The sequence below is a fragment of the Phyllostomus hastatus genome, unplaced genomic scaffold (genome assembly GCF_019186645.2).
Source record: "Phyllostomus hastatus isolate PE091 unplaced genomic scaffold, TTU_PhHast_1.1 phas_contig_137, whole genome shotgun sequence".
NCBI lineage: Eukaryota > Metazoa > Chordata > Mammalia > Chiroptera > Phyllostomidae > Phyllostomus > Phyllostomus hastatus.
Genome location: NW_025333583.1, coordinates 11,620,981 through 12,772,500, shown reverse-complemented (window position 1 = coordinate 12,772,500; position 1,151,520 = coordinate 11,620,981). Strand labels below are relative to the sequence as shown.

At 37.1% G+C, this 1,151,520-nt stretch overlaps 3 protein-coding genes, 1 long non-coding RNA gene and 1 pseudogene across 17 annotated transcripts in view; 3 read left to right on the top strand and 2 right to left on the bottom strand.

Moving 5' to 3' along the window:
- The window catches only part of IKZF2 (IKAROS family zinc finger 2), a 143,397-nt gene extending 75,424 nt beyond the window's left edge, over positions 1 to 67,973 (bottom strand). For 2 of the 13 annotated variants that reach the window (XM_045852133.1, XM_045852130.1), the window contains exons 1-3: positions 65,892 to 66,072; positions 64,307 to 64,355; positions 63,397 to 63,504 (exon numbers count right to left, since the gene is read on the bottom strand). In XM_045852133.1, coding sequence (XP_045708089.1) covers positions 63,397 to 63,504; positions 64,307 to 64,355; positions 65,892 to 65,894 — 160 coding nt within the window. In that variant the 5' untranslated portion in view covers positions 65,895 to 66,072. The other 11 variants (XM_045852102.1, XM_045852131.1, XM_045852119.1 and 8 more) reach the window with 10 other exon arrangements.
- A 32-nt stretch (positions 67,974 to 68,005) lies between these two features.
- On the top strand, positions 68,006 to 68,755 carry LOC123827672. The gene is made up of 2 exons (XR_006787317.1): positions 68,006 to 68,146; positions 68,238 to 68,755. It is a non-coding gene; the product is annotated as an uncharacterized LOC123827672 (long non-coding RNA).
- Positions 68,756 to 184,955: 116,200 nt separating this feature from the next.
- SPAG16 (sperm associated antigen 16) lies at positions 184,956 to 918,986 on the top strand. 2 transcript variants are annotated; one of them, XM_045853989.1, is made up of 17 exons: positions 184,956 to 185,119; positions 194,373 to 194,422; positions 195,581 to 195,676; positions 201,882 to 202,000; positions 208,984 to 209,121; positions 221,525 to 221,632; positions 224,528 to 224,645; positions 228,160 to 228,225; positions 230,401 to 230,470; positions 239,854 to 239,966; positions 299,075 to 299,202; positions 520,785 to 520,928; positions 559,773 to 559,958; positions 615,413 to 615,539; positions 681,110 to 681,175; positions 698,484 to 698,610; positions 918,811 to 918,986. In XM_045853989.1, the coding sequence occupies exons 1-17, from the start codon at positions 184,993 to 184,995 to the stop codon at positions 918,984 to 918,986; spliced, it is 1,959 nt and encodes a 652-aa protein (XP_045709945.1). In that variant the 5' UTR covers positions 184,956 to 184,992. The 2 variants fall into 2 exon arrangements, with proteins under 2 accessions (XP_045709945.1, XP_045709954.1); XM_045853998.1 differs by lacking the exons at positions 299,075 to 299,202; positions 520,785 to 520,928; positions 559,773 to 559,958; ... (2 more) ...; positions 698,484 to 698,610; positions 918,811 to 918,986 and adding an exon at positions 253,976 to 255,978.
- On the bottom strand, positions 405,315 to 412,461 carry LOC123827743 (annotated as a pseudogene).
- Positions 918,987 to 920,015: 1,029 nt separating the features above from the next.
- Positions 920,016 to 1,068,154, top strand: VWC2L (von Willebrand factor C domain containing 2 like). Its single transcript, XM_045855022.1, has 4 exons — positions 920,016 to 920,438; positions 922,721 to 923,190; positions 944,961 to 945,090; positions 1,067,504 to 1,068,154. Exons 2-4 carry the CDS (start codon positions 922,801 to 922,803, stop codon positions 1,067,650 to 1,067,652), a joined length of 669 nt encoding a protein of 222 aa, XP_045710978.1. The 5' UTR covers positions 920,016 to 920,438; positions 922,721 to 922,800; the 3' UTR covers positions 1,067,653 to 1,068,154.
- Positions 1,068,155 to 1,151,520: the final 83,366 nt, after the last annotated feature.

Here is a 1,151,520-nt window from a genome sequence, read left to right as displayed (position 1 = left end):
AATACATATATATGTGGGACAAGTGTGAGGTAAGCGCTTTCTTTTATTTACCAATGTACTTCTTCAACAGCTTATCCTGTCTTGCTGTATTCATGCCACAAGTCTTAAGATTTATGACAAGGATAATGCTGAGAACAGAAGTAAAAGCCCTAGAATCACTGCTCATGACAGCAATGAAGCAAATTCTCTGGCCAGTCAATTCTAAAACTCTAAGTCCGCAGGGCTGGATCTTATATAAACAATCAATATCTCAGTGTCATTCAAATTACTCAAAGCTCTCAGTATTTGAGATGTGAAGAAATATTCAGATCAGCTGAATATACCTATTATGAAGAGTTAAAAATGTCCTTCAGAGTTGGGTGAGTATGTGAATTAAAAAATATCTGCTGTAAACTCTGCACAAATACTAAAAGGATTCACAAATTTTACTGAAAATTGTTTTGAATGGGATTTTCAGCAGATTAAGTTAATATATCCATAAAAGCTGGGGACATTTACACTACCTTTGATTACTCAAGTTTTCCATCTTCATTCTAAAATATGATTGCAAAATACAATTTGAAAGGATAGATTTATTTGTTTTTGCAAGGTTTTTAGTAATTCATTTAAGTCCCAGAAAAGCATTTTATACTTTTCTTCATGTGTCTGCTTATATGATAGTAATATTATACCTTTGACATAACACAAGAAATTTTCTACTTCAGTTAAAATGAACCATATAGGTAAAAACTATTAAACACTATAGCATGGAAGGCAAAAAAAATAGTAAATTAAGTAATAAAAACATTCTGCTTTTACAACATTTGAAGTTTAAATAACGTGCATAAAGTCTAGTGGAAACACTAAAATAAATTTTGTAGCTTATCAGACCTTGGTTTAAATATACAAATTGACATTTATTATTTGCTAGTACCCCTTATTCAAGTACCCCTGTCTAAGCCATAATAAAGTGAGAAAAAGCTTTTCAACCCAACCATCTTGATTTCAAGTCCAAATGCCACTTATCAGTTATGTATCATAGAACAAATTAGTTGGCCTCTGTTTCCCTCTTCTAGAATGTTTTCTTGGTTTAAAAAAATCAAGACACTAACAGCTGCTTCTCAGAGGAACTTTAAGCATTAAACAATATAAACTGTATGATATTTTCTCACATAGGGTCTAGCACACAGTGGTACTCAAAAAAATGTTACTTCCATTCCTCACTCTCTCTCTGAAGATTTCTCCTCAACTACAGTTTGCTCACATAATATTACATTAGCTCCTACAGTCAGTGTTAGGAAAGTGCTTAGTAATTAATTTTATTATAGCTTGGGAAGACGAAATGAACATATATGAAATCTTATAGAAGTAACAAAGTATACAGAGAATATTTTCTGAAACAATCATAAAATGATAAAATATATGAATAAAAAATCATTCAGGTCACTCTAAAACAGGAACATACTTAAGCAGAGAAAAATCATGACTTTCCCCTAACCTCAAAGTTCAAGGAGGGCAGGTAACATGTCTATCTCAGTCACCCGATGTCTTCCTGACAGCTTGTACAGTACGAGGCTTGTAGTGGATGGTCCATTAATATTGTTTTTTGTACAAAGAAATTCCTAAATGAATGTGCATATGACATTATTATAATTCACTTTCCCATCAAAAATTAAGGGGCTTCAGTCTCAGGATATCCTGTTACTCATTCCCAACCTTCGCCATTTATCTATTATAAAGTAAAACAAGTTCCCTCAAATGATGCTTTATTTTCTAAGGTGCTACAAACTCCCAGGGTCATGTTGAGATGAGCATTAGAAGGCATTTCATTCGTGAAAAATATCGTCATGACTTCTCTAATTTAAAAAGAGCAACAAGGTTAAACTTTGTTGAGTCATATTTTGCAACCTCTGCAGCTCTTCCCAGTTTCCCTACCACGCGCTGGTATGACACTCTTTGCTCATGGAGTATTGCCTTTCATTGAATATCCATGTTTGTCCTCATTTTCTTGCTTTCATCATTCCAGGTCCAAACCTATCATTATGTCCTGAAAGAACACCCCTTTCTGACCAGTTTTGGCAAAATCAGCCGCACTGTCAGATTAGTGAATCTACACCCTGCCTCTTCGATTAAACTGTGAACTGTGCCCTGACAATTATCTCTTTCATTTCTGCATCCCAAACATGGCACACAGTTGCAGGCATATAGTAATATTCAGAAAAGGTCCACTGGATCACATGGAATACTTTCCAACCTTATCTTTCCAGTTTGTTATAAAAATATTTAGAAGCAGGTGATGTTAAAAGCAATTTTTAGTAAGCACTTAAAAAAATAAAAAGATGAGCTCCTCCTTCATTAAAAGGCGCTAAAGAGCAACTAAATAGTTTCCAGATTATGTGTTATCGAAAGGCAAGGCTTTTGCGTGCATGCTCATGTTACCAGCCAAATTTGCCAGTAAGGTTGGTGACACCTTTGACACCTTAGAGGATGAATGGCATGCATGTGAGCACATTAACACATTTCACTGGAATATTATTTAAATGGGGCTTTGTGGTGTTTTGTTTTGTGTTTTTTAAGTCTGGTTTAGGAATTTTTTTCATCATATGTTGATTCCAGAAACTCTTTTTAAAGCTTATTTACAAAAGCCTGTAAAACTGGAGTTTATTCATCAACCCATGGGAGTCAGCGTGCCGGTTTCACTGTGGTGTAATAAAAGAATGAGAGAGTGGATATCTACTCGGCAAAGGTGTTGCAGCATTAATGATAGGGAAACTGACCTGAGAAAAACATTTGAAACCCTCAACACAACCTGTAGAATGAAGGAGGTGACATGATGTTGGGTCAGCCTGCCAGTCAATACAATGTGCCCTATTTAAGAATTATCCTGACTTAGAACTTTATGTTTTGCTAAATATACAGAGGAGCAGGTCTCTATTCTTGATATCCTTAAGGAGGGTGCAGTCTTGTTAATGATCGGTATCAAGATCTCCAGAAGAGATGGACTTTACTCACTGGAAAATGTTGAGACTTTCCGGGAACTCTCTGGCCAAGTTCTTAAACTTGAGAAGGTGGTGATTAAAAGTTAGCAAGAGGCTCTGTAGTGGTGATATGTGAAGTACAGAATAATTGCTAACCCAAACTGCAGGGAATGCCGGATATTAACTTCACCGAATTATAGAACTCAAGGCTGCTTTGTGCAGGAATCATCACCCAGCTAAGAACAGGAATTACCTGGACTTAAAAAAACTTTTGAATTTTTACTTAAACACCCTTCTAATGAATCTTGTGTGCTTCAGTGTTCAGAAATACTTCTCAGTGCTTAAATATAACTCTGAAACGTAAGCATGTTGAATCCAGGGAAAGAATCTCTGGAATGCTGTAACTGTTTGAATAGTTCCTATCCTGCAAATACCTGCATCCAGAAGGGAAAAAAAAAGGGCTGGAAGAAAGCTGCAAATGTTACTAACTTACCACTACTGTGCTCCTCAAATATACGTAGTTTTAACAATGCAACAGAATATGTGACATGATGTATGGTTCACAAAAACCAGATGAAAATAGCTCTAAATTTCCATCGACAAAAATGTCACCTGTGACTGCAGGGAAGCAGAAGTGGTCTAGATGTGGTATTAAGTGAGACCAGGTGACTGACAGGAGTCCAGTTATTTTTCACACATAAACACTAGCCACAGCAGGGGCGGCTCACCTTTCGTCCATGTCCCTACAGATGTTTGGAGATTTCTGGACTCCCTCAGCAGAAACCAGAGACTAACAACTCTCTCGGAGAGACACCCCCACCTCTTATACAATACGGCCCCAGTCGAGCAGCCCCTGGCTGTGCACGAGCAAGGAATTTTAGGAATGGGGAAAGGAATGGCATATTCCCTAGAGAGGTTAGGCCGGAATGGGGTTGGAGGGGGGGAGGAAAAGAGAGCACCCTTCACATCCCTGTCAGTCAACTATTATTAACTATTATGCTGATGGAATGGAATCTAACCTTATACTGGCCACATCTGGCTTTCTTCCAGGTTCAACACGATAGGCCGAAGAGACTAGTTTTATTAAGTGATCAAGCCTTTGCTCCTTCAAGATGAGTCTATTAATGAAATAGGAAGAGTCTCGACATAGCATTCCCTGGCATACATTTACTCTGTTCTGAAAACAGCTTTGTCATAATACCTGTACACTTAAAGTAGTAATCCTGGGTTTTAAAACAAAGGGTAGAGTAAGTAAAATCATCAGAAAACCTGAGCAAATAAAAGGTCTTGGAGCACAACACATGGTGTGATTAAGCCCCACAGAGTAGAGAGAAAATGCGATCAAAATACTGCCTGTTGCTGCATTTCTGACTCATTATTTCTGTGTGAATTTTGATTTGCATAAGATTACGGCAGATCTTATGAGGTACCAAATACTAATTCATATCACTAATCATATTTACAATTCAGAAAATCCCCATATGTGCTTATAAAATTCAAGATACTGATTTTAATATTTTGTAGTTCTCTGAGGTGAAAAAACACAACTCATTTAAATAAGGAAAAATCACTATATATTGAATATGTATGTGTGTTTAAAATGCCGATCCATTATTATTTGTTCATTTATACCTTATTTCATTCCAAAATATTTAGAATTTGCTTTAAGAATAGTATTCATTTTGCAAAAATAATAACAATAACTGGAGATATTTAATAGGTTATAACTACATGCCAGGTGCTGTTCTAGGAGTTTCCCAAACATCATCTAATGTAATCAGCAAACAATGCAGTGAAATAAGTAACATTATTGCCATTTATAGATAAAGACCCCAAGCCTTAAGTAACTTAGCCAAGTCTCACAATTATTAAGTAGCAAACTCTTACAGAGGACAGATTTGGGGAGAAGAAAAACATAAAGATGGGAGGGAAGGGTGTATCACACATAAAAGATCAGCCATGCATGTCAGGAGGGAAGCTCAAACATGGTGTTCAAATACTTGGCAGCTTGGACCTTCATTACACTGTAAGGAGTTTCAAAACTGCACCACTGTGCAAGGGCATTCTGGCTCTCCAAACCTTTTCAGAGTCAAGGTATCTGCTTGCATGTCATCGAAAAGAATCTCAAACTTCACCTGTTTAAAACGGAGCTCTCAACTTCAATCTCCAAGTCCACTCTTTCCCACAAATCTCCCCACAGGAGTAAATGATATCACTATTCACTGTGGTGCTTAGGTCACAAAGCAGCATTCATTCCAGACATCTCTTTCTCCCTCACGTGCCATTTCCAATCCATCAGCAAATCCAACAGGTTCTACCTGCACAATACATCCAAGCACTTCTTGCCATCTCCACTGCTCCTGCTCGGCTTGGATCCACAAACACCTTTCACGTAGATCACCTCTGCACAGGCCTCCTTGCCCTCGCTGTGGTCACACTACCGCTCCCTTCGACTACTCTCTAGAGTACTCAGAATGGATTCTGTGAATTATAACTCACCCTCTACTATTCTTCTCATCCACACCACTATAACCAGACTGGTCTTGCTGTTCTTCAAATACAACAGATACACAAAGTTGTACAATTCTCAAGAATGATCCTAATCACCTTCATTTAGTAAATCTAATACTTTATCTAACCGGCTGTTTTGAATCTGGGGCCCAAAAAGTAACTTCCACTCCCTAGCCCAAATCTGTTTGTAACTATTCATGTGCATGAGAACCTTTATTGTGGAAAGGGGAGAAGAAGTAGGAAATTGAACTAAAGTAACAGATAAGTATGGAGGTGGAAGGACAACCTAGTATCTGTTCTCCGTGGAGCTCCTTGCCTGAGATTAAATGCTTACAGCAGAGGAATGAGGGCCAAAATATGATGGAACTGTATTCCATAAGAAATGAAATTCTGGAAAAGAGATTATGGCCAGAAACTGGTCAAGAGGCACTTCTTATTATTCTGGCAATATCAGGGCTTGACTAAGACAGAGGTGACATGGCAGGGCACAGAGCTGCGGGGAGGGCTCCTACAAAAAAATCTCAGAAGCCACCTGTGGCATCCTTGATATGAGCATTGGCTTCCTCCTTACAGGGAATGACAACACAGGGTCTTTGTCAATGAACTTTGTGAGCTGTAGATGTGGGAGTTTGGAAGCCAGAGAAGGAATGGCAGGCAGTTTGTGGTAGTGACAGCTGAGAGAATGATGTCCAGACATGCATGAAGTAAGAGCAGACTTGCAGAGGCAGCTAGGAAGTGGGAACACGGTGAAGAGGGGCAATTTCCATATACCAGGCTAGTGGGGCGGCTACCGGGGAGCTGCTCACACATCAGAATGCACGTGTCTTTATGCGGAAGTCACAGGCTGGTGAGGACTAAAGCTCATGGATTTGCATATAGTCATTTAGGTTCGGCCTACAGGTGAAGTCCTATTTTTTTCTTTTATTCTAAGCTTTCTAATGGAGGCTAAAAAACATGATCTTTTATGTTACCAGCTGCAGGCTCATTTACATGGGCAGTCACACTTTTATTGGATGCCCTGGCCATACATAATAAGAATTAGAAAATGAAAATGGTTTTGTATCATACTTCATTTATACCAAGAAATAAACTAATTTAAAAATTAAAGATGTTTTCCTTAATTACAGATATAATTAGTTCAGGCATGACTGGTATCCTTACAAAGATGGGAAATCTGAGCACAGTTATGCAGCAGGGAGAAGAAAGACATGTGAATATGAAGGTGAAGAGTCAGGGTGATGAATCTACGAGTCAATGGATGCCAAAGCTGACCAGCAAACCACCAGCAGAGAGCGAAGATGAGTGGAAGATTCCCCTGCACAGCCCTCAGAAGGAACCAACCCTGCTGAGCCTTGAGCTTAGACTTCTAGCCTCCAGACCCGTGAAGAAATAAACTTTTATCGCTCAATCTCAGATGGCATATATTCCACGGACCTCAAAGGATATGTAAGGTGATCAAGAAACTACTGCTAAAGCCTTTCACAATACTTCAGAGACTAGGAACGGTGCCATAGCACTACAGGTGGGCTGATTTTACCATTTTTAAAGACAAAGAATGTGAATTCTGCAAATCTCAGATAAGTAAGATTAAAATAAACTCATTGAAATTAGCAGGCAAATGTTTGTGTAACAACTTTTAATAAGGTCCCAAAGATGGGTTCACTCAGAATATCTGTAATATTGATTCAACTGTTAGATTGGGAGATAAAGAAAATGTGGACTTTGTTCACCCTGAACTTAACCACACATTTGAAGAAACATCTCACGATATTCCTGAAGTCAAAATGGTGAAATATGCAGGAAATAATATGAGTTAGGTATGTCCATAACAGGTTGAACAACCACTCCCCAAGTGTTGATCCATGAAAGATGTTAACTTGAAGAGAGGTCTCAAGTTGTATGCCACAGGGCTACCTTAACCAGATAGGAAAAAAACACGCACGGCACGTTTATCAAACCTGTGGATGACACACAGCTGATAAGGAAACCTGATCCTCTGCATGGCTGAGTCTGGATTCCAGAAATCATCTGAGGAATCACTGGAGTCAGAAATGTTTTACCCAGGAGAAAAGGAACAGGGAAAGCAGATATGAAAGCTCAAGGAGAGATCTGTGGAAGGTGTAGGAGCAGTGAAGTTGTTGTAGGAAAATCTGAGATCTTAATAAAAGAAACAATATTTCCCTTATGTCTACCACTATCACTCCAGTTTTAATCAATATATTTTACTTAACTACTACTGATTTCCTCTTGTCCTCTAGCTTCCCCATTCTTCCCCTTGCATTTTCCAATCCATTTTCTGGAAAAAAAAAACAAACCAACAAGTTGAGCCATCTTTTATAAACTATAATTCTAATGACATGCTCCATCATTTTGAGGTACGATTATGGTCACATTTAAATGTTTATTTTAATATAACTGTTTGGAGCTCTATGTGGCCCAGAAGAGCATTCTATGTACCATACTTAAAGGAGGAGTGGGAAGCACTAACTCACCCCCTACTCCCTAGGTTGCTGGTCTTTTACCACCCACCAGTGCTATCCCATCTGGCTCCCTGCTAAGCCATACAAGCTGGATGATCCGGTTCCACTCGGTGCCTACCGCAGTGCTGGTGCTGTGATTCCACTGTTTGCACTTACCCTTACCAGCTGCTCTTCCTCCGAGTACAAACTACCCTGATGACATCTGTACAACTTTGCAGCATCAGCCCCATGAGCTCAAAAGCTCTTCTGAGTGGTGGTTCTACTGGCCCTGAGTTCCTCTTTTCTGCCCTGAAGTAAATCTCTCCTTAGCTAATTTTATTTATTTTAGTACACTCATTTTTTTTCCTAAGACTGGGTTTTTCTATTTGTTTGTTTGTTTGTTTTTTATTTTTGTTTTTAGGTCAGAGCCGCTCCATCCCCCAAAAGACCAGGTATTATATTAGCTCTTTCTCTCCCAGAAGGCCCTGAGCATCTTATGTAAAGTGGCCCCCTCCTCCCCAGGAACCAGCTTTGCAAAGAAGAGAACACGCCTGCATTCTCAGGGAGTGGCAGCCTTGTATTAATGAAGGCAGAAAACTTTCTACTGCAAGACAATGGCTGTGGACTTGCTTAACATTTCTATAACTAAGGAAGTCATTTCACAAATACAGAAAATCAGCCTTTCTAAATTTAAAACACTGGCCCCCCCAAAAAAATCTGGTCAAGTCAGTGTTCAAAATTTCCCAATAGCTACTGAATGCATTAGAATGAAAATTCAAATTCTTTCTCTGATCTACAAGAAAGTGTACATCATATGGCTCTTTCCTACCTCTCCAGCCACATGTCCCAATGTTCATTTTTTTCTCAAATACTAGGCCCACCTGCCTCCTTTCACTTCTATATTGAACAAAGACAACTTTCTTCTACCTTAGGGCCTTTGCACACATACATACAATAGTCTCTCATACACCAAGGCTCCGTGAGTTTCCCTTCCTTCCTTACTCTTCAGCTTAAATGTTACCTTATCTACATATTCAATATAAACTAAAGCCCTTACTGTTCTTTTTCCCTGACCCGTTCCTCTCCTTCAGAACACCTACCATAAATCATTAGTATACACTCCTGTGTGTGCTTACATTTTGAATGTCTTCCCCACACTGGACTACAAGCGCTATAAGAAGGACTATAAGCTACTTACAGAGCTCATAGTAAGCATCTGTTTTGATCATTATTGGAAAGTAAGTTCAGTGCCTGTTACATAGTAAGCATCAAGAAATATTTCAGTAAATAATTGGATAATAATTAGAAGTGCCCAACAACAGAACCACCAGCTTTACAGGTTTGGAAAAAATCTTCATTGCACATCCGAGGTTTTGCAGAAAGGATTCCTGAATTAGAAACACCCACTACATAAACTCTAACTTTCTCTTTCTAGAACTAATAATTTATAAGAGATAGGCTGCTATTTGGATTCTAAGAAGAGAAGATCATTATAGTCTGGGAAGTTAGTAAACGTTTCAAGAGGAACACTCTGAGATAGAAATGACACAGAACTTAAAAGTTTGACTTGGAATGGCACGAGATGGAGCAGGAAAAGGGGACATCTTGTGTGACATCCGTCTGACTTCACCTGAGAGGCATGGAGCAACAACAGTTAAGCAGCAAAGGTCAGGTCAGTAGATAAAGGGTCTGCACGGAGGCCCATCTCTTGGCCGGAGGATAAATGACATCAGGAAGAGTCATCTAGATATGATGGATACATTAGAGGGAAAAGTAGCTAGAGGTAAAGGGTCAGCAAGGGACGTCTACACTAAACTACCATAATAATGATGAAGCCTGCAGTACAGACAGGAGATATCCAACGTGGTTAACAAACCACAGAGAGGCTGCAGCTCACACGAGCAACAGCAGGCGACGGCCGGCAAGGGAAGCCCACGGCTTCAGGAGCCCACCTGGGTCCTCGGCATTTGCTGGGGAAGAAGAGTTACTCAAGGGACTTGAGGAAAAGGCTATTTCTCAAACCTGTACAGAACAAAAAAGCACTTTAAATATTTAGCAACCAGTACGGCTACACCTGTGAGCTCTGAAAACCAACCCCAGGTGAAGGAAGCCTAGACAAGGAGCAGTAGGGTGAGAGAGGATGGGTCCTACCAAGAGGAATGTTGAGGGGGAAGAAATAAGAAACCAGAGAACTGACCACATATGAGAAACAAAAAAATATTGAGTAACCAATGATGTCAAGATTTCAAGCCTGAAGAGCCACAGGGGTAGAGAGTTATATTAATAACAAAGATAAGATTTTGGAAAGAAAATAAGTTTGAGTGAAGTGTCATGTGAGAATTCTATCTGCTGAGCTTAAAGTGTGTATTTATTTATAGTTATTTCTACACATTCTAAAGGCAGCTACAAACATAAATCTTAAATTCTGAACTGAACTCGAAGTTGCAGACTTTGGGGGAAAAAAACAGAATAAATATGATTACTATAATCAGCTCTTTAAGTAAGTGAACATTATAATGAATGATTGGTAGAGTTAGCTTTTAGGATCAAGTAAATTAAAATGGACCAAAGCATACCATTAAATTAAAAATTAGGATGTTATATAACATTGTAATATACAAATTATTTAATAAACCCAAGATTCACTTAAAATAGTGAACCTCAATCCAAGATGCATAGCAGATTCATTTGGGTATTTCTTTTTAAAATACAGTGATTGGTATGGTCTGAACCATTTTTGACTGTGTCCCCCAATATTATTTTGTTGAAGCCCTAACTCCCAACATGACGGCATTTGGAGAAGGGGCCTGTGGAAGATCATTAGGATTAGATGAGATCATGAAGCAGGGTCCTCCTAAGGAGGACAAGTGCCCTTTTCAGAAGATGCAGCAGAGAGCTCGCACACACCGCCAGCAGGGGCCTGCGCCCAGGTCCATTTGCCCGCCCTCCCTCCCTCCCTCCCTCCCTCCATTGTGAGGACACAGTGAGAAGGTGGCTGTGTGCAGTCTGAAGACCCCTCACCAGACCCCCCATGCTGGCACCCTGATCCCAGACTTCCCACCTCCAGAACTTCGAGAAAATAAATGTCTGTTGTTAAAGCGACCCAGGCTAAGGTATTGTGTTATGGAGACTGAACAGACCAATATACCGAGGCTTGACCAATTAAATGAGAACCAGTGGCCCAAAACATATTCTAAGATTGCAAAAATAACTATATCCAGTTCCGTCACCCAACTATTTTAAATGACATATTCTACTAGGAAGATTTGTGACCTGGGAAAAAAGTGTCCCTCACACAGTAAACACCCTATAAATGTTTGGTGCATGAACTAACACGAACCAGTGGGAAATGCATGCATGCCTGACTGAGTAAAATCTTGACAGAGAATGTATAAAGTCAAATATAACAAGATGAGAAAATAAAAAGACAGATATTCTTCAATGAAGATTTATCTAGACAGTAAAAATACTTTAAACATTAAAAAGTCAAAATGTTAAACTACGCATATATTACTTATTTTAATTATACAATGAACCTTTAACTGTTAGAGATAAATAAATATTTCAAACATTATATCTTTCAAATGGTTTTATAAAAATTAATACAATATTGACATTGTTCTCTATCTAGTTTTACCAAAGTATCTTATGATAAAAATATCTGATTATGAAAGGGTGAAGAACAAACTGACATGTCAAGTTATCCTAAGAAGTATAGTTTGCTACTTCACTAAATCTAAAGAATAATAACTTACTGCATGTATTGCAGTAGAAGCAAAATTAAGGAAAAATCCCTAATTTAGTATGTCTAGCTCATCTAAGGATATTGTTTGCATTTACCAAATAGAGAATTATAGATATTTAACATAAAATGTAAGTATTATGACAGGTTAAAAGAATCCTATTTACAGTTTTCTTAATAGTATTAGTTGCTATTCATAAGAAACCCATCTCTGGGTTACAATGACTACTAAATATCAGACATTCCATAGAGAAGATAACCTGGAAAATAGCCCCAGAAGAGCCTAGAAGTAGTACTGTAAAAGAATGTATAGCTAAAACCTCAAAACAAAACAAAACAAAACCCATAACCCATTCTCTGAAGGTAAGTTGCTTGATTAAGAGAGCATGATATTCTAATCTTGACACAAATTTCACAAACAACAGCTAAAAGACTGACTCTAGGAAGGTCTAACAATAACAAACCAAGCTTGCCCTGTCCCCAATACAACATCTGAAAATTATATGTAAATCTTAATAGTTTTTCTCTGATTATCAAGAGTAAGTTCTTGTTCAATAAAATTGGTATACAAGTCTGGAATTATTTCAGATATTCAAGTTAACTATGGTGGTTCTAAAAATATGTAGTAGTTCCAAACAATCAGATTTATAAATTGATACACAATATTTTTAAAACATCCTTATAATGAATAATCATATCTAAGGAATTAAAGTAAAATTTCATCTCTGCTTAACTACCAAATAGATTTAAAAATAACTTTACACAGTTAAGCAAATAGTTGCACTGTATAATCTGTATAGCACCGATTCTCTTTCTCAGGACTTTTTTTAAAACTATGTTTACTTTTGCTGACAGAAAATATTTTAAATCCCAAAGTTCATTCCTGATTTAATGTTTAAAGTACACAGAAACCTATGCATTTAGCCTTTATGTGCAGTAGATAACCTACTTAGATGACTTTTAGGATCAATCATATCCATGAGATTCTATGACTTAATGAAATACAATTAAATTTCATCAACAGCCTCATATACCCTGATTTCTTCATGTGTAAGGGGGAACAGTGATTCCTTTGTCAGAGGTTATTGTATTATAGAACCTGGCACAGAGCACACAGAGATACTCAGTAAATGTCGCTCCCTCTCTCTTCACTCATTGCTTTCCCACCCTTCCTCCCATCAGCACATAGTTGTTGGCAAATCAAGTATTTAATTGTAATTAAGCATGTGATAAAATATGATATAATTATATATTTATGATATCCATCACTGAACATCTTTACACCTTGTTTAGGGCTAAATGTAATCTGCCCAAGTACAGGTTCATATCAAAAGACCATTTTCCAATTCACTATTGAAAAATAAAAGACACTATAAATTATATAGTACTTTTTGCAAGAGTACACTTAATATGTATTAATTACTTCAGAAAATCCCCAAAGTTAGGTCAGTTATATATCTATGAACGTGGTTCTAGACTTGCACTGTGCAGCAAAATTATGTAGGGAATTAAAGAATCATTATAGATGCTTGAGCTCCACCCCTGAAGATTGTGATTCAATTGGTCTGGCATGGAAGCCAGTGACGAAGCTGAGACTAGAATCCAAGTCTCTATATTTAGAAAGTATAAGAAAATCTCACTCTCGAGTCAAAAGAGGTTTGAGTGTGTGATATTACATAACCTGGAAATATTTAAACACAATATTGAGGCAGAAAGCACATATAATCTGCATTGAACCTTACACCAAATGCTGATAATCAACAAAAGGTCGCCCTTGCCATTGCCACAAGCAGTCTTTCCATCATAACACCTAATTACAGAACTAGGCTCTCACTCTGAAGAAAAGAAAAACACCTCAAAGTCTAACATAAAAATGAGTAGTTACTTTTGCTACATAAAGAGAAATAAGTCTTTACAAAAGATCTATTAGATATGTAAATGAGCAGAAGCAGGAAATGATGTGAACAGAACCACTGCCTCAGGTGATGTGCAAAGAGTCTCTAAAGCAGAGCGCGTGTGCGCGCGCTCTCTCTCTCTCTCTCTCTCTTTCTCTCTCTGTCCCTCCCTCCTTCCCCCCCTCTCTCTTTCTCTGTCCTGGTTAAAACCTGTTTGTCTGGGGATTGGCCCAGCTGCTCCAGTTCCAGCTTCCCAGCCTTCCAAGGTGTTGACATGACCTCGGTTGTCTCTTTGCTGGAGCTGGATCCAATGAACAAAATCCAACACATGCAGGCACTTGTTTCTCCATTATCCAGGGCCTTCCAGGGCAGCGGAGAGTCACAGTCACCTCGTCTAGTTTTCCCCTGCCGAGTTCTTATCCTTCATCTTTAAACACTGTCTAAAGGCTATCGGGCAGATGGACACGTCAAAGACAAGCGGTAGAACTGACCAAATGAAGACAAACAAAAGAAACATCCAACTAAGTGTTAGCTAGTTGAATTATAGAATTTTAGAGAAGAAAAAAATAAACTAGCAAACCAAGTGCCTTTACCCAAGAACTAACGAAGATCTGAAGGCTTATTTGGCTGTGGACTCCAAGTGAGGGAAGTCACCCTTCCTCCTTCTCCCACCCCTCCCTTCCTCCCTTTCATCCTTCCTTTCTTCCATTTTCTCACTCCCTTCCTTCCTTTTTTCCATTTTCTCACTCGCAAAGGTAAACAGAAAATAGATGCAAATATTACATACATGCTTCCTGAGAGTCAAGTAACTATGATGACATAAAGAGCATGGATGTCATTCATTCAAAAATCACATCTCGCCATCTTTTTGGAAAGAAGGATCCCACCTTACAAACAGAATCAACTATAATGTGAATACACTGTCCCTAAAAGTTTGCATTTTTCAATAATCGGTAGTAACAGACTCTGCGGTCAAAATCAACATGTGTGATGAAGCCTCATCTTGAACATATGTACCGACTTACTATTGAAGGAAAATCTGAAAAGACATGATTTTTCCTCTTCTACCCTAACTAGCTCCCGATTTTAGAACACATACATATAAAACTATTAAAATCTACTAAAATACAATGTAAATGTTCCCTCCTATTACTAAAATAGGAAGTCCTAAAAAGTCTAGAATGGAAATGAGAAATCATCTCTTATCCTCACATAGAAAAATTTACACATATAACAACCCCTCCCCATCCTCATTTTTAAAATGAGGCTAATAGTGCCCTGGCTGGTGTAGCTCAGTTGGTTGGGTACTGGCCCTGCAAACCACAGGTTGTGGACTGATCCCCAATCAGGACACACACCTGGGTTGAAGTGCAGTCCCCTGTCCGAGTACATGCAAGAGACAACCAATCAATGTTTCTCTTTCACCTGAATGTTTCTCTCCCTCTCTTCCCGCCTCCCTTCTCTCTCTACATTCAGTAAAAGAAAAAAATTAACAAATGAATAAAATGAAGCTAAGATGGAACCCACTCCCATGCGCTTTTATAGCAGTGAGATAAAACAAACCCGTTGTACCTGGCACATTGTAAGCACTTAATAAATGATGCTTATTAGGCATATCAGGAAAAGCCTGCTGCTTTAAACGCAATACAGAGTTGGCTTTCATTTTCACTTTAGTTGCCTGTATAAAAATTATATGGTTATCTATATAAATGGGTTAGTAATATAAGTTGGTTTAGGAAGTGTTTATATCAGAATGTGTAGCATGCAGGTAATTAAGAGACATAGATGACTCTCCTTAGGTCTTCTAAAGCAGTGTTTATCAAACAATCCATGAAAAAATATATTTATTTAATTTCCAATTTGTTATAAATACTTTTGCATAATACAATAAAAGTGAAATCTGAAAAATATAAAGTACAAGATCCCAATTTTATTACTGTCCCATTTTTATAAAAGTTTTAAATACTTAACTCCATTTTTATACTTACCTGAAGGCAGGCAGGTAACGAAGCACTGCCCAGGATATATGCATTTTTAAGACTCTTACAAAAAATGCCTCACTTTAGGAATGAATGGAGAGTAGTTGTTTTGTAATGAATTAAACTAAAATTAAAAACTAAAAATCCCTCTCTTACTAATGATGTTCCACTTACATTGATTTCAACATAATTTAGATGTTAATTAAAAAATACACAGAAAAACAGCCAATATAGCCTGTTGACCCCTCATAAAAACCACATATTTCATACACTATCTTGAAAAGGTTACTGAATGAAGCAATTGGATTTTAACTTAATACTGATTTAGTACAGAACAGTATAGAATAACTTTTATATTGTAGAATAGTCACTAAATAAACTGCAAAAAACAGACAAAAAGTGTAACCTCACAGGTTTACATTTAAATCATTATCGAAATTCCTCACACTAATAAACAATTTATTTTGGAACACTTGGCAACTTTAACAGAACTGTTTGCTACTTTGTGTAGTACTAAAAACAAAAGGTTCTATGTACCTATATAGAGTTATTAAAGAGAAATACTAATAGTATAGAGCCAACAAAGTAAATAATGTATTAAAAAGTTTGATTTCACTATAGAATAAAAATGCTTATTATGTATTTTATTTTATGGTTTCAACACAACCTCTTATCAGTTTTGGCATTAATGCAAATTATTTAACATTACAGATGCTGCCTACACAGTTGAAATTTATTAGGGAGATATACATAATCTCTTTACTGGTGAAACAAATCTCCTATATCCCTAAGAAGAGTGGAATACAATGAAACAAAGTGAGATGGAGCGAAAACATTCTTCTGCCTATAATGATAAAGTTTGGTTTATCAGTAAATCACTTCATACCTTTCAAGCCTGCCTTAAAAGAAATCTCAGAAACCATGAAATGTTTCGTTGCTTATTTACAATATCATATAGTGACTGAATTGGAGAGAAAGATGAGACCATCTCTAACCCAGCATTACTCATTATTTCTCCAATCCAAAAGCGTTTTTCTTCTTTCAGATGTCAAACTAAAAGTGTCCTCACTCAAGGTAGCCCAGGACAGAAACTAGGAAAAGGGCTCCTGATATAACAGACAGGGTCTCTTCACATTGAGGTTGTTCTGATAACTGACACTATCTACTATGGACATGATTCTGAAATTACAAAACAAATTAGTGTCAAGTGGAGAAAAGCCTTTCCTAGGCCCAAATTAAATTTGTATTTCACTTCAAAAAGCAACAATTAAAAGTGTTCAATGGCCACAAATGAAAATAACTTTAGGCCCCCTGCGTAGAAGGCACACAACCAGCTATCAAATGAACGATCCAGTGCCTCTCGCAGTACCTTTAATCAGTCTCTGTATTCCGTCACACATGAAACACAGTGCAGCCTGCCCCATGTTTGGTCCAAGATGCTGATGACAGTAGCTGCTGCCATCGCGTCAGCAGCACAGACGATAGTACATTCACACCTAAAGTGCAGAGGAACATTCTTACCACTTCATTCTCACTTTAGCTTTGTGTAAAGGACAGGAAATAATGTCATTCTTCCTTTAACAAATAAACCTGCCATTTCAGATAACTGATCCATGACCAGTTACTAGTATTAAAACTGGCACTTAGAAGAATAGTGTCACCACACAAGCCAACAGGAAGTGATTCCCAGGGTGTAGACCTCAATCTGCCACACACATTTTTTTGTTTTACTTTTTTTGGTATACAACTGGGAAAGAAGCATGTACAATACATATCTATTTTTAAAGTTTTGACAACTTCACTTTTTCAATTGTGATATATTTTATTGGAACTTGTGACTGGCATCTTTCAAACAGGACAGGTGTTTAACCATGGAAGTAAGTCACTACTCTCTGTACCCAGGAAAGCCAAGGTGTGGTTCTGTTAGCAGTTGTCAAATTATCTGTTTGTTCAACTTTTATCCAGCTGGAGCAAAGCTATTAAGCTCTTGAAGCATAAAAAGAAAGTGGGAAAGGACAAAAATTCAAGACTCAATTTTATATAGTGAATTAAAATGTAAAGTGTAGTACAGTACTTGAACATTAAATACAGTAGAGCAAAATAAACCAGAGCAGTTTGCAATTCACCAACACGAGTTTGGAAGTTGTTTTTGTACCTTTTCTGTTTTCAACATGGAAACCATACAGAATTTTAAAAAGAAACAAGATGTCAATCTCTTAAGATTTCAATAACTCATTATCAGAAACTAACAACAATGCATAAAATCCCACAGCATGTCACAAAATGATTTTAATAAAACTATATATAATATTTAATGGGGGGGTCTCAGTTGTATTAAATATGTAGAAAAATATACTGTTTCATTACTAATGAAATATTTCACTCTTTCTGCCACATTCCCAGCCACACAAGAAGGGAGGGGGGAAAAGGCAGTGCTTCCTTGGCATTGCTCTGCTGCTGTGCAGAGCATGCGTGAGGCTTCAGGAAGGAATCAGGTGTGACAAATGGGGAACCTGACACTGTTTAACTCCAGGATACAGCATGGGAGGCAGCAATGGAAACACAGAAGGGAAAACGGCACGGAGGCAAGGAACAGTTGGAGGCTTTCATCCACACAGTGGTCACAAGAGTGAGAATATAAATAGTAATAATAAGTAACCAAGCACTTATAATGTTTAAAAACTAAACACCTATGCATTCCAAATATATAGGGGGCTTAAATGTACATCTGTTTATAACAATCTTAACAAATATAGGTATTATCACTTTTCTTTACATACATATGACAACTGAGGCTCAGAGATGTTGATTTTTTTAAAGATGTATTTATTTTTAGAGAAAGAGGAAGGGAGGGAGAAAGAGAGGGAGAGAAACATCAATTTGTGGTTGCCTTTCACACGTCCCCTACTGGGTACCTGGCCCGCAACCCAGGCATATGCCCTGACTGGGAATCGAACCGGCAACCCTTTGGTTGGCAGCCCATGCTCAATCCACTGAGTTACACCAGCCAGGGCCAGAGATGTGAATTTACTCACACAAGGTCACTCAGGCAGTATCTAGTTATTCTTCTGGGTAGGTAAAAGTAGATTGTAATAAATGATGATAGCTAGAATTATATACATGTTTATCATAGCTAACCAAACAGTTGGATTTTAATCTACATCTGTCTCCAAAGTCTGGAATGATAATTTTTTGAAGTATTAAAGGCTAATCAAAAAACATTTTATTAATGATTACAGAAGATAATCTTATGATTTATCAAATCAACAGACTAAAATCTAAACACTGTATGTTTAATGGGCACTTACTATCTGTACTACATTGAGTTAAAAAATGAATGAATGAATGAATGAATGAATACAAGGTAATAAAGGATACATTGGCTTTTTTTAAGGAAAGAATGGGAAATCTTTTTAACCTTTATTATTCATGCCTCCATTCTGTGAAAGGAAATGTGTCCTAACATTAAAATTACGTCTCGATCTTTAATAACGTTTTGTTTTATAAACTTTGGATAGTTAGATAAAATAAATATGTAAAACAATATTTTAAGGTGTATATATTTGCTAAAGATTTAACTGTTATAATTATAACAATTATTACAGAAATACATTCAGGTTGAAAAGTACTATAAAATTATTTATTAATCACAAATAGTTGATTTATAAAGAAAAGTTAAACTTTCTTTGAATTTTCTAAAAGGAATACAGTATTTTCAAAATATACTTTATGCTAAAAAGGAATGCTAATTATGTCATATAAATGGCACTTTCAGAAGATGTATGTATTTTTCTGCATAAAATCTATTGTTTTCTTTAGTGCTCACACACCTTGGATTCTATTTATAAAATAGAATGGAAAGAAAAAAGAGTTAACTATTCCACAGGTACTGCAAACTGTCAGAAAGATATTATTAGTACAGTGAACACAGAACCTGTTAGTCTCTTAGGCTACCACACAGTGTTTTAAAAAGTTTTGTTTTGCTGTGGTTTTAAAGCTTAGTGTAATCTCTCTTACCACTGCTTCCAACGGACAAAAAAACCAGAGTTAAAACTCAAATACAACAGTAAACCACAGAGCAGAGACTAGCCCATTCGCTCTCAGCCCATTCCTTAACAAACTTGTTGCCAGTCCTGTCTGCACCATCCTAACTCCTATGTTTCTCTGGCCTCAAGCCAAAAGTATCATTTTACTCTGAGTGAAGAAAAATAGTTTCTTTCTTCCAATCTTGTACTACTTTCACCCCGACCTTGTAATCTTGTTTTTCCACATTTCTAACTGCTCAAACAAAAGCCTTCCCCCTAAAATATTCATAAAGAATAGGGAAAAGAAGAGAATGGGCAGGAGATGTTCTCTTGATAGATAGTACTTTTAGTACTGGACACTATTTTAAACACTGATAAGGGCAAGCGTGAAAGCTGGGACTCTGCTCGCATCCAGTAAATTCGCGTAATGTATCCATTGTTCCACATTGCCATGGTCTGGTGACAGGAACCCCAACTAGAACAAGCTTGCCCTGCATTTTCCTTTGCATTTAGATGCCAACTTTGATAAGGCCACGCCTTAAAAGATCCACAGAGCATAAAACACACAGATAGCAATAAAGCCTTCAGCCATTCCCATACTCAGATAAGACAGTGAAAAGGAGAGGAAGTCAGAACAACACTTACACACACAAACAGAGATGCACAGCCAACCCATTTGTAACTACAGCTACCTGGATCCTTCCTTACACCAGGGACCTAAGTGGATCCAACAACAAAAGTAGTGGCGAGAGCCCATCCCTCCCTCATCCCTGCTTCAAAACCAGAGTTCTCTGAGAGGAGCTCAGTGCTTTCATCACTAGTCTCCTTTGAGGAGTGTCCAAGTGAATTCCTTCATTGCTCTTTCTCTTTCAATTCTAATGACTCCCTGAAATGTCCAATTCTGACCCCTTACTCTCCTAAATCTCCCAAAAGGTTTGACTACTCTCCTATGGCAGAGCTCTCTCCCATGAGCCACCCATAGAAACCAATTCCCCCACTGCCTTCCCTCCCCATCATTCCCCGAAGATCCAATCCTCTTCTCTCCTACTGTTTTCCTTTCCAGCTGTTCCCAAAACAACCCGACCTCACTATTAGTGAACATACACAAGGTTTGGGAAGGAGGGGAGGGAAAACCACGGTAGCAAAGGAACACATGCACGCACACACACATAAACACACACACATGACGAAGGAATGGTATTTAACTCCGGATGAAAGAATGGTATTTAATTCCTGAACTATTTTCTCTGTTATCTGAAAGGTTTTTTTATACACATTACATCATAGCACTGCAGACAGACTCAACTTTTCCCAAATGCCTTGATGAAATAATTTTATCTAAAGCAAAACAACACAACTTACAGAAAGCTTACCAACTTATAAAATTGTAACCAAAGTCAAAAGACTGAAGTGTAAAGATTCCCCTTGTGCCAACCACTGGAAATTCTGGGTAGGGGGAAACTTTCACCAAACTACTGATCAAATGGCACCACGCTCAAAACCTCTGCTGTGAGAATGCCAAGCTCTCAATTAAGCCAAACTCTATTTCACTGCAATGTTTGCACTAAGATTTAAGAGTTTTGAAACTTCTTTTACACTATTTAATTTTTCCCTTCTTCAGATAATAAAACACCTCTGGGGCAAAAGATACATTTGTAACCTTTTTGATAACATTTTTTCAATCCATGTATTTTTTATAAACAGTGATAAGAATTATTCCATTTTTTAAGATATAAAGTTCCTAACTTTATTTAAGTTGTTAAACTTCACAATTGGCTACTTCTCTGGGGGGAAAAGGCATTATTATAATAACTGAAAATAATGAATCAAATACTTAGTATTTAAATATTTTTTTATATCAATACTATTTTTTTAAATTTTTTCTGTAGTTTCTAAACAAATAAGTTACACAAGAGGGGACCAAATTCTTCCCGTTTAACTTAGGCCATCCTTGTTTTTCTAAATGAAAAGATGGTCTCACTACTTTTAAGAAAATAAATTTGTTCTTTGTAGGTTTTCCATTCTGATACCAAATATGTAACAGCCCCTGCCACTTAGAAAAATCTAAAAATATCTCAAATCTCACTTTCATGTGCCTTGTTCATATATAACACGATGATGAACATATTAAATAATGCATGTATTTAAGATGTAATTAATACTGGGACAATGTTACTAAAAAGCATCTCTCCATTTTTTAAATACTTTGGAGATAAAAGATTTGTCTTACATTTTAATGTAGTTTTTGCTCAAAGTACCTATCATTGCACCTACCAGGTCCTAATATGCTAAAGAACAGACATATCCCAGCCCTTTCTCAACATTTTAGAAAATTAAAAAAATAATAACTGGAACATAATGAACACTGAATTGAAAGGGGAAAGACTTGAATTTTATGTATTTACTACCTGTGTAGCCTTGGACAATTCCCTAACTTTTCTGTGTCTGTTTCACACCTCTAAAATGAAAGGGGTTGAAAAGTCCCTCAAAAGCTCTGGTTAAATGAAATGAAAAGAATCAGGGGCAGGATCCTAAATTAGACAAAAGGTAACATAAAGACAACAGGGACACTGCATTTTCTGGATGATGGAGTCACTATAAGTCAAGGAAAAATGACTGGAATCACTAAATAGAAACTACAAGACATTGTTCCAGTGTTTAGTTCACTGACTATTCCCCAAAGCATTTGAAATGGGTGGTATGTCTGATGTCCGCTAGAATAACACCAGCTGCTCAGAAATGGAATCATGAAGACTCTAGGATGTACGCTTATTTCACTGGAAACTAGAGGATTTTTAAATAGTGAACAGAAGGATAGAAGAACTTTACACATTTCTTTTACATTTCTGTCTACAGAGCACAAAATTACTTCATTTATATTAGCTACTTTACCATCCCTGATGCCCTGTGATCTGTATTTGGTCTCGATAAGCACAAATACATGCATGAAAGCCACAGGGATCACCTTCTAAAAACCATTAGTGTTTTGACTTGGGGTGGTGAATATGCAGTACAATATACAGATGATATATTATAGAATTGTTCACCTAAAACCTCTACAATTTTATTAACCAATGTCATTCCAATTAATTAAAAAAAATTTAAAAGCCTTGAGCGTGGCCCACAATTTCAGAGAGCGGAGCTACATGCTGAGCTAATGAACTGACGTGACCTGAGATCTGATCCCACTGCAGTGGCCACCGGGCTGTAGTGGTAGTGTTACTTTACCAAAATAAACCCCTCCTCAATACGCAGAAGTGCCAGGAGTCTCTCCAGGTGCCAACTGCTACTCTTCTAGAATAAGATTCCACTAACAAAGTCAGTACAGCTTTGAACTGTTTTTCTTGAATAGGTACATATATTTAGATTTTATTATCCATTTTCAAAGTTTAAACACACTGCTTTTTCACATGCAAATACACAAAAGTAATAATGTTCATTGCATTCAATAGAAAATTTGGAAATCTAGAAAAGAATATAGAAAAAACAAGTATTATAATTCCAACATTCAAAGATGAACACTAATAAAATTTGATATATATTCTTCTTTTTTTCTATGAAATTCAAATACATGAGTGGATTTTTATTTACCAATTTGAAATTCTAGTAAATAAACTTTTGCAGCCTTTTAAATTACTTTATTTTGAAAAATTCCTATGCTATTATAATCTTTATGCATCTAATTTTTAATAACTATATCTTATTCCATCCCATGGATATGCCATTTTTAAACAATCAACTGTAATCTAAACTATTTCAAATAATTTAAAATAAGTTAATTTTCCACATCAAATATTCAATGAGATTATTTTAAAAGTGATTTGAACAATTCATCTTTTTAGATTCTTAGTAAATAAAAAAATGCAAGTAGACACAAACTCATATCATCAAAAATTTTGTAACCAACTCCCCCTTTACTCTATTCAAATAAATCAAATATTATAAGTAGGGCAAACTGTGCAGTTTTCCTGGTTAACATTCACCTTAGAATTTTAAGGCTCCATATCATAATTAACAATCACAGGCATAATAAATGCTTGCATTCGGTATTTATTAGGTTGTTTTATAAAGACATTCACTCTAATCTTGGCCTCAATTCTAAAAGGTAAATATTGCTGCTTTCTTACAAATTAACTTTCTGAAAGGTTATTAAATAATTCACAGAATAAATAAATTCTACCAAAACTTAAGATGTAGCTCTTGAACCCTATATTGAACAGATGTTTGATGCTCGCATTTGTGTTTATGTACTATACATATTTATATGTATTAAATGAATTTTAACAGTAACGAGAACAAACTCCTAACACTATCATTACTACCATCATGTTATAGCATGGCAATTTGACAGTCTTATAACTCAAGGGGATAAGCATAAGCAAAGCATAATACAGACATTTTAATAAATGTAATTTTCAGAGTCGCATGTTGCATGACAATGTCCAGTAATTTTTAAGATGAATTCCAGTCCTAATTTTTGTTCAATTGTTATTGAGTGGTATGGTTCATTTGTTATTTTTACTGTTTATCTTTCCTTTCTTTTTGTTGTTATTGTTAAATAGATACATCCATGTATTTGAATGGTTAAAAATTTTTAAGTATATAGTGAGAAGTCTTGCTTTAAAAAAGTATATAATGAAAAGTCTTGACTCTATCCTAATCCCCTGTCTGCTCAGCTATGAATCCTCTACCTATGTACCCCCAAAGTAAATAACCTGCTTATTGCTTTCTTGTATGTTTTCTGGTATTTTTAATATAACCACCAGTAATTTCTCTTTTTTGCACAAATGTAACTTATTTTATTCTTCCCTTGCATTTTTTAACTTAGCAATATATTTTGGAAATCCATCCATATTCATAAGATTCCTCATCTTTTTGTATACCTACATACATTCCATTATTGATGTACCTAGTTTATTTCATTAGTGCTCCACTGATGGACATTAACTGTAAAATGTTCCACGTCTTTTGCTATTAAAAACAAAGCAGCCACGGATAAATTGGTACACTTAACATTTTACAAATACACCATAAGATAAATTTGTAGAAACAGGAATACTCAATCAAAGCTCATATGCATTTGTTCCTATTTACATTTATATCAACTCATCCTCTCATCAACAATGTCTGAAAATCCTAGTTTCCTTTAGCCTTGCCAAAAGAGTGTGCTATTATACATTTGGATTTTTGCTAATGCACTGCATTTTGTTAAAAATGCCATCAGTATAGTCATAGATTTCTTTTATTTGGAAAGAAGGTGAGAAACTCTTTTTTTTAAGATTTTATTTATTTATTTTTAGAGAGGGAAGGGAGGGAGATAGAGAGAGAGAAACATCAATGTGTGGTTGCTGGGGGTCATGGCCTGCAACCCAGGCATGTACCCTGACTGGGAATTGAACCTGCGACACTTTGGTTCGCAGCCCGTGCTCAATCCACTGAGCTATGCCAGCCAGGGCTAGAAACTCTTCATATGTGTAAAAGCCAGTGGCATTTTTCTGTGAGCTATGTATTAATATAACCAGATTTGCATTAGGTCTAGTCAATTAATACTAGTTGCTATGTATTGGGGAGATTAGATCTTATTCATAATGAGTTGTAATTTTTATCTCCAACTTATTTATCTTTTGCTTTTGCTCATATTTGTTCGCCATGTAGAAGTTTTAAAGTTTTATAAACTTAACTACATTAATCTTTTTAAACTGAATTTTGAATTTTATTAAAATGGCCTCCTCCATTCTCAGACCAGAAGAAATTCATATTTTCTTCTACTATTTTAAAAACTTTTTTTTTGATCTTTAGAAAGGAAGGAGAATGGAAGGAGAGAAAGAGAAACAGAGAAAGATACATGCTGTTCTACTTATTTATGCATTAATTGGTTGCTACTTGAATGTGCCCTAACCAGAGGTCAAACCCGCAACCCTGGCATATGGAGATGAGGCTCTAACCAACTGAGCTATCTAGCCAGGGTGTAACTCCACTACTTTTATGGTTTCATCTTCCCCATTTAAATCTGTGTTCTAATTACTGATGTTCAGTATGTGACATGGATGATAAGTCTACCTATCAAAGAATACAGTATCTCTTCCCATTTTAAGCATTCTTCCGCATATTCTTTAATATGACTATTACACAATTACATAAAACATACATTAATTTTTAACTTCCCTATTACTGAATTAATGTGTTGTTTGCAATCACTTTTCAACTGATTCTCTGTGGATATAAAATCTTATCTTCTGTGAATAGTAATTATTTCACTGCTTCCTTTCTAATCTGAATACCCTACTTTCTTCCTTTCATCTCATAGCATTAGCAATCTCCTCCAGCACAACTGTAAATAACAGTGAAGGAAGTGAGCCAAACTTCTTTTTATTTCTGATGCTAGTGAGGATACTTCATGTGTTTTCCCATCAATCATAATAGCTTTGTGAGATGATACAAACATATTTATCCCATTGAAGAAGTCTCCTTTAAGTCCTATTAAGTGTGAAAGATGGTTGACTTTTATTGTATGTCTTTTCAGTGTCCATAGAAATAATACTATGATTTTTATACTTAGTTTAATATGATAAGTATTTGCACATTTCCTGCCATTGAACTATCTTTGCATTGCTGAAATAAATATCACTTGTTGTTAATGTATCATTACTTCAATGAAATCCAGATTAACTAATTTTTTAAAAACTGCCTCTTCTTTTGGATTATGATTATTATCTGACAGTCTTAAAGTAATAAAAAATTACCAACCAGAAAATTTTGGGAAGACAACTTGAATTTAGGTTGGGAATTGGATATAAACTAATTGATTATATCAGAGTGTTATTGTTCTATTGATTAAGAACTTGGGACTAACATTTTCAGTCCTATTCCACAGGGAAATTATACGTTCAGCAGAAGCCTTTCAGCCTAATACTATGTGAGGTTTATTTTAATTTAATATTACATTTATTCAACTTAATACTTTACTGAGCACCTGTTTTCAAGGCACTGAATGGCTCTATAGTGTAGCTCAGGGGCTTGCAAATGTTTTTTGACCTAGGTATACAATCAGAATGCATTTTCTACTGCAACTCAATATATATCTACATCTATACGTGTCTAAATATAGAGGCACATGATTATAAAAAATGGTTTCATAAAACAATACTTATTACACATAATATATACACACAGTGATTTATTTTTATTAAAATGCTAGTTGAAACACACTATATTGATTTCCAGCTCATAATAAATTACAATCTATAGTTTGGGAAATATTGTCATCCTAGCTAAGAACAAGGATTCTGGAGCCACACAGCCTAGGTTTCAATCACAGCTGTACCTCTTAATGGCTTTTAATTGTACACCCGTGACTGATCTATAAGATGAGGGCAACAGTATCCACCTCATAGGTTTTATGAAGATTAAATGAGTCAATACTTGTAAATGCATGTTTCAATAATAAATTTCACTGCTTTAATACAGTATTTCCTTGACCTTAAAGCTGCCAAAAGAAAACCAGCATCCCTAACATATAGAAACTGAGAAAAAAACATTAAAAATATAAACTTTCTATCATGTATTAGAAATAATTATGAACATTCCAATATGATCTAAATGTCTGATTTGGACCACGTCTTCCTTTCCAAGGCCTTGGAGATAATCAGTAAATATGCATAAAAGCCTCTGTTTTATTTTTCCTTTATATACAGATGCAAGTAAGTACTTTTAAGGACTTTATGAAACCGGTAAGCATGCTAAAAAAATTGTGATTTACCAGTACATTAAAAGAAGTCACCATATGTATGACTCTCAGTTATATACTTTTTAACTATTCCACAGTAACATGTAAATAGCTCTGGTAGACGTAGTCTTACGCTCCAGATTTTCAAATATGTAAATTGGGTAAGAAATATGTTTATGTCACATTTCTTAAAGATAATTATGAAAACTTTCTGGCTTATTGCCTGCCCCCTACTCCTCACTGCTTCTGACTGACTAGTGCAAGAGGTAACAGTTCACCCACCATAACTACAGGTTTGTCATTATGAACCCAGTGACCACATCCTCAAATCCATGGGTTCAATGTCTTCTACCCAGAACCCCTACTGGAGAAGCTGGTGACATGAAGAGAGCTCGTGCGAACAAACATCCGCCTAAGGAATAGAAAGAGCTTTCCTTCTTCAGATTTATGTGCAAATTCTTCATTTTATTTTCTTTTTCAAGTACAGTTTACATTCAATATTATTTTGTATTAGCTTCAGGTGTGCAGCATAGTGGTGAGACAATCATATGCTTTATATATGGTCCCCCTGATATTTCCAGTACCCACCTGACACCACACGTAATTATTACAATATTATTGATTATTCTCCCTATGCTGTACTTCACATCTGGGAAGCAGTTCGTAACTGCCGATTTGTAGTTCTTAATCCCCTCTGGCAACCATCAGCCTGTTCATTGTATCTTGAGTCTGTTTCTATTTCTTTTGTTTATTTTATATGCAAATTCTTAGGGCATTTAAAATGACATGGAGATAGGCATGTGATAAAGATTCGTACGAAAGGGTATAGGTATCCAGTGATCATTCCCACAACAATAAGAAATGAGTCTATTTTATCCACCAAGACTAATCTACACCCACGCTGGCTCCTGGCACAGCTGTGGCAAGGGACAATCCAGGAAACAGATGATGGCACTACTCTAAATGTGTCTGAAATGGTGGGCAGAGAGCACCTATCTTTGCGATACGTAGGTATATCACATTAAACCCACCCTAGAGGAAAGAGTAATGCCATTCCCTCCTTAGCTCCCAGTATCCTCGGGCCTCTAATAAAGAATAGGTATTTATTAGACATTAATTTCACTGTTCCATCAACTTTTGGAATCTATCCACTATGCGTATCAAATGACATTAACACTTTGGCTCCCTTTAGTAAACATGCTACAACAATTTCAAGTACAATCTTAAGAAATCCCCGGAAGACGCAACAGTCTATTTCTCAAAAAAAAAAAAGAAGTCATGGTTGAAAGTTTATTTGCTGTTGATGTAAAATGTTTTGCTCTTTCTCCTCTCTCTCTCTGTCCAATTTCACCTATCAACATGTGGCACATTTTTTTTTTCTAATTATGGTGGAGAGATGGAGAAAGGTATGTGTTTTGTTTAGTTTTAGCATGTTCCTAAATCTGATTAGTACTCTTAAATTTGGCATCTTATTCAGCAAGGAGGAGCAGGGTACACAAGTTTGATAGAAATAAAGCTAAATGGATAATTTTATGCTTATCACATGGATGGCAGGTGATAGCAGGCTAACAGAACACCTGTCTCCCAGAAACTACACCACCACCCTCTTCCTAACATCCCTAGAGCAATCAGTCCTCCTGAATGCATTAATGCGGCCTTGTTCTCTGCCCTTAAATGACTTCCTGAATTCCTTAGACGCTGATAACCAACTCTAAAGTTTAGGTTCAAGTAACAGCTGACTGGAAGTTTTAAATATATTTTCAGTGCCCATAGTTGCTAATGATGACAATAAGGTTTCCTGCAAAAAAATACCCTATTGATAGCTTCTTTGGAGAAATCTAAAATCTGATCTTCCTCTGAAACAATAAGGGATGAGTGTGTGTGTCCATGTGTGAAGTGGGGACAAAGGTGTTTTTTACTCCAACCAAGTTCTCTGACAGTTTTACTTTGATAGATCCTAACTATAATTGCTATGGAAAAATCTAAAAGAGTATTTTGAAAAAATAAAATATAAGTGAGAAAGACTAAGTTTTTTTTTCTTTTTCTTTCATGTTCTACCCACTGATTCACTGTTGGGTGGAACTGAGAAATCTAATTATTAGTGGTCAGATTATTTGACTATGTGATGTACATCATTGTACAAACTGAATGTACTTAGTATAGAAAGTATATGGAAGAGTATGTGAAAATCAGGTAAGAAATTTCTCATTAAAAACAGAAATCCTTCATAAAGTCCTCCCAAAGTGTGAAGATCCGATCCTCCAAGGCATCTAATTTAATGACTCTGATCAAAACATAAGCCTCTTAAGAAATAGAAACATAAACCTATTCAAGGAAAGCTTTCTAGACTTAAAGCCAATGCCTATTAACTCTTAAAAACTGTAAAAGATCTTTCAATCATGATCTAAGGAGGCAAAAAATCACAGCCAAATTAGACAATACTGCACTCAGCAGCTATAAAACAGCTGTATAAATAAATATATACAATCACACATTATGATAAATCATATTTCATGCTGTTATTTACATAGTTCTTAATCTAATTTTGTCCACTCAATATTCAATAAGTGTACTGAACTTTTAGTTTTTTTAAGACACTAGCCTAGAAAAATAAAATTATACATTTTTATGCCTCAATTATGAACTGGCCCAAATTTGAGGTAGGAGGAAGGGAAATGGTGACAGGAGAGGAAAATAAGACTTCCAGTTCTCTCCTGAATAAACATGCTATCCCTGTTAGAAACCAGTAAATAAAACACTATGGGCTTGAAACAATGGTAAGCCTCAGATGGAATATTATCTTTTATGTCTCAGCCGCCCTGGGAAAATATCTGTGTTCGTAGTGAGGTCTCTCAATATGATAGCAGACTAATCGGTACAGGTTCTTGAGATAATGGAAGCTCACCTGGCTAACCAGGCAGCCTGCCCATCAACTTCAGATCCACATATCTCCCGAATTACAATCAGAGACTGTGTTCACACCCTGAAACCAATCCATCACTCCCATCTCCTGCCTTAAAAATAAATTAAAGGGATAGGTGAAGGCACTGCATGACTCAAACCATGTGGATCTCAACAAATATGTCCCAATTACTATCAGGAAATAGTCGTAACTGGCATTAGACTGAGTTTTTCCCATCAAAACTAAAAGAGAATTTCTTTACATGCCAACTGTCAGTAAACCAAGAAAGTCTAATAAATACTTAGATCTTATTCTACTTTAAAACATTTTACAGCAGAAAGAACTATCTCAGAATCACATTATTTGGGTCTACAATGAAAACACAGCTGTGTAATATCAGAGCTTTCTTCCTTGGTAGAGCAGGTACACAGAAGCAGGGTAAAGCTGTAGAATTAGAGCAAAGCACTGCCCAAAACTCTCTTACTAAGAAATAATCATAGATGATACTTTGTTGACTTTCTGGTTAAAAGTACTATTTGTAGGAAAAATACAATTTTTTTCCTACAAATTTGTAGGGAAAAATTATATTTATAAAAATTAAAATTTATATTTTCCCTACAAATTTGTACAAAATGTGTACTATACAAAAGAAAGTCATATTACCAACATCTTAAGAGGCAAACTTTCCCTTGGTTACAGGAGCACAAAAAGATGTGCCAATAGGATGAATAGATTGATTACCACAGAAAACAATATTGTGTGGCTGCTAAAAACATAATGTGTACATATGTATGCATTTAGTGACATAAAACAGTGTATAGAATATAAACTATTGTGACAAAATAATCACATAAAAACAATTTTTATAATAAGATCCTAGTTGTTCTTGTGTTTACATGGGGATAGAAAATGACCTGGATAGAAATCCTTTGAGTTATTAAATAAATCACAGTATATGGAAAGCACTTAGAATAATGCCTGATACACAGTAAATGCTATAAAAGAATTTCTTCTATTATTACTTTGCACTGTAATTGGCTCTAATTGTGAGATTGAGTACTCCTTTTTACTTATGCATTTTTTCATTTTCCCCTTAATTAACCTGCATTCATTCCATTAAAAACACTTAAAATAAAATATATAATTAAAATATATTTTATTAAAATCATCATTTTCACACCCAATCATCACAATTCAGGAAAATTAACCCATATTACTATAAGTGCTTCAAATAACTGGTATACCAAATAATTTTTACTTGATGGCATTTAAGGTAAAATTGATTATGCGAAAAGCTAACAATTAAAGGTATATAGGAATGGAAGGAAACATTAAAAGTTTAGACATCTGAGTTTTCTGGGCTTTTCTATCAGAAAAAAATAATTTCACAAAGGCTCCTGATGCCAACAAAGAAACCAATGTGTAAACATCATTATTCGCACTGTCTCCCTAACCCGGAAAGCAGCAGAAGTCACTGCCCTTCACAAAGCAGTTACTTAATAATAGCATTGCACATTTACAAGGTCACTTACTAGGTACCTCAAACTCTGCTAAGAGCTTCATGCTTCATCTCATTATACTTCCCAACAGCCTATGAGAGAGGTGTTCTTCCCAATCTTTAAGGCAGAGGGAGATGAAGCAGAGAGGGTCAGTAAGTTATCCAAGGTCACATAGCAGGTTAGCGGAGTCAGGATTTGAACTTAGGTAGATCCTCAGCCCCAGGTTCCAGGAACCAGTTATTGAGCATCCACTACGTGCGAAATGCTAGGTGCATCAAGGAACTGATGACCGCCCCACAGTCGAGACTCCCGAAGTGCAAAGGCCAGGGTCTCCCGGCAATTACTACCAGTCAATCCTCTTCCAACTTTCAATCTGAGTCCCTACCTCAAGAACCACAGTTGCTGCAACTGAACTTACCACAGCCACCACCAGAACTGTAATTGCCAAAGCTCTGTTCCCACTCCTGGCTACACAGAGAAAAATGCATTCTTCAAATTCTCACTTGTGATTTAAAAATGTATCTCCTCAAAATAAATAAACAAACAAATAAATAAAATGTCTTTCCTCATTTTAAAGGTTAGTGTGCATAATACTATTAATACTATCAATCAGATAAGTATTACATTTACTGAGCCTTTTCACTGGTTATTCTGGAAATGTAACCACCATTTTACCATGGTTTCTAATAAAAAGTGCATCCATTTATCATATCATTTTATCTTTAATATTGTCATACAAAAATTTGAGTTTTATACCCCCTTAATATCCAGTTCTACAACACACATAGATTCATGTAACCACCACCACAAACAGGATACAGAACAAAAATACACTCTTAAGAAAAAAAAAAGAGAAGAGGCTTATAAATGAACTTAAAGGCAGGCCCTGGTATAAATAGTTCTTGCTCTGTGTCTTCCAACTGATCAGGTTTTCCCTCCTTCTTAGGACAAAGGCATTGAATACCAAAATAGAAAGGCTTGGTATATTTTCACAAAACGTATTTTTATAGCTGTGGCATTTTATTCTTTAGAGATATTTAGAAGCTGCGGTTTTATAGGGGCTTTATCAAAGCAGTTGCAATTCTTTCCGTGGCAGGGTTTCCACAAGTGTGGACGTTCTGACGTGAGCACACCTTCCCCACACCCCACAGGCCCAGGCACCACGAGCACAGGCGCGGGCTGGCTGGAGGGCTCTGGGCGAGGGTTTCAAGTGCGTATTTGTACGGTATTCACAAACACTGGGAAATGTGTCCTGTGTTTATACAGCAAAACCAGAAGTTCCTCATATTAAAATAAAAGTAAACAATACCAACTCCAACAAACTAAAAAAGGTGTTTTCAAATCTTATTAGCTCAAGCTTTGTACGCATTATAGATGCCACCTGAGGCTTCCCCTTCCAAAAAAAAATTTTTTGGCCTGGGGTCAAAGAATGTCCAACAAGTCATTTCCAGGTCCTAAAATTCTCTAACACTTTCCTAACCACAAAGGTAGTGCTGATATTCTGTACTCGTGAAACGAAATGTCTCAGCTCGGGTTTGGTACCACCTGTGGGCTGACAGAAGTTACTTCAATGTTACTAATTTCATAGAAAATGAAGAGTGTTCACGGTCCCAAATTTCTCCTCCATACCCTCCAGTGTGATCTGGTGCCTGAAAGTCTCATTAGTAGAAATTTATTCAAGTGACTTGAGACTTTTGTATTTCTAGACGAACGTCTACTGAAGCATACATGTGATATACGCTACTGTAAAACAACGGTAATCTATTCGGCTACATCACTCTTTAAAATCTCAGCTTTAAATGAGTGCACTTGAATTGTTCTATGATGGGGCAGAATGTAGAAGGAGGTTCTAGGGCCACAGACTGGTATTGCTTTGGATGAAGAGGGATTGTGGAGACATATCAGAACCCTGAAAGGAAGCCAGGACTGAGTGGGACAGCGAAGCAGCAAAAAAAAAGTACCACAAAGGAAGTGGGTTTCTAAAGGGGACTGTTAAGAAAGACAAAAGAATAGCAAAAGGGGCCCAAAGACAATTCATGCACTTCACTAAAGCTAGCCTTATCTACATAACCTTTGCCGGGGCACCGGTGGCATGCCCCTTCCTGCGTTCTAAGTACTCTTCCCACCACAACCTCATTTTTTTTTAATGAAATAGGTCAACTTGACAAAGGCAAATGATTGAGCTGAAACAAATCTCCCTAGGTTTGGCCAGAGGAAGTTTCATTAGAAGTCGAAATCCATGAGCCAGCACGAACAGGACTGAAGACAGTGTGGGAGAGAAGAAATATGAGAAGGACAAAGGAGAAAGGGTGTACCACTGTTATTATTCTGTTCCAGATGACACATATAAGGAAGTCCATAGGAATTTTGCTTATTAATAGTCTAGCGTACTATGAGGCCCAGCTACAGACATTCCATCTTGGCCGGCTCCAAATGACAAGAATAACCACGAAGCGAGACCTGACAGGCCCTGAGCGCTGGGTGTAGTAGGACCAGCTCCACGGATCTGGATTCAGAGGTCGCCATCCTATATGGAGCTCTACTGCATCCTGCTCACATAAGAGCAAGTGAAATCAGATCAAAACTGACCTTTACTGCTTGATATCTCTCTCTCTTTCTCTCTCTCTTCGCCCCCACCCCCATTAAAGGAGACAGACGTCCACTTCCCTTTCTTCCAAGGCAGCTCCCTAGTCCCATCCACTTCGCCCACGCCCATTTACTCTCCCTTGCTCATTTGGTCATTAAACACGGGGGGAGGGGTATACCCTCTCTGCAGCGGGTATGGTGGCAAGATTACAGGTACAGAGATGAACAAGACAGTCTCCGTCCTGGAGGATTCTACAGTATAATAAGGGAGAGAGACGTAAAACAGTAAAGACAGAATATGGTAAATACTATAATAGAGTTATGTATATAACCAGTGCTACTTGAACACAGAGGAGTAGCTACAGTTTTAAAGCAGCAGTAACATTTGGTCTTTGAGAAGGACTGGGAGCTTGCCCGGTCAAGAAAAAGGGACAGGAATTCAAGGAAAAGGGTTATGCAAAGATAAAGCAACATCAAAGAACATGTGTTCAAGACATGACAAGTGACTGTGGTTGAAACACGATATATGTGAAAGGCAATTTCAGGAGATGAAAATAAAAAGGTAGATTGTGTTGTTTAATAAAGGGTGTAGCATAAAATGTTACAGAGCATGTCAGTTCTTTACAGCTAATACAACTCTTTGTAGCTCCCCACAGTGGAGGGAGCTATGAAGGTTTTCAGGAAGAGGAACTACGGAGTTGTATTATAGAAACAGGTGGCCAGATTACAGAAAAGAAATTATTAATTCTATGAATATAACTAGAAGGTAGATGACTTCCAATTCTTCCTAAGAAATCAGGGTACCCTCTGCCTTAATCCTTATGATTAATCATAAGGATATAATTGGAAAACTCTGTTATATTTGCCTAAATGTATCAACCTCACATTTAAAATATCCAACTGATATTTGATTTTTAATTTATTTGACTTCTTTATGGTAAAGAACTTCTTTATGGTTTCATTCTCTTTACAGGAAGAATACTCTTCTTCATCCTACACACAGTATTTTTCATAAAGTATTCAATAAATATACACTAATTGATTTAGATAACTACCCTATAGTATCTATTCTATAAATCAGTTTTATGCTTTCTGATTCTATTTCTACCTATTCTATTTTTTCTATCGATCCTATTGGGTTCTCTGATTCTATTTCTAGTCTATTTCCCTGGACTATTGGAGAAATATAAGGTCAACCAGGTAAATGTTTGCACAAGCACATTTAAAACGTGCATCTCTTCTTTCCTTTTGGCTCCAGCTCATGGGGATACGGCTTCCTATCTTATAGGCAAATCAGTACTTGGGTGCCACACTGATACCATTAGCTATATTTCTTACATTCAGTAGTAATTCAATGTGGAAGTTGGAGTCCCTGTAAAATTGTTTAGCAGATCATATAGAAGAGTCCTAAAATCCTACCAATACTTTTTCCTAACATTCAGGGTTGTTGTAAGTCAGGGGTGTCAAACTCATTTTCACCGGGGGCCACATCAGCCTTGCGGTTGCCTTCAAAGGGCTGAATGTAATTTCAGGACAGTGTAAATGTAACTACTCCTTAACTAGGGGCAAGGAGCTCTACAATTAGCCCTTTGAAGACGGATGTGCCCCCCCCACCCCCCCGTGAAAATGAGTTTGACATCCCTGCTATAAGTGAAAGGAGCCTAATGAAATTTTTGTGATTACTCTTGGAATAACTGCTTTTGGTAGACTGGTCACTAAATGATTTAATAGCTTGATTGAAATACAATAAGGAAAAACATAACTACAGCAAAAGCCTTTTATAGCCACAGGACTGCTTAAATATGACCATTATTACATTTTTCTACAGACAGCTAAATTGAAGAATATGTTATCATTCTTAAGAGTTCCTTCTCAGTTTGGTTAAAACCCAGCACTAATCAGCTGCTGAAATCTAAACCGATTATTTGTGAAGTGTCACAGATGCACGAGCTCCCTGGCTGAAACAGGAACGTGAGTCTATTTTTTGTACACAGACTGAGGAACACAACTGAGGAAGACGTGGAGAGAGAATATATTCGGTCCCATTAAACGCAGTGTGAAAATGTTGCACATGGTTTTCTAAAACATCCCAAACAAATAACCTGGAAAGCCAAGAAAAAGAAAAATGACCAAATGTGGGTAAAGGAAAAGGGATAAGAAAGAAAAAGAGTAAAGACCTACTGACTACTGCAATTAAAAAAAGATAACATATCCTTACATTGCAGTTGTTTTAGTTTAGGGGTTGTTTTATTTTGTTTTGTTTTGTTTTTTAAGAGGAACATCCACTTTCCCTCCATCCCCTGCAAACCCATCGGACACAGTTCGACGGTCACTTGCACATGCGATCACTGAGAAGAAAGGGGCATTTTACCGTCTAATAGCACGTGGTGTAATTCCCTAGCTCCTTGGAGCGACCACCACCTTCTCTCCCAGTGCAGTCCTTTCCAATTCCCTGCATATGCACCACAGGTGCATGTCAGAGATGTTGGAGGTCCAGGTCCAGACCACCACAGTAAAGTGAGTCTCCTATTAGGGACAGCCATGATCTTTTTGCTGGTGGAGTGCTTCCCTTCAATTTGTAAAAAATGCCACTCTGTGAAGCACACTAAAACGAAACCCAATAAAATGAGCTATGCCATTATTTCAGTCAAGATCACAGGTGTCTTCCTTGAAGATTTTGGTTCTGTACAGCTGGGGTGAGGGGTGGGACTCTATTTTTATAGTCATCCTAGAATAATTTTTATGAACAAGCAAGTTTGGGAAACAAGGCTCTATGACATAACTACCTTTTTAAATAATTGGGTTGTAAAGATTATTCTTTTCCAAGAATTTCATAATGTCCCTTGCCACGATGGTATGTGCAGTTGCTGAAACACCCTCATCAAGTCTGCAGTGACATAAATGAATGAGCTAATACATATATCCAATCATTTACTAGCCAGTGAATCCCCTAATCAGATAATTCTCCAACATGGAGCACAGACATGTCTGATAAATAAAACCTAGCCCGGCTAAATCTAGAGAAATCCCCACCCTCCACATGGCTAGGTTTTGCCACAGGTGATCTGGAACACTACTGGTATATCTCTGCAGCTAGCATGTATCAGCTCCTCCCCAAATCTTCACACAAAGAAAAAGCCTGCTAATTTCCCTGTTAAATGGGAGTGAGTCACCATCCTAATGATTTAGATTGCTTAGGTGCACATATTGAAATATATGCTTCCCGGCACAATTCCATATCCAATTACAATACTAAATCCAATAAAGGTGCTGTTAAACTACCACTCAGGCCAGGGAGAAATACAGAGTCATAAGCCGAGTCAAATTTTCTCAGAGGAACAAACATGGATGTCTAGAACCCGTGCCTGGGGACTTCTCATTACTGTTTTCACCTACGAATCTTTCATAAGAAATGTCAGCTGGAAAATTTTGGTAAGTTTCCACATCCTAAGCTAAATGAATCCCTGAAAGATGGTTCCATTCCCTTCATGTAAATTTCAACACCTCTCCGTATTCCTCCTCACTTATAAATCCCACTTTTATCTCAAGTTTTAGAGTAACATAGGAACTATTCAAAATTCTATGCACAAGGCCAAAATTTTGCATTGCATTTGAAATGGAAACTTAATGGATTTCTGTCTTTAAAACATGCATAGTTTCCAGGCCACTCAGTATTTTAACTATAATTAAATCTGAGCTTTTAAATAAAAGACAAAGTTATATGAGGGTAAAATAGCTAACAATAACATTAATAAGATGTAAATTACTGAAAAAAGTCAGAATTTTTTGTTTTGTTTTGGTTTGTTATGTAGCCATACTTAGATGGTTTACTTGTTGCTGTTTGGGTGAAGATGTAAATCTGAGACGGGATATGTATGTTAAACAGCGTAACACCTGGGTATTACTCTGGAAAAGAAATCATGATGATATTTTATCCCCCATTGTGGGTAAGGTTGTCAGAAACATGTATAAATGACACATGGACAAAGGGAAAGGGGGGTAGGATGGAGGGTGGGAGTTGGGGATGGCTGGGGGAGGGGGAAGTGGTAGGGGAAAATGTAGGCAACATTTTCCTTTACTTAAGGCAGCATTGTACTTGAACAACAATTTTTTTAAAAAGATGGAAAAAATTTTTAGAAAAGAATAAAAATATTCTAAAGGAAAGAAAAAAAAGAAATCATGATAATCTTTTAAAGACAAGGGCCAACACAAAACTCTAAAGACCTACATGAAATCCTAAACTATAAGCACTAATATAGAACAAAGAATGTAAAGCTCCCCTCAGACATTTAGTTTGTGTCTTAGCAAAAAGCAGTGACATTCCAGAGTGGCAGATGAGGGCTCAGTATAAAGAACTTCCTAAGAATTAGAGCTGACCCACAATGCACCAATGAGCTACCTTCGTCTAGCACTGAAGTGGTCAAGTAAAATCCCAAAGACCACCTGTCACACATGCTGTCGGAGACATGCTGGCTTTGTTTAGGAAGTTGTTCTAAGTGACCCCTGGGGTCACTTCCAAGGCAGTGTTTTGATTCATCAGTGTTATCCTCAGTGGTGAAATGAATGACATGAACACACACACACACACACACACACACACACACACACTTGTAGCCCCAGAGAGAGATTGGAAGCTTGAAATTTTTTAAGTATGATTTTACAGGCAAAAAGCAAAGGATGAATCAGCTACCTCCTCAAACTGACATTTTAGTGAAGCCAGAAAGGAAAAGAGATGCAATTTTGTTCCACCCCAGAATTCTTTTGGAGTGAAAGAACAAGCCCAGGTCCTTGGTGACCTCAAGCGTATTCTTTAACAGGGGCCAACAGTCTAGACCTTGGGACAGACTGCAAGCTGCAAAGCTACAGAACATATCTAGATGCATAATTTCTCATGAAAAACATGTCTGTCATGCAAAGAACCTTTCCCGGGTAAGTAAAACACAGGGCAAGTCTGTACCTAGTACTTTCCTGAAAAAGTCTACAAGAAAACAAACAAAAAGAGTACTAGACATCATCTTCTCTCAGGAGCAGGCTTAGCCTGGGGGTTCCCAGGTAATTCAACTTGCTTATTGACTGATAGACTCAGAGATCTTGAAATAGGAAAGATAGAGACCTTGGGTCCGACACAGGTAGCTCCTTATACCTGAGACAAGTTATCCCCTTATATCTCACATCTGGCACTTAAATGTAATCAAGTAATTCCTTAAAGTAAAACCTTATGTTTATTTCTGGATCCTCTGCTTGTTACCTCTACTCTTTCAATACATTCTTTTCTCCTTAAAAGGATCACTGCTACATGGGTAGCCGGGTTTCATAACATAACAATTAAAGGTTTCATTCACCTTTCAACTTTATTGAAGTGCTATGCTAAATACCTGGGGAGGGTTTGTTAGGGGATTTATTAAAATGAATCAGGAAAATAACAGCAGAGGCAGGCATAAAAGCTACATCTTGTGCTGTCCAGTATGTAACAATTGGAAGTTTTTACTTAACATCAAATGATCAGTATCCTCCCATTGAATTTCCTCAAAAGACAGGCACCAAATAAAACTTTTTTCTTCCTTTTCCTAGCCATTAGTACAGTTTTTAATGATAATTTCTCCTAAAATGCTGAAGCCAAAATGTTCTTCAGAAACAGAAATTAAACACAGACATGTCTACTAATAAACATACAAAATAATGTTGAAGTAACCATAATTAAGAAAATGTCAAATATTCATAGATCCTAGTTTCTCCTCTCAGATTAATCAAAATTGATAAAAATTCAGTGCTGTCAAAAGCTAGAGAACAGGAACTCCCAAACTACTGGTGAGCTTTTCGAAAAGCAATCTGATCATACTTTATCCACCAAAATGGTCACTGCACAGATTTCTTGACATAGTACACCTACGGCCAGGTTATCCTGAGGATATATGGTAAAATAAATGAATGGACAAGAACATTTATGCTCAACACTGTTAATGTAACAGCAGAGACCTAGAAACTAAATGCTTACCAGTGAGGCACTACCTAAGTAAAGCATGATATATCCTCAATATATCATGCTTTTGATTGTAAGTATTGATATGAAAAAGGAAATCCCAATTGAAAAATCAAGCCATAAGTCAGCATGCACAGTGGAATCCTCTTTGTATTAAAAGAAAAAGATGCATATAGATATGGTAGTCTATATGCCAGCTGAGCTAGCACTATACTGAACCTGCAAGTGAAAACTAAGTAGGGAAGGATAATTCAGAAATTGTTAACAGGAGAAGTTGAGAACTGGGATTAGTTGGGCAGTGGTACATTTAATATTCATTTTATATTTTCTCCGGTGTTTTAACTTTAACTCTGCTCCTACGCCATTTTTATTTCTCATCTTCACTTAGACTGCACTTCAGCCCCAAACCATGGCAGGGTTTTGTAACACTGGCCACATCCCCCGTGGGACGAAGCTCACTACCCACACCCCACCATCTCCAGCACTATCACGCCCTAACACCGAAGTTCCAGTTCGGAACTTACGTAATGGATGGTTTCGGAGCCCACATTTTCCCCACCACTTTTCTTCTTTCTTCACATCCTTGTGCTACTTGTGCTAATTTCTGTCTTTTCTGTTTCTCTGCCTCTAAAATATAAGCTCATCTGAGAGCAGGGTTAATGTTGTCATAATCTTTGCTTCCGCCAATGGCATCTAGCATAGTGCTTAGTAGGTTCCAGGAATAAATAAATGTTAGACTTGATTTTTATGAGAAGATTATAGCTTCAGGTTAAAATTTTATTTTAAAAGGAAGAACCCACCACTCTCCTGATCATGTAGATTTAGAGGGGAAAATCACCTCCATATATATTACAGGAAAAAAGATGGACGTACTTTAAATTTATAAGTAATTTGCCATTAAACAACTAATTAAAAGACAAAGAAAAGGAGACAAAGACATTAAAAAAGGTCTAAATATTTTCTTTAATTATTAAGAAAATACGCAGCTTTTTATTCGCTATGCCATATGGGGCCAGAGGACACAGGCAAAGAAAAAGAATCTGATTGAAGAAAAAAATGTTATAAATCCCTTCATTTCCAATAGTGTCAACTGCAATTTTTTTAAAAAGGCATTGGTTTCAGCTCTGGGTACACATTTATAACAGTGAATAGGAACTACACATCAGAATGGAATGATTATTGATTTCTTAATGGATTACTGCTGCACAAATTTACACTCACCAAGAAACCATCAATCTTTGGGTAATAATTATAAACCTATCACAGTACATACAGCATTCTGACTGAATTGAAACTTACTGCTATCTGCCGGGAAATGACCAATTTTCTATTCCTTCAGCTCCAACCACAATACAGAATGGTGTGCAGCTACTTACATCAAATGCTATTATAGGACATGGTTTGTAACAGCCACAGCATGCACCATCTGTAAATTGCTGTTAGAGAGGTAAACAATCAGGTCCTGGTGGACTTTTTTCTTATTATTCATTAGCTATGGAAACTGTAAATAAAATAGGCACAAGGCAGTTACACTTGTCAAAGACGTATCCTTACTGGCAGGTTGTGGAGAAGGGGTCAAGGGCAAATAGTACATTAGCTGAAGTCATGCTGTTCTGACTTTACATTCTAATTTCAAACCACTCCCAAAATGTGCACCAGAAGTGCCAAACCACTAAGCTACAGAGGTTAGGTCTCTTTCTAAACCCCATGTATGTTCTCAATGAAATGCAGTTTTACTAAAAACCACGTGGAACACAATTACAATTAAGATATTATTTTCTAAAAACAAAAATCATGTTACATCAGTTCTACTGAGCAGTCTTTAATCATTGGATAATAATGTGATCCAGTATTAATCAATTTAGTTTCTAATTCTTATACTTTCCAGTTATAAGGTTTAGATCACACCATTTCCCTCCAGAGAGTTAACCCCATTCTGAACATCTTATAGGTTTATAATATGCTCACATAGTCACGGAACGAAGACAGTTAATCCGTCCAAATAAAGGTAATTTGGAATTGATAGTATACTTCTTTTCCTTTTCTCTGTAGATTCAATTCTATCATCAAAATTTTTGGTTAGACATATCAATTTTCTTTTCTAAAAAGTTATAACTTGCAATTTTTCCACACAATTAACTTAAAAATATGTATTTCCAAAACATCCTAAGAACTAAAGAAATGAGATTTGATGGCTTTTATAAAGCATTCCCTTTCATAAGTAGTAAGAGACTATTAACCATAATAATTAAAATACTATTAAGTGTACTATAAAGTTAAATAGAAAGCTAAATAAAGTTACAATTATAAAATAAAATAGATTTGTGAAGCACTATAATGATTTTGTAAAACAGTAAAATTTGCAGATAAAAACTTTTTTTTGTTTGTCTGTTTAATGGAAAAGAATATTCTAAATGTATGGCATTCAAATCAGAAAAAGAAACATTCTCTAGAAGGCAAGAGATAACTTTAGACTGAGTTGCCTTTACTTATATTTCAAGTAGGAACCATATCTAATAGGTATAAAAACTGCATGCAAACATTTACAATCCACAAACAATAACCATTAACTGTGCCAGAAAATGAGCTCAGTGTTTTCTTAGTTATTGCATTTATTTCTTAAAACATTATAAGCATTATTACTTACAGCAGAAGGAACTGAATGTAAAAAATCCAAAGAACATTCGCAAGGTCACATAGTTGAAAAACAATTCCCTGAAATTTAACCTTAAAGTAAAAGAGCAGATCCAGGACTGTACCCCAGGTCTACGTAACTTGAAAGTCAGTACTCTTTGCCACTTTCATTGGACTTCAGCCCAAAATAGGAGAGCAGCTGTACTACTCACAGGTATGCTCCAGAAGGGACAAATACCCAATGTTTTTTTATAAGTGAAGTAAATAAACAAATGAATTAAAAGCAAGAATGAGTACATTATGTAAGGGAAGTAACACCAGGCCAAGAGCCAGAAGACAAGGTTTTAATTCATTGTTCTACTACATTCTAGGTGTCCCTGAGCCTCAATATACAGATTTCTAAAATACAGGCTTCCGAATGAATATTGCAGCATAAACTATTGTGTTTACTATACAGGTACATACATACACGGAATTCCATTAGTACAAGGGAAAGGATAGGGATTTAGTAGGTCCTTGAGTCCACACTCATTATATACTATGTTCCTGGCCCTATTCTGAGTGTTGGGGCTGTATCAGTGACCAAGACAAATGTTCTTCAAGTGTGTATTGGGAGAAGAGAGGAATAAATACTCGAGAATTTCAGATACTATTAAGCATAACAAAGAAAATAAAGTAGGGTAATTTAATAGAATGCCTAAGAGGGGCTTAGCTACATGAAGTGCTTAGGATAAGCCTATCTGAGGGGCTACAATTGAGTTTAAGAAACGGAGGCTTTCGTGCAATTTTATGAAGGAAGCATGTTCCTAGTGGAAGGAACAGAAAGTACAAAGACCATCAAATGGAAATGAATTTGCCATGTCCAAGGAGAAGAGAGACAGAAGCTACTTTAAGAGTTTAGTGAACATGAAGAATGTTGGCAGAGGTCAGACATGGAGGCAGTAGTCACGTCCTCTAGAATCTCATAGACTTTAAAAAGCAATCTTAAATTTATTCTAGTTTTAGTAGAAACCTTTTGGGTTTAAGGCAATGGATTGTTAAAATCTGACTTGGATTTTAGAAAAGTCTAGCTCTGTCTAGTGGGTAGATTATGGGGAATGGAGAAAGAAGAATAAAGGCAGGAAGACCAGGTGTAAGTTTGTATAGTAGTTTAGGCTTAGGGGACAAGAAAACCATAGTAGCTCAGACTAAAGTTGTAAAAATGAACATGGTTCTGAAAATTATGTACTTTCAGGAGGTATTTTAGAAGTGGAGCCAACAGTATCTTATAGACTGGATGTGGAGTTTGAGGAAAGAAACAACACGAAACAGTACTTCTAAACAGATTTAAAATAATATCTAAACATTTTACACAGTATCTAAAGAAATAAACTGAGTAAGAGAAGGAAAGAACCTATACATCCAGACATAAGGGCCGCTAATAGATGAAGGTGATTTCCTTCATCTCAATAGCAAGCATTCCGGAAATTCAAAATGTGGTAAAGAGAGACACATAAAAATAAATAAGAATTACCAAGCCCAGGGTCTCTCATAGGCCACAAAGAAATAAAAACAACAAATTCAAAGCATGAGAACATTTTAAAGCAATAGAATGCTTTACTATAAAGTGATAAGTATGATTAATAGGCTTCAATCAGCAGAGCTGTACCATCCAGACACATGATCCTGAAGTTACAGCCATATCCAATGCACCCATGACCTCTACACTTGAAAAGCAAGCATCAGGGGGAGTACAGAAGACCCCTATGAACACGACAAACCACCAGAATAGGGAATGATGCACTTTAATTGATTAAGAACACCTTATTATTAGCTAAAAGTGTTTTACAGGAATGCAGCACCAACCACTCACACAATAATGAAAAAAAATGGAAAACAGAAAATTACAGATTACCACAAAGGGTTCTTTTCTGCTTAAAAATGCAGATGATCTTTTATCATTCAATTGCTACTATACAGATACATGCACTTTCAGTTTAGTTAAGATTTAAGTACACTGCTTTCCTGTACATGCCAGTTAAATATTATGGGTTTAATTTATAGAAACTTATGCTAAGTGAAGTAGATTTCATAACCTTCCAAGTAACATACAATTTTGTTGTAACATTTCAAAAAACAAAGGGAAAACAATGTGGAGGAGCAATGAAAAGATTATTTCTTCAGAAGATGATCTGTCACAACATAAACAATGAGAAGATTTGGTATTCTCAAGGCTATTAAGTACACTGCCTTATTTCCCGCAGCTATAGGAATGACTACAAAAAATACTTGTAAACTAGATAATGACTGCTGATCAAAAATTGCTCGGACACATTTAAACAATATTTCAAGAAAGGACTCAGATAAAAATTGGAAAAAAAGCCTTTGGTAAAGGTTGTGTATCTGATCCTCGGTGCTGTTGTAACAGTCATATCGTGAACAAATGTGATAATTATCACAATCGCTCTAAGAAAATTGAGGTCTGGTCTCCAAGTCTAGCATAAACAGAACTGTGTACAGTGCCAAGGAGCAGCCATCCGATTCACTGGTTTTCAGACGACCTCTGGGGTGGTGACTACTCGATGGGGTGACTGAGAGCGACAGCAGTGTCGCGTCCCATTTTCACGTGTGTCTACCAACTGGCCAGGGTGTGACTTGAGAGATCTTAAATCATGGATATTAGAAACCTTCATTAGTCAATAATAATGATAATAGTGGTAATGACTTTAAAACTTTCAATTTTCTCGACAATGCCTCTTACCTCATACTTCTTACCAACAAAGAACCAAAATGATCAAAGTGAATTTTAATTATATGTACACATATAGTCAAGATTCTCCACAATCTTTTGAAGTTTTTTTTTTAAAAAAAACCTCTCTATTCTAGAGTAACATTGGCCTGAAAAGGTCTAATTTTATGAAGCCATGCGAAGTTTCTAAGTACTTGAAGCTTTTGGTCCAACAAAGTATTCTGCTTGAATGAATGCCATGAACAGTTCAGAGTCTAAGCTAGAACTAACTTTAGAGCATTTATTTTGTAACTGCTTTGTGGGTAAAAAGACTGGCCGGTGATTTGGACTCTGGTATCCTCAACACACAGAGTGCTGAAGTTATCAACTCTGTGGGGTTAATCTGAGTAATAACATACTATCGATAGAATCATGAGATACATCTCTAATGTGCCCAGTCAGATAACCAACACATGATAACTCATAGTACAGTTAAAAACAATAGGCAACCTTCTCAACTGCAAAACAAGCATGTTTAAGGCATCATTCTAAGTAGCTTCTGTGGAAAAGAGGAACCGATACTTCTTAAATTATTTCTTGAAATGTGTTAGGCACTGTGATAGAAACTTTACTAAAGTTATTTTATTAATCCTCACAACAACCCTAAGGGACAAGCACCAACTTCCCCTACATTACCAATGAAGAAAAGAAGACTCATACACAGCACAGACAAGATATAAATCGAAATCTGTTCCACTCCCCAGTCACGCTACCCTCAGGCTGCAAAGACACAGTCGGTTTCCCTGCCCTCCAGGAGACTCCAGTCACACAGGGAAGATAAGTCAGGGAGTAAAGGTAAAACAGGATAGGAAGGGATAAAAGTTTCCTAGATTTTACAGGAGACACTACTTGTACATAAAAAGGATCATTTGCTTTTAAAGACCCATTGCACTGCCTCTACGCTAATAATAACCCTGACCCAAGAAGAGTTAAGTTTCAGACATGTAAAGCAAAATGTGTTATCTCTAGATGATCTCATTGAGATTTACAAAGATTTCTGCCCCTTTGAACCAAATGACCTATGGGTAGTCTGTTTATAACTAGGCTGCAATTAAAATCTTTTTAAATAAATATCCACTCTTCTCCTTGATTGTCCACAGGGCAAGGGGGAAAATAACGGATATTACTTGGGTCTGATACATAGTCCTCAGAATTCCAGACGCCTGAGACGAGAGACGCATTATGATGTAGGACACACAGCACCATGAGGATGGAAGTTCATGACATTTCAGAACCTTGGTAGGAATCCCCTCACCGACACAGCTAGTGGACGAGCCCCTGCCCAAAGGTCACTCTGGGCCACGTCGGGCGGGAGGCCCCGACTCACAGTCTAGTCCTGCCACCAGACACGCCTTCTGAACTGCCAGGCCCAAGTGAAACAAGTTCCGACCGCATGACCACCATTTCAACGGTATCTATCACACAGCAGATTTATTTGTGATTCGCTTTAATTAGGTAATCTTAGTTTCGTTTCTTTAGTAATTGATTTGAACACAGCAGAATAGCTGTCTCCTCTCTGCACACACGTTTCTTTTCAGACAAGGCTATCTGACAGCACGCAGACGGAGGAGGAGCAAAAATATCCAGGCAGTGATGTAGATATCTTGTGTTTTATCAGCAATGCTTTGGCCCTTTTCTATTCTCGTCGACAAAAAGCAGACTAAAAGCATGCCTTCCAAAAAGGAAGACTATTTAATATCACATGTTGGTGGGATCTGTTTCTTAGTTGTGTCATTTGAGGTTTTTCTCATACTCTTTTTATCTACTAAAATAATATGAATAATAACAATAATAATGGCTACCATTCTGATCAACTCACCATGTGCCAGTCACCATTCTGGAGAATTTACATATATTATTTGTAATGTTTGCCACTTTTCTGAAAAGGCAGATATTAATTTCTCTGCTTTACAAACTGAAACTCCAAGAAAAGTATGTGTCACACATTTGATATTTATCAAGGCTCATTTTTTAATACTACAGAAGGAAGAGGAAAATTCATTCAATACTGTATGCTTTTTTTAATGTTTATTATTTTCTAGTAACAAATAAAATGCTATGTCACGCCAAAAAGACTAGATTCCTCTGAGGCTGTTTAAATAAATGTTAAGGTTAAGTTTTAATGAGCACATTGTATGTTAGATGTTAAAGTATTTCAAATAATATAAAGTATCTTACAAGTAAAATGTTGCTTTTTAACAGGCTTATAAAAAGTTTGTTTTCTTAAGCAAGTAAAACACATACTGTGATCTTGTTTTTATTACTTATGGGCTTAGCAAACCTTTCCTTTAACAAATAATACATGTGTAAGTTTTACAAGATGAATTTTTACTGCAGTATTATCACAAGGTTAATTGTGAAGAGTGTTCTGGTAGGTAAAAGCCAACCTGGGAATTCTAAATCTCTGACAGAGCAGGATCTCAAGAAAGCCTTTTGAAACACTCAGGGCTCGTGTCTTAGATACTTCAGAAGGAAAATGGAAAACAACAGATCAGAGAACAAAAACTGGATGCAAAACCCCATCTCATCTGCTCAATATCAAGTTCCTTCTTCATGGCCACCTCCCGAGAGGAAAAAAAAAGAAAAGAGAGCAGAGAAAGTCCTTACTGTTGCTGGCAGGCTTATGGTCTCCCTCACTCCCCAACACTCTTTCCCACTGACTCGAAGTAACAAGGCAGATGAAGAACGAGACCGAAGTCCACTGCATCAGCGGTAATTCACCAACACGACCAGTTAGGATATCTCTCACACAATGAATATATTACACAGTCCCTTTCACAGAATATAAGAGCAATAGATTAGTCCAGTGAGGCCATCAGTTAACACCACTGGTTTACAACAGAAAACAATCCACACTTGGTACAACAACTTTTTATTCAATTTTTTTTATTGTTGTTCAATTATACTTGTCCCCATTTCCCCCCATTACTCTCCCTTGCCCTACTCTCCCCCCACCTCCAGCGTCCAATACCCCCCACCCCGTTGTCTTTGTCCGTGGGTCCTTTATACATGTTCCTTGACCAGACCCTTCCCCTTCTTTCCCCCCTTAGCCCCCTCCCCCCTTCCCTCTGGTTTCTGTCAGTTTGTTCTTTATTTCTATGTCTCTGGTTCTATTTTGCTCGCTTGTTTGTTTTCGTACAACCACCAATTACATGGCTGCAATCTTCCAGTCTCCCCACTCTGGAAATCTTTGGACTCCAACCACCATCTTCCACTCCCTGGCTCTCAGATCCTGAAGAAGTTCACTTCTTTCTATGGGGTGTCTCTCAGTATTTATCACATCTTCTACCAGAAACCATTCTTACCCTCCAGCCACATTCCTCATCTTTCAAACAGGTAGCTTCTTTAATTAACTTACAAATTCAGAGTGTTTTTTTTAATTTATGCTTTCTAGAAGAAGAAAAAGGAGGAGGGAAAGAGCTTATATTTCATTTGCCCTACTCCTCCCTCAACAGTCAGTGGTGTCCAACCTGCAGCCCATGGGCCACAGGATGGCCATGAATGCGGTGCAACACAAAACCATAAGTTTACTTGAAACATTATGTGATTTGCTCTGTGATTACATGTCACAATGCAGTTAATATGTGGCCCAAGACAACTCTTCTTCTTCCAGTGTGGCCCAGAGATGCCAAAAAGTTGGACACCCCTGCACACCTACTAACTCTAGTGGATTCTATGGCTTGTCTCTCTCTCTTTTGGATTCATCCTTTTTATTCTTTTTTCTTTTCCAGCTAGGTCTCTTCTCTTCTATGTTCTCTATACTTCACACCTCCACTCTTTTCTTTCATTAAGTTATTTTCACAGGTCCTATTCCCACTAACAACATACCACAACGGCCTTGCTAAAAACAATGCATCTTTATAAGTTTGAATGTAAAAAATTAGCAATATTCAAGAAAGTTTTAAGTTGATAACCATGAAAAGGCAACTATATCGCTTTTTAAAAAGTAAGCATGATTATCATATACAATGTAGAACAAAGTAAACATAAGTTCTAACTTGTTCTACTCAGGTTTCTTCTGGCATCATAACATTATAGTGCCTCCTTACTATTGCAGAAGTACACTTACATGTCCATCATTTACATCTCATGCTATGAATCACTAAAAAAATATAGAGTATATAACTTTATTTGCACATTCCACTGTATTATCCCTGGAAAGAAAATACCTTACATTCAGACTAAATCTAAAATAATATTTAGTGAGTCTGTAGACAGCAATGGTATATGACAGTACCCCTGACAGGTATTGATCACCAATGGCAGCAGTCCGTTTTGATGAGTCTACAACATCACTGAAATTTTCAAGGTTAGACCTATATTATCAGAGTTGTCATCATCTCTCTTACTGAATAACTCCATACTTTATTTATTTGAGAAGATGACTGACTGTTTTAGATTTTTTAAATTACACAAATAAAAGATCTTTTGAAAAACAATGCAGATTATTTAGAATAAACAATTAAGCACCCAGTTTACCCTCATGTACCCCAAAGTGAACTCTATCAAAAGTTCAATGTTTCCTCTTCACACCTGTTTATTCTTTGCATTTATGCATGCACACACACACACATGCGCTTTTGAAACATAAATGGCACTTTCTCTATACATCCAGTTATAAGAGAGCAATTATTTAGCTAACTATAATTTCTTTGATTTTCTAGAGAAATAACATCTCTTCAAATTTGTTACCAGATGTTGGACTCAAAGGATGAGAACAACTAAGACTACTTAACTTCATCCAAAGTGTTTTATGTAAACAGCCTTATTGTAATAACACTTTATGTATAATAAGTTATTTTAAATTGTGTTTTTTGGGGGTACAGGGGCGTGTTTCGTTTTTGCTTATTTTTGTTTTCAAGAAACTGAATCCCAAAACTGCCATTAGGTCATTAATCTGTCATAGATCAGACAGATGGCAATGTGTAATTCATATTTTGAGAGTTTAAAAACAGCAGACTCACAAAAATATCTCATATTTCTTTTTCTAGCTCTCAGTTATAGCCAAACAAAGTCTATTACTCCATTCAAATATTTTGGAAACATAATAGAATTAAATTTATATTCCAACATATTATATTAGCATTAGTATTTTTAATGTATTTGTAATTTTAAAGCAGTACCTAAAATGATTATGTACTATTTCCTACTTTTAATACCTAAAAATACTTAAATGATCCAATTTCTAATGATCTAATTATTCTAATAGAAATAAATGGATGTATTTTAACCAGTAATTAAACATATATGTGCAGGCCTAAAAGCTATAGATAAAAATGATCTTTTTTTAGTCAAAAGATAACATATATTGAAAATAAGGTAATCTATGTCTATCTAAATGATAAAGACATTAACATGTCTGATTAAAAGACTTATAAGACATCTTATCTTATGAAAGAAATACATTTCATATGTAAATATTACTTATTGATGTTTCTTTTAAACAACAAAAACAAATCAATAATGATCTTCATGAAAATGACCGTAACAGACAATGTTTTATATAGTTGTAGAGAAATGATGTCTCTTTAGAACTAAACCAGAAACTCACAAAGTTAATTCAAGGAAACAAAGCAATATAGTAGCCTAGCTCTTCAAAAGATGACCAAGCCCTGCATACTGATGTCTTAGAAGCAGGTAGAGTTGACATAATCAGGTACAAGGAGAGTTACAGCTTCCATGATTATATGAGAGCAGTGACAAAAATGTCAAAGGTGCAGACACCCAGAATGTTAATTTATTAGAACGTGACTTTACACTGATTAATTATGTGCTCCTCAAAATATCTACGGTGTGTAAGTTAATTGAAGCATTCCATTTTGTACATGCTACTAAAAGTAGTTTTAAATATGTGATAGAGAACTGATTTTAAAATTATAAGCATGTGGACTATATACTCTAAATTTGCTATATAAAGATATTAGTAATTTAGATGATGATAACCATAAAATATTCACAGAAGCATTTACATTAACTTGTGTTCTACTGCACATGATTGTATATAATCGTAAAATTAAAGAGCTGTTTAGAATCTTAGAGATCCTTTTTTTGTAAAATAGAGAGTCCACAAATAGATCCACACATTTATTGTAATGTCTTGATTCATGAAAAAGCTAAGAGCTCATGAAGTATAAATAGTTTTTTCAACAAATAATAACTGAACATCCACATTGAAAAAATAAGTTGATTCTTACTGAATGCAAAAAACAAAAAACCTCAAGCCTAGGTGACTGGTAAATCTGAACATGAAAGGTAAAACAATACAGTTTCTATACACTAACATGCAAGGCAATCCTTGTGACCTTGAGGTAGGTACATATTTCTTAAACAAACCACACAAAAATATTAATTTTTGTTATTCTGTTTTAAATGGAAAACTTCTGTTCATCAAAAACACTATTAAAGGGACTGAAAATACACATTATAAAAAACTGAAATACAGCCCTAGCTGGTCCACACTCAGTGGATTGAGTGCAGGGCTGGGAAGCAAAGGAGGGGCAGGCCAGATTCCCAGTCAGGGCACAGCCTGGGTTGCAGGCCAGGTACAACCGCACATTAATGTTTCTCTCTCTTTCTTTCTCCCTCCCTTTTCCTCTCTCTAGAAATAAATAAATTAAATCTTAAAACAAAAAGAAAGCTGTTCTAAGCTTTCCTTAAAAAATTGAAATACACATACTATGAAAGTGACTCGCATCCAGAATATTTTGGAAATTTCTACATTAAAAAAAAATCAGGTTACCTAACAGAAAAGTGGCCAAAAAACTTGAATAGGGACTTCAAAAATGAAAATTAAAATCACAATGTGATACACCACACACTTCATAATGGCTACAATTACCAGACTGTTATTACCAAAAACCCTAGAATCATACATTCTTGGTGAGAATGTAAATGGTTATAACCATTTGGAAATCTATAAATCTGTTTGGTAGTAATTTCCAAAGCTGAACAAACATATAACCTATGCCCAGCCAACCCACTGTTACATATATATGTTATGAAATACAAATACAAGTGTGACAAAAAATATGCACAAGAATGTGCATAAAAGCACTATGTATAACCCCAAACTGGAAACAATGTCCCTAAACAGTGCACTAAATTAACTGGGAAATAAACCCATAATGAAATGTTATTCAATCAGGAAAATGAAGAAACTACAGCTTCACAACTCAAAAACATAATGCTGAGTGAAAGAAGCTAGAAAGAAAAGAATATATTCTGTTTATTATTATTCACGTAAGTTTTTTTAAAGTTTAATCTTTATTGCATTTTCCCCCTTACCAGTTAGTCTCCTTATACCCCCCTACCCCCAGCAATCACCACATTGGGGTCATGTCCCTGAGTCCTTTTTTCTTTTTGCTCAATTCCTCCACTCCCTAATCTCCAACACCCCCCACTAGCTGTCATCCTGCTCTGCATCTATGAGTCTGTCTCCATTTTCCTCATTAGTTCAGCTTGTTCGTTAGATTCCATATATGAATGAAATCATATGGCATTTGTCTGTCTCTGACTGGCTTATTTCACTTAGCCTAATGTTCTCCAGGTCCATCCATGCTGCTACAAAGGGTAAAATTTTCTTCTTTTTTATGGCTGAGTAAAATTCCATTTTGTAAATGTCCCATAGTTGTTTTATCCACTCATCTACTGATGGACACTTGGGCTGCTTCCATATTTTGGCAATTGTAAATAATGCTGCAATGAACCCAGGGATGCTTATATTCTTTTGAATTAGTGTTTTGGGTCCCTTTGTATATATTCCTAGCATTGGCATCACTGGGTCAAAAGGCAGACCCGTTTTTAAGTTTCTGATGTATCTCCACACTGCTTTCCACAGTGGCTGCACCAGCAGGCATTCCCTGCAACAGTGCAAAAGAGTTCCCCCTTTTCCACATCCTCACCAGCTCTTGTTGTTTGTTGCTTTATTGATGATGGCCATTCTGACAGGTGTGAGGTGGTGTCTCATTGTGGTTATAATTTGTATTTCTCTGATAATTAGTGACATTGAGCATCTTTTCATTTATCTATTGGCCATCTGTATGTCCTCTTTGGAGAAGTGGCTATTCAGGTCCTTTGCCCATTTTTTAATTGAGTTGTTTCGAGGGGTTTTTCTTTTGGTATTGAGCTTTATAAGTACTTTATAAATTTTGGTTATTAACTCCTTATCAGGTGTATCGATCAATATGTTCTCTCATTCTATGGGTTGTCCTTTTATTTTGTTGATGTTTTCCTTTGCTGTGTAAAACCTTTTGGTTTGATGTAGTCCGATTTGCTTATTTTTCCTCTTGTTTCCCTTGTCTGGGGAGTATAGCTGATAAAAAAAAATTCTGTGCATAGTATCTGAGATTTTGCTGCCTATGTTTCCTTCTAGAATTATTATGGTTTTGGGTCTAACATTTAAGTCTTTGATCCATTTTGAATTTATTGTGTGTAAGAAGGTACTCATCAGAAGATCACAAAATCCTTTTTAGAATGAGACATGATTAAAATATACATACCCAAACAGAGAAAATAAGTACATTAGGATTTGAGAGTTATTTCAGCATCTAAGAAGCTAAGTTTCCAAATTTCCTCAAATAGGCCAGAACTACATTATTTAAATACATGTACACAACATGCTAATCATAAGTAGTATTAATTTAATAACGAATACCTGGGTTTCTACAAAGCCCCAGGATGGCACCATATACCAGGGATGAAGTGAGATATAAGACAGGGTAATTTTCCTCCAAGATTCACACATGCAAAATCTCCAATTCACTTCTTTGTAATCACTGTGTGAGCCCAAAATAAAGCTGTATGCTTTGAAAAATATTCTTAAATTCACCTCAGTAATTAAGATAGCCTTCCTTATTTACTAACCTAAAATACTGTAATTTTCTATAAAATCTCTTTGCTGTAGCCAGACTACTTCAGTGGTTTCATGAAATGGGTGTGATGTTCGCTCCTGCTGACCTATAAACCAGAAGCCCTTCTAAGTCCCCAGCTAACTTAAGGTGCCTTTCTCAAGTGGCAGTGCTATTTTGTATCTTCTTCTATAATCGGTATCAATCCCTCTTAAACCACATCACCCATCAACACTGCTGTGACTGGAAGTTTGAAGTCATGGTGATAGTTGGGGTATTCTTTATAGGCATTGTAAGATTGTATTCATAGAATTAAGCTATAAAATCAACATTTAATAAATGTAAAATTACATTAAAGAAAAGAAATGAATCTTAGGCCTGCACAAGAATTGGTTATACCCTGATTATATATAGTAATGTAAGTTGAAGACTGAATCTTGGGGATTTGCCAAGGAAGCTGAAAAAAAAAAGAAAAAAAGAAGTATTTTGGCTGAGCATCTATATCTAGGGAATCTAAATCCACTTCCCTGTAGGGAAGAAGGAATACAACAGAGGACTTCAACCATAATGATCCAAATGGCAAAGTATCTCTAATGTGATGGTGGACACATTAGGCTCTCTTAGTTTGATGCCATTAAATATTTGAATTACATAACTAACTTCCTTTGTACTGATTCCTTCCTAACCAAATGATGTTCGCTGACTAGTCACAGTAACAAAATGATCTGGTCAAGCCAACTGGAATGATCCAGATCCTATGTTAGTGGTTGCAGGGTTTCCTTTTGTTTTATTTTTAGTCAAAGTATAGACATGCATTGGCATTATGATTTTAAAGATCAATTTCAGAGTTTTTTAATGCGAGCCAACCCTGAGATGTGGGTCTACTTAAATGTGACGCCAGTCAAGTTTTGGAACTTGCAAGGCGGAGAGCCAAATCTTGCATTATAAAAAATTTCTTGGGGATGTGTTATCCTGTGGAAACCTATCTTAAAAGCTGGTTTTATTGTTGTCTGTTTCATTGCACATTTTCAAATTTACACAATTGCGAAGAACTCTTAATGGTAAAAGGTGAGAAGCACTTCATTCGTCCACAATGGATGGAAACCCTGATGAGCACCTCACGCTCACTTCGTTCTAATTGCAACAGGATCGCCTCAAATAAGTATCTCAAAAAAACAGCTGAAAAAAATCTCAAATAAAACATGAATTCATTTAAACCCTGAAAGATAACTTCCCCTTCTCTACCCAAAGCACTAAGATTTCTCATGCCCCAGTATCAGCAGTGCATCACACAAAGTAAGTGCTTAATAAATGTTGGCTGGATCAATGTTGAAAAGATGAACAATATCTCTCTAGAGAATTCTCCATCTCCACATACAGGAACTCTCGGATAAAGTATTTCCATCATTAACATGCATTTGGAATTCCATGATGTCTTGGGTAACCAGAGCTTATGTTTTTAAGATGAAGTTCCATAGTAGATATTTTTGAGGCAATAAATATGTGAGTTAAGATGTTTTTTATATTACTTTTCCCCCCTCTAGGTAATTTTACCCCAGGTAGCATGATATTAAAAACTTTAAAAAAAATTTAAGCAAAGACCATACCATTTTCAAATAATATATATAATGTATGTATAGTTATCTCAAAGTTTTCAAAAAAGTTCTAGACAAAATTATTAAATTCCTTGACTATTAATGTGGCAGAACTGGTCAGTATTTAATTAACAAATTCTATCTCTATATATGAGGAATTATATATTTACTTATCTTTATAAGTTATAGGATAAAGACAAATCATTACAGTAGAGGCACTGGAGCACATGGCACACATTAGTCTTAAGATTTTTTAAAACGTGGAACCATAGAAGTGGTGATATTAAATATATCACGAAATTCTAAGAAGGGCTGGCACACTTTGTTTAAAAATTAGTGAGTCAATCACATCAACTAATCCAACTTCTGAGACTAGCATAAAAGGACTCCATTAAGCAAAGAGAGTTCATTAAAACCTGTGCTCATACATTTCAATATAGAATTTTGATTAATAGGGCAGTCATGAAAGTAAGGTCACTGATCAAATGCTGAGAATTACTTGGGAAGTTTTTTAGAAATACTAAACTATTGTTAAAGCAATACAGGAGGGAAGGAAACCAAACCACAAGATACATATTAGATTTCTCTTAATTTGGAAAATTCACACTTGTGTCTAATCTATCCACCTGCCTGACTGCTACTCTTTCCCAAATTCTACAGGTACTTCAAACTCTCTGTATCCAGAATAAAACTAAACTAAGTATTTCCCTGGAAACCTGCTCCAGTACTTCCCGTCTCCCTGATGGAACCTACTGCCATCTATCCAATAACTTTGGGGTCATCACAGACTACTCTCCTTTATCCTACTGTTCGAGTCCTGTCCACTTGAAGCTATTACGTATTTCCCAAGCCCTCCTCTTGCTTATTATCCCCTTTACCACTGGCTTTCATGACTTCTCACTCAATCATTTCAGCAGCCTGTTAAAGCAGCCCCTGCCTCTAGACTGGTCCCCATCCAAATCTTCGTTCCCACATTGCAGCCAGTGTAATCCATGTCAATCAAAAGACAAGTCACCTGCTTTGGCTCCCTTGAAAATGAAATCCAAGATTCCTCTTATACAAGATATGCCATCATCTTGCTCTGATTAATTCTCTAGAGTCATCTCTGGCCTCAGGTTCCTAGGCTCAAACTTGACAAATCCAGAAATCCCAATCTGCTGGGATTTCCCAGAACATATCTGGTACTTCTCAGCTACCATTGTAGGTGAGTTTACTGAAAAAGCCTTCTACTTCTCTGCTAAATCCTACTCATTTCATAAGGCTCAGCTCTAGGATGTCTTCAGAACTAGTACCCTCCCTGCCCTATTCCTCACAATAATTAGAACACTGAGCTTACCACAGTATCATGCCCTGCTTAGAGGTCTGTCTTTCAAACTAGAGTGTAGGCTTCTGAGGACAAGGATGGTGTACTATTCACCTTTGGATTCACCTTACCATGCCTGACACGTGAAAGGCAGTCTATCGGTATTTGTTGAATCGATCAACTATATTTGAACAATACAGCAGCATGTCAAATGCCTATAAGTGAAAATTAAGCTTACTCTAAATTTAAAGCACCTAAACTATTGGCAACAAGCAGGCCTACCATCTGATTTGTAGCATCAAATCGAGAATGTATGGTACTATCAGCAGCTTCAACGAAGTGAAGTTTTAGATGTAGACTTTTTAAGAAACGATTGGTTCTAGATATGGGTAGGTTACTCTGTTAAGAGGACTCTCTTTTTCCACTCTTAATGACAGGTATCTTTGGAACACCAATAGTAAGTAATGATTTTTCTTTACATACAACCAAAAACGTAAAATTCAGGAACACTGAAACTAATAAAAAGAGTTTCTAATATATAGACAAACTCTACTCCTTTCTTAATCAAAATCTTCATAGATGCTTTAAATAATAGAGGGTTTTTCTTCAACTGTTACCCTAAATTATTAGCAATGCCTGCCTCTGTTCCATGGACCTATGTAGTAAAAAAGAAAAGACAAAAAAAAAAGACCTGCATTTCAAACATCTGGATTTGACAACAAACTCTTTCTCTTATGAGTCATGGGACAATGAAAAAGTAATCTGACTGCTCTGATAGCAGCAGTGACTGTTTATTGGATGAGCCAGAAACTGTGCTAAGCATTTTGAATAGATTGCCTCACTCCAACCTCACAAAAGTCCACTGAGATAGGGATTGCTTATCCCCATTCTACAGATAAACTGAGAGATGTAAAGTCACATGCCTAAGGTCACATAGTACGTTAGTGGCCAATTAAGAATTCTAACACAGGCCCATAGAACTCCAAAGCCCATACTTTAACCACTGACCAGCAGTTTTCTGTATTATAGAACAGAGTAACCTTTAACCTCACAGAGCTGTTGAGGAAACTAAGTGGAATAATATGGATGCAGAGAGCATAGGTCTAGGGGCATCCTACGGACACTCAGAAATTATGCCCCCTTCCCTTCTCTCCTTCCAGTAGTGATTAAACATTTAAAATAAGGGAAATAGTTCCTAAATACTCCTCACCTGCTTCAAAGCACAAATATTTTCACTATTGATTAATCCGCAAAAGGAAAAGACTACCGGATCAATAAGTATATTTGCTATAAACAGATAAAAGCAAACAAAAACAACATATTCTATTCATTTCAGGACTGTGACCCTGCTATTGATCTTTTAAAATACCAGAAGATCAAAATACATCAATATTCAAAGTTAGGGGAGAAGAGCATGAAACCCAGAGATCTCAACCCACTAGGCTTGAAGTGAGACTCCCTACAGAACCAGATTAACCTGGTTACATTTCTTTTAATGTACTTCCAGTGGGGAAGACAGATTTGGAAAAAGATAGAGCCAATAATGATAACACTTCTATAATAAATTTGTTTCATTTTTTGAAGACTGACATTTATGCTTACGCTGAAGCAGCCTAACAATGGGGGAAGGGAGAAATAAAATACAAGAAAAAAATACAGCATTTTTGTTATTAATTCTCTGCACATTCATACTTCCTTTGATTCCCTCTTCTTTCTTTTTTTTTTCTTTTGGTACATAGCCATGACATTTACATCTGATAAGGCATAAGAAATCAAATCAAACTTTAAAAAAATTCCTAACAAGTAAAAGCTAAGGTATGTTGAGTATCTACACAAACCTCAATACTACAATTCAAAACAGTGAGTTTCCACATCAAGCCCACCTGACGTTAGATTAGGGTGTATCCTCTGGAAATCCAACCAAGGGTGACGGCCAAACTAAGCTATAGAAGACAACTCAGAAAGCTGGTGAGTCCCATGATATGTTATTTTTATAAGTGCACTAGAGCAAGATTAGCTGATATTACTCCACCCTCATAATAACCCTCTTCTACTTCTGTAATACTGCTTTTGTCACTAAAACATGGGTCAGTATTGGCCACTGTGGGCATCTTGACATAATGATATTACAGAGAAATATCAGTTAAGTAATCCAACTAACTCACAAGGTAATATCACAGTTTTATGTCCCAATCCTGACAACTTCTTCCTTCTGCTGAGGGACCTAAAAGGCCACCTGATTTCTTTAAGCTTCCATTTCCACATATGAAAAATGGAAATCAGAACATACTTCTGCTTCACTAGGTTCTAAAAATGGAAACTAAGTGAAAAAAAAATTAATGTGAAGCACTCTGAAAAGGATAAACTAGATTCCCTGACCTGATTATTGGTCAGAGTCTTGTAAAACTAGAATTACTACTTCTTCCAATTCCATACATGCCATCTGGCCATCAAACTGACTGATAAATATTATTGACCGCAAACTTGAGCCATGTAAAGATTTTAAAGTAACAGAAACAAAGATTGTGTTAGGATGTATTTTCATACCATTTAACTATCTCCAGATACAATTCACTCATTGGCATTATACAGGTAGATAAGAAAAACAAAATTATTTGAAAATTTTTGAACCTTAAAATTCTTTTCACAGGAGTCAGCAGCAGGTATAGACCAGTTTGAACCCGATACTGAAGCAACTCTGCGAGAATTGGAAATGAGCTAGCCCAGAAGCAGAAGGAATCACAAAGCAAGTCTCATCTGATGGGCCGAAATACAATATGGATTATTTTTATATTGTTCTGTCTGAGTTGTCTGTTTCAGATTCTTAACTTCCAGGATCTATTTTTAAAATAACTGAACACTCTGTATTTCCAGTAGCCATCAAGGCATGTACTGCCATCCCTGACACCGAAGACTGTCAGCAGACTCAGTGTGTACACTAATGATCTCAGGCAACAATGCTCATCTTCTTATCAAAGGCATCTTTATTTCAGAAGAAAAAGTCTAAAGTCCTCTAAGAAAATTCATTCTAAAACATAGGAAGTAGTCATTATAAGATGTTAAGATCTCGAATACCTCTTACTTCTTTTTAAGGTTATCTTACATGCTGAATTTTGAAACCAAAAACTGTCAGGCATGATAACATTTTTAGTTCTCTCCCATGTTGCCAATGCTCTCTTCTAGCCCTGTCAAATAGTGATAGCTGCTGTCATTATTTATTATACAATAGCTGGCAGCACGTTGTACAGATACTCTTCATCTTAGAATAGCCACCAAACAACCTAAACAAACGACCAGGATCGCAAAGTAAAACTTACCACTTTCCGAAAGCCAAAATAAGTGGGCTATCGCATCTTATCAATACTTTCCTGCCAGAATGTTAGTTATTTTATAAAAACCAAAGGTTTTAATTTTTTAATTTTTTTCTAAATCATTTTAAAATAACTTTTTCCCTCTTATACATATACTCCTCTCCTCTCCTGGCTGCTACTGGAAGCCATCTATCAGAAGCGTTTTCACATTTACTTTTTTGGCTTTAATACTTTCAATCAAAATTGCAATTCTGTTTTTGGAAGCAATAGCCTTTCAGGAAGTATATATGATGATATAAAAATGCAGAAAATGAATTAAGTTCTTTGCTTTTAATGAAGTCAAGAATGCATGCAAAGGGATTTACAAAAACCAGTGATCTCAGACACAAGTGATTTGACAGGTCACACACACACACACACACACACACACACAAATTATTTCAAGTTTCAGGAAAACGCAAGTGACAGATTCCCGGTGTCCTGTTCAAATGAATAGACAAGAGTCTCCTGCTACTACTGTTTTGCTTTGGCAATATCAAATGCTGATATTCTCCTAGATCTAACAGAAAGGAAAAATGGGTATCTTCTGCATCTAACACCTAAGTGGGTAACCTAGATACTGTAAATAGAGGCTACATAAAGGATGCAAGACAGCTCTGAAGTGAGAGCCAAAATATTTAACCTGCAACTCTTTGGAAAAGAATGTGAAAACATGTGCAGCTCAGCCAAAAACCACACTAACATGAAACTGCCACAGGCTAGTAAGTTTTAGAAGAAAAAACAAAAACAACAAAAACTTCTTTACCAAACGTAATGCTAATGTTATTGGGTGTGAAAAGCCCAAATGTCAGAAGTACATTGTTCAACCTGATCAAGCCTACACTCTGCACTACATATTTAAAGTAAATGGGTGAACTACCTTTCTGAAGCCGGTGGTTGCAAAACCAGAATCAAATTCACAAATAAAGGAGGCAATTGACGAATTAAAAAGCATTTTCCTGCTGATATTCCAGTGGTGGCTAGGGGGTAACAGTCAAAAGTCTATGATTAACATTAATATCTACCCCATATATTCAATGTTTCTAAAGCCAATAGTTAAATAGTTGGCTAACAGAAACTGCATATTCATCCATCTTTCCCCTTAGGAAATTACGCAAAAATTATCTGAGAAATAAAAATCTATTCTACCAAAGAACGAGTAACATTGTTAAAATGTTAAAATGTAAAACTTGCACTGCCTATATTACAGTAATAATATAACTTTTATCAAATCTATAGCCAACTAGCAAAAAATAAGTTAATGCTACAAAATCCATTACAAGTGATTAGCCCTATAATTTAATATACATTCACTCACTCACTATTAATTTTTCCTTCTATGTGATAAAAGAATTTCAACAACTGCTTCCAGAATGAAATCTTCCTAGAAAGTGTTTCCCATTAACAAAAAGAAAGAGAACTATTAAATAAGTAAATTCACACAGTTCAACCAAATTTCAAGTCAATAGACAGAATCACTTAAAGTTAATAAATGCAAAATATATTCAATAGTACTCTATATACTTTTGCTTATAATTCAGTAGTCTTTACTATTTACAAAAAAGCCAGTAGCTTTAAAATAACCTTAAGTTTTGAGAACTGTAAGAGGGAATTGGAAAGGAAAATTTGTTCTCTCCAAAAAATGAAAATTAAGGATATGCTTGTAATTCAGTAGATGATTCAGTTTTCCTTAATTATTAAATCTTCATTTAAAAAAGGAAAGAAAATACCTTTCTTATACATATCACTCAAACAGAAAACTTCTAAGTTAAATATAAGTTAGACATCCTATCTATACAAGTATATGACATACACTAAAACTATAAGGGAAACACAGGATTTCAAAGTTTGTTTGAATAGGAATAATAGAGCATTTGCACTTGATATCTAAACTAATAAAAACATTAGAAGAGAACAGAAACTAAACTAGGGCTTAAATTATGTTGTCTTCTGTCACTGACAACATGTAAGCTGCTCTTTCATTACACAAAAAAGTTTACTACAATGAATGACTCTTCATCGAAAACAGTGGCCAAAACTGTCTATTCCTGTAAGTTCAAAACATCCTTCCAATTTTTCTCAGTTCTTTTCTGGACAGTCCTAACCAAGACGCATTCACTTTGTTAGAGAAATGGATGTAAGTGACTTCTACGAATTTTCAATTACACTTAACTTCCAACACTTTGGAGGAAAAACTTTCACATGTTTTTTAAAAAAGTAAGTAACACTGCAATTCTGCCACTGATGGATTAGCTTTGTACCAATGCAATATAAAATTATTTTATTTTTTTACTGTGAAGAGTCCTTTGGAAGTGACGTTTCCATCCTTTTTTTTTCAATCCAACAACAACAATAAATCTAGTCATAAACCTGGCAAGTCAAAACAATAACCAGAAAAGCCTAACATTTCTTACCTGAGACAGGTAAGCACCAGCTCCCAAATGCCACCTTGGGATAGTTCAGACTAGTAAGCAGACTCATGTTTTATGATACTAGAAGGAACAGGAATAAATCTCTGCTGTTCTTTCTTTAGCAAAATCTATACCAGCAGCTACAACAACGTGAGAGGACCCCACAGACCTAACAAATTCAAGTCTGTCACCAGAGAAACAGGAAAAAAATCATAAAAAGAAGACTTACTGCTTGTCATGTGACTTGGTGAGGCATGCTGTCCATTGGGTGTGCTTGAGGTGAGGTCAATTGCCATATTGGAGTGCTCCCTTTCAGGTGAAAGCTCATTGTCACCTGCTTTCACAAAATAAAATGTTTGGTCTCTGTTCACGGTCATGTAACATCTAATTACCAACTATGTTCCATACATGCAGTGGCATGAATAGCCTTAGAATTTTAATGTAATATGCTTTTCCTTAAAAGAAACTATAAGGAAATATCATTTAAAAATATACAGTGAATGAATGAAATGACGAAAAGCCACACAGCCAGCCCACAATTTAAAAAAATACAAAATTTCATTATCACGATAATCTTAACTGTAAAATAAGAGGAATTAGGAGTAGCTCATTTCCAAAGTATCCTTTAGTTGAAAAAAATAAGTTTATTTTAACATCCAATTTAATCACTCTACATACAGTATTTATAATGAGCATTTTCCAAAATGCTGGCTGAGAGTTGGGTGTTTGAAAGGAGAGTTGGCAAAAAGCATGTCAACTTAAGGAAACTAACTCTTTCCCAGTATGTGTCTGAAAATTAGGCTACTGAGTAATAAATATTTAGTACACTCCAGATTAGCAGACATATATTTAACCCGACCTATTCTAAACTTAGTAATCAAGTCGGAAAGTGTGGATATTCTAAGATACCACTGATTTACATGCTAGCCTTAATATAGTAAGTATATTTCTATATTTTCTTCTATTTCACTGTATGCTGTTATTTTATCAAACTCATTTAAAGTTGGAATTGTGAACAGATAGAAAATAAGAGTATAGAATCTGTAATAAAAACTTACAACTGACAAGTTATAAAATACAGGTAAGACAAAAAGCATAATTTTATCAGCAATAAAAAATTCATGAAAATGAATACTTACACGTTATATAGCCATCAATAGCCTCTGTTTCCATAGTCAAAGTGCAGTGCTGCAACACAAAAGATTATACCCTTAACACAATGATTCCTTTCAGTTCTGCCATTAAATGCTTAACTTATTTGAAGCTCCAAGCAGTTAGCCCATGTTGCTGCTGCTGCAACCTGTGCCCAAGAAACATACTACAGTGTACTGTATGTGCTCATTTGCAAGTCACTGAACTCTTTCTGCAAATGATCTGATTCCTGCTGGAGATAGGGTAGGAAAGATAAGTGTGCTGTGAGATGGACTGTAGCAAGAAAGGAATGACTCTGTTCATCAGAATATACTTGATTCAAAGAAAAAAAATAGGGGGTCCCATCTCACACATGCCAGCTTGAAATGGGATTTAAGTATTTTACCATCATTACTTCCCACAATCACCCTGCAGTTTGAGGACTTCCCTAGTGCACAGATAGCTCTATTCACAATTGTTGCAAGTTGGTTCATCATGTTCTAAGAGGGAGGGGGGAGAACAAACAAACATAAGACAACAAAAAAACAAAAACAAAAAACTTAGTGCCCAAGCATGTCTCTAAGATTTCTGCTGTAGTCACCCAACTCCCGAACTCATATTGACATTTTAGCCTACCCTAAGTTCTGTGTAAGCACCTGTTCAATGTAACCTTAATTTCCTGCCAGAATATGGTTGGATACAAATGCCAAGTTTACTCAATACATTCTGATTTTGAAAATTTCATAAACTTTTTGCTGTTGGGAGGGGAATCACTTTTTCAAAGTTTGGGGAATTATTCTCATGTACGAATGACGCAAAACAAGAACTTAATTCTCAGAAACAAAAGTAAATTGTATGAGATGACACCCCCTAGCTTTGATTTTACATAATGAAAAGATCGATAAGCTAACTGTATTCTTTGAAGAAAAAAGTTTAAAGAATTGACATGTCCTGAGGAGATTTTTACTTATTTTTTTTCCTTTGGCCCTGGTCCTTTTTGCCTTTAGTTTCAAAACTCTCACTGCACCAGCAGCTAAATTATTCACAATGAGCCATTTCTGTATTGATCGCCAAGTATATTTAGCCCTGGCTCCTGGAATTTCTCCATTACTTACTGGAAAACAGGCAGCTTCACTTCTTGTCTCCAAAACCACTTCCCTTCTCCCTCCCCTCCCCTTCTTCACCACCACCCTCCCTACCCCCCAAAAAACTTTTCTTTCTTTCTTTATGGAATAATCAGATCAAATTCCCAACTCGGCCACTACATAGCACTTAAATTTCAACCTGCTGTACTGTTATCAAATTCTTTCAAATTATGATTACATAAGGCTTTAAAGAAAGGCATCCGTAAAGTTTAAAAGGGGCGCAGTTTCTTCGGATATTTTACAAATGAGTTTATCTCTTTAAAAATGTACACATTTAACACACACATATTAAAAAGAAAGACACGTCAGGAAGAAGCGAAAGAAGTCTGCCCCATCAATGAAATGGTTATTAACCCTCAGAGAAGGAAAGAAAGAAAAAGAAAAGGAGAAAGAGAAACGAAATGTACATACAAAAGAAATTGTCCTTTGATTAAAAAAGATTCATCACCATTTCCAGCTCTGTCGGGAGATCTCAGCTTCTTCTAACCCCTCAAAGAAGAGGTGACAATGTCGGGCTGAAGATAAACGGAGAGAGAAAGAAAGAAGTTTTTTGTGTTTCCCCCTTCTCTCCTTCCCTCCCTTGCCCCCTCCAAGCCAAGCCCCCTGCAGAGTTCAAGGCGAGGAGGAAGGAAAAGCACTTTACAGGTGGGTCATTCCGAGCCCAAATCCAGCAAACAGATCCGCTGATAAACAAAACCAAGAAATGAGAGAGAAGGAACACCCCCCTTCTCCTCCTCCTCCACCTCCTCCTCCTCCTTCCACCCCTCCCCCTCGTCCCTTTGGGATGGTCTAGTAGGAAAAGTCACTCAGGAATGGCACCACGTACTTTCAGGAAAGAGGAAAAAAAAGAGAGAGAGAGAGAGAGAGGTCAGTCAGTGCTACAGCAATGCGATTAACAAGAAGAGAAAAAACTTGATCCACCGGTTCTTTAAGAATCGACCAAAAGCTAAGACAAGAAAACTGAAAGAAAAGGGGGGGGGGTGGCGGTTAGAGGGGAGACACGGTCAGGCAGAACCCAGCAAGGAACCTAGGCCAACTTCACAAGACTATTTTTCGCCCTTGGCAAAAGAAAGAAAGAAAGAAAGAAAGAAATCTTCAATTCCATCTCTTTCGCCCATACTAGAATCTGTCAAAGTGATTTAACTGCTGCCTTTTCACATGTGTCATACCTGTGTTTTTCTTTTTTAATTCCAACATGATCTGGATATTACCTTCTATCTGGACAGCTACAATTTATGCCAAGCTACCCAATCTTTCTTGGAATTCAAGTTAAAACAAAGCAAAACAAGTCCAAATCCATGACAGCTACAGATATGAGAACTGATTAATTGATTAACATCCCAGAAACAGATTACAGGGCGGGGGGGGGGCGATAAATTAAGGCAGAGGACATCATCCTCATCCCGATTCCCTGAGCGTCCTTTACAGAAATTATTACCCTAATCATAACCACAAGCCATCCCTCCCGGAGAAAAATATCTACATTATTGTTATTACTGGTTAACAGCAACAAGTCATTTGATCACATCACAGTGCAAAACGAGATGCTATATAATTACACTTAACTTTGAAAACACTCCCCCCCTTTGCAAATCAGACACATATATTTATATATAATCTATGAATAAGAAGACAAAACAAGAGCTGTTCTTCACCACGCAAAAGCCAAACGGAGATTTACCTCAGCAGGGCATGCAGTAAAATAATCCCATCACCCTTTTGTTTGTGTTTACTGTTAGTGTGTCCTCTCTCTTTCTTTCTTTTCTGTGCCTAACGTGTGTTTGTGCACTGCAGTTGGTGGTGGAAACTAAGGCAGTGGATCTGTAGCTAAGGGTAATCCTGTTTTTACTTCCTCCATCTTCAGCGAGGAGCAGGGTTAGCCCGGGACAGCTGGTCAAACCCCGAGAAACCGATCCGCCGCAGCCGGAGCACATCTCCCCCGCCGGCCGGGCTCGCGCAGACGCCCGCGGGCGGAGGGCTGGCTGGAGAAGGCGGCGGTGGCGGTGGCAGCGGCGGCGGCGGCGGCCGCGGCGGCGGGTGGCGGGCGGCGGGGATCGGGGCGCGGGCGGGCAGGCGGACGTGCGCGCGCGCGTGTGCGGGGCCTGGGAGCGGGTGCGTGTGTGAGAGTGTGAGTGTGCGCGCGCGGGCAAGGGAGCGTGTGCGCGTGTCTGCGCGCTGGGCCGCTCGGCGCGCTCGGCAATCGATTACAGGACAAGTGCTGCCCCGGCGGCTCGGCGACGCGCGCACTCCCTCGCGCCCACCCGCGCGCCGGGCTGCGTCGCCCCCCGCCCGGCAGACCCCGGACGGCGAATCCCGCCCCCAAGGGGGGCCCAGGTAACCCGTGTCCGAGAGCGCCACCGTGATCCCAACCCGCTCCCTCCAAGTCATAATAAATCTCACGTTTTCTGCCGGCCGGGAAAGAAAGGTTGCCGCGGTAAGGGGAGGCTCATTTCGGACGCGTGAAGTTTTCTTCCCAACTGGGATTTGTGGCGAGGCCCGGCGACGGGAGCTGACGGCGATCCTGGCGCCCGACGCGGAGCTCCGGGCTGGGCGTCCTGGCCCGAGTCGGGGTGTGCGCGTGGACCCACCCACTCAGGCTTCGCAATAAACTATGCGATGCAATTCCAGTGAATGGCACCATATAGACCAGGACGCGAATCAGCACACAAGGATCCTCGGGAATGGATTGAGAAGGAAATTCAGGTCTGAAATGAAGCTCAACTCTTACTATTTTGGAAGTGCTTTCCAGTGCAAGTTTACAATTAGAGTATTTGTTTGCGTTTTTCTCCCCCAGGCAACTGCCACATCCATCAAAGTCGAAGGAACGCGCGTGGGTCCAAAAAGTTGTTCGGAGTAAAGCTTTGCCCATCAATATCATCGATTAGTTATCGCACAGCATTTTTATTTGAGAAGAACTTGAATAGATCGTCGTGTTAAGTGCGTGTTCTTGCTACAAATAGTAGCATTTAGCATTTTTCTTGACCACGTTTACAAAAAGAGGGAATAGAGACTTCTGTAATTAAAGGGAAAAGGAAAATGAAAGGAACTGAAAATACTGAACTGTGAGTCTGGGTGGCTTAAGTTTGAAAACACATAAAATTATTAGGACTGCCAAAAAGCATTTCTGAGAAACCATGTTACAGATTGTGGAGAAAATCAATGCTGGAAGTAGGCACTGAACACCTCCTTTCAAGAATCCCAGAAATAGTTGCTGAGGTTTTTCTTTCTTTTTTTTTATTTTTCCTTTTCTTTTTTCCCCCTGCTGAGGATAGAAAATGACGATTAACAATAAAATCATCAACTATCTCTTAAGCACCACTCTGTATGTCTGGGAAATTTTGGATAATGTCTTCAGATGTTTCAATGAGATAGGAATTCATTCACGTTGATACCCATGTAACCTGTATAATACTGTATTTACATTTTATAATGAATTACTTTTCAAGTTTATTTTGTACATCATATTTGTTAGACAATTGTAGCCAGTAGGGTTGTTACCAAGTTATGAAAAAAATGATAGTCGGTGCCATAGTGCAAACAAGCTAATCCAATATTCATTGGAGAGCAAATCATTTGGCAATGACTTTACCTCAATTTTAAGGGAAAAATGCACTTTCTGTGAGTCATATATTGGTAAATCTTTTTTTAAACCTGTCAATTAGTTAAGTAAAAGTCATATTTGGGAAAGGCAACATAGAATTACACAAATCATTTTAATCATCCCAAAACACAGCAAATATTTCAATCTTAAATTAGAAAAATGGAATGTTGATTCCTAGTATATAAAAGGTAACATAACTTCTCAAAATTGTTATAAATCACTCCTAAAAACTAAGCCTAAGTGTTTAAGTTCCTACAGTTATGGAGGTCCTTGGAAAAGAAATAAAAAATTGAAATTTAAGATGAAATGTCTGTCTAGTGAAAGCAATTTAATTCTTTGATAGAAAAAGAATCATTGTGAATTCTTAAGGAATCATCCTAAAGGTCCTCAAAACTTTACCACAGTGGATAAAGTCCTCCTCCCCTGACTGGCTAGAGCTTAATTTAGCTGTTTTGAAAGACTATCCTTTTCATGAGTTACTTTCATTGGCTTCCTAAACACCAGAGGCACACTCTCTCCCTCTAGTGGCTAAGCATTCAGATAGTGCTTTACTTTTGGTGACTGTCTCCCCAAGAATGTGGCATCTGGGTGGGGGGTAATGGCTCTCAGATTGTAGAATGGCAAATAGCCACTTGCGAGAATCAGACCATGTGGGAAAACTTGTCCCCTTTTTTAACATCCTATGTTCCTTTCTCATTTGCTGATCACAGTATGTCAACTTACCCCAAGGAAGTCAAGATTATATTTATGATACAGACTAAAACTAAGGGTTCTGTTTTATCCCCTGCCATTGAAGTCCGGGCACTGAGACTCACAATTCCACTTGCGGGGAGGAACCTTTGTATAAACTGCTGTAATTCACTTTGTTCACAGTTTTTCTCAACAGCATTGTTACAGTGGTTAGAGAACATTTTCCATCTTTTACCATAAACTACACTACACACATTTTAACAGTACATACACACTTAGACTATGCATAAAAATGCGCTAGCAGGGAAGTAGAGTACCATCCTCTTTGCCTACTGTATTCAAATGGATTAAATGTCCACTTTGGGGAAGGGGTTAGGAGATGGGGAGAAAACATACTTGACCCCCACCATTTTTCGCATAGCTGGTTCTTCCTGATCTTTTCTGTCCTATCCTACTGAAACTACACCTTCGCAGCACCAACCCCTATATTAGCACCTTGCATATTTCCTTCACTATATAATTTGTGAATATTTTATTCATTTCTTGAGATTTTAAACTTTTTTATTAAATTTATTGGAGTGACATTGGAGCATAGTCACATAGGTTTTGAGTGCACATTACTATGGTGCATGATCTTTGTATTGCATTGTATGCCCAACACCCAAAGTCAAATCATCTTCCGTCACCATATATTTGACCGGACCCTCTACCCTCTACCATCTCCCCATCCCCTTCTCCCTGGTAACCACCATACTATTGTCTATCAGTGTCTCAGAATTTCAATTTTATATCCCACATGGGAGTAAAGTCGTATTGTTCTTGGCTTTTTCTGACTGGCTTAATTTCACTTAGTATAATATTGTCAAGGTCCATCTATGTTGTCATAAATGGCAGTATTTCATCTTTTCTTATGGCTATCTCTATCCCTAATGAGAATTACACAATTTGTAAGTATTTTATTCACTTGTGGAGCTTTTAAAAGACAAACACTCCCCCACTAGAATGTCATCTTTTTTAAGGGCTGGAATTATGTGTGTCCTGCTAACAATTGTTTTCTTAGAACTAGCAAAACGTTTGGTGTGAGTTGTTACTCAATAAACATGTACTTTGTGGATGAATGTGGAACTAATCACATACCTACTTTCCGTGTGTTAAACTGTTTTCAAGGGACAAAATTGGCAGAGTATCAAAGATACATTCTCATTCCATAAAGAATTTGGTCAAATCTTGGAACATAAGTCATGTTACAAATATACTTAGCTCTGGCTTATGGTTTATGACAAGAATGTGATATGATATAAATTGGTTGATATAATATGAATTTTACCACTATAATTAGTAAAGGTGATTAAAATTATATATCAAATACAAATTTGAGTAAAATGCATTATATGCTTCCAGTTTCATAAACAAATTTTTATGTTAATACCTGACAATTCATGAAACAGGTTGATTATTAAGGAATAAAACATTTAATTCTATAACCACTAAGTGCAATTAGCAAAAGAAAAATTTGAAAAAGCATTGTAGGCAAAAAGTAAATTATGAAATATTAATTGTGTTTTCTTTGTATGGCTTATTTATTTGTTTTAGATTTAAAAACCCTATTATCCTTTAAAGGAATTTGGATCAAAGTTCATTTTTGTTTGTTCAAGGAATTAACACTGTGTTTTTACATTTGGGTTTTATTTTCAGCACAGGGTAGAAGAGGACAATTTGAAACATTTCAGTACTTTCCTAATATTGAGGACAAGTTTTGGAAATTATATTAATTATTTATTTAGGTGGCTTTATTGTTCTAGCTATAGAACATAATCATCTACAGTAGTTGCCCTAAAATACCTGGAGTCCCTGTAAAGTTGAGATTGACAAGCACACATAGGCACAATGTTTTAAAACTGATTATTTGTTTTATTTCTGTCAGGTGGTGGTGTTCTCTTTGAAGTGGTGTTCTCTTTTTAAGTGGGATGTGGAACAATGGCCTCCCTTTTCTCCTGTCGACCTAGATTGGCACTGTGAAGAAGCAAGGAAGCCAGAACTGGAACCATAGCCTCAAAGAAAACAATCTAAGATCATAAACCAGGCGTATTAATACCTGACGACTTTGCCTCCCTGACCCTGTTGATAGTCCAGGGTCTGTCTGGGTGGCGTGTGAGTCGTATGTGGTAAGGGTCTGCTCATTCTCTCCACCTTGAACAATGGTTTCTTTTAACAATTCCGAAGAGTGTCACTTTGCAATTAGAGATAAGGCTCTTGTACCTAAGAAAGGTAACATTATGACTTAACTTCACACTTTGATAGAATAATATCAGATTTCTTCTAGAGAACATGTTTTGATATAGAGCAGATGATAAGCTATCTCTATCCCAAATGAGAATTACAAGTTTGGGGAGTTAAACTTAGACCCAAGAGGGTGAAGACTGGAGAGGTTTCTGAAGAAAAATGAAAGCACACATTTTTAAAGATGTCACTAAAAGCTATCATGGTTGCTTTAACATGTAGATGTTTCAGCATTTGAAGAAATGTGTTCTATTAATGTACAAAGGAAGGAACTTTGAACTGAGTCAAATGTAGATAGCTGTGCTCAAGAAAACAATTCTAGAAGGCATTGGGAATCACATTCTTATAAGACACCCTCAAATTATTGAACAAAAGTTATAAGGAAGTTATTGGAACCTCCAATCAAGTATTAGTACAAGGAAAGAAAATAATTAAACTTTTTGAAAACACAGCTCGGAAATAGAGGTTAACAGGAAAAGAACACATGGTCTAGTGTATGTTAAGTTAGATACAGGATAATAACCACCACTATGGTTACTTGACTTTGGAGTTGGGAGGTGAAAACAGGACAGACTGGTCTAAAGATCTGTAATACCATCGGTTGGATTCTGCTGGAGATAACCATAGTCCAGTGCGGGGTGATGACAGGTTGCATCTCAAGGGGAATATTTGGCATGTAAACCAGTGCCAGAAAGACTCATCCTGTGAAAAACTCATGGAATTATGTGTTCAGTGTTTGTGAAAACTCCCAACTCTTTATAAACTAAAATCCTTTCACAATAAAGTCTAATCACATGTTTAAACAATCCTGTATAGATTGAAAAAAAATAGAAGAATGCATTAGAAACAGAGTGGAAACCTAGGGAACTAAAAGCAGCACAGGGATAGAAATTGAGAGCCATTTCCTGCTTGATAACCCTGAAAGAGGGCCTGTGGTGTGGCAGAGGGAAATGAATCAGAGAAAGGTCATTTACAGGTAGTAAAGTCAAATGTCACCTCCCCCAATTCTCATGACTTGTGGTTTAGAGAAAGGTTAGCTTAATATAGAGGTTAGTGTGGCATTCTGAACTATCTTACGACAAGACATGTGAATATGAGAATAACACCATCAGCGTCTCTCCCCATAGCAGTTATGTTCAAAAGGTGCTTCGAACTTGACATCATGGTGAGGTACTAGACACCTGGGAAAGTCCCACTTGGTAGACTAAGGATATCATCAAAAGTCCTATAAACTAGGTTCCAGAAACAGCTTCATTGGAAGACTATATTTGAAGTATGCCATTACTGAGACATCCTGTGCAGTACTATAGCAGTTTAGATAGTTGATTTAACAGATTTTAATGAAGGTGGAGCATCCGGGGGACTGGGAAAGCCATATATGTTGTCACTGTGGGCATTCTGTGCTAGATAAGCACGTTGCACGCATTATCTCTTTTAGCCCTCTCAGTCACTTTTAAGAGAGGTAATGGCCCCATTTTCACATGAAGAAATTGAAGCTTAGAGATATTATCTTGTCCAGGGTCTCACAGTGTCAGCGCTGGACTCAAAGGCATGCGTTAACTTCTAGAAAGCACATTTAATAGCCACCATGTTACACTGTCTCCTAAATAGTCAAATATGTTTATTAATCATACAAACCTGTTGCTGTAGTTAAATTCTTCTCTTTGGGTAACAAACTGTTGAGTAACATGCCCGTGTTGAACCACTTGAAAGGAAAACTGAATGTCCACGGCCTTCTTAGAAGGTTAATTGAATGTGTTATCAACATAGAACTCTACCAAATCCAGTGCCTTTCTGTGTGTGGAACATGACCTATTTGGCATCTAATACTTTAACATCAGATACTCATCTGTACCTACCTTGACCTCTTCATCAAGTGAGTGAGATGAGAGAACCACTGAGAAAGAATTAAATGATAACCACCCTATAAAGAATTGAGTAATCATAAATGGTGACAAAGAGCTTAAAGTTCTGGATACCCAAATATATTTGTCCACTTTGTTCAAAGGGAATCATCTCTGATTCATTGCTCTCAAAATATATGCATCATCCATCTCCCTTTGGTAAACACACTTCACCTGGATGTGCAAAGAATGAATTACTGATTTCCTGTGAACATTGTGACTTAACGGTTACGGTGCTCTTAAATGACATTTTGGATTTCAGGAAACAGTTTTTTTCTAGTGGAAAGTAGCTCTCAGTGTGTAGTAAAGGTCAATTTGTACGTTTTCTTCAGATCCCTCAAGCAAAGCCTGGGAGATGAGGACCTTTCTGTCAGTTTGAATTTACCAATAAAGTGATTACTGGAGTAGGGAAGTAAAACTGTAGTATTTTAATTAGGGGTTTTTTTTTTTTGGTCCCAGTTTGCATAGATAGGGAATGTTTGTTTTTAAGTAAAACTTCAGCATGTCACAATGCTGTTGAGAAAGTGTCAATAGCAATTAAGACATTGAGACCAGAAGAAAATTGGTGAAATGAGGCTCCTTAGGGGCCAGGGAAATAGGATCTAGGGCACAAGTAAAGTAATTAGCTTCAATGAGGAGAGGGGATACCTGTTGTACTAAAGAGAAGCAAGAAAGGATGGGTACAAATGCAAGGAAGGTAGTTGACATGATGAGGAGGATTTGAAGAAGGGGTCAGTGTTACTGACAATAAAGGGAAAAGTGACAATTGAACACTTAAGAAGAGTGAACAATCTTGAAATAGTTGCTATAAAGAATGTGAAAGAAACTAAAAATATGGAAAAATTGATGAACAGAATAAAGGTACCAGTTGAGGCCGGTGACCACAAATAAGCCACCGGCATTCTTAATGCTATAACCAAACTCACAGTCCAGCTGTAACCTTGGAAAATATAAAAGGGTTGATCCAATATAGAAATTTCACCAGGTGGGAGCTCAAAGACATGGATCAAAGAAGTTTAGTTTCATTGAAAATAAAATGCAGTCATGGACCATTGAGTAAGCTATATAGAGAAGGATGCTAACAGGGTACCAACTAATGGCCAGGAAAAGGTAGAGGGATCTAGAGACCTGGGATTTCAGTGAGGCTGAGGAACTCGGTCTAAGAGGGAATACTGAGTAGGAGATAGGAACATGTAGAGGACTGTGAACAAAAGCTTGATATTTCTCATGGAATATAAGATGCCAGGATCCAGAATAGAGGGTGGGAAATCATGGCCTTTAGCAGATGGATTATCAGAAAAGTGACAGGTCTATCAGGAGATTGTCTTGGGTCTTGGAGAATAAAGAAGGATACTGAACTAGTTGCTGAAGCTTTGAAGAAGGAGTCCCTGATAAACTGGAAAATAACAGCAAGGAGAAAGTGTAGGAAACAAGGAACATCAGAACTGGAGTTGCTATACAGAAGTAGAAATATTGTGAAAAATGGTTTGTTTGGAGTTGTATGGGAGATGCTGACCCCATTTTTGAATCCTAAACTAGATGAATCATAGGAAAATGAGTGTCCTTCACTTGAGAGGACTGTAAATAGGGTGACCATATCATCTGGCTTGCCAATAACACTTCTGACATAATTATTAATAGTACCCCCTTTTGCTCTTACAAGTGACCTGGTTTCTTTAAGTTATATGTTCATTCCACTTTAAGGAGGAGTGATGCCCTAAGGGAAGAGCTTTCTTTTAGGAAATACATGTTTGGGGGTTTGTTTTAATAAGCGAGACAGTATAGAATGGATTTGCTTGCTCTTTTTTTTTTAATTGCTTGAGAGAGGAGTTTCCAGGACTAAGTAGGAACAGTTTGGGAGGGGGTGGTGCAGTGTGACACTGAATCAGATAACAAGTAATATTTGAACTGAGAGTGTGTAAGAGATGAGTTGACTTCACTTAGAGCTCCAGTCTGCTATTTCCGTCTTCCTGTCTGTCCCCTTGCTGTCTGTTTCCTTTAATCTGGAATCAGATGGGTAGCCACACCTTCAGGGTCAAATAAAGGCTTCAGAATCCAGTTCCTGCAGATCATTGCCATCAAATGACTCCTAATTGGAATGATACCTCCAAATACTTGCTCCCCTGTGTACTTATGTGTTGAGTGGTTTTCTCCTGAGCTTTGGCAGATTCGGTTTTCTCTGCCAACTCAACTCCATTACTTCCTTCAAAATCAGGGTAAGAAAATAAGGCAGCCTAAGGCCTGTGGATAGTAGGAAGACTGGTTTATTCATCGAAGTCACTAGATATTGCCAAGCATTGTACATCGAGAGCTGATGATGATAGAAATAGTTAAGTCAGCTGATGACAATGCCAAAAAGAAAACTGAATTAACAACCTTGCCAAAAGCAAAATATTATGTCTCTGTTCACAACCGTAGGCTAAAATGCACCTACAAAGACCAATATAACATGTAACCATATTGGGATTGGAGATTCTTTTTAGAAAAAAAAAAGGTCCCACTTCTGCTAAACACAGAAATTCCCCTTACACCGTCTTCATAGGAGACCTTTACATCAATGAAACCATTTGTATTTCAGTCTGCAAATATATACTGCAATATAACCAAGGCATAAAGTTTATTGATGTAGTTTATAGAGATAAAGCCATTTTCTTCAGCTATGGACATTCATCAATCTCCTTGACAAATAAATATATAAGTTACAATAAGTGGTTTTCATTCATGTTCCAAAAATAGTCATTCTTACTTACAAATAGACTATTCTTAGGGGTCTTGAAAGTAGTAAGCTTGCAACATCAATTAAATATGAGTTATTTATTCAAAAATCTATACACAATTTTTCAGAACTACCTCATGATAAGAAATCATCCTCACTGCTAAAAACCACGGCTCACAAACTTGTTTTCTGCACCCAAGCTATTTGCAGGTTTAATATATTCCTATTTAGTTACACATTTCATTGGCTAGAAAATTCTAAGCTGTACTCACTCCCCAGCCCTAGGTTCCCATTCCATCCTAGGGAAGTATCAGAGTACAGCATAGGAAGTGTTGTAGCAGTTTGAAAATGATTCCCTAGGGCATGGTTTTTCAAATGTCAGGTTGCAGCCCACCCGTGGGCTTTATATTCAGGGTGTCATAACTACTATTTTTAAGAAGTAAAATAGAATGGAATAGAGTGTATCACATATGAAAGGGGTGAATAAAAAGGTAATTTCTGCTTTCTCAGATATACATATCTACTGGGATCTTCACATGAAATGTAGTTTTATCCCCTATGGATTGCATAGTCAGAAAAAGGGTTGAAAGCCACTGTTCAAGAAAACAGATAAATAAATTGAGCTATGTCACTTCATTGAAATATCACACAGTAGCTATATATTACTATATAAATCAACATGGATAAAATCTGAAATATGTATATTGGGTGAAATAACCAATTATAAAAATGTGCTCACATTAATTGTTAAAAACATTGAAAACAATACTGTGTGTTGTTTACTTACATATGTGTATGTGGTAAACGTATAATTAAATGGAATAGAAAGATGCCACCTTCAGAATAGTCACAACCTCTGGGTTGAGAGGGAGACGGATGGGGTGCACCTGCCGTGTCTGATTTCTTAATAATCAAGACTCTGGATGTCAGGAAACTGTGGTTCTGTTTTACTCTGATGGATTCACTTCACTTCTCTGGCCCTTATTTCTTCATACATGAAATGAGGGATAATATCAGAGAGTGATCAAAGTGTCCAGCTAAAAGGAGGGGTGGAATTTTGTAATGAAGATGTGTTTTAACCATGTAATATTCAAGCCACAGAATGTAAATAATTTGTCAATGGTAACCAGCTAGCTAGTGAAGTCAGGCTACACAGCATCACGTCATCTGGAGTCACAGTCTTTGTTCTCTACCCTTTAACTCTGCCTTTGATGAGAGGTAAAAGGACATGACATCATTTTATCTCGAATGATAAAATTAACATGTCACAGTTATCCTCATATCCACCACATAGAATCTGATTTCTTTGGCCTAGGGAAAAATGGCCCTTCTAGTGTCCCCAAAGAAAAGAATGAATGTGTTAGAAAGGCCGAATTTAATTACATTTGTGTGTATTTTTATTGTTAAACATTACAAGAAGTTGAGACCACTGGTTTCAGGTGACCTTCCAGTCTAGTCTAGCCATGCTTGTCTCAGATGATTGATGGAAGCCATGTCTGGTCTCCTGTAGATCTTTTATTTATAAATTGGGAAACAGGCTCTTGTCCCATTTAAAGCTGACTTGTGGTTACTGTTAGAAGTCAATTATTAATTGGTCCCCCAATACTGCCTAAAGGAATTTGCAATCCCAGTAGGTTCAAAGAACTATATATAACCTAAAAGAAACCAAGAAGCAAAGGGGGAAAAAAACATCAAGAAATTCTGGTTATAAAAAGCCACAATTGAACACAAAGCTTAGTTCTGAGCTCATAGCAACCAGGCAAAAGACACACTAATTGATTTAATTGTTTGGGAAGCCCAAACACAGACACAGAATTTCCCAGCTCATGGTCCAACAGGAATCTGAGCCAAGTGATACCGACAGAAGTGTCACTGGTGCCACAGTGACAAAAAGCCTTCAATCCAGAAGGCCTCAGGGTCAAATCCCAGCTGTACCACTTCATTGTTACTTCACAGTCGGGCAGATTCTAAATCTCTCCGTTTCCTCATCTGTTAAAAGTGTACAGTAATAATAGAATTTACTTCACAAGTTTTTTTTAATTAAATAAGAATTAAATGAGCAGATATTTTAACTGATCAATTCAAGGCTGAGAAGTGCCCTGTACCCTAGTTCGGGCTATATTGTGCTTCTTTAATGAATTAAGCAACCTGATATTCTGAAAAGCAGTTTTGCAGAGGACATTCTTAACTCAGTGTGGTTGCAGTTGAACAGATAATTACTGTAGTGTCATAAAAAAACATGTTCTTTCCCACTTGGATTGGAATATCCATTTCTCATGCATGGTCTTCAAAATGTAATCCCCCTAACACAGTATGTCAGATTCAGATTTTTCATACAGATCTCAGCCAACTGTAAACTAGCGCATCCGTGTCACTGCCCAGAAAACCTCCTGTAGCAACCAACCTCAAAATCAACCCACTCTCACCTACGGGCACCTACAGTACTCTGCAAACTAAGATATGACTCCCAAAGACTAAAAACTGCCCAGTTGTTTGTTCATCTTCACTGAAAGTCTTTAAAATGAAATCAAAGAGACAAAAAACTCTGTTTATAGACAACCACCTTTGTATATGAGAAGACAACATATTCCATCACCATTATAAGCAGTTTTAGTTCTGTTGAATCATTAAACCAAATTTTATAATATCTGTGCCCCTGAACTATGTTGCTACCATATATTATAAGTACATGCTTTGTAATTCCATTTAGGTTAACTGACTTAGTATCTACTATCTACATCAATGCTGTTTTCATTTAGCTCACAATAAGATATATTTTTATGCATATGTATCTTATCCACCTTACCATCTTAGAGCAGTTTTAGAGAAAGACCGGGTTCTCATCTTTTATGATGTTCTCGTTTCTTAACACAGTGATTTACACAGATTTAGTACTATCTTTTTTAATAAAAATTATCATAGAGATGGAATCCTTCATCAATAAAGTGGCACAAAATATCCCAATTCTGTGTAGTCATTCATTCATTAAAAAGCCATTTAATGCTTTTTCCTTTTTTTTTCTGTTTTCAAGTATCTATGCTATTTTTTTTTTTAGTTTAGGCCTTCACACTTTGTCTAAATCAACTAAGCTATTATTGTCTTTTGCACTTATTAGCGAACATTTCTTTGGTTTCTCCTAAATCTTTGTAGTGTTTATAAAAGCCTTGTCTCTTAAGTGTTTTCATTCCTCTTTTCTAGAAAGTATATTATTATAGTACTTCAGCTCTCACTATATACTTCATACATTGGTGTTCACTCACAGTACTGTATTCATATTATGTACTTTAAAAAGTGAACTTATGTCCTAAAATAGTGTTGACTTCCGTATGACTGCAGAACTAAAACTAGCATTGAAGGCTATCTCAGAAATATCAGTTACTTACTCTCATTTTTTTAAACTCAGGCTAGAGAACTTAATGAACTTTTAGTGTTTACGCTTCAATTTTTATTTGTTTGCATTTCTCAATGAAACTGACAATTCGATTTTCATTTGAATGAAAATGAATAATTAGTTTGGACATGAAATTGAAAGCAAAGTTAAATGATAATGCTACCACTCAATAGTAGTGTAGAATTCTAGCCCAATGTATCTTAGATACATTGTGTCTTTTACGTTCTCATTTAAAAGAGTGTTCAACAGTAGATTTCTTTAGAAGCAATATATTTTAGGAATTGTCAGAATTGTTATTTTACCTCCTTTCCACTCAGTTCATATAGTTCATTTAGCTATATAAAAATTCTAAATTTTTATTAGCAAATCTGTGTTGCAAGTTGGATTTTTTTACCTCAGGGATTGAGAACTTTATTATAATTAATTTCATTTTTATTTAAACTTTGATAAATTCTAAGAGATATTTGAGCTTTTCATGAGTGATATTTGAGAATCAGAAGAATTATCTTAGGAGGGTATCATCAAATGACCATCAAAGTATAGGATTAAATGTAAAATGAAGTAATGGAAGTGTTGTAATATATCGTATTTTGACACAACCCATTCATTTGATATATTGTTTATCTTATCCATGCATTTCAGGAGGTCATAGTCATAAACTTTGAATATCCTTTTTAAAAATCTCTAATAATTGAAGTAAAACTAATTGCAATGTGAAGAAATAAAATCATAAAAAATACTATAGCTTGCAGATTATTGTTACTGAGCTTGATTCTTTACTACAAGTTGATGTGTCGCCACCCACATCCATGGAAAGAATAATGTGTGTTTTATAAAAACTCTCCAATGCATCTGATAAAAAAGCCAAAAGATCTTTTCAATAGAATTAATAAATTATTGCTTAGATTTTTTTACCAAAGCAAATTTATCAAACCTTATCTAGCTAAGTGTAATCATAACAATAGAGGAAAATCAGAATCTCTCCCATTACCCGCTTCTATAATTGTGCATGCATAAAGTATGCTTGGAGCCTTTGAAAAGAGGGTTTGTACAACCAGAATACTAATTTTGTGAGTACTGTAATTTCACGTCTGCTATCCATGTGCAAGCTGGTTGTGCTTTGAGGAGCAGCTGAGACTTTATGGAAAACTTTGTAAAACATTCTATTTAGAAGCAATTCTTTTTCTTTACATTATGTGCTCTGGGTATTTTTTTCCTTTGTGTTTTATTTTGAGAACATTTGTATGAAAACAAGATCTTTGTTTCTTACAAGCACATCTGCTCTTGCTTCTTATAGATTATGAAAGTCTTACAAGCACATCTGCTCTTGCTTCTTGCAGATTATGAGAAGTCATCATCCTCTGTGACATCATAATCATTTCCATGACAACCAATTGAAAATAGAATTAAAAAGTTACAGTATATAGGGGGGAAATTGGGGACAACTGTAGCAGAACTATTTTTTATCCTGAAAAAAAAATTGCAGAATCCAAATGCAGCAAAGTGTTTATGTCAAAACAGATACATAATAACTTTCCAGTTTTTTGTACCTACTGCTTGGGGCACGTTCATGGGAAAGCGCCAAATCTCTAGCCCAGTGCCTTTAATTCCCTTGAAGTCAAAGAGCCGGTCAATTTCAATTACCCATAACTTAGAAAAAGAACAGAATTCTTAGGAGAAATTCTGAGTGACCAACGTTATCGTACCTCAAAGCCCTGTCACATAGTTTGTCTAGTGTAAGTTCAATGAGGGAAGAAATGAATGAGACCTTGGTGTTGTATGTTTCACAGTAAATAATGATATATATATATTATTAATATATATGTTATTTATATATATATATAAATAACAGCTGAAAGGATCCCAAAGCCCTCTACTTGAAATGGTTTTATGAGCGGGCATACATTCGCTCAGCCACTTCAGCGTTGCCACAGCTGTGGTGAAATGTGGCGGTGAGAGACCTCAGAACATAATCATGTGGGGAGGGAGCCAAGGCTGCTAAAGAGAACTGGAATTAATAGAACAGACTCTGTAGCATGTTCTACTACATCAATAGTTGTCAACATCATGAAGGTTTAGTCACAATAACTGAACAACCCATAGGGAAATATGTATTGAGTACTTGCCATGCATAGCACGGTGCTGGGGACTGGGTGTGATATTAGGGAGTACGCACACAATTGCTGACCTCCCAAGCCCTTCTCTGAGGTTAATGCCTAATTATTGGTATCACTTTTTCTTTCAGCACTAAAATATTTTTATTTAAATCATTTCCCTTTGTATTTAAAAGAGTTTTATTTTGTTTCATAAAATGTGTATGTCTGACATAAGCCACGCCAGCTTAGGAGCTGAGCCTGAATACTAAGGAAATTTGGAGAGAGAAGGCTCAGAAACAGCCACCCTCTGGGCACACCTGGATTCACATTCACTGCTAAGATATGTGATCTTGGACTTGGGTATGAAACAAGTGTCAGTTATATTGGTTGCCAACACACTACAGGGTGAATTGAAGATAGATTAGGAATGAAACGAGGGGCACAAGTACTAAGAACAAAGCATCTAAATTAAGGGAAGAAAAGCAAGGGTATCTGTCTCAGGGAGACGGGGTAGCTTTTGAGCAAAGGTCAGAATGGCAGGCGAGTCCAGCAGGGGGAAGCATGACAGGGTAGAGGTCTCACTGTGTGAATCAAGGACCCAGTCAAACAACTCAGATGTGGGACAGCTGCTCATGCAGTAGCAGGGGACGAGGCAGGAACCAACAGAGAGGGTCCAAAGTGTTAAACGTCCCACAATTGAGCACAGTTCATGCGTATGTGCATGTGTGTATTCGTGTATTCCCTCATTCAGTGTATTCCCTCATTCAGAATGTCTAAACATTCTATTAGACACACGGGTTAAGGAAACTAATAAAGTTGACCTTATGAGACACATTGCACTGGGTAAACCAATGAAGAATTAATTCAGCAAATAGACATATAATTAAAATGTGTACTATGTGTGATAACAGAAATAAACAAGGTGTCGTGATAAAGAAGAAAGGAGTGGGGGGTGGAGGGGTGCTCCCTAGGTATCACTGAAAACATAATGTTGATTTATTTTTTAATCTTCTTGACTGCACCCCTCGCCCCCAACCAACCACTGTGGCCCACAAACTTTGAAACTATAGCTGTTTAACATACACATCCATGGTTGGCCTTATTCCCAGGTTTTATCATCAACCAGTGTGCTCCCTGCACCCAGTGGTTCCCACCAACAAAATCTCCTTCACATCCCTGAATCATCCTGTATGTCTGTCCAGTCTCCAAAATCAGCTGACATCCTTAACTTCATTTCTCTCATCGCTTAAGCCTTCACGATGATAAGGTGTGAGTTAGAAGTCGCTTATTTTGAGGGTAAAAGTTTCTTTTATTTGCAAGAGACTAACATTTGTAATAAAGAGGCCCAAACATCACATGGGAAGTGTGTCTGTTGTTTAAACTGTTTGGTGAGATTCAAGACCTCTCTGAAAGTGCTCAGTCATCGCTTTGGAAGACTGGAGTCCTCTGCTGGCTTTTCTGCATCTGCCTGGCAGACAAGGGAAGGAAGAGAAAGAGCATGATGGGGGCTTTTTATTGGCCAGGCACAGAACTGCTGGGCATCCCTTCTGCCCATATTCCACGGGACACACTTCAGTCACATGGCATACCACACTAAGAGGAAGTGTGGGGGATACCGCCTAACATATTTCCCCCCTGGTTTTGGTGAGTATAGTAACATATCTTTTATTCACCTGAAACTCCATTTCACTCTTTTTCCCCCACAAAGAACTTATCCTTTCCCCATGTGAGATCACCCAAGGCCCCATCCCCGTCACAGAATCTAGCTCAAAAAGTCCAGGATCCCCAGACCCATGTGGCCCTCTCAGGTCCAGTCAGGCCCAGCCTCGGGGGTGTGGGACTTGTGCAGTTGCACAGGTTCTCACACTCAGGCCACTGCAATTGATTTAATGCTGTGTTCTCTCTGTTATGAAATTACTAATCATTTTATCTTTAAGCTTGTGTTTTGCAAGTGAAATCCTTTGCAAGGATAATGGAGCACACACACAAGCAGAGCAGGTATGCGCAACACGTGCAATCTGCCATTTCTTGCTACCCCATTCGCATGAGCACAGGATTCCGGTGGGTTTATGATGCCTGGGAGTTTAGTGATACTCAGTGTGCCTGCAAGGTAAGCATGCTATATCTAGGATTGAGTAAGCAGGGTACCGACAGCCTAGAAAAGTCAGGCTTTCTATTTGAACCAAAATCTTGCTTCAAACACAGAAAGAAGATAATGGTGTTCTGAGAAACACAAAAGACCAAGCTACTGTATTATACCCTTTTTTCTTGTGCTCTCTTTCCCTGGATTAGCCAACCATTTACACTAAAATGATGCCATAGAAGGAAAAGGAAAGATAGAGCAAGTATAGTTCCTTCTTTCATTCCATTCCGTGCTCATCTGTCAGCCAGAGGTAGAGAGGACTAAGGACACGCCGAGAATAATAAAATAAAAATAGCAAAATAAAAACAGTGGAATTAGTTCTATGTCGCATTTCCTCTGTTCTGGAAGAACAAATGCATGTATAAGGGACGAAATAAGAATTGTATAATTTCAGTAGTTCCACATTTGACTCAACTGTTGTGGTATTTCCATTTAAAACTGGCAATGCACAATAGAAACAAATAATAAAATTAAATATTTATTTAGGATGACATTAAGTAGCAAATATAAAATACAATGGTAAGTCAAACATACTGTTAAAAAAAGCTAATGCTTTATAGTATAGTGCTTTAATGGCAAGTTTTTCCTACTTATTGAACAAGGGGCCCCATATTTTCATTTTGCACTGGCTCCCACAAATTAAATAGCTTTCCCTGGGTCTGGTACTCTATGTCTTTTCCCCAAGATTACTGCAATAAAAGCTTCCAGTTAGAAGAGGAAAGAATAAAATACACATAGCAGTCAGTGACCCACAGATATTATTAAATCCTCTGGGTAGATACCATGAAGGGTGGCTACGGAAGACGTAGACAATTTCTTGCTCTGTCTCTGATTCTTCTTTCTGTGGTTCTGGGCTTCTTAACCATTACCCCCCAAGGAAATATAGAATGATTGTTGAGAAGTATTCTCTCCTTGTGGATTGTGCTGCATTCTTTTCTTCCTGTCCACAGGGAGTCACAGCTCTCACCCCCCTTTTTTAGCCCTGGTTTATGGTTCCTTTGGCACTACTATTTCTTTTATAAAAATTTTTAAGCTCCTGATCTATTTACTTTCTGTTAGTTCCATGTGCCAAGGTTTTAAAATAGTCATTAAACTTGCCTTATCTTTGTTTCCTCATCCCCATGTTTTCCCTTCAAGTGAACAGCAGCTACCTTGAGGCAACATGGAACAATAGCAGATGGAAAAGTACCTTTCTTAACCTGCTGTTTACTGAAGGGCTGAGGCGTTTGAGAAATCTCAGTGGCCCTTTTGTCATTCTGAGCTATTTTTTATTTCAGGTCCCACGGCTGTCAACTTTTCAACCAGGGAAGGCCCTTGACCCCTGAACTTTCTACTGTTGCCAGTTTCTGCTTGAAAATCTGCCCAGACTCACCTGAGTGCATGTGTTTCTTGCTGAAGTAGTGGCCAGCACACGATTGCACTCACAGTTCCCCCTACTTCCCCTAGCCCTACAGACTCAGGGCCTATGTGGTCTGCCTTCCAGGCTCTCTCATGACAGCTTACTGAACATTTGCTGCGATACACAGAAATCACCCAGCGTCCAGCCTGCCCTGTTGTATTTTCCCTTCTGCTGGCCAGTCACTGAACCAATGCCAGTTGCTTCTGGATTTTGTAACAAAAGCAACTCATGTCAAAGTACCTATTACTCTACTTATCGAGAAGGACAGCTGCTGTAACTAAACACTGAAACCCAGTGCCTTAATATACTAAGATGTGCCTTTATTTACATAATATGTTACTGTGGGTTTATGATGAGAGACATACCACGCAGTGATTAAGAGAGCCAACCAGGTTCCTTTCATTGTAATTATGTTATTTTGTACTACCAAAATTTATATTTTTGAAAATCATGGTTTGAAATTTTTTGTTGAAGCAATTAAAGGGTCTGTGTAGAAGTTTTTGGTTTATTTTAATACTTGTATTTGGTAGCTGTCATAGTTGAAAAAGACCCCTCCCAATTAGAGGTGGAACCAAATGGAAGAAATATGTATTTGCCTATACTAAAAAAAAAATTCAATTTTCAATCTTATTCATAAATCTACACAAAAATGTGGTTTAATTTTTATTCATAAATTTAAATTTTCCCTGATGTCATTTAGTAGTTTTTCAAAGTAATCAAAAGATTGACCATTTCATTTTTGACAAATGCACTTCAAACTCACTAAAATATTTTTAAGCATGTCAGAAAATTATGTTTTTAAATGTTCTAGATATCAGCATATGTGAGGTGTTTTTAAAGATCACAGTTACTTACACCATCTTAGTTATAAAATATGCATGTAGTAGAAATCATCCTTCTCAAAATGTCTCCATAGCATGAGGGTTTTTTTTAAAAGCAGTTATTATTTCCCTAATTGTTAAAACATGACCTCTACCCTAAAGAGATTGATTATTTACATTTTTGCTGCATTCTATTAGGCAGGACAACCACTAGTTATCACAGGAAAATATGACCAACCAGAGGCTGATGGTCAGCAGTGCCCTTGGGTATAGCGCATTGAGGTCAGTCAACCAGGGTCCAGAGGACAGTTAAAAGGGTTGAAAACTGGGTCTGGAGGAGCCAGTGGAAGGTGCACCCATAAAACCACTTACTCACACGCAGACGGAAAGTGAATGAATGAATGAAAGGACATAGTCAAGCCCTCCAGTCGTCAGCTCCTATCTTTCCTCAGAAAACTTCCTATTATCATATGTGGTATAAGACGGTTAGAGTCTCTGATAGGGCCTCTTTTCTAAACAAAGACATAAAATTACATGCGACACAGGAAGACAAATTATTATTGTAATGGCACAAACCTAGTTCAGAGGATGCCGCTTAATATGACAGCAAAATGGACCTGCCAATGGGCCCCAGAATTAGCAGACTCACCCAGCGTAGGCAGTACTAGACTGGATAGACTGACAGTGTTGGCTTAGAGGGGTGCAGAGACCAAAAGTTTGACTAAGAAAGTCCTTTATAAGAGAAGCAAAGTGTGAGAAAACAATGTCCCCTTCTACTGAAATGATATTTAACAAACAGATCTGGTGAGGATGCCAGCATTGACCCATATATTAAATGTCAGCATATTTTAATGTATTTCTTTTCAGTTTTTAAAAAGACTTTATTCATTTTTATTTTATCTTTAATTTATTTTTTTTAATATTTTATTTATTTATTTTTAGAGAGGGAAGGGAGGGAGATAGAGAGAGAGAAACATCAATGTGCAGTTGCTGGGGGTCATGGCCTGCAACCCAGCATGTACCCTGACTGGGAATCCAACCTGCGACACTTTGGTTCACAGCCCGAGCTCAATCCACTGAGCTACACCAGCCAGGGCTCATTTTTATTTTTAGGCAGGAGGGAAAGAGGGAGAGAGGGAAAGAGAGAAACATTGATGTGTGAGAGATACATTGATGGGTGGCCTCTCACATGCCCCCAACTGGGGACCTGGTCCACAACACAGGCATGTGCCATGACTAGGAATCAAACTGGTGACCTTTCAGTTCACAAACTGGCGCTCAATCTGCCAAGCCACGCCAGCCAGGTAACATATTTCTTTTTAGATCAAAATGCATATGAGTACAAGTTCTAATGTTTTCTTACTTTCAACCTAAGAGATTTTTCTGTAGACCCCTTAGGGTACATATACTATACCACTTTTGATACCATTGGGCTAAAAAGTAGACTGTTGGACCACTATTAAACTATTGGGCCTAGATAATAAGGTTCATGCTAGCTTGGTTCCTGGTAAATCTCCTGGCCAAAGGCAGGAAGAATCTCATAGCTTGTGTTTAGTTTTCCTTAAAACTATGTTGACTGTCTTCAAAGTGCACCAGAATCAGCTTGGCCCATTCCCCTCCCAGTCAAACTGTGCATCCATCTTCCACTGAACAGGTTCTCTGGGTCTTCGTGGGTAGCTCAGCATCCACCTGTCACCACCCTTCAGCGCTAAGCTGACTGGTATTGACAGTCTGTCAGCCTTAGAGTCATATACGAAGGCCAACACATTATGTCAATGTACTTAGGTCTTTTCTTGATGCAGTGTGAAGGTTAGAAAAACTTTTGCTTTTTTATCTGCTTAATCCTCAGCAAATCAGGCAAGAGATTTTAAAAAGAAATAAAAGAAACATTTTTATGATGTCATTTATATGATAAACAGGATTTTATGTTTGTATCCAATGGCTTCATAGTACAAAGAGGACCTCAAGCAACAGAAAGTCTAAAATGAGAACCTAAATGATATCTACATGCTCTTCTACTTTTTTTTCCTCCCAGAAACCATTTTTAAAATAAACTTTTTAATTTTAGAATAGTTTTAGGTTTATGGAAAGGTAATTGTAAAAATAGTATGAATGGATGTAGAATTTACACTGTGTCAAACATATTTTTAAAATATTTGTTCATTTGGTTGGATTAATTTGCTTTTAATCTTTTTAAATTATGTGCACTTAATGTTACTTTAACAGTTCATGAAAATAATTCCAAGATTTGTGTAAAAAGATACCACTTCCATATTCCAGGAATTTTATTTAGAATAAGAATTCCACTTAATTGTAATAATTCAGATATCTCTTAGGCCTCTGGCCTTCTTAACTAGATTTAGGAGAGTTTAAAACTGCCCCTCTGGGCAACTATTTTAGGAGCTGATGAGCATGCAGCTTCATTTAATGTACAGCTTGTCATTGATATCTCTCAGAGACTAATAATTTTTATTTATTGCTAAATAAGAGTGAACCAGGTGTCTACTGGAGTTCCTTGTCAGTCCCAGAAGAAGAAAGGAGATACATCTTGAGAAACAGACCAATCTCTGAAAGGCTAGGAAAGTCACCAGTTTTGGGGATGAGTTTGCAGTAGCTTAAAAGCTTGTTGCCCAATAACCCAAAGAAGAGAATGAATGAACTCAAAAGGAAAGCGTGTGACTGCCCCTTTGCCACTCAATGTCATACCTTTAGGACATAAGCTTCTTGGGGGCAGAGGTCCTAATTCCCACATAGAAATGGTGCCTGGCACATGGCTAGCACTCAGTCAAAGAAACTTGGTGATTTCTACTCATTGTAAAGATTAAGAAGAGGCTGCTGGATTCTCAACAGAAAAGAGATGCCTTAGGAGGGGGAACTTCATAATTTAGCTTTCTATTTTTAAACTTATGGATTCTGCAGGAAAAAACATACATAGTTCACGAACCAAATGAGTCAACAGTCCAGGCACAGAACATGGGAAACCATTTCTCATCAAAATCTAGAACGTCCAAATGATGCAGTGTGCTGTAGAGTTGAAGAGGGACACTGGTTAAGGGGGGGATTCAACTAAAACGCCTTGTCAGTAGAGGCCAATAGTGAGATCACACGTGGGCAATCATCCCACCAAGGATCCTCATTACCTAGGACGGCTTTGAAGCTACCTATAAGAAGGGATAGAATTTGGTGTCAAAATTTTGTTCAATGGAGAGTTCTCATTGTTTTTGCATTATGAGATTTCAGGTCTTTGGACACTACTTGTTGCAAAACATGTTGATATTTCATGTAATAATTTATTGACATGCTTTTGGGGTCAGAGTGCAGTATTTTGCAGTTTCTACGTGGCCACCTAGTCACATAGGAATTCCTTAGAGTAATAGATTCACTTTATGTTATAGATATCTGATAATAATATTTAATATTTCTTGAGCAACTAATAAGTGCTCAGTAGAGTGCTAAATACTTTGCTCTAATTTTAAAACAACCCCATACAGTTGATAGCATTACAATTTTCATTTTAAAGATGAGGAACCAAGTCTTAGAGAAAAGTTAAGAATCTTGCTCATCCTTACACATCTAATAAGCCAGATTCAAATCGGATTTTATTGATTCCAGAGCCTGCAAGCTTGATCACTATGTTACATTCATTAAAAAACTGGATAAAATCACCCTGTGTGCTTTCTTTTTACATTTTTCCATATTCTGTCACTAAACAATGCAATTTAAATAAAATGTATATAGCCATATGATAGGAGATCTGAATTGGGGTCTACTGTCTTGAAACCAAGTATTTCTTCATTTACTTCATTCATCAGTTTTATGCTATGTCCCTCTTATATTATCAGCACCATGTAGTGGATGCAAATAAACAAACATAAAAGATATAAGGACCCTGCCCTTAGGGGTCTTTTATACTTGAGAACAAGAGCCTATATATACATATGACAAATGAAATAATCGTAAACCATATGATAAAGTTCCAACTGAGTGGTCAGAAAAAATGCCATGAAGTCCAGAAGAAAGAGGGACCACTTTGCTTAAATGGGCAGGGAAAGTCTTATGGAGGTGGAAGTTGAGGGATTCTTTTGAGTGAGTAAATCTGGGTAAACAGAAGTAGGAGTAACCTGATTCTACACCTACTTCTTCCAACAGGAAAGAGAGTAAGCAAGATTACAAGGCAATAATAATCACTGATGTGTCCGTGGGGTAGTAATTAAGGCAGTTTAATTAGAATGTATAATTTGTACTTTGAAAGTCTTGAAGGGCCAACCAAAAGCAGCCAGGGAAGGGAGCTGGGACTTACTGAGGGGAGAATGGGAAGGGTTTACAGGAACAAATTTAAAGGACACATGGACAAAAACTAGGGGGAAGGTGGTAATGGGAGGGAAGTGGGGAGGGTTGGACAGGTGGGCTGGAATTGGGGTAAAAGGGAAAAAACTGTACTTGAACAATGATTAAAATAAAAACATAGAACAAAAAGAAAATATACAACCTCATTATAAATAAGAAAAAATCAAAATAAATCCATAGTGAAATACCAAAAAAAAAAAAAAAGAAAGAAAGTTGTATCAAGAAGGGTCAACTGGACTAGAAATAGAAGGAATCAAATGATTAAGTTCTGGACGGAGGGGAAGAGGAGGCACAGTGGGAGTGGGGCAGATGGCAGGTGAGTTTATGGTGAAAGAGGAACAGGATCAAGAAAGAGATCTTGGTTAGTCTGAAACCTGGGAAAATGCCATCCACGAAGAGTCAGTCGTGTTGTGGGAGAGCTGTTATGGAGAAGACACATATCTTAATGGGTTTGAAGAAAGCAATGAATAATAAATTTATTATATAATGTGAGCATTCAGCAAAGAGTTTTAAATTGTTGATGATGACACCAGTTGTAAAGACCAAGAATAAATATGAGCCAGATTCTGAAATTCTGAAACTCACAAGGGAGGGTCAGTGTTTCCTGGGCTGGGAGGGAAGGAAGTGCCAAAAAGAGAGTAGGAAATACAGAAGGGTTAGACAGTAGTATTGGATGTTCTAAACATAAGGAAGAAAAATGGAATAATAGTGAGTGATGAGTTAAGGATATGAAGGCCCATGAATCAGTCAATTTCACTTTTCCTCATTCAGTGAAAACATGTAATCTTCAGACTAAATACATGCTGTGATATTTTCTGAAAAAAGTCTCAAGGGGAGTGGGTAATGAAATAAGATTAGAAAATTATAACTCCATTTTATTTAATATTCAAGTTGATGACAGTTATAAATACAGAACTATGCACAGAGGTTTTATATCAGTGACAGATAGTTTTATAAACATAGTAGGAAAAAAATGGACTCGCTGTGGGAAATAGAAACAGGTAAGATAGAATTAAATTTGAGAGTTGGGAAGTGGTGGGGAGGGGGCATTTTGGACCTCAGATGGTTAGTGTGAGTGTAACTGAACGAAAATAGAAGTTCAGCTGCCTGCCACCACAAAAGCCAAACTCGTGAGGCAGATGCTGGTGCAAAAGAAAAGAGGTTTTATTCAAGCACACACAACCTAGGTGGATGGTGGACTTCCGTCACAAGACCGTCTCATCTTCCTGCCCTGTTGCGCGTGGGTCACCGGCCAGCAGTGACCACGGAACGCTGTGGATGGCTCGACGATAAACACACGCGAGAAAAAACACCACATGCACAGAGACAGACCAGTTTCTGTGGGGAAGTAGGGACAGAATGGCCACCCCCGCAGTGGGGAGCGCGCCGATTTACCGTCCATACCTGCTTTTATTGGGCTCATTTTGCATAATAATTCAGGTAAAGTACAGTACTCATTAGGGGGAAGTAAGGAACTATAGAAAACAAAGAACTCTGCCGGTCTATTGAGTTGGGGGTCAAAGAGCTATAAGACTGAGGAACAAAATAACTTCCTCCTAAGACCCTTCTCATTCAACTGAGAGCATTCTAAACAAAGAAGGTTTCACAGTAATTTACATATTCTTTCTTAGGCCTGATCACCCTGGGGAATCCGCACTTCTCAGTACGGAGCTGCACCACCCTGTCATTGTTTCAGGCTTAGGTGGAGCAAGGGAACTAAGGCAACTGAGAGATAAGGAGATTTTCTCCCAGATGCTGAGAACTCAGGCTATGTCAAAGCCGAGGAGCGAGGGTCCATCACCCCCTTTTGCTGCAGCCCCCCAAGTCCTTCTTTTGGGGGGGGCCTCCCAAAGTGATCGTGCCTGTCTTAGGTCGTTCCCCCGTGGGGAATCTTACCCGTCTTTGGCTAACCGACCAAGTTTTTGGGGGTTCAGTCATGAATAAAGCAGCAGAAGCAGCATTCCTGCCAGGGAGATAAGCTTTTGTCTCCTTGCTGGCTTACAGTTCCAAGGGCGTTCCCTTAGCTTTAGCCTAGGCGGGGGTTTCAGCCTCTGATACCAGTCAGGGCGGTTCCCAACACTGCCCTGGCCTGCAGTTCTTCCTGGGATAGCGAGGGCAGGGCTTTTTTTCCTGTCCAATCACCTTGCTATCTTCTTGTGCACTTGGGCCCTAACCATCGATATTTCTAGCTTTCCACTGTCAGCGTGAGAACCTCCCCTGACACCATCTTGCCCGATGGAGGAGACTCCCCAGGACTCCGATTGACTGCTTCACGGCAACACGAGTAAGAGGAATTAGGGGCAGAAGTTAGTTCAGAGATCTCAGAAGACCGTCGAAGACATTACCAGGCACTGGCTGTTAGGAGAGGCAAGACTCTTCACCAACATGGCTCCACTTGGGTTAGTTTCAATATCTAAAAGGTAATGTTTCATAGCATGTTAAGCATCCACTTTGGTCAGGTTTCATTTTTGAAAACCTTAACTTTGGGAGCTTGCTTGGGGAAGTAGGGAGAGGAAAGGAAGGGCCTGGAGATTTGGAAGTCAAAACAACTCGACCCCTAAGAACAGCCTTCTCTGCCTGAACCTGAAAGACTCTGGGAAACTCAAAAACCTGACTGTTCCTTATGTCTTCACTACAGTAAATGGAAGCCACTGGTGACCTTAACTTACTAAGAGTTTGGAGTGCCCCCTGAAAGCATCAAGAAAAGAATGAACTGTTGTATGTTTATTTCTTGCTTTTCAAGTGTCCCCTCCAATGCCACTTCTTGTGTCAAGAGGGGGTTGTATATGGCTGCATGGAGTGGACAGTAGTGATCCTACTTAGTTTCTGCCTTGTATTCTTTTCACACTGACCTAATTTATCTAGGAACCACCTGTTTTGCATGAAATTAGGCCAGTCCAGCTCCTCTAAAATTGGACTATTGTGAGTAAATGTCAGTCTGAGTGATAAGCCAAGTGTGCCCTTAGAACAGAGATTGGTTCATGAACGATGGGTCCTGTGGACCGAGGCTTAAGCCTACCTGATATGTGGAATTCTCCTGGTAAGAGAGGTTATCCAAAGTCACTAGAGGATGTAGATGGTTCAGTTAGAAGGAAGTCTAGGACTTCAGTTGCTCTTTGGGTAGAAATAATTAGCCAATTCATCATTCTCTTATTCCTTTTTTCTCTTAGCCATACCTTTTTATTGTGGTTATTGAGAACCATTTTGTAAGCATAAGGTTAACAAGCCTTAGATTAAATTTGCCACACAAAGAAAACTGAAGAGAAAAACAAAACTGTTCTTTGCGAATGCCACAGAGCTGCTGGATCAAGCTTTACCTGCAACTGTCATACTAGTAAAATTTTGTGTTTTCGAGTCAATAAATTCCCCTTACTGTCAAGGCTACTTAAGTACCATAATGGAGACACCTTTCCCGATTACATTTATACCCATCTACTAAGACATTTTATTTTGTCCATTTATTTGCATCTCAACACAGGCGGTCTCTCCCTGAATTTATTTTCCCACATTTCTTATCTTTCTGCACAGACACTGAGCTCCTGGAGGGCAAGGATTGCAATTTTCATATTTCCCTGTTTCTCCTAGTTTTCCAAATATGGCTTTGCAGTTAGTAGTGCTTAATAAATATTTGTAAAATGAATAAGTCAAACTTCTGCATTTGATCTTATTAGTACCATACTATAGTTGACACATATTAATAATTCTAAAACTGTTGAATCAACAGTATAAAACATCATTATTTATTGTTTGATGTTTTGTTTATTTTCTTGTTTCTCTTCCCGGTTATAGGGAATGCTATAACAATGATTTGGTTTTTTACTTTCTTCCCCATGGACCACAGAAATTCCTAAGATGCCAAGACAGTTCATTTAAAGTTCTAAAGATTAGCAAGAAATGATCATTGCTATCTGTTCTACCGAGGTAACTCTAGCTCAAAGCTGAGTATGTTGACATAGCTAATGCAGCCTTATCTAGGATAAAGAGGACATTTGCATTGAGATTTGGGTACACTGAAGATAGCCCACAGTTAAATGAAATCTGCCTCCTTTTCAATTCAACCTTGACTCTTACTAGATATTTGACCTTGGCAGAATTAGTTTGTTCCTCTTGGTCTCAGTTTTCTCATCTATAAAATGGAGGTCATTATCTTGTCAATCTTATAAGATTGTGATAAGGATTAAATGAGTTAATAAAAAAGCAAGGCACATAGATTAATTTTAGTTATAATAAATAATAAATACTATTTTTCTTCTCCATTCTCCCCTTCCTTCTTATTGTTCTAAAACATTGTGCTGATATTGTTATTACCATACAATTTGGGAAACAACTGCAGTTTTTTTATTTTCATGTAAAAACCAGTATTTCTACCTTCAGGTGCTATAAAACATTGTATTTGCTGCTTCTCAATTAAAAAAAAAACAATCTTTCCATGTATGCTGTAAATAAAACCTGCCTGGACTCTTTTTTAGTCATATGTCAATATAACAAGTAAGTCTACATATTTAAAAATTAACAAATAAGACTTACCCTAGAAGAGAATACCAAAGTTACAAAAAAATCAAATAAGTATGCAAACATAAGGTGATTTTTAAATAAAGTAACACACAACAACCTTTAAACTGAATTTAACAATAAAATGTTTTTAATTCATAAAAGTAGATTTTTGAAAACTTAATTTGATTTTTATTTTGCTTCCCTTGTGTAATTACCTTGTTTTTAAATGTTAGCTGAGATAATTGTATACATTCATGGAGTTGTAAAAATTAACACAGAGAGATCCCTTACACATTTTGTCCAGTTTCTCCTAATGGTGACCTTTTACTAAAGTATTGTATAGTATTACAACCAGGATATTGACATTGACTCAACCAGCAATTTTAGATTCCCAGTGTTACTTTTCCTCATTTGTGAGTGTGTGTTTATCACAGTTGAGATACTGAAGAGTCTGACAATACACTCCATTGCAGTCCTTTCTGTACATACATTTTGAACTAAAAATAATTTAGTAATAATTTCTTACAATGAATGAACATGCAAATTAACCTTGTGCATCAAGTACCCCAACAATGCTACTACTAGATTACAAGGGACCAGATTTATTTGCAAATGGTCATGTGCTTCTGATGGAAATTTCTTTGAGCAACACTCATTAACAGACACATTTGGCTCTGTATACTTGTACATGTACATACATTTCTCTAGCATCCGCACATTTTTATTTTTCCATCTGGACTATAAGTGAGAATATAAGAACTCATTCATTTATCTACTCCACACTCAATTGTCTTTTACCTGAACTACAGAGATCTACTCAATATTATTACCATCAAACCAGTGACTTTGTTATCTGGCTTAATCAACCCAAATTCTTAGTTCACTTTTTATACACAGCATTTTATCCATGTTTATCAGATGTACATGACATTCAAGTCCATTTATGTAAAATATTAAAATATAAATTCATACTATATTTTCTTTGTATTTTAAATAAAAATGTTTAAATTATTTTAATATAAAATATTCAAGACAAAAAGTATACCTAGATGATCGATATCCTTTAAGAATAAAATTATGTAGTCAGGGATACCTACAGGCCAATAAATAAATTGATCAGGTGTGAGAAATTACAGAGCCCTGGAAATTTATGGCAGCCAGAGGGAACTCTGGGAAGGCGAACCTAGACGATGTGCTGCACACCGTAAAGGATGTCAGTGCAAAGCGTTCAGGAAGGACTGCAGAAGACTCTCGCCTCGCTGTGCTCCCTTCCCTGTCACCCGTTCTCTCAGCGGAGACCATCTCTCCAGGTTTCTTTCCCCAGGAAATGGAAATAAACCCACTATTTGTAAGTGATGAAATATTGATCATAATTTTATATTCATTTCATGTTAAAATCTATATGTAAGTGCTTCACTGTTAAGTTCAGTTTCTGTAGGATGGTTCAGTTCCAAAAGCAGCACCGAAGAAGTTGCTGCGAGTGCCATGATAAACAGTATTTATACCACATCCTATAAAATGACGGAGGTAACGTTCTCGGTCATTTTGGGAGGGGCAGAGGATGGCGTTGAGCCCTCACCAGAAAATAGCTGTTGATAAGTGAATGGTCTTCAGGAAGAACTACTGCAGGCAAAGTAACGGAAAGGGACACAAGCATGGGTGCTGTGGTCAGGATGCAAGAGCTCCCGGCTCTGTCCCGGAGCAAGCAAAGCCCTCAGACTCTCAGTGCCTGAGCTTCCTCATCTGTAAAATGGCAATCATCATCATCATCATCATGACCATCATCATCATGATCACCACCACCACCTACTTCATAGAGTTGATGTGCAGGTTCAATTAGCTGACGCCTGGAGAGCATGTAAAACACCTATGTATGACCCATGGACACAGACAACAGTGTGGTGATGGCCAGAGACAAGTAGGAACCCGAGGCTGGGAGAATAGGGGCAAAGCTGGGGTGGGGGGAATGAGCACATCTTCAATAGTATCAACAATAAAAATAATGAAAAAAAGATTCCCAAGTATATATTAATTTCTCAATAAATGAGCTGTGACCAAACAAGACATATTTTTTAAAGTAATCTCAGCTTTTATCCTGAGTTTCTGAATGATGTGAAATGATACTGAAAAATGGTGTTTATAAGTGTTAAGAAAGCAATCTCAGAGATCTTGCAATAATACTCGGAGATAATCATTGAGAATGAGCTGATTTTGCTATTAGAGTGACTATTTTATTGTCAGAATGAACAATGAGCAGCGTGACTTTGTATATGATAGAATTACATGAAACCCAAACAAAAATTTGCTACCTCTTTTCCCTATGCTGAGATTTTGGAGCATTGCAAAATTTTACAGCAATGAATGTCATGGAAAGATTGAGGTAAAATAGGTATATAGGCTGTTAGCCTTAGTGTGATATTTCCTCTGTCGTATCTCTACTAGACATTTCCCAGCACCTTCCTAAATGTTACTGCTTATTTATCATATGCCATATGTAATACCAAACATGGCATTGTATTGATCAGCCCATTATGTCTTTCCAGCTTGTCCATCTACTCTGTTTTGATGGTTTTACACATTAGCTCTTTTGAATAATGGTTTAATTTCATTTAGAGTCTCCTGGTGCATACTATTTCTCGAGAATATGTTAGACACTTCAGTAGGCTGTTTGGCCCAGTAAGTTCTCTCTGGACAAACAGCAGCAGGTTTTTCTTTTACCTGCTGATCACTCCTTACTCTCCTTTGCAAGCTTTTCTCCCTCTGCCTGCCTTTTATAAGTTTTCTTCGTATTTTTGTTCTCGGTTCTCTTCAAATCCTAATCTTTATGGTCCGCTTGGATGATCTCTTCTTCAATAGCTCCAATTATAATCTATTGCACAGGTGGCAAACACAAGGCCCACAGGCCAAATCTGGCCCTCCACTGTTTTATCCAGCTTGGCACCTTGTTTCCATCTGATGGCAGTGCAGAGTTCCTTGCCCCTAGTTAAGGAGTAGTTACATTTATACAGTCCTAAAATTACATCTGGCCCTTTGAAGGCAACCGCAAGGCTGATGTGGCCCCTGGTAAAAATGAGTTTGATACCCCTGATCTATAGGGTAAATGACTCCAAAGTCTAAACCACTAGACTAGTCCTCTCTATTACGGGCCTTATGATAATTCCATATGGATGTCCTTTAAACTTATCATAACCACACTGAACTAATAATCCCCCAAGCCAACCTATTGGAGAGAATGGCATAAACATGTAAATTATTTCTAGCTCCTCACTTCACTGAACTCCCATGGCCAGCCACCAGGCCGTGATGAATTCATCTTATAAAAACTGTCTAATTAGTCCTTTCCTCTCCATCTCTATTGCCACTGCCCTATTCCAGGCCATCAGTCTCCCTTGCTTAGATTATTGCAAATCTGCCCAAATGGTTTTCCTCTACCCAAAACATTCTCCAGGGATACTATCAAAGTAATCTGCTTAAGTGTGAATCTAATGATGCCATTCTTCTATTTTAAACCCTTTGATAACTTTTTGCTCCCAGAATAGAATCAAAACTCTTTGACTCCTAAGGCCTTTCATGACCTGGCACATCCAAGGGTCAAGATGTTTGATGGTACAAGCATAAACTTTGAAATTATGCACCTGGATCCTAACTATCCATCCATCCATGCATCCATCCATCCACCCATTACTGAGTAACCACCATGTGCCTCTGTGAATATAGCAGGGAAGAAGGTAAACAAAGCTTGCCCTTCTAGAGAACAAGTGTAACATGTCAGGTAATGTTGGAGTGCTGGAGAGCAGTGGGTGTGATGAGATTGGTATACATATTTAGTGGCATTCAAAGATAGAAAAAAGAAGGCAAATCTCCAAGGTAGAGGAGTATTGAATAGAGTTATACACTTCTTAATAATAGCAATACATTTTGAGAAATGCTTCATTAGGTGATCTAATGGCATAGCTTCCTACACACCATGGCTACATGGTATAGCCCATTACTCCTGAACTACAACTCTTTGTTGCATGCTACTATGCAAAACAACACCAGATTAAGTCAAGCACAAGGGAAAGTGATGTAGGCAAGGAGGTGGGTCAACATGAGATGCATGAGGCTGCTAATACTGGAAACAGCAGACTGTTTTACAGCAAAGATGTTTTATGAGTAAAGAGTACACTATAAAATAAAAAAGTAATACAGTAAATAAATAAACCAGCAATGTAGTTGTTTATTATCATTATCAAGTGTTATATACTAGATATAATTGTATCTGCTACACTTTCTATACTTTTATATGACTGGTGCATCATAGGTTACTTCATGCTGGCATCAGTACAAACAGATGAGTAATGCATTTCTCTGTGACATTATGATGGCTATCATGTCACTTGGTGATGGGAATTTTTCACTCCATGGTAATATTATGTGACCACTGTCATGCATGCAGTTCATTGTTGACTGGATGTTATGTGAAGCCTGACTGTAGACATTTTTGTATTTCCAGCTAAGATTACCTAGAGACTAAATGTCTCTGTGGTACTTTCAATTTTAAGTATTTTAATAACTAAGAGAATCTCTAAGCTGCTGTTTGGAGAAGAGACAATGAGGAGGAAACAAGAGTGGAAGCAGGGAAATGGTTAAGAGACTATTGGAACCATCCAGGACACAGACCTTGTGAGTGGTGACAGTGGTCGTGAGGAGCAGCCTGACTCAGCATATTTCTAAAGTAAACCCCCCAGGACTTGATGGATTGGATTTAAAGGATAGGAGAAGAGAGAAAAACATCATGGATTACATGAAGGTTTTGACTTGAAAAACTAAAGCAGTAGAGCCATTCACCGAGATGGAAAAGAACAAGAAAGATCCTATTTCAGAGGGGGAAAATCAAGGATCAAGAATTTGTTAAGTTGCCTGCCTGGCACCTGTCCAAGTTAAGATGTTAAGTAGGCAGCTGGACATGGCACTATGGAGTTCAGGTAGATAGTTTTGACTGGAATATAACATTGGCTGTCATTTGCATATTGTTCTTTTAAACATTTGTTTCTTTATTTTTTAGAGAGAAAGGGAGACAGAAAGAGAGGGAGAGAAACCTCGTTGTGAGAGAGACATCAATCGGGTTGCCCATCCCACTGAGCCACGCTAGTCAGGGCCGTATTTGGTTTTAAAGCCACAGGACTGAATGAAGATATGGGCCAATGCGTGTTTATCAGGACCGTGGTAATAAAGCATTTAAGGAATGATGGAATGAAAAGATATGCTATCAGCAGATCCAACTACTCCTTTCTACAGGACTAGCTCTCTCTAATTCGCCACAGTCTCCACTGCCCACTTGGCTGTGCATGCGGACTCACACGGGCTCCATTCACTCCCTATATTCTCCGCCTGGCCCTTTTGACATTGGAGTTTGTGCAACAGGAGTGGTCCTTCTTTATGAGTCCTTTTCATTTTGGTTATTTGCTCCATGCTGTATTGCATGGTATTTGTCTCAAATGTCCCATTGCTGGTGAAATCGTGTCATTAGCCTCCACTTGCTGAGTGAGGTCCAGACAAGTGTCAGCTGCGATGGCAAAAGGACAAGCTAGAAATACTCTACTTTCTAAATATGCTTTTCAATGAATGTAAACATTATTTTTCATTACCTTGAAGTTATTTAGTTGCTTCATGTTGAACTTGAGGTTGGTACCTGTATGTAGCTGCGGGAGAGTGGGTGGGCGACTCAGAAGGTGTGTTTTCAAAAGAAATTACTGTATTGCCTTGAATAATAATATACGTGTTTCGGGTTATCTTCTTGGGGAGGACAATATTGATATACAAGGAATACCAATACATTAGTTTTGATAAGTTTCAAAGTTGAGACCAAAAAGTTGGAAGAGATATCTAGCCATGACTGGTGTGACTCGGTTGGTTGGCTGGGTGTCATCCTACAAAGCAAAAGGTCACTGATTTGATTCCCTCTTAGGGCACATGCCCAGGTTACGGATTCAGTCCTGGAGCGGGACTTGTAAGGTAACTGATGGATATTTTTCTCCTCCTCTTTCTCTCTCCCTTTCCTTTTCTCTAAAAATAAATAAAAAAATCTTAAAAAAAAAAGAAAGAGATACCTAAAAGTAATTTTCAAGATATGGGTAAAAAGACTCATTTTACCTTAATTTTTTTAAAGTAAAGCAATAGCTTCAGATACAATAAAAAGAGCCACAAAGGTAATTTATTATAGAAGTGGTTCTGTGTAGAAAAATTACATTCCAAACTGTCTGTCATGAACCAGAGTTGTCAGCAGGTGAATGAAAGGATCACAGGGTTACAATTGGATGTGAAATGTTGCCTGAATTAATTGCTCTCTCACTAAGGACATAAGGTCAGCTTTCAGCCATATGCTGTAATTTTTTAAGTGATTTTTCCTCATCTGGAGGATATATGAAGTATAACTAAAAAGCAAAGGAAAATATTTCCCATTAAACCCCAAATCATTACTTTATAGTCAAATAGAGGCCATAATTTTTCTTTTTTACATTTTTATCTCTCTCTCTGTCTCTTGTTCTCTCTGCCCCACCTATCTTTCCTTTCAAGGGTTTACCTGTACTATGATATTTTTCTTTTTCCTGCAGAGCACAGATATAATTTCCTGTGTGGCACTCAATATCCCTAAGACCTAGGATGCCCCTTGAGAGGTATGGTACTATTTTGAGGTAAGTTACAGCACAAAACTGCATTAGCTACCTCATTTGTAAAAATCATCCAATTCCCAGATACGTGGTAAGCAGTTGCTGGTAAAAGCACAATCCTAATGGTTTTCATAATTGTTGTTTTCAAAACCAGAAATAATTCTGGCCATGTTGCATCCCCCTTTTAAGACTTTAGTGGTAAGAAAGAATTCTATGTTTTGTGAGTTTTAGTAGGATTATATTTATTATAGTTAAACATTTTTACTGCTGTGTTTTTATAGGAGAACAACTTAAAGAAATCCATTTCCTTATACCGGTTTGTGAAACACTAAGGGAACATATGTGCATTTGTGTGCCTCTGTGTGTGTATTTCCACTTTTATTAGCAGAATGCTGGAATGTATTTTTGTTGCAGATGAGTCCACCCGGAGTATGAGAATGTGTCAGCTAGGACTTTACAATGCCTTTAAAAGAAGACACCATTGTACCACTTGGTTTACATCTTCCAATAAAATGTAAGGTTCAGTGAGAGCTCTCCCAGTTAATTTTTAAGTTATTTTTGTCCTACTTGAGAATAACCTTTGGAATTAAATTTTCTGCAGTGATTATTGGTCTACACATTAATTATAAACTGCTTGACCTTAATCAATTTCTCTTCTATCTATCAGTCCAAATTCATACTTAGTTTTTAAATAACTTAAGGAACCTGATCTGATTCATGCAAAACTTCCATTGACTTCTACCGCACTCAGTGAACTTTTGTCAGACATCCAGAATCTAATTCTTTGCTACATCCCAGAATACAAACTACAGACGAGAAACTGGTGAACTTTGTGCCATATAGCAGGTTAATGATCTTTTAATGTTTTTCCTGGTCCCAATGGGATTTTTTGATAAATATGTAGCATTTATAATGACATTTAGATTCCTGGTAGATAAGCATTAATTTATAATATATACATATACTTAATGATTGTATTATATAAAATATTAACATTACCATTTATTATCATTATTGTGATTTTTTCTAACATTAGTTTCTAGGCACCTAGTTAAATGGAGTCTGGGTACAGAAACAATACATTCTGGCTGATTGTTCATTCCTAAAATATTTAAACATAATTTTAATGGTGATACTGGGTAGCTGAAAAACATTCCTCATGTGGATGGAATTAAAGATTAAAGATCAGCTCAAGGTGGATGAATCAAAAGGAAGTTACCAATTTCAGGACAATGGCGACATAGGAGCCCATAATTCTACCCCAATCATACAAGTGCCCTGTGATCAAAGTAAAGAAATCACAGGCGGTGGAGTGGGATGGGGTGGGGATTCCTTATTTTGGAAATGATACCAATCACAGGCCACAGTCAAATAATTTCTTCCAAATCGAGTAGAGTTGAGAAGCCAATGAAAGGAAGATGCCATTTCTTTAGGGTGTAGCAATCTTACAAAAAGGGAAGGAAATTCTCTCAAGCGCTGCCAGTATCTGAGGGACCCAGACCAGAGCTGCAGGTGGACTCTGAGAAAGGGTGGGGACTTGGAGCCTCTTCCCCAGCACAGTTCAACCACATTCCTAGGCCGGCTGGCATCCCCGGAATGCAAAGTGAGTATCCAGCCCCTCCTCACTTCTGTTGCTCTGGTCTGGCCTTTTGGTAGCTTCCTGAGGTCCCTCCTATAAAGGAAGAGGGACAGGAATAAGGAGACCAGAGGAAATGGAGAAAAAGGTATCAATCACAGGGCAAAACATTAAAAATAAAAAAAGAGGAAGCAGCATACACCACAGAAAACTGAAACTAAGTTGATGGAGAAAAGCTCACTGTGTCGTCAGTTACCTCGGGTTCCAATCCTGAATTGCCAGTCTCTGTGTGCTCTGGAGCAAGTTTCTTAACCCGTTTGAGCCTCAGTTTCTTTATCTAGCACAAGAGGATAAAGAGCACCTTACAGGTAAGGGTTATAATATATCACTTATATAAAAAGGGTCTATGACAACACCTTGTACGTACGAAACTCCATAAATGCTGATTGCTTGTGTTAAATTAAATAATGTAATACATTTAGTTTAAGTTATTAAATTAAATATTGCTATTATTAAATCTAAAGTAAAATGTGCATAACTAATTTCTTTAAAAGATAAACCCTCAAATTAGGGTTGAAAACAGTGTCTGGGATATTTCAAAGAGAGATAAGGGAAGCAAAGTGGCTCAAAGTGAAGAGTCAGAGGACAGTTTGACCCAACCACGGGGTGCAGGCCCTGCTCTTCATCCCTTAACTCTGGCCTGTGGCCCCAGCTACAGAGTATGGTGGGGAAAGGGACAGAGGGAAGGAAGCTTGTCCAATGGGGAACATACGGGGAAATGCAGGGGTAGTGTAACCCTGTAGCAGGAAGTGGCTCCCTCAGAGCCCCTGGTTCCGCCTCTGAGACCACTGAGTGACAGCATCAGGGGCCTCTGTGACACTGTGTCTCTTTGGCTAAGATTGGGCTCCAGACGGGGGAATAAGGTTATCCTGGAGAATGAGGGGAGCTGGGAATCTTTGGCACCTGGCCTCCCTGAGGTACAATCCTTTCCCCTGAAGTCCTCTCCCAGGTGTGATGAGACTTCCTTTTATAAATCTATCCTGTGCCAGAAGCTTGGAATGCACCCTGGGCTTTTGGAAGTAAGTGGAGGCAGATTAAGGAAGAAAGGCCCTTCACTGTGACTTTTAACTGATGTTTCCCTTCAGGGCCCTAAGGCTTAAGCCTTTATTTCTAGAAGAATGGGGAGAGGAGGAGCTAGTCCCATTTGTTGCTAAGCAACCAAAGCTTTGCAGGCCACGTTCTCAGGTCGCATTTGCAGCTATTGAGAATCAGTGACAAGGTGATGTAGCAATGCAGGGAGAAGCCTCTCATTTCTAAATTTCTGGCTCTGTATTTTGTTCTCAAGAACAGAATGGATTGAAAGCCTATCAGAGTTTTTCCTAATGGTATTTTTAGAAATAAGCCAGTCCCCAGGAGGAGGAATACATTTCAGAGTCAAACCAACACAGCAGGGCATCTTATCTTTCCATGCAAAGTGCAGGCCCTGGACAAAGAACACCAAGAATAAACTTAACAAGAAACATATACAACCTGTATGAAGAAAAAACAGAAACCAATCAACCAAATTAAGGACATAAAGGGATATCAGAATGAATGGGAAGATATTATTTATTCTTATTGGGATGACAGCCATTCTAAAGGTGTGAATTTTCTACAAATGTATTTGTAAATATAATACAGATCCTCTCTCTCTCTCTCTCTTATGATATGACAATATAATCCTCATTTATCTGGAGAAATACAGGGGTAGGGATCCTTAGAAACATTCTGAGAAACAAGAGTAATGAATAGGAATTTACTGACAACATATTAAGCCGTATTGTTAAGGTGTGGCATTAAAACAATGTACTACTGTGTGATGCCAGCACGGAAATAAACAGGCAGGTGAAGGGAAGAGATTAAAGAGTCCAGAAACAGATACAAGTGGGAATTTAGCAAACACTACAGATGACATTTTTAAAGTGACAGGAAATGAAAGTAGATAAAAGACTCTTGCTTGAGGAGGCTCAGAAAATCAGGTCTGTGGGTTTAAACATTTGGGGACATGGACTCAGGGCTTTCCTGTGCAAGTTTTATGCTGTCTGTAGATGGAATGTGGTGACTGAGGAGGGTCCCTGCACTCATGAGAAAGAGTTTGAGAGGCACCCTGCCACCAACTAAGCTTGTCCCCAAAGTGCATGTCTTAACGTGGAGGTTTATGTCTAATGTGGAGAAGGGTGCATCAGATATTTTTAAAATTGTCAAAATTAGTTCTTTTTTACAAATATTATTTATTTTATTTTTTTAGATGGGGGAAGGAAGGGAGAAAGAGAGCAAGGAAAACTTCAGTGTGTGGTTGTCTCTCTCCCTACTGGGGACCCGGCCCAAAACCGAGTTATGTGCCATGACTGGGAATCGAACTGGCGACCCTTTGGTTTGCAGGCTGACACTCAATCCACTGAGCCACACCAGCCAGGGAAGAACCAGTTCTTAAGATTAAAGAAACTTTTAATTTTTCTCGTTCTTACTATATGAAGTATTTTTTGCTTACTACATGAGGTATTGGTCATGTAGAAAGCTTCAGAGTTGTTTAGTTTTATTTTTAAGGGGCATATTTGATTTTAAAAAATCTAACATGTCCGTATTATATATGGTATAGAAAGGCCCTGGTGGGGCTGGGGCTTGGTGGATGGGGGAAAATGGGGGGCCATGGGGGACACCTGTGCTAGTGTCAACAATAAAAAAATTATAATAAATATTGAGACTTCCTCTTTTTTTAAAGAAAGTTCTTTCTTGGCAATCAATGTTATACCTATATTATATGACTTTTTCCAATTTTAAATGTTTTCTTTCCTAATAAGTGAAAAGTATATTGAAAAATATGCCAAGGTAACTTTTTATGGTCTGAATACTCATTCTGTTGTGTTGATCCCATAAGGTACCCACGATGCTAAAATTTCCATGCTGGCATTTCAAATAGGAGTGAAACAGCAGACTGAATAATTTTCAGCAAGCCCAGTGCCAAATGCTGAAAAAAATATTTTTATTTATCATGAGTCCTTTTATGCACCAACACATATGACTTTTGCATTTAGTACTAATGAGAACATCCACAAGAAAGGAATGATTATCAGGTTTTGATTACACATCACACTCTCCACCACCCCCATTTTTGTTTCTGCTTTTCTTTTCTTTTTTTAATAAAAAAGTACGTGCAGATTTGCAGCCACATCTTCAAGTGCGCTTTCCTACATGGTCGATGAAGTGTTAGGCAATAAGGAAGCAGCAAGAAAGGCTGAGGACTCTGTAAGAGAGGGAAGGCGTCCCAGGGAGTGAAATGTAAGGAAATACAGACCCCGTGGAAGGTGGGATCCGAACCCTGGAAACCAGAAAGAGAAATGCAGACAAATAAAAAAGGCTGGAGGATGGGACCTGTTAAGTGCCAGGGAAGGTTAGTATTTGGAAGTTCTTCCTTCATTCACTATGATCCCTGTCTCTCCTTTCCCCTAATACATATCCAACAGAAGTGCTTTGCTTTTTCCTGATGGATGTATTATTTTAATTCATGACATTTTGAAGCAAGTGCTGTCCTGAAAATTTCTGTTATATGTGTACTACATCTTAGAAAGATAAAAATTATTCCTTCAAATATATTATATTTAGATCTAACATCAGCAAAGATTTCAAAAGAGCGATCAAAGCAATGTCCTTAAGATATCAAGATATTTAAAAAGAAGCAAAAATATAAGAGTAATTTAAGCCATTCAAAAAGTAAAATCTGATATGGGAAGAAGTATACATTTATACATTTTGAAAGATTGTAACTGAAGAAAATCAGAAGTGAGATCTTATGAAAAATTTCTGAAAATCTTATTTAGTCAATAAATATGTTAAATGGGCATAGGATTGAGATCACTCTTCCTGTTTCTTAAGTTATATATTTGTGCTTAAAGAAATCTTTCCCCCAACAAATTTATCATAAACATGTTGCACTAAAATAGCTTAAGGAATTACAAAAAAATTGTATTAAAATAAGCATAGGTACATATTATTACTGAAGAAATATTTAAAAGCATTCAGTAAAATTAAATAATGTTTATAAATCAGCTTGGTAAATTTGTTAACATGAAACCTAGTCTTTAAATTTTTTTTAAGTTTTAGGAGATCACATTTTCTCAGTCCATTTATAAACTGCCTTTTAACGGGTAGCTTAAAAAACTTTCCACTTTATACTCTTTTTTTTTAATGTGGTAAGGATGTTAGCAACTTCATACATTTATGATCAGTTTTCTTACTTTTACTATATTTATTTAATATATATATAACTTGTTATTTAGAATACATACTTGCCCTTTGAAAGCATTTCCAAATGATATCCACAGATTGCAAAAATACAGTTTCTTCTTTTGAGGTAATTAACAAAGCTGTTTTGTAAAAAAAAAAAGTAAAATACAAGCTTTATAGAAGGGAAAGTTTCTAACTGGAGAATGTCACAAAATGTAAAGGTTAGATGGAAATAACTGTGATTATGTATCATAAACACATTGTAAGTACTAATGAAAACATGCCAAAGATAATGTTTATGAACTCAAAATCATTCCTGAGAATCAATGGGTTTTAAATAAAATTTAATTGTAAGTGGCTACATTTTCTTTTTTAATCTAGGAAGTAACAGTGCTCTCAGTCTGAGCATTTGGGAATATGACTTTATATCTTTGACTTTTGCCTTGTATTTGCATACCAATGAACAGTGTTCAAAGCCCTCTCCTGTGTTTATGTAATTTTTCTATTACATAACATTGTTCATTTGAAATATCCTCCTCACCATTCAGGAGTGGAAACTAAGTGTTATTTGTTTTATCAAACATCATATATAAACGGACTCTAATACCCCAGGTACTTGCTAGACTTTGGGGTTACAAAAGACACTGAACATCATCCTTGACCCCAAAGATGTAGCAACAATGACCATGGAGTATGAACATTGAAAAGATGGCAGCATGTGTGGGGTGTGCTGGGAATGCATGGAGAGAAAACAAATGCAAAATTGGATCAAGAAAGGTATCTTAGAGAAAATGAGGGCTGATCCAAGTATCATGGATAGTCATTAGACAGGCAAAGATGAGCAAGCAGTGAAAGAATGAGACTTTTTTCCTTAAGAAACAGCAGCCTGGGCAGAGACACCAAAATATGTCCATTTTGAGAACCACTAAAGAACCCCAGAGGCCCATTTGTGTTGGGGTGGGAGAGAGGGGAGGAAGTGGTAAGGGATGGGATAGGAGAGATATCCAAAGGCTAGATTATGATGGGCTTTGTATACCATGTTAAATGGACTTCATATTGAAGAATGTGGAGAGCCAATAAAACCCACCAGGTTTGATTCTTTGAAGAGATCTTGTAGCTTGGGGAGGGAGTAGAACTGTAGGATGGTGAGTCTTTTGGAGAGGCAATTATGATAAGCCAGATACAAAAATGATAAGGGTTCGAACCAAAGTAGCAGTAATGGGCATAGAAAGAAATAGACCATGTTAAGTTTATTAAAGACATTCAACTAGTGATTTTCAACCTGAGTGCCACAGGAGACACACAGGTGTACCACAGGACGTTTTAAAACAGGCAATACTTGACTATTTAGTCAGGGACAATGACCTCTTTTCTCTGTGATTGTCAAATAAAAAAAATGACAACAGCCAACACAACAATAGCTGCCCAGTGTAAATGAGTCAAAATTATATCTATTTATTTTTTCAGATTGGCAAAAAATACATTTTTGGGTGTGCTGCAGAATTTTAGTAATTACAGGTAGTTTATATGTGCCATGAGGTGAAAAAGGTTGAAAACCGCTGCATTAAACAATTGCTGAATTTGGCAATATGTTTCTATAATTCACAATGTAAATAAGTCAAAGTGAAAAAAAATGCAAACACCTAGTTCAGATGTCCAGAACTACTTGTTAGGTGCAACACAGCAATGACATTTTAGAAAGAATGACTGTAAGAATAGACAAGAAAGTTTTCAAAAACTAATAAAGAAAACAGGAGACTTATAAGACATTAAAACACGATAGCACTGCCACAATAAAGCAATGTGATGTGGATCCAGAAAGTGCCACATCAGTGGGACAAACCTCCAAAACAGTAACAACAAAAGGATGGATGTCCAAAAGCATCGTAACGAAATTAAAAGGTGAACAAACTAGTGAAATGCATTCTCCATATAAGATAATGGATTTATTCATCCCTTTAATGAATAAAAATGTCTTGCAATTACATAAAAAATGGATATAACCCTGACAAATGATAAAAACTTCTCCAAATGTAAATAAGTGGACAATAAGGAGATGCTTATTTAATAAAGTCCCAATTTATTCTCATGTTAAGAATAAAGCCCAAATTTATTCTGATGTTTAAAATTATAGCAAAGATATGCCATTTTTACATATTGAATTACCAAATAGTAAAAAAACGGCCTCAATCCTGAATGAGTGTGTGGGGAAGTGGCCTGGTTCGTATGTCCCTCATGCCAGTGAATACATGAGCATGAGCTGCAAAATCATTCTGGAGAGAAATGTTGGCAACATGCTTGAAAACCTTCAAAATATGCTTTGACACAGTGATTCCACATATAAGAATGTATCCTAAGGAAACAGGTATGTGAAGAAATGTCATGTCTTTGCCTGTGTTCCCCCATAGCAGACCCTGAGACAAAGTCCTGTGAGTGAGTCCTTTATGGGAGTGATCCCGTGGAGCAGCGGGGAGGTCTGGGGAGTAAGGGAAGGAAGGAGAGAGAGCAGCCCAAGGATACCCGATCAATTCAGTCTCTGTTTTGGGCAAGAGGGTGCTTGATGCGTCCAGGCTTTCCATCCATGGGGAAAGAGGCAGGACTTCGGTACCCACTCCCATGTCCCATTGGGCAAGAGTCTACCCCCGAGGGAGTTAACGTGACCACAATTCCAGGTTGCACAGAAACAGCTCCTCTCACCCTCCTAGGGTCCCAAATCCAGCTTCAATGTCATTCTACCTGGGCCTGAGGTGAGGGGCTGTCAGGTTGCACCTGTCTGAACTGATCATTGCCCTCAAATTGCCTGGACTAGAAGGTGAGGAGGATCACGGGTGATACCCAAAAAAGCCCATCCCTAGCAACCCTGAAATCTGCTTGTGCCCCACATTGTATAGACCTCCCTACCAGGGAGGCTACCAGGTTCTGGGGCCTTCATTTTTGGTGAGAATAAGTTGCCCTCACTTCTCCCTTGAAAAAGGAGAGGTACAAGTAAAATTTGCCAGAGAACCCTTCACAGTGGAGAACAATCTCAGTCACTGTAAAGACAATATTGGAAGATGAGTAAAAAACAAGCAGACAAAAAGAAGATCAAACAAAATAAAACGCCTTGCAGGTTCCGCGGACACTGTTTGTCCTTAGATTGTCAATGCTGTTTATCATTCCCCTTCTTCACCAATTGAAGATTTCCCTTCGTCAGAGTGGAGAGGGATGCAGTATAACTAATCTGCCCCAACCTGGCTGGCTGTCACCTCAAAAGAGCAGTGCTACATCATCTGTCACTCTCTGCTGACAGCAGTTTGGTCCTTCAGCAGCGGCAGCTGGCGGGTCATTCCTGATGAGAGGAAGGCAATCCTGTTCAGTTCATGCATGGTCTCCGTCACTGCCACTATATCCACTGCATTCCTAGCACTGGTCTTACTAAGGAGAGGGTTGAGGTGTTATCTCAGGATAAGTTGTTCCATTGCATGTGGTGGACGTGTTCTGGTGGGCACTGAAGTTGGGTACAGATCCTCATGCTCTGTGCCCAGTAACATGCCTCTGTTACACTTTCATCTATTTTCTTGTCACACGTGTCACACTTGCTCATTTTAGATCACTGAAAAACCAGCTTAACCATTTGCCGCTGTGTAGGGCTCACTAAATATTCTTACCCAAGGTCACTTTTCCTTCCATAGGAATTAAACAACCAAGTGTACTCTCACCATCTTCCCATTGCAAGCATTTCCCTTTACCTGCGTCATTAGATTATCCCCAAGTGGTGCTATAATGCAGCAGTGAGCCATTTATTATAAACATCAAAATATTGTATTGACCCATCTGTCAACCAGACACAATTACTTTTCTCCTCCATCAACTGGGCTATAGGGAAGACCCTCCACCACCATAAAGCCATAGGTTTGAGATGATTGAGAGGTATCAATGCAACAGGGTGGTTGACATGGAGTATCTGGGCCGAGAGCTCCTACTTAGAGAGGATACTGTAGCCTGCTCCAGATCAATGGGCCCCTGCAAACTGTGCAGATGTAGCAGGCTTTTGAATTTTTATGGCTTTTATCATCTAAACTTTGACAGTCGTGGGTATTTCTAGGGAATCAGCTGCTCACCAGGTCTAGGGAATACCTGCTCATCAGGCATCACAACAGTGTGATGTCATTTACAGAGTAGATGAGTTAGTAACCTAACCTCAGAAATCGTGTGGCTTCAGTTCTGCTGCATTGCGTTCATAGAAGCAGTCAAAGGCCTGCACCCCCAGATCTGAACCCCCACCTCTTGATAAGAGATTGGCAAGTTTATAGAATACCATGCAGGATAAGAAGTGGTCACCTTTGGAAAACATAATCTGTCACATGCATTCTCTGGACTTGCACAATCCCAAGTTTTTATTTTTTTATTTTTATTTTATTTATTTATTTTTAGGAAGGGAAGGGAGGGAGTGGGAGAGAGAAAGAGAGATCAATGTGCGGTTGCTGGGGGTTATGGCCTGCAACCCAGGAATGTACCCTGGCTGGGAATCAAACCTGGGACACTTTGGTTCCCAGCCCGTGCTCAATCCACTGAGCTACACCAGCCAGGGCTTACAATCCCAAGTTTTAAGGAACCATCCTAGCAGAGTATTGGAACAAGCTTTAGATATTCCTGACAAGACTTTTATTCCAACACCTTGGTTGTACATGCCCACGAGCCATTCCTACATGTCTCCTGAATCTTGTACATATATAAATTCCATGTCTACAATCCTTTGATGCTTAAGCTAATTCTCTCAAGAGCAGGGACTGTACATGATAGTCAATCAGAGAGTTAATTCTGGTTATTGGCCTGGAGGCAATGATGCATTTCAAGGGCCGGTCTTCCATCACCTTGCAAAACAGCGGCCTCAGGTGATGTCATTGTACTTTCTCTGTGCAGGAGAAGCATCCTTTGTTCTGGCAAAGGGATTGCTTCAACCAAATGGCGGGTTCAGGAGAATGTGAGGGTTTGAGATTCTCAAGCTTTTCCATCTAAATGCTCTTATTTCAGTTCTCAGGTCCAAACCTCTACCTACATGGGCCCTGACTCTGATATGGAAGATCTGTCCAGATGTTGCCTCATAATCTGCTTTAAGCTCTGCCACCTTTACCGTTGTATCTTGAGTCTCATATTCAGCCAAGTGGGCCCTGCAGCTGGAGGAGATGAGATTCTCCATCAAAGACACCACAGAGGCTGAATTTCATAGTTTGCTAGCATTGACAACTGATTTATGAGGCTTCATTTTAATTTTCAAGGTTTCCAACACAGTTAACAATAGGTAGCTTATACCGCAATCCTTATAATTATAAAAATTATAATTGCCCCCACCCTACTCAGATGTCTTACCTTCTACTTTCACTTCATCTCAATCAGCCAAAGGAGGAAGGCTTAGCAATTGTGATGCTATTGCTAACAGGGGGTTTTACCATCTGTGTGTGTGTATGGGGTGAGGGGGTCCTCATCAATGTCTGACCATTGAGTAACCCAGCTCCAAGACCCTATTTTGAGGATATGATTTCTAAGGTTATTCTTGATATCATGTTTCTTGATTTGTTCCCCAGAGAGCATAACCTAAAACAAAGGCTAATACATATGTGCCTTATTTGAAGAAGCTTGGTCAAGGGAAGCAAAGATAAAAAAAGAGGAAAATCACTATGAACAGCTCATTGCTAAATCCTGTAACACCATCTGGAAAACCTTGTGAAATGTTTATCAGGTCTGTGCATCGGAGGAGAGAAAGTTGATAAGCATATACCCCGCCCCCAATTCTCATTCCTATTGGTCATGATTTCATCCCAGGAAGAGTGGGCCCCAAGGGGTTCCTTGGGATCTCATGCCTTAGAGCTAGTGAAGAATTCCTGGGGCAGGGACAGGAAGTGAGACTCATCACAGGTACCTGAGGCAAAATGCTATCTGGTTGCATCTGGGTGAGGCTGGCCAGAGCCTGTGCACTACTGGCAGCCACACAGGTGTCTGAAATAAAGACAGTCAAGAATGATAGGATCTAAAGGATTGCTTAAGAAGTGTCCAACACTATAGTCAGAAGAACATTCATCATATCATGAAAGAAGTGAAAGCACAATAAATTCCCATCATTTCCAAATTTATTAACCCTGGATGGCGTAGCTCAGTGGATTGAGCGCGGGCTTCGAACCAAAGTGTCGCAGGTTTGATTCCCAGTCAGGGTACATGCCTGGGTTGCAGGCCATGACCCCCAGCAACCGCACATTGATGTTTCTCTCTCTCTCTCTCTCTCTCTCTCTAAAAATAAATAAAAAAATAAAATCTTAAAAAAATTATTAAATAAATGGCAGTATGTCCATTTAATGAAACCCTGTGGGTCTTAACAAAAAACACGGTGATAGAAGTATATGTGATAATATGAAAATATTCACAAGACATTTTAAATCAGAAAAAATTTGGTTATTTTAACAATATGTGACATGATTTAATGCAATTAATTCTGTTTTATCTAATTTCCTCATTTGTGGAAATGCCTAAGGTCACTTCTTGTTTTCTATTTACCTTGCTATCTACACCCTGGGGTTCTGCTCAGGCTACCAAAGATCTTATTTCCTCTCCAGAAATTATTTTTAACTTCCTACCAATAAAGAATTTTAATAATAACAATAATAATAATAACAATAATAATTCTCCTCCTTATCTTCCTTCTGCTTTTCTTCGTTCTTCTTGTTCTTCTTCACAGATATTGTAAATTCAGGATAAAAGGTAATGAGTTAATGTTTCTTTTGGATGAAAGTTCTCTCTTCTGAAATTGCTTATCAGTAACTTAATCCATTGCATTAGTCGGCTTGGGCTGCCATAACAAAATATCATAATCTGGATGGCTTAAACAATGGGAATTTATTTCTTACAGTTCTGGAGGCCAGATGCCCAAAATTAAGGTGCATTCAGTTAGTTTCCCTAGAGAGGGCTCTCTTCCGGGCTTGTGGGTAGACATTTTCTTGCTGTGTCCTCCAGTAGTGGAGAGAGATTGAGGAAGCAAGCTTTCTGGAGCATCCTTACAAGGACACCAATCCTAAATCTAATTGCCTCTCAAAGGCCCCATCTCCAAATACCAGCACATTGACATAAATTTTGTGATGGAAAGACACAGTTGCCCAGTCCATAGCACCTGTTATAATTGATTTTACAGAATCATGGACTCTTAGACTAGAATGGAATTTAGAGGAAATTTGATTCAAACTTTTCCTCACAAGAAGGGATACTGGCTATAAAGTTTCTAAGAAATGATGGTAGTTCCATATATTTAACTTATTAGTCCTTAGGCATAGGACATTTAATAGCCTAGAAGATGCTTTTCGAATGATATATTTGTCTCTTAGGATGAGGACAATCTTGATGAAAAATTAATTTTTAAATCTTAATGCTAAAAATAATAATGAGCACTTATATTGTTCACAATGTGCCATGCATGGTTCCAAGCACTTTTTAAATGCTAACACATTTAATCCTCACTCTAACCTCATAACACGAATGCTATTAGTATCCTCACCTTCCAAATGAAGAAACTGAGGCACATACAGTTTAAATAACTTGTCCAAGGTCACGTGGTTAATAAGTGGTGGAACTGGTACTTGAAATCCAGCCATCTGTCTCCCAAGCCAGTACTCTTAAATGTTACATAAAGAAAATAATTTCCAGAGCTCCCACTTTTATTTCCTTCTGTCGCATTTGCCATTTCTCCTTTATTTTTCATAAGGTTTCTATGATCTCTAGGCCAAATGAGATTCCAAAAATAACAATTTTAATTTTCAAATCGAGGGCATGATTTCTAAATGGACCAAGTTATTTTTGTGAACCCTACATACAATTCAGGAACGGAACTTTGGGAAGGAACTTCCAGATGGCAATAAATCTCCCCAGTTCAGTAATTAAGCCTTTTGAGAATGTTGCTCTGTTGTGGAGCCGCTGCCTGATTCACTGTACAATATCAATTATATGAAATGGCACTGCTTTAATTCTGTCAAAATTTAGAGAAATCTGACATGCTGACATGAGCCTCTGTGAAGTGTGATAATGAGCTGCCAAGTGTCACAAAGTGCCATGAGTGTGGGGGGGCATCCTTGCTTTCAGGCTAAAGATGTTTTTTTTCTTCATTCACTTTAGAGTACGCTTTATTAAACACCACAGACATCCAGTTACACACACTTCTCCTGTTTGGAATGAACAACCTAATATTTTTTTTTAGTTTTTATGAATGAAGTTCAAGTAATATAAACCAAACAGAGAAGAAAATAATATAGCATTTATTGTTTTTGGGTGAGGAATAATTATCTGTCTCAGAAATTAGAGCCTTATATCTTTGTTCCCTGATTCCTGTGAAGAATGGTTCTCAGAAAGTTAACTTTAACTTTCTAAAAGTTAGAAGTTTGACTTGCCTAATTTTATAGTGGCAGACACTTGTCTGGTCATTAAGGACAAATCCAGGCTGTTTAAATAGCAAAGCTGGAGTTGTTAAGTGACAGGATCTTTCAATAAAGTTTGGCTCTCTTTAAAAGAATGGCATGCCCTTTTCATAAAAATAATATAGGAGAGACTTTATTAGAAATACAATATCATCAAATGTGAGAGCTTAAGGTTTCATCAATAAAGTAATAAGAATAGTTAAAAGGCACAGGCCACCCAGTTTTGATTTTTCCATCATTACTTTCATGCAGTTGAAATACTTAAATTTTTCTTGACAAAAGGAGCTCTTCATTATGACTTAGAGAGATGTTCTTAATGAGCACTCTACTGTGGAAAATTCATTCCTTTCATGTAGAAGGTGATCATCACTTTCTGGACATCCACCATATATGCACTTCTTGACCTCCTTTCTCACTTTCTTTCATGCATTTCCAGTTAATTTCTGGACATTTCTATTCAGAAATCCCAACACCCCAATTGTCTAAATGCAACTCAAATGTCTGAAACTCATCCCATCAGCTCTTCTGGCCCCTTCCCAACTGGTGTCCCCTCTCTTTCCTTTGTCAAGACACCCATCATTTTCCAAGTCATCCAAAGTTAAAACCTCACAGTCTTCTTAATTTCTTCTTGCCTTACTCTACTCTTAGGATCCTACAGATTTATAACTTACTCATTGAACCTTTGGAAATCAATAAGATACAAGTCCCACTCCCCTCAAAAAGGCTTATTTTTTCTTGAATCACAGCTTTCAATCAACAGTCAGAACTTTGCCAACCCTTAACGACATTTGGAGAAGATTCCAGTCTCCTGGAGTTCCCTGTACCATCATTGACCAGGTTTCTCCTCTTCCAGAGCTCTTCCTCCCCCGCGGTTATCCTCCCTGCTACTCTCTGCTGGTCATCTCCCCACATGGCACAAGATAGATTAAACTTTTCACTTGTGTTCCTTGGCTCCCAGGAAATATAGGCAGTCCTGCAGTGATAAATGGTAGAGTACCTGGCTGATTCATTACTTTCTTGTCTTCATCCTGTTATCATTTTCCAAGTATATATTTTTCTTGGCTCAGGTGACCTTCGGTTAAAACAAAAAATCCATCAGGTGAGCTGGATGATGTCACACTCCACTTTTGGCAAGCCCTCTAGATTTTTTTTTTTTATGGGTGATTTTCTTGAAGTTCCTCTCTTGTTAATCTTTGGTAAGGAGAGGACCCCTCCCATCCTACTCTCTTCTTCCACCTATGGTGGGCCAGGGGGTAGGGAGCAAGGGCAAATAAAAATCACAGTACCTCACATCTGTGCATTCTGTTCATATAGCCAGTAAGTCAAGATACAGCCGGGATAATAGCTGTCTACTAGGTAATTGTACCTACTTAGCTTTTGCAAGATCCCATCATATTCTTTGAAATCAGGAAGTGCATGTTAGTGATGGCATTTCTTACCAACTTGCCTGGCCAGCGTGGGTAAGATTTTACAGTGCTATTCAAGCTTGTGAGTGGCCTCTTCTCATGCATTTCTCAATATCTTAAAGAAAGGTGCATACTCCGAGCCCACCTATCAGGCATACTAAAAAGGGCAGGTATGATAGGTCCAATTTGACACTTCTATGTTCCTAAGCATAGAGGGATTAAAATAAAAAATAGAAGGATTATTTCCTCTACATTATGCAAGGAAAATTCTGGAATCTTACCTTCATTAGCCGTAATCCATCACTGAATCCATATTTCAGTTAAGCAAATGAAAACTTTGATTCAGCTATTGGAATCAAACTCAAAATTTTCAGTGAGCACATCATATTGATAACTTTGGTCTGACCTGAAGTCTATCCCATCCATTGATCTAACATGGCTAGAATTCACATTCTTCAGAAATTTGTCAATATAAATGAACAAAAAATCTCACAGTTCATTAGGTGCTTTCCCCTAGCAGGGTGGATGTGCTTGGATATGTCTCTGGTTACAGGTCTGGAATCAGTGAAGAGTTTTGGAGGATGTTGAAAAGAATAAACTTTGCTTTGCACGGTAACTGGCTTAATGAGGTTGGTTTTTGCAGGGTCCTCATGCAAGGAAATTGTTGTCTTCTCAGGTAGTAGGGAAGTAACTACTTCTGCAGGCGAGGGAGGGTCAGGGAGATTTGTTAGCTCCAAGCTCTTACGTTTGCCTGAGTACACTCCAACGTGCTCATTCTGTGTTTCAAGGTCCACTTATTCCCAATCAAATTCTAACTTTCAGACAAAAGTTGTGGTAGGGCTGTGAATCCAGGTTATATTTTAATACTATATCTTACTTGATTGTTGAATCTAAATTCCAGCCATTTCTGCTCTATAACAAGCTAAGACATTTTTAAACAAAGACCGTGGAAGTTTACTAGCAAGGGCCTTGATAAGAGAACTATATAGTGAGAGAGAAATTGAATAGTGTAAAACAATGAAACGCAAAGAGCAATGTTGGCCAAAGAAATTGTTGAAGACTTAAGCAAATCAAACTAAATACCAAGTCTTAATAAGAGACTTATTTAGGGGACTTTCAAAGCAAAGAAGAGCTAAAATACTAGATGTGATTGATTCGATGATTAATCAACAAATACTCACTTACTACTCTCATCCTTCACATGCATGGGAGGAATATATTTCTCCACCAAATTTATGTTGGGTTGGACTTGGAGCTTTCTTTGGTCAATGAAATGCTAACAGTTGTAATGAGGGGAAAAACGCTTGAAATGTGCAATCCTGGTGCCCTTGCTCTCCTGCTTTTTGCAATGAGAAGAGTATTCTTCCAGGTAGCCACGGGTTCCAGGAAGATGAGAGCTGCCTGGAGCAGATATGGATCCTGCACAGTGTGAATCCAACGTTCAGTCCAGCCTCACTCAGCCATACCCACATGATCTAGATGCATGAGTGAGAAGTGATTTCTTACTGTTAAGTGTTCCTGGGATTTTGTAGTTGTCGGTTAAGCAGCATTGCCTAATGCATTAAATACTGATATATTAGGTGTAAAGCAGGGAAAATTGGATTTAAAACATTCTAAGTTTCTTGCATTATTTAGGAAAAGAGGTATCAATTAACATATTTTAAATTGTTATTGTTTTTTTGAAAATATTATATATGGACATACAAAATTTAAAATGTACAAAGGATAGTCAGAGAAAAGTATTTTCCTTCCCACACTTATTTCACACATGCCTATGTCAGCTCTCCAGAATCAACCACTCCTACCAGTTTCTTAGATATACCAGAGATATTTTATTCATTTATTTGCCTAAGTGTGTGTGCAAAAAACAGTAACATATAAACACACATAACTATTCCTTGTATTTTCTTAAAACTGTGTAATTAGTGATTGTTCTGTATCAGTACACATAGGAATGCCTGTTAAAAATACTTATTCAGGAAAATAAAAAAAAAAGAAATTCTTACTATAGCCTATTGTTTGAGGTAAATCAATTGTTTAATTAGTTCCCTCTGTAGAGTAATTATGTTTAAACTTTGTCAATCAAGCAATGCATTACATTATAACAATAGTCACTAAAAGTATAAAAATAGAATATATAAACTTCTAAATTAGTTAAGGAAAAATGGAGAAAGAAAAATCATCCACTTGTTAGAAGGCAGGAAGAATGAAAGAAATATCAAAGCAAATGCAAAGTTCTAAGAATATGGTAGAAGCAAATCCAAGTACTCTAGGTAGCATCATTATAATGTATATTATTAGTAAACCTAGTTAGAAGACCAAGATTTTCAAACAAATTTTATTGCACAAAATATTCACAAAGCATTCATTAAACCATGATTGAATGTATAGGGATAGAAAAAGAAATATTGCAAAATAATTACCAAAAGTAACTGGGCATAAGAATTAAAAGAAGAAAAAATAAACCTTCAGAAAGTAAGTATTAGTGTTAATAGGGTATGTATTTAATCATAAAGCTTCAATTCACCAGAAAGATATAACATTTCTGAGACTGTGGCATAAAACAGCATTGTCTCAAATATATCAGGCAAAATAGACAAAGTTATAAGAAATGTTCAAATTTGTCATATTTGAGTAATTTAACAACTTGCTCAAATGTTAATAAATTCAAGCTAAGCTTGAATTTAAAAGTGGTAATAGTAAAGGTAATTTTAATAACACATTTAAGAACTCAATCTACTGGTCAATACAGATCTTCAAAACAAACAAAATGTACATTCTTTTCAATAACATATGGATTATTTATAGAAAAATTAAACCACCTATTGGGCTCAAAGGAAACCTTTTAAATTATATAAATTTTATAAATTAATTGCATTTTAGTCTGAAAATACTATGTACATGTATATAAGGAAAGAAAGATCCTAGTCCTACCTTATCAAATCAGGAAACTAAATTCTAAAAAAATTATGGGTCAAAAATAAATAATAATACAAATTATGAATTTAGAACTGTATTATCAGTAAGTGCAATTTATTACAAATTTGTGGGACACAGTTATGGAAGTTTTTAGAGAGACTTTTTAACTTTTTATATTGAATATATATCTAAGGGAAAACAAGAAAGATAAAAAATAATGAGGTAAGCATTGAACTTAGGGAGTTAGAGTAAGGGCCACGGAATAAAAGCAAGAAAGTGGAAAATAATAAGCAGATGCACAGATTAATGAAATAAAATAAAGTATAAACAAAGAAGCTCAATAATATAAAAAACTAGTTAAGGCTAGAAAAATCCATTAAGAATAAAAAGAGAAGGTACAAATAATTTATATTAGGAAGGAAAATGGGGACATAACTAAAATAAATTAATCATATATGCTTATTGGTCTATATAAATGGACAGTTGAAAAATAATCTTATGTCTTATACTGGATTCTTCCATGCTATTCATTTGACTCATGCTGGTTTTGAAGCTTGTTAAAATAGCGTTGCATTAGTGCCTCTGACAAACAATCACACAGGTTTTTGGACACACACTCTAGTGCTATCTTTCGGAATGCTTTCACATACAACTTTAATGTGGTAAAGCTGGGTGGGATTCTGTAACGGCCTAGGGACAATTGTGAGAGGACTGATTTTTCTGTGTGTGTGCAGGAGATCCTAATTCTCCTCCTGAGGTCTATATAATCTTTCATGATTCCATTTTTCTAGTATTCAAAGACTAGTCATTGGCAGCCATTCTCAGAGAATGTTTTGTTTTGTTTGTTTTGTTTTTGCTTTCAGTCTCTCCCTCTATTTACCAAAGACTTATCTCAAAAAATTGCACAGTTGGGAAGAAAACAATAAACTAAGTTGTTCATGACCAGATAAACTATACTTTAATGGAATTATAGGCATCAAACATAGGCATCAAACATATAGGCAACAATTATAGGGCAAAGTATTTTTAAATGTATATGGTTTTAAGTACTCAGAAACATGCTGAAAGCTGTTTCCACTTGAGGTTGGCCTTGCAAAAAGGATGTTGTGAAGGTCAAAGGTAGTGTTTCTAACTCACTCCAGTCCGGGTTTTATGACTTACAAATGCACAGAATTTGTTCTTGGAAGAAATTATAAATGAATGAGTACAGCTTTATTTAAGTAAATGAAAAAAGTAACAGGTTTAGTCCATGTTAGAAATCAAGACCAGCTTATTTTGGATAATCCTTTGGCGGGGAACTTAGAAAAAGAACAGCGGAAACCAGTTTGAGCAGGTCCAACTGCGAAGTGAGTCACCAGAAGCTACAATGCTAATCTCGCTTTAAAATAGCTGATTGTTGTTCTTTCAGGTTTCCTCCAGGGTCAAAGAGAGTTTCAGCATTCCAAGAAGAAAGATGGAACTACCTCCCGGTTGTAGAACATTTTGTCTTCATGTCACAAATATTGATGCATTTATTCAAGTAATTGCTATTTCCTGGCTAGAATGTTTCAAGATGATTTTTTCTATTTACACTTCACATGAAGAAAAGAGTTCTATCCCTTAAGAAAGTTATTTTTTTCATTAGGACAGGTTCCATATCTGGCCATTTTGCAAAATTTGAAGGTAAAGAAAAAGACTACATATGAAGCGAGTTTTGTGTGGTAAACTATCAAAAATTTCATTAGGAGTCCATGACCAAACTGAAATTAGAACTTGGGTTTCTACACTATGAAATATTCCATAACATGAGGATCAGATTCCCTATTTTTCTAATCTACAACACGTTGCTCCTTCTTCCGTGTTAGCTAAGGAATCTTACCAACATATAAGTGTTTAAAATGGAAGAAGAATATAACTGCCTATTTTTCTAGTTACAGGTAACTTTTTTATGAGTATTTAGTATCTCCCAACCCAGGAAAACACATCATCTCCTTACACAACCATTATCATCATCTCCACGTTACAGCTGAGGCAAAAGAGGCTTGAAGGGGTGAAAGAGTAGGACTTTCAGAATGATAAGAACTTTCTCTGGCAAAACAATTAACTGGTGAAAATTATAAAAAGCATTCATGTAAGCCTTAGAAAATTATCGTCAGGGCATACAGCAAATGGGGAAGTGTTCATTCAAGAAAATCTACTTTATCTCAGTGATAATAATGAGAGTCTCTAACATTTGAACCATGACTCACTACATTATTCACATGGTGTTGTTTAACTCAGTCCCAGTGTGTGCATCTAAGGGTGAGTGCTTTCACTCTCCAGCTCCCTGTTTGGGACTTCAATACCTTGCTATGTGCAGTAGGCTTCCAGAAGTTTCATTACCCCCAGATCCATGGTGTAGAAGTAGGCATGACCAAGAGGACTTCCTTACCCACTGAGCCACCATTTATAAGGTAGAAGCTCTGTCCACATCACAACACACCAAGAATATTGCGGCCCTGCTTGTAACCCTCTGCTCTTTTCTCCCATCTTGCTCATAGAGCTGAAATTCCATGTTGAGAAGGAAAAGCCAAGAAGACTGGGCAGCCACCACATGGCCCAGGACCACCTGTACAATGGAAGCACCCCTTCTGGAAAAGCAGATCCCCACCCCCCAGCACTGGTGCAGTGGCACAGGGGCTCCTCCCAGGGCATAAAGCAGGTCACTGCTTTGCTCTTCTACCTGAGAGAATCGGCCTTATCTGGAACAGAGGGTGGAGAATCCATACCTACTGGCGTTGTCATGAACGACAGAAATCTTGGTGGAGGTCAGTCAAGAGGGGGTTGGTAGCTCGAATACAAACAAAATTGTAGAGTGGTCAGAAGTTTAAGAGCACAGGGAAAGAGACAGCCATGAAAAGCTTTCCTGGGATACTCGTCGACCTTAGGAGTCAGGAGGTTTGGGCTCATCACCCAGGTGGCATGTGCCCAGGAATAATCCATCTCAATTGCTTGGAGCTGGTGACTCTGTTCTTCCTTCATGGTAACTCCTTCCTTTCTTCCATTTTCTCCATTTCTGAACGAAAATGTCCATAACTGTTATCCTATACCCGTTCCACCATGTATTATGGGAGTTGATAACTGTTTTTTAGGTCCACAGGTCCAGAGATAGAGAAGAATTTTGCTACCAAATTGACCATACTCAGCATCTTAATCATACCTGATTTAGATGATGACACCTGGGACTTTTGAGAAGGTGATACTTAGGTGATATTTCACTTTGAGTTGATGCTGTGATGAGTGAGCCTTTTGGGGATTTTGAAGTGGGGTGAAAATATTTTGCATGTAGAAGGTACATAAATCTTTGTGGTCCAGATGGCAGATGGTAGTAGGCTGAACCATGGCCCCACAATGCTGTCCACTTCCTAATCCCTAATCTCTGGTGGTTATGTTACCTTGTATGGCCAAAAGGACTTTGAAGATATGAATAAATTAAAGATATTCTAATGGGGAGGTTATCCTGGATTATCCAGGTGGACTCAGTGTCACCATAAAGGTCCTCATAAGAAGGATGCGAGAAGGTCAGATAGGTGGGTTGGCAAAGAGGACTACCAGTTGTACCAGGTGTGGACTAGTAGAAATGTATGGGCAGGAGGAGGCAGGAGAGTTTAATAGCTTTATTTTTTACAAGAAAATTCTTGAACTAAAGAGTAAGCTACTAAAAGCTCTTTACACTAGCATTATCTAGCCCCATGAACATAGAGAACAGGAGTACCTTTTTCTCATTGAAGGTTGCTATGCAACTGTAACTAGTATGCCTTTTTAATGTTGCTCCTTCATGCAAGGGATGTTTGCATACATGCGAACAATTATGTACCAAATATCATGTTCCTTGTTTTACTTAATTTGTTCTTTGCTCATATGTAAGTATACAGTTTTCAAGAATGTGAACAAACTTTTACAAAGTCTAAGGGGAAGAGGTGCGGTTTAAAATCGGGTCTGTCTGTCAACAGAGCACTTGCTTTCTTTAGCGTAGTATGTGGCTTCTCATAGCTTCGCAAAATGGACAATTTGATATTTTATGTTTTTTCCCTACCGTGAAGAAGTATGTGACTGTTGGGAACTGAATGAGCTTTATTTATGCTGCTGTTCATGTATCATCATGTGCAATGTGTTCTGAGTTATTTTGGCACCTGTAATTATTCCCCAGCCTTTTAATGTGAGCACCTATTTGTGTTTGAAAACCATCTAACTAGAATTTGGGCACCAAAGAGGCAGAGACTTAGCTCCATAAGATCCAAGCAGATAGCATAAGTGGCTATAGTAGGTCAGGTGTGGGACAAAGTAAGTAAGGCTGGGTGGAGAGAGCAAGTGTCTGCACAACATCCATTCTTCCCTTCATGCTGAACAATAGACCTTAAATTTTAATCTGAGTGCATGTCCTTGAAGTAATGCCTTCATTTGAAAGCCTCCCTTGTAGCTAGGACTGGCTCTGTATTACTGTTCTTGACGGTGGTGTACAGGACCTGGCTGAGCTTGGGAAAGTCCGTTGTGCTCATCTCTCCCCATCTCTGTTCAGTGACGTCAAGCTGGTAAATTACTCATGGCCAGAGTATTTACAAATGAAAATTGATGGGCCATTTATCAGGTATATACAAACACACTTCTGTTTTGGGACAATGGGCTATACCTGAGTTGCTCTCCTTAGAAAACATCCTGCAGAAGCCCCTATCAACTTTTTTCCTTGCTTCTTTCTCCATCCTGCTGCTTGGCAGGGGGATGTGATGGGTGAGGCTGCTAAAGCAGCCTTTTATGCTGTGAAGGTGGAAGGGGACTGGGGCCTTGATGACAAGGACAAGGAAGAACCGTATTATTTGTTGACTGCCCGGTGATGCTGATGCCGCTAGTCTGGGCACCATCCTTGGAGAGCCACTATTACTTTATTTTTTTGTTATATGCAGCTGCTTCAAATTGTAACTGATGTTGTTAGGAGATTCTGATGGACTAGAGAAAACGTATCTCATCTGAGGGCATGTTCATATGTGAGCTGTTAAGACATAGAGCCAACCAATAATGCACCTCCGCTGGCCTCACACGAAGCTGTGGAACAGAGTGGCAAGTGCTGTAACTATGGCCCATGTAAAGCACTCTACTGCCAGCAGTTGAAACCTCTCACCCCAGAAAAGAAATAAAGGGAAGACAATATATGCCTAAATGTGGTACATGAAGAATGAATAAAGATGGTACCAGGAAAATATGTTTAGGCAGTCACCCGTGTGGAGATTGGAGCAGAGTCAGTTCGCCCACCCCCAAAATTTGCTCGGATCTTTTCACAGTCCCATGAAGGTTGGCTCCCCGATATGTTTCACTCTGAAATCATCAGCACTGTGTCACTTTGTTGGGGGGTTTGCCTCAGGCTGTGAGACCTCGCTTGGCTCCTTTTTATTAGAAGGACTTGGGATTTTACATCTCCCCAGGCACAGTTTTTAGCCAGTGATTATTAGATGCAGGGGCATGTAAGTTCCAGCCACCTTGTCCTAGTCAGGATGCACTGGAAGCACGACCTATGCTACCTTCAGACTTCCTCTGTGGGGCAAACCTTGTGATCCTCCGTAAGACTGCTTGGTAACACCTGCGTGCTTACTCTCCTTCCCTTACTAGTCCCATTTTCTTACTCCTCTATCAGTATTTTTTTTGGGAAAACTTAGTATTAATCATATTCACAGGAATCTGTTTCTGGGGAACCCAACTTAAGACAGAGGTAATAAGAATTTTAATCTTCCTCCCAGAAATCAGTGAAAGAATAAAGGAAAGATAGGTCCTCCTGTTCTATCTTCCTGGATTTGAGCTTTCTCCAGTGACATGTCTCAGATATCTAGATGTGCCTGGGAAGAAAATCACTTTGCACATCCAGATTCGTTTAGGAAGTTGGAAATACATGCCTGGACTTTAGGGGAGAGGTCAGGCTCAGGCATGAATTCAAACACTGGGTCATCACCTGATAATGAATGTGTGAGGCTGATTTACTTTTCTCTGAACTACTTGTCCGTCCTCTCCTAATTTTAAAATTCAGTACAGCTGTGAGTTTCATTAAATGTTTATGATCTTATTATAGGATATATTTTTAGCCTTAATAAAAGGAAGTTGATAAAACTTCATTGTCTGTCTTTACAGGGGAAGAGTAAAAAAATCTAACATCCACTAAGTGAGTCTATAATATGTCACTGTAAATCTATTTCCCAAGCCTTTGTCTCTCTCTGACATCAAAGATAAATCACTATTACTAGAATTAACATGTCTTAAATATATCATGGTGCTTCAGCATCATTAACCAAAAGACTGTTATAAAAACTTCACTGAAACAGAATTTGATTTTCTTTCTATGAACTATAAGGGGGACTGTTATTTTTTAGTATGATACCTATAGTGGAAATGTCTTCTGTATTAACTCAGCAGATTTTCTGAGAGAAATACTTTGTTTTTTACATGTGAGAAAGAAAATTACCAAATACAGTGGCAGAGTTATTCTGTTTTTTTTTAATCTTTTGAACACTATGGCCTTTTATATCACTTAGCTCGAAGAGGTTAGTATCACCGAGTCTTGCTTTAAAGTGGCATGAGCTAGCTAGCAAAAAAACACAACATAACTGACCCAGGGAGAGCTCTTAACAAACATCCTGCAAATATTTGAAGCACTCCTACACTTCTACCAGATGCAAAAGATAATTTTAATGTAAGTTTTTTTGTCCTATTGTGAGCTGCAAACATAATTTCTCTAGAAATGTGTGTCCATGTAAATAAAAGCTCCTGTAACAGTTGCTATGGAACTAGTAGATAATACTAACATTATTAATATTCATTTTGGATCGGAGGGAAAGGCCTCTGTCAGACACTGAAAACTGCTTCTGTAATTTGGGGCTGAGGAAGAAAAAAATTGGAGAAGGGCAGAAAATGAAGGAAAGTATTTGACAGTGTTAGTTACACTTGAAAATTCTGTTTTTCTATAAAAATTTTCCCTGATGTTTTAATGGTGTCAGTATCTAAAGAGTAAGTGTTTTATGGTATTATTTTCTACATCTGCACCAATAAAAAGATATTGTAACTTTTGGAGTTACGAGATTTTTTTAATTTAAAAAAATGATGTGATAACTTTGATACAAGGGCAGAGTATTATAATACTGGCCCACATTCAATTTTAGAAATTTGCTTCTTTCTTTCCAATGTATTTATTAATGGAAACAAAAGAAGAAAACAATTAAGGGATGTTTTTCTAACCTATACCCCTTAGGAATTTAGGGATTCTAATGTTTCCTTTACTCTTTCCCACTATGCAAGCTGGTCTCAGGATGGAGCCATTGCTGTAGGGAAGAAGCTTGCCCGGAGACAGAATGCCTTGCTGACTGTCTACCCTCCCTTCCCCGATTTCACTGTATTTTCACTCTTCATATTTTTCCTCTTCTTTACCTTTTTCTATTTCCTTTGGAAACTTCCTCAGATTTGTTTTGACATGAAATGGAGATATGAATACAGAAATAAGACTGATATGGATGATAAATGGAGGCTGTACGAGAATTAAAATAATTTTATTTTTATAGAGGAGGACGTTTTTAGAACAGACAGGCAAGTGAGTTGCCTGAATTTATTAGCAATTTTTTTTAGGTGCAAATTGGGCCTGAAACTCAAGCCCTTCAGATTCTTGACCCGTTACCCCTTTCAGCGAGAACCTGGGCTTTTCTGAGGATGCCTGTGGAGCCAGGTGGTTTGTTTGTAATGGCCATGACACTAAGTTTCTTAACTTTTAATTTTAAAACTATTTTTTAAAGTTGTTTCCTACAACACATTCCTTTCTCGGGTTGAAGCCATAGATCTGAAAAACTCCATGTAGTTTTAATCAGCAGCCAGCCTCGTCCTGACTGAAGATTAGCCCGTCACGGAGCAGTGGAGTGGGTGTGAATCCCACCATCGTAGGTGGCTAAAAGGAGGAGACGCTTGTTAAAGTGGTTGAGTACCGTTAAAAAAAAAAGACAGGGGAAAATGCTGAAAAAAACCTGCTTTATGTCAATATAATTACTTTCCCATTATCTCATCCCTCCAGCTTCTGTTTGCAAACTTTTATTCTCATAAATGAAGCTTATAATAGGCAATGAAATTTAGTTTCCAGACTGTATTTGAGTTTTATTTTTAATATGAGGATCAGATGCATGAGAGGATATGAGTTCGGTTATAATTAGAACTGTATCACTTTTGAAACTTCAGAGTTTTTTCACAATTTTTAATTTTCTCAGACTTCCCGGATAGTCAGCTTTACCTGCTCATGCAGATTTTTATCATTAAGTTGTAGATTTTGAAATGTTTCTTCATAATGCCTTGTTTCTTTTCTACGTCAGTGCTCACATTTAAAACCAGAGTATTTTTAATAAAGTCTGTCAGTAAATAACACTTATGTCAAAATAATGAATTTAACAACCACAGTAACAAATACCGTGTTACTTGAATGAGAGAAGAAATCAGTTATAGATCCAGGGAGGAAAAAGAAAATCTAATAGAGAAAAAGGTGGATGAGTGATTTTTCACTCGATAGCCATTTTCCTGTTGTTGAGATTGCTTTTAGAACAAGTGTTCTATTTTTATTATTTTCCTTTTGCCTCTGTTTGACATTTTAAAAAGTTTTCTGCATGAGATATGCTATAAAATTTTTGTGTGTACTTTGTGTGTGTGTATTTTTCAGAATATATGTTGCTTAATTAAAATAGAAGTTTCTTGTCACAAACCCTTTATGAATTCAGAGTCTTCCTCTATGAATATAATGGAATAACTGTACCTTTAGGAACTCAAAATGCAAAATGATAAAAGGGTATATTTTAAATTTACTACCTATTCCATGGGGAGGGTATTGGAGAATTATAGTTAATATAAATAAATTTAAAACGAAATATCATTTTAATTATTAATCACTTCCTGAAAACATTGCTTTGGAAAAAAGCACTTGAACTAGCTGTTTAACCAGGGGCAGGTCATTTGATATTTCCAAGTGTCATTTCTTTCCCAAAGGTAATACGAGGTATTGAATGAGACGAATTCCAAAACCTCTTTCAACTTTAACCTAACTGAAGACCTTCTTTTCAACATTTACACTTTAAAAATATTTAAGATAAGCAATAAGAATATAGGGATGTGCTCTTCTCTGCATGATTCCAAACCTAATAGACTTTTAAAGGAGGTGCATTTAATTAATCTGGTCAGGCGATCTGTTTTTTTTTTCCTGTGTGGAATATAGACCCGAAAGTAATTGAAAAGCATGATTAATAAACAAAATGAAACAGAGGTTGTAACATAAGGAAGTGAATATGGTCTGAGAGGAAAATGATCTGCGAAGAAAAAAGTTCAGTATTAAATTACACAGTGAAAGGACATAGTATTTGCTTCAAGAGAAATGACTGTTATTAAGAGAGGTGAGGAAGAGTGATGTAGTGTACACTAAGAATGTATATTCCTTCACGACCATCTACAGAATTATGGAGAGTATGTGTGTGAGGCTGAAAGGAGATTAGAAAGAGTAGGCAGTGTCACAGTGGTACCAGGCTGAACTTGCAAGCTGGATCACCAAGACACCTGTCCTGCGTCCACCACGGAGAGCTGGGGGCCATGCACACTGCATTTAATTTATCTGGGCTTCAGATTCCTTGCCTGTACAATGTGGATGATGACATTGTCTACCTCATAAGGTTGCTGTGAGGATTGAATGAGATTAAACATTTATTTCCTGGCATAAGGCACTTGCTTAATAAACATTAACTACTATTATCAGTGTACAGTGTTCGAGAGAGGACCTGACAAAGAAAGTGGATGGATTGAATTCTCCTTGTGCAAATGACAAAGGTAGACTTCAAGTACACATTCGATTGAAAATCTCATTTCTCGAAAGCAGAGCACTTGGTAAATTTTTGTCCTGGCTCACTGATAGTTTCATCCAGTAAGAGGTGAAGGAAGTTATTAGGGAAATTGGTACTGGCGACCTGACCTATCATTTGCATATTGGAGGCATAAAAAAAGGAAGAACATGGCATTGAAAGGAACCAGGGTAACCTCCCAGGAAATTACTGACAGGATCAGATTTTAAATTGGCCAAACATGAGCAGAAAGGCCACATACCTAAATATTATGGTGATACCGGCTGTCAGGATAATGTCAGAGGTGCAAAATCTAAAAGGAACTGCGGTATATAAAAAATGCTAAGGTTAACAAAAAATTTAAAATATGTAAGGGAGTTTCCAGGTAAGCAGAATTACTATGCAAAATATACAAGGTAGGGCAAAAGCAGGTTTACATTTGTGAGTATGCAAACACACAGTTGATTCTTGTATCTATTTATTAATTATTGTTATTTTCCATACGAACAACTATAAACCTACTTTTGCCCAACCCCATCTATTCTTTGGCAAAAGGCTATCAGTTAGCAAAGCTTGAAGCTTGCTGGTGAAGGAGGTGATCAAACCCAGTTGTTATTTCTTATCAAACAAGAAAGGGACCAAGACCCTGCACCTCTTCCACTTGACATTTGATGTTGCTGCAATTTGTTGGGATGAGCTAAGATAGCCTTGACATAGGTTTTTCTAGCATAGAAGGGCAATTGCTCCCTAAGAGTAAGTCATCCAAAGGGACAGGAGAAATGGGGCTGCAGGGCTGCCCCTTACGCCAGGTCAGGTGGGTGAGTTAGAAAGGTGCTGAATCCATAAGGGCTGATGCCCACATACTGTTCCTGGGAATCGGGAAAAGGCTACGTGAGGCAGTCCTACCAGCCTGAACACCGGCAGCCCGGACTGAGAGTAACAATCAAAAAGGGTTTCAACAGTCAAGGTTTCAGAAGTGATAATGTGCAGGAAAACATTTAAAGTTGTCAGCCCTGGTGAGGTTTCAGCCGGCAAGCAGAAAACGCTCTCTCACTAGCCATGTGGAAGCAAATGCAAGCATGGCTTCTACTAGCCAGGCTTCACATAAAACACCAGACCTCGGGTTTGATGAGCCTACCAGTATCATGGCCCCATGTTCTAGTGCAGTCACCATCCAGAAGAGACTATGATTCCTTTAGCTTCAGGGGGGCAGGTAAGATCTCCAGCTTGAGTGTTGAGAGAATAAAATCAAGCTGGTAATTTGAACATAAATAAACATGGGGAGATTCTACCAGGAGAGAACATTGAGTCAACATTCTCTTCACTGGGTAGATGTAGCCTAGAGCAGTGCTTCTTAAACTATGTTGGAAGAACATTGCCACCCAACCTCATTTGGACAAACACCTTTGTAAAATAGTAAGAGTGACTTACTTGAAAATTAAATTTTGGTTTTTTTGCATCTAACAGTAAAAAATAAAGCACAATTTTTTATTGTTAGATGCAAAAAGAACAAAATTAGAATTCAATAAATATAACTACAACACATATAGCATTGGGAAAATAATTACAAATTGCACAGCTTGTTCATTGGGTAGGTGTGCACAGGTGGTTAATATACTTACACACCTAACTAGAGCACTGAACAATATTTTAGCCAGTACTTCCCATCCTTGCCACAGATGACATGTATTGAGAATCTCAGTACGCTTGTAGTGCTGTGGAGTACTTAGACGAGATTACTTAGGCCACTGAAGGCCCCTGCCAGACCTCCCAGGACTGAGAGACACTTCTAAGTCTAGGGGGAAAATGAGGCTAAACTCATGCAGTCACATATTGAACATATGGCAAAAAAGTGTCTCCTGCCCTCTTTCTGTGTGTGCGTACATGTTATGAGAAAGAGCACTCAGTTGCCATTCTTATTCACAAATAGTCTCACTCTCTGTGAGCAACTAATTGTAGACAACAGGGGAGCCTTGAAACAAATCTGTTTGACACAGCGTAAGTGCCTGGAAACGTGGATTACTACGGAAAACTCTTTGATGAAGAACCTTCGCAGGTTGTTCATGAAGATAACACATTTGCTGCATACAGCCCACCATTTTTTAAAAATATATTTTATTGACTATGCTATTTTAGTTGTCCCATTTCCCCCCTTCACTCCCCTCCACCCTGTACACCCTGTCCCACCCACATTCCCCCTTTTTAGCTCATGTCCATGTGTCATACATGTAAGTTCTTTGGCTTCTACATTTCCCATACTATTCTTGCCCTCCTTCTGTCTATTTTCTACCTACCATCTATGCTACTTATTCTCTGTACCTTTTCCCCCTCTCTCCTCCTCCCACTCCCCTGTTGCTAACCCTCCATGTGATCTCCATTTCTGTGGTTCTGTTCCTGTTCTAGTTGTTTGCTTAGTTTGCTTTTGTTTTAGGTGTACAGCCCACCATTTTTAATGTTGAAATTTTTTTATTGTATTAAAATACAGTATTCTTAAAATATCACCTTTCACGTTAAAAAGAATTAACACTAAATTTTATTTATGCAAGACTTTCATTTCACATTTAGTTTAATGAGCAGTATCAAATTTTATGGTCATGATTTTTCAATTTTTAAGACTCCAAGGACATCGGTAATGTGCTGAATTGACATAAAGAGCGCTGAGCAGCAAATGGTGTGATGGGGTGGATCTCCGGAATGCCATCATCCCAAAGTAAAGGTCCTGTCAGGTAATAAGAAATCAAGATCTTCCTTTATTCTCTTCCATGACTCAGGCTGGATGAGACCTGTCCACAAGACAAGAGAAGCCAAGGCTTTAAAACGCTGGGGAAGGGGGGTCACAAAGCAAGTTCATAGATGCCGTCTGTGAAGCAGAGCGAGGGGTTTGGCATCTCACCGCCCAGCAGGAAGCAGCGGAGGGAAACGCGTGAGCGAGTGCCCTCCGTGGGATCTGAGTGCCGGGATCTGAGTCCCGGCCTCCACACTTACTGTTACTTATTAAAAGGTGAGTTATCAGTACCAATGGCACTTTTCTTCATGCCATTCTGAGAATTAAGCACATTAATACACTTAGAGCCTGGATAATCGTAAGGGCTCCATACGCGTTAGGCAATTCGGGCAACTGCAAACCAATGCAGGCCTAAAGAAAACAAGCACAGAAATATTTATTATACCACATTACGTATTAATGTATCTGAGGCCATGTGATTAACCAAGGGTATTTTGTCATTGGCTCTCTGCCGATATTTTTATTTTTGAGTAAGAAAAAAACACATTTTATTTCTCCATTCATACCAAGTCACATTATTCAAAATGTGTTTCAAATGACTTCGCCACAGTGCCTGCCGTTGTTGGTAACTGAGGAGGCCATCGGCCCCAGCTGTGTAGGTGTCAGAGTTAGTCCTGCAGGAGGAGCAGAGCTGGTATTTACTGAGCACTGACCATCTGCCCTCAGAAGAGCTTCTCCTCACCCCCAGGCATGTGCCTAGACAACTTGAGTTTTCCTTCAGCAAATTATGGGCCCTCAGTGTCTTTGCTTAGAGAATGGGCATAATCCCTATATCATAGGGCTGCTGTGATGGTTCAATAGAGAAAACCATGCTACCTGCTTAAAAGAGAAGACTTCAAACACGTGTGTGCTGTGCCGTGCCGATTTTTATTCACTTCTAGGGCCACTCAAATTCTCTTTCCTGCTCCTTGTAAAGTGTATGGGTAAGTATCATATTGTGTGTGAAAATCAGAGGCACTCGTCTAAAAATATGTAACCTGGATTCTATTCCCGGCCTAGCTACAGACTCCCGTTAACTTATTAATATGTGTATGCCTCAATTCCTTACACATATATACAGAGAGAGGATTAACTCCTTCTCCCCCTTGTATAGGAACCTTGGGGTGATGGGTTGAGTGTCCATAAACCCTGAGTTCTCTTGAGGAAGGCAACACACACACGCAAGGCTGGCATCTATTAGGTCGCGTGTGCGTCGGTTAACAGTGCTTTGGTGACAGAGAAGGGGCTTTGTCTACATGCTTATAAGCAGGAAACCGTGTTTATCTAATTGGAGTTTACTCTTTTGATAAAATTTTGAGTTTTTATAGAAAAAAGTTTCTGATGTTTCACTTTTTACAAAATGAACAATGGTTGTACCCACAAAAAGAAACTTAGCCAATGCCCCTTTGACCCCCATGACCCGATGCGAGGGCAGACGTGCGAGGGCAGACGTGATGGGAGCAGCGCCGTCTCCGGGCACAGGCTCAGCTGATCGTTGCACCCAGGTTATTAACTTCAGGTGAATGATCCCAGTTCTCAACTCTGGAGTTGGAAAAACAGAGTATATGCTTTAAACATGACTTCTCCATCAGATACTTTTGCTTTCTTTTCACGACCTTAGATTTCTCTGTATGATAGTTACCTACGGAGGCAAATATAAACCTGTATTAAATGTGCACTTGCATGCTCGGAGTTCACCTCCAGAAATTCTGATGCGTTGCTGGCCTGCCCTGGGATCTCTCAACCTAAAATGGACTACAAGTGCGTCTGAAATGTGTCCTTAACTAACCTGGAATGGGGGCTTTCACAGACCTTTTTTATCTGAGGGGAGGTTGGTGCTGCCCCAGCCTTGGCAGCCTTATCTGTAGAGAAGAGTCTATTGATTTCCCGGATATGTTGTTTTCCAATGTTCTGTGTGTTTGGCTGCAGCAAAAACATGAGGATGTGGAGGAGAATGAATAGAACATATCGATTTATGGGTCCAGCAACAGGTTCACCTGTGTGCCGACTAGATCTGCTTCTGTGTTCCCTTGCCTTCCACAATTTTCCCAAGTGAGCCAATCACTGATACTGTGGAGGCACCAGAACTCAGGGATCTCTGTTAGAGTTTGGGAGCACTCCATGAAAGCTCAGTGTCACATAACAAAAAAAATGTTCATTGTTCCTAGGGTTTTCTTGAACTTCAACGTTCAAGATTTGCTATGATTATACTTCTCCTTAAATTTAGTGTAGTAATCACTTCAGAGGGCTGTTGTCTAAAATACAGGCACGAATTATCTGGAAATAATTTATGATCTAATTAAAAACCACCTTCCTGAATAAAGATGCATAGGATGTTAACCTCGAGGCTATCTTATTATTGGTATTTACTCAAACCTCACCTTCCAGAAAACATTGAGGTAGTTTTCTTAGAGAACTAGTTCACCTTCATTAGAAGAGATTGTTCAAGGTGACTGTAAAAAGAAAGGGTTTACTAATGATTACCAAAGTTCTATATGTTGATTGTAACAAAGGAGAGCAATGCAGTAATTAACAAAGTAAAAGAGAATTGTTCCTACTCTGCCCTGCACCCCATGTTCCAGAGGCAATATCAGTTAATATATTTGTATGCATTATTCTGGGGTTTAATTTACACATATAATCAATATCTCTCCCCCCCGACCAGAAGCTTATTTTTCATTTAGCAAAAATAACTTTTTTTCCTATGAAAAATGTTCTCAACACATGTTTAAGTCACTTCTAAGTTAGAGGCTTAAAGCTCAAGTAGCAACACGCTTGTGCTAATTTTTGACTTTGGGGATATCAAGAGTGGAAAGCGGTTTCCACCCAATTTTTCTAAGTGTCAGGGAAATGTACACCTGTTTTCATGTCTCTGACTCTCTGCGTCTCCCCAGGGGATAAAGCTTTTACTCAGGGGATTTCTGGTAGGGGGAAGAGGGTCTGCACCACAGTCTCACTCTAAGTGATTATTATCACACCGGTAAGTTTCCACTGTGGCTGCTGGTGCCGGCTGTGAACACATTTGAAGTCAGCAGGGGACCGTTAGAAACCTCCCCTTTGCTGAGAGGAGCTGTAGGAGCCTGTGCTTCTCTGAAGCATACTTGCAACCTGCGGTCAGTCGCCTCCTTTTTCATGCAGTGCTGTTTTAAACTGTCTTCTATCCCACAGAGCGAAAACATACCCAACAAAAAACAGCATAAACAATCCCCCTGAGTGTTTTTGAATTTTCCTCCGCTAATCTCATTGTTAATGGTATGAGGTCTTGCCAGGAGCCATTTGTGGTTTACACACACTTAAATAACATAACATTCACACACTTAAAAACAATTAATATCAAGCATCAAATCAAAGTCTAGTTGATGTGAGACCTAGACTACTTGGCTTTTCTACCTGTCTTGTGGAAAAAGTATTTCATCTTCTTTAGAGGTTGCTGATTGTTATAAAAGGAGGTATATTTAGTAATCTGTAAAAGATACAGGATGCTATACTTAATAATGACACAATTGCATAAATTGTGTGCTGTGAAGTTTGCATATTAGATTATCAGCAAAAGATTATCCCTTTTAACATAAAAACGCTCTCCAGTAGTCAGTGGAAAGTGATTCATATCTACATCCCCTTATCTGTGTTTGTCCTTAGCTGGCAGTGAACTTAGCTGCACTTGAATTCCTGTTTGGTATGAATTGCAGTGTTATTGTCCTTGATTGAGAGCATTGTTTTTTCTACCAAAGGGAACTTAGGTGGAATTATCATTCACAGTAGGAATTTCAGGAGAAATTAAAAGAAAGTCGTATAAATAAAAAGGCTCCCATGACCATCATCCACAAGCCACCCAAGAGTTTTAATCTGCAATTAAAAAACGTGGTATTAAATCTGCATCATAGCAGGTCTCATTCCTCTTTACAAGTAGTTCAAAAGCTGATGGTGGAGACCAAATAAATTCCACCACTGATGACTGGGAAACAATAGTGTATTGTGGTGATGAGCTATGTCTGGAGGCTATTTGTTTATATATTTCTTGTCCTACTAATGGATAATAATATTTTTATAAAACCTAAACCTTGAAAAAATATTGAGATAAAAAAATAGTAGTGATAGTTTTATCACTTTCATTGGCTTGAGAGAATCGGACCACGAGTTAAGTAAAAATAAAACATTCCTTAGAAAACAAAATTACATAAAAACATAACTTTTTGTATTTATTGGTCATTGGTGCTGCCATTTAATTTTCTCTTTGTCATTTGAACTTAAAAACATTGACTTCATTATGTGAAACACTAAGATTGATTATGGGGGTTCAGAAATTCATGATGACTTTAATGTGATTTGGAGCCAAGTATTTAGCTTTCTGAGGTTTGTTGCCTTCCTCTGAAGTTGATACAATTATTTCTATACCAGTGCTTTGCTTCAAGAATAAGGAAGGCTCCCCGGCAGGAGAGGGAAACCCTGTGCTCCCCTCCCCTCCTGAGGGAAAGCAGTCTCTGTCTCCACACTTGCCTCTGGCCCCATGAGGTAGAGACAGTGTTCTGATCTGTGTGGACTCTCCTTTAAACTCGTTCTTGATACTCTTGGTGCTTATGCTCCAAGAGCTCTTTCTCCTTCTTCCCTTCTTAGGCTGCTGTAACTCCCACGCCCTGGCCCTTTGGGTGACTGGGAGCTCAGCATTCCAGATCGTCATAAAAAGGGAAGACCTGGTGCAGCAATAGGAGACCACTGAGACAGTCTCAGGAGGCAATTTGGGAATGACATGGCAGCCACGGTCTGAGGTCCCCCATGTCTGTGGTAGGGGCTGCTTGGGGGCTGCAGGTGGCGAGTGGGGAGAGGCACCTCCCCAGGAGTTGGCTGCTCCTCACCGTCTCTCCCTCTCCGTTTCTTTCATTCACACTGTGCTTAGGAGGACTTCCTTCAAGAAGTGCTCAGTTAGCTGCAGGAGCTTCTTAATTGTCTGTGTGTTGAGAAATATATTGTTTGTTGTGTTTCCATGGCTATTTCATTGGGAAATATTTTGTTGGAAAGGTTGGGGAAACTGAATCACACATGGTTAATTAACTGCCAGAATGAACCCAAAGTCTCTTGAATTGAATTAAAAATATTTTCTACATAAATTATCACATGTTTATTGTAGAAAAATTAGAAGACAGGAGATGATTAAAAGCTACAAATATGTTTTCACCATTTTATGTGACTATTGTTAAAATGCTATTGTATATTCTTCTAGAATATGTGATTTATAGACCAATAGATAATAGATCTATATTAACATTATCTATTACTTTTATATATAACACATATTATATTATTTATTATATATTATATAATAGAATCTAGACTATAAAAACTGTTTCATAACTTGTTTTTTAACTTAACATAATATATACATCTTTCCATGTCAATAGGCTCACATTTTTATAATATTTTTAATTATAAGATATTCCAATTTCCCATTGTTTTTGTTTTCTCTGCCTTATCATATATTTTGTTAATACATTTGTTATTAATGCTTTCATTTGATTCAGCAATTATAATTAAAAATGCAGAGCATAGAGATATTCCTTTTTAATATCTAAATTCTGTCTAATAAATGCATCTCATTTTCAGCATCATTATTAATACTTGGTTTAGTGCCTTTTTTTTGGTGGCATGAATATTTGCATGTCCAATTCAAGTAAGGAGTAGGGTTCAGCCATTTTTTCACTGTAGATTTGCTGTTTCTGTCTCTTCACGTGAGCAGCTAACTCACTCTGCCCCAGAGATTTCTGGTCTGGGGGTCTCAAGTCATGTTTGTTTTGTGCTCCACTGGAAGAGACATCAAAATGAGTACACGCATCCTTAAATATACAACAGAATGAAGAGCAAACATAAAATTTATTAAAAGTATTTTTTACATAGGTAATTGCTAACGTATGTGTAAGTGATCAGATCGGAAGGTTTGCTTTTTCCTGGTTCATGCAATTATGAATAGTGATATATATATTTCTGTCTCAAAACTCTTTAAGTTTACAGTCTTTTACTTGCTCTTTAAAGTGAAACCAAGTAGATTGATCACACAGTGAGTGATATTAAAACAGTGCTTCTTGCAGCAATTTGAGAAACCCAAAGGAAGGGTTCCATGTCCGTGAAGAAATGTCCAATCTTCTCATTCTGTTCAGTCTGCCTCCTCCATGGCTGTGGCTCAGGGGACCACAGAAGAATGAATTTCCTGAAATGGTAACTTTGGCTTTCAAGAAATCACTTTGTGCCAAACTATTCATTATTCTGAGACAACTTGTGGTCTTTTTCTACTCTTCCCCAATCCAACGGAATGATCTGAAGTCCAAGCTTATACTGCTAGGGGCCATTCTGAGTAACTAACCACAAAATGGGTAGAGTAAGTGGGGCTTCTTTTTGGAATAAGAAAATCTTTCAGAACCTATATTCACACTCGACAGAGGAATGTTAACTTGAAGAAAATATAGCAACTGTCATCTTTTTGTGGGTCACCAATTAGATTTCTTTTTCACATAAGGAAGATAGAATCATTTTCTGTTCCCTTTTTTTGTTTTTAAGAAAGGCCAGAGGGAATCGTTGGACACATTTGATAATAGATTCAGGGTATGGATGGTCCTCCCAGCTGTGTGTTTATGCCTCAAAGTGTGAGAATAGACCAATAAACATACAAAGGCCTTTCGTTTCTTTAATTTAATCTGATTTTACCAGTTAAGAGAACTTCAAATGTGTTGTAATTCCTTTCAAGTGCTGATCAGTATACTGTACTATTTTAGTGTTCTCTTTTTTAATGGGGAGAAACAGTACCTCGCTTAAACCTGCCCTACGAGGGGCTCTGACATCAGCTAAGCAGCCATGGAGATATTTCTGCGTCTCCTTGATGAAGACGTAATCCAGTTTGATGGATGTCTTTATTTCTGTCTTAATCACAGCATGCAGAGTTAGCAATACACGTGTTTCACTTTAGGTAATTACTCGGAATACATGCACAATATCGGGTTTTACTTCAATTAATTACTTTGAATTTCAAAGCTTTCAGGAGAGGCCCCACCGAAAGTATCTGTTAGAGTTCTTAGATTAACCTGATGACTGTTAGAGAAACTTCATGTAACAGCCTCCTCTGGGTCTAGATTTTCCACCTTCATAGCAAAGAAATTGAAAATATAAACAAGTAGAACACAAAACAACAAATCAGATAATTGGATGACCTAATATCCTGTCTTTAGTTATAGTCATTACCTGAGGGTTCAAAGAATGTTGAAAAACTATTAGATTAGCTGTACCGTGGTTACAGGAAAAAAAAGAAATGCATGTGTTCTTATTCATGCATTGATCTACCATTTACGACCCTAAACATAAGTTTTATTAGGGACTATTCTGTTGTGCTGGTCTTGGAAAAGTTTATAGGTTTAAGATGAGGTTACTTTCTCATATTTATTGTATGTGCTAAAATGTCACTTTCTAAACAATGCCTAATTACAAATTATTTGTACAATACAGATAAACAATTAACGTTCTTTTATAGTTAGAAACTAGAAACAATCCTTTGACTCTGGGATATAAGAAAAGCTTAAAAATGGAGAAATAATAATAACAATAATAATAATAGAATGTGAACTCAAAGATAGGCTAAAAGTAAAATAAAAGGCAGTATAAGCCTCAGTTTCATTTACCAATGACCAAGGTTCACCAGGTATGACTCAATTGGTTGAGCATTGCCCCATAAACCAAAAGGTCACTGGTTTGATTCCTGGTCAGGGCACATGCCTGGGTTGCAGGTGCGGTCCCCAGTCAGGGTGCCTATGGAAGGGACACAACCAATCAATGTTTCGCTGTCACATCAGTGTTTCTCTCCCTTGCTTCTTGTCTTCCCTTCCCCTCTCTCTAAAATAAAAGAAGAAGAAGAAGAAGAAGAAGAAGAAGAAGGAGGAGGAGGAGGAGGAGGAGGAGAAGAAAGGTACCTTGTAGAAACATGTAACATGATCATGTGAAAATCAAAATTCATTAGAAATAACAGTTGTCAGGCAAAGGAAAAATGTGATGGGAAAGGCCCTAGAAAGGGTATGGAAAAGTAGGTGAAGGAATGTATTAAAAATTTAAAAAGTAATGACAGAAGAAATAACTTTGTGTCTGGGACACTGTTAATGTACTATAACAATTAAAACTGAAGATTGTACACACACACACACATATATATATATACATACACACACACACACACACACACACACTAAAAATGTGTCCATAATGGCTTGACAGCTTTCTATAAATAGCATGGTAGAGGTCTCTATTAAAAGAAAGAAGGGCATATTTTTATCTATTTTATGTTAAAGTTTGTTTCTATTTTTAGAAGTGTCAGATCAGCTGAACTGGGAAAAGCCCACCAAGAGTGCTACAGAGAAGTTGATATCAACTTACACCCCTGTAAGCTCTGGGAATTTCATATGTACAGATGTGATTTTGACCACACACACACGTATTTATGTGTGTATATACACATGTATGTATACCCACACGTGTACATGCATACGTGTGTATACATGTGTGTATGTGAACACACATATATACATATTGCCCCAGCACCAAAGCTCAAAGGACTTAGCTTAATTTCTGCACTCTGATAGAAGATGTATCTTAATTCCATTTATATCCTGCCTTAAGAGCAAAATCATTTATACAGCAGAGTAACGGTCACAGGACTTTTAAGTGAGGAAAACCTTCTTAAAGAATAGCCTTCCTAGTTTTACTTTGACTTCTTTGCTAAATGAGCATTTAGAAGTTATTTAAAAAGAAAGTAAAGCAAACAAAACAAGCAAAAAAAAAATCTAGAAGCCCCAATGACCTTCCAAAACTCTATGAAAAAAATTCTATTGGCAATAAACAGGGAAAACACAAATTCGTTTCCCAAGTTAAGTTTATAATATAACACACGTTCAAGAGCCAGCTCTCAAAAAGACTGAGCAGCGGATGAAAATACTTTATGAATTACTGGCGTTTTCCTGAGAAAGAATGGTACCGTTGAAAGAACAGTTGCTTTCTGACTTTCGTTGGAAAATCTAAATTCCAACATAGTTGTTAGATGAAACTGTACAATCCAAATCTCCCCTCATTGACAATGGAATTTGGCTTTGGGTAGTGACTACATTACTCATCTGTTAGTTATTCTTTGAACAAAAGCAGTTCTGTTGTTCAACGTAAAATCTGAACAGATAAATGCCTGACACCCTGTGCACTGAGTTGTGGGGCGGGCGGGGCGGGGGGGAGTGTGTGCCAAAGCCATCTCCAGGGTTCAAGAGTGAGTGCCACAGCAGACAAGTGTCTGCATATAAGATTCATCCACATTCCACATCCAAGGGCTGCAACATACACAAATAATTACTTCTCCTGAGACAATTCGTAACTTTTTTACAGTTACCAAACTGGAAAGTTCAATTTTTCCAAAACCAAGATGTCATGGGCCCTACCGACTCAAGAACCACTGAAATAACTCACATTATAAAAATAGCAATCATACCAGAATATTGTGGAATGAGACAAAATGTAATGGGCCATTTTTGTCTCCAGATTATAATGGATCGTCCAGATAACAAAAAAGAGAAGCAGTTTGTTTTTAATGTTTCTGGTTCATAAATGAAAAAAAAAAGGTTGTAAAAATCCAAGTCCTCGTGAAGGAACAAAAACAAGGTGAACTTCCCATGCTGTGTGTGTGGAAACCAGACACAAGTTGAACACTCATTCTTATACCAGAGCAATGATAGTGGCTGCTGCAGTCTTTGGTTTTTATTTAAAAATAAGTATGTATAAAAAGTAGAATAAAAAGACAAGGATTAATGTTTAGATGTTGGTTCCATTTTTATATGACTTAATACCCAAATTTTACAAAGGATTGAGCCTGCAAAATAAGTAAATATTCAAAACTAAAACCATCTCTCCTTTGAAAGATCATTGTTTAACTCACTGCCTATTTTGGCTTTGGACATTTCTACTTTAAAACATAGTTATTTTTGTTATCTCCTGCTGATATACAAAGTCTGTCCGGAAAAAGTCCAACCATTGTTAATATAACAAGAATGGCTTGTGTGACATCGATGGAACCTGGCAGCCAAGGAGAGGGGACTGTAATGTGCATGTGTGAACAATGACAACTTCACTGTCCTCGTCAGTGGGGGCAGTAGATGCCATGGAGTGAGCCTGAATACTGTGTGTGTGGTCTCACATTCAAAATGACTGAGTAGAGCAATGAATCTGCATCAAATTTTGGGTTAAGCTTGAACCCATTTTGGGGCTGAAGCTCTATGGAAAGTATTTGAATGATTCAGAAGGCCTTCAGCGATGATGCAACGAGTGCAGTGCAAATAAAAGTGTGGCATGAATGCTTCAAAGATGGTGGAGAATCTGTTGAAAGTGGCCCATGTTCTGGAAGGCCTGCAACAAGCAGAACACCTGAGAATGTTGAACACATATGGGCTGCAATCAACAAAGACTGGCGATCAACAGTGTGAGAACTAGAAGCTGACCTGGGGATTCCAAAAACCACTGTGTCTGAGATTTTGACAGAGGATCTCGGCATGAAACATGTCGTGGCAAAATTTGTTCTGTGGCTTCTGCTACTAGAGCAAAAGGAATATTGTGCTGCAGTTGCTGGTGAATCTGGGCAAACTGTGTGAGGTCCCAAGGTGCTTACTTCAAAGGGGACCAAGCAGTCATTGCCCTATGTACAATGTGTCTTATATCTCATATCTTCAATAAATGTCTCTAGTTTTCATAGTACATAGCTGGATACTTTCTGGACAAACTTCTATACTGTATATAATGCAAAGATATGCTTGGAGACACCATAAAGTAATTATAATTAGAGAAATTTTTGTTAGGTAAAAATCAATAAGCATTTAAGTACTTATCAATCTATATGGATATACACATATCACAAGGATATATAATATATATTTATATGTAAGCCCTCCCAATCCACAGATTATAAATGGTACGTATTTTTAATTTGAATCTGTTTTTACCCTATTTTGTCTAAAAGAATTTTATTGAATAATCATATATATAAAATATGTATTGAATTTGTAAAATTATTTTTTTCACACACTTAAAATATAGCTCAGTATTCAATAGTGACTTCATTATTTTCAATATGGCAGATTAGTTTTGGAAAGTATGTTGCCTTTCTTTTAAAACCATGGTGCCCAAGGAGTTCCGTCTACCCATCATTGGAAAAAAAATTGTTAAATGGAAAGATGATCCTTCTTTTTAGATTTAAATAAAAACAGCGATTGAACATCCAAGTTGGGAGTATCTGCAGAACAGAAAGGAAAGAAATCTGAGCTAAAACAAAGCAATGTAAACTGACACTGCAAGTTGTCTCCCTTATTTTTTTTAATTACCTCTCCGCAACTAGTAATAGTATTTTCCTGGGATAACTCAGACCAAGGGTAGCAAGCTCAAATTCCTAGGGGCCGGACTTGGCAGACGCTTCCAGGGCATGAGATGTTGGCATATCCTTAGCCTTCGTTTTTTAAAAGCTCTGTGCTTGTCACCCAACAGCGTTTGCCTTCCTAATATTTTAGTGGAGTGACTGAATTAAGATGAATACAGAACACTGGTTTCTAGTGGCCTCTCGAAAGGCAACACCAGAGTGACTTGATCAGTTAGTCAATGCAAATTCTAGTTCACAACTGGAAATTCTAATTCTGTGGACCAAGGGAGCTGTATTTTTATGCTCAAACATATATTTCTAAGAATTTATTGTTACAACTATATAAGTAATTGAAAATAATCAAGTCATCAGAAATGACAGTGACTGACTGAACTAGTGTTTGCTGAAATGAGAGGTACTGGGTGCGAGGCAGTCCTACTGTTTCTATATTGGCTTGTTGTACACATTCCTATCTGTTACATTTTTTGCACTGGAGCTTTTGCTTTTGTAACATATAGGCACAATATGTGATGGAGCTCAAGGACAGGGGGTAATCTCAGCAAACAGATGAACACAAATGAATTCTCAGTGGTCAGTGCTAAACTTTGTTTCTGTTCTTCCTTTCAGTGTACTCCCACTTTTCTAAGCGAAGCTTCCTGGAAGAGAGGATGTTTGTAAATATTGACACTTAACCAAAAAGCAGAAGGTGACTTAACTATGGGCACATAAACCTCACTGTGCTGCGCTTTCAGGGCTGGTATCAGCAAGCAGTTGGCTAAACTGTATTTGTTTCCTTCATTTGCTGCTTTTCGTGACAATCATATACGGTAAAGAAAAAATTCTACTGAAGTGATGAAACAGATTCATCTGCCTCATGTTTTTTCCCCACCTGAACTGTTTGCCTCACTGCACTAGTGTCTTTGGCCTGTCACCCTCAGACAGCTTGCCACAAGTGGTATGTCGACACCAGCTGTGTTATCACAGGCTGGTTGCTGAGCCGGTCCCCGCACACCTGAGTAAGGCTGGCTAGGTGATGCGGAGCAGCCTGGCAGCAGATGGAGTCCAGGGAGAGGAAGCGATCTCAAAAATCAAGAGGCTTTTGGCAAGAATCTTTTACCAGAAGCCTAGGCAGCTTTGGAGTCAAAGTGAGGGAAATGATGAAGGACTCGGGAACTTAGAGCAAAGTATTAAGTATTAGGAAAGTGTTGGGGGAATAAGTTTGCGTTTCAGTCCTAGAGCAACTGCAGTACTGCATGAGGACCCTGGCAGAAGCACCACGGGCACGGGACAAGCAAGAATCTGTTCCCAGGAGAGGGGACCAAAGTGGTGTCGCCTTGAGTTCTAAGGCTCTTAGCTTCCTAAGGCCAGAAACTACCGTTCAGGAGCTGGGTTTGAGATCTGAATGAGGTTTGATTCCAAGTGACTCTTTGGATTCTTAAACTCTTCCTGTCTAGCTTCAAAGGTTTGCTCCAAAATCAGACACCAGGAGTCAGAAGTTAGTTGACCTGTTCAAGATCAAAAGCTAAATAGCGCTGGGGCCAAACTTAGATCCCAGGAGTTCAATTCACAAACCGAAGCTCTCTCTGCCATTCCAGGAACGAAGATACAATTTTTAAATTGCTCTTGACTTGTTCACTTGTCACTGTTGTTTCATTAATATAAAGAGTATTAGTTAGATTGCTGGAGATATAAAAGGAAGCAATTTGCAGACATATTTAGTAAAAATATGCACAAGTTTGTCTTGGATTTTCAGGAAGCTGCAGAATTGACTGATTTTTCTGATTATTATTCATACATTTCTCTGAGTTGGTTATAGGTGAATTTATTATAGATTCTTAACAATCATAAGATTTTCAGATTGAAAATTTCATTATAAACAAATTACTGTATAATTCATAATATATTGTTGTATTGATGATTTTTCCTTTATTTTCATTCTCCAAACTTGACATTAAAGAAATTTCTTGAGGTCCTGGCTGGTGTGGCTCAGTAGAATGAGTGCTGGCCTGGGAACCAAAAGATCACTGGTTCCATTCCCAGTCAGGGCACACGCCTGGGTCCGTGGGCCAGGTCCCCAGTGGGGGGGCACGTGAGAGGCAACCACACATTGATGTTTCTCTCCCTCTCTTTCTTCCTCCCTTCCTCTCTCTCTAAAAATAAATAAATAAAAATATCTTTTTAAAAAAGGCATTTCTTGAGGTTTTATTTTATCATGGTTTGAACTTTTCGGTGCTATTATTGTCCTAATTACAAAGTTTTGAATTAAAAGTTTATACAGAATAGATCTCTGCATTACTTGAAAATTCAACCATTAATTCAAAGCTATTAATATTCTAACCAGTCATAATTGTATTTATAATTTTATATCCTGTTTTTGCCTTGTAACCGTTAAAGTTAGCAAAGTCCTCTTTTCATACATAATCATCATTCCACCTCAAGCTTGCAAAACTGATATAACAGGAATGAATATTTTTTATATTAACCAAAACATAAAAGCAAGTATTATGTCAAAATTTAGCGGATAATGGTGCTTTGGAGATGAACTGCTCTATTACAGCACACAGCAGCCTTAGCTATCTCAGGGTTTTGTTTGTTTTAAACAGAATTGATTTTTTTTAACAGCAGAATCATTCAGCTTTCTGACCTTTATGAGCCCAGGACATTGATGTTACCGTTTCGTTTCACTACACAGAGTGGCACTGAGAGCTCAGGTGGGCATCGAACTGAGACAGAGACTAAGCTCTGAGACCAAGGTACCTGGGGAAGCTGCAGGTTTGGGGAAGGAGAGGAGAGTGGGCCAAGGTGGGAGAGGTTTTTGAGAACATTTCTGCCACTGAAAATATACATTCAGTCAAGCCACAGTCTCAGGAGATTTTCCTTTATTCATGTTTACCCACCAGAAAAGAAATAGAAAGTGAAAAATAAATGGCATGTCTGGAGACTGGGAACAGTATTGGGTAAAGCTGGAAGGACGAGGAGAAAATGCTGTGTGAGAATATGGATAACAGGTGGAAGGCTGCACTGGCTGCTGAGATCAGGAGGCAAGAAACAGCAGCGGGAGCCCCAAGGCAGAACTGCTTAGAAATGCAGACTCCTGAACCAGGACTTGCACGTTAACAATATCCCCAGGTCGGTGGTATGGACATTAATGCCTGAGGTTAAAGTCAGGGGAGCCGCTTTTATTGACTTGAAAATGAAGAAAACTATACATTCACACATTACCCAAAAATGCCTGGAGAAGTGTTCTTTAAACTTTGAATTTTGCATTTTAAAAATATGGGGAAGTGTTAGGGATCTTACCAAAATTTGCTTCTTACCTCTTGTTCTCTCTCAATTTTCTTCTCATGAAGTATTTAACTATCAAGGTATTTATAAAGTATGCATGGTCAAAGGACCATATTAAGTGTTCTACTGTAATATTAAAATATTTTATTTTGAATGGATCGATATGAACTAGGACTTTGCTTTTTAAATTACAGTTGTGTTCCTTCCCAGGTTTTTTTTTGTTTGTTTTTGCATGGTACATTTTTCTTGCACATTATTTTTCATAAATGCATGAATATAAAACATCGAGATTGCTTTACAACTGTTACCTGGCTCCACTGTGTCCTAGATATAGTGCTATGTCCCTTGTTTTGTTTTGTTGGAAGTTGCTCCTTACCCAACCTTGCCAAATTACTCACCAGTTTTGACTTCAAATGCCTTTTAATGCTGCTCAAAAAACCTGAAATCCACCACCCAAAGCAAAATTTTGACATAGAAACTGATGTTTAAAAAATGTGCGACCAGCATACTAAGCAGTTCCCAAAGTCAAGTTCCAAAAAATATTTTTCAGTCAGGGTAGTGTCAAGTGGGGTAAATGTCAGCTTCCCCAGGTGTCTGCTCTCAAGGAGTTTACATCAGACGTCCATGCAATTCGGATACATTTGGTAAGATAGTCAGTTCGTTGCCTTGCAAATATGTCAAATAGCTGGAGAAGGGGAGGGGGAGAGGTAAAATTGAAATTGTACTCTTTTCCCTTAACTATAGATAAAAACCTGAGTCACAGGTAGAAACAGGGTAAAGCAGTTCACTATAAAAATGATAGAAGGGTCTGGGTCAAGTTGGCTGTTGAAAATAAAGTCACTACCATGTTTCATCGAGTGTTAGGATTCAGTGCCAGGCGTTTTCATTATCCACAGAGTGTGAAATACTTTATAAATCACCATATCCGCTGACATTCAATTATATTCAGTCTTATTAATATGAACTGGAGTGTTTTGAAGTGTCTACTCGCAGTAAAACCAGCCTTTTCATTAAAAAAAGCGTGGCATTTAAAAATGACCCCAAAATGCACAGAACACCTACAAACACCTAAGATGTAAATGGTGACCATTTTGAAATGTTTCAAGCCACAGACTAAATACCTAAGAACTTTAAAAATGAACACCCATCCATACTCGAGGGCCTGGTTAAAACAGAAAGGCAGAACTTGTGCCAATCCAGTAGTGATTTTCCCAGGAAAGAGTAGCTCATCCATATCTATTTCTATATGATCTCTACTTATTTCACACAAGAATACATTTTTATGAATGGGTCTGGTGCATTTATAAACCAGTCTCTCAGTCTCCAGAAGAGGAAACACCTGTCTTCATTCCAGGTTAAGAGCCCCTGTGTGGAACAGCTAGTGCTGAATGATGAGACGTTCAACAGTGTGCCATGCGCACACGGCCAGGTGGTGTGGACTGACCTTTCCTCTCCATTTTATGCATTCCCTTCCAACTGAAGAATACCTTTTAGATCAGAGGTTTAAAATATGGGCTATATTTGAGTCACTTATAAAACTGGATTCCTGGGCCTATACCCAGGTATTCTGATTTAATGTTCTGTGGGATGCCCAGAGAGGGTGCCAGTATTTGGTTATTATAATAATTATTATTATTCCCTAGTAAATCTAATGTGGAGTAAGGATTGAGAAACACTCTTAGGTCATGGCTGTTGGGAGCTGAAAGCCTCTGTATAACTTTGCACATAGCAGAAAAGTGAACAGGTATTCTTGGAAGATGTTCTTAAGGCTACAGGAAATTTTATGGGCTTTATATGCACTGTACAATATTTTGAGATTTATCTGCCTATGTGTATTATACTATGTATAGTATCTATGTGCATGTAAATGCATATATATTCTTGGATGCATGTTATACTCCATATTTACATAGAAATGAACATTTTATTTGAATTCTATTTTAAATCAGTTGTTCAAAGCAAGGCACTTCAAACCTCAAAAGCATTCTTTCAAGGAAGGGAAGCACATTGATGAAAAATGTTTATCTATGACCACAAGGGGGTGCTAATGATCTGTGAATGTAGAAGGTGTAATTCATAATTGAATTAGTATTTATATATGCAGGTGGAAATCATTTGCTATTAGCAAATTTTTCTTTTCTTAGAAATAAATGTAATGATTTATAGTAACAGTAACACAAACTGATTTTTCTGCTGTATATTAAATTTCTGTCTGCCCACAATGTAGTAAGAGATTCTCTGCCTTTGGAAAATAATTTCCAGTAGAGATGTTACTTAAGTTTTCTGATTAAAATGTTTAGGTATTGTCACAGTAAATAAATGTTAAATATATGTTAGAAGACAGATAAGGATGTGTCCAACATCTGACTTTAAAAATATTTCTAATGTCTAATTTATTTTCCATAAAAACATAGTTTTATCAGAATGAAAAGTAACATTTATTTTTTCTTATGAATATGGAAGGCTCTGAGCAGATTTAATTCATTTATTTCCTAATGTATGAAACTCAGAGTTGAAATGTGCTTAAAATTGACAATGTTAAAATAACTTTTTGGTCATTTTAAAAATTTGAGGAGATAAACATTTTACTTGGTTTGGACTTTAACTAGCTAATAACTTCGCAAAAACTGTTTGTAATAAATGCACATTCTAAAATATAAAGAGTAAATCATTTATGGAAATTATTTCAATATACATTATGAATGCCTTTTTCTGAAGCCGGATATGCTGCGATTTCATGAATAAAGAAATGTGCAGTTCAGTGAATCTAAAGTATCACTACAGTGGAGATTCAGAGATTTATAATTCCCTCTCCCTTCCACCCCTCCTCCCGGTACCATTTTGTCAGGCCTCAGGATTACACATCCCCCCATGTAGGAAGACTCAAAGCATCCACCTTTTTGAACGACAGAATTTCCTTGTAGCGTCGGGAACTGGTAAGCACGCATGAGTTCTGTATTCCACACAGAAGGTATTTGACTCCTTTGTAAACTATGGCTACCAGTGAAGCAGAGAAGGGACTTGAACTAAACCACAGAAACGCATATTTCAGTATTCGAGAACGGCTGCTTACTCTGGAATCCCTTCCTCCCGCCCGATCCTGCAGCAGGCGGGGGGGTGCTGGGTGGTGGTGGGCGGCGGTGGCGGGAGCGCACTGGGATCCATCAGGTCCTCACTGCTTTCCTGTTGAAGGCCTCCAGAGGCCTTCTCTCAGAGCCCTTCCCATCACAGGTCCTTTCCAGTAACCTTTCTCTCCACGTGTTCCTTTCCGTTTCCGTCCTGGGCAAACGTCAGTGCACTTGTATTCGTGAATACCGAGGCCGTCTTGGGTCTGAGGCTAGCCTCTGCTTCCAAACATTATGAGGCCGAATGTCGTTATCATCACTGTCATTGAAACCGGGATTTTCCTGCTGCTGAGGAGCTATGACTATTACAGAAATAGCTGCTGCATTCAGGTCACTGCGTCGAACTGTGATGGGGTGGGGGGGGGCTCCGGATTCCCACGGCCTGCCCTCCCACCAGCCTCCTGAGAGCCATGGATGGTAGAGAGGACTTGCCTTTCTCCCACCTGTTGAGACCCCTCAACAGGAGGTTGATGTTTTGGCTTCCCTAACCCGTTTTGCCATATCGTGGGATCCTATGAATCGTGATACTTGTTTAAGTTTTTGGACTTGAGTCCATTACTTGGATGTAGATACTTCCCAGACCACTTCTGTACCTGACCTTGATTGCCCAATCTTGAACCCATGTGACTTCCCCTGTGTGGGTCTGACACTGACAGCTGACAAGCTAACTGGTTGCTCCTTGTCTCGCAATGTGGCTTCTCCACCTGTCTCAGGCCAGGCTCCCCATTGTCACAAATGCAAGGGGGTCATTCTCCTGTCTGTGTCCCTAGTTCTGACAACAACATTTCCTTTTTTATCTCATCACCTACTGCAAACCTAACTTTAAAGTCACCATTTATCTCCACCTCTCCAAAACCTTTTGTTTCCCTAGGATCTTTCTCCTGCAAACAGAATTTTCTTGTGTCTTATTAGAGAAGTCCCCGATCTCTAAAGAAAGGCAGATCTTTCTTTCATTGCTTTCTGGAGCCGACAGGTTTGCCTTAGCATCAATCCTGGGGCAAATTATTAACAGGAGTCAGGATCTGTTATTTGCGATAAGCCTGCTCCCTGCATCTGATTTCATTAAAATGGGATTTGTTTTAAACATGTTGATAACGATGCACATGCTCACAATCAATCAGTAAATGCGCCAACATTAAGTTATATTTAAGTTTATAATGGATAAAAATTGACTGGATAGCAGAGAAAAAACTGGAGGTCATCAGTATTTTTTGGGTGTGTGCTTTGGGACAGGTCCATGCACCCACAGAAGATAATGTGAAGGAGTAGAACTGTAAACAGAAAAATAAGATGAAAAAGAAACAAACCTGTTAACCCAGCACACTAATTCCAGTGCACTTGTGTGACTGGTGGGCCAGGGGAGTACTGAGAAAGCCCAAAGAGATGAGTTTTAGTCTTTAATATATCAGCATCCCTGAGTAACGCTTTGGCCTAGGGTTAGAGAGTCAGAATGAAATAAATAAAGAAAAAAGAATGGACTTCAGGGGCCTCTGAGCGAGGTAAAAACTGTCCTGAATGAGTGGAAGTGGATGGAGAGATTTTCTAACCGCTAGAGTACCCAAGTGAAACAGAGCTTCAGGAAGCAAAAGCAGCACTTTCTGCTGTGTATCAGCAACCTTCCCAGGTAGCTACACATCACCCCTCCCATTCACCTCTGGGTTTTCTGCACCATACTAGGGGAGTTTCTGAACTTTACTGAGGATCACTTTTTCTGGTGTTTATATTAGCTTATGACTGCCAAAGCACTTGTGTAGCTAAGTAGCGTAGCACTGTTCTTTAACTAGGAGGTAAGAATGTGGAAGAATGTGGCAGTTCATGCCAGCAAGATGCAAAGATGTCCCATCCTGTACCCCAACCAAATATAAACCTTGGAAATAGCCTGCATTTTTAAGAAGAAAATGGCAGGATATTCTTGATTCCAAAATTTTAAAATGTATTTAAAGACAACCAACTAATTTTCTTACTACTTGGCCAAATGTAGCACTTATGGTATCAATAGGTTTCACAAGTATAGAATACAACTTCTGGAAACACTTCATATTTAAAAAACTGTACTTGTCTGAAGCTTATTGTTTTCTTCCAGGCCTGGTGAATTTTGCCACTGTCTAGGTTACTTTTACTGACTAATGTTAACAAATGCAATTAATCTGTATGACTTTTAATTAAAATTCCATGTGTGTGGTTTATTTACTCAGGGACTTCAAAACTTATCTCTTCTACAGCATAGTTAATATATAAAGCCCATTAAAGAATTCACAATGACCATTTAAAACTCATTATTGGCAATGTTTAGCAGCAATACAGCAAGGTTATAAACCCGTTTGCTTCCTTTATTATCTTGCTTTGTGCAGTTTTCTACAAAAACAAATTCTCCAAATTTAACAAGGAAACTTTCATTGCTAATTAGAATTAGAAAATAGTCTAGAAACTAATGGAAAAAACAAATTTAAGAAGTGAGGGCAATTTGTCCAAAAGTATCCATGAAATCTTTACTGTAATCTTATAAGGTATATTTTCAATTTATTTTTCTGTGGTGTTTGTTCTGTGGTGTTTGTTCTACAAACACCACAGGAAAATAATATACGTGTGCATGCAAAACTAACTGGTGAAAAAAGCATAGAATGGACTTCTTATATGTGTGAAAAGACTGTCCTCATATTTCTGTATATTTTACAGAATGTATACCTATTGTTATATAATTTAAAGATTGCCACCAAAATTGTGTTAAAATCTACCATTTTAAATGATACCGTACTTTGACAGCAGATGGCGCTATTGTCATTTCCTAACAATGTGCTCTGCTGGGTGGCAGAGGCCCACGTGTGCACGCATTCTTTCATTAAGAGGAAAAAACCCAACTATCCAAGAATCAGTCTTGAAAGTCATTATTAATTTGAACTGATATCAAAGTTTCATATTCTCTGTTTTAAAAGCACAGAATTTCCCTCACACTTTTGGTATTAACTAATTGCTGCGTGGGGTTTAGTTATTCTTTTATGTGTAATTTTTTTTTAATGATTCCAATGCTTTTGATGGCATAACAAAATAAAGTCTTACAGAAATGATACTAAGGAAAAATCTCTTTCTTTATGTTAAGGTTAATAATAGTCCTTACTCATCTTTGATACTTATTCCTTTCAATTGTGTTTCAACAGCATTTCGATAGCATTACATTATCCAGAGCAGCGATCATAAAGGTTAGTGTCAACTCAGTTTCCATTAAGAAGTTTACCTGTTCTTGCATTTTCTTACAGTTGCCCAAATTACCTGCTATCAGTTTTCTCAGCGATTCGAAATCCACGTACTGCTACTCTTATCCCAAACAAAGGAAACAATAATAGCAACAACAACAGAACTTCGTTTGCTACTTTCCCCTGCAACGGTTGTTGTGTGTGTGGTGGCCAGTTGAACACCGGGTGGGCCCTCCGTCACTAAAGAATGGATTAGTGGACTGAAAAGGCGCACGTGAGCGAGAGGCGCACACGGATTGATTTCCGAGCATTTCTCGAGAAGTCGTCGCTGATCTTCCTGTCACAGGCGCAGTTAAGCATGTCAGTCTCTTCTTGCGAAGTTTTGGTTCTGCGGCAATCAGAAAGAGAGGCTCGCCATCCTAGGATTTCATTTTACTTTAATCATTGATATCTGGTTTGCTTTCCTGGGATTTTCATGGTTGATTGATGGTGTGAAATAATGTATTGATAAAAGGATAATTTGGAGAAAACTCCGCTGAGACTATGCTTTTTTGTTTCATGTGGTGTTGTGCTTCCATCTCAGAAAATGAATGTTTGGGCCTGTGCACATGTGTATGAATTTCTTCTACACACTTGGGATATCTTTCATCTGCTACAAAGACATATTTTATTCCAGATAATTTGGGTATAAAGAGAGCACTCTGGGAGACCCCTATTCATTACATCTCATCTACCATGACAGCCAAGAAAGAAAGCTAACTTATTTTTTTTAAAAAAGCTCATCCTTTTTTTTAAAGATTTTGTTTATTTATTTTTAGAGAGGGAAGGGAGGGATACAGAGAGAGAGAGAAACATCAATGTGCGGTTGCTGGGGGTCATGGCCTGCCACCCAGGCATATACCCTGACTGGGAATCGAACCTGTGACACTTTGGTTCGCAGCCCGCACTCAATCCACTGAGCTACGCCAGCCAGGGCTGAAAGCTAACTTTTAAGTATTTGATTTGACAATCTCATATGTAAGCAGAAATGGTATACATAAAAATGTGACATTTTCTAGGAATATTCAAGGACAGGGAGATGGCATTTTGTTTAGATGCCTAGCATCATTCAACTGTACTCTCCCACAGGTGTGACCAAATCAGGACCAAATTATTGTTGTTCTTTATATTTAGGATTGAAATTAGATACCAAATGGCCTGCTGCTGGTATTGAATGCTTCAGGCTTATTAATAAGTGGAGCTATTTGAGACAAAAATCATCTCTAATTCCTATTTCAATTTGGTTCAATTCAATCAGGTTCAAGGCTTTGACCTCTTTGTTTTCCTCAGAATCCAGTAAGACACAGCTTTTCTCTCTTCAGATATGGCCGGTGCCATTGTACATGCAAAATAAGAAAAGTCTTTATGTGGCCCTTGGCGTCCAGGAAGGTTCTTATTTCCCGTTGTGCCCCATGATGAGTGTGGTGTTTTATATAGGCTCGTATATTGCTTTGCAAATGTGTATTACGTCTTTTAACAGGGCAGATGGCTCTCTGATAAACCTGACAATGTACTCTTCGACGTTGAATGTATCAGGGGCCCCCCACATCAGCCTGCCCTCTAAGCTGTGCACGGATTGTGTTTTATCCTCTCTGGGGACCAGGAAGGTCTCGAAACACAGTGGATCCTGTTCCACCTCACTTACGTGCCCTTCTTTAAAAAACACCTGGCCATTTTGGTTGTAGGGTTGCATTTGTTCTTTGAGACTTCATCAAGACAAGACAAAAACTCGGTTGAGAAGTGTTGAAACCAGATGTGTGCATCGCGTTTGATTCTTCATGAGCTCTAAAGCTTGTGCGGTCCTATCACTAAACTTGGAAAGTGTGATCTAGTTACGTCCAGGCAATTTCAGTTACTTCTCAGATTTCTCTCAGGCACTCGAGGTTTCAACTCAGTTAGATACAGGATCATACCTCTTTCTGTCGGAATTAGATTTTAGACCATGGAGATGACACAGGCTTTGGAGGGTGGGTGGTCATCAGTTCTCTGCGGGCCTCTGCGGAGATACACAATCACTCTCTAGCCTCGGCACCTGCTACGACTTCACAGGTCTCATTTGCTATGAAGGGTGGGCTCAAGCCTCTTGTCATTGCAGCATCCCTTCCTCAAACCTGACGCTTGCTAAGTCTCTTTCTTTTTTTCTCTCTCGTAACTGTTGCCCTTTCTCCACCGACACTGGAAAGGGGCAGCCCCTCTTATGTACTTCTTTGGGGTGTTGGAAAGTTGCTGGAGTTGCCTGGGGTGGTCCAACTGTCCCCTGAAGCTGTCTTTGCTCTCCTGCTCTGTAGCATAGTGGCATGTGTGAGGCTCCTGCTTCCAGGAGCTTCCAATGGATGGTGAGCTGTTCTTCCCTCTTGGAGCACCAGCCTTCTGCAGAGGTCTTCTCTCTTCCTGCTCCTGCTCCATCATCACCCACTCACTCTAAAGGAGAGCAAGAGACACAGAACTTTCCACACCAGGGGGCCAGTATCACTTTCCTCCTTCAGTTCTCTGGACATATCTCATTGACAAGGTAGGCAAAAAGCAAAGCAAAATGAACACCTTCCTCAGTGGGCCTTCTTCTAAAGATTGTACAACTAGGCTGACTTTTTAAAGCTTCAGGTAAGAGTTTGCTCCAGCTTTCCTGGTGTGTCCATTGCCATCCCTCCCTCTGGCAATGCTGTCATCGGGGTTACGGATGCTCTGGGAGTGTGAAATGGGAAGGAGACCTAGCTCATGCTGCCCACACCTTCACTTTCTTAATACGATGTAATAAACTCTACAAGAAAAGGGTGCTAGGAACTTTAAACATCTGTGTAACAACTCTTGCATCATTTCCCAGGTGAGAAATGAGATTTAGCAAGATCAGGATGTCATAACAACAAATTACAGAGAGGTGAGACAGCAGTGTGAAGTCCATGTTACCTGTCAATCTTCTCTCACTGAGATATTAATGGAAATTTTAGGCACAGATGCCCGGGGAACAGGTTTCCCAATTCTGGCGTGGTCTTCTGCCACCACCCCAGCTGCACAGCATCTGCTTTAGCAAGCTGGGGTGGTTCACGACCTCACTTGGGTTTGCACTGGACCACGTTAGAATGGCCCTTCATTGGTATCAGCACTGATATAATGATTCCAAGCTCCCCTTCTCTCTGGCACTCTTAGGACAGTCCAGGGCTTCTCGGCTTTGTCACTATCCACAGTCAGGACCAGAATATATTTGGGCAAATTCAGGTGATGTGGACAGCGGTGCAGGACTGGCCTGGGTATCACGGGGGCAGCTTGACCTTCGCCTGCTGGGCATTGTGAGCCCTTCCTCTGGGCATGGCAGTTAAACACGTCTCTGGACTTTGCCACATTCCCCTGTGACAGTCAAGTTTCCCGCCCCCATTAGGCACTCCTGCATAGGTTTTTTATAGGTCTCCAACTCTACATATGATGCTCTTCCAGAATCACCTGTATTATTTATTCAAGGTTCCAAAACTCTGTGTGAAGACTTACAACATGTCTGAGGGCAGGTTCCAGTTTTGTAGGGGCTCGAAGTTTACATCATTTGGGCTTCTTCTTTAAGATAAGGAATACATACGGCGGAATGTTATGAAACTACAAATACACATAGAAGTTAATAATTGTTGGAAATGAGAAAACTGCAAGAAATTATACATTTTTAAAAGATGAAAAATACAAAAAAAATCACAAAGCCCAGGAAAAATAATATATTTAATAATTAGCTGTTTATAACACTCATTTTGGACGACATTCTTCAACAAATCTTCGACATTTGAAGATTTCTTTCTAGGATGAGCAAAAAACATTACCTTTTTAAGAAAGATTTTATTTATTTATTTTTAGAGAGAGGAGAAGGGAGGGAGAAAGAGAGGGAGAGAAACATCAATGTGTGGTTGCCTCCTGTGCGCCCCCTACTGGGGACCTGGCCTGAAACCTAGGCATGTGCCCTGACCGGAAATCAAACCAGCAACCCTTTGCTTCACAGGCCAGTGCTCAATCCACTGAGCTACACCAGCCAGGGCAAAAAACATTAACTTTTAATAGAGGAAATAGATAATTTAAGTGTTTTTCTACCATGGGTCAATTGACATTTATTAGTTATCATTAATATTTAAGAGATGTTTATTTCAACCTGACAACTTGTAATGTGTGTGATGCAATTATGGCAATGCATAAAACATAAGAGTTTATACACAGACAGTTTTTCTGCTTTCAGTATTGCTACAGGTTGGAGTCCTGTTCAAAAACTCTGATAAATCCTATTTCAGTGATTGCCATCAGAAAAAGGATAAAATGTGAGAAGTGTTTAATAATGATTAATAGTAATACATGTGGCATTATTGAGTTTATTCAGACTAGGAGGATGTTTCGGTTTTGAATAGCCAACCATGAGAAGTGAACTTTCTGCCCACAATATAACAGGGCTGATTATTAAAGAATCTCCCAGAGACTAGCTTACAGATGCACTCGTTTCACTAGTTTTCCTCCTTCCACTCCACACGTCCTTGCAGTCCCAGTGTCATAGGACACATGCCTGTGGGCATACAACCACTGCCCCTTCGCGTGACTGCCTCGGTCCTGTGTAAGTCCACAAGGGACACACTGGGTGCGGGACACCTGGGAGGCTACCAAACACTTCATTAGACCCGGACACGGACTGGGAACCACCGAAACATCACCCACGTTTCCCAAACTAGTATATTCTCTCCTCACCTTGCCCTCAGCCAGGACCCCCGAAACGCCAGTGGCCACCTCAATATCCCCTCAAACAAAGTGGAAATGTCACAGGAGGACATGAACGTGCAGAGACACAGAGGTTTTCATTGATGATAATGAAAACATCGTATTTTTTGTAAAGTTGGCAAAAATTGACTTCAGTGAAAATACATTCCCATGGCCTCACTCAGAGCCTTGGAAGTGACAGGCAGATACGAGGGTCCCTGAAACACTTCAAGCAAACACGTTTCACTACAGCTGCTGCTGCGGGAGAGACGGTGGGGAGCTGCAGCGGGAGAGAGCGGTGAGGCCGGGGATTTACACTGGGTCACGGGGAGCAGCGGGTGAGGAGTTCCGATTGTCTAATGCTGCAGTGCTTCCTCCCTCCAACACAATATAGAGCAAAAGTGCTTTGTAACATTTATGACACATGGTGCATTCTCACTGGATTAAGATCCCTCTTGATTTTATCTGTTCTAGAATTTCTCGCAAATGGAACCAGACAGTATGTATATTTTTATACCTGGCTTTTCAGCTCAGCATAATGTTTTGAGATTCATCCAGGGGGTTGCAGGTCTATCGATTATTTATTTCTGTCATAGCTGAGTCGTATTTCACTGAATGTGGGGCCACTGAATGCATTTGCTTATGCATTCGTCCGTTGATGGACATTTGGGTCATTTCCAGTTCTTGGGCATTGTAAGTAAAACTGCTATGAACATTATACATATAAGCCCTTATGTGGCTATGTGTTCTAAAATCACTAGGCAAGTACCTAAATCGGACCACATGACAAGCCTATGTTTAAGGAAATATCATGGGCAAGTTATGTGATTTTTCTATACCTCAGCTTCCTCATTTTCTGTAAATGGAGATTTTACTATTTGATGCAGGTTATGGTAAGTCTAATCCATACAGGAACTTTAATTTAGCACTATGTCTGGTACACAGTCAGCATTCAATACATGAAATGATGACAGTTGGTATATTAGATACGTATGTTCTCTAGGACAGAATGAAAGTGAGGCTCCAGTGTTCCGGGCTGTAGGTGCTTCTCAGACGGAAAGGAAAACCAAGTTGTTCAGAGCCCGCTGCCCGCGTTCTGATCCCTGCAGCATCACTTGGTTGCTTGGCATCCTTAGGGAAGTTCTTAACCTCTCTGTGCACAGTTCCCTCATTTCTAAAACTAGACAGAAATCTGCATTACTAGTCACATTGGTATTATTATTATTATTATTATTTCCATATTATATTCAGATTTCCAAGGCAAGTCCTCATATTGGGAAAGCATATTGTTCAGATTTTGTGTAGCTTGATGTTTAGACAAAAGAGGGTAAACTGCATTTGGTAATTGACTTGCATAGTACAGGTTTTTCTGTTGTTGTTTGTTTTTTAAATGACTGTAATTGACTGTCTCGCTGTGTTTTTCCTTGTTAATGCCCTGATGTGGGAGAATACTTTTGCCCATAACCTACAGCTTTCATGATGTCACTCAATCAAAGCCCTCCCTAAAGGAGATTTTTCTTTTTTCACAACCTAGATGGTGTTTATGGGAATGAGTTGATAGAGATCTTTTTTTTTCCCTTGGTGCTCTGTAAGATACACGTAATTTAGGATTTTGTTGTGAGGTTCCTGACAGGCCAGGGAGGACATGGAATTCTAATGGCACTCTCAGATATGAAGCCGTCTGGAGCTGTGATGCATCTAGAGATTTGATGGTCTAATTTCTGTCGCACATAAACTACCAGAAGCCCGGATTCTGCCTTACCTGGTAATGGCGCTGCCTGAATATAGGTGGCTACGGTACTGGAAGGAGCTGGACTGACAGAGAAACTAAGGAGCTACTATGATGTGGAAAAGGGGGACTTGCCTTGATGAAGTTTCATGGAAAATTATTTCTGTCAGCGAGAATAGAGACATTATATAAACTGATCTCAGAAGGCTGTTGGGGATCTTAAGGTCAGTAAACTATCCTTCACTTTTGCAACCCACAGTGTCTCTATCTGTCTTCGTTTTGTGTCTCGATACTATAAATTTCACTTTTCTATTCTGTAAATGACATAAAATAAAAATATTTCCAATATTTCCAATATTGATTTTAGTGAAAAAGAATTGGTAATAGTCTTATAATTAACTATGAACACACAATAATACACATAGTATCTTCATTTTGCCCTTCAAATTATACAAATCTTCTCATTTTGATCAGTGCCTACGGTTTAAAGATTCAAGAGAAAACAGTTTTCCATGGATGTTATTGAGAAATTTATTGTCTGGCTTAGGGTTTTTTAGAGGCTGGAGAATAAAGGTCATCGATTCATTCATCCATTTGTTCATTTATTCACTTGTTCATTCATTCATTCACCAAGTACTTACTGAAGGTCTACCAATTGCAAGCCACTATTTTGGACATTGGAATGACAGAGCTGAAAAAAAAACAAAGTCTTTTCTTGGTGGTGAAAATAGTCACTGAACCAAAAATAAAACAAATACATGCAAATTGCAAGTAGAAATAGAAGGTATAAAGAAAACACCATGTGAAATGTGTGGGGTAATAGGTTCCCCGGGGGAGGGCGTAGCAGCAGGAAGATTTTAGGCCAGAATGAGGGGCCTTTGTCCAAGGAGAGGGAAGAAGAGCATTGTGGCTGCACTGACTGGATGGCGGGGTGAGTGGACACCTTTTCAACACCACCCCCAACCACCACAGAAACAGCTCTCTCACTTGGAGTGCATGGGAGAGGTGAGGGGCGAGGCTAAAAGGGGTCAGCTTGTGGGAGCTGCAAGAATATAACAAGTACTACTGTGTATGTCCAATACAATGGTTACAACTACTTTTTAATTCTTCCTGTCTGCTATGGTCTGAATGTTTATGTCTGCAAAACTCCTTTGTTGAAATCCTAATTTCCAAAGGTAATGACATCAGTAGGCAGGGTCTCAGGAGAATGCTTAAATCAGGAAGATAGAATCCTCTTGGGTGGGATCAGTGCCTTCATAAAGAGACCCAGAAAGTTCTCTTGCCCCTCCTACCGGGTGAGGGTGCAGCAAGAAGCTGCTGCCTGTGAACCAGGACGAGGGCCCTCATCGGAACAGGGCCAGGCTGACTCCTTGGTCTCGGACTACCCAGCCCCCAGAACCATGGGAGCAACATTTCTGTTGTTCCATCAACCACCCGCTCCGTGGTATTGTCATAGAAGCCCAAATGGACGAAAACTCTATTAATCCAACATTTCAACCAAGTGATTTACTATTCTTTGACAATATTCCTCTTCTCCCTGTTTCTTTTCACACTTTTACTTGTATGCCTTTCTGCATCAACAATGGTTTCTTCCCTTTCCCATGTCCACCCCCAACTTTATATTTTTTAAGGAAAGTTCAAAAGTATATTCTTCGTGGGGAATGGTTGATTCATCCTGTGAATTCTCCATAATTTTTGCCACGTCTCATTTTTATGCACCTATTTTTTTTTTTTTTTTGCTGTGTATTCTATAATTGCTATTCTGCCAATGATTGCTAGAGGGCAGTATTCATGTCTTTTGCTCATCGTGAGAGTTTTCAGGGTCTACCAGAGTGTTGGTTTCCTTGGGGTACCCACACAATAGCTGAACAAAAGAAATACACCTGTTCACTTTCCCAGTAAAACTCCTGTTACTTCCAAATTCAGTTTTCTGCCACATTGTATCTCTGATGCATTGTACCCCACCAGAGATATAGGAGAAGCTCAGGATGATTTTAAATGAGTAAAACACTTACAGTACTATATTATTATAATTTAATAGAAATATTACATAAGATTTTAAACAAATAATAGTTAATATGGAGAGTAGTAACATGTTCCACCTCTGTGTTTTCACATTTACTATAAGTAAATGTTAGTATTACTATATGTAAATGACTGTTAGTAGTGCATGATAGGAGATTCTTATAAAGCATGGAAATACTGATTTATTGTTTTATAGGGCTAGTGGCTTCTGTTGAACTTTTTAGAATTAAAATGTAGCTTAAGGATATTTATTTTCTTAATATAAGATTGCATCTCAGCAATATTGCTTGGTCTTCCATCTATTCTTATCACGTAGTCATTAAGTAGGGTGATAAATGACTGCCATTGTCATGAAGTCAGAAAAGTGCTTTGTCACCAGGTCATTAATTATATTAGTACTTTATCTCGGCTGCAAGTAGACTGTGGCCACAATAATTTGACACCTTCATCCTTCGTGGGCTAACATTTGGACTTACGGCGAAAACCACTTCAGAATTTTTTTCTTTAAAATAAAAACAACTGTGATTGTAATGGATAGCTTTAACTTGATTACTGTCTTTAACGTGAATTTTAAACAATTCTTTTGTAGCTTGTAAATCACCATGTACTTATTAGCTTTCTTATTTCTATATAAATAACGCAGTGTATACCGATGGGAGCAAGAGGACAAAGCAGGTTTAGGAACAGCGACTGAGAGCTTGGAAGGAGAGCAGGAAGGCTGTGCATCCCTCAAACAGTGCTAGTCTAGCTCTCTGGGGGCTTTGTGAGTCACCCAGGGGCACTGCAGCTGTCCGCTCATCGACAGTGTTGCAAAACTCTAAGATTCACACATCCTCCTTGTAAGTTGATAGATATACTGGCTGCATTTAAATGCTTCACATAGAAATGATCTCATGTCGAATTAGGATTTCTGTATTTTCTATTTTTCTTTGATTGGCGGAATGCCAACAACTTCATCAGATCCTACCAGGCTAGAAACTGATTTGTGGAAATGTTATGATAAATGATGTAGGGGAGAAACTCTCTATGTTAATCATGCTTTAGTACATTTTTATGACTGCACAGAGGCTTTCTGATTTGCCAAACCATCTCCAACGGAGGCTGGTTTGAAGACTAAATTTAAGAGTGTTTCTTTCAGTAGTCCTAATTTTTCAGTCCCTGTTAGGGCCTCATGGCAGACGCTTTCTTGACTGGATGCTCAGGATCTGGGTAGGGTTTTGGATTGGGTATTTGAGACTCACTTCGGTCAACAGGGATTCTAGTAGAGGGGACACTGTTGTGCGCTGTAACATGTGTGTCGTGTATCTCTATTGTCATGTGACATATCCCAGCCTATGAATTACTGATGTTACGTCTGGGCTGCTCCTCATGTTTCCTGTTATGACTGCAAGATGCCCACCGCAATGACCATCAGGAAACTTTGAAATGAAAAACGTACTACTTACAGGTCCTGAAAATTACATGGCACAGTGACAGGCCAAACAGCAAAGGTGTGAAAAAGGTGGGGGAAGACAGAGAGAAAGAATGAGAGAGAGACAGAGAACTGGGGACTGGGCTTGGGGTTTTGTTTTTTTGGGGGGCTTAAATGTGGGGACCTAAGTTGTTCTGAACTCAGCGTTTTTTTGGTGAATTGAAAACATAAGAGCAGAACGTCAAAGCACAGAAAGAGAAAAAACCAGCCACCCAAATGGTCAGTTATCTGAGCTAACCAAAATCTCTAAAAACAGAGGAGATCCGAGGGCCAGAGGATCCTGATTCTTTGTCTAGCCTGCTGGCTGGCAATGTGTTTACAGAGGCAGACGTCTTTGAAGTGAGGGCCTTCTTGGAAGTGGATGCCTTAGCCATCAAAGCTTAAGTCAGACACTTGCCTTACAAAAAAAAAAAAAGAGAGAGAGAAAACCTAACTGTCGGGACCTACACTACAGACCTGCACAGAATTCTGAAATGTACTTGAGTGGTTGATTTTGCTCACCTTTTCTCTCTCTTTTCACCAAGAAAAGAATATGCCGTGTGTAGCCTCTTCTTGAGGAGGATGAAAGACCCATGGAAATACTTGGATTCAATCCCAGCTTTGGTGAGCAGCCTACTTGGGCTTAGCCTAGATCAGCCGAATCACAGTTGACTCACAAACGCATGAGCAAGAGAGACCCACTGCTTGTCCCTGAGTTCTGGAGTGGTTGTAAGGCCACCCCTTGGTGGCAAAATCTGAGTGATAAGGGTCCAAGATATTCTGATTGATTAGTGGAGCTTGAGTTTCATTTTGCTATTGAGAAAGAAATGAAGCATTAACTGGTGAAGTAATTTTCTTAAGATCAGATCAAACTTTAGTAAGGAGTCTGAGACTTGCCTTCATTTATGTTACTTCACAGTGAGCCAGGAAATTTTAAATCAGACTCTACCAATAAACATCTTTGCCGTTTGCTTCAAAAGATTCCTGCCAAGCGATTCCTGTAAGGCAAATAGCTATCTCACCAGAATGCCAGCTTACTCACCTGAATACACAGCTCAACCGTTAGGACATCAGTTAGTTTATTGAAACTTACTTTTAGACTTTCACTTCAGATCCTAAAATATTAGGGCATCAACTTTGTCCAATTCTAACTAGATTTCCCCTTGGCAGACCCACCTTAAACCACTTATAAGAAGGATCCACCACTTTCAATATTCTTCCCTAACCTCTGCCTGTAGTACTCCCAGGACTCTCGAAATGATAATCTCCTTGCTGAAGTAAATACAATGTCCTTAGCTTTGTTTGATGAACAGGTTTTTGTTTTTTGTTTTTTGTGGTGGTGGTGGTGATTGGTAAAAATTAAAGTTAACTTATTTTCAAATTATTCTCTTGAACATTATTTAAAACATAATTGAATAAGAATAACAAAAACCTAGATATGAGTTTATTGGTTTCCAGTTGTTGTTTTTTCTTTCCACCATTAACTTACACATCGATCTGAGCATCAGGGTGCATCTGCCAAAGGAAAGAAGAGAATCACCTTTGATTTTATATGTCTAAAATTCTGAGATTAAACACACTTACATGAAAATTACTGGAACAATTATTTTTATGTGTTCATTCTTGATCTCTCTTACAAGGAAGTATATGAATTGTAACATAATTTAAACATAATTAATCTATGGTTTTTATGTGTAATAAGTGTCTTTTAAAACACTAGCATAATTTATCCTTAAAATTAGAGGGGCTTTTGTTATAGATATACAAATTCTCGTGGCAGCACACTGCTGTGCCACGAGAATTTTTAAAACAGGCAATACCTGATTATTTAGTCAAGGTGCTGACTTGTTTTCCCTTAGACTATCAGATAAAAAAAAGGACAACAGCCAACACAATAGCTGTTCAGTGTACGTGAATCAAAATTATACTTACTTTTTTGTCATATTTTCAATACATATATTTTTTAGCATGCCACAGAATTTTAGTAATTAGTTTATATGTGCCATGAGATGAAAAAGGTTGAAAATCATTGCTTTATATGTTAGGGAAAACAAAACAAAACAAAACAAACTCTAGAGTGATGCTATGTATAGGGATATTAACAACACGTAGAAGTAAGAGAGAGGATTTTATCTGCAAAGGAAGAAACCACATAATTATTCAAAGCAGCTGTATGACTACAAAGTACAAAATCTAGAGTCGTTTAAAATGTGTCAAACAGTTTTGCATACCTTTGATTAATGGATAGTGAAAGAGCAGGTGTTCGTAATAATGGTGCTCCATCATCTGGAAGCCAAGTTAGAGTTTCAGCAAAATTGTTTAAGGATTCAGAGAAATGCATATTACCTTTTAGAAACATACACATACTAAAATTTTGCTTTTTAACCTTTAAGGAAAATATTATGTGCCTGTAAAATCTGACCACTCAAATGGACCACTTATTCAAAGAGTTCCTGATAGCTGGAACTTTTCGATACTTGGCTTTTAGAAACGTTATCTAATATTTCCTTGTTTTCTGCCTCTAAGTCTTATACCAATTTCATTGATTCAAAATTTTATTTATAGTATATATTCCTTTAAAGCTCATTATTTCAAATACAGCAGGAGGCTCTTATGTGATTTACTGAGCAAAGGTCACCTCTAAACAGGAAAACGTTACACTTCTGATTGAATCTGGTTTTGCTGTGGAAGTAAATTCAATTGATAGAGATTTTTCCTTCTAAATCAAAAACTTTCATTTCTTATGAGTGAGATACAGGTTAATTATACTTGATGCTTCAATTGTAAGGATTTCCTAACTTCAGCAGCTCATGGTCTGGTCTCTGGGTGGGAGGTCACTTTGGAAAGACACTTTCAAATCAGGTGTTGCCCGCAGGCCATGTTTTTGCCGCTTCCCTGCAGGCTTGTTCATTGGAGAAACAATGAGGGTGTTTATGCAGCTCATCAGAGGCACTTAAAGGGTGAGCACTGACACCTTTTTACTGCTTAACTTGGCACCAAGAAGACGGATATAGAAATGAATGAAAGAATAAGTAAAGGAAAAATTGATACTTTCAAACAGATGATAGTGGAGATGAATGAGAAAAAAGTTACAGTTCAGAATTTACAAATGGAAATTTCCTACCACAGTAAGGATAGCTATGTCAAAAGGAAAAATCCATCAATCAAAAAAGCATTGATACATCATGACCTAATGTTGATTTATTTTTGGACTTACTTCAGTTGACAATCGTCTGGGCAATTGATTTAGTTTTTGAATTTTCTACGATTCAGTTTTTGAGAGGTTGAATAATAACCTCATAAGCCCCAGTTCTGTAGCCCTGCAGGTATATTGTTAAATTAGTGAGAGCAAATGTATTTAAAAATATGTAAAACAGTGCACTAACTTCTACAAAATCAACAACTAGTGCCCATTTCTGGATGGTGCCACACTTTATCTTTTTCCTTATATAAATATATTTTATTCTTTTTATCACAATATTGTTTGAGTGTGCATGTTCATTTACACATCAGATTGAAATGAAGTTAAACTAATTCTGTTTTTAGAATTTGACTATCAGAAAAAAATGGATGCTTCCTGTGGTCTTAGAAAATAAAGACTATGTCTTGGCCCACCACAACATTCTAATTCACATTTCTAATTTGTGAGGAGATAATCAAGTGTTTTCACACATCAGTATAATGAAAACAGTATAATATTAAACTCAGCATATTTGCCATTTCACTGCTCATTTCACTAAATTTTGAGATGTTTCTATGAGAAGTTCTAGACCGCTCACTTCCCTGGATGACTTATTGTTAGAATATTTTCTCACTATTGGGGAGAAATCGCTTCCATTTTAAAATAGATATAAATAGAAATTTAAAATCATTTCAGTGAAATTTACTTTATTGGTGGCTGAAACATACTTCGAGAATCAGTGCTCTTGGGTTTCCTGATCTTGCTTGCTCATTACCCGAAAGGGGTGAACGAGAAACACCAGGACCACAAGAGGCCAGTGAGAGGCATCCGTCCAGGAGTGCTTCGGCAGAAACTGTGGCCAGCCTGGTTGTTACACCAGCAGTTGACATGTGGAAGATCTTCTGAGCCCCAGTAGGCATCCTGGCCTTGGATTAGCAGTTCAGATTGATTACACTCTTACGATGTTTCAGAAACTTTGCTACCACGACATACATGTTATTTTATAACTCCATCGTATGAATGAGTAATTGAGGCCCACAGGGTAAAGTAACTTTTAATATCACCCCACTGGTAAATGGTTTTTCCACACTTGCACTATTTATGACTATACTGTATCGCCTCTAGTCACTAATATTCTCTTCTTACTCTTGAATTTTTTCTTCAATTTCTTGTGCATCGTGACTCCAATAGGCATTAAATGCTTGTTCAAAAGTTGCTTCTATGATTCTATAATACATCATCTATATACTGAGCTGTGTGTTCACCACCCCAAGTGAAGTCTCTTTCCATCACCATTTATTCCCCCCGTACCCTCTTTGACCTCCCCAGCCCCTTTTTCTCCTGGTAATCAGCATACTGTTGTCTCTACACCTGAAGCCTATATAGCTTTATTAACTAATGTCACCCCCCAAAATTAATAACAATTTTTTAAAAAGTTATTTCTAGATCTTCATCTGCTTTTGTCCCACTTCCCTTCACCTGACAGGTGATGACAATGAGGCTCTAGCACAGATGATGAAGCTGTGGTTTGGTTAGAGGCATGCTGTGGCCCTGGCCAGACTGGCTCAGTTGGTTGGACATCACCCCACAAACTAAAATGTCACAGGTTCAATTCCAGGTCAGGGCATGTGTCTGGGTTGTGGGTTCAGTCCCTGTCAGGGTGCGTGCAGGAGGCAACCAGTCAGTGTTTCTCTCTCACATTCATGTTTCTCTTCCTCTTTTTCTGCCTCCCTTCCCCTCTCTCTGGAATCAATAAAGAAAAAAAATTAAAACAGGATGCATATTGTGACCATGATATTTTATTAAAAATCAGTAAAACTGCATATAAGATTTATTATTCATTTATTTATTAGCCTAAACATTGTATTGTTTCACTTAATATATCTGCAAATTTCACCTGGATGAAGTCCATTCAAATAACTTACTATGCACTCATGTGTGTCCTCCTTTCCATGGCAAAAGCATGGTTTGGATTTCTTTAGTTCTCTTATTGGTCTTGCTGTGGTTCCCAGCTGTTTAGGATGTGTGATATCAGGCTATTGAAATGCATTTTGTATGTCTGATTTCTTTGTGTGTATGTTTCTTCGAAACTATTCATTCTTACTTGTTTCTTTTACAGGTACACCCCCAGGGCACTGTAAATAATAACCATTTTGGAGGTGGAATTAATGTCATTGTCTCACTTGCAGGCATTATCATCTGACCCTTTTTGAGTAGTAATTAGAGTAACAGTGGGCATAGTTATGTACTGAAAAAAGCTTTTGTGATCAGGAAACGAAGATGGGGTGGATTATCCAGAGATCAAATTTAGCTAAGGAGCAATCTGGCGCATGCTGGTGACTCCACCAATTATTTAATGAGTGGCCAGAGACAACACTGAAGCACACTACCAAATATCTGCTTAAGTGTACTCCATTTGTGCTTTTACACAGGTGCATTGGAGACACCTGTTGGAGACTAGTGAGGAAGATGTGTTCAGGCAATGTTTCTTAAGCTTCTGTACATCAGAATCACCAGGTCAGTTCATTAAAGTACAGATAACTGGGCCTCGTACTAGAGATTCTGACTTAATGAGTCTAAGCTGGACGTTAGTATACATTTCTAACAAGTGTCCGAGTGCTATGCCTGCTGCTGGACTGAGCACTATACTTGGAGAACAACTTGGGAAGACAGGTGTTTGTTTTCTCCCTTGAAATTATAAGATCAGTTAACAGTTTTAAATAGAAAGTTAACGATACTATAAAAAATTTAAACTTACCTTCAAAATGTATTTTATATGGTTACACATCATCATGTATTATGGAATCCTCTTTGTCCCTTTTGATTTTTTGAAAGTTTTTTCTTCTAGGTAGAAAAACCCAAGCTGTATGTTTTCATCTCTCTCATTGCTTAGGTAAGATTTTCAAATTTTACACACACACACACACATATCTATATATCTATATATCTATATCTATATCTATCTATCTATCTATCTATATATATATCTGGAACAGTTATTATTTCTTGAATAATTTTTCAAATTAGAATTATCTATTAGATTATAAGCTTCTTGGAACAAGGAACCATGTGCAATTTATTTTAGAATATCTATTTCCTTCCTAGTACTGAGCATTGTACATAGAAATCAATAAATATATATTATTTTGAATATTAATGGTTAGCCAAAAAGTTCATTTTTTTTGTAAGATGGCTCTAGCAGCACTTAGTTGTCTTTGAAACAAGTTTGTTAGATGGTATTGTGACAGCTGTCATATCAGCATACATTACAAAAATTTATCAAAACCGGTGAATTTTATATAGCTATTTTAATATTGAAGGTGGAAGAAAATACACATTTTTTGCATATTATGATGTATTATTTCAAGAAATGTAAAACTAGAACTGCAACATAAAAAATGATTTGTGTAGTACTTTGTGTAGTATATGCTGTGACTGATCGAACATGTTCAAAGCAGTTTGTGAAGTTTTGTGCTGGAGATTTCTCACTGGATGATGCTCCACAACTGGACAGACCATTTGAAGTTGATAGAACTCAAATCAAGACATTAACTGAGAACAATCAATGTTGTACAACCCAGAAGACAGCCAACATACTCAAAATATCCAAATCAATAAAGGTATTATTAGTGAGAATGAAAATTGGTCTTTTATTTAATGCAAAAAAGTAAACGGAGTTTTTGGCCAACCCAATACATTGTTTCACTTTTCTTTCTCCTGAAGACCAAAAAATATCATGTATACAGTTCTTGATATTCTGAAATTCGCATGTGAATAAGGCAAAAAAAAAAAAAAAAGAGGAGAAAGGGAAGACTAAAAGGCCAGTAGTGTTAGCATAGTTAGCTAGTTATTACTAAAAGAAGGGACAAGAGGAATCAGATATTAAGCCTAATAAACTAGGGAGCTGAATTGGACATTAAGCTTGATGTATTAGGGAGCTATGGCATTCACAGGCACCCAGGGGACTGCCTGATCTTCCTGCCAAAGGAACCTAATCTCTGACCAGTCCCCGAGTGGGCAGGGAAAATCTCCCTGGGGTACAACCAGCTGGGTAGCGGGATTACTTGGGAAAGAGCAGGGAAAATTCCTTTCCTAGGGGTATGCAAAGTAGAAACCAAGATGGTGCAGTGGGAGGTAACAAGCTCTAGAAACCACATGACACAACAGAACTTGGGAGCATGCTCAGTAAGAGCTAAAATGGTAACATAAAGGGATGGAATCTAGCCTGGGAAAAGAATCGGGTTGGATAAGATGCAGAGCCCTGAATTTCAGGAAATGATTGGTTACCAGAGAGGCCTAGCACAAGCCTCTGGAAAACCAAGAAGTAGGTTGGAGAGTTTGAAAGAAAACCTGCTGGTTCTAAAAACCAAGAAAATATATGGAGGGTTCTCAGAAATCTCTGGGCAGTTGGTGCTAGAGCCTGCCCACCCATTTCCCCAAGGGTGTATTATTTCCTTCACCCCAATAAATCGTGCCACTACTTTTAAACTTCTCCCCCATGTGTGCCATTTGAAATTTTTCTTACAACACCACAAAAACCCATTTTTACCATAACAATAGAAGTCTGTAAGAAGAGAAAGTAGTATCCAATAATTAAACTTGAATCAATTCAGATCTTAACTTATTAAATCCTTTATTTGAATGTACCATGTTTCTTTATTATTTACTTGGTGTTTTATAGTGCAATATACCAAGAGGAAGCAATCAATGCAGATCTATTGATCAAAAATGAGTTATAGTAGAACACAAAACTAAATAGTATTTCACCTGAAAATAGTTTTTAGAGGACACTGATTAAATTCAATAACTATTAAATAAGTCAAATGAAATGCAATCATAGAGAATACTTCACAAGACAAAATGAAGGGATTTAAATCAAGGAAGTCATCACAACGGGGAGTTGTTATATGTAAAATATTTTCTCGAGTGCAAGAATCTAATCTCTGTAAAAGGTACAGAGTAAATGATTTGCCATACTTTTATGTATGTTTGAAATATTTCATGATATAAAAAATAAAATGTAATTGAAAGATATAAAACAAAATTGAACAAGTGGAAAGGCTTACTATGTCCTTGGACAAGAAAACTTATTAGGACGTTGACACTTCTCACGTGTGTGTGTGTGTGTGTGTATTTAGCACAATGCTAGCTATTCCAATGTTAATTTTTAGGAGGAAAGGACTTACTTAAAATGATATTGATATTTATTGCCTAAAATGATTTAGAAATTAAAGGGGAAAACGACAAGGGTCTTAATGTTTCAGATATCAGAACATCAAGCTGAAAATCCAATTAGCACAAATCAATATTGTATTGGTATAGAAATAGACAAAAAAGTTATAGGAATATAGTATTTCATAATACTATGTCATAAAATATTCTGAATAAAGACTGTAAACATAAAAGACAATGCAGCCATAATTTACTATAGAAGAATGGATTTTAAACATTTTTAAAATACAGTATAAATAATGCAGATAACACAGTAACAAATGTAAACAAGTATTTGTGACAGAATCAATATACTAAGGCCTAGTATCAGTTATGTACAGACAACCTGACAAATTGGCAAAAAATAAGAAAAAAGAGAGAAAAAGATAATGGACACTATAATATTGCAAATTGAAATGGCAACAAACATAAAAGGACACTATAGTTCACTGGCTGTCAGGGAATAAAAATTAACGTGATATTGAGATGCCATATTACCCCCAGCAGAGAGTCTGAATTTAAAGAGAAAGCTATACATGTATGCGTTGCAGATATAAGCATGAGGTTTTCCAGTTTCTTGGAGAAAGCAATCTGGCAACACCTATTGAAATGAAAAACAAATATATCCTTGGATTCAGATCTGCTGTCATGCTACAGAATTTATAGAAATCTAAGCCCCTTTAACTACATTTATATGTACATGGATTTATTCTATTATTGCTTATGGTAGAAGGCTAAGTAAATAGAACTATATGTGCATTAAAGAATAAAGTGCAGACACTGAAAAAATGAACTTTCTTTATACAAATAAGCCAGTCTCCCTCCCCCTGGTGAGCAAGTTATTACCAGGTAGGTAGTCCAGTTGTAGGAGGTAGTAAAGTTGTAGTCTCCATGACTTTCTTCCTTGATCTACTTAGTTACATATGTGACCAGAGTCTGCTCAGTATCAGGAGATTGATAAACCGTGTAATTTGGCACATTCAACAAGAACATGAAGTGATGCTTGGCGTCTATGGTGAGCTACAAATGAGCATGAAGAAAATCTAGAAGGACATTACATTTTAAACAGGGATGACATTGCCAGGAGTGAGCTGATGCGGAGGAAAGTATTAGGAGAAAGGAAAGAGTGAGGCAAACAGAAATGAATGCATTTAATAAACACATAGATGATCATGTGTGTATATATATGCACATACATACATTTATTTATAATTATATATGTAACTAAAGTGTAAGTTACAAATAATTTTTTAAAAAGTTAAGAGCCTAACAATTTGGCCATTTTACTCTCTTATTTAAGTCCTTCAGTGGCCTCTGATGAATTTTAGGATGCTGTCCAAATACCTTGAGATGGCCTCTAGTTGCTTCCGTGTCTAATTCCCGTTTGACCTTTCATCCTCATCTTTGGTTGCCTCCGTTGATCGATTCCAGGCATTTTGCATATTGTGGCTTTTCCAAGGATCATGGAGCAAGAAAAGTCACATGTCTATTTATTGATTTGCTAACCTTTAGTGATATTATAGTTGATTTAGAAATGTGACTTTGAGAAGATACATATCTTTTCTTAAAATTTTGGGGTTTCGTATTGTTCTAAAGAATGGTATAAGAAGACCTATGCTGAATATGCAAATATTTTAGCACTTTTGTTTATTAAAATTGACCAAGAACCATAACCTAAGCATTAGCTTTAAAAAGGTAATGGATCTTGGTTACTTTGAGGAAGTAGATCTGTGAGTGTGAGTATAAGGACTGTCCAGAAAGTACCCGTGATGTAATATGAAATATAGAGATATTTCCTGAAGAAGATACAAGACACAAGATGCAATTGGGCCTTTGTTTCTGGATCATAGCCATAGACCCACGATTAATTTCTGGTTAGACCTTCTTAAGGAAACCTAGTTCATTGGTAGCAGTTTGAATCAAGTCATTAGCAACTGCAGCATGATGTTCCTTCTGCTCTGGTAGCAGAAGCTGTGGAACGAATTTGCCTTGATATTGCCACGACATGTTTCATGCCAAGATCCTGCATCAAAATCTCAGACACAATAGTTTTGGGAATCCCCAGATCAGCTTCTAGTTCTCACACTGTCAGTCTCCAATCTTTGTTGACTACAGACTGTACACATTCAACATCCTCAGGTGTTCTGCTTGTTGCAGGCCTTCCAGAATGTAGATCACTTTCAACAGATTCTTGACCATTTTTGAAGAGTTTGCGCCACTCTTTTATTTGTGCTGCACTCATTGCATCATCCCCAAAAGCCTTCTGAATCACCTGAATAGTTTCTGTGGAGGAATGATTAAGCTTAATGCAAAATTTGATGCAGATTTGTTGCTCTATTCACTCAGTCATTTTGCATACAACCGCTACACAATACACATGCTCACTCAACGGTGTTTACCACGCCCACTGACTAGTTCACTGAAGTTATCATTGTTCACACATGCGCATTCCAGTCCACTCTCCTTGGCTGCCAGGTTGCATTGATGTCATACAAACCATTCTTGTTATGTTAACAATGGCTGGACTTTTTCCAGACAGACTTCATACTATCTACCAATAAGAAAACCATTGGGAAATTTTACCAGAATGATTTTAGAATTTTTTCCAAACCTTTAATTGGTTGCATTTATTAAAAAAATGTTAACACATAACTAATTACAAAAACTTTAAATGTTATATGCTTTATTATATGTAGAAAAAACTTCCATACAATACTTCAATAATGAATTGGCTGAAGGAATTACAGAGAGAAATGAGAGGAGGAACATTTTGCAAAGAGTATTTGGTACGTTCCTGAGCCTTCTTCCATTGTGATCAGATTTGCTTAGAAAGAAGGGAAGATAGTTGATCTCATTCTTGGTTTGGTAAAGTGCCGAGGCTCAATATGAGACCAGAACACTGGCCTGAAGTCTGCTTAGACAAATTATGATGTAGTGACAGAGAGGATTACTAGACAGCCACCAAAAAGAATGCACCATATCTCTACAAACTGACACGAATCGATGTCTGAAGTACATTGAAGTACGCTGTTCAGGAAATCTACAGTATTTGTTTAGAATTTAGTAAAATTTGCTGTATATCCTGACTCTGGATGAGCATGTTAGCTCCCAGGGAAGGGTTTTCGTTACTGCTGCTCCAGGTCAGAAAGAGGGGATATTGGTGAGCCTCCCCTCCAGGATGACCCTCCCCTATCAGGGACAACGGCCTGCCTCGGGGGTGAAGCTTTCATTCAGCTAGCACGCCTAGAGGAGAGAGTTTGTGCAAGTTCCTGATTGTCTCTGCATGCAGTTCCCTCATTCCCCCTTAGTAACTGGTTGAAAGGACTGTTTGGGGGTCAAGTGAAGTAGCTTAGATAGAGCATTTCACTACTCTGGAAGTGTTTGCTATCACCGCTCTAATTTTTATCACTGGAAAGTGAGCAATAATCATGAAACGGCTCGTGCTTGAGGGCTCTGTATGGTGCCAGCTCTCTGCATCAAGAAGTAGACGCTGTTGTGTGGGTGGTGCCGCGTGGCCTCAGAGGGAAGGGTGTGGTGGCTGAGAGGGCTTTGGGTAACCTTGGGCAGTCAGCTCAGTGGTTTTCACAGTCATAACGCCATGTAGAAGGACATATTTTTAGAAGTATTTTTCAGATCACTTCTTACCCCTGAAAGCCCAAACTGTGAGTCATCTTACTGAAAAGAGTCTGTTTTTCATGATTGAAGCTCTCTCAGAACAAAACCTTTTTCTTCCTAAAGTACACAATCCAGTAGCCATGGACATTCTGGTGTGCTATTTAAACATTCTTGATCATCCAGCAATAATTCTCCCCTTCCTCGCTCTCTGAGAATGATGGTTCCTACTCAAACGTTTTCTGGCTGCTAAGTTCATTCATATGAATATTTTATGTTCTGTTTTTTTAATATGTCAAATGTTTCTATGTAAAACAAATTATTCAAAGCATTGGCTGTTTAAAGTATGTAAATATAAAAATAGCAAAGAAAGAGTACATTTACATAAGTAAACTTTGTCTGGATTTGGGGGTTATTAAAAATTTAAAAATAATAGTCTGCCAGAAATGCAAGGCTAATGTGAGAGAGTATTGGTAAGATGTCAGTTTTCATAGATTTCTGCTAAAGTAGGAAAAATTGGAGCCTTTGTTCTTGTCAGTTTAGTGTGCCATCCTTGTCCCTGGTCCCCTTTCTTCTGCTCTAGTTTGTCATCACAAAAGTCCCTCTGAAATTCTTATAAATCACAGGTTATTTTTCTCCCTGAAGATTTTATCAAAGCTTTAGAAGCACCTGCTTTTGTCCAATTAATATATACAAGTATCGATAAATGCAAAATGTGTAAGCCCTCAAAATCAGGGGGTGTCTATGTCAGGTTGGAAGAAGATGCCTCTAGCACTTAAGTAAATTTATTAATATCAAAATATCTAATCAAAGTAGGTTATAAAGCAAATATGGATATTGAACCAAAGAGTTTGCTTATAACAAATACAAGGCTTTTTAATGACAATGATTGAAATATGATTAACTTTTTATTTTTTTATTTTTTTTAAAGATTTTATTTATTTTTAGAGAGGGAGGGAGGGAGGGAGAGAGAGAGAGAGAGAAACATCAATGTGTAGTTGCTGGGGGCCATGGCCTGCAACCCAGGCATGTGCCCTGACTGGGAATCGAACCTGCGATACTTTGGTTCGCAGCCTGCGCTCAATCCACTGAGCTACGCCAGCCAGGATGACTAACTTTTTAAATCCACATGTATCTTGGGTTTCTCCCCCATTACTTTTTAATCCATTAACCTCATTTTTCCTGAATTTGTGGCATGTGTGGCCCTGTGCTTTGTCTCTGGACACTCAGTTTATACTCAGTCCTGTTTCTTGGATCTCAACATTAAATTCCAACATTACCAGGAAGTGACCATTCTGGATACAATGTGCTAACTGACCTATCTCCTACCTGTTTTCCCACTGAAGGAACAAAAGAAAAAAGAATTGTCTTTTTTAAAAAAGGAAAAATTTGAACTTGGTTTTCTAACATCTCCAAAAAATGGAGCATTGCAGATGTATGTCTTAGAGCAAGGGTGTTAAACTCATTTTCACCGGGGACCACGTCAGCCTCATGGTTGCCTTCACAGAACTGAATGTAATTTTAGGACTGTATAAGTGTAACTGCTCCTAACAGTTAAGCGAGAGCCCGGTGCTACCACTGGTAGGGGGCTTAAGACTTGGAAAATTTTAGCTTGAGGTAAATAGCCATAAATCTAGCAGGTAATGTGTATGTTAAGCTTTCATTTCAGAAACTACAGATAAGGCCCATCCTGGTGCTTGGGAAAAGCAGCCGACCTCCTGGGGCACTGGCTAGAGATTACTGCCTGGAGACATCCATACCTCGAGAAAGCAGGCGACTACCCCTCTCCCTTGGAGACAGCTAATGGCCCAGGACAGGAACGTTGCAGCTGCTGAATCTCAAAGCCCTCACCGCACATTGTTTGCCCTTCCCCACCCGCTTATAAAAAGATCTGGCCAGGAAAGAAAGAGGAAGATGGCTTTGTTAGGATATGAACCCACCATCTTCTTGGATTGCTGGCCATCTGAATAAAGTGCCCACAAAAGATTCAATCGCTGTCATTGCTTATTGGATTTGGTAGTGACAGGCAGCCCGAACGTCGGTGTTTTTTCCAGTTACACCGCCAGGTAGAAACAAGGTGCCAGGCCAGATAAAACAAGGTGGAGGGCCGGATTTGGCCTGTGGGCCTTGTGTTTACCACCTATGTCTTAGAGGGAAGGAGGAACTATTTTCTTTTCTCCTTTTCTTTGCTTTCTTTCCTTTTCTCTTTTCTCCTTTTCTTCCCTTGCTTTCTTCTTCCTCTTTTATTTCTAGTGGTATAAGTAATTGTAGACATGCTAAGAAACATTATAGTCAATCAGGGATTATAAAATGCTTTAGATAAATCTGGTTTGTTGCTTTTAGTTATGGGAATGGAGCAATTGAACCTGCAATTCTGGAAGAAAGCTCCATCTAAAAATGGCTAAAAGGCTGTGTTGGAAATTGCTGTACACCCCACTGAACGTGAACAGTGGAATTTCCAGAGCAGGCCTCCACTGCTTAAAGTGATCGTTAGATGTGCATTAGATGTTCATTGCCGGGAACTGTTGTAACAGTCTCCCAAGTCAGCTGCCTTTTCTACTTACCCCGACCCCAACTCCTGCTCCACTCTGTCACTGGTCTCTGCACAATTCCCCTCTCCTCCCAATTGCTGCCCTTGTTGTACCTTCACCAATTTTTATCTTTCTCTTTTCAAGTTTAATGGGCCAACGTGGACACGCTATTATTAGCTAAAGTCCCTAAATTTTTAGATATCCTCAGTTTTTACCTAACGTCCATTTTTTTTTCTGTTTCAGGATCCCAGATTACGTTTCGGCATCATGCCTCCTTAGGTGCCTCTGGACTGTGATGATGTTCACGGTTTTGAGGTGTACCAGTAAGGTCTGCCGTAGAATGCCCTCACTTAAGATTTGTCTCATGTTTTACTCATGCTCACTCCGGGGTTATGGGTTTTCAAGGTAGCGTTTGTCAGGTGTCTCTACTGCCAAGCTACTCTCCGCCCCGCCCCGCCCTGCCCCGCTGCTTTCCCTGCTGTACTCGTTGGAAGGAAGTCATCACGTACCGTCCACACTTACGGAGTGGAGCATGATGCTCTACTCCTGCATTGTGGGGCATCTGCATATGTTACTTGAAATTCTTAACAGAAGATGTGTCCATTCTTCTCTATTTATGTATTTATGTGATCATTTATTTATATCAGCATGGACTTAGAGATATTTGTTTTATATTTTGGGGTATGCTTCAGTGCTACTTTATTAATTTTGTTGTTCACACATATGTTAGGTTTATACATTTTTTGGAGCTCTTTCAGCTGGCTACAGTGTCTTTTTGACACTGGCTGCAGTGTCTTTTTGACCCCATATTTGTGAATTTTTAAAATGTGGGACATTTTTTAACTTTCTGGCACTATGAGGATCTCAATGCTCATTTTGTACATTTTCATCTCAGCCCTAGATTTGGCCATTTTCCCAGTGGCCTTACCTTTTATTGGAAAATGGTCTTAGAGACCAGGACATGGGTGCTAGGTGTGCTCATTGCTGTGAGAGTATTGCTACTTCTAGGCTCTCTCAGCTGACAGAGCAAGGAAATACATACGTACACACATATGCACACACATAAAAACTAGAAGTTCAAGTGTTTTTTTTTTTTCTGGACTGAGGTTTTCTCTTTCTTTCATCCAGGTCCTCCATGTTCATTCAATTTTTGGACAGAAATTTTCTTCTTACTTCCAAGGTAGCTATGGCAACTCCACAAGTGAAGTTGGAAGGAACAGAGTAAGACCCCTTGTGGAGTGCATGACCAATGAAATGGCATTGGTCCAGTCAAGATAGCATAAAGTATGTGAAAGAAAGTGGAGTCACTCCTATCAACCAGGATGGCCACCAGTCAGCCATGACACCTTGGTTCGAGAAAAAAACTACCTAAGTAATGCTAGATGCATCTGTCAAGGAGACACACCTAAGATATCTCTGCACATGTGACCAGAAGAGCCCTGTCTGCAGAACAGGACCACCCATGTATAGGCTCCTGGGAAAATTCCCCGTTTGACATCAGGGGTGCCAAGACTTTTACCAAGAGACCCAGAAGGGTGGAGTTCACTACTATCAAGGCATAACTGAGGCAGGCTCCAGGCCACTGCTGAGACAACCGAGCTCCACACACCAGAGAGCTGCTCCATACCACGCTGATCTCCCTTGGCATTGGCTGCAGGAGGCTCTGTCCTGCTGGACTGAGGACTTCATCTGTCCTGCTGCCCACCTGGCTCCAGAGATTGTTCCTTGCAAGACGCTGATGGCTCCCTTGCTCACCACACTGTCTCCTGGACCTGCAGACTGACACTCTGGGACTTGGGTTCGTTAGCCCCCAGTGTATCATGTGATGTTATTACTGATTGTTTTTAAGCAATTAGTATTGTTATTAGGTTAGTATGGATTTAGATTAAGTCTGCATTAATAAAGTCTGAGCGAACCTGCATTAATAAAATCTCAGTGAATAGCACAGTCACCTGTGTTGGCTCTCTGTTATTTCTCAGTGCCAGTGTCACCTATAGGACTGGTGGTCACACAGGTGGCTTGGTGCTTTCAGTTCTTAAAGCCTGAGCAGGGACCAACGGCTGGCTTATAGGAAAGATTATTTCGAGATTCACGCTCACGACACCTCTTTTCCAGAATTCCAAACAAATTCCCATCATGTCTCATGGGCTCCTTTTACCTCACATGCTGGCTTAGAAACTGATCACTGTAGCCAAGCAAAATGAGATATTTATGTTAGCTCATGCACTACTCACGGTCAGAGTAATGAGAGTGTGTGAACTACATGGGCTAAAAACATAGCAGACGTGGGTTTTCAAGTTGGTTAGTACTAAAAAAAGGGAAAATATAGCTGTATGTTTGAAAATGATCATTTCCATCACAATCAATTACCACTACTTATATGAATCCTGAAATTCTAAAACTGGCTACCACTTACTGTGAGGTTTTGAAAGAAAATAAGGTAGTTACTTCTAAAAAAAAATGCATCAGTAAATGGCTTGGGCTCTATTGAAAGCAAATGAACACTCCTAACTTTTAAAAATTGAATAGTACTTTACTATATTTTTGCATATGGGTATTCCCTGCTTTGAAACTACAAATGCGAAGAATAAATCTATTGTCAGATTACTTTCTGGTTTTGCATTCAAAAATAATTTCACTTTTACAAAAGTGGAACATTTAGGTTTGGAGGAAATAAAAATCTGTTGTCCTTTGTTATTACTGGTTCATTTTGTCTGTCTCCATTAGTTTTCTTTATTTACTTCTTTTGGGAATATATCCAAAGGTGAATAGATAGCTTGCTTTTCATTCATCAAAATGTTAAGACACTTCCTTTTTATCCACTTAAAAGATGTCTATAAAATATTTTTTATTTTTAAAGATTTTATTTATTTATTTTTAGAGAGAGGGGAAGCGGGGAGAAAGAGAGGGAGAGTAACATCAATATGTGGTTGCCTCTTACATGCCCCCTACTGGGGACTAGGCCCACAACCCAGGAATGTGCCTTGATTGGGAATTGAACTGGCAGCCCTTCGGTTCTTAGGTAGATGCTCAATCGCCATACCAGCCAGGGCATGCAAAATACTTTTAAAAAGGAAAAACTATAGGATTGAAGTACTATAGGATAGCAATAAAATACAAACCACTACTATGATTTGGAATTTGTTTTTTCTTAGTGAGGCTTTCAATATTTAATTAAATCAGCAATTATCAAAACAATGGGAAAGGATTATTTTAAAAAATTTTTTAGATTTTTATTTATTTTCAGAGAGAGAGGGAGGGAAGGAGAAAGATAGGGATAGGCACATCAGTGTGTGGTTGCCTCTCATGCACCCTCTATAGGGGACCTGGCCCACAACCCAGGCATGTGCCCTGACTGGGAATCGAACCAGCAACCTTTTGGTTGGCAGGTCCTCACTCAGTCCACTGAGCTACACCAGCCAGGGCAACAATGGGAAAGGATTATTTTTAGATCCATCTCTTGCATAGATTTATTAGATTTAAGATACTAGCAGTCACCACACAAGATCACATCTTTTTTTTTTATGTGAAGGCAATTTATTGGTTCTGTTTATATTTAAGATTTTTGTTTTTATTTATTGTTTTTAAAAATATTACCCATCCTTTGTAGCAATCTAAGGGTTTACAAAATATAATAATAAAGATGCCCTTAATTTGAATTTTTAAATGAACTGCTGCTTAGGTTCTTGCAATGTGTTCAGACTGTAGTTGAGCCACAAATATCTTAGGTGACTTATGAATTTAAAATCCATGAAATGACATTAAATTGAAAACTGTGAATTTAAACTTTGGTTATTTGAAGCCCTTAGAGAAAAAGACTTCCAGAATTACAAAAAAAAATTTTTTGAGGAGAGCAGTAATGATACATATAAGAGTTAGCAAACTATTTTCTTATTTTTTTTTAAGACAAGAATTTTTCTCATCTCGTCTTCACTTTAAGTAGTGGATACTTGTCATAATTTGTTCATATTTTCATATGACTCTATTAAAATCTTTTACTTTTTTGAGTACTGCATATGTCTAAAATATTTGAGTTTTGTCTTAAAATATTCTTATATACGTAAGTTTCTGACAAGTATAATATCCAATTTTGAACCACCACATCACTTAATATTTTAAGTCAATTTTATTAACAATTATTTATTGAAAATATTTTAGATACCAAACATGATGATAAGTGCTTTTTACATATTTTATTTACTCTTTATAGTTCAGTAAGTTAAGTATTAAAATCTTGGTTTTAGAGAAGAGGAAACTAAGGCTCAGAGAGCTTAAGTTAATTGAGGTCATACAGAAGAGCCAGGATTTAAACCTATCAGTAAAACATTACATACTATTGGGTTGACCAAAAAGTTTGTTTTTTTTCATATGATGGCTTTAGTAGTACTTAGTTGTCTTTAACTTCATTTGAAACAATTTTGTTAGGTTGTATTGTGACAGCTGTCACATCAGCATCCATTAAAAAAATCAAAATTGGTAAATTTTTATGCAGCAGTTTTAATATTGAAATGGAAAAAAGCAACATTTTCAGCATATTATGCTTTATTATTTTAAGAAAGGTAAAAATGCAACTGAAATGCAAAAGAAAATTCTGTGCGGGTCATGGAGAAGGTGTGACTGGTTGGACATATCAAAAGCGGTTTGTGAAATTTCGTGCTGGACATTTCTCACCAGACATTGCTCCACAGTAGGGTAGACCAGTTGAAATTGAGAGTGACCAAACTGAGACATTAATTAATAACGATCAATGTTATACCATCCAGAAGATAGCCAACACACTCAAAATGTCCAAATCAATAAAGTTACTGGTGAAAATGAAAAATGTCTTTTATTTTATGGAAAAAAAAAACCACACGAACTTTTTGGCCAACACAATACATCTGAAAATTGAGATTTTGTAACAGAGAAAAGAAAAAAAAATAGAAGTAAACATTAACCGTTCAGTGCGACTTTCCTCCAGGGTTTCTCATACTCCTACATTCTTTACTCTGCCTGTGAGGCCCTGACCACTCCTTACCCAGGCCATTTCTCAGCCCTGTGTTCACAGAAAACAATCTTGAAGGATGGGGTATGCCTCCCTTTGGAACAAAGAGAAGGCTTTCTAGAAAGCAGTGGATCCCCCAATTTCAGCATTCCTTTCCTGTATTTGCAGCTTCTTATAATTGTTCCTTGCATCTAACACACACTCAGGATGCGTTTGATGTAAGGAATAAAGGACAAAGAGCAGATGATTAAAAAAACCACTACCAGGAATGAATTTTCCAACTATTATATCTGTGACCCTTGATTATTAAAAAGCAATTAACTTTAATAGAAATAACATTCATTTCTCAGTGTTTACTATGTGCCTGGTGAATTCTTTATTTCTTATGTTGTTTTACCACTGGCAACAAGGCTTTAAGATATACAATCATTTTTTCATCAAGAAATGCAGAATAAAAAAGAATCTTCAAAGAAAAGGGCCCAGCAGATGCTTGCTTCTGATATATACACAATATAAATCTCAGGAAGATTCTGTCATAGCAAAAGGACTGCACAGGATTGGGCAAATATCATTTATTATGCATTATGCTAGGGCTATTTGTACCTCATAATTCTTGTGAAAGTGTCTTTACCTGCAAGAATCGACGCTCCAAATACTGTTCCAAGTCCCAGTGTATGAAATCAAAGTCAAGACAGATGTCCAGATAAAAGTTTTAAAGTAGCACAAGCATGGATTTGACTAAGCCAACAACCCTGTTTCTTTATTGCTAAGGGTCTGAAGATGGTAGTTCCCCAGTGTCAGGCTCTCAATCATGACTTCTAGGACTTTTTCCCCTCCAGGCATTTAGAAACTTCCTCTTTTCCAGTTTTTCCTGGGGATCAGTGGGACTGGACACACATCTGAAATCTGAGGATTGCTGATAGGCCTGTAAGAACCAAGAGAGGAAGGTGATGTAGGGAAGACAATGAAGTGAGGGAAAAATGCTAGGGTCAAAACTAAAAACTCAGCTGCCTCGGTAAGAAAATGTGTGTAATCCAAGCCCACTGTTTTCGCCTTTTACCTCGTCCACTCCAGGAGCTGCGTCCCAAGAACTCCCAGGGTAACTAGGCAACGACGTTGCCGTGGTAACCCAGGAAGCTCAGAGGGCACCAACCGGTGTCCTGGGGCAGCCTTTCCGTGTCTGGAGCTGGCCTGCAGGGTGGGGGTGAGGGAGTGTCAAGCTCTCGCGAGATCTTCGTGGGGTGGGGGTCCTTGGTAGGCGTCTTCGACGTAGCTCCTACAGACGCTTTGGACCTGCCCGGGGCAGGGGCCGAGAGCGCCTCGATGGCTGCTCAGCGAGAGGGGATCACCCCTCCCCTGCGAGTTCTGGAAGAAGCACTGGGCTTGGGCTTGACGGCTGCAGGGGACGTTGAGGACGCGGTGGCCGCGGAGGGCACCTACTACCTGGAGCGTATCCTTCCCGTGTAGGCGCGGCCCCCGGTGTCTGCCGCGGTAACGGGTGTTAGGGGTGCGGGCCGGGGCTGCCCACTGGGGGGCGCTTTCTGAGGCTGGGGACCGCCGAGCGGCAGAGACATCTGTTGTACCGCAGGGTGGCGTCTCTGCCACCGCAACCCCCCAGTTTTCGACCGACTGTTAGATGGTTAGGCTGCCGCGTGGCTGTTGGAAGTGACGTTGGAACCTTCAGGAGTTTCGTGCTTAGTAAACTTTGCAAAAAGTTTCGTGTGAAGGTCGCACAAGTAGATCCAACCTTTCTTTTGGCTTAGTGGTTTTCCTAAATAAGCCCCCAAACTTTCAGATATTCTGAACAAATGCAGTCAAGAAAGTTAGCAGATAGGGAAGAACCTCTGCCTTTGGGCTTTTAACGACCTCAGGCTCAGAATATCCAACCGTGTCCAATGCTTCAATGATTTATTTTGGTAGCATTAATTTCCTGGGTAGTATCACTTTAGGCTATTTAATAATAATAATTACTTTTTTCCCCCTTTAGCAACTAAATGATAGCCTGGTGAGCTGACAGGGCTCAGACAGACGTGTCGGGGGAAAAGCCAGAAAGTGATGAGCAATTATCAGTGGAAACAGCAGAAAAAAATCGAATAGCCATATGTGTAAAATTAAGTTCACTATTGTGTAAAACTTTGGAGCTCCCCTCGTCTAGGCAGAGAGGGGGACGATTCATGAGAAAAAGATACCTATTCCTTTCTTCAAGCGGGAAGGAAGGAGAGATGGTTTCTGTGTTTTATTCTTAAAGTAACAAGGAAACTCCAAATCTACCTTATATTATTTATTAATCTATTTATTTAGTCCCATTGTAGTCCCTCCAGCTCTAATTCATGACTTCTGGACCCAGTGACGTCCATTTGGTGGCCTTTGGCAGACTGATTAACCTGTCCTGATTCGCTTTCAGTGCCCATCTCTGCTACAGGGCGCTTTGAGGGGCTAAGTTAAGAGATCAAAGAAAGTATGTAGTATTTCACTCCAGGTGAACATGGTTTTTCCAGGTATACAAGTTGGGATAGTTAGAAATTGATTTGAGTGGAATATATGGGTGCTTTAGTGTCTTAAATGAAGTTTTATACTCTATTTTTATAGTTCTAACAAGTTTTTTTCAGTAATGGTCCTTTTTAAAGTAAATAAAAGCCAACATTTCTTTCAGAGCTATCTATACCAATTATAAAGTTACCCAGTATCCTTGCTAGTGAATGATAACCAGACATCTTAACATTTTTGTCTGTATTAAAATGATTTCTGTAACATGTAGTATAATTGGTAACACGAGACCAACACAATGAGGCAACTTTTTGCAAACATTTTCGTGAAATAAATGGTGGGAGTTCAATATAGCACAGCTGTCGGCAATGACAATCACGTTCACTTAACTGGCTGGGAGATCACTGAGTCACAACTGCCAACACCTGGCATTTTGCACAAAACCTTTCTTATGAAGACTTCTCTTGAACACCGTGTTTGCAAATATAAGCAACTCCCACTTTTCGGAATTTCGTTATCTAGTTTGTGAATTATTTAGGCCCTTTGCTTTTCTTTCATCCTTCTTTGCCTGACTGACTACTGTTTTGGGTTTCTACTAGAGTAGTCAGGGAATAACAGAGCTAAACATTTAACCAGTCAATTTTCCTATATTCAATGCAAGTAAGAGCTATAGTCAACAGAGAGGCTTTAACTCTTAGTTAAAATGAGGTTGGAGGATTACTACTGAATGCCAATTATCCCTGTATCCCTGGGCTCTCTTAACATGCGTAATTAAGAGTTGACTGTATAATGTTATTTGACATTGTTTCCTAAGGCAATTATGATAGTTGCTGAAGTGAGACTTTCTTGGGTTGAAAGTCCTTAGCTCTCAGGTAATTTAATTGAGCTATTGCAGCGGATAAAGAAAAGTTATAATATGCACAAATGAGTTAGAAATCTGATGTTCTCTACTTTGCACGTACACCTTATCGCTTCCAATCTCCTGCATTTGGCGTTGGACTTCCATGTTTATGACTGAACAGGTGCTCCTGGAACACTAGACAACAAGCTATCAGTATGGAGCAAGGCTTGGAAAGATGTTGACTAATTCCCCAGGAACTCACCCTTTTCTTTGCTGTTAAACATTTGGACATAAAGAACAGGCACACACTCATGTGGCCCAAACCAGAAACACAGGCAGGATCCATCACCGCGGCAATGCCTTCACTGAAGTCTCCACACTCTATAGCAGTGTAGAGAGTGTGTTCACGAAAAATTTTTTACCCTTGCGACACCGCTCCCTTGCAACCTCCTAGCTGTAATAGGGCCATTTGTTTCTTTTCCGACACACTTCACAATATCATTGCTTTTATGTTTTAAACTTCCAAAAGATGAGACACAAACTTACATGAAGTAGTCCTTATTTCATTACCACCAGAGCTTTAAGAAATCTGGTCATGGAGTGCATAAATCCTCTGCAGAGCTCTTCATAAGAAAGATCCCAGCAGCATGTGGAATGTAAGGCTGGATTCTAACTAAGCGATCTGTAAGGGGCCAAATAGGGATCTCTAGAGTTTGTAAAGAAGGTTGGTGGTTGTCTTTTGTGAGTGAGTCCTCCGTTAGGGATCAGTACAGTCTGGGTGGTGTTTTCCATTGCAGTTGTGACCATGGGCTGCCTATCAGTGCACGGGTTGTCCACATTTGGGCGTGCCGCTTCCCATGCAGGCTGGAATGAACACACTAAAAAAGCTAATGCTTCATTGATTTTGTTGTTTCCCGTCCAGAGAAAGACCTTGGTCGAGGAAGAGCCATGGAGCACGTGACTCTAGGACGCGGTGGAGTCCCGAGTGTTGTTTTTGTTATCTCCTCTCCACTCTGATTCGCTGCTCCCCTAACTAGATTTTGATTATTATGTCATCTTTCCAGGCATTTTACCTCTAAAAATGTGGCTCTTTAGAGTATGGACATATGTTTTCTGGCCCCTGAAGAGGTGTCCTCTGGCTCCCAAAGCAATCTCTGAACAGTGCTTGCTGAGAGTTGAAAGCGTTAAGCCAGTCCTTTGAGGCAGCTCCAAAATTAGCTGTTTCTGAAAATTCAGAATTAAGGTTTCCAGACCCTGAAACATGGCGATCATGTTAAACTGATACCCACCTAAGAGGTGTGGTTGTCTTTTTAAGTGACATCCTAGCCAGTCTTTCTTTGCAGTAGTATAATATTCACCAGTAACTTTGTTTAATTAAAATTGAACTTTCATCATTTAAAAATATTTTATTCCTTTTAACATTAAAAAAATCTCCCTCTGTTATGTTATTTCCCTGGAATGTTTACAGTAGTGAGAAGATATTCATAAAATCCTTAATAAGCATATGTACTCAAGCTATGCATTTCTTATCATCATGGAGAACTGAATTTGCCCAGGGGGGCTTAGGTGTACCCTACATATAGTCAAATAAAATGATAGACAATCTGAATGTAAAATCTACACCAAGAGGCATGTTACTAAACTCATGTGCTGAATTTTACATGCAGGAAAGTCATAGGCTATTTGGAGAGAAAAAGGATGTTCTGTGTCCTCTAGTTCAGGCAAACTTTAATGTGCATGTGAATCAAAGGTATGGATTTTTTCTTTTTATTGTTTGTATTGGGGTGGCACTGGTTAATAAAATTATACACTTCAGGCGCACAGTTCTACAGAACCTCGTCTGTACACTGTATTGTGCTGACCACCCTAAGTGTCTGTCCTTCACCGTTTATCTCCTCTGTACCCTCTTCCGCCTCCCTCCCCTCTCCTCTCCCTGGTAATCACCACACTGTTGTTCATGTCTGTGAGCTCTTTCTCTCTCTCTCTCTTGTTTCTTTTTGCAACAGAATGGATGGACCTAAAGATGTACTCTTTAAATGAAGGTTCTAATTCAATAAGTCTTGGTCAGGGCTGAGAATCAGCATCACTAACAAGCTCCCAGGTGCTGCTGGTAAGAACTGCAATAGGAATAGCAAGCCTGTATATAAAGGTTAATATCTTAACCTTTAACCTTTATATTTTCAGATCAAGGTTACAGTATGTGGAGTTGGTATCTTTGGCTCTCCTGGATTACAAGTTGGAAAACGTACACCACTACCTACTCTGAGAACTGCGAGTCTTGAAGTTGAAAGAGACTTGTTTTCCAGTTTCCGAGGCAGAAGATGGGCAGGAGCTGTCTAGGGCAAGGGTGGCCACTACATTTCCATTCTTGGCAGTGCTATTAAGATGGTAGTGGCTTCCTGGTATGTGGTGCTAATAAGAATTCTGAGACCTAATGAAGTCGTGGGGAGAAAGAAGACTGCAGGGAGCAAACAGCGGGGAAATTGGCAGCAGACGTGCCAGTTATTTCCTGTCTTTGGTTTATATTATTCAGTTAACTTACTCTATTTAAACTGGAATTCCTAAGAAAGGGCACACGACTGTGGTGTTTGCTGTTTACAGTACTTTTTTTGCAAATTTCAATTTAGTAAGTAAAATGTTGATTATAGAGGACCCAGCCTGGATTTTAGATCGCCTCTGTATATACATTGGCTCTGCAGTGATGGCAGAGATTACAAAGCAATTTCTGGCTGCAGCAGCTTTGGGAAATCATGTAAAATATAATTAGCTATATGTTTCCCTCCAGTTCTTTATAAAGATGCTGCTGCTGGCAGGGATCACTACGTATAAATGCAATAGTAGAAGAGACTAGTGTGAGAGGAACTTTGTATGTTGCTTATATCTGAAAATTGTCTGTTGCTTTCTGGCTGTGGTCCATTTCCTGAATGTTGGGACAGCGTCGTACCAACTGGCACCTCAAGCCTTGCTCCATTAGACCCGCTGAAACACTGCTCTGAGGCTTCTTGCGGTGGTACCTCCTGTAGCACTGTGATGGGTTTAGGGCTCCCTGGCAGTTTCCGTGGGGGTGTATATTGGCCTGCTTTCTGATAGGATCTAGGAAGTCAGGATCTGGTGAAGATTCCGCTAGTGCACAAGGTCCCAATCAGTTCACCCATGGCAACTGAATGGTACCGGGATGTTGATTCATACTGTGCAAACTCACAAATACTGTTAAATTCCTTTTAGGGCAAGTGGAGATGTGGTGGAGTGGGACCCTTGGTCTGAGTCCAGAAGGTGACTCTAGGGCATAGAACCTGCCTAGGAAGTATGCCTTGTGGACTGTGGCTGCAGACCCAGGAGGAAAGGGGAGTCCCAGACAGTGCCCCAGCGAAAGCAGATTTTGGAACCAGGCACAGTATTAAATGTCAAGTTAAGGTCAAATAGTCAGAAAGGGAAGAACCAGACCTGAGGGGAACAGAGTGGGAAACAATGAATTTCAGAACTGGAGTTCTGTGATGTTCTTTGAGAGAAAACTAGGTGGATAAAGGGAAGGGAGTTTTGTAAGGGCTCAGAGTCAGCTTGGCATTAAGAAACTGATTTTAAGCCAGATGCCAGCTTATTATTCTGCAGTGGAAAAAGAACTGTGCTGGAATTGTGGCCAGCTTAAATGTAGGGACATCCCCTGGAGAATAGGGTCACCTAAGAGATTAGATTTACAGATGAGAAAGTTTCCCAGTAAAAGTATTATAGAACCACAGTAAAGGTTTCAGCTTTCAAACAATTCTGATGAATGATCTATTTCTACCCTGGCAATTCTGCTTCTAAGGTAGTGCTTTTCACACATGGTATTCTGTCAGATTCTGCTTCCTGCTGTTGTTCTGGCTATCCCAAGGGCCAAGGGGATCAATATCTGTACAATCCACAATGTTCTCTTCATGGGAAACTGGAGGTGTAATTTATTCATGCTTTGAAACCAGAAATTGCTATATATCTGCCGAGAAACTCATCTGTTTTCATTGGATGGATATTGAATTGGTGTCTGATTACATCTCCCTTTTCACCCTGGCTGCTGGGAAGCTTAGGGTCAAATCTGTGGCTTAGGTTTAACACAATTTATGAGTCCTGTGGCATATACTGCATCTTTACCTTTATCCTATTTCTACTATTTCCCTTTCTCTTCTAATTTGCATATTCATTTATTTTTATATTTTGTAGTGTATGCATATTTGCAAACTACCAGAGAATCATTTTGGGATTTGTTCATGCATTTGTCCGTGTATTGCTGACCATCTAGCCAGATAGGCAGATGCATACCAACATACAAAGTACTTTTATTTCTTCAGTAGCACTGCAACGTCACATTTCAACTGAGTTGTTTCTGGGAAGATTTTTGGTGCAGGTTCCTATTGTGAATACTAAAAATATCCATCAGGAGGATACCTGATCCTATTTTGGATATTTGTCCTTTTCCTGATCCTTTATGTCTCTAATCTCTTGCCCTGGGTTAATGTAATTTTTGGGTCTGCAGCCCTATTATACTCCTCCTTCCTTTAAGGTCTTCACATTGATCTCTTTAAGTGATATGATTTAGCTGTTGTTATAATTCTTATGAGTTTGGAAAATAAATAGGTGAGAGTTTATATTACTTAGGATATTGGCAAACACTGCAGGTTCCTGTTTCATTGTAGAAATAGGACGGTGTACTAGAAAATTCTTGGCATTTATATTGAAGAAACTTGTCTTTGTTACTTATAGCTGTGTGATTTTAGGCTAATCTTTTTGATTCTAATTTTTTTTAATTTTTAGAGATGACTGTATCTGCACCATTCAATCTTACAAGGTTGTTATGAGAATAAATATGGCTGTGTTCCACATGGCAATACTTTTTAAGCTTTACAAAATGGTAGTTATTTTTTCTTAGTCTTCTTTGGTTGTGTGGAAACAGAATATTTTACCAGTGATAAAATCCTTTGCTTAGAATATTTTCTGGGTAGAGTGTATAGGTGGTTGTTAGATATTTCCAAAGCTTTTAGAACAGTTCACTTTTCCCCTCTACATATCACTATGTTTAATAACCTTTACTTTCATGTTCCTTCCTCACAATCTAGTCAGCAGCTAGTCAGTTTACAGTTATAAAGTCTATCCAGATCATTATAGAATACTTACTTTTCTATGGTATGAACAGTGGTGAAGGATGACCTTGCTCTTCTGGAGATGTAATGGCAGATAATTGCATACAAAATCAGTTTCTGGTAGTTGTCTTTCATAGGGAAACGTACTTTTCCATACAAAAGTAGGCTGACTTCCTGTATCTGATAATCAGGAACTTTTATCTCATTAAGTAAAAATGTGTCAGATAAATATAAATGTAGAAAAGGAGGAAAATTGAGACTATCTTTTATCCATTCAGCTTAACATATGGGGGAACTGAGCCGTGGGAGACTTATGAGACTTTTTCCACAGATACTCTCTGTTTCCAGAACATAGAAAATAGAACAAACACTATATAGCCTTTACTGTAAGCCATGCACTTTTCTAAATAATTTACATGTGTTAACTCTTTTAATGCTCTTGAGCCACTGTAAGGTAGTGTAGTAGCCAGCCTGCAAATGACGCCCAGGGATCCCCACCTCCTGGTGTAAATGCCCTTGTCGAGTGCCCTCACATAGTGAGTAGTGTTGATCTGTGTAACCAGTGAGCGAGTGATGATTTGTGACTTCTGAGGCTGTTGATAAAATAAACTGTGGCTTCCACTTCATTTTCTTGGATGGCTTATTCTGCAGGTGGCTAGCCACCATGTCTTGAGGGGGTTTTAGAAGCCTGTGGGGAGAGCCACGTGGGGAGGACCTGAGCCTTCAGGAAGTAGATCCTGTTGTCTCAGTTAAGCCTTCAGGTGACCACAGCCCTGGCTGTCATCTCGACTGCGACCTCATGAGTGACCACATCAAAATCTGCCACTTAAGCCACTACTGAAGTCTTGATCGCAGAAGCTGTGAGATAATGAACGCTGATTTATGTATTTACTTTAAGCTTAAAGATTTGGGGAGTTTGTTATGCAGCAATAGGTAAACAACATACTGATTTTGGTACCTAGAGAGGTTCCATCATGAAAAGGACCTTAGAGTTTCAGAGTGGCTTTGCAATAGTGCATTGGGTGGATTTGGAGGCCCTTTATGCAGGATGTCAGTAAAAGGTAGGTACTCCATAAGGGTGAGTTTACGGTTATGGGATGCACTGCAGGCATGCAATTATTTTTGTGGTGGTTTAGTTTACTTTTATAGCCAAAATTACTTTTCACCATAATTTTGGGAGAGCCACTCATGTTTGACAATAAAATACTGGCCGTTTGACAGGTAGCTGGTTCCCAGGAGTTGGTCATAACTGAACTAGGACTAAGTGTCTCCTTAAATAATAAGGCAAACACTAAAGAGTTATTGGTTATGATGAGGCTTGGTAACCAGAAGGTATTGCCTGTCTTTAGAAGTATGGAACTATGTGGAAAATAATTGGCAAACACCTCAAGTATTTACATGCATAGAAAAACGGTAGAGAACAATAAGAGAGAGAGTGTAGTGGAGTGAAACTTGAATTTCTGGAGTGTATTCCTAGCTTTGATAGGTCCTAGCTGTGCAGTCTTGTGCCTTTGAGTCCTGTTCTGTAGAATGGAGATAATGATGGTTCCAGCCTCATAGACAGGATGAGGATGAAATGAGTTAAAACACGTAGAACCCTTAGGACAGCATCTGGCTTCTATTAAATACTATGTGTTATCAGTTCATATTACAAACAACATAAGTTGTTAAATACACTTTCAGCTAACTCTTGGAAGGCAGAATCACAGAGACAATTTCTTATAACCAGCAGCAAAATGCAAACTAGGCTAATCTCATCTTTGATTTTCATAACCATTACTGTGCATTAAAGGGTTTAATTTCATGCTTTTTAAACTTGGCACAACCAAGCCTTTACGTTTGAAGAAAAAAAATAAACCTACCAACCAACAAAATAACTGTTGAAGTTTTCACTTATAACTAGAACAACTTTTATAATTTTAGAAGTCTTACAGTAATACTGTTCGAATTTTTATTAGAATCATTTCTGATATTTAAAATACTTATTTCTTAATAATTTATGAACTACTGAATTATGATTACTATATAGTTTATATTTGCTTAAAAATTTGGCTGCCTTTCCTGAGGAGAATTAAAACTGAGAAGTAAATATAAGAAAAAAGTGGAGATTTAAATAACTTTCATTGATGGAAACTTTGAAATGTATTAGCCCACCGAGTTGGTAAGATAATGGGAGCCAATACTGTATTTTGACATTAAATTGATTTTAAATAGAATCATTTTATTCCAAATATTTTGAGATTAAGACTTGACAAGATGTTCAGAGGTCACCATCACCGAGGCATCTGAAGATGATGATTTTGAATATGAAGAGGTAATTTGTTCATTTTGAGTATTCTATAAATTCATTGTGGTTGTTCCTAAGAAATATTTACTTAAGAATTGCTAGGTTTTCAACTGATTTTAGCTAATCTCAGCTGGCTAAGAGTGAGGTGTGAACATTCTATTCAGTATTTAAAAATTTAGATTGGTTTAGTGTATCTGGCTTCTGGGGGTCTCCTGTTAATTGTCCTTCAGCATCAGCCCCTTATCCCCTGCCTTGAGGAACCAGACTGCCACCTGTCATCACTGGCTAACAGGTGTTGACCATCCCCCAGTCTGCTCTGGGCTGCGTCTCTCAAACTGCCACTGCACAGCTGGAACACAGGTCCTGTGCTTCCCGCCAGCTTAACTACACTTATGCGAGAGTGTGGTTACTGTCCCAAACCTTCCATTTAATGGACCATTCCAGTGGAACTAATCATTACTTTTGAGACATGGAGGATAAAGACACTTCTAGGAGGCGGGGCTATGAATGTGACCGTGTGGATGCAAGCCTGGCAGTTCCTGGCCTGGGCAAGCAAGGGCAGGAGAAGCACAGAACACGGGCTTTTTATTACTGCTGGAGCAGCAGAGCTGGTGTGGATGCATACCGCATGAAATTACTGAATGAGATGGATGATTGCAAAGGGCTTAAAACTGTGATCAGCATGTAAGAAGCATGCAATAAGTGTTAACTATTATTAACACTTAAAATTGAACTTGATTACATTCTTCCAAGGGTGTAACATTCAGGCAGGGAGTGTGATTTATTTATTTTTTAATAAACCAGAGATTTGTAGTTGCCAGTAGTAGTTATGAAAAAGTAATGGGTGAGGAGAATCTGGGATGAGGAGGGAATGGTGGCATTTAGATCGCCTGACATTTTTTTCAGCACAGATGTTGGTCTACATTTGTCATTATAGATAAAAGCAGTTGCCCATAAGCCAACACTGAGTTTATTAAAAGTGACACTGAATGATGTTTAAAAGAAAGTCAGAAAGCTTTCTGCTCCTTATTTATTCATTTTCATAGATCTTCAAAATGATATGGTGTCTGACATAAAATATGTTTCTCTGATCCTTTGTTTTGTGAGAAAAAATGAAAGTGAAATAGTGTATGTTTATATTCTTGCTAACACTTCTTCCTGTCCTTCTCTTGCTCTGTGATTTAGATACCAGATGACAATTTTAGCATTCCAGAAGGTGAAGAAGATCTGACGAAAGCAATGCAGATGTTTCAAGAACAGGTTACAGATAGTCAAATTTTGGTGAGAATTTTGAACACAACGTAGCCTATAGTTTAGCAGTGATAACCTTTTACGTAAAGTTTTGAAAGTTGTTTTTATTTCAAGCACTTCACTTTACTTATTAAATGCAGCCCCATCAACTGTTAGGTGTTTTTCATTTCTATTTCTCTATCATCAAACCTCCACCTTAAGTACAGAGTCATATTTACTCTTTTTTGTTTTGTCATTTTCCACATGGTGGTCACTTTGGTATGACTTTGCAATAAATGACACTTGCCATTAGAACTCTGCCTATTTAGTATCAATGGACATTAAACCAAGGATTAGCAACACTCATGTACACAATTTGATGTTTTATACATACTCTGTAATCTGTTTTGTGAGCATTCTCTGTTTTTTTTATGGAAGTATTTAGCTCACAGGGAATGTTTAATATATGATGATATTTTTTTCTTAATGAGGTTTATGCACTAATTTTACTAATGGAGTATGGTGGGGGATGCTTTCTAATTATAATACCACCCATTAAAAGTATACAAAATGATAACATTCCTGTAAAATTGAAAACTAATTTAAAAGTTGAGAATATTTTAATGATGATAGCAAAAATATGTTTAAAGTGCTTGATATTTCATATCAACACTAAATAAGGTGTTTTTTAAAAATGATCTAACCTTTTTCTACTGAGAAATGTGAAGGAAATTGTGATACATACTCTTATTTAGTTGCAGATTTGACTTCTTTAGTGCAGAATAGTACTCACAGACTTCTCTCCGTGTGTTGACCTGTGTCAGTCTTTTCATATTTTGTAGACTTTGTCTAGAAATTCAGTAACTCCTTTCCAAAATATCTGTCCACTCAAAACCAAAAAACACGTCAAGAGGAGGAGTTTTTGAATCTGGAATTGACTGTATTCTGTTATAAATGGAGGGCTCCAGCTCACAGCAAACTGCATTCTCTAATGTATCTTAGGGACATAGTCCCTTCTAGGTAGACATAAAGCAAAGTCTACTATAGAGACTTGTTAGTCTTTTGGACAACTCAATGCTGTAAATTATAGGACTAGTTTTAAATACAGCATTTTGAATGATATGCAACTATATAAGCATATCAGGTGCATGATGTGTTTATTTGCTGCTCCTCATCTTCCCTCTTGCTTTGCATCATTAGGTAAAGGAGGGTTTTAAAAAACACACTGTGTACCACTCACTTGTCCTGGTACTTGGTAAGGTAGATATGCCTAACACACTGCTTGGTACACAGGAGGTACTAGATGAACAGCAGCTGAGTGAATAAATAAATGAATCATTGAGTGAAATTACTATGACCCAAATGTAACTGATTTTTAGTATTTGAGATCATGCTGGAATGTGTTTGTAAACTCAAGGCCGAGTCCAAGGAGCACAGTTGGGGAAGAAATACAATGGAGTAGCCGTCATGTCTATTGAACCAAATATCAATAATTCTTTTGTCCATTTCTCAGAAGCTTTCTTTCATCAAAGCCTTGCAAGAGTTAACTTTCTAGATTTCTGACACATTTATAGCTGGTTGACTTTCATTTAAGTTCTGTGTACTTGTTTTTAGAGTTCTTTGGAGGAACAGCACTAGGCAGAAAATTCACAAAAATTGCCCTTCAGCTTTTAAAATTAAATATGGGTTCATTTTATGATAGTACATCAATTATATATTTCTGATTTGTTTGTTATTTCTATAATATTTTATCTTCAAAAACTAACTTTGAGCTGTGCCATGGGCTTGCTATGTCAAAGAGTATCCATTGCCTGTGAAACCAACTTCCTTTTGTTGTGATCTGGTTACATCCGTCTATAAATATGGTGTATTGTCTTCTATGTTAGAGAATGCAGTGGTCCTTATACAAGGAGGACTTTTAACATTTTCTTTAAAGATTGAAAGAGAAAGGTCACTATGTTACGAAAGTTTAATTATAGTTAAAATAGTGAAAAATAATTGAAGTTGAAATAATTGAAAGTTGGAAATAATGTAAATAGTCTTTTGTTAAATAAATTAATATAACTGTTTATTGAATAGTTGATGTTCAAATAAATTGTTATGATTATCTTTATACTTTGTTAATGTAGATGAAAATTTGAGAATTGATTGCATGTTTTATTTCATAAACTTTAAACTGTGTATGATGCAACATCAGTTTCTTTAATAGGTACAATGTTTCTGAACTCTGAAATGAAATATATTTAAAGTGATTATTGAAAAAACTTAAGAAGGTACGAGATGTTATTAATTTGTAACAAATATATGGTTTGGTTATACTGCCAGGCATTTCTTGAAACTAAAGTCTTTTTTCTAAGTATGAATATAAGTGGAGATAGGATACACACCTTTATATTCCTTGGAGGTATTTGTATGTATTTGTGAGAAAGAGTCTAGTTACATCCACATGGGGTTTTCCCCTCTAAACTGGGAGCCTTCTTACTAATATTATTATTGCCATTTTTGGGGGTGTAATTCTTTAATCCCTTTGGTTCTTGGTTTTTTGTTTTGGTAACTTCGGAGGTACACCTTTGAAGGCGTTTTGTATTGCTACACTTCTCTAATAACTTAAACTTTTTATAAAATTCTAACTTTGATCTGTAAAGATCACAGTAGCAAGGCACACAGATAATACAGTTCTTAAGTTTCCTGGCATCTCCTCTCCTCCTCCTCAGTCTCCTTGTCTTCCTCTGTGAATATAAGACATTTCTTTGAAATGTCAAGTGTTTTTGTAGAAGGCAAGTTATGATCTGGTTTTGTGACTGAACAAAACTGTTACGTTTCACATATTTATCAGTAGTTCTGAAAGTATAGCTGGCGTCCTGCTGGGGGTTTGTGTTGTCCTCAGTTTTCTAACTACGTGTGTCTGTGTTGAATTTTCTTCACATGACTCAACCAACGTAACATACTACAGTAGGCTGATGCAGATGCAAATGTTGGCATCCAGCTATCTCCTCTACATATTAGAGAGATTTGCAAAACTTTGTAACAGTGCTGCTCTTCACACTAATTTATTTTTGTTTTTGCAAAATATAGTTCTAGCTTATAAAACTGTGCTAATTTATGTTACTGGGTAAAAGTTTTCTTATAGTTACTTAAAAATAAATATTTAAAAGTTTAATTTCTAATATGATAATTATTGATAGGTACAATCCATTTAAACAAAAGCCCTCTGTAGTTTTTGAGCATAAAAATGTACTGAGAACATAGAGTTTGAGAAGTTTTATAGAATTTTATGCTAATTTTTTTCTAGTATAGTTATTCAGATTTTTATCAAATTTTTTTTGCTGAGAATTATGTTATAACAAAAGAATCTAGGATTAGTAAATTTGTATTCCCTCTATTTAGACCTTCTTCATCCACTGAATTTCCTACTTATTTATTTGTTTGTTTATTGTTGTTTCTGAAAGCTTATTTTTTTCCATTACCATTTAGTTCCCTTATGCCCCCTCTAAACTCCAACCTAAGAGTCTCCTTAACAAAGCCTTTTTATTCACCTGCTCCTTGATCATTTTTCAGAGCAGCTTTCTACTGTTGCCCTCATTACACTATCTAGAAACCTCTCTCCTTAGGAAAATTCAAATTTATAACTTTAATATATAAAACTGAGCTATATGCTAGGGTCACCTTTGTCACCAACAGACTATTGGGTCACGTGTGGGTAGGATATATTTTTATAATTCAGCAATCTTCAAAGGAAGGCATATTTGCTAGGTAGTAGAGTACTTGCTCTCTTTGTGCTTATTCTGAGGTACTTTATTAACATCATCATTAAATTAGTTATAAAGCCATAGGAGAATTGTAGAGAATGTGTAATTGAGATAAAAGTGGAGTGGAAGATTATAGAGAATTGTTAGTATGTGTATCAGATGTATTTAGGAAGAGGGAGAAAGAAAACATCTACTGAAGACCACAGTCTTCAGGAACCTACCTGCTGTGTCGCAGCTATACATACCAACATACGTACAAACAGCAGTCCACGGGCATGGTAAGAAACTAAAGTAGATATATTCTCTCTGTTTTATCCTCTTGTGTTCCCGATTCCTTCAATTGTCATTCATCTAATCCTATGAAATACCATATTTAAATTTATTAACCCCAAATTCTGAGGTAGTATTTACTATTGTATAACAAATGTTTGCATCTGACTGTATTAGGCCCTCACCGAAGAATTCTGTATAATTGTCCACTGGAATGCAAGACTTGAAGGCAAGGACAAGAAACTATTTTGCCATGTATAATGTGCACCCATGATTTTGGCCCAAACCTTCAGGAAAACATCTTTCATTTTAATTCAAAACTTTAAACTTATTTATATTTGGAAACAGAACCAATGATCATATTTCAGGTTATTATTTTGCATACAGATATCATTATTATTTTCTAGAGTTACACTTTTAATGCATAAGCATAAATAAAAGAATTAAAAACATTGATATAGATATTAAATTAGTACTATCATGTATAATGTGCATCCTTATTTTTTTCTCAAATATTTGGGCAGAAAATTGTGCACTATACAAGGCAAAATACAGTATTCTGCTACTGTGGCATCTCTCATGGTGTTTTATATAGGGTCCTGAATATAATCAACATTGCTATGTAATACCTTTTAACAGTAATTTTAGAAAAGGGGTTCTAAGTTATTCTGCTCAAGTTTTCTTAAAAAGTATTTAGAACCCCTAGTCATTTTAGGAATTTTCTGTAACCCCCAAATTTGCTTCAACTCTCCACCATTTTGAATGTTATAGCACCTACAAGTAATTCACATCAGTGTCAAATTGTGTATAGTATTTTTTTTGAAATATTTATTTATTTATTTTTAGAGAGAGGGGAAGGGAAGGAGAAAGAGAGGGAGAGAAATATCAATGTTTGATTGCCTCTCAAGCACCCCTTACTGGGGATTTGGCCTGCAACCCAGGCATGTGCCCTGACTGGGAATTGAACCGGCGACCCTTTGGTTCACAGGCTGGCTCTCAATCCACTGAAGTACACCAGCCAAGGCTGTGTTTGGTACTTTTGTAAAGAACTTTTTATGGCAAAACAGGTTCTTTTTCCTCACTGTATTTCTGTGTAATCATCCTGTGTATTCTGTGTAACCTGGTCTGTAGCCACTAACAGTGAGAGGAGGAGAAATAGGAAGAAAAAGTCCACTGCTGCGTTTCTGCGTGTGTGAGAAACTAGATCTGTCTATCCAAATGATTGACAGTTAAATTAAGAATTTCCCGCTAGTGAAAAGAAAATGAATGCAGGCTAATGACAACGATGATGCGGTTGATATTTTCTAAGAATTTACCCATTATTTGATTTATTTTATACACTGGATTATGTGATTAGTAGTTTGTCTGGCTGTCTTAACTTTATATCTTAGTTGGTGAAATATCACCATTTTTCTCATTGAGGGCCAAAGGGTAGACGTCTGTTGCAACTACTCAGCCCTGTCACATAGAGCAACAGCAGCCATAGACAATATGTAAACTAATGGGGGTGGCTGTGTTCTAATTAACTTTATTTCCAAGAAGAGTTAGCTGACCTCTCCTCTAGTTGATAGACTCTCATTGTGAAATAGTAGTGCAAGCCTCCTTCATTGCACGTGATTTCTTCCTTATTATTTCTGTAATAAAAATCAAGGCACCAAAATCATTATACAGTATTTCTTTTTATATTGATAAAAATTAAAATAATTTAAAGGTCCATAGATTTCTTTTTTTTTAGTGTATTTTGTAATATTGAAAGGGCAAGCTGACCTTATTTGTCTTCAGACAATCCAATTACACTCTTGCCTCAGGGCCTTTGGACTGGCCAATGCTACGTCCGGAACCTCCTCTGTAGATTTCTGCTCAGACACTGCTTTAGCAGTGAAATCTTCCTTCATTAGGTTACATGCACAGCAGCCAGACTCCACACACAGTTTTGCCCTACTCTGGGCTCCCTCTAGTTTTAATCCTCTGCTTTTTTAATGTGGACACTTAGTACCATCTTCCATACTGTGTATTTTTAAAGTGGTTATTCACTTTCTGTCTCCATCCACTTGGTTATTAGCTATGAGGACTGAGTCTTGCCTGTTTTTATCACTGCTTTATCCCCAGTGATTATCCTTCAACTACCATCCATCTCGACATAGTTCAAAAAAAAAGAACAAATGAGTGAATGAATCAATGCCATTAATGAAAGATCTGATGTTTCCAAAATAATTAATTGCACATTTAAATTTCAGGAGCAGAAGACAGTCCTTCCTTCAAAGCGTGAAGTCCCTGAAGTAATAGAAGACTTTCTCTGCAACTTTCTGATCAAGATGGGAATGACCAGAACCCTTGACTGCTTTCAGTCTGAGTGGTAAGTAATTATGTAGATAAAGAGTTCTCTAGAAATGCTAACAGTGTTTCATGTGTACACTTTTAACCCTCTTAAAAACTGAAGTCACTCAGTTTACGCAAAATGGATAAAATGGGTGGAAACTTTCCCATCCCCACAACTGAAACCCAGCACACCTCCCCCAAACACATCCACGTAAACACATAAATGCACATAATCAGGGTATCAGTTCAAATAAATTTATATTAAACATCTTTGTGAAATATTCGAAATGAGGTGATTTTCAAAAATCAAGAAATTAGAATATATTCTGGAGTTATATGATATAATACAAAATGACTTTATGAAGTGCTTTTCCTAATATTTTCTGCAAAATTGGTAAGGGTATTATTTCCTGCATTAAGAAATCCTACTAACAGTACTACTTTGCTTGTTTTCCATGTAGTGTAATGGTCTGCCTTTCTCTACTCACACAAATGATTGATTCTCTTTTTCTATACATTTTTCTTCATGTCAAGGAACATGCATAAAGGACCCATAGACAAAGGCAAAGGACGGGGCAGGGCTGAGGGTGGGGTAGGGAGAGTGGTGGGAGAGAAGTGGAGACAACTGTACTGGAACAATAATAAAAAATACATAAATATATAAACTGAAATTTTTTTCTTCATGTAGAAGTAAGTGGAAACATTTCAAATGATAACTGAAGACAGGATTTTTTTGTTATAATTGAAAAATTTAACTCATTGGTTATAGACTTTAGCAGATATGCTGTGTTTATTCCTTTGCTACAGCAGTAATGTCACCAGGCATGTTTTCAGAGTCCTAACATTCTTTAATGAAATATTATTAAATAATCAGATATGAAAATATGTTTGGTCTTTAAAAACCATTGCATATTATAGAAAGAAGGAATTGTATGGCATATGAAGATGCTTATAATGTTTTTTTGGATAATCCTAATTTTAAATATAGGGACAAGCTTTAATTTTTACTAATCCATCTATGGTGTAGTTTTTATCTTTTGCTTTTCTTTGGTTCTCATCTACTTGGACCATGCACATAGAAGAGATATGTTTTAATACTTTAAATTGCATATCTAATGTTAATACATTGAAAGAAGAGAACCATTTTTTATTATAGTTTAGGAAAAAGGGCAAGTTCGATGGCAGTAAAATAATATTGTTCCTACTAAATGTGGAAATTGTGTAAATGATTTTTATGAAAATGCCCCTAAAACATTTACAAATGCATTATAAGTATATTTTTGTAAAAGTAGATGATTAACTTGCAGTACTAACGAGATGAGAGATTAATGGGGTTCAGTTACCTTTGCTTCCTCTGAGAATGTGTGTTAGGGCATGTAGTGCTCACAGGGTTGGTCAGTCTAAAGTGTTAAGCGATTCCCTCATAGAAACGTGGAGCCAGCGTACTCTTCACAAACAGGTACTTGTCATATTATCTTTTCACATTTAGTCTTTTGAGTTGAGAGGAAATCTTAGGAAACTACAATTGTGGTAGGAATTTTAGAACACTAACTAAGCATACCACTTAGCATAATATTACAATCATTAAGTAAAATTTGTGTAAAATATCTTAATATATGGGTTTAATAACACTGTGGTTCAAGTAGTTTTATCCTTATCCCTGGCAGCCAGTTTGTAATGAGATTGCAGGTTGTTTGCCCTGTGATTACACTGTATTGGCTGCTTTTACTCACAAAGAGCATCTGACTTGGACCAGAGACCTTTATGTATTTTATTCTGCATAGTAGGATTATAGGAATATTAAATATATTACTTATATCATTTTTATTATGGAGAAAAAAACGTATCATTGCTATGAATTCTTTAAAACAAGGTTTTCCCATTGTTAGATTCTAAAACAAACAAACAAAAAAAAGCCCAAACCAAAAAACCCGGGAACTGAAATTTGACTTATGTCCTTTCAATCCTCAAACAGTAATTGAAGTAAATCCTTTAAATCTGGGGTCAACAAACCAAGATCCCTGGGCCAACTCTAGCCTGCCTCTTGTTTTGTAAATAAAATTTTCCTGGAACACAGCCATGACTTTTTTTAAGTTGTGGTCCGTGGCTGCTTTCACGCTATAACAACAAAGTTAATTAGTCACAGCAGAGACCGTGTGGCCAAGAAAGCTCTTTTTATTCCTTGCTGTTGACAAAAAAAAGTTTATATATATATATATATATATATATATATATGTGTGTGTGTGTGTGTGTGTGTGTGTGTGTGCGCGCATATGTAATATATATCTCTTTAGAAGAACTCTGTGGACAATGATAATTTCCCTGGTGGCAAAAATGAAGAGGGGGTTTAAAAAGGACAGAGTGTTCAGAGCGCTTTAAGCACCCTGTCCTGTATGTTAATCAGCGCTTGACTCCCCCGGGCCATTTTGCTGTTTGCTAACTGGGTCAGAGCTCAGTCACCAGAGACAGATGTTCTTGCTCTTCTTTACCTTTTCTTCTGATATTCCTCCCACCCTCTCTAACTCTCTTTCCCTGGATAGCCAAATGTTTTGAAAACAAGGTCTTTTTCTTTCTTTCTTGACTCTTTCGAGTCCTGTTTAATCCTTGCTTATCTCCAGTTTGGTCGGTGCTGAAGGTTGAGTAGTAATAAAAATGCCATCACAGGTAATAGTAAAGTTATTTATGATATTTTATTACTAATTTAAATTTTTTATTAATTATAGAAGAAATTACACATTTTGTAGTATAGTCGTGTAATTTTCTAAAAAGATAAATATTGCTGCTTTTAAGCCAATGAAGTTTGGCATAATTTATAGAATTACTCCAATGTGGGCAGTATAGTTAAAACTTTCTGGGAATGGTTAGGTTTAAAGCCAGAGCCTAGAACTAAAATTATACCTTCTGTTGCACAGCGTATGTGGGGAGTGTATGTGGTGCCGTGTGTACATTAAAGTCTCTTAGTGAAAACCACACTTTTTGTTCCTTCATCATTGAAACCTATTGCTGTTTCTTCAGTTGTTGGGATTTGACTTCTGATTATGGGTCATGTTGTAGTAATTGTTTTCTCCAGCCAGGATTAAGTTAAACACAGGAATGTTGTGACTATTCTATCCTGCTAGCTTTTACTGCACTACAATGTTAAATTTGAGCTCTGTAAACATATATGCAGAGATTTGTTTAAGTACTATGTTTTCAAGAAGGCAGGCTTGAAAGTGAATACTTAACATGTGCTTTGTAACCAAAATTAATATAGTCTTCATTAAATATGAAACATTTAAAAATATTTAAGAAGATGAATCCTAAGGTTTATCATTCAGGAAGGCACTTTGTTGTCATTTCATTAGTTTAGTATGTATTCATTATTCATGCCATTTAAAAAAAATTTTTTTTCATTATTTTTTGTTGTTCAAGAACAGTTGTCTGCATTTTTCATACTTTTTCTCATTTACTTCTCCCAACAACGCTATACAGCAGGGAGCTACTATCGCACCTCCATTGTATGGATGAGGAAGTGGGCTGAGAGAGGTTAGGGATCCAGGGTATGTGGCAGCCAGTTGCAGCCAGTCGGTGGCGGTCAACACCTCTCCTACCCATCATGCTGAATTGTGGAATTGTATAGGGGATCTTGAAAAGATGTCAGTAAAGAAATATTTTGATTTAGAGTACAGATTTGTACCTGTTTTCCATATTGACTTGAAGAATCATGGGACCAGTACTAGTTCAGCTGTTCTGTCCTTCTTGTGAAGGACTCTGCTTTCACAGTGATGTCGTGACAGTGCTGGGGAGTCCAGCATCCTCAGTTTGGGCAGTAGTTAAGGGAATTTTGTCTTCATTGGTGAAATACTTCTGTAATTCTCTTTGTAAATATGCAGGAACGATTCTCATTTGATGCTTATTACCTAGATGATTCTTTTTCTGGCTTTTATATCCTATGCCTTAAGTGCCATCTTGAAGGAAAAATAATGGTTATTCTTATTGCACTGTTTATATGTTCACTGAAATTCTGTCGTGGTAGTCATCATTTGTGGCAGTGGGTGTTAAATTCTTTTGGTATATACACACGTCTTATGAAAGCCTGTGCATTTTCTCCATGAAATATATGTATTTCTTTCTGTATCATTGTCATTAATTTATGGACCTTGTGGTGAATATGAAGAACATTAATGTAAAGTCATTGACAGTAATTCACTGGCAGTTCTATTGATAGTGTTTTATTTTCTGTTCCCAATACTTACATGACCATCTTTTTCCCCCATATGAACAGTTTCATTCTTATTTTAAGTGTAAGTGACTAAGGGGGAAGGAGTAGAGACCAGGATATTTCTTTAAAATTCACATACAGATACACCTGAGACAAAACCAAAAAATCTTATGTAGGAAAATATAGATTTGACTGAGAATATATTTCCAGAGTTTCTATATTAAAATTTCTAATTCACCTGTAGAATCATAAGTTTTAGTGTGTTTAAAGTCATGTTTGGTATTTTTACATGCATGGCATAATTTTTGCTTGGTAAGTGACTTCTGAATATTCTAAGATATATATATTGTAATGTGTTATTTGTGTTGTATTTTTACTTATTTTGTTATATGTGTATTTGCAGAGCATTTAATTTAGAGAAGGACTATATCACTGTTTTTCTTATTGACATAATTTCTGTAGTGATTTTTTTTTCTGCATTAAATAAAGCAAGTTGCTGAAAACCAATTTTATGCTTAGAAAAACCTGATGGTCCAGTTCTTCTGTCAATCCATATGTCTTTTCTTCTGAGATAAGTATAAATCACATTTCAAATATGGATAAAATAGTGAATTTATGATTAAATGGTTATCTGTTTGCTGTTTTAGAAATTGTGGCACATATTACTTAATATTGATTCAATTATCTTACCCTTGTAGATATTCCGCAGGGCTTCTCTTGATTTTTTTTCTTAATTTCAAATAACTTGTGTAACATAAAAACATGACAATTAATGTGCAATAAAAATAAAAATTTGTGATATGAAATATTGATAATTAAACATTTTTAAACTAATGTTTAGTCCATCCATAGCAAGTTTATTTTTTAACAAAATAGAGATTTGTTCATTAATAACTTTATTACTTGAAATGTTGTTATGCTCTGTTTTAGATTCAGCTTTGTTAATTTCTACATATAATGATTCCAATTGTAACTATTTACAAATCTAAATATTTCTCTGATGTTCCTTCTTATTTCACTGAAACGATAGAAGTGCCACAACTCCTGCCTGCCTCTCTACCAGCTTGCTGCCTCTGTCCTCAGAGTTACCCTTTGACCTGTCACAGGGGCTGCTCCATACACATTGTCATCTAAGGCCACTCCTCCTCTTCCCTGCTGGACCCCAGCTCCTCTGGCCTACTCAAGGACATTGCTCATGCAGTTGTCCCCTTTCTGTCCTGCACTGTAAACTTCCCCCTTTCTGCTAGATCACTCTCATAAACATACAGACATGCAATAATATGTCATATATTAAAAGAAAGGAGAAATCAAAAAATACCCTGAACTCCATATCCTTTTCTAGGTTCATCATGATTTCTTGGCTCTGCTTAAAGCATATCTCCTTGGAAAAGTTTGTTACCACAAATCTTTTTCAACCCTCTGATACCTCTAGGTCTACTTCCTTTTCCATGACTCTCCTGAAACTTTTTTGAGTGACTTCACCTTGCCCACCCTCCATGCAGCGTTTATCACTGTCATTCATTTCTTTCTTCTCACCACACTTTTTTCACTTGGTCCCTGAGGCACTGCTCTCATATTTGCCCAGTACCTCACTGCTTCCTCTGTGTTTTCAGTCTCTGTTTAGCAGTATTCCTTTTCTCCTCATTCTTCAGACAGTCCTTGGACTCTTCACTTCTGTCTTTACATATTGCAGTGAACACGAATGGGAAGAATTTGTTGGTTTCTTTAACCACCCAATGTCTACTGTGTTTGTACTCATCTCAGTAAATGGCTCTCTGCTGTTCACCCAAAAACCTGGGAGTCATCCTCGACTTCTCTTTTTAACCAACACCTGACAGCTGATATATAATAAAGTCCTGCTGGCTCCACCTTTATAAGTATATCCAGAAGGGACCCGTCTTCCATAATCTCTACTGCTACCCATTTTGTTCATGCCACCATTCTCTCTCTCCTGGACTATCGCAGCAGTCTCCAGCCTAGGCTCTCTGATTCTGTTCTTGCTACTCTAGAGGTAGTTTCTTTAAACAAATGCCAGACAAGTCTTTTAAAAACATAAATCAGATCTGTGTCACTTATCTCTCAAAGCCTGCCTGTGACTTCAGTCCGATTCAAAGTCAAATCACATCCCTCTCTCTGGCCCCCTCCAGTTTTCTTGACCCATCTCTCACCACTCTGCCTCTTGCCCAGTTAGTTGGCTCCATCTCTGGATACTCTAGATATACTGGCTTTTCTCTCTCTATTTTACATGCTAAGCACTTCCTTGTCGCAGGGCCTTTACATTTGCTTTCCTATCAGCCGAGAATGCTCCTCTCTCACATCTCCACATGGCTTATTCCCTTATTTCCTTCAGTTCTCTGCTCAAACGTCACTTTGTCAGTCACACTTTCTCTGGACACCCTACACAAAATAAATAAAATGGAGAGTGCAAACAACCCCATCACTCTCCGCTTCAGCATTTCTGTCTCTCTTACCCTGCTTTATTTTATTCATACAGAACATATCGCTATCCACACTAGAGTGAAAACTCCATAAACTCAATGAGATACAGCCTTGAACCATTTTGTTAATTTTTCCAAGTGTCTAGATTAGTGCATGAAACCTAGCAGATGTTCAGTTATATTTTATGCACCTGATGATATTAGTCCCTTACAATTCATTAATCTTTAGAAAGAATTTATGAGTGTTGACATTTTTATACAAGTAATATTGCAAACTAATTTCTGTAAAGATTCCCTAAAGCTTAAGTTTTGAGTTGTACATAAGTTAAGCAAATTAGAAAGAAGAAACAACATAAAGCTTTTTGTTTCATTTTATTCTAGGTACGAGTTAATACAGAAGGGTATAACTGAAGTTAGCGGTGCTGGGAACGTCCCAGATGTGTACACCCAGAATATGCTTTTAGAAAATGAAAACAAAAATTTGAAGAAAGACTTGAAGCACTACAAACAGGCAGCTGAGTATGTTAGTTTTAATTGACTTTTTTTCTTTATTTTGGACTACATAAAAATAAAGAGTTAAGTGAGGCTAATATGTGGGTGGTGGTTAATGTACCAGAACTTTAATTCTGGAGAACTGAATTATATTTAAGTTCTAGTTGGAAAGAATGTCAAAGGTTTCTAGCAAACTAATTGGACATGTGACTAGAACATTCCCAATTGTAACTCAAGTAGAGTGGAATGCAGGGCATTGTGTAGGAGATGGTTAATTTGTTGTATAACTTTCACCTCCCTATGTATTTTGATAATCTTTTCACGGTTTGTCAGATCTTCCCCTGTGAGGATAAGCTAACTCCTGAAATAATAATACAGTTACAGAAATCAGAGAGGAACGAAGAAGTTGGTGTATTTCTGGTAGAAGAATTTCAGCATTTGAAAATTTCCCAAAGGAAACTGTTATTTAGAAATTTTCCAGAATAAATTTATACATAGAGGAGAGACTTAACAAAAGTCAAATCTCTCTGCATCTTTCTTTCTTTTTAAAAAAAAATAATGGAAGACATGCAGTTTTGGGTGAGTAAATTTAAATAAACAATGTTATACTGGCAAAGACCAATATGTGAATGTGTTGACCTGTGTAAATCTACTTATCTAAGACAATGTTAGATGGAAAATCAATGCTTACATATTGAGTAAAGACAGTTCGAGGTTTGTTCATTAATTCCTATTAAACATATTTAAAGAAGAGCTTTCTTTGTTAAAGAATCATATTAAAACAAAAAAATAGATTAAAATGCCACATGGGAACATAATATTTTTAAGATCTTTGTAAAAATGTTTACCTTAATGAAATAAGACTTTATTGCATACCGACAGAAACATTTAACATAAGTTCCTACTTTTAAAAGGTGGTGGTAAATTGTTATTTATTCAGTTACGTATACACTTATAGAAATGTTTTTTCAAGTTATATGAATTTCATATTATGTGTGGATGTGCTGCTTGGCATTTTACATTTTAGGTAGAAGTGTATGATGATCCATAGAATAATGTGCTGCAAGGGCCAGCGGTCTGTCTATTCTAGGTTCCAGTTCTCCGAAGCAATTCACGCTGTTGGCCCCAGCGCTCACTGGGATCTTGTACAGACACCTAATGGAAGCACTGGGCATTTGACACAGCAGATTTTTCAGAGTGCTGCCTGGCATCCTGCTTCTGTTCCTACATCCTTTGCATCATTGCTTGAGTTCACTCATTTTCTTTTGAATAGAGATTCTTTGTGAAATGAATTTTGCCCCAGTGGTATTAAATAATCCTTGTTGATTATTGGTTGTTTATGTTTAATAATTATACTCAATACCATATAAACTATTAGGAAATGAAGTTATTACTGTAATGTTAGAAGAAACCATGATTAAAACAGATATCATTCAGATCTGTCCCTTGTTTATGTTTGCTAAAGTATTAGATTACTGAATGTTTATAAAATATACTTTAGTTACTAAAATGTAGTGTTAGTTTCAATGACTTATGGTGATCTCTCAAATGTGTCTTATTTGATATAAGTAAACTTGAACAAATTAGAAAAGGAAGGTATTTATTTGCTTTAGTCTACCTGACATAGAAAATTTGAAGGAAAGATAACTGGCCCTTGGTAGAAATATTTATTTCATGGAGTGAATATTAGGCTCATCGTCTTTTCACAGCGCACTTTGGTGAAGTGTGTCCCTGCAGCCTAATGCTGCTGGGGACATTCTCAGAAAACGGAGAGTGAAATTTTGTAAAAAGATCCTTAAACTATATCTGTTATGTTAGAAGTTTGCCCAAGTAGTAATATTTCATCACACAGGTTTTTAAATTTGACTTGAAAGGCTACTTTCCAATAGGAATCAATGATAAACATGGGATTTCCATTGTGGATTTTGCCCTAAAGTTTTTCTTTTTAGGATTAAGGGCAATTCTTAAAGCAAGATTTGTTATCTATTGTCTTGATTATACTGGTAGTATTTAATGATATATCTAGAAAAATCAGAGAGATCATAAAGTTATATGCTTAATATTTATCTAGGGGAGAGTTGCCCTGGAAAGAGTATTGAACTTGAAGTTCAAATACGTAGCTTCTAATATTCTACTTATTAACTCAGCTTTCTTATTGTTAAGCTGGGAATAATTATACGTAATATTATTAACTCCTAGGGAGTGATGTGATAATTAAAAGAGACAAGCTGTGTTAGAGAGCTGTGCAGATGACAGAGTGCTTTGAAAACGGCAGCTATTCCTGTCTGCAAAGGCTGTCATCCCTAGCTTTCTTCAGTCCTCACATTGTTAACATTTTTAAAAATTCGGCAGTGATGAATCATGAAGGAAGAAATGAAAAGGGAAAATATTTTACTCTGAAATATCATTTGAATTGCTGTAATTAAAAATGAAATTGTTTTTCTGTTGTAAGCAATGCTAATTTTAGAACAGAGGGTTTTCCTATACTTGCTACAAATGTAGACTATATTCTAAAATAAAAAATATATGTATATGTGGTGACAGATGTCAGACTTATTTAATATATATAAAATCATTATGTTTACACCTGAAACTAATATTTTATGTCAATTATACCTCAATATAAAAAATTTTTGGGGGAATAACTTTCTGGAAGTTTTCTTTATAGATGTTTTTAAGAGGAAAATGTATCATTAAAAAAGATTTATACTTACATTGAAGGTAAAAGTGTATTATGTTCTAGTTACTGGAGAGGAATGATACAGTAGTAGTTTGATATGCTTTTTTTGGAAAAGGAGACTACAACTGTACTTTTATTTTGAAATGTATATCAATTATTATTTTAAATGCAGAGATGTAGAATTTAAGTGTGATCTGCCGCACTTTTGTGAAGAATTGTTTGTTTAATAAAGACTAGAAAGTATCACTGGAGTTATAAAGTCTTCCACAGTTAAGACACCGTTTTTCGAACCTTGTTGTATTTGGTAGTTGACGTGTCACAGTATCGACCTCAGTTTAAGGCCTATAACTATTGCAAGTTTAATTAATTAGGAACCTGTTTGTTCGGTGTTGTTTCTTATCTTGACTAGCATTTTCTGTCTCATTTCCATAATGTAGGTATTGTACATCATATTCTCAGTCTGATGGTTTGCTCCTGAAAACATCATTGTACTTTCACATCCTGTAGTCTGGCTCTCTCCCCTCCTGTTCTAGTTTTCACTGCTCTTCTCCCTCAGCTCTGTGACAGCATTCTCTTCTGCCTTTCCTTCTGCCTTTCCTTCTGCCTTGTGGGCAGCCTTCTTTTTCTCCTCTCCTCGCCATCCTGCTGACACCCTAAGACACTACTGTCCAATAGGAGAGCCATTAACTGCACGTGGATGTTGGCAGATACAGCATGTGTCAGGTGGTGGTAGGTGTTGGGAGGAAACATAACGTGGGTAAAGGAGACAGAGATAAATGGGGCGTTTTGTACATGGGCTGGGGAGAGAAGTCCTTTCACTGTTTGAAGATACTGACAGAGAAGGACGGACGCGTGTGAACTTGGGAAAGGGAATTCCAGGCAGAGGGAAAACGGAGTACAAAGAGTTTATGGTGGGGACAGCTTGGCTTGTTTGGGGCTTAGCAAAGGAGACCATAGAGACTGGAACCAGGGGCTAACTGGTAGAGTCCTTTTGTAGATTTTTTCTTTTGTCCACTGAGTGGAATGTGAGGCTAGTGGACAGTTTTGAGGAGTTGGCGCTGGTGTAGGAAATGCCTGGATGGAGGGACATGATAGAAATAGGGAGAACATTATTATATCCTGCACAACCTTCCTATAGATTGACTTAGCTGGCTATGACACAGTGATAATAAAGTCAGACGAGCTCCTTATGGGACAATTAAGTTCCAGCATCTGCTGTTCTGAAACTCTTCATTACTAATCCCACTCAAGCTTTGGTTCAGAACAGATCAGGTGTTCATGATAGAGCAGCACAAATGCATGATGCTCTGCCATGTATTAGATGTGAGAATATAATTTTTACTCACTTCCCCCGTATGTAAGTGGGGTAATACTACCTGCCCTTGATGGGATCATTTAGAAGTGGTTAGCACAATATCTGGTCCATGGTAAGTGCCAAATCAGTCTTCTGTATTACAAAACCTTTTAAAAGTAACAGTCACTATAGTTTACAGTTGTGTATTCTATTTCCTTATTCATTTTTCTTTATACTTTGGCAAAGTGATGGAGGCAAAGACTGCTTGTCTCATCCATCACAGCATAATGAGTGTGGTATCTAATGTACAGTATATGTTAAGTGGGTAGAATAGTATCATTATCATCTTTATCAAGCTTATCATTAGCATCAACAACAATACCTGAATAAAAAACCAAGCGTGGTATTTCTTCTAGAAGGCGGGTGCATAGCAATTTACTTGTTTACTTACGTTACCTTTTTAATCCTTAAAAAGTAATGATGGAACTGGAAAGCATCATGCTAAGTGAAACAAGCCAGGTGGTGAAAGAGAAATACCATATGATCTCACCTATAAGTGGAACCTAATCAACAAAACAAGTGAGCAAAATAGAATCAGAGACATGGAAATAAAGAACAATCTGGCAGTAGCCAGAGAGGAGGGGGGAGAGGGATAATAGGGGATAATATGGGAAGGGTCATCAGGGAACCTATATAAGGGACACATGGACAAAGCCAAGGGGGTGGGTTTGAGGGTGGGAGGTGGGGATGGGTGGGGCAGGGAGAAGTGGTGGGGGAGAAATGGAGACAATTTTACCTGAACAACAGTAAAAAAAATAAAAAGTATATAGAAAGTAAACAAAATAGAATAATAATCCTCGTGGGCCTTATCAGCACATCATCAGTTTACTGCCAATATTTAATTCCTACCCCCAGTTATGCTCCACCCCACAAATAATGTACTAACTTTTAGAGTTATTTTTACAGTTAATATGCATGAGCTGAAATGTACAAGTTAGAGCTATATTATTTGGATGAACAGATGATGTCTTGTAACTTCATAACCACCTTGATACTTAGAATATTTCTATGTATTCAGAAACTTCCCTTGCCTGCTTGCTTCCACATTTCCTGCCCAATCAGCCACTGCTTTGATTTTTCTCACCTTAGATTAGTTTTGCCTGTTTGAGAGCTTTATAAATAGAATCACAAAAGGTTTAGTCTTCGTGTTTGGCATCTTACACTCGGCATCAAGTCTGTAAAATTTATGTATAATTTTTGTGTCTATCACAAATTTACTCTCCTTTAGTGCAATGTACTGTTCTGTCGTATGGTATATACCACAGTTTGTTGATCCCTTTTCTATTGATTTGTTCCTAACTGTGGTTATCATGAATAATACTGTTAGGAACATTTGTGCACAGATATTTTTGAGGGAATATGTTTTCTTTATTCTGTATAAAAAGTGAGTTGTGGAATTTCTGGATCGAAGGGTAGATGTACATTTAACTGTATAAGAAATTGGCAGTCCATTTCCAACATAAAAGCTGGGCCATTTTTCACTCTCAGCAGCAGCGTGCATGGGAGGTCCTGTGGCTTCACATCGTCACCGCACAGGGTTGCTAGTCTTTTCCATTTTAGCGTTACAGAGTGGCAGCTTGTCGTGGTTTAAATATGCATGTTCCTGATAATTAGTGATATTTAACTCATTTTGAGTGCTTATTTGCTGTGCATTTAACCTGCTTTTGTGTAAATCTTTTGCCCCGTTTTATTTGGATTGTAGTGTTTTTGTTTCATTGTTGGGTTGTAAGAGTTCTTTATATATTCTGGATAGATGTGTTTTTCAGAATATTTCTCCCAGTTTATGAGTTGGCTCCTCAATTTTGTAATGATGTCTTTGAATAAGCCGAGGTTTTAAATTTTGATGACATCTTTCTTAGGTTTTTATATACTATTGCTTTTGACATTTTGTAAGAGACCACTGACTATTCCCAGGTCACAGAGGTACTTTCTCATATTTTCTTCTAAAATCTTCAAAGATTTAGAATATTTTTATCTTTAATTTTTATATATGATGTCAGGGAGGATGTAGAGGTTAATTTTCTGTGGGAATATTCAGTTGTTCCAGCACCATTCTTTTTTGTTTGTATTGTTGTTCAATTACATTTGTCCACATTTTCTCTCATTACTCTCCCAGCACCATTTTTAAAAAGAATTTTGATTTGTCATTGAATACCTTTGGCATTTTGTTGAAAATCAATTTATGCTGTAGTTGTGAAGATATTTCTAGACTCAGTTCTGTTCCATTCATCTGTTTGTTTATCCTCATGCTAATACCATACTCTTGATTATTATACTTTAAGTTCTTTTTTAAAAAATAGATTTATTGGGGTGACATTGGTTAATGACATATGAGTTCCAGGTGTTTAATTCTAAAATACACCATGTCTATTGCATTATGTGCTCACTACCCAAAGTTGACTCCCCATCCCTCACCATATGTTTGACCCTTTTTATCCTCCCTCTACCCTTAAGTAGGTTCTTTTTTAAAAATTAATTAATTTATTTATTTTTAGAGAGAAGGGAAGGGAGGGAGAAAGAGAGGGAGAGAAGCATCAGTGTGTGGTTGCCTCTCATGCGTCCCCCACTGGGGACCTGGCCTGCAGCCCAGTCATATGCCCTGACTGGGAATGGAACCAGTGATCCTTTGCTTCTCAGGCCAGCACTCAGTCCACTGAGCCACACCAGCCAGCGCATCCTTAAGTGAGTTCTTATAGTCAGATGGTACAAGTCTTTCAGTTTTGTTCTTTTTAAAAGAAATTTTGGTGATCGTAAGTCCTTTGTATTTGCATATAAATTTTAGAGTCACTTTGTATATAGGAAGGCAGGTATGTGATTAGTATTGGAATTTACTTGAATTTATAAATTAGGGAAGAATGTGTGTGTATGTGTTTACATATACATACATTTTGGGGGAGAGGATTGATATGTTTTTAAGTTTTAGTATTCTATTCATACAATATCTCTTTTTTTTCCCCTATGGAACACAGGTAGGAAACTCTGCTTTAATATTTTTAATGGAAATAGAAAATACATAGACGTGCATACACCATAAGTATACAGCTGGATGAATTCTTGCAAAGCATGTAACCCACACATAGATCAAGAAACAACATTGTCACCATTCCAGGCACTCCTTTGTAGTTCCTTCCACTCGCTCCTCCCCTATAAGGATAACTTTTCCTCAGACTGACATAGATTTTTTTTGTACTTTTGAGCTTTATAGAAACAGGCTCTTTTTGTGTCTGTTTTCCTTTACTCAGTGTTATGTTTGTGAGATTTATATGTATTCAGCATGTATTTGTAGTTTTTATTCTCCTTGTTGTAATCCCTTGTATAGTGTTTCCAGTTTTTGATTATTATGATCAGTTGTTAGTGATTGTAATTTTTTACAACTGCTTTTTGGTCTTTTCACAGCCAGCTCTTTACTAGAATATTCCTCCCAACTCCAAATGGAAATCTGAGGTAGAATTCTTTTATGTTACCTCTCTTCATTGTTCTTTATTCCTTCCTTTTATTTGTTTACCTACCCCACCCCACCCACAGCCTTCTAGTTCTCTAAAAGGAGCACACTGGTTCCATATCTGCTCTCTTTTTTCCACTCTGACTTGCAAGTCGAAAGCCAAAGAGACAGTTTCTGGAGTCTCATGAGAAGCCTATGCAAAAATACTTATCAGATTTTCCTATGGACCTTAAGGTTGTCCATAAATAAGGACTTGAAAATGCTGCATATGTGCTTTATATTTTCCCCAAATTTCACTCTGGGATTTCACTTACACCTTTTGAACATCTTAATTTCACTTGCTCTGTCACAGATGGATGAGGCCCAGGTTACTTTGGTTTCGGATCTGGTACTTAGCAGAAGGTCTCTTAATACCCAGTAATACTGATATGTGGTGTGGCATGTCTGCATATGAGCATCTGACTTTGTGTGAGCCCCCCATCCTTTCCCAGTGAGCTCTGCTTGTTTTCACTTGGCCTGTGTATACATTTGATTCCTGCCCATCCCAGTGTTTCTTCTGTCAATCTCAAGCTTCCAGTTTTTACCATGGGTATCTTTTTTTTTTGTATTTTTTATTGACATTTAAAAAATTGTTGTTCAAGTACAGTTGTCTCCATTTCCCCTGCACCACTTCTCCCCACCCCAGCCATCCCCACCTCCCACCCTCTATCCTACCTCCTTTTGACTTTGTCCATGTGTCCTTTATGAAGGACATGTGTCCTTCATAACCATGTGTCCAAGGTTACTTCACAACCTTTCCCCCAGTCCCCCAATAACCCCTCCACCCTTCGCTCTGGTTACTGTCTGTCTGTTCTTTATTTTCAATGTCTCTGGTTATATTTTTTGCTTGCTTATTTGTTTTGTTGATTAGGTTCCACTTATAGGTGAGATCATATGGTATTTGTCTTTACCACCTGGCTTATTTCACTTAGCATAATGCTCTCCAGATCTGTCCAAGCTGTCGAGAGGGTAGGAGCTCCTTATCTTTAATGCTGTATTTTATAAAGGAGCTTGAAATTTATGCCTTTTACATCTGATTATCCAGTGTATATATTTCATTTTTACATTGTGAGCTCCATGTAATAGGGACTGTGTCTTGTGCTCAGCACAACCCTGGACCTGTCTACAGCTGTTCCTGGCAAACAGGTGGGGGTGTAAATGAATCTGTGCTTTTGGCATTTTGGTTCTTTAGTTAAGCAGTTAAGCTCTTAATGATTTTTAGAGTAGTTAATTGATGATTTTGGCCCCTTTCATGGAATTATTTTGGAATAGGAATCATTTATTTCCCCTTCATGGTGGAAATTGGAGCAACTTTTTATAGAGTTAAGTCTTGCCCCATTTATAGTACTGTCTTCCTTTGCTAGACTATGTTAAGGAAATACAATGCAGACCAGAAAAAGTTTTATTGAGAAGCCAGAAGATTAGGCAGAAAAATGATACTGATTGGGATTATTAATTAAAATATTAAAATGTACCATTAAAATACTGAAATACTTTCTTTTACCTTCTCCCAGAAAGTATAAAGAAATTATAATTAAACTGCAATTAATTCTGAGGAAAAATCAAGTGCTTTACTATGGGGTCCTACTTGCACTTACAAAATTCCCTTCTATAAAAGGTCAAAGAGTACCCAGCTTCTCCAAAGACCCATTTAATGAAATGACTTTCAGAAACAAACACTGTGGAAATAAAGATAATAATGAGGCCCATAAAATTTTATGCTCTAGTGTTTAGGTAATTGCTTGTTAAATTAAGACAGTATTTTTTTCTGGACATGGGTATAGCCCTTTCTTTTTTGGTTAAGAATATAATGAAAGTTTTCTTATAGTCTGGTTGAATTCCATTTTGTCTATTTAAAACTTATTCCAATATTAATTTTACTGGGTTAAACTAATTTATTTATAACCAATCGAAGACAATAAAATAATTGGTTATCATGTAGTATTGTTATCAGAAAATACATTGATTCAAGTTTGCACATGTGAAAAAATGAAGGTTTGCTTTGACTAGTGTAGGTAAACCAGAATATGTTTATATGCTCCCTTTTGCCAAATTATTTTAACAAAATAACTCAATAAACCTATTATTAAATGGTTACTCTAATATACTTAGATAGAACTATTCAGCTAATAAAATCACTTTGCTGGGCATCCACTTAAAAATAATTTTTTAGAGCACATTTAAATTATAGTCATGTGGAAACATGGAGTTTTGGGGAGAATGTTTTTATAGTATGGTAATAATATGAGCATATTAATATTTTATACTTTAATTGTAGATTTTGATATGCTGGTTTCCTGAAATGGGGATGTTATATAGTGATGTGATCTTCCCATTTCCTTAAGGGAAGAAGCATGTAAAAGTGTGTTCTTTATGATAGATAAATCTAAATACAGTGTTTCGTGGCATAACTCTCACTTCATTGTACTTGAAATAGAATCTCTCTGGTTTCTGTCTTAATAAAAGTTTATTTTTAACACAACATGCTTTGCCAATATGATGAGAAAACACTATATAGCTTAAAATATTAATTGCTTATGAATATTTTAAACTTTATTTTTTAGTACTTCTTTTATGTTCCTTTTATTAAGCAGATGGGCAGCTGGAAGGTCATAATAGGAAAAGCATCACCATGAAATGAATTTAAATTGTTCTACCGAGCAGACTTCATTTGTGCAAACAGAAAGCAAGTCCCAGAAAACCAATTTAATGGTCAGAAAAACTTTAAGGTCTAATACTTCAATCAATTCCTATGCTTTCTTTTCTTGGATGAGTACAAATGGGCCTTTAAATGTGTATTTAAAAAGTGAGTTGATGCAATGCTGCACATTTGTGGTTCTGCTTAAAAACTTTCCAGCATTGTTTTTCTACATGCGAGGTGAGGCAAAAGTAGCTATGCAGTTGTGAGTACATGAAACTCATTCCTGTGCTATTATTTATTAATTATTTTATTATTTGCCATATGAGCAACTGTAAACCTAGTTTTGCCCACCCCTGTATTTGTAAACCGATTTTGGCTTTACATTTCAGATAAGATAAATAAAACATAAGTTTATTTATATAATTCATCAAGTTGTTTAAGCAGTCTTATTAGATATAAAATAGATGTTCATAAAAGTTTTTATAACTATATTTATAAATATAGTTTTACTGATGATTATGAATTTTGATATTTTTGGTCCATTACAGGATATCTATCTATTGGCATGCCCCCTATTTTAGGTAGATAAATTTAGTTGTTATAGAACTTAAATATATCTTTTCTACTATATTAAATAGCAGTAGTAATGGGATGATGATTGCATTAACATTTACTGAATATTTTCTATGTGCCAGACAGCATATAAACCAATTTACGTGCTTTCTTCTAAATGAATGAGAATTCAGGTTTTCTTGTGTTTTCACAACTAAATGTCAACTCAGACATTTGCTTTTTCCAATCACTCTACTTAAATTCTCCCCTTCTCTTCATGTACTACTCACTAGCCACATGGTGGTGGCAGAGGGGGTCTTTATTAGTCCCTCTTCATTCACACACAAAGAGGGTTAAAAATGGAAAGAATGAATTATTTGTTCATCTGATAATTGGCACATTCATCAGATGATTTTTCCAGACAATATTTTAATGAGTATTTTCCTGCACCTTCAATATGTTAGCATGGAAATGAAGTGGAGGATTAGATGGTGGGAGTAGACCATGAGTATTGTGACATGTTGTTTATTTACATGTAATAAACACTACAATAGTGGTGGTAAAAGAAAGAGCAATACCAGTCATCCTCACTAAAATGGGAAGGGATGGGGGAAAAAAGAAGGAAACTTGGAAAAATAGACAGGCCCCTGTCACCATATGCCCCATGTGACTTGATCTTGCAGCAAGAATTCTCACTGATCATAATATGCTCTATCAGGAGCCTGAACACTTAACCTCATCCCACTGTTTGGCTGCATGCCAGTCACTGCTCCTCCGTGATTACTCCGACATAGCTCCTAGAGCAGAAATCTTTTTGCATGCATTTGTTTTATGTGAATCTGCATTTTGAAATACTGGGATATGAAGAGGCAGATTCACTCCATTATGATCATCTTGTGAGAGATGTCAGCACTCTGCTTCAGTCTCTCTGTTTGCAGAATGTGAGGGTTTCAGTACTTTGTCATTTAACTAAGGCTGTTGGATAACTACTTTTTCATTTTAAATCACATTTTACATTTTTATATTGAAACTGACATACTATGGGATGAGTGAAATATTTCCATTAATTTTTCACATACAGTCTGGGCTTAAAATTAATATTCTTGCTTTACACCAGGAGTTCGTAGAAGATATATCTACTTGAAAAATGCTTCAGTATTTCAATACTGAATTTGAAGACCTTTCTTATCAAATTACCAACTATTTTAGTAATATGATCTGCTGGTGGTGTGTATTTCTCATTTGTATTACCAGAATAAAAGCTTGGTTTTTCAGAACTTATATTATTAGAACTAAACAACCCAGTGCATTCTCTTTTAATTATGTATTCAAGCAAGTTCAGAATTAAATTTTGTAAACTCTTTTCCTTGTAATTGTCTTTGAATTATCCTATTTTATATGTATTTCAATTTTGTAAACAAATTCTTTTTGTAAGTGGATGGATTATAAGTTATTTTGGCAGCATATCTTTAATTTTCCTTTACTTAAATAAAATGTGAATGAATGCTATTTTTGAAATTACAGGTAGGTTTTGGCTCACTCACCACCCCCCTATCCTAATATACATTAGGGTGTTTGGGACCCTTCACTGAGAATTATAATGGAATCTTTGTTTTTTGATTTTCTTTTGAATTGCTCAATACTGGATTTTAACTGATGATTAAACAATTTTTTAGAAAGGGATTAGCAGTAATGTTTAAAGTTATCACTGTTATTTTTCAGCAAGGCTAGAGAAGATCTGCTTAAAACTCAGAAAGAACGAGATTTTCATCGAATGCATCACAAGCGAATAGTCCAAGAAAAAAACAAATTAATTAATGACCTTAAAGGGTAAGCTGCTAATATTCGTTGACGTATTTGTTTGCTTGCTTGCTTGCTTATTTATTTATTTATTTAATTTATTTATTGTTCTGTCCCAGTTGTCCTGCCTTTTTCCCCATTGTTCTTCCCTACCTTGTCCCCCCCAACTCCCACATTTATTAAAGAATTATTTAATTAGTGTTTTAGGAACTTGGTTATGGCAGAAGGTTTCAGGTAATTTTATTCAGTATTTATTGAGCATATGCCATGTGCCAAAGTCTATACTGTGCATCTAACATACGAAGATGAGTGAGTTTAGGTTCTTGCTGTCCTGTACTCTCCTGTCTGCCAAGGCAGCTCGGCCATCTCCACCTTGCCCAGGGCTGACTGGCCCTTTTCCTAGGTTTCTAAGAGGCACTCCAGGAGTGAGTTCACCTCATTCACTAGAGTTCTTGCTCCAAAACATGTAAAATTCAGTGTTTTAAGGAAGCAGTTCAAGGGCAATTAATTATTGTTTATCCAGTCTTAGTATATAGCCCTTTTTCTCAAGTACCTCAAAGTTCACTCTTTGGGGTACTCTGCTGGTTCCTGTTAGTGTGTGCTGATTACTTGTCGGAGCAGTTTGGATATATAGTCTCTTTCTTCCCTTGTCAGACCATTAGCTAGGCAGTCAGGAGAAGAGGAAGTAGCAGTAACTCCAGGAGGAGGTCTTGCGTCTTGTGGTGAAGATCTCTAAAGCAGCATTTTCCAGGGGAGGAGGCCACAGGGCCTGAGGAGAGGGGCTACAGAACTAATAACCTCAGGGGCATCCCAAGAACCCGAGAAAAAGAGGTATTTTCATATAAATAATTAGAAAAGAGTCAGTTCATCAGGAAGACAAATGCATGAATCTAATAGAGGTATAAGAGTTCCAAAGTATATGGAGCAAATCCTGATAAAATAGAAAAAAATAAATAGTTCCACATTTGCAACTGGAGATTTTAACACTCCATTTTTAGCAATTAGTAGAAAAATAGGCAAAAAATTCTCTAAGCCTATAGAACAAGACATATTAATTGAGCATAATTGACCTTTCTTGAATTCTACTTTGGATTTTGTAAGTGTACATGGAATGTTCACCAAAATAGGTCTGATGCTGAGCCATAAAGTAAGTCTACTAATTTAAAAGAATTCATGTTTGTAAAATATGTTCTCTGATTAAGCAAAATTAAATTAAAATTTGATGACACAAAGCTCTTTGGAAAATTTCCAATTACCTGGAAATTTCTAAGTTACATTTCTGAGTAACCTGTGAGTCAAAAGAAGGACAGAAGAAAATATTTTGAATTGACTGATTAAAAATGCAGCATTTTAAAATTTGTCAAATGAAGCCAAAGCAGTACTTAAAGTGAAATCGATAACTTTAAATGCTTATATTAGAAAAGAAGAAAATTTTAAACCAGCAATCTAATCTTGTACCTTAGAAGCTCAAAAAAAAAAAAAACACCCAAACCCCAGAAAACAAATTAAATAGAAAGAAAGAGAAAGCAATGAAATAATAAAAATAAGATCTGTAACAAATAAACTAACAAAGGGACAAGCAAAAGAAGAAAATCAACTAACTTATATATTGGTTTTACAGTATAATAAAACTGAAAAAATTGATAATGGAATTGAGAAACTTTCAGTAGACTAACCATTACAAAATGTTGGCAAGTTGTACTATAAATTGCAATCCAGGAATTCATCTATGTATTTTTTTCTAAGAGAAATGAAGATCTATAACCAAAACATATCTTATGTGACTGGTATAAGAATGTTCATATCAACTTTATTCATAATAGCCCCAAACTCAAAACAATCTGTTCTTCATCAGCAGAATATTGCGTTAACATATTTTGGATTATATGTACAAGGAAATACTACTCAGAATAAAAATGAATGAATTAATGATATATACAACAATATGGAAGAATCTGAAAAACATTATACTGAATGAAAGAAGTCAGTGTCAAAAGAGAACATATTCTATGATTCCAAATATATGAAATTCAACAGTCTTCTGAGAGACTAGAAATGCTCTATATTTTAGTAACAATGTGGACTATCTGGGCATGCATATTTTTAAAAAGCTTTTATTTATTTATTTTTAGAGAGTGGAGAAGGGAAGGAAAACAAGAGGGAGAGAAACATCAATGTGTGGTTGCCTCTCGTATGTCCCCGTTGGGGGCCTGCTGTACAACCCTGGCATGTTCCCTGACTGGGAATGGAACCAGTGACCCTTTGCTTCACCGGCCCACACTCAACCCACTGAGCTACACCAGCCAGGGCTCTGGGCATGCACATTTATGAAAATTCTAAATTGTGACATTTAAGATCTATATATTTTATTCCATGTAAATTACACTTCAATAAAAAAGTAAAGAACTATTAAAAACATTTTGAAATAAAACAGATTCTTAAAGGTGTTTATATCATAAGAAATATATGTAGTCACATATTTCTTCTATGAGATATCAAAATATTTTTATACCTTATCTTCTTAATATGAGATTAATCAAACTTGCTTTCAAGAACATCCTTTAGTTTATTTTGATGTGAATGACACTTTGTGTTTAATCATCTTTTGTTTGTAATCCTTGTCTATTTAAAAATTTTTTCCAAATTGACTAAAGGATTCAATTTTTTCTTCTTTCAGTGATCTTTTGAGTGCATATTTAAATACAGAGAAATATGACTTTTTAACTCTCACGTAAGGTTGCAGGGAAGTTGTGTACCATATAATACTCCTTGCACTTCTTGGTTCTGTTGTGTTGACCTTTATATGGTTATTCATTTTTTATTCTGATGCAAAAAAAGCCAAAAGAAAAATAAAATGTTCAGATGTTAAATGGAAATCACTGATTTAACTGAATTACCCTTTAAGATGGCCTTTATTTTTCATAGGTTGAAGTTACATTATGCATCTTATGAACCAACTATAAGGGTGTTACTTGAGAAGCATCAAACTTTACTGAAGCAGAAAATGATGACCTCCTTGGAAAGAGACAAAGCAGCCAAGAAGGTAAAAAATCAGATACTCAAAATTATTTTTAACCTTTTATTTTTTATAAGAAAATTAGAAATGCTGGTTTTGTTTCTGAGATAAATTTAAAAAGTTTTCACCACTTTTCATGTTGTAAAAAAGATGTATTTAGAAACATTTAGAAAAATAATTTTATCAATTTTGAATATTTTATACATTTTATTTTACTAAGATGTGCTTTTGAATATATTATCCATTTTATTTTATTAAGACATGCTTTATGCAAGTGTATTTGGTCTTTTATCGAATGTAAGCTTTAGCTAACTAAAATGGAAAACATCACTTGTGAGTCTTTGTGCTTGAATTTTAATTTTGTACTCTTGAATGTTTGAATTCCATTATTAGTAATATTGCATAAAATGAATTTAATAGTAATTTACATTTTTATGGCATTTTAGGTCACACCTTCAGCGATTCATCTCTTATCTCCTTTTTATCTAACCTGCTCCCCAGCCTGCCAATAAGAGCCATGACTCTACATCTTGGCTTCCTGCACACTAGATTCAGTTTGTTCCTGCTTCTTGCCATGTGGCCAGCTGAAACTTTTGCCGCACATCCTACTCTCCTTCTCCTCCTGGTCTCATGTTTATTTTCCTGTTGTCTTTCTCCAAGAAGGATTCCATCAGTGACCTGGCCATGCATTCCCAATGACCATGTATACTTTGACATCTCCGACAGACCCCTTGGACTGAGTTTCTCAATTCAAGAATATCAGGGCCTCCCAGGCATCCATGCTGGCCAGTGCCTGCCCCCCGCCTCCGGATGGTTGATTTCCGCATCTGCAACCTGTCCAGCCCTGGGTCTGCCACTCAGTCCTCCTGTCTCTAACACGAGGGGAACTTCTGTGGCTAGATCAAAGGCCATACTGAGAACACATTTAGGGCACATACAGTCTTTTTGTTTCAAATTGCTCCTCACTGGTCTAGTTAAAGGGGCTAAGGACTTGGAAGGTAGCTATGTGACCCTTCAGGTCGTTTTACCCATAAGTCTGTTTTCTCACCTATTAAACAGACAGATAACTTGCCTTATAGTTGACATTTATCTAAAATGAAAACGTTTAAAAAATTAACATCTCTGTTTATATGAGGCAGGGTTGAATTTTACACACTGCCATTCAGATGTTCAAAGAATTTTGCTTTTATTATCTGCAACTTATTTTGTCCTTGAACCACTACCTCTGCTGAAGGCAAAAGAAAACACAGCCTGTTATTAAAGACTGTTCAGATCTTTCTGGGTTACAGCAGTCTCCGACTGTAACACGGCATGCTACAATACCTGACCATTTAGCTATCGGTGTTTATTTTCTGTCTTCAGGTGGCATCCTCTTCTCCACATTCTTTCTAAGATGAATCCTAATACAGGGGGCACTTATGTATCCATATGACCTGAAGTCTACATGCCTTCCTTTCAGCCTTCACTTTCTTTCTAGTGATGTGTGACTGGTTTGGCCATATTCCTAGTGTTAAGGTACATGGTTCTCAGTAATTCTTTTGACTGAACTTAACATGCCTTGTGAAATCCAAGACCTCTCTGCTGTGAGATCCTTAACATCTGTGGCCTCATTGTCCTGACTCTCATTCTTGTCCTGGTTCAGTGCTTCAGATTTCATGTACGCTGTTGAGACATTGTATGGCTTCTGATTTCCCTACACTGCAAATACAATCATGGGCAATTTAGAAACCACCTAACATGTATCTACATAGATACACCTCCTTTAGTCAATTTTCATATTCCACCTGAAGAATATTATGTTTACACAACACAGTCCAAAATACAAAGGTTTCTTTAAGGGGATATCAGTTTTTCTATGTGATTCCATAAAAAGCTAAGAGCAAGCATTGTCTTCCTGAACTATCTGGCTTTATGTGCTCTTTGCTTCCAGCTAGCCCCATTTGGATTTTTAGCTTCAAAGGTGAATCACATCACTCACATGTGACCTCATGCTCTTTCTCCCTCTCAGGGACAGAACCCTGTGTATTTCTTTGTTCTGTTGGATTGGTTATCTTCCTGGCCTCTTCTACATCATTGGTTGTCACTCAACATCCTCACTTGTCCTAGACCGTTGTAATTTATACCTGTTATCACAGGGCCATTATTAATATCTTCCATTTTTATCCTAAAAAATCCATTTGGATAATCCTAGTGAGGAAAATTTAAGAGTTTATTATCTAAAAAGGTATTGTTAGGATTTATAAATATCTTCTATCGATTCTGCTATTCAAGATGCTAGATTCACTATAATTCTAGAGTGTCAGATTTGAGTGGAGATGCCATTTCTGCCACCATAGGTTTCACTATGGACTAGTGAACTAATGCTAAGACTAGGCACTTGGGTGCTCTTCTAGATCCGTTTTATGGCTGTTGGTGGAGAGTAGATGTAGCCACTGCCATTCTCAGGGTGAATTCCGTATTGAGCATAGTTCCTCACATCACCAGATTTTTTGTTGACTTTCTGTAATGGGTACATGTTATTGATGGAGCCTATGGAATATTCTTAGAATCCTAGTTACGAGAAAGGATTGTAGCATACACAAGGAAAGATGGAAGACTCACAAGTCACTAAATCCAGGGTTCTGAGTGGCCAAAGTGACTGTTAGATATTCCGTATACCAGTCTAAGCCTAGGATCAATTAGCATATTCTCCACACTAGGACAGAGAATATAGCCTCAGGCATATCAGGTCTGTCTTTGGAGAACACGCTGAGACTACCATTTAATAAGCTGAACAAACCCAGTCCTATTTTTTTTTCTGTTGAGTCATTTTTATCAGGTATACCGTGGGTATGCAGCCATGGATTAGCCTCTTAACTTGAATCTATTAGTGCGTCATAAACCTGTGGAATAAATTTACTGTGGAAAGGTATTGAAATGCAAGTGAAAATATATTAAAGTATTTGAAAAATACTTTATGTATGATCCAAAATGAAAGATACCAATTTTTATGTTTATTTTTTATTATGTCTCTGTTTTGATGTAGTTATGCTCTGAGAATTCACTCACTTTTAACATAACTTTTATGATATGAACTACAACAATGCAAAGTATATTGTGTTCTCTGTCTGGCTTCCTCAGCGTTGCTTCCTTAAAAGCCTTATTTTAATGAACATCGACTTTATTATGCCTTTCTGTAAACATGTAGACCTCTCAAATATCTTGCATGAAGAAAGATTAGAATTTTAAAATTTTAAATGCTATTCAGTTTGTATATAAAAGACTGAAAATAAACTGTGAGATGACAAAAATCTGTTTTCAGATTATTTTGATAGATAATAAACAGTGTAGCAACTTTGAAATGTATTTAAATCTTTTAGAAAAATCTGTAATTTATTTAAGTTTGACAAATGACCAACATTCTGATTTAGAGCCCCATATTCAAAATAAACATTTTTTATTTGTTAACATGTATGTTTAATAAATTGTATTTTATCATTTTGGGGCCACGGGGCTCTAATTCAGGAGATATTCTAAAATATATATAAATATATATTCTTAGGTGTGTCTTCTGAGAAGATGTAGAAGTAATTACACTCCAACAGCAATGAGTAAATCCTATGATCAGGTATTGGTTTCTAATGACAGTCTTTAATAAAATGAAATAGGGCTATTTGCAGGAGCGGCTGATTGTAGGCTGGGCAGGAAAACACAAGGTGAGTCTGGAACATTTAGAACATCTAGTTATGATAGGAAGTTGGGAAATGTTCGACTTGTAAGAAAAAGAAGAAAGAAGGAGAGGGGATTGGGAGGAAAAGAGAAAAAAGAAAAACAAAAAATTGGGGTATGTGAAGGGTTTGTTTTGGGCAACTACAGAGTTAGATGGACTACCAACCAAATTTGTTTTGGGTGTTGAGCCTGATGAGGCCATAGACACACTAAGAGGGTAAGAGTACAGTTTTTACTTAGATATTTGGGTTCTCGGGGAAAACAGCACATGCCTATGATGCAGGTTTGAAATGGCTGAGAGACCAAGGGAAGGAGACTGGCTTGGGGGTTTTATTGCGGTCAGGATCTGAGGCCAGGGTGAGAGTTCTCCAGTGCAAAGAGAGGCTTGTGAGGTTTAAATCTTCTACCTGTGCTGAAGGAGGGTGCACCCAGACCTTATCAGCTTGCCCAGAAGTGGGGCACAAAGGGAAGTGGGAATGTGAGCTCTAAAAGCTGATAGCCATCAAATGTAAACAAATGGAGTCAGATAGGGATCAGCCTTTAAGAGTTGCCACGGTCAAATTTGGAACAATTTGAGCAAGAAAATAAATAATATAGTATTGAATTATAACTCATGGTATAAAATAAGTGTTCATAATGATCTGAATAAATGGGAGATGAAAGAATAAAAGGGAGATGAAAAGAATCTCCTCAGAGGATTCCAGTGACATCTGTAGATAATCATTCCCTCTAGGAGGTGGAGCTTAATCCTTAAACTGTTAAATGTGGCTACACTTACTGACTTGCTTCCAAAGTGAGGTGGAAATGGGGAAAAAAGTAACTATACCATGGGGAAACCTGGCAAATAGTGCTGCAGGAAGGTGGTCAAAGTTAGTATCATCAGTGTTTAGTCCTGTCAATAGCACGGGCCCTTGATGTGATGTGCGAATGATACTGGCACCTCTCCTCTGGGGCGTTCCTCCCCCAAACCCTAACTACAGTCGAACCTTGAGAAAACATCAGGCAAACCCAAATTTATGGACCTCCTTTGAAATATTACCTGGCCAGTATTCGTGGGATCCTGGAACAGAAAAAAGGATATTGGAAAGCATTAATGAAATTAGAATAAAATATGGACTTCTGTTAATAATGTCCCAATATCATTTCATTACTGGTGACAAAAGTGCACAGTGATGCGTGATGTGAGCGAGGGGAACGGGGTGCAGGGTGTGCAGGAACTCTGTATTCTGTTTTAACTTCCATGTCGATTTTACACTGCTTTAAGTAAGAGGTGTATTTAAAAATTTTATAATGCATTTGGCATCCAAGAATAGATACTAATTTTTCACTCTTTTTTAAACCCAGGCATTTCATGAGCACCAGTCTATACATTCCAGTTTATTATCTGCTATTTTCTATTAATAAAAAAATATTGCTGCTCAGTGAAAGAAAAATTTGTGTATCTGCACATAATTAAACACATGGTGTTTGTGTTGGCATAATCGTATACAGTGAGGGATGAGATGACTTTTCAGGTTGAATTTTAAATTTAAGTCTATTGTTCAGAAAATATAGGGCATGGTATGCCACCAAACTAACAAGGGTTCTTAATTACAATATATGTTTAATAAAACAAGGAGTTTCTGTGGGTGGAAAATGAGCTAACAGTTTTAGGAATGACAGTAGTCTCTTCATATTTTACTTCCTAACTCATAACTGCCTCATCTTTTATGGACATAAGGATGAATTAAGTTGTGAAACAATTTGAACAGAGGAGAAACCTCTCGCAAAGTAAAGATCTGAATAATTATCATTCAAAATGTGCAGTGAGTATTCTTGATTCAGGAAATAATGCTGTGAAATAAATGATTCAAATGCTTACCCATATTAGGTAATACTTGCCTGTGGGATTTAGTTTAAAGTTAATAATTACCATTTTTTGCCATTAATGTTTAAAATTTTTAAATATATAGGACTTAATTCAAGAGAGATTACTTTTTTTTGTATTTTTCAAACAATACTTAAAATACTGCATTTTTAAACTTTTTTGAGTCACTTAGATTATAACTTTATATCTTTGGATTTTATTTTTTAGAATTCTGGACCTGGAACAAAATTAAAGCTTATGGAACCAGGGCGAAGTTACCAAGCTTCTAAAATTAGAGGTAAAAGTAAACTGATAAAACTATAATTTAATGTTGGTTGGTGATTTCAAAACCTTATCAGAGCTCAAAATTCTAGAGCTATTTAAAAGTGAATAAATGGTGTGGTAACTATTTTAAAAATTAAAATATTAATGAAAAGATCAAGAGGAAGTATAGATGTGATACTATACAGGTTAATTTTAGTGAAAAATCTAAGTAAACCATAACAGGAAGATTTCTGGCTGTGATAGAGTACCTGGTGTCAGACTAGTCTTCTCCCCATTAAAAAAAAACTCTGAAACTATATATATATATATATATATATATATATATATATATATATATCCATTGTATCATATATATATATATGTGTGTGTGTGTGTGTGTGGGTGGGTGGGTGTAATGTTTGTGTGTGTGTATATATATATAATATTGGACAGTGGAAAACAGCACAAGTCACAGAAGGCAAGTGACAAGGAAAATGTATAAGTTGAGCTCCATCATCACTATGACTTTGTGTCTTGGGAATTTTCCAATCTAAGCTTCATGAAGATGAAGATTAAGAAGATCATGTCACTCCTGCAAGAACTGAAAAGGCAAGCTGTGGAAGCAATTAGAATCTGTTGGAAAGGGCACCAGCTAAGGGAGTCCTTCCGAGAGCAGTGGTCCAGTTTGTGAAGGAGTTTACTATGAGTCCTTAGTTGATGGCTGGGCTACATATGCATGACTACCTGAGACCTGTCAGAGAGGAAAGATTCTGTAGGAGTGAGAGGGCACCAGAGAGTCTAGAGGTCAAGCAGTGATGGAAGACATTGAAGTTCCAGCCACGCCTGGATGGAGAGACCTCTTTAACGCCCTGGTAACACCATATTAACATTCAGCATCCTGTGTCCACCCTGTAAAACCAAAAATGAAGCTTATACCAAATTCCTAGAAGAACTAGAGTTTAGAGTTTGAATCGTGGCAAGTTAGCCTTGAGAAATATTTAGAGATTTCCATGGATCTACCATAACAAAACATAAAATTAAGCTTTGGAATTCAAGGTGATCAAAAACTTAAACTGTGTGACACAAAATGGCAGGCTGCCATGTGGGATGGGGACAATGGGGGGCAATGAGGGGCCATTCGAGAAGAAAAGGGGTAAAAGGACTCTTGCCGGCTGGTCCTGAGGAGGTGCCGTGCGGTTTTGGCTCAAGAACTGGAGATCGTGGTGACACAGCTGACGGTGCTGGGAACTGCCGGAGACCGGCCAGCCAAGCAGGGATTACTGGGATGGCTGGGAGGGTCTTGGAGAAGTGAGCTGCAGACTCCTGCTTTTCCTTCGGGAGGGCAGTACTTCTGACTGGTGTGCTCTGAGGCTGGCCTGACCCGGCACAGTGAGGACAGCGGGACTGTGTGTTTGTGGGTGCCTCTTCGTTTCTAAAGGGAGTGAGATTTAACAATAGAATTCCATCGTTTTTCTAAACCTGTATAACTTTTAATTAAATGCTTCCTTCCCTTTTTACAAAAGAAAATTAAACTATGTGCTAGAACAAACATTAATACCCTTCAGAGGAAGACAGTTGTCTGTTTGCTTTATAATCTCTCAACTATATTGTTTTGTATATAATTAAAATGTTCTAGATATGGTATAGAAATGTGAAAATATGACCAACAATTAAGACAAAAAGCAATAAATGGAAACCTACACTGATATGGCTCAGGTGTTAGATTTAGCAAATAAAAATATTAAGGAGGCTATTTGAATATGATCAAGGACTTATAGAAAAAAATGACATCGATAAGTGAAGAAATAGGGAATCAGGGCAGACTAATGGAAACAAAAAGGAAATAGAAATTCTAGTACTGAAAAGTACAGTAACTACAGTGAAAGTGTATACTTCTCAACAGATTGCATATAACCAAAATATCAGTGAATTTTATGAGATTAATAAAAATAATCTGTTGTAAAGACAAAATAGGAGAAAATGAAGTACTGTATTTTTCAGACTGTAAGACACACTTCCCCCAAAAAAAATTTGGGAGGAAAATGGGGGTGTGTCTTATAGTCTGAATGTAGCTTACCTGGCTCACTATGGGGGGGATTGGTGATGGAGTGGGGTCACAGGTTATTAAATAGTTTCCCACATTTTTTGCTTCAAAAATTTTTTTTCTATTTTTCTCCTCTAAGACCTTGGTGCGTCTTATGGTCCAGCATATCTTAAAGTCCTAAAAATAGGGTAACATACATGTAACTAGAGTCTCAAAGGAGAAAAGAATGAGAATAAGGCATAAAAATACTTAAATAAAAGATGACCTAAAATTTTCCAAGCTTGATGTAAAACATCAACTTACATATCAGAAGAAAAAGCATCTAACTGTAAACACAAAGAAAATCAGGCCTGGATGCATCATATTTAAACTGTTGAACATTTAAATGAGAAAATCTTTTTTGGTTTTGCATTCTATCTTATTTATTTATTTATGTATTTATTGCTGTTCAGTTCCAGTTGTCCTGCCTGTTTCCATTGCTCTCCTCTGAGAAAGTCTTGAAAGCAGCAAGGGAGTAAAGAAGTTACATAAGGGAGAAATACAAACCAAGGCTGATCTCACGTGACAAATAGTGAAAACTAGGAACAATGAAATGATAGCTTTAAAATGTGACAAAATTTTAAATCAGAATTTTATATGCAATAAAAATGTTCTTCAAATATTAGGGTGAAATGCAAATATTAGGGCTAAGAGGTTTTGTTGCAAGCTGTGGTGAAGTGCAGCAAATACTAAAGGATTTTCTTTGCCCTGGAAGAAAAGAATGCCAGAAGGAAACTCAGATTTACAGAACGGAATGCAGAGATTAGAAATGCTAAATTCTGGTTAATATAAAGATTAAGTTTTTCTCTTTTTAATATCCTTAAAAGAAAATGACTGAACTCTACACTTTAAAAGTATGCCTTTTTGTCCTGGCTGGCGTAGTTCAGTGGATTGAGCATGGGCTGCGAACCTTAAAGCATCGCAGGTTCGATTCCCACCCAGTCAGGGCACATGCCTGGGTTGCAGGCCATGACCCCCAGCAACCGCACATTGATGTTTCTCTCTCTTTCCCTTTCTCCCTTCCTTCCCTCTCTAAAAGTAATAAATAAAATCTTTAACAAACAAACAAAAAAACCCCCAAAAAACTGCCCCAAAAGGATCATTTCTATAAAAAATAATAAAATAAAAGTATGCCTTTTGTTATATGTAAATTATACCTTAATGAAATTGATTAAAAAAACCAAATGATGGAAAACTCTAAATAGTAGAAAGACTTTGAAAGGGCAAATTTTCTTAATAAGCATACTGTTGTGTTATTTCCAGATGTCTATTCCCTGTGTTCTCTAATTAATTAAGGCTTAAAAGAAATATGTAGCATTGTTATGTTTAAAATGTTTTTCTTTACTTTGGTTCAGTAGTTTCTTTCCTAACATTTTATGTTAAAGAAATATCAGTTATGCTCAGTGATGCCTAAAGAGACTGTGCGTGTGGAAGTTTCTTGCAGCTGTATCCGTAGTAACCAAACAATGCAAGCAATAGTAACCTCTAACCACAAGTACATGTTTAAATAGAGTTGTTTAAATAGAATTGATCATACAATGCTAGAAAGTCTTTAAAAATCATGTGTAAGAAGATACTCATCTTATTATGTTAATATAATTTTAAGACAAAAACATTTATGTAGTATGAGGGTTGTCTGTTAAATATATGTATAGAAGAATGATTGGAGGATGAACAAGATGTTTACATAATTCTCTTTGTGTGATGTAAAACACACATCACACAAAGATTATTTTCTACAAAATAACTACATTTTCTACACAAATGTAGAAAATAACTTAATCATCTTTTTTTAAAGATTTTTAAAATTTATTTTTAGAGAAAGGGGAAGGGAGGGAGAAAAACATCAATTGTGGTTGCCTTTCGCATGCCCCTTGCTGGGGACTGGCCCACAGCCCAGGCATGTGCCCTGACAGGGGATTGAACAGGCAATGCTTTGGTTCACAGGCCAGCCTCAATCCACTGAACCACACCAGCCAGGGCTAATCATCTTCTAAGTTTGTACCCTTTGACCAACATGTCCTCAGTTCCCCCAACTCGCACCTACATCTTTAATCAGAGACCCAAATAAAGCACCTTAGCCTTGAAAAAGAAAAAGGTACCCAAAGGGTTAACAGTTGTGGTTATTGTGGAGGAATTGACTTTTTTCTTTTGTATGTCTATATCATGTATTACTTTTACAAGTTAAAAAATAAAAACAATAAATGTTTCTAATTAAAAAATTATTTTCTGTATTTTTTGCTTACTGCATTTGCTTATATGTATGTTTACATAAAAAACTACGTTTTATATGTAGATAACCTTTAAGTATATAATTGGATATAAATATGAGAAGATATTATCATACTCTTAGAAACTCTAGCTCCCAAAGTGACTAAAGATTGTGATTGAGAAATAATATAAAAAAGGCTTAACGCCTTTTATAAAGGGGTGTCAAACTCATTTTCACCAGGGGCCACATCAGGTTTGAGGTTGCCTTCAAAGGGCCAAATGTAATTTTAGGACTGTGTAAATGTAACTATTCCTTAACAGTTAAGCGAGAGCCCAGTGCTGCCACCAGGTAGAAACAAGGTGCTGGGCCAGGTAAAAGAAGGTGGAGGGCCGGATTTGGCCCGCGGGCCTGTGTTTGCCACCTGTGGCTTAAAGGTTGAGGAACTTTGTGCACTTGGTTGATGCTACATCAGTTAATCTCTAATGCTACATTTTACTCTAATAGTTTATGATTATGTATGTTTATTCTTGACATCTCCATTAAAATAAACTAATGGTTTAGATAACTCCTTTGTGAAATCATCTCCTGGTATTTAACGTAATTGAAAAATGAACACATTACATGTTTGTCTAAGATGACATTTATAAGTTACTTTGCATATCAACTTTGTAATTATATTTTGATCGATGACATTTTGAAGTAGCTTTTGATCAAAGGGAATGCATTCCTATCCAGCATGAAGAAATAGCTTCTTTTAGTTGAACAATTCTAATTATGTGAATAAAATTAATTTCTTAAATCCTGTAGTGAATAACTTTTGTGCTCCTTACAGAACTCACTCTAGTTTTAGATACAGGACTTGCAGTACCTTTTCCTAAGCTTCTGGTGTCAGCATTTGACTGTGTGATCTCTGTATCTGTCATCACTCTGCCTGCCTGATCAGCTTGGATCCTTACTTAGCCCGGGATTGTAATTCGAGAGGAAGTTGGCTTTATTGGTTATAAGTGGTTGTTCCTCATAAAGACTGCGGTCCTTCCCAATAATATCCATATATTTAATGCCTTCCCTCTTCCTTTGTTCATTTTAGATTGATTTTTAAAATATTTTATCTATTTTCTTTCTATCACTCATCTATCCAGTTACTTCGGGCAGTAGAAATTTTTAATATTAAAATTGTGTTCACTCTAGAGTTCAGGGAAAATGAATTGATTGTTGACTGAACTTTGGGAAAAGGAAAGGTTAATTGTTATTTAATTCAAATTGAGGGGATAAGACAAATATTGGACTCATTTGAAGTATAATTACTAAAGAAATTTAAACATGTCATATTTTTGGACTAATTAGTATCAGTGGGATACTAATTTTAAGATGGTAAAATATACTTAAAATGTTATCCATTTAACTGCTACCACCAGAAAGAATATTATTAATACTTTAGCATGTAACTATCTCACCTGAAAGCATTTTTAATTCTATATTTATTCTCATCTGGTGTGTAGAATAATAGAAAAATTCCTAGGAGAAATAGTGAGTTATCATTTACTAATTATTTGAAGTCACATTTTGTACTATTTTTTATTGTTATGAAAAATAATATGTATCAAATGTTTACAAGAAACCACACAAAAAACACTTAAGTATTACATATTATAGGATAAAACTTTTTTGTGCAGATTACTTACTTTCAAAAAGTTTATGAATTTGCTGGTTTTGATTGTTATGTTTGTGTTAGTTAATTTATATTACTTTGATTTCCTATAAGGTTGCAATTTGAATGCAATATTTTCTATTTCAAAAGCAGGTTGTAAAGATACATATCATTGTATTTTTAATATAACCTGTAGTTTATGATAAGGGATTGTGAATTCAAAACAAACAGCTAGTAATTGGAAATGTTTGGTGAGGTTTAAAACTGGAAGTTAACTTCCAGAGGAGTTAACAGAGGAAATAGATGTCACGCATAGTAAAGTATTCCTTAAGGTTTTTAGTTTAATTAATAGCTGCTTTTTCGAAGTTGGGTATCTTCTTGCTGCTCAGAATTGCATCACTAGATGCTAATTTTGAATAACTATATGGAGTCTATGGTCTAGTTTAGAAAATTTACTGACATTTCAGATATAACCTCTTCTGCCTTACCTGTATTACATTTTTGATTTCCAGTTAGATTTCCTCATGTTAGCTCACATCTGTCCTAATGTTAGATATTTTCTAGTTATCGTTCTGAGCTAGTTATGGATGATTTCTTTAAAATCTTTTTTTCAGTAAAATAATTCTCCTTTCAGCTGTGTATAATCTACAAGGAAGTGAGGGAATGGCATATTGGACATACTTAGGTATTTATTTGTTACATGAACATATGAGGTCTGTCCAGAAGGTATCCAGACATGTAATATGTAAAATTGAGACATTTATTGGAGAAGATACAAGAAACACTGTACTTAGGGCAGTGTGCAGTATTTCTGTACATAGGGTGCCTCAGTCCCCTTCAAAGTAGGCACCTTGGGACCTCACAGAGTTTTTCTAGTCACCATCAGCTCCCCCATCTTATTTTCCAGAATCTTATCAATGATTTGAAATCTTTTCCCATCAAAGGTGATTTTGGTTTTGGGAAAAGCCAGAATCACAGGGCACCAAATCTGGGATGTAAGGGGGCCAGATCACTTGGGTGATTTGATGTTTTGCCAAAAATTTCTGCATAGGAAGTCAAGCATGAGTGGGCTCATTGTGGTGATGAAAGTGTCAATCACCAGTTGCCCATAGCTGTAGCCTTCTGAATTATCTGAATAGTTTATGCAGAGGAATGTTCAAGCTTAACCCAAAATTTGATGCAGGTTCATTGCTGTACTCACTCAGTCATTTTGAATGCAATGGCCACACAGAACACATACTCACTCAATGGCATTTATTGCCCCCACTGGCTAGTACAATGAAGCCATCATTGTTTGCACATGCAGCATTGCAGTCCACTCTCCTTGGCTGCCAGGTTACGTCGATGTCACTCAAACCTTTCTTGTTATATTAACAATGGCTGGTCTTTTTTCTGGACAGACTTTGTATTCATATATTTTTGAGATTTAACTAGGGACCTGAACATGTTCAGTTAATGTTGGTCGAATATGTGTATCCATGAAGCAGTAGTTAAATGGGTGAAATTTAGCCCTGTAGTTACAGTAAATAAAATTTCTGGAAGCAAAAATGTATATATTTGATTAATGTTTGCTTTATTGCTCTTAAGGATTCGTACCTTCCTTAAAATGTTGATTGTGCCCAAGTAACATTTAGGAAACTGCATAGCACCTGTTAATACCATAGGCCTTGTGGTTATTAAGCATTAGATGATTAACATGAGGCTCTGAAGATAGAGACATGAACTTTGCTAGTATATTACTAAACATGAGGAAGTGCTATATGGACTAAGAAATTTATATGCAGTTAACTGTGAATGTGACACAGACTTTAATGTCTGAGACTTTCATTTTTTCTACAAACCTTTGTGTAAGTTAAAGTAATGTTTACCTGATGGAGAGTGGAAATTACATTTATTCTTGCTACATTGATAAATAAGAAATGTTATTTCTCTGCAAATTCCACATACATTCTGCAGTCTATTCTTGTTTTTTGGTTCCAAATGTTGATATTTTCCCCTAAAATATTGTTAAAGTCTGAATTTTATAATTTGCTTGTAGAACATCTGCATATAGTCATAAACCAAATTCTTTTTGGTTTTTGACTTTCATTTTTTATCCTTACCATTTTTTGTTTGTTGCTTTTTATTTTATTTTGCTTATGAACTGGTACTTAGTAATATTTTGCATACTACCTGAGATCTGCTCGTATTCCTAGAATTATCTGATGAAATCTTGAGTTTCTCCTCTCTTCCCTGTAGTTATTACTATACAAATTCTCCTGCTATATAAAAGAAATAAAAGGTAGTAAACATCACAGGATTATTGGCAGGTTTTCCAAAAATATTAAGGGTATATTCTGGTGGCTGTTATAAAGATCAATTAGGCATAAATGGTAATTATTATCATTATTAGGTTGTCACCTTTGGTCCCTGAGGAGAAAAACAATTTTTTTAACCTCAACAAGCTGTAATTGTTTCCTTTCCCCTGCACTTGAACTTCCCAGATGCTGAGGTGCTGTAACTAGCAGCACCGTTGAGTGAGGACAGGCAATTTGGATAGCCAAGTGTTCGAAGTCTTTCAGGAACTTCCCTGTAAAACTAAGTTACAAGACATTCTATTTGTATTTATTGTGGAGGTTATTTTGAGGATTTTCTCTTCTTTTATTTGGAACAGGTAGTGAGTGGGAAAGATTAATTGGGTAAAGGAAGAAACTAAATACCACCCGTGTGTCCCCCTGCCATTGTAACCTTTGGGCTCTTTGAGAGCCTTTACAGTGAAAATAACCATCCCGATATTTGTGTGTTCATTATCTTTTCTGTATTATAAACCTAGAGTTATAATTTACAGCATTGAGTTATTTCTTTTATTTATTAAGGGTTATGACCTTATTTTTTATTTGAAATCAGCTTCCTGTTTAGAAATACAAGAGAAAATTATGTATATTTAAACATGTATATGTATATGAAAGATGGAAAAGGGAAATATTTTTCCTATCACTTTTATTTTTCCCTCAGATGATTCCATTAGGACTGTTCTTTATGTCCAAGAGAGCGTGGAGACCAGTTTTACAGCTATATTGCAATATTACCCTGTGTTTCTCTTTCTGTTTTCCTCAATGTTTAGAAGCATAGAGAATAATATTTTATTAATGCAATATTCTTTTTAAAATCTCTTATTTATTATCCAGTTCCACTTGGGAAACTTTGTTATTGCTTACCATGCTCTCCTTTGACCCTCTTCTACTTTGTTTATAAATACAAGTAACTTTATAATAACAGGAATCTGGATATAATGTAATTGAAGGTTGGCTTCTGTGCTTTCTGACTGGCTTGCCATGCTATTTCACTAACCTTGCAGTAATGCCACCTGCATTTTGGGGTAATGAATTAGAGACTTCACTGATAACATTTTGGTATGGCTTTAATATTATTAGTTAAAAATAAATGTATCATGACTTTGGCTCCCATAATAATAATAAATGTATTATCTTGTAGTGGTTTCTGACTCTGAAAAGGACTGTGAACCAGAAGACCCTACTCAGAAAGGTTTTCTTCGTGAAGTCAGGGAACAAACCAAGTATAAGACAAGGATGAAGGATAATACAAAGGTATGATATTTATTTTTGCTGCCACTAATTTATACTTAACGCTCAGATCTTCAGATCCATGGGCCACATAGGGTACCATTATTTTACTCTGAAAGTTGTTTAGAGCTTATGTGCTTTATACACCCTTGGTGCAGAGGTAGAAAGAGGATGTCCTCAAGTGTTACATGACTAGTTGAGGGACACACCTATTTAGTGGTGGAGACAGCTCAATGAACCCCTCTGCCATATAACCTAACTTAGGCGTGGCCGTGTCTGCTCGCCTGCCTGCTTTTCTGCTTAAAATTACCTCTGTCTAAAAGAAACAACTACCAGATAATTTCTTATGTATTTATTTATTTGTTATTTTTTTATTGTTGTTCAAGTACAGTTGTCTGCATTTCCCCCCGCTCCCCACCACTCTCCCCACCCCAGCCATCCCCTCCTCCCTCCCATGATCCCACCCCATCTTGGTTTTGTCCATGTGTTTTTTACAGTTGTTCCTGAAAACCCTTCTTATTTATTTTTTCATAGTATAACTTCAGACTTTTTTTAGTCTTCTTTAAAAGTAGAATGGAAGGAATTAGATCCCATTTAAGAATCTCCTTGTGTCTGATCTGAGTGCCTTTGCTTTGCAATCGAGCAGATAGTTAAAATCTTCTACCATGATTAAAGAAAATTTTGCATTAAAAATGACTGGTCAGGCCCTGGCTGTTGTGGCTCAGTTGGTTGGAGTATTGTCCAGTATACCAAAAGTAGAGTGGGCGTGGGGAGGGAAAAACATCGATGTGAGAGAGGAACGTTTATCAATTGTCTCCCATCTGGGGATTGATCCCATAACCTTTTGGTGTACAGGATGATGCTCCAACCAACTGAGCCACCAGGCCAGGGCTGGTAATCTTTTGTGTGTGTGTGTGGTATTCAGATTAATATTTTATTGTTCCTTCATTATCACTATTAATTTATGGATTTATGGTATTTGTGGTAGACCCACTTTTCTAGTTAGACTGCTTCCAGCTTCCCCCCATGCTGGCAATCTTCCTACCAGGGCAGACCTGCTCCTTTTGCCACCATGACGCTTCCTTGCTCCTGTACCTGCCTTCAGTCTGAGTCTCTGCCAAATAAGCAGTGGTGGTGGGTGACTGTTGCTGCCAGTACTTCGTGCTTGTTCTGATTTGGGTAATGTTTGTTTATCTGCACAGAGGTTACCAGTTCAGGGAGCAAAGAAAGCATTCAGAACAGTAAAGGAAATAATAGAGTTAAGGATATACGTGTGATGATGGTGATTGTCATCAGGAACACTTTTATCTTCTAATGGCATAAGCATTCTCTTTCACATGGAAAGTCATACTTAGAAATGATATTTTGATTCATTCCATAAGTGCTTATGGCTTGTAAGACCTTACATTAGTAAGACCATGTGATAAAAATCTACTAAAATATAGGACAAGCGTATTATATACTTCTGCATAGTATATTATTTTTGGTGTTACATTAAAATATTTAATATAATAACTACAACATGCTAGAGAAATTCAGGCCTTACTAAAGAACTAAAGTGAAAAATAAGGAATTCTTCCTCTTTACACTGATTTATCATTTTTACTAATACTTAAAAAATTTTTTTCCAGCAAGTTTGTACACTTTGACCAATACCTCCCCAAATCCCCCACACCTGTGCCCCTGGTAACCACCACTCTCCTCTCTGTTTCTAAGTTTGTTTTTTTTAGGCTGCACATGTAAGTGATATCACACCCTATTCTTTATCTGTCTGACTTCACTTAGCGTAATGCCGTAAAGGCCCATTCGTGTCGTCTTAAACAACAGGATGTCTTTTCTCATGGCCGCGTAATATTCCATCCCATTGTGTGTGCATGTGTGTGTGTGTGTGCCTGTTCCACATCTTGTTCATGCATGCATCCAATGACAGATTCCTAGGTTGTTTCCATATCTTGGATACTGTGACTATTCTGCAGTGAACTTAGGAGTGCAGATATTTCTTCAAGATCCTGTTTTTATGTCCTTTTGAAATATATTTGGAAGTGGGATTGCTGGATCATACAGTAGCTTATGTGGAACATTCTTTCATGCACTTGTTGGCCTTTTGTATGTCTTATTTTTTGGACAAATATTCATTTTCTCTACCTGTATTTTAATTAGATAATTTTTTGTTATTGAGCTTATGAGGATACGTGTGTATGTGTGAGTGTGTATTCAGATATTTACCCCTTATCAAATATGTGGTTTGCAAATATTTTCTCCCATCCCATTCATTTTGTTGACTCTCTTGCTGTGCAGAAGATGTTTAGTTTAATGGAGTCCCAATTATTGATTTTTTCCTTTTGTTGCTTGTGCTTTTGGTGTCATATTAAAAAAATCATTGATAAGACCAGTGATGTGGGGCTTTTCCCCTATTTTCTCTAGAGGTCTTACAGTTTCAGGTCTTATGTTTAAGACTTTAATCCATTTCTAGCTTATTTTTTGGAGATGATATGAGATAGGGACTCAATTTCATTTTCCTGCATGTAGTTATCTTAGTTTTCCAGTATCATTTATTGATCCATAGAGTATTCTGGACTCTTGTCAAATATCTGTTGACTGTATATGTGGAAGTTCATTTCTAGTTTATCTATTCTGTTCTATTTGTCTTTGTGCCTATTTTTGTGTTCTTACTGTTTTGGTTACTATAGCTCTGTAGTATAGTTTAAACCCAGTAAAGTGGTGCCTCCACCTTTATTCTTCTTTCTCAGGATTGTTTAGGCTATTTAGAGTGTTGTGTGGTTCAGTACAGATTGAGGATTTTTTTCTTTTTCTGTGAAAAATGTCATTGGAATTTTGATAGGGATTGTACCGAATCTGTGTATGGTGTTATGTAACATTCCACTGGGCCAAGAGACCGTAGAAAGGGTGTGACAACTCCATCATTACATGAAGAGTGTAGTAAGGGAATTTATGAGGTGTGTCTTGGGCAGCAGCAAGATGACACAGATATCCTCCTCTGTGCTTCATGGTAGGTGCAAAGGTGTTTCATAGAACAGGTTGGGATGGATAAGGGTACTGGGCATGGCCTGCCTCACAGAAGGGGAGATGCCTTTGGTGCTCCCAGGGAAGGGTAATAGCCTGTTCCAGGAACCAGCACAAACCTTGCTGTGGGGCATGAGGGAGGGGTGGCTCAGACAGTCTCTGAGGGGCTTTCAGGGAAGCAGTCCCTGGTCTGGCCAGAATCTAGCTGGCAGGTGTTGGTCTTGCACAGATCAGACAGTGGTCGCATCATGGAATAGTCTCTCCTCCACATGACTTTTGGCAGTATGGACATTTTAACAGAATTAATTCTTCTGATGCATGAGAATGGGAATATTTTTCCATTTGGGTTTTCTTCATTGTCTTTCATCAATGTCTTGTAGTTCTCATTATACATATTTTTCACTTTTGGTTAAATTTATTTCTAAGTAAATTATTGTTTTTGATGGTATTGTGAACAGGATCGTCTTCTTTATTTCTTCAGATATTTTGTTGTTAGTGCATAGAAACAACTGATTTATTTATGTTGATTTCATATCCTGCAACTTTACTGAATTAGTTGATTAAGTTCCAACAGATTTTTCGTTGAATCTTTAGCATTTTTTATATGTACGATTATAACATCTGTAAATAGACAGTTTTACTTCTTCCTTCCTGATCTAGATGCCTTTTATTTCTTCATCCTGCCTAAGTGCTCTAGCTGGGACTTACAGTGCTGTGCTGCGTGAGTGCTGTGCTGTGTGAGTGCTGTGAACGGGCACCCTTGTCTTGTTCCTGAGCTTAGAGGAAAAGTTATCAACCTTTTATTGTTTAGTATGATGTTGTCTGTGGGTGTCTTGTATATGACCTTTATTATATTAAGGTTTGTTTATTTTATTTTTTTTAGATTTTTTAATTTTATTTATTGTTTAGAGAGGGAAGGGAAAGAGAAAGAGAGAGAGAGAGAAACATCAATGTGCAGTTGCTGGGGGTCATGGCCTGCAACCCAGGCATGTACCCTGACTGGGAATCGAACCTGCAACACTTTGGTTCCCAGCCCGCGCTCAATCCACTGAGCTACGCTAGCCAGGGCTGGTTTGTTTCTTAAATATGCATTTTATTGAAGGTTTTTATCATGAAAGGATGTTGAACTTTGTCTAATCATTTCTTGCATTTATTGAGATAATCATATGTCTTATATTTCATTTTATTACTGTGATACCACATTTACTGATTTGCTTATGTTGAACCATCCTGACAACCCAGGGATAAATCCCATTTGATCATGGTACACAATTTTAGTGTATTGTTGAATTCAGTTTGCTAATACTTTGTTGAGAATTTTTGAATTCATGTATGTTAGGGATATTGGTCCATCGTGTTTTTGTTGTGCCTTATTATGATTTTTGTATTAGGGTAATGTTGGGCTTGCAAAATGAATTTGGGAGTGCTCCATTCTCTTCAATTGTTTAGAAGATTTTGTGAAGGGTTGGCATTAAATCTATAAATATAAGGTAGAATTCACCAGTGAAACCATCTGGTCTTGACCTTTTCTGTGTTGGGAAGTTTTTGATTACTTATTTATTCTGCTTATATTAGTCTGTTCACATTTTCTGTTTCTTCCTGATTCCTGGAATCTACCCACTACTTCCATCTTATCCAATTTGTTGGCATATAATTGTTCATAGTAGTCTCTTATGACCCTGTGTATTTCTGTGCTGTAAGTTGTAATATCTATATTTTCTCTTTCATGTCTGATTACTGTATTTTGCTGTGTATAATGCATATTTCCTTGCCCAAATTTTTGAGGGAAAAGTGAGGATGTGCATTATACATGGGTAGTACTAATTCCATATCTATATAAATGTTTTAATTCTTTTATTTATGCTTATACATTAAAAGTATAACTCTAGAAAGCTATAATGATATCTATATTCAAAATAATACCCTGGAATATGATAATCGGTTTTGTTTCCAAATATAAATAAATTAAAAATTAAATTAAATAATTAAAAAGATTTGTTTTCCTGAAAGTTTGGGGCAAAAGCACGGGTGCTCTTTTTACATGGGACATGGCAAAATACAATATATTTATTTGAGTCTTTTTTATTTCATCTTGCTAAAGGTTTGTCAATTTTATTTATCTCTAAAAAGCATTGCTTTGTTTTGATCTTTTCTATTGCTTTTCTTGATTTCTAAGGCTGTGAGGAACTGGCCTTGAAGTTTCATTTGCAGAACATATTTACTTAAGCTAAATATTGTTTTGGTTGTATTTAGGGAATCTGGTGGAGGTTATGGGGCTTTCTAAAACTCATTTCCATGGACTACCTTAGGAGCATTCTAGACTGTCTTTAACAGTCCGCTCTGTGTAGCATTGAATATTTCTTCCTGAAACGTGCCCCTATAAACTGGTCTTCTTTAGACAACTGTGTATCTTGACTTCTCAAGTCTGTGAGCCATCTGGCTTTCTGATATGTAATAGTAATTCTTCTATATATTTCTATAACATTGTAAATCCCTTCTATAAGGTTGAGTTAATGTGAGACTATACTTTAAAGTTAATTGTTTTGTTTTAAATTATTTTACCTTGAATTAAGGTAAACAATTTTGTGTAAACACTGGGAAAGCAGTTTTCTTCTGTCTTTAAGCTAATCAGTAGGTTACTAGTCAATGGGTTAGTTTTGTAAAGATAACTCTATACTATAACACAATTTCCTCTACCTGTGAAATATATTTTACTCTAAGGGAACCAATTACACAATTAACTTAATAATTTTATAATCACATTAGTCACAGAAGAAAAAAATTACTGCTTTAATGAGGCACTAAATGGTGATTATACATATGAAACTTTCAATGTGCCAATATATTAAAGAAAAACAGAATGGAAGAATTCAATATATTGTGGATCTGAATAGTTTTAAAAGGTAATATTTATGTTTAGAATTTATTATTCACTATAGAGGTGGAAATCCTTGGCATTAACTATAGTTCAAAACTGTTGTTTAAATGACTCCTTGAAGACTTAAATTTGGAGCTTGTAACAATCATAATTCCTGTGCATTCCAACTTATATCTATTAAAAATCTACCATCCACCTTGTGTCCTGACCTACGTACTCAGTAATTAGGCAGGAAAAGTGAAAATGTACCACCACTATTACAAGTAAGTCAGGAAAGTGGGGAGAAAATTAAGAAAGATAAGGGATTGCTAACTTGTTCCTTCCATCCTTTTACTACTAAATTTAATTCTTAATATCTTTCTGGTTAGAGTGTAGACATGCTGTCTAAATGAAAAGATCCTATCTAGGTTATTATGCTTCTACATGTAAATGGATTTATGTTCTTATTACCCCTTTTATATTTCTGATAGAAAACATGTTTTAAAGTATTGTAGAGTATTATCAATAAGACATAGGTATTTCTCCTCCAAAAGGATGGTAACAGAGGACATGTGGGGAAGGCTATATAAACACTACAATGTACACAACAAAGTTGTATACATTGCCCATATAGCCCATAGCCCATAACTTAAATATTTAAATGCTGTTAAAGGATAAAAGAACAAATACCCATTATGTTTGGGGAAGTATTTATATTTTCATAAATAAAATTAAAAAATCTTACTAAAAGAACAATTTTAAAGTTTCTACATACTAAAATTTTTAATTACTTACCTAGGCAAAAGCTGGCTTAGCAATAATTATTCAGAATGTATTTGAAGAAAAAAATTAGCTGAAGTTGAAATGTTTATTAAAGTGGCCTTTAAGTTCAATTAATAATTTAAGTTACATTATTTTTTGTCAATTAATTTTGTTTGCTAATAGCATATGTTATCTAAGAATGGCCTTTCAAAATTTATAGCTTGTACTACCAATATACAATAGCCATTAAAATAACTGCTTTCTAATAAGCTATGAATGAGTTTTCATAGATTTTTTTCCCATTTATCTTAACTTCTTTTAGGTCTTTAGAAATTTTATATATATATATATATATATATATATATATATATATATATATATATATATATATATGTGTGTGTGTGTGTGTGTGTGTGTGTGTGTGTGTGTATACACACACACATATCTTTTGATAAGTGAGGAAAAGAATACATTTTAGCTTGAATGTAGAGCTTTCATAATGTACCTTTGCATAAGTTAACTATCATAACATCATAACCCTTTTCCCTTCAGCATAGCACCTGTTAACTGCTGTGCCATGTTCTTTGGTAGAAGGGTTTATTAGAGTATGAATTACTTTGAAGCCTAATCTGTATTTGAAACCCAAGTCTACCACTTATTACTTGTGCAAACCTGGGCAAATACCTTCTGTGCCTCCAACACTATAAGCTGGGAAGAATATTATGTGCATGTAAGGGGCTTTTGTCACAATTTAATGAAATAATATGTGTAATATATCTAGCATAGCACCTATTTAAAATTGATACTGATGAGATGATTGAGATGATGGTGTTTCTGTGGAAGAGATTATTTACCTGAATATAAATAATACTTAATACCATTTCATTTTTTTGTGTGAAATATGATATAGATGACACTTGATAGAAGTCTGTTAAAACTTCTAGATTCATTCCTTTTAACCATTTTTGTCATTTTATTACACATTCTATGACTTGAATAATGAGGCAGTGGTTTTCTGTGATTATAGGTATGGTCTCCCTAATTCAGATTACGTGCAAACAAAGATAGGGAAATCAGAGCAGAATGGAGGCTAGTTTGATGTTCTAACATGTGCATTTTTCTGTATTGTGTTAGTGTTAGAAAATGCTGTTAGGTTTATAAGCATAGTATACACCTCTCAACTTCTTTAGGAGCTATTCTATATTTTGATTCACTTAATGAACAATTTACATCTTATTTAATATCTTTCTTATAACATCTGTGGGTGATTATGTAAAACAGATTAAAGTTTAAATACAATGGAAATATGAAGCGCAGAGAAAGGGTTTCTTCAGCTCTGACATGACAGTGCGCAGCATCCTGACGGGTGTACCACACACTGGTGATGGTCATGGTACCCTTCAAGAGCAGCTATGTACCCTTCTATGCTGATATTTCGCGTTTACTAGAGGAAATTTAGTTACATTTTTGCCTACTATTCTTGAATATTGCTATGTATGTATTTATTTATTTGCCTAAATATCACTGTGAGTTTGGCATCAACTCACGATCTGCCTGATATTTTGCCAGTAATTGTGAATGTTACATTAGTATCTAAAATCATTCTGTTTATCAGATATAAAGTTGCTAAAATGGAGATTAGTTTTATATTTTTTTAGAGTTTAGAAATATGGGAGGCATTAAAAAGTCTATAACCATGTGCAAATGGGAATTTTAATGCCTATAATTTGGTGATAATGTTGAATGTCTTCCACAGTTGAAATAATTCATTAAAAATCCCTGAGGGGTTTTTATTAATAAAATCTTGCCATGTTAAATACACAAGGATTAGCCAATGTGTTTATAAGTCTGTTCTGAGTAGAAAATAAAATATATAGAAATATGTCACTATACTAAAAATATTCTGCTTAAATAAAGAACAAGTAAATGTGAATCAAAATAAATGCAATTAAGAAATACTAATTATTTTCAGGTCCATAACTATTTATTTTGAATTATGCATAAGCATAGATTATTTAGAAAATACAGAAATGAGATTATAATAATGCTCAGGGTTTTGAAAATTTCAGTTAGTATTAATTTCTACATTATATTTCAGAATAACAACTTTATGGAACATTATGGATTTGTGCATTAAATATGCAATAATTTAAAAAGTAAATATTTTCAAGTAAATTTTAATTTAAATATGTGATTATAATATATATTAAATTAGATATGCATATTATATAAAATAATGTAATATATAATGTATGTAGTCTTCTGTGGCTTTTTTCACTTGGTGTTTTGTTTCTACGATTGTTCATGTTACTATATATGGCTATATAGTTTATTTTAAAATATTTACTGTCCTATTCTGTGTTAATACGTGCTCAGGTTGTTTTTACAGTCTTGGTCTAATAAACAATGCTGGCATGAATAATTTTATATGTATGCAGGTGCACATACACAAGATTTTCTGTAGGACAGTAATCTAGGAGTGGAATGGCTGGATCACTGGGGATGAGGATGTTACGAGATAGTGGCATATGCTTTTCCAAATTAATTAAACATGTTTACAAATCCAGTTTCTATCATTCTAAACCCTTTCCAGTAGTTAGTATTCCCAGGACTCTTGATTTTTGCCAATCTAATAAGTAAAATATGTTACCTATTGTTTCCTATTTTCATTTTTCTGATTAATAATTAAGTTAAACATGTTCTTTGAATAGGCAATTCATATGTTAGCTTCAATGAAATGTCAGTTCATAAATTTTTGCCCATTTTTCTATTAGGTTATTAATCTTTGCAGTGTATCTTAGATACTCATTTTTGATCAATTAAATGAATGTAGATATCTTACCCCAGATGGTGACTTATATTTTCTGTTTTTACAGTGTCTTTTAATGAATAGCAGTCATGTTTTATTTTGTCATGTTTTACTACCAAAATAAAGTTTTTATTAAAAAAGAAATAATTCAGAAAAAAGTTTTCATTTTAATGTAGACAAATTTGTCGATACGTTTTTATATAGTAAGTTTTATTGATACTTCCTTGAGATTCTCTTCTATCCCAAGGCCAGGATGCTTTGCTTGTATATTTCTTTTAGTGTTTTTGTTTATGATTTATTTTTCTCATCATCAAATATTTCCGTGTGTAATTCCTAAAAACATAGACATTCCTGTACATAATGACAATACATGTAATTATTTAAAGAAATAAACATTTTTACAATACTATATTTAAGCTACAGAATTTAGTTAAATTTTGCTGTGTTCTGCTATTGTTTGAGATTTTTTTAAAAAACCTTTGTGTTATAAGACTTCCAGTAAAGGTGGATGTGTAGGTAGATGCACTTCACCCTCTCATTCAACCATAGAATTACAACCAGATCTCCAAACTAATAATACCCAGAACTGTCAGAAAACTGAGCTGTATGGAAGTCTGACAATCAAGGATTTATAGAAGACACATTCATCTAGACATGCAGGAGGGGTAAAGTCACGGAGACAGGCGGAGAGGCAGTGTGGTGGAGAGATGACAGCAGAATGGATGGGAGGGATATATTCAGTGCAAGTGATCCCAGCCTCAGGCCACACAGCCCAGGGTGCCAGCACTGGGAAGATAGATCCCCGTTATTCTGACTGTAAAAACCAGTGGGGTTTGGGGTGGCAGAAGAAACTGCTGGATTTTCGCCACTGAAAGGGCCAGCACTGTCTTAGGTATGCAAACCCACCCACTCCAGGATTCCCCACTGGTGCAGCAGCTGGAAGGGTACCAGTTGCACATGGGAAGTGGGTGAAAAGACTGGAAACAGGACAAGCACCAGGTGAACTCCCAGAAGCCAGGTGGTGGCATTGCTCCTCTCTAAGTGTCCCCGCATGGACACAAAGCAAGTGGAGAAGTGGGTTCTGCACCCAGGCAATTACCTATGGCTCTACCCCACACAATTTACAGGGTTTTTTTTTTTTTGTGATAGGCCATGCTACTAAGACAGTGAATAAAAGCAGCTCTTCCTGATACATAGAAACAAATACAGGGAGGCTGCTAAAATGAGGAGACAAAGAAATATGGCCCTTGTGAAAGAACAGAACAAAACCCCAGAAAAAGAACTAAGAGAAATGGAGATAGTCAATCTGTCGGGTGCAGAATTCAAAACACTAAACACTGGTTGTCAGGATGCCCCGAAAACTCCTTGAGTATGGCAAAAAAAACCAAAAAAAAAACAAAGGAGGAAATGAAGGTCACATTAGTGACATAAAAAATAATGCATAGGAAACCAACAGAGAAGGGATGGAAGCTGGGATTCAAACCAATGATTTGGAACATGAGGAAGAGATAAACATTCAACCAGAACAAAAAGAAGAAACAAGAATTCAAAAAAATGAGGACAGGCTTAGGAACCTCTGGTACATCTCCAAATGAGCCACATCTGAATCATAGGGATGCCAGAAGAAGAGGAAGAGCAAGAAATTGAAAATTTATTTGAAAAAATAATGAAAGAAAACTTCCCTAATGTGGTGAAAGAAATAAACATACAAATCCAGGAAGCACAGAGAGTCTCAAACAAATTGGACCCAAAGAGGAACATACCAAGACACATCATTATTAAAATGTGAAAATAAAGAGGGAATCTTAAAAGCAGCAAGAGAAAAGCAGAAAGTTACCTACAAAGGAGTTCCCATAAGACTGTCAGCAAGTTTATCAAAAGAAAGTTTGCAGGCAAGTAGTATTCAAAGTCATGAAAGGCAAGGACCTACAACCTAGATTACTCTATCCAGCAAAGCTATCAGTGAGAATGGAAGGGCAGATAAAGTGCTTCCCAGATGAAGTCAAGCTAAAGGAGTTCATCATCACTAAGCCATTATTATAAAATGTTAAAGGGAATTATTTAAGAAAAAGAAGAAGATCAAAGCCATGAACATTAAAAAGGCAACAAATTCACAGCCATAAACAACTGAATCTAAAACAAATAAACAAGCAGAACAGGAACAGAATCATAGATATGGAGATCATTTGGAGGGTTATCAGCTGGGTGGGGAAGTGAGAGAATGAGGAAATGGTGCAGGGATTAAGAAGCATAATTTTTAGGTACAAAAGAGACAGGAGGGTGTTAAGAATAGTATAGGAAATGGAGAAGCCAAAGAACTTACACACATGACCCGTGGACATGAACTAAGCAGGAGATTGCTGGAGAGAATGGGGGTGCCAGGCACAGGAGGGCAAAGGAGGAAAAATTGGGAACACTGTAATAGCATGATAAATAAAATACAATAAAAAAACCTTTATGGTTTGAGGTAGTTGCAGATTCACATGTGGTTTTAAGGAATAATGCAGAGAGGTGTTGTGTACTTTTTATCTGTTTTCCTCCAATGGTAGCATCTTGAAAAGTACGATACAATATCACAATACAGATATTGACATTAATGCAATCAAGGTATGGAACAGTTTCATCACAAGGCCCCCAGCTCTAGCCCTTTTATACTCATGCCTGCTTGCTTTCACCCCATGCTCCCAATTCCCAATTTTAGACAACTACTAATCTGCTCTGCATCTTCATAATTTATCATTTTAATATTTCTGTATAAATGGAAATCATGGCATTAAACACTTGAGGGTTTACTTTCACACTCATCGTAATTTGTTGAGATTCATCTAAGCTATTGCATGGATCAATAGTTTATTCTTTTCTTGTTGAGTAGTTGCTAATTCCTTTTAAAATACTTGGTAGAATTCTCAAATGAAACCATCTGGGCCCGCAGATTTCTTTTTTGGGAGCTTTTAATTACAAATTTAATTCCTTTAATGGTTTAGGACTACTCAGATTATATCTTTCTAATTGAGTTTCAGTAGCTTGTGGCTTTTGAGGAATTGTTTTTTTCTAAATTGTTTAATTTATGAGCATGAAATTGTTTATATTTCTTTATTATACTTTTAATGACTGCAGAATCTATAATGATATTCTCTGTTCCATTCATAATATTTGTGTCTTCTTCCTTTTTTTGACAGTATTACTTTATAGAGTTTTATCAATTTTGCAGACTTTTTTTGAAGAACAGCATTTTGTTTCATGATTTTCTGAATTGCTTTTCTATTTCCAATTTTCTTGATTTCTGCTTTTGTCTTTATTATTTCCTTTTTTCTTCTTTTAGCTTTGGATTTCTTATGTTATCTTTCTACTTTGTTGAGGCAGAAACTTACATCAGTGATTCGAAACATTTTCTCTTTTTTAATGTAAGCAGAGAGTGCTATAAGATTTCCTCTCAATACTGCCTTAGCTGCATCTCACACATTTTAATATGTTGTATTTTCATTTATTTCTATATTTTTAAACTTTTTTGAGAATTTCTCTTTGATCCATGGATTATTTAGAAATGTGTTATTTAATTTTCATATATTTACAAAATTTTCCTGTTGTCTTTTTTTTTCTAATTTGATTTTATTATGTTTAGAGAACACATTACCTTTTTTTTTTTTACTAGATTAGGGGTCAGACCTGAGTCACCTTCTTCCATGAGACTGCAAAATATTTTGCCACTATGCTGTTCTTCAGTTCTGGCATCTCTAACTAGTTTACCTTCCTATTTCCACTTTTCAGAGTTCTGCTTCGGTTGTGTCTTGCAATATTTCCAGGGTTTATAGTGGTACTTATCAAGCAAGAACAGGAAGAGGTGTGGTCCCCTTCTTGTCTGGACTGGATATCTCTTCACAGAATTTGCTTTCCAGTTTTAAATATTTAATGACATTAGAACTTTTGTTTTTTAAATGTGGATTATAATAGGAATCTAACTTCACTTGGTTTTATTCAGATAATTGCTGTCTCAGATAATTTATTTTTATGGTTCTTTTTCTACCCCCAGAGGTCTGTATGCCAGCTCTGTCATTTAATAACTAGTTTCCATGGGCTTACTTCTGGGCTTTTTAAATGTTCCATCAGTGTTGTTTTTTTTTTTTACTCCTGTGGCAGTGTGATACTTTTTAATTATTATAGTTTTAAATAAAGTTTGTATGTATAATAGGAAAATTCCCTCAACCTTATTCTTGTTCTTCAGAGGTATTTTAGCTATTCTGTAATTCTTTATATATTTTAAAATAGAATTGCCAAAATCTTAAAGAATTTATTTCTTAACACTTTTATGGGAATAGCTTTGGTTTTGTGTTTTATCATTGTCAAGATAAGTGACATGTTTGTGATAGTGCAGGTTTCCATGCATGAGTGCACATACATTCTCTTCCCATATATTTAGATTTTTAAAATATATTTCAATAACATTTTTATACTCTTTTCCATACAGACCTTGTACATGTTTGTTTGTTAAAATGTAATTCTGAGTACCTGATAAGTTTTGCTATTATAAATGATATTTACAAATAGTTAAAATAAATCCTTTGTCCTTTTGTCGGCTTTGAGGCCTCCAGCAGAGATCGAGAGGAAGCCCATGAGCTCAGTGCAAGATCGACCCTCTGTCCAACTCGATGCCTCCATCAGCAGTTCAGAGGGAGCTCTCAGACTTGGAATAAGACCACACCTCTGCAGGACAACACTGGCAGTAGACAACAGAGTGCCCGAACACTCAGAGAAAGGCTGCCCACATACAGCAGGAGCCCATCGGGAAATTCTGAGCAACACATGTCCCTGTCCAGTCTTTCCTCAATTCCCTCTTCAACATCCAAACCCTCCTCCACCCATGTTCTTTTTACTGTTCAAAAGGAGTCTAGACCTGCCCGTTCATCTTGTGCTGCAGAAATCTAATTCTCCCTAAGGCTCCTTGTATCAGATTTTCTGACCCAGTTTCTCCTCCCTCATTTCTGACTCCCAAAACATTTCTTCTGTCTTCTCTGGAACTCAAGATTTTTGATCAGAAAAATTCTCTATAGTTTCAACTTGCATGAATGTTCCCTTCAGCTTCTGTGCTAATGGAAATCTAGCTTTTCCTTAGTTATAGTTTCTCCTGCAGCCAGTGCAATTCTGGTAAATGTTCAGCAATCAGCCCTTTGGGAGGAAAAGCCTTCATTTTTGTGTTTTCTAGTTTCTGTGCAATGAATACTCATATCAGAGCTTTTGAGTTACCATCTTTCTTCAAAAAAATGGAGTTGGGAAGGACGTCCATGGTCAGCTCTAAGACAGCTCAGCTCACCATGTGGTACAGGTACTGTTCAGGCTGACTGTTCTCTCCGCTCCCTACACAGCCCAGCTTTGGACCTGGGCGTCAGATAACTGTGCCCTTGGCTGCTCATTGCTGGTTTCCGTTTCCTCTCCTGCTCTCTCTGCTCTGAACACATCCTGCCTTGAATCTCCTATCATCAGATCATCCCACTGACTCAGTTTTTATTACAGGAACTTTTTTCAGGTTATTTTTCTTGGTAAATTGAAAAAAATCAAGGCCTATGACACTGTCACTTTCTTAAACACCAGTCTTTCATAATTCCTTGTTATTTAAGTATTCATATGCATGGGCCTTGAGATGTGCTGGACTTCCAGTCCCTCGACAGCCTCTTTCTTTCATGCCTGTTCTCCATCCATGCTCAGCCGCTCACTTTCTGGTCATTTCCCAGGCCTTGTTATTGCCAATAAATATCACAATTTTCCATTTTTGTCACTGCTTGCTTCTTGCCTTCCCGACCTCAGCATGTTGAGATGTTGTAGAGCTCAGTTTAGGGACCTGTTTTTGCTGCCATCTCTATGTGGGTGTTTCAACAAGCCTCACTGCTTTAAATTACCTATGTATTAGTGACTCCTTTTACATCTTCAACTGAGGTCTCTTCCCTGAACTCTCATTTTATATGTTTAACTGCATACTTGCTCCTGCAGCTGGATGTGGATTCCTCACTAAAGCTGTCTCTCCTACAATTTTCTGTATCTTAATGAATGGAAACTCCATCCTGCCATTTACCGAGCCAAAAAGCTAGAATTGTCCTTGAGTCATTTCTCAACATTTCACATCAGATGTGAAAAATAAATCCTTGGTCTATCTTTGAAAAATATTCACACTTCTGTATTTTGTTACCTGTTTGTTTTTCCCATTATCTGCAGCTTGCATTATTGCAGTAGCCTCCTCACTGGTCTCTTTGACTTTTCTTTGTTTTCCTTCTGGCTCCTTTGAACACAGAACAGAGTGATTCTCTTAAAACATACATCTGTCTGTAACATTTCTCTGTTGAAAACTTTGTTTGGCTTCTTATCTTTCCCAGTTACAAGTAAAGTCATTATAGCCTCTGAGACCTGTGACATGATCTTGCCCATTTGTACCTCTCTGGCCTTATCTCTGGTTAGTCTCCCATCTTCTATTCAGTTACAGCCACAGTAGCCTCCTACCTGTTTGTAGAAGACTCTGGACATGCTCCTGCCTACAGGCTTTCACACTCGAGGTTTCCTCTGCCCGAGTATTCTTCCCTCATGTCTCCTAATGGCTCTTCCCCACACTTCCCTTAGATTTACTTAAATGCCCTCTTTTCAATATACCTTCCATAGCCACCCAGTCTTAATTTTAATGCTGCCCCTCATTCCCTGAACCCCAAGGGGGCCTCATTCCTAGGCCCCCTTGCTGTCTTACTTTTTCTTCTCACATGTCTACATATATTTCTTTTATACATCTCTGTTGTACTTGATAATTTGTTCGTTGTGTCTCTTCCCCAGTAGGATGTAAGCTCCAGGAGAGGAAGGATACTTATCTGTTTTATTCACTGATACATTTTCCATGCCTAAAATATGATTGGCAAATTGTATTTATGCCATAAATGTTTGTATTTGAATGAATGTGAAAATGAAAAAATGTGTTTTGTTAGTTGTTATGTAGATATGAATTTGATTACTCTAAGTTGATCTTAAATTCACTGACCTTGTTAAACTCTCTATTTCAGTAGTTTGTCTATAGTTTTTAAATTTTTTTTGTGAATGCTCTCATCTATGAACAATGGTAGTTGTGATTTTCCTTTTCCATAAAATCTTCCAGATTTCTTATCTGTGCATTGTCTGGGACCTCTAAAAAGTGATTAAAAGGAATTGGTTGGAGTAAGCATTCTTACATTGTTTTTGATTTTAAAGGAAATGCTTCTCATGCTTCAACATGGGAAATGATATTTATTGTCTTTGGTAGATACTCTTTTTTTAAGTAAAGAAAGTTCTTTATGCTTCCACATTTGCTTGGTTTATTTGTTTGTGTCTTGTCATGACTTAGTGTTAATTTTTTAAATCACAAATTAATGATTTGTTTTCTCATGAGTGAATACTAAACTTTTGCTTCTGAGATAATTTTCTCCATTAATATTTTAGTGTGACAAGCGACAAAATCGATTTTGTAATATAAATATTCTCTTTTATTATTGGGCTAAATTTACCATATTTATGTGTCATCTGATTTATATATCACTGGATCTAGTTTAATTTTTTTCTTACAATGGTTACTTCTAATTTATGAAGAAAATTGACCTATAACTTTTTTAATAACTATCTTTTCATAATTTTAGTGTCGTCTCTTTGAAAGAGCTTTTATATTACATAAGACTTATTCCATAAATATATTGTAGAAATGTTAAAACAAATAGGAGCTGATATATATATTTATGGGAAGATTTTATTCAATGGATTTAGACTTTTTAATGCAGTAGAATGATAGAGGTTATTTCTTCTTGAATCAATTTTTCTAAGTTAAGTAATGTTTACATGAATATAACCATTTTGTTTTAAGTTTAAAATTTAACAGCATAAAGGTATTTGTCATACTTTTTATCTTTTAAATCTCTAATGGATCCATAGTTATATTTTCTTTTTATTTTTAATGTCTATTTCTTTCCCTCTCTTTTTACAGTTTCCCTCTCTTCCCATTCTTATCTGTCTCCCTGGAGACACATGAATTTATAGGCATTTTTGAAGATTCAACTTAAGAGTTTTATGATTCTCGATTATGTCTATTTTTTCTTGCATTACTTATATGTAACATTTAAAATTTTGTTCAATTTTAAGTATTTTAAGATTTCTGTTATGATTTCTTCTTTGTCCCATAGTTTATTTAGAAGGAATTTTTAATTTTAATGTGTGCATGGGTTTGGGGGTATTTTTTATTGGTCATTATATATTTTTATTTGAAATAAATCATGTAGCACCTGATCCGTATGAAATAAATTCTTAAAAAATGTTGGGAGTTACTGTGGCAGAGGTTGCTAGTTCTCTAGTAAAACACATATTTTTATTCCATAGTTTTCTTGATATAACTAGGCACATAGTTAGGTACTATATTTCCCAGCCTCCTTTATACTTAGATATGATGACCATGATACTAAATTTTGCTAGTGGAAGAAGCACTTAGTTGGTGCTACCTATGGAATTATTTTTCAGAAATGTTTACTCTTTCTCCTCATTTTCAAAGAAGGATACTACTCTGGTCATTGATACAGACTTTGTCATGTGCTTATTTTGGCCAGTGATAACAAGAAATCAGACACAACAGAGGATTGAGATGTGCTTGTACATTTGGGTTTGCTCTCTTGTACCGTTGCCACTGACATAAGAAGAGTATGTCTCCTACCCTCTGGTCCAGGGAAAGCCATGAGTCTCAGTGTTGCATTGGGCCCAATCCACATCAATGACCTTTAGTTGATGCCCTGCGCATGAGCCAAATAAATACTTCTGTTGTACAACACTGAGATACACGATTGCTTGTTCTATGATAGTAACTGATACAGTGCCACTTCCATCGTCTGGTCCTTAAAGGAGCATGGAGCTAGAACTCTTCTATACTCATTTTCCTTCACTTTGTACGGAACAGTGATGTCCCTGTGACCCACTTTGGAGCATCAGATCATGTACTACCTTAATACAGTATTAAGATAAGTGATATCTCTTATGAAATAAATTATGTCTTAGTAGTGTATTATATAAGTAAAACACCAAATTTAATGTTAAGGTGACATTTGCTCAAAATATAGAAAATTAAGTTATAAGTTAGCATATTAACTAAGAAAGTTTGGCATTTAATGGTTTTAAGGCAGTGTTTCAACACTAAATATTTGTTTCAGACTTTTTAGAGCAGTTTCAGATTCACAGCAAAATTGAGAGGAAGGTGCATGGATTTCCCACATAACCCCGGACATCAGTGATTCATTGCTTTCCTCATTATAATCATCCCCTACCAGAGAGGTACATTTGCTATAATTAATGAATCCACATTGTCAGATCATAATCACCAAAGTCCGTAGTTCACATTATAGTTCACTCTTGGTCTTGTATACTATATAGGTTGGACAAATGTATAATGACATATATGCATCATTATAGTATCCTACCAAGTATTTTCATTGCCCTAAAAATACTCTTGTGTTCCACCCATTCATCTCTTTCCCCAGCAACCCCTGGCAACCACTGATCTTTTTATTGCCTCTATAGTTTTGCCTTTTCAGAATGTAATCATATTATATGTTGTAATCATGTCCTATGTAGCCTTTTCAGATTGGATTTTTTTACTTAATGCACATTTAAGGTTCTTCCATGTGTTTTCATGGCTTAATAACTCATTTCTTTTTATTACTGTATATTATTCTGTTATCTGGGTATACTACAGTTTATTTATTCACATTCACCTATTGAAGGACATCTTGGTTGCTTTCATGTTTGGGCAATTATCAATAAAAAGTTGCCATAAATATTCATGTGCAGGTTTTGTGTGAACATAGTGTTCAGCTCTTTTAGATAAATACCAAAGAGTGTAAATACTGGATTGCATGGTGAGAGCACATTAAGTTAGTTAAGAAACTGCCAAAATATCTTGCAAAACAGCTCTGCCATATTGTATCTCCACCAGCGATGATAAGGGTTTCTGTTGCTCCACATCCTTGCCAGCATTTAGTGTTGTCATTATACTGAATTTTGGCAATCCTAATTGGTGTTATTTTGATAGCTCTTTGACGTTTTTGGATGACATATTGGAGCATCTTTTCGTTTGTGTACTTGCCTTTTGTGAGGGGTCTGTTTATTCCTTTGGTTTCTTTGCTCCATTTTTAACTTTTTTGTTCGTTATTGCTTAGATTTAAGAGGGTTTTTTAAAAATATTTTTAGAACAATCTTTATCAGATGTTTTTCAAATGTTTTTCAGCCCATGACCCTCATGCTCTTCACATTGTCTTTTGCAAAGCAGAATGTTTTTTCATTTTAATGAGCTCTAGCTTATCGATTATTTTTTCCATGGATCATGTCTTCAATGTGGTGTCTGAAAAGGCATTACCATAACCAAGTTTTCTCCTGTGTTACCACTTAGGAGTTTTGCATCTTACTTTGAAGCCTGTGATCCATTTTTGTATTAACTTTTATGTGGGATTTAATGATTGTGTCTACATTCATTTTTTTTTTTTTTGCATGCAGATATTTAGTTGTCCTAGCACCATTTATTGAAAAGACTGTTTTTGCTCCATGGTATTGCCTTTGCAATGGGACCATAATATTATGCAATATTTAGAAACTTAAAATTTTTACTTATGCATATTCATAAATGTTTACTTGATTCATCATTTTAATCAAAGATTATTACCTTCTATTTTTCTTTTAAAAATATTTATTTATTTTTAGAGAGCAGGGAAGGGGAGGAGAAAGAGAGGGAGAGAAACATCAATGTGTGGTTGCACTTGTGTGGCCCCCTGTTGGGGACCTGGTCCACAACCGAGGCATGTGCCCTGATTGGGAATTGAACTGTTGATCCTTTGGTTTGCAGGCCAGCACTCAATCCACTGTGCCACACCAGCCAGGGCCTATTTTTCTTTTTAACAAAGACAGAACATTGTAATTTATTGTCTTTTAACTTTTAAGTAGTTAGGAATTAGTAAGAGCAATGCAAATGCAATGAAAATTCCTTTTATTTATTAAAAATTTTTATTGATTTTAGAGAGAGAGGAAGAAACCTAGAGAGAGAGAGAGATCAATTTGTTATTCCACTTATTTATGCATTCATTGGTTGATTCTTGTATTTGCCTTTACCATGGATTAAACCTTCAACCTTGGCATATCGGGATGATGTGCTAACCAACTGAGCTACCTGGCCAGGGCCAAATTTTTTATTTATTAAAGAATGCAGAAGGTATTTTAATTCTGATATTTAGTGCTTGATTTGACTGTTTTGGAAAGAGGCATTGCTAAATCAGACAAGATATCATTCTTCAACTTAAAATTTAATTTCTCGGATTTCCTATAGTGCTCATCCCTATTTTAAATTATTAAAATAATTGGAGGAAATAATTAATTTGAGTGGGAATTTAAATTCTTACAGACATTGTGTTATGAAATCTATGTTCAAATAACATCTTTTGTGGTAATATTAACAGAGAAGGATATAGTACACTAACCTACAGGTGGTATATTGTGTTTTTTACTATAAAATAAAGCTGGTTGATAACGCAGGGCTGTTCTGTGGACTGCTGACAAGCACAAATAAGAAGAAAGTAACTGAAATGTTAGTAGTGTGTACTATGTTCCAGGAACTGAATTGCATGTTTAACTTACATTGTCTCATTTTAATTTTGCCAACAACAATTTATGCTTTAGAAATAAGTTCCTTTATAAGGAATATATACTTAGTTGGAAATACGCACTAACATAAACAATAGCCCCATAAGTATGTGATTATTTTATCTAACTATATACCATATTCTATAATATATACATTAAAAGTGCATATTTAGTTGCCTTCATAGGTATATTAAATATAAATATTGCATAATTCTACTGTAAAATATTTATGTATTTGTACATTGTAATACTCTATTAAACATGCATACACATAGATTTATACATGTAATTTTTATCTGTAGATATATATTTTGTTTTCTCTCTACCTCTTTACATACACACACATACACACACAAAGTCTTATTATGGTAAGAGCATCCTACTTGGTTGCAGAAACTGGAGTCCCTATAGTGCATTCCCAGCTTACTCCAGGGGATTTCCAGAGTGTGGCCTGAAGAGTTTTCAGAAAGAGGCCCAGTCAATTTTTCTAAATTCTTTTATTATGCCTGTTCTTTCATGTTTGCTGCTCTGATGGGCATAGTGATCATCGGCTGTTAAATATTGCTAAATTGAATTTATTGGAGAGACATTGGTTCACAAAATCATATAGGTTTCAAGTGTACAATTCAATAAAAAAACATCACCCAGCCCTGTCTGCTGTAGCTCAGTGGACTGAGTGCCAGTCTGTGAATCAAAGTACCGCCAGTTCAATTCCCAGTCAGGGCACATACCTGGTTGTGAGCCAAGTCCCCGGTGGTGGGTGTGTGAGAGGCAACCACACACTGATGTTTCTCTTCCTCTCTTTCACCCTCTATTCCTCTCTCTAAAAATAAATAAAATCTTTAAAACCAAAACCATCGTCTTCACATTGTTCGTGTGCCCATTGCCACTAGCCAAGGCTCTTCCTGTCCCCATTACCTACCCACCTTGTGCCCACCTGCTGTTAAATATTTCTGAATGTTGTACTTGCTAGTGGATAAAAGAAAATCAGAAAATCAATTGTACAGAGCAGCTTACAGCGGTCCTACCCTACTCTTAGCTACCTCAAATTATCCTTGAAGAGACACCTATCTTTAAAAGATTCGTATTTGTAGTAAACTTTTTGTAGTTAACTTCCATACTCTGTCTATAGGTTGTTCATAAAAATTGAGTACTAGTAAACTCTTTTTCATTACTACAATGGTGGAAATATTGTTTCCTATAGAGCCACGTAGTGTTCTGTGAATATGTATACTTTTCTTAATGTGAAAGCTTTGGGGCTACTCAAGAGAGAGTGCCCACACATAGTGTCCTGTTTTTGCACCCCCACTGAGTATTCAGAATTGGGCTGGATAATAGTTTTCTTTATTTGTAGCATGCTTTTGTGTGTATAGATGTTTCACTTAAACGTGTAATTTCCAGTAGGGAGAAGAAATGTGTGTTTATTTCTGTACCTGTAATAGTTATTAAGTCTATTGTCCAGAGTCTATAACACTCTTCTTTTGAAGCCTACTGATTACCTGCTCTGATGAAAGTTGGTTGCCAATGCTGACTTTTCTATGCAGATTTTAATTTTCTGTACCTTTCTCTCTGCCGTTGTATTTCCTTGCGTCTGTTCCTCTATCATGTCCTAAAGCTCTTTTAATCTCTGAATCATATCATATTACCTATTTCATGAAACCTACCGGCTGCCCAGCTTCTGACCTTCACATTTTCCTGGAGATCAGCTTCCCTTTAGCTGTGTTAGGGAGCGGTTAATCTCTAGGTCTGCTCCCCAGATATTATCCCGACACTTCCATTCCCTGCCCCCCATGTGGGTCTTTTGTTTCCATTTTTGGTGTGTTTTTGTTACTTTTTTTTAGTGAGTTTCACTTTCATTTTGCCAATGTATTTTTGTAAGTAACTTCCTAAGAAATATGTGCAATCCATACTAACTTTTGGTTCCGGATCATCCTCTGCTGTAGGAGCATTGTGGTCAGACAGGGGATAGCGGCGAGAAGTAGGAAGCAAGCAGCAGCAGCTGTCCTGTGTGGATCGCTGAGCCCTCTCTTTTTAACCCCTGTTTCTCATTGCTGTTCTGAACCTGTGTTTTGGGGTCCCTTCTCTCTGTGAATATGCAAATCAAATTTACTGTCTCTGAACTGTACCCCCTCCCTAAAAATTCTGGGTTCTAGTTCCCTCTACTTGCTTTCTCAGTATTTTCCAGTCCCTTTTTCTCCCTTATTAATACCCCGTTTTGGTATTTTTAACCTTGTGGGATTATAGCTTTTTATTTTCCTTCTTATTAGAGGTGTTAGCCATTACTCTTTGTGCTTGCCTTCTCATTCTACCACGGTTTTCTCCTTAGTATGCTTACAGAGAAGATTCTTTTAGTAGCATTAATTGAGGTCAAATAAAAATTAGGGTGAGAAGGAAGATTATCTATAAGAAAAGAACATATTCTAGCCTTTGTAATACTTGTGTGGTACTATGACCTGGTAGGCCTTTAAGAAATAATGAAGTCCAATAACATTTAAAGTGTGCACATGTTAAAAAATGAGCATTCTTTTTCTCTTTAAAATAATGTGCATTAAAAATGCACACTATTTTTTCCTTAAAAAGAACTATTCATATTACATATATGCCACTTATTGTTATATGAACTACATTGTGGTTTGGCATATTAGTGTAGACTTTGAATTGAAAGCATGATTTAAAAGAACATGAATACAAGCATGCAGATAGTTTAATAATATATCAATGCGAGTGGGTCATTGTAAGGACACAATCTATTGCAATATTGCAGTAACTTGTTCTGTGGGTTGGACCTTTCCATGCAGACACCTGGCATAAGGGAACTAGTTATATGTAGTTTTCTTCCTGCTGTTAAAGTGGATAAACAAATGACAGGTTGCATTTACTATAATTTCTGTGAACAATATGGCTTTCTCAGTTAATACAAGATAAAATGAAATTATACATTTATTTTATTAAACATTAAACAACAGTAAAAGCAATATACATTGGTTTACAATTTTCATTCATACTGTATTTCCGTTGCATTGTTGTCTGCCATATGACATATCTCCCACTGATATTTGCAAGGCATGTCAAAGTGGCAGTGATGTTTATTGCTTTTTTTTTAACTTAACAATCATGGAGAATAAACCCTGGATAAATGATACATTTGATCTGACGATGAAGGATAAGAACTGTGATATGTATTGTTTGGAATAATCTATTATAAGACACTGTTAGATAATCCCTAGAGTGTGTGTTCATGCTTTATAAGCCTTATTTTTCTTCAGAGACTGATATTACCCACTTTTGAGATGACAGAAAGAGAACAGAAGAGAATGGGTTGCTATACAAAGCAAAAATGAGTGCATTATCACTCACAAAATGTGTTACTGTAAACTGGAAGGCACATCTACACATTTTTATTTTAAAAAACAAAGTCCAAGAAGGTATTTTACAATTTACACAGCAATGAAGATGTGAATATAAGAATCATGTCTGTTGCCATAATACTCTTGATGAAATTCAATGTTTCCCAAGGTGATTTTGTGCAACCATATATTGGGTTATCCTGTGTTACATAAGGTTCTTGCAGTTCTTTTATTAACCTAATATATTTACAGAGTTTCTAGAAACATTGCATATTAGGTATAGAATGGCTTCTGGGTTAATTTTCAAAACTGTTAGCTTAATAATTTTTTTGAAAAATTTGTCATGTTTTTCCATAGACAATTGAAAAAAATAAAACAACACCCCTAAACTTGCATGTTCACTCACATGTATACAGAACCACCAGGCTGTGCATTTGGTACATGTGTAGGAAAACCGGAAATGGTACCGGGTATCATGGAGCCACTTCGCAGTTGTGTCCTTTTCCAGTTTCTGTCCCCCAAACAGAAGATTCCTGTACGCAGTGCATTTCACTCTTTGGTTGTCATAACTTTAGTGATTCCTCTAGGTCAAAGCTTAGCCCTCTGGGTGCCATCTTTTCCACCTTGGTCCGGGCCTGAGCAGTAGCACAAGATTTCAGAGCCTTAGCCTCCAGAGGTGGATATAATTATCGACAACAGAAGCCTGTCTGTGATGATAGCTCAAGCTTTCTGTGTACTTCTCCTCCTGGACCCACCTCTGATCTGTTAGAGGAAGGCTATCTTCTCACCAGCACTTCCTCACCACGATGTTGCTTCAAACACTAGAGGCTTGTATTTACTGATGTATTTTCTGAGGCAGAGGAAGAATGGCTTGGCTGTTACTGGTTTAATGTCTTTATCTCCTCTAGGAGGATAGAGCCTTCCTCTCTCTGGACTGTGTTGACCAGAACAAAAATGATCTCTTACTTTATGCTGCAGTTGAGCCAAAAAACTCTTGCTACCTAAAATCGGAATATTTATCTGACTGTACTATTTCTTTCTCCAAGTGTCGAATCAAATATGCTGAAGAAAATACCCATTCACAGGTCATAACCTACCTGTTTATGTTCAACTCCCAATATTAGACATAAACAAATGAATATTTAGGAAATAATTCCATGCAGGGTTAGGTTACCTTAAAATTGATGGCATAGTGTGACAGGGTTGTGAAGACGAGAGCCTCGGGAGAGAGGGACAGTGACTATGCTCAGCTGCTGGGTTGGTCACTTACTAGCTGTGCGGCCTTGGTGCAGGTAGGTGGGTTATCTGCTTTAGTGTCTTCATCAGTGACAAGGGGCGGGGCCAACTGCCACATCTGGCGGTTTTGAAGTTTGAGGTGTTTGAAACAGTTCCTGTCTCCCCTGTTAGCTATTGTCACTAGTATTTTAATGACAATATGGCACTATTACATATGTACACTTTAAATATGTTATTTCATTTCTATTATTTCAACAATCCTGACAGAGCAGATGTTATTCCCATTTTGTAGGTAAGAAGACTAAAGGCCAGGGAATTTTATGTATTTGTACCAGATTATACAATCAGAACGGGCCAAAAATAAGCTTACATTCAAAGACTCCACTCTCTCCTTCATTACAGTCTTTTTTTCATTTGCTTTGTTAAAATGAGAGTCCTTAGTGAGGAAAATATTATCAAAGATGCTTTGTTTTTGAGAGAGTTTCAGCAGTGCACATATTCTTTATTCGGAGCTGACCTTAAACATCATGGAACTCTTAGATACGATGTGGGAGTCCATAGGATACTTTCCATGGAAAACTTAGTTTACCTTTTCTAGAGGGAGAGAACAAGGCTCAGAGCAAAGGATTATTTCACAGGAAATTCAATCCAGTCAGCGCGCTGTAGTGGATGCTTGGAGCCTTAAAGGGGCAGCTTGAGAAAGGGGTTTGGAAGAAGGAAACAGAGGTTGGGCAGGAATATAACAAGGGGAGAGTTCTCACACTTCGGTGCTTCACGATGTGGTGTAGGCCATATCTTTGTTATCAGCATGGACAGCAGAAGATGAAATGACTTTTGGAAATGAAATAATTTCTGTGCGAGAATGTATTATTTTGCCCATTACAGACCCAACAGTTTCAATCTACATTTAATCACACTCATTCTTAAAACCTGACTTTATGACCTAATATGAAAAGATGGGCACAATTGTTCTTTGCATTACTAGAGTCATATTAAAATACATTGCTGAAACTCTATTAGTGAGATGAGTGGTCGTCTCATTATAATTGATTTATTGAAGGAGTTACCTTTTTTAGATATCACTTTAAAGTGTACTCATTTATTCTTTACTTAAAATCCCATCTTTAACTTTGAAAATGTTGATTTCCTGATACCTAAATGATGCTACTAACATGAGAAAACATGCTACATTTATGTTCCAGTATGAGCTGGGTGACATCTGTTTCATCTAGGTAGGGATCCCGTCCCAGGGTTGCCATACTCCTCACACTGTTTCAAAGCTGTCCTTAGAGAATCTGGGATGTTGAATCTTTTATTTAGGGGTTTATTCTGCCCCTTGGCTCTGGGCTTAGGAAGGAAAACTTTGGTAGGCTCAAAATTCTGTCTCTGAGTTTCATTTATTTCTTTGCCATGGGCTGGGGGGGAACCTCTACAGTTTGGAGAGTTTTAGAAAACAAGAAAGATGTGTGTCCTTCAATGTCCGTAATGTGTCTAGTTTTTATTTTTGTCAAGATTAAGGGATGTACTCAAGCCTGAAGGAGAATTCATAGTTGATATGTAACCCTATTGCAGCAAAAGTTGTGCATCTCCACTTCTACTGTGATAACAACATTTTATATACTACTCTGTTAACATTCTATACAATTTCTCAGTAAGTAGTGAATTTTAAAAATCCAAAATCTTATTTTCTATTGCCGATACGGTATTTTACTGTGTTAAATATGGTGGTATTCATTCTACAGTTGAAGGAAACAGGGCTCCCTGGAGAAATAGCTGTTGGTAGGGCCAGAGCAGGGAACATATATGATGAGCCTGGAGTGTGTTGTAGTGTCAGGAAGCAAAGGGCAAAAACAGGTGAGCATACCAAAGGGGCATAGCACATAGGAGCTCACCCGAAGAAGCTGCCAATGACCAGAGCTGTAACCATTTGAACAAAATAACATGGTATTGTATTATGACTCTAAGTGTAAAGTATATAGACACAAATCAATACTGATATAAATTTAAACAAATGGTGAAATAACTAAAGGAGAAGGAACAAATCTTCATTATAGAAGGATTCCAAAACATGAACATTTTCCATGTCATTCAGTGTTGTTCCACAATATCATTTTTTGTATTATAGGGCACACCATTATTTGGGTGTAGCACAATTTATTTAGAACATGTATTTTGGCATTTATGCTTTCTTTTTCCTTAATGTAGTAAACAAGAGTCATGCAAACCCTTGGGTATATGTCCTTAGTCAGTTACTGTTTTCTGTTTTTAGGTGTTTGTGAGTGTAGCAGCAGAAACTTTGGCAACTTTGAAAGTGTAACTATTTATTGGAAGGTGATGAGAAAATTCACACAAATAAAGAAAATGTTAAGCTCTAGGTCTTGGAAAGAAGAGAAACCACACTCTTTTACTCTTGGGGTGAATAAGTTGTGTTGTTCCTCAGTATTTAGGTCAATTGACTCAATGTTAAATTATTGCTAGCTTATCTTAGGTTATCCCTTGGAGGTCAAGGTACTGTGGATGACTCCAACCAAGACTGCATGTTAATACAGGAGTAATTCCTCCAAGCACAATACAACTACTGAAATCAGAATAAGGGGGAATGGACTTGAATTGCAAAAATGGAAACCCTTGCTTCATTACCATAACATAACCTCCTCTAGGTGAAATTTTTATATTCACTGCCCATTTAACCTTAGGAAAAGATATAGCAATTATACTGCCAACCATATGATTTCATTCAGATGTGGGATATAAAATTGAAAGCAACAAATGAACAAACAAGAAAAATGAAAAAAAAAACAAACCCACATAGACATGGACAAAAATATGGTGGCCACCAGAGGGAAGTGGGGTGGGGCAGGGTAGGAAAGGGTAAATAAGGTCAAATATGTGGTGATGAAAGACTTGTCTTTGGGTGGTGGGCACACAATGCAGCATAAAGATGATGTATCATAGAATTGTACATTTGAAAGCTATATAATCTAATTAGCCAACATTAATTAATTAACCCCCAAAATAATAAAAATAAATAAAAATGAGGAAGTACTCATTTTCTCATATTCTGACCAATGTGTTTAGCATATTTGCCACTAGGACAAAAGAAAAGCATTTCTATTATTATTAATTAGCATTGTTGGTTATTAGTCATTTAAACATTGTATTATATTTATTGGACATTTGCAGTTTTCATTTAATGGAATAAATTAACATGCCCTTTATTTTCTACCTTTGTGATTTATAAATGTTTAAATAAGGATACTAATCCCCTGACTTACATTTACATTGCAAATTATTTTGGTACTTTTCTACTATTCTTTGACATTGGTTTATGATAATGTTCACCAAAGAAATGTTTTAAATGTTCTTGTGTCAAAATCACCACTTATCTTATTTTATTGGATCTTTTTTATTTTTCAGTCACTGTGGATACTCAAAATTACATCTCATAGTGGTTATGCATTATATCATTTGTGAAGAAATCCCCCTGATAAGTCTAGTACCCACCTGGCACCATACACAGTTATTACAGTATTGCTGACTGTGTTCCCTGTTCTGTACTTTGCATCCCCATGACTGTTTTGTAACTTAACTGATTTGTGGTTCTTAATCCCTTCACCTTTTCACCCAGCCCCCAGCCTACTTACCCTGCTGGCAATCATCAGTGTGTCGTCTGTATCTATGAGTCATTTTAAGTTTTGTTTGTTTATTTTGTTCTGTAGATTCTACAGATATTTGTTTTTCCCTGACTTATTTTACTTAGCATAATATCTTTTAGCTCTGTGTATACTGTCACACATGGCAAGATTTTATTCTTTTTTGTGGCCAAAAGATATTCCATTGTATATATGTACTCTCTAGGTTCATTATTGGATATCTTTCTTAATATTTTTATAAAAATTATTCTTCACCCAAATATTATAGACAACCAAAGTTTTATTCTAGTACTTTTATAACTTAATATTTTGCATTTATATATCATTTATCTAGAATTGATTTGGGCATATCTGATGTGAGGATATAATCCAGCTCTCATTTTCTTGTAGCTGCACATACAAAATAGTTAAATTTTCTTTAATCTGCACATACCAAAAATGTTCTCAAAATATGTAAAATATATGTATAAAATATAAATACTACTGACTAGTGTCTATAATTATTTTGTTTTTATCCATGTTTTTACTTCTTTGGTGGGGAGGCAAATTATAGCCTTCTCTCTTAATATCATAATCTCTATAAATTTTCTTCCTGAATTGTTCCTTTAAAAGATTAGAACTGGCATATATACATCCTACTTTAGCAATTAAGCTTTTAGAAAAAACTTTATTTATTTATTTTTAGGGAGAGGGGGAGGGAAGGAGAAAGAGAGGAAGAGAAACATCATGTGTGGTTGCCTGTCATGTGGCGCCCACTAGGGACCTTGCCTACAACTCAGGCCTGTGTCCTGACTGGGAATCGAACTGGTGACCCTTTGGTTCGCAGCCCATGCTCAATCTACTGAGCTACACTAACCAGAGATACATCCTATTTTAAAAGGACACATTCATGCCCTGCCCAGGTAGCTCAGTTGGTTAGAGTGTTGTCCAGATACGCTAAGGTTACAGACTTGATTTCTGGTCAGGGCACATGCATGAAGCAACCAATGAATGCATAAATAAATGGGACAATAAATCAATGTTCTATCTCTCTTTCTCTCTTTCTCAAAAACCAATTAAAATAATAATAAAGGCCACACTCATTGAGATCATTCTTTTGAGATTTTGCTCCTTGAATGAGTAACCATTTTTCTAATATGCATGGAGTTAAAGAATGAATTTCAAATAGTTCTTTTAGGATTTGTGTCCCTAATGCAATGAAAGCAAGGACAATGTTGGTACTCTCCAGAAATAATTGCTGTATTAAATTATAGGGATATAGTTCATGGTATCTCAACTCTAGTTGTTATAACTGAACATCTTGTCTGCTTTATAATGATTGTTTAGGAAAGACTGCTCTGGCAAATGGCTGTCATTAAAATATACAGTGCAAATTTAATTTCCTTTGCTGAATACAAAATTCACCTAAGAAATAGTACATCTTATTTTCTACATAGTGATTTTAAGGGAAATAGTGTTGAATGGAGAATAAAAGGTTTGTCTCTTATTATGTAGTTAAATCAAACAAATAATTAAATGCTGATAGGGAAAAGCAATAAGATAAAATGTACTGAAGGATAACATTTATTTCATTTAGCAATTTGGGCATTTTTCATTCATATGGAGCTCAATTATATCACGTTGCACCAATTGTTGAGGACAGAAAACAAATCTAAACTCACTTGACTGCATCAGATTATCTGTTTTAATCTCCCTATGTATGTTTCATCAGGTAACAAGGTCATACACTGTATATGACCAGAGCTGGCAGACTTTGAGATGTGTATCCAGGCTCTCTTTACAGTTCTACTACCTGCTAGCTATGTAAACTTGGACAAATAATTTAACCTTTGTCTTCTTAAATCAGCTCATCTTTCACTTAGTTACCCTCTCTCCTTTGTATAAAAGGCAGGTATACCCTTTATTCCCTTTACCCTTTATACCTTTTAATTCACATGTGCTGATAAACTTGGATGTGCGAGTACTAACTTAATCATTCTCAAATTTCTAGTCAGATGTAGCTAAAAGTACATAGGATCATAAGCCCTGAGTTTTAGCCCAAACCCTGCTGTTTATCAGCTGTTTAGTGTTAAGTGCGTTACTTAATCACCTTTGCTGCAGCTTTTTCTTTTATCAATAACACATAGGCTGTGAATAGGACTAAATTAGACAATTGAAAACAATTTTGGAGCTTTTTCAAACTTGAGGGTGTGAGAAGAAACGTCTGTGGCTAGTGGAAGCTTTGGCTGGGGAGGGAGATGGCGCAAAACCGAACATCCCTTTCTTCTGAAAGCATTCATATCTGTTTCAGACCCCTATATCCAGCAGTATAGATGCTGGGCCTTTAGAAAAGTGTGTAGTGCTGTAAACTTCTGATGCTATATACTCAATCTATAGTTAAATAAAGTTGCATATAATATAATTGTAATATTGGGTTATTTTACTCTTATCATGCCATTCAGCTTGGCTTAATGTCTTATCCAGTTGGATAGCTTATAAGTTATTTAAGGGCCAGAAAAACTGATTGTATTGAATTATGTATTGTATTTCTTCATGTTACTACAGCTAGCAAAGCTTTATCTAAAATGATATTTCTTTCCTAACACCATTTAATTCCTTCTCAAATACCATTCAGGTCCTTTCTTTTTATGGGGATGTTTGTGTTACCCCTCACTAGTGGCATCCCTGAGCTAAATCTTTTCCATCCCTTAGTTTATAGTCTTTCCATTCTCAGTACAGCATGTAACACTACGCAAATACGAAAACCCTCCTTGTTTAAACGTTATGATGAAAAGTATGAGGCTTAGAGTTATATAGCCCATGCCTCATCTCTTACTAACTTTGAGACCTTGGGCAAATTGATTTCCCTGACCTTCAATTTTATCATCTATAAAATCAGAGTTATAATATCCCCCCATTAAATAACTCTTATTAGAGTTAAATAATAAAATGTCTGCCTTTCATTTAGTCAGGTGTCAGCACACAGCAAGCCTTCATACTGTTAACTATTAATAAGAATCTTTCCATATTTTTAAATTGCTTCTTAAAAATATGGTTTAAGCTTTCTGTTCTTGCCGACAGCCAGTTTATTCCACCACAAATTCTGACAAAATAAGGGGACTTCAGTGTCCCCATAATGGCCTCAGTATTGCAGGTGTTGACTTGTTCTGCATCAGTGAGCTTTACTTTTTGTACCCCAATCTCACAATAATACCCCAGTATTTTATTTTTCATGTTCTGTGAAATTGGAGTGCTTCAGTTAGGGAAATGCTTGTTAAATCTTGATTCACTTTGGATATCAAAGTGCTGTCCTTGCCTATTACTTTATCTTATTCCTTCTGCTGTCCCTCTGTCCATTTTTTGACTAAGCACAATATGTAAGTACCTTTCTTTAGTTAATGCAGTAAAAAGCCTGGGCCCCTCTGTCACTTGTCAGCTGAGATTCTTTGGCTTGCTAGTGACAGAAACCCATCTCAAACTACATGAAGTCAAAACTCAGCTCCAAGTAGCTTAATTTTCCCTAAAAGAGGGGAACGCGTTGGTTGGTGTAATTAAGAAGTCCAGATGCCAGTCCGAATTTAGGACTGTCTCTGTCTGGAAGGTTCAAGCAGCGCTCTCGTGTCTCCTTTCGTCTCTCTTCAACTCCGTGTGATGCTCTTTGTGTCTCCCTGCCTCTCTTTGCTTTTCGGTCTACCTCAGTCTTTTGGCTCTTCACTCAGTCAGGTTTTTTTGCTGATACATGGTAGTAACAAGTTCTGGCCTCTGCCATTGCTCACTAAATCTTGCATCAAATTCACACTGGCTTTCCGGGGCCTCCTTTTGGGTGCTCTGGGGCATCATTACACCTCCAAGTGGTTGGGTCTTTGCCCTAAGCCAGGGTGTCAAACTCATTTTCACCAGGGACCACATCAGCCTTGCAGTTGCCTTCAAAGGGCCGGATGTAATTTCAACTCCTTAACAGTTAAGGAGTAGTTACATTTATACAGTCCTAAAATTATTTTGGCCCTTTGAAAACAACTGTGACGCTGATGTGGTCCCCAGTGAAAATGAGTTGGACACCCCTACCCTAAGCCAACTTAAAATCACCGGCCTTTGCAGTACAGGTACTGTATCAATTAGACTAATCGAAGTCATTCTTCAGTTAATGATTTTTTTCTATCATTATTAACATAACATAAAAAATAAAAAGAAGTCACATGGGTTCTAGACTTATCGGGGATAGCTTTGTAAAGTATGTAAATAGCTAACCACTATGTCAGACCTGAAACCATTATAATATTGTATGTCATCTGTACTTGAAAAATAAATGTAAAAGCACACACCACAGAAGCTTCCAGGTCGGTGGACTAGGAGCCATCCATGTGCCAGGCCCCAAACGCCGTGGGTGCTGAAGCTCCTATGTTCGGGACCTTGCCCCATGCGTCTCCTCATCTGGCAGTTCGTTCATATCCTTCACTATCCTTTGTAATAAATCAGTAATCTAGTTAGTAAAAAAAAAGACAGGAAGGAAAGAAGAAAGAAAAGGAAACATACATTATATAAAATATTGGAGTTTTCATTTCTTTTGGGGAGGTCTTCCTGAATTAACAACTTTTAAGGCTCTATTTAATTCACGTTTCCTTTGGACATAAGCACAAGCATTGTTTTCTCAGGAACATTTTTCCAGGTTCTTTGTGCTTCTCTGCCTTATAGTGCCTAGACCCTTGTTTTTTTCTTTTTAGAACGTTACCTCAGTTTATAATTCTACATTTACTAGTGCCATTCTTGGTTAACATCTCTTTCGTGGCCAGCTTTGAGAGAGCAGGGGCACTATCTCTTTATGTACCTCCAACCTATCCTTTCATACTGTCCGGCTCATAATAACAGCTGATGTTTGAGTGCATGGATATAAAGAGCTATTAAGTGAGAGAGCTGGGATTTGAGAATCAGATCTGACTCTAAAACCACTATTTTGCAATGACAGTATATATTTAGGATATTGTAATAGTAAATTGCCATACTGGATGCTCAGCACTTGTCCTGGACATTCTCAAAAGCAATATATGAATCCTTGGCTTTTCCAGCTTAATCAGGCTATTTACATAATTTGTAATATTAATGAATTGGGGAGCTTTTCTGAGCAAGATGGTGGATGCACATGAAGCATTTAGGAAGCTGAGATCCTTAAGGGCAGACACAGTGGACGTCTGCCTGTCAGGGCTGTCATGGGGAGGCTAGAGGGCAGGAAAAGGCCCCTGACTCTGGTGCCACTGCGAGGGACTCAGGTCCTAGGCAAGGAGTGTGGTGCTGACAGCTCACCTCGCACTTCTCTCCTGGCTAAGCCTCATAGTGGAGTGGGCAGTGAGCCAATGACAATAAACTGGTTCCAGGGGAAGAGTAGATCCTATCAGGGAAAACACGTAAGTGGATTATATGTTGTTTGAAGTTGTGTCCAAAAACATCTCTGATGGAAGCAGAGGAGGTTCTATATTAAGAAGGGAGTTGATTGCAAACAGAATTTAAAAATTGTTCTTATTCTTTCTCTACCTATTCCTTCCTTCCTTCCTCCCTCCCTCCCTCCTTCCTTCCCTCCCCCTCCCTCCCTTCCTCCCTTCCTCCCTCCCTTCCTTCCTTCCTTCCTTCTTCCTTCCTTCCTTCCTCTTGCTTTCTTTCTCTCTCTCTCCATTCCTCCCTCCTCCTTCCTTCCTTCCTTCCTTCCTTCCTTCCTTCCTCTCTCTCTTCTTTCTTTTTTTCTTTCCCCTCCCTTCCTTCCTCCCCCTTCTTTCTTTCTTTCTTTCTTTCTTTCTTTCTTTCTTTCTTTCTTTCTTTCTTTCTTTCTTTTTTATCTTCTTTTCTCCCTTCCCTTCCCTTCCCTTCCCTTCCCTTCCCTTCCCTTCCCTTCCCTTCTTTTCTTCCCTTCTCCTCTTTCAACTTCATTCTTTCTTCTATTACTCTCCCTGTGGCTGTTGTGTGGCTTTTAATACTTTAGGATGATTTTTGGTTATGTATACCTTTTCTTAATGGCATGGGGAGAATGTGCAACCACAACTCTCCAGTGAAATTAAGGTCATGGCTGTATTATCTGCTTTTTTCTCTCTTTACCATGTAGATAATTGTTTTAGGTAATAGTAAATACAGAAGACTTTTGTTTTATTAATTTCAATGCTTTGTTTTTCACTTTAGCAAAATTTTTATCTATTTTTTAAGAAAGCAGTGAATATTTTATTCAGGTCTAACACATAAACATTTTTAATTATTTTTCAGTTACAGTTGTCCCTCCTTTCTACCCCATTGCCCTCCCTGCCCCTGCCCCCTGCTCCCACAGTGAATTCCCACCCCATTGTCCATGTCCGTGAATCCTCTATTCATTTTCCTTGACTTGCCCCTTACACTTCTTTCTCCTGTTATCCCACTTCTCCCTCCCTTCTGCTCACTGTCAGTTTGTTCTTTATTTCCAAGTCTCTGGTTCTACTTTCCTCATTTGTTTGTTTTGTTGATGAGGATCCACTTATAGTTGAGATCATATGGTATTTGTCTTTCACTGCCTGGCTTATTTCACTTAGCATACTCCTCAGTTCCATCCATGCTGTCATGAAGGGTAGGAGCTCCTTTTTTCATTCTGCTGCATAGTATTCCATTGTGTAAGTGTACCAGTTTTTAGATCCATTCATTTGCTGATGGGCACTTAGGCTGTTTCCAGCACTTGGCTATTGTAAATAATGCTGCTATATTTAAACATTTTAATACTATTCATTTCCTTCAGTTATTACTATACATATATTTTAGTCTATAGAATAATATTAACATTATATTTTCTCTATATTTGTCTTGAAATTTATGTGTTTAAAACATACTTAATAGGATTGAAGTTGGCACTTTATTAGTATTCTAGATGCAACATCTTCAGAATTGCTTTGGAAATATAATCCTAAATTAATATTGTAGTTTTAATTTACTTCTTCATCTCTGGACTTACTCAAAATTTTCCCATAATTAAAAATATTTGGTTGCCAAGGTGGATAAATATATTGCTTAGCAGTGACCTCCTGAGTAGCCTGAGGTTGCTTATTAACTAGAGACAGGGGCTAGGCCGAAAGATCTGCTGCTGCCAACATGTAAGGTAATGTTTTTTCATATGCCTGAATGTAGAGTTGAACTCCTTTTAGAGTTCCCTTTGTAATGCACACACAAACCTCAAACTGGAGGGGTCAGATTCTGTGGGCCACTGGGTTTAAATCATGTATCCTTACTTTTTTCTTTCTTGTCTGATTAAGATGGATGAAATTTTATAACCAAGCATGAGTTGCTACACAAGATTTCATTCAACTAATCAAGTTATAGTTTTATTCAATTATGAAATCTACATATGTTTCCCATCTGTTAGGCACACCTCTTTTAGAGGTTTAGTTATATTCAGTCTATCTCCAATGGTTTTGTCTGATTCTGTGCTGTAAATTGATAAAGTCAATTTCTAAAGACTTTGAGAACATCTAGATTAATTCTAATTTAGTGGGGGAAAAACCACTTTAATATCTTTTTTGAAATTTGGATTTCAAAAGCACCTGTTTAGCAAATGCCAGATAATAAAATTTGTCAAAAAATGAACTCTCACTCATTTTCCTTATCTGATTAACTAGAGAGAGCCTAAGAGTTCTCTCATCAGTAATTACATTTATTAAAGAATGTGATCAAATTTATTATTGCAATCTACAGTTTTAACTGAGGAAAAATAAAAACTCATATTTTTTTTGCTTAAGGCACATATAAAAATTGTATACATATTTATTTTTTAAAAATTTTATTGTCTTTTTCCATTACCATTTTAAATGTTATGTTATATTATTATTCATGATAAACTATTATTAAGTAAGATTTTTCATGTTTCTTATTTTTAGCAGTAAGTTTAGAACAGTTTGATTTGGATAATTATGTACTTTCTTTATCATGCCCTTCTTGTATACCTCGTCCCTCGTTAGTGATGTACAGCCTGGAAGACCACACGTAATTAGGGGCATATACTTTAATCCCCAGCTCTACTAGGCGGGGGCCCCTTTAGTTTGTGTGGCTGGGGAAAGATGATCAATAACTAGGGAGTGAACTTAGTATAGGTGAAAGCGTATGCATTTGTCTGAATGCTTGTGGTTAAGTCAGGGAGAGATTGTGGGTTCTCAAATTAAAATCAGATATAAGATGGAATTAAGAAATTATTTTAAAAGTGTATAATGCTTCAGTCATACCCCACAATGTCTGAAACAGCATGTGGGTTCAATAGCATAAAAAAAGATAAAAAAATACAGTTCACTATTAGTGGATTAAGATTGTGTCCAGAAAATTGTAGATTAAAAACAAATTTTCTGTTCAAACGTAGCCATACTGATTAAGCCTTAAATGGAAAACAGGAAGTCCTTCTTTGGTGTCTCTTCCAAATTGCAACACACACACACACACACACTCATACACACACACACACACACACACACAAACACCCCAAGGTCTTTGTTGATAGGACCATGAGAGGCCATTCTTACTATAGGTATGGGTGGGCTTCATGTCTTTTAGATTCTTTGAATACAAAATTTTATCTCACTAACATTGTATTTGTAACTCTAAGCAAATTTCCCATGGGTAGTTTTGTAATCAAAGTCTCTGACTTCTTAACTAAGATCCTATATAAAAGCAGAAAACTACTCTCTGTTTTAGAAACTAAAGGTGACATTTTGTGGAAAGACAGTGTTGGCTGTATATGCAGATAAACAAGTTTAAAGCAAAGGGTCAGTTGTAGAAGCAGGAAAGAATGAATTTAAAAGATTCCATAGATCGGAAAGGGGAAAAATGAATTTCCAAAAGAAGGAGACTGAGCAAATGCAAGTGTCTATAATACTACTTATCCACTCTTAAACATTTCTGTCACTGGATTTTTTTAAAACATACTTTTTCCTTTAGTATAGTAGAACATGAAGTTGTTTAATCTCTCATTGTCCCTCCTCATTTCTCTCTCCTTACTCCCTAACAAGTATCCTTCCAACAAACACTAGTCATGTTTGCCTGTGTTTGAAATGAATGTAAGTGCATCCAGTATGCATGCCTTGTGTCTGGCTCCTGTTGCTTGAAAATATGTTTGTAAGCTTCCTCTATGTTGTATGCAATTACAATATGTCTGTTTCTATTGTTGTTTAGTATTTTAATATATAAATATATAAGAATTTATTTTTATTCCACTATTAATGGACATTTTAAGGTATTTCATTTTGGGGCCTAACATAATGCTGCTACAAGCATTACATATGTCTTTTAATTCTATCTCTGTCTCCTTGTATTTTCTGTTTTTTTTTCTATGTAAAAGTAGTTGCTATGTTAATTTATTCATCAGTAGTAATTTTTGTTGTGAATTACGGGTTTTAGCATTAAAAAGTACCTTTCTTTGTTGCATATAATTCTTTTTGCTTAAATTTTACTTTGAATTTTACTTCACGGTCATTGTCCCTATTCTCTTACTTTTTCATTTGCCTATTAATCTTTTGTTCATCTCTTTATTTTTAGTTTTCCTAAAACACTTTGTGTTAGATGTGTTAATTGCATATAGCATAAAGTCACATCTTCATTGTGATCCAGAAAGAAAAAAATATTCTTAAACATGGAAACATGGGAGTTAAACCCATTTATATTTATTGAAATGCATGTTGTGTTTAGTCTCAACCCTTTCATGATATGTTAAAATCATACATACTCATGAAAAATATTCTACCCACCACCCCCCAGCAATCTCGACACCATTGTCCATGTTTATAAGTCTTTTTTCCATTTTGCTCAATCTCTCCATCCCTTAACCTTCCCCTGCCACTAGCTGTCATCCTGCTCTCCATCTATGAGTCTGTCCCCATTTTCCCTGTTAGTTCAGTTTGTTCTTTAGATTCCACATATGAATGAAATCATATGGTATTTGTCTTTCTCTGACTTATTTCACTTTGCATAATGTTCTCCAGGTCCAGCCATACTGTTGCAAAGGATAAAATTTTCTTTTTTTACAGCTGAGTAGAATTTTGTTGTGTAAATGTCCCATAGTTGTTTTATTCACCCATCTATTGATGGACACTTGGGCTGCTTCCATATCTTGGTGATTATAAATAATGTTGCAATGAACATAAAGGTGCTTGTGTTCTTTTGAATTAGTGTTTTGGGTTCCTTTGGATATATTCCCTGAAGTGGGGTCACTAGGTCAAAAGCCAGATCCATTTTTACTTTTTGGAGTTATCTTCATACTGCTTTCCACAATGGCTACACCCATCTGTATTCCCACCAACAGTGTGGAAGGGTTCCCTTTTCTCCACATCCTCACCAGCCCTTCTTGTTTGTTGATTTATTGATGACAGTCATTCTGACAGGTGTGAGGTGGTGTCTCATTGTGGTTTTAATTTGCAATTCTGTTATTAGTGACATTGAGCATCTTTTCATAAGACTATTGGCAATCTGTATGTCTTCTTTGGAGAAGTGTCTATTCAGGCCCTTTGCCCATTTTTAATTGGGTTGTTTGTGTTTTTTGGCACTGAGTTGTGTAAGTACTTCATAAATTTTGGATATTAACCCATTATTGGATATATCAATGAATATGTTCTCCCATTCTGTGGGTTGCCTTCTGTTTTGTTGATGATATCCTTTCTTGTGCAAAAGCTTTTTTGTTTGATGTAGTCTCATTTGTTTATTTTTTCTTTTGTTTCCCTTGCTGAGGGAGATATATCCAATAAAAATTTTCTATGGACAGTATCTGAAATTTTGCTGTCTATGTTTTCTTTTAGGATTTTTATAGTTTTGGATCTAACACTTAAGTCTGTCATCCATTTTGAATTTGTTCTTGTGTGTAGTGTGAAGAGGTGGTCTAGTTTCATTTTTTTCATGTATCTGTCCAATTTTCCCAACATCATTTATTGGCTAAACTATGTTTAGCCCATAGTAAGTGCCTACTTCCTCTAGAATATTAATTGGCTATAAACTGCCACCAAAGAAATACAAAGGATTGTAAGAAAATATTATGAACAATTATGTGCCAACAAACTGGACAATCTGGACAAAATGGACACATTTTTTAGAAACATATCATCTTCTGAAAATAAATCACGAAGAATCATAGAATCTGAATAGACAGCTTACATCTAAAACTGAAACTGAAGCAGTAATAAAAAAACTCCCAACAAACAAAAGCCGTGGACCAGATGGCTTCACAGGTGAATTTTACTAAATATACCTAGAAGAACTAACACCTCTCCTTCTCAAGTTATTTCATAAAATTCAAGAGGAGGAAAGGCTCCCAAACTCGTTTTATGAGGCCAGCATTATCCTAATTCCAAAACCAATACACTACAAAGAAATTATACAAAATATATACAAAAATTATAGGCCAATATTCCTAATGAGCATAGATGCTAAAATCCTCAACAATGTATTAGCAAACCTAATATAGCAATGCATCAAAAAGATAATGTACCATGATCAACTGGGATTTATTCTGGGAATGCAAGGTTGGTACAATATTCACAAATCAATAAATGTGATTCACCACATAAACAAAATGAAGGATAAAAACCATATGATCATATGAATAGATGCAGAAAAAGTTTTTTATAAAATCCATCACCTATTTATGATCCAAACTCTCAGCAAAGAGGAAAAAGAAGGAACATACCTAAACATAATAAAGGCCATATATGACAAACCCACTGCCGGTATCATACTCAATGGGCAAAGCTAAAAGTGTTTCTCTTAAGAATGGGAACAAGACAGGGCTGTCCGCTTTCAACTTTCATATTCAACATAGTGCTGGAAGTCTTAGCCACAGCAATCAGATGAGAAGAAGAAATAAAAGGCATCCAAATTGGAAAGAAAGATGTAAACCATCTTTATTTGCAGATGACATGATACTATACATAGAGAACCCCAAAACATTCCACCAAGAAACTACCAGAACTGATAAATGAATACAGCAAATTAGCAGAATACAAAATTAATATCCAGAAATCAGTTGCATTTTATATACAAATAAGGAACTAACAGAAAGGAAAATTAAGAAAAAAAAATCCCATTCACAGTTGTTTCAAAAAGAATAAAATATCTAGGAATGAACCTAACCAAAGAAGTGAAAGACTTGTACCCAAAAAGTTACAAGACGCTGGAGAAAGAATTAGAAGAAGATACAAATAAGTGGATGCACATACCATGTTCATGTGTAGGAAGAATTACATAACATCGTTAAAATGTCCATACTACCCAAAGCAACCTATAGATTGAATGTTATTCCTATCAAGATTTTAATGACTTATTTCACAGAACTAGAACAAATATTTCAAAAATTTATATGCAACCACAGAAGGTCCTACATAGCAACAGTGATTCTGAGAAAGAACAAAGTTGGAGGAATCACTCTACCTAATATCAAACTATACTATAAAGCTAGAGTAATCGAAACCATAGCCTGGTATTAGCATAAAAACAGGCACATAGATCACTGGAACATAATAGAGAGCCCAGAAATAAATCAACTGTAACCTTTACTTCTGTTTCCATGGTTCTCCAATTGAGTGCCATCCATGCTCTGGGTCATCACAGTCATCTCATGGGGACATTACAGGATATTTTATATTTTTAAGAGAAATAGTATGTCTTGGATACTACACAAACTTCTAGCATAAATTAGTTCATCCATGGATCATGCTACAGTGGCTTCAATGAGGTCATATCTTTATGAAGATGGACTCTGATAAAAAAGCAGGTACTGCGTGAAAATCAGTGTGGAACTCGGATTGAGAGCTGTAGGGGCCAATCTGATCAAAGGATTGAGAAGTGGTGATTGGTTCAATGGGCTCATAATGTAATTGGTAGTAATAGTTGTTCTTTAACAATGAAAGATATTTTCTTTCAGTTTCTGTGTATTTTTTAAAAATATACTACTATTTAGTTCAGCCATAAATACTCATTAAGTTGTTTGGACCTAATTGCTTAATAAACAAACTGCAAGTTATTTCTTCTGGCCTAGGGCTGCCTGGAAAAAAATATCGAGACACTAAGGGAGACATGGACTGAGAAACTTTGGGAACCTCTGGCCTATTCAACAACCAGTGCACTTGCTCCATTATCCTCTTTCTTCCTCTTTCCTTCATTGTGCGGTGGTGGTTGTTTCTACTTTGTCATCACACATCCTGTTTATGCATTAGTCATCTTCTCTTGGCCCACTCTCATTTTAGTTTTAGATTTGCAATTACAATCTATACATCAATGTTATCACCCTCAGTCCTTTTGCTGAAGCATTTCCAATCACTGCCGGGTGAGTAACCGACCCTCGAGCAGATTCCTCAGGAAGGGCATATTGGGGTAGACTTCCCTAAATCCTTCTCTGTGTTTAAAATTGTTTTTCCACAGCCATGATATTTGGAGGGCAGTTTAGCCATATCTTAAATTCTTGGTTTACATTTAACTTTTATTGAATCTATCATTATAGTTAAATATGCTGCTTTACTGATACCTTTCTTTAAATTATTTTTAAAGGGTAGTGCTATATAATTTTTTCCTTTGTAAGTTATTTGATCTTTTTCTTAGAGACCTTAAAGATTTTATTATATATTTTGGAAGTATTACTGGGATATGCCTCAGAGTTGATATTCTAGGTTATTGCACAGTTTTCATGGACTTCTTTTAATATGTAAGTTTAACGCTTTTTATTTTACTTATTATTTTATTTTTAAAGTTATTTTACTATTGTTCAATTACAGTTGTGTGCATTTACCCCCCACCAATCCCTACCACCCCAGCCATCCCAACCTCCCTCCCCTGATTCCACCACACCTTGGTTTTGTCCTTGTGTCCTTTATAGTTGTTCTGGAAAACCCTCTCCCCCTTCCCCCCCTTATCCCTTCCCACCTCCCCTCCGGTTACTGTCAGATAGTTCTTAATTTCAATGTCTCTGGTTATGTTTTGCTTGCTTGTTTGTTGATTAGGTTCCACATAAAGGTGAGATGGTTTAAGTCTTTTGTAGATTTATGGAAAGTTGTCATGAATTTTGGTTTTACATATTATCTCTGTCCCATTATTTCGCTTTACTTCTCTAGAGACTATTATGCAGATGCTGTTTTTTACATCTGTCTTCCATTTCTCTTACATTGTTTCAAAATTTGTACTATAGATGACCCTTGAACACAGGTATGAACTGTGTGCATCCATTTATATGAATATTTTAAAAGTAAATATTGTGAATGTATTTTGTTTTCCTCATGATTTTCTTAATAACATTTTCTTTAGTTTACTTTATTGAAAGACTACAGCATATAATACATATAACATACAAAATATATGTTAATCCACTATTTATGTTATTGGTAAATCAACACTGAGCTATTAGTTAAGGTTTTGCAGAGTCAAAAGTTATACTGGGATTTACAGCTGGGCCGATGGTTGGCATTCTTATTCCCCTTGTAATTCATGGGTCAACTGTACCTTCTCATTTTCATTACCTTGATTGCTTTTACCTTTCTTTAGTGTTCCATAACATATTTTCATTTGAACTATTTTCCCTTAGGTATTTTGAAATTTATTTTTTATTTCTGAGATAATTTTGTCTTTTCTTTCATTCCTGTCTTGAGTTCAGTCAACTCTTTCTGTTTCTTCCCTTTTTTGTTCATTCTGTTTTTAATTTTTGAAGTTCTAATCCAAGATGTTTTTTCCTCAAGTGCTTCTTTGAGTGTATTTAGTTTAGTTTTGACTTGCATTTTATAGTTTTCTTCTTCTTGACTCTTTTTGTTGGGAAATTTTTATCAGTTCAGATGAGACCAATTTTTCTTTTTTTTTTTCTTCTTCTTTGTAATAGCCCTGGTGGATTTTTTTCTTCTATTCATTTTTATTGATTTGTGGTTGTTTCCAAGATTTTAAATCACAAATGTCCTTTTATGTCTATGTATCAAATCTAGTACTTTAAAAGAATTTTTTTTTTCCTGATTGCGGGTAGGGGTGTGTGTCATTTGATGTTTTGGTTTTCTTCATTTGTAGGGTCCTAAATTTTGCACCTTGCATTGTTTTCCTTTACACTGTTCATCTGCCAGAGGCCACAGCTCCCTCTCTTTCTGGCTCTTTTTATTCCAACCCTCCCTGCCTCCCCTCAGAAACTATGCCTTTTGAAGATTACCACTGAGAGTTGCACATTTTAAAGTGGCACATTTTTCTAAAACCCTCCTCTGTAATCCCAATCCTCCTCCAGGAAACAATTTTATTATATAAGATGGACTTTTTACTCTTTCTATAGATGGTTGCTCTTGCCTTCCTGCACTCTTCTCTCTGCCTTTTTCATCTTGCTCTTGCTGTCCATGAAGGTTTGCAGCACGGGGGAAGTCTGAGTGATTGCTGGTTGGAATTTGGCATTTTTGATCCTATTATAAGTATGTTTAAGCTTGGGCAGACTATGTTGAAGGTTTGATTTTTGTGGTTTTTTGTTTTTTTTGTGCCCTTCTCTATTATTTTTGGAAGAAATATTGTGAGATGCTGTCATGAGCATCATTATTCTTTAAACTTTTGAATTTAGTATTTTGAAGCAATGTGCAGAAATCTTAGAATTCTTATATTTCCCCAATGAGTTAAATTTATTAATACCATTGATATTTCTTTAACAGGTTTTAGACATTTTTTATTAAAGTCTTCTTATATTATTGTCACCATATTGGATTTCTTTTAGGTGCACGCTTGGTAAAAAAATTTTTTTTACTATCATTGTTTTTGTCTCTAAATATTTTAGTTTTGTATTTTAAACAGCATATGCCTGACTTCTTTTGCTTTCTGTCTGACAGTCTATTTATTTTGAATATGGCATTTAACCTATTGATAGTTGATGTAATTAGATAATATATTGAGATAAATTTACTCTCTGATTTTATTTCTATTCTTTCTTCTTGTTTTATATTCCTTTTTTCTTCTTTATGCCCCCCTCATTTTTACTAATCGATAATTATTGTTCAAAGTTTTCTTCTCTGTTTGCTTGGTAATGTTTAGCAGACACACTGGAGATTACTACCTGAATCCTTTGCTCATCAGATATCAGTACATGTTAAAAGTTTCACTGTTTCCCATGATGTTAACAATTTCATTTATTCCCTTTACATTTTTACTATTCTACTGTTGGCAAATACCTTTATTTGCATATATTCTAAAGTATGTAAGACTTCATTATTATTGGTAATCAGGTCAATTTCTTTAGATGTACTAAATATTTACCTATTTTATTTCTAATCATTACTTCATACATCACTGAGTTTCCATCTGAGATCAATTGCCTTCTAATTAAAGAAAGTTAAAAATATTTTTAAAAATGTTGGCTACACATGAACATTTCTCTCAGTTGATTTATTTAAAAAATGCCTTTATTTGCTCCCAGTTTTGAAATATTATTTCATTGAGCAGACAATTCCAGGATGGCAAATATTTTTCATCACTTTGAGATACTGTTCAGTCATCATCTGCCTTCCCTCGTTTTTTGTTTGTTTGTTTTTTTGAAGTTGGCTGTAATTCTTACTCTTCCTCCTTTGAATATAATATGTCTTTATTTTCCTCTGGCTTCTTTAAAGATTGTCTCTTATTCTTTGATTTTCATCCACTATATTTTGAAATGGTTATGGTTTTATTTTTATTTATGCTTCACGTGGGTTGTCATGCTCTTTGAAGTTGTGGCTCCATACCATTTATTAGCTTGGGAAATTCTCAGCCATTGTCTGCCCAAATATAGATCTTCCACCACTTTCTATTCCTATTTAGGACTCCAATTTACATTTTTATAGACTTTCCCTCTTTTGTTATCTATATCTATATCTATATCTACATCTACATATCTATGTCTATGTCTATGTCTATGTCTACACATCTATCTATCATTTCTCTAATCTTCTTACTCTTCCTAAGTCAGCCAGGCTGTCAGCCAGGATGTTGTTTCCTTGGGATCAGCCTTCTGATTCCCTTTTGGATAAACTTCTGTGGCTGATTTCTTCATCACCTCCATTCCACGTGGCTAAGCTTCTAATGTGCATCATTTCTCTTGGGTTTTGATGACATTGTCTTGAATTTCATATGCTTGTGTTTGTTTATTTGTTTTGTTTTTGTTTTTTGAGTACTAATTTTTAAATAGAAATCTAATCTGAGGCCCAAGAGTGATATATGCTATCTTCTTCCAAAGGGGGTTTATGCTGACATTCTGCAGGTAGCTGTGCTGGAAGCATTATCAATTGCATATCATCTTATTCCAAGTAGTGATTAGATGATTTGAACTTTAGCTTTGTCTTTGGAAGGTGAAGTCTGTTTCTGGTTCCCTTGTATTTTTCAGAATTTCAATCCAAAGCCTGGCCTGTTTACCAGAACCCATACTTTGGCTCAGCGCTGTGCTCTAATTTAAAAACTTCTTGTTTCAGTTTCTTAGCCGCCTCTGTCAGAATTGTCTGACAGCTGCCAAAGTGTGGGGGGAAAATGAACTCCAAATCAGGTTTACCTCCATGTGTGTCTCTTCTTTCTTGGACCTTGACCCATTATTACCCACTACATTGTTAAATTCCCTGACACTTTCAAAACACATTTTAAAAATATGTATCTGGGTTACATTTTCCAGTTCTTTTCAGCAGAAGGCTTGTTTCACATGATCTCATTCATCATTACTGAAACTCTCTTTTCTTTGAGGAGAACTATATATAAGCTTATATTTTTATGTATATTTAGCATGTATCACCTATTGAATTATTTAAAATAGTATATTTTGTTGAAATGTGATGCATTATTTTAAATCCCATTTTGCCAGGAAACTTTGGTGCCTCCATTGTCTTGAAAAATCCAGTTGTTTTGCCTAGTCTTCCTCTTCCTTCGTGGCCTTCTACCATTCACCTTCCCAGTGCATCCAGCTTCCCCTGCCTATGCCATCTGTTACCTGTTTTCACTTGCGTTTGGGTTTCCCATTCACATACTCTGTCTGCCTCTAAAAATACCTGCAGTACCAGGTTTTGATTTTCCTAGAGTCTAAATTCTTTTTTTAGATTAATGCATGTTATTTGTTTCTATCTTGTTCAAATGTCCTTATCTATTTACAAGACTGTGGTTCCCTAGATCTTGAGATTAGTTGGTCTATATTCCTAGAACAAGCCTAATTATTGTGTCATGACAGACCTGTACCAGGGAACCTGCTCCTTCCTTGTTCTCACACTCTGCCCAGAATTATCTGGCTGTAGATGAAATGTGCTTTATTTACTCCCTCGTGTGTGCCTGCTGATGTTGCAGGGACACTCTAGCAGGAATGAAGCAAACTTTGGCAAAGTGATTAAGCTAATTTTGACCAGAAGACCAATGTTTGAACCTGAAACACAGATTATTTTGAATTATTGCTGCATAATCTTTGATTTTGTTACAAATGCACAGTAAGTGTGGCATATGTGTATATAACTGCAAGTCAAAAAACAGAATTGGAATCAGAGTCTCTGAAAGGTTTTTACTAAAATATAAATATATAATGGCTTCAAATTCACATTTACATAGTGTTACTGTTAGTCATTGTAAATCAGTAGTTGCATTTTTAGAGTCACTAAATCTTTAACACTCATTATCATTCCATAGTGCAAAATAAATAGTGCTTCCTGCCAGTCTCATGTAGGATTTACCACCTACTGATTGAATTAGGGAAATAAAATTCCTAGGTAAGTCCATGTACAACAATATAAATTATAGTTATTTTTACACCATTTCTACCTCAGAAGAATATATCAGCTCTGTTCCACAAATAAGATATGGACAACACATAGACTTTGGGGAAGGCTATTTGTTTACTAACTAGGCATTTATGGAGTGTCTATTATGTGTGAGACGCTATGCTAGAGAGACAAAAGTGATTAACATGCTATGCTTGTCTTCTCCTAGCTTATATAAGAATGGAAGGACTATGCAATGACACTGTTGTGATATTCTGTAATATGTTCACTTCTCGTTGATAGCAGGGGTTGCTCAGCAAAGGGGATAATGTGGCATGGCTTTGTATTTAGAGAAGCAGTGGAAGGTGAAGTTAGAGAGGGAGGCTGGGGTCGTCCCCATGAGTGATCTATTATCATAGGAGTTTAAACTTGACCTTGTGAAAAATAGGGAGTCATTTGATGGCATCAAATGATATATGATAAAATGATGTATTGCCATCAAATGACGTATGAGTATAAATATGTATATCTATATCTATATGAGTATAAATATATATATCATCTATATCTATATCTTAATAATGTCATATTATGTGGGGGATTCCTTAAGCAAGGAGACATGTTGGAGGCTACAGAAACCGTTTATGGAAAATGATGGAAACCTGTATTAAGAAAAGAACAAGTAAATACACAGGGAAAATGAACTTTTTAAAATGTGGTTCTACAAATATTAGAGTAATGCCAAATTTCAGGCTTCTAAGTGAAGGTAGTGCCATTAAGATCATGAATTCAAAAAGTGAAATTGATTTAGGTGAAAGATAAAAAAGAAATGTTTAGTGTTAGATAGTGAGGCACCTTAGAAATGGAACATCTAAGTAGAGTTAGACAAAGCCAGCATATGAGACCAATCTGGAAAAAGCCCAGCTGTTATTAATATAGTGAGAACAGTTTGTGCCATTGATGTAGCCTGGCAGCCAGGGAGAGTAGACTGGAATGCGCATGTGTGAACAATGATGACTTCACCGTACTAGTCAGTGGGGATGGTAGACACCATTGAGTGAGCATGTGTAGCTGTTGCATTCAAAATGACTGAGTGCGTGGAGCAGCGAATCTGCAACAAATTTTGTGTTAAGCTTGAACATTCCTCTGCAGAAACTTTTCGGATGATTCAGAAGGCCACAGCCATGGGCAGCTGGTGATTGGCAGCTTCACCACCACAATGCACCTGGTCATGCATCATGTCTCTTGCATAGGTTTTTTTGTGAAACATCAAATCACCTAGGTGACTCTGCCCCCACACAGCTCTGATTCAGCACCTTGTGACTTCTTGCATTTACCAAAACTAAAATCACATTTGAAAGGGAAGGGATTTCAGACTGTCAGTGAGATTCAGGAAAATACAATGGAGTGGCTGATGGCAATTGGGAGAACTGTGTGAAGTCTCCAGGTGCCTACTTTGAAGGGGACTGAGGTATCATTGTTTTATGTACAGTGTTTCCTGTATCTTGTATCTTCTTCAATAAATGTCTCTATTTTTCATATTACATGGCTGGATACCTTCTCAAGGGACTTTGTATACTTGCAAGGGTATCCAACCTCTTGGCATTTCTGTGCCACACTGGGAGAAGAGTTGTCTTGGGCCACACATTCAATACATTGTAACATGTAGTCACAAAAAAATCTCATAATGTTTTAAGTAAATTTATGATTTTGTGTTGGGCCACATTCACAGCCATCCTGGGCTGAATGTTCGCAGGCCACAGGTTGGACAACCCTTTAGGGTAAACCTTAGACATGGACAAAAAATGCTACAGGCTTAGATGTGGAACATTGAAAAGAAGGGTGATTATAGACTCTGGATAAGTTCAGTTTCTAAGGGGCAGGTCCATGTATGTAGACTTCTGGTGACTAAATTCAATTGAGTGACAATGCCCAGAAAGGCCAGAGAAATTGATGGCTAACATCAGCTCATCTTGTTATGAATTAGACTTTGGTAAATGCTGAAAAAGTATTAAAAACTTCAGATTCTTATTAATACATAAATTTGATAGTGAAATCTACAACAAATGAATAAGAAGAAAAAGCATTCTGTTGTGCAGATTTAAAGATACTGACCACTGTTATCTTACCACAGGCTCCTCAAGGCCACTTTCAGAGAATTGACAGACTTTTGGCATGGGTTATGACAATAGTTTACATTAAGTAGAGTGCATAGAACTGTGCAGGTAATACATGATATAAAATGTAGTTCAGCTGGGCAGGTTGTATTCAGTCATTCCTAACTGAGACCCACACCCACATGCACTGGACTCATCTTCATATGTCCTCTCCGCTTTTTCTTACAGTAGAGTCAAGGTAAAAGTTCATTGTATATTATGCTCATGTCTTTGCTGAAAGGGAAACATTGAGTAAAGAGGGAGCAAAAAAGTTACATGTTTACTAAAAAAGAGAGATAAGCTTATTTCTATGTATCTTTGAAGTGGTGAATTTACCTATATATTAAATGTAGAAATATATATACCTTTCAATGCCACCTAATTAATTCATTTGGGTTATATTCTTGATACTTTGCTTTTGAATGTCTGACCCTGCTCTACATAGTCACAACTACATCTTTCTTTAAAATTCAAAGACAAGGAGGATCACTGAAGCATGTATTAACAAAAAGAAGATAAATATTGCAGAAGATACCATTAATAGCAAGTACCTCAAGTAACTCAAAGTAAGAGTTAGTTATTTTATTGTGAATCTTCATGACATCATAAGTTGCCAAGCCACAAACAGATCATCCTCGTGAATATCCAGACAGTGAGCTTCTGTTAGCTAAGATGTTATCGCTTTAGGCACAAGCTTGCATTTGTATCTGGACATGGAAAGCAAGCCGATGCTGATTGGATGGGGCAGAACTATCAGGCCTGACTCCTTAGCCACTAATGCAAATAATGTATCCTTGCTACAACAAAGTTTTGTATTTTCATTGAGGAATGGGTGCAGATAAAACTAGTGAGGACAGATATCAATAATTACCCATACTGTCTACTCATAAAACTAATTAGCAAATCTTTGATGTTTCCTGAGTAATGCCATAACTCCAGTTGATGAAAGTAGGAATCCCTGACTTAGTAAATCTGTTGAAAACAGGGCCACCAGTTAGAAAAGCTGCTCCATTATTGACTCGTGCATAAGGCATTGCCTACGCTGCTTCAGCACCTGCCGCTGACAGAAGTGTTCCTTGTTCCATCACTCTAGTGCAATTTTCAGGGCTTTCCTGTGCTTTCCGCTTTCAGTCTCTTCATTTCATTCACCCTCTCCTTGAATATTTTTGAGTTTGCCATACTTTTATGTGATTATAATAGTGTTAAACAGAAGTTGTAATTTATTATGTAGCATTATTTTACATGTAATATATAATTGATACTTTTTAGATATTTGCATTATTGCATACCAAGCTTTATCAAAATGAGTAATTGGGTGACTTAAGTTTTTATTAAATTGTACTTATTAATTTAATATCATTAAACTCAGGATAAATAGCTGAGCTAAGTGTTGCAATTTCAATTACAAAAATGCGTGCTTATTCTTAATTTTGGAAGCTCACCAGCCAGAGAATATATTAGGCAGAGAGTGCAACTGGACAAGTTATCAATTCAGCAATTTCCAGCCAGTCAGATACATCTTCAGGCAAATTTAAACTTTGTAAGACTTACTCTTGGTTTCTACTTCATAGAGTTTACACAATTGTCTATTTTAAGTAAAAGCCATTGTGTAATACAGATATAATCCAAAAGTCATTGAAATTCCCATATCTGTCAATTTTAGTATATATATTGCTAAGTGAGCTTAATTAATACAGATTAGAAAGTGTTCATTTTCAAATAAAACTGCTAGTGGAGAATTGCCTTATTTTACAAACATAGATTCATGTCACTGGCAAATGCCCAGTTCATTGACTTTTGTCATATTCCAATTGTTTATATGTTTGCATCCAATAGAATTTAAAGAAATGTTATAACCATTTTCTGCCAATAGTGAGCTGACCTGTTTTAATACCATTAGGGAGATAAACAGCTGTATTTTAACAGCTACACATAAACAATAGCTAGATACTGTGTGAGTGATCCCTCGACCTCCTTGAATCCTGCTTGGGTTTTGATTAGCATCTGCTTAGGCCCCTGGGTGCTATGGGGGCTGCCAGAGGATGGCTTCTGGAGAAACTGGAGGGTGCACCACCCAGCTGTGTTTGAAAATGCAAAAATAAATACAAAATAAAATAAAAAGCATACAGTTAGTTATTGTTAGTATTCTCACACTTCCTTCTAATTGCACATTTATGTATGTGTGTGTATTTAGATATAGCACACATATGTACTCTATAATATTTATATATTTTGTCTGTAAGTATTCTTTGTGAATATAATAGTGTCAGCTAAATAGTGGTCTCATTGCATGGATGAATGCTGTTCTAAAATTCAATTAATCCTTTTTATTGGAATTTAGGAGTTTTAAGTACCTCACTATAATAAGTAATGGTCCATAGATATACACACGTCCTAACACATTGGTCTGAGCATTTTCTTAGACCACATTTTTAGAAATAGACTTGCTAATAGAAGGTGTTCAGTCATTTTTTAATATGGTTGGTATATAAGACCAAATTTATTTAAAGTTTATATTAATTCATATTACCACTCACAGTGTATGAGAATACCTGTATTAATGCCCTTCACCAACTTCCTCACTGAAAAATGTAGTTTACCAATTTTCAAATAAATAACATGTCGTGTGTTATTTTTGTATTCATTATTAGTGAGATTGTATGTTTTTACCTGTTTACTACTTTATGGGTGAATTGTGTATCCATAACCTCTGTATCTTCTACAGAGTTAATTTTTTCATGATTTATTTTAAAATCTCTTTATATATAATTATAATACTATTTTAACATACCAGCATTTTCCTTGCAATTTTTTATAAGTTTAAAAATATATAATCAAATATCACTTTCCTCACAATTTCTTTTTTAATATTATGATTAGAAAGGGCTTCCATATTTTAATATCATATAACTATTTACTTATATGTACTTTCTCTTTCTCTTATGATTTTCTGTTTTTGAAAAACATGGAACTCTGTCTGGGATTAATTTTAGAGCAGGATAAGATGCAATAGTCTACCTTTTCCTCCCAAGTAGTTAAACCAGTTTTCACAACTTCCATTGAATAATCCATGTTGAGTCTTCTGGAGACTTCAGTCATCAAAAATGTAGATGTAAACCTCCAATGAGCCCAACAACATGGGGGTCACACCCGAGACAGAGACATGCATTAGAAATCTAGTGAGAGACATTATAAATCTATTTGTCATTCCCTATGTGTTTAAATTAAGCAAATTTTTATGTCTGTTCTATTAATTTGTGGAACAAATAAGCAGATTAGTCTATAAATGTACTTTAAAAGTATAATGAACTACAGGATTTCCCGGTAATAGTTTATTGAGTGTACATTTTATTAGTCTTTTTGCTTTAGCCTAATATGATATGGGTCAAAGAATGACTCAGTGATACCTTTAGAATGCATTAAAACTACGTTGCTTGATATAATCATATAGAGTAGAAACTGTAAAGAATAATTAGATACTTTAGGTGTATTATATCAAACATTTTTTGTCTCTTTTTACATTTTTTTTAAATTTATTTTTATTGTATTTTTCCATTAATACAAATGAAAATAACATTTTTAGGTATAATTCTTCTCATGGCAATCTAAGGCCACGATCATGTAAATGAGCATAAAGGTCAAGAAATGGAACAAAAGCATAAGGAAGACTTTCCTTGGCTCACTCTCGTTTTCACACTTAGACTGTAAATGTCAGTTTGCTCAATCAAGTCTTGTTGATAATGTCAGCTGTCTGTCATTCCTAGGTAGTGATGCATGCAGTTTGTCAGTAGGCAGTAGACCACTGGAGTGAGGAATGGAATAATGAGGGCACAGAGCCTGAACAAAACTTTTCTGTTTCTGGTAATTTCCTCTTCACATGGGGACTTAGGACAAGGAGAGAACAACCACATTAAAATTTGTTTTAATGTAGTCATTTAATTCAGTGTCTATCTGAAAACATTTATCTTTAACCTTGTATTTTTTAAAGAAATGGCCAATGATTAATCATCATTTCCCAACAGTACTGGTCAGTGTAAACGGTATTAGCTGGTGCAAGAGATAAAGCCCCAAACCTGAAGTGTTTTTGCAGCAAAGGTTCATTCTTAACTTGGCGGTGGTGTGACTCCTCTGTGTGGCTGTCCTCTACTGAGTGACTCAGGAATATGGGCAGCCACTTTGTAGCTACACTGTCCAGCACATAGCTCTTTAAAGTCATGGTGATGGAGGAAGAGAAATGGTGAGCAATGTTGGGCCGTTTAATGTCTAAGGCTGGAGGTGGCTTACATTATTTCTGTTCACATTCTGCTTTTAGAACCCGATCACTTTAACTTAGTTTAACTGCAAGGAAGGCTGGGAAATGTAGAAGAGGTCTTAATAGCCTCTGTTATACATACCAAACTTGTTTTATTTTGAATTGTCATTTAAACCTAGGCTTTTAACTGTGTCATATCTAATTAAACCATGGTTTGAAAATACAAGCTCTATACAAATTGATAATATTTAATATGTTCAGGGTTAGTTTCCTTACATATATTACTTTACTTGAAAGCAAGAAAAAAATAATGCATACATATGGTAAAATATTCAAAGGTAAAGGAAGCTATGATATAAAAAGTAATTAATTCTCTTTCCTTTCGTCAGATTCGTTTATTACATCCATTGATGACCACTGTAAAAATCTTCTTTTTCTAAAAATATTTTCTAAAAGTGTATACATATATGTAAACATTTACATATGTAGGTCCTTTTTATTTTATAAAAATGAAATAATTTTGTTTATATCTATTCTGTATATTTCTTTTTAAAGTTAGTAACATTTATAGAGATAATTCTCTATAAGTACATAGACATTCAGAGGGATACTCAAAATATTTAACAACCATTTTAGTGTGGGCACTGACCAATATGCGACAGGTGTAATCAGTGTGTATGCTGAATGTTTGGTGGGGGAAAGGTCCTGGAGGCCCAGGTCTGCCAGGAATTCCCCGACTTATGGTGCAGTGGTGAGCAAATCAGAGGAGGGGTGGATGCCCAAAGAAAGGACTGGGTGGTGGGAGTGAGAAGGGCGCAGAGAATGTGCTCAGGATATTGGCTGTTTTCTGAGTAATGTGAATATCTTTTGGTATTTTAACAACTGAAAAGAGCATGCTGGTGCACTAGGGTTGTATCAGCCCCGCATACACCTTGTTCGATTTAATGGAGTATATAAGAATAGTGCTATAATTTTAAAAATCAATATATGGATGCACTGTTAGATTGTTTTTAATATCTAATATCATAAAGGACTGCAGATTAGGAAATTATTGATACTTTTATCTATTCCATTTCAGTAGTTTTATTGCTCATTTTTTAACCTTAATATCTTCTGCATATTTCTACTCCAGCATTAATCATTGATGTGTTTTTTTGTTTTTTTTTTTTGGCTTACGCTGTTTCTTCACAAGACTGAGTCCTTGGAATGGAAGGGGTGTATTCTAATTATATTTGTGGTCTGTGGACCAGTACTACCATCATGTCTGACATAGAGTAGACATACAAGTGTTCAGTGAATGCTTCAGTGAATAATTTTGAACTTTCTAAATTGGTCTGGGTAGGTCCCATGAATGTTAGCTCAATGGAAAGCAAAGAACAAGATAGAGAAGCAGATGTGAGTTCAACGGCATGGATAGAGGGTCTGGGAGAAACCCAGTTACCCAAGAAACTTAGGGGAAAGGAGGCTAAATTGATAGTTGGCTTCTCAGTCAGGATGACACAGGAGTGGTGCATCACTGAAGTGGAGAGAAAGGTACCCCTCAGCCCTTTCATTCTTTTAATATAAACAGCAAGACTGTATTTAATCCCAACTGACCAGTGAAGCCAGCATTCTTTTTATTATCGATCCTGGGACAAATAGAGATAACTATCAGTTAGCTAGATTTGGGACTTCTGACAGGTGAGATCTTGTTCATGTCTGCTTTAATCAATATCCCAGGAGAATATTAAGTGTGGAATTTGATTAAGATAGAATATATTATAATAAATAAATAAAGTATAAAATAACTCAATAAATGTACTAAGTGTTTGAAATTAACATGTGGTACTTACTGCAGTGATAGTAAAAGTATCCGTAGAAATAGCTAGTGTTTATTAAAGGTTTATTAAGTGCCAAGCATGAGATGAGGGCTTTACGGAAATTATCTCACTTAATTCTCCGCAACAACCTATGGATCAGGCATGATTTGGGTTGTAATTTACAGATAGGAAAATACAGCTCAGAAAGTTTGTAAAAGAGCTTGAGTAAATTTACATACTGGGATGCAGTATAGCTGAATCACTAGGGAAAGCCAGGATTCTCAATCTTGACTTTTATTTCACACATGAAGCTTTAAAATAAATGTCAGTGCCTCACCCTCATAAATTATTACTTAATTGGTCTGGGGATAGGAACCCAGTGATATTGGTATTTTTTTAAAAGCTGCCTGGTGATTTCAGTGTGTAGTCAGAGTTGCAAAACACTAACCTAGCACAGCATATTATTGAGAGCTTAGCTTTGTCCTCCAATTGTACCTTATCAGTACAAAGAAATGGTAATGATTATGTAGTTTGGAAGAACTGTTTAAGACTTATTGTACTCCCTCTATTCACTACGCATTTCCTTACGTATGCACACCCTGTTCACCTTGGTGATCCTGCCTGCCCATTTATTGGCTTTTGTCTGCTGGACTGTTTCAGTACATAGGCTGGGTGATATAAGAGGTCTTCTGTTTTCCCTCTGCCAGCACATTTATGTTTAGATAAGATTGCTATTAGCAGGCCTTTGCTGATCTTGTATATCATCTTTTAAGTGGTTGTTCAGTTATTATGATATTTCCTATATTCTTATCACCTACACTATATTAGGTTGTAGTTGATTAGGTTTTATCAAACCTGGTTCAGTAGATTTTGTTGAATGCCTGTTGTATTCATTTTATATAATGATTGGTTTAATAGTACTTGTGGAAATTGCTGTAGAAAATAAGTTTATGGTTCTAGGTATTTTCATGTAGTCAAAAATTGTATGACTAGATTCTGATCCACCTTGCTGTATTTATTATTATAATTTAGCCTCCCTCCATTTGCAACCCAAGCTATATTATTACAATGAAGTATCATCACAAAAATAAAAATGGGGCCAAAGGCATACATATGCAGAAAAATGAAGCACAAAAAGAAAAGAAATACAGAAAAAGTTTAACTTACTTTAAGAAACATAAATGCATATAGTTTTACATATGAATTAGCAACAATTTTCCCACTGAGGTCTTACCTTATAGATACAATTTATGTGTATTATTTTTATTGGAATTTTGTCTGTATTTTTTTCCAGTGGTATTTTGAAAGAGCTGAAACCAGTTCCTGTTGTGAAATAGACACTCAATAATAAATATTAGTCAAATAATTACTGAGTGGATTGCTTTAAATATGAGTGTGTGCACGCATGCCCATATGCACACTTAACAAAGATGTGGTGAAACGCACACAGTAATAAATGGATGACAGGAGCCTAAATTTGTGAAATTTCTGAAGAGCAATCCATGTTTGTTAAGTATTTATTTTATTTGAATTATTTATTTATATTTCTAGAACCGTGCTCTAAGGATATAATCAGTGAAGTGCAGATTTATAGAAAGAAAATTGTTTATAGATTGATATAAGGGAATTATAAGGGAAACAAAAATATTGACTGTTAAATAAAGTATGGCGTTTATCATTTCTCTGAAGCAGAGTAAGTAATGTGCAAATGCAGTAGTAGTACAATGCTATACAACTGGAGGTTGCATAACAGCATGATCTCAATTTTGTTAAAATTGAGAAAAAGAGGCAGATAAATTATTAAACCAAAGGGTTATTAATAATTACACCTGGATGGTGAGAACAAGATTGCTTTTAATTTTTTCTTTGTAACATTATGAAAAACATGGAATTTATGTATGAATATCTATTACTTTGTTAATTAGAAAAAATAATTTATTTATACATTTTTCCAACTCTGAGGATTTATTAAAGACTCTATTGCAATTCAATCTCCATGAGGGCAAGATTTTTTATCTGCTTGGTTGATTGGTAGATTCCCCATGCCTAGAGCAATGTTTGGATAAAGTACCACTTATAAGTTTTTTTATTGTTGTTCAATTACAGTTGTTCCAATTTTTCCTCATGGCTCTCCCCTGCCCAACCCTCCCTGAATTTTTGATATGCCTCCCTCTCTAAAAGTGATTTTAAAGCATTAAATGCAAGAGGATTGAGTACTTCCTTTTTTTGTAGAGTTGAACAATTAAGTCATCCATCAGTAAGTGTTAATTAAGTGCCCATTTATACCATGTCTTCTGAGGAGATCTCACTGAGGAGAAACTACTTTCTGATGGACTGAACACGATCTTTGTTCTCTATATTTAGAGTTTGCTTGGTGGTGAGGGAGTTGGCCAGCACACGGCACACACAGATTCTAATGCATGTGAGATTTAAAATGATTATGATGGAAATCTTTTACTCTCAATAACTGCCTTTAGGATGGCCCTGTGTCCTCAGATTTAAAAGAAGAAAATCATAATTAATCAATTAGCAATTGCTGTTATCTGGTTAACCGATGAAAGTGGTTTTTGTTTGCCGTTTATAGAGTACAAATAGAGTATAAGAATAGTCACAGATTTTGTTAACATTACTGTTGGTGTTAGAAATGTATTGTAAAAGGACAATTGAATAATGAGACAGCACTGTGTTGTGCTTCTTTGTAATTTACTAAGGGAATGTTATTTGTGGAAATAAATATGTGCCTTATTTAAAATTTTACCTCTTCTGCATATTTTCTCAAAAAGAAACTAGAAAATGAAGGACTTAAGGTAAGTCCTGAAGTAATATAATAATAATGTTTATGTTGTAATATAATATTAAATAAGATAATATTAATGTATACAGTGATGTGGCTGTTTTACATGGAGCTCTTGCTTGCTTTATTTTTTTTCTCTAGGATACAGAATTTCCTACGGATATGCCACCGAATCCAAATCTGTATTCACGTAAAGAAAATAATTTTCCAGAAAAACTTGGCTACAGGCTGAAGACCATATTTAAACTTCATGAACTTCCAGTGAGCTGGTAGGATTCTTGATGTTTTATTGATGCCTTTGAGACTTCATTGCCATGTCTAAATTGTGGTGCTCCTGCAGTCATTTATGGTTGAAGTGGTTTGCTCCTAGCCTGTTTCCACATTGCTTATCAGAACAGTGAAAGAATCTGCTTATAGCTGTTGTAAAAATTTTAAGACTAATTGGTTTAGGCACTTGGTGGCTGTACCCACTTAAGTGAACTATTGGGTGTATTTATTGTAGAGGTCGCGGTTCTGGCTTAAAGCACAAATCACTTTTTAGAGAGATTTTTAGGATTTATTTTAAAGGTAAGATCTCAGCAAATGTGCAACTCATTTGTTTATTTTACTTACATTTTAGCAATATGTGTATATTTTTATCATTAACAAATCATTAGTTTTATTCATTCTGAGGACCATGGTTTTGTGACCCATACATAATTGCATTGGTTTAAAGTCAAAACTTATTACTTGGTATTTATTACAAAGCATTTTTTTATGAATCTGCATATTTATATTCATAGAAAACATTTTAAATTTTGTAAAAGTCTTACTATTACCCAGAATTTAGAGAAAATGTTTTTGTGGAGAATCTATATGTTCTATGATATAGGTCTGTGGTACATTAAAATATTAGTAAGTGGTCAGGTTTCTTAGATTATCAAGGATATATAATTTTTATTATGGTCTAGGTGAGTAATATGATTTTCTTACATGAGTTCATATAATCTCAAGTTTATGTCATCAATTTTCATTAATGTAAGGTTTGTACAAAAATGCATGGCAAACGTTATGTAATTGCTTTTGTTATGCTTAATGAGAACAACGTCTCAAGGTAAGATGTTAACCAGCTATAAAGCCTCACATATATTGATTTACCTGTGGTACTTCTTTTCATTCGCAAAGATTTCTCTGCTCTTGATGACTATGTGTAATCTGCTTTCTGATTTGATAAGTTTCATGTAGCAAGAATACTGTCGTGATACCTTACTTCAGAGTGTGGCAGATATAATCTTACCTGCCATGATCAAAACTGGTAAGTTAATGAATGGGAAATTGTTAGTAAAGGGAACCATAAAAATGGATACATTCACACCTTCTGTATTCTATTATGACTTAGTGCATTTGCATTCACGTGCCAGTCTTTTGATATAAGGCCATGGCATTTCCTTTGATTAAGTAAGTGTTGATTGGAATTCTACACCATGTTACTTGCACAAACTATACCAGTAATGCATCACCTACAACTTCAATTTTGTGGATCTTTTAATCAGAAACAAGAACCTCATGTCACTTGGCAGATGATCTCCCTACCTTTCCATAGCAATAATTTTTATGGACAATAATTTTCCTTGTCACACTAATATTACATCACCTTGATCAATCTTTGATTACCTTACAACAGCAAACACATCTGGCCTATATGGAGATTTAAGAACAAACTCCCCCCCCCTTTTTTTAATTTAGTAAGGAAAGATATTTTGACATTTTATTATTTGTCATAATGTCAACAGTTGAGAAGTATAACTCCCAACAATATCACTAGTTTCTATACTTTTTGTGGGTTTTTTATTATTGTTTTCTTTTTAAAGTTACTTTATTGTTGTTCAATTACAGTTGTCTGCATTCCCCCCACCACCAATCCCCCGCAACCCAGCCACACCCACCTCCCTCCCTTGTTCCCACTTCCCCCTTGGTTTTGTCCATGCGTCCTTTATGTAGAACAAACTCCTTTGACTCTTTGTGATCCTGGACTCTGGTTGGGTGCGGGGAGCAGCCTGTGCTGCTCTGCTTGGTGTCCGCTGAGAGCTCAGAGGAGTGAGCTCAGCTGGTGTGTCTTACAGACAGAACGAGAAAAGCTGGTCAGCCCAACGAGTAAGCTACGGGAAAAGCTCATATTAAATATAAGCGTGGAGGAGAGAAGAAGGAACCATGTAACTCTTTGTTAGAGACAAAATCTGGATTTTAGGTTAATTAATGTACCGCCTTTGGAAAGACAGCTGCCCTGATAACCTCTACTGCAACCCAGGGAGGCATTTCTCTGCTCCAGTCTTCACTAGTGAGGCCATTAGGAGAGATGACTCTATTATTATGAGTTAGGTGGAAAAAATCACTACTAGAAAGAGTAGACACTAATCTAGAGTAATGTAGCTTACAGGGAGATTAAGCTATGACTTTGGGACAAATCATTTACTTGGGCCCTTTTTTTTCTTTTCCTGTTTTTTATATCCAGTTGTTCTATGTTTCTACTTTCTTATACTGCTATTTTTTGGTGGGGGGGCGGTTATTTTTGCTTTTTCTCAACTTATTTTATACTATTTCTTTCTCTTATCTCCTGTTCTATACTAGCAACCATTAAGTAGCCATTATGTAAAATTTAATTGTAAATTTTTCGTGTTTTTCAGATAATTTTTTAAAAATTTATTTTTGTTTGGTTACAGTTATTCTACCTTTTTGCCCATTGCTCACCCCTACCCTACCCCCTACTCCCGCAGTCAACCTCCTCCTATTGTCCCTCCCCATGGGTCCTTCATTCATGTTCCTGTGCTTGCCCCTTCCCCTTCTTTCCCCCATTATATCCTTCACCCCTCCCCTCTGGTCACTGTCAGTTTGTTCTTTATTTCCAAGTCTCTGGTTCTATTTTGCTCATTTGTTTGTTTTGTTGATTAGGTTCCACTTATCGGTGGGATCATATGGTATTTGTCTTTTACCACCTGACTTACTTCACTTAGCATAATGCTCTCCAGTTCCATCCATGCTGTTACAAAGGCTAGGAGCTACTTCTTTCTTTCTGCTCTGTAATATTTCATTGTGTAAATGTGCCACAGTTTTTTGATCCACTCATCTACTGATGGGCACTTAGGCTGTTTCCAGCACTTGGCTATTGTAAATTGTGCTGCTATGAGCACTGGGGTGTATAGGTTCTTTTGAATTAGTGATTTAGTATTCTTAGGATATAGTCCCAGCAATGGGATTGATGGATCAAAAGGCGGTTCCATCTTTTGTTTTTTGAGGAAATTCCATACTATTTTCCATAGTGGTTATACCAGTTTGCATTCCCACCAACAATGTACTAGGGTTCTCTTTTCTCCACAACCTCATAAGCACTTGTTGTTTGTTGATTTATTGATGATGCCCATTCTGACTGGTGTGAAGTGGTACCTCATTGTGGTTTTCATTTGCATCTCTCTAATGGCGAGTGATGTTGAGCATTTTTTTCATGTGTCTATGGGCCCTCTGTATGTCCTCCTTGGAGAAGTGTCTGTTCAGGTCCTTTGCTCATTTTTTAATTGGGTTGCTTGTCTTCCTGGTGTGGAGTTGTGTGAGTTCTTTATATATTTTGGAGATCAAACCCTTGTCCTAGGTATCATTGGCAAATATATTGTCCCATACAGTTGGTTCCCCTTCCATTTTGTTGATGTTTTCTTTAGCCTTGTAGAAGCTTTATATTTTGATGTAGTCCCATTTGTTTATTCCTTTTTATATAGTCCTTACCCTAGGGGGATGTATCAGTGAAAATATTGCTGTGTGGGATATCTGAAATTTTCCTGCCTATGTTTTTCTCTAGGACTTTTATCGTACTGTTCTCTATTCTTTTCTTTTTTTCTAAACTATTATTTGTCTTTTCTACATTATATATTTTTTCTTTTTCTTTTTCTCCATTTTTTAAAAATTTTATTGTTGTTCAAGTACAGTTGTCTGCCTTTCCCCCGCACCTCTCTCCACACCCCAGCCATCCCCACCTCCCTCCCGTGATTCCATGCTCCCCTTGGTTTTGTCCATGTGTCCTTTATAGTTGTTCCTGAAAACCCTTCACCCCTTTTTCCCTCGTTCTCTATTCTTATTTTAAAAACTAAATCACTCACTTCCTCCATCCCACATACATGCACAGAAGCTTGGTAGTTTATAGGTCTTTAATACAATGCTCATTGACTCAATTATGCTTCTTTATGGATGTTTTATTTTAAAGTTTTATTTTATAATGACTTGAATTTATTGACTTATTTTTGTTTCTCTTACTATCAGTAGACATAAAGTTCTTCTCCTATGTTATATAGGTTCATTAATTTCATCAATACAACAGTAATACTAATGACAATGATAATGAAAGAATATAAGTAATAACAATGAACTGTTTTACTAAGTGTCTATAAATTTTAGGATTTAGCTGCTTTGACACTATCTTTGACTTTTGTATTTCTGTTAAGCAATTGTTATTTCCCCCAATCTCTCTCTCTCTCTCTCTCTCTCTCTCTCTCTCACACACACACACACACACACACACACATACACACAGGCCCTCACACACACAAATAAAGCTCAGAATTACAGAGAAAGAATTTGCATCAGGTCCAGTTAACTCAAAAGCAAACTATAAAACAATTGATAACCCACACAATATTTAAAAATTACCAAATAGTCTCTATTTTACACTGACTATACGATTTTGCCAGTAATGTACAACTGTATGACCTATGCATTTGACTAAATTACTTTTTTTCCCCTGATAAACATGGCCTAGAAAAGTTGCTTTAAACTTAAACATTAAAGTAATTAATTATATTTAAGTGCAGAATTTATGAATTATATGAACATAAATTATTCATATAATTACATATTATATGAACAATTGTTCATGGGAATTATATGAACATAAATTTTCCCTGGAAACCCCAATTTATTAAAATTCATTTTTGCTGTTTTTCTAACATGTTTATAAAAAATAGATGAATATTAAATATCAGATAATTTAAAAATTCCTAATGTTTTACTAATTTACATTTTTATAATGTACAAGTTTATAGGTCAAGGAACCAGAAGAATTGTCAATAAAATTAGTTAAAGATAGGCTTAAGTTTTGCTTTCAGTAGATGGTCTCCTAATTTTACAGGATTGTTCTCCTCAGCCTAGAAAATGTTCTCCAGTAACTCCCATCACTTAAGAAAAAGAGTCTCTTAACCAGACAACCCCCATCAAACCCATTTGAATTCCTCAGAAGCTGCTTTGCTCATTTTTGTTAAAAGGGTTGGCAGGAGTGCTGACTGAGTTAGCAGCTTCCACTCTTCCTTCCCATTCCCCCTCCAGTGGGGTTACCTCTCTTCCTCTGCCCTGAAAATAGTCTTCTCCATCATTTGCCACTTATGTGCCTGCCACCCATAGTCACTATGTGCTGTCATTTTCTTTACCCCTCAGCTGCAGTCAGCACGGCCAGCCACCCTGTTTTCCTGTGCTGACTCCCAGTGTTCATAGGGGTCCTGGCCTTGCTGCTGACTCGCAGCTGTCCTGCCCAGAATCCTCAGAGTGCTGCTCCTCTTCTGCCACAGGTCTGGTCCATAGATTGCTCTGGGGCTCAGCCTCCCAGCTTCATCTTCTCACACTCTACACTTTGTCGAGCAGCCTCTTGCAGTCTCGGGCTTTAAGTATATTCCATGTGTTGCTAATTCCCATGGTGGTAACACTACCATCATCAACTCCCCTAAGCTTCAACATCTACCTAATAGGCTTCTCCGAAGTAGGTCAGAAAGAACTCTTCCTTTCTCCCAGAAAACCAGGTCTTCTAATCTTCCCCATTTTTGCAAAAAAGAAAATGTGAACTTAGGTGAATTTATTGGAGTTAAAAGCCTAGGAGTCATTTTGATTCCTTTTTTTTCTCACCCTGCAATTCTCACAATTAAACCTGCCAGGAGGTTTGATAGGCTCTTCCTTCAGAATATATTCACACTTTTCCACTTCCCTCTATATTACTATGGTCATCTTTCCTACTATAGCAAAAGCCTATTAATTCACTCTACCCTACCCCACAATAATTCACTAACTTAACAGTAGCCAAATGAATTTTTTTGAAAATGTAAGTTAGATAAGATTTCCTGCTTTAAGTACATAATGTCTTCCTCTTGTCTCAAAAAATGAAATTCAGATTTCTTACTGTGGCCTCCCAAGCTCTGTCAGTTGACACTGCTGCCTGCCTCTCTTTGCACTGGCCACATGCTCTTCCATCCTGCATTGCCCAGCATCTTGTGCATGCTGCCTGGAAAGGAGTTAGGTTTGTGCCAATATTAGTCCATTCACTTCCACAGAAGCAGACACCGGATAAAAAAATAAGTGGCTAAGTAGATTTTATTTTAATTTTTTAAAAATATTTTATTTATTTATTTTTAGAGAGGGGAAGGGAGGGAGAAAGAAAGGGAGAGGACCATCAATGTGTAGTTGCCTCTTGCATATCTTCTACTGGGGACCTGGACTGCAACCCAGGCATGTGCTCTGACTGAGAATCTGACCGGCGATCCTTTGGTTTGCAGGTCGGCACTCAATCCACTGAGCCACACCAGCCAGGGCCTAAGTAGATTTAAATGTAAAACAAATCAGACAGTATTGAAGTGTAATTCTTTTTTACCATGGGTGAATGTAATGATAATTTCTTGGCTGTGAATTTTATATTTTCAAGAAACCAGTAGTTATATTTTAAAATATGAGTCTTTAAATTAAATACTTAATTCTTTCCATATAATTTATCAAATTTAACTGGTATTTTACAATGAATATTTGTAGTCAGCTTGAATTATATTGTAATTTTATGATATTTATGTCCCCCAAATAAATAAGCAACTATGAACAAAGTGTACATTTAACTTTTGAATTATTGAAGGTAAAGAACTTATAGTTTCTTGAAGCTTTGAGAAAATTCTCTATAGGAGGATAATAATTACATGCAGATAAAAATATTTTTAATCATTACTTATCAGTGGTGAACAGAATAATTTGAAACATTTTCTACAATATAAAGATATTAGCTTTATTTTGTAATTTACTATCTGCTTATTTGGCTGTTTACTCTCAAGGTACTAATGTATACAGTTAGCTTCCATTAAATAATGATAATATTTATGCCATTAACTTTTAAAAAGGAAGATGTACATGAATTTACAGTAAATGTAATCATACATATTAATGACCTATTTATTTTGGGGGGCATATTTCATGAATAAATAGATCATCTAATTAGGAGAGTATATCTTTAATATATTTCAGATTGTCTTTAGTGCCCTTGCATGTATCTGTCTTCAGCTTTAAATTAAATTTGTTTAGAGTTTTTGGGTTTGTTAAGCAGCTCTCATCTTCTAGGTGTTCTGATTTGTTTTTTGGGTCAGCTTACAGCTAAAATTATGGAGAGGTCTCTTCATTGGTCACAGATAATGCAGAAAACGTTTTCAATTCCAGTATTTCATGGACCCAGAGAGAGACCTATAGTTGCCCTTCCAGGTTATAATGGTTTTTCATTCTATTTTAATTATCTAGATCCATGGTAATAACTGCAGTGACCTCCAAGAAGGCATGTTGGACATATTAAAATTATATATGGAAATTATGTACAGTGCCAACAAAATGAAACTATTCTTATCTTTTAGGACATAGTTTCAATTTTTGAAAAAAAACGAGTCTTTCAGTTTTTGCACAAAATTTTTCCTGGAGCATATTATTATGATAAGGCAAGTCAAATTTCCATGGAATGACAATACAATAATAATTTCCAGGAAATACATAAGTCATCTCTCACGCCACCTTGTTGCTTAGCTACATATTATTTCCTATTACCTACTATGTAATAGAAAAGGAGATGTAAGTTAAAGGCACAGGTTAAATTTTATAATGCAGAATGTCAATGAGGATGGATTAGGACCATTACCAACATAACTCTTTTTTCTCTTTAACAATTTATTTAGTATTTCAGGCTACGTTATATTCACACATGTACTTACAATTCAGTTTAAATACGTAGAGACAGAAAGCCTTGAAAGACTTGATGAAACACCAGTAGTAATCAGTGGTTCTAGTAATTTTTGCCATTACCCGAGGGGCTGGCTCACCTAATCTTGCTGAGACCTTGTCTTTAATCCACGGTAAAGTAGATGCATGGAGAATGGTATCTCATAACTTATTGACTCTCTGCTGTTCACTATTATATGGTGAATGGGTTGTAAACATCAATACTTGTACTCATAGGTTGAGACCTTAAAACAATTTTGGCATTTTTTTCATATGGCTATGGCTAAAGGTGATGTTATCATGTTTATTTTAATTATTACATTTTATATCAATAGTGTTTTATAATCAAAGAGTAAGTAATAAAATTTTTATTAGACTTACACACCCAACATACATAACAATATTCTTTAAATTCAACTTTAATTTAAAACTACTTACATTATTGCAAAGCAATGACTGTAGATTCAGCGTACCTCATAAAACAGGACATGTTAACATTCATGTCTTGTGAGCACCTCAAACTTAGCAGATCTCAAAGCCAGTTAATTAATTCCTTCTTTCCACCATCCCTTTCCTCTCCACTCTCACCTTCTTTCCCCATTTTTTAAAATGTTATTATCATACATATAGTCACCTAAGATGATCTGTGCATAAGTCCTCCTTATGTCTTACTCTCACATTTAGCCAGTCATTTAAATCTGTATATTCTACATCCAAAATGAATTGTACAGCCATTCATTCTGTCAAAGTGGATCATTTGCCATTGAGGCTTCCCCAACAACTCCCTAGCTGGTCTCTCTGCCTCCAGTTTCTCCAACTCAAGTGTATCTTCTCTACTACCATTGTGGTAATCTTGTTAGAGTGCCCTGTCTTTTTTTTTTTGCTATAAATTTTTTAATTATACAGAAAACCCTCAAGACATACTTGGTTCTTCCCAATCTAGCTTGAACCTCTTTCCAGCTCTGTGGCATGTCCTCATGTCTATATTGCTATGTTCTAGACTCTGAAATCTTTTCCCATGTTCACGTCTCGGCTCTTATTCTCTTGGCTTGAATGCATTTACCTCCATTTTCTATTTACAAATACTCAAGTAACCTATACAAATCCCATCTATAAATCAAACCTCCTTTCTGTTCTCTTGGTACTAGATGTCAGTACCAAGATATACATAAAATGGGGGTACATAAATAAATTGAATCCCAATTTATGTATGTGTTGATGACTCCCAACCCTCAAGGACTCTTGAGGGCATATATCATGTCTCTTTATGAATAGCCTCTTACATACAGGAAGTGCCTATTGTGTGCTGAAGGAATGAGTGCATAGAGTGAAAATACTGTGTGCAGTTATAGTTCCATAAATATCTTTTAATCTAAGATAAAATTTAAATTAAAATTTAAATTAAAAATTATATTATCCACTTAAAATGTAGGTATTGCCCGATGCTACCTTGCTCTTTTAATTTAGTTTAGCTTAAATGTCCAATGATTTCTGTGAATATCTGTGATCTAATTTTTCTGCTCGCAGTCATAACCATAGGTAGCATACTCTGTGCAAGTAGGGCAGCTGTAAACCCTACACTAACAGTAACTAGAGTTACCTCTGGCATACAGTCAAGGCCAAGTTCTCTCATACTTGGCAACAAGTATGAAATAAGCCACTTATATGCCTAAATTTCTAGGTTCCTAACTCTTGCTTGTCTTCCATTCTGTAGGGATTTTTTCTCCCCAGTTCCTAATCATATGATTTTTTAAAGCATTCCTAAGACTGTCACTGGATTCCTGATTTTTCTTTTTTCTCTCACCCATTTGGTCTCTTTGATTTGTTTTTGAATTCTGACAGCTGAGTAACTTCTAACCCAGACCTTCTCGACCTGCATCCTGGGTTTTTGTGCAGCCACCTCCCCAGTCCATGCCTCTCCCTGTCCTATCCCATTTTCTTGGCAACTGTGTTCCACGTTGTTCTTCACTTAAGGAGTAAGAATATACCTGTCAAACCTGAAGAATGCTTTTATGGAGAAATTCAGCCACAAATATAAATTTAGAATATATTGCTTATTCTGTGATGAGTCCATGAATTTAGGACTGTTCAACTGGTGAAGGTTATATGAGAAGGAAAATTAGGCATTATAGTTAATTTTGATAGATGAATATCCTAGATATGGGTCACAGATTGGTAAAATATCATACAAATTGTGTTCCTTTTTTCAGTTAAATCAACATGGAGGAGGGAGGGCATTGATTTGGTGAAGACCAAGGACATGATTAAGTGATATTGCTAAAACTTGGAGCTAAATGTGAGAGGAAAATAAGTGGTCTGGAATTGGGACAAACACACCTTTCCTGGTTTTCTTAATTCATTAAGTAATTGTATATTAAATTCCTACCATGTGTCAGACCCTGTTCGAAAGTAGTGAGAGAGAGAGAGAGAGGGAGGGAGGCCTTGGGTTTATGTTTATCACTGCATCAGTAAGACCTAGAGACCTAATTATAGACTATGGAACTAAAAGAAATAGGTGGAGGAGGATTGGCCTTAGGGCGAGGTTGCAGAAAACAGAGCAAGAGGAATCCATTGGTCATAAAAACTGGGAATAGAGATTAAATAGTTTACATTTACTCATGGTGTTCTTTCTGAATATTTTCCTCTGAAGAGGTTATGGGTGCCTGAGTAAGAATGTGAGCCTGCTAGTTTCCAAATAGCTCCAGCTCCTAATCACATCAAGGGATCTATGAAAGGAGCAAAGTGTGTTTCAACTGTGTGTGTTGAGGGTATTGGGAAATATTATTTAAGATATGTAATGTAGGCTTTCCCTATACAAACACATGGTAATTCTGGGCAAGAGGAAGAGCACTAGCTGGCCTGTGTTCAAATCGTGGTTCTGCTACCCTGTGACTTTGGTCAAGCTACTTAACCTGTTTATCCCTATTTCTTTGCATTATCCCATGAACATGGACAAAGTGTTTAACCTCAATATACCTCTATTCTGAAAAAAAAAGAGAATTATTTTTATACCTACACAACAGGGCTGTTGCTATCTTTAAGTGAAATAATATTTATAAATAAGGTAGCACATTATATGTACTAAATGTGTTTATTTAATAATAAATAACTTAAAGGTCTAAGAGGAATGGCTAAATTATATCATTACTATTAGGAAATTACTACAACTACAATAAATTTCATTTTGGTAAGGGGTGTTTTATATTTCAAGATAACAGAATTTTATATTTAAAAGGTTTTAGAGTTTACTAAAGAATTTAACCATATGAAGTTTAAAACTTAAAAAAAGTTTTACATATTTTCACCTCAGTAGTTTAAGGAATTAAGAAATGTCATGATCTTATTCAAAGAGAGAGAGAGACAGAGAGAGAGACACCGATTGTGACTGAACCAGCAACCTGGGTATGTGCCCTTACCAGGAATGGAACTCTCGACCCCTCAGTCTACGAGATGATGCTCCAATAGCTGGATTGCCTTCCAGCATGGTATCTGGCTTCCGAAGGTTAGGAAGCAGAAATTGCTTCTCTTCTTAGCATGTGGGCTCTGGGCCTAGAAGTCCCAGAGTGGAGATTTTTGTTGCATTTTATTGATGAGTCTCAGACTAGCCAAGATTCAAGGGGAGGAAAATAGGTACCTTTTGATAGATGGAGTGCCATGTGCACACAGTGAGAGAAGGAATTTTTGAACTATTTTTGAATGTTATCTACCCAGTCAATTGTGCTGATTTTAATTAGCTACCTTTATTTCTGAATATGTCATCTTTTTTCTTGCTTTCAAGTACTGTAGAGTCTTTTGCAACTGTTAAATCACTTGTATTTTTAATTATTATGCCCTTCAAGAAGGCTTTCTTGACTCAACACATTTAAATTACCTTCTCTTTCCATGGGATCGCCAAAAGTGGTAGTCATTTTTTTTTATTAAAGCATATACCAGTCACCCACTTACATGTCTGAAAATCTGAATCTTCTACTGGTTACCAGCTTCTTTGGGGAAATGACCAGACCTTCCTTGCCATCGAATGCTAATGCATAATATAGCTGTGACATGTAGTTGGCATCTAAAATATGGTTGCTGGGTAAAGGAATGAATTAATGAGTAAATTTCTAGATAAAAGGCAGTTTGAAGGTTTTCTGACTAAATCACATGAAGCAGAGATATGCCAAAAAGGGAGGATTTTAGAAGACTCTTCTGATAGAGATATAAATTACCTAATTTCTCAACCTTAGACATTTTTTCCCTAATCACACCCTGTGCCTAATAAAATTTTAATAACATGGATATACGGTATATCTGTTTGAATATTATGGCTGTTTAGAGGTCCACGAATCATTCTAATATCAAATTTTTCTTTTCACCAACCAGTTTTTGCCTCTTTGCAAGGGGGCAATAGTGCTCTCATTGAGAGTGTGTGGGTTAGGCAATGGGGAAGACATTTCAGTGTCGATTCCTTCAAAACAGATAGGGTTTGGGTTTTGCTCTTTGGTTCTTGTCCCTATGTGCATTACCATCTAATTTTTACAATCCTTCCTTTTAGTCCTCTTCATTCCAATATAAAAATGTTGCCCTGGCTGGTGTGGCTCAGTGGATTGAGTGCCTTCCTGTGAACCAAAGAGTCACCGGTTCTATTCCCAGTCAGGGCACGTGCCTGGGTTTTGGGCCAGGTCCCCAATAGGGGGCGTGCTAAAGGCAGCCACGCATTGATGTTTCTCTCCCTCTCTTTCTCCCTCCCTTCCCCTCTTTCTCGCTCGTCCTCTGTCTAAAGATAAAATAAATAAAATCTTTTAAAAAATAAAGTAAAAAAAATGTCATGTTAACATTACCTTAACATGTTCTGAAAGACACCAGGTGGCAGAATGTTTGACAGTGAAGCAACCACTCCCATTGCTCCTTGTCATCCCTCATCCCCTTCAGGTATGATTCAGGCCATACTGCTGCCTGGTATTCTGAGATGAGATTGGATTTCTCATTTGGGAGAAGCCTTGTGAAACAGCTGAGAGCCCATTTATGGAAGCCGGAGGAATGTTGCAGGGAAGCTGAGGGACAAAAGCTCCAATGTCCCTTGTTTAGAGGAGATTTTCCAGTAGCTTAGTGCTGCTCTTAAAAAGAAATCATGAACTAAGAATACTTTTGTGACAAAAAATAAAGGGAAATTTTAAATGCAAGTGAATTAGTAAATTCTTTAAGAGTTTAAAAAATAAAATGTCAGAATAGAAACATAAGACATCTTTAAGTTCCAGTCAAGGAAAATTTCTAAGAAATAAAATTGAGAGGTATTAAATAAAATAAATCAATAGATAAAATAGTTAAAAAGAAGAAACCAGAAAATAGAAAAGTTAATATACAAGGTTAAAAATAAGAACGGGTTATAGTGTAAAAAATGATGACAGAGATGTTTTCTTTCTGTATCTTATAAACAAAAATATTTGTTAGGAAAAGATATGACAGGTGGAAATAGGGAGACTAAAGATAAGAGATACAGTGAACTGGTTGAAGTTGGAAAAAAGAGTAATTTAAAACAACCAGCTCAAATCAAAGCAGTTGAAAATACCTCCCCGCCCCCCCGCAAAAGATAAGGTGCTGCTGGGTGATAAAATTGTACATTCTACAAAGGTGTAAGAAAACAAGTTAGAAAAATGGCCAGGGGCACGCAATAGAGAGTGAATAAAAACCGTAAGGTATCGGTGAGGTGGAATCCTGGCTAAATGCCCCTAGTAAGATGTCCAAGATGCACATCTTCATAAAAGCCTCTGAGCAAACCACACTTTTCTTTCACCCTGACCTGTCGCTGAGACATAGACTTGCCCTTGTCGGCCCTCTGGACACGTCCATAGACGGGAATGTGCTCACTGTCCCAGTCCTTCCCTCTCAGGCTTGCGCCACAATACAAGTAAACACGTATTTTCATGCAGGGAAGAGCATGCAAGCCCTGATATGCGTTCAAAATATCATTTGTGTCATGGACATTTTAGAAATCCTTACTATATATGGAAACAAATGTTTTATATAATCATATCTTTCTATTTGACAACTGCAACCTTTAATTTTACCTGGGTTGTACAGATTATATATAACATCAATTTAGATTTAAGGAGTGATGTTATAGCAGTAAATGGAAAGGAGGTATCAGTTTCACATGTACAATGTCCTGACTATGAAGTGCAGTGGAACTGAGATTTACATGTCATCGACATACTTTCTTTTTATAGTTATACACTCATACAGATTTTTATTTTGGCAGTTGTTTGGAGATATTGAGTAACATTTTGCTATACTATGTTATGATCATATCACTCTGCAAGACTTACTCTACCACACAGATATATTTTATTAGCCTTTCTTGTATTTTGAGAGGTTGTATGGTTAGAATGTTGGTATTGACAATATGGATTTGTCAGCAGCATTATATCTGTTTTGGAAAACATAATGAAGTACTTGTTTGGATAGGGTGAAGGGCTTAAGGATAATGAGGACAGTTTTGAATTGCAGGAGAAATAACTAAATATTCCATAATCATGTACAACTTTTGGCAACTTTGTAAGTTTAGAGATGACTTTTAATAAGGCATATTATTATTATTTTTGACTTTTTTATTGTTGTTCAAGTGCAGTTGTCTCCATTTCCCCCCGCCTCCCCCGGTCACCCCACCCATCCCCACCTCATACCCTCAATCCCTTTGACCTTGTCCTTGAGTCATTTACACTGGTTCCTTGATGGCCCTTCCCCTCTTCCCCATTATCCCCCCTCCCCGCTGGTTACTGTCAGTTTGTTCTTTATTTCAACGTCTCTGGTTATATTATTTTTTTTTAAATGCAAATACTTTTATTCTTTTGTTTTCTTACTACAAGAAAGAAGTTCTCCCTCTTGTTCCACCCTCAAACACCAAAGTAGATAAACACTATTAGCACTGTACGTAACTATTTTCCTTTAGAAAGTTTTTGAAAGTCCCATCCCCTACCCACTATCCCCAAACCCTATTGAGAATCATATTATAATGACTGTTTTACATTTGCTTTATGCAGCTAACACATTGTAGATAACCTTGTATGTTAACTATTCCTATTCTTTTTCAAGTATCTGAGTAGTATTAACATATAATCACCTTATCATTTTATCATTTTATAAGTAGCACAGCTGTGGTTACATTTTACGTAGTACTTTGTGTATTTATTTAATTTGAATTCCTTTATTGTTGCCATCTTGCATTTTTTCTGTTTGTATTAGATATTTATGAATACAATATATTTCTGGGGTTAAATTAACATATCAAAGCTAACTACAGCCTATTTCTATGAATTTTACTTTACCACTCATGCTTAATTTAAGCCAATAAGAACACTAGACAAGAAATTATTTATTGATGCAATAATAAATGTTTTTATTCCAAGGGTATGAAGATTACATTTTCATGACCTTAATATGAATATATATTACTCCCTACCTAATTCTCTCCTATGCCTTTTTCATATGTGGCCCCCCGTGGATCTCCTACAAGGTCACTCAAATTCATGGTGACTCAAACTCTCCCCCGTGTTACCTCCTGCCCTTACCTCAGCTCTCCCTACACTCTGGCTCATTTTGTAACTTCCTTGATGGCCATTTTAAAAACCATTTATCACCTGGGCCATGCTGAGATCCCATCTGCTACCAGCATAAGATGGGACACTTTCTATTGAGAATGACTGAAAATACAACATAAATTGGTTAAAAAGGGAAAGGGAATTATTGAATCAATTAACTGAAAAGATCAGAAGCAGGAGGCACATCAGATCCAGCTTGACTTCACTATTTTTCTGTTATGTCATTTGCATAAGCATGGTCCTCAGGCCCCAGGCTCTCCTTTCACAGAGCAAGGTGATGGAAACAGTTCTAGACCTCACAGTCTTTCCCAGAGCCATCCCCTGACAGAGAGAGGGTCTCTGTCCATGGATCCTCAAAGGTAGAGAAAAGACGCTCTCTTTCCTGCAAGCTTAGGCAAATGCCTGCCTGTGTTTCATTGTCTGATTGTGTGAACTGCCATCCCCGAGGTGAAAACCGTGACCTTGGAGAATGACTGCTGTCTTGACAGAAAACAATCAGGACTTACTGTTAAGGTGGGGATGGTATCAGTCCACACTGCTGATAATAGAAAAGGGTAGCTCCTTAAAAAAAAAAAAGCCTGGCTGTTGTTTCCAGAGAGAAAAGGAGTGGATGCCAAACAAGTATCAACCTAACTGTGCAGGTTTCTGTCTCCGCCAGGCTTTCCTGATAATCAGCGCCACCTTCTCCCTGTTCTCCAAGTTGTATGTTCCCACGTGTCCTAACTAGTGTCTCTGGGTGTTGGCTCTGTTACTTGTTTTAAAGGTTCTGTTTATATAATATATATCATTGTGTAAGAAAAAGAAAATTACCACAGGCTGTTAGCCATTTGTTTGGCAACATTTATCCAGTGCACTGCAGACATGTCCTGGTGAGATCAGCAAAGAAAACACTTTCCAGAATGGTTGTACGCATTCATGAAATGATCTACATAATAGTACATGACATGACTCCTGGAGCATATGTGTTAGGCAGATGCTAGTCTTTCATTTCTGCCTGTTTGCAGTCTTCATCCTCTTCCTCTGACAGGTCTTCTGCTCCTCTGGCTGGTCCTCCTCTCGTTGAAGTGTAGTAACCTGAGGTGGGGCCTTTATTTCCTGTGAACATATCTTTAAGACATTTTGCCTACTAAGCTGCACCTGTACTACTACCTCTGTTGACACCTTTGATTTCTGGTGCATAAACTTTGCAGAACTATATGTGGATTAAGTGAGAAACATATCTGTCATATAGAAAGTGTTTAATACAATATGCTTATGTCTAGCTATAGTTAATATGTAGTGTTATTTATATTCCTAATAGTTGGATATATTTCTGATACAAAGAGCTCATGTATTGTTCATTTTATTGCTAATGATTAAATATTTGATGTATCATTTAGTGATGTTAAGTTGCCATTCAAATAATTCTGGTTTATAAGAACTTCGCAGTGATGATAATAGAGTTTTAACTTTAATTATGAAAGTCTTGAAAAAATTACTTTTGACTAGTAAGTATAAAAAATACTAAATGGTGTATTTGTGTATAGGAACTTGTGAGTGTAAGGACTGATATAAGAAGCTCAACTTTATTCCCAATTCCTACCCATCACTCAAGGTTAATGTTAAATGTCACAACCCCAGGGAGAGCTTCCCAGATCCACAGGGGAATAATTCACATTATTCCCTTTACAGCACTGTTTCTTTTCTTCATTGTTCAAGCCTCAAAGCTCAAGTTACTTTTGACAATTTGTCTCATTCACACAAAACCACCCCATTTGGAATTCAGATGTTTACACATTGAGTTACATTCAGAATGACAGGAGAGAACATTTTTAGATGATGTTATTAACTTTTTATATCAACTAAACAAAGGTAGACAGCTCAGGCAGGGGCTGGATTTCTTGAGTAGGAATGAATTTCAAATGCTACCACTTTTGAAATATCAGTGGAGAAGATAACATGGTTGGAAGGCCAGTGTGAGGGAAAATATCATTGTTTCCAGGTCTGCAAAATATATATAGTAAATTAAATCACATAGCATCTTCTTGAACTGTAATTCTGCATTTTTGGTAGTATTGTTTTAAAGTAAATTGGTTATAAAACAAAATTTGATTTAAAAAATAAATGTCAGATTCTCCTACTACATAATTATTATTTTTCTTTAACTCCAAAGCACATTGGAAAGGACTGTTGCCACTTAGAAAGGACCTTTGTATCATGATTAGTTTTCCTCTGGAAATTTTAATCTTGATATAACAAAGCCATTGTAGCATTATATTTTAAATTAAAAATTTTCTACCATCAAGCTTAAATTATTCTGGTGATACTTTTTTTACCTTTCAAAGAATACAAAAATTATATTTTGTTTTGGGTCTCAGGTTCATTCCAGTCTCATGTTTAACAAATATATAGTAGGAGATTAGGGTTATGTAAACCAGAGGGACTAATCTATAAATAATAAAATATAAAATTATATATTTCCCAAATTCTTATTTTTAATTAAAGTATTTATAGTCACAATAATTTGATTCTAAGCTGTGTATTATTTATGAAACCCAGAAAAACACTATAGATGTGTAATATTTCCCCTCTGGACGAAAAGTGAAGTAAAATATCACATTATTGTTATACATAAGTGCAGATTATATTAGCTTGATTAGGTCAAACAGCAAGAATCATGGTTATTAACACATAAACCTCATACTTAAGAGTCTGTTATTGCAATGATGACACAGTGTTCAATGGCACTGGAAAGCCAATGGTTGTAGACATGTATATAAGAGGACAATAAACAATAAACAAACTAAATTTTAGACAATGTGATATATAAATGTACTGTTTGTACTCCAACTATGTAGTATGTCATATGATACATAAAATTAGAGAGAGAGACTTAAAACAAGGTAAACCTCAGTTATTAAATTACATTGAAGAATACGTTGTTCTCTGCACTCTAGCTTCAGAGCTCTAAACCCATGGGAGCATTGCTTTATATACAATCACTGAAGAAACATAGATAGAAGATGGAGAGCTGTTGAATAACATCAGCTGGCATGAAGTTTATCTGTATGCACTGACATTTAAATCTGTGGTCCAGTAATTTGGGGGGAAGGAGGAGCTGCCCTTGGGCGTGAGTCCAGGAAGGATGGGGCCTGGATGCCTGAGCCGAGGGGACACAGCCCGTGTTGTGCAGGCCAGGTCGACTCCAACCTGCCATCCCTAGCTGTTGTACCAAACACTCTGATAATTAGCTGAAAGTTAAGTGTCCTCCATCAGGGATCATTCCCTCATGCCGAGCAAAACATAAACGTGGTTTATGGAGGAGTTCATGGTTGCTGAGAAATGTGCCTTCCATGCAGTTGGCTTTCTTCCCAAATGAATATTTTAGTGAAAGTGTAGGCTCAATACAATGAACACTGAACTATAAAGATAATATAAAAATATGATGGTACTTACAGTTTACTTCATTAAAAAGTCAGTTCTATTTATATTTAGCCTGTCCATATATTATTTATAGCTTTTAACTTTTTAAATTCTCATAGATCTAAAGTGAAATATGTAATTTATAAAATTGAAATTACTTGTGATAGTGCAGATACAAGCCTATGCTAATTGCTCTAATAACCCAGATAATTAATTAGTATGCATTCCTAAAATGGAATGCCATTAAGTTATTTTACTATGATGGATATAATTATTTTGATAATGTAAGTAATCTACTCATTTTTCTAGATTAATTACAGATGCTGTTCTAAAGCTGTTTTAATATGATGAATTATATTAGTTTACTTATCAGCATCAAGGGTCTTTAAATGCTCTTAATAATCATATTCAAATTTTAAAACTTAGGAGTACATTTATTTTATATTCAAAATAACATATCTAAGATGATTTATTTTCTACAAAACATAACTTCTATGTAATAGTGAGATGAGCTAAATAAATATTCAAATTATTAAGTAAATAGTTTATATTGATAAAAACCCATTCTATCTTTGTAAAAGTTAGGTCTTCTTGATTTCCTAATTGGATTCGTAGCCTCCTATTAGTTTCTCCTAACTCCAATTCATCTTCCAAAGTCACTAGATTCCTCTTTCAAAACTGGAAAACCTGCCAGGTTTCTTGTTACCAAATGGTGAAAATCAGATTCCTCTGTACTTTAGCCCCGGCTTCACGTCCCAGTGTTCTCAAACGGAGTGATTCCCGAGCCTTGCTCGTGCATCTGCCCTGTCCCCTAAAACAACCAAAATGTGAATCAAAAGTACTCTTGAAATATTAACTGATTGTTTTTACCATGGCAGTTCCTTTTTCCTGTAACTTTTATCTCGTTACCTTTATCCCAGTTGAAGTAGTGTGGTTTCCTTTCTGCACTTCTGCTGAAAGGAAAAATATGACAGAAAAAATACATAGAAAGAGAAATAAGAGGGTCTTTCTTACTGAGGCGAGCTTGGGCTCTTAGGGGACAGAAAAGGCTCACAGCACAGTTAAAACAGACTGGAAACGTAGTGAGTGAAGAGCAAAGACCTGCCCTTTACCTCTGCATCCAGACAACTTTGTGGTGTCCAAGAATACAAGACATCTGGCCCTATTTCCTAGAGATAGCCCCAGGCTAGGGCTAGACAGACTACAAAAGAAAAAGGGTTGGGTGGTGTGCCCAGGCAGGCTGTGGTGAGGCTTGAAAGGTTATGCGCTGTCACAGTAGGGGAGGGGCAGGGGAAGGTGGCCCTGCAGCGAATGGCCTTTAGAAGGAAGGGTGGGAGGTATGGCAGTTAGTGACGAAGTTTGCCTGGGTGTGGTGCTGACTGCTGGTCTTCTTCGCTGTGATGAGTCAATCTGTGATGAAACTCCTGGGGAGGGGATTTATGACAGCGGAGTTCCTTTAGGAGAATCAGTCTGTAGTCAGATAAGGGGAGTTCAGAGAAAGCCTCTCCATGCATTTGCTGTTGTTCAAGTGCCAACAGTTTGAAATAATCCTATGCCAAAGAGGTATAGGGTTGTACAAATATTGCCCCCTTCCAACATTGGCTTTATGAGAATAGAGCCAAAGAGAAGGTTTGAGAATGTGAAACTCTGAAAGTGGCTTTATTCTTTATATTTGATTGAACAAATTCCTAGATCAAAAATAACTTTTCTTCACAATGTTGAAGTATTGTAAGTACAATGTCTTGAAGCTTAGGAATGTGAATGGATCTTGTCAAAAAGAGCTCATTTAAGGGTGGGGAACCTCAAAAGGTCAGAATCCACAGGTGTTTTCTCTAGTCTGATGGGTGCTTTCTAGAGAAGTGCCCAGTGCCCTGCTTTGGTTGAAGGGGAGACTAACTTATCTCATTATTCAAAATTTAATTTCAGTTAATCCATCTGTTGTGGGTGTAGATTTTGCCCCTTCCTCAGCTGTGCCTGGTGTCCTGGGGGCCACGCCCACCACGGCTCACTGCCTTCTGAGGGTAAATGTTTGCCTTCTGCCAAGGAGGGGGCATAGGCGGGCGGGCATCAGGGAGTCTGTTGGTGTAAAGTTTCAACAACTCTGCCAGTGTCCAGCTTTACCCAGTGCCCCGTATCCCCCATGTTTTTGAAGGTCTGGGAGAAGAACTGGCTTGCTTCTCGTGTGTGCTACCCCAGCAAGCTGTTTGCTCTCGGCCTTCTCTGGACTGCTGGTTTGATTAACATTCATATGCTTTGCAGTTTCCAAAATTTCATCTTTTCTCCACTGCTATTGCTCTTTTATGTTTTCTATGACTTTGTGGGATTTTTAATCACTTTATTCCCTATTTTCATTTTAGTTGAGTTTTATGGAAAGGAATTAAACATCTACAGTCAATATGTCATTTAAATTTCAATTTCTGATCAGCATCAGTGATGTTTCTGCCTTTTTGTCTCTCTATTAAAGTATTTATCTTCTTGATATTGTGAATATCAATAATAGTACAAAAATTCTGATCACATATGGTAGAGTGAATGTTTTGATTTCATTTTCTATTCTAAAAGCAGTTTAAAAATTAGAAATGAGACACCCAAAAACCATACACAGAGAAAATAAGGAACCAATTTGAGTGAAATTGAAATCAGCCCCAGCTCCCAGAAGAATACTATAAAGGCTATCTCAGGAAGGAATACAGGAAAAATGTAACAGATTGTGAAAGTAAGGGCATGAATTTACTGCAGTCTGCAGAATTTTTCAAAAGTAAACTCACTATAGAGGAAAAGCCAAACTAGATGCAGCAAAATGTATCATAAACTCTGTTGAAATAAATTCATATATATGGGTGAAAGGCTTGAAAAAATCAATAAAACACAAAATAAATGAAACTGATTAGACAAATGAAAGAAGAGCCATGATATAAATAGCAGCGAAGGTGGGTATTGATAGACTGTAAACATTCAGAATATAATGAAAGATGTGTAGCCCATATGACAGTTTAATTCTTAACAAACCCAAGCTTTTAATGAGCCGAACACCATTTTAATCTCCTTCACACTCAGAGGGTATTCTATACTGTCAGTAATTTTCCGTTGGAGTGCAACTCCAATATTATCTAGGATATTTAGAGGAAAATAAGATTTGTTTTCTAAAATATTAATACCTAGAAAGCTCATTGTTTGGAAGGAAAGGTAAGGTTTGAGTCACATTTGATGTTTCATATAAAACCATAAAGTATTTTAAACTATCATATTTCAGAGTAGAAAAACTGTTTTGATTTTACAAGAGTAATAAGCATTAAATTTTTAATTTATGTATATATAATTTATATGGTATGATAGCATATATGCTTAATTTGCATATATAACCACACTTGAGTTCATACTTTTTCCTTTAATTGCTTTCTCTATACAAAAAAAATTTCTGCTTTCATTTCCCCAGAAATGTTTGAAGTCTCTCATCCACCAAGATCCATTCTTGTGTTCTCGTTTTTATGGATTTATTTCATTTTTTTCTGCAAATAATATGAATATGAATTGGAACTTAGAAAGAAAACTTCATCACCACTGGGCCGATTGAACAATAAACCCATTTGGAGTCTTGGCATTGAGGAACCATCTCAATATTCTCCTTGGGTGCTATTGATATTGTGTGTAGTATTGATACATAGTTATCATGTTTTGAGTTTTTTAAAGATTTTATTTACTTATTTTTAGAGAGAGAGGAAGGGAAGGAGAAAGAAAGGGAGAGAAGCATCAATGTGTGGTTGCCTCCAACACCCCCTGCTGGGGACCTGGCCCGAAACCCAGGCATGTGCCTGACTGGGAAGAGAACCGGCGGGCGCCCTTTTGTTTTGCTGCATGCGCTCAATCCACTGAGCTATATCAGGCAGGGCTAATGTTTTGTTTTTGACCTGAGCTTTAGCTAAATAGTGAAAAATATCATTAGGTTTTGTTTTATTTTATTTAGGAAAATATCAATTTTAGAAACTTATTTTCCTCTAAAAGTATATGCATTTGTAAAATCCTTGTTCCAAATTTTGCTTTTTAAAACTATAAGCATTATATTTAAAGTTTGGAATACATTTAGGAAGATCCCTTCAATTGGAAGAACAAAATAAAATCTTATAAATTATTAAAATGTATTTATAGATCTCATTTCTATTTTTATCACTATCAGAATATAAATTTGTATTCCTTAATGCTTCCTTTGGTGAAATAATTTTAGAAAACATTTATAGTCATTTGAGCTTTAACTATAAAAATTATTTTTTTATTCCCTAATTTAATTACTATGTATTCTTATTTCAAAAACTAATTTGATTTGGGAAGAGGTTTGGAGACCCAAGAAAACCAACATTATGAAGATGGATTCAATTTATTGACTAAAAGTTTCACTTTACATGGGCTCAATTGATTTTATAAAACTTCAATACTATTTCATAGTGAGCTATAATTTTATTTTGTAAGTATTTTAAACCTGATAATGCAACTCTTACTCTGTTATCTTCTAATAATCCATAGTTATTTAATTGGAGCATTATTCAAACATTAGCTCTATGTTTTAATATTAAGTAATTTATATATGCAATATGTGTTCATATTTTTCCCACAAATTATAGAACTAATACACCTGGACAAGAATATAAATATCATTTGTCTCATTCATTTCCATGTTCATTGCCATGAATATAAGTAATTATTCTTAGAAATTTGATTTTCTGTGTCATATAATAAGTACCCATATGTATAAATATAGCTTTAATATATGCATACATAATACTAAGTATGAAAATATATACATGAGTTTAAATCAAATATAGTCACTCCTGTACACAAAACATAACTTGTATATGGCTTTAGGAAATGTGTACACACACTCTCTCTGTGTATATAAATAGATGTGTGTTTTCAAGGCCAGATTAAGTAGAATGCTTCGAGTCCTCGGCCCTTCCTCCCATGCCTTGTTCTTCTGCAGAGCACATTGACTATTATTATTGAGTGGTGAGGGTTAGGCTGACACTTCTCAGGCTGAAAGGCAGAAGCATTTATCTTTACTGACAAACAATTTGGGAGCATTTTCCTTGGGTTTCAAGACACTTGCTCTAACATAATTCTCATTCTCTTCTAATATTAGGAAGCACCAGCAACATTTGGCATCTTGTTAATGGATTTGCATATAATGAACCAAAAGACACTACAGGTTTATTGCAATATATATTTAAAAGTTCATGCAACAAATTACTTTTGAAATTTAAAAAATAATAAAGTGAGGATTATTTTACATACAGTTAAAAGGGAGAAATGTGATTACATTTATTCTGAATATAAATATAATATATGCTTCTATTAGAAACTATGAAAACATGAGAAAATACCAAAAAATAATATATGTAATATAAGATAATTCTATTGATATTTTGCATATATCCTTTAATCATAATTATGCCTCACATGCATTGCATGTATTTGGTGGTTGTTTGGAATCATGTAGTTTATATTTGTAGGCTTTTTGCCTAATTATGAATTGACGCAGGCACCGGCCCTCAGTGTCTGTGGCATCATGGATGAGACATGAGATACATTCACACGGACTACCAAGTCCTATGGAGGAAAAGGGCTGGCATGGCTACTCTCTCAAGAGGCAAGTGCCTCGGAGTAGCCTGGCCACTCTCTCAAAGAAGAGCGACCCAATCCTTCCCTTCACAGTGTTTTTATTGGGTTTCAATTTGCACAGGAATACAGGTGAAGTTCATTAATTATTGTCAGGCAGTAAGGATCAAACAGTAGATAATGTTCAAAGAACTAAAAAGGGCTCCCACTGAGTTGGGGTCTTATCACCTAAAAAAACTACAGAACTTGAGGAGCTAAATTCATTTCCTGCCTGAGCCTTCATAATCTAATTAAGAACATCCTCAGCAAGCAGGTTTCACAGGATTTTACATATTCCTTTTTCAGGTCTGATCATCCCGGGAAGTCTGCAGTCCCCAGTGTGGATTCCATCACCCCTTGTTATTGTCACAGGCTTGAGTTGGCCAGAGGGGACAAAAGCAGCTGGGAGATTTGGATGTCTTGCAGAGAGAATGAGGACTCAGGCTTTGTCAAAACCCAGGGGCAAGGGTCAATCACCCCCTTTTACCACAGCCCCAACTCCTTCCCTGGGGCCTCTACATGATCATGCCTGTCTTAGTTGATTCCCCCCTTGGGGAATCTTACCCATCATTGGCTAACTGATCAAGCATTGGGGGCCAGGCAAGGAGTAGAAGCAGTGCTCCTGCCAGGGAGATAAGCTTGTCTCAATGGCTTCTTGTCTGGAGGTCTCTCATTCAGCCTTAGCCATGGGGGGTTACAGTTCCTGAAACCAGGCAGGGTGGACCCCAACAATGAATGTCATTTTATGTCATTAAAATACACTAAACATCTTGCTAGCTTGGTGTTTAATAGATGCATGGCATTCTTTTCTATGTGCATTCTAACATGTAATCACCCTCTAGTGTTGGATACTTACGTTATTTTTATTTTTCTATTATAAATTACACCATTATTAACATCCATTCTCAGTCATACCCTGGTATGCATTAGCTTCAGAACTTGTCAAAACCTGTACTTGTATCATTTTGATGAGAAAAAACGCTTCAGCACTCAGCGCTTGCTTGGGGCTCCTTGCATAGGCTAGAACTTGTGTGAGTCACACCGCTGCCCTGCAAGACAAAGTGCCTCATCGTTTGGTACTTGTTGGTTTTGACACGGTTCATGAGTTCTGGAACCAACTAATGACGAGTACGAAGGCACCACTAGATACATTCTGATGCACATATATAATGGTTAGGGCTATGTTATTCTTTGTGTGCAATATAATCATGTCTTCAACAAACTCTTCTTATCTCAATTTGAGTGTTTTCTTTTTGCTGATTCAGAAGAGTAATTTTTTCTATTTTAGAAGAGTAAACTTTTCTCCTAGGGATTTACCCCAAATAATATAGAATATATGCCTAAAAATACTTGTGCAAAGTGCCACTATTACACTCAGCATAATAACAATTTACTGGAATCAACTTAAATTTGCACCAAAAAAATAGATTAAAATGGTGGGTGTTTATAACATTATAAATGTTCGTAATGATAAACATTGTAAAATGTCATCATTAAAGTAAATGACCTACAGACTTGCACATAACACAGAAGAATCCTAAAACCATGTTCATTACAGGAAGTAAGACACTTGTATTATAATTGCGATCCACGTGTTCAAGAACCTAAAAGTTTAAGCATATTAAGTAGACCCAAAAAACATAAAAAAGGCACAAATGCAACTTCCAGTGGTGACAATTACAATGCCTAAGATGAAAAATCTCAGTCAATTATGTCTATTTTTTCTTTGCATTTTTGCTAAATTCATGTCCCATTCTGAGATAAAATATTCACCCAACTTTCTTGTAATTTCTTTGAATTTTCAATTCTATATTGAAATATCACCTGAAATTTATTTTGCATGGTATAAAGTAGGATCTAATTTGTTTTTCTGTGTTATTAGTAACATTCAGAACATTAATTATATTGTCCAACATTGTAGCATTTATTTGAAATGTCAGTTTTTAACATCTATGAGTACAAGTACATATTAGTGTCAGTTTTTTTCTCATACTTCTAGTTGGCAAAGCCACATTTATTCAAGACATTTTTCTGTATCTTGATTTCATTTTGGCTTAGTTTACAATCTGTATAGTCACCCTGCTTATACTTGTTCCGCTTCTTGGTGTTATAATCTATTCCAGCAGGGAGGAAACTGCCAGCATCATAACCTCTCAGTGTCCGCTGCCCTGATACTTGGCTTGGTTGTGTCTGTGTGAGGATCTCAGCACAGCTGTTTCACTGCCTCGTTCCCATACACAGCAGCAGATTTCCTTCAGCTCTTTCTTTTATCCATCCCTCCCTTCTTTGATGCAGGAAGCGTCAGCGGGATTTATCCACTCGTCCTTTTGTTCTTTCATTTATTCATAAATTAGTACTGAACTAACTAGTTCAGTACTGAACTAGGTACTGGTGATATCAAAGAGATACTATCTCTAGGTTTTTGTTTGTCAAATTAGGCTAATAATCACAAAATAAGCAGTATTTAATTACAACTGATGATGAGTGGAAGATCTTCTCACAAATCAATCCGTCTTTCGCAGAAATGGCTATCTCACAATGAGTTCAAGTTCTCCTTCATTATGGCCCCACTGCCCTTCATGTGGCATCAACTTCTTGTAACACAGATGGATGATGCATTTTTGTGCTTACCGGAGGGTTTCAGAGTATCCATGTTTCAAATTTCTTTGGTCATTTCAACTAGGAATGGTAGGATGTAATGGGTGTCTTATATAAAATTTCTTATATGTATTCTTAAGAAATTAGGGTACACTTTAATGGACATCTTCCTGTGCCCCAGGAATGAGTACATTTTATGACTTTCTATGAGTAGCTTTCTCTGTATCTTAAAAGAAGGTTAAAAGTTTATTCATGATAACCCATTTCCCAATATAATAAAATTGACCAATTCATAGATCACCTGGAGAATGTCAGTCACTGCACGTGGTTACTAAGGGAGTCTATTAATAATCACTATTTTAATGAAGAAAACTTCTGCATCAAAAGATTCTATAAAATATATAGATGATGTATTAGAATTATACATTTGAAACCTATTGCCCTATTTTTTGGACTATAAGATGCACCCTGCTCAAATTTGGGGGGATGGGAGTGTGTCTTATAGTCCAAATGTAGCTTTACATTTACATTGGTAAAATATTATGTTATTTATGTTATTAAATGTTTTACCACATTTTGTGCTTCAAACTTTTTTTCCTATTTTCCTCCTCTAAAACCTAGGTGCATCTTATGGTCTGAAAATATGGTAATTTTATGAATCAATGCCACCTCAATATGTTAATAAAAATGAAAAAAATAAAAATAATTTAAAAAGGATTCTACAGTAAGTTATTTTGTAGAATTCATAAGTTTTTCCACCATATCTTGTTTTTTCCCTTTTGACAAATAGTTTTAACATTGATTTCTTTAGTATAAGTCATTTTACATTTTTTTGTGTTCAATTCCTTCACAAAGCCTACTATTTACTCTTCACAGGATCAGAAATGCTTTGTGATAGCAAACCTCTGTTTAACATCTGTCTGTCATCTCTCCACACACGTGCAGGCACGCGTGCACACTAATCATTAAGGTTTAGGACAGACCTTTTCCTCTTCGTAGCCTTCTTTAGTCAGCTCTACCCTCTAAACATTTTATCAACAGAAATATTTTGTACAAATGTGACAGCGATCTATAAAATCTATTTACTTCACTCAGACTTAAAAGTATATGTATATACTGGGTGTCTTCTCAGAGAAGTGATACACTTCTGTTGCTGAGACCTGACTTCTGGTACTCTCAGGCAGGGTTTGGACAATGAGAGTCACCTGACTGAATTTGCAGTGAGGAGGCAGAAGTACCCTTAAATGCTGAAATTTCACAAATGCATAGCTCAACACCCTCTTTAGTGGTGGTAAAATCATCTCTTTAGAATTGTTGGTTTTAGTAATAGCTGTGAATATAAAATCTGTTAAGTGTTTTTTTTTCTTGTGGAGTTGGGATAGGGTCCCTTATGGCCACCTTCCAAATCCCCAGTATACATTTTATCTGAAATTACAGCATATGACTACAATGTTAAAATGCTTATTAAACACACTGACTGAACATCGCAAAGCTCAAAGTAAAAATTAGCTGGTTTAAAACGTAGCACTTGAGTCACTTTTCAACTTGTACAGCTGTCACTAGATGTTTATGAAAAAGTCCCAACAAGTTTTCACTACAGAAATATTTGTTTCTCTGTACCTCCCAGGCCTATTTTGGTGTCTAGCAAACACAGCAAGCGATTGTAATTTTCTGACTTAAAAATGCATAAACGAATGACTTCCAACTATGAGAATAATTTAGTGCTTCACTGAATTGTAACCTAACAAAAGTGTGAGCCAGAGCAGTCTTTGTTAACAAACCATACTCCTTAACTAATTTTGTTAAAAGCTTGATTAAGCAAATAATAATAATGTACACCATTAATTAATCTTATTATTAGATCACTGCTGATTTTCAAAACATAGAGATTATAATTCTAAACAATTCATCAAAGGACAAAAGTTAAAATACTAAGTTTGGCATCATGAGTTTTTAAAATTTTATCTTTGTCACCATTATTTAAATGCTCTGACATGTTTTGCATGTCAAAATCACTGTAACACAACTCAGATGAATGAAGCAAAATAAACAGAACTTTCTCACTGGCACAGTGATATTGTAATGCTGAAAGCCTAATGAAATGAGGTCATTAATGGAGTTAAAATCGCAAGCCAACAAGCCACTTTGGGCTATTTCTTTTGTTTCCTTATTCTTTTTGTTTCTATTACTTAAAAAATAGCTACATTAAAAACTTGTTCTACTTTTAACTGAATTCTTATATTGCACAAAGTCTTCAGTGATCCAAAAGACACTATATTTCTTTAGTTTGGGAATACATTGCCCTATTGTAATATGTAATATATTTCCGTGTATATTCCGTGTATATATATATATATACACACATATACATGGAAATATATTACATATAAATATATAGATTTCTATATTGAAATTATATATTTAATTATGTATTAAAATATTACATTAATTTTCAGAAATGTGCACAGTAACCAACCTGAAATGGTTGAGTAGATGAACTTTTTATAAATCAATGAACATTTCACATTTTCTGCTACTTCTTGTCCATTTTTAAATCTTAAATCAGTAGAATTTTCTTAGCCTTGAGTTAATTGCTCTGTTGATTCTTTAATAAAACGAAGACATTGGAGGACCCTAATAGTTAAAGGAATATTTACAGATGAGATATAATGCTTTATGTCTTAAATTGTTATATTTATAATTTTTCACAATTTTGAAAAGTTATAGAATGTCCAATGAACTAACATGTATTTTTGTATTGACTAGAGTATTTATTCTGCAATTTTAAAAAATGGAATATTATCTCATTTCTTTTACTATTACAGAATTAACTTTCCAAAACTAACTTCCCAAAATAAAATATATTCATTTAAACTCAGAAATACTTTTTCAAAATTTATATGTGTATGTACTACAACATGAGTTATCAACAACTGAAGTCATATTAATCTAAACCTGGCTGACCCAGTTAGAAACCAATTTAAAATGTTCATTGCCCAAAATTAATACTCAAATAGTCATACAGAAAAGTTCTTGGTATTTCAAAGTCTGTGGTTGTTCATACATGCTGGGTGCTGGTGGCATCAAACATTAGCTACTGATTCATTTTTGCTTCTTAAAGATGCAGCATAAATTTTTAGAAGTCATGTTCCTGAACTTCCCCCCAAACTTCCAGCCTAGTATGAGTGAGGGCAATGGTCATATCTGTAGTGATGTTATCAGTGGAAGATGAGTTTCTGCAGTATCACGAGGAAATGAATTTCAGAAGACCTGGCTGGTGCAGAGGATCTGGGGTCAGTGGTGACCTTTACTGATGATGTAAAATGCAGGGGGTTCCACGCTTAACTTTTCAATGTCCCATCTTTATTCGATCTGCCATGAAAAAAGTCCAATCTTGTCTTCAGTAGTGCCAGTATAAGGGCCACTGCCCAGAGTTTCAGCTCCATATTAAAGTCCAGTCCAGTTGGCATCTGGCTAGCTTGGCGTGCAGTCCACTGTTGTATTGTGGCATTGAGGGTCCTTTCTGAAGCTTGCATGTGGAGTCCGCATCATGGGCAACGTGGCTGCCAGGGCCACGTTGACATGGAGAGAACAAGTGCGTGCACCGTGTGAGTACTCGTCATTGGGCAACAAAGAGAAAGAGCTGCCTTGTTCCCCTGGGGTTAGGACAGACTGGGTGCTTTTTCAAATTGGCCAATCAACTTCCCAGGCTTTGGGGGGCTTTGGGTGGGTTCACAACCCCTAGTTGGTTGAGCATCTCCCCCTGTGCCTCCCACAACCCAGTGTGGAGGGTGGATAAGGGAAGAGAGTTAATGTCCTTTCCAGAGCTATGCTGTAACCCCCTGGCAAGGCATGTGAAGCTGCAGCTTCCTGGCTAAGCAAGCAGGCTTATGCTCCCCAGTTTATTAAGCTCAATGTCCAAGTCCCTTTAATCCCCTTTTAAAATTAATAATTAGTTAAATACTGATGTTAACAGAGATTGCAATATTTGATTTTGGAGAGTCACTTTTATAATTTAGAATAAAAAATTATCAAGAAAGCTAAGATTTATAGTGTAAGGACCTGTAATCACTTATATTGTCTTCTCTGTGGGACCAAAGTAATTGAAGTGTTTAAATCACAGTTGTTAATTTCTTACAGTCATCCTTTCTTTCAGCTCAACTTGACAACTCTTTGTATTCTCTCGCCTGCAAATGTCTTCTGGTGTGCTAAAAAAAGGCACGAGTCTCCTGTCCAAATGCTGGTGTTCCCAGCGCTACACAGGAATCAAGAGACTGGAGGAGACAGCAGTCCTAAAATGAAAATGAAATCATACTTCACCTCTTATTAAGACCATTTGATGACTCAACATGCACACAAATGAATATAATGTTACCTATAATAATTTTTCCTATTAAATATGGAAGTGCGAATAGAAAATTAGAAGACCAAAGCTGAAGGGGTAGATTCTGGGGCTCTAATTTGAAACTGTGTGGGATGTATCAGCAAATAGCTTCCAGATTCCTCCCTAACTCTGTATACTCTCATTTTTTTTGACATGTGTGTTTTTATAGAGTTTATAAGTAAAGATGAGAGGTTCTTACCTCTGTTGAGCTAATCTTGTTACGTGCTGTCCCTGCTACTGATTAGATTAGTGCTCTAGGTTCCATAGTTTTTCTCTTCTCCTGACATTTCTGTGGTGGTTTCATTTCCAGTGAAAAAAGTGAAGGCCAGGATTGGGGGATGCCAGAAACAGAATTCTAAGTAGTGACAGGCCGAGGGCTGTTTGAAGTTGTTTCTTGTGAGAGAGTTCCCAATCTTCAGAGAAAAAATATCTCTCAAAAACTTACATGTAGCCAGGTATAGAAAAAGCACAAGAACATATGAAAAAAAATAACAAAAAATATAGAATGCAAGGGTTTTCTTAGAAAATTGCAAGGTTAATTGCCAGATTTGTGATATAGATCAACAATTTTCAACTTGTGGTGTACCTAATGAATTACTAAAATAATGTGGCACACCAAAAGTATATTTTTTGCAATCTGACAAAAATGGTTAAAATGATTTTCAACAAGAATAGTAAAATGATTTTCAACAAGAATAGTAACTACCTCCCTTTTTTTTTTTGCTCCAAAGTGACTTTTTAAAAATTCAGGTGCCTATAGTTGTATATAAGGATTTCTGGTACCAAGAATTAACCAATCAGATGCAACCTTATTATGCATCACTGGTTAGAGAAATGCAAATTAAAACCACAATGAGATATCACCTCCCGCCTGTCAGAATGGTAATTACTATTAAATCAACCAACAGTGTGGTTGAGTTGTTTGGAGTGTCATCCTGTAAACTGGAGGGTTTGATTCCCTGTCAGGGCAAATGCCTAGATTGTAGGTTTAGTCCCTGGTTGTGGCACGGACAAGAGGCAACCGATCAATGTTTCTCTCTTGCACCGATGTTTCTCTCCCTCTCTCCATCCATCCCTTCTCTGCTCTCTAAAATCAATAAGCATGTCCATGGATGAGGATAAAAATAAATAAATAAATAAACAAAGAAACAAGTGTTGATGAGGATGTGGGGAAAAGGGAGCACTTACTTGTGCATTGTTTGTGGAAATGCAGATCGATGTAGTCACTGTGGAAAGCAATATGGATTGCCTCCAAAATATTAAATGGGACTACCTTATGGCTCAGCAATTCCACTTCTGGGAATACATCTGAAGAAACCTGAAGTACTGATTAAAAAAAAAATATCTGTACCCCTATGTTCATTGCAGCGTTATTTATAATAGCCAAAATTTGGAAGCAGCCCTAGTGCCCTTCAGTAGATGAGTGGGTAAAAAGTGGTGGTGCATTTACACAATGGAATACTACTTGAACATAAAGAAAGAAGGAAATTTTACCTTTTGTAACAGCATGGATGGACCTGGAGAGTTGTATGCTAAGTAAAATAAGCCAGTCAGAGAACGACAAGTACAATATTATTATTTCACTTATATGTGGAATGTAATAAACAAAATATATGGAAATAAAGTAACAAACAAAGTGGAGACAGACTCCTGGATACAGAGAACAGACTGACCCCTGTCGAAAGGGTGGGCGTTGAGGGATGAGTGAGAAGAGTTGAGGGTATTAGCAAAGGACAAAAAGAAAGACTCATGGACACAGACCACAGTATGGTGATTGCTGTAGGGAAGGGCGGGTGGGGAGGTAAGAGGGTAATGGGAGGATAAATGGTGATGGAAGGAGACTTGACTTGGAAGTGGTAAACACACATATACCGACGATGTACTATAGAACTGTATACCTGAACCCTATATAATTTTATCAACTGATATCACCCCAATAAATTAAAAAAATATATTAAAAAAGAATGGGTAATAGTCAAATATTAAACCTATTGAATTGGCTTTCTGATTTTTTTCTCTCCTATTTAAACTTTTGCCCCATATTTTTCCACTAAATAATGTCTTTGACTTTATTCTGAGTTGCTTTTTATTTGTTCATTTGTTTTGGTCCCTGTTTTTCATGTAGGATGCTATCCTTCAATGTCTGATGGTGACCATTTATATTTAAGGAGGAGGCAGTTCATGCCGGGAGGCCTTTAGTAGTCCACCACCACCATTTCAATTGAGGCTTCCCAAATGTTAATATCTCTAGGTCTTTTATCTCTGCAGAGAGTGAGCTTCCTTATGTACATTTCCAGGAACATAAGCCTGATTTCTGTTGTCTCAGAGCTGATTTGAAGTAAATGGCTTGTGGGGCCCATGCCACATAATTTGTAGATATCACTCAATCCCTTTGTGTATAGTCCCTGAGTTTACAGACTTTGTTGTGGAATTTCTTTAGGCAGCATATCTTGCAACTTTTCTATGCGTGAACAGAGGATGAGGCCAACACTCTCAGAACTGCTCCATAAACAGACTGAGTCAGCTCCTCTGTGTATAGGCTCCTGCCTTTACTTGAATCTTTCTTCTTTTCGTTGTCCCTCTCTGTAATCACTAGGTTTGATCTCTTCTCTGCTAAGTCATTGCCATGCCTCCATGCTTCCGGTTTCTTACACTACAGTTTAGAATTGCAGATGCTTCCTGCTTTGATCAAGCACAGCTTGTGTGTTATTGCTGTGCTTGTTTTTGCTCTGTCGTTACCTTGCTGGGCTAAAACCAGAAGTCAGAAATATATATTTTATTATTCATCTGTTCATATTGGTCATAGCAGTCTCAGCATTTGAAAAGAATTCCACAAATGTGTATCTATAATAACATATAAACGTTTAGTTAAATATAATTTAACAAATATTTTATCAAGTATGCTAGGCAGCAGGGAACAACTTTCTTGTGGTTAAGAAATAAGTAAAAACTGTACAACAATTGAAGTTAATGTTCAGTTCCATGAAAAAAACAACACAGCAGATAACAGCACAGTAACAGATTAGAAGGATAAGTTCAAGGAAGTCTCTTTCTATTACTTAACATTTCCCTTTATGAATAAAATTTCTTAACACAAGGATCACATGAATCATTCAAAAATTCATTTAGAAATAAAAATGATATTTGTAGTGGTTAGTAGGGATTATAATTACTTTACAAGAAGTATATCTCTTCTCTTTATTTTCCTTGCCTTTGGAGAATTGGAAAAATAAAGCTATTTAATGAATGTATGATTTAAATACCCTTTGGAAATCTAAGTTGCTATTGAAAAAGATGTATAATGGAGTTAGATTCCTTTGTTTATGGAGCTGGAGGAGAGAGAGAAAGAAACCTGAGGCTAATAGAAATAGATTGAATCTCACTTATGGGGCATAGATTAAAATAATGTATTTCATTGTGGCTCTCCCTTCAGAATTCAAACTAAATATCATTTACTTTTTCCATTTAAGTAATAGCCTTAGGGCTTTAAAAAATCATTATCAGGAGATAACCTAATATATCACTGATACAGTTTCTTCCTATAGCAGTATCATTGATTGACAAAACATCATGTTAGCAATATCACCTTTTATAGTCTTGAAATGATAAAATAGAAGAAAGCTCTCCAAATGCAACTTTTGCAGTAAAATAATCCTGGACTATTCTCTCTTGTCCTGCTTTGTTTTATTGAAAAAGAAATAATTTCTAATAGTTTCCCATGCATTGCTTCAAAAATAATGATTTATTTGGTCTATTTATAATTTATTACCTTTTGTATATTTGACAGATATTTATTATATAATATCCATTTAATTTAAAAGCTGTTCAATATCAGTACTTGACTAAAAATCACTAAAGAAATATTTAAAATATTTTAACCTCATGTGTAATCCTTATTATTAAAAATTGTATTTGACATATAGGAGTGTTCTTAAAGTTTTAAAGCTTTTTTTCCCTATCTTTTACTACCATAATCAATGACATATACTTATGATGTTTTGCATATATAAATCTGTAGGAAATAGCTCCAGAAATGGAATTACAGAATACAAAGGCCCAGCCTTTTGTAGTTAAATCATGTGGTTTCATACTTTACTATAAAAAACTAAGTACCCAGGGACATTATCCCTCTTAGCATGGCCCTGCCTCTCCACCCAGTTTTCTTACCACATTTGGAAGTAGACCTTTACTGTATCTTGTGTATCAGAGCAATCTGTAGGTGAATGCATTCCCCTTTTCTTAGTGTCAGATGGTTCCCAGACTTACCGAGGATCATTTCATTTGTCATGTAAGTGTTGAATAACTGTGCTCTACACCTGAAACCAATGTTATGTGGTACATTATCTATATTTTAATAAAAATGTAAAACATATTTTTATCCTTAGGAGGTTTGAAATCTATTTAAGAATATTAACAAGACAATATAGTTCTGCCATAAAAATATCTGTCATAGACAGGTATAATACCATTAGTTCTTTGAACTGTTTGGAAATGTTCAGAATTTCTCTTCTAGTGAGTTTGCTGCATTTTTTATTATAGAAAATTTCAAACACCCATTGAAGTAAAATGGTGCAATGTACCTCCATGTACCATTACTTAGCTTAAAAGAGCATCATCTTTATATCACTTAAAATTTTTGTCCTTTCTCTTCTTCTTTCCTGAAATCTTTAAAGACAATCTTGACAATGTGTAACTTCATGTATAAATACTCAATATGTATCTCTAATAGATAAAAACTTTAAAAACATAATTATAATAGCATTATTAAATGAACAATTTTGACAGTAATTCCTTAATAACATCTAAGAGATAGTCCTCATTCAATTACCTTCAGTTTTTTAGCATTCCTTTCATCCGTATAAACAGTGAATGAAGTATTAATTTTAACCTTTCATAAAAGTAGTAAGAAAATTACAGGAACTAGTTTACTATGCCTTTATTTTCTAAAGCAAAATAACTGTTGTCCTAAAGAGATCACCTCTAAATTGTTCACACAACATCCAAATGGAGTGGCTCTGTTTATTCTGGTTTCGACTTAGAAGGTCAGCAAGTACATAAACTTCTCGATTTGTGATGGCAGTGCGATGCCACACACATTTGCAGGGAAGGGATGTAATTAGTGTCAGGTGCGCTAAAGCACTGCAGGTAATTGCAATCATTTTGAAGGACAAACAACAGCACAGGGAAATCTCACAGATCAAAACAAAGGTTTAACAGGTATGTGACATACGTGGTCCTTGTTACTCAGCAACCAAATTACAGTGGGAAGAAAGATCAGGATGAACGCAAATTACATTACAAATCTAAAAACATATTTCAGTTTTCAAAGAAATGTTTTTTCGCCTGAATATGTACATATTTAAATAACAAATTACATGTTAGATTTTGAATGTTGGTATATTTTTAAAAGCTTTCTCAGTGTATTTGTAAAGTTATAGTACGTATTTTAATTTTTATTATTCTCACAGTGAGAGATGTGGAACATGCTGAAAAATACCCAAAACCTTCTAAAAATTTTAATGGCTTTTTCTTACTGAAAACCATAATTTCTTAGTGGACTATAACATCAAAGATCCATATAGATGATTATTTTCTAATCATAGGTATACAAACACATATTTAGTTAACATGTGCACCAAAAACTGGCTAGTGACCACCAAGGGAACACTTAGAATTATTCTCATATTGCTTTATGAGTGATAATTAGTATTTTAAAGGCACTATTCTGCTAGATGCTTATAATTTATACAGGTATTTTCTTACATTTTTATTAGGCCATAAATCCTACATATATAAGCAGCAACTATAAAAGTCAAGTGAGATCCAGAGGTGAAAATGCAAGCTGTTACTGCTCCACACAGCCTGAATGTGGACACACACTGCTCGCATGTCTCTTGTTTATTATAAATGTTGGATTGCGCATACAGTGTTCACACAGGAAACACAAGCATGAGAAATTATATTGTCAATTTGTTCTAATTACCCTCTTGTTTATCTTTTCTTATGAAACCTCTGTAGAATAAAAGGAATGCTTAGTAGGTTTCTGGATCACAGAAAAAGAGTCTAGAACATGGAGATGTGTTAGGATATGGAGGGTCATAAACAATAGTGGCATGTTTATTATTTAAAAAATAAATCTAGAAACCACACTTAGAAAGTTTCTAACTGCTTAGTCTAAGAAACCCAATAATGTATGTACAGACTTCCCTTCACATGAAAAAAATGCACACATATTACAAGCAATTTTGGCATGAGGAAGAGAATCTACATAGGTATACAAATAATGTTAGAGGAATAAATTTCAGCAACCTCAAAAACAGAATTTTATAATTTTAATATATGACATGGAAATAAAAATGTAAACACCATTGAGCAAGAAAAATAATTGTAAAAGACTCCTTCCTAATCCACATTCCCCGTTCCTTTCATTAAATGTACAGTTGTTATAGTTCTCTTTACTCCTTGTACTTCAATCACTTAAAAATTTAGGTTTTGCTCAAATGGATATCTTTATAAGTAATGAAAGTTAACCTTTATTTCTGTATTCATATATTTTAAAGTTGTCTTTCACTTTGCACAATAAATTATGAGCAGTTTAGTATGTATTAACTTTCTCCCAATTTCCCTCACATCTCAAATTATGTCTGATATTCTAGTACGCTAATAATTTCAGGCATTGAAATATATATCAACTATAATTGTCTTCAATATTTTTATAGTAGATTCATTCTGAAATGGATTTTAATAAATACAATGTAGAATATTGTGATTGTGACTATGTAGTTACTATTAACTAGGTGATGTGTTGGGCTTCTGCATAAAATAAGTATAATTTTTTTACCTGTAACAAAACTTTTCTGTGTGAGGAATATATGCATACATGTAGAACAGTAGACTCTTTTACTTTTAAAAATTTCCATATTTTTTAATTACAGTTGATATATAATATATTAGTTTCAGGTGTACAACCCAATGATTAGACTTTTATATAACTTACAAAGTGATCACCTTGACAAATCTGGTACTTGTCAACACCAACATAGTTATTGCAGGATTATTCACTATGTTTCTTGTGCTGTGTTTTACATCCCATGACTGTTCTGTAACTACCAATTAGTGCTTCTCAATGCCTTTCTTTTTTTACCCAGTCCCCAAACCACTACCATCTCGAAACTGTCAAAATGTTCTCTATATCTATGAGTCTGTTTCTGATCTGCTTCTTCATTTATTTTGTTTTTATATTCCACATAAAGTGAAACCATTTGGCATTTGTCTTTCTCTGACTTATTTCACCCAGCACAGTACCCTCTTGGTCCACCCATGTTATTTTAGATGGCAAGATTTTATTCTTTTCTATGGCTGAGTTATATTCTGTCGTGTATATGCACCATTTCCTCTTTATTCATTCATCTGTTGATGGACACTTAGGTTTCTTATTTTGATTACTGTAAATAATGCTGCAATAAAAATATGAATTGTCCTTTAATTTATTGTTTTGGGTATCTTTGTATAAATACACAGGACTAGAATTGTTGGGTGCTACTTTGTCTCTTGTTTACAGCTTTTGTTTTAAAGTTCATTTTGTCTGTTATAAGTATTGCTGTCCTAGCTTTTGTTGTTTTATTTTATTTCCACTTTAATGAAATATCCTTTTTCATCCCTTTACTTTCAATCTGTATGTGTCCTTCAACCTGAAGGGAGTGTCTTGTAGACAGCAGAGTAAGGGTCTTGTTTTGTTATCCGTTCAGCCACTGTGCATCTTTCATTGGAGCAAGTAATTGCATTTAAAGTAATTGTTGATAGATATGCATCTATCAACATTGTATTGTTCATATTTTAAATTGATTTCTTCCTCTTAAAGAAGACCCCTTAATATTTGTTGTAATATTGCTTTGGCAGTGATGATCTCTAGCATTTTCTTGTCTGGAATGCTCTTTATCAATTCTAAAAGATAGTTTTGCTGGGTAGAGTAATCTTGATTGTAGGCCCTTGCTTTTCATCACTTTGAAAATTTCACTCCAATCTCTTATGGCCTACAAAGTTTCTGTTGAGAAATCAGCTGTCAGTATTATTGGAACTGGAATCTGTTTTCGTGTGTGTGTGTGTGTGTGTGTGTGTGCATGTATGTATATATATAGTTGTTCAAGTACAGTTGTCTCCATTTTCCCACCACCACTTCTCCCCACCCCACCCTCAATTCTATCCACCTTTAGTTTTGTCCATGGGTTTTTTATACATGTTCCTTGATGACCCTTCCCTATCTTTTCCCCATTACACCCCTTCCACTTCCCTTTGGTTACTGTCACTTTAGTCTTTATGTCAATGTCTCTGATCATATTTTGTTCACTTGCTTGTTTGTTGATTAGGTTCTACTTATAGGTGAGATCATATGATATTTCTCTTTCACCACCTGGCTTATTTCACTTAGCATAATGCTCTCCAGTTCCATCCATGCTGTTGCAAAGGGTAGGAGTTCCTTCTTTCTTTCTGCTGTGTAATATTTCATTGTGTAAAAGTACCACAGTTTTTTGATCCACAGTTTTACTGATGGACACTTAGGTTGCTTCCAGCACTTGGCTATTGTAAATTGTGCTGTCATGAGCATTGGGGTGCATAGGTTCTTTTGAATTGGTGTTTCAGGTTTCTTAGGGTATAACCCCAGCAGTAGAATTGCTGGATCAAAAGGAAGTCCCATCTTTTGTTTTTTGAGGAAATTCCATACTGTTTTCCGTAGTGGCTGTACCAGTTTGCATTCCCACCAACAATGTACTAGGGTTCTCTTTTCTCCACAACCTCATAAGCACTTGTTGTTTGTTGGTTCATTAATGATGGCCATTCTGACTGGTGTGAAGTGGTATCTCATTGTGGTTTTCATTTGCATCTCTTTAATGGCTAGTGATGTTGAACATTTTTTCATGTGTCTATGGGCCATCTGTATGTCCTCTTTGGAGAAGTATCTGTTCAGGTCCTTTGCCCATTTTTTAATTGGATTGCTTGTCTTCCTGGTGTGGAGTTGTGTGAGTTCTTTATATATTTTGGAGATCAAACCCTTGTCCAAGGTATTGCTAGCAATATACTTTCCCTATGGTTGGTTCCCTTTGGAAACATCAACATTTTGTTGATGTTTTCTTTAGCCATGCAGAAGCTTTTTATTTTGATGTAGTCCCATTCGTTTATTCTTTCCTTGTTCTAGGAAAGAATAACTTATGTCTCTTGCTCTAGGGGACCATAGTTAGGCCTCCTGATCTCTGCTTCATCCTTCCTGTATTTGCTCCAGTCTCCTGGAAGAGGAAGGGGCTTCCTCTGCTTATATTAGAGTCTTTTCTGTGCAATAACTAAAACTCTTATGTAATATTGATTATCATAACACAACTCTGTAACAAACTATAGAAATGATTCCTGAAAGTCTAGTCTTCATAATACAATTCTGTATGGTCAGATATCCATCCCCACTCCAACTGTGATTTAAAAAAAAAAGAGTCAAAGCACATATAATTCAAACAGCCAATGAAAAATTCATACATAAGAGGCTGCTTGTGGACCAGTTTCCCAAACATGGCCTCCACTGTAACCTGCTGTTTTGATCTATGTCTTAGCAGTGTAGTAGTTATTCACAAGTAATGTTTTCTTTAATGAAGACCATAGGATCTTAAAGATCCTGTGTAAGTTCAATGTTGATGATTTAAATTTTAGAAATAATAGCAATTATCAGTAAAAGGCATTTAGCAGGAAATTATTTAAACTGTGAGACAACTACTTTGTAAGTTAATATCAAATGACAAAAGATAAGGTGTTGGTTTAGTTCAGGCTGCTATAACAAAATGCCATAGACTGGGTAGCTTAAAATTAAATGAAATTTATTTCTCACAGTTCTGGAGGCTGGAAGTCTGAGATCAGGGTCCCAGCATGGTCAAGTCCTGTGAAGTCCCACTTGAGTTGCAGACTTGTCAGCTTCTCATTTTATCCTCAGATGACAGAAAACAGAGAGAGGAAGCAAGCTGTCTAGTGACACTTATAAGGGCACTAATCTTATTCATGAAGGCTCCACCCTTAGGACCTCTTTAATCTGAATTATGTCCCAAAGGTTCCACTTCCTGACATTATCACATTGGGTAATAGGGTTCCAAAATAGCAATTTTGGGGGAACACAAACATTCAGTCTGTAATAGGTGCTGAGCTATCTGTACTTAGCTGCTGAAATTATGTCAGCTCTATGAAAATAGATTTTATAATATTATTTCTTATTTTTCTTATATTTTACATATTCCTTATAAAGTTTAAAACATAAATTCTTAAAAGCTTTAAAATCACCAAAACACCTTATGAAAAATATGTATAGTAAACCCTTATTTTATGGTACTACAAATAAAACCTAGGTTTTCATACACTATTTTAGGGGGAAAATTGCCACTTCAATGAAATGAGAATTGCTCTTATGTCAAGAAAAAAAACTAGTTTTAATTTTTAATAGGGAGACAGAACACATTTTATCTGCTGATATTTTTATAGAGACTTTATTTTTTGAAAAAAATTATAATACTATTTATCAGCTTTTGTTTTCCTGGAAAATTCATTCTTTTTTCATAGATGACCAGAGGTCCATCCCATTTCTTTAGTATGTACTATTAACATAGCTCAGGAAAATCTAACAATAGTTGTCTAGGTGACTTGTGTGTTGTATTATAAAAATTGTTTGAAATGTTCCTTAGTGTAAATGCAATATTAGGAAACTGCATTGTTTTACCTTAAAAAAACAGCTGCATCTGTTCTCTGTTGTGCACATTTTAGAGTACTGTCTTCAAAGAGTTTTCACTGTTTGTATTGCGTTCTCTATTTGCCATTGTAGTTCTTTCTTCTACAATACCTTCTCTAGATCATTTTCATCTGGGAAAAATTTGGGTTTACTTTATAGTACCAATTCATTTTTTTATTATTATTGTTCCATAAGATGAAATTATTTGGTTCTATGAGAAACTCTTCCAAATAAGACAGGGCCAGGGCAGAGGACAGGGTTCTGTTCCAGAGAGTGATAGAAGCCAAAGCTGCATCCTCCAGGTTAAGCCAGGTGCCCAGAGACTTGTATGTGCATCTCTCAGGTCTCCACATATTGGTGGTGTGATGTTTTCTATGCTGTCATATAACAATAATTATTTCTAATCCATACTTTGATTTTGGCTTTATTAACTTTTTAAAAAGAAAAACTATCTAAACAGTGGTGTTTCTCATTAATTTGCATGTCATCAGGAATAAATGTACTCTTGTTATTTTATGCTGAAAATCAAAATAACTTACAGGTAAAAAATATTAAAATATTCTCTCTACATAGCTATCTGGATAAAAAAGGAGTAATTTTATTGTGTTTTCCTTTAGAAACTATTTCTCTTTACTGTTCTTTCTTATGACCAATTTCTATGTGTATTTAATTGATTTGACTATATTACATTGAATATATTTGAATTGATAAAATCTATACTTTTATGTGAAGCTTTTCAATAACATGCCTATATTGTTAGTCAAAGTAATAAGATTAGTGATAAAGTCATTGCTTTTCATTCTTCTGGCTCTCCTTATCAACAACTTTTTATCTGTGACCTAATATTGACATTGGTCATGTGTGATATCAAGATAAAAAGCACAGTTTTGCTGATGATGATTGTACATAAATATCAGAAGATTGATGTTGTATATCTGAATATCATTATCTATCTCATTAAATGATTCCATGGGTAAGTGTATCTAATACCTAATTGCAATTTATGTTGCTAGGTTATGTCCCAAAAGATTGGAGTGATTCACAAACCCACCAACAATGCACAGAGTGCCATTTTTTCACTCCTTGCCAGCATCCACACTATTGTTCTTTATAACCTTTTCCACTTAAAATGAAAAAGTTGTTCATTGGTGTTTGACCTTGCATTTCCTCTGACAGCAGTGAGCTAGGCCATCTTTTGACAAGTGTATCGATGATGTACATTTCCTCTTCTGTGAAAGTCCTATTTGTATTCTTGCTTAATTTTTATTAGTTTTCTGCTTTCACATAAATGTATACATACTTATTGCCATTCCATTGTTTATATGCAGAGGCTTTGCACCTATATTTCCCAGCTTATCATTGTTCTGTTTTTGTCTTTTAAACAATAAGCTTTATATAGTAGTTTATCTTTCCTTTATGGATTTCTTCCTGTTCAGCTTAAGAAGTTTCCTTCTAATTCAAGTTAACTTGTTTTGTTGTTTTTTACATTTAAATATAAGGGTATCATCCAGTTTTACTAATGAAGACATAGAGATTTAAAAAGTTCAACGTTTTTGTTGAGTAACTATAGCTCTTTTCAATTCCTAAACACCTTTACTATATTATAATTATTGTCATAATGTATGGCATCTAATCTATTGAACATCTGTTATCAGGTACCTGACAACCTATTTCCCCTCTTGCAATTTAAAGACCCTTAATACTGTTTTTAGGAAACCACACTTTTCAGCCATGTACTGTTTAATCTTGCTCCCAATTTCAAGTTGATCTTGATTGGATAAGCTGATCACATCTCATTGTAGTCCAATTAGAGCCAGCGATCTCTTTGTGATGTTGGGGTAGGAGTCGGGGGAAAGGATAGCAAAAAAAAAAAAACAAACCCACAAAATACAAAAAAACAACTTTCACTATTCCTCTTAATCTACTGGTACTAATGTGTAAAACTTAGAATATTTGCAGTCATCTTGCTGCAGTAATGAAAGTCAGCTAAAGATAGAAATAATGCCTAAAAGGAGCAAAGTTCAAACATAGATACTGTGCTCTGTGAAGTGTGAACCAAGCCCCACCTGAAGCTAGCCCTATCAATGAAACTTTCATTAAAAGAGCCCAAAAGTTCCTTTGTACATTAAGCCATACTCAGATGGGCCCTCTCCCCTCCTGTGTACATCATAATGAGTCATCAAAGACATTCCCTAATAATGAAAGGTGAACTATGGAGGGGAGGGGGAGAATCTCATACCTTTTGAGCCTTTTAAATCTAAATATTATTATATTTAATGTATAATATAAAACCATACCTTTTACTCTTGAAATACTCTTTTTTTTCTTTTATAAAAACTGAGTACTTTTTACTGAAGTTTAGGGTTCACAGCAAAATATTAGGCAGAAAATACAGAGATTTCCTCTACTTCCTGGCCCCCACACATGCACAGCCTCCCCCATCACCAACACCTCACACCGGAGTGGTACATTTGTCACAGCTGCTCACCCCACACGGGCACATCATTGTCCCCCAGAGTCCACAGTTTACGCTAATGTTCACGCTTGGTTTCACACATCCAGTGGGTGTGGGCAAATGTAGAATGACACGTATCTCCCACTGCAGTGTCACGCAGAGTCGTTTCTCTGCCCTAAAATCCTCTGTGCTCCTCCTGGTCCTCCCGCCCTTTCTCCTCTAACTCCCGCCAACCAACCGCTCATCTTTTCACCGTCTCCACACTTTTGCCTTTCCAGATGGCATGGAGTGGACTCATACAGCGTGTAGCCTTTTCAGATTGGCTTCTTGCATGTAGCAATATGCATTTAAATTTCCTCCATATCTCTTCATGGATAACTAGCTTATTTCTTTTTTTTTAGTGCTGAATAATATTCTACTATTAGGATAGGCCGCAGTTTGTTTAGCCATTCACCTACTGAAACACAGTGTGCTTAGGATGGACTTGGATGCGTGTATGGTGTTGACTGCATAGCTAAGGCTCTACTGCTACTGCTCTTTCTCCTGGGAAGAGAGGTCATGGAGACAAGAGTGACAGGGGGCACATTCCCATGTCGACTCACCAGCATCCGATTGTCAGAAGTTGGTGGTGCAGCCGCAGCAGCAGCAGCAGCAGCAGCAGCAGCAGCAGCAGCAGCAGCGTCACTGTGGTGTCACGGTCACTGGGCTGGCTCCTCTGTAGGTCCACTGGGGGCCCTTGATGTCCACTCTACCAGTCTAACCAACAGTCGTCCAGGCCCTTAATTTTAGTCATTAAACCCCTTCCTGCTTAAAATATCTAAAGTGGTTTCTGTTCCCTTTACTGAATTCTGAATGATATAGTTTATTACTAAAACAAATAATTGCCTTATTTTAGTTTGGAGATGTTTTTCTCAGCTTCTTCATCTTCTTCTTTCTTTATTGTTACTCTATTACAGTTGTCCCAATTTTCCCCCTTTGCCCTCTCTGCTCAGCCCACCCAGTCCTCCACTTCCACAGTCAACCTCAACACTGTTGTCCATGTCCATGGGCTATTCATGTATGTTTTATGACTAGTCCTTTCTTCTTCCTTCCACCATTATTCCTCTCCCCCATCTCCTCTGGCCACTGTCACTCTGTTTCATGTTTCGAAATACTTTAAGAGAAAGAATAGCTACTGTGTACACCATGGTACCTTCTATACTATTCAGAACCTTCTCTAAGTGTTTCACCTTTATAATTAGATGAATTTTCACCCTATATCGTATCCTACTTAAATTATTTTTAACATCACCACAGATCAGATACCTTTTAGCATAGCCTTTCATTTTTAACAGCCCAATATGCTAGGAAGAAAAAATAGTTATTTTTAACAATTGGCCCCCAATTTTTTTATACAAAAGCATTCTCTAATTGGAAGGTACCTGAATGCACAACTTTAGTCATGAAACATGAGACCCTGAGGTCATGGATGAAAGGGACACAGAAGCGTGGTTGAAACTGTGCTGTATCAGAAGTTGCAGGGATTGAGATTAGGGTAAGAACTAAGAGCAGAGTAGAAAATAGGGCCTTACAAAAAAACAGAAGTTTTTCATCTCCACTTTTAAGTTGTTTTCTGTGCTAGAGAAATTTGTTTTAGGAAGGGCATTGTGTACATGGGCTGGCATGCTGCTCGATGTATCTTCAAGCAAATTCAGCTGCAAGAGGTTATAGTTGATTTCTCATGATCACTAAAGGTATTTTTTTATTATTATTAACTTGTGAAAGAGAAGGAACTTAGCTTACTCTTTTGGTTTAATCTGTCTGCACTTGGTATAAAGCAAATCACAAAAGAATAGATGTTGGTGTTATTTTGGTGGGGGTAAATGACATTAAAAAACACACCATCTTGTATCAGGTTTCAGTAACTAAATATTAAAACACCTTATCACAGATATTTTTTGTAGTATTTTCTATCCAAGAGAGTATCAGAAACCAGGCTGAAAGAGACAGAGAGAGAGGGAGAGAAGGAAAGAAGGAGGGAGAAGGAAGGAAAGAAAGAGAGAGAGAGGAAGGAAGGAAGGAAGGAAGGAAGGAAGGAGGGGAGAGGGAAGGAAGGGAAGGAAGGAAGGAAAGAAAGAAAGGAGGAAACAAAGGAAGGAAGGAGGGAAAGAGGGAAGGAGGGAAGGAAGGAAGGAAAGAGGGAGGGAGGGAGGGGGGAAGGAAGGAAGGAAAAGAAAGAAAGGAGGGAACAAAGGAAGGAAGGAGGGAAGGAGGGAAGGAAGGAAGGAAGGAAGGAAGGAAAGAAAAGAAAGAAAGAAAGAAAGAAAGAAAGAAAGAAAGAAAGAAAGAAAGAAAGAAAGAAAGAGAAAAGGAAAAAATACTAGGTGTATGTAGGGTAGGACGTTGAAGGGAGGATTGGAACAATTTAGATGATATATTCTTGGAAGGAAGGAACTCAGCTATTTCAACAAGTCATTCTTCAGCATTGTTCACTGATGTCTTCACATTAAGGGTTTATTGGCAACTAAGAAATAATATTTTAAAGTAATGGGTCCAATAAGCATGTATTCTGGTGTGTTGGAGGAAGTATGGATAAAAGAAGCTCTTTTCTCTCTCTCTTTTTAAATTAACAATAGCCTTTAAAGGATTCTTAAAATAAAATATCCTTTTATTTGTGAATGATGAAAGATTTTTTTAGAAGTAATAAAGACTTGCTTGAACACAACCAAATATTGTCATACACTTCTTGCTAAACATATTAATTTTATCCCTGCAACTTATAGAAACTTTATTCCCTTTAATTTCACTTTTTAAAATATAGCAATGTTTTTTCTTCTTGGAGAGCTAAAATACAGGCTGTGTCAAATAAAAAAAATTAATTTGTAAACATTTATATTTGCATAAGTTTAACCTTAACAAATAACTTTCAGAAGTGACAAAATTGTCAGAAACAGTTTAAGTTATGACTGTTGTTCATGTCAAAAAAGTAGTATCAAAGAAGATTAAAAGGGACTGCTTTTGAAACATTTATTACCTGTCCCCTCCTTTTTTTGCAAATGCAAGCATTTAACACAATCATTTCCATAACATGCTATGATGTATATAGTAATGAATGCGTTTAGGTTCCTCTTCTCAGGGTTTACTTAGAAAGACAGAGTACAGACAGCTCAGATGCTTCTTAGATAAATCTCTGTTATTTGAAACCTTTTCAGATAATTTTAGTAGACATTTGGCTGATATTTGAAATGAAAGTTCATATTTTAAACAGCCAACATAGGATCATGATCATGCAGCACTTGGTAAAGTCACAATGCAATGCATTACTCACATGTCTGTGGCAATACTGGTGTAAAATCCACCATGCTGTTGGTTATGTAAGAGTATGTATGGCACATAAAATCGCAAAAGTAGTCCATACCATCTGGGTTTGTGTAAGTCCTCTGTGCTAGTGTTTGCACAATGACAGAACCACCTAACTGCGCATTTCTCAGAATGCCTCCCTGTCACATGACTGTAAATCTAATTTTTTTCTGATAAAATTACTGAATAAACCCATATGCTTCTTAAAAATCCTTAAAGGGTTATGTGGGGATGGAAAGGTTAGCAAACTGACTGATGAAGAGGAACCTAGATTACAATAAGATAAACCCAAATTATCTCACTATCAATATTGTAAAATGTATTCAGTTTTATTAATGACTTGTTGCTCAATCTCAAAATGATCTTTTTTAAAATGCTGATATGTAAAATGAAATGTAGCATTCAGTTTGAGTCTTGTGTAACCTATAGTCAATGGCTGTCTGAGAGTTTTTTTCATGATTAAAAAATCCTCTCCCACTTCAGGGTATAAGATCTGAATAGTCTCCTTTTGTGTTTGAAGAAGCTGAGTCTTTCAAGTTATCTGCCTAGCTAGTATGAATGACTCTAGGTCACTCTAGTTCATGAAGCGTGCTCAAACCAGTAACCTTCACAGTGGCATTCTGTTTGTGCAGAACTGCTACAGCATGCATAAGTAAGATGACAAAGAGTAATTAGACTTTGTAGAAAAATAAATAAAAATATAGTGAATTGCTTATTAGATGTAACAATACTATTTTGTGAACAAAGGGAAAAAAGAATACCATAGAATACTTACTCGATGATGGTCATGTATAAAGTCTCTTCAGTTCTGTTGGGCTAATGTAGGTCATCTAAATTATTCAAGATAGCAGAAAATTAGATCACCATGTGGATAAGCAGACATAAATATCTTTGCATTATGACTTTATATGACCTTTATATACCCACATAAATATATCCTCACATTTGAAATATTTTGTCTATAACTTACTTTGCTGTATCTCAATATTTTTTTTAATGAACAAATGGATCAGGCTAATTTTTCAAGTCAATTAAAAGATTTCTAAATTTTTTGGACAGGAGTAAAAGATAGAAAATTGTACTTCAACAACAATTTAAATAAAATAAAAAAAAGACAAAGCAAAATAGAAGTCAAGGGAATTAGAAAAGAAGAGGAAGAAGAAGTAGTACAAAGGTTCTTTAGATAAGTAGTAATATCTAGATGGAGTTTTCTGAATTCATATTATAATAAAAACAAAAGAGGAATAAGAGGAGGAGAAAGAGGAAGGAAGGAAGAAAAAGAAAGAGGAAGAAAGGAAATAAAGCCAAATACATAGGAAAAAGACAATTGAAAAAAATAACAACACTATGAATGATTTTATTTAAAACATTAATTTTGTAGCAGTCTATCAAGCTCTCTAATATAGACATTAAATAAAGTCAGGATTATTTTCTCTTCTCTCCATGTAATATACATTCTATGTGTTCATGAAAAATAGACGATTGGTCATTGTGTACCCACTTTCATATATTAGAAAAGCCCAGTCCAGAGAAAGAGAAAATATCCTTCACAAGACCAAGACCAAGTTACCAGGATGGTTCAATTCCCTTGTTAGCTTATTTGCAATAAAAAATGTAATATAAAAAAAGAAAAAGATTTCTAAATCTTAATGAACTATCAGAGTCAACTCCTAATTCTTCTCAATATGGCACCTTGGAGATTGCTCCAGATTCCGTGACAGAAAGTGGAGCAGGTGAGACTGCAGCGACAACTGGAAAGGCGGGTTTCGTTAGCCACTTCCCGTGGCCAGGTAGGCCCCACTTCGCCTCTTTCCTCCCCCAAACCACCGCAGCTTCGCCTTCCTTGAGAATAATTTTCCTTTAATATTAAGGATTCCGGGTACTCTATTGGGTTTAAAATTTTGTCATCTATACCTCAGGAATGGTAGGTAGCATTCCCTGCCATTCTTTTTAAGATTTTCATAGCGATGAAACTTTGAAAGAAATAATATCTCTGTGCAGCTCGATGTTCCTCAACCAACTTGATTGTCCAAAAAGACACATTAACCTGCAGAAGTTCACAGCATTTGCTATGAAAAACATGCTAGAAAGTGGCTTTCCTACAAACACTATAACACCTAAATTTTAACAGTTTTTACATATAACTATAATATGTTTTTGTTCCACAGTCTTGTCATCTTTATCTCCCAGGCTATAGGAAGCACTAAGATCTGTCACTTAAGCTGTATTACATTCTGAAGTACATGTTTTATTTATTTACTTTTTATTTTTTGTGTGTAGTTTTATTTAATTTTTTATTGGAGTGTATGTTTTAGATGAGATTGGGCATGTTCAGGGTGGTATGGCCATAGACTGGAGTACATGTTTTAAATTCAAGTCATTATGTGCTTATGCTGAGGAAAGATCATTTAATTCTGGCCTTTAAAAGTAATACTATTTTGAAAAATTTTAGTCATTCATACTTCTGGGAAGACTTCTGCAAAGCTCTAATACTTGTATTCTTTGCCAATATCAATTAATACTAACTTAGCAATGTATTTCCAGGGAAGACAATGCCTCATATAGATAGGCTACAAGCCTGTAATTTAGGGAAGATATTCCAATGTACATTGTAAAATTGAATAGTTATTCAATTATAGTAGTTTCACATCTATTATGACGTTTCATAAGATCACCACATTTAAAACCCATTGACTTATGTATCTCATTTATGTTTGAAATTTTATTTACATTAAAAGTAATGCAAATTAGAAGCTTTCACCATTACAAAGTTAAGACTTAAGCATATTAAAATAATTTTAAACAGATCTCTACTTCCAGATATAAAAATAAAACCATGTTTTACTCTGGGTAGTGAAGTATAACTATATAAAATCTATAAAGAATGGCATTCACACACATACACATATACATCATCATAAAAATGGGTCTTACCTGCTTTACTCATGTTTGAAATGAATAATTTTAACAGGGGTCTCTGATTGAATTTATCTAGTGTTTTATCTGTTATTCAGCCTGATATTTTAGTTTTCTATCAGAAAATTAAATCAAGGATTTATAATTATATAATAATATTTTTCTAATGTATTTGCTTAAAAGTTAAAACTTTATAAAAGCTACAGAGTCAATAGGTCAAACTTTGGTTGAAAAATGCAAATACATTTAACAAATTAAATATCTATGTCCTATATCCTATACCCACTCTTGAGGTTCAATATTCTGTGAAGGATCTGTCAATCTTAACAATCAGGGTAATAGACTAGATGACTCCTTTAAAGTTCTATTGAGACCCATGGAAAGACCTTCATAAGGCAAATCTTACTGTTGCAGACAAGAAAAGAACTCTTCTTCACTAAAGGGAGAAAGATCAGCGTTTGAATGGTGCTAATGAAGCTTCTTGCTGTGCAACACAGAGCAAGCAATTGGAGGAGGTTGATGTGGATGAATCTCTAAAGTGGAATAACCACTTTGTCAAGCTGCATGTACTGTTCTTATAGAAGGTAGCACTCACAGAGGCCATATCTACCCTTTCTTGTTCTGTTTGAAGGCAGCACTTCTAACAGCCCAAGCGTAATATATGGTAATGCATTTAATAATTTTTACAACTACATCCGTCTCCACTTGAACAGATATAACCCTCACCCAATCACCACCACTGAGTTTTCTTTATTCCTGCTTTTATCTGATTAGGGTAAACAGCATAAATCTGTTTTTCTCCCAGCTTGGAGGAAAGCACCAAATTTATCTATTTCTCATTCAAAGATTAGCTGCTGTCTTTTTCTGGAAGCTACCTTAGAAGTTAAAAACCAAAAACAAACAAACAAACGAACAAAAAAAACTGACATAATACATTGGTAGCTCTGCTTCATGGTGTGCACACTTCTTTCTGTTTTCCCACGTGACTTGTCATATTCCCTCAGATACAACACTGAGTTTTCCCGTGGGTCCGTGCCCTGTCCTGCCGCCTGACCAGACACTGCACGCTGCAGTGCTGTACTGACCTTGGTCAAACTTGTGGAATGATAATCACAATTTTGACCATCTGGAAAATGCCTTTTTCCTTCCCCATTTATTTCCCATGACATCATTTATGTCTTGTTCATGCTCATGAGCTCTTAATATGACAATATACTTTTAAAGGTGTTTCTACTTGTGACATTTAAGATATTTTTTTACTTTTGAAATTGAAATAATCTGAAGTTTGTACTGTTTATATTTAGTTATTTTGTGAAGATTTATTTCAACATTGTAAGCTATCTCATTTGCTAGTTTAATTGTTAATATTTTCTCTGGAATTCTTTGAAATGATTTCCCTCTTTCTAGATCAGCTTCTTATTCTACATCCCTACTAGTTAATGATTGTACCCCACCCAGAGAATCAAATTAGACTCTTCTGACTCCATGCCTTTCCCTGTATCTTATCAAACACTAATTCCTGTGGCTTTGATTCACTTACGTTTTTAATGTCTCTCATTCTTTCCATCTCTTGTGGCACTGCTGTAGGCCGGACCCACATCAGGTCTCATGCACACTATTCCGGGAGCCTTTTATCTCTCCAACTTCAACCCTTCTCCCTCCTCCTCAGTGTAATCTCTGCTTTCTACCCAGTAACATCGCTCTCAAAGATCGTTCTTCTAAATCTCTTGGGGCTCCTCATCATCTACAGGTTTCAGTCCAAACTGGTCAGGATCACAAATGACACTCATGACCTGGAATTGGGCTATTAGGAGATAGCTTCTCCCTATACTTTGTGTCTCTTTCCATATCTCATGCTTCGTTACAAGAAAATTCCTTGACGTTCTTTCCTATGACTGTGTTGTTTCATGCTTTTGGGCCTTTTTTCTTGCTTTCTTCTCTGCCTATACCACTCTTTCCCCCTCTTTCTATCCCTGAAAAGTCCATATCCATCTTGAATATCTCAAGTATCATTGTTACCTGAAAAGTTTTCCACTTCTTCTTTGGGTTCACTGAATGTTCCCTCTTCTTGGTTCCCAATACGTATTATTGCAATTAATCATTTTACATTTATTTCTAACTCCTTCAGTCAAAGAAGAGCCTTGGAAAATGTACATCTGGGACCTGGTAGAGGGCCAAACACATAAGATACAATCAACAAATGGGTATTGAACTGAACCAAACTAAACTTTTCCACCTATTTAAAACTTTCATCTTAAACATATATCTCCAGTGTTTTAATGTATTTTTTAATAACTGAATAACATAAAGATTATAATGATTTTGGAATTCACTTAGTATTATAATATACATATCCATGTCTGTCTGTCTGTCTTTCTTTCTTCCTATCTATCCATCTATCTATCTATCTATATCTAAATTAGCCCAAGGTTTAAGAGGGCTTCTTTGACTTTCAACTGTTAACGTTTGATACATTACAAAGGTAACTGTACTATTAAAGAAGTGTAATAGATGAGCTTCCTAGGGGGGAGAAATTATACTTACATTTTAGATTATAATCTAGAAGCATGATAGAATTTAATTTTTGAAGTGTGCAAATTATAGGTTGTTATCCTATCAAAAATAAGAATAATGAACTCGAAAGAATTCACACCCTCACCTATGAATTCTTCTTACCTTCAACATAATGGTTATGCAATTAGTTACAATTCATTTGGATACTGTGGTGAAAAATTTAACATCACGTGTTTACTTTCATTAATAATATCATTGATTTTGTCAGACTACTAACAATTGAATTTATCCAGCTGGAAAAAGTTAGACAAAGACAGATTGATGGTATAACTCTTTATTGTCAAATAGTTTAGAAAGAAATGCAGTTTTTCTTTTAATATATATCAACCTTGACACATTTTGCACTTTGTAGGATTACTTTGAAATGTTTTATGTAGTTAACTACCAGCAGTTTAGGTAATTTAAATTTAAGATTGTTATAGAGCTAATAGTTTTAGAATTTTCTTGTTATACCACATTAAGATTTTTGTACCACCTACAAAGACATACAACACTAGAGCAGAAATATGTATTTCTAGACAGTGAAAAAATTATATTGATATTTTAAGTAACATACTGAAATTTCAATTTCAACTTGGTCCCAAGCCAGCAAATATTAGAATCTAAACACTCTGAGGCTTGTTTTACTATATCCCCTGAAAATATTAATCTACTAATCTTTGTATGTAAATGACAGAAATCACTGTTGAATCAATTCAATGACAATTTTTATTAAATTAGAATGTATTCTATAAATTATTACATTAATCATCAATGTATTAAAATTTATTACAATCAACACTATGTACTATATCAATGTGCTTCTGTGCCTTATTAATTACTAACTGAAAGTTAATGTTCATCTTGTGTTTCTTCAAGATAGATCATTTTCCTCTTCAATGCTGAGTCACAAAAGCTAAATTACCAGCAGCATCTTTGTTTTACTTCTTATTTTAGCAAACTCAAAGATCATACTAATAATATATCAGATAAATAGAATAATACATTTTTGTTTAATAAGCGAAAGGCCAGATGCATTTATCTGTGAGGAATAATAAGTCCTTGAGTGAAAGGACTTATTAGAAGTAGGTAGGATGGTCCTTCTTATCAGAAGGGGGTTGCAATCTGTTGGGTAATGGTACAGAGCTTTTATATTCTGATTTGAACCCAGAATAATTGTGTAGTATCCTTACTTCTCTTAAAATATGATTTATTTTAAAACTTTGGTTTCCGTGGGACACTTAGCAGTTAGTTCTTATTAAAATAACATTTTTAGGTGTGCATTTAAACCACCTTGAGTTGCTTGTAACCTTCACTTTAGACCACACTAGCATCATTTCAGAACATATTTACTTTTGAGCATACAGACTGAAAGTATGAGACTGAAATCCTCTAACTCTGAGAACTTTCTCTCACATAAATGTGTGTGGTATTGGGGGCTAAGGAAAAGGAGATGTATGAAAATCAAAGGCACGGAGTGCATGAGCTCTCTGATCGTACATACCCATCACGAACACAATGAAGCTGGCTATTCTCGTTAATGTTATTAGAATTTTGGAATCAAATACCCCTTTGTTGTTGGGAACCACCCTGCCTGGTATCAGAAGCTGTAACCCCCACCAAGACTAAGCCTGAGGGAATGACCTTGGACCGTAAGCCAGCAAGGAGACAAAAGCTTATTCCCTGGCAGGAGCACCACTTATGCTCCTTTTACTTCACCTTGCCTGGCCCCCAATGCTTGGTTGGTTAGCCAATGACAGGTAAGATTCCCCAAGGGGGGGAATGATCTAAGACAGGCACGATCGTGTGGGAGGCCCCCAAGGAAGGACTTCGGGGACTACAGCAAAAAGGGGTGATGGACCCTTGCCCCTCAGCTTTGACAAAGCCTGAGTCCTCATTGTCTGTGAGAAAATCTCCTAATCTCTTGGCTGCCTTACTTCCTTTGCTCCACCTAAGCCTGAAACAATGACAGGGTGGTGCAGCTCTGTGCTGAAAAGGGTGGGGTCCCTTGGTGATCAGGCCTAAGAAAGAATATGTAAAATCTTGTGAAACCTGCTTTGTTTAGTGTTTAGAATGCTCTCAGTTGAATGATGAGGGTCCAAGCAAGAAGTAAATTAGTTCCTCAAAATTTTACAGCTCTTTAGCTATCTGACCCTGACATAAAATAGGCCCTCAGACTTCCTTGTTATCTATTGTTTGATCCTTACTTCCTGGCAATGTTTAATGAGCTTTACTTGAATTCCTGTGTAAACGAACCCAATAAAAGCCTGCTCGGGTGGGAGAATGGAGCGCTCTCCCCTAGGGAGGGTGGCCGAGGTACTCTCCACTAGAGAAAGTGGCCGTTCCGTCCCTATTTCCCCACAGGACCTGGTTGTCTCTGTGTATGTTTTTCTCGTGTTTCAATGAGCCATCCGCAGTGTTCCACTGTCACTGCAGGCCAGTGGTCATGTCACTTAAAAATCCAACTCCACAGCACTACGCAGATCTCTGATCGTTTGATCTCCCCTCTTGGTTTCTTTCCTTGTAGAGATGATGTCTGGTCGGTTGAACAACGGCCAGCCAATCACTCCCTTATTTATGACAGGGCTGGAGGTTACAAAGACATTTTGCTGAGACTTGTGACAATAAAATGGCCAGAATGCAAATATCAGATATTACATTTCCAGATACTAAAAACTGACATTTTAGAGCAGACACAAACTGAAATAAAACTGGTATGAGAATCTGCCTCAGTAAGTGATGGTGCCCAAGGTTTTCCAAATTGAAGATAGCAATTCAGTCCAGCCTTACTTGCTGTAGAAAATTTTGGTGCTTACACTCTGATTTATTGTGAAAGATATTTATGTTTTTATTCATTTATATCTTTCTTTATTTGCTAATTCAATACATAATTACTGCCCTCATTTTTGATCAAAGCACTTTGCTGGTCATTGGAGACACAGTGTTAGCTATACATTCCAGGTGCCTGCCCTCCTGGAGCTTATGTCTGCCCACTGCGTATGTAACATATATGAGTGTATATTTTTATGGCTCTCTCCGTTCTTCATTTATGTGGTCACCACAGTTCTACAAATATCAAACTTTTAAAAGAACTTTTTCACATAGTAATTAATGGTATACTGAATCACATGTACTAAAACCACACTTGCACTAATTTTGAAATTTTAGAAATTTGCTAGAAGTTAGCCTTTCAATTAAAATTTTATTTTGAGCTTGTTATTTGATAGAATTAATTTTTTTTCTAAGGTTTATCTATTTCTGTATCACTTTTGGCTAATTATATATAGTAACTAAAGTCCATGAGCTTTGTTTTCCCAGAATCTTGACAAATGCCACTGTTGTATTTAATAAACAGAAAGATATTACTACATATTATACAAATTATTTTCCTCAAATAGTGTCCACATTATAGAATTAATAACAATATCTTATGTGTATATTGAGTGGTTTAAGTGTCTTTTGAGGTAATTAAATGAATCTTTATTAATACGGTGCCAGGCAACATGGTGTTGTTTACAGAGGCAAGACCGCCAGATGCCAGCTTCACAGGGATGTGGGATTCAGAGTACTCAGCACTGACGCTCACTGCACTTTTGAGACTTAAATGAGGTGTTATAAGAACGATCTGAATTATTCTCATGAATTGCTTCTTCTATGTTCTGTATTGTAATTTCTGTTCAAATGGAAATTTTCAGACTGAAGTCAGTCAAGATCCCCCGCGAAATAAGAAAATTAGAATCACATGTGCCATTTTTGTCATGGGGGGACAGGCACATTTCGGTAACAGGCTCTAAAGAGGAAACAGCTACATTTCAGGACAAGTCACCCTGTTCCCTAAACTTCGGTGGGAAACAAACTGTAGACAACCTATTTACTTTTGGTTTTTGCATATGAAAAATTTGACTCAGAAAATTGATCTTTAGAAAGTATTAGCTTTATGTCATCAAAATTGAGCAAATGTGTATTAGGAAGGTTATGTCTAACCTTTAGTGTCATTGTGTTATATTATCAAATCCTTGTCATCTGCTTGTTTTTTAAGAAGAGTCATACGGGTATGCCTGTACTTATGTTTTTCTCTGGAGAAAGTTGGTAATTTGTCAGTTTTCCTGCCTTTGGATTCAGGAAGTTATTTAAATAATTTTCTTTCCACTAAGGCTTATAAGGCTTTTATATTTGTTCAATGTTGTACTTTTCTATTTCAATCCATTTTTAATATTTTCTAAACTACTAAACTTAACTATGGCCCTGCATATATATTTACACCCATACACACACACACACCCCTCACAGTGTGTGTGTGTGTGTATAGTGAAGTATAATACTTTTTCTTTTAATGAAAGTTGTCTCTACTAATTCTTGAGACCACAGATTCAAATCTTTGCCCATCAACTCTAGTTTTGTTTTCTCTGAGTGTGTGGGATAGGAGGTGAGCAAAGAAGTGGAGTTCACAGTTGTGGTAGATACTATACTTTCAGAAAGAAAACAAATCTACCAGTGAATCAAAAGCAGGCAATTTTTTGTAAGAGCTCCTTTTTGAAAAATTACATATTGTGACATTTTATAGCAGTGATTAAAAACTATTTGTTTATTGATCTCAGAGGCTTGACTTTACAGCAAAAAATCAAGTAAGAGCCTGAACATTATCTAGTGAATCTGACCATTCTGAAAAGGAAAGTCAAAACCCACCAGGCCCAGATCCTGTTTGCAGCTGTCAGCTCGATTTCCTACATCTGTTCTAAATTACTGGAACAGTAGTTTTATATTGACCATTTGAACACATTCCCTTACTTTGGACTAAATTCACTTTAGAGAAATAGTAACCTGTTTCACTCAAAACTTATAAATTTTGTATGTGCCATTTCTTCTCTCCCACTGTGGCCATCTTAGTTTTCTGGACTTTTGTTCTCTTCCTGGGATAGTTTTAGTACACCCCTCTCTGTTCTCCTGCTTGTAAATGTGTCCAGTTGCTGGGATACTGTTCTCACACAGTGTAATGACCGAGTCCTCCTTTAGGCCTCGTCTCATCCATGACTATCTATGTCCCTATCTCGCCAAACATCTTTCCAGATTCTGTTCCACTCAAATGTGGTTACATGGCCTCTCCTAATATTTTGGACCCTATCTCCTCAGGCCAGATTTTCTTGCCTCTTCTCCCCTCGTTTCCTTTCTAGTCCAACTGTCACTTACATGACTCTCATTGTTAAAAGTGCAGATCAATCCTGTGTTCTCTCAGACCTTCTGGACTAAAAACTTCAGCTTTTAATAATAGTAGTGATGATTGTATTCTGATGGTATGTTTTTATTCATGTGGGTTTTTATTCATAGCCTTTACAGATTCCAGTCCTCTAAACAAAATTTAATGTTCCTATTCAAAGTACATTCCAATGTCAGCACCAAAGTCTTAGACCGGGTCCTGGTTGGCTGAGGCTCCTGGCTGGAGTTCCTCCCAGCCCCTCTGTCATTGTTCCAGTGCTGTGTTTCTGGGAACTTTTATTTCAATACTCCTGCCACCTTTATTTCAGAGTTTATGGGCTGACTTGTTTTGTCCTTATTTTCCTGGGTTAATCATAACATTCTTGAATATTTTGCTATATTTTTTTTTGGAATAAAAAAGTTGAGGACTTTGGTTGCTCAAAGAGTATATATTAGTATCATGTCTTTTACTGTATGATGTTATAATCGGGAACCTGTACTAATGCTATACTACTGAAAAATAAATCTAGTGGATAGCTTACTGAAGAATAAAAAAAATATCTTAAATATTTTGAATAGCTGTTTAGATGCAGTGTAAAGGAAGATTCAGTCCATTCTTACTGGCTTTGTTTGGCTTAACTGCAGTGTTCAGTTAATGCTATGAATTATACCTTCTATTTTATTTACTTCACAGATACACCATGAAACCGCCCACTTTTTAGGAGATTTGCTATGCAAATTAGTAATAAAATTCCCACAAGAAATAGGATTTTTCACTAAGGAAAACAATTTGTAACTTGCAGCTGTCCTGTTGTTACATTCCATGGTGCTGTGTGATAACACGTGCAGGTGTGTGCCTGGGGAAGCACTGAGATTCATTTTAGAGATGGAGAGAGATATTTTGTTTCATATTCTTAACACTTTACAATTCAAACCAGGGATTTTTTAAATTATTTTTTTAACATTTAAAAACAAGGTTTCCTACTTCCTAAAAACAAGGTTCACAGAAAGCTGCCCATTTTTAATACTACCTTTCAGGATGTTTCCCACAAGCTATATTTGGTATGAATGGAACTCTGAAGACAAAGAGGCAATAGCTCAATGATGTAATAATAATGACAGCATTAATAAAAGCTGCAGTACTATATATAAGTATAGTGGAATATGTTTATTGACCTCAAAGTTTGTGTGTGTAGGTTATAATTTTGGCTTATTCATCCACATTTAATACCTATAGAAAAATAGAGTGAAGATTTGAAGCAATTTATGAGTATTTCTAAAAAGTTATAACTCTCATCTTTAGCTTAGATATGGATAATTTGCTTTTATTTTTATTATTTAACACACATATTAACTAAATAAGTAACAGATATTTGAATAATGTTCAGGAGGAGACTATCAAGATTATATATTTTGTATTTAAGATATAAACATGTGACATTTTAAATACCTTAAGATCAGTCATTGAAATTTTCCTTTTTTTCCCTCTTAGAATTATATCTAGTCTTAATTTATTGATTTCCAAATACTTATCTTTAACCAAGACAGCTCCTCTGAACTGTAACTGCTACTTTCCATCATCCTTTGGGTATTTAAAAGGCATCTCCAGCTCAGTATGACAGATATAACCCTCCGAACCTGCTTCTTTCCTATTTCAGTAAGTTTACTAACTCCATTTTCTCATTACTTCATTCAGAATCTTGGAATCATTCTTGAATGCCCTCTTTCTGCTATACCAAATATTTCTTTGGGAAAACCTGTTGGTTTCCTTCAGATTACATCCACCATCTGACCACTCTCCACCATCCCCATGTTAATAGCTTTTAGTTCAAACTACCATTTTATATCACCTAGAAAAGATTATTGCTGCAGCCTACAAACTGGCCTTTCTGTTTATGCCTTTGATTCCCCTTCAACCTCAGCCAGGTCTATTCTCAAAACAGTGGCCAGAGTGATTCCATTACATGTTACCCTTCTGCTAACAAAACCCACTGGCCCTTCATTTAACTTAAAACAAAAGTTAAAGTCCTAATGACCAATGAGACCTTACTTGTTACTCTCTGACCTCATCTCCTGACCACATCTGCTGAAACTCTACTCCTGGCTCACTCTGCCCCAGCCAAATAGGGCTCCTTGACTTGCTTTGACTAGAGTAGGGAATTCCTTTCTCAGGGCCTTTGCACATTGCTATTTCTGCTGCCTGGAACCATCTTCCCTCAAATGTCTGTCTGACTTTTTCTATTGATTACTTTAGGCCCTCAGCGTATGACATCTTCTCAGTGAGGCCTTTTTTATGTAAATACTACAAACATCCCCTGATGCTCTCTAGTTATCTTTTCCACTTTTGTTCTCTCAACATGTATTTCAATTTAGGATTTTATTCTCTGCCTCTCCTCTAGAATACATCTCCTATGAAGGCAGTAGTTTTTACCTTTTTATTTCCACTGCTTTATCTCCAGTGTTCCATGTATAACAGTTGCTCAGTAACATCTGTGTGACTAGTTCTTCCCAGTCTTCCTCTTACAGGGAGGAACGTTGGGGTCAGGGGAGACAGCTTTGCTTAGTGTACACTAAGGATGGAAGTATTCAGCTCAAAGTTTCCAAATAGAAAGTCCCACCTCTCAGTCTCTTTTTCACATGGTGTGGTCAGGGACTGAGAGCTCCTCGAGCTTTGTGAACAGGACAGCAATCCCCTGTACAATTCCATCCTCATGTTTTGTTGAAAGAATATTCTGAATTGAAGGTGTGGTCAATAATGTTTCCAAAACAACTTAGATATTGAAATCTTGTTGGCTGAGATATAGCCATGGGGTAGGAGAATGGGGGTTATGGAATTGTACAAAGTTGGATATGTCTTGCTAATGTGAAATGACAGTTCTCAGCATTCATTAGAATTTTTAATGCCTTGCAAGAGGTTGATTAAATTAACCTCTCATGCATTTCCATTTTTATAACAAATTTCATTTAGAGCAATGGAAAATTCGTAGTAAGATACATGACGTCTGTCTTTCTTTCCCATCTTACCCTGTGCTTCTCAGTGCTAGCACCAGAAGACAATCATTGATGGGAATCAATAGGCCCCAGTCAATCTGAAGCACAAAGAGTGGATGTGAGTTACTTTACATTCTTCTCCATTCACCCTTTGATGCCTGGGCTGTCACGGATAGCTTGCCCTTTCTGTCATCCATCCTCTGGAGGTATCTGAGGGTGAAAAGCCATCACAACAGCCCTGTGATTCTCCCTAGAAACTGGATGCCTCTTGCTTGACCACAAAGGCTGGGAATAGTCCCAGGTAGGTCTTTATATAAATTTGTAATTTATGTTGTTAAAAGTTTAACTGTTCTTTCAGTTTTCCCATGATACTCCCTCATTGTATTTCCATAAAACATTGTAGGACATTAAAATATGAAGACTTGTTAACATAGTGCTTTCAGTATGTAATTCTACTTATAACAAAGAGAATTTACTATTGAAATTATGTATGAAAACACCAATACAGAATTATTGGCAGTGAGTTTCATAGCATTTTACCCCCCTGGTGGAGTAGGTGTTGAGGGCTCAGTCCTTCCTTTAAACATCTTGTGGCAAAGGACTATGCTAAGTGCTTTTATAAATTTACTTTAATTCTTAAAGTAATCCTTCAACATTGGTATTATTAGAACCATTTACTGATGAATCACCCAAGAGTCTCAGAGTCATTAAGTGACTTCCCCAAGATCAAGTTGATAGACTCCGTCTGCAAACATGTTAACACTTGCAAACACACTTGCAAACATAGTTGCAATCCTTGTGAAGGACCAGGCGAGCAAACCCAACAATGAAAATACCAAAATTGTTTTAGGAGTAAATAGTGCATTTGGATTCTGCAGATTTTGCTTATTGGAGCTATGTTTTAAAACAAACTTAATTTTGCAAGTATAGAGATGATATTCCACTAAACATAAAATAATCTTACAAGTTTAGCTAAGTGATTATCGTATTCTTATTTAACATCACAGAATATTTGTTTGGATTGTGTAAATAGCTGCGGTTATGCGCGAGAGGGTACACAATTAGAATGGAACTATAGATAATAAACTGTATATTGTGTTATATGGTATACAAAATGATAACTTCTGTGTGCAATTACCACAGTAGCTATGAACTTACAGTATTCCCTCTTATCCATGGTTTCATCTTCCACAGTCTGGGTTACCCATGGTCAACCTTTGTCCATAAATATTAAATGGAAGATTCCAGAAATAAAGAATTCCTAAGATACACTGTATGCTGTTCTCAATAGTGTGATGAAATATCACATCGCCCTGCTCCGTTCCACCCGGGATGTGAATCATGCACCTGTCAGGGTATCTAGATATGTCCATTGCCAATAGCCATCTTGTTATCAGATCAACTGTGGCAGTATCACAGTGCTGTGTTCAACTAACCTTTATTTTATAATGGCCCAATGGCCCCAAAGCACAAGAGTAGTGATGCTAGCAATTCAGCTTTGCCAAAGAGAAGTCATAAAATGCTTCCTTTAAGTGAAAATGTATGTATGGGGGAAAAATATACTGTTTGGTGCTATCTGTGGTTTCAGGCATCTACTGAGGGTCTTGGACTGTACCCCTAACAGATACAGGTGGACTACTGAGGTCTCTTTTGCCTGTGAGGAAACCTGAGGACAACCTGGGTTAATGGATGCTCAGACACACGAGGAGTAGTGGCAGAGGATTCCAACCCAGTTCTCTAGTGCCATTTTCAGAGCTCTTTCAAGACACCCAGAAAGTATATAAACTCACTTCCTGCTTCTCTGTGTGTGGAAAGAAATATCCTCGAGCAAATTGTTCTGTCTAATTTAATTGCATAATGATGCAGATTATAGTATAAATTAATGTGTTGGCACAGTTAACTATTTCTTATTTACTTTTCTTTCCCTATGGAATCTGCTATCTGCAGGAGGCTTTTTAAATGGAAACATCCCATTAAGTTTCCTAATGCAGAGGTGGGAAAACAAACATAGCAGTGAGTATAGCCCTGAGGCACCCTGAAAAGATGTCACCTCAAACATAAGACAGCAGTAATCATACCAGGAGTGTGATAGAAGGGGGGAAATAGAAGATAGTCTTGTTTACTTTTCCTCAAAATGTCATCGGCTTCAGAATTATTAGACATGCAGATTACTGGGTTTCAGCCCAAATTACTAATCTGGGAGTCAAATGTGCCATTTTTTGTGTGTGATTTTTTTTCATTCAGTCACATTAATATTAGGGCTCTGAGAATCTAGTTCATTCTGAGTCAATATCCTTTTGTTAGGGTACTTTGTCTGCACTAGCACACTCCTGGTGAATCAAACAAACTGGACTTTACTGAGAGCTCGCAAAATTTCATTGAGTCAGAAAAAGCAGCATGGGGAACAGGAAGGGACCCAATTGATCCTTGAGTCTAGGAAGCGCAAACTACATGAACAATTTGTCCAGGACATTGCAGCTCAAACTGGACAGACATCAACCATCTTTAGTGTCTTTGCTTCCCTAAGTGTAGCACAGGTCAGGACTGGCCTCTGGCCCAAGGGGTAGCCGGGCCTCTGTGGAGTAGGTGGGTCCCATGGGGAAAAAATAATTTGAGTATGGAATCTGGATACCATTAGAGAAAGGAATTGATGCTGAGCAGTTCAAATGCAACTTTGCTCTCTGTAGTACATAGGAGTGTAGTTTCATTATTGACAGAAGCATAATATTGCATTGCACAGGCAACCCTACTAAGATGTAGTCTCAAAGCGGTCTCCACATATAGAAGCATTACAAGCATTGTAATGCCATCAAGTGACAGTGAGTACCAGAGCTTCGAAAGGCCTCAGATCAGCTCACCTGAGCCCTTTGCGGTGCTTGGTGTCACCCAAGTTTCCCTCGCGTACACCTGATTAGTTCCCTACCTCAACCTCAGGAGAGCTTGACAAGTGTTAAGCTGTAGCCCCCTAGTTTGATTAATTCAGCAAAGTTTTGTTGTGAAAAGATAGCAGAGATAAATTACTTGTTCTATGGAATAGTGCCCCACTTTAGTTATTGATTGCAGTTTAATGATTCGTGTAGCTATCGTCTCTCTGCCATTAGGTTTCCATTGTCCGCCCTCTGCCTTTACATTCCTTCTACCTAGAACACTCCTCCAGATCATCACATTTTGGGCTCCTTATTGTCATTAATAGCTTAGTGCAAATGAAGTTTTCTCAAAGGGCCATTTCCAACAATCAGGTCGTCATAATCTTTCTCACCCCAGCCCCTGCTTTTCACCCTACCTGCACTGCCTGATCACTGCCCAGTTTATTACCACATTGCCTTCGGAGCAGTCTTCATTGTCTGAGATCGTTCACTGGTGCATAGGTTTCCTTGTCTAACATGTTAGCCTATGAATCCTCCGACCCCTCCACACACACCCAAATAACCTGGAACGGGTCTGACTTCTTCAACTTGTATGCCTAAGGCTCACCTATTTAGAGGGGGACTTAAAGAATTTATATTTTGTCTGAAATACATAGACCTCATAATGCCATTCTCCTTGGCAGGGCCTCAGAAGACCCTTCTTTTCCATCCTGTCTTTAACCACATCTCACCATTCACCCCATGTCTTAAAACACCCACACAGCTGTAGAGTTTGCTGAATATGCTCTGTAAGCTCTTCTATCCTCTGTGAGGATTTCTGTTTTCTTTGCCTCCACAAAAAGTTAAGAGAGAGAGAGAAAGTTCAGAGGGTGGACTGGGTTATTAGACCTTTTTACAACCCATAATTTCTTTGTCCCTTTGTTAATTTTTATTTTATTTCTTGTTACGTTTCTTCTTCAGATTTCTTTGCTTTTAACCATGCCTTGTACAAATTGGTAATTTAAATACAATTGTTTTCTTAGTTACTGGTTCTAATAATGATAGTGGGCTCACATTAGCAGTTAGGCATTTTATTTTAAAACAACAATTTTTTTTCCTGAATGTAACCATCTTAAAATAACTTAAATTTACCTTTAAACTGTAAGTGGAAAATTATTACAACTTTAATCAAAGTGTAAGTTACTTTTACCACAGTTTGAGAGTGTTTAAATTTTAGGCAATGATTAGGAAAGATGAGAGATGTTAGACCGGAAGCATTATAAATCATGTTGATTAGGGTGTTACTTACACTTTAGTTATCAAATATAATTACATAACTATATACATATATGTAATATTAAATTCATATGTAAAAGTTATTCAAAAACTATATTATATATTTAATTAAGTGGTATTTTTTTTTTTTTGCTTACAGTAGTACCATTAGACCCTGCAGATAAATTCCAGTGCCTATGAAATTCAAATACAACAGGGCTTATACATTCAAAGCCTGGGTCTCCTTGGGGAGAATCCATAAGCCCATTCTAGCCATTTGGATGATTGAAAAATGTTAGTCTCTATTGATTTATACCAAGTTTGATTTGTCTTTTTTTTAATTAAAAAAAAACTGGTTTAATTATTTACTTTCATTTTCATAAGGGAAGCTACTGAGCTTGTATGGCTAACTTTACTGAACTATAATTTTATATATAATTAGGATTTTAACAACAAAAATGAAGGAACTTAGATTTCATTATTTAATTTTAAAAATTAAATTAATGATAAATATTTAAATTGGTCTTCATTTGTGAGTGTATGAATTCTCACCATGGGTAATCATGGTTTTCCAGTGGAGATACTATGAAAATTTTAGTGTGTTTTTTTTAATTTATGGTATGATTCTTTTATCACTCTATGCATTTGTAGAATTTGGAAGAGAGGTCAATGAGATCATAGTTTAAATAGGTTAAGTTTAGATTTCTGGTTACTAACAGTATCTTTAAACTCAATTTGTCAAATTTGAAAGATAATCTCATCAAATGTTTAGTATAATTAGTGCTTTTCTCAAAGAATAATACAAAATACATATCATTTATTTTCTACATATATTAATGTGAAATTCTTAGAAATGAAACAATTAGTGTAGAGATTTCACACTTCAGTTCATGGATTTGAAATCCTATAGTGAAAATAAGTACTGTGATGCAACCTACTAATTTAAAGAGCATGCATATTAAAATTAAGGTAATTACTATAATCAGGAAAAATAAGGTTGAGGACATTTTTTGCTAATTATGAGTCAGAAAATAACCAAATATGTTATCTTTATTATTTAAAATACAAGTTTTATTACTCAGGTATAATATATGAGTGTGTATATAAGCATATTTGATTCATTGTACTGTATTAATTAGTACTCTAATATTAGAATACAAGCTTTATTTTAATATTGAAGTCATTCAAGTTACAGAAGGACACTGTGATTATAAGCTCTTAGAGCTGACTATCTGTTTGGGGAACTGCAACGCCCTCTTCAAAGATAAATAACAATGCAAGCAATGTCCTTCATTAGTAAGGCAAATATTGCACAATATATACATACCAATCAATTTTTGGAAGGGAAAATCTGTATTATTAGAAGAGGCTACTGTTAGTTTGACTATTGTGAAAAACTTCATGACAGATGGAAGATTTTTAAGAGGCATAGAAAATTGTTCAATATCAGAAGGCAGAACACTGACAGGGGAGATAGAAGAGGAAATAGAAACAGTCTAGGAGACAGAGGGATGTGAGTATGACCAGAGAGAGCCACTTGTGTGTGGAATAGTGAGATTTATTTGAAGGGCAGTTTAAAATATATCATAGGGAATTCTGAAGTGTTTAAGTGTTATAATTATATAATTTAGCAATGGTAGGTCATTTAAGGTATTTTGAATCTTTGGAAGACTTTCTGGGGGAGAAGACTGGATATGTTTATTTTCAAAGTGTGTCCACAGATGGATCTCCTCATACAATGATCTGGGGAGTTGCTAATAAAATGCATATTCGAGGTTGCTAAATCCCAGCCTTCTGACTCAGGAAGCCTCAGAAGGACCTAGGACTCTGCACTGTAGCAAGCTCTCCTATTTCTTGTTGCACAGTGAAGTCCCAGAGCCCCTGGCAGAGAGACCAGAGCCAGTGGAGCTTTCCTTTGGGGTCGCTGGAGCCCCGGGATCTCAAACCCCACTCCAGGGCTTATCTTCAAATGTGGAGCCTCTCAAACACGTGACTTAGTGACGTACCTGGACCACTGAAGATGATTTCATTTCTCTACACTAAATGTGCAACCAGAAATTGTGATTCTCTCCTAACCTGTGTTCAGAGCCTAGGGCCTCAAAGAACATTACTGACCACCTTCCTTTAATTGTCATCCTATTAATCAGGAATATTGGTTGCATGAAATATAATCCATGGAATATACAAACTCAGCATTTCCATTTCTGTACTGTAGAAGAAATTTTACATTTCTTTTTTTGTGAACAAGTTAGGAGTTTCACCTGGAATTTTGTTCCCAGGGTATTTTTATTTTTTAATTTTCATTTTTTAAAGCATAGGTCCGAAACAACATTTAATAAATGAAATACAACCTCCATATTTTTAACTATCGATACATCAGTTTGAATCATTTATATAATGTCATGTGTTAATTAGTCAGGCACATGTGGAATGCATGTGATAAATAATGAAGGCCTTAATCTGTTGTTCAAGAATCTGTAAATGTTCCTCCTTTAATATTTGCTCTTTGTTAAATTAAATCAGTGATCCTTGGTATTTACCCAAAAGAGCTGAATACTTACGTCCACACAAAAATCAACACATGGATGTTTTCATAATGGCCAAAACATGGAAGAAAACAAGATGTCCTTCTTTGGGTGAATGAATTCATAAAATGTGGTCCATCCAGACAACGGAATATTATTCAGCACTAAGTGAGCTATCGAGCCATGAAAAGTCATGGAAAACCTTAAATGTATATTGCTGAAAGGGCTACATACGATATGATTTCAACTTTATGGGATTCTAGAAAAGGCTTATCTGTGGAGACAGTAAAAAGATCAGTGATTGCTAGGGCTTACGTGAAGGATAGATAACCACAGAGGATGTTTAGGGCAATGAAAACACTCTGTATGATACAATAATGATGGTATATGTCATTATACATTTATCTAAATCCATAGAATGTACACCACCAACAGTGAACCATAATGGCGATTATGATGTGTCGCTGTAGGTTAATCAATAACAACAAATGCACCCCTCTGATGGGGGTGTTGGTAATGCAGAAGGCTATGCAAATGGGAGGGGAGCAGGGGACATATGGGAAATCTCTGTACTCCTCTGTATTTTAATTCGAACCTAAAGCTGGTCTAAAAAGAACAGTCTTAAAAAAACAAACAAATCATTCTATGATATTTATTAGCTCAGTGTTGATATTTAGCATTCAGAGTCTGTACCATATGACCATTGAGGGTAAGGCTGTCATGAAGATGCCATGTAAAATTAAATGCTGAGTTGGTTTTCCACATGAATCGATTGCTCATGTACAATAGTTTCTAATGCTGCTGATGTTTAAGATAGAAACCTCTCTGAACTGTTCTAACTCACAATGCTTCTGGCACCAAACATGTGAGATTTTGTTTTTGTTTTTGTTTTTGTGTTTTTACATTAACCAGTTTTTACACTCTCTGGACACCACTAGTTGGCCTACAAATCAATTCAGTTCTGGCACTAACTACCCAGAGTTAGCACAAGGGCTCAGTCTCAAGACAGCCCCCATTTCAGATGCCAGGCACAAGCCCCGTGTTACCTCCTATAGTTCAGACCAACAGGCTATGAATTGAGAAAGTTCCTACAATTTCCTTCTCAGGTTTCATGATTTGCTGGAGCAACTCACAGAATTCATGAAACTACTTTACTTACTATTATTATTGTGGTTTATTATACAGGATAATAAAAGAGGTGCATAGGACATGGTACAGGGGAAGGGTATGACTTTCCAAACCCTTTTCAGGCCTGACGCCCTCCTGCAACCTTGATGTGTTATGAACCAAGAAACTCTCTGAACCACATCATTTAGAGGTTTTTATGAAGGTTTAATTATGTAGGCATAACTGATTAAATCATTAGTCCATGGTGATTAATTCAATCTCCATCCTCCCCCACCCCCAGCAGAGATCAGGTGTGGAGCTATAAGCTCCAATCCCCTAATCGTGCCTTGGTCTTTCTGGTGACCAGCACCTGCCTAGGGCACCCCAGATACCAGTCATCTTGTCAGCGTGCAAAGAACATGCCACAGTCTGGAGGTAGCCAGGAGATTGAGGGGCAGTGAGCCAGTGAGCTGGGAACAAAGACCAAATCTGTATTTTTTATTGCATCACTACCAAGCACTCACTTTTCTTTTAAAAAATGGAACAATTACTGGTATATCCTGTATATAAAACTCTTTTCACTATGCTGTCACTAAATTGAAGGTAAATTTTTATGATTTTGTCTCAACTGTGAATTCTAGCTTCTGTTTTAATAGATAAAACATAGACAAGCAACATATTAGAGGACTACGGGAAATATTCATGAAGCAACCACTGTAGTGAATGTGAAGCAGGCAGGGTTTTCTTATTAGTATTCTACTTTTGTACTCTGTGTTCATTTTATATCATGCTCCCGTGTTCCATCGCCTCAATCTAAAGAAATGGCACTTTCTACCTAGCAATTAAACTAGTTTCCCTTTTTATGGGGAATGTGAATATTTTTTTATCTACTTTGATAAATAATTTAAATGGATGAAAAGGCAGATTATTCTGGTAATAAATTTTTAACCAGGTGTAGGTTAGATACTTTGAAATTTTAAAATTTCAAAGTACCTAACATATAAGCCATATTGGTTAATATTTAAAAATTGACATACAAATCATACAAGATGTGTTAATCATAATCCAAGACATACCAGAGTAAACATCTACCCTTCTTTCAACCTTAACTCTCTCTCAATATTCAACTTCTGCAACAATAAATATACTCTCAAGTGTGACTCTTAAACATGTATCAGCCTATTACCAATAGATTATCTAGCTTCCTTCTTTCATGTACATAACTGAGCAATGAAATAAAATGAAAAGATATTTTATTAGCTTAATTACAGGAGGCTTAATTAGTAATTAAATAAACTATGATATAACATATTTAACACCAATTTAAGGAAAATGCTTTTTATGATCTTTGAATGTTTTGTAATATCTGAAAACCTCATAGAAGTTAAGATGGAGGAAAAATATCTGCATTCCAGGTTTTGATTATCAGTATTCTAAATTACAAAGGCTTGTGCTTGAACAAATTATGTTATGGTAATTTTTTCCTTTAAAGGGAGAATATCCATGGTGGAAGAATAATGCCAGCTATTTATCATCATCTTTAAAAAAGTAGAATAACAATAAAGCCCATTTAGGAGACACATTAATCTCCCACGTGACTCCAGAAGCAAGCTGAATTTTTAAAAGCATCTTCAAAAATTATTTGAAGCTTACCTCCTCTGTTCTCCAAGTATATATCTCTAACATTCCTTTAAAAAGTTAAGACGTTTTGGCTAAGGCGATGCTGGATGCTATGTGTTAGGGAGGTTAGGGACAAAGTAGAAAAGTCTGGAGGAAGTTTCCTTCCTGGGGCCTTGAAAAAAAAAGACTGGAAAATATCAGTAGGGGAGTCATTAATTACAATGGTAAAAACACCTCATTTTCCTTTTACACATTGTTGTGTTAGAACACTGACTGCTGAGTGACAGAGCTGGGATTTGAACCCAGGTGTGTCTGAATCAAGCCCCCACACATTTGACCATGATACCTTGTTGTAGTGTTTAAGAAGGTATTTTGGTGAGTCAGATACCCAGAGTTTAAACCCCCACTCTGTAGTTACCAGCTGCATGATCCTAGACGAGTGACTTAAACCCTGGATCTCAGTTTTTCAGCTCTAAATTGAGGTGATGACAGTAACAATAGTACTTGCCTCCTAAGGTTGTCCTGAGGATTAAATGGATTAGTACATTTAAAGCTCTCAGAATGATTGATGGGACATATTAAGCGTCCAAGTAATTTAGCAAGTAGACTAAAGTAGTTACCTAGGGCTATGTTTCTCATGAATCTTAAGAGTGTTTCATGGAAATTTATATTGTTGATAGTTACATATTCCTTTTTTTTTAATGAATTTATTGCCACTTGAGTACAGGTTCAAGTGTTTTGCAGGGAAGGTTTTTTTTTGTATTTTTTTCTGTCCTTGTTGCCACCTGAGAAACTGGTACATACAAGTTTCTGATTCAGAAACAAGGATGTCTCTCTAGTTCTCAACAGAAGCCAAATTTGTTCCACTTCGAGCCTTGGCACTTGCTGTTGCTTTGCCAAGAATATTCTGCCTGGATTTCCGCAGAGTCATCATTCAGGTCTCACCTTCACCGCACCTCTGCAGAGAGCGGCCTTTCCTGATCGTCCAACCTAACACTTCCCACCACCACCGCGACCCCTCTTATCATTCTCTGTCCCGCTGCTGTGTATTATTTTCTTCTATCATTTACCCTAAACATCATTCTCATTCATAATAAATGAATGTCTATTACTTGCTTATTATCTAATTTCCCTGCTGGAAAGTAAGCTACTTGAGGGCAGAGAGAATGCCCCGAGTAGGCCATTCATTGCGCATCTTACCTCCAATTTGGCTAATTCTTGAGGAGTAGGACGGTGATTTTCACGGTCATCTAGGTACAAGTTAGAAACATGTACTCCTCTGTTCCTTACTACTTACCTGAAACTTAGTTATGGGGGAAAATAGTTATTGGAGGTCTCTGAATCATTTGTAGTTCTGTTTTTTCTTGTAGGTATTCTTTGTTTTATTCCAAATTTTTAACTGACCATTATCAAGGTAGGTACCTGGCATCATCTTGCTTCTCAGAAAATTTTAGAGTTACTTCCATAGGACTACGTTTTCACAGTATGCCCTAGCCCACACCGAGGAAAGTTATAAGAAACAGACTTGTAAAACTTACCATTATTACTTCAGAATCTGCATAATTGAGGATTTGACTTGGGTCTTCAATATAGGTAGTCAATGAAAACAGATACAACTTTAAGTAGTTAGGAGGAAAGGTATTAATGCAAGGCAGTGGTTATATGGGTGATGAAAACACAGAGAAGACAAATGAGACAGTGAGGCAAATGAGAAAATAGTGGCAGACTGGCTACTGTTGTCAGGCTTTAGGGACCCAGTGAGTAGGTGACATTCCTAAATCCAGAGGGTCAGTGCCCCTGGAAGGAGGAAACCATATCTGTGCAATGTCCTCTAGAGCAGGGCCCTGCAGGCAGCACAGCTGCCTTTAGAGACTTCCTGTTAGGAGTTGGGGAAAGAAATATCCTGGCCGCTCCCTCTCTGTCCCCCTGCAGTCTCTGGCCAGCGCTTGCCATTGGCTGGAGCCAGCTGCAGTCAGCTGTTAGGGGGCCCTGGCGGAAAGTGCCTTTCACATCATGAAGCACTGGGCAGAGGAGGAGAGGAGTGAGGGATAGATTTAAAGGCATCCTGGCTCAGGATTGGCACAGCACTGCGCGAGCCATCATAGTTCAACCTGTCCTCAGTCCTCGGCGTGAGAAATAGGGGTGGTCCTTCATGGTAATTGAGTTGTTGATATATAATAGGCACTAAAATATGCCACCCATCATGATCCTCTCCATGTGTTGGTTTCTAAAGAACATAAAGTTGAATTTATGGCGCTCTCTTTTCACATTGTGCATAGGAGTCTTCTGGAATATATTTTGAGTCCCATCCTTATTCCCAGATTTATTCCCTGAATGTTGTCAGTCACTTGGCTAGGTCCTGCAGCTACAACTGTGGGTTAGTAACACATGCAGTCCTTGTTGGCAATGGCTCTGAGAGACAGGTGCTGTGGTTCTCGGTGCTAACCATCCTGGCCAGTCTGTCCTTGTCTTTATAGGTAAGGCTGATGAAAGGACAAGGCCAGCAATTATGACAGACTGAGTTTCTCCTAGAAGCCTGGGTCTCTGACTCCAAAATGTATGCTCTTTCAATTATGATGACATTTTAATATTCTTTTCTAATTCTTCTCCAATCTTTAGTTTATGTATCACTCCCTCTGAGAAGGTTATTCCCTTATTACCTCTGTCACAGCACTTAAAATGCTCTAAGGACATGCACCTTGCTCTTTTTCTTGTACTCTTTAAGGGTAAGGGCTTTGTTATTTCAAACAACTAACAGTGTTTATTTCAGAGTTCAGGTACTAAGCAACTAGCCTTGAGAACACAGAGTCATGTTGGCTGATTTTAATTTAACCCCCTTTTGCTCCATTGCAACCATCTCTCCAACCATGTGAAGAAGGTCCATCAAGCATGACCTAGCATCACTTGCAATCCCCTCAACAGTGCAGTTCTCATATCTCGTGTCACAGTTACTTCTATACTTCACTATTTTACTGGTATTCTATTGTACACTGCCTGATACATGGCAGTTGGCTGAGTAAGACAGTTGGGCTGTAACTTCATAGGAAGCGTGGAAGTATAGGAATTGGAAAACAGAAATTAGTGTAACATTTGTGTCTTTATCTATGGTACTGCAGTCTAAAAGGAAAAAAAATGAGTCTAATAATAATGTGTACCTAGTATTTGATACAATCTTATAGTTGTCAAAGCACATAGATTAACACAGCAATAATTGTATAGCAAGATTGTCTAAATTTAAATTTGTAAACATTTATCTATTTCAACTTGAACATAAAGGAAACCTATATTTTCTTAGAAAATGCAGAACTTGTACTGACATTCAAAGATACATGCAGTTTTTAATGCCTCTTTCTTTATTTATATACTTGTTTAAAAGAGACACAATTAGTTCAATATCAATTTTCACATTGTATTATTTTGTAAGTAGATTAACCCATTTCACCTTTGCAACATTTTATTGAGAAAGGAAGAAATACAGATATGTATATATTAATTTCTAGGATTATTATTTCTAGAAGAGAGAATAGCTATGTTTTTTATTTTATTTTTTTTTAACAATTTTATTTTGAAAGATTTTATTTATTTATTTTCAGAGAGGGAAGGGGGGAGAGAGAGAGAGAGAGAGAGAGAGAGAGAGAGAGAGAGAGAAACATCAATGTGCGGTTGCTGGGGGTCATGGCCTGCAACCCAGGCATGTACCCTGGCTGGGAATTGAACCTGGGACACTATGTTTTTTATTTTTGATACATCTATCTTCTGTGGAAGAATAGCATAAAATAAGTGTATTCTGTTAATTCTAGTAGTTTTTCTATTTGTAAAATTATATTAGCACAAAACATTTTATATTTGCTCAGAATTTCAATATTAAAGAATAATGTTGATAGTTATCACCATAAACTTCCTGATTTCAATTGAAGTTTATTTCAACTTGAAGTGATTTAAAAATTTTGTTGTTTACATTTTGTTTATTATGATAAATAATTATTTATTATATTTAAGTGATTTTTGCCTATTCGTATTTTTATAATATTTATATGATAAATGCATCTATTACCATGAGTGTTAATATTTTCTCAGGTGGTTAATTTTTTTTTTGCTTGACTTTTCCTCTTCTTTGGAAAGCTTCTGAATTTTTCTTTATTTTAGATTTTTGGTTTTGGTAACACTTGAACTTCAGGAATTTGGTAAGAATATACATACCTAATGTTAAATTTTTTCTCATTCTTTATACTTCCACTGCTGATCATTTTGATCTAGAAACCCCATTTTTAAAAAACAAGTTAAATGTTCTTTGTTGTTTAATAATTGCCTTTCCTGCAACAATTCTTCTTCCTTTTTTTCTGCACATGCAGTCACTCACAGGTTAGTCTCTCGGGGCTTCACCCCTTGAGCCTCATTTTCTTCTCTCATGGTCTCCATCTCTTGGTGTCTTGGCTTTATGCCCGAATAACTGGTGTGGTTCTTGATTATGATCAATGTGTAATGCATATTCTGAACCTCTTTGTTTCTGATTATTTTTTTTAGTTTCACAAACAGTTCTCTTTTGTATGGGACACGGTCTCCCTAGTAGAGACTCAGACATGGTTATCCACGTGGACGATGACAAAAAAAGATAAAACTTGACTTCTGCTTACTCCCTTCACACAGACCAGCTCCAAGCCGTACGCAGAATAAAATGTCAAGTACAATTTTAAAACCTTTTGTAGAGTTTTAAAGGCAAATTATCTTTTAAAACTTGAGAGGGGTGTAGGAATTTCTTAAATTAGACATAAAACCAACTATAAAAGTAGAAGATTTGTAAATTTGATTATGTTGAGATTAGTAAGTTTTGACCTACAAAAGACACTTTAAATAAATTAAAATATAAATGACAAACTGAGAGAAGGCATTCTGTTACACACAACTAACAAAGTATTAAATATCAAGTACATATAAATAAATCCTACAAATCAATAAAAAATCACAAATAATCCAGTTTAAAAATGGGCATAAATCATGAAGGAATGGCACTTTATGGGAGAGGGAATATATCTTACCAGTAAATATACGAAGACATTTTTGGACTCCAGAATGATCAAAGAATTATATACTCTACCATAATGCGCTCTGTTTTACATCTATCTGATTGGGGGGGAAATAAAAAGCTCAATTATACCAAGTGATTAAGAGGATGTGAGTCCTTAGGGTCTCTTATACATTGTTTCTCTAAATATAAATTGGTACAAATAGTTTGCAAAGCAGTTTGGTATAGTTTTTCTTACCTAATGATGAAGTAATTTGGGCTATAAACCCAGGAGATCTTCCTCGTGTACACTGGCAACATGCACAGGGATGTTCAGAGCAGCTGTCTTCACAAGAGCAAATATGTGGAAGCAGATCAAATGCTTCTACAGCAAGATGATTGCTGAATATAGTGGAATAAACTGTTATAAAGCAGTAAAATAAGTAAACAACAATGGCTGGATGGTTAATTTCATGTATCAATTTGAAGGAGCTAAAGGATGCCCAGATAGCTAGTAAAACATTATTTCTGGATTGATCGTGAGGGTGTTTCAGGAAGAGATTAGCATTGAATCAGTAGACTGAGTAAAGAAAATTGCCTTAACCTATGCAGGTGGATATCATCCAATCCACTGAGGACCTGAATAGAACAAAAAGGTGAAACAAGGGTGAATCCATCTCTGCTTGAGCTGGAACATCAGTCTCCTCCTGCCTTCTGACATCAGTGATCCTAGTTCTCCAGCCTTCAGAATCAGACAGGGACTTACACCATCATCCCCTAGCTCCTTATCCCTATTCTCAGGCCTTTGAACTTGGACTGGGACGTACACCATCAGGTAGATCCCTTGGTCCTCAGGCCTTCATACTCAGACTGAATTACACCCCCAGCTTTTCTGGTTCTCCAACTTACAGATGACAGACTGTTGGGACCCCATGGCCTCCCTAATTGCATGAGCCAATTCCTATAATAAATCTCTATGTTTATTGGCTCTTTTCTCTGGAGGACCCTGGCTAATACAACTGGTCTGCAACAGTGTGCATGAATCCTAGTGATAAAAACCATACAATTTCAACATAATGCAATTTAAATGAAAATAAAGTTTTATTAAGAAATGTAGATGAGGTAAAACTATATGGAAAGAAATGAAAGAGAATGACAAACACAAGCCTCAAAAGGATTATTCTCTTGGGAAAGAGTTGAGAGGGAATGGGATGATGGGAGACCACATAAGTAGCTATGAATGATTGGTAACATTCTACATTTTGCATTGCGTATGGTGGGCTCTCAGTTGCATCTAACCCTACTCAAAAAATAAATAGAAGAGGGCCATGCCTGAACCATTTATGAAATGTCACACACTAAGATCTATGATTGATTGAATTCTATATACCATGGTGTAGAACAAAAAGTTGCTATTTGTTTACTCCAGAGTATTATTTTCCTAGAGATCAGCTCTTTTTCCTTTGTTTTGAGCCCTTGTTAGGAGTATGCTATCACTTTGTCCATTTACTTGGGACTCAGGTAGAGATGCTGGTGTACCTTATATGCTGGTGATCCCTAGAGTGGTGAATGGTTTATTTGCTCTGCTCCTTTGGGTCTTTGATTTAGCAACAGGCAGATTGGGAGTTCCTTGTTGAGGCCCCAGAGAGAAAGTTTCTGGGCTCATCAGTCTCCTTGTGGTCTCCTAGCCTCGGTCATGTAGAGAACCTTGGAGCTCCTCTTCAAGTTCTGAAGGTCAGCCAGACTAGAACACTGATGGCTCACTTCCCAGACTCTGAGGGTCTCTGTAGACAAAGCTCTTGCCAGGATCTGTCTTAGCCCATTCTAAACCATGTGGTTCTGTCTACCCTGAGGGGTCAAGTCATGCCCCAAGTAGCAGGACCAAGGGAGGCTCATTTGCCTCTTCTAATTTGCTCCTCCCTTCTGGCCATATCAGCTTGGCTCATAGGAAGCAGACGAGTTAGACTTGAGAGTAAAGGGGAACCAGGAAATTTAAAAAATTACTTTCCCAGAAATGTCTAGTTTCTGATGAGATTCCTTTAGTTTAGTTAAAGTTTTCATTTTCATAGGATTACTAGCTCAAAATTAGAGAAATTTACTATTTTCCCCATCTATTGGTCCTTCAACTTTCCATTCATTTGTTAATAGTGTTTATTATCCTTCATTTGCCAGTCTTGTATATTTTTCAACTGAAACTTTTCAAAATAAAGGAAAGAAAAAGCTCCAGGAATAGCAAGCAACTTTTTAACATTTACTGCTGGCAGAGCAGATTTAAGAATAATCTGAGTTTGTGAATGACTACAAAAGGTGTTAATTAAGCAGCAGGTGTTTCATCACCTATATCTGTTTGAAAAAATGCAGCTCAGATGTAGATATCTACAGTTTGTATCACAAAACTCTATATTCCTTGGTTCCATCTGCCACAATAACCTCAAAGCACATTTAGTACCAGCCAATTAACACCTTGATTAATTTATACACCATCTGCAGCTTCAGCAATGTAATGAGTTCACTAACTTGTATATAAAAACTCATTGTGATACCTGGATTAACATAGCGCAGTGAAATGGGAAAAGAATTCACCTATCAGCCTTAGCATGTTCACAAACACACACACATACACTGAGGCATGTACACTACTTGTCTCATATCTGCTTCTCTATTTCTTCATTATCTCATGTCTGAGATGTTTAGTTGAAGGTCTTCCAGGCTCATAAAGCCACACACTACAAGTGCAAAAGAACTCTGTTCTATTTCCTTAAATGAGATTTGAAAAATCCCAGGCAAATATGTTGATTTGCTTAGCTCATGTCACATGCTCTTATGAACAGGATTGGGTACCCTGGTTGGCCCAGTTTAGATTAGCTATCTAATCCTCTTGCCACAAACAATAACAGGAGCCACTGGGGAGAATCTAGTAACCAAAATATTTTTGGTTGGAAAAATGACCTACATGAACAAATGAACCCCACAGGACAATTGATGTGCATGTATGTAATGTTAAATGTAGAGTGTAAATTCTGTTTCATTTTTAAAATAAAATCTTCATTGCTCACTTATAAATTTTGAAGTGGATTTTATTTTTATCCTGGGGGGCGGGGAAACAGTGATTTGCCATCACAGAAGACTGAAATATCAGTTAAAATATTTTAAAGCAGAAAAACAACATTTCACTTAGTGAATTTCATGACACCCTACCTACTAGCAGTCTGCAGGATTTATTGGGAGAGAGCTGGAAAAATAAGAGACTGTTATGATCATCAGATGTAATGCTGTAAAGGGAGGAGAGTCAGAGTTGAAGGATAGCTCTGTGTTTCCCAAGCGAAGTTCACAGTGAGGGAGTAGGTAGGTGGCTACTGAGGGAATGAGTTCATTCATTTTGTCTCAATGACTGCAATAGCTGTGGATGAATTTTTTCTCACCTGATCATGGAAATCATGCCCCATTATGGTTTAAAAAATCAAGCAGAATACTGGAAGATAGGAAATGCAAGAATAGCAAAAAATAAACTAGTGTAAAAATAGATTTTATTTTGCACAACTCATTTTATTAAGAAGCTCATTGCAAAGTTAGCTGTTCAGGACTACAAAAAAAGATTCATCTAGTTATTCAGGACTCACTATCAGAGTGCATTCCTAAAAAACGGCCCAGAGATAACTAAGACCTTAAACATTATCATTTCAGACCGATCCTTCTATAAAAAGAAAGAAAAAGAAGTCCCTGCATTTCACTATATTCTACTCTCAAGGAGGAGGAAAGCAGTTTTTAGTTTATTTAATGTCTACTGAAACTTAATTTAAAAGACCTTTACTTATGCTGAAATTGGATGTGGATAAATGTAAAAGCCCAATAAACAGTCCCTGAAATGTAATGAAATAAAGGATTTGTAGCAGGGATTTGACCATATGTAATTTGTGGAGCTGATTAGGTAATCTCTATGAGTCTGTTGTCTTAGTATCTGGTGCTGGAAATTGAAGTTTTCAGAGAAGACATTTGAGAAGGGAGGAGGGATGTAAATTTAGAGAGAGCAATGACAAGATGCAACCCACAGGCAGCAGCTGGGACCCGTAAGGATGGACTGGGCATGCGTCAGTCCTCATTGCTCCCGGTCTTGAGGATGTGGATGTCCTGCAAGAAAAGCTAGCACTCTTTGTGTCAGAGCTAAACACACACTGGACCTAGACACTGGAGCAGTGCCCAAGGGAGGATCGAGCCATAGTTTGCCTGGCTGCCACCTGTGTCAAAGAGATGAGCAGGCAGGTTGATGGCTATGCACATGAGCTACAAAAGCACCTGTTAGCCCTGCCTTGACATTCTGGGATTAACAATTACTATGATTGCTGCTTTACTTCTGTATTCAAAATTTAATGGGAAAATATACATCTTTTGATCTACCCTGATGAAGATATACAGAGAAGGGAATTCTGGCAGGCAGTCCAACCGGGCCCAGCTGATGCATTATATGACCACTAGGGTTTACAGATTTTAGCCTGTAAACTCCACACATACTTTTAAGCCATAGTTAATCTACAAGTAAACCAAGTCTTGCTTTTGTCTAATGTGAAAATATGACACAAATACCCTTTCTTATAACTGAACATATGCTCATTCTTTCCCCCTAAATTCTATGTAAAGTTTCATTAAAAAATGTATTCTTCTTTTAGCTGATTCACACTCTTCATTTGATATCCTATAACTTAAATAGTGAGATATATTTTTAAACTAATATTTACACATTGCATGTGATATAATTGGGGAATGGGAAGAAATAATATTTATTTTATATATACACACTCACATACACACACTTGCATGCACACACACAACATTCATTCAAATCAAAATAACAAAAACTCAATAACTACAGCCTTACAGTTACAATTTCTGCTGTTGGTCCTGTGGTTTTAGCAAGATATTTCTATCTGCCTTCTTCTACCACCATCTCCATTTTCTCAGCTCTCCGTTATAAGGTAACTGCCTTAGGTAAGACAGTTACAGGTTTTTCAGGCAAGGGGAGACCAGCTTCCTCAGACAGGAGTGGAAAGGATGCCTCTTCTGAGCAAGCAGGCTTGAGAATGTTCCCCTGTCTGTAAAATGAGGGATACAGTACTATGCACTTTATGGGGGTTAAATGAGGTAATGTATTTGAAATATTGGCACAGTGCTTGGTACATAATAAGTACTCATTGAGCATTAACTGTATTCTTATTTCACAGAGATATTGTACATTTGACTCTGTATATGACAGCTTTAAAGACATTTGTAATAAACAGAAAATTACAATAATCACAATTATTTTAAGTAAATTACAATAGTTGCCCTGTTCAATGTTTATGACTTTATGTAAGTATTGGGTACTTTTTTTTTAAAGATTTTATTTATTTATTTTTAGAGAGGGAAGGGAGGGAGGGAGAGAGAGAGAGAGAGAAACATCAATGTGCAGTTGCTGGGAGTAATGGCCTGCAACCCAGGCATGTACCCTGGCTGGGAATCAAGCCTGTGACACTTTGGTTTGCAGCCCGCGCTCAATCCACTGAGCTACGCCAGCCAGGGCAGTGTTGGGTACTTTTAGCCACTCCTGCAGTCCCATCAGCAGTATGTTTCTACGGAGTTACTGATTTCAGGGGGTTGAAATCTCTTCCCTGGAAAAAGTCTTTACAGGAAGGAAGACAATGATCATAGAAAATTTGCAATCCTAACTCTAACTTTTTTCTCAAAATCAAAGTTTCCTTTGTTACTAGTTTGCTATCATAATCTAGTCCTTGTAAAGAATCTTTGTAATCATACTAGCTCCTCTTTAAATATTTTAGGAGAAAGAAATAGAGGAAGAGTTATTAAAGTTTCAGTATTATATTGATGAAGATCAAGAATGAGTCTTTTCACTTGGCATTTCCTCTGTGATTTTTAAGTAAGCAATAATGTGATATACTGTGCAAATTAGCTACTCAAAATTCTTTCATAATTCTTTTATCCATTGTCTTCCATTGCGTAAATTACTTGTTTTTCAGATTGCTTACATTCGGGGTTACTCATGCAGCAAGATTCTGGTCATGAGGAGGGTTTTCTTCCAGTTAAAAAGACCCCTGTTCACCAGAAGAAAGTCTTTTACCTTTTCTCCTTCCCCTGATATAAAATCTTACAAGACTGCTTGTTCTTCCATCCCATCTGGAGCCCTCTCCTCTCCCTGGCCGGCATGCCACTATTTCCACTTTCTTAAGATATGCCCTGGGCCCAGAACAGCCTTCTCAGTAATCACCTTTTGGTATCAATGTCCTAGTTTCTTCCTCACGAAGCACCCCCTCTCCCAAACTCCTCCAGACTAGATTAGGCTCCTTCTTTCATGTATTTCTGTATAGCCCTCATCACACCTTTATGGATGTGATGAAATTATCTGGCTACCAGTCACAAGCAGCAGGCACATCTGTCTTGTTTATCTGTATGCCATAAATAACCGGGCATCATGGGACGAGCCCTGTTCTAACCACTGTACATTTACTAACATGCTATGTCCATGGCAATATTCTATTTTACAGGTGGGGCAACTGCAGTAGGATAAAGTTAAGTAGTGGATGAGTGGCAGAGCTGGATTGAATACAAGTAGCTGGCTCCAGAGCCTCTGTACTTAACCTTTCTAGAAATGCACTAAAGAATGAGAGTGTCACACCTCTTTGTATGAAAAGCAACACGAAGAGCCATTATGTTGGGTAATTAGAACACAGTTTAAATGTTTAAAGTATTTTCTGTATTCGATTCAGTATAACTAATGTCTAAATATATATTGATTTAAAAATTTTGTTTTGTTTTGAGCAATCTCTTTGTTATGTTTGAAATTAGTTCTCAAGTATTCAAGTGTATGAGGAATACTACCGAAAACTTTAGAGAATACGTATTCTCAGGCTTTCCTCTCAGATATTCTGATACAGCAGTATTAATGTAGGAGTCTTAAAAAAAATTCCTAGTGACTGACTGTTAGAGTGGGCTCACTGATAAATATTTAAATAAGAAGTATTGCCTTAATGAATATGAAGAAGGAAAAACAGATTTTGTGTTAAAATTTTGTAATTAAAAAGTTATTTTAAGATATTCACATGATAAAATTTTTAAAATTTAAAGCTCTCTTTTAAAACACTCCAGTGGGTGGGGTAATTATTTTTACTTTTAGATTCCCTCTTGATCATATAACTAAAAATGATACTGCAAGTGTTAAAAACCAAAGTAGACTAATCAAGGCCCCAAGGAAGTGATTTTTGATTTATAAAACAGCCTGCCGGGCTTTTTATACACAGTTAAGCACAGTAAACAATGCCATCGCAAAATGAGTCAGATGGATGTTTTTCTATTTTAATAATATGTTACAGTTGTTTTTATCCATTATGTATATATTGCACTTATTTTTTTTAGGTACTATAAATTACATTTAATTTTAAAGCAAAATGGACCAAAACTAATTTTTCTTGCTATTTATTTATGTGTTTGCACGCATTCCTGCGTGTACATAGGCATGGATGTACGTAGGTCAGCACATGTGCACTTACATATGTGTGTGTGTATTTAAGTGGCCTTAGTCCATGATGGCACTAGGTCTCTGGTTGATGAGGCACCGCTGTGTTTGTGTGCTATAAACCGCTTTCTATTTTAAATATGCTTGGTGTTCATAGATGTTATTAAACATTTCCCTTGGTTCTCAATGGTAGATTACTTTCTCAGTGAATAGAATTTTTTTTCAGAGTGGGTAAAAACTGAAAAGATATATACACACACACACATATATATACACAGACATATTCTAATAATTATTGTAATAAACATATTTTAATTAAGACCACATTTAATTTGATAATCAGATTGTATTCAGTATTCATCTTTCTTTAGAGTAAATATAATTATAGAAATAAACTCATTGGGCTTCTCTATCATATCTTAATTTATTCTCAATTTTAAATAGATCAATATTTATGTGCCTTCATATGTGAAAATAAGATATTTTGATTTGTTCCTTTGGGTTAAAAAAAAAGAGTTTGAAGACCTAATGCCTAATGTAGGTCTAATGTTATACTGGCACTTTAATCCAAAAATACCCTTCATCACTCAATTTTGTCTTTCGTTTAAAAGGTCATTTTAAAAAGCAATGACATGTTAATGACAATGTAATTATTTTTCCTTGAAATATAATTCTGATTAATTGAAATCTTTAAAATAGTTTCTGTTATTTATGTTTAGTTGTCAGTGAATAAAATATGTACAATAATTTCTGAATTAATCCACATTGCAATTATTCAGATCTTTGTTTCCATGCAAGGAGTATATATAAAATTATTTTTTCCTAGCAGCTGTTTCACCCTGTATTTTGCAATAACAATAAACCTTATTTTAAAACTTTTTCTAGTGGGAGACACTAGTCTAGGTGCTAAGATTCAACAGTGAACCAATCAAAGAGTCAGTTACTCATCGACCTCACAGAATTCACAGGACAGGTGTGGGAGGATAGACACCACTCATTAAAAGATTAAATATAGGAACGGAGATCTGAAGCTTGAGTAGCAACTAGTAGTTTGGGGGAGGCATAATATTTCCCAAACAAAAGGATTAATTTGTGAAAGACCTGAAAGATCGTTGGAGAATGAGCAGAGATTATTCTAGGATCTGAAATAAAGCCAATATGAAAAGAGTCACAGACCAAGAGGAAAAGGGGTGAGAGCTGAGGCTGGAGTGGTTGGCAGAGCCCACACTGAGTGGTTTCAAGTACACTGTATTAAGGATTTGGGTTGCCATCTCAGCAGCAAAGGAAAGCCAGTAATGTTAGCAGTAAAACTAAAGTCTTTTCAGTACCGAATAGGAAGTTCATGATTGCAGATTTATTTATCTGCATATCAAATGCTAAATAAGGAGGCTTCGTGTGAAGTATGAAGCCAACTCTGAGGACAAATAATTAATAATTTTTATCTTCTTTTTATGGCATTTAATAATATTCCTTTTCTTTAGGGTCTTATAGATTTGTTAAGTTGGGCAAACAACATACAACTAAATCTTACTTAATTTCAGAATATTTTCAATATTAGAAATTAGAATCAAATAATTGTGACAGATTATGAGTTGCTGAGTTCTCTAAAAAAAGGTTTGGAGATGAAGAATAAAGTAATACAATTGAATATTTCAAGGGGTTATATAACCTCCATTATTGATTTATTATCGGTTCAAGAATGAATAAGACAGGGTGATTCTGGGAAGACGGTGGAATAGGAAGCCTCGGGAATCTGTCTCCCTATTCAGACAACAATTACTCTGGCAGAAACTGTCTAATGTAAGTATTTTGGATCTCTAAAGTCTATTGAAGACTTGTCATTTGGTGGGGAGGGTTTGGAAGATAAATGGTCATTAATTTCAGTCAATTTCAGCTCTTAACATCATAGAGGCTACCCATCCCTGATTCCCCAGCCCATGGCAGACAGGACTGCAGAAATTATTTTTATAATGATTAAAGAAAAGAAAGAGGAGTTTATAGTGAGCTCTTAAACCCTCCTAAGTACTATGGCTCTGGCTCCTGTAATTTTTTAAAACTCAGCTGTGGTCTTAAATACATATGCATTGTCTCAGTTTAGCTATATACAATATGTAAAATTTTTGTTAATATGATAGCATTCCGCAATTTATTCTTTTCAAATGATTTAAACCATAAGTGATCTTTAAAGATACCAAATAAAGTCAATGAAATTGATGTGTTTCATATATAAAATTAGCCAACATAAAAAATGAGGTCAAGGCTTTTTATCATTTGAAACCAGAGTGACGGTTGTTCTCAAACACACCCAGGTGTACTGTGATTGCTAACCGCTTTTCTGGAAAGCAATTTGGTAATGTATAGCAAGGATCAGAAAAGCATCCATTCCATTGACCCAGTGCTGTGAAATTGTGACAATATTTCACAAGAAACAGTGAAACATTCCTATAAGAATGTTTTAATGAAAATGTATTATGAATTATTTTTATTTCTCAAATCTAACAACAACCTCAGGGTCTAAAATTACAGAGTTAGGTAAGACGATAATGGTTCATACATTGACGGGCTGTTACCGAAGCCATGAAAACAGTGTGTACAAAGAATTTAGTGGCAGTAAAAGAGGTTCATGATGTTATGTCAATTGAAGAAAGGAAGATGTTAAACTCTACGGTATACAGAGTGTATGTTTTCTATTGTCACTATAAGAAATTAACTCAAATGTAGCAGCTTAAAACAAAACAAATATATAATTTTATATTTCTATAAGTAAGCAGACTGAAGTCAATCTCAGTGGACTAATAAAATCAAGAGGTTGGCAGAGTCAGTGTTTTCTGGAGGCTCTAAATTGAGTGTTCTCTCCCCTGACAGTGTTTAGAGCCTGTCCTCACTTCCTTACTCAGAGCCTCTCATCACAGCCTTTCTCCCTCCGCTTCCACCTCACATCCTCGATCACTGACTCTTCACCTGATTTTATAGGACCCTTGTGACTACAGCTGGGCTCACCCAGATAATTCAGGGTTAAAATATTCTTAATTTGATCACCTTTGCAAATTGCTTTTGCCAGATAGGGTAACGTATTTATAGGTTCTTGAAATTAGAATGTGGACATCTTTGAGGGGATTTGATTCTGCCCACCACAGGTAGGATGAACGTATTTATCACTGAAACTGGGATACTCCCGAAAGTGGGAGAAGACACTATGAATAATCGCCTCAGGGCAACAGAGGTAACGCAGGAGCTGTTCTTGAAAAACCTACGTAAGGGTTCAGCTAAGTGTACAACTGGAGGGGTAAGAAATGGCAGGCTGCCTGAGTCAGATTTCCAGTTTTGAAAGGGCCCCCTGCTTTTGTTATTCTGGGAAAGTTTAAGTTTCCCTCACTTCCTTATCGCATAACCTGTGTAGATGCAGACCTTTTTTATTCATTATACTCAAGGAGTTTTTTGGACTTTAATCTCAAGATAAACTCTTTTCTTAGATACAGGAAAATTACCTTCTATTATTACTCTGATTTTTGCCTTCAATATTTTTTTCTCTTTCCTCTTTATGGAACCATGTCTCTTAAACTCTTTCATATTTTCCACTTCCGTCTTTTTGAAATTCCAATATTTATTTTCATTTTCTCTGTTTACTTACTAACTTAACGCAGGCCACCTTGGCCGCCATCTCGACCTGTGGACTCCGATTTTGCAGCATCTCACCTGTTTTGAATAGTACATCCTCTGCTCTGTCTTCCCTTCCAGTCTTTCGGTGTTCCCTTTTCCACAGTTCGGCTTCCTAAAATTTATAAAAGTTTCTGGTTCCTCAATGATACTATTTTCTGTTTTTAATGCTGATATGAATTAATTTTTAAATCTTTCTACTGTAATTTAAGTGGCATTTAAAGAGCATATATTTCCATTAGCTTCTAATTTGAAGCTAAATTATGGCTGCTTGTTATTTCACTGTATGAGAAGACATAGTTAATTTACCCATGCACTATTTATAAGTTATTGCTACTTTCTTAACTGTTATACATATTCCATGTTGGATGGATATATATATATATATATATATATATATATATATATATATATATATATATAGTGCATCTGTGATTATATCATTATGTTAGGAGTCAAAGATATATTGACTTTGGTCCTTTCTTTTTCACAAGAAAGGTTGTGCATTTTCAGTTTCTATTAGCTTGGTAGGAGGATGCCTATACAGTCAATTCTCCTTATTCCCGGTGGTTATGTTCTATAAAGTTGCTATGGATACTGAATTAGTGAATACTGAACTATTGTTTTTAGACAAAATACAGGGTTATGTTCCTGAGGGCCTCCAGTCACTGCATTTTCATAAACTGACCAACACCTAACCTTGTTTATATGTATTGCTGTGTAAAGATATTTAATATATATGCTTATTCATTATCGAACTCATCAGCAGCAGCACTATAACTCATGCCTGAACAAAATTTATTGAACACACATATTTTCTTCATAAGGCTCATCACAGACTTTCTTGCACTCAGGAGGACTAGCCGGTACTTCATCACTATGCCAGGGGCTGAAACCAAACTATTTAAAGCAGAGAAATCATCAACAAAAAACAAAACAATGCAAATTGTGCCACTAAAAAGACTATGGAAAGAACACTATTCACAGTATTATAATGGAATGAAAAGGCAGACTGTGAACTTGTAAACTTTACCTAGGAACATGGGGTCCAGTGACTCTTAATTTTTTCCTGCTCTGAGAATGTCCATGATTAACCGTGAATTCTAAGAGACTATTGATTTACAGGTTACAAAAACATTTTAGTGAATAATCAAATTTGCAAATATAGAATCACTAATAATAATGATAGACTGTGCTTCATTTCTACATATTCCATAACTCAACAAAATAAATGAATCCCCAAATTCCTACCTTTTTCAGGAGGTATATTACTTTGTTTATTTCAGGGAAATCTCGAGTTTCTTGTTGCTAAATTCACCAGATATTGAATAGCCTCTTTTTTTGGTCAATCCCATAAAATTTGGGTTAATAAAACACTATCTTCTTCCTATTTGTAATAAAATTGTGTAATAATTTTTCCAGGAAGCATATTTAGTTAGATACAAAACAATATTTTCTATCTATTTTATCAGTAATTATAATGTTACTGTTTGATGAGTGCTTTCTACATTTCTCAGATGTATATCAGAAGAGATAATTTATTCCTGTTTACAGATGTAGAAATTGAGGACTAGATGTACTAATCACTTACTGAAGTTCACCCAGTTGGTATGCAGTGAAATGGAAATCTCATCCAAGTAGTTTGATTCCACAGTGCAATCTTCTTCAAGTACCATTGTTCTCTCCCCATTGTGGATCCAATTGAATGATTATATTTTGTTTAAAAGGTCTCTTTATGTTTTTGTCTTACTTTTCAGAGGAAAACTTTATTTTTTAAGTAATCAGGTTTCTTTGTTTTCTTGCTGAATATTTTAAAGCATATATGAAAACAAAACATAAACACCTGCTTCATAGTCTCATTAAGACATCTACTTGTTTTTTCTATTTCCTATTTATTCTTATAGTAAAGGCAGCCTGGGTACTAAAAAGACAATGGGAAGAAAAGGGAGTATGAGAACAAAATTATTCAAATTTTATTTTGCAGTAGATAACTGGGATAAGGACTTTGTGATGTTATCTCATTTAATCCTTGTGATAAATTTGTGAGATTGATACAGTGATTCCCAACTTCTGCAGTAAGACACTGAGGCTCTTGGAAACACGATGAGACCTCACTTCACTCCGAGAAAAAGTGCAGGTTCCATTTCCGTTCAGCTTCCTCTGGTTGAAGAACCCAGGAATTTATGTCCATGCTCATTGTTACTTGCCCAGGCCCCTTGGGATTCAGCCACTGTAAGGTAGAGAGGAAATATCCGGAAAGGCTCATTTGTTTAGTAGCTGTTTGAAAGCCAAATTAACTTTTGAGCTGGAAGGGATTTAGATATCAGTGGGTTTGTTTCCTTTATTTTGCAGATGAATTGATAGTGCCAGAGAAGTGAAGTGTTTTGTCCAAGTTCACACAACAGAGGAGTGTCAGAGGCAGGCCTGGAGTTCAAGCTTCTTTTTTCTTTTACTCTTTCATTGCTCCTGTCTGTACCTTATTGCCATATATACAAATTGGAATACTTTAATTAGTAAAGTCTTGAAAATCCAATCTAATGAAGGAGAGTAATTCATGAAAAAGTTATACAAAATGACTTACTCAGATTTTAATTCTTGCCTTACTTCCCAACTCCCCTCCCCTCCTTTCTCTTCCTCTCCACCCCCTCTTTCCCTCCTTTCTATGCTTTCTCTAATCATACAAGGGGGCATCTAGGAAGTTAAATGCAATTCTGTTTACTGACAGTGATAGGGAAAGAAGAAATTATTGACTTGGGGATAAAAGAATAAGAGTATAGCATGGACAGTTTATGGGACAGGAAAGCAATCTCTCAGATTGAGATGAAGATAAGAATCAGAGACCCTTAGGATATAATCCCAGCAGTGGAATTGCTGGGTCATGAGGCAGTTCCATTTTTCGGTTTTTAAGAAAATTCCACACTGTTTTCCACAGTGGCTGCATCAGTCTGCATTCCTACCAACAGTGCACTAGGGTTCCCTTTTCTCTACATCCTCTCCAGCACTTGTTGTTTGTTGATTTGTTTATGATGGCCATTCTGACCAGTGTGAAGTGATATCTCATTGTGGTTTTAATTTGCATCTCTATGATGGCTTGTGACGCTGATCATCTTTTCAATATGTCTCTGGGGCCTCTGTATGTCCTCCTTGGTGAAATGTCTGTTCAAGTCTTTTGCCCATTTTTTTAATTGGGTTGTTGCAAAACAAACAAGCAAGTAAAATATAACCAGAGACATTGAAATTAAGAACAATCTGACAGTAACCAGAGGGGAGGTGGGAGGGGACAATGGGGAGAGGGGGGAAGGGGGAAGGGTTTTTGGGAACAACTATAAAGGACTCGTGGACAAAATCAAGGGGGGGTGGAAGCAAGGGAAGGAGGTGGGAATGGCTGGGGTGAGAAGGAGTGGTGGGGGTAAATGCAGACAACTGTAATTGAGCAACAATAAAATAATTTAGAAAAATCAGAGACCCTGAAAATTAAGATATTTATTTTGTGGGTGAAAAAGCAACACTTACTTGGTGCTCAAAGCACCAACAATTTACTCTCTGTGCATGACTGCTCTACAATTCATATTTATTCCCACACATACAATTTAATTTCATTAAAATAAAAATAAAAATATTAAAAATAAGAATTTATACTGGAAGAAGATAAGAATTTATTGATGTAATTGAAGTCATCTGAACATGAAAACGTTACCTTTGTATCATAGTTGGGTGATTGAGTTTCTTCCACTAATTACTTTTAGCTGTGGTTTCCAATATTAGCAACTTTTAGTACAATTACTCAAACTGATACTGAATTGGAGAATCTGATTTTTCTAAAAAAATAAAAAGACACAGACATATCATCATTGTGATTTAAAATGATTTTCAGAAGGAAAAATAAAAGCATTCTTGGAGAGTGCAGACAGCGGCATTGTTTGCTGATGAGGAAAGTGGGCGGCCTGTTAGGTGGGACCCAGAGCTCCAACGGGGCAGAACATGTAGACAGTAACTCCTCCAGGGGAGGTGGCCGGAGGCAGGGTGGACACGAGCCAAGGATCCAAGCATTTTACACATACTTTGTCCCACCAGACCCCTCTACAAAATAAAAACTGAGAGATAATATTGTGACGAATTTCAGAAGGCAACCATAGAGCATTAATCCCAGGATAAAGCTCTCCTGACTATGGGATGCTATGGGGCGTACTAGTGCAATGCTTATGAAGCCAGCCCTGAGTAACAGGTGCTGCCTTTTTTGACTTCTCTTAACTGGAAGAAAGTTTTTAAAATTATGTCTTATTGATTATGCTATTACAGTTGTCCCAATTTTTCTCCTTTGCCCCCTCCATCCAGCATCCCCCACTCTCTCACTCAATCCCCACACCATTGTTTATGTTCATTGGTTGTGCATGGAAGTTCTTCGGCTACTCCATTTCCTATACTGTACTTTACATCCCCCTGGCTATTCTGTAACTACCTAGTCGTACTTCCTAATCCCCTCACCACTTAACCCACTCCCCTCCATCCCCAAGTGCTGTATTAAGTGCTCGGTATACAGCTATAAGAAAAGACAAATTCTGTAATATATTGAGTTTGAAAAACATTAATAAAACAAATATATAGTTGACCCTTAAACAATACAGGTTTGAACTGCCTGGGTTCACTTAGATGCGGATTATTTTTAATACACTCTGTAAATATATTTTCTCTTTTTTATGATTTTCTTAATACTTTTTCTCTAGCTTACTTTATTATAAAAATACTGTCTATGATACATATAACCCATAAAATATGTTGTTGCTAGGCTTCTGGTCAACAGTAGGCTATTAGTAGCTCAGTTCAGGGAGAGTCAAAAGGAATACATGAATTTTCTTTCCCACAGGGTGTTGTTGCCCTCAGCCCCCACATTGTTCATGGGTCAACTGCACAGATAAATGTACACTCTAACTACACATTGCTATGGGAGAGAAAAAAGTTGTTGCATATAATGAAATATGGGATAATGACTTGCATTTCTTTGAGAAAATACTATTTTAGTATAAAGAGTAGGAAGTTTCTAGCCAGGTAAAGAGTTAGGGGAAAAAATATTCCAGGCACAAAACAGAAAGTGGTAAACCCTGAGGTGAAAAGAAACTCAAGTTTGTTCAAGACATTGACAGAGAAGCCAAGTTTAGATGGCCCATAAAGGCCAATGGGAAAAAAGTGGACAACTGTTGTGAAGTAAAGATGGGTCTGGACAGCTGGTCCATGTTAGGGAAATGTGATTCATTCAAAGTTAAATAGGAAGGTGAGTGTCACATTATTTGATTCTCACTTTATGATACTGGTCTGGATACTGTGTATAGAGTAGATAAAAAGAGGCAAACGGGGAAGCAGGAAGATGGATTATAAGCCTAAGTAAGGACAGTGAAAGGTACCTGGATAGACTTCTTTTAAAAAGTAGAATTAATGGGGTTAATAAAATTTAGTGATGCTGAATTTTGTTTCTGAGGAAGGGAGTTTCTTTTTTTTTATTTTTATTTTTTTTATTTTATTTTATTTTTTTTAAAGATTTTATTTATTTATTTTTAGAGAGGGAAGGGAGGGAGAAAGAGAGAGAGAGAGAAACATCAATGTGCGGTTGCTGGGGGTCATGGCCTGCAACCCAGACATGTGCCCTGACTGGGAATCGAACCTGCGACACTTTGGTTCGCAGCCCGAGCTCAATCCACTGAGCTACACCAGCCAGGGGGAGTTTCTAACTTGCTCAACTTGGTGGGTGCCATTTACTGATATCATGACAAGCAGTTTCAGGGAAGGATGCAGAAAACCAAGGGAAAATTACTGTAGCCTTTGAGTTGGCTAGTATCAGCTGCGTTCCCTGCTTTCTGGAATTCTTTCCATCCTGACAAACCCCCACTTCATCCCCATCCAGCAACAGACTGCACTTTTCCTCCCTCAGACTGATTGTGCACATTCTTTCACCCCAATTAACTGTTTTTTTGAGTCTTGTGTTGTAGGGAGTTGCTTATATGACCTGGGTTAACCATGACAGAGAGCTTTGAAAGTAGGAATACATTTTTATATGTCCCAAGGAGTTGCACTGACTTTGCAGATAGGAATTTGTATTGCTTTTACTTATTTATTTATATCATTTATTTATTATTATTTTTAATTAGTTTTATTGTGGTGGCATTGGTTAATAAGATTATATAGACTTCAAGCACTCATTTCCCTGATACATGATCTTTGTGTTGCATTGTGTGCCCACCACCCAAAGTCAAATCATCTTCTGTCACTGTATATTTGGCCCCCTCTATTCTTTACTACCCCCCACTCTGCTACCCTCTGGTAACCACCACACTGTAGTCTGTGCCTATGAGTTTCTGTTTTATGTTCCAATGAACTCATATAGCTCTTAGCTTTTTCTGACTGACTTATTTTATTTAATATTCGCGAGGTCCATCCATGTTGTCAACAGTGGCAGTATTTGATCTTTTCTTATGTATAAGTAGTATTCCATTATATACATATACCACATCTTCTTTATCCAATCATCTATCAAAGGGCACTTTGGTTGTTTCCATGTCTTGGCCAACCATCAATAATGCTGCAAAGAACATCAGGGTGAGTAAATCTTTACAAATAAATGTTTTCAAAGTTTTCAGGTAGATACCAAGGAAAGGGGTTGCTGGGTCATATGGTAACTCTATTCTTAATTTTTCAAGCAACCTCCATACTGTTTTCCATAGTGGCTGTACCAGTTTATATTCCCACCAGCAGTGAATGAGGGTTCCTTTTCCTCTACAACCTCTCTTCAACACTTGATTTTATGTGTCTCCTTGATAATAGCCCTTCCGACAGGTATTCAGTGGTATCTCGTTGTAGTTTTGATTTGCATTTCCCTATTGGCTAGTGAAGTTGAGCATCTTTTCATATATCTGTTGGCTGTTTGTATGTCTTCCTGTGGGACGTGTCTGCTCAGGTCCTCTGCCCGCTTTTAAATTAGGTTGTTGTTGAGTTGTGTGAGTTCTTTATGTGTTTTGTATATTAACCCCTCCTGGGAGCTGTTGTTTGCAAATGTCTTTTCCTGTTTGGTTAGTTGCCTTTTAATTTGTTGGAAGCTTCCTTCACTGTGAGGAAGTTTTTCAGTTTGATTTAGTCCTATTTATTTGTTTTTGCCTTTAATTCCCTTGTCTTTGGAGTCAAGTTCATAAAATTTTCTTTAATACCGAGGCTCATAAGTTTAGTTGCTATGTTTTCTCCTATGTAATTTATTGTTTCAGATCTTATATTTAGGTCTTTGATCCATTTTGAATTAATTTTTGTAAATGAGGACAAACTGTAGTCTAGTTTCATTCTTTTGCATGTGGCTTTCCAATTTTCCCAGTATCATTTATTTAAAAAGCTTTCTTTTCTGCATTGTATGTTTTTGGCTTCTTTTTCCAAAATCATTTGCCCATATGCATGTGGTTTTGATTCTGGGTTCTTAATTTCGTTTCATTGTTGTGTGTCTGTTATTCTGCCAATATCATGCTGTTTTGATTATGTAATATAATTTGAAGTCAAGGAGTGTGATACTTCTGCCTTGTTCTTTTTTCTCAGGATTGCTTTGGCTATTCAGGGTCCTTTGTGGTTCCATACAAATCTGTTGATTTTTTGTTCTATTTCTTTAAAAGGTGATATTGGAATTTTGATGGGGATTGCATTAAATCTGTATATTGCTTTGAGTAATGTGGCCATTTTAACTATTTTGACTTTTTTCAGTCCATGAACACGCAGTATCCATTTCACTGTGTCCTTTTCAATCTCTTTTTATAATGCTTTATAGTTTTCAGTATGTAGGTCCTTTACATCCTTTAAGTTTATTCCTAGGTATTTTATTCTTTTTGTTGTAGTTACAAAAGGAATTTTTTTATTTCTCTTTCCGGAATTTCATTGTTAATATATAGGAATGCAGTGGATTTTTGTACATTAATTTTGTATTCTGTAACTTTACTGTATTTGTTTTTTGTTTCTAATAGTTTTTTTTTTGTAGAATCCTTAGGGTTTTCTATATAAAGAATTATGTCATCTGTCAAAAGTGACACTTTTAACCTCTTTATCCCTAATTTGGATGCTCTTTATTTCTTTTGCTTGATTGCTCTGGCTAGGATTTCCAGTACTGTGTTGGATAAGAGTGGTAAGAGGGAACATCCCTGTCTTCTTCCTGATTTTAGAGGAAAAGCTTTCAGTTTTTCTGTTGAGTATGATATTAACTGAGGGTTTGTCATATATGTATTTTATCATGAAAGGTAGTTTCCTTCCATACATATGTATTAAGTGTTTTAATCATAAATGGGTATCATATTTATGAAATGCTTTTTCTGCATCTACTGATAAGATTATATTACTTTTATCTTTTTTTTTAAAGATTCCATCCATTCATTTCTAGAGAGGGAAGGGAGGGAGAAAGAGAGAGAGAAACATGAATGTGTGGTTGCTGGGGGTCGTGGCCTGCAACCCAGGCATGTGCCCTGACTGGGAATCAAACTTGCAATGCTTTGTTTCGCAGCCCACGCTCAATCCACTGAGCTATGCCAGCCAGGGCTACTTTTATCTTTTGTTAATGTGGGATATTATATGATTCTATTACAAAGAACCCAGAATTGTTAATGTGTGGGACTGCATATGTTGAATCATCCTTGTCCCTCTGGAACAAACCCCACTTGATTGTGATGTACTATTTCTCCATATATTATTGTATTCAATTTGCTAGTATTTTGTTTGGGATTTTTTCATCTGTATTTGTCAGAGATATTAACCTGTAGTTTTCTTTTGTGTGTGTTATCCTTGCTAGGTTTTGGTATCAGTGTTTTGTTGGCCTCATAAAATATGTTAGGAAGTATTGCTTCTTCTTCAGGTGTTTGGAAGAATTTGAAAATGATGCTATCAGATCTCCTTTGAATGTTTGGTAGAATTCAACAATGAAGCAATCTAGTCCTGGACTTTTCTTTTATTTCTTTTTTTTTTTTGGAGGTTTTTAATGGTTGTTTCAATTTCCTCCTTGCTGATTGGTCTAAGAACTTACCCATTTCTCCTAGGTTGTTGGTGCCATATACTCTTTCACAGTATTGTAGTATGATCTTTGTATTTCTGTGATGTCTGTGGTATGTTTTCACTTCTGATTTTGTTTATATGAGTCTTTTTTTTTCTTTTCCTTAGTGAGTCTAGCCAGGGATTTATCAACTTTACTAATCTTTTCAAAGAATCAAGCCCTGGCTGGCGTAGCTCAGTGGATTGAGCGCAGGCTGCGAACCAAAGTGTCGCAGGTTCGATTCCCAGTCAGGGCACATGTCTAGGTTGCAGGCCACGGCCCCCAGCAACCACACATTGATGTCTCTCTCTCTCTCTCCCCCTTTCTTCCCTCTCTAAAAATAAATAAATAAATAAAATATTTAAAAAAAAAGAATCAGTTCTTTGTTGTATTAATTTTTATATAATCTTTTCATCCTATATTTTATTCATTTCCGCTCTTATTTTTATTATTTTCTCTTTTCTGCTGACTTTGGGATACTTTTGTTCTTCTTTTTCCAGTTCTTTAGTATGTCATGTTTTTTACTTGAGATTTTTCTTGTTTCTTGAGATAGGCCTGTAATAATATAAACTCCCCTCTCATTGCTGATTTTGCTGTATCCCAGAAGTTTTTATATGTCATACTGTCATTTTTATGTTTCTATATATCTTTGATCTTGCTTTTTATTTCTTTCTTGACCTAGTCATTTTTTAGTAGTATGTTGTTTCATTTCCACATATTTGTTGGAGTATGGTTCATTCCTTTTTACAATTGATTTCTAATTTCAACACATAATGGTCAGAGAATATGCTTGGTATGATTTTAGTCTTCTTAAATTTGTTGAGGCTAGTTTGTGCCCTAACACATGGTCTATCCTTGAAACTGTTCCATGTGCACTGGAGGAGAATGTATAATCTGATGTTCTGGGAATGAAAGAAGGCTCTGTAAATGTTAGTTATGTCCATTTGGTCTAATGTATCACTTAAGACTGATTATTTCTTTATTGATTTTCTGTTTGGATAATCTATTTAGAGCTGTCAATGGAGTGTTTAGGTCCCCTATTATGATTGTGTTTATGTCAGTCTCTCCCTTTAGTTCTGATAATAGTTGTTTTGTATATTTCAGTGGTCCCTGATTGAGTACATTTTTATTGAGAAATGTTATGTCTAAATGATGTAGTGTCCTTTTATCATTATAAAATACTCATCTGTGTCTCTTGTTACCTTTGTTATCTTGAAATCTATTTTGTCATATATATTAGTATGGCTACACCTGCTTTTCTGTGGATGCCATTTGGTTGGAGAATCATTTTCTACCCTTTCACTTTGAGTCTATCTTTGTCTTTACAGCTAAGATGTGTCTTCTGAAGGTAGTATGAGGTTGGGTTTGTTTTTGTTTTTTGTTTTTGATACAGTCTGCTGCTCTGTGCCTTTTTATTGGTGAAATCAGTCCATTTACATTTAGGGTAGTTATTGATGTATGAGGATTCCCTATGGCCATTTTATGTTTTGTTTTCTGATAGTTCTCTTCTTCCATTGTTTTTTTTTTCTTTTTTGTTTTTGTCTGTTGTTTTTGTTTGGTAGTATTCCATACAATTTTCCTTGGTTTTCTCTTTTTTTTTAAGTTACGTGTTTCAGTTTTGTGTGTGATTTCTTATGTACAATAGTCTTTTTTTTTTTTTTAATGCATTGGGTCTCTTTTTTGCAAACTCAGACCTTTATCCTCTCCTGTGTTTTTACTGTCACAAATTATCCCTGTTAATCCTGTGTTCTTGGTGATCTTATCCATAGTTTTACGACCTTTTGTTCCTTGTTTCAGGTAAAATAACTCCCTTGAGTATTTCCTGCAATGGGGGTTTTCTGGTGATAAATTCCCTCAGCTTCTGGAAAAGTCTTTATTTCTCCTTTATATCTAAAGGATAACTTTGCTGGACATATTATTCTTGGCTGGTTATTTCTCTTAGTAGTTTGAATGCTTGGTTCCACTCTCTTCTTGCTTGTAGGATTTCTGCTGAGAAGTTCGATAATAGCCTAATTGACTTTTCTTTATCAGCCACTTTCTTTTTTTCTCAGACTGCCTTGAGAAATCTTCCTTTGTCTTTAATTTTGTCTTTAGTTGTGTTACAATGTGCCTTGCAGCATTGAGATAACTAGGTGTTCTGTTTGCTTCTTGGATTCAAGGATCTAGTTCTTTCCATAGGTTTTTGGAAGTTCTCATCAACTATTTGAATAGACTCTCTGTTACCTTCCCCTTCTCTTCTTATGACATGCTTATTATTCTTATATTGCTCTCTCTGAGGGAATCAGATAGTTCTTGTAGAATTCTTTCACTTTTTTATGCTCAAGTCTCCCTTTTTCTCTCTGCATTATTTCTAGAATTTTATCTTCACTATCACTAATTCTTTCTTCCATCTGGTCTGCTCTATTTTCTAAGCTAGCTAGTTTATTCTTGATTTCTTCACTGAATTCTTCATCTCCAGAACTTCTATTGTTTTTTTTTTTAGAGTTTCAGTCTCTTTGTTAAAGTACTAATTTTGTTCATTGATTTTGTTTCTGAGGTGATTAAACTGCCTATCTGTGTTTTCTTTCATCTTGCTGTTTGTTCAGGGTTGTAATCTTGAATTCTCTGTCCTTTAAATCATATATGTTCATGTCTTTAAGTTTATTTTCTGGAAATTTTACTTTTTCTTTCTTTTCTGCCTTGTTACCTCGGTTATTAATGGTATTTGACAAGCTCCATTTTTGTCTAGAAATCTGTGTATGAGTGGCACTTTTTTAATAGATTGATAAGAAGCCTTTCTATGGTTTTCTAGTCAATGGCACAAAATCACATGTTTTTAGCTCTCTTGCATGCCTCCGGCTTTCCAGATCTCTTCAGGGTGGTGGAAAATGGCCTGTGTTCCCTAGGAAAATGGATGCCTCTTCTGTGACCCTGTCATTCTGGTCCCAGGGGACCAAACCCTGCAGGGGCACTTGGAGGGCGATGGAGTTCCAAATCCATGAAATCCCAGTGATGTCCCCTAGAGCCAGACACCATCAGCAGTGCAGCCAGGATACGTGGGGTGCAGGGTGTTCGGGGAACCCACCGCCTTCTTTGTTGCCTTGCCCTCCCAGCAGTGGTGACCTCAGGCCTTTGCAGAGTGACCCTGCATCTACACAGGCCCCAGGGATTGGTTGTGAGTGTTCTAGAAATGCATGGATTGTGTTTGGAAAGATACTTCAATCTTTGACTAATATCAGTATCCCAATTAAGAGTCTATTTTTGTTTGATTCCCATTCAGGGCACATGCCTAGATTGCAGGCCACAGCCCCCAGCAACCGCACATTGATGTTTCTCTCTCTCTCTCTTTCTCCCTCCCTTCCCTCTCTAAAAATCAATAAATAAAATCTAAAAAAAAGAGTCTATTTTTATTTTTACATTTACTTAATCCTTATTAATGTCTTGTTCACTAGTTTATAGAGCTTTGTACTCACCCACTTTGAACTGTACACTCAATTCAGAAGGGAGAAAACAAGGCCCACTGCCATTCATTTCACAGAAATTCAAGTATTCTGTATTTATAAATATAACATAGGTTTTGATGTAGTTTGTGGGATAGAAAGAAAGGACTTTAGGAGTCACAGTGAGGCTTGGCTACATGGATCTGTAGCTGGGGAAATTAAGTGAGGGAAAAGTGAAGTACCAGAGTCTAGATGTGAAAAGATGCATCCATGACCTAGAAGAGTTGGCGATCCCGAAACAGTAGAAAAGTAGATACAGTGGGGCACCATAATCTTGTTGCCTCATGCATTTCTGCATAAAGGGCAAAGATGCATTCATATACTTCAAGAGGCCTTGCCTGTTAGGATGAGGCTGGTGATTGAAAAAGGTGATGGAGAAAGGGTTTATTGCTCTCTCATGGTCATACTCTTCTCATTCTTGAGTATCTAGTTTTGAAGTTCTTATAAAAACAATGTTTAAAAAAATAACCCCAAGTGGTGTGGCTCAGTTGGTTGGACCTCATCCCACAAAGTGAAGGATCGCTGGTTCCATTCCCAGTCAGGGCACATGCCTGGGTAGCAGTCCAGTCCCCAGCTGGGGTCGTGCAAGAGGCAACTGATTGATGTCTTTCTATCACATTGATGCTTCCCCCCCACCTCTTTCTCCCTCCCTTTCCCTCTCTCTAAGAATAAACAAATAAAATCGTTTTTAAAAAAGAATAAAATGTTGACATGAATCTGGATAGAGAGTAATATTTTTGCATCAGTGACAGAGATGAACCACAGGGACCCATGATGTAAGCCAGATGCTGGGGATGAACTTTTTTCCCCCCCAGAGAGTGGTGAGATACATAGATTGGGCAGAATACTTAATTAATTTTATATCATTATAATTGATCATAGTTAATTAAAAATTCTTTTTTTAGAAAAGTACATCTTATCCATATTTAGATAATTTTTCATGTTTTAGTATTGATATGGGTCCTTTTAAAAAAAATCCATATACTATTAGCCTTAAAGACACAAGGACACACAATAAATTCTATTACAAAAATTCAGTGACTCATCCTTGCATGCGATGATTATGATTGTGAGCAACCGAGGAAAATTAGTACGTAATGTCTTAATTAAAGCTGGGCAACACAATTTACAGATTGAGTTCTATTAAATTTTCAGAGTGGTATATTTTTATTTTATTTTCATGTAATTAATATTTAGCATAGCTCTTTGGGTAACACATTGCATTATTAATGTACATTTTGTGAGAAATATAACTGTGTAAAAAAGTCTTTTTGGAAAATAGCCCATAAATTTTGCTATTATATTAAAATGCAAATTTTGCCTCTGACTTAACAATTTAAAATACTTATGAGTTGCATTTTTGCTTGTTTAGAGATATTAGCAAAGAAAAATTGTTAAAATCTGTTTGATTTTTGCATGGAGGTCTGTTTTCACATTTTTAAACCTATGCTGGTAATCTTTCCCAGTGGCATTCTTAACTCATAGATATTATGTTACAATTGTTTTTGCTTTAATCCTGCTCTAGTTTCCTTTAGAAAAACTGTGACTTGTATCAGTAGCATATTACCAAAGCTACATGGCTATTAAAGTTCAAGCCTTGGGATAAAAGAGTAAAAATTTCAAATTCTTATCATTGGTTTTGTCAAAGGACATTGTTGTTTTGGTTGTGACATTCCCTCTAAAGCAGCCTCCACGAAAAACACCATTTGTCTCAGTTTAAATATAAGAAGTCCACAGAAATCCTTTCTTCATTTTTTTAAAAATAAACTTTCAAAATATCCCACAAGTAGAAAAGTGTAGTTAAGCACAAAACTGTGTAGTGTTTGGTAACACCAAATAAATCTTCTGAGCCTTTTGTATTGACAAAATTAATGAAGAAGGAGTAAATAAAAACTCCCCAAACTTTTTAATTCCTTAATGCTAAAATAGGGCTATATGAATGCTCCGTTAGTCATGGTATATCTCAGATCAGAAGTGAGAATCCTCTGAGTATACTAAGGGGTATCCTGTGGGGTTGAAAAGAAAGTGGATTTCCTAACTCTGGGTTGTAGCTTGTTCACACACTATTGTTCCCCGTGCAAACACCATTGCTCCCATCTCTCATTTGCCTCCACTCATTCCTTCCCACTCCCTGCAACAGAAACTGTGCCTCTCAGTGACTCCGTGTGTGCCTGAGCATAACCAGGGAACACCAGCCTTTCCCTAGCAACCCCTCACAGGTGCTGCTTCCCTCCCGGAGGATCAGATTTAGAAATATGTGAAAACAGGACTCTACTATTTTTCATTTGGCAAACATGTTATATCCAATTCCTAAAATTCATTGGAAAATTATTGTCGAACAGGTACTCATGTGTTGCATAGCATAATTTCATTTTTGTTAAGCATTTTTAAAAAACTGATACTAGTAATTATCTTTACATCACAGGATAAATGCTTTCATAAACTTGTGTTACTCTTATAGAATTTGAGGAGAGGGTTATTGTATTTTGTTCTCAAAGGATAATTTTCCAATGAGTTTTAGCTCTTTCAGAATCAAAGTTCTTCTCCTTGAGTTTAAATATTTAGTAAGCCTTATTCGTCCTGGGAAATAGGAGAGACTTTTTCACATACTGATAATACATGCATTAATATTCCAAAGCTAACTAACTACTGCAGACCGTTAATTTGTTCACCCCATGCATACAAATATTAAACTTCTCTCTTGTGTGTTACTTCTAGTTTTGAAATGTTTGTAATATCTTGGAATTTGAGGTTCATTTTGGAGTGTCTCAAATCAGCAAACAAAATATAGTCCATTAGAAAATTAAAACAGCATTGGAATTTCAAGACAGAAGGATAGGTAATTCTCACATGATAAACTAAACAAGGTCAGAGTTATTTCTCCAATTATTTTTTAAAGCCTCCCCTAAAAACCAAGAACCACCATGTGTTTGCTACAAAGTGTCTTTAGTTGGGGAAACAACTAAGAAAATACTTCACTGCTGTCATTCATGTTTAACTCCTAGATTATTTTCAAATTGAAAGAAGACTAAAATTATATAAATTCATTTCAAGGGAGTATATGGAATAGTCTTCATTTTTATTATTGTATTTGTAATACTAAAAATACGACTGCTATATTAAAACAAAACCTCGACTATTATTGTTTAATTTACACCTAAAACTGTTTATAAGTGAAAAGGTAAATCACTGTAAAGAAAACTTGAAGGAAAATTCAGGACAGTTGGAGCTTGGCTACAGCAGCCATTCTGAAGGCAGAACCTCACTCTCGGCGGTTCAGGACATGGCGGTCCTGTGCAATCCTCTCAAATTCATAGGTATTCATTATTTGCAAAGAGGCAAGATTTATCAAAGGCTTCTTGGATCCAGGGGCCTTGTGATGGGAAGAAACACATTACTGGGGTGTCAATTTTAACAGTAACCAAGACAGCTCTGTGGAGCTGCTGCTTTCACTTTCTCCCTCCTGGAGACCTGGTCTCTCTCCCCACTGGTGCAGCTGCCGCCTCCCATTTCTCTTTGTCTCTTCCACAAGACTCTTTCTTTGTCCACCTCCCATGTATGCGATGAGAGATTGGCTTATGTGATTCTGGAGGCCCAGAGTCCTGTCACCTGCTGTCTGTAAGCTGGAGACTCGGGAAAGCTGGTGGTATCGTTCAGTCCAAGCTTTGAGGCCTGCAAACAGGGAAGCTGATGGTTGAAGTCTCAGTCTGAGCATGGGAGACCGATGTCCCAGCTCAAGTGCTCAGGCAAAAGAAGTGAATTCTCTCATTCTGTGCTTTTTGATCTTTTCAGCCTTCAGTGGATTTAGATGATGTCCACCCACACTGGGGACAGTGATCTGTTTTGTTGACTCAATTGATTCAAATGTTAATCTTGTCCAGGATCACCCCCACACACACACGAAAGTCATGCTTAGGCTGATCTGGACACCCAGCGAGCCAGTTGAGTGGACACATACCATTAGCCACCACAACCTCTAAGTCTGAGTGGCCTTGGCTTAGGCACCCGTTCTTGTTACACTCAGATGCAGCCAGAGCGCTGCAGAGATGCCAGATCCAACAGTACCGTGAGCAGGGCACACTCATTTAGATAGCCTCTGAGCTGAAAATAAGCGTTTGTTGTCTCTAGGCCATCATTCACGTCAGTGGTGGGGACACTGAAGCCTAAGGGTAATCACACAGCAAATGAGGACAGATTCAAAACCAGACCCCAGTTTTGGTTAGACTAATTGCTAATCAAATATTATCACCATTTATCCGAAAATATTTATTATAGACCAGTGGCACATAAGATATTATTATGTGACTAAAAATGATTTAGACATATGAGGGTTTTTTTCTTTAGGAAACTAATATATAAAATAGACCGAAGTAATGTGGAGGGGCAGTTAAAGGACTGTAAGAAGGAGTGGCATATTAGAAAGTTGTGAGATGTTCAAGATCAATTTCTGAATCTGCTAGATCACTTTGACTATTTTTGATTTTTCTTCGTGGTTTTCCTTTCCATTCTAGGAGCCTATTAATACCATGCTCTGCTTTGGCCTAGAATCCCCTTCTTTTCCCACTCAGTCCTTATCAGAATTTAAATGTATTTATTCCCAATAGAACAAATACTTCTCTCATATCTCTCCTTTTTTTCACATTTTTTAACATTACCGTTTGATACAATTCTTTCTAGGTTAGGATTGTTTTTTTCTTAAACTCTCATAGGGGTATCCAACCTGCAGCCCAGGATGGCTATGAATGCGGCCCAACACAAAGTTATAAATTTACTTAAAACCTTTGTTTTGCTCATCAGTTTTTGTAAGTGTTTGCATATATAATCCATGACCCAAGACAACTCTTCTTCTTCCAGTGTGGCCCAGAGATGCCAAAAGATTGGACAACACTGCCTAGTGCTATGTTTACTCTGATTATATTATCACTGTAGGCAGGGAGGCTGTTACTGCCAATTTTAATTTTAATTTTCTGGTTCATTTCAACATGTAGTTATTTTGACTTAGATATTATAATAGAATGGAAATCCAAGCGTCCATTAAAAAAGTGATTGGAAAAATAAATTATGATACTTCCACGTTGTGAAACATTGCACAGTTTTGAGGATGAAAGATGCACCCGTACTGACATATGTCTTGCAGTACTGTTCAGTGGGCAAAAAAGCACACAGCAGAAGAGGGTGTACAATGTAACAAAACTATGTTCATACCCAGATTAGCACGCACATTTTACACACATACATACACATACACATACACACACACACAGAGAGGGTCTTAAAAATTATGCAAAAAAAAATTGTCAACAGTGCTTCCTACCAGGGAGTGCAACAGTTACTTTATACATTTCATTACATTTTGAAATTTTGCAATAAGCCCAATTTTATATTATAATAAAATTAATTTGCTACAAAACAATAAAATAAGAAAAGAACAGTTGAAAAATATCTATAACTTTAAAGGAAATACTCATTCTACCCCTAGTTTTTGAATTACTGTGATGAAAAAGATGTCTCATATGTTATAGTGCATTGCATACAAAATGTCAACAATTTAATATGTAACAGTTACAAGTGTCATTTGTAAATAGATATATATTTTTAAATTATTTTATTATCTAGGCTCTGTGTTTTAATGTTTCTAAAGTTTTTCATATTAATAGAGAAGATGTATATATATATATATAATATATATTAATATATATCTTTACCTGGGAATTAACAATTTTAAGCAAATTTAATTTACTATATGTATTTTAGTTGAATAGAGAACTTAAGTAATAATAATAACTCTACCAGTCAAAGTGACAAGCTATTATAACTTTGTAGTTATAATATTTTATAGTTTGAAATTTCATCCAGTTCTCTAATACAACATACTTGATTATTTTGTGATTAGATTTTGGAGCAAATAAGATGTGATAATTAGGTAATTACTCTTTTAAGACATCGTAATCTAAAATCGCCCAGGCCCCACTGATCCTGCTGCTCGCAGCTCTTACCCGCATTCCGTCAGCCTGACGCTCTTCCTCGCTTCACACCGGAGAGACGCTCTCCGGTTTAAGGCTGCGGTTCCCTTCGTTGTCTCACCTCTGCCCCCTGTCAGTTCTTTCTGGCTTTTCTCTCCTCACCCCCAGCCACCCAGTCACTGCTCCCAGAGCCACTCTGGGCGAATGCTCCCTCTGCCCAAGTTGTTCTCTTCTGAATTTCCAAAGTTGCAAAACAGAAGGATTGTAAATAAGCAACATGTCCTTTCAGTTTTTATCTCACCAGAACCCTGCTGTTCCTAACACAGAAATGGGCTTAATTGAGTTCATTAAGTTTAATAAGCAATAAACTGAACTCTGTAATCCAGATAGACTTGGTAGGGCAAGGAAAATGTGGAACTCGATGAACTGCGGTGAGAGCATGAAGATTATAGGACAGTCCAAGCGGATGAGGGTGAAGGTGTGCTGTCCTGAGCTACAGCGGGGAATGGTCTGCTGGTCAAGGTAAAACACACGTCTAATTTATGCGAGTTGTCTGCAGTCAGCAGTGGTGACCTTCTTGCTGGTCTTGCTGTTCCTGGACCCATAGTGCTCACAACAAGGCTGTCACAACACCCATGCCATCTTTCACCTGGCTGAAGACCACATGCTTGCCATCCAGCCACTTGGTCTTGGCTGTGCAGATGAAAACCTGGGAACCATCTGTGTTGGGCCCAGCATTTGCCATGGACAAGATGCCAGGACCCGTGTGCTTCAGGATGAAATTCTCATCATCCAATTTCTCCCTATAGATGGACTTGTGTCTTGTGCCATTATGGCGTGTGAAGTCACCACCCTGCAATACATCTTGGAATAATTCTGTGAGAGCAAGAACATCTGTAACCACACCCTTTCTCCCCACTGCACAGAGCATGACAGTTTTCTTCTGTCTTTGGAACTTTGTCTGCAAACAGCTCCAAGGAGATGCGGCTCAAGGGCTCACTGTCTACAGCAGTATTGAAGAACACAGAGGGGCTGACCACGACTGGGCCCGGGGAGCTCTGGGGCAGTGGCGTCTGCAAGGCCTTTACTGCAAACTTTATATATTTTTTTTCCATTTGGAAAGTCTTTAAAGAGTGTTTAAATAGAAATAGCATTGGGAAAGTTATGGGCTTTGTCATTGGTGCAGGTTTTAGTGTATCACCTAAAACTGGGGCTTGATAGAAAACTTCGAAGAGAGAGCATGAGTACAACGGGCACCTAGAGAGATGAGGCCAGGTATGGCCAAGGAGGGGCAGGGAGGTTGGCATACCCACAGATTGCTGGCTCACAGCTTCTCTAGGGAACAAATGTAAAACAAGAATCAAGATCCTGTGACCTCCTGGTAATCCAGAGATCTATACAGAGATGTGGGCAAACATTTGTGGCGCCCATTGACTTGCAGCCTCTGCTCTGTCAGGAGAGATTTCCTTCACCTCCTCTCCTCTCTTCTTGCTCTCAAAGGCAAAGCCTCTCCCTCCTCTCATTCTGAAACTTATAGTGGCCAGTTCCCGTCATTCAGACTTTGCTAAACCACAAGCAGAGTGGTTGTCTTGTGGAAGCCCCCTTGGATGACAAAGTACCAGCCTCAAGGGTATGAGTCGTGACCCAGGTGGTGAGGCATAAAGGAGGAGGGTGCCTGCGTTCCTGGGGGCAGTGACTTGCCATACCAGCCTCATACTGCCTACCTCTGGATCTTTTTATTTATTTTTTATTTTAATTGATGTTCAAGTGCAGTTTTCTGCCTTTTACTCCCATCCCAGCCCACCCCTACTCGAAACTTCAGACGAAACATTCTTTACTTACAATTTTTCTTTTGTTTTCTCTCAGAATTTGAATAGCTATTTCCAAGAACCAGATAATTAAAAATTTCTATTCTTTTTCAGTCTTGCAAATCTGATGCACCCAGAAAGTAGATCTAGCCAAATAAGTAGTGTAATTTGATTTAAAATTGCACTGCTGATACTAAGAACAATTGTTAATTTTTCTTTAACTCCTTTTTTTTATACTTACCAGACAGCATGGAAACTATAAATACATTTAAAAAGCATCTGTGGATAACCTTTCTTTTTTCTCTTTCTACATCATTCTCCTAACAGTTCACTGTTGTTCCAATGATTAGAGCAGGCAGTTAGGTAATTAACGAAAGAGGAGGGAGCGGAAGGAGCAGAAACCCTGGAGAGTAACTGGCGTTGTTCCGCCAAGTGAAGCAAACCTCCCTGCTTACTCGACTAGGCAGGAAAGATAGATTTATAACCACCTTCAGGGTAACCGGCATCCTTCTGCCTGAACAACAGGGGAGGAAGAAAGCACCAGGGGAATTCCTTTTACTAAGTGCATTCTCAGTGGAAGCCAGATGATGAAGCAGAACGATGAAGCATGCACAGTAGGAACCAAAATGGTTACCATAAAAGGGGGAGGAGACTAGCGTGGGAAAGTCTGGGGGAAAAAGATCAGATTAACAGAAGGGTATGAGCCCCAGGAAAACCAGGAAAGAGATTGGATAGTTTGAAAGAAAGATCGCACTTTCCCAAACCCAATGAAATATTTAAAAAACTGAAAACCTGACAAAGAACCCAGCGCATGCCCTCCTTGGAGAACGCGTGTATCCTTCCTTCTCTTGGGCATGTAGGTTTTTGCCTTCTTGTTTCCTAAACTCCAAGGGTCCCCACGAGACTTGCAACCAGGACAGCAGTGAGCAGTGGCCAGAACACTCCCGTTTTGCCTCTGTAACTCCCTTTCCTGAGTCCACACAGCCACTACCCTGTAGCCTGGCTGCTCTCTGCCTCTCCAAGAGTGTACTTCTTCTTTACACTCTAATAAATCTTGTCTCTATCTCTTAAAACTCATCCTACATGGGTTTCCCTGAAAATTCTGTTCCTGCGATACCACTGAAGCACCTGATTCCTCTGATTTATGTGTTGGCCATTTTATGATAAAAATATTGGGAAAGTTACATTGGGTAGGAGGTATCCATTAATTTTATGGTTGTGCGATATTTAGGACTGCCATTTCAAAGTAAATGTGAAAAGGATATTATTTTAGAGACATACAGACTATTTTTTAAAAAATTGTTTTGTTTGTTTTTCCACAAGCAGGTGAGATACTGAGGATAAGGTGTCTCGAATAGGAGTCTAGATGGTAGGGCACTCACGGAAAGCACCCATGGTCTCTCATGCATAAATAAAAGGGGTTAATCACCTGCTGTCCACACTGCTGGAGAGGAAGGGATTTTCATTAGGATTATGAGGATGACCAAATACATGACACCCAGCAGACACCAGAGAGGTGAGTTCTGCAGATTCCCACATGAACCCCAGCCACAGTGGGCAGGACACAGTTCACACTGTGGGCCACACGGGGGTTGAATTCGGGAACAGGGTGAACAAGGAGAGGCTGGGGAAGGCAGGCTTTGTAGTATTTAGAGGGTCAGGTGACCCTTGACTCCCAAGAAATGATGTGGTTGACTTCTTTCAACAATACCAGTGGTAGCAGGGAATTAGACCTGTACCTCAGAATAAGACTACACGTAGTCTTTTTGATAAGGAGACCTGTTTGGTGAGGGGAGCTTGTTCGTGGGAGTGGCTTTGGGAGGGGAACTTACCATTAAGCCAATCAAGGCCTTCCCAGTTCCACCAGGTGTCGAGGCAGCACATAATATCAGGCCTGTGTTTCAGGCCTTTCAACACAAAATGACTTCTATGTTGTCTTTGGTTTATGAGGAACAAATATAATTTCTGATAGTTTTAAAAATACGCTTAATTATAAAGGCAAAAAAAAAAGACTCTTATGGAAATTCCAAGCCCAGAATCATGAGAAGACATCAGGAACCAAACCTGTGTTCGGTGTGTTTTTGAAAGATGGCCTCTCCTTCCCCCTTTTGTGGATGGTCTGCTCAACTGTGCTTCTGATCCTTGTTCTGTGTATCAGCTCTTCTGCTGCCAATAACCTTGCATGCCTCTGGTAAGCACCACTCTCCTCAGCTGCAGCGGTACTTCTTTTTGTAGCTCTGGCGCCTGCCAACAACTGGCACCCCTTCTATGCGGATAGGTTCAAATTCTCAAGACAAAATCTGATTATCTTAGACTTTGGCATTCTCCCGGAGGCAGCAACACCAGCCCAAGTTATGTGCTTATGGCAAGCTTCTGAATGAGCTACCACTGAGAAAGACATCCACTCTTACATAGTTGACGTTAGCTGATGTGGGGGTTATGTCAAAACATGGCTCAACAATGGAGCAAATAATGGGGGCACCGTCTTCCTCAGTGAGGATGGTGTGGGGTGCAAGGCCTTCTGAAAGGTCCACAGCAGAACACCTCAGAGCATCAAATCAGCGCCCCTCGGCAGTTTCTCTTTCAGCAATTAAAATGATAATTTCTCAGCCACCAAGTCAGATGAGGGAATTAGCCTGTCGTCTTGTTCTTTTTGCTGCCTGCTTCCTTATCTTCTCTAATTTTCATGCTCTAATATGTTGTTTCTTTCTTTCTTGTTTCTCTCTTTCTTTGAAATATACAGCCATTGCCTTGATCCAGGCCCCTTTCCAGTCTCCTTCACCTTGGGGCTGTTGAAGCTGTCCCCTGACACCTCCAGACTTTCTCTCTGCCAGCCCGCCCTACATCCGGCCCAGCAGGTTCTAATCAAATGCTGCTTGCAATAAGTTACTTTCCATGTCACTTCGTCCCTCTGGAATTGTCTTCAAAGCAGTACCTTGAATTCATTTCCGTGTTTTTATATATCTGCCCTACTTCTTTTCAAAAGGAGATGGTTCTTTCGGGAAGTTTACACCTATATGATAGACTGGAATTATTGGGAAGGAAATCAAGATTAAAAAAAAATAATTATAACCCTCCATATTTTTATATGTTTTGTTTTACTTGTCTATTTCCCAAGCCAGATTATAAGCCCCTAGTAGACAGGAATTAAGTGTCATGGTTCTGTCTGCCCCAGTATCCAGTTAATAATATAGGCTTTTGATGATGGTGATACTGTCCTCCATATCCTTATTCTTTGAAGGAATTCATAGTGAGTTATTTGCATTATGTATTGTTTATTTGATACAACTGCTTAAAAGAAATTAAGTACAGCTATTGTGTCTTATTTAATGGGATCACAGAGTGGGAAATAAACTGGCTTAAATGTGACATATAACATCTTAAAAGCCACAAACTGAATGGTGAATCCCAACAAGGAATTTGTGACCTTACAGAAAACTTAGTGATATTACAGAAAACTTCCTTGTTGATTAAAAGATGGGCAAAACTTTTTATTATGGTGGAAACATAGCTTTTGGTCTTTTTAAAAAAAATAGGTAAAATTCATAGAATTAAAACAATGAAGTATGAGTATTTCCTCAGCAGAAAATCACCTAATAATGAGATGAGATCTGCTGTAAATACATGTTTGAATTAAATAAGAATTACTATTTCAAATGCAAAGTATGCATTAAAAGGTACATATATACCATTAACCATGTAATTTATTGAAATCCATAATTTATTATTGTTTACTTTTTACTTTGAAATGTATTTTATTCTTGTATCACCTTATATTCAATTCAAGAGGAAAGGCTGCACATATGGAAATCAGATCTTCTCAGCTGTAGGACCTGGTGTATTTTAGCATTTTTATGCCGTATTACTGATTTTCTACGTGTATGTATATGTGATATGATAGATATTCAGAAATGATACATTTTGAGAAACTAGGGCAATGCATTATGATCAGCTGTGGAAAAGTTTTCATTTAAATTTTTTCTTGAAATTTGAACAAAAGGTCCTTAAATAATTTATTTATCTTCTATTTATATAAGAATTACCATTTTACTTATCAAACTTTTGCAATGCTCTGATTTTTAAATCTAGAAAAGGACTCTCTTCTCCAGCTTCTGGATGTGTAAGTGCATACAAAGGGTTCATCCTGACTCTGCACTAAGGACGTTGATTGACAGCTGATAAAAGTTATCAGAAGTGCCCGTCATATTGAAACTAAGTAGTGCAAAAAGGCTTGTAAAAGCTTCGAGTTAGCCTGTCAATATTGGCATTTCATTAAGGATTAATTGGGCCAAATCTTGTTAATAAATCTCAAAATGTCAATCAGTCTATCACTAAAGTGTGTGACTTGCATGTTATATTGTATGTCTGCATATTCATGGTAAAGAAATGAGGTATTTTGTCTTTTTTTGCTTTAGTTTATCTATATGGCATGCAGTGTCAAACATTTTTAATTAAGATCAGATCAGAGCATACACATAGCCAAGCTTAATTTTAATATTTTCCATAATCAGAAAAATAGGGGACAATATCTTTTTTCTTTGGAGACCATTCCAGAATTGATTTTATACTTATTCATAAATCAGAACAAAATTAATTTCATTTACAAAGTCAAAATAGATCACTTTGCATGTCCAACTTAGTATAATATAAGACAGTGAAAAGCTTGTTAAAGTTTTACTTAACTCATTAATTAACCAGGCTCTCATGACTCTCCCTGTCATATAGTAATAATAAAAATGTCATTTATACATAGTAAATATAAAAATAGCTGTGTTACTTGCAGTCATTAATAAGCATCTTATTTAAATAAAAATAAGCTTATCTATTACATAATGAATATTTATTGATAATGTACTTTGTTCTCTGTATTCTGCAAAGTCATGGGGAAAAATGGTAAGCAAAACAGATACAGTGCTTATACCCATGGAGTTAACAGTTTATTGATGAGAAATGCAGGATATATAATTTAAATTGTTTTACCCTGCAAAATCACAGCTCTAGCAATACCATGAAGGGGAGGTTCACACACTGTGAGAGTCCGTAATGGGGAGACCTGACGTAATGAAGCAGCTCCAGAAGGTATTAAAGAGGTGGCATGAGTTTGGACCTGAAAACTGATAGGAATTAGTGATGGAGAGAGCCAGTGAAGGGTCTGCCCAGTCAAAAGGGCTGCACAAAGGCCCATTGGCTAGATGGAGTTCAACAAATTCAGGAACTGTTGGGCGTTAAATTGTGTTACCCCAACAAAGATATGCAGGTATCCGTCCCCAGTCAGGGCACATCCAAGAATCAACCAATGAATGCATAGATAAGTGGAACAACAAACTGGTATTTCTCTCTCTCTCTAAAATCAGTATTTTTTAAATATTTTTCACTGACTTTACACTTTATTTTTTAAGTATATTCTTTTTTAAAATTTCATTTATTTATTTTTAGAGAGGGAAGGGAGGGAGAAAGAGAAAGAGAGAGAAACATCAATGTGCGGTTGCTGGGGGCTGTGGCCTGCAACCCAGGCATGTGCCCTGACTGGGAATTGAACCTGTGATGCTTTGGTTCGCAGCCTGAGCTCAATCCACTGAGCTACGCCAGCCAGGGTAAAATCAGTATTTTAAAAAAATAAATAAAAGGTATCTTCCTCACTGCCAGGTTTTCCTTCTTAGTGTTTGTATTTGCTTTTATTTTATCATCATTATTTATCATACGTATGGGAAAGGAATGATCAGTAGCAGGCCTGGAGGCCTCCGTTGACTGAGGCCATTCCTGGAAAAGAAGTTTTCTTGAACTATGTTGGTGACAGCTGCGTGGCCAACAGGATGCTGTGTGCTAGTGGGAGAGCCGTTGTCCAGGGACTGCGGTAGTGGGCTATCCAGGGTGCTCATGGGCGACACACCTCAAATCCATGGGTTTATGTGGCATGGTCCCCTGGGAACATCGTGTACACTATGTCACACTGCTAGTATAAGATGGAAATGTTCCAGGCCAATGTAACAGCTCGCTTTGTTTAAAACATGCAACTATATATGTACTTCATTTGTTAATCAGGGCCAGTGTGTCCTGATTGATAAGAAAGGCCTGGGAAGTTGTGTGAATAACTCTGGATATTTCTCTACTCTGTATATATACCATTTGATTACCTTAAAATCATTAGTAAAGCTTGATACTGGGTAAGTCTTATTTTTGAGTCTCATACGACAACTAAAACCTTTGTGTCTTATCAATGCATGCAGTGGCATTCCAGATGACTGAGGTTGCTAGAAATCTCTCTCAATACGAGTCAGTACTAGACTATGGTCCCAACACAGTTATCTGTGATAGTTATAGTCCCTTCGAGGCAATGCATTATCATAGATGATGCAGGGAAGAAATATGTACATGTGCATAAAATGCAGCAGGACCGCATTAGTATCTGTATCCCTGGGTTTGCATAATGACGTAAGAACACACCAGTCTGACCACTGTTTTGCTATTATACTACCTCATTATACTGCCTAGAATTCTTAAACGTTAAAAATAAATAATTTATTCATTTGGAATTGAACTGTTTTTAAAATTTTAGAAATACATACATTTCTTTACTGAATTCCATATAAACCAAATTTACAAATGGGAAATAATGTTAGCTCATTTTCAAAACATTCCATCTCCTTTCAAAATTTGTAGCCTAGACAATGTAGGTATTATTTATGAGAAGTCGAGATATAACATACTATATTTGTGTCTTTCTTTTGTTTTTGCTGCTACAATGAATATTACATGTTTCTTGAGCTTGTTATTTTCCAGATAAATGCATATTCCATCATATTGTAATTAGGACCATAACATTTCCTAGAATGTTGCTTACATCTTAATGAAAGAATAATCATGCTATGGAGCTTTATATTTTTGGACCTTATATTTACTTCTTAGTGTTTTTTTTCACCTCATAGAAACAATTTTCATTGTTTTGCATTTCTAATGCATCATGTATAAAATGGAAACAAAGATATTCTTAGAGAATGGGAATGAGTATTGCCTGATGATAAGAACTCAAATATCTACCTGGATCCCCTTTTCTCCCCACCTTTTGTAGATTTTTAAAATCCTCTGTTCCCTCTTATTAAGAATGTTTTGGGATATATCCTTACCCAAAGAGGTTATTATCCTCTTTGGATATTTGTTAACATTGCTCCTGTTTCTGCCTCTTTTCAAAGATCGTCTATATGTAGAGAGGATTCTGGTCTACAGGGGCTTGGGAATCTAAAATGCCATCTGGATTCAGGAGAAGTGGAGTCAATATCAATTACAGCATAATAAAAATAATAGTCCCTCTTTGTGTAGTCCCTTTAACTTTTCAAAATTTTCACATCACATAGTGGTATTTCTAATACATAACTGTTATCATCTGCAGCACACAGAAGCAGAAATCTCACCTTGGTTTTGTTGACTGGATTAGAATTAACAAACTTAAAATCTCAAAGTGGATTTCCGTTTGACTTTTCCTTGGAAGCGGCTGTGTCCTTTGTTGATGCACATCGAGGTGATTTAAGGTCGGCCCTAAATAAACCGTCTCCTCCTGGGCAGTGAAGCCCGACAGCAGCACGGGCACCCCAGACCCACGGTGGCGGGCTCTCCCCTGGGACTCGTCATCCGTGTCCTTGTTCCCCTCTGGGCTCTGTGCTGCTCTGGAGGGGGTGCAACCGTCCACGAGGTTTGCTCAGGCGTACGCACAGGACGCGCTTCGGTCGGTGAAATGTGGACAGAAGTGAAGGAGGTTACTTCCTGGCAGGAACTTTTCAGAGCTGGCACGCTCTTTGCCAATCTCTCTTTTTCCTCTCTTATGATGACAGATGTATCTGACATGAAAAACCGCAGTCAATCAGAAATGGACACGTATGATAAATGAGAAATAAACCTCTGTGTTCTAAGTGACTGCTGTTTTGGAGTTGTTTGTTACTGAAGCCCAACCTAGACCAGCTTGCCTGATACAGGTTTGCTGAGATTATTACGGACTTTAGAATCCTGTTCTCTGATACTGCTACTCCATTTTTAATATTCTGACCTAAATGTGGTCAAGAGATTTCTTTGGATTCTCCATTGCTAAGAGGGCACCATTTAAAGGACTACCGAAATTGGGTGTCAGAAAACTGAAACAAACCCAGAATCTAGCCCGTGTTTACTGGCTCCACCATTCTGTGTGGAACCCAGGATAAAACATCTTGATAGGAGTGTGGCCTTTCGTTTCTGCTCTGGGATAGTCACTGAGTGGCTCTCACCGTCTGTGGCAGACACTGCAGAACCGCACAGATCAGCTCTCCCTTCAGGGAAGGACTCCTGGCCCGGCTGTGAAGACCATCTGTTAACTCCTTCAGGTCCACCTCGGCTTAGTCAGTGGCTGAGGCAGAATGAGGGGGAAACACCCAGCCCACCCCTTTCCACGGGGACTTCTCTGGTGGGGAACCTGTACTCCGAGGCTCTCCGTCGGGCTGGCACAGTCCCTGTCAGATCTGTGTTGTCAGCTGGCCTTTCCTCCTGCTCAATCCTGTTTCTTCAAAGATGTTACTTTCCAAGATACTTTATGATCCTGACTTCAGTTTGGTTGGCATCTGTTTCCCGGAGGAAGAAATCTACATAATATTTACCTTCTTTTGGGGAGTACCTTGGTAGATAAAGTAAAAAATGAATGAATGAATGGACTGAAGGCTTGCTCCAGTCCATGGCTAGTTTTCCTCCTCTTCCTATGGCTGTTTTTCTCAGCGCCTGTCTCCTGCCTGTGTTTATCCACTGGGCAGCTTTACTATCAGCAGGATAATTATACCTTATCACAGAACAGTCATTTATAACAGCTCTATAACAGTACATCTAAGTGTATATTCTTGGTTCTGCTGAAATTTTGAAATAAAATATGGTTGATAATTTTCTCAAGTGGAAAGTCGAGATATTAAAAGTGATTTCCCCACAGAGGTGTAGGAAGAATCAATAGCTAATGTTCTTGGAGGGCTCACCTTTGCTCAAGTTTTGTAGGAACTAAGTTGTTTAACTCCCTCAGCAGGTGAGGGTAGGTACCGAGACACAGAGAAGATAAGTAACATCTAGTTAGTAGTAATAGGCTGAGCTGAGACTGGAGCCTAGACAGAGTGACTCTCGGCTCGTTGACTTAACCCTCTGCTTTCTCCCCTCTCTCAGTCAGCTCTATAAACAACTTAGCAACCTGCTTATTGTGGATTTAAGCTCACAGTTTGTTGGAGTAGGTGTTCAATAAGCGTTCACCACCATGACTATCTATTCACTTTCAAAGTTAAAGAAAAAAACTGAGTATTTTCTATATAAAGAAATTTTTAAAATCAATTTAATGACTTGGGACTTTATTTTGAGGGCAGTGAGGATTATTGAAGAGTATTAAGAAGGGGCTGACACTCATATACATTAAAAACGAGGCTCTATTTGTAGTACAATCAGTGAATTGAACTTTGCCATGAATGCAGGTAAGAAAAGGGTGGAAAATATCCTGAGAAATGATGAGGGCTGCCTGACCTATAGGTAGCAACAAGCATTGGAAGAACAAGATTTGAAAAAAAATAGGAAGCTCTAATTATAGACTGAGCCTTGCTGCTAATTTGTGTCATGTTAGTCTGGGCATTTAATCCATCTGGACTTCAGTTTACTCACTTGTGCAAAGGAGTCATTTGAGTGAGGAAACTGCTAAAGGTTTTTCAAGTGCACGGTGTCTATTCAGATACAGCGAGAAGAGGAAGAAAGGGGAAGGGGGAGGGAGGGAATAGGTGAGGTGGACCTGTAGGCACGAATATAATAGAAACGATTGGGAATGACTTTAGAAGCTTTGTGCATGTATGACATCAGTAAGAAAGTGTTTATTTTTTTCAGGCAAAAATATAAAGGAAGTGCATTTTGCTCTCATTGTTGTGTGTGTCCATGTTTGTTTGTTTGTTTGTTTGTTTTGCTTTATCCCTTCACCTTTTTCACCCCGCCCTGCAACCCCCCTCCCCTCTGGCAGCTGCCCATCTATTCTCTGAGCCTATTTCTATTTTGTTTTGTTCATCCCATTCCATATATGAATGAAATCATATGGTACTTGTCTTTGACTGGCTTAACATCCTGCTTAACAGAAGTTCTTCTAACCTCTCAATTTACTTTTAAACTCCCTTACCCCAATAAACCTGTATTTCTCTAGTGCCTTGAAAGAGAATTTGTGACATCTTAGACTTGTCCCTTAAATATGAATAGAGAGCATCAATCATAGTGGGGGTGTTTTGTAAGTTTGTGAAAAACATTAAGCAAGCTCCCAATTAAACCAATTTTCCTTTAAAAGAACTCTAGGATTTATGCAAATCCCGTGAACTTTGGCAGTCGGGGAAAATAGATATTCGCCATAAAGAGTAGTGACTTGAATCCGTATCTCAAGCAATACAGATAATTGTAGGGAAAGTAAAGAAACATGCTCCACTTTATCCTCTTGTGCTTTGGCAAATTGTGTTGCATCTGCTACAGGCCTGGCAAAGTAAAGTGTATCATTTTGAAAATTGCTGCTGAGTGTGGTGATTGCGCACGACCACAGCAGAGATTCCCAAAGTCACTGCAGAGCTGAGCTGGCAGGGTCACCGAGTGTTAGCGCTTCCATGGCTCTCTGTCAGTCTGCTGAATAGCTGACATCAATTTCAGGAGACAGAAAAGTGCCAGACCATTTGCACTTGGCAAAGCTTCCAGAGATAATGGTTGAATGAATAAAACTTCTCCTAACTTACTTGTACTTCAAGAACTCCATGATGTTTCTTGAATTGTTGCATTAACTGGGAAGGCTAAATGATCACTAGCTATCATTCTAAAAATGTTTCAGAAAGAATCTGTGTTTTATTTTAAAATATTAGTGAATGCAAATTTATCAGTGGAGATTAATACCATGCCAAATATTTATCCTAGTTTGGGTAAATATGAAAGTCTTCGTTTTGCCTATCTGAAGTCTTTCTACACCGTTGTAGCCAAAGAGAAAGTTTCTGAAATGAGAATGGCATTCCCTGTTTAAGTATCTCATTGTCTCACCTTCTATTTCAACCACCTTAGTAGGTCAATTCATGAACTAATGTTATGTAAGAAATTATACCAAACTTAGTAGCTTTACGCAACAAAAATCATTTTCTTTCCCTCAGTTTCTGTGAGTCCGTGATTAGGAGTGCTTTGGATGGATGGTTCTGGCGCTGGGTCTCCCCAGCTCTGTGGTGACTTGTTCCCTAAAGCTGGTTCTTTGACGGTGTGCCCTCACCACGTGGTGGCTGTGTGCCTCAAGGAGGCAAGGCAGAACTCTGCACTGATTTTTATCAGCTAATCTCAGAATTAATCTGCTCGCCTCTGCTGTATTCTATTGGTCACCTCCCATGGCCAGCCAGCATTGATTCATCATGGGAAGAGTCTGCCCAAGATGTGAATAATAGAAGGCAGAAATGACTGGGTACCATCTTGGAGGCCGACTATCATAGTTGGTGTTCATTTGTTCACTTTGAAATAAAGTTTTAACTGTAAGACATTGCTTATAAAACCCTGCATGATATAACCACTTTTATATCTTTAATTCTATCCTGCCACTCCCTGGATCATGCTTAAACCATACGAAAATTCTTATCAAGTCTCCTAGTTCATCATACTGTACTCACTCTCCTCTGAGATCTCATATTCCTATTTATTTAGTTGACTCACACCTACTCATTTTAAAGTTAAGTTATTAGATACTACTCTTTTCTGAAAGTTTCCCTTGACTTACTGATCACGGATTGGTGGCATGATTCTGTGCTCCACTATCTTGCCTTTTTAAAATAATAATACCTATCACCTATTATTTTGTATGATTACTTTTTCATATTGTGTATATATTAGTAGACTTTGAGATTTATAAAGGAAGGGGCATTTCATATTTTGTTCATCATTATGCTTCATTGCCCTTCCTGTGCCTAAGATGTAGAAATATTTGCTGAGTGAATGACTATACAAATAAATGTAATAATGATTATACAAATGAATATATAAGAATATCTTGACTCAGTAAGTGACATTTAATTCACTTTTGATACTCTAAGAAAACGGACATGATCTAATAGTTGAACTCACCTATTCATCATTTTTATTTAACTTATCTCTTTTCAACATTATAAACAGAAAAGAAAACTCTAGTGTAATATATCAAGACTAAAGTTTAGTTTTTTTATAGAATAACACTGGTGATTTGTTAGTTCCATAAATACACATCCTATATTTTTCTTTCAATCATCAGTAATAAACTAATAAAAATTATTTTATCTTTCTAAGGTATACATCAATACTCTGATATCTGAGAATTAGTGAAAATGAATTAAGATTTTCTACCAAATTTAAAAATATATATTTTCACAGCTGTGAAATTACAATGTTGTGGTTAAAACAGACTGAGTCAAATTTTTCATATCTTTAAATTTAGTGTTGCCCTTATATAAATTATAAAACTTTGGTTAGTATTGTTTTATTGTATATTTTACATTACTATTTATCCCCCTTTGCTCCCCTCCCCCCTGCAATCACCACACTGTTGTTTATGTCCATGGGTCCTTTTTCCTCAATCTCTTCACCCTTTAACCACCATGCTTAGCTGTTATCCTGCTCTCTGTCTGCTATGAGTCTGTCTCCATTTTACTTGTTAGTTCAGTTGGTTCATTATATTCCACATACAAGTGAGATCATATGGTATTTGCTTTCTCTGCCTGGTTTATTTCACTTAACATAATGTTCTCCAGGTCTATCCATGCTGTCTCAAAGGGTAAAATTTTTTTTATAGTCAAGTAGTATTCCATTGTGTAAATGTCCCATAGTTTTATCCACTCATTTACTGATGGACCCTTGGGCTGCTTTCATATACCTGCAATTATAAATAATGCTGCAATGAACATAGGGGTGCTTATGTGCTTTTGAATTAGTGTTTTGGGGTTCTTTGGATAAATTCCCATACATGGAATCGCTGGATAATAAGGCAGTTCTATTTTTAATTTTTGAGGTATTGATTCATAAGCAATAATTTCATATTTTTAATTTAGTTTTCTATACTTAAACCTAAGATCTCTTAGGTCTGTAGCACCAAAATATAAATATATGCATATATATGTTAAGTAATAATGAGACATTTGTCGTAAAAGTTATAGTACAGTATTCAAAAATGTGCTTTGGGAAGTGGGTCCCCTTGTGTGGATGTGTTGTGGTGAGGACCCTGAAAAATTGCTATTGCAGCCCCAGCTTGTATGGCTCAGTTGGTTGGGCATCTTCCCACAAAGTGAAAGGCCTCCAGTTCGATTCCCTGTCAGACACATTGCTTTTTTCTCTGCCTCCCTTTCTCCTTCCCTTCTCCTTTTGTTACAGAACAAACAAGGGGGGGTCTGGGATGATATACTATTACTGAAAGAAACCCCCAGGTCCATTATGTCCGCCATCTATAGGAAAGATGTCTCTCAATGCCAGAGATTCATGAAAAGGAAAGGAAATGTTTATTTAATGCTATATAAACTTAAAGTAGTGACCTAATGTCTTCATCAAAATCCTAAAGTCCCTTAAAACATCCACAAACAGATACAGTCCTTCCTCCCGCCTTTGCCCAGTCTGGGGTACCGTATCTCAGAAAAGGAAATAGAGTCCATGGCTCAGGCAGTCCCTGGTTCTTCCCAGTAATCCGTGCTAGGCTGGTAGGCCTCCCTCGGTCCCAGCACCAAGATCAGCTGTGCTCGTCGGGATCTCTGCTAAAGCTGGGTGGTGGTTCCCCCTTCTAAAGCTGCAGAGGTCCCCACTCTGGCAAAGGCACATGGTCCTCTCTCCCCCAGGGCCACGGGAGTCCCCACTCAGCCAAAACCGCGTGGTTCTCTCCTCAATGGCTGCCGTGTCCGAGTTTAAATCCCAGCACCAATAGTCCTCTGCAGCCCCATTTCTGACTCCTCCCACACTCAATTACACCTGCCAGTAATCTTATATTCTTCCAGCTTTCCTGGGCTACCATTGTGGGTCTGGGCAGGTGTGGCCCATGTCATGAAGCCAATCTTCTCCAAGCTCCTATGCAGGTGCTGTAACTCGAAGGATCTGCCCCCCAGTAACATCTTGGGTGGGAGAGTTCCTTTCCATCCCCCTGGCCCAGAGCATGGCCACAGCTATTTAGCATATTTAAGTGACCAGCTGAAGGCTATAGGTATGTTAAATGACTATGCCATGGATTAGCTGCAAAGCTGTAGCTGTACAAAACAGCCCTGCATGTCCTTGCTTTGTGTGTCCCTTCCCCCAAACTCACACCTGTGGGGGAAGGGGTGAAGACATCTTAAAATCTCCTGGACACCTTGAGTTCTGTACCCCATTTCAAATGCCCATTTGGGGTCCCCCCTCTTGGCTGCACCCTGTAACACTTTCTTTAAAAATAAATAAATAAATATGTTTTTTAAAGAAAACTTGCTATTGCAGTTTTCATTATGAAATTTATGCATGTTTATGTGAGAAAAATTTAAAAGTAAACAGAAAATTGAAAAGCCATTTCCAGTTAACCTAGCAAAGCAAGAATTAACATTTAAATATAATTCTAATCACTTTCTATGTTTATATATAGACATTTTTGCATCTATATGTATTTTGTTTTATATTTTTTACTTTATTTTCTTCTGTAGATGTCTAACACCATCTATAACATCTAACATCATGCCTAATGCATGGTAGATTTTTAATAAATGTAATAAATTGGTTATATGAAATATATCCAGATTCCAGAAGAGTGCATACTTGTACATTCCTGTAAAAGTCCAAGGATTTTCACAACATCAGGATACACCATTCTCAGCTTCCTCTATTTAAATAACATTCTCAAGAGTGTAACTCTATGTATGTAGTCTTCAATGTGAGAGGTGTCTCAGAGATGTGCAACACTGTGGCCACATACATGTATTTAGGTGTAAAATGTGCACTTGTATGTAAGTAATATGTAAGTACGCACACAAATATAAAATGCTTAGCAGTGCTCTGACTGCAGACAGTAGTGAGGAAGTATCCTTACATTCCAAACTGGGTCTGAGCTATCCATGCCACAATTTTAAAATGTGACCAGAAAACTGGTTCTGCTGGTGTGTCCCATCCCCCACACTTCATAGGAGAAGGCTGAGAATCCATTTGAATCTCAAGCTCAAAAGGGAGGACTTTTTGAGAGAAGTCAGTGCTGTGCATGTTACGCCTTTTCTCTCTAGGTAAGGAGAAAGCCTATTCCTCTTTCCTGCTGTGTCAAGTGAGAGTGTTTCCAAGAAACCACTCTGAAAATTGGCTTGAGTCCCCTGGAAGTGCAGGAATCTCAAAGCTGGTTCACAATTTACTAAAAAATTAAAAATAAAATAAAAGCATCTCAAGGCAAGAGACTAACTAGCTGCCCATTTACCTGACTACCGTCAGGCAAGGAGATCCTGTCCTAGTCATGCAGGGCACTGACACGGCCCAGGGAAGCATCAGCGTCCTTGAAGATTGGATGTGGGTACCGCACAGGAGAGATTACTGTGAGAAGCCTTGAAAAGCTGTGGTCCAAGATGACCTTCTGAAGGTTATATAGTGACCACAGCACAAAGAGACTGAAGGCAGAGCGCTAAGGGGCATTATAAGTCACTTCCATGGGGAGGAATCACAGTCTTAGGAATAACAAATGGTGGTCACCAGTGGAGGACTCTCTGAGGAAGGTACAAATACCAGAAAGAAGGGGAAAACAAACCTAGGTTTCGGACCAGCCACTAGAGAGGGAGTCAGTGCACGTAATTTATTGTAATTCAGCCATTCCAGTCACTGAAGCTCTCCTCTGCTCCTCGTCGCCCCTCCGCTGCATCGAGGAGTGAGAGGCGGCGTGGAGCACAACCTCAAGGTGGAAACAAGCCAGAAGCCCCTGCCCTGGCCACTGCAGCCCAAGCTGAAAGAGAAAAGATTTAGTGTGGATGACATGTCATGGTTTTTATACTAGATGATGTTCAACTAGGCATGGTGTTTTTAATATTTAATACCACATAGTAACTTGAAAAGCACTGAAGCTTGATTGAAATTTCATCCATGTTACAGGGAAAAATGCATTTAAAGTGGACATTGTGAAAAAGTTGTCATGTTATTCTTGCACCTTATCCAACCTAGTTCATCCTAGTGAATGGTCACAAAAATCAGTGACAACAAAGCGTCACAAGTTCAATAATATAGGAAATAAAGAATGTTATGGGAGGACAGAAAGAGCTGTGCTTCACTTGAACTCCAGCTTGGAGTTCTTGAACTCCAGGACCAGCAAGTGTCCATGACGGTAGGTGTGGAGAGAGAGTGATTTTGGGTACACGGGAAGTCCTGCCTGAGACGCTGGCTGTAGACGTCAGGTTCTCCATGTGGCGGGTGGAAATGCAGAAAGCAGGGGTGGAGTGGAGTCAGAAAAAGTAGAAGAAAATCTATTTCTTGTACTTCAGGGTAGCTGCGGAATATTTTCAGTGTGCTCAACTTTCTCTTGTGTCAAGAACTCACAAAAGCATCCCATAAGGGAGAAGAAAGCTCTGAAAACCTGTCAGGTTCAAAAATTGCTAAGCCATTTTTCAACAATTCCAGTCAAGTAAGAACTTTTCTGCTCTTCTCATGTTTCTATCCTCCGTTTGATCCTGGAGGGGAGATAGAAACGGCAGCTAGCCAATGATAGGGAAGGGCAGTTAAAGATCTTACAGTCGAACAAAATCTGAAGCCTAGGATAATCACATGGGATACGGCTTTCATAATTACTAAATCAAATTGTGTTTTTAACATTAAAGTTACGTGGAGCTTCCTATCCCCTAGTAATAAGATTAATACATATAGCACCTCTTATGTGCCAAGCATAGTTCTAACAGCTTTTACCTCTATCTAAATCTTTACTTTCCAGAACAATCCAAGCATGTGGGAATTGGTAATATTCTGCATTTTATAGGGGATAAGACTGAAGCATGGTTAAATGAAGCACCAAAGTTATAATTTGTAAGTGACAGTTAAGTTTGGGATTTAAACTGGGCATTCTGGTTGCAGAGCACATGATCCTAACCACTACTTTATATACTACAAGTAAAGATAAGTATCATGGATCTGCTCTATTTTTCATCAAGTACCAGATATAGGGAACCCACCCTCCACGTTTGAATATGGAGGGAGACAATAACAAAGTTACTTCTACAATGGCCCCCCTTATCCACAGCTTTGCTTTTCACAGTTTCAGTTACCCACAGTCAACTGTGGGCAGAAAATGTTAAACGGAAAATTCCATAAATAAACAATGTATAAGTTTTAAGGTGTGCACCTTCCTGAGTAGCGTGGCGAAATCTTGCAACCTCCCGCGTCATCCACCCAGGATGAGAATCATCCCTTTGTCCAGTATCTCCACGCTGAATAAACTACCTGCCTGTTAGTCACTTAGTGGCTGTCTCTGTTATCAGATCGACTGCCACAGAACATAGCACTTGTGTCCAAGTAATCCTGATTTTACCCAATAATGTCTTACTCATCTCACTTCGTCTCATCACTTAGGCATTTCTTCATCTCACATTGTCACAAGAAGGGCGAGTCCTATACAGTAAGATCTTTTGAGAGAGAGAGAGAGAGAGAGAGAGAGTGAGCATATTCACATAACTTTTAGTACACTACAGTGTTATATTTCTACATTATTAGGCATTGTGAATCTCTTGCTGTACCTACTGTATAAATTAAACTGTATCACAGACATGTATGTGTAGGAAAAAACAATATGTTTATCTTTATCTTTGTCACTTTATCATTGGTATCTCACTTTATCTTTGTCACCATTTTGACATACATAGCACATCTGCAATAAAGTGAATATTTTATTGCATCTTCTGTTTTTATATAATTAGAAAAAATAAAAGTTTTGTCAATAATAAGTATGTCCCCCAAATTTAATGCATTTGACAGGAAATAAAATAGAGCCAAAATAGTTGATTTGGCTTCAGCAGATTTACTATACAGTTAAATATAAAGGAAATAGAATCAAATTAGAGAACATATGTGGAATACAGAAAATAAAACATCAAAAACATCCCAGAATGTGACAGCTTTGTCAGTGGCCTAAATAGATAGATGAAGAAAACGTTAACCCTGGGCAGGGCTTTATCACCTCCTACTTGACAAAATATGGCACTTTGCAGTTAGTCTGCAATTATTTTCCCTTCTACCAAATTGTGTCATCGATTATGTATGTGGAGTGGATGACATCCCAGTACCCTCTGTACTTGAATCATGCTAAAACAAAGGAGTTTTGTCAGTGGGTAACAAGGCCAAAAGGACTTTCATTATTTACATAAGAGCAATGAACTGTCCTCACAAAACATCAGCTTCTTCTGAGGGCAGCCATGTGTCTTTAGTGATGTCAGAGGGCCATATCTTGCACTCAGGTGCAGGAAAAGAACATGAAAGAGTCAGCCCTGGCTGGCATAGCTCAGTGGATTGAGCGCGGGCTGCGAACCAAAGTGTCACAGGTTGGATTCCCAGTCAGCGTACAGGCCTGGGTTGCAGGCCATGACCTCCAGCAACCACACATTGATGTTTTTCTCTCTCTTTCTCTCTCCATTCCCTCTCTAAAAATAAATAAAATAAAATCTTTAAAAAAAAGAATAAAAAAGAAAATGAAAGAGTCAAACACAGATGGCGTAAACTGAGAACTTCCGTGTGCCAGGAACTGTGTTGACCTCTTTACCAAGGATGCTTTCAGGCAATCCCCTCTACACTCCGTAAGGAACGTAGAGGTGCTTCGTAGATAAGGTAGCAGAGGCACAGAGGGTTTACACTGCTTTTCCCAGGACATGCGCAGGTGCTAGAATCTCAGCCGTCCCCACTTCAGCAAACGTTAGCCATTTACAGCACATGGTATCAAGCGTTTGCCATGAGCTATCCAACTTAATCCTTACTCTAACTTTACTGTGTCTTCTCTCAGTTTCACACATAAAATAAGTGGCACATAGTTCTTTCTTACCTCCACACCCAATCAACCTTTAGGTTCTCACTCACACATGTATCTTGAATCTCTTCCCTCCTCCATTGCCTAGTTCAGACAACTGTCAGCTCACCACAGTCTTTCTGACCTACACGGTTTCTCCCACTCTTGTGCCCCTTCAAGCCAATCTACAGTGAAGTCATACTGATCACACCAAAAAGCACATCCCACCGCAGGAAAAATTATTTTAAAACTCCTCTGTACCTTTTAATAGCTGAAGGACACGTAAGCAATCAGAACATTGGAAAAGGGATGGAAGGTGCGCAATAGCCACTCTCCCTTATCGGGGACATTTTCCAAGACTGAACTCTTTGTCAAAATGGTGACAAAGATAAAGTCATTTTAATTTTATATGTAGCTGCATCATATCATGGCTTGAAATGTTAATTAGCTAGTATACAACATAATTTGGGGTATCGGTGAATAATATACAGAAGTGTAGCCTATAAACAAATTCTAAGTTGAAATGTGTTTACATCTAAAAGCAAAGGCAACTGTTGGATGGAAGAAAAAATCATGAGGAAGAGAGTAACAAAGATGTTTCTTTAACCAAGATAGAGAATAAGAATCCTTCCCAACCAGGAAATTGATTCTCAAATTGGTATTGTTTTGGCATTGCTTATAATAATTTACCAACTGGATTTTGAGGGTAATCAGTTTATTTTTTGTTTGTAATGCTTTTGAGGGCAATTTAACTTCTTTTCTTTAATTTATCATTTCTAATTATCTTCAACATTAAGTCTGTACAAGTTAAATCACATTTTGCTACACTTTAGAGATCCTGGGATTGTCTTGTCACTACTTTGTCATCAGTGTAATTCTAAAAATTCTATTTGCAATCTGTAGAACCTGGAGTGGCGAATACAGCCAGAATCAAATACACTGACAGGTGAAAACACTGAAGGGAAGTTCTTTGATCTCAGTGGTACAAAGAGAAATGCAGTCATACAGCCTTGAATTCCACCACCTTCATATTCTAAGCCTTTGAAGTTTTTCTTTCCTTGGCTGTGCATCCTTTAGTTCATAGTTTGAGCTTTATTTTTTTATTGGTAGTGTTAGTCAATATGCCTAGAGTTGAAAAGACAGGGGTGTTATTTAATAAATATGGAGATAAATACGTGTTTAATTGTTCTATTAGGCTGAATGCAAAGGCCACGGAGAGCTCCATCTGTTCTACCCACTCTCCTCACACTCCTGCTGTATAGAGAAGCACTTTTCGAACTTCCACGTGCATAACAACCACCAGACAGTCTTCACAATATGAAGAATTTGACACCACAGGTCTGGAGAGACTGTCAATTCTGTTCTTCTGACATGATTCCAGGTGGTGCTCTGCGGACCACACTCTGAGCTATAAGGATAAATAGGACGAAGGGATGGTTGGGATATCCTAAATATTTTACTTTAATACTTTCACTGTGTTAGACATCTTAATGCCCATTCTTTGCTGTTAACACCCAAAATAGCTCCAGAAAGTAGTAGTATCCTAAAACTGTGGGAAAGTAAACAGACAGACACAACCACAGCAAATCAGAGTAACAAACTGTTCTTTCCACTCAATAAGCAAGATGTACACTGGGAGATTACCTACCTTCTGAGGCCTTAGTTTCCATGTTGTAAAAAGTAAAAGATCTACCTCCCATGGATGTTAGAAGGGTTTGAGATGTAGGTAAAACATCTACACTGGGCCTGACCCAAGTAATCCCATAGCAAGTTATCTGTTGTTGTTATTATAACTCCAATTTTAAAGTATAATTTACCAATCAACCAAGAAGGAAAGTGAAGTGCTGATATTTAGTGTTGGCCATTAAGAGAAGATATAATTTGAATTATTGATGTAATTGACAGATTTGTACTTCCATTGACCTAATTGGTTAAGGTACTTAATCATATAAGTGTGATTTAAATAACTAATCTTGGTAATAACCATTCATTGCAAATTATGAATGTACTGAACTTCTTATAGTTTTCATTAGTCAGCACTGAGGCATACCGAGTGTGTATTTTTTTTCTCAGCATGGAAAAATAGAAGTCAAGTAGTGAACCCTAGTATGCCAATCATTTAGTAATTTCAACATTGCTAATTAGCATCATGTTGAAGTGTTAAGATTATCAGGGCATAATGCATTCATTAATGCTAATGACTACTTATTTTATCTTATACAAGAATCATACATTTTCCCTAGAAGGAAAAAGAATTAAAGAACCAACTCGAAGTTTTTAATCAAATGTTTATGCATTTAAATGTGTGATTAAATTATAATCATATCAAAATCTTTTATTTTAAAGGAAATGATACAATAAAATGAAAAAACATATTGTTCTATAAAAGAAAATGGTTTTATTTTTAAATGTAATTGATATTTCAGTAACTGAAAGGGGAATAACTACTGGAAATAGTTAGTATAGGAAATGTCCTTCGCCTCCAAGGAGAAAAAGATGTCACACACAAATAATTAGAGAGAAGCTATATTCTAAATTCTGTGAAAGTAGCTACATACAAAGTAAGAATTTAAAAACAGGGTAAGGTGAGTATATGATGAGTGAGACGTGCTCAAGTTTGAATAACATATAGGTAGATGGTGGAGAGAAATGAAAAACTATGACTTAAGATGTAGCCTCTTTCCTTTTTTGGAAAAGCATGGGACTAAGGATCAGAAAACCTGAACTTAAAGTTGGTACTAGTTTGAGCAAGTGACTACATCCCCTGAACTAGATTCTCTCATTTGTGAGAGATTTACTAAACATATTTTCCTAACTATAGTTCTTGAGTTCAAAATTTTATGTCTAGCTATCCAGGACTGGAAAGAGAAGCGAGTGTGCAGGCCATATGTGTTAGGAACTAGTAAGAAATGAGATTTTGCATAGAGCATGGGCCTACCTATGGCAGCCTTCAGCACCTAGTACTGGAGACAGAATCACTACCAGCTTCTGAGATAGCAATGTGAGAAGACAGCTCAGACAGGTCAGGATTAAGATATAATTTTGAACAAGGGAGCCTATGAATATTGAAAGACAAAGAGGGAATTCAAATACGTGGCAATACTGAAAGAGCTATGTGAGTAACATGCAGGCTGACTCAGACACGTCAAAATCATGCATCATGAGCATTCAAACAGTTGAACTGGACTCTGTGTAGAGGTGTCAGAAATTTATAGGAAAAATTAGATATCTAGAGTTCAGTCCAAGAAACTCAACACAAGTCAGCACTAATGAGGCAAGGGAGCATAAACTAAGGGCTTAAGTAAAAGCATGGGGTTGAGAAATGTAGGAATCCAGGCATCTGACCAATGACCAAAGTACTGAACCACTGTTAATCTACTGAAAAACTGGTGACAGGATCAATGGTAAAACTAACCTCAATTTTGAACTAAATTCTTCTGCCTTAGCATGCCTTCTTTTTTAAAATTATATTTTATTGATTATGATATTACAGTTGTCTCAAGTTTTCCCCTTCCACTGAGCACCCCCCACTCCTCCAGGTGATCCCCACATCTTTGTTTGCCCATGGGTCATGCATATAAGTTTTTTGGTTTCTCCATTTCCTATACTGTACTTTGCATTCCCATAACTATTCTGTAACTAACAATTTGTGCTTCTTAATCACTTCACCTTTGCACCTGTTTCCTGCATCTCCCCTCCCACCTGGTTGCCATCAAACCATTCTCCATACCTATGATTCTGCTTCTGTTCTGCTCCTTTGCTTAGTTTGTTTTTTAGCTTCCATTGTTGTTAGGTATACATTTGTTGCCATTTTATTGTTCATAATTTTGATTTTTTAAAAAAATAAGCTCCTCTACTATTTCATAATGATGAACTCCTTTGGCTTCTTCTTGTCTCAGAAGTTCTTTTTCTGCCCTTTGATTCTAAATAATAGCTTTGCTGGATTGAGTAATCCTGGTTGTTGGTCCTAACTTTTCATAACTTTAATATTCCTTGCCAAACCCTTCTGGCCAGCAAAGTTTATTTTAAGAAATCACCTGACAGTCTTATGGGAACTTCCTTGTAGGTAACTACCTGTTTTTCTCTTGCTGCTTTTAAGGTTCTCTCTTTATCTTTAATCTATGGTATTTTGATTATGATGTGTCTCGAAGTTGGTCTCTTTGTGTCCATCTTGTTTGGGATTCTCTGTGTTTTCTGGGCTTGCATGCTTATTTCCTTCACCAAATTAGGGAAGTTTTTTTTTCATTATTTTTTCAAACAGATTTCCTATTTCTTGCTCTTTCTCTTCTCCTCTGGCACCCCTAAGATGCAAATTTTGTTATGCTTGAAGTTGTCCCAGAGTCTCTTTATACAATCAATTCTCATTCCTTTGGGTTCTTTTTTCTTCTTGCTGTCTGGTTGGTTGTTTTTTGCTTCCTTGTGTTCCAAACCACTGATTTGATTCTTGGCTTCGTCCACTCTACTGTTGATTTCCTATAATTTGTTCTTTATTTCAATTAGAGTATCCTTCATTACTGAATGGATTTTTTTTATGCTGTTGAGTTACTCAATAAGTTTCTTGAGCATCCTTATAACCAGTGTTTTGAACTCCACATGTGAAAGATTGTTTATCTCCATTTTGTTTAGTTCTTTTTCTGGAGTTTTGTTCTCTTCTTTCATTTGGGCTATATTTCTTTTTTCCTTATTTTCACAGCCTCCCTGTGTTTGTTTCTATATATTGGGAAGAGCTTTTATGGTTCCTTATCTTGATAGCATGGCCTAATGTAGTAAGTGTCCTGTGAGGTCTAGTAACACTGCCTCTCTTATCACCCAGTCTGGGTCCTCGAGGTGCACTGTCCCTGTGGGCTAACTACACCCTTCTCTTATAGTTGAGCCTTGATTGCTGTTGGCAGATCAATGGTAGGGATTTACCCAGGCCTGCCTGTCAGCTGCAAGGATTGTCTGTGACCACCGGCCACTGACCACCAACCTCTACCCTCCATGGAAAATCAGCTCTTCAGGGGCCCACTCCACAGACAAGGGCCTACTTCAGCAGGGCTCTGGTGCCCCCTTGTGTTCTGTCTGGGACAATTGGCATAAACTATAAAGCAAAAAGTAGGTGGTTGCTACTTGTGTTGGGCTTGGAGGTGCCCTAGTGAGTCCAGGCTGTGAACCTGAGGCCACTTAGCAAGGTATGGGGGTCTCACTGAAGCCAGCTGCTGCTTGTTGGAGAGGACTTAGAAAGATCAGAAGCATGTGCCGACAAGTCATTTGTATATAAAAGCTACTGTTAATCACTTAGGAGGGCTGCTTGTGTGGACTCATAAGCTTGGTGGGATGGAGTCTCAGGGAATCACCAAGGCAAGGTAAACAGTGTGAACCAGGTTGATGGAGTCTCAGGTATAGTATCCACTGTGCTCTGTGGCTGTGTGTGTGTGGGGAGGGGGGTGCTCAGAAGAGGAGCAATGGCCTCTTCCAGAAGTTTTGTCTTGGAGAAAGCTGTCTTCCAGCTCTTGCCCTGATGCCAGACACTTCAGTTCCTCCCTGTATACCAATGGTGCCTTTCAAGCTGCTGCCCCAGTGCTAGAGCTCAGCAGGAGTGAGTCTGGTAAGTCCATGTGTTGGCCTGTTAAGGAGAACTGCCTAGGAATCCAGCATTTTCTTCCCCTGACTCAATCTCCACTAGCTTTTACAGCCAGAAGCCCCTGGGGCTTATATTCCTGGTACTAGAACCTTGGGTTGGGGGTCTGATGTGGAACTTGGACCCCTCACTCCTGAGATATCCCTCCTGATTTTTATGTGCCGCACTTGGGCATGGGACCAACCCATTCAGTGTCTTTGTGTCTCCTACCAGTCTGAATGGTTATGGTTTCTTCTTTAATTCCATGGTTGCAGGACCTCCATTCAACTCAGTTTCTACCAGTTCTGCATGATGGTTTTTCTGTATTTTAGTTGAAATTTTGATGTGCTTGTGCAAGGATGTGAGCCGTGTTTACCTAGGCTACCATCTTGGAGATCTCTTATGTCATTCTTTATTAACTTCAATTTGGAGAAATTTTACACTACGGCAGCAGCATCCAAGCTTCCATAGCTAGTAGATTGTGGCACTAAGATTTAAACCTCTGTATGCAGTCTGGTTCCAGGGTACCAGCAGTTAAAAATGAGCAGACAAAGGACAATGGGCCAGGTATAGAAGGTCACCAGGATGGAAAGCCTCACTTGCCTAGCAACTGGCAAAAATGGGGAAACAAGGACCTCGCCCCTTGTATAACCTTTCCTCCCCTAGCAAATCCATTCAGGGTGCCTTCTGTAAGCTTTTCTCAGGTCTTGAACTTGGGGTGGGGAGTTTTCAAATTAACCAGTATAGCCAACTCTTTTGGGAAGGTATCAGGCACCATTTGATGAGATTTTGAAAATACTAAATTCCTGGTCTTTTTACTTTTTCCTATTTTATGGACTAAAAATGACTTATCTGATTGGTAAGTTGAGCTCCTTTCTTGCCTTTTGTTTTATAATCAGATAAGCTTTCTGGACTACTCTACCTCATCCAGCAAGGAGCCTGCCTCTGTGAGATGGATGGCCTGTGGCTGTCCAGCCTAGCCATTCAGTGAGGTTTAGATATAGACTCCAAGGTAAGGTACCAGGAAGTCCTGCTTCTGCATATCAAAGTCATGTTCTGTAACCCAGGCTTCTTTTTCTATCACTCTTCTGTCCATATCTCATTTGCTTCAAAACCCTAAGGGAAATGGGTGTGATTATTGTGCCTCAATGAGCACAAACAATCAGATTGTCAAACTAGATGCATAAAATTGGATGGCTACCTAGTGTCAAATTTTACCAACAATTTCAAGGATATAAGCAACACAGACAAAAAAGGGAGAAGTGTAGGGCCTTCTACGTGGCTCCTTAGGTCTTTCTTTGCTTTATCGGATACCCATTCCAACCAGAGTAATGGATGAGGTTTATGGAAAGGTTTGCAAATCACCTCATTTAGCAGGGAGTTTTAGATTATGAATCATCTGTATTTTATAGCCAGATTGTTATATGGCTTATGTACACTTTAAAGGGATCTGTGCTTCAAAAATCTGAGACTTTTGGTTTGTCTACTATAAACAAACCAAACCAAGGTCATCCTGCTAAAATAATTTTATAAAGAACTCTGCTAAAGTCATTAGTTTATTTGCCAGGAAGTACTTTATTAGCATGTTTACTAGAAGGAAAATCCAGGTCTCATCCCTAGGCATGTCTTCTAATTTTGATTTTTTTATTTATTGATTTTAGCAAAAGAGAAAGAAGGGAGAAAGTAAGAGAGAAACATCAGTCTGTTGTTCCACTTATTTATGTATTCATTGATTGCTTCTTGTATATACTCTGACTGAGGATCAAACCCACAGCATTGGCATATTGGGGTAATGCTGTAACCAATTGAGCTACCTGGCCAGGGCCGGGTTGTGCATTACTCTTAATAATCAAGGAGAGAGAGAGAGAGAGAGGGAGGGAGGGAGGGAGAGAGAGATGGATAACCAGGAAGAAAGAAAGAAAGAAAGAAAGAAAGAAAGAAAGAAAGAAAGAAAGAAAGAAAGAAAGAAAGAAAGAAAGAGAGAAAGAAGTCACTACAATACCTTCTGCGAAACCACTAAATTACTCATATTAAGACTGGGAATATAGGAGGGGAAATAGATATAACACACTTCTGGCATTAAGCCAGATAACTATTTTTGCTTATTATTAGCAGAAGTATTATTTATTTTTTTAAAAACAAGCCTCTCGTCATGAGTAGGACAGCCTAGCCAAGCATTATAGAAGAGTTTAGCAGTGAGTACACAGAGGTAGATTGAGCAGTCAGGAAACATGAGACAGTGAGTTAGAGCACAACAATAATAACAATAACAATGGGGGGGAAGGAGTGACACCCAAAGGTTTTTAAAGAAAGAAATGGCGGAAACTGGCAACTTGAACATTAAGGATAGAAATTAAGGATAGAATAACATAAGAGCAAAAGATATACATACAACTTCCAGGGAAGGAGGTAAAACTGAAAGTGGTAAAATGAAAATAAAGGGCATGTTTGCAGAATAGTTCAAAGTCATGAAAGGAAAAGCAAATCTGAATGTAATTGATATGTGAGAAGATATGATAGTCATTTAAAAGGAAGTAAGCCAGGTGTATTAGAAAAAAACAAGAGTAGGGAATATGTGAGAATTTGGGAATTAGAAAAATCTAATAGTTGATACATTTAATTAGCAAATATGCATTGAATATAATATTGGGTTATTTCTAGGTATGGGGGTTATCGATGTAATAAAAGAATTACAAAACAAACAAAAACAAACACAAATCCCTGCCATTCATTATTCAATTCCTGTTGCCTCTCTGATCTAATCTCTTACCACCCTCAGACTCCGACCTAAGTGTTACAACCATGTTCTGAATTTGATTATCTTAGAGTGTACCTCCATCCTCATCGCTCACCAAAAGAATTCATGGCAGGTGATGTTTTCTCCTTGAACACTTTCACCCTCCGTAGCATGTGGGTCAGAGCTCTCCCCATATTTCCTCTCTCACCCAACCGGTACATACCAGTCTGATGTCCGCTGCCAGCGTAATGGACAAAGAAATCCCCAGGGGCTTCTCTTCACTGGGGAAGTTCATTTGCCCACCCTGTGGCAGTGAAGAAGTGATGGGGCATTAAGGCCTGCTGGGAGAAATCCTCAGTCAGTGCTGGCAGTAGTCAGTGTATAAATACTCCACTTCATTACCCCTGATGTTAGATCTCTCTGAGGAATGTCTCCTATCCTAAAGAAGTTCCCCAGCAGGGCTTAGCGTCCAGCCCCCACAGTGGTACATGGCTTCCTAAGTACCCCTCACTAGCCACCTTTTCTTCCTTAGTTATAATTACTGTAGGGAAAGCTAACTGTATATACCCTTTCCTATCCAAAAGTTAAAAGTTGCCCATTTTTGTTTTGAAAAGAAAAAACTAAGAATTGAAGCTGCTAAAAAGCTATGTCCATCAATCACTGGGCAATATGAAAATAGGCTGAGAAATCTTGGCAGTTTCTGCTAGAAACGTGCCCCTGTAGTCATGACACTAGCCTGATTACTAATTGGCATTTGACTTCCACTTTAAAAGTTTCGGAGCTAGAAAAGCAACAGCAGCCATGTCAAGGGGGTCAGGCAGACCTGGTCTGACACTCCTCATGTCAAGATGAGTAGTGAAACTCCTTGGTTGCTGTAGTGTGATCACACTCATCTGGGTTGTGTTAAGACATCAAATGCTGCTGGAGGAGCAGATGAATCTGACAGGGGTAGAGCTTTTTACGGGGAAATTGGGTGTATGAATGTCAGAGGCAAATGTCAGGTTGTTTGGTTCTGATCCACTCCTTTTAATTTAAGGATTTTTAAAAGGTAGTTAACAATGTATACATGCTCTAGACATCTTGTTCTGCAAGTTTAATTTTGAGCATTTAATCAGGATAGAATTTTATCTTTGGAAAAGTTTATGGGCACTTTTATGCATTCCATCTTGCTATGAATCATGGTCTTTATGGTTGTTTTGGTGTGACTTTAACATTATCAAATCACTATCAAAACTTTTCAGGACATAACAAACATACACTAAAATTGAAAATAAACTTGCTGGCTTGATATGCCTAGAGGAAATAAGTTATTAGATTTTATATTGTGTAGAAATATCAGTGTTCTAGCCAATTTTATTCACTGACTCATTCAATCAGTCATTTACACTGGGCACGAGAAATTGAGCAGTGACTGAAATATACAGTACAGAAACACCTGCCTTCACGGAGAATAATTCTAGAGGAGAAATTGGCAGTTAAAACAATGTTAAAGGAAATAATATATACGGTGATAAGTGCAATGGAGAAAATGTATATAAATCAAGGGAATGTGATAGGACATGGTAAGTTAGGTTTGGGGGGGCTTGAGTAGCATTTTAAAGAAGGTGGTCAGGGAAACACTCACGGAGAAGGTAATTAAGCAAAAGCAGGAAGCAGTGAGAGAGTGAGGCAAGCCAATATTTCCTGCAAGATCATGTCAAGCAGATGTACTGAGAGGCAGTATATACCGTATTATTTTCGATCGCCAGAACTCAATCACATGGCTGTACCTAACAGCAAAGGGAGCAAAGAAATGCTATCTAAATCTGTGTGTGTATGGGTGGTGGGGAGGAGAGGGATCTTTTTGAGAGTAAATTATAGTCTCTGACAAAGGGAACAAAGGAGAAACAGAGACATGAGTTAGGAAGTTAGTTGTTGCTTTTGCCTCGCAGAGAGATGATGATGGCCGGACCACAGTGGTGGCCGTGCATGTAGCGAGGATGGTGCACCAGAGAATACCCCTAGCTCTTCTTCTTTTTCTTGGCAGAGGGGAGTCAATACTCATAGACACTACATGAAGTTAACATTCATCCCCTTCCCCAAACCTGATGCTGGAGGCATTTCTTTTAACTGAGCCACCAACAAAAACACAGGTAGGGTAAAGATAAATTGTGTAAACATTAAACAGTTTCCTTCAAAAAATAAATGGAAACTAATATAAAATAGTATAAAATATGCACATTAAAAAAATTGTAATCATATGCTTGCAGTATAAATCTTTAAGTTTAGAGATTGTATAGTATCATAAATTTTCAGTTATAAGGGATCTTAAAGGTCAATTTCTTTTCTAAATTTAAACCATTGGTTTTATCTAAGTTGTAAAGATGGAGTTTTTTTTTTAAATAACCTGTGTTACTGATTCTTCTTTCTTACTCTTTCATTTTATGAGTATTTAGACATGCCTTTTCAGTGTGAGTATGTATTTCTTCAGTTTTCAATATCATTATAAGCCTGACAATGTGCTATTGATTTGTTCAAGTGATTTTAAATCTCTGGAAAAGTAGCCTTTAATCCAATAAATTCTGTGGTAGTTAAATTAGATCAGATAAAGTGATTGACTTGTGTAACATGATGTTAAAATTGTGAACCTCCCTTCTCTGTTTCAGTATGTCTGAACCTTTTTTTCATTATTCTCCCGTCACCTCTCAAAATATTTTTCCCTTATCACTACATATTCCATGACATTTATTACCACTACAGGATATACTCCACACCTCTTTATGCATTACAGTGCTTGGGAGGTCAAAAACCATCGTAATATGTAAGAGTTTTGCTCCCTTCCCATGACCCCACTTTTATCTTCTAGGATGCACTGTTGACCTAGTTGAGGGTGCACGCATGCCCTCTGTAACTAGTTGTAATAGTTTTTTGATCAAGCACTGAACAAAATGTGAGTGCAGAATCTAGAGCTGGGATCTTTGGGTCAATATCCTAGCTCAATGACTTAACAGCTGTGTGATCATGAAAGATTAACTCCATATTCCTCAGTTTTCTCAATTTAAAATAAAATTAATAGCACCTAAATTTGTTAAAGTAACACTGACTGCTGTAACAAAACTTCTGAATACGTGCTGTTTCAAATATGAAAGAGTGTGTTTCTCACTAAAGTGAATCCCAAAAGGAGTTTTTCCTGGGTGTCAAGTTAGCTCTATGCCAGGTATTGACTCCTTCCATCATGGCTCCACTAACTTTGAGCCCAGACATAGCTTTCAAGATTACATTGAGGTTGATTTCCAGCCATTCATTAAGAGAAGATAATTGAGAATTGCCCCTGAAGTCTTTATGGGTCAATGTGGAAATGGTACACGTTACTTCTGTCCACATTCTGTCCACATTCTGTGGATAAGAAATCAGTCTTATAACCACACCTAACTGCAAAGAAATGAGTGATATGTCCCGCCTCTGTTTTCAAGGAAGAGATGAAGTTGACTAACACTTTGCTGTGGCAGCTATTTTATAGCACTGTGGGAATTATTAAGCTATTTCAATGATACACAGTTCTTAGAACAGTCTAACACTGCAACTAGATTTTTATAGGAATCTTTTAAGGGTGGGGTATAGAAAATAAGTTTAAGTGCCATCTTATGCAGATGAAGGAATTGAAATTTATAAAAATTAAGTAGCTTGCTCAGTGTTATTAAGGTGGAATTGGAATGATGGTCCATCAAAATGTAAAATCTGGTTTTTTTTCCTCATTATGCTGTGCTTTTTTTCAGTGAGTTTAATTAGTCACTTTTTTTTTTCTAAAAGACACTCTCATTCTTTTATTGTCACTGATAAATCAAGGACCACTCAATAAAATGACATATTTAGACCATTTTCTGAAGTGCTTTGGATTATTATAATAAAGATAATGATGATGACTCTAATTCTTGAGTTTGTAATTGCTGTGGGTAGAGTTTTTAATAATATGACAGTTGTAGAATGTTGCATAGAGATGATAAATAAAAATTAGTCATTTTTTAAAATGGAGATCTTAATACCAAAATGAGAAATGAATTTCTCTGAGAATATAGAAAATACTCTAACTGAATAAAGAGATCTTTAAAAATTCTTTGATCTTTTTACTAGTTGGAATTATATAGAACTCTGTAAAAATAGATAGCCAACATTTTATCACTTTCCAATTTATTCACGATATCATCAAGATGATGTCTTTGTTTACATTTATTTTTATTCATTATTTTTCTATAGAAATTCCCTGAAGTGTAACAACAATTTCATAGCTGGTGACTTTTTAGAAAGACTATGATAAAACAAAACTGTTAAAAAACAAATAAAAGCACCGAAATATTCTATACCTCTACACCAAATGCTAATCTATTCATGTTTGCTTTTTCTTCTACTAGTCTTCCTCATGTGTATGTTTTTCATGTCAGTGATACAGCATACTTACCAGTTTATAATCATTGTTGTTTCCTAATACAATTTTGTATTTCTGTGGAGTCTTTAAAATGGTCCTTTTAAAAATAAACATTTTGTTTAATAATAATTTTCTATTTTTAAAAAAGATTATTTATTTGTTTTTTAAAGAGAGGGGAAAGGAGGGAGAAAGAGAAGGAGGGAAACATCAATGTGTGGTTGCCTCTTGCACGCCCCCTCCTGAGGTCCTGGCCCACAACCCAGGCATGTGCCCTGACTGGGAACCAAATCAGCAATGCTTTGCTTCTCAGGCCAGTGCTCAATCCACTTAGCCACACCAGCCAGGGCTTAACAACTTTTTAAAAATATCACATTATTTAATATTTTTATTTAACTTTTAAAATTAATTTTTATTTTATTTTTTCCATTACCATTTACCCCCCTTATACTTCCCTCCATCCCTCAATCACCACACTGTTGTCCATGTCTATGAGTCCTTTCTCCTTTTTGCTCCATCTCCCCACCCCTAGCCGCTACACCCCCAGAGCTTTCAACCTGATCTCTATGAGTCTGTCTTTATTTTGCTGTTAGTTCAGTTGGTTCATTAGATTCCACATAGGAGTGAAATCATATGGTATTTGTCTTTCTCTAACTGGCTTATTTCACTTAGCATAGTCCTCTCCAGGTCCATCCATTCTTTTGCAAAGGGTAAAACTATCTTTTTTTTTTATATAATTGAGTAATATTCCATTGTGTAAATGTCCCATAATTGTTTTATCCACTCATCTATCAATGGACACTTGGGCTGCTTCCATAGCTTGGTGATTTTAAGTAATGCTGCAATTAACACAGGGGTGCTTCTGTTCTTTCAAGTTAGTGTTTTGGGTTTCTTCAGATAAATTCCCAGAATTGGAATTGCTGGGTCAAAAGTCAGGTCCATTTTTAATTTTTGGAGGTATCGCCACACTGCTTTCCACAGTGGCTATACCAATCTGCATTCCCACCAACAGTACAGAAGTTTTCCCCTTTCTCCACATCCTGGCCAGGACTTGTTTGTTGATTTACTGATGATAGCCATTCTGCCAGGTGTGAAGTGATAGTTCATTGTGATTTTAATATGCATGTCTCTGATGATAGGACATTGAGCATCTTTTCATATGTCTATTGGCCTTCTGTATGTTCTTTTGGAGTAATGTCTATTCAGGTTCTTTGCCTATTTTTGAATTTGATTTTTTTTTTTGGTGTTGAATTTTATCAGAACATTCTCTTATGCTGTTGTATCATTGGTCACATTTAGGCAAATCATTTTTTTCTTCTAATTCTCATAGTAGACTTTCTTTTTAGCATTATTAGTAAACGTAGGTTGAGAAGTTACTTTTTATTTGCATTATTGTGACATTTTGGCTTAATTCCAGCTCTATTCCTCCTCAAATTTCTTCCTATATTTTTACAATTTTAATTTCTGCTTGTGTCTCTTTCTAACTACAGTTGTCATTCATGGTCTTTCCTGAGTGATCATATTCACTGTAATTTTAAGTAAGTCTGTTCTCTTTCTAAACATCCTCCATCAACTTTAGCATTCTGATAAAATTCTGTTTTTATCCTTAGACAAGATGATCTGGATTGCACTATTTATGATTCCTTTGCTTATACATTGATTATATTCCAGAATTTCATAATTCAATATTTTGTAGTACTCTATAGGTATAACATGCTGGATTACTGATAAAAGTCATCCAGAAGATAAATGATGAATGATGATAACTGATACAACTGTAAAATATTTTTTGTATTCCTTCAAATATAATGCATATAAAGAGATCAAATTAATTTATTTTATACTTAATTAGATTTAAAACAGTGTTGGAATTAATATTCTTGGGATGAGAAAATCTAATTTTAGGAATTACCACTATAGAGTTTTAAAAATTAAAGGCATGGGACATATATCAGAACCTTAGTTCTATTTCAACCTAAAGATCTCATAAAACATTGATCTTAAAGCTTTAAAAGTTTTATCATTGCTTTCTGGTATTGGTTTACTATTATTGTTGTTATTAGTTTGACACAATTAAAAATTTACTCTATGAAAAATATGGTTGTTATAATGCCATTCACCAATCACATCCAAATCTTCATTTTCTGGACACATGAGAGGATTATGCTTTTGTCCTCCTTGTTGGTATGTTAGGACTATATGATTGAGTTAACCAGTACATTTGGACAGATACAGCATATGCTACTTCTGGTCAGGTTTCACTGGCAGTGAAAGATTCTCTGTGGTTCATTTTCTCTCTGATACCACACAGCTAGCCACACTGACAGAGAGTGACTGCTCAGTCAACAATATTAGTCTCAATGCACATATAGGACAAGTGAGAAGTAAACTATTTTTATTTAAATCAACACTGTGATTTTGGGATTGTTTGTTACTGCAGCATAACCAATCATATTCTGTTCATTGCAGGAAAGTCAGTTCTTGCTTGATTTGACTATATACAATTTGCTGATCTAATTAGTCCTAGCTGGAATTTATGCCAAAAGATAAATGAAGAATTCTGATTTCAAATTATTTTTTTTCCAGTTGTAATCTCAGTGGGAAAAGGTGGTTTGGTTAATTTGCCCCTATGATTGATTCTCTGACAAGTTAATTTTATAGCTTCTTATTTTGTAATGTAGATTACATTGCTTTCATACATTTCAGAATTAATATGTGTCTTCTGCATAGCAATATTTCATTTGCAGAATAAACGTTGGTTGGATAAATTAATGAGTGCACACCTGTTGCTTTTATTTTTTAGTTTAATTGTGTAGATATCCACACATTTATCAGGAATTCTCTATAAACAAATCTCTAATTGATTCCTGTATGAGAATATCCCGGCATGTATTATTTTAGTGAGTATATTCTGACATATTATTCATAGGAGAACTTATTTTGACACCATGTTGCAGTGTGTACTCATTTGAGATATCTACATATTCCTTAAAACATTAAATATGATTGAAATATATATTAATATATTTTTATTTCAAATGCACTGGGAAGACCTTTCTTTAAAAATATTTTATTTATTTAATTTTAGAGAGAAGAGAAAGGAGGGAGCAAGAGAGGGCAAGAAACATCAATGTGTGGCTGCCTCTCAAGCACCCTACATTGGGGACCTGGCCTGCACCCCAGGCCTATGCCCTGACTAAGAATCAAACTGGCAACCCTTTGGTTCACAGGTTGGCACTCAATCCAATCCACTGAGCCACACCAGACAGGGGCTAGAAGATCTTTCTTTTTATGGCAATACTACTTTGAATTCTTTTGGAGGGTCAAGATTTATTTTATCCTTATTAATAATTAAGATTTTATAAAACACTTAGAGTAAAAATCTGCATCATATTTACACAAGAATTAAACTTATGATTGCAGTGAATGTAATATAGTATTGAATCAGAGTTGTAGCTCTAATATAATTTATCATTACAAAATATTTCCAATAATTTTTCCTGGATAAGAGTTCAGAGTGGTAAAATAATATAATCTTTATTTTGAGATTTAAACACTCGATTCCAGAAATATAAAACCTAAGGTAGAGGCTATATTAGTTGAGTGAAGGTTCTGTAACAAAGAACCTGTAAACAAAGATTAATACATTATGAAGTTTGAAGACGCTGTCCTGGAAAAAAAAATAACTGAAAGGAGAAGCTCACTACCAAAAAGAGGCAAGTCAAGGCTGTACCTTTGGATAGGGCCAAGTTTCTTTTCAAGAAGTTCATGTTAAGTCTTTTGGGAAAGTTGGTATAAGAATAAGGCTTCAGTATTCATGTCGCTCTCATCATACTGGCTGAAATGATAAAATGAAAATTAATGAGGACAAGTGTAAAAACCCATATCAGCCTGGAATAATATGCCACAGACTTTTAGTGTATACAGAACACATAGATTCTTTGAAATAAAGTAATACGAGTAACTTACTAACCTCCTTAATGAGAAAGCTCTCATTCAGTTAGTAAGCCAAAAGAAAGAAGACTGTTGGCTGAATACCTAAGAGCGTGGAATAAGAGGTGGGACCTAAAGGTAAGAATGGGCTATGGTCTAGATGAGGACCAATCCTTTGGAACCCATTTTACTATTATGTATTTGCAACACTTTAATCATAACCATCATTTGCTGAGGGAATAAAAAACATTTTCAAAAACATTGAGACAGAAGTAGCTGCTCTTTTGTTTGCCTACAGAAAAGTTCCTCAAAAGTCTACCATACCATAATATGAGATTAAAAAGGTTGGAAAAGTTTACAAGTAAAACAGCAAGGACTGAGTGTTAAGCCATTTAAACATTCATTTAATACCCCATGACATTAGTTAATATAGTCAAAAGAAGTGAAAATATAATACATTAAAAAGAAAGCTTATTAATGGTTATTAAAGATGAGGAAGTCATAAGAATACAGTATATCTAACAAAATAAATATAAGTGCTTATCTACAGGTATTATGTAAACATTTTATGTGTATAAGCTTATTTAATCATCAGAATGTTTCTATTTGTTATTATTTTCCTTTTCAAAACCAAGAAAAATGTCTACCAGAAACCCACTTTAAGTATAAAGATACGTGTATATTGAAAGTAACTAGATGTATTTTAAAAACATGCTATTCTAACACTAATCAAAAGAAAGCAGGAGTAGCTGTATTAATTTCAGGTAGAGTAGACTTCAAAGTATAGACATTTATAAAGTATAAAATAGGATCTTGCATATGATAATGGAGTCAATTCTCCAAGAAGATATACAATTCTTAACATGTATTTGCCTAATGATAAGCATCAAACTAGATGAGGAAAAATTTATAGAACTGCAAGGATAATTACATGAATTCACTATAATGGTGGGAGATATTGCTACCCCTCTATCAAAAATGGACATATTCAACAGCAGTATATCAGTAAGGATGTGGTTAAACTCAACAACACCATAAATCAACTGAATATAATTCACATCTACAGACTATTTTATCCAGTAACAGCAGAACTCATATTTTTCTCCAGCTCGTGTGAAACATTCACCAAGATAGACCACATTCAGGGTTATTAAACACATTTTAAATTTAGAAGAACAGAAATTATACAATGTCTGCTCTTAGACTTCAGTGGAATTAAACTGGAAAACAATAACAGAAAGACTGAAAGTTCAAAAATACAGGGATGGCTATTAAACAGTTCACTTCTAAATAACTCATAAGTCAAAGAAGAAATCTCAAGAAAAATTTAAAAATAGTTTGAACTGCCCTGGCTAGTGTGGCTCAGTCGATTAAGTGCTGGGCAAACCAAAGGGTCACTGGTTGCGTAGTCACTCGATTCTTAGTCATGGCGCATGTCTGGGTTGTAGACCAGCTCCCCAGTAGGGAGCGCACAAGGAGGCAACCACACACTGATGTTTCTCTTCCTCTCTTTCTCCCTCCCTTCTACTCTCTATAAAAGTAAATAAATACAAATCTTTAAAAAATAGTTTGAACTAAATGAAAATAAAAATATGACATCAACTATTGTGACATCAAGTATATGTTGCTAAATTTAAAAAGCTAATGTGAAAAGACTACATACTGCATGATTATAACAATGACAATCCAAAAGGTCAAACCTATAGAGACCAAAAAAAAAAAATCAGTGGTTGAAATGAACCAATCAACATTTAATGGACTCAGTTGCTCATAATATATGCTGCTTTGATCTGTGAATGTTGGACCTGGAGAAACAAAAGAAACAAATCTACTGAATTTCAAAGGCTGGTAATTTCCCTCATATACTTACAGGTATTACTTGAAACAAAATATGCATTTTTCATTGCACTGTATCCATTAACTTACTGAAGTCTTCCTCAGTATTACCTCTGTTATATAAATCCATTTCAAATTGAGGGTAATACTATATCTTATTAATTTTGTAATAAGGATCTTATCTTATTTGATGTTCTAAATTCTTACCACAGTAAAACACTATCATTCAGGAGCATACTATCCTTGAAATGGCTGTATTTTGAAGTTGCTGTTTATATAAATCTCAACTCTATATAGCAGATAACTTATGCAAGTTGGCAAATTATTGTCACTGATTACCAATGGATTTTTCAGAAAGTTATTTTAATTATTTTAATTTTTTAGATCATTTAAAAATTTATCAAATTATTATGTTTTCTTCCAGTATCCATCATAAATTTACAGCATGGTGCATACACATCAGGTTACAAAAAAGAAAAGACATATGAGGACTATGTGTTTTACCCAAAGACATTTTATAAATATACATAAAAAAAGAGAACATATTGCTAAATAAAAAATACTTTCTGTTGCATGTTTCAGAAGCACTTTTATTCAAGTCTGCTTAATGAGTAAAACTTGAGTGAACATCTGCTTAAGACTGTTTCATTTAAAGCACAAGTGGGTTTTACTTTCCTTGGGAGCATAACCATGTCTTTAAAGTAATCTAAATACAATTGCATTGTAATGAGTTTATATTTCTTTCCTTCTTAAACTATTTTTTACTTTTAAATCGAATTTGAAAAAAATATGAGGTAATCATTAACATGGTTATTGGCTATTTTATATTTTTAAATATAACCAGGAGGTGTAAAAAATAGTTCATGCCACCAAAAGTTATTTAATGTTTAGTTTTTAGCAGTATTCTGTATTAACACATAACAGATTAGAAATGTAATCTACAAGTAATTATAAATCTTGTTATACATAATTTTGTTTCATTTTCCATATCCAGATATCCACATAGATGCCAAAATTACAGACTGATACATAGATAATTTATTTTCATTTCTTTTTAGATATTTAATATATATATAGCAAATATCTTTCTCAGGGTTTCAGTAAGAAAACAGCATTCTAGTATCTTTTGTGTGTGAAATTCATTCATTTGCTTTATTCTGTGTTTGTTAAAAATCTATTAAAAAAACTTGAATTACAGCCACTTACTTTTGACTTTGTCTTTGTCTTTCCCTTATACCATGTTATTTGATATTTTTTGTACATTTTCAGTGAGCGTACTCTGGCAGCGTAAGTCGGTTGACAGCCTCCTTGTCAGTTATACACACATTTTCCTGTTCCTCGCCGTATGAGTCTGTGCTTCCACGCTAAAGGCTCTAGGACCCAGGTTAGAGTTGGTTGTTAAGGGCGGGTAAATGATAGCGCCCAGGGAAAAGCAGCATTAAAAAGAAGTTCTAGCTTTAATCTTTTTCTTAAATAAGAGAGCATTTCTTAAAGCAGAGAGCGTTTTGATGATTGTCAGACAGGAGGGGCTGTGGGAGAATGGGTGAAGAGGTGAGGGGATTAAGAAGTATAAATAAGTAGTTACAGAATAGCCATGGGGATGTAAAAAGTACAGTACAGGAAATGGAGCAGCCAAAGAACCTATATGTGTGACCCATGGACATGAACAAATGTGGGGATTGCCTAAGGGAGTGGGGGGAGTGCTGTGTGGAGGGGACAATCAGGACAACTGCAATAGCATAATCAATAAAATATAATTTTTAAAAGCTCTAGAATTATCATAGGGATCATTGTGTAATATTTATCAAATTACTATGAAATATACCTGAAACTAAAATATATCAATTAAAAAAAAGAAGTTCTCTCTATATGTCTAAACTAGTGTCCAGTTATCAGTTTGTGATTATTTTTTCTTAAAATAAAAATAAAATGATTGTTTTACATTTTATTATTTAAATAGAATAATTTAGTTAGATTTAAGCTGCTTAATTTTAACATCTTGGCTGTTAACTGCCAGTCTGAAAATAGTCTAGTTTATTGAATATTAAATGGATGTTGTTTTTAAAATTCTATTTTATTTTGTTCTCCTGCTTTCCTTTTTATAATTTCTTTACTTAGCCTACAAGGATTATTTCTTTTTCCATCAACCTTTTTTTTAATTACAGTTTATATTCAATATTACTTTATATTAGTGTCAGGTGTACAATGCAGTGGCTAGATAATCATGTACTTTCAAAGTGTCCCCCGATATTTCCAGTACCCACCTAGGCACCATACATAGTTATTACAATGTTATTGACTCTGTTTCCTATGCTGTACTTTACATCACTGTGACTATTTTGTGACTACCTATCTGTCCTTCTTAATTCCTTCACCTTTTTCACCCAGTCCTCCAACCCTCCTCCCCGCCCCAGCAACCATCAGTCTGTCCCCTGTATCTATGAGTCTGTTTCAATTTACAAGGGTTATTTTAAACCTGAGTTTTCTCTTGGCCAAGTCACATCCTGAATAACCTTACTGGTTTTTCTATATATTGAGATATGGAAACCTATGTAGATATTCAACGAAAGTCTTATTTTGCAGGGTAATGTAGCACTTGTCATCAGTGGAACTCTAGCTGAGATACTTGTAGTCTTATTTTACAGCCATCAACCCTTCGGACCCTTTGGATTGCATCCTGAGACCTGGCATTCTTCTGTATTCTGTAATGCATACAGTGAGTCCAGGAGATACTCTGTTGTATCCTAGAAACAGTAATTATATTGACTAACAGGGATCAAAAAGAATTATTAATTTTTACCTTGTATATTGGCAGTAAAAGTACACTAACAAACCTGCATAAGCACAGAAAATACTCTAACACAAAGAGTTTATAAAGGCTAACATTGCTACAGTTATACGAGCACGCTTTCCCTGAGTTCAGTGATGCCAGGTCTCTAAAGTCAAAGTGACATTTTAACTTCAGTTTCAATGTTATATGAAACACTGACTGTAATGACAATAATCTTTAAGTAAAATTGAAATATGATTAAAAATGAAATTTAAGCATACTTTCATGGTATCTGCTGTGATTGTTATAAATGAACAAAATGGAATATTTGAATTTCTGGCTTGTAGAGTTACTTGAAAAAAATTAAAATACACTTTACCATAAGGTAAAGGTTTAAAAGATATTTTATTGTTATTTTAACCTGTTTATGGTATTTTCTCTTGTTTGTAAATCCCAGGAGACTAAAAATTCATATTTCTGTGTTTAAGTGGTGGCTGTAGTGGATTGACACTCACTCACCTCTCACTCTACAGGCTTCCGAGTGCTGCGGAGGCTGGGGAGTTAAACAGCTGCATTTCCCAGAACCTCCTGAAGCTTCAGTTCTGTGTGTAATTTGGGCTCTGCCAATTAGATCTGCTTAAGTGAATCTTGGAAGGTGGAAAGGATTCTTAGGCTATGTATCTGAGGTTTTTCTTATGATGAGTACCTGGTGGAGTTACCCAATATCTCTAGGGTAACATTCCAGAATCACGGTTTCCTTCATCAGAGCTGCATCTCATCACAACATGCTCACCTCCCTAATCATGGCCATCTTCTGGATTACAGAAGATGCATCGACTCCTTCGGTTGTCTGGTTCTGTGGCAAAGCCTTCATAATTTTTCTGTTAAATGCAGAAGGCAACAGATGAACAAACAGGAAACACAAAAACTCATAGACACAGACAAGAGCGTGGGGGTTAGCTTAGGGAAGGGAGGAGGTTGGGAGAGATAGAAAAGCAAAAAGGGAGTCACGCATAAGGTGATGAAAGATTTCACTTTGGGGAGTGGGCACACAATGTAATATACAGATGCTGTCGTATAGAACTGTACACCTGACACCTGTGTAATTTTATTAACCAATGTCACCCCGTTAAATTTAATTAAAAAATAAATAAACACATGCAACCTATCATTTGTTTTTTTTCAGACTTCATATGATTCAGACTTCATATGATTCAGACTTCATTTAAGGTTTCACAATGTATTTTTCTACTTATATAGTAGCAGAGTATGTTCTCTGCACTTGAACCAATCGACATTTTTACAATATTTTAAATTTTGTTATTTCAATTGTTAAATATTTCATGAGAGAAACATATTTATATGGTAATATGAACTAAAAATAGAGGTGATCCTGTAGCAAACCGTAGAAATTCCCTGGCTCCCGCACACCTACCGCTAATCCTATAGCTAGAGACAATCACTTGTAAATGTCTTGAAGTTTTATTCTTTGGCTGGTTACTCCATCCTCTGAAAAATGTGAGAATTGTAACAATCTTGATTTGCTCATGCCCCACATGTTCTATTGATTTTCTCCTAGACTATATTTATACTCTTTCCTATGTCTTCTCCCCATAACCAGCCAATATAGTTATATCACTGTTTTTATTCTGTTATTGATTACATTTGTAACTTAAATATATATCTATACTTTTATCCCTGTCCATAAACTCTAGAAATGATATTTTAACTCTCCTTTTGGTAAGATAAGTATACCATCTCTACTCTTATCACTTATTACCACCCTAGCCCAGCTTTTCCCTGATTCCTTTCCCTCCATTACTCTGCTCTCCCTTCTGTATTTTTCCTGTGGTATTAAGTGTAATGACTATAGTAAATAGCACATTTTATTTCTCTTAAAACTTTCTATTGAACTCCAAAGTGTTTTAAGCTTTCTTTAAACATCTATTGATTTGATAATGATGGTTTTTTTCCTCCTATCAGATTGTTGCTGATTTTGTTAGCTCTGTTCATGGTCATTTAGTGCCCGATCTTTCAAATCAGAAGTTCCATTTTCGTTTGTTCTCAGCTGAAAGTCCTCTCCTGCCTCGGTTTATTATTTGCTGTTCTCTTCATCTTTTCCTCTGCTTTGTGTTTTATGAAGCACCAGGAACTATAAAGTACACTGCAACATAACTTATATTTGGCAAAAAAAAAAGAGTAGGCAAATGCTTTATTTTGGGTTTCTAAATCCTAGAAAGTCACCACTTTATTAATTTTATTTAGTTTTCAGGAGGATAACCTCAGGGAAAAATAAACAGAGACGTCTTGTTCCCTGTTCTGTGGAATAATCGAAAGTTTGCAAGCCATAATTTTATGTTCACAGGTTATTTCTTCAAAATATTTTACTATGTACTTGTTTGTTTGAAGCTCATCAACCAATTCTGTGCTAACTTGCAAAGATATTTTTCCCATCTTATATCATTTAGCTTAGCATTCTCTTTCTCTTAAGCGCTTAAGGCAGTTTGACACTGAATATTTCAATGGATTTTTTCATCATGCCTCCAGATTATTTATAATCATACATAGTATTTCCCAGATAATATTTATGTATTTGTACATGAATTATATACATATTAGTATGACAAATATTAGAGTATAAAATCAGATAAAGGGTATTTGTTTCTTACAGTATTAGCTTTCAAGCATGCTGATGTCCCAGTAATGTCAGGTATGGAGGGAACAGAAAACGGGGAATGGATGGATCGAGAGTCAGGTACTTCCCCCTCACGCTGGAACTAGTCCTATAGGTAGAGACAGCAATACAGATGACAGTGTACAGTGCGGATGTAATGTGGCAGCAGGTTCTCCAGGGCAAGTGAGGATGCTTGTAGATGGAGTGGTGCCGTCATTGTCATTGCAGATGGTGTGAGTGATTTGCACTTGACTAGAGACAGAAAGATGTGTGTGGTCTTAGGCAGAAAGGGATGTCAAGCTATGGTCAGGAGATCAGGAGCCAGGAAGATGTTTCACCTTTTAAGGGAAGGTAGGCTACAGTCAGGAAACAAAGGTACAATTCTCGTTACACATTCTAGCCGTAGTGTAGTTAAGAAAAGGTGCAGCACAGAGGTATCTTGGGAGTTTATCTAACCTAGTATTATCAGAATGTGACCTATCATGTTTCCTTGGAGTTCTAACTAAAGATTCAGATCCTTATTTCTATTCCAGTTGTTAAGCCCCAGATAGGATTCAGTAATCTATATCGAACTACCTGGGAGATTCTTGCGATTCTTAAAATTTGGGAACTTTCATCTCTGAGCAAACAAGATGCTGAGTCGAGGACAGGACAATAAATTCCCCTTGGTGCAGGGATTAAGGCCAGTCTTCCTAATCCACCATCAGCCAGGCAAGGAGTGCAATGGCAGTACCTGTGGTTTGAAAGCATTTATCTTGCCTGTGGAGGGGAGCTGGAAGGAAGTGGGGTTGAGAAGGGATTGCACGGTTGCTTTGTTTTCTGCGCTGGCTGGAGATGTAAACAAAATAGGAAAGTACATTTTAGCTCCACCATATTCTACTTTGTTTTCCATAACAAGTACTTAAAATTATATCAATAGATGTAGCTTCATAATCAATGTAAGACAATGAGTGTGTGAACGTATTAAGTGTGTTACAGTTTACGAGGTCTAACTTCCCTTTGTAAACTCTATGGACATGAAAATCTATATTTTGTGTAATACATATGAGAGCTAGACTAGTCTTCAATTAGTCAAAAGTAATTTTTAAATGGAATGTTGAAATAAAATAAGGTTTCACAGCTAAATGACTAAATGATGAATGAAAGCAAGCATGGCAGCTGGATTAAATCACCTGGAGTGTGCTTAGTTGCATTAAACTGTAGGGGCCAAGGAGACATTAAGAAATGGGATTTTGAGTTCAGGTGAAGACTTTTTGAAGGCAACTCACAAGAAACACTTGATAGTGATATCATGCTGGTGGCACTTGAGCTTTCTCCTGGAGTTTGTAATCCAGTGTTGGCAAACCTGCAATTACTATTCCAAAGAATTTCCAGGTTTTCATTATTGACTCTGGATATGTCTAAAAGGTGTTGAGAAATAATACACAAACCAGGCATAGCAATGCAATGATAAAAGCAAGTTTTGTTTCAATAGTATTAAATTTTGATCTTTCTAATGATATCATGATATGTTATAAGAACACTTACTATGATTGACAGTTTGTTTTTTGATGTTTTTGTTTTTATAGTTATAATATCTGCTAATCTTTCAAATAGAAAAATGTTTTACTCCATTATTATGAATGTACATATCATAGCTTGATTAAGAAGTGAAAAATAAAGCCCTGGCCGGTGTAGCTCAGTGGATTGAGCGCGGGCTGCAAACTAGGCACCACAGGTTTGATTCCCAGTCAGGGCACATGCCTGGGTTGCAGGCCATGGCCCCCAGCAACCACACATTGATGTTTCTCTCTCTCTCCTTCCTTTCCCTCTCTAAAAATAAATACATAAAATCTTAAAAAAAAAAGCTGCTCCCAGATTTTAAAACGTGTAATAAAATTGAAACGTCGGTTTTCCTATGCCTTCTTGAACTCCTGTAACTCAATTTCGATCATATTTTGTATTAAAGTGGCTAACACACACACAAAAAAAGAAGTGAAAAATAGTGGAATTTTTAAATTAAAACGTAAATATTTGTATTTAGCTATTCAAGGTAAATATTTTAAAATAGTTTTCTATGAATAGCACTTTGAATAAAAATGTGAATGCCATAAACATTTGTATAATGGAATGTCAAAATATAATTTTGATTGTGAATTTTGAAAATAGAGTCTGGTAGAACCATCATTTCTACTCTGAAGTATATAGATAACATAACAAAGTTCAATTTTGCACATGTGAATATATTATACATAGTATCATTTTTGGTGAAAGAAAATGAAACTTTTCCTTTTTTTAATCATTTCACTTTTTAAAAGATTTTATTTATTTTAGACAGAGGGGAAGGGAGGGAGAAAGAGAGGGAGAGAAACATCAATGTGTGGTTGCCTCTCACGCGTCCCCTACTGGGGCCCTCACCTGGCCCTCAACCCAGGCATGTGCCCTGACTGGGAATCGATCCTACAACCCTTTGATTTGCAGGCCGGTGCTCAATCCACTGAACCACACCAGCCAAGACCTAATCGTTTCATCTTAATGTGTTTCAGGAACTGTCCTAGGCATAGGGAACAGAGTTGTGAAGAAGACGAAGGGTTTGCTCTGGTAGACTGGTATTAGGATGGGGGAGACAGAATAAACAAGTCAGTAACAATTCCAGACTGATGTGATGATGACTCAGATGACAGGTGTCACAGTGGTGCTAATGATGGTGGGCTTTCATGGATGTAAAGATGCATGTGATGTCATTGCATGTGATGCACAACTAATAGGGATTTATAATAACTTAATCCAACTGTTAAGGGTATGAATTCATTTTTCTCTTCCAAGTCTCAAGTATGTCTACGATACCCTGAAAGACTCAGAGCTGTTGCTCTTACGTGTCGCAGAAATGTTAGGTAGCCTGTGAGTTCATGAAGTCAATCAGTGGGATGATATGTTTACAAAATTCTGACTTTATTAAATGAGGAAGTAGTAACAGATTTTCAAATAGTTACAAGGCTGTTTTCTTCCTCTTACCTCATTTCTCCACCCCTTTGCCAACGAGGGGTATATTTTCTATTATAGTTTCTGTGGCAGCACAGATGATTGCTTGGAGTGGTCTTTTTACTTTGTTTCGTTGCCTCACACTGCTTTGCAGTGCTTGTATCAGTGTGTGTGACACTGGGCACATTCAGGGAAAGAACAAAACTGAATAAATTCAAATTTTCAGTTACTGGACATGAGAATAATCTGCAAAAGACAATAAATTGACAATGAACTATAATGAAGCCTTAGATTTACATTTTGTAACCTGGTAGATTATATACTGTATTCCAAATATTGTTTTCAAACTCTCTGAAAAATAGAAAAACTAGGGTAGAAATAACTTCTAGGAACTACTTTTATTTAGGTAGCTAAATTGTTTCATTTTTAGGGCTGGCCTCTCTCTGAATTCCGTTCTGGTGTTATAACCTTGAAAAAAAGCAAAATATTTGAAACTGCTGGGAGGAAATTGGATTACTCCCCCAAAAGCCAGCATCTACCAAAGGAAAATAGACACGGTTGTAAAATTATAAAATAATAGAATTATAAAATGATTTAAAATCATAAACATATATAACAGTTAATATTTTAATTAAGTTACTGCCATCTAAAACATTTCTTTATAACTTTTATACCTTAATGTTTCATTTCTAAAAGGACACTCATTCTGAGAAGAAGAAATATTTTCAGAACGGAAGTCTGGGCAGTCAGTCATCATTACGGCTATAAATGCTCACCTTGGGCACAGGTCCCTGCTCCCTTGCTGCGTTTGAAGTGCGCCTTTCTTACCTTTCCCGGGCCTTTTCTTTTACTGTCACTGAAGCAGATGGAAAGCAAACAACAAATAGCAAGCCAACAAAATACAAAAATAAAAGAGCAAACCAGAGCAGTCAGTGACTCTTTGATCAGGTTTAGAAGAATGGAGGTAGAAAAAGTAAGCAGGTTTGCAGCTAGAGAATCCCTTCATTTCCTCTAGAGATTTTATATATATCTATATCTATATCTATATATATATATATACACATTATTTTTTTTACTTGGCTGAGCCCTCTCAAATATCTCCAGTACACAGGCATACCTCGTTTTATTGTGCTTCGCTGTATTGCACTTCACAGGCATTGTGTTTTTTTTTAATAAACTGAAGTTGAGACCTTCTTCCAATAAAAAGATTATGACTCGCTGTATTGCGATGTTCGCTTCATTCTGGTGGTCTGGAGCTGAACTTGCAATACCTCCGAGGTATGCCTGTACTCTCATCTTTTTCCTTCCTCCAAAAGTCTTATCTCAGAAATGCAAGACTCTTTGAAATTAAGACTTTAACTTTGAAATTAAGACAAATGAAGGGAGTCATGGTAGCTTTCAGTTGATTCAGAAGGATTGGTCTGTTTCTAACAGGGAAGGGTAGCAGAGCTCTATTTCCGGTGGTGATGGAAGTCTGGTGGTGTTGATGTTAACACTTTTGTGGTTGGAGCTGTTAATGGAGAAAGAAGAAACTTGAATAAGGAGCTGTATAAATATAGCTTTAGGACAGAGGGGTCAGGGGCAGAGAGATGCCGAGAAATTTGGAAGTGTTATTCAGTAAATGTGAATTACTCAAAGTCAAATGAGAGGGATTATAACATGTGCCTGGAACTGAAGTTCTTTGGACTCAAGTTCTTTGGCCTTAACTCTACATTTAAGGTCCCTTAGTGATCATGTGCGTGGAATTCTGTGATGAGGGCTCTGAAAACAAAATGACTCGCACGTGGACTTCTACACTAGGTTGCTGGTTACATGATTCCATTTACACAAAATGTCCAGCATAGGCAAATTCACAGATACAGAAAGTAGTTGGGTGGGTGGCGGTGGTAGTGTGCTGGGCATGCCTGGGGAGGGGGCAGAGGACATGGGGAATCGGGACTGACTGCTAACATCATGGGCTTTTCTTTTTTGGCTGATAAAAATGTTCTGGAATTAGATAGTGATGATATCCACAACCTTGTGAATGTACTAAAAACAACTGCATGCACTTTAAATGGTGACTTTAATTATATATCAATAAAAAGAAATCGAGTCATTGGTTGGAAAGTGTACAGTTGTTTCTTTCAGTGGCTCAGCTGCACTGCAGAGAGAGCGCTGAGCTGTCAGGTTCAGGCAATTGAAGCAATAAATCCAACTGAAAGAGTTAAGCCTTTAATCTCTTACTATGATAGTATAGGCAAGAGCCTAAACCAGAGAAAGAATGAACTCCCCCTCTTCCATTTGCCCCACAGCTGAAGGCTAGGTGGATCAGGGCAGACTTGGGGTGTCATCTCACTGTTGAAGGAGCACCAAACGAAGGCTTCATCAATGTTATGAACCTTGGGATGGGGTTGTGGAGGGCAAGGGGGAAGTGCTAGGAGTGGAAAAGTTCAAGTACAGAGTACCAACTCAGTTGGGGAAGTGTGTCCTTAAGGTTTCCCTCCCTAATCTGCTCCCTCTCTTTCCACCCAATAAGGAGGCATCATCAGAGATGCTTGAAGAAGACCTCAGACTAAGGACTCATATGGAGATACCTAGGAATGAAGATACCTGGCTAGAAATTCAAATAGGTGAAAAACATTGCCCACCAGGCTAGGGGTCCCTGACTCCTAGACTGCAGCTGTCTTCAGAGACAGCAGTGCACTGACCTTGTACCAAGTCTGGTGTATAGAAGGCATCTTTTCTCTCTGAGAGCTCCCGGCTATAAAGCCTTGGTAATTCTCTGAAAAGTCACACACAGGTTTTTAGTTGGGAGCCAGACTTCTTAATCTCTGTATCACCAGTTGTTTTGTGGATACAGGGAAGCCTATTTCTGTCATCCCTTACATTCTTTGCATTTGAATGCCAAGTAGCAGGTTATTGTTCCATTTTATTTAAGAAGAAAAAAAAATGCTTCATTACCTTCTAGGTGTTAAACTAATTCAGGGCACATCGCCAGGCTTTGCTTTACCAATAATTCAAGTTGTTTGAGCATGCATTATATGTTCTGTAATCATATAATTAACAACTGATATTTAATCCAAACCCATACAGTACACTAGGGCATTAGGTAATAAGTGGTCTCCTCTTTAGAGTGAGAAACAAAAATTGGTGGTGTAGATAGGTGTGTTATAAAGAAATTTAATTAAAAAACTGTATAAAAATTCAGATTAGAGATAAAGATTTATGTATCTTTCAAATAAGGGAGAACTTTGTGAATATAGATATTTGCCTACTTTTTTCCCATTGGGATAACTAAAATTACTGTAAATCAAGTTAATGCAATATATTAATATATTGAGGGATTTACTGTGATCATACAGTAAGATGGCTAAGAGATAAAATGCTAAAGAAGTAAATAAACTCTCTGCCATCTACAAGCTTATAGACTATTAGGGGCTGCATACAAATAGAGACTTACAATTGGGTTGGCCAAAAAATATATCTAGTTTTTCTGTAAAGTAAAAGACATTTTTCATTTTTACCAATAACTTCATTGATTTGTATATTTTGAGTATGTCAGCTACTGCCCTTGTGGTATAATGTTCATCTCAACCTGGTCACTATCAACTTCAATTGGTCTACCCAACCATGGAGCATCATCCAGTGAGAAATGTCCAGCACAAAACTTTGCAAACGTTTGACACGTTTAATTGGTCACAGCACCTTCTCTATACAGTGCACACATCTTTTTTTGTGTTTCAGTTGGCGTTTTTAAGCTTTCTTGAAATAATAAAAAGCATCCTTGCTGATGTGGCTCAGTGGACTGAGCACCAGCCTGCAAACTAAAGGGTTGTTGGTTCGATTCCTGGTTGGGGCACATGCCTGGGTTTCAGGCCAGGTGTCCAGCGGGGGGCATGTGAGAGGCAGCCACACATTGGTGTTTCTCTCCCTCCCTCCTGACCTTCCCCTTTCTCTAAAAATAAGTAAATAAAATCTTCAATAAAAAATAAATAAAGCGCATAATATGCCAAAAATATTGCTTATTTTTTCCCATCCTCGATAATAAAATGGCTACCCCCCAATTCACCAATTGTGATAAGCTCTTAAACACACACTGATATGACAGCTGCCACAATATAATCTAACAAAATTGTTTCTAATGAAGCTAAGGACAATGGAGAGCTACTAGAGCCATCTCATGGAAAACAAACACACTTTTTGGCCCACCCAATAATAGTGTAAGAAATGCTCAAATAAGGGAAATTCAATGTGCTCAAGGGCTTCATTGAAATAGCCCTTAATTTTGCAATGGCAGGGGAGTTGGGCACAGCTACCTGAGTAAAGTAAGATGTTATCCTGAGCTTAAATAATGAAAATGAAAAAGAAAGCAAAAAAAAAAAAAAGGAGAGAATATGTACCAATAGCCACAAATCAAGGTGCTGTTGGGGACCTGAGCTGCAACACACAGTGACATGGCTGCAGCATGGAGTATTTGGTTAAACACTGTGAGAGCAGGAGCTGGAAAAAGAGGTGAGGACTGAATAAGGAAGACTTTCTAAAACAGATTAGAGGGAACGATTGAATGTCATTAAGCAAGGTGATGACATAATCAGATTTACAGAGTCTTCCTGAGGTCATTGCCAAGAATGGATTAGAAATGAGCAAACTGCAAAGACAGAAAAGTCCTTCTGAAAGCTTTGGAATTAATCCAGGCAATATAATGATGTTGTAATTTAGGATAGTAGCCATCACAATAGAGATAGTATATGGTACAAAAAAATAATCTTTAGGATTTAAAATGCATAGGTATTAGTGATTAGATATGAAAAGCATGGGAAAGAATCTAAATTTCTACTTGTGGACGGAGTCACAATTTACTCAAAAGGGAACAAAGAAAGAGAAATAGATCTGAGAAGATGACAATAAAGTTTAGATATGTTGTATTTATAACATCTATGAGCAATTGAGTGGAAATATCCAGCAACCAATCATATATATGCTGGGTGTGTGTCTCATAAAAGAGGTGTGAATTGTGGGTATATGATATATTTAGAAATTGTCAAACTATTACATATTAACGTTAATGGTAAGAGATATACACAATAGATGCAGTTATTCAGGACAAGTATGCATCGGAGAGGAATGCCTCGAATAGCAACCAAATGAACAGCAACATTAACAAAAGGCGAGTGAAGAGGAGGCAATAAAGTAGAGAGTGAGTAAGAGGAGGTCAGAGAGGTAAGAAGAAAACCAGAAAGTGGGTGTAATGAAATCCAGGAAAGAGATTGTTACAGGAAGGAAGGGGTTAATGACATTATAATCAGGTTAGAGGAAAGGAGTGGGAAAGGAACCAATTTGCTTAGCATCAACGTTGTTGATAGCTTGGAAAGAGCACTTGGAGTGAAGTACTAGGACTAAATCCATACATTAGTGAATTGAAGGAGGAGTTAGAGTGAGTAAAGTCAGCTCTTAAGAAGTTAAATAGTAAAGGGTTTGGGGCTACATTTGTCAAGTTTGTATGCCCAATTCTGCCTAGAGAAATTTTGCCACCTTTTACATTTCAGTGGGGTCCGCAGTTTTTTCCCCACTGTAATGGAGATGTCTATAGAAGCTGAAAGTGCCCTGTTCTTTGTTCATTTGCAATGTGAAATGACATAGGCTCTAGTAGACTTTTCATTGATTGCTGCCGATAAAAGAAGCAAGACCAGCATAGTATCTTTTCTGGCAGTGGCCTTGGCAGCAGCGTATCAGACTGGGGCTGTACCAAATAGAGGACCGGAAGCTGCGGCACCCCTTCTCCGCACCAGTTGCAGAGACAATGGCATTAGAGCCTTCATCTGAGTTATCTGGCATGATTTTAAATACAGTTTTGAATTCATCACCTCTCTTGGTTTCTTCTGGTTTCCTCACCTGGCACTCCAGGCTTTTTAGAAATGACTAACCACCCAGTATCTTTTTAAATATATCTTTATCTGCTTAACTGAGTCAGTTTCTGTTTCTTCCACTTAGGAATTCTTACTGATAGGCAATTTTTATTGAGATGCAATTTACATAATGTAAAATGCAAAGTATTCTGTCTTTTTATTGGTGAGTTTTATTTCAATATGTGAATATAGCACAGTTTATTAAGTCATGAATACCTAATACCATATCCATATTTGATTGTTTTGTTGTTTTAATTTTGATAGCTATGTCATCATTTCCATTGGCTACATATGGAATAGAAGTAGCATTTCTGGTGTCAGGGTAGATGTATTTTAAACTTCTTAAAAAACTGAGAAGCAATTTTTTTAAAGATTTTATTTATTTATTTTTTAGAAAGGGAAGGGAGGGAGGAAGAGAGAGAGAGAGAAACATCAATGTGTGGTTGCTGGGGGTCATGTCCTACAACCCAGGCATGTACCCTAACTGGGAATCGAACCTGCGACACTTTGGTCCGCAGCCCACGCTCAATCCACTGAGCTATGCCAGCCAGGGCTAAAAGCATTTTTAAAATAAACCAACCAAAAGGATTTTTATCTCCATTATCATATTTTGTTTCTAATATTTCATTGTAGTTTGTATAGTTCCTATTGCTCTATTATTATAAAATCATCTTTGGTTATATTTTGCTTGTTTGTTTGTTTTGTTGTTTAGGTTCCTATTAAAGGTGAAATCATATGGTATTTGTCTTTCACTGCCTTCCTTATTTCTCTTAGCATAGCCAAAGACACTGAAATAGAGGACAGGCTGACAGTGACCAGAGAGGAGAGGGGAGGTAATTTCAGGGGAAAAGAGGGAGGGTTTACAGGAACAAATATAAAGGACACATGGACAAAAACTAGGGGGGGTGGAAATGGGAGGGAGGTTGGGAGGGCTGGGGGGTGGGCTGGGATGGGAGTAAAAGACAGAAAACTGTAGTTGCACAACAATTAAAATTTTTAAAAAATCATCTACCTATTCACTCTTATTCACTTTTTCTATGGACATACACTTTAAATAGCATAATATATTTTTATAGTTATTTTACTGTCTTGTCAGGTAATTCTGAAACCTGGGGGTTCTTTAGGTCTCCTTCTCTGTATTTTCTGTTTGGGCATTGATTACCCTGTTAGCTGCCTAAAGCTGTTGTAACACACTATGATAAACTGGGTGGCTTAAAACAACAGAAAGGTAGTGTTTTTGCAGTTCTAGAGGCTAGAAGCCTGAAAACAAGGTGTCAGCAGGGTGATAACTTATCAATACTTTGAAGCTGATAGAGGATTTCTCTGCCTGATACACCATTCCCACCCTCGGCCTTCACGTGGGCACTTCCCGTTTCCCTGCCTTCACGTGGCCCTTTTCCTGTAAGGACACCAGTCGTACTGAATTAGGGGTCTGTCCTACCCCAGATGACCTCATCTAAACCAATGACAATTGCATTTTCTTGTTTCTTCTCCTGTACGATCATTTTAAAATCAAATACCAGATATTTATTTAAAAGAACAGTAGATACTGAAGTAAATAATATGTATGTCCAGGAGAGAACATGGCCTGTCTTCCCTGAGGCCACTAGAGTGGCAGGCTGAGTCCATCGAGTCTGTATTTGATGGTGGGTCTGGTTTTGTTGAGACTTCACTTAAATTCTCTCCTCCTTAGACTTCAAATTATTTGAGAGTAGAATTTACAGGGGCATTTGTCATGTCCCCTGCTCATCTCCCAGTCCTTAGTGGGATGCTTCTCAGTACTCCTGTTTTGTCTCCCAGTGTTCGCATAAAGGCTTGCAGAAAAGAGTTTGTGGGTTCAGATTCTCTCTGTTCAACTCTTTTACTCTTGTCCACATTTATAACATTTTCTTCCTTGTGCTGTTCTGCTAAAGATGAAAACATGATGTCCCTTCTCTTCTAGATTGGGCTTCTTACATTTTAAACTTCAGGTTCTATTTTTCCTTCTTTGCATCTTCATTTCTCTGGTGGGCTTTATAAATCATGAATTGTACATCATCTTGGATTTTTTATTGTCAGTAGGGTAGAATTGGAGTGTTCTTGCAGCCTTCTATGATCTTAGATGTAGAAGTTACTGATACACTTTGTAAAGACCCTTTAAAAATTTTTCTTTTGCCTGAGATTATTAAGGAGAAACTATAATTTTTTGTTTGTATCTGGGTAGACCATCATAACTAGGAAATATGAACTACAAACCCTCATTCAAATTTCCTAGCTGAAGATTATTAGTAAAACTCCAATAAATTAGCCCAAAATATCTGTGATGACTGCTTTCTTCCCAGAAACTATGTATTTACCACTTTGGCATAAATGTAAGCTAGATAAGCAAAGTATTATAAATAATTTGGATAAAGTTACATGTAATGCAAGGCCTATTATAGGTAGAAAAATCCCTTCTCCTACTACCACAAAGATATATATGTGTCCTAATTCCTAGAACCTATGAATATGTTACATAGCAAGAGCGTCTTCACTAAGGTGATGAAACTTAAGGTCCTTAAGTTGAAGAGATCAATCTGATGGGCCCAGGCCAATTGTATGAGTCATTAAAAGTGGAGGAATTTTCCCGGCTGTTGTTAGAGAAAACTGGTGCTGAACCAGAATGATAAGAGAGATGCAATACTGCTGGCTTTGAACATGGAGGTCAGGAGCCAAGGAATGGAGGGACCGATAGAAGGTGGAAAAGGCAAGAAAACGGATTCTGCTGTAGACTCTCCAGAAAGAAATGCAGCTCTCCCGGGCTCCTTGACTTCAGTCCATGAGACTCAAGTGAGACTTCTAACGTAGAGATGTGTAAGGCAATTAATTAATTTACGTTGTTTTAAACTGCTAGGTTTGTGGTAATGTGCTATAGCAGCAATACAAAAACTGATACAAGGCCAAAACAGGAAAAAATATTTTTGCATATCTAGTTTTGAAAATTATACAGGCAAAATGACAAAAAGAATTTTTTTCTCTTATTCTCCTCAATCTTTGGTTTGCCAGGAGAGTAATATCAGAAAGAAATTAGAACACTGGAACAAATAGGAACATTTTTATAAACATAAAACTTGAAGACTAAGAAACACGTATGTTTTAAATCCAAAGACCCCCAAGGAAAGGAGATCTCATGACAAATTTGCTCTTTCCAACGTTCCATAGCCCTCAGTATCCAAGCATCATTCTTCATATGACATTTACAAATGTTCCCAATAACATCATTAACATACACTTAGTGAATCAGAAGCATTTCATAATGAGATCTTTTTAATGGATCTATAATAGTGAAAACCAGAATAATTTGCAGTTGAGGATGATTCAGAGAAAGAGAAAGCAACTAGTTTATTTATAGAAAGACATTGAACTTAACAAACTTCATAGGTTTGTTTGTTGCTTCACAATTGAGAACATAATACCATATTTTTCTTTTTCATTGATGCCATTTGAAAAAATATTTCCTGAAGACAGTGCTACTGTTTCTCCTAAAATACAACTTTTCTAACCCTGTGCTAACACCAAAAATCCCCGTGGTTCTCTAGCAAGTGGCCAGTTTTGAAGCATAATTTAATTGCACTCCAATTTACCTTATCCAGTTGCCCTCCAGGTCTTCTACAGCCAGTCCCATTATACTCTAAAATGCCATTTTCCCCAAGAGCAAAGCATAAGAATCCTTGAAATCTGGCATTTTAGCTTTGCTCTTGAGATTATTATATATTTTCTGGCTAAGGGACTGACTATATTCTTTCAGGCTATATCTAAACACTCTGTTTATGAACTGTATAATTCATTATAAATGAGTGTGAGAAAAAAATCTAAATAAATAAAATGATTATTATACTCTTTGATATTAAAGTTTTGTACTCTTTTAAAATACCCTGTTATTAAATGAGAATTATATAAATACATATATTATCAACTTAATGATCACTGCCTTTTCCAGAGAGTGTTTAATGTTTTGAATCTGAGTCTATTAGATTTTAGAGCTTATACTATTGGTTTGGCCAAAAAGTTTTTTTTTTCCTGTACAATGGTTCTAATAGCACTTAGTTGTCTTTAACTTCACTTGAATCAGTTTTGTTAGATTGTACTGTGACAGCTGTCATATCTGTGTGCACTTAAAAACAACTTATCAAAATTGGTGAATTTTTGTGTAGCCATTTTAATATTGAAGACGGAAGAAGATAAGCAACATTTGTGGCATATTATACTTTATTATTTCAAGAAGAATAAAAACAGTTGAAATGCAAAGAAAGATTTGCACAGTATATGGAGAAGGTGCTATGATGGATCGAATGTGTCAGTGCCAAGTTTCTTGGTACTATTGACATTTTGGCCAAATAATTCTTTGCTGTGAGGCTGTCTTATGCATTGGAATATGTTTAGCACTACCCCTGGCCTCTACTCACTAGAAGCCAATAGTAGGAAATAGCTGACATGCTCAGAATATCCAAATCAATAACGTTATTGGTGAAAATGGAAAATGTGTCTTTTATTTTAAGGGGAAAAAAACACGTGAAATCATTGGCCAACCCAGTATGTAATCAGTTACAGTTAAAATAAGAGAGTCATTGCTAGACTTTTTTTTTTTTTGAGAGTTACTATTTTGAGAAGTGATGCATGGAATCCTAACAGCGAGAATAGATTAACAGAGAAATAACTTTTAAAATAGACTCAACATGGTCAAATGATCTTTGATTCTTTATGATAGAAGCAGTCTCTATACCCTTCACTTCCCAAGGGGAGCATGCTTTGTTACCGATTGCCCCAGCCTTAGTCCCTAGTCTGTATATATCTTTATCCAAAGACTGACTATACCCTTGGATTTGTCATACTCTTAATACCCAACCTTCTTCATAGGCCAAGAGCTTTCTAACTCTGATTAGTATGCACTTTTCCTTCTCAATGTATTTATCTCTCCCTACCTTTTCTTCGGCCCCTACCTGAATCCATGGCTCATCACTGCAACCACCCTCAGACTCTGTCCTTAGTGTCTGCCCCCATGGATCCAACTGCATTAGTCTAGCTGTCTACCAAGTAACCTTCTTATGAAACTGGAAAGGTGAGAATTAATATTAATTAGTGCTCTCCAGTGTCATATCTACAATGTTTCTCAGCAAGCCTTGTATGTCCTCTTAGTCACCTCCTTTCTTCTCTGTCCAGTAACGTTAAAATATGTCATCTCTTCAAAACTAATTACATAGTCACCATATGTCACTTTCCTCACATCCCATCAATTTGCCTGCTTCTTTCCGAATAACATAAAAAGCACTGACTAAATGTAATCAGCTGTCCACCAGACCTGCAGTAAATGTCTCCATCTACTTCCACTGATCCAATTTTCTTTATTTTTTTCAGAATAATGTTTCTCGAGGACCTTGCACATCTTTTTTTAAAGTTATATCTCTAACTTCTCTTTCTCCATGAGGTCTTTTACTGGATTCCTAAATACGTTTGCATTTCTTCCATATTATTAGTCAATAATATACAAGTAAGCCAAATCTTTCCTCAACTCCACATTTCAAATGCAGCTCTATTGCATTTACTATAGTTTAAGCTGCAAATTATAGTAACCCTGATGTAAAATTGACTAAACAATAAGAAAAGTTTAGCTTATATAAGAAAATTTCTAGGCAATCAGGATTTCATTCCATTCTCCTGAGATTTTTTCGGTTCTGCCTTTTTTATATGTTGGTTTTGTTCTTCATGGTCAAAAGATGGTAGCCATCTATAAGTACGGCAGTAAACTATACAGCTTGTCGATATGCAGAGAGAGAAGAGGAAATGTCTCCTGCAACTAAGAAATAAAAATTATTCCCTGATTGTATCATCTTTCTTATGCCTGGATAAGTGAATCAATCATTCAGTGTCAAAAGGAATGGGTTCGCCATGATAGGCTTAGTGTAGTCATGTTCCTTGTCTGGAGCTCAAAGTCAGGTCAACATCTCTTGGGTCATAAGAACTAAGGAAGCTTTATGTGTTGTGTTTTTTTCTCCCTATCAAGGAAAGGATGGTACTGGATAAACCACTAAGGGTGTCTATTACACAAAGAAACAGAAAGAATACAGTGGATCCAAATGCATAAAAGTGATTGCACAGAAAGATGCAGACCTAGGATCTATGAATATTCAAATGAAATTCCCAATTTAATGATTGAAGCAGTATTCTAGAAATGATGGTTCCAGTTCTTGTCCTCACCCTGTCTCAGGAAGTCTGCCTGCGGTGACTTTGGGTCCCTGATCCTAGAAGCTAATGCTGAACCTCCTGCCCTGAGAGCAACATCTGGATTTGGACTTGTTTTGGCTGCTTTTTAGCCAGCACGGGGCCTGTCCCCACCCAGTCCCCACCAAACACAAACTTTGATGGGAGGTTCTTTTATACTTGTCACATGATTTCCCTACAAAATCCAAATTATCCTACCCTTAGGGATATCCTTTCAACTCTCTTTGGTTTTTCTAATTCCAAACTCTGACTTTTATAACATATATATTCTTCTTTGGTATTCAGTGTGTCCTCTCAAGCGATTATATCTTTTTATTTTACTATCCTTGATTATTTTCTAGACCTAATATTTATTCAACCATGTGAAGTCAGATGTCGGTTTCCAATAGGACCTTCCCAAATCTGCTCCTTTGCCAAAGCTGACCCAAACTATTTTTTTGTTCTTTGGAAAACCCCAAATGCCTTGGGAAATTCCTATTGACTTTGGATTTCAGAACTGGAAGAAATCATTTATTTCTTTATATGTTTGCAAAGTAGAATAATTTGTTACTTCATTTCTTTTCTAACTTATATTCTCAAGGCTGAGAACTCTATTTAGTTTCCCTAAAGATGAACATATTCTTTTTCTCTCAGAGAAAATTTCTTATAAATACCTAACCATTTACAGTTTGGCAGTCGTGGAGCCTAAAACATAGCAATTACACACATAAAAATAGAGGGTTTGTTTGTTTATAACCAGTGCCTCCTAGTGCACATTACTAAAAGTCATACCTCATGTACAATAATATATTTACTGTAATCCACACAAAGGCAGGCCTTTTGGCTCTTGCTGAAAGAGCCATCTCAGGACATTGTCATGCTAAAAAGCCCCCCAAAATGATGTAGGCTTCTACAGAATTGGTTCTTGAGGGGGTGGCAACAAGAGTGAAATCCCATATACTGCACAACACTAAGCAAAACCTAAAGACCCCTTTTGGGTACAACTTCCCTTGGATTCTTTCATTCCCGGAGCCCTCTGTCTTCAGAGTTCATATTTCTCTTCTTTAGTGACTACCTTTTTCTTGTGGGAAGCAATTTATTAGTCTTTGTTTAAGACTTCTCTCTCCTGGAGTGAGAAAAGAACTAGTGAGGACTTACATATTTCGTCCTTGTCACTCATTAAGAAATAAATTGCTTTGGATAAATTGGATTAATGCATATAAAACATTGCCTTACTTTACTAAAAAAATAGCAAAAACCTTAATGCTATAGAGCTTTCAGCTCTCTTATTCTCATTTCTATAATCTAGAGCTTTCACTCTCCTAGCTCTTCCCTTGTCCGTTTACTTTGTTCCCATGGGAGAAACCTTGTCCGTACCTTTATACCTTATAAATGACTAAAACATTTCAACATGACTTCTGTGTACACAAGTATTTGAATCCAAACAGAAGCAATATTTGATACTCAGGGGAAGAATTCTTTAATTCTGGAGTTCCAGGCGTCAGCCCTGTAAGTGGGGAGGGCTTCTCTGAGCTGAAAAAACTTCCCAGAAGTTCTGAAATCATATCATGTGTTTAATTTTCTATTCACAGTTTTCTCATGAAGAAAATTATTCCTGAATTTATTTATTGAAGAGCTTTTCCTCCAGTGATTTTTCTCTTGTAGTATTAAGGTCAAAATATACCAAAGAATAATAAAATTTAGTAAAAATTTAAATTATAGTTTAAAATGTCCAAGACCATTTTGGTAAATAATTCCATAGTGAATTTTATAACTAGAGAAAAAGAGAGCTAACAGGGATATTCTCTACAACAATAACTACCTCCTCTGTTTTTCTCCTCTTCAGAGGCTAATAAGACTGTCAAATTGATGGAAAGCTTCCTGCTTTACTAAATTATAACACCTTGATTTACATTAGTGTAATATGTGCCAAAAATGAAATACTATCTCATTTCAAAGATTGTGTGTTTATTTTCTTACTTGTAGTTGATTTTCCTAGACTCTAAGCTATAATAGTCCTTTATAGGTCCTTATAGTTTTTTACCAAACAAAACAAGGAAGGAAGGAGAGGACCTAGAGAGGGAAGATGGGAGGGCATGAGGAAGGGAAGAGAAGACAGAGGGAAGGAGGCAGAGAGAGAAATCAAAGAGAAAAATAAAGAAACTATGAATATAGTGCTTTCCCTCTCACTACGTTCATTACAGGACAAGAAAGGAGGATTTTTTTCTAACCTTGCCTTAATTTTATTTGAGTTATGCCTCTTGTTTTATTTTTGCTTTGATTGTGATGTTGTAGTGATTATCTTGACAAAAACATTAATGCTTATCTTACTTCCCATATAATCTCATTTCTTTGAGAGGGTCTGTTGTGTACTGTGATTTAATTTTGATAAGCAAAAGTACCTGAGTAATAAATAACCTTTACTGGGGATGACAAAAGTAGAGAAGTACAGAGACCTTATTCAAAAGAGAGGCTGTCATCTAAGAACATAGAGAAATGTCCTCAAAGAAAACAGCATTTTATACAGTGAAGTGTGATACCTAATAGCAGAGCATCTAAGAAATTGTATAGATCCAAATGTAACAACTCAAATGTGATTCCATCACTGACTTTAAAAGAACTCTTTGTATTATGCTGACCTGTAATCCTTGTCAAAAAGAAATTGCAAAACATTTCATCAATAAAATGATAATGAAGTTAGGTAGAATTAAAGGTTGAAGATATGAATATTTATACTGGTAATAATACAGAACTTTTGAAAGCCTCACAACGCTAAGAAATAGGGAGAGTAGATTAGTCTATTTTACAGATGAGGAAACTAAAGCTCTGGGTCAATTCAAGGATAAAAACAAGTTTGAGAGAATTGGCAGTGGGACTTGAAGCTAGTATTCTAAATTTAGTGAAATTTTCACAACACCATACTAGTTTTACATTTTTGCTAGTGGATGCTCTTCTAGTAAGAATTAAATTATTTTGTGATCATGTTTTTTTTTTTATGAAGGAGTTTTTCATTTTCTCATTTAACCCTGCAGTGTCTCTGCCATAACAGAGTGCCGAGAACGCAGGAGTTCCATGATGGGACATAATATACGATCCCTGATCCCAGAGAGATTCCAATTCAGCGTAAAGAGAAAGGAAGCAAATATCCTAAGGTTCTGTCCTTTTTATTGGAAGCTTGGGCTGGCATTTTTTTACAATTCTTTAATTTTAATATGTAAGGGCTCATTTCCCTACTTCAGTGCTCCCCCAAATTTTGTGTGGAATGCTATTCATGGTGTCTACATGTATTGTAATTATTTGTAAATATATTTCACAATTATTTTTAATTATATCTTTGTCTTGTTGAGTATAAAGGTGAGGTTCTACTCATCCCAACTTTACAAGGTCAACCCCAGTGCTTGGTATACAGTAAATGCGCAGTAGATGCATGGGTTTATTAGATGTTTATTATTATAAAGGTACACACACCTTGTATAAAATTCAAGCCATACAGAAGGGCATAATGTAAAAGTATAATGCAAAATGCTTAAATAGAAGTAAAAAGGGCTAAAATATATATAAACAGGTACTGAAACAGATGAAGATTATTTACAAGTAAGATTGATTATCCTTTTTTGGAAAACATCTCTTTCACCACTTCTACTGCCCTCTACTAACTACTCTTAGCATTTTGATTTAGAACCTTCCAGATATTTTTTACATGTACAAATGTAATGTGATTTTTAATAAATAAGTTAAATACATGAGATACTTCAAGAATACAAAAATGAGCCTTTAAAATATAGAAACTTTACATGTGGTTAATAGCAATATTATTTATATTAAACTATTTTCTTGCCTTTTGTAAAAAGGAAACAATTGGATTTGATGATGACCTTGAAACTTTGAGGTTGTGTAGACTATTAATAGTGTGTTACATGTCACACCAGGAACATTAATTTCAGATTAACACTTTAATTTCTCAGGACAAGAGGTTGAATATTTGCTTTTCTCATCAATCATTATTATGTTTTTATTTACATTGTAATATTATTGGTCAAAACTCTCAGTCTAATAAAGACTGATTTATTTCTATTTTTTAGGTTATAAACCAGCAATTTAAAAGGTATTTCTACTTTGCAGCTCCCATTTCATAATAGAAATCATTTCTAATCCCTTGAGTAGATATCTGGATAGTACACATTTAATGAATGAATATTAAGAACTTTACACCATGTTTCTTATTATTCAAAAATATTTTTCTTTATAGACATCAGTTGAAATATCTTTTCTAGTTTCTTTACTTTTGTTTTACTGATTCATGACTATCAATTTTCTTGATCACTGGTGTATATTTATACTTTTTTGCTGACTTAAAGATGGAGCAAATGTATGCTCTTTAGACTCCATACTACCTACAGTACAGCTTTGCAGTGTTTTGTAGTTGAACTACTGCCCTTGACATAAAGGCTGTGTGTGTGGAAATTATAAATGTTTCAGTGAGAATTAAAATAAATAAAAAATAGTACATTTTAAAGGATAAACAATTTATGCTTAAACTAAACAGATATTTAACTGGCCATATAGAAACTGGTTGATTAAAAAAATCATAATTTTCTGTTTTCTGAAGCAAGTTATAGTTAATTAGTTGATATTTTTCATTTTGGAATATAAGCAAATTATATAACAGATTACTATGTAATTGAATTATACTTGGTATGGAACAAACATTAGGTAACCTCAGATAGAGGAAAATTTACTAGGTAAAGAGTATATCAAAAATAAAATGTTGCAGAAAAGCTCTAAGAATCATAACAGGCTAAAAGCTTAATATGTGTCCAATAACATGGTTCAACATAGATTAATGGAAAATAAACAACAGAGTAAATTATATCCTTAAAGTTGGCTTGATTTAGGTCTTAATTATCTCAGTGTGCATTAATCTAATGGTGCATAAAAACTTGGAATAACTGAAATTTAAATTGCAAGAGGGATTTGAGATTTGAAATGGTTAAGATAGTTAAAATAATTTTGATTAATTTCATGTGGGAAGGGCTAAAATATATATAAACTGGTATGAAAGATAAGGTATATTCATAAATAAAATTGATTGCTATTTTTGGGGGGTGAAACATCTAAGGAAAGTTATATAACCAATATTAAATGTGATGTTTGTTCTATGTAAATTGACTATTACTAGATAAATTTGAAAGTTAAAAAATCTACTAGAAGCTTCCACACTCTTTCTAGGATAAAGATGATGTGATGAGTGATAATATGGACATTTCTTGTTTGCTATTGGGAATGTGAAATAGAAATTAATCAAAAGCTATTATTTCCTGAATTTTCATCTCATTCTAGGTCATTCTAGTACATTACTTTTTCTAGGTCTTGTGTTGAAGAGTGTGTGAGGAACTGCATGAAATGTAATATAACTGTAACATAGGGTTCCAGGGAAACACGATGAGGCGACCTTGGAGATAGGAAGGCTGCCCTTTTTGGACAGCCATGTAAGTCACGTGCCCTTTGTTCTATGGGCAGTGCGAAAGCACCGAGACTGATAAGCTGTCAAATTACATTATAGGATAAAACTCTGATTACATGTGATTTTCCATCACGTTCCAAAATAAAATATAGGTTTATTTCATGTTTATATTGGAAAACATCTTAAAGTTTTAGCATAACCTCATGTGAGTGAGGTCGTAAAGAAATACATATTCACTGTTTTTAGCAGTACAAGTTGATGCAGCTGTTTTAGGGTTGTGATGCTATGGTATGAAATGGAATTGAATAACCACCTACCCTTTGACTCAGGAACACAGCTGCTAGAATTTACACTGTAAATTCTCCTCCCATAAATTCAGTGATACAGCCCTGCCTGGTGTGGCTCAGATGGTACGAGTAGCACCCTGTCACCTGAAAGGTCACTGGTTCAATTTCAAGGCCCATGCCTGGGTTGCAGGTGAGTCCCTGGTGGGGCATGCACCACAGGCACCTGATCGATGTGTCTCTCTCACATCAGTGTTTCTCTCCATCTCTTTCCCTCCCTTCCCCTCTCTCTAAAATCAATAAGCATATCCTCCAGTGAGAATAAAAAAATTCAATGATACATATACATTTGAGGATATCCATATATCCTAGAAGATCATGCCACTACTTGAGAAAGGCAGACCTGTCATATGAACAAATAATGAGAAAGAATCGTAACAGCTAGTGTTGTTGATAGTTAGGAAAATCGGTGTGCTTATGCACTGATGCATTTAATCATCATTATATTCCTGCAGGGTAATGTGATGTTTCAGAGAGGCTTAAGACAGACTTAGAAATTACACTTTTAGTTACCTACCCTAATGAATGTACTGGATTTATATTCAAAGATTTAAGTACAAATGTGCCATTATAATGCCATTTATAATAGTTAGAATCTAAAAACCAAAATAAGACAGTTAAATGAATTATGATAGATTACACGGTTGGATTTTATGTAGTCATTAATAATAAATGTTCATAGAAATGAAAAGAAAGTGAATACTTTGTAAAAAGGGGAAAATGTTACAGAATCATGCCTATATAAATCCCATATAAAGTTCATATATACATATATGGTAAAATATGTATATAGTATCCATATGTGGAAATATATATTGAAAAATATATTTATAGATATAATTAACACCTCTACCAAGTTCCTGATAGTAGTAAACACACGATGATGGAATATTAGGTAGTGTTCTCTACTTCCTCATTTTTCTGCAAGAATTGTCTGTTATTTATTGGATTAAAAACACACAAAATAATGTTTTGTGTGATTTCTAGATCTCATCACCAATGTCCATAAAGCTGTTGTCCTGTCGGGGCTTTCTTCACCTGGGAGATTTACCTGGTGTGTCGTATCCACAGGAGGGCCTCGGAACAGACTGGGTCGCTGGGGCCCTTGGTGTCATTATTTCCATGCATTTGACTCAATCCCTTCACTTAGTAATTGCTTCATACATTACCTAGAATTTATTCAATTATCCATAAATGCTGAAAGAATTAGAAAAACTTCTAAACCAATCTTTCAGCTTGTGTTACTGGTTTGTGTCCTTGCTTTGCAGATGTGATAGACTGACCATTTACTTGTGTGGCTTCTTCATGATGGGATGCTGCATGTGACTCTGGCATGTGGCATAACTCTGTCCAGGATGATGTCACTGTCAAACCTTACTTCGCTTTAATATTTAAAAAAACTTTGCATGCAACATTAACATTTACAAAAATATTAACAATAATTTGAAGTGTGACAGACTTACCTTTACCAGTTCCATTGACCATCAAATTCTTTTGCTACTTAACTGATATTCAGTTTGCTCTGGGTTTTCATGTGTATAACCTGTATCTGTAAGCTTCCTAAAGAATGTATAAAAAGGCTGTCTTTATATTACAAAATTACAACAAATCCTTGATCACCATGCCAGGTATCAATATTATTGATTTTTAGATGAATACTAACATAATAGCTCTCAAATCATTTCTCAATTTCCATAGGTAGAATCTTTCCATTTACATTAATTCTAAGTAATATGATTTCTTCTCTCTCCTCTTTTAGTATCATGTTTGTTTAATAAAGATAGATGAAAAACAGAGGTCTGAATATTTGTCGTGTTCTGTCACTGAAAGAAAAATATTGGTGTACTTAATGATAAGCAATTGAATGCTAATACTTTGGAAGGGCCATTTTAATCATTATGCTTGTAGTGAAGCACTTAAAAATGCATGTAATGGAATTTAAAAATAGATAAAAAATTACTTCAAGAAATGCACTCACTCATTTGATTACTTTGTAGTTGGAAATAAAGCCATTCTTTCTGTAGGCTATGGTGTTTCATTTTAGGTTAATCGCTGAATAAGATGAATTCAGTTTTTGACATTTAGCATGAGCCTTAATGCTTTATCAAGCATTTTGATAAATTTGACTTCAGAGCTTTATATGATTTCTCATTGAGAGTTTCCCATGGTCATATTCATCAATAAGAGTAACTAAGCAGTAGCTGTGCTTGTTTAATAAGTAAAAACCACAATGCTAAGAACTATCATTGTACCCTAGCTGGTGTGGCTCAGTGGATTGAGGGCTGACCTGCAAATCAAAGGGTCGCCTGTTCGATTCCCAGTCAGGACACATGCCTGGGTTGTGGGCCAAGGCCCTGGTGCATGCAGGGGATGCATAAGAGGCAACTGCCCATTGATGATTCTCTCCCTCTCTCTCTCCCTCTCTTCCCCTCTCTAAAATAAATAAATAAAATCTTAAAAAAAAGAACTATCATTGTTTCTATGTTAAGGTGTGTCTGAGACATTGTTTAGCACCTTTCCTGATAAGTACACATGAGATGCTATTGTTAGTTTGTTTGAAACACTGTTTGCAGAACTTCAATTTGTTGGTCATTTTATCGTTTGTGTTACTAGCCTCTTAAGAAAGGCATCCTGTTTTAGTAAACTGCATTCAACATTTGACAGTTCTGCTGGGTGATGGCCTTGTTTATTTACAGGGTGTACTGATTCCTGTTGTTTCTAAAGGACTTCCCTGGTCTTCTCATGTTACCACTGTGTTACACCCGTAGGCTCCATGGTGCTTGAAATTCCACTAGATTCATTTTTCTACAAAACCGAACCTATCATATCTACCTATCACTTTTAACTCCTGCATGTACTAATCCATGTTCCTTTCAAGTTAAAAATAATGCAAATCCTTTAAGTTCCCAGTTTTTGAAAATGACATTGTAACTATCCAGTCTATTTTGCATCAAAATCTTGCTCTTATCTTTGCTCTTTACTTTTCTAGATCTTTGTTAGCCATTCATATTAAAATCTGCCCTCTGAAAATGACCTTTAGCCTTGCCTGGCTCCTGTGTTCCACCCACTTATTGCCGCCTCTCAATATCATTTAATTTGATTATTGCTATTGCACATAACTTCTAATCCTGAGACACCATTCCCACCCTTGTTCTTTCTCAGCACAATTCTTTTTTCTTATGGCCAAAATGGTGCTCAAAAATTATGTATTTAATTATTTTAATTTAATTCTTAAACACCACTGATGACACATTACTGCCTATTAAACGAGATACCCTTTATTTTGCTATTCAAGACTCAAATATAATTCCCCAAACTATCTTTTGAGCTCTATAATTCACTTCTATTATTTTTCAACTTGCCAGCTCTCAGTTCTCAATATGTTGTCTCGGGTTCAACCCCAGTGGATCATTCACCATTCTCTGAACATTTCCTTTTCAAAGCCCTACTGTCACCAGCTTAAATGCTCTGCACAGCTCCGATCATTATAATCAACAGTATTGTTTTTTTTTTTCATTTTTATCCTATTTTTTCCATGAAGGTTTTGTGGGTTATCTCTGAAATGTTGGTTAATTTGCATCTCTTTTATACTTGTATTTTTATTAATTGATTCAAAAATTAATGTTCTTTAGTATATAGTATTTGTCTAACTCTGTTTTAGGTTATGGGTGAAAAAACACTCAGTGCATGCCATGTGTACAGAACTAGGTGTGTGTGTGTATGTGCTCGGGCACTCCTAGGCGTGTGTGTGTTTGCATGTGCTTGCTGAGGTGGAAGAATGAAGGTCCCCTATGTTAGAAAAGGTAACCTTTGTGTCACATTTTGTCATGGTCCAATGCTGGCTACTGCACATCATTTCTAGTTGCACATTACGATATCCAAAATAACTTTCTTCTGACTATTCTGACCTTTATTGTCTTACTTCAACACATCATCCAGCAGCTGCCTGAGTATTTTGCTTTAATCTATTCACTACTCATCTAATTTAGAAATACTATGTTAGATGAAAATAGCGTGTAAGTATCTACTGAGAAATCCCTGGTGGTTTAATTATCACTGATTTTTTTAGAAGCAATTTAAAATGCTCTACCATTGTGGTTAATTTAGCAATAAGTTTTCACTAGTGTGGACATGGCAATAAGTGTTTAAATATTAAACAAGACTCCTTGGGCTTACGGTGGTTTGGATTGTCAAGTTCCTTTCACAGCAAAGCTGCTATAGGAGTCCTTATAGTCAAGGCTTCTTTACAAACCCACAGCTTTATTGAGTGTGTGTTTGTTTGTTTCAGCTGGGGATGGAAACATAAAAGTCTTTTTGGGGAAAACCAAAGTTTGAGAACAACTTAAATCCTTTCTCTATACCTTTCATTTTTGAATCATGAGACATGTTCAGTGAAAGTGCTAAGCAAATACTATCAGTGATCTTTAATACAATTCCCGTTTGTTTAGACAAAGAAAGCAGATTTGTGGAATAAACTGACTGGTACTTTGAGTTCAGCTGCTGAGTAGATAATCATAATTTCTATGGAAGACTATTTGACAACAGCTTAAGGGATACACAGAGTAAGAGCATTAAACCATATAAAAAGATTAGGCGGGTGTTCTCTCAGTAATGGGGCGAGTTGCATAAATCTGGAACTTGAATGGGAAACAAAATGTGTGTATTTTAATCCTAAACATGAAAACCATGTCCATTCTTTAGTATGCATCGAATATTTTAAATGCTACACATTTTTGTAATATCCGTGTAGATGTTCTAAACTCTATTATTTTGCAATATAAGTCAAGCATGGTAACACAAGTCCTTATCACCTAATGGAAGGGATTAGGCAAACATTTGTTTTATGGAAAAGAAGTCCTGAGATGTTTAATGACAACTAAATGTTTGTGAATGAATGTTTTAAAAATATTGCGCATGTTATGTCCTTCTATATTGAAGCTAGGTCACTCATTAACATATGAAGACTGGGAGCATTTTGCAACACATTGGAAGCCAACTTTCCTCAAAATTATTTCAGTACCAAATACTTTCCTAAGCCACACACATTTTTTTCTCAAACCACCATATTAGTACTCATCAAGACAAATGCTCTGGTGTATTGTTTTAAAATGTTATCCATTTAAAAATTGAAGAATTTCTTGCAATAGCTCAGGGCCTTTAGCACACCAAATGGAACCGTGGAGGCATCTCGTGGCTGGTGTTGGCCGGAAGCTAGGCGCACCTTTCACGTCACTGACTGTGGAATGTTCCATTCAACCTCACGGAATTTTCCTTTCATCATCTGTAGAAGAGCAGCATTTGAGACTCCCTCTGTGTTGTTGTGAGGACTGTATACAGAGATTTATTTTATCAGCCTTAAATTGTTACAAAAATCCCCATGCTTTCCAGCTTAATTTTGTCTCCGACTGTCGGGCAAACTCAATTTTTCAAGTCAGCTGGTTTCACTTCCAACTGCAGTAACTGTTTTAAAAACATTCTCCTCCCCTCCCCACCTCTGAGGACCCTCCTCCCACTGTGGCGCTCACTAAATGAGTTTGCTTCTCACTCCTTAGTGAACGTGTACACTTTAGGAGACATCCTCAGTGTCCCGCTGCATATCCATAAAGGTACCTGCTCTTGCCGCTGCTGTCCTTCCTATTAAAACAGTGGTGGGCCTCCTCACTCACAGGACGTCCGACTCCAGCCTCCTTAAGCATTCTCAGAGCACTGCGCACATGTTCCTTCTGTATCTCAAGTTCTTGCTGAGTTTGTCAGCTTTAGATTTTTCTCATTAATATTTTAAAACAAGTTTTGTTCCTATCAAAGAGAGAATAACAGCACCAAGAACATACAAAACAAAATAAAATAACAGCAAAACATGCAAAATTTAATTCCATATATACCCTTCAACTATATTCATTATTTTTCCTCTCCCCTGGAGTCAGGTTTTTTTTTCAACAATAGTCTATACTTGGTCCCTCTAGTCACTTTGAATAAATGAGCCTCCAGTCTGGCTCCGGCACATATATGTTACTCTCAAATTTACTTTCAACTAAGTAGCAGCTAGTCATGTCTGACAACTTGAATATTCTTTAAAAAATACTTCAAGAGAAAGGATTTCAAATTTCTAAGTTTCTGTGATTTACATAAGAGTTATAGTCTACCCGCACATACCATCACCATCTTATTGATAATTCAAGGAGGAATCCTCTGAAACGTTAAATAGATAAAGCAAGATTTTATATCCAAGATCAGAAATAAAGAGATAAGATAATGTTCATTGTGCTTTTTTAAAATGCTGCTTTCTTCTCCCTCTGGTCCCATTTGAATATCCCAGAAATCAAAAAGCATCACCACTTAACACCTTCAAGTATCTCTTCTATATCTACATTATTTATTGATGGGCCATAAATAAATTAGGCATTGCTCAGCAGTTATGAATATGCATTATTTCTCAAATGGCTTAGGTTGATTTCTTCTTTAAGTAACTAATCCCTTTGCATTTAACTAAATCTTTAGCTTGTAAACATCATTCATTAAATTCTTAACCCCTGTGGTCACATCCAAATTTAAGAAATTCTTTAACCTTTTACAAAGTATAGTTAAGACTTCTCAGAATATCAGTGAGGTGTGCTTAAAAGGCCCAAATGTTTTGAATTACGGTTCAAACTTTATTCTTACCTGTTCATTTTATTCCTATTCAGAATGTTCTTAATATCAGGGAATTACTTTGATAATTTTTCTATTGTATGTTAAAATGGCTCACGAATTTGAAATGAAAATTATTTTAATTACAGTGACAGAAAGTTAATATAACATTCCTTTCTGGCAGTTTGTTCCATATGGGTTCATTCAGAAAGTGAAAATGTATTGGATATAACTAATACACACATTAGGTAGTTTTGGTATGTGAATGGTAGCTCAAATCATAATGGTAGCCCATTTTTATAAGCAGTATTTTAAAACAAAGTACCTAGGTTCTCTACTAATAGAAAGGCTACTAAAAATAGAGTATTGGTTTTCTGCATGTTCTCTTTTCTATTCTTTTTGATGTTTTACTTTGTCTTTTTCCATTTCCGTATGCTGATTATACCATTTCCTTTCAAAGTTTTCTTTCCAAAATACTTAGCTAAGAACAGTTGTTGAGATAGGGACAAAACTATAATTTTAAGAATATACCTGATATCTCAAAAGTTAAATGGGTAAATTTTATTTTGTACCATTTTTTAAAAATTTATTGTTATTCAGTTCCAATTGTCCCTCCTTTTTCCCTGTTGCTCCCACAGTCAACCCTCCCCCTCCCCGCCCGCTGTTGTCCATGCCCATGAGTCCTCTATTCGAGTTCCTTGGCTTGCTCCTTCCCCTTCTTATCCCCCTACCCGCCCTCTGGTCACTGTTAGTTTGTTCTTTATTTCCAAATCTTTGGTTCTGTTTTGCTCCCTTGCTTGTTTTGTGGATTAGGTTCCACTTATAGGTGAGATCATATGGTATTTGTCTTTCACCACCTGGTTTATTTCACCGACTGGTTTATTTCACTTAGAATAATGTTTCTCAGTTCCATCCATGCTGTCACAAAGGCTAGGAGTTCCTTCTTTCTTTCTGCTGCATGGTATTCCATTGTATAAATAAATATACCACAGTTTCTTTGATCCATGGATTACTGATGGGCACTTAGGATATTTCTAGCACTTGGCTATTATAAATTGTGCTGCTATGAACATTAGGATGCGTAGGTTATTTTAAATTGGTGATTGAGGATTCTTAGGGTATAATCCTAGCAGTGGGATCAGTGGATTGAAGGGCAGTTTCATCTTTTGTTTTTTGGGGGATATTCCATACTGTTTTCCACAGTGGCTGCAGCAGCCTGCATTCCCTCCAACAGTGCACTATGGTTCCCTTTTCTCCACAACCTCGCCAGCACTTGTTGTTTGTTTATTTGTTTATGACGGCCCTTCTAACTAGCGCAAAGTGGTATCTCATTGTGGTTTCAATTTGCATCTTTCTAATGGCTAGTGATATTCAGCATTTTTTCATGTGCCTATGGGCCCTTTGTGTGTCCTCCTTGGAGAAGTGTCTATTCAGGTACTTTGCCCATTTTTTTAATTGATTGTTCGTCTTCCTGGTGTGGAGTTGTGTGTGTTCTTTATATATTTGGGAGATCAAGCCTTTGTTTCAGGTATCGTTGACAAATATGTTTTCCCATATAGTTGGCTCCCTTTTCACTTTGTTGATGTTTTCTGTAGCAGTGCAGAAGCTTTTTAGTTTGATGAAGTGCCATTTGTTTATTCTTTCCTTTATATCCTTTGCCCCAGGGAATGTATCAGTGAAAATATTGCTGCATAGAATATCTCAAATTTTCCTGCCTATGTTCTCCTCTAGGAGTTTTATGGTGTTATTTTGTACCTTTTAAAGTATTTTCTCATTTAATCCTAACAGCATCCCTTTGAAACACACAATAAAATTATGCCATGAATTTTGCAAATGAATAAACTAGAAAGATCTTTCCAAAGTGCCTACTGACAATTTTTGAGTGTTCTGATTTCTCCCATCATCACTATCATTTGTTATTTTCTGACTTTTGATTCTGTCCTGGTGAATGTGAAATCATATATTATTGTAGTCTTTATTTACATTTCCCTAAAGACTAATACTCTTGAGAAAAAAGCTTCTACTTATTGGCCTTTTTTAATCTTCTTCAAAAAAAATGGCTACTCAATTTCTTTGCCCATTTTTAAATTTATCATTTATTATTGAGTCATATTTTTATAAATTCTGGATATAAATCCCTTAGCAGATATATAACTTGCAAATACTTTTACCCATTATATTGTGTCTTTTGAAGCATAAAAGTTTTTAATTTTGATGATGTGAAGTTTATCAACTTTTTAATCATGTGTTCTTTGGTACAATCTAAGAAATCACTATTTAACCCAAGATCCTGAAGATTTACTCCTATGTTTTTTTCCTAAGAGTGTTATAGTTTTAACTCACAATTAGCTGTGTAATCCAATACGACTTAATTTTTATGTATGATGTAGGGATCAAAATTCATATTTTTGCATTTGGATGTCTATACCATTTGTTTAGAAGACTGGTTTTCTCCATTTAATTTTATAGACGTCCTTGTTAAAAACCAAATGACTGTAAATGTAAAAGTTTAATTCTGGGTTCTCAGTCATACTGCCTTTAGACACATCACACAGCCCGTGGTAGTTTCTTCACATGCAGGCATTTATTCATACTCTTCTGTATACTGTAGTAGAGACCTTCTCCATAGCTTTCATTTCTTCCACTAGACTAGAAGTCAGAAATCCCTTCCTTAAAGGGCCAGATGGAAAATATTTTAAACTTGTGGCCCTTCAGTCTCTGATGCAGCATTCACTCCTGTAGCACAAAGAACATTCACTGCTGTGGCACAAAAGCGTTCACTGACAATATGTGAAAGACTGAGTATGGCTGATCCAATAGAGCCTTATTACTAAGACAGCAAGGGAGCCCAGGACTCATGATTTTCTGAACTCTTTACTAGATTCAATCTTCTAAGCAGCCATGGGGACTTAAACTTTTATGGAATTAATGATAAAATATTCCTTATATCCCACACTGTTTATGTTATATCCTCTTTTAGAAACTCTTTAGCTCATCTATTGGCTCTCTTAAATTATGATGTGGACTGAATGCTTTGGCATATCCAAAGTAAGGTGAGCCTGTTGACCCCGTCCTTCTGGATAGCCATTACTTGCATTAATGCCACCTTAGTTTTTATGCAGCAATATTGCACTTTTGGCTTATACCAATGTGTGATCACGTAGTCTCCCAGTTCTTTTTGATCATTAAATTTTGTTGAACTATGCTTCTTTCATGTTTCTTGTGTACATTTGTTTATTCTTTCTATATGGCACCATATTGATTTTATCCCCTAGTATTGCGGTTTTAAACCAGATCTTCTGAATCCAGAATTAGAATTAAATTACAAAGTTTTTGTTTTTGTTTTTGAAACCAAGCCAGGCTTCCAGATATATTCCATCCCTATAAGTCCAAACTACCTTGGGTAGAATGGCTCAGTGGATTAAGTAAACCAAAGGGTCGCTGGTTCGATTCCCAGTCAAGGCACATGCCTGGGTTGTAGGCTAGGTCCCCAGTGAGGAGCTTGCTAGAGGCAACTACACATTGATGTCTCTCTCTCTCTCTTTAAGTTAAAAAAAAGATAAAAAATTTCCAAACCTTATGTCAAATTTTCAGTGGTGCTTCATAAAAGTGTAACACCCTAAACCTGCTTGAACTGACCTTACTCTACCACATCATACAGCAAGTGAGCTCTGCCGGTGTTTACCTATGATTTCAACCAAATATAAGTTTTGCATCTCAAGAAGACATTTTAGTCAATTCAGGAAGCAGTGAACCTCAAGAATTTTACCATTATATTTCTAATCCTGGTTTTCCACTGACTCTATATATTTAGAACTTTTATATCCCACCATTATTATCTGTAGCATAAAAGCAATAAAGCCAACTGTTGTGAATGCTAAATTAGGCACTTAAGATTTTCTGTGATTTGTGAGAAAAACTTCCTAAGCATAGAATAGCCCATCGAGGGGCTAAAGGGTCAAAGCTCCCCAGCTGGTAAATTGAATGCATATGGATCAAAGTAAGCAGGCAATACTTATAAGTCCTTGTATATGTGTTTTCAGATCTGGTCTGGCATACTTTGGAAACAGTTATTGTCAAGACAACTATAAAAGAATATTGAACTATAAAATAGAGGAGTGAGGAAGAATTTGTGCTTGGTTTTCTTTTCTTTTTTGTAAGGTAATAACTTTCTATTGTTTCTAATTTATGATTCTAGGAATTAGCTGTCTTCAAGATGATAATGCATTTCTGGGCAACACAAATATGAAAGCTGTCAGTAAACCCTGCCATTTATTTCTATTGTTTTCATCATGCAGTAAAAGATAAGAAGTACAAAGCTATATTTTAGAGGAATGACAGATTGCCCAACCATATGCCATATTAGCTCCCTAGTCAAATGTATGTTTTGCAGAACACAGTATTTTTCAAAGCTACCAATTGAGATGCAAATCTTTTCACACTATCTAAACAACCATCTTATAAGCCAGTAAGACAGAAAAACTAAGGATATATCCTAAGAGAGTACAGGAAATGTGGCCAGGTATGAGATACCAGGAGAAAATGGGAACTGAAAGGTAGGGTGAGATGGTGGGAACAGAGAGTCTGAAATAGAACCTTGAGGATGCCATATTGACAATCTGAGACTCATTTTCTTATGGTCATAGTCTCTGAATTTAGGAGGAAGTTTGGGAGAAGACGAAAGTATGCCAATCTTGGGAATAATTGAGGGGCTGACAGTATTGTAGGAACCAGATATTTAATGTGAATAGTAATTAGCTGATTTGAAAGATTTGATTTGGCTTATTCATTCATTTACTTACTCTACTTCATCTATCAGAATGAAATATTTTATAAATTATAAGTCACATTGTTATAAATTGTAAAATATAGCCATTTACTTAAACATTGTGTCATGTATAGTAAATTACCTCTAATCTTTTTAAGTTATCGACACACAAATAATGATTGAAAAGAATGTGAGAAGAGACCATATATTTTGGTCTGCATTGTTCTTATGGTGTAAGGGAAAGCTTGCGATACCTCCTCACTCCTTTTCTCACACACCTGCATTTATCTTGCAATGGTTTTGCAGAAATGGGCTTGTTGGTGAGAGGTGATGAAGGTGGAATGATTTAGACCTGGACATACCTCTGATTGGTTCCTCAGTACAGAGTAGACACAGATCAGTAGACACAGAGTAAGAGGTCTCACAAGGGGCAGTGCAAAGGTGTTAGAGACTCATCAGCCTTCAAAACCATTTGCCTATGACCAGCCCTCATCTGAGTTACAGAACTTCTCTAAGAAGCTAAAAGTTCTACTAAAAATACTCTTAACTGATTCATGTCTTCTTAGGTATATGAGCTTGGACTTCAAGCTAGTATCATAATTTATTGTATAATTCAGTACTTTTCTGAGATAGCCAAATACTGTATTTTTTCCAAGCACAGTGTGAAAAAGAACAGTTTATTTTGAGAAAAGCTAAAACAAAACCTACCTTGATTTTGGAGACAAAGACAGTTGTGAATACATTTAATACTGGGTGAAAGAACCAACATCTGATATCCGATTCTCAAAGAGAAATAATCTTAAGAATACTAATGATTTTACAAAAATAGCAAAGGTGTTAAGAGGAATAAAATATGTAAACTGTGATTATTCAGAGTTTAATTTGTATTCTTTTCATTTATTGAATTATTCTCTCTTTCTCTTTCCTCTCTTTTACCTAACACTTTCTTTTACCACTTACCACTTCCAGAAAAAAAATGGACTAAACAGAAAGAAGCCCTCAAATCATAGCTATTTTCATTTTCTCTCTATTATTCAGAATGTTTTTTTTAAAATTGCAACTTTTTAAAAACTAGTACAATGGAAACTGAAACTGAAATTACTCTACAAGAAGATGAAAGAGTTCTGAGCAGCTATTTTAAAAAAATGGGTAGTCTTTTGTATCAAATGGATTATACTCCAGTGTGCTAATACATAGGAATATTTTTCTGTATTCAATATATGTCTATAAAGTAGTTATATATGCAATATCTGTGTTAGTAGAAATAAGTAACAGAAAATTTGAGTAAGCCAGATAATTACAGAAAAGTAGATACCGTACAAGTAAGAAAGTAGATCACAATTAATAATTACCTATAGTAATAACTTAAGAGAAATAAGGTCTCCTAGAATATGACAAGATGATAGATTGGAAAAGAATGATAAATTCCAGGCAGAGTAGCTCCTCCCTCTCTTGAGGTTAATCATTTAAAATGATCCTACTATAATGTGACGAGATAGTAACAAATGGACAAGTGCAGCAAACACCTTATGCAAAAGACTTGCTGGTCTTGTGTACCAAGGGGGAAGGTGCAGGGGTGAGAGAGGAACAGAGAGTTAGATTTTACCTTTAAATTGTATTATAAGCCAGACTTATCGCTGTTTCAGTCTCCTCCAAGAGATGACAAAGAGCTTCAAGAGGCAAAACCTCCGGAGAGACAGGAAAAACCCTAGTTCCAGAGGTCCCAGCTGAGAGCGTTAGTGCTCACCCGGTTGCTAGCTCCAATTCCTTCTCCCAGCATGACGGGACTTATAAATTCTGGTCTGGTTTTCAGTGGCTCTCCAGAACTTCTAACCCTTGGCATCTTAGAATCAGAAAATTTCTTGAGAGGAAAACGACTGCCGAATACTGAGCTCTCATTCCTTTGCCTTTCTTCTTTTCAGAATCTCCGCCTATCAATTTTTGATTGCTTTGGCAGTTCTGAACTCCAGTTTACCCTAAATAAATATTTATTGGTGACCTATTGTAGACCAAGTACAGAGCTAAGAACTAAAGGGAAGTTGAGTACAAAAACAGATGTGGTCTTTGCCTTCATACAATTTAAAATCTATTCTATGACTTAGAAATAATCAAATAATTACGTACACATAAGTAAACCTGAAATTGAGATGAGTGGAAGGAAGAACAAAGTGCTGCAAAACCAGGTGAGAGGTGAATGTACTGGGGAGGCCAGGAGACGATGCTTTATCTCTGATTAGGGGGCCGCAAGGGGCGAGTAAGGGAGCTGGAGAGTGAAGAGCATTCCTGAAACACGGAGCACAAAGGTGAAAGTCCATGCAGCCTAGTAAGAGTAAGAGATGCCAAGGCTGACGTGCCTGAAAGGGAGAGTGACTTGTGAAAGGACCATGTATGATGCTGGAGGACAGTTCATGCAGTGTCTTTTTGGACAAACCTTATCTCTATTTTCAGAGCATTGATGGGTCATCGAAAGATTTTAAGCAAGGGAATATCACAGTGGAAAGTGCTTATTGGAAGTATTAGCTGGCTGCATTGCAGCTAATGGCCCATACTTCATTAAATATTACAATAACAGTTTTACCGTTGAGGAAACTAAAATGCAAAGAGAAGATCAGACATATCCATGGCCTTAGGGATAATAAGTGATGCAGTTGAGACTGAAGCTCAGAATTCTATTTCCTGGCCTGCTGCTCCTCCCTCTCATCCAGGTTGCCTTGTGTGAAAGGGCAGGAGCACGCGTAGACTTGACAGTAAACAAATACTCATGGTCTGGTTTGGCTGTCCGGTGGCACCTGGGGAGGAGACATCCATTCTGGGCATTTTTTTTTTCACTGCTGTAGCTGTGTCCCACAAATTTCAGTGCACAGTGTTTTCACTACCTTTTAGTCCTAAATATGTTCTAACATTAATTAGGAATTATTTTTGACTCATGGGCAATTTAGAAGTGTTTTTTAAACTTCTAAACATGAAATTTAGCAATTAACTCTTCAACGTTTAACATAAGTTATGCTGTGGCTGGATACTATACTTTATATAGAATGCTGACTCTTTGACTACACTAGTAAGTGGTCAGTTTTCACCACTGTTCCATATGCGCTGGACTGTGCGTATTGTTTTCTCTGTCCATTAGCTCACACTCACAGACTCTGTCATTCAGACCTTCCACATCCACCTGACTTTGTCCACCTGCTGCATCCACTCCTAAGAGATATTAAATATCTCACTTTTTCGTTGTGAATTATTGATTTCTCCTTGTAGCTATGTCCATTTTTGAAGCTATGTCCCTGGAGTGCATGTTAAAACTGTTCTATCTTCTGGGTCAACTGAGTCCCTTTTCAGTCAATGGTGATCATCTCTATTGTTAGCAGTGCTTTTTATATGAAAGCCCACTTTGTCTGATAACACAGCCATACCAGCTTCCTTGTGGTTACAATTTCTGCCTCTTAACTGGAATTCAGTCAAAATAATTTTTATTCATGCTTAATTAAAATACAACTCACATACCATAAAATTCATCTGAGATTTGTCAATGTACATTCATTTTGATTGCCTGTATTTTCAAGTTGGATGAAAAAAAGAGGGGGAAAAAAAGAATTTCTTTCCAGGCTAGTAGAGAAATTGATGTTATGTGAGGAATAGCTGAAGTCACTAGGTATGTTTATCCTAAAAAATAGACCAAAGGTGGATAGTGGGAGCATGTTAACTGTCTTCAGATATTGCAGAGTATGAGTTTCTTCTGCAGGATTCCAGAGAGCTAACCAAGGCCAATGGGATTAATATACAAAGAAACACATTTGAGGTGCTTAGAATTCTCTGGGGTGGGTGTTGTCACAACTGCAGCGGAATTTTCCTGTTATCGAAAGTATATACACAGAGTTGAATAACTACATGCTAATGATACTGTAGAAAACGTTTTTGGGTGGACAGATGAACCTGGCAATGTCTGAGAGCTCTTCCTACTCTTTAAGTCTGTGATTATATGATACAGAATGACACATAACACTTCACACTTATTAAACAAAGAGAAGAATCCAAATATAAAAGTAAAGTTAAAATACCTACAATGCAAATAAACTTGATGATAGTTCAAACTACTTTTTAATTTTAAAAATATCCTTACAATATGATGGTCATAATGCCTAAGACACCGTTAGAAGCCAAGTTCTAGGTAGCGTGGCCAGTTAGAAATGCCCAGTTATATACATAAAAAACATCAATCCCTTTAAAAGCTTTCTTGAGATGTATTGATCATTAATAAAAAAAAATTTAGACAGGCTATAAATTGCTGTATATGTAAAATAAATGGAGAATTATTATCAGGTCTTATATCTAACTTGATTGTTAATATAAAATGGATGGTTCCTTTGTTAGCGTGACGCATTATTAATGTGCCCAGCCTGCAGCTAGCAGTGTTCCCAACAGCCACGGAGAGTGTTTTCCTGTCAACAAACAAAAACAAAAGCAAAGTTGCAAATGTTGTACTTTTTCAAGTAAAGGATGATACCTGTGCTCTGGGCGATTAATTTATGATTGCTCAGTGAAGCCTGTGTAATATAATAGCCTTGCGGCCGATAATGAATATACCTTCTGCTTTTGCCACCAGATGGCGGAAGCAGGCATTCCTTAAACAGAGTTTATGGTGAGAGGGCTTTAACTTTTTTTTTTTACCTAATTAGATTAAATCAGGACAGACCATTTGGATATTTTTAATAGCTCTTATAACAAGTTCAGTCATGGTAAAGATGGGAAATATTAGCTATAATGAAATTTTTTACTTAAATTCACTACAATGTTTTAAGTATTTCCTTAGAATAATATTTTTCTTTATTTAAAAAAGTCTCACAAGGAATTCTCACTGACATACTTTAATGCATGAGGTAAATTTTCAATTATTTATTTATAGATTAATAATTGCTGTATCATCCTAAAATTGGTCGGTGAATACAGCATCAGTAAGGGATGAAATACAAGCCAAAGAAGAAATGTATGATATAGTTACTAAGTTAAGACACATAATTTTAAATAGAATTAGAAGTGTTATAAATAGAATATGAATGATCACATACACATTTATATAAAATAGTCTGGCTGGCTTTGAAAAGTTAAAAAATAATAGAAATTCATTCAGATAGATCATAGGCATTTTAAAAAGTCATTCCAAAGGAATACATATGTTTCTTTACTAAATGGTAAGTGCCAATGCTAAACCAAGAAATGTTTTAAAGAACAAAGATTCATTAGTGGTTTTTCCAATGAATTAATGTTTTTGTTTAGTCCTTTAAAAATTTCAGTTTCTTGTATACTATTGACTCTTTTCTTTTTGCCTGTTTAACTTTATTTTTTTGATTCAGTTTCTTTCTCTTTTTTTTTACTTTTTTTATTGATGTTCGAATACAGTTGTCAACATTTTCCCACCACCACTTTCCGCCCCCACCCACACCCATCCCCCACTGACTCTTCAACCCTCTATGTCTCCCTTTGGGCAGAGGGAATATTCACATTTGGTAAGGTTGTCTAGTAAACATTTGTATGGACATGCTCTTTGCCAACCCAACAGACTATTTTGATGATAATCTCTTAAGAGCTGCTTTCTGACAAAGCTGCTTTTCTTCTTAAAACATGAGCTTTCCTTGACATCTGTGATTCCACACTCCTCCACCTTCCTCTTTATGTTACCCTTTAGTCTATTTGTGGGTTGGGTTCTGGTCTTCTAACCCGCCTGCGGATGTCAGAGGTCGTAGGACCATTTGTTTTCTCCCTTGACAACATTTCTCCGTGTGATGGTATTCATTCTCTTACTTCAAATGTTATCCACAGGAAGAAGTCCCCCAGATGCCCACCCAGAACAGCCCATTTCTGTCCATTGGCCTCCAGATTCATTTCTCCAACTCCTATATCCAACTGCCTTCTTGAACTAAACTTCTTTTATTCGAGTATATTCCCTTTTTTGGTGACACTGGCTTTATGAATGGGCTAAGCTGGTTTTCCTGCATAATATTCCACCTTCCAGTAAACATGTCAAAAACATGCCAAAGCAAAAACCACATGACCCACATTCTCAGCATAAGAAAGTCTCACTGTACAGCAGAGGGCGGTAATAGGTATGCAATACAGTATGATTTAATTTACAGAATAGCCATCTAAATATAAACTGAATATAAACTTGAGTCAGCGTGTATTATTTCATACATGTGTTAATTCATAAATTTGTTTGCGATGAAGATTCTTGGTTTATATAGTTTGTTTGATATTGAAAGATCTGTGAACTTGAGTATGCCTATGATGTATATTTTATATTTACTGTTTCTACCTGGCCTAGAGGGGGAAGCTGCCTAAGAGCCTGCCTGCCACAAGGCTAGCTACTGGCCTATGACATATCTTGGTGCCAAATATCCCCTCCAAATGAAAACAAGCTACGGCACAAACTCACTTTGCATTTGAATCAAGAAGCATGGAAAGAATGAGATATTAGGCACTGGGATCTGCAGTTGTAAAGTCATGGATTAATTTGCCGAACGGGCCATGACTGAGGCCAGGCATGAATGAGGCTGTCCTTACGAATAAGAATAGTGCTAAAATGAGCCCCCACTATGTGCTGAGCATTGTCCTGAGCCCATGAATTATAGCAGGAAACAAGACTGGCAAATGGAAGGAGGGTAGCATAGTGAGCAACCAGAGTGACTGAGAGTTTTTTTGAAGGGCCCACATAGAGCAAAGAAGAAAAAGCTTAAAAGTAGCTAGAAGGGATGACAGAGTCCAAGTAGTGCTGTTTTGCTTTTGGTTTTATATTTTTAGGAAATCTTATGTATATATACATAGGCTTGAACAAAGGAGAATGAAGAGTAGGAGAGGTTAAAGAAATAGGTCGAGAAAAGTGACTAACTGTGTTAGTCCTTGCTGTGGTTGAGTCTTCATTCAAAAAGAGTTGGCCTTTGTTGTGCCAGGTGGATCCCATCAGAGCTCTTTCAAATTACGCAAGAAATTGGGAAAAACTTCACAACACCAAGAGTTAATGGTAGAACCATTATTGGAGAAAGGAAGATCTTACATGCGTAATTAGCAAGACAGAGATGTAAAAGTATCCCAACTCTCATATAACCCCATGGAGAGGCACAGCAATAATGCAGCATCTGTCAGACGTGTAGTAGTTTCATTTTAGTGGGAGAACCGCTTCATTCTTGCTTGTGTGTCTTGCTATTAATATAGCAAGCATGAGAAATGGCCTTGTAGGCAGGAGCATACATTGGTTTGAGGCATTAGGTAATCTGGATTGGGTGCCAGCCAATTATGAGGAATTCTCTGGAAAAGCCAGATGTCTGACACCTTGGGAAACCAGGGTCTAGGTGCCTAAGAAATTCTCTAGTCCAGTCTGACCTGAGAAGGAAGGCATTGGTTCTGTTGGTTCATTGGCTCTATGGGAGCTGCGCTTGGGTGTGTACCTCGAACTGGAGAAAGTAGAGTCTATCCAGGTTAGCAAGCTCCCTATCCCTGCAGCCCAGAGTACACATTTAAGGTAATTTGTGAATATTTCTGCTAATAGTTTAACAGCCTTGATAAAGAGAAGAGATACTCCATCCAAAACTAGGGAAAAGAAGTGATTATACAAAGGTTGAGGAATTTGAGGTCAGAAGAGGACAAAGAAACAGGATATTAAGCAAGTAATGCTCCCAATTTTCTCAGTGAAATATGTTGGGGAACTCAAGGGGTATAGCAAGAGTTTGAATATGGAAAGGAGAGAAGCTAAGAAAAAGTGAAGAGATTGATAACAATGCTAAGGGCCCTGGTGATTTGTTTTTATTTGGGGGAGGGTTATAAATTTTAATGCTACTGATGTGTGTGTTTGTGTGAGCGTGTGTATGCTTTCCTTTAACAACATTTAGCCTCTGTTTATAGAGACCAGGTAAGTGACTATAGAACTGATCCACATTTGGGATTTCTAGGTGTATGTGATAGAAGGGTGGTCATTGGAGAAGCTGGTGAGACATTAGTTCGCAGGGCAAACCATACATCAAGCCATCCACATGGGATGAAACGAGGATTCAGCAACACACCAGTATTATCTCTATTTCAGAACCCCCATAGATTATAAGAGTGAAAATATGAGATACTAGGATAATTAGAGGCTCTTGTTTACCTAGCTTTAGTAAAACCATTTAAAGTGAGAGCTAGAATGCAACATTAGGATTTTGTTGCCACTGTGCACTGAGAATAATAGCACTGGAATTAAGAAGATCCATAGTTTTTGAGGTCAGGAGTATTAGATAGCTCATATACATGAATTCTGAAGCCTTTTGGTATTATAATAGGGATTCTTAGGAAAGAAAGAATGTGGGACCTCCCAATTTTTGGCAAATTGGAAGAATTTATTGAAAATTCAGTTGATATAAGTGACAAGAAAAAAGTGCAACTTTGCTTCGTTTGGTGGTTAAGGATTGCTGGGATAGGGGCATAACTAACTATATTTATTTTTTATTTTCATTTATTTTATTTATTTATTTTTATTATTTTATTTTTGTTCAAGTACAATTGTCTCCATTTTCCCTCCACCACTTTCCCCCACCCCACCCACCTCAGCCTCTCACCTTCAATCTTCCCTCCCTTTGGCTTTGTCCATGGGTCCTTTATACATGATCTTTGATGGCCCTTCCCCTTCTTTCCCCTGTTATTGCCCTCCCCACCCTCTGGTTACTCTTTGTTTCCAAGTCTTTGATTCTATTTTGCTTGATTGTTTGTTTTGTTGATTAGGTTCCACTCACAGGTGATATCCTATGATATTTGTCTTTTACCTCCTGGCTTATTTCACTTAGCGTAGTGCTCTCCAGTTCCATCCATGCTGTTGTGAAGGGTAGGAGTTCCTTCTTTCTTTCTGCTGCATAGTATTCCATTGTGTAAATGTACCACAATTTATTGATCCACACATTTATTGATGGGCACTTAGGTTGCTTCCAGAACTTGGCTATTGTAAATTGTACTGCTATGAACATTGGGGAGCATAGATTCTTTTAAATTGGTGTATCAGGATTCTTAGGGTATAATCCAAGCAGTGGAATTGCTAGGTCAAAATGCAGTTCCATTTATAGGTTTTTTGAGGAAATCCTACACTCTTTTCCACAGTGGCTGCACCAGGCTGCATTCCCAACAATACATACCAGGGTTCCCTTTCTTCCACAACCTCGTCAGCACTTGTTGTTTGTTGATTTGTTTATGATGGCCATTCTGACTGGTGTGAAGTGGTATCTCATTGTGGTTTTAATTTGCATCTCTCTGATGGCTAGTGATGCTGAGCATCCTTTCATATGTCTCTAGGCCCTCTGTATCTCTGGGCCCTTGGAGAAGTGTCTGTTCAGGTGCTTTGTCCATTTTTTAATTGGATTGTTTGGCTTTCTGAAGTGGAGACATGTGAGTTCTTTATATATTTTGGAAGTCAAACCCTTGTCCGAGGTATCATTGGCAAATATGATTTTCCATACGGTTGGTTCCCTTCTCATTTTGCTGATATTTTCTTTAGCCATACAGAAGCTTTTTAATTTGATGAAGTTCATTTGTTTATTCTTTCCTTTATGCCCCTTGCTCTAGGGACATATCCATGAAAACATGGCTGCATGTAATATGCTGATATTAATTTTAGATGTTTGGGTTGCAGAACTGGCTAAGGGTCCAAGGTGATGATATTTCAAAGTTGCAAACAGAGGTTTGTTTTTTAGAAGGACAATTCTGAGCTGGAGCAGTGACCAGTGCCCTGGTGAAGCAGAGACCAGTGTGAGGATTGGGGAGCAATTATTTGGTTCTCCTTTTGGATCTGGCTAATGTTTAATGTGGACAACAAGGGAGCATTAGGGATAAAGTTAGGCCATGCTGGGAATCTTGTTTTCATATTTATTTTATTAGATGTGAAAGGTAAGCAACTGTTAATATATACAGTTTTAAGAATAAAGAAAACATGCATTAATATTCCATTTGTATAGTTCTGATTATTTTTAAACAAAGACTTCTTTCCTGGTTTAATACAGTAAACGTTAAAGCTTGTCACTCAGCATACCTTTTGGAAATGCAAACATCTCTTTCATCTATTAACGACTATTATTAAAGCACATGTTTTCTGAAAGACCTGTAATTACGTTCCTTAATAAACATACCATAGTAACCGTTAGCTTTGACAGATAAACCATGGCAAGACAGGGGTTTGCTTCCATTTTTCTTTCCCTTTAGTTTATACTCCCTCCGATAAACCCTTCAATACCATTTGTGTGAGCATGTGTGTGCATGTGTGAGCACATGTGAGCATATGTGTGTGCATGTGTGAGCATGTGTGTGCACATGCGCTCTCTGCACGAAATATGGTCAAGGCAGCAAGAGAGCAGTGGGCTTTCAGGACATTGAGTTGCAGAGCAATAGTCTGACAACAAGCTGGGAGATTTCCACTTCCTATGTCGCTCTTCTCCTTTCTCTCCCATCCCTCTCCTCTGCCCCTGCACCGTTCTCTGCCGACGGGCAAGGGGATGAGATGGAAAGTGTGAAGGAGAACAGCCAGAAAAAGAACAAGGGACAGATGTCCCAATGGTCTGCTGAGGAGGAAAGGCGGCCTCCTCCGCTATGGCATTTAGGCAGGTGGGTAGTTGAGAACCGAGATGATTTTACACTGATAATTTGTACATTTTCTTTACTATCCTAACACAAAATCAGCTGCAATGATCAGCATGAGTACTGAGCCGTAGCTTTCACACAGTAGGCCATGGAGAAAATCAAGCAGTGAGGGGCCAATCTTGGAAACTGTAAAGTGGCTGGACATCCAGGGTTGACTCAACCGCAGGCTACTGGAAGAATTTCAGGCAAGCAGAGAGTATGGAAATCTAGCATACATAATCGTGTTTGCAGGGTTAGGGGAAGGTCAACAAGAGCTATGAAGTGGGCCTAACAGCAAGAGTCAGCAGCATAGTGAAGGGGAGATGGAAACAGTGATGAGGAGATTGGAGTAATAGAGTAAGCCGAACTAGGGTCCGTGGCACTTGGTCAAGGTCAGGCACAAGGAAGAGGGGAGGAACCAAGCAACTAGAAAAGGGTACAGTAACTTGAGAGGATGCCACTTGTGTAGGACTGCAAAGGTGTGAAGTCGGTGTTACACTGAACTGTCTGTTCCGATGAAACCAGGGCTTGGCTAGGAACTGTCTGTTCCGATGAAACCAGGGCTTGGCTAGGGACGCTATTTGGGTCTGACCTGATACAGAACTGAGTCTGCAGCTGGGAGCTAAGAGACCCAGCTTTAGGTGAGGGATCAAAATGAGGACAGGTAGTCTAGTAGGTTGTTATGACCAGAGGATCTTTTAAAAAGAATCGAGTATGAGAGAAAAGTGATTCTTTCAGCTATTGAATAATTACCTGGTAGCAGAAGAGTGGTTTTGTTTGTTTGTTTGTTTGTTCCTTGTTTTTTCAGGGAATGGTGCCGGGCAGTGCAGAGAATTATTTCTGGGAAGAAGAGACTTGCATTTTTATCTCAGAACATATTAAGACATTTTTTGTCCCTGACATCTGTAATATCTAATGCTGCTTAACCTAGTAGAGAACTTTTGGTTTGTTCATTCGTTCATTCACTCATTCACTATTCATTCACTAACTCATTCATTCACACAGCAGCTATTTATTGTGTTGACCTTAAATTATATCTTATGAACGAGGCAAGTGCTATGTAATCTTAGGAAACTCGGATGAGTATTTAAAAGGAAAACCTGTTTTTTCTCTTTGCCTTGATACATTATTTTTTATGTTGTAAATTTTTGTGAATTTCAAAATACATGAAAGAAGGTCATGAGATTTATTTAAAGAGCAAGATTAGGATTTTTAAAAGTTTGAAAAACTACCTTCAACTTATAGTTTCAAATTTGGTAAGCAAAAAAAACTGAAGGTTGTAAAATTTGACTCCATTTCATGACAAAATGTATTTTGAGAAGTTCTGATTCACCTTAAAAATTGCAGTTATAGTGGATGGTGTGAATTTGTCAAAACTCATTAAACTGTACATATGTAAAGTATGAATTTATTACAGGTAAATTATATCTAAATAATCTGACTTTAAATATTCCCTTGAGTCAAAATTTTTCAATTTTGGAAATTTTATACAGGCTGACTCCCATGAGATTTTCAGAAACGAGAAACAAAGATGGGTTATCTAGCATCTTGCTGGTTCCAAGGACCAGAAAGCACCCCTTTATGAGCCTTTTTTTGAGAACCTTGTTCTTCTCTTCTTTATACAGCTGCTTACACACATAAATGAGCATATATGATTGAATGAATGAATGAATGTGTATATTCATCCTTCTGTGTATTTATGTTTATAAAAATACTGGTTATGTTTTATGTTTTAGTAAAGTTATTTAGTGGTAAATTTGTTAATAAAATTGAGTTCCAAGATGTACAGAGACTTAAATAACATTGTTTTTTACTCTCTGGTCTTTAGTAAAGCAGACCCTATAGTGGAATAATATCTGAACTCTCTATAAGGTAGTTTTGCATTTGTTTCTATTTTTCTGAGGAAGTCTACTCAGTGTATATCATGAAAAAAATGTTGATTCGAAAGTTAGAAAGACTTCCCTGATAAACTGCCTTGACTTTAAGCCATAATGTGGAACTACTTGCTAGCCACAATTTTATTATTTATCTATTTGCTTGCTTATTGTCTATTTTCCTTCTCAGAAGGTAAATGGAGACTATACCTGTGTACCTTTGTATGCTTGGATCCTGGCACAGGTGTTCAATTAATATTTCTAATATGAATGAATGAATGAGTAAGCCATTTTTTGAAACTAATTTTGAAAATAAAAACTGACCTATTTAGGTTTCTATTTATTCTTTGTTGTTTTGGGTAACATATTTTTTTCAGGACATATTTTTATTTCAACAAAGTTTACAAATTCCTTTGGTGATATACCAGACACATGAATTAGTACCTGGGTAACTTTTTAGCAGCTTTCATAAGAGTGTATGTTTGAAAGATCATCGTTTTAGTGCCCAAAGTCATTTTTAAAAAGGGTAATCTCGTTTACTGAGTATACAGTATGAGAAACTTTTTTAGGATATTACATTATTTAGATTATTTTATGTATCTCTTTTCTGTCTAATCTGTTGATGAATGAGGGAGATATAATAAAGTCCCCTAAATAGTTGACATATATATAGATGATGTCCTGTCAGATCTATATATGTTTGTGTTTTTATATCATCATTATGGATTGTATCTTTTATCAATGTTAAGTGACCTATGTTACCAGTCCTATTTTCTTAATGTAATTGCTAATTATGTAAAATTAGTGCTGTCAACTTTATTTCATTCATTTTTCATATGTATAATGTTTTTATTTATATTTCATATGCAAATAATTATTAAATATGTCCTAAGTTTGTCTGCTGTGCAAGAATCTGGGTGTAGAGCAGTAAACAATACAGGAATTTGCTTCTGAATTCTGATAAATATTTACCTGCCTTTTTTTTTCTTAACATCTCTCTATTGAGTTTCTTATAAATAAAAAATGCATAAATTTTGTTGTGTGCCTGCTTTCTTTAGCCCAGTCTGTAAAGTCTTGTTTCTGAATAAGCTGTTTAAATCCCTTAAATTCATTCTTCTGTCATGTTGGTTTCTCTTTTTATCCAGTCATACACAGTGTCGACTTTAGTTTCTAACTTCTGCTTTTTGAAGTGTTTCCTTGCCTGTTTTAGTCTCCAGTAAATTAGGAAGCTTACAGCTTCTTTCTCATTCTACTGGGAGTTACCCTGACAGCTGTAAAACATTATTTAATGTATTTTTTCATCAAATAAAAATGATATAGTTTATGCATTTCATCTTTCATTATAAAAGATATTGTACTTTATTAGTAGTAAATTGCTCTTTTATCAGTAAATTCTTATTTATTATAAAATATGCACCTTCATTTTCAAAAATTTTAATTTAATTATTGTTTTTCACCACAAATCCACATTTATAGCAACTATTTGACTTTATCCTATATTTAATTTGATTCAGTGCTCAACAATAATCTGTTTTACTTTTTTTACCAAGGCTCACTGCCTTGAAATTTCCCAAATCTGCATTCTTAATTTTGATTCATATTTTGTTGAGACTGCCAAATATTTTTCAATATATCTTTTCAAGACATTTATTATGAATTCTGAGTTTTCTGAGATGTTGAGTAGCTTAGCCTGTCTTTTTTCTGACCTTTATATGTGAATGATACTTGGCAGAATAAGGGTCTAATTTATAATTCTTTCCTCTGACAATTCTTTAGTTGGTACTTCATTTTACTCAAATTTATTGTTGGAAAGGGAAGCATGGCTTCTTGTCTTTGATTACAACTGATATTTTCCCCTGCCAAAGTTTTTCTTTTTTAGATTGTTGGTTTAGCTTAGTGTTGTTTTATTTGAAACTTACTTTCAGAGAATTCCTTTGCTACACATTTCTAATGAATTAGATACCTCCCCTTCGCCAGCGTGCAGTCCGTGCAGTGTTTGTAGTTGTCTTTGTTGTGGTGATCATTTTTGCTGGATTTTATATTTGTTTATTTGCTTGTTCGTTTTCAGTTCAGGAAAAAATTTCTTAATTTGTGTCTTTGATTTTTGTTTTACTTCACCTATACATGTTTTCTACGGGACTAATAGCCTTTAAGTCTGATAACCCCCATGCCTCCATTCTCTCAACCTTGCCCTGCACTCTGGGAACGAGCATGCATGCCACAGGCCCCATCACCAGTCTGGTTTTATTGACAGCTAACATTTATTGGTTTAAAACTTTACAACCATTAATTATTGAATCCTCCTCATATGCTGAGGATATTGTTATTATTTCCCCATTGCATAGATGAGGAAAGAGAGACTAAACATCTTTTATAATCTTCCCAATACCGCACGACTAGTAAGAGTTGAAATAAGCTCCCAAGTCCATGTTCTTGAACCTGGGCTGTGTAACTTCTGAAGTGCAAGTCTGGCTTTTCACCGTCTATGATACAAAGTTTAATTGTGCTATGAATGTTGATTGTATAAGTTTTATATGATCCTTCCTTTGCCCAAGCCTCTGTGATTCAGTCTTTAAATTATTAGGCTGCCTTATTTTTTCCCCATCCTGATGTGTTCTTTCTCCATAGCATCTTAATTCTTCTTCCTGGGAATCACATTTGTAACCTTCTTGTATCCTAAAAATTACTTTAATTCCTATAGCATGTCCTCCCTCCCTGTCCCCAAGAGATGTCCTTTCTCTCCTCAAATACTGTTTCCTTTCTGTTGAGTATTTCTGAGTGATCTTAGGCTCATGTTGCTCGTACTGCAATTGATGGTTCCTCTTTATTTTCTAAAGGTGAGAGATCTGCCAGATTACTTTCTAACATACAGAGTATGTGAATTGTATGGACGGAATTCTCTGGCTCCCTGTGCACTGGTGTAACCTGATTTTCACACTTCCTGTTGGAGGGCGGTGGGGGGAGGTGTAAACAGTTCTTGGACCTGCTTCCTTCAGATGTCATTTAATGTGCCTGCTGGACCGATATGGGGTTTTCTACCCACATGGCTTGTTTCTGAGAAATTTAAACCAACAGATGACAAGAAAAACGACAGACTTTTGTCTCATCTCCAAATCTAAATGCCTTTACTTCTCTTTATATATATCTCCTATGATAAATCTATCACAGGTATTTTACTTTCTTCCCCTTTTAGTATTTCAGACTTATTAGTGACAGAATCTGAACTAATGTGGAAAAGACTTATATTTATAGAAAGAAGTCATCATATTCTATTTCCCTTCAGAAACTGTGCTTTTCAGAAAGGAGCACAGATAGGTTTTGTAGTTTGTTCATATTCTTTTGTCTGATTCAGGGGGCAAATGGTTAGGTAGATTGCAATGTATTCCCCACTCCTTTCGGTCCTGGGTTCTCTTCCTGGCTGCTGTGTCACGTTGCAGAAGACATTTGAACCCCCACCTCCAATCCAGGCTTTCCTGGTTCTAGGTTGTTGTTAGGTTTATACTAGAATGTTTTGGGCAGTTTCTATTTCTCAGATTTTATAGACTCAAATTCAGTGGGAGCTTTAGAAAACCAAGCTCAAAGAAATTTTATCTAGACTCAAAAACAAAGCTTAGAGATATTAAATAAATTGTAGGTACTAGTGTTGAGCCAGGGCCAGAACCCAGAAATGTCTGATTCCAGTGCCAGGTTGTGTCCGTGTCTGTTTTTGCATTTATAGTATGAAAATCCTTTTTTCTCTATGAAAGACAAAGATACAAGTAATTCACACAAAATTCCATTTTACAATTCAATAATGTTACATTACAGCCCCACACTGCCAGCTTGTCTCATAATTGTTTTGAGTAGGATAGGCCTTAGAGAACCCTTGAACTACTTAAACCATTGCTTTTCATTCTAAAGATTATTGTAAAATTTACCTCGCAAATATATTTTCTAGAATCTATGCTAACATGTTATGGTGTCTACAAGTTGGTTATCCCAACTTTTATCTTATTTTTTCAAAGATTTTGTTGCAGACTGAAATTTTATTTTAGAATTGTGGTTGCATAATGAGACATATTGCAATGGGAGCTCTGTCCCCTAAAATTTTAACCTCTGAAGATTATAAAATGTACTAATGTGGCATGTTGATATTTTACATTCTAGTTGGAAGAACACTGACCAATTTGGAGTTTTTAGAATAGTAACTGCAACCAGGTTAATCTACCCATTTGCACTTTATTTTAATATCAGAAGGTTAAGGTTTCTAATTTGAAACAGAGTGAAAATGGGTAGGTGGAAGTGTTCATTCTGGCAGATCCCATTTATTCTGTGGTTTAAATAAAGCAAAATTGAACCTATAGCTGTTTTTACTACATGCTCTGAAAGTAATTGTTTGTGTATTTTGATAAATAGATTTTTCTATGGGGACCGAGTTCAGTGGAAATGGAGTTACTAATGATAACAAACATTATCTGTTAGTTATCTGAGACCAATGGCATCTAAAAGTTTAAGTGGATACGATGAATTAGTAGTACTCATTCTATCTCTAAGAGCAAATGCAAACTAAACACTTAACGTGTTTTTCCTTTCTCCATGTCTGAGAGAATAAAAAACTGCCCTGAAACCATCGGGTATTATAATTACTCCTTGCATTTTCTTCTTTTTAGAAGCATACCCAAGGAATATATATTAGCCAAAGGGAGAACTAATTTTTCCAAAATTGTCTTAACATGAGACGTATGGGTTAGTGGAAATTCTTGGTCTGGCTAAATTAGAAAATTATTACTAAATTTTTAATTAATGTATTTTTTATCGAACTTGACAATTACAATAGAGAATGTAAAAGCTTGCTGTTATTATTTTGCATTTATATTAGGTATTGTGTTGTTTCAGAATTACATTTTATTAGTCCTTTATGATAGCAAACAGCTATCCAACAGCTCTTTTTAAAATTTCTCTGTGCCTTCCAGCAACTCTGGTTTTATTATAAGACTTTGTCTGAATATTAATATTTTTATTTCCTCAACAGTGCTTTGTCTCTGTAAAATGAAGAAATTGATATTAACTCCCCCCTAAAATATATTTATTTTCTGTGAATCAGCCACAGGATCTCCCTGATCCTTTTATCTTTATCAGAGACTCCTCATTTTCATTCATCTTGCTCTTCTTGCCACCATCAATTCCTTTCTTTTGTCATCTCGCAGATTCTTAGTGGCTTCCCCACTTTGTAAATACCATATTAAAGGAATGAACCATGAAATATATTTATGTGCTCATACAATGTTCTTTATTATCTACCCAGAGGATCGCCATTGTAGATACTAATTTAGTATTGTGCTAGGGAACTAAACTAGAGAAATTTTGATTATACTTAATATATAAGCCTCAGATCAAGAGTAAAAAGAGTTATTTTTTTTATGTTCTAATACATGTAAAAATAAATTTCATTTCTATAACCTGACAACTTCTATGCTGTTCCTAAATTATGAAAATCACAACTGAATACCCATTATGCCAAACTGTATCTGTTTTATTCAAGGGACACTTCTAAACATGCAAAAGTCACTTCTACCTCTTAGCATGTTTTATAGATTTTAAAATGTAATTTTTCTTACAGCGCCTGTGTAATGTCACTGCTTGCAGCTAAGAACATTAGGTTATTTTCACAGCAATGTTTAAGTCACCAACATTCTCATCTTTGTTTTTGCTCGTGTAAAAAAGGATATAGAGGTCAACAGAATGATGTCCCCTCAAAGATGTTGCTGTGCTCCTCTCATTGCTGTAGCTCAGTGGATTGAGCACCAGCCTGCGAACCAGAAGGTCATCAGTTCGATTCCCAGTCAGGGCACAGGCCTGTGTTGCAGGCCAAGTCCCCCGTTGGGGGCATGCAAGTGACAACCAATCTAGGTTTCTCTCACACATCAGTGTTTTTCTCCCTCTCTTTCTCCCTTCCTCCCCCTCTCTCTATAAATGAATAAAATCTTAGGGAAAAAGAAAAGATGCTCATGTGCTAATCACTGGAACTTGGGAAGGTTACTTCATAGAGCAAAAGGGATTTTGCAGATGTGATTAAGGGTCTTGAGATGGGGAAATTATTCTGGATCATCTGAGTGAGCCCAAGTGAGAGAGAGGGAGGCAGGAGGGTCTCAGGAGATGTGATGAAGAAAAGCCTCAGAGTCAGAGCGACGTTTGAAGGTGCTGCACTGCTGGCCCTGGAGGTGCAGGGAGGGTTCCCGAGCCAGGGAATAGAGGCGCCCTCTAAAGCTGGAAAGGGCAAGACCCCTGCACCCTCCAGAAGGAGCCAGTCCTGGCGACATTTTAACTTTAGCCCAGAGAAACCTTTTTAAATTTCTGACCTCCAGAACCATGAGAACAGTTGTTAAGTCACGGAGTTTGTGGCAATTTGTTACACCAGCAATAGGAAATAACACAGATATCTACAACCCTTGAATAGTTTCTGTAGTCTCAGCCCCCGTTAGTGATTGGCTGTGGGCAGTTTTTGCTTCTCTGAAAGGAGTGCTGTCCAAGGGCGCTGAAGAAGCCACAGCTCCTGGAAGAGGGAAGAACACCAGTGGCCCAAAGGCCAAGTCCATTTAGTTGGAGTCTGCCTGTTTGAGAATCTATGATGATCTGGAAGCAGCCAGATCATCATAGATTCTGGATCCATCCTCCTTACCTAGTAGTGTGAACTGTCTGTATAAAGGTGGTGGAAATACGGATGTTGAGTATCCAACCATTCTGGGCTTGAAAGTTAGTAATTTTTAAACATATAACAAGGTCATGACTATGTGCCAACTGATGGGTTCTGTTGACAAGTATGTGGTCTGCATATAGCATATTTTTGAGCTTGTACAAATGTTTCACCAACACATTACCAAAGTTTAAAATTATTGGGTCATTTGATTGTGTCTTATTTGCTAGGGCAGGTCCACATTTTAGGTTTTAACTCTATTGATGCATGGGTCACCGGCCAGCAGTGATCACGGAACACTGCGGATGGCTCGACGATAACATGCGAGAAAAAACATGCACAGAGACAGACTAGTTTCTGTGGAGAAGTAGGGACGGAATGGCCACCCCTTCTAGTGGGGAGTGCACCGATCTACCGTCCAAACCTGCTTTTATTGGGCTCCTTTTGCATAATAGTTCAGGTAAAGTGCAGTACTCATTACGAGGAAGTAAGGAACCATAGCAAACAAGGAAGTCTGAGGGTCTATTTTGAGTCAGGGTCAAAGAGCTGTAAGACTTTGAGAATCAAACTAACTTCCTCCTTGGACCCTTCTCATTCATCTTAGAGCATTCTAAACAAAGGCAGTTTCACAGTAATTTACATGTTCTTTCTTAGGCCTCATCACCTGGGGAATCCGCACTTCTCAGCACAGAGCTGCACCACCCTGTCATTGTTTCAGGCTTAGGTGGAGCAAGGGAACTAAGGCAACCAAGAGATAAGGGTATTTTCTCCCAGACGACGACGAGAACTCAGGCTATGTCAAAGCTGAGGAGCGAGGGTCCATCACCCCCCTTTTGCTGCAGCCCCCAAAGTCCTTCTTTTGGGGGGCCTCCCAAGTGATCGTGCCTGTCTTAGGTCATTCCCCCCTTGGGGAATCTTACCCGTCTTTGGCTAACCGACCAAGCTTTGGGGTTCAGTTATGAATGAAGCAGCGCTCCTGCCAGGGAGATAAGCTTTTGTCTCCTTGCTGGCTTACGGCTCCAAGGGAGTTCCCTTAGCCTTAGCCTAGGTGGGGGTTACAGCTTCTGATATCAGGCAGGGTGGTTCCTAAGACTCTATAGCCATGCAGTTTTCAGTGCCAAATGGAACATGAGGATGTGTTCAGCCGACAGAAGGCACAATAACTACCATTCATATAAAAACAGGAACTTCGGAGCTCCAGTGTTGGCACTGGTTAGTGTGTGGTACTTGTAAAAACGTAGGAATATCTTTACATCATGGAGTGTAGGGTTAGTGGACTCTCTTAAGAAAATCATTATGCAATCTGATTCCTTTTTCTTTTCTGATCTGTTATCGTTCGTGTGTTGCTGTATTTTCAGGCATCATATCCATAACAGGTAGGAAAATAAAGAGGCAAAGGGCAAAAGTCAAAGGGCTAGAAGCTTTGTTTTTATCCCTGCCTTTAGGAAAATTGTCATTCCCAACAATGTCAGCCTGTTTCTCAGTGAGCATCAGAACTATGCCACATGGTTACTGTCAAGATAGTATAGGAAAGTATTTTAGCTTTCTAGGGAAAATAGTGAAAAAAGAAAGAGAAACGACATCGTGAATGATTAGGGGAGCCAATCCTCAGAAACTGAGAAGTATGAGTTTTAGTAAGTGATTACTGTAAGATGGATTGGTTAAATCCACTCCAGATAACACAATTCTTCAACTGGCATCCTATTTGAAACACTGAACCACCTAGTGCTTCTGTAGGGAGACTTGGAGAATGGTTACCAGACTTACTATTAGTTGAGTCTTTTGCTCTTATTCTTCAGTTCAAAAAAGAAAATACTACCATGTAGAATTTTAATGGTTATTAATGTATTCTTTTGCTTTCCATATATATGATGAAATATTTTTCATGATTTTTCCCACTCATAACGCCTAAGGAAATGTCCACTGTCTTAATAGAATTTCCTTACCAAGATCTTAGACATAAAAATGGTTTAAAATAAAGGATCCTTAGCACTTATTGTCGCAAAATTCTATAACATCTCTCACGTGCAGTATCTAGCCAAAACCAACAATTCTAACATGAGATCTTTTTTTGTTATGTATTGCAAGTTTCCTTAAGAGAGAACATATTTCACCACCTAGAATGTAACATTATTGTCGCTCAGCGGTAAAGTTGATGTGTACAGTATGTGGCGTGCATCCAACCGTTATCATCCATCACCAAAATTTCAGGGGTTGATTATATTACAGTACAGTCCCGTAGTAGAAAATTACCCACTTTCTCATGAGCTACCATTTACAACATCTTTTTTTTTAAGTGAAATTGGTGACTTCTTGCTAACAGCTGCAGGAAGGAGAAGAGGAGGAGGAAGTGGAGGGGGGAGGCCCTTCCTATAATGAAAAGGAAGAAAAAGAAAATGTAGGAAACAATCATTTAAATTGGCTATATCTCTAAAGAGAAATCCACATGCTCCACAAGCTTTCTATATTCCAGCTTTATAGTGGCTCTGGGGTTTCCTGAGAGCTTCTAAACAAGCCGTTTATGAGAGACCACATATTTTTGTTGTTTCACATTTGGATGATCTCAACACTTAGCAATTATAAATGCAGATTAAAATATTGATAGGAAATTTAGTAGAGAAGGAATTTATATTTTTAATCACTAAGCTTTAATAACAATGATATTAGGCAGCCATCTATTACTCAGTGAAGAAAAGAACTGCAGCAATTGCCTTGACCATTGAGACAAAACCATCCAGAGGATTTTACCCAGTTGAGTTAGCTGCATACTGGACAAGAGGCCTGAAAGTGGTGGTGTTTGTTAAGGAGGCACTGGGCTACTCAAACCGAAATGGAAACTTTTTTTTCCCCAGTCTGTGACAAACTTTTGGATTGTCTTTCTTTTTGGGAAGAAGTCATTTAAGAGGTACATGAGAAATAAAACAGTGATTGTTTGACTTTGGAATATTACCTCAATTTTTAGAAAGTTTGGTCAGTGTTCACTAATTCGGGAATGTAAACTAATCAATTTAAGGCAGAGTAAGATGAATTCCGTACGTGTCTATAATAAACACCCTGGAGGTTCACATGTGGAAGAGGGAAACCAGCTAGAGGAAAGCAAGAAAGGCTTCTGGGAAGAGGCTGTCTTTGGAATAGGGTATCTAAGTCTCAAATAGAGCTAGGATGGGTCAGTGGAAATTGGGATACGATGCTGTGTGTCTTAAGGCTTAGTGACGGCAGAAGCAAAACAGTAACATTGAAAGATACACTGTCTGTATTACTGAGCATGTTTGTAGATCAGAGAACAGTGGAGTTCCGTAGAAAAATCCTGGAAACTAAGACCAGGCACTGTAATAACAGTCATTACAAATAAATAAAGATGTGCTGAGGCCCAAGCACATAGTAGGTCCTCAAAAGTTTCTCAGTCTGAAAGCATACCCTTTGGTAAGATCTCAAATAGACTTAATGACTCCAATGAAGTTCATTTACTGCCAACTAGTTTGCCTAGGTATGTAACATTTCTATTTATTCCTTCAGTGAAAAGAGAGTTTTCTCATTAATGGCCTGGGTTGTTTTTTTTTTTTTTTGATTGCCCTGAAAAAGATGAGAGAGAGAAAGACAGAGAGACAAAGGAACAAAGAGAGAGAGAGAGAGAGAGACTTTTTGTTTTGTTCCACCCCTCCCCCAAAATGGCTTGAGTATGACAGTTGTGAATGAGAGGATAAGAGCAATAGGCAGGTGAAGGCAGGCGAAGGTTGGTGAGATTGTTTGTTCTCTGCTCTTGGTGGGATGCTGACGGGACACAAGACCATTCTAGGTCTTTGGTCTGCCTAATTGCTTTCTATTTGCCTAATGGGTATATGAATGCTACTTTTTTTTCTGAAGAAATCTCTGTAATAAAATGAGTAAAATAATCAGTTTAATGGAAATAGACTTAAAATTTGAAAATCATTTCATTGTAATAATAATTTGCAATAATTTAACATCATTCTTCTCATGCCTACAGCTTTGACTTAATTCTTGAGGTTTTTTTAAGGTTTCATTACTTCTCAAGTTTGAAGTTACATTTTTAAGTTAATGAAATATAAGGGAGCTTATTTGGTTATTGAAGATTACCTTTTTACATACAGAGAATACCCTTTCTTGTGAACTGTAATTAGCTATGTTCATCGTGTCAAATTAAACAGGCATTATTAGTCCTTCAAGCCCTATAATAAATTTTGTACATTACTGTTTTGGGGCTTTTGCTTAGTGTCATGAATATTTATATAACCATAATCTAAGGTATAAGAAAATCATTTCTCTCAGTCTCTACATTCTTTAAGATATACTTTTTTTCATAACAAAAGAAACAAAGAATACTGTAATGGAAAAAATGGGATGAGATGTTTATAGTAAGTGATTTTTTAATTTATAATGAAGCGCTCTTTTTCATGTTTATAGTCTTGTAAACTAGGTCTGTATCATGTGACCTTTTTGTTAAGGTTACTGAAACATGAGAGCATCATAATACTCCATATAACACATGAATTAATAATTCCATATTTTGAATAATTTTGTTGTGAAGATTATAAATGTATTTCTTTTTTGAATTTATAAAGTTCTAGAATCTTATGAAATGTAATTCTTTCACATGGAGAAGCATCTGCTGGGTTTAGTAATACAGGCAAGAGACTACGAACTTAATAATATTATTATTGTCATACATGTATTTTGTATAATTTGAAAATGACTTATTTTCTTGGCAATAGTCTCACAGCTTTTTGTGTTTTTGGTCTTTTGGTTTTTTTTGTTTGTTTGTTTTGCTTCTTTTTTTATGATTCGTTTAATAGTAAGAAACAAAATGTCTGTATTTTTTACCAAAAGAAATCATGTATACAATTTGTATATAAGCATTCAGTTCGATTTCCACTTCCAATTCCAATTCCATTTCCATCTTGCCACTTAGGTAAGTTTACTAAGAAGTAAATTCTTAAAAATAGGAGGTGAGTATGTTAGGTGTATTGCATTGCTTGCCAAAATTTTATTTTGTTAACATGTAAAACTAGATATTGTGGATCTTCAGTGCATTAAAAAATGAGTTGTTAGTGTATTATGTTATCTGCTTTTGTATATGAATTTTCATTGAATAAGTAGACATTTCCCTGATTTTAACATATACATTTTCTGTGTTTCCAGAAAAAGTTGAAAGGCAAAACTAATTTCCTGAAAAATAGTTCCTAAGCAACTTGAGTATTATTAGAAATGGTTCTGTAGAAGAACATCACCAGTTTTGACCACTGTCCTGCTCAAAACAGTGATTCTCGTGATGAGCTGAGACAGAGATAGATGATGTATTATTGCTGGGAGAAGCAGTGGAAAACCAACAATTCTGTGTTACATGCAGGAAGAAAAGTACTGATAAATTGTTTTGGATCTTTTATAGCCTTTGCCTATAACCCAACTCAGGAAATCTATAGAGATGGTTCTTTAGGTAGTTTCCTGTGAAGAAAGGGTCCATCAATCACTGCTCTCCATTAGAGTTTATATTTCCAGTGACATAAAGAGACTGAACACCAGGAGATGACCACCTGAGCTTTTGGGTTTTTTTAGTCCCTGCTAAACACTATTCTATATCTAGAATAACACTGTTCAATAATTTTGAAGGATTCAGATATTAAAGAAATCAAAGAGATGTTTAAACCCAATTAAGTGCCTTAAAAGTAGAAAAATATTTTTTTCCTGAAATTTAAAATTTTCAAGTTGATTTATAAGTGTAGAAATAATGACAAAATAATAACTGACATTTAATTGAGCACCTAATATGTAACAGGTGCTTTCATAAGTGCTTGTTATGTGATTTAATTTAAATTAGATTTCATTTCCCAGCATCCATTTTCTATAAGTGAGGAAACAAGCTGCAGATCAGTAACTCAGGTGATTCATTCAGAGTAGGAGATACTATTTTAAAGTCTTAAGAGAATTATGAAAGGAAAAGCATTGTTTCTTATATATCTAAAGAAACCTTATTTTATAAGCAATTTCTGGTAATTATTTTAGAGTTTAATGTTGTATATTGTTTGAGAAATTGATTCATGGAACTCATCACTTAGAACCCCACAATGTGGGTTTACCAATCCATGCACTTGGCCCACATTAGACCATCCACAGGTCTGCAAAACCACAGTAAACCTAGAAGTTCAAGGAATATTAGGAGCTAACCAAAGCTGCTAGGCTCAAATTCAGAATGCCCCAACGTTATGTAAACCATGTTATTTTAGTCTTCCAATCACTACTGCTTGTCTCTTTCTCAAGATCCAGAATTTAGAGAGCTAATAAATATACACTTTTTCCTTGATCAGGTCAAGTATCCATTGGGAGCTAAACATTGAACTCAGAAAGATGGAGATAAAATAGTAGCTTCTACTGATAGCAGCTATATTAGTAGAATATTTCAATATGTTGCCACAGTGGGCTTTCCACCAGTCCACTCTTGCACACATGTTCTAACACTGTGGAGCTCAGATATGCTGCATAATTGTTGGCCTATCACACTGGAGCCTATTGCTGCAATACACAACACAGAAAACCTGAAAATGTACTTACTGCAGGCAAGCTGAACCAGAGAAGAGACAGCAGGCAGAAGTAGGTGAGCATTGCAAGTCCCTGGCTTTACTCCACAAGTGAAGTACAGCCGTGCAGATAAGTTTTTTCCTGCGTCCTCAGGAGTGAGTGATGGGGTGGAGGGAGGCCAGGGTCGCAACCTTTAAAGGAAATCCCACAATAAAAAAACACAAGGCCTTGTGAGAGGCTTTCCTCTAACAGTCTTTTATACTTATAATCATATTAACATATGAAAATTATAATAATTTTAATTATTTTAGAGCCATTCGTTAAAGTTGTAGATTGTTCATGGTTCAGAACGGCAGGTTGTGTGTGTGGCAGTGATACAGGAACTGAGAAAGCTAAAATCTAAAGGTCAAGGAGCTAGTTGCCTTCTAATTGCTGTCAGAGAACAGAGGATCTGGACAGGGAACACTCATTTTGCATAGAGATTTCCTACTTCTCTTGACATTTCCAACAACTCAGTAGCATGACCAAATGAAGCTGAATGAATGGATGGGAAAAGTGGGTGAGGGGGATGTCTGATGCTAAAGATCTGTCTCAGCTTAATTAATCTTCAAAGAGCTGATGGAAAAGATGAAGTCAAAGAGGAAAAACAAAATTAGAAGGAAATTATTATCATTGAGAAAGAGGAACTATACTTGATAGAAGGAACAAAAATAGTGATTTTAGTCATCTTTCTAACAAGCCTGTCAGGAATTAGAGCAAAATGTTTTGAAATTTCTAACAGGTAAAATATTAGGTCAAAGAAAATAAGTTTTAAAAATATCATTTTATATAATATTAGTAGTATTTATCTGTTTTCAGAAGACAAAATTAAATGCCTCTACAAATTCAAAAACACAGAAAAGGTATTTTATAGTATCCTTGTTTTATTGATTAGTGAAATCTTAAAATCAGAGTAAATAGTCAAAAAATACTAAATGATCATGGATACAATTGAGGCCCTAAGAAACATAGTTTTTAAAAAATTATTTTTAACCATTCAAAGCTATAGCAGGTTTTTTTTTATTATCTTTAGTAATTAAAGGAAGCAATGTCATAAACAGTAAATGTTTTTGAAAAGATACCTAGGTTTCGTTCACCTAGGTGAACGAAAAATTCCCAATTAAGGTTACCATAGGATAATAAAATAATTTCACCTACATAGCAACGAAGCCCCAAAATATAAAGTAGCATTGGAAAGTGAATCTGGAAATAAATGCTTTTCACAATGCACGTATAACGTGGTACTGATCCAAATGGGCAGTCCCTCTGGTCGCATCCAGTGAGTGTGCCTCAAAAGCTGAGTTACGCAGTAGCTTATATACACTTTCTCTTGTGCAAACCATCTTAAAAACAAGTGCATGTGGAAAAATGTTTTAAAATTCTTAATATTTTATTTTATTCTTGGTACTTAATAGATTCTAAACATAGGAGCATAAAATTTAATGATAATTTCAAAGTAATATATAGCAAGAGCATTTTATTTAAATAGCAGTAAATGGGGGAAATATGAACAGCACATTTTCCTGATTCTGAAAAAGTAGTATCTCAAAGGATACAAAGTATTATATAATAATGTGTATGTATCAGTTAGCTTTTTAAAATCTTTATTATGTAAAAAAATCCACAAACCAACGGTGCTATGTAACAATGAGTACTTAATGCTCAGACACCAGAGGTAGTTACTTAGGCAAGTCCACTGCTAGGCAAGCCGGGCTGGATGGGGGTTCCTCTGGTCTTGACTAAACTGTCCCTGTGTGGGTGAGCTCATTTTTGTATGTGGTGAAACTCAGGACAATGTTGACACTGGTCCATGCGTCTCTTGTGCCCTGCCAGGATAGGGAAGGTACCTCCATCTCATGACAATGACAGAGGGCAAAAGAGAGGGAAAACCTGATCAAGAAAACACTCTTCGGGACTCGGAAGTGTGCCGCATTTCCCAGCATCTCCTGGCTGATGCAATTCACAGGGCAAGGCCTATGTTCAGAGCTGGGAAAGCTGCTACAAAGTTACTCTGCAGAGGGGCTGAAAACAGAAACTGGCAGTAGAGAAAACGGCAGTCCTTTCCAAAGCTGACGTTTTTTTATAGTATATTTCAGAAGAGAAATAAATGAAAAATTGGTGAAAGAGGTGAAGGATTAAGAAGTACAAGTTAGAAATTACAAAATACTAACGGGGCTAGTGACAGAATGCCAGTGGGGGGTGTGAAGCACAGCATAAGGAATGCTGTCAGTAATGCCGCTGTAACTGTGTGGCGCCAGGTTGTAAGGTGTGGCATGCGTGTATGTGTGTCCGTGTGGGTATGATCGTGACATCTGAAATCCTTTCTATTTTTGTCAAACTAATAACATTTATGTTACAACAAAATAATTTCCTTCTGGCAAAAAATGTTCTAGAATAAGAATGATTTTTATTCATACAGCTGCAACATTGTGTGCAAATTGTCAGTGCTTAAGTTTACCCAAAACGAACTAAAGAAGTAGTTCCCACGATTATCTGCCCCATCATTCTTTTTTCCCAGTTTGAGCGTTGCTTTAATGCACCAGCAACATTGATAAAGATGTGGGCGAGGGGCCAGGGGGAGCAGCTGATCTGTTGAATAAGAGGATGGGAAAATACCAAGTAGAGTTTAAATGAAGTAAATGAAGTTACTAAATCAGGTGAAAGTGTACAGGTCATTGAAACCGTATACTGAGAAGAGGTAAAACAAAGTACACAAGCTCAGAGAACCAGAGACTCCTGTGCGTTCTTATCCCTACACCAGTGAGGCGAAAGGAGGACAACAGGGCGCAGTGGCTGTTGAAACAAACAGGGGAAGGGGCTGGTAAACACGGCACCTCACACCGCCTGTCCTGGTCGCCCTGGCAGGGGCACGTCCTCTTTGTTAAATCGTAAACCCGCGCACACGCACACAATGCAAAGAGTAACGGGAGGCAGAGCCACGTGATACAGGGGAAGCCTTGAGTGATTTTCGAGGTGTCTGCACTGCAGATACCAGACGCTGCAATACAGGAAAGCAATGTGAGTTATTTATAAAAGGAGGGTTGATTGAGCTCTGTACTTGAAAGTATTGGCAATGGTGCCTGCCTTTTATTTCTCCCACTGAGTTTCACAGAACTCAGGGTAGATAAGAAAGCATCAGATTAAATATATGTGTTTCTGTTGTGATTGTATTGTGCAACTGGGGCGTGATGATGTGAACTCATTGTCTTAGCACATTTTAATATGCAAATTGAGACTCAAGATGATTTCGATAACATGATGATTTCAATATGCTTCTCTTAAATTCCAAAACTTAGTTTTTAAGAAGGAAATCTTACCTTTTATGACAGCAGGGAGAGAACATTAGGCTAAGTGAAATAAGCCTGTCAGAGAAAGACAAGTCACATATGATTTCACTAATATGTGGAATCTAATGAACAAAATGAACTAACAAAATAGAGTCAGACTCATAGATAAAGAACAGGCTGACAGCGCCCTGGTGGGGCGTGGGGGGTGGAGGATCAGGTGTGTGTAGGGATAGAGCCAAAAAAATAAGAAAACAACTCAAGGACACTGACAACAGTGAGGGGGTGGAGGGAGGCGGAGGGAGGTAATGATGGGAGGGATAAATGGTGATGAGGGAGACTTGACTTGGGGTGGTGAACACACAATAGAGAGTACAGATGACGTGATGTAGAATTGTGCACCCAAAACCTGTATAATTTGATTAACCAGTATTATACCAATAAATTCAATAAAAAGGATAAAGTTACTTTTTAGAGAGCGTTGAACTTACAATGAATTTTGGCTTTCTAATTATTCTATCAACTAGGTACCAAAAATAGTCGTCAGAAGTTAAACCTTGTCACAATCATCCCATTGGTTCAGTGGTTTCCCTTAAATTGGGCCAAGGTCAGACAGGAGTCTGTACTACAACGTGCCAGTTGACCTCAATTCCGTATCTTAAATATTAACACTTGCAGTTATTCCAAGATTATATGTTGGTTATATTTCTAAATACCCTCCTGGAAAGAGGTTTTTATGATGGTTCTTACTAGGGGGTGGTTGGAGTTAAACCTAAAACAGCATCCATTCTGTGTCACTGATACACAGAGGAGATGGGAAATGGAACATTTTTATATTCATAACTACACAGAACTCTTGTAAATTGCTGAAACATGAAATAACCAAATAAACTTTTTTATTGAAATGGGTTTCTTAAGAATATAAATGTGTAATGTAACTTTCCAAACTTGTTAAACCGTAAAGAACTACAGCAGTTTCCTAACACGAAGCTCAATCTGTGTAAAACTATGTAGCATAAAATGTTCAGCTGCTAAGGTAGCAGGAAAGTTCCAGGAGATATTTTCATAAATCTGAAAGTAGTTAACCTGTTTGGTTGATCTTCCTCATTCCATTCACCGAAAGAGCGGGCCTGCCTTGCCCAGTCTTTGGAGTTGATCATTTTACTGAGCTCAGTCTCAATATCTCAAATAGTCTTTCACATGTTAGAAAGTTCAACAGCCTCAGGGGAGATGATATTGTTCACACCAGGAATATCCTTTTCTAATTTTTTTAAATGTAGTGAATAACAGAAGAATGAATCAAAGGATACACAATCAGTGTTATCACAATTTTTTTTAATGTGAGGAAACAGAAATATAATAAAGTTAAATGGCTTTTACTCGAGGCCACTGGTCCCCCACTGTTAAGACTTGTCATGTAAAGATAACTGGGAAGTGGCCTGGCTTGTGCATTCACAGAAGTGGAGCTTCCCCTGCCTCCTGAAACAGACACCCAGCTGTGTAGCCCAGGCGATGCTGCATTTGGGAGATTATTAGGTTGCATATTTGCACATGTGTTAACTTCTCATTACTGACATTTGAGTTGAGTGTTGGTAGACAATCTCTATGTTTGTATGTGTAGTTGAGGAAGTTTCTATATTAAAAATATGAATTTACAAATTTCAGTGGAGCACTTACACTAGTACATAGAAAAGGTAACAAAAAATGCCATTACCCTTATTTATAAATGGTTGATTTAATTAATAATAGCTAAAATTTGATGTTATCCAACCTGAAGACTTCCTAGAGAACTGATTACCTTTGGAATTAAGCTAAAACTTTAGTTTAAAAGTATACGTTTGTGCTACCTAATTTGAGAATAAATCAGAAATTTTTGGAAAGTTATGTGGACCTGCTTCTTTACATGGTGCAAGAAAGACCAAACAATTTATATCTTGTTAAGAAGGATTTGGGCTGAGTCTGTAAAATGATAATATGGATGACTGTGGTGGATGTTACCTAGTGTGTGTGCATTTGCTCTTTTAACAAATATTCTTTTTGATTCACAATACCTATTATCTAAGTCACCATGTGAGGCCTCTCCCCACAAAAGAGCAAGAGCAGGGACCCAGTTTTAGCTGCTTCCTACCTTCCTGGTCACCGGGATTAGCACCAGCAGGGAGGTAGAAAGGTGGCAGTGACAGTGTTTATTATACATCCCAGGTTGGAAGAACATCATTTTGGACTGGAAAAATAAGGAGAAATTAGCCTTTGGGACTGCACTCCATAGTATTATTAGTAAATACACCATGAAGGGGTGAAAATGCCCCACCTGTTCAGTGACAATGAGAGGAAGGTGCCACTTTTCCGGATCTGGACAATATATATCCTACTTCAAATAAAATCTACAATATCACAGCTTTTTAACTGAACGTACCAGGAAGTATTAAAATGTCGTGTTTTTACATCTTCTTAGCTGACTTCTGAAAACAAATGAAACCTGATTATCTTATTTTGATGATTTCTAGTTATTTAATTTTGTTCACACACTTGCTTCTGACTTTTGTCCCAATTGTGCATTGCTATTTTTTAAAGCACACTTAATTATTTAATATTTTTTATTGGAGAGAACAACTGTGAGTTGACTCTTCCTGAAAGTAACGGTGAAAATGCTAATAAGCTAAAATGATACCTGTCATACCTAATGAGGAGCTATATGTTAAATGGATCTTAAAGCCATTGTTCTTAGCTTAGTACTGTTTACTCCTAATTAATGTCCTTTTTTTTTTCTCTTGCCTCCAATTTTCTCATCTTCCACACAGAGGCTAGAGAGAGCTTTTAAATAATTATCAGTCATATAGCATTCTCCTACTCAAAACCATTCAATGATCTTAGGATAGAATCCAGTCTTCTTTTCTCAACCTTGGAGGCCCTATGTGATCTGGTCCTTGGCTTCCTTCTGCTCCTCGTTGGTCCTAAAAACAGCCCTCCCTGCCTGCTCTCTGCAGGCACCCTGGCCCCTCCTGTCCCTGGAGTACACCAGCCCCTCTCAGCCTCAGCACTTCCGCAGGTGCAGTCACGTGCGCTTGACCATCCGCCCCTAAATCGTCCTCAGGATGCTTCTTCCTTCTTGCCACTCTGATCTCAGCTAGGATGCCACATCCTCGGCCCTGATTCTTCACCGAATATAACGCTCTTCCCAAAGCATTGTCATATCACTTTATGGTTTTCGTACAGCTGGGTGATTTTGTTTATTTTAATGTTGCTGCTCGTTTCCGCCATTTATATGGAAGCTTCCTGAAAGGGATGCCTCTGACCGTTTCACAGACTGCGCCCCAGGCCTTTGATCCATATTTTCTGAAACAAATCCTGAAGCATTTCCAAATACAACATGAAATTATCAGCTGAGCAACAATATGAGTATATTTGTCCCGGTAAACCCCGGATGTAAAATGTGAGTACGGGCTGTCATTAAGATGAGAGGTCACCAAATGTTCACAGGGCACACATTTTGATATTGATATATTTTCAGCTCACTGTACATCTTCTGTGCTGGAAATAATTAGAGCCTGCGAAGTGAAGGAAACATTCACAATGCCGAAAAACCTGGAGTGAAGACAGGAGTATCTAATTAGTCTTTCTTCTGACAATCTTGTTTTGGATTAATATTCTTCTCTTTGAAAAGTCTAACAGTGGTGCTTATGTCTTCGACTTTGCTGATAATTAATAGTGTTCTCCACACACCTACACACGTTCTCTCCAAAATATTCTCGTGTAATGCCACTACTGGAAAGAACAATTTCAAGTACAGAGGAGAGCTTTTGAAGTATAGATCAGGTGGTCTGGTACAGGGAATGTGCCTAATTATAAAAGAGAGAAAAATCTCTGCTAGGACATAATATTTTATGTAACACACCTAGTATATTGTTTAACCCAACATTTTTTGGGTACATCATCAGGATATGACTTGATTAAGAAGCAGAACTAGCGTTCACCCACATTTTCTTTCTTTGAATCCTTAAGATGTTTTCTGTACTATTTTCACCCCAGTCACAAGCTTATTAACTTTGGAACGAGGTGACAGGGCCTTTGTCTCTGAACCTTGTAATTATAATTAATAGTAAGTTAAAGGGAAGCGGAAAGCTTATATTCAAAGTGTAAAGGAAAATGACTCTGCGGCACTTAGGGCAGGTGCCAGGGAGATATTAAGTAAGAGCTCATTATTCGGACTAATTAAAACTTCAGGGAGACATCTCTGAGAGAGAAAGTCATTCTGTGGTTACAAGAGATGTAACCACAGAAAGTCATTCTGCGGAAAGTCGTCCCGTGGCCTGTTTGAGTTGAGGGCCAAGCTTGAGGAGAGGCACCGTGCCGTCTTCATTTCAGCGGCCCAGGGCCTGCCGAGCAGCGGCCTCCTGGCGGCCCGCAGCTCCTTCGGGGCAGTTGTGTGCGTGAAGGCAGGGGTAGGAGTCAGCGTGTGCACACCGTCCGCTGTCCCTCCGCGTGCATTCCTGAGCACTCTATCATGACAAAAACCCACACAAAGACTTTATGTTAGCTTGTGAAAGTATTATATGTGAGGGCAACAATTTAGTCAAAGGATTTAACATCAAATCAAGCCTGGCAGAGTCCAGGATTTATCAAAACCACATGGGAACATAATTTATCTCTAAGTATCTACAGCTTTAAGTGCTGAACTTACTGTCCATGATCTCTAAAAGAGGCACGTGGGGATTATAGAGGTTAACTGTTTGAAGGGCCAGTTACAATGAAGCACAATAGTGTTGATTAATGTTAATAGCTACCACCTTTTATGGAGAGCTAACCATGTTCAGATATTGTTTCAACCACTTTATGTAGAATAACTTATTTCATCCTTACCACGTCCCAATGGATCACTTTTATTATTCCCTCCTTTTCACAAATAAGGAAACTGAGGCTGAGAGGTTGTGTAATGTAATCAGCTAGTAAGAGTAAGTGGGAAGCTAGTATTCAAATCTCAGCAGGCTAGCATCGGAGGCCTCGTCTCTGTACTATGACAATGTGCACTGAATTTTCACTGTATGTACACCTCTGTTCTAAGTCCTTTTATGTATTAAGGTATTTAATTCTCGGAACAAACCTATGAGATCAATACTATATTCTTCCCATTTTTCAGATGAGGACCCTCTGGCAAAGGATGCCTACCAAGTAAACACTTGAGTCCACACTCTTAAAATACTAGTCTACTGCATGCAGTGCACAGGATTTAAAACAGGCTGTAGGAAAAGTAGGGCCCAAAAGGCCAAACCTGGCCCACCACCTGCTTTTATAAATGAAGTTGTACCAGAACACAGCCTTGTCCATTTCATTTCTGTTTTGTCTGTTGCTGCGTTCAGGCTACAATGGCAGATTCGAGTAGTCACAATAGAGACCACGTGACCCACAATTTTACTGTGCAGCCCTTTACAGAAAATGTTTGCCAACCTCTGCTTTAAAACATAAGTACTCCTTTCTCAATCATCTTTGATCCATCCCTCCAGCACTCGGAAACTAGCCGTGCTACCTAATAGAAACCAGCAAGTGACAATAGTTATAACCTTTCATACATCCTTAGAAAATGACAAAAGAAAAAGTTCAGTTTTTTAGAATCTTTAAGATGCATCTCAATAAATCTCCTAGCCAGAAATAAGACATTTGGCTTAGCTTTTGCTCCTCATGCCATCTTGAAAAGATAAGGCAGCTGAGGTTCTGAGCTCACTCTATAGAGAGACATGGACTCTGGGCTCAGTCCACTGCAATTTATGCCCTGGGTCTGCCACTTCCTAAATTCATGACCTTGAGCTGATCACTTAACCTCTATGTGTCCCAGTTCCACCATCTGCCAAGTGGGATAACAGTAGACTTAACTCATAGGGTGTTATGGCCATTAAATATGCAATTTATTTATGGTATTATGTGTGTAATTTTAGGAGTTAATGGATGCAATTTTAGAATAAAGAACTGACTCCTATGGAGTGGTAGTTATTTCTCTTTTTCTTCAGGTTGTTCAAAAGACTGATTCAGAGATAAATAGAGTGGTAATAGTTGAGAACTCAGCTTTCTAGGAAGATTATCAGTCCTTATTAAATATTCTCCACAACTATTATTTATAGCATGCTTTATAAAATAGATGGGTAAACAGGCAATGCTCTCTGACAACTTGAAGTACAAAGCAAGGCTCATAATTTTATTTTATTTATTTTTAAGTATTTTTTATTGATTATGCTATTACAGTTTTCCCAATTTCCCCCCATTATCCCTCCTCCACCCTGCACCCCCAACCCTCCAGCATTCCCCCCTTAGTTCATGTCCATGGGTAGTACCTGTAAGTTCTTTGATTCCTCTGTTTCCTCTACCATTTTTTATCTCCCCCTGTCTATTTTATGCCTACTAATTATGCTTCTTCTTCCCTGTACCTTTTCCCCTCTCTTCCTCCCTTCCCTCTCCCCACTGAACTCCCTCCATGTGATGTCCATTTCTCTAATTCTGTTCCTATTCTGGTTGTTTTCGTTGTTTTTCTTTTCTTTTAGGCTCATTTGTTTATAGTTGTGAATTTGTTGTCATTTTATTGTTCATGTTTTTAATTTTCTTTTTCTTAGATAAGTCCCTTTAACGTTTCATATAATAAGGGCTTGATGAACTCCTTTAACCTGACCTTATCTGGGAAGCACTTTATCTGCCCTTCCATTCTAAATGAAAGCTTTGCTGGATAGAGCAATCTTGGATGTAGGTCCTTGCCTTTCATGACAAGGCTCATAATTTTAGCACAAGAAAACAAATTAAACACCTTTTCAGGTGCAGAATGTCATACATACGCACAGAAGCCTGATGTAGACAGGAACGTGGGAGGGGCCCGTGGCCAGGTTTGTCCTGCAGCACCGAAGATGCCGTGCCTGTGAAGGGCAGGGTCCTCTCCTCCCTCTGAGACTGTTACATCAGGCAGTGCACAGCTCCAGTCTGTAAGCTGACAATTCCCAGATGGTTTCTTTAACTCAGGGTTTAAGTCGAAGAGGAGTCCAACCCATGGCCCATGGGCCACATGCGGCCCAGGACAGCTATGAATGCGGCCCCCCAAAATCATAAATTTACTTAAAACCTTTTGTTTGCTCATCAGTTTTCATTAGTGTTTGTGTATTTAATGTGTGGCCCAAGACAATTCTTCTTCTAGTGTGGCCCAGATATGCCAAAAGGTTGGATACCCCTAAACGACTTAAGCCGTTACTTATTGGGAATGATAGTAATTATCTTCAATCTCTATAATAATTGTTGATGTTTATAACACAGATATAAATAATAACCTGTGAAAGATTGATACTAAGTAGAAGTAACTAAAATCATGAGCCTTAAAATCTAACTGCCTTGAATTCAAAGTCAGCCTCTATCTATTACCAAATGTGAACTCAAGCAACTTACATATCTCAACCTCTGTTCACTTCATTGTAACATCACACAACTAATAGTGCCAAAGCCAATCCCTTGATCAGATATTGGACAAGCATTTGTTGAGTAGCTATGTGCCAGCCTAGCTGGGGGTGAGTATACAGAAAGTATGTGGCAAACAGCACAGCCATAAACCCTCCTCTCGTGAGCTTTCATTCACCTTGCAAAAATTAAAAGCACTTAGGACAAGTTCTGGTGCACATTCAGTTTTCAGATGATATTAGATATCGTCACCATGAATTGCCGAGGATGGAGGAGGAACACTTCAGACACCTTTATGGACTTGATAATGACGTTGAATTTCTGTATCTGGGGAACCATTTCTGGCCCCTGTGTTCTCCGTCTTGATCATCTCCCACATGGAGTGATCTGAGTTGGGAGTTTAATCTTGGTGGAGGGTCTTCATCACTGTGACCCAGCCTCCGCCAGTGCACTTATTTAGTGACCATGTCAGTAACAAGGGTGCGTTTGCTGATCATTGTGAAGCATTAAGCGCCTTCTGATACACGCTGGAAATATTTCTGTTCACTTAAGGACATTTCATGGGTGAAGTAAAACACATTCTTTAAAAAAATAGAATATCAACATGTGGCTGAAATTTGTGCAGAATGATTAGGAAAAAAACATTTATGAGAGAAATGTATAAAGTGAAGCCACATTAGAAAAAGGAGGTGTGGACAAAGATGCAAGAGAGTGTGATCAGTGTGTGGCGTGGACATAGGAGGTGCCATTGGGGTAGAGGAGGCTCCAGAATAGAGGAGATAAGAGTCTGGAAAAACACTTCTAAAATTGATTAGCCACCAAAGGGGTTGTGTTTATATTTTTCCTTAACTTCTGCAAATAGCTCCCCTCCCAAGAGTCATTTGGGAAACTTATCTTTCAAAGTTCGTAAAGACGTCAATGATTTAGTTATCTTCACTTGAAGAGGGTAATTTATCATCTACTCTAGTGTGCATGTGTCTGCCAGGAAAGCCGTGAGCCCATATACATCATATTCAGTAGCTTCAAGGATTTGGTCTGCCTTCTTATGTGTATTTGAATGTAGAATTCATTTCAGCCTGACATTTTTTTTACCTCTCATCATATTTTTGTTCTAATTAAGTTCTATAAATGTAACCTCTACCCCCGTTTGAGCTGTAATAAATTCCTTTCGTGAACTGGCCTTCTGAAAGTCACAAACCAACATTATGATGAATTACAAAATGAAAAATTTCCCTTCCACAGTGTTTATTTTGAGCAGGGAAGTGCTGGAGAAAAATGAGACATTGTTTCACTAGAAAGAAGGCCCTGCTCATAGTGGTACATGCCTGTGAGTTGAATGTTTGCAGCACTGATTGACCTCAGCAGATTTCCAAAATCGTATAAGTCTAATGCAAGGAAAGGAAGTTTCCATTCTAGACATTGAGGTTAAATGGTATTAATGGGAGGGACCCATGGTGAGAAAAGTTTTAATCTCATGTAAGCCCTGGAGCCACCTGTGTAGGGATGGACTGAGACCATTATTTCTTTAGGAATTGAATTTACTAAAGTCTATATTGAGGAAGTAAGGAACAAGGCCTTTGAGAGAAATGAATATATAGTTTTCATTTTTAAGTCATTGTTTCACTTCACTATTTGGACAAGTAAAAACATTGTGCCTTAGCTTTGAGATGGCTGTGTTGAAGTCGAACAATTTGTCACTCATATTTAGACTGGTGTTTTGATAGGTGCTTAACATTGGGCACCTTTGTTCCATTACATTGTAAGGCATAGCTGAAACTCTGTATAAATAAGATTAAAGCATTGCCGTAGATAAAATATCGGGCATGAACCTTCTAGACTCAATTTTGGAATGGGTTAGCTCCAATATTTAAATAACCCCAATGATCATAGCCGGTTCAAACAATACTGCTTAATGTGTTAATCGTTAATTTTGCATACTTCTCTCTCCATTTCCTCTATGCCTTTGTTGAGTGGGAATTGCCTTGTACATCCTGAATTCATTACCGTAATTTGTGTACTGTGCATTGACTGAAGCCAATTTAAGTGGCGTGTTAGCACCAAATTTGAGCTATTTTGCTTTGTGTAGATAGTAGGCCATGGAGTTAATCTTTCATTTATAGTGTTTGTTAAAGGACTGTGATAGCAGTTATGATTCATGATCTTTTAGTTGATAATGCCTGATGTAAGATATGCTATAATCTGAAAAGAATTTTGATAATCTTAATAATAAACATGGTTACTGGTCCAACTATCTTAATACCAAATTATCATTGGCATCGCTTTTTCCTCCTAAAAAAAGCCAAAATTATTGTTTTCAAATTAGAAATAGACACAAGCAATTACTTAAATCAAATATTTCACTTGACACATAAGGAACCTGCAGTCCAGTGAAGTTAATTAGACTGACAATGATCAGAAAGCGATTAGGGTTGGAGCGGTAGCCAGGACGAAAAATCTGGTTCCTCTGAGCTCCAGCACCCTATGAATGACCCTGCCTTGCCAAAGTGTGATAGCCACTGCCATTTCATTTGTTCACAGTGTGAAAGCATTGTCTGTTATTCCCCCATCACTCTCTCTTCTCTCTCCTTGTGCAGCGTCATCATGCACCCCCACAAAGACATCCTAGTCTCCTGCAGTGAGGACCGCCTCTGGAAGGCAATGGGGCTCTCCAAAGGCAAAGTGCTTGTCACAGGAGCTGGCCACACCGACTGGCTTTCCAACTGCTGCTTGCATCCCAGGTCAGTGCTCATGAACCCCTGATCCAGCCTATTCTCTCTAAGGAATGCACTTGTAAATTTTGCTTCTTCACTCTCCTGCCTTTTTAAAACTGAAATAGGAATAACAGACAGAAACTGTACATATTTAATATATGCAGCTGGATGAGTTGGGAGATAGGTATACATCCTTGAAAACATCAGCACCGTCTATGCTATAAATGTTTCTATCATCTCCAATAGTTTCCTGCCATCCACTTTATTTGTTATTATTATCACCATCACTAAAATACTTAACATAACATCTACCCTCTTAGCAAAATTTCAAATACACAATTCAATAGAGTTCTAGTACTTACCTCGTATATGTTAAACTTTGTGCTTTGCTGGTTTTGATGACACTTTTTTTTCTCTGCAACATCACACCCTTACTGAATTTAGAAAAGTGTAGATAAATGCTCCTTTGGCTTTCGTTATATTGACTTTAGATTGATTGCTTTTCATATTTGGGACCTGTAAAACTTAGTCCACGTGCTGATGCATTTAACAAGAGTAAAAAGCTTCCCAGAAGAAGTGTTATTAATGCTTCTTGTACTCATAAGATCTGACAAGACACCCGGATTTCCAGGCGGTAATGTATGCTAGTGTTTACTTTGCCTCAGCTAATCTTGCAGGTTTTTCATTTAGAATTAAGTTATCTGACAAAAAAGGATCAGAAGGCAGTGATCAATTTTGTTACAGATTCAATGACACTCAAGATATTAAAGAGAACAAAGGAGAACTGAAAGTATAGAGTTCTGTAATTTTCAGAATTCACTGGAATTTTGTACGGTAAAGGCCAAGGACACAAAAGGAAAAATACTGCTAAACACACAGATGCACTGAAAAGTTCTGCCCACAGTTGCTTGTTGTCAACTCCTACCCAATCCCATGCCTTATCTCCATCTGTTCTTCTGTCCATCATCACACTCAGCATTTGTAAACACGCTTACATCGGGCTCTTTCCAACATTCTCTGGTCTTACTGCTCCTGGAGACTCACAGTTCTGGGGCAATTTCTAAACCAGTCCACTAGGAAATTTTATTCTGAGGAAGACTCATTGATTTATGTTTGTGTTTCCACCAAACTCTTTTTTTAAAAACATTTTTTCTTGGTATGATGCCGATGAAATTAGATGGATATGAAGAAGCTAAGTTTGTCAGAAATTTGTGAGTGAACTCATTTTTTGAAAATTTTCTCAAAGTGTAATTTACCTTTAGTGCTAGATGTTTGAATTTAATTTTTGAATACATAGTGCATTCCATATCGGGTATATAGAGAAACAGAACCCCACCACCTCTTGTCTTTTAGGAACATAAAGCCCATCTTGCAAGCAGAGACAACACAATTAGGAGTATAGCCTATCACTTATGTAGCTGCTGGGCATGCTAATCAGATTTCCATAATGCACAGTTACCATGACAGCCAGTGACTCAGATATTTCCTCATTAGTGCTTGACCAGCACAGGGTTCTTTTAACAGGTCTTCCTGTTTCCCCACTCAATTACTGAAATTAAAATGAGGTGAAATATATCATTATTCACTCATAATATAAATTTACATTCAGTACTGTCTTTGGCAGAATTTTAGTAAAATGTAGTTACACTGTTTGCTCTTTTCTCATACATGAGAGAAAATACATTTAACAATAAGTGTTTTTAAGTGAGTAATATTCAACAGCAAATATTCTTTTGTAGAACTAATGAACAGGAATGATTATCAAAATAATAAAAACTTTTAAAAAATTTTAGGTAAGGATCATTTTCTTAAAATTATGTTTTTTTTTAAATTACAGTTTACATTCATTATTATTCTGTTTGGTTTCAGTTGTATAGCATAGTGTTTAGACAATCAGATATGAGGCCTGCCCAGAAGGTATCTAGCCATGTAATATGAAAAACAGAGACATCTGTTGAAAAAGATACCAGATACAGGGAACATTGTACATAGGACAAGGACACCTCTGTCTCCTTCAAAGTAGGCACCGTGGGACCTCACACAGTTCTCCCATTTGCCATCAGTGGCCCTGTTGTATTTTACTGAATCTCATCGATGGCCTGGAATCTCTTCCCTTACAAAGGTGATTTGAGTTTGAGGAAAAGCTAAAAGTCACTGGGCACCAAACATGGGCTTTAGGGGGTGGAGTTCCCTGGGTGATTTGATGTTTCACCAAAATCTCTGTATTCGACATGATGCATGAGTGGGCATGTGGTTGTGGTAAAGCTGCCAATCACCAGCTATCCATAGCTGTGACCATATTGTCATATCGTATCTCTCAACCAATAAGAACATTGAGGTAGTACTCCTTATTAAATGTTTGTCCAGGAGGGGTGTACTCATGATGGACAACACCTTCCCATTCAAAAAACACAGTTAACATGGTCTTGATCTTGCTAGGAGTTTGCTGTACTTTCTTTGGGCATGGAGAACTAGGCAGCTTCTATTGGGACAACTGGGCCTTCATTCCCAGATCATAGCTGCAGACCCACCATTTATCCCTGGTTATGACCTTCTTGTGAAAATCTGGTTCATTGGCAGTGGTTTGAGTCAAGTCAAGTCATTAGCAACTGCAGCACGATGTTCCTTCTGCTCTAGTGGCAGAAATTGTGGAACACATTTTGCCATGACATGTTTCATGCCAAAATCTAGCATGGAAATCTTGGACACAGTCAGTAGTTTTGGGAATCCCCAGCTTAGCTTCTAGTTCTTGCACTGCCAATCTCTGATCTTTGTTGATTGGAGTCCATACCCATTCAACATTCTCAGGTGTTCTGCTCATTGCGAAGGATCACTTTCAACAGATTGTCGACCATCTTTGAAGCATTTGTGCCACACTCTTATTTGTGCTGCACTCATTGCTTCATCCCCGAATGCCTACTCAATCAATCATCTGAATTGATTCTGCAGAGGAATATTCAAGCTTAACACAAAATTTGACATAGATTTATTGCTCTACTCTCTCAGTCATTTTGAATGTGATGGCCACACAGTACACATGCTCACTCAACATCATCTAGGGCCCCCACTAACTAGTACAGTGAAGTCACCATTGTTCACACATGCGCATTCCAGTCCAATCTCCTTGGCTGCCAGGTTACGCTGATGTTGAGCAAACCACTCTTGTTAACAATGGCTGGGCTTTTTCCAGAAAGAGCTGGTGTTTACTAAGTAATCCTCCTGATATTTCCAGTGCCCACCTGATACCATACAGAATTATTACAGTATTATTGACACATTCCCTATGCTGTACTTTACATCCCTGTGACCATTTTATACTACCACTTTTTATTTCTTAATTCCCTAACTTTATTAACCTAATCTCCTAACACCCTCTGCTCTGACAACCACTAGTCTGAAATCAGTTCTGAAAAAGTTTAAAAATCATACCTCATTTTATGTTTAATGTATGCAAATCAACATTGAAGACCACATACATGCAATGTATTTTGTATATATAACATATATAGTATTTATATAATATATGCATATAGTATATATTTATACAATGCTTATATCTTTAAAATTCTTGAAATTCATGCTTTCTGAAACTTAAAATTATATAATTTGATTTTTTTGACTTACATAATTAAGTCAGTAAAAAATAGTTTTTTTTTGAAGATACATTTTTTCCTATTTATGAGCTCTATCTATTGTATAATTTTAAAAATCAAATAATAAATTTGATTCTGATGAGATAATTTTATATGTAGTTGTTTCTTTAGTTAATGAATGCAATGGTAGTCCTCCTTAGAGTCCATCTTTATATATGTATAGATATCCCTATTTTTCAGACTATAAGACACACCTACGTTTTTGGGGAGGAAAATAGGGAAAAAAATTTTGAAGCAAAAAATGTGGTAACATATTTAACAACATAAATAACATAATATTTCACCAATGTAAAGCTACATTTGGACTATAAGATGCACCCTAATTTTCCTCCCAAATTTGAGGGGTGTCTTATAGTCTGAAAAATATGGTATGTTTGGACTTCTTCATAAAACAATAGATGTCTATTAAAATAAATATTACCAATATTGAATTAAGATGAAACAGAAACCCAGAATAGATTATTATTTTTGCAAATAATTGAATTTTGGAACTTGTACCTTGTATTCCCATCTTGAGCAGTTTTATGACTGAGTTTTAAAATTTTATTAAAAATATAAAGCAGTTAATTTTTAGCCTTATTGAATTTTGAGGGAAAAAGGAAATTATAGTACTGGTTTTACAAACATAATTCTACACTAAACAAATATGGTACCCCACTCCACAGCTGTAGGCTCATATCACAATCATAGATTCAGAACCTTTTAAAACAATATAGAAAATGTTATTTACTTTTATGCTTGAAGGCAATTTGCAATGATCAAGTAAAATTTGTATTTGAAAACCAATAAGTGATCTAATTTTGAGGATATCTTATTATAGATTATATTAATAGATAGATAGTAAAAGTTACTTTAAGGAAGGGTGGTTAAGCCCCATGTTTTGAAGCTTACAAGAAGAATGGATTTTGTAGAGCTGGGAACCAAGAAGACCTGGGAGGCCAATGTACAATCTGGGTGTCATGGATTAAAATGGGTTAGAAGAGAAATACAGGGTTTAAGGTAATAGGGCACAGTGGGGAACACAAAAGCAAACAGGCAAAGCTACTTACAATACCTAAGATCAAAATAGCAGGAGGGCCCATTTGCCACCTCTCGCATCCCTGTTTGAGCCTCGCTACTGCTCTGACTGGTGGGTATTCTCAGTAAATGTCAGCCATATTTTTTAATTGCCTTAATGATAATGATTATTTTTATTAAAATATTTTCAACACTTATATTTTAAACATATTTATACTAAAAAAATACACGTGGAAAACTTTTAACGATAAAAATTATGCAAATATAAAGACTATACATACTAAAGGCATTTAAAAACCCTTATTACAAAGGCTATATTGTTCCAGAATAACATTACACGCATGACTGATTATCACCATGTATTATTTACAGTATAATTGGTTTTGTTTATATCTAAGTTTGTAGGTTCCTTAGTAGGATTTGTGTATCAGGACTCTTCTTAGGAGTGACATGGGTAACCCAATCACTGTAGAACTGGCTGTTATTACATAGTTGCCCACAGAGGGCAATCACACATCGGTAAGGTAAAGCACTCTGTGCGTTTACTTGGTAGACGGATGAATTAGCTACTGAAAGTTATTCATAGTCACCGAATGACGACTGAGTGGAGTAATGCAGAGGATGTGCACTGGCACTGTCTTTGCACTGTTAAAAGAGCAAAAGTACAAGGCTAAAATGAGCATGCTCTCGTGCAAGGGAGAAGTTCACGGGAGCGTGCTCCAGTGCAAGCAAGATCTAAACATCTAGCACTCGGAGTCTGAGTTTCAGGTTCCCCTGATAGAACCCTTCCTAGCTCTAAGTTTGCTAGTCCCATCAGTTTTATCACCTGTGAAACTGATATAATATAGTCATACCTACTTTGTAGGTTGATTATGAAGGATATAATATATGAAAAACAAAAATACTCTCATTGCCTGGCACATGTAGAGTCAATAAATGTCACCCATTATTATTTTTTATTCATTTATAAGAATTTTGAGAACTTAGAGAACTCATAGCTCAAAAATTGCTATAAAACAGGTAACTTCAAATACAAGGAGCTAAGAAGGAAAAGAGGCTTTTGTGACATGAGGGTTATGCCAAGCTCCATTAAAAGAACACTACTCATGAAACGTTAATTGGGAACACCATGCCTCAAGCTCTGAGCAAGTTAAACATGGAAACAGTTATAAACCAAAAAAGAAATATAATTACTGTGAAAATATTTTCTATCTACTGGTTTTTAGCCCTTAAAACATCTATTTAAAAACTATACCAATTAACTTTTTGTATTCTGTTTTTACAGAATACAAAAGAAAGAATTCTATACATTTCATGTGTGTGTGTGTGTGTGTGTGTGTGTGTGTGTGTGTGTGTGTGTGTGTGATTTAGATTTTGTTTTAGAAGAAAAACATTTTTGGCCAAAACCCCAAAGATACCTTTTTAAAATAGATTTTTTTTTCATTTGGTTTGTTTTTTTGAATAATGTAAAGCATGTAGTGTTTAACCTCTGTGACCACAGGTATGTTTGATTATATTGTTGGTCCATTTAGATGAGCTCTGAGCTACTGAAATAGAGTTGCATATCAGTCTACAGGTCAATATTAATAGATCAATAAAATACATACTATACTGACTTAATAATATATTATTTGATCTTTACCTATGCCAAGTAAATGACAATAGCGTGGTTTTGAATGTAAACACAATGTCCATTTTTCTGATGCTTGGGGCTGCATTTTCTTGTGTATGACCATAGCTGATTATGTGAAACAGCATGCATCTTCCCAGATATCTCTACAAAATAAAAGCAGTTGGGATTAGTGGTTTAAGCAATTTCACAGTGCTGCAGGTTTTCCTGAGTTCACTGCCTGAGGCAGAAAAAGAACTGATAGTGTCCTGTTAAACATAGCTTCTCCCTTGATAAGGTGATTTGTGAATTGTGAATAAATGACCCTCTCCAAACTCCCTCATATTTTCTCTTTTCTGTACAAGCTACCTGTTGATGTATTTATATTGTGCCTAAAACCACAATATGAAAGCTCTTTGACAAGTATGTCAAGAATGTCATAAAAGAACTGAAGCATGGATGATCTTTTTATTTGCTAGAAACAAAGTCAAGAGTTCAAATTTCAGAGCATGATGAAGAGATTGATGTACCATTTCCCTAAGATTGTGATGTTCTGTGTCTTCCTGAGTTTCAGAGGTAGATGCTTTCATAATCAGAAACCTTATTAGATTTTTACCAAGATGGTTTTTGAAGATTTATTCATTTGAGAGAAAGAGAGAGAGAGAGAGAGAGAGAGAGAGAGAGAGAGAGAGAGAGAGAAATACCAGTTTTTCGTTCCGCTTATTCATGCATTTGTTGGTTGATTCTTGTAGATGCCCTGACTGGGAATCAAACCCACAACTTTGGCATATTGGGACAATGCTCTAACCAACTGAGCTCCCTGGCCAGAGCTTTACCAAGATAGTTTTTAGACATGCCTGTTAAATAAAAATATCCTACTTCATATTTTCTGAAGAGGTGTGTGTTGTGCTTCTGTTCTTAGCATAGTTCATTACTTTTACATGAAGGACATGAAGAGACTAAGTATTGAAAAGTAACAACATACTTCTTCGAATGCATTTCTTGTCTGACTCTAAAAGTGATACATGATCACCACAGAGAGGAGAGTTAAGGATGTATTTTGCATAATCTCACAGTTTAGTGGAAACTTGGAGTGACTGCCCAAGGGCCCTCCTCAGGCAAGTGGCAGGATCTCATTGTATATTAGAAGCACCTTCTGAAGTCGGAATTCTTTTCAACTGTGGAAATGACGAAGCAACAGCTCTGTCATTTTACATAACCTCTGAGAGCCTCAGTTGGTCATTTTAAAATGGGGATAACATACTTCATAAGGTTGCCATGACAGCTGCATGAGAAAAATCTATGTAAAAGATTGGCAGTCATGGGCTCACAGTAACCATTTGCTAAGAATACCATTGTTGGTACTTTTTTTTTTTGGCAGATTCTAGCCTAGATGCATTTTGCTCTGAAACCAATATTATCTCCAGATCAAGGCTTAGCCCCTTCTTTCTAGCAAACAAACAAACAAACAAACAAACAAAACAAAACAAAACAAAAAAGCTGAGGAATACAAAAGTGCATTAAGGGCAGCATCTGTGTCTTACTCATCTTTGTGTTCTTGTGACACAGCAGATCAATTGAATCACTGTAGGGAATCCATAAATATTTCTTTAATTGAAATGAACAGGATTGAAGGTGCTAGACCAGGAATTTGGCCACCTCCTCTAATACTCCTGGTAGGTATCATGTGATCATAGAGATATCCTCACATATATACATATACATGCTTGCTCAGGCATGCCACGTGTTGCTACTGAGATCACTGTATGAAAGGAACCCAAACCTAATGGAAGCCTTTCACTTGTCATAAAACCCTAAAATATAAAATTTTCTCTAAATAATATTATAATGAAACGAAATTTCAATGAAAACTTATCATAAAGAGAACTAGTTCCAGAGTTGCAGAATAAAGACCTTCAAAATCTCCTCCATAAAAGCAAAAATTGCCAAAATCTTTTCAGAACTTAGATCTTAACCAACAGCCTGCATCAATCCAGAGAGCATTTATTCAAGACAAATTGCAGAATCTGTGTAAGAAGTGAAGTTTTTCATGTTTTGGCTTGTTTCATTGCCAACCCCCTCTTCTCAACTCGGCAGAAACCTTGGAAACCCATGGCCTCACAGTCACGGTGCACGTGGGTATCAGCGAGCAGAGCGTCGGCACAGGTTTGGAGATCCCTGCCAAGGCCCGCTCTCAGAGAAATGTGACCGTTTGAACTTTCTGGAAGCCCCCTGGAAATTTACATTTGCAGGGCTTGTTTTTATTTGACCTGAGTCAGGGCTTATTTGGTTTAAATGGACTATTTGCTAAAACATTTATAGCAAGCAATCATGTAAGAGCAAGTGCTTGAAATCGCAACTGCCTAAAGACAAATTCCATATGATCTCACTTACATGTGGAATCTAATGAACAAAATAAACTGATGAACAAAATAGAGGCATGGATGTGTGAAACAGATTGACAGCTGTCAGAGGTGAGGCGAGAGGGTGGCTGACTGAAAGAAGGTGAAGGGATAAAGCAAAAAAGAAAAAATACACACACACACACACACAGATAGATACATACATACATACATATAACACATCGACACAGACACCAGTGTGGTGATAGCCAGAGGGAAAAGGAAGTGGGGGGTAGGTAGAGGTAGGCAAATGGGTGAAAAGGGGGGAAGGAAAGAGACTGCATGGGGTGATGGGCGCACCATGCAATGTGCAGATGATGTTTCATTGAGTTGTACACTTGAAATATGATTTTTGTGAGCCAATGCCACCCCAATAAATTCAATAAAAAAATTGCAACTTCCTGAGGTAGCAACTGACAGTTGAGTAAACAAGTGGTTGAACAAATTCTTAAACAGAGAAACTAGAGAATTAAATGTCCATAGGGGGCTTTAAAACACTCTGCCATATGCCTATGAAGAACTAATGCATTTAGAGAACTGTGAGAATATCCAATAAAAAATTGAGAAGAGTCTATTCTCTTACCTCTTCGATGACCTGGAGGAATTCTGCAAGTAAGAAGTAAAAGCTGAGGCAGAGTTGTAAACTCCCAGAGTGTTGAAAATGTGTCCCGTTATGCACACAGAGCCACTGGCCAAAGACTGGATGACTTATTTGTTCAAGGCATTTAATCCGTACGTGTTCAATTTTTAGTTGACCCCTGAGCTAAAAAGCTGACTTCTGTGGCCACACACAACAAAGGATACAGACTTTACTGAATTACTTCAAGAAAGACACTAAAAAAACAAAATTCAAAAACTAACAGCAGCAACAAGATATCCTGGAAAGAAGGAAATCTGATTTCCAGAGTTTCTACATAATATTTTTTTTAATGTCAGGTTTTTAACAATAACAAAACGTAGAAAACTTGAAATTAGCAGGATAATATACAGAACCCGTAAATATGTTGTGTTATACAATATAATAAGGTATATTAGAATTGCAAATGCTTAAGATTCTCATCAGCTGACCTTAAAATAAGGTTATCCTGGACTATCAAAGTGGGCCCAATGTAATCACAAAGCTCCTTTAAATGTGGAAGAAGACAAAGGGATTAGAGCAAGAGCCCGGTGATGTGCAAAAGAGATTCTCCCTTAGAGACACCAGTGGGACCAGTACTTTTGACATCCTGCCCTCAGCCCAGTGACACTTATTTCAGAGTTGTGGTCTCCAGAACTAGAAAAAAATAAATGTGTGTCATTTATTTTTAATCCTACTAAATTTGTAGTAATTTGTTACCATAGCAACATAAAACTAATATATGGCTTACACTTCTATTGCTATATCTATTCTAAGCCTTCTATTCTTTTTGATGCTAATATAAATGAAATATTCTCAGTTTAATTTTCACATTATTCAATATTAGGGTATAGAAAAGAACTGATGTTTATGTACTAATGTGATGTCAATATATAACCTCATCTATTAATTTTAATATTTGTAGTAGATTCTTTAGAAATTCTACGTACAAGATCATATTATCTGTGAACATATTTTCCTTTTCTCATATTAATGCCCTTCATTCATTCATTCACTCACTCATTTTTTCTCATCCAATTATTTGCCTAAAACCTCCAGGACAGTGTTGAATGGATGTGGCAAGGGCAGACATCCTTAGGGGATAACATTCAGTCTTCCATTAGTAAGTATGATGCTAGCTGTGAATTTTTTGTAGATGGCCTTATCAGGTTGAGGAAGTTCCCTTCTAGTCCCAGTTTGAGTGTGTTTATCATGAGAAGATATTGAATATTGTTAAATGTTGTTTCTGCAACTATTAAAATGATCGTGTAGTTTTAATTATTTATTCTATCAATATGGTGATTTTCTTTTTTACGTTAAACAACTTTGCATTTCTGGCATACGTGCTAGTTGATCATGGTATAACCCTTTTTACTGAGAATGTTTGCATCTATGTTCATAAGAGATATAGGTCTGTAGTCCCCTCGTGATGATATCTTTGTCTGATCTGGGCATCAGAGCAACGTTGTCCCCACAGGGTGAGTTTGGAAGCGTTCCCTCCTCTTGTAAGTTTGGGAAGATTTTGTGAGGGATTAGTGTTAATTCTTCTATAAAGGTTTGACAAGATTCATCAGTGAAACAATAAACATTTGAATATTATCTCCTCAAAATGGATATTCAGTTTACTCTCTATAGTAAAAGCTAAAAAATAAATTTAAAATATGTATAAAGTTCTACTTTAAGTTTGTGCCAATCCATGCTCCCTCTCATAACATAAGAATGCCCATTCTTGCCAACTCCGAATTTCAGTATTTTTTGCCCAAAGTCTTGAATGTGTAATGAGTATGCCATTGGCATTTAAAACTGCATTATTAGTGAAAATAATCTTTTTTATATATGTTAGCTATTTGCATTTTTCCTTGGTGAATCAATTACTCAACATTTTTTCTATTTTTATTTTTATTTTTTTAAATATTCTTTCCTTTTATTTCTAATTTGTATTTTTTAATTTATTTATTTGTAAGAATCCTTTATTTGTTAAACAAAGCTATTTCATATTATGTTATATATAAAGATCTTCAGGACTTATCTTCAAATAACTTTGTTTGATAAAGATCTTTGATTATGATTTTTGTAGCTGTCATTTTGTAGTTTTATATTAAATCTTTCCAAAAGTTGAAATAGTATTATCTAACATACAATTATTTTTATGGTTCTTTCTTTGCCCTAATACAAATGAAAGTTTTACCTAACCATTTATTTTTCTTTTTTAAGGTTCAGTATTTTTAAAATTTTATTATCTAATCAACTTACTTTATTCTGAATGTAATAAAGAAATATAACTTTTTCTGTTAAATACAACATTAAATTTAGGTTCAAATTAAACTTTTTATCATTTATATTTATTTTCAGTGTTTATTTTGATAGTAAATGTTTAAATAACTCTATGGTTAGCTGGTGATATCATTTACCATTGGTGTTTTTATACCAATATTTTTTCTTTCTTAAGCTCTTTATTTTGTTGTTTCCTTCAAGCATGGATCCATAGTATTTCTTAATGCAATGATTCTTGATAACACAAATTTTCTCATTTTTGAATAAAAAATATTGAATCAAAACATTGTATCTAAGTAAAACCATTTTAATTCATATTTTAATAATTAATGTTTTGATTCATCTTTTTGTTCTTTCTTCTTGCATTATTCAACATGAATTTGATTTCCCAAGTCTATAATCTATTTACATCAATCTCTTATATCTAATTCATGTCTTTATTATCTCCCGAAGGCCAAGTTAAAAAAAAATAAATTTTGTTTTACTAATTACCATTTATAAAATAACTTATTTATGTTTACAGCTCCCTTGCAGATTTACTTTGATAATTATGTTTTCTTCAATTAGTTTGAGAGAGAAAGGGAGAGAGAAAGAGAGAGAGCATTGATTTGTTGTTCCACTTATTTATATACTCATTGGTTGATTTTTGTCTATGCCCTGACTGGAGATCAAACCGGCAGCCTGGCTTATCAGGATGATGCTTTAACCAACTGAGCTACCCACCCAGGGTAATCCTTATTATTATTTTTTCTTTTTAATTTACTTTTTATTATATTTTTCCAGTACCAGTTTGTCACCTGATATGTCCCTTCCTCATGCAATCACCACACTGTTATCCATGTCCATGAGTCCTTTTTCCTTTTTGCTCAGTCCTTCTGACCCCTACTCCCTCCTACCCCCTTGGCTGTCATCCTGCTATCTCTGAGTCTGTCTCTATTTTGCTACTTAGTTCAGCTTCTACAATAGAGTCCACATAGGAGTGAAATCATATGGTATTTATCTTTCTCTGACTGGCTTATTTCACTTAGCATAGTGTTCCCCAGGTCCATCCATACTGTCACAAAGGACAAAATTTTCTTCTTTTTTACAGTATTACAGTATTACAAAATTTTCTTCTTTTATCTGAGTAATATTCCATTGTGTAAATGTCCCATAGTTATTTTATCTACTCATCTACTGATGGACACTTGGGCTGCTTCCATATCTTGGCAATTGTACACAATGTTGCAATGAATGTAGGGATGCTTATGTTCTTTGGAATTAGTGTTTTGGGATCCAGAAGTGGGACCACTAGGTCAAAAGGCAGATCCATTTTTAATTTTTGGAGGTATTTCCATACTGCTTCAATAGTGGCTATAATAGTGGCCAATCTGCATTCCCACCAATGGGGAGAAAGGGTTCCCCTTTGTCCACATCCTCACCTGTACTTGCTTGTTGATTTATAGGTGACAGCCATTCTAACAGGTATGAGATGATCTCTCATTGTAGTTTCATTTGCATTTTTCTGATTAGTGACATTGAGTATCTTTTCATATGTCTGTTGGCTATCTGTATGTGCTTTTTGGAGAAGGGTCTATTCAGGTCACTTGCCCATTTTTTAATCATGTTGCTTCTTTTTTGGTGTTGAGTTTAGTAAGTTCTTTATAAATTTTGGATATTAACCCCTTATCAGATGTATCACCATTCTGTGGGTTGTCTTTTTTATTTTTTTTCTTTGTTGTGCAAAAACTTTTTAGTTTGATGTAGTCACATTTATTTTTTCTTTTTCCCTTGTCTGGGAGATACATCTGAAAAATACTGCTACAAGCAATTTCCAAGATTTTGCCGCCTATGTTTTCTGCTATGATTTTTATGGTTTGAAATCTAAACTTGAGTCTTTAATTCATTTGAATCCATTCTTGTGTGTGGTTTAAGAAGGTGGTCTAGTTTCATTTTTCTACACATATCTGTCCAGTATTCCCCAAACCATTTATTGGATAGACTATATTTAGCCCATTGTATATGCTTGCTTCCTCTGTTGAATATTAATTGACTATAAAAGTGTGGGTTTATTTATGGGCTCTCCATTCTGTTCCATTGATCTATATGTCTGTTCTTATGCCAGTACCATGCTGTTTTGATTACTATGGCCTTATAGTACAGTTTGATGTTAGGTAATGTGATTCCTCTAACTTTTTTCTCCTTTCTTAGGATCACTGTTGCTATGCGGGGCCTTTTGTGGTTCCATATGAATTTTTGATATATTTATTCTAGTTCTGTGCAATACATCATTGGAATGTTGATAGGAATTGCATTGAATCTATAGATTGCTTTGGGTAGTATGGACATTTTAATGATGTTAATTTTTCCTATCCATGAATATGTTATGTGCTTTCACTTATTTGTATCTTCTTCACTTTCTTTGTACAGTGTCTTATAATTATCCAAGTACAGGTCTTTTACATCCTTGATTAGGTATTCCTAAGTATTTTATTCTTTTTCAAGGAAGCATGAGTAGGATTGTTTTCTTAATTTCTCTTTCTGTTAGTTCCTTATTGGCATATAAAAGTGCAATTGATTTCTGGATATTAATTTTGTGCCCTACTATGCTGACTTCATTTATCAGTTCTAGTAGTTTCTTTGTGGAGTCTTTGGGGTTGTCTATGTACAGTATCATGTTACCTGCAAATAAAGAAAGTTTTTCTTCTTCCTTTCCAATTTGGACACCTTTTATTTCTTTATCTTATCTGATTGCTGAGGCTAGGACTTCCACTACTAGAGGTGAAGGTGGACATAAAAGAGGTGAAAGTGGACATCCCTGTCCCATTCCCAATCTTAAGGAGAATGTTTGTAGTTTTTGCCCCTTAAGGATGATGCTGGCAGCGGGTTTGTCAAACATTCTGGGGAGAACTAACACCTCTCCTTCTCAAAGTATTTCAAAAAATTGAAGCGGAGAGAAGGCTCTCAAGCTCATTTTAAAAGGCCAGCATTATTCTAATTCCAAAACCAGATTAAGACACTACAAAAAAAAAAGAAAACTACAGGCCAGTATCCATGATGAACTTAGATGCTAAAATCCTCAACAAAATATTAGCAAACCAAATACAGCAATGTATCAAATAAGATCATACACCATGATCAAGTGGGGTTTATTCTGGGAATGAAAGGTTGTTACATCATTCGCAAATTGATAAATGTGATCCACCACATAAACAAAATGAAGGATAAAAACTACATGGTCATAACAACAGATGCAGGAAAAGCATTTGATAAAATCCAGCACCTGCTTATGGTAAAAAACCTCTCAGCAAAGTGGGGATAGAGGAAACATACCTAAACATAATAAAGGCCATCTTTGATAATTATCTCTTTTATTGCTGCATGAAAGATACCTAAGCTTATGATTCTTTTAACTGTCTATAAACAATTAAGTAACCACATGTGTTTCTGGGTTTGGCATTGCTCTTCCATTTCTCCTGGAAAGCTGGGAATCAGCATTCTCTCTTCTCTTCTTTCTTCAGTTCCCCAGTTCACACTCATGTCTGCCATCTGCCCCAGCCAGGGTTGGGGCCCACCCTCAGGAGCTCTAATTGGACCCATATAAAATAGCTTATTTTACTTCCTTAGGGCTGTCTTTGTATGCAGTCCTGTTGTTCTACCAAATAATCAAGATTTGATTTCAGTCTGAGTTATTGGCATGGCAGGCAGATATTCAGTTTCCACTTACATAACATATCTATGTCATGGATTCATACTCGACGGACTTGACAGAATACAATAGTTCACATCACATTTTTCTTTCAACTTGGGATTCAAGAGTGACACAGTTTAGAAGGGATGTTCTTAGTGCAGCCATCTGGAGCATCCTGAGTCTTCAGCTATGTGCTGATGCATGTTTAGGAACTGTGCCATTCCCCTTACCTAACCAACTAAGTAGCTCCCTATGGTCTTCCCTTTACAAAATACTTCTGTGAGGGTGAACCACATGTGGTACTTGCTGAATTAGCAGAAAACATCCGAACACAAACATAATTGGTACTTTCAACTTAACAAAATACATATTCAATATATACAGAAATTATTTATAGTTTTTTAAATCATTGTTCAAATACAGTTTTCTGCCTTTTACTCCAACTCCAGCCCACCCACCCATCCCTCACCAGAAATTATTTATCATTTTTAATGCTTTTTTCTGAGTGGGGTTTATCATCTGGTATTCCATCTTTATAAACCCCCTCCCCAATGTAACACATTGTCTTCATCTCATATATTTCCTACCTCACTATTACTTACTGTAACTTCATACATGCTAAATTGTTTGGTGATGAGTTGTCTTGACCCTTTGGAAATATGATTCAGCAATTTTCCAATTTTTTTCTCCTTCCTTTGTTCGTGAAGACTTCAAAGAAAGATATTTCCTCTGATTCTTTGAAATTGTCCCCCTTTTCTGACCTTGAGTATTATTTCAAAGATCTTATGGTTTAAGGGAAATTCAAGATGAAGAAGAAACAGTGCAACTGGGGACTGGTCTAAGTGTGCTGACTTTCCACTTATTTTATACGCCCTTTCAGAAAGAAGCCTGACTTTGTGCACCTTCTGATTTTTTGTTGTCCTTTACCCAAAAGAAAGATCTGCTTCTGAAGTTGTGTGACCCATTCAAATGTAGAATGATCTTCCCCTGGGTGTTCTGCTTATCTCTTAGACACTTGTTTCAGAAATACACCCCTTGCTGCTATGCCCCCTTGTGTTATAAGGACTCGTCTCGTAAATTTCCTCCCTTCTCCGAGAAGGAATTAGTGGGGTTTCCAGGCTCTTTCCTGAAGAGTTCTTAGTGCTTTTATGAAAGGGAGACCACAAAAAAGACCTTTGTGCTTCCTTACAACTGATTTGATGTGCACTATATTTAGCAGATACTCCTTGAAATCTTTGGCTTAGAGCATGTTGTTCCTTGTTTTCATCTTTTCCTGATCATTCTTATAAACTCTGGGTGGGGGAAGGTAGAAGTCTGGGTCCATGTTATCATCTTACTCCGAAGCCCATATTTATTTTTAATAGATGATCAAACTGACCTTTAAGGTCATTTTTATTCTTGAGTTTTCACATAAGCAAATTTTGCCCTACAGCTATTTCTGTAGGCAAGAAGTTTCTCAGGTCAAATAGATGCTGTCAAAATAATGACTCCTGGAACTGTTAAATGTCATGAGGAACTAACATTTTGCCTCTAGTTCAACCAAAATCACTCAACTGTATCTAAGCTCTAAAGAAATATTAGCTTGCATGACCTAACCTTGCTGATTGATGGTCTGATTAAATTACAGAGTTACTTGGCGAGTTACTGCGGTTTTTAGAAAATTTTATTGCTGCACAAAAAGCGGTAGAGCTCACAGTTCTCATCTAGGAAAGGCATCATAATGTATGCAAAAGCATTGTAATTGAGAGTATGTAAAACCTTGAAAGTCAGCATCAAGCCCCCAGGTCAAGTGTTGTCATTCTGGACCCACCGTGTGCTTGGCTGTAAAAGTATACCAGGGCCACAGCCATTGGGCCAGCTAGTTCCTGGCGTGGCTCTTCTGTTTGATTTCAGCCCTCTTCAAAGTCTTTATCAAATGCTCAGCACAGCCCGTCAAAGAGAGGAACAGGCAGTGACATGGCAGCAGCAAGTTTTCATGCTTAGGTATCGTTACCGATGCGTAGCCAGGTCAGCAATGTAAAGGTATTAGTGATATATTAAATATACCATCATTTAAATTTTGTTAGCACTTTTGTCAGAGAGGATGTTTTTTCTTGTATGCAGTTCACTCGCAGATGAGAAACATGGCAAGGGCTAGAGCACCTCATACCTTACGAAGGAGCAGTAAGAAGGTGAAGCTTTCTAGGTAGAACGACCATGTAGACCATTGCAGTGGTGCCCTAACAAATGAGCAAAGCCTTCTTAAATCTGAACTCTTCAAGGGAATTAAACTCTAGAAGAAATGATTGAGTGAACACTTTTTCAATTCTCTAATTATGGATGTGTAGGAGATAAATAAATGTGTTACATTCATTAGAATAATTGGGGATTCTCTTGTAAGAACCCTGACTGAGAAGGTTGAGTCAAGGCCTTCTCAAGGAAACAATGACTTATAAAGAAATATGAAAAATAGATTCTGTAAGAATACCTCTCTCATTGAAGTTGGGAGTGAGAATTTAATATGGTCCCAGATTTTCCACTTGGAATATTGGATTTCTGAGATTAAGGCATATAGGGAAAGGCATATATTTGTGGAAAATTCTATAACTTTATTTTCAGTTCCTTGAATTTGGACTGAATCACCCACCCACCTGTGGGTGATTCAGGTAAAGATATTTCGTATATGATTCTGTAACTCTGGAAGAGATTGAAGCTAGTGTATGGGTTATCTACTGCTGTACTCTCATTGCATAATAAACCACCTCACATATTTTTAGACTAATATAAGAATTCATCTCTGAAATGTGTGGGATAGCAATAAGAATCAGGCCTGTCTGGAAAGATCTTCTGATCTCAGCTGGGCTTCTTCATATATCTATTTTCAGGCCAAGTCAGCTGGATAGCCCAGGTTCTAGTGGTATCAGCTGGCATGCTTTCAAAATCTTCCCCAAGTCTGATACTTTCAAAATCTTCCCCTGGTCTGATGCTTTCAAAATCTTCCCCAGGTCTGATGCTTTCAAAATCTTCCATAGGTCTGCATGCTTCTCACATCCCTCCCATAGGCTAGGCTGGTGTGTGCTTGCAGAGGAGCTCAAGGGCAAAGACAAGCAAGTCCAACTATGCAAGAGAACCAATAGAAGTATGCACATTCTCTTGATGACTAGGCTTGAACTAGAATGAACTAATGTCCTTTTTATTCTATTCAGCAAAATCCAGAGTGTGAGAGGGTTGGGACAACAAAAATAACAGGGTCAGGGGCTTGCATAGAGGAAGAGGTGGAGAATTAAAATTATTTTTGCATTCAGTCATTTCATATGGATGGATGACCATGCATCCAGGTTTATCCAGACAAGTCTCAGCTTATTCCTGCTATCCTTATAGAACTATTGAGAACATCCCCTTCTTACTGTAAAAATTGTTCCAATTCGAGTGTTAAATTATACAGGAGCCCTATATGCAGGAGGGTGTGACTAGGAATCGATGAACTTATTGAAACAATATGTGAAGTGAGTCAGAGAGTTAAAGATTAGAGTCCGTGAAGGCAGTGCCTCAGAGATGACCCAGGACAGAATGAGTATTAGGAAACCAGGAGGGGAGATATGCATAAAGGAGGAATAAATGACAAGGTTAACACCACCAACGTGTGAAATAAAATATGGAATGAATATGTCTAATGCATTTAACAACGAGAAGTCTTTGATGGACACAGTGAGAGGTTTCAGAAGATTTGTGGCAGTGAATTAAAGACTTGACCCCGGCTCTTGCTCTCACGCTGATTTAACATTGGAATTTTCATTTCACTATTCTTGGTTTTATATTTAAAACAAAAAAGACTGTACTTTGAGGAATGAGATCCTTCAAGTCCAACAACATTTTCGGGGTTTGAATACTAAATACCAACTCCAGACTAAAACCAAATGTACAAGAACGAAAGCCCGTAACTTCCATTTCTTCCCTTTTCATGATTTTTAGCACTAAAGGAAAATGGTCTGCTGTATATTTATTAGGAATTATTCTAATTTCATTTTATTATGTCTGTAAATTCCCTTTTCTCTGTGTATGTGATGCCTTTGATTGACACAAAACTCAGTAAGATCTACTGTAGTTATATTAAATATTAACTAGGACATTATTTGAAACATTTGAGAAGTTGTGATAGATCAGTCTCCATTTGAAACCTTACTGAACATATTGAATATGACATTTTTAAGGCTTGCTGAGATATTTTTGACAATTGTCCTAAGAGACATTGAAGCAAATAAGATACCAACTACCCCATTAGAGAGTTTACTTTAAAAGCTTTCTAGATTTCACATATTGTAACAGTTTCCAACTACAAGCAGATACAGCCTTAATGGCAGTAAATGACATTAAATTTTTAAAATAACAAAACCTGCATTTGAATTAGGAACATAGCTTTTGGTAATTTGAAACTTCAAAGATAACTAAATGGGCTAATACATAAAAGGACAGAAAATGTGACCAGTATTGACTTTACAACAAACAAGCAAAAAAATGGAAGAGAAGAAACCCACAATCCTCATGTAGTTAAATCCTTTTCTTGGCTGCTACTTACACTTTACAAACCTATTTTGTGTGAGTGGACATCAAACTCCCTTTGGGACTCTCAATTTTATTTATTTTATCAATAAAAAAGCATTCTTGTAGAGAAAGGAATAAATCACATGTAAGTGAAATATAAGAGATTACACCAGGAGCTGAGCTTTTACCTTGACTAATCCGATAGCTTTAGCCAAATATCTCAACGTCAAAAGCATTGTAAGTATTCTGGAAGGTATGTCTGGCAAAGAGAAATCAATAACAGAGTATTAGATTTGATTAAAATGTTTACTTCTTCCCTCCACCTTTCCACTTCCCAAGCTATATAGCTCTTCCCCTTGCTTACTTGATCTTTGTTATTGTTATTGGTTGGTCTTGTTTCTTGTCATAATGCCATATGCTTGAAGACTCATTTCTGAATTATATACTATTCGGCTTCTCCATAATTTCAGTACCGGAGTTTCTGCTCTGATGGTGTGCTATGTGCCTCTGAACTTGTTAACACCTTCAAAGAAATAACAGAAACACATTTATACAGATTATTTTTATTCCAACGACTTCATAAATGTGAACAACTTTATAATTTGTACAGAAGAGAAAAACATGCTTAGCAAGATAATTCTGCCCAAGTTTGCTCAGCTCAGCTCAGCTATGAATCCTTTCAATTATTTTGTTCATCAGAGGCTCTTGAATATCGTAGAAAAGTCCAAAAAACTGGTTAGGATATTTATCTAGCACCTCGGGACCTTTACATAGTCTATTGTTTTTGCTTAGAATTATTTTCAAACTCTCCCTTCCCCTCATCCTTTACACATTCCCACTTGATCTGTCTTCAGGGCTAAGTGTTTTGGTCAGTCTGGTTCTCAGTCTGGTTCCGCTGTGACAGGTTATCATAGATTGGGTGGCTTGCTTACTGTTCTGAAGGCTTGGAAGGCCCAGATTAGGGTGCGTGGGAGGGCTCCCTTCCTGGTTGGCAGGTGGCCATGTTTTCAATGCATCCTCATGATGGAGAGAGGTCTCTGTGTCTCTTCTTTTTTTTTTTTTAAGATTTATTTATTTATTTTTAGAGAGGGAAGGGAGGGAGAGAGAGAGAGAGAGAGAAACATCAATGTGCAGTTGCTGGGGGTCATGGCCTGCAACCCAGGCACGTGCCCTAACTGGGAATCGAACCTGCAACACTTTGGTTCGCAGCCCGCGCTCAATCCACTGAGCTATGCCAGCCAGGGCTCTGTGTCTCTTTTTACAAAGGCACTCCTTGCAGCAAGCTAGCTCCATTACCTCCCTAAGGCTTCATCTCAAATATGTTCACACTATGGTTTCATTTATTTATTTTTGTACAGAAAGGAGAGAGAGTGGGAGAGAGACATCACGGTGTGGTTGCACTCATGGGACCCCTACTGGGAACCTGGCCCACAACCCAGGCATGTTCCCTGACTGGGAATCGAACCAGCGACCCTTTGGTTCTCAGACGTGTGCTCAATCCACTGAGCCACACCAACCCTGGGCTAAAGCACTGACCTTTTAAAGTCACTTTTAAGGACATTTTCCCTTGATCCTCCAAGAGTAGAAAAACTCCCCAGGTGTACTTTTACATCTTACCAGCATTTATCACAAAAGAAATTATTTTTTAAAGAATGTTTTCTCAACTGATTTGAGAACTCTGGGATAGCAGGACTGGGAACCACAATATTTGCTTCTGTACTCCAAACATCTTGTGGCACTGAAAAATATTTGTCATCATACTAACTGTCTTTTTGCCATTTTAAGACTCCGTGGTCTCATTGATGAATTATGGCACAAACTGCCTTACTTTTCCGCCCACCTCTCTGAAGTCCGCATTGTCCAGCCCTGGCTGATTTGTTTTCCTAGAACACTTTTTTATGATGTTACATTCCAGTGCAACCACTCTCTCACTATGGTATTTATGGAGGAAAAAAAGATGCTCCTTAGAGTAACATTCAAGACCCTCTAACCCTGGCTGGCATAGCTCAGTGGATTGAGCGCGGGCTGTGAACCAAAGCATTGAAGGTTCGATTCCCAGTCAGGGCACATGCCTGGGTTGCAGGCCATGGCCCCCAGCAACCGCATATTGATGTTTCTCTCTTTCTCTCTTTCTCCCTCCTTTCCCTCTCTAAAAATAAATAAATAAAATTAAATTAAAAAGACCCTCTCCTATTTTTGACTTTTTTTTTATTCTGGAGAGATAAATTAGATCTACTACTGTTCTCGTGGACTGAGAACCTGAAATCCCCAGATGGCAGACAGTACTCTCAAGTGGCAGGCTTCAATTGCTTAGCAGATTGTTAGTTTCTTCCCCATATTGTGATATTCTTGAGAGAACGGAAAGTTGGTGTCCTACTTATACCGAACTTTTTGATGGCTAGCACAGTATAGGAATTATTAAATATTTATGGAATTGAACTGATAGCCTCTGATAAACTCTGTACTTTGAAGGACCCACCATGATTTCATTTAAAGTCACACATAAATAATATCTTTTTCTTTTGGGAGATTTTAATATTCACATATAAAATTTAAGCCTTTAAAACCTCTTACATCCCATATTTGAGAATTGCTATGAAATCTCTTGACATATAAACATATAGTCTTGTTAAAAAACAACCACTACAAACTGGGCCATCAGACATCATTTTATTTTATTTTATTTTATTTATTTATTTTATTTATTTTATTTATTTTGATATACATCATTTTAGACCAAAACTTAGGGCCTTTAACTTAAATAAATCAATTAGTTCAAATCTGCTGTTGGAGATTTGAGAAAAGTTTGTCTGGAAAGTGACTGATGTAAAAAAGTGTCTCTGAAAAAGCCATATCAAGTTCACTGTAACTTGTCTGGAGAAAGTATATGTCTTCTTTGTGGAAATAGTGAACCAAAGGTGAGAGTCTGTCAGACACCGTGTAGTGAGGACAATTGCTTCCACATCATTTGCAACCCAACACCTTTCGTCTAATTTCACGATTGACAAATGATAGTTCAACCACAATTTGGCTTCCATTTCAGACTCTTAAGGTTGGGTGAGAGAATATAAAGATTTGAGCATTTTACTATAGAACTACTAGCTATATTTTTTACTAAGAATCACCATTATGCTTTACATTTATCCGTGTTTTGTGAATTTGTATAGGACGGAGAAGACTTTTCTGCCTGTCCCGCCCTCGGTCCACCACTGCATTTTCCCTGTCCGGTCTCTAACCCCAGAGTTGCTGGGCCCACAAGCTCTTGAGTAGCCTGTCAGGCTGGCTCTCACTTTACATATTTTCCTTTTTAGCAGATACAACAAATCTGTGCTTGCCAGAGTCAGCATGTGCCTGAACTTTTTAACCTTTAGAGCAGGCTGACAGCTCCGGAGGGGGGTTGCGGGGTGGAGGGATTGAGGAAAAAGGAAAAACAGCTCATGGACGTGGACAGTGTGGTGGTGACTGAGGGGCAGTGGGGGGCATAATGGGAATTAATAGCAATGGAAGAAATAAAAAAAAAAAAAGAACCCTTTAACCTATCATACAACCATTACTTTTTAATATCTAACTTTCTAAGCATCTATTTTTCTGTCTTATATAAAAGTTTCTAGTTAATTGATACCAAAGCTGGAAGCAAGGTTTTTTCCATGTATCTTCAGGTGTGTCTCTCTGACCCATGAATAAAATGTGGGGATTCTCCAGTCGTCTTCAGCTCCATGGCATGCAGACTGCTTTGAAAAGGACATCATGTTCTTCAAGTCCGACCATTTTCTCCACAACATCTTCCCCTAGGGAAACAGCATGATCTGTGACTTTATAAAAATGTTTCCATGGGGGTCATTCTAACAATGCTTTTCTTTTCTGTCAAAGCTCTTGTTGAGAATGTTGTTTCAAAAAAAATTATTTTCCATGCATTTGGATGTCTTCAGAGCACTTACTTAAATGTTAGTGATTTAAGTAATTAAATATATACTGCAATCATGTATTTAATTGTGAGATATTAATGGTAATATTTTATTCTTCTACCTCAGGAATTACATTAGCTACTATATTGTGGATTTGTTTCCAGTTTTGTGTTAGAGCTTTCTGATGTTTAGTTAGGACCATCCCTGACTTAGCCATTTCTGTGTGCTTTTCAGAACTGTTATGGATGTGATTGTCACAATAGGAACAATTAAATTAGATTTTCAGGGAAAAGGGGAAAACTGTAATTGTACAACAATAAAAAATAAATTAGATTAAAAAGTAGTTCTAAAACTGTACTCATTTGGGGCTATTTTTTGATGACTGGCTGTACAGAATTGTCTTAATCTTAGTAGTTCTTTAGACAAATAAATCAATAAATATTTAATGCCTATTATATATTATGCATGGTGTGTATTTTATAATTTTTTCTCAAAATTATTAGTTAACATATATTCACAATAAATATAAATTAATAAATATATTAATGTATATATGTATATATAGATTGTTAATTATATTTATGCTGTTATGTAAAAAGAAGGTTTACTCTGAATTCTATATTAGAAAAATAGTTCATTTCATGTAAACAATTTAAGATGTATTCAAATAATCTATAAACCATAAAAAACCTGAAAGTTAAATAAATTACTTTTAAAGGAAGTCATGATATATGATTAATAGGCAAGAGAGAGAATTACTATGGCTGGGTCCAATTCATTCTTTATTATTTATTAATTTATTTTTATTGTGTTTTTTTTCCTTTACCATTTACCCCCTTATACCTTCTACCCTCACCCCCACAATCTCCACACTGTCGTCCATGTCCATGAGTCCTTTTTCCTTTTTTGCTCTCTCCCTGCACCCCCTAACCATTACACCCTAACAGAGCTGTCAGCCTGCTCTTCGTCTATGGGCCTGTGTCTGTTTGGCTTGTTGGTTCAGTTCGTTCATTAGATTCCACATAGGAGTGAAATCATATGGTGTTTGTCTTTCTCTGACTGGCTTATTTCACTTAGCATAATGTTCTCCAGGTCCATCCAGGCTGTCACAAAGGATAAAGCTGTCTTCTTTTTTATGGCTGAGTAATATTCCATTGTGTAAATATCCCAAAGTTGTTTTATCTACTCATCTATTGATGGACACTTGGACTGCTTCCATATCTTGTCCATTGTAAATAATGCTGCAATGAACATAGGAGTGTTTATGTTCTTTAGCATTAGTGTTTCAGGTTTCCTTGAATAAATTCCCAGAAGTGGAACTGCTGGGTCTTAAGACAGTTCCATTTTTAACTTTTTGAGGTACTCCATACTGATTTTCATAGTAGCTGCAGCAATCTGCATTCCCACCAATAATGCAAAAATATTCCCCTTTCTTCACATCCTCACCAGTACTTATTGTTTGTTGACTTATTGATGACAGCCATTCCAACCAGTGTGAAAAACTCAGCACCACAAAAACTATTCAATTAAAAAATGGGCAAAGGACCTGAATAGACACTTCTCCAAAGATGACATGCTGATGGCCAGTAGACATGTGAGAAGATGTTCAACATCACTAGTCATCAGAGAAATGCAAATTAAAACCACAATGAGATATCACAAACTCATTCTTAATGATTCTAGTGAGATGCTCACTAGATTATATTATGAAAAAAGATTTGAAGGCAAATGTTTTCTTCCTTCACTCTTACAAGGGGAAAACCTATTATTGAATGTACAGAACAAAATTAAATCTACTTTGTAGTACGGAAAGACTATTTACATGAATAACCTATGATGATACACACTGTATTTCTGTTTTAACATTTGTTTGTAACTAAAATTAAAGTACCATAACATATAAAAGACTATAAGGGGTTTAAAAAAGACCACACCTTAACTATATTTATATTATAAATTTCCCAAGCAATATTTCCAATTCTTGAACAGTTTTTCAGTTTTATTACAATATCAATACATTGCAGTATGCAAAGATAAATCATTTGCAACCAAAATGTAAATTAAAATTACCTCTAAAAATAAACAAAACATTTTAACTTTATGTTTAAAGCAACAGCTTAAATCATCTCTGTGTAGAACGTATCATCTAAAAGATATCTAACCTCCCATGAAAACTATTTACTCTGTGCATTTTATCACTCTGAGGAAACCTCAGAAGTATTATTCAGACATGTAGTTATTATATTAAACTACCAAGGAAAACTTATATTTATGGTTATGGTATTTCCTTGAGCAGTGAAATAGACATTTTTCCAAAATAAGTATCTTTCAGGGTAGGGAAAAGAGTAGTGCTGAGAAAAAATGTTGTCTCTTGAAACATAACTTATTTTTTTGAACATTTAACATTTATGTATGTAAAGTACTCCACCAAATATGAAAGATGGAGAAAAATTAGAAACCTTTTCATGGCAACTTTCTAATCTGTGAAATATTAGGCTTTGTTTTCAAATATTTAGACTTTGTATCCCAAAATAAAACTTCATGGTTGTAAATTATTTCATATTCTCTGAATATAAAAATCCCTATGCTATTATTTGAATAATGAAGTTGTCAGGGGTAATGTTATAGTGTGATATAGGTAGTATATGCAAATGGAATATTTGCAATATGAAAACACTGAAATCAGTAGATAATTTTCTTTGTAATTATCTTTCTGAAATTAGTATAATTTGGTTTCAAGTTCAGCACACCAACATCAGTCATAAATTGGCAACCTTCAAGCTTTATAAATATTGGCAATTTTAGTGAGAGGGACACTTTTTAGAAAATTTCTAAGCTAATGACTTCAGTGGCATTGTTAAAAATTCACAGGTTATGTGAAGGAAACCCTGAATACAGAAATATGAAAATTAAATAGAAAAACTACCACATTAAATATGAAAGATCGTATTAGTAAATGATCATCTCCTTTCAGTAATCTTGTATTTCTCAATGACCTCAATTATGTATTTGCACCAAGAAAGTGAGTAAATGTGTAGGAGCTAAAAAAAACATATTTAATTATTAGAAAACAGTCTACTGTAATACTGAGAAACCTCTAAAGTAGATAATGGGGAAAAAAGTATTTCCATTGTTTTCTTTCCAACTTTCAATATCTTCACAAAAATGTAACAATTTAATCATGAATAATAATTTAAAATAACTTTCATTTGTTATTTTGGTAGACAGAAAATATTGTTTTACTTTTATTTATATTTCTTTAATTACCTCCTTGACCATTATTTTGTGTGTAGACAAGTTATATTTTCTCCTTTGCTAATTACCTGTTTATTAATTTTTCATGTGGAATTATTTTTAACTTGAATCAACCATTTATAATTCCAATATGTTTCACTTTTTATGAAGTTTTGGTAACCTTTTGTTTTACTTGTCTATTTTTTCCCTTTAGCTAAATTTTAGAATATTTAACTTTATAGAGTTTATAATGTTTGTTAACATTTGGAGGGATTTTTTTTTCTGTGAACATATAGCTCAAAATGTCATCCTTCACAGTTGGTTAATATTTGCTTGCGTTTCTCCTAGTTCCCTGGTAACTTTATTTCTTTATAGCAGCTTTAAGTTTACAATATTGAGAGGGATGTACAGAGATTTCCAATATGCCCTGCACCACTACACACACACTCTCTCCCATTATTACTTACCAGAATGTTACAATTGTTTTTATTAAGGATTAACCTACACTGGCCTGCCATAACTTTCAAAGTCCAAGGCAGACAAAATTTAATGACTTATCTACCACTGCAATATCATACAGAGCATTTTCACTGCTCTAAACACACTCTGCTCTGTGCTCTGTCTATTCAGATCTCTCCACCTCCCAACCCCTGGCAGCCTCTGAACAAAATTGTCTCCATATTTTTCCTTTTGCAGAGTATCGTATAGTTGAGGTAATACAGTATACAGCTTTTCGGACTGGCTTCTTTCAGTTAGCAATGCACATTTAAGGTCTCCAACTCTTTTTTCATGACAGATTAAAAATGTAACAATTTAATCATGAATAATAATTTAAAATAATTTTCATTTGTTATTTTGGCAGACAGAAAATATTGTTTTACTTTTATTTATATTACTTTAATTACCTCCTTGACCATTATTTTGTTTTAACATTGAATAATATTTCACTGTCTGGGTGCAACAAAGTTGATTTCTCCACTCACTACTGAAGGCCATTTTGGTGGCTTCTACGTTTTGGCAAATATGAATAAAGCTACTAGGAGTATTCATGTACAGTTTCTTGCATAGACATAAGTTTTTAACTCCCTTGAGTAATTGATACCAAGGAGCTCAATTGCTGGATTGAATGGTAGTAGTATGTATAGCTTTGTAAGAATCCACTAAACTGCCCTCCGAAGTGGCTGTACCATTTTGCCTTTCTGCTGTCAATGCGTGAGAGTCTCTGATGAACACATATTTTTGCCAGGATTTGTTGTTGTCAGTGTTCTGGATCTGGATCATTCTGACTAGATGCAGAGTGATATCTCATCTGCATTTACCTAATGACATATAATGTGGAACATTTTTTTTCATATGCTTATTTGACAACTTTATAAAGTTATTTTCTTGTTGAGTTTTAAGAGTTCTTTGTGTATTTCAGATTACAGTCCTTTGTCAGATGTGTGTTTTGCCAATATTTTTCCCACTCTTGTCTTCACTCATCATTGTCTTTTTCAGGGCAGAAGTGTTTAATTTTAATGACATATAGGTTATCTGTGATTTCTTTCATGGATCTTTTTGGTGTTATTTCTACAAAGGCATCACCATGCCCAAGGTCATCTAGGTTTTCTTCTATAGATCTTCTAAGGGTTTTATTGTTTTGCACTTTCATTTAGGTCTGTAGTCCATTTTGAGTTATTTGTGAAGGGTGTAAGATCTGCGTCAAGATCCATTTTTGGTATATGGATGTCCACTTGATCTGGCAGCATTCCTTGAACAGACTGGGTTTTTTAAAATAATCTGTCTGTCTGTCTATCTATCTATCTACCTACCTACCTACCTACCTGTCTGCCTACCTACCTTCCTATCTGTCTATCATCTATCTATTTATTTATTTAAAGCAGCATGCTTCATGTAAGTGACAACCCTTTAAAGACTATTATTATAAATATACACAAATTTCACTTCTATGGTCCACAGCTGCTGTGTGGATTCTGTTTAGGCAAACATCCTGAGTTTGATAAGACTAAGGAGTCACAGTAGAAAGCTATCTTTTCTTCTTTTTTTTATGCCTGAGAATACTAATCTCCGAAAAGACTGTTCCACAAGCCACAAAGCTTTTAAATAGCTGTGATGTTACTAGAACCTGAGTCCTACCTTCTGCTAATATTCTAGTTTACCTTATTTCCAGAGCAATTCAGAGCTGTTGAACACTAAATTTGGCACACATAAAGGATCCAATTTAGTTATACATGCAAAGCTTGAGGTGTAGCATTCACATTGTTAGAAATAAATGAATACTCACCTGGGCTTCTATTAATTCCTTGGTGGATGGTACAGACTGGTAAAGGATATCTAATCCAGGAAGGGCTGGCAACTTAAGTGAAATCTGTGTTGTTTTCCTAGAGTTTATTAGAAATGTGATGAGAATCTGCTGAGATTACATCTATTATTATCCTCTCCACTCCACTGATTTTATGGTACAACAGATGACACTTGCAGAAGGACCAGAAAATATTTTAGTGGTTATGAAATCTTTGACAGGAAATTAGAAGGCTTGGGGATACATGTGCTGTTACCATTACTCCTTTCTCTTATCTATACTTGGCAGAGGTGGAGGAAGAGGAAAGGTAAACAGCTGGCTTTAAACATTATTTAAACTAATAGAGTTTGAATTTCTGAAAAGTGGCTTCATAAACTGAAATGCTCATTTGGGTTCCTGGATGGAAATACAATGTGGCTCAGAATATTAGAAACAGCTTTGTTTGTCCTGAAACAAGCTGATCTTATTAAAAAAACTTCAACCTGATTGTAAATCTCATCCTTGGAAAAAATAGGTCTGCTTTGTAAAGGAAAATAACAATTTGAAAATGAAACACAAGACAGTAATTACTGAAAGAATAAGAACAATTACTGCCTCAGAGAATGGGAATTAAGCAAAGTGAGTCTCCTTTTAATATTAGAAGTACATGTGTTCTTTTATATTTATTACTAAGATTTGAAAACAATAGGACACAAAATTGAATATACTAATGGAAATATATGACCTGTTCAATGAGAATAGACCAGTTATGAGTCAAGGTAGGGTGGAAGTACAGATTCTTGGATCTCTGTGCCTTCAAAAGTAGAAGGCGCGTGGAGAGTACTGCTTGGGTGATAAAGGAGATGAAGAGATGTCATTTCTGGGACATGACGGTGTTCCTCCTCTACTCTAAAGGCTACTGGACAAGAGGGATAATTTGAACTCTGAATGATACCAAGGATTATAATGAATCATAATGAGGGGAAGTTTTGTATATAAGTAAATCAACAATAAAAAGAAGGCTTTCTAACAGAGCTACTCGAAACCAAGTGAACTGGGTTTTCTGTTACTAGAAGTTTTAAATAGAGGAATGGGCAATGAAATAACAGAGTATCAGTAGAAATAATTAAAATGAGGGATGTGTGATTAGATTAGATGAATTTAAGGGCTCTTCTATCCTATAGATTCTAGAATTCTGTGCTACATGAATTTACTTTTACCAAGCTAGTTTCAAATGTATCCCTATTGTCATTATGGTACTGCCAATTATTTTTTTTTTAAAAAAAAACCTCTTATTTTATACCAGAATCAGAAACACTGCTTGTTATGGAACCATGAAAGTATTCTGCTATGTTCATTGTAAGGCTGGCAGGCAGTCTTGGTTTTGCAGATGTGGATTATGAAAAAGAAAATATGAGCCTAAGATTGAATGTTCTTTCCCTAACACACAAGGAGAAAATTTTCTAATTGCACTTTCCAGACTGAATGGAGAGAATAATTATTTGGAAAATATTGTCCCAAGTGCCCTTAGAAATTTCACAAGTCTGTGAAAAGCAGTCCTCATCACGATACTTCTTGTCTTATTGAAACTTTGTGCAACAACTCTTAGTGCCAAAGAAGCAGCTTCTAAAAAAGTATTCCATTCGACAGTTGGTTATTGGCTACAGGTGATGAAATATGCATTCTGCCTCCATTGATCCTGACTGTTCAAATCAGTCCTGCTAGGCCTTGAACTCTGCATCACACCTGTGTATTTCAGTTACCATATACCCCTGGAATACAGTACATTGAAAAATTCTAAAATTCAGGATTTTTATCAAGTCACATCAAAGGTTGAAAGAAGGTAGAGAGGCAGCAAGCCTTACAGTTGGGGGACTAGATTTCTTCTGGAATAATGGCATTGCCCCACACTTTGTAATTTAGACTTGGGACGATTCTTTAGCTAAGTGAAAAAGACACATGTTAGACTGAGATTTGGACTTGATAATCATTTACCAAAATCTGGAAATGACTGTGATTATACAAAGCATAGATCTCAAAATAATTAGGTTCAATTATTAAGCACAAGCCTATAACAGAAATCACTATCAATTCTCTAACATACTGTCTGCTCTTTCTCTAACAATCTGGTCTTTGTCATGTTCCCAGAGTTATCATCCTAAAATTAATAGGTGATTACTTTTCCAGCTCCTCCTAAAACTCTTTAATCTCTCCTCATACCCTATAGACTGAAAGTGTTTAGTACTGTAGGAAAGGCCTTTTAGTATTTGACTAGTGTTTATCTGTGTAGGCTAATTTTCCATTATTTTCTCATTTTCACTGTAAAAAGCTTGAATATCTCTAAATATGCCACAACTTCCACATGTTGAACACTCATCTCTTTCCTTTCTTATTTTCACATTGCGAACATCTGCTTATACATGTAGATTTTGGTCAGATATCTCTACCCTTGTAAAGCCTTCATAACTGTCTTCCTAGTTTAGAACGTTGATTACACCCTTCTCTGTCCTCTCACTGTATCCTGTATGTCATCTATTAAAACATGTAGGAAAATATCATTATTCATTGGTTATATATTTGTGTAACTTGTTAGACAGTGGGATTCTTGAAGAAGGAATTTTTATCTCCAGCACATAGTACCTTTCAAGGGTTGTAAACTATGTTTTCTATCATTTATTTTCCAAAGGAATTTAGATAACTTAGATATAAGTGCATTTAGATATAAGAGGATAAGTTTTTGAGAGGTAATTAAGGTGAAGGATAACTTTCCTTATTATAGGAAAGTGGAACAACACCACAGGTAACTCAGTAAAAGCAATTCAAAGGTAAAAGTAAGAAGAAATGGAAAAGTCATCTTGGAGTATACAAACTTCTAAATCTCATAATGTAATCCAAAGAAAAATGTAAAGGGTTTGAGCAATATGCGTACTTTATATCCTTTAGAGCCTTTGTATCCCCAGTAAATAGTGGATACACAGGAGGAATTGAATAAATAACTGGGCTTTAAACACATGATAATCTAATTATAGCATAGAACCAATTGGAAGGTACCCAAAGCACTAGACAAACTGAGCTGTAAAAATGTCCTCAGTATGTAAACAGACTGGGTGACATGTAAGACCAAGCTGAAACTGTACGTGAGAAGAATATCATTCTCAATAAAGAGTGGCTTCGCCGTCCAGTGGCCCACGTGGCCAGGAGCAAAGGTTTGGAAATGGAGAGGTCCTGTGTCTGGTGCCGTGAGAAGAGGAACTTTGTGAGAAAAGGGGGGAAAGCCAGGTCCTCACATTCTACACACACAGAGATGGTAATTTTAAACTCTGCAAAATGGTGGGATTGAGGCTGTTCGTAAATAATATGTTTCTGTAAGAACTAGATTAAGGTAAGGTATGGAATCTAAGTAAAAAGCATTCCTTCTCTATATACCAAAGAGTAAAGAACTGGGTAAAGAAAGCAGAGGCCCACAAACCCATGAGAGCTTGAGAAAAGGTAGTAAGCAAGAGAATTCAGTAATGTATATAGTAAGTTAATAGTGGTAAATGCTACCAAAAAAAAAATCGCACAGGATAGGAGTCTCGTGTGTCACCGGAGAGATTGCATGAGTGCATTCTAGGAAGGCCCCCCTCCATGTGTCTTCCTGCAAAGTGCTGAGGAAAGGGAGCAAACCAGTCGTTCACTACTTTTCTGGGAAGAGCATTCTTTGGAGAAAGAAGAGCAAGTTCAAAGGCTAGAGCAGAGAGGAGGTAGGGGAGTCGGAGTAGTAAGACAGGTCAGAGTAGTGATGAGATAGGTTGTCGGAAGATCGTGAAGGGCCTCATTTCATTGTTAGGATTTTGCTTTTTCCTCTGGGAAATGAGAAGCCACTGGAGGGTTTTGAACAGAGGAACAACATGAACAGGAATCTTTAGCTTGTATATTGAAAAAGAGACTATAGCCTGACTAGGACAGAAGCAGTTAGGAGGCTGCTGGTATAATTCAGTGAGGACATTGTGACCCATAGGCCTTTTATAAATTCAGATAGTCCCATTGAGTACATTGGCACAGGTAGATGGGCCCACAATCTAATGGGAGTAATGATCCTATTCCACTGTTTATAGAAATGTGGGTGTAATCAACTCCATATAAAAACTGAACTAGAAAGCACAAGATAATCTTTTTAAAAAATAAACTTAAATTTGAGTAGTACCTAGACCTAAAACGTGCTGATGTATAAGCTCTCATATTTGATCTTCAAAACAACACTTTAAGTTATACTGAGCTTAACTATTTTCAAATAAAGACAGTGAATGTCAGAGATGTTAAATATAGATGATAAATGGTCTGTCCAAGGTCACGTGGGTGGTCTAACACAGCAGAATTAAACAAACAGGTCTCCTTGCGTTCACCCTTTGCACTTCCTACTCTGTGGCACAGGAGGCTCTGAGCCTCCCCATCCTACCCTCGGTCATGAAACACGTTTAGCACGTCATTTAAAAACAAGTAATTAGAGTCAATCTGAAACCTGTAATGTGTTTAGTTCTCAAAACTGAAGTCATTTCAAAAGGAACAAGCTCAAATACTTCTGCAGTTATGTGCTAAAGTCTGAAAAAGGTCAATAATTTGCATAAAAACATGCAAAATATGAAATAAAGCAATTACAGGGTATATAAAGTATTTCTAAATGCATTGCATACTTATTGCTCACTGTTTGCAAAGTATAGTCAACCCAAACAAATTTGCTATGATTTATTTGTAGGTTGTTCATAATCTGCAAAAAAACTCATGTTAATATAAACAACATTTTTATGAAAGTAAATGTAATTCTCAAATAAAAAATTACAAAGAATGACATTATACATTTATAAAATCTCTTTAGGATCTGGCTTAATAGATTGCCATTTTAAAGAACCTTTTTATTTTTCTCATTTTTCCAGCCTTGCAAAGATTTATTTATTTTATAAGTTTCTTCATAGACCATTGGTCTTTAATGATGTCCCATTTTATTATAGTATATGTTTTTAAACTTAAAGTCTTATGTTTAGCAAAAAAATAACAGCTGTCTTTTTTCATTATAAAGAGGCTAAAAATTAATTTGCCTTCAAAATATTATTTTGAAATTACTTCATAGTTTTGATGCATTTGTATTCTGTTTTAGTTATGTTAAGATATCTAGTAATATTTCTTTTTTAATATATAAGTTATTTAAAACTATTTTTAACTTAACACAGATTTTAAAAATATAGAATTTAGTTATTCATGTCAATTGAATCATGATGAAGAACATATAATTTTTATAACAGTTATGTTAAATTTGTTAAGACTTGTTTTGTGGCTTATTGTATTATCTGTTTTTATAACTGTTTCCTATATGTTTCAGTTAACTGTGTAGTCACTACTTATTTGGTGAAGGATTTTATAAGTGGCCTTTAAAATTTATAATTTTAATTCCTTAAATATTCTGTATCTTTATTTATATTTTGAATTGGAAAACTAAATTGAGAGAGGTATATAAATCTTTCATTCTGTGAATAGATTGGTTATTTTTATTCTTGTGGTTCAAATTTTTACTTTTTATTAGCTTAGATACACAATATTTTTATGAAATTTAGTTTTGAAACATTTTTATGGATGAAACATTTTGTGATTACATAGGAATTCTCTTTATCTCTAATAACATACTTTTGCCCTGTGGTCTATTTTGTCTGATATCAATATGTCTACTTCATCTTTATTTTCATTTCCTTTACTTAGGTATCTTTTTAAAAACCTTTTCTTACTTCCAATCTTTGTATATCTTTAAAAGTTTAGTGTGCTTCATGTAAACAAGATGTAGCTGAATTGTTTTCCTTTTAGTCACGCTGAAAAATATTTGTCTTTTAGCTTCCGGTTTAGCCCGTCTTTTTGTTTATTGGTATAATTGTGTTCAAATTTATTTCTGCTGTGGCTTTTGTTTGTTTTCTATTTGTACCACTCATCCTAGTGCTTCCCCCTCTTCCTTTCTCGCTTTATTTTGGACCTATGTTTATAATTTGGATGGATGTGTATAATTGTTAGCTTTTCTTACCCACTTCTTCTTTTCTTATATAAGGCTAGAAGTTATACATTTTATTTCTGTTATTACAATAGTTACCCCTGACATGTTACTATTCAGACATAACTTTACAAAGTCTGAAGAGCATCAGTGCACTACCTTCCCCTCTGAACAACACAGGACCATTATTGTCAGTACTATTGTTGTTTTATTTTATTTTTTTCAGGCACTATTTATGGACACAAATATTTAGATGTACTGGCATGTTTACCAAATTCCCTGCTCACCATGACTTCATTTCAGATCTTTCTTCTAGGTTTCCATCTTCCTGCTAGGATCTTTTTCTCCCCTGAAATACACATTCTTAGTATTAATAGTTCCTGCTAGGGAGGGCTGCTATGTTTAGCCAAAGATATTTTTATTTGCCTTTGTTTTGAGAGAAAGTTTTGATAGTTTTAGAGTAACATTATTTTCTCTTAGGTCTTTGAAGAAATTCTAGATCTGCCACTTACTAGCTGTGTGTTCAACAGTTCAAGTGTTTTGAAGATAATATTGGTGCCCATCCTATACGCTTATGAAGATCCAATATATAAAATGTGCTAAGTAGGATTCTATCACATACTATGCACTATAACATGCCTTTCCTATTTTTTCCTGTTCTCCTTATTCTTCTAATTATTATTGTTGCGTGTGGTGCTCTGAACTTGACTGAAATTTACCTAAGTGAAGATTTCTTTCTGTTTATACTGTTTACCCTGATTGGCACACACTTTTCTTCCTGAATATATAATTCTATTCATAAATTTTCTAGTTTTTGTAAATTCTCAACCTTTAATTCTTTGAGTGTTGCACCTATCCTTTTACACCATCCTCTTTTGAGATTTTAGTTAGGAAAAAATATATTTTTTATTTCATCATCCCTACTCCTTAACTTATATACTGTTATCAACTGAATGTCTGCATCCTCCCTAAACTCACTTGTTGAAGCTGTAACCCCCAATGTGCTGGCATAAGGAGGTGGGGGCTTTGCGAGGTAATTATATTTCGATGAGGTCATTGGGATAGACCCCTTAAGGCGATTAATGTCTCTATAGAAAGAAGAAGAGACACCAGAGCTTCCTCTCTCTCTCTGCCATGTGAAGACACACAAAGAGCACAGTTATCTGCAAGCCAGGGAGAGAGCCTTTACCATGAACTATGAACTAAATTATCTGACACCTCGATCTTTGACTCCCCAGCCTCCAGAACTGTAAAAAATAAATTTCTGTTGTTTAAGACTTCTAGCCTATGGTATTTTGTTTTATCAGCCCAAGCCGGCTAAGACACTTTCATTTCCTGGTCCATCTCTCCTCTAGTAGGGGTGATTTATTTTTCAGATTTATATTTCAATTCATTTAATATGTTTCTTGCTATTTCTGATATGCTATTAACCCACCCACGAGTTTGTTAATTTCAGTAATTTTATTTTTATTGCTAAATGCTCTTTTTTGTTTCAGATCTCATCATTTTTTATAATATTCTGTTGCTTGATAACCTTTATTTCCCCTGTTTTTGCTTTACACATTTCATGCATAGTTACATTCTCTGCCCTGTAGTTAAAACAACTAGGATCCCTTAGGGTGTATGTCTTTGTTTTGTTTTATCTCTTTGCCTTCAGCTGTGGCTTTTTTTTCTCATTGTTTGGTAATTTTTTTTGTAAGCTCATATTTGTTTGACTTTCATCTATACAGTGCTGGGAGCCTAAAGTCAGAATGATCGAGTCTATATGCTAATAACCTGGATTAGCTTTTGCTCTTTTTGAGGGTTTGGCGTCTCCTATTTGTGTGGGAAGGAAGGAAACCCTGACTCTTGCATAACTGAGAGCAACTTTGGAATTTCAATTCACCATTTTTCCCCTCTCTCAGCCCTCCAATATGCCTTTGTTTTCTTATGAATCCAAAGCATACAGTTTTCCATATTTCAAATCATGCCTTTTGAAAATAACAATTTAGAAATTCATATTCTATATATTTTGCATTTGGTTGAGTTCATACACATAAACCATAATCACAGTATATTATGAGAATATTGTTTGTATCTATTCTTAGCTAAAATCAGATTATGGCACTTATAAAAGGTAATTGCAATGGCTGTATTCCACTTGTAATTATTTTTATTGTAATTTTTGTTTCACACATAGTTTAAAACTGGAGAGAAGTATATGTAACTTATATGAAAGGATTTGCAGCCATAGGCAGAAATATACCACAGTTCTAGGGCAAGATTTATGTCCATAAGAGCTTGCTAGGCCACCAGAAAGATTTGAGAAATAGGTATGGTTAAATTACTCTTTATTTCTATATTTGTTTTGATATTTTTGCCAAAATCTATGTTTAGTCTTTAATACTAAAACATAAAAATTTGAATGGGAAATACATGTACAAATAAAACAAAACAGCTACAAAGCAAAGGACAGTTTTTAATTTCTATCAAGAACTACCTGTAACACAGCATTTTTTCAACTCTACTAATTTGAACAATAAAATATTCTCTTCTAACTTTACTGAAAACTTCTTCAACTCTATAATTCACCTTTTCCTGATACCTTTATTAAGTTCCTTCTCCAGCGGCTGTTTCTCTTCTGCACATAAACATTTAATTCTCTCAGCACAGAAATAAGCACCCCTCTAAAAAAAAAAAAAGGATCAAGCAATACTCTTCTCTTGATCCTGCCATTTTGTCTCTTAGGAAGACCTGGCATCTTTTCTTCTTCAGTGATAGCGTAACTGCATGCATGCATTCATTCATTCATTCATTCAAACTTTTTTTTCTGGAAACATTTACTTAGCCAGTCATAATGCTTGATACTGTAGAAACAAAGAGAGGAAACAGTTCTTCATCAAAAACACAAGGAAGGAGAAAAAATAAGCATTTTATTATGTTCAGCGAGAGAGATGTTACTAATAGAACACATAGAAAGATAATGCAGTGCTGGACAACACGGGAGATAATGGAAGAAAAATCTTCTTGCATCTGATATTTTACCAAAAAAAAAGTAGACACTTCCACTTATGTTACTGACACCCACTCATTTCTTAAAGTACCTTCTGTGTCCGGCACTTGAAAAGCAGTTTTTTTAAACGTCTGCTAATGATCTGGATGGAAAACCCAGTGACTCATTCCCACTACGCAGCACTTCAAATCTTTCATCTCTCAAGATCTAGCTCAAACGCCCCTCATTCCTGATTCACTTCTTCCTCTTCATCATCTGAACCATACTCCTTATGTTAATTAATATAAACATAAGTGACACTGACCTACTGTTCTGTATTATGTTTTTGAAATTGTCTTAGCCTGTGTCTAAACTTTTCATCATTCGGAGGCTACGTCATCCACAGAGCCTAACATGTAACCCTGAACCTAACACATGCTGAAAAAGATACACGGTTAGGGAATTAATCTAAAGAATATAGAAGAACTAGAAAATGTGCAGTGGCCGTTTCATCAACTTGAATTACTAAGCAATACAAGCAAGCATCTTATTGTGTATACTTAAGATAATAAGATTTAGGCATTTAGAAATGCCATTATAAGTAAAATGAACAAATACATACAAATTACAGAATAAAGCCATTTATAAAAGTAAATTAATTATAAATCTATGTTTTAACAAATCACTTTTTAATGTTTTTGTAAATAGTGGCAACAAGTTGGCTACATCCAGCGGTGACACTACAGTTAAACTATGGGACCTGTCCAAAGGCAATTGCATTTTGACCCTCGAAGGACACAAGCACGCAGTGTGGTCCTGCACGTGGCATTCCTGTGGTGACTTTGTGGCTTCTTCTTCACTGGATACCACCAGTAAAATCTGGGACGTTAATAGGTAAGGAGTACTTTAAACATTATTAATCCTGTACTTTGAAAAATACACATTAGTAATGTTTTTTGTTTCCCCTCAATGTTACCATGGGGAAGCATTTTTTGAAAAAAAACTGTTAGCTGATAAAAATATAGAGAGCTACTTAAAATCTCTGTGAAATCCATTTTTAACTCCATTAGTCTTTATTGATAATGAGTCCTTCCAAAGGTATGTAGCTAGATCAAGCCTATGTAATAAGATTAGAATTGCTTCATTGGAAAGCTGTTTGTTTTAAGCAAGGTAGAAACAAATCCTTATCTTAAAGAGTTACGTTGTTAGTTCTCCCATGTACAGCATTATTATCTCTGTATCATCAAACTAACAATTGAATAGACATAAACATGACAGAAATAATTACTTGCTTCATGCTTAATTTTAATGTTTTCCCAGATTAAATGCTTGACAATTCACAAATTATAAGAACTTAGGCAATTCATTGTATACAAAGTCCTATACTATATCTCATGAAAAAAGTTTTTCATTTCATTCATAAGTCAAGACAGGCAAATCTATTATGTTCACAGTATCAGAATACATGTGATTGATGTGCATTTGGATGATTATTACTGTCGTTAGGTATCCAAATAGGATATAAAGAGCTACTCCTAAATATCATGATTGCTTCTGCTAGTTAAGGTATTCTAACTCAACAGTCAGACTTTTGATCACTTTAATTATTGAACAATATCCAGCTTCTAAATATAACTCATAACAATGCTAAAAATTTAGGTAAATAGTTGTCACTGAGCCATTGAAATTTATTTTGTAAGAGGGAAATGGGCTCATTTTATAGGTGGACACTGTTGCTTTGAAGGCATGTGTACAACCTGGAACAAACTTTCTCCATTCTTCCTTGAACCATGGGTAACCTATTTAGAAGAGGGACAAGAAGCCTGCAGATTTTCTGGGAGGATTCACTGAGAGTATGGGCTCTCTCCTATGTGGAAGTTGATTACCTCCTAATGCCAGGTGCAACTATTATGCTAGTTCTTTTCTGAGCACCAAACTCACCCTTCTACATCTGTTTTAGTGATGCTGGGAATTGGATATTTGCAAACCACATTCTTGCTTTGCCAGCTGACTTTCTGTCAGGCTTTAGCAATAGGGGTTACTTGTGAGATGGCAAGGCTGGAGAAGGAAGAGGGATTTGCTTCAGTGAGCATCAGCCTAGCACCGCTTCGCCTGAACCACAGCAAGGCATTCTCATCACAGCAGCTGATTCCAGTTGGCAGTCTTTTTAACACTTGCACAAACAAGTGCATTGTGCCATCATTAAAGACATTAGCCCCAGCAAATAGGTGCCCTTTTTATTGTTGTTCAATTACAGTTGTCCCTATTTTGCCCCATTACTCTCCTCTGCCCTACCCACCCCCACCTTCCACATTCAATCCTCCCCCCATGTTGTCCTTGTCCATGGGTCCCTTATACATGTTCCTTGATGACCCTTCCCCTTCTTTCCCCCATTACCCTCCTCCTCCCTCCCCTCTGGTTACTGTCAGTTTATTCTTTATTTAAATGTCTCTGGTTCTATTTTCCTCCCTTATTTGTTTTGTTGATTAGGTTCCACTTATAGGTGAGATTGTATAGTATTTGTCTTTCACCACCAGGTTTATTTCACTTAGCATAATGCTCTCCAGTTCCATCCATGCTGTCACGAAGGGTAGGAGTTCCTTCTTTCTTTCTGCTGAGTAATATTTCATTGTGTAAAAGTACCACAGTTTTTTGATCCACCCACTTACTGATGGGCACTTAGGTTGCTTCCAGTACTTGGCTATTGTAAATTGTGTTGCTATGAACATTGAGGTACCTAGATTCTTTTGAATTGGTGTTTCAGGATTCTTAGGGTATAATCCCAGCAGTGGAATGGCTGGGCCAAAAGGCAGTTCCATTTTTATTTTTTGAGGAAATTCCATCCTGTTTTCCATAGTGGCTGTCCCAGTCTGCATTCCCACCAACAGTGTACTAGGGTTCCTTTTGCTCCACAACCTCACCAGCACGTGTTTGTTGATTTGTTTATGATGGCCATTCTGGCCCGCGTGAAGATGCCCTCTTTGCAGAAGTACGTGTTCCCAGCTCTGCATGGCCCCTCCTCTGGGTTGCAGAGCACCCACATCAGCACAAAAGTAAGTGCCCACACACAGAGGGCTCAGTTTCAGCTCTGTGGGCACCCCTTTACGAGTTTCTAAGTTTTTAATTCCCATCTATCCCCTTTGTCCATTCAGTCCTACAAAGAAGGACTGCAGTTGATTTTCCATGATACCTTAATGTTTTGTTTTGGTTTTTTTTGGTTACCTAGTTAACAACTTACGCATAGTTAATGATCCCATGTATTAATATTAACTCCTTACTGTTAAAATAATAAAGGCAAATTCTGTATCCTGAGTAGATCTTGGCAGGTAAAGGGTTTTAATCAATGGATAAATAGCATAATCCACCTGAATTATAAAGATAGAACAAATAATGTTGTAATACACTGTGTGAGGAGATATGGCTATGAATAATCAATTTTAGACCTTTTTGTATTTAAAATAGTGGAAGTTTAAGATATGCTTTAATTTTAAAATGAGAACCATTTGATTATTTGGAATAATAACTCATACGTAATTCTTAATGTTATATTTTAAATTATGTGACCAGATTTCATAAATATTTCTTATAATAGATTATTGGAATTTTAAAAAACCATTTTATTGAGCTATGACTGACATATAAAAAGTTGTATTTCAGGTAGACAACCTATAAGTATAAATCATGAAATCACTAATGTATGTTTGTGTGTGTGTGTGTGTGTGTGTGTGTGTATCTCACCTACAAAAGTTTCCTCCTACCCTCTTTATTTATTATTATTTTTAAGATAAGAACACTTAGTATAAGATCTAGCCTCTTAGAAAAATTTTAGACATACAATCCAGTATTATTAACTATAGGTACTATGTTGTACGTATATCTTTAGGGTTTAATCATCTTATATAACTAAAATTCAACACTAGTGTATAATTCTAATTTGTATTGCCTTTGTCTTAGATGAAGACCCTAATAGAAGATCGTGGCCCATTGTAAAATATAACATATCTTTAAATGTTATACAGTCATAGTGTTTAAACCAAACTATGGCTAAAAATGAATTCCCAATACACTCAGCCCTTCTTAGTATGATTTCAGACACTTAGACTTGACAGCTTTTCTCCATGACCCTAATATCCAAATACTGCCTTTCAACTGATACTCAGTAGATGTTGATATAACAGATTAAAATTTCTTCTGATGCCAAAAATTCTTTGCATTTCAAAATTCCCATCACTGTCAAGAGCTCACTTTCATCATCAAAAACCAAAAACTCATACTATTTTTGAAGCTAAGGGAATAGCCAAATTTTGACAGAAAAGGGAGACATTGATTATTTATATAGTAGTTATTGATATATCTTTCAGAATTATCATCAAAGCACTGAACTGTAAGTTATGATTACTCATGAATCATGCTGTGTAGATGTGTCTAAAACTACTGTCTTTCAAATGTCAAAGGTTATTGGAACCAGCTGAGTGACTTCAGGGGGAAGGTGGCCAGGCTGTGGTGGTAGCAGCTGTACTGTGCTGGCCCATAGCCTCTTATCCTGATGCTGCATCATTCTTAGTAAGAAAAATTACACTGACAGACTCTGCTGTTCATGGGAAGAGTTTAGAATGTGTTTTTCTCACTGACACTCTGCCCTTCCCTCGGAGCCTGTGGCCCTTGCCCCTCAACTGTTCCTGAACTGGACATTGTCTACCGAGACCATCTAATTAGCTCCTCACTGCAAACTTGGGTAATTGGTCATTATAATTAATGTAAGAAATCCAGATCAAAAGGCACTTTTACTAAATGCTAATAAGAATAATATCTGTGGCACCCTTAGTCTGGATGCATCAACACTCGACAAGGTTTCTACAAATAATTAACAATGGTATTGTACTTTGATGATCTTCTGCATGATTATTTATGTAAAGTGGAAATTTGTATGTGTTTCAATTTGTAATGATTTATTTTACCTTACTTTTCAAACATATTCGTTAAAAATCCATTTTAAAACACACACGCACACACTATTGTATCCTAAGCAGAGACCGCTTGGCAAATGGTATTTTGGTGGCATTAATGATAAACAAAAAAAAATCAACATTTGCATAAAAGGGAATATTCTCCTTGCTCCCATCAACATTCAGACTATAATGAAATTGCTTTTATTTTTCTTTTTTGTTGGGGTGACATTGGTTCATACAATTACGTAGGATTCAGGTGTACAATTCTATAAGACATCATCTGTGTATTATATTGTGTTTTGCCACCCCAAGTCCGATCTGCTTCCTATCACCATTTACACCCCCCACCCTCTTCTACCTCTCACCGTCCCCTGTTCCCTCTAGTGGTCACTGTGCTGTGGTCTGTGTCTCTGGGTTTTTCCCCTTCATCCCTTCACCTTTTTCACCCGGCCCCACAAGACCCCCCGCCCTCTGACTGCTCTCAGTGTGTTCTCTGTCTGTGAGTCTGTTTCTATTTGGCTATTTTATTTTGCTGCCTCCTTCTATATGAATCTACAAAGTGATGAAAATAGGATAGGAAAATCAGAAAATATCTCAGTTGGCTACAAAAATAATTTGCGTTTCTTTAACTCATAAGAGTATCAATAAGTATTCATGAAGTGAATTACTAGTGCCTGGCTATATTATTATAGTTATTAGAAAATTCAAAGACTCTGTTATTTCCCTCAATGAGATTAAAGGAATTTTAATATGTAGCAATTTTGCAGCAGTCAGAGGATATGTGTTGCATGCACAATTTATAATATCAGATATGGTGTTCTGATTGACTTCTGGCTGCTTTTCTTTCAAGGTATCTGGATACTTAGCTGAGTAGCTCTACTACAGTCTCACTGTGGTATTTGGAAGGCAGGCCGCAAGCCTGCTTTGTTGCTTGAGTGGAAGGGCTTGGAGCTGAAGCTACTGAGTGCAGCTGCCCCCACTTCTCTTAACGAGACACTGCACGGGCATAAGCTGTTTTGGTTGCCACAAGGATGGGAGGAAAAGTGGGTTTTGTAAAGTACGACAGCTCGGGGTCCCCGCAGTAGGAAATAAATCTATTGGTTGTCCTTATATCCAAATGTATATTTTCAGATGACTTCAAGATTAAGTTGAGAGAGAAAAATGAAGCATGTTTAAAAACTTTATTTAGAAAAGTAATTTGTGATCATTGCTGTATTGCATTGACTGTAAGCAAATACCATATCAGAAACCTACTAAGCCTTTGAGAGAATTATATTGGCAGAGAAACCATGAGTCTATCCTTTGTATCCATATGACTCTTTAAAAAATCACCCTCAGGGCCCTTAACTTACCTCGCGGAAAGAGGGAACTCTAGTGTTTTACGATCCCCATAGAAGGCCCAGACCACAGCGCCCTCCCCCTCCCTTGCCACCGGGTGTGGCCGTACAAGATAATGGACAGGAAACGAGTTGCTGTGGAACAAAGCCAGAGGCCACAGACACCCACACACAAAGGATCTCCTCTTAGGGAGAGAAGCACAATCCAATCAAAGAATTGTCTTCCGTGCCATGGCCAAGCTTCTCAAGATGCCTGCCCAGGATTCTACCTGTTTGGACTACTGACTCTCATGTGTTCCCCTTTTTCTGTTTCCTGTACCAGAGCGTGCATTGCAGTTGTTCTGTCTTTGCTTCACCGCTGTACGTTGTGTTTGTGGCGGTGGGGAGGCAGAAAGCTTGGCTTTTCTTTTGTGGGGCACCGGAGCCCAAGTGACACCTCTGAACCCAGCGGGGCAGACTATGCATCATGCAGGATCATGGACTGTGAAATTCATGCAGTAAATGAGTGGGACTTTATGTCATCTCCTTTCAGGGGACAGAGGGTTTTCGTGACTACTCTCCAAGTGGAAGGAAAATTGGCACAAATATTTGGTGAGCAAAAGGGCCAACTGTGGCAGATACCACTAGCTGTAGTCAGAATCCACTCTCTCCTCACCTGGCTGTCTGCCTAAATCGTATTTCTCAGCCTCCCTTGCAGTTAAGTGTGGTTACGTCTCTACATTATCCACAATAGGATATTAGTTGAAGTGATATATACCATTTGTATATCCCTGCCCCCCACCTTATGGTGGGCTGGCATATCAATGGCAATGACCAGAGTGATCTTAGAAGCCAGTTACGGGAAATAACAGAGCAATTGTTAGCCTGTTTAAAGTAAAGCCACTCCACGCCCCCCACTCCTTACCTCCTATTAGCCTGTAACACCCTCTAGTCTAGATTCATTAGCAATAAGAAAATAAATTTTATTTTATTTAAGACATTATATTTCTAGTCTATTTGTTACAGCACTCGAGCCTGTCCAGTCCAATATAGGCACCTGGTGAATATTTTTAGGTGATATTTTCCCCTCATGACATATTAATAAGGCAGCAAAAACAAGCCCTGCAATATTCTCACAATTATTTGGATAGGTAGTGATAGCCATTCTGTGCTGATAATAGGGAGCTATACAACCCCCTCTAACTTTTTTTCTTTCTCCTTCTGATTTTCCTTGATGTTTGCTGGCAATGCCGTTGGAGCCTCTGATGTCCTAGTTGCTAGTAATAAAGCCTTTACATTGAACAACTGGCTTATGTGCAAGTTAATGTCTATAAAACTAGCTGTAAATTATAAGAAATATTCCACTATAATACGTTACTACTCCATTAGTGGGAATCCGATTCAGTAATAATTATTTCATTTAAACAATAAAAAGCTCTAAGAATCTCAGTTTTATGGTAGCATTGACTATATTTACTGATGAGAATCAGTTTCGCAGATTGCAGTCAAGCTGACGGAATACAAGTAGTGCCTTTCATGTGGCTGCCCAAACAAGTTTTGAAACATTTATTTATAGAACCAATAAATCCACACTTAGTACTTACTCTGTTATGTGCGTTGTTTTGGTCAGTATCTTATAGCAGTGAACAAAATAGAAAAAAAAACACAAAAATGCCTGTCCTCATGTAGACAGCATTCTATTGGGACTCAGAAAATAAGCCAAATGAAAAATAATAATTATATGTTTAGTATTTATGGGTGATAAGCTTTGTAAAGAAAAAATATGGAAGGGTAGAAAGGAATGGTGAGCACTGTAAAGATTTCCAATTTTAAGCAGGATAGTCAGGCATTTCTCTCCCTCCCCCCGCTCTCTCCTGCGTGAGCACAAGAGCTTAACTGATGTTTCATCCCCCTTTTTTCTCTCTCCTAGCTCCAAGGGCCCTTCCTTTGCTCTGTAACTCATTTCCTGAGACCACACAGCCCAGCTGAGTCACTTCTTTCTACCTCTGGGACTTTCTAAATTAAAAAGAAATGAAAGGAAGGGAGGGAGGGAGGGATGAGACAGGGTGGTGAGGGAAATTCTCAGTATAAGCTGACATTTGGATAACTGGAAGTAGGTGTGATGACAAGAACATGCCCAGGAGAAGAACATTCCAAGCTCCTCTGGGTAGGGAACTCGCTCATGGTGGTAGCAGGACTCAAGTGACTTGGAAACAGCAAGGAGGTCAGTGAGACTGGAATAGAATGACCCGAGGAGTGAATGGTAGAGGTAAGGCAGGTAGTTACCTGGGTATGCACATATAACACAGAGCCTCATAGCACATGTGAGTGACTTTGTCCTTAATTCTCAATGAGATGGGAAATCACTGGAGTTTTGAACAGTGGAGCCAGTTTATATTTTCTGGTTGAATAGACTGACTCTAGTTACTGAGTTGAGCTTAAACTGTGGCAGAAGAGGGGTGGGGGTACAAGGGTAAAGGCAGGAAGACCAGCTGGGAAGCATTGCAACAAGCCAGGCAAAAGGACAGTGAAGGCGTGAGGCATAATGGGAACAGAAAAGGTAATATGAATTTGTTTGTATTCTGGATAGATTTGGTAGGTAAAGTCACTAGGAATTGCTGACGTGTTGTGGGTTGTGAGAAAAAGAAAAAAACAAATCACCTGCTACATTTTGAGACACCTGAAAAGCAAAAGGCTTGTTCTCTTTATGCTGGAACACTGAGTAAGCTTTATAAAAGGCTATTCCAACCAGATTCATCAATTGGAATGTCAGGAAGAGCTGTAGAATGAGGAATGCTTTCAACCCTGTTCATCTAATGTGTGATTTCCATTGAAGATATTTCAGTGTTCCCTCCTGCCCAACAGCATTGCTTTCTTTGTAATTTAATAATTCATTTTCCAATTATAACTCCTGGGCTGAGATGGAGGGGACAAAAGGCTATAGAAAATGGAAACAGTTCAAATGTAGAAAAAAAGAAATGCAAAATATTAATATTCTCTTATGCTGTTATCTTCTTTTAATAACATGTTCTATAAATTTCTTTTGGGCAAATAATGCACCCAGGTGGACTCTAAAATGGAAGTAATTTATTTTTTATTATAAAATTAGTAATCATAAGATAACACCAAATAAGCTATAAAAATGGAGTTTAGTATTTATAAAATGAAGTGTCTCATCAATAATACATTTCATGTTCTTTCTGATTCATTTGCAAAGTTGGATATTTTAGAGATGAAGAACATATTGTACAATATTAATGGTCTTAAAACAATGTAAGAAGTATGAAGACTCGAGGGCATAGATTATTAGTACATTAATACCTGTCTTGTAAAGACCCCCCAGTTTCCCTTCTTGTACTTAAAAAGGCACCTCAGGTATGTATTAATGCACTGCTGAACAGTTCTTGAAACATAATTATGTCACATTAAAAGAAATGGTAACGTTCTGAAATTGACCTCTTGTGATTAATTTATCCTCTTCTAAGAATAATAAATCAATTCTTACATCTTCTTGGATTTTCATTTATATTCAAGTTAACAGTTTCCCCTGGAAATATAGACTTTAAGTTATAGCTAAGTATTATTGAGTATAAAATATAGATAAGCACAAAAGTGAATGAAAAGAAAATATGATATACATTTTTTACTGCCGTCTCTCCCCCCAAACAGTGAATAACTAATAAGCATTATTCAAGGAATGCTTGTTTTAAGGAGAAAATATACACTAAACCGGTTTGGATTTCATTTAGCAATTATACGGTGATTAAAAAATTGAGAAGCTCTCTCAAAACCAGTATGACTTTGTGTGTTTGTGAAAAATATTTTGAACAACTATGTCCACCACAATAATTTGATGCAAACATTCTTTTATATCAGTGTGCATGGATTGATCAATATAAGATACATGTCTTTAAGATTTTAAATTCAGCTCTATACATTTTATTTTATGTAAATGTTTTATATAATTTGTATCTAACTTATATAAAACAAGTTATACTGTTAAATCACAAAACAGCAAAACTATATATTAGAAAGATTTTGGGTGAGTATTGATGGAACCAAAGATATTCCAATAAGCCACTTAATATGGCTATTTTATAACATGTTATATCATTACTCGATTACCCCCAATTAAACAAGCACTCTAACATAAAAAAAATATGCAACACCCCCTTTCCACCGCAGTATAAAAATCTGGTCCATAGATGTCTTAGTCTACCTCAGGGGTGTCAAACTCATTTTCACGGGGGGCCACATCAGCCTTGCAGTTGCCTTCAAAGGGCTAAATGTAATTTAGGACTGTATAAATGTAACTACTCCTTAACAGTTAAGTGAGACCTCAGTGCTACCACCAGGTATAAACAAGGTGTTGGGCCAGATAACACGAGGTGGAGGGCCAGATTCGGCCCGTGGGCCTTGTGTTTGCCACCTGTGATCTAACTTACTGCTAATAACTAAAAGTATTTAATGCATTTCTTTATTAATATATGTTAAAATAATATCTAGGTAAACAACTAAAATGTATAATGTATTTTTATATTTAAGGTTTAATCTTATATGTGTGTACACACATGTATATACTTAACATGGTGTTGTATATATTAGTATTAATGAAGGGAGTTTAAATATTCAGTTATAATTGTAGAGTGATATAAATATTTGACTATTTTAAGTATGTGAAATATCATTTAATGAAACGGATATTTTATTTATTTATTTATGCTTTATGTATGACTGCAAAACCCAACTTGTTTTAAACCATTTATGTGAAATAGCAAAAACCAAGTATTGGCATGCCCCCAAAACATGGTTTTGGAATTACTGAAATAGTTTTCATAAAAAGACAACTCTAAGATTTGATTTAATTGTTATTTAAATAGTTTGAATGTCCAAGTGCATGGAAACAATAAAAGATGTGAACTAGTTGATATAAAAATAGCAAGTAATAAAGTTTTAGGTGTAATTAAACTACTTTCTTATATGGAACCATGTTGTTAAATACAAAACACTTCTACTTTGACAGTAAAGGTGAACTTGTTCTGTTCAGTAAACCACTGCAGTGGTGTCCAACCTTCTGTTTTCTGGGCCACACTGGAAGAAGAAGAGTTGTCTTGGGCCCACACATTAAATACACAAGCACTAACAAAAACTAATGAAAAAAAAAAGGTTTTAAGTAAATTTATGATTTTGTGTTGGGCCGCATTCATAGCCATCCCGGGTCGCATGCAGCCTTGGGCCATGGGTTGGACGCCCCTGCAATAAGGGAATAAATTTCCATGGAAATTTTAAATACTCTTTCATACTGTCTGACACGTGTTCGTGCAGAATCCTGACACATATTGGTAAGAGCAGAACTTGTTGACGTGTGTCCTGGGTAGGAAGTAAAACGGACTGTCTTTGTCGAGGAACATGGAGTGATGGATCCGTGGGTCTGGCCTTTGGTCGCCGCACAACCTCGAACGTGTCCCGCAGGGTGATGTGCCTCCTGCAGGATTTCGCCTTCTGGAAATGTCATGCTTCTGGTTTGGCCTATAATTTCTTGAATCATTTACTGGATTTGACCACAGAATTACTAAAAATGGCTTTTTACTTAGAAACTGATTATTCATGTCCTCAGTATATACCAACTACCTACCATGTCAGCTGCTGGTTATCTCCCCCCTTTTAAGTTATATAAAATACAAATTTTATGAGTTACCCAAACCACTCAGTTGAGATATTTTAATGTAGTTTTCACATGAAGAGTGAGCTTTCCTGTGAGGCTTCTATTTTGGTTTGGGGTTATGTCAGTTTCTTTTTGTTTTGAGTAAGAAAGGAAATGATGAATTTATAATAATATACATTAGCAAAAAAAAATCTAAAGTGCTATTCAGTAGTTACAATTAGAAATAATTACACTAAGATGTGATGTATCCCACCTTGCTTATGTTTAAATTTTCTCCCACTGGCTAGTGAGAATGCAGGCCTAAATTATGTGTTTCTTAAATGTATAGACACATGCAGAGGGATCTGAAAAGTGTTCTTTCTTTAAGTAATGCAGACATTTAAAAATTGTTCTTGAAGAATGTAGAATGAGTTAATTATAGTGATTTTATGTATTATTGTATGAATACATGTTTAACTACAACTTCTTAACCATGAATTTAAAATTTAAAGTTGCTGTTGGAAATTTATGGTGATTATATCAACTGGCATTGTAAGAGGTGAAATGTTTTAGCCTAGAAACACAAAATACATATTTATATGAAAGCCATAACTACTGCAAAAAAAGTATTTAATATTTTTCTTGATTATCTTTGTCCAGATTTTTGACAAGTTTATAAAAGCTCTTTTTAGAGAATATTAATGTATCTCCAGAATAAGTGTAACTTTACTATCTTACACATAAATATTATAGTATAGGTATATGCAAAACTATAATAACAAATTATATGTCTGCACCCAAAAGTATTGCCAACTTGCTTAATATTCATTACAAATATATATCTCTTATATAAATAACATTTACTAATAAATATATGGCAATTATCTATGCAGTCACCTCTACTTCTTGCTCTCATTTCCTCCTACTCATTTCTAAGCAGTCTATTTCTTCTTAGACTTGAGGCTTTTGATGATGTATCCAACAGTAAATTCACTCCTAATTATCTGAATTGTCATGGCTCTTATTATCTATGTTCTTGTTCTGCCTAAGAACTCAGTGCCCAAATTGGGGCTGATTATTTACCATCCTTAGGAGGTCATTACTATTAATACCGTAAGACTGTCCATTGTTGTGTTTATTTGGAGAACCACAGTAAAGCCAACCATTGCATTCTAGATATTGTCTACCTACCCACCAATCAGAATTGTTCCCTCACTCTCCTCTGATACCCTTCCCATTGTATGCCTTGCAATTCAGTGCCTGTCATCAGCTAACTATTCCATATCCTCCATCTTTTCAATGTACACTTCTATCTTCTTGCTTAAACTAGCTATCTCTTGAGGAAATTGAGTCCCTTTTCTAATGGAGCCTGAAACTTCCTCCCCTTAATTCTTTCCTAAATATTAACAGCTCGCCACAAATACTAAGCAAGTAGACCCTGTCCTGGAGGTGCATGCAGAACAACATTTATTTTCAAGTTTTGTGCCCATCTGTCACATATTAATTCATACATATGAAATGGAAAAGTTAAGTTTGTTTGGGGTTACTGACACAAATTCCACCTGCCTCTGGACCTGGAGGTTGTTTTCATTAATGTGTTCCCAGTGCCCAAAAGACCTTGAAACATACTCGGAGTGTAGTGAATATTTGTTTAGTTAATATATAAATTAATGACTTATATTTCCTCTATGTTCTTTACCATCACTTCTAGACCACACTCTTAGCTTCCTCCAAACCACAGCTTCTTAGAAGCAAACACTTTGAAATTGTACCATTAGCCACTCTTCCCATGGTCAGATGCTAACCCCGCTTAGTGAGCAATGAAAGACAGTGTACGTGAAAGCCCAACAGGATTGGGTTTTTTTCCCCACAAACTCCACCTTAGATGCTATTCTTTTTATGTATACTTTGGAATATACAATTATTTTTAAAATCCTTCAATTTTTTTTTCTTTTTACTGTTATCCTTCTCCCAGTTTGATGCAGCTGCTTCTCTGGTGCCCTAGGCACACGCTTCATGTTTCTATTGGGCGATCTAGCGTAGGCTTTTGTGAATTTGTTCTATGTCATAAAGCATGTTTCTGCTCTAGTTCTCTATGTCTTTGTTGACCTTGTGCCCGATCACAATCTCCTGTTTTTGTTTACCTTTTGAAATACCCTATGTGCCCCCCTAATAGTTAACTGATGTCATGTTATTTCATGTTCTGTCCTGCATTTAACTTGGAATTTTTCTTAAGTCTTTACCCTTTTAGAAAATAAACTGACTTTTATCTTCTCCTATATATTTGTCAGCGTTGTTTTGTAGATTGCAAATAGTTCAATTGCTCCCGCACAACTCCTCTCTCCTTGGAAAGATCTGCGTGTCCCGCAGTGTCTGAGCTTGAATAAATAGCTCCACGTAACCTTTCATCCACTCTTTTGCAGGAGGGTCTCTTTGGCATTGTCTTCACATAGCCATATTGGATGTGAACTAAGAAATGGTAACACCCAATGAAACTTTCCTCAGATGAATTACTAACATTATAGGATAAAGTGACGAGAGAAAACAAATTAGATGAAAATAGTGCACATATGATTGTATATATACGTGTGTGTATATATAGATATATACACATAAACATACACACACACACATATTTTTCTCTGGAGGCTGCATCACCTCTAAACTATAATACTTCTTTTTAATCTTTACTCATCCAACACTGAAAAACTAAATTCTCTAATGAATCAAAAGCATTTTGCCAAAATGACTCACGTTTCTTACTTTTAAATATGTATGTATTTGCACTCTGTGGTCTTTGGTATCCAGTCTTTCTCATTAAAGGAAATAATTTTTAACTTTAGGTTTGAAAGAATATTCTCACTGAATATTTAACTTCAAAAATTATTTACCTTGTCTGCATGTACCCATTATTTTGATTTCATAATCAAGCATATGATAAAGCAGGTTTGAATCTGACAAAATTCAAGGCACACAAAAACTGCGTAGAGTTTGTTTTCTAAAACTAACATTAATATTAATTAAAGTGATTTTGCCCTTCCTTCCTCTTTCTCCTGCAAATCTGTGCTCTGTAACTCTGCTTCACTCAGTACAAGCCCTACTTGTGTGAACAAAATGTAGCCCTTACGCAGATGACACAAAATACACAATGTCGCATCAGAAGTAACTGAAGCTTCTCTCACTGCGTATATCTGTAGTTAGGTGACATGCACTGACACATATTTCTTATTCATGAGTTCTACTGCATGAGAAGGAGGATTCACCTGAATCTTAAAACTGTTATCAACCACGAATATATTCCAGCTTGGAATTAAACAAGCTGATCGTATTATATCAAAGAAAAGGTTCATGCAATGGCTGCTTCACACATCAATGATGCTTCTCCTTTGAATTCCAGTTCCTGTGACCTGTGACAATCTTTGCAAACAATCTTTATTTCCCTTTCCCCTTCTAAAAATTAAGATAAAAAATGAGATTTGGAAAAAAAAATCCCCACTCTCCAGTGACAGTTTTCTATTCTTATAGACATCTTTTTCTATAGTAGTTTTTTTTTTTTTTTGTCCTGTTGTGTGTGTGGACAAAAGAGGGATGGGTACACATGTGCTTATGCACTCATCTCACTTTCGAGCTCTGCCCCTTCTCTCTGGCCTATTTCAGTTTAATACAAACACAGGTCACACAACCCTTTAACAATGGCTTCTCCCATTCACACGGTTTCCAGAGCATCACAATAACACCCGCAGCTTCTAAATCCCCTTTGTATCTTCTCAAGGCCTTTAAAAACTACCATTCTGGATGCATCTCCTTTGCTTGAGAAATAAGTTGTTTCTCTTTTTCCCTTTATATTATAAAGGAAAACATAATTTTTCTTTATAATATGTTTCTTTATAATGTTTCTTTATAATATGTTTTTAAAGAAAACTATGTTTGGCAGAAGTTGATTGGTATTTTTTCTCCAGAATACTTTTATTTTGATAACTAAAATTCTTAGAGTCCCCATATTCAAACATACAAGGTATATAGCACAAATTCTGCTTGAAATTCAAGAATTCATAATTTGGGGATGACAAACTCTCACTAAGTAAGAAAATTGAATATGTCAGAAAATAAAAAATTTACTTTCCTTTATATGTACAGAAACCTGTAGTATTTAAATTGGGGCTACTATGATGACACAAAGTAAACATTCGAGTAGAAATGTTAGTTATAATAAGCTAACTTTAAAAATTATTCTAAGTTAGCAGAAATATAGAGTGTGCATGGGCTAAAGGTCACAATAGTAACATGTCCCTTTAAGGTAGAAAAATGGTCAAAATCAAGACAGCAATACAACAAGCCTGCCGTGATTTCTCTAGTTCTGGGTATAAATAGTTATGCAACATACAAAAGACATAAATACATAAAACAGAAAAAAACATGAACATGAAGCAAAAGCATGCTGGAGCCAGGTTTAATTTCCACACTTGGTTTGATTTATTTATATTCTTATTTTTCCTGAAAACATTTAAACCACTGTACAAGGATAAACAAGATATGACAGATGAAGAGTACAAAATACACTTGAAAGAAATGGCAGGACAGACACTGAGGAGTGAAAATGGAGCCAGGAACCTGCCGAGCGCATGCTGTAGTAACTCCCTTCCGGACGCTGAGTAACACTTCCGCTTTATGCTTTCAAATAGCCATGCAAGGACATTTTATTTGTGTAATTGAAAATATCTGAGATGCATTCAAACCTGGTAGTTAAGAAAAATTTGTATGTAGTGGTCGTGAGGGAAAGTTTTCGTCAGAGAATGTAGGCGGCTGCATGGAGTGATGATCTCAGTGACATCTGACACAGGCCACAACACGGCCGAGACTGTAGGTGTGTGTCCCATGGTCAGGTGCAATGCAGAGGGTCTCCTGTCACCCCTCTTTCCTGGAAGTTTTAGCCCTGTGAACTCTTTTTACTATTTGGTAAAACAAAACTTATTTTAACAATTGTCAGACAGAATAAGACACGAGACAAATGACAAATAGAACTCCATCATGGAAAGTAATAGAGTAGAAATTGACACATTATTCAGTATACAATGTACTGGGCATATAAAAATTATCATTAAAGCATTATCATTAAAATAGGATCTTAGACAATTAGTGAATATTTGGCGAAGGCCCTCGAAGTCAAATCCTAATTTTCCTCTATAAACCAAAAATTTCAATGAATTAAATAGTTAAAATTTTAAAATACATAACACTTTGTGATATATAAGAGGTCTGTCCGGAAAAAGTGCAGCCATCGTTAATATAACAAGAACATTTTGTGTGACATTGATATAACCTGGCAGCCAAGGAGACTGGACTGGAATGTGCATGTGTGAATTATGATGACTTCACTGTACTAGTCAGTGGGGGCAGTAGATGCCTTTGAGTGAGCACATGTATTATGTACTGTGTGGTTGTCGTATTCAAAATGAATGACCGAGTAGAGCAATGAATCTGCATCAAATTTTGCATTAAGCTTGAACATTTCTCTGATTCAGAAGGCTGCATCTACAGACAGCTGGTGAATGGCAGCTTCAACACAACAGTGGGCTCGGCCTGCCCATGCATCAATGTCTCATGCATAGTTTTTTGGAGAAACATCAAGTCACTCAGGTGACTCAAACCCCTAAAGCCCAGATCTTGCACCCTGCAACTTCTGGCTTTTCCTAAAACTAAAATCACCCTCAAAAGGGAGGAGATTTCAGACCATCAATGAGATTCAGGAAAATATGATGGGATAGCTGATAGTGATTGGGAGAACTGTGTGAGGTCCCAACGTTGAAGGGGACTGAGGTATCATTGTCCTATGTACAATGTTTCTTGTATCTTGTCTCTTCTTCAATAAATGTCTCTATTTTTCACACATGACATGACTGGATACCTTCTTAGACAGACCTCATATGTATAACAAAACTATTTTTAACAAGGAAAGTATCCCAATATTATATTAAGTGTAAAAGCAGAAACACAACATTATATACTATGAGCCTTTCAAATATTAATATAAACATAGCTAAGAATAAAAGAAATAATTTTCTTAAATATACCAAAATGTTACAAAACATTTTTTTCTGAGCTATGTGATTGAGTCATTTTCTTTGACACATCTTTACATATTTCCAATTCTTCTACAATACATTTATTAAGTTAATAATTAGAAAGAAATGCATTATTAAAAGTAATAATGCCTTTCTTAGACCCTGGACAATACTTTAATGAATTTCATTAAGTGCTTCTTGGTTCCTGCCTTCATCATTTTGCCCATCTTCTGACTACATTTGTTTTCTCTGTCTGGGCGTTTTATCTTGATTGATATGGAATGTGACTTATGGCCACCTCTGTTCCTGGACTCACTAAGGGAAGCATGAGGCGAAGATGAAGTTCACATCCGAGCAGTCATTTCCTTTGCTTTCCTCTGGCTCCAAACTGCTCAGGTCACCGGCAGGTTTGGGAGACTGCGAGAGCTCACCTTCTGAGCTGGAGGTCGAAGTGCACTCAGCAGGAGGTTCTCAGACCGTTTCAACTTTGAATAGCTTAGTTCAATCCAGTTCTGTTTTTTCTACCTACATATTCAAGTAGTTATCATTACTCTTGTGATCTTTATTAGAACCTGTCATATCATCCTAATGTACCTGTTCTTACACTCCATCATCACTATTCCTGTGATTTTTACATGAGAGCCTGCTCTATCGCTCAACACGTGTGATGCAGCTGTTCTCGTCATAGTCCACTGTTAAGAACATAAGTGCTGTACTAAATCCTACCACCTTTTTCTCTTTTTCACCTCAGCCAGTGTTCTGACAAAGTCTCCCCAATCCCACGCCTTCTATGTGGAGCTCACAAAATATGGCAGTCATCAAATCTCTTTATCTTACCCTTGCTTTTCACTAGGGAATTGATTTTGTCTCACTTTGCATTTTACCCAGTAAAACCCCTTAAGTCTAACAAAGCCAAATCTCAAAGGTAAATAAAAACATTAAAAGAAAGAGAGAACGAGAGACAGTAACATCACAGATGAAATAATTTATCATATTTTTAAACATTAAGATACTACCATAGCTATTTGGGGGAGGAAGTCATCTTTATTTGTGATCCTAAGGTCAATGTTAAATGTATATTTTAATCCAGAAAAATGTAAATACACGATGAAATACTTAAGCTCTTTTGAAAAAAATCAATATGTAAATTTACTCTAACATCTGCTATGATTACTAAAAAGTAAAGTAAGATAATTATAAATTAAATTGTCATACTCTATGTTGATTATAGCTAGCATTTTAGTTTTAAGTTAAATATGTATTGTAGGATTGTACTGTTTATGGGCTTTATGCACATTTTATTATACTCTGAAGACTGCATAATCTCCGTGTATACTACACTTAGGCCAGTTTTATGGGACTTGAAGGACCATAGATTAAATGAAGAGAGGGGTTTACAGTGGTTGTGCTTCCTTTTATGGCCTATCTGATTGGTTTATTTAATGGCCAATTATTAATGTATTTCTATGTGTAAAGGTAGTCTACTTCTGTAATGCCCAACATATTATATGAAGCTGTCTACATAGCTGCCTCAATCCACTGATTTATCTACAATTTCAGAATATCAGCTGCTTTCTGTTACTATAGCATTCGGCTTCTCCTGATAGAATGGGAAATTTACTGGGCTTAGATTCAGAACTGAATTCAAATCCTGTATCCTTGGGCAATAATTTAACTCTCCTTTTTATTTCATTTCTCTTCTCTAAGTTACATAAAACTATCAATTTGAAATTGATGGTCTCTGCTTAAATCCTGGCTCCATCAAGTGTTACTAGATGTTTGACATTGGACGTATTTCTTGATTTCTGTGAACATTAGATCCATTTTGTAAAAGGGAAATCATCTATCATCTTAGGAGAAACAAATGAAATCATAAACACAAAAGTGTTTTGCAAATTGCGGGGCTTCATTCTAACTTTTGTATGTATCATATGTATATATATTTAGTACCTATATTTAGGCTGAGTTCCCTTTCTCTGGAAGGGGGGAACTGCAAGTTCATTCAGAGTCATAGTAAGCAGATATGCAGAGCTCCAGGAGGCTGGCAGAGGAGCCACTCCAAGTAAGCATGGGACACTCAACCGAAGTGGTGATAGTTGAGGTGGGGTTTAAAAAGAGAAGGTAACAAAACTCCAGAAAGAGGTGAAAGCACAATTTTTGACCAGGACCAAGAACTATCTGGGTCATGAGTAGTACAGTGTAGGCTAGAGAGCAGGATGTAGGACATAGGAGGAAATGTGGTGGGAACTGAGGTTTGCAACACATTTTGATACAAGAGGGCAGAGTCATGGAAGCTAAGGTAGGAGTATGGACCTTCTAGTTGGTTCAGTGTGGAGCCATTGGAGCTTTTTCATGATTTTTCATGCGGGTATGGCCAAGTGATTCCTATGCCTTACACATCTTTAACTTAAAAGCTGCTGGCAGTAGAAGATGTCAGGTAGTTAATTCCTAAGACCTGAAACCCTGAACTCGAGGGACATAGTTTAATAATTTAATCAGTTTGCTTATGATCATTGAACAGTAAAAGCAATGGCACAGTAGTAAACTGTTGACAGCCAGGTAATGCTCAGTGTGTATAAAAGCACAAACTACTGATGAAAATGCTGGGTAACCTCTGGTTAACGGGATCTGCACGCAGAGCACCTTAGAAAAAAATGTGTCCTGGCCTAATGCATCAGAAATGCATCAGAAACATGTGATAGATGTCCTTCTTCCAGGTGCATACACAAACCCAGACAGTTTATACAGTATGTGCATGCACATGTTTATCATAAACAGTGAATGCTTAAAAGGATGTATGCTGAATGAATATGTGGTAGCTACTACATTTCCCCATTAAGTTTACATAATTACCCCGTTTGCTCATAACACTGACAGAACTGGCCTAATTTTCATTAAGCATGACTACAGTTTTCCTACACTAATCATATTAATGCCATACTTGTTTTGATACCCAAGAAAGTAATTAGGTTGTTTTGATGAGAGTGAATATAATATGTATATTAACAAATTGATATATGTTTCATTTCATTTTTCATTTCGATTAATTATAATCAACAGACAATAATCCCAGGCTGATAGTGAACAATGAAAATAAGCATTCTTTTCCCAAAACTTATTTAGTTTATTATCTGAAAATGTGATTTTAGTAAATTTTCAAAGATTACTTAAAAAATTTGAAGAAAAATATTAGGTTGTTGATATCATAAATCTAAGTATACTAAGAAGTACCTTTTTCATCATAACTATTACATCACTGCAAAACTTTTTATTACTAATTGAATTTAAGTACTTTCTTTATCTTCACATTGAATACATATGTTAAAACCCTTTTTAAAAATACCGATGATTAGATCCAATATGGCAGAGGAGTAAGTGGAAGCTACACTAACTTTCTCCCAGGACCAAACTGGAATTACATCTAAATTGTAGAGAAATCATCCTGAATAACCAGCTGAACACTAGCTGGAGAGAAGCCTTATAACCAGAGACAGACAAAAGAAACCGCCTGACCACAATGTGACTGTGGGGAGTGCAGAGGAGGTGCAGGAGGGCTGGCTGAGCTCCCACAGGCGGCAGCTGAAGTGCAGGAGGGATATTCAGCAGCTGGGGGTTCCCCCTGAAACATGTGGGGTCTAAACCCCAAGCTGGGCTCCCCAGCCTACCACACCAGAGCCAGGAAAGGAACTCAGACAACCTCCAGCTGTGTAAAGCAGCAGGGGTTCTGTCTACCAGAGAGATACTCCTGGAGATGCATCCCACTTAAAGAGCTAACACACAAAATTTCATTTGCAGCCACTTACCCTGGGCTCTGGCAGATGAGGGGAAGAGTGGACTAGAGACCCTAGGGCTGGTAGTTCTGGGGAGAGAACTGAAGAAACAGCCACCAGGATCCCTGTGCTGAGTCATTCCCTATACTGCAGAGGTCATCTTTCTCAGACAGAGCACTCCCCTCCAAGTGGCATCAGCCTGGGTGGGAGCAATAGCCCCACCTGCAGGAATTATATATGTGTATTTGTATATATGTATATATATATTTATATGTGCATATATATTTACATATATGATGACATTGCGATATTAATTATATTTAAGTATACAGTTTGCAGTGGCATAAATTACTGTGATGTACAACTGTCCTCACACTGTATTTCAAAATTTCCCTTCATCCCAATCAGAAAATATACCTCAAACTGTCAGAACATAGATTTACTAGATGATCCAGCAAATCTACTTCTAGAGATGTATCCAGAAGAGTCGAAAGCAGGAACTTAGAGAAATACTGGCACACGTCCTCGTGTTCCACTTTCGGAGGAGCCACCAAACTGTGTTCCCCAAGGCCTGGCTGTCGGACATCTCTGACCGCAGGTGCAAGGGCTCCGCTTCCCACGTCCTCACTATCACATGTAATTTTCCTGTTGTTTTGTTTGCACCCAGTCTAGCTCGGGTGTATCTGCTGGTTTCGATTTTTATTTTTCCTAATGACTAATCATGTTAATCACTTCTTTTATGTGCTATTTGGCCATTTGTATCCTTTGAAGAGATATCTACTTAAGTCCTATTCCCACTTATAAATGGGGTTGTCTGTCTTTTTGTTGTTGTATTGTGAAAGTTCTTAATTAGTATACTCAGTCCTTTGGGTAGTTCCTGGGCAGGTTAGAACAAACACAGTCATGTGGCCCCAAGGCCTGCTCTGCTGGGCCTCCTCCAAGACCAGGCACCGGCCCCACACTGGGAATGAAGACTTCTGTCTGCAGCCAAGCCCGGGGGGGGCTGGATGTAAGATTGCTGCAACTCATTCCTACCATTTTTAAGTTGTCTTTTCCTTGATTCAGCATTTGCTTAGTGGCTGTACTCCTTTGATTATTTATTACAGCATTCTGAAAAGTTGGATCTGACAGTTTCTGCTGGTTTTTCAGTGTTTTTGTGAAGAGGCCATTCTTTGAAGCTGCCTGTTCTGCCATTTTGCTGAAATCACACTCCTGTACTAAAGTTTTATATTCTAACCAGAGTCAGTGGAATTAATAAGTGACCTGAGAATTATAAGACAGGCATAGTGCTAAGTACTACAGGAGATGTGCAGGGGAAAGACTGGCCCTCAAGGAATGTAGAAAGTCCTGTCCTGCATATAAATTTCTGTAATGGAGGTCATTTATGACCTGCTATAAACCAAAGGAGATGGGAAAGGATTCATAATGGTAACTTTTAAGGTGGACTTGAGGGTTAAGTCGGATTTTTATAGTTGGCGATAATGGGGAGAAAAGGTTCAGCTGTGACAGCAGGAGTATGATACAAGGAATGAGAAATAAAACAAAAGAGTCATGTTTTACAAGTAGGCTATCTGCAGGGCTTCGGTGGAAGATAGAGAGATGATAATTATTTCCAAATTCAGAAGGCAATGAAGATAAAGATGTTTAAGCAGAGAAATGCTATGATCAAAGCTCTTGCTTCAGAAGTTTAGTTTCAGTGATGTATGGAATGAATTGAGAACACAGAAATATGTGTTGATTTGAGATGGGTGTATTTTTCTTAGCTGAATTCTTATATTTTATGTATGAGTAATGAACAATTACATCTAATTTTAAAAATGTAAATAGATTAAAAATCTACCATATTTTATAAAACAAGTGAAAGCCATTCTCTAGTGTTTATTATCAATTTATCACAAATTTTTCATTTACATTTAACACAATATATAAAGATTATATTTTGCAATAAAATGTAGACTATCTATTAATCAATAAAGATTGTCCATAAGAGCCGATACTTTTTATTATGAAAACATCTTTCACCTAGTAAGTGTCCATTATATTGACTTAAAGGCCAACATTGAAGTTTGTACACAGTCTTGGGTACCTTCTACTTAGAATATTTTGGCTCCCTATTTAGAAATCACTAGTATTTTCTATTAAAAATATTTTCAGATATTAATTAACCCTATTACATAGGTCTATGTCATTAACAACATGCTGTATTTATGAAATGACTTCTAGTTTTTAATGCCCTGTCATGTTTTATCTACATTAGATACTTAATGCATGTTGTTTTCTGACAATAAAATAGAGCCACTTTGTGACAAAAAAAAATCCCCATAGGTGCAGTAAACATAATTTTCTGTGCTATGATTCTTTAATATTAATTAATCCAAACTACTCTCTAAATCATCCCTGCCTCTGTCCTTCATGCACCAGAGTACAACTACAATGACAAAAATGCTAAGTATCTCTTTCAGGACCAGGGCATTTTTTTTTTGTCTGTATTCTGTGGCTGCCTCCCATCTGCAGTAGTTTGATGTAATACCCAATGAAGATTAAAATAGATTAATATGTCCTAGAACCTATTGAAAGAAAAGATAATTTTCCAGTAGTAGAGGAAGTCAGCAAGGTTTGCCTTAGACATCCAAAACTGGTAGAAGGCAGGTCTGCTCTTGTGCACCCCCTGCAGGCTGCACAATTGGAAGACCTTCTGTGGAGGGACACTTAGCCCTGCCTGGACATAACAGTTATCAGTGTGTGGTAACAAGGTATCGGGATCTTATCTGGTAGAACCTCAGACATTACATGTGAGTTACTTGCAGTCCAAGGTGGTGATCAGGCCTGTGAATTTTATTGTTTGCTTAAAATTTGTCATTACAATATCAAAGGAAGAGAAAAAGAGAAAATACATATGCTCAGTGAAAGCTAGGAAAATGCATCATCCAGATGGTAGAAACATTGAGGACCTTTGTAAGATGTAGCTCATCTAAAACCAAAGTGGAAGAGAAACGACTAAATTAGGTCATAGAACATTATATACATACATACACACACACACATACATGTACACATACATACATACCATGAAAATGAAAAAAAGATACTGAGTCTCAGAAATTCCACACCCAATCTGTCAGTGGCTAAAAGTTACCTATTCTTCCTGCAAACATTTCTAAAAATATTCCAGCCACCTTAGTAATTGATTGAAATGAAGAATTCAAGAAACACATGAGTGGTAGAAACAAGATAATATAGTAGTAAGTTCATATTAATTATTAACATGGATATTAACTTTTAAGGAAATATTAAGTACTTTATAAGAAAATAAAAAGAAATTAAAATAATAATGCAAATCAAATATCCAAGATTATTGCCATAAAGATCTGGAAGAGTTTTAGGGGCTTGGAGATAAAAATGTAAAACACAAAGTTATCACATTACATAAATAGAAATCAACATATACCACTTTATTCTTTACCACTAATTAAAGAAGAGTATAATTTAGAAATTTTAATTATTGAAGAAAAATAAACAAAATTAGAATCAATAGAGTAAAAGGAAGAAATGTTTTTAAAGAGATAAAGGATGATAAAAGTAAAATTATGAAATGAAATGATAGCATTCGATACTACAATAAATGTGGTTATTTTAATTAAGCCTTTTTAAAATTGAGACACTTAGTTTATGTGAATAAATAACTAAATTTGCTTATTTAAAAATCCAACTAGTAGGTAGACACACTGTGCCTCCTCACACAACCAAAATAAGGACAACCACAATTTAGAAACAAAAAAAACACCAGTATTGACAGAAAATTGAACTGTATGGAAATCTGACAACCAAGGAGTTAAAGTAGACATATTCATCCAGAGCAGTAGGAGGGATGGAGTCTAGTAGCCAGGCAGAAAGGGGTCGCGGCAAAGCGGTGGCTGGTGGACCCAGCGAGGTGGCAGACTGTGGAATGGGATGCAGTGCACAGGGTGGCTGGCAGACCAGGCGGTGCCACATCCACGTGCAGATAAACTAGATGAAACTGGGGAGTGAGACAGACCACACAACCCAGGGTTCCAGCGCAGGGAAATAAAGCCTCCAAACACTGATTGAAAATACCTGTGGGGGTTGAGGCACAGGGAAAGACTCCCAGACTCATGGGATAGTACATTGGAGAGACCCACAGGGTCCTATAACATACACAAGCCCACCTACCGGGGAACCAGGATCAGAAGGGTGCAGTTTGCTTGTGGGAAGTGGCGAGAGCATAGCCAGTGCTATTGTTCCCTCTCAGACCCCTCCCCCAGATTACAACATCACAACCCAGCCACTGGGTTGCCCTGCCCTGGTGAAAACCTAAGGCTCTGCCCCTCACTACATAACAGGTGCACTGAGACAAAAAAAAAAAAATGGCCCAAATGAAAGCAGAGATCAAAGCTTCAGAACAAATACAACTAAGCAATGAAGAGATAGCTAACCTATCAGATGCACAGTTCAAAGCACTGGTGATCAGGATGCTCACAGAATTGGTTGACTTTGGTTGCAAAGTAGATAAACAAATGAAGGCTACAGTAAGTGAAGTAAAGGAAAATGCACAGGGAACCAATGATGGGAAGGAAACTGTGACTCTAATCAATGGAGTGGACCAGAAGAAAGAAAGAAACAACCAAACAGAAAAGAATGAAGAAACAAGAATTCAAAAAAATGAGGAGATGCTTAGGAACCTCCAGGACAACTTTAAATGTTCCAACATCCGAATTATAGGGATACCAGAAGGAGAAGAGGGAGAGCAACAAGAGGGAAAGTTATTTGAACAAATAATAAAGGAGAACTTCCCCATTCTGGCATAGGATATATACTTCCAAGAAGTCCAGGAAGCTCAGAGAGTCCCAAAGATGTTGGACCCAAGGAGGAACACACCAAGACATATCATAATTACATTAACCAAGATTAAAGATAAGGATAGAATCTTAAAACCAGCAAAACAAAAGGAGAGAGTTACCTACAAAGGGATTCTCATCAGACTGTCAGCTGATTTCTCAAAAGAGACCTTACAGGCAAGAAGGGGATGGAAAGAAGTATTCCAAGTCATGAAAGGCAAGGACCTACATCCAAGATTGCTCTATTAAGCAAAGCGTTCAGTTAGAATGGAAGGGCAGATAAAGTGCTTCTCATATATGGTGAAGTTAAAGGAGTTCATCATCAGCAAGCCCTTATTATATGAAATGTTACCGAGACTTATCTAAGAAAAAGATAAAAAACATGTATATTAAAATGACAGCAAACTCACAATCATTAACAACCACACCTCAAACAAAAACAAAAATAAACTAAGCAAACAGCTAGAACAGGAAGAGAAGCACAGAAATGGAGATCACAAGGAGGGTTAGCAGCAGGGAAGTGGGAGGAGGTTAAAGGGGGAAAAGGTACAGAGAATAAGTAGCATAGATGGTAGGTAGAAAACAGACAGGAGGAGGGTAAGAATAGTATGGGAAATGTAGAAGCTAAAGAACTTATAAGTAGGACACATGGACATGTACTAAAGGGGGGGAATGTGGGTGGGAGATGGTGTGCAGGGTAGAGGGGAATGAAGGGGGAAAATGGGACAACTGTAATAGCATAATCAATAAAATATATTTTAAAAAACAACTAAACATCACGACACTTAGGATTTCAAAATAATAGTCAAATGTGATTAAAAATCAAATTATGTTTAAATATCAGTATCAATAAATATATATGTCAAGGAAAAATAAATAGTATGAGAAAGATACTTCTATAAATACCATTTAAAATGTATAATAGAGATGATAATACTATGAGCCAGTGTTTATTGGGTGCATCCCATATGTCCAGCATTATTCTAAATGCTCAAGTAACACAGTAGCCTATCGGTTAGGGACCATTATTGCCATCATACTCACTTTATGAATGACAGACCTGAGACAGTTAAGTGAAGAAACTTGCCTTGCCACATAAGCAACAATTGGGAGAGGTGGGATTTGAATCAATTCACTCAGGCTCTTAAGACTTTAATGCTTCCTGACATTGTCTTTTTTGTAACAGACATCAAACATCAGGAACCTGAGCAAGATAGTATTAAAGCAGAAAAGCATCCCTGTACAAAGAGACATTGAGAAAACTATCATCATCATTATAATGATATTCAAGTAACAATGTTCTGTTTTCTAAATCTCAGCAGACCAAAAATAAATAAAAATCCAGACATTAAAATGATACAAAATAACAAATATATGTATATATGTATATACATATATACATATATAGAGATAGATAAATATAAACACTTTCTAAAATCAAATAGTTTCTATACAACAGTTACAAAGGTGATAAAGTGATGTAGTGTCCTAAGGCAAAAAGTTAATATCAAAATTTTTCAAACATTAGAAATATCTGTGCCATATTCTCAGTTCCTGCTGATATAAAATTTAAAATTAATAACAAAATGTTAACTGAAATATTTAAATCATATGTCAATTTAATAATATATTTCTAAAATAGATCTAAGAGAATTTAAAATATAATTATAGAATTATTGATTAATGCAGGAAAGTGACAGTGTTACATACCAAATGATGATAAAAAAACAGCTCAAAGAAAAACCTAAAAACATTTAGAATAAAGTAAGATAGAATATAAACAAACAAATAAAACTATCATACTCAATAATCTAGAGGAGAAAAACCCACAAAAGTTACCTATTAATTCATTAGAAAAGAAAATTTGATAAATTCCAGAATGGAATTTTTCTGAGGAGAGGAAAAATTCCACCACAGTAGGCTAGGAAGAAACTGGAATGTCTAAGAAAGAAAGAGAGAGAGAGAGCTTATGGGTGGGATGGTGGTTGGGGCAGAGGGCGGAGGCAGAAAGAACTAAAGGTGGCAACTTCAGTATCTTTTCTGAAAAAATATTATTTTTCAATTATAGTTTTCATTCAATATTATTTGGTGTTTGTTTCAGGTATTAACATAATGATTAGACAATCATATACTTTGTAAAGTGTTTCCCTAATACTTTCAGTACCCACCTGGCACCATATGTAATTGTTACAATATTATTGACTATATTCCTTATGCTGTACTTTACATCCCTGTGACAATTTTGTAACTACCAAATTGTACTTCTTAATCTCTTTACCTTTTTCACCAAGTCCTCCAACTCCCCTCCCCTTGGGCAACCATCAGTCTGTTCTCTGCATGCGTCTTTTATAAATCAATCTCAGAAGTGACATACCACCACTTTTCACATGTTCTGTTGGTCATATGTGCCAGCTGTGGTACAATGTCAGAGGGGAACACTGTAACAGGGTGCAGCCAAGAGGGGAGCCCCAAAAAGGGATTTGTAGTAGGGTCCAGAAGAGCTTAGAGATAGTTGGCTCCACACCACAGGGCCACACCTACCAAGAATGCGGGCGGCTGTGGCCAATTGTGGGAGGAGCCAGAAATGGGGCTGCAGAGGAAGATTGGCGCTGGGATTTAAACGGAGGCACAGCAGCCATTGGGCCTCTCTCTTTTTGGGACCATGCATCTGTTTAGGACCACACGGCTTTGGTGTCTTAGTTGGGACCATGAGGCTTGGGTGAGAGTCAGGACCACGAGGCTTTGGAGGTGCTCCCTTTTGCCACGTGGAGGGTGCTGGGAGGACTGTGTGCATTTGTGGGGAACTTTAGTTTGTGTTATTTCAAATAAATAATAAATTCCTTTCCTTTTCGCTGATCTCTGGTATTAAGAGACATCTTTCCTCAGGTGGCGGGCAAAACGAACCCAGATAGGTGGGGTGGAACCCCCTGTAGACTGTAGCAACACCCGGAGATCATCAGGGGCTTCTCAGAGGGTGGCTATCACAGCACACCCTCTGGGACCCAATGACTCATGTCTCTTTTTTATTTTTATTTTTCTAAGGGATTATATTTTACAACATAGGAAAATTTGTCTCAGAGAAGCTAAAAATCTCATCCAAGATAGTACTTTAAGATAATTGAGATTTAACCCAGGTCTCTGTCCTAAAACCTCTTGGATTTTCTCCTGCAGTAAAATAGGATGCCCTCATGGTCTACTACTGGTGTATTTAGCACTGCTTTCCAGTGTTCATTATGTTTCTATGCCACTGAGTTTTTAAAATGCCCTTTGCTTTATCCTCTAGCCTTCAGTTCACCCTCTGTGGTAGCTCACCCATAAAAATACTCCAGACTGACAAAGTCTTTCTCTGCTTTCCCAGGTGTTATTATTTGCAATACCTGTGTGCTATACATGATCGAACAGCCTTGCTAGAATTATGTAACAAGTTAAGTATAAATACATTTGAAGTGAAAATAGGTGGATATTTCCATGTTAGTCTGCTTGGGCTGCCATAACAAAATACCATAGCCTGGATGTCTTAAATACAGTAGTGTGTTTCCCACAGACCTGTAAGGAGATGGTCCAAGGTACAGGTTCCAACAGAGTTGATCTTTGGTGATGCCTGTCTTCTTTGCTTGCAGAAGGCTACCCTCTCTCTCTGTTCTCACAAGTGAAGAGAGCAACCAGATCCTTCTTGTATCATATAAAAAACTACTCCTCTTAATCATAGATCCATCCTTATGACCTCTTTAGCCTTTATCACTTCCTAACTCCTAAGAGTCACATTGGGGTGTGTAGGGCTTCTGCATGTGGATTTTGAGGACACACAATTCATCAAGTCAAGTCCTCAGCATTTCCTATGAAAAGAAAATGTTGTGCTTGGTTTTTGTGATATTATAGCTTTCAAGGGGCTTTTATCTGTCCCTAGAGGGACTTGTCTTTATTTACATTATTTTTCCCATTAGTAGTCCAGACAGTAAGCTTTTACTGTATCTGTGTTCCCAGTCAGTAAGTTGCTCACAATATATAGAGTTCCATTATGACTGTTATTTTAAAAAAAAAATATCTCCTGAATTTCAGGTTCTAAAAAAATTGCTTGTTGAAGTTTAATATTGTACATTGCAATTTAAAATACTTTTATTTTTTAAAAGATTTATTTATTTATTTTTAGAGAGGGAAGGGAGGAAGAGAAGGAGAGAAACATCACTGTGTGGTTGGCCTCTGACACGCCCACTATCAGCGACCTGGCCCACAACCCAGGCATGTGCTCTAGACTAGGAATCAAACCAGTGACCCTTTGGCTCACAGGCCAGCACTCAGTCCTCTGAGCCACACCACCCAGGGCTAAAACACTCTTCTTAAAAAAAAAAAGAAAAGAAAAATGTCAAAATTTGCCTGCGTAAGTAACTAGTAGTAAGAAAGTAAAATTTTAAAAAATGAAAATAGCATTACCTAAAGATGGACTTGAATTTATTTTGCTCACCTAAGTTTCTCCTTACTAGAGGGTCATGTTGAACTTATATTAATGTAAAGAGTACAACGAATCCATTATATACACCAATCTCATTTTTATACAAAGTTTGTGATAACTGGGGTCAATTGTTTTAAGCTTTTCTCAGCATTCCCCTTCCAAACATCCATGCAAACATATTTATGAAAATAGAGACTTATTTGACAACCATTTTTAAGTAAACCAGTTTAGTTTATGGAAGAATACATTTTTTGAATTAATATTTGAGTTTCTGATTATATAACATTTTAAAAATACTTCATATTTTACTATTTTAAGGAAAATGTGAAGCTTACAAGGAACACAAACTATTGAATACATTAAAATTGGTAACTCATTTGTTATAGTTTAAGTGTAAGAAACAAATTCTTAGTAAAATATAAAATGTTGTTATAGTGACATAAGAGCTCGAGTTAGTATTATATTCAGTTTCTACCAACTTATGTTATATATTTTTAAAATTTTTAATTGTTATTCAAGTACAGTTGTCTCTATTTTCCCACCACCACTTTCCCCCACCCCACCCATTCCCCTCTCCCACCCTCGATCCTTCCCCGCTTTGGCTTTGTCCATGGGACCTTTGTACATGTTCCTTGATGACCCTTCCCCTTCTTTCCCCTGGAACCCCTTCCCACCTCCCCTCTGGTTACTGTCAGTTTGTTCTTTACTTATCAACCTGTCTTTCTGAAGTCAGTAAAAGAGGAAATTACTTTAAAGAGTGATTTTATGAATGGCCAAATGCTAACATCAAATGCAAATGTGAAGTCAGCATTTGGCCATGTTTTCATCTGTTAGTCCGCCCTCATTTTTTATTACAATTAAAAACTGCATGAATTCTCTCTGTCAAAACAGCTCTGAGAAGTCAATTCTTCAAGTATCTTAATTATATTTTCAATTTTATCATTTTCATTAATGAATTAAAATATCATGATATATTGTCTTAGCAATTGAAACAAATTGGAACATGCTTTTGTATTTCAGACTTTGCTTTTAATTTTTGCTTTGCTTTTAATTTGCTTTTAATTTTTTAATTAAAGCCAATAATTCTTCTTCTATGAGTCAGTCATAGAAAATTTGTAAAACTACATTTTAATAGTATTATTATTTTAATAATTTTTATTTCTTACTATACTTTTAAGTAGTTATCTGGAATTCTTACAATCCAAAATACAACTCCAAACAAATTTGCTATCTTAAGTATTTACTTTAAATTATACTGTTCTCTATAAATTAGTTCTTTGAGCAATGCTGTAGAATGTTTAATAAATATTAGTTGCTGTAATTGAAAATTTTGAACATATGAAAATAATCTTCAATAAAGGCTTAAGCTTATAACTTTTACCTATGATTTTAAAGTAACAGCTGTAATATTCCACTTTGTAGGTTGGTAAAATTGGTTGGAAATGTTAATATATCAATCATTTAAAGGTTACTTGAAGGTTTGACATTTTGCCTTGAAGATCAAGTATCAAGTTTAGAATAAGCCAGTTCAGCCTCCATTAAGGCAAAGTTCGAGGTAGTTTGTTTTCCCTTAATAACAATAATAATAGTAATAGTAACTCATTACAGTTTCAGGTGCTACTTTATGTTGAACTGTTGTTAGTTCTCCTTGGTTTCTAGGTAATATTTTACGTATGACTTAGGTGGCCTGTTTCAAAAGACCTGCTTAGCATCCAAAAAATATAATAACACCTCTTACAGACTGTATCTTAGAATTAAATTTTAGTTGCAAAGATACTTTTAAAGACCTGTGATGTTCCGTGACAGAAGAATCTTTGGGCACCATTTATCCCACCATGTAGAAACAGAATGAGTTTTGAATCAATATTTTAAAATATTCCCCAAAGGAAATGTATTTTCTTGAGTACCCACAAAGCTTTATTATATCATTCATTTAGCTTATTTGTCATTAGTAGACAGTATTTACTGTGTGCCAGGACAGTAAGGGGTGTTGAGGAAGTCCTTGACAAATAATAAGAAACAAATAGTTCCCCTTATTTGTGGTTTTGCTTTCCATGGATTCAGTTAAGATATTGAAATGGAAAATTACAGAGATAAAAACGCCTACATTTGAAATCACACACCATCTTGACTAGTGTGATGAATATCTCACCATCCTGCTCCATCTTGGCCGGATGAAAATCACCCTTTGTCCAGTGTCTCCATGCAGTACGTGCTCCCTGCCCATTGACCCCTCAGGAGCCCCTTAGTTACTACATTGCTTGTGTGATAGCACAGTGCTTGTGTCCAAGTAATCCTTAGTTTACTTAACAATGGCCCCAAAACACAAGGGTAATGGTGCTGGCAATTTGGGTATGCCGACGAGAAGCTCTGAGGTTCTTCCCTTAAGTACGAGCCTGTGTATGTATGCAGAAGAAAAATATATTGTATCAAGATATAAGGTTTGTTATTAGGTGCAACTTTAATCATCCACTGGGGTCTTGGAATGTTTCCCTCAGATAAGGGGGGACTTACCCTCCAGTGTTTAGAACACACTGTAGAGTAAATATGTATAAAGATACGACCTTAGGCTTCCTAAGCATAGGGATCAGTAATATCACTATAGTGGCATTGGAACAAATATAAAACCTGTTATAAACTCCTGCCCATATTACATCAAAATGTAAGTAAAGGAATAAGTGGAACTGAGGGAGACTGACCTCAGGATTGGGAGGATGTTGGGACTGGCAGAGCACACCCTCTTCCTCTCTCGCCAGAATCCCCAGTGGTGAAGCGAATGAGGCTTATATCGTTGTGCACATGAATGAATGTGATTGAAGTAATGGACGTGTCATTCTATCAAATCCAATTACATGAATATTATCAACCGACTAAAACATCTAATTGCTGATTACATAACCATTATTGAAATTCTTGTCGTGTTTTGAATTGATGTGTATAGGACTATACCTCAGTTACAATTTATGGGAACAAAAAGTTTGGCTATATATATGCGTGTGTGTATGTGTATGTACATACATGTGTATATCAATATATTTATATATATTTGTAATTTAGATGTATAAAATTTTGCAAGACAGTTCATGTAAACCTTAATCTTGATGTAAATCACTTTTTCCCAATAAACACCCCCCCCCCCCGCCCCACCACCTCACGGAGCTATGCACAAAAGCACCAGAAAGAAGTGTACAGACTCTGGAAGTTGGGAGGACGCAGGGTTCTGGCTGGGTAGCATCTGGAACAAGAATCAACCCTCTCTCTGGTGTGTAAGCAAAGAGGGAATGAATAAAAGGGCAGAGCACCCAAATGATACTCTCATTAATAGAAAACCATTCTACTAATTAATTTTAACATTGCAAAGGAGAACAGAGAGCCAGACAGGGAAAAGACAGAGATTGCTGAGGGCAGGCCATATCTTCCCCTCTTCAAGGGCTTAGGGTTTAGGGAAAGAGTAGAGATACACTCCACTGCAACCCTCCAACACGCAGCATCCTGAACACTGATGACTTCGCTGTGGTTTAGGTCACGAATGCTGAGAAATCAAATTGGTAACTTCTCTTTCTATAAGGAGAAGTGAGGGAAAGGAATGAGGGCATAATATGTTAATAAACTATAACAATATGAAGCAGGAAGTAGTGGGCACTAAAAGAAAATAGTGAGGCTTTAGAGTCCTGTGGGAATATAGAGAAAAGGACCTTACCTTTTCTGGGGTGATAAGAGAAGACTTCACAGAGAAGGTAGGACTACAGGTGGGCCTTGAAGGTTGGGTGGAATTTGGATTGCCCAGGGGCTACAAAGTCATTCTAAAATGAGAAAACATTATGAGCTCTGGAGCAGAAATATGCAAAGAATTGGGGAGTAGATGAAGCCAGCTGGATTATAGTATTCTCACTATTTATTTTAGTTTTTTTCTGACATGTTTTATATTAATTCATTTAACAATAAATGACTCAATTCCATCTTGAATATTGTCAAGGGAAATACTTATTTAACAAACATTTAAATTAATGCTTTTAAAAGGCCATATTTTAAATTTTGTTTATCTTTCTATCATAGCTTGGAAATAAACTGAAGCCCACAGAAAAAAGCTATATTTTAGGTAAAGATTGAAATTAAAATTTTATAAAGTGCCTTGTTTTTAGATCTATAAAACACTAGAGTGGTTACAAAAGAAACAACACGATTTGTTAGAATGCCTCCTAGAAATAATTTACACAGTTGGAGAGAAACCTTGTACCCAAACAGCTATTTTCACATTACTCTTAAATTAAAAAATGTTCAGGTCTTCATATTTCTTTAGGACATAGAACAGATTTTAAACCACGCCTTATTACAACTTGTGAAATTGGGAAAAAAGAAATTGAACCATGTATAAAACTATAGCAGTTTAATAAAATATAGTCTAAGCTTTTTTCTTCTTTAATAGTGGCAGTTAAATGAAAACAGTTTCTGGTCAATTTTCTGTCCCTAGATTTTACAAAAAATTCTAAGGAAATCTCAAAAATATTTATGTTTATTTTAAGATAAAAGGGAAAGAAAACAAAATGCCGCAATGTATGTTTTAAATTAATCCTGAAATCTGATCATACCTACCCTCGATGGAAATCCCATTGGGAGGAAATAGAAGAACACCTAAAGTTCATTTGTTCAAGGTCATGTTAATCTTATTATTGATTGCTCACTATAATCCTTCCTTCCTTCTTTCCTCTCTCCCTCTTCCTTCTTCCCTCCCCCCTCCTTCTTTCCTTCCTTCATTCCTTCCTTCCTTTCCTTCTTCTCCTACCATATGCTAGACATTGCAGCTAGATATTGTCTCCTTTCACCTGGCCCTGGACCCTGACCTTATTTCTATGTAGGCAGTGATACTTTCAAGCTTCTCTGCCACGCCCACTGCCTGCCTACTTCATCCTTAAACTGAACAGGATCTGCATTAGGAGCTCTGGGGCTCACCAACCTGCAGGAGAAGGAGAGGCTACATTTTGGATCCAGTACTGCATTTAATAGTTCACCCTGTTTTCAGTCTTATCCTAATTTTTGGATAAATCATGTTAACTTTAAAACAAATATCTTTGATAAGTCAGTTCAGGTTGTGCTTCCGAGTCTGGGTTGAGTTCTCTAAATACTCATTCATAGACTAATATGTCATATCTCTATATTTAGTTCTCTGCCTTGTGTCTGAGGCTACAACAGTAATTCTGGACAGTTGTAGTTACACCCACTTGGCTGATATTTAATTTCTTAATTAAGCCTATATTTGACACTGTGGAAAAGGAAAAATATTGAGCCATGTGCATATTAAAAAATATAGGTACATTCTTTAATAACAAACCCCTTAAATTCTGATAAGTTATGTTAACAACAATGCACACACAAGGAAGACTATGATTGTGCTGTAGGAGAGGAACTATATCTACTTTGAGCAGACCATAAACGATTTTCTAGGGAGAGAGGAACACTTTTAAGTAAATACATTTACACTGCCAAGAAATAGCCAACTGAAATGGGAGAAGGAAGGGATTCTAAACCTAGGGAGTTGAGATGGTTATACAAGATACAAATAGACAATTCATTTTATAACTGCCTAAACTTTTCCAAGAGTAGGTTCTAACTCATTTATAGAAGCTGAGGTCATCCACACAAATACATGCTAGGAGTACCTGATAGAACAAATACACATCAGTAAAGATACAGAAAACTTGAACAACATCATCAACCATATTTTCCTAATTGAGATTTATAGGGCACTCCACACAGCAAAGGCAAAACACACTCTTTTTTAGTGTACATGGAATATCACCAAGATAGACTGTATGTTGGGTCATAAAACAAGATCGATACATTTTAAATTATTTAAATCATACAGAGTATTTCCTGTTCAAAGCTGAATTAAATTAGAAATCAATAACAGAAAGATATCTGGAATATCTCCAAATATTTTGAAATTAAAAAAAAAACATTTTAAGTAACTCAAAGGTCAAAGAAAAAAATCACAAGGAAGTTAGAAACAGTCTGATCACATAAAAGCACAGCATATTAAAATTGGTGGGATAAAGTCTAACGAGGTTGAGGAATACAAGGTCACTGAACAAAAACAATCTTATTTCTTCTATACACTAAAATGTGCAATTGTACCAAAATTAAAAATATATACATCCACAGTAGTTCCAAAAATGGAAAAAGTTAGACTTGAGTAAAGAAATATAAAATCTGTATGCTAAAATGACAAAATACAACATAAACAAATCTGAGAAGACCTTGATAAGTGAGAAGCATAACGTTTATGGTTTAGAGGACTCCATATAGTAGAGATGGCAATTTTCTATAAATTTATATATAATTTAATGCAATTACTATCAAACCCCCAGATATATGTTTTTGTAAATGTACACAAATAATTGTGTAAACAATTCAATTGTGTAGACAATTCAATTGTGTAAAGTGCATGGTCCTATTATTGCAGTTATTGGCATAGCCAGGGAAAGGGTGTGCAGTTTACGTGCTAGTAATTGTACGAGTTCAAATGCTGGATTCAGATTTGTTCTGGGTACAGGGCTGAATCTGGATTTCATATTGGGCTGAAACTACTAGGACAGTGAGAGTGATTCTTGTTAGTGCTTGTTTTGTGGGTCCAACATTCTCTATAGATTCGGCCTGGGAAATTTGAGGACACAGTAACCCTCCTTTTATCTTCTCATTTCCCAAGACAGTTTCCTAATATTGACTTGCCTATCTTCACCCTTTCCTCGATATCCTCTCAGGCCACCATTCCAAAGATAAGACCTTTATCCAGCCCAGCTTTCAGGAAGCAAGAGCAAATGTCAATTGCATTATATCCACATTTGCTTTATCACATGTTGTGTTATCATGTGTTTTTTCATTTTAAAAAATTAACTCTAATTTCCAAAATTAATTTCTAATTTTCAATTAAATTAATTTATCTGAGCATGCCTTTAGTAGTAGTATCTACTCCACATGACCCACCTAATTCTCCTGTCTTCATAGTTGACCATAGCCAAGAAGGGTCACATTTGGTTCCCTTTGACCAAGTAATATATGGCTTCTGGCAGAAATCCTTTCTGATGGGAATAATTAAAAGTCTTATCAGGTTAACAGACCAATAAGGGGTGTTAATGATATTGCTTAATATTTAGCCTGCCTTTTATTATTTTCAAATTGCCCTGGCATTTTTTACTTTATACTGATTATACGTAAATATAGAGAACATATGTGATTTTCCTGCTGTCGTGTGTAGCAGAATTGATTCATAATCCCAAATCTGCAGTCTAGTAATACTTTTTCCACAAAACCTTTAGGAAGCAGTGTCATTAAACAGTCCTGTAAGCATTATATTATGTCAGTAAATTTAACAAATACCTTAGATTTTAGAAGAGCCATTTATTTTGCATATTTCTTCTTTATTCCAATGGTTAATAAGTGATTTTTTGCCTTACTTCAAAAATGATTTGATGTAGTATGATCTTTATGTTTACTAGAAAAGCATCAGATCTAAACTCATTTTTTCCCTCATTTACATTTCTGTATCTTCATCCCTTGCTTTGTCATAAAGGTAATTAGAAATACATATGACCCCAAATTGAAGATTATATAAAAACAATATACCTAGAAGTGTGATTTATATTTGTATTTGAATATTATTATATCTGAATATAGGTGATAAATTGTCTGTAGTCAAGACACTAGAACTACACTATGGGGAAAGACCATATCAGAAACCATGAGGTTATTCATATTTTGTACTCTATCCATTAATAAACTGTCTGATCAGCCATTCAAAAAGATACTCGATGGAATTTTAAAACCAGCCATAGAATTTTGTCAGATGACCCGTTTTCTTCATGAGTTTGAATGATGGAAAGAACAAAAGTAGTACCTTAAGGTTGGCAGCAGGTGGGGAGTTTTGCCGGCTTCTTTCTTCTCTCAATCCTCTTGCTCCCACCTGTCTTTGGTTTGGCATCTTCACATTCCATTTCTTCCTCTGACGCCACATATTTCCAGCATCCTGGATCTCCTGGGCCTCCTCACTTGTCTCATGTTACTTTACCCACTTCTCCTGGCACTCCAACTGCTGGAGGGAGCCAGGATAGTCATGGGTCACACACACAACTGCATCCAGTTTATATTTTAGATGGATTTAAAGAAGAGCAGTTTTGTAATAAATACAAAACTGGCTTTCCTGAAACCTTCAAGGGATGAGTTTCAAAGTCTTCTTTTTGGAGCAATGCATTTATTGGTAAGAATAAATAGCAAAGTCATGTAATCAGTAAGTCAGTGGTTCCCCAGAACAGTGGGCAGTACCACTCTCAAAGGGAGATTTGAATAATCCAGAAAGTGTTTTTTATTGTTTCAATGATTCTTGAGCCCTGCTGGCACAAAGTGGTGGGGGCTAGGCATGCCATACACCTTGCTGAGTAGGGTGGTCCTATATGAAGGAAACATTTTTTGTATACCACATGACTCCCAAATGCCCCTATGTGTATTCATGAAATTGAAAGAACAATCCTGTTGAGAAGTCTCTTTACTTCTTTTTATTGGCTAGAACTCCACTCCACAATAAAAATAAACACAAAGCATTGTCTTCTAAGTTTTAGTTTTATACTGTTTTTCAGGAATGCAAATTCTTTGTAAATTTTTAGCAAAACTTTACCAAGAGATGTTTACTGTTGCAGAAAATTGCCTCAGTGGCAGGAAGACCACTTGACTTTGAGTCTCTGAGACAGCACGCCTTAACAGTTGGCGTTTATGGCATTGCAACCGCATCTGTCCTATACATGTGAGCCTCTGGCTCCATCACTGTGTCTCCTAGTGTAGGGCCTGAGCAGTTACATGTTGAAAAACACATTATTTTGTTATAAATTACTTTATTTCTATTTCTTTTTATAGTACAGTCAGGCCATTATATTGATTTTTCTAGATTATTATTTCCTACTAATTTCATTTTTATATAGTAGATAGAGCTACATATATATGTAAATATACATGTATGTTTTTGTTTTTCAGTGGGACCATTTGAGCTCATAGAATTAAGAATTACTGTCTGCAGTAATTAAGCAGACTAGTAACAACTAATAGGTGCAGAAATTGCATCAGTTATTTAGGTGAACCTAAGAAGTGCTAATTATATAAGCATGAAAAAAATTGTTGGGAATTATTGACATATGCATTGATTGATGTTCCCATTGTGTATAAGTGCTGCTACACACAAATGATAAGACAAAGTCATATAAAAGTTGGCCTTCTAATACAGATGTCTAATCGGCACATGAGTCATCCTCATCAACTTTCCGCCGTGCTGACCAGTCATGTAATGAAAATGGATGGCACCTGAATGAGAAAACAATTATGTGACTATCTGAAGGAGGCTGGCCATACCCAAAGGATAAACGAAAGACTTCAAGCAAAACTAACAGCGACATAATGAGCTAAGAAGTGACAGGCACAAGCGGATCATGTCGGCTTGAAGCAGGCAGAGTTGGAGCTGCTTCACTGCCTCGTTTAAACAGAAGCGTCTGTTCAGCATGCGGCTGAGAGACAGCTAACGGAGAATGACACCCTGCAGGTAACGGCTGCTCCTCACATTCAAAGGGCAGAATACATAGACAGCGTATTTATTTATTTTTGCAATTTGCGAGGAAGCAATTGCCTGACATGAATCAGCCCTTTCAAACCCACTCACTCTTCTGAACAAGAAACCTCAAGGTCAATAGCCCAATCACACAGTGCAGAAGATATTGCCATATTTGTGTGATTCAGTGGAATGGCTGAATTCATTTTCACGGGACTTACTGAGAATGTGTCATTTGCATAAATATAAATAATGTGCCGATTATTGTTTCTTAAGAAAAATAGACATTCAAAACCGAGCACCCTAAAGCATGATTTAATGGCACTGCCCTGGAGCCATGTATTGTGTTCAGTTTCTGTTGTGGAAATCCCACGCATATCGCATGCAGTTCCGGGGCCTGGCCAGAAGGCAGAAGAAATCCAACTTTAAGTGGAAGAAATACTCTAGAAATATCGATTGCTTCTCAAGAAAGATATGCTTAATAGGAAAACAGTGTTTTCTCACATAAAATCTCAGTTTTCTTTAAGAAAATATTGAATCAAAGTTACAGTATAGTAAACAAAAGATGTCTTTCTATATTGAAATGCTGGTAGTTTTCTTGACATGAGTAATTGGGTATGTCTTATGAGCATCTACCGAGGAATAAAATAGAGGCCGTAAAATGTAAAGACATGATAGGACGTATTTATAACCTCATAAAACACACTGGCATTTTAATGTCTTAATCTGGTCACTTTACTATGTTTGTGTATGGGTGTTCACTGCAAAGTCCTGTCCCTGCTTTGAACACAGCACATGTGAAAGATAAAAAGCACATGGTAGACGGGCGATACAAATGCCATTTTCTTTATGATCTTTATCTTCAGGTTGGCAACAATCTGCCAGCAGGACCAAGGTAATAATATATCTTTATAATAACTTGTAAGATCCTGCATAACTTTTCTAACACTATATTCAGACCCTAACAAATCAATTGGTGAAGCAAACACAGCAGGTGGAAGTTAAGAAAAGTTAGGGCAATATGATGTTATAAATATAAAGAAAAGCATGTGTGTCTTTTTCAAACTTGTTTTAATATATTTTTTTTACGGATGGTGGTGTTCCTTAAAACATTAATTAGCTCAGTGTTTGTGTGGTTTTATGGGAAGGAGGTGTGAGTAGCCGGCACGACAGCAGTAAAATGCAGCGAGCCCTGATACATAAGTCACTGTAATAACGGTGAGGGACACACACTAGGTGACATACTTTAATGGACTGGTAAATGAATGACCAAGAAAATAGAGAACGTCAGTTTCCGTATAAAAAGTAGAGGTCATTGAGTTAACAAAGCGGAGACAAGAAAGCACATTCTTAAGCAAATGTGTCTTTAAAATGTGCAATACCCAGTTATTCCTTTCTCATCAACAGAACGATAAAAGTTTTATTTACTAGTTGCAGATCAAAAATAAGATCCTTTATGACGCCATCTCTTGTAGTCCAGCTATTATTTAGATAGATAGTTCAAAGAGAGAAAATATTTTCCCTTAAGTTGTTTAGAGCAGTGGCCCCCAACCTTTTGGCACCAGGGACCAGTTTGTCCATGGAGAGGGGTCAGGGACTGGAGGGGGGGAGGGGCAGGGGTGGAGAAGCAAGTGGGTGGAGACCGGAGGTGGAGCTCAGGCGAGCTTCCCTTGCAGCCCGATTCCTAAGAGGCCATGACCCATTCAGGTCCATGGCCTGGAGGTTGGGGACCTCCGGTTTACAAAACTAAGATGCAGGTAGGAAAGAATTACTATTGTTATAACTAAACTGTCTGCTTCCATTCACTGAATCTGAGGCCGACCTGACTGATTCCCCTACACATTCATGGCTGCTTTTGTTAAGCAACCTCTATTTTAAGTTTTGTTCTTCACATTACAGTTACAATTGAAAGGAGATAAAAAGGATATACTTTGCTTAAAGATATCAGTGGAGCAAAATTATTTCCGTACTCAAGAACAGATCCAAGCACAGACAATTGACTTACTCATACAATTTAAGGATTATTACAAGGTCCTTTGTGACCCAAAATATCTATTTTCCTACCAGCTTACTATCTTACTTGTTTCTTTTCTTAGATGAAGTAACATTACTGCAATTGGAATGACTTTTCTTGGAAGAAGAATCAATAAATAGCTTTATTGTGGTTTTATACAGTATTTATTACAGTATTTAGAAGGTGACTATTAAAAATATTCTCTGGTGGCATTGACCTGAGGGAAAAGGGAGGGTGGCTGCTAGATTAGAGCAAGCCTCCCATGCACCCTTCTCATTTCATTAGCATTAGGACTAATTTATTAAATTAGCTAGAGCTCAGCAAAGCCTGACCTGAGAATCATGAGGTGGGAAAGCTCCTGAGTGTAAGTATGTGCTAGAAACAGCAGCAAAAACCCTTCGGGAATTGGTGAGCAGCTGCAGGGTGCCCATGGGCCACTACTGACTCAGGATGGCTCTGAACGAGGCCCAACACAAAACCATAAATTTACTTAAAACATTTCGTTTGCTCATCAGTTTTCATTAGTGTTTGTGTATTGAATGTGTGGCCCAAGACAACTCTTCATCTTCCAGTGTGGCCCAGAAATGCCAAGAGATTGGACACCCCTGGAAACTTTAACACGGAGCAAGAGCTCAGGGTCTGAGAGGAACCCAGGGTGTCAGAGGACCATGGCCATGTGCAAGTGGTAGCCCAGAAAAGACTGGTTTCCCCCGTCCCAACTTTTCTCTCTCCCCACCATGAATGACAGACATGGACTTGCTTTAACTGTGTGATGGACAGATTTATAACCACTGAGTATGTGTCTCTGCCTACAAATCAGGTGTGGGAGAAATATTTTATTTCCTTATTTTCCAGAAGTCAAGATAATTTGGACTTGAGTCCCTTTCTCATAAGTCTAGCTGAAAATTCTAACTTACGCATTCTTAGTATGTCCATTCCCTAGGCTTGTGCTAATTATCTAGGACTTTATTCACCATTAATAATCAGGAGCCTTTCCTAGTCATGTGTTTTCAACTTACTGCTCAGTGGCCCAGCTTCATGATGATGTCTGATACTTTGGTGTTGTCTGTGGAATATTTCTGAACAAATGGTGAGCCTAGGGTCTGGCACTCCACCCCTCACAAGGACCACAAGGCCTTTCTCTCTGAGATATGGCCTCTTCTCAGGGCATTGCAATGAGTGAGAACAGAACTCCTTCTCACAGAATCTGACAAGCATCCATACACCCTTCCCTCTTTGAAGAAATCCCTCCCACTCTTTCTCCTCCCCTGTAAAAGGTTCCCAGCAGCTTTCCCTCCCTTCAGAGATAACTTGCTTGAGATTAGAGTTTTAGAAAAGATAAGAGATACATTTGCCTCCACATAGTTGCTGCTGTTTGTCCATCCAGAATTCCAGAGGCAAACAATTACAAAGGCTCTCTCCCTGCCTCAGCTGAGGGATTGGGGGAAAACACCAGGAAAATAATGCAGGTTAATATTTCAATAGATTATATTATCATAGAGGAATAGCCTCACACATTGATGTCACTAAGAAAACTGATATTAAAGAAATTAATTCCAAAATACAATTTTACAATAAATACATAATGGGTAAATTATGACAAGGAGTTTAGTTCTGTATGTCATGCATGGAATATTTTGGAGACATAGAAATTAAATCATATTTAAGGCACATTTCATGGAACATACTTATTGAAAATAATGAAATTATACAAAATTAAAACAGTCATGAAAATCTGGAATGTATGGTTACTATACTCAATATAAAGAGATGTTGAATAAAAACAGATATAAAGCCACTGAATCTGTAACTTAAAATGATTGAGAGTGAAGTAGTGAGGAAGCTCTTCTACCAAAGCTATTAGCAAGATTATTTGCCCTCACCGATTCTGTCTCTTTAAAAATGTTTTAATGTATTTTATATTCAGGTTTGGTGGGTAGAAAGCTCTGGGCTCTGGAAAGAAGGAGAGCATCCTTTGGGTAAACAGGAAAGTTGAACTTATTGAGAAAGATATGTATCTAAATTGTGTTTACCATTTCTAGTATTTTCATTTCTAGGGAGGACATTCATAAAGAAATGTATCCTGACTTAGGAAGTTCAAGCTGAGTTTAATTATATTTCATCTAGTTGCATGTAACTTCTGCCAATATTTCTCATCTTTTATTCTTGTTTTCAGGTGTTATAGGATTTATTAAAGAGTAAGAAGAGAAAGAAATAGCAAGACACACCAGGAACAGACAAATGAGAGGCTAAGAACAGTTCCATATACTTTGTCTTCAGATGCTAAAAAATGACTCTATCTGAAGTACTACTATACGCCTTTGTTTTTTTTTTTCCTTAACTCAGAAGGGTATTAGATGTATATAGCAGAAGGAGAAAGAAAATAAGGAGCTAAGATTCCAAATAGAAATTTTTTATTTCACCATTTTGCGTCAAGTCACTGTGGGCAGATGATGGCAGCAACCATGGGACAATTAAGTTGCAGGGGACATTGTACACTAGACGTGCTGTGACAAAACGGAAGATCCCCTGAAAAGCTTAAAATGTTTTCTAACATTTTCCTCACCATTGTTTCTCTTTCCAGTCTAACATTTTAAATTCACATTTTTATTCACATAAATTATTCATAAAAATGTTCATTTTTATTCACATTTTAAAGTAGAAGTGGAAAAATGGGGCCACCTATTGAAACCATCAAGAATGATGACATAGGACTTATCAATGTAATACTTTTAGGAAGATTTTAGTCCTAAAACTAAACTTGTGAATTAAGATGAGAAGAAATTAGTTCTTGGATCATTTGTGTTAATCATACAATTCTTTCTTTTTTAAGCTACTTGAAATCCACATAAGACTCAGTTTATGTTTAAACAGCATGTTCAATATTTCAATATAAAATCCAAAGGGAAGGAGATCCGATTGAGGGTTAAGTATTGGGAATAATGGTCTCTTATTGGAGCATATAATGCTAGGCAGGGCTGATGGTTGGGAGAGGTTACAAGGACAAAGATAATCAAGCTGATTTCACCTGGTGATTGGTGAAACGAAGGAAACAAACAGGATGATGTGACAAATGGATGTTGTGGGTCCATTCAGTTTTCCATCTCTTTATGGTCAGAAAACACCACATTGAGCTTCAAATGAAAACTCTGAGCTGAGGGAAACCCAGATTGAAATCATTCTTTCCCAACAATCCAGTCCCCGAATATCTAAGGATTTCCCCCTCATTTTAGCCCCACTTCCTCTCCTTCCTGCTATGCTTGCCCGGCTCCCTGCTCACCTAGAGCCTGGCTACTATGGCTAGCTATCATGCCTCTGTCCATTAAACTTGGCCCCGATCCTGATATTTGGTTTCTCACTAAAACTCTCTTTCAAGGGGTTGACGTGGAGAGGAAGAGTTGTAACATTCAAATGTACTAATTTGGCTATTTTGATCATATTATATTAAAATATTTTGTAAAAGAAAATTGAATAGAAGATTTTGGAAGTGTGTTTTGGGTTTAAACTACTTGTTATATCTATTGATCAACTTACAGTTTACAATGAATTTGCTATAATTATCTTTAAAGCTAATTTAGTTCCTGTTTTGTCTAAAGCTTTATTTTTTTAGAACAATGTTTCAAAACAACCCTGTTGATCTGTTGTGTGTGTAAAAAACAAGACATTAAATGATGGGTTGATAGTTTTAAATCATAGAATTTTTAGAATCAAAAGTTCTTTAAAAACTCATCTAGCTGCAGAACATAAAAAGCAGCAGTGTATGACTGAAGCATATGAGCATTCACTCTTTCTTACTGAGGTCTGAGGTTGAGGCATATGAAAGATTGGCTTTCATGGTTCCACATCATAAGACACAGGTTCTAAAGCATAAGTAACCATTTTATTTAGTCTATTAACTTCAGACACCCAGACCATGAGTCAACTCAGCAATGTGACATTTCACTTCTAGCTCTTTCTGTCTTTTATAATAATATTCAGGGAGAATCATATTTTACATTTGTTTAATAGGCACAAAATTACCCAGAAGATATAAATGGGAGGTAATGAACCTATGCTCTGAAATTAAAGGATGGTTTAGGAAATTACTAAACAAATATTTTGGTATTGCATTCTGAAGAACCAAGACACTTACATTTAGTCTCACCATATCAGATATAATGAGTTAAAAAATTTAAAAAAAAAGAAAGAAAATAAAAGAGATATTTCTCAATACATGCTAGTTGTAATCAGGTAATAAATGGTATTTTAAAAGTAATCTTTAATTAATTTAACCAAGGATGTGAAAGACCTGTACTTGGAAAATTATAAGACACTGAAGAAAGAAATTGAAGAAGATACAAATAATGGAAGCACATACCATGTGTGTATATAGGAAGAATTAACATCATTAAAATGCCCTTACTACCCAAAGCGATGTACAGATTCATTGCAATTTCTATCAAGATAACAATGGCGTGTTTCACAGAACTAGGATAAATATTCCAAAAAAATTATAGAGAAGCACAAAAGATCCCGAACAGCAACAGCAATCTTGAGAAAGCAGAGCTAAGTTGGAGGAATCACACTACCTGATATCAAACTATACAACAAGGCCATAGTAATCAAAACAGCATGATACTGGCATAAAAACAGATATATAGATCAATGGAACAGAGTAGAGATCCCAGAAAGAAACCCACAGATTTACAGGCAATTAATATTTGACAAAGGAGGCAAAAACATACAATGGGCTAAAGATAGTGTAGCCAATAAATGGTATTGGGCATATTGGGCAGATATATGCAAAAAAATGAAACTAGACCATCTTCTTACACCATACATAAGAGTAAACTCAAAGTGGATTGAAGACTTAAAGGTTGCCCTGACCAATGTGGCTCACTTGGTTGGGCATTATATCCTGCAAAGCCAAAGGTCACAGGTTCAATTCCTGCTCAGGGCACATGCCTGGGTTGCAGGTTTGGTCCCTGGTCAGGTGCAAACGAGAAACAACTGATCTATGGTTCTTTCTCACATTGATGTTTCTCTCCCCCTCTTTCTCCCTTCCTTCCCTTCTCTCTAAAAATAAATAAATAAAATCTTTTTTAAAAAAGACTTAAACGTTAGTCTTGAAACCATAGAAGTCCTAGAAGAAAACATAGGCAGTAAAATCTCAGACATTTCTCCTATCAGTATTTTTTCTGATATGCCTCCTCAGGCAAGAGAAAGAAGGAAAAAGTAAACAAAAGGGATTGCATCATACTAAAAACTTTTTTCACAGCAAAGGAAACTAACAAAATGAAAAGACAACCCACTGAATGGGAGAACACATTTACCAATCATACAGCTAATAATGGGTTAATATCCAAAATTTATGAAGAACTTATATCTTAACACCAAAAACACAAACAATTCAATTAAAAATTGGCAAAGGACATGAATAGATGTCATACAGATGGCCAGTAGATATAGGAAAAGATGGTCAACATCACCAGTCATCAGAGAAATACACATTAAAACCACATTGAGATATCATGTCATACCCAGCAGAATATCTATCATCAGTAAATCAACAAACAAGTGTCAATGAAGATGTGGAGAAAGGGGAACCCTTTTGCACTGTTGGTGGGAATGCAGACTAGTGCAGCCACTGTGGAAAGTAGTATGAAGTTACCTCAAAAAATTAAAAATGGAACTGCCTTTTGACCCAGTAATGCCACTTCTGGGAATTTATCTGAAGAAATTCAAAAGAATGCATGCATCCCTATGTTCATTGCAGCATTATTTACAATAGTCAAGATTTGCAAGCAGCCCGAGCAAATGTCCATCAGTGGATGAATGGATTAATAAAGCTGTGGTACGGGTACACTAGTCAGACATAAACAAAGAAGGAAATGTTACCCTATATGACATCATGGATGAACTTGGAGAGCATTATGCTAAGTGAAATGAACCAGTCAGAGGAAGACAAGTACCATATGATTTCACTCATATGTGGAATCTAACAAATGAAATGAGCTAAAAACAAAATAGAGGTAGACTCACAGATCAAGAGCTGGCTGACAGCTGGCTGTCAGCAGTAGGGGGTGGGAGCTGGGTGGTGTGGTGGAGGGATTGAGCAAAGAAGAATAAAAAAGAGAACTCATGGGCACTGACAACAGTGTGGTGCTTGCTGGGGGTCATTGGTGGGAGAAGTTGGGGGAATAGAAGGGGAGTACATGGTGACGGAAGGAGTCTTGACCTGGGGTGATGAACATACAATACAGTGCACAGATGATGCATTGTGGAATTGTGCAACTGAAACCTGTATAATTTTGTTAACGTGTCACCTGAATAAAAAAGGGAAGACAAAGACATCTTTAATTAAATTAAAATTGAAACATAAATAAATTCTGGCTATACCAAGGATATTAAAATCAGGCAGAGGTGAGCTTATAAGCCCACTCTCAGGAAAATGAAACCCTGATGTGCAGCATCTGTCAGTTTCCCTGGTCTAAACATCCCCACCATGACAGACTTCATACTGCCCAGGTAAATTTACTAAATGTGGAACTGGGGAGAGATGTGTCCCACTGTCCTGTAAACCAGCACAAATTGACGACAGGGCACCACTATGTCAGACCAGATGACAGTCATTTTACCTAAATTAAAAAATGTTTCTAACTCATAAAAATTGATCTGTCTGGTATAGTGGAAGGATAGCCTAACAAATTAATATTCTAGATAATGAATATTTCATCTTGAGCACTGAAATATTTCAAATAGTAACTATTTCTTTTAAAAAATGTCTGTGAAATGTATGTTATATTGTTCTGCCTGCAGAGCTTAATTTCCTCAGTGGCCGATGACCCATGGTCCACTGTTGACATTATATTGTGCTGTGCAGTGAGGAGGGTGGTATAGATAGTGGTTAAAAGTACATGGTCTTGCCCTGGCTGATGTAGCTCAGTGGATTGAGTGCCGGCCTGCGAGCCAAAGGGTTGCCGGTTGGATTCCCAGTCAGGGCACATGCTTGGGTTGCAGGCCAGGTCCCCAGTTGGGGGCATGTGAGAGATAACCACACATTGATGTTTCTCTCCCTCTCTTTCTCTCTTGCTTCCCTTCTGTCTAAAAAAAATAAATAAATAAATAAAATCTTAAAAAAAAGTACATGGTCTTAAGCCAACTGTTTGGGGAAAAAAGGTGCCTCCATCACCAACCACCTGTGTAATACCAGTTACCTAGATTGTATATATTCTAGCATTCTTATCTGTAAACTGGAGAACTTATCAATACAATTGGTTCTTGTTATTTAAGGTAGTTATCTTTTATAATGTTACTGCACACAATGAATTGGTGAATGCAAAACCATTGCTCCTAAGAGAAACACAGGGTTAGTATCCTGCAAGCTGGTTCATCAATCAGTCAATATTTTTATGAGTGTTTCTGTTTAAAGACACCTTATTTAAAATATATTGTTGACTCATTCACCTTGACCTCACAGCCAGCAGCGCTATATAACTCATGCATGAACAAGGCTTACCTAACACACATTTTCTCCCTAAGTCACACCATGTCCTCCTTGCTCTTAGGAACACGGGGTAACAGTACACTTGAGGGCGATTTTAAGCAGAAAAATCGCCCAAAATACCATAAAAAGCACAAAATGTGAAAATGGTGGCACTAAACAGACTGAAAAAGGTCCTGGCTTATAGCATGAGACTTGAAACAAGAAGGTGGAACTTCACCTAGTTTGAACTCAGCAGGGATGCATGCATCATGTAACTCTAATTTTTTTGCCATTCTGTGCATGCCCACATCTGGGAATGCCTGCAAAAGCTTCACTTTGGGGGCTGAAATGACTATTAGCAATTAGGCAATTCACAAATACGGAATCTGCCAGTAATGAAGGCCAACTGTACTATAGGGTGTTAATACATGTAAATTATAACAGTAGACACTCAATATACAACAGCTTAAACTATAGTGTTAAATGTAGGAACTGTTGTAGTATACAGTTCTTCCCTTTTGCCTTTACTAATTTTCCCTAGGTTGCCATTCCAATATTTGGTCTTTTTATTCTATTTTGTCCATTTCCCAGTTTACTGACATTTACAGCTAAGCTTCCACTTTTTCTCACTGTCACCAGTGTGCATGGCTGCAGCCTTTGAACCCCTCCCTGCATGCACACCCTTGGCAAAAAGTCTGAGTGAGGACTTGGTACTTGAGCCTTCAGCCCCATTACAGTTATTTTATTTATTCACCTTTTGCTTTTATTCTCAACATGCTGGCTGCATTCCAGGTGTTTGAGGTTACCAAAAATCTCCCTGTTAAATATGTGGGGTTTTAGTACCATTTCAAAGTAATGCTCAGGCTGTATGTTTATTAAGGGTTTTAGACAAGAGCTTTCCTTTGTCCAGGAGCTGTGACCTGTTCTGACACTCAGAACACATCACAGATTACTATTTCACAATGGATTATAGTGATCTTTAAGGTGGAGCTTGTGGCACAATCCCTGGTAGATTGTATTTAAATATCACTTCCTCCACTCAATGGTTAGCTGAATTCCATGGTCACAGAAAAAGAAACTTTGCATCATTGCATGCATCATGCATCATTGCATGATGAGGGACTTCATGTTTTTGTCATAACAGAAAACACACAAAGGGCTCCCATTCTTTACCTTTTATTAACTTCTGAAGTCAAAATTTGGATGTGCCCTGAGGACTTTGCCTTGCTGAGATGAAAATTTTGGTGGGGTTTAAAACTAGCACATATGAAGTTTATATATAAAAACCAGGAGATATATATATATATATATATATATATATATATATATATATATATATATATAAAAAACCAGAGATATACCAGGAGATATATATATATATATATATATATATATATATATATATATATATATATATATATATATATATATATATACACACCAGGAGATGGAAGGAATCCCTCACTGAACTTGGACATTATGAATTACAGTAGAAGGTTTTAAATAACTTTCATTTATGTTTATTTTAGATTCTTAGATTTAGGTACTTCATAAAGAATTTTTATTTCAGATAAACCCCATGATAAATCTTATTATTTTATGTTGGCTCAATTACATAAATACTATTTAAAATCCAGATCTTACAAAGGGTTAATAAAAATGAATTCCCATTCACTTTTTCAAAAAAAAGGATAGATATATCGGGCTCTTTTCTTCATGTTTACTAAAAATATAGTCTTGCTGCCTTTTCATAAATGCTCCATAATTTCATTAACCACATTTTGTTGATCTCTAAATTCATACAAGCCTGAAGTTTAAAGGTACAATTTCATATTCAATATTAACAGTGTTAAAACAACCACACCAAAAAATAAAATACCTCACAAAGGAAAACTATGTGTTAAAATTGGTGTCCTTTTATGAGTTAACATATGTATGGGAAATATATTGTAAATGAAAATGTAACTGCTGTAGAAGAATAGATAGCTTTGCTTTTGCTTTGTTTTACAGTGAGTTGGAAGTTCAGAAAACTATCCATCATTCAGTTACTAGAAGGGTAAATTAAATCAGGGGGCAGGAAAGAGAATAGAGGAGACACAAGGAAATAAAGGAAAAGCAGGAGGTGAGTTAAGAATGAGCTATTGCCCGTGAACTACCTTCTGTCTACAGAAATGATAGGAAAACAGCAGACAGGGCAACAGATAGAAAATTGCATCAGGCTTCAGTGTTTATGTTTTTGATGGAAATGTACAAATGATTTCCATCCCTTACAGTGCTGTCATGCTCCATCACTTTAGTCCATTTTCACCTTGCAAGGGAAGTCAGAGTGGGGCTTCCTTCTCTGGTGGCTAATTAATCTCTCACAAGCCTGCTCTTGTAGTGCCCCTCACCTTAAGCTAGTGACTCCTGAGCAGATTTCTTCCCCCTGGAGCAGTCGTTTCTTCCCCTGAGCAATAGGAAGACTCATCTTTTCCTTTTCATTTAGGAAGCTCTGTGAGCTTTGGTATAGCATTGAGAAATAGCTCCTTCTGTAAATGAATATATGCTTCCAAATAATGGAATTGGGTTTCAAAGACAATAGACAAAGCCTGAATGTAAATTTTTAATTTGCACCATTTTTTTCTAATAGTGCATGTAATAGATAAGGACACATATAACTTAGATTATGCACTTTCTGTGTATATTTATTTCTTAGATGTTTACTGTGATGAAACAAATACACTCATAATACTGATGCATTTCTCTTAAAAATACTACCAAATTTTGTGAATAGGAGAGTGCTTTTAGTTTAATAGCTAACTATGTATATAAAAAATTAAAAGAATGATTTCATATATGTTGAAATGCTCAATTAAAAATAATAAAAATCCTATTTAGTTTTATTCTATTTAATAACTACAGTCTTCCCCTAAGTTACCACAAAGCAAACATTTACAAAGTGTATTTCTTAATTTTGTCACAGATGGAAATTTTATTTCAATAATGGCTCATAGAAAGGTAGAAATATGAACCATACTTTAATATTTTTCTGATACTATCCCCATATATCTTTCTTTTTATTGTAATTATCTGTGTTGCTTTTATATTCTCTTGCTTATTTTGTGAAATTTTATGTTTCCTTTACTTTTTATTTCCCTCTAATTAAACACAAAATGCCTTTGGTCAGCCATACATTGTGTGCCTTTAGAAAGCAGAATACATATATGTTAATGAAATAGCTATTCCAAATATTAAAGACCCTCTGTCCATCTGTGAAGATATAACTTGACCCATGCATGTATGGAAAACATATGGGACAAGAGAATAGGATCATTATAAATATTCAGTTATTTACAGAAATATATATGGTTCACATTTTCAACATCTTCACATGTGCAGTGTTAGCACCGAACAGGGTCCAGTGTGTGTCAAAGCCCAATACGTGGGAATGGGAGGCTTCAGCAAAGAAAGTAGAGGTTATTAGTTGAGAAAGTGGTGCCATGCCTGGAGTCGAAAATGAGCTCATGCTCAAAGACCTGGCTCCCCCATAGCTCCTAGGAGATAAGTTATACCAGGGAAAGATTACTAATCATGGCGACTAAGGGAGTTAGGCTTGTGGTCAAGGTTGAGGTCTCTACTGATTGGTCAACACTAGGATGGGGGTAGTAGGTCAGTTCATCTGTTCCTGATGTTAGCCAGGGCGTGTGTGGCTTTGTCTGGTGTTACAGGTATGTGGTCAGTGGGGTGGTTCTGGAGCTGAAAGACAACTGAAACCTAAAAGTTATCTCTGGTTTTACTAAAATTCTGTCTCTGTGGTCAACAGGCCCAAGGCTCTGTTCCTAAGATTATGCGATGTTAACCAGAATCTCATTGTCCTGAGAGCTTAGTAACTCAGGGAGTGGATATGCAAGGGAGAAGGAGGCAGGTGAGTCAGGGTGCTAGATGAGACCAGTTTAATCAAAAGAGAAGAAAAGCAAAAAAATCATGTGAAACAAATGAAGTTTCAGAGTGGTTACAGTAGTAGTTATTTAAAAATGATATGCTGGATGTTATTAACAGCACATCATAGAGAGTCTGTATGAGGTAATCTTTCTATAAAAGGTAGTGAATTCTGTTTTAGCAACAGTTTAATTTGAGGCAAATTATTTTTGCCCTGTAGGCTTCATTTTATTCTTTGGTAAGGAAAGTCTACTTTGGTTTCAGACTAAATTCATGAATTTGGCCCTTCCTTCTATGGTGGAACCTTTCTTCAGTCTCCACTGAAAGTCTGAGGTGCTCAGTGAGTTCTCTCTTCTCAGGCTGGCATCAACGTCCAGTGTCCTGCAGCGGTGCCTGGTCTCTGGTATCACCGTTCAGCTCTCAGCCACACAACACAGGACATCTCTTCCAGGCCTTCTGGAACTTACTCTGTAGAAATGCCATCTAGACCTTAGCTAGCAATTCATAATACACCCTCACACAGACTGCTGCCATTCCCAGTATAGCTCCCTTTTCTCAGGGGCCCTACACAGTAAATTCAGGCATGTTAGCAACCCAGACTGTTCTCCCTGCCCCTTGGCTCGGTGAGATTTTAGTTCTCCTGGGGGTCTGCCACTGTAGACGAGAGCTTGGAAAGCAGAAAGGCACAGCAGGCAAGAAGCTCATGTTGAGTTTTCCCCTTCATTCAGGGGCTTCCAAACTGCACTGTGTTTAGTTCACTGCCAGCAACAGTTGCCTGATACAATTTGGGTAATTTTGTAGCTGTTTATGGTGAGAGGAGAAGTACTACAGTCCTGGTTTCTGTGTTATGCTTAGAAATATAAACCCTAGTAAGACATTTTTACTGTTAGATAAAGGAGTTAAAGAAGGTTTCTATAGGTGAGGCAAGTGGGGGTTGGTAGGGGGGTCAGGAGCATGCACAATTGATACAGAGCCTGTGACTCAGGGACTTTGCAACAGCTATATGTACACTTTAAAATACATTTTAAAATGGAGGAGAGAGAAACTTCAGAGAACAAATCATTAACACACTTAGAGATATGTCTGTGGAAGACAATAAGTATGTTTAGAAGTTAGTGATAACCTAAGTTCAATTTTCCTTCTTCTGCCATTAATGTTTAGCAGATAGCTGCCCCCATACAAAGATAAGTCATAATAAGAAGGAACCAGAACTTATGAAGAATTGCAAAAATTGAAGAATACATAAATAAATATAAACCAAAATTCTCCTGAAGGACATACATTGCATAAGAAATGATCTAATTAAAGTTATTAGTAATTCAAACAAAAACCACTGTTCAGAGCTTAACTGACTGGTTGTGATATTAAAAATATACTGAATCATCTGTTCACAGCATTACTAATTACCTTCCACTCTTTATTTTTCAAATAGATTTATAAATAAAGTTAATGAAAAGCAATCAAACAAACATTACACGTGAAGAGTGACACCACTGTACACATATGCCGTTTCATTAAGAAACAGCCCTTTCGTAAAATGGAAAAAAGGCAAGACTGCGGTTGTCTTTTCGGCTATTTCTGATTGTTTGCATCAGTCATCCGCACACTACAGCCTAAATCAGAAGCACCTGAGCGTTTTTGAAAACACAGGTTGCCAAGTCTCAGCCCCAGAGGATGAGTCTAGATAATTTGCATTTTAATATGCTCCCAAGTGGTGCTGATGCTGCTGGTCCCGGTAAAACCCTTCGAAAACCATTGGTTTAGATTCTCATCCCTGAAGGCAAATGATAATCACCATGAGGGGATGTTAATTCAAACTAATACTCAGGCTCCATTTCAGACCAATTGAAATAGAATGTCTGGGGCTTGAGGCTAAGTATCTCAGGAGATTTTAATATACAGCCAAAGCTGACAGAGAAAAAAAAAAGAAACAGAATGACTTAAAGTTTATCCGGTCTTAACCCATTAGTGGAATGTTTTCTTTTCCCAGCACATTCCTTTATTAAATGGGAACAAATTTATGTAGCCATTCACAATAAGGAATGGGTGAGATAGTATTAAGATGGCTTTATCAATGCTTTTATAAATTAGAGGTAATTTAAAATTGGTCAATTTCATGCTATTAATTTATACAGTGCTTAGAGTATACAGTAATTTTAGAATATTTTACAACTGTTGTTCTTGAACATTTGGCCATTTATAAACCTATTTTATGCCTTAGATATTTAAATTATTTTATTAGCATTGTTCTATACAGTTAGCATAAGAAACATGTAAGTGCTAACTTCTGAGACTTTGGTTCCTAATTTGTCTCTCTGCAGTGAAAGATGCAGGTGCACCCTGTACGGACACACCGACTCCGTGAACAGCATCGAGTTCTTCCTTTGCTCCAACACTCTCCTCACAGGCTCTGCAGATAAGTCCCTGTCCATCTGGGATGCGAGAACAGTAAGCAAACGATAACAGCTTTTCCATGCTTTAATAAGTGTAGGCACTCTTAGTCACTCTTTAGGTGATGGCTACAACTTCTAAAGTAATCGTGCAAGGGCAGGTAAAGTGAAAGAATGGCAGTGCATTTCTATTTAAAGGTCCTGGCAATGTACTCTTATCTACCCTGCCTCTTAAATGTAAGAACTATACAAATAATGTAATTAGTTCATTAAACACTATTTCACTCATTTATTGAAATAGAAACTCTGCTGGGTCAGCACATAAGAGAGAGAAACAAGTAGTGTCTCTCCTTAAGTGTAATTAGGCAAGGAAGGAGGAAAAGGAGATTATGGGACGTGTTAAAATGGAAGAGTGTACACAGTATGGCAGAAAAGCAAGAAGGAGAACCCTCATCTGCTCGGAAGAGTGTGGATGGCTTCCAAGGGTAGGCTGTGCCGTCGTGAGCTGAGATTTGGAGGGGAAGGACAGTAATGTATTAGGTTGTTTCTAGAAGGTTGGATTCCGGGAAAGGGCAGTGCATGTTCAAAGACATGAAGGGTGAGGCATCAATGGCATGTTTGGGAACAATAATATGTTTGAATAGAGCTGAGAGAAGAAAAAAGAAATGATAGGCAAGCGTACACAGATGGCCAAGGACAGGATAATAAGTATCTGATTGAAGTTTTATACTGCTTTGGAGGTAACATAATCGGATTTGCCTTTTCGAAAGATTGATAATAAGATGAAGGAATTGGTCTCCTTGAGGAGGCTAATACATCAGGCTAGGGACGGAAGAGAATTTGAACTAGGAGTTTGTGAAAATAGAAAGGATTGATGGATGAAAGACAGGAGGTTTAACTATCAGAACTCAAAGGGACTGTAAATGAAGACTGGAGGAGGAGGAGGGATTTAGGGCAGGGCGAACAACTGTCCGGTTCGTCTAGGACTGTGCCTTTTCCGGGGTCATGGGATTTTCAGTACTAGAACTGGGCAGCCCGCAACTGTGGCTCCTAGAGTGATTTAGATGTGAAGAAATGGTGACAAAATGTTGGGACTACACACTGAAACAGTTTAGCTGTGAAGATGAAGACGTGAAAAGGCTCTAGCTCCAGAGTCACATAAAGGCTCCTGCTATATTTAGTTAGGAGACTACATATTTGTCTGATTATGGGTAAGAGCAGGGGGAAAGGAAGTGGTTGAAGAAGCAGAAAAGAGAAGAGATAATAGAGGGGCTTATTGAACACTGAGTTTAGCAATTCGAAGAAGGCCAAGATATGCGAAACAAGATCTCCATATTCCTTCTTAGCAACAGTTGATGAAGATAATGAAGAAAACTACGACCCCAGGAGATTGTATGAAAAGGAACGAAATATCCATAGTATCTGGTTCCTGGGTCAGTAAAGCAAATACAGCTAAAATTTCTCCCATTAATCTTCCCTTATATAACATATGATCAAAAGGGAATAAGAAAATGACATGCATGTGATGTGAACAGTGACTCAAGTTCTGTATGGGAGACCCTATTTAGTCCTCTAAGGCAAACTTACTTAGGATAAATAAAGAACAGGATGTCCTCAGGTGCAGCTGAAACTGCCTGAGACCATCTTCACACATTGCAGAGTTAGACTTCTGAGGAGGCAAAGTCAAGGGGCACGGTGAGAAAAGTGACTGAAGAATAAAACCTCAATGATTCGCTATGGGGTACCAAGGTCCCACAGCCTGCACCTTGTTTTACAATAGCTTAGACCTTGATGCAGTGGAGTTCACTTTTGCTAACAGAGCATCAGTGGAAATGCAAGGTTTTCAATGAATTTAGTCCAAATACTTAGATGTGAAGTGTGTATAAAAGCAATCGGTAAAGGAAAGCCCATCGAGAAAACATTCATTTAGCAGTGACCTAAATTTTATGTTCATTTTCTCTTGCTATCAGTTTTTTTCTTTTCTGTCTCTCAAAGTGCTTTAACTGAATGTTCTCAGAAATTGGGTCTCTTATTTACTTCCTCTCATGTGAGCAACTGAAGCACTAATGCCTGGAAGTACAACTGTTCTTATTATGAGGAGTCGCCTCTCATAAATCTGCCTTAAATGCACGGAGCTGTTTGTTGATGGTGACCTTCCTACCTGATGCTGCGAGCTCCCTGTACTATTTCCATTCCCCACAGTAGCTCTGAAAGCAGGAAAGGGAGGGAGTCAGCGCTGCACAGGGCCTGTAGCGAGTGGCAGCATGTGCACTGAAGGTATGTGTGCAAAAACGTGGTGAATCCCAGGAACATTACTTCAATCGATATGAATATATATTTTTAATTGGTTTAATCACTAATTAAAATGTGTATTATTAATATTTTTATAATTTTATTATTGATATGCATACTAGCCTTTTTATTCTTTAACACTAGGAAAAGGGCTATTTGGTATAAATGAAGTGTTACAAATAATTGCAAATGCATCAATAATTAGAAATAAAATCCATTTAATGTGTGTATTTTCTGAAAACACTTTCAAGCCATATAGTAAAAAAATGCATATATAAATGGGTATCTGTAATATAGGCTTATCATGTAAAACAAAGGGAAAAATCACTCTATTTAGGTTACTAATAACTAGCCAGTGAAAGGTGATAACTAAAATATTGATATACAAATCTACAAATAATGTACAAAACCAACTCTAGAATTAAACAGCCTCATTTCACTAAAATTGGATTATGCACTGCTAGTGATTTTGTCTTAGATGTGTCCCATTTTTTTAAAGCACAAAACAGAAAACCTTGAAATAACCATATTTTTAAAAATTCATTTTATAGACATAGATTTAAGAAGGTGCATGTTATATGTTGTTTATAAAATATATAATTATTATATAAATAATGAAGTCCTTAAATGTAAATTAACTTTTAGAGTTGAATATTATGAGATATTGAAATGGTAACCAGGATAGCTATAATTCCTTCTCTATAATAATAAAAACTGCAAAGCACATTAATATAGATGATGTTGTTTGACTTGTAACTTCAGCTGAATACACAGTATGCTAATCTTTTTGATACATTTGAGATTATGTTAATTCTTTGATAAATGATAAACTCTCAGGTTATACTAAAAGCCTGAACCTAAAAGGAGATGAATGACTTTCTTCTCGGTAAAGCAAAAACAGTACATTTTGTCACCTTAATGTGATCAATTGGTATTGAGACATCCTCTAAAATATTTTTGATTAAACATGAAAATGACCAGTGGATTATATTCCTATAAATTAGTTTTAAATTTCTCCTTCTCTCATTTCCAAATATATACTAGTCTTAAATCATTAACCTAACCTAACAGCTCATTGTCAAAGATGATGTATGCACTGACCTCTAAGTCAGCCTCTAAGTCAGCCGGACAGATCAGCCCTGAATTCTGTGGGAGATGAGGAGAGGGATATAAATCTCTATAATTACCAAAGAGCAGCTATTAAATAGCTTGCAGGTTGGAAACTCATGAAATTGTTCTGTTTTACAGGACTACACACACAGTATTTTCTTCAAAGTTAAGAAACAATGAAATTACTTTATTTAAATTGAAAAATAAGAATAAGTTTTAATATGGCCAGAATATGATGTATGATATAGTGCATTTAATGAAAACTTATAAAGCTCTTTCAAAAAGCAACGTGAAAAATCCCAACATACATCAGTGTTTTGGAAACCATTTTAAAATAAATGCAATGAGATTATTAGGCATTCACAAGTTCAATGAAAATATCAAGGCTTTTGCCCTGCCTGGTATGTCTCGGTGAATTGAGCACTGGCCTGTGAACCAAAGGGTCACTGGTTCAATTCCCAGTCAGGGCACATGTCTGGGGTGTGCAAGAGGCAACCACACATTGATGTTTCTCTCCCTCTCTTTCTCTCTCCCATCCCCTCTGTCTAAAAATAAATAAATAAAATCTTTTTTTAAAAAGAAAATATCAAGGCTATTGATATTTTTTTAAAGAATGTTCTCATAATATAGCAAAACATAGACTAGGATGAATAATACATCTGCAAGTTGCTCAGAGCTGGTTTGGCAATGGTCAGAGTTGCTGACATTTTGTCTCTTATGATGAATCATACACAGAGTTCATGGTCTGGACTGCCTTTGGTGGCCATGCCTTGCTCCCTGGACTAACTGCAGGTTCTTGTCCAATAGATGGTGTTGTTCTGACTTAACTTTAGCCAAAAGATCCAGTAACTGATCACTGCGACTTTCTGTAAAGCAGCACTAAGAACTCACCAATGAAGTTAAACTCTTGAGTCCTGTCTGGTACTTCAACCATTGTCAATGCCATAGTTCAGCCTGCAACCTACATAGACCTGCAGGTTTCCCGAGAGTGATCTCCTGAACTCTCAGAGGAGCCTGGCATTATTCACAAGCCAGAATGTGGAAACAAAGGCAAAGCTTGTACTTCCTCTCTCTAGGTTTTATTCCTAAGCCACATTTAACTGAGTAATATTTATTGAAGATGTTTGTGGCAGGCAGCATTCTGGTTTCTGCATTGTTGACTCTGACAGAGTCCCTGCCCTCAATGAACACATAGTCTATCAGTGAGCAGACATAAAGATGAGTTATCTTAAAATAATGTAGTGATTATTATATACTCAACGTAACTATATCTTTGGCTTTTTGTGCCAAAGCTCACTATTACAAGAAGTGATCTTATGATGAACACTTATTTAATGCCTACTATGTGCCATCACTTTACCTGTAGCATCTATTTAATACTTACTGGAATTACCATTACCTATGTTAGGAACTGGAAAAACAAAGGCTTAGAAGAGTAAAATAAGTTGCCCACGATCAGCCAACTGGCAGATAGCAAATGTAGGAAGCAGGCTGACTCTCCAGTCTCAATTTTATATTATTATTTTTTGATCTCCTGCTTTTTGTTGGTCCTTCACTGAAAAAAAATGATGTGCTTATATTTGCAAAAATAGTGTTTTAACACTACAATTAAGTGTTTCACAAATCAGATCTCTGCTTGTCTGCAACAACTATTAGAGCTACAGATGACTGCTGGCAAAGACATAAAACTCTAAGGGGAAAAACATTCATGGTCTGTAGCTATCGATTAGATACGAGATTGTCAGATTCATCCACTAATTATGCAAAGGCATTTTTGTTATAATTTTCCTAGACATTTTCCTTATTCTGAAGTCAATCAGTTGGTCTTATAAGCCAATCAGAAGTTTTCAAATATTTTAAAACAAAGTAGAAAATTCTGTTCCTATATTGTTAAAAGAATTTGATTCAAAAGCTTTCGTAGGTGATTGCCCTTACATAGATTTGGCAGAGGAAACACTTTCAAGCAACTGTTATCAAATGTTCTGCAGAGCAAGCTTCTTTTGAAAATGGTTCTTTTTTTGTTCGCTGTTAAAATGCTACCTTTACTTTGATTATTATTTTCAAAAATATCTGCTTATAGCACACAGTTGACAAATGTTTGTGATCACATAAAATGTGAACAAATTATGTATGTTTTGTGGAAAAAAGCATAACTCGTCTTTAAGGTCAACTTTTTTTCTAATGTTTTGCTGAAACATTACATGAAATTCTGTGGGAATATGAAACATTTTCTTGGTTATTCCCTGATTCATTACAAAAGATTGTGAAAGGTATAATCATCAAAAGACTAGTTTGCATAAAATTAAGCTGCTTAAAAATATTCAAAGCGCTCCGAATTGCTGTAATACATTGCAGTACTTGAAGAGTGCCTCACTGCATTGTTATCCATATATTGTGATGCAGCTTGCTTTAGAGATCTTGATTCAATGACCTTGACATTGTGCAAATCTTATGCAAAAGCTTACTCCTGCTGTACTAAATAAATGTCAGCTGCTATGAGTTATTAAACACTTTATACCCAATGTGAAATTAACCAATATATACAAAAATCTTTTTTTAAAGGCTTTCCTTTTATTATTTCTTTTACTGAATGTACCTTTTTACCCTTCAACTGGTGAGTTTAGTTTACTTTTATTCTTAAAGTCTCACTTTGCCTTTTTTAAAAAGCTCTCCAAATTTGCCACTCTGGAATAGATGTCCCAAGAGACCACAAAGAAAACATGTACCACATAGAATTTACTAATGTTTTAGTAAAATACTTAAAATATTGAACTTGACAAATGAGTTTTTTTCCCACAAAAAGATAAGCCTTACCAATTTGCTTGCTTTTTGGGTAATAACTAATAGCTAATGTGGTACAAGCAGATATGTTTGAAAGATAAATGCCCTTGATTGTTTCTATAGAATCCTGGGCTTACATCTTATATTATTTTGTATTTATGTCAGATTACAGCACAGGAATAGTACACAGCCATTCTGGCTGAATTCAAACCCCAAATCTGGTACATATTGAGCAGTGTGGCATTGGCATTCATTGTCTCAAATCTTTGTTTCAATTTCTTCACTTGTAAAATGTGGATAGTAGTATAGTACTTATTACATAGGGGTACAATGGGGCTAAATGCTTAACCATGCAAAGTGCTATCAAGACTGATGGGTAGATATAAGAACTTGATACATTTTAGATATTCTGTGGCAGCTGTCACATCATACTACGGTTGTTTGCTGGCTACTGTTTGTCTATTATGAGACTCTGAGCTTTCTTCTCTGATTCCACAATGATTGGCATAATAGGCGTTCAATAGATGTAGAAGAAAGAAAGGGAGAACTGGGAGGGACCATAAATCAGATTTTCAGTTTTTATGAAGAAAAATCTTTTATCTGCAAAATTTGCTGTTTTTTAGAATTGAAAATGCGTATTTTTAATACATAATAGAATAATCATAGATTGAATGAGTTTCATATAAGGGTTCAAACAATTGTTGTTTAACTCATAAAGTACATTTTTCTACCTCTCATATACTACATAAAATGTATGCTTAATAGTCTAGCAAAGTGGTTTGTCATTTTATTAATCTTTTAAAAGAAACATATTTGTTGTATTAATTTATATATATCTTTTTGTTCTCTGATCAGTTTTGCTCTTTTATTATTTTCTTTCTTCTGACAAATTTGGGCTACTTTTGTTCTTCTTTTTCTAGTTCTTTAAGATATAATGTTATGTTGTTTATTTCAGACTTGTCTTGTTTCTTGAGATAGGCCTGCAATAATATAAACTTCCCTTTTATTACTGCATACTGTCTCTTTTGTTAAATTTTATTTATTTATGATCAAGAGAAAGGAAGGGAGGGAGAAACAAAGAGGGAGAAATATTGATGTACAAGAGAAATATCAGTTGGTTGCCTCTCACATGCCCTCAATCAGGGACCCAGCCATCAACCAAAACATCTGCCCTGACCTGGGATTGAACCGGCGACCCTTTGATTCAAAGGCCAGCATTCAATCCACTGAGCCACATCAGCTAGGGTGTACTTTGTGTTTGTAACTAAAACATGCTGATAGGTTAATTCTATTAGATTGTTTAGATTTTTAAGAATTAAAAATAATTTCTTCACTCTTCATTCATTTCAATCAAATCTCACAAATAAAGATGTAAAGATGTGTTTTGTTTTAAAGATTTTATTTATTTGCCTTTCAGAGAAGGAAGGGGAGGGAGAAAGAGGAGAGAAACATCAATGTGTGGTGGCCTCTCATGCACCCTGTACTGGGGACTTGGCCTATAGCCCACTCATGTGCCCTGGACTGAGAATTGAACTGGTGACCCTTTAGTTCTCAGGCCAGCACTCAATCCACTAAGCCACACCAGACAAGATGTGGTTTTAAGAGGGCATAATAGTAAGTACAATTCCTAACCAATTATTTAGAATAACAAACATTTTTAATTTAATTTTTATTGTATTTGTTCCATTACCATTTAGTCCCCTTATACTCCCCCTGCAATCACCACACTGTTGTCCGTGTCCGTGAGTCCTTTTACATCTTTGTTCAATCCCTCCACCCTCTGAATTCCTCCCTCCGCTAGCTGTCATCTGTTCTCCATCTATGAGTTTGTCTTGGTTTTGCTTGTTAGTTCAGTTTGTTCACTGGATTCCACATACCAGTGAAATCATATGGTGTTTGTCTTTCTCTGACTAGCTTATTTCACTTAGCATAATGTTCCCCAGGTCCAGCCATACAGTTGCAAAGAGTAAAATTTTCTTCTTGTTTAGTAGTATTCCATTGTGTAAATGTCCCATAGTTGTTTTATCTACTCATCTATTGATGGACACTTGGGCTGCTCCCACATCTTGGCCATTGTAAATAACACTGCAATGAACATAGTGGTGCTTATGTTCTTTTGAATTTTGGGTTCCTTCAGACATAATCCCAGAAGTGGGATTGCTGGGTCAAAAGGCAGATCCATTTTTAATGTTTTGAGATATGTCTATACCACTTTCCACAGTGGCTGCACCAGTCTGCATTCCCACCCATAGTGCAAAAAGGTTCCCCTTTCTCTACATCTTCACCAACACTTGATGTTTTTAAATATATTAATGACAGCCATTCTGACAGGTATGAGGGGGTTATCTCATTGTGGTTTTTATTTGCAGTTCTCTCATGTGTTGAGCATCTTTTCACATGTCTGTTGGCCATCTCTATGTTTTCTTTGAAGAAGTGTCTATTTAGGTCCTTGCCCATTTTTAAATTGGTTTGTTTGCTATTTTGGTGTTGAGTTTTGTAAGTACTTTATAAATTTTGGATATTAACCCCTTATCAGACATATCGATGAATCTGTTCTCCCATTCTGTGGGTTAGAATAACAAACATTTCTGACAACACTTTATTTTTGCCTTAAATAAGATACTCCATTACACTATCTTTTATATTGAATTGTATGGATTGAACTGAATTTTATGATTGAAGGGAACAATCCAAAAGAAAATACTAGGATTAAAACTTTATTTTTTGAATAAAAATAACATGAGCTAAATGTTCTCAAAAACTTTCCCCATATGCATACCCAAATTTTATTTCCTTGGTAAAATGGTTTTTTTTGTATCATATTGAGAGTATTTGTATTATTAGGAAATAAATAATGATCTAAAAGGGCATTAAATTTAGATGCAGTAGGTATAGACATTTTTGTTCTTATGGCTTATACTACTAGTTATAATAAAAACAGCTAGTATTGATTCCATTAAGCACTTCAGACACATGATTATATTTAATTATCATAGATAACATTTTAAGTTAGAGAATGTTTTCACCATTTTCTAGAAAATGCTATATATGTTCACCATAATATTTCTGAAAAGATGATGAATAACTGTCTTAAGAGTCTATAGCTATAAGAGGTGGTCTTGTGACTGTGACCCTGTTCCTTCCACCCTCAAAGCCCAAGTCCCCTTACTGCTCCAAGCTATCTGTATTTTAACATGACACTAGATAAATCCAGTTCTCAAAAGGCATTTGTAAGCATCTGCTTATGTCACTGGGTTTGATAGCATTTCAGATAAAATAAAAACCCTCTACATATAGTTCAACTTCATCACCTTGCCTTCTTTATCAGATGTTCTTAGGGAAAACTCAAGATTATTGTATGGTTAAACATAATTATTAAGCTTAATATCTACAGATATTGCCTTTGTAGATGTGGTTGTCCCTAAGTTTGGTCTCTTGGCAAAACCATATTTTTGGATCTATTTGAATTGAACATAGTATAAGATTATTGTATAAGAATATTGAGGCTACCTTATCATAGAATGCTTTTGACCAAAAGGAAACCTTAGCGCATTGCTTCCAGCCTTTTCTGCCTTGAATATAGTGTAGATTATAGACTTTCAAATCAGTTAGAATGGATTTTGAATACAGGTTTTGTGACTTCCTAGTTGTGTGTAATAAGGCATGATATTTAATACCCTTGAAGTTTAGCATTTTCTTTTAAAATGGAAATAATAATTAAACCATAGTGTTAACAATGGGGGTATGTATTTGGAAGTCAAAAAAGAAGTTATTTTTCCCTTAATTGGCAGCTGAGAATACTAGCATCAAGTCTTTTAATGATTTGTAGTTCTCTCTCTTTGGTTGGGGGGTTCAATATGTGATAAGATTGAACAATTCCACGGCAGATTGCTTCACCGGGTGTTTTGCATGTTGCTGTCACTTTCAAGAACTCACTGACTATAAGTCATTGCATCAATATGCAATTCTACTGCCCACGTAAGTGTTTATTTGACCTATTTTGCTTGTAGTCCCCTAATTTCAGTCCAATATATAAAAATTACTGTGGAATCATTGTCACTTGTTATTTATTCTTTTATGCATTCAACTCATTAATGCTTCAGTAGTGATTACTTGGCTATACTTTAAGACAGTCTTCACTTTGAGTACATTGTAGCACTATGTGTTAATTATAATTTTTAGGTACCATTGTTGAGACTGGAAATTAAGTGCAGCATTTTTTGGCAAGGGTTTCTGGTATCTTATGGTGGTTTTTATCAGTGTAAGAGAAAAGGCCACCTCTTTTTATGTAGATCCCCAGCACCAGAAAATTTTTAACAATTAATCAAAATTCATTTCCAGTGGATAATCACGAATGCTCCATAGACTCATTTTTGAGGTTTGCTGTTTGTTTGTTTACTTATTACACTCAAACCTTCATTCAGTAAATGAAATCAGACAAGCCGCCTTGTCTGGACTCCTCTCCTCATGACATAACAGATTCCCTGATTTTTAAGTACACGGAGTAAAATGAGACACATCAGTTTGTAGCAGTTTTGTATTCTCCATTTAAAGACAAAAGTTTCAAATTCAATCACACAACAAAATGAAATTATAAGCTGCTATAAAAGATATAAGGAAATGGCCATTTGTTGTTTGACTGCCAAACATTTAAGAAATTTCTCCCTGGGGGAAAACCAACAGCACACAAGAAACTTGGAGGGAGGCGGGGCTGCAAAGATCCGAGGCTTTTCGTTTGCTTGTTTTTGTTAGTTTTTTTTTTTGCCTGTTTTTGTGGTTTCTGGGAAGATAGGACACAAGCATATCCATGTAACACTGTGCATCTGTGGGGAGTCATGCAAACATGGAAGGTAAGGCAGTAAGTTATTTGAAGTTAAAGTCTTATTGAACCAAATTTAGTAAAGACAGTCTCCTGGCCAGACTCTTCCTAGTGGGCATGTGACATCATTTAGTTAGTTTGCTTCAGTTCTTGCATTTTCCCCAAACCTTCTAAAATTTGTCTCTATTTTTTGAAGGGGTGGTAGTTATCAAATATATTATTATATGAAGATTCTCATTTTTATTATCAGTGGATACATTAGAATTAATTATATAGGCGAATCACTGTTTGCTTGCACAGTCTCTTACTAATGGATATTTGGCTCGCTGTGTATACAATACTCTAAACTAGATGGCACAGACATTCTGGCAGGAGCTTTTCCACACCCATCAACTCATTTCACTGAGATTCATGGATAAGTGGTTGTAATTGGCATTTTAAAAAAGCATTTTAATCATATTGACAAAGGCTCTATAAAATGTTGATCATAGTACACGGTACTTATGTATGACCTGGAGCAATACAGTAGTGTGCCCACTTTCCCATAGCCTTGTCACTTTAATTTTGGCATCATATTAAATTTATCTTAATGTTTCAATTTATGATTATTAATATTTTCAGAATGCTTTATATATTCATTAAGCATATGTTTGATATGCAAGCTTCAATGAACAATTTCTATGTAACTTGTAATTGATGTTTAAGTTATTTAATGTAGAATTTTGGACAATTTTTAAAAATTTAGTTTGGTTAATGGTTTCTTTATTTTAAATTTAAACTAGTTGAATATTATATTATTTTTTTCTCTCTGTCTCTGGAAATGAGTTTTTCTTGAAATATATTGTACTTCTCTTAATGGCACAATTTATTACAGTCCTCTTTTAGTTCAGTAACTCTCTCTCTCTATATATATACACACATATCTCTCTCTCTATATATATACACACACACATATATATAGAGAGAGATAAGCCCCAAGTTTTTATTACTTGATGTAATTTAATCAATCAACATGTAAGTATTGAATGCCTAATATGCAGAAGGCGCAATTCTAAATTCTATAGATTCAATAATAATTTTTTTAAAATAAACAAAAAACAAAAATCTCTGCCTTGGGGAGATTTTTGTGCAGAGAGGCAGATAAAGAAATAAGGATAGTATTTCAGATGGTGATACATGTTACAGAGAAAACAATTAGGGAAATAAGATAAAAAGGGTCCTTGACTGGTGGGAAAGAAAGATTATTGCAATTGTAATTAAGATACAATGTGAACAAAAAGGCTTAAAGAGGATTTGGGAGGGGATGGTATGGATATTTTGTGGGGAAGCATTGCAGAGAATAAAAGACAACTGTGAGATTCCTAGGGTGGGAGTGTGACTAGTGTGTGTTTGAGAAAGAAGTGAGGAGTAACTAGTGAATGAAGAGAAGAGTGGTTAGAAAATATAAAAAGAGGCTAGACATGTGTTGATGGGACAATGGGGGTGTTTTTCATAGTCTTGTAGGTCATTTGATGACTTTGGTCTTTATCTGTGGTGATACTGGAAAATAATGGAGAGTTTTGAGCAAAACAGTGACTTTACCTTTTACCATATAAACTGGGTTTGCCACTAAAACAAAGCTAATGGACTGTAGCAGGTGCTGTAGCTGCCTTGTCCCGCAACCTGGCATCCACCTGCAGCTGTGCCGGACAGGCCCTGGGGCCATTATCAACTTTCTACCTCAAGAGCTCACATGTGCCTCTCTCTGAGGGGTTCTTTCCCTGAGGGCTTTTCTTAGATGCCACACTTTACTGGGCTCCACTGGAGAAAGGTAATGCCCCTGGGGACAGATGAAAGTCAGTGGAGAAGAAGCTCTGCATCCCTGAGCCCCAGCGGATCAACTGTGAAACATATTTTATGGTTCCTCACAGGGTCCTCGGTGGGTCCGAGTCCTGGCTGCTGGTAGTGTGTCACTGTACACCCTTTGTCAGTGTTCTACCTTCTTTGTGCCACCTCCAGCTAACTTCCTTGCACAGGCTTCCCAGGTTTATCTCCAAACAAATGCCCTTCAAAGGATTCATTTAGGTTATATTTAGAGGTGTCTCACACCAAGCCAGGTGAAAACCCTTGAATCAAGTCGCTCATGCCTAATTCACAGAGCAAAACGTCCAGGAATGTTCCACAGGAATTAAGCAAAGATGATGAGTGGCCTTTTGGCTCTACCCTTCTGTGCCCTTGTGGCTCCCACTTTATAAAGCATTACAGAAACAAAGGATCTCAGAAAGCTATAGAGTTCTTTATGCTGCCCTACCAAATGCACTGCTAGTGTAAGCATGGCGAATCTGGTGCTACTTCTGCAATTAATCATTTTTGTCAATAGTGACAAACACAGCCATGAAATGAGGAATGACTGATAGGGAGCTGAAAATTTATGAGCATACTGAAGAGATATAATGATCACTCGTGTCTGTAATGGAGAAGCAGGAATACAGCTGCTTGGAGCTGGGGCCAGCTCAGAGGCAAAGGGGAGACTGTGCCAGAGGACGCTGCGTTTCTACCATCCAGAGTCATGCCAGGGAGAATTTAAATGCCACAGTCACCTGGAAGGCACCAGTAAATTCACAGTTTGAATGAATTCTGGGGAAATTACATGCTGTAAGCCCTTGGTAAAGATGAGGTCCTGAGATGACAAGAACATGAAGAATTTAGAAATGCAAAAATAAAATAAATCTCCTAATTATTTATTTATTTTTTATGTCGATGTCCTTTGGGGGTATAAAAAGGGTTTCTGGTTTGAAAGTTGGATACAAGGACGGAGCATGAGTAAAAAGTCAACGGCCCTTTTCTTTACCTTTCTGGCTACAATCGAAGGCTCAGGAACACAAATGTCCAGGCTGCAGGATACTTTGTGGTGTTATTGTTGTATTGTGGTGGTGTTATTGTCGTTAGATGAAGAATCAGAAAGGCACCAGCTGTTTAGAGATCTGAGCAAGTCTTAACAGAGAGCACGTTCCTGTGCCGCAAAAACGTTTCCGGATAAACCAGGCAGCAGAGAAAGACAGGAAGGAGGAATTCAAGTCGGAGGTCCTGTATCATTTTCCTGCAGTGATAGGAAAAGTGAAATGTTTTTAATCAAAACAGCATGAACCACATGAAGGTATTATTATGTAACAACTGGTGAATTTATATAATAGGTGAAAATACAGGAAATGTACGATCATGTGTTTTCCCCATGATTGGTGCTAAACAGGTTAATTTCACATAAATGAACATTTCTATAATTTCTATAAATGAACATTTATAGAACATCAGCACTCCGAAGGGTATATAGGTGTCGGCAAGAGGAAATGAGGCAAGACGCATAAATAAAGTGCAGGTTTTTTCCTCGAGGAATTTACAGGTGAGTGGTTGAAGGCATATGTAAAGGAGTCATCTCAGTACAGTGTGTGAAAGGCCTGGGCGCTCCCTAGAGTTGGATGCAAAGCAGTGATGTCATCTGATTTGCGGTTCCAAGGACTTAGCCTGGCTGTCCGGTCAACGACAGACTGAGAGGAGGCAGGATCACACAGTCTAGGGAGAAGATTTTTTGGTGGGCTTGGAACAGGGGGATAGCCTGGAAGTGACAAAAAGTTGGTAAGAAATGGTTTAAAAAGTTCATAAGAAATGGTTTATTTGTTTATTCATTTGTTTACATATTCAGTCATTCATTTATTTAGGCATAGATTCGGTCTTCTTGAAAAGTTATAACACGATATACACTTTATCAAGGTTCTCAAAGTGTTACATTTTACTGTATTTGCTTTATCCTTTTCTCTTTCTGAATATACGCATGCATATGTGTTTTTGCAAAACATTTGAGAATACATTGTAGGCATATCTCTTAACCCATATAATTCACTCTGTAATATCTAAAAACAAGCACATGCTCTTAAACAACCACAGGAAAAATTACCCACGTCAGTAAATTGACATTGATGCAATTATCTAATCTACAGACCTTATTCAATTGTGTCCAACTGCCCTAATAATGCCTTTTAACAAAGGAAAATTGAGGATCATGCCTTATATTCAGTTGTTTCTTTTTTAATATTATTTCTCAACTAAGGTTTACATTCAACATGAGTTTGTATTAGTTTCAGGTGTACAACATAGCTGAGAGACAATAGTATACTTTACAAAGTGATCCTCCACCTGGCACTACACAGAGTTATTACAACATTGTCGACTATATTTCTTATACTGTACTTTATATCCCTGTGACTATTTTGTAACTATCAATTAGTACTTCTTCATTCGTTCAATTGTTTCTTTAGTTCCCTTTAATCTGGAAGAGTCCTTCAGTCTTTCTTTGTGTTTCATTACATTGACATTTGGAAGAGCACAGGCCAGTTATTTATAGAATGTCCCTCATTTTGGGTTTGTCTGATGTTTGCTTTTGATTGGATTCAGCTTAGGCAACAGAATGCCTCAGAAGTGATGATAGTTTCTGGGAATTATACCAGGAGACACATGTTGATCTGTCTCATTACTGGTGATAACTTTGATTGCTTGGTAGATTCTGCTAAGTGCTTCCACTGTAGAGCTGAATATTTCATTTTAATTAATAAATATCTTGTTACTTTGAGACTATTAAACATCCTGTCTCTTCTCAAAATGTCACCTACTCTTTTTAGCATCCACTGATCATTCACACCTATATTATCATTGCTGTTGTCCATGGCGATTTTCTAATTCCATCATTTCTTCCCCATTTATTGGTTGGTTTTCTACTGAAAAAAAAAAAGAGCTTTGCCTTCTCTCTCATTTTTTATTGATATCAAAATGGATTAATGCATTTCTATTTTATTCAGTCAGTTATAATGCATTATGTTATTATTTTAGTACTCAGACTGTTCCTTTGTTGGCCATAGTGTCCTTTTGACATGTTCCCATAATTCTCTGAGTCCTTTTCTTCTAACACGAGATGTTTCAGACTCACCCTACATTTTCCTTGACCTAACACTGACATCAGCCATTTCTCCAAGAAGCCCAGGTTCGTGTCAGTGGAGACCTAATATTCTTAAAGGTCAAGATATGGGTTCAGCATGTTCTCATAAACTGCAGGGAAGTCACTGCTTCTAGATCTCTGTAAACACAGCTAGAAACACATATAAAGATTAATATAGCCCTGGCTGGTGTAGCTCAGTGGATTGAGTGTGGACCTGCGAACCCAGGAGTTGCTGGTTTGGTTCCTAGTAAGGGCACATGCCTGGGTTGCAGGCCAGGTCCTCAGTAGGAGGCACTCGAGAGGCAACCACACATTGATGCTTCTCTCTCTCTCTTTCTCCTTCCTTTCCCTACTGTCTATAAATAAATAAATAAATAAATAAATAAATAAATAAATACCTTTAAAAATAAAAAATAAAAGATGAATATATTCGCATACACTCACTTCTATACCCATCTATATAGATAACTAGCTATAATAAAAACTATGGATTCACACTGATATTTTTAATTCTCATCCAGTGATAGAATTCATTCTATTTCCTTCCTTCCCATCCTTGAAATTCTCCTTTCTACCAATGGCAATTATAGCTCCTATTACCTGCAATATATTTACGAATATGTTCAATCTTATAATGCGCAGAAAGTAGTTTCACTATTTCTCACCTAGGTTTCTAAGAAAGTCTGTGAACTAACATTTAATATTTGTTTGGAGTTCTTTTGTCTTTAGCCTGAAGGCATGTAGGCCAACTACTACCATGTTCAATAGTTATTTGGGTAAGATCTCTCCTGTCTCCTCGTTAGTTAATGTTATTTATTCAAATGTTATTTATTTGAAATATGTTGGGTCTTTTGTTTCTGTGTGTTCAATTTTAGGATTTACTATCCTTCCTTTTCTGTTTTATTTATTTTCATTTCCTTTTTTATTGAGGCTGTGAAACATTAGCATTCTAAAAATCAGAAATGCACTGAATTCCACTTACATCTATATTATTTCCTTCCTTGTGTTTTCTTTTGGTTTAGTTTCTTTTTTATAGTTCTAGATTTTTAAGTGTATAATTTAATTCATTTAAATGAACTATTTATTTTGAATTTTAAAACTATAGAATTTCCTGCAATCACTGCTTTGTGTCCCACAAATTCTGATATATACATATATAATTTTGATACATATATATGTTGTTTTCATTTTTATTCTTTTTAAATGTTCTCAAGTTCTTTTGCGTTTCCATATTTACTCAAGAATTACTTAACAAAAGACATTTTGATTTCTTATTTCCAGTTGAATGTCCTTTTCATCTACCTTCTTAATTTTTAATAATTTCTAAGTTTTTGTTATTGGAACTTTAATATTTATAATTATGAAATATTTTTGTGACTTAATAAGATTAAATTTTATGATTGTCCTGTGAGTGCCTGAGAAGGTATATTCATTATTCTCAGGGTATATAATGCATATATATATATAATATCTACCTTATTAATTAGGTTTTTAGGACTTCTATATCCTACCCTTGTGTCCATTTGATTTATCTCATACTAATTCTAATGCATTAAAATTCCCTATGGTTATTATCACTTTCTGTCTCTTTGCATACCTTGTAGCTTTTGCTTACAAAGGTATTCGCTATATTATTTTGATGCATCAATATTCACATTGGTTATATCTTTATTGAGAATTGACATTTTTAGCATTAAAAAGAATAATTCTTTCCCTATTTAATGCATCTTAGTTTGAAGTTTATTTATTTTTATCTATTTACTTTTTAGAACAATAAATACCTTTAGTACATGAGCTAAGGTAGGCGGGAAGAGGGTTCATTTGCCTTTTGAGCCTTGAGTGTCCTCAGCCAGCACCCCAGCCCCTTGCCCCGTGGCACATCGCCATCCATCTGCTCGGCCACATTGGCCTGGTCTCGGGGTGATGCACACAAGAGTATTGCCTGCCGAAACTGCTCCTCTGGAAGACTGCTGAGTTTGGTATTCTTTTTCCTATCCTCGTATTTCTTCTGAGTTTTCTTTTGTTATTTTTTGTTTAAAAAGCTCTTCCTCCTCAAGAGTCAGCTTGGCCTCGTTCTTGCAGCCCAGACACAGTGCCCAGCCGGGACTCCGACCACTGTCCCTGTGATGCCATGTCAATGGCGCGGTGCCGTTATTTACTAGGCTCTTCGCGTGGAACAGTTTGATGCTGGGTGCATTGTAGACCGCATCAATAATCCTTGTTTAGTGTGTGCGACATTCGGAGCCCGGGGAGAAGTTGTTCACATTGAACCCCAAGGCTCAAGGCCTCTTGCTGCCTCCCCGAGCGCCGACTGTGTGTGTGCGGCAGGATCAAACTTAGTGTCAGCAGTGAGGCATCCCAGCCCCTAGTTTTGCGTTTTGCGGTGGGCTTCCTCTTCCCCCAAGTCCTGCAGCGCTTCTTCCAGTCGTCCCAAGAGACACTCATGACTCAGCACCCACTGGAAAGATCCGAGGTTTATTTTGTTTGATGTCAGGGTTGGCTGGTGTGTGTTTGCCCATCTCTTTATATCGTCTGAACCATTTTCTGAGTCAATTTGTCAGTCAAATTAAAAATCATTTTCTTTTAACAGGTGAGTTAAACCACTCATTCACATTTATTGATAAGTGAAATGTTTGATTGCAACTCTGTCAGTATTTTATGTAATAATTGTCATATATTATGTTATATTGACTTTATTTTTCTACATGACATGGGTTTTGGCTCTTAAAATTTTCCCTTTTGGTGTTTGGGAAAGACTAGTTTTGTTCTATGTACTAACTTTTCACTTATTTCTTTTTTTAATTATCTTATTTTTCTGATTTCTTTTTTTAACACATTGCTACATTGTTTGAAGTTTTGAATTCTAACTTTTAATTCGAACCTCCTACCTACCAAACAATAACTTCCCTTTTTCCTCTCCCTTCTCTAAATTTTAGCTGCAATATTTCTACTTTGTAGAACATGTGACAAATACTATATAGAGAATATCATAAAACACGTTCCACACTTAACCTCATCTTTGTTTGAGTCTTAAACCTATAATTAAATGTATTAAAAGCTCACCATCAGTCTTATTACTGAAATTTCCCAATTCACCTCTTGGCTGGGTTCTATGAGCACTTAACCCTGTTTTCCAATAGCAGTGATCTCTGAATGACAGCGTAGCCAATGATGAAATCCTTGATTAAATGTTTTATTCTTGAATTATTTTAAAATGCCATTTCACTGGTATGTTATTCTGTGTGTTGTTTTTTAGAAGTCTGATGCTCATTAATTGTCTTACCCTCATTATCTATCTATTCACTGGAGACTACGTAATCTCCTTTTTTTGTGCAGTTTAGTAATTTTAGCATGATATCACTTTAATTGATCATTACTGACCAATTTTCCCAGTTGGGCAGTAAACCCTTTCCGTGTGTAGATTCAGAACTCCTTTTAATGCTAGAAGGTTATCTTGGATTATCCTTTAAAAATTAGTTCTTTTTAATTGCCTAAATTATCTTTTTTCGGGACTCCAATTGTACTAAATCGAATCTCATTTGCCTATCTTCCATTTGAGCCACTTTGTGTCAGACCCTGTTTATGTCTTTCCTTATTTCATGTTCATTTACTTGTTTTCCTATTACTTTTAAATGAACTTTATTATGTGTTCATTTGAATCCATTCTTCCTTGGGTATCTTGTGATTCATCTTTGTATTTTTTATGATTTTTGTCTTTGAAAACCTTTCTGTTATCTTTCTCTTCTTAGTTTTTTAATTTATGGCTCAAGCTCCTTTTTTTCCCTACACATCCCAAAAGCTCATCATCAGTCTTGCTTGATAGAAGATAATTTTGTTTAGAGTGTTATAGTTTTCTTTTTTTTTTCAGTGTGTTTTGGTTGGTTGTAGAACAGGAGGGTTGTATTCTTATTTTCTAATTTTGTAACAGTTTTTAGTAAATAAAGACTGTACTTCTGCAATTTTGTCTTCTTGGACTGGGGATTCATTATCAATGTGAACAAAGAAACACAGTTTTGGCAAAGCTAGAGTGCTTTAAAGAAATTATCGATAGGAATGTGGATGTTGAAGGTGAGGCTGATGAGGCCTCAGACAAAATGAAGAACATGTTTTTGCAAACTGAAGGCAAGTTAATTCCTGCTGTAAAGCAGGAAATACCTTGGCTGAACTGTTTTCTAGCGTTTTGTGAAAATTAGTAAGTGAGGGCTGGCTGGCTATTCAGCCGAGGAGATATCTAAGCAGAGTGTTGAGGGTAGGGTCTGTGTTTCTCCATGCTGCTTATAGTAAACTGTAAGAGGACAGAGATGAATTGATGGAATTAAACCAGAACTTGAAGATTTAGAAAATTCTCAGCCTTTCCATATTACAAAAGAAAAAGTGAGAAAATATATGGGAGAATACTGAGGGTGGGGCTGGACAGTAAACAGAAGGAGATTATGGGCGTCACTCGGGTTTCTATCTTAGCCGTCACATCAGAATCCTGGAGCAGAGATGGTGTTTTCCCAGCACAAACACTGCTGGCTTGGACTAAAGCGGGCAGAGATGGAACAAAATGAAAAAAGGCTGTTGGACATCTGGGTTTCCACGTGATAGGACAGTAGAGCTCTCTGGCAGGGCTATTTCCTCCTCAGTTCCAGAGGGCAGGGCCAGCTCCTTAGTTATTACTGCAATAATATCTTAATTAATTTATTCATACATCGTCTAGCGATACCCATCTTTTCTTTATGTTGTGGCCATAGTGATTTTCCAAACTGTACTCTGATCTGTGTATTCATACTTCCCTCTAGTCCCATCTCCTTCACTTTGAGAACCATAAATTGCTTTCCTTTGCTCCTGGAAAAATCAAAACTTCTTAATGGGACCTTTACCACCTCAAATGACCTGGCTTCTACTTACCTCTCCAACCTGTTACCCACTTCCTCGCTTTCCGGCCCAGTCCAACTGATTTTCTGTTGTCCTGGTACTCACCACGTGCATACTCTGCAGGGCCTTTGCATAAGTTGTTCTCTCCACTTGTAATGGTCTTCCTACCTTTCTTTGCCTAGTTAACACCTACCAATCCTTTAGATTGCAGCACTAAAATTATTTCCTTAGAAGAGTCTGTGTAAAATTTCACTGTTATGGTCACTCATAGAACTGCAAATTCTTCTTCACATAATACTGTAAGCTACACAAAGGGCAGGAACAAATTTGTGCTCACATTTGTATCTTTACTGATGGTCAGTTATGACCAAGTAGAAACCAGAAAAATACCTTTGAACATATGCATGCATGCATGAATGAGTGAATGAATGAAATTTAAATCTCAAAGAGAATTTCACTTCATTACTGTCTGCTTTAACTCTATCTAGCCTTGCTTAGTAACAGTTACTAAAAACCCATACAAACATTATGAGTGGATTGGTTAATTTTACTGTTTTATAGTCATAATAAATTTATAAAAATACATTTATTTATCTAGAATCAATCAATATCAAAGTCATTTCCTAAAAATGTGAGGCCCCGTCAGCCCTCGACACTCAACGCGTGAGAGTCTGTGCTGTCAGGCATCTTTCCCCCTCTCCTCCCATCGTTTTTTCTCTCTGCGCCACATTATTTCTTCTCCAAGTTATTCAACTAAATTCTTCCACCAGAAAAATTATTATGGGCTTTAAAAAAATCTAACCTACAAAAGAGATTATAGGGTGTGAGCCAAACCGTGACAGTCACTGGTAGAACACTATTACTCATTTTTACTCTGAAACATTCTTGTTAAGCACGCAGAGCGCAGAAGAGTGAGCCACGCTGGAGAAGCAGGGTCGCTTGTTTTTCTGAGGACTAGTTATAACTGTGCTTTTTGAAACATATGACCACAGCACCGTCTTAACCTTTAATGTTGACGACACAATGGTTTGTGGTGTTTTAATTTAGTCGTAAGAATAGCTCTGGCATGGAGCATTACTTCTCCCGAGGCCTCCCACCAAAAGGGCCCCTTTCAAGGACAGTGTGCGGTACTATTTTGCTAATGCTAGTGTTTTATATGCCAGTCTCTTAGCTCATTGTGTTTCTTTTCTCTCTAAAAATAGTTTGAAGCAAAAGAATAATATCTCAAAAAGAAAAGACATTTATCAAACTAAGGTGAAAAAAAAAAAAGGTGACCAGGAAGAATTGCTGAGAAAGAAAAGCTCTTACTGATGCTCTTGGTAGGAGTAGTTGCAGGAGCACATTCCCAGGATGACGAGATGGACAGACTCGGAGTATTCTGCACCCTTTAGAGGGTAAAGTTGGCTCAAGTTCATTTACTTTTTAGTGCTGTTTTCTTCCTCACCTCATTTCCTTTAAAGTTTGTATTTCCTCTTCCCTTACGGCTGCTCCCTTTCCTTTTCCTTTCCTAAATGATCGCTATATCCATTGCAACATTCTAACTAGGCCTTTTCCAGGGGCCTATAAAATAGTGTAAAATCTCAAGATAAACGATTCTTGCACCAAAAGAGTGGAGGGCCCATGATGAGGAAGTTCCGATAGATGCAGTGTAGCGGAGTCAGCGAGAATACCGCCGGAGCTGCTGCGAGGGCTCTGCCTTCCAGGGTCTGACAGATGACGTTCCTGCGGACCGTCCGCCTGCAGGGCTGACGCACGTCACTGTCACTTCTCCTGGTAATCTGTTCCCAGGCTCCCAGCCGCTGCATATCATAGGGTTTTTATCCTGTCGTTAGCAGTACTTGATGAATATTGCCCAAGAGGCAGGCTTAGTTTTTATGTATTCATATTTAATGAATAATAGATTTCCTTTGTTTTCCTTATAGAAGTTATAATGTGCCATATCGATATTGGATGGAACTTACTTGTATACTGTTTTCAAGAATGTGAACGTGGTACATATGCCCTATTCAGGCCCATTGAAATAATGATTTTCAATTATTTTATTATCATGAAATAATTTTACTGGTGGAACCATTTTTACATGGAGTAGAAAGCCAATTTACAAAGCTCTTTAAAATGTAAACAGCATCATTCCCTACCTAGTACCTTTTGTAGTCCTTCATAAATATTTGGTTAATTTCATTGAAATAGCCGGTCCAGCTTGCTAGACTGACAGGACAAGAAGCTTCGTGACCAGTGTCAAGTACCAGGTAACCTTCTCTGAAGCAGAAGTGGACACTCCAGAAGGCTTGTGACCTTTGTTGTTGTTACAGTGCTTTCGACTTTTTCTGGTTTAACTCAGTGTGTGGCAGAGAATTATGAAGCTAAAGAGGTACGTTGCCCCTGGGGCACAGCCAATTCCTTTCCATCTAATTCATATCTGGTAAACTCTGACCTGCCCACGTCAGCCACGGACTCCAATGCGAATCGCACTGCTGCTCACAATTACCTGCAGTCGAGGGCCAGTACGTTTCCTCCAGACTTAGTTCAGGAGAAGATTTTCCTCTTTGCATCATACATTATAATACCTAGAGTATGAATTCAATTCAGAAGAGTTGTTATTTTTTGAACAGTAAACTAAAAAAATCTTCTCTGCCAATTTTAGTTTAGTCTTCCATGTAAGACTGATTTCTTTATCTGGCACCTCCCCTCTCCTTACAGCAGTGTTCCACTAAAAAACAAAAACAAAACCCCACACACATGCACACACAAATACAAAATGAACTAAAAAAGGAATGGAAAGGGAAATGTCACAATGTAGTTGATTTTCTATAATTTAAGCATGGGTAGGTTTACTGCAGTAAATATGGAAGGCAGCTATTCCGTTTACGCCAGGGATTCAAATTTCATTTGATCTGAACAAAAATTAAATTCAGTTTTAATTAATGCCAGGAAGAATTTGCAATTCATATTAAATCTTCTTAATGGACCACAACAAAGCAAAGTGAAAAGTAAATATTCTTTAGTTGTAAGAGAGAACTGACCAAAATGATCTCAGATGAATGATCCTTTAAAGGTTGCCCTGGCTGGCGTAGCTCAGTGGATTGAGTGCCCTGGCTGGTGTAGCTCAGTGGATTGAGTGCAGACTGCAAACCAAAGCATCGCAGGTTCGATTCCCAGTCAGGGCACATGCCTGGGCTGTGGGCCAGGTTCTCCAGTGGGGGCCACATGAGAGGCAACCACACATTGATGTTTCTCTCTCTCTCTTTCGCCCTTCCTTCCCCTCTCTCTAAAAATAAATAAAATTAAAAAAAAATGATCCTTTAAAGGCAAGGTGTGTTGTGGATGTGAGTAGGTGTACTATGTGTTCAGGACTTGCTGCATGTCAGACCCTGTGAAGCAAGAGTGGGTCTTCCAGAAGTATTGTGACCTCTGAGTTGTCACACTATTTTTTTGACTTTCTAGTTATGGGAGCCAGGGCATGGCGGAGAAGCACAAATGAGAAACCTTATCACTTGGATATAACCGACTTACTTCTAGATGACTCATTCCTGGAAAACTGGCTTGGGGCACCAGCCGTAGACCACAGTGCTGATTGTAGTATTGCACATAAATTATCTGACGTCATGGTCCAATCTGACACAGGTTTGCTTTCGTAATGATCACAACGGCACAAGCGATGAAACAGCCCAGGGAGGTAACTTAACCAGGCACACACAGTTAGGAAACGGCAAGCTTAGTGAGAATCTCCGTCTGTCAGTGCCAGAACTTATGTTTTCCTCATCATTCTGCATTGTATACCTACATGAAGTTCAGACAACCTTTTTAAACTTTGGGTTGTATTAGTATATGTCACTAGAGATAAAGCTGAATCTTTTATTTTAAGGTGCTAAATGAAATTGAAAGGTTAATAATAAACAATGAAAGAACTTCTCTTTCTTTCCACTTATATCATTCTAAAAACCTTTATCTTTTTGTTACAAAATACAAACTAGTAATTAGAAAATCCATAGGAAATTCCTAGCTCAAGGATTTATTTATATAATTGTCTCTGTCAGAAATTTTAAACGTGTTTCATAGAGGTTTAAAGCACATAAGAGGGAAAAAATAAAAATATCAGATTTCCTTTGCAAAGTTTAATGTATGATGAGATCTGCCCAGAAGGTATCCAGCCACATAATATGAAAAACAGAGGCATTTATGGAAGAGGATACAAGATACAAGAAACATTGTACACAGGATAATCACACCCCAGTCCCCTTCAAAGTAGACACCTTGGGACCTCACACAGTTCTCTCAATCACCATCACCTGCCCCGTCATATTTTTCTGAATCGCACTGATGGTCTGAAATCTCTTCCCTTTCAAAGGTGACTTAGTTTTGGGAAAAGCCAGAAGTCACAGGGTGCCTAGTCTGTGCTGTAGTGGGGCTAGTCACTTGGGTGATTTGATGTTTCCCCAAAGAACTCTGCAGGAGATGTGATGCATGAGCCAGCACATTGTGGTGATGAAGCTGCCAATCACCAGTTGCCCATAGCTGTGGCCTTTTGAATCAGTTGAATAGTTTCCCCAGTGGAGTGTTCAAGCTTAATGCAAAATGAGATACAGATTCATTGCTCTACTTGCTCAGTCATTTTGAATGTGACAACCACACAGTATACATGCTCACTCAGTGCATCTACTGCCCCCACTGACTGGTGCAGCAAAGTCATCATCGTTCACGCATGCACCACTCTCCCTGGCTGCCAGGTTACCTCATTGTGTAAACCGTTCTCGTTATGTTAACAATGGCTGGACTTTTTCTGTACAGACTTCATATTTTTAAAGTCTAATGGATCTTATTATTAATCAATTACTTAATTAGCCATTAACTAAAACCATGGTTGTTAGAGCAGAAGAGTCTACTCCACTATTTCAATAACTTTTAGCTGGATGTGACCTGCGTTGACCAATAGTAGCCTTGGACGCCTCACAAAGAACCCTTGTCTCTAAATCAGAATGCATCTGTGCTCCTCTCTGCTCATGTATAGCTGTGCATGTCATTTCAGGCCAAAGAGATTTTTTGTTGTTGCAAATTTAAGGTGATTAAAATGGTTTTTAATAGTAGTAATTTTGCAATTCTAACTACAGTGTTTATTGTCATGAAGAATTTAATATAAATATATGGCAATTAGCAGTATTCTATTAGGGAAGGCTGAAAATAATTTGTCCTAATCTAGAGATTTTTCTGAGTTCTATAATATGTGTGTGCAGCAACCCCATTGCCCCAACAATACCACTGTATAAAATAGCTCTAGGGATTTATAAAGGTTAAAAAGATATTCACCGCAGGAGAGTGACAGAGCATATACAGGAAACCTAAATTCTGCAGCCATTTAGCAGGATTCCCCCCATTAAATCACAGTAGCATAAAATTAGATATATAAAGTCACTTCATTACATTTATTTTTCAACTAGAGTTTATATATTTTCTAAGTGCCAGGGAAAACTCCCTAAATTTCTCTTCTTGTATCTTACAATACAAAGTCCTATGAGAATTTCCAATTACATTTTGGTGATTTCCATTTTGATGGATACTTTAGGCACAGAACTTTAAAAAACATCACTCCTATAAAGTACTTCTACTGAATGAGCAGGGTTACTCTATCCATTAGCCATCCTGTATTACTAAATGGATTACTCTTCTTAATTAACTTGGCATTTCTCAGTAAAGAAAGAAGCAAACAATAATGATTTTTTAAAATATTTCTGATTTTCAAGACTTTATTTCACTCTCAATTTTAACCTGCCAAAAATGAAACAAATGCTTATGGAAGGTAATTACTTTTCTCCTTCTTTAACTTATTTTTAATTAACTTTTAATCTATGCTGTTACACAGTGAGCATCTCTTAATACAAAATGTGTCTAAAATGTAGGAGACAGATTTCAATGATTTAGATAAACATCTGCCTAGCACAGAGGCATAAAAATTACAAAATTAGGAGATGGGTGGCTAAGTGCCAATTGTAGCTGCCAATGAAAGAAAGACATTGCCTTCGTTTTTAAAATCTTTTACTTATAAACACACCAACTTAATAAATGCCTTCTAACCATGCATACTTACGGTAGAGCATATTTTTTGGTTTATCCTACATAAAATTCTAAAAAATCTTTTGGATGCAATATTGCAGAAAAACAACAATGCAAACATTTATGAAATGCATGTTTTAATAGAGAAAAATCAATAAATTGTACAGTTTAACTATGAAGAGAAGCATTATATTGTTTAGTTGGAGTACATTCTGTCAACAGTAATTTAAAATAATCAGTTCAATGATATGGTTCCTGGTTGGTGTTCAGATAATTACTATACTTATGTCTAGCAATTTTCATCTATTAAATGGATCACAGAGTGGCAAGTAAAGACAGGAAGCTTTGACTCTGAATACCTCCTTTACTATATGTGTATAATTTGTCTTCTAGTAACTAAAAGAAGATGACAATAAACTACTTACGTACAAAATAGAAACCATCCTACATTATGCATGCCCAGTTAACCAGAATGTTTTGAATGTTTTTGCACAAGGTAAACATGATAGAAACACATGCGTGCACATATACACGTCCAGCACAGGGGGCTAGTGGCGGGGAGAGAGAAGTGCAAACATTTATCTTCCCTTTGTATACAAATCCTATTGAAGTAAAGGAAGAAAAATGAACGCATGAATACATTTACAGAAACATGGAGAAGAGTGGATGGGGACATCACAGATCAGAGATTTCTGTGAACTTCTCCTTGTTCTGGATCTAATCTCCACTCTTTTTTCTTTTCCTTATGATTCTCATTTTCTTGTACTTCTCTCTGTTCTAAGTTATTTCTTGCACTTGATCTTACCATTACAAATATCATTTTGTGCTATATTTGACCTTTGATTTCCTTCACTCCTTATCAATTTTACTTTGGGGAAACATTTACAGAATTTTCACTCACTTGCCAGAATAACCTTTAAGTATTTTTTTTCTTTGCCCATGTGTCCTTGTACATGCTCTTGGCCTTCATACACTTAGGGATATTATGGGGTTTTGAACAGTGGCATACTTTTAGTGGGGCAGGAGATAGAATAAAATGAAAGGTACAGTCTTTTTGCTCTTGGAGTTAGGCTGCATTATCTGCCAAGTGAGTCGTATTCTCACAAAGCATGAAGTACAGCTTCCTAATTCTCATTTTACCCAGAAACCTGTGGCAATGGGTTTTCTCCAAGTCTAATGGATCAGGCAGACCTTCAAACAATCACATGTAGCCAATGTACATACTTATCAGAGGAATTTGCAGGATTTGCAGGCCTCTTTTAACTAATTAACTTTAAGGGGAATTCCTCAACTACCCCTACCACCACCTGTCTCCAGAATATCAGGTGCATCCTTCAGGATCTCCCAGCTTATATGTCTTGGCTTCTCAATTACTCCAGGCCAAGTTGGGAGGGAGAAAATGCCAGGGATGAGAGATTAAGGTTCCATTCTTTATTTTGAAAAGAAGGAGGCAAAAATATTGTTAAATGTTAAAAAATATGATTGTATATCTCTAAAGCTCAAGAGAATAAACTGAAATACATTTTGAAAGTAATAAGAGAATTCATAAGATGACAGGTTACTGCATGCCCAAAAATCAAACAAAAAACAATCAGAAAAATATAACACAAGAAAAAGAACCATTTATGATAACAAAACCATAAAACCCTTGGAATGGAATCATTAAGCAATGTTAATGAAACTGTAACATTTTCTTAAAGAACAAAAAAACGCTTGTGTTAAAAGATAGGTCATCCTTTTTCTGGATTGAAATATTTGTATTGCAAAAAGTTCAGATCTCCCCAAATATCTATACGAAATCAGAAAAACTGTTCAAAATCCCAATAAGATTCTTTTTTTTTTTTGAGGGATGGGGGTGGGACAGAGAGTTAGAATAGTGTAATGCAAAATGTATCTCATGTTTATCATAATTCCATAGGAGAAGAGTCAGAACATTCTTTCCAAATATTAAATGTACTGTAAAACTAGCAATTCAATATGTGACAAACAACGGTTTTCAAGTCACTGGACCTCATGCAGTGAAGCACTGTGATGCCTGAGTGATGGGGAGCAAACGAGGGAGCCCTGTGAGGAGCGACTTAGCTTGCTTCCTTGGGAAAGTTTGTAGGCAGTGACATGAGGCAAACATCCTGAACTGAAAAGGAGTTGAAAGACCAAAAAAAAGGAAAGCAAGGTGGCTGGTGTTTGCAAGACAAGAGTACTGGAGAGATGGGTGTCTCACAGAAAACTTTGAAGATTTCAAAGGGATCCCCTCAAGCATTTAGCATAATGCTAATCAACACTTCTGTGTGAGGAAAGTACCTAAGTTTGGGGAGCCATACAGAAATATTAGAGGGAGCAGTATCTAAAGCACATGTGGTTTGGGAATCATGCTTTCTTCAACCAGAAAGATTGGGAAAACTCATAACTCATGGGGCACTGGGCTGAGTGGTCAGGAAGTTGTTACTATTTTATTCAGTATAGTAATCAGGATACTTCAGAGGAATGGAACTAATACTGGAAAGAAGTATGATTCAGTACAAAGGCATAAAGAGCATTGGAAATGATAACCACAAGGGTAAATATATGAGGAGGGGCAAAAGTTGGTTTACAGTTGTGAGTATGCAAAACACAGTTTATTCTTATATTATGATTTATTATTATATCATTTTCCATATGAGCAACTGTAAACCTACTTTTGTGCACTCTATATTTTTAACTCACAAATATTTTAAAAGGATAATTGTTTAAACAAAAACAAGACAACATGTTATGAGGTTTATGACATGAGTACGAACAAAGTGTATAACATCAATGGCAGAATGGTGAAGAAGAGAGGAATGCGAGTACACTTCTATAAAGTTTTTAAGTATGTTGGGAGTGTATAATATCACTAGATGATCACCTGTAAAAAGATGTACACTATACACCCCTAGTGAACATTAAAAAATAGTTATAGTTAATAGGTCAAAAAAGAAGATCAAGTGGAATCATAAACCCTACTTAATCTAAATGAAGAGTAAAGGGGAGGAAAAAACTGAACAAAGCATGGATAGGATAAGTAGAGAACAAATGGCAAGATGACAGATATAAGGTAACCCTCTCAATAATCGCATTTCGTGCACGTGGTCTAAATACCCCAATTAACAGGCAAGGATTTTCAGATTGGACAGAAATCAAGCCCAATTATATGCTGTCTTCATAAAACTCAATTAAAATATAAAAACAAATGAATAAAAAATAAAAGAGTGGAAAAGGAAGTACTTGAAGACAAACCTAAAGAAATCTGAAGTCACTGTGTTCATATCAAAGTAGATTTTATATCAAAGAACATTACTAAGGATAGTAATAGTGTTCATAATGATAAAAAGGTCAATTAAATAAGAGGACATAATCTCAAATATGCCTACACCTGATAACAAAGTTCAAATAATCATCTATTATCTTCTTTTGAAAAGTAACTCAGGTGCTAAAATCCATTTCTTTGGGGTCACCAGTGGATACCCCTACAGGTGTTTCTCCAGAAATAATTCTGAGATTTTGACGTGGTACAAATATTACATTGCCACCTTTTTGATGGCGTACACAGAGCCATCTGAGCTTTATTATTTAATTCATAGGAGTGATTTGATAAGCCATTACTCAGATCATAGTCTTTGCAAGTAAATTGTAAGTCAGCTAACTGAATTACAGTGATCAGATACAAACACATGAACACATTTCTGCTGTCCATTTGCTATGATGATTTGAATTAGTTTAAATGGGCCCTGTGGCAATTTTCTAGCCTGTAACTTCTATTGAACAGGATTCAGTAAATTCACCAAAGTTGTTTAAATACTCCATACAGTAATACAACCAATTTGAGTTTCACACAAATAAAATGGTTTGAATTAAAAAGAATAAATGCCCCAACAAAAAGAGGGGCTATTTAATGCTATTTTTATTTTATTACTATGGAAGGTATACATTTCAAATTTTCTTTAAAAATATGAAAATATTATTACTATTCTAGTAGTACCTACACTTGTCACTATGCTGAGTTTTAAATATTTCATATGATTCTTACCATAAGCCTATAAAGTTCTTACCAATATTACTTATATTTTTATTGATGAGGACGTTGAGGTTTAAAGAGTTGAGATAATTTGCCCATGTCCACCCAGCCAATAAGATTAGAATCAACATGTAAATATCATATTTGATTTTATTTCAAAACCATGTTTTAAATCCTATGTCAACTTCTGATTATCTGTAAATATAATAATTATGAAATTATAAGGGTATTTTGATCTACAATATTATGTCAGTTACATGAAACTGAAGTGTAATATTGTATTACAGCACTTAGAACAACAGCTAAAAGATAGTAGATAATCAATGATATTGAGCTCATGAAAATGAGGGAGAATTTTGTCATTCTACATCTTTATAATGATGGAAAATAACTTATAAAGAAGAAAAGATGGATTGGTATGGATAACTGTTAGCACTAAAGAAGAAAATTAATTAAAATTTACTAGACTGTGATCAGAGAGGAACAACTGGTAAAAAAGGAAGGTAGACAGTGCCCAAATAACCCATGATACACCTATTTGAGGTGTCCCTACATAGAGATATATTTTTGAATACTTTAGATACATAATAATACAGCTATTGTTTAAAAAGAGATCCCTGAAGTTTACATAACCGATAGAAAATCTTTATTTCCTCAGGTAGTTTTATGCATTTTGAAGTATCTGAGGGCCTAGTTAAAATATGAAATCCTTTCTGAAGACCTTATATAATGAGTCACTGATTCGTCTTCATTAACTTAGGAAACTTGGTTTTAGCCTTTAAAATATCATCACTTTGGCCTAGTCAAGCAAGTTCTCTTTCTCTTTGACCCACTTCTCCCTCCACACCTTGTCACCCACTCACAAAATATCATGTCACATAGGATTCTATCTATGTACATAGGCTATCCATAGTTAAGAAAATGTTCATAGATTTGTCTAGTAAAGACATTGGGCATTTTAAGTAAAATAAAGCAAATACTGAATTTTGTTTAGTCCAACTTTAAAAAAAAATTAACCGTAGGGGAAAAAAATGACACATTACTAACCTATAGTAGAAAGATAACATGCAGCTTCTGAAAATGGTTACATTTTGAAAATAATTTTTTATTACATTTATTCTTAAAAGTATTTGAGGTTTTGCAATTTGGTACTTCGTGTTTCACAAATGAAATAATCCAGTTTGCATATATTACTCTAGTTGACCTCAGCTTTTTATTCTTTCTACCACTTTTAGTTCATCATCTGTTGAACTAATGAAATCTCCTTCAAAATACTCTCCCTGTGCTAGAGGTCCATTTCACTGCTCCCACCTTCCCAGCATCACCAGATTTATCTTCCTGGAACTAGGATCTGTTCTTGTTTTGTTAATTCCACGTCACTTAAATTCAAAGCTTCCTCGTGAAAATAAAAAATCCCAGAATCTTGCTACAGCAACCCTTCCTGGCTCACCTTCTCCACAGCCCTATAATACACCTGAACTACAATCATAAAACAAAACAAAACAAAACAAAAAAACGAATTATGACTGCCCTAAGTTACCAAGCACCATGTGACACTACACTTTGTTTGTTTCTAAAATGTTGTAGCTCTTTTGTCCTCGAAATCCTCAAGCATCAAGGCTCAGAAAAAAGTGCCATCTTCTTCATGATGCTTTCCCTGGTCTCCCCCACTTCACTCCCCATTTATAATCAATCATCCCCATCCATCTTTATTCATACCTCAATTTGCTGCATATCAATTCTCCATTATTATTACACTGGGTCCCACGTAAATAGCACCCCTTTTTACTACATGAAAATCTTTTATTATAAAATCATAAGCATGTAATTCTGTAACATAACAATATGTTATGATAACAATATCACATTCAAGCACACCATGTGACATTTTAAGTGACATGTTCAAATTGCTGTCCATCTTATGTGGGACATTCACATACTTTCCAACCACACTCAAAGACATTACTTCTGCTGGATCCTGTAGTTTTCATTATGCATTTCCTTATTGAGCTTGAACTCTTTGTGGTCAAGTGCAATGGATTTCTTCAGTGCTTCTCCTTTAGCACCTATGATAAGGCAGTATTTACTGAAACAAATCCAATGCAAAAAAAAATATATGTTGTTTCTTGAAATGTCAAATAAACTCAAAACCTACAATGAAATATTTTTAAATCTTTAGAATTAAATCTTTTAGAATAAAAATAGCCCAGGGGAGAAAACATAATCTCTATATTATAGAAACGGAACATGATAAAACTTGCATTGATAACTGGGTACATTTAGATGGATGTCTTATTGGAAATGAGAAATAGAAAAGCTGAAAGGAAAATAAATCAAAATTATTCTCTGATTTCAAGTTTTCACAGAGAAATTATTTCCAGGTACTAAGTTTGTCTGCTTTGGGAAGGAATGATTTTTGTAATTTCCAGAACTGTCATCCTTTGTTACAGTGTTGTCCTTGACCGACTATGCTCTCTGGGGGTTTTCAGCAGATCTCACACCAGAAGCTTTGGACACAAAGGCGTGGAAGTCTTGCAGCAGAGCAAGGCTTGGTAATCAATTCCCCACTTCCAGGTGGTGCTGTTTGGCTCCATTCACATTAAGTTCTCAGTGTTTTGTGTGAAGAAAGCCTCCAGATAGTGCAGAGGGAGGAAGAGCAATAAGACCAGTGATTACACATCAATCACTTTTATTGCTGCCAGAGCCAGTAGCAGAACATAGATGATAGACAAAGCGATGGTTTTGTTCAATAATTGAGTTGTTTCTTAGGGGAGAAAAGGAAGTCTTTCAATATTCCACTCTTTTAGAAAGTATGTATATTGCTTCAAACATTAGGTGGCACACAATAGAAATACAAGTTTTAATAGTGGGTCTTATTGTGAACATTGAATGCTGTAAGGCAGATTTGATTAGATTTGAGAGAGCAGCTCTGCCACAGGTATACCGACAAAAAAATCTGTAACACCTGTACATATGAAAAAAAAGGCGCACGTTCCCTAAATTCGGGGTGATTCAGGTAAGACAATAATATTGGGTAAATTTAGAAAATGCACTCAAACCTTGGGCAATGATAAGAAAATGGAATTTTGTGCACATAGGTCTGTGTGTATATTTCTGTAAAAAAACTAAAGTTATGACAGTACTATCATAATAATATGAGTCATGTATCTATTTGGATTCAAATATAACAGAGTCTCTTCAAGATGGACCTTGCCAGGACTTTGTTGAAATAACTTTTTATACTGTCAGATGTTTTCATTAAGTGCCATTCTGGTGTTTTTTGTTTCTTTTATGGGCCCTCTACTTTCTTTCTCATTCTCCATCATTACCACCAAGTGTAAACCACATTAGCTATAAGTGGGACAAAGAAAGAGTATAAAATACTCCCTAGTGGCTAGACAGTATTTAGTTGAAGATGATGAACGGCTATAAAAATAATGTAATTTTCTGTAAATAGAATTCAAATTACAGGTTACCTGTCATTTTTTTGGGGGGGGGGTGGAAGTAATGAGAGAATATTCAATCTGTATGGAAGCCATGTGGTATAACAGAAAATGTCCTATAGCACAAGACTGGAATTTATTCCCACAACCACCACTGGCTTCTACAACCCGACAATAAAGCCAGTCACTTAATTTCTGGAGTCTTCCAATCATATTATTAAAAGCAGAAACAATGACAGATCTTTAATAAGAGAACATGAAAATATTGGGATAACATGTGACTCTATTTTAGTCACTCAATATGCCATTTTTGTTATTTTCCTGAAAAGATCCACTCCCAAAGGGAAATTACAGAAAATGAGCACTATTGATGTGCACTGTGCTCTTAGGTATTTTCACACAAACCATTATGCTGAACTCCGAGAAAGAGCATATTTAACCAGATGTAGAGCCTTTATTTGTTCTAATAAAACCCTAATTGGTCCAAGTTCTATCAGTAACCATGGTTTCCACATAGAGCTCATGGAGGTGGCCTTAGTTTTTATTTGCTAATCAGACTCACTGTGACACAAGATCTGACTTAGAGCTTTTCCTGGGAATACAAAAAGAATAAATAAAAATATAAAAGAAAAATTACTAAACTATCCCCTGATAACTAAATGGTTCATCATAAATTGGAGTGTCTATGCAAATGAAGTAAATAATTAAAAACTCCAAGAACAGCATGGGCTAGGTGGTTGATGACTGGCAATTATAAAAGCTGCATTTTTAATATGCATACATCTGAGAAGCCAGTAAAAATTAGCTCCCAGACTAATGGACTTGCCTTTCTTCTGAGGCAGAATTTTAATGAGAGCATTATTTATAACAGAGAGCCCAAGTATCAGGGTATTCTTGCTTTATATCATTTTTTTTACTCTCTGACACCTTATCCATTAAACTATGAATTTCTTTACAGAAGAATAATACTTTATGTACTAGAAAGTAAAGGTCAAAATTACATCGGAATTTAGTCACACTATATATACTCTAAAGAAGTACCGCTTAGGAGAAAAGTAATTACAAAGCTTTTGTTTCTAAATACCCAAGTAGTGTGTGTGTGTGTGTGTGTGTGTGTGTGTGTGTGTGTGTGTATATATATATATATATACAATATCACATTGATTAAATTACATTTCATGGAATTTTGTTGTTGATGCTATATAAATTGTTATTCTTCCACAAACTTTCTGTGATTAGAGTATTTCTTCTATAAGAAGACTGGCAATTAAAAATCCTTGATACTAGTATACCATTTAGCTATTGAATTCTTTAAGACCATTGAAAGTGTTACATTTTCCCTTTGACACACCATTTTATTACTGGCAGCCTGTATTATAAGCCTCACAGAATCATTCAGTGCTCTTCTTAAGGTTAGGTTACCTTTCTAGTCCTAGGATTTTAATCAGCGATATCTCTGGTCTTGTTTATGTGACCCTTTCCCACACAGTTGTGACTAAGCAAGGAATGAATGTTCGGCATACAACTTCCTTGAGGATTTTACTGGCTGTGTGACATTGTACCCAAAACTATGAGTCAGGCAAAAGCCAAGTGCAAAGATGAGTCAGAAGAGTGGTTTATTCAGAGCGAATTTAAACAGAAATTCACCAGTCTCCTTCCAGTTCTCTCCCTTCACCCTCATGTGAGAACTAACCTAAAATCATGTGACCCAAGGCCAGAGACAGAAGAAGCACACCAGGGAAACATGAGAAATTGGCTCTCATTTGTCCAGTGTTTCCCCTTCTATGTTCTTCTTTAAGCCCTTCAGCATTTTATAAACATATGAATATTCTCATAAATACTGAAGAATTTGGGCTTTCTAAAAAAAAACCCTCAGGTTTTATTAAAATTCTCAGGATTATAGGTCCCTCTCTAATGTTGAACATCGGTCAGCAGGCAAATGCCCCGGCTAGCCTAGGTTCTTTCTATCAACCAGAGCAAAGCCAGATGCTCTCACTGGGAGTTTCTGTTTAATAAGCTGTATTGGTAACATTGTTTAATAATATTGGATTGTGAATGCGGTTAAGTTTTCTTATATATGTTTTGGTAATTTTTTAAGAATTGTTTTTTCCTTTGCACAATTCCCTACTGGAATTTTTTCAAATTGATTTAAAAGAATTCTTGATATATTAAGACTATTACTCTTTCTTTTCTGCAAATATTTTTCATCTTATCATTTGCCTTTTAATTTTTAAATTCTTAATGCATAGATGGTTTCTTCTTCTCTATGATGAAATATATCCATATTTTCCTTAATGCTTTCTCCCTTATTTTTATATTTAGAAAAGTTATCACTACTGTAATATGAGACAAATATTTACTTATTTTTTCTGTAGTTCTGGTTTGTTGCTTTTTAAAACAAAGCTAATTCATTTGATATATGGTATGGAGATCTGTATTTATTATTCATTATTTGACACATACTTAACCACTTGTCCAAAGACCATTTACTAAATAAAACTAGTATTCTAATGCTTTGACAGTAATATATAATATATTCGTATATTATAAATATGTACTATATTCATATATTATAAATATGTACTATATCTATATATTATAAATAAATATCTTATTTATAACCTAGTAAAATAACTAAAATACATTATATATGAATTCATTACTAGGTTTCTTAGTCTGTTGAAGTCACTTCTTTTTAGTCTAACATTAGGAAATATTTTATTCTCAGAATACAATAGAATTTATCAGACAATAAGTATTCTATTTTTTAATTGTCTTTTTAGTATCAGTTGAGCTGATAGTATTGTTTCTCTCTTTTAACATATCACTATAATGATGTGATTTTTATTAGTAGGATTTCTAATATTTAACTTTTCTTGTCTTGATAAAATAAATCCTACCTGGTTATGGTTTTGTTATATTAACATACTACTAACATTCTTTGGGCTTCTGCATATATAGTATAACTGAGAATATTCTATAATTTTTAATCTGTCATTGCCCAGGGTTTTATAAGTTTTTTCTTCTTAATTTATGAAATAAATTGGAAAATAGAGTAGAAAAAGTTCTAAAGATATGACTGAGTCACTGAAGGCATTTGGTGCTTCCCTTTTTTCTTCCCTACTCAGAATCTACAGAAATAACCAAAGAATTATAAAGATAGGGAAAAACTAAAAGCCTGCACCAGTACTGGAAATAAGACAAGGAGCCTATCCACACAGCAGATAATGTTCAGCAATTTCTGCTGTATGTGGTGCACATAGGAACACATGAAAGAATATCATGATAGGTAATGCACAACTCTATGTCGGGACAAAAGTAAAGAAAATCTAGGCAGATCTCTAATAATAAAGCCCCTCGTTTGAATGGTTGTGGCCTGGAAGCAAGAACAGAACTATAGATAGATGACATTTGAAATTCCAACCACCACTGCAAACGTGTGGCTATGCCTAGCACATTAAAAAGGAATGTAGCCATATTAGACCAAAGCCTTCATATGGCTGAACTTGCCCCAGGTGTGGCATTAAAAGCTATAAAGAATAAATCAGTACAGTAAGTGATATAAGGAATGTGGAGGAGAAGCTATAGATGATCATCGGGGATGCAGGGGAGAAAGGAAATGTAATGAGAACAACCAAAGGAAAACCATATGTCTAGATAACTAACCATGGAAAGCTAAGACACTGATTTTTCTACAGTGTCCAGATGAGAACACCAACAGGAAGTGGGCAGATGTTAATGGGTGTCTCCATGTTTACTGCACTTACTACACAAGAGGCAAAGCTGCCAGTCAGTTGTTCCTATTTCTCTTTAATTGCCAGTATGGGCTGTAAAACTTCCCTAAGATTTTTGTAAGTGACTTGTACCTGCTCCTCATTGTCAGGTCCCCTGTTTATATCTAAGATGAAGAACCCAGTCACTGCATTTGCATATCACATTCTGTTATTTATACCCTATATTTTAAGGCAAGAACACTGCCGTTTCATTAAAACTCAACTCATTAACTCAAAGAGAAATTATAATTAACATTACAATCCTTTAGGTTTTAAAAGTTAGTGAGATTTTTTTTTTCTGTTTGGTTTGACAGTCAATTTATTTTCACACAGTCCTACGATTGTGTGAAAAAAAATTTTGAGGAACAAATTCTTAACCACAGTTACAAATTGAGTTTTCAGAAAAGTAGTATGAGCAAGATGCTACTTTTTATCCCTACTGTACTTTTCTAAACAGAAATACATTACTTTTTTAACATTTCCAGATTTCCAGTTGGTAAGTGCAAAATGGCAAGTGCAAACTAGGCAACTTTTCTATGAGAAAAGTAAATGTCCCTTGAAATACTTGACTGACAGATAATTATAACTAAGTGAAGAGCCAAAGTTCTCATCTTATATAAAAAGACAATAGAAATATCTAATGAAGGATATGAAGAAAGTTCTTGGCTATTTCTGATCTTTTAGAAATAATGTTCCATTGTCTCAAAGTCTCAAATGGTATTAACAAAAACTACTGGAAAGTGCGTCCTTGTGGACCATCTCCCATCTCCCCACAGATGCACCCACGGCAGTCCCACTCCGCTCCCATGCAAATCTGCCCCAGAATAGTCTTCGTCAGAATTTGTTCCTTCAGTTACATGCCATTTAAGACTGACATTAAAGGGAGACCAGGGAATCTGTTTAGTGAAATCTGCTGTTCAGCAAAATCGCCTTAATTTAATAACATTGGTAACTGCAGATACAGAAGTGGGTGTTTGATAGGAATAGGTGACTGAAATAAAAGTATTTGAAGATAGACATTTAAAGTACTTAAAAAATGGAGTCCAAGATGATTTTGTAAAAATCATCATGCTCAGAAACGGTTTTTTATATTTTAATTAGGAAAGCAAGGATTCTTTTTAACTTTTAAAAAATTCAAAGATAATGCATTTCAACAATAAGAGAGAGGAAAACCAATTTTAGTAATCAAATGAATTTGGATTTAGTTCCTATAGCATTTTAATACGTATCTTTCTAATACAGTCATATATATGCAACCTTTCAGCATATATGTAAATATGAACATACTCAAATATTTGACCATTCTTATTTTTTATCACAGTTAAAAATTATAATGATGATTATTGTCCCTTTTATACATTTTATAAAAGTTACTGAATATATAAGGTCAATATGCAAAATTAAATATTAGTCTATAAACTTGTGATGAATTATTTTAAAGTTAAATTTAAAGTAAGCTATCACTAAATTTTATGCTACTTTAAACTTAAAGTAGCATTAAAATACACCCAAGTACCTAACAACTAGTTTAATGAAGGATGTAAATATCCTATATGCCAAAACTACAATATATTGGAAGACATTTTAAAACAACTAAACATAGGTAGGAACATGCCATGTATATGCATTGGAAGAACTCAATATCATAAAGATGTCAATTCTTCCCAAACTGATTTATAAATTCAGTGCAATGGCAATAAAATAATCAGTTTCCTTTTATGGAAAGAGAAGCTGATTCTAAAATTCATATGGAAATTCAAGGGGTCAAAGGGCACAAACTTTCAGTTATAGGATGAGAAATTTGAAGGATCTAATGTGGAGCATGGTGACTATAGTTAGCAGCACTGTCTTTATTCTTGAAATTTGTTAAGAGATTGGATCTTAGCATTATCACCAAAAAAAAGTAACTGTGAGCTGATGGATGTGTTAATTAGCTTATTTGCGATCATCGTTTCACAGTACATATGCATATTAAATCATCACATTGTACAACTTAAATATATGCACTTTTATTTGTTGATTATATCTTCATAAACTGGGAAAATAAGTGACACTGAAATACAGTGGGAGAAAGGGTTTTTCATAAGCAGTGCAGGGCCAATTTTATATCTGCATAGAAAATAATTAATTATTACTGCAAACGTATACAATATACAGCAATTAATTCCAGGCAAATTATAGACCTGAAATAAAATGTAAGGCAATGCATTTTCCAGATTTAAACAAAAGGATATTCTAATCATCTTTGACTTTTTGCTGGGTGAATATTTAGTAAACAGACCACAAAATATATCACTACTAAAATAACAGATTCATACATTGGATATTATAAGAATCAAGAAATTCTGTTCATGAAACTCACCACTATAAAGACAAGACAACCAGAGTTTGAGAGAATATCTGAAAAAAAAAACCTAGCATACAGAAAACTAAAGTGCTATACATCATAAAAAGAAAGACAATTTCCAGTTTAAAGAGTACACTTACAAAAGGAGATATTTATAAATGTATGTTTAAAGGTATTTAATGTCTTTAGTCTTGAGGAGATGCAAATTAAAAGCACTATGAGATACATACCACTGTACAACCTCTACAATGCCTACAACTGAAAAGATGGAAAATAACATCTGTTGTTAAGAATGTATACTAAGTGGAAAAAATATTCATAGAGCATTATTTGTTTTAGCCATTACCTGAGAAAACTTCTACTGTCTATACACAGTAGCATCTATAAATAAATGGAGTAACTTCATACACTGGAATACCATAAAACCTTGAAAAATAATGAAATGCTTCTATACACAAATTTAAAACCAAAAAAATAAACATACTAATTTGTATTGACAAAAAATCAAAACAGTAGTGACGTTGTGGGGAGATAGTGATGGGGAGGGGCAAGCAGAAAGCTTGGGGTGCCAGAAATAATCCATAAGCGTATCTACATGTTTTCACTTGGCATAAACTCACCAATTTAAACACTTATAATTCAGTACTTTTATGTATGTTTTATACTTCAATAAAAATGTTTTCTTACAAAATAAAATAGAAATATTTTGTGTGCAGAAACTGCACATCCTCAACAGAAAAATAAAACATGCATCCTCAAGACAGAAGCAAAATTCAAATGCATCCCTACTCATTAAGTCCAAAACCAGAAAATACAAACATATGATAACTAAGTGAAACTGATTTATTTTTATCTCAATATACATTATCTTAACTCTTTATTTCTTTATGTGTTGTGCTTAAGGAAAAATGCATTCTGATGTCTGCAGTAAGAAAGAACATATTGTAAATTCAAGATTTGTGCTTGAGTCAAGACTTTTCAAAAGTAATTGTTCATTTTCTCAAGTACAGATTTGTGCCTTGATTGCAATTGATTAGTCAAAGAAACGTTCTTTCCATTGTATTTTCTTATATGTAATCAAAACTTATTAAAGTAAGTTAAGTATACCCTATATTTTTATATATTAAATGTATATTTTATATAGGAGAGTATATATTTAGATACAGAGTCACACAAAAACATATATATTCAGTTTTAACTGAATGGAAAAGAGTGGTATGAATAATCTAAGAATCATATTAATATTTGAATGTAGAATGTCTTACATGCTCTTAAGGCATATTTATCATTTTGCTTAAAATTTATTTAGCCCAATATTAAAATTAGCCTGCACTAATTGAAGACACAGCACCTGGTCTTGAAGAATTATATATACAGCATATTGGTTAACAGAAATAAGCTACCTGGAGATTAAGTATTTTATACTAATGTATATCCAAAAATACCAGCAACATACTGATAAATGAGAATTTGCTGTAAATTAAAATCTATCACTAAAATAAGGACATGCCTAAAGTTAAATGCAATTAAGAAATTAGCCTGAAGTGCAAATTAGGATCTCTCAATTACTTTTAATCCTTCTTAGTTCTATTTGTGTGAGTGTGTATGTGTACTGAGAAAGAGAGCATGGTATAAAAAGAGATCGAAGGCTTCAGATTCTGGCAAACAAGGATTCAAACACTGAGTGTGTTCCTTTTAAGCTGTGTTAGCAAGTTACTAGGCTTCCAGTTTTTGTAATAGCACATGCCTTGGACTACAACTGTGGGAATTTAACCACAATGGCACATAAACTAATAGTTTGCTTTTGGTGGGGCAAACTTAGTAAGTGAGCAAGGGTCAGCTCATAAGTTGGAGAGGGAGGGATGTGCTGGAAGGTGATAAATTCAGCGTGTGATGCAGTCCGTGTAATGGCACCGTGTAACTGTACTGTAATCAATAGCAAGTTGAATTCGGAGAGCTCTGGGCTGGAAATGTGAGATAAAGAGCTATCATAGCCACATGGTGAAGGAAGTTATGTGCCTGCACCAAGGCCCCCAGGGTGAGGATGTATTGTGAGCATTTAAGGGAGACCAAGAAGAGAGTTCCTTTGGGTCTTATAATCTGCTGGTATGGATTTCCTATCTCTACCATTCCCTTGCACATGCAAATAAACAAAAACAAATTTGAACAAGCAGAGGAAACTTATGTAATAAAAATAACAAGACATAAAAGTCTCTGGCATCTGTAGTCTGGGTGCCTAAAGGCAAGAATAGCACTGTACTTTGTCAGGAACTGGAGTAAGAAGCTTTCGGGGATCATGAGAGCACACTCTCTCATTCTTTTCTCTGCCTCTTCCTTTTCCTTAAATTTAATTTTTCAAGTACAGTTTACATTTCATATAATTTTGTATTAGTTTCAGGTATACAGTGCAGTGGTTAGGCAATCATATCCTTTACGAAGCACCCCCCTGGTATTTCTGGTACCCACCTGGCTCCATACATAGTTATTACAGTACTATGGACTGCAGCCCCTATGCTGTTCTTCACACCCCCGTGACTATTTCGTAACCTCCAACCTGTACTTCTTAATCCCGTCACATTTTTCACCCATCCTTCTTAATGTCTGATTTATTCTTCTACATACTGTAGACTTTATTTTTCCCTCTGAACACGTGTTGAAAAGGGTTACACCACAGATTCTGGGTTTTATCTGTCACCCATCCAAGAAGCCAATTTAACATGGAAGTAGAGTTTAAGTCCTCGTTGTGAGTTTTGTAAAAATAGTATTATTGCAGATATAAATCTTATACAGCCTCCCTGATTGCTCCAGCCACACTGCACTCCTGTGCCAGAGCCATTTAATCCCTTGCCTTGGCAGAGCGCAGCTCTCCCCTCTTCCTGGCCGCCCCATGCAGGCAGGCGGACCAGCCACGTGCCAAGAAGTCTGGCTCCGCTGAGCGCTTTCAGTCTTCAGTGAAACACCGCGCTGGAGGGCGTGGAATCCGGCCTGCGGCACAGCTCCCAAAGTGCGCAGATGATGCTCCCCTGAAGTGGAGGCCGCTTTGATTTCCAAGAAGCAAACTTGAGCTGAATCCCACTCCTTCCTCCTTCCCATGAATTATTCGGAGTCCTAGTTTCGCCTGTATCCTGTCCACAGAAATCCTGAATGCCAAAGGGCACAACTGCTGAGCAGCCCGCTGTTTGCTTTCCTGTAGTCGCCGATGCAGTAAATGCCTAATTTCTACCCGCCCCTGCCTCACTTCTCTCACCCTAGCTGCCTGATGGTTGCACCTTCCGAATAAAGCATGACCGTGTTAATCCTTGCTTCAGGCTTCAGTTTCTAGGGAACTCAGACTGAGTGAGGCAGCTTATTGCTTAGATGTGCTCCAGTAACCCCACGACTCCATCTCCACGGGGAAGAAAGGCAAAGTACTCCCAACAGGTCTGCTAGGGACCCACGTATGCAATTCTGTGGCGTAGACAGTACGGGCAGCTTGTTCCCAGAGGAGAAAGAACACTGCCATCAAGTCAGACACCCCAAAAGGTATCTGACAGAGTATGAAAGTGTCGTCATCTGAGATTATCCTGTTACTGCTCCCCTGTGGGTCTGATCATTGCAAATGCTTCCAGTTTCCCTTTCCCCCTTTTTAAACAGTTAAACGAATCTTATCAACAGAAGTGTTACTTGAAATGTGATATAATCCTGTGAAAAAATTATTGTAATTGGGAAGTGTATTATAACTGATATTTCTGTAGATTGAGGTAATGACATTATATATAAGGATATTTCTCTAGAACGTTAAAAATGTAATTATTTTCAGTGTACTTTTGATGCATACATAATTATTTTCAGATGTATTATATGCCCATATCAAATATTTTTTTTTGCAAATCTTACTTTTTGGATTTCTAGAAACCATGCAATCACTGATTCAATTCAGTCTGCAGAGGTAAGGCCAGAGGACGCTGGTGTGATTGCTCTTTCTACCACAGAGGAAAGCAGCAGCAGCAACCAGTGAGAAACTGGGTCAGGGCTTGACGATCAATCTTTGTGTGACCTGTGACATGGGTGCTTAGATGTTGCAGGGCCCCTCAAATCTTTGCCCTTCCAGTGTTTCTTCTAGACGCTAAGACGGATCTAAGCATTGTCAAGAATGAAGATAATCATTCGAGAGAAAGCAATATTCAATAATAAAACATGGATATGCTTCAAAATTAGATCTTTCCACTGCTGGGGAAAATAAATAAATCACTAACTTTTCTTCACATGTCACCTCAACATCAGCAGGCACTGTTCACTTTGTTCCTTTCCCTTTAATGCGCTCGATGAATTGTATGCAGTATACGATATGCAGAGCACCATAGAAGGGCATGAATATTAACCAAATTATGCATCGCTGCCCTTGCAAACAATCTCCTCGCAACCTGGTGGGGAAATCATTTTGTTTAAATAATTTCCTATGGTCTGTATTCATGACATTAAAAATGCTAAATTTTACTGTAGTTATAATGTTCTCTTACTCATAGCAATGCTTAAATGAACAAGCTAAAAAGAATTCCAGAGAAAGCCTTCATGCAAAAAAACTTAATCATTGTGTTTAAACATTAAATAAAATTCAAGCAACACCTAGAATCGGGCAACCCCTGTTGAAAGGGAATGCTTAAGGCAAATGGGAAAAGTAGCTGCGAAGTTTCCTGCTAACAAGATGAAAGACAATATGGGGTCTCAGGTAAATCATAGGCTTGGGTTACCTATTTTCTTACCTGCACTCTTCCGGCAGGCAGTCGTACTTCAGACTGAAGGATCCAGGAGCTGGAAACCAGAGGGAGGGTGCTGATTCTTTCAGCCCCAGCCAGAGAGAGTGAACTTTCGTTTTGTTTTAGAATAGAAAAGAGAGTTTAGAAAAGCAAACTAATTCTTAGTTCAAGCAGTGATTTAGGTCTCTAAATTGAAGCAAAGTAGTGTAGTTGCAGGAAGATGGGCTTTGCAGGCAGTCAAATTGGATTTGAAATCTATTTTTTTGTCACTCCTTGCTGTGTAAATGTGGGCAATTTACTTAACCTCTTGGTGTTTCTGCTTTTTCATTCCTGAAAGGCTGATAATATATATCTATGACAAGTTTGTTTTGTAACAAGTCAAATATATCACCTAATATAGGACACGGGTAGGACACCTGGCACGTGGTAAACAAAAGTGAAGCCAGGGATTTATTGGCAACAGAATTATCTGAAGACTTGGAGCATTAAAACCACCAACAGGCTTTAGTAAGAGATCCTAGCCCCAGAAGTTTATAAAGTAACTTCTGTAGAACTAACATGACCTTTAAAAGAATGCTAACCACATAAAAGATTTAAAATATTTATGAATAACAGAGTGACATCGTTTTGCTGATCCTATTTATTAATCAAACTCTGCAAGACACAAGTTCTTCAGGCCAAAATACTGCAGCTAAAACTCATGCAACCCTCACCAAACAGCAATGTTCCCTAATTGCAGACAGCTTTCTCTAAGCAGAATCACCTAGTTCTAGAACCAGACTCTCCCGTGAAGGCTTGGAAAACCACACATTACTGGCCATGCTCCCAGGAGTTGTAACACAATGGGTCTGGAGGTTTCAAATAAATTTCCAGGCAATGCTGCTGCATCTGGTCTGCGGAGCACACTTTGAGAACTACTATATAAGGAAATCACCTCATAGATGCTTTCAGATGCAAAGCTATAAAGTAACAAAATAAATGGGAATATATATTTATGTACATAAAAATGACATAATGTGAGGATATCTATATATCTATAGCTCATCTAATTTACAGATAGATTAGATGAGCTATAGATATAGATATATTTTGGGTAATCAACTCTGTCTTTTATCAATCCCCTCACTGAAAAACACAATTAAACTGAGACATCTTCTAAACTAGGGTCCTTCCAGAAGCAGGAGCACACCAAGACTCCAGGTGACAGTGTGCTTTAAATCCTTTTTCCTTAACTAAATTTTACCTAACAAACCCTCTGTTGTTTGTGGAATTGTGTCCCCCAGAAGGATATGTTCAGGTCCTAACCCTCAATACTTGTGAATGATCCTGGATAATAGTCCTTGCAGATGTGATTAGTTAAGATGAGGTCATCTAGGAGTAGGGTGGCCCTCATTCAATATGACTGGTGTCTTTATCAGAAGAGGAGACCGAGGCATGGAGAGAGATTCCATGTGAAGGTGGAGGAGGGGCTTGGAAAGCTGCATCCACAAACTGCTCTCAGTGGAAGTGGAGTCCTTGAGGTGTCATGAGGAAATGAATTCCCTGAGACCCACAAGGGAGGATGGAGTTTTGTGGTAAACTTCATTGAAAATGTAAAAGTTAGGGGATTCCTTTCTTGACTTTCCAATATCCCATCTCTGTCTGCCTCAGCATGGAAAAGGCCCAATCTAGTCTTTAGCAGGGCCAGAATAAAAGCCACTACCCAGAGTTTCTGCTCCATATTAAAGTCCAGTTCAGTCCAGCATCCAGCTCACTTAGTGTGTATTTCCAGCTGCAGTGCATTGCTGTGCTGGGGTATTCAGACTCCCTCCCAGAGCCTATGTGTGGAGTCTGCGTGGCCATGAACCATACAGTGCTAGGGCCACGTGGCTATGGAGAGAGGACATGCAAGTGCACAGTTAGAGTGTGGGTCACCAGAGAGAGAGAGAAATATGCTTCTTTGTTTCTTTGGGATCATGTTAGATTGAGTTTGGAACAGACCAAAAGCTTTTTCAAAAGTACCAACCAACTTCCCAAGCTTTTGTGAGCTTTGGATAGGTTCGTCTCCTCAGTCAACAGACAGGCCTCTTTGGTACAGCACCTCCCCCTGTGCCTCTCCCCACCCCCAACAATCTGGTACCAGAGGGGAGAAGGGAGGAGTGTTAATCCCCTTGGAGCAATGCTGTAATCCCCTGGGGTATGACGCTGTAGCTTCCTCGCTAAACAAGCGGGCTCCTGCTTCCATTTTAGTAAGCTCAGTGTCGAAGTCCCATCGTTCCCCTTTCTTGTATTAATAATTAGCTAAATACTCATGGTAACAAAACCAAGTAACGTCAGTGGTTGCCAGCCATCATCATAAGCTGAGTGTGACATAAAACAGATTCTCCCTCAAAGCTGTAGAAGACCACCAACACTGCTGACACCTCGATTTCAGACTTCTGGACCCCAGGAGTGTGAGAGAGGGAATTTCTGTGGGTTGATGCCACCCAGTGTGTGGTCCTTTGTGAGTGGCAATGCTGAGTAAATAATTCACCTTCTCACCCCAGTACCTACAGGACTCTCAGCCTACCTCTCAAATGCACTTCACATCCCAAACATTTTAGTGAATTTTCTCCCCCACTAGTTTAGTTTCTCATCGGTATGAGAGCAGCGTTAAGAGGATGGGCAACTGCAGCCTTCTCAGCCTGCAAAGACTAGAGATCAAGGAAGCTGTACCGCCGTGGAAATGCTCTTCTGACCATTTGCCTGAGGCTCCACATCAAGTTCCTCAAGCTCTGGGCCCTGTTTTATTTGACCTTCACCCTTAGCTTCAAAATCCGGGCTCCATTATTTCATTCTGGCACAGGTCCTTCTCATTCCTCCCTGCCCTTCTCGCCCCTTGCTCTTTCTTCTCGCCCCTTGCTCTTGACTGTGACAACCCTGAAGGGTCCTGCAACTGGACTGGTAAAACTTTCCACCTGCCCTCCAGCTTCGGCTCTTGCTACTTAAATTTATTCAGTTCCTCCTTGTCTCCCCCTAAGGCTACTCATAACAATATAACCATCTCCTTATCTAAGAGGTCCACTTGACCTTTTTTCCTACATATGAATTTCTCTTCATTAATCTTTCATGAAAGAAATGTGTCTGCACCCTAAAGATACCAGACCTTTTATATCCTCCTCTACTACTTTTCCCCTTCTCCAGGTCCCCTAATTTTGGGGACTCTGAAAGGGTGACTCTTCCCATTACTTCAGTTCTTCCATTTTCAGGCTGTCGCCCAGTGTCTCCACTCAGTCATCTCTCCTACTTTTGTATCTGCTTTTGCCCTTGTCTCTTCCTTATGCCCTTTGCTCTTTCTTGTCCAGTCATCTGTCTTTAGGACACCCTCCTACATTGATCACCGCCTTCAATACCTGATTTACCATGTTCTTCCTGTCCTTATTGTCTGATACAAAGGTTCTCAGCCCTGATTTCACATTAAAATCACCTGAGAAGCTTTAGAAACCTGAGTCGCTAACTTTTCCCCTGAGATTCTAATTTAATTGAAGAGTACCCAAGCATTATATTTCTTAAATTTGCTTCCCAGGTATATTCAACTGTTCATCCACAGCTGAAAACCACTGGCTCAGCAGTTGCAGCATCTCTGATGAAGTTCTTTCTCACCTCCTAGCCTCGCAGTTCCTTAGTCCCAATTCTAAGGACTGTCACTTCATTTCACTTACCTCATCACTCAGACATGCCTTACAACTCATCATAACTTAAAATAACTCAACCATCTATCAGGGTAGTCTCAAAACTCTTACATTGAACTAATTGCAACCTTTTTCTTAACCTTTTTTAGTTCCAGTGAATAAACTTTAAATTCTTGTTATGACCCTACATGATCCTTGACTTGTTCCGATTTCTCCTACCCGGTGACTTCACTTCCAAGTCTACACAGCCAGAAATGCAGCCAGCCCCTTCGATAGTGCTACCAACTATCGGGAAGAGATGCCTTTTCTGTATTCATCACTTCTCCAGAGAAGGGAGGGAACTTCTGTTCCCTAGGAGGGTTGTACTGGAAGAATACTTGAGTTCTTTCCTCTAGATCCCTTCACAGACACTCCCTCAAGGAAGGTATGGTTCGTAAACATCTCTTTGGTAAACATGGACAAAGAACCTGTGCACGTATAGCTTAGTTTATGCATCCCTCTACTGAGTTGAGGATGCAATTTTTTCTTCTCTACCAAGTGCTGAGTTTAGTTTTGCAGCTCCTTCCTATGACTGTCTGAATAAGTTTGATTCAGTGAAGGAAATACTTAGATATGGGTTTCCAATCTGTATTCTTTAATTCAGCTATAACAGTAACAAATCTTATGTTCAGATCCCTATAAACAGACTCAACTAATTCAATCCCTTTCATTCTCCTTGTGTTGAGGAGCTGATCTAGGAACTCAAACAATAGGATTTGTGTTCCTTAAATCCTCTTGTTGCTGCTTACTTAGAGAAATGCACAAAATCATACTTACTGGATCCACTGTAATTCCTTACTTCTAACCTCAGCCAGATACTCACTGGTGCATTATTTTTAAATTATTTTAAATTACAGTTTATATTCAATATTATTTTGCATTAGTTTCAGGTATAAAACATAGTAGTTAGATAATCATGTCCTTTATAAAGTATTCCCCCTGATATTTCCAGTACCCACCTGACACCATACATGCTAACCACAGTATTATTGACTGTATTACCTATGTTGTACTTTACATCCCTGTGACTGTTACGTAACTACCGGTTTGTAGTTCTCAATCTCTTCACCTACTTTAACCAGTCTCCTAGCTCCCCTCCCACCTGGCAACCTCCAGTCTGTTCTCTGTGTCTGTGAGTCTGTTTCAATTTTGTTTGTGCATTTATTTTGTTCTTTAGATTCCTCATTTAAGTGCAATTATATGGTATTTGCTTTTCTCTGACTGACTGACTTCACTGAGTGTAATACCCCATAGGTCCATCCATGCTGTCACAAATGATCAGAGTTCCTTCTTTTTACAGCCAAGTAGTATTCCATTGTATAAATGTACCACCATTTTTTTATCCACTCACCTACTAAATGGACACTTGGGTTGCTGCCATATGTTGTCTATTGTAAATAATGCTGCAGTAAACACAGGGGTGCATATATTTTTTTGATTTTGTGTTTTGGTTTCTTTTCAGATATAATTCAGAGGTGGAATTGCCAAGTCATAAGGCAGTCCCATTTTTAATTTTTTGAGGAAACTCTTTACTGCTTCCCATAGGGGCTGCACCAATCTGCATTCCCACCCACAGTGCATGATGGTTCCCTCATCTCCACACCCTCACCAGCACTCGTTGTTCGTGGGTTTATCGGTGATAGTCATTCTGACAGGTGTGATGGAACATTATTTTTTAATTCCTCAGATATGCTTCCTGTTTAACTCTTTTCCCACAGCCATTGCTATCTTTCCTATCCTACCAAAGCTCTAAGACTAAATCCGTGCCCTCCCAATTTTCAGTGAATAAACTCAGCATACAGTTCTGGGACATACAGCTGTTACAGACTTCCCTCTCTTCGCCTTCACTTTAAATTTTTTTCAATCTATCTTTTATTCCTTTGTGCTTCTTAACGATCTCAAAATCTCTCCTCTCTGAAACATTCCATAATATCCTCCCATTGGTTTATATCTTTAACTCCCCCTCCCTCCAAATAATTTCTCTGCCTGCCAGCATGGGCACAGGCAGCAATGGCTGAAAGTAAAGTCCTCAATCCTGTCACCCCTAGAAATGACTTTTTTGTTTTCCTCCCTTCAGCACATAATTCTTGAAAGAATCACCTAGATTTGCTGGTTCCACTCTTTAATTTCTTTCTCATACTCCACAGTCCCCCCTTAAATTAATAGAAATGTCTCATTTGTAATGAATTAGTAAAATAATAAGCATCATATTGAAAACTCATGTTCAGTTCTTACATTGTCTCTCTCCTCCCTTTCCCTTTTTCCAATCCATGCAAATCCTGGGCTCCAGCTCCTCGCGTAGGTGATAATAGAAAGTGGCTGTCACTGCTCCCACTTCATATTCGTGTTTACACTTATTCACTTGGGCCTAAACTCAACAGGATTTTATCCCAATTTCTCCAGTTACTGCTCATGTCAATAAATTACAACTTTATTTGCTAATGAGTCAGGTTCAAAATGTCAGTGTCATTTTATACACTTTATTTATTAATTTCTCCATTATTCACTGGAACCTGCTCCTTGCCAAGGACTCCATCTATGTCCTGAAGGTTAAAAGGAGAATAAAACAATATCTCTTCTCAGTGATCTTATGCTGTTTGGGGAGGAAAGACTAAGAAGTAAACAAAGTATGTGATGGGTGCCATTGCAGAGGTAACGCTAACAGTTTGTCTTAACACAGAGTCACTATTCACGTCGTGTGGGGGAGTCAGAAGGAATGCTTCACATGAGGTGGGTAGTTCAGTTGAGTCTAATAAAAATGAGGCATTAAAAAGTGAAGCCACTTCAAGAGGATACTAGGGCAGCATTTATAAAGTCAATGATGCGTAAAGCCATATGTAATTTGGTTGGACTAGAGTATAGAATTTAAAAAAAAGGAGAGGACAAAGGGGAGTGAGTTTGAAGAGTTATTTGTGAAGGTCTGCATATAGTGGTCTACCAAACCCACGACCCCATTTGTTTTTTCCTGCAATTGTCCTTCAACTAGGAGGAGTGGGGGAAATAGTCACCTTTGCTTGTACTTCTCCAGGTTCCCAAGCATTCGATCGCTTGTTAAATCTGCAGCTGTGCTCTTCACATCGCCCTTTAGATCTTTCCCTACTGTTTCTCTCCCACCGCCCCACCCCAGGACAGGAGCTCAGTGCACGTCCCCTGCTGTCCAGACTGCCGATCCCTGCCTCCAGGACCTACTTTTCCTCTAAAATGGGACTTGACGCCATCTTCAAAGAGGACAATTCTAAGCACATCATTCACACAATCAGAGACTTTTTAGGAAATCCCACCACCACCCATTGAAAGCAATTTTTTCATCCCAACATTTAAAACTCCCCTCAATGACCTCTCCACTTAATCATCTGCTTAGTATGAAGCGGGCATGTTCAGAGTTTCAGCCAAGCAGCACTGTTGCCTGACATCTGTACGCAGCAGAAGCTTTCTCTCCCTGTGCCTTTGCTTTTCAGTTCCCTTTACGCCTCTGCCTTTGACATTCTGTCCATCCTTAAAAATTTATCTTAAAATTTGCCGTCTTCCAAGATCCAAGTTTTAAATTGTACTAAACATACGATAGTATTTTTTTGTTTTTATAATACATTCTACCTTTTTTTTTTTTATGTGACCTAAAGATGTCACTGATCCAGCCATTCCCCCATCCATGGCCAGAGAACGTAAACTTTCCAGAGTGACACTGGGTTACCGTTGTACGTGTTCCTTCATTTCAACATGTTGCTTTACGCAAAGTAAATGTGTGTTAAGGTATTACTTTCAACGTAATTTAAGAGGTCATTTTTTTCTTTCATTAACTGTCATAGTTCAAGATGGCGAGGGATTTGGGCATGATAACTTCTTGTATGCTAAATGAGAAGCAATGGTGTAAAAACTGTCTTGACTTACCTCTAGTTTTGATGTCTCTTCTATATTCTACTGGGGGTAAAAACCAACCAACCAACAAAAAGCAGCGAGCAGAATCAGTCACGTTCTCATGTTTCAAACTGAATGGTCAGAAAATGCCTTCAAGCAATACCGTAGAAGAGAAAAGAAAAATTAAATTTTGCAATGGCAAATTAACAAATGTTAATTTGTTATTGTTATAAATGTTATTCTATATTATAGAATAACAATGTTGCTTCTTAGTAGGAAGTATGTTAATACGCCCCATATCCTTTCTAGCCCCATCTTCTCAAACACTTCAGCTGTGAATTCCCTATGGCGGAGCGGGGCAGGGCCGCCTCTGTGCTCCTGTGTCCATACCAGTACCTTGCCAAAGCGATCGATAGATCTCTCCTAATATGTAGAAAATGGATTGGAGAGGTTGTTGGAAAGTGACGGGAGACATTAGCAATACGTACAAGTAAAATTTGATGGCTAAAAAAATGAGTCCACTATTAACTAGGAGGAGGGAAAAATAAGAAAATAAACCTAATTTTGATATATCATTCAGTGACCACTATGTGCATAATCCTAATAATGTAAATACAAAGTATTAATTTAACTATAAATGTTGTATTAGGAGCATGTGGTGAGGGGAAATGGCATGCTATTTTAAGAGAGTTTAATAATTATCCATTATAAATAGGAAATCAAAACATAGCATCTAATATGTATGCATCAGTTAATAGCAGTTTAACATTTCATTCCGGGATATGGAGGTGAATACTAAGATTATGCAAAATAAAACAACTAGAGGAGCTTTGCTTTGATTGTCTCCTGAGAATGAAATCACTGAAGGCTGGTCAGGTGCCTACTGGTCTCAGCGTTATCATCATACTTTGGGATTATAAATACAATCCTAGATGCTTAAATGACTTTAAAAGTATTGCTAGAAATTTTTAAACTTTGATCATGTATTTGACAATATAAAAACTTATGAATAAATTAAATCTGGGTATAATGACATCCATTTAAAAGTGATAACATCTATTTGGGACAGAGATAGAAGACTGGCCTTTAGATAAACTTGCTGTGGGCTTCAAATTGATACATTTGATGAACAGGGCATTCTGACATTATGCATTAAACGCATTAGGAATCTATGATTTCTAATGTATTATCTTCTATTCTTAGAATTTATTTTCAAGAAATAGCCAAGATTATATACAACCATTTTTATCATTTGCCTTTTTTGTGGGTTCTTTTGCCATTGAAAAGATTTTCATTTTCAGTTTTGAGTAATTAGCTTATTCACACTCCATGCTTATGCCAGTTACTAACATGTCAGTTCTCAGCTCCAAACCCACCCTTCTCAGTTCGCTTTTTGATCTTGGAGCGGAGGCCTACACACCACATTTTTTTCTGCCAGCTGCCAGCATGCTGAGCTCTGCCTGTGGTGGGAGCCAAGACTGTGAGACTGGAGAGGCCAGTGGGAACTTGGTCCCTCCTGTACACTGCCTGAGGGATGACTGCGGCCCTTGCAGCCTGCCTCTTCATCCCGGCAGCATCAGGCCCCTCCTGTAACAGCAGCAGCTGAGTACAATTGTCATTTTTTCCCAAACTCCTAGGGTCAGCCTCATTTTACCATCTTCAGAGACACTAACCCCAGCCAAGCTGACACCTCTCAGAGGTCTGAGAGGAAACCCTTAAGATTTGATCATGCAAACTTCTTCTCATGGTCCCTTAGCCCTAAGGATTATAGCTGCTTCCTATAGCCACTCTCTCTAGGATTCTTTAGGGGTTTTTTGTGGTTTTTTTTTTTTTTGTAACCAGTTAAGTTCCCTGGTTAGCAAATATATACTTATAACATTTTTCCCCTTAAATTCTTTTTTTGGAGTAAATAATATGCTTTCTCTCTCCTGGCTTTATCTTGATTATAATAAGGATAAATCTCATGTGTGTTTCTTTGCATTTTTACCACAATTAAAATATATATATTTTATAGGTATAGGTATGGCTATGACTATAAATACAGATATATAGACATCTCCTCTCACAAACTTTGATAAAATCACCTATCCTTCCACCAGAAAAAATCTTTATTACAAATAACAGTAAATCCTTAGCAGGAAAAAAAATCAATAATAAAGCAAAACAATTTTGTGAACTTTGGAAACGTGAATTGTGGGGTACAATGGTGAGACAAATAACACAAAGAAATTTGTGAAAATTTAAAATCTACTGGCCCTCAAAGGTGATTTCTTTTTCTCTTTTTTGCTTATCAGGCAAGAGCCAGTGAGAGCGACTCTCAACTTTCCTAGCTGTGTTTTCCCCTGACCCTCACACTAGATTTCATTCGCATTGTTTCCAATAACTGTGTTTCATGTGAATGCCTCGCTTAATGTTTTCCACATGAATTCCATGAGAATTTAGATATTTTGTCAATTAAAGGCATTTTTCTGGACGACTTTCTGGTGCATTTGATGCTGTCTGTTCCGCCCAGTGTGTGTGTCAACTTACTCACTGTGGCAAAATGCATGCCTTCATCAGACCTCATCCTCGGTGGTGTTGCCACTTCGATGAAATTTAATTAATCAGATGAAATCAAAAGGAAGGTGGTTGAAAATATATATAATAACAATTTAGTGAGTTTTTATGCTCCCAGGAGCATTTGTTAAAACCCTTCTTTCTAAATGACACCTAGATCCCATGTAAAAGTTTTTCTCCACCTGGAGAAAAAAAGCTTGTTTTTTTGGTACTTCAACCTAGAACAAAGAAATAAAAAATTCCACATGCTGAAAAAAATTCACAGCAGAAATTTTGTAGAGGCAAGGCAAACTAACATTAATAAATGAAGCTAATTAGACTTGATTTGCATATTTAACTCATCTTAATTACATACGAATTCAGCAAACATTTTAAAAAGCTGCAATCAATCTTTCACAGACATGGTTAGTTATTTACATGAAATTTTTAAAAAAACAGGAGGCTTGTTAATGACTATGTTTTCAATTTATATAGTATTGGGATTATTTCGGAATAGTAGTTGAGTATATTTTTCTTTAACAATATGTAAATATGTTAGGTTAAAATTCTTTGGTTTCTCAAAGTTATTTTTTTAAGAAAAGATTTGCATCAACTATAAATGTTACATAAATTATTATGTTACATATTTGACCCTAGTTGATTAAAAATGATCTTCATAAAATTCTTTGACGTTCATATTTAAACTTGCTAACTAAGGTAATGTCAGTAATAGAAATAAGCTACATGTAGCTGGTAATAAGCAAGAGAATGTTTTTCTTATAGCTGGTGTAAACTTTAATTCTGCTCACCCTTGGACATGGTGTGCTTTTTTCTTTAAGAAAAGAATTATTTTCTTTTGCTTTCTCTTCACTGATCATAAAATTTGAGGTAAAAATGTGTAGGGCACAACTTCACAATATAATTCTCTCTAACTTTAATAAGTGTTATTTAGAGATGCTTTAAGAAGTTTTTTAAATAAGCAATTATTTTGTTTTTACTATAAACAGTTATTTTGTGGAAAGTACATGGGAAACACCGGTCCGTACTGCAGAGTGAGTGGCGGGCAGGGTCGCTGAGGCGGGAAGTGCAGGGGAGCTGAGCACAGGCAAAAACCGGGCAACTTTTTCTTTATGCTGCGCCACTGTCAAGTAGGTGTGAAATTCAATTATTAGGGCTCCATTTCCTAGAATTCATCTTCTTGAGGATTCTTTTATAAAATAAAAAATCCTGAAAGGTTAATGCATTTGCCTGAATTGCCTTGAAAAAGAAGAGGTTGCATGGTGAAAAAAAAAGTTGGTGAAGGATGAACTTACAAACCTTACTTAATAACTTTCCTAGGAAGGCCCTAGGAGGGTGTGTGTGTGTGTGTGTGTGTGTGTGTGTTTACTACTTCAAAACTATTTATGAAATACCTCTCATGAGCCAGCTCATCTCTGCTATTATAATTATGAAGTGACGGAGATAATAGAAGTCATCCCTGCTATCACAGAGCTTGCAATCTACATGTTGGTACTCATAATTAACACTTCTTGAGCACTTGCTGTGTCCCAGGCAGCACTCTAGGCACTTTACATGAATTACTTAGATCTTCACAATGATGCCATCATGTAGATACTCCTATTATCCCTATTTTAGAGATGATAAAACTGAGGCTCAGAGTGTTCCAAGGGCAAGGCAAAGTCCAAATTCAAATGCAAGCAGTGTTACCTCAGACTCTGTGCTCTTAATTTGTCTATTTAAACATAGGTTCAAATATGACATAAAAATGAACTTTTTATTGGGTTGGCCAAAAAATTTGTTTAGTTCTTTCCATACAATGGCTCTAGTAGTGCTTAGTTGTCTTTAAATTCATTTGAAACAATTTTGTTAGATTGTATTGTGACAGCTGTCGCATCAGCGTATATTCTTTGAAAACTTATCAAAATTGGTGAATTTTTATACAGCCATTTTAATATTGAAAATGGAAGAAAATGTGCAACATTATCAGTGTATTGTGCTTTTTTTATTTCGAGACAGGTAAAAACTCCACTGAAAGGCAAAAAGGATTTGTGCAATGTATGGAGAAAGTGCTGCGACTGATCAAATTATCAAAAGTGGTTTGCGAACTTTCTTGGTACTATTGACATTTTGGCCAAATAATTCTTTGCTGTGGGGCTGTCTTATGCACTGGAAGATGTTTAGCAGTGCCCCTGGCCTCTATTCACTAGTAGCTAATAGCAGGAGATAGCTGACATACTCAAAATAACCAAATCAATAATGTTATTGGTGAAAATAAAAAATGTCTTTTATTTTATGAAAAAAAGGAAATGGACTTTTTGACCAACCCAATATTTTGAGATTACATATTATCTCAAAGTGTATTAATGTGATATATGTAAATTCTATGGCTAATACAATGAATACTGTAAGACAATAGCACAGCTTAACTCTTACAACTAGCTAATGGCTACTGCACTCTCAGATATTTTATGAGCAGTGGAATAAATGTCTCTCCAGCCTTTTGTTAGGGGCTGAATTTTGTCCTCTCAATTCATGTGTTGAAGACTTAACCCCCAGTGCCCCAGAATGTGACTGTATTTGGAAGTAGGGTCTTTAAGGAGGTAATTAAGGCTAAAAGAGGTTTTTGGAATGAACCCTATCCAATCTGACCGGTGTCCTTATAAGAAGAGGAGGCTAGAACACAGATACACAGAGAGGAAGGACCTGTGAAGACACAGGAAGAAGATTGCCTAACAAACCAAGGAGAGGGCTCAGAATTAAACCAACCCTGAAAATATCTCGATCTTGGATTTGTAGCCTCTAGAACAGTGAGAAACTAAATTTCTGTTGTTTAAGCCTGTGTTACTTTGTTATGGTTATGGCAGCCCCAAACTGACACACCCTTAATCCTCTCTACAATGTCAAAGGATGAGACCACCACTCAATATCTGAAACAAACGAAACACCCTGTGTTTATCATGTACTTAAGTGAGGAAGAGTTACACTACTCAGAGTTGTACTCCTTGAGCAAACCTGGCTGCTCCTCTTCTGTTCAGTTTCCGTGAAGAGTTACTTTGGGTGGTGATGGTTATCGAGGCTGGAGTGGGTTCGGTCAGGCTTAGAAGAGCCACTGCGTGGGTTATGAAGGCTTGTTTTTTGTCTCTTACAGAAGTGGGAGAAAGTTGCTATCAGACTTAGAAACATGTTCACTGTATTGAATCTTCTGCCAATTGGCTGACTTTCAAATCCTGAGTCTGATGCTATTTGGCTTTTCAAGGAGTGTTCACTGAAATTAGTTGTCATTGATTAATTATATAGGTTTCAATAAGTTCTGGTTGTTTACTTCCAAGCAGGGCTGTGGAATTGTTACTAATGGATTTGACAAGTTAAAACTAGTTCTAGTATTTGTTACCACGGCTATAGAACAATGAGTCTTTTTTCCTGGGTGTGTGGTTATTTTTTATTCTCAGTAGCCAGCAAAAATGGAAAAGTAGAACAAGGGATAGAAAAGAAGACTACCAATTAATCTATAAATGGTAATATCTGTTACTGCTCTTCCATTCAGTTTTCATTAAGTGCCTGCTGGTGTAGGCACTGTGCTAATCACTTTCCACAAAGTTCTCCAACTCTACATAAGAATTTCAAATATTACCAATTCTGTATGGTACAAATTAAGAGTTACTTACTATATGTAAAATACTTAGCATAGTATTTATACAAATGAGAAATATTACTAGTAGCTTTCCAATGAGCTGGCATTCTAAACCCTGTAATTTCACTACAGAATCACATTTTTCATCACCACAATATACTGCCTCTCATAATAAAATTTGTACAAAGTACAATTTAATTTATACAAAACGAAGGTAGATAACAGGACACAGTGAAGAGAAGTGAATGAATGCGCACAGACTGTACCATGACATGCACAAAGACACTGTTCACCGCAGCTGTGTTTAGGGATGGCCCGAAATGGGTGACTAGCTTTTCACTGGATAGTTTTCTGTGATATTTACTTTTTCAACCACATTCCTATATTTCTTTTCTCCAATAAAAAAATGTAGTTAATAAAAAAAATATGTGGAGATCTTTTTACTGAGAAGGTTATGAAGAAACTTTCTGGAGTAGTAATGGAAATGTTCTGTATCTTAATAGCAGTTATGCAGCTAATACATTGATAAAAGTTCATTAAGGTAAGTCCCCAAGATTTGGGCATTTTACTGTAAGTTATATGTTATATGCCACTAAAGGTACTTTAGCACAACACAAAGACATTCTAAAAATTAGCTTTGTCCAAAAAAAAAAAACAAAAAGAAAAAAAGGAAGGCTCATTTTCTATTTTGAAGTCTTTTACATTTTTTCCAAAAGAGTATTGAATCCATTGGTTAAATATATAAGTCGTTACAATGAAAGTGAACTTTGTGAACATTAGGTCTTTTAACGGTTTCGATGATGGTATGTTTGGTTACTTGTTTTATGGTTATTTAAAATTTTATATTTTATGATTATTTTATGGTTTTACATTGGGCTTAATTTTAAGAGGTTTAAATTTTTGTCTTGAGTGTTACTTAGGCTTCTCATACATACTATTTTACTCTTTTTCAACCTTTCACATTGTACCACTGATAGTAGAGAAGCTTTTAATATTTGAGGAGACAGTATTAACCTTCCCGCACGGGGTCCATGTCAGCCAGGCCAGGTCGTGGTGTGGCAGCACACCGCCTCCGCATCACAGGAACGTTTGCATCGTGAACGTTTGCCATCATGAACGTTGTTCCAACAAACGTTTGCCTCTCTGCTGGAAGGGAGGGCTCTGCTCGTCACACTTACCTAGGACCCAGGATGGTCCAGCAGCCATCTGGCATGCTGCTGGTGTTTGCCAGACAGCAGGGGTATTCCTGGGGGTATTGCACCTCTGATAAAATGCTAGAAAGGTGGGGTTGCAAGGAGCATGTGTGGGTATAATGAAGGTGAAGCACTGTGCACAAGGCTTTAGTGACACGGTAAACACTCAGCTGCCTTCTTCACCCAGGATCATCAGTTGTCTCCATGTAGTTGTTTAAAATGTCTCCATGTAGTTCTTTAAGAGGCAAGGACAAAGTCAATGGTTAAATATGCTACTGGGTTACAATCAAGTCATAGCAAAGGAGCTGAGAGAATATGACAGTGTACATTGCATGTCCTGACTGAGTAAGGTGGAAATAAACATTGAGAAGACCAAGCTATGTGTTCAAAAATTAACATATCCAAGGGTGGATTTTTAATAATTTTTAGTTGTGATCTCCATGTAACTGTTTAGATTTTTGCTCAATTGTTTATCAAATCCTACTCCAGCTGTCTTGGGTTTGGGAGATGACAGAGCGGTGGACAAGACAAACAAGTTTTCAATAAGCTTTCTCTGGTGGGACTTAATTCTAGCAGAAGGAAACCAACAATAAACCAGAAAACAAATTCATTAAGTAAATTTCACTGATGAAGAATGATATGAAAGAGACAAAACAGAGTGACCTGTTTGTTGGGTATCCACACCTGTTGAACCAGGGAAACCCTGAATTCTCAGGGGTTTGACTCAGTGACAGTTTAGTTCCCATTCATGGAACGCCTAGCCAGAAGGTCCTAATTGGTGACTCTTCACCTTGTGGTGGTTCAGAAACTCAGGTGTGTTCCAGGGTTCCTTTGCCTACAGCTAAATAGAGGCAAAAATAAAGCGCTTAGGGGATTGTGTGGGATGCTTTAAGGGCCAGGCCTACATGGGACTTATTTTTCAGGGCAGAGCTCAGCCACCTGGGTACGCCTGACCTCAAGTCTGGCTGAGTGCCCAAGAGGAAAAGGAAAGGGTTTGAGTTAAAAGCAGAGTGAGAAGGACAAGGCTGTGTCTATAGCTACAGAAAAATATGCAAAGCAGAGAAAACAGAAATATAAAGGCAGGAGCATGCTAGGCCTATTAGAAGAAGAGGGAGACCAATATAACAGTGTTATGTTTTTATGTTTATATTTCCTTATTTATCCTGAAAGGAAAAGCAGGAGGTTGCTGGCTCAAAGGTCAGGCAATTTATTTACTCTCTGAGCAGTTTGTGTTAATTTGTCATCCCCTGCTTTCTCATGGGGAGAAGCAGTAAGAGCCAGGTGTACCCTGTGGGTGCAGTGGAGTTGTGCACAAAAAGAAACCCCCAAATTATGAAAGTCAGGGTCTGCCTGCCGTTTCTCTGATGAGGTGTGTGTGTTAGAGAGGAAGAGAGAGAGAGAAAGGTCATTTGTTTTGAAATACAAATAAATCCTCTCTGGAAGGAGAAGAGGAAGGCTTCTAGGCTTGTAACTCCTGAAAGGTAAACAAACAAAAAAAAGCCCAAATGCTTCAGGGAGAGATGCCCCTAAATCTCTCCAAAGTTCTCTGTCTTTACAATTGCTATTTAATCATCCTTCACCTCAGGTATAGCACTCTTTGCCCAGAAAGCCCTGACCACGTGGAAATACGAAAATCCCTGTGGAACACAGTGCGTGAGAAGCGAGAACGGAGAAGGGTGAGGTCTGAGAGGCAGACAGGTGACAAGCAACATAGAGCCTTTGGACCTGACTAAAGAGTTTAGAATTTATCCCGAGTACAGTGGTAATTGTTGGAATGGCTGTAAGCTGGAGCACGACATGATCTGACTCAGGTTTTATTGATCACTCTGGTGGCCGGAGAGAAATGGATGGGGAGAGGAGTGAGAGGAGGAGCAAGCAGATCAATAAGGCTGCTCCCGCTGTCATCATGCTCTAGACGATGGTGTCTGGTGTGACAGTGGCCATGATGGAGAGTGACCGAGCAGGGTGCAGTAGAGCTGAGATACTGGATGCTGTGTGGGGTGGGGGTGGGGGAAGAGGGAAGCTGTTCTAATGTTCAGATGCTGGATGGCCTAGGTTTTTGGTTTGAGCCATTGTGATGCCATTTACTCAGAGGGAACAGTTTGGCAAGAATCAAGACAGGGGATTGGGAAGTAGTGAGTTAAAAAGTCTGCTTGAGCATTTTATGTCTGACATGCTATATCAGACAAGTCACCAGCAGGAAACAGATGACACATAAGGAAAAACTCCAGTTGAATATTTATAGAAATGTGAACAGGGTTAATGGACCAAACCCAGCACTCAAGGGCTAGCAACGATGGGAAGCCAGCACTGCCCGTAGGTCTGAAGGGTTGGTGGAGGAGAGCATTACTGGAAACACGTGAGCTGTAGCTATGGGCGAGGACTCGCACGGCAAGAGTTATGGAATTAGGCAGAGGGCAGAGTCACTGACATAACTGCAGCTGAACAAGAAGTGTTTATCTGTCCTCTCCATAATTCTGCTCTTCCATATCTTGCTGGTGCTGTCCTGTGGTGGAGGACAGAGGCCTGAGCGCCCGAGGTGATGTGATTGGTAGACAGCAGGGCACGAAGCAGGGCCGTGCCCCAAGGGAAATGGCTGAGGGGCAAATAGAAGAAACAGCCCCGATGCATCTAAGACTCCTTCCTTTAGAGGGGCAGAAAGATGGCTATGGGTAGAGAAGTTGATTTGGAATGGTCAGCATTTCCAATGGTTTATGTCTCAAGTTGACAGCTACTATTTATCAAGCTCTTACTTTGTCTAAGCACTCCACTAACATTTCCCATGCGTGATCTCATTTCATTTTCAAAACAAAACCATAGGTTAACTATCACTTCACTGGATACAGGTAATGCTGTTTAACTTTCGGGATTTTTTTTGAGAATTGAACGAGACAACTGAAGCACAGTGGAGTGAAGGAATTTGTTTAACATGTAACGTGGCTATTAGGAAGCGGTTCCAAGGATTAAGTCCCAGACGTTTCTATCCCCAGGGCCAATGATAGAAACTGTTACAGCATTATTGCACACAGATCCTCTGAGAGAATCAAATCCTGGAGCCCTGCCATGTTAGGTCACATGATTACTTTTATTAGGACTCTTCCCCCTTTTTCCTTTTTTCACTTTCTTGAAATAAAACAATTCTGACAAGATTTCATCAGAGAAGTTATTCCACATTTTAACGTCCCGGTTTGGGTATTGCTTTTGATTAAAGCTGTTTGCAGACTAGCATATTAGTAACCCACATATTCCCTATACTCCTAAAAGAGTAGATTCACTTTTATCTTGGGAACAAAGCTGGATAGAAAAAGCTTTTTTAACTTTTCTTAATTCATGAAACATTTATCTTCCAGTCAGGTTTTGTTATAGCAGCACAAATGTGATCCGTCAGCATTTCCATTATTTCCCCATATTTCCAGAGCTTTTCAAGAGTGCCTTAGAGATTCCACTTTAAATTAAAACTTGGCATACAGGATTTGAATCAGAAAACTCCATTTTCCTTACTAATTAATCAAATAAGTTAGAAGCTGGCAATTTACAAGAGGACCAAATATAAAACTTTTATTAATACATGAAATATTTTGAGGCAAATTTGCTCATTTAAGTATTAAAAAGATTAACACTCATTATATAAGCATAATGTTATATAACTTTTATACATGATACTAGTTCTGAAATAAAATTAACCATGAAAGTTCCTAAGATAATAATATATGAAAACTAAGTATAACATTTTATACTTCACCTTTTTGGCCTTGTAAGTAATTTATTTCCACTTTGAAGAATTTGGATGATTTGAAGTTCTCAGCGTAATTGATGATGGTGTAAAAGTATCAATTTACTGAAGCAGGATAACGTGGGCGAGGGGGCTTCTGAGAGCATGCCAAAGTGTTTCAACATATTTTTCATGGAATTTAAATTCATGTGCGTAATTCCTTGAGAAAAGGGATTAATAGCATGCGTTAGTTCTTTAAATAACCTTTTGGAATTTAATTTGCTGAATGCAATGATGAGTGCTAATTACAGCCTAATAGTAAAACCTTCCCAAGTTTGTGTAATTCCAAAATATTCCATGAATGTCATATAGCACTAAGGGACATGATGATGACACTCTTATCTTGAATGTCTCTTTTTAGTAATCTTTTCTGTCATTTATCTTCCAGCCTTAAATGATTGAGGACTAAGTAAATACAAGGTAGTGAATGAGAGCAGATGAAGCCCTTTGAGTAAACCTCCTCCTTTTTGGACTGACTTCTCAGCAGCCATATTGGCTCCTTGCTCTTCTAGATAGATACTTGGCAAACTCCCACCTTGAGACATTTGTTTTAGTTTTTCCTTCTTTCTGGAATGCTCTTTCTCCAGATGTCTGCCTGGTTGACTCCCTTACTGGTGTCAGTCTTTGTTCAAAACTTACTTTCTGAATGGGGTCAAACCACATCACTCCACTTGATCATTTGATTTGCCCTGAGCGCCTCAGTCCCAAAACTCAGGATAACCCTTACTCTGTCTGACTTTCATCATTTTCACAATACTTATTATCTTCTAACATGCTGTATGCCTTTTTGAAATGTCTGTTTCCTCCCTTCCTCCTTACAATGTAAGGTTAATGGGGACAAGGTTCTTTGTTTTATTCATTGATATATCCTAAGCGCCTAGGATTGCACCTGATGTATATTAATTGCTCAAAAGTAACTTGTTGGATGAATACATCATCTAATTAAATTTGAATTTCAGACCATAACAAGAATCTATCAACAATATTCCAGATATGTTTGCCCCTGGTTCTTCTACAGAATTTGAATAATTTTTCTCAGATAGTAAAGAATGCCCTTTGAACATTGGTGTTAAAATGAAAACTACCCCCCACCTCCCCAATTTAAATCCCCTTTGCAATGTGTTATGGGCCATTTTTCCTGGAATCATTCAAACTGAAGCTTGGAAATTTTTATAGTTAATTTTAGCTTTATATAGAAAAGGTGAACTGAATGGGTAGATGTGAAGTATAGTTTTTACAAAACAAATGCTTATTTTGTGTTAAAAATACTACTGTATGTGTTTAATAATGTGTTTTATACTATAACGATTTTAATGCCAAACTTTGAAAATTCAGGAATTAAAAAATGATCTTAAAACTGAAAAAAAAGGGGAAAGAAAAAAGAAGCCCACACCCCCAGCAGTTGCAGAAACCACAGGCTTCCCTCCTTGGCCCCTTGGCATGACAACAAGACTAACTGCAGAACGGAGTCACCTGGCGAGACCAGCCCAGGGCTGCAGACGCCGGGGCACAGGGCTGCAGAGGCCGGGGCACAGAACTTCAGCGCAGCTGCCAGCCCAGGTGGCACGCTCACTAGCACAGCCCTGTCTGATTCTGAAAGTAGCTGATATCAAAAGCTAACATTTTCTCTCAGGAGAATATATTAATTTGATTATTGGACTAAAGCATGAAATTAATTGTCCTTCAGTTGCTTTACACACACAGAATGGAATTTATTTGGTTTCATTTCTGCTTTGTCTTCCCAGGGTCAATGTGAGCAGTCACTTTATGGTCACATGCATTCCATCAATGACGCCACCTTCAATCCTAGGGTGAGTTCAGGTCTCTCAATAATTTTTCTTAACTCTTCATACTCTTTGTATACACAAATTTATTTTAATGAAATAAAATCCCAGGGGGAAAGGTAAGTTGACAGATTGAGTAGGAGAATAAATCTGGGGATTAATTATGACAATGGAAGAAACATAGAGATAGTGTAGGGTTGCAGAAGTTCAAAACACAAACACATACAACATGCAGTGGTAGAAACAATGAGCAATTCACCTATTGTACTCAACTCCACTGAAGCACATTTTTTAAGGCCTCTTGTCTAATTCGGACTTTAGGAAAGTAAGTTGACACACAATGGTAAATATTAATGCAGAAGCATGAAACTAACAAAAGTGCTTGAAAGGAAACCCAAAAATAAACACCGTTGAAGAAACAGGGACTTTCTTCTGGTAGGAGCACAGCAAGTCTGAATGGACAGCTTTATAATTCCTTATGGAAAGGTTTGAAATATTTCTTTCTTCATCTAAACTGATGGCATACCAGTGTTTTTCCGCAGCTGGAGACATTGAGATCTCAGGACTATTTCTCACACGATGAAAATTGTTAAACATTGCTTTGTGTGGCTGAGCTAATTGGGGTTATCTTTAAAAGGGTTCAGATGGTAATCACGGAAGGATGATTTAAGTTTGTTCTTTTTCAGATGAAAGCAATTTGACAAGATAGATGACCTCTCAAGTCCTTTCAAACTCTATGATTTAATTATATCTAACATTTTAATTTGTCTCTAAGTTCCCAGTAGAGTGTGCATCTTAATTCCATGTCCCTCTTCAATTAGCTAAAGAAATCTGATAGATTCCCTTTACTTAATTTCAAAATGAGAGCATAGTCAACATTCTGTTACTTTCATGCTATTGTTATTTTTTAAGGAAGAGGGAAAACACTTACTAACATTTTTTTCTACTAAAAGAAGGTCGTTTTTCCACCTGAAATTATGCCAGTGTCTCTGTCAACCCTGGAATGTTAATGATGAGCTCAACCACAATTCTCTTCTAACAGAGGCATCTTAGTGAGGGATTTCCATGTGACTGACTCTATTGAGTCAATATATTATGGGTTAGCTCTAGATACCAAGCAAGATGATAAAGCCATATAATGAACCCATATAATTTGGGCATTTATGTAAAGTGGCTTACAACTTTAAGTACCCTCGGAAAACTAAATGGAAGCTAAAATGAAGTAAACTAATTTTTTTTAAGTTAGGTATTTGAGTTGGTAAGCAGTATCATAGCTGAAAGGCACACCATTTAGCATCCCAAATAGTAAAATTTAATAACTATGGAAATAGCCAAATTAGATTTATTGAATCAGCAATCAAGGGAGACACACATTAATTATACATGTTTCCAAGGCAAGATGATGAATATGAGGTCCAGGTGTCCAGCATCGAAGTGGCTAAAACGCTGTTGTTTACACACTTTGTTCCCACCGAAATGACGATCCCATCACAGTTCTAACCCAGCCTAGCAGGGCCACCCTGAGTTTTCCCATCAATGTCTCTCTTCTGTGCTGTAAATATTTAATAACTATTAAGGAAATGATATTTTGTTACATAAGTGACACTCCTAAGTGAAATTTATGCTCACTGTGTCAGTTGATTTGAAAACATTTATTTCACAAACCTGCTGAGGAATTATCAAGAGATCAGGAGGCAGCAGTTACTGAAAGAACGCAAAGACCTGCGGGGATTTCTGGAGGATGTGGCAGTGTGACACATTTCACGTTCAAACTATCAAAGTTTTGATAATAAATGCATTATAAGGTACATATATATCAGGCAGCAATTTGAATTGCTTAGTATTAGACTTGCTAATTTTTAGACGTCTTTGGGTTTTACATTTAGGTTACATTAGATAAAAATGCATTTAACTATATAAACACAATTTTAGGAGAATTCTACAATTCCAGATATGTAATCAGAAGTCACAAATGTAAAATTCAGTGTTATCTAGCTAGCAACCAAGAATCACAGATACACATTACAATATGCAACATTTTATGTATGGTCCTGAAAAGCTATGTAAATTTAATTTAGTTTTTATGTTATGTAGTATCAGAGCTCCGCTGCCTTTATTTCTTACTGATATTTCTAGAAGAAGTAGATAATCATTTAAAACCTCTTTTTAAAGTAATTTGTTAATGAAACACTTTTTAGTTTTTAAAAATCTTTTATTGTTGTTCCATTGCAGTTGTCCCTGTTTTCTCCCATTACTCTCCCTGCCCTACCCAGCCCTACCTCCCACATTCAGTCCTCCCCCCATTGTCTTGGTCTGAGGGTCCTTTGTACATGTTCCTTGACTAAACCCTTCCCCTTCTTTCCCCCGTTTCCCCCCCACCCCTTTTTAAGGAACCATGTGTACTTTTTACTAAGTCCACTTGGTAAAGCAAAATAAAAAATAAAGTCGACAAGAATTGATGGAAATATGTTTATAGATATAGACAATTCAATGTAAGTTAAAAGAAAAAAAGCTATGTAAAAATGCATGGCATGAAAATGAGCAGGGTATAGCTATCAGAGAGAGCCTCCCCGTTTTCGATTTCCCAGGAAGTTGACCCTTAGTCTGACCAGGGTGGAGATCAGACTTTCTAGTAGCTGTTGTTGGTTTTCACCTAGAGGGATGGCATGGTGGGTGGGTGTTCTTATCTCTCCGGGGACATTCACAACTGTGCTAAGAGTCACATAGCCAGAATGGCTATGCTGTACATGCCTGGTGAAATCAGAAGCAAACTGAAATCAACTCTCTTAGTCTCTTTATCTTTCCTTGAGATTATTTACCTCCTTCACATACATTTCAGCTAGGAATTTAATCTCAGCTCATTAATTGTTTAACAACATTAGAAGACTGTGAGGTAATTCTGGAAGTTCCAAGGTTCTGATCAGCTCATGAAAAAGGATGCTTTAGAATGACCTCAAGTCCTATTCTCAGTTCATCTAGTTGACCTGTTATATTAATTCAGAGATTGTTATAATAATTTTTAAATGTAGAGATACATATACCTTTATTGCAACTGGTTATATAAAATATGGATGTTCTGATTCCAAAATGGAAAATCAATCTATATTGTTTGGCCTGTGCCAGAGCAGATTAAAAAATGCTAGAAGAAAGTATACTATCAAATTGTTATTTAATTTAATTAACTTTAAATTTATGATTCTGAAGTACAAATGACCAGTCACTATTACTCAAGATTTAAACTGTATTTCTCTAGTGTATTCACTTAGATTGGTTTAATGCCTTCTCCTTAAATACTCTAACTTCCCTTTCATCCACAAACTCTCCTCCTAGATCTTCAATTTATTCTTTAAGGAGAAACCAGAAGCCATCAGAGAAGAAATCTCACCTCTTTCTGCTACGTATCTAAATGTGCAGGCATCTCCAGGATCTTCTGTGTGACCTTCCAGTCCTCACGGGAGAAGTGTTACCAGCTCCTAAGGGACTGGAACATTTCAGGTTGCACCGTCAATCCCATTTTTCTTTCACAGTCCTCATTGCGTGTTCAGTTATTCCTTGTTCTTACCCTTCTACAGGATTATTTTCATCTGTCTGTAAGTGTGCTCCAAAGTTTTCTGTATTTGGACATTTGACATTCCATCTTTCAATCACCTGAAGGTGACGGGTCAGGGGAAAAGCCTGAGGCGCTCCTGAGAGAGAACGTGTGCCTAATTTACTAAGTTTTATTTGGCTGTATCTGGTTTCCCACTTCATCTTTCTATTAAGTTTTATATTTCTAGTACTACATTCATTATTTGTAGCATTTCTATTGACTCTTTTCAAATTTGCCTGCCCTTGTTTTATTTGCGTGCAGATACATATTAATTTTTTTAAACTTTTAATCTACACTCTGAATTTTGAGTAGTGTTACTTCTGTATGATCTTATTCCTCTAGAAATTTCCAGTACCACTTTCTTCTCAAAATATCATACGGAACTCCAAGTCAACACCACCACTGAAATTGCTCTACATTTTCATCCCGTTGTAGCCAGTGACCCTTCCTCCATCACTATCAGACTTGACATTCATAATCATCTAAAACATCCTTCTTGAATCCCGAGAAGTAAAATTTCCGTGGTCACTGTTTCTTGAACTACTGTGCTGGATTCTTCTTTACCACTTGACGGCTACATATTAACCAGTATCAAGAGTCAGTCTGAAATCCTGTTCTCTAGCAAACTTTCTTCTTATGTCGTCTCATTCAACCTGTCACTTTTAACTCCATCTACACGTGATGATGTCAAAGTAAACCCCACTCTGATCTTCAGATTCCCTACTAGCTATTTTGCATCTTAGCCTAAATTGGTGTATCTCATTTTAATATGCTAAATATAGAACTCTGGCTTTTCTTCCATGCTAACAAGCTATTTTCTCCACCTGTCATCTTAGTCAATGTTACCCACTTGACTGCAATGCAGAAGTTATAGTTGATGATTGTTTTGGGACATCTTGTTTGCTTAGTTTACTAAACTAAAAAATCTCTTCACATTGGAATGCAGTGACAAAGAATGACAAAAGGGGCATTTTAAATCATGTGTACTCAATACCTCCAGCATACACTATCGTTTAATTTATATATTGACTGTTCAGAAAAGGTGATGAATGAATGCAAAGTTCTGAACAAATGAAAACATAAGGATTTCATTACACTTTTGTATCATTATATCTTATAACACCTTTATCGACCTTCCATATTCTGTGGATATTGAACTGCAAGCTAAAATCATTTCATTCTCAGGATACATTAGTTGCTCCTTAGAAAGTTTTATAGCATTATAGTGTGCCCTGACTTTGGAGCACTGGAAAATTACCCAATTTCAGTTATACTTGTCTCCTCCCAGCACCCTATGGATCCTGACTTTGCCATTTACAAGATATATTATCTTGAGGAAATCATTCAGTTCTTCTGTAACAATGAGAAATAGACAGTGAGTATTAGATAATACATGTCATGTATTTAACTTCGTGCCTGGCGGCTAGATAATACTATTCCTACCATTTCTATAATTGCCATTCCTATTATTGTTGTTATTAACATCACTATCATTAGGAGGCTTTTTTAAAAAAACAAACATTTGTATTCTAATAAGTAGAAATTAATAACACACACACAAATGAGTGCTTTATTCCCATGTCATTTCATGTAATATCAATTTGATAAACAGTTGCAGAACATATTTTGCCCTTTCACAAAGATAACAAAGTGAAATTGTCAAACTATACTAAATTAGAAATTATGTAATTTCATTAAACTTGGGCTAAATCCTATGAAAAATGGATATAAGCCATAGTTGTTGTGTTTTGTCCTTTTTGCATTAGACTATACCATTTAATAATTAGGTAATTTAGAGTTTTAAATTTTATCTGGATAGGTCAATTGCTTTTTCTACATCACTAGCATATGAACATGAAATAATGTGTGTTATCTTTTCTTAAAATCACAAATAAACAAGTACCTACAATTGCCTGCCTAGAAAAGTTATCCTCACTCTATTTTAGCAAAGGAATCCGAATTTCTGATTGTTTTGAATTTTGTTTGTGGTTCAGTCTCAAGCAGGAAGTACTTAATATTACTCTCTGGCCACTTCGTATAGAGCAATACAAACGACGCTGAGGTCATGCAGCTATTGATCCTCTGAAGGACAAGTGATGTCAGGCAGTGCTTATACACCAAAAAAATTTCAATTTTGTTTACTTCTTCAGCAATCCTGCTGGATGTCAACTACCGTTCCACTGCACCAGTATTGATATTTGATGTCAGCTCTTAATCATTGTTGCACCTAGATAATGCATGAGTCAAAACTTTTAGATATGTGGTAAAAAAAAACAAAACACCAAAGCAGGTTCTATTTGAGGAAGTTGGAAATGACATCAGAATAAAAAAATTAAGGGGCATGTAGCATGCTAATTTTACTTTACATAATATTTGAATTAGTTCAATGTTCCTACATATCTAAAAATCAATTATATCTTTTAAACTAATCTCGTACTACAATATCCTTAAACTAATCTTTTGTGAAATAACTTTTCCTTAACATAAAACAATTTCTGAGAGAAAAATTAAAGAGAAAAAAAGAAAAAAGAATTTGTACAAACAAAAAATAAATAATTAGAAATTTTTAGATGTAATAAATATTGATAAAGGCCTTTTCTCTTTATTTCTACTTTGTTTCATCCTTGTAACACTATAAATGAAAAAGAATAGTACATTTAAGATTTTATCACCCTGTCCCCAAAATTTAACCTTCAGTAATTTCTACTGTTACATAAAGATAAATTCAATCATTTGTAATTTTCTTGATGGTTCCAGGAAAATTAGAAGCAACATGATTATGTCATATTTCTTGACACTTCCTCTTTGACTATAAAACTAATCATTTGTTTTTGTATGTACACAGCCTTTGAATGACAATCTTTTGGTCATACATGAAAAATTCAGTAATGGCCTCTAACTTAGCAAATTTTTTAAGATTCTATTTCTTCATTTCTAGAGAGAGAAAGAGAAAGAGAGGGAGAGAAACATTGATTTGATCAATCAGTTGCCTCTGGCACCCACCTCCCCACAACGGGCTACAGTGGCTGCAACCCAGGCATGTGCCCCGACGGGGAATCGACCCGACAACCTTTCAGTTCCCAGACTGGCACTCAACTCACTGAGCCACACCAGCCAGGGATAATTTAGCAAATCTTGACTGAATGCCTACTGTGTCTCAGGACCTGTTCTAAATCTTGAGAGTACAGCAATGAACAATATCAAGTCCTGTCCATATGGACTTTATATTCTGGTAAGAACCAGAGACAATAAACAAGTAAACAGATGAATAGTCTCAATAATAATAAATATTACACAACCAGATTAATTAGAGTAAAAAGAGTAATGAGGTAAAAGTTGGGTCTTAGAATGGTCAGGGAGGAGCTTTGGGAGAAAGATATTCAAAGAAACCATGCAATGATCTTAAAGAAAAATTCAAACAGAGGCAGTGGCAAAGACAAAGTTCCTGGGGTGGTAAGAGTGTGGCATGATGGGGTAACAGGACACAGGGAGCAAGCTAGGATTACATTAAGCAAATGAAACACTTTCCATGTGGAGATACCTGTTAACCTAGATTGTTAGTGGTTAAAACGTGGGATGGTTGAGGTCATGTTAGAGTAACTCCAGAGCATGATCTGTGGCTTCACAAAGGTTTATTTGTTAAAAAAATAAATAAATAAATGCCCCACTATGGGCAGTATAATAGATTCTTTTGGCTGACTAATACCTTAACTTTTTTTTTTTAATCCCATAGCTCTTGGCATAGGTCTGGGTACAGAAAGTAATGGATTGATTAGGAAATATCAGGAAGTCGCAGAATGCAAGGGCTATGTAAAAGAAGACGTAATTAAAATTAAGATAATGTTTGCTGTGACAGGATTAAATTTATTTTATACTATTGATCTTAAAATATTATTTTAAAGTTTAGTACACTTTGCAGACTTCCCATGTTTATTCTGAGCATATAACTGCCAAAAATAGTTCAAAATATATTTACTACTTTTATAGAAAACAATGTGACTGTTCAGATTATTTGGCCATTTAAGTAAGTGGTCTCCCAAAACAACTGTCTCATTTGAACAGTTTCAAAGGACAGAACATGTTCTAAATATCATAATAATCAATATAAAATTATACCTTTTTCTCTAGTCATAATTAATTGTAGTCAGCCTAGACTTGCACATGATGCAAAAAGTTTGGAAAACTACATGTATGATAACAGCATGAGTTTGTAAGAGATTGTTTTACACGTAGGTAATAAGTATAACGTACCATCCATTATCCCGAGCCACATAATTAGAGCACAAAGAATTGTCACACCAATTTACTCAAAAGCGTAATTACAAGATAACTTGATTATCCCCTTTAATGTAATTTTCCCCACTTAATTGCGTATTCCTGGGTGAATGTGACCCTCTGAATCCTTACCTCAAGAAGTGACTGCTCATTAACATGCAAAACTACAGGCAGGGCCAAAGTATCTGCCCTTCCTCTTCAGAAGTTTAATTTGTATACTCAGAGTGGCCCCGCAGGGAAAATGTTTTAAAAGTTATGTCTCCCCACAAATGGTGGGGAATTTCCTGTGGCAGATTTATCAATGGCCTTGGGGCCCAGTATGTCAATTACCACCACGTTCTGCCTCTCATCCCACCCCAATTTAATAGCAATTATCAAAAAACTCAAGTTTTCTAGCTAAGGAAATTTAAGCTGCTGTATTTAGATTACATTCAGAAACCTAGCTTATTCCATTTTTCTAAAAGTATTCAAGTTTTCATCTTATTTATTTCAAGAATTTCATATATCCCTTGACTTGACTCGGGTGGTAGGGAAGCAAAAGAACCTTTTGTTTCTGACTTTAAATGCTGGTTGCAGCTACACCTTGGACTGCATGTGAGCTAGGGAAAATTCAGACCCCAAAGATGGGGACTGGTATCGGAATTGAACAAAGATGTTCAAAATTTCTCTCCTTAGGCGGAGGGGTAGAATTTTTTCTTAGAAATAGATGGTTTTCAATTTACATATCCACATACACAATTACAAAAGAAACCAAATCATTAAATTATGGATGGCTTCCCTATTATGTTATGTTTAGCATAGCTGAAATTGGCAAAAACAGACTGCGCCCTTCGGGGATTGTAACATTTCATTCTCCAAAGAGATTTCTGTGGCAACAATTAATATCGTCAAGAAAATATGATTGTTTCTCTAGTGAAAAAAATAGTTTTTTAAAAATTCTGTGCCAACAGAAGCACAGCCTAGTAAAGCACCAGTTCTTAAAAAAGCTATGAATTTTAGTTAAATATATATATAGCTTAATCCTCTAATCTATTTTTATGATTCAAATATAAATTTGAGAATATTTCATCTAATCACTTCAATATAGCTACAGCCAAATATAGCCAAACTTGAACCTCAGTAATGTAAGTAAACATTATGATGACACAAACCTATGCATAAATTACCAGTGTCATGTATATCAAACTACCCTGATTTTATGCAACTGCACTTATGTACATATTAAAAGAAAATAAATTTATTGCAGGTTATCCCAGCAATTTTATTACAGTGAACACTATATTAATCAATAGTAATTGGCCACTTTAAAAAAGACTTCTATCAAATAGAGTAATACCTTAGGTTGCTATCACAATAAATAAAACAGATTTAACAATCTGTGTGGATCTACATGTAATATCTTCTGCAAAGATTGGAGAGCAGAAAGACAAAGAAAAATAGGACTATAATTAAGAACAATTATTAAGGTGTTGTTGCTGCCTTTGCTAGATTGTTTTATTTCATCCTAAAAGGTAAAAATATATACATATTTTTAAAGTTCTAGCTAAGCACTATAGAAATGATGATTTTGAAATTACTAGAAATATGAATTTGTATCTTGTTTATAATAAGCACTCCATAAATATTTGTGGAACTGATTTAGATAAATTTTAAAAAATCATAACTTTTCCCAACCAGGAAAGAAACAGATTGGACTGGCTATTTCGGGACATATACCTATGTCAGCTGCTAAGGCGGGCATTCAGATTCCGAGCCCCTCACTGACCTCTAGTCACTGGCTTAGGAGACTAGTGCTTCTGGGATTTTCCTTTGCTGCCCTGCCCCCTTCATCACTCTGGGAATACAAAAGGACTGATTTTTTTCCCCTGCTAAAGGACAACAGATTAATGAGTATAACTGTCTGCATCATTAACATTGTCATCCCTGGTACACTATCTAAAGTGCAGTAGCAATTGTGGCTAGCTTCTGCTCTTCAGGGAGTCCTGTGATCTCCAGTTCTTTAATGTAAATGAATGCAAAAGCTGCTCCAACAGTATCACAAGCTGTTTACTGCAACACCAAACAGAATGTTCTGTGCCTTGATTTGGTAAATGGAAAGAGCAGAGCAGCAGTGTGCTGGGTCCCAAGTTACCAAACAGAATATTGGTCCAGCCAGGGGTGAAGGGTGTTGGGAAAGAAAACTCTCTGTGTATTTTCAAGTGTGTTGAAAAGGAGATTCACCTACATCTGTTTTATTCTCATGTATAAATTATTTGTCCTGTGAAGTCACAGGACAATACATTTCATTTCACTTAGGTTTACACATTAGTTTGAACAAGGTGATGCTATAGTGCAGTAAGGTCTGGGATCATGTCTTATTCATTTCTGAATTGCATCTTTCCTGTCCTCTCTAGCCCTCCCCACACACCAGGCAGTAGGCCATTCTAACAGGGAATGCTTGTCTGGTCAGTATTTAAAGAATGATAAATAATTTTATGGAGTCCTTAAAAAACAGAGTTTCATCGTCTTTTAAAATCACACACAAATTTTTAAGCTCCGCTCACCATAACAAAAGGAAGTAGACTAGTGGAGGGATGGAAACGTCCTACTCTAGAAAATGGATGAGTTACAGCAGCTTGATGAAATGGGTCAAGGGAAGTTTTTCAGTAGAAAAACTAGTTTTTAAAGAATTTGAATGTCCTTTAATTCTCAAGTTGGATTGCCCATTTTTGTGGGTTGTTTTAGGAAATGAGATCATTAGTGCAGCCCCAGCTGGTGTGGCTCAGTGGATTGAGTGCCAACCTGTGAATCAAAAGGTCGCCAGTTCAATTCCCAGTCAGGGCACACACCTGGGTTTCAGGCCAGGTCCCCACTGGGAGACACAAGAGGCAACCACACATTGATGTTTCTCCCCCTGTCTCCCTTCCTTCCCCTCTCTCTAAAAATCAATCAATCAATAAAAATCTTTAAAAAATATCATCATGCCCTGGCTGGTGTAGCTCAGTGGATTGAGTGCAGGCTGGAAACCAAAGTGTCCCAGGTTCGATTCCCAGCCAGGGTACATGCCTGGGTTGCAGGCTATAACCCCCAGCAACCGCACATTGATGTTTCTCTCTCTCTCTTTATCTCCCTCCCTTCCCTCTCTAAAAATAAGTAAATAAAATCTTTAAAAAATATATCATCATGTCAGGCTTCATTCAAATATAAATGTATAAGATGTGCATGCCTTATTTAAAAATGATTGTTTAGGAAAAAATAAGTTGATGTGCAGAGGCAAAGATCTCAAGTGATAAACATTTTAGGAAAATACCTGCTCTGTGCGTGTCTCTGTGCGTGTGTGTATGAATTATTCAGTTGGGTGACTACTTTAATTGTGCACTTGCATCGTTATAATTGCTTAAAGACTGGTGGGAAGTCTATTGGCATGTTTCAGTTAAATCTGGTATTTCCCAGTTTAACAGGGAAAGTGACAAAAGAATGATAAAACTGCAGTCTGTACTTAGACTGTCATCTGGTCACGTCCACTAACGAGCCGCGTCCTCACCCTCCCTCTCCCCTAACATCCATTATATTCACCCTCAACTTCTGCTAGTTCCAAGGTCACTGTGTCAAAATCAAATAATAATGTGCCCCGAAATCAAGTGTGAAAACCTGGACTGAAAACCTTCCACTTTATGTACATGTGAGTTTATTGGCATCCCTTCGTTCATCTGATGGATTTGAAGCCAGCTTAAGTTCCAGGGGCCTCTGATCTCGGTCTCCCGCTTCCTGACCCGGCGTCTTCCCCTTCCGCACGGTGGTCCCCACAAACCTGGCTGCTTCTGACTCAAAGGCCGTCTGCCTAGTGAGCCCCCGCCCTGCCAGGCTATTTGCATTTCAGCATTCCTTCTGCCAGATATTCCTGCTTTACACTTTGTTTATTCTCTGTACCCAATGTCACCTATTTTACTGATTTACTTTATTTATTGTATGATTCCTCCCACTGGTGTACGAGTTCCATGTCACCGGGACTTCTGTTTTGTTCACTCCCACATTTTCACCCCTCAAATCAGTGCCCACTGCTAGGTAGTCGGCTCAATCAATGTAAAGATTTTCCCTTGGTCCAGTTTGCCTGTTTTCTAACTCTTGGTTAGTCTTACAGCACTAACTAGAAAACCACAGGAAAGCAACATTCGCTTGTTTTTCAGGGCCTCAGACACAATTCTGCGCTCAATAGTACCTGCTTAACTCACTGAGATGACTGGCCTTCAAACATTCTTTTTAATGTATCAATATTTATGTTCAAGATACATAAGAGTGTTTTACATCATATATAAAATTCACATTTCTCAGTGTGAGCTCCAGAAACTCTTCAGAATTTTTACACATTGTTAACCTCCTCATGAATTCACCATATTCCCCACAGTGAGATATGTTAATTTCTGCTTTTGTGCTCTATCATCTTGCCATTTTTTAAGATTCTCACCAGAGGGTATGTGTTTTTTATTGCTTTTAGAGAGGGAGGAAAGGGGAGAGAGACCAAGAGAAACATCGATGTGGGAGAGAAACCTTGATTGGTTGCTGCCCCTATGCACCCCAACTGGGGATCAAACCCACAACCTAGGTATGTGCCTTGACCGGGAATTGAACCCACAACCGTTTGGTGTATGGAATTATGCTCCAACCAAGCCACCTGGCCAGGGTGCATTGTGCCATTTTTTAATACCAATGTTGCCTTCCTGCCTTCTCTTCACTGGTATCTGTTTGTAATCTTAGTCCATTTAAAGGTTATTTCTAGAAACCTGCTTACCTTTAATGGACACATCCTAGGGCTGCATTCCTAGAAGAAACCCCTGATCTCCAGGCTTAATTGAGGTGTTCCACTTTTAATGTAAACAACCCTGTACCTACTTCCAGCATTTAACTTTGTAGTAATTGCTTGATCATGGCTCTACCTTCAGCAATTAGCTATAGGTTTCTTTTGAATTTATATCCATTATATCTCTTGCATTTGGCCCCCAGCCAGGGACATAGTACAGCCCAGTAAATATTTGTTCCTTTATATACATTCATTTTCTTCATCTATTTCTAATTATTCTTCTGCCTTATGAATTTAAATACCTGCTTGTTCAATTTGTCCTTTGCTAATACATATTTGTCGATATTTTGCTAAAGTACTATTAGTTCTTTCAGGGTGTTCTGCCTTAATGACAGAGCCTGCTCCTCAAGCACTGAAGTGCTCCTTCATTGGCTTCCACTCTCGGGAGCATCTAAGTCAGGGCATGCAAAATATTTTCCTTGTTAAGAGCTTAAGGGCTTGGATACTTAATTCAGTTCGACTGGGTTTGAATCCTGGATCTGTTTGACTAACAAAATGACTTTGGGCAAGCTTTATAACATTACAAGTCTTGTTTTTCTCATCTGAATAGTAATGCAGTGTAATGTAGCCATAAAGATGAGGGTTAAATGAGATAATAAATATAAATCACTTTGAACAAGTCACTGCGACTATGTAGTGTAGTGTCATGTTCCATAGATGGTAAGTAATTATTTCTGAGATGTCCAGCTTCCACATACTTGGGGCATGACTAGGATATAAATTATTAATGCCTAACAGATTGACAGTGGCATCGGGAAGAAGTATGTGCTGACATCAGCAATTCGGTCCACAACTTTCCAATGCTCGGTGTTCCCTTCTTCTTTAGCCTTGAGCACTCCCAAATTTTACCTTCTATTTCCGTTCTAATTCCATAATTTCTTTGCCTTATTTGTGCCATTAGAGTACCGTGGAAATGGTGTAATGAGCTCATGCTTAATGCTGCACAGACCCGTCCTAAGAGACACACTAATGTATCAGTATACTAAAAATGTTTGAAATACTAATTTTTCTCCTAATGAGCCTAAACATTTTATTATAGTTATACCTTAATACCAAGTTGCAGGTCATTACCTTCACATATTGAAAGCAGCTGATATTTTAGGGCTTAATGTTTCTGCCATTTGCTTGATGAACCCTCTTCCTTGCCCATTTTACATAGTAGAATTTTAAGTTATGAAAATTAGATCACTTGACAGGTAGTGTGTATGATGTTTTGATTTCATTATTTATTTATTAAAATATCTTTGCTGATTATAACAATTAATATGTGATAATCCCATTAAATTTGAATTTTGAAAATGCTAAATAGGGCAAATTTTAAAAAATGATGTATTCTACCACCTAAAGATAATCATTTCTGATTTAGTTCCTACCACTCTGATTTTCAACATGTCTTCTGTGTGCGCATCAGACAGTGTAAACAACTGTTTGCTCCTTCTTTCATTGGACCGCATGTGTGTGGTTACCCTTGCATTAACAATTTTTGGAAATGTCATTATAATAGTTAAAATAGTAGTTCAGTTACAGGTCTATTTACCCATTCATTGAGAATTATTTTCTTATATTTCTACTGCTCCATCTTAAAAATATTGTGAGAACCATCTTTGTGACAAATATTGATCTGAGTTTATGACTTACTTAAATGTATACTAATGGGGACATATATTTAATATAGTTACACTTTCGTGATGTATTGTGCTACATGTGTCTAAAATAGAATATGTTTGTTAAAATCCCAGACTCTGAAGTCAGCCAGGCTTACGTGTTAATGCTCACTCCAAATCGACCTGCCTAGGTAACTTTAGGAAAGTCACTTGACCTCCTTAAATCTGTTTCCTCATCTGTGAAATGGGATGATTGTACATAATGAAATATCTCTAAAAAATGTTTTCTTTAAAATCTACCTTTCTTCATTTAGGTTTAGCATCTAAAAATCACTAACCATTGTTTTTCTTACTTAACAAGTTTTAGATAAATAAGTTGCTTTTCCCCAGGTGGTCAAATAATCCCTTTCCCACACTCTCCATCTCCAGACTCTCAAAGCTCCCACCATGCTGTCAACACTAGCAGTATTCTAACATCTTCTCAGGCCCTGTGGGAAGAAATTGATCAGCAGATGGCCTTCCATTTTGCATGAGGGAGGAGGAGGAGGGATATTGGGTCCTGGGGATATTCCAAGTTTTTTGTTCTGTATTCTCTGTGTCTTCTATCTCTTCCTTTCTATTCTAAATGATTCAGAAACAGGGTTAGAACTAATATTTACCTCAAGACTGCTATAGAAGGACTTAGACTAAAATAAAACTTCTAGGTGAGCTCCAGCAAGGCTTTCCTCATCTGTTGGTTTAACAAGTGTTTCCGAAGTCTGCTCTGCTCCAGACACTGCCCTGGGCACCGCATGGGCCTTGGGGGCTAACTGGAGGTGGAGCGAAGCTGTGCTTTCACTACCAGAAAGGCTCTTGGTTATCAAATCTGAACACAAACATTTCTGTATCACTTCCTAGGTTATTATATTCATTTTATCTAATGCATACTTTGCCATAGCTTCTAACTATCTTAGGAAATGGAAAAAAATCTGGCTAAATGATGCTATTCAAAATTATTTAAAATAATATCTACTCTTTTATTAATAAAACATTTAGCACAGTACTTGGTTCATTGAAAGCACTTTATAAATATTGACTGTTATTTTAATATTATCAAACAGTTATACATTGGTCATTTAACAGCAGTAAAAGTTAAATGCAAAAATATTGAAAGTATTTAAATGCATATTTTTTACTCTGAAAGTGATTGAACTATTTTTAAGTATATTTCCTCAGATTTTAATATTCAGTGGTATAAAACATGCTTTAAGATTACATTTAGTTTTTATTATTCAGACAAGGAAAGTACATCAAGTCCACAACCTGCCTTTGGTGTAAAGTGCATCCAAATTAAATTCTGATTATATTTATTCTGTTCTCAGAATAGAAAAAAAGGATTCACTTTCTTTTTTACTTTTGAAAGATGTTTGAAAGCCCTTATATCTGGAAAGACTTCTAATTTCTAACATTAATATTCTCTGTTACTCCTGAGAACTTTTCTTTTCTGAAACTTAAATTCACTGATTCCTCACAATTCTTACAATGCATGTTTACATATTTGAAAGCATTCCAAGTTCTCCATGTTCCTTTTAAGCCATAAAGAAAATTAAACATCCCATTTATTAAATTGGGGACAAGGGTGTTGTATTTTTTGCCTGTGGCTACAGTTACAGAATTTTACTACTAATGGCATTTGTTGCATTACTGGTGTGTTTAGGGAAAGACAAAGTCCACTTGGAGTGCAATCCAAGGTACACATTTTTGAAAGAAGGAGTAGAAATCAAGGAGTAAATGAGAAAATTTGTGTGTGCTAGTTGAAAATGATAAGAAGGAAAATTGTACAATAATCAAGTTATTATCTTCAACATTTTAGAATATTTAGAAAGAATACAAGTATGATTTTGATTTGACATTAAAAATTTAAGTAGAGCTGAAAGAAATACTATACATTGAATGGAAGCAGTATAATGACTTATCATAAACTTTATTTAGGAGCCTAATGTGGCCAGTACTCGTATGTAATTGGTTAGTGGACATAGAAATTAAATGACAAAATGATGAGAATGAATGTAGCTCATGAGTTGCTGGAGAACAGAAGCCCCTCTGGCCCATCACTGTATCCCGGTCCCAGACATGAGGTGGATGCTCAGCACACATGTGAGGAGCCAGCCTGAGGGGCGTACACAGACCTTGAGCTGGGAACGGATGTGCCCATGCTGATACTCCCATATCGGGAAAGTAGCCATTCCTGTCTCCGTAACACTTGAGTCCACTCACTCTTCCTTTCATTTTCCATCTCTTTTATCCAGGCCCCTTTGTCCTTATCTTATTACGGATGACCCCAAAGCCCCAAGGACTTCCAGTCATTTTGTCTCACAGACCACAGGAGACACTGTTTCCTTGCCTTCAGTGTTACCTGGCCCTAGCGATCCTATCTTCTATGATTCAAAGCTCTTCTGGCCTTATGTTCATTTGTTTTCCAACCTGTGTTTTTATTTTTAAAGGATCAGGATTTACTAATTACAGCACATAAAGTGAGATGCCCTCTTAGTGCAATGTGTTCATGCGTGTAGTTTTTTTGTGTAGATGACAGGGTAGGGCACAAGAAGGTTTACAGTTGTGAGTATGTGGAACACAGAGTTTATTCTTGTATTATTATTTATTTATTATTGTGTTATTTTCCATATGTACAATTGTGAACCTACTTTTGCCCAATCCTTTGTACTTGGTATGTGTATGTGTACATAAATAAGTTACTAGGGTGTGTGCATTTTAGTTTGATTACATCTTCTAATGTAATTAATTAAAAGGATGATTTTCTGAAAAATAATTATTCCAAAAACTTACTATAGATTTTCATATATTTAAATTGTCATTTTGTAACAACTTTCTGCTTAAAAGTATAATAAATACCTTTTAGTTTAGATGGGAGTATTCCTGTGGACTTACTAAAACTGTAACACAAATCTCTTTTGTGTGTGTTACTACATATTTTTGTGTATATGTAATATATACATATATACACATTTCTTTTTTTTATACACTTTAAAGGATCACATAATAGCGTCCTGTGATTCCTGTGGAGTTATAAAACTGTGGGACTTCCGCAAACTCTTACCGATTGTGTCCATTGATGTAGGTCCAAGTCCTGGCAACGAAGTGAACTTTGATTCATCAGGTAGGATTTTGTTTAATATTTGTGACCAGTCTAACAACTTTAGTATTTGTTCTGGAACTATTTTCTGTCTCCACTTTAGTTTTCTCCTATGTAAATTTTTGTAAAATACCATTATTTTAGAAAATACTATGTTTTATTTTATTGTATTTGGTATCATATGTCACATTATGAAAGCACTATACTTATTATACAAGTAAAGAAAGAAGAATAAAGGAGGTAAGTGTGTGTTAATGTGTATAACACAAGTTCCCAGCAACGCCATGGAAAACCCTGGAGTCTAAATTCCTTAGAATCATCCAAGGTAAGTAAACTATTTTTTTCTGAGGGCAAAATGGCTGAGAGTAAAGAAGAACAAAAGTTTGACAAAATAAAATTAAAACATTTTAATGGCATAATTTAGTCTTATAAAAATTTGCCAAACTACCCCAGATTCTCTAGATTTTATAATATATTTGAAATGTATTGATCATATTGTTGCAATTATGTGCTCTGCATTCTATATTATTATTGATAATGATAAGATAAACATTTTCAATCTGAACTATCATTATCAAGGCTGAACTATTGGGATGACATTGGTTAGTAAGAATTTTTAGTTTATTCATTCATTCATTCATACATTTATTTTATTAAATTTATTGGAGAGAGATGGGTTAGTAAGATCACATAGGGTTCGAGTGCACAGTACTGTGACACATGACTTGAACGTCGCATGTGTGCCACCACCCAAGTCAAATCCTCTCACATCACCATATATTGACCCCATTTCCCCTCTACCGCCCCCACCCCCTTCCCTCTGGTGACCACCATGCTGTTTCATGTCTGTGCCTCTGGGTTTCAGTTTTATATCCCATGTATATATGAAAGTATGTAGTTCTTAGCTTTTTCTGACTGATTCATTTCATGTGTAGTGTAATATTCTCAAGGTCCACCCATGTTGTCGCAAATGGCAGTATTTCATCTTTTCTTGTGGCTGAGTAGTATTCCATGGTATATATGTATCACATCTTCTTTTTCCAATCCTCTACCAAAGGAGACTTTGGTTGTCTCCATGTCTTGGCCACCATGAACAGTACTGCATTGAACATAGGGGTGCACATTCGAAACACGGAAAACTGGAGGCATATAGTTACAACCTGACCTTTCCATCCTTTTGAACATTTCTTTAAAAAATATACTATAATTAATTTTCATTCTATCTGTTTGAGAAATTACTGTCATCAGCCTTTTTCTCATTTAATAATGAGAAATGTGTGCTTCTGCAGAAGAGAAGTGATCTAAATGAAGAGTCATTTAAAAGGGTTGAAATATCTCAAAAGTTGAAGAAATGAGGAAGGGCAAACACAAGGTCCAATGACAGCAGGAACAGAGATGTGAAAATCACAGTCAAACACCAGAAATTAGGTTCATCTTAACCAAGTGAAGAAGTTCAAGTCAAGAGCAAAACAAAATCTAAATAAGAATAGAGATGCAAAAATCTCTTTTAACCTGTATTTATTCAGGAAAAGATTCTTTAAAAGTACAATGAAATTATACCATGAAAATATTTGGACTGTGAGGGGAAAATCAAGTCTAACTTAATAAGCTCAAAATATACATTAATTTGACATACTTTTATTCATTCCCAGTGGCAAGCCAATACAAGCATTTTCAAAAAAAAAGGAGTATATGGACACTGGTAACAATAATTAACATTTATTGAGGGCTCACATTAGTTAAGTTGTGCCAACTCCCGTTTCCAGGTTGAAATTCTATGACAGAATTAAACAGTGCAGTTATATATACCTAGGGATTATTTGTCACAACTTAACTGTGAGACGGGTTCTGTTCCGCCGCTTCAGCTATGTCCTTGGACCTGAGCAAAAGTCATTGAAAACATATGTGTAACATCCCTATAATATTATAAAATACGCATGGAAATATAGCATTTTGAAATATTTAATATCAGGAATGTTAGTTCAGTATTCTAAATTTACATACAAACAAAGATTGTAATCATATTTTATGTTTCTGGATCAATTTCATTGAAGAGCGTCTTGAGATTATGAGGTGTTTTGTTTAAAAGAACTTTTTCCATATACAATGATTTATCTTTATAAATAAGAATTTGTTGTCACTGCAAATTCAACAAAGTATAGAAACAAATTGGGGTAGGTCTCATTAAGAATCTGAAATTGTTGTCCATAACATTTGACATCAAATGTGTATGTACATCAGAATTGCCTCATTATTTATTAACCTCATAAGTAAATATTTTCATTTGGAATTTAAAAAAGTAAATATGTGCTAATAAAAATACTACTTTACCTCTTTTAAAATTGCAATGTTTCACAGTGTATCATTTTAAAAACACATCTTTGATAAAAAGTATTTGAAAACCAGTGGTGTAGTAAAAGAGTATATATTATATTTCAGAGCCTTAGGTATTCAGCATCTTCTACACTTTAAGCAAATGATTTAATTTCCCCAAACTAAGGTTCCCCATGGAGGAGATCATTTCTTATGGTGTTCTAATGTATTCTGAAAGGATAATGTGTATCCTATAATGTGGAAATCCTAGTACAGTAATCTACTATGTTGTATTCTAGCTAGAAGGGGTCTTAGAAAGACATTCCATTCACTTCAGGGATGAGAGAAAAATGTATGTATACATTGGTATGCAAATAAGATGCCTAAGATTGCGTGCTAGGATGGGTTTCTGCGGACAGTGTAAACACCAGTGAATAAATATTAAAGAAAGAAGAGTCAAACCTCACTTTCATGAAATATTAGAAATAATTTAAATGGTTAACTAAGAAGTAGAGTTGTATATAACATTACATATACAATGTAATTAAAATTAAAAGATTTAAAGATGTGTGAATCACCACCTAGAGTTCAGTTTTTTGGTTGCTGTAAGAAACCTGCTTTTCACACGTTTAAAAGAGGAGGTGCACATGGCATAGCGTTATTTACATAATGTTTTATTTGCAAATACACTGCCTGTGACAAACATATTATCAGTGTTTACAGATATATACATACATTAGTATATATTTATGACTCGTGTATTTATAAAAGGATAAGTGTTCCTTTCTCATTAAACAGAGAGCCTCCTGGTAATATCATGCTACACATTTTGGCAAATATTTACTATCTAAGTAATATCTCTCACTTGGAATACTCAGATGCCATATGTTTTATCATTCAACAATTTATTACAATTTCAGAGAATGTGAAATAGAATTGGGTAAAGTAATAAAAATGAAATGTGAGAATTTATCCTTAGACACATTTCTCACTTCCTCATGTTTATGTAGTTGAGCAGTACATGCATTTCTCTCCTTTGTCAAAGGTCATTCCAGTCTGTTGACAAAGTCACATTGCTAGGTGAGTGCCAGAGCTAAAGCTTGAGCCAGATGAGGACTCTCCAGTAGAGAACTTAACAGTGTCAGATCATCAAAATGGGCAGGGTTTCCCCGTTTGGAGAAAAACCTAAGTATTCTCCACAAGCAGAACCACAATGAAAATGCTAGAATTGGGGAGGGGCGTGGGGGCCATCATCCCACTGGAAAATATGGAAAGTATAAGATCCCTCCAAAATTTTTCAAACTATAGTAAAATACTCACAGAAATCTTTTGTTCAAATTGGAATTTTTTTGTTGTTAGGAAAGTCTTCAATTCATTGTCTTGTGTATAAAAGACAGGCTGTAGTTCATTCTTTCTTATAGAAGTAGTGTAGCGTCAGGGGGGAAGTGCTCATTGAGAAGTTGGAGAAGCCCTGGTTTTGATTTGTGTCTACAATACTTACTAGCTGAACCATCTTGGTGAAATTTCTGAATGTTTCTGAGCCTTGTACATGAAATAATAAAAACCTATTGGGATTTCTACTTCCAAGATAAGCAAACAGGGACTGGATTTGCCCTACTACCTAAAACAACTAAAAATATTTTTTAAAAAAACAGACAAAAGATATAAAACAGTGTTTTTTCAAACATCAAATATTGGGCAATGAAAGACAGTTATACCTGAGAGAGGCGCAGGAAATAAGACAAGCCCTACGAGAGCCCCCGAGCACTGCTTGGAGAAGTTTCTAGGTCACAATTCGGGATGGACAGAAACCGAAGGGACCCCTGGCAGTCTCCCAGAGTTGAGGAGACAGAGTGGGCAGTCCAGAGAGGCCAAGGCAGCTGGAATTTGCAGGGCACACTCCAGGACAGGAGGAAGCCGCAGAGTGAGTGAGCCCTGGAGATGTGCAGAAGATGCCCGCTGGTCTTTAGCTGAGTAGGATTCAGTATCTGCTAACCTAAGACCAGGGAAAAACCTGTCTGCAGAGCTAAAAGGAAAATTGCTCAGGGTTCATCCAAATCTAGGAACAGTTTGAGTCCCCACCAACCAGAGTGAAAAAAATCTTGCAATTCAAGGACAGTTGCTAGAGCTAGGATTGCCACGCTCCTGCCCGTGGGACAGCTTGACCTGTGTTCAGATATAGCTTTAACTGGAACACAGCTACCCCCGCTCATTTACATATCATCTAAGGCTGCTTTCACAGGACAACAGCAGAACTGAGCATTTGCACCAGGGCCCATATGGCCTGTGAAGCTGAAAATATTTAATATCTTACTCTTTTCAGGAGAAAAAAAAAGTTGCCGAAGTAGAGCACTCAGAAGGGTATTAATTATCTCAGTGGGGCGACAACCTCAACCCATACTCTGGATCTGGTCCCTTCACTGATGTCTACTGAACCATCTGAGTTGGCTCATGTAAAAACCTATTTAATCTTTACTCCAGCTCAGTGAGGTTTTCAGTTTGTCCCCTTTCCACGGATGAGGAAACTGGGGGAAAAAGTTAACAAGCCCAGTGAAAACTAGCTGATCAAATGTGATGACATCAGAATTAAAAGCCAGGTCATCTAATTCCAGAGACTAGACTTTAAACTTTGTTATACTGCCTCTTATTTCATGAATAGTATTCAGTTTCATATTGTTATATGATCTGTTAGGAGAAATGATTTATTTTCCATGAATATTTAAATAACCCCTTTAATGACCATTTGACAGTGTTTGATCCAAAGCTGACTAAAACGCAGGATCCTGTCACTAGTTGTCAATTTGTTGTCTCTGCGACAAGACAGGAAAAGAGGATGGCCCTGCTCTTGTATTAACTGCAAGGTTTTGGGGGTGTTTCATGCACGAGGGGGTATCCTAAGTACCTAATAAGATCTGGAACTCCAACCCTCCACCTTGATATAAATTCTTATCAGAGTAATCAGGGCTCGATTATGTGAGGATTTACAAGGTCCCTCTCTGCCATTTATTTTAAGTCCCAGGCTGATTAGAAACTGAAATAAGAATAGAAGAAACCGAGCTCACCTAACCTCTTTCATCATCTAAGGAGTATGGCATAGAGAATCTAAGTTGCTTCTCCTAAAAGCAAGCCCTTCCTACCACTTCAATTCCTAAGAAAGCAAGCCACAAAGAAAGAAGATAAAATATAACAGAGAAAAAGTGACCAGATAACCCTACTCAAGTATTTATAATCCCATTATTTACCCCCTTTTTGAGAGTCTGTATTGTGTATGCAAAACTATTTTGTTCTAGAATAGGATATGGGCTCCTCTGAAACTGGAGAAAGGAACTGGAGGAGGTAAGGACATCAGATTGCGTATCTCCCTTGTAGACCTGAGTCTATGACTGATACCTGGAACAAAGCACCAGGTATATTATACTCTAGAAACTGGGCAAGGTGCTTTCTTTTTCAATCATCACAGAAGTGAGTTTGGTTCCATTTTCTCCATTCTAAAGAGTTTTGAGAGCTTCAATTATGTACATATATTAGTAAATATATACATTTATATACCCATATATATTAAATAAATATATAATTTCTCCTCCACCTTTGGTTTTGTCATGCTGTTCCTGGTGTTAGAAACTATTTTGTTTATCTGATGACACATATGAAAAATAACATTCAAATAATAGCAGGGACACCTTCAAAACTTTAATTAAATGTATATTGTCCAAAAATATTTTAATTCAAGGATAATATTCATAATTGTACAAAGCATTATGGCTATAAATCAGTTCTGATTGTCTATTCATTCTAATTTATTGATAAAAATGCACTATCTGTTGTTAAATATTTAGACTATTATTTCAATAACAGATCATCAATTCTCTGAGAACTGAAATGCATTTGAATTGATAGGTTAATATAAATGAAAGTTACTGACTTTCAAAAGTAGCAGCATGTATACATGTAGCAAAGTCTTGTTCCTTTCAGATATTGTTTGAAGGGTTGTGTACTTAGAGTAATGACATCACTGCACAAACTATGAAGCCTCCCTTCTGGAATTGTCTTTATAGGTTTAAGGATAATTATTTAATATCCCTGATACTTACATATATCTTACCTGGTTCTGGATTGAAGTAGCAGAGCCATCCATAAATTATTCACTCTCATGAGTCAGCAAAGGACATCTGAGTCAATCACAAAGCGAGGCTCCGAAGGATAAAGATTGCTGTTCATTTCTGATTTGTAACAAGAAATTGAGCAGGACACTTAATCACCATTGACTTCAACTTCATCATCTCTACAATGAGAGGTTTGAATCAGGTGACTTCATCAATTGGGTTTACAACCTAAATTGTCCATTTTATTTTTTTGTGACTACTAGGACATGGTGTTCTGAGAAAAAACACTCAAATAAAACTTTTTATAAAAATGCTTTAATGCTTTTTTAATGCTTTTAACTAGTGAAAAAATGCTTTTTATACTAGTTAAAATGGGAAAATAAAATGTCAAAATGTAAATAAAACATTCAACTTTTCCTTGACCCAAAGGGAAATAAAACTTGATGTAAAAATCAAAGTTATTTAAAAAGTGAGCCTCAAATTTAAACGACAGCTGTATTGCTCAGTTATATATAACATTTATTCTTGCATTCAGTTTGTTTCAACAGTTTTGACTAAAAAAAGGCATAAGTTCTAACATTTTAATAAATTAATGACTTGATCAAACTCTTTTTATAGCACTGTATGAAATAGTAAGAATTTGACCCATTCTGGTTAAATCAGAGCAGGAAACAACTTTTAATCGTACAAAGTACAGCATCATGCAGGTGCAGTCAGCTGCACAGCTGCCGTTACCTGGATGATAGAAAGAAGTTGCATTTGTGGTGCTAATTTCTCAATTTTGTGTAGCATTTTTTAAACAAGAGTAGTTTTAATTGTTGCTTAGCTCTCTAATGCAGTGTTATGTAGAATAATATTTGTAATGTAGGCATAGATGAGCAAAAGGTGCTTAAAATACTTTTGTATATAAATAAAATATCTCCTTGGAAGTCCATTACAAAGTTTATATTCATAATTATATATAAACAATTTAAATCTAGAAAATATTCAAATAATAAATTCAAAGTTAATGCCATCATATTTAATGAAAATTTACTTTATAGTATTATAAAGTAATACTATATAAATAGAAGAAATAAATGTTTTTCAAATGCATTTACATTAGTTATATGCATATAACAATATGCTAATACAAAATTCTCTTTTAATATATTAAAAAAAATTTTTAAATTGTATCTATATATCAAGTGTGAGAAATAAATTGCATGACTAGCTATATCTTAATTTATCTAGGCAATAAAATACTCGAGTGCACACAATCAGCTGAAAACATACCTGCATGCTTTCAAGTACAACAAAATTTACATGCACATGCTATCATAGCTCATTTTGAAATATGACAGATGACATTTTTATGCACTTATTAATCAAGAAGAACTGAATTTATATAAAGAAATAAAAGATAATCAGATCCTTAAGTTTTTCTAAGGTACACAAAGTAATGGTATTAAGAGGAATGCTTTATTTTAACCTAATAACATATAATAATTTGTTAGATTTAAATTTAATATGGTTAAAATTGGCAGTCCACACACACTTCATCGTCCAAAGACAAGTAGCCCAAGCATTTGTCTCCTTTTTAATAGATAGTTATATACAAAATTAAATAGATTATCATCTCTAATCTGCCAAACTGATACTTTTTAGTAGAATGATCCTTTAAGGGGAATTGCCGTTTAACACATGTGCAAATCGACCCAGAAAAATAGCGTGCCACTGTTGGAGATGGAGCCTGCACAGCTGGCACTTATGATAACTGGAAGTTGTACTTATCTAAAATTAAATTTCAAACAATGTTCAAATATGATTTACTCAAATATGAGTGAACTCAGAATTATCTTTTCACATTTGTAATGTAAGAAGATTATAAATAAAAATAGTTGAAAATCATCTTCATACAAGATCCCTTATGCCAAAAGAAAAAAACTTTGAAAGAAGAAATAATGTGGTAGTGGTATTATAAAAATCAATACTCTGTAAATGTTTTAAAATACTGAGTTTGATAAACATCTCTAAATCATAGGTATGCATTTCAGGCTATGCCTTCTATCTAAGAATTTTATTGTTCTCTCTTTTGTATTTTTGTATGTCTAATGGTGCAAATTATGTTAATTCAGTTGACAAGTATTTTGCGTAACAATACTATCTTCCATACTATCTATGGTCCTGAATTTTGGGATTTAATGATGAAGAGATAGAAAAAAAGTATTTACAAAGTAAATTGAAGCAATAGACATGAATCTGCAGATGATAACTGGGAAAACTGTAAATTAAACTGTCCCACATGTATTATGTTCCCAGTACAATCAGACAGTAACTTGTTATATAAGAGCATCTTGTAGCTGTATAAGGAGCGGGAGGAAAAGATGGCAGTCCTATGTTAGCAGTATATTGTACCCATGCCTGTCCTCTTGGGCTCAGTTTTATTTGAAGGTTTGATTACTCTGCTTCATTCTGTTATCCTCTCACTACGCCTTTCGTAGTGTGGCATTAGGACCACTTACCCTTATCACAACTTAATTGTAACAGCGATGTTTCTCGTGCTTCTGCTCTTTCCCTTTGTCTACTTCTTTCCACATCTTCTCACTTAGCTCCCTTCCCTTCACCACACCCTTTCCCTTCTTTTTGTTCTTCTTCCTAAGGTATGAAGAACTCAGTCCATCATGCTTCTCAGCATATAATAGTGAGTAATTGCCAGATTTTTACTATTATTCTCCTTTCATGTTCCATTCCTACACTTACTTCTACCCATCCTCCATAAAAGTTGTATAAATGCTTTTGATATGTTTCCTTAGATTTGCAGATATCTCTGAAGAATGTCTAGAATTATTTTGTGTATACATGTATCTAAGACTTCCAAAAACTGTATTTTGTTATATATTCCATTCAGTTTCTTCCTTTCTATTCTATACTATGTTCTTAAGTTTTAGCCATATTCATATATATGTCTATTTTGTCTTCTGGGTAATATTCCATTTTACACATCTTAGCATTTTATTTATCCACTGTACATAGTGATGGGCACCTAAGTCCCTTAGGAGCTCCTATGACTCCTGGTAGGCGGCACTAAGCACCTTCACACATGGTGTCTGTGAGAGTTTCTCTGTGCGCAGGCGTAGACTTGCTGTGCTGTAGAGTATACATTATTTGATCCCACTAAACACTGTCACATTGCCCTTCAGAATTGCTACACTAGTTTACAGTCCTTGCAGGAATCTCATTCTCAACATTTAATTGTGCTATGCACTTCACCTTGTCCCCTCCAAATGCAGATACTTATACAAAGACATTTGACATGAATAATAGCAATGTTCTATGATTGAATTATTTTGATTTTTTCCTAAGAAGTTCCTTGATGATATTTGCATCTGTAGAAGCTTACACAAGGAAAGTGTTGTCATGTTGGAAGGAAAATTGTATCAGCGAGAATTTTGGAGTGTTTTGCTAAACATCCTGGGGTGGGCAGCAATGGAGAAGAGTGCTCAGAGCCCTCCTCCCAGCATGGGAGGCCTGATAGTGCTAATACCTTTATCTGTGTAATAATGTATTGATTTTCTTTTGTTAACTTCTTTTTTAAAATATATTTTATTGATTATGCTATTACAGTTGTCCAATTTTCCCTCCCTTCACTCCCCTCCACCCTGCACACCTCCTCCCACCTACATCCCCCCCTTTAAATGGTTGAAATAGGTCATAGTTCTATATTTGTTACCTCCAGTCTTCTGCATTGACCCAGAGTAAAATTTTTCTTTCATCCCCTCTTCCTGAAATTGTAGGCTCAAGGAAACAGTCTACTGCTAAGAAAGCCTTGATGCAACATTGGAGTTTAAAGCAGTCAGTTGATTATAGTGCAGTGAATGTTGTGTTGGTGCTAGTACTCAATAGCCCCATCATATCCTAGTCAACTGGATTAAAATACCACTCTACTATTTTCAGTAATGATGGTGGAGCTTATGTTAATGAATCCATATTTGCTACAATTCAAGGTCAATTAGTTTTCTCATGTGATGAAATTATTAGAGATTTTCATTTTGTGTTGAATGATAAAATAGAGCATTATTTGTACTAATTATAAAATAATCCTCAAAAATAATTCAAAAGGGCATCTTTGACTATCAATCACGAGCAGATAATAACTGAAAACAATGTGAAAATAAATTAACTGTGTAAGCATAAGGCTTGTTCATGTATCTCCTACCATGGAATATCACGTGGCCATAAAAATGTCATAAATGTGTATATAATTAAGTACAAAGATGTATTTTAGTATGATACCTTGTGAAGATAAAGGTAGTGACAAAGTTTAAGACATTATTTTAAAATGAATAGATAGGTGATAGGCAGATAGGTAGATGGACAAATTGACAGATCAGCATACACGTGTTTCTCCACTGGCTCTGTCACTCCACTCACCCATTTCTGTTCTTTTCTGCCCTCCTCCATTCCCTGGATAAGCCAATTGACTGATCTATTCACCTATGTTTGAAACCGACCAATAAGAGGCACTGACAAGAGAGGAGAGGACAGAAGAAGAGGTGGGAGCATTCATTCCTCGGCTCCCACCTTGGATGCATTTGCAGTGACCGCTGCATAGTTGACAGGGCCAGCTCCTGTGGGCAGCCCCACCAGTAGGCTCCACTTCTCAGCCAGAACCCACTTGGGTCATTTCTACACTTCACCTGTGTAAACCCAGTATTGGTTAACTTCCCATTGCTCCTGATTAATGCATTTGTTTTTAAAATTTTTCCCTCTATTTTTCCCCCTCTGTAAATAGTCCTTTCATTAATAAGTTCTTTGAAATGTCCACCTGGGTGTGTGCTCTTTGCTTCCTGCCAGGACCCTGGCTGGTAGACACACATAACAAGTCTGGCATTACAGCCACCCAAATGTGTATTCATAGGCATTCTCTGTGAGGTGTTTTCCCTGTGTTCTAAATTTTCAAAAGTAAACATATAATTTAAACTATAAATAAAATAAAGTAAAAACAATCCTATACATGAAAGAGAAAAAATAACATGCAAAGCAGTCATGCTGGTACAAAACAATGAAATGGTAGAAAATTTTAACTTATTTCAGTTGGCTAAAGTAATCCTAATGATCTCCTACATCCAACCTGAAGTCCTACCCATCCCCTCCCAGAATGGTCCAGAAAGGAAGGAGGAGAAGGACAGATAAAGATTAATGTGAAGCCAAATGAAAGGTGGTATTTACATGTATGAGAAGTTAACACTTAATCCCTCTAATTTTCACATTTGCATGGAGGAAAGGGACCTCAGGTATTTCTAGCCTCTCCCTCCTCCCTCCCTCTGTGAAAGGAATATTTTGCTTCATTGAAAGAACCAAGCAAGTTCCACTGAGTAAATTCTCCAGCAACACTCTCCTTGGGAAAATCTGTTCTCTAATCACGCAGGTTCTCTCATCCATAGCTTTCAGCACGCTACTTCAGTAGCAGAAGCCTCAGTTTTTGTAACTCTGCCAGTATTTGGCAGGGCAGGGTTAATTAATTATGGCAACATTAGGACACTGGGGAGGTTGCATATTCACATCACCTTTTTAAATTTGCCCTTACAACATTAAAGGTGATATTCTGATCTCTATCCCTGTGGTTGCTGTGTTTACTTCTCAGGGCATTCCAAACTGGAGCAGGAGAGGAAGGAACATTTGACTGATGCCGACGAAGCACAGGGACATGCAGTTTCCTTCCTGTGCCCATAGGAGGCATTATTTTTAATATGGGCATTTGTTGTTATTCTAAATGTTTTGTGTGATTATTGCCGACATTTTCCAAAAAGCAATATGGGGCATATATAAAAGAAAAATCATATGACATCACACAAATTAGAAATTAAAAATCTTATATTTCTTATGAAACTATAAAATTATGACATATAATTATATATAATTTAAATATTGTATATGTTATTATAATAAAATACTAATGTATTCATAAAAATAGTGTTTTACACTTTATATTTATATCCTAATGATCTCCCACATCCAATCTTATATCCTACAGTGTTCTAGTAAGATCATATTTTGTACTTTATATTGAACATTTTTTCACTTTAATTAATTTCAGAGGCAAGAGAGCAGGTAAGAGCAACAGCCTCCAGAGTGACAGTGTGGTTGACTTTGAATCCAGACTCTACTACTTATAACTTCTCTAATTTTGGGCATGTTTCTCAGTGTCTCTATGCCTAAGTGTCTGCCTCTATAAAATGATGATAACAAGATGGTACCTGTTATGTTTTTTGTAAGCATTATAAGATAATCTATATAAACATGGTGAAAAGGATTAAATCTCTGGCCTCCCATGTTTACATTCTAGTGAAATACTTTTCCCACTTTTTATTGTTTTATTTTTTAAATATTAAAAAGCTATTACAGTTGACACATAATATTTTATTAGTTTCAGGTGTATAACCCAATGATTAGATATTATATAACTTACTAAGTGATCCCTGCAATAAATCCAGCACCCATCTGATACCATACATAGTTATCATGATATTATTCACTATAGTCCTATCTCTCTGCCTCCATCTCTGTCTGTCTCTCTCTCTATCTCATACATGCACTCACGCACACAAATGGATCAGATAAGTAAAGCCATAGTAAGTGTACTAGAGTGAAAGGGTGATGAGTTGATATTTCACATAAAAACTGTTCAGGGGAGACCTCTGAAAAGAGAACAGCCTGCATGAAGTGAGGATGTTAAGTCATGCCTAGGTCTTGGGAAAGAACGTGCTAGGAAGATGGCTCAAGTAGACAAAACTTGACTCAGAACAGGCTGAGAAGATGCTTGGGACAAGAGCAGGATGAAGAAGGCAGGAATTGGCACGGCATGACTCTGAAGGGGTAAGCAAGAGCTACTCTGTGAAGGGCCTCAGTGAATCTGGTAGAGAGACTGGACTTTATCTGAGGATGACGTGGGGACATTGGCCAGTTGTAAGCAGTGAGGGAATAAAATTTTATTTATATTAGATCGAACAAGTTGACAACTCTGTAGACCAACATTCTTTCCAGGGCAAGAGCAGAAGCACAGAGAACAGTGAGGATGTTCCAGTCAAGACCCTGAAATAAAGAGCTCAGGCCAAGGAGGTGACATACCAAGGGTGGGCTTTCAGAGATTCATAGAGGGCACACTCTCTACCGCAAATCTAAAATAATAATAAAGCCATCATAAAGAAAGTCTGCTTTTTATTATCCCCATACTTGCAGCAGTTTTAAACTTCGGTGATCAAATGCTTGTCCCCAGAGGCATCACTTGTGCCTCCCCACCCCGTTTGTGCCAGCGCACATAGCTGACAACCGAGGAACTGTTAAAATGCCATCAAGTATTTGAAGACAGTCAGCAGAATTTGCTGATGAATGGGGCCTAATATGAGAGAAAAATGCAATCTCAAACATATTTCCTGCAGCATTTAGGTGAAATATGACACTGTGATAAACTCTTTGTGCTCTGTAATGTGTGTATAATAAACTTTGCATATGGTCTAGGATTCGTCAGTAGATTATGGACCTCACCCCACTGATTTTTCTTCCAAGTAGTTTACCAGTTCTACACTACATGAATCGTGTTTCTTTGTCATATGCTTTACTATGAGGTAAATTAATTTCCATTTAATTAATATTATTTCCCAAGAGCTCTTGATTATTCATATTTATTGATTAATATATTGGTGAAGATGCTTTTGGCTACAAGTATCAGGAACCCTGACTGGAGCTGACAAGAAGAAACCTTTTTATCTCACATAAGAGAAAGTGCATAGGTAGGGCCAATTTCACATTTGGTTGGTTCTGCAAATGTAAGATGTTTTTAAAGCATCAGGCTCTTTTTTTCCCTGTGCTGCCCTCCTCAGTGATGGCACCTCCACAGGTCACACTGCAACAAGACAACATCCAGGGAAGTGAGACTGCCTCTTGCCGTGGCTCTCTGAAGAGAGGAGCAGCGTCACATGCACATTTCAGAATGAGACCCCAGAGAGGGGGATGGTTGCTTTTATACCCAGTAGTGGTGGCGTCTTCCCCTTGGGTACGTGTGTGTTTGGGGAGGGAGGAGATGTGCGAGGGGAAGGAAGGCACAGAAGAGGGAAGGGAACTAGGCAGTCAGGAAAGGTTTAACTACTAGAGCAACATAAATTGCTCAGAAGTCAGAGGGAATCTACCCCTGAAATTATTTTGAGGGAGACTAGAGGAACATTGCTTTGGATAGGAAAGAGAAGAACCAAAACATTTAAAAAAAAAACTGAACTAAAACAATGCCTTTAGAACTTTATTACAGGGACAACCCAAAATTGGAAATTCATTTTATATCACAACCCTAAAACAATCTTACACATTATGAGTGTGGGAGTGTGTGTGTGTGTGTATACATACATACACAGCATATATACAATTATATATAACATATATAAATATACACATTTTTATTTCTAAGGAGGTAAATTAAATTTTAAAGTGTTGAGCTTAGATGTGAGTCAGTGAATGTTTATTGTAACTGTCTTTTGAGAATTTCTGTCTCAAAAACAGGCAGTGTTTTGCATTTCGGTCATTTTTCTTTTGTGGAGATAATGAGGGTGGGGACTCTACAACTGCAGGCAATTGCTTTGAGCTCAGAGCACTTTGAAGAGATTAGCCCCATTGATATTCTCTTCATTTTTGGAGAGAAAGGCTGCCTTCCCCAGGGTATACGAAGATGGACAGCTATTGAATAGAAACTGCTTTTGTCTAGCAGATAGTATGGTATTAAATGTTCTCTTCTCAAAGATGTATATGCAACATTAGAAAGTTCTGTAAGATGATCCGGAGCCTCATTACACTGCCTGGTTAATTTTGTCTGAACCTGCAAAGTTAAATTTGGTATCATTTGCCTGGAATATATCCTTGAAGGAGTTGGAGCCTGGATTGTATTGTTATTAACCCAGGCAACTGGTGATGAACAAGTTAATTATCCTGGGGATAAAAACAGGAAATGATGGTAGCCAGCAATACAATGAAAAATATTCAAAGGAACTGTTTGGAAGTCTGTCCACACAGTAGGACTTTACTGGATGGTGACTTATCTCTCCTGTGTTAGTTCAATCAAAGAAGTCTTTTTTTTTAATTGAATAATGTTACGCTTTGCTAGAATTCAAATAAAGCCATGTAAATATAAGTTTTATGACAGGCAATTTCACATGCATTATATTATTGTTGTCTCAGAGAGGTCCAATTAGCAAAAATCTCAATTCAAATGACTTTCTGTCCTTAAAAAAGTCTTCTGTGTGAGAGGGATATAAATATATATAAGAATATGTCAAGGATAGATAGATAGATAGATAGATAGATAGATGAAAGAAAGAAGATAGATGATAGATAGATAGATAGATAGATAGATAGATAGATAGATAGATAGATAGATAGATAATTTTCCCAGTCTGCAGTTCTATCCAGTGTCTGGCTTAATACAAGAGCTTCATCTACTGATTAGCTTGCTCTGTCAAGCAATCAGTTAGTTACTGAAACCTTTTGAAGGTCATCATATCCTTCCCTTTCTGAAAGCATCCCTTGAAGTTTAATTGCTTAGCATGTTTCTGTTGCCTTCGTGTTGCTTGCTCTGCTATATGTACATAAAAGGGAATGTTACTTTTATTCAAAGAAGGTAATAAAATCTGTGATTTAGGAAACAGAATTATCATCATATATGCCTTTTATTTATGCTATTCACACTATCTTCAGGATATCACAAGTATTGATCAATTTAGGGTCGATTGAACGTGTGAAATAGAAGTGGCATGTTACAAGAGCATGGTTGTTGCACTGATTTAAAACAATTTGATGCCACATTGCTGCCTTCTCTTTGGTCTTATTGCCAGTGCATTTGACAGACTCTGCCTGGGCCTAGGCCAAGCAAGAGCCAACTTACTCGGACAGGGTGTGGGATATACTTTTGTACATTTCTTCAGGGTGTTAGACATTAAAAACTTCCGCTGTCTCCACCCCTACAATGTCATGATATTCAGTCTGATATCATAATCAGAGACCCCAGGCATGTACCAGGTGGCCCTGGGCTGGAGTAATACGAATGGATGTGGGATTTTCTGAAGGATGTCTAGGATCAGAAAATTGCGATTCTGCCTTTATCTCTAAGATACTTCGCAGTATCCTAAAAGTCTGTGATTCCTTGGCCCTTGACTCTAGGGTCAATGAGAGTTTTCCAAGGTCAGTATCACTTTCAAGGTAGTAAGATAAATTAAGACAATTCTAATCTATAAGTCTCATCACTTTTGCTTAGGACCACTGCCTTCATTATACTGGACCTTAATTATGAAGGTAAAGACTTTGTTTATGGGCACTTAGAATGTTGAAGCACTCCTTTGCCAGAGTGTTTTTCTCTAATTTACAAAATGTTTTGTTCTTTTTTTGCACTTTGCTGAATTATTTGCATTCCCTTTTTCCCGTTACTTAAATAAACATGTGTTGATTGATAACTAGAAAGAAAACATGTATCGAAGGTCTTTAATCCTAGTTATTCTCAGTGACTGGGATTTTTCCCTGAGCTTTTTAGGTGATTTTTGAAAAGGACCCATTTAAACTCTTTTATGTTTAAATTTGAGCATATGTTCAGTAATTCTGCCTGGCTTTGGAAGGAGAACTTTGGCTCTTTGCACCAGGAATGTGTACCAGGACATTAGCTCTGATCCTATGTTGTGACGAGATCATATCTTGTGCCCCAGATTTAGTGGGCCCATAAATTACTAGTGGAAGAATCAAGTTTGAGAACGTCGATTTGTAACTGACACCGTTTTTAAGTACAATAAATAGATATTGTATATTGTAAGTGAGAAATTAATGTTGAAAAAGTTCTGTTTTTGTTACCTGCATGAATTAATTAGTGTAATGATAGGCGATGAAAAAAATCAATCCAGGAGTGCTAACTTCTCCCTCTCATTAGTCCACCGTGAGGAGAGTTCTTGGCCCAGAGTGACAAAGTCTGTTTTGTTTTCTGCATCCTATTTCATAGGTCACTCTGGGTCAACAGCTAGCCAGTAGGTAAGAGAAGGAGGGGAAAAACAAAAAAGCCTGCTCCGTATCTACCGTTGCACAGATGTACAAATAAATCTTTCCTACTACCAGAGACAGTTGCTATAGATAGTTATGCCTTAAGCATGAATGCAAGGTTGAAAATTATAGGATAGACCTGTGGGAAATCGTAAAAATTACCATGGAAAAATTCTCCAAACGGATCTTAATATGCCCCTCTTACCAGTTCACTCTGTCCTGCAGTTGCAGTTTTTCCAGGAGGCTACTGAGTTGTCTTTCAGAGGTTTACTTTACCAAATGGCTGGTCCGTCTACGCACAAAGGAATTGAAATAGCCCTATAATTTTGTGGATTTTTAAAAGTAAGCTAAGAAAAAGACTATTCTCCTTTTCCTTTGATTCTAAAGAATATATAGTTGTACATTCTTTTCCTTTGGGAGCTCAATAAAACAATCTCCCCCTGAATCTTTCAAGTGTCTCATATAACAATAGAGTATAGTGATGGTCATTTTTTTCAAAAAAAAGTTTCCTGGGCTTGCTTGCCCAAGAGAGACTTTAATGGATTTATTGTGTGTGTGCATGTGTGTGTGTTTATACACGTTTTAAAAAAATAGTTCTGTAAAAAAACAAACATTTTTCTTTGAAGTTACAGTGGCTTTTCTAGACATTATTAGCTGAGAGCAGGAGTTAAAATTGTATGCTAGATTATTTTTAATTTCTATTTTTAGAATATCTCATTTATGTATAATTAGCGCAAGACCATAACTCCAGGAATGCTCATAAATATGTAATGCTTATTAGAAAATTAATTAAGGTCTAATTTTAAGGATAATGTTGAGAATACCAGCCTGTTAATGACAACTCTCAGTATGTGAGTATTATGTTTAGATAAAAACTAAAACCATTTTTCTTGTCAAGAGGTACAAAGTCATGGTCCTGTTGCTCATGTACACCCGACTTTTATTTAAGCTTAAAGACCCTGAATTTTCTTTAACTTATTTTTCTGAACATATGAACTATCATCAAGTGCTATTTTGCTTGAGAAATAGCTGCAAAATCTTCCCCAGAGAATTGTCTTCAAACAGACCGACCAGGTCACAGCAGTTCCCTTCCTTAAGATCCCTGGTTGGAGCTACTGTTCTACAGGCCATTCTTCAGGACCATCAGGGTTCTGCGTCTTTGCTGTCTGGATTCCTGTCTTCTCCTTCGCTGAGTGAAAAAATCCTTCTTCGTTCTTCAATGTTATAGTCACATGCATTTTCTCTGGTATCACTCTCTCCCTTCTACTCAGCTCCATTCCCTGGAGCAGAATAAATTCCTTTCTCATCTATGCTCTTATTGCACTGTGAACAGATCTCTATTACTTATCAAACTGCATTAGCATTAATTTGTGTTTCATGTGTCATCTCCCTTGCAGGATTGAATCCCTGGAGAAAGGCATAGTTATTCATTCTTGTGTTCCACATCTTTGTCATTACGTGTGGCTTAGTGTGAGTGATCGATGTTTATGGAATTGCGTTGAAGTTAATTTTATGCTGCAATAGATTAGGTTAAAGCAGAAAAAAAATTCTGGAACTATCTTTGGCCCAAGACATTTGCATATAACAGCTAAGTTTATGTATCATAATCAGATTATAAAATTTATAATCAGGTTTACAAAATCTAAAACATGAGGACACAGATCCTGCAATTCTAGAACTTCTCACTTAGCTTTTTCTTAAAAAGAAATGGAAGTTTTTGGATTTGAGAAAATTAGATTATTGGGAACACAGTAAAAATTATATACCAAAGGCCTTTTATCAGGCCTTTGAAGAAAAGAGAGAAAGAGAGAAAGAGAAAGAGAGAAAGGGAAAGGGAAAGGGAAAAGGAAAGGGAAGGGGAAGGGAAGGGAAGGAAACGAAGGAAAGGACAAATTGAGTCTTTTGTGGCAGTCATTGAATTTACTTTCCATTTTGAATTGATGTGTTTATCATATGACTAAATATTAGTATTGTGGTTTATTGAGTATTGATAATACTTCTGGTAGAGTCAAATGAAGTTTCACAATAGTTAATAAAAACCATGAGCTTCTTCCTATAAGCAGAAATTTAATGGGACTTAACAGTAATTTCCTAATTGTAGAGAAGTGTTCCAGATGTATTTTAAAATGAATAAAAGGATATCTATTCCTATATCTATCTAGTTATCTATATCCCAATTTTGTAAAATATATGTGTGTGTTTATATTTAACCTAATATATACAAAGCACATATATATATCATATATAAAATATATGCTTAGGTATGTATATCTAAGTATGTATATTTGCTTATACACACATAGAGAAGAAACTGAAAGAAACATAGCTAGTTATCTTTTCTAAATTTCCTACAATGGTCACATTTAATTTGTATTACCAAAAGTCGTATTTAAAAAAAAATTAAATCTAATATAATTAGATGTAATTAGGATATTTTTGGAGTAGAAAAAGACTTGTGTAACTGAATCATCTATCTTTAGATAGGAGATGCTAGATTTCTGAAAGCACTGAGGTATATTTTTATAGTAAACTAATCTAGAAAATTGGAATGTAGGAGTCTTGAGTCTGCTACATTACGTAGTTTGTAAAAAAATAACAACAGTGATGGTAATCAATGTAGAAAACCGCATATGTAAGATTGAAAACAGATGCTAATACACAGGTGGTTGGACAAAAAATAATATAGCCTTGGTTCAGCAGTCTTGTGCTAAAGGAACATCTGGGTGTGGGTTTTATTTTAAGTTAGAACTCGTTACCAAGAAATAAAATCAAGACAATTCTTGAGTGTGTCGAGTCAAAACAAAAAGTGAATTTTACAGTGATCTTTAAGTCTGTCTTTCTTTTGAATGCCTATAAGGTAATGAGGCTGATTCATCTGAGCCATGCATGAAGATATGTTGGTAACAGATATCTCATAGATATGTCACATGTGTACATACAACTAAATTTTTTTATAGCACATAGTAGTTTTTGATATTAAAGTGAAATCAGCTTTACCAAACATGAGCATGTGTATTATAAAAGCACCAGAGAGCACAGTACCCACATTGCCTGCAGTTGGAGAGTAATTTAGGAGAGCTTGAGGAATTTACCCAGCAGTCTGTGCTCGTTTACACTTTGTACACATATTTGGGAAGAATAATATAGGTTTGACATTTATGCATATTCCCCATTATGTAGGAGATTTGTCCAGAGCAGACTGGGTATTTTTTTTTTGTTGTCCTCTTTTCTCACATGATGCCAGACTGGTCTGCTGTCAGTCTGGGTAGTGGCTGTAGTATCTCAGCATAAAAAAACAGTTGCCCGAGAAAATTACCTAGAATTTGGAATTAGTATGGAGTCTCATTATACTCTCTGGAATAGCACTCAGAGTTCAGGGATTTCCAAAATAAATTTTAACTAAAGTAGATTATAATATCCATCCAATTTAATTACCAACAAACTTTGTCTAAGAAGTCAGCATTCGTCCTCCCTCTAAATAACCAGTTAGTTCAGGAAGCATTCAGGCATTCAGGCAACCAACATACCCTGCAGCACTGCTGAATAATCCAAAAATAAAGGAAAAAAGTGCCTGGATACTTAGAAGTCAGCCAAACAACCACCACGTGTTGCTGTAATAAGGTACAAATTGTGGAGTGTCTTTGTAGTGTAGGCTCTGATGATGGTCTAGGCTTCCATTTTTCTTTACCCAAAGAAATTTTCTGGAATAAAATTAATAACTCTGGCTGAATGTGAAAGTTCTAATATTAGACCGGTGCAAAATGACCTTTGATCTTTGCCGAGTCTGTAAGTCAGGCCAAACCCACCTAGGGCCACTTTTGGTTTTGCATGGTTTGCATTTACAGTCTGTGTTCTCCCCATCATCCCCCATCGGTCTCATTATCAGTTTTATTGAAGATACAAGTATTCTGTTCTATCCAAAGTAAAGAAGATTTCTTGCTAATTTTTCTTAGTTTACGTTTTCCAGCTAAATTTAGAAATAATTTTATAAAAGATGACAGAAATATTGTTTGAAAGGCATTAGATCAGCACCAGTCAGAATGGAGATTTATAGAGAGCATCTGGGAAGGAAGAAAAGCAGTAAATGTGAGCAGATATAACAAAGGACTATCCACAACAAGAAATCTGATTTTGTATTTGAAATTTTTGTTGTTATAACATATCGCTCTCCTTAATACTAAGTTGACAGAAGCATGTCAGCCTAACATGACATAATACGCAGAGAAGAGGGAAGCTGTACTTCTTGGCTAAATGCAATGGCACAAAGTAGAGACCTCCGTCTTTACATGGCAGAAAACACCACGTGCTTCTCCCTATCAAGGGGATTCAGTGTGGTGGTGGGGGGCAGTTAATATAACTTTCTGTTTTACAACCAGTCTTTTTTCTCTTTGCCTAACTCTGCTGGCTGCTAACACTGCTGTATGAACACAGCGATGAAGCATAAAGGAGGAAAGAGCATGTAAAACTCTCTCGTGAGGGATGTTCTCTGCAAAGGGCGCACAGGTTGCCTGAGCATAGCTCTAGCTCCACATGCTTTTGCATCCTTCCTCCCTTTGCTTTTTCTTCCTTCTTTACACACCGAAGTTTAAATCTTACCAATCAAAAAGTCTTACAGTTTTCTGCCATTGTCAGGTTAATAAGATGCAAAATTGTCTGTTTCATCCGGGCAAGTATCCAGTAGTCAAGCAGATAGGTTTAATATTTGCATTGCTATATAAACAATAGGAAATGTCTAAAAGATGGTTCCGATCTAGTCAAGGTTGTGATTGGCAGCTTCCCTTACTGCTGTGCCTCTTGCATCACAGTGACTTGAAGTACGTTTTAGATGGCCCCTAAAATCACAACTACATGCTATTAAATTCCATCCGCCATTAACATACCCTCCTTGTACACACACGAAAGTCATTGAGAACAGGAAATGCAACAATGACTTAAAACCCTATGTTATCTAAAAAGTTTTGTGGTCTCTAAATTTCTATGTATTTTTCACTAGATTGAGCGTGGAGTAAAATGAACTGACAGTTTATCTCTTTTTCTTTTGCCCCTTTTGCTGGAATGAAAAAACCTGTAACAAAAGAAGGGGGGGAATCAAACTTAAGAATCTAGACATATGTTACACTAGACAATATGTCTTACAATTCTTTCTTTTCTTCTGTTCAATGCAAGTGCTATAAGATGACAAACATGTGCAATGTAGGTAGATGTATTTCATCCTAAGGATGAAAAAGGCTATTTTTTCTACTATCAATCTTTTTACTGCTACTGCATAATTGTGTAAGCTATGCAGGTACAGATTTATAAGATATATAAGTGTTAATATAGGGGGACCAAGACTGATTCAAGTGCTCTAGTCGATTCTGGAATTTTCCCACTTGCCTTGCATTTTAACCATTTTAAGGAACTTATCTCTTTATAAGGTGCCAGTATCATTCCAATTTATTGTGCATAAATATCACATCCATTAACCAGATCCATTCCAAACTTCCTGACAAAAATTTTGAAAAATGAATAAAGTACATACTTTAAAAATTAATTTATCACTGTGGCCATTGGTTGTATATTTCTTATACCCCATTTTATCAGAACCTGTATAAGAAACTGTAGCAAAGAACTGCTTGGCATGCAGTAAATATGCAAATACTTGGAGAAATGAATGACTCTAACCTTTGGGTATTTTTCTCATAGAGCTGGTTGGTGGTAATCTTCAGTTTCATTATTTTTTTGCCTTTCAAAAACACTATTTGGAGTTTCAAGATGGCCCATCCTGTTTGAATTGCTGCTGTTTCTCTCAATTTGAAAATGTAAACATCTACTACATATTTTTCAATGGTGGTTCTCTGAGCTCAGATTTAATCATAAACAAATCCATTTCTGTCTTGATATGTTGCCTAAATTTTCTTCTTGAAATTACTGTGCCCTATTATCAGAAAGAAATTCACTCAGGAACAAATAGTAGACTGTCTGGTGAGGGAAAATATAAACAAATAGGAGCTATTTTTCCCAGCAGCAGGAATTATGGAGACAAATAGTTAACCATTGTTGGTGCAGAGACTCACTATTGGCAGAGCACACACCTCTGCAAGTCCTGTCTTCTCTTGCTTCCCTTCCCCTTCTCCCCTCTACAAGGCCTTCCTCTCTTGCCTGTGTAGGGGAGGAAAGCTTTTCCCTTCTTTCCTTCCAGGTTCTTCGGCTGCTCCTATAATTAAGTTGACATAAAACAGATTAACAGGAGAAAAGCAAATTTAACTTCATACTTATGGGAGCCCATAAGAGTATGAAACTCAGGGAAGTAACCAAAGAAGGCAGCTTTTGTACCTTTTAGACAAGGGTACACAGTACATTTGTGAAGAATTGACAAGACAAAGGAGTCGGGCTTGGGGTAGCAAATTAGCAAAGAAGTGAAAAGTTTTCCTCATTCGGCCTTCCTAGCCCTAAATTCCCTGTCTCTGGTGATAAGGATGCGATGCGTCTACCCTTCTGGTACAGGGTGGGTACCTTTTGATCAGAGGTTTATATTCTGCTTCGAGGGAACAAAGCCAGGTCAGAGTGTTCTTGTACTGGCTATTTCTTAAGTGAATCTGATTTAAAATAATATGCCAAAGTGCCTTATTTTGCTCCCCTTCAGCAAAAGGGGGCCGCTGCAGCTCTTGTCTTGGGCAAGCCACAAAGAAGGCAAAGGGGAGACACAAGCAGCTCCTTTCCTTCCATAAAGAGAACAATAACCTAACAGACTTCTGATGATTGTTCATTGGCTTAAGCCTCATTACACAGAAAGCCTTTGCTGAAAGGACAGCAGGGAAAGGGTGGAAGGGATAGGTCAGTCCTTCCCTCTTTCCGTATTCATGCTCAGAGCTGGCCTGGTTATTTGTATTCTCTCCTGTTGTGTATTCAGAGGTAATAGTGTCAGCTCTTAACACCTAACTGATTTTTATTTTCAGGGATACAGTCTCCTTGTCATTTCCCCAAACGTGCTTTCATGAAGCGCCAGAGTTTCACTAACCCTCTGTGGGTCAGATACGACACCTGAGATTATAAAAAACAATCGCAAGTGGCCGAGGTATGTTTAAACCACATGAGAAGTGCATCTTTTCAAACACTTGAGGATTTCCACAAGAAAGATACCACGTTATATCAATATAGTCTCAGTCTAATTTCCTATTCTAGTATGCTATTTACTATACATTTATTTATAGGATAAATTCTTAAATGCTTACTTTCAATTTATTATCTTATATGGACCAGTAATAACAACAACAAAAAAAACATAATCAGCACCAGTTTTCCAACCACACATCACCTAAAATGAATATACTTGTACTGTAGGCCCTCTTGTTTGTGGGGGATATGGTCCAAGACCCCCAGTGGATTCCCGAGACATCATTACCAAGCCCAATATATACTAGGTTATTTCCTATACATATATACCTCTGATAAAGTTCATTCTATAAATTAGGCACAGTTAAGAGATTAACAATAATAATAAAACAGAAGTTATAACAATATGCTGTAATTATAGTTCAATGAATGTGGTATTATTAAGTAAAATAAGGGCTACTTGAACTCAACCAATGCCACTGCATGACATGCTGTGACAGTCGATCTATTAACTGAGCCAGCTACGAAGTGACTGATGGGTGAGTGGTGTGTACATCATGAACACACTGGACAAAAGGGTGACTCATGCCCAGGACAGGATGGAGCTGGATAGTGTGAGATTTTTATCATCCTATTCAAAACTATGTGCAACTTCAGATTTATAAATTGTTTATTTCTGGAATTTTCCATTTAGTATTCTCAGACTGCAACTGACAGTAAGTAGCTGAAAGTGCAGATAAGGGAAGACTACTGTATTCTGATATTTTGCTCCTCACTTTACTTTCACGTATGATAAGTATCTCCTTCCATTTCTTCCATCCAGGTGACAAATGCATGACTCCTGGTATTTCATTTAAATATGATTTGATCATAATTATCTGATATTAAAAGCCACAAGGCTTACTTATGTCACATAAATATAGTTATTTAAACCTCTTAAGCTTATTAATAATTATAACAACCATTCATCTCAAAATATTCTCTCTGGAATTGCTAATCTTCACTAGCTTACAGTGAAAAGAATGGGAATAGCTGGACTAACCCATGATAGATTAATGTTTAGACTTCTTTTGCTTTCCATAATAGCAAAAATGTAAGCATTTCTTTTTAACCCACAAGGTACTCTGGAAGAACTGCAGTATATTATAAATAAGCTGTTGGTGACTATTACCTTACATTTCTTAAGGGTGAATTTGCAAACAGTTTCAGAGCCAAAAAAGAAAAAGGGCATGATTTGATAAAAAATCTTATTGCCAGATAGCTCACAAAAATCTGTCAGCAGTTTTGGTTGCTTTTAAAGGGCAGGACATGGCTGACTAATCTCATAGGAGAACTTATATGAGTGATTATTGCCATATAATTCAATAAATCACTTTTATCACTTAAAACCTAAAGTTTTCAAATTTTTTCATTTTAGTCATTGAGGTCTTAGGGAAATGGGCTTCTATAAAATGAATTTTAATTCCCTTAGAAAGCTTCATTAAAATTTAAGTAACTTAATGACAAAATAGATATAACTATTTCAAGTCTTTAAAAAATCTAGTTTTTGCTTTAGAATTTAGAATATTTTTAGGATATTTATAAAAAGGCAGCCAACCTTTCAGGATCAAATTATTTATTAACACCAAGAATTAGTTGTATTGACTTCCAGTCAAGATGGTGGTATAGGAAGATGTGGCTCGCCTCTTCACACAACCACATCAAAATTACAACTAAAATATAAAATAACCATCACTCAGAACCATTAGAAATTGAGTTGCACGCAAGTCTAACAACTATGGAATTAAAGAAACCACATCCATCTGGATTAGTAAGAGGGTTACAGATGTTAAACAGGCTGGTTCCATACCCACATATGGTGGATAAAAATTTGGGAAGGATATATCAGGAGGAAGGAATCCCAGCCCCACAACAGGCTCCCAACCCCAGGATTCCAGCTCCAGGAAGATAAGTCCCTACAACTTCTGGCTGCAAAAACCAGCAGGAATTGTCAGTGGAAGAAACTTCTGAAGCCCCAAGCAGTTCCTCTTGGGTAACCCACACACGGGCTCACCTACTCAGACTCACTACCTTTGAGCTCCAATGCCAGGGTGGCAGCTTGAAGGGCACGAGTGGCATATTGGGAGAGGCTGATGTGTCTGGCATCAAGGTGAGCAGAAGCCATTATCTCTTTTCTGAACCTTCCCCCTGCAGAACAAGGGAGATAGCAGACTGGTGTTATATCTGAAACTCCAACAATCTAACACTGATTCACCTTGGAGATCCAGAGACTCTGTTCCACACAACGTGCAGGGCCACATAAGCTGCTTTTCCATATGAATGGCTGGTCTTGGGTCATACTGCACAACTTCTTAAATCCTCTCAAACAAGCAACATCTGGTGTCAGTGAGCCCCACACCTGGCACTAGCAGCAGCCAACCTACCTTCACAGCTTGGCTTTGCTTGGGCATCTCCAAGCCCAGCACAAGTAGCAGCCATCTCAGATTGCTTTACAGCTCAGACAAGGTGGCCTGAAGAAAAACACATATGGGGGCTGACCTTGGCCTGCACCACTTGGGAAACCCCAGGGCATGGACACCCAGTGGACAGCTACAGATCATGTCAGAGTACCACAAGCCTGCCCCTGCACAGCTGATCCTCCATGGAGGGCAGAAGTTGGTGGTAACTGGTCACATCTAGTCTTTGTAGCTGTCTGGCCTGGGCAAATCCCTCCCATTGATCTGCCAACAGCAACCAAGGTTCAACTACAAGAGGAGGGTATACTCAGCCCACACAAAGGGCACACCTCAAGTAGCCAGCTTGGGTGATAGGGGAAGCTGTGCCACTGGACCCTATAGGACACCTGCTACATTAGGCCACACTACCAAGACACAGAGTCAAAGCAGCTCTACCTAATACATAGAAACAAATGCAGGGAAAACAAAGCTGCCAAAACAAAGAGACAAAGCTGCCAAAACAAAGAGACAAAGAAACATGGCCCAACTGAAAGAACAGATTAAAACCCCAGAACAGATCAAAATGGACATATGCAATCTATCAGATGCAGAGTTCAAAACATTGGTTATAAGGATGCTCAAGGAAATTAATGAAGACCTCAACAGAATATAAAAGATCTAGTCAAAATGAAAGATATACTAGTTGAAATAAAGAACAATTTACAGGGAAACAACAGTAGAGTAGATGAAGCAAAGAATCAAATCAATGATTTGGAACATAAGGAAGTGAAAACAAGAAGAAAAAAAGAATTAAAAAAAAAAACAAAGATAGCATAAAGAGCCTCTGGTACAACTTCAAGCATTCCAACATTTACATTATAGGAGTGCTAAAAGGAAAATAGAAAGAGCAAGAAATTGGAAAACCATTTGAAAAAAAATGAAAGAAAACTTTCCTAATTTGGTGAAGGAAATAGACATGCAAGTCCAAGAAGCAGGGAGAGACCCAAACAAGATGGGTGCAAAGAGGCCTGGTGCTTAAAAGCACCAAGAGAGAAGTTAGTTACCTATAGGGGAGTTCCCTTAAGTCTGTCAGCTGATTTCTCAAAAGAAACTTTTCAGGCTAGAAGGGTTTGGCAAGAAATATTCAAAGTCATGAAAAGCAAAGACCTATAGCCTAGATTGCTCTACCCAACAAAGATACCATTTAGAATCAAAGGGCAGATAAAAAGCTTCCCAGACAAGAAAACACTAAAGGAGTTCATCATCACCAAACCATTCATATGAAATGTTAACGGGACTTATTTAAGAAAAAGATCAAAACAATGAACAATAAAATAGCAATAAATATAAACCTACCAACAATTGAATCTAAAAAAACTAAGCAAACAAGAACAGAGACAGAATCATGGGTACAGAGGGCATTTTGATGGTTGCCAGATGAGAGGGGGTGCGGAGGAATGGGTAAAGAGGTGAGGAGATCAACAAGTACAAACAGGTAGTTACAGAATAGCCATGGGGATGTCAAATACAGTAAAGGAAATGGAGTAGCCAAAGAACTTATAAATATGTCCCATGGACATGAACTATGGTAGGAGGATTTCCTGAGGGAGTGGGGGCTGCTGGATGAAGGGGGACAAAGGAGGAAAAATCAGAACAACTATAATAGCATAATCAATAAAATAATTTTTTAAAAAGAAATCAGATCAAAACACAACTCAACCACTCAGTAGTTCTATGTATGGCCTTTGGTGAATCACATAAGCATTTTAAACCTCTGTTCTTGATCTGTAAAGAGGGATGATGCCTCTTCATCTGAAAAATATGAATTTAAAGCACATCTACCATGTAGGATTATTTTGTGAATTAATAAATTAATTACTGGTGCTTTGTGCAGTAAAAGAATGATTATTACAGATTTAATAGCACTTTGCAAATTAGAAAGTCCTTTGAGTAATTTATTTTCTCTAAATGAAATAATAAGCAGGATCCATTACTTCGTTTGGAAGACAGAGGTTACTTCAGCTCACTAGAGAAAGCAGAGGACTTATTTATGGTGGTGTTTCTATTTCATTAGCACAGGACATGATTTTAGAAAATAAACTCTTACTATTCCTGAAAAAAGGAAAAAATTATTAGTTGTGCTTATTAACATCAAAAAATTAACATGCATACTGATTCACAATTAAGGTGGATTTATACACAAAATAATTGACATGAAGAGGTTGAAAAATGCTTCAAAAAGTGCTCATTTTAGAGGCAAGACTGCTTTCTAAGCACATTCCATTGTGATCCAGCATGTACAGACAGTTCAAGAAAGTAACCTTCTGAGCCTGGGTCTGCCTCTCTTATAAGGTTATTATATGCATAAAATGAGACACTTGATGTAAATTAGTGAGTACAATTCCTGCCACATAATGTGCACCTAATAACTTCTGGTTATTGTAGAGAAGCTTATTTCTTAGTTACTGGGTGGAAGCATTTTATGTTTAGAAATGTGAATGCTAATTCAGAGCAAAATAACAAAAAGAACAAAGCATACCAGCATAAGAAGATATACTTGTATTAAAAGTCCCCTAATTAATTCCCATTAATAAGAGTTGTTTACAGAATGATAATGATATGAATTACATATGGAGACAAGAACTAGAGAAATTACTAAGAGGTATTTCCTTAAACATGAAACAGATATGTAAAAAACATATGTATTATCTTATTGCAATGAGTGAAGACCTACCTGTACATGAACTGGGCTGGTCTGGGAAGTTTTCAAAGAGCAGGGAAACGGTAAGAATGAAAGGAAAGCGAATTAGTGGAGACCTGCCTCTGTGCCTATGAAATCCAGGACTAAGAAGCAAAAGGTTGAATGCGGCACATGTAGAGTTATATGGACATCAGAGCACAGAGGAACCCAACCATTACCTGCAGAGTAAACCTACAACACACATAACATCACCCCTTTATCTCTCCATTCTGTTTATTCCCTCATATCATCTCCCACAGTCTGTAACTCTACTTTCTCCACTTCCTTAATTGACAACCTCTCTCCCCCACTACGGTGTAAATTCTATTAAGGTAGAGTCCTTGTCTGTCTTCTTCAGCACTCTATTGACATACCTAGCCCTGTACTGGGCATGAGATAAAATAGTTACTATTCTAAAAATAGAATAATAAATCAATAAATTAATGAACATGAGCTTAAAATGAAAGGATTAATTTTTTCAGTGGACTGTATAGGGTGAATTGTAGATGACATTGTCAGGTGGGAATCACAGAATTCCACGCCTGCTTCGTCCCACCATGTTGTCCTTCACCCAGAACTGTTCTCAGTGAGCTCCCAGTGCCCCAGGAAGGAGAGTTCATAGCCCATAGAGAAGCCAGAGTATAAGCATTGGATTCTGACCATTCAAGGTTAAATTCATGTTCTGAGGGTAAGAAAAATATTTGTAAGACTCTAACTACTTAGAGTTTTTCCCTTTTCTAAGCTAAAATAAAAAAAATCTCTGGACTGGGGTGGATGAAGGGGAGGAGTTAAAAAAGAAAGAAAAGTCACTGAGGGTTGAGACCAACAGGAACTGATGATTATTAAGTGATTTCATTGACTCTGTTGCTAAGCATATGACAAGGGATGAAGCAATTTACAGGTGCATCAATAGATGTTACCATGGAGGAATGACAGTAATCTAAAACTGTAGTTTCCATTTTTCCCATTGGCAAACCTTAGGTTAGCGCTCTGGAACATATGGGGCACACGGAACAGAAGGGATGGGTGGAAGGAACGAATACTAAGCTCACTAGTATACCATACATTGTCAAAAGGAAGTTCTCCCTTATGGAATGGGGAAGAGCTCAATGCAGAAACTTATGCAACATGCAAAGTAGTTTCAAAGGAGGAGCCAGTGGAAGTGTTTCAAAGCTTATTCTTTCAGGAGGAACTCCATACAGCCATAAAATAGTTATATCTTAAATATACAGGCATTCACCAATGTACACAGCCCCTCCCACCCAAAAATTTCATTATATTTATGTTGTAATCCATAAAATTCTTCTCTTGTTTTAAATGCCTGTCACTTATTCCTTAACCTTGATCAAGCTGTTTAGCAGGTGAGAGGCATCAAGCTGTTGTTATCTATCAGTATTTCATACTAGTATGTTAATGATTTAAATCACTATGAAATGGCAAGATGAAATTTTGGCAACCCAATTTTATCATTTCTTCTCATTCAGAAAAATAAGCACTCATCCATCTACCCATCATTTATTCAACAAATATTTATCACTTTTTACCAGAAAGCAAGAGCTTTTGCAGAAAATACCAGCAATTTAAGTTTACCTCTCATTGTTCAGATAGGACCAATATGCCTTCCCTAGCAGCAAGGGAAACTGGGAAAGAGGGTCTTTCGTGGCCTACAGGAGAAGGCAGCACGGAGTAGGAGGGTTGGGGATTGTCATGTAAACAACATCTACCATAATAAATAATGGAAAGAACCTCGGGTTAAGATAAATCTGCCTGACCAAATATTAGCTTTCTAGGTCTTTGTGATTACTCTTACGATATTGTATTTCTTAGCCCCTCCAATTTCCTCCTGGACAGAGGAAAAAAAAGTAAAGAGAAAAATAAAATGAGGAGAATGATATGGTTTCCAAAGTTTTGTACAAAGTCATGCACTAAGCTATTTCCTCTCTCCTTGACTCCTCCAATTTATTATCAAAGTGCACTGTTCTCTAAGAGATTTTCAGATTGGAGAGACCTTTAGAATATGTGACTTTAAGAAGCAGGGGCTCTACTCCAGCAACTACATCTACAACCATGAGAACCCCGCACGATGAGGAACTGAATGGGTCAGAATGTGCTCTTCACTACCTCTGCACAGATCACACCCTCCTTTTGTGTCTCCACTTCTCCCTGAATATCTGCTTCTCACAGGGCTCAATCTCTGACCTGACCATGTGCAACCAATTCACCAAAGCTAGAGAATAAAAGTTTGCAATTGAAATTTGAGGGATACTGCCAATAAAGCATTAATTAGACATGCCATTAACTATATTTGAAAGTATAATGAGGATCTATAAGGAGACTTTTATTTTTGTCCTATACTATCTTTCAGAAACCTTGTGTATTCAGTCATTCAACACATGCTTACAAAGCATATGCTGTTTGTCAAGTACTACATGACAAAGTATGTGTCCCCTGTACTTGGTCTTTGTTTAGGTACAAACATAATGTGTATGAAAATTATGTCTAGATGCAGTTGTTTTTAATTATATGTGTTTCTTCAAATCATAAATTAAAACCATTGAAGTTCCAAATTTTAGAATGTGGGGCTCATTAAACTAGATATATGTATTTTATTTTCTTTGTATTTTAAAAACTAAACATTCTCTGGTAACTAATCCACATAGAATATTTCTTCACATTCATAAAAAGGCAAACTCTTTGCAAATGTAATTACTTCATCTTCAGAGGCAAGAAAGCTTTACTTCTAAGCCTCTCCATGGCCTTATGTTTCCTTGCTATGGTCCTGAATAATAATTTTAGAAGTATCGAACTCTTGTTAGTTAACGATGTCCAAATATGAAGATCTGTTAATGCAATGAACCCCAGACTTCTTAAATAGCATATGTGTCTTTGTAACCTGTCTTTTACCTATATCAGAGTCATAAAATAATTTCATGATAATCACCCATTGATTCAAATGTGGAATTCCTCAATTCTCTCTGTGCTTCATATGCAGCAGGTTGTGCAAGTCCGGGTGTGATATGGGAAAAAATGAGCAGTATTTTATACTCAGAAGCATCACTCGACCAGGAAAGAGCTCAAGTCTTTACACAAAAATTGTGGTTATTTTAATTTAGTCATATAAATTTTCACTTTCAGAACTAACAAGTCAATTCATATAATTACCTTCTATTGCCTAGATTGGTGCAGTGCTTCTCACAATGATTCTCCTGACTCCTCTAAGCTTTTGGCTGGGAAATGACAGACTCACAGATATTCTGCTTGTTAGATTAACATGAGAAAACAGAATTTGCATCTGGCTACTGGGCCTTTACTCATCAAATCAGCAAATGGAACTGATGTGGAATAATAATGGGAGGGCTGGCTTTTGAGAACAGAAGACTAAAAGGGATTTGTATAAAAACACGCAGTTCACATTTTAAAAAATCACAAAAGCCATTAAACACTGAACACATCTTATTTTTCATGTCAGCTAAGGTTGTCATTGTCTCTTCTAGGACATACGTGATTTTCATGCTGCAAGTAATGCTGCTGAGATTTTTTTGTTAACTGTTTCAAATGCCAGTCTTGTAAACAGTGTTCCTTGTCTTTGGATAAAACCCTATACTATACCTGTGTGTTTTTCACATTTTAAAACAGGCTTAACTTGAAGAATTGTTTAAGACTACAGTAAAATGTGATCCTAGGAGACTACCACAAGACCAGCAAATGCTAAATATAATTTTTCTCTATTGAATGCATAAACACCTTTTTTACATTTTTCTCCATGACATTTTGATGGAGTGATTGAAAATACTCCAGGGAAGTGAGAGGTTTTTAAGAGGTTCTTTTAAAAAATCAACTTAATTATATAGCTAGCTCCTTTACATGTAAATTAACTTATGTGACTATTAAAAGTAGACCTGTATCCTTCTCTTCCTATCAAAAACTGAGCTAATATGGCTTATGTTTTGAATGATCAAAACTACCAGCCATCCCCTTTAAAAACTGGTTAACACCTCATAAAATTGTCGCATAAATTTTGATTTTATAGTTGGAAATAATAAAATGATTAAGAATTCTAGTTGAGTGAACTTATCTTCAAAATGATCCTCATAGCCTAAATCTGTCTTCCATTTCCCTGTTCCATGCATGTAGAAACATATTGCCAGGCATTTTCCAGACACTCATGCTACAATGTCCCTGGATTTTCTCCAGGTCTTTCCTCTGTTTGTCTCAACCCAGACACTCTCTGACTCTCTCTCCTCTTGGACTAAATGGTAGGTAACAAAAATTAAAAGGGCATGTAAGTGGGATATTTGCAGACTTCCTCTCTTTCCCACTTGCCAGATTGCATTGTTTGCTTTGGAATTTGTCTAAGAACTGGTTTGAAAATTGTAGAGTGGGGTGCTTTCTTTTCCCTCATATATACCTGAAATTTTTTTTTTTAAAAGTATGGTTTCTCATACAAAGTTGATACCTAAAATTATTTTATAAAATTAAATAATCACACAGGATGTTATCTCCAGAATTGTATTATATAAGTTCTATAAATGAACTTTTTTCAAAAGCTTATAACTGGAGACTTAAACTAATTATTTTATGATAAACGATAAAAGGCTAGCCCTTCTTATCAAACCAATCAGCCAAGTCAGGCTTACTCCGTTATCAATTCAAATAAAAACATTAACGTATGTTCTCAAAATGGCCATCTTTCTGGAATTCTAGATAGAGAGATGAATGATTAAACAGTGGAATAATAGACAGATAGACAGACAGATAGACAAATAGGTATATAGATAAGAAAGTGATGGTCTAACAGAATCGTCGGCCTGGCCCTGGCTTGGTGGGGGGAAGGCACAGCCACCTCTCGTGTCTGTTGAAGCTCTTTTTGCTCCCTATGTAAAACTCCCATTAGGATCCAAGCATTTTTCTAGCTGCCCCTTGGTTTGGCAGGGCTCACTTGGTTCTACCCAGGGTAGTAATGTACTTCTCTTTAGCAAAGTAGGAAAAAGATGAGAAAAGGAATTTTGAAAGGAAAAACCAGAATGGGCCGTGAACCAGAATGATGTGAAACAATTTTAGGAAAGGATTCTTATATAAATTGAGGTTCTAGAAAATGGTTATCCTATAGCTCTGTGGTCTTGTGCTCATAAGACATTCTTTGTGACTCCGTAGGGTGCCTTACACTGATTTAAAGGCCATTGATACCATCTCAGTAAAGATATAATTGATATATAACAGTGTGCAAGTTAAAGGGCTTAAAGTGCTTTCAATGTGCAGTGAGGATTCCTGAGCTTCCATTCCAACAGTTTCTTATTCAAACCCTCTGAGTGAATCCCTGGATTTGACTTTGAGAAAACAGGACAAGGGTAAAGGGATGAATAGGTGAGGGAGAAAATAAATACTACTCCAAGAGAAACTAAAGTGAAAAATTCACAACAGAGGCTGAAACTGTGTGAAGGCACGGGAGTCCATGATTTTTTTTCCTAAGCAGAAATTTATGGAAATTTGGATAAAAAATTAGAGGCCTTCAAAAGACCTAGCAATTCTACCTTCCCGGTGGTGGTTTTCATTTGGTGATAAATTCACAAAATATTATAAGGGTCACATATAAATGATTGATGTGGAACCAAATAGTCACTTTTTCCCCTCATGCTCTACTTTCTTTAATGTTTTTTCCTGGTGCTTAAAGAAAATGCCTGTGTGAAATAATTAATGAATAATGTTCAATTTGCTACTGAATAACTTTACAATCTGGTAAAGCACTCTATTTCCTAGCTTGCAAGGAGAAAAAGAGATTTGTTTTCTCTATTAAAGAAGTTTTCGCCATCTCCAGAAGTGAAAAACAAGGAGAAAATAGTATTGTGTTTGCAGTTTATTTAGCTATGTTTTAATGGTATTGTACAATCCTTTTTGTCTTTATTCTTTGAATTTCCTGGTATTTTATGCCATTTTAAAAAGATTTTATTTGTTTATTTTTAGAGAGAGAGGAAGGTAGGGAGAAAGAGAGGGAGAGAAATATTGACGTGATGTGAGAGAGAAACGTTGATAGGTTGCCTCTTGTACACCCCCAGCTGAAGACCTGGCCCCCAACCCAGGCATGCGCCCTGACTAGGAACCGAACTGGGCAACATTTCGTTCTGCAAGATGACGCCCAACCTGCTGAGCCAAAGGCAACTGGGCTATTTTATGCCATTTTAGTTGATTTTGTTTTCCTTAAGTATTTTTTCATATAATATTTCTCCGGTTAACAAGGACCATTGGTAAGCAAAATATTCTGTTTGCCACATTGTACCTAAACAAAATGGTTGCTCTATTGCCAAAATACATTTTTAAAAATAAGTAGTAAAACTGCAGTAAACTTCTGTCTTCTATCAGATAACTCTAGAAGAAGAGCTTGGCCCCTTGAGACAGGAAATCTTGTGCAGGGGGTGGGGGTGCCACTAGGAGAAACTGATGCTGTCGTGACAGAAGAGGATCCAGTCCAGCGTCAGCCTGACACATGGGGAGCCCTGCAATACGATTAACGCCGTGGAGTTGTCTCACCTTCAGGCAGAATCACCAAGCTTTGTGTACCTCTATCAGCCAGTGAGTGGCTGTAGAGGGCCACCTGAGGGTAGGGAGAGAGAGCCATAATTTCACAGACATTTCCAGGCAATATGACACTTAGCAAAAGGTAATTTGTTCAAAAAGAAAATTGCACCTATGATCATTTAGCAGCTAGCACTCCCAGCAGCTGGGGATGGATACTTCACTGGCTACAGACAGGGGTCCTGGACGAAGCCCCAACAGCCTGCTAAACCATTCAACTATATTTGTGTAATTAAAATGGTAAGAGCTCTCATTAAAATTCATTAACATTCAATCCAAAGTCATCTTTCTTCCGTGGGCCTGCAGAGGGGCAGGGTATCATTGGGTTGATTTGGTAAAAACTCAGGATGACAACTGCCAAGGTTTGAGGCAGAGTGGTTCAGTTAAAAAATAAAGTTCTCCGGCAGTAATAGATTTTTTTAATGATTTATTTACTCTGTGACCTTGAGTAGTTGCTTAGCTTTTCTGGATCCAGTTCATTATCTCTGCATTTGCAGTCATAATGCCCGTCTGCGGATTATTGTGAGAATACGCGTGCAAAGTTGCTGACCAAGGGGCGATACTTTGTGACCTCAGACACTTCCTTTGCAAACCAAAAGTATACCCAGTGAGAAGGTGTTGCTGTGTCAGTACACCTGGCATCTGACTGGGGAAAAATATACTCAACACTGGGTATCACTTCTATGTAAAATTTCAAAACATCTAGCTTTATGTTTTTATTTTAAATAATAAATTTTTCATACACTACTGAGGTGAAAAGTAGTGCTCTATCCAAATGCATTGTCGCATCAGCGAAATTGGTTGCCATTCCACAGAGATTTCTGAAGAAAGTTACTCTTTACATAATACTCAAATATTACAGTCAGCAGAGAATCACTGTGACTTGGGCAGGCGAGGTATTTAAGATGGGCACTGACACACGAAAGGGGTGTTATGTAACCCATGGGCTTTAATGGGCTTTTACTTTTTCTGCTGGTCACCACCAGATGGGGATATGTGAAACGTTCCCTTCAGTCTTGTTTAAGGATAAAAGCACTGACTTGGATCTCAAAAATCAGCTACAGGCAAATCTGTCTACCTGATCACAAGTAGTCACCAAGCACGTGCACTGATGCAATGTGTTTACTCCTGTGTTACTGGAATACTTAATACGTCCCCTTTCTCATGGGCTTTCACAGACTACGAACTCCACAAACGATCAGAGTAAGCTTTGTATGTTTGGTGTCTGAAACTACAGACAGGTACATTAGAAGCAGGAAAGTGGAAAAGCGGACCAACAATAAACCTACACACTCTTTTCAAATTGACATCTAGCAGCCCCAGGGCCATAATTCTTCAAATTTGTGTACATTTTACTAACACCAAATACATTTATCACATTATCACTTTAGATCCTTACAATACACTATAGGCTCTGTTGGTCAAGTAAATATTCTCATTTTGCATGTGGAGAATGACCTAGCATGTTTTTGACTTCTGTAAAGTCACAAAATTAGTAAATGGAAATAAATCTGAGACCCATATATTAAGACCCACAGGCTGCATGCTTATCATATTATGAGATTTTAACAAAGAAGTTTTTTTTTTCATAATTCAACCCTCTTTGGAATTCATTTGATAAAGGAAAGAAAGTTCTACACATTTGCTGCAAGGACTGAAATACAAGACCCTCTATTTTCCTCAATACGTGTTTATTGGCACAATATCTCCATGTGGTTGCCGCTGCACTAGACAGTGGGGATTGAGGCCAGAAAATACTTTGCAAGTTTTAAGAAGAGTCTGAAATGAAGTGTAAGAGGAGAGTGACCAGCGACAGATGCTAATTTGGAGGGATGAAGATATGAATATAGAAAGGTGTCACATTAAATGGTTTGAATTGTATTCCACGTTCAAATGACTGCTTGATAGATTTCCAACAAAGGGAAATGTTATGATCTAATTTGCATTTTTTAAAAGATGACTCTACCAGCTGCGTAGGGAAAGAATTGGAGTGGGGTAGGAGTGAAGTGGAGAGATCCCTGATGGGGCTACTACAGAAGAGTTCAAGACTGAGCTACAATGGAGGCCATGGAGGTGGAGAGAAGTGAATAATTTGAATTGGAACAAAATCTGGAGGTGAAATGGACAGAACGTGGTTATTGATTGTAGATGGGAATGTGGGATGGGAGTGAGGAAGGAAAGTGACCGCAGCCCGAGGCTTCTGTCTTTTCCCAGTCACCGACAGGTGCGCTGTGCCATCCCTGAGGTGAAGAAGATGAGGGGAAGGCAGAAAACAGGTTCAGGAGAGAAATCAGCACTTCACGTCCATACTTGATGAGTTTGAGATTCTTACGAGCACAAATGAAGGTTCAAATAGAAACATAACTATGTATGTTAATTCTGAAGGGGAGTTTCATGCTGTGGTTGTGAATTTGAAGTGACCAACATTAACATTTTATTGCAAATCAAGTAAATAGTATCTACTATGGGGGGGAGAGGAATTAACAAAAATGCCCAGGCCCGAGGCTGAAGAACAACACCTAGTGGTCTTTCTACTATTCATATCTCATACTGCTTCCCTATAAATATTTTAGAAGTGTAAAATGTTACCAGGGCCAGAATCGCCCCCTGTTCAGGAATGATGGTACCATTAGGCTCTGAAAGAAAGACATTCACTGTTTTCCTGATTTTAATTCCACATTGCATGTCATGACCCAGCATTATCTGCCATGGGGAGGTCCAGTTGTGGGAGAGAGGGAAGCAACTGTATCAAGGAGGCAAATGACACACCACCACACTTTTTCTTTCCCCTTTGTCCAAACTCCTCCACCCTTTTCTCCTTGTGAGACCTTGACTTCTTAACAATCTTTAGCATCAAACTTAAGCATGAAGGGGTTTGACACCTTGGTGCTATTTTTCTACCCCACTTAGATAAGCTTCATGATGGTTTGGAGACTAGTTTAGTAGAATAAAGAAGAAAACTGTCCCGAGATAGTAGGCAAAACATCCACTGCTAGGTCACAATTTAATAGTTAAGGAAATGCAGAATATAGACAATCATCATTGCCTGACTCAGAACGGTAGAGTGCTAAAATATCACCTAGCACTAGAATATTCTAATTTCAACTGCAGGGACCCTACACACCAAGGCAAAGGCAGAAGATGCTCAGAAACTGAATAGCAAATCTTTGGAGAAGAAAGATGAAAACACAAAACCAATTTATAGTGCCTACTACATTATTAAGAGTCAAATAAAAACAAAACACTTATTTAAACTAGGTAAATTCCTTAGTTTAATTGAATTTAATATTTAAGTATCAAAACCAGACAGTAATTTAGGCTTCAGCTAAAAATAATGTAAGGGAGAGCTGAAGGAGAGTATAATGCGGTGAATCATATAGCATAACATAATCCATCAAAACCACAGGGCCTACAATTTTCTTCCCTTATATGAGATTGAAAAATGACTTCAGAGTATATGCTTACGAGGATAAGTGATGAGAAACCTAAGTTGAGGGAAAATGACTTGATACTAGCTTTATATGGTAATGTATAACTCGAACAGCTACAATTAATAATAAAAGCTTAAATGGCCCTGGGAAATATAGTTAACAGAAGACAGGTACACCTGTCAATATGAAGCTTTGGAACATTACTCAGCTAAACTTAAGGCAATTAACCTGACAGCACATTCCACTGAATTTCTGAGCACAAATAGATGTTATAAAAATAATGTATGTCAGAAATTGGCTTACGAGAATTCTGGCACATATTTAAATTAATCATTATTCAATCATAACAGAAATCAATGACTAAATCTGAATGTGGAATTTATGTGGACAAAATAAATGGGAACAATCCTTGCTGAATTTGTAATTTTGTTTTGACATAAATAATACTTTAAAAGGCTGTTAATTTTACTTAGAAATGGGACATTTTCTGAATCAATAATGTTCAATTTAAATAAAACATTCTCCTGGGCTCATTCTACAATATAAATAAACTAACTAGTAAATACCTTTAGTGAATAATCCCAAATCTCCTCCATTTTAACTGAAAAGTTAAAATACTGTCATTGCAAATAAAACGTCAATGGCATTATTGATAAAATTGTTCTAGGCACTCCATATAACATAGTTCACAAAACTTTTTTCTGATTTTCATGCCCTGAGCACTCTACTTCTGTTTACACTCTAGTACTTCCTGTTTACACTCTTGTACTTTCCATTTACACTCATGTGACAGCTGTGTGAGGTGACACAAGTGTGTGACAGTCATCTGCTTTCGGTGTGTTTTTCTTCTGTTGATTCAGCCCATGAATTCATAAAGTGTTTTGAAAATATTAAAAACCCCAATTTAAAAAATAAATCATAATAATATTATGAAACAAGCATTATCATCTTTATTTTCACTTATTTGGTCAGTAAAATATTTGGGCCACTTTTGCTTTTGAGTTTTACCTGGTGATTAGTTGAAATGGCAGAGGTTTTTAATATTTTGAGATTTCATGTGTAAATCACATGTGATCTAATACATAACTCACTTCCATTTCATTTCTAATTTGATACCAAATTGACATATTATTTACTTACTTAAAATGTAGAGGATAATGATAAGCCAACTATACAAATAAAAAAGTCTTGACCAATATGATAGCTGAAAGCTTTCCAAATAAAAATCAATTTATAATTCATTCAAATCTTTTATTTTCAAAGTATGGAATCTTGTGTTGTTGTTTTACTTTAAATCACAAGTGGAACAAAAATTTAATTGATTGAAAAAGTTAATTATGTATTTCTTTAACAATGGGATTCATTCTGAGAAATGTAACATGAGGTGATTCCATCCTGTGTCAATTTTTTACACAACCTTAGGTGGTGCAGGCTACTACACGCCCCGGCTCCGTGCACGTCACATGGGACTGCCACCGTGTGTGGTCTGTCGTCATCCAGAACGTCACCATGTGCTGCGCAGCTGTAGTTCTTGGAAAGATCTCATAAGAATATAAATTTAAAGGGAGAAAAAAAGGGACAACTGTGATAGCATAATCAATAAAATATACTTAAAAAAAAACAGTTGCTGAAACATGCCCATTACCCTATTCTGTGGCTTCTACTTTCATTCATTAATAGATACTTACCAAATATTTATAAAAAACATATAGTCTTACAGAGACATGAAATTCCTTCAGGGTTTTTGAGAAAGAAGAATACATTCCTAGGTTTCTGAAAACAAATATAGGGAGAAAAAAAAGGGGCAACTGTGATAGCATAATCAATAAAATATACTTAAAAAAAACAGTTGCTGAAACATGCCCATTACCCTATTCTGTGGCTTCTACTTTCATTCATTAATAGATACTTACCAAATATTTATAAAAAACATATAGTCTTACAGAGACATGAAATTCCTTCAGGGTTTTTGAGAAAGAAGAATACATTCCTAGGTTTCTGAAAACAAATATAGAACATGGATCCACAGTCAATATTATTTGACTCCAAATGCCTGTCCTTCCATCCACCAGCCCGTTAGCATTTTTAATCATTTATTGTGATAAAATACACATAGTAAAATGTACTGTCTTAATCATTTTAAGTGTGCATTTTAGTGATAATAACTATACGCATACTGTTGTGCAACAAATACCACCATCCACTTCACAAACTTTTTTCGTCTTGAAAAATTGAAACTTTATACTCAAAATAATAAATCTCCTTTCCTCTCTCCCCTTACTCCTGTAAACCACCATTCTACCTTCTGTGTCTGAGTTTGACTACTTTAGACATTGCAATAAGTGGAATTATACAGTATTTATATTTTTGTGATTGCTTTATTTCACTTAGTAAAATGTTCTTAAGGTTCATCAGTGCTATAGCACAATAACAGAGTTTCCTTCATTTTTAAAAGTCAGTGATATTTGATTATATGTGCATATTCCATTTTGTTTATCCATTCATCTGTCCAGGGACAATTGGGCTGCTTCCACATTTTAGCTCTTGTAAATAATGCTGCTAGGAATGTGGGTGTGCAAATATCTCTTTGAGACCCTGCTTTCAATTATTTTGAATATATACTCAGAAGTGGAATTACTGGATCATATGGTAACTCTATTTTTTATTTTTTTGAGGAAAAGCCATATCATTTTCCAGAGTGACTGCACCATTTTAATTTTATATTCCCACCAAAACTGCAAAGGCTTCCAATTTCTCCTCATCCTTGCCAACATTTGCTATTTTATTTTTTATTTTTTATATTAGTCATCCGAACAGGTGTGAAGTGGTTTATCATTAGGGTTCTGATTTACATTTCCCTAGTGATTAATGATATTAAGCATCTTTTCATAGGTTTATTGGTCATTCAAATACCTTCTTTGGAGAAATATCTATTCAAGTCCTTTGCTCATTTTGGAATCAGGTCATTGGCTCTTTGGACTTGAGTTTTAGGAGTTTAGTGGATTTTGTATATTAATCCTTTATCAAATGTACGGTATTTGATGAAGCATTAATATTTGCAATATATGATTTTCAGATATTTGTAGGTTCTTTGCTTTGTCACCTTTGTCTTTGGTGTCAATCCAACAAATCGTTGCCAAATCCAGTGTCATGAAGATTTAGACCTAGGTTCTTGTCTAAGAATTTTACACTTTGCTTTTATATTTAAGTCTTTGATTCATTGGAGTTAATTTTTATACATACAGTTTTAGGTTTGGATCCAACTTCATTCTTTTGTATGTAGATATCCAGTTTACCAAGTGCCATTTGTTGAAAAGTCTGGCCTTTCCCACTGAGTGGTCATAGCACCCCTGTTAAAAATATTTGGTAATAAATACAAGGATTAATGTTTTAGCTTTTTATTCTAGCCTATTGGTGAATGTGCCCATATTTATTCCAGTGCCACACTGATTACTACAGCTTTGTAGTAGTTTTGAAAGTTGTTTGTTTTTTTTTCAAAAATTGTTTTGGTTACTAGAGATTTCTTGAGATTCCATATGAATTTTAGGATGCATGTTGTAATTTCTGTGAAAAATGTCATTGAGTTTCCAATAGTGATTCATTGAATCTGCAGATTGTTTGGGTTGTTTTGATACCTTAAAAGTATTAAATCTTTTAGTTAATGAACACGGGGTGTCTTTTCATTTCTCTGTGGTTTTCTTAACTTCTTTCATCAATATTTTGTAGTTTTCATTATACATTTCTTTAACTTCCTTGGTTAAGTTAATTCCTAAGTAATTTGTTCATTTTGACACCATTGTAAATGGTTTTGCCTTAGTTTCTTTCTCAGGTTATTCATCGTTAGTACATAGAAATAGAATGGATATACGTGTTGGCTTTGTATACTGCTACTCTGATGAATTTGTTAGTTCTAACAGGTTTTTTATTTTCTTTTGTCAAATCTTTAGGGTTTCCACATATAGGATCATATTATCTCTTACCAAGGATAATTTTATTCTTCTTTTTAAATGTGGATATCTTTTATCTCTTTTTCCAACCTTCTTGTTCTGGCTAAGACTTTTAATGCCATGCTGAGTAGATCTGGTAATAATAACAATTACTTTAGAGAAAATGCTTTCAGCCTCATGCCATCGAGCATGACGAGTGCTGCGGGTATTGTGTATATGGCTTCTCTTATGTTGAGAAAACTTCCTTCCATTCCTACTTTGTTGAGTGTTTTATTCATACGGCGGTGTTGAATTTTTCAAAATGTATTTTTTTTCTCTCAATTGGGGTAATCATTTGGATTCATTTTATTCTCTAAAAGGGATTTATTCCCATGGTCTGGTCTTATTTATTGAATTATCCTTGCATTTATCCAGGAATAAAACTCACCTGATCACAATAATCATGTAATTTTTTAACATACAGTTGACATCAGTTTGCTAGTATTTTGTTGAATATTTGTGTGTTAATATTCATAAGAAATATTGGTGTAGAGGTTTTTTCCCCTAATAATCTCTTTGTCTGGTTTTTGTATCATGGCAAATCTGTCCTCATAGAATGAGTTAGTAATTGTTCCTCTTCCTTAATTATTTTGAAAAACTTTGGGAAGGATTGGTGTTGGTTCTTCTTTAAATGTTTGTTAGAACTCACCAGCAAAACCATAAGCAGCAGGGCTTTTTTTTTTTCAGAGCTTTTTGATGACCGATTTACTCTCCCTAATAGTTTAAAACTTTTCAGATTTTCTCTTTCTTCATGATTTAATCTTAGTAAATTTTATAGTTCTAGGAATTTTTGCTCTTCACCACGTTATGCAATGTGATAACGTCCAGTTGTTCACAATACTTCTTTATAATTCTTTTCTGTTTCTTATTTTTAAAATTTGAGTCTTCCCTCTCTTTTCATGTCATCTAGCTCTCTGTGAATTTTATTGATATATTCAAAAAACCAACTTTGATTCTTTTTTCTATATTTTTATTATTTATCTGTATTCTGATATTTATTACTTTCTTCCTTCTTCTGGCATTGGGTTTAGGTGTTTTTTTTTTCTATTCTAGTTTCTTAAATTAAAATTTTTTAATTTGTTTACTCTTGTTTTTAATGTAAACATTCATAATTATAAATTTTTCCCTTAGCCCTGCTTTCAAGGCATTCCGTAACTTTTGGAAGGTTGTGCTTTCAGTTTCATTTGTCTCTTAAGTGTTTCGTGATTTTTCTTCTGATTTCATTTTTGATCCATTTTTTTAATGTGCTTTTTAGTTTCTAAAATTTGTGAATTTTCCAGTTATTTCCCCTCATTGATTTCTCACTTCATCTTGTTATGATTAGAAAGATTTTTTATGTGATACCTGTTTTTAAAAAATCTACTAGGATGATTTGGGGACTAACATGTGCTCTGTTTTAGGAAATATTCCATGTGTACTTGAAAAATGTACATATTTTTCCTGGCTAAAATATTCTACATATGTCTGTTTGACCTAATTAGTTTATTTTGTTATTCAAGACCTCTGTTTTCTCACTTATCTATTCTCATTGTTCTATCCACTGTTGAAAGTGGGCATTGAAGTTTCCCACTAATACTACAGAATTATCAATTCCTCCCTTAAATTCTGGCAAGTTTTGCTTCATATATTTTAATGGTCTCTTATTAGATGCATAAATATTTTTATAAATATTATGCACCTAATATTATGCATCTAATTATGTTATCCCCTTGTTATATTGAACCTTTTATTAATGTCTTTTTTGACCCCTTTAATCCTTTTAAGCCTATTTTGTCTGATATTAGTCTGATTTCTTTTTGTTACTATTTGCATAAAATGTATTTTCTGTTCTCTTGCTTTTATTTAAATTTACATTATATTTATGTTACATATAAGGAGGGATCTCTGTCATTTTGCTATTTGCTTTCTATATGGCTGACACCAATTTATCTCTCATTTTATGCATCATTCTCTAAATGTATTTTTGTAGAGAAACATTTTAATTTCCCTCTTATTTATTTTTGTGTATTCTATAATTATTTTCTTTGTGGTTTCCATGGAGATTACATAGAGCATCCCAAAGTTGTAACTTCTAATTTGAATGTACTAACTTAATTTCAGTGCTACACAAAATCTACTCTAGCTCCATTCCCACTCCTTTCAGTTATCTCAAAATTGTAATTTGTATATTGTATGTCTAAAAACATATAGTAATAATGGCTTTTTAATGCATTAGTCTCTTTTTCTTTAAGCTTAATTCAAGACACAGGTTTTTTTAATTGTTGTTCAAGCACAGTTGTCTCCACTTTGCCCCATCACCCTCCCCTCCCCACCAGCCCCCACCTCCCACCCTCAATCCTAACCTCCTTTGGCTTTGTTCATGGGTCTTTTATACATGTTCCTTGACAACCCTTCCCCTTCCTTCTCTCTTTATCGTCCTCCCTCCTCCCCTCTGGTTATTGTCAGTTTGTTCTTTATTTCGGTGTCTCTGGATATATTTTGCTTACTTATTTGTTTTGTTGATATAGGTGAGATCATATGGTATTTGTTTTTCACTGCCTGGCTTATTATGCACTTAGTATAATGCTCTCCAGATCCATCCATGCTGTCAGGAAGAGTAGGAGCTCGTCTTTCTTTCTGTGACATAGTATTCCATTGTGTAAATGTACCACAGTTTTTTGATCCATTCATTTATGGAATGAGCACCTAGGTTGCTTCTAGCACTTGGCTATTGTTCATTGTGCTGCTATGAACATTGGGGTACATAGGTTCTTTTAGATTGATGTTTCAGGATTCTTAGAGTATAAACCCAGCAGTGGAATTGCCAGGTCAAAAGGCAGTTCCACTTTTAGTGTTCTTGGAAATTCCACACTGATTTACACAGTGGCTGCACCAGTCTGCATTCCCACCAACAGTCTACTAAGGTTCCCTTTTCTCCACCACCTCACCAACACTTGTTGTTTGTTGATTTGTGCATGATGGCCATCCTTGACAAGTATGAAGTAATATCTCCTTGTGGTTTTAATTTGCATCTCTTTGATGGCTAGGGACACTGAGCATCCTTTCCTATTTCTCTGGGCCCTCTATATGTCCTCCTTGGAGAAGTGTCTGTTCAGGTCCTTTGCCCATTTTTAAATAGGATTGTTTGTCTTCCTGGAGTGGAGTCATGTGAGTTCTTTATATATTTTGAAGATCAAACCCTTGTCTGAGGTATAATTGACAAATATATTTTCCCACACTGTTGGTTCCCTTTTCATTTTGCTGATGGATGTTTTCTTTACCTATACAGAAGTGTTTTATTTTGCTGAAGTCCATTTGTTTATTCTTTTTTTTTAAATTTCCCTTGCTCTAGGGGACATATCAGTGAAAATACTGCTGTGTGAAATATCTAAGATTTTTCTGCCTATGTTCTCCTCTAATACTTTTATGGTGTCGTAAGGTATATTTCAATCTTTTATCTACCCTTGGGTTTATTTTTTTGTATGGTGTAACTTGGTGGTTGAGTTTCAACTTTTTGCATGTTGCTGTACAAATCTCCCAACACTATTTGTTTAAGAGGCTATTTTTTACTCCATTTTATGTTTCTGCTTCCTTTGTTGAATATTAATTGACCAAAGAGGTTGGTCTTATTTCTGGGCTCTCTATTCTGTTCCATTGATCTGTGTGGCTGTTCTTATGCCAGTGCCGGACTGTTTTGATTACTGTGGCCTTGTAATATAGTTTGGTGTCAGGTATTGTCATCTCTCCTACTTTGTTCTTCTTTCTCAAAATTGCTGAGGCTATTTGGGGTCATTTATGGCTCCATATAAATTTTTTAAATGTTTATTCTACATCTATGAAATATGTTATTGGTACTTTAATAGGGATGGTGTTGAATCTGTAAATTGCGTTGAGTAGTATGGACATTTTGATGATGTTAATTCTTCCAATCCATGAACACAGTATATGCTTTCCTTTATTTGTATCTTTCTTAATTTCTCTCTTCAGTGTTGTGTAGTTTTCTCAGTACAGGTCTTTTATCTCCGTGGTTAGATTTATTCCTAGGTACTTTATGTTTCTTATTGCTATATCAAATGGGATTTTTTTTCCTGATTTCTGTTTCTGATATTCCATTGTTGGTGTACCAAAATGCCTTTGATTTCTGAATATTGACTTTGTGTCACACTGTTTTTCCAGTCACTTATTAGACTGAGTAGTTTTTGGTGGAATCTGTAGGGTTTTCTATGCACACTATCGTGTCATCTGCAAACAGTGACAGATAAGTCTCTTAACTTATGTATAAAAACAAAAGTGGTGTTACAGACCATTGTTACAACAATAGCAGTCTTTACAAGTGCCTGTATATTTGCATTTCTGAGATTTCTTTTATGTTTTTAAGTTACTGTTTAGTATTCTTTCAGTTTAACCTGTGAAACTTAAGCAGTGTTGATCTAGCAGTAACAAATTCCTTTAGTTTTCTTTATCTGTGAAGTCATAATTTTTCTCCTCACTTTGGAAAGATAGTTCTGCTGGATATAGAATTCTTGGTTGACCGGTTTTTCTTTTTCTTTTTAATACTTTTGAAATTCTAAGCCCACTACTCTTTGGTCTATAAATTTTCTGATGAAATATCTGCCAATAATCTTATTGATATCCCTTATGTGTAATAAGTCATTTGTCTCTTGCTGCTTTTAAGTTTCTTTGTCTCAGTCTTTCAACAGTTTAATTATAATGCTTTCTCAATTGTTCATCCAAATTGAAGTCTGTCAATTTTCTTGGATGTTTATATTCATATCTTTCATCAAATTTAGAAGTTTTCAACAAATTTGATTTAAACAATCTCTCTGCTCCCTTTCTCTCTCTTCTTATTCTGGGATTCTCATAATGTGTATGTTAGTACACCTGATGGTTTCTCACAGTTTCTTAGGGTTTGTTCACTTTTCTTCAATCTTTTTTCCTTCTCTTCTTAAGACTTGATGATTTTAATTGCCTACTCTTTTTAAATTTGCTAATTCTTCCTAAATCCTTGTTCAAATCTGACTTTGAATTTCTCTAGTGAATTTTTCACTTTAGTTACTATACTTTTCAGCTTCTAGAATTTAGTTTTTATATTTTGGATTTTTATCTTTTTATTGCTATTTCATTTGTCTATATATTTATTACTTTCTCTATGTATCTTTTTTTGTAATGACATGTCTCTTTTTCTGACAGTGTCACACTCCTAATGGTGCTCAACTAAATAGTCTTCTGTCATTACAGAAATATAAATAGGATAAATGAAACCTTTTCTCTTTGGCCCCTCCCCTTTCCTTCTCTCTTCTCCATGCCTTTCTTTATTTCTTTATGGCAGTTGTTTTAAAGTCTTTGTCCTTTAGGTCTGTGTTCTGATCTTTCTATTAGTTCATTTTTTTTCATTTGAAGAGGCCATATGTTCCTATCTCTTGTATGCATTGTGATCTTTTTATTGAAAATTGTTCATGTGAGTCTAACAATGTGTTAAATCTGGAAATTAGATTCTCCTTACTTCCAAGGATTTGTCACTCTTCATTTTTGTTTTGTTTTGATTTGATTGTTGTGGCTTTTTCCATAGCTGAGGTGGAAATCTTAGGCATTTTTAGATCTTTTCTGAGCTTGTATCTTTCCCAGGGAATGCATAATAACTCCCTAATTTTCTTGAATATGCAGTTCTTTTGACTGTTCTAGTCTTTAGTATTCATCTCCCAAAATGGGAAAGAAGAAAAAGTAAAGGAAAACAGGACTAACTTTTTAAATCCCCTGGAAGTCCCTTCATCTGGATGGGGAGGGTCTTTCAACAATTGAGGGTAACTCCATCAATGACTGACTGCCTCTGTGTCTGTACCTCCATGATCTGAAGCACCAATTAGTTGTTAGAATGCAGATTCTCAATATTTGTCTTCTCCAAATCTTTCAAGCTCTGTGTAAGCAGCTCCAGGAACACACGCATGGCTGCCTTACATGGGGCTAGAGAGTTGGTGATGGATAGCTACTGCTGAGCAATGAGCTTAAGTTAACTGAAGTTAAACTTTAATTTACCTCACCACGCCTTCCAAAAATGTTACATCTTATAAGTTCTACCCGTGTTACCATTATTTAGGTGAGACTCCATTTTCCTGGTGGTTCCTAGTCCAGCATGTTCTCAGAATCTTTCCTATTAGCTGTTGATTTAAGAAAGTAAATCAGGTTAAAAATACTTGAATCAAATAATAGAGCACAAGAAAAGACATTGTCTGAAACACAGAGTAACCCAAAGATATTTGCTTCTTTCAGCCAATTAGTAATCCATTCCATTAACTCAGCTTTTATTTTTGAGCAGAAACTAGAAAAAATATATAGATTTTTTTTTAATGGTGTCAATATCACAAGATTAGAGATTGGCACTTTTTGGAAGATTAATTAGAAAAATAACTGAAAAATATTTTTCTAAAGGCAGAGCTAACTTTATCTATAGGAAATAATTAAGTGCAACAAGTTGTTGTTTCAGAGATTGTTGCTTCAGCATCGGTGTATTAGTAAAATCTGAAAAAAATGCTTCTGATACAGCTATGCCTCACTTTTAATTACTTTTGGAAAAATCTAACTTCACACTAAAAATTCTTGAATAAAAAATTGTTTTTCTTTTAATCAGAAAATTTATGTGCTTTATTCCACCTTGTCACATCCTAAATATTAATGTCTGCTTCTACCTCTGGGCTTTTATATAAATAAATTCAGATGATATTCATTCATAGTATGTGACAAGGTGGTCATACTTATGGTTTAGAATTTGTGTTTATTTAAAAATCTATTGGATAGAGTAGATTAATACTATAAAGAGAATGTTTAAAGCTCCTAAAATAGCAATACTTGTCATGTTCTTTAGAAATGTCTATTCCCATACAATTAGCCAACATGCTACTTAGGTCATGTACTAGTTAGTCACTTTAGCATGTCCTCTATAATGTCTGATAGACTGAGTAGATTGACATAATACCAATCAAAATTTGACAATAATTCATATAATATTCTCTGACAAGAAACTTTAGGGTAAAGTAATTGAAGAATATACTGTTACTTGAACAGTCATGTCAAAATACCTCATTTCTTTAGAGCATATTTATTAAGTCAGGGTTTTTGAGGGGGGAGGTTGTGTATACCCATAAAAGCAGTCATTTAGAAAAAAGTTTAAATTTTTATTAGGACCAAAAGATGTTAACTTGATATTGATGGAGGGTATGTCTATACATAGAGAGAAGAATGAAATTATCTGGGGAAAGGTGAGATGGGAATGGAAAGATTGTTAAACAGCATGATAGGATGCTAAATAATTTTTAAGAACATAAATTATTAATATTTAATTTCAATTTTTCTGCATTCTTAAAATAACAGTATTAAAACCTTCAATAATTTAAGATTTGTTAGTATCTAAAAAGGCCTTGGATAAGTGTTTAACAAAAATCATAGAGCAGGGATGAATTCTCACACTGGTTAATATTATGACAGAGGTAAAGAAACTCTGGAGGAGAAAGACTGAAGCACAAGAGTGTCGCGGCCACTGACTGGCAGTGACCACGGAACGCTGTGGATGGCTCGTCGAAACACGAGAAAAACATACACAGAGACAACGAGGTCCCATGGGGAAATAGGGATGGAAGGGCCACTCTCTCTAGTGGGGAGCACCTCAGCCACCCTCCCTAGGGGAGAGCGCCCTGTTCTCCCTCCTGAGCAGGCTTTTATTGGGTTCGTTTACACAAGAATTCAGGTAAAGCTCATTAATCATTGCCAGGAAGTAAGGATCAAACAATAGATAACAAGGAAGTCTGGGGGCCTATTTTGAGTCAGGATCAGATAGCTAAAGAGCTATAAAACTTTGAGGAACAAACTTACTTCTTGCTTGGACCCTTATCATTTCACTGAGTGCATTCTAAACAAAGCAGGTTTCACAGGATTTTACATATTCTTTCTTAGGCCTGATCACCTGGGGAACCCACCCTTTCCAGCACATGGCTGTACCACCCTCTGTTATTGTTTCAGGCTTAGGTGGAGCAAGGGAAGTAAGGCAGCCAAGAGATTAGGAGATTTTCTCGCAGGCAATGAGGACTCAGGCTTTGTCAAAGCTGAGGGGTGAGGTTCCATCACCCCCTTTTGCTGTAGCCTTCAAAGTCCTTCCTTGGGGGCCTCCCACGTGATCGTGCCTGTCTTAAGTCATTCCCCCCTTGGGGAATCTTACCCGTCATTGGCTAACTGACCAAGCACTGGGAGCAAGGCAGGGTGAAGTAAAAGGAGCAGAAGTGGTGCTCCTGCCAGGGAGATAAGCTTTTGCCTCCTTGCTGGCATGGTCCAAGGTCGTTCCCTCAGCCTTAGCCTTGGCAGGGGTTACAGCTTCTGATACCAGGCAGGGCAGTTCCCAACACAAGAGTTCTTTAGAGGAGAGAGTTGGAGCCATATGCACCAGTGGAAATTTGAATGACTATTAAAAAAACAGACATTGTAATGTACTCAAAACATGGAAGATGGGTTTGAGCTAATCTTGTCTACATCATTAAGGACCAAGAGACAGAATGGCATCTAGGATACACAAATATTTTTAAAGCACCGATATCCAAACATATTCAAGTAGAAAAGCAAAGAAAACAACTGTTTTTCTTTTTAACTTTTCTCTCTGTATCACCACAGAAACCATCACAAGTGTATTTTTTTTCCTGTTACCTGCTAAGCTTTTATAGAATATGATCTTGAGAAACAGACTTAAGAGAATTACCTTCTCTTTTGGTACTAAAAATATCTTCCTAAAGTTCTATTTTTTGAAATCTCCCACCAGGTAAATTTTGTGTAGAAATTCAAAAATTGAGATTTTTAGCTGTAGCAATGTAAATTATTTTTTATGTTGGCCCAAAATATGACTTAATCTAAATGAAAAAGCCATTATTTTATATATATGTATATATATATATGAGATTTATTGTTGATGATGAAGTATATTATAATGAAAACAAGTAAATAATGTCTAATTTTAAAATAGATTCCAATATTATTGTTAATGATGTGTTTAATTTGCTGGTTCTGGGATATTTCTAAGAGTTCTTTTAACAGTGTAAGTTGATAACATATTACTTTAGATGGCTAGTTTTTTAATTAATAGGAAGATTAAAAACCATAAGTTTCTTACAAATATAATGATCTCATCTTTTTATCTTAGTATTTATAAGTTCCATATTTTAAGTGTAATTTTTATTCATAAAATATTTCTTGATATAGCTAGTACTGAAGCATCTGCTGCAAATCAGCCTGGCTATATTAAAAAACATTTTTGAAGCACATCTCACCTAAAAGACTTTTACTTTCATTGAGGATACAAAACATACAGTCATCTAATAACTTGTTATATCTAAAAATGAAAATCATACATTAAAATCAGTATTTAAAATATGCTAAATATGTTCTAATTTTTGAGAGGACATTGAGAGACTGACCTTATAAAAGTGAATCTCAGAAAATGTCTAGAGGTGTGAGTCAGAGAAACCATTCCCAAAGGTTTCATCTCAATCTCACTGAAGTTGATTCAAATAATATGAGAGTCTTAAAGAGGTACCTTCTTCAGAGCTGCTGGAAAACTTAAACTCATGAGAACTCAATTCTGCCTGACGGACTTGTATCATTACCCTATACACCTTCGCATTTTGAATAGATGGCTCTTAACCTATGGCATTTGAAGATTAGAATAGTTTTATTAGCCTTAGTTCTTCAAAATTGAGATATCTTTGTTTCTTAGCATGCTGATAAAAAAAAAAAAACTTAATTGCTTTAGAGCCTTATCAGAAAAAGATGATTTTCCTTGAAATGTTTCTTATTAACTTCTATGACATTTGAAGTTCAGCCTGTCTTGAGAGATGAGTCATTCTGCTTCTTAGATCTATTCTGTAGTGTGATGTATCCACAGGCCAAATATTACCTTTGAATTAGAATTTTGTAAAGGTATTATTCTGTCTACTTCTGTCCACAGTGGCTGTTAGAACTCTGATTCTGAACATCAGATATGGTCCACATAATTCAGATGCTTGTTCTTAAACAATTTCTGACTAGATTGTTCTCGTGGACTTACCAAAGCAGCAGAGAGTATATTGTAATTGCCTGTCCCCTCCCTTCCTGTCTGTCCTATTTCTCTTCCCATATAAATACCTCCTCTACCAATAAAGATGATAGTTTACTCTACTTGATTATGTATTCACTGAAGATATACAATGATCTGATTCCAAGTTTCAACATTTTCTAATTAAGAAATGGGCCTTATCCTGTCATCAGTGGGGCTGATCAGCATATGGTTCTAGTTGCTCTTATCAAATACCAGCTCCCAAAGGGTGGCTTTATCTTTATTCAAGATCCCAGCTTTTGTTTATAAACATCCTCAAAGTAAGGTTTTAAGTGCTGAGTTTGTTGAAACTACTTCAGTTGAAGGCTTTATTTTACATAATGGGCCCATCAAAATATTGGTTACATTGGCATAATATAATGGTTAAGGACATCAGATATAGAGCCAAAAAGCTTAAATCTGAATTTCAACTTTTTCAGTTATTAGCTGCATTAAGAGCTATGTGATCACAGACAAGGTACTTAATCTTCTTGTACCTCAGTTTCTTATTTTATAAAATGGGAATTATAATAGTACCTACGTCATAAGTTTGTAGATAGGAAGAAATACCACAAGCGATTACAACATTGTCTGACACATAATAAATGTTCTACAAGTCATTATTGGTTTTTTATGTTTTATGGTTATAGAATGTTTTCTATTTGCTGAACCCAACTGCTTTGTTTTTTTTTTAATTATTACTTTTATTCTATTTTTTGGCTGCTACCTATATAGAACAATCTTTTTTAGTCCTGGCTGGTGTAGTTCAGTGGATTGAGCATGGGCTGGGAACCAAAGTGTCCCAGGTTCGATTCCCAGCCAGGGTACATGCCTGGGTTGCAGGCCATAACCCCCAGCAACCACATATTGATGTTTCTCTCTCTCTATCTCCCTCCCTTCCCTCTCTAAAAATAAATAAATAAAATCTTAAAAAAATAACATTCTTTTTCTAAAAGCTATGATAAAATTTTAAATCCCATTCGTTGAGAGGATGGTTTCCTACCTAGCATCCACGCTCAAAATAGGTGTCCATGCTGGATATAGTCTTCTCTAGCCACTCTATAATTTAGGTTGTTGCTCTTTCACCTGCTTATGCTGAATATCCCATGGACACAACCGAAATGCTGAAAAAGACTGAAGAGCAGAAACGTTCCAGCCTGACTGTAGAGAAACCCACAGCAACTTGTCAGAAATAGGGATTTCATTTGTGCTTTATACCCCACCTCCTCTGTCTCCTAACCAATAAAATAACAGTATACAAGGCTCTGATTTATTTGCAATTTTGAAAATGTGCATTACCCAAGAGCTGTTTAAATAATCTCATAAAATTGTATATACAACATACCCACCGGCGAAATAAGCCACGGAGAGATTTTCTCTCTTTTTTTTCAACAACTGGTAAGGGTATTATGAGCCATAGAAGGAGATATGTTTTCACAGCCAGCTGACCTAGATTTGCCACAATAGTAGAGAACCCTGACCCTTGATTCCAGGTATTATCAATATGATCAGTGCCCCTGGTTGATTCATTACTGGTACTAATGCCTGTAGCAAAAATGTCTTGGCTTTCCCCAGAAATGTTAGCACTTCCACCTTGAATTAAGCCTAATTGAGGTTATTAACCTGCAGCCTTCCACAGTCAATAGTGTTATATGATATTAATTTGACACCAAGAGCCAGACTCCAGTAAAGTACTTGTATTTTTTTAAATGGATGTAACCCCAAGGAAGTTCTTAAAATCCATCTACTGTATTTGTCACTTGACCTTTACAAACTCCACTATTTCACTATTCTCCTTGTCAAGAAAAATTGGGAATTCAATGTTTGCAATGAATACCAGATGTTGAACAAGATCACCATCTGCAATCAATACTGCCTCCTACCTTTACCTACACCTGTTTGATCAGCTTGAGTAAGTGTGATTTGTAAAAGCTGAAACTCAGGACCAGGTTAGAAGGTGATGGAGGAAAGAGAAGAAGGGCCATGTATCCAGTCAGCATTGTAAAACATTCATTAACGACTGTGTTTCCAGATCCTCATGGTAATTTTTAACATTGCTGCATAAAATACTGGTCCTGTTTTGACCTGGCCTAAAAATGTTTCTAGGCTCTAATTAGAACACCACATAACCATATGTTTAAATAGAGGTTAACATATTCATGTTACTTCCCAAAAACATATCCCGTAGGCATTGTAAATAATTGGAAAAAGAAAGAATTGTTCAATAAATGATTTGGAGGCATTTGGTTACCCTGCTATGATGGAAATGATGTTGGTGGTAGTAGTAATGAATTCCTACCTTATGCCATTTACCAGTAGAATTACAAATGGAATAAAGACCTAAAGTTACTAATTAAAGTCTTCAGAGATTTGAAAGAAATAAAGGTGAATACTCATATTGCTTTAGGTTGGTTATTCTAAAAAAATAAAATTAAAAAGTAGCAGATATATATCTACATAAATTAAAATAAATGTGCCTCAAACAAAATAATATAAATAAAATTGAAATGTAATAAAGTATTTATTTGTAACATAACAGAAAAGTGACAAACCCTAATATATAAAGAGGTGAATATTCTTAACTTATAAAGTGTCTTATGAACCCTGGCTGGTGTGGCTGAGTAGATTGAGCACCAGCCTGTGAACTGAAAGATCACCACTTCAGTTCCCAGTCAGGTCACATGCCTGGGTTGTGGTCCAGGTCCCCCCTAGTGGGGGGTGCATGAGAGGCAACCACACAGTAATGCTTTTCTCCCTCTCATTCTCCCTCCCTTCCCTTCTGTCTAAAAATAAACAAATAAAGTCTTTTTTAAAAAAGAGTCTGTATACCCTGGCTGGCGTAGCTCAGTGGATTGAGTGCGGGCTGCGAACCAAAAAAGAGTCTGTATGAGTCAATAAGAAAGAAAGACATAATGGAAAAACAGGGCAATAGACAAATACATCACAGAGAAGAACATAAATGAGCAGTGTGCATATATGTAAAAACTCAACTTTGGTATTAAAAGTTGTACCAATTAAAAGTTTTTTAAAAAGTAATGACCCTCTATTCCTATGAAAAAATGAGCACTTTTGTCTACTATTACTAAGAGAATCTTTCATTGGTGGGTGCAAACAAGTATATATCAAAAAACCTTACAAATATGTATATTTTTGACCCAAAAATTCTATTCCTAGATACTCAAAAATTCTATTCCTAGAATTTTTTCCAAAGGATATAATTAAGCTTAATACAAAGTTATCTGTAAGATGGCTATTATTTGTAATAAAGAAGTTACATAAAGAGCCACAATTTAGAATTTGTAAATATATTTGTATGCATCTGTATACATGTATGTAGATATGTTATTCATATGAATAACTATGTGATTGTTTAAAATCACATCAATGTAGTATATTTGACAAAAAAAGGGAAGATGTCATAATGCATTTAAGTGATTAACAAAGGCACTATATGTTCTATCATATTGACCTTGAAGTTGATAATGAGTGTATAGATGATCCTGTTGCAAGAAATTTTTAAAACTTTGTTTTTTGATTCTCATGTATACTCCATTTCCCCATAATTATCATTTAATCAGGAAAAATTATTTTCAGTAAGGAGGGAGTAAACCTACATTAGAAGTTATTAACCTAGATCATTTTGTGTATTAGAATCACCAAGGGAGCTTTTAAAAAAAATTCTGAGACTTACCTTGACTTGCTGAAATAAAATATGTTTTTGTGTTTTGTTCTGTTGTTGATGTTTTTAACATGGTTTTGAAGTGATTCTTAAGTGGCTAGGCCAGTATCAATCCACAGTGGCATTTGGGTACAATAGCCTTTGAGGAAAATAATATTAACTTCTCAGGATTGTGTGAGAACTAAGTGAAATGATGTCAGTGATCCAAGGATGATAGGTGACTACCATATAGCTATAGCCTATCTCCAGTAAACTTGCCTCTGTAAGGTTTTACCTCTTTTGGAAGAGTCTACTGTAAGCAGTGTGGTAGCAAACTCCAGCTCTCTGAACAGGCATTGAATTAAATCTCCACTGCATGGAGAAAGTCAGACTGCTAAGGGACAGACTGAAGTCTCCAAGCAGAGGGTGTAGCACAGGGTGAGAATGGGTAGAGTTTGACATCCAGAATCATCCCAGCTAAAACTACCCTTGCCCTTTTCCATCCTTTGGTTAGGTGGACAAATAAAAAAAAAAAGCCATCCATTTCTTTTTAATTTGATTATGATTTCTTTCCCTTGAAACTGAAAGATTCCTGACTAATACTCAATGAACATTCAATTTCAGGACCCCAGGCATTTGGGGGGGAAATAATGAAACCCCACAATTCTGCGCTTGGAATATTGTGATATAGAACTCCACACAAACTTTCCATTTCCCAGGTTAACCTCTGAATGCACCATGGGCCGCGATTATTGTCAACGCCGTCAAAGACTTTTTTTTCCCTTCCCCATCAAGTACTTTGTTCTTCTTGTGATTGTGTGTTCCCTTCATCTACTGCCTGACCAGCTCAGCCTGAGCTGCTTCTTACCCTTACTAACCTTTCCTTTATCCTTCCAGATTTGAAGATAATTTCAGAGTTGGTAAGGAAATTTATAATCTTTCAAAATTTGGTCCATTTGGCTTCCATTTACCTCCTGCAGACTCAGCCAATAATACATGAACCATATTCCATAGTACTTTCAACCCTATCTGGTTTTAAAACAGACTGCTTATCCATATATCCACACCCCCGGTTTTGTTTATGCAAATGTTCACAGAAAGCAGCCACTTATTCCTGCATTTCAGATGAAGAGGATGTCACAAAACTCGTGTACCTTGAGCAAACTGAAACCATCCCTGGGGCAGTCTGGACAGGCAGGGAACCATATCAAAGCGGAAGCTGGAGCCCAGCTGCCAGAATTCTGCCCCCAGCCCAAGGGAGCAAGTGCGGGTCTATGGCAGGTTTCTCAGCTGTGCACTGTTGTTGGCATTTGGGGCTGGGTATTTGATGTGCAGGAGCTGTACAGCCAGTGGCACCATTTTTGTGAGTACTGAAAGTATCTCCAGCCTTTGACAACTGTCCCCTGCTGTATGTGTGTGTGTTGGGGGAAGGATTGTGGCCAGTAGAAAATGACTTCTATACAAAGGAAAAACTTACCTGGTAACTAAAAAAATCAGTTCCATCCATACAATATTAGATAATATTAGATATAATATTGTCTCCTCAGAATAATAGGTGAGGGCCTCCCTCATCTTCAGAGAGCTGAACCACTCTTAACAAGTCCTGACCTTTATAACCTAATAAGAATCTATTAGAAATGAAGCTGCTAGGTTACTGTGATCTATTTATAGGTTTGAATTTTTAAAAGGGTCTTATTTTCTTCGAGGCCCTATTATTTTCATAGTCTGGGTTAAAACTTTTTCACTCATGAGGTCTTTTATGAGAAAGCACAGGTTCACTTTTCAAACCTAAATCCCTGCTATTGCTTTGCATGTGTCCTCTGTCTGGACATGTCATTTTTTTAATTCTATGGAAATAAATGACTTCTAATATCTCCATGTTATTCACACATGCTGGTACCTCTGCTTAAAATACCCTTCCAGATCTTCCATATTTTCTCTGGCATATTAATTCCTGTAACATTAAAAAACTTCCTTCAACTACTGTTCCTCGCTGATTCTTCCCCTGACAGGCCAGTCGGCTTCCCTCCTCTCTGATTCAAGTCGTAGTGGTTATTCTGTCTTGTAAATGTCTGTCAGTTCTTTTAACCCATCTCCCATGAGACACTTGAGGGCTGTATCTTATTTACATGTACGTTTATTTAGAATTAAGAAAGAAATTATAACACATGACTGGAATTTTAAACATTCAGGATCCTTCTTTCCTAAGATTTCTTCAGTCAATTCACTGGAAAGACTTCCATGGAAGTAGAGGAGTGATTTGATGTTTTGTCAAAAAACTCTGCATTAGACGTGATGCATGAGTGGCCACATTGTTGTGAGGAAGCTGCCGATCACTAGTTGCCCATAGCTGTGGCCTTCAGAATCATCTGAATAGTTTCCGTGGAGGAATATTCAAGCAACCTGGCTTTTCCTGCCATTTAGGATGCTCTGCAGCTCACAGCGTCTCACAAAATGTCTTTGTAATTGTAATTGTAATATATCCCAGAACTTAAGATATATTAGCTTTATGGTAAATCTACCTCTTTAAAACTAACCTTTGTGTCTCCAACGCCCAGTACAATAGTTGGACCATAGATGGCATTTAATAAATGTGAGTGGTAACAATATTGAATTTTATTTGAATGTTAAGAACTTTCCTCACCATTTTTGTGTTCTAGAAAAAAGATGTACTTCAAAGAATCACCTTCCCAACATTACGTAGTGAAGACAAATGGGTGTCCCCTGCCTTGCTTACATAGGATAAAGCCAGACACAGATCCTCTATTTTCATTCCTGGCCTCAGAAAGGACTAGCTGAACTTGTCTCCAGTGACCAAGTAGAAGAAAATGATGGTTAACCAAACCTTGGTTAAGTTTATGTCCTTCCTCCAGGACCCATAACTTGGGTCATTTTCACCCTCAGCCATCATATTGCTTTTTCTAAGAGAAGAGTGGCCCCAGGGTAAAACATTCTTTGACCTACTATCCTACCATTCCAACCTTTTGTCCCTCTTGCCCATGCCTAGTTCTTTCTGGCTTTGTTTACTACTCTATAGAACAATCTCTTTGTCTAACTCTTGAGAAGCTTGCAGTCCTGTTTTTTATTTTTAATTTTGTTTTTCAAACAAAGTTGGCATTCAATATTATTTTATATTAGTTTCAGGTGTGTAGCATAGTGATTAGACAATATGTAATTTACATCCCCCTGATAATTAAAGTATCTACCTGGCACCATACATAGTTTTACAATATTATTGTTTATATTTCTTATGCTGAATTTTACATCCCCATGATGATTTTATAAATACCAATTTGTACTTCTTAATTCCTTCACCATTTTTCACCCAGTCCTCCCATTTTCCCCACTCTGGTGACCATCAGTCCATTCTTTGTATCTGTTTGTCTGTTTCTGTTTTATTTGTTCATTTATTTTGTTCATTATATGAGGTCTTTCCAAAATAAGTCCAGCCATTGTTAATATAATGAGAATGGTTTGTGTTATATGGATGTAACCTGGCATCTGAGGAGAGTGGACTGGAATGCACATGTGTGAACAATGATGACTTTCACTATACTAGTCAGTAAAGACAGTAGACACCATTGAGTGAACATGTGTGCTGTGTGGCTATCACATTCAAAATGAGTAAGTAGAGCAACAAATTTGCATCAAATTTTGCATTAAGCTTGAATATTCCTCCATGGAAACTATTCAGATGATTCAGAAGGCCACAGCTATGGGCAACTAGTGATCGGCAGCTTCATCACAACAATGTGCCCACTCGTGCATCACATCTCATGCAGAGTTTTTTGACAAAACATCAAATCACCCAGGTGACTCGGAACCCTACAGCCCAGATTCGGCACCCCATGACTTCTGGCTTTTCCCAAAACTAAAATCAGCTTTTAAAGGGAAGAGATTTCAGACCATTGATGATTAAGAAAAATACTACAGGTCAGCCGATGGCTATTGGGAGAACTGTGTGAGGTCCCAAGGTGCCTACTTTGAAGGGGACTGAGGTATCATTGTCCTATGTACAGTGTTTCTTGTATCTCATATCTTCTTCAATAAATGTCTTCATTTTTCATATTACATGGCTGGATGCCTTTTGGACAGACCTCATATTCCACATGTAAGTAAAATCATATGGCATTTGTCTTTCTCCAACTGACTTATTTCACTTAGCATAATAAACTGTAAGTCTGTCCATGTTGTTGCAAATAAGACTTCATTCCTTTTGGTGGCTGAGTAATATTCCAATATATTTGTGTGCCACCACTTTTTTACCCACTCATCTATTGATGGGCTTTTGGGTTTAGGAAGCTTATAGTTATTAAGGTCACAAAGGCCCCCCAATTTCAGTAGTCCCTTTCCTGGGCCTTAGAGGAAATTGCTTTCCCCTGGATTTTGAACAGTCTATCCCTACTAAGTCTGGATTTGCTTTTTATTTGACAGTCGAAGTACTAAAAAAAAAAAAAAAACGTAAAAAAAAATGAATAAAGGTGAAATTCTATCAAAGTAACGAGCTTCCCTTGTAACTCTTTATTGTGTGGCTGCAATGATAGCAATGTCACTTGCTTCCTGATCCCATGTGACAACTGTTCTATCTACTACCATCTAGTTCTCTGTCCCTCATAACTGTTAATCTGTCAATATTATTAAAGAGTTCTAACCTCTATCTTTATTTTGTCTTAAATCTCACCTTTGACATCACTCAGTGTATATCCTAATCCATTCAGACTTTTTCCTGACTTAGTTCCCAAGGAAACCTGACCTCTTTTCAGCAGTTTTGAGGAGATGGGTTTGTTTTGAAAGGCCTAATAGGTACTAATTCCAAAAAGTTGGGCAAAGATCATTCCAGATGCAAACAATGATATGTACAATTTTGGAGGTTGGAATTGTGAATTCATGCCTGAGGATGATATAATTAACTTAAGTTTTTAAAATATTTTTTACTTATTTATTTTTAGACAGATGGGAAGGGAGGGAGAAAGAACGGGAGAGAAGCATCAGTGTGTGATTGCCTTTTGCGCACACCCTACTGGGGACCGGGCCTGGCCCGCAACCCAGGCATGTGCCCGGAATGGGAATTGAACCATGGACCCTTTGGTTTGTAGGCCAGCACTCAATCCACTGAGCCACCCCAACCAGAGCAACTTAATTTTAGCTTAACTTGGTAGAATAATGAGAGAAGTTTGGTAGTATTCAGGTGATGGCCTTAATTGTTAGAGAGAAGTGACTGAACTTGATACAAAAGACCAAAATACTGAAATGCTTGACTGTGATGGGGACATGATGAAACTGTTCCTAAACAGTTTTCAATGGATATTAGTTTTAGTGGAGGTAGGAAGACAATCGAGAACAGGGAAAATCAATCAATAAATAAAAGACTGAAGAAATAATGCACTGGGGGGTGATCAGGATTCTGACTGACAAGGCTGCTGTAAAGAAAGAAGCATGTTAGGAAGAGTTATTGATTGGGATCAAGATTGTGAGCTGTTTTTTATGTGTGAAATTTCAGATATTGACAAAATACACACACAGTACTATTCTATAGTGAATGCAAAAGTGCTGGAACTGTAATTTGGGAGATGTTAGAATTCTGTCACTAAAATATTTTGAAAGAATCCATGGTTGTTAAAAAAAATTCTAGAGCACAAAACACCTTTGCAGTACTAATATATTTCTCAAATTTGGGGTAACATTTTAGTATTTTTCTTTACTTTTATAAATATATGTTCATTGAATTCTTAACTGATTTTACAACTTCATGTTAATTATAAGATTTAGACAGGCTTATTAAGCACTAAATGTTTTGAACATTTAAGTTCAGTTAACATTTGAATAAGCTTCAGAACTTTGGGTACAGTTTTGAAATTATTGTTTCATTGGTTGAAGTCATTGTGATGAAGAGATATGGATGATAAGATGCTACAAAGGCACCCTGCGCAGACACAGGCATATAAAAATGTGATTAAGATAGTGTTAAATTATAGGGTCATTTTAATAATCATTATTTTATAGATTAAAAAATACAAACTTCCTCAGACATTAAAATCCATTATTTCATATAAGGAACAATGTTTTGTAAGAGCCTGGTGGCAGATTTAATACAACCTTACATTTTAATAAAAGTGTTACCAAGTTTTAGTTATTAAAGATTCAAAAAGATTAACATTTTAGATATAAAAAGAGCAAGGCAGCAATCGATTTAATGGGAGATAAAGGGTAAAACATGGGATGCTCAGGCTGTAAAAATCCAATTATTCCTATTACTTACTCTGCCTACATTAGGCCATCATATTTTAGTGCTATCCCATGCCTCACTTGTCTTGCTGCCTCTTATCAGAACTGCTGTTTGCATTTTAATTGACTTGGGGAAACGCAAAGGAAAAAAGAAAAAGAAGTTGTAAAATTAAAGAAGGGACTCCGCATGTTTGCCCGTCTCTGCCTATGTTACGCCGATGCTTTAAATACTGTTGTGCTCCCTATTGGTCTGTTTTTAAATTATCTCTCCCAAGCCTAAATACATTTTATGAAAGCTTATGTCGTCACTCTTAAGACTGCTCAACCCATAGAAGAACCTTATTAGACTTAATTGAATCAGCTCCCACTAGGCTATACACATTTTTTCACACGGTAAAATAATGGACCGCTGATTTGTTGGGTTACATTTTGCAATGATTTAATGTCTGTATACTTCAGTTTTCTCAGCTGAAACTGGGAATGGCGAGAGCTGCTTTGTAAGACAGGTATGGGAATAAAGAGGTTAATATCCGGACATGCCTGAAGACGGGCCCCCACCCCTGTGGGCTCGCAGTGAGTTGACTCATGGTGTTTCATTGTGATTCTGAAGTGGTTTTGAAGTTAACTTCAGGGGCAAACTTCTTGATTTCAAAACCACCCTTAAAAATTATCAAGAATCTTAAAGACTTCTTGCTTATTTAGATATTTCTAATACTATATTTTAAATTAAAATTTAAATGTATGCATATTTTAAAAATAACTATAGTAAACACCATCCTAACATTAAAAAATTTACAAAAATCTGTATTTTCCAAAACAAACAAACAGGAAGATTGGCATTATTTTACAGTTTCTAAACCTTTTAACTGTCTAGTATAAGAGATACAGATTCTAATATCCGCTTCTGCAATCAGTCTTTTGTAATATATTGTTTTGGTTGAAGCATAGAACGAAAATCAGGTCTCCCACAGATCTTTGGTTGGACAAGGGAAGACCTCAAGGACTTGGGGACCCTCAGAAGTCTTGAAACCACACCTTGAGAATTACTGTCCTAGGAAATAGAAGAAAAAGGAGGAGGGAAGACCGTTTTCAATGTTAGGTTCAAACCTGGGGAAATTGGACAAGAGAATACTGGAGACCTGAAGGCAAAAATACTTTTGTCTTCAAGCTGCCTTTCACCTGGTTGTCTGTCCATGGTTCACTGCCCACCCCAACCTGGCTTCTGCTGAGACACTCAGAGCTCCACTCATATGACCAAAGAGACTGGGAAGAGGACAAGAGCTACTTGTGTAGTAACATATTCATGTCAAGGAAGTTTTACTAAAGTTTTGGTTAAATGTGGTTTGATTTTTTATTAAATGCTGTATATTCTTGATCAAGGGAGATTTAACATTTGCTGTTTCACAAGTGGCCACGGAGTAGCATGGCATGTACTCACTTGTAACTTTGCTGAGGCCTGCATTTGGAACAGCCCTCAAGACTGGTATGCAAGGGTGAGCGGGTTTGCATACCAGTCTTGGGTTTAGTGGATTGAATTCACTGATGGCGACTCTTCTTGGGGGAACTGCTCCTAGAATATTTAAAGTCATTGTTGGAAGTCTTGAGATTTGGGAGAATATTGCTGTTTTGTGAAAAATTACTTTGGGAAATTTGAAAGCCAACTACCAGTCTTGGTAATGGAAACAAAGAGAAAGTAAAACTAGTGTATGGTACTTGTTAAAAAAATATGCCACATTTTACTTTGGTTGAATATTTATAAAATAATTACCTAAAGTTATAACTAAATTTAAGCTTTATAATATTCTATTGTGATAATTAGATATAATTTGGGTATTCAGAAATTTGGGCATTTGAGCCCTGGCTGGCATAGCTCAGTGGACTGAGTGCGGGCTGCGAACCAAAGTGTCACAGGTTCGATTCCCAGTCAGGCCACATACCTGGGTTGCAGGCCACAGCCCCAAGCAACCGCACATTGATGTTTCTCTCTCTCTTTCTCTTTCTCCCTCCCTTCCTTCTCTAAAAATAAATAAATAAATTCTTAAAAAAAAGAAATTTGGGCATTTGGAAATGTCAGGAGTCTACTATATTAAATCAATTTTTAAATTTAGAATATTAGAATAATCAGTGTTGTTTTTTTCTCTCAATTTGGTGTGGTTTGGAAATCTTTGATTAAAATCTAATTATTAAGAGAAGTTGGAAAGTTTTTATTATTAATTATATTGGACCTTATTTATAAAAACATTGATAGAGTAAGACACAAGCAATTTTTCAAGTGGAGATATCACCAGCTTAAATAGATAATGTTTTGCTTATATTACATTTTCTGTACTATCTCTAATTTAAGATAATTTATTAAGGATTAAATTTAAAAGGCTTGGAACAATTACTTGGCATAGTATACAGTGCTACATAAAATTTGCTGTTTTTATACTTTCATACAAATACCAATTAAAAAGTGAAAAGACAAAAAATATATAATGTATTGAGTGCCTGTTCTTGTGCCAGGCACTATTTTAGGTACTGGGATGGGGAGCCCGGAATAGAGCTGGATTGCATATGTTACACCGTGCAAAACTATGTTCCATACATAAAATTTCCCCAATTCTTAGAACAACTTCTTAGAAAAAATTCTTCCTAGCTTCCCTCTCCCTGTGTGTTTAATGTAATATGCATGCATTTCCTCTCACTAAAAGCAACTGTGCTGTATGGCACGTTGACAGATGATTTCCTCCATCTCAGATGGGCCAACTGTTCTTTAGATGCCATTAGCTGATGACACCGGCTTAAAGAGTTGAACCTTATCAATAAACTTAATAGGTTTTTAAAAACCTACTGATAGAGTCATCCTCCAGAGAAACACATTTTAATCATTGTATTTGTTTATAGCCCATTTCTGATTGTTTATGTTATAGAGCATTTCTGATGGGAAATTTTATGTCTAGATAAAAACACTTAATACATGAACATAATTAACTTTAAATAAATATAAGAATAAGATATTTAAAAATAGTAGACTTTAATATGATTTTATATCAAGTTTAGTTTAAATGGCATTACTAGTAACTACTTAAAATTCATAATGAGAAAGTTTACATGTTTTTTAAAAGCCTCGAGTCCTTGGTCCAGATGCTCTTTTACCTAAAAGTCTAGAACCTTCACGAAAAAATCCACCTTGCTTCTCAGCCTGCCAACAGCCATAGAAAACTTGCTTGATTCTTCTTCTGGCTGGTTCAGAATCATTTCAGATATTGGAGATTACCTAAGTACTGTTTACTGGAGGTATGAAATCAACGTTTGACTGATTTCAATTGCATTTGAGCTTGTTAATTTTCAAGCAATAAAATTCTTTCATCCTCAGTCTGGAAAGACTCATTAAATGACCTGAATGTTTGACACTGCCACCCTCATCCCCACCAAAGCCCTCTCAGATCCCCCCCTTACACCTCTCACATCCAAGCAGAGTTAAACATTCTTTTCTGTTATGCCTACTATGATTGTGGGATTTGCATCACAGCTAAATATACTATACTAAATTGTAAATTTCAGAGGGAATCAAAAGCTTCTGTTGGGTTTCTCTAATGCTTAGGTGAGTGCCAGGGAAATAATAACCCCTCAACAGGTGTTCATTGGAATTAACTGATTAATTAAGGTGTGTTTTTTAACTTAAATGCAAAACAAAATTAACACGGTAAAAAGATTTATGCCACGTGGTGGATGTATTTTATTTCCTAGTTATTTTTTATTTTATTTATGTGTTTGGGGAATACACCTACCACATTTTTCCCCATATGGTTGAAAAACAATGATGCCATTTCTATACCACAGGGTGGTCATGTGATCAGGGCTTTCAGAGCTTCATCTGCATCTCAATTGCTTAATTATGAGAGCCAATGTATTCCTTTATTTTTCTTTAGATAATCCCAGTTGGATGTCAAACACACTCAACAACATACTGGTTAAAACACCATCTGCATTTTAAAACTCCCCCATCAGAGATACTCATCAAGTTCACATTCTTCAGCTCTCTCGAGCTTTCTGAACTACAGTTTATATGCAGATACAATGCTTTGTTCCGTTGCCTCATCTTCCAAAAACTTTGCAACTCCCACAGCTAGTTTTTATTTATTTTTCCTTTCACAGTGTTTCAGGTATTTTGAACAAAGCCAAACTATTTTTAAACAAAGACTTAGAGAATGGTAATTTCTTTGTAGCTTGTCTCGTTTCTTCCTTGAGTGTCTAATCTCCGAGGATATTTTCTCCTCCATTTCTTTTTCTCGCACTTGACATTTGTCTTTATTTTCTCCAGTGATTTACTTTTTGGCCCAATTTCCTTCCTCGAGATAAAAACAAAAGTATCAAGCTTCAGCAATATTCACCTTTAAATGACGCCCACAGTGGTCAAAGTAAAATGTCTCACCGTAAGTCATGGATAGTGATAATGGCTCATCTTTTAACTCTGTTTATTAAAAGAGGGAAACTGCTAAAGAGTATATATTTGTTCCTTTCAAATATATTTATTTTACTCCTGTTTCCTCCCTACTTATACATCAAAAATAAGATGAAATAAGATTTTTGCATTTCAAAGTCTACGTACACCTCAACCTGGCTTTAGAACTCTATGCAGCAGAGGAATGATAAAGACAGCCAGAAAAAATCCTATCCTACCTTTATTATTTTCACTTTAGAATTTCAGTTACATGTTTATTAGTATACATTCATCTGATGTTTTGGAGTTTTGGTTTTAGAGCTGTCTGAGGTTCATAGAAACACTGAGAGGAAGGCACAAATATTCCATACATCCACTTCTCCCACACACGTGTAGCTTCCTTCATGATCATCATCCCCCACCAGAGTGGTCCATTTGTTGCCATGGATGGACCTACATTAAATCATCATTGTTGCCCACAGCCCACAGTTTACCTTGGAGTTCAGTCTTGGGGGTTGTACATTCTGTGGGTCTGAACAAATATATAACACACATCCATCACTGTAAAAAAACACAGCATTTCCACTAACCAAAAAGTACTATGTGCTCAACGACCCCCTAACCACAACCCTGAGTAATCCTGTTCTGTTTTGTTTTGTTTTTTTTTAATTGTCTCTATAGTTTTCCCTTTTTCAAATGTTGTATGTTTGGACTCATATGATATGAAGCCTTTTCATATCAACTTCTTTCACTTACTAATATGCACTTAAGCTTCCTCCATGTCTTTGCATGGCTTGTTAGCTCATTTCATTTCACTGATGAATAATATTCCAGTGTCTGGATGCACCACAGTTGATCAATTTGTTCCCCTATGGAAGAACATCTTGGTTTCTTTCAAGTTTTGCAATTTTAAATAAAGCTGCTATAAACAACTGTGTGCAGATTTTTGTATAGAAACATAAGTTTTTCTCCTTTGAGTGAATACCAAAGAGCTTGATTGCTGGATTGTATGGTAAGAGTATATTGGATTTTTTAAGAAACCCCTAAAATATCTTCCAAACTGGTTGGACCATCTCCTGTTCCCACCAGCACAGAATGAGTTCCTGCTGCTCCACAGCCTCGCCAGCCTGTGATATTGTCAGTGTTCCTTATGTTGGCCCTTCTAATACATGTGCGGTGGTATCTTGATTTTCATTTCCCTAATGACACATGGCATGGGTAATCTTTCATATGATTTCTTGCTGTCTCTGTACTTTCTTCGGTGAGGAGTCTATTCAAGTCTTTGGCCCATTTTTAAAATCAGATTCTTTGTTTCCTTATAGCTGAGTTTATAGCTGAGTTTACTTTGTATATTTTGGGTAACAGTCCTTTATTAGATCTGTATTTTGCAAGTACTTTCTCTCAATCTGTGACTGTCTTCTCATTCTCTTGACATTGTCTTTTGCAAAGAAGTATTTTATTTTTAATGATGCCTAGCTTATCATTTCTTTCATGGATTGTGCCGTTGGTGTTTTATCTAAAAATTCATTGCTTTGTTTCATTTTTAATGAGTGTAGCACTATTTTTAGAGTGTTAGTTTGATTAAACAATCAGCCAACAGTAAGAATTATTTTAGAATTAGTAAAGTGTCAGGTGCCATGTGTATGATATATATCTTTTAAAAATTGGAAAATGACTAAATATTCATTTAAATAAAAATGTTTGTGCTTTTTTAAATCCTCACCTGAGGACATTTTTTTCATTGCTTTCAAGAGAGAGAGGAAAGGGGAGAGGTGGGGGGTAGAGAGAGAGAGACATTGATGTGAGAGAGAAACTATGGTTGCCCTCTCATGCACATGAGCAGGGATCAAACCAGCAACCTGGGTGTGTGTCCTGACTGGAAATGAAATCTGTGACCTGTCCATCTATGGGACAGCACTCCAGCTGAGCCCCACTAGCCAGAGGTGTTTGTGCTTTTTGACATTTAGTGTGATATTCAGTGCTACTGAATGTGACATTCATCTCTCAGAGTTATGGCTTTGATTATTTACCAAATAACTAAGATTAACACATATTAAGAATTTAGTTTTCTGTCTGTAATGAACTGAATGTTTATGCCCCCCCCCAAAACAATTCATATGGTGAAATTCTAACCGCTAATGTGATGCTATTAGGATTGGCCTTTTGAAGGAAATTAGGTCATGAGAGGGGAGCCCTCATGAATGCAATCAGTGTCCTTGTAAAAGAGACCCCAAAGAGCACCTTACCCTCTTATGTCATGTGAGGTTACAGCAAGAAGACAGATATCTGTGAACAAGGAGGTAGGTTTTCATAGGACACTGAATCTTTCAGTGTGTTGATCTTGGAGTCCCCAGCCTCTAGCACTATGAGAAGTAAAGTTCTGTTGTTTATAAGCCACTCAATTTATGGTATTCTGTTACAGAAGCATGAGCTAAGACACTTGGTATTATTACGTGATATGGAAGATGACTTATGTTCAGCCAAAAATAATCTTGCCATCCATACAAACTCATTAACTCTTGTTCAGTCAAATTATAATTTGACCTTTTGCCCTGGAAGGTGTGACTCAGTTGTCTGGGCGTAGTCCTGCAAACCAAAAGGTCATGAGTTTGATTCTCTGTCAGGGCCCATGCCTGGGTTGTGGGTTTGGTCCTTGGTTGGTGCACACTCAAGAGGCAATCGATCGATGCTTCTCTCTCAGGTTGATAGTTCTTTCTCTCTCCATGTAGCAGAGGAGAACTATCAGTTCTCCTCTCTCTAGAATCAATAAAAGAAAAAAATTAAAATTTATCATTTTACATTTTTCTCTCAGAAGAAAGTTTTTATCATTCAGTCAATGAAAGAAACACAGAATCCAAGGAAATGCTTTTTGTTTAAAATAAACATTTATTTTGTTTTACACATCGTGACATAGTTGTTTACCATGTAGAATACTCACTACTATTAATATAATTATCAGAAACAGTGTCAGAAACACCTATTTTGGTTAAATGTTTTATTTATTTATTTTTAGAGAGGGAAGGGAAGGAGAAACAGAGAGAAAGAGAGAGAGAGAAACATCAATGTGTGGTTGCTGGAGGCCATGGCCTGCAACCTAGGCATGTGCCCTGACTGGGAATCAAACCTGCAATGCCTGGTTCGCAGCCCACGCTCAATCCACTGCGCTACACCAGCCAGGGAGAAACACCTATTTTTGATGCAGTACTGTGACTAACCCAGCTATAACATGTATTTTCAAGATATTCACCTCAGGAGGCATCTATGCTGGGATTCCCTTAGCTTACTGCCCTTGAAAGTCACCCAAAATTTCTACAAAATGCTCATTGGACAGGTTAAATACCAATTAAATAGCAGTCTATGTAGATGGGCTTTGGGTTACACTTCTGAAAACTCCCCAGGTACAATCAAGGTGAAATACCATTTCACCTTGGGTCATTGGGATGTTCAGAATCTTACTGTTAAATTTTTAGTCATTTGTTAAGAAATGTTTTCTTTATAAAAAGACATTCACTTAGTGTTGATGGAAATGACAGGTTTTTTCCTTTTATTTTAAAACATGAAATATGTTCTAGAAACCCTTGATAATCACAAACATCTACATTTTAAAAGAGTCCCATTGTTCTGAACTATTTTTGCTCATTTAGATTTTCCTGGGTGGACTTTGTTTCACTGGGAGATAATCTATGTTTAGCCTTAAGTCAAAAAATGAAAGCTTTTTTTCAGAAAGGCTTGTGGCATACAGGTCATTGGAAAAGAGCTGAAATTGAAGCATTCACTGATGTGTCCATTATAATAATGAATACTACATTGTTATGAGATTTATTTTCCTAAAATAGTAATTATCCCATGTAGGCACTCTGCAATATTTTATTTTATGGTAGGGTCACTTTTAAACTTATTACTAAATACATATAGTATATAAATGAAATCAAATAGGTAATAATGGACATAGAACAAGAGAGGGATTTAAAAAAATCAAAATGAAACTTAGGTGCAGGCTTTGCTTCAGAACAAAAAAAAATGCAAACTAATGGAACAGAATGTTTTATTAATTTAAGAGGTAGTTTTTCAGTAGTAAAAATAAAAGCAATAAAAATAATTTTGGTACTATTTAAAAATAATTTTATCTGTACAGAATAAAGTATATATTCTATAAAATCCCCCCTAGAAAAGATAATAAAACATCTATTCCTAATTATACATTATGAAATATTTACTAATGCCATGTTAATTCTCACACTATACAGCAGGTATAAACATGAGTCAGAGATGACTTCTGCCTTGAGGTAATTAAGTATTTTGTGGATGATGTAGATATATACACACGAATTGCACACGGCCAGTGTTGAGGCACTGAGCAAGGCTGCCCAAAGAAAGAGGCATTTGAAATGGGTTTCAAAGGATGGGGAAAATTTTTCCCCAGGGAGAAGAATGAGTGAACTGAAATCAATAAAAATGTGCAGGAAGGCAAGCTGTTGAGTAAGTCCAGAACTTAAGAGTTCAAGTACAAAGAACAGCTGTCAGTGGGGCTGCAGTCACTTTGATGCCAGATCATGAAAAACCCTAAATGTCCTGCTGAGGATTCTGACCTTCTTCCCAGGGTCAATGAAATGCCATCCACACAATATAATTTTGAGCTGTTTAAGGCTTCTGATTTTTTAGCTACTTTCCTTGGCCTGACACCACGCTGTCTCCCTATAGCCATACTCGAGTTTTTTCTTTCATTATTCAACTTGCTAAATTACTAATATTCTTACAAAAAAAATAAATCCATTTCTCTGAAATTAAAACAAAACCATGAATTCCCCATAAAGACATATGCATATTAGAACATATTTGTTATTCACATGAAGGATAAGTCATTATGATCGAGGTCTATGTTTCATCAATATGTTTAAGTACTTTAATTTGCTGTGTCTAAAATGTAGTCATTTTTCAAACACAATATTATTTTATAACATAGATTTTCAAGAAGCCTTGTGATTTCCTAACCAATAAATAATGCATACATCATATGAAAAGCTTGAGAGCTTATTCAGAGGAACTACTGGTGATTGCAAAACTGAGGGTTTGGGGAGGAGAGGCTGTACAAACAACCACCCTGAGAACAGAGGTCTATTTGCTTCTTGTTGGTCAGAGAGCAAAATCAGCTTTGGTCTTAAGGTTTATTTTGTAATCCTGAGAAACTTTCAGTTTTTAAATGTTTCTGTTTTTTTGAAAATGAACAAATAAATATTGCAAACAAACATTCATTCATTTAACAAATATTTATAAAGCACCCAATATCAGGAGTCACCGAACACACAGCAGTGAAACAGGGTAGAAGAAACCCTGACCTCATGGGGCTCACACTCTAATGGCAGTTGTCATCATAAGGGCAGAGAGACAGTCAAACGATAATTACTGACCCCATGCGTGTAGTGTAATATCTGATTAAAAAAAAAAACCGTGAGGATAAATGTGTGATGTTTGTTTTGTTCTAATCATTTAAATTTACTGTATTACTGAAAGCAACTTTACCAACTAAATGCCTATGTAGATACTCAGAAGCCATTACAAATAAGCTGGTAGCATCATTCCTTACATTTTGGCCCTTCAGAGCCTAGAAATTACAGGCTTTTTGCCTAGCAAGGTAGTGATCTTGAACCAAGGCGTCTGCCTGACTACTTGTGGAAGAAAGAAACAGTGAGACTTCAGTCCTTACTTAAATGTAGGCTGCATACAGAATATGAAAAGGATTTTATTTGCAAATCACTGCATAACAAATCTTCTTAAATTAATTGGCTTAAACATGAAGTGTGTATTATTTCCCATAAGACTCAGTGGATTTCAGCTGCCCTTACTTGCGCAGAGTTTGCTGGTGGGTTGGCAGAGGCTGGCCGGCCTAAGATGGTCTTAGCTGCCATGTTCAGCTCTGCCTTGAGGTCTCTCATCTTATGAAAAGTCTGCCTAGGAATCTTCTGTGATGATGGTAGATAAGCTCAGGAGAAAAGTGAGAAACGTGCAGGCACTTTTCGAAGCCTCTGTTTGGGTCAAGTTTGATAACATTCTACTGGCCTTGTTCAAGCAAGTCACACAGCCAAGCCCAGATAGATAGATACAAGGCTTAGGAAGCAAAGCTCTAACCATTTAGAAAAAACTATTAGAAAAGCTTAAAGTTATAGGTAAAGAACAAACAAAACAAATGACACTAACCATAAACACAGAAAGCATTACAGCAACAATTTCTTTTTCAAGTGTCAAGTCTAGAAGACAAGCAACTTTCATTAAGGCCTTATTCCCAAAATTGACCCTGCGCTGCTCACTGAAATTTGATTGCTATGCCAAGAGCAGCCAGATGATTTGCAGGCTATTTAATGCACACATTCTCTCCACATCTTACCCTGGTCAACACATTAGGAGAATCACATAAGGTCATATTTTTAGCACTTAGTTGAAAAAGAAGAGATCAAAACATGAAATTCAAGGAGTATTCAGATAGCAGTTCCATCTTTGAGAAATGAAAAGGTGCTTTCTGGCTGAGACTGATTTCCTGGCTTTTAAAATGTACTTGTTTCTTAAAATTTCAATAATCAGATCATTGAAAGTTTTACTTTATGCATTTGTGTATCTTAGGCTTTTATACTTATCTTTTATTGATATCAGGCAATAGCTAAATTGGCAGTAAAGTATGAATAAAAATAATGCAAAGATAATGAAAATCTTAAGGGCACCTCAAAGGCACAACAATGCACCAGTCCAGAGAACTAGCCCAGAAAATGTAAATAAATCCAATAAAGTATTTTTCAGAAAGAGGTTTTAATATAATTATTTTTAATTGTGCAATAAAAATCATGTAAACTTCATGTCTAAAACCTGTGAAACTCTGTCTTTCTCCTGATAATTATTATAATTAATTTGTGGTCAAATAGTAATCATCAGTGTTTTAGAGATTCTGCATCTTCTTTGCAACTTATTCGCCATGAACCATAATCGGAGTAATTTGCTGTCTCAATAATGTCAAGATTGATAAGCTGAAGTCAGTACTGGGAGCTGCTTCAACGTCTGCTGCCAAATATCTGTAGAATACTGTTCAAAACAAGAGAGGCTAAACAAATAAAAACCAATGATATTAATATTTTATTTCATTACTCCTAATCACTACATATATTTTATCTCCTGTCATTCTTGCTTAAACTCCTATCCCAGTCAGGGCTGCAATATTCACCCACCCATCTCCCAGCGACAAGCATGTTGACTTGGCATCGTCCCACTTTCTCTCTGACATGATACATCTTCCTCTTCTTTCCCTGGTTAATTCTAATAGTTGGCGTAGCTGCTATCTATAATAGTTTTCTTCTTTCTGCCATACACGACAGCCATTTTGAAAATTCCAACTTCCCAATGAATAGCTAAATGTTTGTGTAATTACTAAAATTTTTCATCCTGGAAACTAAGTGTATTTGTATGTATGCATGTTGGTGTGTATATACCCTAAAACCTGTACTTTCCCTACCTTACTCTCTTTTTACAGATCAGTCGTGGGCTGCCATTATTTAATCCAGGTCAGGAACTAAGAATAGCAACTAGCTGAGAGATGAAAGTCTGGCGAATTCCTTTATTTAAGCAGTTTACCTGGAATATTTTTTTCCTACATGCCTTTTGCTGAGATTCTGTGTTGTGTCTATTTGTAAATATAAAAGCTGCTCCTAGAGACAGATGATTATTTACAGTGTTTTCTCTATTATGCAGGATAAATTATTAACAAGAAAATAATTGAATATTGAATATGCCCTGGAAAAGAAATAATCTTTCACTGAGCCTGTCACATAGTACGCTGCAAGCATGCATTCCAATTAGTAGAGTGGGCCAACTAGATTAATGTATCAAATTGTTTAAATTCATTATGCAAAGTTACATTTCTTAAGAACTTAATACAATTGTGAGTTAATTGTTATTCAAGTATGTTACCTTTCTGCAAGTTGAACTATATTTTATGACCCATGAATTTAAATTATAATTCAATATGCATACCATTGAAAAGTTTTCTCTAAAGCATTTTTTTTTCATTTTGAGAGCATTATATCACAGCTGATCAAATAATTTGTCATTTTCATATGTTAAAATGTATGGGTAAAAAAATTACCTCATTTTTTTATAAGTAAGTTTTCAAATTACTAAGAATTGACATAGAAAAGATTATGATCAGCTAGGACAGCAGTGTAACTAGAATATTTGAATGTTGAAGGACTATAATATCAATACAGGAGCAAACAAAGCTGTGTAACTATATAACAACAATGCACTGTGTCAGCAGCTCTCAAAGTGTGGTCCTTGCCTTGGCAGCATCCGCAGTACCTGGGAACTTGTAAGAAATGAAAACCCCAAATCCCCAAATTTCTTTATCAGAAACCCTCGGGGCAGGGCCCAGACATCAGCATTTTCCAGTGGCCTCACAGTGATGCTAATGACCCCTGAAGTTGGACAGCCACTCTTCTCTATGGAGTGATTTATTCTTTTCAAGCACCCTGACAATCATTATATTACTTAATCTGTATTTAGAAAGTCAAAGGATTATTATCCACCTTCAACAGTTGGAGAAACTGAAAGTCATCAAGGCTAAAATTAACTTCTTCAGAGCTCCACAGCTGAACTGATGAAATAACCTCACCTGATTGGACTTTTGCTAACACTTGTCTCTGTGAACAAACTCATCATTTTCACCTTAATTAGATTTTAAAAAGTAATGGAAAAGGAAAGTGTAAGCTAGGCAAGGCACTGACTTTGGCATGTTGTTGAATTAGGGGAAGAAGAGTCAATACACTAATAGTTATTAAATGTTATATATACTACAGGAGAAGATTCCCTGGTCTAATGAAGACTACAAAGAATTATGTTGGTCCTGCCATGAAACATTTCTTTTTATGTGTTTTATAAACAAATCTTTTCATAGTAACTGTATTAGGCATGGAGCGTTCAGTCAGGAGCAAGACTCAGTATTCGCCCTCAAGGATCTTGCAGTCTGCTGGGAGAAACACACCAAAAAGTCAGTAATTTCCATATAGAACAAAATATGCTACAATGCATAAAGAATGTTACAATGAGCACATAGGAAAAACACTCCTCTCTCTGAGCTTGAGAGAAGAATTGGCAAGGGATTCAAAGACTACTTCTTGGAGTATTATAAAGTCTTAGCGTAGAGGAGAAAACATCTTAGCCCATAAAAATAGCAAACAATATGAGAAAGAATAGATGGACATTAATTCTTATTGTCTCCCCAATTTTTATCTAGGTAAGAGTGCATATGTTTTCAGGTGTCATCATTCTGAAGGACGTTTGTCCACAGATACATTTAAAATCCAGAGAAAAGTTTTGAATTGAGTTTCTTTATTGAAATACAATTATTTAACAAAACTTACAGCATAAGTAATTAAGTAAATGTTCTGTTAGAAACACTTTATAATTTCAAACTTTAAACACAAAAATAAGAGTACTTAGCTCATATTTTGGTGGAATCTGATGCAAAAGGTGGAGTAATGCCATTAGAAAATGTTTACCTAGAGCAAAAGTGGGAGTCAGCATTGAACATATTGTGGAAGAATAATAAAAGAGCTATAATCTGTATAACCTTCTGCTCTGCTACAGAGTTCTTATACTGTTAATCGATACATTTTCTTTTCATAACAATATCAGCTAAGTTTAGCACAGTAATGATGAGCTATTCCATTTTTTTTGTGATTTAACCTTATCTTGAATTTTCTCCTATATTCCAATATTATACACAATGAATATAGAAAACGCAAATGAACACTTCGTGTATTGGTGAAGGTGCAGTAAAATGTAGATAGCTAAATCAAAACAATGTTTCTACATTTTCAATGTGTGAGACAATGGAAATGAAGATTTAGTATTCAATAGTCTTTTCATTGCAATTATTCTACAACAATGAACCCATGGTGATTAGAGTATTTCATGTATTAAATTATATTGTTTGGCATTATTACTACCTGATTCTGGATGATATTTATATCAGCCAGCTAATTGCTGCATTAACCAAAATGAGTAACTAATAGACCAAAACATGTGACAAAAGAGGTGACCTTAACCCTTTGTTGCCCCACAAAAAATACCCAGCTCTAGAACATCTGAAGAATACAGTAATTTCACTATCAGTAAAATAATGTCAATGTGCAGTTCTGACTACATGCAAATTCCTTTTGTAGCATGAGATACAAATAAATGTGTCGATATTAAATTTTTTTCACATTAAACTTTAAGTGTTGAAAACAAACGTTTGTCCCAGGGAGAAATATAATGATAGTTTAAAAATTAGTTCATAAATAATTGCACATTTATAAATTCAGTAGTGTGCTCCTAGCAGGGAATTAAAATTCACCTCTATGCTCATGCTGGTCTGGAAGGAATGCAGATTAGGAGTTCTGCAGAGAACACCAGCATTCTGAGACTAGGTTCAGAGAGACACTGGAAAATATAGTCCAGTTCTAATTTTGTGTCTGACATCCAAGGGAAAGTCCACTATTATGATGTTGGATGAGAGGAATTGCAGGGACATGATTTAGAAACAGGATTTGGCAGTTGTTTTGTGGGTTAAATCTTACAAAGAATGTTTGAAAAGCAAGAAGGGTCAAGCAGACCCAAACCATCTCACTACCATCTTGGGTATCTATGCCATTAGGGGAGAGACAGTTATTGAGAAACACTTCACCCAAGAGGCCTTAACAGGAAGTATAGTCATGGGGTTCTAATATCGTCTTTGACTAACTAGCGCTAACTCATCTCAGCCTATTACAATCTGCAGGGGTCTCTGTAATAATTCGTGACGTTCTACCTCATTGGCTCTAGACAGGCTTGGAACAGCCAACCACGTCCTAAGGCTGTGGTCAGTGGAAACAGTGGAAATGAGCAAAGGATTAGGCCAAAACTCAATATAGTTTATGTTATAGGTAGATAGATTTCAAATACAATCTAACCTACAATGAAAAAGTGGGCAAATCAATCTAGAATAGGTATTAAAATATCAAAATTAACATTACAAGTGAATATTTCAAATGCAACATGATGTTAGAACATTTGATTTCTATATATCTTAGATATGAAGTCATTATTTATTAAACTTCAGAATGGACTGAGGAAATTCATGATTTAGAAAGAAGAAAAATAGTATCTACTGAGAAAAGAGTGTGGTCAAATAAACAACATTTATGTCTTTAAGTTTATAAATAGTATAAAAAGGCATAGTGTTCTTTCATTTCTAATTTCTAAATTTCTATTAAAATAGGACTATAGGTATTATTTGATTGTGATTTCCTCTGTTGAAATAAAAAAATACATGATCTGTGCTATGGGACAGCACATAGCCAGGGGCATTCCTGAAATACAGAGCTGCAAAAGGAAAAGGAGAGGTAATGAGATAGGAGAAAGGGAAAAGGGCAACTGAACAAATGAACCACACCCATGTGGCACCAGTGATGTTGCAAATGTTTAAACTCATTGTCAGCTTTCATCAGGAATTATTATCCACTTTTTACTTTTATCAGAGCCTGTGACAATGTGCTTATGTATTTTGATTGCTACACTAAAAGTTAATAATTCAATATGCTCTTTACTTTTTTCACTGAGAGTAAAATTTAAAATGGTTTATTTTGCAAAAGAAAACTATACAATTTCATTCAAATAATTTTTATAGCTGTTTATTATTGTGTAACTGACGAGACATGTCATGTAATTCATTTTTGTGCATTCATACTAGATATATTTTTGAAAATTAAACTGGTACAGTTTTACATGAATAGAAGGAATGTGTAATACCACATAAGACTGACATTAGAGTATACTTATCTGCAGTAACATCTACTTTCTGTTACATACGTTCTTACACGTGCTTGTTCTTGCAGTCATAACTAAGAAGCTTAGGGGAAAAGCAAACATATGGTAGGTGCTATTTATTCTTTCTAGAAATAAGGAAAGTCAAATTTAGAATTTTAATCTAGAATTATCACAGATTGTAATATCTTTATCTTAACTGTATTCTAAACTGGTATGGAATATTTTCCTATTTCATCAAAAATTGAAATAAATTTCACTTTTATTATTTTCATTTTCCTGTTTAATATTCTCTTTTGATAACTGCAACATTGGTGCTAAATTTAATTAGAGTTTTTAGTGGCTGTGGAAAGTCCAGTTAGTCATGGAATTGATAACTATAGAAGAAATTTAAGAGTATTTTAGGTGCTTAAGCTATATTAAAAAGCATAAATTAGAGGGATGCATTCAAATATTAACTAAATCACCCTTGACCTATTAATTTGGAGGAGTTACTTCTTATTATATTACATTTCCTTAATATATATTTAAAGTGCTAAATGAAGATTTGAACCATAATTCTTCTTAAACTCTTATAAATATAATTATTGTTATATATAAAATAAATAAAATGTACATTCAATAATACTTTGTAATATATCCTGCATTTTCTTCTTTGGTTATTTTAAAAGATCACCTCAAATACGAATGGCATCACTAAATTCTGAAGTGCTATATTTTTCTCTATTGAATAGATGTATAAGAAGCCAAGGTTATTAGTTAAGAAGAGAACTGAGAAAACAACCCAAACATCAATCAATAGTAGAATGGATAAATAAAATATAATATATTCCTGCAATGTAATACATGCAATAATGAAAATGAGCATCCAGGAAAACATAATTTTGAGGAGAAAAATCAAGCAAGAAGAATATATAATCTACGATTCAATTTATAAAAAGTTCAACAGCAAGCAAAATTATTCTTTGCCATTTAAACAGGCATACTTTACAGAACTCCACAGAAAGACAAGTAAAAGATGACCGTAAATTAGCATGAAGGTTAGAGGAAGGAGAGCGAGTGTTGGGAACAGGAAGTGGCACAAGGGGGAGCAATTCTGTGGTTCTGGCAAGGCTCTCTTTCTTGGCCTGGGGGACAATGACACAGGTGTGGGCTTTACAGTAGTTTCCGAATCTATATTAATTTATTAAACTCTGTGTATGAACAGATCAGGTGATTGGTTGATGTAAAAGAAAGAGAAGAATTAAAATTAAAATCTAGAAAGCCAGGATATTTGGCCCTGACTTGTGTAATCTGCAAAGCGAAAGGCCATTGGTTCAATTCCCCGCCAGGGCATATGCCTGGATTGCAGTCAGGACATGGCGTGAGGGGCAACTGATGGGTGTTTCTCTCTCACATCAGTGTTTCTCTCCTCTCTTTCTCGCTCCCTTCCTCTCTCTCTAAAACTTACATAAAAAAATTAACAACAAAAAGCAAGGTATCTGATGTGCTCTTTCATTCAGATTGTACTGTTGGACTGTGGTAGAAGGCGTGTCACAAAGGGTCATGGGAGATGCTCTGAAGAGAAGACTAAGAAAGAGACTGAGAATTTGGGATCAGAATCCAGATGCATGCTCACACACTCACATTCTGTCCGTCATGCAAATTTACTTCGGTTCTCAGAGCCTTGGAGTTCTTATCTGCAGATTGGGAGTGAAGAAAGTGGGTGATAATTTCAATGAGATTATGCAAATTATTTAGATAATCAACTCCCCAGCTCTAGTCTTCTCAACACAAATCCTCAGTCCTCTGCCCGAGGATGTGAAAACAATGTCAGAATTGTAATTGCCAAAAGGTATGAAGTACTTTCATGTATTTCAGACATTCACTCAGTTTTTTGTTTAACAAAACTTCATTAACAGGCATTGTGGTCATGAATAGAAAGAAAAAGGGAATTGTTTTTATTACACACACACAAAGACACTCACATGCACGATGGTGTGTGTGCACACACAAATGCACACTGCCTCTACCCTTTGTCAGAGCCAAGCACACTGGAGAAAAAAACATCAAGGAGTAGGAAAGAGCAAAGTGGTTCTTAACAGGGATGCGTCCAGGGCCATCCTGTTCATAGAACATACAAAAGGAATACGTGATCACAGGCACTAACCTGACTGAAATATGCACATTAAAATAGGGAAAAGGAGTAATATTTATTGAGCATCTCTTCCTCTTTCATGCCATGCACTTTACTAGCCATGTTTTCCTATAATACTGCATTTAATCTCACAGAAATATTGCAGATAAAATCAAAATTCCAAAATTCCAAGAGATCAAGCAATATTCCCAGCACTCAGAAATAAATGCCAGAATTAATATTTCACCTCAGAGTCGCCTGATTCTATTGTACTGTAGCACATCTCCCCCTTCTGCCACTCATCTCCCACTTTCAAACATACACCCATATACATACAGGGGCAATTTCTATATTCTTTTTTACTTTTTTTTATTGGTGGTTCTCTTTAACATGCCAAGGGGAGAAAAGAACCAAGTAATGACGCACCCAGGTTTCAGAAATATTTAGGTCATTGTCCTGAAAATTATAAAAATTCTTCCAGATAATGATTCTTTAGAGTAACTTAGAAATAAATTTATTTTACATTTAAATGCCACCTATGGATTAGTAAGTTATTGTAAACCTGGATGCTGTGATATTTGTAAAAAGCCTGTGCCTGAACGTTTATGCAGCATTGATTGCATGCATAGCCTTAATTGATGGCAAGCTAAGAGTTCAACAGCACATGCAGCGAAAGCAACTTTCTACAGCTACCAAAAATGTACACTAATTTTATTAAATGAAGTCATAAAAATGTTTGTCAAGTAAATATTGCATTATACTTTTCTCAAACACACGTTCTTTAAGTAGATGCTGCACCGTACCTTTCTCAAATAAATAATGACATGTGCCTTTCTTTTGAGGATTCAAATATCTTGCATCAAATATCTAAAGCTCTAAAGAGCTCTCCCCCATGCCCTGAATAGAAACAATTAAATAAATGTATGTTGAATTAAATTGAATGTGTACCTACCTCTCTTTTTAAATGATTACTAGGAATTCACTTTTCTTTCAAACTCATGTCCAATGGCAAAGTGGTACAAACTGCAATATTTCCACTCTTAAGGTTTTGTTTCATTTTCTTGTGATCATACCAGTAATACTAGTGATTCATTAAATTGTTCATTTGTTGTCTCAATGTATTATAGTTACCATAGCAGCATAATATATACCTAATGTATCATTATGTTCTATAAATACTAGTATAATTAGAATGTTTGTCTATTCTTAGCATTTTCATTTTGAACTAATTTTAAGGTCATAGCAGTGCAATGTGTTGAGTGAAGTGGGATGAATCATTTGTTGTTTTGAAGAAGAAAATGCACATATTCTACTAAAGGAATATTGTGAGAGTGTAAATATACTTATTTCACCCTGACTTTGATAAATAGAGTCTAACCATCTTCTAGGTTATATTATTGAGTAAAGAATCACCATAAGGTGCCCTACTAACTAACTCAAATCAATTAGTGCTTGTAACTAAGGCTCAGTAATAATTCCAACTACATCCAGTGAGCATTTATTTCCTGTGTGCCAATCATGGTGGTAGATTCCATTTAAGCTCTTCGAGTTTAACACAGTGATATTTACATTAATATTGAAGGTGATTATAACAAATTACTACTAAAAATAAAACTAAATATTGATAAAGTCTTCAAAGATATACCTTTAATCACCTCCTCCTGTATTTTGATCGTCCAAGCACTTATAATCATGACTTACCAAGTAAGGGGATGATCATGCACACAGATTTTTAGAACAAAGCTTTAGGTGTCCTCTGACTCACCTGAGCCCCCTGAATATGTTCTGCATCCTAAAAGTGACTGTGGAATAAGAATTAACCACAAGGCTTATGGCTAAGCTGAGAGTGACACAGAGTTTATGCCATCTTCCTTAGAAACATGGCAGGATTTCCACTTTAAACCCTTTACATGGCATTTCCCCATTTTACTCCTGGACTTCATTCTCCTCACAGCGACTCCTTCTTTCCATATCCATAATGTGTGCTTTTGGTCTCTGAACCTCATCATGAAAGGACAGGTAGAACTTTATTTTAAGAACTAGAATATTTTTTAATGACTATCAAGAATTAGAATATTGTGAGTGCTTATGTGATCAGCATTAATGTAGCAACAGGGAAACACAGTTTCATCACTTTGCAACCATATCCTGACTCTTCTCTTTGTACTCTCGATAGAGGGTCTGTTCTGACATGAGGAAGCATTTCTAAACAATGCACTTCTTCAGAGCATTTTTTGAGCTAATAGTTTTTGATGAGCTTCCTATCAAACATTAAAACAACATGGATTTTAATTCATGAATTGTTAGTATTTTATTCATAAGATAAACAACATCATGTAATCATTAATGATCTACTCTCATGAAGAATGTCTACAGAATGGTATTTCTAAGATGTTTTCACACTGCATTACTAGATTTCTGAAAACAACTCTGAATTTCATGTTTATTAACCCTAATATTTAAATGATTGTTTATCTGGGCATAGAACATAGAATTTCATTTAAACCGTTAAGAATAGGTTTACTAAAATATATAACACATACAATTCCCCTGGAAAATGGGAAAAAAATAAATTGCATTTTGTACTTATCTCTTACATCATTGTAAAATGCAATACTAATCTGGGGACCAACATTTTGTTGATTCATCTTTTGCCACTTACCAAATCAAATATAGTATGCATAATATAATTCTGTTTCTATGACTTTATATTTTCCTTCCTGGAAGTAATTTTTCCTATACTTCATCTAATTTTTCTTATAAAAAGTCGTCCAGGATAAAAAATATATAGTATAAAAGTTATGTTTTTAAAAGAATATGGAGAAGGAAAAATTTAATATAGGTTCTATATATAAAGATTAAAAGTAACAGTTATAGTAGTTTTAATTGCTGTTTTTCACATTTAGAAACTATAGTGTCATCATTCTAAATCTACAAGATTGTTGCTATAGATTTAGAGATTAGAGCATTATATCTAATTCTAAAACAAACATTTAAAAATTATGAACAAGATCTTATGCTGCAGAAATCTCTTCTAATTTAGATCGTCAATAACATTAAGATTTCTTACTGCATTATAACAACGTTTAATTTAGTTAATCACATAATTTGTTTTTATAAAATGCAACATTTGCATATGTGTTAGCAACTGAAATATACTATTTCTAGCTTTTGAAATGTTACCTCAAGTTCAAGTTGTCAATGGTAGGACTATGCCATCTGGACAGATATAATATAAAATACTTTATGTCTAACTTTCCACCTGCTTGAGTTAGCACTCTTTCACCAGTCCTCATTTCATGCTGTCCAGTTTCCATGACTTCACCCCTCTAAGCTTGTCAATCCCTTGAAATCCAACTGTCTGTTATTCAGAATTATTTTTATGCCCAGGATCAGCTTGTGAATTATTTTATATCAGTATAAACAGTCCTACTGTAACCTTTTCAGTTGTGTAAAAATTTGATTTTCCTGTGCTAATGGGTTCCATCAGGAACAGTGCCAAATTCAGATGGCAAAACCGTAATTACATTTTAATCAGAAAACTTAATTTAATATATACTGAAGATATTTTGTTAAATTAACATTATAGCTGTTATTAACAAGGAACTATTAACTGAATGTTGTATGAATTAGATTAAATATTGGATCACCTGAATAGTTGAGGATTTCATGTGCTGTTTCCTCTAACCACAAATTCATGGCCTTATGTGTTTGACTTGCAAAAACTTAACTCAGGAGGTTTATAGGCATTTTAAATGATTACTTTCTCTGATGAAAATACCTTAGTTCCTAAAAAGTAACGTATCTGCAGCTAACGTTTATCAGGTGCAAATGGCATTTGTTATTTGAAAACTGGCATTCAGCCCTGGCTGGTTTGGCTCAGTGGATTGAGTGCTGGCCTCCCAAATGAAAGGTGGCAGGGGTTCAATTCTCTGTCAGGGCACATGCCTAGGTTACAGACCAGGACCCCTGCTGGGGGCCTGCAAAAGGCAACTAATTGATGTCTCTCTCCCTCTGTTTCCCTCTCTCTAAAAATAAATAATACAATCCTTTAATAAAAGAAAAAGAAATTGGCATTCAATTGCTGTACCTGGCTGTTCATCATAAACATTATTTAGAAATTTAATTTGCAGGTCTTTGAAGCTACTAACATCATAGTTCTGACATAGTTACTCATTAAAGTGCATTTCACTGATTAATTTACTTATCTGAATTATTTTTTAAAAAAACATAAAATTTTCCACCTCACCTATTTGTAAATGTGCAGTTTAGCAGTGCTAACTATATTCACATCATCGTTCAGCTCCCTGGCACTTCTTCATCGTGAGAAACTGAAACCCCACACCCACTGCACAATGAACCACCATTTTTGAAAGCTAGAGAGCCTTTCTAGGTTTGGAAAAGCTCTTTGCTTATTCATTATTTCCCTTTTCCTCCGTGAAGGTGGACTTTAAATTGAAACAATTATGTAAGCACTCATTTTAATGGCTGTGCATTAAGACTAGTTTAATAATAAAAGCAAACCTGAATTTATCTAGCTGTTTTCAGTTTTCACGGCAGCTTGACAGACATTATTTCATTGCTTTCCCCTGCAATTGCTTTGATACAGAGGGAGCAGTATTAGTGTCAAACTAGAGATTCAGGTGGAAGACACTCAGGTTATCCTATCCCAGCTCAGAATCCATGATTGAGGAAAGTTGTTACTATTAGAAACGTAATGGATACAATTATGATTAAATACCTTAAATCACCTATGCAAATGGGAGGTATAGGCATGCTTCTGTTGTACTGTGTCCGTTTAAAACATTTTAAAATTCATAAAATTCTCCCTGAGAGAAAACAAAAAAACAAAGAAATAGTAAGAACTGCTACCCATCGGTATACTCTTTACCACCCAGACCGAGTAGCCGGTACCCAGCCCAGAGAAGCTCGGTATGCCTATGTTGGGGGTGGGGGTAATTAAAGAAAGATGAGGAAACTGAACCCCTGGAATCCATTAGTGTTGTCCCAAACTCACATGACACTGAGGGACACAGCTGGAGCTAATATTCAGCTCTCATCCCTCAACACTCTTTCCACCTGGAGGTTTGGAGAGGCTTTTCCTTCTCACCCAGTCCCGGGATCTGAAAGCAGAATTGCCCTCAGATGACTGAATTATTGTTTCTGATTTCGCTCATATTAATTCCATGGGGGGAAAATACAAAGTGAACTAATTCAAATGCTCAGTTGTATTTGGCTTTGTCATTTCATTTGTTTCTGTGCACATTCCTGACCTATTTATCATTATATCCTTCAGGCTTTCTCAGTACCTGGCTTACCGAGGATAGATTAAAAAGCTTGGTAAATGAGTGAATGATTGCCTTCCAGGTGGAATACCTGAAAAACTCTCTGATTTCTGTTCCAGCTGCACAAATTCTGTGCCTAATACACACCACCACCAAAGCAAGGTTTAGTAAGGGTGTCTCAGAATGGAAAGGCAAACTAGAAGTCTTAAAGTAAGAAATACGAACTTTTTCTCTTTTGTTTTACCTGAAAATTCTCTTAAGTATTTATATTTACCTGTACAGTCTATCTCAGGTAATGACTTCTAGACATTATTTAGAAATTGGCCAGTTGTGCCAGATGAAAATCATCTGAGATTATAATGCAAATCAGTCATCATCAAAAATGTATAATAGAGACCTCAGATTTATACAAATTCTACTAAGCCTTTATTTTATGTGAAAGAGGAATACATCCCACAGCACATACATAATTGAATGTAAATGAATGCTGAAAAAGCTCATAATCATGAAAAATACATATCCTGATGGACTACTTTTATTTGGCAACCTTTTCCTTCCAATATCTGTCTTAATATTCAACTGCAGATTAGAAATGATATCTACAGCCAACTCTTTCTATGAAATATGTATCAGAGTAGGTATAGATAATTTATTTTCATTCAGCTGTACAGAGAGATGGATAATTACATCTTTCTGAAAACGTACTGAAGCCATTAGAGTTCTTCTAACCTTTTATTTTGTCTTTATAGACTTTAATATTGTCCACTAGTATTATTTAGTTATGTGATATTATTTGAAGGTGAACATCCATTTTTCCAGTTTATTTTATGTAGTCATAACATTTATATACAGTATCAGTGTTTATAGCTTGACTGTGTGACTGAAAGTAAATTCTTTAGTGACATTTCCAAGAGTAAGTTTTCACTATGTAGTTAAATAAAAATAAATTAATGGAAACTCTTTATACTCTCTTAGAAGTATGGAGAATTCTAAAACTGTTCTATAAATCTAAAACTTCCCTAAGAAATACATTAATTAAAAATAAATTGATATGGAAAGGTTTTAAAAGTATTACTTCTTTTTCAATAATAAACAATGTTAAAGTCTTACTTAAGCTGGAAGGGAAGAGGGAGGAGAATAATTTAATAATCTTGCAGTTGATTATTTTACAGGGCATGCTAACTGCCCTTCATCCTCCATTAAGTATAGGACAAGGAAACAGACTTAAACTGTCATAACAGCGATGTAAGTTGTATAAAAGAAACATGCTAATGATTAGCATTTACTTGTAGTACTGAAAGAGATTCTTAGCTGAATCTTCCAGAAGTTTATGTCCTAAAAAAGTTGGAGAAAAGATGCAGGTGTTCAATTGTCTGATATGGCTTAACTTTCTCTTGCCCAGAAGCAAGAAGATAAATTAGTCAAAAGTAGAAAATGAATCCAACCTCCTGTGGCTATGAACCTTTACTTCTTGGACTGGATTGCTCAGCCCATTAAGAAATGTGGGCTTTATGAATTTCAGGTCACAGGTCTATTGCCTATTGCAACCTTTTAGCTTCCCCTTCTTCTGAGGTCATAGAGTCTACTCTTGGTCTTGGGAAATTATCTTGTAACTTTCATTCATTCACAAGTCAAGATACTTAGAGGGGCCAGGAACCCAATTATCCACACAAGTTTCTAGAAGAGGCTGGACTCTCAACACTGAAGGAAAATACATGCAAAAGTAGAGGTGGCTCAATAAAGTTTTTGCTCATTGAAACATAAAAGCTAAGATTAGCCTAGCAAATTGTGGTTCCCTTATCTATCAAGAAAAGACAGAGGGAACTTCCGGCAGTTGTTCTATATTCTCCTTCAGAGACTTATATTTACTGATTTTGAATTTTGCTTCTCCTTAAATTTCTTCATTCCTGATGAGTAAGTAATCTCTCAACTGTATTCATGGAATCCAAAATGTTTTGTTCTGAGAAATAAAGTCAAGAAAAAAAGAAGGCATTTTCCTATATATTTGAATAATAAAGTCTCCTTAATCACTGGCTATAAGAGAATGAAAACAACTCATGGACTGGGTAATATTATAAATATATAATAAAGCCCTATTGTGTAACATAATATAAAATCCATATTTACAAAGTCACCATAATTTAAATACAAAAATATTTCATAGTTAAAAAGAATTTGTAAAGTGTATGATGACTTCTGTCAACACATATTGGGCATTTTCTACTTAAATGCTAAATGTGACCTATTGACTATTATGGGGGTAGATGTGGCCATACACCAATCATTTCATCCTTTTTATAAAATAAAAATGCACTGCAGGAATGACTTGCTGACTTGGAAAACTGAATTCTTTTAAGCTTGGAACTTGGGAAATCAATAATTGGGAAGATAAATGTCTGGGGACCTAATGAAAAGCAAGTATAATAAAATCCTCTCCGAGACCCTGGGCATCATCCAGATTTATTGGAGTGGTAACTATGTGTTCAGAGCCTGAGGGGCCTGGAGAGAGAGCCTGAAACCTGGTTCCACAGCTTGAAATATTTGTCTCTTAGTAGTGATTAATGAGTTTTAATCAATTTGTAGAAATAGAAGCAGAAGGAGCATTATTCTAAGTGGTATCAATAATTATGGGAAAAAATCCAGACACTGTTGTGCACCATCTTTTTCAGTAGTCCCTTGAGAAGAACTTAAGATAACATACAAACTTTGCCGTATTTATTTACAGAATTGCCCCAAAGTACAGTTTGTTTCTCAATAAATTTGTCTCCTTTGTGTAAGGGTTCCTAAAATTCATCTACAAAAACTGGCCTAGTGTTTTATGAAGCCGTATGTTCATTATGTTGATGTGAATAACTAATTAATTAGTCTCGTGTTATGAGTATAACAAATCATCTTTTTATGATATCTTTCATATGCAGATAATACCATAAAGGGCTGTAATATATTGTAAACCATGAATTTCAGTCTATAGTTTATATGCCACCAGTGTCTAATTTCACAATATCTATCTATACCTATCACTTCTTGTTTGAGAGTTTATATTTAATTGTTTATATTTAGTTTCAAGTGATCACCAATCACATATAATCAATGTTTATGGACAAATAATTTCCTGAGATTTCAATTGAAAAGATATTTTAAATTGTGTCATAAAATAGCACACCATGTGGAGTTTGGATTGGCACCAGTAAATAGTGCAGAGGACATTCCTGTTCCCACAGCTCTTCTCACCAGCCCCCCAGTCTCAGGTCGGATATGCAGCATATTGACCACCTTTGGGCAGTGAGTGAACAAGAATGAAGAAAATCCCAAATCTTCACACAGGCCCTGAGTTAAGGTTTGCTCCCAAGTCACATATCGGACAGAAACAAAAATATAATGTGATTATCAGTTGTGTTACTGAAGTTCAAATTTAGCACTTTTACATTCATTTACAAATTCTTTCATAAGTGTGACTTTAATCATAATGCATTGTGTATCACACGAGCTCCTCATATGATGGCTTTCTTGGGAAGCCACTCCATCAGTTATATATATAAGAAATTTTTAACAAGACTTCAGATTCTGAATATTGAATAAATAAATCTTGAAAATAAATATTTAATTTGAATATATTCAAAACAATCACTTTTTGTATGTATTTCCATGGGTCAGAATCCATATGAAAATTGGAGACATGCCCTATAGTAATCAGCTTCCAATGCAATTATGAAAACATTTAATTGACATTGGGATTTACAGCTTACTTACTAGTGTGTAACAAATTAATAGAATTTTCAGCTCATTCAGCATGTGACTTCTTCAGTGATAAGCTGAAATTATGAAAATAAAGACAAACTGACTATGCATGTGATTTTTAAATTACCCTCCACATTCTCTGAGAAATTAGGAGAGCAAGTATAGAACCTGATTATAGGTTAAAATATTGGTAGAAAAAACAACTGTTACAAGTGAACTGTTATACTACTAAAACTTTTTAAAGTGCAACTAAAAATTAATTTCAAGAAAACTTTTCAAAATAGTTACCTAAAAATCTATTGCTATTTTGAAGTTTACCATGACTACCAGACTCTGTTGGTTTTTTATGAATAATGACATTGAAATTCTGTTTTTATCATAATGATCTTTTTTTCTGACTAATCTAGGTAATTTGTATCATTATACTTTAATCAATTTCCATGTTCAGCATATGTTTTTGTTACTTGTGCTCTATACAAGAAGTTGGTTATGCCTAGAAATTTCTGTAATCTTCTCACCCTCTTCTAAAAAAATGACTTTATTACAAATATCTCTTTCTAACTAAACTTTCTTAACTATCTTCACAAACTGTAAACTATGCCTAGACATCATTCAGTTTCCTGGCACCGCTGGATAATTTACTTGTGTTTCAGTGTCCTCAGACTACTGTTGGCTAAATATGCATTCTAACTATAAAGTGTTCATGTTCCTCAAACACCACCTATAAACCCCTCCTTCTACATGCTGTTCCATAGTTGCCAGATTGCTGCACAAGAATATTATTGTGAATTTATAGCAACATTCCAGAGTCATCAGTAGAGGATTAATGTAGATTTTTTTAATACCTTACCATATCCTCAGCACAGTTGTCCTACCTGTCACCCTACAGTTAGTTCCCTGATTACCTTGCTTTTCTCCACCAAAAGCTCTTTTAGATAACTGAGTTACCTTCAGCAAAAATGCCGTGGGCACTCCTTTTCCCATGGCCTAATACAGCTTCATGATCCATTTTTATATTTTTAAAATTTTGATGTTTAAAAGAGGAATTAAAGAAAGTAGAAGTCGTTGAGCATTTTCCCTCTAAATAATAATGATTAATAATAATAATAATGTTGGCTGAAATATTTACAAGATAAACTTGGGCCATAGTCTGAGGCATTCCTTTTGTCATTAAAAATAAAACCACCTAGGATTTAAAAAGAACCTATTTCTCACAAAGAGGATATCCTTTTGTTTTATAGATTATACTGAATACGAGTTCTAGTGTGTACATAAGGCATCACCTGAACACCTATCAGTAAAATAAAAAGATATTTCAGGTCAACTTAAGCACATAGTTTTTAGTTTTTCAAATGATGGATTCATGTCAAAATTATACTATATTTGACATTTGTACTATTTTTATTAGATTAGACCTCTAAGGAGAGGAAATTTCTCTAATTTACTAGACATGTGTTAAAATATCCCCCAGCACACTTCAAAGGGCCTAAAATGACTTTTGAATGAGTGTGTAATGAAATGCATGCATTTGCAATGTAGAATTGATAAGTTCATTTAAGACGTTACATGCACAGATTTCCAGTATATATATGTTCCTATTGCATGTGCATTTTAGTTCTTTTAATGCTCAGTAGTCATTTTGTATGCTTTAGAAATTCCCAAGGAAGTCACATCAACTATGTGTTCCTAGGTCCTGATTTTCCTTCTGACACCCTCTAGGAAGCACTGCACTGAAAAAGAGAAAATCATGAGACTGGAGGTCAGGGGGTATATGTTCTATTTCTAGCTCTCTCACTAACAGAGGAGCTTTGGATAAATCATTGGACCCCATAGTTTACAAACTTGTAAATTAAGAGGGGGAAAAATGCTGTTTAGCTCTTATTGACTGTGGCAGATTGTTTTCCAGAAATAGTTCCAACAATCTTTTTCAGCAAACCTACATTTGTATCATGTAATTTTTTACACTCCTCTCTTGGAGTGGTGAGATCTAGGATTCCTCCCATTTAATCAGGTGGACTTGAGATTCACTTGTTGTGGAAGGTGACAACAGGTTGCCTATCCAAACTGGGTGACTTTTGAGGCTTGGTCAGAAAAGGCAGTGTGATTTGGGACTGGCTCCCTGAAGCTCTTGCACCGGAGCCCTGCACTACCCCATAAGCCCTTGGCTATCCTATAAGGCCTTGCCTGCCCTGAGTCCGTGCTTTAAAGGAGCCCAAACTAGGTCACACAGAAAGATCACTGGGGACAACCAGGCAAGCACCAGCCGCTCCAGACTCCCGCTCTTTCAGCTTTCACCAGTCTCTGACTGCAGCCACAGGAGAGATGCTGAGTTAAAACCATCCAGCCAAGACCTTCCTGAATTCCAGAGCCACAGAAAATGTGAAATATAGTAGAATAATTTTGGTTTTAAGCAGCTATATTTTGGAGTGATTTCTTATGCAGCTATACAGTGACAGTTGTGAGGTACAGAAAACTATTTCATGCCACAAACTGCTTCTTCATTTTATGTAAAAATAAAATAAAATCCTGCCTTCTTAGTTCACTACATAAAATTTTTTTTTGCGCAGGTATGTTAACTAAGTGCCTTGAATTGTTTCAGGGTAACATGCTATAACAATAATTTTATTTATTAGATCATGGGCTCATTAAGAAATAGATTTTGTCTTTTAGTTGAATTAGGAACAATTCCCAACACATGCCAGAGTAGAACCACGGGTAAACCATTACTGAAAATGGCATTCCCAAAACCTGCTCACTGGATGCCAACAGCCTGCTTCCTACTTCGTTGCTTTCCATCCTGACCTCCCCAAATCTCTGCAGGTGAACTCTCTGTTAAGAGTATCATCATGTATTTCAGAAGAGTTATGTGTTAAGTATAGCTAAAATGATATATTCCATCATCCCACCCTCCCCCACCCCCCAGAAAAATACTTAAGATTCGGATTAGAGTCCTCTGAGGTCCAGTACTTTTGGGATTTTTTTTTGGTTTGTTTTTATACATTGAACTAGTGTGGCTCTCTCATACATGGTCTCTTGAGGGATATACCTGTCATGTTTACCAAATAGCTTCCCGATAGCAGATGCTCAATAAATGTTTGATGACTGAATGAAAACCTTTAAGAAACCACATTTAACTAGAGTATTACTTTGAAAATTAATCACACAGAGTACATAGTTATTACCCTTTGGCCGAGAGATACAGTATGTTTATAATTTGAGACCCTTCTACTGTAACTAATTTTTTTAAAGATTTTATTTATTTTTAGAGAGGGGAGGGAGGGAGGGAGAAGGAGAGAGGGGGGGGAGAGAAACATCAGTGTGCGGTTGCTGGAGGTCATGGCCTGCAACCCAGGCATGTACCCTGACTGGAAATCGAACCTGCGACACTTTGGTTCGCAGCCTACACTCAATCCACTGAGCTACGCCAGCCAGGGCATACTGTAACTAATGTTGACACACTGACTGCAGCTAGAGCCATATGCCAAGCCCTGGACTAGGAAGGAGGGACACATTTCACAAACCAGGAGTGAAAAAAGACAGCATCTATCAAAGATAATATTATCTCAGGTCAACTGTCCCAAAATGCCACTTAAAGGCCTAGCTTCAGAGAGGGCTCAGAGGACCTGGCAACTGCAAACAACTACAACAGGAGAACAAGAAAAAGGGTAGGGGAGGGAATCCGATTTAAAATAAATCTAAAAACCAAAATTCCAGAATATTTTTAGCATGCTAATATTAAAGAAGATAGCCAGCAACAACATAAAATATTAAACAAGAACAGACTGATATAAAAAAAGATCAGTGAGAAATTATAGAATTAAAATTTATAGTCATTAAAATAAAAAAAATTAAATGGAATAAGTGCTGAACTAGGTTTAAGATGGCATTGAGGAATTTATTCAGAACACAGCAAAAAGGTAACAAGATGTAAAAATATCAATAGGTATATTATGAATCTAACAGTAGTGCCAGAACTAAAAAGTAGGAGAAAATGTCATTGACTCTGAAAATATTTATTAAGTACCTGCTACCTACTATGTGCCAGGAACTATTCTAAATACTTGATATTGCAATGAACAAGCAAACTAAAAAAAAAAAAAAAAGCAACAACAACAACAAAAAACTCAACTCATTGGATTTAAAGGTTTAGAAGGATGATATGACAAACACACAAATAAATATATAAGGTGTAGAAGTGATTAATACTACAAAGAAAATTAAAGAAGGGTGAGAGAATACAACGTGTCAGAGAAGAGAGTAATATCTGAGAAAAGATGGTCAGGGAAGGACTCTCATTCAGTGAAATTTATAGAGTCACTGGAACAGCTTGATGATGTAAGCCTTGTAAATATCTGGGACAAGACTGTTTCCAAAACAGAGGACCACAAAAGGTCAAAATTTTGAGGCAAAACTAGTTTTGTTATGCTTAAAGAACAATAAAAGAACCAGTGTGGCAGAGAAACAACATATGAAGAAATGACAGGTAAGAATTTCCAGAACTGAAGAAAAAACCATGAGTCCACAGCTTTCTTTGCCCTCTCAATGCAAGAAAATATAAATTTAGATCCAGACACACTGTGTGAAACTGAAGAACTTGAACAATAAAAATAAATAGTCCTCAAAGTTAGCAGAGTGAAAATTCAGATTGATTATCCTCAATGAAATATTCAATAAAGGCCAAGACACAAAGCAGACTTATTTTGAAAGTGATGATGAAAAACTCTAGATTTTTTATAAAAATAAAAATAGATTTTTATTCAATGGTGAGGACAAATTAAAGAGATTTTTCAGCATAAAAGTTAGGATTATTTACCATTGCAGATGTACACTAAAAGAAAGAAAGAGGAGGAGTGGGGGTGGAGAGCAGGATATCAAAAACAATACATGCAAAAATTGATAACATCAATAAATTCAATTAATTACTGAAAAAGAGACATATGAAAAAGTAAGAGTAAACTCTTAACTATAAGTTCTGGCCAAGGTAGAGGCATAGGTAGGTATCCTTTGCTTCCTACCACAACCAAAAGAAGGATAACAACCAATATAAAAACAAAAACCAACTAGAACTTCCAGAAAATCAAACTGTATGGAAGTCCAACAACCAAAGGGTTAAAGAAGAAACATTCATCCAGACTGGTAGGAGGGGCAGAGATGGGCAGCCATAGTGGAGAGGATGTGTGACAAGGCCATGGTTGTCAGAGGTGGGTGGGGGGACAGGCGAGGTGGCAGGTGGTGGGGACCAAGCAGTCCCACATTCATGTATAGATAAGCCCAGAGGAGCAACTGGAGAGCAAGACAAACTGTGCAACCCAGGGTTCTGGTGTAGGGAAACTAAAGCCTCAAAACTTCTGGCTATAAAAATATGTAGGGGTGGTGGCTTCAGGAGAACCTCCCAGTCTCACAGGAGAGCCCATTGGAGAGACCCACAAGATCCTGGAACATACCCAAGCCCACCCACCCAGGAATCAGTACCTGAAAGGGCACAATCCACTGGTGGAAAGCCAGGGAAGTGACAGAAAGTGGGGCAAAAGCTGAGCAACCTAGCAAGCAGGATTGTTCCCTAAATGACCCCTCCCCTACATACAGCCGCACAATGCAGCAATGTGGGTTGCCTCACCCTGGCATATACCTAAAGCTCCACCCCTTACAACATAACAGGTGCACCAAGACAAAGAAATATGGCCCAAATGAAAGAACAGATAAAAACTCCAGAAAAAGAACTTAGCAACAAGGAGACAGCCAACCTATCAGATGCAGAGTTCAAAACACTGGTAAGCAGGCTGCTCACAGAAATGACTGAGTACGGATGCAAAATACAGGAAGAAGTAAAGGCTATGCAAAGTTAAATAAAGAAAAATACATGGAGAACCAACAGTGAAAGGAAGGAAACTGGGACTCAAATCAATGATTTGGAACAGAAGGAAGAAATAAACAGTCGACCACAACAGAATGGAGAAACAAGAATTCAAAAAACTGAGGAGAGGTTTAGGAACCTCTGGAACAACTTTAAATGTTCCAACATTCCAATTGTAGGGGTGCCAGAAGGAGAAGAGGAAGAGCAAGAAATGGAAAACTTATTTGAAAAAATAATGAAGGAAAATTTCCCCAATCTGGCAAAAGAAATAGACATGCAAGTCCAGAAAGTTCTGAGGGTCCCAAGGAAGTTGGGTCCAAGAAAACACACTCCAAAGCACATCATAATAAAATTAGCCAAAACTAAAGATAAGGAGAGAATCTTAAAAGCAGCAAGAAAAAAGGAGTCATCTACAAAAAAAGTTCCCATAAGATTATCAGCTGATTTCTCAAAAGAAACCTTATAGGCAAGAAGGGGTTAGAAAGAAGTATTCAAAGGGGCTTGAAAGGCAAGGACCTATATCAAAGATTACTCCATCCAGCAAAGCTATCATTTAGAATGAAAGGGCAGATAAAATGCTTCCCAGATAAGGTAAAGTTAAAGGAGTTCATCACCACCAAGTCCTTATTATATGAAATATTAAAGGATATAATCCTAAAAGTGGAATTGCCTGGTCAAAAGGTGGTTCCATTTTTAGTTTTCTGAGGAAATTCCATACTGTTTTCCATAGTGGTTGCACCAGTCTGCAATCCCACCAACAGTGCACTAGGTAGGGAAAGGCAGAAAACTGTACTTGAATAACAATAAAAAACGTTAAAAAAAAGAAAGTTAAAAGAAAAGAAAAAAATAGTGTTTGGCCAGTAATAACAGAATGTACAATTAAACTTTATTAGATGAATATCCCCTCCCAAAATTTTTTTCAAAGAACTATTTTCGTAGCAGATCGGCAATAAAACTATCAGAGAAAGCAGAAAAAAGAAAATGTTAAAGGGACTTATCTAAGAAATAGAAGGCAAAAACTATGAAGAGTGAAATGATAACACACTCACAACTATCAACAACTGAACCTGAAAAACAAAAACTAAGCGAGCAACTAGAACAGGAACAGAATCACAGAAATGGAGATCACATGAAGGGTTATCAGTAAGGAGAGAGGGAGGAGAATGGAAGAAAAGTACAGGGATTAAGAAACATAATTGGTAGGTCCAAAGTAAACAGGAAGATGTTAAGAATAGTATAGGAAATGGAGAAGCCAAAGAACTTATAAGTACAATCTATGACTATGAACTAAGTGGAGGAGAATGCTGAGGGAAGGGTGGTGCAGGGCAGAGGGGGATAAAGGGAAGAAAAATGGGACAGCTATAATAGCATAATCAATCAAATATACTTAAAAAACCTCTTGACTATAACATGATAGAAAGTTAAATCACATTCTGATTTGCCTTATATTTAGCATGAAAATAAATATGGTAAAAAGTGCTTAAACATATTTTAAAAGTTTAAAGTGATACACACGAAGTATATGAGTATTTTCTAGTAGTAGTAGTAAAAAGTCTGATTAAAATATTTAAATTATTATGAATATTGTTGATTTGAGACCTCCTAAATATACATGTTATATGCAGAGTGGTAGCTTTAGGCACTAAATTTCTGGGGAAACAAACTAGGTTTGTTACAGCAACAACTAAACCCTAATTTCAGTGGTTTAGCCCAATGAAAGTTTATTTTTCACTCATGAAATATGTCATGTGATTAAGTGGCTCTTCTGAGTGGTTTTCTTCCTGTGATGATCGATTTAGTCTACATTCATTTTGCAACTCAGTCATCTTGAAATTTGCTTCCAGCCACAGGTTAGAAGAGTTCAAGGTCAGGAAAAGTCAACCCCATCTTCAGTGCTTCAGAACAGCAATCATAGATCACTTGCACTCACATTCTCATTGACAAGAATTATTTACATGGGCATAACATAAATATTTGGTAAGCACTAACTCTGCCACATTTATTGACAGTCACTTATCATTTTACATAAAAATTGCATATGTTTTTAAGAAACAAAGTTCAAAATAAGTTAAAAGGAAATAAGTATCTTCAATGTGGAACAAGGTAGAAAGCACTCAGAGAAGGAATATTGTTCATTGCTAGGACCCAAAAGTACCAAGGATGACCTATGTGACTTTCTAAGTCTAACTATGGCCAATAACAATAGATATCAAGTTTTATTTGCACTAAAGTAAACAGAAATTCCACTTTTAATATATTTTATGTTAGATATTTACATAAAAATTGTAAAATTATTGTGTTCACAAAGTCTCTAATTGCTTAGTTTTCTAATCTTAGTAACATTGGAATAAATTTAGCATTTTAATATCTGTAAAAGGAAGAAAGAAAGTAAAGCTATATTATTATTATTGTACACTAACCTTTTGTAAATTTAAAAAATGTCATTTCATTTTATAATATAACCAATATTTAAAGTTCCTTTAAAAAGAAATGTATCTAAATGTCCAAATATTAAAGTTTATAGAGATGAACAGATTTTAAACCAAAGGAATTTTTGCCATATTTTCTTTTAAATAGAGTATCTGATTCTCCCAGATGTTTTTTTCATAATTTTCATGGTACACTCCAGTTTACTGGATTGAAAATGAGTTATAGAAATATTTATTTTTCATTTTTATTAAAAATTAGAAGTTTGGTTTCAAACTATCTTCAACATTAAAAAATAAAGTTTTTTTGTCCAGTGAGTACAGAAAACAGTATTATTTTAACACACCAAATGCATACACCAAATGCAATATAATAGAAATATTTAAATATCTCATCCCTAAACTGGAACATGTTTTATTTTGAATGCATATTCATATGACAAGTTGCAATGTATAAGGGGGGACCCAAAAAAACAGAACTTATCTATAAAAAATGTGCCTTTGTGCTTACATCTTTAAACTTCAGCCACCTTCATTTCATAGACTCTGCTTTTGATGCAGTACACCTATTGAGACTTTTTCCACTGCTCAAAACAGTTTTTGAACTAGTCAATTTTGATGCCTTTAGTATGTCTGCCATTTTTTTGTTTCACCTCTTCCACATCAGCAAATCATAGCCCTATGAGGACTTTTTTCTTCTGGAGAAACAAAAAAATCACTCAAGGTGAGATCAGGTGAATAGGGGGGTTGGGACATGGGGGTATGTTTCTGGTGCAAAGCTGCTGAACACTCAATGAGGAGCAAGCAGGTGCACTCTAAATCACCCATCATGAAATATACAAATGCATTGAGTCTTCAAAAACAATTCACTGAAGCCAAACACAGCCTCTCACAACAATGCCAGCTAGTACGCTGATACCGATGGGTTCCTAGAACACTCAACCTAGCAGGGGAAGCCTGCATTCTTCCCCCTGGAAGAAAAAGAGATATGCAAACCTCAGTTTCAACAGTTAAAAAAATTACTTTAGTTACTAAAGTTACTTTACTTTCACTTTTATTTCCATAGCATAAAAAGTAAATTTATCCTGAAAATCTTAGTCAGCCATAATAACTAATTATGTACTAGTAATCCTAAGTACTAATCATGACTATAGAAGAAATATACAACCTGAACAGACACAATGAAGATATTGAAATTGTTAAAAGTTTTACTTACCTCGACTCAGCCATCAATTCAGATGGACACTGCAGCCAAGAAGTTAAAGGAAGGCTGAGGCTTGGAAAGGGAGTGATGAAAGAATTCGGAAAGATCACTAAGGGCAAAGATATGTCCTTAGAGACCAAGGCTCAGACCATCCACACCCTCATATTCCCAATTCTGCTTGAACATTGCCAGAGGCAAAAATGACAAAACAGTCCTATTTCCAGTGCATCAAGGCAGGGGTCTTTGGAAAAGACCATAACACTGAGGAAAAATAAAAAGCAACAGGAAAGAAGGAAAAGACCATAAATATACAGATGCTGAGTAGGGCTGCTGAGGACAGGATACTGTGGATGTCACTCATTCACAGATATGCAACACACACACTATTGATTAAGAATACTAATAAATGTGTGGTTTTATTTTATTGTGTCAAAAGCTTATATATGTAAACATTAACTTACAAAATTACTAATCAACAAATGCTTCTGCATTTCCTTGTTCACCTTCCAACAAATGTACTTCTGATATTCTTGCTTGCTTTGCTTGACTCATTGCTCTGGCATATTCCAGTGTTTCTGTTTGAATATGTTTTTCAGTTCAAGGTTAAACTATTCATTCCTAAGAGACAGCACAAATTGATAAAAAGTAGGGACTAAGTAGCCAAAGAGATGTACCTTTAGTTTATTTCTGCTTGATACAATTTTAGGAGTAAAACACTGAAAAAATAGCATAGTACCTTTAGCTTGCACAGTTTCCCTTTAAATTCTGAGGAATCACATCCAAATAACAATAATCTTTTTTTATTTTAATTGTTGTTCATGTACAGTTTTCTGTCCTTTACTCCCATCCCAGCCCACCCACCCATCCCTCCACACCTCTCTCCCATTTCCACCCCCCTAGTTTTTGTTCTTGTGTCCTTTATACTTGTTCCTATATACCCTACCCCTTTTCCCCTGAAATTCCCTCCCCTCTCCCCTCTGGTCACTGTCAGCCTGTTCTCTATTTCAGTGTCTTGAGTTATATTTTGCTTGTTTGTTTGTTTTGTTGATTAGGTTCCTGTTAAAGGTCAGATCATATAGCATTTGTCTTTCACTGCCTGGCTTATTTCGCTTATCATAATGCTATCCAGCTCCATCCATGCTGTCGCAAAGGGTAGGAGCTCCTTCTTTCTTTCTGCTGCATAGAACTCCATTGTGTAAATGTACCATCGTTTTTTGATCCACTCATTTACTGCTGGGCACCTAGGTTGCTTCCAGCACTTGACTATTGTAAATTGTGCTGCTATGAACATTGGGGTGCATAGGTTCTTTTGCATTGGTGTTTCAAGGTTCTTAGGATATAATCCCAGCAAATAACAATAATCTTAAATGATGTGATGTTTTAAATATTATCAATTTTATTTACATGGGTCATTTTAAAGGATTTCTACTCTAAGTAAAATTTTATTATGCCAAGCTATAAAAATATTCTCAGAGGAATGTTTCCCCATTTTATAGGCAAAATCTATTAAAGATTAACTTTTTTGTAAATTTCAGGGCCACATCTATTTCTGAAGAGCGGTATGGGAAGATAATACAAAGAGCACTGAATTTATAATTGAAAACCTAAAGTCAATGCAGGGTTTGACATTTGGGAGCCTGGGGAATAATCACTTAGTCTTCCATATCTATTAAATAAGAGGAGAATACATTATAATACATTTAATAACTGAATATATTCTTTTACTACCAATTATTACTATTATTACTATTATTGTTGCTGTAACATGAGGTAATATTTTATTACATGAAAGTTACTAATGTGAAATAAATAATCAGTGAATCACTATCAATATGATCAATGGCTGTCTGGCATTTTTGTCTCTTCCACATGTCCACTTCCTTCTTTTAGAAATGTAACTAGCTCAGTCAGTCTGACCCCAGTGTATTTCTAAGCAAAGAATACTTAAAGATTTAACCTTGAATACCCATAAATCCACCACATTCATTCCATAATTAACATTTTATTATGTTATCCACCCATCTACCCTACCTATCCTTGCATCAATGCATCTTATTTTTGATGCATTTAAAATTAAGTTGCAGGTATCAACACAGTTTCTCCAAATACTTCAGCATGTGTATTATTTGACTATGGTTCAATGTTTGTTTTGCACAAATCTTGTTTACCATCTATGCTGACCTCTATGACATGTGAAATGTTATCCCAGAAAATTGTTCTCTCACGCCCCTTTGCATTCCATCTCCACCCACATTCTTCAGCAGCAACCGTTGCTGCTGAAGACCACAGATTAGATTTTGACTATTGTAGAACTGCAAATAAATGAACTATTTCATGTAAGTTTCTTTCACTCAGCATAATATTTAGGAAATTCATTTGTGTTATTTTGTGTATCAGTGATCCATTCCATTTTTTTTAGAATAGCATTTTATCTTATGAATATATCAGTTCATTTATCATTTCCCCTACTGATGGGCATGAGCTTCTCTGAGTTTTTGGATATTATGAATAAAGCTGCAGTCAACATTCTTTATACATAGTGTCTTTAGGACATGTTTTTATTTCATGTTCTACAGTACTTAGAAGTGGAATGGCGAATTGTAGAGCTGGTATAGGCTTAAAAAAATCCCACTTCTTCCATGAGAATATACGTTTATACTCTTCCTAGTAGTTTGTGAAAATCCACACCCTCACCATCATTTGATGTTGTGAATCTTTAAATGTAGCTATCCTGAAGTTGTATATTAGTATCTAATAGTAGTTTAGTTATGCATCTCCCTGATGTCTAATGATGTTGAGTATCTTTTCATGTGCTTATTAATATTTGTATATCTTCTTTAGTGACATATTGTTCAAATAGTTTCCCTATTTTCAATTGGGTTGGTTGTCTTTTTATTGCTAAATTGTAGAATTATATCACATATTCTAGATATCAGTCCTTTGCCAGGTGCATGCTTTGAAAATATTTATTTTCAGCATATGGCTTACTCATTTATTTTCTAAACATATTTTACAAGCTGAAGTTTTTACTTTATATGAAGCCTAAGTTATCATTTATATCCTTTATAGTTAGTGCCTTCTAAGACCTGTCCTAAAAACCTCTGTTTACACCTAATTTACAAAAGTATTTTCCTTTGGTTTATTCTAAGCACTTTGTGATTTTAATGTACAGATCTAGTAGTATCCATCTCAAATAAAGTTTTCAGTACAAGGTGCATTTGGGTGAAAGAATTTTTTGTTTGTCATTAAAAACATTTCCTTTTGCTGTTGGTATTTCTTGGTGCTTTTATACAAAAAGCAATAGTTGTGATAATGGGGTCCTATTTCTTATCTCTCTATTTCATTATAATACTTTGATCTATTTGTCAATTCCTATGTCAGTACTACACTATGTACTCATTAATCTAGTATTAGTTAAGTCTTGAAGTCAGGTGGGATAAACACTCCAAAGTTGATTTTCTTTTCAAGAATGTTTTGACTATTCCAATTTTTTACATTTCCATATAAATTTCATTTTGATTTTGATTTTGGAAATGCAAACGACATCTTTAATTGGCTAAAAAAGAAAAAGACATATTTATGAAGACTCTTCTGATATTCTCAATTTTATTATTTTAATTACATATTTAATTTTTTTGGTTTTTAAATTAGAAAAAAGTAAAGGGGCATATAGGGACGGTTAGGATATGCATTGTGGTATCTATCAGAAAACTTTCTCCGGAAATTCTAATTATAAACCTTTACATAGTCTATATTCAGTTCTTCTTCCCTAGAAGATTAGACTTTCTATTTTGTTCCCTGTTAAAATCTCTCCTTTTACAAATTTTCTGTTTCTGCTGATACATTAAAAAATCTTGAGGGAACTTATTTTATCCACATAAAATATTCATTTTGGGGCTTCACAGTCACTCGTCTCGAGTTCTGTTCTTTGGGACTGTGTAGACAAAACACCTTGTGAAGACAGCAGTGTGGTGGCTGCCGGGGGAGGGGAGGATCAGGGGACTAAATAGTAACGGGAGAAATACAGGAAAGATTAAGTAAGTAAATAAGTGATTAAATGAAAAGAAAGAAATATGTAAAAAGAAGTTCTTTAAAATCACATTGCCATCACAATTAAGTGAACTATCCATCGTTCGATGACCTAGAAATACTCAGCTGCAGAATTCAGTCAGGAGCTCACCCCATCTTGAGCACACAAGGAAAGTTCACTTACTAAAGTGCCTAATCCGTATAAATTTTTAAGTGATCTTGTCAATTTTTACCAAAAACTGTTTCAGACAACTGAGTGCTATGTGTTGAATCTTTAATTAATTCAAGGATAATTGACAAATTAACTATATTGGATTGTTCAATCCATTGGTATAGCACATCTCATAATTTATTTGTGTTCATTAATTTGTTTCAGCAGTTTTGTTGTTTCACTGCAGAGGTCTAATGGTTATTTTTTAATGTGTTCTTTAGCATATACTTTCATAGTTTTGTAAAGAAAATTTTCTTAATTATGCTTTTTTACTACTTGCCTCTAGTGTAGAAAAGACACCTGATTTTTGCATGTTTAGCTTATTCCGGTGACATTGGTAATATTCCTTATTAGTTGTAATGGTTGTTTTGTAGAGCTCTTAGGATTTTCTTTATAAATAATCATGGCATCTCTAAAAAGAATTTTACTTTTTTCCCAATCTTTATGCCCTTTCTTTTTCTTGCCCTTTCTTTTTCTTATTCTACTGAGAAAGTCTTCCAATAAAATATAAAATAGAAGTAAGTCCCCAATGTTATATTAATACAGTCAATGTTTCACTATAAAATGTGACATTAGTTACAGTAGTTTAATAGATTCTGTAGTTTGCATCATGACTTGACATTGAATTTTATGGAATGTTCCTCTGTATCCATTGAAATACTCAGGATTTTTCTTATTTAGTCTCTTAATATGATGAATGATAATGATTAGCTTATAAATGTTAAACCAATCTTGAATTTGTGTAAATGAAACAACAAAACAACATGACCATAATGTATCACTTTTTATATGTTACAGGATAATTTTAATAACATTTTTAAAGAATGTGGAGGACATTCATTTATAGCTTTATGTTTTGCTCATTCTGTACTGTGGTTATGCAGCCATAACAAAATCAGCCAGGGAGTGTTCTGTCCTCTCCTGTTTAATGAAAGACTTTGTACAGGATTAATATTATTTCTCCCTTAAATGTTTAATAGCATTCACTACTGAAATCATATGGTCCTATAGTTTTCTTTGTGGGAAAGATTTTAATAACAAATGTATACATGATAGATGTAGACCTATTCAGACATTATAATTCATTTTGTGTCAATTTCTAGAAGTTTTCTTTTTCAAGGAATTTGTCCATTTCATCAACGTTGTAGAATTTGTTGGCATATTTTGTAACTTTCAATGTTGTACCACGGGTTCTTGTGACATGGCTTACTATATTTTAATCTTTTTAGTATTTTTTCTTCAGATTGGGTTATTTATATTGGTCTGTCTTCCATCATCTTCCTTTTTTTGGTTTTCTTTTGCTTTAATCATCATCATTTTGATATTTGCTTCTATTTAGTGAAATTTATACTCCAGGTATTATATTTTTAACAAAATAAATAAACACTCATGATAAAAATCTTGTTCTTATCACTGAGCAGTGTTATTTTTTTATACAAGAGGCAGGTAAAATCTCAGCCTGTAACACCAGAAGGGAAGAAATATAATTTTGAAAAAAAATTAAAATCTACTCAGTTTCTATTATAAGCCTCTGCCACCAGGTGGGAAAGCAAATTTCCGTCATAAAGCAACTTCTGCACCCTTCTCCACACTTTTCCGAGGGTTATTTTTACATTAAGGGGCTTATGGTGCCAAAGGAGAGAGAAAATTATTTAGTCCTTGGGCTAATGGGAGAAGCACGATTTGGTTTGCATGATTGCAGGGTGAATAGGAATTGCAGGTGAAGAGGTAGATCATATCAGTTAATACTTTGGAACACTACCTCACCACATATATTTGGTGTTTATATGTTTATTATATTGTTTTCATTTAGGTGTTCACTAATTAACATTTTTTCTAACAATTTATAAATGAAAATCAGAGTATAAATACATGTATGTATATACATATGTATAATTACAGGCAAGAATTTAACAGGTTATGTTTTAGTTATCTCACTTCTGAAAAGTTATGCTAAATAGTGTTCTATGTAATTCTGATGTACATTTCAAACCAAAAAAAATGTTAGTAATACAGGCCATCTTTCTAATCCAAGACCTAATGCTGAACTGTGAGACACGCATCTCCGGAATTAGGAAATTTATTTTTTTCTATCATGAAGAAATAAAAATTTTCAAATATTTTTCTTATACTCTTTCTTAGGTTCTATATGTTAAGGTTTAAATATTAGAAGCATATACTAGGTATCTAATTACACTTCAAATGTAATATTTATTAGAGAGCCTAATGAATTTATTGTTATTCTTTTGTAAATTTTCTTCTATTTTTTTGTTTTTAAAATTTTCCTTTCTTTATTTCAGTATCCTATGTATTTTATTCAATAAAGACTTCTGCAAATTGTCCTTACCATGGGAAAATGGTAGCGGAGGGAATTTTTGAAATGGGGATAGAGAAATTAAAACTTTTGAAGTCAATTTCTTGCATGAATTTGTATGTTTAAAATGTGCCATATCTGGAAAGTCTCTGAATTACTTAACTTTTATATCACAATTGATTTCAACTTGATGCACACTTGTTGCTATTTTGGGGTGCAATCAGAAACCATCCCCTTTATATGGAGCACAGGGAGAAAACAAAGAAAAAGACAGACCACTCCAGGCTGGTGGGTGGCAGGTTAATAAGCAAGGGAACTTACCAGGTTTGTCTTGACCTCAAATGAGTAGTTTTCTTCACCCACTTGCTATAATCCTAAAAGCTTACATAGAAGCCCCGAGTCAAACTCGCATATAAGGTGGTCTTTACTGGGTTCTATTACATACCCAATTCAGGCTGTCTCAACACCACATTTCTGTCTCAAGATTGTGCCCTGGAGCAGTTTCTGGGAGCAGAAAGGCAAGAGAAACACACAGTGTCAGTATAGGGAGGCAGTGAGGAGCCCCAGTTATCAGGGCCCAGCTTGAAGGTCTACTGGCAGTCCTGTTTTTGATGACCTCCTCCAACACTACGGTATTCCTGTTTCAGTGACCACAAAACAGCAGCCAGAACAGACTAAGGTCCATTGTTCACGGCTTTTGTGCTGTATACAAACGAGTCATTAACATTTTGCTTAGAGGGATGAAATTTTGGAGGAGCTTTGTTGAGTTAACTAAAATTTTAACAATGTATCGTGTCAAAGTAACTATTGTTTTCTTTGCTCTCAGTCCCCTTATCAACAAAATGGGAGCCAGGATAACTATGTGATCCCAAGATCTTCTCTGGCTGCAAAAGTATTTGATTCTAACAATTAAATAATAACAAACAGTATTAAGTGCAGTTAATAATATCAGGTGACATGGTGTGTATATTGCACTCTCCAAAGAATCTTTGTTTATAGTAATCATGTCTGACTTGCGATGGTGAATCAGCAGCATTTTGATGTTAAATTGTCCTTGTTCCTTGAATGATTCCTTGAGGGTGCAGGTGCGATGGCCCCACACATGCGTAAATTTCACATTTGCATTTCAGATCCTTGACTCGGCATAATCCTCCTATCTATCCTCGCCAGTGAATTATTAATTACTGATTATTTATGTCTTTACCTGCTTTGTATTGTTTGCAAGGTTTACAATAAATTCTGCATATCCTTGTGACTCATATATGAGTAAATGGGTGGGGATATAGTAATGAAATCATTTATGTTCCAAACACTGGACAGAAGCATATGTTTTTATATCAGCCTCACAATTTCAGGGCACTTTTGCTTACATGGGAGACCTTGTTTTGTTTTGTTGCATCACATTGCAAAATAACCTTAGCTGTTATCCTTCAAGGACTCAGGTGCTGAGTCATTAGCAGCTATGCAATAGATCAGAATTGCATTACAGCTGCACAGCTACAAACCAAGGGTAATCCAAGATCTGTCAGGCTTAACATCAGCATATGGACAACTCCTCAGCACTTGCCTGAAAAGAGAGTTAATTTGAGAATTTTGAGCTAAATTCCCTCAGGATGACTTCTCCAGATGATTTTTGACTTTTATAATGCAAATAGAAAGGCATGTGAAAATAAACAGTGTTCAATTAAAATGGAGAACAAACATTTGTGCCTACGTCTTCCAAAATTGGCCATTTTACAACGAAATGCACTTGGGGAGTATTTAGGTCACTGACAACTTGGATATAATTATAGTGGTAATAGTAACTTCTACAAAAATTAAACACAAAGTGGTATCTATCAGAATTAGAAAGAAGGAACTGAGTTGCATAAAATTTAAACTACAAAAATGTGCTTGGCTGTCCAGACTCTTGAAACCACCTCCTAATAATTGTCCTGCCTGCTTACCTTTCACCCTCTCCCTGACGGTACTCCTAGCCATATCCCTGCAACCCATGTCTGTCCTAATAGTCCAATGGCTTTGGGGGAAAGCAGATCACATATCTCAGAGAAACCCCAGAATGGTTTCCCATTGCATTTGGAATGAGTTAAAAAATGTCTTCATGGCCTATGAGAACTTTCACGACAGGATCTCCCTCATGGACCCTGTCTCTATCCACGCCTCTCTCCTCCACATTTCAACCTCACGGGCTTGCACATGCCACATGTGTTTCTTCTGTGTTTGCTAACCCTTTTGCCTAGGGTGCCCCTGGCCATGGATCTTCTAATGACTTTTCCTTTTAATTAGTACTTTATTTTACAGCAGTATTTGGTTTATGTGAGGAGACCCAACCCATCAGGGGAGCCCATGACCCCAACTCCATCAATCATCACGACTAATCATTTTCCCCACATACCTCATTCCCAAGGAGCCATCAGGGAGATGGGTCTTGGAATGCTAGCACACCTGTGTCTCTAGGCTGGGCACCATTCCTTAACTTTAAAAAGAAAGTGAGAAGAAAGCTTGGACAGTTCTCATATACCCCCTCTCCCTCCACTCTTCCCTGGCATCTCCATACTTTTTATGCAATTTCCCCTATTATTAACTGAAGTCTATAGTTTGCATTGGAGTTCATTCTAGTGTTGTACTGTTCTATGCTTTTTTTTATGACAGATGCATGATGTCAGGTATTTGTCATTACAGTATTATACAGAATAGCTTCATTGCTCTAAAATTCCCCTGTGTTCCATCTACTCAGTTCTCCCTTCTTCCTTCTCAAATGCATGGCAACCACTGATTTTTTTACTATCTCCACAGTTTTAACTTTTCTATAATGTCATCTCATTAGAATCATACAGTATATGGCTTTTCAGAGTGGCTTCTTTCATTTAGTAATACGCATTTAAAGTTTATCCATATTTTTTCATGGTTTGATGGTTCATTTCTTTTTATTGCCAAATAACATTTCACTATCTGGGTGTACAGCAGTGCTTTCATCCATTCACCTGTTGAAGGACATCTTGGCTGCTTCCATGTTTTGGCAATTATGGGTAAAGATGCTATAAATACCTGTGTGCAGGATTTTATGTAGACATAACTTTTCAACTCATTTGGGTAAACACCAAGGAAAATGGTTGCTGGATCATATGGTAAGAGTAGGTTTAATTTTATAAGAAACTGCAGACACATCTCCTAAAGTGTCTGTACCCTTTTGCATTTTCACGAGCATGGAATGAGAATTCCGTTTGCTCCACAGCCTCACCAGCATTAGCTGTTGTCAGTGTAATAAATTTTCACCATTTTAGTAGGTATGTAACAGTACTTCATTTTTGTTTTAGTTTACAACACCATTATGACATATGATAATGAATATTTTTATATAGTACTTATTTCCTATCTGTATATCTTCTTTGAGTGTCTGTATAGACCTTTTGCACATTTTTAAAATTGGGTTTTGTTGTCTTACTGTTGAGGTTCCAGAGTTCTTTGTATATTTTAGATACAAGTTCTTTATCCAATATATAGTTTGCAAATATTTTCTCTTGGTGACTTATCTTCTTATTCTCGTGCTTAAAATTTAATCTTTATTATCTTTTTATTCTCTTAAAATGCCATTCATAGAGCAGAAGTTTTTTTTTCTTTAATGAAATCCAACCTATCAATTTTTCCTTTCATGTACAGTGCTTTTGATGTTGTATCTCAAAAGTCATCACTAAATTCAAAGTCAGCTAGATTGTCTCCTATGTTATATTATAGAAATTCTACACTTTCTCATTTTACATTTCGGTCTATGACCCATATTCAGTTAACTTTTGTGCAAGTTCTAGTGGCTTTTTATAGTTCCTTCTCCTCATTTGTATTCTCACTTTAATGCCACCCCCTCATGGAGGCCTTTCCTGATCCTACCAGCTAAAATGGTTCCTCAGAACCAATCACTCACTAATCCATCATCCTGCTTTTTACCTAACATTATCACTATTCAAAATCTTAGTGTCCTGTACTTACTTACTTGCATGTTTACTTTCTCTTTGTCTAGAATCCAAGTTGCGTGGGTGCCAAGACTTAGTCCTCCTTCACCTGTGCTCTGTCCTTAGTCCCTAACATAATGCTCGGTACATAGTAAGGACGTGGCAAATATTAGGTGACTAAATAAAAGACCAGGAAATACACTTAACCAGACTCTTAGTTATATCATGAAATATGAAAGACCTTGACAGTCTCCACAATGAATAAGAAAAGGAAATTTCCAGGAATGAAAACAGAAGAGTACAGAAGAGGAGTCAGGATGAGAAGAAAAGCACAGCCACTTTGTTTTTTTCTGCCTGTAACATAAATTAAACCCAGGAGAACCTAGAATATGGTGCCCAGTGAAGAATGTGACTCTTAGGGAAGTTAAATGGTTTGCATGGAAGTGTTTAGAGTCCCTGGTCAATCGCCAATAGATTTTATTTTTAGAGTAGGTCTATTTAATCACTGAACAGTCAATAGAAGACTCAGATAGATTGCTTTTCCTTTCCACAAAATGTGCATTAGCTCTGACTAATTTTAACTAACTTTCTGTTAAGCAATAATGGAAAAGAATGTATGTATAATCTGGATTAGATTAAATGATAAAGTATATTTTTCTCCTATATAGGAAATAATTATGTGACCCAGTCTTCATATAGTCCCTACTGAATCTTACATCAAGCCAAAAGCCAGAGAGGATTTATAATTGTTTCCTTGGTTGCTGATGGGCCACTATAAAGAGATTTCTTGAGTTTTAAAAGTATCATAGTAAGGTTAGCCTGCCATAGACCAGAGATAAGTGCTTGGTTTATACTCTAGTCGTTATAACCAAGGTATTAATGTATCTGTTGGGACTAGTTAGTCATAAACCACTTGAATATTTCTGGTTATTTTTTATAGTGCACAACCTATAAAATTGAATTTATTTTTGTCTTCCCTACTGAGCTAATAATCCATCTTTCTGCACATGTTTATGAAGGAAGTGAGGGAGAAATATTTACCTTTCGATTGTTTAATAAAGTACATTAATTCAACAATACTTATAGGGCAAACTACTATGTGACTGAAATGGCTCACAGCACCATGTGGGATACCAACAAATATGTGACACATTTTCTCCGTTTAAGAAGTTACTGTCTTTCAGGAGAAATAAGATTCAGTTACTTAGAAATTAGAAAAAAAAACACTAAAAATGATACAAAATACCTGCTAATTTTTTAGCACTTCAAAATGGACGAATTGGTTTTATGTCCATTATTTTATTTAATTCAGTAAATTTTGAAGATGTTATTCATGTGATTTTTAAATGGGCAAAAATATTATTTACTAGAATTTCAAGTAGGTTTTCTACTGGAACAAAAAATGCTTTAATAAAGCTTTAGGGAGTGGTTGGGAGGTGGCAAATGGAGGGAAAGAAATTCTGGTGGAAAATAATGTAGAAATAATCATATTATTCCAAAAAGGAAGAAGAACCAATGTGACTAAAAATAAGTGAATGGCATTTGCATTTATTCTAAAAGTAACCAATGGAGAAATCATGGCTTAAGAAATAGTCTGGAGACACATGCACATACACACACAGTAAGAATAGAGAGAATATTCAATGTGTATTTATGTGCCATTATATATACCATTAGCTTCTAGATTTCTTTACTGATATATGTCATGCATGGAAGAACATTACGGAACATTTCTTCCTATTCTATTCAGCAGACACTTTAAAAAAAAAAAAACAACAAGAGATTGCTATGGGCAAATGCTACTGATTGCTTTGATTGAAATATGTGATTCAACAAATTATCTACTCTGATTATCTTCAAGGGTGTTCAACCCATGGCCCACGGGCCACATGCAGCCCAAGATGTCTGTGAATGTGGCCCAATACAGAATCATAAATTTTTCAAAAACATTATGAGATTTTTTTGTGTGAGATTTTTTTGTGTGGGCAATGTATTTAATGTGTAGCCCAGAATGACTCTTCTTCCAGTGTGGTGCAGAGATGCCAAAAGTTTGGACACCCCAGCATCCCTAAAATTTGGTGTACTGTCATTAAAATGATAAAATCAGTTCATCAAAATTGCATTTATTGACATTTTGCCAGTTTTGATTTATAGAAGAGTGCTGTTATAAATACAGTGATTAAACATTTGCCTTTTATTAAGATTTTTTTCAGAGAACAACTTGGAAAAATTTAAAACTCACTTTAAATTTGAATTATAAGGATGGACCTTCATGTTTTTAGGGTTTCCATGCAATATACAAAGAGTAAAATGTATATGTTTTTGTTTAAGCATGAAAATTCTAAGTAAGCCAGCATGCCATTATAAAAGGAGCTGCCTAATATTGTCTTCCTGAAGAGAAGTGCCATTTTGAAACATTTTTATTATAAAATATTGTAGCATTAAGATTTTGTAGAGAAGAAAATAAATCAAGCCATCTCATTCCACCACCCAAATATGGTAATTGATTTCTGTTTTAGGTATTTCCTTCTGCTACTTAGATATGTGTCTGTTCTTTGCATGGTTATACTGGCTGGAATTAGTGAACATAGAATTGTGTGTTTTTGCACTAACATGTGTATGTGCATTGCTTAAATAAATTACATTACTATTGAATTAGTTAAATGTCTATATTTTCTTAACCTTGCATTTTTATTTACTGCAGTAAATCTCATACACATTTGCATTTGCCAAACTATTTCCACTCACTCTACACCAAACTGTGAATTGTAATGCCATAGGAATTATACTGCATGCACTTTATTGATCTGACCTATTTATTGGAGTGGGAGGGGTGGTAAAACATAGCTATTAGAGGAGATTTTTTTCCAGGTTCTTCAAAAGGTTTTTATTCAGGAAAAAGCAATTGCAGCAAAGAGAGTCTGTGAGAAGAATCTGCCTCAAGCACTTAAGCTGAAACCGAAAGTCCAAATATTGACCTCAGAATCCTGAAGGGATCTCTTCTCCACTATTGACTTTAAAATTAACATTTGGTAAAGAAGCTTATCCTGATATGTTTGTTTAAGGGCACATGTCATTTTCTGATCTGGATCCTATGATAAATCAGTGCTAGAGATAGAACTTAGAAAAGAGAAATAAAATGACATTTGACATTCGGGGCCACCACTATCAATGCGTTTAGTCTCATAGCTTTTTCCTCACATTGAGCTTGCGATATCTTTACGACGAGAACTCTGTCATGTTTATTGCAGTGTCCCTCAGAGCAGCAGGTACAATATCAGGCATTGAAAAATGTCTTGAATTGCATAATGTGCCAGTGGAGTTTACTTACCTACATAAATATTCAATTGGCAAATTAGACTTGAAGTGATAGTGCTATTGAACGTTGCCTGCATCTTAACAACTGCTCTGTTCATTCATTTGCATTATCTTTGTCCAAGTATTTTACAGTTCATAGCTTCCTGTTCAACCACAATCCAGACATATTTAAAAAGTAAGAAATGAAGTCCTTCGTGGGTATTTTTACCTTCATAAAAACTGAGATATTAAATTTGTTGGTTGGTCAAATGGAAGAAGTGTCTTCAGATATGAGTTATCTTTCTGGATGCCAGTCTAAGGATCCATTATATATACCATTATACCATATACCATATACCAAATACCAAATACCAAATCTAGCTTCTAGATTTCTTTACTATTATATGTCATGCATGGAAGAACAGTATGGAACACTTCTTCTTATTTTATTCAGTCTGAGGATGCCTCTTTGAGATAACTCTCTGCTTCCAACATATGACACTTATTATAAAACCAAACTCCTCAAAAATGACACACAGGAGCTGCTGTGATACAGCACCAGACTACCTGTCCTATTTTTAATCTCTAATCTACCTACCTCTTTCAACGATATTCACTGCCTTTCTTATCTTAGAATTTCTCAACTCTGTGACATCCTAGAACTTTACATTTGCTTTCCTATCTGCTAGGAATGCTCATCTTTTGATTAGTCCTGGGGCTGATCTCCCTAGGCCCCCAGGTTTTGCAGTAAGTATCTCTGTCTTATCTAAAGTCACTCCTCACCAGAACCGTTTGCTGTCACAGCACTGTTTTATTTCTTTTATAGGACTTATATGATGATAATCATGTTCATCGACTATATTCTCCAACAAAGAATAAATTCCATGGGTACAGGAAGTTGTTTTTTTTACCATTTTCTCTGATATAACACTGCCTGATAGAACTTTCTCTACCATTTCCTCTGATATAATAGTGCCCAAATAAACAAGTAAAGTGCAGAAATGTAACATTTAATAATTTAGTATGAGCAACAAATTAATTTGAAGAAGAGACATGATTCTGAAGCTGTTGCACATTTTTGTCTTGAACCAATTACTAGATTGTCTTCCATGTTGTGAGCCAGCCAAACTGTATTATTATTAACAACTGAGGCTCTGGTTATATGAAATTAGATTTTCTAAAGCTAATGATAGAGATAAAAAAGATTTTTTGCACTTTGTTTTTAATAAGAGAAAAAAACCTAAATTTATTTTTAAATTTTTTGAATGTAGTAGGTGCCTTATAATATCAAGTATTTTTAAATTTCACATTTACATCAATTTTAACAATTAGCTTGGGCAGTATTTCATTAATTTGGAAGGTTTTTGAGAAGTTATTACTTCTAATGAGTTGAAAGAAAACAATAACTTCAAACAATATTTTAAAACTTTATTAAAATAAATCCTAGGAGACCAAAATAATAATAACAGCCGGATTTAATTTTATAGGAATTGTGGTAAGCTTTAACAAGTCTAATGGTTGAACTTTGAAAAGTTTTTACTATATACATGATTCTAATAGTATCTATCACACTTCAAAGGAAATCAGCGAAAATAATTTTGGATTAAATAAGGAAATTCATTATTTTAATACACAGTGCTATAGTGTTGACAATATTTCATAGACATGCTGAATTTTTCTTGCTTTTCTTTGAAAATGTTATATGATACTGTATCATTGCTATCTGTGTACATGGTTAAATCATCATTATTTGCCAATTTGCTTTTTAATACATGGTACAGGGTTAGGGTTAGGGTTAGGGTCAGGAATAGTGTTAGCCTTCTTTGGCTTAATACAAGCTCAGAATCCAAGTTTTAGAGCTGCAAAGGATCACAGAAATCTTGTAGTCTAACCCTTTGTTATATAAAGGCCACCTTCGAGGCCAATTTAAATAACTAGCTTAGGATCTGAAGAATAATTAGTGGCAGAGCTAAAACCAAAATTCAAGTCTTGTAATATCCACTCCCAAACTCTGTGAGACATTATGCGGGCTACTTCAACCTGATATATGCATGGTCGCATAATAGATTCTCTAAATAGGTTGAATAAGCCTTTACTTTGCACTGACAGATTAGTTGAGAGAGGACAAAAAGGATCACACAGGTTCAAATGAAAAATTGATGGGAGCCACCATCTAAATCTAATACTGACTCAGAATGAGAGGAATAGAAAATAGCAACCAATACTCTGAAATATTTGTATATGGGTGAAAGAGATACAGCCTAGCAAAAAAGTATATACAGGGCAATGGTTAAAAATTATTAAAAATTCCAGTGTGCACTAGTCTTCTGTCAGTGAATTGATTTTACTCTGCTTTCCTGGCTGGATAATTTGTTTGTCTTGCCTGCATCAGTTCTTTTGTTGAATTATTTTCATAATTATAGGTGTGAAGCTGTTTCCTTGAGAGTGTAAGGACGGGTTAATTCTTGTTAATTTTTTGGCTTAATAATAATACCAACAACAGCAAAAATAGCAAATAGCTATAGCATGCTAAATATGTGCCTGCTACAAATTAGCACTATATAACATTGTACATGTTTTCACTCCTTTAAATGCTTTAGATATTTCTAAATATATTACATATTTGAACTCCTTTAATTGCCACAAAATTTACAAACTTGGTGCTTTTATTATCTCCATTTGACAGATGAGAGAACCGAGGAAGGTATACTAAGTTGTTAGAGCAGGAAAAACTCGGGGGATAATATTCTCAACCATTTTTAAAATGTGTAAACTTAGCTTTTTAAAAAGAGGTTTGACACGTTAGCCAAAACTGCAAGGAAAGGTTGCTTTCCAAACTGATCCTTTCTGCTGATATTGGCAGGATTTTTGCTGCTCTAATAGTTTCCACTTAATGAACAAATTGCTTTAAGTACACATATACCGCTATGGCAATAAGGATAAAGATATTTAGCCAATTTATTTCTCATCTGCATGATTCCAATGCTGCCTGTTTGCACAAAAGCATTCTGAATTTAACCTGAAAAAAATATGACACTTAAGAAATTAACATTATAAGCTTTGAAAATTACTAATGCATAAAGGGGAACAATAAAATCAGTCATTTATTAAATAAAGCACAGTGGAAGCATTCATTATAATGTTGTTATAAAAACAATGAATAATCAAAATGTGTCCTATTGATTTGAGAGCTCTTCAGTAAGGAGACTACCGCATTCAGCAATAAATACCATGCATACTTATATAAGGATTTTAATGAATGGTCTATAGCCTCATATAGCACTCTCCCTTTTTCTGGGGGGTTATACCTACTAGTGAATGTTCTAAAAAAGAATCTGCTCCATAAGAAAAACCGTGAAATAAAAATTCTCTTCTAAAATATTAAAAGGCCTCATTATTTTAAGTCATGTTGCTTTTTCTTCAACCCTTTGACTTGATAAATTTCATCAGTCCTCCAAAGCCAGATTAATTATCTCATTTCTGAAATTCTTTTTTAGTTCAATCTCTTTCTCCTTTGACTTTTCCAAGTACTGAAATCTATACACCACATCTAGCAGTCAGTTGTGTGGTATTTGTGCTGTTAATTATTGATTCCAACTACTATTCTGTGTGTATTAAATAATACACACCTTGCAGGTGGTGTCTGTCTTAGGTTTATTTAACTCAACGGCACTTACCGCAGATCCATAGGTAAGCGACTCCCAGGAGCACTCCAGTTCCTTTGTCCGATCAAAAGTAGTGCATACTGAGTTTGACCCACAATAGCAACATAAGAGGCTCCTGGACTCACTAACTCCCACAGACACACAGAACTCACTAACTCACACAGACACACTGTGCTGCTACACACAGAAAATTCTCTGTGAAAGACATTCAGAAACCAGTCGGGTGACTCCTATGCATGAGGTGAGTGAGAAAATACCCCCATCCAAACAGGTACGGAAAGACTGAAATGTCTCTCCCCATAAGCCTCATCCCCAGGACAGAAACATAAAATGAGGAGGGAACTCACAACTCCAGCTTCTTCCTGAGAAGCAAAGGATGTGGGCCCTATATTTAGCACCTCAACTTTTAAGACTCCCATCTCAGGGCACCGTTTCCTCTCAAAGCCAGCAGAACTTGTGTCCACAAAACCCACAAGACAATAGCATCTGGCTCACCAGGACTTTCTGTTCTCCCTCAGCCCCTCTCCAGATAATCAGTGTCTCCCTGAAGGGCCTTGTAAACATGTCTAGCCAGGCACACTAAGAAAAAAGGAAAGAGTACTTAAACAAATGAAATTAGAAATAAAAGAGGAGACATTACAACTGATACTGCACAGATAAAAATATCATAAGACTACTGTGAAAAACTATATTCCAATAAATTGGACAACCCAGAAGAGATGAATCATTTCCTGGAAAACTCCAGTTAGCACTACCGGATCATGAACAAATAGAAAATGAAAGCATAATAAAGGTCGTGTGTGACAAGCCCACAGCTAACATTATATTTCATGGTGAAAAGCTGACCACTTTAGGAAGAAGTGATATCTTAACAAATATTGAGTCTTCTCAGCCATGAAGACATTGTATCACTCCATTTGGATAGATCATCTTTAATTTCTCCCAGTAATATTTTGTAGTTTTTAATGTACAGATCTTATGCATCTTTTCTTAGATTTATCCATAATTATGTTTTGGATGCTATTTTAAAGGTATCATTTTTGAATTTCAAATTCTGATTGATTGATGCTAATATGTAAAAATACAACTGATATTTTAATATGACAATTTTATATTCCATGACTTTGCTAAATGTCCTTGTTAGTGCTAATAGCTGTTTTATAAGTTCCATCAGATTTCCTACATAGATGATCATGATGATCATGTCATCTGCAACAGTAGTTTTACTTCCTTTATTTAAAAAAAAATAAAGCTGAAAGGTTTTTCTCTAAGACAAGGAAGAAGGCAAGCAAGGATGTCCACTCTCATTACCCTATTCCAACATAGCACAGGTAGCCCTATCCAGAGCAACTAGGCAAGATAAAGAAATAAAAGGCATCCAAACTGGAAAGGAAGAAGTAAAAATATCTCCAGGTACAGATTACATGGTATAATATATAGAATATATAGAAAACTCTAACATCTCTACCAAAAACACTGTTAGAAGTAATAAACAAATTCAATAAAGTTGCAGGATACAAAATCAATTATTAAAAAATGAGTTGCCTTTTATCACTATTAGAGAGATAAATTAAGAAAATAATCTCATTTACAACTGGATCAAAAAGAATTAAATACCTAGGAATACATTTAACCAAGAAGGTGAATGATTTCTGAAACAATAAGACATTGCTGAAAAAGAATTGAAGACACAAGTACTTGAGAAGATACTCCATGTTTATGGATTAGAAAAATTAATATTGTTAAAATGTCCATACTACTCAAAGCAATCTACAGATTTAATGCAATTCCTATTAAAATTATAATGATAATTTTACAGAAATAGAGAACACAATACTAAAATCTGTTTAGAACCACCAAGAACCCTGCATACCCAAAACAATTTTGAGAAAAACAAAACTGAACACATCATGTGTCCTGGTTTCAAACTGTATTACAAAGCTATAGTAATCAAAACAACATGGCATTGTCATAAAAGTACACACTTAGTTCAATGGAACAGAATAGAGAATCCAGAAAGACCAGAAATAACATCACACATATATGGTCAATTTATTTATGGCAAAGGAACCAAGAATATTCAATGGAGAGAGTACAGTCTCTTCCATAAATAGTGTTGTAAAAATTAGCCACATGCAAAAGCATGAAACTGGACCCCATCTTACACTTTACACAAAAACTAACTCAAAATAGATTAAAGATGTCAACAAAAGCTCTGAAACCATAAAACTCCTAGAAAAATATAAAAACATAGGGAATCATTTCCTTGGCATGAGACTTGATGATGATATTTTTGTATTTGAGACCAAAATCAAAAGCAACAAAAACAACTACAAACAAGTGGGACAATATCAAACTAAAAGCTACTTCACAAAAAAGAGGCAACCTACAGAATGAAATAAATTATTTGCAAATTATATATCTCATATATCCAAAATATATAAATGACTCATACAACTGAATAGCAAAAAACAAACAACCTAACTTAAAACTGAGCAGGAAAGCTGAATAGTCATTTTCTCAAAGAAGACATACAAATGGCCAGTAGGCACATAAAATGGTGCTAAATTTCACTAATCTTTAGGGAAATGCAAATCAAAACCATAATGAGATTTCATCTAACACCTGTTAGAATGGCAGTCATCAAAAGGACAAGAGAGAACGTTGATGAGGGTGTGGAAAAAAGAGAACCCTTATGTACTCTTGATAGTGGCAGTGTAAACTGGTGAAGCCATTGTGGAGGTTCCTCAGAAATTAAAAGTACAACCACAATATGATCCAGAAGTCCACTTTAGATATAAATCTAAAGGAGATGAAAATAGTATCTTAAAGGGTACATGCACTCCCATGTTCATCGCAGCATTATTCATAATATCCAAGATATGGGAACAACCTAAGTATTTATCAATAGATGAATGGAAAAAAACATTATAGATATACATATATAGAGATATTTATACACAAACATGGAATATTCAATAATGAGGAAGAAGGAAATTCTGCCATTTGCAATAACATGGATGGCCCTTGATAGCATTATGCTAAGTGAAATAAGCCAGAGAAAGTCATATACTACATGGTATCACTTATATGTGGAATAAAAAAAAAAAAAGAGTCAAACTCGTAGAAACAGTGGCAAACAGTGCTTGCCATAGTCAGGGACTGGGACAAATAGGGAGAGGTTGGCAAAAGAGTACAAATTTTTTAGCTATAAAATGAATTATGCCTGTGTATCTAGTGTAAAACTGGTAACTATAGTTGATAACACTGTATTGTGTAAGGAAATTTGCTAAGGGAGTAAAACTTGTATGTTTTCACCAAAACAAACAAACAGAAAGGGTGAAGATGTGAGGTGATGATGTGCTAATTAATGAGGTGGGGAAATCCCTTCACAGTGTGTACATATCAAACCACCACAATGTATACTTTAAATATCTTACAGTTTCATCAGTTAATCCTTAATAATGCTGAATTTTTTAATGTGCACTTTTATTTGGAGGTGGGCATGGTGCTAATTCATATAAGGAAGAATCAACTAATGATTTTGTCCTCTTTGAGGGAATTTGGCTAGTGTTCTGTTGAGATATATAGAAACAGAAAGTTAAAAGTACAGTCACATATTTACTAGATTAAACATAATTGATGCTGTCACTGTAAGAAAGTATGTTGGTTCTCACAAAAACTTGTCCAACTTCATCACCAAATTATGCCTTGTCAAAAAATATCTAGTGATTTCAAAATGTTTATATCAATACTTATAAATTTATTTTTTCAAAATTCATGTAAAACCTCCAATAACACTATAGAACTAAACAATATGTTTTAAAAATAATGATGGTAACTTGTTTTATTGTTCCTTGACATAGTGCTTTAGAATTATTAAAAATGGTTGATAAATCCATGAAAGTATTAATACTTCTCATAATAGGCTAATGGTGAAGCACCTTAAATCCCATCTTCCTTGTTTCTTGAATTGTAACTTCTCTGAATTATTGTGTTTTTCAATTATTCTAGAATTACTGAATTAGCTAGGAGTTAAGGCTAAAAAGATGAACTTGGTGATTAACAAATAAAGTGGTTTGGAAAGTATGTTCTAAATCACATATACATTTTGGTATAAGATTTCCTACATCTCATGATTATATCCACAAAAATCCAAATCTTAGTTACGTTACTTGTCTTCTCTCCTTACATTTTAGTAATGCCAGTACTTTGCATGATCTGCTGTTACTTTTTTAAGTATATTTTATTGATTATGCTATTACAGTTGTCCCAATTTTTTTCTCCCTTTTATCCCTCCCAGTATTCCTTCCCACCCTTAGTTTGTGTCCATAGGTTATACATATAAGTTCTTTGGCTTCTCTGTTTTCTATACTATTTGTAACTTCCACCATCTGTTTTATTCCTACTAATTATGCTTCTTATTCCCTGTACATTTTCCCCTTTCTTCCTATCCCACTCCCCACTGAAAACCCTCCATGTGATCTGCATTTCTCTGATTATGTTCCTCTTCTAGTTGTTTGCTTGGTTGTTGTTTTTGTTTTTGTTTTTTAGGTCCAGTTGTTGATAGGTATAAGTTTGTTGTCATTTTACTGTTCATAGTTTTTTATCTATTTCTTAAATAAGTCCCTTTAACATTTCATATAATAAGGGCTCGGTGGTGATGAATTCTTTTTTTTAATATTTTATTTATTTATTTTTAGAGAGGGAAGGGAGGGAGATAGATAGAGAGAGAGAAACATCAATGTGCGGTTGCTGGGGGTTATGGCCTGCAACCCAGGAATGTACCCTGGCTGGGAATCGAACCTGGGACACTTTGGTTCCCAGCCCACGCTCAATCCACTGAGCTACACCAGCCAGGGCTGATGAATTCTTTTAACTTGACCTTATCTGGGAAGTACTTTATCTGCCCTTCCATTCTAAATGATAGCTTTGCTGGATAGAATAATCTTGGATATAGGACCCTGCCTTTCATGACTTGGAATACTTCTCTCTGGCTCCTTCTTGCCTGCAAGCTTTCTTTTGAGAAATCAGCTGACAGTCTTATGGGCACTCCTTTGTAGATAACTCTGTCTTTTCCTCTTGGTGCTTTTAAGATTCTCTTTTTATCTTTATTCTTGGATAGCTTAATGATGGTGTGCCTTGGTGTGTTCCTCCTCAGGTCCAATTTCTTTGGGCCTCTCTAAGCTTCCTAGACTTCTTGAAAGTCTATTTCTTTCACCAGATCAGGAAAGTTTTCTTTCATTTTCTGCTCAAATAAGTTCCCAGTTTCTTGCTCTTCCTCTTCTCCTTCTGGCAACCCTATGATTTGGATATTAGAGCACTTAAAGTTGTCCCGCAGTTTCCTAAGCCTCTCCTCATTTTTTTGAATTCTTGTTTCTTCGTTCTGTTCCAGTTGGATGTTTATTTCTTCCTTTTGTTCCAAATCATTGATTTGAGTCCCAGTTTCCTTCCCTTCACTGTTGGTTCCCTGTATATTTTTCTTTAATTCACTTTGGGTAGCCTTCATTTCTTCCTTCATTTTGCAACCAAGCTCAATCACTTCTGTGAGCATCCTGATTACCGGTGTTTTGAACTATCAGGTAGGTTGTCTATCAGGTAGGTTGTCTATCCCTTGTGGCTTAGCTCTTTTTTTTTTTGAGTTTTGATATGTTCTTTTATTTGGTATATATTTCTTTGTCTTGGTGCACCTGTTATGTTGTAAGGGGGTGGGGCCTTAGGTATTCGCCAGGGTAGGGCAACCATGTTATGTTGTGGTGCTACCTGTGGGGGACGGATCAGAGTGGGAACAATGCCACTGGCTTGCTCCACTCTAGCCCTCCTCTCCAATGAACTCTCTCATGAGACTGGGAGTTTCTCCCACTGTTGTAACCCCCACAGTGTTTTACAGCTAGCTTTGAGTCTTTAGTTTCCCAATCAGCCAGCCCCACCTCACCTGTGCGATCTGCTGCCTTGCCACTTGTCCTTCTGCTCAGCTGCCCAGCTCCTTTCTCCATGCCTCCTACAGGTCTGGGTGAATGTTTCTTTAACTCCTTGGCTGTCAGAGTTCCATGCAGTTTGATTTTCTGGCACTTCTGGTTGTTTGTTGTTTTAAAATTGATTGTTATCCTTCTTTTGGTTGTGCAAGGAAGGGAAGCATTTCAACCTATGCCTCAACTTGGCTTGAACTCCTGCTGTTACCTTCCAAACCTCTTTCTATTAATTCTGTTAATCAAAATGTTGACTTTGAATGATCGCTAAGCTCTACCCATGTGGCACTTAGAACATCTAAAATTAAAAATAGCTTTACTCTTCATTTTTTGTTTCTTTTAACTTTTCACTATTATCAAACTTATCAGTGACTTTTTTCAGTATTCTATTATAGGAAAAGCATCATGAAATAAAATATATGCTGACAGTTCTAAGATTTATTATTGTATTTGATATATTCGCGTTTTGAAGAGTGATGTTCCACAGTTAAATGAATACAGAGATTAAATCTCCTTACAAGGAATTAATCCTCTCAGAGTGGTATCTTTTTTCCAGCACGGTTTGATTGGACCATAATTGGGTGTGGGCGCTCAGAGATTTCAACACTTTTCATCTGCTCATCTACTTTAGGTAGAATTCTTTTGGTCTTAATACCTTAAAATATTGATTTTTTGTCTAATCATTATAAGTGAATGCATTCACATTAGAGCATTTCAATAAAAGTATCAACACCAATAGAAAATTACATTTTGGAAGTAGATTTGATTCATGTACTTGAAAAATCAGTGTGTGTGAAAATGTAAAAGTCAAATTTCCATGCATATTAGCTTCGAGTGTTTCAACTCACATGCCAACTAAAGTTCTGGGAGAACCTGGCTCTAGTTCTGTCAGTGAGCATCTGTCCACTCTAGTTAATAACTTGCCATCCATCAACCATGACTATGGGTGCTCTCCAGCCTGAGTCAAGAGCAAATCATGGATTAGTCACAGAAACTCCATTGAAGACCCAACATTTGACTGTATATATTCCATTCTTCCCTAGCTATAAACAGCCTACTTTGTATGTATACATACAGTCTCTGTAAAGTCTCTCCTTGCCCCAGAGGGAGTTTATCAAACAAGATACATAACACTGATGTCTGATCTTACAGACTTTCCCAAGGTGCCTGTCTGACACCAAATTACAAATACAACTATTGGATTCCTGACTATGTAACCAATGTCAACTGCTCTAACACACATGTAATTATACTACCTCACAGAATGGAAAATGCTTGGTTTATTTCAGAATAATGGTTGTGCCCATATTCCTGTGTGGGCAGTGGATCTAGTCATGGGCACAGTACTATTTGCACAGGTTTTGCTGAAATCAGGCTCATCAACTATGGCGAGGTTGGGGGTAGAAAAGGTGGCACCCAGACTCAGCATTAAGAGTCAGTTCACGTGCATGATAGAGAGTGTTGAAGTCCACCACCTCACTGCATTTTTGAGACCAGATCTCTGCTTTCATCACTGCTTTCTAAGAAGCCATGCAGTTGACACCCAGGGAAAGAGAGCAGGCAGGGTATTTTATGGCTGATGAATCTGAGTGGTAACTACTGATCAATGCATGCTTTACAACAGATTTTCTGTGCATACCCATGTGATGGGGAAATAAGTTTAATTTTAAACTTATTCCATACTCTAATGAAACATCTTTGTTTCTAACTAGCCTTTCTTAAGTGTGTGTGTGTGTGTGTGTGTGTGTGTGTGTATTTGCATCTTACCAATAATAAAAGATCCTTAAGGGATTCTGAATACTCTCCCTTCTTAATCTCTCCTTAAATGGAAAATAAGGTACATGAAATCAGACCAGGCTGACCAAGCTGTTACACATTCTCAAATCATTTTCTTGGCCATGTTCAGTTAATTTGTCTTTTAAAGTTTCCCTTTAATTCAGCAACATTTTTCCCCCAGTTTGGCCACATTTTATTTTTTAAAAAATTTTTAAATATATTTTATTGATTATGCTTTACAGTTGTCCCATTTTCCTCCTTTCACTCCCCTCTACCCTGCACACCCCCTCCCACCCACATTCCCTACCTTTAGTTCATGTCAATGTATCATGGGTTCTTTAGTTTCTACATTTTCCATTCTATTCTTGCCCTACCCCTGTCTGTTTTCTACCTACCATCTATGCTACTTATTCTCTGTACCTTTTCCCCCTCTCTTCCTCCCACTCCCCTGTTGCTATCCCTCCATGTGATCTCCATTTCTGTGCTTCTCTTCCTGTTCTAGTTGTTTGCTTAGTTTATTTTTGTTTTTGTTTGAGGTGTGGTTGTTAATAATTGTGAGTTTGCTGTCATTTTACTATACATTTTTTTTATATTTTTCTTAGATAAGTCCCTGTAACATTTCATATAATAAGGGCTCAGTGATGGTGAACTCCTTTAACTTGACCTTATCTGAGAAACACTTTATCTGCCCTTGCATTCTAAATGAGAGCTTTGCTGAATAGAGCAATCTTGTATGTAGGTCCTTGCTTTTCATGACTTGGAATACTTCTTTCCAGTCCCTTCTTGCCTATAAGGTCTCTTTTGAGAAATCTGCTGACAGTCTTATGGGAACTCCTTTGTAGGTTATTGTCCCCTTATCTCTTGCTGCTTCTAGGGTTCTCTCCTTCATTTTAATCTTGGTTAATGTAATTATGATGTGCCTTGGTGTGTTCCTCCTTGGGTCCAATTTCTTTGGGACACTCTGAGCTTCCTGGACTTCCTGTAAGTCTTTTCCTTTGCCAGATTGAGGAAGTCCTCCTTTATTATTTGTTCATATAACTTTTCCACTTGTTGCTCTTCCTCTTCCCCCTCTGATACCCCTATAATTCAGATGTTGGAACATTTAAAGATGTCCTGGAGGCTCCTAAGCCTCTCCTCATGTTTTTGAATTCTTATTTCTTCATTCTTTTCTGTTTGGTTGCTTCTTTCTTCCTTCTGGTCCACTCCATTGATTTGAGTCCCAGCTTCCTTCCCATCACTATTGGTTCTCTGTACATTTTCCTTTATTTCACATAGTGTAGCCTTCATTTTTTCATCTAATTTGCAACCAGATTCAACCAATTCTGTGAGCATTCTGATCACCAGTGCTTTGAACTGTGCATCTGATAGGTTGGCTATCTTTCTGTCACTTAGCTGTATTTGTTCTGGAGCTTTGATCTCTTCTTTCATTTGGGCCATTTTTTTTGGTATTTTTTGGTATTACGTACATTATTTAAATTTTTTATTGTCCAATTACAGTTGTCCCCATTTTTCCTCCATTACTCTCCTCTGCCCTACCCACCCCCACCTCCCACATTCAACCCCCCCACCCCCACATTGTCTTTGTCTTTGGATCCTTTGCACATGTCCCTGACTTGACCATTCCCCTTCTTTCCCCCATTGTCTCTCTTCCCCCCACCCTCTGGTTACTGCCAGTTTGTTCTTTATTTCCATGTCTCTGGTTCTATTTTGCTCACTTGTTTGTTTTGTTGATTAGTTTCCACTTATAGGTGAAATCGTATGGTATTTGTCTTTTACTGTCTGGCTTATTTCACTTAGCATAATTCTCTCCAGTTCCATCCATGCTGTTGCTAAGGGTAGGAGTTCCTTCTTTCTTTCTACTGTGTAGTATTCCATTGTTTAAAATCAGGCAACCTTAAAATGTGATGTTGTCTAAGAAATAATACAGTCACTCTTTTGTGGTCATAATGCACAACTAAGCTTCTCAGTCTACACAGTATCCTTAGTGACAATGTGAAACCTACCCTCATACCCCTCTAACTTTTTTTAAATAGAAAGAATAAAAAAGAAATTGTTGTTAGATGGAAAAGATTAATACTGTGTGCATTTAAAAATGAAGAATTGTAAACCTTCCAAGATAAAAGTGTTTCCATACTAATAAGTTGAATTATTCAAAGAAAAAACACAATATTTTATATGGGTTTTAGTGTGTGAATTATTTCCTTTGTGATGAAAATGATCATGTTTAATGATGTGAATCATAATTTTTAACAGTTATGATAAATCTCTTAAACTCAAACTGAAAATTATGTGTCAAAGGCTCTCAAATTAAAAACAAAAGAAATACCCTCCCAGGATGAGTTAGTAATTTTTAGAAATGCATTATCTCTCAGTTTATGCACTTGAATGCCACTTGGTAAATTCACCTGCTGCAATAATGTGTACTTTGGTTTCATGCAGAGGTAAACATAGCTCATTATATCCTTTTAATAATTTGAATCCAAATGGCTATGGAGAGAATAATTTTTATCCTGGGTGAATTTGGTCATGTCTCCACTGTGTGCCTGGGCCTGACTTTTAGCCCTTTGCATAGGGCTCTCGGTACCACATTTATTTCATATAGGGTTAGAACACTCCAAATCAGATCAATCCCTCTGTATGTGCTCACGGATGGAAATCTATATATTGTCCTCTCTCCATGTGTTTGAGCCTGCTAAGCTACACTGATTTCTAGAAATTTGACCATCCACACTAATGATGTTTTATCATTTTATGTATACGGAGCCAGCAATCTATGCTTAAAATATGAGTGATTGAGACTTATTTTTAGGAGTATCATTCAGTTCCTCTAACCAAAATGTGTAAAGCAATGGAATCCAATTAGCACCTCATTTCTGTATGGACTTCCCATGTGTTGCTTTGAGACAGATTCCCGAAGTCCATTTCTGCAGCAGCAGATCCTGCTGACAAAGCATTCAAGTCAGGTGACCACTGTCAAAGCGAAGTGGAAAATGAAAACAACTCCTTTTTAAAGAAATTGTAAGCAAAATAAATCACTTAGGTTAAAAAATATGACTACAAAATAAATAAATAAATAAATAAATAAATAAATAAATAAAACTACTTGGACATATCTCACTACATCATTTTAAATAAACTGGTTAAAATTGTTTCAAGTTAACAAAACATATAAATTTTTAAAGCCAGGTAACTGGTTCAAACCAAACCAAAAATCTACTTTGATAAATTTAATTTATGATCTATCTATGTAAGTGCCATCTTTAAGAAAATTAAAATTACCACTAATACTGTAAATATGCGTTTATTGTGCAATATACATTTGTTGGTTTAGCTAACAGTAATATGTGCATTCTGAAAGGGCCTTTGTGAATTCAAAATTACTTCTTATTTAACTTGAAGGAAAAATTTTCTAAATCTTTCTTTTATCCTCTGCCAAACAATTCCCAAGGATTCAATTACATTTATTTATTTAGGTATTTTCATAAGGTATATTTTAGAAAACTTTGCTAAAATTTTTCTCTTTTTTGTGTGTAAAATTGAGATATGCTTTACCAATCGTAAGCCTGTTGTAAGACCTAAATATGCCTTATTTACACAGCTTTGGCACATTAGAGTTCTGTAAATGTTAGCTACTGTAAAAAGTTTTTTAATTATTCTATTGATTATCTGTAATATTCACTAGTTTAAAAGATATTTCAAAATTAAATCTTATTTTTTCTCTTTTATGTTGTTTCTTTTTTGCTTTTTTTATATTATTAGACCACAGCCTATATCTTTATTAAGATACCTATCAATATTCCTAAGTAATTTAAATAGATTATTACTAATTCAAATATTTCTATGCACTAACAATTATCCAAATTAAACCTACTCCATAGTGGCATTATATACTTGTTTACTGGAGGCATTATATTTGTATCTAGGCCTGAGAACTTTTCATTTAGAACAACTTTTTTGTAGTCCAGAGACTAACATTCTGTTGTTACTGTGTACTACACTGGGAATTTGAAAATTAGCAAACTTGTCTACTTCACTTTTGACAATAAGTACATAATTCAATTTTACCTTGGATTATGCTTTCTTAGAAATGGAATCATTACTATCCTAACATTTTCACACATTTAAATTATTTTTCTTCTTAAGTGAGTTCCATTGTGTAATTATGGTTTAGTAGCATGATGTTAAAACTTACGGAGGACAGTTAATGTTAACATTTAGTTATACTTATTCATGTACAATTTTAAAGGTCATTTCAGGAAACCTAAAATTTACACTAAGTGCTCACTTTATTGTCTCCAAATTCTAAAACATAAATAAAATCCCAAAGTTCTACTTTGAATTTCAGTTTTAATACTTTTAATAGGAGCACAGACTTTAGAGTCTCTCTCTCTCTCTCTCAGATTTGAATCCCAGCTCTGCCACTTACCAGAAAAAAACTTGAGAAAGTTACTTAATATCTTCTTGAATAAATTTTTTTTAACTTTTTAATTTACAATTTGTTGTTTATTTGTTTGTTTGTTTGTTTATAGAGAGGGAAGGGAGGGAGAAAGAGAGAGGGAGAAACATCAGTGTGCGGTTGCTGGGGGTCATGGCCTGCAACCCAGGTATGTGACCTGACTGGGAATCGAACCTGTGACACTTCGGTTCACAGCCCGCACTCATTGAATAAATTTTTGACTTTGGAAAGATGAGTGCTTTTAGGATAATTGGAGGTGGGAAGAGAGGAAATTCCAATAAAGTGAAACAGCATAATGAGGGCATGAACAAGAAGTAGTCAGGAGACCCAGAGAAGTGTTGACCAAACCAGAGGGTGCACATGTGTGACGAGTTAGGAGACATTAGAAAACAGTAGTTCGATTGGGTGGGTTCACACAATGAAAATCCTTGAACATCGAGAAAAAAAACTGAGCAGAGAATGGGGGCTGTTTTCAGAGGTAATTCATTTATGTAAAAAGAAGAATAAACTGTGTGATTAAAGCAACAAAATAGCTACTATATTATCTTGATGTGTAGTAAAGAAGGTTTAACTATATATATATTTAGTTATATATATAAACTTGTATGTGTGTGTATATGTATGTATATTTATATAAACTTTATATGTATATAAAGTTTATTTTGCATATGTAAAATATATTAAAAGTTTATTTTATATATATATATAAAAACTGGAACATTGCGAGTGGCTTTGGATGGAAGAATTGCCAGAATGGAGGCTCCTGAGTCCATGACTTCCCAATGACCATTCCGAGTTCCAGCTATTTTTTTCTGTGTTTCAGGAGCAGGAAAGGGTTGACATCTCAGTGAGAGAGGCATCCGTAAATGAGCAGGAGGTGTTAGGGGCAGAGCAGTCAGGTAGCACTAGCTGTGCCATCCTGAGTGGTCTTTTTTTGTGCAGGCACAAAAGAATAGAGTCCTATACCAACTATTTTCTTTTATACCTCTTAACAACATATCTGAAAAACCATGCCTGCTGTTGAATTTATGAATAGACGGTATTTATTGTTAAACCCAGTAAACTGATCGAGAGACTATTACTTCCTATTCTTGGTTCAGTTATCATAACCTCAGTTTGAAAAAATTAAAAATGTTCTGTTTCCCTCCAAACAGAACTAAAACCCTGAGTGATTTCATCTCAAATATGAGGTCATCTAGGGAGACAATGTGGCTACCTTGAGGTGAAGACATTTTTTTTCCTTTTTATCAAATCATACACAAATATTTCTCTTATGGCTTTGGCCATGCATATTTAGTTTAATATGGAAGTGTACTTTTCAAGGCAGTACAGACCTCTGGCTTCTAATCCAATGATAACGGTGAATGAAATGAGATTAGAATATATCTTGTCATTTATCTGCACTCACTTGTTTTGTTCATGGAGCATTAATAATGGAAGAGGATATTGTACTGATATTTTCGTCTTCTACGTGACCAGCTTCTTTATTATATCAGCCGCGGTCACCTTGGCGACCATGTTCCCTTCTGACCTTTCTTTTTAAAGGTTTTCTTTCCAGCTTATGAATCCCAGGTGCCTTAATGAGTGCCTCGGTAGGTAGCCTATCATGCCATGTTGTAAGAAAGCAAAACGGTGCTCCAGAAATGCAACACAGCAGTAATCCTATTGAGAAAGGCAGCCCCTATCAGAGATAACATAAAGAACAGTTTCAGTGGGATGGGAGAACATTGTGGCTCATCCATGGGATACTGAGCAAAGGACTCTCTTAACCTCATCAGCAGGTAGTTGACTATAGATTGTCAGTTTTCATATGCTTAACGTGCTACTGTTCAATGACAAGTAGTTGCTCTTGCCTGCTTTGTTGCTAACGCCTTTTGGGGGCTCTTTTAGCAAGGACCAGTAATGAAAGTTTTAGTTAGTAACTGCAAAGAAATTTTCCGCCCCCCGCCCACCTCCATAGGTCCTGAGATTTGAATAAAATGTGTTTTTGTTTTTTTAAGAAAATACTTCCTCCATTACCTTCTGTCACTCTAAACCAGATTTCTAGATTCTTCAATACACATAGTTTAATTTAATTTTTTAACTTGTGTATTTTGCCTCAAGATTCTATTAGGGGTTACATGATATAAGTCCTCATATGCTGACCCTCATCCAATAACTTCAAAAGCAGCAGATATATTGCCCACATCTTGGCCATAGTCATGTTCCTACCTTCAAATGGCTTAAATCTGCTGTATTCAGCACTTCACCAAATGGTCAGTAAGCCAGATATTGCCAGACTCTGCACAAAGAGCACTGCGATCCAAATTAGTTAATTAAAAAGTTCTCTTATTAATCCAGTAATAACAAAACTTTATGCCATAGTCAGTAATGCATAATGAAACACAGAAAGTATATAAAGTACCTTTCTTTGTTACAAACACCCCAGGTTGTAGTGCCTGCCCCTAATTCCTGGATGCGAAGTGTGGGTATGTTTGCACTCCAGAAAATTGGACCAGGAACCCCATTACAGATAGTAGGGTGCAGCCTCCTGACTTGGTGATTTAAAAGGCACATACAGAGGAAATGGTCCATTCTCCAACCAAGGTCCCACAGAAATTGTGGGTCAACCTAAAGATAAGAATCCAAGTTTTCTGACTTCCAGCCCAATGTTCTTTCCACTTCATTTTACTGCCACAAAGTACAAATCATTAACATTAGCATAAAAAGTAATTGGAGCACATGGTCCATTGAAGACAGTCTATGGAATAATATCAGAGGTGATCCAAGCCCAGGAACGTAACCATTATGATGCGAACTCAACGACGGGTCTCCCAAATGAAGCGAGCATAACTCTTAACTCATTCTGCCTGATGAGAGATGCCTGTCAGCCCCAAGATCCCCAAACCTCCATTAGGTACATTTTTAGAACAGTTTAGATTCTTTGGATTGCAGTCTTCCCAAAGGTTACTTCTAAAAGTGATGAAGATAACAAGGGGTTAATTAATTCACAAAACAAGTACACTAAAGGCAGGGAAGTTCCAGAATAAATTCATTAGTTCCACTTTGTTTCCCGGCATTACATGTAGCCACAGGCAGAGAGTAAAAGTGACTAATGTCTGTCTGGGCCCCTTTTTCAGAGTAGAGGAAAACTTTTCCAGTCACTCTCCCCAGTAGATTTCCACTTATGGCTTATTAGTCAGAATTACATCACATGTCCTTGTCTAAACCAATCACTGTCAAGAAAATGGAATTACCACAATCAGTTTAGAGTTACCAACCTTTATTTCCCCTGAAGCAAAAAGCCTCCAAGTATCTGGACAAAATCAGAGTTCTGTTGAAGAAAAAGAATTAGGAAATATTTGAGGGAGGATGATGATCAATTAGCATAATTTGGTATAATTTTTTAATTAGTAAGCATGTATTTCTTATGGAAGATATTTAGGACATAAGACATTATCAGAACCCAGGGGTCATCAGCATCTGACAGGTTATACCACTCACCACAAGTCTGGAAATATCTGTTGCGTGCAATAATGTGGCACCTGGGAATAGGTATTTCTGTGCCAATTATGACTGTATAACATATTGGAGGAATCATTATTCTTTTCACAGGAAAGGGAAACTCAGCAAATATTTGAGGACGAGACTTAAGCAATAATGGAAGTGTTCATTCATTTTCCCACCCCTGCCCCTGAATAATCTCATTGACTCTCCCAGAAATTGTACTTGGTGAAGGATGTAAACTCTTTAACAGTCAGGCTCGATAGCAGCCCAGAATTTAGACCAGACTTAACGTAGCCAGCTGGTATTTTAAAGTTTGCTAGTGGGGTGGGCAGAGGTAAGAACGGGCATTGTGTCTTCAAAGCACATTGAGTAGACTCCTTTGGCTCTAGCAGGGAGTTCCTGACATAGGTCAGAACCTAACCTGAAGGGGGGAGTGAGACAGTGGGGAGGAACTAGGTCAATTACATGCATCTAAAGATGCCACTACTTTTTAGCTTTCTTCATATTGCTTTCATTTTCATTGCTTCTCCTAAAGCACCCTCCTTGTGTTGCTAGAAACCTGTAAGTGACCATAGTACCTTAAATGCACTTGGGAAGCAATGCCAGTCTTGAGCAATTTGTCCAGGAAAAGCAACCATTTTCCCCTTTCTCCCAGTTATGCTTCAAAGCAGAGGAAAGATTGTGAAGGTTGTGTTGGGTTTGGTTCTGAAAGTCTCCCTAATGTTAGGCTAGATTATGTGGATTTTACACCAATGCACTAAGAAATTCAGAGGAAGTGTTTAATTATAGCGGTGAAAGAGTGAAATCAGGGCTTTAGGGAGACTAATGTGGTTTGGACTGTATAAGGCAGGAGAGTGAAACAGGCCTAGACACTAAAGGTGGGGAGTCAGTGAGTGAAATACTGCACAGTTCAAACAGACCTGCTGAAATCCCAAACCAAGGAAGTGCTTCAAGGAGAAGGAGCCATTGCAAAAGAATAATAATAGGAATTAACGAAGGAATGTATGTGGAAAACTGGGCGGAAGCAGGAAGCAGTACAAGTTGATCTAGTGGCCAAAGCTGAGTGACAGAAACAATGATAGAATGGATATTTTTTAGAAGAATCTATGGGGTTTTTTTTTTTGTAACCTCAATAAGTCCTTGAAGGAAGAGAGAGCATTCTTCTCTTCCCATCTTTGTTAACACCAGAATAGCTAATACAATGCCTGGAATATAGTAGATGTTCAGTAATATTACAGAATAGAGGGAAGGCTTAGTCATCAATAAACTGCCGTTAATATATCTCAGAAACTATCATATGACAATGATAAATTAACAGTACTAATAAATGACAATAATAAATTAAACTACTTCATTTTGTAAATCATTTTTCAGAATAAACTTTTTTTAAAGAGATATCTTTACCTATAACATAGAGCGGTGATTTTCAACCCTTTTCACCTCATGGAACACATAAACTAATTGCTAAAATTCTGTGGCACACCAAAACATATGTTATATTTTTTGCCAATTTGAGAAAAAAAATAGGTATATTTTTTATTCTTTTACACTGGATGGCTATGGTTGTATTGGCTGTTGTCTTTTTTTTTTTATCTGACAATCTAAGGGAAAAGAAGTCAGTGTCCTGTCTAAATAGTCAGGTAGTGCATGTTTTAAAAATTCCTGTGGCACATGGGTTGAAAATCGCTGACATAGAGTATTGTCTGTTGTCATACTCCTTAAAATATTTGACTGGTGCCAGGAAGCTGCACACAGGATGCCAAGCCCAGGGGAGGCTGGCCTATCGGTGTTCATCTTCCCAAGTCAACATTGCTCTAGAGACCTCGTATGATCCAGCCCCTCCAGACTCGCCAGCCTTCTCTCTGACATTTCATCCTGGTCTGAACCCCAACTTTCTCTGTCCAGCTGCAGTGACTCTTCTCATTTCATGTCATTGTGCTCTTTCCTTTGGGTCTTTACCCTGAATGTTTTTATTCCACTTCTACCTTTACCCAGTCCAGTCCTGCTCATTTTTACGACTTCAGCTTAGTTATTTTCCCTCCAGAACTTTGTGTACTCTCAGTCTGGGTTAAGGGCCTTTACCTGGTCCCATGGCACGCCAGCTTTTCCTCACACAGCACACAGCGCACTGTTTAATTGCCTCTTTGCTTGTCTACATTTCTTTCTTGTTAACCACACTGTTACAAGCCCAGAGTACATAGCCTGGTACTTAGCTGTTGCTCAATAAACATTGCTAAATCAATTTATGCATTAATTAATGAAGAGAAATAATTTGAAGTTTCATGGTTGGCAAACTTATAAATGTTTGCTGGAGAGGCCATAATCCTCTTACAGAATCACATAAGCCTATTGATATGTTAGTAAATAAGTATATTGTCTATAGATTGGAATACCATGAAAGTACTATAGTAAATAATATTTCACCTAGTTTGCGCTTACCAGAACTAAAAAAAGAACAAGATAATGACTGTTAGAGAAAGAATAATTACAATGTCTTCATCACAGATGGGTTTGTGCAACAAGAGTGTGATTGAAAGAATGTCACTTATGGGGTTTAATAAAGCAATGGCAAAGGAAGAATAATTGTCTTCATGTAGCCCAGAAGAAGAAATTTGCAAAAATCATGAACAGACACACTCGTGCTTACAGTCGGCTTACACTTCTCTTCAAAAGGTCATGTTTCCTTTGTCTTCTTTCGCTGTTGCTGCCAGATCAGATACAATGGTGAACCCCATATAAATATAAACTTGACATCTCTCATCTTACACAAGTTTTTTTCCTTTTTTAAATTCGAGTACAGTCGTCTCCATTTTCACCCCACCACACCCCACTCTGCCCCACCCATCCCCCCACCCGCCTCCCACCCTCAAACCTACCCCCTTTGGCAAGTTTTGTAATTGAGCCAGTCAAATACCTCCTAAAAACCTAACACGTGGGAAATACAGCCCCTTATCTCAAGGAACTCAGGCGGGGGATAATACTAATACCAGTAAGAGTAATCTCAAGTGCTGAAGATAAGCCTAATTAGTGCTGGTTTATAGTACACACAATATGTATGCAGTAGAACTCTAGATCATTAAAGGCTCAATTAGTCGGGCAAGGCCATCTGTGCTTAGGATCATTTATTCCACTACCAAGTTGGCGTGGACTAAAGATTTAACCATTTTGACCACTGGCAATAGTAGTTGACTTCTGGGAAGAGGGTACGAAAGCATACTTTGTTGATGTTGGTGCTTATATTTTCAAGTAATTATTCTTGGTACAATCCTATCTAGGGATACCAAATATGGCTGCTCAGACCCACGCAGTCAAAGGTGGTGACCCTGGTTCTACCCTATTCAGTAAGTTAAATTGACCTATTGCTCAAATCGTTTTAACGTACTTAACCACTATATATTGGAAATGTAAATTCATGAATTATAACTTTTATCCTAATTATTTTAGATCATTTTTTAATTTACAAAAGTGCTAGCAGATTCCAATAATAAATCTGGAACATAATTTTCTTTATTAGAATATAATTGCTTATTACACTGGAAATTATTAAAAATTTAATAAATGTTACAGATGATCTCTCTATGTTTGTATAAATGATATTTTACTGATAAGAAAATTCAAAGTAGTTTCAAATTAATTAATAGGTAAAGGGTCTAAATAGCTCCACTTATCCTGAAGGTTAAATGTGGGATTTTTTGAGAAAGCCCTCTATGGTCCCCTGGATAAGCTTTTTATTTTTTTGGTGCTTCCTTAATACTTCATTCATACATTGCTGTTATTTTAACCTCCTAATGTATTTCTGGCTTTTAAGCTTAAAAAGTAACCTTTGTTCTTTTGAAGCAAATGAATCTATAGAGTTACATTGGGTTGGCCAAAAAGTCCCTTTAGTTTTTCTGGTAAAATAAAAGACACATTTTTCATTTTCACCAACTTTATTGATTTGGATATTGTGAGTATGTTGGCTATCTCCCACTGTTGGCTTCTAATGCATAGAGGCCAGAGAGGCCGCTAAATACCTTCCAATGTATAAGACAGCCCCACAGCAAAGAATTATTTGGCCAAAATGTCAATAGTAACAAAAAACTCCGCAAATCACATTTGGCACTTTTGATCAGTCACAGCATCTTCTCCATACAATGCACAAATCTTTTTGCTGTGTGTGTGTGTTTCAGTTGCGTTTTTACCTTTCTTGAAATAATAAAAAGCATAATATGCCAAAAAATGTTGCATATCTTCTTCTATCTTCAATATTAAAATGGCTGCACAAAAATTCACAAATTTGATAATTTTTTTAAATACATGCTGATATGACAGCTGTCACAATACAATCTAACAAAGTTGTTTCCAATGAAGTTAAAGACAACTAAGCACTACTAGAGCCATCTACGGGAAAAACTAAAACTTTTTGCCCAACCCAATATAAGGAAAGATCTAGCAACCTCCTGCTTCCCTCTTCCAAACCCAACTATCCTGCATTAGAGAAAAAATTCTGTAGGTTTTCTTCCACATTTCCCCCTTCTTATATATATTTTTTATTAATGCTGTTATCACAGTGATTCATAATTACTTGATTATGAATCAAATAATTTGTTCTGTCTCTTGTAGTCTTCCAATGATCCTCAATTCTTGAGGCACATTAGAATCACCTAGGGAAAGTTGTTAAGAAATTCAAATACACTGACATTCTCTCCCCAGAATCTGATTTTGCTGGTCTGACTCACTGAGGTGAAAGCCAGGTGTGACTTTTTAAAAAACATGCCAACTGTTAGTGACATCTGATACATTTGCGTAGCTCCAGTCCCTTCTTCTTCCTAATCTTGAAGTTTCATTAAAAAAATTGTATTCATAGTTGTTGAATAAATTGATTCCTTTGCTTTTAAAGACACAAGAGTACCTTGATTGGCTGTAATGGAGAAAACCAAAATCTCACGTTTGTAATTTGCACACAGAAATGCCTCACTTCATGGGAAAAAATACATCTCAGAAAAAAAATTGATGCCAAAGTGTATTTCCAAAAAAGAAATTACATTTCCTGTAGTTGTATAGAAAGTTAGAATATATTTTGGGTGGAGGAACAGCTGGCTCTAAAAAAGTTGAAATTCTAAATTTTAGTGAACATTTCAGATATAATTAAATCATAGTAAAAATAGTCACGCTCCCACTTCATCTACCATGAAAAAAGTGCTAGTCACTATTTGTAAAAATTGAAATTACGGAGTGATAGTTCCTTCTTCAGGGGAAAAAGCGGGTTGGCGATCAGCCATGCCTGGCAGTAACCATCTTATGCTCACGATCACACTGCGGACCCAAAGCCTGGACCCGGCCTACTTCCCGGGGCCACTGAGTGATCCATGTAGGGACCAAGACCATGGCTCTAGATTTGTTTCAAACTGAAACACAGAGGGTCTCTACAAATCCACCTACTGAGTGGTGTAAGAATTTCTTTTTCAAATAACTAAAAGCTGCGGGGTCTCTTGGGGGGGACTCACTTCATTATTTTTAGTTCTTTCATGCAAAGGAATTTATTGTGTGCTTTGTTGCTTATTCTCAACCGCTGGTTCTTGATTATTTGTTGAAGTCTATCTGCCCTGTTGTGGGCAGCTGTTGACATTGTTTATGTAGAGTCTGTCCTATGGTTTTTATCCTGACATAAAAAGCCTGTTCTTTCTCCTGTGCCCTCCTTCTCTCCCCACCCCACTGAGTTTCAGATTGCTTTTAAAGGGTGATCCGGCAGCCTCTGTGGGTACTGGCATTACAAAATGCCCTTTCTTCATTTACTTGTGAAATGTTTTTAAAGAATATTATTTAAATGGTTACACTTGTATTTAAAAAAAAAAAAAAGAAGGAAACTATCTATCTGAAAGGATAAGGGGAAATCCAGACCAAATATCAGGCCATATTTATCTCAGGCAGGGAATTGGGGACTATTTTAACAACTTGGATAAGTAGAGAAATAAGGAGTTCTAGCTACTGTTTTTTGTTGTTTTTTTTTGTTTTTTTTTGAGCTCCCACCTGGCACCCTTAAATGTATTAAATCAAGGATTTTTCTCCCCATGATAAGTTAAATAGTAGGTGTGGTACTTAATGAACTGCAGCAATTTGGGCTTATTGGTGTGGCAAATAGATTGTGATATTCATTTCCAATTAAAGTTCTTTTTCAGAGATCAATGAAGCACATTTTCACAAATTGAATTACACTAAACTAATAAACAAAATTCTCCCATCTCCAGTGATGGCAAATTATTATTTCCTTAACATTTAAAAACCCATCACACTTAATTATAAGATGCAAGTGCTAGGAAGGATCAAATATTTATTTACCCATATGTTTGTGTTTCACCCCCAATTTTATAAGAAAGGTAAGGAACATTCAATATTTGTAAGGAAGCTGTGTAGGAATAACTTTTCAAACCTGAATTTTTTTGTGTGGTCTTTGATCCATAAGCATTTTTTTAGTTTAGTAAATCACATGCTTGCCTTAATGATCAAAAGGTCTGCTATTTGGTAAATTAGAAAAGAATTTGTTACGGAGTAACCTTTAATTAATGAACGCATCACATACATTTACATCAGAAACAATGGGATTGGTGCAAAACGCACGACAGTTTAGGACTTTGCCTTTATATCCACTGAGTTGCTTCAGAAATATTAATATGGTAATTTAGCAGTTTTAAATGTCACTGGTTTGTTCAAAGAATGCATAAATGTGGTGACACTCGTTTTCAAGGACCTTCTCACCTCTCACCTCCTCTTAATATTTGTTTCAAAGTATACTTCCAAGGAAACCTTACACACTTGCATAGTTTTCATTTTAAAGCTTTTAATGTCTTGCTATTAATGCAGGAGAACGGAAGTGGAGCCACCTCTGAAGCCAAGGGTGGGATTCACACATGCACTTCTATTTTCAAACAACAAAACAGGGTATTTGGTGGGTATGCACATGCCAGGTTTCCCCTGAGAAAATTCTAGAACTTAAGAATACTTTCCACACCATGGTCTGCAACTTCTCAAGATGTTTTCCGGTAGCTCATGGGACTAACTGTATATTGTGACATTACTGAAATGAGGAATGGCTCATCGATAATACTCTCAAGCTGAGTGGTATTATGGTAATTTGCCAAATCTTGTCGGTGTGATCTCTCCAAAGAAACCCAGTGTAACGGGAAAAATCGAGGCAAATATTAAGAAAAAATGTAAAGAAAAATTCCTCTTTGATATCCCACTCCGCTCCCTCCTTTTCCCTCTTCCACTAATCCCACCCTTCTCTCCAGTGAGAGAAGGTCCCACCTTCTCGTGACACCACTTTTAGATTTTATGGGTCAGTAATTTAAAAGGAAAAAGTACAGTGGGTGTTTGTCCAAATCTTTTGATAAATAAAAGGTTAAATACACGTATACATGCAAGTTGCACATTACCATCTGCTATCATCATCATCATTTCATAAAAGAAATGAAGAAATAGTAGGAAAGTCCCACTATCATAATCAAAGGCATGTCTTTAAATTGAGTAAGTTCTTCTTCACAAAACTCACAAAATAAACATATTTTCCTTGTTTTGTCACATACCAGTGACCCATTTGAGAACTATTATACCAAATACCTTGTTCCAACATGTTGCACTAGTTGGAGAAAATTTAGTTAACTTTTCAAAATCTAATACTCCTTCTAATGACTAGGAATCTTGTTAAAATGGATATGCCGGTTGGGTAGGTTTTGGGGTGGCCTGAGATTCTGCCCGTCTAAGGAGCTAACAGGTGCTGGGGCTCCTGCTGATTCATTGGCCACACTTGGAGTACCAAGGAACAAATCTATTTTCTCCCAAAGTGTAAGACATTATTCTTTCTGAAAGTTTTAAGGTAGAAGAGGGGAGTGTAGTATAATGAAAATTCTTAAAGACACAAAGAAATTAATCTCTAATGATGATGTCACTGGGGCATCATTTTGAAGAAACGTTAACCTAATCAAATTTAATTCATTTACAGCTTATTTTGTCCTGGGGTCAAATGATGCCACATTAAATATTATTACTCTTATTTTACTTGGAAAACATCCTCATCTACCTGTATTTCTGATTGATGCTTTTTTCAATTATTCACAGGAAACTCCCTATTATCGATCAGATTCCTTTGACACATATTTCAGTTACAAATGAAAAGTTGCATTGGTGTGACATTTAATTCTTTTTCTCTGATTAGCATACTGAGGCAAAAGAAGCAGGAGAAGAAATGAAGATATTAATTTTAAATGGATAATGATAACTGACAGTTTTACAGTACATTGATTTCCAAAGTTCTGTAGCAATTAAACTACACCCCCCCCCAAAGTTGAAAATTATGCCAGTTTCTTCAAAAATTGCCCTGGCATCCAAGCCTAACGCCTGGCAAATAATAGTTCACTGGGTTGGATGGTGGCCCCCTGAAAGACGTTACCTCCTGGAACCTGTGAATGTAACTTTCTTGGATAAAAGGGTCTTTGCCTGTGTAATTAAGTTAGAGATCCTGAGATGCGAGTATCCAAGGTTACACAGGTGGGCCCTGAATCCAATCACAAGCGCGTTTATAAGAGAAAGAGGAGCCAACCCCAGCAGAGAAGGAAGCAGGGGGAGGACAAGGGCAGGGGCCGGAGTAGTGCAGCCACCAGCAGTGGAAGGGGGCGGGGCCACGGTCTTCCCTAGAGCCTCAGGGGGAGGAACGGCTGCTGACACACCCCTGCTTTCAAACTTCAGGCCTTCAGAATCATAAGAGAATTGATCTCTGTTGTTTGAAGTCGCTCCATTTGTGGTAGTTTGCAATGACAGCCACAGTACCAAACACAGTACGCAGAGGAAGCAAACCTGCATGCGATGACTGGGTGACTGAAGGACGGGTATTAGAAAGGGAACCTTTAAGGAAAGAGAAGTCTCGAGTGGTGAATTAACTCACCTAAGTTTGCTCAGCCCAGCCTGGTAGATGTGAATGTCAAATACCACATCACTGAATTTACTGGTAGTGTTGGTTTACTAAGACTTGTCGTATTTGGCTACTCAAACTGTTATAAGCTGTCAGTAGGAGACAAAATTGTAGGTGAAAATATTGAATATATTTCAGCAATGACTTGATGAATATGTTTCTCTGGAACAAGATTAAGTATTTTTATTAGTATCTTTGTGGTATCTACTTTTTAAAAGTTTAAGAATTATAAAATGGTCATATAAGAATCAAACCAGGCTGTGTTTCTGAGATATTAGTGCTGTGGGTCAATTCAATTAAACAACTGGTTACTCTGGTTACTTGTAAAAAGTGGACGCAATTAAGAATAACAGTTAAGCAGACAGTTTCCTTCCAAAGATAGACTAAGGTTTAAATGGTGGTTCTACCTTCTAGGGCAGGAGTGTCAAACTCAGTTTCAGTGGGGACCACATCAGCCTCGCAGTTGCCCTCAAAAGGCCAAAATAATTTTAGGACTGTATAAGTGTAACTACTCCTTAACTGTTAAGGAGTTGAAATTATATTCGGTCCTTTGAAGGCAACTGTGAGACTGATGTGGCCCCCAGTGAAAATGAGTTTGACACCCCTTATCTAGGGAGAGTGAGACTTTGGCCAATTTTTTAAATCTGTCTGTGCCTTAGTTTTTCAGGGATAAAAATATTGTACTTTCTTTATGAAATGTGAGGGTTAAATGAGAATATTTTAAGGTCTAGAGCCCAGCCCCTTGCACCTTGTGGGTGCTTCTCTCTGGTGTCTAGCACACAGTAGGAGTTCAGTGGGGATTGGTTGAATATATTCACTCAGGGCTGCATTTGGACTACCTATGATATTTTAACTGTCTTAATTGTTCAAATAGTCCCATAGTCAGCATATATTTTTAAGGTGCAATTCAAGCTATGAACCTAAGTTCATACATGGTCATTTAAAGTACAGATTCTAGGTATGAAAGAAATTCTTCCTTCTTTTATTCTCATGGCTCAAGAGACTTTCAAAGGTCTGCTGTTGAGTGAGCTTGCATTTCCTTGAGAGTAAGACAGTAAGATGTGGTACAGACTCTTCTTTTCTTTTTTTCCCCCAATGTTCATTTCTCTGAAATTGATTTCTCCTTCCTGATTGAAAAGCCTGGAATTTGTTGGCCTGCAGGGAACTTTGCAAAAGGCCCATCTGGCTCATCAGTCACTTGTCTGATTGATACTAGAGCATCTGCAGGGTGGGCGATAGATCACGGAAGGGATGATCTGACAGTCAGTTAATTCAGTGTCATCTGTTTGTATGTTCCTGGAGACTCGAGGGTAGGAGCGGGCTTATACATAAAAGATAAAAGGAAGCTATTTGTCTAGATTAAATTAGCTTTCCTTCTACATTCACATAGTCTATGTGCATGACATAATTGATAGCATATGTATGTATAGGATCCTTAAGAAAAATTTGGTGGAAGGACAATATTTTAGATCCCAGTATACTTTGGAAACCCAGCTCCCACAATTCTCTTGTATGAACTTACTGCAAGGTGAAAATTACACATTTGGGCAGTTCAACTGGACACATATATATTTAAATCTGATATTTCAAGTTACGTGTTTAAATTTATTTCATAAAATTCAGAAGTTCAAGTTTCACAGGCGAAGTGTCTATATTAATGGGAATTTTTAATTTCTCTCAATGGTGTCATAGTTGTTATGTTCTACTTTGGGTTGGTATTTTCTTCTATACCTTTTTGCTTTATGAAAGTTTCAATTCATTTGGTCTTAATGATAGTAAATGTTAACATTCATTGACAATTTCTAAGTTCCCAGCACTTTTTAGGTTAAAAGCACTTTATGTATCTTCTCCTATGTACCGTATGTGTGTGTGTGAAACTCGAAGTGATTCCTTAGGAAAGTAGCTTTATTTCTTCATTATGTAGACAAGAAAACTGAGGCACAGAGAAGCCAAATTACTTGCCCAACCGAGGGCACCATGGTGGTTAGAAAGTCATTATGGTAGCCTCATGTCTCTATGACAAAAAGAACAATAGCCATTCTGTGATGCCGAAACAAAGGCTTCTCACTCCGCACTGCGAGAAGCAGGGCTGCTGGGAGAACAAAGCTGCCCTTGGAGCAGAGGATTGCTCCATCTCACGTCCACTCTGTGGGGGACAGAGTGTGACACGAGGGGGCCAACACAGCAGAAAATACAGTTCAGACACTCCAAAGTTATTTCCAGTCCTTTGGTGTCAGTCTTTAAAAGAATCACTATTTTATTTTATGTATGTTTTTAGCTTCTCTAGCTTCTCTTTATTTTTAGCAAGTCATTTTAACCTTCAATATTCATTTACTCCTACTTGATGAAATAAACAACTGAATAGATAAGATAAAAACAAATAGCGGGATTTTCTGTGCTAAGAAAGTGGCAAACCAAAAGGGTAAAAAAGTGCAAATTGAGGTTAGTGGGTGCTTATATGGGGCGGGAAACAGTAGACTTACAGTTCGTGTGGAGGATAATACAATGATAAATGATAACACAAGAATAAACTGTGTTTTGCATACTCACAACTACAAACCTACTTTTGCCCTACCTTGTATATATTACTTTATAGAATGTCTAAAATCTCAGATGTGGATAGTGAGAGGAGAGATAAAATAGTTTCTAGAATAGACAAACATTTGACCAGCTGTGCGCGGAAGGTTAAAAAAATAACTACTTGAGAAAAGATTGAAAAGGAGGTTTTAGATTGTGGCATTTTTGTCTTGTTAGTTCCTGCTAAGAATCCCTTTAGGTAAGATTTTCTTCCCAATACTATCCCTAGAGTATATAAACCAATGCAACTCTCCTCTGTAATGGCATCCTAACCTGGTGAAATATAACAGGGCTATAAAAGACTGCTCTTAGCAAGTTCCCGACTTTATACCTACAAAATCAATGAGATGTCAGCTTGAAAGCCCGGGTATGTTGGGACCATTAGAGAGAAAAGAAAGAGAAGATAGATTAAAGAGGACAGAAAGTGGACAATTTAAATGAAAAGTTTATGGGACAAACACAGCTAGGTCTTTTAGCTCCATGGGAATAGGGTTGAAGATAAATTAGGAAAATGGAAATGTTATGAGAAAATGAAAGGGCACTGCCTTATGTCAGGTTCCCCAAGAAATCGTGATATGCAGGGTTATTGGAAAGGGCCCTTGGGAACACCTGTACAAGGGTGAGAGGAAAAGCTGCGATGCATCGGCAAAAGATGCCCCAGTCAGTCCTCCAAGAAGCTCTAGAGCTGAGATGGTCCTTCTGAGTTGTCTCAAATCAAAGCAAGTGAGTAGGGCCTTGGACCCCTGCACCATTCAGTCATTCTGTGCTGACTAGCCCGAGGAAGGGGGCAAAATCTCAGGCAAGACACGTTCTTTTAGCCAAGGGCTATGCCTGGAGCTGGATCCAACTGTGGGTCATAAGGAGCCAACACTCTCGACAACTAGGGGAATGACTGTGTTGGCCCTGAATGGAGGATGGAGGGTGGGGGTGAGTTATCACAGACCTTCTAGAGCTCAGCTCTGTGCTGGCCAGATCTACTTGCTCCATTCAGTTAACTGACTCCCCTGAGAACAGAACGTCAAAGATTCTGGCTGGTCTCTTTCAGGGAGAAGCTTACAGGAGAAAGGTCCTTCGAGATACAGGGCAACTTCCACCAGTGTGGTTTTCCCGAGGCTGCAGCTGACACTCGTCGATTCTCTTCTTTCCTGCCATTCCATATCTCCACCATCCTTGGGTAGCATCTCTGTAGGTCTGGTAGGGTGATCTAGGTCCTCATTCCTAACAGGTCTGAGCAGCTGGTTGCCATGCCTTTTTCAGGCTGCAGTAGCTTTGCTTTACCATTTTTAGTTCATATGGATTGAGGGAAAACTATGGAATACAGAAGTAGATCACCTGAGTCCCAAACTTACTCTTTGTTGATCTCCTTACATAACAGGCCCTGACCTCTTCGGAATGATCAGGGTTTAGTCACTCCAGCTGTGATTGTGATTCCTGTAATTGCCTGCTGGGCTTTTTGGCACAAGGAGCATGAAGTGACTGGGTAGCAGTCAGAGCTTAAGATTTAATGGAACACTGACTGTGCCCCCTAATTGAAGGGGTTTCCTGTGGGAACTACAATGGCATTGCTTAATGTTGCAGGGAAAGTAAGCAAAAAAACCACAATGGGTCCACGGGAGCAATGACCTCCACCCCGCCCCCCACCCCCCATTCATGCAGTGCATCTATCCTCTCCAAGCTGGCCCCTCAGCCGCAGTTTCAAAAGGTCATTCCAGAACTCTGAGGCTGACAGCCTTGGCATGGCAGACTGTGTGATAGGACCTATGGATCCTATTATCCCATGCCCATTTCCACACCTGTTTTTCTGTAAAGAAAATCCTTGGATCTGAACACAATTTTTTTGTTCGACCATATCATTTGAACAAAAACTTTGTAAGTCATCTCATAGTGGAGCTTGTCAAAGCCTTATGGTCAGAAAGGCAAACCCATACCTGGAAAATGTATACATTCTAATCAAAAAGAAAGGCTACCTTTCCAGAGTACAAAGTGTCAAATGAAAACATCTGTCACAGTGTAAGTTTGTGGGATTCTCTGAGGGATTTTCCTATAGAAATGACTTAAGATTGGTTTCTTTCAATGGTGCAGTGTACATTAGAATGACAGCAGCTAGATCAGCATTTGGGAATGGAATCCCAGGATGTCTGGTCCCCACGCGCTCCACCCCTGACACCACAGCTACTGGGGTGTTGGATGACAGAGACTGGCTGATATCACCTGGCCTAGTCAACCTGTTTCATTTCATTTCTTTCTGTCTCTTATGGTAGATGTTCTCTTGGAGTCATTACTGTGCGATTTAAAGATGATGTTTTATGCTTACCCTAATAGGTCTATCAACAGTGTATCTTCTCCATTCTGCTTGTCCTCAATCCCCCAGTCTTTCTCCTTCTAAGCACCTGAACAACCAAGTAAACCACTTGCCACTGCCAAAGTCTTTGTGAATTCTTGCCTCAGGCTACTCTCCCTCTCTGTGTGAAACAGATCATCAGCTACCCTGCCTGCATCTCTGCTCATCAGGAGGATTCCCCACACCGTGGGCTTGCAGGACCACCTCTGGGTGGGACCAAAGCAGCAGTCTATTTTTTGGTTTGCACCCACACACTGAGTCACCTGACTGACTTCTGCACTTTTACTATTTCTGTCATATGCTCACATGTGGCCACACAAGTAAGCTGAGGGAGAGTTGCTGGTATAAGAATGGACGATAACATGGTGGTCTAGGCCACTCATGCAACTTACTTGTGTTTATTTGTGTCTTCTTCTGATCCCACTGATCACTAGTTCCAGATGCATCAGTTGCATCTTATTACATCCTCCTGTGGGGCACATCCAACCTTGGGATCCAGTGGTTATGACAGAAACCAGCTTGCAATGGGCAGTTGGGGTCACTGGGTGACTTAATTTCCCACAGTCAGTGGTCTGTTTCTACCAGGGACACAAGCATGTTAGCAGTTGTTTTTGAGTTGTGTGTAGTTATTTGAAGCAGATGGCGTAATGTTGCTTCAGAAACCTAGCTAGCTGTCTATGTGGTGATTCTCCTATACAGGCTTTCCCTAAGTCCAAAAGGAGTTATTTTCCAACTACAGGTACCTGTTATTAGAATGTCTTTCAGATTGTGTGGACACAGGTCTTTCTTGCTCTGGAACCCACTGCAAGCTGTCAGCTTTTCACGTCACTCAGTAAATTGGCTGAAGTAGTTTTTATAAGCATAGAATATTCTGTGTCTCAAGCCCAAAGTGGCCTCCCAGGCATCATGTTTTCCTCTCTGTGGTGGAAAATTGGGAGATGCAATAATTTGTCCTTGATTTTGAAAGGGGATACCCTGCCATGCCCCAGACCAGTGGGTCTCTAAAAACTTCACTAACATGGCAGACCCCTAAATACTCACAGGATTTATCTCCCATTCTCTGGAATGTTTGTGTTTTACCAAGGCCTCTAACATTCCTGCCACTTGTTTCTTAATTAGACAAATAAAATGTGTCATAAGTAGACCAAGTGTGTCCAAGTAGTCCCAGTCCCTTCAGACCATATCATGACAAGGGCAGAAGAGTTAATATAGCCTTGAGACAAGGCCATAAGTGTGCAGTGTTGTCCACCCAATCTGCTTCTGATATTCCTTCCTGATGGGGATGGAAGAAAACACAATGCCAAGTACATGAAACTGTGTTCCTCTGCTCTATCAGAGATACTGCATCTGATGTCATGTTGCATAAGGATGAATGCTTATTTGCATTTGCAATAGTCTACTGTAATTCATTAAGATCTGTCTTTTTTCTGTAGGATCCAGACTGGTTAATTAAATTGGGATATTATGAGGACTACCTCATTTCATCCTTTTAAATCTTTAAGAGTGGCCCTAATCTCTGCAGATTTTCCCCATTATGATAGCTGTTACTCCACAGGCCAAGGAACCAATGTGGGATTCTGTCAACTACCTTGTAAGTGCATTCTAATCATATATTCAGTGACCAGGGAAATGACCACCCACTGGGTTTGTGGACAAACAGTGACCGAGAACTGGAGGAGGACTCCCTTAATTACCTACCTCTATCAGCTCATGTGCTTCACCAGCTCTAGTAAGAGAGTTGTGCTATCATGCTTTAGTCTGCAGGTGTCAATGTCAACAGTCCTCAAATTGTCCAGCTATTTTCTTCTCTAATGTCATCTGAGGAAATGACCACAGGTCCCTTTGGAGAAGGACCACATGAGGATTACCATATGCCCTTTCCATGATGTTGCAAGATATTTCTTCAGTCTGATTATTTCTTTCCTTCACTCAGCGGGTCCTCCTGGGCCTGAGCAGATCTCATAACTCAGATCCAGCAATTTGACTTTTTATTGCAACAGCCAAGTTCAGCCTCTTAATCATGCATACATGATTTCTTTTGATTATATAAATTGATCAATACTCTTGTCAGCTGCCTATTTATCTTATACCTAGGGACTCATGTTCTCCTAATTATCTCCATAGTTCTCTGCATGTCAGACCACCCTGGTCGCAACTCTGATTTTCTCTCTTTAGCCTTTTCCTGTAATATTTTACTTAAAGAAATGTACTGTAATAGTTACCACTAAGACTAAAGGCCAGAGGAAATTTTTATGAATAACCTAAAAAGATCAATATTGAATTTCAATTTGCCAACAATGAAGACTTTGTGACACAGGAATTCTTCTCTACTGCTGAACGAGTCTCCTGCGCTACCTCATTTCTTTCCATATAACTGAACACGGGCAAGTCTAGAGAGACAGAAATTGAGGCAGTTCAGAAACCTACCTGCAAGTTCTTGACCCTAGTTCCCACTCATGAAAGAAACTCATAGTGCTGGGGCCCCACTGGGACTTCTAAGAAATCGTGGTATTGATCTAATCTATATAAATCCTTTGGGGTTTCTAGGGTTATTCCTGTGTCTAAACCAATGTTTTCTTTTTTATAGTAAAGTTTCCTCTCTCCAAATGGATAAAAAGTATATAACAAAGCAAAAAAAATGTTTTAGAAAGTATGCAATAAAAATACCTAATTTATCAACTTATTAAGAAATCCATTTCTAAAATCTTAGCCCTGGCCAGGTAGCTCAGCTGGTTAGTGTTGTCCAGATACACCAAGGTTGCAGGTTGGGTCCCCAATCAGGGCACATACAAGATGCAACCAAGGAATACATAAATAAAATCGACATTTCTCTATCTCTCATAAATACATACATACATACATACATACATACATACATACATAGTCTTAAACCTGAGTAAATGATTTGATGCATCTTGGTTACAGTTTTCTTATCTGTCACAAGGAAATGAAAAAGTATATATGACTTCGAAGACCTCCACAACTAAGTGTTATTATTTTCCTGCGCAGATACCAGGCTCATGGCTTCCCATCTCTGAGTCACACTGCGGGAGAGTAGCCACGCCATGGGGACTGACATTCAAGCCCATTACATCTTAAATTCATGTAGGAGTAGCTTTAGGAAATAGTGTTGCCTGGCTCTTCTTACACTAGCTCTACCATTCTGATATTCTAGGACAAACAAGACGAAGCAAAGCAGATCTCCTATGAATATTTCTAACAAAGAGATGCACAGCCGTGGAGAATAATCCAGTTCTGGTTCTGACCATCTCATGAGTCAGTTGTGTAAATCTCCTAAATTCTGCATTCATTGATGTTACATTGGTAGCATGATTTTTTGGCCTTGGTGGAACTCTTTTACACTTTGGAATCAGTAAATACTATAACCCAGAGTTTTTATTTTATTTTATTTTATTTATTTTATTTTTTATTTTTTTTTATTTTTAAGCCTAGTGCTAAACTTGAGACAAGAGGGTGAAACTAGGCAATTAAGAATTGTTTGAGGCCTTAGGATACTTTTTTATTCAAGCTAAGAACTTTGATTTCTTCTAGAAATTAAAAGGCTATTTTTTTAAGAACAAGACTAGTGCTAGGGATTGTGACATTTTCATCTAACCTGTGCAAACAGGGTATCCATGTATTGATTTTATACTATAAAGATACCATCCACTTAAGAAACATATGCATATGTAGGTGAAACCCAAAGTTACATTATCCTCCCTGCAAGTTTCACTTCGGCTTGTGCAGCACAGAAAGAGAGGCAACAGAGTTGAGAACCATCTCTAAAATGAATTGAACCTACTTGGACCAATAATACACCTGTTTCCTGCAACCCCCAAGGGGGAAAATATCCTCCACTAGAATTCCCATAGTTAAGAGATCAGGTCAATCCTTCTGTCTTTTGATTCTCTCTCTCCTTCTGTTGCTTGTCTTTATTATCAACTTAGCTTCTAATAAGGATAGACAGGGAAAGAATGAAAAGGCAAACCTCAATTCTATCAGCTTTTCCTATTTTTAAAGGGCTTCTAAAATGGTTTGGTAAAAATAAAAGAAAATTTTGAATTTTGTCTGTAGTTATTGGAAATACCAACTATTTATGATCCTCCTCTGCCCCCCGTCCCAGTATATAATATTGCCACAAAAGTGTAGTCATTGTTGTTAATGATTTCCTTGGGCAACTATTAAATGAAACAGTTGTTTGGACCATCCATTTTGACATCATATCCAATCCAGTGGTTTATTAATACTGCTTAGCATTGGTTTCATTATTTTTGCTGAGCATAAATAATGTTTTTGCCAACGGAAATTTTAAGAGGAACATACAGTATTATGCCCTGCGGGCACCATGCTGTGTGGTGCATCTCTAGGACTTATTCCTCTTGCTTAACTGAAATTGTGTACCTTTGACTGATGCCTCCCTGCGCCCACCCCTCCTCAGCTCTCGGCAACTACCATGCTAGTCTCTGCTTGTGTCACTATTTTGGTACAACTCTCTTATCTAAAAATGTTAACATACTCTCAAAGCATTAGGAGAATGAGAAAGGGTATTGTAAGAAAAATAATCCTTCCTTTGCAATATGGAGGAATTGAGAGATATTGCCTCAATAAATGGGATTGTATGCTGTTAATTAGAACTGCCAAACTAAGTGTAAAACTAAAAGCAGAAACTTCATCAGGGATCTGGAAGAGAGGTGTCAGGAGACATACTTTTTATCATAGATTATCCTATATTATTTGATTTTTTTCATAAGCATGAGTGACTTTAGTAAAGCATATTATTTTAAGCTTGATTGCACTGGGCCATTAGGGACTAATAGAAAATTAAATTTAAAAGCCAAAATATAAAATGCTTGGTCAAACACTACCAATCATGACATGTTTGTACATGTTTTTATAAGTAAAAACTTTGTCAAATGTACTTTATTTCCAGCTTTGTTGAAATATTATTGATATAACATGTAAGGTTAACGTGTACGATATGATGATTTGATATATGTATATATTATGAAATGATTACCAAAATAAAGTTAATTCACACCTCCATCCCCTCACATAATTAGCATATTTTCTGTGGGGGAGCTTTGCCTGCACAGCCCTGTGTCCGCCGTGGATGAATATAAGTCTATCAAGACATGATCTGCTTGGGAAGGAAAGGTGGCGGTTCTCTCAAAGGAGAAGGACCAAGAGCCTTTTCTTCAGTGGGCTTTTATTGGGTTCATTTTGCACCCAAGGAGTACAAGTAAAGCTCATTAATCATTGTCGGGCAGATAGCATTCAAAGAACTATGAGGGCTTATTCTGAGTCAGGGTCTGTTAGTTAAAGGGCTACAAAACTTTGGGAAACAAACTCATTTCCTGGCCAGACCCTTATCATTTAATTGAGAGCATTCTTAGCAAACCAGGTTTCACAGGATTTTATGTATTCTTTCTTAGACCTGATCACCCAGGGAAGCTGCCCTTTCCAGCACAGGGCTACACCTACCCTCTGTCATTGTTTCAGAGGCTTAAGTCAGGCAGGGGAAGTAAGGCAGCCAAGAGATTAGGAGACTTCTGGCAGACAGAATGAGAACTCAGGCTATGTCAAAGCCAAGGGGTGAGGGTCCATCACCCCCTTTTGCTATAGCCCCTCAAGTCCTTCCTTAGGACTTCCATAGCCCCCCCCCCCATGATCGTGCCTGTCTTAGGTCATCCCTCCCTTGAGGAATCTTACCCATCATTGGCTAACTGATCATACATTGGGAGCCAGGCAGGGTGAAGTAAAAGGGACAGAGGCAGCACCCCTGCCAAGGAGATAAGCTTTGTCTCCTTAGTGGCTTATAGTCCCAAGTTCACTCACTCAGCCTTAGCCATGGGGAGCTTACAGCTTCTGAAACCAGGCAGGCCAGTTCCCAAAAATTTTTGTTTGTGATGAAAATTGTTAAGGGAGTAGATCTTAAATGTTAACATATAATATAATACAGTATAATATAATACAGTTCTGTTAATGGTAGTCACTATGCTTTACATTAGATACTCGTAAATGATGCATCTTCTGGCTGGAAGTGTGCACTATCTGACTATGATCCCCCATTTCCCCACTTCCCCAGACCTTGGAAACCGATACGTATGGTGTCTTTTTTTTTAATCTATCACTGGATAATTATGTAAGTTGTTTCCATGTCTTGGCTATTACAAATAATACTGCAATGAACTTGGGGATGTAGTTACCTCTTTGAGACAGTGATTTCACTTCCTGTGGATATATAAACAAAAGTCAGATTGTTGGATCATATGGTAGTTCTGTTTTTAATTTACATTCCCACCTAGCGTGCACAAGCTTTCCCTTCTCTCCACAGCCTCCCCAGCACTCATTGTCTGTTATTGTTTTGGTAACATCCATTCTAACAGGGTTGAGGTGATAGCCCACTGTGGTTTTGGCTTTTATTTCCATAATAATCAGAGATGTTGAACATCTCCTGTATCTGATGGCCATCTGGATGTCTTCTTGGGGTTACTTTTTTGCTATTGAATTATGTTCACTCCTTATCAGATAGACAATTTGCAGGTGTTCTCCCATTTCATTCTGTAGGTTACTCTTGTTTTTTCCTTCTTTTTTGTGCAGAAACTCTTTAGTTTGACCTAGTTCCACTTGATGACTTCTGTTTTCATTCCTTGTATGTAGGTGTTATATCCAAAAACAGTTATTGCCAGTGCTCATGTCAAGGAGCTTTCCCCTTATGTTTTCTTTTATTAGCTTTACAGTTTTGGGTCTTTAAGTCTTTAATCCATTTTGAGTTACTTTTTGTGAGTGGTATAAGATAGTTCATTTCATTCTTTTTCATGTGAATATCCAGTTTTCCCAACACTATTTATTGAAGAGACTCTCCTTTCCCCATTGAGTAGTCTTAGATCTTTTGTCAGATATGAATTGATCATATATGTGTGGGTTTATTTTCTGTTCCATTTTCTATGTGTCAGTTTTTATGCCAGTATCACAGTTTTGAAAATTATAGCTTTATAATAAACTTTGAAATTGGGAAATGTGATGTCTCCAGGTTTGTTCTTCTTTTTCGGATTGCTTTGGTTCTTCAGAATTTTGTGGTTCCATGCGAATTTTAATTTCTTTTTCCTATTTCTGTGACAAATACCACTGGGATTTTGATTAGGATTGCACTCTATCTATTGATGACTTCCAGTAGCATAGGCATTTTAACAACATTATTACTTCTAATTTATGGTCATGTGGTATCTTTCCATTTATTCTATTTCTTTCATCAATGTCATCTAATCTTTAATATACAGATATTTTTCCTCCTTGGTTATATTTGTTCCTAAGTATTTTATTGTTTTTGATGCTATTGTAAGATTTTTTAAAATTTCTTTTTCTGATAGTTTTGTAAGAGTATAGAAATGCGATTGATTTTTGTATATTGATTATATAGATACTGTGTTAATATTAAGTGTTCTATGTCAGTAATTTATACAGTTATTCCTAGTAGGTTATGGAACCAACACACATTTAAACCAACCCAAAGCTGGAACTACTGAAAATTACCTTGCAGTTCCAATAAACTTAAGATACAATGGGGTATTAAATTTAAAAAAAAATAATTAAAAGCTCTTGCTATTAATTTGATCTAGTTTCTACTTCAGAATGCCCTGTAAGTTAACTTCTAAATATCAAATGAGCCATAACTGACATAACTAACTCTCAATATAGTACATAATTTTACTGAGCATAATTAATAAAATTGGCTGACTGGCTTCCTGAGCATAAATAAGGGACAATGAACAATAAGACAGAACCCAGTGAAGTCACGAAGTGACAGTATTCAGAATGCAGTTCTGCGTCTCAAGCTCAGCCATATGCAGACAACTTGTGAAGAACAAGTGGGTTTTTAGTCACTTCCCTTAATAAGTCACTTACCTTCCATTTCCACCACAGGAGTTTTTCCTTAACACATATATTTTCAGTAAAAGCACATTTATCATCAAGTACCATTTATTGAAAATACTCCTCTATATTCAGGAGAGTATCAGTATGTATTGAAAAAAAAGGAGATAAGTGTAGATGCTATGCATTTGAATGACCTTTCAAAACCTGACTTTTCCTGTGTAGAGGCGATAACACTTAATAAACTCAAAGTCTTCTCAATTGTTTAACTTTTAAAAATCAGAATGTCATAGCTTTGAGGTACTTGAAATAAAAACTGGCTTCCCTAGTATTATGGAAGCTTCACCATGACTCTACTTTTAAAGCTTTAAACAAATCAAAAGATTTAGTTTCAGAATAGAATTTCTTGCTTTTTATAGATATAAATTACTTGAAGAAATTATTTTTTTTCTGCTATAATAATAAGAACTTTGGACAGGTTCTTTCGGAGAGCTGCTTTAACCAACATGATTCTATGCCTTTCTTTAATGTTAGCCGGAAGCAAGGTCAATATTTTTCAAGTTTAATATTTCCTTTACTTTTAATAAATAACAGAGGTCAAGGTAAAACTTAAATCTTTTGTTTTGACATGATCATATTAAAGTGTCATGTAAATTGCAGTTCATGTGTGGTTGGTGACATGGACATTTAATGCAAGCCACTTCTGTATGCATGACTCTGTTCTTGCAGCTGAATTACATACAAAGCTGGAACTACTGAAAATTACCTTGCAGTTTCATACCTGATTGTCCTCTGACATCATCCCTGTCAACGAAGAAAGAGACACAATCCTGAACTACCAGCCCTGGATGATCTTGTTCCTCATTTGATATAAATTGCCTCCTTTTCTTCTAGTAACTAGGATGTTAATTTATGCACATTCAACTAAGCCCTTCCCTTAAAGTTCAAGTCAAGTGAAAGTGGTTTGACTACTGAACTCAGTATCCAAATTCCACTTCCAGTTACTGGATTTATAGTGTATTCTTCTGGGACTGGAGTCCTAGAAACCCCATTCTTTCACAGCTGGATTTCCACAGTTTTCCAGCAGACTTTGTTGAAGTTGACTTGCCATTTTCATCGGTCACGGGCTGTTATCTGCTATTGGTCCCTGTTTTGATTGCAGATGTAGACCCTATAAATATTTCTGGTTTCTTGGATATGATAATTCCCATTCTATCTTAGTGACAAACAATGAGAGCAGTTTCCATCAGACTCTCATCTCTGCCTTTGCCTCCTTTTCCACTTCTATTTGCCTTAATTCATATTATTTGTATCTCTGGCCAGGACAAAATTTCTCCTAAACAGTCTTGCTGTCTTTTCTTGCATTCCAATCTATAACCTGTTATATTTAAAAATTAATATAAATTGCATCAGAATTGCAAAAACCATAAGTGTGATGTACTATGAATTATTATAAGGTGAACATACCCCAAAACCACTACTCAGGTCCAACAAACAGCACATCAAAAGCAACCCATAAGCCCTTTTGTAATCACTTTTTGCTCCTTCATCCCCAGTGGTGATCATTATTCTGATCCCTAACCCTCTTACGGCTCAGGAAGAAGTAGAATTTTCAAACTTCCCTGGGGTCTGTAGACTTCCCGAATAGCATTGTCCTCCCTCAGATTTTTTGTCCTTAAGCTTCCCTGTTGGGCTCCAATGTCCTCTCCGGTAGATGGCTCCTCTCACGGCAAAGGAATTTGCTTTCACTCTCTCTCAAGATAACTCAGTAGTGACTTCGGACTCATCTGCAACCAGGCGCTCCTGTAACGCCCTGTTATTGAACTGCAAACAAATAGAAGCACATAGAATGTAGTATCTGTACTCAGCTTCTCATGCTCAACTTCACATCTGAGAGGTTCATCCTTTATTCTTTTTTCTTTCTTACATTTAGCCACAGGGAATTCAGTGCCTTATTATGACAGGATTTCATTTTATGACTATAACACAAAGTATCTATTGTATCATTGATTAACATTTGAATTATTTCCAACTCAGGCTTTTACAAATAATGGCTGCTATAAATGTCCATGTATATATTGTCAGTATTTGTGTGTATACATCTCTGGGGGTTATGATTAGGTGTGAAAGATTTTGTCATGGGGTCTAAATGTTTCACTATAATAATTGACACCAAGCAATTGTGCAACATGGTTGTGCCAAATGTACTCCCACAAGAAGTATATGAGAATTACCACCTGCTCTCAAACACTTGGTCTTGTTGGTCTTTTAAATTTTAGCCATTATAGTGGGTGTATAGTAGTAGTGTTTCATTATGGTTTTAATTTTCATTTCTCTGTTGACTAGTGAGGCTGAGCAGTTTTTAAAATGTTAAGTGGCCATCTTCATTGGAATCTTCTTTTATGAAGAGAATCTGGCTTAAGTCTCTTGTTTATTTTTCTTTGGGGTCTGGTAATGGTTTTAAATTGTGGCCACAGATTCCTTGGTAATCCTCCTATTGGAAGATATCCCCTCCTCTTGAATCTGTATGGGCTGGTAATTTCTTAATAAGAGAATAGTGAAGGAGTAATGCTATGTGGTTTCTGAGTCTAGATCATAAAAGGTCATTCATCTCCCACATCATTCACTGGAAAACCTGCTTTTGGAGCCCTAAGCAACAAGGTATGTTGTTACCAGACCAAAGGGGTGCATCAAAGCCCAATAAGACATGAACAAGAACTTGTAGCAAAGAAAGGGCTTATTTCAAGAAGAGGCCCCCACCCAAAGACAGGTGAGCTAATAACACTCAAAGACTTGGCTCCCCATGGCTCCCAGGGGATGAGCTATATAGGGGAAAAGTCATTCATCTTGGTGACCAAGGGAGTTGAATTGTGGTCTCTACTGACTGGTCGGTGCTGGGGTAAGATGTAGCTGATCGGTGCATCTGGTCCTGATATCAGCAATGGCTTGGCTTCGTCTGGTCACTGAAGTCATTCTGCAGTTGAAACACAACTGAAGCCTGGATATTAATATTTCTAGTTTGACTAAAACTCTGTTTCTGTGGTCTACAGACCCGAGGCTTTGTTCCTAAGATGATTTGATGCTCACCAGAACCTCAAGTCCTTAGAGCTTATTGATTAAGGGAGTGGTCCTACAAGAGAAGAAGGCGAACCAGGGTGCTAGATGAAGCCCTTCTGAAGCAAAAGGAAAGAAAGGAGTGAAGGTCATATTAAAGATAGGCTGTTTCTATGCAGTTACAGCAATGCCTACCGACCCTGAGACTATAGTCCTAAGAGGCCCCATGTAAGCGCTGCTGTCAGCCACTGAGCCCACTCTCCCAGTCGCTCTCAGGGAGGCACCAGAGGTGCGAGTAAAGCTGCTCTCGAAACCCCACCCCCTTCTCCAGCTGAAACCATTGAATGCCTTCCATTGACACCACTTGAAACAGAGGAATCATCTAGCCAAGGCCTGCCTAAATGCCTGATTCATGAAAGCATGATGTGTAATAAAATGGTTATTATTTTAGTCCATTAAGTTTTATGTTCATTTTTCATGCAGCAATAGAAAACTGAAACAGAATTTGTCACGTGAAAGTGGGATGCTGTCAGAATAAAACCAAACATGTGGCTTTGGATGTGGAGATGGCCAGCTGCCTGAAGAGGCTATTGGTTAAAGCCTCAAGAGAAAATGAGGAAACGGTTATTGGAGCTAAAAGACAGGGGACCCTGGGTCTGTGCAAAGTGTGGCAACACTGTTGCTTGTGACGACATGAAAAATAGGAGAAGTACCTAATCAACTCAATGATCCAGCTGAGGCGCCTTCTGGGCAGAGTGTCGAACATGCCGCCTGGCCTCTTGCCTCCTGTAATAAAACCAATGACGAGACAGCTATAGATGAACAAACTAAAGAATGAACTCTTCCTTTTTTTTTTTGGTAGAATTTGAAGGAAATATAAAAGCCAGAATAGTCTTTACGTTCAGCAAAAGAACTCTAAAAAGACTGCTTCCTTGCAAAGATCAAATCCTGGGCATGGCCAGTGAACCAACACCTCAGGGGAATCCAGGTGCTACTGTCTTTGTTAAAACCTCAGGAAGGTTTAAGCTAGAGCCTCAAATACCTTCTCATTTAAACAAACAAACAAAAAATCCTCTAAGAATGTCAGGAGTGTGCTTAAAACCCTCTCTGCTGGACTATAGTACTTCTAAAGGTATTGTTCTAAATATATTGTCACAATAAGCCCTGGGTAGAGAGGGTTTCATTGTGAGCAAAGCTTTTGTCTAAAAATTAGCTTATAAATTGATGTATTAGCAACTCAAAGGAAACTTAATAGCTTGAACTGGGGAGAATTGACACAGTATAAAATAAAAGAGGAATTTGAACCCCAAGGTTTCGGGACTGGGAGCAGGCTGAGAACTACTCAGCTGCAAACCTACTCTACTCTGTATACAAAAAGGATGACTCCCAATGAAGAATCCAGACCCTGGAGGGCAGAGCTAAAAGCTGTGGAGAATTCTTCTCAGGGAGGGGCTCTGGGCCCTGAGCAAGGAACTGGCAATGGCGATATACGGGGTGGGAAAAATTAGGTTTACATTTGTTCATATGGAAAATAATACAATAATTAATAAATAATACAAGAATAAACTCTGTTTTGTGTACTCACGACTGTACATACAGCAATTAGAGAGAGATTGACAGTAGTATCAGACAGATCTTAGACATCCCGTAGGCTCTTCCTCACCTGCCTCCAGCCCCCCTAGTACTTCATATTGTTTCTGCTACCTACATGGGGGCTGGCTTCCCGGAGGTAAAATCTGAGGACAATCAGGCAAATGCCTAGAATTTCTGGGTTCTCCTATTGTTTCCTGAAAAGAAAAATGAACCACTTGTAAAAGAATTGGAAAGGAAGAAGTAAAACTGTCATCATTTGCAGTGAACATGGTTAGATATGTGGAAAATCTGCAGGTTCATTTTACCAAACAGAGAATTTTATGGAAATGTCATCATGCAGTGTGTAACCTTTTGTGTAAGATTTTTTTACCCAGAATAATGTTTTTGAGATTAATTCATGTTGTTGCATGTATCATTAGTTTATTTCTTTTTGTTTCCCAGTTTGTTGTATGAATATATATTATGGTCTGTTTATCATTCTGCTGTTGATAAACATCTGGGCTGTTTCTAACTTCCGGCCACTATGAATAAAGTGGTTGTGGACATTCTCACAGAACCCCTTGTATGAGCATGCAGTTTTATTTAATTGAAGTAAATGGCACAGAAGTGGAATTCTGGGCGATAGTGTAGGTATATGTTCAGTTTTATAAGCCAGATTTTTTTTTGAGATTGTATATATCGTCTGATATTCCCACAAGCAATATATGAAAGTTTTAGTTGATGTCAACATTTAATGTCAGTCTGTCTAGTGTGAGCAACTCTAATGGGCATGTATAACATCTCATTGTGACTTCAGTTTGCATTTATTTTATGATTATTGATGATAGCACTCTTCATATGTTTTCATATGTCTAGTGAGAATTTGAATGTGTTTCTTTGTAAAATGTCTGTATCTTATTGTCTTCTTTGTCTTATTATTATGTTGTAGGGGTACTTTATTATAATCTGAAAATCCATCCTTTGTCAGAGTCTTTGGCTGGCTTATTCATTTCTTAGCAAGTCTAATTTGCCGATGTTTTCAGTTATGATTATTGTCTAAGAAAACTTTGCCTATCCCAAATACATGGCGGTCTCCTTGTTTTCCTCTGAAAATGTTGTGGGAATATTTCCCTACATGTAATTTGTCATTTTTTTTCCTGGCAACTCTCAGGATTTCTCTCACTGAATTTGGGTGTCCATGTTTTGACTAGACTGTGCCTGAGGTTTCCTTTTTATGTGTCCTGCTTGGCGCTTCCTAGGTTTCTTGACTTTATAACTTATAACTTCCAATAGAGAAAATTTCAAATATTATTTATTTGAATACTTTTTTCTTCCCCTTTCTCTTTTTCCTCTCTTCTTAGACTCTGATTGCTCATATAACAGACCCTTTGGTGTTGTTCCATAGGTCTCTGCAGCTCTGATACTATTTTTTGGTATCTTTTCTCTATCTTTGTGCTTCAGATTGGATAGTTCCTATTGTTTTCTCTTCACGCCTCCTACCTCTTTCCTCTGTTATCTCCATTCTGCTGTTACGTGCATCCCATGCATTTATATTCCAGATATCGTACCTTTCGGTTCTATAATTTTCCTCTCTACTAAAGCTTTGTAGGCAGGTGTCAAGAGGACCTCCCTGAGGGGATATGTCCTTTGCCATGTGAGATAGCCAAGAACTGTCTGACTCTCACTTGGAGGAATCTGAGGCTGAGAAGCTATATGCAGATGGCCACATTGTAAGCATGCTCCAGTCTCATAAACAGAGAGGCTGTGACACATTATTTCCCTTGGTCTAGGTAATGTCTTCCTGCAAGGCTCAGATTCACCTTAAGAAAGATTCTAAGAGAATCTTATGGAAGCCATGTAATCCCAGTCCGGTAATGAGCTCATGGGAGCCCAGAGGGTAACGAGGAAGTCGTTGACAGCCAGCAGGAGTAAAGGCAGTGTCAGGTCAATGGAACTAGGATAGGCCTCTGACCTCAGCAGGGAGTCTCTAAGAAATCTCCAAAGGGGGCCCATGAAAGAAAGAGATCTACCTCTGAGCTCAGTCTAGAATCACCCCAAACATCTGCTCAAACCAGAATTGGAGTAAGAAAAGAAATAGAATTAAACCAAGTCCTCCTCCTCCTCTGTAAGCATCCAGCATGGTGTCAGTCAGAGCTGGACAAGAGGAGAGCATCATTGGATCAGATGGGGATTTTTATACTGTGTGGGAATGGGGACATGTGATGGATAGACAGGAAGAGACTTTATTGTCATCTGACAATGATCAGATGTGCTTTGGGGTTCATCTAATATTTCATTTCAGAGCTCAGGAAAGAAAAATGAATGTCACAAAGCAAATACAAAAATACAAAATAGAATAAGGTTGGTGTCAGCCTGCATATATACTTATACACATACATGCACGTATTCCATAGCGTTGTTGGGTTACTTCTACCATTTCTACCAAATTATGTCCGTTTATAGTTACCTATCAATTATGTACCTTCACATTATGTTTCTGCACACATGCATAGTATATTATTTATATACATATATATGACACTGAAATATTGGCAGGGACATATAAGATAATTTTTGTTTTGTTTTTCTAGTTTTCTACAATTAAATGTTTTGTTTACATCAGGACAAAAGCAATACAAAAATTGTAAGTGGTATATTGGTGAGTATTTTTTTGTTAATCAAGTATCCTAGATATTCTAATTGGATCCCCAGAGATGATATCATTTTCAAAGTTTTCATTTTCATGATTGGAGACTTTGGAGAGACCAAGTATTTTATCATTTGATATTTGAAACAAATCACATTTTAGTTCCCTTGATTAAGTAATGGACTTGAGAATTGACAGATGCTTTCATAGAATTCTTCTTAGAGACTTTATCTTCATTTCTGCTTTCTAGTCTTTAGATCCTGTCCTGAGGTTCGGACCTCAGAGTTGTAACATTCCTCACACAGGAGAAGTAACCCTTTTTCCCTGACACCCTCTGTGCATGTGCGTGCTTGTCACTGGATCTTGTGCCGCGCTTTTTTCTTCTCTCCTCCTCTCTGGATATCACTTGCAACATTTTAGTGCCCTCTCCAGTTTTTATGTTTGTGAGACTGACACTTCGCAGTATACTTTTCAGGTCCTGGTAAAACCGTGCGCTCTGTTTCTTCCTCTTTATTTGTATTTTGTCCTTTTACCACTGGCTATGTGAACTGTTTTTTCCCCTTAGATTTTACGCTGCCTTCAAGATAATTATTTAACTTTAACATGTATTTTGTTTTGTCATTGAATTTTCTTTCAATCATTTTCTCATACCTTTTACAGAAAACCTTTAAAGATACAAGTAGTTACTGTACTATCCCGCTCATGGTAATAGCTCTCGTATGATTCTAGATCTAAATCTAAATGGAGGTGTGAAGATCTTCCACTTTTTTTTTCCTTACAAATTCTTTAATACACCTAATATGTGAGTCACTGCCCTTTTCTACTTGTATCTTCCCTGGTTTTTTGTTTGTTATGGTTGACATTCAAGAAGCTATAATATTTAATGAACAGGTAGCAAAAACAAGGCCCACGGGTTGAATCCAGTCCTCCACCTTATTTTATCCGGCCTGGCGCCCTGTTTCCACCCAGTGGCAACACTGAGCTCCTTGCCCCTAGCTAAGGAGTAGTTACATTTACACAGTCCTAAAATTACATTCGGCCCTTTGAGGCAACCATGAGACTGATGTGGCCTGCTCATGGGAAAATGAGTTTGACACCCCTGATTTAATGTATGCAATGTGACGAGTTTGGAGATAAGTATACAGGAGTGGAAACCATCACCAGAATCTATGCTATAAACATATCCATTTCCTGCAAAAATTTCCACTCACCCTTCATACAGCTACTATTAGTGTTCCTTCTTTTCTTTTCCCTCCTCCACCTTCTCTTCCTCCTCCCTATTATTATTGCTATTAGAACACTTAATATAAGAATCACCATCTTAGAACAATTTTAAGTATATGATACAAAATTATTAACTGCAGTCTCTGTACAGGAGATCTCTGGGATGTACTCATCTTGCTCAACTGAAACTTGGACCAATACCTTCCTATCCTCCCTGACTCCAGCCCCTGGGACTGTCACTCTGCTCTCTTCTTCCATGACTTTGCATATTTCATTATTCCTCATACAAATGGTGTCACATAATATTTGTCTTTTTTGTCTGGTTTGTTACACTTAGCATAATGTCCTATAGGTTCATTCATGTTGTCACAAATGCTAAGACATCTTGGATCTTTATTTGAAGTGTCCTATAGAATTCCTTTATATTATACTGTTACAAATCGGACTTAATGTAAATATTGACTTGATTCAACCACCATTGTTGCTTTGTATAGGAGACTGTTCTGGGTGGCGTGGGCCCAAACAGGACCCACGCCCATGGATAGGTTCTCCCATGGGGAATCAGGCCTGCATTGTACCTAGACTGCTATGAGACGTGCTTTTGTTGGGGCTCCCTCCCCCTGAATTGAGGCAGCAAGTGCCTACTATAACTTCCTAAAGTCTGTGCTAAACCTCTCCAGAATGGAGCGTAACTGGTTCAACCATTTTTCTCTTTGCATTTGCAAATGTCCTTCTTTTGTGATGTGATTAGCGGCATCAGTCTCCTTTGTTTTCTGTAAAAGGTAACCACCTAAGGCTAACCCATGCATAGTAAATGAAGACCATGAGGCTTTTTCTCTTCTTGAGAGAAAAGCCAGGCTGACCCTTTTCCCCCACAGGACTCAGTAGTCTGTGTGAATTTCTTGTGCCTCATCCACAATGTGGTGGACCCCAAGAGCCGGAGTCCGCATGAGCTTTGTTACATAAAATTTCACTAAACCCTAGAAAACTGCAGGCAAAAAAGAGGGAAGTACCTTTACCAAAAGGGTTAAAATCAAGCTGATTGCTCTGAGTGGCATGGCTCAGTTGGCTGGGTATCATCCTGCAAATCCAAATGTCTTTGGTTCAATTCCCCATCAGGGTATATGCCTGTGTTGTTGGTTCGGTCCCTGGTCAGGGCACATACGAGAGACAACCAATTGATATTTCTCTCTCACACTGATATTTCTTTCCCTTTCTTCTTCCCTTCTCCTCTGTCTATCAATAAATAAATAAATAAATAAATAAAAATCCAGTTGATTAATTTGACATTACTTAAATTTACTACTAATTACACATGAACTGCTGAGGGGGAAAAATCAACTCTTGATTTCTTTTTCTAAATCCTGTGGTAACACTATGAATAGAGATCAGTATAATAAATTTCCTAAACCTAACTACCATGCTCAAAGAATAATTAAGGATTTTTTTAAAGTCACATTTTCAAACCTACAATTTAGGACTGAACTCATAGAATATTCCAGTTCCCAGAATCTATCTGCAAGAGCTATGGGCATTCCTTGATGAAGGTTTCAGTAAATTTATTCCTTTCTTCTGGAGAGAGGTCCAGAGATCAGATACTCTCTTTATAAATTAAGTCCTGCGTTTCGTTGATAAAATACCCAGTCAGTCAAGGATCAAGTGCTAATAGGCAGAACTGGATCACCCAGGAATGAGAGATGTACTTGTGTAAAGACATACCACCTCCCTTAGAATTCTCAGATATTTAAACTTTCCCTGAATCTCAATTCCCCTTTAGCTATGTGAAAATCAATGTTATTTATATGATTAGAGATAACCGTAATTGCAGTTATTATCATATAAAACCTAGCAAAGCCACTAATTTGTAATCTGCCTCTATTATGTCTGAAGCAGGATAACATGTCTTTTATCTGAGTGAATTATATTAGTGAGGGAATTTACATCTGGAAATATAGGATAGATAAAACAATCATTTCTATTGATGTCAGTCTCTCGCTGTCCATGTTATTTAAAAAAGATAAACATTTCTCCCCTGGATACACATATGTAGTAAACGTATCTCCTGTCCTTTTGAACAGAGTCAAAAATTAGGAGAAAAACTTGTCTGTAGGTAGCACTGAATATATGTGTTCCCAAAACATATAAAGTGGAAGAAAATATGTAAATAACTAGGACTCCCATAATTTGTCAATCTTTTCCATAATAGGCTTTCAGTGTATATCAGGGAACAGAACAGTTCTTTTTTTAAAATGCATTGTTTTCAAATGCATTTTTAAGGTCTTTTCCTATTCTTTTGGATGTACTAAAAGGCCCTGCTTCAACTCAAAAGTTGAAGACTTTATTTCTGTTCAGAATTCTCAATATAAATGTTTACAACAAAGGTAATCTGTTGTTAACTCTCATCCAGAACCATGCAAGGACCTTGAAACAATTGAACACAAGCCACAGTGTCCTTTCTCACCTAATCTTTTATAAGGTGATGCTTTAATTCTATCTTAATTCGTTAACACTAAATGTTAAAATTTTAAGCATTTAATATTATCAACATGATTAGTTTCTTCTTAGCTCAAGTTTTCTTCCTCCATCTCACACCTTCTTTTGTGATCCTTTTCTTCCTGGAAATGAGTTGGTGCTCATTTAACCGCAGAATGCTCAGTGCGTATCACTAATGCTCTCATTTGTTTAGTCTTGAAAGCTTTGTTCGTGTAGAAGTGTAGATCAGCCACTTTCTTTTAGCACTTTGAAGCCCGTTCTCTCTTCTGGTTCTGATGTTATGGAGATAGCACTTCTAGTCTAATAGTCTTCCCTTGAAAAGTGTCTGTCTTTTTCCTGGCCTCCTTACAATTGCCTTTGTGTTTTGGTCACTCTGTCTTTTCACTATAATGTGCCTGGTATAAATTCTTCCATTTATTATTCTTACAGTTGATGCTTTTCATCAAGTTGAGAAAATTATGGTTTTCTTTTGTAATACTGTATCTTTCCAGCCTCTCTGCTCTCTTTTAATGGTATGCCAATGAGATACATGTCATGTCTTTTCACTCTATTTTCCTTATCTTACCAGGTTTTTTAAATATTTCCATCTGTTTTTCTCTCTGTGCTGCATTCTGCTTAAATTTTTTTAAAATTTTCTACTACTTTGTTTAGTTTCCTTTTGGCTGTGTCTAATCTGTTCTTTATCCCACCTACTGAGTTTTGAATTTCAGTTATTCATCTTTTTTATTTATGAAAAATTTTTTTTGGTCTTTTTAGAATATGCCTAGCTATTTGTACTGTCTCTTATTTCTTTATCATTTTGATACTGTCTTTTATTATCTTAAATACATTCAATATGCTTAGTTCATATCCTCTCTAATATCATTATCTGCAATCTTTGTGGGTCTGATTTGCTGCCTGTTATTTTTGCTAACTCTCCCTCATGTGGCTTGTTACCTGACTTACTCTGTGATTTTTCTTTACGGTGATTCTGTTTCACAGGAATTCTTTGCAGATTGGATTTAAAAGATTCTGGTAGGGAGGATCTAGTTGTGCTTCTGGCAACTGTCTGAACATGCTACTTTCCAGGAATTTTCAGGCCATACGAGTAATGTGAATTTGGGGCCCAAATTCTCAGAAATATGAGTTTATGATTAGCAATTTTCAGGGGATTTAAAAACATATTTTCTTCTGTACTGAGAGCCACAACTGGGACATGCACAGTCCTTGATGCCCTTGTGAACTACAGGCTTTTCTCTGACTCACTCAGTGTTGGTGTTTCCCAGACAGCCATGGACAGCTTCAGAGGTCCACCTCCTGTCATGCCCACACAAAGAGACTTCCCCGGGGCTGGGGAGTGCACAGTGTTTGCAGTCATATGTGATGGTCTTGACATCACCATTTGGGTGTCTCAGCTTTAAATGAGTATGTGACCTAACTACAGCTCACCTTGCTTGAGCCAAGCTTGGTTTTCTTTGTTTGTTTGTTTATGTTTTTCCTCCAATTACTTTCTCTATTAAAGAACAAGTTCTACTAAGTCACCAGGAATGAGCAGATAGATCTCTATAACAAACTCTAACTTTAGTTTTAGTAGTGATCTATATTTCAGAAAATTTACTTATTATTGTTTTTTAACTATCCCCACTCTCTCCTGCAAGCCAAGCAGTGCATTGTAAAAGATTTTTAAGAATAGTCTATATGGGCCCAGTGGATTGAGTGCTGGCCTGCAAACCAAAAGGTCACCAGTTCAATTCCTAGTTAGGGCACATGCCTGGGTTGTGGGCCAGGTCCCCAGTAGGGGGAGCACAAGAGGCAACCCAACGTTGATGTTTCTCTCCCTCTCTTTCTCCTTCCCTTCCCCTCTCTAAAATTGAATAAGTAAAATCTTAAAAAAAAAAAAAAGAAATTGCAATATAAAAAAAGAACAGTCTATATGGTATCGTTATATGTTTTGAACTGGAAGAGGTTATCTGGCCCTGTGGTCTATCATATTATCAAAAACAAAACCTATAGGACCAACTCTGAAAGCACAAGTCTAGTCAGTTACTGCTGCTGTTAAAACCACTCCCGTAGTAGGGAATCTTTACTAGCTGTGGTTCCAGAGTAAAAGCTCTGGTTATCACCAGAAAAAATAGGCCCTTTGGGAGTCACAAGAAAAGAATTTCAAAGTGCACATACCTAGGAGAAGTTTAAGTATAGTGGCAAGATTTATTGGGGTGAAAAGAAATAATATGTCCTTGGGGATATACAGGGTGAGCAGGTGCTTGTAGCAACTGCTCTGAGGACCTTGTTAATCCTCTGTGTAATTTTTTTGGTTTTGGGGAACAAGCAGGCTGTCTTTCAAACTGTCCGACCTGTTTCCTGGGTCTTCCCAGGGCTGTGCTGGGCCCTCCTCCTAACCAGTTCCTTCCCTGTGTCTTCCAGGGTTTTGTGTGCTGATCCTATTGGATCCCTTTCCCAGACTTTCCCAGGTTAGGCTCCTCCCCTTTATGGTTGCCATTTTGGCTCCTACTGCTCATGCTCCAAAGTTCTGCTTCACTGTCTGGCTGGTACAGCGTGTGCACTTACCTCCCCCTCCCCACCATCTTGGCTTCTATTGCACAGGCATCTAGCAGATAAATTTCCCCGGCTGTTTTTCCTTCACCCCTGGGGACAGCTGGTTGTTCCCCAGGGAGATTCTAAAGTGGTCTTTCCTGCCTGCTCAGGGGATTAAGTCCCTTTGGTGGAGAATGTGGCTGTCCGCTGGGTTGTCTAGGAAGCTGCCCCTTCCTAGCTAATCAAACTTAATGTCTGAGTCCCTTTGGTCCCTTCCTTTGTTAGTAACTACCTATCCACCTACAGCACAGTGGTGGCTGTGGTCTTCTGGGCTCTCGTGGCTGTATTTCACCATGGAATGTACACAGTCCAGGGGTGCCCAGGATGGCTGTGAATACACCCCAATAGAAAACCATAAGTTTACTTAAAATGTTATGAGATTTTTTTTTATTATGTGTCATAATGTATTTAATGCATGGCCTAAGGCAACTTTTCTTCTTCCAGTGTGGCCCAGAGATGCCAAAAGGTTAGACGCCCCTGGCAGACTCTGATAATGACTAGACTTGGGAAAGATGTAACAGGAGGAAGGATGTACTTTTAAGGTGTCTGCCTTTTAAGGCTGATCAGTTGACTCTGATCAGTTGCGCATTTTCAGTTTCCCCTTGTCAGGCACAATGTTATTTCATATTACTACAATAATTTTTGCTTACTACTTTATATGCTATGATCTTATAATCAGGAGCCCATCAATAACAATTGGCTGCTTTTTTTCCTTATGTAGAATGACTGATTCTTTTCACAACTTCACAAAGGTATAGGAGAAATGAAGGATCAATTATTAAATGCTTTCTAGGTACTACTCATGTTTTTTTATTCTTGTTTTATGTATAATAATGACAACAATTGTAATACAAGTTTACATTTATTGAGAGTTTACTGTACATCAGGCATAGCTCTAAATGTTTCATATTTATCAAATTGTATAATACAATGGTTCTGTGAAAATGATTTCTATCCCTATTTTATATATAAAAAATAACCCAAGAGAAGTTAATTTTCTAAGTTCACACAGTCAGTGAGTGACAGGTTATGGTTTAAACTCAGGTCTTCCCAAACCCAGACTTTATGTCCTTTCTATGTGAGGCAAATAAGCTACTCTCCTGCAATCATATTGGACATTGGGGGAGTTACCATTTTGTTTAATAAAATGACAAGCAAGCATTTCAGTGATGCTAAATAGTCAGTACAACTTATGAGCACAAGATAGGATGTTTGTAACAACTGAAAAAAATCTAAAGCTTTGGCCTTTCATAGAGCATTTAATTCTGGTGGTGTTGCCTGTCCTGTATATTTACATCAATTGCAGATGAACTAATAACTTTCAAATTAGTCGCTCCAGGGTTCTATTTACACTTTTAATAGAGAAAATATCAGAGGATCATAAAGCCTAAGTTAAATTCAAAAGAATTTTCTAGAGAAATAAGTGATCAGAGCAACAGAATATATCCCAATGCTCTATCTATCATTAAAGAGTTAATTAAATGTATTAAGCAGAATGTAGTGTCAATTTGCTCTAATTAAGAAAAATTTTGAGAGAAATTATTAAGACCAGACTTAAATGAAGAAGGCTTGGTTGGCATAATCTGCAGGAGACTTGTTTGGCCACCAAGGACTCCTGGCTAATAAACTCTGACTTGTTTAAAGTCCCTCTGAGAGGGAGTATTTAGTCTACAATTGGCTTGCTAATGAGCACTGTCAAAATGTAGATTGGTCTCAGGTGCTGTACTCTAAAACAAGCAGAAAGTTTTCCTTTTAAGTCAACTTCTTGAACAGAGCTTGGTATGCAATTGTTCCCTTTTACCTTAGCCAAAAATCACAACATTTGTGTCATTTCTCAGGACGAGGCACGAAGAATATTTATTGTGAGATGAGATGATGTGTAATCTTGAGGGCATCAGCCATTTCCCCTTAATGGCTCTCCCTGTCAAATGGATTATAAATTGGTAAAAGTTAATATGATGATATTTTAATAGAGTTAAAGTACATTGGTATATTCTTTCAGACAAGCGAAACAAATATTTTAGACATTCAACCATGTGTATTTAACTGTTAAAATGCTATAGACAGAAAAGCCACTAAGAAGAGGCTCCCTCTAGGATGTCATACTGTCGTTTTAACCACATAAACAAATCAAAAAGCCTCGGTGCTCTGTAGTTTTTCACCAACATCCTCTTTATAAGCAAGTTCTGAGAGAATTTACAACAATTATTTGAAAGCTCTAACACTTTCACAGAAGCATAAGTCTATGGCCACTTTATTATATTGTTAAACAAAATCTCTATTGTCATTTACAGGATATTCCAAGGTAGATGCCAATCAATTTATCCTAAAACACCATCTCTGCAGTGTTATATACTTAAGTTAGGCTGCTAGGGACTGAGTTTTTCAAGCTGAAAGACACCCTTTAGTATAATAGAATTGTCAACAATTTAAAATTGTGTTTTGCCTTGTGCTAATCAGAAGCTGCCTACCATTGAGTATTGATCAGTAAATTAAAATCCATTATCTCTATTGTGTGCTTTCTTGGTTTGCTGAAACCTTACTATTGTTCAAGTGTTTGGGACATCAATAATAATATTTTAAAAAATAGGTATCAAGTAAATTAGAATACTTAGACTATACACCCCCATATACATGTACATACATACACTAATTTACGTTTTGGCTTCTGTTATTATGGAGTCACATTGGATGTGAATTGCTGGTCCAACTATAACATCACTCCTTCATCTGATGTTTAGTATTTTCATTTTGTTTAAGTAGAGAACCAGTTTGAAAGGTTATATTAATAGAGATGATTGGCTGTGCAAAACTAGAAAATTCAGAGGCTCTGGAGATGAACTTCTATACATCTAAGCAATGTCCTCATTCTTCTCTTCAGCTCTTGCCCATTGCCTTTTAACTCAACTCAGATGTGCTTTTTTGCTGTGAAGCCTTTACTTATTTATCCCACCTGCTTCCAATCTCCACACGCAGCTCTCACAAATCCACTATATTATATTCTACTTAGAGATCATTACTTTATATTATTTTAAAATTATTCATTTGTGTATATCTTCTCTGCAGCAAGACTGAAAGTGTACCAGACAGTAGGTCCCTTATGATCATGATTCAAGCTATCTCCGATGACTTCTCAAGGAGAGGTCCCAGGTAGGAGAACGTATTGGGCTGGATTGCTTGGGATTGTTTGGGACAAACAGTCCCAAAATTTCAGCAACTTACTGGGACAGTTTTATTTCTCAGTCACATAATGCCCACGGCAGGGGCAGAGAGTCTGCTCCATGCCATCTTCAGCACTAGGTGCAGGGTGAGGAATAACCATTAATCCATGACATTTCCAGTCTCATGGCAGAGGAAGAAAAATAACCTTGTCAAAACATATCACTTCTACACTCTATTGGTCAAAGCAAGTTATACAGCCATTCCCGAGTTCACCTGAGTGTGGACGTTTACTTTCCCCACATGGAAGAGCCAAAGCAAGTCTTACGGCCAGCCCAAACTCAGTGGGGAGGGGCATATACCCCTTTCTCAGGGAGAGGTAACAACTCCTTTGAAAAATAATGCAGTCTGTCATATGGAAAGGCAATCAAACATATTAGCATAACTTTCACTGGTTGTGCTATATGGTTGTATCTACTTGATATCCCATTTTCACAATTGTTTCCTGAATCTGGAGTCCTAACAACCTCTCCCCCTTCTCCTGCCTCATAGCCTAGTGTTATTTCCATGGTTTCTTCTTCACTGGTACTTGTCAGAAAAAGACTATATAATGGATACATGGTTAACTGTTATTATTTAATAAGATAGCTACAATAATATGCTGCATCAGTTCCCTCTAAATCGAAATTTACCAAGCACTGCCCTAAGTGCACAGGGGACACACAAGAAAACTGGACTTGGTACCTGACCTTAGCAGCTGATAAACTGCTGGGGAAGTTAAAATGCAAATAGCTATGATTCAGAGTAGAATGTGGTGCCTGCTTTAAAAGAAATACAAAATGTCATAACCAGGAGGAATCACTCATACACACACATAAAACTGGAACCACTGAATTCCACCAATGTTCTTCATTTCCGGCTCTAAACTCAAATGAACTGCCATCCATCTTTATTTGTCCTCCTCCTCTCCTAGACCGCTCTTTCCACCAAGACTCTTCATTCCCTTCCTTCCTTCCTCTCCAGAGTCAGACCCATACATTTTCCCTTCTCTCCCACAGCTTCCCTCTTCACTTGTCCACTACTGTGTTTTCTTGAACTTACCACTTTTACCCATTTTCTCCCCCATCAAAAACACCTCTTTCTCTGAATGTATCTGTATTTTCCTTTTAGTTCTCAAGCTTCTGGAGATGGAAATCTTGACTTACTACCCAGGTTTTCTCATTTCCCATTCACAGCTCAAACCACTGCAGTCTGCCTCTGCCATCCGCCTTTCACGGCTGTGCCTCTTTAGAGCTGAATCCCATTGTTTGTATGACCCATCTTCACTATCTAAAGCTCCTGACCACTCCCTGTATCTTTGGGCAATCTTTTCTTTTAGCTTCTCAGACATTTCCTCTAGTTGCTGTGAACATCTTCCCTTAAACAAGTTCCTATGCCTTCAAATATTATTTTCATGTTGATGAGTCTTATGGACCCTTATTTCTATGCAACACATGGACATCTTGCACATAATTAAAACATAATAGGTTGAAAAATGACCCAAACATATTCCTTCTCTGGCATTCTCTAATTTGATCAATGGACTTATCATGCCTTCCAATCAAGAAACCCAAAAGTCTTAGTAGACTTTTCTACCTTCATACCTTCATGTGACTAAAGAGCAACTGTTCTCTTTTCATTTTACTAAAACATGTCTGTTAGTTCTTCCTGGTCTTCTCTGTTCCTTGCACTGTAATATCCACAGTAATTAGTAACATCAGACATATAGTAGATCCTGCATAAATATTTGTTGACTAGACTATTTATGGCCTTTGGATGTAGTTTCCTTCACATGGAATGTTTTTTCTTTGTTCTACTTATAGAAATAGCTCAAATCACACTGGCTTATAAAATGTTCCTTGCGTCTCTGAAGAGATGCTCCTCTGTGTCCCCACAGTATTTTGTTAATACCTTTATTACAGGGAAGAATGGAAAACCACTTATGTTCTATCAATATTATTCTCAGTTTTAATATTTCTTTTGCTCCAGTAGACATTTCTATTTCTTGAGGATAGGCATCAAGTGCTATTTATTCTGGGTATCCTTGCTATCTTTACAGCACTTGGATGAATTAGTGCATGGATGGATGTTTGGAACAGGTGTGAGTTTACTAAAAGCTTCACATGGAAAACAGCATTTAAACAGGGACTTAGGAGTGCATTCTATTTGGGTACGATGAGAATAGCATTCTGATTAAACTGAAGGTACAGCTTATTCTCTAAGATTACCCAGTAGGTCAACTCAGCTAAAATACGATGGCATTTTGGAAGGAGGAGTCATAGGATGTATTTTGGAGGGTAGATCATAGACAAATATGGGGAACCTTGATAACAGACAAGTATATTTATCCTGTTTTTTTTTCTCTCTGGGCCAAGGAGACAGTTATTCAAATTTATAACTTTAGGAAGATTATTCTGATGTCAGTATATATTATGGAATGGAATGTAGGGTACAAAAACTATTAGAAAGATACTGCAACAGTCCAGAAGGAATAAATGTGTAAACGAGAACTATAAATAAAAGAGAGAACGGAAGCAGACACATTGTAAAGTTACCATCCAAATGTGGCTGCTAGAGTTGAAGGGAAAGAGAAGAACTGAGGTTTCAAACCTCAGTGACAGAAGGGACCCTCTGGCTTTCAACGGGAAATAGGAAATACAAGAGGAAGCAGACATCTGTAGGAGAAGGTTCTGAGTTCAATTTTGGACATTGTAAGTTTAAAGAACAAATATGAATTTGAACTGGAATATCAGCACTTACTTAAACTCTTCAAAACAGAATTGCTTTCCTTTTCCTATTAAGTGACTTAGGGAAGTGCCACTTAGTAAGATGCTCAGGGCCAAATTCTCCCACTAACAGCAGCCTTCAATGAATGACTGCCATTGTAACTGGTTGCATGTTGCCATCCAAATGTAATCTGACAGTTGAATGACTGCCAGTGAAGGGGATAGCAAACTTAAAACAAGACATAAAACACATAACCTTAAGAATTTTAAATAGAAGAGAATCCATGCTTCAGGAATATTCCTTGTATAGTAGGCAGTAATGTTAAGGAGCGAGTAAATTTAAAAAACTTAATTCCAAAAAATAGATTAAAAGTGTGGTTTTTTCATGGTATTTCCATTAAAAATATGAAGTTGACTGATGCCCATTTCTTACATTTTATGTATTTTGAAATATTTTATTTTTCCCTTCTGTGAAAAAATGAAATTCAAAATAAAGCATTGTAGAGAAAAATAACATCTTTATTATTCTGGCATATAAAACTAGTTCTTCTCTCTCATCAAGATCTGTTTCTTTCTACAAGTAACAGTCTGATACATTCTATTATCAAATTCTAGCAGCTTTGGTAAAGCAACCATACATGTATCCTTATAACTGAAAATAAAAAGAAATTCTATAAATACGTACCTAGGAAAAATGTGAGAGGCTGGTCACCAGAACAGCTACATTTGTGAAATGCCTTTTAAAAACCTTTACTCTGTGTCTCCTGTGAATTACTGAAATTGTGACTGTGATCAGATAGTAGACACTTAGCTTCTAAATTATGCAACCTAACAAAATTTTAAGTGTATGTGTATTACATGTATACTTAGTGTGTGTGTGTATATATATATATACTATGTGTATATATACATATATTACACATATATACATATTCTTATGACAAAATCCAAGTCACTTTTGAAACTAATTCATGTGACCATACCAGGAACTTTTGTTTTAGCTAAAGTCCTGATAACTCTTAGAAATTCTGAAATTTCCATCTCTGCCTATAATATCTTAGCTTTCCAATTCTCTATCATCCTTACTCTCCTTAATCTGTTCTTCATCAGAATCTGTTCCTCAATAGTCACGTAGTTCACCTTCTGCTTTTTTTTGATTTCCTTATCTTCTACAGCAGAATCTGTGATAATTATTTCATCTACCGTTGCTGAGACCATGAATCCTGATGTTTTTCTTTCCTTTCTGTCATCCCTCTTGTCAACCTCCAACCTGTGTCATCCTAAGAAATGTCTGAAATTAAAGACTGTATGGAAAGAAAAAGAACAGGTTTTGTGATATAACTTGGACCAGAATCTTGTTCAACTACCTACGAGAAGAGTGATGTTGAAAGCTTCAGTTTTCTCATCCATAAAATGAAGGCAACTCTTATTATCATATTATGGGGTTTTTATAAAAGCTACATGATACAAATACACTGGCTGAAAGCCAACCATTCGTGATAATTCTGTCCTCTTCCCACTGAGAGAGACTATGACCCATTCACCATTCAACAATATTGATCCTTGCTTAAATCTTTTATTTCATTTTTCCCCTAAGACATATGATCCATGTTGGTTGCTGCTTCTCAACAGATGACATAATTTTTTCAAATCTGTAGAATATAAATCATGAGGTTGTGAACTCCCTCAATTTTTCTTCCAAACATATCTAAAATTTCACTTACACTGTCTCAGGGGAAGGAAGAACTCCTTTTCAAGGTCAACCTCTGTGGCAGCAATATTGATCTCACCATTTGTGCCTCCTCTGAGATGATACTCTCTCAATTATTTCTCCTCTGGTCTCATTAATCTCTCATCTCTGGATGTTTTTCCCACTCTGCTCATCCATTTCACTCTTCAAAAATTTCAGATAAATTTCCACCCTCACCTCAGTATTGAAATTCTCTTTTCAAAGGTCAAAAATGACCTGGTGGCTGGCAAGTCAGAACAATTTACTTGGTTTTTATAGCTACAGCTCTTGGCATTATTGCCTAGAACCTGCTTCTTGATAATATACTACCTTCCTGTGATGTCTGCAGTTCTTCCCCTCTAGTTTTTTTTCCTCCTAGCTTTCTGATTAATCATGTGTATCCATCTTTGCCAGTGGCTCTTCTAAAAATTCTGCCATAAAATCTCTCCACATTGATTGACATTATGTAAAGATGTGATAGGGCTCTGTTCACTTTTAAGTAGAATGGTTTTTAAGGCAAGAAGTCACAATAGAATTTTTAGGCTATTTCTATTTGACTACTTCCATCCATGCTTGAACCACAGTCTGCAACATGGCTGTCATGCCAACTACTGTGCTTCATGTTACAAAGGCTGCATTGCTCAGCCTAACATGCACTGACCTTTACTGAAGGGTCTGGTTTTACTGCAAAGTCTAACCTGCTGCGTTTCTCAAGAACATGTGTAAAACAGACAGCTATAATAGGGCTACGTTGTAGAGATGAATAAATGAAGTCACATTTCAATCAAGGTTTCAACACAAGTCCCAAACTCCTGACACCCCCAGCCCTCTTCATAGCTGAAGGCTTAATTTCCAGGACTATAGTGCCCATCCACTATGGTTGTTCCAGGACACTTTAGAGCTCTGAAGGGACTTTCATGCAAGTTGAGCTATTGTCAGGTTCACAGACGAAGGTGAACTGTTAGTGGGGTAATTCACTATATCTGACTGGAGGCCTCCAAAATGTGGGATACATCTAAGGATACTCTTTAATGAGATTGTGCTAATATAAGTACTATGTGGGAAGAGTCTGTTGTCCCTATATAACAGCAGCCTCCTCAGTGTACAAGTGTATGTTGACATTGGTACTTATGCTTCTGTACCAGGGTCCATGCTAGAGGTTGTCAGTAAAGGCAGTCAAACTTGAAAACATTGTAACTAATAGTGTGGACTTATGTGAATTTATTTTCCTGCAAATATTAGAAGATTCTGATATATGTATGTATGTGTGTATCTTGTGTACAGTTTATTACTAGACCTTCCCTTGTCTTCTTCTAACTTTGAGATACACCGTGGTCTCACACGTCTCTTCTATTAGGTCTCTCCTATTTTGAATGAAATTGAAATACCATGTAGCTGATTTCTTCAGCAGTCAGTGAAAGAATTAGGGATTCTTCAAAGACTGGGTTTGAAGTTAGAGAATCATATATAAAGCTCATTAGAGACCCAAATTTCATGCTGTTTGATGCTTCTCTCTATAATAGAAATTGGATAAATTGCCTGTAGTGTGTTCTGTTTTCTTTTCATGGCCAAATGGGACAAATGGTGATCTCAGTTTTCCTTGAAGCATCATAACAGCATAACTAGTCTCTATCAGTTAAGTTTCAAATTAAACAAAATCAGACTTTATTTCCTAAAACAAACAAAAAATCAAACTGCATGTAATCAAGGATACCACAAGTGTTTGAAGGAAAAAGAGTAGGAAAATCAAGTAACTTTTCTGTTTGATGTCATTTGAAATATATCATGAGAATTGTTTCAAACAGAAGAAAAGAAGCCAGTTTTTTGGTGGGGGTGAAAGGTGGGCATCAGGGCTTGAGTACAAACCCTTTCTCTGCCTGGTGTATTCATTGTCTAGGGAGGGTTATGTGGATTTAAGAGAATTGATCTCAATAAGACTTGGTCCCAATTTAGAGTATAAGAATATGTCATTCTATTTGTAAACTCTTTGAATGACACAATTCCTAGGCCAAAAAAAGTAAGGGAAATTAAAATTTTTGGCAGCTTCCAGTAGAAAATCTCATCCCTTTCTCTGTTAATCACTGTTCCCCTTCCAAACAAAATAAGGGCCGTGAGAGTCTATTACCCATCTTGATATTGTTTAAGATTAGAAATGAAATTTATATTTAAGTTGAATTCTTCAAATATGAGTACCACCAAATGGTACTACATACATTTGCTGATGCTCTGGAATGAGAAAGCAACATTCAAGATGGAAGAAAAATCATGATGAATGTTTTAAGTAACTCCAAGTCTATGAGACAGAGTATATCAAACAATGTAGCCGAATTCTATGCTTTTCTTATTTATGAAATCCTGGTGAGTTTAAATATGCCTGCAGACTGGCACTTTCTTAATAAAGGGAAATAATTGCTTCAGAAAAATTACTTTCAGAATCAACTAATAATACTGAGGAATTTTTGTGTGCAATTTTACAATATCTTTAATAAAATGTCACTTTCATACCACCAACAGATACTGTGAAGATGATAGGTAGGTGCTAGATGCCAAAGCCAAGGTAAAGGATTACATTTTCCTCTCCTGATACTATTGATTACACGAGACATGTCTATAAAACAGTGAAACTGATTACAAGAGCCCACATTGTATGTGGTTAAACCTTGTGATGCAGTGTGTCCACTCAGAACAATAGCAAGTCAAGTATATCGGTGTGGGGTAACAGTAAATCAATTATGTATTCATTTTCAAAAGAGAAATAAAGTATACAGATGGTTTGTGATTTTCAGTGCTTAACTCACTACCAGTGTATGGAATAGAGAAATGTCAGAGCAAAGCTCCCCCGCCCACAGGAACAATGACCCTTAATTTCCAATCCAGAAGTTCCGGTAGTTTGTCCAAAGGGAGACAGACAGACAGGGACAGAGACAGAGACAGATCACTTGGCTTATGGACGTGCAAACTTTAAGGGAGGGGCCTTCTTTCATAAAGAGGCAGAGGTCAAGAAAGTAATTTCCTTTTGATGCACAGCATTTGTATCTCATGCCAATAATGCCTGAACTAAAAGTAGTTCAGATTCCACTTTATTCTAGCAATCCTTCCATAAATCATAGCCGTGATCAAAATAATATGAACCCGTTCCTTCATTTAGCAAATGATCCCCGAACACCAACAATATGCCCAACACTTCCCATGTTCCAGGGATATGGAAGCAAGTAAAACAGATATGGTTTTGCTCCTTAAAGTGTGTCAGTGTAGCAAGAGCCCAAAACAAGTAAAATTTGAATATAATAGGATAAAATGTGAAAACTGAACTATGCAAAGTCGGTAAGAAGCAGTGGCTGCAAATGGGGCTAGAGAGTTGGAGGCCAGCTTACAAAAACCCTACCTGGAACCGTGAGCAATTTGGATTTTATCTTGTGGGCAACTTCTAAACACTGCCTTTATGCTAATTATTTTAAATGAACATCCAAAAGCGTCTGCTTGGCAGCAAGTGATAAGCCAGGAAGGGAATCTGGAAATGACTCTAAAAATATCCGGAATGATTTTCTTCAGATCAAATTCCCACGCAAGCAAATTTGTCCAAAATCTACTTGGCAGATGTTAAAGTTAATCTGTACAATGAAATATATCTGAGTATACATTAAACAGGATGGGAAATGTGAGGGGCCACCAGTGTTAAAAACATCAACCCCTCTGGATATTTGGCAGATCTAAAATAAATAAATGCCTGCTCACATTTAAATCCCTTACTGGCTTAATTCTTTAGCTCCTGTTGCCTGAAAAACTTTCTCCTTTAAAATATTTGGTATCATAAACTCTTTTATCAAATAGAATGGAGCCAAGCAGAACATCAAAATCTCTAAATTTCTCAAAATATACAGAACGCCGGAGAGGCAGGCTGCACCTGCAGCCCCAAAAGCAAATGTGTTGAATAATCAGGGATCCCAAACAGAGCTGCACTAGAGTAATTTACTCAGCTAATCATTATATGAAATAGAACATTTGATTTCTGCACCAGAGTTACATCAAAGTAGATGCATACTTCATTTGATTAAATAAAGCACCACAAACAAAATCACTTAGTGCAATGTGTGGTTCTTAGTAAGCACTCGATAAATCTAAGTTCCCTCCGCAGGAAGGGTGCTGTGTGCTTCGCCCTTGGGTGCGTGCAGCCCCTGGCCCAGGAAGATGAGATCTGCATGATTCAGAACCCTACGAGATGACTGCCGGGTGCCATCCAAGTCCTTAGCATGTTGTGGAAGCGTACACTGTGCTCTAAGGTGTTTAATGTCAAAATGCCCTTAAGATAAGCATGGTGTCTTGGAGCTCACATAGCAGCATGGAGCTTCTCTCCTTTAATCGGCCGTAGAGCTAACATCTACAGCCACTGAGTGCTAGAGATGAGGAGAAGGTCAGTAGCCTCAGTTTACTCCCTTTCTCTAGCACTTGCTTTTCTAGACCTCAACTAACTTTGAAACCGAACTTTAAGTGTTTTCCAGTGTAAATAAAGGGTTTGTGGTTCCAAGAACAAATGGGGAGTTATTAGATATTGTGAAAGTTGAAGTAGCTCAAAGTTATTTTGGTTTTTGAGAAACTTGTTAGGGGACAGTTGCAAAACTCCAGTTTACGAAGTGGGGCAGAGAGATTTCTGTTTGATTTAGTTGTTTCCTTACCTTGTCTTTCATATTCTCTATTTGGTACTGAAGAGTAGAATGTAGCTTTTCATGACATATCACCTCTAACCCTGAGTAGACTGTATACCAACATATGAATGCCGGCCGGCACTTCGATTGGCCCTCAATTAACACATACACACCACACACTATGCACACTGCACTCACAGCACACTACACGTAGCACACTGCACACAGTGCACAGACAGCACACACTGCACTCACAGCACACTCTGCACCACACAGTGCACACACCACACACCAGACGGCACACATCACACACCATGCATGCGTACAACACATGCACTACACACTGCACAAACCACACACTTTGCACTCACAGCACACTACACACCAGTTACCACACACCATGTACCCATCACACGCACACATAGTATACACTCCACACACATACATTGCTCACACCACAGTAATGCACTCATATGAAGCACACATTACAGGACTTGTGCTCTACACACACTGCACAGAGTGCACACACTACATGCTACACCTCACAAACACTGCACGCATACTGCATGCACACGGCACACAAGAAAAACACTGTTCTACAGCATCATTCCTGAAATGCTGTAGATGTGTATGTGGAAACGGTGAAAAATGGAAAGGTTTGCAGAGCCTTCACTGTGGACGACTGGGAACTGTACAATGTCGTACCCCCTGTGGGTTTCTTCCACGTGTCTGTAGTTGGTATTGAACTATGCACAGTGGTTACCTCTGAAATGAGAGATACGGAGAGGGAAGATTTTTCTGAATTTCACAAGTTAACATCTCTACAATTGGGAATCGTTTTAAAATTGATAGTGTGTCGGCTTAATTGGAAGTGTGTGTTTCTTTCTAGCGGCATATAAATAGCAGTGCCTATTACAATCTGTGTGCCTTCGATTCTGTAAGATATGCTCTTGTTAAAGCAGCTGCGTCATGGCTGATTGTTGCTTTTCTGTGACCATCGCTGTTTTCAAATTTTTAAATAACAAAGAAGGAGTGAAAAATAAAAATACAAGAGAGGAAATGCTACAAAATCAAAATAGAGGCTGATAATGACATAATTTGTGGCTAATTAAATACTCTAAGATGTAGTAAATGTGTTTTAGTTATTAAATGGATACCTTCCTGTCCGATCTCTAATTGGAGCACAAGAGACCGTGGTATCTCAATCACCCGTGAACTCCCTCTGGGATGCAGTGTGCTTCCGGTAACTTAGTGACTCAGCAAACACGGTTTAAGTAAGTAGATTACAAAGTGAATTAGCTTTTAAACCTGTTGTCCCAAATCACCTGGCCCACACGTGTCACAGTCCTGAGGCATTTTCTGCTTGACCGATGGAAACCCGACCTGTAGGAATCTAAAAAAACATAATTCAAAATAATAGGCTCAGAACGGAAATTGATTAGCTTAAGAGTATATTTTTCTTGATGATAATCTTGTGGTGTAGCGACATTATAATCTACAGCTGTGATTAAAAAGACCTTATTGTCACCAAATGGCCTAACCTGGCAATTAGAGTGAGGGTTCTTCTCTGCCCACAGAGCTTCCACTGAAGCACTAAACATTCGCTAATAAGGCCTCTTGACTACTTGCCTGCCTTTCCTTTTTAGAAAGGGACAAGGACCTATTCACCTTTGCAAATGAGATGCTTAGCACAATGTCTAGCAGGCGGTATTCTATAAATGTTGATTAAATGACATGACTAAATTATAAATTGTTAAAATGTAAAACTTAGTATTATTAATGCCTGTGGGTGGAAGGCCACCAAGACCTCCATCAGGCGTGTAGCCACATGGCTCTATTGAGCACAGGCATCGAGCAGAAGTCTGGGCCCCCGAAGGTTTCACGTGCTAATCCCCAACGAGATTTTGGGCAAACCAGATTTTGTGCAGATGTGCTTACCTTAGGGCTCACCTGCACAGAATGAGATGGGGGGTCATCATGGACTGGTCTAGTGGGCCCAATATGGTCACAAAGGTCCTGATTCTTGGCAGGCAGGAGAATCGGAGTCAGAAGAGGAGATGGGAAGACAGAAGTTGAGGTAGGAGTGATCACAGCCACAGCAAGGAATGGGAGCAGCCTCTGGGAGCTGGCAGAGGCCAGACCAGGGAGTCTTCCCAAGAGCTCCAGAAAGCCCAGAGACATTTCTGACTCTGACCTCCAGAACTGTGAAATAGTCACTTTGTGTATTTGAAGCCACTCAGCTTGTGGGAATGTGTAATAGGAAACTAATGCAGTCTGTTCGGGATGATTTGTTTTCAAGGAGTGCTTGCCTCCACCCAAACTGGTTTGAACGGTGAAAGTGCACGGGTTTACGTACTTGGAAGTCTGAGACAATGTGGAGTGCGTCGCTCGGTTGTCTGGATGATACCATCAGTAAGCTATTTCAGTCCTTTCTGTACCTCTCCTCTGTATTCTGTTCGATTGGCTTTATTGCAAGACCAGTTTTCCCTTATAAGTTTGGAGAGGTTGCCAGTAACAATTGGAGTTAAGTGCTTCCTTGTTCATTGTTAGCAGGAAAGAGCCAGGCTTCTCATAATTATCAACTTCGATAGAGCTGGACAAATCAGGGCCCATCCCTGGAGCTTTCCTCAAAGACTCCCCTCAGGGCAGGTGCCCAAACAAATAAGAGCCCTGCCAGGAAGGAGAGAGGAGAACACATCCAGATAGGGCACTAGCGATGTACCCCCACGCACATCACAAAATCCTGTGAATACGAGAGTGTGGGCATCCAAGTGGTTCAACAAGTTCCAGGGACACTGTACCCTGGGTCCCAGGTCTAGGAAACAAGTTCCAGCTTTTACTTGGCCATGGTTTCCCTTGCTCCGTAAGGACACTTGTATAATAGAAGGAGCAGCAGCAGTTAGTAAAAACTCACGACTCATTCTGCCAGGCCGAGCCTGGCAGTTACTCTGGACCTTTTCCCACCTGAGAAATGGCAACAAGCCCAGCACCTGGGCTCATCAGACCACCGTCTGGCATACCTGCTTCAGGTTGCTGAACTCTGGGCTAGATTGACACCGGCTAGCCCCTGGTGAATCATCCCCCAAACGGTGCCTTCCCTTCAAAAACGGATACGTTCTTTTGTGTACATTATGGTATCAAAATCTGCTTCTTTGCGTACTTTTTTACAAATATCTGATGAGGTAGTTCTTGGGATTTTCCTATCCCCACTCCCACCCCCACCCCCTGCTCTGTAGCCAGGCAAAGTAATACAAGGAAGAAAAAAGGAGGACAGAGGGGAGACTGAGTAGGTAATTACAAGATATGCTATGTACTTTATAAAATATTTTATCTCTAACTTTCCATGCATTATTTTCTTTAATTTCACAGCAGATGAAACTTGAGGACTAATTTGTAAAGCTCAAAATGTGAGAACTATTATTATCCTTTAGGCAGTATGTTTCTCAAGCCCAGGTTCTTCCTTTTGAACTTGTAGGGACCACTCGCAGAGCTGGGTATCTGAACAGACTTGACCTGTGAGAGTTGCCCCATCCTAATACTACCCCCGTGATTTAAGGCTCATCCCAGAACTGGCCCTGATGTTCTGTGGGGAGACTGAGAAATCTGAGGAGTACCAAACCTTCCCCATGTTTGTTAGAATCAGAGAAACAGGGGAAGACAGGTCCCTCTAGACAAGTTTCAGAAGAAAACTAGAATGGAACTAGTGGCTTGGTAGCCCCCTTAGGTCTGCTCTCCCCACAATTCACTTTAAGGTGAAATCCAAGTGCAATGACATTGATCATCAGCACTGATGTGTAATTGACTCTCCAGGTGGGCCTATCCTTCCCCCACCACAGTCCTAAGTATTCACAGAGGATTAACATCAAAGAGAAGAAGTACCCCCCCCCATTTCCTTGTTTTCCGGGACCCTTTTAGAAACAACACACAAATTGCCCAGCCCTATCTCCAGCTCAGGAGAGCCCAGGCTTCCAGGAGGCAGGGAGGAACGGGCCAGGCTCAGCTCCACGAGGGCAGAGAGTGCTTGTCACAAGTGCTGCCTCTCCCGTCCCAAGCACAGCACCTAGCACACACAGTAAATCACTACTGTTATATGAAGGACTAAGTGAATGAAACAATGGACACCTTAGTGAGCATTTTGTCCACAAAGAGGAAGGCAAGGATAGAGCAGGATGGGGAGCTAGTGGCACACAGGGCTAGATTTGTGTCATTATCCAACAAAATTTACGGGGTATCGTGCCCTAAGGTAGATCCCTAAATCCTAACCCTATAGTGACGACCTTTGAACTAGTGCAGATTCCACCAATGGCATTCATGGGGTAGGATCAAAAGATCAAAGATCTTTTTACCCTTTGAGCATCGCGTGAATTTTTAGGCTTTGCAAAATGTTAGTGTTTGAAAAGCCTTTCTAGTTACTGGCAATCTTCAAAAAAAATTGCCGAAGACAATTTTCAGAAATGCTTCTATGGTACTCTACTGAAATTATATTTTATATTGTCCTGTGTGATTGCTTTTGCTTTATTGTTCAAGAACTGTTAATAATGAGTGAGGATTTTAATATGCAGAAAACGAGCAACAGAATAGGACCTAAGTTTCTTTTATTGTACTTTTTTAATAAAAAAAGTAAAGATCCCGTTCGAGTGAATTTCCAGAGATAATTTACTGGCATATAATTGTTTAATTGATTTCTAATTTAGAGATAAATCAGTGCATGTATTAAGAAGTTGAAACATAGTACACCTTCAGAATGAAATGGCTCAGAGGTGCTCAGGATCCACCACAGGTTTTTGTCAAGGCAGCTGGGACTTGAAATCACAGGGTGGAAGCACCACAGCATCCATCAGGTAACAGCGGTGAGGCGAACGTGGTCACCACCTTCCCATCACCATTTCCAGGGGATGCTTTCCACAATGGGAAGTCAATTACTGCTTCCACTCCCACATTAGTGTAATTGGTTCTTGCTCTCCAGAGGAGAATTTATTAAGGCAATTTCAGTAAATAAGGGAAAAGGGGTCCCGATTTGCTACTGAATCCACTGGGTGTGGATAATCACTCTTATCTTCCTGCAGATCCTAACGGAATTCTTGTATCTGTAAAGCCTTTTTCTCCACGGAAGAGCAAGCAGAGGACACTATTTTTTTTCCCAAGAAAATTGGTATGCTTAGTGACAGCAATTCTAAGCAGCAGTACCTTTCAAAGTATTGATTATCGTATGTTTGAAAGGACATTCAGAATGTGTGCAGAGGTATTGCAAAGGAATATATGTACAGGTGTAGGCCATTTCTAAAGTTTTAAATTTCCAGTTGCTATTAAGAAAATAGCTGCCAAAGCCAAGTTTCCAACAGGTCCTGCCTGAACACAGATCTTTGTTAACTTAGCAAAATCAGGGGGAGTTTTACTTTGGGGAAAGTTACTCCAGGTGTGAAAGAGCAATGGTGTTTTCTCACGTGGGCAAGTTCTTGCTGCGTCGACTGTGAGATGGGGAAGCACATCCCCAAGATGGCTGCCTCCTTTCTGCCAACATTTTTCATTTTTACTAGAATATTTTCAGAATGCCCGAGAGATTTCATTATTTGAATAGGGAGCTGGAGCATCGCATGTACATCATCTTTGGCAAACTTTGTAATGCAATGTCAACATCAGCACCATCCACAAAATTGCTAATGCATTCTCCCCACGCTGGGGTGTTGAGAGCAGCCAGATTCCAGGGGGAAGCTACAGTTGGGGTCTCAGATGAGGGAGAGCATTAGCCTCTGTGCCCTCTCTGGGGAGATGGAGGTGACTGTCGATTTCCTGGCCTTGGAGAACCCCAATCCAAAGCAGTAGATTTGTTGCTTTATACAAGCTACACAGAGCAAAGCAAACAAACAGAAACATTTTATTAGATGTCTACATAAATATTCTAGGGACTGAAACAATCATTTAATTCAGGGGAGGACAAGCAGTTCTGCCTCTGTTAACTGGATTGTTGCCTTCACCCCCAGCTTTGCTTCCAAAACCAGACCTCGGTTCGTATCCTCAAAGCAATATTAACCCAGCACTGCCTTGAATTTGTTCCCTGGGTGAAAGGCTAAATGACCCATAAATGTATTTCCCTGAGATTTGGAAAAAATAAATATCACAGTGATTTGTTAGCCAGCTTTTTTGCAACAATAGCATCATCAAATGCCTCTCTTGTCGCCAGAGTGAAAGCCATGTTGTAACTAGAAAAATATTTTTAAAAATTATAGCTTATTCACACGAATGATGCCCATAAACAGAAATATGAAATCCTCAAAGAAATCTGATTAATGAGGAATCGCTCTAACCTGCTGCACGTTTGACTAAGAACTAAATTCCATTACAAATGTGCAAAGAAGCATAATCCATCCCTGCAAAATAGCTTTTGTTCACACAACTTCACTGCGAAGACATGCTCAGTATCTGTAAACCACAGCATATTTGTTGCAAAACAGGACCTACATTTGTTAGGACAAACCTTAGATTTCCATGGTTCCCTATCCAAAGACTCAACATCACTGTAATATACGGGGTCTGTCCAGAAAATATTCAGCCATACAGTATGAGAAATAGAGACATTCATTGAAGAAGATACAACATACAAGAAACATTATACACAGGACAATGATGCCTCAGTCCCCTTCAAAGTAGGCACCTTGGGACCTTACACAGTTCTCCCAGTGCCTCTTCCACTGTTCAAAATACTCTGCAAAATCAGTTGGAATCACCATCAGCTACCTTGCTGTATTTTCCTGAATCTCATCAATGGTCTAAAATCTCTTCCCTTTCAAAAGTGATTTAAGTTTGGGAAAAAGCCAAAAATTGTAGGGCACCAAATCTGGGCTGTAGGGTTGCGGAGTCACCTGGTTATTTTATTTTTCACCAAAAAATTCTGCACGAGACATGACACTTGAGTGAGCACATTGTTGTGATGAAGCTGCCAGTCACTCATTGCACCATCCCTGAAAGCCTTCTGAATCATTATAACAGTTTCTGCAGGGGAATGTTCAAGATTAATGCAAAATTTGATGCAGATTTGTTGCTCTACTCACTCAGTCATTTTGAATACAGCCACCACACAGTACATATGCTCACTCGGTGGTGTCTACCGCCCCCACTGACCAGTGCAGTGAAATCATCATTGTTCATGCATGCACATTCCAGTCCACTCTCCTTGGCTGCCAGGTTACACTGATGCCACACAAACTGTTCTAGTTATTTTAAAAATTGCTGGACTTGCTCCAGACAGACCTCGTATACCTTTGTAACACATGACAGGTGCTGCCCTGGGCAGCAGACTTTGTGATTGCAGCTAACAGTCTTCAGACATGAACACTCTCACGGAGGAGCGTGTTCCTAATAGTGGTGGAGAGATGGCACCATCCTCTCTCAGCAACAATAGCTCAGTTACTGAGTATCAAGCAAATGGCACTGGCCTTTGCTCAGTGCAAGTTTCCACATTGAATCTGAGCTTCTTTTTCCAAATAAAGAGCATCACCTTCATGGCCCTTTGTGTCTTCAAATAATTGTTCAGTATACAGCCAGACATCAAGCTTCTCTCCTCTGAGAGTTGTTTAAAGATGTGCTAGATATGGAAAATCATATAGCAGAAAGATCCTGTGAGATCATCTTGCTTGGCCCTTTGCCTCTCTGAGCATGACTGTTGCTAAGGCCTCCCATAAAGAAGCCCCAAACACCGCGAGCCCGAAGGCTTGCCATGGATACACCTCTGTGCCTGTGCTCATGGCGGAGCCCCACCCTCCATTAGCGCCCTTCCCCATGCTCCTGTCCCATGAGAACCCACTTCATTCAGTTAGCAAACTTCCGACTGAGCACAACACGCAGTGTTTGTCCCTGGCCTAGAGAGGTGGGCCAAACAGACATGTTCCCAGCCTTCGCTGAACTTACAATCTAGTGGGGAAGACAGGCGTCAGGTAAGATGATCACTAATAATCATTTAGGTAACTACATGCCACATAGTCTGAAAATAGGTGTAGGTGCCCTGGTGGCATAAAATAAGGGATCCTAGTTTAGTCTGAGAGATTGAAGGCGGCTCCCAAAAGGAGGGATATTCAGACTAGAGCTTGAAAGTGCTTGGAGAGAAGAACATTCCAGCCAGAGAGAATGTAACTTGTCAAGGCTCAGAGGAGGAGGTGGGGTGGGGCAAGTGATGTAAAAGTAAGTGCAAGGGAGATTCTACAAACCATACAGCAAGTGGGAAGCCATCAAAGGATAGGCATTGGCATAATCAGATTCAGATGTCTTAAAACTCACTATCATGTGGATATTCATGTACACAGAAATAAGAGAAGATGCTGGGAGATCCAAGGGGAGGTTGTAAAAATTCATGCCCGTGGCAACCCTCGATAAATCTCTGCTGATAAAACAACTTTGCCCATTAGCCTGTTATCACTGACACATTTCTTCTATCCTCCAAGTAATTAATACCCATTTAGTACACAGGGTCTAGAACTCCTAACACAGCACTGTTGCTTTCAGTAAGAGCTTCTAACCTGCCCAGGACCATGTGAGAACATTTCAGTTTAAAACCAAGTCTCTGCTCTTTAATGAATATATCAAGTGGAACAAAATTAAAAGCATTATTAAAGTATACTAGATTTTGCCTCCCTTTGATCTTGGACACAAAGATATTTGAGTTGTCTGAAAAGACTTGTTCTTCACCAAAGCATGACAATTACTACCTGAACTATTTTGTTACTATTCTCTCCCCCAATGATTTTCATTTTACATATGGAATTCTTTTTTCTTAAATAATAGTGACACTTGTTAGCACTCATATTTTCTCTAGAGATAATCCTGTGACACAGCCAGTTAGGAAGTTACATAGGACAATTAATATGAATCTATGTCTAATTATGCCTCTGTTTCTTCAGTGTGACTGTCACTCAGGAAACTGTGTGGGGTTTCAGAGTGGTGCCACATTTCAGATAAAGAAGGAAGATTTAACTAATTTTTCTCCTCGCAAGTACTATCTCTGCATTCCACCTCCCTAGCCCACTTATCTATAAATGTCTTAAGTATCTTGGATGCCCTCCTGATAAACACTGCATTCCTCTCCAGGTGGAAGATTAGATACTTACACGCCAATGGCAGAACATGTTTTCCAGGCAGGAAAACTTTTTCAAATTTCTTCAATTTATGCAATAGGTCACCAAACATGCCATCTGCTGACCTGGTTTTGAAAGCATATGGCTGCTTCTTCAGTCAGCAGTGCAGGAGACAAACTAAAACAAGTCCTATTTAGGAGAGTGTGACTGAAGCACATACAGTTGAGTCACTCTTCTGAGTATTTAGATTCTATCCCTGGGTCAAGCTGGAATTCCTAAAATCCTCACGCTTGCGACAGAATCGCTGACAACGAGCTCCATTTTCATATCGTACCTTTAACGTAGACACTAATAGTCATCATATGTAAGGCCCTCACAATGTGCCAGCCACGTGGCTTTATTGTTTCAGACAGGCAGCAGAGCCACTAGTTCCAAGCCAGGCTCTGGAGCCCAGATTATGGTTCAATCACTCACTATTATATACTCTTGAGAGACTTAACTTCTTGGTGCCTCATTTGTAAAATGGGGCAGGAGATAAGAGCTCCTACCTTTGGGGTTATTATGATGATTAAATGACTTAATATACATAAAGTACTTAGATCAGTTCTCAGCATACACAGTTTGTCTGGAAAAAGTCCTGCCATTGTTAATACAACAAGAATGGTTTGCACAACATCAAAGGCACCTGGCAGCCAAGGAGAGTGGACTGGCATGTGCACGGTGGACAATGATGACTTCACTGCACTAGTCAGTGGGAGTGGTAACATGTGCTGTGTGGCCATCACATTTAAAATGACTGAGTGAGTAGAACCATGAATCTACATCAAATTTTGCGAGAAGCTTGAACATTCCTCCATGGAAACTATTTGAATCAGTTGGAAGGCTTTTGGGGATGATGCAATGAGTGCAGCACAAATAAAAGTGTGGCACAAACACTTCAAAGATGGTAAAGAATCTGTTGGGTGATCTATGTTCTAGAAGGACTGCAACAAGCAGAACACCTGGGAATGTTAAAGACGTGTGGGCTGCAATCAACCAAGACTAGACAGTGTGAGACCTAGAAGCTGATCTAGGGATTCTAAAAACTATTGTATCCAAGATTTTGACACAGGATCTTGGCATGAAAGATGTTGTGGCAAAATTTGTACCAGAGCAGAAGGAACCTTGTGCTGCAGTTGCTAATGACTTAGTTTAAAACATCACCAATGAACCCGCTTTCCACAAGAAGGTCATAACAGCCCTGGCTGGCGTAGCTCAGTGGATTGAGCGTGGGCTGTGAACCAAAGTGTCACAGGTTTGATTCCCAGTCAGGGCACATGCCTGGGTTGCAGGCCACAACCCCCAGCAACCACACATTGATTTCTCTTTCTCTCTCTCTTTCTCCCTCCCTTCCCTCTCTAAAAAAGTAAATAAATAAAATCTTAAAAAAAAGAAGGTCATAACTTTGAAAGGAACTGAGATATCATTGTCCTATGTACAGTGTTTCTTGTATCTTGTATCATCTTCAATACATGCCTTTTCCATAATATATGGTTGGATACTTTCTGGACAGACTCGACACTAGGCAAATCTTACTTATTAGTATCTCAGTTAAGCCACACAGAATCTCCACTTTATATATGAAGAAAATGAGGCACAGAGAGCTTAAATAATCACCACTAAAACATTCTGACTCTAGAGTCCATGATCTCAACACTTTCTTCAATATGCACATATATTTTTTTTAATTTAGAGAGAGAGAGGCAGGCAGAGAGGGAGACAAAAAAAGAGGCAGAGAAACATTGATTTTGTTGTCCCCCCATCCATGCATTCATTGGTTGCTTCTTGTGTGTACCTCGACTGGAAATTGAACCTCTAACCTTGGTGCACTAGAATGATTCACTAACCAACTGAGCTACCCGGCCAGGGCTAATACCTTTTTCTTTATGTAAAAAGTCAAGAAAGGATATTTTTATTTTTAGAGTGATATATCTTCATTAAAATTATGAATGTATTTTTTGACTCAGCTACCAGCGAGCACAAATCAAATCCGAAGCTCAGTAATGAGGACATCGTGTTGAATTTACTGGTTGCCATTTGTGTGTTCTATTTTTCATGATCCTGATTTTCTATTAATGTTTCAATTTGACTCCTGTATTGTGTATACCTTTGGTAATAACCACATCATAAAATGCTCCATAAAGGAAAAAGATATGAATATTGTTTTTTAAAGAACATTGCAGTCTATAGAGGGAAAACTCAGCTAAATATGAATAACAAAGTTCATCCAATAGGGAAAATTTGTTCTACCAGGGACTACTGAGGAATTAAAATAAGGACACGGTATAAGAGTATAAAAATGGGAGGATTACTTGCCTTTGGAAGCTGCCTAACTTTTCATTCCCAGCACTAATCAGTCATCTGCACATACCCTGCACTCCAAACCCAATCAATTTAACTTCTCTGAACAAGTCAAATCCTTCACACATCTATGTCTTTTTATATACTACTTCCTTCTACCCCAAATGTTCTCCAGTTCACTCTATTTTCTGTTCAACCTTTTTTATCTTTAAAGATGAAGCTCAAACATCATATCCTCTGTGAAGCAGGCATTGTCTGACACCTTTAGGCAATTAATATCTTTCCCTGTTTGAGCTCTTGCAATGCCAGATACATAATACTATTACGGCATTTTATTGATTCACTTACTCCCTCTTTGAACAAATATTCATTAAAAGCCTGCTGTCTGACCCTCCACATTAAGCTGGGATTATAATGCAAATGTTATTTCCACTTTTTAAAATGGGGCACTGTTTGGTCCACCAGGATACCTGCAACAAAGCAGGTTCTTAATGCATGCCTACTGAAGGAAAAAGTTGGCCGAATAAAATAATTCCACAACTTTGCAATAACAGCTTGATTTTTAACCAAAGGTAATACTTTTCCAATTACTCCTCTCCTTTCCACCAGACTTTGAATATCTTTTGATGTCTCCCAAAAGTCAAATTCATACTAAGAAACCAAAGTTTACCATCACTTAGAAAATGCAAAAACAAGACAAATACCATATGATCTCACCTTTAAATGGAACCTAATCAACAAAGCAAACAAGCAAGCAAAATATAACCAGAGACAGTGAAATTAAGAACAATCTGACAGTGACCAGAAGGGAGATGGGAGGGGATAATGGGGGAGAAAGGAGGAAGGGTTTTCAGGAACACATGGACAAAATCAAGGAGTGATGGAATCAGGGGAGGGAGGTGGGGATGGCTGGGGTTGGGGGGAGAGGTGAGGGGAGAAGGCAGGCAACTGTCCTTGAACAACAATGACATGTTTAAAAATGGAGAAAAAAAAAGAAATTGCAAAAACGTATGCTATCTTCCAAAGTGTGGTTGGACCATAGTTGTAACTTCTCCCAAGCAATGAAAAGTCAAATTGTTGTCGTGCATTTAATATCTTAAAATTGCTACAATAATCCTTGCATGTATTTCTTTGTATATTTGGCAATTCTTTCCTGTTGGAGATTCACATTTGTGAGAATGCTAGAACAAAAAGGACATAAATATTCCAGATCTACTGGCCTAGAAAGCTGTCCAAGCTCAGGAACAGATCCAGACGTTGTGGAGTCTGACGCATAAACAGCCAGGAGCCCTCTTTAAGAAAAAAAAAATTATGAATAAAAAATTGCCAGAACCCCCGCCAGAATCTTGAAAACTGCCTATTCAAGTGAGGATCCCTACAGTTTTGGGGTCATTTATTTCATGGTCAAAGTTGTCCATGTCCATGATACGTCATTAAAGGAAAAAAATAACAAAGAATATACATGATCTGCACATTATTCTGAAAAATGAAAGTCACTACACATGTGTATATATTTTCATGAGGAGACGAAAACTATGCAGTTATATAAAACAAGTTATTAAAATCAGCCTCATCAAGGGGACATTTAGTCAGAGGTTGAGGAAAGGTATGTGGGGGGAGTTGTGATCATTTTCATTTTAGACACTTCTGTGTATTTACATTAATACCATGATGATGAGCCACTGTTTAATTTTAAAAATGAAAAAAAAATCCACTTTACTGAGGACACAAGCATGGTTTCAGATGTTCTGTTGTACAATATTTGTTACAAAATTAGCCCCATTCTTTCCTGAGAACGTGCCTCATATGAATTGACTGCTCCTCGGGCCTCCCATGAAAACACATCGTGGAAGAACCGGAGAAGAGAGAACACAAAAGCCCAGTGACCTACAAAGGGGGTGCCAGGAAGGCCATCTTTAGTAAATGAAAGACTTTCCACTGTATCTCCATGAAACCACTCAAATCCGTCACCATTTGAAACCAAGAGACACATTCCTCCTTAAAGAAGGCAAACTTAAGGTGAACGCAGCAGCGTATATAACCCACAAGAATAGACTATAATCAAAACAAGTCAAGGTGCCACTTGATTGTGGTAGAGGAACATCCAATACACATTTCAAAACAACTTATCACAAAAAGAAATTAAAGGAGATTCACACCTGAAAAAAATGTTTTTTTAAAATAGCCAGTTCGACTAATATATGTGCAGTCTAACTTGAGTGACCCATTTAATCCAACAGCATTTTCCAGCAAGACAGCCTGTGGTTCCAAACGGCAGCATTTCCTAGCAGGGCAAGGCCAGCGATCACAGTGTGCGTGACGGTCAGCCCAGCCTCGGCTCCGAGCATGAAAGCAGACGCCTCCCTCCCAGGTGTTCTGACAGGCTGGCATTAAACAGCAGCATATGTCAGAAGATGCAGGCAACCAAGTGGCCCCTCTGACAGATTTTACAGTGGAATGCTTGTACTGTCAGGGCAGTGGGTATTTCAGACCTGAGAGATGGCAGTAAAAGGCATGTTTAGGTAAAGAACAAGCTTAATAGAGATGCCACTCATGACAATAACATGCTTATGTTAAAAGAAGAATCCTTGCTTTCATTTTCTATGGGAAATCCCAAAGCCCATTTTTGAATCTATTTTCTTCTAAATCTTACAAAACTACCTTTTAGTTCTTTGCACAGGCAGTTCTTTGCAGAGGTGACTATACTGCCAGTCGTATTTTCTCATCTGTTTTTCAAGATACCTCGGACCATCATGTCATTGACATTTTCCAGTCAGGGCATTAGTCGGGACCAAAGCAGAGCTTCTGTAGAATTTTGAAGTGACTGTGAAATGACTGCGCATTTTTCTGGAAGGCACTTCAGATTAACCTCAGAGCCTAAGTCCGGGAATGGTTATTACCCAACATTCACACTGAAGTCCAACGCGGTGTGCAGGGGACCGTGCAATCATTCTACATCAACTTTCTCATTATTCGGCACCACAAATAATGTGTGTGAAACAATATAATCTTCCTCTCCACAAACTCATATACATTTTATATTTCTTGCATTTCTGTGGGTATTCAAGTAATTACAGTGTCTATGTCACATCTCCAGCAATAACCTACTTCCAAGTTATTTGAACTCCTCCGGAAATATTTTACTCTAACCCTGCGTGCATGCTGAGTGATAGAGCATTTGGGAGAATGAACTGCCAGTTGTGAATGATGCTAAATGAATTGGTATGCTGTAGAAAAGGGTCCTTTTCACTTGTGGGCTTTAATACTCATCTAATTATAATGATTTCAAATTCTCTCAAGGCTAAAATTAAACTTGGCTTCCTACACAGCCAAACAACTGACTATTCTTCTATGCCACCCAGCTCCCATTTTTATCTCAGGCTCCCTTTGAGTACAAATTGGTTAAAAACAGTCATATTCTGAATGCTGGATTAAATATCGCTAAAAATATAATTTGAAGGGGCAGTTAAAATGCGACACCACCCAGTTAGAATGAGAGTAGAGCACCGACATCCCCTCTCGGTGAAAAGGGAGAGGCAGGTGGTGGCCAGGGACCAAAATACTGGATCTAGAGGAGAGTGTTGGTCACGGTGCTAGTGTCCAACTGGATGGAATATGCGGAGCCAAGGGGAACGTTTCCGAAAGCACAGTTCCAGTGAGAGCCAGATCAGATTCAACACAAGGGTCTAAGATTGAGCTGTGAATCTATAGGAGGCTTGATGGGAAAGACAAGGCCACATGGCACTACTTGGCGTGGATGAAGAATGATTCACAAGAACAGAGACATGAAACAAGGGCAGAGCAAAGCCCAGAGATATTTCTGAGGCAGTGATCAGTCAGCTGAGGAAGGTACTTGATTAGATATCTGTGGCTTTAGACATGGGGGCTATTGGAAGCTCTTAAGAACTACAGAAGATACCAACATCACAGCAACAAAGCCATGACCTGAGCATAAATAAACAGGCAGTGAGCATATGGTTAGGAGAAGAGATTTCAGACCAAAATACTTTTTTGTCTGACCCAGGAATTTCTATTTTATTTATTTAAACTATATTCCCCTCAATAGTTTTTATTGAGAGTTAATTGACATACAACATTGCATTAGTTTAAGTTATGCAACATAATGATTCAATATATGTATGGATTTCTAAATGATTACCACAAAATTTTAGTAAACATCTATCACCTCACATAGTGACACATTTTTACGTAGCATGAGAACTTTTGAGATCTATTCTCTTAGCAACTTTCCAATATACAATATAGTATTGTAAACTGTAATCACCATGCTGCACATTACAGCCCCCAAAATTTATTAAACCTATAACTAGAAATGTATACCTTGGAATACCTTTACCCATTTTCCCCAAGCCCCACCTATGGCAACCCCCAAGGCATCCTCTCTATCTGTTTTGCTGTTGTTGTTTTAAGATTTTACATACAAGTGAGATCATATTGTATTTGTTTTTCTCTTATCTCACCTAGCATAATATTTTCAAGTCCCATTCATTTCGTCACAAATGACAAGGTTTCATTCTTTTTCATGACTGCATAATTCCATTGTATATATATGCCACACCATTATCTATTCATCTGTCTATGGGCAGTTCGCTTCTGTGTCTTGTCTATTGTAACTAATGCCACAACAAGCATGGGGCTACAGAAATCTTTTTGAACTAGTGTTTTCATTTCCTTTGATCAGATACACAGAAGTGGAAACGCTGGATTATATGGTAGCTCTATTTTTAATTTTGGGGGGCGCCTCAATACTGTTTTCCATAGTGACCACACCGATTTACATCTCCGCCAGCAGTGCACAAGCATTCCCTTTTCTCCACATCCTTGTCCACACTTGTTTTTTTATTGGTAGCCATTCTGACAGGTGAGAGGTGGGATCTCATTGTGGTTTTGATTTGCATCTCCCTGATGACCAGTGATGTTGAGCATCTTTTCGTATATCAGCTGGCCATGTGTATGTCTTCTTCGGCAAAATATCTATTCAGATCCTCTGCTCATTTTCAAATTGGATTGTCTGTTTTTTAGTTTTTTAATTATACGAGTTCTTGAAACATTTTGGTTATTAACCCGTTATCTGATGTATAATTTGCAAATATTTTTCTTCCACTCTAAAGGTTGCATTTTCATTTTGTTGATGGTTTCCTTTGTTGTGCACACTCTCAGTTTGATGTTGAACCACTGGTTTATTTTCCTTTTGTTGCCTTGGCTTTGAGTATCAAATCTAAAAAATCCTTGCCAAGACTGTTTTCAAGGAGCTCACTGTCTATGCTTTCTTCTGGGAGTTTTATGGTTACAGGTCTTATGATCAAGTCTTTAATTACTTTTGAGTTAATTTTTGTCTTTGGGGCAAAATAGTGATCCAGTTTCATTCTTTTGCATGTGGATATCCAGTTTGCACAATACCATTTATTAGAGACATTCCTTTTCCCATTGTATATTCTTAGCTCTTTTGTCATGTATTAATTGACTATATATGTATGGTTTTATTTCTGGGTTCTCTATTCTGTTCCATTGATTTACATGTCTCTATATGCCAATGTCTTAATGTTTTGATTATTACAGTTTCGTAATGTAGTTTAAAATCAGGAAATGTCATGCCTCCAGCTTTGTTCATCTTTCTTAATTGCTTTGGCTATCTAGGGTATTTTATGGTTTCTTACAAGGATCCAGTCAGGATTAATTGTTGGAGAAATTAAATAGGACCCCAAAATGGCTACATATACTGATATTTGATGATCACATAATGAAAATGTCAGTTTACCTCCCACTCTCAGAATATTATCACCATACATACCCTTTCTCAAGCACCCCAGAGGATGTAGTTTTTCTAGGAGACCTACAGAACTTGTTGATTTTTTAACTACATTATATATTTCCCCAATAAAAAGTCAAAGGACATGTATGAAAGATCCATGGATGTGGACAGCGGTGTGGGATTTGACTGTGGGAGTGGGGGCTGGGCTGGGTGAAGGAGGGCAATGGGGGGAAATTTGGGACAACTGTAATAGAATAACAATGACAATAAAAATTAAAATTGGTTTTAAATGCAAATATCTCACATGGACAGTCTTCTAATCTCTCTTAAAAATTAGATCAAGGACATTTTTGTGAATGTCAGATGGCTTGTGGCTTGCTTATCATTGTCTTGAATGAATGTTATAAATACAGTTTTTCTACAATTCCACCCTACTCTTTAGGGCAGCTGTGAAGGAAATATTCAATATTTGGCTTTGTCTGGTCTTGTCCTTTCTATCACAGGGTGGAAAATCTTGGTTCAAGAATATCCAAAATTGGGTTAAAGAAGTTATTTTTTTCCTTTTTACTAGTTCATTGAATAATAAAAGGTAAGCTATTGATTGGATTAAGTATGTGATAGATGAGAATTAGTGTACTCAGGTCTAGCAGAAAGATAAAATATTTGTATAAATATTTTGCCAGTTGATTATAGAATAGTTATCCAGTAAAATAAGTTTCCATTCATATCAATTAGGATCATTTAAGTCCATTATGTGCAGAATTAAACAAAACTCCATATATGTTCAGAGGGATGTTTGCACTTGATTGAAACTAAGAATATTTTATACCCCTTATGTCTTACAAGACTTATAATGAAGGTAAAACAAAGAACAGAAAAATGTTATACATGAAAAATATTGACCATATTGATTAATTTCCAGAAAAAGAAACAAATCAAGTGTTTAAATTTTCACTTAAGCAAAGTTTCAAAGGGCTAATGGTGTGCTGTATCAAAGAGGTTCCTAATTTAGAAAGACCAAATTATGTTTAATTTTTTAATGTAATCTCTCCTCAGTCAGAGGAAATGTGCCACTAGGACTATGTAATCAATGTGAAGCAGATGGTGGGACAATTATCTGGTGTATTTGGGCACTAATATTGGCCAATTCATAGAATGTGGGCCAGGAAGTTCATTCTGTGTTTTCAATCTGTTTTCTGGTTATGATGGATAATGTTCCTTAAATAAAAAGCTTTGTATTATTTTAGTTTCTGTAGTACAAGCTACATGTACATAGGCACTGTTTCCCCTTTCTTCTTTCCCCTTCCCCCCTCCCCCCTCTCCCCTTTCCTTTCCTTTCCTTTCCTGTCCAGTCCAGTGGAGCTCTACAATGATAATTCTAGGAATCTAATTTTGAGTTTGAAATGTCATTATTTTTTAGCATCAGCATGGCTTATCACTGTCAATTCTTTGGGTAAATAACTTCCCTATACCAGTGTACAAATTTTAGTATTTTATTTGAGTTAAATATGAAAAAATCATATGGTATGGTTCACACAGAATTCTGTACAAGAGTTAAAGACTTTAAGAAGACATTTAAAGTGCCTACTTCTTGGCACTTACTAACCTCATCTTAAATGATACATATTTTACTTTTAAAATTATAATTGAAAATGTTCCACTAACCTTATCTAAGTTTCAAGTCTTTTTTCTAACACATTATTCTCTTTCCCATCTTTATGTATTACTACTGACTGCATAGCTGCTAACACAATTACTTAGACACATTTATATACACCTAGTTCTAAAACAAATTGTACATCTCCTTAATAATAATCAAACATTTTAGTTCTAAAAATAGGAAATGACTACATAGTGATGACACAGATTTTATTATAGGAATCATATTCTTATAACTTTTAATATAATTTTCTAAACACACATAATAGTAGAGAAAATAGTATAATGAATCCCATTTACCTATCACCCAGGTCAAACAACTATCAAAATTTTGTCAATTCTCCTCCCATTATCTTTTCATGTATTTTATTCTGAAGCAATTTTGAAAGAATATTTTTAAAGTTTAAACACTGTCTACAGCAAAAATAGTATAGTTTTTTTCAAGATAATGGCTTCATAAAATAACCTTTATCTATTAGATTGCATATGGTTTTATATCTTATTTCTAAAAAATGGTCTCTTTATTTTAGAAATAACTAGAATAATGTTATTTTAGTATGCAGAACTATTTTCAGAACTGCATCAGGGGTGTCACTGAAACTTAACATATATGGACCTGATAGAAGAGCCCTTAAAAGACAACTTTTTAAACTAATTTTTTCTGAAAATATTGACATTATTAAAAAGCCTTATGAAAACTGTAATATGACCCTGGCTGGCATAGCTCAGTGGATTGAGCGTGGGCTGCGAACCAAAGTGTTGCAGGTTCAATTCCCAGTTAGGGCACGTGCCAGGTTGCAGGCCACGGCCCCCAGCAACCGCACATTGATGTTTCTCTCTCTCTCTTTCTCCCTCCCTTCCCTCTCTAAAAAAATAATAAATAAATAAAATAAAAATAAAAAATAAAAAAAACTATAATATGTTTTTAACTTTGGAGATTATGACCATTTTATTCTCTTACAAAGGAAAGTCAACATGACTTGAGGGAATGGTGTTTCTTTTGGGGACACATATGAATGCCATTCAGATATTAATGATCATAGTATCCAGTCAATAGCAAATAGGCCTGATTTTATGGAATATTTTTTATTTCCTAATATAGATTGCTTGTCCTATAGGTATCTGGTGCTTTCAGTTCCTTTGCAACTGTAACTCCCTCCCTGAAGTTTTCCTTGAAATTTTCCTGCATTTCTTAGTCTCCCTGTAAATCAAGAGACCCACAATTGGGTCTCTAATAGAAATGGCTAGAAATGGCTTCTATTTACTAGGAAATCAGCATAATTACTTTGTTAAAGCCAAACGAAGTTTATTTGCATAGGAGTCTTTTAGGAGGCGACAGTTTGCAATGAAATAAATTGTAAAATGGAAAAACAGGAAAGTGAAACATTGTTTCAATGGTCTAGAATGTGACTTATTTCAAAAACTGGCTCTGGTGTTGCACCCCAGTAATGACTATCTGAAGAAGAGTTGGTTTGTTTTCATGCAAAGTGTCTGTTCCTCTTCAATAACAGCATCTTGATCTCCCTCTGGGTTTCTGTGTACTCCCAGCTGGTGTAGTGGGCAGTCAGCCCTGGCCTGGTCCATCATACCCTTCCACATACCAACCATAGTAATTGGTTCAGGGAAAGGCACGTGATTCGAGATAGCCAATGAGAGACCATTTTTACCCAATATAAAACTGCTGGGCAATAGAGGTAATCTCTCCATAGATGCTGAATTTTGGAGGCTATGAACCTAAACCTGCTATGACCACCATATGAAAAGAAACCACCTGAGAGTGAATTCACACTGCAGAAAGCAGAGCTGAGGGACAAGGGGATGGTGCCCTTATAACGTCATTCCAACTTATTGGTCCAACTATTTCTAGTTTCAGTGTACATGGAATTCTGGGTTACAAACATATATTCTTAAGCTATTTTTTCTCTTTGCCATTTTGAGTTGATTTTTCTTTCTTCTGCAACTGAAAAATGCCCTACTATTTTATCTATTCTGATAAAACTGTGTTCCTTAAAAAAAATTAATTGTAATGTCCACTGTGCCATTTTTATGTCTCATGGACATGTCAAAATAATTTGTTTCCCATTTTAACCCTAGTCATCAGTGCCCTTAATCTCAAACTGTCTCCCAGCTTTTAGCAAGTGCCCATTTGATACAAGTGGAATGTCGAAGTGAGAGGGTAAGTGCAAGAAAATGTGATGGAGGGAGACTGAGTAAAGCACAAACTAATCACATTTTGCTTTACATTTTCTGTGAGGTACAAAGCCAGGTCATCAGAATACAATATAGTAGAATATTACTTTAGATTTCATAAAGATGCCTCCACAGAATTATGAGTTAATATAAATTTATTTAGCACTTCATGCAGCAGCCAAATTAGCTTAGGCTTCTGGAATAACTTCTTTACTTTCTCCCCAGGCTATAGAGTAGAGAGGGATTAGAGGCATTCTCGGGTTGGCATTCTTGCTCTAACTAGGTCTGTTATCTTGGAGAAGTTACCTAACTTCTCTGATTCAATAGCTCATCTAGAAAATGAAAACAATGTTTCCTTCATTGGACAGATTACATAATATGATAGAAAATATTCAGGAAAAGAGGTATACTCAATAAATGGAAACTAGTGGTTTTCTCTTTTATCAACCACTTGAAACCATTTTGAAGGTAAAGTATCCAGAAAGTGTTAGGTCTTTGTATTTCCTCAGGTAAAAGATTTATAATTTAGGCGAATCTCTCTGTAATCCAGAGAATTTGACGATTTTCTAAACATCCGCAGATAATATCCTTTGAACAAATTTATGTCGCTACTCCAAACTCACACGGGACTTTTACAGTTGGTATCCCAGCCATTCTTTCCCTCTTTGGCTGAGTGGTCAGTATCAGCTTGGCTATAATGCCTTTCTCACATGTCTACATCTTTTTTACTATAACCATTAATGGTTTAGTTGTGCTGGTTTATCATTTAACCACCTTTATCCAATGGACTGTGTTGCCCTGGAGTGGGAAAGAATGGAGCTCTAAAATAAGGATACAAGTATAACAACTCACCCCTCAACATTAACAGAAGCTGACATGTTTTCTTCCCCACTGACACATCTCCACATTCAGGAAGGGGATTCCTCCGTAATGGAGTTAGTGTTGATATGACCATTCTTGAAGCAAAAACCTCCTAACATTTTAGAATTCTAAATCTTTAAGTTGTAAAATGTAGTAAATGTTTTGGTTTAAAAAGTGAAAAGCTAAATAAAGATGATTTTATTACTTTATAATAAGTTTAAAAAACTTAAGTTTTCAATTAAAATTTTGGTTTAAAACAGAAGCCTCCAGGGCTTTCTGGACTCAGGAATAGCGGGGAAGAAGACATCACCGCCTCCGAAGTGCACTTCCCCTCAGCCTATCTCATCCCCAGAACTGAACTGAAACTAGATTTTCCTCCAGGAGCAGCAAAAGCTTTTCTGCAATGTGTGTGAAGCTCCAGGTGCATGGGGTCCCTGAACAAATATTATTTCAACACTGATCAGCTGCATAGGTGAGGACCAAGAAGCATGTCTACAAGGATTTTTTTTTAATGAAAGCAGGTGGCTTTTGATAGTCTAAATAGATTCGATAATTAGAACATTTTTAGGACTTTAGGTGCATCTCACAAGGGATTTTTGTAATATTCAGAAGGCAGCTCATGGAGGAAAGACTCTGCTTAAGGAAATATTCATTCATGCTCTCCTAGTGGGAGGAAAATATTTTAAAAACTACATGTGGTAAGACCAAAAATTATGTTCCTAGCAAGGAAAGACAATTTTCAGATTTATATTTACCTGCTAAAGTTTAGGAATTTCTGCAGTACCAAAAACCTTTCTAAACAAGAGTGGATTTCATGTGAAAGACAGACAATTCATATATTTGAAAAAACTTTATTTAGAGCAAACATATAAAATATACTCAGTGGATAACTCAATAAATAACATTCTAGCCCTGGCTGGCATAGCTCAGTGGATTGAGTGCGGGCTACAAACCAAAGTGTCGAAGGTTCGATTCCCAGTCAAGGCACATGCCTGGGTTGCAGGCCACGACCCCCAGCAACCGCACATTGATGTTTCTCTCTCTCTCTCTCTTTCTCCCTCCCTTCCCTCTCTAAAAATAAATAAATAAAATATTTTTAAAAATCTTTTAAAAAAATAAATAACATTCCATATCAACTTTAAGTAATGGTAGATTTTTATGTGCAAGCTCTGTTTGTTGTACCCATTAACCATATTATCTATTCTAAGTAAGATAAACATATCTGCTTGACTCTAGTCCTAGGTTAAGATATTGATGTTCACTCCATGGTCATGTTTGTGGCATGAATTTTCTACCCAGATCAGTCTGAGTGCATTTATTTTTTAACCTATAATTATACCTTGATACCATTAATCTTTGTTCAAGCATTACTACCTCCAATAGGAAAGACTCTTTAGCAAGTGTATACATAGTAAAAATACTGAAAAAGTTTATAAATTGTTACTAGCACTTATGCACTTAAGCAAGTGAAATTCCCAAGTAATGTATTTCTTTTTCTATAATGCATTGATCTATAATAGGATGCAAAATAAACTAAATCAAATTTCACATCTCTTTCAATAGTATTTTTGAAACTCTGAGTAATGGCTCAGGTTGAGCCATTAATGCAAAGCCTCAAAACTTAAATAGTTTCTTGATACTTTTCATTCTGAGGCATCTTTTAAAGAAACAACAGATGCCTCTCCACATGCATTCAAAAAATCAATACAATTAATCAATAATGCTCTCCACAGGTAATAAATGCTGAGAAGCATTTCTGCCTATCTATATTGATCGAAAGAATTGCTTCAAATTGCTTCTGATGTGTATAAAAATCATTTCCTTATTGATCAAAGACTCTTCCTCTCTGATATGTTATTTCATATATGGCACACAATTGTTCTAGACTTTATTCTCATATATATGTGATAAAAATTTCCCCATGATCCATATATGAGACTAATTTGAATGAAATGTAAAATGGGTGGTTTTGTTTTGTTGGCGGCATGCACTGCTATAGACAAATACCATATGATCTCACCCATAAGTGGAACCTAATGAACAAGTCAAACAAATGAGCAAAACAGAACTAAAGACATGGAAATAAGGAACAAACTGACAGTGACCAGAGGGAAAAGGGGAGAGAGACAATGGGGGAAAGAAGGGGAAGGGTCTAGTCTAGGAACTGTATAAAGGACCACTGGTAATGAACTACAGGGTGAGGATTGACTAAGGGAGAGGGGGTAGGGCAACGGGGGGAAATTGGGACAACTGTAACTGAACAACAATAAAAAAAATTTAATCAAAGCATGCATAATCATAAAAATTACTGAAGTTATTTTAATGAGAAATGTTAGATTATTTCATTCACATTTTCATTATTTAGAATAAGCTTAAGTTTTGAGTCCACTTCTATTTCTTATGAAAATTGTTTAATCCAGAATGATGCTATTCCTAATAGCATGAATTATAAAAAAACAACATAGTTTTAGTCAAGTGTTGGTTCATAATGTTGCTGGAAAATTATATTTTTGAAACATGAGCTAACATGTAAGTGAAATTTGTGACCTTTTTGTTAATGTATTATATATGTTGTATATAGACATAGAGTAAGTAATAAGAAAAGTATATCTCCCTAAATAATTTTCTAAATAATAAGTTTGCAGTCTCATTACATATAGCATTTAATGAGTCTGGCTAAATAGGATATCATCTTTGGCACAATCAATATATATATCTACAATTGCTTGGTTAACAGTGATGGTAACTGATGGCTCATTGGATGAATGTTATTAGACCGCTTAAGAAGTTTTCCAAGAAAACTTAACTTCTAACTCTTGATACATTAATTAACATTGTGAATTATCCCTCCAATAACAAAAAAAGTCAAAGATCCCTATCAACGTGATTTTACAAATTTCATAATGTACGCTACCTATATTTCTTGTTTAAATGTGCCGTTACAAAATGACGTTATTTTGTCCACTGAATACACAACCACGAAATGTGTTGCTGAACCAGTATTTTCTTAAAACTCGACCACCAGTTTACTTTATTAAAAGGTTTCATTCATCTCATACTTTTTATTTTGAATATCAGGGAATATAAATTGTCATTATTGACAATTGAAATCCCAATATCTCTATCTTACATAATTAATTTTACTTTATCAATCTAACAATTTAATTTTGTCCTTTTTAAAATTCTGAAGGAATCTTTAATGCAAAACAAACTAAGTTGAAATCTTTTAACCAAATGAGAACTATTTCTTTTTTCCCCTAACAATTAGAGTATTCCCAGAGGGCTAATTGCGCAGTAAGATTCTCAGAGTCCGCAAGTGCTATTAGGGTAACCATAGAAGTGAAATTTTTGAAATATTTCTTGTACTTAAGTAGGAATGAATTTTAAAGTATTCCAAGGAGCAAGCAAAGATTCAGCTGGTAACTGGAGCTGCACACCCAAGAGGTGTTTGCTCTGACTCATGCTGTATTTTAAGTAAGGGCAGCTTAATCATAGTGGGAGAAATGACACCGAGCCAATCAATAACAATTCATCCAGAGGTACTAAGGGATGACACAGAGGATAAGAACATGACTTTTTGGAGTCATACAGGCTCCAATCCAGACTCCGCTACTTAAAAGCTGGACGGCCTCAGAGAAGTTGCTTTTTATCTCTCTAAGCCTCGTTTTCCTCCCCTATGAAACGGACTATGTGCAAGCACTGCCCGGCTGAACTATAACTGAACAATATATAAAGTCTTAAATGATTAGTAGCTATGTTTTCCAAAAACAGGGATGTTAATTCTAAAAATACATACTACTTAGTAAAATATATCCAAAATGGTATCACATGTGGTCAATATAAAAATTACTAATGAATTTTTTCATACCAAGTCTTTGAAATCTGGTGAGCATTTTACAAGTATAGCACATTTCAGTTTGCACTAGCTGCGTCTCAAGTTCTCAACCACCACAAGTGAGTCATGACTGCTATAATGGACCGTGCAGGTATTCAGTACACAGCTACCCCACAAGAATGTTGAAAGGATAAAGTGGGACAATGTGTGTAGAGGGCTTATGATAGTACTTGGCAAATAATAAGCACTAAAAAAGATAATTGAGTATTCACTTCAACAGCCTGAGAGCTAAGCTGGGGGCAAAGCAACAATATGACGTGACCCCTGGGGTTCCTGAGTAATTACAGATTTAAGAAGGTAGGACTAATACATAGTTAACTATCATTTATGGCATCGTATTATCACAGGAATGGTATGAATAAAATGCAAAACAATGTTCAAAAGAGGAAGATCATTTGGGATGCTTTGTACTGACTTAGTGAAGAAAGTCATTTTGAACTGGGATTTAATAAGTAGGTGAAATTCTATTATGAAGATATACAGTCAGGGGCCATGGAGACAGCTAAGGGAAATATTCCAAAAGAAATAATAGGAATAAAACCCAAAGTTGGGGAAGTGAGAAATGTACTCAGGAAGTAATGGCAAATCATTTGATGAACACAGGGTTCCTGTAAGAGTGTAGTTGGGTGAGCAAATGCAGATGTGGCTTAGAGTGTGGAGATCTTAAAAGCTGTGCTAAGAGACGAGGACCGTTACTCAGTGTCAGAGGGAAGTAGTAGAAAGAGCATTGAGTTGGGAATCAAAGGTCTAATTCACCCAGGTTCTACAGCTGTCATCAATATGTTTTCTCTCCTTGCGCAAGTCAGTTTGTCACACCTCTTTTGTTTGGGTCTAAAAATGTTTGTCGTTGTCACTGCTGCTTTTGGTTTTCTATTCAAATTTATGGTGTTTCAGGATGGGTGTAACATAATTGAAGAAACACCTTAGGAATTAATGTAGGTAGATTTGAAAGTAAAGACACTGTAACAGAAAGATGATTTGGGTTATCATTTCAATGGTGCTGACATTTAAAGTTATGGTTTTTAAGCCCTGGCTGGGTAGCTAAGTTGGTTAGAACATCATCCCGTGTGTACCAAGGCACCAAGTTTGTAGGTTCGATCTCTGGTCAGGGCACATACAAGAAGCAACCAATGAAAGCCTAAAAGTGGAACAACAAATTGATGTCTCTCTCAAATCATTTCTTGCTCAAATCACTTTTTAAAAAGTTAATATTAATGCCAAAAGTTAAAATTAATATTAAAAGTTAATATTGTATACCTAACAGTTGGAAATGGGAAGACTATAGAAAATGAGTGAAAAAGAATGGATAGTACTTGGGTTGAGGATGGAGAGGGAGAACAGGTGAGAAGTAAATGCTACTGCCCTTTGGAATCCAGAAAAAAGAGAATGTACTAGTTGAAATAGAAATGGAAGAACTAGTGAAACAATTTTGCATATATGGGAAGGAATTTAACATGAGTTCTTTTAGTTATCAGTTAGGTTTGATTTTTAGTATGTACAATACATGCCTAAAAAGGTGTATGTTCAAGGATTAATGGCTATATATGAAGAATGACACTTGCAAGAACATGAATGTTTTAGGTTCAGAGTTTCACAAAGTAGTAAAATCAACATAGAATAAAAGAGTTATGTAATTAACATGAGTATTCAATTAAAAGTCCTATTTACCTAATAAATGTAGTCGCATTCATAGAAAAGCTCCGAAGTGTCTCACTTATGTGAGACTTAATTTGTGAAAGAAGCTTTCAACCCAATAAAGGAAGACTTTTGAATATAAAAGATTTTCATACAAATCCCAGCATAACCTCCTTCATTAGCCAAAAAGGAGGGCATCTCTCTCTCTTGGGGTTGGGTGCAGAACATGCGAGGTAACATGTGAAGTGCTAACACACAGTAAATGATGGTTCTTATAAATATAAACTTATTCTGGTAGACTTAAAGACAAAGGCATGGGTTCATATTCTTACTATTTTTAAAAAATCATAAGGGTCTTTGTGCTCCTGTTTGTATCTCACTCAACTCCTCATGCAACAAGCGTGAGGACACTCATGAGGTCAAGCTCTATGATTGGTGTAAAAATACTGCATGTTAAGCAGTTGCAGGATTCCTAAATTTAAGAAGAAAAATTGTCTAGGTTAGAAAGCAAGTAAGTGTTGAAAAATTTGAGATAACTCTTGGCTATTCTAGCTATATACTCTCAAAATCAAGTTGAATTTTCACATATGTATATATTTAAAATTAATTTAAAATTTAAAACTTGAAAAAGTGCCAATATTTTTTTACCTTTGATTTTATGAAATAAAAGCTTCCAGTGTACATTGGTTTCTCCAAAGAGAAACATATGTAAAATGTATGTTTTACATACACCCAGATAAAATTTTACCACTTGGTTTTTATTGGCTAATTTATTCTATAAACTTCTTCAACAGTTCTGTTGCTAATGATGCTTAAATTAGTAAGTACGTTGAAATATTTGAGTTTTTATATCAAAGCTGATTAAGTCTGTTTTACTAAAGATATTACAAGATTTTTTTTCAAAAAATTGCCTTTTAAAGCAAACTATAAAGGAGCTATGTCATCTTAAGAAATTTATAGGTTTATTTGGAATTAAAATTTGAAAGAACTACTAATTTTTAAATGTTGATTGGTTCATTCAATGGCAGAGCAATAATTTCAGGGTAGGTGAAATTTAGTGCTTTTTGTAGCCAAAGTTGGCAAATTTATCCAATAGATTAAAATGAATAGCAACACATTATCCTTAAGAAAATCCAATTGGTCAACAGAAAAGATACTAATTTAACCAACAAGAAAATATTCTGAAGTCTTTGTAGATAAAACTAAGCATTAGGTTTTTCAGAGATGTGTGAAAGGGGAGAGAGTCATAAATATTTACTATTGATATATGCTAAGTTATTTATACAAAATAATACCAATTATAAACATTATCATGTAAAAAAAACTATGTCAAACTTCTCTGACTGCTTAGTTTTCCCCATTCTGTGAAAAGTTTGGGCATGCTAATAAATATTAACTAAAGAAAAAAACCAAGTCATTTTTCTATATAATTGATGTTCAAGTATTTATTTACATCTTATTTCAAAATACTTTTATGAATCACTTTGGCTATCTTTATTTTTAATCAATGTTGGTAAACTCTCCTACCCTTTGTTTCTTAATTATACACTCTCACTCTATGTGATATTTGTGGAATATGTATAGTCAGAATTTGGTATAATTATTCTCATTAAAATACTATGCTAAATGATATTTTTAACTTATCTATTCAGTAATTACAAGTTATCAGACAATTATTTTGGTTAATCTTTGTTTTATAACCTTTTAATAAAATAAATATAATTTGTTATATATTTTTATTTTACATTTTAATAGGCATATTTAACATTAACATTACTGATGCAAATTTCATAAATTTTATGGTACTATTAAAAATTTTCTTTATATTATACTTAATTCTATTGACAAAGTTGTGATGTTGCTAAATCTATGATACTCCCTAAAGTTGTCATTAAGGCTCTGACACTGGGAAGACAAATAATTTGTATTGTGTTTTATTTTTCATTGCCAATTGTCAGGATATTTAGGAAGACACCCAAATAGATGTCTATAAACACTCTACTTTCTAGAAATGTACCAATAATCATACCGTGATTTTTTTTTGAGAGTGCTATCTCTCACACACCAACTAGATACTAATGTAGTAATTGGCACATCCTAGTATACTATTTTAAAAATCCTCAAACTTTGAAAAAAAATAGGCAGAAAAATTTCAGATATCCCATGCAGCAATATCTTCACCAATGTATGTCCTAGGACAAGGGAAATAAAGGAAAAATAAACAAATGGGACTATATCAAAATAAAAAGCTTCTGCACAGCTAAAGAAACCATCACCAAAATGAAAAGGGGACCGTACGTTTGGGAGAACATATTTGCCAATGATATATTGGACAAGGGTTTGATCTCCAAAGTATATAAAGCACTCATATGACTCAACACCAGGAAGACAAACAATGCAATTAAAAAATGGGCAAAGGACCTGAACAGACCCTTCTCAAAGGAGGACATACAGATGGCCCATAAACATGAAAAGATGCTCAGCATCACTAGCCATCAGAGAGATGCAGATTGAAACCACAATGAGATACCACCTCACACCTGTCAAAATGGCCATCATAACCAAATCAACAAACAACAAGTGCTGATGAGGTTGTGGAGAAAAGGGAACCCTTGTACACTATTGGTCAGAATGCAGACTGGTGCAGCCACTGTGGAAAACAGTATGGAATTTCCTCAAAAAACTAAAAATGGAACTGAATTTTTATCCAGCAATTCCACTGCTGGGATTATATCCTAAGAATCATAAAACACCAATTCAAAAGAACCTATGCACCCCAATGTTCACAGCAGCACAATTTACCATAGCAAAGTGCTCAAAGCAAACTTAAGTGCCCATCAGTAAATGAATGGATTAATAAACTGGTACATTTACACAATAGAATACTATGCAGCAGAAAGAAAGAAGGAGCCCCTACCCTCCATGACAGCATGGATAGATCTGGAGAGCAATATGCTAAGTGAAATAAGCCAGGTGGTAAAAGACAAATACTATATGATCTCACCTGTGAGTGGAATCTAATCAACAAAACAAACAAGCAAACAAAATATAACCAGAGACACTGAAATTAAGAACAAACTGACAGTAACTAGAGGGGAGGGGGGAATAATGGGGGAAAATGGGGGAAGGGTTGTCCAGGAACATGTATAAAGGACACATGGTCAATTATTCTTAGTATATTTTTATTAAAGTATAGTTGACATATATTATACTAGTTTCAGCTGTACAACATAGTGATTCTACATTGACATACCTTACCATGTGATCACCACAAGTCTAATGACCATCTGTCAACATATGAAGTTACTACATTTTTATTGACTGTATCCCCTGTGCCTTACCATAGCCATGACTTACTTATTTTATAACTGGGAATTCATGCCTAATTGTTTGCCTTCACTTTTTCACCCATCCTCCCACATCCTTCCTCTTTGGCAATCTGATCAAATACTATGTGACTTCATTTATAAGTGTCTTTCTCTGTCATTTAGTAATATCCTCTAGGTCCATTTATGTTGTTGCAAATGGAAAGATTATATTCTTTTTTATTGCTGAATCCTATTCCATTATATATACCACATCTTTATTTATTCATACATTGATAGACACCTGGGTGGCTTCCATATCTTGGCTACTGAAATAATGTTGCAGTTAACATAGGGATGCATATATCTTTTTGAATTAGTGCTTTCATTTTCTTCAGATAAGTATCCAGATGTGGAATTGTTGCATCATGTGTAGATCTGTTTTTTATTTTATTTATTGATTTTGGGGGGAGCCTCCATACTGTTTTTCATAGTGACTCTACCAATTTACAGCCCCATCTACAGTACATGAGGGTTTCTATTCCTCTGCATCCTCTCCATTGCTTGTTACTTCTTGACTTTTTGATCTAAGTGGTGTGAGGTGATATTTCATTATGATTTTGATTTCATTGCCTTGATGATTAGTGATGTTGGACAATTTCTCATATGCCTATCGGGCACCTGTATGTCTCCTTTGGAGAAATAACTATTTAGGTCTTCTGCCCATTTTTTAATTGGATATTTTTTTATGTTGATTGCCTGAGTTCTTTATATACAGGATATGGCAAAAGTAGGTTTACAATTGTCCTTGTGGAAAATAATACAATAACTAATAAATAGTAATATAAGAATAAATGCTGTATTTCTTGTACTCACAACTACACACCTACTTTTCCACACTCTGTATTTTGGGTATTAACCCCTTATTGGTCATGTCATTTGAAAATATATTCTCCCTATCAGTGGGTTGTTCTTTCATTTTGATTATGTTTCCTTTACTATGCAAAAGTTTTTAGTTTCATCTAGTCTATTTGTTTATTTTTACTTTAGTTGCCCATGCACAGGGAGACATATCCAAAAAGATATCACTGAAATAGAAGTCAAAGTTTACTGCCTAATGTTTTCTTTTAATTTTATGGATTCAGGTGTTGAATTTAGGCCTTTAATCCATTTTGAGTTTATTTTTGTATATGGTGTATAATGAACAAATTGAACTAGCAAGTGAAATAGAGACACACTTATAGATGGAGAGTAGATGACAGCTGAGGGTTTGGAGAGGTTAGAGGGTGGAGGGATTGAGCAAAATGGAAAAAGGACTCATGGATGTGAACAACAGTGTGGTGATTGTTGGGGGGATAGGGAATAAGGGAAATAAATGGTAATGAAAATTTAAAAATACAGTAAAGTTTTTTTTAAGTTTTAAAAAAGAAAGTGGCCCAAGTTTATTTTAATTTGCATGTATCTGTCCTTTTATTCCAATACCATTTATGAAAGACATTGTGTGTTCTTACTTGTCATCATAGTAGACTAATTGACCTTAGAAGCAAGGTCAATTCCTGGTTATTTCTGGGCTTTCTATTCATTCCATTGATCTATGTGTCTGCTTTTATGCTGAGTTTATAATGTTTTAGTTACTGTAGCTTTGTAGTATGATTTGAAATCAGAAAGCATGATTCCTTCAATTTTGTTCTTTTCACTAAAAATTGCATTGGCCTGTAATTTTTTTTGTAGTGTTTCTTTCAAGGTAATTTGTGCATCATGGAATAATTTTGGAAGGTTACCTTCCCCTTGAAATTTTTGGGATAGTTTAAGAAGTACAGGTATTAATTCTTCTTTAAATGTTTGATAGAATTCACCTTTGAAGCTGCCTGGTTCTGGACTTTTGACTGTTTGGAGTTGTTTGATTACTGATTCAGTTTAATTACTAGTAATCAATATGTACAGATTTTGTTTCTTCCTGGTTCATTCTTGGAAGAGTGTATGTTTCTAGAAATTTATCCATTTATTTCTTGATTGTCCAATTTGTTGTTATATGATTTTTAAAATATATTTCTGTGGTGTTAGTTATCACTTTACCACTTTCATTTCTGATTTTATTTACTTGGGCTCTCTCTCTTATTTCTTTGAGTATGGCCAAAATTTTATTGGGTTGACCAAAAAGTTTGTTTAGTTTTTTTTCTGTACAGTGGCTCTAGTAATGCTTAGTTGTCTTTTAGGGTTTTTTTTTTCTGTACAGTGGCTCTAGTAATGCTTAGTTGTCTTTAACTTCATTTGAAACAATTTTGTTAGATTTTATTGTGACAGCTGTCACATTAGTGTGCATTAAAAAAATCAAAATTGGTGAATTTTTGTGCAGCCATTTTTAACATTGAAGATGGAAGAAGATATGCGATATTTTTTGGCATACTATGCTTTATTATTTCAAGAAAGGTAAAAATGCAACTGAAATGTAAAAAGATTTGTGCCATGTATGGAGAAGGTGCTGTGACTGATTGAACATGTCAAAAATGGTTTGCAAAGTTTCTTGGTACTATTGACATTTTGGCCAAATAATTTTTTGCTGTGGAACTTTCTTATACATTGGAAGATGTTTAGCAGCACCCTTGGCCTCTGACCACTAGAAGTCAATAGCAGGAGATGGCTGACATACTCACAATATTCAAATCAATAAGGTTATTGGTGAAAATGAAAAAATATGCTTTTATTTTACAGGAAAAACTAAATGGACTTTTTGGCCAAACAATATTAATTGTGTTTATCTTTTCAAATGAACAGCTCTTAGTTTCATTGATCTTTTCTACTGTTAGTCTCTATTTCATGTATGTTTATTCTGATCTATATTATTTACCTCCTACTAACTTTGGGTTTCTTTGTTCTTATTCTAATTCCTTTAGGTGTATGTGTAGATTGTTTATTTGAACTTTGGCTTTGAGGAAGGCTTGTTATGTTATAGAATGCTCTCTTAGAACTGCTTTTGCTGCATTCCATTAGTTTTGTAGAGTTGTGTTTCCATTTTCATTTGTTTCAAGATACGTTTTGATTTTCTCTTTGATTTCTACTTCGACCTTTTGATTGTTTAGTAGTATATTCTTAAGTGTGCACGTGTCTGTGCTTTTCCATGATTTTTCTTGTAATTAATTTCAACTTTCATTTTGCTGTGACTGGAAAAGATACTTGATATGATTTTACTTTGTTAAATTTATTGAGACTTGTTTTATTACCTAATAAGTGATCTGTCCTGTAGACTGTTCCATGTGTACTAAAAAAGAATGTGTATTCTGCAGTTTTTGGAAGAAATGTTCTGTAAATATGTTTTAAGTCCATGTGATCTAATGTGTTATGGCCAATGTTTCCTTTTTAATTTTTTTTCTATTATTATCTACCCTTTTATATAAATGAGGTATTGTCCCCTACTATTATTGCATTACTCTCAATTTCTTTATATTTGTTAATATCTTCTTAATACATTTAAGTGCATCCATATTGGGTCCATAAATATTTACACATGTTTTTTATATTTAGAGTAATTATTTGTAGATATGTATTTATTGCAATTTTCTTAATTTTTTTGTAGTTTTCCTGTTTCTTTTTCTCTTGCTTTGTTTTGCTTTGCTTTGTTTTGTTTTGGTTTTGTATTATGGTATGCTGGTTTTACTTAGTGTTACTTTTGAGTTTCTTTCTCTTTATTTATTGTGTATGTTTTGTAAGTTTGGGTTTATGGTTACCATAAGGATGGTATATAGAGAAAAATGTGTATTTATATCTATCTATTTAGATATCTATTTATATTTAGAGAGATATCTAGATGTATGCACCCACACACAGAAACACACACACACATATAGCAGTCTATTTTAGGCTAATGGCATTTATGTTTGAAAGCACTTTGAAAATGCTACATTTTTACTCCCTCCTCCACACTTAAACATCATCTTTTTGTTCATTTTGTTTTGAGTGCCCCCTGTCTACTTATTGTATTTATATGTGAATTTGTACTTTAACCTCTATAGTGGCTTTTTAAGTGACTGACCACTGCTTTACAAATTTGCATTTACTTGTGAGGTTATTTTTTTATTTATATGTTTTTCTATATTTCTAGTTATTGCCCCTTTTCCCACTTAAAGAAAATTCTTTAACATTTATTGTAAGGTAGGTTTAGTGGTGATGAACTCTAGTGTGTGCTTTTCTGGAAAACATTCTCTCTTCTTCATTTTGGAATATTAACTTGTCAGGTGCCATACTCAAGGTTGTGGGTTTCTTTATTTCAGCAACTTAAATATATCCTGCCACTCCCTTCCGACTTGCAACGTTTCTACTGAGAAATCAGCTCATAACCTTATAGGGTTTCCCTTGTATGTGACTAGTTTTCTCTTTCTCTTGCTACCTTCAAGATTCTCTTTTTAAAAAAAAAAAATAAAATGTTAAATAAGTTGTTAAATCCAAAGAATACAAAAAGTTTAAAAATAAAAGTATACTTGCATGCCTTTAAAAAAATATTCTCTTTTTAATTACACTATGTCCTGGTGTGTATCTCTTTGGGTTCATGTTGTCTATAACTCTCTGTACCTCCCAAACCTGGAACCTGCTTCCTTCCCCAGTTTAGAAAAGTTTTTCGCCATTATTTCTTCAAGTAAGTATTCTTCTCATTTTTTCTCTTCTCCTCTGGAATCTCTAGAATGTGAATATTAATGTACATAATGTTGTCCCAGAAGTCCCTTAAACTATCCTCATATTTTAAATTCCTTTCTTCTTTTTACTTTTATGATTGGGTGACTTCCACTATTCTGTTATCCAGGCCACAAGTTTATTCTTCTGTACTATCTAATCTGCTGTTGGTTCCCTCTAGTGATTGTATTCTTCAACTCTTATTGGCTCTGTATGATATATTCTAAGTCTATTGATGTTCTCACTGAGTTTCTCTATTCTTCTCCCAAGTTTGGTGACCAGCCTTAAGAAAATTACCTCAAATTCTTTAGCAGGCAAATTACATATCTCCATTTCATTAGAAGTTTTTATTCTGAGATTTTTCTTGTTCTTAAATTTGGAACATAGTGCTTTGTCTTTTCATTTTTGTTTTACTTTCTGTGTTTGTGCCTATGTAGTAAATAAAACAGCTATCTCTTCCAATCTTGAAAAAGTAGACTTGAGTAGGAACAACCATTTTGTAGACAGTACATGCCGAGTGGTTTCAGCTGCCAAATGGAGGTTAAATGGGTATATGCGGTATACCATCTGGCTGGGATACAGCAAGCACTGACTGAGGTGGCCAGCACATGTTGTGGAGGCCTCATAGGGTGGCTAGAGCGCTCGGTCCAAGCTCCTGCCCACTCTATTGAGGTAGATGGGGAATGTGAACAATGATGCTCACAAACACCTCTGATTCCAGTTTCCCCATACGCTGAAAGTTCCTGAAGTTCTCCACCCATTTGATAGGCCCCTGGGGTCAGTAAATGAGTTTTGTTCATGTAGAGCCCAGGAGCCCTTTAAATCACTGTTTTATTGTTATACCCCAGAACAGGTGATAAGTTCTGGGCCATCTTCATCTTAATCCAATATACTTTCAATGAACTTAATGACTATTATGAATTTATGCCCCATAGTTCAAGTAAATCTAATAAACCTTACCATAAACTTGGTGACTCAAGTCTGTTCTGGCAAAGACAACATTTTTTAGAACATCTGAGGCACGATGCTGCTGAATTATAAAATTATATCATTAAGTTTGTCAATGAAGAAATATTAAAAGCTGTAGAGAATTTTTGTGAATTTATCTGAGCCAAAATGACAACAAATTGTCAGGAAACAAAATCTCAATGGATTGAGAAATGCTTTCAGAGAATATTAGTGTAACACCTTATGTTATACATTACAATCAAAAGAAGAGACATAGAGGATTACAAGAAATCCATTGGTGATAGGGTAGGGAGAAAGCAAAGTGGGGAAACCTCTGGGATTGTGTAAACAGTGAAATGATACACTTTCAAGCAGGTGGGTAGAGGAGAGTTAATAGTCAACAATTAACATATAACAATAACAATGAGTGTATTTGTGGTCTTCCCCTGGTATGATACCTGTGCTTCCAGGGGTCCAGATAAATGAAATTAGACATTCCAAAGGTATGTTGTTATAGGCACAATAAGACAACAGATAGGCTTAGTTAAGGTAGGGATTGACCTTTGTTAGGGTAAAATACTGGCCTAGGGTATGACTCCTGGCCATGAACTGCTTTCAGTTAGAAAGTTTTAAATTCAGACCCTCCTGTGTGGTTACTTTAGGTCTCTGAGTTTGTAAGGCCACCACACATGCCTCCTGTGAGTTGTCAGAGTTTGCACATGGCTCCTTTTCTTCCACAAGTTCCAATATTATTTTCTCCATTTTATTAAACAAACCTTCAGAAATTACCAAGAACCTTTATAATTATTTGTAATAATAATGTTTACAGATTCAACTTTAACAAAAGATAACAATTTAATGCTAATACTTTCATTTTCTTTATAGGCTTTGATGTTTGGTTTCAAAAATAGTAAACAATATTTACCCCCTTACTAGCTATTATGTGAAGGCTGTAAGAAAAAAGTTATTTGTTTGATTCTTAGAAAAGTCATAAGCAGCAATTGCCTGTAGGGGCAGGAAGTGAGATCCATATGTAATGCCTCTGTCAGCAAAGACTTTGTAGAAGAAGGTTTATAATAAATATTCACATCTGCTGCTTTGGACACTTTAATCCATCCTAAGGATCTTTGCTGTGTCAGGCTTTGTTCTGGATGAAGAAGCCCAGTAGTTATAAAGGTTTGCAAATAGGCTATATTTATCATGGTTAGCTTTACTTTTATAACTTTCCTGTGTTTCAGAGATTTTTCAGAACTATTCTTAGTATAAGTTGTGATTAAATATTTCACTGTGACTTTAACGGTAATATACAGAATTTTCATGACGGAATGGACAAATTCTAATTTCACAATGTATCACCTACTTAAAATGTGTCAAGAAGTCATTGTTGATAACAATTCTATCTGGATGTGGAAAATATAATTCAAAGTGCTTCTGATTAAATGCTAGCTCCCTCTATATGTATGTTATCATCTTAAGCAAGTTTCTTAGTTTTACCAAGTCTCTCTGCACCCATATAATGAACTTACTATTATTTTCTTTATTAGATTAGTATAAGGATTATATGAAATTACCCATGTTACATAACTAAATCTAGTATCTAGCATGTTAAAGGGTTTAATGAACTTTAAATGTTGGTGCTAAAATGATACCATATACCTTCTAAGTTGTATTAGACAATCTCATGAGTAGTACTACTGCTATATTTATTTACCTCACATACTGAACTTATGTGTAAACATAAGCTATTGTTTTTACTTAGCTCTAAATTTCCTGACAGTTTGCTACTGAACTTTTAAATAAATAAAAAATATTGGTTAGGATTGGATTGCTGATATGTTTTTCCCTTTAACAAAATTATTTACTCAAAAGTATATGGAATAAAAATTATGAGAACACTCAGTGTTACATTCAGTTCTCTTATATAACAAAAATTTAACAGAATTTTGAATTTTAAATTAGAGTAAAAAACCTTAGTCATCTTTAAAATGGAGGTATTTTCACCTCAACTCCAAAGAAATTTGCTGAGTTAATAAATGTCACAACTTTTAAAGCATCAATCTATGTTTATACTTGTAAGTAACAATTTAGGATAATCATAATTAAAATGTTAACCATAATACAAATTTGAAAATATAAAGTATGCCCTATATGTGTGTGTGTTTTAGCCATATGTACATTTGAAACCTGTGTTTTTAAACAATTTTTCACAAATAATTCACTTGAAAAAGAAAGCAGCTTTGCTTACTGCTTTCAATCTCATCTCCTCAAAATTATTTATTAATCCCAAATATAAGGAAGCTAGGAGAACTCTTGATGACCCTGCATATAAAGTAGGTAAACCATTAGGTTTTACTTTGTCATTTTAAATTTTTATAATCTAATCATTGACATGTCTTAATTTTGACTGGAATTACTTTCTACTCGGGAGTTGGTTCATATTTAATGACTGATATCTAATATACAATGAGCCTGTTGTATTAAAATGGAAACAAACTGTATATTACATTGCAGAGAACTTGAAATTAAACTTTGATATTATCTCTCTTCTCCCCTATCTCTCCTCTCTCTTCCCCTCTCTCTCCCTTTCAGGTCAATTATTAGCTCAGGCGAGTGACAGTGGGGTCATTCATTTGCTGGACCTTAAATCAGGGCAGATTCACAAGTTGATAGGCCATGAGGATGAAGTTCACGCAGTCGTGTTTTCTCAGGATACAGAGAGACTGTTCTCCGGAGGCTCTGAAGGCACTGTACGAATGTGGTCTTGATGGCCCTGGTATCCTACTGCAGAGGGCACTCCCTTAAGGCTTAAACATGCTTCATATAGTCCCAAACCAGTGACAACCTGGTCAAGTAGGCCAGCAGGTAACATTTACCATTTGCTTTAAAACATCCTTTGAACATGTATTTTAATGCTCATACTGTTACCAATAAAAAAAAAACTTTATTCTCATTTGTTTGTGCCTGGGTGTTTTTTCTTATTTTAACAAGATTTTAGAGACAGAGCATTTTTGCTAGGAGTTTGGAAGAAACAGCTTAACAATGACGCCTAATGACAGACTAGATGAATTACAGGAGATTGATTTTGAATGTTAGAGAACAAACTGCAGGAGAATGAGGCTACTTTTTTAAAAAATCAAATTCAAGCTGCAGGACGACTTAAAGTTTAACCATGTAGCACAGGGACAGTGTTTCTTCAACCAGAATCAATTAGAATGGCAGAGGATACATTTTACATATTATCTGACAACGATTATGCTTTATCTATAAATAATAATCAAAGACTGCAGCTGGTTTAAATACAAGGCTCTTCCGGAACTTTCACCTCTGCAGCCCATACAAGAATGCATTCAGTATAATTACAATGTTTTTTTAATGTTTAATTGTAAAATTTCAATGCAAATAAGTATCTCGCACGTAAAATGCGCCCCCCACCCCCGCCCCATACATGCATCAGCTGTATAAAGTGCGACTGCTTGGAGAACACTAGCCTGGTCTAAAGCAAGCAGCTCGGGATTTCGGCCGAGATGGGCTCAGAAGCCAGTTGGCGCTGTCCGTGGTGCTGAGGAATTCCCGGCTGCCGGCAGAATGAGCTCCAAATCAGCAGTCTGCAAACTGCTCTCAGTGATGCAGAAACCCAGCTAAAGTTGCTCCTTTCCTTCACGTCCACAGTTAGTATTTTCTGGTGTGTAAGAGGGGATTCAAGCAACATATTGTGGATGATGCTGATGTTATTGCCAGCAGAGCGGGCTTTAAGCTACAGCATGCTGTTGCTGTTTGTGATCCACAGAGCCTAGCCAAATCACCTCTACTGCCGTAGCAAACACTGTGTAAGTGAACTCATGTGTGGAAGAGGCGTAATCAGCCGGGAAATTTCATAGAAGGATCTGAGAAAACGCTAAAAATAAGTTCAACATGATTCTGCTACCGGGGTCTGGATTTCTACAGGACCAGCATTGCTTCTTGCACTGAATTTTGAAGACGGGTCCAAAGCATATTTCTTATGTGTGTCTGCTGTATTTCTCTCTGGAAGGGCGGGAGACTGCTTCTTGACTGTGGTTTGAAATGGGAGGTAGAGAAAATGGATTGCCTTTAATTCAAGCCTGAAAATGTATTCTTTGGATAATTAAAGAGGAACTGCTTTCCTAAAACATTCCTAATCTTTTAGTTCATATTGGTCTATGACCCCTATCACCACCATTAACCTCCAGAGTGATTAGGTAAGTATGTGTTATGACATGAGTTATATTTGTTTTCTCAAAGAAAAAAATGCAGTTGTTTTAAATCATATGTAGCAATGTGGGGAGGGGGGAAAGTTTGGCTCGAAAGTGATCTTCCATTTAGTAATGTTTACTTATTAAAAACCTTCATATAAACATTATGTTGGATTTCTCTAATGGTTTTTTCCTCCTAAATAGAGTCTTAAACTGCACTAGAGCAGCTCAATTATAAACTGGAATTTTAAAAATATAACCTAAGAACTTTGTTATATTAAATAGAAAATCTTGTTTTCTTCATGCAGATTTTAAATGTATTTCACATGATGAGTATGTTTAATGTTTATATAAAGTGGGTATTACACCCCTTTTTACCTCTTTAAGTTTACATTTGCCATAACCTGATATTAATGCCTACCTGTAGCTTGCAGAGAAATCATTTCTGTCTATGTCCTTTTGAAGCAGAATGATATGGGTATTTTCTATGGCTTATCTTGCACATATTGACAGGTGCTGCTGAAATACTATAAGGAAGCACACTAGCTTTTTTTCTTTCAAATAAACTTTCTTAATATGTGAGAGATGTATAAAATTCATGCCTTAATTAGTAAAAAATGCATATGCTTTTTCAGGAGCTTCTGCTATATTTGTAGCTTCTGTAGTAATTTAAGAGAAAAAATGCTTTGTCAAAGGGAGCTTCCAGCTTCTTAAGTAGAATTATAGGTTTGCATTTTTTTTGTTCTGTCATGACTCATTATTTTTGACATATTTAAAAAGAAATCTGTCTCAGTTGTCATTACCTACCCAAGAGGAATTCTAATATCAGAGAGCAGTTTTCTCTTGAAGGGAGGGCATGAATATACTACCTTACATTTTACTATTACTAGAATTTGCATATCTAAGTTAAAATGCAAATGTTATACTTCATAAAGTTTCCTAATGCCATCTTTATCTTATTTAAAAGTGTCATCTCTATGTTAGGCTGAAAATGCATGGTTTATCATTGCTCTTATTATAATCTGAAAATAAACAAATAAATTTCAGATCATAAATGATCTGAAAATGTCCTATATACAATTTTAGTGATATTTGGCATAAAGCCAAAAACATTTAAATAGACAAATGAATTATTAGACAACAGTTCTCTTTATCTATGAATCCCTAAGGTCAGTTTCCCCAGAGTTTTCATATGAGTTAGTCACTCTAAACATTTGTGTGAGAACCCACTGGCAACACTCCACACCAAGCACTACATGAAGTATACAAGAGTCAGTGCAACCACACTAACAAGGCATGTTTTCCATGAATGGCAACACCTCATTACTATTCTATGAAACCAATAAATAGTTTGACACTGGCATTTTTGTGGAAAATATCTTTGGCTTGTCAGAAGAGATGTATGTTTTCAGGACTGTTGAATGGTATTTATTATATATTGAAGTAATTCATTCGAGTAGTATTACTTGAATACTAGATTCAAGTTGTTGAAAAAAATTCTCATATACCTCTTTCTTGCCCACCAGAAGCTTACTCTCTGAGTAAAATAAAGGTGTGGACAATAATACAATACAAATAAATTTAAGTGCCAGGAGCTCTCTTGTATTGTATTATTTCTTATTTTAAATGTTCTATCTTCTTCACTATGGAATAGTTATGGTATTTTTCTTCTTAGCTAAATTTCAAAATTTAGATCTATGGTGACTGAAACAAGTAACCCACACTGAGATCATTGTTGTTCTCCAATTATGAGCATAAAGAAGTAGGAAGGCCATAGTACTAGCTCCACTCCAATTACAATGCACATTCAACTGTTGGTTTCTTCCCTTTCTCTTAGAGGTAGAATTTTACTCACAAATCTCTGGAGTTTTTATGCAGATGATTGTAACATATATTCATTCTATCACCAATATGGTTTAAAGAATAATAGAAAATGTCAATTAAATTATTCTTGGGTTATTTGTAAGTAACTACTTGTAAAATCACCTTTTGAGGGTCAGTAACATCATTTCCTACAGTTTAGACAAAACCAGACCTTTAAAATTCAGAAGGTAAATTCAAGCTAAAGATTCCTATGTGAAATAATTCCATAAAAGACAAATTTTAATGTATATGTTACCAAGGATCAACTCTCCAGACTTCATAATAAAGTGTAGATAGTTGCATGGACCTCTATTTGAAGTCCATCTTCCAAACAGATCCCAAGTAAGCAGGTTAAGGGCATAGGCTTAAATAAATCTACATTTTCTTTATATATGTCAAATTATTTTTTTAATATTTATTTTCAGCCTACCCCTCTTATATTCCCATGGAAGGAGCTGAGTATATTTAATATTAGGAGCACATCCAGAAGCCTTTGAGGAGGGGGATGGCTCTTCATATTCATGAAGCTTGCATACTTCTGTTGGTCATCCCTGGATTGGTCACCTCTGCCGCCATCAGTCATGAAGACTACCCTGCTGATGAAGGTGACCAGACCTCCAGTAATGACAATTTGATCTTTGATGATTATCGAGGGAAAGGGTGTGTGGATGACAGCGGCTTTGTATACAAGCTGGGAGAACGATTTTTCCCAGGGCATTCCAACTGTCCATGTGTCTGTGCTCTGGATGGACCTGTTTGCGACCAGCCAGAATGCCCTAAAATTCACCCAAAGTGTACTAAAGTGGAACACAATGGATGCTGTCCTGAGTGCAAAGAAGTGAAAAACTTTTGTGAATATCATGGGAAAAATTACAAAATCTTGGAGGAATTTAAGGTATGAGTTACCATCCATATTTATTGAATACTAACTTTTCACACCACATACTTAGTAGATTACTACATTAAAATTAAAGCTACAAAAACATTTTAATTTCTCTTTAATTTACAATGCTATTCTAGTTAGCGTAAGAACCACTGTAGTCAACAAAGGCCATTGGTTTATGGATCAATACCTAAAGGGTTTCACAACAATCCTTTCCTTCTGAAGTATTTGTGGTATGCTAACATCTATTTTTCACCCTTAATAATTTTTATGTGTTATTACAGAATATATTTTTGATAGGAACACTTTAAACTGTATGAGATTTTTGTGTCTGTCTCTTATTAGCCTAGCTTTTGCCTGGAACTATCTGTTCAGTGTGTGGAAATACAAGTGCAATAGAGACAAAATTCTGATCTGTGGTCTTCATGTTAAGAACATGCATTGGACCTACTTGTTGTAGTGCTTGGTCCCCATTCTGTTCTCTGATCATTAGCTTGCTTTTTTTGTTTTACTTATAAGACTCCAGAGAGGACTGAAATTTTATCACAGTTCATTGTAAAAGTAGTAAAAAAAAGATATTTTTCAGCCTCCATGCTATTTCTTGACTTTTATTTTATGCTTGTATCTTATTTTCAAGGAACTTGGAGCTCATTTTTATCTCTTTTTAGAGTTTCTTTTCTCCAATGGCCAGTTTTAATTAGTTTTCTTTACAAGCTAGATCTGAGCCCTGAGGTATAGATTAATACATCAAATTACCCCACTTAAATGTAATGGCAGTTTGTGCCTTTGAGTGTCTGTCATACTGATGACTTGATATAAAAGATTTTAATTTCATCCAACCAAGTTTAGTGACAAAGCATTCAGAACCTTATAGGATGGCACTAAAAAGAAGATACAGTTATTTTTCAGTGTGACTGTTTATGTTTGAGAGGAGAATGCTCAGTTATTAGCACTGACCAAACTCCTCCACAAGAGCCAAATGGTGGAAGAAGTCAACGTGTGGAAAAAAAGATTTTAATTGGCAATAATCAGAGCATTTGGTATATTAGCATTTTATTGCATTCAGTTCATTCTAGATTATGGGCATAAACCAGTTCTAATTTACCCAAGGATACCCAGTCATTCTACCTAGATCCCCAAAGACCTGAGGGGAGTTTTAAAGATAATTATCATATTCAACTATCTTACACATAAATGTTATTCTAGACTTTTGTCTTTTATGTATTATAATACTTTGTTGCACAATATTTAGGAGAGGGCTAGAAGTCTAGTAAAATTACCATTATTGACATCTAATAGTTTAGGGTGTAGTACATTTATTAATGACTTATTTGTCTCTAAAATATTGGATACACTTTAACATTGGCAAAAGCAGGTTTATAATTGTGTTTATGAGAAACAGTTTATCCCTGTATTAATTAATTAATGTATTATTATTACTAATCTACTTTTGCCCACCCTGTATGTTCCTGTTATAGTCATTATATAACTCACTGATGTACTCTTTTCCACCTGACTTGCTATGCCATGAAATTTTTAACTGTAATTTCAAAATAAATGCCACTTTTCCACAATAAGTTAAAGATTATCTAGGGCAACTTCTTAACAATGAGGATCTGAGACCAAGAAAGTTTGTTACTTGTCAAAAATTGTCAAGTTATTTACTGGTTTCTAAGTTCTGCCATACTAACAATACAATCTACATAACCTCTCAAAGCACGTTGGCTCGAGAGCCAAATAGACCTGGATTCCAGTCCCAAATACATCACTCAGAAGTAAGACTTTGGAAAGAATCCTTAAACTTCTTTTTAAGCCAGAGTGGCATTGGCTATAAAATGACCATCATAATAATTACTTCTCTTGGGAGGAGACATTGGAAAGATTGAGTGAGATAATTTATGTGAAGTTAGCAGACTTGTGATGACTAGTACAAAATAGATATTGAATAAACGGTGTTCCTAGTCTTCTACATGCTAATGTCCAGGGATTTACTCTGAAGTTGTAAATTCCTCTATGTCTTCACCTATGTTTTATCATGGAAGACCAACTTTAAAAGTCATTCAATCGGAAGAATTCCAATACCTTTTTTAAAATTTTCTACTTATCAATGTGAACTATATACACCTAAGTAATGGCCATAATCTGTCATCTTGATTTTCTTTGAATTCAGCTTGCAAGAGACAAGTAGCTAATTTTTAAACATGTATGAAACTTTCACATAATGGTCTTGGCATGTTATTAAAGAGGTTATACTATGATATATGTTTACATATAATATATTCATCTAACAAGCATTTATTGGACTGTTTAGTATATAGGATACTATAGATGGACTTACATTGGAAAGTAAGATATTTAGAAGACAAAATCTCTACTCACTAGAAAGGCTTGGACAATGTGAAGACAGATGGAGTGGGGGTGGGGTGTAGGGAGTAGTCTAAAGTATATGAGTGTAAAGCTCAGCACCAAGAAATGTGGTGTCAGAAGCTTATCAACATGCTGTGAGGTTTGGTCAGCAAACTTTCTTTTTCTTCAGGATGGTCAAATTTCAGCCTGTTTTTAAAGAAGTAATTGAAATTGATCTGGGGAGATTAAAATTCCAAAGAGGAAACTACTTGAGAAAAATCAGACTGGGGTGAATAAAATCTGCAAAGAGATGAAGGAGATAGGGATAAAAAGCAGGTGCATCTTACAAAAATCCTACTAGAACAAGAGAGGTACATTTGTACATGTGTTTTGGACAGTGGAAAGACAAACCTGAATACTGGGCCAAAATGTTTAGATTCAGTCTAAAGAAAAACAAGGAATAAAATACATGTTTATGTGCATAGAAATGACCTAGTTAAATGTTTTTTTTAACAAGATTACCTTGTAGCCAGAAATAGAACTGAGTAAGAAGTGAAGATAAATTAATGGCTGGGGAGGTAAGGCTGTTGCACAAAACAAAGAATGAGCTGACCAGCATGCATAAGGACACAAACATTCATGAGAGTGTTCAGGATAAGAATCTAAATTCCCTAGTACAGTGTAGATTCAACTCATCAACCTCTCCAAGTATCTCTAATTCTCAGTGACTTCTCTTCCCTGTTTGCTTGCACATGCTCTCCCACACTTGCTTGCACATGCTCTCCCACACACTTTATGCACCCTTGCATAAACCCTACAAGACTACTTCAAAACTCCATTTAAATCTCATCTTCCTGGTTGGTGTCGCTCAGTGGATTGAGTCCCAGCCTGAGAATCAAAGGGTCGCCAGTTCAATTCCCAGTCAGAGCACAGGCCTGGGTTGCAGGCCATGTCTCCAGTAGGGGGTGCACAAGAGGAAACCATACATTGATGTTTCTCTCCCTCTCTCCCTCCCTTCCTCTGTCTCTGAAAATAAATAAATAAAATCTTAAAAAAAAATCTCAACTGGAAAGCCCTCTCTGATTGTCCTACTGCAGTACCCTGGGCTGGGTCTCACTCTTCTACTGTATCATCTCACTGCAAGCTGTGCACACCAAGAACTATATCCATAGCTAGGCACCGTTAAGACCTTTATGTGTATTAAAATGCATTTCATTTCATAACATCAGTATGAGGATTATACTTTCATTAGACCTGTTTTACTGATAAAACCGAAGCATCAAAGTGAAAGTAGATTGTCCAGCACCATAGAGCTCTAAAATAAATGAACTAGGATTCAAACCCAAGCAGCCGGATTGCAGAATCTAGGCTCTTCACCACCTCTGCTGCCTTTATCACACTACAATAATATAATTTGACACCATCTGTCTCTCCTGCTAGACAGTGAACCCATTAAGCCTAGGGACAGTATTTTTTTCTCTCACAACTCCAGCACTGCAGGAATTCAATATGTTTTTGGTGAATGACATAATGAGTCAGATGATAAGTGAACCCATTGAATAAAGCAGTTAATTAGAGTTTCTTTAAAATGTATTAGAGTGACACATAAACAGAAACTGTTCTAATTAGCTAAAAGAAGCACTCAAAGTCCAGATAAACAGTACACTTTGGACCCCTAAAGATGACACACCTTTTCACAGAGCACCTTTTTCTGTCTTGTGACTTTCTACGTAGCTCCCTACCCCTTCCTGACCAAGGCTCACCTTGGACTCTGTCTCCCTCCCAGTGCTACCTTGACCACCCAGTGTTTTAGTTGCACTGTCTGCTGTCTCACTCTATACAGTTGCACAGCATATGTCCCTCCTTCAATCTCTTCTGATCACCAAAGTCAAATGTAAATTGAGCCACATGTGTCACTTGATAAGAAGAATAATGTTATAAAGGTTGAATTTTTTCCACATAACTGATGAAAGCTTTGAAAATGAATTTCTCTCTACTCTTTTTGAAAACTCTAAATTTCCCAGTGTTCTAGTGATGTTGTATTAAGATAAAGGTCATTGTAGGTTCTCTCATCTTTCTCTTATGTGTACCCAGGCAAAAAGACACTGGACCTACCTTTGAGAAAATAAGGAATATAAACAATAAATTACAATAGCATTTTCTATAAAAATATTGATTGGAAATGTAGGCTCTGTCAGATTTGCTTCTGTGCTTAACTATCTTCTGCTGAGTTTCCCAAAGGCAGAAATAATTGCTTATTTTGCTCAGTATTTTTATAACTCTCACTCAGCTAGAATTAGCCATTTTGGATGTTTTTTATACTTTAAAACTTGTACTGATTCAGTTTTAGGTCAGACACTGAAGGTTATACTATATGCAGCTGGAAGAGATAGTTCAGGTTTGCATTGCCTGTCTCAGTTCAGCGTGATTTTGTCAAGTCAAAATCTTGTGCTTGTAATTCAGGATTTGGATTTGCCAAAGATCTTTCTTTCTCTTCAGGCACTGACCTTTGCCCTTTTCCCAATGCAAGTCAAAGACAGTAAATCAGCTTTTTGATTTTTATTTTTAAAAGGTTCAGTGTGATTTTTTTTCTCTTTCCTCACACAATATGTTTGTCTTGTTTAAAGTAAACATATTTTCATGTTGTAGTAAACTGACTAGTTTGGGCTCTGAATTTTGCATTTAATATTTAAGTTTTGAGGAATGAAGAAAGGAGGACAGAATTAGTCACTTGGAGTATTGTCCCAAGTCATCACGCCCATAAAACTCTTGATGCCCATTAAGGTTTAGAATTGACTTGCTCTCGAATGGGTACCTTTTCAGGAAGGCAGATTCTCCAGCTTTTTCATTAATCTGTGCTCCATCATTAATGTCCACTATTGTAACATTAAATCTGTAGAAGTGTTTAAGCAGAAAAGATTTGTGCATTTTGGTTTGAGAAATTTGATATCTCTTTTAACTTTAACATGATGAAAGAATGGAAGGCAGCATGTTCTGATAGCTAAGGACCAAACATGTGAAAGAACAGGGGGAAGTGAAGGCTGTAAAGAAATCTCAGTTGAGGGGACAAATAGTTAACACCTCACAGAAACAGAATTGACTGCACCCGACCTACTCACCCACACATCACTGGGCCAGCCTATGAAAGGCGCAGAAAGTACGGTGTCTGTGCTAGGCAGAGGGGTACAGTGCATCTTTCTAGAGGTGTGAAGGTTGTATTTATTTTAAAACCAAAAGAAATGGGTGGATCTTGAGTATATAGGTGATATTTTTAAACTTTTTAAATATTTTTTCCTAAGAGGGGGTTCACAAGTTATGGACAAATGGTTAATGGAGTTACCAGAGACATCTGTAAGATTCCATCTACAGAAAGTCCTAGAAAACATAATTTCTTATGATAAGAATCATTTAGAATCTTTGTTGAGAGATTTAGAAGACTAATTCTACAGTTGCTCACTCTGCAAAGTAGCTTTTTGTATTGCAGAGCATGTTGTGGTTTTCAACATTAACATTGCCTTTGAGTAAATTCAGAATGGATTCTCCTTTCAAATTTATACAAAATAACATAGATTAAGTAATTTTAATCAGTGATGACTGCTGCTCACCTGAGCTTCAGCCCCAGCACATAAAATAAACAGGCTCAGAGTGAATATTCTCAATGGGATATTCCCATCTTTGTAAATAACTAGGGAACTTCTACTTAATATGTAATACTCACTAACCAATAGCAGAGATAAGAAGTCAATTTTGTTAAAACTTAAATTTAGAAAGTTCCTTGCACCCTTTCTCAATGTTTTTATATTGTGCTTACTTGGCATTTTTAATTCTATAAAATGACCCTAAATCTAAGAAATAGATCAGATTTTTACAATATTTTTTCAAACACTCAAATGGCAATTTAGGAATGGTTTTCTTCATTTAACACTTTTTAAAATGAGGGAGTAAGTATAGGTGACTTCCAAAATAATCCTGGAAGTGGTGAAATTGTCTGTTTCCAGTCAAAAAAAAAAGGTCTCTTGCTATAAATTTTAGGAAAATTGATGGTCAGTCGGCCCTTTGGTTAGTTACACATAGAAAGAGTTTTTCATTCTCACCCACTGATATTTATTGCTGTCCTTCGTATTGCAAGCTGCTGCTGCTAATGATGGCAACTGTGTGATAAGAACGACGACAAGGATTTGTGACTGGGCTTCTGCGCCCTGTGTACATGGGGCAAATCGGTGTTTGATTTGCAGCCGCAGCTGAGATTTGTGGGGCTTGTCACTGTTAGTGACTATCTCAGACTTGAGGCCAGCCTTCAGCCTCTCACAGACTCTGCTGCCCATCCCGTACTGCCTTCCAATGGGGTAAGACGGTAAAACCGAAAAGGGAGTGACCCAGTAGTCCCCCCTTCCAAACTTTAACTCCACTTGTATGAGGTTTCGCATGTTTTACAAATTTGCCTATTTTTAACTGTGGCTTTAATCTCCAAAATACATAATTGGTCAACAGTATGATATTAACAAGCATAATTGTTTCTATTACCTACTTATTATTTCATAAACGTGGTCTACATATTTTATGCAAAGTTTGTAGAGAAATCCACATCATCTAAATTGAGATTGTTGTATACATGCATTGAAGCGTGCGTGTGTATTAAATCTGAGGAAACTGGAATGTTTTTACTTCACAAAAATCTTACTTTAAGATTAGACAAATCTTTTGTTTCTACTTCTCCTTATTTGCCCTGACCGTGTTTTTGTTTCATTTTGTTTTCCTATCGCTTGATTTATACATCAGGCAGTGTTTTATAAAGGACAGCACAGGAAAAACTTATTGGTTTATTTTTAGTTGTAGTTCGCCAAGCTTTTGAGGAAGAGCTTGAAAGAAATTACTAAGAGGCGTTTTGAAGTGATCAGTGAGTTTGCTTATCCAAGAGATCTTTCTCAAACAATAGCCATTGTTAATTGGGAACTGGCTTATTTTACAGTCTATAATTTGTACTTTTATCATCACTATTGATTAACATCAGTAATTTCAGCCTAACACACCTCCATTGTTGATTTCCTTGCCTCTAGCCTGCCTTTTAGCACGTCACAATAAAGCCATCTTTGCAAGGACTTAGTGACACCATGAAAAGAATGAATGAAGTACAAAAGGGAGGAGCAAACTCATTTACCTCCTGAAAAAGTTTCCAGATAATATTTTATGGCTATATACATTTTTCTAGGGTGGATAAAAGTTCACTGAACACAACTCTTATCTTTCCCCTATTATGTCACATGATTGTAAACAAAACTTAATTTTAATCTGTCTAGCTATAGGGTAACACTACAATGTCATCATACGTGGCTTATGAAGAATAAATATATTGGGAATTTTAAAATGATAGTGTTGCACATTGATTTATAATGAAATTCTAACTGCATAAAGGGTTTTATTTAATATTACATAGATGGGTTTTTAAAATCCTTTTGCCGTAATAGTGATGTTTGACCACCATTGTTAGTTCTTAGAACAGGACTGGGTTTCTAATGTCGAGTGTATATAAATTCTATATATAAAAGGCAAGGATCAAGGTCTGTTTTTCATAGTGTAGGTTCTTCATATTTGTAAAAGTAGACTACAGGATTTTAGTTATGGAAAAAACTTTAAAATTATTTTGTCTAACTCCTTGATTTCACAAATGAAAAACACAAGGCCAAGAGAAAGAGTGAGCGCACCACCATGACATAGCTCGTAATTGGCAAAGGTAATGCTAATACATTGTTTTCCTGTGGCCTTTTTTTCTACATCTTACTACCTTTAGGTATAGCAGAAAAATGCTCCTTATTTGCATCTTTCTTTCTAATAAGTATGTTGGAGGCAAAGATTTATTTCAGCCAATTGTCTATAGAAATGTGATATCAGGACCTGTCACCATGACAACACAGAGTTACAAGTATACAAGAACAATAAAATATTGGCATATCTACAGTCAATCTGACACAGTCTCCTTTTTGCAAAGTCTATTTAAAGTTTGCAAAGGCTGTGATAAAAAGGGGGGTGTGTCTAAAAATGAAAAATTCTGTAATTAAACAGTATAGGCCAAAATAAAACAAAAATAGATTAGATTAAACCTTACCTATTTATTTTCACTGAGGCTGTACTAGGAAGTAACAAAGGAACTAAATTTGCTATACATTTGCAAGGAACTAAATTGCCATGCATTGGGTGATTTTAGGAACAGAGGACTGAAATCTCCCACCCCTCACTTCATGGCAAGGATGGAGTGTGCAAAATGGATGGGGTAGGTAAATATATCTAGTTACATGGCATTAGAACAGAGGCATATCCTTAAACTGGCATATTGTCAGTATCAACTAAGGCAGGAATATTGCAAAAACTCACAGGCCTTGATCTCTCTCTTTTTAATTGCAATCAAAATGATTTAAATGTGTACTTTCCTAAAGTTTCCCAAATTAGCCTAATGGTCAGCTGGATTTGGGAATGGCTGCTGAAATGTAACTTTTTTTACACTGTCTTCTAGGGAGCACTACCACCCTGTGAGATTCTTAGAAAGGATTTTGATTTTTTTTGTCATGGTCAAGTACATTTGAGAAATGATGATTCCTTTAACATCTATTGGAAATGTGCAGAGCACATTAACATACTGACAGTGCTTCAACGATTTCAGAAGGTTTGTTTGAGAGTCAGTATGTACAGTTCAACAGCGAAGAGCTCAACTGTGTGATTGAAAACTGCAGTTAGAGTGGGCTCTACCACCTACCCACCAGCCAAGTGACTGAGGCAAATGTTACTTTTCCTCAGTGTACACATCTCTAAAGTAGAGATAACAGGAAAACTTGGCATGCAAAAAGAGATTCATAAAAGCTATGTGACATTTTTACTATTATTACTACTAAACTGAATTTAACCCAGTATTTCACAAATTTAATAAAATACTTTTTTTGCAGAATTTCTATTAACATTTTAAAATGAATAATACTCCAATGAAACACAGTTTATCTTAAATCATTAGCAAGATATTTCTTAATCTTTTATTTCCTTGACTCTTCTGGGCAGTTAATGATAAAACATCTTTATGTCTCCATTTATCCTCTACTGTCTGGTTATTTTTAAAGTTCTCAAAATTGCATCTAATATGATTATTTATGGTAATTTACTAATTTTTGTTACATAAAACAATTTAATTGGAAAATTACTTACTTAAAATTATAATGACAATGATGCCAGTCACATATAATCAAAAAGCTAAGATAGGGGTCAGCATATTATGAGCCATTAGCCAAATCCACCTCACTGTCTATTTTGGTATGTAGAATTTTACTGGAAAGCAGTGATGCTTAATCATTTCTGTCTATGGTGTCTTTCAGGATAGAATGCAGAGTTCAGGAGCTGCCCAAGTAACCCTATGACCCACATGGGTCAAAAATATTTACTATCTGGCCCTCTATAGAAAAAGTTAGCTGGCTGGCGTAGCTCAGTGGATTGAGCGCGGGCTGCAAACCAAAGTGTCGCAGGTTCGATTCCTAGTCAGGGTACATGCCTGGGTTGCAGGCTATGACCCCCAGCAACCGCACATTGATGTCTCTCTCTCTCTCTTTCTCCCTCCCTTCCCTCTCTAAAAATAAATAAATAAAATCTTAAAAAAAAAAGAAAAAGTTAGCTGACTTCTAATCTGTGATCCAATTCTTCTTCCCTTTCCACATCCCTCAAATTGTTCTGTCATCAGATCTTTCTCACCTGCATTCTTGAAGGTTACAAATTCTTTGTGTATTAACAAATATAGGACTTACTTCACTTGTGGAAGGGATCTCTCTTCAGACATGTAAATTTTAAAAGGCATCTAGATTTCCCTATTTTGAATGTGCTATGTACATACTTAACAGTACATGTGCTTCGTCACAACTCTTTACATGCTGGTTTCCAAGGAGTACAATTTTGCTCTTGGATGTATAACAATTTGCATAGATATATAATAATTTATATATTATATAAATATAATATTGATAATTTCCTAAATATATGCATTATTATATATTAACAATAACTTTCTACTTATGAGAATCCTCAAATGAAATAGATAAGCAAAGATAATTAAATTTCTATTATTTTTATAACCGTTGTGCTCTCTTTTAATGGTATGACAAGTCAAGTAGGTCTTTTTAATATCACATAGTAGATTTCCTATTACATCAGTAAGTAAAAATATACATACTGTCTGCCAACTTAGATATTCAGTCCATTACTACATCTTTTAAAGTCACCTTACCTAATCCATAGTGCAATTTTATTGTGTCTCATTTTACTAAAGATCTCTTACATGTGGAGAAGTGGTAGGTCTTGTGGGGGTGTGCCAAAATATATGACAAAAGTCAGAGCCGCCAGGTGCTCCCAGTCTATGGAAAGGAATAACACAAATACCACCCACCAATGCCAGTGTCCTGTAATGACTGCTGTAGGAACTCCTCCAAAGAAAGGAGTAATTCATTCTGAAGGATGGTATCTTAAGAGTATGGATTTCAGTGCACTGAAAGCATTTTAGACAAAAATAAGAAATTTTGCAAAAGTAAATGCAAAGCACGTGCAAAGAAAAGTGAATTAACCCGCATGGCCAGAACATAGGGTATAGACTGGACAAAAGGTGAGAGGTAAGAGTGACTGTGTGAACACCCAACCGAGGAGCTTGGACCAAAGTCTGGGATAAGTAGAGAGTCACCGAAGGGCTTGGATCACGAAGTAACACAACAAGATCGAAACAAGTAATTGTTGACAACTTTATGATATATTTTGCACCAGTGTTCACTCATTGAATTATTTAGTTCTAAGACATATTTATTCTCATTTTATAAGTGAGAAGGAAGGGCTGCTTACTCTAACTCTAGTACTCCATTACACCTGACTAGCTGCCATAAGTTCACTATGGACATTATGCAAGATGTGGCGAAGATGGCTTGTCTTACATTTCAGCATGTACATGTCCTCTATTCCGGAATACCTGTTCAATTATAACTCATATTTCACATTAAGTCTCAAATCTTTCTGACGGAATTGTAGTACATTGCTAACATGAGGAAAATTCTTTCCCTGCTCCACATTGTGCAGGGCTCAATTTGTCTCATTTTAAAAACTCCCATAGCCATAAGGAAGCAAGACACTAAAGAAGCAAATTCCCATCAATTAGAACAGAAAAACTTGCCTTCTGAATGCAGTGAGAATTGACTAGGAATATCTTCTGCAATTTTTTATTTTTTCAGTTCCTATATTAGTGAAATACAAATTTAAAACAACAAACATGGACCTTGATATAATAATTTTTGAGACTTAGAAATTCCACGCTCAACTGTAAAATCTTCCAGTAGTTGTGGTTTTTCTTTATAGTGAGAAAAGAACCACAGCTATCTGGAACTGCACTTATTTTTTACTGCCTATTAGTTATAGTTCCCTTTCCTAAATATGACAGGGAAAGAGGACAATCACAGAGAACTTTCCTTTCAAAAGCAAGACTTTAGGACATTCACAATGAAACTAGAAGGCACTTAGATCAAGATTCCAAAAACGTGAGCTCAAGTTATCCTGTTTAAAAAAATCTGTTTTTAGCACAAATCTGATTAAAGATTGATGTTTCATCTTTGTAAATATGAATCTAATTATCTACAAATGGTGCCCCATGTCATTTTCAGGCTAACTGTGATCTGGTGCAAACACTGCTCTGTTTTAGAGATGAAACCCAGATTGTTTTCAAAACTCAAACAATATATTCTTTGCAAATTCAATACTTCGAATTATCCATAAGAAAATGATTAGGCCACCATTTAATAAAAATACCATATTTTCCATGTATAATACACTTTTTTGCCCAATTTTTTTAGGGAAAAATAAGGATGTGCTGTTATACCTGGGTAGTACTAATGTGAATTACATATGGGAATTAGTACTAAAATGTGGGTGCACATTATACATGGCAAAATATGGTAATTTATGACATCTAAAACTTCCTTGAGAAATACATGACCACTGATAATATACAAAGGGAAATAAAAGAAACCCTGGTCAAGCTGAAAGCTGTGATGAAGATAATAGTCATTTAACCAATGTGACATAGTTTAAAAATTCCTTTTAGTTTCGTAAGAAGCACGTGAGAAAATGAGTGCCCTATTATTAGGATGTTATTATTACCTCCATTGAACAAATGTGGAAACCCAGGTTCCAAGTGATCTGTCCAAGGTAAAACAACAGTGTTTGACAGCAGGACTGGAGATTCACACGCACTTATTGCCCACGGCCACGTTCTATGGGCACAGCACCACCAACCCTTATACGTGGTTTCAATGTTGTGCTTGCATCTGCTATACCTCGCATACCAGTGCCCACTAAAGTTGAAAGGTTGATCAAGAAATTAGTCAAGATTTTAAAAATTAAAATAGACTTTTATCTTATTGCCCATAAGCCATCTCAATATATTTTGTGGAATGGGGTAAGCTGTAAGTTAAGTAAGCATCAAATAATGAAGTCTAAAATTTGGTAGAAAATTGCTGTTTGGACTTAACGCTGAATATTAATACATTTTCATATTAGCTGTTATAAATCACTTAAGTTTATTAACTGTTAATTACTCCCTCTTTAAAACATATCAAAGAACATTACCAGCAAATGGAAAGTGAAAAAAAGATTTCAACTTTTGGAAAATCTGTGCCCAGAAAAATACTGAGATAGTGGCAAAGAGGGTCTTAAGTAACAATCTGATTGGCACTCCCAATACCAATGGTTTGGTTTTCCCAGGCCTATAACTCCTATCTCTCCTAGACAATGAAAAACCCTGAATTTGGTGTCACCACGTAAGGCTAGCTAGCTGAGTTATGGCCCTCTCTCTTTTCTATTATCTCTTCCTTTTAATGTTTCCAATAGAATAGGACTGGCATGTTTATCTCTTACATAATTCTTTCAGGTTGTAGAATTCTAATTGATGATGTATTCCCTCCCACACACACACATGGACTCGTTTTAAAAGATGACTAGCTTTTTAGGTGGTATCAACAATCTATCCTTTCCAGCATCAACAGTAAAGCTTTGAAGTTACACTATGACTCACTTTTCCACTTCTGCATAAATGGCTGAAAAGGGAGCATCTCTACAATGGAGACATACAGGCCTTACTGAAAACACTCAGTTCATTGTCCTCAAAGTCAACTGTCAATCCAGCTTATCAGTGAAGGACGAAGGGCTGGAAGGGCTGCTGCTTTTCTAAGTTATTTCATAAACATAGGTGTGATACTTTATACACATCTTTATCTTGAATCCTTTAGCCTTTGTCTATTCTATTGGGTTCTCCTAAGATCCTAGAGACTAAAAAAACATCACTTTTTCCCTGTTAAATGCAAACTGATGTTTCCTTGATAAGTGTACTTGCCTACTTTAAAAAATGCATGTGATTGTAACTAAAGAAAGATAGGTTTGCCTACATTCTCCTTATCTATGTTTTCTGTATGCTATTCTTCATATTTCAGAAAGAGCTGCATTTTATTGTCATGAGACTCCTTGAAAATATTCAGAAAAAAATTGGTTAAATAGGCCATCAGTTTATCAGAATAATCAGTATATAATTATAGAGTTTTCTGCCCATAAAAATATGTCAAAGTTTATAAATACATTTTTCAGAAAAACACTGCTAGGAAAACAAAATAGGCCATTAATATAATGTCAGTGTTGTGTTACAACTATAATGAAGAATTTTTAAGAACAAGGGGACTTTTTTTATACTTTGTAATTAATCATTTTATATTGGGCATTTTATCAACTGTTTTGCAATATTCTTAAGTTTTACATTAGCTTGGAGTAATTGCAGACAAAAATAGAAAGATTAACTCCAATAATCCTGTCTTCCATTATAAAGCACCATCAATTATTTTTATTAAAAAATCATTTGTTTTAAAACATTAAAAATTATTTTTATAGCTATCTCCATTTCATTATTGTCTTTTAGATTGTCATTTATTGAGGGCAAGCTAGATATGTTGTTCATCTTGGTTTACCTTATATACATTATCACATATATAATATACACCTAATAAATATGCTGAATAAATAATGTTAAAAATTTATTTTATTTCTGAATTTTGGTTTATTACTTACCTAATTTATCATATCTACATAGGCAAAGCTGTGTGCACTTTTTACAATCACTTGGCAAAATGTTTGTATTTATAACAAACATGAAGTGCTTTTTAACAGACACCTAAAAATAATATTCCAGAATGTATTACCAAAAAATCTTCCCAGAAAAAGTCAGAATAACCACTACTTAACTTGTTACTCAAATGATAACCAGCATATACATTTGCTGACCAGCTGAGATGGTTATAAAAAAATCATATATCTGATTTTGTATTTGCTTCTGCAATATTAAAATTATTAAAGAAGTTCCAGCTCTGTGTTCATAATCTGATGACTTACAACCTCAGTATTTGAAGTATACCCCAATCAATAGGGCAGATCACTGAAGAGGTCACCACAATCCCATTAGACATAGGACACTAAGGAGCATCTTAATCAGTAATGTGATGGGTCTTCTTTCACATGATGGTGAATTCTGGTTAAAGCCCATTGGATGCATTGATTATTGGGTGACACCACTCGCATGCAAATCACTGGCTACAAGAGTGGCAGTGGATGCTAAATACCCTTGTACTCTATAATTTAATGTATATTTTAATGAAGTGAACAGTGAGATTCCTGACAGGCATCAGCAACTTTGAAATAGTGTCTTCCAAATTTCTCATACAGTTTGAAAGTAATGAGATTTGTTTCATAAAGTGATGAAATTTATGCCATAAATTATCTCTAAAAGAAGAGTGCTTCTTAAAGCAGTATATTTTCCTTGGTAGGAATCAGATTTTAGAGTTGTTTAAGGGGAGCTTTTGCAAACGCAATCAGAGCTATCTTCTTTTTGATAATTTTTGTCAATTATCAAAGAAATAGAGCACATGACATCCAAAATATAGTATCGTATGGTGAGAAGAAGAGTCATTGAAACCAATAGTGTGCTAACTTGGCACTTAAAATATGTCCTGTCCGTTCAGGTCTTCCTCCCTCCAGACTTCAACACTGTGAGGGGGGAACCAAAAAACCTTGAATTTACATATAAAATGTTATATATTTATGTTTACATGTTTACATCTTCATTCACCTTCAAAGTACTCTTCATTTGATATAATATGCCTATCAAGACTTTTTTCCACTGCTCAAAAACAGTTTTTGAACTTGTTAATTTTAATTTGATGACTTTTAGTCCTTTTGCTGTTTTTGTTTTGTTTTGTTTTGTTTCACCTCTTCCACATAGGAAAAATATTTCCTTTTTGAGGACTTTTTTCATTTGGGGAAACAAAAGTTGTTGAGGGCAAGATCAGGTGAATAGGGAGGATGGGGCATGGGGGTCATGCCATGTTTTGGCCAAAAACTGTGGAACATTCAGCATGGAGTGGGAGAGTATGCTCATAAAGCACCCATCATGAAATGGGCAAACACGTTGAAAGAGTCTTCAAAAAAAATTTACTGAAGCTGGACACAACCTCTCACAACAATGCCAGCTGGTACAATGATACAGATAAGTTTCTAGAATGCTCATTTAGTGGCATAAGCCTGTATTATAAGGAGCCTGCCCTCTGGAAGATAATTCCAGTGTTTTGGGTGTCTCCCCTCCTATTCACAGAAGGCTTTCTAGAAATTAAGTTTTGTTTCTCAGAATATTCAGAATGTGTTTTGTTAGGCTTTGTACATTAACCTGTCCTTTAGGAAAGGGGACATGTTTAAAATCAGGGCTTTTTCCTAAAATAATATACTGAAATAATATTCATAAGCAACCATTAAATTTGACACACATTATAAAATAAGACTAGCTTTTGTCAGACTCTCTAGCAATTCCACTGTATCCTTGCCCTAAATTTAGTTATCATGGCATTTTCTAGTGCAGTAAAAGTCTGCAATCATGTGCTAGATAGTCTAGTCAATGGAGTGCTTGAAGATTGACTTACCTTGTGATCCACACAATAGATATTATGAATTTCAAATTACCTTTAGAGAGTGAGTTTATGTTCATTGCCATAATAGTGAAACTGAAATAGTCATTTCCTGTCTCCTAGTCAGAAACCTGTTCCCCTAATGTGCCCTTGAACACAGATGAAGCTGCCCAGAGGTGTGGCTTCACAAGTAAGAAAACATAAACCCTGCATAAATGATTATGCATATGTTAATAATTTTTTGACTATCATGTGCTAAGATATCTTCTTGGTGCTGAGAATATAGCAATGACCAACATACCATAGAAGAAGTTTATAATCCCTAGAGAAAGCAGATGAGAATAGAGTGGAAACAAATTATAAGATAATTTCATGAACCGACTAGGGCTCTGAGTGGACACCATGACGGAAGGAGATGACGGAAGGATCATCAGGCAGACCTCCCCAGAGAGCGGGCATCTGAGCTGACATCTAAGTGATGAGGCTTCAGGAAAGTAAAATAGGTTTGTTGCTTTTCTTTTTCTGACTGAATTTTAATGGTCATTTCAACCATTCACAATTATTCTTTATATAGGGGCCTCTAATAATTTTTAGTGTGTTTCTATCATGACAAATTCTATTAGTTCATAAATCCCCTCCCACCAAGCTGAGTCTTATAAAACTTCTTCACAAACTTTATCTGCAATCAGGTTACACTCTGAACAAGAGAAATAACTTATTTATTCTTTTAAACAGTCTTAGGGTTCCAGTTTTATACTTTTTGAATTTTTTTTAGAAAGCCATCACTAAGTATGCAATAATGATGATGGTTATAATATTCCTTACATATTTCTATGTGCTTCACGATAACTCTGTGAAGGTGGTAATACTGTTATTCTAATTGTATAGATTAAGAAACTAAAGCATAGAAAGGTCATGCAATTTCCCCAAGATTTCCAGCTAGTAAGTAAAGTATTATGGTTATCAAGAACTTCCTTTTAACCACGACACCACAACCACCCAAATAAAGCCCAGTAAGTGAAACATTTGTTCTATTTTTTCTAATTATGGTTCCTAAACTTGTATGAATATTGTTATCTTAAACTTCACCAATTAAAAGAGTAAACTGAACGCTAATATGACCCTTGCCATTGGGAGGTTTGAATTTATCTAATGAATCTTACACTGTTACTACTTCCTCCTGGACACTCTATGAGCAATGCCAACAGCAGTTACCGCAGAAATATTGACGTAGGGATGAAACATCCAGGCTTTCCCCAGGTATGGATACAGAATACCAAATAAATGTGCATTTCTATAAACATTTGGAAAATTACATATAGCCAATCTATCATAACATGTTCTAATAATCCTGTGTTGACTGTTAGCTTCCAAATCTCACTAAAACATATTTGACAATTTTTCAGGAGTTAATCAGTTATTCAGTAATTAAGTTACTGGTTTTCATTCTACTCTTCTTATTTCACAACATCACAGAGCATTCTTTTGTTTCCATGATTCTGGTAGCTCTCCTCCAATTCTCCAAAAATCTTCAAAAATCACGGACAGGGACATTGGGATTTCAGCTTTAAGGTCTTTAGAAGTTAACCAGTTTGAAAATGAAATGAATTGCTGTGTTTCCCTTCTAATACTAAGGAAGAAAATTTGGATTCTAGTCACCTAAACCAATATTTAAGAAAGATTCTCCTTTTACTCATATAGAGCAGGAAAATCTCCCTTTGGAATTTGGGGGCAGCTGGGACAACATTTGGATTTGCCATACAAATGTATTCAGTGATAGCAGGAGCTACAGATAAAATGCAAAGTTTCTGCTTAAACAGGGTCCCACATTAGATATTCAAAACACTAAGTGGGAGTGGTAGGGATTTGTAAGAGACATGTGCTCAATCATTGAGTACATATAGTAACAAATTAATTTAACCTCTAAACCTGATTTCAATCAAGATTTATGTAAAGGTATATATATATATAGTGAATGTTACTTTATTTTCCAAAGCTTTCAAAAAACTAAAATATTCTTTGACATTTCTTAGAAAAAGACTTTCCAAGTATAAAATTTTAGGATGGTGTCATTTAATCATCTTACCAAATCTCCAGCTGACTAGAGCCATGTACTAGACATAATTCACAGGTTCCTCTACAAAAAGCGTCAGAGTGATTTTTTTTCCCAAGTACTTATTTCAGTGTCCTCTGTTCCTCTAAGGAGAATCTTACTGCTTAATCTTAGGTTTACAGGGACATTTTCAGATCTAATCTACAGTTTTCATACTGAAGAGCCTGATAAGAGGAAATCTGTAAGCAACTCAATGCTTAAGATGTAAAGATTAATTCAAAGCACCAAACCTTCCAGCATTTTACACTGTTTGGCGGAAAGGATTTTTAAACTCTGAACCTAATGTCAAAGTAGCACCCTGTCCACTCCTAGGAATCTTCTCAACATTTAAGGAATGTGTTTTCACAGGTGCAGGGAAAATGAGGGCAGTGAGGGAAGTCACACGGGGCAGGGAAACAATGGTGTTCAAACTGGTGAGCTTATGAAAGGGGATGGCAAGAGACAGAAGGGGCTGTAATGGGAGACCAGTGGGTTAAATAGATGGACTGTAAAAGGGGAAGGAGAGAGGCACACAGAGGCTTAAAATGAAAAGAAATAGATGGAGACAGAGACATTGTTTGGAAAAAAATGAATGAAAAGAAGAAATAACATGTTTCAAACAAGAGATTGTGGGCCAGGAAGGGACATGGGAATATGGTGTATGAATAAAGCCCATGGCTGCAGTGACATTTTTATTTTTCTAATTTATGTTTCTGTTTATTCAAATAGGCATAAAAATATAAACAGACGTACTTTTCCCAGGAAGCCTTGCAGCCTTAGTTCTTACTCAGAGTATTTCTAGGGATACCAGTACACACGCATCCAGCCTCCACTGACTTCTGTCAGATGCTCCCCGGTCTTTACTGGACCAGGATTGGTCACTGCTTTTCCCAGATATGCCCACATGTAGCTGCCAGGTTCCAAGGCTTGAACAGGCCAGGTTCCTGGAACATTTGCCTCATGCAACCTAACTTCAGCCTACTACAATTTTCTACCAACTCACATTAGCAGAAGGTCAAAAATCTCTGGCTCCATAATAATCTATGCACTTATTACCCTAGTTAGTGAAATCTCCTTCTTAGCAAGAAATATCCATCCTCTGTAAAGCAATTATTTAGTTGTTAATGGCTGTTCCTGAGGAGCTTGCCTGTGTGAAGAAGTGTACAAATTGCTGAAAAATAAAACACTCAGATGGGAGCGCACAGACTAGCGATTCTTGCTATTATGTGGCAGTGCAGTATCGCGGTTAGGCCACTGAGATGGGAATCCTGTCTCTGCCCCTTACTGCCTGCCTGTGGTGCCTGGAGAAGCCACCAGACCTCTCTCAGCCTATATCCTCAGCTGTAAGATGGAGAAATAACAAATCTTCCTTCAAACAGTATAATTACCCAGTAGTTAATAATGTTCAAAAACATTGGAATTGGGATAATATTCTTCATCAGTCTGTGCTAGGGATCTAATTGCCCAACAGATCTTTCTCAAAGACCACAATTACTTTGAGGTCCACATTTTGCATGGGAACATTTAGGGGGGCCTTTGGGATTTTTAATGCCAGAATCAGTCCATTGGAATTGCCCAGATCAGCCCACCCCGACCCCTTCAGCAAGAAGGGAACCAGCCAGAAAAAATGGTCACAGCTGTGCAAGGGCAGGGTGTGGAAGCCGTGATAACAGCGGCTGATTTTTCTCTCATATTAGCAGGAATGCAGGCCAAGTCCTAGCTATACTTTTAGAAGGCTGTGCAAACTACTGCTTTGTTCTTAACCAAGGAAACAGGACACCTCCTGGCAGTTTTTCTTGGGGATGTAAGATGCCACAATGGAACAGTATAGCAGCAAGAATTTCCATCTGTCACAAGGCTTCCTCATTAAACATTCCCTCTGTCAAATAATGTGCTTGTGGTATCAAAGCTTTCCCTTCATGTACTGAGATTATTTAGTAGAGGAGCTTTAGGAAAATCCCTGCGCTTGGCACAATACAATAAATTCTGCAATACTTAACACAAATCGTCACATGGTAAGAGCTTAACTCTACCCTACAACAGACTCATTAGCCATGTTAAAAAAAATAGCAATACTTTTTCCCACAGATTCTATGGCTACTTCTCTTGTTCCTACCAAATTTGAAAGTAAAGTAATTAATTGAAAGCTAGATTACCATTCTTCAAGCAGAGACCAAATATAAAATTAAAAATAATTAGTTGAAAGACTTCCACCCCCACAGGGTTCCTGAGTCCAGGAGCACTGATATTATCCAAATTTTCAGATTTATGAAGAAACAAGAGCTGACAGTGGTTATGGAGAGTAGCCACTAAGACAAAGGCAGAGGGCCTTCACTAACACAATCCAAAAGGGAGCAAGGCAGAATTTTCTGGAAACAAATGGCTTGATTTGAGAAGTATAGACCTGTGTAACGTCCTAGACCTCCAGGTTGTCACTCCAGAATTCTAAACCTCTGTTTCATGGAAAAGGAGGGCTAGGACCTGTAAAGAATGTAAAAGTTACAGACTGGCCACTGCTTGCAATTATTTGTGGTGTAGGCAGTTACGAAAGGGAAACAAAATCCCAAACTCACTCTTGGTTGGTAAGTACTTGGAAGGCAAAAATTGCTTTCTGATTCCTTTCTTTTTTCTTTTTCAGTCACAATTTACATTCAATTTATTTTTTCCTTTAAATTACTTTTCAGTTCTATTTTCAGAGTCTTTGACTTTTAAAGAGTGACTTTTTAAGTCAATGGATGTTCAATTATTCATAAAAGCAAGCAGGCAAGATGCAAGATATTCCCAAAAGCTTTCAAGAGGCAGTACCTGGATGTCTGGATGCCAAATGCAATCTCCTCTAAAATTCATATTGAAAACATGCCATTTAAAGTCTAGGTTAGCTTGAAAAAGAAAGAGTTCATACAAAGGGTAAGAATGTCCACTTACCATTTTCTTGCTTCTCAGTAATTTTCTTAGGAAGAAAAATGGCAAATGGTACAAACTTATTTCCTATGTTCCAGGCTTGTTCCTCTTTACCAGAGGAAAGCAGAGCCATCAGCACATCTGGAAACTGACCCAGGAGGTGACATATTAGTTGTCCAAAAATTTGTTTGGAAAGTAGGAACGCAGACAGGGGAAGTCATATGTGAGGGCCCAGTTGCTCGTGGCAACCTGAGCCACACAGGGCAACCTACCGCCGCTTGAATGCCAAGGTTGCCTTCTTTTGGGGAGGAATGATCCTACACATGGTAAATGGAGTTCATACAGTAAAGCCAATATAAACACTAATGTTTTGTCTTCTGACAGCATATGAATGTGCAAGCATTGAGTTATAGGAGAAAAGGGGCTAATTTTAGATTTGTTCCTAGCCCTCTCCATGTGAATGGTGTCGCTGTGAGCCCAGCAATGAAGTTCACTGTGTTGTAGCAGACTGCGCAGTTCCTGAGTGTGTCAACCCAGTCTATGAACCAGAACAGTGTTGTCCCGTCTGCAAAAATGGTAAGACCATATTGCATTAGCTTTCAAAGAGGGGTTAGTGCAAAGTACAACTATTTCACCACTGCACACCATTCAGTACGAGAGCCTGTGGTTTTTCAAAATGGGCATGGCCCATTTATATTTTTACCCCACCCTAAAGTGAAAATAAACCAGCAATGGGTGAATCATGGATCTTTCCAATGGGGTACTAAATCTCTTGTAAGTTCACTTTGTTCAATGCCTATTATTTATTGTTGATTTATAAGAAGTATATTGGAAAGAATAAGTACCATCTTTTCATATTGACTGAATTCCTCTGTTGTGGAGGCTATGAGGCAGTTCACATCATTTCTAGTGCACAACCCAGAATCAAGAGGATCAATACCAGGTATTTTGCTTCTGGCATAGATATGACTTTAGGTTGAAAGTTATCAAATAAATACAAAATTGAATTATTAACACACTTGAGTTGAAGTAAGAAAGACTAGAAAGTTTAGGACTTTTATTCTAGGTTCTTACAGTGGAATCTTGCTCTCATAATAATTTTGCCAAAGAGAGGAATTTGTTTTATAAGATTATGGCCTTCTCTTTGGCTCTCATGGAACAAAGGGGTAGAAATGACTACAGTATGCCAAAGTCAAGGTGAGGCTGCAGCAAAGACAATGGGATGCCACAAATCCAGAACAGCATATCAACAAAGCCAATGTTATACTCTTCCTATGGGTCATATACTACCAGGAAATGAAGCTTTGCTAGATAACACTCTACCGATGACCCCTCTTTGCATTAATATCTGCTTGAAAAAGTGGTTCTAGCTCTTAATTAAGCTGAGGTCACTCTCATGCTAAATCCCTGTGCCCTTTTTTGAGTGAGTACTGCTCATCTTCATCTATTCCATTTTTGGGGCCCCTAAATTTGGCATGATGTTAGTTCACATACTAATCTTTTACTTGCAGAACTACAATTAGTGAAGAGGGGTATCAGGTTATTTAGTTAAAGAAAACTCAAAAGCAGCTCGGATTGTTTTAATAATTTTACAGTTTGGTGCCTTCCCAAAGGACTTCTAATGAACCCTATGACATTTTTCCCAGCACAGGTTTTAGTCTTTCTGATTACATAAACCCACGGAGGGGAATATTAGTCTGCCCCCCTGGCTCCTCCTTTTCTTGCCCCCCCCCCACACTGACCTGGGCCATGCTGGCCATCACTCTGACTTAGCATAGGGACATAAATATCCACTCAAAGTTCTAACCTAACTAATATAAACAAAGAAGTGAAATTTAAGACTTTACATTTTTAAAACGATTTTGGAGAAACTGGAAAAGATATAAGGGGAACCAAAGGATGATTTAGTGGTTGAAGAATAGGACCTATGAGGCCAGACTGAAGGAGTTAGCATAATTTGTCCTGGAGAAGAGAAGACTCAAGGGAAACCTAACTGTCATGAAGTATATGAATGGTTAGTCTAAAGTGGAAGGGGACCTGTTATTTTTCATTTTCTCCAAGGACAGAAGGAAGAAAAAATTAGCTGCCTAATCAATCTTGAAAATTAGGATTGACACGTCTTTGACTGAAGACTGTTATTTTTTTTTTTTCCTAGAAGCAACTGTCTAAATAGGTCCTTGAGGATCTTCTCTTCCCTAAGCGGCCCTGGTTGGCTTTGTTTCACATTTAGGGAAAACAAATTTATGCTCACGGTTAAAAACTCTTGTCTGGGCATACTCAGGATACTCACAGATTTAAAGCATTCAAGACCATATATTTATCATAGAGGTTTACACACGCCTGCCACATCATCCTCGCTACCTCACACCAAAGCCTACAATATATCCAGAGTTAATTTCTGTGTCAAATGTTAAATCAGCCACTACAAGCTAGTCATGCTTAATTTGATATCTCCCAAGATTATCCTATTTCTCTCCATCATGTGCCAAAGTAGGAATCTATCTTCAAATGAATCCCTCTTTGTACAACAACATATAATGAATGGGCTTCATTGTTTGATTAATTAGTTAGTTAATTAGTGACCCATTGGTATTCCTGAAGAACATACAGAGTCCAGCAGAAGTAATATCTGCTTCAGTGTGCTTGGTAGAGTAATAATATGATTGTAATAATTTATAGTTTTAATTTGAACATTTCGCCTAAAATGTCACATGGTGTTCTTGAGTGTGACATTTTATGTCACAGAATTACATGCTTAATGATTTTATAATTTAAAAAGGGGCATTATTTGTGCTAGACACTGTATGTTGATAGAACAAGAGGTATTAGTAAATTTTACCAAATTTTTGTTCATGAAGCACTGCAAAATTACCACCTCTGTACCCTTTCACCCTTTCCAAAGAATTTTTTTTCTATAAGAGATGTGAACCTAAATTAAAATGAGGAGGAATACTAACTCTTATGGTACTATAACATTACGACATTATTTTTTAATATTATATACCGGCAATTAGTCACTTGTGCTCAAAAGTAGAGCATAAGCACTGTCAGAAAAGAACATGTTAAGGACCGCTAGAGAGTCCTTACTACCGCCAGTGTTACCAGGATGTTTATTGAGGCAACAGACTGAGCCCAAGCCTTACTTGCCTCATTGGATGCCAAACCCAGTGAGCAGAAACAGATGACCTGTGTATAGAAAAGGTGGGGGAAATGCACGTTTATTGTGACAAGACATAACTAGAGCAATTTCCTAAATTTCCAGCCCATGATAAGCCTGCCTCATTCTGGGTGACAAGATTAATTTGCCCATTATAATGTAAACTATTTTCAAAGTATGCCACTATATTCTTATATTTTCAAATAAGGTAAAAATCTACTCTGTGGGTTCCAGGTAGAGGGACTAGATCTTAATTTGTAAACAGTCCTCTAACAGTTTCTACATTTTAAAAATCTTCATAAATATTGAAAATTTTCAGTTCTCATAAATGCTGATTATCTTGGCTGGCAAATACTTTCCTTTTGCATACTAAGATTGTCTTGCCTTCCTGAATTATAATTTACCAAGAGCAAGAGGCATTAAAGATATAAAATAAAAGTTTAAAGCAATAGAATCTACCATGCCTAACATTAAATCTCAATATTCAACTAATATCAAAATCTTTCTTCTCAGATTATTTAAGAGCAAACAAAGCAAAGAAGTATAATGACATGTGTAGTTTTCCGGGGGAAAAAAAAGTAGATGCAAATGCAAATGTGATGATTATCTTTAGATACAAGTATTTTTTTAAATATTATAAAGTATAAGGTAATACGCTCCCTAGCTAAACAAAGATAGCTCACCTTTATTATCCATAGTATAATATTAAGAATACATTTCAAGTCATATACTTCTAAATTTTTTCTCTAAGTATGTTAAAAAAAGAGGAAGGAATGAACATTTTTAATTTCCTGGTCTCAATGCTTACCTCAAGCAAGATTTTCAATGGTTATCAGTGAATATAGCCAAGCCATAAACTATACTCCATTAAACTTAAGTTAGTTTAGCACCAAATAAAGACTCTCAATGTAGTCTGAATAAAACAGACACAGTAAGGAAAGATGAGAGTGGCTGGGCACACACAAACCAGGAGAAGCAAGAGGACGGCAATTATTTATTTGGGGAGAATTGGGAGGTTACTATAGGAATTTATTGTTTTTAAAAATATTATTAAGCATTTGCTTCACCCTCTTCTGTGTATCTGCAAGAGCTAGTAATTCAAATGCCTCCTGAATGATATGACATTTCCAGACTGTTTTTAGAAATACCACAATGGTATTACTTTGACCTGTCTTTTGGCCCTAACACTTTCCATGTGAATTAATGATTACTCTTTATGGGGTTTTGTTATTGTTATTATTGTTGTTGTTTTAATGACATGAGAAAATAGGTTAGCACAGCATCTGCCTGAAGCAAACATTCTACATTGTAGAGTCTCATAAATATTTCAAATATTTGGTAACTTATCATACCTTTGACTAGTGAAATATATGATCATTAGGGCATCTAAATGACTAACTGCATTTTTTTCACGTTTCATCAGCCAGTGTGTCAGTGAGCTCTATGTTTTTGCAGGCATATATAGTCAGTTTTCATGGTTCTGAAGGAAAAGTCACTTCATGAAAAATTGGAATAGTCAGGAAACACTGAGAAAAACCTCTATACACATGAAGTGAGGCATTTTCATATCCTTTCTAACTAAACTCAAGTTGTCATAAGCCCTGTTTAAATATTTAATTCCATATCCGTACTCTCTTCTAGTTTGGTAGTGAACCAAATAAAGCAGGAAACAGACCAGCCAGAAGGGCAAATGGAAAGAAGACCACAAAGGGGTGGGCAGTGCACCAGTCAGAGAGAGAACGCCAACTTAGCGGCATCTAGTGCCTCCTAGAGGTCCTTGGGAGAAAATGTTTGACACGTACAATTGTTAACGTCCATAATATACGAATTGTTCCTTGAAATAAGAGAAAAAGAATTCCACAGGGAGGGAGGAAATGAGCAAAGGGCATATAAAGAAAATTCATAAATACATAACAATTGGCTTCACCTCACAAGGGATCAAGAAGATAGAAATTGAAGAGATAACAATATCATACTGATAATAATTTGAGACTGATGATACCTCAAATTAGCAAAAACATTAAGGGCAGAGAGTATAATGAAGAACAATTAAAATACGAACTCCCTAAACTAAAGCCATCAGGGTGTGGGTTTTACGGAGAGTATGCAGTTCTTACATCATATAAAGTATTACATAGTCAATGGGTCTAGTGCAGCATTCTTCAATCAATCACATGAACATTTCTGCAACAAAATATAGGATAATTATACTATAGAGTAAATATAGAATCTCACATCATCTCAAGTCAGGGTTTCATCTCATGAGTGTTGGTATAAAAGTTATGAAAAAATATCACAGTTTCATGGATTGTAGGAAAGGTTTGTACATTTGTATTAGCAAACAGAATATAGCAGTGGGTTAAAATAGTTATTTATCCTGACCAAGAGGAAGGTACAAAAATAGCTTTAAATTAGGAACTATCTAAATATAATTTATTCTACTACTAAATTGAAGACAAAGAACATATTATTTCTATATATACATGAAGACATTAGGCAAAAACTCTTGACAAAAATCTCTTAATCAAATAAGACAAAGTGAATAATTTTTGTACAATAAAATACATCTCCTTCAGGCCAAAAAGAGAATATAATGTTTAAGGTAAACTTTGATGCATTCTCAATAAAGTCACAAAGAGACCAGGATGCCCACTATTTAAAATTTCAGACAGACAGTAGGTATAAACTAGCTAATGTAATTAGAAAAAAAGGAGAGGAGAAAACAATGAAAAGAAGAAGATAAAGCCCCGGCTGGCATAGCTCAGTGGATTGAGCACAGTCTGCGGATCAAAGTGTCGCAGGTTTGATTCCCAGTCAGGATACATGCCTGGGTTGCAGGCCATGACCCCCAGCAACCACACACTGATGTTTCTCTCTCTCTATCTCCCTCCCTTCCCTCTCTAAAAATAAATAAATAAAATCTTTAAAAAAGAAGAAGAAGAAGAAGATGAAACTGTTATATTGTCATATGACAGGGTTGAATGCTCAGAAAACACTAGACAATAGAATAAAACTACTGTAAAGATAGGGTATAAAATGAATGTACATATCTTCTTATGTATATGTATGTGTATATATGTTATTAAAATAAAATTGCGGCATCAATAGATTGTACAGAGATATTAACAGAATATAATAGAAAGTTCATAAACGGACCTAACAACAGGCAAATTTGGTACATCACAGAAAAAAATTGTACTTTAAATCAATGGCAGAAAAATAATTTGTATAAGACAAACAGGATAAGTTGTCTGAAAAATAACTTAAATTTCCTACCTTATCTCACACTTCATTAAAAAAATCAATTAAAGACAGATTTAAATATAAACTATTTTCCAAAATGGTACAAGAAGATACCCCAGATAATCTGATTTTGTAATCCTGAAGTAGATAGATTTTTAGCATAATCAGTAAAATATATTAAAAAATAAATACATAAGAAGAAATACATACTTTTTATAAGTAAATTCCAGGTGTTTTTGGTCCCACCTCATATGTGGAAAACAAAAATTCTGATTTTATGTCATTAAGCTGGACAATAGAATAAATTATAAAGAAGTCTCACTTTCTCTATGTTCAGCTTACAAGATGCTATTACAGAGTAAGCACTTTAAAACTCACTGGCTTTGATTTAGCACATTCTAAGCATCTCAGTTTCATAATGGCTAACTAATTGTTCAAGTTGCCTTCAATGTGGTATCTGCCTCCTCCTCTTATCACTCCAAGGCATAGTAGTCAATTATCTGGTAAAATCATCTATTCTCCCTGTGTCTTTAATGCCACGTTTGTAACTGCTAATTATCTTAAAGCCTAATATTACAATAATTTCCATTCAAATATCATAAAAACTTATGTACATGATAAAAAAATCACCAGTACCTAAGAGCCCCTTTGGAAAAGTTTCCATCTGTATCAGTCTGCTTGGGCTGCCCTAGCAAAATACCACTGGCTGGGTGGCTTAGACAACACTTATTTTCTCACATTTCTGGAGGCTGGAAGTCCAAGACGGAGGTGCCGGCAGATTCAGTTTCTGGTGAAGGGCACTCTTGCTGGCTGACTGGCAGCCACTTTCTTGCTGTGTCCTCACATGACCTTCTCTCTGTGCATGTATGGAGAGAGTCTCTGGTGTCTCTTCCTCTTCTTTTTCAGTATATTTTATTTACTTAAAATAGTATATCCTACTACAGTTCCAGTGTTTCTCTCTCCTTTATCCCCCTACTCCCTGCACTCCCCCATCCTCCAGCATTTTTACTTCCTTAGTTCATGTCCATGGGTTGTACATATAAGTTCTTTGGCTTCTCTGTTTCCTATACTGTTCTTAACCACCCCCTGTCTATTTTGTGCTTACCTATTATACGTCTTATTCCTTGTACATTTTCCCCCTATTCTCCCCCTCACAATCCCCACTGGAAACCCTCCATGTGATCTCCATTTCTGTGATTCTGTTCTTGTTCTAGTAGTTTGCTTAGTTTTTATTTTCATTTTTTTAGGTTCAGTTGTTGATCGTTGTGAGTTTGTTGTCATTTTACTGTTCTTAGGTTTTGATCTTCTATTTCTTGGATAAGTCCCTTTAACATTTCATATAATAAGGGCTTGGTGATGATGAACTCCTTTAACTTGACCTTATCTGGGAAGCACTTTATCTGCCCATCCATTCTAAATGATAGCTTTGCTGGATAGAGTAATCTTGGATATAAGTCCTTGCCTTTCATGATTTGGAATACTTCTTTCTAGTCCCTTTTTGCCTGTAAAGTTTCCTTTGAGAAATCAGCTGATAGTCTTATGGGAACTCCTTTGTAGGTAACTCTCTCCTCTTGCTGCTTTTAAGATTCTTTCCTTATCTTTAATCTTGGGTAACTTAATTGTGATGTGTCTTGGTGTGTTCCTCCTTTGGTCCAATTTCTTTGGGACTCTCCAGGCTTCCTGGACAACTATTTCCTTAGCCAGATTGGGGAAGTTTTCCTTCATTATTTTTTCAAATAAGTTTTCCATTTCTTGCTCTTCCTCTCTTTCTGGCACCCCTAAGATTTGGATATTGGAGCATTTGAAGTTGCCCCAGAGGTTCCTAAGCCTCTCTTCATTTTTTTTGCGTTCTTGTTTTTTCATTCTGTTTTGGTTGAATGTTTATTTCTTCCTTTTGTCCCAAATCTTTGATTTGAGTCCCATTTCCTTCCCTTCACTGTTGATTCCCTACATACTTTTCTTTATTTCACTTTGTGTAGCCTTCATTTCTTCCTTCATTTTGCAACCGAGCTCAATCAATTCTGTGAGCATCCTGATTACCAGTGTTTTAAACACTGCATCAGATAGGTTGTCTATCTCCTCATCTCTTAGTTCTTTTTCTGGAGTTTTTATCTGTTCTTTCATTTGGGCCATATTTCTTTGTCTCAGTGCACCTATTATATAGTAAAGTGTGGGCTGAACTGGCTAGATTTTAAAAACAGACAAAAATCCCTACATAGCAAACAAAATTAAACATCACTGTAAAAAAAATTAAAAACTGAGTGAAAAAATTAATCTTATATCCCAAAGGTTTAATCTCTTACATCTATACAGAGCTCTTAGAAATTTAGAAGGAAACTAACCAACAACTCTATTTTTCATTGTTGTTCAATTACAGTTGTCCCCATTTCCCCCCATTACTCTCTCTTCAAAAGTCTTTACAGAAGAAATAAAACAAAAAGTTCCCAAAACATATGAAAACTTGCTCAAAGGAGAGCAACAGGAGAAAAATTGAGATAACTATAATTGAACAACAATAAAACAAATAAGTAAAAATAAAAATTGATACCAGTTTTTACTTACAGATTAAAAAAATTAATAAAATTTAATAAAACAGGCAATCTTTCATATTGCTGGTGCATGTATAAATTGGTAAAGCCCCTCCTGGAAAAAGTTTGACAATATATGTCAAATTCAAAGTTTATGTACCTTTTACCTCAGCAATAACGCTTCTATTTACAGATGTGTGAAATGGCAAGTGAGCAATGTTACTCATTTTGTATGCTGTACCTCTGATTTTCTGATTAATGAAATATGATCAGAGAATTTATATAAATAACTATAGATTTAAAATTTTAAGTGTGCTGTTAGTTGATAGAAAGAACTAACTTATTTTTTAAAATAACCAGTGAAACATTTTATTGCATTAGCTTTCATTTACCTTCCTTTTATTTCTTCATCTCATGTTATATTTGTAAACTTTAATTGCACATTGCTCAAAATTGTGTAATAGAAATCTACTTAGCATCAACAGATAGTTGGCTACTTTTTTAAAATTGTTTTTTTGTCCTCACCTAGGACATTTTATCTAGGAGAGAGAGAGAAAAGAAAAACACTGATGTGAGAGAGAGACATTGATTGGTTACCTCCAGAACCTGCAACCTAGGTATGTGCCCTGATGGGGAATTGAACCTGCAACCCTTCAGTGTGTAGGACGATGCTCCAACCAACTGAGTCACACTGGCCAGGGCAGTTCACTACTTTATAAAGAAAAATAAATAAATATTAATGTTTGGTGGATATATGTTTACCATTTAAAAATTACAAAAACTTACTAAGATCTATTTTTAAGATAACAAATAAGACATACAAGATTTTCAAATGTGAAAACTGAAATTTGTTAGGTTGCTATTTATCTAGTGATAAATTACATGGAAATCCTATCAAATTTTCACAAGTGATATAATTTTTTGTAAGTTGACAAAAATTGGAAAATTTAAGTGCATGAATGGAAAGAAATGTACTTGGTAAGATTGAGAAATTTAATCTACCAGATATATAAAAATATATAAATATATAATACTTTAGTATGATACTGAAACAAAAATAATTAGATTTATAGAAAAAATTACAAAGTACCAACATTTGTATTATAATTTAATACACAATTAAAGTGACTTCCAAGTATCTGATGACAGACAGTATTATTCTAAAAATACACTTTAAAAGTTAATCATTATAAAAGTGAAATTACATTTCTGCCTTACCCATTGTATAAAAATGAATTTCAGGTGGATTAAAGATCCAAATCTAAACATTGAAATCACAAAGAAATTTTTTAAATAATGTGAACATCAATTTATTCTCAGAATAAGGATGGACTTCCTAAACATAAAAGTCAATAAAGACTTTATGAAAGGAAAAATTAAAATGCAAATTAGGTAACATAACTTTATCCATAAGTTTCTTCACAAACTAAAAGAAGTCAATGTCTACTCGGTAAAGGTAAGATAGAGCTGGCAATCTCAGGCACTACGGGCGAAAATATAAACTGATGTGTTCTCTCTGAAGAAGGGCCATTAAAGTGCGCAGACCTCTGATCCAACAATGTCACTTCTAGAAGTTGATCAAAAAGAAACAATTAGGTAAATATATAAATATGTGTGTAGACAGTTGTTTACCACAGCAAAAACTTAGAAAACCTAATACCTAAATATTCAACAATAAGGTAATTTCTTAAGAAAAACTACAGAATATCTACATGAATTGACTACTAAGAAAACATGGCAAGTAATATTATAGAAAAAAATTAAGAACACCCTCCAAAAATACATTTTCAGAGTATAATTATTAAAATGAATTAGTAGTGCCCCAGGCAGTGTGGCTCAGTTGGTTGGGCATCATCCCCAAACCAAAAGATTGCCAGTTCAATTCCCAGTCAGGGTATTTGCCTGAGTTGTGGGTTTGGTCCCAGGTGATATGGAAGGCAACTGATCGATCTTTTGCACTGATGTTTCTCTCTCTCTCCTTCCCCCTTCCTTTCCCTCTCTCTAAAATCAAAAATTAGTTAATTAATTAAATATAAAAACTGATTTAAAAAATAAATCAGTAAAAATAAAATAAACTTGTAGGTCAGAAGGCAATTTATATGATGTGATTCTTGTTAAAAAGGTATATATATCATATGTGTAGAAAACAACAGGAAGAAGATACTTAAAAATGTTAATGGTACTTCACTCTTTTACTTTCTTCCCTTTGCTAGCTCATATTTTCTAAATGTCCTACAACAGACTTGTACTGGCCTTGCGATTTAAAAGAGAAAATAGAAAAATTCATTTAAAAGATTATGTAAAATGTTCTATTTTATAATTTAATAACCAAATAATCAAGGATGTGTTACTTATTAGAAATCGCATTATAATTCCGTGTTACAATTTATACCCTATAAATTAATTAACCAACTAACAATTCTACCACTTGACTTCTAGCTCCTTAACTTGAGATTTTTTAATAAAACCTTTGGACAAACCTCATTGCCCATTTTATGTGCCTATTAGGAGAATCGCTAAAATATGCAGTTAAGTAAAACCATTTATATTTTCATGAAGCTATTGCACAAAATCAGCCTTTGAAGTCTGAAGATTGGGTGCAAGTCTCGCACCTTAATTTAATATTTCCTCACCTCCTCAAAGGCAGACAATTAGTAACAAGTGAAACACAGACACTGAAAACAAATACACTGAAGAGGAAAACATTTCTGACAACTGCACAGATTCATTTGCTACACAGTCCCCGAAAATAATTCATGATGAAAGCGTATCCTAGGAAAGGCAGTTTCAAAGTCTGCGTTTCACTGACTCCATAACCAAAGGTCAGAATTATCATATCTGTATAAAGTAGACATCAAAACAGAGTAATTATAGATAGCTATTTTAATGAGCCACAAACAATAATTTCCTCTTGCTTTCATAGAGGTTCCTTCAAAGTATGAAAGAAAATATTGATATTTATGTTGTCTTAAACCATCAGGATTCCCTCTTCATTCATCAGCAAATTAGATTTCAAGAACATTATTGTACCATGTTGGCACAATGAAAATTAATGCCATATTCATTTCCTGCTAACTACATCTGTTTTCCAAGTACCAGGACTACCTGGTCCTTCAGAAAATGAAAGAAAACCAGCACGTGCAAATGTGTGAGCTTTTTCTGTTCCCTCTCCCGCGTACAGGAGAAGCCTGGGGCCTCTATTTCCCCTACAGAAGCGTTCTGAATGTCGAGTCCCATCCTCCCACAAAGCACACACTTACCCCTCTGGGAACAGACGCGTTAGGAAGTTGCACTCAGCCCTTCAAGTGTCGTGTAGTGCTTTCATGTTCAGTGTATCACCCCCACAGGGTGACCGAAAGACCAGAGGAGCAGAAATGAGCACACACGTACTATCTTTTCCTAAATGTTCATATAGCCTCAAGGCAACCTGACTTAAAACTAGTAGTTTAGCAAAGTATTGACCACACCTCCCAGAACCGACCATGCATTTCTATTCTTCTCTGTTACTCTTGAGCCTCTCTTCAATTACGTTTCTATAGAATATTGCTGACTTTTAGGAATGTATTCAGTAATCTCTCATAAAACAGCTCTGTGAACTGCAGGTGGAAGGAGCAGGGCAATTGGTGTCATGAGCAAGTCCCTTGGGAGCTGGATTGGATTCTAGAAGTAACTAAGTCGGGTGAGGGCTGACTGGGAAGCCAAGGCATTCAATCTGGCCAGGATTTGTACACCCCGAGATGTAATCTCATCTCTCTAAAAGAGGCTTAAGTCTTGGCGTGGGGGAGCCACAGAAGTGCGGAGCCACCAGTCTATACTGACCCCCAAGCTCTTCCTCACCTGCTCAGACAACCACGTTAATGCTCAGAGGCACCCAAACATTAATGGGTTACTGCTGATGATGAAGGCACAGATTAAGTCTCAGAGTCTTGCTTCATCCAAATCTCCTTTCTGATGCAGACGTGAGGAAGTGGTCCTCTCTCCACCTCACATCAGCCTTGCCATGCAGAGCTGCAGGCTTTTCAGAAACAGAGGTTCAGAGCAGGCTGTGTCCCACTCCCTCACCTCCTACCCCTACTGATTCATGTCCACCTTGCTCGGCCAGATAAGACAGAACCTCTTGGTCCTATACCCCCCACACCACTGGTAAAGAAAGGAGCCAGAACTCTGAGTGTTCCTGAAGACATCCTAATACCTCCTCAGCCAACAGCCACAGCCTCACCCTCACTGTTGGACTTGAAATACTTAGGACTGATTTTTCCCTGCTTCATCTCAGACCCACCAGGAGCCTAGGAACTCAGGCCCCGGACTCTGATCCCTGTATGGTCCTATGAGTCATGAGGTAACACCCAAAACTGCCACTTTCCATCCCTATTCCCTGGTTTTTCATTCTCCATCACCCCCAAGGCCACCTGAATAACACAGATGTTACACATTTAGTTGCTCGTCTCCCCTCTGCACAAACACATAAGCCCCATACAGGCAAGGACTTTTGTCTTGTTTTGTGTACTGTTGTATCCCCACAACCTATAGTGCATTCAAGGTGTAAAGATCCATTATTGAATAAATGAATGAATGAGCAAACATCCATAATCTTTCTTTGGGAGAGAAAAAGTTAAATAAGAAATTTGATTCTTTGAGTTATGTTAAATTTTCTCTTGAAAAGTCCTATTCTTCTATTTCATAGAGAAGAACTGTCATGTGGAGAGTCTAGGATGCATTGTGCGATGGGAAGGGGATGCTCGTTAGGTTTCTTTCTTAATTGTAGTTTGCCACTAAGATTAGTGGTACCTATGCTGATGGAAGGTGTGTCAAGGTGGTTTAGAAGCGAGGGGCTGATTGCCAGGGGTAACCGAGTCCAGCTTGATGTTTTACTGCTTCATAATCTTGCCATGGACTCTTAAAGCTTCTGTTTCTTAAGAACTGATTTAACCATGTAATGTAATGGGTCACTTTAGTGCAAAATTAATGTCACACTTTAGCCAGTATTATTCTTAATGATATATTTTATTCAAAAATAGGGATTGGACTTTTCAGATTTAAAGAAGCCACGAGCATTGACTGAATATGTGATCTGTCAGAGTTTGATGATATCAACTGGTGAAAATGAGACTTGATCATGGGGCAGAGGGAGAAAAAAAAACTGATTGCAGAGGATAATGTTTAATTCCAGAAGTCAAACGATGCCACTGAGAAAGAGATCGGAAATACGGCATAAAACAGGGGGAAAGGAAACTTGCTCAGCGGTATTTTTTCCGGCACACAGCCATGAGGGAACTCTCCAAGGATCGCTGCAGCAGAGGCAGGAGGCTCTCGCAGTCACACCTCTGATATTTAATGTAGCTCGGAGCTGCCTCAGATCAATCCATCAGAAATGTGAAACCGCCTTTTGAACATGTTTACGGTTGGATACCTTTCGACTGAGAAAAAGGAAATGTGAAGTTCCTGCGTACACACTTACTTTGCTTCCATGAGCTTCCGTGTGTACAGAGGGATGGCATGGAGCAGCCATAAATGCTGCTGCTTGTCAGGGTGCATAACACCGAGTCCTCCCTTCCTCTCATCCTCACTTTTATGTGTTCCGCAGAAGGGCCCATAAAGCAACACACCTGCCTTCTGCAGGGCTAAGCCCAGTTGGTTTCCAGCATCGTTAAATAACAATATAGTCGGCAGTGTTGTATCCGAGTCTTTTCATACGGGAACAACACATACCGCACTAGGGGCTGATGTCTTGTGTTTAAGGTGTGGGGTTCGTGGTGTGTGCATCCTTAGTCCGGCCTGCTTTGATTTGATCATTTCTTTAGTGAAATAAATCAGGCAAGAGAAAGGCAAATAGCATACAGTTTCACTTACATGTGGAATCTAAAAGCAAAACAAAATAAAAACAGATGAAAAACGGAGACCAAAGGGATGGTTACCAGAGGGAGTGGGAGAGGGAATAAGTTCAAAGGGGCAGGGGAATAGAGGCAACAATATCGTGATATTTACATGGCGCCAGATGCCAGCTACAATTAGTGGGGTGACCACACTATAAGGTATAAAAATGTTGAATCACTATATTGTGCACCTGAAACTAATCAAGACAAGAGTGTATACCAGCTACACTTAAATAAAAATAAATTTTAAAAAAGAATGGAGTTAATGACCAAGAAAAGCAATACAGGAGGAAAGCTGCAGGGCAGAGGAGAGCATGGGAGCCTTTCAAGCCAGAATTCCTGCAGGTTGATGGTAAAGAAAAAACAAAAACTTAATTGGATTCTGTTTAAACCCCCAACAAAGGCAGCAGTCCGGTCCCAGAGCTGAGAGAGGTAATCAGCCTCCTCTACCACATCCTCGGAGGTATGCTGAAAACCTCGTCATCCCATCACACACAGTGCTCCTTCTAGCCTGTCAACACACGTGTCCACGTACACACATTTATACAGATTTTCATGCTCATGATGACTTTCAAATCTTTAAGCTTCATAATTGATGTCACCAAAAATTTGAGAACAATAGCTAGGACACGAGGTATTATGTGACACCAATAAAGTTACATGTTTTGTGGGGGCTTATCAGATGAATAGGTCATCGAATATAGGTCCAATTGGTTTAAATAAGGGGAAGAGTAAACTCGGGCTAAAGGGAGACAGTAGGAAGGTCCTGGACCACAGAAAGAGAGCACACCTGGAACAGGTGATGGTAGTGGGAGTAAGAGAGTAAGGGAACAATGAATGCTGGGAAATTGGAACGGAAAGGGATTTCTGCTGACAGCACACATTCTGAGAGAGATAGTTTCCTTCTTATATTTTCCAAATAACTGGTCTATTAATGATAATCAACTACTAAGAATAACACCAGGTTTCATTTATTAAGTCCTCATATGTTCTGTGTGCTTTGAAGATATTAATATATTTAACCTTTACAATATTCCTATAAAGAGGAAACAATAATTGACAGTTTTCAGGGGAAGAAACTGAGATTAAACTTAATAAATCACCCTCAGATACACAGCTAGGATTTGAAGTCTGCTCTCCCAAATGTTAATGCCATTAGTGTTTAACCAGTAGTTTCCCATGCAGCCCCATGCCAGCAATATCTTCATCATCAGGGAACTAGTTAGAAATGCAAAATTCGGAACCCATCCCCAACCAACAAAAGCAGAAATTCTGGGACTGGGACCCAGCATTCTGTGTCTTCATGAGCCTTCCAGGAGATTCGAATGCTCAAGGTGGGAGAACCACGTATGCTGTTCTCAGGTGTCTGTGAGGGAGTCTGTTCTCTTTCAAATGAAAGATAAGTGTGTGTGTTGGGAGGCGTATAGTAAAAGCTGAAATAATCACCAGTCAAAGGCAACTGAGGTCATATTATACCAGGATAAGAAGTACGACAAATCCAGAAAGAAGTGTTGAATTGCAAAATGCCCCAGTGTCAGAGCAGACCCCTTAGGCTGGAGAGGATCTAGGAGTGGCAAAATCCGGTGGGGCAAAGGCAAGTTCCCAGGGCCTAGAAGCAGCAATAGAGGTGGGAACTACCAGGCAGATGATACTCTGGTTAAGCTGTCAAATGGTTAGACCCAAAGATATTTCTTAAGACCAAAGCCACGATCTCTGAAGGCTAGTTTCAACTGATTTCTAAGAGCAGCAAAAGTCACTTGACAAGGCATAGTGATAAAGGAAAAGCAATGCGAGATGAACATAAGTATTATCGGTTCATCTGTCATATTCCTGTTCACTGCTCTACTATGAAGAAGTGATGGTTTCAAGTGAATTATTCTCTGTGGACTTAAGTGATAGTAACTGTTAACATTCTCTAAGGCATAATTATACTTAAGAATACTTAATTTTTTAAACCGTTATATTGAGGTCTCATCAACACTAAATTAGCTCTGCATTTTTAAAGGGTACAATTTGATGTTTTGACATATGTATACCTGTAAAAACCATCACTATAGTTAAAACATTGCTCCTAATCTATCATTTTCAAAAATTCCCTTCTGTCCCTTTGTAATTCTTCCTTCTGCTCTTCTCTGCATCCATCTCATCCTAGGCAGCCTTTGTTCTGCCTCCTGCAATTCTACCTGACTTTGCATTTCTTAGATCTTTGTGTAAATGGAATTATTCAACACATACTCTCTTTTGCTTCTGTTCTTTCATTCAGCACGATTATTTAAAAATTCATCCATGTTGTAGCATGTATCAAGAGTTCATTCCTTTTTCACTGCTGAATAGTGCTCCCCTGGGCAGTATAATTCATCCATTCACTGGTTGATGAGCATTGAGTTGCTTCCAGTTAAAGCTACTTTAAACATTTTTGCCCAGTCTTTGTATGGATATATGCTATATTTTCTAGTGAAAATGACTAGAAGTAGAATACTAGATCATATGGTGGGTGTATTCTAGATCACATGATAGGTGTATATCATTATTTTTTTAATGCCAACAATTTCCAAGTGGCTGTATTATTTCAAATTCTCAAAAAATGCCTAATAGTGGCAGTTCCTCTATATCCTCACCAGTTTGTGGGATAATCAGTCCTATTTAATTTTAGCTGTTCTAATAGAAGTGTATAATTATTTTATTGTGGTGTTAAATTACATTTTCCTAATGAATACTAATGTTGAGTAGCATTCCATATGCTAATTTTCCATCTGTATATCTTCTTTAGAAAAATGTCTATTCAAATCATTTGCCCGTTTTTTATTGGGATGTTTGTTTTAGTATCATTAACTTTGGAGAGAGTTCTTTATAAGAAATATACTTTGTAAATATTTTCTCCAAGTGTGGCTATCTTTTCGTCTTCTTAAAATGTCATTTGAAGAACAAAAGTTTTTAATTATGATGAAGTTCAATTTATTAATGTTTTCTTTTATGAATCATGCTTTGGTGTTGAAACTAAGAAATCTTGGCCCAACCTAAGGTCAAAATGATTTTCCTGCTCTTTTCTTCTAGAAATGTTTTTTTTTTATTTTACATTTATGTTGGTTATTTATTTTGAGCTATTTTGTGAATATGATGCAGGAAATTAATTGAAGCACCATTTGTTGAATAAACTGTTCTTTCCCCACTGAACTGTATTTGTACCTTCGATAAAAATCAGTCATACATATATGCCTATATATTTTTTCATCTATTTATGAACTATCCATTCTGTTCCAGTGAAGTGTCTTTGGCTATTCTAGGTCCTTTGCACATCTGTCTGATTTTTGGAATCTGTTTATAAGATTCTACAAAAAAAAAGTTTATTTTCATGGGCATTGAATTGAATATGTTCATCAATCTGAGGTGAACTGACATCTCAACAGTACTGAGTCTTCCAGTTCGTGAACACGGTGTGTCTCTCTGTTTTGTTCTCTAATTTCTTTCAGCACTGTTTTGTAGTTTTCATTGTACAAACCTATCACATCTATGGTCAGTTTATTCCAGAGTATTTTTTTTCATGCTATTTTAGTTAGTGTGTTTTTTTGAAATTCTGTTTGCTGCTAGCATATAGAAATAAAATTGATATCTATATATTGGCCTTGGATCCTGAAACATTGCTATACTCATTTAGTAGATCTAGTTGCTTTGTTTGTAGATTTCACTTGGCTTTCTACATAGACCATCATGTTACCTGTAAATAAAGGCAGTTCTATTTCTTCCTCACCAGTTTGGATGCCTATTCATTTTTCTTCATGCACTTGCCAGAACATTGCATACAGTGTTGACTAGAAGTACTGAAACCACAGAGTCTTGTGTTATTCAGATATGGAAGGAAAATAATTTAGTTTTTTCCAACTATATAGGATTTTCCTGTAGGTTTCTCATAGATGCCCATTATCAGGCTAAGAAAGAGATCTTCTATTATTACTTTGCAAAGATATTTTATGGGAAATGGATATTGGGTTTTTTACAAAGGCTTTTCAGTATCCATGGAGATCATCATGTGACTTTTTCTTTTATAGTTTTTTGATATATGATTTACATTGATTGATTTTCAAATATTAATCCAACCTTGCATTCCTAGAATAAACTACAGCATACATGAAGTGCTATCCTTTTAACATACTGCTGGACTTCACTTGCTAAAATGTGTTTAAATTTTTTTTAGTAATATTGAGTCTTCTGATCTAAGTTTATGAGGCATTTTGGTCTGTAGTTTTCTTTCTCTGCAATATCTTTGTTAAGTTTACATAACTTATTGCTCCAAAGAATGAGTTAAAAACATTCCCTCTTTTTTTCAATATTATGGAAGAGTTTGTATAGAATTAGTATTAATTTTCCCTTTATGTGTGGCAGAATTCACCAATAACCTATGAAGTTATCTGAGCTGCATTTTTGCAGTGAAAAACATTTTTTAAACAAATGTATTTAATAGCTATTGTGGTATATGGGCTATTACATGGTATGTGCTTCCAATTATTTGTATCTTCAATTTCTTTCTTCGGTGTCTTACAATTTTCTGAGTGCAGGTCTTTTACATCCTTGGTTAGGTTTATTCCCAGGTATTTTATTCTTTTTGTAGCAATTGTAAATGGGATTGTTTTTGTAATTTCCCTTTCTGTTATTTCACTATTGGAATATAAAACTGCAACTATTTCTAGATATTTTACCTCTCTTATTTCACATAGTACTGCAAGTGCTACCCACGACAATCAAAAAAGAAGAAGAAATAAGAGGCATCCAAAGTGGAAAGGAAGAAGTAGAACTATCATTATATGCAGATGGCATGATATTGTATATAGAGAACCCAAAGATTCTACCAGGAAACCACTAGAACTGATCAATGAATTCAGCAAAGTTGCAAGATACAAAATTAATATTTAGAAATCAGTTGCATTTTCATTTTTTCGAACTGTCCCTTTTTTCTTCATTTCCTCTTTCCCTTTCTATCTTTGGATTGAGTTTTTATGGTTCAATTTTATCTTTCATTGGCTATTTAAACTATAATTATTTAGTTGTTGTTTATTGGTTCTAGTTATAATTGCAGCATTTTTCTGCTTCCTATCATGTCTACATAAATTTTAAATTTTTACTGATTGCCTATCTTCCTACTATGGGTCATATTTCATGCTACATTGCATGCCTGGGTAATTTTTTTATTGAATATAAGACTTTGTAAATTTTACCTTGTTGGGTGCTACTGGACATTTGTTCTATGAATATTTTTGAGTTTTGCTATAGTACAAAGTTAAGCTACTTGGTAATCTTCAAAGGTTCCTTTTGTGTCTGCCTTTAAGAACTCTTCAACAAGACTAGCATAGTGTTCATTCTAAGGCTAATAGTTTCCCTACTAAGGCAAGGAATTTTGAACACTATAGCCAATGCCCTATAATCATAATCTTTCACAGTCCAGCTGGTGGTGACCGGCACTTTTTCCATCTCTCTTTCTAGTGGTTCTTTCCCTGGCCTTGAGTAGTTTTGTCACATGTGTACACTGATATGTGCTCGTAACAATACTCAGCTGAATACTGGAGGAAACTGATCAGTACTCAGCTGAATCCTGGAGGAAAACCACCTGCAGGCCTCCAGAGTTTGTCTCTGGTCAGCTCTCTTTTCACCAACCCTCTGTCCTGCAAACTCAAGCTGTCTTGGTCTCCCCAAAACCTTAGCTCTGTTTCCTCAACTTCCTCAACTCTGGGAGTCACTTGGGTTTCACTACCAAGCACTAGAAATTCTCAAGGCCGAAGCATAGGGCAATCATAGAGAGAGAGATTTCTCTGGAATCTCTATGCTTCCTTTAATTACTCATATATCTAGTGTCTTGAGACCACCGTTTCATATATTGTATTTGCTTTTTATGATATCTAGTGAGGTTATAAATCTGATCAGCTACTCTACCTTGAAGAAACTGGAAGAGCATAGTTTAATTTTATAACTTTTTTTCCAACAGAAGCCCAGGCTCATTCAGTCTCTACCTGTCACAACAATGCCAAGCAATTCATAGCTAACCAAACTAGAACAGCCATATTCATTGCCCCCACAATAACTGCCAGTGGTTGTCACTCAGTAAATATTGAGTACCTATTTCTTAGCCATTTTGCTAGATGATTTCTAGTCTTAATAACATATTTTGAGGCTCCCCTTTATGTATGTCAGGGAAAGTGAGTTTAGGGGTATGAAATAGTGTGCCAAATATCTAATAAATGATATATTTAGTTTTTAAATCAGTATCTTTTCTGATTCCAAAGACTTTGAACGTTCCTTAATGCTGTGGTTATTATTTACCATAAAATAGAAATAGGACTTTTAACGATGGATTTTCTAATTATGCTTTCCAGCTAAGTACCTTAAAACATTTCTAACTTACCACCTTAAAAGATTTAGCTGACTAGTGGAATTTTAATAGAGATTTTCTATAAATCAGCAGGGAAAGAAAATTTATACTGCAAGAACAAAAGGAATAAAATACAAAGACTATAAACTGGTTAATTTTACCACTCAGTTTAATGCTGTATACTGAGAACAAGAGTTTGCAGTAGAAGAGAAGGGGCCCAGAGGGGCAGATATCCGATGCAAGACTTGGAAGGAAATTGGTTCATTTGCAAAAGCACCAAACACAGTACATAATTGCTGACTTAAGAACAAAACTTTTGGACTTTTTTGGTGACTTTAAACCCTTCTCAGATGTTTATAATATAAACTTTTTAAAAATTAATATTGATTTAATCTTCTTCTGCAGTGTCTAATCTGCCCATAACCATAAACAATATATTCCTTAAAGGTATTAAATATTTTTTTACTTGAAAATATTAGCAAAATTTTTATTCTTTTGATTTAAAGATACTCTTAGATCTTGGTTTAAATATTTTAAGTACATAAACATTAAATAAATACTTTCAGTACAAAAATAATCATTTAAAAAATTTCTAAATATGTTATAGTGACTGCCACAAAACATCAAATAATTACATTTTACTACTGAATTCAACCAATGATGAAAAATACACAGAGTATAATAAAGCTAAAAGGACATTCCATAGGTATTGTGCAAATAACTCTTATCAAATATTCAGGAACAACTAATAGCTCTAGTATAATGTATGTAGTCAACTATATTCTGATGTGAGAAGCGGGCCCACTTCAGTTCATACTTTCTCACTAGAAGCTCTTTAAAGTGTCATGGGTATATTGTATTGTATTTGAGAAGATGAAAAGAAAATCTATATAGCATTTAGGATCTCTATATTCCCTTAGGGAACAACTGGAAGTAAAATATCACCTTGAAAGGTATGAGAACAAAATAATAAATTATCCAGAACTGCTCTGCATTCATTTCAGCTATTTAAAATTTCCTACATTGAAACAACATTTAAACTTCATTGTGTTCCTATTAAAGAATAAAGACCTTGGCCGCACAAATGAATACTCAGGATATGATTATTTTTCTTTATAGTGTGGTTGTGAAGAATAGAAATAGAACTGATTTTCCCTATGTCTCAACATTTTTCAAGCATCTAAGGAAATTACAGCCAATTCCTTTATAGGGAGAAGAGACTCTGATACCTTTAAACAGGTTTGACTTTAAAAAAAGGCAAAAGGAAAAATTATGTTACATATAAGTCATCAAATGAACTATTAATATATGCAAAACAGTATGGAGATAATATCAGTATAGCTATGGACCCATTATAGAATAGATACAGTTCTAAGAAGAAGGCTGAACTGCAGACTCTTTAAATGAATTTTTTCCAAAATTGCTTTCTAGATAAAATTGGAAATCATAGAAGACTAGAATTTTAAAACTGAAAGAGGCCTTTGAAAAGATTAGATATATATCTCTTATTTTATACTTGAAGAAAACACAAGGTTGGAAGGTGAATTGTTCAAAATACTACAGCAGAAAGAGCTGGGACTAGCACCCAGTTCTGCTCACTCTCAGGGAACCTATGTTTTATATTCAATAAATACATATTCTGTGCTGTCCCAAATGTCTTCATTGGTTTGTTTTCATTTAACAGAAATGCTTGTACATTTTGATGACAAGTATTTTATGGAATTTAATTTGTTTTTATATGCCGCTGGGTGTTGAGTGCCAATCAAATGGTTCTTAAGGTTATTTTTGATTTTGCAAGCACTTGTGAACCTACAAGTAAAAATGTGTGTTTAGAATGTTAATGGCAGCATTTACTCAAGAATACTGTGAACTATGATGTTAATAAGTTCGGGAAACACCATGCCCCCGGCCAACTTTGAAAAAAATTAAGAAAGAAAATCCATTTCAAATTACTTCATCAGAGAAGAAATCCCAAAATTGTTTAGTAAAGTGTTGAAATACGGCTGATGAGAGTTCCTTTTCAGCATCTATATCTTTCCGGTGGCATGTTTTGTTACTATCATGATGAATATATTCACAGCACAGTAAAATTAAAATAACACTTTGGTGTTCAATTCAGTTTAGCAAGTACTTATTGCCCTTCCTCACTCAGTCAGCACATGTTTATTGAGTGCCCATCATTTCCCAGACACTGTGCCAACTGCTAGAAAAACAATGGTGACTAAGATGAGGCCCTGTCTTCAAAGAACTCCCAGCTTGAAGGGAAATCTGGGCAAGAAAACAAGCAAAGAAGTAATTAAATGTCACTGCAATAAGCTCAAAGAAAATGACAGGAAGAATCTGCTAAAGAGTGCTTGGTGGGGGGGAAGTAAACAAATTTAAGTCACTTTGGCCATATTAGGGAAAATTAAATGTAAGAATTAATTGTAATATGGGACAATCTATTGGTCCTTATGCTTTTTCTTATACAGAATATTTGAAACTTTATACCCACTAGTTGAACACAGCTGAAAAGATTTCATGTACTTGTAATTTAATATACATTTAATATCTTTTTATTGGTGTTTGGTTATATAGAGGATTGACAGAGTGTTAGAAATTGGCAGGTTGAAGAGATTTTTGTACTACTTCCTGTTTTCTACTCCCACAATAAGAAACAAAAACCTGAGAAGTGAGTATTTAAGGAAATAATAAAAATGAGTTAAAGAGTAGAGCCAAGGAAATCCAGAAGACACAGAATGGAAAGTTTATTTGAGAATCTCTGAGTTTCCTTCTCTTCCCTCCCATATCACTTGATATTTCTTAGTCATCTTCCCTCTCTATTCCCCTGACAGTCCTAGCTACTTAAATGTCTATAATCTCACTTAAAACACCAGCAAGTAGAGAATAATCTAATTCCAAATGCTCACATCTGTGACTTGTTCCTTTAGTTCTTAGAAGTTGAAAACATTACCTTCCACTGTTGTTTCAGGTATTTCAACAGCAAATGCCTAAGCAAGGGTGTCCAAACTTTTGGTGTCTCTGGGCCACATTGGAAGAATTGTTTGGGGCCACACTTTAAATACACAAACACTAACAAAAACTGATGAGTGAAAAAATGGTTTTAAGTAAGCTTATGATGTTTTGTCGGGACGCATTAATACCCATCCTGGGCCGCATGCAGCCCATATGGGCCATGGGTGGGACACCCCTGGCCTAAAGTATTTTGAAAGACTCCCTATAGGAAAATAAAGATACTTATTTCTCAGTGAATAAGTAAGCTGAAATATAAGTAAACTGAAAAGTTCAGTTTGTAGCCCCCAAACGAGACAGGTGATCATGTCATAGGGAGATTAAGACTAGGTTAAAAATTAGGCTTACGGTCATATTTTAATGAAATATATCCTCTTGATTACAAAGCATTTTTCCCCACAAGGATTTTCAAAGGCTATCTTAACAATTTTTCAGTAATTTTTATTGTTTGCCAGGATATCTCAGGAATCTTTCCAACATGAGGGAATGAATGGCACTATCCAGACTGGCCATGTTCTTACTGCATTATATTTCTGGAGAACTATTGAAAGACATTTCAAAGCCTAAATCATGCCCCACACAGAGCTTTTAGACTCCTTACTTTGCATCTCATGGGTATACGATGATGTGTAATTTCTGTAGAAGACGAGGTTACCCACAGAAACTCATTGGGGACTAAAATTGATGAATAAATGAATGAACTAAGGTCCATATAGTTATAGTAGGCATTGTTTTCTGCACTGCAAGATAAATTAGATGAAAGTATAGCTGTAGAAGGTAAATGTGTCCATAAATCAGGCATTTATTGAACAGCTAGGTTAGGCACTACACATGCAATACACATGTAATCTCATTTAACTTTTTCCAACAATCATTTTACAGATGAGACTAAGGCTTAGCAACTTGTCATTGGATCCCTTGGCTGAAAAGTTATATACACATCTATATTCACCACCATTTCCTATCCAAACTGCATGCTGTTTCCACCAAACCCTACAGCCAATGTGTGCTCTATAAGCAGACTACCATGATGCAACAGTTTCATTTAAATATACTCCATTAACTACAAAGGGCAGATTTGAATGCGGGCTTGAGGCTCTAGAACAGACTCACAAGACTCTACAGACTTTCCTACAATAGGTGTGCTATGCACTCTACCTTTAATTGCTTATTTTTTCTGGTTGCATTTGTGAGGACCAGCTCAGTTGTAAGTGACCAAAAAACTCATCTTTACTTGACTTAGCCAAAAAGTTTCACATATTTGAAAAATCCTAGGGTATCTGGTTCTAGGCCTAAATGGATCAAAGTGCTTAGCCAATATGAGAACTTGTTATTTCTCTTGTTGGTTGTATTGGTTCATGGTGACAAGCGGCTGTCAAAATGTTCAGGCTTTGTTCCTCATATGTCTATATCAAGTGGAGGATAAAGGAATGGATGGATTGTTTATCTACCATACGTATTTGGTGTAACTCAAACAGGCCTGAATTGAGAATAAACAGATTCCTGGACCAATACCCCTGGACAGAAGAATGTGGTTCTTCATTGGCTGCGCGACAGCCTCATTCCCATTCCTGAAGGAGGAAATGGAGACAATGCCGCTAGAGGCACATGGTGGTGAGGGTGGGTATTTCTCCAAGGAAAATAGGAGTGGTATTCTCAGGAAAAAAAAGTTAATGTTTCCTAAATGTCAAAAAATGTGTCATTTTCACTGTAGTTCAAAAGACATGTCATTTTCACTGTAGTTAGAAAGAAGTTAGAAATAGTTGCTATAAAAAGTCTGTGTGTACGTGTACCAAAGCTATAGATGTTTGCCAGTAACAGTGACAAACAGATCATAGATAATCTAAGACCAAGCAAACTTTGATACAAAATATAATATGCATATGCTTCTGCATGTTCACCTCTTACCCAATGAGTGACAACCACCTTTCCATACAAGGAATCCTGATGCAGAACAGGACCCCGAAACAGGCAATACATTAAAAAAGACCTAGAACACCAGGCCTTTCTGCAATACAATGGTGTTCTGTGTCACAACAGTTTTTTCAGAACATCTATTAGCACTGCATAGAACAATTTGAGAAAGGTTGCATTTTTGTGCCACTTTCTCAGTGAATATTCATGTAGAAATATATGGAGAGAAATATGGCTAAGTTGTGCAAAGATTTCTGATGGCCTGAGTTTGGGAAAAAATTTTACAATTTTGGCAGTATCAATAAATTCAGTCTTTCCTATGACCTTTTGGAAATGTGTCAAGGTCAGGGGGGTGGTTTGTACCTATGGACATGAGCAAAGCTAAGTGATTGTCTTGGTCTCATTAACACACGTCTGGAAGAGCTTATCGATTACAAACAGGTTCACTGAAAGTTTCAGGATAGAACATAATCATCACAAACGCCTCTCAAAGATATCAGGTCAGTCTAAAACTTTTATCCATGAAAGATAGGAGAGTCTATGACTTTAAATGAACAGATTACTCTTATCAGTGTGACCCATTTTGGAATAGCTTTTTTGTTTTGCTATTACCCATAAGACAACACTGAAATAAAAGTTTTTTTACTGCTTACATGGAAGGCAGATAATTTTTTTTTCACTCTGTAAGAGAAGAGGCACTTCCATTCATGGTTAGAAGGTTACCAAACATTTAGCCTAAGAGAAGGGAGGCAGCATAGAACAGTAAGAAGTGATGAGGGTGTGGCATGTGATATTGTAGTTCATTCAGTCCCATTAGAAGTATGACCTTGAGCAAGTCATTTTATCTCTACAGGACTTGTTTTTTTCACTTGCAAAATGAAGTTGATAAGACCTGCACTGCCTACCTCCTGAGTCTGTTGAGAGAATTAAATGTGTGGGCAAGTATTTTGTCCAGCATAAGTTATAGGAAGAAAAACATACATTTGTAGAGAACATTACAACATTTGAGAGGAAAAATATTTCTATTATTGCATGAGTAAGACACTTATTTTGTCCCCTTATCTTTCTTTGTCAAAACCACTAAGGCCATTGTACAATAAAGTGAAATGGTTTTGAGCAAAGACTCTGACAATAGAGAGACTGATTCTCCAACACAACTTGTGTGACCTTGCACCAGCTATTTAACCTTCTACCATCTTAGACTCTGCATATGAATTGGGAAAAATAATACATTCCTCATGAAGTAATTATGAGGATAAAATGAGATAACATATGTAAAATGCTTTGCATAGCACCTGGCACATAAATGCCGGCAATTTATTGTGCCTATTATAAGAAAGAGTATGAGGTGTTATTTATCTCAGGCTTGCTTCTTCTGCTTGCTTCCCACCCTTCCTGGGTCTCTGTTATTTGGGGGGATGGGAACCACAAAACAACTCAATGCAATGCCAAACAGGACAGAAATCTTGGGTTCACTGGGGAAATGAAAGAATGTATGGGGAGAAATGAAAATCTGGTTTGGGAAAACCATTCTCTTTAGCACACACTGGCATCACCAAGGCCTCTGAATTCATGCCAGCTGTTTTTAACTATTCAGCAAGCTGCCTGCCTGACCCCCAGAGCCCTTCTTTTGAAAGCTTTACATTGCATGTGTAAAAGCCCTTCTTCTGGCTGTGAGATCCAGACAACTTCCCAAAGAATTCTCTCTTTGGTGTACATCAATGGGACCTTCCAAAGAAGGCATCTCTTGAGAAGTCTCTACATGAAGTTATAGAACTGTGGCATTTTATGCCCAAATAGACCAGGGATGAAAAATTTGAATGGCCAGAGAGACCATGTAAGTAATATCAGTAAGTGAAGTGGGGCTTGTATTTTTTCAACACGGACTCTTTGTTAGTATATTAAAACCAAAAAGATATTCACTTAAAAAAATGTACTTGACCCATACAGTTTTTTAAACCCAGGTGTCTAGGACTTTTGCTTTTTCTATTTTAGGTAAAGATACAGAGACTGAAAAATATAGCCATGCTATAAGAAAGTCAACAATAAGCACAGTAAATGGAACAAACATTTAGTCCCCATTCTGGGAAGAGCACAGGGAGTGGTGGAGACTGACACAACAGGAGAAAGCACGTGCTGCACTGAGTGAATCTCGGTTCTGCTCTGGTCAATTGTTGCCATGTCAGAATGTGGGACTGGTATTTAGTCTAACAATTTTTTGATGGAAGCCAGAGATCTGTTGTTGTTGTTTTTAAGTGAAATTCCTAAATTTTTAGTGACAGTTCAGAAACATTTAAAAACATAATGCAGGTAAACAAAAAGTATCTATGGAGCAAATATGCTGACCATAAGAAGAGTCTCTTTTGCAGAGAAGTAACTAAATGACTTGCTTAAGGTCACATTGATACTGCCAAAGCAAGAAGTTGAACCTAATCTTCTGACTCTCTGGCCCAGGAAAATCAGTCTGTTGTCATCTCGCACCTAAACCAGTGAGAATATCATGGAAACAGATGCATGAAAAGAGAACAGAGCAGTTAAATGCACATGTTTTATTATTTCTTTCTCTCTTTTTTTGCCTCAAGAGATTTCTCCATTGTTTTCATGCATTATCCAGGCCGTGATGAGACCCCCTTTTTCCTTTCTTAGTGTGATAATAATCCCTGCACTCACAGAAAGCAGTCTTCAGTTTGATAGCTAACATCTTGGTAGATTTAAGGAAATATACTGCATCCAATATTCAGAGATGGTACAAGAAGCACATATTGCATCACTTAAATCAATATATTCAAAGATGTATATTCAGAACAAAATCATGCACATTCCAACCACTAGCTTGCATAGTTTTTAATATCCAGCTTACAGACCACATACTGACATTCTGGTCAAAAATCATAGTTTCCATACAGCACAGCAATTGTAGAAGTACTCATTTGGTTATAGATCAGGGCATCAAATGCCAAATACTAATGAAAACAGGGTGGGTTCTTTTTGACATTGAGCATCTAATTTTTCCAGCCTCTCATGCTCTGCTGCACCACAGGCTTAAACTAAACAAATGACCTGAGGTTACCTGGTGAGCTAATGCCACCCAACCCAAAAACTATGTGACAGCAGGTGCTGAATAGAACATTATTAGGTAGTCGGGAAACAGTGATTATAACCTGAAGCTGGCCTCATTACATCCATAGATATTTATTCAGCAGATTTAGAGGAGAAACCACATTTTCACCTTCCTTTCTCATGCTCTCTTTCTCTTTTGCCTTTTGAAGTATTGAAGTGTTTTTTATATTTTATCTACTTATTAAGAGTGGGGAAATCCAGTAAGGAAAGCTGAACTTCAAACATTTGTATTGTCAATCGGTTATGTCACTAGAACTAAGGTGTTCTCTCCACGTCCAAGAGCACTGATTAACTTTTCTTAGGAGTCTAAGCCCCTCTGAGAACACTGTACCCAGACAGACTGGCTTTTATGCTATGATAAAGTAAAAAGTTCTAAAGAGGCAGAGGAAGGGGGGGAGAGAGAGGGAAGCATTGCCAATGTTAATTTTTCTTCCATCTGCTAAAGCTCTATGACACCTCCAGCTAATACCACCCCTTCAGAACAACTGAAGCATCAGGAATACACATACATATATAAGGAGAAAATAAAATAGACCTCAATTAATGAGAAAATGCATCAGTGTGAACACTCCACTCCCTGATGAGGCTGTGAATTGAGTTCTTATCATCTTGTAACAACGTTGGAAAATTCCCCAAGGAATGGGAGGGGCCTTGATATTTTCTCCTTCAACTCATTAAGTTCCTGGAAACTAGAGCCATTCATTCATGTTGCAGACAAGCCTTGAGAGGTACACAGAGGTCCTTCCTGGCTCAGCTGTAACAGGGAGGGATTTGCTTCTCTGGCACAAATCTTTGTTAGGAGATTTGTAACACCCACTTGATTTATAAGATACATACCTTTAGATCCTTTGACCACAACCTCAGGAAAGGGGCCAGTCCTGCTTTGTTTCACGACTGCCCCTGGGACCCTAACAGAAACAACAGCTAACCTGTGTAGACCCCTTAATAATGGGCTCACTGAGTCCTCACAACAAGTTAATGAGACAGCTATGATTCTTTATCCCCTATTTTACAGCTGAGGACACAAAGGCTTAAACATTACATGTCTTACCAGAAATCACACAACTAATAATCAATGTGGCAGGCTTTGCACCTAGCAGGCTGACTGAATCCCTGTGTTATGCTGAATGTACAATGAAAGGACTCATTTTTCCATGAGTTTCAGTCATTCTTAGATAATAACCTTTGTAATTTATAGAAACTATTTAGGCTACTTCCTAGCTGTGATTTATTTTAGGGTTTTTGTTTGCTTGTTTTTTCACTTTTCTTATACATATATTTTATTTTACTGTGAGACGAACATTTAACATGCAATCTACTCTCAACATATTTTTGAATGTGAGTACATGATTGTGGACTATAGATACAATGCTACTCGACCAATCTCTGGAGCTTTTTCATCTTGCCTGACTGAAACTTCATCCCTTGACTAGACTTCTCAGTGCCCCCCTCCCAGCAACCATCAATATATGCTTTGATTCTATTAATTTGACTATTTTAGATAGATCATATAAGTGAAAGCATGCAGTATCTGTCTTTCCATGGCTGATTTATTTTATTTAGTATATGTCCTCAAGGTTAACCTATGTTATTGCATATTGAAGAATTGCCTTCTTTTTTAAGGCTGAGTAGTATTCCATTCTAAGTATATACTTTTTTCCCCCTCACTCATCCACTGAAAGCCAGTTGTTTCCCCATTCTGGCTATTGTCAATAGAGCTGCAATGAACATAGGAGTGCTAACATCACTTGAGATCCTGATTTCAATTCTCCTGGATAAATATCCAGAGTACGATTGCTGGATCATATGACAGTTCTATTTTTAATTTGTGAGGAAGCTTTACATTATTTCCCATAGCAGCTATACCAGTTAGCATCTTTACCAGCAGTGTGCAAAGGTTCCAGTTTTGCCATAGCTTTCATAACTCCTGCCTTTTTAAAAAAATTATAGCCATCCTGACAGGTGTGAGGTGAGATCTCATCATTTTGATTTAATTTCCCTGATGATTAGTGACATTGAGCTTTTTTTCATAATCCATTTGATATTTGTACATCTTCTTTGGAAAAATATCTACTCGAGTCCTTAAATCATTTTTAAATTAGGTTACTAGATTTTTTTGCTATTGAGTTTTCGAAGTTCCTTATATTTTGGAGGTTAGACCCTTACTAGATATACAATTTACAAATATTTTCTCTCAACCTACAGATTGCCGTTTTACTCTGTTGATTTTTTTCTCTGTCCATGCAGAAGCTTTTCAGTTTGATGTAGTCCCTCTTATTGCCTATCATTTTGGTGTCACATTGATACAATATTGCCAAGATGAATGTTATGAAGCTGTTTTCCTGTTTTCCTATAGAAGGTTTACAGTTTGGCATCCTATGTTTAAGTCTTAATCCAATTTGAGTTAATTTTTGTGAATAGTGTGAGATAAGTGTCCAATTTTGTTGCATGTGGATATTAAGTGTTCCCAACACCATTTGTTGAAGAGACTGTCCTGTTCTCATTGTGTTTCTTGGCACCCTTGAAGATTAATGGACTGTATATGCACAGACTCATTCCTGGGATCCCTAAGCCATTCCATTGGTCTAGTATATTTCTGTTTTTGTGCCAATACCATACTTTTTAAGTTACTGTAGCTTTGCAATATAGTTTGAAATCAGGAAGTGTTATGCCTTTATCTTTGTTCTTTCTGGAGACTGAGTCATGGTCTTTGAAACTCCATATGAATTTTAGAATTTTTTCTATTTCTATTAAAATATGTCCTTTGGATTTTAATAGGGATCACGATGAATCCTATCAAAAAATATTGTTTGGGGCAATATGAACATTTTAACAATATTACATCCTCAAATTCACAAACACTAAGGGCTGTCTTCACATTTGTTTGTGTCTTGTTTAATTTCTTTCATTGATGTTTTATAGTTTTCAATATACAAGTCTTTCATCTCTGTAAAGTTTATTCTTAAGTATTTTATTCTTTTTGGTACTATTGTAAATGAGATTGTTTTCCCTAATTTCCTTTTAAGATAGTTTGATGTTAGTGCATAGAAATGTAAATGAATTTTTATGCTGATTTTGTATCTTACCACTTCACTGAATTTATTAGTTCCAACAAAATTTTAATGAGATCTTTAGGGTTTCATATTTATATTTATTTTTATATTCATGTCATCCACAAAGAAAGGCAGTTTTACTTCTTTTTTTAAGATTTTATTTATTTATTTTTTAGAGAGAGAAGGGAGGGAGATAGAGAGAGGGAGAGAAACATCAATGTGTAGTTACTGGGCGTCATGGCCTGCAACCCAGGCATGTACCCTGACTGGGAATCGAACCTGCGACACTTTGCTTCGCAGCCCGCGCTCAATCCACTGAGCTATGCCAGCCAGGGGCGGCAGTTTTACTTCTTACTTTTTTATTTCGATTGCCTTTTGTTTCTTCTTTTTGACTAATTGCTCTTGGGAGGACCTCCAATACTGTGAGAGTGTCCCTGATTTTAAAGGAAAAGTTTTTAGTTTTTATTAAATATGATAGCTGTATGTTTTTTATGTATGGTCTTTAATATGTTAAACAATTTCCTTCTCTTTCTAGCTTGTTGAGAGTTTTTACCATGAAAGGGTGTTGAATTTTGTCAAACACTTTTTTGTGTCTATTGAGATAATCATGTGATTTTTTATCTTTTATTCTGTGAATAATGTTGTATCACATTAATTGATTTTTATGTGTTGAACCATTCTTGCATCCCAGGGATAAATCACACTTGGCCATCACATATAATATTTTCATTATGCTAGTATTTTATTAAGAATTTTTCATCTATATTTTGAATGTCTATTCATCAGGGATATTTGTCTGTAGTTTTCTTCCCTTGTGGTGCTTTTGTCGAGCTTTGGTATCAGGGTAGTGCTGGCCTCACAAAATGAGTTTGGCAGTGTTCCCAACCTCTTTAATATTTTGGAAGGGTTTGAGAAGGATTGTGTTAATTCTTTTTTATATGTTTGGTAGAATTCTCCAGTGACACCATCTGGCATTGGGTTTTTCTTTGTTGGGAGGCTTAGGAAAGAGCTGTTTTAAAATGACACTTTTGTTCAGCTAATGTTCTTCATGTATTTAGTTTATTGATCATCACTAATACAGATAATGAACAAATGCGATATTATTTTTGACTCTTACCTTTTAAAAAAATTATTTGGTGGAAGTTACCTTTCCCAGCTCTTAGATGAAAACTCAGCCAGGGTGTACTTAAAGTCATAAACAATCTCAATTCATTGATTAGAATATCTAGTCTAAGATACTAATCAAACCTCCAAACCACATTTAAGTCAAATCTCCACTCCTCTAGCTTCAGTTGGAAGTCAGAATTGGGTAAGAAGGTGTGGTCCTACTGCTTTGTGCTTTTCGTCATGCTTACCTGACTTGGAGGACACTGGCCCGCAGTGTCCTTGGTGTTATGAATGAGATACGAGATAAATTCACATGGGCTACCGAGTCCTGTAGAGGAAAAGGGATGGCACGGCTACTCTCTCAAAGGGAGAGCACCTCAGAGTGGCCTGGCCACTCCCTGAAGGGGAGAGCGCCCTGACCCTTGCCTTGACAGGTTTTTATTGGCTTTCGATTTGCAGAATACAGGTAAAGCTCATTAATCATTGTTAGGCAGTAAGGATCAAACAATAGATAACATACAAAGATCTCTGAGGGCCTATTCTGAGTAAGGGTCTGTTAGCTAAAGGGCTACAAAACTTTGGGAAACAAACTCATTTCCTGCTCGGACCCTTATCATTTAAATGAAAGCATTCTTAGCAAAGCAGGTTTCACAGGATTTTACATATTCTTTCTTAGGCCTGATCGCCTGGGGAACTCACCCTTTCCAGCACAGGGCTGCACTGCCCTCTGTCATTGTTTCAGGCTGAAGTCAGGCAGGGGAAGTAAGACAGCTGAGAGATTAGGAGACTTCTCACAGACAGAATGAGGACTCAGGCTCTGTCAAAGCCAAGGGGCAAGGGTCCATCACCCCCTTTTGCTATAGCCCCCCACCATGTCCTTCCCTAGGGCCTCCCCATGATCATGCCTGTCTTAGGTTGTCCCCCGCTTGGGAGATCTTCTTGTCATTGGTTAACTGATCAAGCATTGGGGGTCAGTTATGAATGAAGTAAAAGGAACAGAAGTGGTGCTCCTGCCACGAAGATAAACTTTGTCTCCTTAGTGGCTTATGGTCCGAAGGTCACTCACTCAGCCTTAGCCATGGTGGGGTTACAGCTTCTGAAACCAAGTAGGTGGTTCCCAACACTTACCTCCTCCAACCACTCCCAAACATCTGTTTTCACTGAGGTCTCCTAGCCCAGGCAACTCCACATGGGTTCACTTTCTTAAGTAACCCACAGTGTGCAATAGATAATACTCAAGCCCATCTTCCTTTGAAAAATGTGAGTGGCACTCTCCTGGTTCTGCCACAAAAGGAGTAGACCAGCCATTCACTTGCCTTCATCATTTCCCAGTTCCTAATCTCTAAGCCACTGTAGCTTTCCCAGGTGTAAGTCAGGCATCAGTCCTCTATACCCCTCCAAACTTAGGAGCCATATTCCAAAGCTCCCTATGAGGCCTCCTCATTAGACTCAGAGTCAGGAACTAGTACTATCACATGTCCCTCTTCCAAAGTGAGGGGTGAGAGCTCAGGAAGAATAGCTATTTGCACAAAAGTCTTTAGGAATATTGCCTCCCCACTCTGACACACTGTTTCATACCCTCTAATATCCTTGATCTTGTAGAGGAGCCCTAAATCATGAAGCAGGTTACTCTCTTTGTAAACTGTGAATATGGGTGATGTCATCGCAAACTCATCTTGCTTATGATCTCAGGTCATTTAAAACTGATGGAGCAAATTTCCCTTTCTTTTACTGGTATATTCACCATATACCAACAATATTATATTTTACTGTACATTCTCTATACATTTTTTCTTTGTTGTTACAGTCACTATGTTTATCATATTTCCTTTTGCAACCCCCCAAAAGAAGTAATCAAAAATATAAAACCTATTAAAGGTTTACTTTCTCAAGAAATTGACTGTTCTTAAATTTTTATTATATTAATGTAGGGAAAACAGTGGGAATATTAGATCCAATTAAATTTTATTAGTTTCCATGTTCCAGTATTTTTAAAAATAATGACTAGCTCCTGATTTTCTATGTTAATAAAAGAGACAAATAACCTGAGTTAACACAACTTGAAAAATCCAAAAGTCACTGATTTTTGGTGATGTTTTAAAGTTATGGTTGACTAAATGCAACAAAGAAGATAATTAAGTTTCCATCTCTGTGTGCTATCAAAAGAGGAATAAACAACTTGATAATAAGTTTAGTACATTAGGGATGACTCTCTAATAATAAAACAAAGGGAGATATGTTAGCATTCAGGTTTATTGGTGAAAATTAGAGAAACTCTAGGAATAGTGCTCAGACAATTTAGAAATGTTTTTCTCTTTGACATTCAGGAACTCTGGAAGAAATCATTCCAGGGCTGGTGTAGCATTTCTCAGGGTTGAAGACCCAGAGGTTTATGTACCCAGCTAAAAAAACAAACAAGCAGAAAACAAAACAACAACAAAAAACAACAGGAATTTATTTTTGATGAAGAAGGAAAGAATAGATTTTGTAGGACAACTAGCAGTCTTTGCCACAGGAGGATAAAGTGATGTATTTACTCATAACCTAAAACCAAACACAGAGTACTTGGCCAGGTGGGAAGAGGACTGCAGGGACAGAGATGCAAACTGCCACAAGAGGAGCCAGCTTAGAGAAGGATGATAGGGTGCACAATAATAACCCCAATGTCCTTCCTTGGTGCAAATCCCTTTTCAGTGTGACACTCATCCTCCCACCAAGCAGGGGCAGAGTCTCTTTCTCTATCCCTGGAATCTGAGTTGACCTTAGGAATTGCTTTGACCATGAAAATGCAACAAAAATGATGTTGTGAGACTTCTGAAGCTAAACCTTCAGAGACCTTGCAGCTTCTGATTTCATCCTCTTGCAAAACTCTCACCACTGTGAGGAAGCTAGCTAGTCTACTGAATTTCAGAGACCACATAGAGGAAAAGGTCCAGCTGACAGCCAGCACCAGGATCTCAGACTTGTGAATGAGGCTATTTTTAGATCTTCCAGCACCATCTGAGCTGACAGCTGCCTGGAGCCTTGCGAGCAAGCTCAGGAGAAGAGGCCCATTGCCCACTCAACCCACAGAATATGAGAAACAATCAATCATTGCTCTTTGAAGCTACTGAGCCTTGGGGTGGTTTGTTATGTAGCAACAGACAACTGATACAATGGTATATTTGAAAATCATCACATAATAGATGTGATAATATCAAGTAATAGTTTGACATCTGACATACCTCAAGATGCTGACTTTTAAATTTTAACAAACTATATAGTCCTGGTGTTAAACAAACTGTACTGCAAATACCAAAAATACTGACTTGAATTCTGTTTCTGGAATACAGTAGCACTGGTACTACCAAGTTTACCTTCTTTGAAAGCATCACGAAGGCCTTATTGAATTCTTGAAATTACAAGTAACACAAAGCCTCATTACTATGTTTATGCAAAATGAAACTCTTCCCAGATACTAGTGCCTAGTATAACTTCAAAAAAATGTTCTTGATTAACAAGGTAAAGAACTGTTTAATATAAGAAAGATAACACAATAAATGGGGGAGGAGAACATGGTTAAAAGAAAACCAACTTCTTAACTGATAACACATATTCCAAAGGGTGCAAGTAATACTACAGTCTGGGATACCGATAATGAAAACATTGGAAAAAATATAAGGAAACTTACACAGACATAGAAAACATGGCAGAATAACCCACACAGACCATCAAGGAGGGCCAAAGACATAAAGTGCAGTCCGTGTACTCATCACTTGGAGAAAAGTGTGGGTTGGCCCTAAGCCTTCATCCTCCTCATGCTCATCAATGTCATGTGATACCCTATATGTAATAGATTTTTAAAGTTCTATTAAAGCTAAATAAAGGACTCCAAAGGAGAGTAAAGCAGACCAGCTTCCTCATATAAAAAACATAGTGCTCCATACTGAGGACGTGAGCCACTCCTCTCTCCTGAGCCCATTGCCAGCTTGAAGAATATTTTCTTTATCTCTGTCTTTCTCTCACACTGGAGCAAGAACTGTGTCTGCATATTGTTCCACAATGGTAGAAAAATAAGATAAAATAAGAATGTTTATTCAACATTGATTTTAGCCTACCTGACGGACAGTTTGTGTGTGTGTGTGTGTGTGTGTGTGTGTGTGTGTTTTGTTTGTTTGTTTGTTTGTTTGTTTTGGCTCTATTTCTCCCTAAAACTTGTCATCCTGGATTCTGAGCACTTGCCCATTCTGGGGGCGAGTATACGTATCAAAAGTCCGTTTGCACTGCAAGTACTTGTGTTCAGTCTCTCAGCCCACTCCAGGCAGCAAAGCATCTACCCTTCCTCCCTCTCTCCTTTGTTCACAAGCAGCACTACACAAGCAGGGAGTTTGAAATCAATATATTCTCCCTTTGCTTCCCTCCCCATTATAAGCATGAGGGGGGATTGCAATATGAAGTTCTAATTTCTGGTTCTCTATGTGTCGTGTAAACAAAACCTAAGTGCCTTGGTCTGAAATGGCATTTCTGGTCTCCGAGCCTGAGCTTTCAACCTAGCCTTACTCCTGTGTGGCTGTAGACTGAGTGTAAAGAGTGACCAGCTATAGTGGCTGCGATGTCCAAGAAGGCAAATAGATGGAGAGCTGGAGACGAGTTTACTCATAATGCAATAATCTGAGCTAATGACTTAAGCTTTTTTTTTTCTGTTAGGCTTTCAACTTCAGTGAACATGGTAAAAATCGGAAAGATCTATCTGGCAAAAAAAAATAATAGAATTTTGAAAATTGCAATGTGCCAGTCAATTCTGTGGGAATATACTGCTCAAATATCAGTATTTCTCTTGTACTGACTTCCGATAATTCATGCCATTTTAACAATTCTAGATCTCAAGACCCATGATACCTAGGAAGCAATTTCTCCACATTGTATTCCTGTTTGGTATAAAAGCAAGCAGCAATGCATTTGCATTCAATTTAAATAGATCACTGCTTCCTGTGATGAGATTTAAAGTGACTTACAGCTAATTGGAACAAAAACAGCACTAAGTGTGTTTGTCAGGTGTGAGTGAGAGAGGTGTTTGGTTTACAGATTAAAATGCTGTCCTTCATTTTTGAGGGTAGGACTTAACCCACTGGCTGCAGTGGCCCACTTTGGGGTCTTTGTCTAGGAAGAAGGATGCCCAGCTTGAGCCATGGGCAAGCAGAAGAGATTGTGTGCATTTCCTTGTACTGCCATGACAAAGAACCAGAAACTGGGTGGCTTAAAACAACAGAAATTTATTCTCCCATAGTTCTGGAGACTGGAAGTCTGAATTAGAGGCAGACTCATAGAGAGCAGGCTGACAGTTGTTGGGGTAGGGGAAAGGGCTGGGGGTTTTGGAGGGATTGAGAAAAAAGAGAAAAAACTCACAGACATGGACATCAATACGACTATGGGAGGGAGTCGGGATACGGAGGAGAATACAGAGGGGATAAATGGTGATGGAGGGGGACTTGACTTGGGAACGTGAACACACAATACAGTGTACAGATGTTGTGTTGTAGGACCGTGTGCCTGAAACCTGTATGACTACATTAACCAGAGTCACCCCAATAAATTCAATAAAAAGAAAAAGAAAAGTTTGGCAGGCCCTGCTGCCTCCAGAGGCTCTGGAAGAACTCCTCCTTGCTCTTCCAGCTTCTGGTAGGCACGGGCAATCATTAGTCTTACTTGGCTTCGTAGGTGCATCAGTTCAACTTCTGCCTCCATAGCCTTCTCCCCTATGTATCTGTTTTCAGTGTTTATAAGGACACCAAGCATTGGATTAGGACCCACACTGATTCAGTATGACCTCATCTTAAATTATATCTGCAAAGACCTTATTTCCAAATAAGGTCATGTTCCAAGGCCCTGGTGGACATGACTTCTGGGGAGACACTATTCAACTCCACACAGATATGCTAATGAGGGGTTCAGGTGGTCTGAACTCATCCCTGAGATTCTCCACTGACTACTCCTGTGGCACCGGGTGACTCCCCTGACCATTCCTGGCCTCAGCACCTTGCCTTACAATGAAGAGCTTTGAAGTAGATGATCTCTCAGAGCCCTCCGAACTCAAGCCATTTTGTGATGCTCTCATGCCCTCAATTTCAGCCACCCCATGTGCCCCTTCAAAAAACGGCATACTTTTACCAGCTGGCTGGCCAGCCAGGCAAGAAGCCGTTCCCAGGCCACAGTACCAGGGTAAATGGTCTCCTATCAGGTAGCTCGGTCAGTTTCAATTAGGCCTTTATGTGGAGTCTATCTTAAGATACAGAATCAAGTAGAAATCAGTGATGCTTCCACAGCTCAAAAGTGTGATTTATTTTCCACATGTTTGAGGTCCTTTGAAAAGCCTAAGACGTAGTGGGGGGGGGGGCGGGGGGCGGGGGAGGAAACAGTTGTGTTACATTTTCTCATAAATAACTTTGATCTTTGCAAGGTACAAGTTCTCACAAATTCTTAGTATCAGGGTATGTCAACATCAGACATTTCATATTTTTATGCAGTAATTTTCCTGGATTACCTATATTTTATTAACAGAAAAATACATCATCTTGAAAAGTATTAAGGGGCTGCTTGAAGCTGAGACCTGAAAAACAAACATTTCCTACCTTTCAAACTCAGGATGCTGAACACATCTTGTTGAGGAGGAAATAGCATAGTTTTAAAGAGAGAAACCTAGATTTGACATCTAGCGCTGGGCGGCATTTGGCAAATTGTAAAACCTCTCTGAGTCTATTTTTCCTCTTCTGAAAAATGAGGTTAATAAAAATATTTTCTTCATCAGGTATCCATGAGATATGAAAAATAATGTATGAAAACCACGTAGGTCAGTGCCTGTCAGAGAGAGGGAAAGGAGGATCTTACTGAGAAACGTGGTAGGAAGCTGAAATCTACACCTTCGCCTCATTCACACAGGAAATGTGCTTCATCTTCCCTGGTGCCAGCACTGCCTTTCATGTATCTCTACCTACACCCAGAGCGTAAGATTCTAACTGTTCTCACGTTTCTTCTTAAAGACAACCACCACGTCTCTTTCACCTTGTTCTCTCCAGTGAGCAGCAGGGTCAATGCTGTGAAATAAATGAATAAGTGAATTACAAAGAAATAAAATACTAGGGAGTTTGTCCAAAGATGTAAATTACTAAAGGTGTGGTTAGCATAGTCCCTGACCTCTGTATGTGATCACTTCATCTCAGAAGTCTTTTTCTTCCCACGCAATATAATGTATGAGTGTACATCCTTTTTTGTGTGCGAAGAGAAAATAACCATTGCTATATTAAGCTGTAATTATATACTCAGAGCTTCTTTTATTGCTTATTTGTCACAACAATCTGATGAAGGATGTCACTGATACCATCATTTTTCACAGTGAAGACCCTGAGCCTTAGCAAGGTTAAGTGGAGTGGCTTAGTGAGTGCAGGAATCGGTGCCAAAGCGGGAGTTAGAGCTTGTGGCCCCAGAGTCCCCTGTTCATCGCTTAGCACCACTGGACAGGACTTAGCGCTGTTTGTCATAGTGTGTTCTTACAAGACATCTTAGGAGCCTGGGGGTTGAAAACTGATCTGCAACAGGTTGCCGCCTTCCCTCAATTCTTGCTGCGCCCCAGGGAGACTATCTCGTTCATCCGGGAGCCTCACAGAACTGATCAGAACAGCCCCCTTGCGACTCTGGTAATGACATATCTCTATACACTGCGTAGAAGAAGTTCGCTATCGATGAGGGAGGCAGGGCTCAGAGCCCTACTGTCCCCACGTGCTGGAAGACTGGAGGAGACCATTTTATGTGTTTCTCAAGGGCTTGGCTAGCTGGGCCTTTGTTTTTGTTTTTTTATGAAGACTTATTTTTTAGAACAGGTTTGGGTTTACAACAAAATTGGGAAGAAAGTACAGAGAGTCCCAATACCTTCTGCCCCCACACATGCACACCCTTCCCATTGTCACCATCACTAACCAGAACAGCATGGTCTCACCGAGCATGAACCTACATTGACACGTCATAATCACCCATGTCCATGGGTCGCCTTGGAGTTCACTCTTGGTGTGTACATTCTGTAGATTTGGACAAATATATAATGACATATAGCCATCATCATACTATCATGCAGAGTATTTTCACTGCCGTAAAAATCCTCTGTGATCTGCCTACTCCCCCCTTTCCTCCTCCCTAGCCCCAGCAACCACTGATTTTGCTACTTTCTCCACTGATCTTTTATTGCTTCTGGACCTTTTCCAGAATGCCATATAGTTGGCATCATACAGTATGTAGCCTTCTAAGATTGGTTTCTTTTACTTAGAAATATGTGTTTAAGGTTGCATGACTTCATAGCTCATTTCCTTTTAGCGCTGAATAATATTGCAGCGTCTGGATGGACCACAGTTTTTTATCCATTCCCCTCCTGAGGGGTATGTTTGTTGCTTCCAAGTTTTGGCAATTATGAATAAAACTGCTGTAAATATCTATGTGCAGGGTTTTTTAAAAAAGATTGTATTTATCCATTTTTAGACAGAGGGGGAGGGAGGGAGAAAGAGAGGGAGAGAAGCATTAATGTGTGGTTACCTGTCATGCACCCCCAGCCAAGGACCTGGCCCACAACCTAGGCATGTGACCTGACTGGGAATCAAACCAGCAACACTGGTTCACAGGCCAGCATGCAATCTACTGAGCCACGCCAGCCAGGGCCTATGTGCAGATTTTTATATTGGCAAAAATTTTGAACTCCTTTGGGTAAATACCAAGGATCATTGGAGCATATGGTAAGAGTATATTTAGTTTTGTAAAACAAACAAAGAAACATAAAACCCACCAAGCTGTGTTCCAAAGTGGCTGTAACCATTTTCCAATCCCACCAACAGTGGGTATGTGTTCCTGCTGCTCTGCATCCTCACCACTGTGTGATGCCATCAGTGTTTGGGTTCAGGCCATTCTAAGAGGTGTGTAGTGCTAGCTCATTGTTATTTTGGTTTTTGTTTTGCTGATGACATACAATGTGGAACGTCATTTCATTTGCTTATTTTCCATTTGTATATCTTCTTTGGTGTCTATTAAAGTATTCAGCACATTTGTTTAAATTGGGTTCTCTGTTTTCCTATTATTAAATTTAAAGAGTATCTTGTATATTTTAGATGAGTTCTTTGTCCGATGTGTGTTTTGCCAATATTCTCACCTAGTCTGTAGACTATTCTCTAATTTTTTTGATACTGTCTTTCACAGAGAAGTTTTTTTTTTACTTCAGTGAAGTCTAGCTTATCAGTTTTTTCTTTCATTATCATGTCTTTGGTGTTTCATCTAAAAAGGTGTCACCATACCAAGGTCATCTAGGTTTTCTTCTATGTAATCTGCTAGGAGATGTATAGTTTTGTATTTGAAATCTAGGCCTCTGGTCCATTCTGAGATAATTTTTGTGAAGGGTGTGAGCTCTGTGTCTTAGATTCATTTTTCTGTATGTGAATGCACAGCCTGGGCCTTTGTTTTTCATTCATTCTTTTCCTCGTTGTCGGCTACAACTCCTCTGTGTAATCACTGGGTCTGCTTTCAGTTGCCTTTGCTTCACTTTTAACCTGCTTTGCACTTTACCTTAAAGCAGAACTCAGAGCTTTCAAGGAAACAACTTACCAAAAACTTGTCAGTTGAGTGTTATGGGCTGAACTGTGTCCTCGTACGTGGATGTCCTAACCCCCAGGACTTCAGACTGTGACTACATTTGGAGACAAGATCTTTAAATAAGTGATTACTTTAAAATGAGATTATTAGGGTAGATAATAATCCAGTATGACTGGCATCCCTGTAAAAGGAGATTAGGACACAGATACACAGGGAAGACCCTGTGAGGACACAAGGAGAAGACTACCACCTCCCAGGTGCAGGTCAAGGAGAAAGGCCTCAGGGGAAAAAAAAAAAAAAAAAACCTTACTGACACTTTGATCTCAGACTTCCAGACCCCAGAATTATGAGAAAATAAATTTCTGTTGCTGAAGCCATTCTGTCTCTGATACTTTGTGATAGCTGCTCAAGAAAACTAATACATTTAGCCATTTTAATTTTATATTCACTACTAATGAGCAAGCACTGGCTTGAAGAATTGAAGGTATTCACTCCATTACTTAGTGGCACATACTGTGTGCCAGGCTCTGTCCCGTTGCTGGACATACAGTGATGAGTAGTGGCTGCACCTGGGAGGCTTGCAAGCTTTCACAAAGAGATCATAAAAGGAAGAGATGATTATCACAAAGTGGAAGAAGTCAGCAATAAAACAGAGATATGCACAATGTGCTATGAGGACACAAAGGAGAGACATACAGTCCAAAACATGCTGGAGAAAGTAAGGTATCAGGTAAGGCATCCAAGAGACATTTGTAACAATTACATTTTGAAGAATGAGTAGAATTGGCCAATGACCAAAGAGCTTTCCATGAAACAAGGAGCCACATTTGAAAACGCAAGAAGAGCTGTGCCCAGTGCACTCAGGAAGACTGACTGCACCAACAGCATGGGTACAGCATCAGATGGGAGTGGGCGCTAGGATCAGAAGCTGCGGGAGAAGCAGAGGGCAAGTCACGGTGCCTTGCAGATCATGCCTTTTGGTTGCAAGCAGCAAAGCTGCAATACTCAGTTTAATTCCAAGAGATGGGGCGGTATTAGATTAGGTGGTAGAATGAAGGAACAGAAAACGTGTCTTAATCCAAATGCTTAGGTCTCACTGTAAAAGCAGAAAGCGGGTCGGCTTCCCACCACAGCTCTAGGTTTACTGTTATTTCAGTTACTTCACAAAACTCATCTCCTCTGAAATGCATATGTTACTCTTACTCCAGGGTAAGAGTAACCGCACCTTAGATTTTTACTTTTCTTGGCTTTGGATGCTACTGTGACTAAATCTCCATCTTCTTCCCCACACATGTGGTGTCAGAAGTGTTGTGAGCATGGGAGTAGTGTGCGAGAAAAGGAGAGACACAGCAGGAAAGACTGGGTTTTCCCCTTTTCCCCAGCTCAGAACTAGTCACTCAGACAAGGGACACTGGAGGGAAAGAGAAGTTAATGAATGTGTACTGGGGCATGTTGAGTTTGATGCGGTTGTGAGACAGTGCATTTGTCAGGGTAAGTAATGGAGCTTTAACTTTTATAGCTCAACGTCCCAAATCTCAGGGCCTTAACACCGTAAAAGTTAATTTCTTGGTCAGTGGTATTGAGATGGATGGTGACCTGCTCCATACAATCACTTAGGGCCTTGTATGTTCAACATGTGTCTTCGAGGTCACCTTGGCAGTGTCCAGCACTACATGGAGGACGAGACTGAAGAAAGCATACCTACTCCTAAGCACCCAAACCCCGAAGTAACACATCACCCACCTTCAGTCATATTCTTTTGACAAGAACTAGTCGCTGAATGCAAGGGGATGGGGATTATGAGAGGGGGCTAGGAGTACGGTGGCTGTGTGTCTGAGGGGAAGTCACAGCTGTTATGCAGCCAGTGCCCGCCATGAATAGCAGACTGGAGTTTTGAAAGGCACATGAACATCCAGAGCAGATTTTAAGCTGAGGATGTGTTTGGAAGTCGATCAACTGGATCCCAGGGAAAGGGATGCAGCCAAACTCCAGGAACAGACTGAGATCTGAACTTGAAGGGCGCACTCTACTTATATCATCTCTTTCCCTTGGTTTCTCAGGCCACATGGTAAAAACATGACCTCCAATAGCTACCAGCCTCATGTGCTTCAGGTAGGCACACATGAAACAAAAGACTAAATATAAATATCTTTTTGGTTCCGATTATAACATTTCTAGGTTTCTGATTGGTCACATGCCTATCCCCTGACCATTTAAATGGCAGAATCATGTCATAGGAGTCTGACCTCTAAGAGTCTCATTAAACCATATGGCTGGGGAGGGACAGGAGTGTTACAGAACAAAAGGGGGGCCTGGTGTGATATACTGTTACCGAAAGGAAACCCCCAGGATCGTTATGTCCGCCGCCTTATATGAAAGACATCTCTCAATGCCAGAGATTCATGAAAAGGAAAGGAAATATTTATTTAATGCTATACAAACTTAAAGTAGTGGCCTAATGTCTTCATCAAAATCCCAAAATCCCTTAAAACACCCACAAACACACACAGTCCTTCCTTCCCCCTTTGCCCAGTCTGGGGCACCGTATCTCAAGAAAAGAAATAGAAGTCCGTGGCTCAGGCAGCCCCCGGTTCTTCCCAGTAATCCGTCTCAGCTGGTAGGCCTCCCTTGGTTCCTGGCACCATCAGCTGTGTTGCCTGGATCTTTACTAAAGCCAAGTGGTGGTCCTTTCTGCACAATGGCTGCAGGAGCCCCCACTCAGCCAAAACCACACGGTTCTCCCTTCGCAATGGCTGCAAGGTGGGGGGTCGCCACTCTGCCAAAGCCAAGTGGTGGTTCTCTGCTAAAGCCGAATGGTGATTCTCTCTCACAGGGCCCCAGGAGTCCCCATTCTGTTAAAGACTGAGTGGTTCTCTTTGCCAGGGCTTCAGCTGCGTGGTTCTCTCCCTGCTCAATGACTGTGGGAGTCCCCAGTCTGGCAAAGCCATGAGATTCTCTCTCCACTGCCCCAGCCATGCCTTGGTTTAAATCCCCGAGCCAATCTTCCTCTGCAGCCACACTTCCGACTCCTCCCACAATTGGCTACACCTGCCAGCACCCTCATATCCTTCCAGCTTTACTGGGTACCATCGTGAGTCTGGGCAGGTGCAGCCCCATGTCATGGAGCCAATCTTCCCCAAGCTCCTATGCAGGCGCTGTAACTCAGGGGGCCTGCCCCCCAGTTACATCTTGGTGGGGAAGTTACTTCGATTCCCCTGGCTCAGAGAATGGCCACAGCTATTTAACATATTTATGTAACCAGTTAAAGGTTATAGATATGTTAAATGACCACACCAGAGGTTAGCTGCAAAGCTGTTGCTATGCAAAACAGCTCTCAATGGCCCTGCTCCATGCGTCCCTTCCCCCAACCCACACCTGTGGTGGTGGGGGGGGTGAGGACATGCTAATATTTCCTGGACACCCTGAGTTCTGGGCCCCATTCCAAATCCCTATTTGGGGCCCCCCTCTTGGCTGTACCCTATCACAGGAGGACCAAGCCCAACAGATGTGGGGAAGGTGGGGGAGATAAGAAAAGGGTCAGGACAACCCAATAAGTAACAACTATAAATATTATTAGAATAAGTATGGCAGCTGAAGCCTTGGAAAGAGGCAAATGATCAAAAAAATACTATAATGGAAAATGTGCCCCAGCTAGAACCCTAGAAAATATCAATACCTAAGTATTAGGGAGAGAAAGATAAGCCTGCAAAAGAAGGTTTGCAAAAGAAGGTTTACAAAAGAAGAACCTCAGGGGCATGTGATGCCCAAGCAAGAGAGAGGCTGAGGAAAAGGAGGGGCTTTTGCACAGAAGGCAAGTCAAACAGGGACAGAGGGAGTGAGGACAAGGGTCAGAATCAATGTCAAGAGACCACAAGCTTTCCAAAGCTACTTTATAGCTACAACAAGGGTGAATCTTGGAAACATTACACTAACTGAAAGGAGTCAAATACAAAAGACCACAACCTGCATGATTTTATTTCTATGAAATTTCCAGAATGGGCAAATCCATAGGGACAAATGCTGGCTAGAGATCGCCAGGTGCTGTGCTGAAGAAGGGGATGGAGAGGGACTGTTTAAGAGGTATGGAGGTTTGTTGTGGGTGGAGGGTGGTGATAATAATGTTATGCAACTAGATCATGGTGATGGCGTGCAAGCTCATGAATACACTAAAAGCCACTGAATTGTATACTTTAAAATGACAACGAACTCACAACTATCAACAACTGAACCTAAAGTAATAAAAACAAAAACAAACTAAGCAAACAATGGGAATAGAATCACAGAAATGGAGATCACATGGAAGGTTATCAGTGGGGAGGAGAAGGAGGGAGAATGGGGAAAAAAAGTACAGAGAATAAGTAGCATAAATGGTAGGTACAAAATAGACAGGGGGAGGTTAAGAACAGTATCATAAATGGAGAAGCCGAAGAACTTATGTGCACGACCCATGGACATGAACTAAAGGGGGGATTGCTGGAGGGAAGGGGGTGCAGGATAGAGGCAGATAAAGGGAAGAAAAATGGGACAACTATAATAGCATGATCAATAAAATATACTTAAAAATTCTAAATAGTTAAAACAATGAATTTTATGTTATCTGAATTTTCCCTCAATTAAAAAAAAGCAAAGCTACAAAAGCAGGGCAAGTGATATGGCCGTGGATTGGGGGGCTGTTTTTTACGGGGCGGGGGACGAATCTTGAGTGTGTTATGTGCAGATGGAAAGGCACAATGAGGAGAGAGAAGTTAAATACTTAGAAGGGGATAATGCTGGGGTTCTGTCCTGACTGAAGGGGGATTTTTAGGATGCACTGCATAAGCAACAGGTTAAAGTTGGACTGAAGAAAAGACGCCTTTTCCATCAGGAACCACCAAGGAAAGAATGAATCCCGAAGCCACAGTGTTGGCAGGAGGAGGACAGTGAACGGAAGAAACCTCTCCACTTTTCTCCAAAAATGTATTGGGCTTTGGGACCACCATTTTAGATCCATACAAAGTTATGATACTTTAGAGTCTATTTTTCTCAACTCTGTCATTAACTAGGAAGTTTACATTACTTTCCCCAAATCATGGTTTCCCTTCACCCCCTGAGAACTTTTTCACTTTAAGAATCAGAAGGAAAAAAGAGAAGGAGGAACTGTGGAGACAGTTGGGAATAACTGAGTCCCAGCTCCGTTACTTGCGGCACCTTGGTCGTGTTACTTAACTTCTCCATCTCATTCTCACACACAAACTAAGGAAAATATCTACTTTCGAGTCCCACAGTTTCTAGCTGAAGAATAAGCAGATAGTAAGCTTTCGTCTCCCCCTTTTCCTCCTGTGCTCCAGCCTCACAACAGCTGAAACTCATAGAAATCTGGTGACTGATAAGGGAGACAGCACAATGTTTTTGTTTGACACGTCTTTGTTTGGACAAAGATGTAAAGGGCAAAGCAGCACAGCTCACAATACTGTAGGGCCTCAGGAATATAATGCCAGAGAGACAAAGCGAGCACGATGACAGCTGATCTTAGAGAATTACGCGTGATGAACAAATCAAAGAGGGGAGAAGTCAAAGGCTGATTTTCTGTGTGCCGTTCTGGGATATGCAGCGTGACATGCAGCGACCCACTAAGCAGCACAAAGCCTCTTAGAAGCAAGAGGGCATGTGATGACTATCCCCAGAGGCAGGGATTGGTATCAGGAATGCACAGCCCCCACACTGCCACGTGCGACAGTGGGGAACAGCTGTTCAAAGAACTCCACAGTCCATCAACATGACCACAAAAGGCTGTTACAAAGGAGGAGGTGCTGCTGTGACAAGTGCCTTCTCTGGTGACATTTGTTGGCAGAGCAGCTGAAGAGTTGTCAGCTTAGAACAACAATGCATCAAAAGATCTGCAGAATCAATAGCACGATCCCAGAACACTGTATGTGTGAGACGCACACAACAACCAGAGCCCAGGAAAGATGACCCAGAAAGACCATGCAGTTATGTTACATTCGGGATTGGGAAGGACTTGGCAATGAGTGTGTTCCTTTATCTTGTGTAAACTACATTTTTTGGTAAATGGAATATTATAGGTGCTCCAGAGGAACCTACAATTTAGATACCCATTGGCACTATAAATCATTAACCGTAATCATTTTTTTTAAATTTTGGGTTTTGCCTAATGTATCAGTCAGTGTTTACTGGGTTTTGTGATGTAACAAATAAACCCCCAATCTCAGGAGCTTATAGTGAGGCATTATTCCTTGTTTACATTGTGTGTTGGATGTGAGTTGCTGCTTCCCCATAATTTCTTCGTTCTGGAGCCCAGGCTGGAGGAGCAGTCCCTATCTGGTACTGTAGTTTCCTTGGCAGGCGAGGGGAAAAGTGGAACAGTGTCATGCCTCTTACAGGTTCTGTTCACATATGAGGGCCACCACTCCCATTCAAACTGCATTGATCAAAGCAAGTCACCTGGCCAAACCTGTGTCAACTAGACAAGGAAATAGAATTGTTTTTAGAAGGAGAGGGAGATAAATAATTCAGAACAACATTAAAATGTATGATAACATCTTCCAAACGTGGGATATACCTGCTTATATGTTTCTGTTACACATTTTGAAACTGCACAAGCTTAGGTTAGACAACACTCTCCCTTGCTAAGAAAACCAGTCACAATGTAACAACCCCTTGCCATTTCGGAAGAATAGCTCAAGGAAGACATCTATGGCTCCTGAGAGGCAGGGTTAAATGACTAGTTCAATAAGTATTATTCCTATTAACCCATATATTATTTGATTAGGCAACCATATTTGGGCAAATAAGAAAACCTAACCCCATGTTAACAGAATCCAAAGGAAAACTATCACACATGGAACTGAGAAATCTAAGAACAGGTACCATTTTATGCATAGTGAGGCTCACAGGCCCAGACATATCTTGAGGATCCTGTCTCTTTGCCTCTCAGTGTTCTGGCACTTCCATCCAACCTATTCCCTTCATTCTTAGGCACGTTGCCCACCTCCATCGATTTTTGTGGTAAAGACAGCACTGACAGCTTTTTATTCTACCAATCTAGCAACCACAGTGAAAAAGGGGAATATCTTTCTAAAAGCTCTAGCAAAATTTCCCAGGAGGAGCTATTTGGTTCAGCTTTTGCCTTGTGTCAACCGCTGAAACCAGAACACAAAGTATTCTGAGGTCAGCCTTAGTCACCTGTCCATCGAAGCTGCTGGAGGCAGCGGGTGGGAGGGCCACCTGGACCTCGCAGACAGAGTAGGATTGTCACAGAGATGACAAAGAGGTTGCTGACCAAGGAGATGCTGGGCAGAAAAACAAGTGCACAAGGTCCCTCTGATACTCTCCCTGCAGACGTTTCTGGGCAAAGCTGTGTCTTACCCTGCTCAGCACGTGTCAGTCGTGTCCCTCACTCTGTCTGCACAGGGAATCGGTCCAGTGCCACCAGCTCCTAACAGGCCAAAGAACTAACGTATAGCCAAATAATTCTATAATTCTACTCCTAATTTCCTAAAGTTCAAAAGGAAATCGGTGGAAAAGTACAATCTACTTTGCTCTAGTTATTAACATTTTACGTAAACACATCTTCCATACCCTCATCGGTACATGATGAAACCACAGTTGTCTTATTTAACATAACCTCATTCCCATGTGAACAGGGAATAATGTAAATTATCCAAGGTTTTCTTTCTTGCTACAATACCTTCAATTATTTATCCAGGCCTAGATGTGAACAAATATTATAATTCATTGGCATAGACAAGAAATAAAGTATTTCTCTACTTCTCAATTATTCTGATTTAGATTTTTTTTTCCTTTTTGGCAAAGCAAACTGCTTTCCCCTGCAGAGTAAGCACAAGGCTATATGAATGACTTAAGACAGATACACTTTGCCAAAAGCTTTTTAGCAAACCAAACAATAAAACCCCATTCTGCATGGTGCTGAAGTTTCTCAGTTGAGGACTGAGAAGGAATTTGACCTTCACCCTCTTCAGAGCCTCTCCCATTTGTGACAGTCTTCTCCCTTTTCAAAGGAAAGTCTCTCAGCTCATCTTTGAGTCTCAAAGTCTCTTCCCATCAGCTTTGTTTACCCCTTCCTCGCAGAAGTTCTTCAAGTGAAATCAGAAATTAAGGTGTATCAGAATTAGGCAGGTGTTGCTACCTCGAGACTCGAATGTGCTTAAAATTCATCCTTGAAATGTTATACAACTATTTTTTTATAGCACTGAGTGCTTTTTTTTAAAGTTTCTAATTTGGTGTCTTGGGTGTTTTCTTCTTGTTTTTCCTTTCAAGGGCACACTTCAAGTAGAAAAACTTTCTGGAAAAGTTACAAATATACTGCTGTTCCGATTTGCCCATTAAAGTTTCCACCTAGAACAGTTCTTGGATTCCTAACGCTTTTGACTGTTTCTGGACTATCTTCTAACTCATCAGAATCTTTAGCTGGTGCTCTTGAAGTGGTCTGCTCTATCTAGAATTTTCACAAACAACTAAGTATTTCATACTTCAATGTTGATGAGTAATGTAATGGTTTTTATTATGTTTTACTTTATTTTACATTAATCTGACATTATGTTTCTCTGGATTGGAAAATATTCTGCTGATACTTTTCTTTTTAAGAAAAACCAGAGCCTGACAGTAGTATAGTGATAAGAATAGAGTTTATGCAGGAACTATTGCAACAAGAGAGAAAAATCTCAGTACAGAACTGGCCTCAGATCTGAATACAATATGGACAAGTGAGGATTTCCAGCCAAGGGGGTGGAGGTGTCAGGGATGAAAAATTATTCTAAAGGGATATTTCTGGCTAAAGAGGCTTGAAAGGATTTTTGCTGAAGGCAGATCAAATATCATCTAGGGGGTGTTGAGGAATGAGGAATTTAATCAGATGCAGAGAATCGTTAGACATCAAAGGTGGAGGATTCTCGCTAAACTGGTTTAGCAACACTGAACTAAATCTGGGCTCTGCAAAGATGGGCACAATAGTCCCAATGTCAAGGCCTAATTGGCAAGGAGTTCATAGGAGCCTGACTAAGTTTTGGTCAAGGGGGAGTGTTTGTCAACAATCCCCTCCCACTGTCAACCACCAAGAATTGCAGACATTAAATCCCCAAGGCTGCTGAGCCAGTCCCTGCTCCCCATCATCCACTGCCCCCTCACTGCTGCCCTTCTACCCACCATTCTCAGGTGGAGCCAGCTGCGATGCCGAGTGCCTGTTCCGTAAGGTTTGCTTTATTCCCCTTAGAGAACTCTGAATCTCTCGGTGTCAGGGATCATGCTTTGTCATCTCTGTTCCACCTGAAATGCCAGAGTAGCTTCTCAACAAATGTTTCTTCATTTGAATGATTTCATTTTCCAGTAACTTGTTCAGAGAATAAATCGAGGGTCCCTTTCAAACATCGGTTTTCCTTAGCTGACCAGTGTTCAGGAACCACTACCGCACAGCCTCACTGGCCCACTGGTGCAGTGGCGCAGTGTTTCAGCAGATGGCTCGATGTCCTTTTGTTTCAGTTTCCTCATCTGTGAGTGAGAACCAGTGCACTCCAATCAGTATATTTCTACCATCTATTGCACGGGGCTATTTTCAATGTCAAAGAAATTACCTTGGTCAAGGGATTTGGTACCCCTGAAAATGCTATGATCATCTTTCCTAAAGGAACACAAGAACCTAAAACATCCACCCTCCAATTATATCATATTACACGTAAGAGCTATAAGCTAGAAAAGCAGCATGGCCTCCTTCTGAAATCCTCATGACCAGCTTCGAAACATGTAAATTGAAAGGAGTACTATTTCAAAAAAGACAAGTCAGATCAGATATTTTGTGAACTGATTGTCTCACATTTTTTTAAAAGAGCGATGCACTACAAGAGTTGCAAGCATATGAAACATCTTCCTCTCCATGACTTGGGGATAATTTACTTGAGATAGCAGGCGTCTTCTCACAGACATGACACCCACGTGCTATACTGAATCATTTTACAAATATGAGCCATGCCGAGGTCTTCAGGCCAGTCAATCTACCAGAGCACCAGCTTTCAGAGCATTGATGGACCCCTAATTGATTTGCTATTTCTAAGAACATGTTCACCAATGTGTTCAGTCCACTTTGGGGTTTGATTTCACTAGTACAGCAAAGATGTTTTGAACTAGCTCACCGTACTTCCCAAACTAAGCATGATCAAAGGGAAATTCTATACAGTTCTATACTATTACTTAAAGCTGTTGATGACCAATTAAATTGTCAATGATTAAACAAATCAATGATTAATTTAAACAAGGTTATAATTTCATCTAACATTTATTCTAAAAGTGCGCTTCTTTCAGATCCTCTTTTCACCAGATACTTGGTTTTCAATATAAACTTGGTAGTGATAACACCTATAGTATTTATGATATGGTCTCTAGTTCACCAGGAATAAGGGCACATTTTTTATGGTCCTTAATATTACATGTGTTGATTGGAATATTTTGGTCCTTTCACTTCTCTCTTAATTGTACACATTCCACAGAACTGAAAGACCGTATTTCTTTGAGGGGGAAACGATGACCTGTTCCATGTTAAGGTGAAATTCAGATTCCCCTTTAAAAAGCAAATTCTACCTTTCAGATGGCTGAATAGGCTGGTGCTCACCAAATCCCAGCTGGTTAAATTTAGAGCATTGGAAAAGATCCAATCCAAGAATAGTCTTTGGATTTAGGCCTGTAACATTTTTATTTGATAGTATATTGGAAAGGAAAAGATGGGGAAAAGCAGTCATTTTAGGCTCTTGCCTCTTCACATGATCTTCTCCTATGATAGGCAAATGACAGTGGTGTTGCCTAAAAACCATCACTTCCCTTAAGTGATCTATTTTAACTGAATTATGCCAGGCTAAAGGGGCTTCCGCTTGCAAATATTTACACTGAAACTATCCTCTCCTGACTGTCTAAATGTCAACCACTTCTGTTTTTGGCCTTGCCCATTTTTGCAACGCCATGTTTGAGCGTTTGTCCTCATTGAAACGTGGCGGGGCCTGGGTGTCCGAGCCCCAGTGCTCACTGCCGCAGCACGGAACTTGTCTTGGACCATTTTCCCACTCACTTCCTGACTTCTGATTCATTCAGCTCCCGCACTGGCTCAGGATATAGGATGCTGTCCATTTCTAACCCCAGTCTCCTGGTTGCCATTTCCGCAGATCCACTCACTTTATCAGTATGCCTCCAAATGTGCATCTAAATCACCTGGAATGGTGATGAAAATGCCTATTTCTGGGCCCCATCCCAGACTTAATGAATCAGAATCTGGGAGTGAGGCCTAGAGATTTGTATTCATAAACAACTTTCTCCCAAAGGATTGTGAAGTTTGAGGACTGCTCTCTGCCCAGCCAGCCTTCTCTAATGATGGTGACTTCATAACCTCTGTGAATGCTACAGCAAATGTGCACTGGCTCTGAGGCTGTGGTGGGAGCTATACCATTAACAAAGTGGGGGGAGATGCTCTCTTCCAGATGCTCTTTTTATGAGACCAAGCCTGTCAGAGGTTCTGCCTTCTTCAGTACATCTTCCCCTAGGTCACTCTGCACGTAAACATCCAGGCAGTCACCCAGGGAAAAGGGGGTAGAGGATCACCTAGGCTATGCTTATGGGCCTGGCCTGGAAGTGACCTCCACCACTTCTGCCCATAGTCCTATAGCAAGAACTTGAGATTCTACCTTGATGCCTGGCAAGTGCTGGGAAAGGCAAGCTCCAAGCAGTGGTTTCCCAGCAACCACCATGCACTATGGATGTAGAACACACCTAGGCTGGACCCCTGGCATCTCCTCCACTAAGTGCCAGCAGTGTAAAGAAATATGTTGTATGGTTCCACCACATACAGTGGAACATCAGGGGCCTATTACTCAAAGATTCTCAGTTCCAGAACTTCCTACCCAAGGAGGTAAGCCAGGACCCCCTCAAGGTTTATCTCTAGAACAACTTGAATAATCAATATTTTTTTCCTAATGTTTCTGCCTGGCTATCTTCAAACATAAGGAGCATTTATTAAATTTTGCAGATGAGCTTTATAAATACTATAATACATAAAAATTTGTGGGTGGATCTTTCAATATGTTCCTGATATTGAAAAACAAAAAAGTTGTGTGTGTATATAGATATTGGGCTGGCCAAAAATTTTGCTTGTTTTTTTTTCCATTCAGTGATTCTAGTAGCACTTAGTTGTCTTTAACTTCATTTGAAACAATTACATTAGGTTGTGACAACTGTCATATCAGTGTGCATTAAAAAACTTATCGAAATTGGTGATTATTGTGCAGCCATTATTATATTGAAGATGGAAGAAGATATGCAACATTTTTGGCATGGTATGCTTTTTATTATTTCAAAAAAAACTGGGCAGTGAATAGAGCAGGTGCTGTGACTGATGGAACGTGTCAAAAGTGGTTTGCGAAGTTTTGTGCTGGAGATTTCTCCTGGATGATGTTCCACGGTCGGGTAGAATGGTTGAAGTTAATAATGGTCAAATCAAGACATTCATTGAGGGCAATCGATATTATACCATGTGGGAGATAGCTGACATACTCAAAATATCCAAATCGATGAAGTTATTGGTGAAAATGAAAAATGTGTCTTTTACTTTATGGAAAAAAAACATATGAACTTTTTGGCCAACCCAATATATATTTGTGTAAGTGTATACACATATAGTTGTGTATGTGTATATATGTATGTATAGATATATGTCTATATGTATACACACTGGGATAGGCAGAAATAGGTTTGTAGTTGTAAGTATGTGAAATAGAGTTTGTTCTTGTATTATTTATTAATTATTGCATTATTTATTTGTATTGCAACTGTAAACCTACTTTTTCCCACCCTTGTATATATACACAGCAATCATATATTGTGTGTTCATAAGTGTACACATTCACATATGTACATTACATATATATCTGCAACTGAGTTTTGGGGGGTGCATATTTGTGTATGCACTGACATACAACATATTGCAGCGGCAGATATATTTTTCATGAACATAAAACATTGTTTTGTGTCTATTTTATTACTAAAGAGACATAAGTTGTATCAGCCCAAGAAAAATTAGGGACTCTGCGGCCAAGTCAACATAAAGGTGATATGAATTCTTTCCTGTGCCCTTTGAGGCTTATGTTTCACTATTCTATTTCTCTCAGAGAAAACCCAAAGGAGGAAGTCAGCAAAGTTTGAAAAATGGCACTCTAGCTTAAACACTACCTGTTACATTCAACAGTTGTAAAGGCCATATTATTTTGACAGGCACAGGACTACTCTGAAGCTTAACAATGTCTTTGAAGTTTTCAACTTGAAATGAGCCATGAGTTGTAACTTTATACTTGCATTGATTTGTCAGCAGTTTTCTCAGAAATCTTTCAGATTCAAAATGCATTCGTTTTGCTTTTCTTCATTTATTAATCAACTGTTTAACAACTACTCATTGAGCAACTACCAGGTGAAAGACAGTGGTAAGCACTAAGGAGACAATAATGAACAACAACAAGGTGAAGAGTAGGGTGTAAACACAGTGAAGTTACAGAGAGTGGTAGGACTATTATTATAGAGCATGACTGGGAACGGCCTTCTGAGCTGTAGACCTTTGAGCAGAGACTCTGGTGAAGGTCAGGAGTGTGCCACGTGGAAGTCCATGAGAAGCGTGCATCAGGCAGAGGTAAGAGAAAGTGCTGACGCTCTTACGGAAGAGTGTAACTCAGATGAGAAATCTCTAACATGTGCACATATTCAAAAATTCCCCCATACAACCTTGAATAACTATTTCACCAAACAGCATCATCTTTCTTAGAAAAAGGATCAACTACATACTTGTATTTGTCTGTTCTAATAAAATGGTCTATTAGGAATTGTGTTCAACTGCAAAGAAAGAGAAACATAAAAAAATGGGAGCTTAAACAAAACAGGGCATTTTGTTTCTTTCCTGACAATGAAGTCAGGGAGTGGATAATGGAGGGGCTGGTGCACAGATTCCATCATACATCAAGGTTCCAGCTTCCTACCTTTTTTGCCTTTCCATTCTTTGTGCATGGGTTTCACCTCGTGGTGAAATAAGTTTGTGCATAAGTTTACCTTGTGATCACAATTTGGCCACTGCAGCTCTAGGCATTATATCTGCATTCCAGGTAGGAAAGAAAGGAAAATGAGCCCTTTGTATCTGAATCTCTTCCCCAGATCCCTACCTGTACTGCAAACTTCTGAGGAACTTCCCCACAAGTCTCACCTAACAGCTTCCGTCTACCTGTCACTAGTCAGTTGGGGCATATGGCCCCTTTATCCTGGAGGAAGGTTAGGAAATATGTTTATACTTGAATACACTGTAGTCCTCAAGAAGATTCGAGGTTCACAAGGATGAAGGGGGGGATCAATATCGGTAGATCACTAAACCAAAAAACCATGGCTTCAGTTACAAGAGGAAGACATAGAATCTCCATTCTACAGCCAAATATGTGAGACTGAAGTCCTATCATCCTGTCAATTATTTGTCCTCCCTAGGTTACACAATACCTCTCTCAGTATGTGTATTCATTCATCACTTACTCTTTATCTCTTTTTTCTTTCAGTCTCTGCACATATCTCATCACTTGTAATCTCTTCAGGCTGCTGTAATCCCTGAGGAGGTCTATAAATAACATCCCTCTTTCCTGAATTGAGAAATAAAAAAGCACAGTAGCAGATGGAAGTCAGTATCATTTTGTTATTCATAGATACCAAGTTAGAGGGCACCGTTTCAGGTTCATCAGCCAGTAGCTAATACTAAACCCCAAAATAGTACAGACTTTTCTATCCAAAATACTAGACTCCTCCTACAGAAACCACTCACTCCCGATAGTCAAACATGCTCAGCTATTTTTCACACATATAACCATCCAATGAGCCATTCTGTCACTCAGTAGCAGAGTATTTCAATGTCACCTCCATCTGGAAAGAAACCTGAGGCGTGGGGAAGAAGTTCTCCCAACTCTCGTGGTCTCTGGCCCACTGATGGCTCTGGCAGTCATGCCTCTCAGAATTCACACTCTGTCTATCCCCTCCCCCTGGACTCTGCTTGAACCCAAAGAATGCATCGGCCCTTAGCCTAACTCTTAAAAAGGTCACTTGCTGCTTAGATTGCTGTCTTGAGACCTGTGAACCAGCTACCCTGTTGGAAAGGCCACATGGAAAGGCCACTTAGAGAGGAAGAGGCCCTGAGATGACAGAAACAGAGGAGAGGTCCCCCAGCCCCAGGGTCCAGCTAAGCCCAGCTCCCTACTGATTCACCTGCTTCACTGCAGCCATAGGAGTGGCCACCAGCACAGCATGATGGACAGAACTGCCCAGGCAAGTGAGTTTAGATGGCAAAATGGGAGCAAATAAAATCGTGGTTGTTTTAAATCACTCAGTTCTGGGGTGATTTGATACAGAATAATCAATATTCAAAGCAATTAAATACTGCTATTTCTTCTTCCATGGTTATTTTTCAGTTTCCTTCTTATCTCGTCTCAACTTCAGTATATTTTACCGAACTTAACAATATTGGCAAGTTCTCAATAAATAGTAGCCATTATTATGGAAGTCCTTTGTAAATGGCAAGTGTAAGCGTAAATATTCAGAGTAGTAACTGTTTCCAGCACTGGTTACTGCTGGCCGCTTTTTCGAAACTCTAAAATGATACCTAGTCTTCCTAGTGATCTAAAATTGGCAACGTCACGACTGGTTCTCTGTCAGTTGCGGGCCTCCTCTGTTTTGGTGTAGCACCAGGCTGCTCTTTCTCGTCTGCTTCCTCTTGGAAGTTCTTGTGAGTGCTGTTCCTGCTCCATACTATGAACAGTCTTCTTGTTTAAACATTTTTTATTGCTGTTCAAATACAGTTGTCTCCATTTTCCCCCTACATCCCCCCCCAACCCCAGCTATCCCCACTTCCCGCCCTTGATCCTACCCCTCTTTGGTTCTGTCCATGTGTCCTTTATACAAGCTCCTGAAAACCCTCCAATGAGGGGAAAAGGGGGAAGGGTTTTCATGAACTGCCTTCTTATCAATACTGTGTTTTTCTTTCCTTTTTACCTTTTAAAATTTTTTATTGATTGATTGGTTTCATTTTTTAGATATGTTTTATTGATTATGCCATTATAGTTGTCCCATTTTTTTTCTCCCCTTTATTCCCCTCCACCCTGTGCACCCCCTCCCACCAGCATTTTCCCCACTTAGTACATGTCCATGGGTCATACATATGAGTATGTATTCTTTGGCTTCTCCATTTCCTATACTTTTCTTAACCTCCCCCTGTCTATTTTGTACCTACTATTTATGCTACTTATTCTCTGTACTTTTTCCCCCATTCTCTCCCCCTCCCCACTGATAACCCTGCAAATGATCTCCATATCTATGATTCTGTTCTTGTTCTAGTTGTTTGCTTAGTTTGTTTTTGTTTTGTTTTTAGGTTCAGTTGTTGATAGTTGAGATTTTCCTGTCATTTTACTATTCATATTTTTGTTCTTTTTCTTAGATAAATCCCTTTAATATTTCATATAATAAGGACTTGGTGATGATGAACTCCTTTAACTTGACCTTATCTGGGAAACACTTTATCTGCCCTTCCATTCTAAATGATAGCTTTGCTGAATAGAGTAATCTTGGATGTAGGTCCTTGCTTTTCATGACTTTGAATACTTCTTTCCAGGCCTTTCTGACCTGTACTATTTCTTTTGAGAAATCAGGGCTAGTCTTATGGGAACTCCTTTGCAGGTAACTGTCTCCTTTTCTCTCGCTGCTTTTAAAATGCTCTCCTTATCTTTAATCCTGTGTAATGTAATTATGATGTGCCTTGGTGTGTGCTTCCTTGGGTCCAACTTCTTTGGAACTCTCTGGGTTTCCTAGACTTCCTGGGAGTCTATTTCCTTTGCAAGAATGGGAAAGTTCTTCTTCATTATTTTTTCAAATAAGTTTACAATTTCTTGCTCTTCCTCTTCTCCTCCTGGCACCCCTATTATTCGGATGTTGGAACGTTTAAAGTTGTTCTGGTGGTTCCTAAGCTTCCCCTTGTGTTTTTGAATTCTTGTTTCTTTATTCTATTCTGGTTGAATCTTTATTTCTTCCTTCTGATCCAAATTATTGATCTGAGTTCTGATTTCCTTCTCATCCCTGTTGGTTCCCTGTATGTTTTTCTTTATTTCACTTTGCATAGCCTTCATTTCTCCCTTTATTTTACTACCATACTCAACCATTTCTGTGAGCATCCTGATTACTAGTGTTTTAAACTCTGCATCTGATGGGTTGGCTATCTTTTTGTCACTTAGTTCTTTTTCTGGAGTTTTGATCTGCTCTTTCATTTGGCCCATATTTCTTTGTCTCGGCATACCTGTTACTTTGTAAGGGGCAGAGCCTTAGGTATTCACCAGGGCAGGGCAACCCATGTCACTGTGTTGAGTTGTTGTATGTGGGTGAGGGAACAATGCCCCTTGCTCGGCGCTCTCCCCACTTTCAGTCATTTCCTTCACTACCCATAAGGTTTTTCATATTCTGATTCTCTTTCTTCCCATTCTTCTGTTTCTAAATACCAGACTCTAGCAACTGAGCCCTAAGTGCTGGTATTCCTATGACCTAATATTTCCTAGACATGTATTTGCATGCAGTGGTCATAGGCAGTTGTTAGTGTATCACCTAAACATGGTGGTAATATGCAAAGTTGAAAGCCAGGGTTTTCCCCACTTTTGCATTTGCTAGTATTCATCCTCAGGCACCCAGCTGCAAGCACAGGAACCACCTGCAATTATCTTCATGCAAGTTGTAGCCTCTGAGCCCCAGTCAATTTTCATATGATGGCATGTCAAAGATAGGATGTGTTTAGGAACTATAATAAATTTTCAGGAGATTAGATTACCCATTTTCTAGGTTAATTAGTCCTGGATTCACTCTGGGCTGGAAGAGAAACATGAGGCCCAGTACTTAAAGCCCACAGTAATTTTATGGGCCCATGGAAATATTTTATTTTTACTTCTCCCATTCAGAAGAACTGAGGTTGAAGGAAAATAATAATATATAATGTTAAAATATTCATCTATATGCCAAGGCAGTAGTCAAATATAATTTTAAATATTTTATGGAGGTAGAAACCCACAAAGGTAAAAGTGCATAGAGCCCATGAAAGTCATAATATGGTCCAAGATTTTTTAGGCTGTTTTTGAAATTTAGAAAGCATTAGATTTTCCTGTGCTTTCTTTTTTTAATAGATTCTCATCCACAATAGCAGTGATTCTGCTAAGCAAGGCTAGAATAAATATCAGGAATCTGCATTCTTAATGAGCAATTTAGGTAATTCTACTACAGACTGAATTAGAAAAAAACTAACGTGAAACCAGAATAATGAATGTTTTTGCAGCTAAGGAGTAGAGCAGTAGGACAAATAAGGCCCAAGTATGTTGTTTTTTGTTATAACTTTTCTGCCTTCATGGTTTGTTCTCACTGCATAGATGTGGCAAGAATCAAGCTATTGGCTCCATGGTCAGCAGCATACCTGTGCTCCCTCGAAATTCTCCTGTGTGTAGATGATTTGGCAGGGAGGAGCACGATTTAGTGACTACAAGAAAATCACTTACGGACAAAATATATCAGGTTAACCTTGAAAACAGTTGAGATTCCTGTGCATTACACAAATTGTACCTGGGCCTGTATACAAATGGAACCAGTTTGGGAGATGATTGAAATACTAAAAAATAAAAATAAAAAAATAAAAAATTCAGGTTTCAAAATCAGAAGTTAGAAAGGTTTTTTAATGTTAACTTTGAGTCACTTTAGTTGCTTTTGTTTCCCTAAAAAATAGTGAAATTAAGATGTTCAAGGCAAAGAGAAAATAAGAAATAGTTGAGTTGGAATGACTGATGTTCAACTTAGCCACCTGTGGCCCATGTACCTACTGGATGAGTCAAAAGCACCTTAAGGATGGACTGTTTTCCTTATATAAGTACTTGGGATCTCCCTTTGATTTCCACTTTGTGGTAAGGTGTGTAACAGCAGCATATCTATCACAGGTTTGGGGGAGCTAATACTAAGTTCAGTCAGATTGCCCAGCAAAAGTAGGTTCTGGCCAAGCAGATTATACAAAGGCCAGTAAATTTTTCTTTAATTAAGATGAATTGAATAGCCATGGCTGAGTAGCTCAGATGGTTAGAGCATTGTCCCAATATGCCAAGGCTTAGGTTCAATCCCTGGTCAGGGCACATGCAAGAAGCAAAAATGAATACAAAAATAAATGGAACAATGAAGCAATGTTTTTCTCTCTCTTTCCCTTCCTCTCCCTCCCTCTAAAATCAATCAATACATTTTTCTCTAAAAAGATAAACTGAATAGCCACCAAAGAATTTGTTCAGGAGGTAGGGCCTGAACAAAACCTGAAATCTGACCCCGTTCCAAGTAGCGACGTCCCCCCTCGGAGAGGACCGTGATGCGTTCTCCAGCGTGAACTGGAGTTATTGGTTATTCCCTCCAAGTCCTAGGAAATACAATTGTGTTTCATGATTGCAAAGTGCCTCATAACACTCATTATTTTATCTTCACAACAAGCGTATTGGGCAGCCTGGGGATGTGATTCCCATTTTACACAGGAGGAAACAATCAGAGGGAGATTAAGTAATTCACCCAATGTTCCAGAATGAAAGAGGGTAGACAAGTCCAATTTTAAGCTGTGAATTTCCAGCACATCATTTAGCTCATTGCCTTGCTTGCTTAAAATCCCAAAATACATTTGACTGGTCTGAACATTTAGAAAGATATCATAATTAGTTAAATTAAAGATGTCTTGATGGACTTGGATGCTATTTCTTGTCTGCCCCCATCCCCCTGGACATGTTCCGTGAAATTTCTTTTCTCAAGGACAGTGTTGATTTAATTGGAAAGAATCATGCTCTCATTTCCTATTTTGGCTACCGCAGTACCCCAGCCATATGCACAGTGGCCATCTGGAAAAATCCGCTCCTAACTTCAGGGAGTATTACATCAGTTTGCCCTGAAACTGTTTACCCGCTGGCTCTGCTCTTCGTTTTTCAGAAGCGGTGGAACTTCTACTTGGGTTTACTTGAGATTCTGCCTAATAACCAAAACAAACAGTGGAACATAAGCCTCCACGGAGAATCTGAGCGATATGCAGACAATGCTCTCCCAGTACTGCCCTATAATTTGTTCCTTTTTTGCCAGTTTTTGTTTTTTCGTAAAGAGTTGTTTAATTCAGCTTTTATTCAATGTGTTCATGACTACAGGCTTGTTTTTTTTTTTCTTTCCTTTTTTTCAGACTAAGAAATACTCAGAGGTATAATCAGGTCTTTCCACAGTATTTAATTAGCCATAATTAAAAGACATCTACACAAAGCACAGTGTTTTCAAAGTCTTTTCTTCTGTTACACTGCTAATGAATTAAGAAATTAACTGGCATTGTGAGTAACAATAGGAAATGTCAATGAGAAAATTTTAACTGTCCTATAAAATTATCCTTTTTTGTAGATCATGCTCTGTCACTGTACTAAATTCAATGTCATTCCCAATCACTAAAAGAAGAAAAAAAAAGGCAAAGCATAAGAATTGGGAGAGAAAGGAATAAGGAATGCTCTATTGATCTATATTCTAGTAAGATTATTTTAAATGATCAACTCTCCAAGATATGATATTAGATTTGGGAGAGTTTTTAAATCTCCAAATCTCTTACAGATGGTGGGTAGGGGGTGGCAGGCAGGAGATAGCAAGGAGTATCAGGAAGAAAATGAACTTATTTTCATAACTAACTATCTGACTTTATTGCGTAATAATATATATGGAAATATTATACCTATGATTGACCCTAGCAGCAATAACAAGGTCTCATAAAGAACAGTTAAATAAAAATTTGGAAAATATTACCTCATGGAAGTCTTTAGTCTTTGACAAGGCTATTTTTCACAGATATATGTAAACTTTATCCTTGCACTTCAAATAGTTTAAAATGATTTTTGCTTGGGCAAAAAACAGAAATGAAATATAACAAATTTCTATTATTTAGAAATAATGTAGAACATGTATAAAGAACCCATGGACAAAAAACACAAAGGGGGGAAGGATGGAGGGTAGGAGGTAAGGATGGGAGGGCAGGGGAAAGTGGTGGCGGGAAAATGGAGACAACTGTATTCAAACAACAATAAAAAAAAGAAAAAAATAAATAATGTAGATTCCACAACAGCAAAGTTTAAAATATATTAATTATTCATTTAGTTGAATATTATGCTAGTAAAAATATTTTTGAAGACTATATAATGAGAGAGAAGGACTTATGATACAATCTTCTGTGGAAACAAAATATAAAACTATATTATCCAAATTTTTATAATGTATATATAAGTGTATAAAAAGAATAGAAATGCATTAAAATATTAATAAGTTTATAACTGAGTAATTGAAATAACAGAAATTTTTCCACTAACTTTTATAAAGTGCTCTACAAAGAAAATGTGCTATTTTATGATTAAAAAAATATAAAGTTGGCTTTATAAAACAAGGTCGAGATCAATATGTTTCTTTGAAAGAACAAGCACTCAAGCGAAAGTATAATTTTAAATGTAGACTTCTGTCATAGTTAAATGTAACTGAAAATATTTATAAATTTAATCAGTGTATCTGAAAGGCCTTAATGATTCTATAGTCATATCATAGACATTTTAGCATTTTTAAGGAATTCTTTAATAAATCTATAAAGACAAATGCCATTAGCTACCCAACATAATTGAAGAGAGTTTAATTTCAGTTTGAATTTTCTTTGGAGTCTTTAATTCTATGCTAAACAACTTGGAAATCCACTAATTATTGAATCAGATAGAATAATGATTGCAGAAATAAAGATTAATAATCATTAGGAATCATTTTCACATATATTACTATATTTGACCTTGATGTTTGTAAGCAAGAATAATGCTTCCTGATCTGAGATACAGAGAAATTTATTAGAGCTAAAGTAATGGAGTTTCCAGTGTCTCTTGGCAAGCCAGAGATGGAACCAGGTCTTTGACCCTGTACCTCTGAATCCTGGCCCAAAATTCAGAAGTTTGTGACAATGTTCCATGCTGGCACCCTAAAATAATCACTCTTTCTCTTGTCTATTGATGTGATTCTGCCAAAAATGTTTGCTCTGAAAGTTACCTCTAACTGATCTGTAACTGATCAACTGGTGAGTTTGATAGCAAAACACACTTCTGGAGAACCACCTTGGAGACACAGTCATGAGTCCAAAGTGGGCTCAGATTTCCACTAGATGGCTTGTAGCCTGCTTCTCCTCTGGTGAATGGGTTGCAGAAAATTTGCAGCTATTTGTGACATTTTTCAGTCCAATTTAAACAAAATCTTAGACATTATGTTCACACTGCTTAAAAGGCTCATTAATATAAGGTTTTCAGTTATGAATGCTAGAGTTACTTCTGTCTTATTAAGACTGTAGGAATGACCTCTGAATTCCCCAGTTTGGAAGATGAAGATAATACTGACTCCCCCTCTTCTTTCATTCCACCTTTCCCTTTCCATTTTTTGTAACTGCCATCAGTACTTGTGCATGATCAAAGTTGGTAATATTTACTGTCTGTCAATCAAACTTTGTTTATAGAGTGATTCTAAATGATGGGACTATAAATAGAGTAACATTATAAATGACAACATAAATTTTTTTCACAAAACCAAATAGTTTACTCTAATCTTTACATTAGAGTAAAGACATCTCTAGTCTTTACATCTTTACATCTTTACATCTTTACATCTTTACATCTCTAGTTTACATTCCTCTTTCTATTTAACTAGTGAGTGTTTGTTTTAATATGAGATTTTCCTATTTCCTTTTTCTCATAAAATTCTTTGACTTTTCTTCTAATACTTCCATGGGTTTCTCTTTAAGCTTGTAATCATTTTTAACTTCCAAGAGATCTTTCAAGTTTCCTGATTTTACTTTTTATATAATATACTGTTCTTTTACTGAGAAAATTATTTTTTCTCAACTCTACTTGAGAATTTAATGTGATTTTGGAAGTTCTAACCTATTTCCTAAAAGAGTACTATTTTCTCAATGATTTTTCTTTCTTTCCTTTCTTCTTTTCTTCCTTCCTCCTTCCCTCCCTCCCTCCCTCCCTCCCTTCCTGGCCTTGCTCTTTCATTTTCTGTGCATAGCCACTCACAGGATCTTTGCCTCCTGTTTGAATCACTGTGTGGCAAATTTTCACAGTGTCCCAGAATTTCCCCATGAGACTGAGCCCCAGCTGTGCACAGTTTTCTATTGGCTCCTCCCCTTCTTGGTCACACTTCCTCACTTTCCCACTAGGATTTGTAGATATTACCTCCCAAATAAACCACTTGCCTCTAAATGAAGACAGTGAATTTTCTGAAGTGTGTTGGATCTTTGCCCATTCATACTAAATGCGAAGCAACCAAATCAATGGTGATACAGCATTTGTTTTCTTGGAAGATTCCTGCTTAACCAAGTTTGGATATTTTGCTCTTTAGCAGTAATACCATTACTATCTGTCAGCCTCTAGTTTTTAAAACACTTCCCATTTCCTCCTAAGACAGTGGACCAGTGGACGTAACGATCTTAACTCCTGGATGCTGCAGATTTGGATGGGGGAGGGAAGGTAGTCAAGTAAAGGGGGATACAACTGATTTGAAGACAACCCGGCTGTTATCCTCATCTTCACTGTCTCCTCTGCTGGTGTCCCAGAGAGCACAGAGACTCTCTGCTTGGCTACACCCCCTTATTGCAAAATTGCAGCAATAGCTTTCTCCTCTCCAGCTCACACCTCATTTTTCTAAGAATCTCTGGAAATTTTCTGCTGATGATGGCTCCCCTCCAATTCTCTTCATGATTCAGAACTTAGACATGTTTACATCGATCACTTTATGATCAATTTAAGGATGACCTCTTGAAATAAAGGAAACAACTGCATGTGATCAGAGGGCCATATTAAAAAGGAAGCTAGCTGTTATCTTTCTGAAATAAAAAATAAACTGACAGTAACCAGAGCAGGGGAGAGGGATAATGGAGGGAAACAGGGGAAGGGCCATCAAGGAACATGTATAAAGGACACATGGACAAAGCCAAATAGGGTGCCTTTGAGGTTGGGAGGTGGGGATGGATGGGGTGGGAGGGGGCAAAAATGGAGACAACTGTACTTGAACAACAATAAAAAAATTATAATAAGAATAAAAAATAAAATAAAGCTGCCAGCAAAATATATACTTTTACCTTATGTAACTATGAATTATTAGAATAGCATCCCATTTGCAGCTAGATGATTATAAAATGTACACAATTTTGGTGCAGAAGGCACCTGGCTCAATTGCAATGAGCCTTACTTTTTAGTTAAAACTCTATTATATCCCAAGCTTCATTATAATTTTATTTTGTCTCTTTCCAAAGTCAGAAAGTCAAGCAATACTTATTCTAGAGCCTTTTGAATCCTAATAAATCATTAGTGGGAACCAGATGCAAGCAGAGTTGACCATCAGAGATTGTGATGATTGTTTAGGTTTGTGCTTCTGGGTTCTCTGTGGCTCCGCTGAAATGTGTAGAAACTATCATTTATTCCACTTACACTCCAAGTCTTTTGAATTAAGTATTTAATTCATTCGTATGTTACCTAATTTCTTTTTAAATTTTTTTATTGTTTTTCAAGTACAGTTTTCTGCCTTTCTCCCCACCTCTCCCCACCACCCCAGCCCTCCCCACCTCCCTCCCACTTCCTAATTTCTCTTTTTGGAGCTGCTTTCTGTTAGTTCTAGAAAGTCTCCTAAGAAAACTACATTATTTCCAGTTTCCCTTCCATATTCTATCCTCCAATTTTCTCCTCTACCTAAAAAGAGACCTTATGTAGTAAATTAACTTACTCCTAGTTTTCCTTCCCACAGTTCTGGGAGGACTTGCTTAATGCAATGTAATGTAAGACACTGAAGGAGAGGTTACCCTTACTAGGGACCATTACTGATGCTTGTACACACATTCTAATGGCTCCTGTAGTCAGCTAGAGTCACATCTTCAACATTTAACCATGGACCCACAGAGGGCTTTCTGTGGCATGTTCTTGTTTCCTAACAGATAATCACTGAGTAAATAAATGAATCCTAGATTAGCTCTATACCTTGACTCATGCAGTAGGTAGAATAAGGACTCCTCTAAAGATGTCCCCATCCTAACTCCCAGAACCTATGAATATGTTACTTCCCATGACAAACTGTTGTCTACAAATGTTATTAAGGTCATCAGTCTTGAGATGAGATGAATATCCTGGATCATGCAGGTGGACCCAATCTAAGCATATTAGTCCTTAAAAGCAGAGAACCTTTCCAAGCTAAGGTCCTAGAAGTGGAAGAAATCTTGCCAGCTTTGACATGGAGGAAGGGGGCATGACCCAAGGAATTCAGGTGGTGTCTAGAAGGTGGAAAAGGCAAAGAAATAAATCCTCCCCTACATCCTCCAGAAGGAAATGCAGCTCTGCTAGCTTGGATTTTAGCCCAGTGTGACAGACTTGTAACCCACAGAAGTGCAATTTAATATATTTGTGTTGTTGTAAGTCATGATGTCAGTGGTAATTTGTTATGCAGCAATAGAAAATAATATGGCCTCTATGCCTAAAATACCCTCACTTTTATTTCTGCTTGTTAAGAAATCTGTCCATCTTCCAGCACCCACCTGAAGTTCCACTTTCACATGAACCCTTTCATATCCTCCCCCAAATGAACTAACCTTCCCTTTTGTAAATGTTCATGGCCTGTTATGATGGGTTACTGTGCATATGTAAAGTGATGAAGAAATAAAAACTTAAAACCACACTGCTATGAACTGAATTCTGTCCCCCTCAAATTCATATGTTAAAGACTTAATCCCCAGGGTGACTGTATTTGGAGATAAGGTCATTGGAGGGTATTTAATGTTAAATGTGGCCATAACAGTGGAGATCTAATCTGATAGAAGAGGAAGGAGGGTGAGAAAAAGAACAAGGAGAGGAAGGGGGAGGGAGAGAAGAAGGGAGAGAGAGGGAAAGGGATAAGGAGGGAGAGGGGAGAAAGAAAGAGAGAGAGGGGGAGAGGAAGGGAGGGAGAGAGAACCTGTCTGCAATGAGAGGACACTGCTAGAAGCTAGAAAGAGAACCCCCACCAGAAACCTCATCAGCCAGCACTTTGATCTCAGATTTTCCGGCTCTAAAAGTGTGAGAAATAAATTTCTGTTCTTTAAAACACCCAGTCTATGGTATTGTGTCAAGGCAACCCAAACAGACCAATACACACATCTGGGAAAGAAATTATAATACATTTCTCCATAAGAGGTATATAATCTCATGAAATCCTACATTATTTAAACTAAAAGTACAAAGAAGGATGTTGCATTGAATTTGATATATATGCACACATTGGGCTTGCTCCCAAGGGGTAATGAACTTAATCTTTGCCATCTGTGTTTCTCTTTTTGAGCCATGGTATTTTTAAACTCTCCCTCTCTCACAATTAAGATCAAAGGGACCATCCATTTCATTTGATATCATTTGATTATAGTCTTGATTTCATTTGATTATGGTTGTAGGTAGTGTGAATGAGAAGGATTAAAATGTTTTGTTTTGTTTTTTTCTTTTCCCAACAAATTAGTTGGGAAGCTACCTGCTCAAGCAAAAATCGGTCAGTGGGTCTTTTGTTTGCTATGCTTACCCTATCTTCATTTACTACTGTGATGTGATAAAAATCATCTGCGTGCATTTGAAATTGATCACTATTACTTCCTAAGTATTATTTTGTCAATGTGACAGGTGTCTGCTGATGAATTAGAGGGTTTATACTACAAACCAAGGACTAGAGCTATCAGGTCAAAATAAAAAAATTCAAGATGCAATGTATTAAATTCAACATTCAAGCATTGCAAATCTAAGGGCTGTCAAAAGGAGTAGTCTCCCCACACCACAGTGATAGACTGCAAGGAGAATGTATGATGTGAATGTAACTGGAAACCGAATCATTTATGACTTTATGTATTATGGCTGGCATGATAAATTATAGATAGAAGTAAAATGATCATATAAACTACATTGTCTAAGTGAAATATGTGCTAGAAAATTCCCCCTGAAACATCAGTGGTTTGCAAGACTGACTCCTTACAGAATCCACTGAAACTCAGGTCATGTGCAAAGTTGAATGTTTATAGAAGTCACTGTAGTAGTAATCCAACTATAATGAGTGAACAAAGGCAGAAAACCCTATTGAAAAAGGAAGCCTGCATCTTGGTCATTAATATCAATTAGATTAAAAATTATTGCACAGCTACAAACAAGAGAAGCCTTACGACTGTCATAGTACTGATGGTAACATTTTATAAATTAATGTCAGTTCAGTCAAACTAGTGATTCCTTAAAGGTCAAGGAGAAGCAGCAGTGGCTCTCCAATCATTATGTACACTAGACCTTTAACCTGACCTTCAAGTTTTACTTTCGTTATTTTGAAATTCAGTCAACCTTCTGAATCAAGATTGTCCAACAATATGCAAGCCGGGCTAATGGCTTTGAGAACTGGTTATTAAATGATGCCTAAGATACCAAAATAACAGTCCTGAGTAATGTTCCTGAAGATTACAACATGTGATTCATTTTCCCATTAGGCCAATATCAGAGGAGCAAGGGTCCTCATCACCTGATATCTCACCAGCAGTGTAAGAATTATATTTGAGCACTCTTAATGCAGCAGAGAAGATTCTCACTATTGTTGCTTCAAAGTGAAATAGGGTTCATTATGCTATCTGGACAGATCTGTTATTTATTCATTCATTCATTCTCTCATTATTCAAATATTCAACATATAATCTTGGAGAGCTACTCAGTACCAAACAAAGGTTGCTAATGATGGTCCTATTGAACCACAAGCTCTTTTTCGTGGAATAAAGAACCAAGTTTGGGGAAACAGAACCCTCTATTCAATGCAATAGTATCATCTTCAGAGCCCCTAGAGCAAGAAGTCTATATCCAGTCTCTGGTTAAAACCTTCCAGAAAGCTCTAAAGACAAATTGTCAGATGTATGAAATCTGCCCCTAATATGATTACTGGCAGCCACTGCGATGTCTGCTTGTCATATGGCACACTCAGATCAGTCAGCCACTTGACGGGCTGCCACTCTGCCAGAAGGGGTCTGCAGGACAGCAGGGGCTTGATCCAGCAAGGATCTTTGGCTCTGGATTCCATTTATCAGTGAGAAGTGATTGATGGTTCAGCCCATCTACACACACTCATGCTAATGGCTTCATCTTCACCGCTCTAAATGTAATGCCGTGTTAATTTGGATAAACAGTTGTTAAAGTTCACATCAAAGGTTTATCTGGTTCTGTAGTAATTTACTTAACATTTTCATTTTCCCCTCTCAAGCCTTTCATTTTAAATTGTTCACAGATCATCTCTGTGTTGGTACTAGATATAGACAGAAAGCATCTGTACTGTGTCAAGTACAGACAAGAGAAACAGAAAAACCTCAATTTCTGATCTCTAGGTATTAGTCTTTGTCCTTTTTTGGCTCCATTTAATGTAACACAGTGAAATATAATATTAGAATATCGGGGTAAAATTTTATATTTTTAAGTCTTCCTTTCTGTTCATTTTGGTCTTTATCGAGGTAGATGAAAGATGATTGATACATAGATAGATAGATGATAGATGATAGATAGATAGACCAAATGTACTAGATAGCTCTAGTATCATACTGATCTACAAATATACTAGAATGGTATTACTTTTACAAGTAATCCCACCCCTGACTTCAGAATGCTCAGCATCTATGCAGCAACATTTTGCCAATCAGATAGTGTTGTAAGGGGAAACCATTATTACTTTTTTTTTGCAATCCTGTTTCTACAACAACAGGTTATTAAATGCCTATAGCACTTTCCCTAGAAATCTTTTATTAGATCAGCAGCACACGATCTAGTGATGGGAAAGGAGGACCGGATCCTCCAATACATGCACATGTCTGAAAACTAGCAGTTGCTTTTTTGGTGGAGATGTGTTATTCCAAAATTGGTATAATCACAGTTTCTACCTCGTTTATGACCAGCATAAAAAATTGCATAAAATATCATGCACAGCTGTAGTCAGAAGGAAGATTCAATTTAGGCTTTGTGTGGACTTGACTTGCTGCCAGGGCACTTGCATACATCATCTAGGGCTGTATTTAAAAGGATAAAATACTATTTTAATGCTCATGGTACATTTAATTTTTTTAAAGAGAGGTAAAATTGTTAAAATCAATTATAAGGAGAATTAAGTCCCTCCCTTCCCCCACCCAGCCTATCTCTTGTTACCCTAATGTGAAAGGGTTAGCACAAGAGGAGAAAGCCACACCATTAAAGGTGAAGACTGTAGTTCTGTCTATCCTCAGAATGAGATGTTATCTGGTGTGATTGCACACTCCTTTTCATTATTGAGACGGCCCCATAGGGAATAGTGTATGTGGACAACCTCAAACGTCCCTGCTGATTTCTTTAAGAAATCTCAAAGGCCAGAGTGGTAGAGAACAGCATGTGCAAGCTGCTGAGGAAAGACCACATTTTCATCTGAAACCCAAAAGTACAATGTAGCACACGGTTTTACAAGGAGATTTCCACCAGCCCTGCAGAGAAAAGGGCTGACTGGCTCCCCGTGCCACTGCGTCCCAGCATCTGCCAACTCTCAAGAGCCTTAAAGGGCCAGCTGCCTCATTTCCCCATCAGGGTGTCCAAAGACAGTAAGTAACATGGCCAATCATGGACTGAATCAGAACCAGAACAACACTCTGGAATTTGAATCCAATGGTCTTTCAACCTCTTTAGACTACTTCACGTAATGTTGCTTCAGGAAGTGCTTGGCACCTCAAGGAATGGGTATGTCTGCTTAAAGATATAGAAATACCATGTTTTTATTTCTTATCCAATGGTGTGCTCGAGCTGATTTGAACACTTTTTTTTCTTTTTTCGCATTGAGCACATTTTTATTAAGCACCTACTATGCACACCAGACACTGATCTATGTACCACCTTTACAGCAGAATAAAAAACCAACAAAAATCCCTGCCCTTACAGAGTTCCTGGAGCTCACACTATAGTGAAATGAAATACCTCATAGAGAAAATGACCAAGTTATCAACCAAAAAATAACTCCTCTGAGCAATAACAAAAGGGATTCCTTACTATTTAAGTCAGAAAGAAGCAATGAAGCCCCTCATGAGAGTCAAATGTTCTCATCTCTTCCTAACCCACATTTGGCGGCTTCACATTGGTAGCTTGAAATTAGTCACAGGGGGAGTATTACACTAGAGATGTGGGCAAACACCACGAATCAGGGTTCTCCTTTCCCCTTGGGCTGGCTGTAAAAGCATTTTGCCGCAAGCCACTCCTCTTATCACCTCATCCCAGGAGTTCACTCTTCAAGGATTAGGTGTAATGCTGCTCTCACCTACCAACACCCATCCCCTACCTCAGCATCTGTAGTTAGCAGCTCTCAGTCATTCACAGCACAGCTTGTGAGGGGCTGCTGTGAGATTCCTTGAGAACTACCTGTCTCTGGGGCGTAGGGCTCTACCAGGACACCGGAAGGCAGGAGATAGCACAACAGAAGTCTTGTCACTGACTCACAGAAAGCTAGTATATGCTCAAGAGTTTTATCAGAGCTTCAGGTTCCCAAGATTTATTTCTTTTAATCTACAGAGTATGTTGGTATCTTTAGTGTTTGTAGATTATGTATAATGTGTCATTGAGCAGAATTTTGCTGCAGGAGAAACAGGTTCTTGAAATTAAGAGAAGAAGCTGAGGGAGACATTATGAAATAATTTCTTAATATAGAATCATAAGAAATTATGATGTATATAAAGCCAAATCAGCTGCAACTAAAAGGGTATTTCTTACCAACAAGAGGCAAGGGGCTATAATTGCTCAGGGCTTTGTAGGCAGCTAGACTTATGTTCAATCCAGCTCTGAAAACCGTGAGCTCTAGGGCCTTGAACAAGTTAGCAATCTCTCTAAGCCTTGAAACAAGTTAGTAATCTCTCTAAGCCTTTCCTGATACATAAAATAGAAGTAAAAATAATGTCTGCTTCTTAGGGTTATTGCAAGGATTAAATGAGGCAAAGTGCACTACACCCTATCCATTTTTGCTTATCCAAGAATTTTGTTCTACCAATTTGCTTCCTTTCTCTTTGGTGTCTTCAATTATTTATTCTCTACTAAGTGTTCTATTTCTACTCCACTGACCTCTGTTGATCTTGTCAAGATTACCAGTGACCTCCATGTTGCAAAACCCATTGGCCAAGAATTTGCTCTCATCTTACCTGACTTACCATAGACACAGCTAATCAAGCCCTCCTTCCGATTACACTTTCTTCACTTGGCTTTCAGTTCACCAGACTCTAGGACTTTCCTCCTCCCTATGGGCACCACCAATTCCAGTGGTCTAGGGCCTCTAAAGGAAAGCTGCATTGTATTACACCAGGTAGTAACAGGGACATGGAAACCTAGTGAAGGAGGTCGAGACGCTGCAGGTAAAATATGAAAAATAAGTAGGAAATGTTTAGAGTGGTGTTTTGCAGTTTGGGCTGCACATGGGTTGAATCACTTGGGGGAATTGCTGGAAATCAGGATGTCCTGGCCATGGCAAGTAAATCAGAGTCTCTGGTGGTGAAAGTCAGGCCTCAGGATTATTTGAAGCTCCCCAGGTTATTACAATGTACAGCCAGTGTTGGAAAAACTGATTTAGGTAAAGAAGAAGAAGAAATAAAGGCAGATCCCAAGAGGAGGAAGAAAGTAGTTGAATACCACAGACTGAGAAAGGTGAGTCATGCTACAGCAAAGAAAATAAGGAGACTATAACAATTGTATACCAATGACTAGAATACAAGACAATATTGTTTAAAAGATGCCATAAAATGCATACTTATGCACTACTTAAGAAATTCAGAGTTAGTAGAGATGATTTGGGCTTGTGATAAAGTATATTAAAATGAAAATGAAGAGAAAGAGTGCTGTGTATCAATGGATAGGGAGAGTGAAGTCAGATTGGCTGGATTTGAAGTCCTAACTCACAACTTTTTTTTACCTTGTACAAGGTCCCTCAGTGTGCTCATCTGCAATAGGTACATAACAAGTTTATAATCCACATATGGCTCTTAGAACTGCATTTGACACGTAGTAAACACACCTTAAATGTTTATGTTGATTATGATGATGCAGGCCTTTACAAAAGTTGAGGGAATTAAGTTGTAATGTGGCCCCATTTTGGGCTTTCAATTTTAAGAGAACCATGATAGATGTTAAATTGTATTGTCTGACTCCAACCATCCCTATCACTGGGAACTCTGTGAACCCTGAAAACCTCATCCCCGATTGGTGTGTCCATTCTCATTAAGGCATTTTCCTCCCACCCTTATCCTTCTGGACCAGTATTTTTCTACATGCAAATACCTCCCAGTAGAAAATGAGCTGAAAACAGGACCATTACTGAGATTACTTTTCTCAGTAGGACTAGATCTTAAAGTTTTATCTGCAGCTGTGGAACGAACAACTTTACACTCAAAGGAATGTTAGCAATCAGCAAATTAAAATAATGTAGATGAAATCACTTTTCATTTATAAGTTGCAATATAAACGTTAACCTTCACATCAGATAACTTACTTCTGCAAAGCCCATGAGTTACTCAGGGGAGCATCCCATTTACTTGCCACGCATTCAGCAAAGAGGTGATTAAATCGTAGAGAAGGCCAACATTCCTCACTAGCAGCACAATAATCCAGGCTTACAAAAAAAAAGATTTGACTGCAATGAGCTACAATAAGGACAGTAGCTAAAAGCAGGTTTTCAGATTGCAGATAAAATTTCTGTGCTTTAGAAATAACACAAAAATCGTGCACATGTATTCATAATTATTGTGATTAGGGAGCAAAGGAAAAAGACAAAACACAGGTCATTTGAGTCCTTAGACTCACAACCCTGTCACTATCAGATCCTGTCCTTTCATTTGGAATTCCCACTTCTTACCCATAAATGGCTGGTCCCAAAAAATATTTGTGAAGCACCCAGTATGTACCAAGCAGCTTTCATTGTACTGGAGCTACAAACAAGAGTAAGACATAGTTTCTGCCCCTGAGAAGCTTGCAAGAGAGTATGCAGACCACGTAAGTAAATATTGATCGATGAGACTTAATATGCAAATTTGGAAGCAGGCATGTGCTGCTGTGAGCACACTGCTCTAAGCCCACATTGGAAACCATTATACCACGAGTGTGTCTTGATAGATAACAGCATAGCCAGGAAAAGACATCTGCAAAGAACATTCAAGATAAAAGAAGAAACAAAGCAAAACCATGAAGTGGCCACAGCAGCATACTGGTTAAATCCTCTCTCAAGCAGTAGGTAATCCTCAGAATACCCTGGTCTACAATTAGAAAATACATTCTCTTCCTTCCCAGAGATACCACATCATTTCTTTCCACTCTCTGAAGAAATGGCATCACTTTCTCCCTCCTGACCCTGGAGGTGCACGTCCAGCTGTGTGCATGCATGCACCCAAACACAGTCCCCCAGGCTTGCCTGCATGACTCAAAGATGGCTTTGCACCGCAGAGGACAGGGGCCCAAAGTGCAAACAAAGATATTTATGTGCAAAGACATATGTTGCAATTATCTACATGTTTTAAAAAAATACCAAAAAGAATTAAGATGATTATAGTATATCCATAAAATAAAACATTCTAACACTCTAAAGCTATTAAAAATACATAGTTCTGAAATGTTAAGACTATTCAATGGCATGGGAAAACTCTCAAGATATAATGTTTGTATCTGTTTCTCACATGTGAGTGCACATATAGGTATGTATCCATGCATGGATGGATGGATGGACATGAGTGGATGGGTTTGTAATTCTCAGTTTTTCTGCCTTGAGCATTAGCCTATATAAACATAAAAGTTGACTATGTATGTGTATCTATGCATGGCATATATGCATGTGGGTGTGGATACGTGTGTGTGTATTTGCACAAGTGTATATTTACATACATATTCATTTTTATGTTTACATAAGCCTATGCACAAAGTAGAAACTTTGTAAAATACAAATAAATAAATTAATAAACAAGTAAATGCTTAAATGAATATTATATATAGTCTCTACAGCCAGAGATAATCATTACTAACATTTACATATGTATTTTTTAGGCCATTCTTTATACATGCCTGTTTTTTTAAAATACTTAATTGTAATTTAGTATTGCAATACTGGAGCTTTGCATTATGCATTTTGCTCATTCCATATAATATCATATCAACAACCCTTTTATATTATCCTTTGTAAATTTTATTTTAACATCTGTACAGTATTCCATTTTTGGATGGAGTATAATTTATTTACCAGTTTCCTTATAGTGGACAGTAATAATTTTTATTTCCTTGTTGTTATAAATGACTCCTCAGTGAACTACCTTGACCATAAGTCATTGTTCATATATTCACTTCTTCCTGACTAGCTGGATAGAAGTAAAATCGCTGGGCCAAAACATAGATGATGTTTAATGCTCTTGAAATACAGGGTCTGGCACAAATAATGCCCCTTTTTATTACAAAATCTTTTATTACAAAACCATAAACGTGGACTTCTGTAACATAACAATATCACACTCAAGCACACCATATGACAGTTTAGGTAACAAGTTCAAATTGCTGTCCATCTCGTGCAAGACATTCACGTACCCTACCGACCACACTCAAGCAGGCAATACTGGGGCGGCACCCTGTATACTCCCTAAATTGCTTTCAAGAAAGGTTACACTGGCTGATACCCTTGCCAATGGTGTACAACAGCACTCATAACTCTGAGTCTCCAGTGTTATCTTGTATCATCATTGCCCATTTGATACCTGAGAAACAGCTTCTCTCTTTGATGCTATATTATGTTAAATAAAAGAAAGCCTATGAAACCAGTACATGCAGTGTTATCACAACAATGGAACAGTAAGCTTAGAAAGACATGAAAGAAAAGAAGTATATGAAAATGTTAAAATGTTTAGTAACTGGTGGTAGAACAATAGATTATGGCTTTTTTATATAACAACATTGATAACAATTTGACTATTTATTCCAAAGCTATTATGTTTCTGAAAACATGCTAGGTAGTGTACGTGCAGTATCTAGTTTAGTCCCTACAGCATTTTACTAGGCCATTTCCCGAACCCTACTAGGGACTAGTAGGGACTAGTCCTACTAGGGACTAGTTTAGTCCCTACAGCATTTTACTAGGCCATTACCTCAAACCCTACAGCATTTTACTAGGCCATTTCCCAAAGACTGTGACTGTGCCCAGAAAAGCAGGCAGAGGCCAGGCCAGGACTTGAACCTTAACTAATGCCACAGTTCCTCCTTTTGCTTCTTCTTTCTCTTATGTTCCCTTACCTTTTCCCTTTTTTGTAAATAAGTACTTGTCTTTTTTGAAACCATAAAAAGCAATAAAAATTTTATTTATAGTTATTCCCAAATAGAAAGGTCCCTTACCACAACTGCTGTCAATACAATTTGACCAGCTTCCCCGGAAAAGAAGCTCACTCTCCAGCTGGAGGAGACGTGAACTTGAGACCCTTGGACGGCCCACTGTGACTGTGGGTTGACCAAATGCAAGGAAGCGTCAGGGTCACTACTTAAAGCATCACTTCCCAGCACCACCGAAGCCACACCACATGGTGGCTGCTGACCCCAGGAGAGGTTCACTGGGCTTTGCCTTGTAGCGAGCTGCTCTCTGTGAGGAATGCTGCCTCCGTGAGCCAGGTGGCTGCACTGGGGGACAGACAAAGTCGGAAACCTGACTGTTGCCCTTCTCGCATTGATAGGGCGGTTGTGCTTTTTTGTATTAATATGAATTTGAATAATTTTAAAGAAGATAGTAACACAGGGAGTGATGGTGTAGATATGTCATATATATGACAAGTTTGCTTTGTTTAATTAAAATCCACATAATGGCTAGGCAATTTTAATGGTAGTCTTTAAACATGCACACAGTATTTTAAATATATACTACCTATCCCCCACCCAACCCCAAAACTAACATATTTGTAAAGGAGTCATTCTAATTTATCTTTTAAAGATACACATGAAAAACTTTCTGAAACATACTGCTTATTAATGAGCATTATGAGTATGAAAATACATATTGGTACATGGATGGATACAATAGCTATTTTATAGAATAAAAAAAGGAACATTTCAAACTTATATTTCTGTTTTAGGTTTTATGAAATCTTGGTATGTTAAATATTTACATTGAAAACACAATACACAGAACAATAAGGAAGAAATAAGAAATACTTGCACATGAGTAGAAAGTCCCAAAGCTAACTTTTTTAATATGTAATATAATTCAGACACATTGTTAGACATTGTCTCAATGTAGAAAAAGGCATTAACAAGCCAGACTTTGTCAGTAAACTTGCACGTGAAAGGAACCAGGTCAACATTTTCTATTGACTTTTATCAGAAGAGAAATAATTTTCATGATGATTCTATCATTTAGCAGTGACTTCTGTTTCTGAGGCTACAATGTCAACTGCCAGGCCCTATTCCCGGGCCCCAGACCATCGCCTCATTTCATTTTAACTCATTCATCCGCTGATTGTTTGACCTCTGTGACAGCATGAATCAATGCACAGAAGCCTTTGGGCACTTACGCTCTTGAGGCAAGTGCAACTCAGTTCCCCATTTCTTGTTTTCCAAGAGCCAGTGAAAGCATGGGAATCTAATAAAGTTGTGCATTTCTCTTAAGATGTACCAAACACTTTCTCAGTAGTTGCACAAGCTTCTCTTTTGCTGGTTGTTCTTTGCATTTTAAATGTGAGGATTCCTCATTAGAAGGGAAGAGTATTTAGAAATCCTAATTCCACCTTTTTAAAGTGAAAACCTGAGAATTTTTTTCAAAGATGAAAAGAGAAATGATTTGAGATGCCAATGAGAAATTAATGTGAAATTAGGTCTTAAAAGATTCAAGTTTTGCCAAATTGTCTCTTTTTACTAGTGATAGTTACTTCCTAGGTTTGCTCTAACTATGAAGGGAGGCACAGTAGATGGAATGTTTTAAGGTTCATTTGTGCAGAAAAATCAAGAAATTCATGTTTCATATAGCTATAAGTTTATTTTTAAAAAATCATTGATTACTCATTACAGAAGAAAAAAATAAAAGACTATTTCAAATAAAGTAGAACCATAGAATTTCCTTTCCTTTAGAGTAATTTTTAAAAAGCAAATTATCACCATGGCAAGTGGCTCCGTTGGTTGGAGCATCACTTCATAGGACTAAAGGTTGCAGGTTCGATACCCTGTCAGGGCACATACCTACGCTGTGGGTTTGATCATCGGTCAGGGCACATACAGGAGGCAACCAACCAATGTTTCCTTCTCACATCCATGCTTCTGTCTCCCTCTCTCTAAAATTAATAAACATAGCCTCGGGTGAGGATTAAAAATAATAATAATTCGAAATGAAAATTATCATAATATATACTTTGTCACCTAACAGCAATGAAACTGCTCATTTTATATTTGCTTCATCTTTGTCTGATTTGTATCTTGCCAACCTCTCAGTTTCCTGGTTCTATCCATTCAAGTTAGTCTCAGTTGTCGAGTGTTGAAGTTCAAGCACATAATGTCACTTTAATACTAAAAAGAAAAATATCTTCATTTTCTAAACTTGACCCAGCCTGGTTCTCGTAATTCTTTTTCCAGGAGTTTCTACCTTCTCTAAAATCTTAGTCTCGGCCAAGTTCCGAGAATTGCCCTATGTTAGTTTGAGTTGGAGCCTAGGTTTTCTCATATAAAAAAAAATGAAAAGATGAAGCCAGCAGGACTCCCTGACCTTTTTCAGCAATAAAATGAAAATTAACTTGATTCTGATTCTAACCAGCTTTTTATTCACACCACAAATACTGGGCAAGCACTGCTCTGTGCCAGGCACTGTGTTAGGGACCAAGGACAGGATGGTGAGGGGGCAGCTCAGGATGCCTGCCCGCCCCAGCTTACCCTCCCCTGACGGCCACGCCAGTGTTGATCTCTGCCCCTTTACTGCTCTCTTACTCACGCCTGGTCTCTTCAAGTGAAAGACTCTGCTTTTCACAGCTTATTTAAAAGAGTCAGATCATTCAACCATCAAACTAAATATATCGTAGACAGTTATCATATAATCTTGGCTCAAACAAAGGTTAGAGGAGCACAGAAAGACTTTATTTTCCTTTCTTTGCTGATGACTCGAGAGCCAAGGGCACTTTGGCTGACTTTCTTCTTTTTAGAAATGCCAAGTACGAGACAGGTCCACACACTTATTGAGTGCTCTGTGTCTCAGAAAGCCTGAAGGCAGGGCAGGAAGGTAGGCATTCTCGCTTTTACTTTTCAAATTTTAAATTAATAATGAGCTCATTATTTTCTCATAAATTCTTTTTATACTAGCTAAGAAAAAAATAAGGATTTCATTCTCTCTGGTCTGTTTTTCTGCAGAGAAGATCCCTGTTTGGGATTCTTCACCTACCTCCTATATGCCATTATTGTGAGACTTAAATGAGTTAATATGTGTAAAGCACTTTGATTAGAGCCCAGCATATAAATGGCTTCGTGAAATTGCCAATATGTGTGTCTAAATCAAAATCACAATGAGAGATCACCTCATAGCTGTTAGAATGGCTACCATTAAAAAAAAAAAACAAGAGATAAGTTTGAAGGTATAGAAAAGCTGTTGAAGATATAGAAAAAAAGGAACCCTTGTGTACTGTTGATGGGAATGCAATTGGTGCAGCCACTGTGGAAAACAATAAGGAGATTCCTCAAAATAACTGAAAATAAAACTACCATATAGTCCAGTAATTCCACTTCTAGTTATACATCCAAAGAAAATGAAAAGTGAATCTCTAAGAGATGCCTGCACTCTCATGTGTATTGCAGCGCTAGTCAAAATGCCAAACTAGAGAACAATCTCCGTGCCTGTCAACAGATGAGTGGATAAAGATGGCATATATAATGAAATATTATTTAGCCATGAGAAAGAAGGAAACCCTGCCATTTGTGACAACATAGACTGACCATGAAGGCATTAAGCTAAGTGAAATAAGGCAGGATAGGGAAGGACAAATACCGCATGATATCATTTATATGTAGAATCTAAAGAAGCCAGACTCAGAAAGAGACCAGATGGTGGTTGCCAGGGACTGGGGGTGGGAACTGGGGGAGAGTACTGTTCAAAGGGTACAAGCTTTCAGTTATAAGGTAAATAACTGTTGGGGGTCAAAGGGAAAGCATGGAGATATAGTCAATGATACTATGATATATTCTTGAAAGTTGCTAAGAGTGTAGATCTTTAATATTCTCAACACGAAAAAGAAACAGTAATTATGTGAAGTGAAGAAAGTGTTAGTGAACACTATAGTGCCAATAATTTTGCAATATATAAGTGCAAATCAACATATTTAACCCCTAAACGTACACGATGATGTTTTATGTCAATTGTATCTCAATAAAGTTGGGGAGGGGGAAGCAATTTCTTAGGGCCTGACCCAATGTATCAGGCATGTATAAACAAAATACACTATCAACATGGTTCAGGTGAGGAACAAATTAGTTAATTTGTCGGGAGCTTGCCTGAGATCATGGGCTAGATACAGTCACGAGAAGACTAAGGGTCCCATCAGAAGCCAGATTCCTGATCTAAGGCCCTCATCACATATCATGTGACCTTTACCCAAGCCCACCCTTTCAGATTCCTAGAGAGGAAGAAAATATGTTACCCCGTGAGGCTGATTCGATCCTCATCTCCATGTTAAAAATGTAGAAATGGAATTTCAGAGAAATTTACTAACTTGGCCAAAATCACAAATCAGGGAGCTGGGAATTTGAACATGGGACTCTGGCTTCAGGGCAAGGCACCCTTTTTTAATTTTGTAAATGTCATAGAAACTAAATGCTCAAAATCTGTTTTCTCACTTCATGTATTTTTGTAAGCCATTTCTTCTTACAAATACACAAGACAAAATACTTTTTTTCACATCTATAAGCAGTGAAAACTATGGAGACAATTTGGAAAAGCTTGAAAGGCGAAAAGTACCTATACCAAAGCCATGGCCAGGCCCAGGTTTTGTGCCATTGCTGTTTCATATCTACATTATGAAGCTTTTCTACAAATTGGGCCCACAGGAAAAATGCTGAGTCATTTTCAGTTTGCACTGACTCCGCACAGGGCAGCGCCGCAGTGTCTGAGGGAGTCGGACAGTTACTGTGTTGGGGTTTTTGTTTTTGTTTTTTCAATTTATATCTCAGATTTGCAAACTTATCAAATTATATATGTGCCTCTGTAAAAGTGATTGATGCTGAAGCTCTTACATTTGATAGCTTCATCTTTTACCTTCTATCAGATGAGGGACTGGCCATTCCAGAAGCCTCCATCGTACAGTCCTATAATTCAGTAGATTCAGTAGCATCCTAAGTCTAAAATCACAAGCCTCATCCAAATGGGAGGTTCTTTGGATCCCACAGCAGCAGCAGCCGAAAGAGCAATAACCATGTCAGAGTCATGAGAATTATAGTAGTTCAGAGAATAACTTCCCAGGCAGAGAAAAAATAAAATTACTCTCTACTTAGGTCTCCATTTTCTTTGCAAAGTACTTTTAAAGTGAATCTGTGCCAAGTGGGGCTACAGCCAAACCTTCTCTCCTTCACAGCTCACCTTGCCGTAGTTAAAATGGAGACGTCAGGGCACTGCCATGCCCGTGGCATGGTGCTGACTGGGTAACAAAGACAACCAGCAATTACTACGTGAGGAGGGAGAGTTCACGCCAGAAGCAGAGGGGCTCAAGTTCAGCTGTGAGGGATGGCAGAGTTCTCCTTTCTACGATGAACTATTGATCCCCATTTAGTCATTTGTTTACAATCCACATGAGATAACATTTGTCTCAGTTCCAATGCCGTGGCATCCGGGCCTTTAGTACAAACACGTTCTTTGCCCCGATAAAGCTGGAGAGATAAGCAGGCCTGGGCAACCTCTCTTGACTCTCGGACTCACAACTACCTGGGGCAGTAAATCCCAAGTTCAATCACTACTTGGGAAATAAGGAGATGGAGCATTCATGTAGTGAGAAGATAGAGAGATTAGTGATTGAAATCAATTTCAGCAAATTATACCTAACCTGTGCACATTCTGAAAATAAACTGGTGTCACACATACCAGGTTATATCTGTTTCAATCCCATAGCAAGTTAATGAGGTGGATGTATATAAAATCTATGCACACATATGAGTAAAACTCATTAGTAAAACAACATTAACATGGCAACCATATAAAAAGGAGACCTCAAAATCTCTAAGGCATTGCTTAAACTGCCATAGTAACTTGGTATGTGTTTTCGTTAGTGGTCTTGGTAATCATGTTAGGTTGAGTAAGTAGAAATGAAAAATATGGTAACATCTACAATAGGGGTGATTTAATATTGCCATCCACTCAGTAATTTTAATGTTTCCCAAGTCTAGGATATTTCCATTTTCATTCTTAAGTGAACTTGACTATGCTTTGGCCTTGATCTTGCTTCTTTCCCATAGACTCAGCAAGGTTGGAAAAGAAAATTGTTACTTCCCAGCAACCCACCAAGCAGCACCTCCAAAAATCCAGCACCCCCACCAATCTTGTGTTGTCTTAGGGTCACAGAAGACACAAAAAATGCAAGGGATGAAGGAGAACAGGCAGAACAGCTAGCAGGCCCGACCTAACCAGCACCTATGCATAGGATTTCCATGTGTAAATACACTCTGATCTGATCGTGTGTGGATTGTGTTAGTCTGGACACATTTTTCCTGCTGAGAATGTGAAGAAGCACTGCCAAAACATTATTGCTTGGACATAACCAGTGCCTTTTAGATCAAGTTATTTTTCCCTTCGTATGCCATTCCTTTTCACAAATGTAGAGTTGAACAGGTAATTTGTTTTGGCACAGTGGAAAACTGTGAAAATAAAAGAAGCAATTTTGCATTTTCTCTGCATTGAAATATTAGGTCTATTCTGCAGGAAATCAACCTTCCTGAAAGTAAAAGAGTTCTGTTTTTCAGGGAGGGTGAAGTTTTCAGTAGGCAGATGTCAAAGCCATTTCTTAAGTGAGCTCTTTGCAGAAGTGCTTGGCTTCACATTAAGGCAGAGTCAGAGCTATGCGTGACTCACAGAACACTACAATGAAAGAAATTTCTCCTGTGACCGGGTGGCCAAGGAAGACCCCACCCACAAACGTCACTGTCAAGGGAAGCTACCAATGTCTTACTCTCTTACTGAAACAGAACAGGTTCGCATGCCAGGGGTTCAGGTTCCCACAGTTATCTTAGCTATCAGATTTTAAAGTAGAAATGAAAACTGTAGTAACATATCCGAGTGCAGTGCTATAGCAATTCCACTTGCACACTAATTTTACATTTCTGTAATCCACAGTCTCCACTCCCATCCAAATGGAGCTACCCCGTACTATTTCCTATTTTTCTGTAGGCTCAGTAAGACTAGGGGAAGAAAAAGAAGTCAACTTCCCTGGAAATTTCCAGAAAGCAGGGTCATAGACCTTGAGATCACAAAATGCAAAGGTAGCCTTAGAGAAAGGAAACATAGACCGGGGACTGACAAAACCCTTCTCTGTGATTTGACAGAATCTAATTCCGATCTCAAGGCGATGCCTGCACTGCACTCGGGGCAGAGGCGGGAGGGGACAAAGAGCTGGAAGTCACGGCACAGGCAGCAATAATATTAGGAGTCTGATCATCTTCACTTTGGGTTCCCGATATAAAAAGTGGTAATAAAACCTGATTTCTTGCTTTGCTCACATGGATATGGCTGAGGCAAGAATGTGCTTTTTTGATAAATGTACTACAAAAAAATATAACAACTCAGATTATTAGAGCCACTCTAAGAAACAGACAGCCCATAAGCTCCTTGAGTAGCCTTTTCACTGACATGAGGGACCAAATTCCCTTCCTTTAACAGTTTAATATTGTTTTTATTACTGTGTTGAAACATCTTTTTAAATTCATTTCCACTCTGTAGGAGATAAAAGGAAAAGCTGATATCTCTTCATACTTAATTCCGTAGTAATTTTGCAGCCTTTTATAAAACGATCGAGTATTTTTTGTGTGTTCTTATATATTTTGTTTTTAAGTCACATGTTTATGAACATAAAAAAGGGACAATGGCAATTTTATCTCTTTGGTGGTTTCAACTGATTGGGAACAGGAGGTGGAGTTGGAAGCATGGGCCAACTCTGGCGTTCATTGCCCCTGGCGGCGCACACACTTAAAACTTTCCCCCACCTGGGACTGGACAGGAAAAGCCAGAGGCAACCCCATTAAATCATGTGGCTGGACTGGGGAGACAGATGCCAGAGCCAGTGACCTGGTGCTAGGGGCTGGGCCCCTGGTAGGCTGACTTTTGCATTCATTCTCATGACCCCCTCCTCTCACTGAAAATACTTTCTAATGCATTTCCCAACTTCTAAAGACGTGGCTCCTTTCATAGAAAGAAATCCAGGAAAGCCTACAACCTCTCCAAATGAGCAGAATCAAATCTGCCTCTGTCAGTGCATCTGATTCACAGCTCTGCTCACAATTACCTGACAAACCACTTAACCCCGCCATGCTCCGGTTTCTTCTGTAACCCAGAAACACAGCAATGCACAAATCCACCTCATGGGATTGCTCTGAGCAGTAATTACACACACGCACACACGTTTAGGAAAGCACTTCAGCCGTACAAGATGCTCTAGCCATATTGGAAGGTAAAATCAGAATAACTGAATCAGCCTGCAGTTGTAGTGGGTCTGCTGTCTGCACAAGGCTGCTGGTATTAAACAGCAAGACTTCGAGCTGGTCTTCTCAGGTCTCTACCCTCGGGCTCCGCTGCTGACTTTTGATTCTTTCTTCCTCAACACTCATCCTTAAAACATTTTAAAGTGATGCACACTTCCTTGCAGGTCTGAGGAGGAGGGGGGAAATTCAAGAGATTTAATAAGTATAATTGAAAAAACAAATAACAGACAGGAGACATCCCCCAAATACTTGCTAATTCTATTCATGTAACTGTCAATTCAGCCCAAGAGAACAATCACAAGAAATTCCCTGATTTAAGGTATTTGCCTAGTAATAGTTACAAACATTTCTCTGGCTTTAGCCAGCAAGTGAAGAGCAGGAGGCTTTAGGGAATGCCTATAACTTTGTCGGGAATGATTTGTATGTGGCTTCTATACATTAGATTGTTGGGGTTATCTATGGACTACGGCAGGCAGAGTGTAGCCATAAACCTTCCAAGTAACCGTGACTTCGTAAGCCCCTCTGCTAACAAATATTTTCTGAACTGTTTTCCTTGACTCGCTGCCAATAAAATGGATGGAACGCTTTCAATTGTCTCTTTTTCTTTCTTGGTCATAGCTTCAGAACCCTAGCGCCGCTTTGATTCCCTTCAGTTGCAGCTATTGGTGGCCGGAATCAAGGGCCAGGCCCCCGAAAAGTTTCACAGAGGGGACATACGGAGGGCCAAATTGGACCCTCCGATGCACACCGTGTGTCTCTGAGACGTGTGGTAAGTGTCTGAGGTACTGGAAACGCTGCAGCCAAGACGGTACACGAGAGCCAACACGCCACTCACTGATTGGTGTTGCATCCTCGCACCAATCACGCTGCCCCGCATACCGCTCCAGCCGTTGCTCTCCTGGGCGCTATGCATTTTAATTGCATACGCTGCAATTAAGTTTTAGGGTTCAAAAGAAATGATTGTATTCATTGTGTTTCCCGGCCATTGTCTAGCAACTCTGCATTCTTCGACAAAAAATATTTTAAAACTTGAGTTGTAAAATAGGCGGAGTCTTAGGGGCTGTTTTTAAGCACCTTCCACTTGAACTGAAGGAAATACGTTACCACCAATGAGAAAGCAATAGTGGGGGTACGGTTGCTGCACAACTCTAAAGGGATCCCACTTACTCAGATCACAATGCAAACAGTGCCCCCTGGAGTTGTGCAATGAAGAATTCCTTCCGGGTCCCAGACACCTCTGAGGAAACCTTCCAAAAAGAAAAGTAACTCAAATAAATTAGAACTGTTCATCTAGAAGACACAGGCTCCAGTTCTTCTGCACTTAGGGTCTGACTTTTCTCACTGTAAACAAGGTTACATGAGATCATCTCTAGTATCAGCATCAGCTCTTAAACTCTCTAATTCTGAGTCAAGTCCAATTAATAAATAACAAGTGACAGAACTTATGCAAATGGCTCCCTCTTTCAAGCAGCAACTGTAACTAGCGTCCTGATAGTGAAAACAGGAAGAAATTCCACATAATTCCTAGTTGTTTTAAAGGAGGCCTTAGGCAAGAATTTAAATCCCTGGACTGCCTGACTAGTTTCTTTCACAACTAATGAAAACATTGCTTGAAAATGAAAGACAACATAGGATCATAGAGGAAAGGGACATTTCGTTGAACCAGCAGAGGCAGTATTTCAGCAGTGAGTTTAGGAGCTTTGTTTTTCCCAAGCTGAAAACATATTCTTTGAGCTAAATAATGAAGTGTGCTTTGAACCAAAGACAAACTAAGCAACACCCTTGATTTGGGGCTGCGTTAGAGATATGTATGTTTAGAAAATATGCTCCCTACAATGTTTTCTCAAACTATCTTTTGCCTTTCACCAGCCAAATTCTTTATTGAGCCTTACATTCTGCCGTTCGATTTATAAACACAGTAACTATGCTGAAGATAACTGGTTTTTCCCCCCCGACATTTCCCCTGTTGCTCTCCCCTCCCCTCATCCAAGATTTGCGTACTGCTTGGTGATTCCCCTGCATCCACATTGGCCTGTGGAAATGTGAGCCAAGCTTGGCTTCCTGATAGGAAACACCAGATTTATTACACACAAACAGACCTAGCAATCACTTTAAAGACTGTAATCCAAGTGGCCCAGTGATTGCTCATAAACCATGAGCTGTTGTTTTAGATATATAAGCAGAAGGGTGATTCTTAAAATTGTGTAGGTTATCCCAATTTCAAATATTAGGTACTGGACTGGCAATCTGATTCAGCCTGGGTACAGCCACGCAGTACTGAGCTCAGTTAGTTACATGACATTTTACAATTGAAATTAACAAAAATCATGATAGAAATTTAAACACAAGTTACAGAACTGAAAACACATAATACATACAATATTCTATACCTGGGAACATCTGAGATGGAAGGGAAGACACAGAACCCTGACTTTACAAAGGGAGTAACAGATACTTTTTCCTAAAAGGGGATGATCATACATTGTTTCAGTCTCTGGGGCTTTCTATCCAAGGCCAAACTTCACCTTGGGCAGCTTCTCTTGGGCATATTTATTTTCCCCAATGTCTGTGATTGGTACATGGAAGATGCGTTCCTCCTACCTTTGTTCTCATCTAGCCATTATCACATTGCACTGTAAACCGCATGAGGACCGATTCTTTTTCACTTTGGAGTCCCAAAGGCAGTTATATGGCAAGGCACAAATATTGGTTGAATTACTAAATAAAAGATGGAAGAGTTCTTTTATTTGTCTCTCCTTCATTAAGTACCTGTGAAACACCTTTATTAAGTACCTGTCGTAAGTCCTTCCGAGCATTTCGCAGTGCTTCATTAACATGTATGTAAACTATAGTGCAGTTTCAATTCAAGGACAACTTCTACAATAAGAAAAAAGCTGAGATGGACTTGAACTAGTTCCTCAGTCAGAAGTCCCTTCCATATTCCCTGTGACCGCCACAAGGAGAGATCTTCACAGCCTTGGCTGCTTCCCAGTTCCGCGTAGTTTTCAGCCAGCCCAGAGACCACCTCCCCAGCCAGAACCCACTTCATCCATGTGGGGCAATTTGATACTCTCGAGACGTCCGACTGAAACTAAACTTTGTCCCTTTAACCCTTTTGTAGGAATACACACACACACACACACACACACACACACACACACACACACATATATATATCTATCTTTACTTCTAGAACAAAAAATTATTAGCATTGTTCTCATGATTCTACAAAGGTATCTCACCTCCCCTGCCTCTACAGAGTTTTCTAAAAATATGTATCTGATCTCTTCACCTCAGCCTGAAAATGTCCCCAGATGCCTCCAGCATACAGTCCAGATTCACACTGTGACTTCCCAAAAGCGTGATGATCTAGCCTCTGCCTGTTCTCATGCCCTAGCACTCTCAGCAGTAACCCAGGAACTCCACCACTCCCAAATAAATCGGTAATACTGGACATTTCTAAATATGCATCTGTTTTCCTCTGCCTCTCCCAACTCCAGAAACTCATGTCTATCTGTCTGGCTGTCTGGCTATCTCTCTCTCTCTCTCACAGACACATGTACATACACACACTCTCCACCAGGCTAACTTCTATTCAACTTTTTAATTAGCTCAGGAACCATTCTTCCAAAAAGACTTACACATCCTCCTCACCCACCACGCCCTCCCGTAATCTGAGTGGGTGGTCCTCTTAGATAAAACCTGTACTGCCTTAACTCTCTTGTCTTCTTGCCCCTTCCCCAATGGTCTGTAAGTGTGGGAAGGCAGGGTCTGAGACTTAATGTCTTTGGATCCCTAGCAACCAAACTCATGCTTATTATTATGGACAAAACTCAATAAAAATTAATGAAATAAGGAGACAAATAGAGTCAATGCCTTTTTTTTATTTCCTTATACTTCCTCTCAAAAGAGTCTGCAAGGATTTCTTATTGAACCTATTAAGTCAATGCATAAAACCAAACAAAGCAACCAGGGACAAGCAGATCGCTTCCAAATGGGTTGGGACTGGGCTGGCTTTGGCAGGCTTGCTAGGGATAAGATTCTGAACTGGCACTGAGTAAATACGTACCTCCTTATACATGCTAATCACCTCGCCACCATCCCCCAAGCATCTCTCTTCTCTGGTCTCCTCTTTGGGGTATGTGTATTCTCACTGCTATTTTTCCTTGAGAGTACCATAGACAGTGGGATGGCTTTATCACAGGTGGGCACAGGTAACCAGGTTCTTGGTGATTGCAGACCAAGAATTGAACTGAACACAGAGAGAGTTTTAGCAGAAAGAGAGAGAGCAGATTTATTAGGCGATAATACACTCCACAGAGCATGGGAAGCTGGCCGACTCCAAGCAGAGATTGACCTCAGGGCTGGAGGGATTCTATTCTTATAGGGCAGATGTTTCCTGGCTAGTTTTGGTGGGCTTTTATTGTGCATGTACGAGAAGTTATATTACTTTAAAGCTACTGCGCAAGTGGTCTCCCATAATTTTCCTTGATTGGCCACTGGGGAAGGGGGTCCCACAATGCCAACTGACTTTAATGCTATTTTAACGAAGCAGGGGTCATGTAGCATCTTCTATGCAGGTGCATTCATGATTCACCATGATTCAGTGCTTTTCCAAAAAGCGGGTACAACAGGTCTTAGAACAGGGTCTCTGTCCTGTATCTCTGTCCTTTATCTTAGCCCTGGGGCACCTCTGGAGTTTCCCCCTTCCTGACTATCTCTTGTCTCAGTTTTGCTCGGGACTAAATTGCAAGAAGACGCAAGAAACAATGTGTGGAGCATATATCTCAACGTCTGTGTGGCTGTGACAGACAATATAAGAGCTGGGGAGACAGCCTGAGCATTATTCACTGACAACTGCTGAATGGCTCTTTATGAGCTATTCATTTGCTCTCATACTTGGGAGCTGTTATCACTCTAGAAAATTATCACTTTAGTTAGACATACCCAGAACATAACAGCCTCCTACATCCTGTAGGTGAGTAAAGTTGGCTTTTTGCATGAGTAGAGAGTGAGATGCTCAGCCTATTTTATGCAAGTTAAATGAGTACTATCATGTTACAAATGCCTCTGATTCACTCAAGTCAACAAAAATGTGTCAAGCAAATAATTTTGTGGCTGCAGGTGCTGTGGGTGAGGACATACTCCAAATACAAAGGCAAACAGATCCTTAGACTTCATTGTCAGTATAATTTTAGTATCATTTAATATATACTAATTAGTATTTATAATTTAGTATAACAGTATACTGTCCTTTAAAGACAGGTGTCCTAATAGAATGTTTTCTCTACCTTCTCCCAAGTACATTTATAAAATATTACAGTTTCTGATACCTTGATTTTGATATTCTGCTCTGTCAACTTTAAGTTACTTAAGAGCCAGATGTGGTTAAGTGAGTAAATGCTGGGTCACTTCTGTCAAAATCCTCAGCTCCCAGTTAAATGAGAGAGGAATTAGCTGTCTGGCCTATTTGCAAAACTCACATTAAAATTTCCACTGGGGACAAACCCTCATAATTTCTAAACTGAGCACTTTTAAATTGAATCTATAGATCTTCTTGGCATGGATGGATATCTGGCTTCATATCTAGCAATGCTTGCTGCAATGCCTCCTCATAAAATTAGGCAACTGTACAATCAATTAAACGTTTTCCCAGGCAGTGTGATGGCGCTCTCCTCGGATGCCACACTGTGTCTGATTTGTTTGGGGACTACTGTGCTTGACAAAGAGTGATAACAAACACTTGATAACTTTGCAAAGGAGATGGAAATCAACTCAGAGGAGCAGAACCCACTTGGCAACCAGAGAAACTACGTATTCCCTAAATGTGTTCCTCTCTGTGGCAGAAAAGTTTATGAAATTATTTGGGTAGCCCTGAACACAACTTCATTCCTGTCTCCAAAAGGCGCCACAATTAAAATGCAAATGCAAAATTAAGTGTTGTGATTAGTTAGTTCACTGTTAGTAAAGTTGTCACTGCCGGCTGAAATCTTTGTGTGTACCTTGTACCAATTAGGAAAGGAGATCAATGCGAATGAAAGGGGCCTTTTAGTTCCATTACTGTCTGACTACTTATTATTCTGAGTCATTACACCGAGGACACAAAATTTCAATACTTATTCTCAGACTTTGTTGGCGAATAACGACGTTGTGCTGACCTTGCCGAGCGGCTAATCTGGGCTCGGGGTTCTGCTTTGTGGTCTGTATTCCCTTGATGTACTGCGGCTGCTCGATGGCGCCCTGTAATTAGAGTGCATAAACTTTTCGCAGTTCATATTTTAACAAAGATGCTATCTTCCCTAAAGCAGGCTGTCTTCCTCAGAAGTAAATGACAACTTTGAAGCATCACTGATATTGGAACATAAAATACATGAGCAAATTTAATTAATCAGTTTAGATTTCACCTCTAAAATGGTTTTTAAAAGTAAAAAGATTCCTTTTGATCTCGGGTGTATTTTCTTAATGTTGCATAGGATTTATTTGTGTTTTTTCATTTGCTAATTTCACACACAAAAAATCTTTAAAATATCAGATATATTAGCTAAAGGCATGAGGTGTAAATTTTAGAAATTATCATATTTATTTATCCTTCTCAAGAAAGCACCCTTGGAACTGAATATACGTGGAAGTGTTGATACCTGTTCGGTGAGAAGTGCATGTAAAGTAGTAGATAATCTAATGTTTGTTGAATGTTTATTTATTGAATAGAAGCTAGATTTGTTAAAGATACCACATAAGCCCTCTGTACTGGAAAATGTGGTTGAAAAAAATTTTAGAAAAAAAGATAATAGATTATACTGTCAAAAACAATATTTACCTTTCACTGGGCATTTATCTCTTGAATCTTCGTGATAATCTATGAGCAGAACAGCCTGTTTTGCAACTGAGGACACTGATACTCTAAGAAGTGAGAGGATTGCCCTGGCTGGTGTGGCTCAGTGCACTGAGCACAGGCCTGCAAACCAAAGGGTCACCAGTTTGATTCCCAGTCAGGGCACATGCCTGGGTTGCGGGCCCGGTCCTCAGTAGGTGGCAATCAGGGGCAACCACACACTGATGTTTCCCCCCCTTCCTCCCTCCCTTCTCCTCTGTCTAAAAATAAATAAAATCTTAAAAAGAAGAAGAAGAAGAAGAAGGAGAAGAAGAAGGAGAGGGAGAAGGAGAAGGAGAAGGAGGAGAAGGAGAAGGAGGAGAAGGAGAAGTAGTAGTAGTGAGGGGACTCAGGCAAGGTCCTCGGGTATCAAATTCTGGATCAAGATCCGGACCCAAGCAATGTGGCTCCAGGGCCCCATGGGGACCCACAGTGTCTGAAGGGAAAATACTCCTTTCCCAGAAAAGATGGTTTCTCCCTGTGTATACTGGAAAGTTGGTGTCTTCAACTCACATATAACCAACATCTGCACTTGAGGGGGAGACATTTATTTCCAGAGTTTGATTTTCGATGCTAATGAACGTTAAATTCTCACTAAGATTTACATGAGAAAAATGCAGACCTCATGTGAATTAGAGGAATCCCGGGGAAATTAATTTGCTTCTGGAGCACTGTGTGGTAAATAGCAGACAGCTTTTCTTCTAAAATGCTTTGCATCTGTAAACAATACATTAAAAGGCAAGGCGAGAGACTGGGGATGGGTTTTTTTTTTCCAGGCTTACTTTTCACTGATGCTTAAAGCACTTCCAGTGAATAAGTGGATACATTTCTGATGGATTTTATGATGATGTAACATATTCACAACAGTGTCACAGTGTCCTCTCTGTCACCGGACGGGCACGAGAGTGCAACCTAAGCCTTTCTTTAGACGATGTGTGAGAAGAAGCCGAGAAAGCCCCCATCTATGTAGTTGACTCCCTTTTACCCCCAAATGTCCTTAAATTTGGCTTTTCCACTTCCATCACCCCCCTCCCCCACCCCTCCCCACCCCCACAACACACTGGTTAGAGGATAATACTTGGAAGGGATAAAAATCACAAGAGACTGGTACTTTGGCTACTAAAATTCAGGGTGTTTTACTTATACAAACTTCAAAAACACCTGGCTCAACGCAGCAGGGTGCTCTGCAAGATGACACCCAGGCTGGGATGGCGAGCAGCACACCCTGTGTTCTGTCATCCCCCATCCAGGTCGTTTGGGTCCTTACGGAGCTTATCTTGGTGCCACCCCAACAGGAAGACAAGCAGACACACCAACCAGCCTGTCCCCTCTTTGACTTCTCCTTGTCCGTGGCTCTGAGTGGCATTCAGCCGTCGCCCTGCCAGGCCGAACCACGCGGACCTGCGCCCGTCTGCCCCTCAGAGAGCTCCTTATCCCATCCGCGTTAGAGCTGCCTCATCGCTCCGTGTGGTCTTGGTTCATTGATTTAGCGTGCTCCCGGGCACAGAATAGGAACTCAAACAACATCTGTCAAAGAAATGTTTGAATAAACTTGCAATTTATAATGAAAGATGAGCTTGGGGAGGATTTTCTGGGTAGCGCGTGGATGACAAAGGCAGTGTGCACAGTGGTGAAGAGCTTGCGCCTAGGAGGAGGGCGGCCTCCGTTTTCCTCCCTGGCTCTGCCACACAGCAGCAAGGGCACCGAGCTAGTCGCTCAACCCCACCAAACCTTGCTTTCCCCCTCTCCAAAAATGGGACGATTAGCTTAGGCCATGCTCAGCTCTGTGTGTGACGCCAGGCAAATACAAAATAATAGCACTTTTAATTTTTAAATTTTGGGGGGGTGGTAAGCAGTTAATGCATTTGTAATTATAATGTGGAGGTTTTAATGTGTCACTAAATCTGATACATTCTAGTTAAATTTTAGAGTAGTGTTAGAGTTCTGGGGAAATGTAAACACTGTTTATTCTTTATATTTTTCCCGCCTGAATTAAAAGTGTTAAATTTGAAATAATAATAAGCAACCACCAGAAGGGAATTCAGCTGCTAAAGCATTGCATAGTCATTTTGCTCAGGTGGGAGAGGTCTTGAGTCATGGGACGGGGTTGGTTGGCTCCCTGAGTAAACGTAATGCCAATGAGAGCCTGCCTGGCATTAATGGCTTCCCTCAGTTTAGGTGGCTCTTACAGGGGCATCATTAACAGAGTCCATTCAGCTTGTTCTTAGGTGCAGTGTGGTTAAATTTGGGGAAAACAAGCTGTGACCACTGGGGACGATTTACATCTGATTCATTTATACACAACCCACCAAGCTGCCAGGCAGCTTGCAAAATTGCATAAACACCTCCCAAACCGACCAGGACTGTGGTCCCCCTCTGGTGTCCGATACCAGCAGCTGGTATGCCTTGTCTGGAGACCAGCACTGCCAATTACCTTCCTGTCTTCCATGCTTGTGGCATTGGTGAGCAATCACTGCTGCTGACAGTGGTCCTAGCACAGAAGTGGGAGCAAAGTTGAAGTGACTGAAAACTTCTTCTGTGCTGCCTGGCTCCGATCAACCCTGACATTGTTCAGAAACATGCAGTTAATGCAAGATGCAGATCGCTGGTGTTAGAGCTGCCAGGGCAGACAGAGTCCCATTTTTAGCTAGTGTCCACAGGCAGGTGACAGGGGTGCCCTAGGCAAGTGAACATCGCTGCAGGCACCAGTCAAGACAAGCTCCCTGCGTCTTAAATCCCCAAGTATGCCTCACCTATGCCCTTTCCAATCTTTCAACCTCCATACTCTGACTTTGCCACTCCAGGAATGGATGTATCCTAGGCATGATTACAGCTAATGGCTGTACAATTTTCATGCACTTTCATCTAAGACATACTTATATAAACCTCCCCATTACTGAAATGTCTGCACGATTTAGAAACAATGTGCCAACTTCAGGTTCATTCACTCAGCAAACATTTATTGCACACCCACCCTGCGTTAGGTTGTCATTGTATCACCCCGATGCTTTTCCTTGGCAAGTTTCTGACAAATTCTCAGGGAAGAATCTAAACTGCACTCATAAAAGGACTTGCACCTGGAAGAATGTCATGCTCAGTTTGCACTGGTCTTTCTGGCAGATATTTAGTAGCCACAGCGACCTCCTGACAGCAGCTCTTTTAGGTTGATACAAAAAGTTGCCTTCCAAACTAGAATTCCAGAGACCCCTCGCGTTCAAATACAGTCCCCTACCTTTCCTCCAGAATTCTTAAAAAGGTTGAATAGGGCTGATCTCTTTCAGATGTGTGCAAACGGAACTTTCAACCTAGCCAGACTTGTATTCATTCTTGAGGCCTCTCGATTCTCTGGGGAGGGTTTGCCTTTAAATGCATTTGCTTTAACTACATTAAACCTACCTAAACTAACAGTAATTTCTTATGGATGTGGTTCAACTTAAATAGTAAGTATAAAGGAAAAGCTAATTCTATTTTGCAACTTTAAAAATGTTAATCAGGCTAACCTACTGAGTATCTTCAGGCCATTCCCTTCGCATTTTATAAACAGGGTTTTTTGAAGATTGTTATCAACTATAATAGTCAACAAAAAGTATTTGTCCTACCCAGAGCACTTTTCAGAAATGCAAACTTGCTCCCAGACAATTTATGGATTAGTTATCCTCTAGCTGAATATGCTGACCAAAGAAAGCAAGAGAAATAAAAGACAGAGAGAAAAATGAAAATGGTTGCCAAGGTCTTTCAGTTTAATTGAATAAACAAGGGGATTCTAAATAGTGTCCTACGTGCTCTCTCAAAGCCAAACCTGTTTGGCTGGTTCTAAAGTGCTAAGTGGCTCCTACAGGGCATCAAGAAGTCCTGGCTTTGGGCCAGATCTGCCAAATGGCTTCACTTTCCCTGTGCTAATGGGTAAGGGGAAAACCTGGAGTCTTTGCGGTGTGCCCAGAAGTGTGATTCCTTGCCGATATCGTGGTGATGGAACTGAGAAGTATGTAGTGGTGCTCAGGAAATTCCAGGGTTAATTTCTCTCTTACTGTTTTAGTGGGCAATCCTGCAACCCTATGAGGGTAAAAATACAGGTGTAATATGGCTACCCCTGCCTAAAAGTGAGGCTTTAAGATGTAGAAAGATCAAACAGCCAAAAGACACTGAAACCAAACTAGAACACCTGGCTTGTGATTCCAGGCCTTTGTTCTGTGCTTGTCAAAGGGAACAAGGGGACTCCAGACCTGGACAACCAAAGTCTAGAATTCCAAATAATCTGGTGCATGTATTGTATGGGCATAGAAGTAGAGCTCAGGGTTGCTGAGCCATTTTCTAGCCAGAATCCACGGCTGTGAGAAAACCCGGTATGTAAAGCCTCAAGGAGACAGTAGCTGGCCACTGGCAAGCAGCCATTTGGAGCTCCTGACGCAAAATGACCAACACAGCCCCTCTGTGACTTGGACAGTCCTTAAGCCTGGTGGTCTTCCAGAAAACTCCCCATCCAGCTGGCCCAGGACATGCCAGTGTAAAACTGGTGCACTTGATGCTTCCTGGTATTGCACTCCATCTTCATGGTAGGATGAAGACTCTCAAGCCAAGACTTGGTAACCAAACAGGTGCTTGAATGATGGTGAATGGTGCATGGGATTTGGAATTGACCTTGGGCAATTCTCTTAAACTCTCTGAGTTCCATTTAAAAAAAAAAATCTATCATGGGGAACACTGCTATCTTTTCAGATTTGCTGAGATTACAAAAGGTAAATGGATTAATCTCATATTCTGCTATGGATTATGCACTAGTCGATGCCCTTTAGAAACCTACAAGGTGAGTATTATAGAGAAAAACTACAGCATAGAGGATTTAAGTAATTGGCCAAGGATATATAGCTAGTAAGTAGCAAAAATGAGATTGGAACCCAGGCTCCCAAGGTTGTCACAATGCTGCTCCCCAACTGTCCTGAATTTTCACATACTCCATCCCACTTAAACTGCAGAGTCTTTTATGTTGGTTCACTTGGAGAGCAGGGCCTAAAATGCCCAGTCTCCAGGAATCGATTGCTAACTGCTTCTTCTAATAATTATAGGATAACTGCTGTGAAGAGTCCATGATGCTATAGAACTTTGACTGTTTTACTCTTGCTTTTCTCTTCTATTTCATGATTCCTCTCAGTCGTTCTGGAAAGTTGAATTAGAAATAGTTAGAAAGGTATTTGTAGAGATTACTTAAATGGAAAAAGAGTCCACTGGGTACCGTAGCAGCACCGGCGTGCACTGCGCCCGTGTCCACTCGCACCGTGAGAGCCACTGCCGTGAGCTGCTCACCTCTACGTAGCCCCGCTGCGGGCACACTGCCGAGCCATCCCAGCCAAGTCATTGTGGAGAATGCAGAATGGGCCATGGCGGTTGCCACTCGGGTTAATGAGATAAATTACTTTTAACCAAGTGTTTCAGTAGCTCGAGATCACTGTGTGAAGTAAGTCATCATTTTGCTCAAGACACAAAAGGTATCTGTGATACCAAGTCTAAAAAATATACAGCATCTTAACACGAAACAAAATGTTTTGTAAAACGTGATGTTTCTGAGGTTTCAGAGCTGACAGAAACCTAATGAAAGGCATTGATGTCTCTCCTGAAAATAAATTTCTCTGTGTTAATTTTATAAAGTGTTTTATTGATTTCAATCAAATTTAAAAAGCGATCTAAAAACACTTTCCTGATGGAACTAACAAGGAAATCAAGAAATTCCACAGACATTCGTGATGACCATGTTCCAAGAATCTCTAACCACAGAGACAACCGTGATAGCCCGATGGTTATCGATCCTCGCCTGGAGGGAATGCCTGAGTTTCCTTACTCCCACACCCTAAAGGCAAAAAAATCCATGAAATTATTTAATATTTCAGCGTCAACTGACTTAATTTTTTATGTTGGATCTAACAAAAATAACTGTGGGGTGTTCACCAAAAACTAACTTCCTTCCTTCCCGAAAGGCTGTATTATATCCACTTTCCTATTACCTCCATCTACATCTCTGCTCATTAACTCCAGGGTTTGACTTGCACCCCCCTGCTACAGCATAAATATTAGCATGCTTGGGTTTGAGTGGGGGCAGTCATTTGTATAAACGAGGGGAGGGTAACAACCCTAGCATAGATCTAGGAAATTAACTGCCCCTAAATCTGTCTCGTGAGCTGAGCCTGGAAGATTTCTGCTTCCTCCTCAGGTTGAATCTTTGATTTCCTCTGATGCTTAAGCCCATTTACTAAGCAGTGAGAAAGAATTGCTGTGGCATTTGGCACAAAGCTGCCAAGATGCACGAAACTTCAGTTTGATTACCATATGTTCATTGTGTTAATTTTCTTTCAACCAAATGCTCCCTGGATCTTGTTTGCTGTCTCTTTTAGCTTCTGCTGGATTCTCCTGAATTCTGATGTTTTTCTTCCTTGCTCACTAATGCGCTAGTGGGGAGTGTGCAAAAGCTCTGTTTTGTTCTCGAAATGGCCACGGTAGGAGTAATATTGCACTTCAGTGCGGCACTTGTCCTCATTGCCAGTGTCTGTTAGTTTCACAAAAATGAAGTGTAATGTCCACAGGCAGGCCAAGTAATTATTGCAAATATCAGATTTTTAACAACAGAAACTTGCATGCATTGTTCATGAACCTTTTCGTATGATCTCTGTTACAATGTTTGCATATTTGAAATCCATGCCATTCTGCCATCCCTGAAGTTCCACTCTTAACAAACATGGTTTTTAGCAAACACTGACAACACTGAATGTCACAAACGTGCAAGTGTTGGTACAGCTGTCATGTTCGTGTGACTCTACGCCCAAACCAAGTGTCACAGGGGGAATCCCAAGGAGGATGGGAATTTAATACCAGAGGCAAACCTACTTTCACGAGTTCTCTTAAATAAGCACTACATCATTTACTGAACTTCTACACACTGTGCTAAATGCCTTTGTGGTCACCAAAGTCCAGCATGAAAATGCTCTTGTGCATAAACTCTCTTCTGCCAGATTCCACAACAGAGATACAAAGCACAGTGCAGGAAAGGCCCTGAGGGGAGGACAGTCAGCTCGAATGGGTGGCATTGTGTGAATCAGGTTCTGAAGATCCCCTTGAGTACCACCATATATCCAGCAATGAGCAAAGGGCTTGAGTAAATTCTAAGAAAACAAATAGAACACTTGGAGTTATATCCCACATTTTTTAGTTTACACCCTCTTAAAATCTTTGAATCAATCCTAGAACTAAAGCAAGGATACTTAGAAGCCAGAATAGAATAGAACAGATAGGTATAATTGTACACAGCCTGCCACAGGCTGGGAAACATTTCACACATACAGTCTGGGGCAAGGTCAACTTTACTAGGGCTGAAAGCATAAGGAATATTCAAACTCTTTTCACCAAGTGCACTGTGATTGTTAGCATCTGTGTTTCTTGTGCTCATTAAAAATAAATGTCCCAATTAATTTTTTAATGATAAATACTGGCCTCAACATGAAAGGTACTAGGGTATATATAAGAGATGGAGCAGCACTTACTAAATAAAGACCATCACAGAGCAAAATGCAGCAAAATTCTATCCAGCTCTCTTCTCCAGTAACAGGACTCAATCATTAAAGTGGTCTAGGTGCATTCATGTACCAGAAAGTACAGGGATCCCATGGGAAGCCATAAGTGAAAGCTCATTCTCCAAGCCCCCGGGTTTCAGTGGAGAACAGTCTTGCCAAGACCTCATTAGTTCTCAGCTTAATATGACCATTCTCCCATACTAATAGCTGGAAGCCAATCATTTTCCTGGAAAAGTGCATTGCATGGTATACAGTAGGCACTAAGCAGAGCTTGTTGGGTAAATCCATAAACACATACCTTTTCTCTTCTGTACGCATGAGAGTTTTTATTCCTTCTGCCAGCTTTTCCCCCTTGATTTAGGTTTTATACTGAGTTGCACCCATTAATGTAAATTTTGCTTTCTCCACCTGTCTTCTCAATTTTGAGGCAATGCTGATGTAATTCTAGGGTTGTCATTAAGTCTACAAAATTCTTATGACTCATGGCTGTTTTCTCGCCTGGGGATCTTCACCCGTAGCACAACTAGCAGAACAATTAGTCACCCATACTACTCGGAACTCTTGTTAGTTCTGCTGCGCCACGTGACCCCCTGTCTCTCTTCGTGTCATGTGTAACTGCTTGACAACACAAGAGGTACAATTTACAGCTTCAAACATTTGCACAATTAAAAAAATATGTGGATATTCTCTAGGATCTGCATGAGCTTTTTTTTTAAAAAAACTGCATGTTCACAGAGATAATGTACTTTTGATTTCTGAAAAATGAACAGTACAAGCCAGGACTTACAATTTATAAATAAATTTCCATGTTTCCCCTGCAGGATATAAACACTTAAAAAACACTGGCTGCAAATTCACATCCATTGGATTTGTGAATCCAGTGAATGATGGTACTGTTCTAAGAATATTCAGAATGCTCGATTTTTTTTTTAGTACATAAAGCAGCTAAGGGTAGACCACAGACCCTTTGGTCAAATCCAACCAAGCTGTTAACTCAGACAATTTGTCGAGTGGCCATTGTGATAAGTATTTTAATCTTCTGTGTTTAGGCTTGTTGGTCTTCTATATTTGCATCAAATCCTTACCCCTCCAGAGATTCTTTTTAAGAGCACTAATAACAGCATTAGTAATCAATATGCAGTTTGAAATTCTTCTCAAATCCATTGGGAAATTCTGCTTATGTCTAAACTTACCCATCTGCTTCAGTATTATCTACAAATTGACTCAAGATTACAGCTTCTGCAACAAATCACCACAAGCTTACTGGCTTAAAACTACACAGATATATTCTTTCAGAGTTATGCAGGTCAGAAGTCTAAAACGCAGGAGTAGGCTGGGCTGCTACATTCCTTCAAGGCGCTTCAGGGAAGAATCAATTTCCTTGTATTTCCAAGCTTCTAAAGGCCACTGCAATTGCTTGCTTCCTGACCCCTTTCCCTCATCACTCCAATCTCTTGCTTTCTTCATCACATTTCCTACTACTGACTCTTATCCTCCTGCCTCCCTCTTAGAAAGAACTCTTGTGATTACATTGGACTCCCTGGATAATCCACAATAGCCTCCCCATCTCATTCTCTTTCACTTAATCACACGTGCACACTCTCTCTGACCACATAAGGTTAACATATTCACTGGCTCCAGGGACTAGGAGATAAACAGCCCAGGGACGCCAGAGGCAGCACACAGCAGGTAGGTATACCAAAGAGGACACAAATATAGCAGCGCCATTTATTTAGGACAGTATTTCCCCTCGAAACCAATGAAGAATCATGGAGGAAAGTAAGCAATCAGGAGAACATTGCTATGCAACTGCAAACAGACTGTATTAAGAAGTTGGCCTAACCGTCGAGTTACAAAAATTGAGATCTGAGTAGCATTAAAGGGTGTGTTCTTGGATCTTCCTTCCTGATTCCTAAGCATAGCATCCTCGATGCCTTTATTAATGCCCCATCTTGATGCCTCTGCTAAGTACGGCTCAGAGACAAACACTGAGTTGTAGCAAAGACTTGACTTCCTAACATCTTGCACGGTCACTCTACAAACTTCCTAATGCAGAGAGGAGACAAACTCAGAGGTGTTTAAAAAGTGCCTAGCTCAGTGTTTGGAACCAACTTTCTGGCTTGAAAGATTTTGGCTTGGAAATCTGCATATGAAATGCAAATGCTGCACAAATCCTCTTTATTGCTCAAATGCTCCAGAAAGTACAATCCCTAGCGCTATGCAGTGCCATTTGGAATGAAAATGAGCATCATATGAAAACTTGGGTGTATGTAAAGGTCAGTGGAATTTCAACCAGATGCTTTGCTTCCCCACCTCGGTGTTGGCAGTAGGAGTGGCTTATAAATTTCACCTTGGGGAAATAAGTGTAAATATTTTTAATAACATTTTCCATTTCAACCTTGGCTCTTTAAAGTTCAAAATACAGTCTCACATTCATTTTTTTGCTAATGTATTCAACCAACATTTATAACATAAGTACAATATTTTTAAATATCTAAAATTAAACTCATCACTCTCCACCCTCCACATACCATCACCAGTCCCTCCCTCTGCCCCAAACCCTCCCCTCTCTGTCCGTCTCAGTGAGTGGCCCACCTGTGTCACCTCGGCCAGAAACCAGGAACAAGCTATGGGCTTCTCCCTCTGCTTTATCCACCACCTCCAATGTGAGGCCATGTATGAAATGAGAATTGTCCTGTGCAGACTCACATCCCTCACATAGACAACCATAATGATGTTGCCACTCACACCCTTGTCTCTCATTCTGCACACCTCTGTTTATAGTCTTCCACGTTCTTGACAGAGCGAGACTTCAGGAATGTTAATAGCATGTCACTTCCCTACTTTAAACTTTTCAATGCCTCCTCATTTTAAGTTAAAATCCAAACATCTCATTTTGGTACAAAAGGCCTTTCACTATCTTCTGCTAGCCCTCTCCCTGGCATCGTCTACCCCATTCCTCAAACCTGGGATTCAGCTGTGGAACCTCCTCTTTCTGTCCAGCATCACAAGAAAAATTACCCGGACAGCTCCTGCTATTTAAGATTTTACAATATCTTAGAATGGATAAAACTGTGTGTGTATTTGTGTGTGTGTGTGTGTGTGTATGTGTATGTACAGTTTTTCATATATATACACATAGAAATGGTGTCATAAGGAAGGGAAAAAGTGCTTTGAGTTTTGAAAGTTAAAGAAAGAACATTTGGGGAGATCGGTGTAGGATTCAAAACATACTTCAAGTATAAAGTTTACAAATGGTTATAAAGAAAATAAAGGGCATTTAGGAAAATAAAGAAGATCATTCTGACATTACTAGATTGTATAAATCTCCTCATTCGCATTGAAAGAACTGTAGGTTTCATAAGGAAGCCCCCTGGGTGGGCGGTTTCATTGTCTGAGCAGCCCAAACCCCCATTGGATGGGTGACCAGGGAAAGGAACAGAATAGTCAATAGTTTAGGTGGGTTACTTGTAAAACATAAACAAAGAGACTGTGCAGTGGGGAGGAACAGTCCTTTTTTGGACAAGCAGCCACTGTTGCTGGCAGTGTAATATTTCTCATTTCTTTTCATGACTATGACTGACCCCCATTTCCTTCCAAGCCATCAGTTCTCATTGATTTTCATTGACTTCCCTTTTCAACCCAGACCCTGTGGTTCATTAATTCACCCTCTTTCTCTCCAATCCCACTCGTGTAGCAAAACCCCAAACCTACCTCAGTCTAAATGTCTGCCTCCTTCAATACCAGCCCTAGGCTGTTGGAGACAGCTACACAAACACTCAGCTGCATGTGACAACAAACTCCAGGGCTTCTCTCCCGGCCAAGCTTTCCGCCACCCGTTCCAACCGCAAGTGCTGGCTCTCTTACCATGTGCACTTACTCCCCCTCCCTCTCAGGAGATCACTTTATTCCTCCACAGCAAAAGGAGATGGCATCACTTTTAACCCCCATCCTTGCCAACATCAAGAAACGTGTGTGTCCTTATGTTTGTAGCTTCCTTATCCTGGTATGGCAAGGGCATTTTCTTTCTGGTTAAAAGCAGATTCCGATGTAGTAAATCTGGGTGGCGCGTGGCACAGCTCATTTCCAACAAGCTCCGTAGTGGTGCCAAGGCTGCTGGCCCTGAGATCATGGCACTTTCAGTCATGAAGTGCCATGAAGATCCTAGACCTCATTCAGTGCACAAAATACCCAGAACTCTCTCTTTTCTAAACCTGCGATCCTTCCTTCACCATGGGTTCCATCCTCTTAGCCAATAGCTGGGGACATCTCTCTGACCTTAAAGAGGAGAACAAGGGCCTCGAAGTTGAAGGACTACATTCTAGCCCAGTAACCATTCTCGTCATTCAGCCCCAGAGCTCATCTTCTCTTCAAAACAAGGCTTCTTTTCTCTCTTTTTTTATTTTTCTAACACAGTTTGCATTCAATATTAATTTGTATCCGTTTCAGATGTACAGTATAGTGGCTGAATAGTCATGTACTTTGCAAAGTGCTCCCCCGATATTTCCAGTACCCACCTGGAACTGCACATAATTATAGTATTACTGATTATACTGCCTATGATGTACTTTACGTCCCTGGGACTATTTTGTGCTTCTCCATCCCTTCGCCCTTCTCACCCAGTCCCCCAGCCTCCCTCTCCTCTAGCAACCATCAGTGTGTTCTCTGTACCTGTGAGTCTAACACAAGGTTTCTTGAATGTGTAGCTTATGTTTTTCTTTCCACACACCACTTGAAACCCACTGAAGTCAAGCTTCATCCCCGCCATGACAAGAAAGTTGCTTTTGCCTTTCACCTGCTGGATACGAAACTCAATGGATATGCTCCGCTATGTATTCCATACCCTGCAGCATCTGGCTCCTTACTGAAATCTTCTCCATTGACTTCTGTCGCATCTTACTCCCATCTCCACATCCCACTTATTTACAACCGCCTTTCCAGGGGTCCGTTCCTCTGCTCATGATTTAAATGTTAGTTCCTTAGGGGTCCATCCACAGTAACCTTCCCATTGTTTATTTTCTCTTTTCCTAGGAAGCCACTTTCATGGATCCAATAACCACCTATACCCAGAAGACTTCTAAATTGATGCTTCCTGTGCAGATATCTCCCTTGAGGTCTCAACTGTTCTAACTACATAGTTTAAGCTTTCCACTGGTTACAAGCCAAAGGCATTTAAAACTCACTCTGGACCTTTCCCTAAACTTGCCTATCCTATATTTCTCCTCTCCATGAAAGAAACTACCTGCCGCCCATTACAAAGCAAGACATACAGACATCACTTTATTTTCTCCCCCTTTCCAAACCACTTACATCAACTCTAGTCCCTTTCACATTACCCAGCTTGTCCCCTCTTCTCCATTCCTACTGCCACTATTTCTATGTGGGCCTTTCCCATTTATTTTCTGGAGCAATTACTATTCTTGCTCCCTCCAGGCTGAGGGCCTTCCCACCCCACACAGAAGCCAGTAGTGATCTGGCTAAAGCACAGATATGACTGTACCACTCCCATCATTTAAAAGCCTTTAATTCCTCCCCACCAAATGCTATAACAGTCAAGTTGATTCTATTTAGTATAACTGATAAGGTCTTTCGGAACCTGGCCACTGCCCCTCCTCCACTTCCAGCTTCAGCTCCCTATACTCCTCTTGGGACCCTAAGGTCCAGCCACATAAAATTCCTTATATTTTTTCCAGCGGGCCATAATCCCTCCTTTGCTCATGCCACTAACTTTCCATGTACCACTGTCTCCAAAACAGTTCCTGTTCACCCCGCAAGATCTACTCAGTTCTCAAGTGTTTCAGCAAGGTTTCCTCCTCTCAGTTTTGATCAGATCACCTCCTACAATCTCCTATCAAATCCTATTTCTGACTTTGGACTTGCCTCTTTCTGCCAGAGGATAAGCCCACTGAGAGCTGAAAATATGTCTTCTGATCACGATATTCCTGGTGATTTGCACAGTCTCTGGTACATAGGAAGTCTTCGATAAATGCTTTAAAATAAATGAATAAATAAGTTATGCTTAATAATTGACATCTGTCTACTGGCAATTCCTGGGAAGGCAGCAGATTTTGGGAATATCTTTGAGATAAGAGTGGCAGTATTTGCACCTAAGAAGAATTACCCTGCTCTCCCTTTTCTTCGCCCTGCCCACCTCTAGGTGTTTCCTCTAATTTTAAGGAAAAATCACTTGCCACAGGCAAGAATAAACTCCAGATTTCCAGACTCCCACGGGACTAGACCCTAGTCTATAATTGTACTTTATTTACTTGCTTGTTAATGCATGAAACTATTTTCCTATTTTCAGAGATCTCAATGTCATATTTCCACCATATAAAACTTCAATCTGAATGACCATATAAAAATGTATTCCCAGAAACGAAATAGCACCTCTGAGTGTCTCAGCACATCAGCAATGCAGAAAGTCCCTTTTAAAGTTCCGTCTTGGAGGCTGTTTATTCTACAGCAATTCAAGCTTGGGCCAAGCCAATTGTTTTCCTGGTTTAAATTGCATCAAGGACCTCAAGGAAAAGAACGTAAACAGTTGGCAAATTTACAGCCTTTAAGTAAAATGGCCTTAACTTGAGGGGATTCCCTTAATATTGCTTGTTATCATTTTTTTCTCATTTTAGAACTCTCCCGTTTCATAGGAATTCAGAACATGAGGTGTCACACACAGGATCTGCTGCCAGCTAAAGTTCACACACACACACACACACACACACACACACACACCACATCTTTTTGAAGTAAATTCCTTATGTATTAGGTACCACAGCCAAAGGACTGAACAGGAACAGAATGAGAAAATTGAGATAATATTGATTATTTTTCATCAACACTTTAATTCTTTCCATAAAACTAGCCTACCGTAGTCTTAGGCCAGGAATCCATACCAGGAGGACTTCCAGTAAATAAAAAAAAATCGTCTTCAAACTCAAGGACTCATTTCCAAACTCAAGGACTTCACTTCCCTTGTTCTCCTGTTTCACTCCTCAGTCGACACTTTCAACGACTCTCTTGTTAGTATCTCCCATCCCTTTGCTCCTGTCACTCCATGCCTGCCAAACCCCCCAAGCTAATGCTTGCAGAGCATATATCATATGCTAACTGTTCTCAGAACTGTCCTGTGTATTAACTCTATTAATAATCCCAACAATCATGTTGGGTGGGTACTCTTATTGTTCCCGGTTTACATGTGAGGAGCTGGAGATGGAGAGAATACGTGACTTGCCTGAGGTCACACTGCTATGAAGTGATGACTTCCTTGGCATTCATAATATTGCTGAGCTCCAATGGGAAGGATCACACGTGAAGTCAAATTGGCACTGCCACAAACTATAGTCACCATCCTCACCTAGATCTTTACCCTGTTCAACCATTTTATTGTGTTTCCCCAGTCATCTGTCTTTTTTGTTCTCTTGAATGACTTCATCTTCTCCCTTCACTCTCAGCCTATTAGTGCCCCTCCTTCTTCCCAGAGATACTAGAATTATCAGGCAAAAACCCCTGTAGCTTCTTATTGTCTATTACAATAAAGAATGTTCCCCATCTTCTATCTTAGAACACAGATTTCCAGTGTTTTGCTTTCTCAGGGACTCCATTCTCTCTGTTGTTCCTCCCCACCCAGCCTTTTTATAGTCAACCTCTCTTTCCCCAGTCTTTCCCACCAGCACTCAAACACATTCATCTCTCTCCCATCCTAAATTTCCTCCCTCGGCCCTGGTGTTGCACAGCTACTAACCGGGCTTTCTTCGTGTCAACATCCTCTTCCCACCCACCCATTCTTCCACCTTCTTTAACCTTGCTCTTGGGACTCATCAATAAACTTATCTCAGCCCACACCTCATAGGCCATCTCAGCTTCATTGGACATTGCTGTGACTGCTCCTACCCAAAATGTTTCCTTTGCTTGGCTTCTCTGATACCATGCACTGCTGTTTTTCCTCTTTCCTCTTCGGGGACATCCTTTTAGTCACCTTAGTTGGCTCCAACTCTGCTATCTGCTGTCCTAGGCCCTCTTTCTTTCTGCACTGCACCAAATGCTCAGGGCAACCTCATCCACTCTGCCAGCTTCGGTCACCATTCACTGGGCAGGGACTCCCAACTCTTTCTCTGCACTCAGTCAATTCTGTTCCTCTATTCAGCTCCACTTAGATGATTCATGGTTGCACAAATCCAACATTTCTAACATCAGCCTCAGACTCTTTCCCCCAAATCCTGCTGCATAATCAAGTGTCCTGTATACTTGCTCAAATCAGAAACTTGATGGGCATCTTCTTATTCCACACATCCCGTGTACCACCAGCTCACACTGACTCTATCTCCCGAACAGTGTTCACATCCATGCACTTCTCTCTATTCCCACGGCCACCACCCTAGACTAGTCCAGCATTTTCTTTGCCTGGACTAAGGCAAGAATCGATTGAATTGGTCAGCTTTCTACAACACAGCCCTCACCTATGATTCAACTCATTATCTACAGTAAAGCCTGTGTAATCTGTTTAAAAAGTAAATCTGGTGATGTCATGGTTTCATTTGCTCTTTAGATGGAATCCAAAATCTCAAATACATTTTTTAAAGATTTTATTTATTTTCTAGAGAAAGGGGAAAGGAGGGAGATAGAGAGGGAGAGAAACATCCATGTGTGAGAGAAACATCAAAGTGTAAGAGAAACATCGATCGGTTGTTGCTTCTGGGAATCGAACTGGCGACCTTTTGGTTCACAGGCCAGTGCTCAGCCCACTGAACCACACCAGCCAGAGCCCAAATAGAGTTTTAACAAAGCACCAAGCACTAGCTTCTACTTATGTCCACATACTTTTATTTTGATCCCCCTTCCACTGGCTCTCTACTCTGCAGTATCTCAAATGCTGCCCTACGCCCCAAGCTGTAACTACATGTAGGAACAGCTCCCATGTGGCTTCTTTGCCCCGTCCCTCCCATTATCACCCATCACTTTCTCAAGGTGACCTTCTGTGACTTCTAATCTAGATTAACTCTCCTTAATATGTGTGTGATTTATCTTATTTTTCATAAATTTTTATCCCATTATTTTTTATATTGATATTGACTCGTGCCGTATCCACACAGGAAGGAAATGTGACAGTCTGCTCAACATTACATTTGTAGACTAAAAATATTTCTAGACTAGATTTATTCACAGTTTGTGGACTATTTTTACTAACTTTGTCATCAATTCTATGTCATAGTTATTAGCTATCTATAGGCATTGTTAGATAGACATTAAAGAAAACATCATTTTGTTACTTAATTTACCCATGGCATGTCTAATAATACAGGGTGAGGCAAAAATAAGTTTATACTTTCGAGTATGTGAAACACAGAGTTCATTCTTGTATTGTTATTTATCAATTTATTGTGTTATTTTTCATATGAACAACTACAAACCTCCTTTTGCCCCACCCTGTACATTACTATGAAAATCCTGGAAATGTCAGTAAGGCAGCTTTGGTCAAATGTTTCGAAAATAAAATAAAATGTTCCAATACTAAAACAATGAAATCATCTTCCCATCATCTTTTTTTTCTAGTTGCAAAACATTTTGTGGTTTTGAGTATAGAGAATAAAATTAAAAAGTTTCCTGGTCCACCTCCATTATGAAACGTGTTATGAGTGCGGTGGTGGGCATGCTGCCTACTCTGCTGACGAGCGTACCTCACACCCCGGCCCCTCTCCCCCAGGGAGGATGTCCATTTTATTCCAGTGTGTTCAATCAGGCATATCATTTTAAGGAAATAAAATACATTGGTAACTTTTGCATCCATGATAGGCAGTTTTCAAAGATGATACTGAATTAGTTTCAGAAGTAGAAAACTTGTTGCTTAAAATCATTTTATTTTTTGTATGAAATTCAGATAAAACTGAGTTGTGTAATCTTTTCTAACCAGAATCTATCCAAAATGTAAATATATACTCTTTTTTTTCCAGTGACAACCAACTTGTTTTTGGAAAGTGAGGTCATGAAAGCATCCAAAATGGTTCCAAATGCCAACTTTCACACATGACTCTTTGATTCTCAAAGCTGTCATGTAAGTAAAGTCACACTTATCAAAGAAACACAATTATGACAGCTCAGAGCTTGATACTGAAACTCAAAAGTTATTGAACCATTTAACCACCATTTACTAGCTCAGAATTTCTCCTCAGGGACAACCCATTGCTAATAGCCCATGTTCTTGTAGCATGCTAAATTCATTGCCTTTTGGGATAAGCTCACTGTATTTTAAGGTATCTTCCAAATCTCAGACTATACTATCTTCCTAGTTTCCGGTGGCATGGTTTTTATCCAAGTCGCCTTATCCTAAAGCAGGGGTTCTTCTATCTTAGCCTGTATCAGAATCACCTGAATGTTTGTTAAACCAGATTGCTGGCCTCACACCCAGAGTTTCTGATTCAGTAGGTGTTTGATGAGGATGAAGAACTTGCAAGTCACAGATGTTTCCACTGATGCTGATGATGTTGATCAAGGGCCTACACTCTGCGAATCCCCATCCTAAAGACACTCCCTTTTAACAGCATTAGTATTTCTTCCCACCAAATTAAATAAAACTTAGTTTCCTCTTGTTCCCTCCAAATGCCTCTTTATTCTTTCATTAATTCCTCTAGCCCAGCGCTGTCTGATAGAAATATCACGTGAGCCATGATAATTTCTACATTTTCTAAGATAAAATTTTCTAAATTAGTCCCATTAGAAAAGTAAAAAGGAAAGAGATGAAATTAATTTTAAGAATATATTTGATTTCCCCCAATCTATTAAAACTATTTTTGTCCAACATGTAATGATATAAAAAATTATCAGTGAGTGATTTTACGTGTTTTATGGTCAAGGCCTACCAAGGCTTTGAAATCTGAGGTGTATTTCTCACACTTACAGCACACCTCACTTTGGATGAGCCACATCTCCAGCACTCCACAGCCACATGTGGCTAGTGGCCACCGCAAAGGCCAGCGCAGCCCTAGAACTCGAGAGTCGGGGAACCTGGAGAACCGATGGCTCTGCTTGACCTGTCTCTCTCGGATTTTCACTACATTTCCTTTGTTTAAAATGTGCCTGGTTTTCAGATGCATTGTCAATTTAAAAACACATTTTTAAGGACAAAAACAAAACCATTATATCATTAAATGCACACATTGATTTTAAAATGTGTGCCAATATAAGAATTTTCTCCATTTTTATGCAGAGAACCAAACATAAAATGTCGTGATGCACCTGTTTTTCTCCTGTCATTTTGTTGCACTCAAATTCTCCCCCATCAAAAACCTTTCCTTCCAGCAAGACAATCTGTGTTAACAACACAGTTTTTGTGCTGTATTTTTCCTTCTTCCTCCTGTTATCCTACACAAACACACACACAGAAGTTGGTCTGTATTTGTTTTATAAAAATGGGATCATCTTATACCTACACTTCCCTGCCTAATTCCTTTCTTATTCAATAATAACTCACAAAAAAATCCCTGCAAGTCAGCAGGAGGTTGTAATTCATTCTTTTTTAATGGCTACAGTAGAGCCTGTGCAGTGGGGAACCATAATTTATTCAGCATGTCTGTTATTGGCAGGCATTCAGGTTTTATCCTACATTTTCAAGCAGGGAGAAGATGCTGTGGTGGGGGGAACCCTTCAGATAGATATTTTGATATATAGATATATATATCTTATTTACTCTCTCTTTTATTTAGCTTGCCATCTCCTTATTAGCCTCTAATTAGACTTTCTCCCATCATATCTGAGCCTTTTCTTTCCAACAAACAAAAGCGCTTATCATCAGTAGTCCAAGCAAACAATTTTAAGTCATCTTCCTAATGACTGCTTCCACAGTCAGCAACTGGCTTAGACCAGCACATCTCCCTTGAACCCTCCCCAACGATGCTGTCTCTGTGCACAGGAGACATCCACGTAGAAGAAGATTTCACTAGTATATGCTCACTCACTTTGCCAGAAAAAAATTAGTTGACATCAACAAGATTAATTTCTTCACTGATGTTTTAGAATTAACAAAATCAAACTTAGACTAGAAATCAAAGTACCTGGACTCTACAACCTCCCCAAAGTAGCACAAATTGTAACTCAGGTAATAACTATAATCAGAATGATAAAAAGCAACAACTAACATTTATTGAATGTTAGGATGTGACAGGCACTATCCTAATTGCTTTACACATGCTAATTCATTTGCTCCTTCAAAACTTCCATAAGTAGGTACTCTTATTATTTTAATATAATTCCCACTTTATACCTGGGGACATTGAGATCATACCTCCAGTAAATGGCCGAATCAGGACTGAAATGTGGATGTCAGAGTCCTGATCTCCTCACCTAGAAGTAAATTGACTCAACTACTCAGTAAGGAAGTGGTAAATCACCTCAGCTCCCCTCTCTTTGAACCTCAGTTCCTGGTATTACTGGTACAATAATGCCAGTTCTCCCAACCTTAATGATTGCTGAGAAAAAAAATAAGGAAGTGATTTAAAAACCACTGAAAGCTCTAACAACGGAGGCCGCCTTGTTTCAGCCTGGAAAATTTGGCTGGGACTGGTTCCTCACTCACAGCAAAAACTTAGCAGAAAACGGGGGTTATGCAACGGCAAACCAAAACATATGCTGATGGTACACACCCTTCTGAAGGGGCGGCCGGACTCGAAAGGCCGGCTAACACAGAGTGTGAATGATGCCAGATTCTCCCAGCCTCCTGATTTGCCTGAAATTATAAAAAGAGCAGCCAGCCTTTCCCTCTGCCGTGTAGCCTGACTGCATCCTGCCTCCCTGCTCCAGCCCTTGCATTACTTAATTGGAGCACCGGCTTATAAATCTTACATACTTAAGGGCCAGGAGACTCTCCGGAGCCCTCACACTGAAATTTGTGTGGGAGTTCAGCAATATTGAATTTTCAAATAAAATGATTAACAGGAACCTTTAGGGCAGCCTCAGAGAATACAATTCTTCCTGAATCTTGCCACCTTCATCTGAGGAAGCTTTTTGTTCTTGGGTTTAATAAAATGGTTGGAAAGGAACAGAGCAACGAGCGACTCAACGCAGAAAGAGAGGGGCGCTCCTTTTCCACTCTGGAAACTCCCTTTGGCAGTTGGAATCTTGTCACTTCTCTCTGCCCAGGCCTAATAAGGCCACTGGGACATGTTACTGGGAAGGTTTCAGTCACTTAGTTCAATTCTAACTGCAATCAACTCTAATTACTGCTTTTTTAGAAACATTTTCTCCAAGATTTTAATAGTCAGATGTGGGTACACCTGATCAGAAAGCCTATTTGCTTTTCCGTGGCATAATAATGTCTATCGGACTTCATGAAGCAGAGAATCAGTTAAAAGGGAAAATATAATCCAGTCTGATCCAACCCCCAGACTGAGGCCTACATGCCTACTATTTGCTGAGTCAATGATTTAGGTTCTCTGCCAAATCAATATGGGATGTTTATGGTCTTACACAATAGGAATCTGCCTCATTTGTGCAACAGGAAGATCATTTACAACCAGTTTCTAAAAGACACCGCACATCAATAATAAATACTCAAATCAAGGCCAGAAACTGCAATGCCCAAACAGGGACCATTTAGCAATATGAAGTTGTTATCAGAAGAGGATTTTCAGGGATGCCATACCAATGTATAATTTGGAAGCATCTGTAAAGTGATCGTGACCGGCCCAGCTGTCCTGGTCTCTGGGAAGGAAGAGGCTCAGCAGGAGAGAGGATCTGGGTCAACAAGCAACAAGGACAGGGCATCCCCTGCTGAGAGATCTCAGTGCCAGTCCGCCTGCCTTCTGAGGTGATCACTGGAATCAGTCTGTTTTCTCAGCCATATCTGCTTCTTGGGAGCAATTCTGCTGTGCAGTTACAGAGAAGAGCTTGGGTAAAGCTATTGCAGGGACCCACTTCTCTGCCCCATGTGGGAGTCTGGGAGTCAGACCTGCCCCTTTCCATTCACTACTATTTGCTTATTCACCCTTTTACTATCTATCTATCTATCATCTATCTATCTATTTATCTATCTATCATCTATCTATCTCTATCTCTATCTCTATCTCTATCTCTATCTCTAATCTCTCTTTCTCTCCCCTTCCCTCTCCTACTCCAGGAGTTTAAATATTCTACCTTTTTTCCTCCAGCCCATCCCAGGTGCTATTAAAACATGGCGCAAATGAAAAGTAGCTCCTACTCACAGAAAGACTGACTTCTGGAATGAAGCACAGAAAAGCGGCTGTGCATCCTGGAGCTCAATCACTTACTAGTGTGTGACTTTGAGAAAGTTCCTTGACATTTCTATGTCTCATTGCCTCACCTATAAAACAAAGAAAATAGTAGCTCATGCGAGGAGGAAAAAAGGTCATGCGTGAAAATTCTTTAAAAATACTCAAAAAGCATTCACTGAATTCGGTGTTGTCAGCCAGATCTGGGTTTTGGGTAAGCTTCCTGCAGGGGAAAGCTGAGCAGTCAGGAGCAGGGGAACACATGATGATGACGGACGTTCGGAGTAAACAACAGCACATATAAACAAAGAGTCTCCTCAAGGAAAGCAATCAACCAGGGATCCGAATAAAGGGTGGAGATTTAAGCTCTCCTATAAGAGAAGGTGTTTACTTCTCTGCCCTTTATCAATCCTTTCATCTCTCTCAGCATTACTTTCCTCCTTTGTGCAATAGGATTCATGATAAACACCGTATATAGCATGATGGAGAATAAGAAACAAGAAAACATATATGAATGTGATCTGTAAATTATAAAGAATTTTCCACTCTTGCTCTAAGCATTTGACTACATTGTCTTGTTTATTTTCTTCATAGCACAGAACGATTTGAAGTAGCCCTGTTTAATTGATATTTTTTTTCAGATTTACCCCTAGAATGTCAACTCCCTAAAGGCAGAATCTCTTTTGTATTGAATTTATTGGGGTGACATTGGTTAGTTAAATTACCATATTTTGTCATGTATAATACACACCCAACACTTTTGTGTGCATTATACACGGGACTATTATACACTTTGTTTTCTTTGTATTTACATTATTTACTGTTGTTCAAGTACAGTTGTCTTCATTTTCTCCCCTCCCCTCTCCCCTCTACTTCCCTGCCCCATCCATTCCCACTTCTGACCCTCGATCCTACATCATTTGGCTTTGTCCATGTGTCCTTTATACATGTTCTTGATGATCTTTCCTCTATTTTTCCCTCATTATCCCTCTTCCCCTCCCCTTTGGTTACTGTCAGTTTGTTCTTTATTTCAATGTCTCTGGTTCTATTTTGCTTGCTTGTTTGTTTTGTTGATTAAGTTCCACTTACAGGTGAGATCATATGGTATTTGTCTTTCACTGTCTGGCTTATTTCATTTAATATAATGCTCTCCAGTTCCATCCATGCTGTAGTGAAGGATAGGAGCTCCTTCTTTCTTTCTGCTGGGTAGCATTCCATTGTGTAAATGTACCATAGTTTTTTGATCTACTCATGTACTGTTGGACACTTAGGTTGCTTCCAGCACTTGGCTATACACATTGTTATACCCATGACATGTAATCATTATACCCATGTATAATACACACCCTTACTTTTCCCTCAAAAATTTGGGGGGGGGGGAGTGCATATTATACACAGAAAACTATGGATAGGTTTCAGGTATTGAATGCTATAATACACCATCTGCATATTGCATTGTGTGTTCACCACACCAAGTCAAGTCTCCTTCCATCACCATTTATCCCCCTTTTACCCTCTTCTACCTCCCCCTACACCTCTTCCCTCTGGTAATCACCATGTTGTTGTCTGTGTCTATGAGTTTTTCTCTGTCATTAATAGCTGTATCACTCATGTACTTAGAGAAGTCTTGTTCTGAGTGCATAAATATTCAAGACAAGCATACTTGCAGCCTATGCCAGGGGAAAAAAATAATCAAAGCAGATGAAGTTTCCCACATTGTGATCCCTCTCCCCATCCCTCTTAGAATCAGAAATGAATTGTTCTCTTCCTATGATTTGGGAATTCTCCACATATAAAGAAAGCCCATCTCTCCCTAGAGAAGCTACAAATGCCAGATATTCATGTCCCAGCCTCCCTTTCAGCTAGGGTACAGACATTTAACTAGGCTTTGTCATCAGGCTTACTTTCTGCACACTTTAAATTGAAAGCTAGTAACCTCAGAAAGCACAGGCCAACACAGTCTTTATTCTAGCAAGACTGGTAAGAAAGGGAGCTATGCTCATGGTTCTGGCAGCAGTGTCTAGGGTCCTGGGTTGATGATGTTGATGGGGCGAGCAGCTATATCTGCACCCAAGGTGTGCTTTCACTGGATCAAATCCGTGGCAATATTTTGGTCCTTGCTCTTGGTTGTATTATGCTCTAAGCATGGTTCTCTTGGTTATTCTGGATAATCTCTAGGTAGAACTTCCTCTAATTTGTGCCCTTTGTCCAGGATTGTTTTGTTGCTTGACTGATAAAATCCTCCTCTTCCCCAACATGCCCAGTAGAATCTCCATCAGATTGCACATGATCCTGATTCCCTACTGGACTCCAAATAAGTCTTTCTTCTTTTACAAATGATCTTCCCCCTCCAGTGTTTTTCCTTCCCCTTCACTCAGATCAAATTATATATTTCCTGGGCTTTGTTTTCCCTAGGAACTTACTTTCTATAGGCATAATATGATCAATTAATTCAAGCCAATGTATTAATAATTGACACTAATCTAGAATTACCCCAGCACCTTAGCAGATATTTTTAATACCTCAAAGCAAAGGAGAAAGAAATGTATTTTTACTACCAAACAGCACCAGTGCCTGTGAAGGCTCTTATCTATGTCTGTAATCTCCAAGGACCTATGTCCATCAAGATGTCATATCTAGTCTGACCTTGGGTGCTCTGTGGACTAATCACATAGTAACACAATGCACTTCATGTAATCAATGTCTTTACTTTGCGATTGCACACACATGCACACACACACACTGACCTACCTAAAATACTTCAATAGCTTCCCATGGCTTTAAGAATAATAATAGAAATCTTTAACACACCCCAAATTTTTCCATTTACCCACAGCCCAGATCAAGTTCTCTGTTACAACCTCCCACAGCTCTCTGATTCTGCTCTTCAGGGCACTGATTCCATGTTACATATTTGCGTCTTCATGCAACTGATATGATATTTAACATCATAAGCAAGCATACATCTATAGGACGTGAGATCAGATTAGCCAAAGGCTTCCTTTTCCATATAGTTTCTATGCATCCATTTATGCAGGACAATGTTAGGGTTTATCAAAAACGACAATTTCAGTGGGTGAGGAATCTGCTCAGTTCTCACGACACAAATACGACAGACTCCTTTCTATTCTCTCCTGTTTTCTTAGGTTCTTGAAGCTGGAGGAGATCATTCCAAATGCCTTTTCTCTGATCACTAGATATTCTATGTAGATGCTTTACAGGCTGCTTTAGTGAAGTTGAGGTGAAAAGACAGGAAAAAATATTGCTGATAAGGCAGTGCTCCAGGCTCCCACAGCTACCTGGCCAGATTGGCCTTTCTTATAAGATTTTGAATGATTTGTATTGTGGAAAAAATGTCTGCAAACCAGTTTTTATTTTATAGGTGTGCAAAGTAAGTGCTCCAATAACAGGGAAAATTATTCATGTTTCATGGGAAAGAATTTTTTTTATGTATGAGAATTCCTAGACTGCTTTTCCCTCTCTCCTCTCTTGCTCCAACTCCCAGTAAAGATTTAAGCTGCAGTTCCCATTGTAATGCATTTTCAAAAATATGAATCCTTTCTGAGACTAGACAATATGGTCCCCCATTTGTATTCAGGTTACAGAGTGCTTGCCTAAAGTCACATTTATAATTAATTGTAGAACCACAACTTACACCATGTCTCCGAGTAGCAGTTTCCTTTCATTCACAACCAGCAGGAACTGCTGCCCGCCAAAGGCTGAAGTCCCTTACTGCAAGCATCTTGCTTCAAGCACCTTTTCATTGTTAGATAAGTTATGTTTTCTGGATACACAATCTAAAACCAGTAGATCTGATACAGATCTACAGAAAAACAGTCTCTACATCTTCCTAGCCATCCCATTTCTTACTTCAGTATGAATCCTCAAACGAAAACCAAGTAGACTTCCAAATTCTAAATAGAAACTCAGGATCTGGGCAAAGAAGGGACTGTACAGATTCCATCAGGGAAGTTTGACTTCTTATTCTATTGATATCACTTACTAGATACCTGATTTCACAGAAGTCATTTTCCATCTCTGAGGCTCAGGGGGCTGAGGATGCAAATGTGGACGTTATATGGTTTATTGGAAAGATTAAATGAGACAGACTCCTGGCATAAAGTAAGTGCTCAAGAAATTATCACTTTGTGTTTCCTTTCATTAATAAATGTCAACGCCTATATTACTAGGGCTAGGTCTGGTGTCTGTGTGTGTGAGGCCTGATCTAGAAGTTTACAAAATTTTGCTTGCAACATAGAGCTGGTTTGTTCATCCTATGTCATTCAGTTAAACAAACATATACTGAGTGTTTAATATTTGCTGGACACAGTGTGAGGTCTGGACCATAAGAAATGATATTCAGTTCCTGTTTTCAAGAAGCTAATGATTTAAATCATACCTGACAGATGAGATATCCTGTGTTCCTAAAGATCTCTAAGAGAGAAGATCTCCCCACACCATTGGGAGCTCTGCCACACTCAATTCTCAGTTCTCGGAGCAATTTGGGCATGTTTACAATTCCTTGGCAATTGATGTGTCTCCACTTTCTCTTATGCTAGCCGTCAGAAGAAAGAAAGAACAGTTGGTCACCATTTTTCACCTAATAAGCCTTCATTCCCCGAGAGTTATTGAGTTATTCCTCTGTCTTCTCTTTCTAGATTAAATAATTCCAATCCCTTTAACCTTTTCTCAGAGGTCCTATTTGCCAGCCTTCAGTTTAATCATTTTCACTGCTCCCCTCTGGAGTCTCTCCAAGTCTTCTGCATTAAAATACGTTGCTTTTGCTATTGAGTTCACTCTTCAAAGCATCTTATTCTCTCACATAAACCAAGACAAAAGACAAGCAGCTCCCAAATAAAAGGAAGAGAACAGACAGAATGGTAGATTTCTTGTGTAAGGAATTCATGTAGAATTCTCACATGCTCAGGGAAAATCAGCATTTACTACCACCGCTATGAAGAAGGACAGGTCAAAACCAAAGCAGTTTCTCCATTGTGCCAACCATAATGTCTGAGAATTATCTAAATTACTTGTATGCAGATCAGACTATTAACAACAAACTCTAGGCTGGCTTGAGCTATGCCTGAAATTTTCAGAAGGGTGCTAAGTAAAAATCACTGTTAATGAGATCAAGCAAGATTTTTTGATTCTGCAAAACACCTCTCTGACTGCGAAGGAGACCATAGAGAAGTCACTGTGTTATTCACAGGCAGTGCCTTTGATGGTCAGTCCTAGCAAAGTACAAAGAATCTTTCTTTGCATTCTGTCAATCAATATAAATTAATATTTCCTGAGCTGAGTGCAGCAAATTCTAAATGACTCTTAAGAAATGATGTATTGAGGCTGGTCAAACACATACTGATCAGAATATGGCACTGACATAGGCCGAAAGGGCCCATGAAAACCAGAACCCTAGCAAAAATAACTCCTCAAGACATGCGTGATGACTTGTCAGAGTTCCTTTTTTACCAACGAGATGAGCCTGACCCCTGTGAGCCAGCAATGTTCCTCTGCCCACTCACATGCAGTTAAGATTCTTCTGACAAATTTCCAAATCCTCTCAAGGAGCCGGGAGCACACTTACTGAATAATATTCTGCCTTTTTCAGGGAACTCTTTGATCTGAAACCACTGTTTAGAAATGGTTTTTTCATCCCCCACGTGGAAAAGTTACAAAGTGTGCAATTGGGGGTAAAGAGGATTGGTTGCAAGTAGAGAGGTGGAGAGAGAGAAAGGGCTACCCTGTCTGGGTTGATTGCAGAATAACAGGTGGTAGTCATCACCCGGTGCGATTTCTGAGCTCGGCTCTGGCCAGGTCTGACCTGGAACGGGCTGCACTGAGAGAGGTCTGTCAAGAACAGCCATGGGAGAAGCAGCTGCCTTCTGGAAATGTCTCCTTGCCCAGTTCTCCGAAGACTCCCTCCGTTCTGGTAACAGAACAACTTCATGATTTGGTGTGGCCCTTTCCCAGGGAAGTACAGTCCCAAAGATAGTTGAATCTCTCAAACAATGTCTAAATCCTAAGACTTTTGAAATTGATATAGCGATTCTTAAATAATCAATAGTTCGGATGGCCTGAGGTCTATAACCACAGCATCATAAGAAGTGGCCTCCTGGGTAAAAGTAGAAGTTCACTAGCTGTTTAATTGTCAGCCTTGAACTGTTATATCTTTCCTACTTTTACAAGTTCCCCATGTCCAGGCAAATGTCTAAGGTGTTTGTTTAGCAGAGTGAAGGAAGGTCGTAGGTGCACGAACGCCCCGGGAAGTGCACGCACAGCTGAGATCTGGGCGTTCTAAAACAATGGGTGGTGAGAGCTGAAATATATTCAATAGTTTTACATTTGATAAGTAGACCTTGTTACTTAGTAGTTATCATCTTTATAAAAGCAAGATTCCAGTTAGGAAGTAGACTACAAATTGCCTGTTTTATTTATTTGAGAGTAAATGCAGTCTCGTAAACTCTCACCAAGGGGTAAGAGGGAAAGTGGGGCACCGATACCAATGTATGCTGCCATGTTACTTCCCAGTGGTTGTGGCAAGTGGCCAGTAAAGCAGGTCAATGAATCACTGCCAGACACGACTCTGTGTTCCCTCTCTTTATCCTACTACGTACTTCAGAGACATATCAAATTATTTCAAACAAACAGCGATCTGTGCTGCCCCGCTATAATCCACGGCACCCTCGGAAGCAATTTTTATTCCATTTGAATCTGAGAAACAGTATCGCCCGCAAGGAACACAGGTTCTTGAACACAGGGAGGGTTAGATAAAACAAGTAAAGGAAAAGTCAGAGAAAGGAGGGAAAGACAAGAAGTGAAAAACTGAGACTGGTGAATCTTACAAACGTCCATCCACGGTGAGCAAGTGACATTTTCGGTAAAGAGTTTCTGAATCTGAAAAAGTAAAATAAAATTCTGGTTGACTTTCAAAAGCCAATCATTTGGGTCATTCTTTAAAAAGAATAGATAGCCAACAGATTAAAGGAACTCCATTTATAAAAATCAAATGAACCTTGAACAAAGCTTGTTTGGGACATGAATAAATCATCTGGTCATGAATTATTCATTATTATCAAGAAACAAGCTGGGGATTCCAGGAACTGGGCTTAGGGAGATGCTGGAACTGGGGAGTGAGTGAGTTCATCATCTCATACCCACCACGGGAAGCCAAAGAACAGCCCGTGGGGTACCATCATCTGAGGCAGACCTCACTACACCCTCACTCAAGTTTCAGAGGACACTTTGGCAGCCTTTACACCCCAAAGCCAAAAGCAAATAACGTTTAACCCATAAAAGCTTACCTTAGAAAACTGCATGTACTCAGTAACAGACAATAATATTTTCTGAGTGTGGAATCTTTTTTTTTAATGCATGCTATACACAGGGAACACTGGCCATAGGCAACAGACGGTCAGAGTTGGAAGTTTTTATTTAAAGGAGATGGCTAGGAAATCCTTTCATGATTTGGTATGGGGGTTGGATTTTTTAACCAGGGTGGGGTAAGGGAGAGAAAGGGCGCCTCTCAGATTCAATCAAATAATCAACGTATATGTGTGTGTTCCAGGTCCAAACTGCTTTGCAGGAACGACCATAATTCCGGCTGGCATTGAAGTGAAAGTGGATGAATGTAACATCTGTCACTGTCACAATGGGGACTGGTGGAAGCCGGCTCAGTGTTCGAAACGCGAATGCCAGGGCAAGCAGATTGTGTAGAGCAAACTCCCCACCGAGGACGCGCTCTTAGGAGAGGACTCTATGGCTTCGACTCTGCACACGTTTCAAACAAAATGGGACACACAGACAAACTCCTGCCAGCTACAACAGGGTCACCAGCAAAACCTTTTAGGGTTGACAAAAGTGAATATTTTACTAAGAGGAAATTTTTCTCTTTCTCTCTTGCTATATAAAATATATATAGTATATAGCTACCGAAAGCGCTTTTGTAACTTCCACGCTTGATGGGGACTTGACGACTGGACTTGTGGAACAGAAACAAAGACACGGCCTTGTCCGGGCCCCTTCTCCGGTGACACCTCTAGCCTGCCAGCTCACCGTCCTCCGAGTTCATTCATTTTTACTCTCCTGTTCGTCACACGTGGCATTTTTCTCTTGCAGCATTTCTTTTTCCCATTTAGAGTCTAAGGGGCCAGATTTCACCACACAGTCAAGTTTTGAGTTGTGTCAAACAAGCTTTGGTAAAGAGATGTCAGGGTGAGGACCCTGCCTGACCAGGAAAACTGAAAGCATCCAATCAACCAATGGCTCCCCTCGAGTGACTCATGCCCCGTAGGCGGAGAAAAGAGAATCGCACACAAGTGGACCTACTGCTGGGCAAGGCAGGGACCTGGTGCTCGGTGCATTGTTTGGGGACTCCCAATTTCATTCTTACAAACCATAGATTTCATCTGCAAAACCTTGAAACTGCCAATCAAAAACTAGTATGTGAAGTACACCATGAACGGGACTAAAGAATCCAAAGGAGACAGGTATTCAAAATTGTAGCATTAATCACTAAACTTTCTCATGATGCTGAATTTGAGTTCAGCTTGTAACTAAACACACTCTAAACCCACTGTCAGCTGGCACTATCCACACCAGAACCAGGGTGAGTAGCCACACTGTGAATCTGAATCCTTCTGAACACTACCGGCTTTTGAGTTCAAAGCCAGTAGGACACACAGGCAGTGTTTATGGTTCAGGACCGCGATTGCCATGTTAGAGTAATGACCACTCAGCCCAATGTCTCAAACATGATTCAGGACACTCTTTCCACCTCAAGTGCTGACTTAAATCAAAGATTAGGGTAGAGTGAGTCTTGCACAATACAATTCCATTTGTTGAACATTTTTAAAAATGTATATATTAGATACTGACCAATTAAAGTGAACCTTTGAAGAGTCTCAAGGTTGCCCTGGTAATGCTGCTAGTATAGTAACAGAAAAAAATAAAGTACACAGGGTATCTGATGCCACCTCGAGTCAAGTGCAAATTTTGCAATTCCGAAACCACATGGCATAGTTAGTTGCTTATTCCACTTTCCTGTCAAGATCTGGCAAGGTCCTTGAGGAAACTTTAAGGTTGTCTTCATTATCATTTTTCTTTCCTTTTCTGCTCCCACCCACCCTGAGCTTTGCCATAACTCCTGTGGAGTGCCGCATTCTAGAACAAGGTTTCTCAACCTCAGTGCTATTGACATTTGGGGCCAGACAATTTGTTGTTGGAGGGCTGTTCTGTGTATTTTTATGTTTAGCAAGATTCTTGACCTCTATTCACTAAACACTAACAGCAACACCCTAGTAGTAACCACAGAATGTCTCCGGACATTCCAAATGTCCCTGAGAAAGTGGGGAGTGGACAAACTATCACCTTGTTGAGAAGCATTGGTCTAGAATAATCAGTCTAGGGTGGTCTCTGCCAGGGGACATACCAAGAAGCTCTGGCCGAGCCTGTGGTTGGGGGAGCCTCTGAGCCCTTTGGGACATGCACAATCAGCAGCTCGGTGTGGGGGGGGGGCGGTGCTCAGTCTCCTCCAAAAAGAGCAATGCTTCTACGCCATAGGTCCACCCTCAGGACACATAGTTCTTGGGTCTCATCAACCGGATTTTCATTTAAAATTGTCAGTCTCTCGTCCCTGGAAGCACCTCCTTTCTTCAAGAAAGAGTTGTCATCCCAAATTAACGTGTGGACGCGTTGGACCTGACACTCCTCACACACACTGAGCTTGTGCTATGATACAAATAGCCACGCCGGCGCCATGCAAGGAAGAACACCAAGCCGCCTTCCCTTGGAACACCAATTTGCAGTAAGGTTGGTGCTTTTCAGTTGCCACCATGGATACGTCATAGAGACAGTCATGAATCATTCATGAACAACTCTGCATGATTTATTCCTGCACTCCACAGTCAAGGCATTCCATACTTCAGCTGGTGTCTAGACAGAGATGTATTACAGAGCTTGCTTTGCCCTGAGGTTGTCTGCTTCCAGCTTCAAACAGCCACACTCTTGGAAAGAAATAATAAAAATTAAAAAATGACAGGAAATCAGGTTGGAAACCCAGAAAGCATCATTAATGAAGCCGTGTAGCATAGTACCCTATGTATTATTAAGGAGCCAAGATGTCCTCTTTAGAAAACAGAGAGAGGGTGCCACAGGGAAGCCAGGGTGCAGGGATTCTGCATCAGTGTCTTGGCACTGTGATAGTCATGGTAAGAATTACCTACACGAATGAAGTACAACATCCATCCAGAGACTCTCTTCCGAGGGTCCGCAGAGCGAAGGCTGCTCGGCGGCCTCTGGGACCAGCCAGAGAAAGGGATTTGTTTTTTATCATTGTTGTTGGATTTTTTTTTCTCTCTCAGTTTCACTGTCAGCAGTTTCCTTTAAGACTCCGTGGCACTGACATCTTTCCCCTTTTAGGGAGAGATGAACCTATACTGTGACAATTTCCCATGAACCATAGAAACTGGCAGCTTCCTTCTGCCCGGGCCATTGAGGAATCCTCTCCCAACTCTGAACGACAGAGTTCTGGTCTCATCTGTTGTCCTTTCTTTCCTTTGAAGGCTCTGTCTGCCACCGCACCGTCACCTCTCTCCTTATATGCCTCCTCCACACCACCTTTGGTTCTCGGCTTTAACTACAGCTATGCTTCAATAAGGGATCAACAGCCTGTTTGTCAGCTGATGCCTGTCTAGGAAACAAAAAAAAAAGATTCAGTTTCTAAAATCTTTGAAAAATGGTGTGCCTGAAAACTAGTGAGAACAAATAAAAACCTAAACACTAAACTGTAAAAAGGGGATTCTAGCAACAATATTTGATGTGTAAAGAATATATTATTAAAAAATTATTTTGTTAAATATAAAGTGTGTTAACCAGCAAGCATTGTTCGTGGTCTATTTTCCTTCCTGAATCTCTCCCTTCTCCCTACCCTCATCTTTTAATGACTAATTCCCAGTGACTTCTGTCATCTGAAAGTACATGTATCATTAGCATTATATTCCATTAGAATGAAGTGTGAGCTTTAGCATTTGCCTGTGTGCATTTTCATTTTTCATCATATATAAGGCAAGGCTGCCTTCGGGTCAGAGAGGATGCTCAAATAAAGCAGCAGTGAGAGCGTGCCAGGAAAATATTTCTCCTGACCCAAGTCCATACACAATGCTGATGATAATCAGTAATTATTGAGTGCTTGCTCTGTGGCAGGCCCTGTGCTGTGCCCTGAACCCACGGGGTCTTGTTCATGCCACACAGCACACCTACAAGGGAGGGGCTCCTTCTTGCAATCCCTGCTTTGCTGCTGAGGAAAGCAAAACACAAACAGGTTAATGTGTCCAAGGTCCTAGGGTAGGCGGTGACAAAGCAGGAATTTTGTATTGTAAAAGTTTCCAACACACACAAGAATCAAGAAAAGAGGACAAGAAACCTTCATTTGCCCATTGCCCAGATTTAACAGTTACTGAGATGTTGCATAATGCTTCATCTATTCTTCTTTTCCTTTGAAGATTTTAAATCAAATACCAAGCAAGTATTGTATAGTTTCATCCCTATATCTTGCAGTAACCATCTCTTTCAAAAGAAGGGATAGTTTCTTACAAAGCCATATGCTGTATTACCAAAACCTAAAAAATTTAAGAATTCCTTAATAGCACCTCCTCCCCAATCCATATTCAAATTTCTTCAACTTTCTAAAATATGAGAAGCAGGGGTATGTGCGTGATCCAAAACCACCCACAACACTGCATTTGGCTGTAGGGCCACCTAAGCCCAACATAGGGTTTGAACGCTGCTGACTGGCAGCTGTGAATTCTGCCAGACCCCCGGCTGTTGTTATTGGAAGGTTTGTGATGGGATAATGGCTCTTTTAGAGCTCCACGTTGAACTCCCTTCCAGACGCTGAACAAGGCAGGCGGCAGGCAAGAAGTGTTCTACCAATTGACCTTCAAGGGGCAAAAAAGAGCCCAGAGCAGGAACCCTTGCAGACAGCCATACTTCCGGGGGTGCTGCTTTTTATTTGTATGTCAGCTTTCCTCCGGGAGTAACAGCAAACTGTTATTTTTCTTCTCTTTGAGACACACATAGACCGCCTCATACAGAGTAAAACAGAACAATAGCTTATAAATTACCATCATCTTCTGCACTATTGGAGGAAGAAAGAAAAAGCCAGCCCCTGAGGGAACATCAGCGAGGAGTCCCCACACGCGTATCCACACCTCCACTCCATCAACATTTTCCTAAAACGAGATTACATGTTTGTCCTTTCCAATTTCCCATGTGTCCAATTCTCTGCTCTCTGTGTCCCCTGCAAAGGGTTGTTTACGGTTCATTCCTAATTCAAGTTTCATGGGAGAGCACTTCAAAGCATAGGAGAGAAAGCTATGAACTATGATAGCCCTGGACTTGTGGTTATTTGAGGGTTTATGTTGGCACTATTACTCTTTTGGAAAGACAAATGTTGTCTCTGAGCAACCTCACCTATACTTTCTTCCCACATTGGTAAGGGATTTATACCTTGAATCGAGGTGATAGTCTTATCAGTGAGCCCACTCGGTCCTCCCTGATCAACCGTCCACATCTAGAAGGCACATTGTTTTCCTGACGAATGACACATACCAGTGCCTTCGTGCCTTTCGCAGAGCAGGAGTTAAATGAGTTGAGTTAAAGGGGTTTCCTTTATTTCATCTTAAGGATTTAACATTTTACATTCCAAATACATTCCATTGTGGTAATGATTTGATGGCTGTTTTTTTAAGGCAGAAAAACGAATAAATATTTTATGTATTAAAGAACCAGAGAGTGATGGGGGAAAAAGACAAGTTAGACATGGTTTTGATTTTGTGATTACTAAAGCACGTTAGCAGAAAGGAAGCTACAGTTAATAAAAGACTAATTTACAATTTTGATTTTAAAAATTCCAGAGAATGACAGAGAGTCTACTTTGTAGAGGAAACAACTTCCCAGGAAAATCACCTGAGGGTGTCTCTGGGTCTAGTTTCTCACTTAAGTCATTTGTCTATTTTGTAAAATATAAATACCGTATTTTGTCATGTATAGTGTGAACTTCTTTTGCCCAATTTTTTTAGGAAAAATAAGGATGTGCATTATACATAGATAGTACTAACTCTGTATCTATGTAAATGCTCCTCATTTTTTAATTTATGCTTATGTGTTAAAAGTGTAACTCTAGAAAGCAATAACAATATCCATATACAAAATAATGCCCAGAATACTATAATTGGGTTTGTTTCTAAATATAAATAAGTAAATAATTGAATTAAAAAATTAAAATGGAAGACTTTTCTCCTGAAAAGTTGGGCCAAAATCGTGGGTGTGTGTTATACTTGGAGTACATTACACATGGCAAATATGGTAAATAAGTGTGATTCCACAGCTTTCTTTAAGTGCTAGGTTAGTGCTGAACACCTTTTTTCTGTCAAAATTATTTATTAGGTCTTATAAGGGAGCCCCAAACCAAAATATATATGGTAACCCCTAGTATCCTAGTATAAACCACATTTTATACGGTACAATGTAAACCCTGTACTTTTTTTAAAGAATAGTATAATGAACCCAATACAATATAACTCAGCCTCAATAATTAACTCACGGCTAATCTTATTTCATGCATTACCTCTTGTCTCCCCAGAATTTTTTTAAAAGGATGGTGGATAGGAGAAATGAATGAATGGGAATCAAGCAATAACTTTCTTTTTAACAAAAATCTTGAGCTTGTTGTTCTTTGAAGCCCAAATTCCAATTTAATTAATCCAAGTACTTACATTGCTATATTGCTTTGAGTAGGGGAACTTTTTAAAAGCTATACTTTTAGAATTAAATTTGACTTTTAAAACTCTCCAAATAAACAGCTGTGTGAAGTGGGTGGAGTTGGGGAAGAATTTGGACATGAACCCTGGCTACCATTTCTTAAGCCCCTTCTGTGTGTCAGACACTGTATTGGCTACTTTGCATTAAACAATGATACATATTTATTAGTTCAACCATCTTCATAACCACTATGAAATTATAAATCGGCATTCCCATTTTACAGACTGGATCACTGAGATTCAGAGATATTTTATAATTTTTCCCAGTAGAAAGAGGCAAAACCAGCTTTTTATTCTCAAGAAATTTTAAGTCTTAAACAGAATACTGTCCCCAAAATAGCTTAGAATAGAACTTGGAATATAAAAAGAGCTTGTTTTATATTAGTTGTGCTTAAGAATGGTGGTATTATAAGAGAGACCTCATGGATAAGATAACCCTATATTTAGACTTTGTAGACTGGGAGCAAGTTGGGCAGGTAGTTAGGGGATAAGACTGTATTACAGAAGAAAATGAACAGTGTATCTGCGGTGTGACCAGCAGTCCGGTGTCTTGTGAGGTTGGAGATGGGTCCAAGAGGAAACCCAATTGTTAGGCACTGGAAGATCATGCTGAGGAAATTGGATGTGATTTTTAGTGATACTGTGGATTAACTAACATTAATGAGATGTTAATAAATATGCAATGGCCATATTTGTGTCTTGGAATAGCAACTCTGATACTAGAGTGGTGGATTGGGGTCTGGGATACAGAGGTGAGGACACTGATGAGAAGCAGTTACAAGCGTTCTGGAAAAAAATGGTATGGACCTGATCCTGTACCGGTGAGACCCAAAACAACCAGTTGGGGCAACAGGACTTTGCAGGAAATCAAACGGGAATTCAAAAATTAAAGGAGCCAACATTTCCAGTTCAGGTGATTAGGACGATGTTGACGCTAAGAGCAACCTATTACTTTCGTTGGGGTTGGCACATAATCTCATTTGAGACTATGCTGGAGATGCTGGCATAAATCAGGTATTTAGGATCAACCTCAAATATGCGTGTGTCTGGGGTAGCTCAGCTTGTTTGTATTTGCCAATTCTATTTTCGTCTTGGTTTGAATAATTTCCATTTGAATAACTGAAGTTCCCTACTGGTCATACATTTGTCCGTCATGTTTCTTGAAATGAAAGTCAAAGGTTGGAATGACGAGAATACAAAACTTGTCACTAATTTGTGGCAAATGTTCATTTCACACCAGAGTAAAATAAAAGTTATTGGCATATTGTGATACACACTGCTTATGCATTTCCAACACCTCTTTCTGCCCATGCCCCATCAGAATATAACATGTCAATTATATTTTTATATTGCTGTTGATAAGGTTCCTGGAAATTCTAAAAAGGTTATTTAGCCACCCACTGTGACCCTCTCTCGTTTTCCCCCAGAACGTATAGAAATAAAAGGCAAATTAAGTCCTGGGAGAGCCTTTTGATTTGAGATTGCCAAAGACGCCCGCCCTGCTCCCATCACATTTTTCTTCACCTTTGTTTGTTTTTTGGTTACAGTCTCTTCTTAATTAATCACAACATCAGGTCAGCCAGACCCATTAACTGCATTTCTCATTTAGACCTTTCAGAGATGCAGCTGCAGATGCAATTTAATTTGTTGACCCATGATCGATAGCAATTAATAGCATCTCTTTAATCTTGTTGAAAGGTCTGGTTTTGGGTTCTAGTCTCTACCATCTCAAAGAAAGGTACCCACGTGCACACACACACACAGAAACAGGTTGCTTAGCTTCTAGGCAACAGCTGTCCTCAACCATCTACTTTTCTCATGACTCAGCAGCCACTTCTGAAGTCATTATTTTCTAGGGCATTTTCAATGATTACAAAAAGGAAGTTCATCTGCACTCTGCTATAAGGTTCCTCCCTGAAAGTTCAGCATGCCAATAGTATGGGCCAGGAACTCTGAGAAAAACACTATAAAGTACTTTTTTAATTCAGAAAAAACATATTTGACGTTTTAAAATGCATTATGTTAATAAAGTAAGTGCTCAGTCTTTTGGGGACTTCTCCATGTTGTCTTGCGGCTCACCCAGTCACTACAATCCAGTCTTTTCCTTTGCCTGCCAAAGTAATTAAAGAGTTCACTCATTTCCATGAATAAATGGTGACAGGAGATTGGACTTCAGGTGGTAAGCACACAATGCAGTATACAGATGATGTATTATAGACTTGTACACTTGAAACCCATGTAATTTTATTAAGAAATGTCACCCCAATAAATTTAATAGTTTTTTTAAAGATGGCATACGAAAGAGTAAACTATAGTATACCAAAAACAAAGAGTTTATTCAACTAATAAATAATTTTCCAGCTGGGAAACTAGGCACTGTGGTTAAATCTCAATGAGGCATTTTTCCCTGCTCTCAAGGAGTTTTGGGCCTGATGGGGCCAACAGCAAGGCAAGTCCACAGTGACAGAAGGAGGTGTTGGGCTCTAGGAATAAACAGGTGCATCAGGAATATTTGCAAAAGACAGTGCATCAACCTGGGCCTGTCAGAAGGCTTCCTGGGAGATGAAACTTGTCATTCAAGTTTCAAAAGAGGAATAGATAAAGAATGAGTGAAGTAGTCAATGCCTTCTTATAGTTTATGAGGTGACCATGTAACCGGCCTATTTTGCTAACAATGAAATCCACCCAAATCAGTAAACATGAGCCTGGAACCCAGCCAAGAACTTTGAGAAAATAAAAAAAAAGAAAAAAGGAAGGAAGGAAGGAAGGAAGGAAGGAAGGAAGGAAGGAAGGAAGGAAGGAAAGGAGGGAGGGAGAGTGAGAGGGAGGGGAGGGAGGGGAAGAAAGAAAGAAGGAAAGAAGGAAAGAAAGAAAGAAAGAAAGAAAGAAAGAAAGAAAGAAAGAAAGAAAGAAAGAAAAGAAAGAAAGAAAGAAAGAAAGGAAGAAAGAAAGAGAAAGAAAGAAAGAAAGAAAGAAAGAAAGAAAGAAAGAAAGAAAGAAAGAAAGAAAGAAAGAAAGAAAGAGAAAGAAAGAAAGAGGAAGGGAGGGAGGGAGGGAGGGAGGGAGGGAGGAAGAAGGAAAGAAAGGAAGGAAGGAAGGAAGATGAGTCACCTCCGTATTGTGAAAGAATCACCTATTTGTCTAGGTTCCATGGGCCCTTCTTTAAACAGGCAAACCCTGGAGGCATTGTGGGTCCAATTCTAGACCACAATAAAGTGGGTCACACAAGTTTTTTTGTTTTCCAGTGTACATAATACGTACTATACTGTAGTCTACAAAGTGAGTAATAGCATTATGTCTAAAAATAAAATGTACATACACAATTAAAAATACTTTATTGCTAAAAAATGCTAGCCATCATCTGAGCCTTTAATGAGCCCTAACATTTTGCTGGTGGAGGTGCATTGTCAATGAGCAGTAATATTCTGAAAGGAATCTTGCTTTCTGAGCAGTAGGCCTCAACAGCGGGCTTCAAATATGCAATGAACTGTGTTGTAAACAAATGTGCTGTCGTCAGGGCTCTGTGGTTCCCCTTATGGAGCACAGGCAGAGTAGAGTTAGCATAACTCTAAGGGCCCTAGGGTTTTCAGAACGGTACATGAGCACTGACTTCAACCTAAAGTCACCAGCTGCATTTGCCCCTAACAAGAGAGTCAGCCTGTCTTTCAAAGATTTGACGCCAGGCCTTGACGTCCCCTCCTGAGCTGAGAAATTCCTTGATGGCGTCTTTTTCCAATACAAGGCCGCTTTGTCTACATTGAACATCTGTTGTGTAACATAGCCACCTTTCTTAATTATCTCAGCTAGATCTTCTGGACAATTCTGTTGCTTTTATATCAGCACTGGCTGCTTCAGCTTGCACTTTTATGTTATTGTTTCTTTCCTTAAACCTTGTGAATCAACCTCTGTTAGCCTCGAACTTTTCTTCTGCAGCTTCCTCATCAATCTCAGCCTCGATAGAATAGGAGAGAGTCAGAGGCTTGCTCTAGATTAGGCTTTGGCTTAAGGGGATGTCGTGGCTGGTTTGATATTCTAGCCACACCAGTAGAACTTTCTCCATATCAGTAATAAGACTGTGTTGCGTCTTATCATTGTGTGTTCACTGGAGTAGCACTTTTAATTTCCTTCAAGAACTTTCTCTTCGCATTCACAAGTTGGCTGACAGTTTGGCGTAAGAGGCCTAGTTTATTGCCTGTTTCGACTTTTGACACGCCTTCCTTATTATGCTTAATCATTTCTAGCTTTTGATTTAAAGTGAGAGACGACTATTCCTCTCATCTGAACACTCAGAGACAATTGTAGGGTTACTAATTGGCCTAATTGAATACTGTCCAGGGAATGCAACGGCCTGAGGAGAGGGAGACGGACGGGAGAACGGCCGGTCGCTGGGGCAGTCGGCGCACACACAACATCTGTAGATGAAATCCACCATCTTATGTGGACAGGGCTCATGGCATCCCAAAACAATGATAATGGTAACACCAAAGCTCGCTTGTCACAGATCATCATAACAAATGAAATGATTTTTAAAAGCTTTTGGAATACTGGAAGAATTACCAGAATATGACAGTGACACAAAGTGAGCAAATGCTATTGGAAACATGTCACTGATAGACTTGCTGGACGCCCAGTTTCCACAAACCTGCAATTTGTTTTAAAAAAGGCAACATCTGTAAAGCACAATAAAGCAAAAGCAATAAAATGAGGTATCTCTGTAGTCAATTCACTGACCAGCAGAGTTCCCTCTACTCTACCCAGCGGTGGGGACCCAGCACACCACATTTTACCAAAATATGCCCCTGCATCTCAGTAGGAACTTGTATCTGCATCACAGCGACTCTTCCTACTCAGCACCAGGCTCAAGGGTGGACTGGAGGGCTGCTGCCCCTGCCCACGCATCAGGAAACAAGCAAGAGACCTGTTTCTGAGCAAAACTCCCCTTTTAAATTTCAGAAAATGACAATATAAGAATGGCCACATACTCTGTAAATTCACAAGGCTAGTCTTACCACCAATGGTCAAGAAGATCCCTGTGTCACAATTTACAAACAGACAATAAAAAGATGCCAGGCAAAGTCTTACAGGTAAGCTTTGAGAATATTGGGTAGGTACTTACAACTTGTAAATTTTAAGCACAAAATGTCTAAGGGACACAGGTGCATATATTTGTATCTACATGTCAATAGTACAGTCTATATGCTAATAGAAATGTAACATGCAGAGACCTCATGGTGGCCTGATAGCTATGCCCTCAAGTTCACCTGTGGGCTGCATCTCCTTAGGGCTGGTTCACTCTTCTTCCACTTTTGCACCTGACAGTTACAAGCTTGTTGAGCCTCCAGTAATTCTCATCCCACCTTAGCCTTGTAGGGCACTTCATTAGCTCTGCTCCTTCATAGATTTCATTTCCCACCTAATCATTTGTGGCTCTTGTGGTCCATCGATTTCAGAAGGAGGCAGAACATGAGAAGCAAAGGAGAGTTCCAGAGGGGAATAAAAATCAACAACTATGCAATCTAAAGTTATTACAGTGACAGTAAGATCTATGTATTTAAAAAAAAGAAAACGCATTTCTTATTAAATGTGCAAAATATTAACATGAACATACAGTTGGGGTTTTGGTTTGTTTTTGTTTTTGCAACTAAAGAATCATGTGTGCTTGACAGGATTTCTCTTCCATTTACCTGCTCTGTTTCCTGTCTGAGGTGGTGCTTCAGGGCACCACTCCTGTAAGATGAGCAGAGAATGACTTCCCTGGTGTCCGGGTATGCATGAGGATATTTGCGCGCCGTTAGAGGAGAATGTTCTCCAAGCCATTTCGCTTGTTTGCATGAGGCGTGCTCCTGTCCTGTTGGTTGGGTGCAGTGCCGCTTGCAGTGCTCCAGAGAACCCAGCAATGTCTCAGGAAGTTCTATTCACTCAGTTTCCTGTGTCTCAGCCTGGCAAGTATTCTTCTCTCAGAAATGTCGACTTTAATTGCCTGGTGTGCTTTAGAGATCCACTCGGACCTTCCTGCTCATGAGTTATTGAGCAGCTCTACCTGGCAAGGCACACTTTGGACATAAACACTAGGAGGGGAGGCCCAGCACCACTCATGAATGAGAGCAGAGACAGCCAGGTTCCATTTCCCACTCCCTTTCTGCCAGCACAGTGCCTGTCATCAAGCCAGGTCACTGGCTATCAAGACTCCAGAGAGAGCCGCCTGTAACAGCATCATTAGTACACTGTGATGGAGTCTGTTTTTTAGAAAACATGCAGCTATCCTCCAAAGAATAGGGAGGCCAGGGTCCGGCAGAGAAGCTATAAAGTAATATCCCTGAAAATCACAAAGTAACTTTAAAAATAGGGGAGATGCACAAAATTTAGATATTTCACAGCACCAACGTAGCATGCAATGACACATTTCCCTTCCTTGCACTTGCAAAAGTAAAATCAGAATATACATCTGCAATCACGTATTCCATCCCATTGATTTGCTCTCACAGAAAATGGAAGGCTAGTCATCAAACGCATATGCCTATTGAAATGATGTCAACTCAGAAAAATATTCTTTGTTTACCATAAAATCTATTATTCAGTACATATAAATTCACAGTATGTAGACTGGGTATACAGCAGCATACAGTTCTCTTTAACTATCTTCTAGAGAAATAGAAGGGCTTCTTGGAAATGCATCATGCATGCAATGAAATACAACCTGGAAACCTGTTCTCTAGCCCTCAGCTGTGCTACACAAGGAGAGGCAGGTTTTTAAAAACTGCCTGGTTAGTTTAAGCACTTGTACACTCAGCATCATCAGGCCTGGGATTGAACAAACTAATTTGGTTCAAAGTAATTGTTTTGGGACACGATTTATGTCTGCTGAGCAGAATCAAAGAAACTGGATCACTGTAAAGGCCACTTCTTAATGGCTCCGTAGATATCACCAGAATCACAAGGCCAACTGCTCTCTTTCTTTATGTAAGGAATTCATTTTAGGTTGAACATATTTTTAAAAAAACTTTTTATGGACCTGCACTATATATGTACATAAAAGGGCATATATTACAAGAATACTGATAACATGGGATATATAGGATGAATCACTAGTAACCCAGAAGTCTCCAGATGTCCCTTTCTAGTCACTACACTCACCACCACCAAGGATCACCTCTACCAGCAATGGTTAGACATCCAAAAGCAAAGCTCATTTTTCTGTGTTTTGAAACTGTATGTAAATAGAATCATACAGCATGTGTCTTTTGAACCTGCCATCTTTCATTCAACATTTTCTGTGTGTGGAATTCACCCATATTGTGCATCTCTTTATTCTGTCAAAAAGGAGATTTGATTCTATTGGCAAAGCTACAACCCTTTATTTCCTAGGAAAAATATAATATTAATATTAAATATCTAAAATCCCACCAAAAAATTTAGAGATGATAAAGACATTGGGGGACCTCTATAAACTTACAATTTCTTTCCTCTTCTAGGGATTTAGATATTAATTTAGGAATTACTGGACTCCTAACATTGGAACTGCCTCCAAAACAAGGTAAAGTGTATCAGTAGTGAAGCAAAGTTTCTATTTTTGAAGGAGATGGTTTGTCCTTCACTGTAGTATATCATCACTTCCAGCTGAATTCATCCTTCATTTACCACCCCTCTCTCCACTCTCTGGTCAGGTCTTACACCAGCCTAGAAAGAGAAGCAGGACTCCCTGACCAGTGCGGTCACAAAGGTCAGATCTGGAATAGACAAGGTAAAAGAATCATGACATCCAGGGTGGGGCCACTGGAGACCGGAGAGACTGTCAGAGTATTTCCCAAGGAAGAGAGCTCATCCTAGCAGGAACTGTGTGCTCTGTAATCTGCTTGGAGCACCTGGACCAATCCCACCCCCACTCCTTCCCCTGGCTCTCTCTTTTCCACCCCTCAGTTCTCAGACTAAATGCCATGTCTCAGGTAGCACTAGCCTCACACCATGACAGGGCCAGATCACTCAGGATGTTCTCCTGTAGCCTCTGGAGTTCTCATTTGGGACAATTTATGACTCCTTTTCTTTGGTTCTTCCCTCCACCAGGCTATGAGTTGATGAGGCACTCAAAAGTGTGCCTGACACACAGCAGATGTTTATCTAATATTTTGGGAATGGGGGAATTAAAAAAGGAATAAAATTCAATAAATACTGCAGTCATCCTCAAGATACAAAGTGAATTTTACCCCTGAACTTTCTGATTGTTTTTTCTTCTTAGTGTTCTTGGATCAGGGGGGGTTATAACAAACAAAAGAATATTGTGTCACATAAATCCACTTCTCTCTGAAAATAAAATGTTTCTTTATTTCCAGGAATATGTACATCATAGGTTCCTTAAATTAGAGGTCAAGCAGCTCAGCATTTGGGGGCTAAAACCCACCAAGAGAATGGCAGGTCAGTGGAGCAAAGACATTTGCTTTGAAAGAAGCATGTGTTGCCCCGGCTGATGTAGCTCAGTGGATTGAGCACAGGCCTGTGAACCGAAAGAAGTATGTGATACCATCTCAGACAAATGGATCAATGTACACTATCAAAACGACATCTTTAAAAAGCCTGGTACCTTGTGTACTTCTCACGTCTAGTGCATCCACCTAGGATGACTTATCTGGCAGATGGAAGAAATGGTAAACGTGTGTTTTTCTGTTTTTATGTTAACCTCCTGTTCAGAAAGAAAATAGAACTTTCAGCCTCCTCTTTCCTCTCATTTTCTTAGACTATAAGGAAACTTACTAAAATGACCAAGAGAGTGTGTTAATAAAAGTGTATGGGTTTTCTTCAAAAGTGATACAGATGGTCATGTGACAAGTCCAGTCTTTGCAGTTATAGGGACCCACATGACCAAGTGAGGGGCTGATCTGGCGTTATAATGAGGCTGAAATGGTGATTATTTTGAAGTTTCTCTGTGGGGGGAAGGCATTCCTAAAATTCCAAAACAGGAAAGCACTCAGAGATTGTGAATTACTTAATCTGATGGGAACTAATTATTAACAATTTACATATAAAGGTATTTACATTTCTCATAATTAAAATGAATTTATAGCCCCTGCCATTCCATGGGATAGCATCAATCCTATAATCCTAGCCATACAACCAGTTCCCAGAAACTTCTAGCCAGTATCTTAACAAGCTGAGCTGAAACTTTGGTGTGCTATATCCTTCAGGACATTTTCAAATGCAACGCTTACTACTAAAACCTGTTTTCAACCTATAAGTGATACAGGGAACATCTAAATCAAGAATTCTTCCAAGCCTTCTTTCAATAATTGACCCAACTATTCAAAACTCTCAGCAAAAGTAAAGGAAATCTCATGTAAAACTATTAACTGTGTTAACTTAATTCAAAGATGATTTTAACAAGCATTTTTAATCACTTATCAAATAGGAGGCATTGGGCTTCATGTTGAGGATACGAGAATAAATACAAAATAGTCTTTTTCTCAGAAACTTTATAGCCTAGTGAAGTCGAGACACACACAAAACTGTTAATAAAATTTCAATATATAGAGATTTGCATAGGATGTGATGAAGCATAAAAGAGGATTAATCATTTCAAATTGGATTTCAGAAAAGGCTTTCTAGAGAGAAAAACAACACCACAGCTGGTTCTTGAAAGAGGAACACGAGCTAACGGGAAGTGGAGAGACGAGCACGCTATGGCAGCCAACAAGTGCAGCATGAATAGAGACATGCAATGTGAAGCTACGTTGCGAATGGGGAAAGTTACAAACAAATCCATGGGGCACTTGGATGGAGAGATGAAGCTAAGAAGGGCAGGTGTAGGCCAAGTCAGGAAGGATTTTGAGAGTCTTTTTTAGAAGTTAAACTTTAGTCTGTAGATGCTAGGAAATCATCAGGGGAGCTACATAGTCAAATGTGCCCATTGGAGAGAGGGTTCTGTTTCTGGCTACACCATGAAAATGCATCTGGGGAAAGTGACACTCTGGTGGAAGCAGAATTAGATGGCACTGGGACTCAAAAACAAGAGATAGCAGAGGCTATACCAGAACCTTGTTTATAGGGATGAAAAGAAGTGGGTCATTATGAGCTAAATGTTGGTGATAAAGTAATGAGGACTTCAGAACTAAATATGAGAGTTTAGTACTTCAGCCTGACTGAGAGCTGAAGTATATGGGAAAACGAGGTTAAGTTTATGAGAATACAACTTTAAACTTTGGACATTTTGAGTTAGAAGTGGCAGTGAAATTTCTAAGTAGCTCTCCCCAGCAGCCCATTGGATATATGAGTTACAAGTTTAAGGCCAAGCTCAGGATAAGGATACAGGTTCCACAGTTTGAAGGATGTAGAAGACAGTTAAAATCATAAAGAAGTTAAGCTTGCACAAGTAATGACTATTGGGCTGGAAAAATACCCATACTAACATAGAAACAAGCCAAATAAAAATACACGTGACTGTGATCGGATCACAAATCTGTGTGGCCACACATTTTTCTGTATTCTATTCATGCTGAGGTTCTTTCTCAGTGTTTCCAATGGGAAAAATATTCACTAAGTTGTGTTCACTTTTATTTTAAAGAAGCAAAGCCAAGAGCTAATGCTGGATTAATGTTAAGCAAAATTTAAGTGGCCTGATGAAAACTGATTCTCAGTGATCTCAGAGAAATTCAACAGAATGTGTTGGTGTTACCTGCCCATGTAGATAAATATATATGTCACTGGATAAAGGGAATGCAAGCCATTTATTCTCATACAAATAATTCTCGCATATACGTGCTGAATTGCTCAGTTTTGCAGTCCATTAGTTTCAATGTAATGCATATAGAGCATGTCTAGGATCAATAGGACTTTGAAGGTTTCATTTTTAATTTTATTCTGATGAAAAATTCTGAGTGCTGCTTGATAATTCTAGCACTTACGCAGCATCGGTAACAGGCCCCGCAGGAAGCCTGAGGCCAAGGTTAAAGCCCTTCTAAGTCAAGACGCTGCAATACCCAAAGAACCAATTTTCACAGGACTGCATGTGTTCTGGTGTTTTATTGGCATTCCCAGAATCTGAGAGTAGGAGGGGTGCACTGGGACTCATTTCAGCTGCAGATGTACAATTCTCAGCATTAAATTTTCCTTAACTTTCAATAAATTCAAGGTTACTGCTTTAGCTTATTAGTCTTTAGCTAATTTTATATCATGCACAAAAAAAACAAAAGTAGGAATGCTGTTTTCCTCAAAATACAAGACAACTGTGTAGTGGGAGGTGTGGGTCCCAGTTTCTGCTGAATTAGCAAGTGCATGCCGAAGAACGAACAACTCACATCACTTTCCTCAGGACTACCGTGGCGGTGGTTGTCTGTGTACAAGGAAGATGCCCCTCCGGCCAAGACATTGTGTCTTTATTATTAGAGAGGAGTTTGTATATTCCTAGTTATATTCATGCTCTCATTTTAAAAATGCTAGATGAGAAGTAGGACTGAGGTTGGGATAATATATGCGTACTGTATGAGCACACTTCCTGGCAGCAGCCCAAACACAATACAAAACGTATCTTCAAGGCAAAAAAAAATCTCTGCTACCACTGTACTAGCTTATGTGCCTTAAACTCAGTCTTCACTACACATCACTCCTGGAGATCCCTGCATTAATCTGACCCAATAACTTGCTGAAAAATATTTCATACTGAGGTTTATATTTGAGTAGTATTCTGCAGTTTTAAAGTATCTTCAAATGTTCTGTTTTATAACCAAGAAGTAGCTGTAGTGATGCAGCAGCTATTATGATTGCATTATCTTCGTAGGGAAACTGCAGCTCTAAAAGGTGCAATGGTGTGCACAAATTGCATGATTAATAAATGGCGGATCTGGTCTAGGCAAGCTTTTCTTTGATCGCTTGGTTGGCTTGTTTGAGAGAGAGAGACATTGATTAGTTCTTCCACTGATATATGCATTCATTGGTTGATTCTTGTATGTATGCTGAGAGGGGATAGAACCTCTGGTCTTGGCGTATCTGGATGACATTCTAACCAACTGAGCTCCCCAGCCAAAGAGGAGATCTAGGCAAGCTTTAACTTCACTCTACCCCAGGCATCCTGCAAAAATAAATAAATAAAATCCCAGAGGTTTTTACTCAGGCTAGGAATAGTGCCTAATGTCATGGAATAAAAGATCTTTCTTATGTTTCTTAACTGCCTGGAGCAGATGACAGCACAGTCAAGAAATAAACTTTGTCTTGACTTTCCTACCCTTTTTCCTAGACTTCCATTTCTTTCCCCATCTTTCACCCTCCAAAATGCTGAGGATAATCATTCCCATCTCTTCCTAATAAGCATTTCTTCTATTTCTTCACAAGACACAAATGTGGCCTCCTCCCTGAAAGTGTGTCTTATTTCTTCTAGAACCATTGATTGTCCCCTCCTCTGAGCAACCAGACAATAGCCCTGTTTATATATGTTAATATCATCCATTTTATTATGCCTTAATATTTAATATTATCCATTTTTTTCACTGAGCTGTGAATTCCTAAAAGACCTATGTTTCATCTTTGTGTAATCCATGGTACCTTGAAGAGTCCCCGGCACATAAGAGATATTCAGGAAGAGTTGGGTTTCTGGATCTGAAAACGTTTAGCCTAAACTGTCACTGACAATGTGCTTGCTCCCTGACAATAACGGATGGATAAAAGTGTTAAGAGATGTGTTCAGAGAGAGGTCAATACTTAGCACAAAATAATGAATCTCTCACTGTGAAATATCAGAGATCATGACAGTAGGAGAAGACTCTAGGGACCATATAGTCTCCCTATTATTTCTCAAGTCATGTCACATAGGCAACTTCTAAGACCAATTCAAGTTATTTTGATCAACAAATATTTGCAGTGGACATTTGACATGCATAGTTCTCTCTATATCCTTAAATTTATGATTTCAGAACATTTTGCCATGGATCTGGGTTTTCTCCACAACCACATGCTATTGAAATTTATCTGTTTCCTTTCCATTTCCAAGCCATAGTTATGTACTTTTTAAAATCCTCATTAAATCATGTCTCTTATTTGGCCTCTATTTTATACATTAAAAAGTTCAGTTGTGAGCACTGGATGACGGAATTCGATAAAGATCACTTAACAGGAAGAGAAACGCACAGTCATGTTGAGAAGCACGTGATGGGAGCACCACAATTCCAGGGCCCTTGGGAGGTCACTTGGGAAAATTCAAAACCTCAAATGTTAAATCTGCAAATGCCAGGGGTTTAATATATAATGAGTTCCTATTACAGGCAAGACACTGTGGTGAGCGCTGCAGAAAATTCAATATGCATAATTGTCCTTGTCTTAAACAGTCTGCTAATTAATCCAATGCCTCGATCTCTGTTGTATTACCATTTTAGCTTACATTTTTAATAGAACTCTCTAAAGAAATAGCCTAAAGGCTTCCAGTAAATATGGTGCCATCAATTAAGGCTTCAACTTTCTCTGGGACTACTCACACACATAGTACTGATAGATTAGATACTTTAAAAATATGAAAACCATAGACGTTTTAAAATATAGAAACATACACAAGAGTTGGAAATAGGATGAAAACAGAGGTAAGGAGCTATGTTCATTAGATCAAAGAGATTCCAGAATTATTCACAACGCATGTCTTAGCTCGGGCTGCCATAACAACAGCAGAGGCCAACACCATGAAAACGACAAGTAGGTACAAAGCGCTGCCTTGCACATTGACATGCACACACAGGTTCCTCTCCTGAGGAACCACTCTTGTTTGTTTGAATGGTGAAATGAATTACCACTTTGTCCATGAAACACCACATTTACTCAAAAGAATAACTGATAGACAAACTATAGTGATCAATTTTTGCTTATTGGCATATATTTTCTCAAAAAATATTTAGTAAGTCTGTCACTTTAAGGAAAACTGACAAATAACAATATCTATTGCCAATTGATCAAATTTGAGCTTTCAAGTGAAAATTATAATTTTGGAAAGCCTGTACCTGTGACCATGATCTTAATAGAATTTCAATATTTAACAGCTATTCTGATGAGATAGGTGGTTTTATTAAATAAACAAGGTTTTTGATGCTTTTATATTAGAATTTGTCCTTTGGAATATCTTATTGAATCAATACTTTCCAAGTGATAATATATAAAAAGGTCTAGCACAGGTAAAAGACCTATTCAATGTGCAAAATAATACAGTAGATATTAGTGTAACAAATATATGGTGATGATGTCAGATTTCACCTTGCCACTGATAGTTTTGGTGTGCCACCAAAGAAACATGTCCACAATTATCTTCTACCACTCCTACTGCTTAACATTTCATTAGACTTTCTAATGAATAAAAAAATGATAAGAAATGACATGAGTTATTGAAAGAGACGCAATTGTCATTTGCACATAGGATTCCCTCTATAGAAAATCCAAGAATGTATCAGAGAAACTATAAAAACTAGTAATAACATCAATGGTATCAATGTGCAAACATGAACAGTAACTACCTACAGTCACACTGAAATAGAAAATGTAATAAAAATAAAATTATTCAGAATGGTAACAAAAACTATAATGTACCTAAGTATAACACTAACATTTTTGCATGATTTTATAAAGAACTTTAAAAAATTTGAAATAAATGAAGAGATATATAATGTTCATGAAGGGAATGTTAAAGAAAAAAGTGTTCCCAAAATTTATCTGCAAATTCAATTAAATTATTATCAAAATCCACAGAAATTATATTAAAAAACTGATTCAAAAACTTTTATCCAAAAAATGTCTAAAAATGTAAGGCACAACTTATAATACTGGCAAAAATTCAAAGGTACCTTATATGAGATATAACAAAATATATAAATATTATGAAGGATTTTTTTTACTTAACTAAGAAGTAAAAAATTAATATATAAAGAAATGTGCCATCTGCATGAAAATAAACTAAATGTCACAAAGGTGTCAAATTTTCCCCAAAGCGATATCTAAATTCAATGAAATTTCTGGTAGAATATTTTAGAAAACCCAATGAGCTGATTCTAAGTCTATTTATGGAATAATAATAAATACTTAATAGCATATTTTATAACTCAGACATTATCTAAGAACTTCATATACAACTCTTTAAAGCCAATAATAGCTATATTTATAAGGTAGTTACTATTGGGTTGGCCAAGAAGGCCGTTTAGTGTTTTCCATAAAATAAAACACACATTTTTCATTGTCACCAACAACTTCATTGATTTCCATATTTTGAGTGTGTCGGCTATAACCCACTATTGGCTTCTAGTAGGTAGAGGCCACAGGTGCTGCTGAACATCTTCCAATGAATGAGACAGCCCCACAGCAAAGAGTTATTTGGCCAAAATGTCAATAATATCAACAAACTTCTCAAGCCACTTTTGACATGTTCAATCAGTCACAGCACCTTCTCCATACACTGCTCAAATCTTTTTTTGCATTTCAGTTGTGTTTTTACCTTTCTTGAAACAATAAAGCATAAAACACTGAAAACGTTGCATATCTCCTTCCATCTTCAGCATTAAAAAAATGGCTGCACAAAAATTCACCCATTTTGATGGTAATTTTAATGCATGTTGATATGACAGCTGTCACAATACACTCTAACAGAATTGTTTCGAATGAAGTTAAGAATAACTAAGCACTACTAGAGCCATGTACAGAAACAAACATAACAAACTTTTTGGCCAATCCAATATTTCATCCCCATTTTATATAAGAGAAAACTGAGACACAGAGAGATTAAAACTTACACAAGGTCAGACAGAGAGTAATAGAAGAACCAAGATTCTTCCCTAGTTTGTTGAGTGTGCCCTTAACCACCATTATGCATTACTGCCAGGAGTACATTACTTTGTGGAAGAACAAAGTGAGGCATGGGAAGGTATCTCTGTCACTACAGTTTGAAATAGTGTCAAATGAGTGCATAACAGGCCAATGAAACAAACTGAAGAACCTATCAATGGCTCACACATTTATGAAAAAGATGACAATTTAGATCAATGAAAAATTAATGATATATTAAACAAATGTTACTAGGGTAATCAAAATGAGACCCCTACTTTATGCCACACACAAAGTCAATTCCAAATCAACTAAATATGTTAAAATAGAGCAAAAAATTTAAAATAGTTGCAATAACATTTATGAAAACATATTTATAAACCTGGTATAGAAAATAATTTTAAACACACAAATGGAGCACCAACTATAAATTAAGAATTATAAACCTGACTACACGAATATTAAAAACTTGAATGAAAAAAATACACCCAAAAAGACAGGACAAGATGGGAGAAGATATTCCTTATATATAACTAACAAATAAGTAGTATCCAAAATAAAGTCTGACATTAATGATATAGGCAAACAGTAATTCCCATATGCTGTAGGGAAGAATATGACCTGGTATGACCCACTTGAAGATCCACTTGGCCATAGTTAGTGAAAATGAAGAAGTGCCTACTTATGACTCATCAGTTTGGTTTCTAGGTATATTAGCCTAAAGAAAACTCTTGTATACATACACAAAAGACTGCTGCAATAATTTCCATTGTCGCTACTTGGTGCGGAATTATTTTTACTAGAGAATAAATGTGAAAATATTGAGATAGATGGACTAAATAAAACCCAAATTGATGGTTGTGTTGCCTTTGGAGAGGAGAAAAAGGAATGATTTCAAAACTGAAGCATAAGAGAAATATATGTCATGATCCATTTAAGAAAAACTCTGAAGGAAAGATATATTAACAATTGTTAAATTTGGATAGTAGCTACGTGGATGTTTGTAAACATTACTATTATTTATACCCTTTTAAAATTTGCATATTTTCCTTTTATAAGAAAAGTGCTATATTTTCCTTAGCTTCCCACTAAACTTGAAATCAAACACCTGGACTATAATCCAGGCTCTTCTCCCAGATACCTGCGTGTCCACGGACAAGGCTTCTGAGTTTTACATGGAAATGTAACAAGTACCTTAAAGAGGGTGATAAAATGGGATACCCTGAGTCACAAGGCTTTGCGTCGTAGCCAAGAGTACAAGTTAGGTAGGGACTGCCAAACAATGTACCACAAACTGCATAGCTTCAACCACAGAAATTCCTTGTCTCAGTTCTGAGGACAGAAGTCCAAATGCAAGGTGTCTGCAGGATTGGTTCCTTCCAAGGACTATACAGGAAAGGTCTGATCTAGACCATCTCCTTCACTTGTAGATGATCATCCCACGTGTCTTCACATCATCTTCTTGTGATGCACGTCTCGTTCCACGCTCCCCTTTCTTAAGAGCATGTCAGTCCTACTGGGTGGGGCCCACCCTACTTACCTCACTATAACTCAGTTATCTCTGTAAAGACCCTGTATCCCAATAAGGCCCCATTCTGAAATACTGGGTTTTATATCTTAAACATACAAACTTGGGGAGGGCACAATTCAACCTGTGACACCTACCACGCATAGCAGATACTTAAAATATAGAGAAAGAAAAAAGTTGTCTTCAAGAATGCTAAATTCCTCCCAACTCAAATTGAATTGAATTTAATGATACCCATTTGTTGGTCAAATGTTAAGAGGCAAGACTGAGGAGTGGCAGAATGAGGTTTTCGATCTCAGCTCCTTCCTTTTCGGATGCGTTAGGACACCTGTGTCAGTGAGCCCTGCAGCCAAAGAAGCCTGGGCCTGCCAGCTTCTCACCTGTCACTCTCTATCTAGTGTGCTGGGGGAGGGAGGGTAATACCAGCAATGCCAAGATCATATGTTTAATTCCCCTCAGAGCTAATTAGCTTCACTCATCTTGACTCACATCGGCCACTCAACTGTTGCCCGCTGACCCACGGAACCCCTGAGGCCAATAAAAACATCAGGGCACTGGCTGTTTAAAGAGCCCTGATTCTATTCTGAGTCCAAGAATGTATTCCTTAAGAGCAGAAAGAGGCCATGGGAAGTTACCTTTATCCCCATTCAAACCACCATTGTCATATTATTTGAAATCTCCATGACCAGGTAATTAACACTATGCAAAAAAAAAAAAAATCTTCACTGAATGGAACAGCCTACACACACCAATGAATGGGAGCAGCAAACTCAGAAGACAGAGGGACCCAAAGACGCCGTAGCCTGGGGTTAACCACCCTCTTCTGGCCATTTCTTTCCACCTAATTAAATATATTTTCATACTGAAATAATGACAAGTAAGTTTAAACTGAATAATCATTACTTATAAATAGTTTACCCCCATCTATCAACTATTCCACCTCTTTTCTCTGTACAGAAATTGGGCATTGTACAGAATAAGCTTTTTTAAAATGTTACCAAAGAATGTCACCTCTCTCTTGTTTTTCATTTGGTCAAATCTTTGTTATAAATCAAGACAAGCGTTTTCACATTGAGATGCAGAAGTCAGCAATGACATTCCCAATTTCTTATAAACGCATTCCAAATATCCAAGCCTTTTTTTTTTTCTTTTTTAAGTGCAGCTCCTTACTGCCTCAGGAATCTGAGTCTTAGAATTGATGTGGATTGCGATTCAGAAAAGTCAGCGAGGAACACAACTCACTGAACTCTTTGATATACAGATACAATGGGGGAGACCTTGTACCTGCACTTCTCTCTGCGTCAGTATCCTAGCAGAGACGACTGGAGAGCACGCCTGAGAGTACTCCTGGTTACAAGCAGCAGAGACTCAATTCAATCCAACAAAAAGAGAAACCTTCTTAAGGTTTTATTTACTTATTTGTAGAGAAAGGAGAAGGGAAGAAGAAAGAGAAGGAGAGAAACATCAACGTGTGGTGGCCTCACACGTTGAAACATCAACGTGTGATGTTTCAACGTGTGGTGAAACATCAACGTGTGGTGGCCTCACACGTTGAAACATCAACGTGTGATGTTTCAACGTGTGGTGAAACATCAACGTGTGGTGGCCACCCAGGGACCTGACCTGCAACCCAGGCAGGTGCCCTGAATGGGAATTGAACCAGCGACCCTTTGGTTTGCAGGACAGTGCTCAATCCACCGAGCCACACCACACAGGGCCAGAAAGAGAAATTTTTGACACTTCAAAAGTCCCATAGTCTTCTTAGGGTACAAGCAGATCCAGGTGCTCAAATTCCAAGCATCCATAACTTTTCGTCTATCAGGTCTAGTCTCGTCCTATAGGATCAACTCAAATAATGACACAGAGGTCCCGCAGGAGCTCTCAAACCACATTCTACTAGTTTAGCAATACCAGAAGAAAAATATAAACTTCTCTTTTCAAAAATTTCCAGTGAGAATCCCCGATTTCATGACCGCATGCCCATTCCTAAACCAAATAGTGAATCTCAGCAGCTGCTGAGCTCTCTTAGGCCCTAGGCCTGGTCCATGTACCTGCTGACAGAGTACAGATGAGAGATCGAACTCCACCTCAACCGTATGGATTGAAATAGGCAAGGGCTAGTTCCCCAAAGAAAAATTGGATACTGTTATCAGGAGGGGAAATGGCAGGCAAAAGCAATAGATATTCATTATCAAAGGCCTCCGCTGTTAGCACCGGAAAAAAAAATACTGTTACTCACAAGAGGTTGGCGTCAGAAAACACAGCAACAAACTTATCATCGTAACTGGGGGAAAAATGAATTAAAAATCCATATGGCAACTAATTGTAACTTGTAGTTACCATTCGAAAGCTGCTCTAGAGGCAGGAGAAAGAGCCAACGTAGAGTCACACAGGAAGGTTGTTCAGCTGGTCCCCAGCCACGCATAAAGTCACACCTAGCCTTCAATATCGGACGCCCCACAGGAACCAGGAGCTATCATTATCATGCCATTATTATTAAGTTAATAAGAAAATTGATACATGCTGCCTTTCAAGCCCTCTCCATGCAAGGGACGAAGTCCTTTTGTACATGTCATTAATTAATTTTTTGTAACAATTAGTTTCAATGCTCCCGTGAGGCAAGCTAATTTCTCACCAGAGTAAAATGAGCCACTTAGAGAAAACTTGTGTTTCTGAAAGCCATGGATGTCCGGCCCTGATAATGGTTTTGGATCAAAATATGTTGCCCTACTTCACAGGCGATGCACGTGGAATTCAAAAAGATATGAAAGAGAAGGTGACCTCACTAGGTGTGCTCTTTCAACTGCCACTTACCACTCCCCCGGTTGACGCTTGGCCCCTGGGATCATCTGTCCAGTGACAGAGTCAGCCGTAGGGATCAGGCGGTTTTTGCTGCCGTTGTAACACTGCATCATAATTAATGACAGTGTCATCCAGGGCTTAATGTAAATTAATTCTGTATTTGTCCAAATAACCCAACCTAATTTGTTTAAGTTTCATGTGTAGCCAGGTTTTTGAATGCATTATATGGAAAAGGGAAAAGATAGTCCTCTACAGAGGGTTTGGGGCTTATTTTTTTTAAGTCAGGAATTAAATAAATAAAGGACTCACCATATGTGCAGCCTGGGACACTGCTTGCAGCATTTAGCAGGGTCAGATTATCAAGTTTCATTATTTGATACATTTTTCAGGCTGGCAACAGACTCGCAAAGAATTGATGGGAGCAGCAAATTCATTTTAAAATGGGTTTATCGCTTCATCAGGTATTCATTTAAGCAGAATCCACAGCATAACTGGATCTCTTTGGCCCTCTGTGACATGTTTTTCCAAATGGAATGATAATAAGTATGGAGATGTAATATGTAGTTAAAGATTACCCATCTCCGAGAGGCACCCAGTAGTCAAAGGAAGAAATTACATGCATTCTCCAGCCACTGCTCACTGGAGGATCAAGGGCCAGCTGTTTAAGGGCCCCGTTAAAGAGAGACCTGGAAATGACACGACCCTTCTGGTTTTTAGTGAATGACGCTAACAGCTATGTTACAGGAAACCGTCATGAGGGCTTTCATTTCTGGTGAGAAAAATTATAAATTAAGCATTAAATAAGGTATTATAATACATTTCCTTAGAGTTAGTAAGCCAGATCAAATAGGAAAAGGCATTAAATTAGTTATGAATATAAAATTACAGTCCAAAAAATATTATTAAGAGACTTCAAGCTATTTTGGATTTCTAGAGCATGTGAATTTTGCATGTGATATGCGTACCAAACCAAAATCTGCAAAATCCGAACTCTAGTTTGAGATAAAGAATGCTAGTTTGCTGAGTTCTTATAGAATATCTTGCTCTTGATGAATCCTCTCATGGCCTCCTTAAAACGGTCACTTCAAATGTAAACTGTTGATTTTCCAAATGCAGATTGACGTAATATTTTGAGAACATACACAGCTGTCGGCGGCAGGCTGGTATGCCCAACAACAATAGACCATGGGTGCCGTGGTGGTGCCAGAAGATTACAATGGAGCTGCAAAATTCCTATTGCCTAGTGACATCCAGGCTGTCATAATATAGCTGAACAACCCATTAGTCACCTGTTTGCAGTGATACTGGTGTAAGCAAAGCGACTCCACTGCCGGTTGTGTAAAAGGATACACATGTAGTTACAGAAGTGGGCTACAGCGTCCAGGTTTGTGTAAGCACACTCTGTGATACCGACACAACACAAAGACAAACTTGCCTAATGATGTGTTTCTTGGAAGGTGTCCCCGCTAAGTGGTCGATGCCTGCACAGAAGGGCACAGCTGAGATCTCTACCAATATGCACTAAGAATCCTGCCACGGTCCAGACCACTGGTTCTCAGTCTTGGCTTCATATTGGGATGACCCGGAGAACTCATAAAATACCCCATGCCCAGGCCAGGCATATCAGAAAACTCGCTAAGGATGTGCCCAACCCATCAATATTTAAAAAAAAAAAACTCCCCAGGTTCTTCCACATGCAGTGAAACTGAGAGCCATTGGTTTAGAGATGTTCTCAAAGTCAGGCACCTTGGGCAGTAGCCTCAGCCTCATGATCCTGGGATCCTGTTAGAAATGCAAAGCAGATCCCAGCCCACACCTACTATATCAGAGCACTGGGCAACGGTGGGCAGGGAGCAGGCAGTCCAGGTGACTCTGATGGACGCCAAAGTGTGAGGACCACTGGTCGAAAACTTGGAATGGCCCATCCAGAGAAAGCTTGGACCTGCAGAGCAGACACACTTCCCTGGGACCATCACTGCTCACCGCTCTACAGCGAAAGTGCAGAAAGCCCGGGGTGGATCCAGGCTCTGAGGTGCTTGAAGTTACTACAGTCTTAAGACCTTTTTTAAGAAAAACAAAAGAATACAAAATTCAGTGCAAAGTAAATATTTATTTAGAATCAGAAAACTTTCTCTTTTTTAAAAATTTCATGCTAATAAGTATCACAAACTACGAAATAACAGTACTAACAGTACTTTTATTAATTTATTTTCTGGGTCTCCTCTCTAACGCTCTTTTCTTACTTTATTCTTCCATCGAATACTCTTTAATTGCTATTTCACGGGATCCAAAATTTGAAATATTTTCTGTACAGATAAAAATAATAATTCATTCTTTCCTCTAGCATGTTTATTTTTGCTCGTTTGTTTTATTGAAAGTTAAGGAAAGGTGTCTTTGGGGTTATTGTTGAATTTGGGAAAACCTCTATTATGTTTCACTCAAATATGAGCTATAGGATTTTATGGCATTTTAAGTATTTTATTGCAGCAACTAACCTTAAACCCTCTCTGGACTGAAGTCTCTAACCAGGGCCCTGGAAGTGGTCTTTGCAAACAAGAAGCCTAATGCTTTATTCTCTTCACGCTAAACCTGCCTTGTGCCGGCTGCTGATAAATCAACTTCCCCAATCAACCCACCATCTAGGTAACTCGTTCTATGCCTGCGGGGAGGAGGGGGAGATGGTATAGACAGTTAGGAATGTTCAGGAAAAACCCTGCCTGATGGAAGCTAAATGAAAAGAATCCTTTTTCCCCTGAAAGAAAAGGGCAGTTTGGGGCTTATTTGCATATGTAGAAATAGCCAGATTCCCTTCTCTCTACTGCTCTAAAAAGTGTGATGCTTCAGCTTTTAAAGCTAGAAAGTCCCAGTGGGGTCTAGTGTAATTTTGTAGATAAATGGAAAAAGACCAAATGTGCACTGTGCTGTTGAGTGCCAAAGCCGGCTCCCTATCTTTGTGAGAGTTGACTGTTCAAAATAGAATACTGCTGAAGACCCTCATTAGATAAATTCTGGAAGAGAATTATCATTTGGACACCATTCAGAATGGGGTTTTTTACTTGGTTCACTCCCAAATCAGCAAATAAGTGGAACAGAGAATATCCAGGGGGCAGCATGGCTTCCCTGCCCGTCCCCAGGGCTGCAGCTGAGGCACACTGGGAACTCACCACCGCCTGCGAAGGGCCCGAACTGAGTGTCGTTAACCCCGGACACTTCAGCACTCAGACACACCTTATTTAACATATAAAAACAATAATGCTGCCGCGTGGGGAACACTTGTCCAGGTTCCAGTTCTCCAGTTCCTTCCAGGGTCAGCACCGAGACACTCCCTCCATATGTGCACCTGCTTTATGGACTCGGGAGCTTTCTGTTTTTGCCCACTCACGTGCAGATGCCTAGAACACAGCAGGTGCCCAGCAGATATTTGTAAGATGAGTGAATGGATGAGCTGAAAGTTTATAGGATTGTAAGGTAGACTGTGATAAGTGCATACATGAGAAATAAAAATTGTACCTGGTGCAGTGTTTTCTTTTAACTTCTCTGTTTAATAAAATAGCAGCCTAAATGAACATCTCTTTACAAGCTGTCCTTTATCAGTATTTGTCTGCTGACAGGCTAAAAAAAAAAACAGAACCTATCTTGTTAAGGAATTCAAGAATGCCTTAATGAAGTAGGCGGCATTTTGGATGTATTTGGAAAGATGGAATTGGACAGATGACATATTTCAGGAAAACATTCCAAATGGAGGGAACCCAATTAGCAAACGACATAAGAGTAAGAAAGCAGGAGGTGTGTTTGGAGAAAAATAATGATACAGTTGAAGTGAATTGCAGGATTCCTAAAGAGGAGAACACTGTACTGCAAGTGTGAGCCTAGAGTGTCAACCTAAAGAGTTAGGATTTCTGTAGAAATGTGGGCAGCATGGATAGATTTGATGAGGAGAGTGACATAACAAAACTGTACTTCGAGAAGATGTACCTGCCATCAAACATGCAGTGAGGACTAGAGAAGAGAATGGCTGCAGAGAGACAAGATCAGTAGGACAGTAACGCAATCATCCCAGTACTAAGGAGCCGATCTTAACTACGATGGTTGCTCTGGAAATAGAAAGGAGGGATGAATGGGAAGAGTAGGCAGGATAAGCTTTGCCAAATGTGTCAAGTGGGAAACTATGTGAGTACAGGGGAAAAGAAGACATCCAAAAAAGCTCTGAAGTTTGAAATCTGTAATCATCATGGTAAACTTGCTGGGATCATACTGTATAATCTTCAAGCATTGACCCTGAGGACAGAGCCAGTGACCACCAAATGAACAGGCTGCCTGGACCTTTGGAAGTCACCTCCAGGCCTAACCCAAGCTCCATGAAGACAGAGAAACTGTGTCTTTTTTCATCACGAAATACTCAGCATATGTACCTACTAGGAGTAGTTAAGAAATGTTTACTAGGTAAAAGAATAAAGATTATCATTGAATTAATGGAAAAGATTTAGATAGCAAAGTATAATGAATGTAGAACTTGGAGAAATGGATCAAACACAAAACCTTGAATAACACCTACAAAACATACATTGCAAGAGGAAGAAAACCATCTAAGACCTGCCGCTGTACTAGGCAGTGTTGAGATATAATAAGCAGGTTAGATTAAGCAGGTTATAATTCATAATCTTAGAGTTCATTGGAAGATAGGAAAATATTTGTACCTGGGATACTTATGGACCCTGGAGCAAAAATTGCATCACTGGAAGTTGATGCTGTTTCTTATAGTTATGGTTAGAAAGAGATGGGAAGGTTGAGTCTCCCATGGTACTCCATTCTGAGTGATCACACTTTCTAGGGGACCTATGGAGGGGTACCAGTTGGGGTCTGTGAACATGTTAATGTCAGAATGATCTTTTTACATCAAGCTGCTTACTCCTCTATTTCATACCCTTGAATGACTTCCCATTACACTTAGGAAAAGTCAAAACTCCCTAACATGGCCCACATAATCCAACAATATCTACTCCCCACCAGCCTCTCCCATCCCATCTTGTGCCTGCAACTCTTGCAGCCACGACACTGCAAACTACCACTCTCAGCCTCTCCAATGGGCCCTTCTCCATCCTGTTTCACTTTCTGATTGGAATGCCATGCTTTCAGCCACCACTCTGTCCCCCACCCTTTCACTGCATCTAGTTAATGTCTCCTCACTCTTCAGTCTCAGTTCAAGCCCCAATTCTCTGCGGGTGCCTTTCCCTTCTCCTTAGTTTAGGTCAGACTTCTCTATTATATACTATTAGAGTTCCACATATCTTCACTTTATAGCCTTTATTATATTTTATAATTAGATGCTTATTTGTTTCCTTTTTAAAATATAATTCTTTGCCAATCAACCATCATCTCCATGGTGACAGAGCTGGCTTTCGTTCACTTTTATACTCCCAACATTTAGCAGACTGACTGGATACAATGGTACTCTACAAAACTCTTAATATTAACAGCTAATGTTCTCATACATTTAGCATCTCCTTAGATATTGTTTTAAGTGCTAACATGAAGTGAAAGCAGCATAATGTGATGTAGAAAGCATGGATTTGAAAATGGACAGCCTGGGCTCAAACCTCAGCTTCCCCATTGATTAAAGGTGTGAACTCAGGAAAATTATTAAATTCTCTGTACCTGAGCTTTCCCATCAATAAAACGGAGATAAATGTAAATCTGTGTGATGATTAGGTAACTAAGAACCAGAGACACTGATTAAGCTGCCCAAGGTCTTAAAGTTGTCAGCAGCGGGACTTGCAATCTGAAGTTGCTATTAAACTGTTGGCTACATAAAGGAATAATAGTACACATTATATTAATACATATATATGATTCCATTTCTAAAATTCTTTAACGATAGGCAGGGACATCAATAAGTGCCTGCCCTTGTCCCTCATACCCTACCCTGCTCCTTCCTTTTCCTTAGATCCACAAGCAGACTGTTAGGCCTAGACCATGAGAAAATACCCCGAGGAGTGAAATCAGGCCAGGATCATCTTCCCCAACAATGCCAGAATCAAACCTGAAAGAACAACAACAACAGGTACCCTGGAGCAGAGCGGTGGCAAACATGGGTGCACTTGGGCCTTGTTTTTAAGTGGAATGTCGCTTCACGAACAGATTTCAAATGTCATTCCTTTGCCCATACATACCAATATGCTTTAATATTTATCACTTACTAAACACATGAAAGATTGCACAGAATCTGTGTCCAATGATCCTTGATGATAAAACATTAGTGACCCAATTCTTTCCCAGACCTAATGATACTTTGCTTCAGTGGCCTAGTGCTATATCTCATATGAAACAAATAAGACATTCATGCATAAAATTAATACAGTAAGCTCTCTAGGCAGTGATAAATTTGGAAAAGAAACAGGCCCACATAATCATTTCCTCTCTCACGAAGGCACATTTTCTATAAAACCTTGAGTCACCTACATCTCGACTTGTAAGGCTCTTTGGGAAATTATGCCATCATGTCCCATGAAACCCTGCAGAGCATGTGCAGTCAAGGTGGAATAAAGGGTGCATCCTTTATAAAAGGGAAACTGTTGAGGAGATGCTTAGAAATACGACCACTTCAGTTTACATGGAAAGGCTGTTGATCTCTAAGCACTGAGAGAACTCTCAGCTTGCCCATCGCTCTTGAGTTTTATCCTCACCATTCTGCTCCTTTTTGGTTCATCTGTCCTGAATAAATGGGTCCTGAATTCTCTTGTTTTATGTAGGGGCAACTGAAGGTGATTGTTTGCTTGGGAAACCATTGGTAAGTAGCTGTATCGAGAATATAATCATGGAAAAGCAGGGGTCCTTGATTTCCTCATTAATCACTAGGAAGAACCACTCCTTCTGAACAGATGAATCTCATGAAGATGATCACCAGTGAAAGCCAGGTGTCCTCAGACACACATGTTCATCACCCAACAATGAACCTTACTGCGAGAGTTTGAGAAAGAAGCACTTGAAAGCAGGTTTTCAAATCTGAAAACTAAACAATTCTGTATTCAAAAATTCCCATTTGTAGCTTTTGGAGAACAGGGGAGGTAAACATCGCTGCATGGATGCTGTTCGACCTCCCTGAGAAGAGGGAAATGAAGGATCTGCTATATTTAGGGAGTACACTGTTAACTTGCATCATGTGTCATGTTATACGAGGGGAGCAGCTGAGAAAAATAAGGGATTCTGGTGGAAATAATATTGAGACAGGCGGTTGTTGCGTTGACTTCGCCAGGCTCAAAACAGCATCCCTTCTGAACTTCAGATGCCTGCTATGGCTTTTTAGGTGAGGGTTCAGAATGTGTCTCGTCACTACTATATATAATCAGGAAATTATACATGTGGGTGTGTTTGATGAATTCCTTTTGACCTTGTCAGTATTTGTTTTTTGTTGTGTCACCTTGAAGAAGGAGATGAAAAACAAACATTGTCTTCTACGGTTCTCTTTTCAACAAAAGGAGAACTTGCTAACCTTCTGTTTTACCTCTTCAGGTGGGGGTCCTGAACCCCAACACAGCAGTTTACATATTAAATTGATTAGCAGGAGTCTCTATGGAAAATGAAAGGCAAGCTAAAACACACCCCGAGGGGATTCTAAGGTGCAGAAATGTGATCTCCTTTCTGTATAATCACCGCATTAATATTAATAGTGAGTTAGGTGTACTTGCTTAGCAAGCAACTCGTCTCCCCTGGGCATTCTCAGAGCACTGATGATGCTCCCTGGTTCTCGTTCTGTTTCCTGGCTTTGAAATCCAGGCACCAGGATGTTAGCACTTTTTTGCAGATTCTTCCTTTTCCTTTCAGATCCGGAGTCCCAACTCATCCTTCCAATGTGATGTTGGGTTGGCCAAAAAGTTCATTTAGTGTTTTTGGTAAAATGGCTCTGGTAGTGCTTAGTTGTCTTTAACTTCATTTGAAACAATTTGGTTAAGATTGTATTGTGACAGCTGTCATATCTGCGTGCATTTAAAAAAGATTTATCAAAATGGTGAGTTTTTGTGCAGCCATTTTAATATTGAAGATGGAAGAAAGTATGCAACATTTTTGGTGTGTTATGCTGTGTTATTTCCAAAAAGGTAAAAATGTAACTGAAATACAAAAAAAAGATTTGTGTGGTGTGGGGAGACGGTGCTGTGACTGATCAAACATGTCAAAAGTGGTTTGTGATGTGTCCTGGTACTATTGACATTTTGGCCAAATAATTCTTTGCTGCGGGGCTGTCTTATGCATTGGGAGATGTTTAGCAGTGCCCCTGGCCTCTACGCACTAGAAGCCAATAGTGGGAGATAGCTGACATACTCAAATGTTCAGATCAATAAAGTTATTGGTGAAAATGAAAACTGTGTCTTTTAATTTACGAAAAAACTCAACAGACTTTTTGGCCAACCCAATGCATACTCTGCTCCATAGTTACACCGGATTTCCCTTCCTCCACCCTCCGTTTATGAAGGGTTCTTTTTCTTCCATTTCCCCCCATCCACTTATTATGCTGAATTACAGCACTTCTAATAGTGACAGCACTGGACCCCTGAATTATGGGAGCTTAGGTTTAATTAAATATTAACTAGAAAAACTAACAATTTAAGTGTACACGTAAGTTCCCACAGAAACGCAACCCACATGAAGAGAAACTGCATTTCACCATGAAACTGCCATGTTCAGAGCTTAATTTTCCCCACGAATGAGCATAATTTTCCCCATTTCTTTTTTAGTGGTACCTGTCTTTGGTAATTTAGAGAAAATGGGTGAGTAAAGGTAATTACTGAAAAATAACATGGGACACAGTGTTCAGGATGATAGGTTTTTATGTGTTACTACTTGTGTTTATTTGTAAGCATTTTAATGAACAACAGTTAAAATGACCCTCTTTGGCACACTGTAAATAAGTCATTCTTAAAAAGCTATTTATTCATACACGTTAGAGCCGCCATGGCACCTGCTGGGTCATTTTGGAATAAGAGAGACATTCGGTTTCTTAGCTTCGTGAAAGAAGATCAGATCTCTGCGCAAAATAAACACAACAGTTTTATATGTAAAAAGACAAGATATCCTATCTCATTCCAAAACTACCAATAGGGCTCATTACTAGAGTATATGTAAGTTTAGTTAAATCCATAGCACTCTTAACAGACTTACAGATACAGAGAACAGACTGACGTTTGCCAAAGGGGAGAGGAGGGGAGTTGTTGGGTGGGGGCACTAGATGGAAAAGGTAAAGGCATTCAGATGTACTAACTGATAGTTAAAAAAATAGTCACAAGGATATAGTGAATAATATTGTGGTAACTGTGTGTGGTGCCAGGTGAGCACTTGAAATATTGGAGGGAACCCTGTGTAAAGCCTGTGATTGTCTCACCACTATGTTGTATACCTGAAACTAATACTAGGTAATGTCAAATGCAAACTGTAGTTGAAAAATAAAATTTATAAAAATCTTTACCGTTCTTCTCTCTCCCTAATAGTTACATGTTATGGTAGGTGTGCACAGACAAATAATTCTCACTGTTGGAAAAATAAGTCTTTGTCTGCTCAGAACCCCAATGCACTCACTAGACTGTTAAACCTGAAATAAGATTTCAATGCACAAGAATGTTAGACCTCAAATATTTTCAAGTTCATCTTATCCACCTCAATCATTTTATAGATAAGTAAGAAAAGCCCCAGAGAAATAAGTGGTTTTCAAAAATAACACAGTAACAAAACATATTGTGTAGCTGTATGGAATTGTGATACCCACCATATTATACTGAACTTTCTATTTTAAAAAAACAGATTTCACTCGTGTTTTGCTCCTCTCTTTATAGCACTAAAATATTAGTATGTACAACTTTTAAAATATGAACTCATAACAGCAAAGAAAATAAGAAAGGAGGCAGCCTGCAGATGAGAGGTGTGTGAAGAAAGGATAATTAGTGGAACAAGGCAGAGGAGGCCAGCCTTCTTAGTGTTAACGTGCGCGGCAGATGGCAGGAGGGATAGGAAGTCCCCAAATAGCCGAAGTCCAGCAGACCCAAAATAAACCAGCCCGGCATATACCAGAGAGACACGCAGTTTTACAAAAGTTTCCAGAACTAAAAGATGATTGCCAGTAAAATAAAGCTTGAGAAGAGTGGATGGGGATGGATATGACAAGGAAGTCATATGACAAGATGAAAACAAAGCTCATTTGAAATGCCAGGGAAAACCATTGCTATACAGAAGCAGAATATAATAATTAGCAATCAACTTTTTCCTAAATCCATATATTTTTTAAAAAATTGTATCTATTCATTTCCAGAGAGAGGGCAAGGGAGGGAGAAAGAGAGAGAAACATCAATGTGTGTTTGTCTCTTGTATGCCCCCTACTGGGGTCCTGGCCTGCAACCCAGGTATGTGCACTGACTGGGAATCGAACAGGAAACCCTTAGGTTCACAGGCTGGCACTCAATCCACTCAGCCACACCAGCCAGGGCCTGAATCCATATATTTTTTAATTGTTGAGATTTTAATTTAACTAACATCTATTGAGCATTTACTATAGACAAGGAGCTGTTGGAATTACAAGTTGAACAAGAAAAACTTCTAGTGCTCCAAGAAATTATGTCTGGTGAGGAAGACATTTACATATCTAATTAAAGCATAAGGCATACCAATATGCATTCTATGATAATGGTCCAAGCAACTTGTAATAGTTCAGAAAGAGAGAGATAAGTCAGGTTATGAAATCCAGAAAGATTAGCCTGGTAAGCACAAACACAGGAAGAATGCATTTGCCAGATCTTGGAGAGCCTACAATCCCAGGGAAAAGAATTTGGACATACTTAAAATTTTTAAGAAGCATGGAGCCATCAAATATATATGGTACAGGAGAAAAGCGATCATATTTTTTAAAGTGAAACTAATAAAAGTATGCTTTACATTCAATAAAATGCATCAATTTTAAGGGGACAGTTTGATGAGTCTTGACAAATACAGATACCTTCATAACCACCATCCTAATCAAGATATAGAACATTTTCATCATTCAAAAGTTTCCCATAACTTTCACAGTCAATCCTTCCATTATTTACCCAGCCAACTACTGATCTGATTACTATCACTATAAATTTTGTCTGCTCTGCAAATTTATATAAATGGAATTCTGTAGTATTCACTCTTTGGTGTCTCGCTCAATTCACTCAGCATAATGTTTCTCAGTCTTCACCTTACCGTGATGCTCCCAACCCATGCACCTCCTCCATCCACAGAAAGCAAACTCCTCCATCAACAGAACTTGCCCACTTTCAGACTCTGTCCCCAGCCTCTCTTCCACTTATCTATCGCTGTCCCACCCACCAAACTTAGCAAATAGAAAACAATAAGCATTTGTTTTCCTTACAAACTAACCAATAAGGCAGGATTGATGGGAGCAGCTCATCTGTGCTCCACATGACCTCAGTGGGGCAGTTCAAGGGGCTAAAGTATTCTCTTCCAAGAGGACACATTCACACAGCTGGCCCCTTGGTGCTGGCTTCTGGCCGAGAGTTGGCCCTCGGCTGTCAGCTGAGGGCCTTAGTTCCTCTCCGTGGGGTGTTTGGGCTTCCTCTCAGCAGGGTGGTTAGATCCAAGAACTAGTTTCTTCAAGAGACAAGATATGGAAGTAGGAGTTGTTGATCTTTTAAGGCTTGGTCTCAGAAACTGGCCCCTCACTTCCTCTCTATACTATGACTAAAACAGTAAGAGAATTTATTCAGAATCAATGGGCAGAGACATGGATGCTCCCCTCTCAATACAGAGAACCCCCAAAACTGCAGCCATATTTAATCTAGCACACCCTCCTATTCAAGGAGGAGGTCTTTTAAAGAAAAGATTTCTTCAACAGCAAAGAAAGCCTGCATAGGGCATCTACACAAATTCACCTCATCTTCTTGTCAAACATGATGAACCAACAGAAGAACAGTGGGGGAAACAAAACTGATACAAATAATCAGAAATAACTTGTTTCCATTCTCATTTTAATTCCATTCTAATTTGTAACTGTCACCAAGATAGTGGGGAGCATTCTTATTACATCCATAAAATACACAGAGGCAGGTTGTAATTTTAAAAAATCTGAGAAGAATGCATTACTGGAAATTATATATATTTACCAAAATATGAAATTCACTAGAGAGATTGAATCTTAGAATAGATGTGGCTGAAGACCAAGTTAGACATCTGAAAGATAACCAAAAATAAATCAGTCAGAGTTTAAGCTAAAAGACAAAATGATGAAGCCGAGAAAAATTAAAGCACACAGAAACTTGCTCCAAAAGGCACAACGTGTGTCTGCTAGGCATTCCATAAAGATGATACCGAGAAAATTAAAGAGATGAGCAAAGAAAGAGAAATTACCTTAAAAATGTATTTTTGGATGAAAAAGTCACCTAATGTCAAGGAGAGTGAATGATAAAAAGCTCACACTTAGCTGTCTGGAGGTGAAAGTTTTGAAGTTTAAGATGAAAAGGAAAGCTCTGTAAGTTGGTGCAGAGAGTAGAATCTGATAGTAAAAAGAAGGATCATCAGATTGACATCAATATTAACACTGAATTCTAACAGAGAGTAATTAATCCCTTCAAATGTCTGAGGAGAAATGATCTGAATTTAGAATTTTTATGACTAGCCCAACTATCAAGCAAAATGTGGACAAAATAATTACATTTTCGAACATGTGAGGACTCCGTACTCTTATCTCCCGAGACCCTTCCTGAAACAGCACTTAACGTCATGTTCCAGCAAAGTGAGAAAAGAAATCCAAGAAAAGTAAATGGAATCTAACAGTAAAACAAACCCAGTACTGCAAAGAAACACTATCCCTGGATTGTATCAGTAAAGCAGGTCCGATTATGATAACAAGTTACAAGTCCCCACGAAAAAATGATTCGATCACATTTCTTTTAAAAATGTAAAAAAGTATTTGCAAGGGTCCCATAAAACTAAAACGTGGCATTTAAAAATTCCGAGGATAAATGAAAAAGCTCTGTGAGAAAGTCACAGTCTAAATAGAAAGCCCACTGTTGAATAAATGAAGGAAGGATCCATTTATCTTAATGCTGAGAATATTCCCCTTTAAATAGTATAGGTTTAGTGACTTGGCATAATATTTCCTTTTCTCTGGATCTATTTATGTATTTTTTGGTTTAGTGCTGCAATGAGTAAAATGTACATAATCATTAAATATTATGTTCGATGTTTTAATTTTATACTTCACCTATGGGCAGATCCACAATCCTATATAAACATATATATTAAAAAGAGAAAATATATGTTTATATGTATCTGTGCATCTACACACATGTATATGGTACATGTACATATATGTGTGTGTATCCTTACATACATCTCCTCTGTAAAATTCATGTAATAACTGACCAGAGGGGGTGAAAAAGAGTGGCAGGGAGGGTAGGTATGCAATTTCCTAATTTTACATGAATAGATACTATTTAAAGTTAATCGTTCAAAAAACAATTTTAGATATGTAATTTACAACTCCAGAGTAATAATTAGAAGATCTAAAAAGAATAACTTAAAAAATCCAGAAGTGAATGATCGGTAGCATATTTACACTGAATGCCTCAGTAAATTCTAGTGGTTAGTATCCAGATGTTATGTAAAGCCATTAAATCAAGAAGTTTACGATATGCCATTCAGTACCATTAAGGTCACAAACTTTTCGAGAATGTAGGAATGGGAAGGGAACCCAAGACACATCCGATTGCCCCCAAGGAAGGGACATGACTTTCTGAAGCAGCTCTCTTGAGCAAAAGGCAAACCCTTCTTGTTGAACAGCTGGGCTCTGAGGACCGCAGTCCTGGAGGGGAATCTGGGCTCGGACGTCCGCATCTGTGAGGGCGGCCAGGAGGAGCCGTCAATCCCTCCATGTTCACATCAAGGGGACTCGATACTGGGGTTTGTTGTACAGAGATGTCCATGTTACTCAGGAATTATGAGGTGGTTCTTTCTCACTTGTAGTAAAAATACTATTCGTGTTAGAAATAGCATAAAAATAGCCCTGGCCAGGTGGCTCAGTTGGTTAAAGTGTCTTTCCCACGCACCAAGCTTTCAGGTTTGATTCCTGGTCAGGGTGCATGCAGGAGGCAGCCAGTGAGTGCATGGGTGGGTGGACTGGTGGGTCAATGTTTCTCTCTCTCTCTCTCGCTCGCTTGCTCTCTCAAAAATCTATACATAAAATTTATTTTTTAAAAAAATAGCATAAAAGCCTGGCTGGTGTAGCTCAGTGGATTGAGTGCGGGCTGCGAACCAAAGCATCGCAGGTTCGATTCCCAGTCAGGGCATATGCCTGGGTTGCAGGCCATGGCCCCCAGCAACTGCACATTGATGTTTCTCTCTCGCTCTCTCTTTCTCCCTCCCTTCCCTCTCTAAAAATAAATAAATAAATCTTTAAAAAAAACACTTAATCTCCCTCATAAGTATAAACGCGATTAAAAAAACAAAAACAAAAAAATAGCATAAAATAATTCCAAATAATTATTTCTGACATGAGTATTTTTTGTAATAGACTCTGTAAAACCATATGCAATTAGGACATTTTTTCTTGAACCCTCCAGAATATAAGGCATGTTCTTCTTCCTATGCAAAATGAGGCTTTAAAAATGTGTGAAAATCTGATCCATCCCAATTACAAATTCTCTGTTAAATTTATTCTACTTCTACTCTGCATCATGAAAAGATAATAGTACATATTCAGTTGTACCACTTCCTTACCTATAGGTTACAGATACAACATAATTTTGTTAATTCTGTTTTCACAAAATTAGATTTATAGATATTGTAACAGAGGATGGGTTGAGATTTAAATACCTTTATGGTTTTTTATAAAGTATTACATTCATAAAATACTCAACAATGATAGGAAAGTATAAGGAATAAGGCAACTAATAACTTAAATCATACAACTCAAAAATAACCAGCATTAAAGTCACTCTAGATAGCTCTCTCTACAGATGAACAAGTGGGTGGATGGATGAACTGGTAAAGGGAGATAGACAGATAACAGAAAAAACTTGTATAATTGGGATTACATGTGCCTACTGTTTTATAAAATCTTTACAAGTAATGACGACGTCACATTCTTAAAATATTTGTGACGAATGACCTTCCAGCCCCTTAAAGCTTCTCATTAAAAATCACTGTGCTGTGTGACCTAGCATTCCTTCTAGACTAATTGTAACACACTCAAGTTATTCTAAGTTTACATATTTTTTTGTTTTCATAGCAAGAAAATCACTGCCAACATGTATTAAGCATTTACAATGTGCCAGGCACTATTTTAAGTGCACTTACAAAGATTGCCTCATTTCTTTCAATGCCTCCAACATGCCCATAAATAATTGAGTCCAAGTAGAGAGGTACAGCCACATGTCTGTGGCCAAACAGCTAAGTATCAGACCGGTTCTAAACCCAGGCTTTTGGACTGCAGGGCCTGCGCTTATAAGCACTAGTCCGGACAAAATTCATAAACCGCTGATTAAAACAACCCAGTACATGGGCAAGAAATTAATACCATTTTCCGCATTTAAACTTATGGGGTCTTAAACTTATGACAATACATTGCCAAGTTCAGTAAATAGCTAATCTACTAGACAACAGGTACTGTGGTGGGGGCATGGAATTAAGGGAGAAAAGGGGAAAGGAAAGAAACATTGTATAAAGGTTTTTATCACAAAGGAACAAAGTAATGGGCAGAGGAGACAGCTAGTCTATTGTTATAATGTCTACATTTACCAACTAAGAAATGAATTGTGGTTTATTCCTTGATTGTTCTTTTTCTATATGTAAATATGCATTTTCTTATAAAACTGTGAATATATTTCCTATGTTTCCTATTCCATTCTGTAGTCTCCTGAGCATTTCCCAGATCGTTAACTATTTTTTTAAAAAATAATTCTTACCAGCTCTTTGGATGTAACTTTAATGGGCACATTTTAGCATATGGCTGAGCTATAAAATATTTTAATTACTCCCCAATTGTTTAATGTTTATGCTGTTAACTTTTTTCTAATGTAAAACAATATATTTAATAAACCTTAGGAAGGTCCCAGAGCAGAAATAAAATGATAATTCAACTTTTTCAAGTGTTCAAAATAAGAGGACAACATTTATTCGAGAGATTCTCAGATCCCTAGAATCCCAAATCTGTCTCCTAAGTGGTGTTCTCTCTACTTTTTATCCTTGTATAAAGCGAACATTTTATTTTCTTCTTTAAATCTCTTCTCTGTTCCATGTATTGTTTTCTTCATTTCTTTTCTTTTTCCTTGTTTATCTTTCCTATGAGAGGGTCACCTTTAACACTAAAAGTAGCCAATATGCAAGCGTCTAAGTTTCTGGGGAAAGCGACTGTTGTTCTTTCTCATTAGTTTCCTGTCTCTTGTTTTCCAATAAACACAGGAAGACTCATACGGCACCAATCTGTACCCAGTTGCCCAGTCTGAGTTCGCCATCACCACAGAGCAAACACTCAAGCTTGGCTTTAGGAAACTCCAGCACGTCCAGCTGAGGTCCAATTGGGTTCAAGTGACGTGGTACATTAATGGCTGTCGTTACTTCTTTCCCTTCGCAGAGGGAAATAGTTCAGTAGCTTAATTTTTTATGCTCTCATGAATTCAAAAATAAATAAATAAATAACTCCAAAGGCAATAAATTATTCATCGTGTTGCTTAGTCTTAAATCCCAGGTTAATTTTTCCCTTCATTTTCACATATACTCTTTCCTGTTCCATAATGCTTCAGATACCAGTTATTAAATACGTGTGCTTGCGTGTTGATCACTGGGTTTAATCACATGAATGCTTATCAAATCCAAGGGACTAATTATTTTAAGCTTTCTACTGCATCAAGGAGCATTTTGCTGGGAATTGAATATTAAAAATGCAAAAGATCTCTCTATGTAAAATATTAACTGATTTATTCTCATAAGGAAAGGCAGTATAAGCTGAAAGAAAACTGCCCCCCCCCCCACAAAAGCAAAATATATTCTAATTCTAAATGGCTTCCTTGAATCCATTTTGGTGTTCCTGCTTAATAAGTAGTTGAAGGAGAAGCCATTTAGTTTGCACCAAAAGACTAGAAACCAACCATCATAAATGGTACTAAAAATGCTTCTGTAATTCCATCTATTACATTTTGGGGTTAGTCATGACAGGTGTAATTGGCTGGGTAAGAGGTGGTACCTGGTGTTTAAATACGGAGAATGACTTCTTGTATATGAAAATGCATCTCGCATCTGCAGGTTGATCCAGAACATTTGTCCCACGGCTTTTACCAGTGTGAATACAAAGCTAATGATGAGACAAACACCAGCAATGTCAGTTTTGTTAAATGTGTCAGGTGTTCAAAGGTTGCAAGGCTGCCTGGTGGCCTAGCAATGGGAAGGATAAAAGCAGCCACACGTTGAGAGAATACTTGTATTTAACCACATGGGACCATTTCTGAGAATACCTGTATGCACGGTGGCCAACTATTAGTGCTGAGAAGAGGTCCAGGAGGCCATGGTGTCCAGCGGATTTTAAACTGTCCTTCTCTGAGCCCTGAGCCTCTTCCACAGAGGGGGTGCCAATGGCATGGAGAAAGAAGGGAAGGCTAAGCAGGCCTCCCCACCTTTTAATCAAAGGCTTTGGTCTGTCTTACAAAGTAGATGAAAAACCTAAATCTTCATTTAAAAAATTCTTTGGTCCACTCCCTCATCTCACGGGGAGAAAACTGAGTACCCAACAGGTCACGTTATCCATCCACTCGGCGGTTACCCAGGGGCGACCTCAGATGTACCATCCAGCCCTTTACCTAGCCCGGCAGCTTTGTTTTTTTTAATGATGCTACATTCATATCCTCAAAAGTCTACTTTGACTTGAAATTTTCCGAAAGCCAGATTATTTTTGGTCAACTGCCTTTTCTTAATTTGCTGACTACATCTGGAAAGTCATACTTGAGAGAATCATCAAAAGGGAAAGCTTTTATTTCAGTGAACATTTTCTTTGTTCACGATCCAAGAATCTCTGCTAGGCCTATGACTTTAAATTGTTAAGCTTCGTTTTACTTTAGTGTCTTCATTTTTTAAAATGTGTATCATTTGATAATATTGAAACAGCAATAAGATACCATTTCACATAAAAATGGTGATATCAGGTGTGGCTGAAAAAAATGGGGCAATAGCACTCAAGCACAGCTCCTGTGAGTATAATCTGGTTAAACCTTTGAAAACAGTTTGGTACAAACTGATAGAGTTGACAACACAGTATTTTATAAGCCAGAGGTACTACTTCTATGTATATGTACCTAAGTATCATCTGGGAGACCTACACGAGGATGCTCATTGCAACATTATTTCTTAAAGTAGAGAACTGTAAACCAGAGTCCACCAACAAAGGACTAGGAAGGGTGGGTTCCCAGATGACCAGCTAAGGAACTTAGAAGTCACTGCTTTGCCCAAACAAGTAAAAAGATGAACAGACTGAAAACTCAACAACGCTTCTTGGATCATAAGGGAGAGGAGGGCCCCCGGGGTAGGAGAGACAAACAGGCGAACGAGCTCAGGCAGTCGAATGACCACAGGGAGCCGTGTCTCAGCAGAGCAGAGGTGGTCAAGAAGCGGAGCCTGGGAAGCAGCTCCCAGAAGGAAACCTTGAACTGGAATTGACAGGCTGCTGGAGACTCAGTGCAGACGAGTCATGGGGGTGGCGGTGGGAGCCCCCAAAACATTGCAAGGTTCACCTTGAGGACTGAGCTCATGTGCACAGTGAATCTTCAGTAAGTACAGGAGAAGAATCCCCTCAGGCATCCAGCAAGGGAAGGGAACAAAAAAAAACCATTTTGAAATCCAGCAGAACACTGAGGTCTTCTTAATAAAGCCTGTCCTCAGGAGAAACTACTTAATGGAAACTCACCCCCCAGAGTACTGCTGGAGTCCAACAGTACTCTGGGGGAAGGGAAACACCCAACTCCAGGGCCTCTAGCCACCCCGAGTGTAGGGCCCATGTTGCCAAATGTGAACTAATTTCTTTTGTTTCTAAGGAAAATATCTCATCTGCTTCACAATGAACTGTAATTTACGACAAATATTTAACCATTGGAAAATGTCAACGAACATTATTGGGCAGGATTCAAATAATGTAATGTTTGAATCTCCTGGCAGCGTGAACGCACAGAATCGAGTGCCAAGATCGTCAATTAAAGGACTGAGTCTGCTTCCAAAACTTGTTATTTCTTGGAACACTACTTTTAAGATTTGTCTAAAGTATACTATCTGTACAAATATAAATATTTATTTCATTTGCAAGAATGGCTCACCCTTAGCAACAGACAGAACCGTGTGCCCACTCATAACACGAACAGGGTCCCAAGAGAGACAATCTGGTTAAATGGTGACCAAGCCTGCCCGCCACACGCCTGGCCTGGTTCCCGAAGGGACTGACAAACATGACCTTCAACTCCACTTGCCAGTGTTTTCTGCCTTCAACTTGGTGTGAATGGATTCCTTCCAGCTAGTAACATCACTGTATCCATCACTGCTCTTTAAGTCCTGCAAGAGGCTATTTTCCCATTTTCTCAATGGATATTTTTTTTCAAGATCTGGAATTTGAAAAAACGCGGGGTCCGTCAGACGTCAGGCATGCTTGGGTGTGGTCTGTAGGATTCGTGAATGTCCCGCACGAGATGGACAGCCGTTTGAACATGTCACCTAAAATGTCATATGGTGGGCTTGAGTGTGATATGGTTATATTACAGAATTACATGTTTATGATTTTGTAATAAAAGATTGTGTCATAAAAAAGGGCATTATTTGCGCCAGACCCTGGCACAAGTTTAATTTTATTCAAATTTCCCAAGGAATGCGAAGAAGGAAATCCCACATAGAAACCAGCACACGGAGTTGAGACATATCCACCGCATTCCTGGCCGCGGTCACAGCTAAGAAGGGGCAGGGGATGAGTAGGGCACAGAGAAAGAAATAACAGGAGCTTAAATTTTGTGTGCAGTGTGGTCTTTTATGAAAACTTCAAAACAAAAATGATAACATTATGTCTTAGTTGTTTTGGAGAGTGTATATGTATGTTTGATAAATTATTTTACTTTACCGGGTTTTTAAATTTTTCCAAAAAAAAATCAGGACCTCTACTACTGCTGATTCCTGGGGCTCACTGCCAGAGGTCCTGATTTTGTGGGTCTGGGGTGCAGACTCAGGATCTCCATTTGTATCAGCACTGCAGAGGAGAGTAGGGCAGATGGCACAACACCCAGCTGGGGTGAGTGCTGGCCATGTTCAGGGAAGTCCAGATGCAAACCAGAGGTACCAGCAAAGATTCCTACATTGTGGCCACATGGGATTTGCAAATCACATCCCAAGGCCTGAGGAGCAAGCCCCAGCAGCAGGAGTAGCTGGGGGCCTGTGCCCTGGCCGTGTGTGGCAGGCAAGGCCACCGGAGGCTCATGACGTAGCACTGTGTAGATGCCTCCCACACCACAGGTAGACGCCATGCTCTGACTGCCTGTGGCCACCCCTCCCACCCCTGTTCACTTGTTTCAATAATAACACAGCTGCGTGGGGAGCTGAGCGGAGGTAGACAACAGAACTCTGGACTGACAGAGAAGTACTATAAGAACTTCTCAAGTCCTTCCTTTATTAAAAGAAAATTCTAAGCCACATTCGTACATTTGCTTTCTTAATGGTGTGCTTAAATGACACTGTCTGACCTCATTGTGTTCCTTCTACAGCCTTTTTATAGTCATTTATGCTTTCTGATTGCTTTGAGATCATGAACCAGTTAACAGTTAAATTACTAGTTTCAAACCCTCATTATAAAGCAAGAATGTCAAAATCCTTGTTTCTCTTGATTGCTTGATTTTAAAAATTTTCAACCCAGTACTATTAATTAGCCCATATGATAATATTTAAGAAATATTTATGCCATGAGAAATTTATGTATGTTTTATGGCACTAACAAGTGCAGCAAGAAGCAAGTTTTAGGGCTTCTGATAATTAAGACAATGTAAATCCAGACTCCTGAATTCTAAATTACTGTGTGCCCTCTCTTCCTTCTCTTTGCATAGAAAAATGCAGGTCTGATTTAAAAAACAAAACAAAAAAAGAAGCATAGCTCCCTGCACTTCTATGTTTGAGTTCTCAGAAAAATCCCAATTTCTGCATTAATCTTTTGACTTCCAAAAGCAGAGCTTCTGAAAGCTTGAACTTGACCTAAGATTCTGACTTCTAAGCCTGAAACTCCCTCTCTCTCCTTTCATCTCCTACTGGCTTTTGCTATCTGATGACCAAACTGAAAGAGACTCCTGCTCCAAAACGCAACTGACGAGGCTCATTTTCATCCTAATCAAAGCTACGCCATGTGGAAATTATTTGGATATTTTTCCAAATGCCATGGAGTAAGTAGGATGCCATCTGCACAGGGAGTTGCACAGGCTGTTGCTCTGACTCTGGCCTTTAAACAGTGCTGCAAGCTGTGATTGCAGTATAACGGGCTACACCCGCTAATACATGGACTTTCCGTTATAAAAAAAATTAAAACCGTCTAATTGTTCTCCATAACTTCTAGCTGACAAAGGCACCTGCCTAGCAGCACCTGAAACACCCTTCCCACTTCCCACTTAAACTCAGTGTTCACAAGTAACACTGATAATTAAGATGATTGGATAGTCCAGTGCCAGAAGCTGGGTGGTCTCTGCCCTGACTGAGGCAGGTGCGCTGAGATACTGATGATCATGCAGGGCCGAAGAAAATCAATCCAGGCTTTGCCTCATGAAACACAGACAGCATGAATTAAGGCCAAAAGGCACGTCAATTCCCTTTGCTGTCTGCTCCCTGACCTTAGAGGTCTGTAGTTGGTGACAACGCAAACCCTGGGCAACCACCCTCCAGCTGCGTGAGACTGAGGTTCTTCAATACAAATGAACCACCAGACTCATGAATCTGTCCTCATGCTCACCTTTTCCTATGCACTGACAGATATTCCAGAATGCAGCCAGACAGCAGCCAATGTGATAGTAAAAGAGAAATGAGGAAAGCCGAGGAAAGAGCCACGGCACCTATTTATAAGAAAAGTGCTCTGCGTGGTGGCAGAGGAAGGGAAAACACTGCTAGCCATCCTTTTGGAAAAGACTGGGATTTTTAATCCATTGGCGAAGAGTATTTGAGAAAAAAATTAGTGTGTGTAGGAAAAGATGACTTCATATCATGAACTAAATTCAATAAAAGCGCTTTGCATGTGTAAACGCACAATACTCAGTGTAGCCACATGAGTTAAACACTGTGGGCTAGAAAAGTCAGTTTTCTTCTAAAGTACAGTGGGATCCAGTCCCCAGACACTCTAGAAGCCATTCGTTAATTTAGCACAAAGTCATTGCTTGCCTAGGAAGGCGTGCTTCTGCAGCGAGCACCGAGCCTCATCAGAGAGACGTTGCGCCTGTCGCTACATGCTGAACTGCTCGAAGTCACACTCGAAATCGCAAATAACCAAATCATAACAAAAAAACCCTAAGAGACCAAACAAAAGATAAATTGTTACAAGCATGCAGAGAAAGGAAGAGAGAACTTCAAGAGAAAGAAATTAAGAACATTGAACTTCCTAAAAATGTGTGTGTGTGTGTGTGTGTGTGTGTGTGTATGTGTGTGTGTTCACCACCCGAAGTCAAGTCTCCTTCTGTCTCCACTGATCCCCCTTCACCTGCTTTCCCTCTGGTAACCACTATACTATTGTCTGTGTCTGAGGGGCTTTTTGTTTTTTTTCGGCGGGGGGGGGTTGCTTAATCCCATCACATTTTTACCTGGCCTCTCCACTCCCCTCCCCTCTGACAGCTCAGCAGTCTGTTCTCTGTATCTATGAGTCTGTTCCTATTTTGTTAATTATCGTATTTTGCCGCGTATAGTGCATAATGTGCACCCACGTTTTTGGCCCAGACTTTCAGGAAACAAATACTTTGTTTTAATTTTTTATTTATTTATATTTCAAAACAAAACTGATTATCATATTCAGGGTATTGTTTTGCATTCAGACATCGTTATTGCTGTCTAGAGTAATACTTTTGATGCATAAGCATAAAAAAAGAATGAAGAACATTTATATAGATATGGAATTAGTACTACCCATGTATAATGCACATCCTTATTCTACCCTCAAAAATGTGGGCAAAAAGTGTGCATTACACATGGCAAAATATGGTAGTTTGTTTTTCTACGTATTAGAGTCTACATATGAGTAAAATCTTACGGTGCTTGATTTTCTCCAAATGGCTTATTTCACTTAATATAATACTCTCCAGGTCCATCTATGCTGCCACAGAGGTAGGATTTCCTTCTTTTTTATGACCAAATAGTATGGCATCATGTAAATGTACCACAGCTTTTCTAGGCACTCATCTACCAATGGGCACTTGGGCTGCTTCCACATCTTGGCTATTGTAAATAACGCTGCAATGAACATAGAAGTGGGAACACTGGGTCATAAGGCAGTTCCTTGTTTAATTGGTTGAGGTAACTCCATACAGCTTTCCCCAGTGGCTGCACCATTCTGCATTCTCATTCCTGGACGTTTGAGCTGAGTCCTTAATTGTAAGGATGCAGAATGGAAATAAGGAAGAGCAGGCCGAGCCAAGGCACTGGCGAGAGCCAAGGTAAAGAGCAAGAAAGGGACCAAGACCAAGACTGCAGAGGCAGAGGAGAGCATCAAGGTGGGAAGCCCCGAAGACTCAGCTGAGGGGGCTGCAGAGATTTCCCACCCTGGTGACTCGTGAACAATAGAGTGAAAATACTAGTGCTGTGCTCCAAGAGGCAACAGAAAAAAGGCTGTAAATTGTATCGGGAGGGTTGAAGGAGGGCAGGAAAAAGAGTCTGTTGAAATGATCTGAGCAAGAATTACAGAATGCCTGATTTCCCATTAGGTGACCTTGTATAGATGAGGACGCTAAAGCACCCGGAAGTTACCACGTTCGAAGTCACATGACTGATCAGTGACAGAGTCCAGATCCAATTCAAAAATCTGGTCACAGAGTCTGTGCTCTTCTCCACTCTGCAGCTGAACTTCTCCATCCAAAAGCTAAGAGTGTGCCACGCCATGCCATTTAACACACAAACACTTAAGGTATAAATAAAAGTTGGAATAAAAATGTGAGCAATCTGAAATTTCCGTGATAAGCAAGAATGCCTCAATTATGAAACATGCATAGCATGGGCATTAAAATGGTGCTTGAAAGAATATTTAGCAGCATAGGAATAGTTTCATAATATGCTAAGTGAAAAAAATCAGATTATCAACCTCTATCTGTATCTATATATGTATGTAGAATAAACATGAGAAAGATTTATATGAAAATATTTATTCATAGTGCTTGTTTATCTTGAAGGGAAGCCTTGGAGTGGTTTTTGTTATCTTTATTTTTCTGCATTTTATGATTTTTCTGCTTGACTCCTGCAATAAAACTGCATGATTTTTTACTGCCAAATAACCAATTTGCTCAGGGTTGTCACCTCTTATACATATTTCTCACGTAGACTAAGCCTCGTGGCTTCACATTTGGTTTCTATCATGCACTGAGCACTAAGCAAGTACCAGACCCTGTGCAAAGCACTGGAATTACAACTGTGAAATAAGACAAATAGAATCATGAGCCTTACAGCCTAGTAAAGAACAAGATATTGAACAAATAAATTTAAATGTGATCATTGTGTCCAAAAGGAAATTACAGGATGCTAGGAGAGTACCCCCAAGTACCGAGAAGGACTGGCTGAGGAAGGAGCTTTACGATAAAAGTAGACATGAAAAAAATAATGTAGGGTAAGAGTATTCCAGCACTCCTGCTGTCCTCAAGGGAGGCGTGTGGAAGGGGAGTAAAGGACAAGGATTCTGGAAAGACAGTGGAGATCCCAGCTTGTGTGGGAGGGGGAGGGTCTTAAAGAGACATTAATTTCCATGGTCTTTGTCCTGAAAGTAATGGAGAGCCACTGTCTCCTGTGTAGACTTGTCCGGAGAAGGGAAAGAGACACAGTAGCCAGGAAACAAGTCCTTCTAGAAAGAGTGGTAGCTTGCACCAGGAGAGTGACAGTTTTTTAGGGAAAAAAGCAAATGAGTCAAGGGTATTTAAGAGAGAGAGTCAGCAGGTTGGATGTGGTTGGTGGGGGTAAGAAAACCAGAGAGGATGACTCCCTGGCCTCTGACTTGAACAACAGAATAGATGAGTGTAACTTCCTGAGCTAGAAGGCACTGGAGGTGGGGAAGAGTGGCAAAGACTGAAAGAGAACCTTCACCTCTAAAACCTAAACGAGTCTAAGAAACTTCTGAAGTCATGTCTACACTTCCTCTTGAAAAGTGAAACTGGCAGAATAAGCAGCTGATGGCCTTGTAATTTTCAGGGACCTGGGAGTGAGGGATTAGCTTTCATTAAGTCCTTATAAAGATAAATGGTCCTCCTGACAGCTGGGATTTGAAAAGAAATACAGAATTTCAACGACTTAAATAAGCAATGACTTAAGCAGAGCTTAGCATCATTTGTCATCCAGACAAACAGGCAGGTGCCTCTTTCTGCATGGGTTCTAACTAGGATCTGGAGGTACGCATCTTCGCTGAGTTGCAGCACTGTGGAAAGCCACTTGCTTTCAGGGCTCGCCAACAGTGTTATTGCTCCAATATGGAGTCTGTCTTTGTTTTATCAGTAAGAAGCTTTAAACGCATTTGTTATACTTCTTATTTTCAAATCCCTTTCTGATACTGTCACAAGTGTATGCTCATGACAGTCTTCCCTGTAAGTCAGCCAGGCTACTGCTCGGCTCGCTGCCTGCTGAGCCGCCCGGCACCAAAGAATAGACAAGAGTCACACACAGTAACTATGCTCTTCACTCAGCTTTTATTGGGGCACAGCAATCAATGGGGGCTATGAAACCCCAGTCCCAGAGTCTCAGTCTGCAGGTCCAGGAGACAGCATGGTGGGCAAGGGTGTTGTCAACGTCTTGCAAGGAAGGATCTCTGGAGCCAAGTGGGCAGCTGGGCAGCCAAAGTCCTCAGGCCAGCAGGGCAGAGCCTCTGGTGGCCGATGCCAAGGGAGATCAGTGTGGCGTGGAGCAGCACTCTGGCGGGAAGAGCTGAGCTGCTTCAGCGGTGGTCTGAAGCCTGTCTCAGTTACACCTTGAGAGTGGTGTACTCCACCCTTCTGGGTCTCTTCGATAAGTGTCTTGGCACCCCTGCTGGCAGGTGTGGACTTTCCCCAGGAGCCTATCTATGGATGGCCCCAATCTGCAGACACAGCTATTGTGATCGAATGTGCAGATATCTCAGGTGTGTCTCCTTGCCAGATGTTTCTGCTCTAACTTACGTAGTTTCCCTCTTGAACAAAAGTGTTATGGCTGACTGACAGCCGTTTCGGTTGACATGAGTGACTCCACTTTGCTTCATGTACTTTCTGCTGTCTTGACCAGACCAATGCCATTTTATTGGTCCTTCTCTCCACAGATACTTCTTTGAAAATAAACTCTTTGGTGATCTCATTGTCTTAAGGATTCACGAGCAGCACCACACAATGATGCCAATGACTGATTAGATACGTGGAATAGCACCTCATAATTACCCAACACGCAGATCGAGAAGACCCCATGGGTCAAAGCAGGGCCTGGGAAATTAAAATGTTTACAGGGGCAAAGCAAGTTCTTTAAATTATTGCACTAGGATGTGTATAGAAAAAAAACATAAGCATTTTCAAACAATAAATAACATACTGCCCCAGAGTTGGTAATACATTAGGGAGTGGTGGAGACTGCAACACTAAGGAATGTGCACGCCCTAGCCAAAAGCAAAATAACTACTCAGCTGATTGGCACCATGAAGGAATATGGGCCTTACATTGCCAGCTCTTTTTTTTACCTTTATCTTAACATTTTGTCAGTTAATTCAACTTTGTAAAAATGTGGAAACCAACTAAAACAAGCTTATCATAGGCTGTCAACTTGAAACCGTGATTTTTAAAAAAGCAACTTTGCCAATATTTCTCAGTAACACCTTAGTTGAAAGGGTGATCCCTTCTGATCACGAATATTTTTAATATCTGGCATTTTCATTTACAAAGTGTCATGAATCCTTTGCCCACATTCCCCTGATGGGAGGAGATGCCGAAAAATTTTAAACTTGGGAGCATATTATCTTTGCAAGACAGAAGGCTGAAAAATACTTGCGCGGCTTTGTCAGTCTTAGTAGATGAATCCTAACTAAGTGTATCAAATCCATTTCTTCAATTATTTTGCAGTGTTTGTTAGGCAATAGCACAAGACAAGACAAAATGGAAAACGTGGCCCCTGCCCAAGGGGCGTGAAGTCTACACAAGGAAAACAAAACATCCCAGAAATAAAAACACCAGCTGGGAAAAGACATAATTAATGAAAGAGCGCCGCGATTATTGTCTTGCTACAATTACCAGGTGTTTCTGACACTTCAGCAGAGACTGATGACTTGCGCTGAAGCGGACAGACCAGGGACTCACATGCCCCGAGTTCCGCGTGGGACTGAAATGGAGTGTAAAGCTTTCATATGCCGCGGTGCCTCCCTCCTGTCGACAAAATGCAGCAAGCAAAACTAACTGACTTGCCAAGCCCTGTAATAGTCCTTAATGACAGTCATTCTACAGTTACACAGCTGCCTTGACCTTTGCAGAAAATTAATAGCATTAAATTGCTTTACCTCTTCCAGACTCACCCCAATTTATTTTTTAAAGGATTTTGCTATTGTCTGAATTTTTAAAAGGACTTTAGGAGAGAATAAGGGAAAATAGATGGGAAACATACACTGTAACCAACAGAATATGATCCCAATCTTGTTTTTAAAAAATTTATGTCTCCAAAGGAAAAAAAAAACTACAAAGAAACAAACCAACATGAACTGGTTCCTTTGAGAGGTTGTTATCTCAGATGATTGTTATTGTAACAGCAAGCAGAAACCAACCATGGGTTTTTTTTCCTTCAGTATTTCTTCTACAAATCCACTCTATGAATTTGCCTCTTGGATGAAATTTCCCAGAATTCCCCAAATTTTTCCGGGTGAATCTTAAGTAATAAAGGAATAGCCTCTCTAGATAAGAAAAAGTCCAATCTGATCGAAGAATCCTACAGCTCCAGTCAGGTATAATATTAAAACTCCCAGTTCTTATCCAATGTAAGTATTTTGCTACCCATCAGGGAGCAGAAATGCTTGTTTAGACCAAACATTGAACAGCTGAAAAGAGACGACAGCTCAGCTCCCGTCTTTGCATCCTCGGCAGCTCGTTTGCTGCAACACGGGGCCTCTTCAGGGTTGGATGACAGCGGAGGGTGACAAGAGCTAAAGGGGCAGGGGAGGTTTTTCTTGAATGACTCACCTGCAATGTGGTGTTAGTGCTCTCAGGAAATGCCTTTGGAAATTACTGTTTCTTCCATAGGGATCTTTGCTAAGGTCCTCAGGGGAGATTTATCTCTGGGCATCTGTGATTGTCGCTCCCTCTCACACCCCCAACGCTTCTGCTCTGACTTACTTCTGACATTCCCTCTGCCCCTGGACTCCAGCACTCCACATCCAGGTCGCGGTCACACTGCCCCTTCATATACTATTCCGACAAGGCCGATTTTAATATTAATCCCAGACTGCTCCTTTCAGTGGGGTCAGCATCTGGTCCACAACAAAGAAACACCTGTGTTCCACCTTCAACAAAAGTACAGCTCCCTCCCTGCGTCCTTGGTCATTCTCTTAGGATTTGTCCTGGAAGGAATCAGACCCCAGTTTTAAGTTCACCAAACTCCTGGGGACAAATGTCAAGCCTTCCAAATAGATCTTCTGATACCTTGTGTCTCTCCTGGTCAGAATGAGGAAGGGCAACTCAATCTCCTGTGCCCTTCTTGCGGAAGGCCTCCCTGGGTTAATGCTACTGACCAATTTCTCCATCTCATGGTGCATCCCACTTAAGTGGTCCACATCTCACTTTAGAACACAGGGTACAGGACACCTATTGTATTATTCGTAGTTTTTCGAGTTTCTACTGAAACTTAGTGATAATGGGAATAACAGTAACATCTTCCTGAAGTATTTTCTTTTGTGTGCTTTTCTCTGTTTTCTCTTTTTTACCGTTACACGATTGTTGATTATGAGAGAAAAAAATGAATGTTTTTTCCTGAGTAAAACAATTTGACATTAGTTGCATATATTTGTCCAAAAAATTTTTAAATATTATTTTAATGAAATCAGTCACAGAATAATTCCCTTGAAATCTGTAATTATAAATATTTACAAGCATATCTTAGAAATTTGCCACCTGTATAACCAGAACAAGCCACCTCATACCACGTAACCATGCCCACATCAATGCCACTTCTCTCCCTATTAACATTTGCTCTTGTAATTTAAAGTTGTCGTGGTGATACGGTCAAAGGCTTGTTAAGACTACCAGGCTGTCCAGAAAAGGTATTCAAGAATAGCATATCTCTGGCTCAGCCTCCATTATCCACAGACTTAATTACAGCTCTTCAGTTTATAAACTCAACTTAATTAGGAACACCAGAATTTATCAGACTAAGGATAACTAAACAAAATCATCAAAGAGTGAACTATGTCACATACTTACTATACGCATTGGGTCCAAATCTCAGATTACAAACCTTGCCATTCAAGAGATGTTACATTATGATCCCTATCCGAGTTTTCCTTCTGTTTTGAAACTTCATGCTGCCAAGTGGAGAAATGCAGTGTTGGTCATTTCGTGGTCATCTGTTGTTTTGGGTGTCCTTCATCAGCTCAGGGTATCTACACAGGATGGGGCAAATGGCTTATGTTATTCTGGGGGAAGGCAATCTGGTTTCCTCCGGTCTTGCTAAAACACAACTTCCTCAGGAAAAAAAAAGTTTCCCCTGCCTCTTTCTCACAAACTCCCACCCAGCTGCTCAAGCACTCATAGGTTGTCGTTAATAGAAGTTGGCAGCTACACCAATGGGATCACTCTGAAAAATAGCCTTGAGCCATCCCGTATGAGAAAGAAAAGTATAAACAAATAAATCAGAGGGGCAAAAGATAAAGCAGAGCCCTAGCTGGTATGGCTCAATGGATTGAGTGCCAGCCCGAGAACCAAGGGTCGTCAGTTCAATTCCCAGTCAGGGCACATGCCTGTGTTGCGGGTCAGGTCCCCAGTTGGGGGTGTGCAAGAGACAACTGACCGATGTATCTATTGCACATGTATGTTTCCCTCCCTCTTTTTCTCCCTCCCATCCTCTCTCTCTAAAAATAAATAAATAAATACATTTTAAAACACAAAAAAAGGAAACAAAAGACATAGTAGGGGAAGGGGGCCAAATAGGACAAGAAGGTTAAAATTTATCCATTGTCTGCGATTTCAAAAACCATGATAAACTACTTTACCATTTTTCAGTTTCAGACACATCCATGTGGATTGAGGGGCTAGTACCAAGGAGGGCTCACAATCCCTCTAAAAGACAGTGTAGTGTTAAATATGGGCAATTCGTCTTCAAGAAAGTAGCTGAGTCTGGTAGAGGATCATTTAATAAGTTGTAGTCCTGATGCACTAAATGGTGCTTCTGTGGCCTGGGGAAGTTAATTTGTTGTTGTTGTTGTTGTTGTTTTTTCCAAAACTTCACTAGGTGTCCACTGTATAGCTACCCTGGTAGGATCCAACCCAGAGACCATGTTGGATCCAATTCTTCAATAACGTATTTATTACAAGCCTACCATGCAAAATATTGAGTGAGATCAGAGATAGGGAGACTTTGGTGGCTGAGCTCCCAGAGAGCACACGTAACCACAAGCACCATGGAAGGTGCACAAGAAAAAGAGACCAAGTGTTACATGAGCTCAGAGGAAGGTATAGAGTTTTTCAGGGAAGGGAATTGGAACAGCTTTCCGGAGGTTTAAGCTGAGTCCTAAATGACAAGGATGTGGGGAATGTGAAGACCATGAAGAAGGGCAGTCCAAGGTCTGGCCTGGGCAGAGGCAAAGAGCAGGAAAGGAAGGGACTGTAGAATGAAGAGAAGGAATAGGTTGCAAAGACAGGTTGGGGCACAGACAAGGAAGACCTCGAAAGTCTACATCAAGACTTGGAAGGCCTTTTAGTGTCGTTTATTTTCCTGTACTAGGGATGCGCTTGTGATTATTGAGCAAGGCAGTATAAACATCAGATCTGTGCGCCAGAACTCAGTGGGAAGGAGACTGCAACATGGATTAGGGGGCGGTACTGAGGGCAGTGAGGAAGAGAGTCTATTGCAATAGTCCTGGTGACATCGGCAGAAAGCCTCGTCTGGGACTGTGTCACCCTGCACCCCTCCCCACTCAGCCCGAGAGGGTTAATTGATAGCTGAATGAAGACGAGGGAGAGAGTGAATGAGTCAAATTCTTCACCTAGTAAAAGATGGGGAAATGTAACCTGAGGAAGACAAGTTGAGTTTTTAGAGAAGGATAACATTGATTCCTGCAGATAAATCTAAAACTAGGTGTGAAGGTTAAGGTCACCTGATACGTGAGAAGTTAGGGTCATGAACAACTCCAAGGATCCTGGAGCTCTCACAGGCTCTCTCCCTCTCAGGAAGAATAGCTGAACAGGTGTATTTTCTTTCCTCCCTTGTCATTCCCTCTACCTGCTTTAGCCTCACAATATATGCAGCTAAGTACCACTTTCATTAAAACATAACTTCAAAACAAAAACCCTTATTGTATTTTTTCTATATATAAAAATATCATCTGCTCACTAAAGATAAATTTAACCTAATTAATAACTTGGAAAATTAAGAAAATCACTTTAATTCCATCCCCAGAGATATACACATTCAATTTGTATCAAGTTTTCTAAATACATATATATACATGGAATATAAGTCACTAGAATAATAGATTTACAGATAGAGTCATATATATTGCTGGATAAACTTTTTATTTGGAGTAGTTTATTTGGAGTAAACTTTTTATATGGATTCACATAATCCACTCATTATGTGAATGAAATTCCTATGCTCTTTTGTTATCTTACAATTTTGTCATTGTTGCTTTTACATCTCCCAGAGTGAACTCAAGATGAAAATCTACAATGAAATTAAAGAACTCCGTCTAGCTATCTCTTGGAGCACATTACTGTTCTTACTGTAATTAGTTATAATGTGTATATAGGGCATTGGCTGTGAGGGAGCTGGCAGCCCTCGTCAAACTCCAGGAAGTAAATAGGAACTACTTTAATCCCGGTGCCCAGACTCACAAAAACAGAAATCCAGCAGTTCAAGGTCACCTTGCCCAGGAAAAACAGGCCTAGAAATGAAAGCCAGGGTTCTGCAGATGGAATCTTTCACCTAAAGATGGAAATGTCTTCATAGAATGTTCAGTCTCACAGATCTGGGCCCAAGAGAGAGTCTAGTTCAACCTCTTCCCTCTACAGATGAGGAAACGAAGGTGCTGGGAGGTTTGATATCTGGCGTGTGTCATGTGGCTCGACGTGGGTCATGTTAAAGACTGATCTAGAGAGTTCTTTCCGTTGTTTTAAATCCAGGCAGCATATGGACTTTCTGGACTACAGAAAGAAAAGATGTTAAGAAAGACGTTTTTCAAAAAAATTTTTAAACAGTTAATTAAAAACAAATCTTGAGTAGGAAATTAGAGTTCAAGAAAAATGAAGAAAAGGTCTTGACTATTTTTGATGTGATGAAAGTGATTTAAAAGTTAATTTCATTTTTTAACTCAGTGTCTGCTACTTCAATGAGTTTGTTAAATTAAGTTATTAAGTCAATACGTGTTTTATGATTTTTAATTAACTCTACTTTTTAAACATTGTATAAAGCTTTACTACACATTCAAAACAGATTTTATTGATGTGTGATATAATATTTCTGAAGTGTGTATGGGGGGATTGGGTGTGTGGGTGTTTGAAAGATCATGGAAATATTAACATTGGATGGTGAGATTTCAGGTGATTTTTATTTATCTTTTCCTTATCTGTGCTTGCTTATTTTCTTATGTTTCTATAATATAATTATATAGTTAACATATAATGCAAGAAAGGATTTTGCCAGCAAATTAATGATCTTTCAAGCTTTTGTGGGAAGAGAGCCATTGTCTGTATTTGAAAAGTAATGTGTAATTGTTCATTGTGGCAGATACTGTTCCTGGCTTGCCTACTGGATATCCATTCCAGCTCCTTCCAGTACATCTTCCTGTCCTGCTGTGTTTGGAAAAATGAAAATGACATTGTTAGACTCCTTTGCAGCTAGGGTTTCAACTTGGGTTGTGCCAATGAGGCACCCTCATGCCCAGCTGGAATTTGAAAGGAAGGCAGGCTGTGCAGTGCAAGTGACGGCAGTTCATAGCAGAAGCTGTGTGGTTCTGCATCCCCCTGGCCTCAGCTTGCTGCCTCTGCAGCTGCTGGCAGCACGGTGGCAACGTCCTGATCACAATGGAGGCATTGTAATCCTGGGGCCAAAAGTCGTTTATGGAAATTCTACCTACCACCTGCTTCTTCGGCTTTTCCAATGATAACATAAGCCATTGAATGCACAATAAAATCCCATTCTGCTTAAAACTAACTATGATGGTTCTGTTACCCATGATGTCATGTTCAAAATATTCTTGTACATCCTTCTTGGAGTCTTTAAGAGCTACCATTAATTTTTCTCCTTTTGTAGTTACAACAATGATACCTACCTGTTGTAATAATAATAATAAAATTAGGCCCTACAAAAGTTGTACATTAAAAAATAAAAATCAGTGATCATGGTCTCTACCCCTCATCCTACATACCAAAGGAATTCACTATTACTAGTTTGTTTCCTATCTGTTCATATTTTTATGCCTATGAAGTATAAAAATATGCAGAGAGGGGGTTTTTTTGCATTCTTACAAAAATGACATGACACTACATATACATAAATCTTGCAACTTGTTTTTTTTAATCTTTTTATATTTCTGTGTACTGAGCTACCTCATTCTTTTGAACTACTATATGTTATTCTATACTTTGGAGAAACTAACTCATTCTCCTATGGACAGAGAGGCTAACACTTATAAACAATGTCATAATAATCATCTTTTATCATAGACCTTTGTGTGCACATTTCAATATTTCTTGAGATAGATTCTGAAATCTAAATGCAAAAAATTATTAAATGTTAGCAGATTGTATTTAGCAGTGTTTTTAAAGAATAATGTCTGTTTTGCTTATTCCTGTATTACTGGTGCTCAGAACAGCATCTGCCGTGCAGAAGGAACTGAATAAATATGTGTGAAATGAATGCCAAATGAATGATTGAAAATAGATTAGGAACTGCATTAATGCAATTCACCACATGAACAAATTAAAGTAGAAAAAAAATAAATATACATATAACCATGATAATGGATGTCCCCACAAATGAGGTAAAACTCTACATTCATTCCTAACTTTTTAGAAAAAATATTCATCCAAAAATAGAAGAAATATCATTAGCCTGATAAAAGGATTTATCAGAAACCAACAGCACAATGTATTTGTAAATATTTATAAAAGAAAGAATAATTACCTCCTTCAAGGATTTAACTATGAATAAAAATAAACTTGCAGGCCAGAGATAGAAGGCAAAAATATTAAAATAAGATATAAAATATTAAAGACCCAGAGACTTCCACAAAGAAATGCAAAGCAGATATAATCAAAAAGCAAAACTGTCAGCCACACAGGTGCATTTAATTTACTCTAAAGAAGTTCATCATATTGGGGGCAGACAAGGTGGTCCACTTCTAATATCCGGAAGCCATGGGTGAGATAAGGAAAGGTGCCCAGGGAGCAGTGACTGGGCTGCCGCTGTCCTGTGCCCTTTCCAGTTTTCCCAGCCTCATCAACAGAAACAAAACCCATTCACCTCTCTTCCCTCATGTTCTTCTCTATCAGTTCCAAGTGCTCTCCATCCCCTAATGATGCCCATTTGTAGGATATGGACAGGCCAAGAACAAGGCTCTTTCTAACTTCAGGAAACTCTGTGATATAAATTCAAATGATAGGAAACAATCAAGTAACCCATAATTTGGATATTACATAAGAATTAAAAAACATAGGCAGCTTCATATGTTCTCAAATGGGGAAAACAAATCAAAAAAAAACACCCTAAGATATGTTAAGTGAAAACGATGGCAGTGTATATAGTGTCATTGTGTATTCATCATTTTCATCTCCAACAACTTCTTTGAGATGTCATTGACATAACATAAGCTTACCTATTTAAAGTGTACAATTTCATGATTTTAAGCATATTTGCAGAGATTGTGCATCTATCACCAAAATCTAACTATAGAATATGTTCATTATACCCCCCAAAAAATCTCTGTACCCATTATCAGTCACTCAACATCCCCCTCCCTCCTCTCCCAGGTGGCCACTAAAGAACGTTCTGTTTCAATGGAGTTGCCTATCTGAACATCGGATACTGGAGAAATCATAGTCAGTGGTCTATTGTAACCGGCTTCTTTCACTTAGCACACTGTCAAGGTTCATCCGTGTTGTAGTGTATATCGGTACTGCATTCCTTTTTATGACCCCATGATATTCTGTTGTATGGATTTATCACATTTTATTTATCCACTTGTCAGTAGGTGGACATTTTGGTTATTTCTACTTCTTAGCTATTATGAATAATGCTTTTATGAGCGTTGGTGTAGACTTTTTTGTAAACATATATTTTCATTTCCCTTGAGTATATACCTATGCATGCAGTTGCCGTGTCAAATGGAAACACTATGTTTAACATTTTGAGGAACTATCAGACTGTTTTTCAAAGTGGTCGCATGTTACATTCCCACCAGCAACATGTGAGGATTCCAATTTCCCTCCATTCTCACCAACATTTGTTATTGTTCAGGTTTTTTATTATAGCCATACTACTGGGTATAAAATGGCATCTCATTTTGGTTTTGATTTGCATTTTCCAAATGACTAACAATGTTGAGCATCTTTTCATGTGCTTATTAGCCATTCATAGATTTTCTTTGGAGAAATGTCTATTCAGATCCTTTGCCCATTTTTCAATTGGGTTATTTGTCTTTTATTATTGAGTCAAAAGAACTATTCATATATTTTAAATAATAATCCCTACTCAAATACATGACATGCAAATATTTTTTTTCCATTCTGTGAGCTGTCTTTTCACTCTCTTGATGATGTCCTTTGAAGTAAAAAGGGTTTTAATGTTTTTTAAGATTTTATTTACTTAGTTTTTAGAGAGAAGGGAAGGGAGTGGTCAGGAGAGGGAGAGAAACGCCGACATTAGAGAGAAACATTGATCAGTTGCCTCTTGTACACACCCTGACCGGGGACCGAACCTGCAACCCAGGCATGCACCCTAACCAGGAATTGAATTGGCAACTTTTCACTTTGTGGGATGATGCTCAGCCAAAACTGAGCCATACCAGACAGGGCCAGAGAAAGAAGTTTTGAATTTTGAAGTACAACTGTTCAATATTCTCTTTAATTACTGTACTTTTGATGTCATGTCTAAAATTTTTTTGCCTAATCCCAAGTGTTGTAAACATCTTCTAAAGCCCATAGAATCCTATGTAAGCATATGTGCTTCTTCTCTGAAGAGTCATAGAAATGTTAATAGTGGGTAACTTTGTGAGGAAGGACAAGGGGAAGGAAAGAGAAATTTACATTTTACCTTATTCATCTGTACAGCTTGAATGTTTTCTCATCTGTATGTATCACATCTATTTTGAGGATTTTTTCAAAATCATCTTTGAATAACAAATAGCAGTGGACTATTGTTGGCATTTTAAAAGGCCTGATAAATGACAATTCTATTTTTCTGCCTGAATTGAAAACCCATCGAGATGCAGACACAGGAATCAGATAGGTGGAAGCCGTATGTCCACCTGATTTCTGATACAGCCATCCTAAAGGAAATGCCTTATGGTAAGAGCCAAACTGACCCGCTCAGTCACCTTGACCAGCCCTCCCTGAGCCTGGTTGATTTCTTGAAACAGCCTACCCAAGAAAAGTTTGAGTCTGGGAGTGTGCACACTGCCAGAGGACCAGTGCCAAGCCTTGCTCGGGGGACAAGGACAACAGGAGACAGGATCCTCCAAGGCCTAAGAACTTCTACTGGGCTGGCCAAAAAGTCCCTTTACTTTTTCTCATAAAATAAAAGACACATTTTTCATTTTCACCAATAACTTTATTGATTTTAATATTTTGAGTGTGTCAGCTATCTCCCACTATTGTCTTCTAGTGAGTAGAGGCCAGAGGTGCTGCTAAACATCTTCCAATGCATAGGACAACAACCTCACAGAAAACAATTATTTGGCCAAAATGTCAATAGTACCAAGAAACTTAGCAAACAACTTTTGATTTGTTCGATCAGTCACAGCACCTTCTCCATACATGGCACAAATCTTGTTTTTTTTTGCATTTCAGTTACATTTTTACCTTTCTTGAAATAGTAAAGCATAAAACAGTGAAAATGTTGCATATCATCTTCCATCTTCAGTGTTAAAAATGGCTGCACAAAAATGCACCAATTTTGATAAGCTTTTTTTAAGTGCACCCTGATGTGACAGCTATTACAATGCAATCTAACAAAATTATTTCAAATGAAGTTAAAGGCGACTAAGCACTGCTAGAGCCATCTTAGGGGAAAAACATAACGGACTTTTTGGCCAACCCAGTGTTATATTGACTTCACCCAAGAGAAAGTTGTAAATCAATACCTTTCACCCACCAAGCAATCAGCTCACTCGACCTCCATGACAAGAACCAATTGTGGAGGGAAGAGGCTTAAAAGATTTAAGAAAAAACCCTCTCCATGGACTACAGAGAAGTAGGTAAAATAAATATCTCCCCCTGACAATTATCACGAAATTTTAAGCTAGAGTAAATAGAAATGTGTACCTAGATACTGTATATTCTTATATCTTGTTCCTGATGATACAATATAAAATTGGTGTGTACATGCCAGTAATTGGTAATTAAGTAGCAAATTAGGACCTAAACCACCTTGGAAACTCCAAGGAATATAGATAGGCATCACATTTCCTAGGAAAGATATTTTGGGGGGAAACTCAAGATTTTAGGATAAAGTATTTACATTCAAAAAGCAGATAGCAGAATATGATTCTAAAGCACATGAGTGGGGCTGGGAATTAAAAGGCTTTTCAATACATAAAAAAAATCACCATAATACTTACTAAACTATTTCTTGCTCACCACTGTGACAGGCACTTAATGAGGCCAGAGCTCTCCCACCCGGCTGCTACAGTACCTCGTGCCCCAGGATGCTCTTAGCCCTCAGGAAAGACAGGCGAAGCCTTGAGTCATTAGAGCCTGCAGGTGGGTCACCTCCAGTGAGATCAGCTTTTCTCATTTCCCTGGTGGGTCACTAAAGATTAATATTTGTCAGTGTTTGTATTGATGGGAACGACATTGGAAAGCACTGTGACATGAAGATACAGTGAAGAGTAAGATACAGTCATGGCTTTTAGAAATCTCTAGTTCAGTGAGGGGAAACAAGCATGTAAACAAATAACAAGAGTTACTAAAATTCCATGCAGTAAGTGCTCAAGTAGAAATAAGCTCAGATGAGAGCCTCATTCAAAGGCCTACAATAATACCTGATTTTTTGTTGAGTAATTACTGTGGGTAAAGCCCTGTGGTAAGCAGTTTCAACCATTATTTCTGTTGTGCATTAGAACCTCATAGGAGGGTTCTATTACGACTCCCTTTTCCCGATGAAAATATCAGGATACAGAGGAATCAGGTAGCCAAGGTTCACAGTTCATAAACAGAAAACAGGATTTGAACCTTGCTGTCTGAAGCTGGAGGTCTTGTCCTTAAGCATGGACCATAGGCAAGTTTTAACACCCAGGGGTGGTCAAGCAGAAAGTATTTAAATATGTCACTAAATGATATCTCTCAAATACCTTCTCATTTAATTCTTCAGACATTAAGTTCACCCTTGCTTGCAATATATCAGATTGAATGAATAACACTATATTTTAAGGGCCTGAACAACCAATAGACATCTAAAACCATCACACACGTTTAAAAGTGAAGCTCCAAATTTGGTAGCCACTGAGGACAGACTCACATCTTCATGAGGACAAGGCAGGTGTAGGTCTTCATCACCTTTGGGTCCTTAGTGCAGTACCTAGTATAGATGAGAATCTCAATAATATTTGTTGGATAAATGATAAATGAACAAAAAACAAGTGGAAGAACAAATTCAAATAGCTTCTGGACACAAAAAGTAACAACAGTCACAGAGAAAAAACATTCCGCAAACAAAAACTAGTAGTGTCTCAACTATTGGCAATGATACAAAAAAAAACTTTGTATGAAAATCATAGCTCAGTCTCGATATTGAGCTCAGTGTATTGTTTGAATTCTACAATGTGACATTTCCAAGGGCCCTAGAAGATATCTAGTCTGACTCAGTTGTGACAGCCTCTGTTGGGACCTAAGAGGATGTCACTAGGTCTCCATTTGAATGCCTCCCATGCTAAAAAGCCGCTTGTAACTAGCTCAGGTTTTTCAGTATATGGCAGTCTTCCCTGTCTTGACCCCATACCTGCTTTCTGGTCCTGGTTCTTCTTCCGAAAACCACCTTTAATCTCTCTAGCTCATCACGGCCCATTAAATAGGTGAAGGCACTGATTGTGTTTTCTTGTTTGTTCTCCCATGTCTTTGCTGTTTTCCTAGAGTACTATTTCATCCTGTCGATTTCATATGACATGTGCGCATGTGTTTCAACACATATGTGATTCATGGAACGTGGTGATCATCACAGTTGGAAGCTTGAGAAGTCCTCTCACAGAGCATATTCAGGATTTCATAGAGACGGAAATTACATGCTCCTGGATGGAGAGAGAGCTGCCCAGGTCTCCCAAGTTCCCTAGGGGAGTAAGAGCCACAAACACCACCTATTCCTATTCCCAGAGCGAGATTCTACTAGGCATAAAAACTCACTTCCGCATTTTCTTGGGGCAATTTTTATATCCTCATGGCCTCCTCTCCCACCTGCCTATTGTAGAGTCTGTGTTTATGTTCTCATCAGATGTGAAGGAATAATGCATCTTGACCCTGACCCTAAGAATGTACTGTGAGACTGACTTTGAAACGTCAGCTTTTCAGGAACATCCCTCAGCAAGCCTAGGAGCCTGGCCTGGCTAAGTTTCATCCCTGCATACCCAGAGTTCTTCTCTTATCCTACTTTTCCTCCTTGCTGTTGCTTAACTTTTTCAATATCTAGGTTTCCATCGCAGGAGCATGAAGGGCCCCACAGGAGATAGGCGAAATCAGTACTGTTGTAGAAAGATCAATCCATGCTCAGAATATAAAAACAGGACTTTGCTATTTATAAGCACTTCCCTGTGGGAAGCAAGAGGAACTGAAAGAAGGGACCAGGGCATCCAGTTCCCTAACACATCTTTAAGACAGCCTTAGGCTGGTACATGAACACTGCCAAAGACCCACCAAGATTTGCTTGTAGTCAGCAGGGCAGGTGGGTGTGACAGGACATGCATTTTAGGAAAATGAGATCTCATGACATTCAAAAGGAAAAGAAAGGGTGGAATGTGTAGTTGAACCTTAGCAAACTACACAAGCTATATCCAAAGGATATCAACAACATCTGAAAGTGGTCACATGATTGGACAAGAAGACACTAACGATCTATAGAGAGTCATGGTGTTTGTCCAGGAGAAGAGGACATTGTAGATTTTTTCCATTTTTAATTATTGTATTGTTTATGCTATTCCAGGTGTCCCAATTTTTCTCCCTTTGCCACCCTGACACTGTAGATTTATAAAGATGCCCCAATATCCATCCAGGAGGGTAAAATACTAAGGATCTCTGTTAGTTGAGAATTTTATCATTTTAGAACTATGACACAGAATTTTGTGGCTTATGAAACCTGTTTTCTTCTTCTGTACAGAATATGCTGTGGGTCTCATTTCTAAAGGGTGACTTGTCCCTTCACCCTCCCTAGAGGAGAAGATGCCCCATTGCTCAGCAGGTCGGGAGCCGCTTTGCTCATTGCTTGTCATGCTCCCCATCAGCCTTCAGCCAAGGGGGACTTTTAATATTTTAATGGGGGCAGAGAGTACTTGCAAACTGTCATTACTGAATGAAAGCCCCATTTTTAAAAGGAAACTTTTTATATATCTATCTGGCCCTCTAAACTGAAACTGTGCTAAGGAATTACATCTGTCTTTTAAGAAGTCATTTTTTTGCCATTTAGTAATGAAACATAATTGCACAAATTGATGTTAATTTATGACAATGAAACAATAAAATATTGATGAAATAAAAGTCCCTAGACTTCAGCGATGAGAACAGGCATTTAAATTAATTCTCCACACTGGCACCAAAACACTAGCCAGTTTGTATTTCTTGCTTTTAACACTTCACTAGCTTCCCACCGTTTATACAGTCCAAACACATCAGTAAGATAAAATATTTCCTTCTTGGTTGACTCTTGCTTGTTGCTTATACTCCACCACTGGGATCTGCTCTTTTTCAACAGCAATGCTAAACTATTCACAGCTCCCAAATACACCTGCTATTTTATGCCTCATCGTTTTAATGGAATCCCTTTCTCCAATGTCACCCAATAAGACCCAAGCATCTTTCAGAATCCAGCCCAGATTTTACCTACTCCAGAAAATCTTCTTCGTGCTAATGCTTCTCTGAATGAATTCATCACTCTTTCATCTTTCCTCCACCTCTGGACCTCATCCATATTTCTATTTTTCTGTAGTTTCATTTAACTGCAATGTCTTGTAGACTCTTTGAAAACAAACTAATTTCTGTGTCAAACTACATAGAACGAACACTCTATAAATGCAAGCACTCTATAAAAAATGTTTAAATTATATAATACAGAGTAAATTATTTGATACACAAATACTTATATTTTTATAGACCCTGGAAAAGGAATGCAAATATTAGTACTTTAACATAATATAACCTAGACACAACCCTCAGACAAATGTTTCTACATCATTAATACAGAACAACTAATAAGTAAAAATGCAGGAATCAGAACCTAAGACTTTGACTCGTTCACTATCAAATATTCTGTTTATTACCTACTTTGACAATAAAGCATTTGCTCTCAGAGTTTTTTTCTCATCAACCTGGTGAGAAGGTTCTCTGGGATGAGTCTCAAAATAATCATGCTGAAGGAATGAGGCCAGACCAGAAAGAATGTACAGCATATGACTCTTTTTATATCAAACTGTAGAACAGCGGTTCTCAGCAAGAGCCCATGCTGCTCCCTAGGGGACATTTGGCAATGTCTGGTAGCATTCTGGGTTGTTCCCCTGGGGCAGGGGTGTGGTGAGTGTCTGGAGGGTAGGGACCACTGTTACTGATAAACCTCCTGCAGTGTGCGTGACAGCAGTCTACAACAAAGAATTATCTGGTCCGAAATGTCGATCGTGCTGAGGTTGAGAAACTTGGGGGCAGAAAACGTAAACTAATCTATAATGACAGGAGGAAAATCAGTGGTTGCTTAGGGATGGGGAGAGCTGGCGAAGGAGGATGTGAGAAAGGGGTTACAGGAGACTTCTGGAAACTTTCAGGGGTGGTGGATACATTTGCTATCATGATTTTGGCAATCATTTCATAGGTAGGAACACATGTCAAAACTGATACATGTGTACATTTAAATAGGTACAGATCATTATTTGTCTGTTATGCCTTATTCAAGTTGTTCTTACAAAAGGTTTAAAAACTAACTGATAGAACAACAAAAAAGTCCCTATGGTATGAGTGCAAGTTCTCAATAATCCTCTGTTACTCAAAAATATCACGTGCTTTAGAGGGACCAAAGCCTGGCTTCAGGATGTCATCCTGACCTCTTGGATGATCAGTAAGTTTCCTTTCCAAGCATAATCCCTGGCAAGTTATGATCCACTTCACATGGTAGATTAGTGTTGAAAATAGTACAGTAGAATTTACAAGGAAGATTCAGAAGCCAAGATGTAGGTAACGGTTTGATACAAAGCACAAGGCGTTTGCTTATACTTCAAACAAACCAAAACAGAAAGAGGTGATGAACATAAACATTGTCCACTGATTACTGAGGAAAAGCCTGCTGCTGAAGCTAAGCACCTTGTACACTTCTATCAGAGGGGCTGGGCTCTGTGGATACCAGAGAGCCACCAAGAAATGCCCAGCTGTGAGAGCGGGGACTTGCACCTGCACCCTGTAGTCAGTTGGGACTGGTACAGTTACACAACTAGGTAGAGTGCTCGATCAGAGTAGGTGTTAAATCTCAGAAAAAAAATTTCATACAACACCTCTGGTGCTTGGTAGAGCCCATTTGTGGTAGCCAGAGTCTAAGATGGCCCCCAATGACCCTCCCCTTATACTGACATTCTTATATAGCCTTTTCCCACACTGGACAGGGTGGGTCTCATGAGCAATAAAATACAGCAGAAATTATAGTATGTTGCTTTCAAGATTAATTTCATGTTATGCTTCATTTCTTTACAATTTGTAAAATTATGGTTTACATTCAATATTATTTTGTATGAGTTTCAGGTGTATACCATAGTGGTTAAATAATCATATACCTTAAAAATTATTCCCCCTGATATTTCCAGTGCCCACCTGGCATTATACTATAATATTGTTCACTGTATTTCATATGTTGTACTAACATCCCCATGACTATTGCATAACTACCAATCTACACTCTTTTTTTACTTTAAATATTTTATTTTTCAAGATTAATTTGAAAAGCATTCAGCTTATACTATGGTCACTCTCTCTCTCCCTCTGTCTGATACACACTCTGGGTTAAGCCAACTACCATGTCACGACCAGCCCCACGGAGAAGCCCATGTGGTGGGAAAGGATTGAGTCTGCTGATTGACAGCCAGCCAGAAACTGCGGCCTGCCAACAGCCATGTGAGTGAGGACCCTCCAGCCTCAGCCAGTTCTTCGGATGGTAATTTAACTACAATCTCATGAGAGATATTGAGACAGAATCACTCAGCCAAGCCACTTTGACCCCCAGAAACTGAGTGTGATAATAATAAATGCTTGCATTTTCAGCGGCTAAGTTGTGGGATAACTTGTTATGCAGCAATAGTAACCATCATACCAGCCTACTCCTGAAATGCAGGAGTCAGTCCTAAGTCTACATTCGGTACGTAGATTGTCTTAGGAGGCCCATGTTCCAGCCTAATAGCTACTTCTAGGATGGCATGCCAGCACCTACAAAAGATCAAATATGCTCTTTAGATGCTGGAGAAAAAAGAAGGAAGGGAGCTGATGCAACCCAGTCTGGGCTCCGGGTCTGTGGAGCGGAGCTGGGTAAAGGAAGGACATCCCTGTGATCAGGAGCAAGTGCCTGACGCTGCTCGGGAAGCACAGCATGGAGACCTGCACGGAGGTCCTTTCATGTGCCTGCTCCAAGCAGACAGACTAGGGCGGGAAAGGGATTCACAAGCTGAGTGGAGATTTATCATGAAACATTTCACTTAACATAGACACAGTTAGAGCCAGAGCTTTGGAAAAGGGATAAGATGTTCTCTCTAGAAGACTCCAGTTAAAATGCACATGCCACGTGAGAGAGGAGCAAAGAACCCCTTCCACTGAGACTTACAGCAGAAGGGAGATTGCTTAATAAGGTTTAATTTTTTTATAGCACAAAGAGGAAAGAGGAAAAATGAGAATAAGGACCAAGTTTGTTTCAAATGTAGTGCTATCGAGGGCAAGTGATTAAAAATAAAAAATGGCATCAAAACAACAAAGCCAACACAGTGGTTCGCATCCCTAGCTGCATAGAACACTTAGGGGGCTTTTAAACATCCTGATGTCCAGATCTATTACTTCAGTGTCTGTGAAGGTGAGGACAGACAGCAGTGTTATTTTTTTTAAGCTTCCTGGATAATTCCAATGTATAGCCAAGTTTGAGGACCACTAAGCTACAGGGATATAAGATATCCAAGAAGAATGCTGAGAGAGTGAGGAGGGGGAAAAAAAACACACTGAATTCAGCACATGTGTCTGTCCCTTTCACAAAGACAGCCTAAACGCTCTGGCTGCCACCATTTACCAGACAACATGCTCCCTCAGTACCATATTCCTTGTTTTTCACAGCACCAAGTGTGCCATTGACATTCTACAAATGTTCGATAATAACAATGGTCGGCTGTTAGTTTTTCGTTGTAGTTGTCACCGTTGTACAGCTGTCTATCAGAAAAGAGGTTGTTCAGCACATTCCAAGTATTTGGACAACACTGTGTTGGTCAAATCAGACTAGCACAAACCCTAGGGCAATGAAAGTGCAAGTGGAATGTCAACACAGGCAGTTCCCGAACTGTCTCCTTGCTGTCCCACAGCTCTGCAGCTCCATTGGCTTCCCACAAAATCCGGGGCTCTATCTGTCCTCTCCCATGTTGGCAGCCATCCTGTATTTGTCTCCATTGCTATGATGTGCTGTGGCCTCAACTCAGAATCCAGATTATCTCCCAGAGAAATGGTCCTCTGCCTCCTCTTCCTCTTAACAAAACATTTCTAAGATCACCTGGTGTAAACTTGTCCTGTGGTTGTGGGAAACCCTCCAGGGGTTGGTAACGAATAACTAACTGAAGATCAGAGCCTTAAGAAAACCACATTTCCAACGTCATACACAATGATCTTGCATTGTGAGTAGCTTAGAATTATTGCACGTCCAGGCTCTTGAGTATCAATGTAGGATCTTTACATTACAAAATGCAAGCTTTTGCTTTGCTTTAATAATGTCTTTAGGCTTCCAGTGGGAATTCCTTCAATATGCAAAAATGTCAATTGGAGAATAAGAAAAGTATTTGCAGAACTTTGTCACCTACAGGCTTTCTTTGGTAGAGTTAGATATTTTTTAAGCATACGAAAAAAATATTCATGCTTCGTCTTCTCCAGGAAAGCTTGATGCCTTAATTCTAACACGAGGCTGTTGTGTAGTTTAGGATTTTAAGCAAAAGTTTCCTCTGTCGGCTGTAGCATGCCAAGGCAACTTAGAAAATAAAACAAGAGAAATGCAATTCTCTTGTGAATGCGAACAGCTCATTTAATGAGTTACACAGTAGAAAAAAAATCGAGGAAAATGCAAACAAGATCCTGGCTCTTTATTTGTGTGAGCCACCCTCCTTTCTCTGCACACACACCCCCGCCCAAAGGCTCCGAGTTTCAAGTTTTCTTCTTATAATCCAGAGACCAAAGAAGTGCAAAGACATAATTTCTTTTTTAATTAAAAGGACTTTTACCATAGTAACGCCGCATATTATTACACACAGCCATTGAGAAGAAGCAGGGGCGTATGACAAAGCAGGGTTAAAGCCTGGGCATAATCTGTGTGCCTGAAATTCCTTATTATAATAATATGAACTGGAAAGGTGCAATTATTATGCAGCAACAAAGGACTATTGTACTGAAGGCTTCCTCGTTCATTGCCGGGTTTCAGGCATGTTTTTATTGCTGCTTTGTGCCACTGTACGACGGAGCCTGCGGCCTGATAGTGCCACGGCACCGAGGCAAACACATACGCTGCATGTGTGGCACGTGGGGCTTTTGGTGACAGCTCTATTTGTCACTGCGAACAACTGGGGTAAACTACCTATTCATCAGTAGGAAATATTTTAAATAAATTATGGTAGATCTACTCATGGAAATACAAAGCAAGTTGTAAAACAATGAGGTGATTTTTGAAACTCTCCTTAACAGATATAGTTAGCATGTTTTCCCACATATAATGCGCACTTTTGGGGCCCAAATTTTTTTGGGAAAAGAAGGATGCATGTCATATGTGGGTAGTTCCTGAAATACCTTGTATCCGTTCTTGTGTTTTGTAATGATTTGTTGCATAAAACTTCTTGTACCATAATATGTCCAAGAATAAATGTTAAAGATCCTTTATCATACAAAAAAGTATCTAAATATAAATAAATAAATAAATAAATAATTGAATTAAAAACTTAAAATGCAAGATTTTTTCATAAAATGTTTGGGCCAAAGACATGGGTGTGCACTACAGATGACAAAATACAAGAATATAAAATTAGAAAGATGCATTTTAGTATATATAATATGTAATCATTTGTGGGACAAAAGGAGGATTAGACATGCATATATAATTTCTATATGCATTGGCTGATAAAGAAAAAGTAAATGATAATTATGGAGAAGAGGATTGAGAGAATAAGAATTAGGGTTAGGAGGAATAATTTTAAACTTTTTTGTGTTGTATGTTGTCTGAAATTTTCTTTAAAATATTTCACCCTGGGAACCTCTGCTGCATGTGGTGTTTCTGACTCATTTATGTGGGGTTCCCCTACATATGTATGTGTTAAATTTGGTGATTTCCTCTTGCTAAAAATACATAAAGTAAAATACTTCAACATACATAGTATGGCATATATGTGTATGTTCATTATTCCTAACTCATTTCTGAACCCCAGGGGATTAATATTTGAAATACCTTAATCAGGAATACACACTTAAATATTAATAATTAGCACATTAAACTGTCAGTCAAAAGCTGGCATTTTATGAACAGGCTAATATAATCACATTATCAGTCTTTCTTTCTAATCAATAGCAAAGTTCATGTTAGTTTTTAAAAATAGATTTTATTGATTTATTCATATATTTAAGAAATATTTATTTAGCAACTACATGACATGTATGTATATGTACAAATGTATATATATTTATGTATATACATGTGCACATGTTCTTTAATGTTTCAAAAATAAAAACTAAATCTGCTATTGAGGATTTTCTTAAAAATAATTTGATCATCATTTCAGATATTCAGCGTCTTTGGAAATCATTTAAAATGTGTTTATAGTATCCCTTTTTACTCAAAAGTTACAGATACTCAAGGACAAAATAAGGGACTATTTGTAGGCAGAATAATTCTATTACTTGTGTTATCTGTCTTTACGGAATCCAGATCTCCTTTACGAGACACGGTGAGAAAACTACAGACCTCGGTGCTTTCTTGGGACCCCACTAAGACAGAGGGGAGCGTGGGGGTGCAGGTAGTACTGAAAGGGCTCTGAAAACAGGAACTAACTGCCTCACATGTTTCTGAGTGTCTTCTCTCTGTGTGTTTGGTCCTCAGCCTGCTCTTTATGTGTAACTATCCCAAAACAGAGTATAATTCAGAAGCTATATGCAGTTTCTTTCATTATAATGCCATGATATCAGCAAATATGACTAGAATTCTCACAATCTTCTATTTTGGTATGGTTTTCTTGGACTCAGAAATCAAAAACCAAACAATTGCCATTAAAAATGATCAGATTTGGCATGTAGTTTTAAATGTTTGAAACTCTCAAAATATTAATGACAGATCCCCTATGTTTATTTCCTCTTTGGAAATAAATCTATCATCTCATTGGTTCCCAAAACAGTTGTGCGCCAATGAGCTTTCATCAGAAGAGGTTCTGGACACACATGTCAGTCAACACCCAAGTTTCCAAATGCAAGGTGACGGCAGTGTCGTCAGGAGAAAATACAGACTAGGCGTGACTTCACCCTTGAGTGGCTCTTCGATTCCTGCCGGACACTGTGCTAAAGGCAGTGAAAAGTGAAAATGTGCAGGCCAGAGGAAACAAGACTGCCTGATCTTTAGTGCCCGTGATTAGATCAACATTTTTATTAAGAATAGGTTTTAGAAAATAGACTCTTCTCTCAATGACTGCAATGAAAAACCATAAAACCAGAAACACAGATCAATGGAGCAGAACAGAGAGCCTGGACCTATATGGCCAACTAATGTGTGACAAAGAAGGCGAGAATGTCCAGTGGGGTAAAGGGAGTCTCTTTAATAAACAGTGTGGGGAAAACTGGACAGATACATGCAAAAAAATGTAACTAGATCACTTTATGAAACAATATACAAGAAAAAACTCAAACTGGATTAAAGGCTTAAATGCAAGAACTAAAATCATAAAGCTCCTAGAAGAAAACGTAGACAGTAAACTCTTTGACATCACCCTTGGCAATATTTTTTGGATATGTCTCCCCAGGCAAGAGAAACAAAAGGAAAAGTAAACAAATGGGACTATATCAAACTAAAAAGTTTTTATACAGAAGAAGAAACCATCAACAAAATGAAAGGACAACCCAGTAAATGGGAGAAGATATTTGCCAGTGATATATCTGATAAGGGGTTAATATCCAGAATATACAAGTAACTTACACAACTTAGCACACACACACATGCACACACAAAACCAATCTGATTAAAAACTAGGCAGAGGTCCTGAATAGACATTTCTCCAAAGAGGACATACAGACAGTCAAAAGAGAACCCTCGTGCACTGTTGGATTGTAAACTGGTATAGCCACTATGGAAAAGTATGGTGGTTCCTCAAAAAATTAAAACTAAACTACCACATGACCTAGCAATTCCACTTCTGGGTATTTATCTGAAGAAATATAAAACACTAATTCAAAAAGATATATGTGACCCTATGTTCATTGCAGCATTGTTTACAATAGCCGAGACATGGAAGTGACCAAAGCATCCATTATAGACAAATGAATAAAGAAGATTTGGTGCATAATACAATGGAATATTACTGAACCATAAAAAATAAAACCATACCATTTGCAACAACATGAATGGACACAAAGGGTATTATGCTAAGTGAAATGAGTAGGACAGAGAAAGATACATACCAAGTGGTTTTACTTGTATGTGGAATCTAACAAAGCAAATGAACAAACAAAACAGAAACAAACTCGCATGTACAGAGTACACACTGTTCCTCACCAATCAGGAGGAGGATTTGGGAGATGGTGAAAAAGGTGGAAGAGATTAAGTACAAATTGCCAGTTATTAAAATACAGATGGGGATGTAAAGTACAGCATAGGGAATAGAGTGAATAAGCTTGTACTAACCACGTATGGTATCAGATGGGCACTAGACTTATTAGAGTGATCACTTTGTAAGGTCTATAAATGTCAAATCACTATGCTGTACACCTAAAATTAATATAATATTGTATGTCACCTGTAATTAAAATTTTTTTAATTAAAAGATCTCTCAATTTTTGTTCTTAAAAAGTTAATGTTTATTCATGGGCTTTTATTTTTTCATATAAATTTTAGAAAGCCAGTTTCTCAAATTTCATAAAAACATCCTTAAAATTCTAACTGGAATGGCATTAAATGTAAGATTAATTTGTGGGAGAAATTAAGTTTTTACTATGTCACACAATCTCATCCTAGAATACACTGTATCTCTTGATGTAAAATTTACTTTCATTAACTTAGTTTTTAAAAATATTTCTACTTAAAAATCTTGTGCATTTTGTTAAGCTTATTCCTGAACATTTTATAGTTTCTTTTGTTGTTGTTGTAGAAGTTATTTTATTTTCTTGTGTTTTCTACTTAGTTTTATTATGCTTTGCAGAACTACTGACTTTTATATATGGAGCTTGTACCCATGATTGTCTATTTAGCTTTTTTCCTCCCTTCTATTAACTCTTTTTTTCTATTTTTAGGACTAATGTTAATTAAATAAGCTTGACATTTTTATCTCTAGTCTTCATATCTCTTAGTTTTTCATTTTTTCCATTTTTTTTACCCATTTCTGATACCTTCACAGGGGGTACATCCAATCTTCCACCTTGCTAATTATTTTAATTCAATCTTCACTCCAAACCATCCATTGAGACATTTCATCTGCTCAAATGCTAATTAAAGACCACTGAGTCACCCTAATGACACCTCACTGTGTAAAAGAGACTCAGGTAAGTTCTGCCCATATTCTTGACCCCAAAACCTGTGAGATATAACATTTATTTCCTTAAAGATGACACTAAGTTTGGCCCAGTTTTCTACACAACATTCAATAACCAAATCATCATGAGATGGTAAACAACGTTGTTAATTCCAGAGACAGATGAATCGAACCCCAGTCTAGGTCTTGAAAAAATAAAAAATAACATAAAACTATCCAGATTTCAAAAACAAAATAAAAGCCACCCAGACTGGTCTGAGTGCAGTCAATCCTGTCCCTGCTCTTGCCCCTCAGTGATGTCACAGGAGCCGCGGCATCACAGAGACATCACACTCCCAAGGAGCCTTCCTTGTCCCCGGACTCACCTGTGTGGACCACCTGGGGGACACTTCCATTCCTGGTGCTATCTCCCGCTTATTACCTGGAGCAGCTAGACTCGTTATGAGTACATCAAAATGTGCTTGTGTTTGCTCTCTGGATTCTCCGAGTGATTTTTAAAACACCTTTTCTGTAAGCTAAGAGCCTCTAATGAGGACGGAAACCATCAATTCAAAATAACATTAGGCTGCAAAAAAGAACAGCTCACTATCTTTTTGGCTGTGAGCTGACAGTCCCCACATAGGGGTCGAATAGCAGACTGTCATTCAGCAGGCCTCACTAAAGATGACAACCTACCACTGCCCTTGACGAAAACAAGCATGTATTTGCCTCTAATTTGTCACAATTATGTACAATTCAAAAGCTGGTTGCCCAGGAGAGAGCACTGAGCCTGCATGTGAGGGGAAGAAGGTATGAAGTCATTAGATACTCCAAACCCAGTATACCTTGTGGGAAGAGTAGAAAGATCCTTGGGAAAGTTGGGTTTGTTCGTTTGTTTTCCTACTCAGCCTCAGTTTCTTCATCCATACAAGAAAAACAATAATACCCACTCCCAGGACCAAAGGCAGAAATTATATCTAAATTGCCTGAGAAGCACTCAATAAACAGGAGCTGTCGCTTTTATCTTTAATACGGGAAGAATGAGCCTCAGTGATTCAAAACCAGGTTAAAGCCAGAGAGATCAAGGAAAGGAAGCGCTCTGTGAAGATGTTACTCTAAAACCAGTGATGCTATGGATTCACTAGGAAAACACCAGACACACCACAACCAAACCACTCGGGGCTGCTGCATCAGAATCCAGGAAGTCCGTGCAGGCAAAATATTCGAAAGAAATCCAGGGCACGGAGAGCTCCTGTGGACAGCCCGTGTTTGACCTGGCTAGCCCATCCCACTTTCTGACGTTTCTGAAGGGCAATTTGCCTTGATTAATTCTCATTAGAATACTCAGGAACAGGAAATCTTTAGGTGGAGGGCAATACAAATAAAATAGGAGGTAGAGATGTTGTTATCAAGAATTCCTTTTGCAGAGAGCTCTCACTGTTTGGAACGAGTACTTTGATAAGGGTAGCAGACACTGTCAGTGTTCAGCCATCCAAAACTGCCTCTCCTGGTGCTCCAAGAGGTAATACAGGTTTTTCATGCTCTCCACCACGCACCCAGACTGAAGGAGACAGAGGAGATCCACTCTTCCGTTTAATCGAGTTCCCCAGTCCTCCCTTCTCCACTCTCCTCCTCCTCAGGTTCATCAGCCCAATGCAAATTAATTGGATGCCATAACGAAGTTTCTGTCAGCCCACCAAGTCTAACCAACAAGCATAAACAGTTTAAGTTTTTTCTTCTGTTTTTATGTGCCAATGGTAATTATTCTGCAGCCATTTTACAAACATATATTTTTCCAAAAGTGTGTGCCAGATCAAGTCATGGTGTTTTACAATAAATTATTTTGAATCACTAAGCAAAGAGAAATTTCATTTAGAAAAAGCAAGTAATCATCTACATAATGGCAGAATCTGAAACAATTTTTAGGATGCCATAATACTTTCACCAAACATGGAGACATCCTCCCCCACCCCCACCAGCCTGTAAATTCTTTGTCTTTCCACTATGAAGCAGCTCCATTTCCCCTCCCTGGACCTGGGCTGGCCCTGTGATATGCTTCACTCAACAGAAGGCAACACACTGACACTGTACAACTTCTGAAGCTGTCTCAAGACATTTGTAGTTTCCTTCTTCACTGGTTAAAATACTGCTCTCTCTCTTTCTGTTTACAACACATCATCTGCACACTGTATCGTGTGTTCACCATCCCAAGTCAAGTCTCCTTCCATCACCATTTATCCCCTCTTGATCCTCCTCCACCTCCCCACCTCTACCCCGATGATCACCACTCTAGCGTCCTTTTCCATGAGTTTTCCCTCCCTCCCTCTCTCTCTCTCATTTTTTGCTCTCTTTTTGAAGCAAGTTGATATATTCTTAGAAGTCCAAGGCAAGGCTAAGTTGAGAAGCCACGTGGAGAACCAAGATACAAAGGGGGTCGTGGAGCCAATACTGACTGTTGGACATGTGGGTGAGACATAATGAATGACCCAACCGGTCCAATCTAGATGCCTGCAGTCCCAGCCGATACCATATAGAGAACCACCCCGTGAATCCAATCAAGCCACAGCTTCATCAAATATGATACATTTTTAAGCCACTAAAATTTGTTATGTGGTAATATGTAACTCTCTCTCTTTCTCTCTCTCACACACACACACTCATGTTAGATCAGTTGATAAATAAATTACCAGTTTTCATCTGACCTAGATTTAGAAGGATTCTTAAACTTGTTAAACCATCAGGAAAAGCTAGTTTATCCTCATGAATCCAAGACTATGTTTCCTCATCTTAAAATCTACACACCCATGACTAGTACTATACCTGGTCATCATATAAATGTTTATTAAAGAAATTATGCTTTTCAGGAGATAGATATTTATAATGTCAAAAGTAAATGGGGTATAAAGGGTGGAGACTTTTTGATAAGCAGTGTAAAAATCTAAGTAAGACTTGGAAAATATTTTGAGCATTTTAAGAAGAATGACATTTACTGATGAAATGCTTTCTTTCAATAATAAACAAGAAAAAGGGGATGGAAAAAAGAAAATGCTTTTAGTGATGTCATATTATTGTCATATTAGATTGACCTTTGATTTCTGATATGTTTCAGAAAATATTTCCTGTACTATCATGTAGAGTTTAGCAAGTTTTTAAGTTCAAAGCCAAATTTCAATTTCACTTACTTTTACAACACTGTAAAGTACAAATTTCGGGCTACCTACAGCTTTTAGATTCCTCTCATGTGTTACTTTGAAAATTTAATAGTCTGGGCATTAAAGACCCCCTTTCTAATTCTTGAAGATGACACTGAATCTATGCATGACTGAGAATCTAACGTACAGATTAACCTTGATTGCAATTTATGATTCTCCTACACCACTGTAGGTGATTATGAGGAATAGCTCAGAGAAATATTTTTTATATATTGTGAGGCTAAAAAAATTACAAGTCTTAGAAATGAAACATTTTTTTTCTAAGAATATATACTTAAGAATGTAAATAACCTCCTTTAAGAAATAATTCTCTACCTTCTGAAGATATATGAAGGAAGGATAATAAATAATCTGAATTGTTATCCAAACTATATAATAGTTATAATCTTGGTATATAATAAAAGTATTCCATGATTCTAAGCATGTAAGGTATTTATTAAAGATATCACTAATTTTATCTACCTTTGACTACAAGGCATATAAAATAATTCAAATTTAGATAGGTTGTTAATATTTTGACAATATTAAATTATTGCAAATCTCTTTCTTGGAACCAGAGAGCTTCTGGAGATGCTACCCATCTCTAAAATATTAGACCTATTTCAGGTCAGTAACTCGTCCCATTTCTCCTGACAGCCAATAACTTTGTCAGTCTTGGTCAAGTACATATATTGGCTATTTTTTTTTCCTTGATAGAATATGCCCTAAATTTAGTGTCAATTAAAGTTTGGTGTCATAAGCCTCCTAAATTATAATTCCTTATATCAATGGAAAACTTAATTTACACATGCCTTATTACTTGATGTTCAAAGCAACCTGCCAGGATAGTCAAAAATTATTGGTTTTTTTTTATACAGGCTAAGAAAATGAGACTCTGAAAGGCCTTGTCCAGGTAGACAGTCAATGGTCCGGTGGGACCACAGTGCAGAACCTCGACTCCTTGTCTCATATGCCTGCTGCTCTATCAGGCTGCTGCAGACCACAAATATAGTTTCACTTGAGGGATTGATTGCAGAACCTACAACTGCTGACTTAAAAAGGAAAGTATAAATTTATTTTATGTCATATTAGAAATTACAGAACATTGTGAAGGACAGAGACATAAAGTATAGTTATTGTCAAAAACACGTTTAAAAAACAGCACATCAGAAGAACATATATTTCCTTGCTGTGCGTCCTCCAACTCACATCTGCCTAGTTTACTCAGAAAAAACAAGCATGTTACCTCCACCTCTTCTGAAAAACCCACATTGCTACAAAAGAGTGAGATACAAGTTATTCTGTCTTGTGAACCCAAAATATTGCTGACTAAATCCTGATTTCAGAATTGCCATTGTTGGTAATAAGCCAAAGGAAACATTATTTAAAAGGAAAATTTGGGGACTGCCAGCCAAGATGGAGGCATAGATAGACACACTGTGCCTCCTTGCACAACCAAAAGAAGGACAACAACAAATTTAAAAACAAAAAAACAACCAAAACTGATAGAAAACTGAACTGTATGGAAGTTCGACAACCAAGGAGTTAAAGAAGAAACATTCATCCAGACTGGTAAAAGGGGCAGAGATAGGCAGCCGGGCAGAGAGGACTCATGGCAAGGCACCAGCTGGTGGACCAAGGTGGGCAAGGCAGTGGCTGGCAGATCTGGAAAGGTGGTGGATTGTGGAACAGGCGGTCCCATGTTCCCATGCAGATAAACCAGGAGTAACAACTGGGGAGCAAGACAGACCATGTGACCCAGAGTTGCAGTGCGTGAAAATAAAGCCTCAAATCCTCTGACTGAAAACACCTCTGGGGGTTGCAATGGTGAGAGAAACTCCCAGACTCACAGGAGAGTTCATTGGAGAGACCCGCAGGGTCCTAGAATGTACACAAGCCCACCCACCCAGGAATCAGCACCAGAAAGGCCCAGTTTGCTTGTGGGTAGCGGGGGAAGTGACTGAAAACCAGCAGAGAGTGGAGCAAGCGGCACTGTTCCCTCTTAGACCCCTCCCCCACATAGAACATCACACATGGGTTACCCTGCTCTGGTGAACACCTAAGACTCCACCCCTCACTATGTAACAGGAGTGCTGAGACAAAAAAAAAAAAAAATGGCCCAAATGAAAGAACAGATCAAAGCTCCAGAAAAAATACAACTAAGTGACAAAGAGATTGCCAACCTATCAGATGCAGAGTTCAAAACACTGGTTATCAGGATGCCCCAGGAACTCACTGTGTACTTCAACAGCATAAAAAAGACCCAGGCAGCAGTGAAGGTCGAATTGTGTGAAATAAAGAAAAATCTACAAGGAACCAATAGTGACAGGAAGGAAACCAGGGCTCAAATCAATAGTTTGGAGCAGAAGGAAGAAAGAAACATTCAACCAGAATAGAATGAAGAAACAAGAACTCAAAAAAACAGGAGGCTTAGGGGCCTCCAGGACAACCTTAAATGTTTCAACATCCAAATCATATGGGTACCTGAAGGAGAAGAGGAAGAACAAGAAATTGAAAACTTATTTGAGAAAATAATGGAGAACTTCCCCAAACTGGCAAAGGAAATAGACTTCCAGGAAGTCCAGGAAGCTCAGAGACTCCTAAAGAAGTTGGACCCAAGGAGGAACACATCAAGGCACATCATAATTACATTAGCCGAGATTAAAGAGTAGGAGAGAATCTTAAAAGCAGCAAGAAAAAGAAGATTGTTACCTACAAAGGAGTTCTCATTAGACTGACAGCTGATTTCTCAAAAGAAATCTTGAAGGCAAGAAGGGGCTAGAAAGAAGTATTCAAAGTCATGAAAGGCAAGGATCTACATCCAAGAGTACTCTATCCAGCAAAGTTATCATTTAGAATGGAAAGGCAGATAAAGTGCTTCCCAGATAAGGTCAAGTTAAAGGAGTTCATCATCACCCAGCCATTATTATATGAAATGTTAAAGGAACTTATCTAAGAAAAAGATAAAAAATATGAACAGTAAAATGACAACAAACTCACAGCTATTAACAACCAACCTTAAAAACAAAAACAAACTAATCAAACAACTAGAACAGGAACAGAATCACAGAAATGAAGATCACATGGAGGGTTATCAGTGGGGGAGTTGGAGGAAGAAGAAAGGGAGGAAAATGTACAGAGAATAAGTAGCATAAATGGTACATAGAAAATAGACAGGGGAGGTTAAGAATGGTATAGGAAATGTAGAAGCCAAAGCTCTTATATGTATGGCCCATGGGCATGAACTAAAAGGGTGGAATGCAGGTGGGGGAGGGGGGGTGCAGGGTAGAGGGGAATAAAGGGAGAGAACTCCCTTTATGGGACAACTGTAATAGCATAATCAAGAAAACATATTTTAAAAAATTAATGGTTTCAATGCTGTTCTTCATATATAAAATAAAACATTATTTAGCAAAATGTTATATTGAACCCTGTTTCAGAAATACTTGAATTTGCTCTGATAGAGACAGAAAAGCTTGACATCTTAAGTCTTGGACACGAGCAGGTGCTCTGATATGAGTTGCAGTCACATTTCTTATTATCAGGAGACGGTGATTTAATTTAATAAAGCCTTGACTTTTATGTGGCAGAAATATGTAGCAAAGCTCCAAGAAATTGAGAAACCTTGTACTGGCCTAATCATGCCTAGCAGTGATTTGAAATTAGTTGGGTAAAGCAGAATCCTTCAAGCCACAGAGAGTACATCTACATAAATATCAGAAGCTTCAGTGTGATTGCATCAGCTCTTATCATTTTAATAGC

Bases quoted from the DNA above. Each gene is read 5' to 3' on its own strand.
- SPAG16 (XM_045853989.1), top strand. From the start codon at position 184,993: ATGGCTGCTCAGCGAGAGGGGATCACCCCTCCCCTGCGAGTTCTGGAA. The intron at 185,120-194,372 runs GTATCCTTCCCG...CAAGATGTTCAG, and splicing joins GGGCACCTACTACCTGGAGC to AGGTCACCATCACCGAGGCA. The intron at 615,540-681,109 runs GTAAGCAAACGA...TTGTCTTCCCAG, and splicing joins CCATCTGGGATGCGAGAACA to GGTCAATGTGAGCAGTCACT.
- VWC2L (XM_045855022.1), top strand. From the start codon at position 922,801: ATGGCTCTTCATATTCATGAAGCTTGCATACTTCTGTTGGTCATCCCT. The intron at 923,191-944,960 runs GTATGAGTTACC...ATTTGTTCCTAG, and splicing joins AAATCTTGGAGGAATTTAAG to CCCTCTCCATGTGAATGGTG. The intron at 945,091-1,067,503 runs GTAAGACCATAT...TGTGTGTTCCAG, and splicing joins TTGTCCCGTCTGCAAAAATG to GTCCAAACTGCTTTGCAGGA.